The following is a 1,026,565-nucleotide window of genomic DNA, read 5'->3' as shown; positions in this document are numbered from 1 at the left end:
CCTACCAGGAATAATTTCCTGAGTACAGAGTCAGGAGTAAGTCCTTAGAACTAATAGATGTGGCTTAAAAAGAAAAATAAATATAATTTACTTTTTACATTGATTTTGTATCCTTTCATCTGGCTAAGCTCACATAGCACTTTAGTAAGAGTGCTAATTTTGAGAATTGTTTTTTATAGATAATCAGATAATCTCTAATTATAGGTTGTTTCACTGCTTCCTTCCCTAAGTGTACAACTCTTATTTACTTTTCTTGCCCGATTGCACTGGCTAAGACTGCCAATGTAATCTTGACTAGAAGTGGTAAGAAAGCCATCTGCCTATTCCTAATCTTAGAGTAAAAGTAGCCAGTCTTTTGCCATTAAGTATAAGGTTAAGAGTAGGCTTTCCTTGCTCCCAGGGAAAGGCAGTAAATTCAGTAAACTCTGAAAATATGGTTAAAGAGTGAGAGCTGTATCAGCTAAGGTTCTTGCAAGAAATAGATGACACATTTGAATTAGAATAATTTGCAGTTGAATAAGAAAGCTATTTGGAAAGGTGGTTTCTAGGAATATGGGCACCACTCTAAAACTGTGGGGTTCCACTGCCACTTCATATCTGAATTTTGGAAGAGCAGAGCACGTTTCCCAGAATCAGAGTAGAGTAAGCACATCATCACCAAGGTGTCCCATGGCCGCATCCCAGTGTAAAGGTCTCCTGATGAGAGCTGCAGACAGAGAACAGGGATCCAGTTGATATGCTCTACACGGTGAGGCTGGAATCCAGAGGAAGGTGGGAGAGGTTGGAGAATGGATCTAGAGAGACAAAGGGAAGCCATCTCATGCATATCTAAAACCTCAGAGTGATCCCCATATTCCTGACCCCTCCTTCCCAGGGAAAATACAATTCTTCAGGCCATTCTTGGCACCTGCTTCCAGGAACAAAAAGCTTAAAGGAACACAATCTCTGAGGTAGAGTCAAGGCACCCATCACTAGTGCCTGGCGCTTGCCATAGCAGCTGAGCCTCCAGTAGGGTAGACAGGAAGTACCCAGAATCAATGCTCTTTCCTCCAGTGAAAAAGTTAATGGGCTGTGAGCAAAGTTCAACCTTGCTCATTTTTGTTAACATCTTCTAGCAGCCAAAAGCTCTGAAAGAAGGAAGGAGTCAGGAAAATTCCAAGAAGCTTTTACTAAATATAAAATAAATAGCTATTTCTTAAAATGTGCCTAGCCACTAATTAGCTGAAGTACTTCTGTATGAGGAGAGGCCCTTTGACTATTGAATATGGATTTCAAAACTAAGCTCCATCCAAAGTGGTAATTAAGGACTTTGCCCAATCATAATAAACCTTGGTCTTCCTTTCCTAAGTAAGCTCCGCATCTTGCTGCCAGAGCAAACCCATCAGCTCATTCCTGGTTTCCTTCTTAAAACAGAGCAGAACCATGACACTTTAGCAGTGCAAATGTTTTTGGAAGGTTCTCCTGGGCACCCTGGGTCACGGGAGCTGATCGTAACAGTGTTGATATAGGCACAGCAGACCCCAAGTGTCCTATGGCCTCATCCCAGGCCACTAGAAACTTCTCACTAAGGCTGTGCATATTGGTGGTTAAGACACAAAATTTGCCAAAGTCAGTCATGTGTTGGCAGAAACAGAGCAAGAATCTATATTTGGCCTTTCTGACATTTATCAGGGTTTGCAATTTTACAAGCAATAATAATTATAAACATTTGTATCCTGTGTATATTCTCTGCTTTTTCCTTTGCTTCCTTCTGCTAAAGAATATCCTGGTGTGGGGGACAGGTTGCTAGCTCAGTGGTCTGTGTACTTGCTTTGCATGCCAGAAATCTGGGTTCAATCTGTGACACCACATGTCCCCTAAGAACCAGGAATGACACCTGAACACAGAGCTGGAAGCGCCACCAGGATTAGCCTCTGAGCACAGCTGTGTGTAGCCCCCAAACTAAAAACAACACTACAGTGAAAAAAGAAAATTCTCATGCTATCCACATGGCTTGCCCATTTCTTTTCCATCCTGACATCAGTGTGGGGAGGTAAGTGTGAAGCTAGGTCAGGAGTCACCAAGTGAGATGACAGGGCAGGGATGCAATAGGTTAAAAGGGCCTGTGTAAGCTGCACACACCATGTTTGGGAGCCAGAGGATAAGAAATGTTAACCTCAGTCGAGTCCAGCCAACTGCTGCCAGGATATCACCACCGTGTGTCCAGATCTAATTATTTTCAAATCAAACTTCAAATTCAGATTTCTCTACAGAATTTCTAGATTGTCGAGGAAGCCAAACAAAACAACCTAATGGCTAGTATGGGTCCCTGCCAATGTGTGTTATTAGAAAGGAACAGGAGATGGTGGAGGGGTAAAAACAACATCAGTTTTTTTCAAAAGTAATAAATTGGAAGTTCAGAAGTAATTATACATAATAGCAGAAGCCAATAGTGAGGATTTAGGGTGAGTGAAATTGAAAGAAGTGGTTTTAAAGATGTTTTGCTAAGCTTTACAAATGGACTCTCTCCTGGATGTTACTGGAGAGACTGAATAAAGATTTTAATCCTTTTGGTTATTCTTAGGTTGGCTATGTTGTTTTGACTTGCTAGCAGAGTCATGTGGTCGCCAGACTTCTTAGGGGTGATCTACAGGTGAGGATTATGGGCTGTGTCTACCATCACATGGTGAGCTTTCTGAGGGTAGGACGAAGGCTGGTTTCATTTCTCACTGTTTGTTGAATGACTCCTTCTTCCTCTATCTGGTTCTTTTCTTCAAGATTTACAAATTAAAATATTCAAGATTTACAAGTTAAAATATTGTAAATGGTCCTTTTTAAATGGACTCTGAAAATCAGCATCATTAAAAACAACCTGAAAATCAGAGTCAGGGGAAGCTAGAAATTCACCCCTGACCAAAGACATATAAAGCCTGCACTCTGGTTACAGCTCAGCTGGGATTCCTATGACATAGACGCTCCAGAGAAAGCATAAATTCCTCCAGTTCTTGAACCAAAGATCATTATTAGCTCTCCCAGTGGTTACTCATTGAGAGCATGTTTTTTTTTTAATTTTTATTAGTGAAACACCATGAGGTACAGTTGTAGATTTACAATTTTTTGTGCTTGGGTTTCGATTATACAATGATCAAATACCCATCCCTCCACCAGTGCCCATTTTCCACCACCATAGATAATATCCCTCCCATCCCCATCCCCCCCATCCCACCCTGCCTCTGTGTCAGGGCATTCCCTTTTGTTCTCTTGAGAGCACGTTTTAATCTCTTCCTTTTTATCCTCTTATCAATGCTATAAAAGATAAAACAACTAAGCCAAATGTGAATGATCTAAATACCACACAGTTATTAGCTTGGATTCTGATTGTCAGGAATCTGTATGCTGTTTAGTTGAGTGTTCCCTACTTGTAATCTCTTTTCTACAATTTGGGTTCCAGGATGCAGGAATTTCATTGTCAGCTGGAGAAGGATCCAGATTGGACTAACTTTCCTGGCTATTGGAGGCTCTGGCTCTAACTATTACTGACTAAGTGCTGAAGAACTCACTCATGTATCAGGTGGGTCTCTCCATAGGATGAACACGACAGCTGGCTGCCTTCAGAGTGAACCAGTGAGAGAGCAGTCCTTTCAGGATTTTCAGTGGCAAAAATCCCATCAATTTTGCTCTATTCTAGTCAGGTCACTAGGTCCATCCTATATTCAAGGGAGAGAATTCACAGACTTGACTCCTGGTGCAGAAGCAATCCTCAGCTGTTTTAAGTCAGCTTTGTTATTCAGGGCTCACAAGAATCCCGGCAGTGATGTAATAGCCACATTACTCTAAACATAACCCAGACCCCTCTGTTGAATTAAACTAGGGCTATACATTATTATCCTGAATAACTGTCCTCCTACCAAAGTTGAGCACTGGTGTCAACACACTCACACACACACACACACACACACACACACACATAAATCCACAGGTATGTACCATATATAAATCCTGAGGGAAATTGTCATGATGTATTTTGCTAAGGAAAATAAGCCAAAAATGTAACTCCAGTATATTTTCTCTACATCTCCTATGATCCCCAAATTTGAGTTTGAGTTTTACTAGTCATGTGACTTTGAGAAGAAACTTCTTTAAAGTTCCATCTTCATTCATAAATTGGCTGTCATGAGACAACTATTACTAAACTTGAGATAAATCAAACAAAAATGACTCAATAAATAAAGACATGGCATCATGTCTGGGCACTTAAGGTAATCAGTAATCATAGTATCTATCCATTGTTATTCTACCAATAAATTATACCGAAAACCTAATAGTGTTTTATTTCAAAAGGAAAACTATAGTAAATATACCAAAACCTAATATATATTTTTTTCAAATCTGCTCTGAAAGTCTGACTCACCATACCTTAGGATTCATATAAACTGGTCACAGCTAAAAGCAAATGGACTTTTTTTAAGGCACTGATATGCGTAAATTATAGTCTTTGGAGATCTAATGCTGGTAATTGGCTTCTATCAAAATAGGAAGACTCAATGTCCGAGAACAGTTGACTGGTTAAAGAAACTTTGGTACATTTACACAATGGAGTACTATGTAGCTGTTAGAAGAGATGAAGTCATGAAATTCACATACAAGTGGTACTACATGGAAAGTATCATGTTGAGCGAAATGAGTCAGAAAGAGCGGGATAGCCACAGAAAGATTGCATTCATCTGGGGAACATAAAGCAATAAAATGGGAGACTAACACCCAGGAGTGGCTGAGATTAGTACGAGGAATTTTGCTCCATGACTTGGAGGCCAGCCACACGTGCTAGGGGAATAGGAAGCTCAGATAGAGAAGAGAGCACCAAATAAAGGGTGTTGGGAGGATCCTCCCAGGTGGGAGAAGCATGCTGAGAGTAGACTATAGACCAAACATAATTGCCACTCAATGCCTCTCTTGCAAACCACAGGACCCAAAAGGAGAGAGAGCGAGAACAAAAGGGAATGCCCTGCCACAGAGTCAGGGTGGGATGGGGGGGATGGGGTGTGGGAGGGAAGCTGGGACCCGTGGTGGTGGAGGATGGGCACTGGTGGAGGGATGGGTACTTGATCACTGTATAACTGAAACCCAAGCACAAAAATCTGTAAGTCTATAACTGTACTTCATGGTGTTTCACTAATAAAAAAAAAAAACTGAAAAAAATAAACCTAAGTACAGCTAAAAAAAATAGGAAGACTCAAAATTAGAACATACATAGCAAAAATTTACAGGGACTGAAATGTTTAGACTGGGAGAGGTAAAGTTGATCATTTACATCACACTTCTAATTTTTGCCCACATTTTGAATATGGAAAATTTTTTTTCTGTAGAAATTCAAACAGAGAAGGGGAATATCGACCCAGATTTTATTCCTTGTGTTGGGGCCCCCAAATATTTTAAAGAAAGCCCACAGACACTCTTTTCCAAAGTAATTTTCTGGAGTCTAGAGAATTCTAATGTGCTTTACTGCTTGCCGTACGCAGTGCTAGTCGTATTTAAGAAGTTTAAATGCAAAGGTGAACATATATCTATGAAATAAATGCAATTTTTAAACCATGCACTTGAGGAAAGGCTAAAAGAAGAAAAAACACTATTTTCCTTTCCTCTTCTACCACCCCCCTTTCCAGCTCTCTAGAAGCCACAGCATTTTGACTCACTTCACATCCGCCTCCTGCCTCTGGTTTTGAAATCTGCAGCCTGATGGCTTGTTTGCTTGTTAGCATGAAAGGCTTGCTCTGGGTCTGTGCTAGCTTATTAGTAAGGAGCCAACAAGCATGGCAGTCCAAAGGTAATCACAGATTGAAATCATTTCCAGATGCCAAACCCCACTCCTGATGGTGAAAGCAGAGTTTACAATTGCAGTGGACCAGGTATTCAATAGCTCTCACCCAATCCCATTAGTGTTTTGAACATGCACATGTGTTCTCTTTTCTCTGCATTCATTCCTCCCCATCCCTCTCGCTTTCTTCTCTCTCGTTACTTGCTTGGCTCAACTTGGACCAGTTTTTTTTTTTTTTTTTTTTTTTTTTATTTTTTTTTTATTTTTTTCCCCTTTATTTTATTTTATTTTTTTTTAAAGTTGTAGATTTACAATTTTTTGTGCTTTGGTTTCAATTATACAATGATCAGATACCCATCCCTCCACCAGTGCCCATTTTCCACCACCATGGATAATATCCCTCCCACCCCCATCCCCCCATCCCCCCGTCTCTGTGGCAGGGCAATCCCCTGTGTTCTCTCTCTCCTTTTGGGTGTTGTGGTCTGCAAAAGAGGCATTGAGTGGCAAACATGTTCAGTCCATAGTCTACTTTCGACATGCATCTCCCCTCCTGGGAGGATCCTCCAAACATCCTTTATTTGGTGCTCCCTTCTCTATCTGAATAGCCCTTTCCTCTAGGATACCCGGCTGGCCTCTAAGTTATGGAGTAATCCTCCTGGTGCTGATCTCAGCTATTCTTGGGTATTAATCTCATACTTTGTTACTTTATATCCCCCAGATGAATGCAATCTTTCTATGTCTATCCCTCTCTTTCTGACTCATTTCGCTTAGCATGATACTTTCCATATTGTACCACTTGTATGTAAATTTCATGACTTCATCTTTTCTAAGAGCTACATAGTACTCCATTGTGTAGATGTACCAAAGTTTCTTTAACCAGTCATCTGTTCTTGGGCATTCAGGTTTCTTCCAGTTTCTGGCTATTGTAAAGAGGGCTGCAATGAACAAACAAGTGCAGATGTCACTTCGACTATACATTTTTGCCTCTCTGGGATATATTCCCAGGAGTGGTATTGCTGGGTCAAATGGGAGCTCAATTTCTAATTTTTTGAGAATCGTCCATACTGTTTTCCAGAAGGGCTGAACCAGTGGACATTCCCACCAACAGTGAAGGAGTGTCCCTTTCTCGCCACATCCACGCCAGCATCGGTTGCTTTTGTTCTTTTGAATGTGGGCCAGTCTCTGAGGTGTGAGATGGTATCTCATTGTGGTTTTGATCTGCATCTCCCTGATGATTAATGATGTAGAGCATTTTCTCATGTGCTTTTTTGCCATTCGGATTTCTTCTTTGAGAAAGTTTCTGTTCATTTCATTGCCCCATTTTTGGATGGGGTTGGATGTTTTCTTCTTGTGGAGTTTAACCAGTATTTTGTATATCCTGGATATCAACCCCTTGTCAGATGTGTATTCGGCGAATATCCTTTCCCATTCTGTAGACTGTCTTTGTATTTTGGTCACTGTTTCTTTGGAGGTGCAGAAGCTTCTTAGTTTAAGATAGTCCCATTTATCTATCTCTGTTTTCACTTGCTCGGCCAGTGGCGTGGCATCTTTGAAGATACCATTAGCTTCAATGTCATGGAGGGTTTTGCCAACTTTATCTTCAATGTACCTTATGGTTTCTGGTCTGATGTTGAGGTCTTTAATCCATTTTGATCTTACTTTTGTACATGGTGTTAGGCAGAGTTCTGAGCCTATTTTTTTGCATGTAGCCGTCCAGTGATGCCAACACAATTTATTAAAGAGGCTTTCCTTACTCCACTTCACATTACTTGCACCTTTATCAAAGATTAGATGAGCATATGATTGAGGAGAAATGTCAGTGTATTCAACCCTGTTCCATTGGTCTGCAGTTCTGCCTTTGTTCCAGTACCATGCTGTTTTAATTATTACTGCTTTGTAGTACAGTTTGAAGTTCGGGAGGTTGATTCCTCCCATTTTCTTTTTCCCAAGAATTGCTTTAGCTATTCGTGGGGGCTTATTGTTCCATATAAATTTCAAGAGTGTTTGCTCCATTTCTTTGAAGAATGTCATGGGTATCCTTATAGGGATTGCATTGAATTTATACAATGCTTTCGGTAGTATTGCCATTTTGACAATGTTAAGTCTCCCGACCCATGAGCAGGGGATATCTTTCCATTTCCTCATGTCCTCTTTTATTTCCTGAAGTAGCGTTTTGTAGTTTTCTTTGTACAGGTAACTTGGACCAGTTTTAATCTAAAAAACAAAATGAACATTGGTTATAATCCAGTCACAGTGATCTCCTTAGTATCTGAGCTGCTGTCATCATGGATCTATTAGATGACCACAGCTCTTTGTTAGAGTTATAGCAGCAGAGAGATAGTATCTCGTTCTTCCACCTCTAAACTTACAGTTCTCAGAAAGCCTGTGATAAGAACATTGTTCCTCAGACACGTGGTAAAGTTGTGAACACAGATTAGCCTACCTGCAGAAAAGGAATCACTGTCCAGACGCCACATAAAACTGGCACAGAAATGAGACTGGTTGTCAGAGCAGGAAATCTGAAAGTCTGAGACAAGAAAGAAGGAAAAGAAGATGAAAAAGGAGAAAATAAGGCTGAATGAAGAAAATAATTTTGCACTAAAAGAGCATTTTTAGTGTTATTTAATTTCAGTACTAAAGTTTGAGAATTAATGGAAATGAGACTTTCAAAAGAGGAATTAATCTTGGACATACTGATTTTCTTGCCTCAAAAAGTAAGAACCATGAAATCCAATTTCATGTTGCATCACAGCCTAACTCCTAAAAGTACTGAAAAGGTAGATTTTTTTTCTTTCATTTGCCAATTAGCCTCCTTCACTAATGCTTCAATGGTAGACCTGACTGTAAAGACAAGAACCTGTAAGAATTGATCATGTGCATGTAGATAAAACACAATTGAAACATTTGTATATAGTCAATAGGAAGTATATTAAATACATTATTAGGCTTACATGTAGTTAGTATACATATTAATATTATTGCTTCCCTTGTGAATAATTCATTAACTTTTAAACACAACACAAATATACCTAGTTCCCAGCAGAATAGAATATAGTTTGCACTCAACCATTTATTCCCAGATGTTTGTATCCATAGGGTCCTAAAACTCCATAAAACTAGAATAATAGCACATTGAAAATATCTGGCTACAATCCATAAAAGAACGTACATAATAAAATTTCTGTCACCCCACCCCCTCAATTCTCCCTCAAATTTGAAAATCTTCCAAATGTTTCAAAATAGTTCTCTGAAGGCAGAGTAGGAATGGATAACCCTAGTAGTTTTACTAAGATATGAGTTCGACTAAAATCTATAAAATGATCTCTTAAAAATGAGCCACAAAATTTTAATAATTGTCAGTTTTTTTAATTGTAAAGGAAAGTGGTGTATATGTATGTGAGTATGCACTCAGAGTGATGAACAAATTCTCCAAATGTCCAGAATTTCACCATGTATTAAACAGTTCCTTCTCCAATTGCAAATGTTACATTTTCTTTCTTGTTTTTGGAAATATAAATTGTTTTATATTAGTCTTTCAAATATCTACTCACCTGACATATAAAATAATGTATGCCAAATAAATGGAAAAATTGCATGGTTTATTCATTTTTAGATCTCTCTAAGAGATAAAAAGCATTGAAAATACCAGACTGGAGAGATAATACAATGGGTAGGGTGTTTGCCTGTACGCTGCTGACCTGGGTTAAATCCTCAGCATCTCATATGGTCTCTTAAACATTGCCAGGAGTAGTTGCTGAGTACAGAGTCAGGAGTAAGCCCTGAGCATCGTCGGGTGTGACCTTCCTCAGCCCCCGACAAAAAAGACCAAATTTTGAAAATGTAGTATTTAGTATTTACTGACTAATGGCCAAGTAATCAACATTATATATTGGAGCTCATCTAATTAGAGGATAGAAATGAATACATGAAAGAGAAAATTTTGCTTCTGCATCAAAAGAGGCAATAAACCAATGATAGGAAATTGGTTAGTATGATGTAAATGAGAAGCTATAATATGTGAACATTTTCCTTAAATATTATGGCTACACAGACAGTTAAGAATAGTAAGATACTCGGGGAGCTAAGAAAGATGACCACCACTCTCCCCAATATACTCCCATTCCCCAACCTCCCCCTGCATCCATGGCAGATGATATTCCCCATATTCTCTCTCTCTACTTTTTTTTTGTTTTTTGCTTTTATATTTATTTATTGAATCACTGTGGGAAAAGTTACAAAGCTTTCAGCTTTAAGTCTCGGTCATGCAATAATCAAATACATTTCCTTTCACCAGTACTTATTTCTCACCACCAAGAACCCCAATATACCCCCTCCCACCCCTCCCAATGCCTGTGAAGCAGATGAATTCTACTTAACACTCTATCTACTTTTATTCATTATTTCGACAAAAGAGCAATATTATTATTTAGAGTTTATACCCAGCAATCAGAACTGCTGAAAAGAAATAGTGAAATAATTTGTTTTCTATAGCTGGTTATGAGGACCATATGATGTCGATTTTGGATTTCTGATATTTTACTTCTTAAGCCTGGAGGTATTTCTGCCAAGAGCCAGATAATTACAAGATTGGTTTTAGTGGCTCTGGCGCCATGGATGTGCCGGAGAGCCGCTCGTGGGGGCAACTTGTGACCTCGGTAGGGCGTGAAGGATGGCTGGGAATGCCTCCCCTTCCCATGAGGTTTCAGTTGCCCCCTCACTGCCAACTCATACCTGGCATTCCAAAAAGCTCTGAGGAGGCTGCCATCTTGCTGCCCAAGGGGAAAAAGGCAGAAGGGAGCGACACCCCTTCCCTCCCGGGCTGGCATGGTACCATGGATTAACACATAGTCTGTTCACTTTTCTGCCACAAGCAGCTGGGCTCTGCATTAAGTCTTTGTGCTTCTGGAGCCATGGCCATGCTGGAGAGTCACTCGTGGGGGGCAACTCGTGACCTCAGTAGGGCATGAAGTTCTCTCTACTTTTGGACATTATGGCTTGCCCCCGGCGCCGTGTAATCCCATCAACAGCCAAGACCCAGAGACTATAAAACCCAGCTCCCGGAAGAGAACAGTGCAGAGTCTCCTGCCTCTGTGCCTAGCTGTCCCCACCGGGGCCCCTTGGAGGAGGGTGGGTTGAGTTTCCTTCCCCACCCCAAGCAGAGCCCCGGCAGCTGAAGACCTCCAGTTCCAGCCACAGCCATGCTTAAGACCACTCTCTACACGTTCAGATGAATCTCATACATGAAGGAACTGGCAGAGGAACCCAGGTGTGCGGGACTAGGGGCGTAGATCTCCAAGCCTGCTCGGATTGGGACTAGGCGTCCTCCACCGGGATCTCCCATCTTCCAGTATGTAGACATTACACCCACCACCTACCCCTGGCGCTGTGTAATCCCATCAACAGTCAAGACCCAGATGCAAAACCCAGCTTTGCAGCAGCGCGGCATCTTACTATCTAGTTCTTACTCTGAAGAACCTGGTAGGCTACCAAAAGTGTCCTGCCCACACAGCAGAGTTTAGCAAACTCCCCGTGGCAGATTCAATATGCCAAAAACGAATAACAGTGATGGGTCTCATTCTCCTGACCCTGAAAGATCAAATGTGGCACGTTCTAAAATCTCAGGGCTAAGACTAAGAAGACGTTACTGCTGCCTGCTCAAGGAAATTGATGATCAACAGGATGACAGTGATACAGTGATACAGTGGCTTGCAATACAGGCTCTGAGAGGTCATCGTGTTTGGTCCATTATCTACTTTCAGCACACATCTCCCATCCCAACCGATTCCTCAAGTCATAATTTTCTTAGTGATTCCATCTCTATTCCATCTGCCTTCTCCCTTCTGCTCGTGAGGCAGGCTTCCAGCTATGGGGCAATCCTCCTTTTAGCCACTGTTTCAGCTCTTCAGCCCCGTTGGGCTTTCTTTGTTCACCTACAGAGTTAATCACTCCTATCTTGGATAGATTCTATAGAGTGTGTGAAGAAGCTTTTCAAATAATAAGAAACCATGCATATTTGCCTTATCAGAGTGGACAGAGTTGTAATAATGGGTAGTTAGCTGATGAAAGCATTATGGAACCTGGCCTCACTTTCATTTATGCCTAACATATAGTTGAATGATGCTTGCAATTTCGTGTATCTGTATTGAAATATTTATCTTACATAATTTCTGCATGATTAAATGATAGATTTGTAGAGAACGAGGTGCTAGTCAGTTCAAAGGTTTGTCACATTGGCAAAACACAATGTATGCTCATTCATTCATTTATGCAACAAACTTTTCCTTATTGAGCTATGCCAAGCACTGTAACACTTTAAGAATATAATCACTTTATCACTGTCATCCCGTTTCTCATTGACAGCTCGAGTGGGCACCAGTAAAGTCTCCATTGGTCCCTGTTGCTTGCTAGTGTACCCCAATGGTGTCTGCTCACTGGAACACATGCTTTGCATGTGGGAGTCGTGGGTTCAATCCCTGGTACTGCAGGCTACTCCATGCACTGCTGGGAGCACTCTCTAAGCCTCCAACTGGAAGTAACCCTTACACACTTCAAGGTATGATCCCAAAACAAAACCAAATATGGTTTACATAGACTACTGGCATTTTGATCTGATTTCTATAGCAAGTATGCAATAAGAAAGGGGAAAAAGACTAATAAAATTTACTTTAGAGATACATATAGCCGAAGTGACATCTGCACTTGTTTGTTCATTGCAGCACTCTTTACAGAATCTGGAAAAAACCTAAGTGCCCGAGAACAGATGACTGGTTAAAGAAACTTTGGTACATTTACACAATGGAGTACTATGTAGCTGTTAGAAAAGATGAAGTCATGAAATTTACATGCAAGTGGTACTACATGGAAAGTATCCTGTTAAGCGAAATGAGTCAGAAAGAGCAGGATAGACACAGAAAGACTGCATTCATCTGGGGAACATAAAGTAACAAAATAGGAGACTAACACAGAAGAATGGCCTAGATTTGCACCAGGAAATTTGCTCCTTGACTTGGAGGTCAGCCACACGTGCTGGGGGAAAGGGAAGCTCAGATAGAGAAGGGAGAACCAAATAAAGGGTGTTGGGAGGATCCTCCCAGGATGGGAGAAGCATGCTAAAAGTAGACTATTGACCAAACATGATTGCCACTCAATGCCTCTCTTGCAGACCACAGAACCCAAAAGGAGAGAGAGAGAGAGAGAGAGAGAGAGAAAGAGAGAGAGAGAGAGAGAGAGAGAGAGAGAACAAAAGGGAATGCCCTGCCTCAGAGGCAGGGTGAGATGAGGGGAATGGGGGGTGGGAGGAATACTGGGACCCATTGTGTGGAAAATGGGTACTTGATCGTTGTATAACTGAGACCCAAACACAAAAATTTGTAAGTCTAAAAAAAAAATAAAACCTTCAACAATGTAAAAAAAAATTACTTTAGAGATACAGAAATGAAATAATGTGTAGACTCTGGGATAAGCAACCAGGAATAACTGACAATATTTTTATCGAAATTTGATCATTTTTTTGAGTTTGGGATGATATCAAAGATATAGAAGTACATTTGTTATTATAATATCAATATGCGCTTACTAGAAGAAACCCATACATTTTAACATGTGTAAGAATAAAATGATTTAACATTCAGAACTTTCTTTTTGTGGGGAGGGTTTGGGTCATATTCAACTGTGCCTAGGGCTTACTTCTGGCTCTGCGCTCATGGATCACTCTGAAGGAGTTTGGGGTACCATATGGGGTGCTAGAAATAAAACCCAGGTGGCTGCATGCATGGCAAACTCCCATTCTCTATACATCTCTCCAACTCCTAAAATACTAAAATTTAAAAAAAAAACATAAAACAAAAGAGGAAATTTGAGTTTTTAACAAGTATGTTTATACATGGACACATATCTAATTTTCATACATAAAATTATGCCACACAAAATTTGAAGTTAAAATAGTTTTCCTAATTACTTGAGTTTTATAATGAGTAGAAAGATTATATGAAAGTAAATTTCTAAATCTATTTTCTGTGATAAGATTTCATTAAACTTATAGATGTTCGGCCCAAACTGGGTGATCAAGGAAATTGGGGAGTTTCTGACACTGTATTAGGTTTTGATGTGGATGTAAAGTTGCAGGAGGGAGTATGAGAGGGTGGGCATGAGTAAGGGAAGGTTAATACTTCCACAAATTATCTGATGTCTTCAGACTCGGTAGAACTAAATAAGAAAGGCTTTCCCCCAACTCTGACCCCCATCAACTCTGCCATGACTTTATTTATTGAAACAAGGCACATATTTTTGGTTAGCTAGGGTAGACTGCTGAAATAGAATAATTTGTAATTTTCAGTGTGTCAAGCTCTCACTTCTTGAGGACTTTCATAGCCATATCTTTGTGAACAAAGACTTTGTAAGATTTGAGGTGATTAAGCCAAGATTCAGTGCTAGAGAAAAAGGATATGTGGGCAGGAGAAGTATAGTGGTAAATGATAACCGAAACTTTGTTGGTGGGTAGGATGTACCAAATACATTTGTCATGACATAAAATTGACTCCCTAAAACTTACACAGTATTGTAAACTAGTGGCACCTGAGTTAAAAAAAATATAAGCTAATTTCAAAAAAATTCTAATCTTGAGGCCAGAGCAATAGTATAGCAAGTAGGGCATTTGCCTAGCATGCATCCAACTGAGGCTCAATCCCCAGCACCCTCTATAGTCCACAGAGCACTTCCAGGAGTGATCCTTGAATGCAGATTCAGGAGTAACCCCTTAACAATGCTGGGTGTAACTTCCAAACAGAAACAAATCCTAATCTTGATTTGTGCAGCCTTTTCTAATAATCACATACCCTCCAATGGTTCAAATTGTGTTTCAGTTGTTAGGGTTGGGGAGTGGGCCTATTCCAAGTTCTGTGCTCAAGCTCCCCTGGCAGTGTTTGGAGGACCATATGCAGTGCCAGGGATGGAATCAGGGTCCCTTGATACATGCAAAGCAATTGCCTAAAGCTCTTACTATCTCTTGTGCCCCTCAAATTGTGCTTCTTCAGAAATGTTTCCCTGTTACCGTCTGAGGACTTGTAACAGAGAAGGGACTATTAAATCAGTCACTCAGCAAAGATTGACCACATCCTGCCCCCACAACCTCCCACCCCACACACAAACACACCCAGTGTCCCTGTCTCAACACTGCCTCTGGTAGCCATTGCCACTTTCTCCTTCCCACCACTTCTGGAAATGTTGCGGATTATCATTTCATCTCAACACTATAGCCCTCCCCAACCTTCTGCCAAAGAGTGGCAAACTGCAGCAATCCCCCACCCTTGCTGTAATGCTCTGATAGTCTTCTTTGCACCAAAGTGGGTTATCAGATTTCCCTTATTCAGCAAAGCTACGTTGTGTGAGCCCTACATGTTATTCTTTGTCTGGTGACATTTATTAAATTAACCATACAGCTATCAGTTCTCTACTCCACTTAAGGCAGCCTGGAGGGCTCTTCCAGTTCTGAGGTTCCATATTAAAATGAATGGAGCTTACTAGGATTAGTATCAAGGCCAAGAGTTCAAAATTGAGTGGCAATAACACAAACCTGATCATTTGGGTATATGTGGGGATGAGGGAGCACACACTCTTTAAAAATGCCTCAAGTCTTTTGTTTTCTGTGGTCCTGGAAATCTGGAGTTCTGAATGGTGAGTCTAATAGGGACATCCTAGGAGCCACAAGAGCCCCATAAATATCTCCTCTGCAGAACTGTGCATCTCCTTTTGGACTCAAAGAGCTTTCTTTGAAGTCACAGGGCAGAAGTTGTACACATGGAAGAGGTATGCAACTTATTATTATCATTATTCCCCATTGCTTTAGAAGCTTTTAAGTAATACTAGATTTATCACATTTTTCTTACAGCAAATTTTAGTTTCATCTAGTGTTTCTCTGAAGCCTGAACCAATAAACTATTTGTCTTTGTAGTTGATCTGCCACAGTAGTTCCCATATTTTTCTGCCAACAGGCCCTTTTGGAATCCGATTAAATGGGTAACGTGACATTTACAGTCTCAGAGATTAGAACACCTGGAAGGAGTCCCAGAAGTTACTCAGTCTCCTGGGAACCCTCAGCAGTAGGCAGACTGGACCTTGTTGTATGGCTCTCACTCAGAATTGACCTTTTGCTTTTGTCCCTTTCTGAGCTTTACCTTCCTCTGGAGCAGCCCCTTCAGGTTGAATTACCTAGAAATTTACATGTAAGTGTTTAGTAAACATTCCTACTCGTGACTTGATTTTGCTAAATGATTCATATAAGATTAGTGTTGCCATAAATGGTTTGCCTCGCATTGCATTCTAGGGGAAGCGGATAGTTATGATTAACTGAAAACCTTTATTCCTGTGCAGTGATACACCTTTTTCTACTTCTATCTATACATGACACAATCCTTAATTTTCTTCTTTAAAACATGTTTTTCAATCTTTTTCATACCAGCAGACCAACAGTTGTCCATGGATCAGAAGATGAAAACCACTGATTCAAAACACACACATACACACATCATTTGTTTTATTTAATATGACAGTATTGAAACATACTCACTGTTAAAATAAATATAAGTAAATATAAGTATATGTTTTCTTCCTACCTAGGATAAAGGTTTAGTGTTAAGGTTTAGCCATACCTTACTCCGATATTTCTATGTCTGTGTGTGTCTGTATGTACAAATTGTTTTATTCTTTTCAATTAACACTATGTCTGGTACACATCAACTCAGTGTTCCCCAAAGACCCCATTTAAATGGCTTCCAAAGTTTGATTTTTAAATTCAAGACATTGCAGTAGCAAAACAACAAGAGTAAGAGTCAGGACATTTGAATGAAGGTTATCAATAGAAAAGGATTTAATAATGTGTCAGAAAGATCATGCATTATGACCAAGCAGGGATTTATTCCAGTCATGCAAAAATGGTTAAACACAGTCAAGTCAATCAACGTAATACACTATACCAATAATATGAAAAACAAAAATCATGATATCATTAGATGTTGAGAAAGCACTTGAGAAAGCAGTACCCATTTATCATAAAAAACTCAGCAAAATAATGCTTGAAATACAGCATGAAAATCATAATGTGAAAAATCAAAATACTTTTTCCTTTAAAATATGAATAGGATAAGGCTTTGGCTATCACCACTTATATTTAATTAGTGCTAGAGTCCTTAGCCAGAGAAATTGAGACAACATGAAATAAAAGGAATCCAGATTATAAAATAAACAAAACTACTATTATTTGCACATGATATGATATATTTATATATATGTATATGCATATATATAAAAACACTAAAGATTATATTAAGAATCCATTCGAACCAATGAGTACAATAAAATGACTGGTTAAAATAACAGGAGCCATAGAGATAGTGCAGTGGTAGGATAGTGCAGCAATGACCCTTGTATTCAGTGGGATCGCCACATGTAAAAATAGGAAATTAGAACTGTATCTCATACCAGTCACAAAAGTAAACTCAAAGTGGATTAAAAAACTCAAGATCAGGGGCTGGAGCGATAACACAGAGGGTAGGGCGTTTGCCTTGCACGTGGCCGACCTTGGTTCAATTCCCAGCATCTCATATGGTCCCCCAAGCACTGCCAGGAGTAATTCCTGAGTGAAGAACCACGAGTAACCCCTGTGCATTGCTGGGTGTAACCCAAAAAGCAAAAAGAAAAAACCCTCAAGATCAGATTAAAATCCATCCATAAAATACATTAAATAAAATATCAGCAAAAGGCTTTAGGAAAATTGGCAACAGAGGTATCTTAATGACAAAACCACAGAGGCAAAGGCAGTAAAACCAAAAATAATTGGTTCTTACCCACTCCTTCTTACCTAATATTATAATCACAACTTTAATATGTTCCTCTTCATACTTCAAATACTCACATTTTCTAACTATACAATGTTCTATACTAGGACTTTTAAAAACAGAAAAAAATGAAATCTGGCAAGTAGAGAAGTGGCAATAGAAGCACCAAAGTCTGAACTCCAGAAATACTGACTTTTGTCGGAGAATCCCCACTCAGTTCCCCTCACCGTTTACAAATACATCTAGAATGTTAGGGAATTAATTGTATTTAGGCTTGCAGGCAGGAGTGAATTTCTCACCCTCTATTATGTGAATAGAATAACTAGCAAAGAACTGTTGTCTCCCAAGAAATAAGTCTGGGATGACTTCTAAGGTTAAAAAAGCAACACTGAGTGTGAAGTGAATTTAACTCCCATTTTAAGTCAGGAAAAAAAGGGCGGAGAGACCACGACAATCCTCACTTCAGAGAAAACTCCTCCTAGCTTCAGCAGTTACTAGGGAAACCCAGCCTGACAGTAGACTCCCTTTAGTCTCAAATGGCCAAAGAGGCAATGGGGTAATGGGGTAATATTTGCAAAGTTGTGAGAAGAAAACTATATTTTTTAAATTTTTTATTTTTAAATGAATCACCGTGGGGTACAGTTACAGACTTATAAAGTTTCATGCTTACGTTTCAGTCATACAACGATTGAGCGCCCATCCCTCCACCAGTGCCCATTCTCCACCACCAATGTTCCCTGTATCCCTCCCATTCTCCCCCTACTCCCCCTGCCCTCCCTACCTCCACCTCTGAGACAAGCACATTCTCTTTTATTCTCTCTCTCCTTTAGGGTGTTGTGGTCTGCAATGCAAGTATTGAATAGTCATCATGTTTGGTCTATAGTCTACATTCAGCATGCATCTCCCATCCCGAGCGGGCCCTTTATTTATTTGGGGGGGGGTCACACCCGGCGATGCACAGGGGTTACTCCTGACTCTTTACTCAGGAATTACACCTGGCAATGCTTGGGGGACCATATGAGATGCTGGCAATTGAACTCAGGTCGGCTGCGTGCAAGGCAAACGCCATACCCGCTGTGCTATCGCTGCAGCCCCACCGAGCAGGCCCTCTAAACAGCCTTTATTTGGTGGTCCCTTCTCTGTATATATGAGCTGTCTTCTCCCAGCATGTGAGACTGGCTTTCTAATTTTCAAGCTAGTTTTCTATCTCTGGTCAAAGACGGGTGCTGGCAGACACACCAGACTTCTCTAAATTTAGTAACTTCACACCAATGAGAAAATATTACTTCTAAAATAACCCAGAAAGGATTGGAGCATTAGTATAGTGGGTAGGGAAAAATTTTTAAAAAAAGAAAGAATAATACATGAATTACAAGAAGCTAAAGCTACCTAAGAGAAAGTTAAGCATAGGTGAAAAAGAAAATTAAGGGCTCTCCTTTATTTTTTTTTTCATTTTTTATAATTTTATTTACTGAATCACCATGAGAGCAGTTACAAAGCTTTCGGGTCTAAGTCTCGGTCATACAATAAAACACCCGTACCTTCACCAGTGCCCATTCTCCACCACCAAAACCCCCAGTATACCCCTATCCACACCCTCCCCCTACCTGTGGGGCAGATGACCTCCACAATACTCTCTACTTTGATCACATTCAACATTTTGACACAAGACCCACCATTATTATTTGGGATTTTACCCCAACACTCAGATTTGCCAAAAATGCAACAGTAGACAGTTTGTTTTCTATTGCTGGTTATGAATAACATATAATGTCGTGCAGCTGCAGTAGTGGCTGTGCGATTTTGAAATTCCGAAATTTTAACAATTGAATCTGAAGGGATTTCTGCCAAAACTGCTGGGTTCTGAGATTTGTTCCTGAGTCTCTGGAATCATGGCTGTTAAGCAGCTTGATCAGGAGCCAGAGAGGCCATTCATGGGTGGCGACTCAGGGTCTCGTTGGGACGGGGAGGAAAGGGCCGGCTCCACCCCCATCCTGTGAGGTCCCACGTGTCTCATCTCTGCGGGGTCAAACCTGACTGGCCTCTGGAGGTTGATGGCCACTGGGCTGCCGGGGGTAGCAGGCCAAAGCGCGAAACCTATTCCCACCTGGGGTGGGTGGCCCAGCGCCAATAACCTACTGCAGGGACTGGACGCATTTCTGCCAAAAGCCATTGGGTTTCAAGATTTGTTTCTGAGTCTCTGGGATCATAGCCATTAGGCAGTCTGATCAGGAACCAGAGAGGCCTTGCCTCCAATTATATAACTGAGCCGGAGGTGGTTTGTGAGTGTGTCTCCCACATACCTAACTTTTGGCTGTTTACTTTCTTGGTAAACTTTGCCCCAAGTTTTTGGGGTCTGGTCAAAGGCACAGCAGCAATTTTGGGGTATCTGGAAATCTGAAGAAGCCATCAGGCTTCTGATGCACTCGACTCACAGGTATTGATTGACCTGCTGGCAGCACTATACCCCCCAGGGCTATCCTTTAGACAGGGATATGTGGAAGATTTTTGCTTAACAAAATGTTATCAATTAAAGACTGTATTTTCTTCTTTAGAGAAATTTGTATTTGTGCAGTAATCATTTTCTGAAGCTTTCATATTCATCTTTAATTATAATCAAGCATTAAGCAGAGAACAGAGGTTAAAATGTGTTTAAGAAACTGTTAAAGAGAAATATGATACTACTTCATACCAGAGAGACTGGCATTCATCAAAAAGAACAACAAGTGTTAGCATGGATGTGGGGAAAATGGGACCTTTATTCACTGCTGGTGGGAATGTTGACTGGTCCAGTTTTTTTGGAAGACAATATGGATATTTCTTTTAAAAAAATCTAAAAATCGAACTTCCTCATAACCCAGCAATTCATCTCCTTGGTGTATCAGGTTCCAAGGGCCTGAAAGCATAATACAGGAAAGGTATCTGTATTCCTATGTTCATTGCAGCACTATTCACAATAGCCAAGATCTGAAAACAACCAAGTGCCCCCAAACGGATGACTAGATAAAGAAGCTAGGATACATATGCACAATGGAGTACTTTGGGGCCATAAGAAAAGATGAAGTCATGTAATTTGCTGCTATGTGGATGGAGCTGGAGAATATCGTGTGGAATAAAATTAGTCTGAGGGAAAGGGACAGAATTTTCTCTCTCATATGTGGCATACAAAGACACATAGTAGGGAAATAGCAAATTCCCAAAGGCAAGAAAAAGGAATAACAAGAGAACTGTTCTTTACTAGGAAGTCTGTTACTGAGATGGTGGTGAGAGGTCTAAGTTAGGGAAGAGAACACTAGGACAATAGCATGGGAAGAAAGTACCTACCATAGAAGCAGGCTGGGGGTTGGGAGGGACACTGAGGACATTGGTGGAGGGAAGTAGACACTGGTAAAGGGACTGGGGTTGGAACATTGTAAGCCTGAAACTTAATCATAAATAACTTTGTAACTCAATAATTCACCATGATTCAATAAAACAAAAAAAAAATACAAGAAATTGTTAAAGGAACCAGAAAGACAGTACAGGGGTAAAGGTACTTTGCTTACACACAACTGACACAGGTTTCATTTTATTTTGTTATGTCTAGAATGTGATTTCTTTTAAAATTTATTTTCCTTCAAAGTCAGGATCGTGATTATTTCTGGAAGGAATGAGGGAGTTGTTAAGGAGAGGGTCAGACAACAAATGCTGACAATATTTCAGGGGTTCAAGTCTAATAACTCTCTACCCTAATCATGGAACTGATTTTGTTTGTTTTGTTTTATTTTGGGGCCACAACTTGCGGTTCTCAGGGATCAGTCCTAGCACGGCTCAGAGGATCATTATGGGATGCAAGGGATCGAACCTGTGCCCTGTTAGAAATGAACCCTGAGCACAAGGCCAGGAGTAAGCCCCAAGCACAGCCAGATGTGGCTCAAGCCCGATTCCCCAAAATTAAAGTTTTAAAAAGCCAGTGAGTTAGTCCAAAAGTTAAAGTGCTTGCCTTTCATGCCCTTCATGTAGTTCGATCCTAGTAGCACACGGTTTCTCCAGCACAGAGTCAGAAGCAATTCTGGGCACTACTGGGTATGACCAAAGAATCCTCCCTATAAAGCTTCTATAAGTCCTAATGTAATTTAAAAATAAACAGGAATTAAAAGAGTGATGAAAAACCAATAAAGTTTCAAGTTCTTCTCATTATATATCTAGAAGTTAATGTATAATATTAGAATTAGGAACACAATTATTTGTTTATAATTATAGTGATGACAGAATAAAAACAAAAGTGAAACTATTGGATGTGGGACAGTAAGGATTAGAAAAATGCTGAATGAAGATTTTATTTTGCATATTCCAGTAGTGTGTGAATTTTTAAATCATGCACATGCATCACCATTGCAGTTAGAGATCTTGAGCATCTTTCCAGATGCACCCCAAATGTTACCAGATTTTGACTATAGTTAAGCTTACATTTATTTTATGCCCAAACTGAAATGATTCTGTCTTCCTTGCTTCTTATCTCCTTTTTATTTCTAGAAACTTCTGAAAGATCCATGTCACATGATCACAGTAATAGATCACCACCTAAGATCCTTTGGGCTATTCTCTCTCTGTTTCTGGCCTCATGTTCATCATTTTATTTTATTTTTTATTTTTTTATTTTTTTATTAGTGAAACACCACGAGGTACAGTTATAGACTTACAAATTTTTGTGCTTGGGTTTCAGTTATACAATGATCAAGTACCCATCCCTCCACCAGTGCCCATTCTCCACCACCACTGGTCCCAGCATCCCTCCCACCCCCCATCCTCCCCATCCCACCCTTCCTCTGTGGCAGGGCATTCCCTTTTGTTCTCTCTCTCCTTTTGGGTTCTGTGGTTTGCAAGTGAGGCATTGAGTGGCAATCATGTTTGGTCTATAGTCTACTTTCAGCATGCTTCTCCTATCTTGGGAGGATCCTCCCAACACCCTTTATTTGGTGCTCCCTTCTCTATCTGAGCTCCCTTTTCCCCTAGCATGTGTGGCTGGCCTCCAAGCCATGGAGCAAATCTCTGGTACTAATCTTGGCCACTCTTGGGTGTTAGTCTCCTATTTTGTTACTTTATGTTCCCCAGATAAATGCAATCTTTCTATGTCTATCCCTCTCTTTCTGACTCATTTTGCTTAACATGATACTTTCCATGTAGTACCACTTGTATGTAAATTTCATGACTTCATCTTTTCTAAGAGCTACATAGTACTCCATTGTGTAGATGTACCAAAGTTTCTTTAACCAGTCATCTGTTCTTGATGTTTTTTTCCAGATTCTGGCTATTGTAGAGTGCTGCAAAAAACAAACAAGTGCAGATGTCACTTCGACTATACTTTTTTGCCTCTCTGGAATATATTACTAGGAGTAGTATTGCTGGGTCAAATGGAGCTCAATTTCTAATTTTTTGAGAATTGTCTAAACTGTTTTCCAAAAGGGCCGAACCAGTCGGCATTCCCACCAGCAGTGAAGGAGGGTCCCTTTCTCGCCACATCCGCGCCAGCACCGGTTGCTTTTGTTCTTTTGGATGTGGGCCAGTCTCTGTGGTGTGAAATGATATCTCATTGTGGTTTTGATGTACATCTCCCTGATGACTAATAATGTAAAGCATTTTCTCATGTGCCTTTTAGCCATTCGGATTTCTTCTTTGAGAAAGTTTCTGTTCATTTCATCGCCCCATTTTTTGATGGGGCTGGAAGTTTTCTTCTTCTGGAGTTCAACCAGTACTTTGTATATGCTTGATATCAACCCCTTGTCAGATGTGTATTCGGCGAATATCCTTTCCCATTCTGTAGACTGTCTTTGTATTTTGGTAACTGTTTCTTTGGAGGTGCAGTAGCTTCTTAGTTTAAGATAGTCCCATTTGTCTATCTCTGTTTTCACTTGCTTGGCCAGTGGCGTGACATCTTTGAAGATACCATTAGCTTCAATGTCATGGAGGGTTTTGCCAACTTTGTCTTCAATGCACCTTATGAATTCCGGTCTGATGTTGAAGTCCTTAATCCATTTTTATCTTACTTTTGTACATGGTGTTAGGCAGAGATCTGAGCCCAGTTTTTTGCATGTAGCCGTCCAGTTTTGCCAGCACAATTTGTTAAAGAGGCTTTCCTTGCTCCACTTCACTTCTCTTGCCCCCTTATTGAAGATTAGATGATCATATGCTTGGGGGAGATGTCAGTATATTCAACCCTGTTCCATTGGTCTACATCTCTGCCTTTGTTCCAGTACCATGCTGTTTCAATTATTACTGCTTTGTAGTAGAATTTGAAGTTAGGGAGGTTGATTCCTCCCATTTTCTTTTTCCCAAGAATTGCTTTAGCTATTCGTGGGGGCTTATTGTTCCATATAAATTTTAGGAGTGTTTGCTCCATTTCTTTGAAGAATGTCATGGGTATCATAACAGGGATCACATTGAATTTGTACAGTGCTTTGGGAAGTATTGCCATTTTGACAATGTTAATTCTCCCAATCCATGAACAGGGGATATTTTTTCAATTTCCTTGTGTCCTCTTTTATTTCCTGAAGTAGCATTTTGTAGTTTTCTTTGTACAGGTCCTTTACTTCCTTAGTTAAGCTGATTCCTAGGTACTTGGTTTTCTGAGGCACAATTGTGAACGGGATAGTTTTCTTCATGTCATTTTCTTCTCTTTGCATTTTAATTTTTAAAAAACATGTTCTAATAAAGGTAACACACTTTATGTTTTTAAAATTTATTTTCCCCTCCTCCCTACACCCTTCCCCTTCCCTTTCACTGTTGCTATGATGACAGGAACCACAGACTATGGTGTTGGCACATCATGGAGATGAAAGGCACACTCGGCAGCACTCAGGGGCTATTTTTGGCACCGAGCTCAGGAGTGACCCCTGGCAGTACTTAGAGGACCACGTGTGATGCCAGGAATTTAAACCAGGATCATGGCCACTGCAGTCACATGTAAGGCAAGTGACTTACCTCCTGTACTATCTCTCTTACACTCATAATTTTTAACTGTGGTGCTCACCAGGGGTTGCACATCAGGTAGGGGTGCTTACAATCTTGACCACAATGCTCACTGAGCTTTGTACTCCTTTAGCTGAGGTGTGATATATGTGATTTCCAGGGCTCAAACTTAGTGAGGGGCACAAGTTAGGTTGTGGTTCTCACCAGGGGTCTGTGAGGTGCTTATACACATGCTCACATACTTCTTGGCCTGGCACTGCACAGTTTTAAAAAATGTCATTTATATTTGGTTTGGGGCCACACCCAATGGCATTCCTGGCTTACTCCTGCTCTGCACTCGGAGATCACTCCTGGTGGGGCTCAGTGAACTATATGGGATGCCAGGGATTGAACGTGGGTCAGCTGAATGCAAGGCAAGTGCCCAACACATTGTACTAAATTATTGGCCTTTGGCATATCTTTTTAGATATAGGATTCCTGGAGGCCACAGCCATTTCTGTGCTGCTTACACACCTGGATGTGGTACAGCTGGGAATACCTTGTGGTACCAGGATTTGTAAACAATAGAACTGTCAGAATTGCCCTTAGAGGATGTGGGCTAGTGGGGATTTGTTCTCATGACCACATGCTTGCATAGCAGGCTCTCAGCCCCTGTGCTATTCTTTGGAGTCCTTTAAATATTACATATATACGTATATGTATATTCATATTCGCAGAGCAGCACACAGCAAAGGGGTGGAGTTGAGTGTAGGCCACCAGGAGCCTCTCAGTGACTGGTGCTTGGGCTCTGAGTGATCCTGGTACTGAACTGAGGACCTCACACATGCAAGACATGTGCTCTACTATTTGTGCCATCTCACTGACCTTAATTGAAAAAATATTGCGATAGCACAGTGGTAGGGCATTTGCTTTGCACGCAGCCAACATGGCCGACCCGAGTTCTATTCCTCCGCCCCTCTCGGAGAGCCCGGCAAGCTACCGAGAGTATCTCGCCCGCACGGCAGAGCCTGACAAGCTCCCCGTGACATATTGGATATGCCAAACACAGTAACAACAAAGTCTCCAATGGAGACGTTACTGGGCCCGCTCGAGCAAGTCGATGATCAACGGGAGGGCCTTTACTTTACTCGAGCAAATAGATATTTTTCTTTTCTAGTTTGCGACCATATATATTGCTTTTGAAATGATGAAAAGTGGTAAAATCCTGCTTGATATTTTACAATTTGTTTGGGGGCCAACTTAACTGTGCTCAGCTCTCACTCCTAAACCTATGTGGTGCCAGGGATTGAACCTGGATCAGCTAGATACAAGGAAAGCCCCCTAACTGCTATTCTATCTCTCTGGCTCCAAGCTTTGACCTTTTGAATTCTATTCTCTAATTCTTTTTGTTGAATCTTAGATTCATCCCTCCTCTGCCAATCTCTACCCCACAAACAACAGAACAATCTGTCCTCTTTATCATATCTTCCCTCATATCCATCAATCTTTTATTCTTAGAAATACAGGGTCTGGGGTTGGAGAGATAATACAACAAATAGGTAAAGCTCTTGTGTTGCACATGGCTGACCTGGTTCACTTCCATGAGCACCTCCAGGAGTTATCCCTGAGCGCTGAACCACAATTAATCCCTGAGAACTTCTGGGTTTGGTGTAAAAAAACAAAACCAAACAAACTAAAAAATACAGGAGCTATATAGATTAAGAAATCTGAATAATGAACGCAGGTAAGTCACACAATTGGGAATCTTCTGGAATTCACCCTGGTCTAGGTAGCTCAGACTTCATGTGCATACCTTGTGTTTTCAATTTCTCAGTCCTCACCATGGAAGATGTGTGAATATTTGAGTGTCAAAACATAGTTTATTCATTCGTCAATTCATAGCAGTGAATTCTTCACTCAGTCAAGATGAATTTTAACATCTCTGGTGCTGTTGCTGACAAATAGCTGATCGAAACCTTAAGATTTCCTCTGTCAGAGAAAATTACCCTAGTTCTGAATGGCATGTGAGACTGGGGGAGTAATTAACATACATGCCTTACATGATGCAAATGAGACCAATGCCTGGGAACACACATGGTCCCTAAGTACTGACAAAAGTGACTTGGGGGGGGGATGGAACGATAGCCCAGTGGGTAGGGTGTTTGCCTTGCAAGCAGGCGACGCGGGTTTGATTCCCAGCATGCCCTATGTTCCCCTGAGCACTGCCAGGAGTAATTCCTGAGTGCAAAGCCAGGAGTAACCCCTGTTCATCGCCGGGTGGGACCCAAAAAGAAAAAAAATAAAGAGTGACCCCTGAGTATAGAGCCAGGAATAAGTCCTGAGCACTACCAGGTAGCACTGTAGCACTGTAGCACTGTCCTCCCGTTGTTCATCAATTTGCTCGAGCAGGCTCCAGTAATGTCTCCATTGTGAGACTTGTTGCTATTTTCGGCATATCGAATATGCCACGGGGAGCTTGCCAGGCTCTGCTGTGCAGGCAGGATACTCTCAGTAGCTTGCTGGGCTCTCTGAGAGGGACAGAGGAGGAACCAGGTATGACCCAAAAACAAGCAAACAAAAACCTCAGTACTACATCCTTATTTATGTGGATGACCCTAATAACCAAATTAATTGTTTTCATTTGCCATCTCACTTTACATTCTCACCCTTGAGTCTTATTCTATCTTATTCTGTCTTACTCTGTCCCTTGGAGCAACTCGGAGTTTACTCATTTACTCAATCCTAGAACATAAACTCTTTCTACAAATAAGATACTAAGGTTACCAAATGAATAACATACCAAATGGCCCCTAGATTCATTGAGCAGTTACCTAGAAAAAAAAGAGTAAGTTCATAGAAAATGACCTTTTCAATAACTTTCTGGATGACAAAGTGAAGAAATCTTGACTGCATTCTTTTGAAAGAATAAATTCAACGTCATTTTAATATAGGAACCTTGTAAGTATTTGAAGACATCTCTATCGTACTTCTTGAGTTTTCTGGTCCCTATCAGCTGTCCCGGTTCCACTATTATTATACTAGGCAAGGTTTAGGATCTTTTATGATTCTGGTAGCAACTTTTTGAACATGCTCTCATTCTCTGGTAGATGTATGTAGAGCAAAATAATCACCCTTATGGATAGTGGATACTCTACTTCATGAACACAGGCTAAAAGCATTCACAATGTAGGCTTGTGTTAAGCTTACAATCAACTAGAACAATCAATTATCACCCAACAGTCATACATCTATAAAATTATTTTGCATTAGTCACCTACTTCGTATGCATTTTATATGGGTCACATACTGATTAATGTTCATTGTGATCAACTATTCCTGTCTATTTATGTTACTTTTGTGTAATGATTGTGTCCTTATCCTTATCTGTAATGATTGTGTCCTTATCCTTTTCCTTGTTTTCCACAAATATGAGCATGCCAATGGGCTCTTATCAGAGTGAAGACTACTTTGAGACCCTCTTGCACTCCCATTTGCACTTGTGTTTAACTCCTTTATTCCATTATATTATTATTTGACTTTTATTATACTTTATATGTCTCTTTCATTACTCAATTGTGACTTCCCAAATCTCTTGTCTATTTTTATATCTCTAGTATTTAGATTAGTTCCGACACACTACATGCACTTCAAAGAAAACTTCATTTTAAAGATAAACACATTCGAAACATTTAGATTCTTAGACCATATATTTTTTTCTACTTTAGTCCCAAGTGCTGCCTTAAAGAACTCTGTTAGATAAACTTATGCACTGTACTGTCCTCCTGTTGTTCATTGATTTTCTTGATTGGGCACCAGTAATATCTCCAGTGTGAGACTTGAAGACTTGTTGTTACTGGTTTTGGCATATCAAATACATCACTGTAGCGTGCCAGGCTTTGCCCTGCGGGTGGAATACTCTCAGTAGCTTGCCAGGCTCTCCACAAAGGGCAGAGGAATCGGACCCAGGTCTGCCTCGTGCAAGGCAAACGCCCTACCCACTATGCTATCGCTCCGGCCCAGATACACCTATAGCTGTGCTAATACTGATAATTTACATTTTTTCTTTCCTGAGAGATAATGACTTCGCTTCTCTGTGCTTTTGATTCCTTATAGGTAGACTGTTGAAGCTTATTAAGATGAATAAATGAAATAATATGTACTAAAGAACTTTTAAAGAAGCTCAATATGTGCAAATATTGGGTGTAAGCATTCCTTCAGTCTAGCAACCACTGACCTTGCAAGAGTCTGTGATTTGTGGCTTCTGCATAGGGGCAGGGGAGAATATGAAAAGAGTAGCAGGAAAGAGTTAAAAGCAGGAAACCTGGAGCCAAATCAGTAATAGTCTGCAGCCCCCTGGATGAACTCTGAAGTAAGACTCCACTTCTCATCCTTGGAGCCCTCGTAGTTATTTAGGGGTAGGGACTCCAAAATCCAAATTGAAGGTTCCAGAGAGGGTCTCACTTAGATAATTGTTTGGGTGGGCCTAAGGTACATTTTAATTGGGGGGGGGTTGGGCCATGCCAAGCTATGCTGAGATTACTCCTGGCTCGTATTCAGGGATCACTTCTAGCAGTACTCAGGTGACCACATGTAGTACCAGCGATTAATTTAAACCTGGATTAGCTCTGTGCAAGGCAAATATCTTACCTGCTGTACTACCTCTCTGGCCCCAAGAAACATTTTTAATAGGCAGTCAGAGTTTACACCAGGTAGGTAGGGTGTTTGTTCTTACAATAAAATAGAAGGAAGAAAAGCCAGACAAGGAAATGACTTTTACCTATGAATGGCTACCAGTGGGTGTAGGGTTTGCTCTATTACAACTGGATATCATTGTGAGGACATTACAAGTGGCTGCCTGTCACTGCTCATGGCCATCTCTTCTGTCTGGGAATTTCACTGAGTTTGGTAATATAGTCTTTTTTGGGGGGAGGGGGATGAGGAGGTGTCCCACCAGGCAGTGCTCAGAGGCTACTCCTGGTTCTGTGCTCAGTTGTCACTCCTGCCAGTATTCAGGGTCAGCTGCATCCAAGATAAGCACCATAATCCCTGTACCATCTCTCCAGCCCCTAACAGTCTTGCTGAAGTGATGAAGACTGCACTGTGTTGGGAATATCTTGCCAACAAGAAACAGGCTTCAGGAATTTAGAAACGATTTTGTTGTGAATGGACAACCTAACTTGTCCTTCTCCCTGACCTCCAGAGAATGGATTTAAGGGAACCTGAGATGAAAAGAAATTTTACCATTCCCAGGAGATAATCCCCAGCTTTGGAGAGATTCCCCCAACCTGAGAGCAGCAGTTTATCAGACAATATGCCAGTGTGTCGAGGTGACCGTGGCTTTTTTTCTTTGTCATTATATCCCAAACACCTACCCTGTATCTGACACTTCACAGATGCTCACTGAGTATGTCATTTTTTTCTCTTTTTTTGGGTAACACCCGGAGATGCACAGGTGTTACTCCTGGCTCTGCACCCAGGAATTACTCCCAGCGGTGCTCTGGATACCATATGGGATGCTGGCAATCGAATCTGGGTCGGCCACATGCAAGGCAAACGCCCTACCCACTGTAAAATTGCTTCAGCCCTGAGTATGCCATTCTGGACTAATGAGGGTGGGTACCAAAGGCCCCTTTGGCTAGAGCACCTCCTCACCTGGCCAGCCAGTATGATGAGAGATGAGAGAATTTAACCAGAGAAAACCAGAAAGGCACCTGCACCTGCCTTCCCCCTGCAGTCTCACTTCATAGCTGCTTCCCCAGATTTCAATAAGGTGGGAGCCTCCTAGTAGCTTTTTGTTTTGTTCTGTTGGAAGAGGACGCCCTGCACTGCTCAGGCCTTACTCGGGCTCAGTGTGGGGGATTGTACACAGGTGGGTCATGTGCAAGGCAAGTGCCTTACCAGCTGTACTCTCTCCAGCCCTGACTACTTCCATTTTTAAAGCATTGTTTTCCAGTCTTATTTCACTGAAACTGACACCTTCCTGCTGGGGTGCTGGGCGAGGCGGGGTGCCAGGGGTGTGGGGGGGGGGCGTCAAGAGGCTGGCGGCTCTCTGCAGTTTGGAGTCGTGGCGGGGAGTTGCACGCACCCCGTATCCACTCAGTTCCAATCACCTCTGGCTACTCGTTCTTGCTGGAGCGAGTAGACAGCGTCTTGAGCCGTCTTGAGGTCTCAGATGCTCCCCAAAGTCCCTTCCCTTTTAGCCTGTATGGGAGAGAGGCAGCTCCCTTCCACGCTTCCCCCGCGGGAGCGTCAGAACCGAGTTGCACACAGAGGCTGGGGGAGAGGTGGGGTAGGGGTGGAAGGAGAGACAGCTACTTCTGGAAAGTCGGGAGCTTTCGGCCCTTGAAAGGCCTTAGGCCTAGTAATCGGTCCCACAGGCCTGGAGGTTACTTTTGGACCTTGTAAGAACCATCGAGAGAACCAGGACCCTCGCGCTGCCCAGAGAAGCCGCTGCTCCGCCTTCCAGAGGTTGCCGCGGGATATAGCGCCACCGCGCGTCGCTGCTCAGGGCCCGCCGGCCTTCCCCGACGCCGCACCTGGCGCAAACCCCAGGTGGAGCCGGTGTCCGTCCCTTGGCGGAACCCCGAAGCCAGGCAGTGGCACCAGTTGACCCGGTTCTGGTGTGGATTGCGCAGCCCCTCCCGGCGCCTCGCGGAGTTTACAAAGGAACCAGGGACCCCCCGCCCCCTCACCCTACTTCCTAAACACCTAAGCGCCCAAATGCGCAAACTCCATCCCTGGGGCCACGGATGCTCTAGAAGTCTCAGTGGGGGCACCCAGGGCAGGGACGCGGATGGTGCCAGGTGGAAAGTGGTGCACGGGCGCAATCCCTCTCTCCCCGTGCAACCCCAATGGTCTTGGCGGCGGGGGTGGCGGCGTGGGGAGAGCGGTCCTGCAAACCGAGGACGGTCACCTAACATCGCGGGGACCTCGGTTCTGAGCTCCTTAGGGAATCAGGACAGGCAGTTGCTACTCCGCTTCAGGCAGAGCAGGCTCAAGGTTTGTGACGTTTTGCTGGAGAGGCGCACTCGATCGAGCGGCGATCCTGGCCTCTGCAAAGCGGAGAGGTTTGGGGGTGAATTGTCCTGGGACGAACCCCCCAGGGCAGCGGCCTCTTCGCAGCCTGCCGAAGGGGTTCAGCAGAGCGTGGGCCCGCCTCATTTCGCTTTCTCGGAGCTCCGGTCTGAGCCCACAGCTGAGAGCGAGCGCCGCTGCGGCTGCAGGACGCCCATTCGCGCGGGAGCCTGGTCAGCCAGCGCTCGGGGAGAGTCCCCGGAGATCCGGGAGGGGGCGCTAGTTACCAGAGCAGCAGAGACATGCGGGTGATCGGGAGGAAGCGGAGGAAAACGCGGGGGACTTTTTCCCAGAGAAAGCTCGATCTCGGGGACTGGATCTGGAACTCAGGTCCGGGAAAGGTCCAGTTTGTCCAGATTTGGTTTCTCCTCTCTCCCCTGCACTCGGATTGCGCTCCTGACTCTCAGCCCACGGCCCACAGCCTGATGGAGCGGCGCTGTCTGATAGTCCGGGAAGCAAAAGGGAATTTGAGCCCCATTTTTCGTTGCTGCTCCCTTCAAACCTCAGGACGGCGTTCTTCGTTACGTTTCCAGCCCCTTTTGGTAGCGGAACATGGAAAGCTGTGTGCGAGAACTTGAACCTGAGTGTGAGAGTTGACACTAGGAGTAAACCACTAAGTTCTTAGGTGCTGGGAGGCGTCTCTGAATAGGAGTTTGGGGGAGGGGGTCATACGGTAACTTAGCGCTCTGTTCCTATTCCCTCCTTTGGGGGCAATGGAGGGTAGCTAAGGCCAGGGCTTTGATTTGTTAAGAAGAAATTTTTTCTTGCTTTTTTTTGGTTTACACCTGGTGATGTACGGGGGTTACTCCTGGCTCTGCACTCAGGAATTACCCCTGGCGGTGCTCAGGGTACCATATGGGATGCTGGGAATCGAACCGGGTCCGCCAGCCGCGTGCAAGGCAAACGCCATTCCCGCTGTGCTATTGCTCCAGTCCCCCTGTTAAGAAGAATTTTAAACAACGTACTTTGTCTTTATGATCATTATCCTTTCCGGAGCAATCCTACTTAAAGGTCACCTTCTCGGATATAGAGTACCTCTGTCTGACAATCAAACACCATTTCTGGAGTAAATTATTGTCAGTGACACCCACCAAACGCTGCCATTTTTAAATAGCTCGCATAAAATATAATTTTGAAGTCTTACTAGTTATTCTAGCACATTTAGTTGAATATAGCATTTTAAAAATCAAGAATAAGCAATTTCCATGTAGTTTCTAAATTGTCAACACAGTGGAAGGGAATAGAACTGAGGACTTTCCAACCTTTAATAAAAAGAGCACCGGGAAAAAGGTGGTGAGCTAAGGCAACGGGACCACAGGCCTTTACTATGTGCAAAAGCATTCAGACACATGGCGACCCTTTTGCAATAAAACTTTATTGATGATCGTTTGAAAGTTATGGCAGCTCCAAGGTTATAAAACTTGTCATAAAATACCAAGCAGTCATTAGTTTACCTGACCTCATTTCAATATAAACGTCCACAAAACATTTTATTTTGTTCCTTCCTATAAGTGGGGAAAGAAGTTGAGGAGGATAGACACAGTGGTCCTTTATTGAAGACCCAAGATATACAATTTGAGACTCTGACCTTCATCCATGGAAATAAAACAGTGTAATTCACGTTGTACTTTTCATCTCTCTAAATCCCGTAGATCTTATTGTAGAAAAATACCATTATTATTATCTTTTTAACACATAACCTACTTTTAACAACTATTAGATTGTTTCACAAGAAATTTATAATCACAAGAACTAAAAAAACATACACTATTTAATATGTAACTTGATAAAACATTTAAAATACACAGTTGGTTATTTAGAGCTATTATGAAGTCAGATGAACAATAAATTCCTTTTTCATCCCCAAATATGAACTTAAAGAAATGTTACTGCCCTGATTGAGATCATATTTTAGAATTCTGATCTAGAGAAAAGAACTCAAACTGGTGTTCCAAGAAAGCTGCAGGAGAGAACAGCTTGAGTTCTATTGAAATCATCACTGGTACTGTATGATAGTCTAAAACTACTGACCAGAGACATAATCAGCCACAGACACTGATGACTTTGAGCAATTTCTCATCTCCCCATGGTCCATTCACTGAAGTCCATTCCCATGGTCCATTCACTAAAGCCCATTTCCCCAGATACTAAGGTCAGTCTTCATGTTTTTAGGACAAAACAATTTATAAATAAATATAAGATGGCAAAGATTGACCTTTATGTTAGTTGTATGCTAATTTCTCCAAAACGTGTGAAAGTCTGGATATACATTTCATGCATTGTTAAAATATGAGCTTCAAGAAAGATTTAGGCATAGATGCATTTATGGAAGTTTAGGAATCTAATATAAAGAAAACTAATTGCTTTATGACCTCAGAACTCATCTTGGTAATGTTGTGCTTAGTTTCCTATTGTGTCTTCAAATATTTCAGGGATTTCATGGAGTTTTAACCAGCAAAGAACATTTTTAAAATATCAAAATTTTAAGTGTAACACTGCTTTCTTCTAGGACAGGTATAGGTGTGTGTGTGTGTGTGTGTGTGTGTGTGTGTGTGTGTGTGTGTGTGTGTGTGCCCAAACTTCTTTGTGTTTGGGAGAGCAGAAACAAATATATCAGAGAAAATGGTGGAGATGGCACAAAGGAAGAGGAAGTAGAGGATATAGTACAGATTAAGGGTGAACTTTCCTAGTGTTCATTGTTTTCCCTAGTGGGTGAGTTTAAGCAGCAATCATTTTACTTACTACTTCATACTCTCAGGTTCTTTAGGCTCAGTGATGCCTTGTATCAAGAGCAAGATGTTTCCCCAATTTAGCACTGACTTCCAGGAAGAATAAAGATGGACACAGTATCAAGCTTTAGAATCAAAAAGGGATCTAAATCTTACTCAACTTAGGAAAAGTTGACAGAGTATTTGGCAAAAGTTTCTTTTAATTAAATTTATTTACTGACACAGATTCAAACATAGCAGTTAAATCTTTTGAAATGACAATGACAGCAGTGAATTTTATTTATTAATGTTTGTATCCCTCTGTGTTAAACTCGTTCTTTATTTAACTCTTCTAGATGCCTTAAGGGTGTGACATAAAGGAAAAACTTGTTTTTATTTTCATCAGAGATCAAAAAATGAATTCTTCTTCCACTTGTCTTCTCAAGCTATCTTCACTCAAACTAGGTCATTGAATTTTCATCTATTAATGGTCACAGATACAGGAAATCTTTTTCTTGGCTCTGTTTAAGTACATTTGCAAGGAAAGCTTGGCTAGTTACCAAGGGAGCATACACATGGATTTACCTTTCTGGGGTCTTTCTTTATTGGAATCATATATAATAAACTGTGAAAAGCATAAAAATTACTTATAGAAACTTAAAAATAGATTTTGCGTTTTAAAAATAACTTTGCAAAAAGACAGTCCATTGCATACATGATCCTTTTTCTTATATTCTCCTGCTTGTTTAGAGACATGTAGATTATTAGAAAACATTCCAGGACTCTGTGTTCCTTTAACTTTCATACACATTTGCTATCCTGGGCGATCTGGTTCATAAGGGCTTAACTACATGATGAGAAATAGCATGTCTTTAGGAGGGTTTACAAATGTATTTGTCTGAGGATTTGGGGGACAGCTGGGTGATGGAGTTGTGAAATATGAAATGATACCTTGAGTCTTGTACAGATGACATGTACAGACTGCATAGCTTTGCCCTCATCATTTCTATTGACACAAGAAACTTTCCCGTGTAAGGAAAAAAAGCTTTTATGTAGTTTCATCCAAGTATATGTTATTCATTCCTTCTATATAATTTAATATATATTTTACCCCAAGGGTACATTTTCCCCAATGAGACTAATTTGCTGTAATAGGAATAATAATGCCTCCATTGCACCTAATAACTCTATCCCCCAAACCCTTAGCAGTTCCATGATGAAACATACAGATCATGTGCATGTGTGGCCATGAAACTGTGGTTCATTTTACACAAACTCTACAAGATTAACCCTCTAGTTTCGGTTTGCTACTTTACCTCCCTCCCCTTTGACACAGGGGACCATCCAAAAACAGAAAGTCATAGGTGTTTGTTTTACAGTGGGCAGAAAGACAAGTCTGGTGGCAAAACAAAATTAGTGCTTACTTTAAAATCTACATTTCAATTAAAAGATGACAATTTGGAAGAGACCCCTAGAAGTAATAACTCAATACAATTAATTTCACAATGTCTAAAATTTCAGCACCGAACTTAAATAACACACCATTTGAACATAGATTTTCTTCTTGGGAAAACTATGAATGGATACATGCATTTAGTTCTAAAACTGAAATTGAGAAAATTAAGAAAGTATACATACATGCCATTTGAGGAAATTATTTTATGTCAGAGTTTGAAGAAATGGATAGAGCTAGTTTTGCATGATTTAGTAATCTTTAAGAATTGAGCAATACATAAACATTTATATAACATGTCTCTATGTAGCATTTAGTCAGCTTTTTGTTACCTGCAAGTTCATTTCTTTCCTTAACTTACCAACACAGGCAGTGCACTACTTTTACTTAGCAAGTCACCATTAAAATCTACTGGCATGGAACATTCAAACTGTAAATAGAAAATCTACCCAGGAAGGTAGTGCCACAGCTTTCTCCCTTTAAATCCTGCAGTGCAGTGTCTGGTTGCTAGAATGGCCTTGCTGGGGAGGCTTATAAATGTACTGCGTATTATATAACTTGAGTAGCATGATTTAACCTAACTAAAAGAATTTTAATTTTTTTTATATCCTGACTTTTGGGGACTTAGATTTTTTAGCCTTAAACTGGCATTATTTTACGTTGGTAATGGGATCATTATTTCTCTTCCCACTGGAAGAGGTGCCTTCAAGAACAGAACCATGTGGCTAGGCAGAATGCAATCCCCATGGGAATTGTATAGGAATCTCACTGGCAATAAAAACCACTAAGGGAATTTGTGTTGTCCGCTGCCAGAACATCAGATTCACACCTCTGGTCCTGCCTGAAGGTGCCAGGGGTCTTTAAAGGCCCCATGTGGCCATGACTTTGACTTTCTGACTTTCTAAGAAGTGGCTAAGTATTCTGCCACTGTCATGGGCAATAGAGATCATGTCTTGATCCTATGAGAAAGTAAACCAGCTTTGTTCGCTCAATCCTGTTTATTCTGGGGTCTGTCAAGAACAGCCCTATTGTTGCCCCTGCAAAATACATAAGATCCTGACCAGCAATTTTGGTTATGCTCTCAAATAGTTGCAAGTGTCTCATCTCCGCATGCTGAATGAGACACAAGAACAAAACAAAAACTATAATGCCTTCATATGTAAGAGAGGAAATACTGTAAAAACCATGTAAGGGAAAAACTAAACTGAATGAAAATTAGCAAAGAACTGTAAAAGTCAGGATAAAGGGTTGGTATTATCTATAATCCTATTTTCCTAGTCCTTCCCCCTCAGAAATGCCTTTCTCTTTTGTTTGTACTATGACCAATTTTCTTTGGTATAAATGAATTTTATCAAATGCTCAACCAAAGAATTGTTTTTATTATTTACTTATTTATTTTCGTTTTGGGGGTCCACACCTGGTGGTGCTCAGGGCTTGTTTCTGGCTCTCTGCTCAAGGATCGATCCTCAAGGTGCTTTGGTGTCCTGGAATAAATTTTGGCAGTATGTGGTATCCGGAGATAGTCACGGTGAAAGACAAGTGCCTTATCCCTTACCCTCTGTGTCTGGCCCCAGGAATGAGTTTTATTAACAGCATGACCATCATATTTCTACTCGTTTAAGAACTGTACTTTGTGATTTCTTTGTTCACCACTTAATTATTTTTAGATGTGCAACTTACCATGCAGCATAAACAAACCATTAAAAATGATTTCTTCACAATAGCATAGAGATTACACAGGTACAAAACAAAGTTAAAAGGAACAATTCAGACTTGCATTAATTTTTAAATGCTTCATTTGGATGAAAAAAGAAAGCGAGCCGGGGCACACACACACACACACACAACTCCAACAGGTTTCTCTCTCTCTTCCTCGCCCTCTTTCTCTCTCTTTGGGGTGGGGTAGCATTGGGAATTCGTTTTCTCTGCAAGAAAGTACCATTCTTATTTCTTTTAGCCTAGGAGGTCGCCACTTCTAACAGCTTCCCTTTCTTTTTTACAGTTCTCTTTCTCTTTTACAGTTCTTTTTCTTAAATCCGCGGATACCACCAAAAACATAGCAGCCATTTCCCCGATATACTGTGTTTCAGTCGCGCCGGCCGCGAGGAGGGTGTACGTTGACTCTCGCTGGCTTGGACACACTGCTACGCTCAAACACCACCGCCACTGCGCAGGCTGAGGGGGCCGCTCTTCGACTGGCCCAGGTGGGGGTCAAGTTTTTATGACAAGGGCTAGCCGCGGGAAGGGGAGACAAGACAGACACCCGGGACTCTTGGGGGTGACGACAGCTTTCCAGAAGAGGGGCCTACCAGCACTAATCAGTTCTTGCCGGCTGATCCTAGCCCAAATGCGGCGGCAGAACCCGGCCTGAACCAAAGGTTTTTCGGTTTTTCATCGTAAACCCGAAGACACAAGCGTGGGATCTCACGCCGCAGTCCGGGTCTCCTTCCCAAATTGGAACTGCTCCCCGATCTCCAACTCCTATCCTGGCCTGAGGACAAGCACAGAGCGAATTCTGCGTGGGAGCTGGAGAGTTTCCTCCCAAATCAGCCAAAGGGGCACGTTCCCTGGACGTTCAGCCACGAGGTATCCTCTCCCTGTGGCACTTCTCCCTTAGTCCTATAGTTTTGTTTTTTTAACGAGATGATATATTTCTCCATCTTATCCCACATAACGAAAAAAGCTGGGCCGAACTCCAAGGCGCAGCTCAGAGTTAGGAGAATAGCGCTAGAGCCGGGGTTGGGGCACAGGAGGTGCAGGGGTGGGTGGTGAAGCTTGACTCGCTACTAAGCGCCTAGCTAGCACCGATAAGGGCGCCTTGAGATTTTATTGCCACTCGGCTCCGGCTTGTTCCCCGCCCCCCCCACCCCCCAGGCACACACCTTGCATCCGCAAGAAAGACAAAAGATGGTTTCTCTGCCCTGCCGGTTGTTTGCCTAGAGCGCCCAGGGAGCCAAATCGGGCAGGTCCCGGCTATCAGGGGGAACAGGCCAGTGAAGAACAACTCCTTCTCGATTCTTCACAGGCCTCTCTCCGGGTGCTTTAGTCACCCTGGGCTATGCCACAGTAACTGTAGTCCACTTCTCCAAGCCCTGAGATGGCCTGGACTATGGGACCCAATGCCGTTCTCCCAGGCTCAGCCCCCGTGTATGCGCACTAGCTAAGTGCGGGTGCAGGCCCTCTTTGCCAGAGGACTTTCTTTTGGCCTTCGACCACTTTCTCTCCCCTATGTGGTGGAGCCTGTGTAGGGGAGTGTCCAGGTTCTGAGCAGACACCTGCAGAAGGACAGGGACTTGTCTGGGGGCTTTATGGAGGACTCTTCCTGAATAATAGGGATATGGGGAGCTCCTGGCGGGGGTCAAACCCGGACGTTAACAGTGCTAATCTCATCTAATCTAAGTGTATTGTTTCCTCAGGTCTATTTTATCTGTTGTAAAAGAGAGCGAAAAAGACACCTCCTTTGAAAGGTTATTGTGATGTTTGCCTGTGTAAGCCCTAAGTAAATGGTAGGATGAACTGGAGAAGGGTGGCCCTCCCAGAGAGGAGCTTTTCCGAAGTAACTGGGGTTTCCACTCTGGCAAAGGGACATCTTCCAGTTTATGTCCCCTTATTAACCCTGGAGAGGGAAGATCCAGTCCAGCAGCGCATGGAAAGTGGGCTTTCGGTGTCTCAAGAAAAGACGGATAATGGCGTTTGCCTTGGAGGGGGAGAAAAGGGAAGGATCACAGTGGGACTCACTGCAGAGTTAAGAGCAGATGATGAATTGGAAGGAGGAACCTAAAAATTATCAGGCTACAGGATTTCTGTGGGTTTTCAAAGACTTTCCCCACTCCTGGCAAAAATTATTTGGAAGCGCCATCAAACTTGACACCTATAGATGTCGCTGTGATGAGGTGACAGGACTTGGAGAAAGGAAGCGGGGAACCGGAGGAGTGCAGGAGGTTTTGTCTGAGTGGGACCCCGACTCTGCTTCTCACCTTCGCAGCCGGTTTCCAAAATAATGAGGATGATGTAGTCTGTGCCTCCTCTCTCGGGGATCAGCGCGGGGCTGGCTGGTGGGAAAGGGTAGGGGAAGGGAAACCCGCTCCTTCACCACGCTGCGCAGGGCGGTGCCATTGCTCAGGTGCACGCACCGAAGAGGTGGCGCAGGACCCAGTGCGGATCGCTGGGTCACTGAGCCACCTGCAAGCTGTTGGACCGCCAAGCGAGCAAGCCAGCCGGAGATTCTCCGCATCACTGAAAATGGGAGGAAAGCCGGTAGTTGGTTAGCTTCAAGACTCGGGCTCTAAAAGTAATTCTGGTTCCTTGAAACCTGTAGTCAACTCTAACCTGGCAATAAAGCAGCTCACAATGTAAACTGGACCACTGAGGGCAGGATGGGAGGGGGGATGGTTGAGGGGCGGGGCGGGGGCGTGGGGGTCTCGGAGCAGCCGGCATTTGCTCGGGAGTCAAAAATCTAGGCTTAGGGGCGCGGCCTGGGTCAAGTTTGTCTTTTCCAGACAGTCTTTAGGCCAATCGCGTCTTCGGAAGGGGGTGATCCCACTGCCCTCCAACGGATACCCGAGGGCAAAGGCTTTAAGAACCATTCAACTGGGCTCTTCCCACTTGTCGCTGCCGCATGCTTGAGTCGCCGCGACGGCGTCCTTCCAATTCCCGTCGCGAAGCCGTGCAGCTGCTAAGGAGGCTTCAGTGCAGGCAGGCCGAAATACTCCTCCTGGTGGCAGGAGGCTCAGCCTTGCCTTTCCGATAGGACCCTCCCTCTGCCCCTGCCCCTGCCCCCAGCCGGCATTCGATCCTCATTCGTATTTGCCGTCCCGCTGCCGAGGGTTTTTGCCCCCTCGCACAAAAATGTGTTCTCTTTCATTTGCGGATTTAATAAACAAACGTAACCATATCACAGGGGGGCTCCGCGCAGTCCTTCTGAAAGCAATTCCGCTGTTGAAAACTGAAAAATGGGTGTAATTTGCGTTCAGAAAGTGATGTGAGGGTCATGGCAATTTCCCGGGCCATTATTTATTTTTACTTTAAAGTCTTTAGGAAAGCTTTGCTGATGGACTCGGAAACTTTCCAAAGCAAGGGTACCAGCAATCCCGCTCGCCTTCGAGGCGGAGGGAGGGAAGGGGGTGGAGAACAATTACTGAGTGACGCTAATACGGGGAAACTGAAAAGAAATGTCGATTGTTTTTATTGTAATAGAAGGAGTGAGCAAACAGAAAAACCAACCCCGGGTGATCGGAAACAGGCAGGCGGAGAATTAAAAGCGGGTTTCGGGCGGCAACAAGCCCCTCCCCTGCTCTCGGAAGGGGAAAGCGGGAGCCCCGGCTCTCGAAGCCCCGGGGGCTCATACTAGGGCGGAGGCGCTCGCTCGCACCCTGTACTTAGCCCTCTGGGATTTCAATGCTCGGCCCGACGCCTCGGGCTGCTGCACGCTGGGGGAGAGGGTCTTGACTCGGGAGGATCTTCAGTTGCCAGGCGGAGAGGCCTGGTGGCTCCCGGAGCACTTTCCGGGCTCCGCTTGGGGGCCCAGCGGCCTCGACTCCTGCGGGTGCATCCCGAGGCTCCGGCCGGTCGGCCGAGTCGGTGCTAGCAGGTCAGTGAGCGGGCGCCTCCCTTCTCCTCCCGGATCTGGCTGGGGCTGAGGTCGGGCGAGGCTGTCCTCTCTCTACCCACCCCCACCATCCCCCTAGGCTCTTCCCTGGAGCCGCCGCCCCTGGCTCCGCCCGTGGCTCCCAGCGCGGCGCAGATCGCACACGACTCGCAGCTCTGGGCGGTACCCTCTGGGGTCTCGGAGTCGTCGGGGAGCGCTTCGGGACGCGAGTGCGCGGAAGAGCGGCCGCCGAGCCTTCGAGGCCGCGACAGCACCCGGGTAGATCGCGCTGGGGACCCGCGGCCGTGGCGTGGCTGTGCGCTTGGGCAGCGACTGGAGAATCCCGCCACTTCTTCGTCTCTGCGCCCCGCGCCTCCTTGCACTTACCCAGGAAGAGCAGTTAGCTGGGGTGCGGGAACGGTCCGCTCTCGGCTGCAGCAGTCGCCGCGCTCTTGCAAACCGGTCTCGGAGCTCCGACTCGGCCTCCTCCAGATCCCCCGTACCGCGGTGCTAGAGCCAGGCGGAGAGCCTCGCCAGGGGTCCTCGGGGTTCCCGGAGTGTGTGTGTGTGGGGGGGGGGGGGGACACGTTCGAAGCTCTGCGCCTTAAAACTCCCCTCTGCCAGCTCTGCTCTTCGTCAGTGCCACCGAAGAGAACAGGACCCCTCTCCCGCGCGCACGCCCTCCTCTAGCGCTGCCCCCTCGCGTGCGCAATCGTTGCTGACCTGCAGACCCCAGGGTGGGGGGGACCCGGAGTCCTGCGGAGCAGCCCTGAGGGCCGGGGTCGCGTGCAGAACGAACGCGCGGCCAGCTCCCCGCACAGCCTGGAGTGCCCGGGGCCACCCGGACGGATCCCGCACCTTCTGTAGGTCCTCCCGGAGCTCGATTACAGATCCTGTCCCACGTCTCTCCTTAGAACACGCCAGTGTCAGAAGGGGAACGCTGCAGGTGATGGCCCGCGGCACTGGGACCGCTGACAGATTTATGAAGAATTTACAGCATCTGGCTTGGGCCCTGTGGGGACAGGGTAGGCGTCCAGCCAAAGAGGCGCTCTGTGGGCGAAAGTTCCCTCAGCCCCGTTCCTCCAGGCCCAGCCGCCGCTAGCCCACGGGCCTGACTCCCTTCGGGCGAGTATGTCCTCGCCACCACTACCCAAGCGAGGGCCTCTTTCCCTTAGCGAAGCCCCCGCCTTCGCCTTCACACCCTCCCCCGGCCAGCTTCCAGTCTCCTACTGAGTAAATATTTACCCAGGGAACAGGTCGCCCCTCTGAGGAGGTCTCCACCGGGCCCTGGGAAGGACTTTTGGCTTCTCCGTGGCCTGTGTCAGCTGCAGGCCTTGCTGGCTGTGTTTTGGTTGCGGTCTTAAATTTCTTTTAGGCGGAATTCTTCCCATCTCTATGTGATCTCTCAGGTCCAGAGCGGGCAGAAACCAGGGGGGCAATGACCCCAGCTGACCCTTACTCTTTCTAGCAGCCTTGCATTTCTGTGCCTATCTTATCCCAACAGGCTCACTGGCCCTAGAGCCCCCTCCCACTCCATTCAGGCTGCAATCCTCTCTCCTGTCTCTTCTCAGGCGGTAGATGCCCGCTGCTACCTGGCCATAGCGTTGAGTTCAGCAGTAGCCACTTTCTGGAGAAACCTCCTGACTTCTTTCTGTCTGTTGCAGCTTCTGCTTCTCCCGCCACCCAGGCCCCATTCTCAGCTCGCATTCCTTTCAAAAACCAAAGATTCTTCACCTACTCTTGGGAATGCTCTAGTTTGGCTTTGAATCTTCCTCATAACTGCTCACTCTGTGAGCCCGCGGGACTCTGGGGTCGCGGGGCACCGAGCTGGGGTTCACAGCAGCCAAGAACCCAAGAACACGCAACTAGGAGCCCAGCGACAGCCAAGTGCAGCAGGTGGGAAGGCAGAGATCAGCAAGGGAGAATGAGGCAGCCCACAAAGCTGGAGGAGAAGTGTTGTCAATCTACAGTCCCAGTCTCTAGGTCACTCTGGGCTGGCGCTCTGGAAGCGCAGGAGTCTTTGTCAAGCGCATCGACCCGCATGGGACACTCGCGGGCAGTCTGCTAGCCTGAAAGCGGAAGCCCGTTTTACTGATACTGCAGCCCCAGCAGCGTCTGTGGGACGCTGCTGGGAACACCCGGAGAGGGGCATAGTCGCAAGGAGACTGCAACTCACCTCCCGCGTCTATAGGGGGAGGGCGGGGCCCCTGTTCAAGATGCCTCCTCGTGCTCCTTTTTTCCGTGCATAAACCTTAGGCAAAATCTCCAGACTCCCTCAGATAGCGCAATCTCAACTAATTTGCACCCGAGCCTCAAGAAGCCACTGCTTTTAACATCAAGGATCACGGAAGGACCTCCGTTTTGTAAAATTGAAAGCGCTGCCACACAACAGATACTGGAAAATCAAACCTGGGTGAAATCTCTGTCAAGTCAAACTGGCGATTTTAAATATTTAAACGAATAAATAAACAAGCAGGCAAGTTTGCGTTTCTAGTTTTGGAACCTCACACAAGTACTTGATTGTAAAGTTTTCAGAGTCTGAATTCACTTTTCAAATATTCCCTACATGTAAAACTCAGAGAGTGTTCTTCCATAAAAGCCCGAGGACCTGGGGGCTACTGTAATTTTTTTAAAAAGTACCATCGATCATTACTTTTTCCTAGACTATTGTCATTTTCTTGGCCTGGGTTTAGTCAACCTCCCTGTGGGCAGAGCCGGAGCCACACCCGCTGGTCAGATCCTGGGAAGACCACTCCTTGGTGCAGAAAAAGGGCCAGCATGGTTGCCAAATAGAAGTGTCGGTGGTCTTTATCAGAAACAGATCTCTAGGTTTATTTAAAATGCCCCCCCCCGTTTTTAATTTTAGCTTACATTTCTGCATTAAGCGAAACGAAAGGTGTCATTAAATGCTAAATAACCCAAAGACCAACACTTACTTTAAATCATGCACAGAGTGAAAATTCAGCAGTTGGCAGGATCGCATGGCTTCTGGAAGCCAAATGAAGTCGTGGGAGGCACATACACACACACATGTGCGGGCTATGTGTTCACCTTCTTAGAAACCAGTCTCTTTCACACTTAAGCAAATCCTTCTTACAGTGGTTCACGGGTGGAGAGAATTCGCCAGATTTGAACACAAGGGCTACTCGGGCAGCACTGAGCAGAGCACACCAGCGAGCTGGCTTCAGCAGAGAACTATTGCATGCTCGTCCTTTGGCTCACCCTCGACCGCACGGTGCACTAGCTTTTAGCCACGTGAGGTCGGTTATGTCCACTGCACATGCCCGGGCCCTGCTGGGAGCCCAAGGGGCTATGGTTTGACCTCAAGTCCTCGATAAATCATCTGTTCTGGGGAGCTAGTCTCGGAACGGGGAAGGGGCTCTCTATCTGGCTGCTACAATGCCTCCATCTATGACTCTTTACCCCTAAAATTCCTTATCTTTCACCTGCCCTAGTCAACGGGTTGGACAGAGGTAGTATAGACCAGTAAGAGCACTGCTTTCCCGACAGTCCATGGAGGCCTCAGTGATACATTAACATACTTCGACTGCCATCTGCAAGGACAGTGGCGTTCATTTCTCACTTAGAGCTTTAACTTCAGTTTCTACACATCTGTCAGTTCCCATTCCCCCGTTCCCCTCGGCCCCCCAAATCTCAGGAGGTTCGTCTTTAGCGCCTCTTATATTCGAACCAACAGATTCCATTTGCTTATTCAGCATTTTATTAGCCTGATTTTTCCGTCTGTTTGCACTGCCCCTTGGAAGGTGTCAAACGCCCATTTTCAATTGTATTTAGTCACTCAGGTGCGGAGCCAGCCTGAAAGAGACAGCGGAAGGACTTTCCCGGACTACAGTGTCGCTCAGCAGGTCACACCAATCGGCGCACAGTGTGCCCCAGGGCCCTCCTCTTTGTGGGCGTGCCCCTAGTGAGTGATAGACGGAGCCGCCCGGCCCCACTCAGCCCAGCCCACGTTGCTGCTTAGATTGAAATGCAGAACTCAAGCCTCTTTCATCGGGGCACAGACTTCCTTTTACTCTTTCCTTTTGCACTCTCGCCGCCTCCTCCCGGGGTGAAGCGGAGGCACCGGCGGCCCAGAGCAGCGATAGACCGGGCCACTGAGGCCGAGCGAAAAGTTTCTTTCTGGGAGTGTCGAACTGGGGCCCCGTGGCTGTACTGCTCGGAGCAATGGGTGAGTGGCGGCGGGGACGCTGTCAGAGCCGGGAAGGGAGGGAGGGAAAGAGCGGGCGAGGGAGGGAGGGAGGGAGCGCCAGGGCGCGCACCACTGAGCGCTCGCACTTTACTTATTGACTTTGCTCGTGTTCCTACAAGTTGTAGGAACACGCTAAGGGTCAGTGGCGCGCAGCAGTTCAGGCTGATCGCTACTGGCTACTAGGTGCTGTTTTTTTCCGAGAAGTGAGCGGTGGCATTAGGAAGCCCCGCGGCCCCAGCGACACCAAATTTTGTTTCACATACTCGTCCACACGCCAAAAAAAGGGGGAGGGAATTCCACTAGTTTCCACTAGTTTCCCCAAGATCTTGTCTAATTGCTTAGGACCACAGGAGGGAACTAGGGGGATGGAGGGGGGGGGGGGTGGAGAGGCCCAATGACTTCAGCCCGCAGCAGGCGAGAAGGAGCGCGTTGCAGGCGTCAAAGCCGATTTCCCCGCCAGCCTTGGAGACTTTTGAACTCCCGAAGTTGCACCGCGTCTCACCAGTTGATTTGCCTGTAGCGGCTGCAGTCACCCCCAGAATGAAGGAGGGGCATCTGACCCGACCTCGGTGGTTGGGGTGGTTGGGCTAAGCTCGGAGACCGTAGAATTCGGGAGAAAACCCGGGTCCTGACTCCGGATCCTGTGCTCCCGCCCTACCTCCCACCCCCAACGCGCACGGAGATCGAGGCAAGCTGCTGTCCCGAACTGCGGGTGCGCGTCCCCGCGCGCCGTGTGTTCATTTTGCAGAGCCAGCCTTTGGGGAGGTGAACCAGCTGGGAGGAGTATTCGTGAACGGGAGGCCCCTGCCTAACGCCATCCGGCTTCGCATCGTGGAACTGGCCCAACTGGGCATCCGACCCTGTGACATCAGCCGCCAGCTACGGGTCTCGCACGGCTGCGTCAGTAAGATCCTGGCGCGCTACAACGAGACGGGCTCGATCTTGCCCGGAGCTATAGGGGGCAGTAAGCCTCGGGTCACCACCCCCACCGTGGTGAAGCACATCCGGACCTACAAGCAGAGGGACCCGGGCATCTTCGCCTGGGAGATCCGGGACCGCCTGCTGGCTGACGGCGTGTGCGACAAGTACAACGTGCCTTCGGTGAGCTCCATTAGCCGCATCCTGCGCAACAAGATCGGCAACTTGGCCCAACAGAGCCACTACGACTCCTACAAGCAGCACCAACCCGCGCCGCAGCCTGCGCTGCCCTACAACCACATCTACTCGTACCCCAGCCCCATCACGGCCGCGGCCGCTAAGGTGCCCACGCCGCCCGGCGTGCCCGCCATCCCCGGCTCGGTGGCCATGCCGCGCACCTGGCCCTCCTCTCACTCCGTCACCGACATCCTGGGCATTCGCTCCATCACCGACCAAGGTAGGAGCTCTCGGGCCGGGGGATGGAGATGTGCTCAGACTCCTTGGGAGCCCTGGTTGGGGGTCTGGCCTCTCGGGTCTCCGAGCCCAGGCCCGCGTCCGTCTCACCCACCAGGCGAGGTTTCTCGCTTTTGCAAACGCAAGGAGTCCTTCCAGGGCGGGGGGCGGGGGGGCGAGGGGGGTGTCCTGATCTCATTAACTTGAAATTCATGCCCTTCCTTTCCTTGCCACACACAGTCTCCTGCCTCATCTCAAACTACCAGACCCATAACATCCCCCCAGTCCCAACACATGGTTCGCATTTTCCATCCTCCCCCGCCTCTCGCGCCGCCGCGGCCTCAGACTGGCTCGCTCGCTTGCAGCGCGCGGCCAGGATCCGACTTGGGGAGCAGCCCAGCAGGCCCGAGCCGGCGTGGGGCTGCCGGCTGCAGACGCCGCTGCGGGCAGCTTGTTTGGGGATCACTTGCGGCCGCGAGGAGTCGGGCACCCGGTAGAAATTGCCGTATTCTTCGAGGATTCTGGCAATCAGGCCAAATTTGCTCAGGCAGGAAGTTCAAATGTCACCTAATTGGTTTCATTCTTATGCTTCGCTTCATTTTCCTCGGAAACAGAGGTCCCGACGTTACTACTAGTAACTTGTTACTGCAGTCGCTCACTCTAGGACTAGTTTTCTTCTTTATTTCTTCCCTCCCTGCCACTTTTTTTTTTAAACCATCCCCTCCCTTGACAGGTATTTATAGATTAAATACTATAGATTATACACACATGGATGTATGTACACATATGCATGTTTATACACACATATAAGTATTTATTCATACATCTTAGTGTTACCAACGACCCTATACAACTGTCTTTCCTGTTTTTTCTCCTTTCCCAAATCCTACAACTTTCCTTACTGTCTCCGCTCTCTGGGAATGCAGGGACATTGAGTCCCTTCAAGTTTTCACCGGGTGCCACCCCATCGGTCCTCTTTCTTTTCACCCTTGACCTTGCAGGGTTGTGTCTTTTCTACTTGGTAAGAACCATTCCCCCAGTACTTAATGCTCAGTCTGGCTTCAGCGGGAGACTCAAGGGGTTTGTTTTCTTTTACTGCGTGTTAAAAAAAAAAAAAAGCAGTAATGTCTTCCTGGGTAGGGAGAAGAGAAAGTAAAAATGCTTTAGAGGCAGAATTTAAGTAATGAAGAGATAAAGACCCCATCTTCTTAATCGCCTAGCCAAAAGTTTAAAAGTGCAGAGGAAAAATTAAATAGGAAAGTTGGGGGAATAGTTCCTTTAATTATTTCCTGCCTTTCTCAGCTGCCACCACATTGGCACAATTATCTTTTTAAGTAATTAAAGCAGAGCCCTGATTTCTCATCATCTTGTTTTCTGTGACTTAAGAAGATTGTTCTAAAAGCTTAGTTTTGTCATATTCAGAGCTGGTTAAACATTTCGTTGGAGAACGTTTGTCCTTGATTTATAGGATAAACTGACCTCACTGACATGTAAAGGAAGCCCCTGTTCATGGGAAAGTGTGAGATCAGCAGAAATGGGGGCTCACAGGGGATCTCAATTTCTAAGATAACTTTAGGCTTGTGCCCACCGACTGTCTTATGTCTGGAAAGGCAAAAAGAGACAGGCAGTTCTGGGCAAAAACACAATTTCCTGGTACAAAACGGAATACAACCTAATTCTTTGGAGAGGGGGAAGCATAGTGAAAAAAGACTGACAGAATTGAAAAGAAAACTTTTACCCCCTAGGGATCCTACAAAAAGACCAAATGGTAGTTGGGAAAGATTGGGCAATGGAGAAGAGCAACTTTTTATTCTAGATTCTGGATGCCAACTTTAAACAGCCTAACAAATTTGTATATGTAAATTTATTATTTTTTTCAAAGGATCCTTTCTACAAAATGATTGTCACTTCTGAGGAAGTGTCTAAAATCAAGTTGTAGTGGCTTTGTCAAATTGCTTCTCCACCTATAGAACCCACAAATTCAAAAACAAATTGCTGACTGTTTTCAAATATCTTATTTAAAAAAAATTGCATTTGTTTGTTTAAGATGACAGTGATTCAATATCACAACCATATGCATTGTGGTAATCGATATGAGTCATATAAATTTTCTTTGCATCTCTATTAAGAACAGTAAGGAAAACTATTTTACTCCTTTTTCAAAACACTTAATTTGAAGATGTTGTGTGCATGAGGCCCTGGTTATATGCAGAGGGGAAGGTGTACCTGTCTTAGCCTTTTACTAATGATCTTTGTGGCATTATAGTGGTAACTATTTATCTTTTGAGTCATATGCACATAACCTCACATATTTATTGTATGGAGATAGTATCAGGGGTGGATATACACAAGGTATGTACACACAGGACAGAAGCCTTTGCAGGAATAGTTTGCATGTGTATTGTGCATGTGGCATCATTTAGTTATTTGTTTGCAAAGGACTTTGCAGGTCTTTTGTCCCATCTGTTAACATAAGTACTAGAATTCCACAATAAATTGAACACTTTTTTTTTAGATGATTCTGAGCACTAGCACTGGCAGAGATAGACCAGGAAACCCACCTCTCCCTTTTCAGATTGCGTCAGACCCAGATCTTTGTCAACTACCAGCATCCCCAGGCTAGCGTTCAGGAGGAAAATCTGCTTCCAACAGGTTCATTCCGATTGAGAAAAATTTTGGGAAAACTCTCGGGATCTTTCCACTTGTTTCCCCAGACTAGCGAGGAGGGGAGGAAGAAGCCAAAAGTCCAGATGAAAAGGAATCAAATTCTCTCCCAGGCCTTTGCGAGAGAGTTGGGAGAGGCCCACTCAGAGAGGCGAGTGCACGTCCCAGGCCCTGCGCTGAAAGTCGGAGAAATGGGGGGGCGGTGCCTGGGTCCAGCGCTCCTGGGAGGCCAAGGTCAGGCACGAGGCAAAGGACGTGGGAGCCTAGTGCAGCGGGTCACAGGTTCGGGTCTCGTCTCAGGAGGGGGCGCGCTGGTGGACTGTGTGGCCTGACGCCTTCTGTTCTTCCCCAGGAGTGAGCGACAGCTCCCCCTACCACAGCCCTAAGGTGGAAGAGTGGAGCAGCTTGGGCCGCAACAACTTCCCCGCGGCCACTCCGCACGCGGTGAACGGCCTGGAGAAGGGCGCCTTGGAGCAGGAAGCCAAGTACGGTCAGGTGAGGAGCCCAAGGGTCGGGGGGTGGGCGCGCGGCCGCGGGACCGAGGATGCCACGCTCGGGCCCCTTGCGGACCCTGCACTTAAGGGAAGGGCAGGTCCAGGCCCTCCTCGCGGCGGCCCAGCGCGGAGAGGGTCGGGGCCCCAGGCCCCTGAGGACCTCGAGGACAGGACTCCCGCCGCAACGCCCCACTAGAGGCTCCTCGAGGTCTGGTTTTGGAAGCACCCCCGCAGGCTCCCGCCCAACAAGGGGCCGCTGGAGGCGGGGGGCGGGGGGGAGGCCGCGCGAAGCCCTCGGAGCTGCGACCGTCGGGGGCCCGAGTGTCCCCCGGGATGCGCGCGGGCACGGGCGGCGAAGCTCGAGGTGAACGTGGCGGACCAGGCGACCACGCGGTGCTCGCGTCCACTCCATCCCCAGTCCAGCTCCAGGCACCCCAAAGTATCAGCCTGGCAGGTCCCGTGCCCGTGAGAAGGGGGCGACCAGATCAACCGGAAAAAGTGACCATTCCCCTATGAAAGGTCACTTAGTCATCTCCCAAGGGAGGCGAGCGAGAAAACCTCAAATTACACGCACTGGCTGCGGTGTGGACCTTTTAATTTTTCTTTCCCTCTATCCCTCCCCTGACTCTCAGAAAGAAACAGGGAAACACCCGAGTCTTTTTTTTTTTCTTTTCTCTTTCCCCTTCCTTCTTCCCCTGAGCAACACTGAACAAACACAATAGCAAAAGCCAGGGGGTTTAAGTCTGAATTAAAGTCACCACTCAGGATGGAGTCAGGAGTATAAAGTTCTTAGAAAACAAACACAAACAAACAAAAGGGCGGCAAAGCACCCCAGGTTTCACTGGTCAGACCTGGGTAGCTTTGCCGGTTTCTTAACACTAATTCCCAAGCCTCCAAACACCCAGTTTTCCTTTTGATCATGTTGAGGTCTTCGTGTCAAAAATCAACATTTAAAGTAAAATAGAACTTAAGTCTTACTAACTTGGTGGTGGTGGTGGTGGTGGTGGTGGTGGTGTGTGTGTGTGTGGGGGGGGGGGGGGTAGGGATGCCTAATCTGTATTTTTTCTAACAAGTCTCACTTCTACTTTCTCTCCCTTACTCTGTTGAGAGTCCAGATAAGTTTTAATAGATCTCCCATGAAAAAAAATCACAGAGTAACTGCAAGGAAAGCCCCCTTCCTGAGTCCTTCTACTGAAACTAATACAAGTGAGGAATTTTAAGAAAGTTTTTCATTTTCTCTTACAAAAGGGCCTGTATTCTTTCTTTCTTTCTTTCTTTCTTTCTTTCTTTCTTTCTTTCTTTCTAAGATTCAATGGTTAGGCACCTCTACCACATACATATATACCCTTTAGGCTCTCTGTTTTTCATCAAACAAGAACTCTCAAGAGATATGAAGATCCAGTGAGATAATGCAAACATGGATGTGTGGCACATGATAAGCATTAAATATTACCTTTGGTTATAAATGGCAGTTAGAGATTGATTTCTCAAAAACAAGCAACTTTTTTGGGTGGGGGGAGGGTCAGGGCATGTGTTGTTCAGAGAGCTTAGAGTCAAAAAGTGGCACGGTATTTTGTTGAAAATAGGAATGACTATAAAACACCTTTATTTAACAGGTGTTCAGTAATTTTTATGAGGTCATCATTTTCTGGAATAGCTTCATGGAGTATAGAATAGAAAAACAGTTTGTAATTCTCGTGTATTTCACGATCCTACTTTATATAAAACACAGTGTCAAAATAAAAAAAATCTGATGATTAATTTTATATTTACTCCCTTGAATTAAGGTCTTGTACATAGAATTGTTTAGAACTGGTTCATTATACATGTACTTGACTAAATTCACTGATTTAAAATAAAAATAGAAGTTTCCAATTATGTACTTCGTATATTCTGAACATTGAAAATAAATTGTATTTAATATGCTGAATATTAAATGATCAAATTATAAGATTTATGAAAAGAAGTGGTTAGGTAAAATAAACAGGTTAAATTTTTTCTCCAAAAGAAAAGGCTATAGCAAACTTAAATTGAATAATTCTTAATTGCAATATGCCAAACCTCTACATCATTATGTAGTAAGATAATTCAAATGATGTAAAATTTCTGAACTTGAAATGTTTCACAATCAAATCATTAGTTACTCATTACAATGTTCAAAACAGAGTTTAATGATGAAGGTATGCAAAGTAGGTGCATAGCTCATGCTGTCATTTTGTGATCAGTTTTAGAGTATAGACATTGATTTCCTCGAGGGCAAAATCATACATTAATACTTGCTCATAAGCAAACACACACAGGCAAAGCAAACATATGTGTTTGTCTTACCATATATTCAAATCTCAATTTATTTAAGGGTGGATTGATTTTTAAAGGTTATTTTTCAAAATATTATAAATATGTACTTTTTACAAACAAATGTAAATTCAGGTAACATATTTTTCTCTATTTGTATAGAGTAAAATTTGTATTTTCTATTTGTATGGACAGAATTTTAGTCTCTGGCAAAGATAAATTTTTAAAATTTTGCACGTAACATTTTAAGTGAATTCATCATTGTTACTAAATAATTCAATATTATATGTCCCCAGTTTCATTTTTGTATATAAAGGAGGATATTGAGAAATCAGAATCACAGGACACATAGCACACACTTTTCCCAGAAGACACCTGTAAAATTGCCAACGGGGCTGAATTAAAAACTGATTGCAGGTACTATTGATTACTATAATCTAGAGTTCCTATTTTTAGCTTAAACTGTAAAGAAAGATGTCCGATTGCTAGTAATTAGAACCTTATGCTCATTTCAGCTATGCACATACCGATCTTTTCTTTTTGAAATACTGACTTAAAATATTCCACTGATTATACAATTAATATTTCACAGTAATTTATATTTTATATCAGGAATTCTTTTGTCTATTCCATTTTAAGTTAATACTTTCATAATTCTTTAAAAATTTTCTATTTCCTTAAAAAGTAGTGCATTTTTGTTTTAATTAAAGTAGTATATATGGTAGGCCTACAAACTAAGTTATTTTGGGTTGTGTATGCTGATGCAACAAGTTAATATGGCATTAATTACAAATTTAGATGTCAAAATATAAGAGTCTAAAAATATAAGAATATAAAAAGTGTTTGGAGGCAAACATTGAAAATACTTGGATTTGGAGACAAATTAATTTGAAATTCTTACAAAGCATTGATTTGTACAATGTACTTGAAACAGTACTTCTAAATCTGGAATATAATTCCCAATGTGCTATTCTAAATAAATTGAATCCCATGGACATATTACTCCCATGAAAATTAAAATGAAGTTGTACTGGGGTTTCTCAGCATATCAAGGCTAAATTTGTGTAGAATAATTTATAGTTTTGTAGAAAATATTTTAGAAAATTCCAATAGTCTTTGAAATTCATAATATTCTCTATTGTAAAGAAAATTATTTGACCTGGTTAGCTTTAAACTACCAGGTCATGCATGATTACGAATCAGTAAACCTTTTTATATAAAATGCCAAAAATGCAATCAATTAATTTTTTTCAAGACTTCATCAATTTTCGTGACATTCTGGAAACAAAATTAAAAAAATATTATGCTATATTACAGTTTTCTCTTACCTAGAGACATTTAGATCTACAATGTGGTTAGCAAGCATAATTAAGAAAGATCTTTTTCTGTGAGTGTTGGTACCATATTTACACCCATCATTCATTTTATCTGATTTGTTTTACAAGGTCATTGCTATTAAAAATGAATTAAGAAAGATAGAATGAATTGAGAATATAATTTCAATATGAGAAAAAATCTTATTTTCATGCATAAACCTTATTCTTACTATGATAATGAGGTTGACATTCTACGTGAAGCATATTCCCACTGTGGCTAAGTCTTATTTAAAAAGTCATTTAAAAATAATTCTTCTATAAAATCATTTTTTTTCATAAGGGGAGGATCAGATAGAATTGATGAGTGGGTAAAATATTCATCAGTTCATGGGTAGAAAGCCTGGCACTACCTGTCTGCATTTTCTTCAAGAGAGAAATGTTGAGTAGACAATTCCCAGAATTTGAAGAAAATTCTATGACCTTTAAATTGCCAGACAGTTGTCATACCAGTTTTTTTCGTGGTCACCAATGTTTGGATACGAATGCATTTCCATTTTCTTCTGGAGAAGGGGATAATAAATGGAATGACCATAAATCAAATAATGAAATGGTTATGTTAGAACTTTATTTACTTTTTCAACAGCTTTATTCACTTTGCTTACTTAAAGTGTAATGCTTGTTCTGTATTAAAGGATGTCTAGGTGTTTTTCTTTTTTTCTTTTTTAAGCAAGTATATCACATCTTTTGATTTCAAAAGTCTGCACTAACAACAGCATAAAAATGATTATGAAATGCGAATGATGTGTCCTATTTGTGGCAATAAATGATTAAGACAAGTTTCTGTCCTCAAACTATCTATATCCTAGCTTTCTGACTACACATATTTGTAGTGAATATTCGTCAATATTCACTTTAAAACATACTTTTAGAAGACAGGAAATCCTGCATTTTTAATATTTTAGAACAAATGAAAAGTCGTGCTTTCATTATTGTGATAATCCTAACTCGACTATATTGCATCATTTCTCATTAATGTCAGTGGAATAAAATCTGCCTTTTGGTAAAAATATTCAACAAAATAACTTTTTCCAAGATATGTAATTTGGCATATTTTACTTTAGATTGGTAAATTTCATTTTCAAAATTACCTAGAAGACAGTTTGCTTCAGGGAGGCCACATGAAGAGTTCTTTGGAGAAAATGTTCTCATGGTTTTCATGAAGATCCACATGAATAAGCAATTGAGGGATTTCTTATTTATGGCATCTTTAGGTAAAGCTATTTTCAAAAATGAGATTTCCATTACATGCCCATTGCGGGGGTTTCATTTGGAAAATTTGTTTACTCTTCCCCAGGGATTCCATATGTTGGTTGATTTATAAATCATATTTACAATCCAATTAAATAGAGTAATTTAGCATGTTTGCTCCTACTATATTTATGGTGTACATTTGGTAGTTTCTACTCAGCCTAACTAGCTCTTCAGATTAATTGCATGCCCTTCACTGAAAACATTAAACAGATTTTGGAAATTTAAGTCATGTACTACTTTTACTGGAAAAAATAAACAAACATCAATGCTACCTGTAGTTGTTTGCCTTTGCAGTGGAAAATTTTACTCTTTCAGTGATTGCTTCATAAATAACAATTAATTTACGCAGTAGAGATTTATATCTTTTACTAATGTCCCATTTTAAAATTAATAGTGAGAAATTGATGTGTTTATAGAGGCACTTGAGTAAGTGAACAGTGAAGGTGGCAGGTATGTTTTAAAACATGCTTGTTCAATAAAAACAAAAATTAAGACAACTTGAACCTCTCACTCCCCAATCTAGGTCATAATTTAACCTGAGGGAAGGCTGAGTTATTTTTATACTATTTATGGTTAAAATGTTTTTTTGTTCTGCTCTGTTTTGTTTTTAGCAAACACTTTGCCTCATCTTGTGAAATTTTTTAATTTTTTAAAAAATTTTTTGCTTTTTGGGTTACACTCGGTGATGCACAGGGGTTATTCTTGGCTCTGCACTCAGGAATTACTCCTGGCAGTGCTCGGGGGACCATATGGGATGCCTGGAGTTGAACCCGGGTCGGCCGCGTGCAAGGCAAACGTCCTACCAGCTGTGCTGTCGCTCCAGCACCATATCTTGTCAATTTTTTCTGAATTTCCTTTCTATCCTTTTCTGCATCATAGAAAGGACTGCATCACTAAAATAACCAAAATATAATATAGTGCATTTTTGAAAACATTGAGATATTTAAAACTAACAGGAATAAAAACATAAAAAGGCAAATTTAGTACCTAAAGTATGAGAAACTGGACAACTACGGAAAAAAAATAATGGTTTCTAACACTTGACAAACAAATGTAATTATGGAATAAGTAAGCTACCTGGAGGCAAAATGGGCCCAAATCTAGTGTTCTGTCTTCCCCTGTATCTGAGAAGTATTGTTTAAGAGCAAAGCCTCCCCAGATTGGTTTCTTTGAGGGTAATATTCCAAGGGGAATGTCTGAGCGAAAGAAAAGAAAAAAGTGTTCGGACAGTGGGACTGTAGGCATTGCAACAATAGCTGAAGAATCTCAGATGCAGCTAAAACAGGAGAAAACTGCTCCAAAGGCACAAGAATAAGAAGAGGAAAGATAAAGTCAGCATTTCAGAAGGTCTATTATGCACAATGAAATGTTGCACAGGTTATTAAATTCCACATATTCTTATTTTATGAATTTTGGTGCATGTTGGCATGAACAGTAAGATATGAATTAATGCTAGACTGTAAGAGACCAATTATAAATATCTTTCAATATTGAATTGATATAATTTCTCTTAATTTCTTATAGGCTAATGAGGAAATTCTAAATAAAAATGATAAGAACTGTAATCTCTGTGGAATGTTAGATTTTTTCTGCAATTAGATAGTGTTTATATTCATCTTCTGAGAGCCTTAAAGTGTGTCTACTTTGAGCCATTATCAAATTAGAAGGTGGATGAGGAGATATAATCTTTTTTCTTAGCTTACTCAGTTTTTGTTAATTATTATTATTTTTTGGTTTGGGGGCCACACCTGTATGTGTCTTGCAAAGCAATTACCCTGTGCAATGTACTAGCTCTTTACACTGCCATCTCCACCTTTAAAAAAAAAAATTCAGAGGGGCCTTTTCAATAGGGGCAACAATCCAGGGTCTCACACATGCAAGGCATATGCTTTCCCCAGCCTGGAATAGAGGGTTTTAGAAGTTAAGACACAGAATGAGGATCTAGATTTTAGAGCAAGAAAACAGTTTGTTATCTCTAAAACTAATCTTGTTTGAGATTAAATTGTGCCTATCTTTTAACTCATCAGTAAAAGCAGAACAATTTTCCACAGAGTAGCCTGCATCAGATAAGAGTGATAGTTTCTTGCCATTTTTTTGTTGGGCTACACTCAGTGCTTAGTCCTGGCATGAGAAGGAACTGTATGTGGTGCTAGGGATCAGACCTGGTTGGCCATGTGCAAAAAAGTACCCTACCTACAAGTTTACCCCTGATAATTTCTTTTAACACAGGATTATGGCCTAGAGTAAATAAATAAATTCTTTAATCATATTTCAGTGATAAAAAGAGGATGAGATTTCATTTATATGTAGCAGTGATGTTCAATGGTTTCCCTGTTAAAACACTAAACAAAACAAAACAAACCCATCACATCTCAGGGACCAGGGAGATCACTCAAAGGGCTGGAGTACATGCTTTACATGTGGGAGCCCTGGGTTTGATCTCAAGCTCCCCATGGTACCCTGTACTGCTCTGTGTGGCCCCCAAAGTTAAGCATTTCCCTCTGAGACCCTTGTTATACATTTTAATTTTAATTTAACAATGACTAAACTTGTCACCATGTGAATCTTATAATTATTATAAACCCAGTAATATATAACCAGCTATGTTGATCAACTATCATTGTAGGAACTGATTAACTGCTCATTATTTAATAAAATAATTCGGAAATGTCTTTGTACCTGGGGCAGAGGAGAAATTCAAGAAACCTTAGTTTTCTTTCTCCTTTGATGAATGGAACACAAGGCATTTTTTGTTGAAAATTAAGAGATAAAATAATATATATTAAAGTCCCCGAGAAATTCACTAAAAAACTATGGTAAGTCAAAACAATTTCAATTAACTTACTGAATATAAAATCAATATCTAAAATTAAATAGTAGTTTTTCTACATAGTAGTATAATAAGCTGAAATGAAGAAAGCAACTTCAGGGCCAGGGAAGTTACTTCAGTGATAAATGCAAAGGCATTTGTTCTTAACGATCAAGAGCAGTTGGGGGCCAGAGAGAGGGATATTATAGGGGGTAGGGTACTTGCCTTTCATGTAGCAGACCAGGGACCACATAAGGTTCCCTTGAGCACTGTAAGGAGTAGTGACCTCTAAATGCAGAGCCTGGATTAAACACTGAGCACCACCAGGTGTAACCTAAAACCATATAGAACTCAAGGGCATGAGGTTGACCTTTCATTTTTATTCTTTGTCAGAAATCCATTAACACATTAATCCATTAAATCACATCCATCTACATGTTCCACTGCATGTATTACTCGAAATGGAGAAAATCATTGATTTCCATACGTGTGAATGAAAATAACCACAAAATTAAATTAGAAAATGATTGTAATTTAATTTTTATGTTGCAGTTGAGTTGGAAAAAGTATCTTATTAGTACCTGCTTAACTTACCTTGAAGGATTAAATTGGTTTTACTAATAATAATTTTATTATTTCTATTTTATTTTCAATATGTTAATATATTGATTCATTTATATCATTACCAGAAAGCAGGATATACTCTTTATTTCTAAATAATCTAGAAATTGGGGGCGGGGGTTAAATTTGAAGAAGAATGTTGAGTATTCATGCCAGAGTAAGGCTTAGAAATCAGGGTGTTTTGGTGTTGTCAATAGTAACAATACCAACAATAAGCTATTGAAACTGAGAACACTGGTTTCTAGACATAGTTGATTGCCAGAGCTGTGGTGTTTTGTTTATAAACTCAGATTTTCACGTTACATTTATTTCAAGAGATTTATCCATGTGGTTAAAAAATGCACATCAAAGCACCTCAAAAGTTTGGAAGCAAAATTTTCAGTTTCAAAATCATATGAAGTTCTTTTATATTCAAATAGACACTTTACTTTCTTTTTTGGTAAAATAGCTCTAGAAAAAATAATGCCAATCTCATTTAAAAATCCTTGTGGGGAAACTGTCTGATGTTTTAAGTCTTTTGTCTAAGTTGTATTTTCAACACGACATTTTAGAATATGACCCATGTTTTATTTTTAAAAAGTCATGCTCATTTTGAGTTTCTGAAATGACAGCTGTTACTTTGTACCCTTCATTACTGGAAATGAAAGCCTCACCATTCAAATGCCTCAACAAAAGAGCCAAACAAAACCCATGTACAGGAATGGTCAACAAAGGCACATGGAAAGATGAACAGATTCAAGAGTATTTAACCACCATTCCTTCTTTCCTCATTCTGCATTTCCTCCCTGTAATTTCAAATAGTAAAAACAAATACTGTGAATTTTCTGGTTGTAGCTTTTGTAGAAAACTTCTCCACAAAACTTTTGTGGAAAACAAATCTTCTCTTTGACACTGACTGTTTCTGGAGCAAGATTATGAATGCATTTAGAATAAATCAAGGTCAAATATAAAACTGTAGCACTGTAGCACTGTCTTCTGGTTGTTCATAGATTTGCTCATGTAATTTGCCAGTAACGTCTGCATTGTGAGACTTGTTGTTACTGTTTTTGGCATATTGAATATGCCATGGGGAGCTTGCCAGGCTCTGCTGTGCGGGCGGGATACTCTCTGTGCTTGCTGGGCTCTCCGAGAGGGACGCAGGAACCGAACCGGGGTCGGCAGCGTGCAAGGCAAATGCCCTACCCACTGTACTACTGCTCCAGCTGAACAAAATCAGTCAAATATGTTAGGTCAAATTATTGCTGCAACTACGTGGGATTTACATTCTGCTACTCTCTAAGAGCCATGAAATGTGAGTGATGATAATGTGATTATTTTCACTTCTCTTTTCCTCTTTTTAGGCACCAAATGGTCTCCCGGCTGTGAGCAGTTTTGTGTCAGCATCCAGCATGGCTCCTTATCCAACCCCGGCCCAAGTGTCGCCTTACATGACCTACAGTGCTGCTCCTTCTGGTTACGTTGCTGGACATGGATGGCAACATGCCAGTGGCACCCCACTTTCTCCCCACAACTGTGACATTCCCGCATCGCTGGCATTTAAAGGAATGCAAGCAGCCAGAGAAGGGAGTCATTCTGTCACAGCTTCTGCACTCTGATGGGACATCCGGGCTGCAGCAGCTTCAATGCAGGGGGCTTGGAGGGGTGGGGGGAACCCTTTCAGCAAACTCACCCCCTCTTCCCTGGTCTTGGAGTCCACGCCTGGTGCCCTCCAGTCTTCCCGCCTCGAAAGTTGGCTTTAAGGACTTACATCCTGTGTGCTGATGACACTTAAATATTTCTTGCCATAAACTTTTCTCTCCCAGAAAACCTGACATGACTTTAGGATTTAAAAACAAAAGCATTGTTAAGGATTGAATAAGACATTTGTGTTGCCCACACACTGTTTTAACGTAGTGAAGAAACCTGCACCCCTTAAAGGGCTTAAGGAACTTTTTAAACTAGTCTTTGGTAAAACCATATGTGTATATTTATTTTAAATCAACCTGAACTTTCGAAACGTGCAATTGTAGAGATTTTGCAAAATCAATAAAGGAAAATACATACAGAAAAAAGTTATGCTACACCCTCTAATCAAATAAGGTGTCCAAGTAAGCCTTAATTCATCATTAGAAAACCAATCAATGATTGACTTGAGTGATCCTTTGTTTCATTTTTAAATTGAAAATTACATTAACACGCAAGCAGTGTCTGAATTTAGCTCCTCCTTGTTTTGACTGGGTTCCAAATACAGTAATGTTTATATTTTCTATTAATTTGTAAATACGGGCTCTGGATGGTGCATCTGTGTTTTCATTCCTTGGGTGTTCTACTCTTCTTCCCCCTACTCTTCTTTCTCTCTTTTGTTTTTTCTTTCTTTTTGCAAAGGTGACTTTCTAGCAATCTTTTCAGTCCTGTTTGATGTAGGGTAGCTTGGGCTCCTGGACCTGGATTTGCCCCAGATTTTGTGTGTGCAGTGAAGGATGGTTTTGATATCTCATGAAGGACATTTTCTTTATACATCAGAAGACTCAAAAAAAAAGATAAAACATGCCAGTCTCCCATTTTGTATCCTAATCAAACGACACACATGCCAAGCATATAAAGACAAAGAGGTGGAAAAATATCTAAACAAGAATGCTTTAAAGGAAGTCACTTAGAAACTTAAGTTTAATGTGAAATGCTTTTGCAAAGACACTTACATGAACTTTATATTAAGAGAACCACTGTGAAACGAAATTGTACTGTTATTGTTGGCTTACCTGTGTGTTTAGCGATCTCAGACCAAAATTATTTTGTAATTTAAAGAAAATGGAAAATTCTGCTCTAGTGAATGTAAAAATGGCTTGCTGTGAAGTTTACATTGTTGTAAAGAAGCATGTTTTACAAGTAGGAAAACTGGTGGTGGTATTAGAAATACAAATACTATTTAATTTTAACAAATTCCCTTTATTCATTTTGGGAGTTACAGGACACATGTTAATTCATATCTCTTGGCTGATATTTTTTTCACTTTAATGTTATAGAGCCGTGGGGTAAATGTGTGTGTGAGTGTGTGATTATGAGCTGTATTTTAAAACAATTAATTTTCCTGGGCAAAATTCTACATTTAAAAAAAAGTCTCTTTTGTTAGGTGGTTCCTCCTGCTTAATAATATAGGTTTGAAAGGACGTTTTAAAATCATTGGTACCATTCATCTATTGGAAAATTAATATATTGTGGGTTTTTTTGTATTCTGTGCAATAACTAAAAGGCACATCACTAGGTATGGATGTAAAGATGCATTTGTTAGGTGATTTTGATTCCTTTCTATCTGTGCTGTGCACAGCCTACATGGCAATCCAGTTCAGTCTTACTGGTTTTATGGCTTCAGATGATTAGATGAGCTAAATTTTCAAATCACTTGGACATAAACAGTAAGCAGATTTCTGACATTCAAGTTATGTTTCAGGAACTGCTTTTTTCAAGCAGCAGATATCTTATAAAGAGCTTTGAACTGCATTTATTTCTAAAGCAACTGAAATTCAGTGATACAAACAGAGGATTATAACTTCAGGAGAAGAATAAGCAGAAGGAGCAGATGAACTCTCAGGGCCATAGTCTTCCTTTGATCTCATAAAACTCCCATTGACATCTGGAGTTCTCAGTCTGGTGAGAAAATAGACTATAAACTGAATGGAACAAAGATATCAGTCCAATACTTTGGTGGAGACTTTAAAGCCATGCCATATAGGGACCTCTCCTGTTATCCAAAAAAAAAAAAAAAAAAGACATAGGGTACAGAATTATTCCTTATCAGATATTTTTAGGTGGCTACTAGGAGTCTTTTAAAAATATCAATCATTTGTATGGAAACACAATGAAATGTTTTCTTTATCTAAATTAAGAAATCTCTTGTTACTATGCTATTTATAATTTTTCCTAGTTCTTGTATTTTAAAAATTTATTATTCATAGTATCAAAGTTTTCATATTTTTTATTTTCTTCCCCCAGATCATTTTATTACCATAGTTAGTTCACTTAAAATAAATTTTAAAAGACAATAGAAATTCCAAATACAATTTGATACTCAAAACAAATTGTGACTTAAAAAGCTACTTTCAAAAATAAGCTAAGGAAAATGGGATGCGTTATGTTTGCTTTCTGGGATTGCTTGATTTTTTTGTTTTTTGTTTTTGTTTGGGATGGTCTGAATTTTAAATATTATTATTGGTCAATACTGACATATTTCCTCTCTTTCTTAGGGGGTAAAATTATTGTTTTTAAACTGGCATATGCACGCTTCAGCGATTCTTTTCCATATCTGCATATGGAGAGGTTGAAGGTTCAATTTCATGGCTTCTGTGCAAGCAATACTCTGTACAAGGATGAAGAATATTACCTGCAGAATATTACAACAGGAACATTCTTATTTCATTGGGGTTTCCCTACTATTAGTAACCTTCTTATTGACTATTGGGCTGAAATAGAAATTAAAATACATGTTGAAAAGGATGTACAACTGAAGGCTGTGTATGTATATACAGTTTGTCAAAAAGCCTTTATTTTTATACTTCAAATGCTCTAAATTAATAAAAAGAAATAATTATTATGCTATCTTTTATTTTTTTAAGAATTCTTTAGTGACATGCAGAAATATACCATAGTAGTTTAGAACAGGTTGCATATAAAACATGCAGCTATTTTTGTTGACTTCAGCTACCGAAGGAGAATCTTATCAGTATCCAGATATAGAATCAAGTTTTGTATATCAAAGTCAAGGAAATATTTTTGTAGTGCATGTTAGTATAGGAATCTTTGAAAATGTTAAAGTATACTTCTATCTTGAAATGGTTTCATCTTCATAATTCATATCTTAACAATGCAGATAGCTAACGTCACACCTGATGCGGTCACTTAAAACTAATAATCTGGAAACGCAGTTTTCCTCTAACTTCCTTCTTTTCATATGTGTATGGGGATACACCTGGCAGTATGCATGGGCTATTCCCAGCAAAATGACCCAGGCTGTGCTCAGGGGACCATATGTGGCGGTGGAGATTAGAACTGAAGTTAATAGCATGCAAGGCAAGTACTTAACTCCTATATAGCTCTCTAGCCCCTTTCAATCACTCCTGGTGGTGCTCAGTAGAACGTATGGGGTGCTGAGGTCTGCAGGGTGCATGGCAAGCACTTTACCTACTGTATTATCTTTGTGATCAGCCCCCATTTTATCTTAAGAATATCGTAGATAAGTGTTTTGACCAAAGGTATTTGGATGTAGCAGCACTATTGGCCCAAGAAGTGGTTTAAATTTGTGATTTAATGTGAAAAAATTTTAGCAACAAAATTCCTTTTCAAGGGAATTATGTAAAAGAAATAGTTTAAGATAAATTCATATTTCTATTTGCCAAAAAGAATTAAAATATAATGATTTAAAAATATAATCTGCTTTAAACAACCATGCAATACATAAATTAGAGTTAGGAAAATATTGCTGTCATGTATATTAATGAAAATCTATGGATTTAAATTTTAATGTATAACTAACAAGATTCAATATTTCAGTGGATTTAAAAATTTTTTCCTTGTGTTTTTAAATGTTACTTATAGAAAAATTTAACTCCTTAATAAGAACTTTAAATTTTGTCTTAACAAATCTTTAACCCAGTTCTTTGTTGAGTAATTCTTTAAAAATTGACATAGAATGGTTTATTTAAAAAATTTTAGGCATTTCGGGGCTGGAGAGATAGCACAGCGGGTAGGGCGTTTGCCTTGCACGCGGCTGACCCGGGTTCGACCCCCAGCATCCCATATGGTCCCCTGAGCACTGCCAGGAGTAACTCCTGAGTGCAGAGCCCAGGTGTGACCCAAAAAGCCAAAAAAAAAAAAATTTAAGCATTTCTTGGCTTCTTAAAAAAAAAACTTGTCAACATAATAAATTTTTATGGAGAAGCAATTTAAGTGGAGCATACACTGCTGGTATGAGATATATCTGATTTCTATGCTATTTTTCTATTATTCAGTGTATATACTTTATTATTTAACACTTTTATGATTTTATGGATATGACAAAACAAGCTTAAATTGCTTAGGGATATTTTCTGAAATACCCAGATAGGTTTTGTTCTTGACAAATAGTTTTACCCCTTTATTATGTTGCATAATCATATTATAATTGAATTAGTTTAGCTGACTCTAGTCTCTAAGGTGCTATATAGCAAATATCCATGATCAGAAAGGGGGAAACACTTCATAGGCAATCACCAGTTCTCCTGAAGCCATGAGTAAGCATATTCATAAACCAGCAGCATCACTGCACCACCTAGAAAAAAAAGAGTTGGTCTTTAATTGCAGAGCCTGTACAAATGGATGTGTTTTCCCACTGGGTTTCTGAATCCATGAAGTACCACACAGCCTATCTTGTGGGGTTTATTTTATGGTAAATCTTCAGTTCTTGAGCTAAAAGAGATATAAAACGATGGTGGAAAATTTCTAGGGTAATAATCAAGATCACCTGAGTATTCCAATACATATTTTCCCTATGAATTTCCTTTTATATCATTTTTATCAGATTTATTAAGATATAATTTATTTTCAAAGCTAAATAAATATAGAAACATTTAGTCATGGGTGGGTATGTGGTGGTATTTCTTAAACAGAAGCCTTTAAAGTCGTCATAGGCAGACAAAGGTTTAACTTTTTCAGTCCATCTTTAGAATTGTTGTAGTTGCATCCAAGAGCGAAATCTCTGAATGGTGATTGATGGGCAGTCTGTTTTTCTCTTATGGCTTTAAAACTGAATTACAATGTGAAAAATAATTTCTGAGTATTCAAAAAGTTGTGATTGCAAAATTTAGCTACCTTGCAGCCTCTATTGTCTTCATTCCTTTTGTCTACCTCAGCTATATTTGGGTTGACCTTTAAGATTCAGTAGAAGGGACTGGATACTATAGACAATTGTCTTGGAAGAAGCTATTTATATTTATATAAATTTATAAACTTATATACTCTCACATCACTGTCACTGTCCTCTCGTTATTTATCGATTTGCTCCAGCGGGCCTAGTAACGTCTCCATTGTGACACTTGTTACTGTGTTTGGCATATTGAATACATTATGGGGAGCTTTCCAGGCTTTGCCATGTGGGCTGAATACTCTCGGTAAGTAGCTTGCAGAGCTCTCGAGAGGGGTAGAGGAATCAAACCTGGGTTGGCCAACTGGGATGCATGCAAGGCAAATGCCCTACATGCTGTGCTATCGCTCCAGCCTTATACTTATATAAATTTATATTTATATATGAAAGCAAAGAAGCTTTCTAAGTAATACCTTTACAGTAATGATGTAGATGACCAGCCCTGAGGTCACTGAATACCTTGTCTTCCTAAAGCATTTGTATGTGGATGATTTTGTATTTTATTTGATGTAGTATATGTGCTGTTTCCTTTAAGACAATCTCTAGTCATCCCTTTGTCTGTGTGAAAAATATTATAAAATCAAAATGTGGACAATATCTGAGCACAACTTAGAGAAGACTTGGCTGCATGAACAGAAGATTGACTTCTGATGGAAAGAAATAAAACTTGATTTTGATCTTGGTTATTTTGTACACACTACCATATGCGCTCTCTCTCTTTTTAATCTACAGGCCACACATGTTTGTGTAACTATATACCAAAGATAATTATCTGCCTGTAATTTTCATTTTTAACCCATGAAGATACTCAACGAGTCTCCTTTCAGCTGTTGTAGGCCTCTCGGAGTTTGGGCAAACAAAAAAAGGGATGAGCTAGAGAGGATTGTTAATATGTATGTAATTGCTATGTTTATTCTTATTCACTGTTCACAGTGTAATACGAGAACTTGTAGAATTGGGTCCATTCTCAGTCTAGTGCTACTAGGAGTTGAATCCACAGACTCAAAGATGCTCCTTTCTTTTTTTTTTTTTTTTTCTTTTTTATTAGTGAAACGACATGAGGTACAGTTGTAGATTTACAAATTTTTGTGCTTGGATCTCGGTCATACCCCGATCAAATACCCATCCCTCCACCAGTGCCCATTTTCCACCACCAGGATAATATCCCTCCCCCCCCATTCTCCCATCCCCCCATCCCCCCCTGCCACTGTGGCAGGGCATTCCCCCCTGTTCTCTCTCTCCTCCTGGGCGCTGTGATCAGCCAAAGAGGCATTGAGTGGCGAACATGTTCAGCCCAGTCTACTTTCAACCTGCATCTCCCCTCCTGGGAGGATCCTCCAAACACCCTCCACTTGGTGTTCCCCTTTCTATCTGAATTGTCCTTTCCCCTAGAATACCCAGCTGGCCTCTAAGTTATGGAGTAATTCTCCTGGTGTTGCTCTCAAAAGATGCTCCTTTCTTAAGAGGTACCTAATTGTTAATCAAATAGGGCTGCTCAGAACATTAAAAAAAGAAGATGGGATCTTTTACCAGAAATATCAATGAAATTCCAGATTCATATTTCTTTTTTACTGCTGTTTGTCCCTCTTTAAGGAATAAAAAATCTTATCTTAAACTAAAAGGTCTTATCTTTCTCTTTACCTTTCTTTCCTTTAAGACTGCTGCAAGTTGCCCATTTGGAATGGGAGTGGAAGACTTGTTCTTGAATGAGAATTCTAGTTATTCTGCTTTGTTTAGCCTGAACAGTAAGGTCAACTGTTAATTAATTAATTGTTATTAATCCCTTCCATTGGGTTAATACACAGAAACTCAGGACACTTTTCGCAAAGTAATTTAAAATCTAACCAATCATTTTAAGCCTCTAACAAAACATGGGGTAGGATTATTGAAGAGTTTAGGAATTAAGGTTCCAGTCAATTACTGTTTTAGCTAAACTCTCCCTTGGTTACCACCCTTTTAGGCCTATCTCCTCAGAGAAAGCTGGGTTAGGAACAGTGCTATGATTTACTCTAATACTAGGTCTACCAGAAGTTTTATACTGTGTGGTGAAGGGAGGGAGAGTTATATCAAATCACCAATATTCTTTATTATTGGGTTTGGTTTTTTTCCTCTCACACGGCCAATGACTAACAGAAGGCAGGTCTAACTAGCAAATGCAGAGCAAAACCCATGCTAAGGAAGTTTGGAATAGATGATCAGGAACTGTGGACGTGTTTTCTAAATACATGAAAGTATGAAATGCTTACCAGCATAAATTTACAGGTTGGTAGAAATGTTGGTTCACTGGGTCGGGAGCTACAAAAAATGTGCATGTGTGTGAGTGTGGTGGGAAGATTAGTGTTAAAAGGGAGAAGTGGGAAAGGGAGAGAGAGAGAGAAGATTCTAGGAAAGATCTCCAAGATGTCTGAATGAATGTAGCCTTGTTAAAAAAAAAAAGTGTGCCCTGTACTTCTGTACTTACTCACAAGGTTCCTTATAATACATGACTATTTGCCCAGGCGGTTGAGTCTGCAGCAGTTATTTTCTTATCTATTTACATAGAAGCAGCTGACTCTCCCTGTGGGAATGGCAGCTGGCTTTTTGTGGGCTGTATTCCCAAGGGAAGGAAGGCCCTGAGCCAGGAGCATCCACTGTCTTGCTGACAGAGCCCAGGAAAGTGAGTGCCAACCTGCAGTTTTGCCACTTTCCAGAGGTGATTGTGAAGACAAGTGACTCCTACTGTCCGTGGAGGCACGTTGTTCTCTGTCTCTCTTTGAAATGAAGAGAAGCATGAGAAAAAGTTTTATTGGGCTGATGCCTCCCTTATTGAATATCCTCCCCTTCAGTCAGAAGTCAGCATGTGTGTATCTCCTCGCTCCAACTCCCACTGGCTGTGGGTCTTGTCTTATTCACTTAAGAAGGTTTTGGTTCTATCAACTCCAGCAAGGCAAGAAATAGTACCTTATAAACAAAGGTAGAACATTTGTAATGGGCACCTTTAGTATTTTTTATTCTCATATACATCTGTGTATCTTCAAGGTTTTCATCTTTCAGTGAGGTAAACTTTCATTGTATTGCTGACAGAAACACATAAGGGAAAAGAAAAAAGAAACACCAGAACAATGAAGAAGGAATGATTTAAGTAATAAAACATCATTACCTGGTCCAAGCCTCATAATCTTGGGAAGCAGGCCTTTGTACAAAGCTAAAATCCTGTAATGGCAAGGGAAAAAAATACATTCTTACACTGAAAATAAAATATAAAGTAGTGCCTTGATTTTATTGAGGTGGTAACCCAGAGTTTACCAAAAAAAAAAAAAAAGGTTTTGAAATTATGTACATCCCAAACCAGACTGGCTGAATAGTTTCTGCTGCAAATTGGATGAGGGAAAACAGTTAACCAACTCTTTATTATTCAAGTTATGATGGTCCTTTCCAATCAGAAATGTGACTTTCATCAGTGAGATGATTTTTGCTTTCAAGATAGGGCTTAATTTTAAGGCAGTTGTGTGTAAGGAAAAATGGCTTTTGTAATTGCAGTTAAAAGACCCACAAACTGAGTCTTACATAAGGAAATGTGATGTTGGTTAGATCAAAATATTACTTGTTTACTTAGAGTAACACTTGGGTGAGGAAAGATGGAGAGACAGAAATCAAGACTTAAAACTGTAAGAAAAAGATATGCTTTAAATTCTTTTTTTTTTCTTTTTAGGTCACACCTGGCGATGCACAGGGGTTACTCCTGGCTCTCCACTCAGGTGCTCAAGGGACCATATGGGATGCTGGGACTCGAACCCGGGTTGGCAAACTCCCTACCCACTATGCTATCTCTCCAGCCACATGTTTTAAATTCTTAAAACTCCCTTTACAACACATTTATATTTTGAGTTACAGTCAGAAGACATTTTTCTGCCCAGGTGTTATGTATAGTAATGACAAATGAAAAGTTCATCTTAGAATTCAGAGGCTTAGTATTCAGTGGGGCATTTGGTATGATGGTGAATTATATTTCTTGATGAGCTAAAACTGTGTTGCCAATATTTCATTTCGTGTTCTTGCAGTTTGTATTTTACAGCGTTCTGGGACACACACCCAGTTTTGCATGGGTTTCATGCTCCCAACAATATGAAAGGAAGCTTGATTTGGTTTTAAATGGAGTCTGGCACATTTATGAAAACAAGAATGCGTTACCCTTCTTCCTGATAGACTGTTGCCATCGTTTTCAAACAGGTTCTGTACTTGATCTCTCCGGGAACTGGCTGAGGCCCTTGAATTCTACTTTTGGCAACATCAAAGGGGATGTTAATGATGGAGGCGATGGTGCCCGAGAGAAGACCGATCCCAAATTTTCTCAAAAACTCCAAGGTTGGATCCTAAAAGAAAAGAAGAATAAAATAACAGAAAGGGAAGCGGAAGCCCCTAACTCAGTGAAACACTCTAAAGCAATATGTATTTAAGCAGAGCAGTGCACTCCCGGCACCCTCCTGTTATTCCAGCGGAACACATTAGGATTTCCTAGGCTGGAACTTGTTTTCTTGACAATCCCATTGGCTATGTTTTTACACATGGTCTAAATTGCTGAAGTACACATTTCCTCACACAGGATTTATAAACACAGTTCATAAAGAAAGACTGGTATGGCATATGGGGATGATTTGTATAATTGGGCTTCACAATGTACTTAGTATTACTGTATCAAAACAGGAGAAATCCAAGCACACTATTAGCTAATTGGCCAGAATATTTTACAAATGACAGCAACTTCCACCATGAAGCCTACTAAAATGCTCATTTGTGTGTAGACCCCCAAATGTTAAATTAAATCAAGGCTACTCTCGGTCTGCTGCTATTCCCCTCCAGGTTTTTTGCATTTATTTTCACGTGTAGCTGATCCACTGTACTGAGAAGTGCTAGCTTCCTGTTATTAACAAACCAACTTGGGGAGGCAGCAAAACAGCCTCTGACATTCTGTGCATTATAAACAGTAGTAAGTCGCTGGACTAATTGGCTGAAGAATTTACAATCCATTGTTCTGAATCTCGTTCCCCCTTCATTGCAAAGGAAGAAAAGGAGAGGATCAGAGAGGCAGAGATACAGAACAAGAATGAGGGAAGGAGGGAGGATATGTCTGTTTGGGGTTGAGGGCGGGAGGGAGGGAAAGAGAAAAGTTATTCTTTTCATTTGATTTAGGTTCTTCACTTTGGCCTGATTTTCCAACTCTCCCTGCTCTGTTTTCTGAGATCAAAGTATCTAATTAGGTTTCATATGGGGAGTCACTTTTCTTCAGCCTATTTTGTGCCCAGTGAACTCACATGCTTTGTTATAATGAATTTGCTGGGAACTTCTCATTATGTTTCAGCCTTAGTTATTACCAACGGTAAGCTATCCATGGAGAAGCCCTGTCCCTCACTGTCCTCTCTTTTAATCAATATTTCAAAAGCATCTCCACAGAGGAACACTATAGGGCAGTGCCACGATGCTATTTTCTCTGGCAGGAGAACTAATGGTGGGGTGCCACTGTGGGGCATACCTTCCGTAATTAACAAATATCAGGTCAGATATAAACGTTGTATGCTCTCAGCTGCTACAGGATAAGAAAACTTCTGAAACCTCTGAGATTTTCAACTGAACAAGAACCATATACACCACTGTAGAAAGTCCTATGTGGCTAAGCATAAAAGGCAAGGGGTTCGGTAATAATTTTTGGATCTGGGCCATACAGGTGCCGGACAGGTTTTAAGGAGTTTAAAATGAACAGGGTTTTAAACAACAGGGTTTTAAACCAATAGGGTGCTTCAAAAGGAAAAATAACGCAGAGAGTGAGGTGTGTTTAAATAATCCCTCCTCCCTCCATTTCCCCCCTTCACTTATAAGGGAAGAAAAATGCTTTTCTGTTACCCTTCTCTATGTGATGCAGAAACAGACTTGCAGCTTGAAAGCGCAATAAAGTCAAAGTCAGTCAGATCAGCTTCAGTCACCAAATGGTACAGATTCCAGAGGACAGAATATTTTTAACACCTGCTTTACATTTTATTTCATTTTGGTCTGATCTTTGAGTAATACAAACATTAATAGCAGTAAAAGTGCTGTGAGTCTCATTTGTGGAATAAAATATAACAACATGAGGCTCACACCTAGGGACAGTAGAGACATGGGCCAGGAAGAATGTTCCATAGCTGGAAGCCTGCCTCATGAGCAGAGGGGAGAAGGCAGCTGGAATAGAGAAGGGATCACTAAGAAAATGATGGCTGGAGATGGGAGATAATGGGAGATGTGCTGAAAATAGATAATGGACCAAACATGATAATCTCTCAGTATCTGTTTTGCAAATCATAATGCCCAAAAGTAGAGAGTATGGGGAATTTTGTCTGCCATGGAGGCAGGGGGAGGGTGGGAAAGGGGATGTATACTTTGGAGATTGATGGTGGGGAATGTGCACTGGTGGAGGGATGAGTGTTTGATCATAGTGTGATTGTAATCCAAACATGAAAGCTTGTAACAATCTCATGGTGATTCAATAAAAGAAATAAATACCAAAAAAATGTGCTGTGAGTGTGTAACCCTCTCAGAGATGTATAGTATTATTATCTACTCTGTTTTCTATGGACACTATGCACCATGCAGTGTCTTTCACACCTCTGACACAGCAAAGCTTCTTTTCTTTTTCAATTAAAAGCAAGTGTGAGATGATGACTTGAATGTACACTATCCTTTTGGGAATTTCTGGGTATCTTGACAAGCATACATCCTCTATCTACTTAGGGATCAGCACGGGGGATGGAGTGTCAGCTAAGGCACTGAATAAAGTTCATTGTGCTGAGAAACTGTTCGAGACGCAAGCTGGTAGTCTTTGAGCATCACAGTGTTCACTGGTAGGAATATGTACTGAACCTGAATTTCTATTTGTTTGCCAGCACAATATACACTCCCATAGAGATCTCCAAATCCAGCTGTGTATTAGAATCTCATGGGAGCTTTACAAATCATGGATGCCAGGGTCCTTGTAGAAAGAGGCTACCATTTGCTTCAAAAATTAGGATTATTTAAAAAAATTAGGATCGTTATTACAGATTTACAAGGAAAGGAAAAGTTAATTTTGTGGATTCAAATGGGTTCTTGATAGTTTACAGACAAGTTTTGGAGGGCAGACAATCCTGGAGAAGACTGAAAATTTTAGGAAAATTGTGTGGAAAGAGGAGACAAGAGCCTCTCTAATGGCTGTGGCACAGAAGACATCCAATGGGTGACCCCTCCCAGGTGATCTGAGAGATACAGAATTGCTAGAAAATAGCACCACCTGCCTTGGAAGTTGCTCTGATGACAGCTGGGAGAGGAGGGTCTAATAAATAAAAATAAATAAATAAAATTGGTGATCTCACTAGGACACAATATACAGGTGTCTAAAAAAGATCACTTAATCACTTAACTTCCCATTAGTCATAGATTTGCTCGAGCGGGCGCCAGTAACGTCTCCATTTGTCCCTGTCGCGTGCTAGTGTAGCCCAATGGCATCTGTTCGCTCTGGGAACATGAAGAGCCTCAAACCGATCGTTCATGATTTTTTTTTTATAATTTATTTATTTATTGAATCACTGTGGGAAAAGTTACAAAGCTTTCAGGTTTAGGTCTCAGTCATGCAAATATCAAACACATTTCCCTTTACCAATACTTATTTTTTACCATGAAGAACCCCAATAAAACCCCACCCCCACCCCTCCCAGTCCCTGTGAGGCAGATGAATTCTAGTTAACACTCTATCTGCTTTGATTAGATTCATTGTTTCAATAAAAGATTCACCACTATTATTTAGAGTTTACCACCCCCAAATCAGACATGCTGAAAAAGCATTGCGAAGTGATTTGCTTTCTACAGCTGGGTTCAAGAATTAAATGTTGGTTTTGGATTTCTGCTATTTTACTTATTAACCCTGGAAGTATTTCTACTGAAAGTCAGATAATTAAGAAATTGGTTTCTGTGCTCTGGAGTCGTGGCCGTGCCAGAGAGCCACTCGTGAGGGGCAACTGGAGACCTCGGTAGGGCGTGACGGACGAACCGAAACGCCCCCCTTCCCATGAGGCTTTAGTCGTCCCCACACCCCTGGCTCATACCTGCTGTCCACAAGGCTCCCATGAGGCCGCCATCTTTCTTTCCAGAGAGGAGAGGGTGAATGGGGCAACACCCTTTCCCCTCCGGGCAGACATGATGGCCTGGATTAACGCATAGTCCTTTCACTTTTCTGCTCCAAGCTGCTGGGTTCTGCATTAAGTCCTTGTGCTTCTGGGGCTGTGGCCGTGCTGGAGAGCCGCTCGTGGGGAGCAACTGGTGGCCTCGGTAGGGCGTGAAGGACAGACCAGAACGCCCCCCTTCCCATGAGGTTTTAGTCGTCCCCACACCCCCGGTTCATACCTGCTGTCCACAAGGCTTCCATGCGGCCGCCATCTTTCTTTCCAGAGAAGAGAGAGCATCGTTCATGATCTTGATGAAGAAGTCTGACCATCTGGTAGGTGGGCGGCCACGCGGTCTTTTGACATCCTGTGGAATCCAGTCGGTAACAGCTCTAGTCCAGCAGTCGTCTTTATATCTCATTACGTGACCAGCCCATCTGATTTTTGACACCTTGGCAAACGAGACAGCGTCCCTGATTCTTGATCGTCAATGGATGTCAGAACTCTGGATTCTTTCTCTCATTTGAGTGAAACGTGATATTCCAAGCATAGCTCTTTCAATTCCTCTTTGGGAGACCTGAATAGCATTCTCATCCTGTTTGCATAGGGCCCAGGTCTCTGAGGCATATGTTAATGCAGGAAGAACAGTGGAATCAAAGAGATGTGCCCAGAGCCAGAGGTTCTTCATCCTCTTAGTTATTTCTTCGATGTTCTTGAAGGCGTTCCAAGCCGCTCTCTTCCTCCTGCGCAGCTCGGGTGCCAGGTCATTTCTCATGTTGACTTCTCGACTTAGGTACACATAGCTGTTGCATTCGGAGATGGTCATTCCGTTGAGAGCGAATGGGGCGTCAGGAACGAGGCTGTTTCTCATAAACATTGTCTTTGTAAGATTCAGCTGTAGTCCTACCTTTCCACACTCACGGTCAAAGTCGGCCAGCATTTGTGCCACTTGGCTGATGTTTGGTGTTATTAAAACAATGTCATCAGCAAAGCGGAGGTGGTGTAGTTGCCGACCATCTATCTTCACTCCCATTCCTTCCCATTCCAGTCGTCGCATGATGTTCTCGAGGGTAGCGCTGAAGAGTTTCGGTGAAATGGTATCACCCTGCCGAACCCCTCTCTTGACATCAATGATTACTTCTTTGTAGAATGGTGAGATCCTGGTAGTGAATCCGCAATACAGCTCACGGAGGATCTTGATGTATTGGGCTTGAATGCCCTGATTGGCTAGGGCTTCAATGACCGCTTCTGTCTCAACAGAATCAAAGGCCTTCTTTAAATCAATGAATTTTAAACAGAGCGGCATCTTGAACTCTTGAGAAACCACAATGAGCTTGGTTATTGTGTGGATATGGTCGATGGTGCTGAATCCTTTGCGGAACCCTGCTTGCTCGCATGGTTGTCCTTCATCTAGTGTTCTGCCAATCCTATTTAGGATGACTCGAGTGAACAACTTGTAGATGACAGACAATAGGCAGATCGGGCGATAGTTGCCAATGTCATGGATGTCTCCCTTCTTGAACAGTAGTACGGTCCTGCTGGTTTTCCATTGGGATGTAACCTTGCATTCAGACAGGTAGCATGTGAAGAGCCGAGCCAGTGTATTGATGAGTACTGACGGCAGGTTCTTCAGGTGTTCACGTCTGACCTTGTCTGGGCCCGGTGTTGTTCGTTTCTTTACCGACGAAATGGCGTGTCAGATTTTGAAAGGGAGAACATTGAGAACGACAAATCCATCCTGTGGAATTTGGTATGTTGGCAGGTGGACATGGCTATCGAAGAGATTTGAGTAGAAGTCATGGATAATCTTCTCCATTGTCGTTCTGGAGGATGTGATGGATCCATCAGGACGTCAGAGGGCAGTCATCTTGGTCTTGTAGTTGGCAAAGGACAGACGGGCGTTACGAATACTTTTCCCAGCTTCTGCCGCATCTACCAGCACTTCTGCTCTTCTCTCTTTGAGGTCTTCCTTGATCGCATCTCTGCACTGCTTTGCGAGCTCGGACGTTAGCTTGCGGTTGCCTGAGGCATGTGCCAAACCACGCTGGCGAATAAGCTCAAGAGTTTTCGAAGACAGGCTTTTTTTGTGGCTATCTCTCTCTTGGCGTTCCTCGCACATTCATGGAGGTGCTGAACCAGTCGATCGTATTCCTCGTCAATGTTGTCAACAATGGCATCTTCCCATGTTGCCACAATAGTGCCAAAGAGCTCCCAGTTTGTGGTCGTTCTGGGAGTTCTCTTTTTCAACTTTGCAGCGCTTTCTCCCCGCTCTGTGAAGTAGAATTTTGCATGAAGGAGACGGTGGTCCGATCCCGTTCAGAATTTTGGGACAACAGCGACATCAGTCAGGCAAAACCGTCGATTGAATATGATGTGGTCTATTTCGTTGTGGAATGGTCCAATGGGAGACTCCCATGTCCAATGTTTAGATTCTGCCTTCTGGAACTGTGAGTTACCATGGATGGTCTTTGTCAACATGATGAAATCAGACAGTCTCTCACCCTGTTCGTTCCATTCTAGGCCATGGGTCCCGATGTGAAGTTCTTCAGCTGATCTTCTCGGTCCTATCTTGGCATTAAAATCACCCAGGATGATCTTGTAGAAGGTATGGTCTTCTTTATAGAACTTCTCCAGCTCCATGTAGAACTTCTCGATTTCTCTTTCATCATAATGAGATGTTGGTGCATAGACAACGAAGATAGAAACTGCCGGCAGTGAGCCACATTTATTCAAATGTAAATGTCCGATTCGGGTTGTTAGGCATTTGAATGAATCAATGCTCATGGCCAAGTTTGTGTTGACAAGGACACCGACGCCTCGGACACCTCTTTTATTGCATGTTCTGAGGAACAATTCTTCTCCAGTGTCGAAAACGGCATGGTGAGATTCGTGTCTTCTTGTCTCGGTCAGACCAATGATGTCGTACTTGATCATTCACGCTTGTACCATCAGGACCTCGATGGGTGCATCTGATGCTAGCATACATGCATTGAAAGTACAGACGATCATTTTTGTCTTCCTTTGTTGTGGCAGCCTAGTTCGGCCTTGAGATTTTATCGGCCTTTCCTTTCTCATCTTCTCAGTGCTGCCATGTCGGTGAAGCCTTCAGGGTCAGGTGAATGAGACCAGTTGTAGCTACTGGTTTTGGCATATCGAATACACAACGGATAGCTTGTCAGGCTCTTCCGTGCGGGCGGAATACTCTTGGTAGCTTGCCAGTCTTTCCGAGAGGAATAGAGGCTTTTGGGGCAACCTCTAATCGCTCTCGTAGGTGTTACCATATTTGAACCCTATCAAATATGGTACAACAATTCCGGAAAATGGGTATTTAGTGTTAGCAGCCGCGCGGGTCCGGAAAGCGTCCTGGAGTGTGGTGGCGGCTGGGTAGTGGAGGTAGTGTCGGTAGTGTCTGCCAGTGGGGTATTTATCTGGTCCCGGTAGGGGTAGGGTGGGTCTTCTGTGCGTGCGCAATCTGATCCCTGGGTGGTTGGTGGAAGCAGATGGGGCAGGGTAGGGTGGGGCTCCTGATCAGAATCCCTTTGTCACCTGTGATTGGTGGAAGCAAGCAGAGGATCTCTGTCCCTTGGTCCACCGAGCCTGGAGTCCAAGGTCTCAGAGAGTTCCGCTTATCTTGTTCTGTGGGTCTTCAGTCATGCGTGAGTCTCGGCCGGAGCTGCCACGTGGGTCCGGAAAGCTCCTGGAGTGTGGTGGCGGCTGGGTAGTGGAGGTAGTGAGATCAACTGTTGAGATCAACTGTGAATGGGTACTCAGAACCCCAGTTGATTTTTCTACAGCAATTGTACTGAATTTGTGAGAAATGCACATTTGCTAAGATGTTCTCTAAAAAAGATAAACATAAAAATATCACGAGCTAGAAATCCTCAAAAAATTAAACATAGGGTTCGATTTGAGAGCTAGAACAGAGGGGATCACAATACTACTTCTGGGAATATATCTCAAGGATACAAAAAAGCACAGCAGAAATGACATCTGCACCTGTATGTTCATTGCAGCACTGTTTACAATAGCCGGAATCTGGAAATAAGCAGAGTTCCTGAGAATAGATGACTGGTTAAAAAACCTTGCTACATCTATACAATGGAATACTATACGGCTGTTAGGAAAGATGAAGCCATGAAATTTGCTTATAAGTGGATGGTCATGGAGCGTATCATGCTAAGTGAAATGAGTCAGAAAGAGAGGAACAGGCATAGAATGACTGCACTCACTTGTGGAATATAAAATAACATAATATGAGACTGACACCCAAGGAGAGTAGAAACAAAGGCCAGGAATATCACTCTATTGTTGGAAGTCTGTCTCATGAGCTGGGGGAGAAGGCATCTGGAGTAGAGAAGGGATCACTAAGTCAATAATTGTTGGAAGGATTGTTCAGGATGGGAAATGTGTGCTGAAAGTAGATAAAGGAGAAAACATGATAGCCTCTCAGTATCTAAATTGCAAAACATAATGCCCAAAAGTAGAAAGAGAGAGTATGGGGGAAATTGTCTGTCATAGAGGAAGTGAAAGGGTTGTGATGGGGACGGGGGGGATACTGGGGACATTGGTGGTGGAAAATGTGCACTGGTGGAGAGATGGGTGTTTGATCACTGTATACTGAAATTCAAACATGAAAGTTTTCTAACTGCATCTCACAGTGATTCAATTAAAAAAAAAAAGAACAGAGGGGAGGGCACTTGCCTTACATACATTCAAACTAGGTTTCATCCCTGTATCCATATGGTTCCCCAAACACCTCTAGGAAGTGATCCTTGAATTTAGAGCCAGGGGTAAGCCTTGGAGTACTGCCAGGCATGTTCCCCAAATCTAAACAAACACACATAGCTACTACACACCCCGAAACAAAAATAACACAACCCCCCACATAAGGACTGTATGATCTGCAAATTCCACTTCTGGTGTTTAACAAATAACTAAAATCAGGATCTTGAAAATATCATAGCACTCTGGGTACATTGTAGCACTAATCATGATAGTGAAATTTTGGAAACAATCTTGACAGATGAATGTACAAAGAAAACATAGTCTATGTAGATATATGCAGATATATCTACATAGACTATGTTTATATCTATGTATAAATAAATATATGTATATATACACATATACACAAATATATATCTGTATATACACCATTCAGTCTTTCAGAAGAATATTCTTCAAAGTGTGACAACATGGATGTAGCTATTTTGGGGGGATACACACCTGTGTTCAGGGGTTTCTCCTAGCTCTGCAGACAGGAATTACTTCTAATGACCTGATGAGTCTTGGGAGATCATATGTGATTCTGGGTTATTGAAACCACATCAACCACATTCAAGGCAAAGTGTCCTACCCATTGTACTATCAGGCGACCCCCCATGAGACCAATCTCTTAAGTGAAATAAGTGAGTCACAGAATACTAATTACTACACGATTCCACTTATATGAAGTATCTAAAACAATCAACTCCAAAGTATCTAAAACAATCAACACCAAGAAGATATTTTTAGAGATTTTCTACAAAACATTTTATCTTTTATGAAACAAAAATTCACTATATACTTAGAGTTTTTGAGTAGAGCTCATGTTAAGTGGCTGTATCACAATAAGATTAAAAAATTAATTTTGAGGGAAAAAATGAACATTGACCAATTTGGATGTAGCCCATCAGGATAAAAAAAAGGGTTGTAGAGATAGTTCAACAGACTGAACTTATGCTTCACATGTAGGAGGCTCAGATTTGATCTTTAGAACCAAACAAGACCCTGAGACTGCCAGAGTGACTCCCAAACACAAAAGTGGGAATACCGCCCAAGACCTGATGGGTGTGGCCAACACTCTACCCCTGCATATGCATTCATCCATTCATCCATATATATATCTGAAATAGAACTTTATTCCTCATAGTCAAAAACCAAACTCTTCATAATATTTATCTTGAGGTACTATTTCCCTATCTATGAATGAGCATGTCTTTTCCTCTAAATATGATACATTTTTTTCATAAAATAAAGGATATATAACTAAACTAAAACTGAAATATTATTACATGCATTGATCTTATTTTGTGATAGCAATACAAAATCCAAGTTTTGCTGGTGTGGGGACTTGAAATGCTTGGGGATCACTCCTGTAGTGCTTTGTCAGGCTGGAGATCAAATTGGAGAGGGCTCCATGCAAGGCAAGTGCCTTAAACCTCCATCCCCCCAATAATTACATAATTTCTCTGCAAAAATTTTAAGACTGATGTTAAGATTGCTTTTAATTAACAAGAACACTGCAACAAAGAGAAGATATAGTATGCCAGAGACATAACTAGCTAATAAGTTAGAATTAATATTCAGTGTCTTGAAAGAACTGTTCTGCAATTTCTATCATACTGTGATTTTTGCATGAGTGAAGAGCTAAAGAGAGGAGCTTATCAGCCCTTCTTTAGAAGATCAAAGAGTTTCCCTGACAGGACATGTTATTTATAGATAGTCTACATATAGCTTTACAAGTGACATGAAGAAGTGACCTCAAAATGTTGGTGAGGGGCTGGAACGATGGCACAGTGGGTAGGGCATTTGCCTTGCACACAGCCAACATGGCCGACCCAGGTTCAATTCCCAGCATCCCATATGGTCCCCCGAGCACTGCCAGGAGTAATTCCTGAGTGCATGAGCCAGGAGTAACCCCTGAGCATCGCCGAGTGTGACCCAAAAAGCAAAAAAAAATGTTGGTGAATATAATATTTAAAAGCTTCTAACAATTCAACAAAAATCCCAATCAGAAATGGGATCATATGATTCAAAATAGTTAACTCTTAATACAATAAGTACTTGCAATTAATCTAATCTGAGTTTTTGGGATCATGGCCATTAAGCAGTTCGATCAGGAACCAGAGAGGCCATGCCTCCAATTATATAGCTGTGCCAGAGGTGGTTTGTGGGTGTGTCTCCCACATACCTAACTTTTGACCGTTTACTTTCTTGGTAAACTTTGCCCCAAGTTTTTGGGGTCTGGCCAAAGGCACAGCAGCAATTTGGGGGTATCTGGAATTCTGAAGGCCCATCAGGCTGCTGATGCACTCCCCTCACAGGTACAAATTGACCTGTTGTTGGCATCATAACCCATGATAGTTGGTTATTTATTTATTTATTTATTTATTCGTTTGCTTTTTGGGTCATGCCCAGCGATGGTCAGGGGTTACTCCTGGCTTTGCACTCAGGAATTACTCCTGGCGGTGCTCAGGGGACCATATGGGATGCTGGAAATCGAACCTGGGTCGGCCACATGCAAGGCAAACACCCTACCCTCTGTGCTATCACTCCAGCCCCCTATAGTTGGTTTTAGACATATAACACAGCCATATTATAACACCAGTCCCACCACCAATGTCCACTTTCCTCTACCTGTGTTCCCATACTCCATCCCTGCTACCTTGATAGACATTTTTTTGGGGGGGAGGGGAGGCATATTCATATACAGAAATGCTCAGGATTTACTCCTGGATCTTCATTCAGGAATCATTGCTGGCAGTGCTCAGAGTACCGTATGGAATTCTCAAGAATGAACCCAGATTGATTGTATGCAAGGCAAGCTGTCTCTTGAGAGCGAACACCAATAGTTTAAAGAGTGGTCATGAGAACATCTTTCGTTTCCTCAAGACTGCAAGCAAGAGGTGGTAGAAATCTGAAATTCCTGATGCATTTCCACATTTAAAAACTGCAAAAAATCCACTCTAGTACTAAGTTTTTGAATACTTCATTTTTTAAATCATTCTGAACACCTTGATTCCAGAAAACCACTTAAAAAAGCCTCTCATGTTATGCTATCCTAACTAAAAGACATTGAATTAATAAGACCATCAATGAAGCGTGGATGAGAGTATTGCTGGAGGGATTCTCATCTGGCTAAACAAAGTAGTTCTGCTAAAAATGTGTTCATGTGGCTGTCTGAAAAGCAGCTGGATGAACCTGGGTGAAGACTTGGAAGGCCTGCTCATGGGATTTGGTGAGAAAGACTGAAGAGGAAGTTAGAATGACAGATGAAACACTACACATTAAAATTGATCTTCACAGTCAATGGATTGCACTTAGAAGATGAAACTTGTGCACAGTGAATGCAACCTGTGTAAATGTAATATGAGAGAGACTTTAACTGTCCACAGGTCATGTAATGTGGGATTTCAATTGTCCATAAAGAATTTTACATGGTAGCATCTTGGAACATGCAAACATCCTAAACCAACACCCGTTTCCTCTTCCTACCTGTCCCTGAGAAACTTCCCAACAATACATTCCTATACATTCTTTGACTGCATTAAGCAAGGTGTTTGTTCAGATAACAGGAAGGATTAATCCTAGTGTCTTGAAGAATTGATCAACTGGAAACTGTAGTATTGTGTTTAGTTCTCTTTGGGGGGGTAAGGGGGCACACTATGCAGTTCTTAGGGATTACTCCTGACTCTGTACTCAAGGCTCACTTTTGGTTGGTTCAGGGAACCATATGTGCTGCTGAGGATCAGACCCAGGTCAGCCACATACAAAGCAAGCACCCTACCCACTGTAATATCTCTCCAGCCCCTGTGTTCAGTTCTGATACTGGCATTGATCAATCTGATGCATCTATAAAAGAAAAAAATGACTGCAGAGATAACAAAAATCATTTCATTAAGTGAAGTGTAAAGGAACTCTAGATAGATTTTTACAAAGATTTTTTTCAATCTTACAGCCCCAAGAAGAAATATAGAACTATGATCAAGAGCACAAGTCTAGTCTTTAGCATGATCTAGTGGGGATGGACAACAGATTCTGCTGCTATTCATGAAAAATTCTCCAAAGTCTGCTTAAGGGAAGGTCTAAGCCGTGTGACTGTCATCTTTCTGAATACACAGAGGCTGACACATCATAGTTGTTTAATAAATGCTCTATCAGTCTTCCTTATAACAACAGATGACAGAAAGAACCGAGGACTCAGAACAAATACTGGGGGTTTGTATTTGGTCTTGTTAAGCATCTGGTAGCAGCCACAAGGCAAATAATAATAACAGCTCACCAATGCCTTTCACACAGCTGGCACATCTTGAAAATCAGGTGGTGTATTTAAACCATAGTTGCCTCCTGGTAACTGAACCAGAAGGTAGCTTGAGTGAGAGTAAACTGCCTCTGTTTTTTAATAGCAGAAATTTTCATTGAAGTCACTGTTAGTTTTAGTAGGGTCAAATCACCTAGGAGGAGAGCCAGCTCTCAGTATATACACCTTTCATTTTCTCTAATCTTGGTTCTCTTTGGTTGTTTTGTTCATAAACTTTAACCAAAGAATTCTCCTCCCTGCCATGCCAAGGGATCATGATGTTAGTACACCAGTGAAAATACCTGCTGTTGAAGCTTAATTAAAAAAATACAGTTGTTTCCTCTTTACAGCTATCAGCAGAATCTATTACAGTGTTTGTCTTCTCTTCATGTGAGATAATTTGGGGAAATGCTAGCTCTTCACTCCACAAAAGGTCACCGGCTAAAATGAGATGGTTTAATTGATAAGCATTCTGTAAGGAATGTAGAGTATTCCCAAGATGCTATCCTTACAGGACTCTGGGCTTTGGAATGAAATCAAAGTCTTGTTAAAAGCTCAGCATCTAAATGTAGCCATTCAGAAAATAGCCATGAAAATTCCCTTTCCCCCCTAAGCTATCTGTTCTTTAAAGTGCTATGAAATATAAAATAATTTAAAATAATTTTACCTACCTAGCCTTCATTATAACGTACAAAAATGTCAAAATTGGTTAGGGTTTAAACATGGCATTTATCATTTGATTAGTTATTATATATATTTCTATCTACATACAAATCTCTGTCTTTATGGACACATATGTAAAATATTTAAATACATATATGTCCATATAAAATATAGGCACTATCTATCTATAGGGGTAGATAATACCTTGGAGATTCAATTATGTCACTATTATCATAAAAATGTAGGAAGGTATTAATATTTTTCATTGGGAACCTAGTACAATTTTTGTGTTTTGGCATGCTCCATCTATTCCTTGTCTCAATAAAGGAATTGACCCCAAGGAAAACTAACAAACCAGGTTCCCAAAACAAAATTCTGAAGGTTGATAAGTCAGGGCAAGGACATACTGAGATGTTTTGATATAAAGGTAGGCAGATGATCAAGAAGAAGTCTTTGAACAAAGTTTATTTCATAAGATTCCACTTCTGGACTTCCTCTATAAATGAAACTTTCCCATGCCCATTTAGTTCCACTTATGTAACTGCTTGTTCGACAACCCCCCTCAATCAAATCACTAAAAAATGATCATCCACTCTAGTTTATGCCAAAGTCATCTGGGCCCAGTTACTTTCTGCAGTTTCTTCTTCCTCCTCCTCCACACCCTTCTGATTCTTTTATCTTCTGGGTTCTCAAGCATCTGTGTCAAGGTTGTCATCTACCCTGCCTGCTCTGCCTGCCTGGGTTCTACTCATGCTCTTCATTCTGACCTAGCTAATTGTCACCCTTGAAGCTCAGACTAAGGATGGCTCTTAAAAAAGGTCTTTCCACAGAACTTCCCTATAGAATCTTATCTTGCTTTTTTGCCTCACCTACCCCTTGGTATACATACATTAGGCTCCTTGGTTGTAAATATCCACGGGTTGAGAGTTATTTTTCATTGCACTTGGCATGGGTGCCACAACTCTGATTTGTTGTTTTCTATCTCCTCTATTAAACTATCACTGACACTGTCACTGTCCTCCCGTTGTTCATCGATTTTCTCGAGCGGGCCCAGTAACGTTGCCATTGTGAGACATTTGTTATTACTGTGTTTGGCATATCTAATACGTCACAGGGAGCTTGCCATGCTTTGCCGTGTGGGCAAGATACTCTCGGTAGCTTGCTGGGCTCTCCAAGAAGGGCGGAGGAATCGAACTCGGGTCGGCCATGTTGGTCGCTTGCAAGGCAAACACCCTACCCGCTGTGCTATCGCTCCAGCCCCTATTAAACTATAAACTCCATTAACATAAGGGCAGGGCTGATCCTTAGTGAGACAGTGCCTGGCACAGGCCAGATACACTGTGATAACTTCCGGAATGAATGAGTAGAAGAAACCTGTAGAGGATCTAACTCTACTTGCACCTCATTTCCAGCCACTTGGGTGGTTCATGCTGGAAAGATTTGGCCTAAAGTTTATTTAAGAAAGTGTCTGAACCCCTGCCCTCTTCTCTCCAACTTCCCCCTTGTCCTCCTCCTCCCCAACTCAAAATCCCCAGGGAGTCTGTGAAAACTGCCAATGAAAGATAGCACTTTTGAAACTGCAGAATCTAGTCACACACCCTGGAATTTTATAGATAATATATATTTGTAGTTTGACTCCAGTGGTTATTGGAAAGGAGAGTTTTTCTTAATGAAACTTTAATGTTCTTGCCTTTTCCATTACCGGATGATTGGTAAGACTAATGATCGAGTGAGAAAGAATCTGAAAAATAAATGGTCATAAATTAGATCCTACTATGATCTAATTCTACTGAGATTCTTCTTTTCAAAATACAAACAGCTCTGTCTAAGTTCCCCACTTGAACCCAAAGGTGCATTTTTCATTCAGCACAGGGCACACCTTAGGGAAGGAGGCTGCTCTAAATCATGAAACGAGCACATTTCCACATTTCTTCTGATGAACTGAAGTGCACATGGCACCACCCACAGCCTTTCTACAGAATTTAAAAAACTCTAGAAGTAAAGGGAAAAAACATTTGCATTTCTAAAATGGAATCTCTAATGAAAATTACCTTTGGAGAAAATAAAGTATGTTTGACTTAATGCTGTCTGTAGTAAAATGACCACAGGGACAGGCCTAAATGGTTTATTAAGTAAGAAAGATTGAACATATGAAAAATTGTTCTTTCCTAGAATATTTCCAGCTCACATATGTAATTTATATCATGGAAAAATTCAACACAAAAGGTCTATTGTTTTTGGCAAAATAATGTGCAAACATGCTTAATTAGGATGCAAACTGCTAGCACAGCTTAGTACTGTTGACAGCCGTAAGCTTTAGGCAGCCATTTCTACTGTTGTTATTATCTTACTTATGGAAAATACAAAAAGCATGTGGAACTGGAAAACAAACTATCAAATTTGTAGCATTTTAATCTTCAGATTCTTATTTTACATTAACATTGCAAACTGATTCTTTGAACATCTTTCACTTGGAAAAGAAATGCGAAAACACTGCTTTTGCCTATAAACTTACTCCCATGGATATCTAAAAAAGATGTCAGTATTTAATTGAGTGCCTGTTTCTAGTGGGCTTACTTTCTTAAATGATGGTCTCTTTCTGGGGAGAAGTGATCATTTTTTTATCCTGACAATTCCATTTCATCCACTGCAAGATGTAAATGAATGCCTGCATTACGTGAATTATTTGGTCAGTTAATATCCATAGCCACCATGGCGCTAGAGCAATAGTAAACAGGTAGGATGCTTGCTTTGCATGGGGGCCAACCTTGACTTTATCCCCAGCACACCATATGGTCTCCTGAACATTCCAGGAGTGATCTCTGAGCATAGAGCCAGGAGTAAGTGCTGAGCCAGCTGGATGTGGCCAAAGACCTCAACATTTTTGTTTTTGTTTGGGGGCAACACCTAGTTTCCCTGTGGATATATTTCTGCCTCTGAGCTCAAGGATCACTCCTGGAAGAGTTTAGGGGACCATATATGTGGTGCTGGGAACTGAAACTGAGTAGTAGGAGAACACCTTACCCACTCTATTATCTCTCAGGCTCCAAAATCCCAGCATCTTGAATTGAAATTATTCCCATGTTATACTCTGTAATTTCCTCACCAGCCAGAGGCTGCCCTTTCTCCACTCTGCTGCCAGAGTGATCAGGTAATTTCCCTGCTTAAAATCTTTCATATGGCTTCCATGTCCTGCCAGGAGTGATCCCTGAGTGAAAAACCAGGAGTAAGTTATGAAAGCCATGGTATAGCTGGTATAGCCTTCAAACATTATATATGTTATATGTATATATGTATATATATTATATCTATTTCACCAGTTTCTCAGCGCTCTTTAGATAAAGTTCAGAATCTTGACTGTGAATGATTTGACTTCTGTAAACTGGTGAGATCAACAAGTCCTTTCTGTAGTTTCAGAAAATCATTAAAAAAAGACACTTCCATTAAAAATATTTTATAAAATATAATAAATTAAATGTATTTATTAAATATAGAATATTTCAGTATTAGTAACATATGACCATATACAAATTTTCCTAATTCTTTCTCTCTCCCTCCCTCCCTCTCTCCCTCCCTTATTCCCTCCCTTCTTCCTTCCCTCCTTTCCCATTCCCTATTCTTATCCTTCCTTCCTTCCTTCCTTCCTTCCTTCCTTCCTTCCTTCCTTCCTTCCTTCCTTCCTTCCTTCCCTCTCTTTCTCCCTCCCTCTCTCCCTTCCTTCCTTCTTTCCTTGTTTTGGGCTACAGTGTGCAGGGCTTACTCCAGGCTCTGAATTTAGAGATCACTTCTGGCAGTGCTCAGGGGGCCATCTGGAGTACTGGGGATTGAAACCAGGTCGGCCATATGCAAGCCAAATGGTCTATCTGCTGTACTATTTCTCTGGTTCTTAATTTTCTTTCTTAAATAAAACATGAAAATACAGGCAAAAACATGTATGGTAAAATATGCAGTATTACTATAACTTATACAAGTAATTGCATGATTGCCATCTGTCTTTAAGTAGTCAGAGACATGGAAGCTTAAACACTTTGCCTATTTTGTAGGGATATCTCATCTCAGATTTTATAGCCATTCAGAGGTGTATGGCTCATGCAGTATCTCAGGAGCTGCACTTTTAAAACCCCAAACTTGGTTTAATTACTCTTTTTAGTATGAAAATTATTAATTTCTGAATAAGCTTCCTTGCATTGTCATTTTTCCCTGGACTTCATACATTGTTTAGTTCATTCCTAATTAAAGCATCACCACACATCAAATATTTAACTCTCCTTTGCCAGCCAGGACCAAAATGTTTGTTGTGCTCAATTCCTTATGGACTTACAGAAGGAAAATTATGAATACCCCTTGAGTCCGAATAGTCAAGGGAGAGTCTACATTTAACTATAGTCATTAATATACTTCAGATCAACAAAACATAAGTCACTCAATAAATAGGATTTACAAATACAATTAGACCTGTTAAGAACTGTAGCTAGTACATAAAAAAATGCCAGAAGATGGTTAGTATGGAGTGAAATAGTTTCTCAGGACAGAAGAGATAGTACAGGAGGTAAGGCACTTGGTTTGCAAGTTGCCTGTATGGTTGCAAACGTGGTCCACATCCTATATACCAATGGTACTGTGAATATGCTATGGGTCATTCCTGAGCTAGGAATAAGCCCTAAGCACTGCCAGGTCTGGCTCCAACAACAATTTTTTTTATGATATGATCTTCAAACTTTTTACACAAAGTAAAATAAAGAACTAAGCCCCTATGGGAGACTTGTTTCTTGTGAAAAATGTTTCCATAACTGGTGCTTTCAGAATTACTATTTTCATGACAAGTTATGTGACGATGGGGGAAATTCTCTGATATGTAGCTTAAAAGATATTCATCTTAAAGCACATCAGGAAAAAGAAGCATACCATGCATGCTTTAATCTTGTAGAAGTTAAATGCATCTCAAATAGTAACATAATAATTCTTATTTTCCAGCAAAGCAAAGGATGCTAGAAGAGTTGACTATGACTTACTCTTAAAAAAATTTAAGAATTAATATCTAAGTAAAATTTAAACTTTAGGTGATAATTTTACCCACATTTTCAGAACATTTTATTCTCTTTAGGGTTTAAATTTTTTGTTTCTGTTTCATTTTTGAGCCACACCTGGCAATGTTTCTACTCTGTGCTCAGTAGTAAGTCCTGGCAGTGCTTGGGTTATGATATGTGGTTCCTGGGAGTAAAGCTGGGGTCAGCAGGATACAAGGCAAGGGCCTTAGTTTCTGTATTACGTCTCTGGCCCAAATCAACATTGTTTTAGAGTATAAAAATGTCAACTCTCTTGAAGCTGAACTTGTAACTTTCTTGAAAATTTTAACTTTCTTGAAAAAGTTATACTTCTGAAATAAAAAGTAATAATATAGTTTTAGGATATTCTTCTTCATTTTTCCCTCTTTTACTTCATGGTACTCAGGTTTTACTCCCTGAGCTGTGCTCAGGGACCACCCCTGGAAGTGCCAAGCAGGGGGAACATATGTGGTACTGGGGGATGGAACTGGGGTCATTCAAGTGCAAGGCAAGTTCCTAGTCAATGTACTCTCTATTGAACAGAAATTTTTATTAATGATAGGTGAGAAGCATTTCTTGTAGTGGTGCTTTTTATCAAGAACATAAATTTTGGTGTTAGACTTGGGTTGAAGTCTTTGTTCTTATTTTATTTTTGGGCCACACCTAGCAATACTCAGGGGTTATTCCCGTCTCTGCACTCAAGAATTAATTCTGGCAGTGCTTGGGGGAATCTATCTAGGATGCTGGGAATTAAACTCATGCAGGTCACTTGCAAGGCAAACAGTCTACCGACTGTACTATTGCTCTGGCCCCATCAAATCTTCTTTTTTTTTTTTTGATTTACTGTGTGACCCTGAGTATTTTATTTGACCTTTCTAATTCTCAAGTTATGAATTTGAAATAGAGATATAAAATTCATAAGAGTTATGTGAGGTTAAAATAAGGCAAGAGACATATTTAACACAGTATGTGGGATATGATAAACAGTTCACAAATGTAGTCATCATCATCAATAGGATTTTTCCACCAGGACTTTAATTTTCCAATGGTTACCTTATTGACAGGAATGATGTTTTTGACATTGTGGTAGAAGCCAAAGTAAACCATGTTGAAAATCCCATGGCGTCCCAAAGTTGCTGTAAATCCCTTGTTGAGGCCCTGGAGTCCAAAGCCTTCCTTCTTAATGATGTGTCTTGCATAACTCATAGTAGATGGTTGCTGCATGAGAAAGGAGCAAGTCCAGAAAAATCATCTTTAAGACTGAGAAATAGAATAAATCACCACATTAACTTTCCTTCAGTCTCAATTATTAGGGACTGTTTTATCTAAACATGAATAATCATGCCTACATTCCTGTCTTTCACAATTAAGAAACTCCAAAAGTAAATAAAATCACATGCATAACAAGAGACCTGAAAGGGAAGACTGTTAGCAAAGAAAACATCTTTGGTAGAATTAGTGAAACTAATGACATGTAATAACTGTCAGGACTTTCAACATGTAAGTAGTTGTATCCAATTCTGGATTATCTACACTAATGGAGGGGATTAGCCACACAGACCAATTGGTAATCCAGAACTGCTCCTAGTCTAAAAAGAAATTTATTTTTGGTGCATGAATCCAGCATGTTTACTTTTCTAATTATGTTTTTCTAGAGTGAATGCTACAGTTAATCTTGATTCCGTTGCCTCAGTACTCGAACCTGTGCTAGGTTGGAAATCGCCATGGATAAATGGCAGTTGATTGTAGACTTCCTCCAGAAGGCTGACAATCAGTGTGCATATCATTTGCTATGATAAATAATAAATCGGTGGTATTGAGGGTACTGGGTTACCTTTAATTTTCTCTTTGCCAAATTTTGATTAAGGTTGAAGAAACTTACTTCAGTGCTGGAGTCTAGTTTGTTACTTCTGCTGGATCTTGCTAAGGAGTTTGTATTTTTGGTTTTCCCTGTGGTTTATAACTCATTCTGATTCAACTACAACTCATGTAAGTTGGTTTTTTTTTAAAGTTTGAATGATTATTTCCTTTTTTGAAGGGACAGTGCAAAGGACAGCTCTTCCTCTTAATTTCGAATAAAAAGTAAGGAGGGGGGAAATGTTCAGGATATATAAAATAGGCAATGGGTGAAAATCATGTTTGGTCTACAGTCTACTTTCAGCATGCTTCTCCCATCCTGGGAGGATCCTCCCAACACCCTTTAAAAAATGACATTTTCATATAGGAAAGCTAAACTTTCTCAGGTGATAATATTTAATCTCTATTCTACAAAATGTGGCTTTTTAAAAAATTTTTCTTTTTGGGTCACACCTAGTGATGCACAGGGGTTACTCCTGGTTTATGCACTCAGGAATGACTCCCGGCGGTGCTCAGGGCACCATATGAGATGCTGGGACTTGAACCCGGCTCTTCCCCTAGCCGCCCGAGTTGGTGGAGGGGTGGGCCGGGTCATGGGGCAGACAGTGGATTAATTGAGAGCCAAGCCAGTTGATTGATCAGATGCCATTTATTCCATTCTCCCCACATGCCTGCCCCAGTCTCACTGGGCACCCCCCCCCCCCCACACCATTCTAGTCTCACCCTGTTCCTCATTCCCATCTCCTCCTATTTCTCCAGCTCCTTTCTTCGTGCTCCATCTCGCAGCCTGGGCTCTCTCTCTACACGTGCCTGCTCTTGCATTCTTCTTCTACATTCTTCTCCCTCTGTCCCCCTTGCCAGTCCCTCTATATTCCATCTTGCTGCCCTGTCTCTTTATCATCTCTCTAACTCTCTTTTCTCTCCAACTCCCCTTTTTAGACCCTCATTCTTCAGTTCCAGCTCTCTGGATTCAGCCTCTCTTCCGCTAGTCTCTCCATCCCTACTTGTCTCTCTCCCCCTTGCCCTCTGGGCCCATGCTACACCCAGTCTGGTAGCAAAATCAACATAAGAAAGCCCTTCCTGAGGACCCACCTGGTTCAAAGGAAACACAACCTAAAAGGTATTCCCAAAGCCTTTCCTAACTGCCCAGGAGCAAAATACCTCTTAAGGTGCTTTTCTCCTTTCCTCTGTCCAATAACTCTATCAACATCTTAATACTAGTTAATTTTGTATGGACACAGTAAGAGATACATTGAGGCTTGTAGGGCAGCTCTCCTGGGAACATCTTGCCACAGACTCAGACTATAGAGCTCAGGCCAGATTAATCATTCCTAACCCTAGCAAGGTTCGAATCTAGTTATTACTTTTTGGATCATGACAGCATTTGTCCATGACCAAGATCTTAACTTATAGTTAAGCATTATGACACTTTGGCCAGGACCATCTCGATGCCAGGGTAGCACATAGCTCACCACTTGCCCTGGTTCCATCCAGTCCCTCGTCCGGGCCCTGCTTTTGGGGTGCTAGGAGTAAGGACAGCTGAGGCTTAGGTGGAGAGAACAGATGCCCAGGAGGTAAATAGCACTGACTCAATAAACTCCCACATTACAAAAGCATTTACTGTCTTCTTGTGTCCATACAAAAAGGACATTGCTCTGAATAAACTATGCAAAGAACTTAAGGAGAAGAGAAAAACAATATTTACAAGTCAACAGAGCACAAAGAAAGAGGTTACAAATAAACACAGAGGAATGGGAGCACTGTGACTGGGAGCAACCCAATGAACCTAAACTACCTGAGGCTATCTATGCAAGAAGGACAAAAGAATGTTATCCAATAGGCAAGCACAAGCAAAGCAAATGCCCTACCCCTAAAATGCAGCTTTTTAAATGTGTGTCTGGTATATTGATATCAACCCAAATAACTTTGATTTTTAAAACAGACTTAAAGACCTGTTGAGCAAAAGTTCATTTCTGTTCGAATGACCATGGAAGTACAAATGTGGGCAGAGGCAGCACTTCCCTTGCTCTGAGGGAAGCAGCTTTGAGAACAGAGAGGAAGGAGGCAGGAAAGAGAATGATGAGAAGTGGGGAAAATAAGGGGCAAAATGACAAACACAGGTGCTTCTTCCACTCAGCCCACATTTCTCACCTTCCTCACGAAAGCAGCGAAGACAGAGAATTCCAAGGCCCATATGAATGCTAGAGCACTGAGGAGATGATTTTTGAATTAAAGTGCAGCTGAATACAAATTTTCTTTAATAAAACAAGCCTCACGATGTTTGCATTGTTTAAAAACCTTAGAGTACCAAATCCTCAAAATTAAAGAGAAGCCCTTTATTAGGTCAGGTGAGGATCTAAAATTATTCAAGGGACATTTATTGATGGCTGTTACTGAGTTTTTCCTGTTGAGTGTGGAAAGCACAGGATTTGAACTTAAAATCTAAGACTTAACTCCAGTTGTGAATAATTAAGTACATCAGTGGGCAGCATAGTAGTTACAAATAGGGGCTTGGAGCTATAAAGGCTCGATTTTGTGTCTCAGCAATAGCACAGGTCAATTACAACAAGCATTGCAGTCCCTGATTCCGCCTTATTTTACTCATATGCACAATAGAGTTATAACTGCACTGCCACATTATATTGTTGTGATGATGAATAAATCAATGAACTTCATCCTAGGAAATCTTTCACCACATATTAGTTATTAAAGTAATGCAATTATTAAGATGTTAATAAAAATAGTTTAATAGTAAAATAACAGGTAATTTTACTGTGAGTAAAAGGTGATGTTAATCAAAAAGTAGAGGTGTCTCTATTTATATATTTTTTAAAAGTACAGGTTTATTTAAAGGAGAGGTAGATCATACTTAACTGGCTTCTTTTCAATCCCTTTTTCGTTTCCCCAGAACACTGGATGCATGTAACATATTCCATTTCTTGTGGTTCCTATGCCTCCCAGAATTTTTATGCCTTTGAGTTAGACCCCCAACCAACCTAAATGTAAGAAGTCTTCCAGGAATAGTCCCTCACACCAGGAGTTTTATACTTTGGCACAGTAGGTCCAACACACTGGCTTCTTCCCTCTCCCTTGAGAAATATCACTGGTAGCTGCTCTTCACTTGATTTATTTGTAGAAAAACGACATAGGAACAAAATCTTAAAGTGGAAAGCACATGCACATTGCTTCCATTTCATGGAGTTACAGCCCAGAGTACACATTTCATATGATTTCATTTCATTTCATTTGGGTTTGGAGGTCACACTTGGTGGTGTTCAGGGCTTCTTGCTGGTGCTCGGATGACCATATGTGTTATTGGGAATTGAACTGGGGTTGGCTAAGTGCAAGAGTTTTAACCACTGTATTATATCTCTCTGGCCCCGGAGGACACTCAGAGGTTGCTCAGAGGCATCTTTGACTCAGTAAATGTTCATCAACATCAGCCATAATCATATATACGTGATTTATATTTAACTTCTCAACAAGTATATGGAATTGCTATCATTATGATCCATAAATGACAGAAGAAGAAACTAAAGTTAAGTGAGTTGTTCAGATAACAAAATAAATACCAGAGCTCAAACTTGAACTCAGACTATGCATGTTTTTGCTGTCCTATCATTGAATTCCTTTTCTCCACAATCCTGTAAAGGGAGTGGTTGGTAAGTTATCCTCATTTTGAAGGTAAGGGAACAAAGATTATTACAAGCAATAGTTTAACCAGAATTCTGCCTCTAACCCAGTTTTATTTATTTATTTATTTAGGTCATGCCTGGCAGTGTTCAGGGCATGGACCTGACTCCGCACTTAGGGACCACTCCTTGTAGGCTTAGGGGACCATATGGGATGCTGGAGTCTGAACCTGGGTTGGCCAAGTGCAAAGCAAATGCCCTTCTTGAACTATTTCTCTGGCCCCTCTAACTCTGTTTTATATTTCTTGTAGAGTTATTCTTGTTATACATATGCTATAAAACTTTCAGAGTTCAACAGCCCAAAGTGACATGGTTAACATATATAATAACATAAATATATCTTTCTCACAACTTAGGGCATTGAGATAAAGAACCTCAGCTCTAATTCCCATAAAAATTAAAAATATGCCTTTTGCTTCCTTCACTCAATGACATTGCATTGCACAACTGTAAGCAAATATTTAATTAGGAAGGCAAAGCATAACTTCCACTAAGATGCTTTAATAGGAAAATACAGAATAATTTTGACTAGACCTCTGTAAACACAAGGAATTTTACTAAACTTATTTGATTACTGGGCTTCCATTTCAAAACAAAATGGTGACTGATTAGCATGATCAGTCAAATGATTCCAATACTATCCAATCCAGCAGCTCACCCACCAGTTCAGTTTCCTTCCAATATTTAGATTCACTCCAATTTTCATATTTAGTTACCAATGGTAAGCCAAATTGCATTCTAACTTTCCTAGAAGTACCTTTCTTTGACTGCACCACATCAGCCTGGAAGAGTAAGTGGATAGGAATGTAGCTATTATTGCAACAGCACACTGCTCTCTGCATAAGTTTCTAGAGATCTCTAGTTCCTTGGTAGCTGTCAGAAGTATTAGCATTTGAAGAAATTCAAAGTGTTTTTAACTTTGATTGCAACTACTGCCAACTGCTGATTAACCTATTCTTCCATATTGCTTATATTCTAGAAAATTAATTGTTTTTTTGCTTTTATTTGGTAAGCTATACCAATACTTTTTACATCTACCCATGAACATATTCTACCATGTTTATGAAAAATGGGATAAAATTTCTATTTAAAAAGTTTTGAAGAGGCTTAACTGAAACAGGGGACTTCGGGGCCAGAGATATAATACAGGTGTTTAGGCTCTTGTCCTGCATATGGCTAAGGCTGGTTTGACCCCAGAACTGCATGTGCACCGCCAGGAGAGATCCCTGAATACAGAGTCAGGAGTAAGTCCTGAGCACCAGCTGGTGTGCCCCCCAAAGTCAAAATAAAAACAACCCCCAGAGGAACTTTATTTTCTTTTTGGGTCACATCTGGTGATGCACAGGGGTTACTCCTGGCTCTGCACTCAGGAACTACTCCTGGTGGTGCTCAGGGGACCATATGGGATGTTGGGAATTGAACCTGGTATAAGCTGCATGTAAGGCAAATGCCCAACCTGCTGTGCTATCGCTCCAGCCCCTCCAGAGAAACTTTTTCCTAATATTCCAAAGCACAAACCTAGGTTACAGATTCCTTACTCTTTGAGAACCTGGTATTACCAATAAATCATTGAGATGACCTATGGAGGCTGAGCTTTTTTTTTTTTTTAATTTATTTTTTTTTTATTAGTGAAACACCATGAGGTACAGTTATAGACTTACAAATTTTTGTGCTTGGGTTTCAGTTATACAATGATCAAGTACTCATCCCTCCACCAGCGCCCATCCTCCACCACCACGGGTTCCATCATCCCTCCCACCCCCCACCCCCCCATCCCTCTGCCTTTGTGGCAGGGCATTCCCTTTTGTTATCTCTCTCTCCTTTTGGGTCCTGTGGTTTGCAAGAGAGTCATTGAGTGGCAATCATGTTTGGTCTATAGTCTACTTTCAGCATGCTTCTCCCACCCTGGGAGGATCCTCACAACACCCTTTATTTGGTGCTCTCTTCTCTATCTGTGCTTTCTTTTCACCTAGCACGTGTGGCTGGCCTCCAAGTCATGGAGCAAAATTCCTGGTACTAATCTCGGCCACTTCTGGGTGTTAGTCTCCCATTTTGTTGCTTTATGTTCCTCAGATGAATGCAATCTTTCTGTGTCTATCCCACTCTTTCTGATTCATTTCGCTTAACATAATACTTTCCACGTAGTACCTCTTGTATGTGAATTTCATGACTTCATCTTTTCTAACAGCTACATAGTACTCCATTGTGTAAATGCACCAAAGTTTCTTTAATCAGTCATTTGTTCTCGGGCACTCAGGTTTTTTCCAGATTCTGGCTATTGTAAAGAGTGCTGCAATGAACAAACAAGTGCAGATGTCACTTCGGCTATACTTTTTTGCCTCTCTGGGATATATTCCCAGGAGTGGTATTGCTGGGTCAAATGGGAGATCAAATTCTAATTTTTTGAGAATCATCCATACTGTTTTTCAAAAAGGGTGGACCAGACGGCATTCCCACCAGCAGTGAAGGAGGGTCCCTTTCTCACCACATCCGCGCCAGCATTGGTTGCTTTTGTTCTTTTGGGTGTGGGCCAGTCTCTGTGGTTTGAAATGATATCCCATTGTTGTTCTGATCTGCATCTCCCTGATGATTAGTGATGTAGAGCATTTTTTCATGTGCCTTTTAGCCATTCGGATTTCTTCTTTGTGAAAGTTTCTGTTCATTTCCTCGCCCCATTTTTTGATGGGGTTGGGTGTTTTCTTCTTGTGGAGATCAACCAGTACCTTGTATATCCTTGATATCAACCTCTTGTTGGATGTGTATTTGGCGAATATCCTTTCCCATTCTGTAGACTGTCTTTGTATTTTGGTCACTTTTTTTTCTTTGGAGGTGCAGAAGCTTCTTAGTTTAAGATAGTCCCATTTGTCTATCTCTGTTTTCACTTGCCTGGCCAGTGGCATGACATCTTTGAAGATACCGTTAGCTTCAATATCATGGAGGGTTTTGCCAACTTTTTCAATGAACTTTGTGGATTCTGGTCTGATGTTGAGGTCATAAATCCATTTTGATCTTACTTATGTGCATGGCGTTAGGCAGAGATCTGAGCCCACTTTTTGCATGTAGCCGTCCAGTTTTGCCAGCACAATTTATTAAAAAGGCTTTCCCTGCTCCATTTCACTTTTCTTGCCCCCTTATCAAAGATTAGATCATCATATGCTTGGGAGGAGATGTCAGTATATTCAATTCTGTTCCGTTGGTCTGCAGCTCAGCTTTTTCTTTTTTTTGTTCTAGCACTGACCATAGCTGGTTCTTGTGAGATTACTTACTACAGACAGCAAGTCTCCTGTGAGCAAATAGCTATTCGCATATAGTCAATAGGTTCAAGCCATAGGGCAGTGGTTTCCTGTCTCTGATGTCAGAGGTGAGATCTAGGCACACCATATCAAAGACAGTACACAGGACATGAATTGGTTCCTTTGCTTCCTACAAAAAGGTGAATTTTGTTGCACTTTTGAGCCAAAGGAACAAAGGTGTTGCATTCTATTTCAACACAAGGCTGGAAAGCAAACCAGATGAGACTTTCACAAAATGAAGCAAGTGTTCTTATCTTACTTACAGAAAAAAATTTGCTTTGTTAAAAAAAAAAAGAGGAGAACCAGTAGCATATTTTTTAGTAAAACACCTTTGCTCTTCAGGGGATATGAAATCACTTATGGTTTTCATTATTCAAATGAAGTCTTAAAGCATTTACATAAATTTTTTAAAAATGGGGAAAAAACTCCTTTACTTTTATTTCAGAATAATGAAAAGAAATCAGGTTCAAAGTCCCATTTTAACACATTTCTTTTAGCTTAGCTAGTTCATAAGTGCACTTTTACAGATATTTTCCTAAGGCATGATTCTGGACAAAAAGTCACTGAATAGGGGCTAGAGTGATGATACAGTTGTAGGGTACTTGCCTTCATGAGGCCAACCAGGTTCAGTCCCTGGCACTCCATATTGTCTCCCAAGCCCACAATGAGTGATCCTTGAGCTCAGAGCCAGGAGTTAAGTCTTGAGCACTTCTTGGTATGCTCCCCAACAGACAAAAGGAAGTCACCTAAAATATGATTACATTTTACCTAGGGTTTATACTTGATGAACAAGTCTATTTGCAAACAATCTGTGTAGAGAGGAAATGTGGACAAACTTCCCGAGGCCGAGACATTAAGTCACATTCCAATAGCTCTGTGAACACAGAGCCCTTCAAGTAAGTAAGGAGCCATGGTGTGCATGAGGAGCATGAGGGGAGTCAACTGTTTTATGAACACAGACTGAGCTCAGAGGAGTTGAGCAACATGGAAGAAGCCTTTGCTTTTCAAATTACAAATGCACTTTTGACTTTCCTTAGCACTTCTTAGTCGAACACATTTTTTTTTTTTATCTCACTTAAAGAGAAGTATGATTAGGCTGAAGAGATAGATAGTTCAGTTGGTAAAGCATTTGTCTTGCGTGCAGATGACCCTGTTTACAATTTCTGGCACCAAATATAGTCACTGAAGCAATGCCAGGAGCCATTCCTGAACACAGAGCCAGAAATAGCTCTGGAGAAACACCGGGTGTGGCCTAGACCCCCCCAAAACAAAACAAGACAAAGCAATGTGATTGACCAGAAAGAGACCTTTATGCTAATGCTGAGTTTCTTTAGCATCAGCTTTATTCCCCTTATTTTCCTATTTACATAAGAGAAATAGAGTCACCAACTATTTAGGGTCAATGACTTTGAAATGACAGGTGTGTGTGAGCAGTGGGAAAAGTAGAAGGATAAGCAACTACTAAGGTGATGGGATTAGAGGCAGGTGTTGACAAAACATTATTTTTTATTTTATGATGCTACATAACTAGATTTGTAAAAGAAAAAAGTGCCAGTTTTGTAATCTATATATTTATATATATTTATAAAAATTTAAAAAATCAAATAGAGGAAAAAGCATGTAAGTCATATTGTACAATGTCAGGCTTTAGCAGATGTTCTGGAAATGGAAGCTTTTATCATTACTTCAGAGTCTTAATTCTGAAAGCAAAAATCTGCCGCTCCTTGTGCAGCTGAAAGGAAGACTTGAAGTCTATTTTCTGTAGGTGAGAATAGAGAAGCAACTGGCTGCTGACTTAAGATTGTTGAAAGATAACTATAGAAATGTATATATATATATGTATGTAATTCACTTTTCTGCCCAAAAGAATCATAGACTGGAAAGAAGTAATTTATGGCTGACTAGTTTCCAGGCAGTTTTCACATAGTAATGCAGGAAAAATCTGAATTTAACTCACTTCATCATCATGAATGTTGAAATACCGTTGAAGCTGGCTTCTCTCACAATCTGTGAACAGAGTCACGTGCTCACTTTATATGTAACTCAACACTTTTTTCTTGAAAGAGATGATGCAAAAATACAGCCTTTTTATCTATTCTATGTTAACTGTATGTTACAATTAAGTTAAAACATTTGCTAATTGCCTATGGAAATCAGAGTCACTAAGCTTTGTGATATCATATATGATCTCATTGATGTCTATTATATTATTAAGCATCCAGGATAAAGTGAACAGAACTATACTTAGTGGTACAATCCAAAACCAGAACCAAACCCTGAACTAATTAAAAACACTTGCATCCTTAAAGATTTTAACATCAGTTGCACATTTGCTATCTGTTTATTGATATTTAAAATTATAATCTTAGAACATAGGTAGAATACTGATTATTCTTTTCTTAAGATGAAAATATTTTAAAAATAAATAGAGTGAAGCAGTTTTTGAAAAAACACTTTTGCAATTTCCTAAAGGTTTAGCTTCGTATTTAAGGGTGAAAATGATTATGTTCATATGTAATGGAGATAAAAATGACAGAGTAGAAGGAAAACCTGTGGCCCATCCACACATCAGAGGCAAAGCCTATAGACCTCAAGGGGAGGAAAACACAATCCTTCAGCCAAATAATAACTTTGAAGTAGATTTCAAAGTCAAGAGAAACACTGGGAAACAATTCATACAAAATTTTGCTCCTGGGGAGAAATTCACATGTTCCAGTTAACAGAGAGCATGCCAGCCAACCACATGGCTCAACACAACTGATAGGATACTTTTAGTTGCTTATAAGTGTACAAAAAAGAAAGATGCACCCATATAAAAAGGGAGAAATGTCCCGTAAGGACAACGTACTATGAAGCTATACTTTGGGCTAGACTGGATGAGCAAACTAATTCCATAAGCAAAATGTTTGGGCAAACCTAGTCTTAAGTAAGCCAAAGAGACTACAAACCAGAACAAAACTTTGCTTGGGTTTAGCAGGATGGGGTGGGGTGGGGAATTTGGATCTATCCTGATTTTATCTGAACATGTTTTTACACCCACTGAACCAAACCAGAGCATGACAAAGCTGTGATTACTTTGCTCCCCACAGAAGGTCAAGCATATTTAAATTAGAGACTGGCTTTCTTTATTCACTGTGAATTTTAAGATGCTGGCCAAGATTCTGGTACTGGAATTGGAGGAAGTGTGGCAGGGATTATAGTCTTTGACTGATATGGTGGTGATTTAAAAAAGTGAAGGCAAGACAAGCAAATCTATTGAAATACTTTTTACTGAAGCAAGAAGGATATATGGAACCAAATGAACCACAATTTCCTTAAAAATTTTAGAATAGCTTATGGCTAAACTGGATGGGAAAACATACTTTATGGGCACCATACTTTTAACTGACTAGAGAATCAGACCTAGACTTCAGAGGAGAGAATTTGCGCAGCTGGAGCTAGCAGAATGCTTGAAATTCCTGGGAGATCCTAATAGGACTTGCAATTGAGGTTTTTTTTTTCTATTCTAGCTAGGAACCTCTGGTCCCAATCTGGCCCGCTGTCAGCAATTCCTGTCCCCAGAGTCAAGGGACTATTTATGCCCCACAACCTCCTTTGAGACATGCTCTGTGCAACTAGGATAATGACAGTCTTTTCGACTCTTCAGTGTCAATGTAATATTGACTATAGTTGCCTTACACTGTGTTCCAATGCAGAGTCCTTCTCAGTTATAAATACTTCCTGGGAAATTTTTCTGTTTAAAGGAGACCACGTTGGCTCAAGGCAATGAAACAGGAAAGCAAACAATTGCAGGATTCGATGGCGGATCACATCAAATAAAGGTTCAGCAGTATAGACAAGTTGTCTAAACTCATACTCTTGGCAGAACAAGAACTATCTACCTGCAAAATTAGCCTAGGAAAACTGCTCTGCTTTTATTAAGTGATGGTAAGCCATGTGGTTAGTTCATAAGCAGCCTGGATCCATTTAGTGTTCTACCACAACTGGTAGCTGTAATTCACCCAAAAGGTTGAACATCAAGTGAGATTTGTGCATATTGTCCAATGAAGTGACTAAGTGGCCTGGATCAAGAATTTATGTTAGCTTTCTATAACTACTCCTGAGAAAGAATCTCTCTCTCTCTCTCACTCTTTTTCTCTCTCTCTCTCTCTCTCATCATACCCTGAAGTGCTCAGGGGCCATATGTGGTACCAGGAATATGAACCTGGGCTAGCAGGATGCAAATCAAGTATTAATCCACAATTTAAATGTTTAAAGGAATTCGAGAATAGGAAGGAATGGGGGTTCATGGAACCATTAATAAAGATTTGGAAACTGGGCTATGCAAGGTTGGGTCCTAAGGTGGCCAAGCAAGTCATTCTACTTAAATCAGCTGAGATTTAAATCTCACTCCCTAAAGGTGAACTTGATCCTGGCAGAACCAGTAGAGTATTTCTTTTGAATTGCCTACTTTTCTATATTACAGTTATGTTTTCCCCCAAATATTCTAAAAAGGGCAAGGCTATTTCCAAAAGCCAATATTCATAGATAAGTACCTTGTGCATTCTTTTATTAAACACTGCACTAAGCAAAGCCCTCTCTTAATTTCTTACCTTCTGTCCGACTACTGTACTCGTTCTAGAGATATCCTGGTCAGAGGTTTGTATGAGTTTATTATCCCTGAACTGTATATTTAAGGAAGGCAGTAATATCATTGACCATTGTGCACATGGAGTGTCTTAGTTCAGACCAAAATGTACTGTAGGTATAAAGACACACATAGTCTGGGCTGGAGAGATAGTATAGTGGGTAGGGCATTTGCTTTGAAAGTAGTTAACCCAGGTTCAATCTCTGGCACTGTGGTCCCCTGAGCCCATCAGGAATGATCCCTGAACACAAAGCTAGGAGTAGGCCCTGAGCACCAACTAGTGTGGCTCAAATACCAAAAACAAAACAAAACAAAACAAAAAATCCAAATTAAAAATCTGTACATATTATTTAAAGAATGAAAAATTTTAAATGCTTCAAATAATTTTTATATTGACTGCACATGTAATGATATTTTTGATATATCAGGTTAAATAAAATATAAGATTACATTAATTGCATCTGTTCTTTTCTTCTTCTTAAAGAATCACCATGAAATACACAGTCACAAAGTTGTTCATGACAGAATTTCAGTTATAAAATGATCCTTTTACCAGTGTACATTTCCCACCTACCAATTCCAACCCTACCCCAGTCTGTCTCTATGGCAGGTAATTTTCTTCTCTCTCTGTCTCTGTCTCAGTCTCTGTCTCTCTCTTTACTTTTGAGCATTGTGGTTTGCAATACAAGTACTGAAAGGTTTTCATGAACTAAATGCTGAAAGGAGGTAAAGACATCTGTTTTTTTAAAAATAATGTCATATTTCTATCAGAAAATACTATTTCTATGTGTCAGATCATTTTTTGTATATTCAAAAAGTTATGTATAGATATAGAACTGTATCTTTATGTGTTTTCTGCTATAAACATATCATTACCTCTATTTTTGGTTTAAAACTATTTCTCTTTAAAAATATGTATACTTTTTCTATGCAATGTACCTTAAATCTCATGCACTCAGGAATTACTCCTGGCAGTGCTTGGGGGACCATATAGGATGCTGGGAATCAAACCTGGGTTGGCCACGTGCAAGACAAACACCCTACCCGCTGTGCTATCACTCCAGCACCAAGCAGTAAATATTCTTGACTATATAAATGCTCAAGTTAGCACACCTAATATTTAGATGAATTTAATAGAGGTTAACAAAAGGGTATCCCTGTGTTGGCTAAGATAAACTGCTAATCAGTGATCGAAGGCTTTGGAATTAATAGGCTCTAGACAAAAGAAATAGGAAGCAGCTGTAATTGCCAAAAATTGCTGGCAGTTATTTTTAAAAACTTAATTCAAAATTTCTGTACTTACCATCATTTCTTTCTACCAGATGTTTTTCTATAGTAGAAGCAGTCCCATTACTTTATATTAGTGACTGTGTCTTACTAACTATTTAACCTTTTATTAAAATTTTCTATAAAATTCCACCTTGGTTCAGCTATTGAATCCTGATAAATGTTGAGAGTGAGAGAGAGTAATTAATTCTATAATTGATAGAAAAATATACTTGACACATTTAATAAATGTGACTATATATGATCACTACTTTGCTAATTTTCTTTGAATAAAGTAATGCAAATATTTTATAATGTATCTATTCATATTTATTTTGTGAAAGTAGATATATGACAATGATTTTAGTTCAGTGGATTCTGAAAAAAAAAGACCTCAATCAAATTCTTCCACTTAAAAATGATTTCGGGGAGAAAGAGAGAGAAAGAGAGAGAGAGAGAGAGAGAGAGAGACAGACAGACAGACAGACAGACAGACAGACAGAGAAGAGAGAGACAGAGAGACAGAGAGCTGACTGGGCTGCTGGGCTGAGCACATGCTTTGCATGCAGGAGACCCAGGTTCCCTCACCCTTCAGTCACCACGGGGATTGCATGGTCCACTGAGAACCTTGGGAACAACCCCCAAGCACAGAGCCAGCAGCAGCTCCTGAGCACCATTGTGTAAGGCCCCCAAACAACTGCACCCCCACCCCATGACAATTTTTTTAGTTGGCTGCATATACATAAACAGATCATACCTACATAAATGAACTGAGAAGATGTACACACATAGCATCTTTATGATAGAATGGAAGGGCATTAACTATGTTCCAGCAAAGACATAGCACATGCAAAACATCAACATCTCTTACTTGTCTCAGTGCAGAACCTTCTTGAGGACAGGGGAGAGGAAAAGAACAGCAGGCAGGAGAGGAGATGCTTTCACAACTCATTATTTCCATTCCAGTGAGAGCTCCTGGTACTCTGTTCTGTTTGCATCCCCTGGTCATAGGCTTTCTCAATAAAGAGCCTTAGGTGAAGACCTTCATGTTTCAATGACTAGTTCAATTACTGCTGACCCAAGCAAGTTTCCCAGCAGGAAAAATGATACAAAGGTAGGAGAACTCCCCATTTTCCTTCTAGCTGGTAATTACTCAGGCCTAACAAATCACATTTTCCTTAACCATGTTCCATGGGAGCTGTTCTAAAGGCTTCATAGTGACAAAACATTTGAAAGGGGTTCAGTGATTTTCTTTTTCTCTGATTTCCCACATCTTTGTCCATCTGAGGAAGAATAAAGGGAAAGCAAAACAGAAACTAAGATGAGGGCTTTTCAAGCTTTTCTGAAGTGAGAGCACACACATAACACTGAGATAAATTATGAAACTTATTTAAAAAAACACTTCTCTATTTAGGATTGACTTCACTTGAGTGGATCTCAGCTGCTACAAGAACCCAACCCTGTCCTCCTGAGGCTTGCACAGCTAGAAAGAAGCAGTGACCCACCTTTGTCACACCACTGCTCCAGAAGAGCCTGGACACTCTCAGGCAGCATCAGCAGGCAAGAAGTGGGGGTGGGGGGGGGAGGGAGTCTGAACTTGTTGCAGCTGCTTAAGTAGTAGGCAGGAGGATTTTGCTACAGAGAAACTCAGACCAGTAGGTACTCCAGACCCATTTCACATGCTGCCCAGTTGTGAAATTACATTAAAATGCTAAGAAAAGACCTGGGATATAAATCCCCTTGTTTCTTTCCCCGGCCTTGTACTTCGCACCCAAAGAATAAAACAAATAAACAAAGAAAGCAATTGGGTTCAGCAGTTTAAAGGGAATTTTAGGTGTATGGAAGAACTCGAATTCATGCACTACAAAAGAAGTGATCATCGTGGAACTTCATGGACCATAATTAGTTGTCAGGACCCATTGTGTTCCAGTGGGGGAAGTGTGCATAGCTATAGGAACATACAGATTCAACCAGAAGAATAATCTGAATCTTTGGGGGAGGGCAGTGGGTGGAGTGAAGAAAGGGGTGAGGTAATTTCTAAAGTGACTTCATAAATTTTTTTGTTGTCTTTGGACCACACCCAGCAGCGCTCATGGGCTACTCCCAGCTCAGTGGTTGTAGGACCATGTAGTGCTAGGGATCAAATCTGGACCTCCTACATGCAAAGAATGTGCTCCAGTAATCTAAGTCATCGTTCTGGCTCCAGAACAATTTTATTTTTTGCAGTTCTGGGAATCCAACCCAAGTCTCCTCCATGTAAGGCATGCACTTGACCACTAAGCCACACTGCCCCACACAACTTCATCGTTTAAAAAAATAACCAATAATATTAAAATCTCAGTGGCTTTTACTATGACAATTCATTCTAGCATACTGTGAGATAGAAGTCTGGCTAAAAGTGAGAAAAACATTTCTAAATAAGTCATTATAGATTATATCACAACTCTGAAATAAAAATATGTAAAACTGCCAATAAGACTTCAATGCACTTATGCTGTGGAAGAACACTTTTCTTGTGAAAGAAATTTAACTCTTATGTTTTTCCCTAACAATAATTTACTATGATTTTAATATGTGGAGAAGAATTGAATTAATAATCTCATATACATATACTTAAAATAATTTCTTATGTTCCCCTGACAATAGGAGAATAGTAAATGATTACCTCTGTAAATGTGTTCCGATTGGCTTGCAAGCCAACTTTTACTACTTCAAAAGGGTTAACCACGATGGCTTCTGTTAGTCCAGATCCCAATCCAGCAAGGGCGAATGTCTACAAAAATTAAATCAATCAATGCTTTAAAACAAGTTATCATGTACACTGGGTTAGGTATTCTACTCATTCTACAAGGAAGCTGAATGTTATGATGAGAATGGAGAAACGTATATAAATGCACCATATACCATTACTAAACAGCGTTGGTTCTTGATTAGATGCTGACAATTCATGAAGAAGAAATTACAGAAGCCACAAACCACATCCTAGCAATTCAAAATAAAATGTCAAAGTCCCATCAACAATGACTTTTTCCCTTAATGAAGAGAAACATTGTTTTACTGAGTTATGGAGGATACTAAAGCATCTGTATATGTAACAATTAAAAGAGTTTGATTTGTTAAAGGAAAGCTTCACTTTTAAATATCTACTTAAATACTTTTATTGAGCATAGGAAAAAATTAGAGAAGCAGAACCACAAATAAATGTTCATAAAAAGCTAAATTTCAGGTAACCAAACAGTGAAGCTGAAAACATTTAAATTTATAGCTATATTATTAAAGTCACTATTCTAGTTACTTAAAAAATAAAAATTATTTTTAGTATTTTTCTTTATTTTAAACAGGCATTGCCTAGTTCCTCTAGAGAAAGTTGAGGAATACATGCTGAGATCAGAAACAGCTAGATAACAATCTGAATGGCCCCAATAAATTTAGAACCTATATCAAAGGATGATTGTATACTGTATTTCTAATTTGTCAATTATTAGGGATTTCTGCAATGTAAAGACCGTCAAGAATTTTCCTCTAAGAATGTCTAAGAACTTTTCAGAAAGTATGTATCAAAAACAAGAACAGTTAGGGGACTGGAGCGATAGCACAGCGGGTAGGGCATTTGCTTTGCACGTGGCTGACCCGGGTTCAATTCCCAGCATCCCATATGATCTCTTGAGCACTGAGAGAAGTAATTCCTGAGTGCATGAGCCAGAAGTAACCCCTGTGCAATGTCAGGTGTGACCCAAAAAGCAAAAAAAAAATCCCCAACATTTAGATAACAACAATCAAATCATACAAATATACATACGCTGCAAAAAATAAAACAAAGTTGAAACAAATTTATTCTTTAATGCTTACGTTCTGATTCCAGTGACAGGTAAACATGTATCACCAAGAGATGAAAAAAAACAATGAAGAATACAGAACAATAATTCTTACTGGATCTTCAAAGTAACAGACAAAAACAGAAAAGGGAGAATGTTCTAGAACCTTTGAAAGGGAGGAAAGGTGAAGAAGGGCAGGATTGTTGTGAACAATAGTTTGTGCATAAAGGTGTATGCGGAGGCTGGAATCCAGGATGCTTCCCACTTGTCAAGCCAGAGCCATGAAAAAACATTAGTCAGGAGAAAGGGTGCCTTTCCATAATTTACACAAAGCTACTAAATATTCTAGCTACAGCTCTGTCCCTAAATTATGGAAACATTCATTAGTCACAGATATTTTGTATGTAGAATGGAGACAGTGGTATCAATTTCTCTACCTTGTGTGATTATAAGAGGATAAAATAAAGTATGAGATCCATTGTAAAGCACCATACAAAAACGATTGTTTTTGTTGCACATAAAAATGAAGAGGAAGAATGGGATCTGATCTAGATTCTAGGACAGAGGAGATAACTAATGATGTTTTTCTTTCATGCCCCTCTGGTAGGATTGTTAAGCATATTTATATAGGGTAACAGACCAAATACTTTATTCATTTATCTCAGACTTCCATCATGGAAGCCAAGAGTGGGGAAAAAAATTAGTCCCAAACTCTTCTGACTGAGAAAGCTAAAATCCAGATGTTCAGGTTTTTATTACTTCTATAATGCAATCTTCCAAGTAATCCCCCCCCCCACCTTTTTTTTGGTTCTCCTATAAAATTCAGCTACATTTGCTGTCAGAACCAGTGTTCAGCAGTCCCTTGTCAAAAGAATTGATCAGCTATCAGCATATTGTGTTACTTAGATTGTTCCAGAGACCAGTGGTAACTCTAGGGTTTCCCGCCTCCTAGTTTTTAATGTGAAAGCACAGGGGGACATTTAATAGCTATTTAAATGTCTAGCTATATCAAAAAGAAACTGGAATAAATGAGTTCAAGAAAAGAGAAAAACTGTATACAACGTGAATGCATTTGGTTGCAGAAGATGGAGTGGCCAAATGCTTTTCTGTTTCAATTCTCAAGAGACTCCAAATGAACCACAGTTGCTCACATGCTCCATATGGGAAGAGCCAGCCGGCCCTCTGGATGCCATATTTTATTCTCTTGCTAGGAAGTTTTTAATCTTTTTTTTTTACCAAGATATTTTCAAAGTTTAAAGTGACATGAAGATAGAACATGGAAAAGTAGTTAATTTTAGGATGCATGCTACAACATTTTCTATATTATACCAGAATTTCTCCTTGTTCAGGCAAGAGGTTGGACCCAAAGTCTTTTATTTTAGGGTCATAATACAAAGAAGTATAATTAGATTTATTAGTAGACTATGTCCTAGAAAACAGGTATGATTTCTTTCTTGCTTGCTTTTTAGCTTTCTTGCTTGCTTGCTTGCAGGATGCAAAGCCAGCAGTGCTCAGGGCCTATTCCTAGGTGTGTGTGTGTGTGTGTGTGTGTGTGTGTGTGTGTGTGTGTGTGTGTGCATATGTATCACACTCGGCGATGCACAGGGGCTACTCCTGGCTCATGCACTCAGGAATTACTCCTGGCGGTGATTGGGGAACCATATGGGACGCTGGGAATTGAACCTGGGTCGGCTGCGTGCAAGGCAAATGTCCTACCTACTGTGCTATTGCTTCAGCCCCCAATCCTAGCCCTTGAGCTCAGAGTTTATTCCTGGCAGGACTTGGGGGACCATAACTGGTGCTGGGGACAGAACCTGGGTTGGTCATATGTAAGACAAAAGCCTTAATCAACAGTACTATTTCTCTGGCCCCGTGATTTCTAAACTAACATATATTCTTGATAGGATAGAATTTAGCAGAGTATTCAGAATATTATTTCAGAACATTTATTCTGAAACAAATAAAGTAACTAGAGAGTGACGTTCAGAACATTGTTTCTCTGGCTGATTTTTAAGGTACTTCAGCAGGTTAACCGGGAAGTTTTCATCAGGGCTGCAATTAAGAGCCAATGTAGATTTTCTTTTGTTCTATAGATTAGGAGGGGGAAGTTAATGCAGATGCTACTCTGAGGATCTTGTAGGATATATACTTGTAGAACTCACTTGGGCAGTATAATCTAATGTGTATTGTAAAAAATAGTCAAATCCACCAAAAAGGAAAAGTTTAGCATTTGAAAATGTTGAAATCACCAGTTGTATTCATTTTCCAACTGAGCTGTGTCACTGTCAAGATTACTGTCTTTTTTGGCTATAAAAAGTCATTGGTGACTGGAGTGATAGTATTGCTTGTAGGGCATTTGCTTTGTATGCAGTCAACTTGGGTTCGATCTCCAGCTTCCCATATGGTTCCCCAAGAACCAATAGGAGTGATTCCTGAGTGTAGAGCTAGGAGTAAACCCTCAGCATCATTGTATGACCCAAAAAGAAAATAAACAAACAAACACAAAATAAAATAAAAGGTTATTCAGTGTGTATCTGGCCTCAGAGTGACCAAAGTCCTAAATTTCTTATAGCTGAGTGAAACTGGGAAAGTGTCCAGTTAAAAAAATACTCTTAGATATGTTAACTTCTGCATAAACAGATATAGGCCATATGTATATAAACACATGCATGTTTTGGCCTAAAGTCTTTGACAAATGTCTTCTTTATTTTATATTCTCAACTGATTCTCACATGAACCTTTCTATGTATATCATTATTATCATAAATTCATCACTGGGAGCTACAAAATAGCCAAATTGTGAGTTATTAGGAAGATGGCTTTCAACAAGTAGCTGAACATTGAATAACTCAAATTCATATTTTAGTAGCTGGGCTTGAGGGAATCAAAAGGGTTTTGTTTCCAGATTTTGCTTTATGAAATAACACACACACTTAAGCATAATAAATACTCTCACTTACCAATGCTGGTGACAGTGACACATATCCAAGTAATTTCTTGTACTGCTCAAAGGTGAAAAACTGTGAAATAAAACCAAACCCAGAGATTTATAACAATTTCCTGCAACAAACCCTTTAATTGACTCAAATTTCTTTAGCAAATTATTTTATTAACCAGTATTTTAAAAAGGAAAAACCATCCAATACAATGTTTTTAGTCCAGTCTCAGTAGTTGCTATTGGATCTTATTTTAACATTCACATTTTCAAATGAAGCTATAATAACCTACAGAAGAGCTGATGGAATCCTTTATAGCAGCAAATGAACCATACAGCTTCCATTTACCATGACCATTTTCAGTTTCCCCAGACATCAATAGACTTCTTTTCATGGCAGTGATTCAAACTTATAAGCAGAGACCTAAAATCTTGCGTCTTCTATGTTTTCCTCCATGAACTGCTTTCACAGTGAAATCTCATTTTTCAGTGCAGTTTAAAAGACAATAATTTATCAACTTTACACATATTGCTGTGTATCTTTTATTCTGTGAAATTTTTCAGTAGTGATGAAGATACCATGATAAATTAGGAAAGAACCCAACATAATGAACATCTAGTTCATTCTCTTTCTTAAAGCCAGTTTAGCTTTAACTTGAATGAAGAAGGATGTTTGTTCCTTCTTTAAAATTGAATGATGTTAAAAAAAAAAGACTGCATTCATTCAATAGACATTATACTAAGACCCATGTATAAAAGTTTCTTTATCTCAAAATGATGCAATATTTGTTTATGAGAGTGTAAATAGTTATTTTAGGGTTACAACATCTACCACACAACACAACATCTAAACCACACAACACAACATCTAGACCACACAACATCCACAAAAGTGCGAAGATACCTCCCCCACAGTCCTTTTCTGTTCACCCACCCCCTGCTACTGTAACTTCAGGTCTGTTGTCAAAATCTGAGGGTTTCATTTTACTGGAAGCTATCTATTCCTTTGCTGCTTTTATTTATATCTACATATGAGTGAGGTCATTTGTCTTTTTCCTTCTCATGCATTTTACTTAGTATGACACTCTTCAGAACCATTCATGTCCCAGAGAAAATGTAGAATTTGATCTTTTATGATAGGTGCTTAGTATTCACACACACACACACATATGTATATTTATCCAATCATTTTTCACTGGGCACTTGTGATGTTTCCAGATCTTGTTTTTATAAACTGCACTGCAATAAACATTGGCACATATATCTTTTCAAAGTAGTATTTCTGTGTTCTTGGGATACATATCTAGAAATGGAGTTGTTAGGGACTAGAGATATAGTACAGGCGTTAAAGCACTTGCCTCGAATGCAGTTGATGCTCCAGCAAACATAGAATCCCCTGAATACTGCCAGAAGTGACCCCTGAGCACAGAGCCAGGAATAAGACCTGAGCTTTTTTTTTTATTTAGTATTTTTTTAAAATTTTATTTTATTTTTCTTTTTTTATTAGTGAAACACCATGAGGTACAGTTGTGCTTGGGAAGTAAATTTTTTGTGCTTGGGTTTGATTATACAATGATCAGATACCCATCCCTCCACCAGTGCCCATTTTCCACCACCATGGATAATATCCCCCCCACCCCCATCCCCCCATCCCCCCCCTGCCTCTGTGGCAGGGCAATCCCCTGTGTTCTCTCTCTCCTTTTGGGTGTTGTGGTCTACAAAAGAGGCATTGAGTGGCAAACATGTTCAGTCCATAGTCTACTTTTGACATGCATCTCCCCTCCTGGGAGGATCCTCCAAACACTCTTTATTTGGTGTTCCCTTCTCTATCTGAGCTGCCTTTTCCTCTAGAATGCCCGACTGGCCACTAAGCTATGGAGTAATCCTCCTGGTGCTGATCTCAGCTATTCTTGAGTATTAATCTCATATTTTGTTACTTTATATCCCCCAGATGAATGCAATCTTTCTATGTCTATCCCTCTCTTTCTGACTCATTTCGCTTAACATGATACTTTCCATGTTGTACCACTTGTATGTAAATTTCATGACTTCATCTTTTCTAACAGCTACATAGTACTCCATTGTGTAGATGTACCAAAGTTTCTTTAACCAATCATCTGCTCTTGGGCATTCAGGTTTCTTCCAGTTTCTGGCTATTGTAAAGAGTGCTGCAATGAAAAAACAAGTGCAGATGTCACTTCGACTATACATTTTTGCCTCTCTGGGATATATTCCCAGGAGTGGTATTGTTGGGTCAAATGGGAGCTCAATTTCTAATTTTTTGAGAATCGTCCATACTGTTTTCCAGAAGGGCTGAACCAGTGGACATTCCCACCAACAGTGAAGGAGTGTCCCTTTCTCGCCACATCCACGCCAGCATCGGTTGCTTTTGTTCCTTTTTTTTTTTTTTGGTCTTAGCAGCAGTTTATTTATTTTTTTTTTCCCTTTATTTTATTTTATTTTTTTTAAAGTTGTAGATTTACAATTTTTTGTGCTTTGGTTTCAATTATACAATGATCAGATACCCATCCCTCCACCAGTGCCCATCTTCCACCACCATGGATAATATCCCTCCCACCCCCATCCCCCCATCCCCCCGTCTCTGTGGCAGGGCAATCCCCTGTGTTCTCTCTCTCCTTTTGGGTGTTTTGGTCAGCAGCAGTTTATTACATGGAAGAAGTGTATGTCGTAGAGGCCCCAGGATCTCTCAAGCACATGCTGCCCCAGAGAGCCCCGAAAATCTCCTTTTTTTAATTTTTTCCCTTTATTTTATTTTATTTTTTTTAAAGTTGTAAAGTAAAAGTAAAGATTTACAATTTTTTGTGCTTTGGTTTCAATCATACAATGATCAGATACCCATCCCTCCACCAGTGCCCATCTTCCACCACCATGGATAATATCCCTCCCACCCCCATCCCCCCATCCCCCCTGTCTCTGTGGCAGGGCAATCCCCTGTGTTCTCTCTCTCCTTTTGGGTGTTGTGGTCTGCAAAAGAGGCATTGAGTGGCAAACATGTTCAGTCCATAGTCTACTTTCGACATGCATCTCCCCTCCTGGGAGGATCCTCCAAACATCCTTTATTTGGTGCTCCCTTCTCTATCTGAACTGCCCTTTCCTCTAGGATACCCGGCTGGCCTCTAAGTTATGGAGTAATCCTCCTGGTGCTGATCTCAGCTATTCTTGGGTATTAATCTCATACTTTGTTACTTTATATCCCCCAGATGAATGCAATCTTTCTGTGTCTATCCCTCTCCTCCTGACTCATTTTGCTTAGCATGATACTTTCCATATTGTACCACTTGTATGTAAATTTCATGACTTCATCTTTTCTAACAGCTACATAGTACTCCATTGTGTAGATGTACCAAAGTTTCTTTAACCAGTCATCTGTTCTTGGGCATTCAGGTTTCTTCCAGTTTCTGGCTATTGTAAAGAGTGCTGCAATGAACAAACAAGTGCAGATGTCACTTCGACTATACATTTTTGCCTCTCTGGGATATATTCCCAGGAGTAGTATTGCTGGGTCAAATGGGAGCTCAATTTCTAATTTTTTGAGAATCGTCCATACTGTTTTCCAGAAGGGCTGAACCAGTGGACATTCCCACCAACAGTGAAGGAGTGTCCCTTTCTCGCCACATCCACGCCAGCATCGGTTGCTTTTGTTCTTTTGAATGTGGGCCAGTCTCTGAGGTGTGAGATGGTATCTCATTGTGGTTTTGATCTGCATCTCCCTGATGATTAATGATGTAGAGCATTTTCTCATGTGCTTTTTTGCCATTTGGATTTCTTCTTTGAGAAAGTTTCTGTTCATTTCATTGCCCCATTTTTGGATGGGGTTGGATGTTTTCTTCTTGTGGAGTTTAACCAGTATTTTGTATATCCTGGATATCAACCCCTTGTCAGAAGTGTATTCGGTGAATATCCTTTCCCATTCTGTAGACTGTCTTTGTATTTTGGTCACTGTTTCTTTGGAGGTGCAGAAGCTTCTTAGTTTAAGATAGTCCCATTTATCTATCTCTGTTTTCACTTGCTCGGCCAGTGGCATGGCATCTTTGAAGATACCATTAGCTTCAATGTCATGGAGGGTTTTGCCAACTTTATCTTCAATGTACCTTATGGTTTCTGGTCTGATGTTGAGGTCTTTAATCCATTTTGATCTTACTTTTGTACATGGTGTTAGGCAGAGTTCTGAGCCTATTTTTTTGCATGTAGCCGTCCAGTGATGCCAACACAATTTATTAAAAAGGCTTTCCTTACTCCACTTCACATTACTTGCACCTTTATCAAAGATTAGATGAGCATATGATTGAGGGGAGATGTCAGTGTATTCAACCCTGTTCCATTGGTCTGCAGTTCTGCCTTTGTTCCAGTACCATGCTGTTTTAATTATTACTGCTTTGTAGTACAGTTTGAAGTTCGGGAGGTTGATTCCTCCCATTTTCTTTTTCCCAAGAATTGCTTTAGCTATTCGTGGGGGCTTATTGTTCCATATAAATTTCAGGAGTGTTTGCTCCATTTCTTTGAAGAATGTCATGGGTATCCTTATAGGGATTGCATTGAATTTATACAATGCTTTTGGTAGTATTGCCATTTTGACAATGTTAAGTCTCCTGACCCATGAGCAGGGGATATCTTTCCATTTCCTCATGTCCTCTTTTATTTCCTGAAGTAGCGTTTTGTAGTTTTCTTTGTACAGGTCCTTTACTTTCTTAGTTAAGCTGATTCCTAGGTACTTGATTTTCTGGGGCACAATTGTGAACGGGATTGTTTTTTTCATGTTGCTTTCTTCTCTCTCACTGTTTGCATATAGGAAAGCCATGGACTTTTGGGTATTGATTTTATAGCCTGCAACTTTACTATACGAGTCTATTGTTTCTAGGAGTTTTTTGGTGGAGGTTATTGGGTTCTCTAAGTATAGTATCATATCAAGTGAGAGCTTGATTTCTTCCTTTCCTACCTGAATGCCCTTAATATCTTTTTCTTGCCTAATCGCTATTGCAAGTACTTCCAGTACTATATTGAACAGCAGTGGAGATAGTGGGCATCCTTGAAGACCTGAGCTTTGCCAGGGATGCCCCCCCCCACCCGCAGACCAAAACCAGAAAAATAAAGAAGTTGAGTAGATCACATGTTAGTTCTATTGCTCAATTTTTAATTTTGTGGAAAATTCCACACCATTTTCTATAGAGACTGAGCAACTTTTTTAAAATTTTATTGAACCACCATGATATAGTTAAAGCTTTCATGTTTGGGTTACAATCACACAATGATCAAACACCAATCCCTCTACCAGTGTACATTCCCCACCACCAATATCCCCTGTGTACCCCCCCTCCCCCTTTCCCACCTTCCCCCTGCCTCCATGGCAGACAATATTCCCCATAATCTCTCTCTACTTTTGGGCATTATGGTTTGCAATACAGACCCTGAGAGATTATCATGTTTGGTCCTTTATCTACTTTCTGCACATATCTCCCATCCTGACCGATTGCTCCAGCCATCTTTTTCTTAGTGATCCCTTCTCTATTCCATCTGCCTTCTCTTTGCTTATGAAGCAGGCTTCCAGCTATGGAGCAATCTATCTGTCCCATGTATCTATTATCCTTAGGTGCCAGAGAGGCTGACCTACTTACATCTCACCTACATCTTACATCTCACCCATGAGGGTCCCAAACAAATTTTTTTCTCATTCATTTCAAAATATTATGCTTTGGACAACAAATATATTTGAACATTATGTTTTGTCCTTGAGGATTCTGTGAGATAGCTACTTATCATAGACATGAGACACACTCTTAGTTTCTATTAGGTTCTAATTCTCAAGTCCCCAAAGAAATGTCAAAGGTATTATCATGGTCCCAAATGTTTTCTCTCTGTTACTTTATAGCCATGTAAAATTGGTAAGAAAACAATGCAGATTTGAGGCCAAAATATACTTCTTTTTTTCTGTTGTGAGGTATTTCTGTCTGAATATGACTCTAACGATTCTTTGGGCAGCCAGAGTCATTATAGGTCATCAGATATATTTTCAGCCTTCTAATTACCCAGGAATTATTTTTGTGCCATGGTTCCTCAGATTAACTATATGTGTAAACTTTTCTAGAATAGGAGTTCACTCATTCAGTATATACTTATTGGCTTCCTCATATGTACCAGACACACGAAATGCCAGTATGAACAAAGATTAATTCCTGTTTTCTCTCTGTTTTTTTTGGTCTAACATTATAGTTGATGGTGGTTTCTCTGAAACTATCCTGGTTTTAAAATCATATCATCAGGGACACCATTGTTTTGGTGAGTATACACTAGAAACCATTGAATGCAGAGGTAAGAGAGTTAGTTTGTAAAACAATTAATTTGGGTGGGCTTTTTGGGGTCACAATTGGGGGTGACCCGATTAGCTAGGATTAGGCCTAATCCAGGATTAGGCCTAATCCTAGCTCTGTGCTTGAGGATTGTTACTGGTAGTGCTCCAGGGACCATGTAGTGCTAGGACTGAACTGAGATCAGCTGTGTGCAGGACAAGTGCCTTAACCCCTGCAAGGGAATTAAACCTGGGCCTCTCGCATACAACGCATGTGCTCAGTCTCTCTGGCCCTAAGAATTTATCATTTTATAAACCAAAAGTTTTAAAGTTTTTACTAGCGATTGTTATTCATCAGTAGTTTTGCTGGAAGCTTTTGTAAATGGTGAGGATAAAATGATTTAGATTCCCATGAATAAAGAAACTCTATAGGTCACAGCAATAAATTGCTAATGTGCTAAATCCAAGAGTTGTAAACAATGTATTATTACATATTCTTATAATCAAATTTCACTTCAAACTGAAAACAAATCTTGTTTTAATTTGTACGTTTGCAACTAAAATCTAACTTGCTGAATGTTAAACAAAGCAATAGTTCAAGGAAATTTTTCAAAGGAAAAACTATGATATTTAAAATGGGTTTTCAGCAATAATAAAGCAATGGAAAGTCATCATTAGAGTTTGAAACCCATATTTACTAAAAATAGTCACTCATTCATTTAACAAGTATTTATTTGATGCCTCCCATATTCAAAGATTAGAAAACTATTTATTTGTTTTTATTTTTATTTATTTATTTATTTATTGAATCACTGTGGGAAAAGTTACTAAGCTTTCAGATTTAAGTCTCGGTCATGCAATCATCAAACACATTTCCCTTCACCAGTACTTATTTTTCACCACCAAGAACCCCAATATACCCCCGCTCCCAACCCTCCCAATGCCTGTGAGGCAGATGAATTCTAGTTAACACTCTACCTACTTTGATTAGATTCATTGTTTCGACAAAAGATGCACCATTATTATTTAGAGTTTACACCCCAAAATCAGACCTGCTGAAAAGGCATTGTGAAATAATTTGTTTTCTACAGCTGGTTACAAGAACCAAATGATGTTGTGTGGCCGCGATAGCGGCCGCACGATTTAAGATTTCTGATATTTTACTTATTAAGCCTGGAAGTATTTCTGCCGAGAGTCAGATAATTATGAGATTGGTTTCTGTGGCTCTGGAACCATGGCTGTGCTGGAGAGCCACTCGTGGGGAGCAACTCGTGACCTCAGTAGGGTGTGAAGGACGAGCTGGGAATGCCCCCCTTTCCATGAGGCTTCATTTGCCCTGTCACCACTGGCTCATACCTGGCTTTCCAAAAAGCTCTGAAGCGGCCACCATCTTGCTGTCCAGAGGGAAAAAGGCGGAAAGGAGCAACACCCTTTCCCTCCCGGGCAGGCATGGCGGCATGGATTAACGCATATTCCATTCACTTTTCTGCCACAAGCTGCCGGGCTCTGCATTAAGTCCTTGTGCAAGAAAACTATTTAGTAGAACTATATTCTTTTTTGTTTTGTTTCATATGTGGGAGAAACACCTGGTGTTGCTCAGGGCTTACTCTGACTCTGTGCTCAAGGATCACTCCTGGCAGTGCTCAGGGGACTGTATATGATGCCAGGTATCAAACCAATGCCAACCACATGCAAGGCAAGAGCTTTACCCACTATACTATTTCTCCAGGTCCATACATATTTTCCTAAGAACTGGTATATTAGTTACTATTTTAATACCTATCTATGTAACACTACTCCTTTATGGTCATGGTGTTTCTTCGTAAATTTATATACATAAAATTTGTTAATTTATAGGTGTGATAAAAAGATACCCCATCATGTAAGATATGAGGTTACACCCTAAGGGTGCAATTAGGAGAATCATCATGTAATAATATTCCCTACATAAAGTCAAATGTGTGACTAAAGAGTTTCAAAAACATTCTTATTTTATTACTGGTCTGGGAACCTACAGTATAAAATCTTGCATCCAAATTTATTATACTCTATATACTAGAAAACAGAAATTAGTAGTCTGTCTGGACTTATTCCAAGGAGAAGGCTATGGCTGGGAGTTGGTCATGGGTTCCTGGAGAAGTGTCATATTGTTAGGGAGGGGAAGCTGGTACAATTTGCCAAGGTGACCCAGCCTTTCAGATGTCATACTTCCCATGTTCACTAAGCAGTTGGATGACTAATCTAATCATCCAGATACTGTTCTGGGGTGTTGTTAAATGACATGGAAACAGCTCAATCCATTTGGGCATTTCTCTTAGCAAATGGTACTTGAGCAGTGTTCAAACAACTTATTGCCCAATTATATGGAGGCAAACCCCTTCTAAGTCCTCTTAGAAGACAAGCTGAAGCCTTCCAGTTTAACTGATGGGAACAGGCCCAACTATTACAGTCCCAGCCTTGTGTGATTGCCAAGAACTAGTGCCTTCTAATCCTTTTGGTGGTGCTTTTCCAGTTTTCCTACATATATGCCCTGGTCAGTCCTTAGCTCAATACTTGAGGTGTGCCTCTGAGGGTCTTAGGAGTTTGCTCTGTGGACAGCTTCTCTTTCACTCTTTGTCTGTCTTTGAAACTTGCTCTCTCACCTTCTTGAGTTTTGAAGCTCTTTTCAGAGTCTATTGTGCTCTGCCTGGATTTCCCTTTTCTACCTCTGGGTCTAGAAACTCCCTAAAGGCAGTTAACTGGATCAATTCAGACCATCTCTGACGTCCATTTTCTTTCCATTTCTGATAGTATCACTTTCATTGTCTACTGTACAGTGTCTTAAAAAATAGTTTCATATATTTAATTATTTTTTATAGTTGCAATTTCAGACTAGAGAGTAAACATGGCTCCTGATACTCCATGTTGACCAAAACTGGAAGTTTTGACCTTGCAGAAACTATTAAAAATAGATGGGGGAATTTAGGCAAAATAGGCAGGAATAAAAATTTCCTGTTATAAATTAATCTTTTTTGTTTTCCTCTATGTTTCATTTATTAATCTAAGAGCTATTAAATATCAACTACATACAGACATAGTGATAATTGTAAGGATATAGTGGTGAATAGATAGCCTTCACAATCTATAATGTCTCATGAGTTTAGTTAGGATTAGGCAATCATTGAAGATCTGATGATGGAAAAATGGTGTTTCCAGATCTGTGATGTTTAGGACTAACCTAAAACCTGGAACCTGGAATACAGTGTCTCTCAGGCTGAGGGATCAGTTGGTCTCTGTCTGGTATTCATTATTTTTTGCTTACTAAACTACTAACTCTAATTCTGTCTTACTTTGTGGAAGGGAAAATTTCATTTATATAGTGTAGTGGGTCTTTTTATTTTAATGTTGAATCTCATTTCAAAGAATAAAGTATAGAAAAAGCCAAACATTGCCTGTTTCTGGTTATAGTAATGATTATAACTGAAGTGTCATTACCAAAGATACATACTCATACATGTATGCATATCTATATGTAAATAATGCAGAACAACTATGTGTACATGTGGAACTATATATAAATGTGTGAAAATATACATATAGTTTCCAAATATTTCCCCCCAAACTCTGAAAATACTATAGGGCAATGTATGATGTATGAACTTGTTATAATCAGTTGCTCAGTTACCTAAAAAAATCCTAAGATAAATAACTCTAAAATGAATGTTTTCACAAATTGTGTTGAAAAATTAGAGTTATCCATCTGGCAAAGATACACTTAACTCCAAGTTATACTTAAAAAGTCAACACAGTTACCATATGTCTCAATAATTTTAAGGTAAAATCTACTTGAAACAAGATGTCTGGGACACATACACCATATCCAGTTGCCCAAAAGTTCATCTGTTAACCATTGTTCTGGCAGGGAGCATTGCTTTTTTTTTTTTCTATGTAGAGACTAACTCAGTTTTGTAAAGCTTAACTTTATTTTTATTCCACTAAAGTCTGCTTAACATTGATAAAATTTAATCGTTTTAAGGTTTAAAATGATTAAACTATTAGTCTATGAATTGTATCCTATATATAGTTTAAGGAAAAATATCCCAGGAAAAAAACTTTGTTATAATTTGCTTTATTTATACATGTAAAACACTGAACAAATGACTATATTATTCCATGGAGACAAAGTGACTTTCCTTTTGAACAAGAACTCTGCACTGTTTGTTTACTTGGGCAATCTTTTATCAAGTGAAGCCATTTCATAATTCAATTCAGCCCTCTTGTGTACTTTGGTGAACTTTTTCCAGATTTTCTACTGCGATTCAGATCCTTTTAATGAAATTTGTATTGAAATAATATGAAATCTCAAAAACTATGGCAACAAAGAGGATACATTTATAGAGAAAGTATGTTTTAAAGCTTTGTTTTCTGATTTCTAGACCTTAATCAGATCCTTTGAATTACTGTTCTGACATAAACTTAAAAATGAAAAAAATATATATGCTGGTTATTTTATTATACTTTTTAAGCTAGTTGCATTCTTAACTTAGTGAGTAAAAGTATATGTTTCCCATTGTTACTTTTTAGGAATTTTGGGAATTCAAGTAATACATGTAAAAAACGTTTTAAGCCAATAGTTAGAAAGGAAAGCACCCTAAGTCTATGGAATCCTTGTTATGGAAAGGTAAAGCCCTATTTGGGGATGTCAGTAGTATGGGAAAAAAGGATAATTTAATGACAGTCACAGGCACTGTGACCAAGGACTTTTTTTCCTTTGGGAGAACATATCAAAAGAATAATCAGATTATTTCTTTCTCCTCTGCAGTGCCCGCCAGATATCTGCATTCCTATCCAGATACCAAATCATCAAGTAGTACGTAAAACTTCTACAGCATTGTGGTTAAAAAAGATGGAAATCGGGATAGTAGAAGTATGAATTTTGCATAAACCAGAACAGAGAATTTTCACAGAGGAGACAGGTGAGAGGAAGGTGATGAAGTTATATACCAAATAAATGAATTACATGAATATTATATATATAGAAATATAGTGTATTAGTTTGCTCTGTTTATAACACAGGATTGGTTTAGAGAGAAAGGTTTTCTACATTTCTACTCTCCCTGCCAACACCCACCTCCTCAAACTTCAATAATTGGTATTGGTACTCTAAAGGAAAACTTGTAAATTGCCTTTAGTTCAAAATATTTTGTGATTTCTATAGTTTGATTATATTAATTTAATTCACCATTACGCTTTTTTTGTATAGTTTCCCCATTAGAAAAAAGTGACCGTGCATGCAAAAAAATTTCACAAAACAGTATTTGGGAGTTTGATCATGTAAAATTATAAGCCAATTTCTCTAATTTCTGCATTCCAGTTTTGAGTCTCATGTTTAATTCATACTTATATCCCATAGTTTATAGTGGGACATTTTAATGCTGTAGGTATTATTCCAATAATCTATTTTTGGAATAATAAATGCTTACCTTTATTGCTCTTTTTGGTGTTTCAGCCAAGATGGGTGGCAGGATTCCCTTGTAGAAACCAAGCAACCTATTGGATAAATAGGTTTTCACATAAGTAAAGGAATTAGGAAAAAGGCAATTCTGCTTTTTGCTTATGGATAAAGCAACCAATATTAAAGCATTCCCAATTTTCAATGTAGCATACTAATCATAATCTTCCTGTGTTCTACTTTCAAAGTGGAGGGATTATGAAATCTATGGCAGTATGAAGTTTAGAAGAATAAATGATATAAGACTAGACTCCATTAAGTAAGTTGCTGAAACACATGACTTGCACCTCAAGATGAAGTTGACTCTCTCCCCTTTCAGTCTAAGAAACATGAAAGTAATTTTCTCATCTGTGTGGCAGTTCAGGCTATCTACATTGTTCTACTGTCTTCTCCCCCTCCCCCCCTTGTGGTAATCAAATGAAGTTAAGGTTACACTGAGCCCAAGAGTTGGAAATGTCCTAAGGCTAACCAGGTGATGAAATCCTTAATTTTAGTGTTACTAATACAAAGGAAGTTGGGCTTGAGCTCTGTCCTGGATCATCACAATTTTTTAACCTCCTTTAATGGACATGGAGCAAGGTCACTGAGGACTGATTATTGACTTGTGTTATTGACAGAAGATACATCAGACTCCCTTGTTTGCATGCAATCTTACAGGGCCAGGGAGAGCTATTTATACCCATAATGAGAGAATAATGCTCACATATTTAGATGTTTCCAGAAAAAATTTCACACAAATGAGTAGCATATTTTTAAGATTTATAAAAAGTCACTACTAATTTTTTTAGATTTTAAGATTTAAAATAAAAAGTATCTACCTTAGAAACACACACACATGTGTGCACATGTGCAATCCATAACCTCAGTTAAGACCTGAAACTTTGTCAAAGTACAGACTATTCTATATTGTCATGATAATTGTTTTTGTAGTTAAACCCATAAGTTGTTACAGATAACAATAGGACTTAAGTTTCCTTATTTGAAGTTATACATTTCAGTTGGTACTGAGGTTACTCTGATAGGATCCATCGAGTTTCACTCCTACTCCCTTAAATTGGATTCTGATTCTAGCTTCTAGTACAAGAAAGTTGAGTTTATTCACATTAACTATCTGCTACCCAATTCAACTTGAATGTCTCTCTTTCCTGGTTTACACAATCCCCTACAATGAGGGACAGCAATAAAATTACCTTATATTTTCTAGACTGTTAGCTTCTTGATGTTAAGGTAGGTAACAGAATGCTTAACTCTCTCTCTTTCCCTCTCTCTCTGTCTCTCTCTCTCACACACAGATAGATAGATACCAGGTTCATATACTTAATAAGCATATAGATTTCATGAAGAGAGGAATCAACTTATCCCTAATATGGACTTACTCTTCACACCATTTTAAAATTAAAAAATGGGTAGTGCTATCATTATAAAGAGGATGTAAAACATATACATGATTGAAGAACTAGGACAATTTATGAATTCCTCCTACCTTCTTCCTATTCCAGTCTTAATAACATATGCCTGAAGTTCTCACATCAACATCAATTTTTTCTCGACACTTGTGAAACCTAAATGCCAGTCATTTTCCTCAAAGAAATTCAGTGAAAATCATTTTTACATAATTTTATTGAGAGTAATTAAACATAGATTTGAGCTTCCCAAAGGATAAATGTGATTTTCCTGAAAAGAAGCTGTCTATCTACAATGAAATATGTTATTTCTGTTTTGTCTGAACAGATTCTTCCTTATCTGAAATGTTATTCCTGCTCTTGGTGGCAGGGCTGCAAGTCAGTGATTTAGAAAAACCAGTTAAGTAGGTGCAACTTTGGAAAAGGTTTGTAGATGCACTTGAAACCTCATATAATAAAGAAGAATCGCTGGAAGAACAGTTGCTCAGACTGGAGAAGAGAAATCCTAGAGAGAAACATGATGAACATGGTGGAGTTCATGAAAGGAAAGAATGCAGGAAAGAGCTTCAAACTTCTCTGTTTCCAGGTGTTGGGTGGAAACAAAGAGGAAAGACGCTTTTGGACTAGTAGGAGGTTAAAATAAAGATGTATCTCTAGTATAGACAGAATGTGCTGGAGCTAGAACAGGCTCTCCTGAAGAGTGGTGAGACTCCTTCATGGCATGTGAGCAAGCAGTCTGACTGTCAACTTGTTATGGATACCAGGCATGGGCTGTAGTCAACAATGGAAAGACTTGATGGCTCAAACGTGGTCTAGTCCAACTTCAAATTTTGTTATTCTAAGAAAAAGAATAAGGGAACACTGAAAAATGCTTTCCTGAATACAAACTCTCTTTTACTTAAAACCTTTGCCGAAAGTAGAGCATTGTTGCTCTGGAGGATAAAAGTCTTATAAATAATACAGAAGGTCTTCATTTTAAAAATGATGGAAGAAATATTAAAAAGAGGTGTAAGGCAAGAGGAAAGAGAGACAGCTGTGCAGACCATAAGGATTTAATATAAAAAGATCTGGGAGGTCCAGAGACCTCTGCTTCATGTTGGGGATGCTTCCTTGATGTGCCCCCTCTTTCTATAGTCTCTGCTCAGTTCTTTTTATGGATAGTTACCCCTCCTCCATTCAGCCATCCTACCATCTAGCACTTTCTTACAGTGAAGGAACAGTTCTAATGGAACCATAGACATTGGTAGTATTTTTTGGCAAATGCAAAGTTAGGATTATCAACTTGCATTGTTTGCATAGTATATTACACAAGAGGGGACATATATGGGACAATCAGACCTTGCCTCTTTGGAGGACTTCCCTACTGGAACCAATATAGCAATACAATATGATACTGCCTGTAGGCAGCAGTGTATTGGGCATCTTACCAAGTGGAACCAAATGATATTCTGTCTTTTTTGTTCCTGTGAGTTTGATCCAAGATAGATCTAGTAGAGATTTTCATCAGTATTTTGGCATTGGGAATAAAATGGTTGAAGTTTTAAAATATAAAGTTAGGATATTTATGGCACTCATGATTCCTGTCATTTAGAGAATCTCAATGTGAAATGATTAAAAAAAATAAAAAGGAACCCTCAGTGCAAGGGCATGCAGAAGCTAAATGGAGGAAAGAAGTTCCATAATGAGGTTTCTATTTCATAATAGCTACATTCGAACCCTTCTTGAATCTCTTGAATCTTGGCATTTATCTTTACTTGTTATCCTTCGAGATATTCAAGAGCAGCACTGTAGCACTGTCCTCTTGTTGTTCATCAATTTACTCGAGCAGGCCCAGTAACGTCTCCATTGTGAGACTTATTGTTACTGTGTTTGGCATATTGCATATGTCACGGGTAGCTTGCCAGGCTTTGCCATGCGGGTGAAATACTCTTGGTAGCTTGCCGGCTCTCTGAGAGGGATGGAGGATCGAACCCGGGTCAGCCGGGTCGTCTCCTGCAAGGCAAAAGCCCTACTCATTGTGCTATCGCTCTAGCCCCAGTAAATTCCTTGTTTTAAAACCAGTTTGAGTTGAGTTTATTACTGTACCCCAAAGCTCTGAATTCAAAAGTAAGTTTCCTGGCTCCTACAGTCAAAGTGACTGCTATAGGATCTCTAGGCTATGTCCGCCCCCATAAGGCACCTTCATCAGAGATGTGCCCAAGGGCCAATTAGAATCAAGACAAAACTGAGGCAAGAGAAAGTGGGCAAGAGTTCAAGCAAATGAACTTTTCTCATTTAATTAGGTAACTACTGAAAACTTTCCTAAATAAAGTATAATATATATGGTATATTTGAATATATCATCTATATTTATATACTAAAAACCAAAAGAAACTACAATTCTTGGGAAAAGGTACAATTTTTTTTTCTCCTAAAGAACTGATGTTTATACCCATATGCACAATTAATTCTGCCAATTTTTTTTACTTCATTTTAGTTTTGGCTTGAAATACAGAGTACATTGCTTATCAGGACAATTAACATGAAAGTGAAGAGATTTATGAGATTCATATCAACATGCTCCATCCTGCTTACTTTTCAAGAGGTCAATTGACACATTTGGATATTCCCCAGATGAGCAGAAAGTGAGATTCTAGTGTTTATGGCGCATTGATGGCAGTTTTCCCCAGGAAAATAAGAAAGTCACCACTCTGGTTTGAAGTTCTGACCCACATCAAGCTGATGGAAGAAATATTTGGAAGAGGCACAAGAGCCAATGCCAGACCTACCATAAAACTGAAGTATGAATTATGTGGCAGCCCTCACAGTTTGTTTCTCAAGCTTGTTACTATTGAAAGTAGTAAGCTTGATTTTGAACTACGCGATGCACAGTTATTTTAACCTGGGTATCTGTGGAATTTCATTAATATTATTACAAGGAAAAGCTACTGAAATTTGTTGAACATTTGTAAACTGCTAGCCATTCTTCTAAGAATAAATATATATGGGAAACATGCACATATTTTAATCTCATTGATCTCGACAACAATTCTTCGAATATATATGATTATTTCTTTCATTTTGCAGGTGAGATGTCTTTTCACAACATGTCCAAAAAGAGGCAGTAACTTAAATCAAGTTCTATCTTCTCACCAATTGGTTAGACTGGACTTCAGGGTTTTTTATAAATAAAATTAAAATAATTTTGGAAACACTTTGTAAAAATAATTTTGGAAACGCTTTGTAAAAATTATTTTGGTTGCAAAAACATCTTGTCATTTCTTATTTTAGGATGAAGAAGCAATTAAAAATAAGGTTTTGAATCCCATTTTCATTCAATCATGTTTCACAGTAAGAGTAAACAGGACTGACATGAATCATAGATCTGTGTTTAGATAAATATAATAATTTATTTTTGAAAGTTTTTGACCTTCAGATTAAGTAGTTTATAGTTGGATCATAGTGGGAGAAAAAAAAACTGTACCCTACTATAAACTATCTGTGCCCCATTAGGATAAACTTTTGCCTTTATAAGGAACATTACAATGATTGTGATGATGTGGAAAAAGACAATGCATACTTCAGTAACATGATAAAACTGAAATATTGACACTAAAGATTAAAATAAAGTCTATTGTCAAAAAGTCAGTGGGGGCACCATTGGCTGTTGGTCCAAAAGAAAAGTCCCTACCATCAACTGTCCTTTTCCTCAGGGCACAGGATACCCAGGAATTTAAGCCTCATTACAATACAAAATGAAAGAGGAATTGTACAAGCCTTTTTGTAATGGGGCCATTACCTTTCTAGCAAGTAGGCTAAGCATGAATGTATGACCTAAACCTAGTTCATAAATCAGCAGGGATAGGTGTAGCAGGAAGTCTTGTGTTTCTACTATAAGGGAAATAAGAAAATGGCTAGAAAAGTCCTTTGTCATTCAATGTTGACCTAACTGCATGATAAATCTTACTAAACTGAGGCTGGACAGAAGTCAACCCATCCTGGAATTATACTTTCTATTTCTGGTTAAGTTAAATTAAAAATAAATCCTTATGGGGCTGGAGAGATAGCACATACCAGATACCAGATAGCTGGTAAGGCATTTGCCTTGCACGCGTCCGACCCGGGTTCGATTCCCTAAGCACCGCCAGGACTAACTCCTGAGTGCAGAGCCAGGCGTAACCCCATGTGCATTGCTGGATATGACCCAAAAAGAAAAAAATGTAAATAAATCCTTAAAACTCAAACTGCTTTCAATTATGCTTTCTATTAACGGTCAACCATTTTTATCCAAGTAGTTTTTAAAACTCCTGATTTTGAAAAAGTCTTAAATTGCAATTCTTAAGTAACAATTATATCAAAGATAGTTGTTAAATGTTAAGCAAAACGTTTAGAAAGAGACTGAGAATGATTCAAAATACTTTTTGATTGTTTCTTCAGGAACCCAACACACAGCAAACTCTACCCCATTGGTATGATAGCCTGTGAGAGAAGCCCCTGTCAGAGATGAACCATGGAACAGCTCCTAGACAAGTAAAAGATTTAGGCACTAGGTTTCAAAGCCATGATGGATCTTATAATAATGAGAGTTATTGTTCACAAACATAAGTAGACACAGAGTCCTATAATATTGGGTCACATTTGTTTTTAATTGTATAATCAAAACAGGCCTTGTATTACTTATGTACATCTATAAAATGAAGATCAAAACTACATTGCACATGTTCTTCTCGAAGACACAGCTCACACATAGCTTATTTGAAATACAGATGTGTTCCAAACTCTACAAAAATGATTTTATCCCTCATTTCCCCCACCCCATTTAAAAAGTGTGAAGTTATTTAACATATTGGGTGGCTCCAAGGTCACAGACCAACCAATGAAAAGATGCTGACTGTATAAAGCAAGAAAATGTGGAATTTCCTGTGAGTACCAGGTTGTGCCCTATCTTGGTGGTTCATTTGCAGCAAGTCATACTCTCAAAGAAGTCTTCCTGCTGTCTCTCATTTGTAAGGTCCGATTTTAAGTTACTCTGTTTGAGGTCCAACCTTTGGCTTCCCAAATGTATCAGATATTTAATTAAGTGTCTTGTGCTTGACAACATCTTTAATTCATTTGGATGGTTGAAGAAAAAAAGCTACTTGCTTGAAGTCAACTATTGTAATCTAAGCACAGATAAATAGTGGGATAAAAATGGCTCAACATTTTCAACATTTGGCTCAGGTAAAGAGACTAAAAAAGGAGTAGAACAATCACAGACTCCCTCCCCTTTCCCCTCTAGCCATCCCCTTGTTGGTTTTGCTATTATTTTTCTAGTTCAGGGACCGGAGCGATAGCACAGCAGTAAGGCGTTCGCCTTACACACGGCCAACATGGCCGACCCGAGTTCTATTCCTCCGCCCCTCTCAGAGAGCCCGGCAAGCTACCAAGAGTATCTCGCCTGCACAGCAGAGCCTGGCACGCTACCCATGATGTATTCGATATGCCAAACACAGTAACAACAAAGTCTCCAATGGAGACGTTACTGGGCCGCTCGAGCAAATCGATGAACAACGGGAGGACAGTGACAGGATATATAAAATGTTTGGAAACTGTTTGTACCAGGAAATAAGTTGTTCCTACAAGAAGACTAGAACCTTTCTGAAGTTCCTGTGATAGAAAGCTGGGTTTGGTGTTAGGAGCAAGAACCTGGAATATTTTTGTCTTTTCAGTCCCCAAAGCAAAAGAGAAACAAGTATGATTGTGGCAAAACTGACTTTTAGAGGGAGTCAAATTATTATCATACATAGAGCGGTGGGGAGTGGGAAAAAAGACAGATGTGGAGTGAGGGGCAGGAGTCAAGAGATTCAAGTACATAGGTGGGGGAGGCGGGGACATGGGATGGGTATGACAGAGAACCTAGGAACATTGGTGGAGAGAAGTCGACACTGTTTGTGGGATCAATGCTGGAACATGTATGCCTAAAACACAACTAGGTATAACTGTCAATCATGGTGTTTTAATAAAAAAATGAAAAAAGAAAAGCTACCATAACACTCAATGGATGACTGAGAAAAATGAATGCAAGAAAACCACTTTGAACATGTCATTCTTTCCGAGAGAGTCAAAGATCAATGCAGTGCTGCTGCAGAAATGCAGGTTTCCTCTGGTTATTGAAGAGGAAAAGCTAAGATTCAGTCCCTAGGTCCAGTGACTATTCCTGAACACTAAACAAATTGATGCACCTTGTCTGAGTCTGCAATGCTAATTAAAGAAATGATTTCTATGTTGAGTAGCCATTTCACAAAACCACCTGCAGTATCCTTCCATGCAGCACGAGAAGGATTCTTTCACCCAAAGTCCGTATCTTGGCCCAAAACTTGGCATTCAGCAAGCTTTCAGAAGAGCAGTGAAACTCACTGGTGAAGCATGATATAGGAGCGACAGGGAAAGTGACACCAGATCCAGTTGGGGAAGTTGGAAAGCGTTAACACATAAATGTACCTAACAGAACACAATTACTACATTTTATTTTGTTTCCACTGTCAGGATCTAAATGAACATCACCATTCAGCTCTGTTCTGGGCAATGATCCAAGCTCATCTTTGGTATAGTTAATTTTGAAGTCTTCCAGTCAATCATATCTTCACAATTTGTTCTTCTTTCAGGCTTCAGGCATCCTCCTGATTTCCATTCTTGTGTAGAAGCCTTGAGTCATCTGTTCTGGCAACATGACCAACCCAAATCAGTCATTTTCTCCAAATTGTATTGAAAATAGTGATCTTGCTAGCTTGTTTTCTTCCTCCTTCTTTCTTTCACATAATTTTTCCTTTAAGGATTTCCTAATACAAAGCTGATTGAAGGCATACAATATCCTCTTTATTCTACTCTTGTCAAATCCAAGTTTCTTACCCACATGCTGAAGCTCTGTAATTAAAACAATGAGGGCTGCATTCAGCCCTGCTTTAGAAGTGCTAGACTTCTATTGCTCAAACTTCCTAGGAGGGTTAGTAGCTCAGGGCACAATTCTGACCCTTACACTACACCTTTAGGGCATTATTCTGACATCACTTATTCTTCTAGTCTCAGAACCCCAGGGTGGGTTCATGACTCTGTTACTTGAATAGCTTAAAATATGCAATCTAAAGTTCACCATTGCGTGCTTCTTGGGCCATGTTGATTTAAGTAAAGGAGAGAAAGAAAACCCATATCCTTCAGTTTAGAAAGTGACACAGCTTCTTCTTTTGAAAGCAGGCACTGAACTGCAAGGGAGTACAACAGAATGAAAGTTTTAGCTAACATTCTAATATAAAACAAACAAAAAATTTTTTCCTGCTTCAATACCTATCAGGTCTTCCTGCACAAAAACACAGTTATTATTTTGCATTGCAGAGAATTAAGTGAATTAAGTTTTGGCATATGGTGTTTGGTTACATTTGTTACCCCAAACCATACCGCTTTCATTATACACTGTATGGAAGTTTTTCGGTTTTTTTAAAAAGAGTTTTCCTGAACCCATATTTCCTCCCCCACTCCAACTTTCAGTATGATTTTTTTGAAACAATTAAACTTTGTGGATGTGTCTAAAATAAACTATAACTTTGATTTTCTAAGATAAAAAAAATCAGTTCAGCTGTCAGTATCACTTAGGAGGTAGGTAGATGGCTCTATTCACTGGAAAGTTGGCAGCGTGCTCCATGCATTAAACGTGCTGCACAGCTCAGCCTAAGGAAGGCATTAGCATGATATAAGAACCAGAACTCGATGGAAAACGTGAAGAAAAGAAAAAGCAAAAAAAAAAGATATTTGAGAAGCAGCTACAGGAGTAAATAATATGGGTAGGATGTAGTGCTAATTGATCCATAAATCTAGAACAGTTTTAATTAGAACTGATAAGTATATTCACTTTCTGGAAGCTAATTATCTTTCTAATAGTGACAAACAATTTCCATTTGAAAATAAAACTCAGGTAAGGGAAATCTTTCACACATGTGGATGGCAACTATGAAGAAAAGGACTGAAAGGAAACGAAACACAGCTGAAAACCTGAAAACAGTCTATTTACTTCTTGCATGGGGACTACAATGAGGAAAAAGGACTTAGTGGTGGAATCAGAAAGTCCTTGGTCATTCAGCTCATTGCTAAATAATCTTGCTGTAAAATTTTCTTGCTCCATCCTAGACATCCTCATCTTCTTACCAGAGACCCTGTTTGTAATTTCTGTTCTTTCTACTCATTCATTTATTCACTCTAGTTAGACACCTTTTTTTTCTAGCGTCCAATGTTGTTATAGCAGTCCCACTGTCTCCAAATCATGTTTTAGCTAAGACACCTCTGAAATGGCAGATAGTACCTTAATATCGGGCTTGTCTGAATGACTTGACCATTAGGTCATTTTTCCTATTATATTAAGTGCTTATTAACACATAGAAACAGATTACATGATATGGAACATACTTTTGTTCAAATAAGAAATGTAGCACTGTAGCACTGTCCTCCCGTTGTTCATCAATTTGCTCGAGTGGGCCCAGTAAGGTTTCCATTGTGAGACTTGTTGTTACTGTGTTTGGCATATCGAATACGACATGGGTAGCTTGCCAGGCTTTGCCGTGCAGGCGAGATACTCTTGGTAGCTTGCTGGGCTCTCCGAGAGGGGCGGAGGAATTGAACCCAGCTCAGCCGCGCTGGTCGCCAGCAAGGCAAATGTCCTACCACTGTGCTATTGCTCCAGTCCTAAATAAGAAATGATATATTTTTAATGTCTTTTTCTATATAGATACACTAGTATGTATACAGTCCCATCTCTATTGATATGACTTATTATCTGTATTAAGAGTCTAAATGTTTTTGCTATATTTTTAAATGAATAAAATATACATTATTTGCATTATTACCATATATATAGTCCAGGTTATGAATTGCTTGACAATGGCCACTCCTATTTTTTCTCACTACTCAGTGGCATTTAATTCCATTGCTACCTGTCAGAAAAGGCAGCATGATATAGTGGTGTGGAGGGTGGGCTCTAGAGCCACACTTCTTTGGTTTAAATTCCAGTTCAACCATGTGTTAGTTATTTACCCAGCAGGAAAAACCATTGGCACAAAAGGTGAGCAAATTAATTCTAAAATATTACTGCCAGAATAGGGATTTTTTATGCCCCTTCTCTCTACAAGAGCTTATGGAAATGAGTTAGTACATTGTTGTAAGTAGCCCAATTTAATAGCTTGACCAAGCTGCAAGCTATATATGGCCACAGCTGAGGGAGAAAACCTCAGAATTCAGAGATGTCCTTCAGAAATGGGTCCTTACTTAAGTGTGTGACCCAGGGCCTTAGGAATTCACACCCTGCTGTGGAATTCAGCTACAACCACTTCATTCATGTTTGAAACCAAAGTCATGCACCAAGTGCACTGAAAAGTCTACCCCCAAAGTGTGTCACATTTGGAAATGCATTAATTCCTTATTGCTGCTGGTAATTACAGTAGGCTCCAAACTTGATTTCTTGAGGTTCCCTCTAGTGGTTCCAGAGCTAAATGCAACTCAACAGTTGCACCAACCCTATCAAAGAATAAAGCTCTGGACCAATAATTTTTTTTTTTTGTTGAATTGCTACTTATATATTACTTTTTTTAAAAGCTTAGTTGTACTCTATTTTGATTTTCCATCTAATTTGGTGTGCTCCTACCGGGATGTCAGTATTGTAGAATTTGAAGGTATCCTGTCATGTTGCTGCACTTTAGGATCTCCCGATTCAACTGGGCAGATAAATGGGTTTACATGGCAGCATCTGTGGAATGTGGGTGTGGCTGTCAGGGCTTCTGGAAGTACAGGGGTCTGGTGGGAGGCTGCACACCTCCACTAGAAGAAGACCTAGGAGTTTTCAGCCTGAAAACTGATATATCTAGAATTTTCATTGGTTTGGCGTCTCTGCAGAGATTAGTCATGAAGCAGTGGAACTGGGCCATTGGCATGGTGGCAGTTGTGGGGTATGGGCATGGCTGCCAGTGCTTTGGCAGAGTGGGGAGTCAGCTGCTCCCAGGCTGCCACAGAATTTTTAGCTGGGAGACCAGTATACTTGTGAACTTTTACACTTGGCTTTCATCTCTTCTGAGATTCTTATTTATACCATGCTATTATAAATGAATAACTAAGATAATAATCTCAATTCCTTCAGTCAATATTTTTTAAAAAACAATAATTTGGTTAATCTAATCAGAATTTTTCAAAATGTATATTTATTTATTTACTTCTTCAAGGCTGAAGATCAAACTTAGGACCTTATACACACAAGGCATCTTAGATGGTCTACCCCTGAGTCATATATGAAAAGCAATAAAAAGGACAATTTAAAGGTCTTATTTTCAAGACTTTGCCTATTTCTTCCTGGAAAAACCATCCAGTCCTATGCCATTAATAATCATATGCCAAATATCTTATGAACATTCAATAACCTATTCCACCACATCTCCACATGGAAGTCTGTCATGTCACAACTAATACATTAAAAATGAACTTCATATTCACAGAATGAGTTTCAGTCACTCATACCAAAAACTTTTCTTTTTTGTTTTGAAACTTACTGAGGAAGATGTGAAAAGAGAGAAAGGGAGGAAATGTGTATAAGAGAAAATCCAGGCAGCAAAGAAACATAGAGACAAGCAAGTGAGATGCTCTTTCAAGGGAGAACATGGGCTTGAAGAGTAAGCCCAGACCAGACACTTCAAAAGTATGCTGTATTCTCTTGAATCCTCTTGGGTTCTTTCTTGACTATACTGCTCTACACCCAAATAATGTATCATTAGAATCATAATGGTATACGCTAATTAGTTTTTCTATAATCTCAGAACAGTAACAGTATAGTGTTATTAATATAAAAGGTGAATAAAAGGTGAATACTGGGGGTATGGTGCTGCCAACAGGTTCAAAATGTACCTTTGGGGTCAGTTCATCAGCAGCCTGATGGTATCTTCAGGCTTCCTGACACCCCAAAGTTGCCACTGTGCCTTTTACCGGACCCCAATGACTTAGGACCAAGTTTACCAAGAAGTTAAATGGTCAAAAATTAGGTATGTAGGAGCCATGCTCACAACTCACTCCTGGCTCTGTGCTCAGGGATCACTTTGCAAGTGCCTTGGGGACCATATGTGGTACGGAGGGAATCAGACCCAGTTCAGCTGCATGCAAGGCAAAAACACACTATCCGCTGCACTATTACTTTGGCCAACCTTCAATATTTTTCCTCCTCCATAGGAGCAACCAAAGTCCCTAAAAAGACACCAGGCACTCTGTTCTAATCATATACAATCTCACACCTTCCCCTTCCTCTTTAACTCCTACAGTTCTTTCCTTGGTTTATTCCCCTCCAGTCCCTTTTCCCCTTGGACTAAGTACATTGTAATCCGAGAAACACTATACTTGCTGCATCCTGATTGGCATCTTGTTCCCTACATCTCCACAAATCTCTATCTTCCTCTTTAAACCCTACACCAAGTGTTAAATTCCTTGTCAAGAGAGACTTGATCTCTTATCTTTCCGCTTTGGAACTTCAACATCCTAACCTGAGTGCTGCCTATTTGTGACTAATTTATTTTTCACTATTAATTATATTCCCTTCAAACATGATTTAGATTGTTCCTGCCTTTTCCCTTCATTCCATGTTGCTTCCACGAGGTTATTACCTTCATGAGAACAGGGAGAGGTTTTTGTCTAATTTACTGATGCATACACAGGATGAATATACAGGGTAGGACATATAACAGGTGATGAGATATTTGATGATCACCTATATCTTGAATAAAGAATCAGTGCTTTGTATTCCCACTGACCAGGACCAGAAAATTTGATCTTTCAGTTTGAACTACTAAGAGATAGATTTTTCACTTTCTTACCAAATGCATTTGCCTTGCGCACAGCTGGCCCGGCTGAGCCGGATTCGATTCCTCTGCCCCTCTGGGAGAGCCCTGCAAGCTACCGAGAATATCTTGCCTGTACGGCAGAGCCTGGCAAGCTACCCGTGACGTATTCAATATGCCAAACACAGTAATAACAAGTCTCGCGATGGAGACGTTACTGGGCCCACTCGAGCAAATCGATGAACAACGGGAGGACAGTGACAGTGACCAAATGGGAATTATTTCTGGATTCTTTGAAGTCACCTATACCTCACCAAAATGGCCGTTGCTGAAGTAATTTTGGGTTCTTGAACAGGTTAGTGAAAATGAGATGTCAAAAAAATGGTAACCAATGAAGCCTTAACTTCATATGAATTATTCACTCCTATCTTCTACCAAACCATGACCCACTGGTACCCACTAAGCCCTATCCTACTCTTTAGGAATGTTGGTAGAAACTAATACTAGAGTTTTTTCTCCTTACTAAAAATGAGAATTTTTAGTAAAAATTAGTGTCTTCAGACCCCCAAAATCTGGTTTGGTAGGTTCAGAAAGTTCAGAAATTTTCCTTTTTGTTTTTTGTTTTGACCCACACCTGTTGGTACTCAGGGACCAACCCAGGTGGGCATGGGGAATCATGTGGGGTGTCGATGATCAAACCTGGATGAACTGTGTGAAGGCAAGAGTATTATTCACTATACTATCTCCCAGAAAATTCAGTTCTAACACCAAACCTAATTTTGAAGCAGAAGGTTCAGAAACTACATTGAAAAATAAGAACAAAACACAATACTTCCCTAACAAATTAATAACATAGCACTACACAAACCAGGTGTCTACCTATTAAGGCACCAGGCCAAGTGTATTCAGAGTTTATTATCAGATCATTTTTCCAGGAATTTAATGAAATCATTCTCACTGACATTTATGAACCAAAGACTGCTAATGGCAAGTGTATTTCATACTTCTGCTACAGCCAATCATCTCTGGTCTCTGAGACTAACATGATTAAAATTAATAATTGCTGAGTGAGATGAGGACACATCCCCCACTGTTAGAGTTTATTCACCTTAGGACTACTCCTTGGTTTTCTGTTTGGTTTATTTAGGAATAACAGAGAAATATGCCCTAGTCAGATTATTTTGTCTATATCTTATCAAATGAGGCCATTTCATTCCACTTCTGTCTCTCATGAGAAGCAGAAATCTCAGTCGGCCTAACATTTTTTTCACTGTTTAAACACTGGAACAAAATTTAAATGAGAGAATTTTTGCCTCTCAACTAACACTCATGCACTTCACAGAACAGGTACAACAGGAAGTCAGTCCTCTTGCTGTAAAGTAAGCAGGACAACACCTATCTGTTTTAGTAGAAGAATGTAGGAAACACTTGTCTTATGCTTTCTGAAGGGAATCAACATGAAGCTCAGCTTCTCTGAGATTCTTTTGGTGACAAATTTTTTGAGAAGCAGTAGTGCACAGACATTCATCTCTCATCTCTTCTCTGTCTCTGTCTCTGTCTCTAGTATTGGCTACATCCCTCAGGCTTGACGCTCAGGTGCACACAATGCAACTCGGGATAATAAGCACTCAGGTGATCAAACAAACTTAGATTATACATAACATATTATATATCACGTGTTATATTATACATAATATATATAGTAGCTGTGAGATACACAGTTGCAAAGTTGTTCATGATTGGGTTTGGATCATGCAGTATTTCATCAACTGTCCCTTCCACCAGTATACAGTTCCCACCAACAATGTCATCAGTTTCCTTCTCACTGCCCTACCCCCAGCCTACCTCTATGGCAGGCATATTTCCTCTCTCTCTCTCTCTCTCTCTCTCTCTCTCTCTTTCCTGTATGTATTGCAGATGATTTTGAAATGGAACATTCCAGTTTATGTTCCTGAGATTCATTCATCTCCTTATAGAACTCATTGCCATAGTAGTTGCATGTTGCAGTGACATCAAAGATTTAAAACCATTTTGTGACCTGGGGATAGATCAGTGGCAGAGAATTCTTCGTTCCCAGTGTGAGGTCAGTGAGGCCTTGAGTTCAATTTCTGGCACTGCCCTGCATGCCCCAGGGCGACTGCAGCTATCTGAGATTCCTGTGTTATTCCTGGTGCAATGAAGCCAAGTGTGTATGAGAGCTACAACTAAAGTGTGCAGTCCCCAGTGAACACCCAAAGTAAGCTTGTTTGGCCCCCAGTCAGTGCAGAAACAACAAAGAGAAGGGATAAAATAAGGTCAAATCATTCAGGAGAGGCAAGGAGACCTGAAGCAAAGTCATCATTAAATATAAATGACAAGACAGCAAATCTGGACTACGAAGGGCCCTTTGGAATTCTTAGTCCTTTTTCTAAATCTTGATTTCTCTTTACATTTTCCATTCCAAGCTGTCACCTGGGTTCTGGTCAGTCACCTCAGTTGCCAGGATTCCCTGCATCTATCTGATGCTGGGATAACTGCTGGGGGAGAGAGTGCTCCTCCAGTATAAAACCCAGTTCCAATTTCAGGACATTTTCACCTGATTCTATTTATTGAGCAGACAATAAATTTGGCAAAAAATCATGCTGGGGTGTGATTTTTGAGATTCTTGGGATGAGATCAATATTTAAAAAAGTAGACTCTATAAAATCCAGCATTTACTAGGAGGGAATACATTTGCTTGATAGCTCTCCTGGTCAAAACCTCTGGACCTGCTCAGTCTTGGAATTAGGCTTTCCAGATATTGAATTTGTCAGCCTACATAGTACCACGAGCCAGTTACTTTTTTATGTATTACCTGTATGCCTGCTTAGGTATCTATGTATCTTTGTATCTATCTATCTTTGTATCTATCTATCTATCTGTGCATTCATCCATCCATCCAAATGGTTTTTTTTTGAGAACACTGGCTAATAAATAAGGTCATATAAAATAAATCAAATCAGTCCACTTAGAAATGTCAAAATATTTAATATCTCTAATGATCACTCTGATGTCTTTCTTCCTTGATTTAAATACCTCAACTCTTCAAATGATAGGACCCCAGACCACTTTTTATGGCTTTTGGATCTTGGATTTTGGAGTTTTGGACTGAAGTCCATTTTTAGTGCAGCCTGATCTGGGCACAGTACAGCAAGAATACTGCATCTTTACTATAATAAATATTACTCTTCTATTCAGGCAATCAAAGACTAATACAGATATGTTCTATAGAAATATAAAACACACACACTCATACGCACATATTCTGCTATAAACCTACCATCTTTTCAATTTCTTAACACTACAACAAAAGGAATGTGGAGAGGAAAGTAGAGCATTTAATGTTTCAGTACATTAATGGTATAATACATTAATGGGGAGGGAAATACAATTTAAGGAGGACTGCTTAACATATATAATCTTACTTCATCTTTATTGGCAGATGAGGAAACCAAGAGCTCTTGGAATGAAAATGATAATTAACATCAATATGTTTGGGAAGTAACTGAGATGGAATCAGAGTCCAGGCCTTTCTGATTCTGAAGTCTGTGGTTTTTCCTGGAATAAACCACACAACATGAACACTGTGGGCACATTAAATAATTTCCAGAGCAATATGCAATGACAAAATAAAATATAAGACAACAATGGTGACCAATATAGGAAAAAAGAGAGAACAATATATGAGAACAAATGAAATTTAATATTAAAGGTGTATTAATTCATCAATTTGTTCTTTGTATTGTTTCTTAGAGAGTTCTAGAGTTTTCACAGAAAACTTCTCTTCACCATTAATAGTACATGGAGCAAAAGTGGAATAATCATGTTTTCAAAGAGAACTGAGAGATGAGAAAATGGAATGAAAAGAGAACAAGTTCATATTCATTTTTAAAATTGATATTTTTGGTGAAAACTAAAGAACAGTGTGGAAAAATAATATTTTACTTTATTTTTATTTATTTGGGTTTTGATATACACCGGAGATGCTGAGGGGTTATTTCTTTTTTTTTTTTTTGAAATGGTAAGATAGATTTTATTTTAACTACTGCATTGGGGAAAGAAAGGTCACTATAAAATTGAACCTGAATCTTCTCAAACGAAAAGTGTGTTTTTACATGCTAGAGCAGAAAACTACTAGAGTATGTTAGTGAGCGTAATTAGGTTACCAGTGTCTATTGATGCATCTTTATTTATTTATTTATTTATTAAGTTTTTTTCCAAGGTAGTTTATTTCTTTCTTTTTTTTTATTAGTGAGACATATGAGGTACAGTTGTAGACTTACAAATTTTTGTGCTTGGGTTTTAATTATACAATGATCAAATGCCCATCCCTCCAACAGTACCCATTTCCCACTACCACGAATCCCAGTATCCCTCCCATCCACCATCCCCCCATCCCACCCTGCCTCTGTGGCAGGGCATTCCATTTTGTTCTCTCTTATTGGGTGTTGTGGTTTGCAAAAGAGGCAATGGGTGACAATAATGTTTGGTCTATAGTCTACTTTCAGCATGCTTCTCCCATCCTGGGAGGATCCTCCCAACACCCTTATTTGGTGCTTCCTTCTCTATCTGAGCTTCCCTTTCCCCTACATTTGTGGTTGGCCTCCAAGTCATGGAGTAAATTCCTGGTACTAATCTCGGCCATTCTTCGGTGTTAGTCTCCTATTTTGTTACTTTATGTTCCTGAGAGGTTATTTCTGACTATGACTTTGTGCTCAGAAGTGACTCCTGGAAGTGCACAGGGGACTGTATGCAGTTCCAAGGATTTAAAGAAAGGCCAGGTGTAGGCAATGCAAATGCCTTATGTCCTCTACTCTCTCTATGGTCCTGGAAAATAAAAGTTTCAATGAAATTAATGTAAATTTCTATATACACTAATGAGAAAAAGAGAGAAAAGGAAACAAAGTAGTGGTTTCTAATTTAGTCTTGAAAAACTGCTCCAAACCACATCCCCATTTATATTAAATATTAATAAATGTAACAAAACCTTCTTAGTACATTTAGAAAAATATGACAAAAGCTCATTTTCTCTTAGCCATATAAGAGGTTCTTTATCTATTGAAGAAAGCAACAGCTATCACCCAGCATGGAATAAACCAATACTGTATTCAGAAAGTGGGTAATTTACACATACAACAGGCACACAAACCATATGTGTGAGCAGTCATATATCTGGAAATTTCCTCCTCTTCATCTCTGTCAGTGTCTTTTGGAGGTGGTCATTGATCTGATGTGACCCATACTCCCATGAAGCTTGGGAGCACATTCATTGGATAGCACCTCTAGCCCATTTTCTTGGGGACTGCCTCAGAGTTGATTATGGAAACCAAGGGATTCCTTATAGAGGCCAGGATAGTAAATGAAACTGCTGAAGATTCAGGCCCGAAAGTGGATTTCCTGCATGGAAAGCACTTCCAACTGTCCAGCCAGCTGTTTCTCTATATGGTCCTGGCAGCCATGGCTTGAGAGAGAGCCAAAAAAAGTCTTGATCTCTAGAATGAAAACCTTGAAGGGATACTGGAGAGATGCCATCCTGTAATAAAAAAGGTGGTCTCAGGTTGGCACTCATCCCCTTTTGCTTGGGAGTTCCTCCAAAGGAAAGAGAGGGTCGAGTAAATCTGGGTGTGTCCCAGATAAATCTGAGTGTGTACCCAGATTTGAGTAAATCTATGCCAAGAACTGGGTAGAAGAGGGAGAACAGGGACCGAGGAAGGTGGATGGAGAAGAAAGAGTTTGAGTGATTGGAAGCTGATGCCAGATGGAGCTACAAGTCAGTGCTCTGCCTTCTCCCTCTGCACATGTGTGGCCACCAGGGGATTGTCTGGCTACGCACAATGCTTCACATCTGTCAGCTAAATCAAAGATGCATAATTGGAGATGCAAAGCGAGAAACATTACGTGGTTCGCATGACTCCCCTGAGGGTTTGGGGTCTGTAATCTAGTGAGGAGATTTTAATGAGTCATGAGACTTGTGCTCTCATCTGTGAGAGGGTCTTAATCCAGCTGTGTCAAAGGATGTGTAAAACTATTTTTTGCAAAATATGGGCAGTCTTTTTTGATTGGTCACTGGCATGTACATCTCGATTGGCATCCTTTGACCTTCCTCTCAGAGAGAGACTTCTTTTTGAAGCTTGGACAATTTCATAGCTTGTGGAATGCTTAGGAGATGCTGAGATTGAGGATTTCAGACAAATGAGTTAAGGAAGGGTGTGCTAGATAAAACTATTAACTTAGTATACTTCCTTAGAACCAAGTTTAAACACTTCCAAATGTTTGATCATCAAGGCAATACACATGTGATATAAAATTAAAACAATACATAAAGAGGGAGTATGTGCTGGAAAGTATAAATGGGACAATTTGCTCACATACATAGAACAGTTTTCAGATGTTCTAGGCTAAAGGAAAAAAATCTATTTTTTCCTGTTTACAGTCCTTATGAGCTAGTAGTTTTATAAAATAGAACAAAAATTTATCAGTAAAACAATGATTAAAATATAAGCACTCAAAAGCAACAAAATACAAAAACTTAAAAACAAGTTGGGTAGAAGTACTATCAAAGAGCTATAACATTTCTGAATACGGAACATTTTTAAATTCAAGTGTCTTTTATAATAATTTCTAAATGTTTAATTCTGTGTCTTTTCTAAATTCTAATGACTTTCCTAATTTCTAAATTTCTAAATACTTGGGCTGGAGCAATAGCACAGTGGGTAGGGCGTTTGCCTTGCACGTGGCCGACCCGGGTTTGATTCCCAGCATCCCATATGGTCCCCTGAGCACCGCCAGGAGTAATTCTGACTGCAGAGCCAGGAATAACCTCTGCGCATGGCTGGGTGTTTCCCAAAAAGCCAAAAAAAATTTCTAAATACTAAACATTTCTAAATTCCAAGTGTCTTTGATTATTATGGATGGCACTTTGACCACTAATTTTTTTCTGAAGACTTAAAAAATTATATACACACAAGAAATATGAATATATAATTTTAAAACATAACTGGATTCATAGTATATGTATTGTTCAGTAATTTGCCTCTTGCACTTAGCAGAATTTTATATCATATAGCAGAATTTTATATCATATTTCATATTAACCCTTAAAATGTACCATATTATTTTTTAATATAACATATTAAAAATATATGTGAATATAACACACTTTTTATTTCTGTCTAAATAGAACATAATTGTTTTAGCTAGTCTCAACCTTTATAGAAATGTAGATGGAGTTTATATTTTGCTTAGAGTCAAATCATACAACAAGACCTTCAGAAATTTACTTAGTATCAATTCTATTGATGCTTTGATGTTAGAGTCATGAATAGTATTTGCTAAAAATTACATTGTGTGAGCAAAAGCAAAATCTTTGCTGTGCAAATGTTCTTTTCCTTCAAACTAGTTTGTAGAACTCTCTGGGGTGAACAATGGTGTGAAATGAATGAATGAACACACAGATCATGAGACAGACCCTATTCCAGAGAAGAAGGCTGGGGCATAATACAAGATGCTAAGAAAGTTACTTTAACAGAGACTTTGCTCTTCCATGACATAGCAGGAAAGCTAACCTGCAACAGATGAACACAAACTGCCTCAGGGGTCCCTCTCAGGCAGGGCAGGCACTGGCTTTACCAGAGAACCTGCATGAAAAGGATAATATCTGTGAGGAATAACCCGATTGGGGCCCAATCTCTGTTTGTGTATTTGCTAAAGAAATGACTGTGGGACTCTACATAATGTGTGATTTTTCACATTAGTGACCCATTGTGGGAGCATTTAGCTTTGTGTGTACCAAACCATACAAAACCACACTCCTAAGCAGGCAGGTCTAGTCAAGACAAACCTGAGCACTTGGCCCTAGCAGTCTTGCTCCAGGCACAGGGCATGACCCAGGAGAGGGGTGCAGTGTCTCTGATGTTTATATTGAAGATGTCTCCAATGCACCCAATGATGTCAATTCTCCTGGCATGTATGGAGATACTGGAACAGATTTTGTATTAAAGGCAAAACCAGTCCAGGCAGAAAGACTTTTCTCTTCTATTGTTAGACTGGTCAAAAGGAAAAGGAGGCTCTAGATCTAGACCATAAAGTTCATCAACTTGGGTTTGATTAGCCCAGGTGTGAGGTAGCAGTAACAGTTTCCCATTTGTATTTTTTTTCTTTTTTGGATGGGGAGGGGTTTGTGTCATACCTAACGGTGCTTCGTGCTTATACTCCTAGCTCTGTGACTGAGGGATCACTCTTGGCAGGGCTTGGGGTACCACATGCAGAGCTGCCTAATAAACCCGGGTTGATCACATGCAAGGCAAGTGCCTTAACCCTTACTATCTCTCAGGCTCTCTTTATTGGTATATTTTCAATTGAAAAGAGAAATAATCTTGGATATCCTAGAGGGTTACCTAAGAACTGGAATATCTTTGACGTCATAATTAGGTGCATCTGGAGAGGCACCAGAGGACTTAATGCCTTGGTGTTGCTAAAACTGCAAGTGGTTCTGAAGGGAGAAGCATGCAGGTATGCTGTCACATTGGAGTTATATGGAGCACAGATGAATTTCATCCAGTTCTGTTTTAGCTTCCCTTTTGGAATGTGCTTTATTCAAGTCAGAGAAGGTGCAAAGGAAGTTTGGGCAAACAACTCTGAGAGCTGTGGGCATTTTCGTGGTACATCTCATACTCTGGGAAGAGTTGGGTCCTCATCCCTGACAGACGCTGTTATTGCCTATCCTGGGAGGAGATGCAGGGCTTGGCATTTCTTTAGTGACCTGCTGCCCCTGTTGCTGTTGCGCAGCTTCTGCAGGATTTTTTTTTGGCTAAACCCTATAAAGAGCCTTTTGAGAGGCAACCTGCCCCAGCAGGCCTGCCTTACACATCGCTTCAGAAATGTTTTCTTTTTGTTCTGAGCATGCTCCTCTGAGTGGGCATCCTTCCTACTTTCAGCCTGTTTTGTGGGAAAGCAATGTTGCTATTTAAATCTGGGGCAAGCTTTTTCTTTCTTTCTTTTTTCTTTTTTGTCTAAAACTGAAGTAACAGTGCATTTGGCCTCCATAGAGAGATTTCTGGGGTGCTTTAGTGAAAATCAACATGCGACTATACTGCTTCAAGTTTACTACTAGTTCAGTTCTATCTGTCTCCATACAAGACACCCCATTCGCTTGATTTTTCTGACTTTCTTCCTTCTGGGGAGATGTATTCTTAAATATGTATCTAGATTCCTTCTCAGGGATCTAGAGTCCCCCCACCGGCAAATTTCATCTCTACTTAAAAGCTCTTAGACATTTTCTTCTGTGGATACTGAAATGTTTCTTGCTGTTAGAAGTCCCAATCTTACAAGCTAGGCTTGTAATAGGCTCCAAATATTTTTATGTTGCTGAGACTAAGTGGGTCACTCATGACCTCCTGCCCTCTCACTGCTATTGTTCCTACGCAGCCTTATTTCTGTCTTAAAGAGGAAAAATGAAATCCTATTGGGGCAGAAAAAGTAAGGGAAAAGACAGGGATCAAAGAATAACTCAGTGGCTTCAAGCAGGCAGGGAGTGTCTGTTCCCCTCCTGGAAGCACACAACTCTCATCTACGATAATAATGACTAAAGCAGTTACAGAAGTAAACTGCTAAGTCTCTGTGCAATTTTCCCCTTATGTTATCTCAGTGAATGATTTACTGTGCATCTTCCCATGCCCTCTATTTGCGGGAGTGAGGAGAGAGCCTGACTGGTACCCGGTGGCTGTCTGAAGCCTGTGCTCTGGGCTGTGCCAGGGATGTGGACACTGTAATTTAAGCTGCCTCTCTGGTGACAGTGCCTTCACATTGCTTTGTTCTGCATTGTCATGGGTAGTGGCAAAGCCAACCCAAATCATAATTTACCAGGCATAACTAAATAATTACAGTGATGTTATTACCATGTTCATCTATGTAACTAGGATTAACAAAATACACTGCTCTCCTCTCCCCACGAAAGTCGTATAGATGATACTATTTGGAGAAGATACTACATTTGGGGGGTGGGGGTGGAGACATACTCGTTGTTGTTCAGGGACTTTTCCTAGTTCTGCACGTAGGAGTGACCTGGCAGTGTTCAGGGAACAATATGTGGTGCTGGTAATCGGACTAGAGTTGGCCATAGTAACTGAGTGGCTACATGTAAAGCAAGTGCCTTCCTCTGTTACTATCAATCTGTCCCCCAAGACTACATTTTTTTCTTAATATCATCTTACTTAGGAAAACTAAAGTGTAGTTGCTATCAACTGAGGACTTTCAAACTTTGTGGAGGTGAAAAATAAAAATGCAGAATGAAGCACCGGTTCCCACTCATCACAGAAAAGGAAATACAGCCTCACAATGGTACCCAGAATCTGTCTGTGCACCCAGGACTTTTCTGTGCTAAAGAATTGTTCTACACAGAGCTGTATAAGAGCAGAAGGAGACTCGTATAATTTCTGAAAACATATTCACTCCCTCACTCATTTCCATATCTACTGATTACCCGGAATGTCAGCAAATTTGTTTAGACTTCCTTTCAGGGAGAAACAGAAGAAGGAAGAGATGGTGATCACAAGAGGAGAGAAAGGAAAGGAAAAAAGAAAGGAAAGGAGGGGGTGAGAAAAGCAAGAATGAAAAGCAAAAGCAAAAGGGTATCAAATTGTTCCTTCCTCATTATTAGGTTTCACTCTTGCCAAAGTTGCTTGGCAGATTCTTCAAGACACAGAGCCCATTCCTTGAAAACCAAGTGGATGTCTAGACCAGGCTTAAAGGCATCTCTTTAATTACAGCCACAGAGATGTTCCTCTTCTCTTTCATCTCAGGCCTTTGTGGGGTTCAGCTCTGGCCCTCAACATTATCTCCTGAAAGGTTAGACATGCCACATTGCCATTCAGTTTGTGCATCCAAACAGAAGCCTTGAAGCATTTTCCCCTTGCTTAGGTTGGCACAGTCAGCCTATGGGGTGCGACTCTACTACTCTCTCTTGTCTCTTTTTTTGTTCTCTTGAGCACTAATCACATTAGTGTCCTACTTTGTGCCAGATATATCCTTCACAAGAGCATTCACTTCACCCAGTTTCTTTGACAGGGCAACCACTATGCTCCTTTTGCTTGAGAGAGAATGCAAACCAGGAAAAGAGTTGCTATTCTCTTTGGAGTTGACTCATTATAAAGCTGACCCAGGCAAGTTGCAGAGCCTGCTAAAGAACATTTTTCATTGATTCGCAACAATTACCAAAAGTCAATCTACAGAGAATTTCACAAGGGTCATACACTGCTTTTTGCAAATAAAGTAACATACCAGTCTTAACTGACTTCTCTATTAGAAGTCGTACAGCCAGTTGGTAAAAAGCCAGTTCAAAACTCAGTTTTTTAATCATAATTTTGTTCTCCTGACACTAAATATATTGCATAGAAGTAATTAAGAATATGGGATTAGTATAAGGGAATCTAAGAATCCATACAGATATAGACTATTTAGAAAAGTTTTATCAAATGACCAAATCAAGTTCACAGATAAGCAAATGATGAATAATAAATTGGGTGACCTTAAGAACATAACTTTGTTTTTTAGGTGCTAATTATTCATCTTATATTGCTAATGCCTGGGATTAATTTTATATTTTCTCTTTCCTGCCAGCAGGTTTATTCTTATATCATTGCTTAAAGGTGGAGTACAGAAGATTAGAAAATGTCTAAGTAAGATCTGCTTATACTGATACATCAACATCTTTCAAAATATATAAAGCTACAGAGAAGGATAGATAGAATCAACAGTATAAAAAAGTTGCATGATAAATAGGTAAACATGGTGATAAATTCAATGAAGGTAACCTCGCCAACATCAGAGAGATGCTCTCCAAAACTTTGGAGCTGTGTTTTCTACAGAATAGATAAGCTTTGTGTTCAGAAAATTTTCATCTCAAGAGTACTCAAGATTATACTCATGCATATTGGTTGCTTATCATACATCAGATATGAATTATTTTAGACATATTATTCCATCTAATCTGATGATAATCCTGAGGTAAATTTTCTTCATTCCATTTTTTTCCACATGAGGAAACTGAGTGCAGTAACAGTGCCAGCAGAGGGGAGGGGCAGCTTGGGCCTGGCGTGTTGCCTGTCAGTGCAATTGCTCCCCTGGCCCAACCCTCAGTGGAAACTGTGTCTAGGTCCTGGGAAGGGCAGCTGTGAAACTTGTCCGGTCACTGAGATATCATGGGTTTGAAATTCAGTGTGTAACCAAAGAATGATAGGCGATTTAGAAATAGCAGACTTCCCTGAATATGGTAAATTCCTCTGGGCTAGAAAATGTAAACTGTAATCAATTCCCACATAAAAGGGTTCTCAAGTATTCAAATCTGGCATTAATTGCTGGTTCAAATCCTTCTCTGCCAATTAGTTGTTTTGTAACCCTGGGCATGAATCTCACAAAGGCTTAGTTTCTGCATCTATAAAGTGGGATGGTATGTTGAGGTGTTCTCTTTGAGTTGGTATGGGTTGAGGGCTTACAGCAATGCTTGATGCACAGCTAGTTCTTAATAAATGTTAGTGAAGTGTTACCTAACAACAGAGAAATGTGACCTTGGGTAGCACTGTGGTCATGAAAAGTTTGCATAAACATAGAGTGTTTAGCCTACTATACACTTTGGCTACATATTGGGCCACTGTTACATATGAGGTCAGTGCTTGATTGAGACTAAATTATATGGTACATGACAGCTCTGTTGTATTTCTGTAGTACAAAGTAAAGAAGATGTCATTTAATTAATTCACCATAATCAGACAATTTAGTTAAAACAGACCATACATAAATTGTATAGGTCCTGGTATTTATTGGAATTTATGAGCTTAAGCTATTGTATGAACATCATGTCATGATTATCTTCCTTCAGCTTAAAGGGTCTGCATTAAGCCATGCGAAGCAAAGAGATTAGATTTTGGAATTTCAGAAGTAACATTGCAATTTCATAAAATAAGTAAGACACACCAAATTATATTCAATGCATACCCGACCCGCGTTCGATTCCTCTGTCCCTCTCGGAGAGCCCAGCAAGCTACCAAGAGTATTCCGCCCGTATGGCAAAGCCTGACAAGCTACCCGTGACGTATTCGATATGCCAAACACAGTAACAACAAGTCTCACAATGGAGACGTTACTGGGCCTGCTTGAGCAAATCGATGAACAACAGGAGGACAGTACAGTACAGTACAGTGCATACTTCCAAACACCAAATGAAAAATGAATATACTGACTCTGGGTTGGCAATGAATTAGTACGACAGAGGTTCAAAGCTGAGTTTTTTCCCTAGAAGGATTTTGAAAAGAGAACATTCAATTGCTTATTTGCTCATTCATTCAATCATTCTCTCTTTTGTTCATGCAGCAAATATTTATTGAGTGTTGCTAAGCTGTACTGGGGTGGTGTCGAAGATACTGGGGTGAATCACAAGTGCTTTCCCCCTGTCCTTGTGGGGTTTATAGTCAACTAGGGAGTGAGAGGATACTGCATTATTAATGACTTATTAACAAGGTGATGAATACTTTCAACAAGAAGTATGTGGCTGTTAGTCACTCAACCACTGAAGTTGAGACTAGAAAATCTCTGAGCTTCAGGATGAGAACTGCTTGCTGAACCACTTTAGGTATTTTGGTAGAGGTGCCAGGTTTGATTGAAATATTCATTGTTGGGGGCTGGGGCAGGTCTCTAACACCAGGTGGCATGACTGGGGAAGCCAGATGCAGTTGAGCTCATGACCAGAAAGATAATACACATTTATTAATAATCACTGTATCACTGTCATCCTGTTGTTCATTGATTGCCTTGAGGAGGCCCCAGTAACGTCTCCTTTGTCCTAGCCCTGAGATTTTAAAAAGTGCCACACTTGAGGCTCTTTCAGGGTCAGGAGAATGAGACCCATTGTTACTGGTTTTTGGCATATTGAATATGCCACAGGGAGTTTGCCAGATTCTGCCATGTGGGCAGGATACTTTTGATAGCCTGCCATGTTCTCCAGAGTAAGAACTAGATAATAAGATGTCGTGCGGCTGTGAATGCGGCTGCGCGCTTCTGGAGCAGGGTTTTATAGTCTCTGGGTCTTTGCCGTTGATGGGATTACACGGCACGGGGAGCAGTTGGTGGGTGTAACGCCTACATACTGGAAGTTGGGGGATCTGGGGTGGAGGAGGCCTCAGTCCCAATTCGAGCAGGCTTGGAGATCTACGCCTCGGGTCCCACACACGTGGGTTCCTCTGCCTGTTCCTTCATGCATGAGGCTTGTCTGAACTTGTGGAGAGTGGTCTGCAGCATGGCTGTGACTGGAACCAGAGGTCTTCAGCTGCCAGGGCTCTGTTCTGGGTGGGGAGGGAAACTCAACCCACCCTCCTCCAAGGGCCCCGGTGAGGACAGCCAGGCACAGAGGCAGGAGACTCTGTGATGTTCTCTTCCGGGAGCAGGGTTTTATAGTCTCTGGGTCTTGGCCGTTATATTATTAATAATATCCTGCTTATAAGCACAGACACTGTATACTCTCTTAAGACAAAAATGCATCATGAGAAAAGGACCATTGAGGAACCTTCTCTAGGTCCATAGAACTGTTTTGACCTTGGCTCAGAGTTTTGCCTTTCACTGACATAACTCTTCTAGCTTAGAATCAAAGAAACGGATCCATTTGGACTCTTGTTATAAACAGAAACAATGGGGAAAAAGATCTGTCTAAGAATGCAATACTAAAGCATGAGTCTCACTATTTGGAGACCCCGGTATGATGACAAATGGGATTTCAGTATGGGATTTCTTCCCCCTATTCCGCAACACACACACATATACACACACAGAACTTGTGAACATACATACACTTGTGGATAGGACACTGTGTAGTTTTTTTTTTAAAGAAACCTTTATTGAACCACTGTGATAGACATCATTACAAAGCTGTTCATGATTGGATTTCAGTCATACAGTAATCCAACATCCATCCCTCCACCAGTGTATATTTCCCAGCACCAGTGTCCCCAAGTTCCCTCCAATCAGCCCCCAACCCCTCACCCCCTGTCTCTCTCTCTCTCTCTCTCTCTCTCTCTCTCTCTCTCTCTCTCCTTTTGGGCATTGTGTCTTGCAATATTGATACTGAAAGGTTATCAAGAATATTCCTTACCTACTTTTAACTTGCAGGAAAGGGACAGATATAGAATGACTGTATATATTATTATTATTATTATTATTATTATTAGAAGAAGAAGAAGAAGAATATCCATGGCCAGAGAAAACAGGGGTTGGGAGTACTGGTCAATGCTTGGAACTAACCAAAAGTGTGCGTGGGCTGAGGGTAGGTAAGATAGAGAAGAGACGGCTATGACAATAATAGCGCTATGTCCATAATAGCTGGGAATGATCATCCTATACAGCTTTGAAGTCTCTGTATAGTCTTTTGAAGCTCCTCAGTTTAGACATAATCCAGAGGGAAATGCTCTACCAGCAGGAGAGGCAGTGACTGTCACTTCCACAGAGATGGGACGCAATGCCACTAAAGTGCTGGTTTTATGCCATTCTCTTTAATAGGGTCTGTAACAAGAAATCCCAACTGGATGTCCTCAGGTTCTTTGGGAGCATTTCTGCTCAGGGAAGCTGAACCTGGAGGAAGAACATGATAACCAAAACTTGCTCATTCACCTTTCTCAGTGCACACCTGTGACTCTGTGCAGATTCTTGGAATAAGTCAACATGTGTCTTCAAGAGTATCTACATACCCTGTTTAGAGCTGCGTGGTCTCTGACTACTTTGACCAATACAATATGGTAGGAGTGATATGAGACCAGGTTTTGGGTCATGGCTTTATGCAACTGGAAGCTTCAGTTCCTGGATTTGAAACGCTCTTCCGATTTCCGAGCTGCCCTGGGAAGTATCTGACTACCTCCAGGCTGTCATGCTCTGTGAAGTCCAGGCCTGATTACAAGGGCTTGTAAAAGAAAACCCCATTGGAGAGAGTCGGATGCCAAGAAACCTGAAGCATCAGACATGTGGAGTGAAGATATAGCCTTGGACAGGATGGCTCACTTCCTATTGCCCAGCTGTGGCCAGGTGGACTAGAGAGAAAGCCAAGGTCTTTTGAAAGTTTTTAACCATCAAAGGGTGAGCAAAATAATGTGGCTTTGGGGTAAGCTTGTTACATAGCAGAACAAGAGGCCAGAAGGAAAGTTACAAGTGCCAGTGACTCAGAGGACAAGAGACGAAGAGTTGAAGTGAATATTGTTTATTACCCTGTTTTGCTTTGAATCTACTAAGGTCTGAGAAAATGCAGATTATAAAATGAAAAATCTACAAAGGAAGAAGTTAAACACTGTGTTTGGGTTTTCCTTGATGTAACTGGCTTCTCCTATGCATACTATTTTTAAATCGACCCCAACAAAAGAGGTTCACAAAAACTTTCTGGGACTTTTACATCTTTTATAAACACTTTATAATACATATATTTATTTATTTATATTGTGGTAGTATTTTTTTTAGAAAACTGCCCATTATTTAGTGATACAATTTCACACATCCTCAAAATAAACATTACACTGTTTACTGTCTTTAACTTCATTTACCCCTTTATATGGGTACATATAAATTTACACACCTTTACACCTGTTTATACAATATTCTAATTTCAAAATCTATTCCTGGAGACTGACAGGCATTAAACAGAAGAAAAGCATTCAATAGATTTTTGTTTGTGTGGATGTGGGCATAAAGGAATCCTTATCCTTGTTGGTGGCAATAACCACAGATTCAATCTCTTTGGAAAAACAATATGGATGGTCCTCAAAAGACCAAGAATTAAATTTCCATACAATCCAGAAATTACATTTCTCAGTATCTAGCCCAAGGAACCCAAAACAATATTTCCAAAAGATGTTTGTGCTCCTATGTTAACTGCAGCACTAATAACAATCGACAAAATATGGAAAAAGTATGTGTCCAAGAACTGGATAAGGAATTTGTAGTATATATACACAACACAATACTACTTGGCTATAAGGAAAGACAAAATCATGAAATTTGTTGCCATATGGATAGAATTGGAGAGTGAAGTTAAGTGAAGTGAAGTTAACCATGGGAGAAGGACAAATACTGAATGATATATTTTTATATATGGGATGTAAAGAAACACTATAAGGAAATAGAAAATATTCAAAGGCAACAAACTGGGGAATTGGTCCATAGAACTGATGGGAGATGGGTGATCTCCATTGTCCCATTGTTTTGGGGACAATGGCGGAAGGAAGTGGATAGTGGTGGAAGGAGTGGTATGGCACAATGTGTGCAAGAAACCTTATCATTTGTTGTATTGTAAACCACAGTGCCTCAAAAAATATCTAAAAACAAAACAAAAAAAGAAATAACTAAGTTCATGCTGGACAGCATAAATATGAGTCTTACTGCCTGCTTGATGCCTCTTGGAAACTGCAGCTATCTTCTGGGAACCTGAAATTCAGCATGTCTGAAACCAAACTCTCTTCTAACACAAATTCAGTTCTCATGGGTCTTTCCAACTTCTGTGAAAGGTTTGTTAACCCTTGAGTCTCTTAAATTTCCAAGTCATTCCCTTTTGAAATATCTTTTTGATTTGCCCCTCCCACTTTCCTCATTCAAGCCTAGAGTCCAGTAATAGTCCAAATTTGGTTTCCCAATCTCATCCTATTTCTTCCAACTATGATCTAAAGCAGTGTTTTTCTTACTGTGGATTGTAACCCATCTGTTTGTTTTAAAAATCAATTACAGTTAGTACCATTAAAAAAAGAGGAGAAGGAGTGATAGTATAGCAGGTAAGGTACTTGCCTTGAATGTGGCTGACCCAAGTTCAAACTCCAACACCCCAAGTGGTATTCTGATCCCTGCTAAAAGTGATTCCTGAGCACAGAGCCAGGAGTAGGCAATAAGCACAACCAGATGTGGACAAAAAGTTTAAAATCAAAGAAAGTCTGGGGAGTGGAGATAAACAGCATAGAATAAAACAAAATAGAAAGAACCAATCTTTTATATACATTAAAAGTACTATCTTATAGGTTGTTTCACTTAAAAAATCTATGTTTTGAATATGCACATACCAGGCAAATGTCTGTCTCATGGGTGTTGTGATTAAAGAAGTGGGATATACTGTTCTGAACTATATCAAAGTGAGGCAAGTTCTGGTCCCATTACTCTCCTGCCAACCAAAGAAGTACCACTCTTATGCTGGGTTCCATGATTGATATAGATTAGGCTTGATATAGCCTAATCTCCTTTCTGGTTTATCTCCTGCCACTTTTCTTCATTAGGCTCCTATCTGTCTGTTTCCTGAACACAGTTCATGCTTACTGTCCCTGGGGTCCTTTGTACATTGTTTTCTTTGTCTGCTCTGGTTTCCCATTATATCCTTGGTATATACCAGCTCAGCTTCCATGCTAAAGAGGCAGTGTGTCATGGCAGAAAAAGAATCAGGCCTTGAATACACAACAACCACAAATTGACTCCAGGATTTGCCACTTACTCTCTGGACAAGCTATAAAATCTGGACACCCAATTTCCTTATTTCATAAGAATTTGTTAATGGAATATAGGTGATGACACACAATTACATAAGACTACAAAAAACACAATAACATGAAATGTTCAATACATACATTGTACCTAATATGTATTTTTAAGTGTGAGTTGGTGTCTCCAATATGCTAAAACTATGATATGTTCGTAATAACCCAGCTCCCAATTATGGTATTATAAGTCTAAACAATTATTACATAATAGCAGTCATGCTGGATACATGCAAATGTAATTCTTTTTGGTCTTCAAGCTTTATAATTTTATATTAAATGATTCTTGTGCTTGTTAGTGTATTTTAAAAAGGATTACTCCCATCAGTGCTGAGTTGAGTTCTGCAATGCACAGGTCCCTAGGGCTACATTTAGAGTGGACATGTGGTACCAGGGATTGAATTAAGGACTCACATGTCAGGCATGTGCTCACCCACTCTGAGGCATGAGTGCTCATAACTTCAGTGTTTTAGTTTTTAGTGGTCTTAGTATTCCTAAATTAGTAATTAAAAAAATTACAGCTGGGTGTCTAAGCAATGCTTAAAAAAATGACTTCATATAGAAAGTGCTACGAAAAGGAGGAGGGGATATAACTGGAAGTGGAAATGGTATCACACTGTATTCTACTTTTTTTTTTTACCAAACTTAGTTGTACTGAGGGCTGACTCCTGCTTCTCTGCTTATTGATCACTTTTGGCAGGGCTCTGGAGACCCTATGTAGTACTGGGAATCAAACACAGGCAATTGTATGCAAGCAAAGTGTCCTATCCTCTGTACTATGTCTCTTGCTCCCCAAACTGTATTCTAGCTAGAAAAGGTACTACCTCTGTGAATGCTGCATAAACCGAATGAGGCTAAATCCAGACTAAATTTATTCTGAACTCATAGGATGCTTGTGCTTGTTTATCTCAATCCATGAGTAAAGTGGAAAACAGCTAGCATTATAATTGTGCTATTACAATTTGCTTTAGAAAGGAGCTAAGTCTTAAGAACGAGTCTATAAATTCTGTGAGGTATTTTGGGAAAGTCAGTTTAAAAGTGCAAAAAGCAAGAATCTGAAACTAGTTATTTTAGAGGAGAAAAGGGCCATCTAATGTTGAAAAGTTGGGAGTGAGTCAAATATACCAAAGATCAAATGTGTAAATCCCAGGACTGCATTTACTTGCTTCTTGTAGTGAATGCTCTTTTTCCTCCTAATCCATTATGTTAATACATATGCCACATTTTATGAGGCCAAGGTGAAAACTAATCAGTTTCTATTGTAACTAAGCCTGTTTAGCTGACACATGACACCCAAACGGATTTCCAGTCCAGCAAATCAAGCCTGCTGGTATCTGCTGAGAGGTGATGAATAATGAGGTAATCACAAAAGATTGTCTCACCAGGACACTTTGTGAGGAGGTGGCAAAACAGGCTTTGGATCTGAAGTTTTAACCCTTTTTTACTGGACATCTGGTGCTACACTACTGTTGTGATGAAGCTGTTGTAATCTTGACAAACATCTGGGCTGACTCCTGTGGCACTCCCCATTTCATTGAATTTACAGTGTGGAAAAACATGTGGCTGCCTGCACATCTCTAGTCTAAGAACCTTCAGGATTCCAACTGGCTCTTCACATTTCTATGGCCCCAGAAATGATTTTGTTTTATGGCTTTTGTGCATTTGGGATGGGCTTTCATAGTTAAGGATCAAGGAAGAAGGGGTCCAGTAACTTATTCACCTAGAAAGATGGTGAAGGGGAGACTGTTACAGTCCTCAAGCAAACAAGCCAAAGATATGTACTGAATATCAGAGCCCACATCAAATGAAAAAAAGAATGATTTTTGACACTTTCTATTACTTCTAAAAGTCTTAAAACAGACAGAAAAATCATGTCATTAAAGTGACAGGGAATTTAATGACAGACAAATTTATTTCTAATAAAACAATTATTTTATTTGAAAAATAAATTTTACTGAGGTATCATAGTACATGATAGCACTGGAATTATTGTTTCATACTCATACTGCTGTAACATTAGTTCCTGCACCAGAAGGACAAGGTCTCTACTCTCTCAAGGTCTCTTCTGTCCACTAAAGCAATTATTAATATTATGATCCATATTTTACTGTAGACTCTCTAATTCTGATTCCACTGTCAGCTCTTCTGTCCCTGTCCCCCCATCCCATCCCCTGGCCCCTGCCCAGCTTTTTAATTGTGGCTGCAAGTCTTCCATCCAAATCTGAAATCCCTCTGGCTGGGAAATGAATGAAGCAATGTTTTCAGCTGCCTGAAAGCTTCTTTCAGGCAAATCTGAGTTCAGATCTCTCCAGGTTCTGTGAAAATAGGAAGATGACTTCACTGTTCTAACTCTTAGCTTACAGGTCATTAAAATGAGAAAGCACCAGAAGACGTATTTTGGAGTCTGCCATATTTTGGAGTTTGGGAGATATGAATAATAATACAAATGGCTATCAAAATTTTGACTAAATATTCAAGAAACACTATGATAATAAACATTTATGCACTGGATAGAAGCTAGAGTGATCATCTCTGGATAGGAACTGTGAGCTGGAAGTAGGTAAAGGAGCAAACATGATAATCTTTCAGTATCTGTCTGTCTTGCAGACCATAGGGCTGAGGAGAGAGAGACAGAGAGAGAGAAGAAAGAGGAGGAGGAGGAGAATGAGAAGAAGGAGGAGGAGAAGAATAAGAAGGAAAATAAGAAAGAGAAGAAGAAGAAGAAGAAGAAGAAGAAGAAGAAGAAGAAGAAGAAGAAGAAGAAGAAGAAGAAGAAGGAGGAGGAGGAGGAGGAGGAGGAGGAGGAGGAGGAGGAGGAGGAGGAGGAGGAGGAGAGGAGGAGGAGCAGGAGCAGGAGGAGGAGAAAAGGAGGAGGAAGTGGAGGAGGAGGAGGGACTGCCATAGAGACAGGCAGTGGTAAGGGTGTTGGGAGACATCTGGGGTCATTGATGGTGGGAAATGGACATTGGTGGAGAGATGGGTGTTGGGTGATTCTTTGACTGTAGCCTGATCATGAACAGCATTGTAACTATTTATCTCACAGTGACCCAACTAAAAATATATTCATGCACTATATTTTATTTATTCTATAGCTTCTTCACAAATAATATTTTGTCACATGATGTGTTGTCACTGGCATTATTACAATGAAAGATAATGGGAAAATACATAGTAAGGCATTATGAAAATGTCTGTGGATAACAGATTATTTTAAGGAGTTCTTAAGTTTGTCTTCTTTTTTAATCTTTAAGTTTTCTGAAAAATTCTGGTGCAAGGGAACAAACTCAGGGCCTCACAGAAGTGAGAAAAGTGCTCTGAACCTTTTGAAATATCCTTGGTTTCAACACTGATTATTTTAAAGCATGTCAGCAGGACTCTTTTCTGAAAAAACTGCAATACAAATTTCTTTGTGTTTCCCATTTTTAAAAAAAATTTCTGTCATATTTCCAACAATTACAAATTTTCCCTCCTCAGGAATTGTCAGGGTGTGTATATGTTTACCTTCTCTCTTCAGTATTCTCTTGGCTAAAAATGTTTGTTTTTGAAGTCGTTTTTGTTCTTTTATAAAAAACAGATTATTGTTGACATAAGGAAAGTTGTATGTATTTAATGTATACAACTTGATGAGATTAGAGATGAGTATACCACCACAAAACCATTATCACAGTTGATGCTGTAAAAACATCTATCACCTCCAAGTTTCCTCCTGCCCTATTTATTTGTTGTTAATTTTGAAGAAGTTTTATAATAACCATTCAAGTATTAGTGTTTGTAAAATTGTACCAATTTGGGAGGTCATTCATAATTTGAAAGTTTTTCACTATCCACATTGGAAAAGGAATTTAAAGTAAAATCATAAAGTAGATCTAAATTTTTAGAAATCCCAAGGATAAGTTTCTCCCAACACATTATTTCCATATTATCCAAAACTTAATAATGCCAGCAATTTTCCTTTGAATTGGTTACATATTTATTTTCCCATGGGCCTATTAGGATTTTTAACTTTCCTCAGTTGCTTAAGATTCTATTTAAAAACACAAAGACTCATGTTTCTTTACAAAAATAGAATTCATGACACAAAAAATAAAAAAAGTACATATATCTATTTATCTCAAAATAAAAAAATCCTCAATTGGCATAAAATACTTAAGTGGCTGTATCATTTCTATTTATATATTTCTTTAGTGAACAGATTTCTTCTGGGGCAACCTTTGTTCCCTACCTTATTTAGTGTTGCATCCTCAAAGGACTGGCGTGGAGCCTTGACGGAAGAATAATCAATCTGAAATGTTCTTATCAAGGACCTCTAAATTTCCTGTCATGTTAAAGACTGACATCTTTGAAGGCACTGACCAAATCTTCTGACAACAATGACAATCTAGAGATCTGTCTAGAATCCATCCCCTCCACATCAAGAGGAGCTCCATTCTAGACAGAGGTTTTTCTCTAAAACTGGGACCTGAAGGATTGCCCTGCTGGGTTTATATCTATTTCAGAAAGCATTACACAATGTACACACAGCATTTGTTGTTGATTATTTATGATATCTGGTGATTTATAGAAAACATTAAGCATCATGGTCTTGGTGAAGCATATAATCCCCCATTATAATAGCTTCGATGAGGAAATCAGATTTGACGTATGTCTTTTTTACTTATGTTACCTTTCTTAGGAATGTAGGTAGATTTGGAGGCTGCCTGTATCTCATTTTGCCAGCTATAATTATGTTACAAGTATAATCAGTCTGCAAAATGTGTTGGCTATATTCTATTACTCTTGCAACCATTCTGACTTTCTGCATATCTGCTTTACTTAGAGGTTTAATTTATACTCTGATGTTCACCTTATACTTTTATGTAATACTATAATACCTCTTCTCATCCTTATCAAGGACATCTAAATGTGATGGCCCTTCATTGGGATCAGGTCTAGGGTGCTGAATTCTGACTCCAGTAACAGATATGTCAACATTTCACTGTGATAAACAACAGGTAAAAATGTAGGTTTCTCAAAAATAGTCTCTTATGCACTGAAGTTTTATTATCTGACAGCCATCTGGTCTTCAGCATGGCTACTATATTTAAATTCTTAATGTGCTTTAAAATTATCGCCGAGTATTTTTCTTAATTTTGTAAGCACAACATTCCTCAATCACTGTATGTCTTAAAGAAAAAGAAATACTACATTTTAAAAAAAAGATGAGACAGAAAATAAATCACTGATTCCATCTTATTTTTGCAATTGTCATTTCTGGAGGATTGCCAAGAACGGCTTTTTTTTTGGATGCAGTTTATGAATGCAAAGTACAACTCCCTTCATTGTTATCGGAACAAAGATCGCTTACTTTGAATGGCCAATGATATGTAAACACAGCTGGTCCAATAGCTTGAATGGCAGTGAAACACACTGCCACAGAGGAGCTGGGTTCAAGTATGACCTGAGGACTCAGATGCTCATATGTAGAAAGGCCAGAAGCCCTATTATGTTTACTCCTGATTGAAAGGAAAAAGTATTGCTCTCCAGAGAAATGAATTTTTGCTAAACCTTAAGACCCCAGAACTAGATAAGAGCTATTTCTGATTTCCCAGATAAATAGGTTCTAATCTTATCAAGTAAGAAGCATTAAAAAAAAAACCATCATGTCTCCTTAATTTTTTTAGAAAAGGATGTTTAAACAAACAAAAAAGGCATATTTAAATTAAACACATTAAAACTTAAGGAAAACTCTGTTATCTTGTTTTTGAATTTTCCCAAAGAAGGCCAAGGATGGAGCTTAGTGGTAGAGTACTTGCCTTGCATGTGTGAGACACTGGGTTCAATCCCTAGCACTGCTCAAAACAAATAAAAAAAGAAAACAAACAAAAACAAGACCCCTAAACAGAACCCAAACCCATGTAAGCCAAAATAGAACAAAGCAATACAGTAGCTAGAAAATTCTACTTTTTATGGTTGGTTATGTAGACCCACGGCCTTGCTGCTGATTACTGACACTCAGAGGTCTTAGTTCACAAGAAATATCAGGTAAGGCCATGTGAATGGGGGAGCTTGCCAAACTCCAAGACCTCATATTCTGGAATGCAACACTATTGTAGTTTGACCATAAAATTTGGCTTCAGGAGCAAGTCATGTCATGGAGAGACTTCATGAGAGGGGAAGAGAGAACTGTAGCCTGTTACTCAGCAAGCATGTTTCAACTGTAAAAGAAACAAAATAAGGACATTTTTTTCTAGGATTTTTTTTTTAATATCCCATCCAGAATCACATATCTGGAAATTATTGATATTTGCAAGGGATAAATTCTGAGTTGGCAGAAATCTCCAAGAGTGTATATATGGAAACATAGCCACAGATTCCTCGCTTTAAAAATTAGCTCTTATTTTGAGACAGTTGTATCTCCAGGGCATATGATCTTTCCAGACTAAGAAACTGTCTTTGAAAGATTTACTCATTTTACCTTCCATGTAACTACTTTTCTTTTTTTCACAGAAACCAACTAAGTTTTTAATTACCATAAGAGTTTCTGACTAGGTCAGGAGAGGAAAACAAAACAAAACAAAAAATCTGATTGGAGAGGGAAGCTGAGTGGCTGACTAGTCTAACTCACTAGCTCCTCAATCACTCCCTAATGCTAGCTTCAAAGTACATGTGATTCGAATTTGAACCTCAGCAAAACTGCCAATTAACACATCACAAACCTTCATGGTCGATTGCAAATATTCAAAACCCAGAGTGTTAAATCTATGAATACTAAGGGTCTCCTGCATAGTTCTTTCCAGTTTGGTATTACTTGATTTGGAATGAGAAAGCCAGGTTGTTGTTGAGAATGGTAACAATCATTCACTACATATTCTTTTGTTGCACTGCAAAGCACAATAAATTCAAGGCAAAAACTATTTTAATAAACATAGTAGTTGCTTGCATGCATTTCTCTCGTTTTCACTATGCACTTGTCTGATGGTTAAGTGGCTTTTCTAAATTAAGAAATTGGGAGAGTTGTTGAACATTTCTGAAGAGAAAAAAGCTGGTAAAAGTTCTCTTTATTTTGGAGGTACTATGTTTAAGAAATTCACATTTTCCAACAAAGTCTTAAGGATTTCACGTTCTTTCAAAATAAACTCAAAATACTTTGCCTGGTCGCATGCATGATGACAGATTCTGAGAAGAGGAGAAAAAACCAATAAAGCCCTACCAGCCACGGGGTGACTGAACAACAATGTGGAATGTTTGTGTCTTCTCAGTCTTGAGTGATGAGTTAGTTCCCACCAGACACTGCGGTGATACAATGCACACCATCTAATGTATACACGTCAACAAAGGTCATATCAATTAACATTTGTCTGGAAAGTCTAGTGCACTTGATAAGTAGGAAAGAGAAAAAAGGATGGGGAAAAAGGACTTCATGCTCAGGTCATTTTCAGATTTTTGTCAGTTTCAGAATTAATATGTTCAAAATTTAAAAAATGAAATCAACACACTTATATTAAGTATTTACTCAAAATCTCGAACCATATTTTGAGTGAGTAATGAAGGAAGAAAAGCAAATAGCACTTGTTCCAATGGAGCTCAGAAATCTTATTTTATTGTTGAGATGCAGACTACTAATAGCATATATATATATATATATATATATATATATAAAAGTAACATTCATTGAGAGGTTACCATATGCTCACTGCTTTACATTTTGTTTTTTTTTTCTTTTTGGGTCACACCTGGCGATGCACAGGGGTTACTCCTGGTTCTGCACTCAGGAGTTACCCCTGGCGGTGCTCAGGGGACCATATGGGATGCTGGGAATCAAACCCGGGTGAGCTGTATGCAAGGCAAACACCCTACCTGCTGTGCTATCTCTCCAGCCCTACATTTTGATTTAATCTTAATGATAAACCTAAATGAAAAGTTCAATAGTGATCAATCTATGAATGAAAAAACCATGAATGAAAAAATATGGAACTTCTAAGTAACAATTAAGCCAGCTTTGATTCTACATATTTGAACCATTATACATGACAGTCTGGAAAAAGAGAATTGTAACGAGGTAAAGGTTCAGTACTATTCACTGATGCAATGAATAAACATGAGTTACAGTAAACGGTCATCTAATGGACATTTGTAGATGTCTTGGATTAGTAACTTTACTTCTACTAAGCAGGTGAGTGAATACACCTAGATGTTAACTTAAATGGCACATTTGGTAGAAGCTACAGTTGTGTTTTTATTGTATTCTAAAGGCATACATCACCTCTTCCCATTTATCTTGTTGGTTTATATAGCTATTGTAATTCTCTACTAGACAGTAATTTCTGGAATTAAAGAGACTTAGTTGCTTTAATATTTAGCAAGTATTTCCTATTTAGTAGGAACTTGACATTTGTGAATTCTAACAGTCTAATCAATTACTCAAAAGAAAAAAGCACCTAATATATGATTTTGCTTTTTCTAGATTTTTTAGTCTCTAGACACTGCTATGGCTTACAAGTTAATAGATATTATTACCCGTGACATATTTGATATGCCGAACACAGTGACAAGTGTCACAATGGAGATGTTACTGGGCCCGCTCGAGCAAAATTGATGAACAATTGGCGGACAGTGACAGTGACAGTGACATGTGACATGAGGACTAATTTTAAGAGCAGCATAAGTGAAAAACACTCTATTTTTTTCTTGAAGCTATTTCAGATAAAGACAGCAAAAGGAAAATATATAATTTATTGATAGACTTTTCTAGCAATACATTCTGAACCCCTTCCAAGATGAATGGAAACACAAATTGAGTTACGATAGCTTTCAAAGCACTCACAAAATGTAAGTAACAAAAATTCAGGTTATCTATCGACATTTGGAGGCTGTGAAAAACTTGAAATGCCTTTCTTTAGTCTTCTTTTCTTTTCTTTTTTAAGGTTCTAGGGATGAAATCTAGGGCCTTACACATATAAGACAGGCACTCTACCACCGAGTCACACCCCCAGTTCTTCACTTTCTTTTTCAGTAATATATTAGGTCTACTATCCTGTCATTCAATTTAAGCAAAAATTTTTTCAAAAGAGAAATATTTCTTTCTTTTTTTTTTCCTTTTGGGTCAGACCTGGCGATGGGTCACACCTGGCTCTGTACTCAGGAATTACTCCTGTCGGTGCTCAGGGTACCATATGGGATGCTGAAAATCAAACCTGGGTCAGCTGCTTGCAAGGCAAATGCCCTACCCGCTGTGCTATTGCTATTGCTCCAGCCCCAAGAAATGTTTCTTTAAAAAAGGTAATGTATCACTGAAAAAACGATAAAAATGATAGTGTTTCATACTATTTTATGACAATGAACATTATCATAAAATAAAATAATTTTTCTGCCTTGTGCATGGCAAGCACCTTTTCCGTTATACTCCAGGCCCTCCAGAGCCCTAGAGGGGAAATCTTCTTCTAGGTTCACGATCACGATCATGACCATCCTGTTATTCGTAGATTGCCTCGAGCAGGCCCCAGTAACGTCTCCTTCATCCTAGCCCTGAGATTTTTTAGGAAAGTGCTATATTCAAGGCTCTTTAAGAGAATGAGACCCATCATTGTTACTGGTATTTGGCATATTGGGTATGCCTCGGGGAGTTTGCCAGACTTCTAGGTTATTTATGTAATTTTATAAATTACCAAATACTTAGGGACTTTACATGTGACAATATTCAGGAATATTCTGTTGAAAATATTTTAATAAAAATCTTATATTAAATTGATCTTAATGATACTGCTTGCAACATCTTCAATTATTTCTACTAAATAAAGCGCTAATAAATATACAACAATAATCACATACTTTATTTTTTTCCCACATACTTTATTCTTAGATTTTCTTCCCATCACTCAAGAGTGATGGAATATTCTGCAATTGTTCAATTCCAAAGATCTGCTTGAATAGAATTAATACACATGAGACTTATAGAAATAAAACGTCACCTTCAGTGAATGGTAAATCGCTGACACTCAGGAACTTGACAGAATAAATGGGGCAGAGCAGAAAGTCACCTGTACTTTTATGTTTGGTTCTGAGAATACTTACTTAGATTTACCTCCTAGGAGCTGTACATGAAAAGAATTTGAAGTAATCAGGCATGGAAAGTCTGTAGAACCCTCTATTTTTGTTTTGTTTTTGTTTGGGGGCTACACCCCTGGTTCTCAGGGTTTATTCCTGGCTCTGCACTCAGGGATCAATCCTGATAAGGCTTGGAGACCATATGGGGTGCTGGGGACCAAAACCCAGGTTGACCATATGCAAGGCAAGCTTATTATCATCTATACTATCTCTCCAGGCCGTGGGTGGTCTTTGAGGGAAGATCTCCTCCTAGCTTATTTTTATAATTTTATTAATTAACAGATACTTGTGACATGTGACTTCACATGTCACAAAATGGACAATCCTAGCCACAGAAAAGGACATACTGGCTTCAGAACTGAACGAACTTGGAGTGGGGGACTCTGCTAAGCAAGGGGTTCTCAGAGCTGAAGTCACTGGTACAGACAATAAAAGCTAGATTTGAAAGACTGAATGTGGATATAATCCTGAGGAAGAGAAAGAGCTTTCTATTTTCCATAATCAAGCAATTAATAAATAATAAGAAATATTTTTGAGTGTCCCTAAGTAGAAATATACTGTCTCCTTTCACTCACTATTTAAGACTGATGGCAGACGCCAACATTTAGCGCTGTTTAGTTTCTTCTACTTTTGTACCCAATATACATTATATTTGCCAGGTTCTCCCATTCCATCCACACCCTCACCTCATTATTTTATTGACTTACTAATTTCAAAATTATAGACCACCATCTTGATTTGCCATTTTCCCACGTCTTGCACATTGCACCACTTGAATTTTGGATACTCTGAAATGCTGAATGCCATCAGCCCATTTTTCCATCAATGTCTTGCTTCCCTAATGCCTCTTCTTCAAGCTCATCTAGTTTTACCTACCATTCATCACAATCTATTCATTTTTTTCTTGAATATCCCTTTCTTTTTTGGTATATTCTTTTAATTTTATCAACACACACAATGAATTCCCTGAGTCTTGAAAAAATTCTCATAAATGCTTTCTTTGCTTCTTTTCTCAAGTTCTAGCATTGCTGGGGGAAATTACATGATCTAAATATTGATGCCATCCAATGCTGTGTTCAATTTACACTGGGAATTCAATGATGTGAAAATTCTACCACAAACTCCTGGTCTTTTTCTCTCTTATAATCTTCCAGGTGTCATTTCTAAACTGCATACCATTTTTTCCCTGAAGTTATTTCTTTTATCTCAGCAGATAATCTTGCCTTATATTTTACAGAGTAAGTGGTAAGTGGTGATTATCAGGGAGGCTATCTGTCAACATGCAGTTACATACTTTTAAAACTGTCTACCTTAACAGTCAGAAAATTGGAGATACCTCCTCTTGTTAGAGTGTATTTCTCAACTGACATTGTCATCTCATGTCTCCTTAGATGTAGAGACCTATCATTTATCCCCTTTCTTACCCAAAACCCTCTTAACTTAACTTTAAGAAAATAAAACAATCACCCAGAAGACCTGAGTTCTGTAATTCATTAAACAGTGCTTGCAAAGAGATGTACAAGCCATATGTCCCAGTACCTATGAGCCTATTTGAAAAATAGTCATTGCATATAAAGTTTTGGTAGGACTGTTTAGATAAACTTATCATGGATTTGAAGGGACATAAATTCTATAATAGGTTTAATTAAAAGGATAGAAAAGGAGAAGACACACAGAGGGGAAGGAAGATCATTTGAATACTGAGACAGAGACAACAATGATTCTGCACAGTGTCGATGATGGCAAAAGATTTGCAGCAGCCACCAGAAGCTAGGAAAACACGGAATGAAATTTATCTCCTAATCTCCAGAGGAAGCCAACTCCTCAGAAACTTAAATTTTGAATTTTTATCTCCCAGTCTGTGAAAGAATAAAATTCTATTGTTCCAAGCCATGTGGCTTGTGAGAATTTGTTAAAGCATGTTGATTCACAACTATATTTGTTAATATTTCATCTCTTCACTGTCCTACGGAGTATATACTTATCATCCCTTCTCTCTTCCAACAGCTACATCTAATGGGGAAACTCCTATTCTTTTCTCTTAGAGCTCCCTGCTGATTGTTTTCTCCCCTGGAATACTTCTTATGACTTAGTTTATTCTAGGCTCCTTTAGTGCAATTGCTACACTTACCTTTGTCTTATAATTCAACACAACCTTCTCTAAACTTCTTTTACTCTCTAGGAATTAAAACCCCATCTTCTTATATCTAATATGCACATATCAGATCACTTTCTGTACTAGAATGAGCTATGTTCTCTATATAGTACGCCTTTGCATGTGTGTTTTTTTTTTTTGTCTGCCTAAAACCCTCTTTTTCCTTACCTGATTGTTTCTATCATTTGGTCAAGACTTAGTTCAAGTGCCTTCTAGTCCTTAACCAACCACATACTTTTCCACCCTGGAGACATATATCTTTCAGCTTTTATTATCTCCCTAAGTAGTCTAGAAAGACTAAGAAGTATATGTTCTTGATCTGATTTACATTTTTATTCTAGAACCTAACATTATACCAAAAATATTGGCACTCATTGACATAGTGTTGAATGAATGAATGAACAGGGATCAGAAGGAACTGCTTGATTGAGCTAGGCTTTTAAGGAACTGAGATAAACTTTTCACATACTGTTATGGACTGAGTGACTCTCCTCTGCTCATTTGTATACTGAATCCCTAGAGATATTTAATAATAGGATTCTAGGAAGGAAATAAAGGTTAAATGATGTAACAAAGGTGGAGTTCTTAATCTGAAGGGACTGGTATTATGAGATGAGGAGGAAACCCCAGGGAGCTCTCTTTTTGCATGTTCACAGGATTTTTTTGAAGACATAAGTGAGGTGGCATCTACAAATCAAGAAGCAAGCCCTAACTAGCACGGAACCTGATAGACTCTTGATCTCGGACTTGAGGTTTTTATAGATATAGACATCGTCTGCTATAAAGGGCCTCCATAACTGGAACATACATTGACATTATTTAAGCCATTCATTATGGATTTTTTTATGTCTGCCTCACATACATTATGCTCATACTGATGTTCATAGTCACCTACTAGGGTAGGTACCTCATTTTCAGAAGAGAGAGAAGAGAAGGAGATAGAGAGAGAATCTTAAACAGAAGGTACTCTTGGTCACACAGTGGAGTTGTCATAATTTAAAGTCTATATTACATGAACTCAATACTCAGGAACAAGAAAAATAGAAATTTCTATCCTTCAAGGCTTTAAAAATGAGAGTTAGGGGCATGGTCAAGTAAAACCTGAACAAGATTTTGTGTGAAATCCCTATATTTCTCAATTTCCTGCTCTGTGCTTCTGATAATTGATAATTGAGGGGACATGTCCTTCTTGAGGCCTCCTTATCCTGCCAACTCAATCCAGTACTCTTTATCTCCTACAAACTTTATCTGCTCTCAGATGCTCTCATACATCTCTTAATGTCCCCAGAATATCTCCTTTGAATTACATAGTTATTCATTTCTATTATCACTTTATCCCTGTGGCTTTACTCTCTACCTCCACCTCTCAAGTTCCATAAACTTCATCAGACTTCTCCCTTCCTATCACCCAATATATGCACCCACCCCAGCCCACATGACCTTGCTCCTGGGTTATCATTATTTATAGCTTCCAAATATATAACTCTGCCCTTGGCAACTAGATTTAAGTACTTAAATAGAACCATGGTTGATTGTTCTAAGAGGGGTTGTTAGTTCTCAAGAAGGCTTCAATAGCACTGAAGACAGAGGCTGCACCCTAACATTTCTTTTATAACTTCAACAGGAGTGTAGTTTTAACTTTTTATTGCCTTTCCTGTCTAGGATTCTTCTGAGAATGTAATGAAGACTCCCCAGGGGATGAAAATAAACAAAACATCCATATAAAACTTGACTAATAGCTTCATATGTCTAAAGGTCTATGAACTTCAAGTGAAGGTCTCTGATGTTGATCAAGAGATTGGACACCCTGGTTTCTGTCCCAACCCAGTGGACTGTAACTGAAAAGGCACCTTGTGTCTTTGTATAAGAAGGTTAGTGAGAACAGCAGGCATCTGGCAAAGGTCAGTGAAGGTGAGCTGGATCTAGATTTTCAGGTATGGGCAGGATTGAGTAAGCAGAACAGGAGAGGATTTAAGGCAGGGTGAAAAGCACCAAAAAAGGTCTGATGTGGAAGATATCAAGGTGATCCTCTGGAAAAAATGAAAGAGTATGCTTGAGAGAGTGAATAGCCTGTTAAGAACACAGAGTATCTTTCAGCACGCATCTCCCATCCCAAGTGGGTCCTCCAACCACATTTTACTTGGTGTTCCCTTCTCTATCTGAGCCGCCTTTTTCTACCAAGCCATGGAGCAAACCTCCTGGTAGTTATCTCTACTATTCTTGGGTACTCTAGTCTCCCATTCTGTTACTTTATATTCCACAATCTTTCTATGTCTGTCTCTCTCTTTTTTGACTCATTTGAGGGGGGGTAGGAAGGATACTGGGATAATTGGTGGTAGAGAATGGGCACTGGTGATGGAGTGGGTACTCGAGCATTGTATGACTGAAACATAAGCACAAAAGTTTGTAAATCTGTAACTGTACCTTACGGTGATTCACTAATAAAAAATTCATTGTCACCATCCTCCCGTTGTTCATCGATTTGCTCGAGCGGGCCCAGTAATGTCTCTATTTTGAGACTTGCTGTTACTGTGTTTGGCATATTGAATATGTCACGGGTAGCTTGCCAGGCTTTGCCATGCGGGTGAGATACTCTCGGTAGCTTGCCGGACTCTCCGAGAGGGGCAGAGGAATTGAACCTGGCTTGGCTGGGCTGGTTGCTTGCAAGGCAAACTCCCTACCGCTATGCTAATGCTCCAAAAAAAAAAAAGAACACAGAGTATCAGGTCTGACTCCACACAGAATGCAATGAATAGCCTGCCTACATTAACTAGCAAAGGAAAAATGTGAAGATAGTGATGTTCAGACAAGCAAAGTGAATGGAAGATGGAAGGGGACAGGAGGCTAAAAGGTTGTTAAATAGTAGTAGTCATAATGGGGAGTCAGAACTAAATGAATATTTCAAAAGAAGATTGATTAAAGATAGACTAAGGAATCTATATTTTTGGAGTCTGGAATATGTGCTTAAAGAGCCTGGGGCAGGAATAAAACCATGAGTCTCCTTACAGGATCGTGTGCCAAACACCAGACTAAACCATGCATCTATGTATGTGTCGAACATGCTTCTCAGAAAACTTAAGTTGTTCAATCACATCTACATGAATGAAAAAAATACATGACAATTGTTTCCCAGGTAACACCAAAATATCCTTATTAAAGATACCTCAGAGAATTTTTTTAAGCACATGGGATTCTGTACAGGACCTGCTTTTAATGCATCAGCATCTAATAATTAGTGACATTTTTCACTCTGCTGCCTAAAGCATTCTCAGCAAGAGCAGCATTATTAATGCTTACTAGCATTTCCAGTGACTTCATATAATTCTACTTTGTTTTCTAATTAAGGCATGCACAGGGATTCTTAGCTTGGCATTATTTAAAGGTACAGACGTGCGCTTAAGGATATTCTCAGAGGAGAGTCACTCATTACATACCTGTGTATTGGCAGAAAAGTATGTTTAAGCAGCAGTAACAGCAGCAGTACTGCCAGCTCAGGTTCCCTAACACATCAAAATTACCCTCCAGGATCAAACTGTGTCTATGTGTACTTGGTAACAGTGGCAAGTAGAAACTAAGTTATTAGGTAACATTATTAACTCTGAGATCATGCTAACTACTTCAATGTTTGAAACAGTCTCCTTTGTGCTCAATCATTTTAAGTTAATTGGGCATGAACTTAAATTTGGGCAAGAAATGGGTGGAGAGATCAACTCACCCATCACTTTGATACTTGAAATAATGAGTTATAATTGCTTAGAGGAAGACCAGATTCAATTTAAAAAAGTGCAAACCTTGTTTGAAGAGGTGTGGGTTTACCATCACTCTTATTTTATTGATGAAAACAAAGGGCCAGGAGAGTTTAGAATAGCCACTGGTGAAAGGAGTCAGTATCCATTTATGCAGATCAGGAACTCATCCTGGTGTCTGTTCCCACTTTCTAACCTGAGGACTTTCATCAGAAGTGAGCATACTGACCAAACTTGTGCCTCTAAGATGAACAGCATTTTTAAAATGATCAAAATATAAAAGTAAATTAAATAGTTTAGCTATTCATTCCACATTAAAGTATTCTTAAAACTGTTTTGGGGTAACGTGGTTACAGCAGTGATAAATTTATGGTTTTGTTGTACAAGGTCATTACAACTTTGTCACCACCACCAACATCTTCAAGACCCTTCACTAAAGTCCTTATGTCACTTCTAGTCTGCCTCTTCCTTCCCCTCTCAACCCACTATTTGATGATTTCAATTTTGTGCTCAAAAGCCAAATTTTTCCCATCATTAGATGTTGTCTTTTCTCATTCCACACTTTTACTGAAAGTCTCTCTGCAACAACAAAAAATGATTATTCAGATGTCATGTACTTTATTAATGAACTGTATCTCCCTTTCATAGAAGAGTTTGAGTTACCAAAATGTTTGCTCTGCTCTTTAGCTCTGGGCTGGAGATATGTTGAAACCTAGCTCATGAGTGGCAAGATTCTCACCTGTGCAAGCTGCTTTAAAGCAACCAAATGTCATCCAGGGTGTGAGAGAGCAACACTGAGTTAGGGGTAGTGAGTAATCTCAGGTGTTCTTAGATGGGAGTACAGACTTCCATTTAGAGACAGACCTGGAAGCCAGTAGAAATAGGTGTAGAAGCAGAAGTAAAGGGTTACACTGGGTTCAGCTTTTTATCTCTCTTTCCTTCACAAGAATAGAGAAAGATGGCAATGGAAATTTTGAATGCATATCACATGCCACTTGCTATCTTATTCCATGGAGCAGTTATTCATGATTCCCATTTTATCAATCAGAAAACGGAGTTTCACTTACTATAATACGCTGCACTATACTATGTACCGTACTATACTATAGTTTGATTTTTAAAAACATTTAATTTAGTAAGAAAAAAGATGAGGCATTAGAACTGAGAGCTAAAGTAAATTATTGGATATTCTGTGAATGTCATTAATCATTTCCTCCCCCAATTCCCACACAAAAAGACAGATGAACTGATCACTATCCTAATTCCTTCATCTGAGGGGCTCTCAGGAAGTTTCCAGGGAAAGAACGTTTGACAATGTCATATAAGTTTATATTCCCTTATGGGGTATATATAACACAAAAGGGCACATAGTACTCAGGACAATCTGTTTTATTCTGAGCCCTTTTTTTCTGGCATAAAGGTGGATCCTCTGCAATACTCACAGACTTCTTCAGTCTTTCTCATGGGAGGATTCTGATTCCATTTGGACTTAAAAACAAAACCAAACTAAATTAACCCAATTGGTATATGAGCCAAAAATGTTTATTGGCAACATCAATATTCATTTAATTGTCTGATGCACTCCGTTGCCAGTCATCTAGAAAGCGACTGTGCCTTGCTGGAATGCTTTGCATGTGAAACATAGAGATGTATATATGTCCCTTCATTTACCCCAGAGGGAAGGTGAGAGGATTACTAAAACAATGCCTAAAAAGCAAGCCGAGATTCTTACCAAAAAGTGTTACTGGGATACAAATTATTATCAGCATTACCATTGTTATGTGATTTAAAACTACAATATGAAAAACAGAATATAGATCACTGTCAGCATCTCGCATAATTTCAGTTTGATTTGGAGTTGGTTGTCCTTGCATGCTCAGGTCCCATATGAAAGCATTCTTTTGATGAAAGCTCAGTTAAGGGGCAGATGTAGTCACCCTGCAAGAAGCATAATGAAGGTGCAAGAACAGACATGCACAGGTAACACCTGTGGAAAATGGATGTTTGAGCTCTCATTTCTCTAATGCATGTTTATATTACAAAAGTCCCACCGCAGCAACGTTGGGGGACTTACCAGTCTTTATTAAGTGCTTAATGTACAGATTACGTGACCTGAGACCAGCTAGAAACAGATACTGAAATTTTGCTTGGATAAGGAAAGAGTTTTAGATAAAAACTATAAAAATGTGGTATCATTAAACATTATTTCTGGGGACGAATGTGGTATTTCCAGTCATTTGAGATCCTGTCCACTGGCTTGAACCTTGGAAGGCACCCTGGTGCCCAGGCTTGAGCAGTCTCTGGAATCAGGAACGCCTGAATTTATTTATTAGCTGTGGGACTTTGGGCACGTTGGTCTCAACCTATAAAATGGGGACAATAAAATCTACCTCAAAGGTTGTTGTGAAGATCACATAATGTAATGTGTATAAAGAACCCAGCCCCAGTGTAGGCACTCATTAAAGATTATTCCTGTTCCCTGCTGTTTGCCACGTTTCAAGCATCTATATTATTCTTCAAATACCATCTATATACTGGCACTTGACCAAAACCTAGTTTTGAATACTTGAATCTAAACTTAGGGCAGCTCAGAAGTGATTTACTTTTGTATAATAATTTCCTAAAAAAATCCCACAATATTTCTGCTATAAGAACTGGTTTATTAGTATAGTACTGTTGGAAATCTAATCAGGAGAACTGCTAAATAGATTCTAGAATATTCCTAATTTAGAATATCCCTAAATTCTCAGGGATATCATTCTGCAGGCACAGCTTAAGTTCTTGGACAGTTAAAGCCCTCTGACAATGTCTGCGAAGCTTTTCCCCTGAGTCTTGAGATCATTTTAATTATTTTCTCTTGAAATACAGAGGTTCAGTACAAATTCCTGCCCCTTTCATCCTAGTGTATGTCCCTGCATTTTAGAATGCCTTTTAAGGGTCATCTAGAAAAGACGAAAAAATATTTACTGATATGAAAGTCAGGGGGTGGGTTGGGGTTAAAATTGGAGAGTTTGGCATATCGCCCTGAACCCCAGGCTCCAGTCCCCATACAGGAAATGCTCTGGCCCATGCTGCTGGTCTTGGTAGAGGCCCACAAGCTTTCACAGCAATTAGAGTCGATGGAGGTGAGGCCCCTTACCTCTCTGGCAATTATGAGCCTGTGGTAATAAAATAAACACACAGCCACTGTCCTCCCCAAGTTTTGTTACTTAAGGGTTGCAAAATCAATCCTTAGAATCTTGGTAATGAAAGTTAGATGTTAGGGCAGGCATGGCGGGGTGTTGGCTACCATGTAGTCAGTGGCCCTTGGACTCACACATAATACAAGGCACCTGCTGTTGGTAAATTGAAGGAATTCTGTGCTAGTTGGCAAGAGCTATGAAGAAGACTAGAGGAGAAAGGCCGTGAAGGGAGAGTGAATGAAATGGCTCTTCAGACATTCTTCGAATATCCAGACAAGCCATGAAAACTATGGTAGCAAGAATAGTCACTTAATCATAATCCTGGTGAGGGTCCATGATTATAATCTCAGGGATGTTACCATTAATTTTCATTTTATTTATAAAAGGTCTAATAGAAATTAAAATATTATAAAAAACTAGATTAAGATTTAAAGCATTTTAAAACAAACTTATTGTAACAGATTGAATTTCTGGATGTTTTCAAAAAAAGCACCAACTTTTTTTCAGGATTTTAAATATTTATGCTCAAACTGACATCAATTTAGAGGGGAGGTTAAATTTATACATAGCTCATTTTATACTAAATAGAAATATTTTTATTCCAGCTAACTATCTACATAAATGTGATTTTTATGAAATAATACAAGCACAATATCATTCTCTAAAAGCTTTTTCTGGTGCAAGTATACAAATAAGTCCCTAAAAAATTATCATTTATCCCTAAGATTGAGCCTAGCTAATACCGGAATAAACAAGATGGAGACTCCATTGACTTCATGCTATTTTTAACACCTAAATTCCCTATTTAGTTTCTTTTTATGCAAAAGAAAGTTCAAGTGACTTTTCTGAGTAGTTCTTTGCAAGCATGTCTAGTTTAATCAGAATGTTAGTGTAACACGTAAACTTAGCAGTACTGAACTTAAGCAAAACACGGTGTAGACTGAATAATTTGTTTGATGTGGACCCTAGAAAACACTAACCTAAAGCACATTGCTCTTTATGCTTCAAAAGGAAAAGATTAGAATTTTTGCTTTTGCTCTCTGAGTTTATTTCTCAAGAAATGGATGAATTAAAGAGGCTACCTTTGATAAGTTTGGACATATTTACAGCATCGCTTTATTTTCTGAGAGCATAACAGCATCCATTCATCACTTGAGAGCAACAAAGCAGAAACTTGATATATGACAAATATCATGAGCTTAATGGCCGATGTCCATTACGGATGGGTCCTGTGCGCTTTTTGGAGGAGACTGGCACTGAAGGATTACTGAGCAAACAGAGCACCTGAAAAAACTTGCACTCTGCAGTCTGTCATCAGGACTGCGATCGAGGGCATTCCCTGAGAGCAGCAACTCTTATCTGAAGCTGCAAACTGCTGCCACAGTCAACTATTTGCAACAAAGAGTGGAGGTCATGGAAGGCTTCGTCACCAAGGCAGGCAGCCTGGAACACGGGTGGGCCTCTCACCGCCTTAATGGATCACCTGGGCCCAGGCACCATTGACCCTGAATCGTGGATAACCACAACCACCGAGGACAGGCATCCCACATCTGTATGTGTTAGAAAAAACCTCAAAAAGCCAACATGTTGCAGTAAAAGATTTAGCATTTCAATTGCATCTTTCATTTCATAACCAACAAAAGAAATGTGTCTGTGCATATGTTCAAAATTCTGATGTAAATCTTTGGAATATTTCAATATTGAAAGCATGTGCTTTGCTGTCATCTTTCTTCCCCTTTCCTAGGACGACCTCATATTTCTGAGAACCAAACTTGTCTTACTGGTTTGGTCCTCATGAAAAGTAAGTCACTGTGTCCTCTCTAGTTATTTTATGTACCTAGAAAAGATCAGTTTTCCAGCCATAGGGGCTTATGGCTTAATGGACTTGTCAAATCTATAAATTCCAGTTGAAAACAGGATTTTTGTAGATTTGGTTTGACTCATTTTACCATGTCTGCAACCAAATAAAATATGTACAGAATCCCAGGAAAATATATTTGCCTAATATTATTTTCATGTATGTACTTTATTTCAATTATGTATTAACATTCACTTGTTTGCTAACAGTCACTACATTTTATTTATAAGCAAACAAATATTAGATTAAACATGATATACATATGTATATACTATCAATTTTCTAATAAATAAAAAACTCTAGGAACAGTTGATTTTTTTGGAATCAATGCTGACATTACTATGAGAATCTCTCATAGATGATAAAATTCAGAAAAAAATAGGAATCATTTTCAAGTTTTGAAACTGATAAAAATCTGCTTCCCTTAAAATACTTCATAGTTTTTTTTTTTTTCACAAAAGGAGGGGAAAAAAGCAATATCTTCAAGAAGAAAAGGACCAGCTTAGGATTAAGGAAGAATATGCAATTTCTTTTTAAGAAAACTACTGAGTTTGATATAACTATGTAATTAAAGGGCTCATTTTGGTTTTATTTTGCTAGTACCTTTCTGTCTCAAAATATTTTAATTCTATCAATCTCATCACAGAAACCAGGTAGCATTCACATTGATCTATGCCTGTCATTTGTCACGAACATTTTTGTAGACAGATTAGGATAAACGTAAAACATATAAGAAAATGTACAGAAAAGTAAGAGAAGCAGGAAAAAAGCATCTATATTGCCATACAAAAATTTTATGTGCTTTTTTTTATTTACTAGTGAAAAGCATTATAAGTAAATCAATAGTAGATAAAAAGAGAAAGATATGTACAAAGTACTATTTAGGAACTTTCCAGATGAGTTTTGCAAGCCTCATGGAGTAATATCCATTGTATCTAGCATCTACAAGTTTTTTTTTTAATTAAAGTTAATTTTTTTTCTAGTTTTCTAATCTTTATTTCTTAAGAAACAAGGATACATACAATCATAATTCAAATCAGAATAAATATGATTAACTGCTCAAAAGAAATGTGCAGATCAAAATAAGTTACAGTTTCATGTATGTGCAATAGATTTAAGTATTTTAATCCTAATTTTTAAGAGTTCGTGTATTATTTTGAAGTTCTTATACAACAGCTCTTGCCAAGTAAAATATAGAATTTATTTAGTTAATTAAAATATTTTTCAGAATTGTGAAATCATATTCAGAATTGTGAATTCATAAAATTCTTTGACATGGTTTATACAGGATATTCAAAATTATCATGGCTGTGTTCATATTTAGATCCCTCAATCACAAATATTGAGAATTTTGTTCTCCCAAAGCCTGCAACACTTTCAAGGGTATAAAAATAAGTCTCTGGTAGAGAAACCACAAAATAATGGGATTTGGAAAATTTGGTTTAAGATGAAAGGTTAGCTGGTACACACAATTGCACAGTGATGATTGCCCTATGTTTTGAAAAATAAACTTCTGAAAGCAGGAATTTGGAAAGGTTGGACTATTACAAAACTACATGTATAAGAGCCTCACAGTACTGCAAACAAGAAGATGTGCACAGTTAAAATCTATGTTACATCTTCCAAAGATAGTATTTCAGTAAAAAAGGAATATGCTATATATCAAATTTCATTTAATAACAGAGTTCAAAATGAAACGCAGGAAGAAAAATCTGTCCCTTATTATTTTTTAAATTTAAAAATAAATAACAAGAAATTAGTGAACATTAGTAAATGGCTATAAGCTTTTAAACTACTGCTTATGTTTATATGAGAATAGTTAATCTAATTGAATTGTAATCTATTTCTGACAGGATCCTCTCAGAATCATTTAAATCTAAAAATTTTTAGAAGAACAAAAATTTTTCTGTAAATTAGTAACTAAGAAGTAGTCACATCTTTTTATAAGCTAAAGTATTTTTATTAGGCAACACTTTGTAAATGCAGATATTACTTTGAATTTAACTTAAAACTACACTTAAATCAGTCCTCAGAGGATTGCATTTTGTTCTTCGCAATTATATTCTTATTCATTACTTGTTTACTTCCTGCAATCTAAACAAAAACACTTTACCTGCCTTTTAAAGTCTAGACATTTCTTTTACAAATCTCAGTGAAAACCTCTCAGCTTTAGTAACTAACATCTATGGAGGAAAAACCTGGCTTAATTATAGTTCCTAGCTCCACCAGCAGCCATTTTAAACAGAAAACTGGTTTAGTTGTGTTGACAATCACATTTTAAACTGATTCTTTCCAGATGAAAAGATACTTTTTCAAACAATGTAATAAAAATGTAAACTCAGCTGTTTCACAGACATAAAAGTGATTTATATCACATGTACTGTGCTCATGGAGTTTTTCTCCTTACACAATGGAAGTTTTATTTTAAGGAAAAGTTAATAATTAACAGCTAGAAAAATCCCACAATGCAAAGAAGTCAGCTATAGAGGATTAACCACCCCCCTTTGCTCTCCTACAAAAATCAGCCAATAAACTCAGTGAGAAAACGATGTGATATTTGAAAATTAAAAAGAGTCAACATGGAGATGGGCCCCACCTTTCGTGGGGGTAGGGAGCAGTAGGAAAGAAGGAGGCAGCAGGAAACTTTTGAGAGCTGAAAATATGGGTATCTCGCTGGGAAAATTCACTGAAGCTGAATACATCTGTGTACTTTCTAGTTTCCTAGACTTCACCAAAACGTTTTGAAAAAAATATTACAAACTGTCCTTTTTAAATGATAGACTGAGAGGCATTTCAGTGTAACAAGATAAGGACACGTAAAGACTGTAAGTTATTTTGGACCATCAAGCATTTCCTCGTAATGCTGCATTATGAAGGAACTAAAAGTTACGCCAGTGCCTCATCTGAGGAGTCCCCATACTACCCCTAAAGAGGCAGAGAAAAAGGTTAATATTTCACATTTTAGGAGCGAGAATATGAGCGAAAGAGAATCGTATCTGAGGTCTCATCCCAAATCTTCACAATAAAACATAGGGACTTCAGGAGAGGCATGTAATATCCATGTTTCCAGCAGAATTTTTTGGTGACCTTGGATCTGTATTTTGTACATCCAGTTCCCAGTTAATGGGAGGTAGGTTGTATGAGTAATTGAAAATCCACAGTTGAGAGCATTAAGAAGCCCCTTCCCATCAAAATGAGGGCTTAAATATTAAATAAAAAAATTGGTTTGTGTTTTAGTTGCTAATAAACGGTAAGATGTGGACAAGCAACTGTAAGGCAAGCAATGAAAATCATCCAGCTAACAATATCCTGAAAAAAATCTAGAGTGGAGACAGTTATTTATATCCCTGTATTTTACAAAAATTTAATTTGCACATTTGCACTGTGAGTTTTGGTATTTAAAATTCTAATCAATCAGTATGAACAAGTGTACCATTTCAGTGTTCTCAATGTTTTTCTTTTATGTTAAAAAAAATCTTTAAAGCAAAGTACAGGATTCATTTTTGGAATAATGCTCAGCTAATCACCTGGACTTCTGTAAAGAAAATCTATCTTTACTGCTCTTAGCTTCTCACCAATGCTTCCATCCCTCGTCCTAAAGATATTGTTCTCAGCTTCTTTCTTCCTAAAACTTGAGGCTTCTGATTTGCTAATTCCTCTCTCCCTACAAAGCCAGTAACCTCTGAAATGTTTTTCCCTGTTGTTTTTCCTTTTATTGTTTAAAAAATCTGATTAAAATGAAAATATCATCTTTAAGAAAATACATATGTACCTATGTTCATAAAAAAACCCTAAAATGTGAATGAAAATGGGCAATATATCATGCAATTGTGATCTGATTATCTCTCTTTACTGTGTAAGAATACAAGAAATTTTTTTCCTAATTTTAAACCTCTGAATCATTTATTTACTGACATAAAACAGAGGTAAGGGACAGGGAGAGTGGGAACATAGAGATAGTCAGGCAAACTGCTTTTGATTCTGGCAAAATCATGAATAGGAAAAATCTGAGTAAATCCTGAGCAGTGAGGAAGTGAATATGCTACGGAATGTATCTCATAATCATACTGTAGAAGCCTCTTTCCATACCATCTGAGCTTCTGTCCTTAGCCTTGATCCAAAGACAGACAGACAGACAGACAGACAGACACACACACACACACACACACACACACACACACACAGACACCCGAGCATGCATGAATACCAGGATGGTCTTCATGTTATACTATTTTCAGTTTGCAGTGAAGGAGGGGGACAAGCCTAAGTATACGATGAACCCAGTTAATGGACCAAATGTTTCCAGAGTTACTTGAGTACATCCCCAGGGTCAAATTCTATCCTCAGAAATCCACGTGCAGTTTCCATAGAAATAACTATAAACACTAAGCAGGGAAAATAGCTGCAGTCAGTCCTTTTCTCTGTATTGACATATGGCCTTTATTCTCTCCTGGCTTTATCTTTTGAATGGCAAGTTTTGGCTTGGTTTTATTTATACAATGGAATTTCATCAACTCACACACACCTTCAGAGACTCCGAGTTAAACAGTCATCGTGGAGAACAGTAAAGAAGTAGAAAAAACTTGGCAAGAAGAAGCAAATCAAAGAAGTTCATGAAACACATTGATTTTATTGGGCTATGAAAAAAATTACAGACTTGGAAAGTGACTATGATGTAACCTCAAAGGACAATAAATAGTTAATAGAGATGAAGTGTCAATCAGCAAGCATCAAGGCAAATGTGTGAGGGGAATAAAGGTCTTTGGCCAAGGTTAAGTGCAGATAAAATGCCCTATGGCAACGACCATACAATCAGGGGCAGGTGTACAGAGAGTTAAACAGAGAGTAAAAATTAGCAAATGAGCACGACATTTCCTAGTTAATGATGTTCACTTCATTTCTTTCAAAGGATGTTTTTCTAATCTCCTTACACGAAGGTAGTATAAGATTAATCCTCCTTTTCAGTACAGTTTAATAAAATAAATTTCAAGGAGTTTTTGAGTAGACACGTGACACTAATACTCAATATTTCAGATTAAAATAGGACAAGAAAATATGCGATATTTCAGATTGATATGGGTTAGAAAATATGCCATATTTCAGTCTAGAATTAGAGCACATAATTATGTGCTGCTACAAATATTAATTGTATATCTTCTTATTTATGATGCATAAAGACATTCAGTAAAGGGACTTTTGTCCAAATAATAAAGTATAAAAAAGAAAATAAAATAACAGTTACAATTTTATTTCTGAAATAAAAGGTATAAAACTTAATAAATCAATAAAAACAAGAGTTTTAAATCAGTAGAATAATGCATCTATAAAATGGACTAAAAATTAACAATATAAAAATCCCATAAATTTCAAAGACTTGAAACTTTGCTTGCAATTTAAGTGTATCATTTATTGCATTTATTTTTACCATCTATCATAGTCTATTAATGGAGGCTACTAGGCCATTCTGGTGTAAACTTTATTATGATTTTGTGAATCAAAGGGAAATGAAATAATTTTAGTCCTATAATAATTTGTAGTCAATTAAACCTTTGACTACAGCTTATTAAACAGAACACAATAAAAATTAATCTATTTAAATTGTTGTTTTGTTTGAGGTACTTGAGAAAACTACTTTAAAAAATAAATTAGGATAAGATTTTTAAATGCTGTAGAGAGGAATGCAATAGCATTTGGGGTTTTTTAATTTGCTTTGTTTTGTTTCTTCTACTTTTTGTTCGATATGCCAAACACAGTAACAACAAAGTCTCATAATGGCGATGTTACTGGGCCCACTCGAGAAAATCGATGAACAATAGGAGGACAGTGACAGTTTGTTTCTTCAGTGTTGGGGATAGATCACAGGTCTCACATATGCAATTCAGGAGTTTTAATGCTGAGTCACATCGCAAGACCTGAAAATGATTTTCAGTTTGCTATTAATTGGAACGATAGCACTGTGGGTAGGGCATTTGCCTTGCACAAGACCAACCAGGCTGACCCAAGTTCGATTCCTCTGCCCTCAATTCCTCCGCCCGTCTGAGAGCCCAGCAAACTACCGAGAGTATCTCGCCCTTATGGCAACGCCTGACAAGCTACCTGTGATGTATTTGATATGCCAAACACAGTAACAAGTCTCACAATGTTATTGGGCCCACTCAAGCAAACCGATGAACAACGGGAGGACAGTGACAGCGACAGTGACAGATTAATTTGTAAAGATCACAGGAATCAGTTTGGTCGACTAACTGATTAAGTCAACTAATCCATTTGAGCAAGCACAGTTTTGCTTGTGGAAGTATTTTGTTTACTACATGATTTCTTGGGTCCTTTGGAAACCCAATTCCTTGAAATAAGAAGGTACCATACCTGGTACCATAATTCTGTTTGTGGAACACATTTTAGCAGAAGTCCACAGGCCTTAATAAAAATGTAAAATAAAATGCAAATTCCTTAGACTTCGTCTGTCACTAGAAGTTTGGCGGTTTGGTTTTGAATGAAGGATGGAAGGATAAGAGTTGTTTATAACAAGATTTGTATTCATAGAAACCCAACAGTGTGAGAGCATTTATTTCCAAGCTCTGAGACTGCTGGTATGGGTCAGTAAATCTTCTGCGAGTGGAACTTGATGCCCTTATGACAATGATCAGACTTGTTGGAAATAGCAGCCAGTAGACAACTGTATGCCAGGCTGAGATTCCTGTCATCAACTCAGAACCAAATCCACAGACTGAGTCATAGCACCATGGCAGATCTGCGAATTGTGCCTGAAAACTAACTAGCAGTTCGTGCAGAGCAGCCTGGAAGGTGACACTGGAGAAGAGGAGCTGGAATCAGCACACTCAATGCAGCAGGTATTGAACTCTTCTAAAAGTACAACCCAGATACCAGGAATTGTTCCGGTGCCTCAGTCATGGGGAATGTGATAAAGAACAACTGTAGTATCTGGCCAAGGAAGGAGACATCTCCCTTGGCTTCTATTAAGAAAATGAAGTAAGCATTGGGACTGGAGAGATAGTACATGGTGGTACATGGTGGGGCGGCGGGGGTGGGGTGTTGTTAAGGTGAATGCCTTGCATTCAGCCAACCTTGTTTCAATCCCTAGCTCCAAAAGCTCATGAACACCACTTTGGGCAATGCCCTCTCCCCTCTACTCGCACATCTTCTCCCCCCCAAAAAGAAAATTAGATGTTATACAATATACATCTGAAAGGCCCACTAATTTCTGATTAGTCACCTATCAGGAAGAGAGAAGTTGGTGCATTAGGGACAAAATGAATGTTCTACAGACACTATAACTATCGATTTACTTTCAGTATCTACATGGAAAGACATTCTAACACTTTTAAATGCAGCCTACTAGCAATATCATAGAAATGATGCATAAAGGGATTAAGAGAGGGTACATTAAATCAATTGAAGAATAAATTATATAATAAAAATAAGATATTAGTATACATTAAATTTAGATTTTTTTCTGGAGGTGGGGTTCCCAATCTGTACCCTTTTGGTTCAGAAGTCCCACCTACTGCTTTTCAGCCAAACAGGACTGGTGAGGCATGTTATGGTTGATGATGCTACAATGGTGCTCTGGGAATCCTGTGGTGCCAGGGATTAAACAGAATCAGCCATGGGTTAAATGCCTTAACCTGTGTAAACTCTCTCTTAGGTTCCTAACAAAATGACCAAATCTATCTATAAACAGAGATAATTAAAAATATATAATTCAATTGAGTTCAACAAACTTGTTAAATTCTGTCTATGATTCTGCCATTACGTTGAGTCCCAGGGTTATCAAAATGATTTCTAGTCCTTAAGATTACAACATCCTAGTAGTAATGTTCTAACTACTTTAGATGGTATAACATTCCTTGAAAAAAATCTACTTTTTGTCAACAGCAATTTTCTGATATTTTCAGTTTCTTTGTCCTATTCACAGGTACAGTCCACATAACTGCACAAAACTCTACCCATATTCATTGGATGGTCACAATGATAAATGGAAAAATGAATTATCTGAATATTCACATATTAGCTTTTTCAGGAAATAAAGTTATTTCAGAGGCAAAGGGCCAAGTACTTAACTAACCTGCCTCAGGACACAGGATCAGCAAGTACTAAACCTGGTTTCCATTTCTGCCTCCACAGATACTCCTTAGCAAACGATCTTTAACAAATTGCTTAATTTTTTCCTCCCATTTAATTTACTCAATGCAAAATAGGACCAGGGGAGGGTTGGGGTAGGGAAATGTGGTTTAGAGAGGAGTGCTAGTAGCTAAACTGAATATTGTTAGGATGATTAGACGACTTAACTTTTTTTTGAAGAAAAATGTTCGGAAGAGTGATAACAGTAGTAATTAAAACTCAGACCAAGTTGAAAAGAATCAAAGGCAAGTGATATTCATCTAACAATTGTTCTGTACATTTTTTTAAAATCTAAAGATTACTTCCAAATGGTTAATGTTTCTACTTATTCAAAGAACAATTTTTTTATCAAGATATTTCAGATATCCCATTGAAAATCTAATAACCTAATGTTGACACTTTGCTAAAGGCAAAAACTAAAGACTTCTTAACAGTTCAGAATCAGTTTCCAAGTGATTTCTGTGCTCCTTCTCCATAATAATTTTTAAAAGACAAAAACAAAGAAAAAGTCAGTTTTCTTTTTGTAAGCAAGCTACAGGACAGTATAGGAAAAGTTTATATTATGAGCAAGCTGGTATAGATTTTGCTTGACTGTTTTCTAGAAAGTTTTCCTAGCCTCATGTAAATGTTATTGCAATGGAGTTCTGAAAGTAGCATCTTCCTTTTCCAGATTTTGCTTAATTTAAAATTTTACTTTAGCATTCCTGTAATAAAACATACGCCAGGGTACTGAAGTGGGGGGGTGGGAGTGGACAGTGGGAGTTATTAAGGGAAGACTACAAAATAAATCAACACAAAAAGTTTTTATGTAGTTGGTCCCCAACCTTATTTGAAAAATTTGAATAGGATAAAAGATTTTTCTTTATTCAGTAGTTTCACTTAATCTTCAGTCCAAACATTTGTCCCAATAAACATTAGATTATTTTTATGTTAGCTATAAAGCTGTCAGTCCTCAATAAACAGATACACTCCTGGTGGTTTTACCTTTGCTGTCAAAGAATTGTCAATATGCATAATGGCTCTTAAATTAAAACAAACATGCCGGAAAAGAAATGTAAAATAGAATTGCAGGGATGAGTTTGAATAGGGGAACTGTTGAAATTCTAAATAAATGATGGCCGAAATAATCCAGGGTGATTAGAAGATCAATATTCTATGGCACAGCCAGTGGACTGCTAGCACCTTGCCGTCTCTAATGGGATGTTGTAACCTCTCCTGTTCAGATAAACCAAATGCTTATTTTAGTGTGACTCAATTAAGTTTTACGTCTGATGTGTCCATTTGTTGTAAGAAAAAGGAACAAGTTCAATAAAAGGGACACTTTGAGGACTTATTTCCTCTGGAGACAGTTTACTTCTGTCTGGAAAGTCCCTTCATAGTTTTATTGGGCTTCTCCCCTTGTGAATGGTTATAGAAGAGATGTGAAGATATAAGCAGGGATTTAAAATGCACATCTAATTTTCAGCTAGCTGAATCTATACCATATTCACAGTTGTTCTTACAAGGATTTTTTTCCAAAAAGTTTCATAAAATCATGTGACCAAGACAATAATTTTTGCTCCGTCATTTCATTCTAAAATTAAGCTTTGGGAAAATCAAAGCAGTGTATTTGTTTTTTCACAAAATGTACTCTGTGTGTTACCTACCATGGAGCTATGTACACAAAAGAAACTGCTCCACTAACCACTATTTGCTTTCTGGGTTGTAAGTGTACTTCTAAATCTGGTTGAAAAAACAGCATGAATATATATATATATATATATATATATATATATATATATGTTTGGAGCTGAAATAATGTTGGCTTTGCTCTTCATATAAGAAAGCATTTTAACTTGAGGAATTGGATCTCACAAAAGAATGAAATTAGAAAAACCTTGTAATAAGATTATCTAATATCACAAAAGGAGCTGTTATTTTAATTTTTTTCCATTTTAATTCTAAATGAGCAGCACTTTTATTTTTTTCCTTCAAGAAAGAAAGAGAAAGAAAGGTGTTAGAGAGTTCGTGCAGGAGTTAATGCACTTCAATTAATGTGGACAAACTAATTCAATCCATGTAATTATACAAACATAGCTGGGTGCGGTCCTGGAGATCTCCTGAGCACTGCTGGCTGAATATAGAGGGGTGCTCACTCAATCCCTTGCAGAGCAAAGACTGAGCAGCACTGCATCCTAGGCCCAGTTGGAACTCTCCAGGTCTACTATGCACGGCTTGAGAGACCCTTCTCCAAAAAAAAAGGGACAAAAGAGAGATGTAAAAAGGAAGGAAGGATGCAAGAAAGAGGGAAAGGAGATTCTTTTATATTGCAGTGTCCAAAACATGAGGTTAAAATAGGATGTGGGACACCTAGAAATACCACCTGGATAACAAAGAGCTTGAGGAAAATAGAGCTGAGGCCAAATATATTGGGAATCTTAAGGTCCTGATGAATACTCCCTTTGTTCTGAGTAACAAACATATGATCCTCCTTGCCAAAGACTGAACGAAAATGGATTTCCCCAAGGAATGTCCCATCACTGGAGAAGAGATCTGCCATCAAAAGTCATCATACTCTGAGGAGGTGTAGCAGAAAGATTAAACATTTAAGACAGATGATGGGGTAGAGGAAGGAGGGAAGACAGGGATATAGAAAAGGTAAAATGTCAGCATCCTGAAATTGAAATCCACAAACATCAAAGGAGGAAATTGAGAGTGTCAACTTTAAACCCATGGTGTGTATCTTATGGCCCAGAGCAATTTGGAGTTTCAGGAGAAAGACGGGACATTCTGTTCATCGTGTTAGTGTTTCATACATATCAAATGCACATAACAGAGCCCATGCCAAAATATATTAAGTAGTGTCCCTTTGTCCAGAAGGAACAATGAAAGACACAAAAGTGACATTACAAAAAATTTAGTGTCCTAGCAGATGTCACAAAGCAATTTGAATTCTTATTTTTTTACTTAATTTCTAAAATTTTATGCTGGTTAGCTCATCAAAGTAGAACAACTTATGTTTCTTAAAAATTCATTTATTTAAAAAAATTCATTTATTTTAAAATAATAGTATAAAGGATAAAAACTGTATCTGATCTCCTGGGTTCAAACATAGGTTGAACTAAAACCTATTAAATACTAAACAAGTCAATGAATTCTTTGGTTTTTGTTGACACACCAATAAAATGGGCAGATTGATGGTTTCTCCCCCACAAACTGTTACAATAGCTATGAGTTAAAGTATATAAGGCAATGAGTCAAATGCCTAGCATCTGATAAATCATCATTTTAGCTCTTTACAATGAAGTTTTTAAAATTGTATGATCCTCTCATAATAGTATTATTCTTCTTCTACTTATTCAAGAAATCTTCCTGTTCTTATACTATTTGGAACATGGTCCCTAATATTCAAGAATTTATAAAACGTTTAATGAGCTACATGCTGACAATACAAGAGGGATTTAAAATTCAACTTTATTTTAGCTTTCAGTCAGATAGAATTTTTCAGTCCTAGAGTATTTTTCAGTTAAGTCTCTATCTTTTAATATATTTTAGATTTTATTTTGTAAAATTCTACATCTTTTCTTTTGCTTTCTTTTTTTATTGTTTTGTTGTTGTTGTTGTTGTTGTTATTGGCTGCAATGGGCTAGTCAAGTCTTACTCCTCAGAATTCGGGGATCACTCCTGGAAGGGGGCCATATGTGGTGTCATGGATTGAATCCTGGTCAGCCTTGTGCAAGGCAAGCACCTTACCTGCTGTACAATTACTATAGCACTCTTTTACTGTGTTGAATGCATTTATTTTACCAGTATGCTAAACACAGAATTACCATATGATCTGGAAATTTCACTTCTACCCATAGATCTGAAAGAATTAAGAGCAGGCATTTGAAGAAATAAAAGCAATAGTACACCCAGTTCACTTGATCACTTGATCACTTGACTTCCCATTAATCCTCAATTTGCTTGAGCGGGCGCCAGTAATGGCTCCATTAGTCCCTGTCGCGTGTTAGTGTAGCCCAATGGCTCCTGTTCGCTCTAGGAACATGAAGAACCTCAAACCGATCATTTATGATCTTGATGAAGAAGTCTGACCATTTAGTAGGTGGGCAGCCACGCGGTCTTTTGACATCCCGTGGAATCCAGTTGGTAATGGCTCTAGTCCAGCAGTCGTCTCTAAATCTCATTATGTGACCAGCCCATCTGATTTTTGACACCTTGGCAAACGAGACAGCGTCCCTGATTCTTGATCATCGACAGAGGTCGGAACTCCGGATTCTTTCTCTCATTTGAATGAAACGTGATATTCCAAGTATAGCTCTTTCAATTCCTCTTTGGGAGACCCGAATAGCGTTCTCATCCTGTTTTCGTAGGGCCCAGGTCTCTGAGGCATATGTTAATGCAGGAAGAACAGTGGTATCAAAGAGATGTTTCCGAAGCCGGAGGTTTTTCGTCCTTTTAGCTATTTCTTCGACGCTCTTGAAGGCGTTCCAAGCTGCTCTCTTCCTCCTGCGTAGCTTGGGTGCCAGGTCATTTGTCATGCTGACTTCTCGACCTAGGTACACATAGCTGTTGCATTCGGAGATGGTCGTTCAGTTGAGAGTGAATAGGGCGTCAGGAACGAGGCTGTTTCTCATAAACATTGTCTTCATAAGATTCAGCTGTAGTCTGACCTTTCCACACTCAGGGTCGAAGTCGGCCAGCATTTGTGCCGCTTGGCTGATGTTTGGTGTTATAAAAACAATGTCATCAGCAAAGCGGAGGTGATGTAGTTGCTGATCATCTATCTTCACTCCCATTCCTTCCCATTTCAGTCGTTGCATGATGTTCTTGAGGGTGGCACTGAAGAGTTTCGGTAAAATGGTATCACCCTGCTGAACCCCTCTCTTGATATCAATGATTACTTCTTTGTAGAATGGTGAGATCCTGGTAGTGAATCCTTAATACAGCTCATGGAGGATCTTGATGTACTGAGCTTGAATGCCCTGATTGGCTAGGGTTTCAACGACTGCTTCCATCTCAACAGAATCAAGGCCTTCTTTAAATCAATGAACGTTAGACAGGGCAGGCATCTTGAACTCCTGAGAAACCTCGATGAGCTTGGTTATTGTGTGGATATGGTCGATGGTGCTGAATCCTTTGCGAACCTGGCTTGCTTGCATGGTTGTCCTTCATCTAGTGTTCTGCCAATCCTATTCAGGATGACTTGAGTGAACAACTTGTAGATGACAGACAATAGGCAGATCGGGTGATAGTTGCCAATGTCATGGATGTCTCCCTTCTTGTACAGTAGTCTAGTCCTGCTGGTTTTCCAGTGGGATGGAACCTTGCATTCAGACAGGTAGCATGTGAAGAACCGAGCCAGTGTATTGATGAGTACTGACGACAGGTTCTTCAGATGTTCAGGTCTGACCTTGTCTGGGCTGGGTGCTGTTCATTTCTTTACTGATGAAATGGCGTGTCGGATTTCAGAAGGGAGAACATTGAGAACGACAAATCCATCCTGTGGAATTTGGTATGTTGGCAGGTGGACATGGCTATCGAAGAGATTTGAGTAGAAGTCATGGATAATCTTCTCCATTGCTGTTCTGGAAGATGTGATAGATCCATCAGGACGTTGGAGGGCAGTCATCTTGGTCTTGTAGTTGGTGAAGGACAGGCGGGCGTTACGAATACTTTTCCTGGCTTCTGCTGCATCTACCAGCACTTCTGCTCTTCTCTCTTTGAGATCTTCTGCACTGCTTTGCGAGCTCAGACATTAGCTTGCGGTTGCCTGAGGCATGCGCCAAACCACGTTGGCGAATAAGCTCAAGAGTTTTCAAAGACAGGCTTTTTTTGTGGCTATCTCTCTCTTGGCATTCCTCGCACAATCATGGAGGTGCTGAACCAGTGGATCGTATTCATTGTCAATGTTGTCAACAACGGCATCTTCTTAAATTGCTGCAATAGTGCCAAAGAGCTCCCAGTTGGTGGTCATTCTAGGAGTTCTCTTTTTAAACTTTGCAGCCCTTTCTCCCTGCTCTGTGAAGTAGAATTTTGCACGACGGAGATGGTGGTCCAATCCCGTTTGGAATTTTGGGACAACAGCGACATCAGTCAGGCAAAACCGTTGATAGAATATGATGTGGTCTATTTCATTGTGGAATCGTCCACCGGGAGACTCCCATGTCCAACATTTAGATTCAGCCTTCTGGAATCTTGAGTTACCATGGATGGTCTTGATTGACATGATGGACTCAGACAGTCTCTCACTCTGTTTGTTCCATTCTAGGCCATGGGTCCCGATTGAACACCCAGTTTATAATAACCAAATGAATATAATAATTAAAAGTTGATAATAATTCAATTGCCCATTGACATATGGATGGATAAATAACATTGAAGACAATAAACAAAGTGAAGTTTGCTACTCACAGAATGGACAAATGACATACATTTTAACAAATATTATGTACTTTGAGGAATTGATTTCAGAGACAAGAGTAGAACTGGAGTTGCAAGGGGCTTGAGGGAAGAGAGGGAGAAGTGTGGAGTTATTTTTTAATGGTTAAAGAGTTCAATTTGGAAAGACGAAAAACCCTGCAGATGAACAGTAGTGACACTTTCACAACAAAGTGATATTAAACATGGTTAAAATAATAAATTTTGTTGTTTATATTCTTACTATAATTAAAAAATTTGAAAGTCCCTGTTTGATAATTCCCAAAATTGAATCACTTGTTTTTTTTCATTTATTTATTTATTTATTTATTTCCCTGCTTTTTGGGTCACACCCAGGGATGCACAAGGGTTACTCCGGGCTTTGCACTCAGGAATTACTCCTGGTGGTGCTCAGGTACCATATGCGATGCTGGGAATCGAACCCAGGTTGGCTGAATGCAAGGAAAATGCCCTATCCACTGTACTATTGCTCCAGCCCCCTTTTCTTTTATTTTTTTTATAATTTATTTACTCACTTAATTTTACTCTTTATTTATTTATTTTTTGTGATGTTTATTTTTATTCTGGTCTTATTTCTTTTGAGTGCAGAAGTTTCTTTCTTTCTTTCTTTCTTTCTCTCTTTCTTTCTTTCTTTCTTTCTTTCTTTCTTTCTTTCTTTCTTTCTTTCTTTCTTCCTTTTTTGTATTAGTGAAACACCATGAGGTACAGTTGAAACCCAAGCAAATTTCTGTGCTTGGGTTTCAATTATACAATGATCAAGTACCCATCCCTCCACCAGTGCCCATTTTCCACCACTACGGGTCCCAGTATCCCTCCCAACCCCCATAACCCCCATCCCACCCTGCCTCTGTGGCAGGGCATTCCCTTTTGTTCTCTCTCTCCTTTTGGGTATTGTGGTTTGCAAAAGAAGCATTGAGTGGCAATCATGCTTGGTCTATAGTCTACTTTCAGTATGCTTCTCCCATCCTGAGAGGATCCTCCCAACACCCTTTATTTGGTGCTCCCTTCTCTATCTGAGCTCCTTTTCCCCTAGCATGTGTGGCTGGCCTCCAAGCCAAGGAGCAAAATTCCTGGTACTAATCTCAGCCACTCTTGGGTGTTAGTCTCCTGATTTGTTACTTTATGTTCCCCAGATGAATGAAATCTTTCTATGTTTATCCCTCTCTTTCTGACTCATTTCACTTAACATGATACTTTCCATGTAGTAACACTTGTATGTAAATTTCATGACTTCATCTTTTCTAGCATCTACATAGTACTCCATTTTGTAAATGTACCAAAGTTTCTTTAACCAGTCATCTGTTCTTGGGCACTCAGGTTTTTTCCAGATTCTGGCTATTGTAAAGAGTGCTGCAATGAACAAACTAGTGAAGATGTCACTTCAACTATACTTTTTTGCCTCTCACTCCAGCCCCTTTTTTCTTTCTCTTAATATTTCATTGTTTTATGCCCCAGGGAAGTGGAATGTTTGTTCAGTATGGGATGCACTGTAGCACTGTCCTCCGGTTGTTCATCAATTTGCTCGAGCAGGCACCAGTAACGTCTCCATTGTGAGACTTGTTGTTACTGTTTTTTGGCATATCAAATATACCAACGGGGAGCTTTCCAGGCTCTGCCGTATGGCAGTATGGGATATTGTGCATAAAAAAAAATCAAAGCACCTTTGGTTTTTAGCATCTTCTTCCAAACAGGTCTAAAAGTTTCCTAGCAAACAGATGTTGAGTGACATTACTTTGGTCTTGCTGAGATCTGGATTTAGGGATTGGGGACAAGATGTTTATGTTCTTTTCCCTGATTCTAGGGCATTGTCTTTTCTTGGTAGTAGACAATCTTGGTCTCAACAGAAAATCTGAGATGTTAGAACTCTTCTGTTTTTAATATTTAAAATAATATTTAATATTTTAAGTGATGTGGAAATTTCTGCTTATCCCTATAGGATTTCAACCATTATTTTAGGTTTTAATTAATTTTCTATTTATTTTATTTTTTATTATTGGTATTTTCTTTCTGTTCACATGTAGTACATGAGTTTTGCTAACGACTCAATTTGCATTTAGATACTTGCATCCTGATCTCTGCAGTTTCTTTGTTATTTGGGATTTCAGACACTACCCACTTCACTCTCAACAGCTGATTTGAACCAATTTTCCTCAGCTAAGATTGGTTTCACTCTCTCTCAACATTTTCTGGACTTAAGAAAGTAGGCAGGGACAAAGTATGGAGAAAGAAGGCAGAGGACAGAGATCACCTTTTTACATTTGGGTAGTGCGACACTCTCAAGTTCTGCCAGCTTTGGTGGCTCTCTAAAGTCTTTAAAAAATAGTTTTGTGTATTTTGTTCAATGTTTATAGTTGTTTTCAGCAGGAGAATTGGTCTGATACAAGCTATTCTGTCAATGCTGGAATCAAAAGCCTGTTAATACCATCTTTTAAAATTTAAACTCTTCATTTGCCCCTGATACTGTTTTAAGTATTTTCTTCTGCCTTTACTTTCATTCATCTGTTATTTAACCAGAATATTTGGTTTTATTTATATTGTTTGGATTTCTGCTGATTGAACTCCAGGCAGACTGTGTTGTAAGTATAGTGGGGAAGACAAAACACATTCTAGGCGATGAAGGTAGATTGTTTGTCCTTCACTTTATGAGTTCATCAGCCTTTCTTGTTTCCTTAACTAAACTCAACACCACCCACTAACATTTTCCAATGGTGAGTTTGTTTCCAGAATCTACAAACTACATACCAAAAACCTAACACATTTACTTTCAGACACTTTCAGGGTTAATAAAATTATCCTACTCTCAATCAAATCTCAGGCTGTTACTAAGATGTACTATTCTGAAAACAGACAAATGAGCATCATTAGATTTTTTGATCTTAGTGATACTATCAGTCATGCACTTTTGTTGTTTTAATGTGACGATAACTTCTATACTAGCCTGCCGAATGTAGATATATGAAATAAAAAAAATCATTCAGTTAAATTAAACTAGCATTATTAAAGGATAGTTTTTAAACATTTTCTGTTTTTTGATTTTGTTGGACACACCTACAGATGCTCAGGGCTTTCCTCCTGGCTTTATGCTCAGGGATCATTCCTGGCTGGGCTTGGGGAAACCTATTAGGTGCTGGGAATTGAACCAGGGTCAGCTGCCTGCAAGATAAGTGCCCTACCAGCTGTACTATATGACTTCAGCCCCCATTAGTGGATAAATTTTGAAATTTTATTTTATTGTAGGTTCTGTGATTTACAATACTGTTAATGGTTTGGTTTCATGCATAAAACTCCATAAAAATTCATCACCATACTCTCCACCAGAGTGTCTACTTCCCTTCATTGTCGCAGTGTTCCCCACATAACTTATTTCCTCTTTGTTTCCCTCTCTGAAAGGTAAGCTTTTTACTGAAGACTAACTTGTGGTGCTTTGGGCATTTGTTATTGCCTAAGTTTCTTTGTATTTGTTCTTGGACACTCAGGTTCTTTACAGATTTTTTAAAAATTGTGAATGATGCTGCAATGAACATAGGAGTGTGAATATCTTTTTCTAAATAGTGGTTTTGGGGCTCTTAGGATATATGACAAGAAGTGAAATTTCTAGGTTATATGGAATTTTTTTGAGATGTGTACATATTGTTTAAAAAAAGTCTAGATCAGTCAACTTTTCCACAAGCAGTGAATGTGATGTATTATTTTTCAAAAACTTGTGTAAGGGGCCAGAGTGATAGTACAGTGCATAGGATGCTACCTTTGCATGTAACCAACCTGGATATGATCTTCAGCATTCCATAAGGTCCTCCAAGCTTGCCAGGAGTGATTCTTGAGTGCAGAGTCAAGAATAACCTCTAAGTACTGCTGGTGTGACCTAATACCCCACCCCCAAAACTGTGATATACTTTAGAAGCCCCAAAATTGTTTCATTAAAATTCTACACATTTAAATATCTGTGAATAGAGGGTATGGTGCCGCCAGCAGGTCTGAGGTGAGTGCACCGTCAGGCTTTCAGATACCCCAAAATTGCTGCTGTGCCTTTAGTCAGACCCCAAAAACTTGGGGCAAAGTTTACCAAGAAAGTAACCTGCCAAAAGTTAGGTATGTGGGAGACACATCCAAAAATCACCTCCGGCTCAGCTATATAATTGGAGGCATGGCCTCTCTGGTTCATGATCGAACTGCTTAACGGCCATGATCCCAGAGACTCGGAAACGAATCTCAGAACCCAAAGGCTTTTGGCAGAAAAGCGTCCTGTTCCTGCAGTAGGTTACTGGCGCTGGGCCACTCCAGGTGGGAATAGGTTTTGTGCCTTGGCCTGTTCCCCCTGGCAGCCCAGTGACCGCCATCCTCCAGAGGCCACTGGACAGTCAGGCTTGGGCCTGCAGTGACGAGACACACAGGGACTCACCAGATAGGGGTGGAACTGGCCTTTTCCTCCCCATCCCAACGAGACCCCAAGTCGCCCCCTACAAACGGCTTTTCTGGATCCTGATCAAGCTGATTAACAGCCATGATCCCAGAGACTCAGAAACAAATCTCGGAACCCAGCGCTTTTGGAAGAAATGCATCTGGACCACATACAAGGTGGCTGCCGCCTCAGAGCTTATAGGAAAGCCAGGTATGAGCTGGCAATGATGGGACAACTGCAGTCTCATGGGGGGGGGGTACCAGCTTGTCCTTCATGCCCTACTGAGGTCACGAGTTGCCTCCCCCCCACAAGCTGCTCCCCGGCACGGCCATAACACCAGACGCACAGAAACCAATCTTGTAATTATCTGGCTCTTTGCAGAAATCCAAAATCGTGTAGCCGCTATCAAGGCTGCACATTACATGATTCTCACAACCAGCTATAGAAAACAAAGTATTTCACAATGCCTTTTCAGCAATTCTGATTGTTGGGGGGGGGGGGGAATTCTAAACAATAACGGTGCATCTTTTGTCGAAATAATGAATGTAATCAATGTAGAGAAGAGTTAAGTGAAAATCATCTGCCTCATAGGCATTGGGAGGGGTGGGAGGGGGGTATATTGGGGTTCTTGGTGGTGAAAAATGAGTACTGGTGAAGGGAAAGGTGTTTGATCATTGTATGACCAAGACTTACACCTGAAAGCTTTGTAATTTTTCCCACAGTGATTCAATAAATACATATAAGAAGAAAAGAAAATAAAATTATGAAAAAAAAGTAAGGTAGAATTCATGCCTAATTAAATCAGCTAATCAGTGGCTGAATAAATAGCAGTACTCCTTCATAAAAAATCTGTGAATAATTATTTATGACTTACATATTTATATACCATGTATCCCGCCCTCATGGCACAGCCCGGCAAGCTCCCTGTGGCGTATTCAATACGCCAAACACAGTAACAACAAGTCTCACAATGGAGACGTTACTGGTGCCTGCTCAAGCAAATCAATGAACAATGGGAGGATAGTGCTACAGTGCTACATTATTACATTTAGTGCTAGAATATAGTTAAATAGATACAATTATTTTATATAACAAAAAAATAACTGACATATAATGAAAAATTAATGCTCCCCCAAATGGGGAAGAATTTAAGTGATTTGTTCAAAGTCTCAAAACATATATCTATGACTATATTCAAGGTCTTTGCCTTCATAGAGAAATATTAGGGATGGAGAAGTATGACAATTAAAAAGATGAAGAACATTATTCCCATTTTTGATGACGAAAAGAGGTATCAAAGAGAAAACTGGCTTATGAACTGGCATTTTTGAATGGCCAGAATTTTCATAGCTGGATAAATTAAAATATTTTATTTAGATAATGAGCATGTCTGAGAAAAAATACAGAAAATTTGCTTCATGAGTAGTAGCTAGTCTCAAGGTCTTGAATCTAAGTTGTAGGTGATAATATATTTTTTTGTAAATTTTAAAAAATATTTATTAGTGAAACACTATGAGGTACAGTTGTAATTTACAAATTTTTGTGCTTGGGTTTCGATTATACAATGATCAAATACCCATCCCTCCACCAGTGCCCATTTTCCACCACCATGGATCCCAGTATCCCTCCCACACCCATGCCCCCCATCCCACCCTGCCTCTGTGGCAGGGAATTCCCCCTTGTTCTCTCTCTCCTTTTGGGTGTTGCAGTCTGCAAAAGAGGCAGCGAGTGGCAATCATGTTCATTCTACAGTCTACTTTCAATATGCATCTCCCCTCCTGGGAGGATCCTCCATACACCCTTTATTTGGTGCTCCCTTCTCTATCTGAGCTGCCCTTTCCGCTAGAATGCCCAGCTGGCCTCTAAGCCATGGAGTAATCCTTCTGGTACTGATCTCAGCCATTCTTGGGTATTAATCTCCTATTTTGCTACTTTATGTTCCCCAGATGAATGCAATCTTTTTATGTCTATCCCTCTCTTTCTGACTCATTTCACTTAGCATGATACTTTCCATGTAGTACCACTTGTATGTAAATTTCATGACTTCATCTTTTCTAACAGCTACGTAGTACTCCATTGTGTAGATGTACCAAAGTTTCTTTAACCAGTCATCTGTTCTTGGGCACTCAGGTTTTTTCCAGATTCTAGCTATTGTAAGATTCTGTCTATTGTATTTTGAGATACAGATCAAAACCACAATGATATATCATCTCACACCTCAGAGACTGGCCCACATCCAAAAGAACAAAAGCAACCGATGCTGGCGCGGATGTGGCGAGAAAGGAACACTCCTTCTCTGTTGATGGGAATGCCGACTGGTTCAGCCCTTTTGGAAAACAGTATGGACGATTCTCAAAAATTTAGAAATTAAGCTCCCATTTGAGCCAGCAATACCACTCCTGGGAATATATCCCAGAGAGGCAAAAATGTATAGTCGAAGTGACATCTGCACTTGTTTGTTCATTGCAGCAGGTGATAATATTGTATAAGATAATGGTTGAGAGACCAAAACCAAAAGATTTAGAGTATCCCCCCAAAATATAATGTCAAATTTTTTATATTTGTTTTTTATATTGTATTAGTTAACTACTGGGCTGGAGCGATAGCCTAGTGGTAAGGTGTTTGCCTTGCAAGTGGCCCAGCCAGGTTTGATTCCTCCATGCCTCTCGGAGAATCTGGCAAACTACCAAGAGTATCCCACCTGCATGCAGATCCTGACAAGCTCCCTGTGGCGTATTAGATATGCCAAAAACAGTAAAAAGAAGTCTCACAATGGAGACCTTACTGGTGCCTGCTCGAGCAAATTGATGAACAACGGGACAACAGTACTACAGTGCTACAGTTAACTACTATGTATAACTCATTTTTCTGTTACTATTTTTTATCTTACATAATTTCTGTGGCATAGGGACCTAGACATAGCTCTCCATGTATCCTTATCAAAGTCTCTCATGAGGTAGCAGTCAAACTGTTAGTTGGGTAGGAGGTCCATTTTCTTTTTTCAACACTTTTTTTTTTTTGCTTTTTGGGTCCCACCTGGTGATGCACAGGGGTTACTCCTGGCTCTGCACTCAGGAGTGCTGGCAGTGCTCATGGGACCATATGGGGTGCTGGGAATCGAACTGGGGTTAGCTGCATGCAAGGCAAACACCCTACCCGCTGTGCTATCTCTCCAGCCACAGGAGGTCTATTTTCTACAGTTAAATTATTTTATTATTTAAACATTAAAAAATTATTAACACAAAATAACTTGGTTGTTGCAATTAACATTAAGTAACATGGTCTTTATGCTTTTCAGGTACAAGGTTATTTTACTTCCTCTGAAGACTTAACAAGTGGACAATTCATTTCCAAGCTCATATATGGTTGATAATATTCATTTCTTCCCAGGGTGTTGCTGCAGTGAGGAGCTTAGTTCTTCACCGGCTCCTGCCTGGAACTACCTTCTGTTTCTTGCCACATGAGTTTCAGTCTAGGACACTTTATCTCAAAGCAAAATATTAACCCAAGAGAACAAGAATAAGAGAGAGGTTCCAAAATAGAAATCACGTTTTTACTTATACTAATATCAAAAGAGACATTTCACTTTTGCCATATTCTCTTCATCGGATAAAGAGTCAGTAAGCCCAGTCCATGCTTAAAAGGAGGAGATTATAATAAGTGTATAAGTACCAGGTAATGGGGCTCTTGGGGGCCATCTTAGTGGAGGTTTACTATATGGATTGTGAAAATAATTGTTTGTGATTATAATGGTTACATAATTTGGCTATCACTAGGCTGCCACCTATAATAAAATTTATACAAAGTAATGCAAAACTTCTCTTTTCCACTAACATTCATATCTATGGTTAAATCCTTCCCGAATTAGAAAAAATCAGTATGAAAAAATGATAGTATGTTTTACAATCATTAGTATATCAGATTCTGTGGTAAAGTGTAGGAGGTCAGTGGAGGTTTCTGAGGCCGCAGTTGATAAATATAGGTACAGAACAGAAGATTCCAAACTTAGGTCGTCACCTCCTTTTCAGAAAGAAAGTTTTTTTTTCTCAGCTTCCCCCTTATCTACTTTAAATTATCAAAAATGAAGCACTTGCATTGGTAAACACTGATGTAAAATAAACAGAAGCATATTGTGGGGGTTAAGGAAAAAACAAGTGCTTAGGAAGTATTTATTAGAATTTTACACATACTTCATATGAAGTGAAATATTTAGTTGTTGATAGTCCTATTGTTTAGTGAATTACAGTACTTTTGTAATCATAAATTATTGTAATCTTGATTGCATTCTAAATAGTGTCAAGGTCGGGAAATTTTATTATTTGAATTTTGAAAGTTTAAATAAAAGCTTAAAAAGAATAAAAATTTACAATGACATCAGAGCATGTTCTTTTTGCTCATACTGGCTCTTGATTCTTCTAATATAGGAGATGCTTTACATAAAGAGATTAAAGAATTCATTCATCTAACATAAACAAACTCTCTTGAAGAGTTCCTGAAACTCATCTTATACTTTATTTCTTTTTTATATTACTCCTGAGATTATTTGAATAGAAATCTAGTACCCAGGCTTTGTTTTACTATGAGTTGTCTGTGGCCAGACAAGAAGAATTATGAATATAGTATTTATCAGCAGGAGAACAAAGCCACTGCATATGGCTGGCATCTGTTATAGGTTTTGGTGACCACATATTTCAACATATATTGCAATCATATGATGATTTTCACCCCATAGGACAATTCATTCAAAGAACTCTGGTTAAGTGCCTTAACTCATATTTCATGAAACTTTTTTTGTTACTACCCATGTTTAAGTTGAGTTAAGAAAAGTCACCAATAGGTCAAATAACTGAGTTAAGGTCATGCAATGAGTCCTAGCCTTAAATTATATCCTATAGCTTCCATTCAGAGATTGCTCTGTCTTAAGAATCATAGACCTCTAACTTGGTTTCATGAGATGTTGGTGCCATGTGTCTGAATATATTTTTAGTCCAATTTATTTTGCACAAGATTCCTTAAAAATTAACTTACTCTTTAGGTGACAATCTAGTCTCCAAATATTATTCTGGGAACCTCACTAAACTTTTTTGTGCTGAGGTTTTCTGAATTGTGGAATGTAATCAATCAAAACCTTAATCTCGTCCCTTAGTCAATGGCTGAATAAATGCTGAATAAATAGCATGAGAGAACTGAGGGAGGAGTGGGTAGAAAGCAGTACGACTACACTGAAAAACAAAAACCAAAACATCTCTTCCCTATCTCCTCCAGATGCTCTTTAGCCAAATGAAATGAGACATGTGAGAATGCTTTGAATCTATAATGGGCATAGTATAAATCTTAGGCGTTGTTATATTATCTATATCTATCTATCTATCTATCTATCTATCTATCTATCTATCTTGGTAGGGTAGGGAGTAGGAAAAGTGCAGAAAACCTTGGATGAATCCCTGCCCTGACAATTATCAGTTGGGACAAGTTCCTTAATATCTCATCAGGGACCTGATCAGAAAATGATGACATTTGCCATCTTCTTATTTGCCAGGATTCTGTGATCATCAAGTGAGATAATATAAACAGATGTATTTTATAAGCAACAAAGAGTCAAATGTCATCAATGGTTTTGAATGTAACCATTGTTCTAATGATAGTAATCTGAACTTTATTTTCTCTAGTTTCAAATCACCTGAAAGATCTGGAATAAAGGTAAAGCTAAAGCTACAAGATGAGTAAAAAATTTAAGCTGAATTGGCAAAACTCAACAACAAGAACAGACACCCTATAAAAATCAGGGAGAAGAGCTGAACAGACACTTCTTCAAATAAGACATATTAATTTCTAATAAACACTATTGATGCTCAGTATCACTGATTACCAGGGAAATGTGAAACAAATGATAAGATATCATACACCAAAAGAATGGCCTATATCAAAGAGCCAGAAACAAGTGTTGCAAAGAGTAGAGAAAAAAGAACCTTCATTGACTGTTGGTAGGATTATAAATTGGTTCAACCTATGTGGAAAACAGTAGATATTTCTCCAAAAAGGTTTTAAAGAAAACAAGCAAATAATCCAATTATTCCATCCCTAGGTATCTATCCCAAGGACAAAAAACCACTGATTTTAAAAGACACATAAACATCTATTTTCATTTCAGCATGACTTAAAGTAATTTAGATCTGGAAACAGTTGAAGTGTCCAACAACAGATGAGTGGTTGGAAATTATGGTATATATACACGGAGAAATACTATTAAATTATAAAAAATGATGAATTTTGTCTTTCGCTACATGAAGGGTGTTAACCTAAGTGAAAAAAGTCTAAAGGAGAAAACGACTCCCTAATAACCTCAGTCATAAGTTTTATTGAAAGAAACAAAGCAAGGGAATAGACAATGTCTAGGATAAATAGTCCTTAGATTCCTATGAGAAAACTGAGGGAGGAGTGGGTAGAAAGGGTCTTGTGGACATGGTGGGGGAACATTGGCACTTTGGGATAGGCACATTTATGCTCTTGTAAACCAATTTATCTACACCCATAGTCTTGAAAACCATTATTACTCCAATTAAAAAAATTCAAGCTGAAAATACCATTTTTAATGCTGAGACCAGAAAGATTCCCAAATAGTAACTGACTGAAATTTTATAAGTAACTGAGTAAAAGATATCAAGTGAAAACTCAGAATTGATATTTTTCTCACAGCGGTAGGGCATTTGCCTTGCAAGCGGCCAACATGGCCGACCCAAGTTCGATTCCTTCGCCCCTCTCGGAGAGCCCGGCAAGCTACCGAGAGTACCTCGCCCACACAGCAGAGCCTGGAAAGCTACCCGTGATGTATTCGATATGCCAAACACGTAACAACAAAGTCTCCAATGGAGACGTTACTGGGCCCACTCGAGCAAATCGATGAACAATGGGAGGACTGGATTTACAAAGAAAATGTAGCACTGTAGCACTGTCCTCCTGTTGTTCATCAATTTGCTCGAGCAGGCACCAGTAACATCTCCATCATGAGACTTGTTACTGTTTTTGGCATACTGAATACACCACAGGGAGTTTGCCAGGCTCTACCAGGCAGGCAGGATACTCTCGGTAGCTTGCCAGGCTCTCCGAGAGGAACAGAGGAATTGAACCTGGGTAGGCTGTGTGCAAGGCAAATGCCTTACCCGCTGTGTTCTCACTCCAGCCCAAAGAAAATGTATCATTATTAACTATAAGCAAGCTATTAGAGGTTAAATTAATGCTTTTAATTTCTTTTTTTTTTCCTTTTTGGGTCACACTTGGAGATGCTTAGGAGTTATTCCTGGCTCTGCACTCAGGAATAACTCCTGGCAATGCTGAGGGGACCATATGGGATGCTGGGAATCAAACCTGGGTAGGCCGCATGCAACGCAGATGCCCTACCCACTGTACTATCACTACAGCCCCTAATGCTTTTAACTTCTTAAATGTGTTATAAAATACTTTTTTAAAAAATTTATTTTATAAAGTAGTTCACAGTATTTGATTACATTTAATATTCAAACACCAATCCCACCACCATTACACCTTCCCACCATATTTAGGATGTTTCCATCCCAAACCCCAACTCCTGCCCTAAAGCAGAATTGAAATAATATATTTTGTAATGTTTGTTATGAGAAATTGCTGAAAATGCTACAAAAAATGTCCTTAGAGGAAAGAGTGTGAAGATTGCTGTATTTCACCCAGGGGCATAACCATGTTATGCCTTTCTAGAGAGCACTAACATATTGTTAGAGATTGAACGTTCTGTGCTTCAGTGTATGTATATATACGTAAAAAAGTATTTCTCTCTAAGATTGGTTGCCTCCTACATTGAACCTTATCAAATGTGGTGCTTGGAGTATAGATGGTGTGCGTCTGGAGCACCCAGAGTAAAATAGCCTGGTGTGGGTCCGGCAGCATGGTTATAGCGAGTGTCAGGTTAATGCTTTCTTCCCAGAGAGAAGGACGTATGACTCTGGATGGTGGCCAATGATGAGATTATTGGTGCCAGCCAGAGGTGGCTATCTTATAGAATACTTAAACTCCATGTAATCTTTATCATTTTGAGTAAAAGGAAATGAATTACATTTTCATATGACCAGAAATAAGAGACTTTACAATAAATATCTTTTTTTTGTATATTTGAAACACTAGCTGAAATAAATCACGTTGAAAAAAATTCATTAATTTACGCTTGCCTATGTCAAATCATGCATAAGCTATTTTTTACAATGAGAATCATACGAAAGTAAAAGAATTTTAAAGAAATTTTCTATCTTATTGACATCTGAGAATGTTTCATTTAACAACCACTAGAAAAGGAATTATGGTTTTGGTATATACATATTTTTCACCCTGCGGTAGAAATCCAGAATAAGTCAAAATAAAAGTTTGAAGGCATTTCCAACTGAACATTTCCCCTTGATTATGAAATTACCTCCCCAATCATTAACATGCAACCCCCCCCCGAAAATCCCCAAAACCAAACAGGGGTCTATTCACTCAGGCACCAAATTGAGACAGCAATGTTCCCAAAAAACAACTACTTCCACACAAACAACTGGTCTTCCTCTCCTCTTGTCAGCACAGTGAGCTGAGAGAAGCCGTTTGGTCTCTTAATCAGGTCTTGCTGACGGGCTGACATCACTGCAAACGTTTTCACTTACTCTTTGGCAACACTTAAATCCTTGCCAAAGGCCGGTCAGTAAGTCAGAAACTGTTGTTAGTGAGAGGCTGGGGGAGTTGGAGTGTGACTGTCAGCTAGCAATCTGTGGTGATGACAGGAGGGAAATCTAGGAGCTGAAACCATTTTAAAGGTCACTCTGTGGGCAGAACAAAAGACCTCTGATTTAGAGGAGGAAACAGAACTCTAGTACATAGAAGCAAGAGGATGCTGCTGCCTGAACACTGACTGTTCATTTTCTGCTCTCTGAATGTAAAGAGGACTATACAGTCCAACAGAGCTTAAATCAACAACTATTTGCCTTAGTGGTACCATAAAATAATTTGGGAAAATATACATGCAAAATAATATGGCAAATGTTCAATGCTTGTTTTTTTTTAAATATTGAATGAAGATATTCTCTGTTCTCTATTAGTATTTTCTTAACCACATCCTTTCGTTTTCAACCATGAATTGCTCAATAATCAGTCTTTAGTTCTTAACCATGTAGCAAAAGGTTTCTGGGAAAGAAATCAGATATATTATAACATTCGAAATTTATAAGCACCATCTGTGACTATATCAGTAAATCATTTTTAAAAGGATTATTCAGGAATAATATCAGTGAGCCTAAGCCTGAATTGAGATAACTTTTCTCTTTCTAAAACAGGAGTGGCTTACAAGAAATGGTTTCAAATTACTGGAACCAGTTCACTGGTCTACACATCACTCAGCAGACATATCAGACATATTCACTATCTGCTATTCTCCAAATTTTCATTTCTGTTCCTTCCTCCAGGGCTGGAGCAATAGCACAGCAGTAGGGCATTTGCCTTGCATGCAGCCGGCCCCGCCAACCCAGGTTAGATTCCTCCGCCCCTCTTGGAGAGCCTGGCAAGCTACTCATGATGTGTTTGATATGCCAAACAAAGTAACAAGTCTCACAAAGATGATGTTACTGGGCCCGCTTGAGCAAATCAATGAACAACGGGAGGACAGTGAAGGACAGTTCATTTCTCCAAACCTAATCCCAAGCTAAAAAGGACATTGGTACCAGTATTAAGAAGCCCGGATAGACCAGAGCTGAACTCTGAAGTGTGGGAGCAAGAATAGCTAATATGTTCTGCTTTTCTCCTTATAACCACATCACAGCAAGGGAGCAGAAATCTAATGTGACTACGGTTAACAGTATTGTTTTATACACCTGAAGGTCATTAAGAAAGTAAGAAAGTTAAATATTCTCAATACACTAAATACAACTTAAATATTCTCAATACACTAAATGGAAATATTTTTCTATCTCCAATGTTCTTTTCATGTATTTTTTTTCTAATTGTGGTGGTTATGGTCAGTTGTTATAATGGTTTTGACATTTATTGATTGGATGTGCAGTTAGCATACTTCACCCCCATAAAAGTGCCCCAGACTCTCTATCAACATCCTTATGTAGTTGTAATCCACAAAATGGTAATTATGTGATGTGATGTACTATATATCACAATCATCTGTGTATTATCTCATAGTGTACATCTTAAATTTATACAATGTTATGTACTAATTGAATGAGACCAGTTGTAGTTACTGGTTTTGGCATATCGAATACACAGCGGATAGCTTGCCAGGCTCTTCCGTGCGGGCGGAATACTCTCGGTAGCTTGCCAGTCTTTCCGAGAGGTATAGAGGCTTTTGGGGTGGCCTCTAATCACCCTTGTAGGTGTTACCATATTTGAACCCTATCAAATATGGTACGACAATTCCAGAAGATGGGTATTTAGTGTCTTATGATGTGTCGCGCGGCCGCTTGCGGCCGCGCGGGTCCAGAAAGCGTCCTGGAGTGTGGCGACGGCTGGGTAGTGGAAGTAGTGTTAATAAAGCTGAAAACAGAACAAATTAAAACACAGTAGCACTCAAGAAAAGTTCGGTGGGTATTAGGAAGAACCTCTTTAGCAAAACAAAAAGGTAGGGTAGGGAAGGCACTCAAGGCATCAGGAAACTCATCACAGAAATCACAGTGCACATCTGGCACCCACCAACAAAGGAATTTACTTGAGTAAACCAAGGCTTGCAACCCCAGAAAAAAACACACAATTAATTTGCACTGCAGATTTTCTGCTTAGAGCACAGTCTGTAATTATTAATCTAAGTGAAAACTCTGCATTGGTTAAGTGGCAGTGAGCACACAGTGACCCGTGTCTTGGCTCTATGTGAACTCCACTGGATATATAATCAGGCAGAGGAAGCAGCCCCAGGATCCAGGGAATAGTGATGCCAAGTGCCTCTTGTCCCCCTCTAGCTTGGCCATACCAGGTAGATGATTTGATTTGGTTACTGTGGGATAATGAAGGGGAAATAAAGAGGAAAGAAAAAAATATCTGCAGTCACTCTTAGGCCTTGTGAAGTTGGAACATGGTTTAGGTGGTAAGGATTCTGATTTCTCAAATAACTCCAGTCCTCGGGAAGAAGAGTTATTTCCTCTCTCCACTCTCTCCACTGTCTCTCAAACCCAGTATTCTCTTCACTTCCACATGAGAGTAAGGGATAGGAATAGTCTACTCAGACTACCCTATAATCTATTGGGACAAGTCTTTATAATTCAGAGTATACTTTAAAAACCACCCAACTAAGTTAGATTGGCTAAGCTTATTTTTATTTTATTACTATATTTGTGTGTGTTGTGTGATGTGGGGATGGAATTCACATTTCATACATACAAGGCATATGATTTTCTATGGAGACATATCACCAGCTCCTAAAGTAGATGAACCGAGAGAACAGTTAAGTAGATAAAGTAGTCCCACTAAGACACCAGTTAAATAAGACACAGTTTAAATACATAGACCCACAAAGACACTAGGTAAGCCAAAGAATGGCTTTCTAACAAAGAATGGTAGAATGGATCTACCTGTACAAAGAGAACGTCCAAATCTTGCTAGGTTGCTGTTGATTTTGAGTAGTAGGCACCCTGCTTTCTTTGTGTCACAAGCCACTCATTCCCCTTCTTAATGAAAACAAGAGGGAGTGATTATACCTCCTGGGGCTGTGCCATTCATGCTGTCTGAAAGGCACTTAAACGAGTGGCACATTATCTCACACATCTGGAGTTTACCAAATTAGCCAATTACGCTGGAGCTCATAAAACGAGGCCTTAAATGTCATTTAACTAGAAAATATTATAATCACCAAGTGGTCTGATTGTAAGATGATACTTGGGGCAGCATCAGTGGTTACAGAAAACAAATCGTGAAACAAAACACAGTTCAAATGCCCCCCAAATGTAACCACATATTTTCTACAGTAATACTTTTTGAAGAATACCATATTTCTGAAGGCACCAGCAATCAACATGTTTCTCATTTGAAACAAAGTTTAATCTGACCTAGTTGTTTCCTAGCTTTTTTTGCCCTGGGCAAACCAATGCCCAAGAATTGTTCTTGTAAGAAAACTGAGGAGCATGCAGGATGAGAGCAGGCTGACAGTAAGCAATGAACTCATCAGAGATACAGTGCTCTCAGCTAGGGAGAGGGAACCAGTGGGATTAGGAGTCTGGAGTTGTCACAGGTTTGTGGTGTTGATTCATAAATGTCAAAATTTTGTGGACTCAACATCTGCTAGTTTTCCAGAGCCTAGTGAGGGTAGTTGGAGGAAGAGATGAAAGCTACTTTAAATTGCTATGTGATTTGAGGGAAGCACTGGAGCACTCTCCTCCTGTTGTTCATCGATTTGCTTGAGTAGGCACCAGTAACGTCTCCATTGTGAGACTTGTTACTGTTTTTGGCATATCAAATACGACGCGGGTAGCTTGCCAGGCTTTGCCATGAGGGCAGGATAGTCTCAGTAGCTTGTCAGGCTCTCTGAGAGGGATGGAGTAATGGAACCTGGGTCAGCCGTGTGAGGGTAGGGATGCTAAAAGTTTTAGGATAGCTATTTAAAAAATTAAGGAGTTAGAATTTTTGTTTCTATATTGTTTTTTCTTTTCATTCGGCAAGTAAGAAAACTCAGTTTTTAGTGTAAGGTGATATAGCGTAATAAAATAGTCATAGTATGACATTAATATCTGTCTGATGTCATTATTTAAATTTTCTGCTCTTCAGACAAAATACAGACAAATACTTGATATTCTCACTTAATTATAGCTTGTAGAATAGCAAGATAAGGCAATGGAAAGTATAAAATGTGGGCAAATTTGGCCCTAGATTACAGAACTTGGATGTTAAAGAAAGGTGGAGTTGCAGAGAGTGGAGAGAAAAAGAGAGATGATGTCCATTGGTCAGGTCCTTGGATAATTTTGTGGTATAGAAGTGAGGTGGTGGTAAACATCAAAACTGTAAAAATGTGATAATTATATTTAAGAATTGATTTTTCTATGGAGGTGGGTGACAGGGAGAGAGGGGAACTGAGGACATTTGTGGAGGAACATTGACACTGGTGGTGGTATTGGAGTTGAAACATTATAAGCCTGAAACTTTATCAAAACTTTTGAAAATAATGGTATCTAATAAAAATTAAAATCTTCAACCAGCAAAATATACTCATAATGATATCTGTTGTATTGAGAAAAGTTTATGACCAAAGTCCTTAGGTTAGTACCTATACACTAAAGAAAAGAAATAGCAGTTTTTCATTTTCTCAGTGATACAGAATACACTGGAAAGCTCTATTTAATTCTATTTAACTCAGCTCCTTTTAACTCTTTTTTCAGGAAGAATGGCGAGTTGGAGCTTTCTGAAGAGGTAGAGGGAGAGGAAATTTCTGATTTTAATTAGCATCATTTATAATCTCCTGATTCATCAGTGAACATCTCAGTAACTTTCTTTAAAGGAAGGACAATCACAAAAGAGACTGAAAAAAACTTTTCATAAGACCTTCTGAAGCAAAGAGTAGTGTGGAGAGATCAGTGAACAACAAGGTGGAAAAAGATAGCAGTCAGTGTTTGCCTGGAGATGGTACAAAATGAGCCTTTTGGTTTAAGGCTACCTCATCAACTAGATTGTACCTTAATATATTCTGTACTCAGTGTCATGGAAGACAGACCTGTTTATTTTTGTTGAATTAGAAAAAAAGGCAAAGAATTGTAGCTCAAATGGAAGTATTTCCTCAATGGTAACAAATTCCTTCCCTGTGAGTTCTCCCTTCTTTGGTAGAGAGAACACTGTTGACCTCTACCTCTCTCTGGTAAAAGCTAACTAAAGATGATGAGACCATATAATAGGAATCCTTACCCAGAATTTGGTCAGCCTTTACTTTTTAAACTGAAATTCACCTCCATAACGCTGATTTGGAAAAGAAGCCCTTAATGAAAGGACAATGAATCTATGCTTTGAAGAAACAAAAGCAATTTTAAAATAGTAAAAGGATTTGGACCCATGTAACTGAGATCCTGTCTTTGGGAAATGTGGGCTCTGCAGAGAGGAAGGAAAAGTACATCTCCAAGGATGGGAGGGAGCACCCCTCACTCCCTTACAGCTAGAAATGGGAGATCTGTGCAGATCCTAAGTCTATAACAGACACTACACATTTTAAACAACAGAAAAGGAACACCTTTCAAAATCCCAGCTTGCAGGATAAAGGGAAATATATAAGAGATATGAATTCTCCTAATTAGGCTGAGTCATGTGGGCTGAATGTGGGCTTCCTCTAGGTCACAAGCCAAATAGTCCTCCTGCACATAAGTGAAGAAAAGAAAAATTTTATCTCTAAAAGCTGAACATCCTCTAAAAGCTAAATAATAAAATAAAAAAGAACTACCTTTACGAAATGAAAAATTCACATCAACACATGTGTTAAAGATTTTCTCTTTGTTTTTCAAACTAAGGCTATGAAATGCTCTTACACCATATCAAAAGTAATAGTCAGCCCTTTCTTTTGTTATTCTACAAATATTTCTGCCTCTACAACTAGAAAACTCTGGATTTTGCTAACAACATGTCTAGATCTAAAAGACATTATAGAAAAAATTCCAATTTACTCTAGAAGCAATTATACATACAATCTAGGAAAAGGCCAATTTTACTAAGCAAGGACCACACATACTGTATGTTTGTTATATTACTTGATACCAAAGCAGAAACATCATCAAATACTTTCCTAGGACACACACAAAATGAAGAGCCTGGATCTAAGTTTCCCACATCTAATACTGAGCTATCTGGTACAGCTTACAGAGCGGGGAAATGCTGATACAGTTTTATTGGAAAGGAACACTTTTATGCTTTACATAATATATGATCATTTAGTTATATTTTGGATTAGATGGAAATTAATTTGATTGCAATGGTCATATATCACATTATAATGTGTAGCCCTTTGGTACCACATCACTGGGAAATAGCAGATATTTGCTGACAGTGGGCCAGAGCTATAGTTCAGCAAGTAGGGTACTTGTTTTGCACTTAAGCAACCTGAATTTGATCCCCAGCACCTCATATGTTTCCCTGAACCTCACTGGGAGTGATCCCTGAGGGCAGTACCAGGAATAAGTCCTCAAATCTGTGGAGTATGGTCCCCAAAAGAACGAAAACCAAACAAAAATAAAACAGAAACAGTAATTTGCTGATGCTATGTCAGTAGGTGACTTAAAATTTTTCATCAGTCATCATGATTGTCTCACGTCAGTTGGGGTGATCTGTTAGAAGAACTACCATATTTCTGTTTTGTTCTGCATCATCATGATATTTGTATGGTGACTTTCACTGAGATGTTCAGAACTTACTGAGGATCTCTACTCGGTGCTAAACACAGGCATCAAAAATATAAACTCAGGACTGGAGAGACAGTACAAAGGCTGAGGTACCTGCCTTGTAATCCCCTACATTGTATACCTTCACTCAAGCACTGCCAGGAGTGATCACTGAGCACAGAGCTAGGATTAAATCCTGAGCAACATCAGAAGTGGCTATCCTCTCCTCCCCAAAACAGAGCTAATTAAGTTATTTCCTTAGGAAACAGTCTTGGGAAGAAGAATAAAGACTATAAATGAGCATAAAAAAGGCTGGCTGTTTATTCTCTGTTTTATATAATGTACACAGGTCAAGAAAAACACTGGAAGAGAAAGGGGATAGAAAAAAGATGATCAGGGAGGGTGAATCTCAAGGAGACTCTTGAATGAAAAGGAGGTAGTTTCTTGGGTGTATTATAAAAGTGGGTCCACTAGAAATAGAAAACAAAATGGAGAAAAATAAAATAAAAGGATAGCATGAAAGATAAGGGGAATACAAATATTTGCTGTTCCTAGAGTAGATCTGTTTTAAAGAACACCCCTTTCAAAAATGGAGATATACAAGGAAGAACTTAGTTCTTTAGAATAAGGAGTTTAGACTTTATATTATAGGCACAGTTTGACATATTCCCTAAGTACTTACAATGTAAACTAATTCAAGCAGAATGAATGATGCTAGCATAAAGATCTACTAATGGGAAAAAACAGAAAATGGAGAAACAGAGCAGGAAATTCAGAATACATGTGGAAGTTAATATATGAAAAGATAGCATTTACAACTAGTGGATAAATGATGAAGGTTCCTACAAATGTTGTTTGGACCATTGATCAAGCATTTGAAAATAAAATTTAATTTCTGTATATCATGTTGTACATTAGAAAAATTTCCAGAATGGATTAAGAATTTAAATGTAAAAAAGTACTAGAAAAAATTTCTTATCTAGAGTTAGGACTATTTCTTTTAAAAATTTGACAATAAGGTCAAACAAAGCAAAAGATAGGTACAATTACAAAATCACAATCTTTAAAAATTACAAACTTCTGAGAAGTTTAAGGCATGCTAATTGTAAGATGTAACAAATTGGGAGAAATATAAGCAGACTATATAATACTCAGAGGAATGATACCTAGAATATACACTGAGCTCCCACAGATCAATTGAAAAATTAACCTAAGAGAAATGGTCAAAGGGCACTATTAAGAAATTTTTTAATTAAATATTTTATATCAAAAACTGACATGGATCTGTCTTGCCTGAATATTCATAAACCATAGTTTAAACAAGAATTGCCTTTGGTACTATGTGTCATTGTCACTGTCCTCCCGTTGTTCATCGATTTGCTAGAGCAAGCCCACTAACATTGTGAGACTTGCTACTGTGTTTGGCATATTCAATACGGGTTCTATTTATACTGAATCAAATTAAGCCACTATTATAATCAGAAAGCCCCAGTTAAGAAAACTTAGAAGCTTTAATGACACAAATTAAAAATTATCCTCTGGGGCTGGAGTGATAGTACAGTGGGTAGGGCGTTTGCAATTGCATGCGGCTGAGTAGGACGAGTGGAGTTCGATTCCTCTACCCCTCTCGGAGAGCCCCGCAAGCTAACGAGAGTATTTCGCCTGCACCGCAAAACCTGGCAAGCTACCGTGACGTATTTGATATGCCAAACAAAGTAACAGCAAGTCTCACAACAGAGATGTTACTGGGCCTGCTCAAGCAAATCGATGAACAAGGGGAGGACAGTGCACCAGTGCCTCTGGCCATTAAACTAATAATATTAATACCATCAATTTACTTCTGTGATAGCTTCCATTATATTTATTTTAAAATGTATTATTCAGAAAAAAACACAGAAATTTAGGAAAATCACCTTTATAAATATTCTTTTCTGTTAAGAATAAAAATATGGAAAATAAGTTATAAAATAAAATATTAAAATATCTATTTGAAAATAGAGACTGTAAGAGGAACTGCTTACCCTTCTGTTCGGGAAATCATTCGGAAGCTGTCTCCTAAGCTTTTGTAACTGTTTGGATCAGTTGCACATCTTTGAATCTGGAACCTAGAAATAAATCAAACAAACCAAAAAAAAAAATCAAGTAAAGGATTTTGCCAAATGACTTTCTTATTTTCCAATGTCTTAGGAAACTCAGCTTTTTTGGATTAATCAAATATTTTGGGTTTTGCAATAGATTTCATTGATTTATTTGCTTTGTATAATCTTTACCTTATTTTTACAACCATTACAATCGTGACATTTCTCTGCACTTTAATAGAAACTGCACAAAGAGTTTCCATTCTTAGCAAGCAGATGCACCCTGGAGCGTTTAAACTTTTTTTGTGAAAAGCATACACAGATGTCATAGATTGTTTCAACATAGAATTCGAATATCTGAAGATGCATATGAAACAAATAAGCAGCTCTATTTCTTATCTTAATTAGTGCTCCTTGATGGTAATTCAACACAAAAGATGAAGGTGCAGAATTCCAAATATGGCCTAACTTTAATTCTGATAATAAATCTAAAATTCTTTCTGGTACATAGACACCTGTGCATAGAACAAGTGTTGGGTTGTATTGTGGTACTGTTTGCTATTATTACTTCATGACGGAGCAGACTTGGTCCTTTTGGGTAGTTTGGGCAATCTATATCTTCACAGAAGTTCACTGCTCTCTATATAGTTGGTGTTCAATAAAATGGGTGCCACTTTTTGAAAGCTAAATTCTTTTTTAAAAAAACTCTTCTTTATTGGGGGGGTTATGGCCATAAATCAGAACACTCTGCTTAAAAATTTGAAGGTTTTCAATATGAAAATCTTAACTTTTTGTTTGCTTTGAGGTTTGTTTCTAAAGGATTTATGACAACTACTCTCACTTCCTTTGAAATTAATTATTTTCTATTTTCTGCTCACAAGCATGGGCTTCTCCAGAGTGGAAAAAGCAAGCATCGTCATAGAGACAAGAAGTCAAGGAAGAATAAAGGCTTGAAGAGCAAGCCTGCGTATGTGATTTTGGGGTCACACCTGCTGTGCTGAGGGCTTACTCCTGGATCAGAGCTCAAGGCTTACTTCTGGGAATTTAGAAGACCCTTTGTAGTACTGAGAATTGAATCTGTTTGGCCATGAGTAAGAAGTAAAGTGAATACCTGCTGTACTATCTCTCTGGGTTCTAGCAAATAGTGGTTTTGTTTTGTTTTCTTTCCTTTTTTTTTCTTTCTTTTTTTTTTTTTTGCTTTTTGGGTCACACCCAGCTATGCTCAGGGCTTAACTTCTGGCTCTCTACTCAGGAATTACTCCTGGCAGTGCTTGGGGGACCATATGGGATGCCAAGAATCAAACCCAGGTCGGCCGCATGCAAGGCAAATGCCCTACTCGATGTACAATCACTCTGATCCCATTTTTTAAAAAAATATGTATATTATAGCTCTAGGTCTTCAGAGAATTATGTCCAAAGTGGATTTTAAAAAGTGAATATTTTGCTCTGTTTAAAGCATTTGGGCAATGGGTGAATTAATATATAATAAGACTAGAAAGTGAGGCTGGATGTATTAGATTTTGTAGAGATATGAATATGATTCAGCAGGAAAATATCTGTACTGACTTGTGGGAGTTGACTCTTCCAGCAGAGGCACATACAACCCCCTAAAACTATGAATTGCCTGGATATGTGGATTCAAGTGATGGGAAGAACAATGAGGACGGCCATATGTGAACCCGAGTGAGAAATAACACCAAAATACAAATGGAGGCAAGAGAAATGTGGCAAATGAAAGAAGTGTGTTGTGTAATCGTTTCTTCTATAGTAAATATTTAAATGATACCCTCACATACCCCTCTTCCTCTTAAAACCAGTAAGTAATATTCCACAGCCCATTCATACTATTGTCAGTATTTAAAATAACATGGATATTTGTCTTTCATGATGTCAAACTTACACCTCTATTAGCATAATCATTTTTCAGAAGTTCTGTTTCCAGACAAGATATACAGTTCTTAAATTTAAATAGCAAGGAACGCATCAGAAAATCACGGCCCAGTATAACAAACTTACTTACATTTATCCCACTGTCCTTGATCTAGACATGCACTGGTTGTGTATATAACCATTAGCTTATAACAGTAAACAGTTCTGCCTATCATCAAGAATTCTATTTAGGGGCATGAGGAATAATGCAATGTTTCATTCCCAGCTCCACATATGGTCACCTTGAGTACGATCAGGTGTGATCCCTGAGCTCAGATCTCGAGAACCACAGGTGTGACCCAAGAACTGAAAAAAAAATCAAATTTTCAGATTAGGTTGATAATATTTGATATTTCTGGGTTGTTGTAAGTAGATAAGAAAACTTGATACTTTTGATATAAATTAACACTCATTAAAGTACATAACAGGAGAATTAAATGTAAGTTTATACAGCAAATAACTGAAAAAATAATGATTTTTAAAATAAGACTTCGATTATAATTTTAAAAAGAAACTCCATGTACAAAAATATCCATTTGCATATTTGTTCTTATAACGAGATGATTTTAAACATCTTCCTTTATATAAGAGTATATGCTTCAAGATTGCAGGCTGGACCTGACTGGGGCTAGGAGAGGGAACATGGGTACACTGGTGGAGGAAAGTTGACACAGGTGGTAGGATCAATGTGATGGAACATTGTATGTCAGAAACCCGACTATGAATAACTATGTAATTCATGTTCATGGTGCTTTAATAAAATAAAATGTGGGGGGAAAAAAGGTCAGGCTTATACTTTTTCTTTATTTGTAATAATTTTTCATTGTTTCCATCAAATTTCTTTCTAGATGGTTTCCCCCACAATTGCCAACAAGACTTTAATAAAATGCTCTATGAAACAGGATCCTACAGGTTTTACGAAACACAGAACTTCTCTTTTCTCTCAAGAAACACAATTAACCAATATGAGTAGGGCAGGGGTGGTAGTGGTGGGGGAACAAAGGGGCGGAGGGGAAACCCCAACATAATGAGAAATATCTAGAATGTCAAGTAGCACCGGTACTGAGTTGCCCAGGTGTTCATCTAGGGAGCAATTACTATTTGCTGTGGATGATCAGGATGAATTTCAGGAAGCAGAAGGGATCTGAACTGGTCCTTCTGGGATTCAGAGAAGCAAAAAAGAGTAAGCCGGAAGGAAGTATTCCAGGTGGGGAAATGAGCTGAACAACGGTCAGTGAGAGAAAGCTGCTCTTTCAAGAGAAGTGAGGAGAAAGATCCCCACTGTAGCAGTCCAAGTTTCCTTCAGGACAGATGTTAGATGACTTGGCAGAAAGTGCAGAGTTGATCTGGGTGGGAGGAAACTTTGTGTGGTTGAAGGACATCATTTAGGAGATAAGTCAAAGCTCATACAACATTTGGCCTTTTCAGCTGGCCCTGGTCCTAGAAAGGACTGTGGAAAAGGTAGCAGAGGTGGGCTGGAGAGATAGAAAGCAAATAAGGCATTTGTTTTGCGTGCAGCTGATACCCATGGTCCCCTGAGTCCTGCCAGGAGTAAGTCCTGAACACAGAGCCAGGAGTAACCCCTGGGCATTGCCAGGTGTGGCCTCAAAACAAAACAAACAACAAAAAAGAGGTTAGCAGAGACACCAAGTCCAAGCACCCAGAAAACCCAATGCCTACAAAGTTGACCTTAGCCCTCTTTTACTGTCTGGGTTAGAGACATCTGCTATGACTATGATATATGCATGCTTGGTGATAAAAAGAGGGTCCTTTATCATTTTGTAAGGTTAGGTAAGGTTATTTAAGAATTAATTAGTCATCTAACCACAATTGGAACTCAAGGCACTTCACTACCTAGATTCTTTTCCTATTTTCAGAATGAGAAAATAGTATTTTCTGATATTTATAATTCTATTTCATTCAGTTAATACATTTTTGAAGACTGGTATTAAAACTCCAACCTTCGCAGGGTGTGCTATAGGGAAATGGAACATAATCCTACTTTTAGAAGCTTCTAGTTAGGTGAAGAAGATATGCCAATAGATAGTTGCTATATATAAAGAATAATATCTAGGAATAACTTTCCAGATTATCAGTCAGTGGGTTCTAATAGTACTAAATAATCACCAGTATTACTCTTTCAGAGGTGATCTCTCTTGATGGTGAATTGTAGCTAACTGAAATTTGCCAAGTGAGACACTGGAATGCAGAGAAGGAAAAAGCAAAGGAAGGCTATTTGTGACCAGTGTATATATGACTAACTGCTACCCACCCACGTTAGAACAGACAAGGACAGTCAGTGGAATCCTTGAGGAGCATTCCATTTAGGAGCTGACTGATGAGTGGCACTATATTAATTACAAACAGGAGCAGCAACATCAAAATATTAGGTGAGCTGAGCTATAGGGCAAGGTAAAAGGATGAGCAGTCCTGGTAAATATTAATTGCTCACTAAAGTCTTCCTGACATTCTTTACTATGCTGAAGCCCATTGAACCAGGCTAAGGCAAGTTCAGTCAATAGTCCCTCTTCGCTGCACATCTCACATGCAGCATGCCTACTTTTTAGAGAGAAAGTACATACGATCCTCAATTCTACTACACATGACTTATTCTGATCATAGAGTTATCAGTTCTTGTATGGAATCTGTTTCAACTGGTTATAATTATAGTGTATTTTGGTCAATCATGTAAAATAGCAATTTCCTTCTTCCTCTCCACTACATTTCAGCAACTTAAAAGGTTTCAATCTTGGATTGAAGCTTTAGATCAGCATTTTCCAAGCTGTATTCTGTGTTCACAAATTCTCTGTGTTTGGGGACACAATTTTCCAGTTACGTAATGCAACCCTGTAAAATTACAAAGGCAAAGCCACACTACTCTTGATTGTATTCAGAAGAAATGGTTGGACCTTTTCGTTGTCCTAATAAATGCTGCTCAGACACATCTGGAATCTCCATCTGAGCAAGTTCTTTTATTACAATGAAAGTTTGCTGCCAAACTGGCAAAATGGACAAAGGAGTAACACTCAAGATTCAGCTAGCCAGAATTAAAACAGGGAATGGAGTGTGGCTCAGACCCTACCCTCCACTGCCCGCGCCCACCTATTGAGATGCCAAGGAGCACAGTAGTGCCTCTATGGGCTCCTACAGAAAGAACAGCCTGTCTCTGCTAGAGGCAAATTGTGGTTCACACTGTACATGAAACTGCTATTCAACATTCAAAAAAGAAGGCTCAAGCTCACTTTTAAAAGCCAAAGACTTTTGTCACTCACTTTAATAGTTTTCTCTAAATTTGTCAAGAAGCATGACTGTAGCATTTTCTATTGACTTGTATGCTACAAGCAGCAGTACTTGATTTTAAACTAGCCTTTTGTTTATTTTAAGCACACATTGAAATGCTGCTGTAGGCATTAGTTTATCTGAGTACGTCTTAAGTGATGCCAGAAAAAAGAGATCGTTAAAAAATATATAATTTTGTAAGAAACAAAACTACTTTGCTGCCTTAAAGGCTGAAAGATGAGTGCAAATTTAAATTTTTATAGTGCCTTTTTGTCCCCCAAATAATATTACATCTATAGGGATCTCCTGCTATTTGAAAATAGAATGCTCCTACATGATATGACTTAGTACATTATTTCGGGGGTCTGGGAATGCTAGATTTTTTTCCCATATAAATTAATGGTAAGTGTTCCCAGACCTAAAAAATAACTTGCCAAATCATACCATAATCAGACATTAATTCTCCTCTAGGTGAACTGTTGAGCAAGGGAAACCTGTATCATTTTCTTAAAATATAGTTATCCCAAACTGGAGAGCTAGGACAGTGAGCAGACCCTGATCCCTGACACCACATATGGTCCCCTGAGTAACACCAGGAGTGATCCTTGAGCACAGATCCAGGCTTGGTTCCTGAATACCACTAGATGTGACCCCCCCTCCCCAATTAAAAAAGAAATACACCTGGTGGAGATTTCTGGGAGACTCCAGACACACATACACACACTAAGAAACTGAGTTGCAAATACTTGGATTGGTGGTGGGTAGTGGGGCTGGAGAGATAATACAGCAAGTAGGCTATTTGCCTTACAATGGAGCTGACCTGGTTTGATCTTGGCACCCCATATGGTCCCCTAAGTCCCACCATGAGTGGTCCCTGAGAGCAGAGACAGAGTAAGCCCTGGACATGGCTGGGTGTGGTCCAGGAACCGAAACAAACAAACAAACAAAAAGGCAGGTAATCATTGTTCTGAATACTCTCTCCTCTGATTATGCATTTTTATTGGGGTAGATAGATAAAGGGGAGGAGAGTGGAGAGGAGTCATTTCAAGTCATACTTTTGGCACTACTATGCCATGAATCCTAAGCAAGGCCTGGAAATAAGTCAATTGCATTTCTAACATCATCTCTTGGTATTAGAAGTAGCTAATACTTGAAAGTCCAGATCATTATCCAGTATTATGCTCTTGCTTGTAATACCTACAACTAGTGCTTGGTTCTCAGAGAAATGTGCATCATTAATCCTTATTCTGGTTTTTAATTTGATAAGTTATTTCTCAGAGCTCTCTTGTTAAGAGATTTCTACCACCAAATAATTAGTAGGAAGTCCTGAGATGATTTAGGGTGGGGACGCAGGGGGACTCTTTATCATCAAATACATTGTAAACGCTACCTGTCTTGCTCCTAAATGGAATAGATCAGATTACATAAAAATTACATCTCTGTGCTAAAGGAAGTAAGGTATTTTGGGGAACTGAAACATAGACTGAGTCCCCAATTATAATTCTAGTGTTGCCACCAATAAATAGTATCAATAGGTGATATTTGTCTTTTCCATTTTCCTCAGCGTTAAAATGGGCAGTGGACAGTTGAGGACAATACAGTTCTAAAGGACAGCAGCACCCAGACCCAACATTTGAGTTTGTGAAGACATAAGAGAGACACTTCACTTTGTTTTATAAAGTAACAAATCTCTCATTTTATAGGGGTGGGAGATTGATAATGCATATTGTATAATGACAGTAAGTGGCAATGAAACTAATAAAACTCCTTCTGAGATCTTTGTAAATGTACTATAAATGAAGATTATTAGTAATTACTGGATGATACATGTGTTCCTTAATAAGCATGTAGAAATCCATTAATGAATCAGAGATTAACAGAGGAAAGGTTTGCATTTACAGAACACATTAAAAGTATAACTGTAGGAAGATTAAGTAAAGGTTTTAACGTACTATAATTAGCCTATTTTACTGAAAAGATGTTGCTCTACAGAGTGTTTACTTTCTTACTGCCTGAGCATGTCCAAAGTTTGAGAAAACACGCAAAGGCATGTCTAAGGTTTTACACTTTAGGTGCACACACACAGCCCACCAACTCTGAGAAAGGTCCAGAAAATACATCTTCAGTAAAACTGACCCTTGCATATCTATTTCTGGTTCTCTGACATACCATCTTCCACTGTGTTAACCCCCTAAAGCAACAACCCTTCCCATTAAAAAGCTGACCACTGAAATACAGGGCAACAGGATTTCTGCATTTGTCATCCCTGCAGAAAAACCATGTCAGCTTGTGGGAAGAGAAGCGTGCTGATGTGGGAAGTGATTCTGTTTTCTTAATAAATGCTAGAAAACAAGATTTCTTTTACCCTTCTCTGTATCCACAGCTTTATTGTTCCAATTTTAAGAAACTCGTGATTGAGTACAATAGTTTTTGAAAGTTACTAATGAGTATTTTATTTTACTTCAGTTTAAATATAGTAATTATCCACAAAAGACTTATGAAAAATGAGCAAGATCCTATATCACATTAAAGGGATGTGGATTACTGCTCTTGGCACACACTTCTGTTTCAACATTTATTGAGATTCCCTTCTGTATGAGGGACTGGATTAAGTATTTTGAAGACCCCAAAATGAATAAACCACAGATTCTTTTCTCTAGAAAAGAACAAATGATATTTTTGTAAGGGAAGGAATTATTCATCAAACATTATCTATAAATCAAGAAGTAATTAGAAATTCTAGAAACTTGGTTTCCCTCAGTTTTAAGCTTGGCCATTGCTTCCTGGGTCCATATTCTATGCCTGGCATAAATGAAAAACCTAAAATAATGTTAGTGGGGGCTGGAGTATACAGTGGGTAAGGTGCTTACCCACTTGCACGCAGTAGACCCAATTTGATCCCTGGCATCCCCTGAGCCCACTGGGAGTAATTCCTGACCACAGAGCTCAGTACCCTGAGTGTGGCCCCCAAAACAACAACAATGACAACAACAACAATAATAATTCTAGAAAGATCCCCATGTCATGAGTGACAGTTTGAGCCTGCCCAAGGGAAATCACTGAAGCTCAAAAGCAGTACTTTTGAGATTTTTATTCTGCTGCTTATCAAATTATTCTAAAAGTTCAGGCATGGGGCTTGGGAGGGAAAATTACTCCACCTGTAAAAGGTAAAGGTAAAGCCCTCCCGTTGATCTTCGATTTGCTCGAGCGGGCCCAGTAACGTCTCCATTGGAGACTTTGTTGTTACTGTGTCTGGCATATCCAATACTCTCGGTAGCTTGCCGGGCTCTCCGAGAGGGCCGGAGGAATCGAACTCGGGTCGGCCATGTTGGCCGCTTGTAAGGCGAACGCCCTACCCGCTGTGCTATCGCTCCCCTGATTGTAACCTAATCTCCCTAAAAGAGTCTTTTTTAGATCAGAAAAAAAAATAAACCTGTATCTGGTAAAAATTAAAATGACTTTTACCTGTCTACAGTCTACATATTTTAGGTCAGAGATAATACAGGAGGTTGCCTTGTGTGTGGCTGACCTTGCTTAGGTTCCTTAGCACTGCGTGGCCTCCTGAGCACCTCCTGAATGGTCACTTCTGACCATACAGCCAAGAACAGCCTCTAAATACTCCTGGGTTGGGCCCAAATGCCTCCCCTCAATAAAGTCCACATGTTTTATAGTCAGGCTGGGCTATGCATTCACTTAGCATTTATGGTATTTTAAAGAAGGCCAATAAATTTCTCTCTGTTATTATAAAACAGTTTATAATTTGTAGAAATGTGTAACTTGGAGTGCTCAGTAAGCTTAGATAATTGCCACAGATAAGAAAACAACAACTTGGCAAGGTCACAGACTCAAGGGAAAGTGTGGCATGTGCTTTCAAACACATTTTCCAATAGAACTTTCAAAATATTATCTCTCTGAAATACAAGATCAGCCTACAGAGCCTGATTATACTGTAAATAATTTTCTGTGATCTTAGATACACCTAATTGCAGTCTTCTTTCACAAGCCAAGATTTAAAGACTGATACTCAGTGACTGTACGTTGTATGATCCACACTTTAACATTGCACTTTGAGATGGCTCATTATTTTCCCAGTCACAACTTTTGTCACAATAAAACACTGAGTGATTTGTCCCTGAGTAGTGTGAGGAAATAAATTTACTTTTGAATATGTATAAAATTAAAAAACACATGGTATTTCTAGTATTTTGGATCTGTGTATAATTTGACACTAAAATGAGTCATGATAAGAGAGCTTATTCTACCATCTGGCACAAGTTCATCTAGTTGTTTATACTACTTATGGGATAATAACTAAGTATACTGACAATATAATTTTAATTTATTTTAATGACAATAAGCTAGTTAACAAGTCAGAGACAAATGATTATTAGAGATTACAATCTAAATCTAATAATGTTAAACCACAAGTAATAAAATGGACTAATTGATATAGCCATATAATTAAAATGCTCCAAGCATGAGCTGGTATGAATTAAACAAAGGCTTGGTTAGCATGACTTTAATTCATGTTGTTTTGTAAAATACATGTCTTATTATGAAACTATACTTAACATTATACTATAGTGCTGCTGCTCTTGCTCTTGGAATGAACATAGTGTATATATATATATGCATATTTAAACAAGCTTAATATTAAATGCCAACAAATGCCATATTACTAGATGCACCTACCTAGTATTCCCAAGGGCACTGACCTAGGCTGGCCATTACAGCGTTTAATAAGCATGAAACCAACCTGAACTTAGGAAATTAGGGAGAATGGGTCACATATGGAAAATAATTCACTATCAAGGTAATAAAATAGAAATGACAAAATATTGAATTAAAATTTCTATAGCCATTCATAAGAAATATAATGTTTTCATAGTAAAGTAAAAAGATTGAATCATTGCCTCCCCCCTCCACCAAATTACCTATATTATTTCTTTCTCTGATTTTTTCCCATTTGACTGCTCGAGTCCCTAAGTTATCCTAGTATTCACCAATGGAAATAGTTGCCTGGTGATAGAGAACAGTACATCATTCTTACCTGTTTGAACCTCAACTTATAGCTCAGGATGAGACCATAGTTCTTTGCTTTTAGCCTCTAGAAAAGATTTCCAGAACAAGGAATTCAAATGCATTCAGACCTAACAGAATCCTCTAGGTCTGGGAACCAAGCCACTTCCCAGATACTAATTATGCACCAGAGACTATAAGCCAGAGTCCCATGGAGAGAGAATGTCAGAGATCTAATATACTCTTCCATTTTAACTGATAAAACATGCCTATTTTATGGTTTATTTAACACTGATAAGGAAGTATCATTTTTAATAATATCAAAGAAAGAAAGACTAAAAGAATGGTTCATTTATTTGTGTTCATAAGCATAAATGCTTGTGCTAGAAAGAAATTTGGGGAATGGAGATAATAAACTTGGCTAATATGCATAGAAAAAAACATACTTATGTTTATCACAGTTGAGGAAAATTTCAAGGAAAGCTTTTATTTTAATACCAATATTGACCTCACATATTATCAAGATTTGGATCAATTATTGTCAGTTCCAAATAAGGACACAGCTTGCAAAAGTATTTTATAGGTGAACAGAGCCACCAAATGATGAAGAAAAGTAACTGTACTACATGTTAATAACTTATCTTTAATTCTGAGAGCAAGGTCACAAATCTGATCCCAATTCAGAGATCCACTTAGTTTCACAATCCTAGGATTAAATCACTTGGAAAAAAAAGTATCAATTTGGGATTAGAGGCATCAAACTATGCTTTCCTAGTTTCTCTGTTGTAGTATAGATTTGTCTTGCTAGCTCAGAGAATAACCAGTAAAATCCCTTCTCTGAACATGTTATTTTGTTGTTTTTTTTCCCCAGTTATTAAAGAGGGAAGTAATACTACCTGCAAATCACTCAGAGTTAATCAGCTGTGAATTAACTGTGTTGGAGAAAGTCAGGTTTCAGAAATGAACCAACTATCCTACTTTAGTTTCACACTCCATTGTGAGGACTGTAGACAGTGGATAGATAGGGAGATAGGATGGTCAACTTTGAAAAGAAAGCCATATGCAGTCCCATTTGAATGAGAAAAGACAGCCTGTGCTTCCTCTCAGTTCCCTAACTATAAACAACTGGATTGATATTATGGATGGACAAAAAATCTTGCTGTATTTATGTACCCTATATTTAATGAGACTTATTTCTTTCCAAGTATTTAAGTGCCTACTGTATACTAAGGAACATGGTCAAAGACAATGAATTCAGTAACTTTCCTCTCTCTCTTTTCCCCTAATGCTTTTTATAATAAATATTCCATATGTAATAAACCCTTGCTTAAGAGATCCCAGTGGAAGGGTGTGCTTATATTATCATCGAATTATCACTAAATACTGGCAACATAAGAGGTACATGAACTCTTCACACCTAGCAACGGGCCTAACATGTCCATAGAACTTGTAGAGAAAACTGTTTCACTAATTAACCAAACAATTAATTAAAAAACAAAGCTAATATTAGAGGCAAAATTATCAGTGGGGTCATTAGTGAACACTGAAGCACTACAAGATGGCACAAGTCATTCGATTTTATAAAATGAAGATCTTATTCCAACTAGCAACTTTTACATAAATGTAAGTTTGCCTTTGAGAATAAAATTACTTTTTTTTTCTTGTCTTTTGTGCCACACCTGGTGGTGCTCAGAGTTTACTCCCAGCTCTTCAGTAAGAAATCACTCCTGGTGGCTTTCAGGGAACCATATAGGTGCTGGAAATCCAAACTGGAGTCAGCCACATGCTAGGCAAGTAACCTACATACTGTACTATCCCCAACAAAAGTACTTTTTTTAAAAAAAATTTTTACTAGTGAGACATCATGAGGTACAGTTGCAGAGTTACACATTTTTGTGCTTGGGTTTCAATTATATAATGATCAAATACCATCCCTCCACCAGTGCCCATTTCCCACCACCACGGATCCCGGTATCCCTCCCACCCCCCATCCCCCCAATCCCACCCTGTCTCTGTGGCAGGGCATTCCCCTCTGTTCTCTCTCTCCTTTTGGGTGTTGTGGTTTGCAAAAGAGACATTGAGTGGCAATCGTGTTTGGTCTATAGTCTACTTTCAGCATGCTTCTCTCATCCTGGGAGGATCCTCCCAACACCTTTATTGGTGTTGTCCTCTTTATCTGAGCTCCCTTTTCCCCTAGTATGTGTGGTTGGCCTCCAAGTCATGGAGTAAAATTCCTGGTACTAATCTCGGCCATTCTTGGGTGTTAGTTTCCTATTTTGTTACTTTATGTTCCCCAGATGAATGCGATCTTTCTATGTCTATCCCTTTCTTTCCGAGTCATTTCGCTTAACATGATACTTTCCATGTAGTACCGCTTGTATGTAAATTTCATGACTTCGTCTTTTCTAACAGCTACATAGTACTCCATTGTGTAAATGTACCAAAGTTTCAACAAAAGTACTTTATAAAACAACTCTTTGTTCTAGTAAGGGTAAGATCCAGGTAGTTTGGTAAAATAGTTAATCTAGATTTTCAAAATCTTTCTTTCTGGGGATGGAGGGCATACCCAGCATTGTTCAGGGTTTACTCCTGGTTCTGTGCTCAGGGATCACTCCTGCCATATATGGTGACCATATACGGTACTAGGGATCAAACTGATTAGTTCCATGCTACATAAGTGATTAATCCCTGGACTGTCCTGCCTCCAAATATTTTTTTCTTTTTGTTTATTTTGGGCCACACCTAGCTGTGCTCAGGGCTTATCCCTGGCTCCTGCTCAGGGGGCACTCCTGGCAGGCTGGAGGGACCAACTGGGGTGTTGGAGATTTAACCTGGGTCAGCCACTTGACAGAAAATGACTTATTCACTGTACTATCACTCTGGCCTAGGACTCTATATCTTAAAGACTAAAGACAGGACATTCATTTAAAATAAGACTCCTAGAGTTTAGGGGGTACAAAATCATCCAGGTTCAATCCATGACATTGCAGGGCCCAAGCAGCATTAAATTCTCATGGCCTAGCATTGAACTGGCTGGGTGAGTGTCCCTGGGAATGTCCCCAAGGCACCCTGAGCACAGTTTGGGAGACTCCACCTACAAAATGAAATGCAAGACATAAAATACAATGAGACTAAGTGACACACCTAGTGAGTACATAAGAGTTAAACCTTAGTGAAAATCTACTTAACTTCATCATAAAAGTTGTGTAAAGATTTAAACATTTGAGGTTTTAGTTCATACATTTACAAGCAAAACCTTACCTTACCCCTCAGTATAAAAGAACACTAAAATGCACAAAAATTAATGCCAGCTAGTATTCATGCCCATACATTCACTTTGTGTGCAACCACTGATGTGACATTCTCTTAAGACACTTGCTGTCGTATGCAAGTTTGAATTCTAATAGGAGATAAAGATGTATCAAGAAAACATTAGGGCTAGAGCCATAGCACAGTGGGTAGGGAATTTGCCTTGCACGTGGCCGACCCGGGTTCGAATCCCATCCCATATGGTCCCTTGAGCATTGCCTGGTGTAATTCCTGAGTGCATGAACCAGGAGCAAACTCTATGCATCGCCAGGTGTGACCAAAAAAGAAAGAAAGAAAGAAAGAAAGAAAGAAAGAAAGAAAGAAAGAAAGAAAGAAAGAAAGAGAAAACATTAATACCCGGCAAGTGTTTCTAGATTGGTCATATTCTTTTTAAAAATTTTTTTTTATTTTTTAATGGATCACCGTGAGGTACAGTTACAGACTTACAAACGTTCGTGCTTACGTTTCAGTCGTACAATGATCAAGTACGCATTCCCTCCACCAGTGCCCATTCTCCACCACCAATGTTCCAGTATCCCTCCCATTCACATCTCCCCACCATTCCACCTCTGTGGCAGGCGCATTCCCCTTTACTCTCTCTCTGCTTTATGGTGTTGTGGTCTGCAATGCAAGTATTGAATGGCCATCGTGTTCAGTTTATAGTCTACTTTCAGCACGCATCTTGCATCCTGAGTGAGCTCTCCAAACACCCTCTACTTGGTGATACCTTCTCTATTTCAGTTGCCTTTCCCCCCAGCATGTGACTTTGGCTTCCAAACCTCCTGATACTTATCTCTACTATTCTTGGGTGTTAGTCTCCCATTCCACAAATGAGTGTAATCTTTCTATGTCTGTCCCTCTCTTTCTGACTCATCTCACTTAACATGATACTTCCCATGCTGATCCACTTATATGCAAATTTCCTGAGTTCAAGATTGTCATATTCTTGTGTCTCCTTAAATAGTAGATAGGCATTCCAACATGGCATTTCCATAGTGGCGGAGTCACTCAGGACTTGTGGAGTGGAAATTTCTCTCCGTAAGCTGTTTTACATTGTCTCATGCCCGGCCAGATCTGGCAAATGAGAACTAATTTATAATTTATGATGAGGATGACAATGATTGAGCACAGCCAACACTAGCCATAGTGATTCCATCTTCATTCTGTTACCCCTTTTGTGGATTTTTTTTCTTGGTGTGGGGGGTGCACAGCCAGTGATTGTGCTAGAGGTCACTATTGGCTCAGTGCTCAGGAATAACTTTTGGCTCTGTGCTCAGGGATCAGTCCTGGTCATGGAACCACAACCACATATGTGGTGTTAGGGACTGAACCTGGCTTGGTGGAGAGATGGGTACTCAAAGGTTGTTTCTTTGAAACATGGTTGAGAAAGTTTGTAAGTCTGTAACTGTATCTCATGGTGATTCATTAAAATAAAATATATATATATATATTTAAAAAATGCAAGGGTCCTACCTGCTGTACTCTTCAGTCCCTGTGACTTTTTGTTTTTCTGCGTGTGTGTTCCAGCTTTGCATTATAAACTATACACTAAGAACTTGCTATCTAAATTCTCAGAGAGGCACATTGCATTGGAATATTTGAGAAAATTATCTAGAATTTGGAAAAAATCATTACAGTTTTGTATCTACTGGTGACATGGTGTTTTTTTTTTTTGGCGCTTTTTTTGAGGGGAGAAGGAGGAGAAGAGAAGAGGCAGTAGAGACAAAGGAAACATGACCAATTGCAAAGGATTCTACTTCTCAGGATAAATACTTCTGGAAATTCTAAGTCATTAAACATTTTTTGTTTTTTGGTGGAGTGGGAGGCCACATCTGGTGGTGCTCAGGGCTACTCCTGGCTTTCTGCTTGGGGGTCACTCCTGGCAGTAATTGGGGGCCATAGGTGCTGGAGATTGAATCAGGGCCTCCTGAATGCAAAGCAAGTGCTTAGCCGTTGAGCTCTCTCTCTGGCTCTAAGCCCACTCTTAATCATGTGTATTAGGTCAAATTCTGGCAAAAAAATCACAGGACAGCTGCAATTCCATACTTTGAAATCTCTTCTTAAAATCTTGATATAATTTATTTTAAAAGTTGGCAGGTATTCCATATTTTTTATTCCCCTGAACGTAGATAAATTTGGAAGGGAGAAAGGAGTATTTTCAATGGTGAAATCAGTATGTTCACAACTTTAGATATGCAATGCCAAGAGAATTTTCTGCAATAAAGACTGGTTCATATATGTGCTTTATTAGTAAAATTACTGTGTCAAGTTGAGTTTTGGCTTTCAAGATAATTTAAAAAATATATAATTTCTGAAAGTGTTTATACCCTAAAGATAAAAATTATAGGTATACAAGTATGCAATTAAAAATACCATTTCTTATTGAAATAACTTTGATTTCTATTTCCCAGATAATCATTACGATTCAACATCTGTATATATTTAGAACATGATCACCACCTATGTCCTTTTTTCATCCACCACCATACAGTTGACTCTATTTACCTAATTTACCTATTTTGAATCTCTTCTTCCCTTGGTAACCACCAACCTGTTCTTTGTTTCTCTAAGTTTGCTCAATGGCTTTGATTTATTCTTTGTTTTCATTCCACATATGAACAAAATCATATGGCATTTATCTTTCTCCATTTATTTTGTTTAGCATAATGCCCTTATTGTTAATGGCAATAATTATTTTTTTGTAACTAAGTGGTATTCCATTGGGAATATATATACATATCTATTTAAATGTATGTATATATAATATATATGCACATGCCACATTTTCATCCATTCACTTTATGAATACAAAATATATTCCTATATCATCTATTATGCATTATGGTGCAGTGAAATATGTTTAATTCAAAAAGACATGTGTATTCTTATGTTAACTATAGCTTTACTTACCATTTATTTTCATATTTTTTGATAAATCACCCAGTAGTAGAATAGCTGATTTATATGGCAGTTCTCTTTTTAATTTTTAAGGTAATATTCACAGTATTTTTACATTAGTGGATATATCAATTTACACTTGCACTAACTAACTATGAGGGCTTTTTTTGCTTACTATCCTTTTCAAAGCTTGTTATTTCCTGCCTTTTTCATACTAATTATCAGACAGATGTGAGGTGTTGAGACCTTAGTGGATCTTTAAATTTTCACTTCTTTAAGAAAACACCCCTTAGAGAACACCAAATAAAGGGTGTTGTGAGGACCCTCCCAGGCTGGGAGAAGCATGCTAAAATTAGTCTATAGACCAAACATGATTGTCACTCAATGTCTCTCTTGCAAAACACAGTACCCAAAAGAAGAGAGAGAGAACAAGGGGGAATACCCTGCCACAGAGGCAGGGTGGGACGGGGGGGATGGGAGGTGGGGGGGATGCTGGGACCCGTGGTGGTGGAGGATGGGCACTGGTGGAGGGATGGGTACTTGATCATTGTATAACTGAAACCCAAGCACAAAATTTGTAAGTCTATAACTGTACGTCATGGTGTTTCACTAATAAAAAAAGAAAAAAAGAAAAAAAAAGAAAACATCTCTTGATGTGTCAACTGGACATCTCTATGTCTTCTTTGGAGAAATGACTATTTAAATCTGTGCCTTTTTGGGATATTCCTGTTTTGGGGATGTGGGCCACATCTTACTCTCCACGGACTGCTGGAGATAAAACTCTGGGCTCCAAGATGCAAAGCATGTACTGCAGACCTTTAGGCCATCTCCCCAGCCCTTATGTGCACTTTTTCTGTGTAATTTTTAAAAAATTTTTGAATTGCATGAGTTCTTTATATAGTTTTCACAGCAATCCCTTATAATATATATATAAATAATCTATATCTCCTAATTTGAGAGTTCTGTGTCTTATTGGTTCTCTCATTGAAAAAGTATACAATAATTTGAAATAGCTATCTACAACTGGCCCACTTAACTATGTCCAGGAGATTAAGTTATTATGTCAGCATGGTCATCAAGCCCAGCCCTTATACTGAGGCTCTCAGTGTTGGCAACTAGCAGAGTTGAGTGAAGTTTGTGGACAGTGAAAAGCATATCTACCAAACAGTTTATCTACCTATTTCCTGGCTTCCTGTCTAGTCATCTTCAGTTATATGATTGTCATCATCTACTACTGCAGTTTTTACCTAGTAGCTTCAACATTGATAGAAACCATTACTGATTTTCACAGAATTATGCACCATGAATAGCACATATTCTTAGAATACCATCTAGACTCCAAGATCTTTATGTAAAAGATAGCAACATTACCAGCAACAAAACGGAAGAGACGTGGAAGCAAAAGTATAGTTCTTGCCATTTTCACTTTTCATGTGAAAATGTTGGGTACCAAACTGGATATGCCATGTTAATACTATACTTCCTTTTCATACAGATGTTTTAGAGGGCAACCCTACTGGGGCTTGAAGTATCCGGTGGTGCAGAGGATCACACTCAGGACTTTTAACACAAATTCTCTCTCTGTCCCTTTTCTTTTATATATTTTTTTGTTGTCATTCATACTTTGATTCACTCTGATTCAACAATAGCACTCAATTAAATGATGAACTATCATACCCATCATCTCACCACTTTCATTCAGCATGAAAATGACTCATATATTGGGCAGTGTGGTCAGTGTGCAGAGCACAGATAAGTTTAGTAATGTTTGATTTAAGGCATAATAAAAATTGTTGGTTTGAATATCCTATATTCTATTTGCTAGAAAGTTTTTAAGAGTGATGACTTTTACATAGTTTAACCTTTTTTCTCATTTCAGGAAAGGACAAAATACATCAGTCTGGGAGTAAACAAAATGGGAAGACATGTATTTTCTTTCTTTCTTTCTTTCTTTCTTTCTTTCTTTCTTTCTTTCTTTCTTTCTTTCTTTCTTTCTTTCTTTCTTTCGCTTTTTGGGTCACACCTAATTCAGGGGTTGCTCCTGGCTTTGCACTGAGGAATTACTTCTGGCGGTGCTCGGGGGACCATATGGGATGCTGGGAATAGAACCCGGGTTGGCCGTGTGCAAGGCAAATGCCCTACCCACTGTGCTATTGCTCCAGTCCAGACATGTATTTTCATTTGACTTAGTTTTTTCCATTTTTTATAATTTTATTTATTGAATCACTGTGAGAGCAGTTACAAAGCTTTTGGGTTTAAGTCTCGATCATACAATGAAACACCCATACCTTCACAGGCAATGTTTCTCTTATAAGCAGAGATAGGATTAATATAATAAAATATTTTTCCAAATCAATATAGTCTTAAGGAGTATTATCACTGCTTTTCAGCATACATAGGTCACATCACCATCTCCTCTTCAATAATCTACAATATTAGTTACATGACTTGAAATTTTTGCAAAAGTTTAGATTTACTATGCCTTCAAATGGGAAATGGTGATGTTTTAAAATTCACAGAATGATCAAATGGCCAGAGATTTTTCTCTCTCTATCAAACCCTTCTAATACTAAAACATGTATAACTAAAATCAGAGAAATAAAGTGCTCATAAATCACCCGCATAAAGGCCTTTATTAACTCTAACATCTAGTGGATATTAACAAATGACTTTTTATCATGTGTTTTATAATGAGTATCTACATTTTTAAATGATCGTGAAAATATCCCTAGGATTTTGAGTAAATATTACAAAAGCTTAAAACTGTACTGCTCAACATGGCCATTACTAATCACATATGACTACTGAGCAGTTAAAATGTGGTTAGTATCTCTGGGAAATTAAAATTTTTTAACTATTTAAGATCTAAGTTCAAAAGCTAAAGAAGTTAAGACTATTTTCCATTGGACATTGATTATTTTCCCAGGACTATATTTTAATCATTGCAACCTAAATTTTAAAATTTCCTTTAAAATTTCTCTTTTAGAAGAAGCGAAATTTTAAAGGAAAGCAAATATTTATCCTTTAAAGGAAGACAAATTTAAACATATATATTTTATGTATATGGGGCTGGAGCGATAGCACAGCGGGTAGGGCGTTCGCCTTACACGCAGCCAACATGGCCGACCCTAGTTCGATTCCTCCGCCCCTCTCGGAGAGCCCGGCAAGCTACCGAGAGTATTCGATATGCCAGACACAGTAACAACAAAGTCTCCAATGGAGACGTTACTGGGCCCGCTCGAGCAAATCGACGATCAACGGGAGGGCCTTACTTACTTTATGGTATATATGTTGCGTATAATATATGCTATTTATATGTTATATTTTATGCATATTTTATATATGTTATGTATGTTATGTATAATGTATTATATATAACATATATGGTTTGATTTAATATTTATATTGGGCATTTTCACACCAAAAGGTAAAAGTTTGAGGCTTAAGCATAGTTTTTTTCCCCATAAAGCTACACCCTAATGCATACAATAGTGTAGTTGATTGTGTGTCTTACATATGTTGGTACAAAAATTTGGAATGTAATCTGAATTTCAGATTTATATTTCCCCTTAAAAGCTTAGTATTGCTAATTGAAGTTCTGCATTACTTCAGTTATTTACATCGGCTGACAAAAAAATGTTCCACAAGATAGCTCTATCATTTCAGTTCTGAACTATTTAGAGATAAAAATGCTTCTTGTGGCACTCAAATAATTTTTTATAAGATGTATCTGCCCCTAAAATGAGGTTACCATACCCTTAAGACTGGCAAAATTGTTTTCTGAGAAATGCAAAATGGAATCTACTGAATTGAATTCCAAACCAAATTAGGAACATTGAAAAGACTCTTAAATACACAAAGTTCTTTTCCTTCAAGCTATTTGAGTCACGGCTGAAGATACCAGTGTAATCTCTTCCAAGCATACAATTTGGAAAGATCAATGAACAGATATGTTAAAAAGCCATTTACATGCCTGTGTCTCTTTTCTCATTCGATAACAGTTCAATAGAATTTTTCAAACATTAGAACTATCCAAATTGTTTTAAAGAAAACCAAAACCTTTGCTGAACAATAGAGATAAGCAGCTTGTTGGGATACTGCTGGAGAGAAGCTGGAACTGTTTATGGAAAGATAGTTACTTGATAATCAGCAGAATATAATGACAATTTAAAAGGCTTTCCCCAATCAACATAATAAATCTAAAAAATAATACACATATCTTCACTACATTGAATTACAACAATGACTTGAGATATCCCAATTTGAATGTATGCCTCTTTGTCTTTTCTTAGGCAGGACGAGAGACAAAAAAAAACTGGAGAGTTTAGGTCATATGGATCATGGCAGCACTGCTATGTCTGGAATTTTCTTATAAATATCCTATTGCTTTGAGGTTCACAGGCCTGGCTGAAACAGCAGGGACAATCTCATTTGCACTTTTATAGTTGTAGAGGGAGTTTCAAGAGTTAAAACAATTTTCCATAATATTCTGTATTAACTTAACGGATCTGAAGTGTGATTATTACACCTTTTCACGCTTTCCTGCAGGCTGACAATTTGGAAGTAATTTTAGAAAAACAAACAAAATTATAAACAAATGCCAACAGGAAGGCATTCTTGGTGACTCAAAAAAATTTACTTTGCAACAAATTTTTACTGCCTGTTTGCAACTTTATGCCTTCTTAAGATTATTTTTTAAACACTATAAATGACTACTTCAACTTGTGAAAATCATCACTTCAAAGGAATGTCTTGAAGTATTCTACAGTGAGGAAACAAATCTCTGAAAATAAAGTAGATGCCATCTTTTTGTGTGACTAAAGAACATTTATCAGGTTATGTTTCACTGTACTAAAAAATGCTATTGTTCACTAGAGTTGGAATTGATTTCACCTTGCTTAACAAGAAAAATATTAATGAAAGTATAAAATTCCCATATGAATCTATTAAAGTTAATTTTTAAACCCATGTATAAGGTACATACCAAATGGTCCCAAAACTAAGAATATCCCCTCAAAATTTAAAAAGTTGGAATATAAGAAAGTTTAAAAATCAGAGTCAATGGGAAGGGAATTTAAAGCAAATATACAGTTCTATTAAAATAAATTTTATCCACACATACAGAAAATAAATAAACAGTTAAAGGAGATAGGATATACAAACGGAGTTGATGGATTGGAGCATAGATGGGGTTAAATGGAGAAAACTTATTTGAAGTAGCAATGCCAGGAAGGACGGTTCTGGGGCAATGACCAGAATGTTTCATGGGTGGATGAGAAGTTAAACCACCACAGAAAAGGGCCTTGTCAGAGAGTTTTAAAAGGAGATATGTGTATATAAGGATTGATTTTTTTTCAAAAATATATTTTTAAATTTATTGAGGTAACATTGGTTTACAAAATGTAAATGTTTGTTTTCAGGGTAGAGTATTATGTATCACATCCACCACCAACATGTCAATATCCAATAGACTCTTCACTTCTACTCTTCTCTTCGAACTTAGGTAACCTCAATTCTGAAGATTGGGCTGAGGTTTTTTTCATTGGACACTGTGTGCTCCCTTGCCTCATTTCTCCATATAGCACCGATGCCTATGAGTGAACTAATTATATGATTTGATATTAACAAAATATGTGATTTTTGAAAGCTTTGGAAGAATGTTCTAGTAGTTTAGAGAAAAAAATTACTGTGAAAAAAAACACTAGGTACCTATATAATAGATAAAAATGGTAGAAATGAGAGTAAATTACTAAGTAGTTAATTTGTATCTTCTCCAGAAGAACATTGCTTCCATGAACTTGCCTTTGTGAAGAGCAATTATGCCAGATCAGTTTAATTTCCTTCCACAGAAGAATGACAGGCAATGTCAACCAACAGGAAACAATAGTGAAGAAGGATATTACAACAGGCCAAGCATAAGAGAACTAAACTGTGGAATATAAAATGATAACAGCTTTGGCAAGGTAGGTATACATGTAGGCACAGCTTCTATAATTATTTTGAAAGCCCAACTTTCCTTGAAAAAAATGTTTTAAAATGAGATAATATAGATAATGAATCAACAGTAAACTTCCAATAAATGACCATTTGCTGGATTAAAATAGAAATACAGATATATTTCCTAAATTTGAGGTTCTCAATTTTTTGAATATTTAGGCAAAATAATCTGCAAATTTTTCCTTAACCTTATCCTCAACTTTTGCATATTTGTCTTAAACCACTTTTAAAGATGCTGTGGGTGAAGTTATGGATAAATCTTGTAATAATATAGTTATATGGAGCTAGGCAACCTAAAAAATGGTATAAATAGGTCATGATATTGCCTAAAAAGAAAAACATAAATTTTTACAGAGAAATATTAATATTCTAAATTATAACAAGTTAAACTAAAATATTTTTATTTAATTTTGTAATTATTTTTCTTGATTAGATTGGTGTACTATGATTTACAATATTGTTAGTGGTGGTTATTAAAGTGTGCACATAATTTCAATACCCCACCCATTACCAGTGTATTCATCTCACTAAGTTCTGTGGATCAACTTTCTGGTTGTGTTGCTTTGGCATTTTGTTGCTACCTTGATAAATACCATTATGTTCCAAATATGAGAGAGATCATTTTGTATCTGTCTCTTTCCTTCTGGCTGACTTCACTCAACATGATACAAACTCTACACTAGAAAGATCTCTACAGTTTGGGTGGAAAAATAACTGAATGCAATCAGATAAGATTTATTAATTAAAAACTACCTTTTATCTTTTCTTAGAATTAGGTTTTATAACTCAGGAAATAGAAGATGTTTTGAAATTGCACAGACTTACATTTAAATTCAAATTCTGCCATTTTTACCCAGTGCACAAACTGAAAAGGAAATTTAGACCTTTTTGTTTCTTTATCTGGAAGAATAAATTCTAGCTTGCTATTTGTAGTGAGGATTAAATAAGACTATATGTGGTAAATGTTTGGTACATATATTTCTCAGTAAATATTGGATCTCTTCCACTCCTTCTCAATCCCAACTTCTTCTCCCTTGTTTCTCTCTATCTGCTCTTCCACCATGGAGAGGTAGATACAAGAAAAGGCTAAGAATAAAGCCCTGTCTTGTCAAACTGGTAAAGGGGAACCGTCTTACTTCCTCTTATTCTTAAATCCTTGTTAAGTTTCCTGATTCTACAAGGAACCATTCATACTCATTTGGCATCCTCACAGTGTATCCCTCTTTTCTTTCATGCAAAACACCAATAAGCTGAACAAATAAAATAAGCTTCATTGTTAAGTGATATTCAAAAAATTATTTCATATGTACATTTATAACATATCATAAGTAGAATGCAAAAACAACTTGCATAGGTGCACCAGTATATGATAAATTATATTGGTGCTTGAAAAATTCATTCCGCCATGTCAGGTTTACACTTGAACCTTGGATTTGGGAAATCAGTACCTTTGTTTTTAAACATTTTTCCAGATTTGGGGGCTCAAGCGAGGTAGGGCATTTGCCTTGCACATGTCCTACCCCTGTTCAATATCTGACATCCCTTATGGTCCCCAAGCACCATCAAGAGTAATTCCTGCGTATAGAGCCAGGACTAACCCCTGAGTATTCTGGGTGTGCCTGAACCCTTCCCCTCTCCCCACTTAAAAAAATTTGTCCAGTTTCTCAAGAACACACACACAAAAATCAACATCCTAGCACGTTTCTATAACATCTCGATAACTGTTTAGCACCTATGCATAAAGAAAAAACCAGGGATTATAAAATCACTTAGAATGTATTATTTCTAGACTGAGCAGACATAAGTCTTTGAGGATTAATTTCATGCTGAGGGTTAAATTTCACTTTCACGATAGGCTAACCATTGCCTGGGGCTGCACAGATAATGAACCTGCCAAGGGATTAGCAAGGAAACACTTGTGTTATTATAAAGCGGGTACACTTCCCTTTCCAACCAAGTTCATCCTACATGACATTAACAAATTACTCCCTCTCTCTACCCACATTTCAATATAATGTGAGCCAGCAAGTGACCCTGAACCAATAGGACACAAGATAAGATCTTCTCAGTGCATGAATGGCTATTAAACTTGTCTGAGAGAGCTAGACCTCCTGCAGGGAAACACAAGGCATTTTATCTTCATGAACCCCTTCCTGGCTGCAGTAACATTTCTTTGGTCATAAAGTTCTTTAAATGGACACAATACCAAGAGGTAGGGACATCTTAAAACAACAACCCATAGAAGAAACATTTTTCAGATACTCACATTTGATTTTTTTTTAACAGACTTACAAGGACCTTAAATTCTTCTAAGGAAGAATTTAATGACTTAGCACTTGTTCAAATATATGGTGTTCAGAGACATTTCTGATATTTCAGATTGAAAAATGTTCTTTCTCCTTTCTTAAATAGTTTCGAGACATCCTTTCTGTTGGCTTTTTCTGAGTCTTCATTCTCAGGGGATTATGTATAGGGGGTTAGAGTGGAGTTGCTTCACCTGGAGCAAGCCCTCCTCCCTTCCCCCGTTTTCTGAATGGCATGAACTTTTGATTCTCTTTAATTTTGATTATCTTGTGTCTGCTACTTAGCTCAACACTCTCTGAGCAAAGAACTGTCATCTTGACTTATTAAGCATCACCTCCACAGTCTGGCCAAATACCTTCACTGGCAGACATTCAGCTGCTACAGATAAGACTAAATCTAACCAGTTTCTACATCGGATCTTATCCTTATTCCTTTGGACAATGTTTAAAGCAGAGAAAGCCAAACTGATATGCAGACCATGTAGTTTCTGTTATCTATGAAGTTTCAATTTAAAAGTACTTTTTAAAAGGAAGTTATTCTATTTGAATGGATCAAGTGCTGCCCAGGTGAGATCAGCTCCTCCTGTAAATCACCAATGAGAAAACACTGAATCCTTAGGAAATCCATTGGCATTTTCTACAGTCTAATTTGGTTCAATCTATTAATCTTATGGGAAGAAATAATATTTTCTTCAAAACATAACATATTTTTAATGCAATAATGTAAGAATATTGTATTCTGAGTAGTAGATAATGTTTATATAAGTACAAATTTATTTCTAACCTGAATATTTTAAAATTGGGTTCACAATGGCATTTTATGCATATTCTCTGACTAACATGAGTTAGTTCTCAAACACAAATATGTGAAAACTAACATGGAAGCATTGTACAGTGAAGATGAAAGGGCCTTAGCTCAGATCTCAGAGCTATGTATTACATGATCCCATATTTGAAAAAGGCAGTTTAGTAGAAAGGTGGAAGTGTACATTGGAGTATCTGACTAATGTATATGCAGGTAGCAGAGAAAAATGGATGAAGAGAGAAAATAAAGTATTCTTTGTCAGAAAGTTTGGCAATTATAAAAGAAAAAAAAGAGAAGACAGAGGGAAATAAGAAGCTTTCCCCTCCAAAAAGATGGAGGAGATGAGCATATTTATAGCAAGGAAAACTGAGTTCAAGTGGGGGAATGAAGACCAAAAAAAAAAAAAAGATTAGCTCTAATAGGAGTGTAACCAGTTGAAACTAAGAAAAAGGCCAGATACTTATTATTTAAAAAGTAAGAATATGGGAAAACAAGAGAAGTAACAGAAGCTTAATTCAGAGTAGAAGAATTTTGGAGGAATTCATGGCAGATATGCACAATTAATTTCCTTAGTGGCTAGGAAGACAAATACATCTCTATAGAGTGATGGAAGGTGTGTGACCAGATGCTTGGGGAGTAGAAGGATGGTGAGGCGAGTGGAGGAATTAAAAAAGAAATTAACTAAAAGGGCTGAAAAGTTTCAGTAGGGTAGAGAACATGGAGCTGGGATTACACAAAACTGAAATGGTTGACTATGGAGATCCAAACTGAGAGCCAAGGAAAGCCAGAAATGGGAAGAGAAGTACAAGGAAAAAAGTGGAGGGGCCAAATGTTAATAGTTCTGAATGGACAAAGAAGAGGTAAAACAAAGAAGAAAGATGGGAGAGGAAGATCAAGCCTAGAAGGGGGCTGTGTGTCTTTCATTTTATAATCTTAGGAAGTAAGATTCCAGTAAACTGGTACAGGAAGAATACAGGAATTGCCATGCTTGGTAACACCAAGGTTGAAGGTTTGAAAGTCTCTAGAGTCCTGGAGGTTTGTAGTATCATATTGAGGCAATTGGTAAATGGCCAAGGAACAAAAAAGAAAAAGATATTGAGTGAGGGTCAAGATCAAAGGCAAAGATAAGTGAGGAACATGTCAGTTCCATGTGTAAATAAAAAAAGAGAAACAGCAGCATCCTTTGGAAGGTGAGTATTGAAATCAGTCAAAGGAGTAGAATGGGAGATGAGAAGTCTGATGAGAAAGTGGACGGTGCTAGTGAGAAGTGGCTAGGAGCAGAGCAAGATTAGGAAGATTTATGGCTGATGGACTGAACATGTTTGCCACTCAATGCCTCTTTTGCCGACCACAACACCCAAAACGAGAGAGAAAACACAGGGGATTGCCCTGCCACAGAGGCAGGAGGTGATGGGGGGTGGGGGTGGGGGGATATTATCCATGGTGGTGGAAAATGGGCACTGGTGGAGGGATGGGTATCTGATCATTGTATAATCGAAACCCAAGCACAAAAAATTGTAAATCTACACCTGTACCTCATGGTGTTTCACTAATAAAAAAAATTGTCACACACACAAAACAACAACAACCAAAAAAAAAAAGAAATAAAGTTTTAGTTTGTGAAACAAAAAAAAAAAGGAAGATTTATGGCTGAACCAGCTCTTTGGAACAGAGAGCAAAATGCAATAGTGGACAGCCTGAATTTGAAATTCCTCAGTTTGTTCAGCTACAGTTACCTGTGTATCTACACCATATTCCAATGACTCACTTATAAAGCTAATGCTTGACCTTGTCAGGCTAGAAACTTTCTACTACCATGATTACAAATACTGACTTATTGCTGTCTTGTTCCTTCAATTCTTCTGAAGGAAAATCTCTTAGTCCTATGACCCTGTACTCACTATTATCTCCATCACACAGTCCCAGGACAACAATGCTTACAGATTGGTCCCAGGGCTGCATTTGCAATGAGCACTGATAAACAGTGAGTGGACATTATAGATGAAAGGTGGCCACAACTATCCCCAGAGAAGGAGGATGTAGATCTGTTGTATAATGATCAAGATCTCCAAACTAAATACCACAAAAACCAAAGTCAATCATGGGATTAGGTCATAGAGGAATTAAGTTGGAATGAAGAGAAAATAGTGGTAGTTAGAGGTGAAAAATCACTCACAGCTACCAGGGGTCTAATTCTTCTTTCTTCTGTGAGTATGGACATGGGATTGTTGCTGTGGAATTCATTTGGAAAACAGAGGAGAATAGACTTCCACAAAAGCTTCCTACTTTATTTCAGAAGGATGAAATCTGGGCAAATATTCGAGTGCTGTGGCACAACCAACAGCACCTTCCCAAACACAGTGGTCTTGGCAGTGGTCTTGGCACTGCTGAGGTTCCTGGAACCTTTGAGAGGCTACACTGAGATGCAGCACACATGCCCATCTTCTGAGTTGTCATTAAGTTTCCACAAAGATTGTATAATTTCTGCTAAATAAATTAGGACTCTAAAATGAATTCAACTGGCCTGACCATATAGCGGCTTCTTTATAAGCAGGAACCTACTTGATGTTATATGGCTGGAGTATAAAGAACAGAATGCAGTATCGCAAACTTGTCATCCCAGAAAGAGAGCCTGATTTGAAAAAAAAAAACTGCTTTAGAGATGGAGTAGGGAATGAATTTCAGGCAGTCTAGAAACTTGGAAAAGATCATTATTGGATGCAATTTATATTACTTTGACTGATATTCTTTCCTACAGTATCAGGGAGATATTATTCGGTCCATGCTAGTCATGGTAGCTTGAATAAATGATGATTACATTTAGAGTTGGGCTGGAGTGATAGCACAGCGGTAGGGCATTTGCCTTGCAAGCGGCCAACATGGCTGACCCGAGTTGTATTCCTCTGCCCCTCTCAGAGAGCCCAGAAAGCTGCCAAGAGTACCTTGCCTACACGGCAAAGCCTGGAAAGCTACCCGTGACATACTGAATATGTCAAACACAGTAACAATTGTCACAATGGAGACATTACTGAGCCCACTCGAGCAACTCGATGAACAACTGGAGGATAGTAATAGTGACAGTGACCTTTAGAGTTACTGAGTGGGAAGCCTTATTCACATGTTAGCAGTCAGTAGTTTCCAAAAGGGAATTTCACTTTTAATAAGCATTTTAGGTGGTTAAGAATGTTACGGCAGTAGATCTAACTGATACTCTTTTTTTTTCCTTTTTTGGGTCACACCTGGCATTGCACAGGGGTTACTCCTGGCTCATGCACTTAGGAATTACTCCTGGTGTGCTCAGGGAACCATATGAGAAGCTGGGAATCGAACCTGGGTCAGCCATGAGCAAGGCAAACACTCTACCCACTGTGCTATCACTCCAGCCCCACCAATAGTATTTTAATGAAAATTGCAAGTTATTGCAAAAGGTCTCCTTTCAACAGTTATCTTGTAGTTATCAAGTTATTGTGCTTTCCCTTACTTGCTGGAAAACATTCAGCTGAATTAAGTTACTTAATCCACAGTCATATTAAAACATATTTAATATATTTATTTGATTATTTATTTAAAAGAAAGAACTTGATCACTTGACATCCCGTTACTCATCGATTTGCTTGAGCGGGTGCCAGTAACGTCTCCATTCATCCCTGTTGCATGCTAGTGTAGCCCAATGGTGTCTGCTTGTTCTAGGAAAACGAAGAGCCTGAAACGGATCATTCAGGGTCTTGACGAAGAACTCTGACCATCTCGTAGGTGGGCGGCCATGCAGTCTTTTGATGCCCCGTGGAATCCAGTCGGTAATGGCTCTAGTCCAGCGGTCGTCTCAAAATCTCATTATGTGTCCAGCCTATCTGATTTTCAATACCTTGGCAAATGAGACAGTGTCCCTTATTCTTGACCATCAACGGAATTCCAGATTCTATCTCTCATTTGAGTGAAACGTGATACTCCAAGCATAGCTCTTTCGATTCCTCTTTTGGGAGACCCGAATAGGGTTCTCATCCTCTTTTCATAGGGCCAGGTCTCTGAGGCGTATGTTAATGCAGGAAGAACAGTGGAATCAAAGAGATGTACCCGGAGCCAGAGTTTCTTCGTCCTCTTAGCTATTTCTTCGACGCTCTTGAAGGCGTTCCAAGCCGCTCTCTTCCTCCTACACAACTCAGGTGCCAGGTCATTTGTCACGTTGACTTCTCGACCTAGGTACACATAATTGTTGCATTTGGAGATGGTCGTTCCGTTGAGAACAAATGGAACGTCAGGAATGAGACTGTTTCTCATAAACATTGTCTTCGTGAGATTGAGCTGTAGTCTGACCTTTCCACACTCATGGTCGAAGTCGGCCAGCATTTGTGCTGCTTGGCTAATGTTTGGTGTTATTAGAACGATGTCATCAGCAAAGCGGAGGTGGTGTAGTTGCCGACCGTCTATCTTCTCTCCCATTCCTTCCCATCCAGTTGTCACATGACGTTCTCAAGGGTGGCACTGAAGAGTTTTGGTGAAATGGTATCACCCTGCCGGACCCCTCTCTTGACATGGATGATCACATATTTATTTGATTATTTCTTTAAAAGAAAGAAATTACTGGAGCTTATTCCAGATCACTTAAAATGATTTTTAATTTTTCTTATTAGAGTTAGTAAACATTAAAGTGCATTTGGGCTGGAGCGATAGCACAGTGGGTAGGGTGTTCGCCTTACACGCGGCCAACATGGCCGACCCGAGTTCGATTCCTCCGCCCCTCTCGGAGAGCCCGGCAAGCTACCGAGAGTATTCGATATGCCAGACACAGTAACAACAAAGTCTCCAATGGAGACGTTACTGGGCCCGCTCGAGCAAATCGACGATCAACGGGAGGGCCTTTACCTTTACCTTACCTAAAGTGCATTTACAGTAACATCTGACATTCATTTAAAGTTATTAACAAATTTATAAATTCTGCTGTTTTCAGTACATTAACTCATCTCTCAAACCAATTTTTAGAGACAGACAGCAGTTGAATTTGTATTACTGGGGCGATGTTAGAAACATCAATGAAGTGTCTGCTGTCAAGTGGGTATTTTCTCCAGGAAACAAACATCTAGGAATGTAAAGAGCCAGTTGTGTTTAAAAAACAACTACTATATTTTGATTGTTAAATCATTTCCTCAGCTTAAATGAAAGTGGTCAAAGGGAACTAAATTAAATTTCCGAAAGCTCAATTTAGTAACAGGCTACACTATACCACTAAATGCCATTCATTTGCTCTCTAATTTGACATATCTGAAATAAATTTTCCATTTGATTTTTAATCTAGTCAAACATTGACAAATACAACTATAACAAGAAATATATGTACTTTAGAAATTCAAATACTCTAGTTAATGTTGGGGAGCTGGTCTAAAGTTGATGAGCTATTAAGTGTGACTAGGAAAGAGATTATTCTAACCATCCACAAGGCAGCAACACAGAAGCATTCCAAAGGGAAACTGGGATTTGGAGGATTAATTCCATGAGAGCATTCTTTGATAGACCTCACAGCTGCATGTGAGAGCAGAACTTAATTAATAGTCAAGAATAAATACAAGAATTTATTTTTATTAAAACGCATTATCCAAGAAGGAATTGAGGAAAGCTTAGAGAGAGTTGAAACCTTCAATGACTGTACAAGAAACTTCAAATAAATAAGAAAAAGAAGAGTTTATTTTAACCAAAGATATATTTGTCTTTATCCTTTCAATTTCTGAAACAAAATAACTGTTATCCTATCTCTAATTGGAACTAACTTTTATCTACCAAACATTTTACTGTTCACAATATCTTTCTTAAAAGTTCTCCAAATGGGTAACCTGAGCAAATTCCTTACTATCCTCACTAACAAGAACAGAAGAATCTGTTTGCTTTGGACAAACTTTATTCATATAAAATTCCTTGCGATGTATTATTCTTCAAATGGGTTGATAACATCAATTTCCTTAGATTAAGATCCAAACAACTAATGCTCCTATCCAAAAGTTTTTCCACTTTATATTTATAAAATTATGTAACACAAAGATCTTAAGCTTTTAAAACATTTCAATTAGCTGTGACTTGCATAAAACATAGATGAACGTTTTTTCAATGGATCTGATATCTGATGAACTCAGAAGAAAAAGAAAAGAACTAAGAAGATGGGTAGAACAGCAAAGGAAAAAGCAGCAGTATTGGCAGCAGTGTTTTGGGATTTGAATACTAACCCAACAACTTAGCTGTTTAACTGAGGACAGCACCTAATCTGCTCTGAGTTTAAAAAAAAATGTGTTGGTTGCAGAGATAGCACGAGGTTAAAACACTGCCTTGCATATGGCTGACTCTGGTTCAATTCCCAGCACCACACTTGGTCTCCTCAGCACCTGTAGGAGTGATCCCTGAGCATAAAGCCAGGAGTTAGCCTTGAGCACTTCCAGTTGTGCTTCCGCAAAGCCAATTGGTTTATGAAATAATTCAGGTTTCATAGTGTTTGACAGAAAACAGATATAATTAAATATTAATTCTTGGAACTTTGAGTAAATTTCTATTTTCTTTTTTTGTAAAGGATTAACAAATGAAATCTTAAATTTCTTGAAGAAAGAATAATTGAAGTAACTACATGGTCTTACATATTGTATATAACACGCAAGACCTCCTAAAATATCAGTAGTCTTTCATAAACACAACTTTTCTTGTGTTTCTTGCAATTTATTTATTTACAAAATTTCATTTATTAAAGCACTGTGAATTAAAAAGTTGTTTATAGTTGGGTTTTTGACACAATGTTACTGATCTCTGTGAGTATTTTATATATCAACCCTTTATATGATATGTTTACCACAAATATTTCCTCCCATTCAGTTAGTTGTCTTTTAGTTTTAGCTCTTGTTTCTTTTGCCATGCAGAAACTCTAATTTGATGTAGACCCATTTGTTCAATTTCTTTTCTGTCACCTTTGTCAGTATCATTGTGTCACTGAAGACACCTTTGAGGTTCAGATCTTGCAGCATTCTTCCTATATTTTCCTCAATGTATTTTATAAATTATGGTATGATCTCACGGTCTTTGATCCACTTTGAATTCATTTTGTGTAAGATGTGAGGTACAAACCCAGTATTAATATTTTTCACAGTTATCCAGTTTTGCCAGTACCATTTATTGAAGAGGCTATCTTTACTCCAGCTCATGCTCTCATCACCTTTATCAAAAATTAGATGACCATATACATGGGGCTTTGTTCTTGGATATTCGATTCTGACCTGTTGGTCAGAGAGTCTATCTTTATGTCAGTACCATGCTATTTTGATCACTATGGCTTTATTGTATAGTTTCAAGTTAGGCAAGGAGATACCCCCAGTTTCTTATTTTTCAGTATGTGTTTTGCTATTTGGGGTCTTTTATGATTCCATACAAACTTTATCATGGACAGTTTTAGGTTCTATTGACCTGTCCTCCTGGCCCCTGTTTCCCCTCACATTGGATATTAGTCCCCTACTATATATGTATATACATATTATAGCACAGCGGGTAGGGCGTCTGTCTTGCACGCAGCCAACATGGCCGACCGGAGTTCGATTCCTCCGCCCCTCTAGGAGAGCCCGGCAAGCTACCGAGAGTATTTGGATATGCCAGACACAGTAACAACAAAGTCTCCAATGGAGATGTTACTGGGCCCGCTCGAGCAAATCGACGATCAACGGGAGGGCCTTTACTTTACCTTTACTTTACTTATATATGTATACTATATATGTATACTATATATGTATATTATAAATAATCTCCAAAATGAATAGGTTAGAAAGGTGAAGGGTGTGACTATCCTATGATTTTAGATGTGTTTACTATAAGCAGCAAATAGGTAGATTTTGCTTCTGGATCTATTCTGCCACTCTATGTCTTTTGATGGAAGAATTAAGTCTTTTGACATTCAGAGAAATTGTTGATATGAAGGACTGTGCTGTCTTTTTACTGTCTGGGGTTGTTGCTTCCACTATTGGCTATTTGGTTTATATAAATGGTATTTCAATATTTTATTCAGGATCGGTTTAGTTCTAGAGAATGCTGTCAGCTCTTATTTGTCTGAGAATGTTTTTATCCTTGCCTCCCATCTAAATGAGAGTTTAACAGGGTAGTGGACCTAGGTTGAAAGTTTTTTCAGTGAGTAATTTGAACATGTCGTTTTACTCTTTTCTTTCCTGCATGATTTCATATCTGTTGTGATTCTTATGCTGTTCTCTTTTATTTAAGTTTTATCTTCTCTCTAGAAGCTTTAAGAAGTCTGTCTCTCTCTTTGGATTTTGCCATATTGATTACTATATGTCTGGCATTGTTCTGCTTAGGTATATTTTGCTTGGTACTTTTCGTGCCTCTTGAAGCTCTATATTATTCATCCACCAGAAAATGAGAAAATTCTCAGCAATTATCTCTCCCATCACTTGTTTATCCCTTTCCCATTTTCCTCTCCTCTGGTATTGCTATAATTTGGAGATTGTCCCTTTTGCTGTTATCTATTAAGAACCTTACATTCTCTTTCATGCTAGTGCTTCTCTTCACTTTGCCTAGTTACCTGTCAATGCTGGATTGTATTTTGTCTTCAAGTTCATTTATGTGGTTCTTTACCTGTGCAATACTGCTACTATGGCTTGCTATTGTGTTCTTTAGCCCCTTTAGTTTATTTTGTATAGACTATATCATCCTCTAAACCAGTTCTTTGAGTTGGTTTAATTTCTCATTTAGGGGTTGCTTAATTTCACTGGCCAGTGCTTGCTTAACTTCAATTGCCAATGTAGTAAGTGTTGACTTCAGGTCCTCATTAACCAGGCTTGAGAGTTTTAATGAGAGTTTGCTTGGGTTTCTATCTTTTTCTGACAAAGCAGTTGGGTTCCTTAGTTTCCCCATTGTTCTTTGAATTTTGTGTGGCTTAATGTTGGAGGTATAGATTCCCAGTTACTTAACTGATATCTTCAGTTGTTAAGACCAGAGGGCTACTGATAATACCTCTGCTGTTCTAATTTTCCCTTTACTATGTAGTGATATTAAACAATGACAAGGGTTTTGAACTTGTCACTCTGTTTAGTTGACTGAAATATATGAGTATAAGACTGTAGCAAAGTATGGTTGTGTTCAATGGCTTCAATATAAAGAGTGTGTTCAATAATAATCTTGTTTTGACATTAACACATCTGTGCAGTTCTGGATTTGGAGAATTAGAGCTGACATCAGACAGAGTGATTTCCTGATCTAGGAGCTGTGGTCCATGAAGGAAAAACCTACAGTGTTCTGTGTGAAAGGTGTTCCATGCCAGAACCTGACCGTGGTGAAAGGGAGCAGGTGAGTGAAGTCCCAGTGCCCAGAAGCACACCACGTTACTTTTCTAAAAAAAATTGGAAATTGCTCTAACTGGAAAATAAACAAAGATAACCACAAAGCAGAATAAAAGTTTCAATGAACATAAAGAAATTCATTTGGGAATTTCAATTCTCTAAGATTTACTTAATAACTTTGGCATGCATTTTAGATAGAGTATTCATAACTCTGTCTCAAATGTACAAAATCCTTCAGAATTTGCAAGCATTCCTTTAGCCAAAATATTTTAGGCTACAATCTTCAGAATCATCTATTTATTTTCTTTTCCTCATATTCTTTGATTACCATTCTTATTCTTCAATTTTTATTTATTTTAAATATTTCCTTTCCTTTTCCATTAATTTTTAAACAATCCTACAATTGCCTCATTTACCAACTTCAATCTCCTTGATTCTATCTGCAATTAACAGTTTTCAAAATAATACTTAATCACTTGACTTCCCGTTAATCATCGATTTGCTCAAGTGGGTGCCAGTAACATCTCCATTTGTCCCTGTTATGTGATAGTATAGCCCAGTGGCGTCTGTTCATTCTAGGAACACGAAGAGCCTCAAACCGATCATTCAGGGTCTTGATGAAGAAGTCTGACCATCTGGTCGATGGGAGGCCATGCGGTCTTTTGACATCCCATGGAATCCAGTTGGTAACGGCTCTAGTCCAGCGGTTGTCCCCAATTCTCATTACGTGTCCAGCCATCTGATTTTTGATGCCTTGGCAAACGAGACAGCGTCCCTGATTCTTGATCATCGACAGAGGTCGGAATTCCAGATTCTTTCTCTCATTTGAGTGAAATGTAATACTCCAAGCATAGCTCTTTTGATTCCTCTTTGGGAGACCTGAAAGAGTGTTCTCATCCTGTTTGTATAGGGCCCAGGTCTCTGAGGCATATGTTAATGCAGGAAGAACAGTGGAATCGAAGAGATGTACCCGGAGCCGGAGGTTCTTCGTCCTCTTAGCTATTTCTTTGATACTCTTGAAGGCGTTCTAAGCAGCTCTCTTCCTCCAGCACAACTCAGGTGCCAGGTCATTTGTCATGTTGACTTCTCGACCTAGGTACACATAACTGTTGCATTCGAAGATGGTTGTTCCGTTGAGAGCGAATGGAGCATCAGGAACAAGGCTGTTTCTCCTAAACATTGTCTTTGTGAGAATGAGCTGTAGTCTAACCTTTCCACACTCACGGTCAAAGTCAGTCAGAATTTGTGCTGCTTGGCTAATGTTTGGTGTTATTAAAACGATGTCATCAGCAAAGCGGAGGTGGTGTAGTTGCCGACCATCTATCTTCACTCCCATTCCTTTCCATTCCAGTCGTCGTATGATGTTTTCGAGGGTGGCACTGAAGAGTTTCGGTGAAATGGTATCACCCAGCCAAACAGTCTTTGACATCAATGATCACTTGTTTGTAGAATGGTGAGATTCTGGTAGTGAATCCGTAATACAGCTCACGGAGGATCCTGATGTATTGAGTTTGAATGCCCTGATTGGCTAGGGCTTCAATGACCGCTTCTGTCTCAACAGAATCAAAGGCCTTCTTTAAATCAATGAACGTTAGACAGAGTGGCATCTTGAACTCCCGAGAAACCTCAATGAGCTTGGTTATTGTGTGGATATAGTCAATCGTGCTGAATCCTTTTCGAAAACTGGTTTGCTCGCATGGTTGTCCTTCATCTAGTGTTCTGCCAGTCCTATTCAGGATGACTGGAGTGAACAGCTTGTAGATGACAGACAATAGGCAGAATGGGCAATAGTTGCCAATGTCGTGGATGTCTCCCTTCTTGTACAGTAGTACAGTCCTGCTGGTTTTCCATTGGGATGGAACCTTGCATTCAGACAGGTAGCGTGTGAAGAGCTGAGCCAGCATATTGATGAGTACTGATGGCAAGTTCTCAGGTGTTCAGGTCTGATCTTGTCTGGGACGGTTGCTGTTCATTTCTTTACTGACAAAATGGCGTGTCGTATTTGGAAGGGAGAACATTGGGAACGACATATTCATCCTGCAGAATTTGGTATGTCGGCAAGTAGACATGGCTATCAAAGAGATCTGAGTATAAGTCATTGATAATCTTCTCCATTGCCCTTCTGGAAGATGTGACAGATCCATCAGGATGCTGGAGAGCAGTCATATTGGTCTTGTAGTTTGCGAAGGACAGGCGGCATTACAAATGCTTTTTCCTGCTTCTGCTGCATCTACCTGCAGTTCTGCTCTTCTCTCTTTGAGGTCTTCCTTGATCGCATCTCTGCACTGCTTTGTGAGCTTGGATGTTCGCTTGTGGTTGCCCAAGGCATGCGCCAAACCACGTTGGCAAATAAGCTCAAGAGTTTTAGAAGACAGGCTTTTTTTTTGGTGCCTATCTCTCTCTTGGCGTTCCTCGCACAATCATGGAGGTGCTGAACTAGTCCATCATATTCCTCGTCAATGTTGTCAATAACGGCATCTTCTCATGTGGCAGCAATAGTGCCAAAGAGCTCCCAGTTGCTGGTCATTCTGGGAGTTTTCTTCTTAAACTTTGCAGCCATTTCTCCCTGCTCTGTGAAGTAGAATTTTGCACAAAGGAGACCGTGGTCCAATCCCGTTTGGAATTTTGGGACAACAGCAACATCGGTCAGGCAAAACTGTCGACTGAATATGATGTGGTCTATTTCATTGTGGAACCATCCACCAGGAGACTCCCATGTCCAACGTTTAGATTCGACCTTCTGGAACTGTGAGTTACCATGGATAGTCTTGGTCGACATGATGAACTCAGACAGTCTCTCACCCTGTTCGTTCCATTCTAGGCCATGGGTCCCAATGTGGAGTTCTTTGGCTGATCTTCTCAGTCTTATCTTGGCATTTAGATCACCCACAATGATCTTGTAGAAGGTGTGGTCTTCTTTATAGAACTTCTCCAGCTCCATGTAGAACTTCTCAATTTCTCCTTCATCATAATTGGATGTTGGTGTGTAGACAATGAAGATAGAAACTGCCGGTAATGAGCCACATCTATTCAAGTGTAAAAGTCCGATTTGGGTTGTTTGGCATTTAAATGAATCAATGCTCATGTCCAAGTTCGTGTTCACAAGGACACCGATGACTCCAACGCCTATTTTATCACATGTTCAGAGGAACAGTTCTTCTCCAGTGTTGAAAACGGCGTGATGTGATTGATGCCTTCTTGTCTCTGTCAGACCAATGATGTCATACTTGATCTTTCGCGTTTGTACCATCAGGTCCTTGATGGATGCATCTGATGCTAGCATACGTGCATTGAAAGTACAGACAATCATTTTTGTCTTCCTTCGTTTTGGCAGCCTCGTTTGGCCTTGAGATTTTAACAGCCTCTCCTTCCTCTTTCTTCTCAACGCTACCATATTGGTGATGACTTCAGGGTCAAGGGAATGAGACCCATTGTAATTACTGGTTTTGGCATATCGAATACACAATGGATAGCTTGCCAGGCTCTGCCGTGTTGGCGAAATACTCTCGGTAGCTTGCCAGGCTCTCCAAAAGGGATAGAGGCTTTTGGGGTGGCCTCTAATCACCCTTGTAGGTGTTCCCATGGTTCAAACCATATTTGAACGCTATCAGATATGGTCTGGTAATTCTGGAAAATGGGTATTAAGTGTCTTATTATGTGTCGTGCGGCCACTTTACTACTTTCACTTAATACCTTGCAATTTAAGACCAACTATGATTCCTCCATTGCCTAGTCCATCAGGATCAAAATCATGTATTGTAGGTACAATATACTCCCATTTTACCTATAATTTGTTTCTGTTCTTTTTCAAATCATCCCCTCTGACTAGATAAGTAAAGTCAAGACACTGACTATTCAAATCTTTCTGTGCTCTATTTTCTATTTCTCTTCCTTTTAAAATTTTTGCCATATTTTTATCTTATATAAATCTTATTTAGAGATAAAACCTTGCATGCATACTTTGGCTCCCTCATTTTGAGTTTTATTTAGATTAATCTCTGAATTGCTCTACATGTTTATTCATTTATTTGCCTCTCTAGATAACCTGCAAACATGAAGGAGATAGGTGGTATATGAAGCATGTCCAGTTTTTCTTTCATTCCCTTACCTCAGCATCTACACTAATAAACATCTGACTCATGATAAACTAATGGGTGCAGGAGCACTGGCATTTGCTGGAGTGGCAGAATACTAGTTGTCTCATTCTTCTTTCTTTTTCTCTTCTTATTAATAAATTTCTTGATATCCTTTGAGGTCACAGTGTGCCCAGTGTGAAGAGAACATTTCTTAACCTCTGTTAAATGTCAAGATGCTTACAGAAATTACTGGGATCCCAGAAGGTGAAAGGTGGTGGACTCAGTGGGATGGTATTTTATTTTTGCTTGGAAGCTGGATAAAGGCAGTGTTCAGAATGGTATCATGAAGTAACTTTACAAAAGGATGAAAGCCACAGAAAAAAGCCTGGGTCCCAGATGACACTGAAGTACAATACCCCTGCTTTATTTGGGAAGGAGTGTTTCTTATTACCACTAAACACAATTCCTCACATTTTTATATTCGTTCAATAATGGAGAACAGGGCTTGGGTGTAAGGTGACAGAATGAGGAGAAAAATCTCAATTCTAGGCATAAGCAAAAAAAAGTACAGTAGGAAAGGCCTGAAAACTGGGTAGACATGGTATATCAAGTAGAGCCCTTGGTGCTACAGAAGCAGAAGCATAGGTTGTGGGAGTCAAGGCGAGGGTTAGGGGATAGATAAGTTCTATATTGGGATCCAATATTTTCAGGAAACTGACTCTTGGATATTGAGAGGACTTGAAGTTGAAGACACGTGCTATTTCACCACTAAAACCTTCAGCATATTCTCCTAAGGGAAATACTTCCACATAATAAAATGTCCTAATTTCATCTACCAAGTTTAGCATTGGTTAAATGGTATAATTTAATATGCAACAACATTCACTTTTCCTCCATTGTTCTAGTAACATCCTCTGTAGGTTCTTTTATGCAGCACCACATGTGACATTCAAATTGTCTTGTCTCTTTTAAATCCCTTATTTAAAAGAGCATCCTCCAGCGATAGCACAGCGGTAGGGCATTTGCCTTACAAGCGGCCAACATGGCCGACCCGAGTTCGATTCCTCCGCCCCTCTCGGAGAGCCTGGCAAGCTACCGAGAATATCTTGCCCGCACGGGCAGAGCCTGGCAAGCTACCCGTGATGTATTCGACATGCCAAACACAGTAACAACAGGTCTTATGATTGAGATGTTACTGGGCCCGCTCGAGCAAATCGATGAACAATGGGAGGAACGTGACTGTGACCGAGTTATCCTCACCTTTCATGCCTCTCATTTTTAAGGCACTGACCATTTTGAAGAATAAAGGCCAGTTGTTCATAGCATATTGAATAATTTTAATTTAATTCTTACAGTTTTTCAGATTAAAAGTAAAGTCTGAAAATTTGTTTATCATTGGTTTACAATAATATGAAGTTTGGGGTACATCTCAGACCTTTATGTATATAGAACACCATGTACCCACCACCAAAGTTCTTGTGTCTTTGATCAAAATGCATTCTTTCCACCCTCTGATAACCACCACAATTTCACTGACTCTAAGAGAGTCTAAGAGTTTTGTTTTGTCATTTTTGTCAGTTAGTTTGCTCCATTTACAGTCCACATTTGAGTGAAGCTATCTGGTTATTGTCTTTCATTGTCTTACCCAATTCACTCATTCCATCCACTTTGTACCCCAAAGCACAATTTTATCATTAGTAGCAGAGTAGTATTCCACTAAAAATTACAGCTTTATTAGGGCCAAAGAGATAGGACAGCAAGTAGAGTGCTTGCCTTGCACATGGCTGACCTGGTTCAATTCTGGCACCCCAGCTGGTCCCCCAAGACCTGACAGGAGTGATTCCTGAGTGCAAAGCTTGAAGTAAGCCCTTAGCACCAGTGGGTGAGGCCCCCAAACAAAAACAGAGCATCTTTACCCAACCATCTTTAGATGAGCATTCCTGATGATTCCATTCCTAAGCATTTCTCTAAAGGATATGAAAAGAAAATGAATTCAGGAAGGTATTTCTGTGTTCATAGCATTGTTCACAACATGAATGGAATTACCAGATCATATGGTATTTCTATTTTTATTTTTTTAAGACATCTATGCAACATTTTCCATAGAGACTGTGGAATTCTTATTTCTACCAACAGAGTAAAAATGTCTTTGATACATCTTTTTTTTTAATCCCACCACTAGTAGTTTTTTCATCTTTTTTATTGCATACTATTCTCATGTGCAAAATGATATCTTATTTGATTTGCATTTCACTAACAAGAGGTTGATACAAACTATTTTCCATGTACTCTGGAGCCATCTGTATATTTTCTTTGGAAAAATGGCAAGTCCTCTATTTTATTTAAATTTTTTTAGAGACTGGAGTCAAATTCAAGACTGATAGCATAAAAAGCATAAATTCTATGTCTTATATTATATAATCATATATAAATCATCAAAATATATACAATAATATACATTATTGTATTTATTATAATATATTTATATTATTATATAGGACATTAACTCCATGTTTGAGATATGATATTTGGAGGTATGATATTTAAGAGTTTACCAATTGCTAGTTTCTATTTGGGTGGTTGCATAGTCTCCAATACCATGCAAATCTTTTAAATTTGATATGGTCCCATTTCCTTACTCTTGTGTTTATTTTCCCTGCCAATGAGTTTGACTACAAATACAACTCTGAGATGAGGTATGGGAGCATGTAACCTATCTCTCATCTGTCACTATCTGTCACTGTCACTGTCCTCCCGTTGTTCATCGATTGGGCCCACTTGAGCAAATCTCTCATCTACAAACACAAATATTTTTATAACAATAACACATAAGCAACATTGTGTGTCCTTCATATACATCATATCAGAGACATGTGATGTCAGTTTGCTCTCTTACAGGTTGACATAGCTACATATTATAAACCTCAACATACAAAAGAAATCAGTTATTTCAAAAATATTAAACAAATTAGCATTGCTATTCCAGAATTCATTAAAGCTAATAACAATATTAAACATACATTAGCACTCATTTTTTGCCACATCTTAAGAACACATTCTTCCTACTTTATAATTTGCTTTCAACTATAGATATAAGTGTAGATGTGAGTGATTTATCATTTCTGACAGATTGTCAAGGAGAATTCCCCTGCTTTGTTATGTGGGCAAAACTTCCCGCACTGTTATCTTCCTGTGCTTTGCTAGAAGCTGGGTACAGGTGGGGCTTAGAAATGCCAGCAGCACACATGGCGAAAATTCCCCAAACCATACCACATAAAACTATATAATGTAGAGAAAGTGTGTGGAAGAAACGGAGTCAAATCTGAGGTATTATTCCTGAATATTCAATCATTTATATTTTATATTACTTAATGAGGCTGGAGTTAAAATGTTGACCTGATCAGGGTTAGATGGGAGCCTTCATCCAGAGGGACTCCTACCGCCCTGTTGTCCTGACACCCTTTGTTACCTCCAAGTGAGCTGAGACTAGGCTGTGAACCATGTAAATAGAAGACTTCCAGGTTAATGAAAAGCTTCAGAACCATTCAAAACTCTGAACAGAGGGTCATGCTGTCTCCTAATCCACAGAAACTTCATACAGCTCAGTAATAAAGTTTAATGAATGTTGGTCATTTTGAATCATGAACCTGAGAGGTCGCTAAGGGCTAATAGTTTGCTTACAGAATCTTTTTTAGCTGGGTCACAGCAAGTACTTAAAAGTTACACAAGAAGCCAGAGACACACAAAATATGTAATATTCCATATACCCAAATCCAAAGGCAAGTTTTTTTTAAAGGGCAGTAAATGTCTCCCACAAAATGAAATGTTTTTATTAGGTGATGACACTCTGTGTTTCATTTTATTAATTATTTTCAAAAAGAACTTTGAGTCTCCTTTGGCTACTACAATTGTGTAGCCAGATAGAGTCAGCCTGTAAAGTAGTGTCTCCATTTTTCTCAGGGAAAATACATGTAACAGGCTAACATCGCGCAGAGACACACCTGAAAATATTCACATTTCCTAAGGAATCAAGCATGACCTTATTTTACATTAAGTTTTAAGTCTGACTGTCATAATTGGGTAGAATCAGAGTGTAAAAAATATGAAAAAGATGTAAATCATTTTTAGGGTACATTAAAATGTCCGGGTTCTGGATTTTAAAGTCTCTGAGTCTTGGCCGCTGATGGGATTACACGGCGCCAGGGGGCCAGGTGGTGGGTGTTACCCCCGCCTACTGGAATTTGGAGGATCTGGGTGGAAGATGCTCGACTCCAATTCGAGTAGGCTTGGAGGTCTCGGCCCCGGAACCCGCGTGGCTTTGTCCCTCTGCCAGTACCTTCAGGTGTGCAGAGAGTGGTCTCAGCATGGTGGTGGCTGGTCCTGGAGGTCTCCGGCTGCCGTAGCCCTGGCCGGGGCGGGGAGGAAAGCTCAACCCGCTCCCCTCCAAGGGACTCCGGGAAGGAACACCCAGACGCGGGGGCAGAGACTGCACTGTTCTCGTCCGGGTTCTGGATTTTAAAGTCTCTGAGTCTTGGCCGCTGATGGGATTACACGGCGCCAGGGGGCCAGGTGGTGGGTGTTAAAATCCAGAACCCGGACGAGAACAGTGCAGTCTCTGCCCCCGCGTCTGGGTGTTCCTTCCCGGAGTCCCTTGGAGGGGAGCGGGTTGAGCTTTCCTCCCCGCCCCGGCCAGGGCTACGGCAGCCGGAGACCTCCAGGACCAGCCACCACCATGCTGAGACCACTCTCTGCACACCTGAAGGTACTGGCAGAGGGACAAAGCCACGCGGGTTCCGGGGCCGAGACCTCCAAGCCTACTCGAATTGGAGTCGAGCATCTTCCACCCAGATCCTCCAAATTCCAGTAGGCGGGGGTAACACCCACCACCTGGCCCCCTGGCGCCGTGTAATCCCATCAGCGGCCAAGACTCAGAGACTTTAAAATCCAGAACCCGGACGAGAACAGTGCAGTCTCTGCCCCCGCGTCTGGGTGTTCCTTCCCGGAGTCCCTTGGAGGGGAGCGGGTTGAGCTTTCCTCCCCGCCCCGGCCAGGGCTACGGCAGCCGGAGACCTCCAGGACCAGCCACCACCATGCTGAGACCACTCTCTGCACACCTGAAGGTACTGGCAGAGGGACAAAGCCACGCGGGTTCCGGGGCCGAGACCTCCAAGCCTACTCGAATTGGAGTCGAGCATCTTCCACCCAGATCCTCCAAATTCCAGTAGGCGGGGGTAACACCCACCACCTGGCCCCCTGGCACCGTGTAATCCCATCAGCGGCCAAGACTCAGAGACTTTAAAATCCAGAACCCGGAACCGCGCGGCCGCATTCGCGGCCGCGCTACATCTTAACAGAACTTTTTTTTTTTATGACATCTTATTGTCTTATTCCTACTTTGGACAAACTTGCAGGCTATTGAATGTAGCCTGCCCACAGGGCAGAGTCTGGCAAACTCCCCGTGGCGTACCAAATATGCCAAATACCAGTAACAATGATGGGTCTCATTCTCCTAAATAGCCTTGAATATAATCTCAGGGCAAGGATGAAAGAGACGTTACTGGGGCCTGCTCGAGGCAATCGACGAATAACAGGATGATGAAATGAAATGAAAATGAAATTAAAATGTAGAAAATTGTCAAGATCATATGCTACTTTCATGTGGATAAAAATAAACCTTGCTTTCTTGAGATTCATTTAAAAATCTAATAGAAATTATATTCCATATATATGTATATGAAAACAATAAAATGATGGTCCATTGGGCTGAAGTAATAGCACAGCAGTAGGGCGTTTGCCTTACAAGCGGCTAACACGGCCGACCCGAGTTCGATTCGTCAGCCCCTCTCGGAGAGCCAGGCAAGCTACCGAGAGTATCTTGCCCGCACGGCAAAGCCTGGCAAGCTACCCGTTATGTATTCAATATGCCAAAAACAGTAACAACAAGTCTCATGATGGAGACGTTACTGGGCCCGCTCAAGCAAATCAATGAACGATGGGAGGACCGTGACTGATATATGTATATATGGGCTTAAATAAACTTTTGGTCAAATGATCTTCTTAAAAATTTTTTTTAGCTCACACACAACAGAAACCTAAAATATACCAAGCCACGGATGAGACTTTAGAATTTTTAGGAACGTTTCCATGACTTAAAGAGTCTCAAATGGAATTGTTCCAAATAAAACTGTTTTAGATTATGTTCCAGTTGACAACAAAATTATCTTAATTGCCTCTTTCAACAAATAGAACATTCTACTGGCCTTTACTTATCCTTGTAAAACAATTAGGATTTTTGTCATCATCATCATAGGCGAGTCTGGAGATTCAATGCAAAACTGGATTCTAAGATTTATGGGGCAGAATATTATGATCACACACCAGTGCTTCTCCAGTTTTCCAGAGATAATAATTCTTGCCTCTGGTTATTATTCAGTTTATGGTGGAGCATAAAAGATGATTCATTTTTAAAGTGATAAATGTTTGGAGGTTTGTATGAAGGAAATAAAAGTTTATAGTTCTGCACTGGACATGGATAGCAAACTGGAGTGTAAGGCAGTATATTCCTCGAACATAGTGATTAGGATATTTATTTGTTGTTTTATACCCAGGACTCCAGAGAAGAACAACTAATAGTGTCTACTTTAAAATATACAAACAACTGGGGGTATGGTGCCGCCAGCAGGTCAGTCTGTATCTGTGAGGCAAGTGCATCCACACCCTGATGGTGCCTTCAGACTTCCAGATACCCCAACATTGCTGCTGTGCTTTGGCCAGACCCCAAAAACTTGGGGCAAAGTTTACCAAAAAAGTAAATGGCCAAAAGTTAGGTATGTGGGGGACACACCCACAAACCACCACATCCGGCTCAGCTATATAATTGGAGGGAAGGCCTCTCTGGTTCCTGATCAAACTGCTTAACAGCCAGGATCCCAGAGACTCAGAGACAAATCTCAGAACCCAGCGGCTTTTGGCAGCAATGTGTCCAGTCCCCACAATGGGTTACTGGTGCCAGACCACCCCAGGGGGTGGAGTGATAGTACAGCGGATAGGGCATTTGCCTTGCACGGGGCCTAGCCAGGTTCTATTCCCAGCATCCCATATGGTCCCCAAGCACCACTTGATCACTTAATCACTTGACTTCCCGTTAATCGTCAATTTGCTGGACCGGGAACCAGTAATGGCTCCATTTGTCCCTGTCACGTGATAGTGTAGCCCAGTGGCGTCTGTTCGTTCTAGGAACACGAAGAGCCTCAAACCAATCATCCAGGGTCTTGATGAAGAAGTCTGACCATCTGGTTGGTGGGCAGCCACGCGGTCTTTTGACGTCCCGTGGAATCCAGTCGGTAATGGCTCTAGTCCAGCGGTTGTCTCCAAATCTCATTATGTGTCCAGCCATCTGATTTTTGATGCCTTGGCAAACGAGACAGCGTCCCTGATTCTTGATCATCGACAGAGGTCGGAATTCCAGATTCTTTCTCTCATTTGAGTGAAATGTGATACTCCAAGCATAGCTCTTTTGATTCCTCTTTGGGAGACCTGAAAGAGTATTCTCATCCTGTTTGCATAGGGCCCAGGTCTCTGAGGCATATGTTAATGCAGGAAGAACAGTGGAATCGAAGAGATGTACCCGGAGCCGGAGGTTCTTCGTCCTCTTAGCTATTTCTTTGACACTCTTGAAGGCGTTCTAAGCAGCTCTCTTCCTCCTGCACAACTCAGGTGCCAGGTCATTTGTCATGTTGACTTCTCGACCTAGGTACACATAACTGTTGCATTCGGAGATGTTCCGTTAAGAATGAATGGAGTGTCAGGAACAAGGCTGTTTCTCCTAAACATTGTCTTTGTGAGATTGAGCTGTAGTCTGACCTTTCCACACTCACGGTCGAAGTCAGTCAGCATTTGTGCTGCTTGGCTAATGTTTGGTGTTATTAGAACGATGTCATCAGCAAAGCGGAGGTGGTGTAGTTGCCGACCATCTATCTTCACTCCCATTCCTTCCCATTCCAGTCATCGCATGATGTTCTTGAGGGTGGCACTGAAGAGTTTCGGTGAAATGGTATCACCCTGCTGAATCCCTCTCTTGACATTGATGATCACTTCCTTGTAGAATGGTGAGATCCTGGTAGTGAATCCGCAATACAGCTCACAGAGGATCCTGATGTATTGAGTTTGAATGCCCTGATTGGCTAGGGCTTCAATGACCGCTTCCATCTCAACAGAATCAAAGGCCTTCTTTAAATCAATGAACGTTAGACAGAGCAGCATCTTGAACTCCTGAGAAACCTCAATGAGCTTGGTCATTGTGTGGATATGGTTGATGATGCTGAATCCTTTGAGGAACCTGGCTTGTTCACATAGTTGTCCTTCATCTAGTGTTCTGCCAATCCTATTCAGGATGACTTGAGTGAATAGCTAGCAGATGACAGACAATAGGCAGATCGGGCGATAGTTCCCAATGTCATGAATGTCTGCCTTGTTGTACAGTAGTGCAGTCCTGCTGGTTTTCCATTGGGACGGAACCTTGCATTCAGACAGGTAGCATGTGAAGAGCCGAGTCAGCGTATTGATGAGTACTGATGGCAGGTTCTTCAGGTGTTAAGGTCTGACCTTGTCTGGGCCAGGTGCTGTTCATTTCTTTACCTATGAAATGGTGTGTTGGATTTCGGAAGGGCGAACATTGGGAACGACATATCCATCCTGTGGAATTTGGTATGTCGGCAGGTGGACATGGCTATCGAAGAGATCTGAGTAGAAGTCATGGATAATCTTCTCCATTGCCCTTCTGGAAGATGTGATAGATCCATCATGATGTCAGAGGGCAGTCATCTTGGTCTTGTAGTTGGCGAAGGACAGGCGGGCGTTATGAATACTTTCCCCAGCTTCTGCCGCATCTACCAGCACTTCTGTTCTTCTCTCTTTGAGGTCTTCCTTGATCGCATCTCTTGCGCTGCTTTGCGAGCTCGGATGTTCGCTTGCAGTTGCCCGAGGCATGCGCCAAACCACATTGGCGAATAAGCTCAAGAGTTTTCAAAGACAGGCTTTTTTTTTTTTTGTGGCTATCTCTCTCTTGGTGTTCCTCACACAATCATGGAGGTGCTGAACCAGTGGTAGCAATAGTGCCAAAGTACTCCCAGTTGGTGGTCATTCTGGGAGTTCTCGTCTGTCTTAAACTTTCTTTCTGCCCTTTCTTTCTGCTCTGTGAAGTAGAATTTTACATGAAGGAGACGGTGGTCCGATCCCGTTTGGAATTTTGGGACAACAGCGACATCGGTCAGGCAAAACCGTCGATTGAATATGATGTGATCTATTTTGTTGTGGAACTGTCCACCGGGAGACTCCCATGTCCAACGTTTAGATTCAGCCTTCTGGAACTGTGAGTTTCCATGCATGGTCTTGGTCGACATGATGAACTCAGACAGTCTCTTACCCTGTTCGTTTCGGTCTAGGTGATGAGTCCCTAAGCACCACCAGGCGTAACTCCTGTGTTCAGAGCCAGGAGTAACCCCTGTGCATCACTGGGTGTGACGCCAAAAGAATAATAAAGGAGAGAGAGAGAGAGAGAGAGTAAAAGGGAATGTGCCTGCCACAGACGCAGGGGGTGGGGGATGGGAGTGGCAGGAGGGATACCGGGAATATTCGTGGTAGAGAATGGGAACTGGTGGAGGGATGGGTACTTGACCATTTGTCTGATTGAAATGTAATCATGGAAGTGTGTAAGTCTATAATTGTATCTCAAGGTATTTCATTAAAAACATTTTTAAAAAAACCTCCACTGGTTTGGGGATTGGAGTTGGAATACTCTATGCTTGAAACTTGATTGTGAACAGCTTTTAAAATCATGGTAACTAAAGTTTTAGAAATGTTAAATTTAAAAAGTTTTTGAATAAACTGGGTTTATTATGAACAAAAAAGAAAATGGTTTTAGGTATAACTGGTATATAAAGAACTGTACATGTTCTATATATACCTATATATAAAAGGCCCTCCCGTTGATCGTCAATTTGCTCGAGCGGGCCCAGTAACGTCTCCATTGGAGACTTTGTTGTTACTGTGTCTGGCATATCGAATACTCTCGGTAGCTTTCCGGGCTCTCCGAGAGGGGCGGAGGAATTGAACTCGGGTCGGCCATGTTGGCCGCGTGGAAGGCGAACGCCCTACCCACTGTGCTATCGCTCCAGCCATACATACTTATATATGCTCGAGCGGGCCAATGGAGACGTTACTGGGCCCGCTCGAGCATATATAAGTATGTATATATATATATGATTTTGGATGTAAATCAATACCCATCATACACTTCGCAAAACAAGGTAAAAGACAGTCAATACTTCTCAGTTTCCTTTTGTTTGCTTTTAATCTTAGAACACATTGCAAGATCTACTCTCTTCACAAAGTCTAAAATGTGGACTACTGTATTGCTATGAACACCATGATATACAATAGGTTCTTAAAACTAGTCGTTGAGTATAACTGAAACAGTATAATCTTTGAAACATAATTCTCAACTTCCCATGTCGCCTAGCCTTTGACTACCACTATTCTACTTTCTGCCTCTATTATAAGTTTGGCTATTTTAAATACCTCACATAAATGGAATGGTGTATTTGTCTTTCAGTGATCAGAATTTTTACTTATAAAATATTCCTTAAGTTTACCCATATAGTAGAAAATGGTAGTATTCCATTGCATTTTAATGTTAAATGTGCATATGCATATCTCCATATGCATATAATGTGTGTATACTACAATTTCTGCAATTCATTCATCAGTTCATAAACATTTTGCATGCGTGCAGCTTCTAGCTATTCTCTTCCCACATCCTGTCCCTTGGCAACCACAGTTTTATGGTCAGAATCTAATGATTTGTTTTCATTGGACATTACCTGCTCCCGTGTCTCTTTATATACTACTTATGAGTGATCGAAGATTTATTTTTCTACCTCTAACTACTTAGAATTTCCTTCTACAGTTCTATCCGTGTTGTAGAAAGTGGAAAAATGATATCTTTTTTCTTTTTTTGTTAACTCAGTGATATTCTGTTCTTTATTTTTTTTTAACTTTTTTAATCCAGTATTTTTATTTCTTTTTTTTTTCTTTTTTTTATTAGTGAAAAACCATGAGGTACAGTTATAGGCTTACAAATTTTGTGCTTGGGTTTCAGTTATACAATGATCAAGTCCCCATACCTCCACCAGTGCCCGTCATCCATCCCCATGGGTCCCAGTATCCCCCCCACCCTCATCCCCCCCCCCCGATATTCTGTTCTTTAAATGTACCATAAGTTTGGGGACCAGAATGATAGTACAGAGGGTAGGGAATTTGCTTTGCATGTGGCTGACCCCAGGTTCTATCCCTGGTGTCCCACAGGGTCCCCTGGACACCTCTAGGAGTATTTCCTGAGAGCAAACCCAGAAGTAAGCCCTGGGCATTCCTGGATGTGGTCCCTGAAATAAAGAAATACACCATAACTTCTTTATTTATGCAGTTGTTGGGCATTCCTTTTTTCTCCAGGTATTGATTATTATTTGTGCTGCAATAAACATCGGTGTGCATATATCTTTTTGAATTATTTTTTTTTAAAAAATCTTTTTGAAAACTCCAGACTGTTTTCCATAAAGGCTGAATTGACTTATATTCTCACTACTGAAGAAGGATTCCTTTATCTCATATCCCCACTAGCCCTTGTTTCTGGACTTTGTGGTCTATATAAAGTATTATTACTGTTGTGAGGTAATATCTCATTGCCATTATATCTGCATTTCCTTCATAAAAAGAGAAGATGAATAGTTCTTTTTTATATTGTTGTTATCCATTTCTATGTCTTCTTTGGAGAAGTATGTACTCTGCTATTCCCATTTTTGAATGGAGCTATTTTCAGTTGTTGAGTTTTTTTGAGTTCTCTATATATCTTAGGTGTTAGCCCTTTTTTCAGATACGTGGTATGTGAGTATTTTCTCTTGCTCTACAGTATATATTTTTGTTTTACTGATAATTTATTTCTCAACATCGATTTGCTTGAGCAGGCCCAGTAACGTCTCCATTGGAGACTTTGTTGTTACTGTGTTTGGCATATTGAATACGCCACGGGGAGCTTGCCAGGCTCTGCCGTGCGGGTGAGATACTCTGGTAGCTTGCCGGGCTCTCCGAGAGGGGCAGAGGAATCGAACTCGGGTCGGCCATGTTGGCTGCGTGCAAGGCAAACGCCCTACCGCTGTGCTTTCGACATAGTATATTTTTATTCTAATATAATTTTTGTTTTTGTTTTCCTTGCCAATGGAGTTGGGAATCACTGAAGATGTCATTGAAGCCATTATCACGCAGTGTTTGCTGTGACTTTTGTGTATTTTATCTCCTAACATCTAAGTCTTCAATACATTTTAACTTACCTTTTGTGCATACTGTGAAATAATGACCTAATTTAACTTTTCCTGATTCTGACCAGTTTTCTGAGCACCATTTTCAGACTTTCCTTTCTCCAGTTTATGCTTTTAGTTCCTCTGCTGTAAATTAATTGTCCATATATCTTGAGGAAAAGCTTTCATACTTTTTACTATTGAGTGTGATGTTACACATGGATTTATTAAATATAGTCTTTATTGTGCTGAGACAAGTTCCTTCTTATCCATACTTTTCTGAATTCTTAAATGTAAATGGTGTCTTATAAAAGTTTTATATGCATCTGTTGATAGGATCACATGATTTTTGTCTTGATTTTTGTCTTTATTTTTGTTGATGTGATATGTTACATTAATTGATTTGCGTATGGTGAGCCATCTTTGCATCACTAGGATGACTCCTACTTGGTCATGATATGCTATCCTTTTAATGTATAGTCAAATTCGGTTATGTTGAGGAACTTTCATCTATATTCTTTAGGAATATTTGTGGTTATATATTTCTATGATGTCTCTCTGCATTTGGTATTAGAGTAATATCAACCTCATAGAAACTGGAAGAATTCTCATTTTTTTAATTTTTAGAAAGTCTTGACAAGGAAAGGTCTCTGCTTAAGATTTGGCAGAATTACTAATCTAACCAACTGGCCTTTGCTTAGAAGGAAGTTTGATAACTGTTTCAATGTTCTTTTTCATGTATTTTTATTTTTTTTTGATTCAGCTTGGGGGGGTCTCATTCATGTATATATATATATATATATATATATTTTTTTTTTTACCTAATTCAGTCTTGGAGGTTATATGATTCTAAAATTTCACTCATTTTTTCCTAGGTTTTCCAAATTAGTGCCATACATTGTTCCTAGTAGTCTTCTGTAATCCTTTGTAGTAAATATTTTAACTTCTCTCTTATTTCTTTATCGTATTAGTAGTATTTTATCCTTTTTAGAATTTTTTTCAGGTTAAGTCATCAGTATATTTGTGCATTCTTTAATACCTGGAACAAAAATCTAGGTTTTCTAGTAGTTACTGGTGTCAATAGTCATTGGTTCACTTCTTAGTACCAACTTTGTCTACTGAAGAGACAGAAATGAGTAAGGTACAGTCACTGCTTTTGTAAATTACCATCTAGTAGAAGTAATAAATATGAAAACAGAAGAATGTCACACAGTGAAAAAAATGCCACAATCTCCTTATTCTGTCTGGGAAAACTGGGCAGAAGAGGTGACATTTGAGGAGCGCTGAAAGATGAGTAGGTATTTGCCAGACAGAAAAGGTGAGAGAGGACCCTCCAGGAGGTGGATTTATATGTTCAAAGGCTTGCAGAATTTGAGAAGGGTATGGCATGTTTGAGGAAAAGGTGAGGAGGTCATTGTGGTGGTAGCAAAGGGTATAGCTATGAGGCAGAACAGACTAGAGCCATCAGGTCTGTATGTAGCTTTACTAAAGAGTATAGATGATTTTGAAGAATGTTTTCTTTTTTTTTTAATTTATTTCTTTATTGAATCACTGTGGGAAAAGTTACAGAGCTTTCGGGTTTAGGTCTCAGTCATGTAAATATCAAACACATTTCCCTTTACCAATACTTATTTTTAACCGCGAACCCCAATAGAGCTCCACCTCCCACCCCTCCCAATTCCTGTGAGGCAGATGAGTTCTAGTTAGTACTCTATCTACTTTGACTAGATACATTGTTTCGATAGAAGATGCACAATTATTGTTTAGAGTTTACGACTCCCCCCACCCCCAATCAGACAAGCTGAAACAGCGTTGTGAAATAATTTGCTTTCTACAGCTGGGTTTAAGAGTAAAATGATGGTTTTGGATTTCTGCTGTTTTACTTATTAACCCTGGAAGTATTTCTATTAAAAGTTAGATAGTTAAGAGGTTGGTTTCTGTGCTCTGGAGTCGTGGCCGTGCTCGTGGGGGGGCAGCTGGTGACCTCGGTTGGGCGTGAAGGACGGCCCAGAACGCCCCCCTTCCCATGAGGTCCCTGCCTCTCCCACCATTCCCAGCTCAAACCTGCTGTCCACAAGGCTCCCGTGCGGCCACGATCTTTCTTTCCAGAGAGAAGAATGTTTTCTTTCAGGGACAGAGTGAAATGCTCAACTGTTGCTTTGTTTCATTTACCATTTCAGGAAAGAAATTCATAAAACAGTCGCACATATTAGATTTGATTAAGAGTCAAAAAACAAAGACAGACTTTACAGAGACGATAAAGGGTGATTTGAGATAGGGACAGAAGGGACAGGAGGGCAGACATTTCCAAGGTTGCTCCAAAAAGTGTAGGCCCTCCCGTTGATCGTCGATTTGCTCGAGCGGGTCCAGTAACGTCTCCATTGGAGACTTTGTTGTTACTGTGTCTGGCATATCGAATACTCTCGGTAGCTTGCCAGGCTCTCCGAAGAGATGAAGTTACTGGGCCCGCTCGAGCTCCAAAAAGTGTAATGAGCATAGGATGTACGAGGGAGAGGAAAGAATCAGTGCATCTAATGTAGAGACTATAAAGAGAAAACAGGTGGAGAAAAATACCATAAATACATTGGGATAATGTCAAAGTGCTACTGAACATTATATATCAACCTGCAGTCACTCTCTATTTTGCATTATCTTTTACCTCAGAAGGTTAAAGATACTATATCTTATACAACTATGACCCTATTTATAAGAAACAAAAAAATAAGGACCCTCCATTCCCACCCCCTTATTTTCAGGGGCTTTCTAGTAGAGCAAGCAAACATATTAGATATTAAGTATATTCTCCATATTGTCAAGGCCCAGATTCATTTCCAGCATCATAAATCATCATAATTAAGAACCTTTCAACCAAATGGATCCCAAAGCACCTTCCAAATTATGCAACTCTGGAGGTGAATTGCTTTAGCTGTCTAACAGCTGTCAGCAGCACTCTGCATCAGGGAGAGAATGAGAGAGAGGATGTAGAATCTCTATGGAACTTGGAGCATTTAGGTTTGTGAAATGCATTTCCCCAAAACGGAACTTGGCACAGAATTGGGCTTTTTCCTACTCTTGGTAAAAAATGTAGTAAAATCATTTTTATTCCCAATTGTTCAACAGATTAAAAAAAATCTTTCAAAAGAATCAGTACCAGTTTTGTGCCTCAGAAAGTTCACTGTTTATTTGTTTTTAGTCTACAATTTTTATTTTGGTAATGATGCCCTTAATAGCTGATTAGAGCATGGGTTTTCAAGGACAATCTCATATTAAGAGACCAAAAACCAATGGGAAAATTTAACCAGGTTGCCTAGTATCTATTAAGATGCCCATTTTACTGTAACCCATTCTCTTTAAATCTGTCTGTGATTTTTTGAATGAAAGTTTTGAGGAAGGTTATTGTTCTATTTTTCTTTAAATTGATTTATCATTGATTAACACAACTATAAAATTTCAGGAGTATGGATTTATACTTTTATACATGTGTGAGACTCACACCCACTATCAAAGTTTTAATGTTATTCCATCACAGGAGAGACCTGGTAAAATTCTGACTTTCTGATAAATCTTTTCTTTAATCTAATTCAGGTGATTATTATAACCCTCTAGAAAATTCTCATAATTCTGTGCATTTCTAATTAAAGAGTGGTGGGATTTGAAAAGTTATAGAATCAACAAGGTAAACATTATTGGAGATTCTAATTTTTTTCTGAGATTTGAGGAAGTACACAAGTTTATATATAAGAAGTATGATATAACATTAAAATAAAGTTTAAATATGTAATATGGGAATTCTATTTCACTATGAACTACTCAAGTATCACCCTAAATAGTTGTCCTCACTAGTCTCATTTTTTCTGACCTTCTTTCTCTTGATTTTGAAGACTTTGGGGAATAATTTTATGAGACACTGTCACAAAGAGTACTTTATTTAAATATATTGCTCTTCAGTACAGCGGGAAGGAATCACATCCATTTCCACAGTTGTAAAATAACACCCTAGTTCAACAAATTTGATGCTAAGGAAATAACAGTGAGGGAAAGGGCTAAATACATATATTTATACTTTATTATGAGTAAATACTATCACTAGTAGTCTGGAAATAATTCAAAACAATGTAACTTGTATGTAAGTAATAAGCTGACATCAATTATTTTATCAATATCACCTTGAAGGGAGAAGTTAGAACTTGGTTCCTTTCATATTCAGTAAAATAAGTTTCTGGATTACCAATCATATACAAAACACTTAGCTAATAACTAAGTGTATAAAGTGAAATGAAGTAGAAAAGGTATTTTTAAAGCTTTAGGATGTGCCAATATATGAGTATGTGTATATCAGTGGATCTTAAAAATCAGGTACTTCCGAGTTTCTTTCTTTTTTCTAAATGTTTATTTTTGATCAGTAGGATTATCTATATTGATACTTTGTGTGTGTGTGTGTGTGTGTGTGTGTGTATGTGTCTGTGTGTGTTTTTTGGGTCACACCAGGCGATGCACAGGGGTTACTCCTGGCTCATGCACTCAGGAATTACTCCGGTGTTGCTCAGGGGACCATATGGGTTGCTGGAGATGGAACCTGGGTTGGCCACGTGCAAGGCAAACGCCCTACTTGCTGTACTATCGCTCCAGCCCCCCGAGTTTATTTCTTCGTGCAACTTATGCCAGAACCATAAGAGACTTCAGAATCTTTTATATTGCTCAGTTTCTTAATCCTTCAGACTTATGACTAGGTGTTTTTGACCGGAGAGAGAGCTCAAGGGCTGCAGTTCATGCTTAGCATGTAGGAGATCCAGGTTCCATTCCTAGCACTGTATGGTCCTCTGAGCATTGATAAGAGCAAACCCCACAGTAGTGAGCCAGGAATATCCCCCAAATACTGTCTACTACAGTCCAAAAACAAACAAAAGGACTTCAGTGTTTTAAAATGATGAACTTATTTTACTCTCAGTCATTCACTACTTCACTGGTTAATTACCAAATCAATCCATTAGCTGATTTTTTTTTCTTTTTGGGTCACACCCGGCGATGCACAGGGGTTACTCCTAGTTTTGCACTGCTCAGGGGACCATATGGGATGCTGGGAATTGAACCCAGGTCGGCCGCGTACAAGGCAAATGTCCTACCCGCAGCACTATCACTCCAGCCCTGACTAGCTGAAATTTATTGTTTTTTCATTTATATGCCAGTCTCTAAGGATTAAGTGAATTAAGAATTAATTAAGAACTAAATGCCAAGCAGTCTTTATAATTGTAGAATTTTTAGTTTCATGTGAACAGGCAATAGAAACATTTTGTCTATATGGTGTTATAGGGTTGGAACAATAGCACAGCAGGTAGGGCATTTGCCTTGTATGTGACCGACCTGGTCGACCCAGGTTCGATTCCTCTGCCCCTCTCGAAGAGCTCACCCGATTGGCAAAGCCTGGCAAGCTACCCATGACGTATTCGATACGCCAAACATAGTAACAACAAGTCTCAGAATGGAGACGTTTCTGGGCCCACTGGAGCAAATCGATGAACAACGGGAGGACAGAGCTACAGTGCAGTGCTGTTATAGAGAAAGTTGAGGAGGGAGGTCACAGAGAAGCAGGTGGGGAGGAGGAAGGTGCAGTGAGGGAGAAGAATGTTCCTTCCAGACAAGGCAGCCAACATGGCAAAGCAGAGCATGAGAGCTGTATTTGGGCTGCATTTAGGAAGGGAAAATGGTGCAGAGAAATAGGTAAAAAGTACGTGGGGCCATATTATGCAGTTTTGTGAGCAGGACTGAAGAGTGAGGTTTTCCCCTAAAGGCGAAGGATCTCAGTTCCAAAGATGAAGAGCTTGAACTTTGACTAAGCAGACAGCATCCTGACTCCATGTCTGAGAGAGTAAACAAGATGACTGTGAACTCTTACAATCACATCAATCCACATTGCTTGGCACATACTGAAGTTTGCTAGTTTGCTTGATAGTTAATGTGATAACTAATACTTACTACATTAAAAAAAGTATTAAAAACTGCAGACTCTAATATTTCACTAATTTCTAAATGAGAAATCAAAGTTTGAGAACCTAAGACAAGAAATTAGGCGGCATTTTACTTTGTTGCATTTAACATAACTATTCCATGAGATGATACCATGACCTCTATTTTATGTATCAGTTAATTAATTGGTCAAGTCATATCATTATTAATCCTAGACTCAAGATTCAAACCAAGGTTTTCTCTGAAAAAATAAAATTCTTTCCATGCCTTAGATTGCTAGCTATAGAAATCAGGTGATGAAAGATCCTGCTTATAGTCTCTGTTAAAAGGCTCATGACTCCAGAAAGCTAATCAAACCTTATGTTTTGCTACCTTTCCTTTCAATTCTTCAAAAACGATGTTCACTAGGGTACCTTGCAACCACTCTGGAAAATTGACCGATAGTTTATTTCTTTATTCTAACATATTAGTTTCCCCATATTACATGTACTCTCCAGGAATCTAATAGAGGCAGAACACAGAGCACTAAAGCCTACTAAAATTGTCAAATGGATTTTAGCACCATTCAGATAAAAAAAAAGAGCAGAGATTCAGCATGTATTTAAGAAGCAATATTTTGGTCTTGATTATGCTCCCTGGGATTCCTTCATTCCCTACTAGAAATTCAGACTTCATGTGTAATACAGGAAGAACAAGTCAGGGACCCCGGCAGGTGTCAGAGAATTGTTTTGTACCTATTCTTTCCCTCTACTGAAAATCTTAATGGTGAAAATGATGATGAATGATTATGATATTCTACAGTCCCCTTTAAGTAAGGTATAAATTTTAGATTTTTACATACAGCATAAAATTTGTGTAGAGAATGGCTTGATATCTTTATTTAAAAGAAAATATTCCTTTTGTAAATAAACAAATGAATGCAGGCATCATTCATAGTTTATTAAACTGGATCTTTACTATGCACAACATGAAGCAAGTAAGATAGGCTGGGTGCCATATGCTGGTTGATTCGTTAGGGCCCAATCTCACCTAATTTCAGTGGCTGAAGAAAAAGAGGCAAGCAATTAAGAGAGAGTTTGGTCAGCTTCTGTTCAACCAAAGATGGAAACCTGCACAGCTGGAGACAATTCTGAGCAAATTGATCAGAATTCCTTTACCTTAACTAGAGTCTGGCTAATAAGTTGATACTCATGAGTTTCTATAATTAAGCAGCAAAAATTCAAGAACCCAGAAAGGCAAACCTCTTTGCAATATTTAGTAACTCAAACCCATGCATTTGAAGGAGAAGGGACACCTGTTAGCTCAGGATTAGGCAGGTTATTTCTTAGAGAACACATAACTGTTCAGTAAAAATGCTCTGGGTATCAGGAAAACGAACCGGCCCTATAATTGTATGGGACTGACTGAAAAGAACAAGAACAAGTTACACCCCCCTCCCCCAAAAAGAAGGGGGAGGGCACTAAAAATAACTATGGATATGATTACTCTCAAGGGCATAATATCTGGTATTCAAAATAACACTCCTATTGAAAAAAGACAAACATTTTTAAAAGTTTTTTAAGACAGACATTTTAATATGTGTTTTTTTAAAGAACACCTAAGATTCTTCTTAGAGTGGTAAATTCCCACAACCCACAAAGGGCTGCTTCTCATAGACTGATGTTTGCTTGCTTACTTATTTAACAACATGATGACTATGTTTCAAAACAAAGTTTTTTTCCTAGGACATAGTGGCTACTTTCAGAAGGTTTTCCTAATTCCTAAATAGTGAACATGGTACTCTGGAACGACATCAAGCATACTAATGTTTGGAAGAGCAAGTAAAAACAGTTACATGTTTTTTTAATAATAAAATACATGTACTTGATTATTTCTGCACTTGCATACTTTAAGTCAAAGCCAAAAAGTACTAGAAACACACTCCTTACTCTCCAAATAAGCAAACTATATAACCTTTCCTCCATAGAGTGGAGCAGAAAGCCCTGCTTAAAAAAGGGCACAGTTCCCAGTATTTCCCCCCCCACCCCCCTCCCCCCATCTACAACTGTACCTCATGGTGTTCCACTAATAAAAATTTTAAAAAAAAGGGCACAGCACGAAGATAAAAACACTTATTCTTCCAGTACTAGAATGAAAACAATGACAAGGCCCAATCTGAAAAACGTAATCTGGGAAGTTTGCTTTATCATGAAAACACTTTTCCTAAATTCTACATCTTAGCTATTGTTATTTAGTTGCGGGGATGGGAGGGGAAAGGGAGGGTGAGGGAGGACCAATAAGGAACAATTAGATACACCTGCTTAAAGTGCCCTGCGCTCTGTTCACACTTCATGGTGTATCTTAAAGTGACAGCATTTTAAAATGTCAATGCAAGTCTTGTGCATTATGTGGCTGTAACAGTTGAAAGTACAATTAGTATTAGGTATCTGAAAGACTCCTTTAGAGTGCCAAACATTCTTACATTACATGAGCTATGAAATTTTCATAAGATTATGAAACATTAGAAACATACTTTCATATTAACTTAAAAATCACTACACTGGTGTTTTTGTATGATTTGGGAGAAATGTATCATCACAAGAAGAAAACCATCACTCATTTATTTCTAAGACAAACATAACCATAAGTTAACCACAATCAGCTTTAAGTGTGTGTGTGTGTGTGTGTGTGTGTAACCCATAGAGGAAACATTCCTAAAATTTTACATCTTAGAAGCAAGTACACTGAATATAAAGAATAAACATTAAACGAGATCAAATTAATAACATACACTGAAAAAGGAACATTGTAAATCTGTTAGAACATGTATCCCTGGTAATAAATTGTGACATTCTTATTGTGAAAACAAGAGTGCAGTATAGTATTATAAGGCTTTCTCATAGCCAAAATAAAGGAGAAAATTATAAAAAAAATTGGCACTTCAACCAAAACAACAATTGTTAAAGGAAATGGTATAATTAAATTGTTTGTTTGAAAACTGTAATGATAAGATATGAATCACATATTCCAGATAAATATTTTGGCAGGGTTCTGCTACCATTAAAATCTCCCAGGGATAACTCTAAAACAACAAAATTTAGGATGCTGTCTGAATGAATGTTGTACTCAAAGCATTTCACAGTATATTGCAGAATACTTCTTACCATAACACAAAATTACTTCAATTTATCCAACCTCTTATAGACAAACATCTAGCTGTCTCTGAAGTGTGGCTATCAGACACTATTTTGTATATTTCAGTATTAATTTGTATTTATTGAAATCATTACCTAGTTTGCTAAGCACTTTGATTTCCTCATCCTCTGGACTGCTCCCAGCCCCATTTATCACACCCAGTTCCAGAGTGGGACCTGGCTGCGATCTTGTGCCTGAGAGGTTCCCTCGCCCCTTGCCCATTTAGACATGCAAACATGCAAACTCTTAGAAATAATTGGCTATATAGGGAAAAGTACATTGATGTTTGCAACTGCAGTTGCTCCAACTTGGCTACTCCTGGTTCTGCTGGACCAGTGACAAATGCCACAGCTTTTTAATGGCCTAGTCCCTGGGACTTTCATCAGCCAACACCCTATTTTTCAGAGGTCTTAGGTGTCCTCTGAGACCCTCCAACAAACACTGCTGCATTATACATCTAGTGCTTTTGTTCCACTTGGATTAGAGAGTACAGTCCATATATTGTCTATTTTCCCCTCTTTTATGCAAAATGTAGGTAAGGTAAAAATATCTTAAACTGTGGAAGCGAGAAGTTTATGTTTAAATGTTCATTTCAACCCAGAGTTGACAACTTGTAGACTTATGTGGTAAGTGTACATTTAAAATAATATTTAACATTGGGTACATCTTACCTTTACTCATTCACTCTACTCCTTCAGTCTGTGATATATCATATATATAACATACATATATGTGTATGTATATTGTTGTATGGGCTGGAGCGATAGCACAGCGGTAGGGCGTTTGCCTTGCACGCAGCCAATATGGCCAACCTGAGTTCTATTCTTCTGCTCCTCTCGGAGATCCTGGCAAGCTACCGAGAGTATCTCACCCGCATGGCAAAGCCTGGCAAGCTCCCCGTGACGTATTCGATATGCCAAACACAGTAACAAGTGTCACAATGGAGACGTTACTGGGCCCGCTTGAGCAAATCGATGAACAACGGGGAAGACCGTGACCATGATATTTTGTATATATATATATATATGTATATACCTATAATACACATGTATTTGGTACCTAGACAGTGCCAGGTGCCAGGAATACAAATATAAATGTGATATAATCTCATATTTTACAGAGGGAGCTCAAAAAATCAAATAACATTAATATATGAAACATATTTATAAACATTATGGACTCCCTTCTGGGTATGGCACATGTATATGCTTGCATGTACACAGTTTCACTATCAGAGAAAGGAATGCTACATTTCATGTGGTGAGGTAGAATATTCAGAGAGGTGAACTTGAGTTGAATCTTGACAGAAGGGAGAAAATTCCCTAAAGAAAATCTGGGCAGTGCTCGCTTCGGCAGCACATATACTAAAATTGGAATGATACAGAGAAGATTAGCATGACCCCTGCGCAAGGATGACATGCAAATTCATGAAGTGTTCCATATTTTTAGTCTACAACTGTACCTCATGGTGTTTCACTAATAAAAAATAAATTAATTAAAAAAAGAAAATCTGGGCAGAAGCAGTCATTGCAAATATAAATAGTATGTACAGAACCTAACACAGAAAGTCAAAGACAGGAGAAAGAAGACTTAATACTTCTTTCTCATCTATGACTCCTTCACCAATGGGAGGTTAAGTGCTAATCCAGAAAGGTCCAGCAAGTGGTTGTCAAGAACAATAGCATCAGAAATGCTAATTATTGGCCACCACCTAAACAGGCTGAAACAGTAATTTGGGAGTGGGGCCCAGTTCTTCATGCTTTAACCAGCATTTGAGATGTTTCTGACACACAGTGAAGGTTGAGAAGCACAGATCTTTCCATCTGCAAAAGAACTCCCTAATTACTATATCAGATCTTTTAGATTATGACATCATCTTTTGGTTCATCTCTGGTATTTCCAACACTATTCACACATCAGTACTTACCTATCATACTCGAAAATGCATAGATTTATTTCTTTGTGTAAGTTAGTATTCTCCTCCAAGGTGGAGGCTGATTTCATCTCCCAGGGGTATCTGACAATGTTTATAAATATTGTTAGTCAGCCAGTAGCCTCTAGTGAGCAGAAGCCATAGATAGATGCTGCTAAAACATTTACAATACCCAGGAGAGACTGGCCACAACAAAGATAAAAGCTCCTTCAAAGTGAGCTGAGGACTAGAAACCCAGGGTTAGCCATACATAGAGGATTCCTTAGGATCCCTACTAAATTGAAGGAAGTTGACATACAATCTGGTATCTTTAAATACAAATCTCCACTCCTGTGGTGAGGACTGTTTACTGATTGCTGACTGATTCTGTTTATCCTTGGTTCCTAAAGGAAGTCAGAGCTTTATGACCCTAACCAGGAACTACCCACTTTGTTTGCACTCCCTTGCTGTCCTTCTGTCTATTGTTTCTACCCTGTCTTCAGTCTTCCATTCCAAAGTAGTCAGGCCAGTCCTGTTCTGGCTCTAAACGTAGGTCTAAGGTTTAGGTCCTGCACAGACAAGGCTTGGGAAACAGATTGTTTGGGGAGTAAGTGCTGGGGGAGGATAAAAGAAAGTCCTTCTGATGACCCCCTCCCTTAGCTCCTCCCTCTCCCCCTCATACACACACACACTGCTCTCCTTCCTTAAATTGGGAGAGACCAGTGGGAAAGGCTCTGAAGTATTACTCAGGAGAGGTATATAGCTGTGTAGGAGTATGGCACATTGAGGTGATAAACTTGGAGAACCAGCTTTCCAAGTCTCTGATGCCTGCTGATACAGCCAAAGGGTACCTCAGGTAGAATCTGAAGGAGCAGAAGGTGTTGGGCAAAGTGACAGGAAAGACAGAGATCTCCACAGATTGGGAGCTGAGTACAGAAAGCATCTCTCTCCATGCAGAAAATGTGGATTCAGATGGGGGTGGGAGGGGAGGAGCTCTAAAGCAAGCCAGATTCACAAGTATTCACTGTTTATTTACATGTAATTTATGGGAAACTTGTCCACTGTAAGTGAGCTTTGCTGCCCAGGCGAAAAGCACATCCAATTTCTATAAACAATACTTGACTCTTCCCCTCACCCCTCTGCCACTTTTGCATAGTGTTTTATCAGCTCACAATTCCACGGAGTCTTTTTCCATCTAGCACTATTTGATGGCTCTAGATTGCACTGTCGCCAAATGGCTCTATTTTCATCTGAAAGGAAATTATTTGCCTTTAAAGTCTAAGGAGTGCTTTATCTCTGGCCTGGAGTCTGGACCAGCTGAGTTTGAGCCCTGGGATTTCTTTTTACTCAACTCAAGGAGAACCCACAACTAGAAGCTTCTTCTGGAGGACAACCTGCTTCCTAAATGACTTAGGAAGAAGTTCAGGAGAGGCCCTTCACAGAAACCCCTTTGGGCTCTTTTTATTCACGGGTGACCTTGCCCTGAGATCCTCCAGCTCCAATTACCCACTATCGGGGCAAAGAGGCACATTTGTTTTTATGAGCTCTCAAAGCATGTACTGTGATGCTTTGAAGACAGAGCAGGCATATTTGCTCCTTTCTGGCACCTTGACAAGAAAATGAGGCAGAGGCTTTATGGGAGAATTACTACCTATCAGTGGATGGGTTGCTGAGCAGAGTGGTCATTATTCAATTACAGCTTTAAATGGACTTTATCTAGGGCTATGAAGGTAGTCCTCAGAGAACTCAGTGCTCTTGCTTTCCTTAGGCAATGGGGAAGGAGAACAACTGCTTGAATCTGAATACTTGAAAGGTCAACTCCTCCTCTGCCCAGGGGTGCTGACATCACTTGACTCTCCCCAGGAGAGAAGGCAGAGAAGGGAGAGAATGGCTCCTGCGTCATTCATGCTATTCATGCTGGCCGGCCCAGCCTTGGACCTGAATAGGGGCTGCTGCAGGCACTGTGGGCCTTTTTGTTTCTTCTCAAGCACCTACTGGGTCAAAAACTGCAAGTGAACATTGCAATTTAAGACTCTAAGCTCTGTTTTTATTGGCTTGGGGGGCTGGGGGAGGGGGTTGTGATTCCTCGGTAACACACCCACAATTAACAAAAACACAACCGGGTAGTCCATAAGTTAAAATGTGCATGTGAGTTTCAAACTTTGCATAGTCATTAGGCTAATCATTAGTCATTTGTGGTTGACAAGGAGGGTTATAATTTGACACCTGGCAAAAATCATGCAGATTTCAGAGAAGTTAGAGCTGGGAAACGAAATGGAAAAAAACACCCTCTTTTTCCCTAGGAGGTCCCATGAAGGAACGCTTGCAAACCTATTTTTTCTCCATGGAAGCAAACTGCCCACGATTCAGGCTCTGATGATGCCTCTCCATCTCTGACTGCTGGACCCCTCCATCCCCCAGAGTTTCAAGCTCCAGCCAAAGAATCTGGCTCAGAAGGTTCCCAGAAGCGAGCCTCTGGGAATTAAGAGAAAGAGATAAATAACTCCTCAACCTGATGTTTAAGCAGCAAGAGACCACCAGAAAGTTTCTGCGTCAATTCCGAAAATATGTTTGAAACATCATGGAGTCCGGGGACGAAGAATTTTTAGAATGACAGAATCCTTTGCTCTCATTTTGACATATAATTTCTAATTTTCTTCTGTCTACTATCGCTGACCATTTTTTTTTTCCGCGTAATGAGTTCAAAATATCAAGCCCTGAGTTTGTATTTCCTGACCCCTCGACCTCTCACAGGTGTTCTGGCTCATTTCCTGAGAGTTATGTTTGATTTGGGATTGCCTTCCTCTTTTCTCCCATTCCCCTGCTACAATCAGAAACCTGGAACACCCGCATACAAGACCCCAGCTATCTCCCTGCGCTACCCAAAATACACTCTGAAATGTTCTTTCAGAACTTGGCAAGCCTCTGGACAGAGACAGTGCTCTTACACTCTGGGAAATAAGAATATAAAACAAAAGCCTGATTCCAATTTTTCAATTGGAGGATACATTTCAGAGGCCCTTCTTTTTAGCCTAAAAGTCTTTCTGTTGTAGGATAAAATTCAGATAAATAATTTACTTAAGTTTCAGTATGCAACAAAGAAGTTAAAAGACTTGAGAGTCTTCAGTAACAAACATTAGCAAAATGCCAAAAATTATTCCAAGAAAATTGCTTCAGAAGCATGATTATCTTTTTCTTAACAAATCTTTCCCTTTTCTTATTGCGTTCCCTTTCCCTCCCTTTTCTCTCAGATTCCACAGAAGAGGCCAGAACATATTACTTTTGGAAGTCATGCATTATTTTTGTTCTAAAATGAAGTGAGAGCCCTTTTGACGTTATTGTTTGACTAAGCCTATTTGAAAAGCAAGTTAGACCAAACAACTGAGCTAACAAAAGAGCTACTTTGAGGAATGCAACGGGTTCTGCTATCACACTGGCATTGTTCATTAAAAAACAAAGTTAAGATAAAATCTAATTCCAGGAGTTGTGCAAGAAACTGTCCTGTGCACTAAAACAAGCCCTTAATACTTAGACTAGTTTCATGACACCCACCAGTCATAGCATCATGTCTAAAAACTCAAGGAGAGTGAGTGATCCTCTTCTTGGACCAGTTAAGTAATATATGAGGATAGAGATGGTGGTTGTTGTCTATACACTGGATATGAGGAAAAAAGCTTGAACCTTGAAACAGGAGAGTGGACTTATGGAGGCTCAACTGTCATCGGTCCAGGTGACAATTTCTCAGAATAAGAATTAGTAGAAGAGCAGGTTCAAAGGTCCTGAAAAATTCTCTGACAGACCATGAATATATACATTTCATGTTTAAATCTCTAGGATATAAAACCTTAAAGCCTATGTTAAGTACTGAAAAAAACACAATTTATGTTATATAAAATGGACAGATTTTATAGCTGAAGAAATCTGTGAATTCCATAAAGGATTTGAATGGCCCAATATCAAGTCTTGGATCCTGATGACAGTGAAAGACAGGTTTTTTTTCTTTTTCCTTATATTGTGTTTACAAATACATAATTTGGACAATATACTGGTCGAATATATGTGGGTGTCTAGAAGAGTATTTGACAGAAAATAGGTACTCAGTGCTTGGAAAAGGATCAGGTTATGCTGGGATCAAATCAGGGTCCCTCTGCCCATGATCCCTGTGTGTAGTTCCTTAACCCTTCACATCCATTTTAAAACTACATGCAACTTATATTCACAGAAAGTACCTACTTTCTGTCAAATACTCTTCTAGACACAGCACATAAACATTTGTGAATAAGAGAAAGAAGCCCTTTGCCTTTAGAAGCCTATATTTCTGGGCTCAAGAGATAGTAGAGGAGGTAACGTGCTTGCCTAGCATGCAGCCAACCCTGGCTTGATCCCCAACACTGCATTTGGGACGCTGAGCATCACCACGGGTCGTTATAGAGTACACAGCCACAAAGAACCTCTGAGCACTGCCAGATGTGGCCCAAATCTACAAAAAACAAAATAGAAGCCTAGATTCAGCATCAGTGAACAAGGAGTTAATGGTACAGAAATAAATCAATTCTTCAAGGTCAGAAAGCTAGAGCAAAGATAAATATGGTAATGTGGGAGAAACACCGGAGACCACAGGAGGTAAGGTAGACAGAGAAGTCTCTCTGAGGAAATAACAAATGAGTTGAGGAATGAAGGCTGAGGTGGTCCTAGTGATACCGGGAAATAGGGACACCAGACTCAAAGGCCAAGAGGCCAGAGACAGGTTGGCCTGGTCAAGGAGAAGAGAAACCCCATCCCTGACTACGAACTAGGATCACATGATTTTCTAACAATGAAAACACAGCTTTGAAAATGGTTTCTCATGGGAAGAAGCTTCTGAGATCACTGGAGAAGGCTAGGGGAGGTAAGATATCTTTAAACTCCATGTGAGTAATTTAGTTTAAAGTAGGTCTGCTAACAAGCTCTGCTGAGGTCAAAGAGTGTTAAACTTCAGGTCTCCTGCCTTCCTCTTGCAGCAGGATCTGTTGTCTTGCAGTTAACACACTCTCTGAGTCTGTCCACTAAAAAAGACTTCTTGTTAAACTATCCTTTGAGAATGAAACTTCTAATTTTTTAGAATCCTACATATTTTCCACTTTGGGACATCTCTTTATTTTTAAAATGGTGATTCTCCATACCCCCCGCCCCCCAAAAGTGTATTTGTTATTTTCCAGAACTTCAAAGTAAAATACTAAAACTTATTATTTTTTCTTGGACTCTTTAGCAGAACTGATTCTGAGCTGATAGTGAAATGTTTGCCTGCTAAATTGCTGTCAATGTTGTTTTCATAGGAAAGGGAAAGGCCAAAATTACCAAAAATTGAGACTATTCAGCTTCACTTTTGGATGTTTTTTTGCTATAAAAGGAAAGTATGTAACCTATTAGGTACTAACATAAGTTTCACTGGAGAAAATATTTTTCAATAATCCCCAAATGGGAAAATTTTATTCTGTAGGAACTTGGCCAGGAGTACACAGATCTGCATCCAGAGACTATACAGCTCTATTTATCATTTTGCAAACTTCTTCATTATGTCAGAAACTGAATCTATGCTGTGCCCAAAACCGTAATGCAAAAGCAATATAGGCTATTTTAGCCATTTCAACAAAAATATTTTGAGAATTAATTGATTTTCTAGGAATGCTTAAACAATTTTATCAATTTCTGGTCAAGGTTCAGTTATGATATTACATGATCACCTCTGAATTTATGTTTGTCTAAAGAAACTTATGACTTTTATTCTTGCTTCACAAAAAAAAAAACAATCTTCAGGAATATTCATGATAACTAGATTTTTCAGCTGTGCTACAATCCCAACAATTTAGATATCATTAGGCTTCATTCCCACTGTAGACTCACTCACAAGTTTTCCCATGGGCCTGGGCTGAGGTTCTAAGGTTCAACTCAGAATTGAGATTTTCTTCTCAAGCAGCTTCTTTCTCAACACTTTTACTTTTTCTCACGGTACAGGAAGAGCTCAACTCAGTAACCTAAAGCATTTCCTCCATGATACAGGACTTTTTAAGGAAAAAAAAAAAGAAATATTTTTTCCAGCCCCTTTGAGATAGGCACCTAATCATTAGGGACATAAATGGGGACAAAGCACTCCTAACAAGACTAATGCATTTATAATGGTGACAGATTATTTAGAATCATGTAAAAAGACATAAATAGTGAACAGTTTGAACCATTATTTTTCTCTTTAAGTTCAGGACTAGAGCTTATCAGTCTTTGAAATAGCCACTGAAAATAGATATGGTATTAATTCCAAAAATCTTTGCCCTCAAACATTTTTTTAAAAATACCATATACTTAAAATAGAAGATTATCTGTCAAACTAGATAACTGCAGTAAAAAGGAAACAATTTAAAAAAAGATTCCATTTGTTATTAATTCAAAATAATACCGAATCAGTTTATTTTCTTATATTTTATAACCTTCGCAATGGCGCTCGCCGATCTCTCAGGACCAACTGACCCATGTTCAACTGCTGTTCACATGGAACACTTCTCCACTTCGGCCTTCAAAGTTCTCATTTGAATATTTGCTACTATTTGAATATTTGCTAATATTTACATGGCAAAGCCTAGCAAGTTACCCGTGCCATATTCGATATGCCAAAAGTAGTAACAAACGGGTCTCATTCCCCTGACCCTGAAAGAGCCTCCAGTAAGGCAGCATTGGGAAAAATGAGTAAATAGAGGCTGCTAAAATCTCAGGGCTGGGATGAATGGAGACATTACTGGTACCTGCTCGAGTCAATCGAGGAACAATGGGATAACAGTGATACAGTGAAATTTTATAGTCACATTAAATTATAGTAATAAAATTTGGAATATAAGACATGACTTAGACCACGTATTGTATTATACAGAAACTGGATTGTGCATAGCCTCAATCAAGAGATTAATGAAGTGGCAGACAATTTAGAAGTTATTGGTATCAAAACCCTGCATTGAGGATAGAAAAAGAAAACAGGACTTATGCTGATGCTCATTTTATAAGTAATTCACTTTCCCACGACAAAGATAAGAAAACCATTTAAGAATTATTTACCTTTCAGCTTAAAAAATGTCTGGGGAAGTCTATTGACAGGCACAAGGAATGCACAGGCACTTTTCCTTTTCAACCTCCGGGGAGTCAGAGGAAAAGCTTTAGCAATTAAGCAGAAGGAAGAGAAAAGTATCGACAGAACACACCTTAAACTAGGGTAGACTCTTCTGAGCTCATTTAATGAGTTGAGAGATCACAGTTGCTATACTTGAACAAAAATAAAATCTTTTTTTAATTTTATTGAATCACCGTGAGATTGTTACAAGCTTTCATGTTTGGGTTATAATCACACAACGATCAAACACTCTCCCTCCATCAGTGCACATTTTCCACCACCAATATCCCCCGTATATTCCCCCTTTCCCACCTTCCCCCTGCCTCCATGGCAGACATTATTTCCAATAATTTCTCTCTACTTTTGGGCATTATAGTTTGCAATACAGGGATTGAGAGGTTATCGTGTTTGGTCCTTTATCTACTTTCTGCACACATCTCCCATCCCTACTGATTCCTCCAGCCATCATTTTCTTAGTGATCCCTTCTCTATTTCAGCTGCCTTCTCCCCTTTGCTCATGAGGTAGGCTTCCAGCTATGGAGCAATCTATCTGTCCCGTGTATCTACTATCCTTAGGTGTCAGCTTCATGTTATGTCGTTTTATACTCCACAAATGAGTGCAGTCCTTCTATGTTTGTCCCTCACTTTCTTTCTCATTTCATTTATCATGATACTCTCCATGTCTATCTATAAAAATCAAATCTTTATTTTAAAAAATTTTAGACCAAAACACAAACTAAGGAGAGATTAAATACTTTACAAAGGTTCCATAAAGTGAGTCACAAAAATAGTATGCTCCTCAAGGGAGTGATTTTTTAAAAAAAGAATTTCATTTGCAAAATAAAAATTAAGATTGATGTAATTGATTTAACTTAATAGAAATTTTCTATTTTATGTGGAAAGAACTGATTTTTTTAAAGAAAATATTTCCCTCTTATTCATAAACCTGAAAAAATTCTTTAGCCTGGAGTAGCCAGATTATTCTACATCAGACCTTGGAGACCAAGTTGGACCCTTGTTCCCCTCCACAAGGTTGCAGAGTGATAGGTCGAGTAAGTGTCTTCTCATTCAACTCCTCATCACTGGGCCACTGGAGAAATGACAGTAAGTCTTGAATATTGAATAGCAGCAAAAGCAAAAAAGCATGAAATACTCTCTTTGGATAAGGAAGCTTGTGCTACCAGTCCAGCACCAAACCAACTTTACACTTTGTGTGAAGCATCGCCAACTGTGGGACATGATTTCATCATCATGTATATGTTTTATTAGTCTTCTAAATTAAAACATGACATATTAATTAATGTGTGTATGTGTATGCATGTGTGTTATATCAGGGATCAAACCCTGGGCTCCATATCTGTGAGGCAGTGCTCTATCACTGAGCTACATCTCTAGCACCATAAATATCCTAACTTGTCACTACATGGAAAAGAATAACAATCTACTTAGAGTTGCCATATGCCCACCACCTACAGCTTCATGTTCTGATTCAGCAACTACAAAAGAATATCACAATGAAAGCTCACAACCAGGGAGACTCTAATATGGTTGGTTGATTTTTTTTTAAATGCTGAAATTGCATCACTTGTATTGGGGAAAACTAACCATTTCCTCCTACTACTACTCCCCCCTCCCCCCGCTTTTGATTGATTCTGTTACATTCAAAGTCAGTCACAATAAAAAACGAGTTTATAAAATGTGGCTCTACTCCTGGCTTGCTTTACTTCAGACGCAGTCTCTGAATGGTTAGAAACAAGCCATGACAGCGGTCTAGCCTTGAATTTCTATGTGTGGTGAGAAATTAGACATAACTATGGTCTAACCCTGGATGTGACCTTAATGCTTTCTACCAGGGACAAATCATGAACATATGGAAATAAGCATCTCAGCAGCTCAGTTAATTTTAAATCTTAGAGACTTTACTGCCTTCACACCATTCTAACCTTAGACTGCTCTTGTCTCCTCATTTTAAAAAGGACTCTTTCCTTTTAAAAAGTATCTTTGTGCTTTATTTCCACAGCGCTGTTCTGTTGGCTCCAAGGGCTGCTCAGTGTCCAGACTCAGCCTCCACATTCTGTGATCACTCTCAAGTTCAGGGCTGTGTCCCCTCCCCGCCTCCAATAAAGGGAAAGTGTGGATATGTCCCAGCCCAGCTTCTCAGACTCTGCTCCCCAGGACACTCACCAGTGCAAGTCCTCAGATTTCTCTTTTTAATAAAGTTTGTGGTGGGCTTATGCCTCTAACTCATTTTCACTCATCAGAGCCATTTACCTTCCTTCCTGAGAAATCAGTACTCATTCCTCTTCCATCTCCTGTCGCTGAGTTTTGCCTCTGTAACCTCAGTCAGTAGGACAAAATGTGTTTTTCCTGGCTATAGACAATGTATTCCATCTCAGGCTTACAAACCACAAAATGAGCTCGGCAAGGAAAACCTCTGCCCTTCTACTTCCGTTCACAGCTAACAAAGCAGTTTATAGAAATGAAACCAATGGAAACCAAAGTTTAATGAGATATTTATCACACACACAAACACATACAAGCAGATTTTTTTTATGAGAAGACTTTATACAGATCTGCCTATAGGGTATCAGACATTGCTTCCCAGTGCTGACCCAGTGACCAGTCTGGACTTGTTACTTAAGATTCACCCAAGAGGGTGTTTAAACATATATATGGGTTGGCCCCACCTCTAGAGTTTCAGATTCAGCAGGTCAGGGGTTTGGGAGCCACCAATTGAGTGTGTAAATCAACTCTAACAGCAAGGGTAAAAGTCCCGCAAGCACATATATAACAACTCTGGATGCCAAATGTTCAACCCATGTGACTCTTTAGAACCTACTGTGATTAATGTATGTTCTGAGAGAAGTATGATAAGACTTTTCAGTGTAATTTAAGTCCTGATGGGAGGAAGGATGAAAGCCAAGGTATGTGCTGGCCTGTCCACTCACCAACACCCTTCAGCGAAATGACTGTATGAAGAAGTGAAAAGACCTTTCTCCCCCTTTCCCAGAGATAGCTACCAGAAACCCAGCTTTAAGGCTCTTTGACAGAGGGCTCCTTTAAAAGAGCAGTCCTTACTAAGATTGCTAATTCATTTCATTTGCACCTGATTTATGCCCCATCCAAAAAGGAAACAAAACAAAAAATGATGAAAAATGACTTGGGGTGAAGCATAATGAACACTTGAGTGATTCTCTCTTCCTGGCGCACAATGAGCTATTTCCCTTTCTGGGAATAAAAGTGTTAAAGAGATGTAAGCTAAAACCCCCTTAGACAGGGACTCCCATAAATCTTTAGGGCTTTTCAATGTCACTTTCTCCATACAGGTACAAACCTTCAAGTACATATGTAATAAAATTCCCTCTGACCTGAAGGACTGTGCTTATTTGCAACTGTCAACCCCTTCCAAGCAAGAGTTGTCTTCTCACTAAGGAACCAAGGGCCTCCTCTCTTTCCCCTTAAAGAATTCCTCCCTTGATTCTATGCCCAAGTAGTTGAATGTGGGAATTACTCGCCACACGGAATGATTGAGCATTAGAAATGGGACTGACAAGTACATGTACTCACATGTACTTTCAGCATTTTTTTAAGAACCAAATTTCAAGAATTTAAGTGTGAAAAACAAACTATTTCATTAATAATTTTGACTCATATGTTGCTATGACAGCGTTTTGGGATCACTATTAAATAATACTGTTCCAATATGTTTCATTTGATCTTTTCACTCTTTTAAATGTGGTTCTTAGAAAACTTAAATTTACATGTGTTATGCATTTTATTTCTCCTGGTCAGGGCTGTCCCAGGTGAGATGAGGTCCAGCATTTTCCTTTCTCTCTTGAACTTGACACACTGTACCTTTGGCCTCTGCTCCTACTGCCCCACCAACCTCGCATTCCCGCCTGCCTCCTTCATACCCTCTCTCCTCACTCTCCTTAATCTGGTCTCTGAAATTCCAACACAAACTTGAAATGCCAACCAGCTGTCAAGTGATTTCTCCCTTTGACTTCAACATGTGCTGGAGCGATAGCACAGCGGTAGGGCGTTTCCTTGCATGCAGCCAATATGGCTAACCCGAGTTCGACTCCTCCACCCCTCTCGAAGAGCCTGGCAAGCTACCCGTGACGTATTCGATATGCCAAACACAGTAACATCAAGTCTCATGATGGAGACATTACTGGGCCCGCTCGAGCAAATTGATGAACAACGGGAGGACTGTGACTTCAACATATTCTTACTCTCCACTTCTTTTTATAAAAATATTACATACCTTCATGGAAAGCCTGCATGCAGAGCCTGGCAAGGTCCCTGTGGCATATTCGATATGCCAAAAACAGTAACAACCAGTCTCACAATGGAGATGGTACTGGTGCCCAGTTGAGCAAATTGATGAACAATGGGAGGACAGTGCGACAGTTCTTGGAAAACAACCTACCTGCTTATTTATTCTCTGCCTATGCATTCCTGTTTACCAACAGAACTTGAGGGCTGTTATTTCTGATTGTTTCCAAATGCTCATTTATTCAACACCATTTACTGGGGCACCTTGCAGAGGCTAGGGACTGTGCTAGCCATGGGGATTACCTAATAATGTCAGTGCACAGTCTTAAATGATGGTGGCATGATGTAAACAGAAATGTACACACTAAACTGATGCTCTTCTGTCTTCAAAGGATTTAACTTGCAAATATCATTCAGACCTTTGTGAGGAAGACTGTACATGGAGTGCTCAGATAGCACAAGTATTCCAGTCTGGTGACTTAAAACCTCCTGAGTTCTGTATTAAATCTTTTCTTTCTTCCTTTTGTCTTCTACCATTTTTTATCTTGACTACCCTTTAAATTCCATTTGTCTGTATGTCCTCTTTTCTTTGCTTATAGAGAATTAAACACTATAGATATATATGTATTATTTTCCACAATAATGTAGATACAGTTATTGTTTCATTTAAAGATGAGAAAGTGAAGCAAGAGAAGTTTAATTTACTCAAGATAATCAGTGAAGAATCAGAATTTGTACCCAGGAAGTCTAAGTCTATACACTGGAGTTCTTATCTACTATATTGTTCTGTCTCAGAAATAATACAAACACCAAGGACCACAGAAGCTTGACATACTATGGCTACTTGGGGTAGAGTAGCTATTCTAAAGTAAAACCTATAAAGGAAAAGGAACTCTGAAGGGAGAGATAAAGAATATGAGAGATAGAATATCAGCGATATTGTAAGAGATATTCATGATTATATAAATCTTTAGAGAATACATAGCTAGATTCCAGTATTGGTCTTATTGGTTATTCAGTAAATTGGATTTTTTGTTATTAGTACCAATGGGGTATTAGTCAGGGGTTTACCCCAAATTGTTCAAAAAGTTCTTTGATACTAGGAGATCTATGATAGAGTGTATATGCAATAATTTTGGGAAGAATGTTTCTTGTGGGGGGGAGGGCATACCAGGTGATGTTCAGGGTTAATCCTGACTTTGCACCCAGGAATTACTCCTGGTGGGGCGCTGGGGACCATATGAGACCAGGGATCAAACCAGGTCAAATACTGTACAAGAGTAGAAGTCAAACCCCTACCTACTGTACTATTTTTCCTGCCACACTTTTGAAAGAAATATGTTGATTCTACCTAACAATCATATGTAGCACTGTAGCACTGTCCTCCCATTGTTCATCGATTTGCTCAAGTGGGCACCAGTAACATCTCCATTGTGAGACTTGTTGTTACTAGTTTTGGCATATTGAATACACCATGGGGAGCTTGCCAGGCTTTGCCATGCGGGCGGGATACTCTTGGTAGCTTGCCAGGCTGTCCAAGAGGGACAGAGGATATCGAACCCGGGTCACTCGTGTGTAAGGAAAATGCCCTACCCGCTGTGCTATTGCTCCAGTCCTTTAACAATCATATGATTAACAATCATATATAAAGCATATTATTCAATCTCTGTTAAAATAAGGTCAGGAAACATTACAAGGCGGTTTTTGTGTGGTTAGTCTATGCTCCTGTTAGATAACCTTTGCAATATTTCCTGTAATAAAACTAAGTGCCACAGCACCTACAATCTATCCACAAATTTATCAGTTATGACTTCTAAGTACTTTTTTAAAACAAGGACTTGTGAATATGCATTATACATTTCATATATTCAAGGTGGGGTCCTTTCTCTACCCCATAGCCCTTATGGGCTTAAACTTTTTAAAAAATAATATTTTTATATATAAACATTCAGCAGAAAAAAACCCTGATGTAGTCTCCTCTGTAGGTCTCATGCCCCCATTTAAAAATAATTTTTGTTTTTTCATATAGACACTGTGATTTACATAGTTATTCATAGTTTCCAGTTTCAGGTGTGCAATTTTCCCACACTTTTGATCAGATCACCAATATCAACTTCCCTCTGCCAGTGTCCCACTTATCCTCCCAACCTCCAGTCTTCCTCCTTGACAGGTTCTAAATTTGGTTATTGTACGTTTTTTTTTCTTTTTTGGAGTGGGAGTTTAATTTTTTGGTTTGGGGGCCATGCCTGGTGTTGCTCAGGAGGACGGGAGTCAGCTGCATGCAAGACGGACACTCTACCTATGTTTTATAGCTCCAGCTCCAGGTTATTACAGTCTGGAACTCCTGCTTTCAGTTTTGTTGACTCTACGGTTTAGCTCTCTAGTTAAATAATGCCACGTCATCACCAATGTGTTTATGCTCCACTTTGACAACACCTGAAAGAATCTGGAATTCAGGACATTTGAGTGACATTGAAAAAAACTGACCTCTAAAATCATGAATGCTACATAGTTTTATATCTCTTAAAGTTTAAGGTTATATCTCTTTAAATTTAAAGTTTATTTTATTTATAAGTATCCCATCTCATATACAATATGGTAGTGAAGAAATTTCATGGTTTAATTTATCCTGTTCAACTATGTGTTAGTTCTTATGATAATCTTGCACTGTCTACTTCTCCTGCACAGTCAAATACACTTGGAAGTTTACTTCATGATCATGGATCTTTATTCAATGCTATTTTTCATTATTAAGCAGGTCAAATACTAACCAGTACCCCGCTCCTTTCTCCTTCAAGTACCTGAAAAGATTGTCATTTCCTTCCCCTTAGGCAAGGACAAGTGACTAATTGCAATCAATGAAAACCATTTCTAGAAAAGTATTACCAAAACACACATATATCCCCACTAATTTGGTTCATCCATTTCAGAATATTATTGTATTCCACTTCAGCAATAAAATTAAACAATTTAAAAATTTCATTCTGATAAGATTTCTATTAACTGTTCAGATTGTAAGTTCTTTGTGGGTTGAGTAAGTCAGGAACTCATAAAAATTAGAAACTCCAATACATTTTTTTGCTAAATGAATGAGTGAAAGATTAAATTGAAATGACTGAGAACCATAATTTTAACATAATATCTGTTTAAATCATTTTTAGTTCTCCCTTATGATCATTTCAGCTCTTCAATGATTTGGAAAATTACCCTTAAATGAAAAAGATAATTTATTTCTAGCAATAATATGAAATTTACAATAATATTCTGGCTTTTCAAATAATGCTAACAGAATATAAGAAGGAGATGTAAGTTTTACTTTCTGTTTCACAACCTTGTAAATAGATGGTGTGGTGAGTATGTTGATCTTACATTTGAATATAACTTGTGGACCTTTCCTTTTTATTGGATTTGGTGACTTGAGGGTGTTCACTTGAGGGTACTTAAGGGTCAAATGTCTATGTTAACCTCATATTGGAATTCTATAAATTGTTGTCCATATATTGGAATCCTATCTCTCAGTATTTGGAAGGGGGCTTTGGGAAGGTAAGCAGGTTTAGATAAGCTTCTGGGAAATGCCATAGCAGGATTTCAGTGTTGCTGCTCCCGTCTATGTATGTGAGCATAAAGCAAGCAGGCTACTGTCTGCAGATCAAGAAGTAAACTTTCTTCAACTTAGCAATTTTATGATTGACTCCTTGATCTTGAACTTTTAAATCTCCGGAACTGAGAAATAAAGAAATAATGTTTAAGCCACCAGTCTGTGGTATTCTATTATAGCAGCTTGTGTTAAGCCATATGCCAAAATTCTCTTGTAGAAATGCAATCTTATTAACACGACTCAGTAATTTTATCTTATTTGTCAGAAATTAGTCTGACATTATTCTGCCTCTTTAGTACATTAAGCAACATGTCCACTAAATGACCAATCTGACTTACCAAATGTTTCCTACAAAGGCAGCAAAGCTTTATTTGATCTCTGTTGTTGCTTGGCACAGTTTGCTTTTAAGAGCTAACCTAAATATGAGGTTCTTGGGCTTACACAATGCAAATAAATGAAAAATTTCACTACATTCTAAAAGCTTATAATTGGAAAAGAGAGTTCAGTAATTTAGCTGAAGGTTTACTCTTTATAACACCCCCGTTCATATCATAAATACAAAGATTTTTGTCTCCTGGTAAATAGATTTAGTACTTCAATTTGTATCTTCCTATAAGTTCAAATTTGTTTTTCTTAAAATAAGAAATTCACACCATCAAAAGGCTAGAGGAATTTTTGGCATACCTAACTGTTATAAGGGCTTATCTTGGCTCATAGCTCAGGGATCACTCCTGGCATTGCACAGGGACCATATGTGGTGCTGGGGATCAAACCTGCCTTGCTTCATGCAGGGCAGCACCTTACCTACTATGCTATATCTCCAGCCCCGGGAATAAATTCTTTTATCACACTTAAAAAGTTTACTTAAAAAATTTGGGGATTTTCATCAAAATAATAAATATTAAATATCGATCTGTTTTGTGCAATCCAAATGAAAGTCGGCTATCATAACTCACTGGATAAAGTTTAGTTTTTATAATTTTGATAAATATATCCCATTTACCTTTTTTGCTACAAATCATATCTTATGGTTGTCACGAGAAGGCAATAAAATATTACATACCTTCAAATGACCTCTTTTCACTATTCAGATTTTTGTCTTTCGAATAGTAGTTTTTCTTTAAGAAATAAATATAAATGCCACTACTGGGAGAAGCTACCAGTCTAGGACAAGTTCTAGCATTTAGTGTTCTGACAGATCTTAATTTGGTTATCAGCCAAAGTCAATAAAACTAGTTCATGCAGAACCTTACCTGGTTTTCACCACGTCGAGGGGGTGCATCAGGCAAATTTCTACAAGACCTGAAAGATGATAAAGAAAAGTCCAATAAACACTTATGTAAACATTGATTCCTATTTCCTTGACCCAAATAATTTCTCAACTATGATTCAAATCAAACTTGGGACTTTGATGCTAAGTGAAATAAGGAAGTAAAAAACAATTATTAGATTATTTAGTTTATATGTAAAAAATAAATAACTAAAGCAAGTTCACTGGCAAGAACCAACAAAAATATTAGACTTAATGAAAACTATGGTGGTTATAAGACAGAAAGCATAGTGGTTGGTGTGTGTGTGTGTGTGTGTGTGTGTGTGTGTGTGTGTGTTTGTATGTTTGTGTGTGTGTAACATGAGTGAGGACAGGTGGAAAAAAGGCACTGAAACTTTAATGGTAGGTGTGGTGCCTCTTATACCAAAATAGAGAATGAAGAATCTGTGACATTCCATAATATTATAAACCAATATTAAAAAGACTGCAGGCCATAGGTCAATTTTGCACAAAACATTCCTATTGGAGCTCACAGAGACTGTAAGAAGCATTTACAGCAAAAAGCAAGCAAGCAGACAAAAAAAAAAACCTTGAAATTTGGGAAATGATAGTTAAATATGTTAGACTAGTGAAAAATGTAGTATGACTTTCTTTTTGGTGGGAGCAAAATATGTAAAGAAATACTTTCTTACCAAATGCTCTGTCACAGGCTGAAGAGAGAGTATTTGAGGTTAAGGTGCTTGCCCTGCATATAGCAAACAGTTCCCCAAACATTGCAGGGTATAACTCTAGAAGTCCCTCATACCCTAGTCCTACTAGAACCTGGGTCTGAAGATGCAGGGTCCAAGCAGCATTGCATCTTCAGGCCCTTGCACTGAGCTTACTGCCTGCGTCCAAAAAAGATGGCTGACTGAATTGTATCTTGAGATACACACACATAATGCTGATATTATTGTTGAATTTTTATATTCTTTTACTGACAATACTATTAATAGAAGTGTTTCAGGCATACAATGGTCCAATCTCAAATCCAGCACTGGAGTACCAGCATCTCTTCACCAATGTCCCTATGTCCTCTCCCATTCCCGCCTCGCCCCCTGTCCACCACCACCCTGGTAAATGCACATCTGCAATCAATGTTAGGAGCTGTTACCACTGGACATTTAGGAAACATAGTCATGATAATATTAACATGTATGGTTTTGACGTCCAGTTGCCATAAATCACCACTACCAAAGTGCGCACCACCCTCTAATGATGTCCATATGCTCCTTCTAGTCAGCCTCTATTCATTTGTCTATTACTTGCACTCTGGTTCTTTTCAGATCTTGCTTATTGCAAATAGTACTGCAATAAACATAAATACGTATGCAAATACCTTTTGAAATACCATTTTGTGTTCTTGCAGTAAATGCCAAGAGGTGGGACTAAAGTATCATCATGGTCATGGTCCTCCCGTTGTTCATCGATTTGCTCGAGTGGGCCCAGTAACATCTCCATCGTGAGACTTGTTGTTACTGTGTTTGGCATATTGAATATATCACAGGTAGCTTACCAGGCTTTGCCGTGCAGGCGAGATACTCTCAGTAGCTTGCCAGGCTCCCTGAGAGGGGCGGAGGAATTGAACCCGGCTCTTATATGGAAGCTCAATTATTAGTTTTTTGATAAGCCTCCATACGGTTTTCTATCGAGACTGAATGGATGACATTCCCACCAAAGTGGATGAGAGTTTCTTTTTTTCTCATATCCCCACCAAAAATGCTATCTTCTTTGAACCGACCCACATACATGGCTGAGTTAACACGACTTGTTGAAAATTTTCCTTTAGCCCCCATCTCTTCTGAGAAAGTTTCATATATTTAACCACAAAACTGCATTGAACTAACTCCTTCTCTGATAGAGCCAGAGCCATACCTCTTTTGCTAAAACAATGTGTAAACATTATGCTTTTTCTAAGAAAAATACAAGCACTATGTAATGATTATAATTATGATTGGTGAAAATCAGCCTTTTTTCAGTGTTCAATTCCTTGGGCTAATCCTTTTTTCTGGAATGTTGTCATTACATGAGAAAACATATATAATACACATTTTTTTCTGAAAAAACTGTACCTTCATATCAATTGGGGCAACTGTTTCCCGAGAAATTCTGGACTAAAACTTCATTGTTCTCTAGGATTCGTTTCTCTTTCTGGCTGCCGAAAATAATTATTGCATCGCCCAGATTCCCCTTCTGCTAGGAGGGATTGACATGTCACTAAGTTCTCATCAGTGGTATATATGCAAAAGTAGAAGCAACTTTCGGGAAGCCTTCTAATGACATACACCTGCTCTCTCCTCATTCTTTTGTGTGGTGGAATGTGATTACAAGACTGGATGGTCTTCTTGAATAACAGTATGACTTTTGGGAATGGGCACCACAAAACAAAGCCACATTTCTGTGGCAGAAATTTCTGGCATCATGAAGTTCTATGGAGGGAGTTCTTTGGAGTGCATCTCTAGATAGTCTTATTGAAAAGTTCTTGTACTACTGTTACAGTCTTCAGTTTTCTGCCTCTTGTAAATAATAATAATAATAATAATAATAATAATAATAATGTCCTCCCGTTGTTAATCAATTTGCTTGAGCGGGCCCAGTAACATCTCCATTGTGAGACTCGTTGTTACTGTGTTTGGCATATTGAGTACATCATGGGGGAGCTTGCCAGGCTTTGCCATGTGGGCAAGATACTCTCAGTAGCTTGCCGGGCTCTCTGAGAGGAACGGAGGAATTGAACCCAGCTTGGTCGGGCTGGCTGCATGCAAGGCAAATGCCCTACCACTGTGCTATCATTTCTAATACTATTTTTAAAAAATAAGAAGAGGGAACTTTTATGTGCTAAAACATGGTACTACAACAGCCTGTTTTCTTGTCCAGAAGTCCTCTGAGGACAGAGATTCCACAGGCCTCTGTCATCTTTGTGTCAAATCATTTGCACGATGACTGGCATTCAGTAAGTACAATATTTTGTGAATAAATAAATTACTATCCATACCATTATGTGAGCTTATTCTCAGGTAATTAAATAGGTAGTTATTTCTTCTTCATCTATTAGTTTTAGCACTATACAAGTAAGCACAGATAAATATTTTTCAAAATTATATAAAGTAAAACACAAGAATTATTCAAATACAAAACTGCAATAATGTTAATCACATACCCAGGTGTTCAGTTGCGATGTAATTGTGAGAAGGCAATCAATAAATCAACACCAAGTGGACTGATAATGATTCTTGAGAACTGACTTTGAACAGGATTTTGTACTGGATGAAGGAGTTACTGCCTAATACAACACCAAGGGTGCCTCAAAGTGAAAAAGTTAAAAGATAGGAACAGGAGTGACACATGGAGTTCTATAGAAAGGAAAGACACTGAGCAAAGAATAGTAATCTGCATAAAACTTTATCAGGCCCAATATATTAGTTTTGTTATTATAGTATAAAATTTTGCCACTTACAATCTGTATCAGGCTGGAGTGATAGCACAGCGGTAGGGCGTTTGCCTTGCACGCAGCCAACATGTCCGACCCGAGTTCGATTCCTCCGCCCCTCTCGGAGAGCCCGGCAAGCTACCGAGAGTATCTCGCCCGCACGGCAGAGCCTGGCAAGCTCCCCATGATGTATTCGATATGCCAAACACAGTAACAACAAAGTCTCCAATGGAGACGTTACTGGGCCCGCTCGAGCAAATCGATGAACAACGGGAGGACAGTGACAGTGACAGTATACAATCTGTATCAAGACTATTTTTTAGTAACTATTAACTTTTATACAAAATTGTGAACCACGGGTGCTAGGGAAATAGTACAGTAGGGAGGGTATTTGCTTTGCACACGGTGAACCTGGGTTGGATCCCTGGCATCCCATATGGTTCCAGAGCCTGCCAGGAATGATCTCTGAGTGTAGTCAGGAGCAAGTCCTAAGCACAGTCAGGTGTGGCTCCCAAAACAAAAAATCTAAACATAAATGAAATATACAGTTTGTTTATATTTCTTTAGAAATGACCATTTCTAAAGTATGCTACTAGAGAGCAGATTATTTTTTATTTTTTTTATTTTATAAGGTAGTTTACAATATTTGATTACAGTTAATATTCAAGCACCAATCCCACCATGATTACACCTTCCCACCACCATATTTCAGATGTTTCCATCCCGAACCCCAATCCTTGTCCCAAAGCAGAACTGAGATAATATATTTTGTATTGTTTGTTATCAAAAACCTCTGAAAATGCTAAAAAAAAAAGTATCCTTAAAGGAAAGAGTGTGAAGACTGTTCTGTTTCGACAGGGGCCATTAAGACTTTCTATAAGATATCAGTAACATGTTAAAGGTTGAGACTTGTGTGCTTTTATACATATATTGAGAGCAGATTATTCTAAATACACTCATACTCTGGTTTTTATCATTCAATTCACTATCACTTTCTCAACAAATCTAATATATATTCTAATTACAATCAATTTAACATTACCAGATATGTTACCTTGCCATTCCATTATGTATAATACCACAAATCACTGTCCCTGTCACTGTCCTCCCATTATTCATTCATTTGCTCGAAGGGGCACCAGTAACGTCTCACAGCGAATTGTGAGACTTGTTGTTACTGTGTTTTGGCATATTGAATACGTCAAGGGTAGCTTGCCAGGCTTTGCCGTGCAGAACCCGGGTCAACTGTGTGCAAGGCAGATGCCCTACCCGCTGTAATATCACAAATAGCTTTTATAATACCATACTTTTATAATACCACACACTGTAGCACCGTCCTCCCGTTGTTCATCAATTTGCTCGAGTGGGCACCAGTAACGTCTCCATTGTGAGACCTTGTTGTTACTGTTTTTGGCATGTCGAATACACCACGGGGAGCTTGCCAGGCTCTGCTGAGCAGGTGGGATACTCAAGTAGCTTGCTGGTAGCATCCCTCTCTGAGGGTAGCATCCCTCTCTGAGAGGGATGGAGGAATGCAACCCAGGTCAGTCGTTTACAAGACAAACATCTACCCACTGTGCTATTGCTCCAGCCCATACTATGGCCAGTAACACATAAAAAATTTAACTATTTGTCTCTCTACATGATTACCCCCACTGACCCCTCACCATCCATTCTAGTAGTCATTTACAGATATTATGGTATTGCTGAAATTAGACAAATGTTTAGCCAAATACAAATAATGTGCTTTTTAAGAAGATGCATTTAACTTTATAGGACCATTGAATAGTAACATCACCTGCATGAAATTTACTCATGATTATCACTCTGTTGCTTATTTTTCTCTAATTCATGATTTTAATTACCTTTTATATTTTAATATATATTAACATCTTGCCAATTTACAATTCCAGCTCAAACTTTTCTTCTTCCTCTTTAAAATCTTGTTTGTTTGTTGGGGGTAAGACCCATTGGTGTTCAGGGCTAACTACTGGTTTTGTACTTAGGGATTGGGGGATGATACTCAGTGCCAGGTATTTAACCTCAGGTCAGCTGCATGGAGGTAAATGCCCATCCTCTGATTATCTCTACAGCCCACAGACTGCTCTTTCAAAGTTCGGATTAAATATTTGATTGTCTATTTAACAATATTGAATACACATGGAGCTGGAGAAGTTCTATAAAGAAGACCACACCTTCTACAAGATCATCGTGGGTGATTTTAATGCCAAGATAGGACCGAGAAGATCAGCTGAAGAACTTCACATCGGGACCCATGGCCTAGAATGGAACGAACAGGGTGAGAGACTGTCTGAGTTCATCATGTCGACCAAGACCATCCATGGTAACTCACAGTTCCAGAAGGCAGAATCTAAACGTTGGACATGGGAGTCTCCTGGTGGACGATTCCACAACGAAATAGACCACATCATATTCAAACGATGGTTTTCCCTGACCGATGTCGCTGTTGTCCCAAAATTTCGAACGGGATCGGACCACTGTCTCCTTCGTGCAAAATTCTACTTAACTGAGCGGGGAGAAAGGGCTGCAAAGTTCAAAAAGAGAACTCCCAGAATGACCACCAACTGGGAACTCTTTGGCACTATTGCGGCAACATGGGAAGATGCCATTGTTGACAACATTGATGAGGAATACGATCGACTGGTTCAGCACCTCCATGAATGTGCGAGGAACGCCAAGAGAGAGATAGCCACAAAAAAATGCCTGTCTTTGAAAACTCTTGAGCTAATTCGCCAGCGTGGTTTGGCGCATGCCTCAGGCAACCACAAGCTAAGGTCCGAGCTCGCAAAGCAGTGCAGAGATGCGATCAAGGAAGACCTCAAAGAAAGAAGAGCAGAAGTACTGGTAGATGTGGCAGAAGTTGGGAAAAGTATTCTTTACGCCCGCCTGTCCTTCGCCAACTACAAGACCAAGACGACTGCCCTCCGACGTCCTGATGGATCTATCACATCCTCCAGAACAGCAATGGAGAAGATTATCCATGACTTCTACTCAAATCTCTTCGATAGCCATGTCCACTTGCCGACATACCAAATTCCAAAGGATGGATATGTCGTTCCCAATGTTCTCCCTTCCGAAATCCAACACGCCATTTCGTCGGTAAAGAAACAAACAGCACCCGGCCCAGACAAAGTCAGACCTGAACACCTGAAGAACCTGCCATCAGTACTCATCAATACACTGGCTCGGCTCTTCACTCGCTACCCGTCTGAATGCAAGGTTCTGTCCCAATGGAAAACCAGCAGCACCATACTACTGTTCAAGAAGGGAGACATCCATGACATTGGCAACTATAGCCCTATCTGCCTATTGTCTGTCATCTACAAGTTGTTCACTCGAGTCATCCTAAATAGGATTGGCAGAAGACTAGATGAAGGACAACCATGCGAGCAAGCCAGGTTCCACAAAGGATTCAGCACCATCGACCATATCCACACAATAACCAAACTCATTGAGGTTTCTCGGGAGTTCAAGATGCCGCTCTGTTTAACGTTCATTGATTTAAAGAAGGCCTTTGATTCTGTTGAGATGGAAGCGGTCATTGAAGCCCTAGCCAATCAGGGCATTCAAGCCCAATACATCAAGATCCTCTGTGAGCTGTATTGCGGATTCACTACCAGGATCTCACCATTCTACAAAGAAGTGATCGTTGATGTCAAGAGAGGGGTTCGGCAGGGTGATACCATTTCACTGAAACTCTTCAGTGCCACCCTCGAGAACATCATGCGAGGACTGGAATGGGAAGGAATGGGAGTGAAGATAGATGGTCGGCAATTATACCACCTCCGCTTTGCTGATGACATTGTTTTAATAACACCAAACATCAGCCAAGCGGCACAAATGCTGGCCGACTTTGACCGCGAGTGTGGAAAGGTAGGACTACAGCTGAATCTTACGAAGACAATGTTTATGAGAAACAGACTCGTTCCTGATGCCCCATTCGCTCTCAACGGAACAATCATCTCCGAATGCAGCAGCTATGTGTACCTAGGTCGAGAAGTCAACATGACAAATGACCAGGCACCCAAGCTGCGCAGGAGGAATAGAGCGGCTTGGAACGCCTTCAAGAACGTCGAAGAAATAGCTAAAAGGACGAAGAACCTCCGGCTCCAGGCACATCTCTTTATTCCACTGTTCTTCCTGCATTAACATATGCCTCAGAGACCTGGGCCCTACGCAAACAGGATGAGAACGCTATTCATGTCTCCCAAAGAAGAATAGAAAGAGCTATGCTTGGAATATCATGTTTCACTCAAATGAGAGAAAAAATCCGGAGTTCCAACATCCATCGATGATCAAGAATCAGGGATGCTGTCTCATTTGCCAAGGTGTCAAAAATCAGATGGGCTGGTCACGTAATGAGATTTAAAGACGACCGCTGGACTAGAGCTGTTACTGACTGGATTCCACAGGATGTCAAAAGACCGTGTGGCTGCCCACCTACCAGATGGTCAGACTTCTTCGTGAAGATCATGAACGATCATTTTGAGGCTCTTCATGTCCCCAGAGCGAACAGATGCCATTGGGCTACACTAGCATGTAACAGGGACAAATGGAGATGTTACTGGCGCCCGCTCGAGCAAATTGGCAACTAACGGGAAGTTAAGTAATTAAGTGATTTAACAATACTACTGTGTACCTAAACCATCTTAATAGTCTCATGCATAAACTGGAATAGAGAAGAGATCACTAAGTCAATGATGGTTGGAGAAATCATTCGGGATGAGAGATGTGTGCTGAAAGTAGATAAAGGACCAAACGTGATAGCATCTCAGTGTCTATTTTGCGAAACATAATGCCTCAAAGTAGAGAGACAGCATGGGGGAAATTGTCTGTCATAGAGGCGGGGGGTGAGGTGGAGAAGGGGGGGTATACTGAGGACATAGGTGGTGAAAAATGTGCACTGACGGAGGGGTGGGTGTTAGATCATTGTATAACTGAAACTCAAAAATCAAAGTTTTGTAACTGTATCTCACAGTGATTCAATGAGAAGAAGAAGCAGAAGCAGAAGCAGAAGCAGAAGAAGAAGAAGAAGAAGAAGAAGAAGAAGAAGAGGAAGAGGAAGAGGAAGAGGAAGAGGAAGAGGAAGAGGGAGAGGGAGAGGGAGAGGGAGAGGGAGAGGGAGAGGGAAAGGGAGAGGGAGAGAAAGAGGGAGAGGAAGAAAAAATAAGAAAAAGAAAAAGGAGCCAAAAAAGAAAGTCTCATGCCTAAAAATTGACTTCTGATTTGCCTCTCTTCAACTCCTTAAAATGAGAAACAAAATGAAACTAAAATGAAACTTCTCAAACTTAGAATCATGCTGGGGTTCTCTTTCTGCCATAACTCTCTTCTAAACTATCTGGAAATCCCGTTGGCTCTACTTCAAAATACATCCAGACTCTACCATCTCTTATTCGTTCTAAGGCCTCCCCACTCTGGTCCAAGTCATGACCACCAGTTCTCAGCTGATTAACTACAACACCCCATTAACAGCTCTCCCTCCACACACCTTTGACCCTTTACATCTGTTCTCACCCAGAAGCCTAAGTGATCCTTTTAAAATGTAAGTAATTTCATGTCATTCCTCTGGTCAGGATATTCCTCCCTATTTCATGTGGAGAAAAGCCACATTTAATCCAGGCTTACAATATTTCTCTTGGCAAACATTTTACTAATCCCCCCTGCCCATACCCCACCCATCACTCTTTATTCTACTCTAGCTCTTGACTTGTTTTCAAATGTGCCAGTCCTACTGTAGCTTTAAACATATGTAGTAGCTGTTTTCCCTGCTGGTTATATTATTCTGCTAGTTTCTACTCGGCGCCTTCTCTGTGGTCAGTGAATGCATGGTCAGTGAGTGCATGGTCACCTTCACATTAATCTCACCCTGACTTATATCTCCATATGCTACTCTGCTTTTTCCTTTTCACAGGGAAATTATTAACATCAAATACACAATACTATTATGCACTTGATATTCCATCTGCAGATTTGGGCATTGTCCATTGATGACATTAAGTACACAGTCCTCTGTCCTCCCGTTGTTCATCAATTTGCTCGAGCGGGCACCAATAACGTCTCCATTGCGAGACTTGTTGTTACTGTGTTTGGCATATTGAATACATCATGGGTGGCTTGCCAGGCTTTGCTGTGGGGGCAAGATACTCTTGGTAGCTTGCCGGGCTCTCCGAGAGGGGCAGAAGAATTGAACCTGGGATGGCAGGGTTGGCCACGTGCAAGGCAAATGCCCTACCCTCTGTGCTATCTCTCCAGCCCAAGTACACAGTAGTTGCTTAAAAACGGGACTGAATTATTTAAAATAATAAGACTGCTACAATGATAGAATTCTTTTTTTAGTGATACAAAGATAAAGTTTTAAAGATTTAGTTTTCAAGTTTCGAGTTCACAGTTACCTTTGAAGTCACTCTCACTATCACTGTCCTCCCGTTGTTCATCGATTTGCTCGAGTGGGCCCAGTAAAGTCTCCATTTTGAGACTTGTTATTACTGTATTTGGTGGGCGAGATACTCTCTGTAGCTTTCTGGGCTCTCTGAGAGGGGCAGAGGAATCGAACCCAGCTCAGCCGGGCTGGCTGTGCTCAAGGCAAACGCCCTACACTGTGCTATCACTCCGACCCATTTTTTAAGTAGAATAGATTATCCTAAAAAATTCTGATAAGTACCCTTTGATGAGGCAGAATGCATCTTAATTTCTTATGAACCACAAAAGGAAAACAGCATAGAGAATTGAGACAGTCAACCATCTCCAAGATGCCAATGACAAGGGAAACCTTTGATTCCCTTAAAAAGAGTGAAAAGATTTTTACATTGTACTATAGCACCTTCATTGGCATATTACAAATTAAATCTAAGACTTTTCTTTTGTTCTCTGAAATTCATGTCACTGTTATCATTCACTAAAATCATTTTGTGTTTAACTCTGGGTCCTTGGGACACTGGTAGAGGGAAGCCAGCCTCTGGTGATGGGTATAGTGTTCAAATGATATATGCATGTAAAGTATAATTAACAAAACTATAAATATTGGTACCTCAATAAAAATGGCAAAGAAAAAAATTAAAAAGTGAAAGAATTTTTATTTTTTGAAAAGAAGTACAGAGCAATAAGAGGTTATAAACTTGAAATTCAAAAATAGAACAGCTACTGATGAAGTGATTTTTTTTGTCTACTCTACTAGTCAAGCAAATCATTACAACATCCTAGTTGATAGCCTGCCCAGAAAATGTGGTAGCCCTACTGAATTATAAGCAGTGTGAGACTCATAAAGTCTCATCAAATATATTATGCTTTTGCCAAATAACAGTAAAGGCCCACTACCTTTGTGGCACAGTAAATTAACATTATACACACTGAATTGACTAAATAGGCAATGCGACCTGGAAGTTTTGAAAGATATTATTAAAAGTAATTATTTTGGGCACGCCACAGCATTCCCATGAAGTAAATATTTTACTAGAAGTTTAGTATTTGCATGTTTGTTTCCAAAGAAATTTACACCAACCAATGGCTGTTAGCACATACATACAGGGTATATAGCAATTTGCTTTGTTAAAAAATAGTAAAGTACGTGCTACTTGCCATTAAAGAGTTTATGATCTAATTAAATAACAGAAATACATATGTTAGCGCTATAAAATATGCATACATTATGATCTCAAAAGCATGGTAGATTATATAAAAGAAAGGAAAAATGTTGAGTCAGTTTAAAAATAAATATATTTTTATTACACTTTGAATAGAATTATAGAAAGATTTGAAAATATTAGAATAGGGGTTGGATAGTACAGCACATAGGGTGTTTGCCTTGCATGTGACCGACCCATATTTGATCCCTGGTACCCCAGATGGTCCCTTGTGCCTGCCAAAAGTGATCCTTGAGCGCAGAATTAGGAGCAATCCCTGAGCACTGCCAGGTGTACCCCCCCTTAAACTAATGAAAATATCATTTGTAAAATAATATTAGTTTTTATAGTTCATTTCAGAAAAATGAAATGTCTTTAAAATTATTGAAAATTTAATTTAATGGAAGTTATTTTTTGTTTTAAGTTTTTGTTACTTTATATTATTTCATCAGCAAAAAGATACTGAGAGATTATCATGTTTGGTGTTTGGTCCTTTATCTACTTTCGGCACACATCTCCCATCCCAACTCATTCCTCAAACCATCATTTTCTTAGTGATCCCTTCTCTATTCCAGTTGTACTCTCCCCGCCTGCTCATGAGGCAGGCTTCCAACTATGGAGCAGTTTTCCTGATCCTTATATCTACTGTCCTTAGGGTATCAGTCTCGTGTTCTGTTATTTTATACTCCACAAGTGAGTGCAGTCCTTCTATATTTGTCCCTCTCTTTCTCATTTCCCTCATTTCACATAGCATGATACTCTCCATGTCTATTCACTTACAAGCAAATTTTATGACTTCATCTCTTCTAACAGCTGCATAGTATTTCATTGTGTAGATGTACCAAAGTTTGTTTTAACCAGTCATCTGTTCTCAGGCACTTAGGTTGTTTCCAGATTTTGGCTATTGTGAACAGTGCTTCAATGAACATATAGGTACAGAAGTCATTTCTACTGTGCTTTTTTGCACCCTTGAGATATATTCCCAGAAGTGGTATTGCGGGGTCATATGGAAGTTCAATTTCTAGTTTTTGAAGGACTGTCCATATAGTTTTCCACAAAGACTGGACCAGCCAGCATTCCCACCAACAGTGAAAGAGTGTCCCTTTTCCCCCACACCCACGCCAGCACTGGTTGCTTTTGTTCTTTCGAATGCATGCCAGTCTCTGTGGTGTGAGATGATATCGCATACCTTCCCCAACTTCAAACTGTACTACAAAGCAGTAGTAATTAAAACAGCATGGTATTGGTCTAGAAACTGAAGCACAAATCAAGGGAACAAAGTTGAATATTCTGTCACAGATTCCCAAATATATGACCACTTAATCTTTTGACAAAGGAGCAAGAAATGTGAAGTGGAACAAGGAAAGCCTCTTTTAACAAGTGGCGCTGGGAAAACTGGATAGCTACCTGCAAAAAAATGAACTCTGACCTCTGTCTAGTGCTAGGCACAAAAATCAGATCAAAGCGGATTAAAGACCTCAATATCAGACATGAGTCCATAAGGTACATAGAGTAAAATGTAGGCAGAACTCTCCCTGATATTGAAACAAAAAGCGTCTGTAAGGATGAAACACTACTGACCAAGCAAGTGGAAAAAAACATAAACAAATGGGAGTACATCAAACTAAGTAGCTTCTGCACTTCAAAATAAACAGTGACCAAAATATAGAGAGAGACCACAGAATAGGAAAGAATATTTACCCAATACCCATCTGTTAAGGGACTAATATCCAGGATATACAAGACACTAGTAGAATTATATAAGAAAAAACCTCCAACCCCATCAAAAATGGGGAGAAGAAATGAACAGAAATTTTTTTAAAGGAATAATTTATCATCAGTTTACAATACTATAGAACTTCAGGAATATAGTGATTTCTCATTCTACGAATTCAAACTCAATAATGGCATTTTTTCTAAACTAAATTCAATCACCAAGGGGGTGATATTTCCCTGTCTTAATAAAAACAAATAAACGAACAAAAAACACATTGATGGGACAGCATGCAATTGACAAGGGTTTTATCAGTGGCACCCCATAAGGTCCCCCGAGACCCACCAGGAGTGATCTATGAGTGTGAGCAGAAGTAATCCCTGAGTGCAGTCATGTGTGGCTCACTAAGACCACCCCCCACTAAAAAAAAAAAAACCCACAGTGATGTCAGAAAGTGTTTGAGAGATCAAGTTGTGAGATTACAGTGAGTAACTAGTTAACTGCAGACTTGGTTAATGGGCGGTAATGATCGAAAAGTGAGTTTAAGAACAAAACATTTAGACTTGTGTAGAAGGCATGGCTCAAACTGAACTACAATAAAATTATAAAAATAAGTAGAATTTTAAGTAAAATGCTAATATTTAAAAAATGAAAGAATACTTTCCTCTGTCAGAGTCGAGTATTTAGAATTTGTTTCATACAGCTTGAAAGATATTTTTAAAAGGAGCTAATTCTATTTTAAAGTGGTGCTTTCTAAGGTGAACTGATATTCCATGTTTTGTATTTGACTTTACCAATGAAAAGCTCAAGGAATTTGTGTGGGAGAAACAAGGCTTTTTTCATTCATTCAGGTAGTCAATTCCAACAAAAATAATTTGTCACAACTCTTTTGGTTCTTTGAGACAAAATTCAACACAAATCAACTCAAACACAAAAGGGGAGTTTTGTTGGCTCATAATTGAAATGACAGAAAGGGCAGAGATGCCTGATTCCAAGAGTTTCTCTCCCCTTCCTTTTTCAGCATGTCTCTGCTTGTCTTTATTCATTCTTCAGCAGAGTGTTCCTAACAGAGAAAGGCAAACTGCATCAGAAATTCCCCAATTCCCATCCTGTCATCTTTAAGAAACAAAAACAGGACTCTTCTCTGCAGGATCCAGCAGAAAAACCTGTGGAAGGGCTTTGATTGGTCTCACTTTAGTCACATGGGAATCCTAGGCCAATCACTGTGGGCAGGAAGTGGTGAGGAAATATGTGGGAGGGTTTGAACCACATGCTTACTTTTTAATTTGGGGTGGGGGAGGGATACAGAAGTTCAGAGTTTAAAAGCTCTTTAAAAATAAAACTAGTTTGGAATGTTTAAACAATATTCTTGCTGCTTCTTTCTCAAAATAATTAACATTTCATCTTAACTGACTTTTTCCACACAGTGAAAAGTGACAGTGGTACTGGGACTAATTAATTGCACTCCATCTCAAAAAACACTTTCCTATTAAGAGCTCTAGTTTATAGCATAGTTATTCTATATTCCTGTGAGATTAGCAGACTTGGAAAGAAAATAAAAAAGCTCATTTTAAATATACATTTGCTACATAAAATGTTATGTTAACTTGTGGTTAAGGCTCTGGCTCACCTAAAATTATTATTTATAAAGTATTTATCATATCAGGAAAGGCATTCAGAAATAAGGAGGGCATAATCCCCGCTTGAAAGGTTTGTAAAATAATTCTGGAAGCCATTCAAACAGGGCATCATGATTATTAAAACTGTGAACAACTTCCTGGAAGTGGAAACATAGGTAATTTTGGCTGTGTGTTACAGTCCAAAATTCAGTTTGGCATACAACTTGCATAAAAGTATATCCCAAATCACTTTAGAGAAGTGAAATTTTCATTCTCAAGCCAATATATGCTATACATTACAGAACAGCTGTGTGTAAACATTGCTTCATGGAAAAAATAAAGGTATTAGGTCATGAGATGAAAATCCATAGAACTCAGGAGGCAGGAATCACTCAGCAGGAAAGAAAGAAAAGGACAGATAATAGAGAAAAGTTTTAGGTTCTTCTACATTTTATTTTAGTCACTGTGCTTCAAAGCTCTATAATGCTATTAATGGTAAGACTTCATACATGTGACATTTCAATACCATGTCTCCGACCAGTGTGTCTGCATTGTACTGGGATTCTCCCTTCAGGGCTCCCCGAGCCCATCCACTACTCCACCATCATAGTCTATACACCACAATAAGATCTGTTCTGTAGATCTAATTACTATGGCACAGACTTCCAAAGCTATGTTGAATAACAGTGGTGACAGAAGACATCCTTGCCTTGAACCTTGTGCTTGATCTCTGCTTTTGAGCCATTAATTATGATATTGGTGGTGTGTTCCTTGTCAATAAAGCCAATACTATCTTGAGTTATGTTTCTTCTTTTCCTATTTTGTTTGGAGAGTTTTCGTCATGAATGGGTGTTTATCTTTGTTTTTTTATCTTTGTTTTTGTTTATATGATATGTTGCATCAGTTGATTTGCATTTATTGAGCCATCCTTGTGTCCTTGGATAAACTCCATTAATCATGGTATACTATCCTTTTGATATGTTGCTGGATTTGATTCACCAGGATTTTATTGAGGATCTTTGCATCAATTTTCATTGGAGATATTGGTCTATAATTTTTATTTTCAGGAGTATTTCTGACTGCTTTAGGTATCAGTGCAATATTGACTTCACAAGATATTAGGAAGGATTCCTTTTTACTCAACATTTTGGAAGAGTTTGAAGAGTATGGACCCTAAGTCTTTAAAGTTTTGGTAGAATTCACTAGTGAATCTCTCTAAACTTGGGATTTTGAATTGGGGGAGATTTTAAATTACTGTTTTAATTTCTTTGCTCTAGATTGTTCCAATTCACATTCTTGGTTTTCTCTTGGTTCAACAAATTACTGTTTTCACTTCTTTGCTCTAGATTGTTCCATTCACAGTTTTGGTTTTCTTTTTTTAAAATTTTATTGAATCACCGTGAGATAGTTACAAGCTTTCACATTTTTGATTTTCTCTTGGTTCAATATTGAGAATTCATATGATTATAAGAATTCATGCATTTATTTTAGGTTTTGAGGTGTCTGAGGTGTCTGTTGTAGTCTATTCTCTGTCATCTCTGATCCTATTTGTTTTAGGATTTTTTTAAACCTTTTTTTTTCACTTGATGAGTCTAGCAAAGAGTCAATCTTCTTTAGTGTTTTAAAGAACTAATTCCTGGTTTCAAATACAAATTGACCACTTGTATTGTTTTCTTGTTCTCTATATCATTGATTTCTGCTCTATTTTTTATTATCACCTGTCTTTTACTCTTTGAGATTCATTTATTGTTATTTTTCTAGTTACTCTAGCTAAAAGGTTAGATTGCTTATTTGAGTTGTTTTTGCTTTTATTTCTCTCCTTCCCTCTCTCCCTCCCTCCCTCCCTCCCTCTTTCTTTCTTTCTTTCTTTCTTTCTTTCTTTCTTTCTTTCTTTCTTTCTTTCTTTCTTCCTATCTTTCTCTGTCCTCCCTCCCTCCCTCCCTCCCTCCCTCCCTCCCTCCCTCTCTTCCTTCCTTCCTTCCTTCCTTCCTTCCTTCCTTCCTTCCTTCCTTCCATCCTTCCTTCCCTCCTTCCTTCCTTCCTTTCTTCCTCTTGATTTACAAAGTTGATCATAATACAATTATTTCAGGTATTCAATTTTCCAACACCAATCCAGTGTGACTAGCCCTTCACCAATGTTCCCAGTTACCCACCCACAATCCAAGCCTGCCCCCTTAATAGGCACAAAATAACTTACTTTACATTGCTTGTTACAACATATTTTCATAATGATGTTACTAAAGTCCTTGTTTGAGGATTATCTGAGCTGTTTGGTACTAATGGAGCCTTCTGTGTTATTGTTTACATTAATTGAATTTATTGGCTTCTATTCAACTTTTCCCACCTAATTTTCTGTGCTCCTACTGGGCTGTCAATACTGTGAAATTTTGAGATGTCATTTCAAGAGCTGAGGGACTGGGATTATTTAGCAGTTCAGCATCTCAGTTAGTCTGTTTATATGCTACCAGAAGTAAGGGGTGGGTTGAGTGCCTGGCCTTTTGATAGGGCAGGGACTCTGTCTGCCCCTAAGGCTCCAGAGATCTGAGTCTTGAGATCAGGCCTACCTGGGTCGAGTTAGCTTTTGAGTCTTCCGGATCAGCTGTAGATCTGGACCATTTATATCCCTTTATTTCTTTCTTGTATGCACTTGAGTAGCTATAACCTTTACCTCCCTTTATGTTGTGTTCCATAGGTTTTTATAATAGGTGTTTTCATATTCTTTTGTTTGGAGGAATCTTGATTTCTTTGATGTCCTCTTTTTTCCAAGTATTATTTTATGTGTCAGTTTCCAGATATTTAATCTTATGCATGAATTAGTGGATTGAGGAGATACCATTTATGATCTTTATTTTTGGGATTTTGTGGATGATCGAATTGTGTCCCAATATGTGATCTATCCTGGAGAATGTTCCAGGTATAGTGGAGTAGAATGTGTATTTGATTGTACTGATTTGCTTTTTATCTTTTATTTTTACTTCATTCATATTTCTTCAAGGCTTATTGCTGTATTCTTAAGTTCCACTACTTCTTATTAGACAATTTCTCTCATTTCTCCATCAAACTCTCTTCAAGTTTATTGATTCTGACTTTATTGTTATTTTCGATTGCTGAGCACTGATATGATTGTTGTCCTAAGGACTTGATCGGGCAGATCGCAGAGGTCTGATGTCATTGGTGATCCCCCTGGATTTCTGTTATTGTCTATTGACATCTCTGTATTCTTTAATTTTTCCATTATCTTTGATGTTTCATTCACCACTGATCAGTGTTAGGCTGCCCAGATGCTGTTTATGTCCAGGTAATACCCTATGTGTTGATACTAGAGTGGGCTGATGTTTGGAAAATCCTGGTTTGCTCCACAGTTGGAATGATAAAGTTCGGTGTTTTCACAGTGTTGTTGGAGTATAGCTGTATAGTCACATGGTTTGAGGTTTTTTTGGTAATTGGCCACACAAAAAATATCTGGGTGTTGTATTAGAACAAGAAAACTCCTTCAGAGCTGTACCACGCTGCACATAGTGTGGGGGACTGAGTCAGGGAAGTTGGACTAAAACACCAATTTTTATTTCATTTTTAAATCTTAGAAGTACTGGTTAAGAGGGAGTTGTATTTAACAGATGGCAACAGTTTGCTATATTTAAACTGATTTCTAATATCAAATCTTGCTTTTTAAATCTAAATATGTTTTTAATATTTATTAAATATTAAATTATTGAATATCTGTGTTCAGTTAGCCACAAATGAATTCTAAGTGCATACAAAACTGCATTTCTTAAATTTCACCACATTTTGTGTTCTGTGAGTCTGAATGTTTCCTCCACCTCTCCCTCCTTCCCTTCCTCCCTTTTCATATTTGTCCTTTATATTTTATATTGAGAATAAGTTATTCCTGTACACGAATAAATCATTAATACTTATTAAAAATAATAAATCTAAATACATTTTAAGTAAAAATTACTCCCAAGAATATAGAGGGACAAAACCCAGACTCTTTATTTGTCTTCCAATAATTTAAATACAGTAAACTATTTTTACAATTAAAATGATCCATTTTGGACATTCACTTGAAATTTGTTACTATTTCAAGTATCATAAACATAGTAAATTGATCTTCTCTACACTATATAACACAACCATAAAAGTTCCATAGAAAAAAAGAAGAAGAAAAAAGTTCCATGAATTCCAAGCTTATCTATTTAACAAGAGACTAAGAGATATGCATTTCTTTTAGAAACTGTGCTCTTGAGTACTGGAGTTTTTTTTTTTTTTTGGTGAAGATAAATTTTATTTTTATTATTTTTTTTTTAATTTATTTATTGAATCACTGTGGGAAAGGTTACAAAGCTTTCAGGTTTATGTCTCAGTCATGCAAATATCAAACACATTTCCCTTTACCAATACTTATTTTTTACCCTGAAGAACCCCAATAAAACCCCACCCTCCACCCCTCCCCGTCCCTGTGAAGCAGATGAATTCTAGTTAACACTCTATCTGCTTTGATTAGATTCATTGTTTCAATAAGATTCACCACTATTATTTAGAGTTTACCCCCCCCCCCAAATCAGACATGCTGAAAAAGCATTGTGAAGTGATTTGCTTTCTACAGCTGGGTTCAAGAATTAAATGTTGGTTTTGGATTTCTGCTATTTTACCTATTGACCCTGGAAGTATTTCTACTGAAAGTCAGATAGTTAAGAAATTGGTTTCTGTGTTCTGGAGTCGTGGCCGTGTTGGAGAGCCGCTCGCGGGGGGCAACCGGTGGCCTCGGTAGGGCGTGAAGGGCGGAGCGAAACGCCCCCCTTCCCATGAGGTTTTAGTCACCCCCACACTCCCGGCTCATACCTGCTGTCCACAAGGCTCCCATGTGGCCGCCATCTTTCTTTCCAGAGAGGAGAGGGCGAATGGGGCAACACCCTTTCCCCTCTGGCAGACTTGATGGGCTGGATCAACGCATAGTCCTTTCACTTTTCTGCTCCAAGCTGCTGGGTTCTGCATTAAGTCCTTGTGCTTCTGGGGCCATGGCCGTGCTGGGAAGCCGCTCGCGGGGGGTGACTGGTGACCTCGGTAGGGCGTGAAGGACGGACCGGAACGCCCCCCGACCCATGAGGTTTTAGTCGCCCCCACTCCCCCAGCTCATACCTGCTGTCCACAAGGCTCCCATGTGGCTGCCATCTTTCTTTCCAGAGGGAGGAGGGCAGAAGGGAGCAACACCCTTTCCCCTCTGGGCAGAAATGATTGCCTGGATTAACGCATAGTCCTTTCACTTTTCTGCTCCAAGCTGCTGGGTTCTGCATTAGGTCATTGTGCTTCTGGGGCTGTGGCCGTGCTGGTGAGCCGCTCGTGGGGGCAACTGGTGGCCTCGGTAGGGCGTGAAGGGCGGACCGAAACGCCCCCCTTCCCATGAGGTTTTAGTCGCCCCCACACTCCCGGCTCATACCTGCTGTCCACAAGGCTCCCATGTGGCCGCCATCTTTCTTTCCAGAGAGGAGAGGGCGAATGGGGCAACACCCTTTCCCCTCCGGCAGACTTGATGGCCTGGATCAATGCATAGTCCGTTCACTTTTCTGCTCCAAGCTGCTGGGTTCTGCATTAAGTCCTTGTGCTTCTGGGGCCGTGGCTGTGCTGGAGAGCCGCTCGTGGGGGACAACTGGTGACCTCGGTAGGGCGTGAAGGACGGACCAGAACGCCCCCCTTCCCATGAGGTTTTAGTCGCCCCCACACCCCCGGCTCCTACCTGCTGTCCACAAGGCTCCCATGTGGCCGCCATCTTTCTTTCCAGAGGGAGGAGGGCGGAAGGGAACAACACCCTTTCCCCTCTGGGCAGAAATGATTGCCTGGATTAACGCATAGTCCTTTCACTTTTTTGCTCCAAGCTGCTGGGTTCTGCATTAAGCCCTTGTGCTTCTGGGGCTGTGGCCGTGCTGGAGAGCCGCTTGTGGGGGGCAACTGGTGACCTCGGTAGGGCGTGAAGGACGGACCGGAACGCCCCCCTTCCCATGAGGTTTTAGTCGCCCCCACACTCCCGGCTCATACCTGCTGTCCACAAGGCTCCCATGTGGCCGCCATCTTTCTTTCCAGAGAGGAGAGGGCGAATGGGGCAACACCCTTTCCCCTCCGGCAGACTTGATGGCCTGGATCAACGCATAGTCCGTTCACTTTTCTGCTCCAAGCTGCTGGGTTCTGCATTAAGTCCTTGTGCTTCTGGGGCTGTGGCTGTGCTGGAGAGTCGCTCGTGGGGGGCAACTGGTGACCTCGGTAGGGCGTGAAGGACGGACCGGAACGCCCCCCCTTCCCATGAGGTTTTAGTCGCCCCCACACCCCCGGCTCATACCTGCTGTCCACAAGGCTCCCATGCGGCCGCCATCCTTTCCAGAGATGAGAGGGCGAATGGGGCAACACCCTTTCCCCTCTGGGCAGAGATGATGGCCTGGGTTAACTCATCGTCCGTTCACTTTTCTGCTCTAAGCTGCTGGGTTCTGCATTAAGTCCTTGTGTTCCTGGGGCTGTGGCTGTGCTCCAAACTTAACTCTGATTTTCAGGGAGAAAGATTGGGTGGTTTACTTCTCATTGATCACTTTGTATATAGAGAGATGTCGCGCGGCCGCTTATGCGGCCGTGCGGTTTTGAGAAAAAGTCCTGGTTCCCGCATACTCGAGCTGTGTTTTTAGAGGCTTCTGGTCACCGGGGTTCCATCTGGCGGAGGCGGGATGCGGCGCCTACTCCATCTGGAACTTGCCGGTGATCTCGGCTCTTTTTGGAACCTGTTTTTTCTCTTTTTTTTTTTTCCTCCGGGATCCCGCACCCTCCATGTGTTCCTTCTCTTATGCTGAATGCTTCAAAGATGGCCGAGTACTGGAGTTTTTACACATAAAAAAAATATGATTAACGGGGGTTGTGGTGCTGCCAGCAGGTGAACCTGTTCCTGTGTGATTCAGCAGCCTGATGGTGCCTTTAGGCTTTCTGATACCCCACAATTGCCGCTGTATCTCTGGCTGGACCCCAACAACTCAGGACCAAGTTTCCCAAGAAACTAAATGGCCAAAAGTTAGATATGTCAGAGCTACATCCATAGAGCACTACTGGCTCAGCTGTAGAAACTCGTTTATTGGCATGCTTCAGAGACCCATAAATAAATCTCGAAAGAGATCAAAATACTGTTAATCTCAGAACTGCACAAAACTGAACAGACCAGGGTAAAAAATGTGGGAGGGGTATAGGTCAGCCAGGTGCCCACCCAAGCTGATCCCTTGGTCACAAGCTTGCTCGCACAATCCAAAATCGACACTATGCCCCCAGCCAGACTCCACCATCTCAGGATTGACCTCACTGAGATATTAACGTGTTGAAAATTCAGATGTACAGGTTTTGTGAAACCATGAACAGACCAGGGTATAGTAGAGGGGGACAGATATGTCTGGTACCTGCCTAAGTAGAGACCCCAGTGGCCACTTGCTCCCACAATCCAAAATTGATGCCATGTCCCTGACGAGACTCCATCATCTCGGGATGAGATATAGTCTGCCGAAAATTCGGGAATGTGGTTTTTGAGAATGAAATATCCAGGCTTCCTTGAGGTTGGTATGGGTTACCTCCCCCAGCCTCCCTGTACTTCTGGAAGCCTCCTTGTCAGTCATATCCATATCCCAAAGCTGCCAACCGGTTAAAAGTTACTTCAGCCTTACTTTCCTGATAAAATTACTGAACGCTCTGAACAAGTATGATGACCTTTTAGTATCTGTATTGGAAAGCATAATGCACAAAAGAAGAGACAGAAAAAGAAAGATGCCTGCCTCAAAGGGTGGTGGTGCTGGTGAAGGTGTTGGGGGATGGTGGGAGGTAAACGGGGAACTTTGGTGGTGTGAAATGTACACTGATGGAAAGATGGATGTTGGATCATTGTATAAGTGAAGCCCAATCATGAATATTTTTGTAATGGTCTATCTCACGGATATTCAATAAATTTTTTTAAATGATTAACTCTGTATCTTGTATGAATTATTCATGTTTGGCATCTTCTCACTTTTATTTGGCAGGTAGCTCATTTTACATGGTACCCACAGCATGATATGTGAAGTTAAGAAATTAAATCCATAATATGTTATTTCCTGAAATATTTGGAAATACTGTAGACTTACTTGGATTGCTGAAGAATCTGGAATGCCTGACCTTAAAAGGCATTGAATATTACATAGATTACCATTGATTTTGGCAACTATCTAAGGGTTTAGCAATGACTGATTATATGTATATATAAGAATTACCACTAGATTAGATGCAAATAAACTTTTGTTTTGTTTTGTTTTTTGGCAAATAAACTTTTTAAGATTATGATTTTAAATGAACTATATATATATTTAAATTTGTTATTGGGGAAAATTCCTTGTTTCTTAGAAGGAAAAGCAATGGACTCAGGAAATTTCAGAACTCTCACATTAAACATTAAGAATGATTATAGAGAATACTTGGCCATGCTCCCTCTCCCCACAAACGCTCACTCCAAAAGCAGAAGAACAATAGAGGTTAAAAGAACCGGATCCAGAATGAGGTTTAGCAGTTTATTTATCTGTGTGACAATAATGGTGGGAGCAAGCAGAGAAACTCTGTCCCTGGGTCCTCCTAGCTGGAGTCCAAGGTCTCAGAGAGTTCCGCTTATCTTGTTCTGTGGGTCTTCAGTTGTGCGTGAGTCTTGGCCGGAGCTGCCACGCGGGTCCGGAAAGCGTCCTGGAGTGTGGCGACGGCTGTGGTTGGTGGGAGCAAGCAGAGAAACTCTGTCCCTGGGTCCCTGGGTTCTCTGCTTGCTCCCACCAACCACAGGTGACAAAGGGATTCTAATCATGAGCTCCACCCTACCCTGCCCTGTCTGCTTCCATCAACCACCCAGGGATCGGATTGCACACAGAAGACCCATCCTACCCAGATATATACCCCACTGGCAGACTTCCACTATCGACACTACCTCCACTACCCAGCCATCGCCACACTCCAGGACGCTTTCCTGACCCACGCGGCCGCAAAGCAGCCGCGCAACACATCATAAGACACTAAATACCCATCTTCCGGAATTATCGTACCATATTTGATAGGGTTCAAATATGGTAACACCTACAAGGGTGATTAGAGGTCGCCTCAAAAGCCTCTATCCCTCTCGGAAAGACTGGCAAGCTACCGAGAGTATTCAGCCCACACGGAAGAGCCTGGCAAGCTATCCGTTGTGTATTCGATATGCCAAAACCAGTAACTACAACTGGTCTCATTCACCTGACCCTGAAGGCTTCACGGACATGGCAGCACCGAGAAGGATGAGAAAGGAGAGGCCAACAAAATCTCAAGGCCGAACTAGGCTGCCACAACGAAGGAAGACAAAAATGATCGTCTGTAATTTCAATGCACGTACGCTAGCATCAGATACATCCATCGAGGACCTGATGGTACAAGCGCGAATGATCAAGTACAACATCATTGGTCTGACCGAGACAAGAAGGCACGAATCTCACCATGCCGTTTTCGACACTGGAGAAGAATTGTTCCTCGGAACATGCGATAAAAGAGGTGTCGGAGGCGTTGGTGTCCTTGTCAACACAAACTTGGCCAAGAGCATTGATTCATTCGAATGCCTAACAACCCAAATCAGACGTTTACATTTGAATAGATGTGGCACACTGCCTGCAGTTTCTATCTTCGTTGTCTACGCACCAACATCTCATTATGATGAAAGAGAAATCGAGAAGTTCTACATGGAGCTGGAGAAGTTCTATAAAGAAGACCACACCTTCTACTAGATCATTGTGGGTAATTTTAATGCCAAGATAGGACCGAGAAGATCAGCTGAAGAACTTCACATCGGGACCCATGGCCTAGAATGGAACGAACAGGGTGAGAGACTGTCTGAGTTCATCATGTCGACCAAGACCAACCATGGTAACTCACAGTTCCAGAAGGCAGAATCTAAGCGTTGGACATGGGAATCTCCCAGTGGACGATTCCACAACGAAATAGACCACATCATATTCAATCAACAGTTTTGCCTGACCAATGTCGCTGTTGTCCCAAAATTTTGAACGGGATTGGACCACCGTCTCCTTCGTGCAAAATTCTACTTCACAGAACGGGGAGAAAGGGCTGCAAAGTTCAAAAAGAGTACTCCCAGAACGACCACCAACTGGGAACTCTTTGGTACTATTGTGGCAACATGGGAAGATGCCATTGTTGATAACATTGACGAGGAATACGATAGACTGGTTCAGCACCTCCATGAATGTGCGAGGAACGCCAAGAGAGAGATAGTCACAAAAAAACGCCTGTCTTTGAAAACTCTTGAGCTAATTCGCCAGCATGGTTTGGCGCATGCCTCAGGCAACTGCAAGCGAACATCCAAGCTCGCAAAGCAGTGCAAGACATGCGATCAAGGAAGACCTCAGAGAGAAGAGCAGAAGTACTGGTAGATGCGGCAGAAGCTGGGAAAAGTATTCCTTACGCCGCCTGTCCTTCGCCAACTACAAGACCAAGATGACTGCCCTCCGACATCCTGATGGATCCATCACATCCTCCAGAACGGCAATGGAGAAGATTATCCATGACTTCTACTCAAATCTCTTCGATAGCCATGTCCACTTGCCGACATACTAAATTCCACAGGATGGATATGTCATTCCCAACGTTCTCCCTTCCGAAATCCAACACACCATTTCGTAGGTAAAGAAACAAGCAGCACCCGGCCCAGACAAGGTCAGACCTGAACACCTGAAGAACCTGCCATCAGTACTCATCAATACACTGGTTCGGCTCTTCACTCGCTACCTGTCTGAATGCAAGGTTCCATCCCATTGGAAAACCAGCAGCACCGTACTACTGTTCAAGAAGGGAGACATCCATGACATTGGCAACTATCGCCCGATCTGCCTATTGTCTGTCATCTACAAGTTGTTCACTCGAGTCATCCTAAATAGGATTGGCAGAACACTAGATGAAGGACAACCATGCGAGCAAGCCAGGTTCCGCAAAGGATTCAGCACCATCGACCACATCCACACAATAACCAAACTCATTGAGGTTTCTCGGGAGTTCAAGATGCCGCTCTGTTTAACGTTCATTGATTTAAAGAAGGCCTTTGATTCTGTTGAGATGGAAGCGGTCATTGAAGCCCTAGCCAATCAGAGCATTCAAGCCCAATACATCAAGATCCTCTGTGAGCTGTATTGCGGATTCACTACCAGTATCTCACCATTCTACAAAGAAGTGATCGTTGATGTCAAGAGAGGGGTTCGGCAGGGTGATACCATTTCACTGAAACTCTTCAGTGCCACCCTTGAGAACATCATGCGAGGACTGGAATGGGAAGGAATGGGAGTGAAGATAGATGGTCGGCAATTACACCACCTCCGCTTTACTGATGACATTGTTTTAATAACACCAAACATAAGCCAAGCGGCACTAATGCTGGCCGACTTTGACCGTGAGTGTGGAAAGGCAGGACTACAGCTGAATCTTACGAAGACAATGTTTATGAGAAACAGCCTCATTCCTGATGCCCCATTCGCTCTCAACGGAACGACCATCTCCGAATGCAACAGCTATGTGTACCTAGGTCGAGAAGTCAATATGACAAATGACCTGGCACCGGAGCTGCGCAGGAGGAAGAGAGTGTGGCTTGGAATGCCTTCAAGAACGTCGAAGAAATAGCTAAGAGGACGAAGAACCTCCAGCTCCGGGCACATCTCTTTGATTCCACTGTTCTTCCTGCATTAACATATGCCTCAGAGACCTGGGCCCTACGCAAACAGGATGAGAACGCTATTCAGGTCTCCCAAAGAAGAATAGAAAGAGCTATGCTTGGAATATCACGTTTCACTCAAATGAGAAAAAGAATCCGGATTTCTGACATCCGTCGACGATCAAGAATCAGGGACGCTGTCTCATTTGCCAAGGTGTCAAAAATCAGATGGGCTGGTCACGTAATGAGATTTAAAGATGACCGCTGGACTAGAGCTGTTACTGACTGGATTCCACGGGATGTCAAAAGCCCGCGTGGCTGCCCACCTACCAGATGGTCAAACTTCTTCGTGAAGATCATGAACAATCATTTTGAGGCTCTTCATGTTCCCAGAGCGAACAGATGCCTTTGGGCTACACTAGCACTTGACAGGGACAAATGGAGACGTTACTGGTGCCCGCTCGAGCAAATCGACGACTAACGGGAAGTTAAGTGATAAGTGATAAGTGACAATAATAAACACTATTCTCACTATAGTGGTCAAGAAAGGACCTGGTATAATACAAGCCCAGAATAAATAATTATTACTCTTGTTACTGCTATTTCTACTTCTATCCCCGAGAAATAGTTTTCAGACAGCTCCAAGAAACAAGAAATAGTTTTCAGACAACTCCAAGAAACTTTCCAGGATATTCTGGTGAGGGTTCCAGCAGCACTCTGAATTCATTCTTCTGAGTTCCAGCCTCACCTCAGAGGCCGGTGTGACACTGGTGGGGTTAGCAAAGACCCTTTAGCCTAAGCAAGTGTTACTTCATCACTGCTTTCCCAGATATTTCCTTTTCTCTGAGAAGTATGATGAAGTGTACACACACAGAGAAAGAAAGAAAGAAAGAAAGAAAGAAAGAAAGAAAGAAAGAAAGAAAGAAAGAGAGAGATCTATGTTTAAGTTAATATTTTGAGTTTCACAGATCATTTATTCCTGAGGTTCTTCATCTTTGATCGGACTCTGGAAACGGCAAGATATAAATGAACTCCTAGGAACTGGGTGCTATTTTATCTTCCCCACCCACCTCATGTTCATATGTTCATATTCAGACTCCTTTATGGCAAGAGGAGTCAATAACTTTCACCAATCCCTCCAAAGATTCCATGCCCTTAAAATGATCAAAGGCCACTTATTAGGCTATACCTTTTTCCTCTGTAAAATAGATGATACATTAAAACAGAAGCTCTTCTACTGGCCTTATGGAGCTCACCTGAGGATACTCTTATGTCATGACAAAATATAATTGCTATCTTATAGTCGCTGCAACTATATTCAAATAAAATTGTATGAAAATTTCTGAATTGATAGCATCATCTGCAAGGAATTAAAAATCTTCTATCTTCCTTTGGAAAGCCACGTGCCCAAAGAGTAAGTACTGCAAAGAAAATTGAGGTTCCTATTTCCAATGAATGGTCTATAGGTGTGTTCAAGTTGACACCATGTTCTTTTAAAATACTGCTTTGCTTTCAACATTGAAACAAAGAGATTTCACATTTAAAATAATGAGATTGCCAAGTTATTAGTAAAATGAACTATCTGGCACATTGGAGTTATCGTCTTACAAAGTTTAAACTGATTGGAACTGAATACAGGGATGAAGACCCTTCATAGTTGAATTTGGATCTGTTGTCTCCTCCTTATAACAAACTGACCACATAAGACCCCCCTGCCTAAACATGCAAATCCTAATCCTTAACTGACTATACTCACTTCTCCTCTCTGTTGCTAGAACATTTTTAAACTTCAAAAATAGAATAGTTAGAATAAACATTCAGGTAATTAAGGGCAAAGTATCTACACGATCCACAAATATTCCTTTTTCTGTTACTAAATTATTTTCATAAAAATAATCTTATGGGAATGTTGAAGGGAGGGAACCACAACTTGATTCTAAGATTCTAGAAAGAGGTATCTGATCTGATTGGGTAAAAGCCTTTCCGGGGTTAACCAGAAGTCCTGAGGCTAACTCACAATTTGACTACAGAAAAACATGGTATGAAGAATATCAAATTGGAAGAACTAGAAATGAATCAGCAGCTCAATATTTTAGTTTTGACATGAGCAATGATATCACTTTAAAGCAGATTAAAATTATAAAATAAGAGATAATGCTGGTTTCCTTTATGTGTGATAGCACAGTGGGTAGGACATTTGCTTTGCACGTGGTCAACCCGGGTTTAATTCCTCCATCCCTCTTGGAGAGCCCAGCAAGCTACCGAGAGTATCCTGCTCACACGGCAGAGCCTGGCAAGCTACCCGTGGCATATTTGATATGCCAAAAACAGTACCAACAAGTCTCACAATGGAGACCTTACTAGTCCCCGCTTGAGCAAATTGATGCACTGGGAGTTCAATGCATATTGAACTAATATTCCTGCACTGGGAGGACAGTGCTACAGTGCTACAGGCAAAGAGCTATTGTAAGGTTGACTTTCTCTGGGATGTCTCAGGAGGAAAAACCTCTGTGAAAAGTGACTATGTATGGTATAAAATGAAGAATTAGAAAGTCTGTATTCTTTTCCTTTTAATATTGAAAATTCTCTCTTTTTGGCAAGGACTCCTCAATAGTGGGCAGGTTATTATGAATTATAATTAAAAAAGAGAAAAATATGACCGGGAGAAACTGATTTTTAAGCCTATTAGAATGAATTTCTTTCCAAAACAATTTCTAAACTCTAGCCCAAGAGTATTTACCTAGAGAACATTATTATTTTTAATTAATTATATTGGCTTTGGAATTATGATTCAAATAGAAGACCATGCTAATTACCCAAGCCAGCAAAAGGTTTTAAGAATTATAAATTCATTACCAAACTGAAATTTATGCTGACTTATCCACTATATACAACAAATGCCTCAGCAAAAGTGCTGTGGTGTGCCAAGGATTCCCAGCCTGTAGGAAGTTTTTCTAAACCTAAACTCAGGAGCTATTGGATTAGACAAGGTAGTAACTGTAAATCTGCCATTCTCACAGACCAATGTTCTCAATGCATATTGAACTAATATTCCTGCTATGAAACTGTGTAAGCTAGATTCTGTGCCACTGTAGTAAAACACTCTTCAATAAACTTGTTTTCACAAGAAGTTTGCCCACTCATGCGTCCCAAAGCTGTTGTAATCTTCATTGTTGAGGCTAAAGGAACAGCAGGGACATTATTCTATTTCTTGACATGTTTAAAGTTCTCTAATGAATAAAGCTAACAGCTTATGGCTGCTTCACTATCACTCGATTACCCCGAAGGGATTTTTTTTTTGTCTTTAAAATTGGCCTCCAAGTTTGTTTTTAACTACCTTGTGCATCAAGGTCTGAGGAGGGAAAGCAGATCAAAGATCAGTGCGCAACATAAAAAGCAGCTGTAGTTAATTAAAGGCAAATGAAGGACATCTGACCAGATTCTTTATGAGCCGCCTCGTCACACATTCAACAGTCTATAATCTCTGTGACCTTGTCCCGTGGTCCTGAACTGTCGCCAAAACTGAGAAATGGATATGTCTCAAGTTATACACAAATCGGGCAAAGGAGGAATGTTCGGAGTATGGTTTAAGACTGAGGAAGTGAGAGGGAGGCACAGGAAAGTTGAGCTACCTGTATGCAGAAGTCAGTAGGGTTTCCCTTGTAAAGCAGTGAGTCTTTTGTTCACAAGGAAAATAATGTGGTGGTTTGTTATAAAGAATTAAGTAGTCAGATTATAAAAGGTAATTAACAATTGAGAAGTAAAATGCAATACCTACTTCTCTGTAAGTTGAAAGAAAATAAATTTAAAAATCTCTGACAGAAATGAGTATTTTCATTAAAAAAAAATCTTACAGCTTCAATTGAGTAGTTTCTATTCTGACAATATTTTCTTAAAATAAACAAATGTTGCCAGAATCGAAACTACTCAAATAAACAATAAAACAACACATGTTCGTCCTAAAGATTGACAAAAAAAAAATCCCAAGGACATGTAAGAATTGAGATGAATTCTACAAAATCTCCAGTTCATGAGAGAATTGGATTAAATTTTCTATTTAAATGAAGAAAAAAATTGAATAAGTACTACTGACTAAACAAACCATACAAACATATAATGAATGGTGTCCGGTGTCCATGACGGTACGTGTCTAAGATGACCACAAAACCTGGATGATGGAGTGACCAATCTGAATAAGATCCAGGGAAATGGCTGCCAGGGTCAGCCCCTACACTTCAAAGATGCATCACTGGCACCAGAATCAGCACCAATACCAGTCTGGGTAAAGAAAATCACTGCTTATTTACCAGAAATAAAAGCCAAGAAGGACTGGGTAAATTGAGTAGAAGGAATTGGACTCTGAGTAAAAAAAATTAATGTGCTTCTCAAAATCCCAAGTTTGAATTTTAGCAACACAGATGCCCTTGTCATATCCCGCCCCGCTAAGCGTCCCCAGCCCTGTTGGTTGTGGTCCTAGTAGCCACCAGCATTCCTGGGTCTAAGTGGCACCACATGGCCAGGCCCAAGCATTGAACTGTCAAGCCCACAATTCCAGATTAAGTATTGCCTGGTCTCCCAAATAACACTGGAAGGCCTCAATATAAGTAAAAATGCAAATGTGATAGTGGGACACAAAATTTTTAAGTTTACACTAATTCTTATGATATTATAATGTGGATACATAGTATGTGTTTTTGAAGATCCATAGAATTCACACCACCAACTGAACACTAACAAATGTATGAGGCCCTACGTTTGATCCCTGGCAGCACACAACAAAGTCTAAAAATCCACAATCCAAGATAAAATAATTCATGCATTATAATAGTTAATACCTAAATATAGAAAAACACCTAATAGGTAGAAAAATCCCCACTATAAACTATGGACATTGGGGAGTGGTCGGTGAAGATTGACACTGTGATAAACATTCCTCTTGAGGAGGGGATGCTGATTGTGAGGCTGCAGCGAACATGTTCATAGGAATCCTACTTACTTTCTATTCATTTGTACTCTAAATTTAAAATCTATTTTTCAAAAGATGGTGGGAAAGTGCTCACTTTGAGTGGTAAGGGTAGACTTGAGAAACAGTCCATAAGAAGATGATAGACTATAACTGAGAGGAGAAGAAAGCAAAATTCCAGAAAATTAAATAATTTCAGGATTCACTCTCCTGCCCATTAAAGGGAAATTTCTTTTTAAGATATTATGGAAACATTTTATAATTTGTGCCATCTAGGAAGGTAGCCTCTAGCCTCATGTTATGTATGTTAAATGTGGTTGACATGATGGAAGAAATCACCTTTAGTTTTTATTTACTTCTAATTGTTTTAAACCTAAATATGCACACAAGAGTTTCCGATATCATGTGGGATAGAGCAAGAAGTGTGTGCATTGTAGGCAGATCTTGTGATATAAGAGATGAAGAGTTCTATAAAAGACTCATAATTACTGCTATATTATGGAGTATAATCTTTATCCCCAAAACATGAGAAGTCAATGAACTAATTTAAGACACGAAATTGCTATCATGATAAAATAATTTTCCTTTTGGCCTTAGGTGGCAGTGAAAAGAATGCATATGGTTGGATCCTGATGGTTTGCCTAAAGGCAGGGGTACCAGTGAAAAGGCTCCTGTATAATTTCTGCAGGAGATGTCATCATTCAGAAAGGAAAGAAGCAGAAGAACTGGAGAAATATTTGGAAGTGAAGGAAAGGAGGAATTAGAACTGAAGAACTGTTTTGAGACGATGACAAGTCTCTTTAGGGCCACATTATGTGTAAAGGCCCTTTAAAAGTCCAAATGGGATGATACGCATTTGGGACCCAGCCTATGTAGTCACTGAAGCCATGGGAAGTGATGAGACTATCCAGAGAGAAGTGAAAATGAGAAGAGGGTCTAGGATCAAACTCAAAGACCACTGACACCATGATATGATTCTTTTACTTTAAGATATTTTCACAATCATTCCTGCATACTGAAGCAAGGCATATAGATCTGTACTTCTATGAGTTTTTTCAATCAAAACCCCACACTCACAGTCTCAGTGCTCAGAACTCGCTCTTCATAGAAAACTCTGAGGATTTCTCCCAAACTTTAACATCATTTTTAGGGAAAAATAACATATAAAATTATTATTCTGAATTCAGTTCTGTTTCTTTATTCATGCAGGAAATAAGTGAATTTTGAGTTGATATCCAACTGCACAACTGTACTATCGGCTCTGTGCTCAGAGATCACTCCTAGTGAAGTTTGAGAAACATATGGAGTGCCAGAAATCAAACTCAGGTTAATTACATACAAGGCAAGTGTCTTACTTCCAGTAGTATCTCTCCACCCCCTATTAGTTATGGTTTAAAAGGAATAACAAGAATGCAGTCATTTAGAAGACTCACACAATTGTTTCTATCTCCTATAAATTTATTATCAAATGACCGGTCATCTTTTTCTGGTGAACCAATAATAAATCACCAACATTTAATCATAACATGAAACAAAATATTATACTGATTTTTAAAAGTGTGAGCATAGTACAAACTTGGCTAGATATAAACAATAATATCAGTCCAGGAAATTGTGGTTTACTTAATTTTATCAATAGTTTTTACAGTGAAAATAAGACTTTAGTGGGTTGTGCCATTGCTTCCCTCATGAAACTTGTGATCATGCAACTAAAGATATGTTAGTACTACTCTCAGTTATTTAGGTGGATCCGACCGTCAAATGCTCTTATTCAGGGAAACATAATAAATAATGTAATGTGATATCACTATAATAAAAATAGACAACTTAAAGATTTATGTAAGTTATCATACATTGCAAGGATAAGTCTAGGGACCACTGGATCATTCTTTTTGTTTGGGAGACACACCGGCTATGCTCTGAGCTTGTACCTGCTCCTGCACTCAGGAATCACTCCTGGTAGTTCTGTACTCAGGGATAAATGCTGGTGGTTCTTGGGGAGCAGAGGAGATGGTGTCGGTTGAATTCATGTTGGCTACATGCAAGAAAAGTGCCTAGCTACGACACTAGATCTTCAACCCCATTTTATATCATTCTTATTTTAAGAATCCAACATTCACTCTTCCATAAATATATTATGATGACTCTGTGTTGGATCATTCTTTTATTTAACAACCATTTTATAAGTATCCCTAAGTATAGAGTGCTTGGGCATCATGTCAAACAGTTTGGACTTTGAAAATATGATAAAAAAATTGTCAAAGTAATTGGATATGAGATAGGTTAGGAACAGGATCTTATCTATATTTTCAGGGAGAGAATTCTGAAACAGAATGACAGTGCAGAAAGATTAAATTTATGACCCCAGTTGGCAGGGTCAGATAGACTTGGACAAAAATAAATTTGTGCCTAATTGGAAAGTGGTGAATATGATAAGAAAGGAATTAATTAGCAAGACTTTTAGAAATCTATATAGGAATTGGGAAGTAATTCTGAGACTACTACCCGAGTCTTTATATGAGGTACTGTCCAAATGCTCAGCACTCATTAGTGACTTACTTTGGAATGATACTCATTTCTTCATCGAACAGCCCTGTCAAGTAGTTAACGATCTGCAAAATTTTCAACTGAACCGGGAAGAGCTCCTTAATTCTTTAAATCAAAGGCCTTTTTATTGTATTCTATAAATTCTGATTGCTTTCTAAATGGACTGCACCTACTTTCAAGTTTTATTCTCTTGAATGTCGAGGAAAATTTTATTAGTGTTTAATATGCTCAAAGGGAAACTGAAACTGTTAGTTTTCTAAGAATCAACATGTATTTTAAAAGCTCTGATAAAATAAAACCAACAATTGTCATGAAATTCTACTTCAATCCTAAAATTCTACTCCAATCCTAAAATGAGAGTTCTTCTACTGCTTCTACTATTACTGTTTCCATTGCTACTGTTTCTACTACTACAACTACAGCTACTACTACTAGTAGTACTACTATTACTATTACTATCCATGGTTACTATTAAACTATCATAACCACTATTATGATACTGGCTTATTTTAAGTGCTCTTATATATTCTAAATTGTCACATGTATTTTACATTCATTATTCATTAACTCACTGAACAAATTGATATGCATAACATCACTCTGAAAAGAGTACTATTATTTTCCACTTTCTTAACAAAAAGATTAAGGCACAGGAAAGAGAAATAACTCGCTCAAAGATGACACATCTTTTGATGGGCTGAGTTGGCATCTATTCCTGTTGTAGATTGTTCCTATGTTGGTCACCAATAAGCCACATCGCCCAGTATTCCTGTCTTAGTGGAATACCACCTTACATTGATTTCAAGTTGGCCACATGACTTTCTTTGAGCAGTGGGGCATGAACCTGTTTTAGGCAAGCAAAACGTTAACAAGCTACTTGGCAAGCAAAAGGCTAACAAGCTACAAACAATGGGTTTGCTCTGCTACTACTCATCTTTTGAGTATCCAAAATTTTTGCTAAAAAGCCTAAGCCATCTCCACAAGCCACTTCCTGCTGAAGGAAAATGGAAGCCTCTAATGTTAGCCCACTTCCTGCATCTAGTGTTACTAACTAAGGTAGGCTTTTCAACTGTTGTAGAGAAGCTGCCACCTGATTGTAGCTGCCAGAAAGATCTGAATCAAGATCAGCAAAACACTGGTGAATTCAATCAAGTCCAAATCATGAGATTATGAAAGTAGTTATTGGTTTAAGCATCAAAGGCTTGAGTGATTTTGCTATACAGCACTAGAAAAATGCAAAATACAACCACCCTTACTCTTAACTATTCTGTTTACCTGAGCTGAGGTAAAATTGTATCTATCTATATTGATATCAATATTGATATAGATTTATATCTCCCCAGAAGTCAAGTACTTGACTTCTACCTTCTACTGAGAATATGTCTTCTACTAAGAGAAAGGTAAAATGTTAGTTTTAATAATAATAAAACTTTAATTACACTTAAGGTTTTCATTTTGAAGTCACATTAAAAGGAAAGAAGATTTTAGGGCTGGAGATGTAACTCAAGTGCCCTGCATGTGTGAGATCCTAGGAAAATCTCCAACATTTTGTGGTCTCACCAAGAACCATGGGGCAAAGCTTCGGTCTCCAAACATGAAGAAAACCAGCAATAATATTTTTGTTAAACATTGGAAGTTTAAAGATCAGAAAATGGTATAAAAAGGAAGAGAAGTGCCTACTAAGAGACTACTGCATAAACCTTTATATTATTTTGCTAAGATTCAGAAGATATTATAGGCAGGAAAAGCTCCATAAAATAGAGGTAGAAGCTGAGATGTCTGAATTTTGTTTTGAAGGATAAGAATGAGTTGTTTGAGTAGATTTTTATATTTCCCACCAAGAATGGTAAATGAGAGTTAAGAAGTCTGGATCTGGACTGTAAAGATAGGTCAATATACTGAGGGTATGCTTTATATGCAAGGAGGCCTAGGTTAGATCTCTAGCACTGCAAGGTCCCTCCTAGCATTGCTGATTGAGAACCCTCAGTATAGAGTTGCAAGTAGAATGAGCACTGCTGGTTGTTCCTTCTTCCCCTCCACAATAGAAGTCTAGGTCTATGGTAAATCATGCACAGTCAGAAGATCCTTTTATGGGTCATTTTTCATTAGAGTAAATTATCACAGCAAATCATTTTAAGTATCATGAATAACAGAACATGAACAAAAAGTGCCACATGGGACCTTTTACCTTTTGTTTGAAGAGTCTCTTCTAATAACTCACCAACTAAGAGTAAGGATCTATTGAGCATGAGTAATAGCAATACAGGACTCAGTGCTGTATCACACCCTGAAGAGCAAGATTGATCAGTGAGAAGGATTCATTTAACAAATGAATCAGCTCAAAATAATTGTGATTTATCTAAAACTACACACTTGATTTCAGTTTCATTTATTCCTGGTTCTTTAAAAAAAACTATTTAGAAAAGCTATTTTTTTTGCAATGCCAGCAAAAAAAAAGTGCACACAGGTAAGTTATTGCTAGACATGAAATTCAGAAACAGGTGAATAAAGTTATTCTGAATTAGCACAATAAATAAAGGTATCAGATCTTCTAGAAGGATCAGAAAACTTCAAGAAATATAAGATTTTTATATAGAGAATATAGGTAACATTGTAATAACATATAGAATATTGTTAAATCGTGTAGTAATAAGCCAGAACAGTTTGGTTCAAATGCAATTTTATAAGAATTTCCCTTACCAAGTAACTTTTTCTAAGGCATATTTTCTACCTTAAATGTAAATGCTAACTACATTGACATTAGTAGATAGTAAACAAGAACAAATGAACATAAACTTTCTAGAAAATCAGGAAGACTTAAAGGAAACCTTCCAGTGTAGAATAAATAAAAGTTTAATTTGTTTCCAGATTCCCTTATACCTGACTGGTTTTAATCACCATAATGAAAATTAATAAATGATTTGTCAGAACTTTAGGAGACAGTATTGTCTCCATCTGGTACATCTGAGGTTTGTGAAAACATTTTCCAGTACTACCCAGTGACAAAAAGCATTGGTAAGGTAAGCTCTTGCAGCTGAAATGCAGCAGTTGATTGCCAATGGAAGCTACAGGAAAGGATGATTAATATAAACAGGCTCTTGCCTGTGCTTCACAGGAACATTACATAAAGCAGTGCTATTTCAGGAGACTTTTATATTTTAATTTCCAAGAGTCCATAGGGTAATGGACTTTTTTCCTTCATCTTGTTTGATCTTTGATATTTAAGACCAACTTCTGTGTTTTGTTTATTTTTTCTTTGCATTGGAAAAAGAACATAAAGTGAGTGACAACACGTAATCAAGGCTAATTGGTATTTTTCAGAGAGAAAAAAGAAAACACCTTTTATGATGAGCCAAATGCAAACATTTTACAAATAGGGTATCTTGCACCAAATAATCATGTCCGTTAAAAAAAAAAGAAAAGAAAAAAGAGACTATGTTGCATGGATGGAAGTATTTGTTAGTTTCAGATTAAATCACAGCAAGTGGTTTTAATTTATATTTTCCTAAAATTTGGCTATTACACAAAGCAAGTACTTTAAAGGACTAAATGATTGTCTTTTCCCTGAAGGAAAGAAACTGAAAGTTGATTTCAAACTTCAAGAAATAGTAGAGACAAAATGTTTTAAATAAAAATAATAGGAGTAGTTAAACCATCCAGTGGTCAGCTTGCTTAAAATGAGATAGTTTAATTTCTTTTAAAGAAAAAACTTATTTTTCACCCTAAAATGATCAGGATGATGCAAGCTAACTAGTCCTCTTTAAAATATTGTCAAATATGTAGGGGTCTTCTTGTTGCACATTAGCTAGAGACTGTGTTGTCGAAACAAGTGATGACAGCAGTACTATTTTCTGTTATTTTAGCCTTCACTAGTCTTCCTAGTATTTTTCACCACTCCCACTTGCTGGCAGTATATCATGGCACAGTTTCAACGGAATTCTACTACGAGCTGTGAGCTAACTGGGAAATGTCAACATGTAAAGCCATGTCTAGAATTAACCTGTCTTTAACAAGGGCAACACTCCCACACTCTTTCTTCTCTCTCTCTCTCAAAACTGGAATTACAACAAAAACCCAGGAAAAGGGATGGAGAGGGTTGGATGAGGAGATGCTAGAGACAATTCTATAACTAAATGTTAATATAATCACAGAAAATCCACCATGAACAGTCTACTATGAAACTAGAAAATAATGTCGTTTTGCTTGCTGGATAACAAATTTGTAATTAAGAACCACTTGGCCATCTCAGTAAGACTTTCTATGCCTCTGAAGGGAAAAAAATCAGACTTCTCAGCTTATTGTGATACATTCCATGTCTCTTTCTTAGTGGAACATCTGATTTTAATTGAATAGCTATTGAGGTTCCTGCTGTGACATCCTAGGGGTACCATCACACTTTCAGGCATCAGCCTCAGCTCTGATCTGCCTCATGTCTGTCCTCTTTAATGACAAGAGGTCAACATTCTTTCTCAAACCAAGTTACACCCTCTATGATGACTTCTCTTAGCACAGCCCCCTGTCTTTGACCTTGAAAAATGACTAGTAACCACAGGTCAAATCAGCAAAGCTCCTGAAGGTCATGGCCCCAATGTAACCTAATCAGCATCTCTAAATAATTTGTCAGAGTCAAGTTGAGAGTCACACACTGGAAGGGCATTGCTGCCTGATTACCCAAAAGGTTTTTTTTTGGCTAAGAATTGGATCCATAAGGACTTTCATAGACAGTAGGGATATAAAAATGAAATGTTCACAGCTTTTGGTAAGAGTTGGGAAAATTAAAAAGGGAGAGTTTGTTTCCAGATTTGAAAAAGTTGATTAAAACATTTCTTGGATTCTCAGTAAAATTCAGTAAGATAAAAAGAATATAGATCTAAAGATCTAGTTGTCCTCAACACAAGGGGCCTTTTATGCTGCTAATAGCTTTCTGGGAGATCATAAAATAACATGAAAAAGAACTCTGCTGTTGTCTATTGGGGAAATCACTTCTTTGAGCTATTTATCCTTTGTTCTCCAACTAATTAATTTATTTTCTATCCTACCATCAGGGAGAATAAATATAAATATTCCTCATTCTCCCTTGCACATATATAATTCAAAGCTATTCATAATGTTCTAGCACAAAACAAACCAAACACAATGTAACAGAGTTTTTATTGAGGCTTCACGAGAATCTACTATTTAACAATTGTGGATAATGTGAATCTGCTGGTGGCGTCTATTGAACACATAAAAAGATGCTATCTAATTGTGGGTCATAATTGCCTAAATTGTTGATTTTGTCTAAATAATAAAGTTCAATTGGTTTTGAAAGAACAGGCACAGATCCTGACAGAATAATAATAACAATTAAGGTAATAGTTTACATCTACTGTTTTCAAACAATTGACATCTAGATCAATAATATCTGGATTTGATCTCTTTCAGGCCTGTTCTCAGTTTTTAAATTGCCTCCTGGACTGCTCCACCTGGAAATCTCCTGGGCATCTGATTCTTTTAAATTTTTTTTTTACATTTTGGCCACACTGGCTATGATCAGGTCATAATCCTGGTTCTTTGTTCAGAGATTAATACTGGTGGTGCTCAGGAGACTACATGGGGTGCCATGAATAGAGCCTGGGTTGACCACATGCAAGGCAAGTACCCTACCCACTGAGCTACCTCTCTAGTTCCAGCTTATGACTCTTGATCTATGAAAGAATCACTCACCGCTCCTCTTACCCCCCACTATCAGTCTTTTCCTCCTCAAGCAGTTTGTATACATTCTACATGCAGTAATTCAAATGAGTAATATCCAGGATAGCCTTGCTCTTTCACATCCAAGTGGTGTCAAAATCATAGATTCCTCTTTGATTTCTCTCCAATCTTTTCCCATTTTCCATTTTCACTGTCCCCAATCAAATGTCAAGTTTCCATTATTCTTTTGTAGACTTTAACACTGGCCGGAGTGATAGCACAGCGGGTAGGGCGTTCGCCTTACAAGCGGCCAACATGGCCGACCCGAGTTCGATTCCTCCGCCCCTCTCGGAGAGCCCGGCAAGCTACCGAGAGTATTTGATGTGCCAGACACAGTAACAACAAAAGTCTCCAATGGAGACGTTACTGGGCCCGCTCGAGCAAATCGACGATCAACGGGAGGGCCTTTACCTTTACCTTAACACTATCCTCTGCTAGTTCTTTCTGCTTTGTTTCTCTTCACTCTTCATGCATATCTTCTCTTGTATCATTACTCTAGTGGCTACCCAATACCTATAGACAAAGAATTACCCCAAACTCTTCTTGTATCCAAAGCTTTACCTCTAATCCTCTTCTCCCTCTCCTTAGTTGTTCTAGTAAATAAATGTAGCTCCTGTATGTACTGGGTCTTTCAGATACCAGGGGTTATAATGCTTTTCTTTTTGTTTGTCTCCTATTTACTGGAGCACCTTCAAACAGAATGAAGTCCCTTTCAACAATTCCCTTTTATTTTTTAATAATAATTGAGTACAATTTTTCCCTTTCCCAGCAAACTATGAGTTCTTTAAAACTCAGAATCCATGACTTTTGACTATCCCCATTTCTGTCCTTGGCATGTCCCACAAGGCTTAGCACATAGGAGATAATTTAATAATGTTGTACAGGTAAATAGATAAATTTAAATTTCTTTCAACAGTTTAAACCAATAAAGCATGAAAATATTTTAATTAATTCAAAGATGAAGTTTCAGAAAATGCAGATTACTTCAAAAATATTTGGACACATCCAATGGTGCTCAAGGTTTACTTCTGGCTCTGCACTCAGGGATTATTCCTGACAGGGCTTGGGGGATCATATGGGTTGTTGGGGATCAAACAGGGGTTGGTTACAATCAAGACAAACACCCTAATAGTTGTACTATCTCTCTGATCCCCAGAAGATACAGATTTCATTTTTGAGCAGTTATAATCTAAGAACAATGTTAAGTGATTTCACCTAAAAAAAAAAAGATAAAAACTGGTACCATAAGCTTAGTACTTTTGCTTTTTACCATTTCATGACTGTAAGTAAAAAGTAAAGGCCCTCCCGTTGATCATCGATTTGCTTGAGCGGGCCCAGTAACGTCTCCATTGGAGACTTTGTTGTTACTGTGTCTGGCATATCGAATACGTCACGGGGAGCTTGCCAGGCTCTGCCGTGCGGGCGAGATACTCTCGGTAGCTTGCCGGGCTCTCCGAGAGGGGCGGAGGAATCGAACTCGGGTCGGCCATGTTGGCTGCTTGTAAGGCGAACGCCCTACCTGCTGTGCTATCGCGGGTAGGGCGTTCGCCTTACAAGCGGCCAACATGGCCGACCCGAGTTCGATTCCTCCGCCCCTCTCGGAGAGCCCGACAAGCTACCGAGAGTATCTCGCCCGCACGGCAGAGCCTGGCAAGCTCCCCGTGACGTATTCGATATGCCAGACACAGTAACAACAAAGTCTCCAATGGAGACGTTACTGGGCCCGCTCGAGCAAATCGACGATCAACGGGAGGGCCTTTACCTTTACCTTATGACTGTAAGTGTTTTTTGAGTCTGAGGCATGTGGCTCATCATCGTTTTTTTGTGTGTAAGTATCCACAGAGACCAAGACATCAGATCTCAGGAAAAGACAATGATTTCGATGTGACTAGTTTGTAGAAGAACATTCTCTAAAAAGGAATAGAAGATGGAAATCCCCAGAAGTTCCTTAGCTCAGGCCAGATTTCTTATTGTATAAGATTTACTATAGAGATTGAGCTGAAAAAATTACAAAAAAAACTTAACATCAGTATAGCAGATGTTAGACATACTTTGAACTCCAGATGTCCACAAACCAGCCTTGCTACAGAGTCAAACCCTTGGGTCACCCACCCCAGAATCATAGGTTTTTACAGTGATCAGGGAATGGTTGTGGGGTTCCACGGTTTTCTTCCAAAATGCCAAACTCAAAATGATAAAGAAATATATCTCAAAGAGGTCTAATTTCCTAAATATCCTACTGAAAAGTCATCATCCTCAAGTTGATTTAAATCCTTCCTGAAACACAAAATTGACCACAGACTCCTGATCTGAACCTAGGGAATTGGCTGGACTTGAATCACAATTCTTTTTAAATTGCAGGATGAGAAAGCACAACACAGAGGTCTTTAAAAGGATTTTACCAATGGCAGGGAAATACTGTCCACAATAATTATATAAATAGGGAGCCATTTTTAGAAATCACCTTCAGATCAACATATACAAATTCATACTTTCTTACTGAAAATAATCAGAAACCAATGAAACTGTAAAAGTGGAAAAATGCAGAAGCTATAACTTTGTCACCCATCTTTATTACCTTGAAAAATAACTAATGAAAAACATTCACACAAAAAAAGCCAAATTGGGATGGAGGGTGGGGTGAGGGGGGGCAGTTGTGGGGAGAGAGAAGCTGTAAAAAGAAAAGCCCAAAGATCCTTTTAAGTGTAAGACACATAAATTTTTCTTTCTCTCTCTTTTTTAACAACCGTCTTCTAGGGGGAAAGGTTTTATGTGATCAGAACTTCTAGATAGTAACTAACCAGAGAAAAAACAGACAGTAAAAAAGAGGTAGAGTCAAGCCATGGAGACTAAAGAAAGCTCATGTTCTCCCCATCACTTTTAGAAACATTTATCTCAAAAGATAAAGTAAGTTTTTAATACTACAACCTCAGGTGATAAAGCTTTTTCTAATTTTCTAATCCAATTGTATTAGTTTTCAACACTTTAAATATCAAGAGTGCAGCTTCACATCACTATATGTATAGGTATGACATCAACCATAGCATACATCATCTTCCGAATAGAAATTTCTTCACCAATCATCTATAGTATTAGGTAATACTTTATTTTAAAATGCTTAAAGCGATAGGTAACTGTTACTTTCACAGTAGAAATTAAGGAATTATTTGTTTCAATATATCTTCATTGTTTCTTTGTCTTGTTTGAACATGATTTGTTTATGACATCATCTTTTGGGCCAAAAATCCTAATCTATCTTTAGAAGCAGTGAATTCTAAGTGCATTTTTCACTCTTGTATGAGTTAACTACATACAAGAACTGAGATAACCACACACATACACATGTTTATATATGTGTATAGCACTGTCATCCTGTTGTTCATCGATTTGTTTGAGCGGGCACCAGTAATGTCTCCATCGTGAGACTTTTTACTGTTTTTGGCATATCGAATATACCATGGGGAGCTTGCCAGGCTCTCCCGTGAGGGCGGAATACTCTCAGTAGCTTGCTGGACTCTCCGAGAGGAATAGAGGAATCAAACCCGCTTTGGCCTCGTGGAAGTCAAATGCCCTACCCGCTGTGCTATTGCTCCAGCCCATATATGTGTGTGTGTGTGTGTGTGTATACACACACACACGCACATACGAACACACACACACACATATATATATACTAGCTCCTCCTAAGACATATAGCAAATGTCCAAAGAAATTTTTCCTGAAAACAAACAAAAATTTTCCTTGATATTCCTTCCCACAGGATAGATGGGAGAAATGAATGCATATATACATATATAAATAACATATTAAAAACCTGAAATATTCAATAGCCAAATTTTGCCAATTCTTTAGAAAGTCAGAGAACAAATAATAGTTATTTTGATTGAGTCAGAGATGTATACTCACTTGATTTGCAATCAAAATGTTTCCTTACAAAAGACCACAGACCACATTATAATATCACTCACTAAATACAAAATGACAAATAACAGTGATGAATGAAAGTAAAAATCTTGCCAATGAATTTTATTCTCTGTAAGTGAAATTAAACTACCATTAAAGCTCTTATTCTGTACATATGTCCTAAAGATATTTTGTTTTGTCAGTTCTCCAAAGTTTTCTTTTTTGATTGCTAATTTCAATTTGGAAATCAGTCAAATAAACAGAAACAAATAAAATGTAGCTGGAGAAAAAGTTTTGAAGTTTTGCTCTACTCTGTAAGTATAAGTCAGTTAACATTTCATTCAGCTACAATGTTAATTTTTAGAATTTTTTTTCTAATTACATTTATCGCAGAGGCAAACATTCTTTACACGGTATATTTATCCTTTTCTAGAAACACACATGATATGAAATTTTTCAGGTAAATTACTTGTTGCTATTAACTACAGTTTTATTCTCATAGAAAATTTAAAACTTAAACACAAGACTCCTTTTGAAATTTTATGTTCACACATAGATGGCAGTAATGTGGTACTTTTTAAAAAATATGAAATCAAGTTAGTTTAACTATGTTTATATTTACATCATTGGAAAATCATAGCAAGTAAAATATTCTTTATAATCATAGAAGCTATTTCAACAGACATTCTAAACAAACTCTTGTAAATATTATTTGAGAGATTCCACATGTTTAGAAGATAGCATGTGTCTTAAAATCCTGAGTCATTTCCAAGGAGAGACTTTTAAGGATACCCAGAAGTGCAGAGTAGGGTAGTTATATATCTATATCTATATCTATATCTATATCTATATCTATATCTATATCTATATCTATATCTATATCTTATACTGTGATATTAAAATGCCTCAAAACTAATTTTTTGTATACATGTAATATTAAAATTTGGGACCAAAGAGCTTACAATGGGTCATGTGCTTGCTTTGTATGATGCTGATTGGGTTTGATCTCTGGCATTCCATATTCCCCAGAGCCCACCAGAAGTGAGTGATACTTGAGTGTAGAGCCATGAGTAAGCTCTTAGCACTGCCTGGTATAGCCAGAAACCAAATATGTATGTATATATATGTATGTATATTTATATATTATTATATACATAAACATTTGAGTTTCACAGATAATTATAGTAGATAAAGGATTGAAAATATAAAAGAAAGTGCAGCTGCTCAAACAATAGTACAGAGGATTCAGCATTTGCCTCACATGTGGTCAACCTGAGTTCAATCACTGGCATCCCATATGATCCCCTAAGCACTACCAGTAGCGATTCTTGAGCACAGAGCCAGGAATAAGCCTGAGTGTTGTTAGGTGTGACCCTTGACATTTGTTTTTTAAGAAAATGCAGGGGTTAAGGCACTAGTCTTGTACATAGTAACCCTAGTTTAATCCTGGTCACCACAGATGGGCCCCGTAGGGAGCTTCACCAGGAATGATCTTTGAGCAGAGAGTCAGGATTAAGTCCTGAGCACTACCAAATCACTCTCTTACCCAGCACACACACAAAAGGAGGAGCACGAGAAATTCCACAGATTTTAGGACAATAAGGATGCCTATAGGTATTATATATTACCTGTGAACCAAGAAAATGCTATCAATTTCATTGATAATTGTTAGTAAGTTATTTGTTATCAATTTTCTGAGAAAGTGCCTCTGCTATCTGCTTTCTGTCACTGTTCCATAAAACAATTATGAATTTTTACGTCAAAAGTATTATTGAAATTGAATCATTCATTTTTAAAAAAAGTTAAATCACTGTGAGATACAGTTACAAAGATTTCATGATTGAATTTCAGTCATAAAATGATTGAACACCCATCCCTCCACCAGTGTACATTTTCCACCAATATCCCCAGTATTCCCCCCCCCACCCCCAAATACACACACCCCTCTGCCTTTATGGCAGACAATTTCCTTCTTACTCTCTCTAATTTTGGGCATTATGATTTGCAATACAGATACTGAGGGGTCATCATGTTTGGTCCTTTATCTACTTTCAGCACACATCTCCCAGCCCAAGTGATTCCTCCAACCATCATTGACTAGATTAAGTGATCCCTTCTCTATCCCAGAAGCCTTCTCCTACAGCTCATAAGGTTGGCTTCCAACAGTGGAGCAATCTTCCTGGCCTTGTGAAGCACTCCTTTAAGATTGCTTAGTAACTAACCTTTTCTACACGAAAAGCTAGAAATTTTGGCCTTATGAACTTTGCCTTAGACCAGTGTTACTCAACCTTTTTCTGACTGTAGCCATTTCTTAGCCTCTGTTTCTTTTCTGTGCCCCCCCCCCCACACACACACACAAGCATCTATCCTACTGGTAGGTCTCATAGTCTCTTGCCCCTTACAGTTTTTACTTGTGGTCCCCTAGAATATCCTTGGGGCCAATAGGTGGCCATATGGCCCCTAGATGAGAAACACTTGTCTAGACAGAACTGGCCCATTGTTAAAAGAAATTCAGATAATTATATCCTGTAGCATACACAAAGCCATAGCAAAGCGGTAGGGCATTTGCCTTGCGTGCAGCTGGCCCTGCAGAGCCGGGTTTGATTCCTCTGCCCCTCTCAGAGAGCCTGGCAAGCTACAGAGAGTATCTTGCCCACACGGAAAAGCCTGGCAAGCTCCCCGTGATGTATTCGATATGCCAAACACATTAACAAGTCTCATGATGGAGATGTTACTGGGCCCGCTCAAGCAATCGGTGAACAATGGGAGGACCGTGACACAAAGTACAGTTTTAGTGACTGTGATTTTTCTATTAAAGAGTATAATATTTCATTTGTTTATTCAGTGGACATGTACTAAAGACTTTCAACATGCAAGGTACATACTAGGTCCTAGCAATGTTTCTTTAGTCTCATTTAATTTAAAATATAATAGATAAAATAATAACATGCTTATGAAAGTGGACAATGTGATTCTTGTCATGGAAATACAAATTTTACTGGGAAATGCAAAAGTGAAGAGTAGTTAAAAATATTGTGATACACAAAGAGAACTTACACTACCACATATAAATATGTATTCTAAAACTAAAGTTATGTAAACAATATGAAATTAGGATAGAATAAACAAATAGACCAATACAAAAATATAATTTAAGTGTCCACAAGTAAATCTGTATACAAAGGATTACCTGACATGTTTTCAATGAATTCTTGTAAGGAGAGAAAGGTCTTCTCGATGAATATACTGAGACAACTGCATAGCTATAGAAAATAATGAAGGTCTGGAGAGGTAGTATTGCAGGTAAAATGCTTGTCTTGCATGTGGCCAACCTGGGAATCTGACAATATATATCATACTCAGAGCACTTCAGGAGTGATCCCTGAGCACAAAGTCAAGAGTAAACCCTGATTACTATAGTTTGTGACCCAAAAGTCAAATTTTAAAAGGAATCCTTAATGCTCCCTCACACTATGTATATAAAAAAATTAATTCCAGATGTCTTGTACACTGAAATATCAAAATAAAATAAGAAAAACCATAGAAGACTATCTTCAGAAACTTGTTAGACAAAGATCTCTTTAGCAAATTGTATTTCATATTATCAGAGAGGATGTGGAACAACCAAAACCTCCACATATTGTTGAACTATTTATTGGTAAAACTACTTTGGAAAACTGGCAGAATTTGCTCTAGATAGACATAAAAATTCTTTCTGACAAAACAGTTTCAATATATTTCCCCAAATATAGTCATCGACTAATATGTATAGGAGTATTTATAATTATTACATTAGGCTATTATAAGTATAGTGAATAAATTCTTTTACTTTTAAACTATATAACACAATTAAAATAGATACTGGAAGAATTAATGGTTTAAGCTATACTTGCAAAAATAGTAACAGTTTTAGGGGACCAAAAGGAACTTCTATGGCGCTAATTATGTTGTAGAATACTGATTTAGATAGGTGTTCATTTTGTAAAATTACAATAGACTGAACATTTATGGTTTGTGCATTTTTTCCTTTAAGTATGAGATACTGTGAGTCTCTTTAAAATTACAGTATAGAAACTTTTATTTTTTATGTTTTGTTATTGGACTACATCCAGCAGTACTTCTTCAGGGCTTACTTCTTGGATCTGTGTTTAGGGATCACTCATGGCAATACTCAAGGGAATAATATGTGGTATCAGGGATTGAGCCATGATCAACTACATGCAGATAAGTGCTTTACCCACTGTACTATTTCTCCGACCCATGAAAAGATCCAATTTTTGCTGTGGCTTATTCTTCCATTATTAACAACTAAACTTTTTTGTTCCATCATGAGTCACTAGGAAAGTAGAGAAAATATCAAATAGTTATTTTCAGAAAATTTATAACCATAATTTCAGAGATGTTTTCCTGAAGAGAAGAGAAACAAATAAAATTATCTGTATATTACCATCTACTTGCCATCATGAAACACATTCTGGAATTTGTAGTGTGAAGAAGTTCTTGTTGAATTAGAGAGAGAGAGAGAAACAGAGAGAGAGAGAGAGAGAGAGAGAGAGAGAGAGAGAGAGAGAGAGAGAGAGAAATTAGAGCTTGTGTAGACCAACATAGCTCTTGACAGACAGAAAGAATTATCAGAGAGGAATTATCAGTGTAGAGAAGTAACTTCAGAAATCATCATGGGAGTCCTGTCCTTTTTATTGTTAAATTCCAGAATGTCCATAGGAATAATAAAATTCCACATGCTCAAGCAAAGAACTCTGAGGGAATTAGAGTAAAATATTCTCAAAATTCACATAGAGGTGGGGGAATGTTCATATCTTTTAAACTTCCAGAGTATAGAAGTCCCTGAAAACATGGAGTATTCAATAGAGACTCCAGAACAGTTACCACTTTGCAGCAGGTTTCATTACCTCTAGAATAAGGAATAATGGAGATTCATCCTTAAAAAAAAATCTTACAATAAAACTTTGAAAGAATCAAGATGAACCAAAGTAACTTAAGTGAGTAAAAAGAAAACTGAAAATACCTTAAATGAGGACACTGAAATCTACACACCCAACAATGTAACATTTTTAATATCTAGCATCCAATCAAAGATAGCTAAGAATGTTTAATACATAACTGATACCTAGAAGAAAAGTCAGTACATACAAACAGACTCAGAAATGACAGCAACGTGGCAATTAACAAACGGAACTCGGTAAAACAGAAGTCTCTAAAGTAATTATGATCAAGGGTTTAAAGAAAGGCTAAAAAATCATGTATTTCAGAAGCACAAAAAATTCTCAGTAGAAAAGACAGAAACATTCAAAGGCAAGCTTCTATAAAGCAGTAACAGGAAGACATGTCTTTTGCTTAGTTTTGTTTAGGAACTACACCTACCACTGCTCAGGGGCTGCTCCTTGTTCAGGATTATCTCCTGATGATGGTCTTGAGACTATTGCACTGCCAGGAATTGAACTTGGGCTACCCCTATTCAAAGCACACACTACAGCCCATTGACCATCTCTCTGGCCCAATATAAAGAAAGCTTTAAATAACGCAACAAACATAGATAAAATTATATACAAAAAGAATAAAAAATTAGATGACAATAGAATTTTTGTCAGAAATTTGTAAGATAAAAGCAACAGACAAATATGTTTTTAAAAAATCATGATGAACTACATTTATACACTCTGAAAAATTGTTTAAGAAACAGGATTTTTCATGTAACCCCAAAAATATTCATTATATATACTTGTTTCTTGTTGTTTATTTGATTTGGGGCCACACCTGACTGTGCTCAGGGTTTATTCCTGACTTTCTGCTTAGAGTTTAATTCTGGCAGGTCTCAGAGGAACATACTCAGTGTCAGGAAAGACACCTAAGTTGGCTACATGCAAGACTTTACCCAGTGTATTATCTCTCTGGCTAATATACACTCTTATACTATCAAAAATATTTTTAAAGATATATAGGAAAATAATGCCAGTTGGAAACTAAAATCTACATAAATACATGAAGATGGGAATGTGTGACTAAACATAAAAGAGTTTTTATTTTTTAAATGTGGTACAATATTAGTTTATGGTGCACTTTATTAAAGTAAAAAAGGTATCATTGAAAAATTTTAAATGATTTAAACATTTAAAAATAAAACAAATCCAAAAACCTTTACATTTATTTGGACTTTTAATTTCTTTCATCAATACATTATAGTTTGCAATTTACCATATATACATATATATACATATATATAGACATATATATATAGTTTGCTAGGTTTTCACTCCTTGGTTTATTTGTATCTTATTCTTTTTGATGTTATTGCATATGGAATTGTTTTTTAATTTTTTTCTACAGGCCCTAGTAGGTTTAAAGTAATACAACAGATTTTACATGTTTAATTCTGTATATTGCAACTTTACTAGATTTTACATATTATGTGAACATTTTAGATGCACTTTTGTGGGTGTACTATGTCAACTGCAAAAAATATGATTTATTCTATATTTGGAAGTCATTTATACTTTTTTTTTCTCATACATTTTCTGTCCGTGCATCCCTTTAATATATCTTAGCTGATTTGCTATTTATTTTTTTCTTCTTTTTTTTTTAATTAGTGAAACACCATGAGGTACAATAGTCATTTATACTTTTTATATATTAGTTGCTCCCTAATTTAGAGGAAAGCTTTCAATATTTCACTAATAAATATGATGGTGGTGTGCTTGTTATACATAATATTTTATATTGAGAATATAAAAATATTCTCAAAAACATTCCTTCTATAGAAAGAATATTGTCAAAAAGAAAACCATTTTGTAATAATCAATTTGTAATGATCATGTGTATTGAGCACCATAAAAACATAAAAAATCCTAAATATGTGTTTACTCAGTATGTTGCATCCACACTCAAAGTACATAAAGCAATAACAGAACTGCAATATAGAAATCAAAACATATGTAATAGTTTTTCATTCAAGGCAGAAAATCAACTTGTTCATAAATTATAAACCTTCAGTAGAGGGCTCTCTACTGAGTTATTGCAGAATATTCATTTTTCAAATGTGCATGAAGTATTTCAATTCCATCAAATTTGCTGAAACATTTTTTACTGCCTAGCATAGAACTTCTAGTTGTAAAATTAATTTGAACAAATTTGATGGTGGCCAAATCTGAAAAAGTATGTTCTTTGAGTAATTGGGAAATCCCCAATAATCTGCCAATTAAAGGATACACACCAAATAACTCATATAACATAGAAATAGTACTGTAGCACTGTTCTCCTATTGTTCATCAATTTGCTCGAGCGGGCCCAGTAGCGTCTCCATTGTGAGACTTACTGTTACTGTGTTTGGCATATAGAATACATCACGAGTAGCTTGCCAGGCTCTGCCGAGCGGGGGAGATACTCTCGGTAGCTTGCTGGGCTCTCCGAGAGGGGTGGAGGAATCGAATCCGGGTCGGTCATGTGGGCCACACGCAAGGCAAACACCATACCCGCTGGGCTATTACTCCAGCCCAACATAGAAATAATTAAAATAAAATAATTTTACCTGAATGAAAAGAAAAAAGCAATATTCTATTTCCTTCCCCAGTGGACCTTGGGGAAGGCAATACTTCCTTAACTAGCATAAAACTGCATTAACTATAAAAGGAATAAAACAGCACCTTTAAGGAAAGATCTTTAAACAAAGACATTGAAGGAGAGAGAAAGAAGATTATTAAGAGAGGAAGAATAATTGATCCGTGGTTACTAATATAACACAAGGAAGGGACTTCTCAGAATTATCTAAGGATACAGATGGAGTCACATTCATTTTAGATGCCAAAATAGGCAAAAGAGAAAGCAGAGTGGGAAATACAGGCTATGAAAATCATTAAATTACTAGGTGAAAAATCACTTGGTTATGGACCAACTTAATGGATCTACATCCAGGAGATCATGACTTAGAATACTGGCTCCAACGGGTGTGTACCTATTTCCATTTAGCTCTACTACTTGAGATTAAGCATTTTGAAATGCATTCTAAAGTTTTACATACTGACTTTTCCTTCTCCCCCACAAATGAATATAGAATCTATTCTCTGCAAATAAATAATTAGAAAATAAATCCAAAGAAGCACTTTTGTAGAAATTCTATAAGGGTAGAATAACCAAGACTAATAGACTATGACTCATTTCTTCATTTGGGTGTATTGGAACTGTCTTAATTTTCAGATGATGCCATCAATAATAAAAGACTAATTTCATAAAACCTTATTTTAAAATTTTGAAGAAATCAGAAATCTTTGGAAAATCTGCAACTCTTTCCATCAAAAGAGAACCTGAACCTAATGGTTATCACTTACTCTCCCAATGATTGCCTCTATATTTGGAATACTAAAAACTAAATAAGGTGAGCGAACAGAAGGGTTTCGCTCCTATTTTGTTTTTAACACATTTAAAGTAGTAGTAGACATTTCTCACAGCATTAGCACACATTTGAAATTTTGATAGACTTCCTATTTTATCTGATCTCAATGTTGAAACCACCTCATATGCAAATGATTAGGAAATACTAATATGGAAAGTCAGTTCAGTTTATAGAGTATGTGGAGAAAAATGTTATCTCTCAAAGCAAACTCATTATATCCCCTGTGTCATCACCTAAGCCAAGCATGAAAATTTTAACCAACACTGACTGGAATCCAACTTTATACAAGTCCCAAAAATATGAAAAATGAAAATCTGCTCTGTGGAGCTTGAAATCACACATCTGACTGCCAGTAGCTTTAGTAGTAAGAGTATGAGCAACTATTATAGAGGACGCAGAAGAAAAAAGTCTTTATATTCTCTTAGTATACAGAATCCAGCCTTCATGAAAAATCCTTGTATCTAGCATACAGCTTGAGACAAACGAAACTAGGACACCAAAATAGTTAATTCTTACACCTTAGATGCCAGTTGCTTTAATACTGCCATCCTAAATCTAATCTTTTCCATGCAAAGCCTATCCTTCCAAAAACATAGTTACTATCTTATCTTTAAAACTCAGAAAAATTCATAAATCCTAGTAATAATCACAATATAAAAACTGTAATAGTCACATGTGAAAAGTAATCAAGTTTCTCCAAAGAGAAATAATTTACTAAAGGAATAATACTAGAAACATTGAATGTGATAGTTTTGTTTAAAAAAATGTGGTTAATTTGATTACTACCTTCCTTCCCAGATTTTAATCAATTTTTATGGCAGGATTAAGCTTCTGGGTAGAGTGGTGTTTTTTGTTGTTTGATTTTTTTTAATAATGGAAGCACTCTTTCAAACTTTAACATGGTTAACTAATGGGAGGTTAATGTTGTACATTATGGATCTGTATTTATCCTCAGAAGTATTTGTCCACAATGCATGTATGCTTAGGGTTAGTATAAGGAAGTATGTGTATTGCACACTCTCATTAATTCATAACAGCTTAAATTGTGATTTTTATTTGGCATCCTACTGTGGAACCCAGTAGAGAATGCTGAACTGCTCAGCTAAACATTTTCAAATCCGTGACTCTCCATCTGGTTATTCAATCAGAACAAAATCCCTGCAAAGAAAATCCTCTTCAATTTACCCCCATTTTCCTGGCTAAGGATCATTTTGGAGAATTGAGAACAGTTTGCCTAGTTGTTCAAGAAGTTTATTTGCAGGAAAAACTAACACTATAAATATCAATAGCACTTAAAGGGAACTTAAGAAAGAATACCATTATTCTGCATAATGGAAGGCTTGTTATATACAACTACACATAGAAAATGGTGATAGTAAATTTATTATTTGTAGCATTTCTTAAAAATTTCTTATCACTATAAAATAATATTAGATGACTTTATTGACATATTAGAATACACACACTAATCATCATCATCATGTTTTATAGAAAATTCAAAATAATGGTAATTTAGTACATAATGGCATGTAAGACCGGAACAAAATTTTTTTAAAGAATATGTTCTAAGCAAGCAAGCAAGCATGTCCTGAGGATCCTGAAAAAGAATAAAACCATTCTACCTTCCATGATGCCTTGTACATATTGATCCATTAAAAAGTACATGTTAAATGAATACCGTAATATCACACTCACAATTGACAGAATTTTTGTTCCTAACTAAAAGAATCCCTACCTTAAGTTATTTTTAAAAGAGCCGTTTAAAAAGAGCCTTTGGATTATTAATGTTTTTAAACATGTTTTTCACTGCTTTAATTCATTGGCTATCCCTGAAAGAGAGGGGAATGAGTAAACTACATATTATGCTTTTCTTCTTAAGTGCTAAGAATGCTCCAATTAAAGATTATTAGATAAAAGTTGTGTGTGTATATGTGTGTGTGAAAGAGAGAGATAGAGAAATAGAGAGAGAGGGAGGGTGGGAGGGAGAGAGAGAGCAAAAAGAGTTTGAAGTACCTGGATAAATTATAATGTTAAATGGAAGAAACACCATCTAAACGATAGCAAGTTTATTTTTATAAGATTAATATGATTATAAATTTTAGGGGTACAATGTTACCACATCATGCTCACTACCAAAGTGCAAACATCCCTCCATCATGGAACATATACTACTTCAAAATAAAAATTGTTGTCTAAGAAATAATGCAGCAGTTAAAAGTGAATGCAGTTACAGCATGCCTACCCAGGTTTGATTCCTGACACCACATGGTTCACAAGAACCACTGGGGGTAGCTCTGAAGACCTCTGGGCACAGCTGAGTGCAGTCCTTGAGACCTTCAACACCACTGGGGTAATCCAGATCATTTCTAGCACTTCAGGGCCTGAGCAGCATCCTTGGGTCTTTGCATTGTACAACAGGTCTAGATGGCCAAGAATAATTGGAAAGGCCCCTTGGCAACCTAAATATTGCTTGGGAGACACTAACTCCCGCCCTCCTTCCCCACAACCCCCTCGACACACACACACTCAATTGCCCAAATTGGTTCTATAATTCTTTACCATTGGAATGCAGAAAAGCATATACAAGGGCAAAAGATACAGTCATTTTGCTTCACTTAAAGAGAAAGAACTATAGTAAGAAGCTCTAATATAGTTGTGTTTGTTATTTTCTCTTTGGTTCCACAGCTGGTGGTACTCAAGGCTTACTCCCGGTTATGCACTCAGGAATCACCTCTGGTGGTGCACAGGGGACCATATGGGATGCTAGGGGTGGACCCCAGGTCGGCCACATGCAAGGCAAGTTCTGTACTATTGCTCCAGACCCTATAATACTGTTTCTATCCCTAGTGGAAACCAACAATTCTTTCCTTTAATGTATATGAATCAATTCCTCTTTAAAAGTTGGAGTTAATTATCTCACATTCTTAAATATGAGCTGGCCTTTAATTGTTTTCACCAATAAAATCTGAGTGCATATGACTTCATAATTAGAATATAAGAAAACTTAAAAAAGAATGTAAGAAAACTTGTATCTTCCACAGGTTTATTGGGGCATCTATATCTTGAGGAAGTAAATCCACTACCTAAGAAAATCCACCTAATCTGCAAATGCCACTATGTAAGAAGACCCAAGACTGACAGGTGAAGAAACCTCTTGAATAAGAAATGTCCAAGCAGTTGTTAGAGCTTGACATCAGACTGTAAGTGAAGAAGCATTGGAAAGCCTTCCCAGGATGCTAGCCTCATCAGCATTTTGCTATATCCCATATGAGACTAGCCTTGCTGAGGATATCAATCCCAAGATAAAAAAGACGTAGTAATGAATTGTCTTAAGATAACAAGTTTTCATGAGCTAAATGATATTGCACATTGCCAGATATATGCATTACTGATAAAGTACAAGTCCTTCATTCATGAAACCTGAGTTCAATACCCAGCACTACAAAAACAAATAAACAAAAAATAAAACAAAACACCCCAAAATCCAAAATGAACAAAAAGCCAGAAACTATTATTGTGCTGTTACATAGCTCAGCGGTAACAATTTTAAAAATCAGTGAGGTTTTTAGATAATATAAGGAATAAACCTAACCAGTGTTCACAATTTGACAAAATACTAAAATCAGAAAACTGAGTCCTGTTAAATGCTCTCCTTTCATTCAGTCACCGTATCCAGTTAATCATCATGTTCTCCACCTTCTTATTATCACTGAACCCCATCGTCTCCTCTTTATTCTATTGTCATGGTCTCATGATCTCAGATCAAATTAAAAATTCTATTAAAATGACACAACTCAGGCCTAAGAGATAGTACAGTGTGCAGGGCATTTATTTTGCACACAGTCAACTTGGGTTTGATCCCCAGTATTACACACGGTCTCCAAGCCCTGCAGGAGTAAACCCCGAGTACAGAGCCAGGGGCAAGTCCTGAGGACCTTTTAGGTATGTCCCCAAAGTCAAAATAAATTACATAATTCTGTTGTTTTTTATATCCTCTAAAATACAAGTTCAAACCCTCACTCAATTCAGCACTACTATAACATTCTCATACCAAATTCAAGATTCTGTACCTTTAATCTAAAGTCCTTTAAAGGCTGTTATAATGGTTAAAATAAGGATTAGATTTTTAGCTTAAAATGTGTAATCCTTTCACGCCCTACTGAGGTCACCAGTTGCCCCCCATGAGCGGCTCTCCAGCACGGCCACAGCCCCAGAAGCACAAGGACTTAATGCAGAACCCGGCAGCTTGGAGCAGAAAAGTGAAAGGACTATGCGTTAATCCAGGCCATCATGTCTGTCCGGAGGGGAAAGGGTGTTGCCCCATTCGCCCTCTCCTCTCTGGAAAGAAAGATGGCCGCCGCATGGGAGCCTTGTGGACAGCAGGTATGAGCCGGGGGTGTGGGGGCGACTAAAACCTCATGGGAAGGGGGGGCGTTTCGGTCCGCCCTTCATGCCCTACCGAGGCCACCAGTTGCCCCCCACAAGCGGCTCTCCAGCACGGCCACGACTCCAGAGCACAGAAACCAATTTCTTAACTATCTGACTTTCAGTAGAAATACTTCCAGGGTCAATAAGTAAAATAGCAGAAATCCAAAACTAACATTTAATTCTTGAACCCAGCTGTAGAAAGCAAATCACTTCACAATGCTTTTTCAGCATGTCTGCTTTGGGGGGGGGGGTAAACTCTAAATAATAGTAGTGAATCTTTTATTGAAACAATGAATCTAATCAAAGCAGATAGAGTGTTAACTAGAATTCATCTGCCTCACAGGGACTGGGAGGGGTGGGGGATGGGGTTTTATTGGGGTTCTTCATGGTAAAAAATAAGTACTGGTAAAGGGAAATGTGTTTGATATTTGCATGACTGAGACCTAAACCTGAAAGCTTTGTAACCTTTCCCACAGTGATTCAATAAAAAAATAAATTAATTTAAAAAAATGTGTAATCTTTTGTGATTTGTCATTTTTCTGCCTCCCAAATCTCACTTTCTATCACATTCCTCCCTGTAGGTTCAATGAACCATAGCAACTTTTTTCTAGGTAGCTCCCAGAGGAAGTTAGATACCTTAGTGTTGGCTTGTACACAGGCCACTTCTCACTCTGCCTTTTCATCTATTCATTCTTCACAGTTCAAATTTAAAAAAAAAACTTCTTTTGAGAAGGCTTCCCTGAGCTGAAAAATTAATTAATTTTGACAAATCTTTGGGTTTCTGTGGATTCATCTGGTTTTCTACTTGTGAGTTCAATATACCTTTAGTTGCTTTCCTAACTCCTATATCATAAACACTTTATAATAAGTATATAATACATAGAATACTTTTTAAGTATATTATATATCACTAATAACATATATACAGTAAGTACTTATTATAAGTGCATATTGTAAAGACTGAGAATGTGCCTGACAACTCTGAGGCCCTCAATAAGTATTTCATGAAAAAAATAAATGAATTATTGAAAGACAGGATATTTTCATTCATGCAACGAAAAATAATATTTGTTCCAGCTGCAAATAGAAAAGAGTTTCTCTACAGTTCAGACACTTCAAATTAGGGGATGGAGCGATAGCACAGTTGGTAGAGTGTTTGCCCTGCACATGGCTAACCCCGGGTTCGATCCCAGCATCCCATATTGGTCCCCCAAGCACTGCCAGGAGCAATTCTTGAGTGCATGAGCCAGGAATAATCCCTGTGCATTGCTGGGTGTGACCCAAAAGCAAAAACAGAACAAAACAAAACAAAACAAAAAATCCCAAAAAACCAACCAAAAACAGACACTTCAAATTAGAGGATATTGAGAAGTTTCTCAGAGAGGCTCCTGAGTGCACTTGTAAGAATAAGGATCACTGCCAGACAAGTTGAGAGCACTAATGTCCTGTGTTTCTGCAAAGGTGTAAGAGTGAGAAAGAGTGTTCAGATATTATAAATAGATTCATGTGGAGTAGTTTCACATTCTTCAAAGAAGAAAACAAGGTTAGCATGTAGTCAGAAGCCAGAAGATGGAACTTCTGAGGGCATTAGGCTCTATCGTACAGGCCAGAGGTTCCCAAAGAGTTTACTGCTCCCATTTCAGAAACAAAATCACTCAATCCCACTGACCAGGAAATCTTCCTTCTTTATACTAACAAACAGAAAGTGACCCAAATTGCACTCAAGACTACTATTCCCCCATCCTTCCAGCTCACATTCTGGGGAGATGCAGTAGCAACCACTTTGGAAAACACTGGTATAGGCAATGGGGAAGGCAGGAAAAGATTTTAAGCAGAAGTTTAAAAGATTTTAAAAGATTGGGGCTACAAGCTAGAAAGCAAAAGTGTGAAAAAAGGATGGATACAAAGGAAGTAAATTGGGAAAAAGTGATAGGTTAGGTAGAATTTTAAAACCTAATTAGAATAGACAGGATAGAGTAACTGCCTAGATATAACAGAGAGGAAAATTAGATAGGCCCTTGGAATTTAGCTGTATCTTTCTGAGGGTGGTAATAATTTACCACCCAAACTAAATAATTTTCAAGGATCTTTATAAACTTAATCATGTATTTTCATTTATTTATTGACATTCTGCAATTAAAGGGTATGCTATTTTGAAAATGATGATTCTGACATTGGGCTCCATTTGCTATAAAGTAGTAATGAAATATGATTCCTTTAGATTATTTCATGAAATCAAATTCCAAATATTCACTTAATTTTTTTCTGCCTCTATCTTTCAAATTCTTCCATAAATAGAATAATGTATATATATGTATCTATATATATGCATCTAGATAATTCTTTGAAACAATTCAAAGATAAATTTATCTACATGGTAATTTCTGTTTGTTAAATGTAAAAAATGAAATATAACCTCAATTTCTTATGCTATTAAAATTTGAAAAGGAGAAGGTTTAAATTATTTAAAATGACATTTTTGGCTCTAAAGATCAAAATCCCACAAGTCAGAACACTTGCTTGGAGCTACATTCTACCCAGATCAGTGGTTGAGCCTCAACAAGAACCAAGGGATTTATGGTGGAGGTAGGTTGTCCTATTTAATCACTTCCTGCTGAGTGAAGTACTACTTCCTTTTATTTGCCTCAATAGTCTTCTGTTGTTAATGGTGCTACTTTTTAATGAGGTGCTTTAATTTGTTTAAAAAACATTTACTGTATGCCTACTATGTGCTCAGCACCACATCTGGTGGTAAGAAATAAAAAGAAGTGTGACATGCTCTCTTTTGTTGCATATTTTAACTGCAACTACATTCAAGTCAAAATACATCATCTTATAAGTGATATTTATCATGTACATGATCCTTCTCTAGGAACCATGCCAGGCTACCCCATTAAACTTGATGGACCTGAGAATAGTAAAACTATACACTATATAGTGTATTTATAGTATATAGCAAGGCAACAAGTTCCCCTGAGAAGGCAAGGCAGGAAAACTGAAAAATAATCACAACTGCATTTGGAGCTTATAGAACATCTGCAAACTCCTGGACTACTTTGTGGCAACAATTCTTCACCTATGAAATAGAGATAATAAGGTCTACTTCTAATATTCCTTACAGGATATTATAAGGATTAAATAAGTAAAAGCACATTAAATACTTTGAGCTTTAAAATAAAGCACTAAATAAACACTGGGTATTGTTGTTTGGTAGCATTACATGGAATCAAATTAAAGTTAAAAGCATACTGTAGTCATTTTAATGGAAGTTTAAATCCCAAGATGAAAGCAGAATGAGTTGAATAACTGAAATTAGGGCACACCCCTAGCCATCTAGTTAGGAACTAAAATCAAAACTGGAATTAATTGCATGACTGAATGATGATTCCTCACACAGGTCAGAACTTACAAGATGTTTAGTTTGTATCTATAAAGTTGGGAAGGTGGGCATGAACCCTTCCTAGATTGTATTTTTTTTTTAAAAAAAGAATCTTATTTGCTGCAGTTTTAGGATAGAATTTCCTCATTTGTGAGGTCTATGCCTCCACTGAAATTTATATCACAATCTCTCCAGGTCTGAACAGGGCCATTTTCATACCAGAATATTTTAAACAGTCAACTGAAGTGGTGGGAGATTAGTTCATCTTGAGAGGTTAACTGAAGTGAAATTCATCGGTCTCTTTATTAAATCGTTTTGTTTAAACATTTTATTATAAAATATGCAGGCCTGAAGAAAATTTCTCAGGAGAAACTAAACTAATAAAGGCTTTACATTAAAACTATCTGTATCTTAGCAAGAGGATCTAGGAAATGATTCTGTCCCTCCTTGTGGTCCAAAATGAAAATATTATTTAAGTTATAACAGAGAAGTATTTCTTCCCAGTTTGTCCTACAGTTAAGAGGATAAGAGAGAACATAGTGGGTTTTCTTTTCTTTCACCTTATTAATATTTTTTTTTAGTTACCAAGAGAGTAAATGCATAGTAAGGATGGGCAAAGAGATTTTTTATCATAAGAATTTAGCATTGTAAAGGCTTTCTGATACTAAACAGGGCTCAAAGTTGAAATGTCTTTTGACTAAAAGCTAGCATTCAGGGATAAAAATTATTTTCTAGAAAATTAGCAAGCTAGAGTTTTAAACTTTCAGAATAGGATGACTTTTTAAAATTAAGTAACATAATATAACATTGGGCTGGAGCGATAGCACAGCGGGTAGGGCGTCTGCCTTGCACGCAGCCAACATGGCCGACCCGAGTTCGATTCCTCCGCCCCTCTTGGAGAGCCCGGCAAGCTACCGAGAGTATTGGATATGCCAGACACAGTAACAACAAAGTCTCCAATGGAGACGTTACTGGGCCCGCTCGAGCAAATCGACGATCAACGGGAGGGCCTTTTTATTATTATTTAGTGATTGTAAAAATCTATATTTAATTAAATTCAAATTGTTTTTAGAAGGAGGTTCATTTGGATAGCACATGAAAATCATACCATTATTAATTTTTTAGGGTGTGAATAATCACTACCTAAATCTCAAGCAAAGAATATGCCTTTTACTACTGACTATAATCCAGTGAACTGCATATACTATTTTTGAAAGGAGTAAATATCCCATTTTTAAATTGAACCTTTATAATTAACGTATCACAACCTAATGAGGCCACAATCTCTACTAAGTTGTGCAACATTTCTAAACAAGATGTTGTGGGGTCTAAAAATTCTTAGATTCATAGTCACCCTCACACCAAATTCATATCTATTTTATTTCAAAAGATATTTTTAAAGTATATCATCCCTTGGGAATTTATTCTTCATTTATACTAAAACTATATATCACCAACTATGAACCACTGACTGAACTTAATGAACCTAGTTCTTTTGACATTTTCACTTCCAATTCTCCAGGACTAATAGGATGAAAAGAACTCTCTGCTTTTGATTTTTAAAATACAGTTGTTAAAATTCTCACCCTGATTCTCTATAGTCAGATTCCATAAATACATAGTAGAGATGAGTTTTGAAACTCTTTATGTATTTGTTGTCTTTTATTCTCAATAACTTGCTCAAAATATATTAATACTTATTAAGCACCTATTTATGTTTCCCTGGTATTACTTCTTAGAAATTTTGCTTTTATATTTTTATAAATTCCATTATATAGATACTTAAAAATTATATATCATTCTTCTGCCACTAAAATCAGTGATTAGAAAATTAAGTATGTGAGAAAATTATGTATATCCCGAAGCTAAATGTTTGTGGTCCTTCATTTTTGCCCCAGTGGTTGTCATCAGGACCTTCAGTTACCAACATATTTGAAATGAAGAAGATAATGCAAGAGCTCTGAAATCTCTCAATCCAACTTAAATTTCAAATTTCGTCAGTACACCTCTAACAACTAATGAAGATTTTAAAGTCTTGGATTAAGTGTACATTTTTGGACTGTCCACACAATCTACAGAACCCTGTACTGTCTGTCTATAACCCTTTAATGTATCATAAGAATATTCTAACAGGATAATTTTTAATCATAACTAAACTTTTTTTAGAGTTACGTTTTTCTCCAATTTAACTTATTCTTGCACAGAACAAGATGTACTAAGCTAGGTAATGTCACTGAGCTTGAGTCTCCAACTCCAAGTCTAATACTACATATTGGAGGAATTTTATTACCTAGACCATAGGAAAGATGATGTCAATGCTGTACTCCTGTTCGTCTTCTAGGTTAGGCCTGAAAACTTAATTATTTTTTAAGACAAACAGATTCCTATGGAAGCACCTCACTGTCACTGTCACTGTCTTCCCGTTGTTCATCGATTTGCTCAAGCGGGCCCAGTAACGTCTCCATTGTGACAATTGTTACTGTGTTTGGCATACCGAATACGTCACGGGTAGCTTGCCAGGCTTTGCTGTGTGGGCAAGATACTCTCAGTAGCTTGCCGGGCTCTCCGAGAGGGGTGAAGGAATAGAACTCGGGTCGGCCATGTTGACTGCTTGCAAGGCAAACACCCTATCCTCTGTGCTATCGCTCCAGCCCTAAGAAGCACCTCATGTCTACATTTATCATGACATTTTGTGGCATAGCTTTTCATTTCATTTCATTTCATCATCCTGTTAATCGTCGATTGCCTCGAGCAGGCCCCAGTAACGTCTCTTTCATCCTAGCCCTGAGATTATATTCAGGGCTCTTTAGGAGAATGAGACCCATCATTGTTACTGGTATTTGGCATATTTGGTAGGCCACGGGGAGTTTGCCAGACTCTGCCCTGTGGGCAGGCTACATTCGACAGCCTGCAAGTTTGTCCAAAGTAGGAATGAGATAATAAGATGCCGCGCGGCCGCGAATGCGGCCGCGCGGTTCCGGGATCTGGATTTTATAGTCTCTGAGTCTTGGCCGCTGATGGGATTACACGGTGCCAGGGGGCCAGGTGGTGGGTGTGACCCCCGCCTACTGGAATTTGGAGGATCTGGGTGGAAGATGCTCCACTCCAATTCGAGTAGGCTTGGAGGTCTCGGCCCCGGAACCCGCGTGGCTTTGTCCCTCTGCCAGTACCTTCAGGTGTGCGGAGAGTGGTCCCAGCCACCACCATGCTGAGACCATGCATAGCTTTATTATCTCATTATAAATATTTTCTTCTCTGTCACACTCTTGACTGTATCACACTGTAGAGTATCTAAAACATAATAAAATACTATTTACAAAACTGGCAATGAAACCTGGAATTGGTGTTGGGACATACTTTAAAAATTTGCATGACATGGGGGGCTGAAGTGATAGTTGCTTTGTATGTGGTTGACCCAGTCTGAGACCCTGCACTCCATACGGTCCCTGAGTCCACAGGAGTTATCCCTGAGTGAAGAGCTGGGAGGAAGCCCTGAGAATCACAGGATATAATTCCCAACAAATAAACTAGAATTCGCATGGTACATTTTATTTTAATCTAATTCTTAAACTCTCATCCTAAGAATATATGTATGTATGGTCACAAGTTTCTTTCATCGTCATTTTAAATGTCAAGGTATTAGAAAGTGTACCATACTTTTTTTTATAATAAAAATGCTTTGGGGGGAGGCCACACTTTGCTATGCTCAGGACTTACATGTGGCTCTACACTCAGGGATAACTCCTAGTGGAACTCTGGTTATCATATGAGGCACTGAAGCTCAAACTTGACTCTGTTGTGCAAGGCAAGTACCTGAACCAACTGTATTATCTCTCAAGTCTGACAAGTGTCCTTGAATCTTCTAATTTTAGTTTTTAAAAGGGCTACCTAAGGGCTGGGGAGACAGTACAGGAGTTAGGGCGGATGTAAGGTTTGAGCTTCCTGACACCACATGGCCTCCCAAATATCATGGGTGTTTCCTGGAGGCTCCAGAGCAGGACTGCATATTCAGACCCTCTCACTAAGGTACCAGTAGGATTCCTCAGTTGGTCAAGAACTGTCTGGAGCAGTCCCTGGGTCCCATGAGCAACACTTGTAAGAACCCACTCCAAAATAAATAAACCAAAAAATGGGCCACCATAAGAATAAAAATATAAAGAGAGCTGAAGACATAATACAAGGGCTAAGGTTCTTGCTGGTTGAATTCCTGGCATTGTATATACTCTCTTGAGCAATGCTGTAGTGATTCCTAGAATCAGGAATAAGTCCTTAGCACCATCAGGTGTGCCCAAAGATCAAAGAAAAAAACAAAGAATTTTAAAGAGATCTGAATTCTGCATGGCTTGTATGGTAAGAAAAAAAAAATAACACATTTGTTGCTAGACAACAGAACAACTATTCCAGGGTAAATTATTCCACATTTCTTTCAGTGACTAGAACCTACTTATTAAAAAATAATCTACCAGTATACTGTGTCCATTTAACAAATCTCAGGTTAGCAATCACAAAAGTTTAGAGAATTCCATCAAGGGAAAGTAATATTAGTCAAGCTAAAGAAACTTGCATCTGCATTGCTTCCAAGCTGAATCACAAACAGTCCACACCCACCATGATCCCTCTTCAAATAATTTCTTCACTTACCTGTGTGGCACTTCCTGAAAGTAAGGAATGGGCTTGACTAGATGAGCTATTATCTCATTAGGATTTGTGGAGGAACCAAACAAACTGGAATGTTTTTCAGAAGCCCCTATCTCAACCCCTCTCCTCCCCCCCTGGCCCCCCCGCCCCGCATACCTTCTCCATTTCCTCTGCTGGGCATCCTTTGCACTGTTTGCTTTTTTTCAGTTTCTGCATTGCTCAAGGAAGATAGATAAGCTCTCTAAATGATGTCTACCTCCTCTTAGCTTTCAAAGCTGCTTACAATTTTTCCCAACTTTGGTAACTGATTTGCGATAGAGGTGTTGACAATGTAAAGTGAGAACTAAATCACAAATTAGACCTTCTCAGAATACATGGAAATCACCAAAAGAAACGTTCTCTGGGAAACTTTCCCAAGGATTTTCCATACAAATCTGCTCAAAGAGCATGTGAATAGTAAGGCATAATCTATTTTTATTGTTTCTTAATCCAGAGAAATGTCAAGAACAATAAAGTAGATATACATAATGGGAATTTGGGGGAGGGGGGGTTCCAGCATTGTGGGTCCAAAATGAATTTTACTTTTCCACTTTCTTGTTTCAAATTAAAGGTAAGGTAAGGTAAAGGCCCTCCCGTTGATCGTCGATTTGCTCGAGCGGGCCCAGTAACGTCTCCATTGGAGACTTTGGTGTTACTGTGTCTGGCATATCGAATACTCTCGGTAGCTTGCCGGGCTCTCCGGGAGGGGCGGAGGAATCGAACTCGGGTCGGCCATGTTGGCCGCTTGTAAGGCGAACGCCCTACCCGCTGTGCTATCACTCCAGCAGAAAAATAATTTAATTTCTCAATTTGATATTCTTGAAGGAACACACACTTTGATTTTCATTTAGAAACATAATGAATGCTTATGCAGAAGGAGCTCAACGCCTACTGCTTACCTTTCACCCTGCCCCATGGAGACTCATACTGCTTGAGGTTCATTGATAATGGAGTAACTGGAGGTCCAAAGTCATTGTCAGAACATTTTCTACAGTACAATAAAAACAACTAAATATTGCAGTTTAACTGAGAAGTCAAAAGGAAAAAAAATAAGGCAGGAGAGTTTGCTTAATATTTGCTTCCTTTTGGAGCACCAAGTTCTCTTTTGCTGATTGACTGCTCATCACTGAAAAAAAAATCCTGCAGTAGCATTGCAGAAACTGCTATGCCTGAACTAGACTGATGCTGAAGGCAGAAATATTGGTTCTCAATCAAGACAATTGGAAGGCAGTTCGCTGTCTGAACTTTTCCTTCCAAAAAACAAAACACTTTAGAATGCTGACACAAATGAAGCAAAGGGGAAATGAAGCTTTAAAAAAAAACCCAATATTCAAAAAAAACCAATGATTAGAACAGATTCGTAGGTGTAGAAGAGTATGACACAGTTTATTGAGGAATATTGGGATAATACTGGCAATAAGAATGTGGTTTGTGAATTTAAGAGGCATCACTCACTCATCTGACTCAACACCTACTATGTGTTAGTTACTGTTCAAAATGAAGGAAAAAGAGTTCTGTAGAGTGAGGAAAAATAAAAATGTGCTGTTAACATAAAAGATTTGGGATCCAGAGGAAAACAAACAAATGAAAGATGGGTTAGAACAACAGTACATGAGGGGACAGGCTTTATAGATAAGGTGCCCTAACAAATGTAGAAAGAATGAGTCAGACAAGGAATCAGAAGAGTGGTCTAGGTAGAAAGCACAGCAAACTTGAAGGACATGAAATAAGAAAGACTAGAAAATGATCAATATCTCATATTACTGAGGAGTTCTGTGTTGTTTTGGTCACTGTGTTTTCAATTAATAGCTGACAAATCAGTTATATCATACTTATAGATTATCCAAATTTGACTTTTAAAATCAATGTATTATTTTAGACTTTTTTTTAACAGACCACATTCTTCTTCTTATTATTATTATTAGGGGACCAGCACTGAATATGTTTTATTTGGTTTTTCTCTTGGTTGTCCAACTAAATGCTGTTGTGAGGTCTGAGAGATGCACATTTTTTAAATCTATTTAGATTTTCTTTGTGCTCCCCCCACCCCACTCACAAAGCTTGCTGAACTTAAGTTACGTGCAGATCCCTTTAGTTGCATCCTTTCTATTTTATTTTTCTTAGAGAAGCTTTCTCCAAGCAACACCCAGACTTAGAGTTAAACTGACCTCTGGGTGACAATACACCACGGTCCATGAACAGAAGGGACTATGCTCTGGCCTGTGGCCAAGACTGCACAAGAGTCTACTATTGTAGGATTCTAACTAGGCAGGCTTACTTCATGCCAGATTATTTACTCCTCACAAAAGAAAGACCACCTCATTGTTTGGACAAAGTACTGTTGAGGACTTTTAAGCTCTGGACAGTGTTATAGGAATGGCAGGGTTGGAATCTTTGGCAATCGAATCTATCCCCATCTAAGTCTACCTCTCACTAAGCCTTTGTCTACATATCGAATTAAATTAGCTTTCTTCTCTTGATGATTTTGGATTTTTCAATACGTAATAACAAACAATTGCCAAACAATCAATTGGATCACTGCACAGTCAATCCAATTTGATCACCAAGATCACATCTGGCTATTCTGTACATTCTAATGACCAAACAGGATCAGCTAAAAAGAATTTTGGGCTCCTCAGCAATCAGTTAATCTCATAAACTTCTAAACAAAAACTTGATGGGAAACAGTCAAGCTGGGATATGTATATATAGGTATGATTTATGTGATGAGTAAAATATAAATTAAAAAACACATTAGAAATCTGTTGTCTCATTGTATCACTGAAATAGACCAACCTGAAATACATTAAAATTTAACTGTACTGGGCTCAGAGAGCAGAATAATTCACTAGTTTCAGCTTATATCTCAAAAAAGTTTTATGTCAACCAAAAATTTGCAAATTTAATTTTGTTTAAGATTCATCAATAGAATTTACTAAATCATAAATCCAGTTATAATCCAGAAAGCCTTTTCTTAAACATGACTTTGGTATAGATATGGTCTTTATGTAACAGACTTTTCATAATGGGTATTCTGCAAAATTCTATGCTTCCAAAATAATTTGTAATAATTTTTTTTTAAACCTAAAATTCTAGTGACACTCATTTAGGGGAAAAACACAAAAAGCAGTGTTACTCTATTTAGAAGAAATGAGGAGTGCTTATTTTTTCCCTAATCCAATAAGTTGGAACCATAGGGAGAAAACAGAAATATGAGTTCTCTATCATACACATTTTGTTTTGTGAGGCAGTTGCCTGTTGTAAGATTGAAATATATTCATAGTTTTAAAGATGGCTCTGTAGAGAGATTATGGGGAGTTGTGTCTTCCATGGAAGCAGGGGGAGGGTGGGAAAAGGGGGGTATACCAGGGATATTGGTGGTGCGGAATGTGCACTGGTGGAGGGATGGGTGTTTGATCATTGTGTGATTGTAACCCAAACCTGAAAACTTGTAACTATCTCACAGTGATTCAATAAAGTTTTTTAAAAAGTAAAAAAAAATAAATAAAAATGGCTCTGTAAAATTGATATGATTTACATCCCTCTTTCTCATCTCCATAGTTATCTTATTCACACTGAATTTTCCCTGCCATCCCATTCCAGGTTAGTTCATGTCTATGGAGTTTTAAAAAATCTCGTAGACTCCTTTCCCTCTTCTTTCTCAAATCTTGCAATAGTCTACCCTAAACAATTTTGTGAAGAAGACTTTTTAAATGTATTTTATATAATAAATATCAATGCATTCTTTGAGGGGAAAGTAATCAATATATGTACATATATAATTTTCAGGCTGTTATACTTGTCACTGTCACTGTCACTGTCCTCCTGTTGTTCATTGATTTGCTTGAGCGACCCAGTAATGTCTCCATTGTGAGACTTGTTATTACTGTGTTTGACATATCTAATATGTCACGGGTAGCTTGCCAGGCTTTGCTGTGCAGGGTAGATACTCTTAGTAGTTTGCTGGGCTCTCCAAGAGGAGTGGAGGAATTGAACCTCGGTCGGTCGGGTAGGCATGCAAAGCCCTATTGCTGTGCTATCATTGCAGCTGTTATACTTATGTTTTATAAATCTCACAAAAAGAAATCTTAACGAATCAGCTCCATTAAAAGCACTTAAATATCAAATCATGAATGAATAGAAAATAGGGAGAAGTTAGTTGCTAGGAAAGTGAACCGTAATAAGTGAATTGAGCTGTTGTTTTGCATTTTATTTTTATGATCAGGGGCCTTTCTCAAAGAGATGCTCCCAAAGAGATCTGTTTCTCTATTACCATTCTTCAGTGCACTGAAGTAGACTTTTAAAAAATCACCTCCACTATGTACAAACCTACTTTCCTATGTGGTTTCATATAAAGGGACTTCAACAAATTTTTGAACCTATACTTAAAGTGCTTATTGCAAATGTTTCATAATTATACTTAAACTGAGTTAAATTTAAAAACTACTATCAACAGTCTGTGAATTAATATGGCCAAATGTTATTATCCCACACAACTAAGCTAGTTTGGAGTTAAAAATTACAAAAATGTACTTGAAACCACTGATTTTTTAAATTTGCTCTCTTACAAATGAAAAGGCATGAAACCATATTGATTTCATGTTTCAGCAAAACTTTTTTCTCATATTAAAAATTTATTTACTAATCTGAGCATGTTAAGAATTTTTTAAGGTTGATATAATGTAAAACTCCTAAAAATAGACGTTTATGATGGAAATGATAGCATTTTAACTATAAAAGGCAGGACTGGTGTCCTTTTTCAGACTCCTAAATCAAACACAGAAAAAATGATATGAAGCCAGGATATTCAGTGAATTTACTTTAATTGTGATATATAATTAATAGCCCTTTTTTTTTAAAAAAAAAGAAATTACAAAGATGCAAGCAACTCGTTACATAATATCTTCTCATGCGACATATCAAAAACAATGAATTTAATCATCCTGTGGTCTGGGCTGAATTCAACACGAAAATCTTTTTATTGAACTTCACAGCAACAAAGAACATCAGACTTACAAATGACCATCTTTGAAGTTGGAGAGAGCCCTGACCATACTATGATTGTCTGATACCGAAAAAGGACAAAGTACAGAGTACAGTTTTCCAACGGGACTTGGGCTGATCTGCGAAACTCGAGAAAAGCCCTGTGAAGGAATTACAGATACAGAATAAACTGGAGAGGTCATTTGATCTTGCTTCTGAGACTGAACTTAAAAACCTCTGGTTCAGATTAAACAGCACTTCTTTGCTTTCCTTTTCCTTCTCCTTCTACCCTTTAACACAAAATTACTTCTATAGATTAAAAGAAACAACCAAAATAGATGTAATAGAATTATGCAGTATTTATTATAACCGCATAGATCCAGAGGTTTCTCAAATTTGAATAATCCAAGTTTTTCTTAATATACTGACACTAAGTTGTATCAAATCGAACTCCAAGAGAGCATCAGTGGTTTTTTTCTCTAATGCATGCTTTGTAAAGCAGCAATCCTAGCTTATTATATACCATAAAATGAAGGGAAGAAAGGATCTCACATTTTTCTAAGTCAAACTATCCTATAAACTTAAATATATGCTTTGTGTAGTTAATTTTATTGGTTTTCATAATTTTCAAATATATTTGGCACAAAATTAGAAAGGAGTTTTGATTATATATTTGATTTTAGCAAATAGACAGTACTAACTAGCTTTAATTTAGAACAAGTAGATTTATATGCTTTTGATATTCATCTTGAAACATATTTCTTGTTATTTAAATACTCTTATCGCAGTCATGAGAACTTTGATGGTATTTTCTAACCTGATTTTCTAATCAGTTCTGCCTGGTCTATATTTAGTTGCTGCATGGATTTTTAATTGCGCTAAACCATATAGCTTAGGATATACAAAATTATGAATGTATTTTTGTTCAGAAAATATTTTACATACTATTTTTAATAGTAGTGAAATATTAACTGATAATTATTAAAATTTCATGTTCTTATAAAAAGTTATTTTATAAGTGAGGGAAACTGAAAATAGGTAAATAAATGTTTTATAATTTTAGGGATTGCTATACAATTGAATACTACATATAACAAGGAAAAATATGCCAATACTCTTTTTATTTTAAAATGCAGAATGTTTCTCAAATAAATTGAAAATATGTGATTAGATAAAGAAAAAACAAAAGATACATTGAGTTACATACAAACACTGAAGGAGGAATGACTGTATCAGGTTGAAACACTGAATCTTGAATAAAACAACTGCTGGTTAACAATGAAAATTTTGCTGCTATTTTAGAAATATACCATGCCACTTCTATTTTATTTCTATGTCAGTTGTTTAATTTTACATTTTATTTAATATTCTATTTTCTATATAATTGTTAAATTTCAGCTTAATTTTCACTATTCATTCTTTCACAATAAATACTAGGTTTATATGCAAGACTTCAGATTAAAACAAAACGGTCTTGCTGCTAGTAATGTAGAGTTTATCCTACTTTCAAGAGTGTTTTGAAAGTGGATTTCTTAGCAATTAGTAAGACAATCTAATGAGACTATTTCTGGTCAAATTTAATCAAAATTACCAAATACAACAGACAAAAATAAGACACCACACATACAGTCTGCATTACTAGGAGTTTGCAGAACTGGGCTCTAGGAAGGAGCAAAAACAGGGAGCAGAGCTGTGCTGGCACCTAGTGGAGAAGGCAGCAGAGGAATCCACCAGCCTCTGTGACCTGTGCCTTGGGTCTCACAAGCATGCTGGGAAGAGAACACATTTTAGCTATTTTAATCTAAGCTTTCTGTCATACAGACGATATGAAAAGAAGATTTGTGAAAATGATCTTGGGGGGGGATTCATACTAAGTATGCAATAAAATGTTATGATTTTAATTTTTTGCAGGAACAAAAGGAAATTTTGAAGGGGTGGGAGTAGTATAGAGAAATCCAGGTGTGGTAGTATATATATATATATATATATATATATATATATATATATGTAAAGGCAGTGATTGTGCAATTTCCTTCTTGATATTTTCTGCCAGACCTAGTCACACTAGTCTATTCTCTGTCAAGCAAAGAATTTTTGTGAATTCCAGTGACAGACTAATAAATTTTGTTTATATCTGGGACATAAGTCACCAATACTTCTCACACAGCCCCTTAAATTTTCAGTTCCAACATTTTGTGTAATGGTTTAGTAATTTTTGCCTCATATAAGTTTTTAGTAGAAATATAAATTTAGAAGAAGAGAGATAGTACAGAAATTAAGGTACTTATCTTACGTATAGAAACCTTATTTATATCCCTGGTCATTCATGAGCACAGTGCCAGGGAGTAGGGCCCAGCATGAAAAATATGTAGCTTAACATCTTATTCAAAAAAAAGAATCAAAGAAATGTGAACTTAAGGCTGAGTCTGCCTCTGCTACTTTGGGGCCTGGAGGAAAGGTACAGTTTTGGTGGAGAGTTTCTGTGTTACAAGGCAGAGTTGTCAGTTTGATGTGAATAGACAACTAAAGCAGAAGCTTCTTGCCCAGGTGACTCAAATCTCAGCTAAGTTTTCCAAGGGAATCTGATGTTCTGGTCCAATTGGGAGTGTCAATAATTTCTTAAAGAGAAGGTATTATTATATTTTCTGCTTGGGAACTGGTTCTTAGGTTTATTGTCCACTTAAGTGTTTCAAGGATTATTTCTATCCAATTATTTCTTAATATTTCTGGAATGTTTATATTCAGTTTGTGACAGAGACACAAATGATCAATTTATCCTGAGGTGTGAGCAAGAAATAATCTTAGGGTAAGTCTAGAGTCAAGTTTTTCTAAGTACCTACTGACTTTGGTGATTAAAATATAACTGACCTGTTATTTAATCTAGGTATGCTTTACTGTCCCAAGAAGTTACATTGTTTTTAACAGTTGATTTAATTTTTAATACATTCACAATGATAAAAATCCCTACACCCAATCTTTCCTTTTAATAGCCCTTCCCCATCTTTAATCAATGAGAGCAAACTGTTTTCTTCTTTGTGCATTAACCTAATATCTCACACTAATTATGTGCCAAAGACTTATCCTAGATACAGTTTACTGATAGTCCACTTTAAAAACTAATATTTTAGCTAACATATTGAGTTTGCTTCATATCATGTTCTGGACAGCCTGATGTTTATTTCAGAACACTTAAATAAACTCTTCGCAGTATTACAGTATTGAAGGGCTGTCTGTGCCCCCTGTAGGTACTTCAAAACGAGAGCAAGATAAACTAGCCCTTATGACTGCGGTTCTCAGGAAACTGCAGGGGGCTTTCTCCAGTGATAGACTCCTTTAGTTCCATGCAACTCACATAGGACCTAGCCTGAAACTGCTGCCAAGTCAGGTCACAATGGTTTCACAAGACTTAGAATTTAGAATAGGACTCACATCCTAGCCCACCTGACTGTGACTTCCATTTGGTAAGCATTCTTTGTTTTAATCGCTAGCTCAGAAACTTCCTTGTAAGAAGTTTGACTGAGAAAACGTACAATGACAGCTTTATGATGATATGTATGAAATTGCTGGTATTATATTTTTAAGAGAAGAAATAAGGGGGAAAGCAAATTTGATGAAACCTAGTTCACTGGCAATTAAAGGTTTCATCCAAAGGACAAGCAATTCCATACCTATTGGTATAAATATACCGTCTGCTTTAATGCATTCCATTCACAGTCACAGCCAAATAGTGATTTACATCTCTACTGCTCTCAGGTGACCCTGTTGAAGAGTGATCAGAAGAGACTTCTTCAACACCCCCAACACTCTCCGCCCCAGTAGACCTGTTATTGGCACACATACTAAAGAGAGTTCACGTGTGAGACTGGCTCAGGGTGCTGGGGACAAGGACAAGTCTCAACCAAGTCATATCCAGTCATTTGAAGAACGGGAAAGACATGTGGACAAAGCTGATCGCCACCACAAACTTAAACAGATTGTGATGGGAGTTAAAAGAAGGAAACACTCTTAGTTCAGAGTAGGGCTCTTGGGATGAAGCTGTCAAGGAAGACTTCTGGAAGGAGGATGATCAGGGCCCTGAGAGATGGTTATGACTTAGGAACCTCTGATAGGAGAAGAGCAAAGTTTATGTGAGGAGACACTACTGATGGTGCCTCCTTATCTTGCATCCTCAGCCAAACAGTCTGAGAAAAACACATCTGTTCCAAAGGTAGAAAGCTGAGCTCTAAGCAGTCCTCTTAGGCATAATTATGATTGTGACTACAGATTGTCTGATTTCATATACACAGAAACCACTGAATTGCATTTTGAAGTCCATAGCATTTAATCGTATCTCATTAGGAATGATAAATTCTCTCTTTCTCTCTCTCTCTCTCTCTCTTATTGAATCACAGTCTCAGTCCATTGCATACTACTTTTTTTCCATGTACAATGAGCACTCCAGAAGCCAAACCAACAAAAGAGAATTCAGACTGAACATTTTAAAACTTAGATATGCTATCTGTCACTGATACATCCCATTTGCTCAATTTTTATTGGGTAAATCAATTCTAATCTTTAAACTGAAATTCATCATGCTTTACTTCGTTCTTTTCATAATATCCCTGGTATGTACTACGAACATGCCAAATCACGTTTGTTTCTCCAGGTTTCTTTCTCTATGAATGCCTTACCAGTCAACATTCACAAGACAACTAAATCCTAAGACCAAACCAAAATCAAATAAACTCAACAAAAAACAAAAAACATCTTTCTTAATATGTAGATTACTATTTTTAATTTAGGGGACTACCTCTAAGCATATGCAGTGGTGGTTACTCATTCTCCTGCTAAAATATGCCCATACTAGTTTCATAACTATGGTATGAGGAAAGTTTAATTATAAAAGTAAGTGAGACATCAAAGTTAAGAATATTGCTATAAAGGAAGATAAAAATACAAATTGACACCATGTAACCAATTGACAAATCTCATGTTTAGCCTACTAAAAACAAATTTCAAATATGATCCAACAAATCCACTTTTGTAAATAACCCCAAAAGAATTAAAAATAGGGACTAGGGACAAGAGTGATAGTACAGAAGGTAGAGTGCTTGCGTTTCATGTGGCAGACCTGGATTCAATCCGTGGCATCCCATAAGGTCCCCTACAACCACCAAGAGTAATGTACCCACTTTTCCATAGAAACATTATTCACAATAGCCCATGGTGAAAGCAACCCAAGCATTTACTGAGAGATGAATGGATAAAATCATGTTACAAGCATCTATTGGAAAGTTATTCAACCTTTAAAAGGGACAATTCTGTAATATACTTCTACATGTACGAATCTTAAGGATATGATGCTAAGTGAAAAAAATTCCAATCAGAAAATACTGCTTGATTCCACATATAGGAAGCACATAGAGTGAAATTCTTCAAGTCAAAAAGGTGAACGATGCTTGTAAGAGGTGGCAGAAGTGAAAACAGAGAGTTATTATTTAATGCATACCAATTTTTAGTTTTGAAATACAAAAGGAGCCCTAGAGATGGAGAATGGTGATGTTTAGACCTAAATGTGTGTAATGCCACTGAACTGTATATTTAGGACTGTAGCACTGTCCTCCCATTGTTCATCAATTTGCTTGAGCGGGTACCAGTAACATCTCCATTGTAAAACTTGTTGTCACTGTGTTTGGCATATCAAATATGCCACAGGGAGGTTGCCAGGCTCTGCTGTGTGGGTGGGATACTCTCGGAAGCTTGCCAGGCTCTGGGAGAGGGACGGAGAAATGGAACCCGGGTCGGTCATGTGCAGGGCAAACTCCCTACCCACTGTACTATTGCTCCATCCCCAAACTGTATATTTACATATAATTAATATGGAAATTTTTGTTATGAGTATTCTATCACAACAAAAATATACCCAACATTTTTCAATAGAGAAACAAAAGCTGCGGAACCATGGAGATAGTTGCAAAGGACTACAGTGCATGCTTTGCATGTAGAAGCCTGGGTTCAATCCCTAGCACTGCACTGACACCTGAGTACTGCTTGGAGTAATTTTCAAGCATGAAGCTGGGAATTGCCCTTATACAGTTCTGGTGTGTCACCTCTCAATACCACAGGGAAAGAAATAGAGATAAAAATGAAAGTTGGAAACAAAAAAAGCCAATATTTTCCCATTCAAATTTTAAAATGCAAGAATGAACATATGAATGAACACAAGGAATTTAATAATGAAATTTAATAACTAGAAATTAAGCAATTTCTAATCCTGTGATATACCAATCATATGAATGATATTCATGCTCTTGTTTGTAATAATATAATTTATTCAGACTTCAAGGATACTCTGAAAATAAAAATAACATTAAATTCTCAATAAGAAGTAAGTGTAATGAAGTTATGGGTTATAAATAATATGTAACACATTTGCAAATCCAAAATTTATTTGTTTTCATATTACCTCATAGAGTAAAACTTTTATTATTAAAATATGATGCCAGAGGTTTTAAATAGTGTTCAGGATCCATAAACTATCGATCCATTCAAAGATTAAGACATCATCAGTCTTGGGGCTGGAGTGATAGCACAGTGAGTAGGGCATCTGCCTTGCACGTGGCCTGACCCAGGTTCGATTCCCAGCATCCCATATGGTCCCCCGAGCACTGCCAGGAGTAATTCCTGAGTGCATGAACCAGGAGTAACCCCTGTGCATCATTGGGTGTGACCCAAAAAGCAAACAAACAAATAAATAAATAATAATAATAATAAAAAGACATCATCAGTCTAAATAATTCCTGTATCTACCAACCCCTGCCCATTATCTATTTAGAAGGAAGAGGGTGTGGTTAGTTTACATGTCACTATATTTACATGTAAATAAATAATCTCATGTTTTATCAATTACGAATACCACTAGATAAATAACCCTAGAGGGTGAATAATTATAATAATTACAACAAAAGAGTAACATTTGTGTTCTTTACATTTTTCAGGTACATTAACAAGTACCTCTTAAATTTCTATTTGACACATGCATCTGTGTGTCTAATTCAATCAACATTAAGAAAAGGTTTGCTAAGTATGAAGTAGTGAAATTTTTCTTCCATAAATCATTACTTCAAGTGCGTTGTCACCGCTCCCAAATGTTCTATTAATTAAAATCCAAGTTACAGTTGGTTTTGCTCAAGAACTGCCCAGTCTAGCAGTCCAGTGAGAGATGGCCAACCCTGTAATCTTAATAATCCCTCCAAGCTGTCAGTATTTCATGGCCTGAGCATGAAATCTAACTTGACGGATAATGGAAATGAGCTAATAATATAAACCCAATCTGTGCCCAAGCCATCTCTTAATATTTTATGTCTTTATTTCTTTTCATAGTCCAAACATTTTTTTGATCTGTCTTTTTAGTAACTTCTGGAAACTATTTTTTCTTTTGTTAAAACATTTGGAAAAAAAATTTAAGCCTTCCTTGATCCACCCACTTCATGCGCTCAGCAAAAGTTTTTTTTTTTTTAAGTTATTTACTGTTTCAACATTGCCTTTTGAAACAGCCCATAAGTGATAATGGAATGCATAAAGCAGTGAGAAAGAGAATCCAATTACATCTACCTGCATAGCTCAGCTGCAAACCAAGTCACAATAAACAGGCATGCTTAAGTCACAGCATTTCACTGGAAATGGGGCAGAACTTGTGTATTTTAACAACTTTTTACAACTAGTAACCACTACAGAATTTATTTTACTTTCTCAGAGAAAACCAGAGAAGGTTAATAATTTAAACTAAAGGTTCTTTCAGCCTTAAAGACAAAAAGCATTTCTGCTTAGCACCTGAGTAATAATGTGGGATGTGTACAGGTGAATTAAGAAGACTGGACTTTTTGGCTGGTTTAGAACATATGATTCCTTTCTAACCCTGCAGTCATTTATTATTCAGCAAAGAAAGATTGAGTTTTTTTTTCCATAAACACAGTGGTGGTCTGTGGCTTATGATTTACCATGTCTCTTCTGAAATGCAGGACACAGATTATTACAAAATGATACATACTCACATAAACACACACATATACAAACACACACAGATTTTAGGGTTGATTTTCTTTTGTTCCACTAAAACCAGAGAGTTTGGATCACCAGAACATATTTTGCCTCTCACATGTGACACTCAAAACACATCTTAGAGGGTACTTTATTAAAATGGTATCTCTATATATGAGCACATATAGAAAAATCATCTCAGGTTTTATTGGGTTAGTAACCTGATGTTCATTTTCCCACTAGGAAGGCATTCTGTTTTAAAGGCTTACAAGTACTGCACCCAAAACACACTTTAGGCACTACTCTAAATAATACAAGTGTGAAAATTGTGAACATTTCTTAGAAAATATTGGCTTAGTAACCAGATATTTATTTTTCTGCTAGGAAGGAATTATATCTCCAAAATATGAATATTTCACAAAGCATAGAAAATATATAGTATTAATAAGAAGCTTTCTCTCTGGTGAGAATTAGGGCCCACCATTTAGAAATTCTATTAATAAAGTGTTAAAATTATGACATCAAAATTATAACATGCACTCATTGAACCCAGTTAGAATGATATCATCTTCTAGGTGTGTAGAATAGGATAAAAAGACAAAGGCCCATATTTTTTAAATTTGATATGCTAGACACAGTAACAACAAAGTCTCCAATGGAGACGTTACTGGGCCCGCTCGAGCAAATCGATGATCAACGGGAGGGCCTTTACTTTACTTTACTTTTATGCTAATGTTGACATATTACAAAAAAACAATATTCTTTAAGATTAGAAAGTACGTAGATTTACAAAATATGTTTAGATATACATAGTAGAATGCTTAATTAGGATTCCAATGGATTCAGGCAAGCTTGTCCTTTTCCATGGAAATAATTTATAAATCTGTCACAGATTGTTTGGCATGACCAACAAGTTTTCACTCTGAGAATTGTTCTGTTGAACAAAGGTATAAATAAACTACTGTGGAATCATCTTATTAAAAGTGCTTGAACATAATGGAACTAACTAGACATCTACTAGAATGTAATAAAATAACTGATACTTTTGAAACCACAATAAAGTTACTCTGGGGTATTAAAGAGTAATGAAAGTTTGGCTTCCTCTTGTTCTACATTCAAAAATTTTTGCAGACAAATATGAAAGCCACAGTCATCACTGGAAGTTAAGCACTTGAAACACTGCTAGTCTCAACTGAGATGTAATGAGCAGATGCAAAAGGTACAAATCTCAGAGTATTCAAAACAAAATGCAAAATACCATAAATACTTTAATGTGACACATAGTGTTATGTTAATATAAATTAATTACATAAAATAAAATATTAGAATCAATTCAAATGTTTAAAACTAAATGTGGCTTGTGTAATTTATATATCTGTTTGCCAATGACTTTTAGTCACAGAACGTAAAATATGGTTGAGAATTTATAAATTGCCCTACATAACTCCACACATTTTACAAACAAGGAAACTGAAGCTTAGATAGTGATGAGTTTGGTTAAGTCCAGAATTAGAATTAACAGAGATTCAATAGAGTTCAGCAGTCTAGCTTTCTTTCCATTGGGAGCATCATAAAATGATGAAATGACTTATTTTAATCACCATGCCAAAATTTTTTTATTTTACTTTCAGGTTATTTAAACTACTTTATCTTCTTTTTTTTTTTTGAGAAGTGGTATTTTTTTATTCAATGTTATACATACATCACATTAAAGTACTTTTCAGTAAGTGAAAGGCAACATTTTTAGATACAGGGAATTTTTAATTAAATCAGCATCATTAAAAAAAGATATAAGATCACTGCCAACTAATCTTATCAGGCTAAGAAACACAACCTAAGGAGACAGTGATATCCTCAATCTTTAGATATATTAATATAGCTGGTTCTATAAATCTGAATAGAAAACTATTCTCCCACAGGTATGAGATGGCCATCTCCATTCCCTTGGAAAGGTGAATGTGAAGAATTAAGTTCAAACATATCTTTGGAAAGGGACAGTGATCGCACTTGCTGACCTGGAATTATCATTAATTCAAAAAGTGGATCATACTCATTTAAAACACAATCCAATCCTATTTAAATCAGGGCTGCCCAACAAAAATACGCTACTGGTCACTCATGATCTGGTGAATTCTGGTGAACAAGATGGATTTAAATATGGTACACATAAAAAAGTCATGAGATATTTGTTTTGTAATAAATAAGGCGGTGCCAACTATTACTCATTAGTAACTTTTTTTTCAAAATTTTATTTTTATTTATTTATTTTTTATCATTTTTTTTATTAGTGAAACACCATGAAGTACACTTATAGACTTATAAATTTTTGTGTTTGGGTTTCAGTTATACAATGATCAAGTACCCATCCCTCCACCAGTGCCCATCCTCCCCCACCACGGGTCCTAGCATCCCTCCCACCTCCCATCCCCCCCCCCGTCCCACCCTGCCGCTGTGGCAGGGCATTCCTCCCTGTTCTCTCTCTCTTCTTTTGGGTACTGTGTTTTGCCAGAGAGGCACTGAGTGGCAATCATGTTTGGTCTATAGACCACTTTTAGCATGTCTCTCCCACCCTGGGAGGGTCTTCACAACACCCTTTATTTGGTGCTCTCTTCTCTATCTGAGCTTCCTTCTCACCTAGCACATGTGGCTGGCCTTCAAGTCATGGAGCAAAATTCCTGGTACTAATCTGAGCCCTTCCTGGGTGTTAGTCTCCCGTTTTGTTGCTTTATGTTCCCCAGATGAATGCAATCTTTCTGTGTCTATCCCGCTCTTTCTGACTCATTTCGCTTAACATGATACTTTCCATGTAGTACCACTTGTATGTAAATTTCATAACTTCATCTTTTCTAACAGCTACATAGTACTCCATTATGTATATGTACCAAAGCTTCTTTAACCAGTCATCTGTTCTCGGGCACTCAGGTTTTTTCCAGATTCTGGCTATTGTAAAGAGTGCTGCAATGAACAAACAAGTGCAGATGTCACTTCGACTATACCTTTTTGCCTCTCTGGGATATATTCCCAGGAGTGCTATAGTTGGGTCAAATGGGAGATAGAATTCTAATTTTTTGAGAATCGTCCATACTGTTTTCCAGAAGGGTTGGACCAGCCTGCATTCCCACCAGCAGTGAAGGAGGGTCCCTTTCTCGCCACATCCGCGCCAGCACCTGTTGCTTTTGTTCTTGTGGATGTGGGCCAGTCTCTGTGGTGTGAAATGATATCTCATTGTTGTTTTGATCTGCATCTCTCTGATGATTAGTGATGTAGAGCATTTTCTCATGTGCCTTTTTGCCATTCGGATTTCTTCTTTGCGAAAGTTTCTGTTCATTTCCTCGCCCCATTTTTTGATGGGGTTGGGTGATTTCTTCTTGTGTAGTTTAACCAGTACCTTGTATATCCTTGAAATCAACCCCTTATCGGATGTGTATTTGGTGAATATTCTTTCCCATTCTGTAGGCTGTCTTTGTATTTTGGTCACTGTTTCTTTTGAGGTGCAGAAGCTTCTTAGTTTAAGATAGTCCCATTTGTCTATCTCTGTTTTCACTTGCTCGGCCAGTGGCGTGACGTCTTTGAAGACATGATACTATACTTAGAGAACCCTAAAACCTCTACCAAGAAACTCCTAGAAACAATAGGCTTGTATAGTAAAGTGGCAGGCTATAAAATCAATACCCAAAAATCCATGGCTTTCCTATATGCAAATAATGAAAGAGAAGAAAGTGACATGAAGAAAACAATTCCATTCACAATTGTGCCCCAGAAAATCAAGTACCTAGGAATCGCCTTAACTAAGGAAGTAAAGGATCTGTACAAAGAAAACTACAAAACGCTACTTCGGGAAATAAAAGAGGACACGAGGAAATGGAAAAATATCCCCTGTTCATGGATGGGGAGAATCAACATTGTCAAAATGGCAATACTTCCCAAGGCACTGTACAAATTCAATGCAATCCCTATAAGGATACCCACGACATTCTTCAAAGAAATGGGGGAAACACTCCTGAAATTTATATGGAACAATAAGCCCCCATGAATAGCTAAAGCAATTCTTGGGAAAAAGAAAATGGGAGGAATCAACCTACCTAACTTCAAGCTCTACTACAAAGCAGTAATAATCAAAACAGCATGGTACTGGAACAAAGGCAGAGTTGCAGACCAATGGAATAGAGTTGAATATACTGGCATCTCCTCCCAAACATATAATCATCTAATCTTCGATAAGGGGGCAAGAAAAGTGAAATGGAGCAGGGAAAGCCTCTTTAATAAATTGTGCTGGCAAAACTGGACGGCTACATGCAAAAAAGTGGGCTCAGATCTCTGCCTAACGCCATGCACAAAAGTAAGATTGAAATGGATTTATGACCTCAACATCAGACCGGAATCCATAATGTTTATTGAAGACAAAGTTGGCAAAACTCTCCACGATATTGAAGTTAGTGGTATCTTCATTAGTAACTTTTTTGAGGTAAGCTATCAACTCTGCCCACTCAGTCTTCTTAATGCCAGCGAAGATCATTTTTGTTTCAGGGATGTACTTCTTGGGATTCTCCAAATAATCCATCAGCGTGTCTTCATTCCAGGTGATGCCTTTGTTCTTGTTGGCATCAGTGTAAGAGAATCCAGTGACCTGACTCGTCTTTCGCCCAAACAGACCATGGAGATTGGGACCCGTCTTGTACTTGCCTCCCTTCTCCACGGTATGGCACTGAGCGCACTTCTGGACAAAAATCTTCTTGCCCCTCTCAATATCACCCCTCTTTCAATCTCGCCTTCATCTCACGTGACACAGAGAGTCCGCTCCGCAACTCTGGCATCCTGCACTTTTCTAAATTACTTTCTCTTCTTTCAAGGTAAATATAAACACTTTTGCTATTGACTCAGTCATCTATGTCAGTGTTTTTATTTTCTGGATTCTGGTGATACTTAGCTCAGTCCTATTTTCATTATCTGTCTATATTTCAATGAAGATTTCTAATTCACATCACCACTAAAGTAAGTTTACTGGAAAGTGAATGCTTGTTAACTAAACCCATTGAAACAATTTTAAACTGCTTTTAAAGCATAACAAAGTCACCTTTCCAGGAGCTCCAGCTTTCTTTCTCTGAAATTTTTTGCCTCCTCCCTCTCGTGTTAGCCTCCCCCTCATACTCCAAAACCCATGGCAGAAAAAGAGCCATATAAACAATGAAAACGTCATGGTTCATACCTGCATCATCTTAGTCTTGTTTTATGAAGACTAAAAAAATTTACCTTTATAACATAATCTAGACACTTCTTTCTCCTTCTAATCTCAAAAACACTTCCTTTCAGCATAGGTTGAAGCATTTTCCAAGTGGGGAAATAAGAACAAAAATTTCTTTTTTAAAAAAGGACAAAAAAAACCCCAGAAAGCTGATTCTGTATCTAATATGGGGTAAAACTGTGTTAACTATAATTGAAGAGCTTTCTTTTCTTAAATACACCTCAGAAATTTTAATATGCTAAGTGTACTATGTCTCTAAGAAAAGGATGAAACTTATAGAATTCTATTTAAGCCATCTAAATTCTAGTCTTGTAGACCAAACATGATGGCCACTCGATATCTCTATTGCAAACAACAACACCCAAAAAGGAGAGAGAGAACAAAATGGAATGCCCTGCCACAGAGGTGGGGTGGCAGGAGATGGGGTGGGGATGGGGTGGGGCGATGAGAGGGATACTGGGGTCATTGGTGGTAGAGAATGGGCACTGGTGGAGGGATGGGTACTCGATCATTGTTATGACTGAAATGCAAGCACGAAAGTTTGTAAGTCTGTAACTGTACCTCTGTAACTGTACCTCAAGATGATTCACTAATAAAAATGGTTTAAAAAATAAATTCTAGAACCTCTGAAGAGACAATACAGAATAACATTTGAGGTAAATGCTGTGCCTGGAATTTGTGCAAGATGCCATGCCCATGGTATGCGGGGGGGGTTTTCCTAGTGGTATTCAGGGAAACACACTGTGCCACTAATTTAACCTGAGTTTCCTGCATGCAAAGCATGCGCTGTAGTCCTCTGAGCTATCTCACCAACCCAGTTCAAGACAACTATAAAACCACTGACCACCTTTCATCTATATTTAGCACAAAATAATGCCACATATATTTTATTCAGTCATTCATACAATAAACTTCCATTAGCTTGTTATGGAGTTAACTACCAACCCTAAAACTTAAATGTTAAAGCTCCTCCAATGTGACTGTATTTGGCAGTCATGGGTTCTCTCTCATCTACATCTCTCTGTTCTTTTCTCTCTTTCATATCTCTCTCTCTCTCTCTCTCTCTCTCTCTCTCTCTCTCTCTCTCTTTTCACCACCCTTTCCACATTTCCAAAGACCTTGTAACAACAGCGAGAAAGCAGCTGTCTATAAGGTAGGAAGAAAGGTCCTACCAGGACCTAACTCTGCTGGCACTTTGATCTTGAACTCCTAGCTTATAGAACTGCAGAAAATTTAAATTTCTGTTGTTTAAGTCAGTCAATCTGAGACATTATTTGACTGATGCCCTGACACACTAATTAATAGATCCTATCATATTTAGGGAATGCAAATAGTGAAAAGACACAGCTCTTGACCACTAAAAGTTTGTATCCTATTTTAAGGGCAACATAGGAAACATTTAGTAACGGTCTAGTGTTGGCTTGTTTAGTTACTTGACTTGGGATCAGTATTAACTTACTCCACGTATTAATCTTCAACTGACATTCTCATTGCAGGATATAATAAAATTATTAATATTTTTTTATTTTGGTAAATTCTTGCTTGAAGAGTGAGCCAATCAGGTATCTGTCGTCTTTTTCCCTCTTATTTCCTGGAAAAGCGTAGAATCCTGGGCATTAAGCCTAAGTCTCTTCATGATGCTTCACACAGAGAAGAGAAAGATGTACCAACTAGGCAATGAGAAATATATATTCCAAGTCTTCCAACCCCAACCACCTCCTGGAGCCCAGACACAGGTTCCATACAAAGGTTCATATTTCCTCCCTATGACTGCTGAAACCAGAGTTCACTTTTCACCCTTTCAATCTCCAGAGCAAAAAGGAAGCAACCTGACTAACCACACATCTACTGCACCCCTAGCAGCAGCCGTCCATGTCACAGAGAAAATAATTTTGGTGTAAACTTGCACACTATTCACCCCTCCTCTAAAATTGTGACAAAAGAGGCACAATCTGACTTTTATCCTGCCTTTATGTGAAACAAAAATCAAAACCAAAACTCAACTCTTGCCAAGCTAACTTTAAACAATATGTAATTGTGTTCAAAACTAAGGTCGAAGCAACATATTAGAAGCAAAATAGAGTGAGAATATCTAAAAGTAATATAACCTGGGAATCTGAAGGTGAGGGTCTGTTAGTGATTGTTTTTTTCCTTCACTTTTCCACAGCATTGTCTCAGGTCAGTGACTCCAACTGAAACTAGAAAACTGGGATTTCTTCTGATGAGCATACATGTCCACAAACTAGATCATCTATCCTTTGTATTTGAGGAAGGAAAAATATTTCTAATGACAGACTATTTTGCCAAAATATCAACCAAAAATGTAGCAGCATTAAAACCATTCCACTGCTATTAAGATGATCTCGTTGGGATCAGGCATTGATTTCTTGAAAATGCCGTGGGCCCTCTCTGAGCCTGTTTCCTGAAAATTTAAAAGGAAACATTTATTCTGGATTTTTAAAACATCTTATAGTTTCATAATTGAATGATGTACCCATAAAATCTTACCAGTAACAGTACTGCATAAATCATGGGCTTTAAAGTATTAAAATAAAATAATTTCTTGAAACACTATGAAGAAATGCTTAAAATGCCATGCTCTCTTATATTTTACATTTTGAAAATTGAGGCAACTCATAACATACTTAGAAAATGGGCTAAACTAAGGGGGAAACTGTCTGCCAGAGAGGCAGGGGACAGGGACGGGGAGGAGGGATACTGGGGATGTTGGTGGTGGAAAATCTACACTGGTTGAAGGGATGGATGTTTGATCATTGTGATCGAAAAACATGAAAGCTTTATAGATGTAGCTCACAGTGATTCAATTAAAAATACATAAATTAAAAAAGGAAAGAAAATAGATTACGTTTTGCTCAAATTTTAAGCATTGTAGGGCTGGAGCGATAGGACAGCTGGTAGGGTGTTTGCCTTGCTCATGGATGATCCTGTGCATTGCCGGGTGTGACCCAAAAAACAAAAACAAAAACAAAAACAAAAAAAATGTAGGCATTGCAAAACTGTCCGGTGGAATTATAGTTCTTAGTTAAAAACTTGAAAAAGTAAAACAATGCTAATTCTTTCAGTACTGTTTTCAGTCTAGAAATAGAGCTAAGGTCCGTCTCTTAGAAAGAATGAGTCTGATATTTGTACAAATAAACTATGTGTGTACTGGTATTAAAAACAATGACATACTTTTTTTGCCTGTCACTGTAAATCCTCACACTGTTTCAAATTTACTCTAACTTGGAATTGGGTAAGATATGGCATTTTGTACCAATGCAGACAGTCATATCCCTTTCAGAACACTATTGTTCTTAATCCTTCTTTGGATTATATTGGACATGTGCAGGATCCAGAGGAAGTGAGACTGTTAGCATGACCATGTCTGATGTCCCCCTCCTGCAGACACAGGAGCCCCAGATGGGAAGCTCACAAGAAGTGCAGAGAGAGGAGAAAACTGTTTTTTTTAGATGAGCTGCAGATATTAGGAAATCATCCATTTCCATTGCTTTATGTCATTGAAGGAGACAAATTTAAAGTTTTTAATTATTATAAAGGTAAAGGTAAAGGCCCTCCCGTTGATCGTCGATTTGCTCGAGCGGGCCCAGTAACGTCTCCATTGGAGACTTTGTTGTTACTGTGTCTGGCATATCGAATACTCTCGGTAGCTTGCCGGGCTCTCCGAGAGGGGCGGAGGAATAGAACTCGGGTCGGCCATGTTGGCCGCTTGTAGGGCGTTTATTATAGGAGCACAGATATACTTACTGCTAAGATAAATATTATGAGGCAAAATTTTTCTTTCTGACAAGCATCAGTGTCAGTATAGTGGTATAATGCAAGTGAGTGGCTCTGAGCATGCACATGAAGTTGGGGAGAAAGGAATGTTTGTCAAAAATTATTTGAAGATGACTTTATCTCTTTGGAACTATAAGTGAGGACATTTTACACTCTTCAAATAAATTTATGTTTTCAGATTTTCTAATCTATTAAAGGTAATCTGCCTGGATTCACTAGTTTCTAGTTGGTGTCAAGATTTGGAAAACAGGTATGCCCGGCAAGACCCACTAAAAGTATCATCCATGTGACTCCCAATCTACCAGATTCCACAGACCAGAGCTTTTGTCTTTTAATCTTGAGAAATAATATAGAACAATAAAGAAATGCTATAACACAAGCATAACATAGAATTGCTATTTTACCAACTATGTTTCTGTTTTTGTTTTTGTTTTTGTTTTTGTTTTTTTCTTTTTGGATCACACCCAGCAATGCACAGGGTTTATTCCTGGCTCTGCACTCAGGAGTTATTTCTGGCGGTGCTCAGGGGACCATATGGGATGCAGGGAATAGAACCCGGGCCGGCCGCGTGCAAGGCAAACGCCCTACCTGCTGTACTATCACTCCAGCCCCCCAACTATGTTTTTGAAGTTATCATTTATTGTGGTAAAATTTGTTTACAAATATACAAAATTATTTATGTTTCATGGGAACAATATTACCACACCAAGTCTGCTATTAAAGTATCAATGTCCCTCCACCACAGTTAATAGATCTTTCCTTTCTCATCCCTGTCACCTTAGGGTGACCACAAATCTGTTATCAGAGCCTATGAATTTGTTTTTATTTCCATTTGTCTATTCCCTTGCTTTGTTTTGGATTACCATCATCTCTTCTCACTATTATTTCTTGAAAGGAGATATTTGATAGCACTGAAGTACTAAGACTATAATCTTTAAAATGACAGTGCTGCAAGTTGATTAAAATTAATTTTATAAGTATATAATCTTTTAAAAGTTTTGGGCAACATCCACCCAGTGATGTTCAAAGGCTACTCCTGACTTTGTGACCAGGTGTCACTCCCTGTAGTGCACAGGGGACCATGCAGTTCGAGAAACCGAACATGGACATCTTACATATAAGCCACGTACTCAGTCCACTGAGGAGGATATTTCTTTTACTAATATTATTTCACTCAAATAATAAAGACTTGATCATGGATAGACATGAGCTCAGGGATGAACATTTAAGCATCACCGAACCACACTTCAATGTCTTTCCCTCACATTACCTCATAAATGTATTTTCTTTCTCTATTTCCTTAATAATTTGTACATATTAAGTCTATTATGGAAGAAATAACAATGCATCCTGTAGTTCCTTTGTGTTACACTAGAAAAGGTAAGAATTGCTTTATGCAGTTTCTGATTTCAGTGCCTAAGATAATTCTGAAAGTCGTTTTATGAACGAATGCATGAGTGAGTGAGTGAGTGAGTGAGTCAGTAAATTGGTAAAGAAATGAACAAACAATGAATGAAACTAAGGCACACCAAGCATAATCAAGCAATTTCACGATTTAGTTTGTTCCTTATTGTGGAAATAGAGGGAAGGAATGCCTGATATTTGCTACAAAGGACGTAGACATCAGAGAAATCTGTCTTGGCCAACATGTGGATATAGCACACTTCTGTGATAGACAAACATGGAATCAACTCAGAGCTTTTGATAATGGCTTTGGATTATTCTATCTCACTAGCTTAGACTTTGCATTCTGGAATACTACAAAATGATTCATTAGTTACATACAATTTCAGCAGGAGAATTCTACAATTAGCTTCCTTTCTGTCCATGCTTCAGATACAATGAATGCAGGGTAAACTTGAAGCAATGGAAGAGGATCTCTATGGAATGAATATTTGTCTTCCTTCAGTTCTTGGCAGTGCAGATATTGAAGCAGGAAGTAGAGATCAATTCTTCTGGAGAGGAGGGTTATTTACTATTTGTTCTTAAAGTTTCTTATATTTACATGACTTTAATTCTTATTCTGTAGACATGTTTCTTAAAAGATGGAGTTATCTTCTTACTTTTATTATTGCGTTATCACATGCTAATAATCACTTAGTTGATGGAGGAAAATTAATCTTGAGCAAACAGATGTGAAACCAGATTTAGAAGCAAATTTTAGATCAAAGATGTCGAGATATAAGAAAATATGTCATTTTTCCAGATATTATAGTTCAAGTTGATACTTTTTGTTTGTTTTCAGGCCAAACCTGGTGTTGCTTAGGACTAACTCCTGTCTCTGTACACAGGATCACTCCTGGTGGTGCTCAGGGAACCATATGGTATGCTGGTGATCAAACCCTGTCAAGTGCAAGGCGAGCATCTTACAAACTGCATTACGAACTCTCCAGCCCCAAGCTGATAATTAATTAAATGCCACATGATACAGTAATTAAGGGTAGTAACAAAAATACCCCTTCCCCCCAAAAAGTGATTCCTTAACATCATAACAGTCTCCAGTGGGCCTGAGAGATAGCACAATGGGCTAAGTGCATTGCACTGCATTGGGAGACCTGGGTTCTATTTTTGGCTCCATATGGTTCCCTGAGTACTGTCTGGAAAGACTCTGAGCATGTGCCTGGAGTAGCCCCTCTGCCAGGAGTGCCTCAGGCTATGACTCCAAAATAACAAGTCCCCAGATATAATACAAATAAATCACATTTATATCTAGTCCATAAGAGTGACTTTGAGCAAAGACTAAACCTTCTGCAGTCTGGTCTTCAAATTGTTATTTTTCAGGTATGAAGAACAAGATATTCAAGAATACTTTTTTTTAAATGACAGGTTATTTACAGAACATTTAGATCTGGTTACTCATCTATCATCGAGCTGTAGCTACCCAGTGTTCTCTGGATTCTTTGGTAGTGTTGAGGAATTTGATTTTTATCATTTTGTTATTCTATCTTTGCCTCTACCTATTTAGTTTTGAAGTATCAATTGCATGATATTGTGCTCCTTGTCTAAACACAGGTTTTGGTTATCAGGGATTGAATGTCAGAAAATATTTATTGAATGATAACAAAACGTACTCTAAGCTATTACTAATCAGCAATGTGCTTGGACTTTAAGATGTTTCTTAATCATAAATTTTTGAATTTCATATAAACACAGAAGGATGTGTAAGTAACACTGTATAAATGGCAAGTTATACACATACTAAATGGCAAGTTATACACATATTAAATTGCACTAATATTTCTATTTGTAATTCATGATCCATAATATCATCATGAATACAACATACACAACTGAAAAAAATCAAGCCACATTTCAAATGCATATATAAAGCCAGAAATGAAGAACACAAAGTAAAAGTGACAGAAAGAACAACAGGACATAAAAATTTTTAAGCAGTTAGCACTCAAATAAGTCTGCCTAATAAAAACCATTCAATAAATAGCAAAACTTAATGAGGTAAAAAAAATCTTTTGGATAATTTTCTTTGTTTAACACTCTAAAAAATATTCAAAAATTTTTTCTAATGACAAAGTTAATTCTAGCACAAAAACTTAATTCTAGCACAAATATTTTGTTATATACATAAATATACATGCATATATATTTGAGAAGTGGATTACTTATTTAAATATTTTATTCATCATTTAAGCATATTAACCATTCTTATAGTTAAATAATAAAATTTATTAGATACTAAGTACATGCTTAGTTGTTGGTGCTAAGCCAAGACATTAGGATGAGCCTCTAGACGCTGCCCCGCAAGCAGGAAGCAGAACCGAGGTCCCACTTTACATTAAGTGGGCAAGCTAAGCTTGTGAGTCCGGATGATCTGGGAAAGTACAGCATGCTCTCATATGTCCCCCTGGTCATACATTATCTTGGCAGTACAAAGCAGCAGTTTCCCCCTCTCTTACACATCCTTAATCTGGCTTGACCTTCAAGTATCAGTATGAGCCTTCTCTTTGTTTTTGTGAAACTGACCACAAGAATGTGGGGGACGTAATCCATAGAACCTACGTGTCCAGCTTCAAATCTTCCTATGACGTTTTAATCATTAAACATAGCTTTTACAACATAGCTTTGACAAGATAATGTATATCCTGATTTTTTTTTGATGAATGTGCATCCTATAACTGTTTGTACTCTCATCGATGATTCTTTCTCTGTAATGAAGTCATTAGGATGTAACTGATAACAAATAGAATAAAAGAGGGGCTCTGGAAGTCGCTCTTTGCCTCAAGCCAGATCAACGCCTTGGCCCTCCATGCTCCCTGCATTCCTCTGGCATGTCTTGTTTCTGCACCTCTGACCAAAAGCATATTCACGCAACACTTAGTATTCTAATATTCTAATATATTAGAATATATATTCTAATAGAACACTATATTCTAATATAGCAATATTCTAGCATTCTAATGTACCAGATACCATGAAGAGAAAAATGTTTTATTGCATCTTTTCTAAGTGCCCAGTGAATATCTTCACTTGGAATAATAATTTGCTTTGTAAATAATATTCTTTTATCTACCATATATACTTTGTTAAAAAATTAGAAAAGGGCATAGTAGATAGCTCAAAGCATTGCAGAACCCACCTAGCATGTCCTAGTTTCTAAGTTGGCACTGTACGACCTGCTCAAGCATACTATAGTATGCTATTAAGCACTGTTAAGATGACCCTGCTGTTCTCTAACCCCATTAAACCCAAGCAACACCACAACACCAGGTCCAAACATTGGGCATCAGGCCTTCATAGTCAGGTCAAGTATCACTGCTAGTGACCCCTAAGCACTTCTTGGGAGTTCTTTTAAAAAACGAGAATTCAGCGATATAGACATGATTCTGTACAACTAAATAGTTAAACTGGTGTTCAAAATCAAACTTGCTATTCCTTATCTTTTCACCTGCATCCATTTTTATTGACTTGCTCAGAAAACTGAAACTTAATTTATCTTGATAAATCTCAAAAGAATTTAAAAAACCACTATTCGTCTTATGTGACCTCTGTCATGCATTTCTTCCATCGTTCTCCTTTCTCCTTGTTCTCTTTTTTGAGGAGGGGCTGGGCTATACTGGGATGTGCTTAGGAATTACACTTGGCTCTGTGATTATTCTTAATAGGGCTCTACATGTGGTGCCAGGGATCAAAACAGAGTGAGTTGCATGCAAGCCTACTCCTGTACTAACTCTCTGACCCTTCTCTATGTCCTTTTAAAATAGTCTCTCCTCTTTTTAGAAAGAGAGAGGGTGAGAAAGAGAAAGAGAAAGAGAAAGAGAAAGAGAAAGAGAAAGAGAAAGAGAAAGAGAAAGAGAGAGAGATAGAAAAGAAAGGTGCCTGCCATATGACAGGAAGTGGAATGGTTGGTGAAGAGGGAGGAAAACGAGGACCATTGGTGGTGGGAAAAGTACAATGACAAAGGGACAGTTGTTGGAGCATTTTATGATTGAAATCCAATCATGAACAACTTTATAAATGTGTATATCACTGTGATTCAATTGAAAAAAATGGAAAATATTAAAAATAAAATATAAAACAAACAAAAAATAAAATCAAATATTCTCTCCCCCTCATCGACACCTTTAAAAAGCCTTAATTTTGGTCTTAACTCATTACAGAGAGTCCTTACTTGGCATATTTCTAATCAAGTTTGTTAATGCTAAAGACCTTAAATTATTCCCAACTGAGTAGGGCAAAAATCTTTAATTTGAGCTCTCTAGGTCATTGCTGATTTGGTCAATGTATGTTTCTGTTACTTTCCCATTCTTTCATTTATATTTTCTTCTTTCTCTGTCATTCTCATTTTTTACTGCTCAAAACAGCTTTCTTATTCTTCATGCTTTTCCCTGAAAGTGCATAATCAAGGCATCTTTTATTTTTAAATTTTTTAATTTTATTGAATCACCATGATATAGTTTCAAGCTTTCATGTTTGGGTTATAATCACACAATGATCGAACACCCATCCCTCCACCAGGGAACATTCCCCACCACCAATATCCCTGGAATACCCCCCCCCCTTTCCCACCCTCCCCCTGCCTTCATGGTATCCTTTAAAAGCTCACCTCAAATATTGCCACTAGGAAGTTTTCCTGGCACTTCCAACCAGCCTTAATCATTTGTGCATCTGTACCTCCCCACTGTATCTGTAAATTTCTAAGGATTTGGATCACCTGACCTATGCTACCTAATTTGTGGCATTTTGTACCTGTTTATCTGTTTTCCCTACTGATTATTACGCCATTTGAAAATTTCTTGTCTGATGCACTTTTGTGTCCTCCTCAAAACTTGTCACAATATAGGCATTCAAAAAATGCTTACTGAATGAATAAATAAGTGAAAGTATGAACAAGAGAACAAACTGACTAAAGATAGACACAGTGAAATTAACTTGAAAAGTATAACTATCAATAAAAAAGAACTAAATGTAATGACTGACATCATGAAAGGAATAATTTTTGCTAAGCACATGAGAAAATTTCCCAAGGAGATTATTTTTGTATAGCAATAATTTTCTACTTACTGATGAAAGGAAATTATCACTTGGATTGATACAAAGATCTTCCCATTTTTAATTATAATATCATTTTCATCCAAACTAAAAAGGGCAACATGGGGACAAGTTCACACTGCTAGGCAGATTGACTGGTTAACTTGCTGGTTTCTAATATTTTTGAATTTTGTGATTTTATCTACAGGCACTCTTAGTAATAACTCACCATTAATCATGAGAACTTTAACTCTAGACACATTTGAGATGACAAACTAAGATTAAAGATGTATGATAAATGTGTTTTTATTTTTTAAAAAAACCTTTCTGCTTAATTTTTCATATTTACCCATCAAAAATTACACCTCTGGTAATGAATACTTAGCCCTAAGATTTTTTTAAAGAGAGTAATCCATCTTGTAGAATAATATCTGTGAAACAACTTAAGAACTGTAACCTCTGAGGAGGTGGGGCATAGAAAACAGTCTCCACAGAAGAAAGAAAAAAATAGAGACTGTTCAAATCCCAGCCTGGTCCTATCCTTTGGTGCTGGTCAATAAACTCGGTACTAGATATAAACACAACATTCCATTCAACATTATGTCAACCTTCAGTAAAGAGGTCATCCATCACTGTGCATTAATGTTCTGAGCACCTGTAAAATCTGATGTGCATTCTTTAAGGCCATTTTTTTCAACGCTGTGTCTGTCAGAGATACCCCCCACCATATACATATTATTTATGTTGGGAGTAGCTTTCGAAATGTCACCCAAATGAATTAGTATCACGCTGAGCTTCGGAGTTAAGAGAGTCGCCATGTGCATTTATGTGTTTTCTCTCCCCGAATACTGACACATTTATATCCTTTCCCAGTCTGCTCAGGCTTTGGCAGGGATGCATAGTACAAGCAGTTTATTTTACTATGACATGGTGACAAAATAGAAGTTTATTTATGTGAAGCTGGTTAAAAATGCCCTGGCTAAAAAATATGACACCAGTTAAGGAAATCTAATAAAACCTCTTGTAGAAATGGTGTAAAGTATAGAGTTTTATTTGGAACTTAATGAGGTTAGTAACGCATACTGTACCTTACTGTGTCTACCAAATAACATCAGGCTAATGTTGTCGACTGGTTTTGTTTTTGTTTTTGCTTTAAAGAAACAGCTCAAATGATGTTAATTTAGCCAGTCATGTTTAGCTCCCTGGCCTCCCTGCACTTATTCATTCTTTGAACAAATAGAATATTTAATCATATATCTACATTATGTAGCTAGAGAAATTATGCTAATTCTATATATGTGGAAACTCATATCATTATTTCAAAACTTTATGAGCCCCCTTAAGAATCTTAACAGAACTAATTTACTAATCATAGCAATGTTTATTAAACCAAAAAAGAAATTACAACTGAAAGAAAAACAGCTAACAATTACTTTTTAGAGTAACAAGTATAGATGCTGCCATTTATACATAATGTCACTTCATGTGTGTGATGTTACCATGGACAGCAAATATATATTAAAAATAAATAAATAAAAGACCAGAATTCTTAAACCCTCAAGTTCATACATATGTTATATGCATACAAAAAGAAATAATACAAGAACTTGTCACTGAAATTTGTATTGTTTTTCAAAGACTGGATGCATATTTAAATAACACTATCTGCTGGCCAAAGAACACTGGTCCTTTGAAATGGATATCTTTTGTAGGCCATAAAAGAAAGTCCATCTCATTAATCTAATGACATTTTTGTCAAAGACATACCACATGTGAACATGATCCTATAGGCTATACTAAATAGCCTAGATTTATCCCATCCAGGTTTGAGTAGTTATACTCTGTGATATACACATGATGATGTAATTACCTGATGATACATTTTTCAGAATATCTGTTCACTATTAAGTAATATATGTGTGAGCTTTATAAAGACACAGGATACTCTTCCACGCTCAATATCCCACTGGCCTCCTTTCTCTTCGTATTTCTTGCTTTCCTCTAATTCTTAATTTCTTTTTCAATGAGATTTCATTTTGATGGCCTTGAAAATTAGAATAAGTTTTTTTCCAGGTCATTAAAAAATGGTTTTATTTGCCAGAGCTTATTTTTACAATGGTATTAATTTATACTGAATTAGTCTTATGTTATATTGCTTTCATATATTTATGTACCTTCTTTTTTTTCTTTTTTTTTGTTTTTTTTTTGGTTACACCTGGAAATGCTCAGGGGTTACTCCTGGCTCTGCACTCAAGAATTATTACTGGTGCGGCTCAGGGGACCATATGGGATGCCAGAGATCTAACCCAGTTTGGTCTTGAGCAAGGCAAATGCCCTAGCTGCTGTAGTACCGCTCTGACCCCCTGTATGCATCTTCTAACTTTGGTCATGATAAGCAAAATGTTTCTGGAACCAGAGATACAGCATAGAATTATAGTACATGCTTCACATATATGAGGGCCTGGGTTCTATCCTTTGTATAAAGCATGCACAAAGTCTAATATTTTTATCAGACACCGTAAATATAGATTATATTGCACATGGTAACTTGTACATATGAAATATACTCCATGGCTGGGTTTCATGTTTGCAGAGAATAAAAGAGTCCTCTGAAATTATTTTTAGGCAAAAGTAATTCCTCAGTCAATAGATATTTTATCATCCATATTAACCCAACCACTAAGATCAATTCAACCAGATAATCATTTGCTATGTTTGCTCAAACACTCAAATTGCCAAAACAATTGTCACTTTGTCTATCATTCATACATCACAAAGAAAGTAATGATGCCCCATTGCAGCACTGTTTACAATAGCCAGAATCTGGAAAAAACCTGAGTGCCCAAGAACAGATGACTGTTTAAAGAAACTTTGGCACATCTACACAATGGAGTACTATTTAGCTGTTAGAGAAGATGAAGTCATGAAATTTACATACAAGTGGTACTGCGTGGAAAGTAACATGTTAAGGAAATGACTCAGAAAGAAAGGGATTGACATAGATTGCATTCATCTGGGGAACATAAAGAAACAAAAGAGGAGACTAACACCCAAGAATAGCCGAGATAAGTACCAGGAGGGTTACTCCATGGCTTGGAGGCCAGCCGCACATGCTAGGGGAAAAGGCAGCTCAGATAGAGAAGGGAGCACCAAATAAAGGGTGTTGGGAGGATCCTCCCAGGATGGGAGAAGCATGCTGAAAGTAGAATATAGACCAAACATGATTGCCACTCAATGCCTCTTTTGAAAACCACAGCACCTAAAAGGAGAGAGAGAACAAAAGGGAATGCCCTTCCACAGAGGCAGGGTGGGATGGCGGGGTTGGGGGGGATGAGGGTTGGGAAGGATACTGGGATCCGTGGTGGTGGAAAATGGGCACTGGTGGAAAGATTGGTACTTAATTATTGTATAATTGAAACCCAAGCACAAAAATTTGTAAGTCTACAACTGCAACTCATGGTGTTTCACTAATAAAAATTTTTTTAAAAAAAGGAAATAATGCCCATGCCATTCCTTTGTCTTTTCAACCCAAGTCAGACAATACTCACTCAGAACACTACTACCTACAGCAGGACCTTCAAAGAGCAGCTCTTTTGTAGTCTTTTTACATTATGTACTTCACTATGGTCCTTTAAGCAATGAACATCAGGTTCAGAAGTGAGTTTCTTGACATTAGAGATATTTAGAGTTATTAAGTTTTACTTCCTTCTGGGAATTAGGCTTGTCAACTAGGTGTTGAGGCCTTACATAGATATGGAAGACTGGCCATCTCTTCCCATTGTAACACATGTGTGCACACATTCATATGTGCATAAAAGTAAGAGGAGGACCCAGAGAGATAGTACAGAAGCTACTGTCTTGTGTTTAGCCAACTTTGTTTCAATCCTCAGAACTATATATGGTCTCGGGAATACTGCCAAGAGAGTGAATCCTGAGCATAGAGCTAGGAGTAATCACTGAACAATGATGAGTGTGGCCCCAAATAAAAATTAACAAATAAAGAGCCAGAGGACAGAAGACACTGAGTGAGGCCATTAGGTTTTCAAGGTCTGCCCCAAGGCCTCCCCATAAGGTTGACTTGAAACAGGAAATCCAGAACTAAACACACCTGAAGGAAAGTACAGTTAGGCACTCATGGCTGTTTTGACTCTACTAAAATGAGCTTATAAAGAAATCCAGTGTGGGCATGAATTCAAGGCCCATTTTCACATTTAGGGGGTGTCTCTGCAGCAACAATTGTGCTCCACTTTGAGGGCTGACTTGCTGCTTCCTTTTTCAACTGGACCCTCTTCTCCTCCCTTCCCTCCCATCACCAGAAATCCCATGATGGCATACAGCAAATAGAACTAACTGGTTTGACTGTAAGATCTCAATCTTAGTCTACTACTCAAATCAGGACATTCTCCTCTCTATGCTTCTAAAAAATTGAGACCAAATTGTGTCTTATTCCTTTAAGTGTCTTTAAATGTAACTGTCTAGAATCTCCCACAAACTGCAGGTGAACATGATGCTTCATCTGTATTTACAACCTGAAATATAAGGTACCTGAACCAAAACATTAAAATTTTCATTCATGTACATGTTCATGTTCTAAAGGCTTTTAGAAAGCACTGGCTTTCAACAAAGTTGGAGAGACAAAGAATAAAAGACATATATCTCCAGTTGAGCTGAGATACCTACAGGAAAAAAGGAAGGGAAAATCTCTGGCTTATTTTTACCTTCAGTCTTTGTTTGAAATTTCTGAACCTAGATTCCACAATTTCGACCACAATTCCTGTCCATTTTTCAGTAAAGATTGATGTTTTGGTACCTAATTATTACATTATCAGGAACCAATAAGCAGTTTGACTCTCATCTCTTGGAATATTAAGACAAGAAAAAAGGAAAAACACTGGAGAAAAGATGAGTGCATTGGGAATAAAAAAAATAAGGGCCCAAAGTGATAGTACAGCGGGTAGTACATTTGCCTTGCACACAGCTGACCCAGGTTTGATCCCTAGCATATATGGTCCCCAAGATACTGCCAGGAGTTAATTCCTAAGTGCAGAGCCAGACGAAACCCCTGAGCATTGCCTGTGTGGCAAAAAGTTTTACTAGCCTCTTCCCTCTGCAATCTGCTGATTATAAAATGTCCAGGAGGTCCCTTAAGCTTTTGGGCTGTCCGGTTCCCCATGAAGTGAATTAAAACAAGAATATACCCAGATTCTCTGCAGACTCTTCTGAGCATCAAATGGAACAAGGTGGATACGAAAGCCACCAAAGTTTAAAGTGGACAGAGATTCATTTCTAAAGGCTTTTAGAAAGCACTGGCTCTCAACTCAATTTCATGAGAAAAAAACAGATTCTAATGATTTAATTCAACTAATTGAGGTGTTTGTATAGCCATAATCTATTTCACTAATTTATGTCATTGCCATTTTTAGATTTGTCTTTATTATTCATATACAATTATGCCTTCTTATTTCAATAGTTTGACTACTTAACCACACACAGATTAGTGTGACTGAGAAAGTTACATGGAATTTCTTGGGGAACAATGGGGAAGAGAGAATTTGCTTTCAAAAAACAGAACCAGGACACACAAAAGAATCTCAGAACTAAGCAGCTCACTGCAAAGATGCCTCCGGACTTTGCAACAGGCCGATTTCATTAGGGTGCCTCAGCCAGGAACAGGTGTTGTCCCTCCACCTGCCCCCTAGGAATCCCGGTGGCCGCCAACTCCCAGAATCCAATGAAAAGTTCAGGTACTCGGGATTAGTTATGGCAAATTCAAGGCCTCATGGGATAGGGGATGGGTGGGTCCTTCCCATCTCCCCGCCCCTATGGGGATCCTGGATGTCATGCCCAGGAGCTGTCTCTGGAGATTATTTAAGCTCATTAATGGCCATGATTGAGAGACACACAAAAGAACTTTGGAACCGAGCAGCTTGCTGCAGAAATTTCTCCAGACCCTAACTATCAAAAATTTTAGATTTCTAGGAGTGAGCAGCTACTCTTGGGGCCATGCCACTTCCTATATTATTCATACCGGGCATTACAAATAAATTATCTAGCATCTGCCTGTTTGACAGTTTTGAATGGCGGTGGGAATTTCAAAATAATGGTGGTGGGAAGGTTTGATGGTGGTGGGACTGGTGTTGAAATAGTGAATGAGCCCAGAGGGGAAAGGGTGTTGCTCCCTCCGCCCTCCTCCCTCTGGAAAGAAAGATGGCGGCCACATGGGAGCCTTGTGGACAGCAGGTATGAGCCGGGGGTGTGGGGGCAACTAAAACCTCATGGGTCGGGGGGGCGTTCTGGTCCGTCCTTCACGCCCTACAGAGGTCACCAGTCGCCCCCCGCGAGCGGCCCTCCAGCACAGCCATGGCCCCAGAAGCACAAGGACTTAATGCAGAACCCGGCAGCTTGGAGCAGAAAAGTGAAAGGACTATGCGTTAATCCAGGCCATCAATTCTGCCGGAGGGGAAAGGGTGTTGCCCCATTTGCCTTCTCCTCTTTGGAAAGAAAGATGGCGGCCACATGGGAGCCTTGTGGACAGCAGGTATGAGCCGGGAGTGTGGGGGCAACTAAAACCTCATGGGAAGGGGGGCGTTTCGCTCCGCCCTTCATGCCCTACCGAGGCCACCAGTTGCCCCCCACGAGCAGCTCTTCAGCACGGCCACGACTCCAGAGCACAGAAACCAATTTCTTAACTATCTGACTTTCAGTAGAAATACTTCCAGGGTCAATAGGTAAAATAGCAGAAATCCAAAACCAACATTTAATTCTTGAACCCAGCTGTAGAAAGCAAATCACTTCACAATGCTTTTTCAGCATGTCTGATTTGGGGGGGGTAAACTATAAATAATAGTGGTGAATCTTTTATTGAAACAATGAATCTAATCAAAGCAGATAGAGTGTTAACTAGAATTCATCTGCCTCACAGGGACGGGGAGGGGTGGGGGGTGGGGTTTTATTGGGGTTCTTCATGGTAAAAAATAAGTATTGGTGAAGGGAAATGTGTTTGATATTTGCATGACTGAGACCTAAACCTGAAAGCTTTGTAACCTATCCCACAGTGATTCAATAAATAATAAAAAAAGAAATAGTGAATGTAATCCACTACTATGAACAACTTTATGAAAATTTTTAAAAAGCATTAAAAAAATAAAAACAGAACCAGAATTTTGTGTTTGTGGTGAGAGATAAGGAATGGAGAAAGAAGAAAACTAGAGCTCTAGATAAATTCCCATGTTTTTCAAATCATAAGATTCTGTAGCAGAAGAGGACGCAGGATACTTGCCTTGTACATAGGCAATCTGAGTTTGATTCCCAGCATTCTATATGATCCCTCTGACCAGCCAGGAGTGATCCCTGGCACAGAGCCAGGAGTAAATTTTCAGTACCACTGGGTCATCCACAAGTTCCTCTTGTCAAGCACCTTAAAATCATAATAATATTGATAATATTTTGTTTCTTGAGAATTATTTTTTCATGTTTATATATATAACATACATATATATACCTAGGTCGAGAAATCAACATGATGAATGACCTGGCACCTGAGTTACGCAGGAGGAATAGAGCGGCTTGGAATGCCTTCAAGAACGTTGAAGAAATAACTAAAAGGACAAAGAACCAGCTACGAGCACATCTCTTTGATTCCACTGTTCTTCCTGCATTAACATATGCCTCAGAGACCTGGACCCTACGAAAACAGGATGAGAACGCTATTCGGGTCTCTCAAAGAGGAATCGAAAGAGCTATGCTTGGAATATCACGATTCATTCAAATGAGAGATAGAATCCGGAGTTCTGATCTTCGTCAACGCTCAAGAATCAGGGACGCTGTCTCATTTGCCAAGACATCAAAAATCAGATGGGCTGGACACGTAAAGAGGTTTACAGACAACCGCTGGACTAGAGCCATTACTGATTGGATTTCACGGGACATCAAAAGATCACGTGGACGCCCACCTACAAGATGGTCAGACTTCTTCGTCAAGACCCTGAATGATCGGTTTGAGGCTCTGCATATTCCTAGAACGAATAGATACCATTGGGCTACGCTAGCACGCAACCAGGATGAATGGAGACGTTACTGGCACCACTGGAGTAAATCGATGAATAACGGGGATTAAGTGATTAAGTGAAGTGATTTTTATCTTACAATGCAGACTCTGATGTTATTCTCTTGTCCTTTGTTTCTTTTTGTTCTTTCTCTTCCTTGCCCTACCCTGTTATCTCAGTCTTTTCTTTCCTTCCCTTCTCAGATACACTCTCCCCAAAGATAATCACACCATAATAATCTAGTTTCTTTTCTGGTCTTTACTTTTAGAAAGTCCCTTTTGTGTTAGAAATGCAAATCCACAGGCTGGAGTTATATGCAAAGTCATGCTCTGCCACACAAAACACAATTACAGTCAAACCCAAGCAGGAAAGTCCATGGCCAAACTTACCTAAATAGCAATGATGAGTCCACTTTCAAAGTCATTCTAAGCATAGAGTTACTTTCATTATATGTAATTTTTTTTGGCCAATAATCAGAAAGATTCTCACAGCATATGTCATACCTACTTAACCATCAAACTGAATTCTGAGGGCAGTAACTTTGTGTTCAGTGTATTTTATTTTTTAACTAATCACATTCTGGTAAGGTGAGATGGTTTTAGATTGTTCCCAAACATTCATGTACAGAATTAACTAAATGAGCTTGTTAAATCTCACCCCAGAGCATTTGCTTCTGATGGTCAGGACTAAGATCTGGAAAGTCATCACATTAGCAGGTCTTTGCTTGCATGTTTTTGAGAAAGGAAGTCCAAGGGCCATGCTGTGAAAAAATTTCTCTAATGGTTGAGAAGGTGCCACTATCCTATAGAAGATCTTCTAAGAGCCATGAAACCACAAGGATTGCTTTGCCTCCTGACCTTGTGCTCACCCCATTGCTTTCCTTAGCCTTTTTCAGTCTTATTCCAAAATTTTGGGACCACTCGCTTACACACAGGTAACATTGCTGGTAAAGAACAAATGACAGCTGGACTCTCCAGCTGACACCCAAACAATCAATAGTGTGTGTGTGTGTGTGTGTGTGTGTGTGTGTGTGTGTTGGCAGAGGAGACAAAGGAATCCAGAGTGATACAACAGTACATTAGAAATGCTTTACACCCCAGAAGTTGAAGGGACACAGTCCTTTGCCTTCAGTTGAGAAACAGGAAGCATTTCCTGACACCCTGCTCTATTCACCTAGATTATATCTGGAGTTGAGATAGTGATGAGAAACTCGAAAAGCTGTATGTTGTGAAACTAATTTCCCATCAAAACAAAGACAAGAAGGGGAATTAGAGACTATGGGCTGTCTATGAAGGATACCATCCCCTGAAGGACTTTCTCCTTCATCTTCCCATTCCTGATCTGAGACGGCATCTTTGATAGGATGATTTCAGTAGCTTTCAAGATAACCTCACTGCTTAGACTTTCTTACTGTTCTTTCTTTCTTTGACTTTTGCTAGTAATTTCTCTCATATATAAGTCATATACTTAAGAAAATCTTTGCATTTGTCTCATAAGGTGCCATGTTAATTCTTAGCATGATATTTTTGAAATAGAGTAGCATAACATCATTATAAATTAGAAGCTAAAATACCTGGAAAATAATCGAGAAAAGAATATAGAAATTATCCCTTAGTTTTATTAAAGATAATAGAATTGTACTAGCCACCCAGATTCTTGTCTCTAAGAATACTAGTTTCCTTTAGGTGTTAGAAATGACAAACACTATAAAATTTACTTTTAATAATTTATCATTTTACTGCTTTCCTTGATTCTAGTATTTGAGGTGGAGGTTGCAGGTATATTGTTTAGACAAAATCTGATCTTTTATGTTTAGTGGCAAGATGAAAAAAAGAATTATGATTTTGGGCAGGAAGATTGTTGTGAAACCTGAGTTGGCAGCCTCTGAGTTTTATTTTATCATTTCATATTTTTTGAATCATTAATGAAGTTGAAAGTCAGAATGTTCCAGAAATATTTTTCACTTTCTTTTGGTTACAGAATGGGTCCCCCTTTCCACAAAAGTCTAGTACATATCCCCCCATAGTATATTAAAGTGGTTAAAGAAACAATAAATGAAAAAGCCATTAAGCTCATTTCTATTTTTAAAATTTTCCCCCTTTTCCTGTTTTATTCCCCAAAGTCATGCAAAAATGCTGCTTAGATCATGTGAACAGAGGATATAAAATGGCCATCCCCAGATTCCAAACAGCATGTTAGCAAAATAATTTATGGCCGACACAGTAATGAGAAAATTTATATTTTTTAAATGATAGATCACTCGTGCAGTAACCATAACAGCTCTGCCTTAACCACAAAGAGATACAGGACCACACAGGGGGTTGTTATCAAAATACATGAGTCAATGGGCAGGATTGTGCAGATTTTTCTACCTGGATTCTGCAACCTCTGTATGTAGATAGCATGTTTTGAGTCCTTACTAGAAGAAAATGTAGTGTCTGGAAAATGAGCTACTAAAGATGCATGTAGGGGAGTGTATCTACTCTCACTCAGAGGCAAGTTAGACCTGCTCTGACTTTACAAGGCCTGCTCAGGTAATCACGTGCACCTGGTGACTACACAGCACACACAAAAATCAGAGAGAGGACATCAGTGTTTTTGAAGATGGAAATAGATGCACTTTAATGTAAATCATTGTAGCGATGACATGTCCTCCTTTCTCCCTTCCTTCCTTCCTTGCTTTTTTCTTTCCTTCCTTCCTCTTTCCTATTTGTGCATACTCTAACTCACATCACAAATATTCAGAACTTTAGGTTAAAAGGCAAATTAACAGGTATTCACAGGCAGGCATGCAAGTCACACAGTATATTGCATTTTGCTAGATCCTGAATATTGATGATTTTTGTTTGTGAAGGAAGTCATTACCTGAAATGGCAGGATGTTCAAAATTCTTGGTGAAAAATAGATATTTCTATGTGGTTCACTGTGTTAATCGCTCTTCAATGATTTCCCTCTTGTTTGAAATCTTGTTCTAATATGCTACTTTTGAGTTATCTGCAAAGATTACTCAATGTTTTCATTTTCCAAGCCTTTTCACATACATACATAAGTTTCTATAAGACCAAAGATGGTAATATATTTTAAACAAATGAGTTTTATAAATTTCTTATAAATACTTTCATGGATTCAAACCAAATATCAGTGAAGTGTTTCTATGTATATGCATGCTAATTTGTAAGTGAGTAGTTTGCTTTCAATTTAGGAGACTGAGGGTAAAGCCAGTGAAGATGAAATGCTAGGCAACTTTTCTCTAAATGTAGTAAATTTAACAATTTTTCTCTATATTTCAATTCCTTAATTTGTTCAGTAAATTATGTATAGACTTGAAAAAAGCGGATCCCTTATATATGTTCACAAATGCTTAATTTAATGAGGTTAATGTGACCATTCTCTGGGGAGAGCCATCTGAGAATGCATACTTCAAGTGTTAATCCTGAGGGTGGAACAGTCAAGCTCTGGAATCAGGAACAGCTTTGGAAAATGAGAGACTTTGTTTGCTGTCTTTGAACAAGTTACTTATATCCATGGAAGCAGTTTCCTCAGTTATAAAACAGAAAGAATAATCCTGGGAATAACACACTAATGTGAGTAAAGCTCTTAAAGATCCTCTCCTGAGGGGTGCAGTGAAAGGACAAAGTAACATTATTGGTACCTTGTCAACACTCAAACAATATGATAAGGCATTAAGCAAAAGTGACTCCAAATATAAGTGTATCATTACTTGTCCTCTAACCACGTAATCCCACTCGGTGTGCACAACCAGAGCGACAATCAGTTATGCATTTTGAGAAGATAAACTATTCAACATGGACATACCTTTCTGGCTTTATTAGATGATAATTACAATGGGAAAGATAAAGATTTTCTTATCTATATCACTGTTTGGTTTTGATTTATTAGCTAATTTGTTAGTTTCCACCCATGTGAATATTTCTATATTTAAGATTTGGATTTTTATTATTTAAAAATATTGTCAATAGGCATTTAAATTACTTACTTTTTAACAGAGGGCAAATATCCCATGCGATAATGTTATTTACTGAGAATTTTATAATCTCAATCATCTTGAATTTGAGCAATCTCCTTTTCATTTGGGTTTTTATTTATTTATTTATTTATTTATTTGGGGCTGGAGCAATAGCACAGCGGGTAGGGCGTTTGCCTTGCAAGCGGCCAACATGACTGACCTGAGTTCGATTCCTCTGTCCCTCTCAGAGAGCCCAGCAAGCTACTGAGAGTACCTCACCTGCACGGCAAAGCCTGGCAAGCTCCCCGTGACGTATTCGATATGCCAAACACAGTAACAATTGTCACGATGGAGACGTTACTGGGCCCGCTCAAGCAAATCGATGAACAATGGGAGGACAGAGACAGTGATTTATTTATTTATTTTGCTTTTTGGATCACACCTGGCGGTGCTCAGGAGACCATTTGAGATGCTGGGAATAGAACCCAGGTTGGCCGCGTGCAAGGCAAACGCCCTACCCGCTATTGCTCCAGCCCCCTGATTTGGGTTTTTAAATATATACAAATGATGTACAGACATACTTTTCAAATAGAAACTATAGCATTTCTATGTATTCCTATCAAGAGTAAAAGTAAAATTTTGGAGCATGTCCAATATTTCTTGGCATACACTAGACAAAAATTATTTTCCTTCTGGGTCTATAGCCTATTTCCTGACTTTCAGAGATTTTCATTAAATTATGAGAAATAATTTTTATATTATGATATCAAATTATTAACACCAATAATTCTGCATTATCATATTATATTTGCAATTAAAAATAGATCAACCTATAAGATAACCACAGCTACATTACAACAAATTTTTAGAAAGAAAACTAAATAGAACATTAGAGAGGATGGTTTGGAGGTATCTGATCCCTGAGACACAGCTGAGCCTCCATTTTCAAGGTGGCTTCATTCCTCCCTCTGTTGTTCTGATACCTGATTTGCTAAGCCCCAGAAGTAGGTAAGGTAAGGTAAGGTAAGGCCCTCCCGTTGATCGTCGATTTGCTCGAGCGGGCCCAGTAACGTCTCCATTGGAGACTTTGTTGTTACTGTGTCTGGCATATCCAATACTCTCGGTAGCTTGCCGGGCTCCAGAAGTAGTTCAAGAAAATTTTCCAAAAAGAAAAGGGCACTACACATAAAATCTGTGACTCATAATTTCATATTTACTCTAGTAACTCTCCATTATTTCTTAGATAGAGGACTCTCCAAGCAACATGAAGGCAAACCAAGCATGAATTGAGAAAGGAATTTTTCAACCTTTTTTCCTACTCATTTGAAGTATTTCAAACAAGATTCTTAGTATGTTGTAGAGTAGATTCAGTTCAAATTGATCTAATAATGTCCCAAATGATCAGCTCATCTGTGTCAAGATCTCACCGATTTTCTTTTTCTTTTTCTTGTGGGATACACTCGGCAGTGCTCAGAGGACTCCTGGCTCTGCATTCATGGATCACTTCTGGCAGTGCTCAGAGGACCATACAGGGATTGAACCCAGGTTGACTGCATGCAAATCAAGTGCCCTACTTGCTATACTGTCACTCTGGCCTGATTTCATCAATTTCTTGCCTTGATTATAGAGAATGTTTTTGTTTCTCTCCTGTCTACATGCTACACTATCTCCTACTTTCTTTTCCCCCAACATTCAGATAACTCCTGTCATCTGCCTTGGGCAAGAATCCTTGAATTCTGTGGTTTAAAGAAGAGTTTGCAAATCTTTCCTCAAATGAGATTCTACAATTCTAAAACAAATGTTTCAAACTGGTATTTCAGGTTGGAGAACTGGGAGACCAAAGTTTTATCCCCCTGAGTTCCTTCTTTGCTGACATCTTTAGAAGCCCCGAAGGTATTTCACAGAGAAAGAAAAACCTCTAAATTAGACAGCATAAGGAAACTTCGATGTGAATTCTTATTTCTCTAAATACTTAACTCCTTAGCTCCATCTACACATCAAATCAACAAAATGAACATATTGCCATTCCAAATATTTTAAAGAATCTTAGTTTTAGCTCCTTTTGAACAGTGGGTTAATTTAGAATGAAACATAAGATTTCTGGATAATAGGTCTATATAAATCTACCCGTGTGCCCTTTATGTATTTTTTCTCTATCAATCCACAGATATGAGCTTCTGAAAGAAGAGATAATTAGACAGTCTACTCATTTATATTTGTGAGTATCCCATGTTCTTACAAGGGAACACTTTTTTCATGGTCTTTACCTGATGTCCCCTATGATTAACCTCAGAGAGGCAAGGATATTGTCTATGTTAATCTTTTCTACACAGCACCGAAGTTCTGTCCTAAATGCACCAGTCCTTGGTAACCACTGATTTATGGGAAGTATGCAATCAGAATAAAATTCATTTGAAATAAACGATCTTCATATGATCAAATTTGAAAAATCCATTAAGAACAACCTCTCCCTACTCAGAAAGGAGGGGTGCTATGATTTTTCACAAAGTGAGCAACTCAGTATCACTGTTAAAAAGACCACATATGATGACTTTTAAATATCTACTATGTCTATTAAAAAAGGATATTACAGCAGGTTTCTGCTTTCTTAATGCTGTATAAATATGATCCCTATCAAGCACTAACCAAGTATGTACTGAAGAGAGAGCATTGGAAGTATAATGATGAAGACTGATAGCCATAATCCTTTGTGGAACTTGCAGTTGGAGGGGTCAGACATTGTACAAAGGGTGTGTGTGAGTGTGTGTGTGAGAAAGAGAGGGAGAGAGAGAGGGAGGGAGGGAGGGAGAGAGAGAGAGAAGAGCATTCAATAATGCAGAGTATGGTAAATGCAACTATCAAATGGCTGCCCAGCGAAGTGCTATATCAAGTCCTGTGAGTATCTTGAGTTGGAGTTTCTCAGGGAGAAGTTGCTTTGAGACTTTTCCACAGGCCCCAAATGGAAAGATGAGTAGCAGTTAAGAAGGCGAAGCAAGAATGCAGAGCCTGGGGAACTCAGGCATACAGAAGGCCTATAGTGGAGGAAATGTGGCAAATAGAGGGCAGGAGAGAAGAACAGGGAGTAATAATTTCTTTACATAGAATGAAAATGTTTCTGAGAGCAGAAAAGGTCAAGAAAATTCTGAAACCATTTCTTCTGTTATTTGTCCATTTGCAACCTGATTCTTTTTGCTGGGTCTTTCCTTCCTGCGCCAGCAGCACACTCAGCTCCTGGTCAGAGTGGGAGAGTGGGAGGTCCTGCTGATTGACAAGCAGTCATTGTGAGTCACAGTCAGTCACTTCTGACAAACCCAGGTTATTATGAAATGTAGTGGAGCAGTGAATTCAATGGTTAGAAACGGAACAGAGAGGGCCTGAGAAAGCCAGCAAGACAGCTGAGAGGAAAGCTGCCTCCATGAAACAGGAAGTCTTTTCTCTTTTCAGAGCATCATCCATCATGCTGGGGGAAACGGCGGGAACGTAACCTACTACTTCTTAATAGGCTTCTGCACAGAGAGTGGCTTTGAAGCAGCAGCTGCCCACAGTAAATTTCACTGACCCTTAGAGCCTTTCCTCAAGTTTTTCAACTGTTTTGTCTCCTGAGCTGCAGCTCAGTGTTGGGTCCAAGTTACAGCACCTGACAAAACTAAAGAGCCTCCGCTGTATGAGAAAGGAAAGCGTTCAGTGATGTTGTCTTTTCTGTGCTACCCCAACAGTGAGACATGATGCCATTCCATATGGCCATAAAGTGTATTCTTTCCAAGGGAGAAGAAACCCAGCAAGAGATTTTATTTTAGGGCCTGATATTTTACTGTACATATATCAAAGAAAATAGAGTAATACACCAAATCCCAAGACAATGCAGTCAAGGGACCAACTCTTCTCAGTAGAGTTAATAAGTTTAATAACAAATAACAAGCAGAATTCATTGTCATTTTTCTTTCAATATGAAAGGGAAGAGGCATAAAAATTTAAAAACAATGCTGCTGGAGAGATAGTTCACAGGTTAAGGCACTGGTCTTATGTGTGGCTGACCCCAGTCAGCTATCCAGAACAATATATATGGTCTCCCAAGAATCTTCAGGAGTGATCTCTGAGCACTTGGTGTGGCCCAGATCCATTCCTTCCAGATTAAAAGATGCTATCAGAAAAAAAAGTCGTGTGAAAATTATAAAAGCAAATCTTGAAATTCATACATTCCCTCTTGTGAATAAATGTAATAACTATTTTAATTAAAGTGGAAAATAATTGTTATGTGCAAATAAGAAACAAATTAATTAATTAAATCAATATGTTGCCTGTGAGACCCCTAACTGATACTCTATCCCTACTCTAGAGCCTGTATGCCACACTGTCTAGGAGTGGAGAATGGGCCTAGAAAATGGTCCTATCAGAGACCAAATCTCAGTCCTTCTCTCAACTGTGGAAGATCTTTGTGAAATGAGAGACTGGACCACAGTGAAGTAGGTTGACAACTGGGAGCCTGAAATCACACTTTTGTTTTTATTTCAGTCAACTGAGCTGAGCATTAGGGTCCAAGAAAGCCCCAGGCACTCACTCTTATGCTTCAATTGTACATCAAGCAAGCAATAAGACAAACACAGGTAAGAGAGTTTTGGTGGTACAGGTTTTGTATTATGCTCTCAAAGATAAAATGTTTTTTTTATGTGCCTTAGAGCTTGGATCAGAGGAATTGCAGAAAGAGGGATAATAAGGCTTTGGATTTCACTGATGACCTTTAAGAAGATCTAAATATGGTATCCTTGATGCTGAAACAACTGAGAAGTTACGTACATAGAAGCTGATCCTTTGGTTTCTTCTCATTCTTGTTAATCACAGAAATCGCAGATAAAAAATTATATCAGTGACTTTGTATTGGGCTACACTCAGCAGTTTTCAGGACGTACTGCTGTCTCTGTGTTCAGGAATCACTCCTACCAGGGCTCATGTGACCATAGGATGGGCCATGAATTAATTGGCTGAAGAGTTAGTACAGCAAGTAAGGTGCTTGCTTTGTATGTGGTCAACCCAGGTTTTATCCATGGCATTTCACTTGGTCACCCTCGCACTGCCAGAATTGATTCCTGAGTTCAGAGTCAGGAATAAGCCCTGAGCAGCACTGGGTATGGACCAAAACCCAAGAAAAATAAAACAGGTGCCAGAGATAGAACTTAAGTCAGCCATGTGCAATGCAAGTGCCCTACCTGTTGTATAATCTCTCCAGACTTATATCAATAATTTTTATTACAAAGAAGTTACTTTTCTCAAAAAGCATTTTAGAGTGATTGGACCTCTCAAAACCTAGATTCTATAAAAACAATAAAATTACAGACATGTGAGTTTTTTTCAGAATTCTGGGAATCAGCCAAAGGCTAATATCAGAGGCTAATATCAGAAGCACTAATTCAAAAATAATTCCATGTTGGTAAGAAGAGTGAATTCCGTGTAGTTTTAACTCATCCCATTTCAAGGCCCAACCCTGATCTCTAGTTCCTTAGTAATTTTTTCCTTTTCAGATTTCTCTTTACTGGGAAAATTGTGTTCATTTTGGGAGCCATTCTGGATATAGTTTTGCCTGAATTTTTAATCTTAAAGTTTTTATTTCTTTTTATTGAGCTACGGTAGTTTTAGAATACTGTTGAAATTGTTATTTTACCATTTCAGACCTGTACCACCAGTCCTTCCAACAGTGTTTCAAGATTCCTTTTGGGGGCTGGAGGAATAGCACAGTGGATAGGGCCTTTGCCTTGCACACGGCCAACCTGGGTTCGATTCTCAGCATCCCATATGGCCCCCTAAGCACTGCGAGGGGTAATTTCTGAGTGCCGAGCCAGGAGTAACCCTTGTGCATTGCCAGGTGTGACCTAAAAAGCCAAAAAAATAAAAAGATTCCTTTTGCTTTATTCTATGAACCCATCCCCCTTCTCCCTTCCTAGCTTCATAAGTTTCCAGTTCTACTTATCTTATCTCAGGGTTTGTTTGTATTGGGGACTGTCAAATCCCTTTCTTTGTTTCTTTAAACTCCACAGATGAGTGAGAGAATCTGGTATTTGGAAACCAAATTTTTAAAATATATCTACACACAATTGTGAGCATCATCATCACAATGACCAGTAAGGCGAATGCTAGCAAGACAAGTGTTAGCTGAACCAAGATCAGACTAAGTATATTTCAGTTCTTTATTTCTTGAGATCAGGAATCAACCTTGCATTGTCTGGGATAATATACATAGAATAAATTGGTGCTCCATTATTCCAACTGTTGGTGAAATTATGGGTGAATGAATGAGCCTCAGAACACAACTGACCAAAATGCACAGAGTTGCTGAGTCAGGGTCATGACATGACACATGCATACTTTAGGGCAACTTCAAAGTAAAGGAAATATCCAATTATTTTTTGTTTTAATTATTAGTATAATAAAAACAACTAATTAAAACTAATATGAACTAATAACTTTTAGAGAATTAAGCCAATAATTACCAGCATAAAATTAAGAATAGCACTACTAATTAGCACTCTAAATGCATAGGTGGAGTCAAAAGTAAATAGCAAACCAGTTTAGGGTGACGAATGCACACAGATCCCAAGCCCTAACCTAAAGTTCTTGAAAACTGAATGATCTTCCCATTCTATGTCTACATATACAAAATGGTGTGAAATTATTGTTTTTGCTAAAATGCTCAAACATAAATTTCAAATGACTCAAGCTAATATTTTTATGTAAGTATATTTGTGCTGAGCTAAAAGTAAAGGTAACAAGTTACAATTTATGTAGAGTTGAGGATATTTTTTATATCACTCTTTGAGTAGAGCTTATATAAATTGCATTAAAATTCCCAGTTTCTTTGCATTCCTAAATATATGTACATATTCATTTATATAGTCAGCATTAACACATTTAATATGTTTAATAAGTCTCCACTTATGTTAAAATGTATTAGGTAAGACACTAAATATATAAGCAAAGTTCTAAGATTTTTAAAGTTCAAGTAAATATGTAAACTCAATAGACACGAGCTTGAAATGAGCAAATGAGATAAACTTTCCAAATACTTTCAGCATTTCCTCCTTAACCCAAAACTGACAATAATAAGTTTTTAAGGCATCTTGTCCCCCCACTCGTTTCCTCAAAGTACAGGACCTAGTTGGAAAAGGGAGATATGAGCCAAGGATTAACATAATTAGAAACCTAGTTTTGAATATTGTGCTTTAAAAAATAGAGAGAAAGGGATAGCAAATAATATATATCTAAATGTCTTTTTAAATGAAAATCTTTATTATTTTTAAAATTATCTTGACACTAGAAAGACTATAAAGTGAGCAGGTGCTTCCCTTGCATGTAGCCACCACCCTGGTTCAATCTCTAGCATCGTAGATGGTCCCCTGAACCTTTCCAGGAATGATCCCTGAGAACAGAGTCAGAAGTAAGCGCTGAGCACCACCAGGTATGGTTCAAAAACAACCAACAACAAAGAAAGAAAGAAAGAAAGAAAGAAAGAAAGAAAGAAAGGTAGGAAGGAAGAAAGAAATTATCTTAATTAGTTATTGCTTATTTATTATTCACTTATTTATCAAATACCAACCATAATTTGTTATTATGCTGGGCACCATAGAAAATACAATAATTAAGGTAATTGTTCTCATCTTCAAGGATCTTAATTAAATTCTTGCTAAAAATAAGGAAACAAACACAATAAGCTAGAAGGGGAGGGAAAAGGATAACAGATGGATCAGACAAGATGACTAAATAAACAGTGAAAGCCAGCTGACTTAGGGAATTGTTAGAACCAGGAGCATGGGTGTTGGAACATTGTATGATTGAAATTTGATCATAAAGCTTTATAACTTTGTTTCTCATGGTGACTCAATAACAACAACAACAACAACAACAACAACAAAAGAACCAGGAGAAGCTTTATAACTATCTTAAAAAATGACCAGTAGGTGTTGATTGGGGAGATAGGTTTAGAATATCTAGGAAAATGAATAAGAGAAAATACAACTGAGAAAAACCTGGAACATAACAAGTGCAGATAATTTTTTAAATGCCTGAACACAGGCATTTTTAACATTCTAGGTGGGTGCAGAGGCATGCAGGAGAAGAGTGGAGAAGCAATTGATGCTAACATGTGGATGATCTGAACACGTAAGGAAGGAGTCAAATTTATTCAATAGAGACATACAGAAAGATGGGGCAGAAACAACCATTATAGCCACTTTGGGGAAGAAAAAGCTATAAACTGTCAGATGAATTGGAAGTAGCAGGAGGCAGGGAAACTGGGGTTGCATTTGTAGTGGTGGATGGGGGTGTTAATGGTGTTACAAGTTGGAAACAGTGGAAGAATGATGAGCCATCGAATGAGACTAGTGATGTGAACTGGAACACAGCAAACCAATGTGAGAAACACTACAGAAGCAAGGATGATTTAATAAGATGTGGTGAGCAGTCAAATGTAGAGCAAGAAAAGGAGGAATAAGGTGGGTTAAACATTCAAGATGCAGTTAGGATGAGTGAGTGATACCACCACTAAAGATGGGGTGATGATGAGCTGATAGCATAGGAAGCACACTGATGTACTGTACTTAACAGGGGATAAGGAACATGGATTTGGGTCAGCTTTATACTTGATCTCCTAAAGATTTTTTAAGTTTACTAATTCAGAAAATCTTAAATAATTAATAAAAGGGTACTGCTGTATTTAAATGTAAAATACAATATATTATAACATAGTTAAATGGGTCTACTGGGATGGCCAAGCATAATTATTATTACTATTACTATTATTTATTATGATTGTATTTGGATCACACCTGGCAGAGCTCAGGGCTTACTCCTAACTCTGCACTCAAGAATCACTCCTGCTTGGGCTTGGAGGACCAGAAAAAAAGAGCCAGGAATTGAGCTTGGGGTGGCCAAGTGCAAGGCAAGCATCCTATCTTCTGTACTATCTCTCTAGTTCACAAAGTAAGTTTTAAAGGAAACAAAAATAAATGAAGAAATTAACTAGAAGTTCAAAGAAGGGAGACGAAGGAGGAAATAAGACAGGGCAATTCATTTAAAGGATGACGATGGGCAGAATTAGAGAGGAGTGTGGTAAATAAAATTTTCAAAACTAATCAAAACTCGCAAGGATTAAGTAGAATATGTGCCAAATAAGGCAATAAATTATCTGAGAAAGGTAAAACTAAGACAGTCTTATTCATTTTAGTGTCATGTGGAGAGGAATACAGAGTAACCATTTAATAAGAGAATTTGACAAGCTCCCAAATATTGAGCAGGAATAAAATAAAAATAGACGATGGGATAATGTCACCAGGAATATTTGTTTGAAATAGAAAAGATTTGTTTAGTGTTATGTAAACTAATCACTACTATTTAAACTTTATTGAGTCTTAGTATTTCCAACTTCTAGAAGGACTTACACATTAACAGATCTGCTCCTTCATTTTTTCCACACAAAGCTGGTGACTGCCTTTTCTTAGAAACATGAGTCACTCTTTTTCTTAAAAATCCCCTCTTGTTCCTTTTTATCTGCTAATATAATTCTGAGAGTGGTGCTGTAGAAAGACTTTCATTTTGACAACTCTTCTACATCCAAGAACTTGCCTTTAAAACAGTAGGCATAGAATTATTTTTTCCCTAATCTACAGACAGATCCTAAATATTTCAAAGGCTTATATTTCCCGAACTCTCAAATATTTTTATGAGAATGTCCCTTTTTTTTAGGGTATGTAATGAAAAATAAGATACTCTCCTTAAAAATATGCGCCACTTCAAAGTCTACTTTGGTAGCAGTATAAGCAGACATCAGTTGACTCAACAGAACTACTGAATGGAGTTACCGTTGTTCAACCTTCTGATAAAGAAAAAGTAATTCAGTATACAAAACCCTGCCATTTTGTAAAATCATAGACTATGCACAACTGAGAAGATGAAGTCCTGATGAGACAGTGAACAAATTGGCAAAATATGAGTAGGCATGAACTCAACAGAATAGTTCAGTAATTCAGTCTCAGCAAGGTTTTAAGAGTCTGACTGACAGTTTCTTTTCCCCCCTTTTACCAACAATCTTTGTAAATATCAAATAAATCTTCGCATGTTATTGTTATTAGACCATACTAAAGCTATAAAAGTAGACCTGAGGATTTTTGAGTCCCAAGGCTATAGTATATATAATATGTAGAACAAAAAAAATGTTCAAGAATAGTATCTGTGTACAGTTGCATAGGGATATTTGAAAAAAAGAGTTTAATATAAAAAGTGAGAAATAAATCACATAATACAAGGAACCAAATTTGAACAACTAGTGACAAAAAAATTTCCATGCATTATCTCATTTACTACTTAAGACAATCTCTGTACACCAATAGTTTAATTATTCACATTATTCAGATGAGGAAATGGAAGCTTCTGACAGGACATAAGGTTTAGGGAGAAAAAGCAAGGGTATATATAAAGAATTTGATTGGTGACATAAAAGAGAAACACCTACAAAAGAAAGGTGATAGGGAATGAGGAAGCACAGCATATGACTAAAGGTGACAATATAACAAAATATGCACTGAGAATACAATCAACAAGGAGAAGTGGTAAAGATTATTTTTCTTCTAAACACCATAATTCCATTTAGAAATAGAATTGCAGAGGAAATATCTTTGGTTTATCTTCACTGCTTGCAATGATTGCAATTTTTCAGATTGCAAACTTAAGAGAACACATACATTAAAGTTTTACAAACCCAGCTATTACAAATATGATTTTAATATGGTCTTGTTTGGTTGAGAAAGAAAATTAGTAAAATTAAGTCCATGGCTCAGCTACTTCTAGATTATTTTGTTGGGTGTGTCACACCTATACATTCAGTCTCCAAATCCAGGGACGCCCCAAATAGTCAATTCCACTGTCTCCGCTTTGGCGATACTAATAGAACCTCCAGAGGTGACCAGGAAAAAAAAATTACTTGGTGACCAACGCTGATATTAGTGACGCAGATTCACAAGTCACAGGAGGAAGGACCAAAGTTCAAGACACCCTACAGAAGTAGAATCACGGGAAGAAACAAACTGAAAACGAGTTACCAAGAAAACATCTGTAAGCAGCGCTACTGTTGGGGGAGGCAGATGCTCCAGCAGCGTCAGTGTAAACCAACACCTCAGCCATGGCAATTTGTGTTCCAGATCAAAAGGACAGCAGCAATGCCATCTGCTGTTTGCTTAGAAAAATGGTGAGAGCAGATGTTTTCATGTGCTGACCTGCCTTCCCTTGACTAAGAAGCCACTTGAAAAATAATCATGAAATAGTGCAGAAGAACATCTGCACAGTATACAGCAGACCACCAATCAAGCAGAGTTGAAGAGGAGAAAAATGCAATGCACCCAAGAAATGATTGCAGGCAGGTCCCCTGCACATGGTGGGGGCTCCCATAAACTCACATTACATAAGAACAGAAAGGGGTGAGATCAGTATTTGTCCAGGGGTGGGCCGAGGTTCCCCAACAACCTGAGTCATTTTGGAGGGCAAACCCTACCCGATGTGAAATATCTTCAAAAGCCTCAGCATCTGCATTCTCTTCTCAGGCTTCTCTTGATTGTTGCCCAAAATGTAGTTTGATTTTGTATAGTAAGCCCATACTTTAGGCATCACTGAAAGAAGATGATTAGCAGTTCCTTAAGAACAAGTCAAAGCCTGCACATGAAAAATACTCAACTATAGAGTGCCTGTGCATTGCAGGGTCAGGATCAGGTGAGAGGATTTGCATCTCACCTCGCCTACAATCCCAAGATCCAGAGGGTTGTAGCCCCAGGGTGAGACTGATGCAAGTTCTTGATAATTGATGAGTCACCAGGCAAGGCAGAAGCGGCTAGGTCTTAGGAAAAAAGCCAATTCATTTGGGGCTTGCATCTCAGGCTTGTTCCAGTGCTTTCTCACCACACCTGCCACCCTAGATGAATTCATCTTCTTCCTTTGAGAGTTTAGTACATGATAAGCTCTAATCATCTCTTCAGGACAATGCTAGATACTGGACTTAGGTCCCATATACCCCCAGGTCATTCTCACAGCAACCACTCAAGTCAGCCTAAGCACGAAGACTCAGGAATAAATATCATTCAGAGTGTTTTTAAACCATTAATTTTTCTTTTGTGCTAATGGAAGATATAATGTCCATACAACTTATATTCCTCTTTAACATGGTGCACTTTTCTGGGCCAGAGCAACAGAGCAGTGGGTAGGGCGTTTTCCTTGCATGCAGGTGACCCGGGGTTTGATCCCCGGCATCCCCTGTTCTCCAAGCACCGCCAGGGATAATTTCTTAGTGCAGAGCCAGGAGTAACCCCTGAGCATGGCTGGGTGTGACCCAAAAAGCAAAAAAAAAAAAAACCCAAAACAAAAAAACAAACAAAAAAACCCACTAACATAGTGCACATTTCTCTTTAAGAATTGGTTTCCAGGGCACTGATACTTTTCTGACTTCACTTAATTACTTATTTCATCTGCATTTAATTAATTAATTTTTCATATTTAAAGATCTAATGCCTCAACAGAACTGGAGAGTTAATCTACAGAACTGAGCTTACCTAGGGGAGAGGACATTAAAAGAGGGAAGGGTAAGTACCTTGTGGAGTGGACACCGGAAGTGGGTCTGGTGCTGGAACATGTATGCATGAAGCTATCATTAGAGATATTCTAAATCACCAGATTTTAAGAAAAATCAAAGTAAAAATAGAAATCCTTCTTCCTCATCTGATCTCAAAATTTTGGTTTGACTTTTATACATACTATATTGTAGCACCAATCCCATCACCAGGGTCAAGTTCCCTCCATTAGTGTTCCCAGTTTCCTTCCATAGCCACCTATCTTCTTCCCCCCCCACCCCCCCCCCCAATGTCCCATCAGCCTGCCCTCTTTACAGGCACCTTTCTACTTTGGTTGTTAAAGTTTGGATCTCTTGATTTCAGTGTTGTTGATTCTGTGGTTTGAATATTTGGATTTATCATCCCTTAACATCATCTTTGTACCTTAGGTCCCTGACCTTGTCCTCATTCCCCCCATTTTTGATCCCCCAGTCACTGTTTGTGGAATAAATTTTGTAATTCAAGGCCAAGGGCTTTGTCATTGTTTAATACCATTACCTTGTTTTGTCTCTATATTTCACAGATGAATGAGACCATTTTGTTCTCCCTCTGACATTTTACTTAATAGAATACCCTCCAGTCCATATATGTTGCAAAGTGTATGATTTAATCTTTCATTACAGCTGCATAATATTCCATTGTGTATATACACCATAGATTATTAATTTGTCATTGGACATTTGGATTTTTTCCATGTTCTGGCTATTATTCTGAGTGCTGCAAAAACCATAATTTGTGCATATATATTTGTAATGTTCTTGTGTTCTGAAAATTGGAATCTTTGGGTCATCTGAGAATTTATTCTTACTCTTCTGTGGAATCACACAGTTTTCCATAGAGGCAGAACCAACTGACATTTTCTACAACAATGAGTGCAATTCCTTCTCTGAGAGTGTACAGCCTGAGGAACAGGAGGAGATCCTATTATATGAAATGTCAGAGGGAGAAGAAAAAATGCCAGATGTTTACTTTTTGGTCCAGAGAGATAGCACAGGCAGTAAGGCACTTGCTTTGCTTGTGGCTGCTTAGGCCATGACCTTGGTTCTATCCCCAGCATTGCACATGATGCCTGAACACTGCTAGCGATCACTCTATCAGTCAGCAAAAATCCATGAGTAAGCCCTGAGCAATGCCAGGTGTGTCCTCCTTCCTGGGTAAAAATATTTTATTGTTATTAGGGTAGCATGATTACACTCATGTTAATGTTTATACTTTTGATGTACAAAGTTAGTGCATCTCCCCATCAGCAAAGTACCAAACCCTCTACCACTACTGTTATATGAATTCTGGTATCCCTGTTCTTTTCATTCTTTTTTCCTTAAAGTGATTATAAAGCTTTTGAGAATTAATTTCAATTTTGGAAATATTAAAATATTACTAAAGACATTTCTGGACAATAACATAATCAAGTTGGATATTATTTGGTTAAATACTAAAATCAGAGAGAATATAAAGGACAAACGGGTTAGTAGTTATATACATCTATGACTCAGACTAGTTCTAAGGGTAAAATTTAAAAAATTAATAACAGCAGAACCACTCAATGATTCTAAAATGGCAACTTAATGAGCAATGGTTATCTGCATATAAAGTCATATTTCAAGATAATATTCACACATCATAGTAGAATATAAAATCTAAAGTAGTATAAAATTACAGAATACAATATCTAATACTTTTAATTTGCTCTAGAATACTCTAGTTATTTACAATTAATAACAGTTACTTGACTTGGGGTATTGATTTATGCATATCATTTCCTCTTTAGTCTTGGTTTCTTTTAAGTAAATTAGAAGTAAATGTTCTTCCCCCAAAGAGTTAGAAGACATGACTATATAATCCATTAAATGCTAACAAATCAGGTATACTACTATAATAGTCCAATAGCTAACTGGCTGGCTTATAATGGCACTGTTACTAATTCCCTATTTTTAGTTTTTAAAAAGCCAGCTTTACATAAGACAAAAATAACAGTGTAATTGGTAAGATATGGTACTTTTATTTTCCATATCCAAATTTGGGGCATGTACCTCATTCTTTAAGATATTCAAAGGAGAATACAGGATTTTTAAACCTCAAAGCTTATATTATCAAGAAAAGAAAGTATTTCAGTAAAACTTAATAGAGAAGTCTAAATGGTAAAAATAAACATTTTAAGAAGTACATTTAAAAATTTGCTTACCTGCCCTAAAACTAAACTTTAAATTGGCTAACTAACATCATAAAGAAAAGCTTCAAATTCAAACTTTAAAAGTTTGTGTAAAAAATAAATAAATAAATAAATAAATAAAAATAAAAGTTTGTGTATAAATTAAATGTGGTACTAACATATTCCGTTTTTTATTTCCATGTAGAGAGGAAAAGCTTAAGCAGCACAAAGGATATGCAGACCACAGAGGAAGCTCTTGGGTCACAGAGATTTAAATGAAGGAAACATAAATATCTAACCTGCTTCATAGAAGTTAATTCTTTCTCAATTAAACAACTGATTTACTTTTTAAAAATTCGGTGCCATAAAATTCTGGAAGGGATATGAGAAAGAGGATGTCCTATGAGTATATCCCAGACTAGTCTGGCATTTTTTCCCCATTAATCGTAAAATACAGGCAGTGCTAGGTTCATTGCTAGCCTTTTTTTTTAATGGCTTGTAAAATAAGGCCATCTGAGTAAAGGTTATTCTCTACTTCTATTTATTTGTTGAACCATAAACTGGGTCTCCACAATGACAAACAAAATAATGTTTAACTGAGCATTTACTCTATTTCATTCCCAATAGACTAATTTATTAATTAAATACACACTTTGCAAAAAAAAATTTTTTTTGCAGAGCCAACAATTGAACCTATTATGTCACACATGTAAGGCAGGTGCTCTACCATTGAGCCACAGCCCTAGTTCTATTTCAATTGTATGTACAAGCTGCTGGTTTTAGTGTCACACACACAACACTTGAAGTTTTCTTTTGGTCATCCTTTGATTTTGTGCCTTATGCAATGTGACTATAGTGATCCTTTAAAATTAAATATTCTGAAGCATGCTTATAAGACATGGAGTTCTGTTACTCTCAACATTGTGTCTTCCTAGTACTTATAGGCAACAGTAACAGTTGAGCAATAAATTAAACTTTTTATCTGATTTTACAATCTTTTAATTTTTAAGTATGCATGCCAAGTATGTTACAGTTATGGCCAGGCTGCTCCTTCATCTTAATAGGTTAGCAAATCTTTGAAGTTATCTCCCTCCACTAGGCCAGAAACACACAGAGGACCAAATGGAGTCCCAACTCTGCCTTTCAATGCTGGAATACTGAACCGTTTTCCACTTCAAAACCTGGAATTCCTCTGCAAAACCTTTATTCATCCAAGTTTGCAGTACAGACATCTTTATTCCTAGTGGAAGCCCACAATTCTGGAGTAGTACTCCTCTCTAAGTTTTTCTCACTGTTTCTTGGGACTGAATTTATCACAGAGTTCCACAGCAGAGGGGAATGGGGTTACAATGATACGTTCTCAGAGCACAAAATTTGAGACTCAAGAAGAGATGGAAATATTTTGGACTCCTTTAGTGTTCCAAGGCTAAATCACTAGGAAAGTGCACTCAAAAATATTTTTACTACCAAGAAGATTGAAACTATAATCAAAATCTCCTCCAAAACAAAATTCAGGGCCCCATGCAGGTTTATGAGTGAGTTCAAACCTTTAAAGAAGACCGACTTCAATCTTTTTAAGGCTTATAATGACAATCCTACCAAAACAATATACAATGCAGTCCATTGAAATTCCGTTGAAATTTATATGAAGTAGCAACCCATTGTAACGACAAAAAAAATCCTAGGGAAAATAGAAGACAGGAGTCTTCTCTTTCCCAAATTTAAATTATCCTATACAGCTCTAGTATTTCAGATAATTTGCTACTCGAATAAAGACAGACTCTTAGGCCAATGAAATTGAGATTCAGAGTCAGATCATCAGGTATATAAATAGCTATTCTGCAACAAAAGAATCAAAGAATGTGAAGTGGAGCATGGAAAGCCTCTCCAAAATATGGTGTTGGGGAAACTGCTCAGTCACAAATAAGGTATGGCCTTAAACCCCTTTCTCATATCCATGCATAAAAGTGAATTCAAAATGAATTAAAAATTTCACATCAGATCTAAATCCATAAATTATATTGAGTAAGATATAATCAGTACTCTTCATGACACTGAATTGGAAGCATCTTGAATGACTTAATACCATTATCCAAGCAAACAGAAATATAGATAAACAAATGGGACTGTATCAACTAAGAAGATTCTACAATGTGAAAAAAACCAAAAACAAATCAAAGCAAAACAATGACCAGAATAAAAAGATATCCCACAGACTTGGAAAGAATATTTACCCACCACTTACATATGACAAAGACTAATATCCAAGATACATTGTCACTGTCCTCCCTTTGTTCATCGATTTTCTTGAGCGGGCTGGGTAACGGCTCCATTGTGAGACTTTGTTGTTACTGTGTTTGGCATATCGAAGACATCACAGGTAGCTTGCCAGGCTTTTTTCCTGCTCTACTTTTTTAGGTCTACATTAAAGATTCTAATTTCTTTTTTTTTTTGAAATGAGGTCAAAATAATGACTCAGATACAAAAAATAACACTCAAAAATAAGCATTTTCACTTTCATAGGATATGAAATATATCTAGAGTTTAGTACCTATACCACTTTTTAAAAAGTTATTTTGCTTTTCATTGGACATTTAAGGATTTTAAATGCAAGAATAAAAGAGGATAAAGGTATTTTAGATTATAGACTTACTGAGTGAATTCTGAGTCTGGTTGGATTTTCACTTTAGTTCTGTGTCTTTTCCTTACTTTAAATCTTCAATTAGAGATGAGAAAAAAATAAAGTGTTGGTGGTATTGTTTTTATTTATGTCTTATTTATTACAACTATTTGAGGTCTACTCTATGGCATACACTAACATAAAGTCTAGTGTAGACCAGTGAATACAAGAGACAAAAACCCTTAACATTATAGATTTATATTATCTCTGTCTTTATTACTCAATATTTAAGAGTAATATATTCCAAGTAAGTCCAAAATAGTGGCAAATCATTAAATTCTATATAAATATACAGTCTCTCATTTCATTTGCCCTATTGTGAGTTCACTTGGGTTGATATCCAACACCCTATCAAGCAACTTTTTAAAAATTTTTTCATAAAGTAGTTCACAATATTTGATTATATGTAATATTCAAACACCAAGCCCAGCACCATTACACCCCCCCACCACCATATTTTGGGTGTCTCCATCCCAAACCCTAATCCATGCCCCAAAGCAGAACTGAAGTAATATATATTTTGTATTATTTGTTGTGAAAAACCATATTAAGCATCTTTAAATAAGAATTTCTGAGCCAGGTGCACATAAGGCTCCCTGTGTGCCTCCCAGTATATTTCAAGGGGATCACAGGTAAAAACTCACAAAATGGGAGACATGGGAAGAGACTAGGAGGCCAACTGACATGGGGGGTGGCAAACAGGAGAAAAATAAGGTGGAAAAATAAAGCAGATTGAAAAACACTGCTTTAAGTGAAGATTTTAAAAACTAAGACCTGAAATAATGTAAATACTTATGCAATTGTTTGAAAGAGAGTAAGGAGAAGAATATTAATGTGTACTCACTAAAGTAAGATGTCATTGTATTAGTGGTAGCGTGGCCGAGCGGTCTAAGGCGCTGGATTAAGATGTTATTGTATTAAAAAATATCCTTTTCCTCTCTAGATTCTCACTGGGACCGCTCAGGTTTCTACAGACCAGTGTAGTTCAGATGTGGACGAAGGTCCTTATATGCTGAAATAAACTACACTTGTTTGCACCCATTTGGATTTTGTCCAGTGAAAATGATCCCCTTTAACTTAAGATAGTTCAGAAAAAAAATAAAACATGACATTGCTTGATAGTCCCTTTTTTTAAAAAAAAAAGAAAAGGATAATTTATTTTATGTATTTATTTGTTTATTTATTTATTATTTTGGTTTTGGTGCCACATTCAACTAAGTCCAAAGGCTATTCCTGGCTCTATGCTCAGGATCATTCCTAGTAGTAGTACAAAGGACCAAAGTGACTTGGCCACATGTACGATTAAGTACATTAATTCTCTGTACTCTCTCTCAGCCCCAAAGATGATTTTTAAATCATTTTATCTTTTGTTCATCAATTCGTGTCATTATAACTTTAGACAAACAACCCAAGTTTATTGTTCACATGACACTGAAAGGAATAATTTCAGTATTTATTACTGATTCACTTGATTCACTCAAGGAAAACATGCCCAGATCCTCTAAAGTTATAAACAAAGGTGAACACTCCCTTTAGGAAGCATTTGTCTCACACCCCTGAATCTATCCCTCTTAAATGAACCCTGAGTTACTTACTACCTTATTAACTTTACACTAACCACAGAGGCTCTGCAATTCTGTTCACAGAGAAGTTGGTGTTGGGCTTATAAATATCCTTAGCAGTGTACTCTAGAAAATAAAGCTTGGATAGATATGGGAACAAAATGCAAACAATGAAATAACCTGGTTTTCAAGATGTTGAGAACCATTTCTACTGTCATTTTTACATAGCATATCTTAAATATTTGCCAGTATCTCTGTTTACCATACTTTATTTCATCTCAAGTCTTCCTCAGGAGGTCAGTTTCCTCTCTAAACTTATAGAATATGGTTCTTACAGCTATTTTAATAAATGCAAAGAGCTACTTACTACTTTGTGAACCAGCAAAAACCCACACCCCATGAATTAAACAGCTTAAATTGATTTTTTCACAGTTATGAAGATTTGAAGTCCAAAATCAAGGTATTGACCAGGACATATGTCACCACACGTCTCTTTCATTGGTTTGCTGATGATCCCTTTTGGCCACCTTGTCCTTATATAGTTGCCATCTGTGTATACACAAATTCCTTGTGCCTCTCTTTGTCTATCTTGATTTTTAGTACTTTTTGTTTTGATTGTGCAGGGATTGAATCAATGACCTCATATATATGGAAAGTATATGCTATATCACTGAGCTATCTCTCCACCTTAATTTTCTCTTCTTCAAAGGATACCACATAGTTTGGAATAGAACCCAGTCTAAGAGACTCCTTTTTAATTTAATTGCCTCTTTAAAGGCTCTATCTCCAAATACATAGGCATCACAAGATATGGAGATTAGAGATTATACATATGAATTTAAGGCATGAAAAAAGTTCATAATTCTACTAGAGACAAACTACTAGCTCTGTGTTCATGGATTGATCATTCTTGGCAGTGCTTGGGGGAACAAAATGTGGTGTCAGGGATCAAACCCAGGTTGATTCACACACAAGTTAAGCATTCTACCTGCTATACTATCTCTCTGGCACTGACCTTGTGTATTTTAAAAATAAACCTTTAATTAAAAATTTTAAAATCTCAATGATATATTTTATATAGTAAAAAAACCATTTCATATAGCGTTTATGTTTTTTCTGTCTTTTACAATTTCAAGTATTGCAAACCTTCATTGACATTTATTTTTTCATTTTTAAAATGATTACATGCCAGTGATTTTGTAGAATACTTCTAAGTTTGGGGCTTTGTAGTGTATCTTCATGATAAAACTATTAGTTTGGAACTGGGAAGATGTATCAAAAGGCTGGAAAGTATGTTTGAGAGTTATCAGGTTCTAGAGTTTGATATCTGGTGAACTCATATATGGCCTTCTTGAGGATATATCCTTGGAGGCCCCCAAGCTGTAGTGAACATAAGCAGCACTGCATTTATTTCTAAGTCCAAGCACAGAGACACATAAACAGCAGCTGGGCCTGGAATGGCCCTTGGGCACTGTGAGCTCTGCCTGGGACACCCTTATCTCCTCCCCCCAAAATAAAACAAAACAAAAGTACTATGTAGTTAACTTAGACCAACATATCAGGAGACATGTTATATATTAATGTCCTTGAAGCAACCTACTACAACTAGGTTATTTAATCAATGCAGAAAAAAATTAAGACTAAGACTAGAGAAATTATTGGCTAAAACATTTCATTATTTTAAAATTTAGGGACTCTCACAGCAAGATTTTGATAATAATTTTTTAAATCTCAAAAAGAGATTAATTATTTTTTGTCCAGTCCCCTAAATTGATACAAGAGGAAAATACAGCCTAGGGAAAGGTACCCTAAAGTAAATGGCATTTAAATTTATTTAGAATTCAGTCCTCATCTATCATTACTAAACTTTTTGTCTAATATTCTTTCTGAACCATATTCTCTAATTCCTTTTTATAGGTATATCTTAATATGTTTATCACTTATTAAATAAATGATCAATACATGATCACCTATAGAATAATATTTACTCATAATAATATGAGTAAAAACATATAAATAAAACAAACTTAATTCATAATCTTACTACCTGAAGATAACTATGAAGATATTATGAACATTTGAGTGTTTCTAGTGCTTACATATTTTATTTTTATAGTTGAGATCATATCATGTATCTTTATATCTTTTTCATATAGTGTCATTAATATTTCCCCACCTCATTATAATTTCTTTATAGACATTTTTGTTGTTGCATAATATTTTATCATGTGATGTACTTGGTATAGCGAGCTATTCATCTTCACCAAATATTTAGATTGTGTCCACTAAACATTTAGATTATGTCCATCTTCCACATATGTTATAACAAACATTATTTTTATTCAATATTTACTCCACACTGATTATTATTCCCAAAACATGGATGGATTCATAAACCTACAAATAATGGGAATATAATTAAGATCCCTGATATTTACTATCTAGTTTCCTTTCAGAAGAACATTGTCTGCTGATGCTACTTCCAGCTAGGATTAAGAACTAGGCTGATCATGTCACACAGGTTTGATCATTGTTTACTACTTCTTTTTGTTGTTTTCCTAAAGCTCCAAGTTTTCTAGGGCACTTGAATTATGAAGTGGTAGGTGGGGAAGCTTTCCAATGTGGAAACAACATCATTTGGAGCATTCTTAGGGCCTGAAAAACCCCGCTTAGGCAAAATGGTGTGTCTTCTCTTCCTTAGTACGTTCTTATTGGTAGCTCATAAGCAGTAAAGAGCTAAACCTACTTATACCATTTCTGTTATATATCAATTGTATAATCCTGAGTAAGGGAGACAAGTCTCATGGAGATGTAGTTTCCTTAGGGGTAAAGTAGAATAGTGAAGCATATCTGGTTGCACAAAATAAAGGTAAAATTGCCTGATATTTCTTTATCATTTCTTTATCAAAATTGCCTGATATTTATTCCCCTTAATGGTACTTCCTTGAATATTCAATCTTAAGATCATTTCATAAGCTATATAAGATAGGATATGCTTCTTCCACTCATCATGGTATCCACAGGTCACACTGAGTATATTTATCCTTCTGCCATTTACCTAATTGTTGAGTTAGCTTCTTGAAAGTTTATAATGTGGAAGTATGAAAGGAGTATTTCAAATGACTGATCTAGGAGAGAAAGTATGTAAGACACAGATGCCAAAATGAAAAGGTGTAATATATAAAGGTCTATTTTATCACCTTTCAAATTATTAGTTCAGGTTGCTCTGTCACATACAGCGAAGTACCTGACAAGGAGTTAATTATTTATTGTAATTCATCCATGCTTTTAAAAAGTTTATGAAAGCTTTATTCAGACCTACTGAGTTGGAAGTTTTGTGGGATGGGGTCCAGTGTTTTTAATTTTTAAATTCCCTAGATGATTATGATTCTTTTCCAAGATTACGTTTAATGTATAACTTTGTTATATGTTCTGAAATGTAAGAGTTGAAATTGTCATCTAATCCTTTAATTAAATACCCTTAATTTATAAATTGGGAACTAAGGCATACAAGGGTTCAATCACTTGCTAAACATCAGATAGTTTGGTAATAAGAGGAATAAAATGAAAATTCTATCACACTGCCAGAATGTCTTCAATGTTATTAGATGAAAGACAAATGTCTAATAGAATTGAAACATCCATTTTTTTCTTAATAAAAAAGGCAATTACTGCCATTTGGCAAGGAGTCCTTACTGTTCTCATTTTTAAATTATCATATTTCATATTGTATATATAAGCACAATGAAGAAATTGGACCCTAGGTCTCACCTGGATGAAAGGCAAAAAAATGTAGGCTTACTATTTGCTACTCCTCAGGAGGGGAGTGATTTTCTGTCAGGCAGAATCTTTCTATCCTCAGCAAATTAAGTCCTCTTAATTCCATTGATTTTCAAAACTGAAGGTGCAATCATCAATGTTTAGATGTTGTCAGAAAGATTCTCCATGGGCTTACAATACCAAGATTTTTAATTTCTAAACTGTAGTAATTACTATTATTACTATACATGGGCTAGAGCGATAGCACAGCGGTAGGGCGTTTGCCTTGAACGCAGCCAACATGGCCGACCCGAGTTTGATTCCTCCGTCCCTCTCGGAGAGCCCGGCAAGCTACCGAGAGTATCTCGCCCGCACGGCAGAGCCTGGCAAGCCCCCCGTGACGTATTCGATATGCCAAACACAGTAACAACAAAGTCTCCAATGGAGACGTTACTGGACCCGCTTGAGCAAATCGATGAATAACGGGAGGGCCTTTACCTTACCTTTACCTTTACTATACATGTTAAAGATCTCTCGGTACATATACTGTTTCTTCTTTTGATATTGGGAAATAGGGGGTGGATTCTGAAAGCTTCTTCAGTATCTATATTGAAGTGATGATGAACCAGAGTGGATAAGGGAAGTCCACACCAAACCAATATTCTATAATTTAATTTTAACAAGGGACAAGTTGTTAATGAATTTTTATCATGTTATTCAAGCATCTTAACTATGGTTTTGTTTGCACTTTTAAAAGTTTTCTAAAAACAAATACCTAACCATACAAAAGTGCCTGACTAATTTTTATTCATTTGGAGCCCTGTTGGGAAGCAATGGGTCCTAAAATACAGAATTTAGTCCCTGAGTTCACAGTTGACACGTTCTTAACATTTACAGTGATTCTAGAGCCCCTCGGTATTCAGTGCTACACTCTCGTCTCCCAGTGTTTTCCTTGGACTGGATTTATAGTCAACTGGTTGTAATTGACCCTCTACTGGGACAAGTTAGGATATGAGCATATGACTTTTCTTTTTTTATAAAAGAGATCAAGAGAGAGTGACCAAGGGAGGGGGGAAAAATCACCATTGATATTTATCTTAAACTTCCTTCGTTTTCAGCTTCTCTGGCAGCAAGTCAAGCGCTGTCATAAAGCAGAACTCTTTGTAAAAGGGGTTCCTAGAGAAAGGATGCATGAGTACTGAATATAGAATTGTGTAAGAAAGAGTAAACAGAAAAGGCCAGTAATACAGCAAAAGGCCAGTGTAAGGCACTGTGCCTGTGTGCGTGAGTCTTGACACAAAAATGAGATCAGCCAGCTGAGCTTCCTGGCTGGCATTTCCAGCCAGGAAAACTGGTCACAAAGACTCCAAGGACAAATGGAGACAAAGGGCATGTCTATTAGCTCTTCCAGAAAAGCAAAAAACTGTCAACATACCTAGGCCTTTCTTACTACCACCAGTACTGTCGCGGGAATTGATTCCTGGGATCTCTTCCACTTACACCCAGTGACTACCCCTCTGCCCCCAGGTATGAATCACTAATGAAGGTTTTACACACTATACACAAGCGGCTGAAGTACCAGGGATGGTTCTGAGGAGAAAAAAAATAACAGAAATAGCAATTAGCCTGGATGGAGAACACAATATGCTTATAAATGTATTACCCCTAAAATTCTAAAATCAACCAAGAAAGATCTCTGCTTGGCTAGTAGATTTAGAGCCATGTGCAAGGGAATGAATAATTTTCTTTAGTTGTTTGCAGTTTTCCATTTAAATTGACTCTGTGGAAAAAGTTAGTCACATATGAAGACTGTCTCATGTTCAAGTCCTAAAAATGTACATAGTAAAGAGTGTGTTCAGTTATTAGCACGGAAAGGATGTCACACACAGCTGCTTCACTGGGTATGAATGAGGAGTTCTGCTCACGGTACAAAGCTTTGATTACAACAGGAGCTGGCCCTGGAATCAGGGATGTAGGCACTCCCTGATCCAAGATTTCAGTTCATCTTGGTTATGGCTTCCTTTGTAGCAGTTTTACATTCTGGCAAACTGAAGTAGACATGGGTGGTGGTGGTGGAGGGTGGCAGGGGGGAAGTGGCCCTGCCCAGACCACTGAAAAAACTTCAAAATTTAACTACTGGTGAAAAAATGGCATTGGGGAGCAAATCCTTGACATTTCTGACTGTAAAAGCATTTCTGAAGTTCTCGTAATAAATTATGCGATCTCCCACTGTCTATAAATAAAAGGAGTCAAACATTTTAGGTGTTTTCATTGTACTAAGGCCTTTCCTGTATGACTTCATTAGTACCTCACTACACCCCTCAGAGGAAGAGAATATTATTCTTCTTATTCTAAGGATGAAGAGGCTGAGATGTAAAAAATTTAAGCAACTTGCCCCCAAAATAATACAACCAGAAGTAGAGCCCAAATTTAGAATTGGTCATATGTGTTTCCAAAATCCATGCTCTACCTGGGTATGTATTAGCTCAGTACACTGCAAGTGTGAAGTCCTAGGATTGATCTCATGCACTGCACACACACACACACACACACACACACACACACACACACACACACACACACAAATAAATCCTCAATGCAAGCTCAATAATCATGTCTTAATGCGTCATCTCTTACTTTAGATTGTTCCCACTGTGTCATCTATATAGCAGTCACCTTGAGGGAGGAGAACACTCACCCAGCGAACAGAAGGAATCAAATGATTTGGGGATTCAGTGTCAGGAATTCAGCATACCTTAAGTGAGACTTACATTTGTCTCTACAAGTTTCTTATGAGACTTGGGATGTATTTCCTCCTAGGCTGTGTAACAGTTTGGTGGTTTATCAATGGCTTCTCCATTACTCGTTAGCAGGAGCTCAAGCTATTTTCTTTTACATAAAACACGGTATCAAACTTAACAGTAATGATTTATGAAGTGTCTAAAAATATAAGGCCCTAGACTGCGTACTTTGCAACTTGCTGAAATGGCACGAGAAATGACATCACCCCCGTGAATTTAACTACCTGAGAGTGGAACCAGGTACCCATCAATGAATAAGGCCCTGACACTGACAGAGAGGTTCCACCACTTCTCCCCAACCCCTAGTATATTAAGAATAGAACTGCTCCTTAGACAGTTATTCTGAGAAGGGAGCCTTTTGACATCTGGCTTAGGCCTGAGTCAGCAACAAGATACATCCACTCAAGGTATGCTAAGGAGAAACTATTAACCATGCAAACGAGCCCCAAATGACTTTTCTGATTATTTGCTTGCAGGTGGCTTGGAGAAGAGGACTGCAATTCTAGAATGTTAGTTTTTGTAGTATGAGAAAATCTTAGCTTTTTTTTCTCCAGGAACTTATTTTGCCACAGATTTAAGGCAGTAATTTGTTTCAGGCAAGACATTTATAGGGGCTGCGTTATCGAAGCTAGAATCATCAAGAAATTCTATCAGAAGACACAATGTTTAAGTATAGGTCTAATTACTGCAATCATTTCTTTTTTGTTTCCTTTGCAGAGATCCACTTAATCCCATCTCTTAGTGTGGGCACAAGCTGACAGTTGCCTGACAAGGAATGTTTCCCTTTGTAAAAAACCCACTTCCTTTCTGTGTCGTTTTAGCCTAATTGAAATGTTTCCTATTAAGCTCAATCAAGGCAGCAATTATCTAATTACTCACTTATGCTTTTCCAGCCAAAAATTTGCCTAAGCAGGCATATTGGAATGAGAGAGAATATATTTATTATTACTTTTACATTTTCCTGTTTGACTTTAGACAGTAATCATAAACATTTACTTGTAGCCTGCCAGAGTATATCTAATTAATACTGCTATTTTCTATTAAATTGTATCACTACAAGCTACAACCCAGTGCCAAATGTGACCCTGTCTGTGAAATGTGCTTTAGAATACTTGCGGTTACGCTATATGTATGGTGTCATTGGAGAAGGGCACTAAGGAAGGAGGCTAGTGAAAACAAATCACAAACATGTATTCAATCAAAGTCATGAATTTCATGACTTTACAAAATAAAAGTGAATCACATAGATCTAATTGAGAAAATAATTTTTATAGCATCACTTTAAAGAAACATGTATCCTGCATGTCTGGATTTTCTCTTGATACAAATCCCTTAGGTCTCAAGATGATCACAACCAGTCAACAACACAGGTGGTCCACACTTTTTAGGTATAAATTAGAGACATATATCATTAAAACCAGAATTAATTTTAGAGCTAGTGACCCTATGAGGTCACTCCTGATTAACTCTGTTTTGATTGAGATTGTACCAAAGCACAACAGACAAATTAGGTATGAGAGATTGATATTTTCATTTCCAAGCAATAAATTTTATTGTCGTTTTCATCATACGTGTAAATTAAGGTGAGACTAATACAATCCTCTGCAAGTAAAAAGTCCCCAGGACATTTGTGTACTTTGGGGTAAATTTATAAAGAGGGAAAGCAACACTTCATCAATCCCTTAAGTATGGCCTCTGACAATCTTTTACGTGAGTTTATCATATATACCCTGAAAATGTCTACACTCAACAAAAATTGCAACAACTCTAACGACAAAATAAGTGCACAGGAAAGTGTTCCGTTTACTGGAATGAGAGAAGATCATTAAAGTAAAGGCAAGAATATTTTCCCACTACATATTATGATGATTGAGTCACACTCAGTGTTGGGAACTCAGGGATCATAATGTCTCTACAAAGAAGGTACTCTACTTTCTTATTACTTATTTTTCTCAAGCAAATTTTATGTGCTGACTGATTGATAAATCAAGTCTGAGTGACCAGACATTGGAATACGAGATATATTTCCGCAAGCTATGCTTTGTTATCTGCTTAACTATTTGAAAAGAAGTCTAGAAAAAAATAATGCCTTGACATCATAAAGGTGGTGACAAAGATCCAGCAAAAGGCTACAGAGAAAAGGGGATAAATCAGTTTGGTAAAAATGGGGGAAGACAGTGACAGTGAAAAAAAAGACATTATTTTCTTATTGATCCTAATTTAGGAACCTGGGAGTTGAAATATTTTTCAACAAGATATGGGATGGAAATATATGTCAACATGTTATGTGCAGCTTGACTTATCTCTGCTGTTATTTTCCTAAGTAGCTTTCACAATCTACAGCAGGACAAAAATCTATTTTGTATTTGGCAGAGTGGGAGTGTAAGAAAGAGGTGAATCTGTCTTCATGTGAGAATATGTCAAAACTAGCAATGCTACCCAGCACAGTCCAGGTCCTCAGCTGGACCCAGCCAGCACCAGCATCAACAAAGGCAGGTCCACATCATCTTGCATATGAAACTTCTGCTAAAAAAATTCCCAAGGTTCCAGCCTTAGTGCTCAGCAATAAACAAAAGGAAACAAGCCATTAAACCAACAGGGTCCTTGTTTTCCAACATTATTTAGCTCTTGAAATTTTCAAGTTGAGTTAGCCTCGCCTTTATTTCCCCTCTTACTTTACACTGGTTCTCATATTTCTGTCCTTCCTCCACTGCAATAATTCAATAGAACTAATTATGTCTTTAAAAATAGTTAAATAAGCAAATGACTGAAGTTCTCTTTCCGTTTTCCCTGATGCTGGGTCAAATAGTTCGTCAGTTTTGTCTGAAATGATATCGTCGCAGGCCTGGCCAGAGGCTTTTTGAGGGATTATTTTTATGATGTCCCATTACCCTTTCCAAGGTGTGTTGAAGTGGTTGTGTTTTATCCAATTTAATTTACTGCTTGGAAAATCCAAAAGATCACAAGAATTTAACACTAGAAAATGTATCCCCAAGTTTTGTGAATTACACATGTGGATTCTACACATGTTTTTATTGTAATTATTCCATTTGTGAAATATGTTTCCATTTTGTTGAGAGGTTAAGGTTCATTGGCACAGTATTCAGCATCACTTGGTTCCCCAGGCATCGCTGGGTATATTCTGGAGGTACTGAGCACTACAGTGGTGGTCCTTGTGGACCCTAGTACCACAGAACCTAAGCAAGAATATATCCTTAGGTTCTAACACTAAACTACTAGCCCAGTTGCCTTCGTTTTAGGAAATGGCTCCCAGATCCTCTGAACACTTTTGAGTATCCTCTTCTTCCCTCAAATTGCACAGATGGGATGCCAACATCCTTCTTTTCCCATCACCTTCTTTTCCCATCACCTTCACTCAAGGTGAGACTTGTGTAAGGGTAAGAAATTCTGTATCTTCCGGTTTACCTCACCACCAACTCATTTTATTTACCAAGCATTTCCCCTCCAAGACCAGCTGTATAGTTTACAAAAGAAAAATGTGAAGTTGGCAAGATAGCAAAGGGTTTAAGACTCTGCATGTCTGAACCCCCAACACTCCATATGGTTCCCCAAGCACCACAATGTGTCACTCCTGAACACAAAGCAGGGGTCACTCCTAATCACAGAACCCTTAAGCACTCCTGTGTGTGCTTCCCCCACCATCGAAAAAAATATATAATAAAAGCATGGGATCCTTGGTTCTAAATAATTTCCCCCTCACACATTATATAAACACTGTGTTTTACAAAGTTGTCATAATGATTTGTTAGAGGTATTCAATATTCCAACAACATTCCCACCATTACACCTTCCCTCCACTATTCTCTCCAATTTTCCAAATCACCCCTTAAACCTGCCCTCACAGCACACATTTATTTTGTTATCAATAATTTGCTAACAGAATGATCAAAACAGAAAATAAAGATTGTTGCATCTCATCATGGATCCATTAAGTAATAAGCGATTACTAATATGTTACAGCTTATGCCTTCTGTGTTTATATTTTGTTAATTGAAATTGGTTTCAAATTATTAAGAATTTCAAACCAAATGTAGCAGAACATTAAACCACGTGTTTTAAACATAGGGTACTATGTGACAGTAGCTCATTCCTAAGACTGGCAATGATATCTTCCAGTAAAATCCTTGCATGTCTATGTACTGGAAAGGTTAGGTGCTTATCTTGATGTGACCAACCCCAGTTTGATCTCTAGCACCATGTATGGTCCACTGAGAACCGATTAATCCCTAAGCACAAAGTCAGGCATAGACCCTGAGCAGATGTGTGTGATGCTCCCAAAGAAAAAAACTGCATCTTTGCTTACTTAGAGGTTCCAAAGTCATCTAGTACAACTCCTCTAAAATTAGCTCCTGTAAGCATCAAACTTGCTATGACCAAATAAATAATGTCATTAAGCTTCACCTATGCTTCCAAAGCTTCCATTTTGGTTTTCAAAACTTACTGAGTCAGGCAAGCTTTCTGGTTACTTTTAGTTATCTTTTCCTACAATAAATAGTATCTACTATACTAAGTAGCATGGACTTTTAAGCCAAGCGTATTGGGAAAAGATATACAGTGAGAATTATAACTGTAATTGCAAACTAATTGTGAAATAAATCACGGTCACAGTCACGGTTCTCCCGTTATTCATCGATTTGCTCAAGCGGGCCCAGTAACATCTCCATCGTGAGACTTGTTACTGTGTTTGGCATATCGAATACATCACGAGTAGCTTGCCGGACTCTGCCATGCGGGCGAGATACTCTCGGCAACCAGGCTCTCCGAGAGGGGCCGAGGAACTGAACTCGGGTCGGCCATGTTGGCCGCTTGCAAGGCAAATGCCCTACCTGCTGTGCTGTACCAAGGTAAAAATTCAGTCAGAAAAAACTCATAAGTACCTTCTTTCATTTCACTTTTAAAGCAGAAAATAACTGAAGGGCTACTTAGGGGAAAGGACTCAAACTTTTTCTGCTCACGTTTGCAGTACAGAATACAATTTTTTAAAAGAGGATGCTTCCCAAACATTTGGTAAGTTGAAACATCACAGCAAAACTCTGTGGCCTTTAGTAGTAGTGGAGAATGGGCACTAGTGGAGGGATGGGTACTCAGTCATTGTATGACTGAAACATAACTATGAAAGTTTGTAAGTCTGTAAAATAAACAACAAAAAATAAAAATGCATCAATAAGAAAAAAATTAAAAATCCTAAAAAAAAATTTTAATGAATTTAAAGAATTTTATTTCTATTTTTATGTTTTTTTACTATATTACTTTGGTTTGGGTACACACCATAAAACACTCCTTACCCATTTTCTATAATTACCACACCATATATGATGTCACTGTCACTGTCCTCCTGTTGTTCACTGATTTTCTCGAGCGGGCCCAGTAACGTCTCCATTGGAGTCTTTGTTGTTAATGTGTTTGGCATATCGAATACATCACAGGTAGCTTGCCAGGCTCTGCTGTGCAGGCGAAATATGCGGGCGAGATACTCTCAGTAGTTTGCCGGGCTCTCTGAGAGGGGCGGAGGAATTGAATTCGGGTCGGCCATGTGGGCCGCTTGTTAGGTAAACACCTTACCGCTGTGCTATCGCTCCAGCCCATATATATATATATATATAATATATATATATATATATATATATATATATGCCTCTCAGAGAGTCTGGCAAGCTAGCCATTGTGTATTCAATATGCCAAAAACAGTAATAATAATGGCTCTTATTCCCCTGACCCTGAAAGATCCTCCAGTATGTTGGGAAAGACGAGTAAGGAGAGGCTGCTGAAATCTCAGGGCTGGGATGAATGGAGACATTACTGGTACCCGCTCGAGTAAATCGAAGAACAGAACGCGATGACAGTGATACAGTGATACAGTGAATGAAGACATATCATAGTCAGAATAATGGATATCACAGAGAGAGACACAATACTGTAAGCAGCAAGGTCAAATAAGAAAATCACATACAAAAGAGCACCCTTAGATTTACAGCAGACGATCAGAGGAAACCATCCAGGCCCGAAGACAACGTTGAGATATAGTAAAAATAACTCAATGAAATGAATGCCTCACCAAGAATACTTTATCCAGCTAAACTCTCACTGAAACTGGAGGAATGATACACTATTTCATAGACAAACACCAGCTCAGAACTTCATAGACTCAAAACCAACCTTAAAAGAAGGACTAATGGGGTTACCTTAAGAAAAAACAAACCCCTACAAGCATAAGAAACCTCAACAGAAAGATGACACAAAACTCCATGACAATAATATCTCTCAATGTCAATGGTCTAAATGCACCGACTAAGAGATACAGAGTAGCAAAATAGATCTGAACAGTCAGAGCAAACACAGACTCAAAGTCAAAGGATGGAAAACAATATTTCAACCAAACAACTCCCTCAAAACAGCTGGGGTGGCCATATTAGTATCCGACAACATAGATTTCAGGCTGAAAAATATTAGAAGGGACAGTGAAGACCATTTTTTAATAATCAAGTGATATGTACAGCAGGAAGAAGTCACACTCCTAAACATATACACAAACAATGAGGTATTAGCAAAATACTTAAAACAACTGTTAATAGACTTCAAGGAGGACATTGGTAGCAACACAATAGTAGTCAGAGACTTCAACACCGCCCTATCTCTTCTTGATAGATTAAGATTAAAACTCAGCAAGGAAGTACTGGCTTTGAAGGAAGAAATAGATGAGAGAGGGCTAATAGATCTATACAGAGCTTTTCATCCCTCCCAAACCAAATACACAATCTTTTCCAGTGTACATGAAACATTTTCCAAGATAGACCATGTGCTACCTCAATAAAATCAGGAAGATAGAAATTGTATCAACTCTCTTTTCAGACCATGATGCATTGAAGATAGAAGTTAATCACACAGAAACGGAGAACCAAATAAAACACCTGGAAATTAAACAACTCAGTGTTGAACAATGTAAGGATTATCATCGTAAAGACAAGGATGGCATATTTTACAAAAGTCTAATAGTTAATAAACTCAGACTTAAGAACTTTTCAGAAGTTAGGAATACAGACAACCAAATACAAGAGACCTGAAGGGTCCCAGTGAAAATAGATTCAACTAAGAAAATTCTAAGACACATTGTGCTCAGAATGACAACTATGAATTCCTTGAACTGTTTGCTAACCAAAGATAGAAAGAGAATACTGAAAGGAGCAAGATCAATCAAAGGAACATATATAGGAAGGAAAGATTCACAACAGATCTATCAAAAAGCTCAAAAATTCACAACAGTTCTACCCAATGTGAACAAATCCATCAAGTGTGAAACTCTGTGAGTCAGAGGAGAATGGATGGATATAGTATAAAAAATTTCAATGAAATAAATGCCTCACCAAGAATACTCTCTCTGTCATTCAGATTTGAAGGAGGTATACAGAGCTCTATGGACAGGCAACAGCTTAAGGAATTTGTAGCTGTGAAACCAGTTTTTAAAAAAGCATTAAAGGAGCTTCTTTAAAGGAAGACTATAGACCAAACATGATTGCCACTCAATGTTTCTTTGGCAAACCACAACACCCAAAAGGAGAGAGAGAACAGAGGGGAATGCCCTGCCACAGAGACAGGGTGGGATGAGAGGGATGGGGAGTGGGAGAGATACTGGGATCCATGGTGGTGGGAAATGGGCACGGGTGGAGGGATGGGTATTTGATCATTGTATAATTGAAACCCAAGCGCAAAAATGTGTAAGTCTGCAACTGTACCTCATGATGTCTCACTATTAAAAAAATTTTTTAAAAAATAAAATAAAAAATAAAGGAAGAATTTCCCAGCATATGACACTGAGTATGGCACTCATTCATGTTACTTATGGTTGCCATTTACTAGATTAAGAAAGGTATGTTTGCACCTAGCTTGCTAAGAGATTTTATATACTTTGAAGAATGAAATATCTCATTTAATTAAATGTAAATATAAATGACTATATATGATTAAAGTCTTTAATTTCTATAATTTCATTAAATTATTTTACTGTCATGTGGGCAGGATAATCTTGGTAGCTTGCTGGGTTTTCTGAGAGTGACGAAGCTACACTCTAAGAGGCCGTGCAGTGAATGCGGCCGTGCACTTCTGGGAGCTTTGTTTTATGGTCTCTGGATCTTGGCCGTAGATGAGATTGCACCTCCATCCCTCTCAGAGAGCCCAGCAAGCAACCGAGAGTATCCTGCCTACACGGTAGAGCCTGGCAAGCTCCCCATGGTGTATTCGGTATGCCAAAAACAGTAACAACAAGTTTCACAATGAAGACGTTATTGGTGCCTGCTCGAGTTGCTATGATGTATGCACGGGAAATGTGATTAACAGTATGGTAAATCTCAGCAACTCATTAAAAATGATGTTTTTATGTAGTTGTTCCTTTTTTTAAAAAAAAGATCAGTATATGAGAACCAATAAGTTATTTGGACCTTAAAAAAGTGAATTTATGGTAGTAGCTTATAGTCAGTTAAAATTGACACAGCCTACTTCCCTATCCAAGTCTTCCAAGTTCCATTCTACTATTCTGGCACTGTGGCACTGTCCTCCCGTTGTTCATCGATTTGCTCAAGTGAGCCCAATAATGTCTCCATTGTGAGACTTGTTGTTACTGTGTTTGGCATATAGAATACATCACAGGAGCTTGCAAGGCTTTGCCATGCAGGCAAGATACTCTTGGTAGCTTGCCGGGCTCTCCGAGAGGGTCAGATCTCTCCAATTATATTTGTTTTTCTCATGGTTATTGCTGGTTTTGACTCACCCGGTGCTCACAGACTATCACACTTCTGTGTTATCTCTCCGTTAATGAATTCATGGATGCCAGAAATTTTTGTATCAAGCACTTTTACTCAGCTATCTACATATCTTGGGTCATCAAATCTGCATTATCTTAGTCCTGTGGACTTGCTTTAATAGCACTCTAAGCCAGATATTAAAAGCCTGGATTCTCACTTCTCCACTTAGAAAAACTACTTTAAGCATTTTGTTATTCTGTTTTGTCCTCTGAAGAATACTGTTGTGAGCAGAAAACACAAAATCTGATTAATCACATTGACAATGACAGATCCTATTTGTTTTCTTTCAACTTCCTCTCCTTCCCTACCAGCTCTATAGCTGCTGCCTATGAGAGGGAATGGGCTTCTAGAGATCTTTTAAGCAATGAAACCAAAACAGTTCAGTGAAAAAACAAAGGGGGAAAAAAGTACCAAGAAGAGGGATGGTGATCTGAGAAATCAGTCAGCCAAGCAGTGAGCATTTTCTTACAACTTACTGTGAAATGACAAAGCCATGGGCTCTGTCTTATCAAAGTATCTTCCCAGGAGAATTTTAGGCAATAACATAGAGTGTATAAAATCAATAAAAGATAAAGAACTTAAAAATGACAAGCAATTGATTCAGAAGTTAAAGGGAAGTCAGAATTTTTCCTACTTTACAGATTAATTTTTACATTCACTAAGGGAAATGAAATCTTTCCCATTTTCCAAATAGAAAAGCAGGCAATGCCATGAACCACAGCACAGTCTGTTCTCAGAACTAGAACCAAAGTCAAGTCAGTGAAGGATTATGTTGTGGGAACCTTGATGATAAACATATTCAAGATGAAGGAATGAATACTCATGCCTCAATGTTGTGAAATCAAAATTGAAACAGGATGATATAATTCTTAGAAACAGAACAATGTTGGAGTAAGTTCAATATTAATTGGGCTCCAGATTGTATATCAGGCTGTGGAGACATGGTCTGCACTGTTACTGAGATATATGGTAGAAGTGAGGTAGACAATCTCAATGGGTTGATCAAAATGTAGAGGGGCGAATAGAGAAGAGGCAGAACTGAGAATGAATTCTGGGAGGAGGGGATTCTTTATACCCAATCTTGAATAAAATACACAATTTGTTTATTTCTGAGAGAAACTGAACAAGCAAAAAAATTATTACGTACATTTATTCTGACTATGTATGAGATGGTTATATCCATTTTATATGAGAAATGTAGGGAACAGAAAGCTTGACTGTCTTGCTAAAATTACACAAACAGAGTCAGCTTCCTTGTTGAGATCCATTTCACTGGATTTCTTGCTGATATCTGTGGAATCTCTATTTTCTCAAAGTTTGAGCTTGAAATAATAGCTCTACAAAATATTAGCAAGTTTCTATTTTATGACAAAGTTTTGTTCATTCTTGGTGAAAAGATTTTAAATACTAAAGGAGCATCTCACTGTAATACTTCAAAATGATCATGATCATTTTCAGAGTGATAGTATGGAGGGTGCTTGCCTTCCAGGGCACCAACCCAAGTTCAATTCCTGTTGTCACATACTGTACTTAGAGCCCCACTAGAAGTGATTCCTGAGTCAGAGCTAGGGATAAGAACTGAGAATAATAGCATGTGACCCCAAAACAAACAAAAAGATCATGGTCAATTGTAGGATAACATTGGTTTGTCCTTTCTTGCCTTGCCACAGGGACCTTAGGTTTATTGGGTTACTCTCATCACAGAGCTCCCATTTCTCTGTGTTTAATTGTAACCTCTTTGTGTTCTGCTTCCCCAACCATCAATCACCTTTATCTCAAAATCAGACTCTGTTAACTTGTAAATATTGCTTTTCTCTTCTCCATAAGTCCTTTGCATAGTTAATTCAGAGCAATGTCCTTTTTATATAGATACAGGAAGACAATTAATGCTATGCTTTTGTAACTTGGAAACTAATTGACTTTGGATAATATTCAGTCCTAGGCATCTGTTCTCTCGACTTAAGTCTCAGCTGCCCTTAGTTCCTAGCATCCCAAGAGCAGGGTCCCGATGATGGACTGTATGGATACCCTGGCAATCAAATGGGCCAGGCCAAAGTGCCATAATACTTAACTATAAGTTAAGAGCATGGTCATGGACAAATTCTGCCATGATCCAAAAAGTAGCAACTGGATTAGGAAACTTCTAGTGTTAGAAAATATTAATCTGGCCTGAGCACTGTAGTCTGAGATCTATAGTGAGATGTCCCCAGGAGAGCCACCCTACAAGCTTAATGTATCTCTTATTGTGTCCATACAAAATAATTAATATTAAGTAGAATTAAGATGTCAAGATGTTAATTAAATAATTATTGGACTAAGGAAAGGAGAAAAACCTCTAAGTGGCATTTTACCCTTGAGCCTGATCCCCTGACTACAGGCAATCAGGAAGGGCTTTCCTATGTTTATTGTGCTATCCCCAAAGCTGGGGAGCTCAGGAGAGACCAGAAGACAGACCAAGGCAGTGAGTCAGAGCACAGAGAGATGAGCGAGGGAGACAGGACGAGATGGGAATGAGGGGTTTAGTTAGATTGGAACAGGCACATTGGGAGAATGGATAAAATGACAACTGATCACCAACCAGCTGGCCCTCGTTTCCTCTTTAGTCCACCTAAGGCATGGGCCTTCTAGGGTAGGGAAGCTGCTCGAGACCACCGAACACAGACAGCAAGAGAGAAAGCCACAGGATTCCCCAGTAGTCTGGTGATTACACAGTCAATGTGAATTTTGAAGTGAAGGATATAGAATTTGTTTTTTTTTTCTTAAACAGATTTAATTTCAGAACTTTTTGGCTAAGTATCTCTTGGATTTATTAATTTACTTATTTTGGCTTTGGGCCACAGTCAGCAATATCAGGGGTTACTCCTGGCTATGTATTGAGGAATTACTCATGGTAGTGCTGGGGGGACCCTACGGGATGCTGGAATATAACTTGTGTTGGCCATGTGCAAGACAAATACCTTACTCACTGTACTATCTCTTTGGCTTGTGTTTTTATCATGATGATGATGATGATGATGATGTTTGGGGCCCACACAAATGGTGCTTAGGGTTTATAGTCCTGGCTCAGAAATCACACCTGGAAGTGCTTCAGAGACCATATAGGATGCTGAGGTTCAGACTTGGGTCAACAACATGGAAGGCAAGTGTCTTACCCGCTATACTATGGCTCCAGCCCCAATATTTCCTGGATTTAGAGTGATACAATGGAAAATGTAGTGTCATGCAAGCTGAAGCAAACAAGTAACTAGGTAAGTTTTAAATATTACTAGAACCGTATAAATCCCAGGTAAGAAAATTATGCTAGGACAATTCAAAATAAATAAATATGTGGAACAACTTGCCATTTAGCATACTGGAGTCAGTGCCTCTAAACTCTAATACCACACCTATAAAAACACAAATTTTGGGTAAGAACACATATGTATACTTCATTAAAGAGAAGCCTTTATATAAATAAAGCCTAGGAAAGCATTTGGATGTGAAATATGTGACAATAATCTATTTGTGGCACCTGGACAAGACTTAAGAAGAGAGATACAAACTGGAAAGAAAGATATCAGAGACAACTGAAAAGGCCTTTGAAGCAGATTGCTTGGAAGTCGTAAGGGGAGTGAGGCACTGTGTATATGTTATTTAAAATCTTATGCTGCTTATGTGTTGTTCATTATCTTCCATACTTAAATGAAATTTTCTAAAGGGCAAAAGTTGCTGTGACTATTTTCCCACTGATGAACTTATACCAAGAGTAAAATAGTTCCTGGTACAGAAAGGGATCAATAAGTGAATAAAATGGAAACTTAACATACTAAAATCAGTACTTTCCATCCTCCTACCCACACCTGTCATCCATGGCAAATCTTTCCCTGTTGTTTCATTTGATCATTTATCCCACATAGTTAATGACAACTCCAGTTTGACCTAGTTCCTGGGCCAATAACTTCCAATTTTACTTTCATTCATCATTCATACCCTCATACAAACAACAAACTGATCAACTCTGTACTTAGATGCAACCCAGTTCATATTTTTTGTTCCCATATCCTCTACTGCCTTTGTCTAAATCACTATAATTGTAAAACTTTTTTCTCAGTCTCTTAACCCTGCTATTATCTCTTCTCAATTTCACATATTACACACACACACACACACACACACACACACACTTTTTTAATTTGTTTTGGTTTGGAGTCACACCTGGGTTTACTCCAGGGTTTACTCCAGCCTCTATGCTCAAAGATCACTCCTGGGGACCATTTGTGGTGTCAGGGATAGAATTTGGGTCAGTCATCTACTAGATAAGCACCCTACATACTCTACTATCTCTCTGACTCCTGGAAGATTATCTTTTATAATTAAATATTGCATTAATTACTTCCTTGCTCAAATCCTCTAATGGAATTTTTGTCAAATTCAGAAATGAGGCAGAAGTTCTTATAAGGCCACGGGTAGTTGCTGGTACTCACTTCAGCCTCACAACCCCTCTTCCTTCTCGCTCACTGTGTTCAGACTCACTGGACTCTTGCTTATCTAGCAACATGAAACATACTATGGGACCTTTGCATTCACTGCTCCAGCCTGGCTTTCTTCTCTGATAAATCCGTACTATTTCCTGCTTCCTTCAGTTGCTGCACAAAAGCCATCTCCACTGAAGGACTGATGGCCATTTATACCACCTTCATCATGACTTGCTCCATTCTGCTTATCTCTACTCTTTTTTCATGATACTTGCCACTCTGGTTTTATGAAGATATTTATAGGACTCCAGACCCCCACTAGAATGCAAGCTCCATAAAAATACACACTTTGCTTCGCTTTGCTTTAGCACATAGTTCTAGCTTTAGCACATAGAATAAAGTTCTAGCTTTAGCACATAGGATAGTGTCTTGAAACACTGTAACTCCTGATCAAAATGTGCTGAATGAACAGATTACTAACATCTGTCAAGTTATTATATGCCAGGACCTCTAAGTTAAGTAAGTGACTTGTTCAGACAACTCAGATATAGCAAGCCCTTAGAATTTTAAGTCAACTAGGCCAACTCTGGCTCCGAGCCTCTGTACTTTCTGCTTACACTGTTAGGTTAAAAACGTATGAATCAGAAGTAAATATTCTTGTTTTAATGAGTGTTCCTTGCTTTCTTCTCTTCCTGTTATTCTTTCCATTGTTCAATCACATGCCAAAAGGGCCAGAGTACAGTGAATAAGGTGCCTGCCTTGAATTCACCCAACTTGGGTTCAATCCCTGGCATCACATATGGTGTCCTGAGCCCCACCCGGAGTAATCACTAAGAATAAATGACAATTTTTTTAAAAAAAACTAAATATTTTATTGTTCCTTACATATTTATTAACATTTGTGATCAGGATACAACACATGGAATTAAAACACCCAACATAACAGATGTTTCTTAGCAAGCTCACTTTCAGGCAGAGGGACACCCAAGCAAAAAATAGCAGCAAAGAAAAAGCAAAGGTCCTGATGTATTTTCTGTGTAGACCTTGATTCTTTAGGCTGACTGACAGGGGTTACATGCTGAGGTCCCAGCCACAGAACTTTTGTTTTTCACCATTTCTCTCTATATATTCACTAAGGTTGTTGTAAATTTAACATTGATAAACGTTACAGTGTAGAAAGTTTTCTGTTCAGACAATTTTAATGTAAAGTTTCACAAAGTTTTGTCCTCTGTGGAATTGTTAATACTCTTCCAGCCCTAGAGTTTTCTGTATGCATTTCTGATTTTCAGACTTTTTTTTTTTGAGTTGTCTGCAAGTGAACCTCGGCCTTCTGCAGGCAGGTCTTGCACTCTACCACTGAGCAGCAGTCTCACCTCCTCCCCTCAGACAAAATTTTAAAGATCTTACATAACTCACCATCTTGGAGAGCCCGGCGAGCTACTGAGAGTATCTCGCCTGCACGGAAAAGCTTGGCAAGCTACCCATGATGTAGTCAATATGCCAAACACAGTAACAACAAGTCTCACGATGAAGACGTTACTGGGCCTGCTCAAGCAAATTGATGAACAACGGGAAGACTGTGACTGTGGCCGTGACATAACCCACATGTAAAGAAAGAACATGCATCAGGAATTCTTTCCTAATTAATGAATTTTGGATGAATCAAGGCCCCTTAGCTCATTTACAAAATGTTAGCTGAAGTACCTACAGTATAGTAATTGGTGCTATAGCAGGTATATTCTTAAAGGAGCAACTTTGATAAAAATGTAGTAACATTCAAGTACAACCAAATACTAGTCTGTGATATTATATCACAGTCTTTTCATTAAGTCTACAATTCAGAAACAATGCCCTAAAATAGTTTTAGTAATTATTTGCACCTTTAAAATAAAAAGCTCTCTGATAGTATTATTTAAGTAGAACAGTCCTATTATTCACAGAAATTCCTCCTCTTCATAGTATACTTAACAGAGATGGTCATATATTACCAAAAGACATAAGAATGCTCTTAACAGTTTGTCAGACACTAGCTCTGCATCAGACACCAAGGTTCAAATTTGGCCAGCCAGAAGCAGCAGTGGAGAGCCTCAGTTATGTCTGACATGCCTTTATTTTAGCCAAAGCCATGTGGTAGGGCCAGGCTGACATTATGCAAGGGAGTAAAGAAAGCCTGGATAGGGCCAGAGATCCCACTCACCCTGCACACCACTCACTATGGTTATGTAACAGTTACATAATAAGCTTTGCTAAATCTTGCCTGACTGAAAGTCAGGGCTGGTTTGAACCTAGGCCTAGAGGTGAGCACCCTAACTGACCAGAATCTCTACAAGTTCAATTTGCAGTAAGTAAAAACTATAAACTGCCCCAAACATACAACGTAAATTGTACTATAGTCACTCCAAATCAGATAATAACTACCAAGAGCAAGTAGTAAGTGTGTGTCCCGACATGGCTGAATTTCACAAATATGATACTGAGTAAAGCCAGAGGCACCGTGCACAGACTCTCTGACTGCATCTAAATAAAATTGAAAAAGAAGCAAGACTAATCTTAATGTCATAAGTTAAAATACTGGTATTTTAGGGTGTACAGTGAACAAAAGGTGATAGAGGAAGGCTTCTGAGATTTTGATAACATCTGTTTCGTGCACTGAATTACATGAACATATGCAGTTGGTAAAAATTTATCATGCTTTATTGGTATGCTTTAGTGCTTTTCTTAATGTATGTTATTTCTTTAATAATGCCCCCCACCCCCGCAATGTTACAGTTCTCTTCACTCTCCCTGTAGTCAGGCTACTTGCTTTTTTGCTTTGTATATCATTCCCACCAAGGCCAAGCACACCAAGACACCATCAAATTGAAGCCTTAATAATCTTTCTTTCTGTGGACATGTCAGTAGTGAGTTTTGCTGCAAAGCACTCTTAGAATCCAATGTTTTCTTTGACTGTAATTAGCTCATTGGTGCCATATGTTCCACAGGGCATTAAGACAACATTTTTAAGTGGCAAAATACTGAAAGAGGTATTTGATGGTAATGCAGTAAATAGCTTGCCTTTATTTTCCAAAAACAACCTGCAGCCACATACTGAATTCCATTTTGAAATGTCATCGATGCTTGAAGGGGAAAAAACCTACTAACTGACAACTATTATTTATAAAAGACCTTATAAAGGTATTAAAGATGTCGAGAATGTTTTATCTACTAACCTGAAACCTGTCTCAGAAGTAAAAATGGCTGCAGGCTTGACATGCATTTCGCCTAATTAGTTGCATTTGAGGGCACCTGGGCCATGACTACGTGTGAAATTAGTGAGATGTATAACTCATGGGATAACTGAAAAAACCCACCAGGCAGGAAGATGGATGGATGGAAGATTTTCTGTGCCACCAAGTGTTAGCTAATGATCAGGTAAACCCGTCTGAGTAAAACAAAATCTAGAATTGTTGCAGTCAATCTCTGACCCTCCAGCTTCTAACAAGAGCAGCCATTAGCTTACTGAGGCTGCCTCAAGAAAAGAGACCAGCTGCAGAGTCCCTGGGAGGTCCCATCCTCACTCTTGCTCTTCATGTAAATAGCTCATTAGTCAGTGGCACCTACTATAGAGAAACTGGTGTGGGACACAGCTAGAATTCAAATCATATTTGCTAGTAAAACTGAGGTACTTGCTAAGTTCAAGGCCTAAACTCATAACCCTTTCACAATTATGCTTCCAAACTTTTTTTTTTCTTTTTGGTTTACATTACACAAAGCAATGCTCAGGGGTTACTCCTAGCTCTGCACTCAGGAATTACTCATGGTGGTGCTTGGGGGACCATACGGGATTCCGGGGATCGAACCCAGGTTGGTTGTGTGCAAGGCAAATGCCCTACCTGCTGTACTCCAGCCCACTTCCAAACTTTCTAACAGCTAATTTTGCCAGTCATACTGGAAGGAGAAATTGGACCATGGGCAAGGCTAAGGAAATAATGACAATCCATAACTGTCTGTTCAGATCCTCTTTAGAGACTTAACCATTCAGTGAGAGTCAGAGTTCCCTGTGACAAGCACCTACTGGGTTTACCATGTCCCCTAGGGATTCTGCTCTCCAGTACATTACCTTCCAAATTATCCATCTAAGTAGCTATTCTTAATACATCTGCATGATATTCATATATACACACACTATGACCAAAAAAAAAAAAAACCAGAGAGAGATTTCTGAAGACAGCAGAAGTCAGAGTCAGAGTTAGGCTTACGGTTTAATTTTACTTCAACTGACTTCCACAGGAAGCACAGAAAGTCCTTTAAAAATAACCTTTTTTTTTCTAGTTCTTAGTTGCAACTTGTAGCCTACATGGTATCTTGTTTTGCATTTCTTTATTTATCCACTAAGAACTGTGTCAGTATTCATTCATTATTCTTTATTAAATAGTCATAATTGGATAGTATAATGATAAACAAAAGTTTTCTTAAAGGTTGTTACAAGCTGAGTAACATAATACTGCATCTGTTACAAATTGAGTTCACTTAGTTATCATACATTTTAGATTTTAAATGCTGTACTTATGGATTAAATTTGTTTTATGTATAGTTTGCAATTTACATTCCCTTATGAAGCAATATAGTATATAACTTTCATGAAAAACATATATACATATACACACGTGACTTAAAGATTTTCAAAGTTATACACACAAAATCAGTGGATGTAGAATTAAAGTACATTACACACAAAATAAAAAGAACTATAGCATAAAATAAAGTATATACTCTGCACATAAACGTGAAAAATGTACAGAGCAATCACTACATCCCTAGGATGTTTGCTTTTTCCATTTTATTCCTTAAAATTAAAGCTCAATGTCCTCTGTACTATAATTTTGGGGGCGTTGGGCTACATCCAGCGGTGATCAAGGATAACCCTTGTCTCTGTGCTCAAGAATTCCTCCCGGAAATACTCAGGAAACATATGGGATGTCAGGATTGAACCCAGGTTGACCACTCACAATGCAATCACCCTACTGGCTGTACTATCGCTCTGCCTTCTCTTCACCATATTCTTTTTTAATTGCATTTTATTTATTTATTTTTCAACATTTTTATTATTTATTCATTTATTTTTAAAAATTTTTATTAGTAAAACTGAGGTACAGTTGTAGACTTACAAATCTTTGTGCTTGGGTTTCAGTTATACAATGATCGAATACCCATTCCTCCACCAGTACCTATTCTCCACCACCAATGGTCCCAGTATCCCTCCCACCCCCCATACCCCCTAACCCACCCGGCCTCTGTGGCAGGGCATTCCCTTTTGTTATCTCTCTCCTTTTGAGTGCTGTGGTCTTCAAAAGAGACATTGAGTGGCAATCATGTTCGCTCTATAGTCTACTCTCATCACTCATCTCCTATCCTGGGAGGAACTTCCCAACACCCTTTACTTGGTGCTCCCTTCTCTATCTGAGTTGCCTTTCCCCCTAGTGTGTGCGGCTGGCCTCCAAGCCATGAAGTAACCCTCCTGGTAATTATCTCGGCTATTTTTGGGTGTTAGTCTCCTATTTTGTTACTTTATGTTCCCCAGATGAATGTAATCTTTCTATGTCTGTCCCTCTCTTTCTGACACATTCCACTTAGCATGATACTTTCCATTTAGTACCACTTGTATATAAATTTCATGACTTTATCTTTTCTAACAGCTGCATTGTGTAGATGTACCAAAGTTTCTTTAACCAGTCGTCTGTTTTCCGGAACTCAGGTTTTTTTCCAGATTCTAGCTACTGTAAACAGTGCTGCATTGCAGGCTATAAAATCAATACCCAAAAGTCCAAGGCTTTCCTATACGCAAATAGTAAGAGAGAAGAAAGTGACATGAAAAAAATAATCCCGTTCACAATTGTGCCCCAGAAAATCAAGTACCTAGGAATCAGCTTAACTAAGGAAGTAAAGGACCTGTACAAAGAAAACTACAAAACGCTACTTCAGGAAATAAAAGAGGACATGAGGAAATGGAAAGATATCCCCTGCTCATGAATTGGGAGAATTAACATTGTCAAAATGACAATACTTCCCAAAGCATTGTACAAATTCAATGCGATCCCTATAACAATACCCATCACATTCTTCAAACAAATGCTTCAGCAAACACTCCTGAAATTCATATGGAACAATAAGCACCCACAAATAGCTAAAGCAATTCTTGGGAAAAAGAAAATGGGAGAATCAACTTCCCTAACTTCAAACTCTACTACAACACAATAATAATTAAAACAGCATGGTATTGGAACAAAGGCAGAGCTGCATACCAATGGAACAAGGTTGAATATACTGACATCTCCCACCAAGCATATGATCATCTAGTCTTTGATAAGGGGGCAAGAAATGTGAAGTGGAGCAAGGAAAACCTCTTTAAAAAATTGTGCTGGCAAAACTGGACGGCTATATGCAAAAAAGTGGGCTCAGATTTTTCCCTAAGATCATGTACAAAAGTAAGATCAAAATGGATTAAAGACCTCAACATCAGACCAGAATCCATAAGGTACATTGAAGACAAAGTTGGCAAAACCCTCCATGACACTGAAGCTAATGGTATCCTCAAAGATGTCATGCCACTGGCCAAGCAAGTGAAAACAGAGATAGACAAATGGGACTACCTTAAACTAAGAAGCTTCTTCACCTCCAAAGAAACAGTGACCAAAATCCAAAGACAGTCTACAGAATGGGAAAGGATATTCGCTGAGTATACATCCGACAAGGGGTTGATATCAAGGATATACAAAGTACTATATTCTTAACTTAACCTACCAACTATTTCAGTGGTCTTTAATTTTAAAAAATACATTATCTTTTTACTTTGAATAATACTTAAATATTAAAAAATTATATGTTTAGCACAGAATATATATTTATATGCTAATAAAAAAACTTGCTCAAATAAGGTCCCTGTGAAAAGATTCACCAAAATTGTGCTAAATCAGGACAGATTAAGAATACAATCTCTAGCACATTCATTTAGCTCTTGCTATATAGGATAGACAAAAAAAAATGGCTATAAAATTCCATATATCCCAAGTTATAGCACTGTATAGCACTGTCCTCCCGTTGTTCATTCGATTTGCTCGAGCGGGCACCATTGTGACGTCTCCATTGTGAGCCTTGTGGTTACTCTTTTTGGCATATCGAATACATCATGGATAGCTTGCCAGTCTTCGCCATATGGGCAGAATACTCTCAGTAGCTTTCCAGGTTCTCCAAGAGGGGCAGAAGAATTGAACCCAGGTGAGCCATGTGCAAGGCAAACGGCCTACTCACTGTTCTATTGCTCTGGCCCTGTGCTATCCCAAGTTTATCAACAGTTGATTCTTTAAAATATCACTTCAGAATCTCAGACTATAATTTCCTTAATTCCTATTTTCCACATATTTTAATGTTCCTGAAATCTGTATTAACCTATTTATTCTATACATATATTATCCTGAATTATCCCATATGTATATTTTATGGGTAGTTTCCCATTTTCAAAATAAGAGTTACATGAAATTTTAAGTATTGCAGGTGATGGATATTTATAATTATGGAAATATAGTAAATATTATATCATACAACCAAACAACTCTTAAGTACTTTATTAATTTACAATTTCTTCTGGTAATACTTTCTAAGGTTACTCTTCACTCTACCCAGATGGAGACCTTCAATTTCCTAAAACAAAGAAATGCCATAGTTCTGGAACTAATCAATTTTCAAACACTTTTGTCTATGGTAGCAACACATTCCATATTATTTTATCACTCCCTCATATGAAGACAACAGAGAGTGATTTAGAGATTACAAAGTAAGATAATAAAGACAAAGAAAAATGTATTGAAAAAATAATGAGATTAGTTGCCAAATTCACAGTCTGAATTATCTGCTGTAAAGAAACTCGGATGAGATGACATACTGTTTTTCTTAGCATTGGCCAATATATGTGCTTGGCCAGATACAAGCAATACTCCAGAAATGATGCATGCAAAACTTTTGGCAGAAAAAATCCTCTGATGGCCTGGAACGTATTTAAACATTAGAAAGTTAGAACTTAGAGTCCACTTGACATAATTTGCCCCCAAATCTACTTTCGATAAGAAGAAAATCTTGTTCACTTATCTTGATTTACAAGCACACTTCAAGGAAAGAGATTATCAACAATGTTTTGTCATGTATATATTCATCTTGTTAACAAAACCTTTATAGAGGCATTTAAAAATATAGAAAATTTCATTTAAAATCTCTACAACCTCAAAATTTTGGCATTTGTCTCTGGTTATTTTAAAGAATTTGTCTGTATGGTTGCTACTGAAATTCCCACCATCATTTCACACTCACCACCATGCTAGAAGAGTTATGCAGATTTTCAGATTAGCTAAAGCTGACTATTGCAAAAGACTAGCCATTTTATCATATTCCTTGTTCAGACATTAGTGTATGTATTCTTTTCTACACAATAATTCATTTTGCTGAATTTCTGATCAGAATTCTAGATATTTGCCTCAATTAACTTTCTCCAGATTTCTGTGAATACCATGCAGTTTCAATAGATAGTTGCTTTGCCCTTATAGAATCATACAAAGGAGAGAGAGAAAAGTGTTACAGTCACTGCAATAGTGAATGTCACACTGTAGCTCACATAGCTTCCTGCAGCAAATGGAACTATATCTGTATAAAGCCACCTCCTCTACTTTTGATTTTAAAACCATATCTTATGAAGATTCACCACAACTATCCAGTCCAATTGGTAAGCCAGTGCAACATTATTTCTGTCCCAATTATTTTATAGTAGAGATGAAAGATTGTAACAGAATAATTTAATATTATTAGGTATAAAATAGATATTACTATATCTAATAGAACATCTTTTATGGAAATCGTGAAATAATTCAATTGGAAGACAATCAGTCCAGGAAAGTAATACTTTACGGAGGACAGGCATAAAGGTAAAAAGGTGGAAGAAATCCAGGATCCAAATAAAGAAATGAACACTGCATGGCAAATATTGTCTACCCTTTATGTTCGTTAGTTCCTTCTTCTCCTTCTATGCTACTATCCTACTTCTCTTTAATTTTTAGTGCTCTCACACCTAATCTATCCAGAGCTAATATATTCAATTCTTTGTATAACAGTCTTAATGCTTTCCTCTGGAAATAAAAGATACTTAAGGATACAAATATTAAATTAGTTTTAAACAACTGTTTAATTCAGAGAGGTCTAGAAAAGAGAAGAAAAGGAGTCTGTATTGTCTTGACATATGAAATCTGTATGTTTTAACATGTAATTCACATATTTCACTATACTTGTAATTAAACTATTATAAGAAAAATTTAACACTGCAACTTCTGCCTCCACCACCCTTAAAATGAGATGATTAGAAAATTACAAGCTAAATTATACATCTGAGTAATTACATACCCACAAATAGTCTAAATTGCACAGGCAGAAAGTAGTAAATAACTCTCAATTATCACAGGAAAAAAACTTAACCTCAGTTTCAAGGCACCCACAAAAGTTTAATATCATCAGCAGTTTTGATAAATATTAGTCAAATTCTGACCCTTATTTAATGATTCTGCTTGTTAATATACATATTTTTTCTTTGTAATTGGTCTGCATGTGTGTGCTCAAATGTCCCAATCTTAATGAGTTATTTGTCTTATACAACTCAGTTTTCATAATAGATCAACTACATAGGGCATTCAGTAAAAAACAACTCTAGAAATCAGAAGGCTCACTACAAGGAATTCACAGTTCTAGGCCTTGTTTAACTATTGTTTAACTTGTCACTCCCACTGTTGGAATGACAAAATTGATTTTATCATAAAGCATCTCCAAAGAAGGCCAGTGTTTTTTGGGTAGAGGCCAACTTGACCAACCACCATGAACTTGGAATTCTGCGAGCATAGCATTAAACTTCTTGGGGGGATAGTTTTGGAATGTGGAGCTTAGAGACTAGTTAAACAAAGGTTCAGCTGCTTTTTAATTAAAAAAATAGCTGTACTCTAAGAACCCTAATAATTGGTATAGCTATAATTGAAAATTATAGCTTCAACAAAGATGATTTTTAAAGAATCCTTACCACGCAGAGCTGCAGATCTGTGGGTGTGAAATCGAACACCAGGTTTTATCCCACTGAAATCTGAGAGGCAAAGAGCTCATTTTAACTATTAGAATGTCTATGTTGGCTTTAGATAGAGATCAACTCAATGGCATTTGAGAAAATTAGTTGTGTCTAATCCCCGGTGTCCTAGTTGACATTTCCTTTATTAATAGAACAGGATGTACGTGTTGTGGGTGACCTCTTACAGGGTTTGCTATGACTATTGTCATAGCCTGCATGGTATAGGAACTAACTACATTGGGCTGCTCCAAGGGGAACAGACTTCATCACGGGGTCTTTGCTAGTTTCCTCTATTTTAACTATTGAAGTGTCTTCAACATTTGCACAGTTATTTTCAAAAGTCCTGTCAAAAGTCCTTTCAAAAGTCATGTCACTGTCACTGTCACTGTCCTGTCACTATCCTCCCGTTGTTCATGGATTTGCTTGAGCGAGCCCAGTAACATTGTGAGACTTGTTATTACTGTGTTTGGCACATCAAATACGTCACGGGTAGCTTGCCAGGCTTTGCCGTGTGGGCGAGATACTCTGGGTAGCTTGCTAGGCTCTCAGAGAAGGGCGCAGGAATCGAAAGCGGAGGGATCAAACTCAGGTCAGCTCGGTTGGTCGCATTCAAGGCAAATGCCCTACCCACTGTGCTATTGCTCCAGCCCCCCTTATCATGTATGTAATAAAATATAGATTAAAATTGATTGCTATTATGACTTCCAAAAAGTACCTCTAACATGCTGCTAATGCTCAGTTTGTACATACAAAAGCAAAATTGGTGATTTTCATAAAATATTTTACATTCCTTCCACCAACCATTCTCCAAGTTCTCAAAATAAGCAAATAGTAATTACATTCAAATAAACAAAGAGTTATTGGTTTACACATCTTTCTTTTTTCTATTGTCCTCTTTTCATTTTTCTCTTTTTAAAAAATATTTTTCTCATTTTCTTTTTTCTTTCTGGTGGTGTTGAGTCCTTGGACCACATTAAACAATGCTCAGGGGCTTCTTCCAGCTCAGTATCGAAGATCTACATGATGCTGTATGTCAAAGCAGAGTCTCTGGCACATGAAGCATGCAATCCAGCTAACTGAGGTATCTCCAGGCCTATAAAATTATCAGTTTATTTCTCTAAAATATCTGAATTACATATTGCTTTTCAATTTATAAAATTATTATATATTTTATCATCATACAAATAACTAGAATGTCTAATAAACATGGAAAATTGTCCAATATCATCAATCAGGTAAAACAAAAGTTCACAATTTCTTCCCTTTAAGATTGAGAAATAGAAAATAAATTGCTAGAACTGATGTTATGAAAATTGACATTCATATATATGGCACAATATATATATGGCTCATGATGCAATTCCTTTCTGGGCTGCTGTTTATCTAAAGTTGAAATGTATATGCCACTTGATGCAACATTACACTTTTTGAAAACTGTCCTACAGTAACACTTATAAAACTGTCTTGCACTATATATGTGCACACATAATACCACATGGAAATCATTGATTAAATCATTGTATAACTATACTGTCATATAACTTTAAAAAATAATGTAATAAATCTGCAGTAGACATATGGAAGAATTCTCATGACTTCTGGATGAGGGCTCTTGTGGTGCTTGGCGGCTCCTAGCAACATTCCGCCATGTTAATAAGGCTCTGCACTAGTGTGGTGCTGTTGGGCTCCACACCCGAAATACCTGCTGACCGTCAGGGGTCAGGGTGTCCCAAAGATCTATTCAGAGCCTCACACATGCAAGGCATCAGTTCTAGCTCTTTGAGCTCTTTCCTTAGTCCTTCCATGAATTATGTTAATAAAAATGAACATTAGCAAAGTAATGCAGTATCTTTAACATAAAAAAATGCCTGCATTTATTGAGAATAATATGTAGCACTGTAGCACTGTCCTCCAATTGTTCATCGATTTGCTCAAGCGGGCACCAGTAACATCCTAACATCCAAACTGTGAGACTTGTTACAGTTTTTGGAAAATCGAATATGCCACGGGGAGCTTGCCAGGCTCTGCTGTGTGGGTGGGATACTCTCAGTAGCTTGCCGGGCTCTCTGGGAGGGACAGAGGAATCGAATCCGGGTCAGCTGCATGCAAGGCAAACGCCCTACCCATTGTGCTATTGCTTCAGCCCTGAGGATAATATACAAACTTTTATTTTTTTACAGTTACAAAATTGTTCATGATTGGGCTTCAGTCATACAATGTTCCAACACTCATCTCTTCACCATTTTACATTTCCTGCTACCAATGTCTCCAGTTTCCCTCCTGCCACCCTCTCCCCTAGCTGACCTTTATGGCAGACACTCTTATTCTCTCTTTTTTCCTTTTAGGCACTTAGTACTGTTACTGAAAGGATATCATGCATATCACTTTACATACATTCATCACCAAGTTCTTGTCCAGAGTGATCATTAACAACTATCACTGTAATAGTGGGCCCTTCTCTGTACTAACTGCTCTCCTCCCATCCCCCATCCTCCCCTATAGCAAGTTTCCTACCACAGACAGTTCTACTAATTTTTACTGTCTTTGGGTATTATTTTCTTATATAGATAGATAGATAGATAGATAGATAGATAGATAGATGTGTATGTGTTTGTCTCTCTCTCTCTATATATATATATGTATATCACTTAATCACTTAACTTCCCGTTAGTCGTCGATTTGCTCGAGCGGGCGCCAGTAACGTCTCCATTTGTCCCTGTCGTGTGCTAGTGTAGCCCAATGGCATCTGTTCGCTCTGGGAACATAAAGAGCCTCAAACGATCATTCATGATCTTCACGAAGAAGTCTGACCATCTGGTAGGTGGGCAGCCACGCGGTCTTTTGACATCCCGTGGAATCCACTTGGTAACAGCTCTAGTCCAGCGGTCCTCTTTAAATCTCATTACGTGACCAGCCCATCTGATTTTTGACACCTTGGCAAATGAGACAGCGCCCCTGACTCTTGATCATCGACGGATGTCGGAACTCCGGATTCTTTCTCTCATTTGAGTGAAACGTGATATTCCAAGCATAGTTCTTTCAATTCTTCTTTGGGAGACCTGAATCCTGTTTGCATAGGGCCCAGGTCTCTGAGGCATATGTTAATGCAGGAAGAACAGTGGAATCAAAGAGATGTGCCCGGAGCCGGAGGTTCTTCGTCCTCTTAGCTATTTCTTCGACGTTCTTGAAGGCGTTCCAAACCTCTCTCTTCCTCCTGCGCAGCTCGGGTGCCAGGTCATTTGTCATGTTGACTTCTCGACCTAGGTACACATAGCTGTTGCATTCAGAGATGGTCGTTCCGTTGAGAGTGAATGGGGCATCAGGAACGAGGCTGTTTCTCATAAACATTGTCTCCGTAAGATTCGTAAGATATATATATCCCACAAATGAGTGCAATAATTCTATGTCTTTCCCTCTCCCTCTGGCTCATTTCACTCTCCATGGTATCTCCATGTGCCCATGTGCATCTATGTATAAGCAAATTTCATGACTTCATTATTCCTTATGGCTGCATAGTATTCCACCATACTATGTACCATCGTTTCTTTATCCACTCTTGGATATTTGTATTGTTTCCAGATTCTGGCTATTGTGAATAGTGTTGCAATAAACATAGAAGTACAGATGCCTATTTTGCAGTGAGTTTTGGGCACCTAGGTTATACTCTCAGGAGTGGTATTGCTGGGACATGTGAAAACTCAATTTCTAATTTTTGGGGAATGTCAGTATTGTTTTCAAAAAAGGATGGACAAGTACACATTTCCACCAACAGTGAATGAAAGTCCCTTTCTCCTCATATCAGCACCAGCACTAGTTGTTCTTATTCTCTGTGACATACCTACATATTCATATATATATACATATGTATATACACACATATATATATACATAGAGTGAGACACACATACACACGGATCCCTATTTTTGTTCAAACCTCTCTACCCATTTAAGCATAGTTGTCTCAGATAGATTTCCCCCCAAACAATTCCCCTCTTTCTAAATTATACCTCTCTCAGTGCACTTGCTCACTGAAGATACAGGGGGAATAGTTATTTATATTGCCTAATTCCAATCCAATCTTTTACACATTTCAAATCTGTCCACTCACTATCTTTTTTACCACTATCTTTGTCTAAGTGTCTGTCACAGTTACCTGATAATTACAATAGCTCCCAAATTAAATTTTTGTCTTCTACTATTGCAATGTTCTAATACAATTTTTTTTTTGCTTTTTGGGTCACACCCGGCGATGCTCAGGGGTTACTCCTGGCTCATGCACTCAGGAGTTACTCCTGGCGGTGCTCCGGGGACCATATGGGGTGATGGGAATCGAACCTGGGTTGGCAGGTTGGCTGCGTGCAAGGCAAACGCCCTACCCGCTGTGCTATTGCTCCAGCCCCACTAATACATTTTTTTACACCCTGTTAAAACCTGAAAACATTACCTGACTTTACACTGCACTAAGGAGAAAAACATATTCTATGTTTGACTTATTCCACCTGCATTATCTCAACATGGACTACTTCTCTAGCCAATGGCAGTATTAATGTAACAGCAATGAAAATGTGTAATACTTGCTCCCTTAGGTTTCAAAGGAATTGTTTAAGAAATGTGACAATTAGTAACTAAAGGCACAGTGCAGGTATTTTAGGAGCTACTTTTTAAATGTTCTCTTACTCCAAGGGCTGGAGCGATAGCACAGAGGGTAGGGCGTTCGCCTTACAAGCGGCCAACATGGCCGACCCGAGTTCGATTCCTCCGCCCCTCTCGGAGAGCCCGGCAAGCTACCAAGAGTATTCGATATGCCAGACACAGTAACAACAAAGTCTCCAATGGAGACGTTACTGGACCCGCTCGAGCAAATCGACGATCAACGGGAGGGCCTTTACCTTTACCTTTACCTTACTCCAAGTCCTGCAATAAGCTTCCTGGTTTCCCTGAGATCTTACTGACTCCAAACTTCATGCAGCACACACAGAGGTAGTACATTCACTACACTTCTATGCATAAAAAATTTTCATTTAATTTGACCTCCAATCTAGCTTTCCAATCTTGCCTTATGCCATTGTCTGCTTTATCATCTAACTTGAACTGAGGGACTGCTTTCAGTTTTTCAGTAACTTGTTCTTCTTGAAGTCCTACATTTGATTCTTTACATGAACCATTTTTATTTATCTTGGTCTCAACTTAAAACACAGCTGGAGTGATAGCACAGCAGTAGGGCATTTGCCTTGCACGCAGCCAACATGGCCGACCCGAGTTCGATTCCTCCGCCCCTCTCGGAGAGCCTGGCAAGCTACTGAGAGTATCTCGCCCGCACGGCAGAGCCTGGCAAGCTACCCGTGATGTATTTGATATGCCAAACACAGTAACAACAAAGTCTCCAATGGAGACGTTACTGGGCCCACTCGAGCAAATCGATGAACAATGGGAGGACAGTGATAGTGACAGTGATTCCTTGACCAGTGAGTAACCTACTCCCATCTTCATTTCCTGTTGCACCATATTCACTTCCTGATGTAACACTTGACACAAGTTTAATTTGCTTGTCTACTGGTCAGTTCTGAAAACTTAATACAACAGAGCCATTGTAGATGTGACCTGTAGTGGGAGTTAAGATTCATGGCCACAGGGTCAGAAATAACTCAGAGAATGGTATAAACTCTCATCACTAAATCCAGACATTAAAGGATTATTTTAGGAGAGGAACTAAGGAAGCTTATTCTATATCATGAAGACAATTGGTGAAACTGGACAAAAACATGCGGTTGTCAAATTCAAAAAGCCTGAGAGATATTTAGGACCAAAGAAGGAAGTAAGGAAAGAGTTACTGAAGCCGGACTGGTAAGGAAGGAGTTACTGAAGCTGGACTGGTACACTGAGGGTAGAATGGTATGGTCATATGGTGAAAGCTAAGACTTTTCTTGTCCAATGAAAACCAGAGCCTATTTGAATATCAAGAAAGTATCAAGAAAGGAGAATGAAGCATGAGGTTTATAATTCAGCTAGGGTCAGAAGAGAAAAAAGCCACAGGTTATCTTCAATAAAACAAAGTTTCAACCTCCATCTCTCACTAATAAAATATACATATAAAACTAAAACAGGATAAAGTGAGTTTTTACTTATAATTTAATATAAAATAAGAAGACAAGTAAAAATTCAGCATAGTTTCAAATATAATTTTAAATTGTAACTTTCTTATATTTCATAAGGACAACTCTTAGAGGTTCTTATATATTCACAGGGAAACAATATGGTGGTAGTTGGAGCCAGAGTAGGGTTGAGGGTGGCATACAGTAACAGGGGTGCAACTCAAGACCTTGCAAATGCTAGGCATGTGGCTCTATGAATTTAGTCATTTACTTGGGCTGGAGCGATAGCACAGTGGTAGAGTACTTGCCTTGCACGCGGCTGATTCAACTGACCAGGGTTCAATTCCTCCGCCCCTCTCCGAGAGCCCGGCAAGCAACCGAGAGTATCTCACCCTCACGGCAAAGCCTGGCAAGCTACCCATGACATATTTAATATGCCAAATACAGTAAGAACAAGTCTCAGAATGGAGATGTTACTGGGTCCGCTGGAGCAAATCAATGAACAATGGGAGGACAGTAACAGTGACTTGCCCCCCAAAGTTAATTCTTTTATAAGTAGTGTCATTTGGGGAACATCAGTTAATTTTATAAAGGAGTCAGTGTCAAGACATTGTAATATAAAGGACAGTTAATATAAGTAACTTTGAAAAATAAGAACAAAGGTATTAACCTTAAATAATACAGAAAAATATTTTTGAAGATCATGATAAATGCATCATTTTGGTAAACTTGGAGAGTAAGATTACTTAATGTATAGAAAAACATTTCAAGATAATTTGTACATAAACAAAAATGACTACATTAAAACTATTTTGAGTCTATAAAAATACATGAAACAGTATTTCTGATTTTGAGATTCATCAACTAATCTGAAAAGAAATCCATAAATATGAAAAAAATTATTTTCCCTCCAATCACAGGATTTATATATGACCTGAGTTGACCCCAAATTCCACTGGACATTCTGTTACAAAGTAATTAGAAATACACAATGTACTTGTTCAATTTGTTTGTGCTATGTAAAATTGATTTTTTTCTTTAATACTAAAATTTGGTCCATCTGTTGGGAAAACAGAAAATGTTCTAAATATATACAAAGAGTGGAAATGCTTCATTCCACTAGCTGTATCCTGTGGTATATGCATTTTCATCAGTATGTTTGTCTTGCAGACAAAATGAATATCAGATGGTGGTTTTTGAAAAAGGGCAGACCTAACATGAGGTGATTAGTTTCAAAAACAGATTTTTATTCTTGATAAATTATTACCAAATACAATCATCTGTTGATTGAGGATATAAAACAGATTGGTCATACTACAACCCACAGGTTAAATGAAAAACGGAAATAATAAGTTTATTTAACATGGTCTTGCATTAGGTTCCCAGCAGTGCAAATCTAAGGCAAATAATTAGATTTCCAACTTAAAGATATACATTTGTTAAGCCAGACATTTCCTGAGGTCATCTATTTCTCTGTTGGCTAGTTTCATTGCACTGGCAATGCATTTAGAACATTTCCACTTAGAACTTTATATGACTACACCTTGTACATTATCCTGATCAAGCCAGTACTACAGTTTGATTCAGGGATAATGCAGAGAGCAAGGAGCTGATTGTGACGACTCTTGGCTACAAATCAGATTCAAATATATAGTCACAGAAGTAAATTTTAAAAAGTCCCCATGAGGTATAAAAGAATTTGCCGAGACACCGGTAAACCAAATAAATCCATATATCTTACACAAAACAAATAGTACCAAAAGCAAACAAAGTACACGCAATTGTTAAAAATGAACTCTACTTCTCTTTTAGACAATTACTTAATTCTGTGGTGACAGAAAGTAAAAAGATAACTGTTCAGATCAATATATTCTACTTTTACTGTGTATACTCCCCCTCCTCTCCCTCCTCTATTTCTACAGTAATTTACAGCTCTGCTATGTAATGTCTCTCCAGGGAGCAAAGAATCCCATTACAGATGATTCCTCTGTGCAGGCTTCAGCTCCGTAAATCAACAGGCTGAGCTCTCTAACAGATTTTAAATCCGTGCTTGAGTTAGATTGGGACAACTTGCAAATTGGCAGGGAGGGATGTAGGAGGGTGGAAGGAGAATTTGGTACCAGAATTAGTTTAGGAAAAGAATTTCAACACAACTTGTGTTTTTGTGAATTGTCTCCAATAATATTATACCTTGATACAAAGCAGTAGAGGTTCAGAAATAGCAGGACTTGGAAATGTATATCCAGAGAAAGTTGTCTCCCCAGAAGACATTTCCAAAGGTTTCTATCAAGTCTAAACAAAGTATATCAGAAGCATGAAGTCAGCTGAACTAATGACTCCTTGGAGATAAAATTTCTAAATGGAATAAAGCACCTTGGAAAGATAAAATGAAGTTGTATGACAAGATGGGAAGGAGGTAAAGGAAATCTCTGAGAATTAGATGGCTCACAGGAAATTTGTTTCCTAAATGGCTTCATATGCCTTTATTATTCTGTACTGCACTGTCCTCCCATTGTTCATCGATTTGCTCGAGTGGGCCCAGTAACATTTCCATCATGAGACTTGTTGTTACTGTGTTTGGCATATTGAATACATCACGGTTAGCTTGCCAGGCTTTGCTGTGCAAGCGAGATACTCTCGGTATCTTATTAAAAAATAAAAATATTTCTAAAAATAATTTGATAGTAGGATTGGAGAGGTTGTCATTACTTTTATGTAAATTGTGCCTCATTTAAAAATAAAGTGAAAATTATGATGTGAAACCTAACAACTTATATACAAACATCTGGTAAAAAAATATTCCCACATATTATATCATATCAACACTGATACAGACTGGAAATATTTAATTATTAAAATTGGAACATATGTCATTTTAAACATTCCTCATTATAAGTAACATTTGTTAAAGTTGAACCCAGTAATTATGTGTTTATTGAAATTGGACATTAGTAAGAAGAATAGAGACAGAGGCAGTTTGACACATCAGATTGTATCTGAGGATCAATTCCATAAAAGACACAGTCAGTTGAGTTTAATATAAGATGCTTTCATTGTTATTATCAATATATAAGAAAGATTTCTTTCTTCCCATCTGTCTCTTGATCTTTGCCCCTCCACTCTTGTCTTTCCATTCTCTATCCCTTGGTCTCTCTCTGTCTCCATCTGTCTCTGCCTCTCTCTCTCTCTCTCTCTCTCTCTCTCTCTCTCTCTCTCATACACACACACACACACACACACACACACGCACACAATCTCTCAGTAATTCTGCTCCCAATTGGGCCTAATCCTCTGCTGTTTTCTCTTCAAATCATTTTCACATTTTACTTTTTCACCAGGCAATTTCTGTGACCAGCACTTTAACTTTAACTCTACCTTTAACGTATTCCACTTGTTTAATTATTGCTTCATCTTCTCACACATTCTCCCTTTTGTATTTATTATTGACTTTTTTCCATATCATCATAGTATTAAGCCTCATTAACTCAACCCTAGGTCACTATCATTTCATTCTATCTAAACTTCCCTGCTTTGAATTTTCTTCAGATCTTCCGGCTACTCACACACTTTCAATTAATGCTGTTTAAACAATAATGAAATTAATAAGGTCTAGAGTCTGGGATAATTTCATTTACATAGTTCTGTGGTCTTAGGAAACAGCATTTGATTGACTCTGCCCAAGTATTCTGAAAATAATATGGTCATCCATAAAGAAATGATTGGATTGGGATAAATTACCTCTAGACAAATTACTCTAAGCAAATGCTTTTGTTAGTCAATATTCCCTTTTAGTATAAAAATAGTAGTGTATAATTATTAAACTGGAAGAGGCTTTTAGAAAGTAACCTAATAGAATCCTTGATACAATTTGATTACAACCTTTGTCAATTTGAGGTAATTTCCTTCAGGGCACATTGTCTTCTCCAGGATCCCTTCTTTAGGCCAATGCTCCACTTATCAAGCATTGCCTCTGACCACTGTGATTACTAATATGTTGATCACAACTCGAGGACAAATTTCATTTGGTGAAAACCTAAATGACATTTTGTAACCATGTTTTCTGCAGTTTGTCTTCTGGAAGGAATTTCACTGTCAATCTTTATTCCAAGAGCTTTTTGAAAGTCAACCTTTCCCTTAACGTGGACTGTTATGCAGAGATTTCTCTGTGCTGCCAGGAAACTTCAGGCTGAACTTTAAAATGGAAGAAAAAGCCTTAGGGCACAATTGGGCACCCATATGCTGCTTTAAGAATTTTGTGTTTGTTTTAAATTGGTGCTCCATCTCTAAAGTTCAAGAGGGACCTTTAAAAAAACAGTGTTTAAAAAGATTCAATTTCTCTGCACCTTTGGTCAAGAGTTCATAGTTACTTCCTCTATAATAAAGAGCTCTAACTTACCTTAGCAATAGCAAAGAATTTAAAACCAATGGATTCACTTTTCTCCATCTGTTGAGTCACTGAATAACATATCTTTCCCTTTCTCTAAAACAGCTTTAATTCTCTACTTATTTGACATGATTAACCTCAAGTGTATACAATTAATGTGGAACTCCAGAACACCCTTCCAGTAAATGCTCTTTACTTCTTCTTACACCTACTTCAAACAATACCTCCTTGACTTCTGATTAGTAATTCTATGTGAGTTTTCACAGAATACTGGCTTCCCCATTCTCCTGCTCCCAGCCCCCATCACTAAAATAGAGCATCCCACACAGTATCACAGTGGTGATGTTGTGTGTGCTTTCTCCCAACCTACAGAGACTAAGAGCTCCTGACAGGAAACACATCCCATTCACCTTTGTATTTCAAACCACAGCATAGACATTAACATAGATTAGATATCCCATTGATTTATTTACTGAAGTGGACTGATAACTTTGCAGTTTAGGCCATATTAATTACTACATAAGATCAGGCCTCCATGAACTGAGTAAATCAGTGAAATGAATTATCCACATCATAGAGGACAAAAAAAAATCTGTGCTAATTTTGGCAAAGTGAGTAAGCAAGATTCTGTGTAACTGAACTAATTCATCACTTCAATGCTTTCTTTTGCAAATGGAATTTTGAACTCTGCAGGGCAGTAACAATCTTCCTGTGTATTGTGTTATAATTGAGTCATTTGTTTGCTGAACATTCCCTACACCTCTACGCTCAGGACAAAAATCACATTTTAATCCCTGTCAACTGTCTCAAAGGAGTACCATTGGTTCCAAATAGAGCCATTTGAGGGCATTTTGTAGATGAAACCCATGACTGACTGAACCCTCTTTGAAAGTCCACACCCTATTAAAAATAGTGAGTCATGAGAATTTTTATCCAGTGTACTAAATGTCGCAGGTTGCACAACGAATTTAACTTTAATATATCATTTCTTCACATGAAGTCTGTGTAATTCTCTGCATGAAAAATAAGATGAGGATTGAAAGGACCCATGCTTGACCTTCAATGCTATGTATTACACCCTGCCCCCAGCATCATCATGAGTGACTCCTTAGTACTGTGCCATATTTTTTAATTAGTAGTAAACAAAAAATTAATAAAACTTGCTAAATTCAAAAAGACTAATTTTAGACAGCCTAGAGAAGTAGAAAGAACTAGAGAGATAGTATAGGGGTAAAGGCATACAAGGAGCTATATAGAATGAAGTCATCATTATTTGGGCATTATATATTGATAGAGATGATGGAAGTAAAGGCCTAATGTTGTCATCATATGTGTCCTGAAAGCATTGCTGATATTTAGTGCAATTACTATAAAGACAATTTAATTTTTTTTCAGATTTAGCCTTGTGCGGGGCAGAAATATTTATTTCAACACCAGTTTTAAAGCAATTTATGTTAATTTCAAAAGAGACTAACAAATACATAAACTACCCAGCGGTGCCAAAGGTAAAGGTAAAGGTAAAGGCCCTCCCGTTGATCGTCGATTTGCTCTAGCGGGCCCAGTAACGTCTCCATTGGAGACTTTGTTGTTACTGTGTCTGGCATATCGAATACTCTCGGTAGCTTGCCGGGCTCTCCGAGAGGGGCAGAGGAATCGAACTCGGGTCGGCCATGTTGGCCGCGTGTAAGGCGAACGCCCTACCCGCTGTGCTATCGCTCCAAAAAATTATATATAGTTGATATCCTTCATATTAAAGAGTTCTTTTCTCACCTAGCTTTCTCCTCACTCTTGTAGGACAAACTTGTTAACAACTGCCAATCTTATTTTATTTAAATTGACTGTGAAAAGGGTATACTTCAGATAGATTTTCAGTCCTAGACTTCCTTGATTTGTTTGTTGCATATGAAATTTTAGCAGCTCTTTCTCAGACATATTAAAACAAAATGTATTAAGAGAAAAAAAGGGGGTTAATAAAAAGTGAGATAAAGAGACTAAGTACATAAATTAAAGCCAATATAGATAAAACTAGGGGATAAATACCAGAGCCTGCATCAAAGAGAAGATGTTCTTGATTAGGCATGCAATAATTGGCTCTTAAACAGAAGTGCAAGGCACTTAGCCAAACATAATCCACTAGTAACCAAAGCACCCAGGAGGATCCCAGTTATCTTCCTAAAGATTAGACTTCCTATATAAAGAAGCAATCTTCAGTTACCTTTCCTTCTTTGAACATTGCTAACATCCAAAATATAATTCACAACTCCTTGTAAAGATTCAGCTGCACCATAGAAAATAATATTTGTTTTTTATATACCACTGGTTTTTAATTCTTTTCAGCAGGACTCTTTCCCAACAATAACTCTTATCAGTTGTCTAGAAAAAAAATAGATGTATTATCGGAGTTCCCTACATTCAATAAAATAATTACTCTTTAATTAAGGAATAGATATACCATCACATACTGTGATGTTTATTAAAAAATGCTTGTAAAATGTACATGAAACCTGCTTTAAAAGAGAACTCCATAGACCCAAGAGTTAGGACAGTGGGCAGGGAACTTGCCTTGCAGGCAGCCGACTTGGGTTGGATATTTGGCAGCACGTTTGGTCCCCCCAAGCACTGCCAAAAGTGATGATGCCAGAAGTGATGATACTTCTAGCACTGCTGGAAGTAAACCCTGAGCATCATTGGGTGTGACCCAAAAACCAAAATCAAGAGAGAGAGAGAGAGAGAGCGCAAATCCCATAAATTTCTGAAAGAGATAAGAGATACAGCTTAAATGCAGCTCTATGATAAGGTAGAAATTATAAAAAAGTTCATCATGATCATCTAATAGTTGGCTCTTATGGCTTATTTTGTTTATGTCAGTCCATCTTCTGTTTTTTTTTAAGGAAAAAAACAGATTTAATTAGCACCAGCAATTTTAAGTACTCTTTATCCAAGTAATAGCAATCTTAACAAATAGTCTAATCAGAAAGAAGAAAGAAAGAAAGAAAGAAAGAAAGAAAGAAAGAAAGAAAGAGAGAGAGAGAGAGAGGGAGGGAGGGAGGGAGGGAGGGAGGGAGGGAGGGAAAGGAAGGAAGGAAGGAAGGAAGGAAGGAAGGAAGGAAGGAAGGAAGGAAGGAAGGAAGGAAGGAAGGAAGGAGACAGGAAGGAAGAAAAAAGGCAGGCAGGAAGGAAGGAAGGAAGGAAGGAAGGAAGGAAGGAAGGAAGGAAGGAAGGAGGGAGGGAGGGAGGGAGGGAGGGAGGGAGGGAAGGAAGGAAGGAAGGAAGGAAGGAAGGAAGGAAGGAAGGAAGGAAGGAAGGAAGGAAGGAAGGAGAAAGGAAGGAGAAAGAAAGGAGAAAGAGAAAGAAAGAAGAAACAAGGAAGGAAAGAAAGAAAGAAGGGAAGACAGGCACATAGAGATGATAAATCACTTTCCTTGCATGTGGCTAGACCTCAGTTCAATCTTAGTGCCATTTACAGTCCCAGGAGGACTGCCAAGAGTAACAAGAGTAACCTCTGAGCACAGAACCAGAAGTAAGCTCTGAGCACTACCAATTGTGGCCCCCAACCAAACAGACAAATAAAAGACATGGGTTAAGTTACCTTTCCATCAAAGTCACAAGGTGCCAGTATGGTTTCACCCTACTTTACTTGGGAGAAACAGGAACAAAACACTTCTGAATTACAAAAACCATAAGATAAACCAAAAAACAAAAAAACAAAACAGAACAAAAAAACCCCAAACAACAGCATATTCTCATTTTAAAAAAATTCTAGAACTAAAACAGTATATTTTTCTCATTTTGAAAAATTCTAGAACTAATACCTAATACTTCTACCACTGTGTGACTTAAAATTTCCCATCTCAGAGCCTCTGAGTTCTTTCCCTAATTTTCAAGATGGTTTGGCTACAACAAAACAGATGGTGACAACTATTAGGTGACCGGCTCTGCTATTTAGAAACCCCAATCAGGCATTCAATCCAAAAGGCTATTCCTGACATCAGAACAGTGATGACCAGTTTTATTTTGCTTTGTTTTTTAAAGGGTAGTGAGAAGAATCTAGATTTTATCTTCTTTTGTGAAGCTCCTTCCCCCACCACAACCCCGAATTGAAGTGGAGCCTCCCACAATACTACAGTAGCTCCGGAGCGTGTTCAGCGGCTGTGGCAGCTCAACCATGCAATTTTATAGCAGGCAGCAAACAAGGCAGAGAATTCAGGGTTAAAAACTCAAGTGAAGTTTTGTCTTCTACAGTAATGAAAGCTGACTAAAAGAGTAAATCAAATGGATCTCCTAACAAAATGAAAACAGCTGTTTGGCCTGGCTTGGTCTCTGATTTAGGTTAAGTAATTATTGCTCTAGTGTGGTTCAAGGTTGTTCTGTATTAGTGAAATAGGATATCACATGAAAATCATCCAACTTTTTAATTTACTGTAGCATCAGAAATTCCACTGTATAAAAAATTCCAGAAACGTAATCTTCTAAAAACTTTACCTATAAACCTTTTCAAATACCAATTGATTAAATCTCCCAAGACATAATTACACAATGCATAATTACATTATGGTAATAACCTTTCTATCTCTACTAAGAAATATTTTAACTTTAAAATATTGTTTATCAAGCCTTACTAGTGATATATTCCAGCTCCCAATAACTATAAATATCACTTTTATAGAGATTTTCCTAGGATGAGTAACCAATAAACAGCTGCTTCATGAACTTCCAAACAAGCCTATATTAACAGTGTCAATCATTTTTATTTTTCTAATTCAACATTAACATAGCAAAGTTGTTTACGAGAATAATAATTTTAATAAAAATAACAGCTAAGAAATATGTTTGAGGAAGAAATTTCCAGAGAAAGAAGAGAGAGACAGAAAAATTTACATTGGTAAATTAATATTTGAACATCTTTATTTAGGTGATATGAAATCTAGGGAAAAGTCTCAAATATTCTTATAATTATTATTGCCAGATATAAAAAATATTTTACCTTTTCATTACAATAGTCGTTTTCCCAAATTTCAATAAGATTTCTTGCAAGTTCCTTAGCAATTAGTGATTTCTAGAACATCAGAATAACAGAAACAGCATAGATACATGTTGTTTTTTTTAAAAAATATTTCTACATTATGATCTGTCTTTGGGGTTAATGTTCCTTACATTCAGAAACTGTTGTGGAACTAAATCAACAGTGTGCAATTTACCTAAGGATTAGGGAGGAACTAGGCAAGAAAAAAGTATTTAAAAGGAAAGTTCAATTTTTTCATTTCAGACCATTCATGTAAATTCAACTGAGATCTTCAAAACAATAGCGCATATTAAAATGACTACCTTAGTTATTATATAGATTCAATGCAATCCCCCACTAAATCAGATACCATTTTTCCAGGATCTAGAAAATTCAATAATAAAGTTTGTATGGAATCAGAAAAGCCCACAAATAGTCAAAGTCATACTGAAAAATAAAAATTGGGAGTTATTTCATTACCTAATTTGGAACTGTATTATAAAGCTACAGTGATCAAAACTACGTGGTACAGGAATAAAGATAGCAATGACAAAACCCTATAGATATGGACAGTTAATTTTTAATAAGTTTTTAGAAAGGAGAAGGACAGAGAAGGAAATCAAGGAGGAGAAGAAGAGAAAAGGAAATAATAGGTGAACAGGCATCAGGGCCTCAGTTATAATGGTGATATGGATGAGTGTAGAAACATATATCCAAAATAGACTCAACAACACTGAAAATACAAGATCTAAGCTGCAACCACTGGAACTTTGTAATGTGCCTATCAAGTTTAAGTTGACAGGCAGAGGTTGGGGTGCGGTTTGGGGGGGAAGTAGGGGTATGATGGGATATGGGAACGCTGGTGGACGGAGGTTGTCACTGATCATAGGATTGATGTTGAAATACTGCATGCCGAAAACTTAACTATCAATAACTTTGTAAATCACAGTTCTTTAATTAAATAAAATTATTTTAAAAAATGATAGAGCACAAGAAAACTATCATAGTCTTAGTTTTATACAACCTAAGAGGGTAGCAGCAATAATTTCAACATTTCATGTTGTCAGTATTTTCTTTTCAAAAATCAAACCAAAATGATATTATTGCATATGTTTTAATGAATTAAAAATATCACTAACTGACATCTATAAATAATATAGGGCATCTTTTAGTTCATGAATCAAAGGATAAGGTCAAATGCTTTCCTGTTCTCTGTAGATTCATAAGCAATGTCAGAAGGGTGCTTACATCAAAGAGTCTCTATGCTAAAAGGGGAATCTTACTCCCTGAAAATCACCCCAATATTTCCTTTGAGTTCTCAGTCTTTTTCTAGCCCTGCTATCCCTGATCTGACTCCACCTGGGATATCACACCATGAATAACTCTTTAATTACTACATATTTGTGAGTTTTATTTTGGGAAAAAACTTCTGAATTCACAATGAAAAAATATTACCCTGCTTTTTTTTAATCCCTATGATTTTAAGAATTAATCTCCTATGATACACTGTTTTTCCTTTCCTCTTCTTGACTGGATTCCATGAATCTAATGTAATCTAAGATAATATACTGATGACTCAGAGATAACATATATAATTACATTGAAATTAATCAATGTGTATACTTAAAAGTTAGTTTCTGACACCCAACATATATACGTACACACACACACATACACACACACACACAAAACACACACATATTATAGGTGGGTGATGGGGCAGGGATTGGGGGAGTTGCAGGGGATTTGGGGAACACATGTATGTGAGTGGGATCAGTCACTGTCACTGTCCTCCCACTGTTCATTGATTTTTTTTGAGCGGGCCCAGTAACGCCTCCATTGTGAGACTTTGTTGTTAATATGTTTGGCATATGGAATACGTCACGGGTAGCTTTCCAGGCTTTGCCGTGCAGGCAGATACTCTCGGTAGCTTGCTGGGCTCTCCGAGAGGAGCGGAGGATTCAAACTCGGGTTGGCCATGTTGGCTGCATGCAAGACAAATGCCCTACCCACTGTGCTATTGCTCCATGCATTCAATAAAATACTATAATAGTGGCTAATATTTCTGTTAAATACTATAACAGAAATTTACATTTAATCACTGGGGATCAGTAAGGATCTGCCCTGGAATACTAACTACCATAGGTAATCTTGCATCTGTTTCTTCATCTAAATAATGAAGAAATACTGAGCGCTGATTATAAGAACACTAATCACCATGATACACTAACTGACAGAAGAGATCAAAAGTATCTATTTCTGATTCCCATTTAGGCTTTAATGAATACTGCAATCCCTATTCCCATATCCCAATATTACATCTTTATGTACATAAACTCAACACGATTACATTCTACTCTATACATATATATGATATATATATATATATGTATATATTCCCCTCTCTGAGAGCCCGGCAAGCTACCGAGAGTATCTCATTTGCACGGCAAAGCCTGGCAAGCTACCCGTGACGTATTCAATATGCCAAACACAGTAACTATAAGTCTCACGATGGAGACATTACTGGGCCCACTCAAGCAAATCGATGAACAATGGGAAGACTGTGACAATGATACATATATATGTATATATATGAAAGGGAAAAGATGGACACCCATAGCAACCTGTGTCATGAGACGAAGGGCCTCAGATCTTTATTGCATATCTACTGATAAGTGTTCTATAACAACAGGAAGCTCTGAATTGGTCAAGTTGAATATAGATTAAGGTCTGAAATCTTCCATACTTGATTAATGGTCACCAGAACTCAGTGTTTAAATTTGGCACCAAATGGCCTATATTAAACATATACGTACTATAGAGATTGGCATTCTTTTCTTTTTTTTTTTTTTTGCCTTTTTGGGTCACACCCAGCAACGCTCAGTGGTCACTCCTGGCTCTGCACACAGGAATTACTCCTGGCAGTGCTTGGGGGACCATATGGGATGCCAGGGATCGAATCCGGGTCAGCCGTGTGCAAGGAAAACACCCTGTGATATCACGCTGTGAAAACACGCTGTGAAAACACCCTGTGAAAACACGCTGTGCTATCACTCTGGCCCGGAGATTGGCATTCTTTATTCACTTATTTTGGGCCACAGAGCTGTACTCAGAGATTACTTCTTACTGTGTGTTCAGGAATCACTCTGAGCAGTGTTCAGGGGATCATATGTGGTACTTGGGATTGAACCTGAGTCAGTTGGGAGCAAGGCAAGTAAGTACCTTACTTCTTGCCATACTATTTCTCAAGCCCGAGACTAGTAATCTAATCCAATTTTGTTTTAAAGAACTCATTCAACCAAGTAGTTCTGTTTTAGGAGGTATAATACATCATAAATAGTACTTTTATATCTCCTTATTTCCCTAATCATCTACTTTTACTTCAAGGATAAACAGGATGTGTTCACAAGAAATGAATTTTTCAAAGACTGGCATTCTTTAAGACCCTCCAACCCTCCTTCACATTTTTCTCTGGACTCCAACACAGAGCCTCTTACCAAAAACCTAAATTTTTCTAAAGAAGCAGGCCTTTCTGCAGATGCTTATTAAAGAATACCATGACACTTGGTAGAGATGCAAGTTAAAGCAGAGATCAGAGAGAGAGAGAGAGAGTACAGTGGGTAGGTGATTGCTTTTCACATGCCAATGAAGATTCAATTCCCTACACCCTAAATGGTCCCCTGAGTACACTAGGAATGGAACATGAACCCAGAGTTAGGAATAAGCCCTGAACACCTTGGGGTGCGATCACTGGTGTGTGTGCGTGTGGGGGTGTCAGTATATACATACACACATATGTATATATATATACACATATATGTGTATATACACACACATATATAGATACATATATATATACACACATACATATATATTTAAGAAAGGGAGAAGCAGAGCTAGGATCAGAATCTAACACCAAAAAAAAAAAAAAAGAGCAGACAGAGGCAATTTACAATCATGTAGTTAATGCCCTACTTGTCAACCACTTTCCTACACTTATTTCATCTACTTCATTTTTGCTTGCTTACTTGTTAGTTTCTGTTAGTTGTTACAGTGATGCTAGGGATGGGGGCAGGGACACTCCCAGGGGAGTTCACTGAAGGACATATGGTTGCGAAGAATTGAATCCATAAACATCCATATGCAAGGTATGTGCTCTACCACATCTAAAAATATTAATTTTATTTTAGGCTCCATGGTTTACAATACTGTTTGGAAAGAGTTTCTTTATATATATATTTAATTAAAACACCATAATTTGCAAAGTTATGCATAAGAGAATTGATTCAGGCACACAATGCTCCTATAACAATCCCAGTGTGAGTATCCCCAAGGTCCCTGCCATCCCCCAGCCTGCCCCCTTGGCAGACAAATAACAAATTTATTTTATGTTGCTTCCTCCAACAAAACTTTAAAAATGGCAAATGGAATTATTAGGAGATAAATCAACAAAAGTCAATTTGCAGTGATTAACTGCTTTGTGATTTTAGCCCATGTAAATAAGGAAGTGCAAATAATTTAATAAAATATACTATACTTCCCATTCTCATATACAGAACTAAGTTTTCAACCTTGGTATCTAAAACATATTACACTAAATTTTATTTTGTACTTGTGCATTGTTTTAAGTCACTAACATTTGTGGTCATTTCTTATAGTTGCAATAGAAACCTGATAAAATTTACATGAAGTCAGATCTGCAATCCCAATTTCAGTATTCTGCTGTACATGCTCACCTATGTTTTTCTTACAAAGTAGAAGTTTATAGACATCTCTCGCTAACTTTTTAGAATTTGAACAGAATAATCCAAAGGGGCTGGAGCAATAGCACAGCGAGTAGGGCGTTTGCCTTGCACGTGGCGACCTGGGTTCCATTCTTCCGTCCCTCTTGAAGAGCCCAGCAAGCTCCCCATGATGTATTTAATATGCCAAAAACAGTAACAATAAGTCTCACAATGGAGACGTTACTAGTGCCCACTCAAGCAAATTGATGGACAACAGGAGGACAGTGCTACAGTGCAACTTGAGCCTTATTGCAGTAATCATTATATATTCTCATAAATGAGCCTTTTGCTTTATTTATGTCTAACTTGGAGTGCATATAAAAAATCAAATTTTGTTCAATATTATTTGGTCCAAAAATCTTAAAAGAATGGCAAAAAGAATTATTACAAAATAAATCAATAAAATTCCATTTGTTATGATTAATTAAAATATTGAGGAGCTCCAAGATGAGAAGGAGAAAACTGCTAGGAAATAGACAAAAGCAGAAAATAGCCTGAAAAGAAATAATGGCACATGGAGAATTATGGAATGAGTTCAAGAGGAACAATACAAGAATCACTAGAATCCCAAAAGAATAGAAAGCAAATGTGAAGAAACAAGAGTTAAATAAACCATCATTAAGAAGGTACGCAGCATATCTATCAAATAAGACTCTACGAGTAAGATATTAGAAAAAGATATGGTACAAAAGTTCAACAAATTGGGACTAAAGCAATAGTACAGTGAATAGGGCATTTGCCTTGCACATAGCTAACCTGGGATCAATCCCTAGCATTTCATATGGTCCCCTGGGCACCACCAGGAATGATCCCTGAGTTTAGATTCAGTAGTAAACTCTGAGCACTGCCAGGTGTGGCCCCTAAACAAAAAACAAAACAAAAGCTCAAAAAATTAAATATACCACCAGGGATAACTATCCAGCTAGGTTATCACTCATATTTGAAGGAACTATACAGAGCTTCATAGTTAGGCAACAACTCAGGGAATTCATAGCCTCAAAACTGTTTTGCAAGAAGTCTTAAAAATGCTACTTTAAAGGTCAGGAGAAATTTCCCATTATAGTAGTATTGAGACGTTACTGGGCCCGCTCGAGCAAATCGACGATCAACGGGAGGGCCATTACCATTACCTCGAGTATTGAATATGGCATTTACTAATGGTGCACATGGCTGTCTTCTGTAGCATTGTCCTCCCAATTTTCATCGATTTGCTCGAGCAGGCCCAGTCACGTCTCCGTTTTTTGGGGGTTTTTTTTGGGGTTTTTTTTTTTGAGACTTGTTGTTACTGTGTTTGGCATATTGAATACATCACAGGTAGCTTTCTAGGTTTTGCCATGTGGGTGAGATACTCTCAATAGCTTACCAGGCTCTCTGAGAGGGGTGAAAGAATTGAAGCAGACTCTGCCAGGCCGGTCGCGTGCAAGGCAAATGCCCTACCACTGTGCTATCAATCCAGCTGTTCTACTAGATTAAAAAAAGATTAAAAATATATCACAATTAATTATGTGCTCTATCACTTTAAGTCACATTTCTGGCCCAGAAAATTTTTCTCTTAGAAAAGTCTTTGGTACAGAGACCAGGTGGATTGGTTTACAGTTGGAAGCTGCTTCAAGTGCTGTGTAGAGAAGGCAGTAGGGATAGAGAAGGGACCACTATGACAACGATAGCTGGAAATGATCACTCTGGACAAGAACTGAGTGCTGAAAGTAGGTAAAGAAACAAACAAGATAATCTCTCAATTCCTGTATTATTGCAATCCATAATCCAAAATAGAAGAGAGAGAGAGAGAGAGAGAGAGAGAGAGAGAGAGAGAGAGAGAGAAGAAAAATCCCTCTCATGGGGCGTATGGGGTGGCAGGAGGGAACCTGAGAACATTGGTGGCGGGAAATGTGCACAGGTGGAGGGATTGGTGTTGGAACATTCTATGATTGAAACACAATCCTGAACAGCTTTGTAACTATATCTCACAGTGATTCCATTTTAAAAGGTTTTTTTGGGGAAAAAAGTCATGGTTACTGCCAAATTGATAATGCAATGGGCAAGGGGCTTTCCTTACAGTGTCCTACCCGGGTTAAATCCCAGGCATCCCATATGGTCCCCTGACCCCATCCCCCGAACACAGAGCTAGAAGTTAAGCTCTTGATGTGGCCTAAAAAACAAAAACAAGAAACGAAGCAAAAAAGTCCTTTGTTAAAATCCATCAAGTAATCCCTTAAATTATTCATCAGGCATTATTCTAGTTTATGTTCTAAACATTTATAACATAAAATGGGTTTAGAATATAAAATACTGTTTATTACATAAATCTCTAAAAATATTTGGCAGAAGAATTTACAAAAGCTTTTTAGAAAACTGCTACACTATTTGTTACTTAATATTATCAGAACTACTTCACTTAGTGATGCCTAGGATCTGAGAGAATGTATTAACTTCATATCTGAGATATGGGTAAGTATATTTAAAAGCTATGGTTTTACTAGAGCAAATTCAGTCATAAGTTTACTGTAGTGAACTATTTTAGGGTAAAATATTCACTTCTAACCTCAAAACACGATATTCTTCAATCAAAATAAACTTATCCCTTATAACTTATCCCAGAACAGTAGAGTAGTTAAGCATTTTCTTCCATGATTGCCAGAGTTTGGGCCATACCCAGCAGTGCTCAGGGCTTACTCTTAGTTCTATAATCAAGGATTACTCCTAGTGGGGTATGGGGGACCATACCCATGTCAGCTGTATGCAAGGCGTGCCTTATCTGGTGTAATGTCTCTCCAGTCCTGGCCTCAGCCATTGGGTAACAAAACTAACAAACAGTGAGATGAGAGGTGGGGAATAAAGATCAGACTAGAATCTGGGGACAACTGTGGAGGGTCATGAAAACTTACTATAGTGCAGTGACTTTGTACATCAGTATCATAAACTTTAAAATATTATAATCATGTTACTTAAACTAATAAAAAACAAAGAGAGAAATATGGGACCCTCCAAAAAAAACCCTTAGTAAATATTTTTCCCCAGTCACTATTCTCTTTGAAATATGAAGGATTCAACAAAAGTCACACAGCTGGTTGGTCAATGAGGCAGCTGGTGGATAGATGAGGCTGGACTAGTCATTTTTGTCTTTATACAGTAGTAAAAAACATTTTTATTTATTTTTCTTTTTAATAGTGAGAAGATTTTGAGGGTTTTTTTTTTACATTTTATCAAGTACCATGATTTATAAACTTATTCACAGTTGAGTTTTAGAACACAATGTTCCAGCACCAATCCTATCACCAGTGTATTCTTCCCTCCACCAGGGTTCCCAGGTTCAGTCCCCCACTCCCTACCCTGCACCCTAGCCTGCTTCCATGACAGGCACTTACTTTTTTCTTTTTGGGTCACACCAGGTGATGCCTAGGAATTACTCCTGGCTTTGCACTCCGGAGTTACTCCTGATGGTTCTCGGGGGACCATATGGAACCGAACCAGGTCGGCCATGTGCAAGGCAAACGCCCTATCCACTGCACTGTCGCTCCAACCCCAACAGGCACACTTTTAAGTTTGGTTGTTGAAGTTTAGAACTCTTGTTTTAAGTGTTGTTGGTTTGAATATTTAATTATACCACTTCTTTACATCACTGATGTACTCGGCTCCCCTTGACTCTTGCTCCCTGTTTCATTCTATCTTCTTTCCTCCTAGATTTCTTCCCTTTACTGTCCTTCTTCTCCCAAATTCATGGGACCAAGGGTGAGCTAGGCCTCCCCCCTGTCAAATGTTGCATACAAAGGGGTCTTACCACCAACTTTATCTAGAAGACATAAAGATGTTCTCTTTAAGAAATTCATTGTTCCAAAGGGAATGCCCTGCCACAAAGGCCAGGTAGGATGGGGGGTGGGGGGGTGGGAGGGATATTATCCATGGTGGTGGAAAATGGGCACTGGTGGAGGGATGGGTATTTGATCATTGTATAATCAAAACACAAACACAAAAAATTGTAAATCTACAACTGTACCTCATGGTGTTTCACTAATAAAAATTTTTTTAAAAATTCATTGTTCCTAAAATTAAACATTTATTTATTTCATTTTTTTTGCTTTTGAGACCAACCACATGGCACTCCTCAGAGATTATGCCTTGTTCTGTGCTTAAGGATCACTCCTGGCAGGTTCGGGGACCATATGGTGTGTTGGACATAGAATCTGGGTCTGCTATGTGCAAGGCAAGAGCTAAATCCATTGTATTTTCTCTCTGCCCCTTAAACATTTATTCTTCTATGTTTTAACACTTCCTAAATGATAACAAATTCAATAATAGGATTATACAATTTCTAGCAACATTTCCATTCTTCCATCATAGAACTTCATTGTAGTATTTTCTATATAGCTATCTGAATTTTGTATTTGAAGACATCTAGGTACACAGAAAAAAGTGTCTAAGTCACAATTACTTTTATGCTTAAGGTCTTTAAGTAATGCCTCCAAAGTCCCTAACACCGAACTAAATCTATAATAAAAAGTATAATGAAAAACTAATAATTTCATTGTTTTTAAAATATACTAGAAAAAAGATGGATTATATGAAACAAGGTCAGCAACATTATCAAGTATACTTATCATTTAAATGATAACTGCTAAAAATATAACTCGTGGTGAATATATTTTATCATACTATATTATTCAGTGTGGGCTGGAGTGATAGCACAGCGGGTAGGGCATTTGCCTTGCATGGTTTGATTCCTCCGCCTTTCTCGGAGAGCCTGGCAAGCTACCAAGAATATCCGGCCCGCATGGCAAAGCCTAGCAAGCTACCCGTGACGTATTCGATATGCCAAAAACAGTAACAACAAGTCTCACAATTTGTTGAGACGTTACTGGTGCCCGCTTGAGCAAATCAATAAGCAACGGGAGGATAGTGCTACAATGCTATTATTCAGTGAATATTTCAATTTTTTATAATAAATATTTATAACTCAGTCCACGCAGTACCTTTGGGAGAGCTTTAGTTATGAAGTCCCAATTTACATCAGTGAACTGTTCTAGTCAGTTAATGTGTAAGAAGATGGAAGCCAATATTTTTATATTTTTGTATATGTGTGGTTAAAAAATAAAAAAGCAAATATTGCATGAAATTTTTCATTTTAACCATTTCTAAATGTCCAGTTCAGTACTTTCAAGTATATTCACACTGTTAACAAAGAAAATGTCAAAAAAAATTTCATTCTATAAAATCTCACACCTTTCTTCAGGCTCTGGAAACCATCATTCTGTTTTCTGTTCCTATGAATTTATCTGCTTTAGATGCTTCATAGAAGTGAATCATATAAAAAGAATGTCCTTTTGTAACTGCCTTATTTCACTTAGCATAATTTCTTTAAGATTCATCCACGTTGTAGCATGAGTCAGAATTTCCTCCCCTTTTAAGGGTGAATAGTGTTTCAAAATGTGTGTAAAAATGTATATATACTATATAATGCTACTTTTTTTTCACTCATCCATTGAAAGACACTTGGGTTACTTTCATCTCAACATTATCTTAATACGATATTTTCTGAGTAAGTGAAAACAAGTTTTCTGAGAAAAACATAACTAAGCAACAAATAAAAGAAGAGATGTGAAATAACTAGATAGAGGTTCTCAAAATTTATGTCCAACTACCTCCTTCTTAGGAAAAAAAAATGTATTTAGCACCTTCCTAGGAATTTACCTTCTTTAAGTGAACAAATACAAAAAGTGCTCTCAACTGTATGCAAGTCTACTATCCCATCACTGCAGCATCCTCCAGGATGCCCACCTTGTAAAACACTGAAAACAAAACCCATCCACCGAGAGTGCTTCCCAATTTGACTTTCACCACCATTGCTTGGGTTATAAGAAACTGGATACATTTAACATAAAGCACTCAGTGGCTCTACGAAACTAAATTTATTCTCTGCTTCTTTTTAAATTTTATTCATTTGTTTGTTTTGGGGGGGGCATACGTGGTTTGCACTCAGGGATCACTCCTGGAGAACTCTGGGGACCATATGGAGTGCCAGGAACCAAACCCTGTTGGGCCACATAAAAGACAATCACCCCCACCTGCTGTACTATCACTCCAGTACTACTTCTAAGAAGAAATGCTATCATTTGAGCCTGCAGTCAGCTCCCTCTCAAATATAAAATCTCTATCTCTTCATAATTTCACTGTCGTTGTCAGGAAGTATTACAAAGTTGTTAAATGGAACACAGTCAGGGGATGAAATCCACCCAGAATCGTTGAGTTTCTTGGACATCCAGAAGCTACTGCCATCTTATCTAGAACCACTATTACATTTTACTCCTTTAGTTCACTTTCTTAGTTCCATTCCCACTCCCAATCCCTGGGGCTCATTAAATTTCTGGCTCAGATTGTGTGGAGTGATTAATGGTGGTGAGCCTGGTACATGTTGAGGTCAGCATGCTGAGCATCCTGTATGTCAGCAACAAATACAGCCGTGTGCATCCACCGACTCACTTTTCTCCTCGGCAGCCATAATTTATTCATCCCAGAGTACACTCAACCATCTGCTGCTGTTTATTTTGTTTTCTTTAAGTATTAGTTCCCTCCATTGGCTAAGCCAGGGCACAGGTGAAAAGTAGTATGAAACAAAGGGAAGTTGCTGTTGTTGGACACAGGAGGGGTGAGTGGAGAGCCCCAGGAGGAAGAGCATTCAGCTCTACAGAAAGAGCCTAACTGTATTGTTAAAGACTTAAATCCCTGTCTAATAGGAGCATTTGGGCCAGGCCCAAACATAACTAGCTATGGCTAGACCCCTGGGGTGAGGGGTGTAAAGCTGGGGAATTTTAAGCATCCTTAATAGTAGTTTTGTAATAAACTGATGCTCTGAATCTTTGCTAGAGTCAGTATAAGACTAGGCTATAAATTTTACATTTGGCTAAGTGACTCATAAAGAAACACCCACCTGATTTCAGACATGCATTTTTGGCAGTCAGAGCGCTGGCTAAATTAGCTATGGTTCTATTTTTAGCTGCCTTCTTTCTCTGACTAAAGAACACTGATTCTATCTGTGCAGTTTTACAATCATGCCCTCCACTACTGCTTATGACATTGTCTCTTGATTTGGGGAGAATGATTTTTTCATTTCCAAAATGTAGCAATAAATTTTATTTTTCTCTTTTATCAAAAGTTTCTGGCCCAGTGAGTCCTTCTCCATGAGAGTAACTATAATAAATAATTTATCAAAATGCATTTATCAAAATGGTTTATTTGTATAATCTTATCTTACAGCATGATAAAAATATAAAAATACTTTTTCTTCATGAAGAGTTGAAGTGTCTCTTGTCTAGGGAGGTCTAGTGTTGACTTGAGGAACTTCGGTCAAGCTGGTATTTGACCTTTGGTGGGAGGCTGCCCTGGGTCTTATATTCTCAACAAACTGGGCCCAAGACAATAGTGTGCTTTATAGCCCAGGGCCAGATCAGTGTGTTTCTCCAAGGAAGACCTCAAGCTGAAAAGCCAACATGCCTGACAAGCACCGGCAAGGTACCAAGGGCATAAGCACTAGACATTGGAAAACAAATGGAACAGCACACACAGCTACATCTGGAATCCTAATGGGCCGCCAATGGTTCCCAGCTAAAGGAAGAATTACCCGTGTTATTTTATCATCCCTTGTGCTAACTTTGCTGTTTATGTACAGCAATAAATGATTTTTTAAAAACATATTTGGGTCATTATGTCATATACCACCAGCAAGTAAGGTTGTTTTATTGTGCTTGGAGTCAAAATACACTGCTGTACCCAGATGTACGGGAAGTTTAAAAATCTCTTGTCCTTCTGTATTCATTTCTTTTGGACAAATGAGTCAAGTTTTTTTAAAGGGAAATTGAGAATTTTTATGGCTTTTACTCCCACTTTGCCAGTAAAATTTGCACTAGTATTTTTCTACCCAGCAAAGGTGCTTGGCCAATGATAACACTACACAGTAATGGAGAAAGCCAAACAGCTTCTAACCAACAGGAAATGCCAGAGATTTTTTTTTTTGAACACTTTGAGCAAGTTAGATTCTTCTGCCAAGGCTATGCTATAATCAAAAAGTAACTACAAATCAGGGAGATGAAGTGAAATCCAGAGGTTAAGCTGACTTTCCTCAGGCAATGACAATGATAAGTGAATTTTTACCTTCCTTCCTGCTTCCTTCAAAAAGCTTCAAAGTATACTGGTTTTGTGAATGCCTTTTTAAAAATTCCCTCCCCCCAAATTACTAAAGATACAAGATTTTTTTACATTTTTTAATTTTTTTAACTTTTTTTATTAAATCACCATGAGATACAGTGTCAACGCTCTCATGACTGAGTTCCAGTCATACAATATCGAACATCCATCCCTGCACCAGTGCATATTATTATTTTTAAATACAAAATACCATTTTCTCAATAATACATTTTTTCTGCAGCTAATGCTCTGATGGTTTCTCTTTCTATCTGCTCTCCCACTTTGCAAAAATTTGAAGCTCAATTCCCACAAATCAGCTTCCATTATTTGACATGAATAAAGTTGGTGTAGCAGAGCAGAGGAAAGGCTGAGAAAAGCAGATGTTCAGCTCAGACTAACCCACCTACTCTGAAAAGAGGTCTTATGTGAGTGTGGGTTTCTGGAGCAGAGGAGACTGGTCTTCCTGTTTACTTAGCTAGCCTGTCACTGGTTCACAGGTGGCCTGGAAAGAAGATTTAGGAAATGTTTTCTCTCTCCATAAATGAACATCAAATTATTTTACAATGTGCCCTGGTACATGCATCATGACAGGTTGGAGGCCAAAGACAAACTCAAAGCAGAGATGAGGGCAAGGAGGTCTATAAAGGGGGTGGGGGTGGGGTGGATGGAACCAAGGGAAAAGCTCCGAGAACATCTTCCAAGTTCTTTGTGATACAAAATTACTTTAAAATTTTCATAGATTTCACTGGAGATAAGTCGTTTTTTCTTTTTAGCCTGTCATATGTTCCCTTCCTAGGCCCCTTCTTTGGCAGGATTTCTAATTTCTGATTATTCATGCATTGTAACAGGCTAATTTTTCAGATCTTTTCATATCCAGTACTGAGTTCCCTGAAACCATTCCCATGATCTTGCTTTTGCTACTAATGATCAGGATGCAAAAAAGCAACTAACTGGATTCAAAGGTTTACCCAAATCCTTGACACAAGTCTAACAATTCTAGCATTGTTTCCATATGAAAGAAGTCATTACTTGAAAATTTTATCAACTAAGACCAGAGTTCATCTCCTTTATTTTTCCCTTTTTAGTACTATGCACAACCATATTTTTCTTTTGCTCCTTTATCAATATTTTCTGTCAAACCCCATTTGCAGTTTTAGAAACTCCTCCCTTTACCTTTTACATATGTTCTGACACACTCTGACACTTTTCTAGCTTACAATTGAGCTGAATCTCATTCTCATTCTATTTTTCATTTCAAGACAAATTCAGTTTCTTACTTTTACCTCTCATAGCCCAGAAGTCTTCACAGATCATTTATGTCAAATCTGTCCCTCCTGTTTAAAACACTGCCAGGAATATTCCCCCAAACTAACCCCATATGGCTCTGCTCAACTGAATCACTTCAATCCTGTTTGCACATTGACAGGAAAAATTCATGTAGGAAGATGTTTCTATTTTCTGCAGATGTTTATATTTTCATACAATTCTTCTGCTTCTGTTCTTTTCTTATTTCGTTTGCATATAGCTCTTGACCTTCCTTAAACTTAGAAGTTTCTTGAGGATATGGGGTGATCTTATAAGAAATATTTTAATGTTTCTAGAGTTCTCAATTCAGTGCTCACTATGTCATATAGAAGAAAACCAAGACATATGGTTATTTGATTAAATGGGAGAGTATAATTTTTTCCCAACTGCCTTGTCCTTTCTTCTGGGAGAACGAAGCACATCTTAAATGACTATTTACTATCTTCCATTGTCACCTGGGATATTATTAGTCACATCCGGATTGACTAAAATCAGGACTCAGGATTTTTGGGTTTATAGGCTATACCCTTTTCCATTTGTATATATAATAATGAAGAAGAAGAAAGCTAGAAAATTACAAAAAATGACAAAATATACTTCAAGCCTTCCCTTCAGTATTTGTGAGCCCGGTTCTTTAGACCACTTGGACTTCCTGACACTCCCTTCCACATTCTTGAAAGCAATCTTGCTTTCCCAAATTCAGGTATTCTGTGCCTTCCTAATTTCAGACTTCTCCAGTTGAAAACTTCAGGATGTGAATTTACTTAAAATTAATTATCACAAAAATACTCTATTTTTTCAACTTTCTTATTATGGAATAAAAGTGTCTCCTTAGAGAGGAATTTAGAAACTACTCAGCTAGTGATAAGAATGTGATAAGTGTGGAAGAATAGATCTCTTCCTCTAAAATCATTCTCTATTTCATTGATTTTTACAGACCTGGTGTGAACTAGTTTTAGTTGTTTGGGAAACTTTTTTTTAGTGATGTACTAGCGAGGCATTTTTCTTCCCACTTTCATTAATAGAATCCCTTATCCCAAGATTCATAAATGTCAGGATCTGTGTTCCTTATCCTGACTTGAGGCTCCTGCATCTATCATTCATACATCTCTCTCATTCCTTAAACCACTACATGGACAAAGTCCTCATTTGCTCTTCCCCAGCCCTCATTTTTCTTCTATAATATAATCTATAATCCCATTCTCTAAAACCTCAAACAACTGAATATGACAGTGACTTAGAAGAAGAATAGTTGCCAAGTAAACATCAAGTTTACTTCATGGTGGTGGCATTGGTGGGGACTGGTAACTGTAATCCACATGCCAAAGTTATTAGAAGATATAATCTGCTTTTAGGATTATACATATGTCTTTATATATTATATATATTAAGCCCTTGATAGCATCTACCAATAAATTTAAAGGTATTTATCAAAGCAGTCATTCCTGTCTTATTGATATTATTTTAAGGAGATATAATTGGCATGCAAAACAATTTATGCAGTTAAAATATACAATTTATAAATTTTTAATATAATTTATTGCTTATATGCATGAATCCATTTCCACAATTCAGGGTAGCACTACACTGCACTGTCCTCCCGTTTTTCATTGATTTGCTCGAGCGGGCCCAGTAACGTCTCCATTTTGAGACTTGTTGTTAACTATGTTTGGCATATCAAATATGTCACGGGTAGCTTGCCAGGCTTTGCTGTGCGGGCGAGATAGTCTAGGTAGCTTGCCGGGCTCTCAGGGCACTAATGAAAAAATCACCCCCAAAGTGTCCTCACCTTATCTTTCTCTACCTATAGTCTGATCCTCAAACAACCACTGATATCTATTTTGGAACTAAAGAATAATCTGTATTTTTCTAGAATTTTATGTAAGTGCAGCCACATAAGCATTTGTGTTTTCTTTTTCCTTTTTTTTTGGCCTGAATTCTCTCGTTCAGCATAGTGGCTTGAAAATTCATCCATGCTCTTATACTGGTATGCTTCCTTTTATTACTGAGGAGTCTTCTATAATATAAATAAATATGTATATATAGATAATTAAGAGGTATCTACTGAGACTCCTCTACACAACGGGTACTTTATTAGCTATTGAAACATAAAGTGACTGAACATTGGGCACCAATCCTCAATGAGTTAACAGAGATACAGATAAGTAACGTGAGAATTACAGTAAAGTTTGATCTATAGTAAAAGAAAGATATAATAGCAGAACTTTTGGAACCACAGCAAAGACTATGTAAACTTTCTTGGTGGGGTTGGGGTATATCAAAGGCTCTTGGAGGATAGAGTGCTTCAATTAGGTTTTGATGGAAATGCAGACACTTATTACAGGGTACAGACAAAAAGCTATAAATAGTTCAATATGCCGGGCATGATAGGAGACAGATGAACCTAGTGAGAAGGCTCTTTTACGCTAAGCACAAAACACACATTTTGAGATTTATTAAAAGCCTTTAGATAGCAGTTGAGTAGCATAATTAAATTTACTTTTATACTGTGATAAATGAATTGGAATAAGACAAGATCAGATATAGGAAGACCAATTAACAGGCTGTCCTTCCCAGAAGGAAGGGGCAAGGCTTAAGCTTAGATGATGAACAAAAAGACTGGGGGAAGCAGACAGAGAAGAAAGTGATCACAAAAGAGAGAGGATTATATGTACTCACTGATTAAATGTTTGTGAAAGACAGAACTAGACTCCATATTGAAGGCTTGTGCAACTAGGTAAATAGTCGGTGGATTAAGGAGGAAAAGTAAGATGGGTAAGATGATAAATTCATTCTAATAGTTTAAGTTTGTGATTGTGTGAGACATTCAAAGGAAGAAAGCAAAAAATGAAATGGATATAAATGTGAATTTAGAAAACTGCAGAGCTTTGGAGAGGGAGATAAGCTTTTCCTCATATGTAGAGGCTTAAAGGAAGGATTAGGTAAAACAAAAGAAAAAGCCTAAGTAAGCAGCTCTTGAAAACATTTCCCTTTATTTGGGAAAATATCTTATCTATTTTTGTTCCATAATTCATAATAAATTCCCTTATAATTTTCTTTTTATAATTAATATCTATTTTATTTTGGCATATCGGATTCTCTTGGTAGCTTGCCGGGCTCTCCGAGAGGGGCAGAGGAATCGAACTCGGGTTGGCCATGTTGGCTGCGTGCAAGGCAAACGCCCTACCCGCTGTGCTATCGCTATGCCAAACACAGTAACAACAAAGTCTCCAATGGAGACGTTACTGGGCCCGCTTGAGCAAATCGATGATCAACGGGAGGGCCTTTACCTTTACCTATTTTATTTTAGATAACATAGTTACAATAGTTCACTGTATTTAGTCCCTTAATATTTTCAGTAAATTAGTGCTGAGATTCAAAGTTAGGGTATCATTATTTGCATATTCACAAACTGGAAATATGAACAATTTGGATCTACAATTATATGTCTCTGTGAAAAAAGTTTATGTAGAGTATTAAAATGCTAAAATAATTTATTTGTGAGTGCTGGTGCATGAGCTACAACAGCACACAGACAACACTCTTTTGATTTAAAAAGAACAACTATTGAATATATAGAATATATATATGTATATATATATATATATATACACAGACCAAAGGAACCTTAGTTTAGAATCTAATAATGTTACTTTAGCAGAAGCCATGACTGCCAAGTCTAACAATGAGCTTGACTATACAGCTAAATAAAAATTCAGGCAGCATGCTGGATTTCAATTTTGCCATTTTTTTTCACACATGCAGAACTTAGCAGACAAGTTGAATGCATTTTTGCTAAATGATTAAGATTCCCTATTCTCTCACAGAATTCCTATCAAAACTTGGATAGCTTTCTTATTCCAAATTAAGTCTAAAGACTGTAAATATTATTCCATCTTTAAATTAGATTAACTTGAGGTAAACGAGTATAAGGAGGTCAGGAAAACTTCAGTGAATCAATTCTCATTTTTCTCACCACATCAAGTGGAGAAGCTGTGACTTAAGCAATTTCTGCTAAAGAAAGTGTTTCCGTCCAACTTTTTCCGACATGATCTCTCCCCCATAATATATTAAGGGGTAACCTTTTCTTGCCATAGGAAAACAGACACGTGAATTTGATACTCTCAGTTTGTTGATATGTTTTGAAAGCTGGTTAGCAAAGAGAGCACAGAATGTGAAATTCTTTGCTTCTGCCACATGGCTAGCTGGAAGCTGAGTTCAGGGCATAGCAAACTGTCTATTCTGATTTCCAAGAACAGCAAAAGCATTAAGTTATGTTGTGGGAGAAAATTTCTTCTTCCTGATATCATCAAACTATTGTTTCCAAAATACCCTCCAATTTCTTTTAGGCAGAGAACCTTACAAATGAAATAAAAACAAACTTAATTTTACCATTTCCAAAAGATGTTGGCCAATTTTCAAAGGAATTTATAAAACTACTCTTTTTTGTCTCTGGGATTTCTTTTTCGAAAAATAAAGTATAAGATTATAGTGGGCCAGGGCAGTAGCTCAAAGGGATAGAGTGATGCCTGGCATGTGTAGGACCCAAGATTGATCCTCAACACCTCACCTGCACTGCCCTGCCCTACCCCAAATAATAAATGTAATTTGGGGGTTGTAGTGATAGTAAAGCAGGTAGGGCAGTTGTCTTGGCGGCAATCCACCCAGATTCCATCCCAGGTATCCCATTTGGGCCCCTTGCTCTGAGAGCAGAGCCAGAGTAAGCCCTGATTATTTCTTGGTATGACCACAAACCAAGAAAATAAATGAATAAAACAAAATAATGACTGTGAAGTTTAGGCATAATTCCCAACTCTTTACAGAAGTATTGTTTGAATATAACCTCATTCAATAAAAACAGAGAGAAAATATTTCTAAAGAAGACAAATTAGGAGGGTTCGGGGATGTGGTTCTGTGCTAAAGCTGTAAGCTCAAAGCTTAGAGTTGGATTCCTGGCACAAACCCGCATCACTGGGTGTGATTCCCCTCCAACCGGGCTGAATGCAACCAAGTCTGTGACCTCTGACACGGCTACAATAATAACCACAAAGGGAAGAGAGGAAAGAACATAAAAGGGGGCGTATTTGGTGACCCTCAAAATCTATCCATCTTTAATCACAGATATAGCTAAAATCCTGTCATTTCCACCTTCTTAATATTTCTCCAATAACTTCCCTTTTCTCCTGCATCTCACCTTTAATTCAGCTTAACTTCATCTTCCCTACACAAATGCAACACAAATGTACAGCAAAATATTGGGGTGATATCTTTCTCTAATTCATTCTCCAATCACAAACACTCTACCTGTCTGAATGCAAGGTTCCGTCCCAATGGAAAACCAGCAGGACTGTACTACTGAACAAAAAAGGAGACATCCACAACATTGGCAACTATCTCCCGATCTTCCTGTTGTCTGTCGTTTACAAGCTGTTCACTCGAGTCATCCTGAATAGGATTGGCAGAACACTAGATGAAGGACAACCATGTGAGCAAGCCGGGTCCCAAACAGGATTCAGCACGATCGACCATATCCACACAATAGCCAAGCTCATTGAGGTTTCTCTGGAGTTCAAGATGCTGCACTGTCTAACGTTCATTGATTTAAAGAAGGCCTTTGATTCTGTTGAGACTGAACCAGTCATCAAAGCCCTAGCCAAACAGGGCGTTCAAACTCAATACATCAAAATCCTCCGTGAGCTGTATTATGGATTCACCACCAGGATCTCACCATTCTACAAGTAAGTGATCATCCATGTCAAGAGAGGGGTTCAGCCGGGGATACCATTTCACCGAAACTCTTCAGTGCTACCCTCGAGAATGTCATGCGACGACTAGAATAGGAAGGAGTGGGAGTGAAGATAGACGGTCGGCAACTACACCACCTCCTCTTTGCTGATGACATCGTTCTAATAACACCAAACTTTAGCCAAGCGGCGCAAATGCTGGTTGACTTTGACCGTGAGTGTGGAAAGGTTGGACTATAGCTCAATCTCATGAAGACAATGTTTATAAGAAATGGTCTCATTCCTGATGTTCCATTCGCTCTCAGCAGAACGAACATCTCTGATTGCAGCAGTTATGTGTACCTAGGTTGAGAACTCAACATGATGAATGACCTGGCACCTGAGTTGCGCAGGAGGAAGAGAGCGACTTGGAACACCTTTAAGAGTGTTGAAGAAATAGCTGAGAGGATGAAGAACTTCCAGCTCTGGGCACATCTCTTCTATTCCACTGTTCTTCCTGCATTTACATGGGAGACTTGGGCTCTATGAAAACAGGATGAGAACACTATTCGGGTCTCCCAAAGAGGAATCAAAAGAGCTATGCTTGGAGTATCACACTTCACTCAAGTGAGAGGAAGAACCCAGAGTTCCAACCTCCATCGATGGTCAAGAATCAGGGACACTGTTTCATTTTCCAAGACACCGAAAATCAGATGGGCTGGACACATAATGCGATTTGGAGATGACCGCTGGACTAGAGCCATTACCAACTGGGTTCCATTGGACGTTAAAAGATCGCATGGCCACCCACCTACAAAATGATAAGACTTCTTCATCCAGAACCTGAACAATTGGTTTGAGGTTCTGTTGTCAAGTGATCAAGTGATCACTGACAATGATCTCTCTGTGTGTGTGTGTGTGTGTGTGTGTGTGTGTGTGTGTGTGTGTGTGTGTAAAATGGAACTGATTGTGCTGGTATTTCTCAGGTCCTGTGAAGTTGGTGGCTACCAGCTGCATCCCAAGGCCTGAAGGGTCCATATAGTACAGGGTGTCAAACTCATGGCGTCACACACTTAGGCATGTGCTCTGCCACTTGAGCTATATCTCTAGCTCAGAGATCTTTAAAAACAGAAATCTAGTACATGGAAAGTATCATGCTAAGTGAAATGAGTCAGAAAGAGAGGGACAGACATAGAAAGATTGCATTCATCTGGGGAATATAAAGTAACAAAATAGAAGACTAATACCCAAGTATAGCCGAGATAAGTACCAGGAGGTTCACTCCATGGCTTGGAGGCCAGCCACACATGCTAGGGGAAAAGACAGTTCAGATAGAGAAGGGAGCACCAAGTGAAGGGTGTTAGGAGGATCCACCCAGGATGGGAGATGCATGCTGAAAGTAGGCTATAGACTGAACATGATTGAACATGGGTACTCGATCACTGTATAACTGAAACACAGGAACAAAAATTTGTAAGTCTACAACTGTACTTCATGGTGTTTCACTAATAAAAATTTTTTAAAAACCAGAAATCTAGGTCACTTAATCCTGCTTGAATTCTTGGCAGAAAGCCTACCGCCTTAGCATGGCAATAAGGATCCTTCAAACTAATAGACTTCTTATCACCTTTCCCACATTCAGTCTGAGTTCCAGTCTTGTAGAATTTGTGTCTGTTTCCTCACTTCCACTTAACTCTGTTCTATTTGAGTTTATGGCCCTCTTAAACTCTTTACAACTGTCTCCTACATGCCACTGGGAACATTACTTTTTCTGGAAACCTCACTAACTAGTCTCTGCCCCCTACCTATCAAAGATATTGCCCTTCCTGTATGTTCTGAAGGTTCCTGCGGACTTAATAAGAACTTATTCAGATGGGAGTTCTTATCACCCTTGATTGTAATTGCTTGTTCACAGATATCTTTACTCTTCTGGTTTGCAAGCCTCTTGAGGGCTAGGACTGTGAAATATAATGCATTGCTTTCCATTATATCTCCCAGGACCAAAGAAAAAGTAATCAGCACTTAAACAAAAATATATAAGTAAACATAAGCCAATAATTATAGGTAATCTCCCCATTTTTGTTATTCATTATATCTTTAACTCTCAACGGTTCTCCACATCATGTTTAACTATTTGTGGGAAGAGGCAGTGAGGGTAATGGTGTTCCATGTAGTGTCAGTGGCTGGGAGTGATTTGTGAGCATGACTGTTTGGTGCCCAGGTCTGGCAATTCAGTGCTCTTCAGGCCTAGAGGTGCTGGGATCACCAAGACCAAATCCATCGGTGCTTTGAGAGGTTATGCAGTGCTAAGGCCTTAACTTGGGGTTTCATTCATGTCAAGCATATGTACTCCATGTCTTCGAGAGATAACTCCAGCCCTTTGAGTTATCTCTTTGGCTCCTCTCATGTCTAACTTTCTTTCATTTTTGGTTTTGGAGCATATCTGGTGGTGCTTAGGGGCTATTCCTACTTCCGTGCTTAGGGTGTGTAGATTACTCCCAGCAGTCCTCAGGGGAACCATTCAATGCCAGGGATCATAGTTGGCCCTCCCACATTCAAAACACAGTCTCAGACTACTGAACTCTCTCTTTCTTTCTCCCCGTGTCTCTCTCTCTCCCTCCCTCTCTCTTTTCCCTCTCTCTGTCTCTCTCTCTCCGTCTCTCTTTCTGGTCCCTTCTTCATAACAGATTTCCTTTCTTTAAAAATGTTATGATCTCAAATTTTAATTTTTATTTTATCAAAAATGAAAACAATGTTTACTTTCTTATTTGTGTAAACTAAATATTTTTTTCTGAAAATAGATGTAAACTGAAGGTACACAACTACCCTGAGAATTTTCAGTGCAAGTATATGTTGATATGAAATGAAAACAATATTCTGAAAAATATGTAAGTTGACATATTTTAGAAATATCCATTTTGAATGTATTATAAGTTTTGTCTCATCATCTATTGGAACACTGACTTTGCTTAGAGACTGGACTTTCTATATACAATATTGGGTTTTCTTAAGATATGAAACAGTCAGGAAATACTAGAAACCCATCAAGAATTCAGGTCTCTTCTCTAAAGAAAGGGAAAGCAAGCTTCAAAACCACATCATTAAGAATGTTCTCCTAATCCTGTCTTGACTTCAATTAAAGAACAATCTCCAGCTTTTTAGTTTTGTTTTGTTTTGTTTTTAAATTTGTGGCAAAATTCCCAAACCTGAAGATTAAGGTATTTACTTGCCATTTGCTTCCTCCAGGCAAAAATGAGAACACTGGCCTAAATATATGTTTTCAAACTATTATTCCAGCTGAAAATCCATTTTTTTATTATTTGTTTGTTTGTTTGTTTCATAAAAATATTGTGAAGTGACCAATAAATAAAACATGAGATATTTTTCTGTTTGGTAAATATGAAAAAGGCAGATACACAGAAAAAGGAGATACTCTTGTCCCTACTCCAATTACCCCATAGAATACTCCTTCTAAAAAGTGCCAAGAATTCCAAGTAGCAGAGCTTTAAAACTCATTGTCTGTGGAGTCCCCAAAGATCCCTTTCAAATATAAAGTTACATGATTCTAAAATTTGGAAAGATTTAGTACATGCAGTTATGTAGAGAAGATAGGACAAATATACTTAATTAAATTTCTAAGCTCAAACTTCTCAAGAATTCAAAAAGTATATACATTAATACGGCTTTGTTTTTAATGACTACAGTTACAAAGCAACTCTCTCTGGTATTGATGCCACTGGATTAATGAATTTATATTTCTTTAATTATTTTAATTGTTTTCTCTGATAAATGAAGGGACTTAGAGAGTGTATTAAAATTGAATCAAAAAGCAAACTACTAGAAAATATTTCAGTCATAATTCAAAATTGGAATGCAAAAAGAGTGGGTTTCATCAGCAGTCACAAAAATAATAACAGGAACTCAATTTGAAGAAAGCCCAAGACATTCAGAGACTTAAAGTAATAAGTTTAATTCCCCAAAGTCTTAAGCAGTTTCCACCCAGAGTAACAAAAACAAGAAGTCCTGTTTGTTTGTACTGGAGTCTCCATTTGTACCTAGACGGTCACACTCTGAACAACAAAACCATTGTCCAGTAACATTCATCCTGATGATGGTCCAGTACTGACCAAAACTGAGGAAACCTGGGTTCTCTATCTGATTCTTTGACTGATTCACACCAAGATTTTTGAAGAGACACAATTTCACCACTCTACAGAGTATCAGTGAAAGTATTTCTCCCCTCAGAATCTCATGAGATATTATGGGGATAACGGGATAGATAATGAAAGAAATATGCTATTCCCAAATACTTGAAAATGTGCAAAATATGATTATGTTTATATATTATTACTATTGTTTTTTGTTGCTGCTGTTGTTTTTATATCTATAAAAATACGTTAACTAAGGAGAGATTAATCTATGCCAGGATATGTTCAAATTACTTCATATAAATTAACTTGCTTAGTCCTCAAAACAGCCTTGTTGATTAGATATTACTTTCTAATCCTCAATTTGTAGGTGAGGCAGCAAAATTACAAAGTTGAGTAATTTTTCAAAAGCCACACAGCTAATAAATAGAAGTCCTTGCTCTTCATTACACTGTAGTATCACTCCAGAGAAGCTATCAAGTTTTCCAAGATCTAGAGTTATGAGTGGAGAGCTAGAGCATACATGAATTCTTAAGTCCCCATTTAATCAGTTAACTAGGTTTGTTCATATACAGCCATTGGTTCTGAAATATTTTGCCTCACATTTTTCTCCACCTAATAAAAGATGTTATTGCTTTGATGGTATTTGAGAGAGGGAGAGAGAATTAACTAACATCAGAATGGTATTTCTACTAGAATGAACTATTTCTCAATATGCATATATTTAGAATATATCTCAAAATTTTGTTAAAAATTACTTCTTATAACTTGTAAAAGTAGCAGACTTGAAGTTTCTGCTAGAGACACACTGCAATTAATACCAATATGCCAACAAGATAATACTTTGTAAAGTGAAGCCTGTCATAGAGCCTTCTGTGATCAAGTTTCCACAAAGCAGAGGTTGGATTGCCTACTTAAAGTCTGTATACATTCATGATTGTGCTCTGTTTTTACTTTCTTTTTTCCTCCCCACTAATTAGAAGTTCTATCATCAGACTGTATAGGATAGGGGATTCTTAAGTCCCAAAAGAAACAGGAAAATAATTGAAAGTATAGTGAGTTGCTGAACACAGCTGCAAATGTTGAACTATTTCTGCTCCATGAAACACCCCTTGTTCCTAGTCCCCAAAGAGTCTCTAGGTCTGTCTTCAATAGAAGTCAAACAGGACAATGGTATCCAGAATGTTTGGCCTTGTTCAGTTTGCTTTAAGACATTACAGTTCAAAAGCCTCTAAGCAACTACTGAGTTTCACTAATCACAGAGAAATCTCTTGTACAGGAAAATGAAATAACTAAAGTCTTCCTTCCAAAACTTCAGTAACTCTTAGAAGTCACAATTAGTCAAAGAATTTGTAAAGGTACTGAGGCTAAGGAAACCCAGACTGATGGGGGTGAATTAATCCAAAAAGCTATAGAGAAATCAGTTCACATGAGCTTAAGGAGAGCAAACACACTTCAAATTAGAAGGAACAAAGTCTGGGTGTCAAAATCAGATTCTTGGAAGATATAAATAAGACACTCTGCCCAGGCCACTGAAGCCCATTTTGAAGTGTATATTTTGTGCAGTAACACAAGGAGAACCGATATTGATCAACTGCTGTGAAACCAGAACAAAGTCAAAAGTATGGGAGCAATAAGAAAAACATGACCTAAAGTGGCAATGTAGCAAAGAGCAGAACATGGTCCATTGATGGAACTTTGCTAAGAGGCAAAAGCAAGAGGCTCTGGGTCTCACCAAATCCAGATGGTAATGCAAAAATAAATGAATGAATGCTGAGTAATTATTTATCAAATGGCATGATCATTCCAGAAACAGAAAATATGTAACATAACAAGAACTATTAAATCAGTCCCAGCAGAGTTTTGAAATGGGGCAATAGAGAAGTTCACATTGATTAAAAACTAAAATGCAACCTTGTGCTTTTTTCTGCTTTGCTTTTGGAAAACAAACAAACAAAAATTTATGAATTTCCACATGTGGTAACAGAAAATACAATTTTTTCTTGATTTTTAAGTAAAGTAGTTGTAGTTTTCAATGTATCACACATTTCTTGCTAGGCTTGAAATGATCTTTATCAGGCTTATCATGAAAGCAATAAAGATATATTAATATCCCAGAACTTTTGGTGCTAAATTTTGTACCATTCCTATATAGATATTTAACTACAGATATAGATATATATCCATGCATAGATATACATTAGGTACATACAGCATATATAGATATACATATGAAAGGACAACCATATAGTTATAAAGAAATTAAAGTTATATAGAAATATAAAAGCTTAGTAGAACATTATTCTACATGTAGCTGTTTTCTCATTTTACCATTTTTAGGTGAAAGTTCATTTTAAAATAAATGTGCAATCTACCACAGTGGATTCTTTACCCCAAGAAAAATGATCATTTATATTTTACAGGAAAAATTTCACTTTAAAAATTACATGAGCCCAGAGAAATAGTATAGTGGGTAAGGCATTCACCGTGCACACAACTGAACCAGGTTCAATCCCTAGCACCCCTGAGCACTATCAGGAGTGATTCCTGAGTACAGAGCCTGGGGTAAACTTTGAACATCACCAAGTGTGGCTCCAAAATTTATTTTAAAATTTAATTTCTTTCCAACTCCACTCACAGAGTTGTTCCATTGTTGATAATGTTTGTATATCTATACTACATCCATTTCTTCATCAACATAGTTTCTGAAAGGAAGCCAAGAAAAACCTTTGGGGAAAATGTTCTGTCCTGAGAACCTATGAAAACAGTAACACATTTAGATTTTGTGATATTAAGGTAAACCATACAGATACACATTTCTGCAGACAGCCTTGTCATTTTTCACCTAGAAACCACTACTTTCTAAAATCACATAGGTAGGAAATTACTGTCAGCCTATACTGAATTATGTATTTCAATCAACTATCACACTATAAGATCAAGAGTGGAGAAAAGGCAGCACTAAATTCCTACATTTTTCAGCAAAATGTCTACACCTGCAATCCAATAAGAAGATGGAACCATCTAATGAGGTTTGTTATTCAACTGGTTCAAAAATAGAAAGCTTAACTATAATCATTGAGATGTTACTGGCTACCTGCATAGGACATCTTAGCTGTCAGGTAAGAGTTGCCGAATTACAATCTCTACAAAAAAGCACTATACTTCACTCTGTATCATTGAAGAAGCAATTACCTCAACTCTGAGCTTGGGTTTTTCTATCTCTAAAACAAGAATAAATATATCTGCCTCAAATATCTCAAAGGGGTTAAGGAACAGGATATATGGTGAGCCCTCAAATTTGTACATACTAATTTCAAGTGAAAGCTTGAAGTTAGCTGAATTACTCTTCTTCTCACCCACCCAAAATCCATGAATCATAAATTTTCATGGTAAGGTTAAGGTCACTGTCACTGTCACTGTCCTCCCGTTGTTCATCGATTGCTCTTATGGGCCCAGTAAGGTCTCCATTGCGACAATTGTTACTGTGTTTGGCATATCGAATACGTCACCGGGGTAGCTTGCCAGGCTTTGCCATGCAGGCGAGATACTCTCGGTAGCTTGCTGGGCTCTCCGAGAGGGGCGGAGGAATCGAACTCAGGTCAGCCATGTTGGCCGTATGCAAGGCAAACACCCTACCTGCTGTGCTATCACTCCAGCTCAAGGTTAAGGTAATTTTTTATTTATATTCAACCTCCACAAAGGCTATAAAGCAAACAGAGTTAGAACTACTAACATAACCTCCAAATGTCCTTGAAATTCCAACATCTCAATACAAAATAAAGTCACAATAAAAAGCACGAACAAAAGAGATTGAGTACCATAATAGATCGAGAAACACCCAAGAGGTACTATTGCACTATATATATACACATACGTATATATAAAAAATCAGCTATAACGGAATAATATATAAATGTCCAGTTGTTCAGCAGTTCTACAAGGAAAACACTGGGGAAATTAATTTTAGTAAATTAATTTTGTTAGTAAATATAGGGCAAAAGAAATATTGTGATACATGGGGGTTTGAAGTAGTGCAACTGGTTCCAGGATCTAGAATATAGAAAAAAAAAGCTATTGCTAAAGGTTTTGAGTTAATGTAAGGAGAGGAAGAATTCATTTCCCATCTATGAGACAACACAAGAAATGGTCCAACTTTTACAAAAAGGCTTTTTCATTAAAAAATAAGTTAACTCACCTTTTCCTATGATTCTGTCAGGATAGCTCAGAAACAGAAGGCACAAGAAAATTGGGTGATTTGTAAAGACTCTAATAAAGGAAATACTATAAACACATTAACTGGGTAGTAGGAAATCAGTGATAGATACCCTAAGATAAACAAAACAGTTACCACTCTTGAACCTAAAGCTCAAGGGCTGGGAGGCACTCCAAGATAATAGCCTGATGCAGAAAGGGTGTCCTGATAAGAGCTGCAGTTTTTTGAAAGGGACACAGCCAAACACTGTGATCAGGCAAGGAAGGAGGTGTAGATGCCTATAATCTCCCACTAAGACTTTCCAATTACTAAACTCAACTGGAAGGCAAAGGTCAGAGGAGTCCTCTGTACATAGAGGAAACCAATTCCCCAGGTTGAGAGCTGCATACAAAGCCTGAAGAGTAGATCTGAGAGGTACCCAGGACATCCTACACAATGCAACACAGAAGGGAGGTTTGCTTCATGATTCACTCTTAGGTGATCACCATCATTCTGATCATTTAAATAAAATTGTCCCTTCACTCAAACAGGAAAACTACATGCTTTGTATATTTCCCTGAACATGATAAAAGCCAAATTTGCTGAATTAATGTATGGCTCTATTTAAACATTAAAAGGAAGAGCTAAATTAACATGATGCAGGACTGCAAGTTTTAAACATATGACTTGTAACAGAGATGAATTCACAAATTACTGAAGAACTGGTTTTATGAACTTCAGACCAGTGTTTCAGAATAGGACAAAATATCAAGTCAAAGTGTGTGTAAAGAGGTGTGAGGAGCATTTTAAAACTAGATTTTAAGATCAACCCACCTCTAGCCACTGGCATTAACTATTCAGAAGGCCATAGGATTATGGCACAAATTTTGAAGCTAATGTTGTAGAATTTCCCCTTAAACATGGGTGCTATCGCTCTAGCCCAAACATGGGTACTCTTAAAAATATTTTTATTTCAGGGATGGAGCAATAGTACAGTAGGTGACGAGCTTGCATTCCATGCAGCTGACCTGGGTTCAGTCCTTGGCATCTTGAGCCAACCAGGCGTGATCCCTGAGTACAGAACCAGGAGTAACCCATGAGCATTGCCAGGTGTGGCCCAAAATTGAAACAAAAAAAAACTTTATTTCTTTCACTCTTGTTTCAGTATTATTTTATTTATTTTCTTCATTAGGGGCTCAAAAGTTGTATTCAAGGGTCCAGGGACTACTTTCAACAATACATAATATGGTAATATAGCTCCAGACTGGTGGTGCTAGGGGCAAGTAGGGCCATACCCAGTAATGTGCAGGGAACCATGTAGTGTTAGGAATCCAACTCAGGGTCTTGAGCTCTTTCCTTGGTCCTGATACTATTTTAAATTAAGTATTTATCAGAGATAAATTGTTATTTAAATTTCTAATACCAATTAGAAAAGTAATTCATAAACACATGTTTAGTAAAGACCCCTGGGAGTTCCCATCTAAGATGGTGTAACAGGAGGCTTCTGATGAAAGAAATGAAAGAAACTTTCTAGAAAGAAATGCAAAACCTAGCTAAACAACTCCTACACAATAGGAAAGTGAGATGCTTAAAATAAACATTGAAAAGATCATAAAAGACTGTGAAACACTCTCACCATAAATCCCAGGCTGAGCACAGCAACACACAGACTATAGATAAAATCAACCTCTCAGATTCTCACTGAAAGTAGACAGTTTTGACCCAACACCAAATGCTCCAACTTCTAAGACATCCAACTGAGGAAGCCTCCTACAAAACAGTCAATGGGACATAAATCATGAAACCCACTAGATTATAGCTGCAAAAAAAAAAGGAAAAAAAACAAACAAACAAAATTCATTTTCTTGAGGGGTTCCAGAAGACATTGGGTGGGTGTCCTCCCAGGGCTCCAAGCAGAAGCAGCAGCCAGATATGATCCCCTTATGGTCATTCACTGTCCCTGAAAGAAGTCTGTCTACGGGCTGGAGAGATAATACAGCAAATAGGGCAGTTGCCATGCATGCGGCTGACCCAGGCACAATCCTGGCACACCTATATAATCTTTCAAGCCCCAAAAGAGAGATTCCTGAGGACAGAGCCTGGATTAAGCCCTGAGCATCTCCAGGTGTGGACTCTAAACAAAGAAAAAATTGTAAAATACTGCATCTGAGTTTCAGGCTTCTATCTATTAACATGCACATCCAGGCCAACTTCAATCTTTCCCAAAGGTCAGAGAAGACCAGAGACAATCATTTTGTCATTCTTCCTCCATAGCCCACTTCAAATCACAACTGTCTCCTGTAAGGAGCTCACGCATATAGCTGTATAGGATTTTTTTTTTACAGGCTGCTACCCAAGAAATACTAATGTTTATTACCTGGTTCAGGAGATCATGGGAGCTTATGTTTCAGTGTTACACAGACTTGGATTAAACAGTTCCTACCCAACTTCCTACCAAGAGCTCTGAATAGCGTATCCAGATATCACTATTTCCCAGTATTTCCCAGAAAGAGGTATGCCTGCATACTTTAAAAACTGCTGCTGGTTTCCAAAGATCCTCTGTTAGATGATGACTCATGTCTTTCTCTTTGGTGCGCTGACAGATCTTGGCACACCCACAAGCACTGGGAAATACTAAGAACAAAGTAGGAAAATTGGACATTCATAGAGATTTGAGAGATAATGAAAACACGGGGCAATGCTGAATCATAAAGTAATATTCTTTATAAGGCCATTTTTTTCAACACTAGAAGGAACAGCTGTTTGATCTCATATGCAGACACCAACTCACAGAGTTAAGGAAATTTAGACTTACACTTATACTTAGATGGACTTACCAGACATCTTCAGAGCATTCCATCCAAAAACCCTTAAAAAACTAGAAGAAGAGGGTTCATGGAACAGGGCATAGGGTACATGAATTGCATGCCCCAATCCAGGTTCAGTCCCCAGCACCAGAGGACCACTGAGCATTGCCAAGTACAGACCTGTAGTTCCCTGTAAACCATGCAGGTGACCTCGGTATACCAGCACCACAGGGGCTGAGAAGAATTGCCTTCTTGGGCTCTTGAAAACATCAGCCCAATTGGTCAAATGTTGCTGGGAGTGTCCCTGGGGCCACCTGAGCACTGCTTAGGAGCACTGCTTCCCCAAAACATCCCCAAACAGAAAAATTAATTCTAAAGTTATAAGAAAAGAAATATAGAAAATCAGAGTAGAAATCAATAAATAGAAGTTTAAAAGGGAAAATACAATAGGAAAGTTAAAAAATCATAAACCTTAAATATATATGTATATATAAATATATGAAATATTTAGCTATATGGGGTAGAGAAGAAAACTCAGTCATAAGGAGTGCATACTGGTTATGCACCAGGGTCCAAATTTGAAGCCTAGCACCACAGAGTCCCCCCACCACCATCCCAGAACTACTACTTGCAGTCCTATCTAGAAGCCCCTTTGAACAATCAGGAGGGCTCTTGTGGTCCCTAGAGCCAAGAAGCTCAATATCCCTTAACTCTAGTATTGAAATACCTGCCCTATTGGCAAAGTTTCACCCAAGAGTCCCCTGTGTGCTGCTTAGGAGTCTTCTTCCCCCCAATTTAGCTTAGAAAATCTGCACAAAAATATAGACAAGTTTTAATATTTGTTAACAAAGAGAAATATGACCCAATAAGTAAAATAAACAAAGGCAAATGTATTACAGGTGATCACCAGCAATACTAGCATCATAAAAAATGACTGATTATATGCCAACACACTGGATAGTCTAGAAGAAATGACCAAATTTTTAGAAGCATACATTCTTCCATGGCTGAGTTATGAAGAAATAGAAAATCTGAACAGACACCATTACTAAGGAAATGGAGTTAATAGTCAAAAGGCCTCCCGACACAGAAAAGTGCAGAAAAAGTTGGCTTCATATGTGAAGACAAGCAAACATTAAAAAACAAACAAAATAACACCAAAAACTTTAAAAGACTCCTAAAACTCTTGAAAAGTTAAAGAGTTGGAAGTACTTCTGAACTCATTTTATGAGGCAAGCTTGACCTTAACATCAAAGTCAGAAAAGTGTACCATAGGAAGAAAATTATAGTTAACTATCCCCCCACAGGGCTGGAGCGATAGCACAGCGGGTAGGGCGCTCGCCTTACAAGCGGCCAACATGGCCGACCCGAGTTCGATTCCTCCGCCCCTCTCGGAGAGCCCGGCAAGCTACCGAGAGTATTCGATATGCCAGACACAGTAACAACAAAGTCTCCAATGGAGACGTTACTGGGCCCGCTCGAGCAAATCGACGATCAACGGGAGGGCCTTTACCTTTAGCTTTATCCCCCCACAATGAATATGGATGCAAATATTCTTAATTATATAATAGCGAAATAACTACAACACTACATTTTTAAGGATAGGAGACCATTACCAAGTGTGATTTATTCCAAAGATCCAAAGATGGCTCAACATATGCTAATCCATCAACGTGAAATACTACTTCAACAAAATGAAGAATATAGGCCAGATAGTATTGGGATAAGGTGCTTTATTTGCAAACAACTGAGAAACACAAATGGTTCCCCCAAGAATTTCCACCATAACCCTGAGCACTGCTGAGTATTACCTCCCTCCGATCCCCCCCCCCCAAAAAAATGAACAAGAGAAAAATTATAGGATTATCTCAATATGGCTGGAGCGATAGCACAGCGGGTAGGGCGTACGCCTTACACGCGGCCAACATGGCCGACCCGAGTTCGATTCCTCCGCCCCTCTCGGAGAGCCCGGCAAGCTACCGAGAGTATTCGATATGCCAAACACAGTAACAACAAAGTCTCCAATGGAGACGTTACTGGGCCCGCTCGAGCAAATCGACGATCAACGGGAGGGCCTTTACCTTACCTTTATCTCAATATATAGGGGGAAAGCAAAGATTTATAGGGCTAACACATTTATAGGGCTACAAGTAAAACTCAGAGTAGAAGGCAAACATGGCTCCAAAACCCTTTGATGAGTCATTCAAACACTTAAGTGTGCCAAGTAGAGTATTTAAGAGTCATACAGAAACACCTCTCAAACCCTTTCTGCTAGACAATTCGAACTGCAAGAATTGTGAGTATATTTCATTGACCTTTTAAGTAAATAACAGGCTTCTAAGAATTTTAAAGTCATTTTCCCACTTCATCTAAGGTTCAGCTAAAGGCTGAAGTCAAGCTTTTCTTTTTTAATTTAACTTTTTGTTTTTATGGTAATGTGACTGCAACAGTATTAAATTTTATGCTCTTGGTGTACAAAGATAGTGTGCCTCACCAGTACTATAGTGCCAAAGGATACCCAGACACACCTCACTCTAATATCCTTGAGTCACTTCTAGTCTGCCCCTTCCAATCATCCACTGTTTTAGTAATCTCAGTTCTGTAGTCAAAGTACAAGTGTCAATAATATTTCCCTGCTTTTTGTTTATATAGCACATATATTTGTTTATATATCATATATTATTCATATACCATATGTTTATATATCATATATAAGTGTTTGGTATTAGGAAAAAGTCTTAAAATCTGTACCATGGTCTTATCTAATTGAATTTGATACAAGTCCACACATTTTCAAAAGAAATATTATTAGTTCAAATGTCTTGAAAGACACAAAAAAAGAAAAAAGAGATTTTATGTAGAAACTACTAGAAGAAATAAAACTCGAAAGGTTATTCCTTGTGAAAACACAGGAAAGAAAAAGAAGAGCAACCTATGTGTAAAAACAAAAGCCAGAAGTCAATGCCAAGGACAAATAGAATCTTTCAATGGAGAAATACTAGGCACTAATCAAGAATTTGGCATCTTCCCATTCATTATTTGCTGTAGACTTTCACAACTTCACAAGTGTTAGTTTTATCTAATTATAAATGGAAATCCATATTGTTGATATATTTTATTATCAGCACAGTATTTTAGCTGTATGGGGGTGGGGGCAGGGCAGGGGAGCAGAAGAAATTGTCTAATTCAGTTTTTAGGTCAAAACTATACCATAAACAGTCATCTGCTCTCGGGCACTCAGGTTTTTTCCAGATTCTGGCTATTGTAAAGAGTGTTGCAATGAACAAACAAGTGCAGATGTCACTTCGACTATACTTTTTTCCCTCTGGGATATATTCCCAGGAGTGGTATTGCTGGGTTAAATGGGAGATCAAATTCTAATTTTTTGATAATCGTTCATACTGTTTTCCAAAAGGGCTGAACCAGTCGGCATTTCCACCAGCAGTGAAGGAGAGTCCCTTTGTCGCCACATCTATGCCAGCACCAGTTGCTTTTGTTCTTGTGGATGTGGGCCAGTCTCTGTGGTGTGAAATGATATCTCATTGTGGTTTTGATCTGCATCTCCCATCTCCCTGATGATTAATGATGTGGAGCATTTTCCTCATGTGCCTTTTAGCCAAACTATACCATAAAATACCATGTCTGAGGAATCATTTCCAAGGAACTTCATTTTTAGATGATGATTTAGTCCGTTTAAAATGTTATAACAATTTACCACAGACCGAGCAGTACAATTACAACAAAGGATTATTTCCTATAGTGATGGAAGCAGGATGTCTAGGGTTGAAGTGCTGGTGGAGCCACTTCTAGTGAGGGACCCTTCCTGGTTGGCACACAGGTTCTGTCAATACATGACAGAATGTAGAGACGTAAGCTCTCATGTGTCTTCTTCTAAAAGATGTAATCCCATACAAGAGAATCCATTCTTTTTTTTTTTTTTTGCTTTGTGGGTCACACCCAGCAATGCACAGGGGTTACTCCTGGCTCATGCACTCAGGAATTACAGCAGTGGTTGGGGGACCATATGGGATGCTGGGAATTGAACCCGGGTCAGCCACATGCAAGGCAAACTCCCTACTCACTGTGCTATGGCTCCAACCCCGAGAATCCATTCTTATCACCTAATTTCCCTCATCTCCAAGAACCCATATTCTACTCACACTAAAGGTATTTCAACCTATTTTAGTAATTTGGAGGGAGCACAAACATTCAGTCAACACAGAAAAATGCATGTTAGGCTTAAGAAAATTCCTAAAGGGGGTGCAGATATGGTACGACAGGTAAGGCCATGTGACCTACCCAGATTAGATCCCCAGTATTCCATATGATACCCCAAGCACCTCAAGCCATGATTCCTAATTGCAGAGCCAGGAGAAATCCCTGAGCATCACTGAATTTTTTAAATGAAAATCCCTAAAGAAGACAAAAAATTGGCAGAAGTGAGAAAGAGATGAGTATATTTGCACTTGCTAGGAATGCAAGCACTCTGTGACAGAGCAGCCTGAAAGTACTCCAGGTCACCACAAATTCTTTCAATATCCCTCCCACAAGAAATGTGGCATCCTATTTACTTGCTCTTGAATCTGGGCTGGGATTAGTGGCCTTTTTAACCAAGAAACATAGCAGAAAGGGCATCACATCTTAGAGGCCCTGACTATTTCAGAAACATTCTGGTAGAGCTGACCTACCACACGTGAAAATTTAACAGCTCTTTGACCTCTCTACTGATAGAAGCCAAAGGTAGAATCTCTTGGTGACAGACCTAGACTTTTAACTGCTCCCATCTAAGACATCAAACATGTAAATAATCAACCAGAGTTATAGGCCAGAGGCAAACATTTCTCTGTTATTTCTCTTACTGGTTGTTGTGGGGTAGGGGGAAAGTGTTGGGAGAGTTGGGTAGGGCTTTCCAATCTGTAATCAGGGGCTGGAGGAGCACCTCTAGAGACACTTGGCCCTCATGTCCAGACCTGATGATTTTGGTGCTCAGGCCTGACAGTGATAGCAGTAACCAAAGGCAGTGCTAGGGGGCCACTCGGGCCTCATCTGGTGGGGTGTCAGAGAGCAAGTATTGCTAGATATTGAATTTAGGACCTCATACATACAACATATGCAATGCACACTCTGCACCCTTGAATTATACCCCAGTCCTTACTCTGGTCTTTAATGATTATATAATGGTTTATATGAAGATATTATTAGACTTCACAAGTATAAATTCTACTAAATACAATATTTTTATGTTCACTAAATGATCCACAGTACTATAACTTATATACTATTCAAGTCTATGAAATGCAACTCACACCATTTCCTACTAGGTGCATACATAAGGGACCTGCTGCTGTTTTCTTTCTTACGTTCTTTGCACTGACTCAGACCTGAACTCTCCAGCCCATCAACACTGAAAAGCTATGTTTTTTTCATACAAGGAGCAAGTATACACCCATACACATCACACCTTTCCAAACCATCATTTCTTTTTTTCCATACAAATGTCCACAACTCTTTTTCCAGACATGATATCAACCCTGGGTTCATAAAGACTAGAAACACCTCAAAATCTTGCATTATCCTCCCTAAAAGCATTTAAATAAATTTCCACACACTAAGAATTGGATTTGGGTTTTTTTTTTCAACCACATCACAAGAAAACTCAAAGATCATTTAGTTAGGTTGCAAAAGTTTTTTTTTTTTGTTTTATTTGGTATTTCATGTTAATTCTCTTTTAGAGCTAAAGCAAGACAGAATCATTTTCTTCTTTTTGAATAAGAACTTTCAAATATGTGTATATGGATTTTAGTAACTTCTTTTTAATAAAATGTACCCTAGCTATTTTCAGTTTTTGTGACCTTGAAATTCCTTACTCCAACTTGTTCTTTAGAAACAATTTTGCTTTGATTCTATATATAAAGCAATGAGACTTAGAACCTAAGCAGCATGCCAGGTGGGTCCTAAGTTTTCTTGTGTTTATACTATATTCTGTTTTTTTCTGGCCAATCATTTTATAATTAAATCTAAGTTGATAAAATTTTTTGCCAATTCAGCTATGGACAAATATGGACAAATTGTTAGGGATAGAAGATTTTCATAGTGAACTATACAATTTCTCTAGATTTTTTTCTAGTTTCTTAGCTTCTTGTTTATATCATAGCCAGAAAGATAGATCTGAATACCTGGTAAAATTCTCTCAATTAAATCAATATTCAATAAGACAATATACAATACTTTAAAAAGGTTTTATTTTTATACTACTTACATTATTAATTGAGTCTAGTAAATATTTACATACACGTGGAAACAATCCCAGTCTCTTTCTCCTTTCTTCTACCTACCAATGAATTATATTGTTGTCACTTTTAATTTTGCTATATTAGTTTGTTTCCATATGAGTAAAACTTTACTTAGTAAAATATTTTAGTCTTAGATTTTTTACCTCAATCTTATCAGTATATATTTTGCAGAGTGAAGTTTTCATTCTAAAAGCATATGTATAAGATATTAACAAATTAGCATACAGGACCCAGATACCCACATAGAATGTACGCATGAAACTTCAGACCAAATCTCATAGTGCATGGAATGTTTTGAATTTTTATGTTTGGCATATGCACAACTTTCTGCCCACATGACAATGATCATATCTATGCAATCTATTTTGGAATGTGTTTGTGAGATCCTATAGCCAGAACTTTCCCAGACTTGAATCACAATAGAAATATAGCCTATTCATACAAAATTTTCAAAATGTTATTAAAACACTTTTAAAATTAATGGATCATATCAATGGAAAATCGTTCTCCACACTTGACTAATACATAAATACAATTAAAAAATTCCACAAGGTTTATTAAGTGTCAAGGTTTTAATAAAAAAAATTCTAGTAAACAAAGCCCTTTACATTATCTCTACCAAGAGGATAATCTTTATTTTCTTGGTAGATTTTAAACTGTTAATGATACAAAGCTCATTTGACCATCCAATGTGTCGGATAACATTGGTTTTTAACTTTTCCCTGGCCATGGGGATCTTAGGTTTATTTCCCTGTCCACAGAGAGCTTAGGGTTACACCATTCACAATGCTCCCGAAAGCACTCCCATTTCCTTGGTATTCATCTTTAACTTCTCTAGGCTCTGCTTTCTCTACCTTTTAATTACTCATTCCCCTAAGCAGTATCTGTGTCTTGTAAAATCAAATTCCTCAGAAATCTCTGATTTTGTATTTGTAAGTAAAATATTGCTTCTCTCCTTCCTTTATGTTCTTTGCATAGCATACTTCAGAGCAATGTCCTTTTCGTAGAGACACAGAAAGGCAGTTAATACTATGCTTTTGTAACTTGGGAGTTAATTGACTCTGGATAATATTCAGTACTGGACATCTATTTTCTTGACTTAAGCCTCAGTTGCCCTTAGTTCCTAGCACTCTCAAAGCAAGGTCCTTGGCATCAAACAGGCCAGACCAAACGCCACAATACTTAACTATAAATTAAGAGCATGGTTATGGAAAAATTCTGCCATGATCCAAAGAGTAACAACTGTATTAGGACCCTGCTAGGGTTAGGAAAGACTAATCTGGCCTGAGCACCGTAGTCTGGGATCCATAGAAAAATGTCCCCAGGAGAGCCACCCTACAAGTTTAATGTATTTCTAACTGCTTCCATACAAAATGACTAATATTATTAAGAAGTAGAATTAAAATGAATGTTTAAATGGTTGTTGGACTAAGGAAAGGAGAAACACACCCCTAGATGATTTTTCTACCCTTGAGCAGATTTTAGGCACCATTGAAATCCCATCAACAGCCAAGATCCAGAAACTATAAAACAAAGCTCTCGGAAGCCCGCAGCCGCATATGCAGTCGCATGACCTCCTATAGTCTAATTCTCCTTCTCAGAGATCCCGTCAAGCTACCGAGAGTATCCTGCCTACACAGCAGAGCCTGGCAAGCTCCTGTGGTGTATTCAATATGCCAAAAACAGTAACAATGACGTGTCTCAGTCCCCTGACCCTGAAAGAGCCTCCAGTGTGGCATTGTTTGGAAGGACGAGTAAGGAGAGGCTGCTAAAAACTCAGGGCTAGGACAAATGCAGACTTTACTGGTGCCCTCTCAAGCAAATTGATGAATAACAGAATGACAGTGACAGTGACAGTGACAGTGAGCAGATCTCCTACCTGCAGGTGATCTTTCATATCCCTGCGGTGGCAGGCCTAGGTGGGGAAGCAGCTCATGGCCACCGAACGCATGTGGCGAGAAAGACCATGCCGCTGTTGCTGCTTGCTTATTTATTTTGTGAACTTACACACAGTATTTGCAATTGTTAAAGTAGACCTTCTCTGTAAATATTTCTCTTATCTTAGTATACCTTTTGGATCCAAGCCTATGTAATTATAAATTTATGAGCTTATTTTTAAATTTTATTTATAAGGGTTTTTTTCTTCCATGAATTTTAATGTTCTTATCTATAGGAGTAAGAGATTGTTCCAAATGATATCTAAGTTCTCTTCCAGGTTTGGAGTATATGGATTCTTTCTGTAGCTGGTAAGAAGGAGCATTATTTGATCTAGATAGAAGCTTCTCTGATATCTATTGTCACAACATCTGAAAGGTTGACTAAATGTAGAGATATTAGGATATGAAAGTCATAGTAAGATTTTTTTGAATATCATGTTTGTGTGGCCAAGTTTTGCTGAGACTGATAATTGATCTGAGTAACTTTTCCTTTTCTCCTCAGAGAAACATATCAACTGGTACTTATAGTTGATATGCTCTGTAGTAACCTTGCTTGCTCATGTGCCTTGGATTAGATAAGCATGAATAGTATCCAAACTAGTGGTGATTCTTTTCACTTCCTCAAATTCTTTTATTAAGTATTCTTCCCTGAAAAAGGGTTAAATATCTCCAGAACATCTTCCATGATCTCTCCAGATAGAAATGTCTTGAACCATCACCACCATTCTAACTTGAGTACATATATGGCTATAGTCATACTGTTATACTGCTTCATATAAAATTTATATACATATATTATAATATTATTTCATATATGTCTTAATATTATTATAGCTGTAGCACTGCAGCACTGTCCTGCTTTTCATCAATTTACTCGAGCAGGCCCAGTAACGTCTCCATTGTGAGATTTGTTACAGTGTTTGGCATATCGAATACATCACAGGTAGTTTGCCAGGCTTTGCCATGCGGGCAAGATACTCTCGGTAGCTTGCTGGGCTCTCTGAGAGGGGCGGAAGAATCGAACTGGGGTCGGCCAGGTAGGCCACGTGAATTGTGCTATCGCTCTAATTTATTTATATATACATGTATTTATATATATACATGTATATATATGTATATATATATTCTACTTAACCATGAGTATTAATTATGTCTTCGGGTAATAATTATGTCTTATTTTTCTCTGTATCTAATAAATTGCTCACCATGTGGGAGAAATTCAATAATAGCCAACATTTATTGAGGATTAATAGTGAACTCTTTATGAACATCAATTTTACTGACTGCTCAGTATTGTTTCAACTGTACTTTACAACTTGTAGCCCTTATACCAGTCTGATGAAGAATATACATTTTCTTCTACATATTCCATTGAGAAATTGAGTCACAAAGTAAAATAATTTGTCAGTAATTACACTCAGCTAGATAATGATAAAGCAAGAATACAAACTAAAAGAGTTTGTCTTCCAAGTCCACAGTAACTACTACATAGTAGTACTACTATGTACTACTACATACTACTACATAGTAGCTAATTATTATGTAATATCACTTTTTAATATGTTACTATGGTATATTATCACCCAAACTATCCTTTCCATCCTCTTAAAAAAAGTATGTTTTCCTAGGCTGTCTCCAGATGATATGAATAGAATTTTATTTTTAAATAGCTATAATTTAATTTAGGACAGGTTAACTGAACAAAGAAGCAAACAAATATGAAGAACATATTTTGTACTATTTTAGGAGAAAACAAAGCTAGTTGCCAAAAAAGAAACAGCTAGAAGTATCTTCTATAAGAAAATACTTCGTAAAGTTAACAAACATAAACATGGTTCTATTTCGACATAATATGACAGCTGATATGCCATCGTCCAGTATAGACATTCCCAGACTGGCCATTAACTAATCTATTAAAGAAGTAAAGACACTGGTGAAGTTAGTGTAATAAAAACTATAGGACCACCAAGAAATTGTTCTGTATCCACACCTGGAATTAATACTTGGCAAGCACTACACCAATAAAGTCAAAGCAGTAGCAACGAATTCAAGTGCTTTTAAGGGATCAGGCAGATAACAACATTAAGAATAGCTTGTTAGAAGCTTATGAGTATTTTTGTTGATCTTCCTGCTTTCAATATTGTACTTCTGTCTTTGGGTTTTGTCATTTCTAATTATAATGTGTTTTAAAGTTTTTCTATTTCGGTCTATTTTCTTTGGGAGCTTTTGAGCCTCTTTGGATTTCAATCCTGTACTCCTTCAATTCCAGGAAATTCTTACCTATGATTTCTAGTGACTCTTCATCAAACATGACTTCATGTTCTTCAGGGACTACAATATTTCTTATATTGGTTCTTAGTTATTCAGATTCTAAGGAATAATACAAAGATTCATGGACAGGCAACAGCTTCGGGAATTTATAGCCTTGAAATCAGTTTCATAAGAAGAGTTACAGGAACTTTTTTAAAAGACAAGCAAACACTTCAGCACTTTGCCGTTGAGTATGGCTTTTACTCATGGTGCTTATAGTTGCCTTCTAACATATTAAGACAGGTCTGTTTAGAGACTGTAAAGATAAACTGCAGATAAGGTGCTTGCCGTGCATGCAGTCAAGCTGCGTTTGATCTCTGGAGCCCAAGAGGAGTAACCAATGAGCACTTCCAGGTGTGGCTCAAAATAAAAACAAAAAATTGTGTGTTTATTTCTTGATTGGCAAATTTCAATAACGAATTAACTTTTCATTTATACTGAATGTGCTATAATCTATTCAAATATTACTTTCACAACTATAAGATTTTTCTTACAATCTTTTACTTATATATGCAGATATGTTAGGATTATCTATAAGTTGAGATTTTCTTTGAAATTTTTACAAGCAATCACTTTCATTTTATGGGATTCCAATTTTATTTTATTATTATTTTTAATAAAACACCATGATTTTCAAAGGTTTTCATAACGGAGTTGTTTCAACACCAATCCCAACACAGAAGTCCCCTGTCCTCACCACTGTCCCAAGGGTCCTTGCCACCCCTTATCCTGCCTCCATGGCAGGAATATAACAACTTTATTTCATATTATTTACTCAAACAAAACTTAAAGAAATGCCAAATGGAATTATCAGAAAATAAATGAACAAGTGTAAATTTCCAGTGATTGATCAATAGATGATTTTAAACCATGTAAATTAAGAATGACAAATCATTTAATACAATATATCATACTGCCTATTCTCATTTACATAACTAAATTTTCAACTTCAGCATCTAAAATATATTGCATGACATTTTATTTTGTGCTTGAATCTTATTTCAGTAATCATCATATCCTGCCTTATCAAAAAAAGGAACTTGCCCCCACCTTGGCAGACATATAACAAATTTATTTCATATAACTTGATCCAGAAATAATTTTTCTAACATAAAGAAATATTTCTAACATATTTTCTAACATAAAGTTAGTATTTGCTTTATATAAAAAAACACTTTTATGATTTTATAGGACTATTCGGATTTTCTCTGAAACTTATTTTAATTCTTTCACTCTTAACAAACTATGTATTCAAAATATATATTAGCATATATTCCTACTATTAATTTTAATTTACACCTGTATAAAGAGAAAAATATACAGTTTTTGAAAAAATTTATCAACTTATTTAGTTTTTTTTAATTTCTGGAGTTTAGCTTTACTTATCTATGTATGTGTAGGTGTTATCACTTCCACAATAAATTATAAAACAAAAGATCTCTCATATGTAGGATAGCACTGTAGCACTGTCCTCCTGTTGTTCATTGATTTGCTTGAGTGGGCCCAGTAACGTGTCCATTGTGACAATTGTTGTTACTGTGTTTGACATATCGAATACGTCACGGGGAGTTTGCCAGGCTTTGCCCTGTGGGTGAGATACTCTCGGTAGCTTGCCAGGCTCTCCGAGAGGGGCGGAGAAATAGAACCTGGGCCAACCAAGTCGGCCGCATATAAGGCAAATGCTCTACCCACTGTGCTATCACTCCAAATAAGAAGAGTTGATAAATTCTAGAAGAATTTAGTCACAACAAATGCCTAAAGTCATCAAAATTGGATATTTGTCTGTAGAACTCAGTTTATGTGGGAGAGGCCTTGAGCAGGCACATTGGTGATGGGTGTGGTGTTAGATAATGTATGCATGAAATGTATAACTAACAGCATTATAAATGCCAGTATCCCAATTAAAAGGGTTTTTATTTTTATTTATTTATTTTTTAATTTTTATTAGTGAAACACCACGAGGTACAGTTATAGATTTACAAATTTTTGTGCTTGGGTTTCAGTTATACAATGATCGAATACCCATCCCTCCACCAGTGCCCATTCTCCACCACCACTGATCCCAGTATTCCTTCCACACACACACCCCCCCCCCCCCGTATCCCCATCCCACCCAGCCTCTGTGGCAGGGCATTCCCCTTTGTTTTCCCTCTCCTTTTGGGTACTGTGGTTTGCAAAAGAAGGTTTTTAAAAGCTTTTTTTTTTCAAGAATGACTTCGTAGGAAAAACAAAAGACTGATTTTTTTTAAAAATTTCATTACTCTCTTAATTCTACTATATTAAAATAATGACAGAACTTTGTAAAAAGCAGGACATGGTGAGGACTGCAAAGAACTAAAGAATAAAAGTGAAAAGGAAAAATGTTATACATAATTTCAGGCACGGTTTCCAAAACTATTATTTTTCATGGGATGTGAGAAATTCAGGTTTTAATATGAATACTTCCACTGTTAAAATTCAGCAGTCCATTTTTTTTAAGGATAAAACAATGCAAATAAATTACCACCTTGCAACCCTAGAATAGAGAGTTCAAATTTCATAACATTTAGAAAAAAGGACACTACACAGGAAAACACAGTTACTTCGGGCAAGACATAAAAGTACAAAAAGTAGAATTTATCAAGTTAGTCCAGGTGATGAGAGGCAAAGGAGGTGAAAAAGTGGCAGACAATACAGAAGCCAGGAAGTCCAATGGTAGCAGTAATCCAAGCCACACAGAGTTAACAGGCATTACTGCCCCCAGAAAAGTAAAGCTGGCAGTGGGGAAGAGAAGATCCTTGCAATCACAATCTGCATAAGAAAGTGAATTCAGGTGGTTAGAAGAGAATGTCTTCTTGCAAGTACACTTTCATCAGTACTGAAACTAGGGCAGACCAGTTGGGATTCTAGAGAGGTTCTTATAGTAAGGGAATCTAAACAGTCCATTCTAAATAGGAATACACTCAAAGACAAGGAAGTTAAAATCTCCCATATTTCAGACCACCCCCACCCTTGTCTGCTAGGGCTACTTAAGTGATCCACAAATAAAGCACATTTTACTATGACACCAGTGAACCGCCTTATTCCCAAATGACAACATTCAGTCTGATACTTCAAATGTCAGTTTGCACAATATGTCCTTTTTCTTATAGACCACCCAGTCTTCTTATAATGATTCAACATTGTCTCATTTATTTTCTTCACGGCAACAGAGGTCCCAGTTTCCTTATTTAAATTTCATTCTCTCCTTCATGCAACTGCTACTTTACTTGTAATTTCTCATCTATTAGTCAACTCAGGAAGATTTTTACCATTTCTTATCAACTGAGAAATGGGATAGAATTTACAACTCTTCCATTTCTACTCTTAGAGAAAAATAAGAAGAAAAAAATTAGGATATTAAAAAACGAACATATAAGAAGGGAAAGGAAACAAAGGCAGATGCAACATATAGGTAGTTCATGGTGCTTAGTGTCCTTTTCACTGAGTGTAGTGAAAGAAAGGAACAAGAAATGTTAATGAATTTACCCTTTCATTTGGTGCAGCCCATGTTATTGCATTATTGTAATGAAAAACACATCAGAATATGTCTAGACACATGACATACTCCTGGTAGAGAGTTCCCTGCACTTCAAAAAATTGTGGTTCAATTTCCTTCTGGGAAACGCTCCAATGGCAACATTTCAGGTTCTTGAAAGGCTCTTCAGAATGACCGCCTAAGGGGAGGCCACCTCCAAAAGTAGACTTAAAGCACCAGGGCACTGCAAGGACTGGCAGAGCTATCCATGGGAAAATGGTCTGAACAGCATTTCCCCCACACACAAAGTCCCATGCACAATGATCCACTGATAGGCTTTGCTATGTACAGAGTAGCTGTGACAGTCTAAATAAAACACTGTAAAGAACCTATAAACAGAACAGAAGTAATGAAATACTTTGTTTTGGTGGTTCTTTAATTTTAACTACATATGGATTAAACAAATCCAATTGGTATAACTTTCACCAATGTGTTGATTTAAACCAAATTCTATAGGCACTGGAAGTCAGGAAAGGAAAACAATACCATATCCCCATGGTACATATTACCTATTATAGGGTAAATGATGTTCTGCCTATGTTCTCACAGAAGATTCCAGAGAAAAAGTCTTAAAACACAGTCATCTTGCTTAGATTGTAGTTTCTGGTTTGCTGTTCAGAGTCTTAAATATCTAAATGCCTGGAGCTCAACAAACCACATGATTTTCTCTCAGACAGTGAATCAAAGATTGTACAACAAAACAAAAGGGTCTTTCTATTTAATCCAAGTTCGAGAATATTCTGAGATCTTATCACATCAGGAACAGAATGATTTGAGAGGTGTATGGATGTTCTCTTTCTCTCTCTCTCTCTCTCTCTATATATATATATATATACACACACATATATATATATACATATATATACTCAACAGGTTTGACAAATAATTCTTGATCGTATTACCTTTAATACAACTAGATCAGTGGTCCACCATAGGGGTTACTTATGAATAAGTTTATTTATGAACAAATCTTGAGACTTTCAAGGAACCAACAGTCAAAATTTGGAAAGAACAGTGAGAATGGGAAATAAAAACTGTAACAAAATTAAATTAAATGCCAAATCTTGTGGTTTCAGGTATGTTATAAGAGTTTGATCAATAAGTTGGAATAATAGGGAGGGTTGTTAAAAGATCTTAAATATTAGTTAGGTCCTACAGACACAGAGCAGACACAGAGAAAGGTATAATAAAATGAAAAATATTACAACAAAAACACAAATTGGAGGAAATATTACATATGAAATGTAATGGGAAATAAAAGTTTCTAGTAGCAATTATCATCAGTTTACTACCCAACCTAACTTTTCTAATTCTGAAACTGGTTCTGCTCATCCTACTCGTTTTTTTTTTCTCCCAAGTGTAGATCTCTGAACAGTGATGTCATAAATTCCCAAACATTTCAAATTTGTTGCTTTTTTGGCTAGACAAAAAGTATTCCTTTAGAACTCACAGTAATTCTATTACTATTGCTACCAAGAAAATCAACAACCCATTTTATGTTTAGACATGCTGTGTTCCTGTGGTCTATATATTGCATACTATCTCTCATTTAAGACCATTGGGAAATTGAATCTGCATTTATTCATTCTTTAGACTAACAATCTATTAAATGTCTATTATATGTCAGTCATAATACCCATCCCTGGGAAAACAGAAATGAATGATACTGTACCTTCTCTTGAAGAACTTACAGTGTATATGGAAAAGAAGAACAGAGAAGCAAAAACTAACCATATAATAAACAGCTATACTGGGAAAATTTGAGTAAGAGAGTATTGTACCAGCAAAAGATATTTCTTAAAGGAAGCCTTTATGAATAAGTTGGCACATAACTGTGATTTGAGCTATGGAGCTACCAGAGAGGTCAAAGAGGGGTTGAGATAGGTAGAGATCATAGCATGGGGAAAACAGCACCCTAGGTAATTAAAACCACTCTTCTCGGTGCTGGAGCGATAGCACAGCGGGTAGGGCGTCTGCCTTGCATGCAGCCAACATGGCCAACTCGAGTTCGATTCCTCCGCCCCTCTCGGAGAGCCCGGCAAGCTACCGAGAGTATTCGATATGCCAGACACAGTAACAACAAAGTCTCCAATGGAGACGTTACTGGGCCCGCTCGAGCAAATTGACGATCAAGGGGAGGGCCTTTACTTTACTTACTTTACTTCTCGGTGAAAACAGCAACACTGGATAAGATTTAAAGACATTTTCTTAAAGATTTGAAAAATTGTAAAATATTCAGGCTAAACTCTAAGCAAGTAAGAATTGAGAGAGGTCAGTTAAATTTGGGTTTGTTTTTGCTCTTGGAATTTTTTTTAAATTCACAGACCACTCAGAATGAGGGGGATTGAAACAAAACCTGGGTTATGCAAGATGAAGAGACAAATATGGAGATGCAAACATTAAGTCAAACACATAAGGATGAATTAGTCCTACTTGCTCTCTCTACCACTTCCCCAAACCTAGAAACTAAGGAAAACTGTGTCCAAGTAAATGGAGAGTCTCTGAAAAGTTAGAACCATAAGAAATCTTGAGTTAAAATAAAAAACATACACATATATTTGTATATATATGTACATATATATGTATACTGGGGCCTTGAGATGAGGGATTTGGCCACTTGCAGTTGTGCTTAGGGCTTATTTTTGCCTCTGTGTTCAAGATTACCTTGGTGATGCTACCTTGGTGATACTTAGGATACCATATGTAGTATGAGGGAGAAACAGAGCCAGTCAAAAGTAAGGAAAGCAAGTTAACCTCTTTATTATCTCTCCAGTCCCCAAATTTACGTGTATATATGTATGTATATATACACATACAGATATTTAAAGTTGCCTTCATATATTATTTCACTGAACATATGTCATAAAATAAAATGCCTGATATTATATATTAAATGACATATTAAAAATGAGAGAAAATAACAGGGACATCAAAGACAATAGTTAGATGGGCTACAGTGCATATTTCACATGCAGGGGTCTGAGTTCAGTCCCCAGCATCATGTGGTCCTGCAAGCACCACCAGTAGTGGCCCCTGAGCAGTGACAAATGTGGTCCCCAAACAACCTAACCAAAAATATTGAGAGGAAAAGAAAGATACAAAAATATACCTTAGGAAATTTTAAATGAAATAAAACTGAAAAACATATTAAAACTAATTTTTGCAACAACTGTACTAATAACTAGGTCAGAGAAGAATTATCAGTAAATATTAATCTAGGAAACTATTTTTTCTAAATAGCAGAATTGAGGGGGGTAATTGTTTTTGTTTTCTTTGTATGCACATTTGTATTCATTTGATTTTATTATCATCTACTGACACAGGTCTTATATTTAAATAACTATAAGAACAATCAGATCAAATTCTAAATATTTTTAAATGTGTAATATAATATGGTTACCTATTAAATTAATGTGATATAATAGTTCCCTAAAACATTCATCTTATATAAACAAAACTTTGAATAAATAGAATTTTAACTACCCATTTTCCTCTTACCAGAAGCATAATAGTCATATGTTCTGAAAGTGTTAAGCCACATATTATTAATTAAAAAAAGAGAGAAGAATTATAGTACTATATACAAACTGGACTATATACTATAGTACTGTAGACAAGTATTTGGACAAATTGGCTGATTGATCAAAATTAATAGCACTTGTAGATATAATAGGCTGTGAAAAACACAATATCACAAGTGTAGTAAATTACCAAGAATGACATGAATACAGAACTTGAAATTAATTAAGCAGAACCATCAGACTACCTCCTAGTTAAGAATGTTCTATTTGTACAAGGTATTACGTGTGGTTATATGTCATTAGAGGCAAAAAAAAGACTGAGTATACTAAGTTCAGATTAAAATATGCTTCAGAGAGATGAGAATTATAACACCTGCCTCTAGATTGTACACTATTGAGGAAAAGTAATGATATAAAGGTCATTATTTTCTAAAATTGGATTAAAGAATTAGCAATACTTTTTAATTGTTAAACTGAAACTTCTGATCCGTAGTCAGACGCGTTATCCATTGGGCTGGAGCGATAGCACAGCGGTAGGGCGGTCGCCTTACAAGCGGCCAACATGGCCGACCCGAGTTCGATTCCTCCGCCCCTCTCGGAGAGCCCGGCAAGCTACCGAGAGTGTTAGATATGCCAGACACAGTAACAACAAAGTCTCCAATGGAGACGTTACTGGGCCCGCTCGAGCAAATCGATGATCAACGGGAGGGCCTTTACCTTTACCTTTACCTTAAACTGAAACTTACTATATCTAAATTTATTGAAGTTGATAACATCATAATAAATATGGTTATGGTATATGTATAATTATATAGCATATATAAGGGCTGAAGCGATAGCACAGCGGTAGGGCATTTGCCTTGCGTGCAACCGGTCTGGCTGAGCCGAGTTCGATTCCTCCGCCCCTCTCAGAGAGCCCAGCAAGCTAACGAGAGTACCTCGCCTGCATGGCAAAGCCTGGCAAGCTACCTGTGATGTATTTGATATGTCAAACACAGTTACAACAAGTCTCACAATGGAGACGTTACTAGGCCTGCTCGAGCAAATTGAGGAATAACGGGAGGACCATGACAGTTAGTATACATTAAATTATAGACATCACACAAATAATAAAGTCACTGTCACTGTCCTCTCGTTGTTCATCGATTTGCTTGAGCCCAGTAACATTCTGAGACTTTTTACCATGTTTGGCGTATTGAATATGTCATGGGTAGCTTGCCAAGCTTTGCCTTGCACACAGGATACTCTCGGTAGTTTGCCGGGCTCTCTGAGAGAGGTGGAGGAATCAAACTTGGGTTGGCCATGTTGGCTGTGTGCAAGGCAAATGCCCACCTACTGTGCTATCATTCCAGCCCAAACAATGCAGCTGCAAGGAATGATGAACTCGTGCAATTTGCTGCAACCTGATTGGAACTGGAAAATATGTTGAATGAAGTAAGCCAGAAGAAAGAATACAAACACAAGATGATCTCATTTATCTGTGGTATATAGAATACTGGATGAGGAAATACATTTTAGAAAATGGGGGATACCTAAATCACTCTTGACCCCAGTGTTTAGAGAGAAGGAAAGAGAACAAAAAGATCAAGGGGGAGATGAGAAGGAGGAGAGGTTGGGAAGGAGGGGAGGATGGGGAGGAGGAGAAGAAGAAGAGGAAGAAAAAAGAAAGAAGAGGAGGAGAGAAGGAGGGGGAGAAAGGAGGAAGAGGAGGAGAAGGAGGAGGAGGAAGAGGAGGAGGAGGAGGAGGAGGAGGAGCAGGAGGAGGGGAGAAGGAGGGGGAAAGGAGGAGGAGAAGAAGGAGGAGAGAAGGAGAGGGAGAAAGAAGGAGGAGGAGGAGGAGGAGAGGTAATGACTCAACAACACTGAAAACATGAGATCTAAGCTGCAACCACAGGAACCTTGTAATGTGCCTGGCAAGTTGATAGGTGAGGAATGGGGTAGAGGTTGGGAGTGAAGAGGGAATATGAGGACACTGGTAGAGAGTAAGTTGACACTGAAGGTGGGACTGATTTAAAATATATCCCTAAACCTTAACTATCAATAACTTTATAAATCACAACTCTTTAATTAAATTTAAAAACACATCCCAGAGTGTAAAAAAATAAATTAAATTAAATTAAAGGATTAAACACACCTATTTTCATTATGAGGTTATTAAAGTACTCGGGAAGTGGAAACAAGCCAAGTTTCCAAATACAGATGGATGGTTCAAGAAGTTGTAGTATGTGGGGCAGAAAAGCAATACAGCCAGTAGTGAGCTTGCCTTGTATGTGGTCAACATGGGTTCAATCTCTTGCATCCTATATGGTTCCCTAAGTCAGGAGTGATTCCTGAGCACAGTATCATGAGTGCAGCCTGAGCAAAGGCAGATATTGCCCAAAACACTCCCAACAAAAGCTGTAGTATGTTTACACAATAAAATACTATACCACTACAAGAAAACATGAAACTATACAGTTCATTTCAATGTGAATGGAATTCAAGAGTAACGTGTTATGCAAAATAATTAAAGAGGAGAAGGATAAATACTGGATGATCTCATCATTTGTAGAATATAGAGTCATGAGAAGAACACAGACAACAATGATCAATGACAAACTCTTCAACTGGAATACAGAACCAGTTACCAAACAGTGGGGCTAAGGGAGGGATAAAGTCAAGATTATAAGAAACAGGAAGAATTGTTAGACACTTGATGTTGGTGTGGTGAAGTAATTTTGTATATCAAACAATAAACAACATTTTTAAAAGAACATAAATGAACAAATTCAACACAAATCTGGGCAAAGATAAAAAAAATACTTTGTAGAGTAGTAAAGAGAAAACTATTCAGACTGCAGTTTAGTGTAATAAATGGAAACATGAAGACAGCAATCCTGATTTAAGAATTAAAATTAATTTTGAGTGGGCAAATAAAATGAAGATACATCATATATAACACTACACACCACAAGAGAGAATCTTGAAAATGCCAGAGGTAAAGTGAAAGTTACTTTTCTTCACTAGACAAAGGGCATATTACTTTTAAAAGGACAGAATTTTATGACAGACATAAAGCAACATGGAATGTCAAAAAGTCAATACTCAAAACATTAGTGTTCTAAAAGAAAACCACCAATTTAGTACACCCCCCTAAAAAGCCTATTTATTATCTATTTATTACAAAACCATTTTTAGACTAATAAACTCGTGTTTGTTTGTTTATTTTTTTGTCTAGCTGGCCCCAATTAAAAGGATTTCAAAAGGATATTCTTCAAGTAAAGTGAATAAGTGATCTCAGATGGAAGGACTAAGATGCAGTATGGAATAGCAAGCCGAAAGAGTCGGGTGCTGAAATCTCCTCTACTATTGAGTTTCCATGAATGTGCTTTATGGGTCTGTGAGAAATATTGTTATAAACTTTCTAGTCCCCTCAGTTGAAACATATATGTTGAGAAGAGCCAGGGTCATTTGATATGTTAATAATATGTTAAAACCTTAACCAGAGCATAATGACCATCTCTATCTCTTATTACTCTATCTCTAGCTCTTATTTTTTATTTTGCTTAAATGCTAGCTGATATAAGTACAGCTATGCCTGTTAGTTCCCCCTTTTTATTAGTTTATATAGCACAGTAGCACTGTCCTCCCATTGTTCATAGATTTTCTCGAGCGGGCACCAGTAATGAAACCATTGTGAGACTTGTTTATATAAGTAATTGTTTTTTATATTTTCACTCTACAGAAATAAAAATGCCAATGAAGGATAGAACTGGAAGAGGAAAATAGAATGTCTGGAAGGACACAAGGGCAAGGGATAGGGCTGTTGGGCTTGTCTGTGGTGTAGAGGCAAGGATCTGTATATATCTAAATCACAATACTTAACGCTACTCAAAGCATGGGATCCAAACTGTCACTGTCACTGTCACTGTCACTGTCCTCCCGTTGTTCATCGATTTACTCGAGCGGGCCCAGGAACATCTCCATTGTGAGACTTGTTACTGTGTTTAGCATATCAAGTGTCACAGGTAGCTCTCCAGCTTCTGCCATGTGGGCGAGATACTCTCGGTAGCTTGCGGGGCTCTCCGAGAGGGGCGGAGGAATCGAATCCAGTTCAGCTGAGCCCGCTGCACACAAGGCAAATGCCCTTTCACTGTGCTATCACTCCAGCCCAAATAAACCCAAAATTTTATGAGTAAAGTTTATATATTCAAAATACTTAGTAAAATTCAAAAGGTTGGAATTGAAACTAAAATGTACGGGCTGAAGAGATAGTACAACAGCTAGGGCATTTGCTTTGCACATACCAACTTGGATTTGATCTCTAGCACCTGACATGGTCCCCCAAGGCTGCCAGGAATGATCTCTGAGCACAGAACCAGAAGTAAGTCCTGAACACCAACCCCAAAATTAAATTTCTAATTAAAAAATTTTAAAGATGTAAATAGAATTTGATGTTCCCTTCCTATTTCTATAGCACAAATTCCCAACTTTTTTTGGTCTACCATCTCTTTTTCAGAAAACAGAAAAATCTTTCATCACTCCTCTTAGCCCCCACGGGAAATCTACTTTTTTAAGCAAAGTGTTTCCCAGTTGTACTCAAGGTTACTACTGCCCTCTAGGATCATTCCAGGGCTCCCAGAAAGGTATGGCATCACACACTTTGGGAAACACTGTTCTATAGAATTGTTTTCTAAAACCAGGGGTTAATAAACTACCTACAGATGAAAATGTGGATTAATTGGTATTTTTTCGTATCTTATTGGAACAGTCATTCTTGTTAGTTCATAGATTGTTTCTGACTGCTTTTATGCTAAAGCAACACTTGTGCTGCTATTACAGAAACTTACAGAATGAAACATTTGCTATATGGCAATTTACAGATAAAGTTTTCAATCCCTGAACACAGGGAATAGAGATGAAAGGACTAATAAATCTCCACCTTGTGGATGTGAACACACAATAGGAAGACTTCAGAGGAAGTCTGTCAGGAGAAAGGCCATTCATCATTCTGGAAGATGTGTGTTAAAGGGAACAGAGGAGAGAAGCTCAACGATAAGAACAGCAATGGAGGATTTTTTGTTATGTGCTTGTTCTGAAACCAGTTTCTCATCTAGAAAGTAGGAACATTAAATAAGAGTTCTATTCTGGATCAAATAAAATAGTGTGTTATAAAGTATTTCTTAAGAGCTAAAAGCGCTATTAAAAATTCTGATGTTTTTGTTTGCAGATTTTCATTAAATGAATATTTTACAAAAGGTTACATAAACTTGTTTTCTTAGTTTTAGTTACATTTTAGATTTACTTTTATATTTTTTATAAATATCACAGAGCTATAATGAATAATTTATTAACAACTTTTATATATGATTCAATTGTATAAATTGATTTAAAACCATTTTCATCACTTTCCTGGGGAAAAATACTTCCAGATGCTAATTGTCAGTTAATATATTTGCCTGTTCAGTCAAAAAAAGTTGTTTCTGAGTTAAAGAGAGTATTGTATAGGCATTCACTTCTTATTAACAATCTGTATGGGTACTCCATATAAAAGATATAGAAGACCACAAATAAATAATATAGCAAAAAATTCTGTAATTCCAATTTTACAATTCTTGAAACTTCCAAAATATTAGAAATTAAATAAATGCAATTTAAATCTTTTTAAAGAAGAAAGATAAATTTTATTATTGTTTATGATATTTAAATTTATAAATATTAGTTAACACTTTTTTTGATTCAGGGACATGTCTTTAAAACTCACCCATATATATTAGCCTCTTCATGAGATAAAAAAGCATATCCTGGCTGTGATTCATGACAGAGTATTTGAAGCAATAATAGATTATTTCCTAAAAAATTTTTATGCCTCTATTCTTCGTGCAGATAGATATAAGTATGTTCTTAAGAACACATGTGGAAATGTGCTTTCAAAACATGCCAGCAAATCAATGGAAGAAAAAAAATACACTGTTATCAGTGAAGATAGAAGGTGAGAACAGTACCACATGCATTCTAAAAGAATTGCAGGCGGCTTTAATTTAAATTAGTCTCAGACTTTGACTTCTTCATTGAAAACAGAAGCAAAACATGCAAGGAACTAATTCATACTGGGAGAGACAACAAAGAATGCCAATAAAATTTATTTGTTAAAAAAAATCACAACAAAAATATTTCTACCACATTTCCAGCTTTGATTTAAAGTGAAAGAAAAGAGGTCCCTTTTCCGGACAGTTTAAAAGGCTATAGCTTAAAAACAAACAAACAAAAAAACCTTTTTGTTCACTTTAATATATCTATATAACACATAATAAATGAGTATCATTTATTATTCATTAATTGCAACAAAATTTTAATTCTCTACATAGAAATGGCTTGAGACAAGCAACACGACAGTCCTTGAAAGAGAAGGGTAATTCAACCTGTAGCCAACACATGCAGATTATTGTTTGCTTCTCTGGAATAAAAGATCAAATGCTCCCAGTGTCACTGGGTACATTTATAGAGGCTTTCAGGCACCAGAGTCCTGAATTCACAGGCAGTTATTTATGTCTTTGGATCCTGGATAATTCACTGCATCCAGTTTCCCCCTATAATTTGGCAATCATCTTACCTGCCCATGGTTCATTCACCATGATAGTCCTTCATTGACAGGCACACCAAGGACCATATGGTGGAGGAACATGTCTGGTCTCTTTCGGGTGGACATTGGGAACATATCCCAAGTGTCATTGTTTCTCCAATCTGTTATTCATGAGCTTATCTAAACTTTTAATAAATCTATTTATATTTTTAATCTACACCACATCCTGGAATAATGCATTCCACAAGTTTCTACTTAGTGTAGACCTTTTTTAAACTTCTGTGAGTGCCCTGAGTTCTAGTATGCAGGATTCAAAACTAAGAAAGCATAGTTTTTATAATTTCAAAGATTTTAATCATATCTTCCCTTTCAGTCTTCTTCTTTTATAAATATACTTTTCTTTTTTATGGTACACTCAGAAAAAGAAACAGTTTAATGAGTAGATTCACTAATGTCAGTTTATAACCTGATAGAGATGCCAATTTTTTTACCCAACTTTAGTTAACTTTCTCTGAATCCTCTCACTTTAATTTTGCCCTCAATTGAGGGCTGTTGAACAGAAATGCACACCATGTTCTTGGTGCAGTGCATAACAAGTTACAAAGAGGTTGTTTATTCTCAAACAATTTATAGGCAGGCCTGGAAATGATTAAGATACTTGTGGAATCACCACACACACTAGAATCAAGAGGGGCTTTGGATGAAATGGTGCTTGTCAGTGAAGAGAGGGTGTGGAGGTGAGAAGCAAGTTGTCCTTGTCAGATTCACCTCCCTTAAACCTGGGTTGCCTTCCTCACTAGATAGCTGTTAACACTGGTTTTTACAGGGTAAGGTATTTCCATAAATGATCCAAAACATTGGGTTCCTTTGAATGAAGAGTTTTCAAATAATTTTTCAAGACAAGCTAAAGTACAGTAAGCATACAAAATCAAACTGGAATATTTGTCCATTTGTGCTCATATTAATGTACATTCCACTGTGATTACCATTTATAAAACATCGAATAGTTCTTCAAGGGCATAAATCACTGGAAAGCTAATTCAGAAGGGTTCTTGGCAAATATAGAAGAAAATCAAATATGTGGTATTTTACATGGCATTGATGAAAATGAAAAAAATCCTAAATTAATCCTACAGAATACAATACACCAGTGTTGTTACCAGACAAATTGTGTCCATCAGATACTATTTTTAAAATACTCCAGAAATGCTAAATAAATCATTATAGGTTACAATTCCTACTATCCTTTTTTAACTATAAACTCCATATAGACAAATCCCTTTCAAGTACTTATTAGGAAAGAATAAAAACGCTTGATTAACATGTAGATTAACATTTTCAAATCTCTTGACCAATTATAGGCCATGTAAGTGGAATAACACTGATCCAGAATGCAACTTCATAAAGTTTCTTTATATAATGTTTTTGGTAATTCTTATAATTATTATAAAATTATGACTGACTAGGGGGTTACAGCCTTCTTGGTTATATATTCGAGTTTCTGAAATACATTCTGTTCACTCAAAATAGAGATTGCCCAAATTATATTCACAAAGTACTCTCAAGATTTGGTTATTTCATTTTTGTTTTTGTTTTGTTTTGTTTTGAGGGGATATGAGGTTACAACTGGTAGATTTCTAGGCTCTCGTGGGTTTCCACTCAGAGATAACTCCTCGGGGGCTCAGGGGACCATGTAGATTGTTGGGGCTAGAACCCTGGTTGAAGCATGCAATGCAAGCTCTTTAACCATTGTACTATCTATCTGGCCCTGATTCAGATATTTTTTACACTCTAAGATACCATTCATCAACTAACAAACACTGTCCTCCTGTTGTTCATCGATTTGCTCAAGCGGGCCCAGTAACGTCTCCATTGTGAGACTTATTGTTACTGTGTTTGGCGTGTTGAATATACTCTCAGTAGCTTGCCAGGCTCTCCAAGAGGGGCGGAGGAATCGAACCCGGGTTGGCCAGGCTGTCTGCGCACAAGGCAAATGCCCTACCGCTATGCTATTGCTCCAGCCCTATGCCATTATTTTTTTGGTATCACTAACCCCCCAAATGCTACGTATTCATAAGACCATGATAACTGTAAAATACTGTTACACCTAATTTTAAAGATGTAAAACATAAGAGGATATTTAGATATGCAAAATATAGAAGAACATATATCTTGAAATCTGAGAAACACAGCATTTCATTCTCACTTTTCTCTCAGAACAATCTAAATTTTGAGAGCACACTTTATCCAGGCACCCAGACTATTATTCCCACACATTGTCAGGCTGCACTGAACACAGACTCAGATTAGTGAATTTTGAGAAATTACATCACTGTCAGGAGTCCTCCCACACTCAGTAAGAAAGGAAGGAGCAGAGTTTTATTTGAGTTAACTAAGGCTTCTGGTTGACTACAAACCAAAAAGTAAGAGTCATCAAAACACTTCCCGGAAAAAATCACTGTGTTTCTGCAATTTCAAAACTGGAATAAATAGCAGAAAATACCGTGTTCTATTTTCAGACACTAAAGAAGACCCAAGACATTCTTATCCTAAAGAGCTGCAAAGCTAGAGACTTAAACTTCAAAAGATAGTATCCTATGGGGTTAACACTAATCTTTTCTTACCAGCTGTATCTAATTGAGAAAGAAAATCTAAAATTGTCATTTGAATACCTTGTAATAAGTCTACATCAGGACAATAAACATGCACCATTAGAAAAACAACAACAACAAAAAAAAAACAGGAAAGTTTATAGCAGGCTTTAGAATTGCAACTTACAAGGTATTTATTTTTAATCACATATGCATGTATTGATAACATTCACCATGAGATTCATCATTTTAAATACTGACAAATAGCAAAAAAGAATAACCATACTTATGTGATAAATAGTCCTGCACAGGCATCCTATTTTAATTTGATTCACAGATTCATTCATCTCAGTCTATCCCTGCTATACCAGTTCTCTCTTGGAATCATTCCTAAAGCCAATCAGTTCTTTTGAAATCCAGATTAAATGCTCCAGCACTGCGCACTCTGGCATCAATTCAAGAAAAAGTCTTGACCTGTCTTCTGTGAGCATAACCCAGGATGGTCACATGGTTTCCCATTGCTCCCTGAATGACCATTTCTTAATAATTTAATAACAAAACAGTAATTTTTCTAGTCTTCTGCATTTGAAACACCTCTATAGTGTCTAAGGTATCTCCTGTCTTTTTTTCTAAAAAGAAAACAATCTTGTGCATCTGAGCTTTTAAGAAATCCTTAGAAAGTTCTAGAAAATGGTCCCAAAATGTAGTTATTTTATTCTCTTCAGAACCCATCTCCTTATCTCCCTAATGGTACTGTTCATCAATTTTCAAACTGGTCAGGTAAGGTCTTTTGAAGATAAGCAGGAACTGGAAGATAGTCTACAATAAACTCAAAATTGATCAAAGAACTTGATAACAGATTGAATCTATAAAATACAGTAAGGAGGGGCTGGAGGGATAGTACAAAGCTTAATACACTTGCCTTGAATATGGCCAACCAGGTTCAATCCCTGATATCCCCTATATTTCTCCAAGAACTGCCAGGAGTGATTCCTGAGCACAGAGCCAGAAACAACCACTGAGCATTGCCAGGTAAGCAAACTCTTCCTTTACCCCCCACAAAATACGAAAGTATGAAAAACATACACAGAAATTCACATGATATTATTCTTAGGTTTTTCAATGAATAGATTCTATTCGCAAAAAAAAAAAAATAGGACTTCATTAAACTAAAATGTTTTTGCACTGTAAAAGAAAATGTGACTGAAATAACAAAAGACACCCTAGTGAAGAAATACATACACACACACACACACACACACACACACACACACACACACACTATGGTCAGGAGTGATTCCTGAGTAGAGAGACAGGAGTAAAACCTGAGCACCACTGAGCGTGGCCCAAAAATAGACCCCAAAAATAATCTGATGTGTAAATAATGAACAACAACAAAACAGTTCAATTTCCCCCACTTAAATTTTATCTCACTTTTTAAAATATTTAGTAATAGATGCAATTGTTTTTTAACTTAATTAATTTTAAAAGACCACATATTATTTGTACAGTATTAACAGTAGAAAATTCAATTCAGTGACTAATAAACAATTGATGCACACAAACTGAATATATCAAGTTATGGGGAAGGGAACTGGGGACCTGGCTTCCTATGTTACCTTATTTTCAAAGTTTTGAAAGCATTTTACTTAAACATGAAGAAAAATACATTTAAATGAAACAACATAAAGACAGCCTAGATTACCTTTGTTTTCCCATGTCCCACCTGGTGGTCAAATAAATATGCATATTAAAATATATAGGGTGGTAATTTGATTACTGAATCATATGTCATCCAGTTGAGCAGATACAATAACAGACAGAAGGTGGTTTATGTCAATGTTATAAGCTGACTTCCCTCATTCCACATTTTAGCAGTCAGTCATTTTAAAAATTGGCTTAGACCTTTAAAAATGTCCTCAGCAAAGATGCAGTGCTGACTGGGGAACAGCTGGAAGGCAATCACAAACAGCTGGAAGACATTCAATGACAGCAAATAATCATGGCCAGTAGGAACCAATGTGGTCGGGTACCTGTCTTGGGGAGAGGTTTACACTTAACTTGGAGCTAGCAAAGACCTTCTCTGGCAGGGAGACCTCCCCTGGGCTCTCACATATATTAAGTTTTAGAAGCATTTCATTTTGAAACAACCCTCATAGTTAGAAACAACAATGGCATATTTTTAAAACTTTAATGAGTCAGAGCTAGAGAATTGGAGGAAGGCGTACAGGATAGATGGCCTCAAAATTTCAGATATCAAAACCATCCTTTTCCGAATAACTCCAAAGATTAATTTTAAACAATTATTTCTTACAGAGTAAAATAATCCATAAAATATATGATAAAGTGTAATGTGTGTGAGTAATGAAATATTGGGGTTCTATACTTGTATTCTCAGAGCATAAAATATTTGAGCTGTTTAACATTAAACCTCAAAGATCTAATCAAATAGATAACTAAATGACTCAGACATTGTAAGTAATTTTAGCATTGTAGCATTGTATTTGCCAGTAGATACAGTCAGTTCTTTCACCACACTGAGATATCGTTTAGTCTATAACTTAAACAAGCATTGATAAAGTTTTTTACAGAAGATACTATCAGCAAAACAAACAGAGAACTTTGTATTACTTCAAAGCTTATTTATAATGTGTTTAGAAAAAATTCAATGGAAACAGGAAAATAATGTCTTGATTTTCTAAACTTTACAACATCTGCTTTTACTTACTTTTTAACAGTGCAAAGGTCTCTGGATTTCAAATGAATTACTTGCTTTCCTTTTGTCTATTCCTTTGCTTGACTATCTTCACACTGAGTTATATGCTGGTAAGCACAATCTAGGAATACAAAAATCTCTATGGCATGTATTACAAAGGAATTTCAGAACATGTGACACAGGAAAGGAAACAGACATATATAAGGAGCTAACCCTCCATAAAAATATTCAAAACCCTGTATCATCCCTTCTCATAGCATACAACAACACTAGCTATTTTTATGTCATCATATTCTTTGCTGAATACTATTAAATATATTTCCTAAAGGAAAATTATTTTATACATGCATGTACAGATGATTATTTTTCCAAACTTCAACTTAAAATATTAATAATATAATTTTCAATAAATTCCTATGTTTCGATCCCAAGAAAGCCACTAAGATCTGTTAAGAATAACATTCTCAATAGTGGTCAACCCCTTTTTCTTTTGCTTATCTACACCTAAAATCCAAATGATATAAGGCCAAAGACACTTTGGACTTATTTTCTAAAGTTTATAAAATATATTTTTGTATAACAAATTTAAGTTGCCCATAAAACACCAATTTCTAAAAGACATGTATATCTCTCATTCCTTGACCTTCTCCAGTCCAAACATTTATTCATTCCATTTATAGAATTTGGAGAAATACAAGCATTCATTCTGTTACTTTTCTTGATTTCTTAAAATTTGATATTTTAGTAAATTTTTCATCAACAGGAGGAAGTGGTTAAAAAAAGAAAGGCAATATATTGGTCATCATATTGGTCATTATCCATCAAGGACAATTTTATTCAGAACTTTCTTGGAAACCTTATTGAGACACTTTAAACATTTGTTAGTGGCTTCTTCTGAAGCTGGTTTAAAGGCTGTGGGTTATTTGTGGTTAATATACAAAAGGGGGGAAAAAAGAAAAGCAGGGAGAAATGGCCTTTAGAGAGCACACTCCTGAGGTTTCACCACTGGGTTAGCTGACATTCTTTCCTTCACTTCCCCGGTTGGGCTAACCTCAACATTCTTGGTGTCCAAGACTTCTAAAAGAATGTAAACCACATTATCTTCCCCAGAGGGAAAAACAGAAACAAAGTTGGATGATATGTCAGGATAAGGAATTGTCTACCACGTGTTTAAGAAGGAGGAAGAGTTCCCCGGCAATCGCACCAAAAAATCAAGGTTTTGTGGACATAGGTTTGTCCACATAAAAAAGAAGAGTGGCTTTGCCATTTAAACAAAGGTCCTTTACAAGTAGTGAAAAAAGAGCAAATTGGGAGCCATTATCCTTGGTTTCTGCCACACACCTGTGAAATCATGATGGGAGAGTGAGTGAGTACAAAGATCCATATCTCTAAAGGATTTTTTAAAAATGGAAAGACATTAGAGTCAGTGGCATAAAGAGAGAAAGGAAAAAAGGTCCTTCTTTGGCCATCAATGAATGTTGGCAACAATACCATTTATGGTTGCTTTGATTTTGTGCTAAATTCAAAAAGTTTCAGCCATGGATAATTTGATGCTTTGGTTTTCCTTTATTCTCCATTTTCTCATTGTATGTTTTAAAATCAATTTAACCACAACAGAAGAGACTCGTAAACGGAATTTGTATGACTTCATTTGAGACGGAAGTAAATGTTATATCAGTTCTGTAAAAGAAAGGAAACTCTCAGACTCACAAGTCTTCCTTTATTCCTTAAAATTATTTTATGGGACAGAGAAACAATCAGGAATTAAGACACTTGCCTTGCATACCACTGATCCAAGTTTAAATTCTCATCACTACATATAGTCCCTTGAGCACTTCCCGGGGTCACTCCTGAGCACAAAGTCAAGAATAGCCCCTGAGTACCACCACATGTGGCACAAATACCTCTCAAAATATAGTTTTAAGATTTGCCATGTTGCATTATCTTTAAATCATCAACTTAAATATATTCTTTAAATGCCAGTGAACCTCTAAGGGCTTAGTCATACACTCAATTTTCCTGTTTACATTTTTAGGTAACATCAAAGACTAGCAAAGTTTTAGTTAGCCTCCATATACTAATCACCCTATTTATTAATTATTTATTTACTTATTTATGTTTTGGGACCACTCTCAGCAGTTCTCAGGACTTGCTCCTGACTCTGTACTCAGGGATCACTCCTGGCAGGGCTCACGGAAACATATGGGGTCAGAATCTAACCCTTGTCAGATGTGTGCAGGAAAAGCACACAAAAGAAGAGTGGCTTTGCCATTTAGACAAAGGTCCTTTTATTCTCTGGCCCCTCACGCTTATATTTTAATCTCCTATCTGTTCTCTTTGTACCCATTTATTGTACTCCTAATAAACAAAGGACATTTGATGTCTAAGAAGCTCTCCAATACCTCCTGTTCAGAAGTGAACTCCATCCCCTCTCCCTTATCTCTCTCCCTATACAACTTTCTCCCTATGTTCTTTCTTTCTACTGTCTACGCATGCAGCCCACCATTAATTCAGAGATCTTTGTCTTCTGTATCTCATATTGTTACCCTATTAATCAGAACCTCAATATCACCCTAATTTCCATTTATCTCCATTTTCACTGTCACCCTAATGCATCATTATCTCAGACAAATCTTGCTGAAACAACATCCTAATCTTTCCACTAACCTTTCTTCTATCCAAGAAATCTTTTCTTAACAGAGTGCTCAGCATTATTCTGGAAGAGACCCTCATAAAACATAAATCTGAATGTGAAACAAGATATTATCAGAGACAGAAAAAAAGGAGAAATCTAGTACACTGTTTGTGGGAAAACTGAAGTATTCATCATAGAAATTAATATGGAGATTCCACAAAACAATTAAGAACGGCAATTCCATATGCACCAGATGTACCACTGCTGGCTATTTTCTTAAAGACTTTAAGAACAAGAGGAGGGCAGTTAGGACACAGAGAGACACTATGACAATAATATTTGGCAATAATCATTCTGATCACAAACTGAGTGATGACAGATGGTCAAGTAACATGCATGACACCCTTTCAGTAACAGTATTGCAAGCTACAGTGCTAAAAGAAAAATGAGAGGTGAGTGGGGCGGGCTGAGAGAGAGAGAGAGAGAGAGAGGAGGAGGAGGAGGAGGAGGAGGAGGAGGAGGTGTCTGCCATAGAGGCAGGCTGTTGGGGTGGGGCAGGAGGAGGCGGGCAGGAGGGAAACTGGAGACATTGATGGTGGGAAATATGCACTGGTGGAGGGAGGAGTGATTCAATCTTTTAAAAACAAGAATACTATTTCAAAGAGATACATGTACACGCTGTCACATTATTCACAATAACCAAGATTTGGGAACAGCTGAAGTACCTATTCAAAGATGGATGGGTAAAGAGATGTGGTATGTGCACACAATAAAATACTCCTCACCAGTTTTTTAAAAGGTAAATTCTGTCATTTACAACTTCATTGAAGTAACTAGAGTAACTGAGTAACTGAGTAAAATACATTAAATGCACTAAATACATTAAATGGAGAAAGACAAAGGTTTTCACTCATTTGTGGTAATAAAAACAAATGAACAAACAAAAGAAACAAAACGCTTAATTACAAGAATGAAACAGTGGTTACTTGAAGGGAAAGTAGAGGGGTGGAGAAACTTGGTTAAAGATGTCAATTTAATGACAATAAATGAAAATGAGTTTTGGTGATAGCATAACAAAGTTCATATAGATGTTGATATATAAATCCGTGAAAAGTCATAGAAATTTATAATTTCATTTTATTTATTTAATTCTACTGAATTATAGATAAGTCAAAAACAAAGCCATAAAAGTTACTATTAGTATTGAGGAGATACTTTTAAACCGATAACATGGAATCTAGGAAAGAGTTCCAGGAGCCCCAAGGTTGATCTCAGGCACCACATGGTTCCTCAAGTACTGCCAGGAGTGATACCCCAGCATTCAGTTAGAATAAGTCCCAGAACACTGATTGATGTGGCCCCCGAATTTAAAAATAAAATAATTAATATTTCAAATAAATAAAATAGCAATTTAAATTTCTATAGGAAAAATGTATAGGGCTGGAGCGATAGCACAGCAGGTAGGGCATTTGCCTTGCACACGGCCGACCCGGGTTTGATTCCTCTGCCCCTCTCGGAGAACCCAGCAAGCTACCGAGAGTCTCCTGCCCTCATGGCAGAGCCTGGCAAGCTCCCTGTGGCATATTTGATATGCCAAAAACTGTAACAACAAGTCTCACAATAGAGACGTTACTGGTTCCTGCTTGAGCAAATTGCTAATTACTTAAAATTTATCATCATCCTATAATTAGGCCTAAACATCTTAACTTAAAACACTTTATGTTAAAAAAAAAAAAAACCTCAGTATCTAAGTCTACTTCACCGCTGAGTTTTCATTCCTCCTTCCATTTATATACTATCTTTCACCCACTAGAACATGCCTATAGTTTCATTATCAGCAACATGCTATTATGTTTCCCTCACAAAATCACAAATCATCCTGTTATTCGTCGATTGCCTCGAGCAGGCCCCAGTAACGTCTCCTTCATCCTAGCCCTGAGATTATATTCAAGGCTCTTTAGGAGAATGAGACCCATCATTGTTACTGGTATTTGGCATATTGGTAACGACACGGGGAGTTTGCCAGACTCTGCCGTGTGGGCAGGCTACATCTGGTAGCCTGCCAGTTTGTCCAAAGTAGGAATGAGATAATAAGATGTCATAATAAGATGTCTGCCAGTACCTTCATGTGTGCGGAGAGTGGTCTCAGCATGGTAGTGGCTGGTCCTGGAGGTCTTCAGCTACCGGAGCTCTGGTCGGGGCGGGGAGGAAAGCTCAACCCGCTCCCCTCCAAGGGGCCCCGGCGAGGAAGCCAGGCGTGGGGGCAGGAGACTGCACTTTTCTCTTCCGGAAGCTGATTTTTATAGTCTCTGAGTCTTGGCCGCTGATGGGATTACACGGCGCCAGGGGGCCAGTTGGTGGGTGTGACCCCCGCCTACTGGAATTTGGAGGATCTGGGTGGAGGATGCTCGGCCCCAATCTGAGTAGGCTTGGAGATCTCGGCCCCAGAAACCGCGTGACTTTGTCCCTCTGTCAGTACCTTCATGTGTGCGGAGAGTGGTCTCAGCATGGTAGTGGCTGGTCCTGGAGGTCTTCAGCTACCGGAGCTCTGGTCGGGGCGGGGAGGAAAGCTCAACCCGCTCCCCTCCAAGGGGCCCCGGCGAGGAAGCCAGGCGTGGGGGCAGGAGACTGCACTGTTCTCTTCCGGAAGCTGATTTTTATAGTCTCTGAGTCTTGGCCGCTGATGGGATTACACGGCGCCAGGGGGCCAGTTGGTGGGTGTGACCCCCGCCTACTGGAATTTGGAGGATCTGGGTGGAGGATGCTCGGCCCCAATCTGAGTAGGCTTGGAGATCTCGGCCCCAGAAACCGCGTGACTTTGTCCCTCTGTCAGTACCTTCATGTGTGCGGAGAGTGGTCTCAGCATGGTGGTGGCTGGTCCTGGAGGTCTTCAGCTACCGGAGCCCTGGTCGGGGCGGGGAGGAAAGCTCAATCCGCTCCCCTCCAAGGGGCCCTGGCGAGGACAGCCAGGCGCGGGGGCAGGAGACTGTTTCCCTACCCCTATTCAAATGTCATTTTCTTCAAAATATACTTCTTTTCTCCTTTATTTGTATCTTTAATATTGTTCTTTTTCATTCCTTTCATTGCCATTACTGCAATGACTACAGGCTGCACACTTTAGCTGCAGTGTTCCCATATACTCTTTTTGGTTTGTTTTTGGTTTGGGTTTTGGGACCATACCTGGTTATGCTCAGGGCTTATTCCTAGCTCTATATACAGGGATCACTCATGGTGGAGAAAAGGAATGCCAGGGATCAAACCTAGGTCAGCCACATACAAGGCAAATGCTCTAATCACTGTACTATGACTCCAATCTTACAATTTTGATTATGATATGTTAAAAATAAACCACAGTTTTCTATGCTACTGGCTATTTTAAAGAGTTCAGCATATGGACTGGTGTTCAGTATCAAACTCATGGTCTCACGACTGGAAGGCAGGTTGTTCTGTTACTGAGCCACATCCTTGTTATACTTACAAAATAATCTAACTTCTAATGTACCACATACTGTTGAAATTATATAAGCATCTCCTTATCTATAAACTCTATGAAGGCAGAGACCATGCTTTTCTTTCTTTTTTTTTTTAGACAAAGGGGGTTGGGCAATATCAGGAATGCTCTGGGATTAGTCCTGGTTTAACATTTAGGTTTACTCCTAATGGTTCTCTGGGGGAACATATGCAGTGATAGAAATTAAACTGAACAGTCACATTCAAGGCAAACATTTAAAGCCCAGTGCTAGCTTTCCAGCTCTCACATTTTTCTTATTAACTATTTATTACTCATCACCTGGTACTTGGTAGATTTTTAGTAAGCACTCATTGAACAACTGAATGTATTTATTTCCTTCCTTTACTAACACAAAAGGTCACATGATCTGCTGCATACTTGTAAGTAACCAATTCGTATAAGTGAGCCAACTTAGAAAATAAGATTTATGATGCCCACTAATGAAGACAACTCCAAGAACAGAACAAGATGATAAAATAATTTTGATTACACATTACATATTCTTCACTATATGATATTGAACTTTTTAAAGAATATCAATTATTTTATTTAGAAAATTCTTTAAGTTATTCCAATTTAGGGCCCAGGAAAATATCTCAGTAGACTGGAACACATACACTGCATGAAAAAGCCCGGGATTCAATTCCTGGCACCACTTAATCCCCTCTCCACATAATCCCTTGAGCAACACTGGGTTTTGAGCCAAAACAAACAAAAATTTAGATTTTAAAATAAAAATTTTTGTCATTCTAAATAAATAAAAAGATGCATCTCAGAATGTATAGGTATCCATTGCTCTAAAATATTCCTAGTTTATGGGTAACACAGTCAGCTAAGCTTGATATAGCCCCAAAATGTACTTGCTTTTGGCTAATACAAAACTGAGAATAGATGACTAGATAAAGAAAGTATGGTATATTCACACAATGGAATACTACTTGGGTATGAGAAAAAACAAAATCGTGCAGTTTCCTGCTATATGGATGGATCTGGAAAGTATGCAGAATGAAGTTAGTCAGAAGAGGGAGAGATACAGAATTATCCCTCTCATAGGCAGAATCAAAAAACTAATTCTAAGGGAATAACAACTGGCTAAAAGCTGCAGAACCTGAGAATTGGTGGGGTAAAGAAGGCTGAGATACTTTGATGCAGAGTGTGGTGTTGGAATGCTTTATGCATGAAACATTAGTATTGTAAATTATGTTTCCTAAAATATTCTTAAATTTTTATTTTGAAAAAAGTTTAAATAAAAGTTATGGGTGGAATAAATTAAGGCTTTATGTATTTATTTCTCAACTCTTATCTATTCATCTTATTACTGTCACATGGTTTGGAGAAATTTAGGAAGTCATACAAAATATTATTAAGTTGGAGAATTTTAACTTTGAATCCAATTCTAAAGATAGTTACTACCAATGACACACTTAGACACTGATTATGTTTCCAGTAAAGTTCTTTTATAAATCCTTCTTAATTTTATTTGAGAACATGAGAAAAATCAATGTTTTTACAAACATAATAATTGCCTCCAAGTCAGAAGAACAAAAAATGACCATTTTAAGTTATCTAATGCTTGATATCAGCAGTTAGATGTAACATGTCAGAGTATCAATTATTTGAGATATCTTGAGATATTTTGAGATAGAGCTTACAGAATAAGTGTACATCACGGAAAATGACTTTATTGTGTGAACACTGCATCATAAGACATGCTACCCTCTGTGGTCTCACCATATAACCTGCACTCAGTTCACTTATGATGTTCTACTCCTTTCTGATGACCATCAGAAAGTGATCAGTAATAAAGTATCTGTCTCCCAAGTGTTACACCAAACTAGAATTTCATTGCCATATTCATTCTTAAGTCTTACTATCATAGGGCTTCACCAGCAAACCAAAATTCATTGCTGACTTCATAATTTCATGGTTTGTTATTTCTTGGGATAATAAAAACAATCGCAATGAAGAATTACACTTTCATTGTTCTCTAACTCTGTCCTTTCAACTACTGAGGCTTCAAATTTGATGGATTTTTGCTACATGAAAGATAAAATTATGAAATTAATTGCATAAAAGCTGTGTCAAAAAATTCAAGCAAAAATAATATATTCAATTCACTAAAATCTTTTCAATGCCTATTTTTTCTTTGAAAAAATATAAGGCTCTGGGGGCTGGAGTAATAGTACAGAGGTTGAAACACTTGCCTTACACATAGTCAACCCTGGTCCAATTCTAGCATTGCATGTGGTCCTTCAAGTATTGCCAAAAGTGACTCCTGAGCACAGAGCCAGGAATAATCCCTAAAACTGTTAAATATTTTGATTGCCAAAACAATAACAACAAAGTAAAATAAAATTTATACAAATAGTTTTTTGGATATAATTCACATATAAGAATATAAGAAATTTATCATTTAAACTGTATAATTCACTGGTTTAGTCTACTCAATTTCTTTGTCCATCTTTTGTTTTTTTGGTTTGGCCAAACCAGGAAATTCCCAGTCATTGCTCCCCTTTCTGTACTCAGGGAGTACTCCTGGTGGGGCTCCTCTTGAGGGACCATCTGGGATGCTGGGGATTAAACCTGGGTCAATCGTGTGCAAGGCAAGTGTTCAGCCACTATACTATCACTCTGCCACTTTTGCCCACCTTTCAACTGGAAAATCTGAATTTTTATTCTTGGGTTGAAAAAGTCCTTTCTATATTCTGCATAGTAGCCATTAATTTTTTTTAAAGAAAACAATTCAGCAACTCTGCCAAACTCCAGGGAAATCATAAAGTGATTCCAAAGGTTGTAATGAGGAAGAAAATATACTTTATAGAGATATCTGAAGTTTCTTTATTGAATTTGTATTTGGGGCCACACCTTGTGGTACTCAGGGCTTATACCTGGTGGGGCTCAGGGGACTATAATGAGTTTCAGGGATTGAACCCAGGTCAGCTACATGCAAGACAAACCCACTATACACAAAGTGTTTGAGCAGGGGCTTTGTCCAGACCTGGGTTGAAATACTGGCAATGCACTGTCCCCTAATCACTAAACTAGGAGAAGCCACCAAGAATAGTCAGGTACAGATGGTAAAAACTAAAAATTGTTTGCAACTATTTCTCCCTTTGTTTCCTTAAAACATCAGTCCTCAGAATTTAAAAAAATATATGATCTCAAAGGATGAATGCAGCCCTGTTAGTAGTTTAAAATACACATGCTAGGGGAAAAGGCAGCTCAGATAGAGAAGGGACCACCAAATAAAGGGTGTTGGGAGGATCCTCCCAGGATGAAAGATGCGTGCTGAAAGTAGACTATAGACCAAACATGATTGCCACGCAATGCCTCTTTTGCAAACCACAGCAACCAAAAGGAGAGAGAAAACAAAAGGGTATGCCACAGGGATGGGGTGGGATGGGGGGTTGGAGGAACAGGAGGGATACTGGGAGCATTGGAGGTGGAAAATTGGCACTGGTGGAGGGATGGGTACTCAATCGTTGTATAACTGAAACCCAAGCACAAAAAATTGTAAGTCTACAACTGTACCTCATAAAAAAATATCATTTGAGGCATTCAAAAACAGTTCCATTCCTTCCTTCCACCTAAACATCTGCTTTACCATGGGTAAATCATATACTGACAGGACAAAATAGAAACTATTACAATATCATATTAGTAGGTCCTAACTTGTATACCTCTCTTTGCAGTGGTTTGTTCCACTATTTTTCTTATAGAAATGAAGTATTTTTTAGTATAACTTCCATAATGATGATTAAAAAACATTTTTGTAGCAGTTATAATTCAGTAGGTTAACCTAAATAAAGCTAATTCTCAAGTATATTATTCAGCCTGTATTGAAAGATAATATTTAGGCCTATGTTTCATTGTATAACCAAACACTAGGAAACTCATGTCATTGTTCCCTCAAAGTCCAATTTAAATCTATCTTAAATGGTTAAAATATTAGACTGTTCACAGCTGAGAGACAGTATTTTATCCTTTTCTGGATAATAACATAAGATACACTGTGAAAAAATTTTAAAGAGATAATAGAATAAAAGTGAATTTTTCAGTCGACATTGAAAATTAAATGAATTTACTAATTTGTTTATTCAGACAACAAATAATAAGAGCCTGCTGTGTGCCAAGCACTGATGCACTCTTTAGGCAATGCGGTTAGCTATGGACCTTTGTATTTGTTGACAATATTGATATTAAATATGTTCACAGTTTTATGTAATGAGTATTATGCAGGAGTCTTACTACCTATAAGGACACGCTAAGGCCAAAACAAGGTCATTGTTTTTTTCCAATTTACTCTTCACACCACTTAGAATTCTACTGTTAGTATTTTACTAAATGAAGAAATAGAACTGAGAAAGGAATATTTAATTTGCTCGAGGCTACCCAGTTACTAACCAAGGTAACAAATTCAAAACAAGTCTGTCCAATTCTAAAGTCTTCTGAGGAAGAAAAGGGGTCTCCCAGGAGGTATTCAGTGAGCCTGGAAACCACTCCCAAAGATTCTTGACAAACCAAGCTAATGACTCAATATGAGGGCCCAAGAATGTGGTACTACATGAAAGCTGTAAAGACACCCATTGCCTCTTTTGCAAACCACAACACCCAGTAAGAGAGAGAGAACAAAAGGGAATGCCCTGCTACAGAAGCAGGGTGGGATGGGGGGGATGGGTGGTGGGAGGGATACTGGGATCCGTGGTGGTGGGAAATGGGCAATGGTGGAGGGATGGGTATTTGACCATTGTATAATTGAAACCCAAGCACTTACAAAAATTTCTAAGTCTGCAACTGTACCTCATGATGTCTCACTAATAAAAATGAAAAAATAAATAAATAAATAAATTTTAAAAAGAAAAGACACACGTGGTGCTCAGAGACCTCACATGCAAGGAACACAATATTAAACTCTATGGTAGTACTCCAGCCTCCTGACTCTAGAGCCTTTTCTTCAAAGTCTAAACAAAAGTTACTCAGTCTGGTTCTCCATGAAGTGTCAGTATAAAACACGGTCACGATCCTCCCACTGTTCATCGATTTGCTCGAGCCGGCCCAGTAACGTCTCCATCATGAGACTTGTTGTTACTGCGTTTGGCATACTGAATATGTCACGGGTAGCTTGCCAGGCTTTGCCGTGCGGGCAAGATACTCTCAGTGTTTGGCATATTGAACACGTCATGGGTAGCTTGCCAGGCTTTGCCATTCGGGCGAGATACTCTCAGCAGCTTGCCGTGCTCTCCGAGAGGAACAGAAAAATTGAACCCGGGTCGGTCAGGTCGGCCAGGTGTTCGAGAGGGGAGGAGGAATCGAACCCAGTTCTGCCAAGCCGCCTGCACACAAGGCAAATGCCCTACCGCTGTGCTATCGCTCCAGCCCAGTATAAAACAAACGCTTAAAAATAAGAAATACTGAATTATAATTTTAGGGAAGTGAGGTCCAGTCAGGGTTTTCCCAACCCTCCACATGATCTTCCTGCATGCTAACATCTCAATAAACAACATTTTCAAGCATTACTCTATACATACTATTCAGAATCCCTAATTCATGTGTTATTAATGGAATTAGGTCATATTATTGATACTGGCATTTAAAATATTTTTTTAGTCATCATCAGTTACTCTTTTAGTTTGGTTTCTACGTACACCAAAATAAAATTGCATCATAACCTTTAATCAGAGCTAGAGTTGGAAGTGTTAGGGTATGAGGAAAAGAACAAGTCATTGATAAATAATATGTATAATGTTTCTCCTGAAGAGTGATGGAAATGTTGAGAAATATGATCATGATGATTATTGCACAACACTGTGTATCAAAAATAATTAAACTACACTATTCGGTTATAACTTACTTGTGCTTGCACAGAACATTGAAGGTCTGTTTTTACTTATTGTCACAAAGTAGAAAGATGTAATTTGTTTTTTTCTTTTTGTATAATGTATACATTATTTTCAAGTTAATTTTGTTATTGGCATGATAATATATGAAGTTAAAAACATTTTATTGTCTTTTTTCTAGCCATTCTCATCATTTATGATTATTAATACTACTGTCACTGTCATTGTCCTCTCGTTGTTTATCAATTTGCTCGAGCGGGCCCAGTAACGAACGTCTCCATTGTGAGACTTTTTGTTACTGTGTTTGGCATATTGAACACGTCATGGGTAGCTTGCCAGGCTTTGCCATGCGGGCGAGATACTCTCCACAGCTTGCCGTGCTCTCCAAGAGGAACAGAAAAATTGAACCCGGGTTGGTCAGGTCGGCCGCGTGCAAGGCAAATGCCCTACTGCTGTGCTATCGCTGCAGCCCTATTACTGTAGCACTGTAGCACTGTCCTCCCGTTGTTCATCGATTTGCTCGAGCGGGCCCAGTAATGTCTCCATTTTGAGACTTGTTGTTACTGTGTTTGGCATATTGAATACATCATGGGTAACTTGCCAGGCTTTGCCGCACGGGCGAGATACTCTCAGTAGCTTGCCGGGCTCTCTGAGAGGGGCGGAGGAATCAAACCCAGCTCCACCGGGCTGGCTGCATGCAAGGCAAATGCCCTACCGCTGTGCTATCGCTCCAGCCCTATTACTACTAAAAGTAATTTTATCTAAAAAAGAAAGAATTTATTTTTTAATCTTAGGTGTCAAATACAGTAGAGTATTACTACTCATTCTTATATGGACTTTTGCTCAAAAAAAATAATCTGAGTCCCACCATCTCAGAGGAGCCTGCTATAACCACTCCTCCATGTTCCACTTTTTACCTTCTTACCTTTACTTTATTCATTACGCTTACAATGATGTTACTGTTTTATTTATTTGGTGTTTTATTCTTCAATTACTTCAATTACATCTTTATTACTTCATTAAAGGTTTATCTGTTTTGCTTACACTTGTGTACTCGGTGCATAATAAATACTTTTAGTAAAACACTAAAATTCCTATTTTCTACTTGAATTTCTTCACATAAAGGATGAACAGCAGTTTTATCTTTGTGTACAATTCCTACTTTATGTTGAGATGAAAATATTGCTTTTTCTCATCAGAGTATTTCCTGTAGAGATGTCACTTTCTGCTGGACACTTCAAAGATTTCTGAATAAGCAAAATCCTTTTACTAGGAGTTTAAAAAGTTTTTAATTATATAAGATATTTTATACTTTTTAATTATTTTCAATAAGATTAATTACCAATAATTTACTCCATTTCACAATGCCTCCTTTTACAGTTAAAAAACATAATTTTTTAAGTTAGTTATCTTAGATAATCCAAGAATTCATTACTCCAGCCTAGTGATAAAAACCAGTCTCCATTATTGAACATAAATATGGCTGGACTTTGTTAAACAGATTTCAAAACACTTTTGAAAACTTGACAAATTTTTCTAGAAACTACTTTGAAGACTATTAGATTTTTTAATTGATTTTGCTTATCTTTCTCTTTCAAAGTAATAGTTGTATTTCTAAAACAAAGTAGAACATATTTTCCAATATGATAACAGTTTGGCTAAGCTGCAAGTCAAATCTAGTCCCTCTCAAACTCTGGCAACCACACACAGTAAAACTGAACTACACGATTAGTGTATATCCATTTTGTTCCTCATGTGATGGGGTTTTTTGAGAAGTTAATTTTAAGGGGTATGGTGCCACCCGCAGATCAATCTGTACCTGTAAGGCAAGTGCATCAGCAGCCTGATGGCACCTTCAGACTTCCAGATACCCCAAAATTGCTGCTGTGCCTTTGGCCAGACTCCAAAACTTGGGGCAAATTTTACCAAGAAAGTAAACGGCCAAAAGTTAGGTATGTGGGAGACTCACCCACAAACCACCTCTGGCTCAGCTATATAATTGGAGGCATGGACTCTTCGGTTCCTGATCGAACTGCTTAAAGGTCATGATCCCAGAGACTCAGAAACAAATCTGAAACCCAGCATCTTTTGGCAGAAATGCGTCCAGTTCCTGCAGTAGGTTACCGACACTGGGCCTCCCCAGGTGGGAATAGGTTTTGTGCCTTGGCCTGTTCCCCCGACGGCCCGGTGGCCACCATCCAATAGAGTCCACTGGACAGTCAGGTTTGGGCTCACAGTGACGAGACATGTGAGGCCTCATGGGATGGGATGGAGCCGGCCTTTTCCTCCCCATCCCAACAAGACCCTGAGTCACCACCCATGAATGGCCTTTCTGGCTCCTGATCAAGCTGCTTAACAGCCATGATTTCAGAGACTCAGAAACAAATCTTGAAACCCAGTAGCTTTTGGCAGAAATGCGTCCAGACCTCGCAGTAGGTTACTTTCACCAGGTCACCCCAAGGGGGAAAGGGTGCTGTCCCTCTTCCTGCTCCCCCTAAGCGGCTCAGTGGCCGCCATCCTCCAGAGCCACTGGACAGTCAGGTTTAGAACCTCAGTGATGACACAAGTGAGGCCTCACGGGATGGGGGTGGAGCCAGCCCTTTTCTCCCCATCCCAGAGACCCCAAGTCACCACCCATGAACGGCCTTTCTCAAGCTGCTTAACGGCCATGATCCAAGAGTCTCAGGAACACATCTCAGAACCCAGCAGATTTTTGCAGAAATCTCTCCAGACTTGATTGTTAAAATTTCGGAATTAAAAACTCACATAGCCACAACTGCAACCACACGACATCATATGTTATTCATAACCAGCAATAGAAAACAAATTGTCTACAGTTGCCTTTTCAGCAGATCTGAGTGTTGAGGTAAAATCCCAAATAATAATGGTGTGTCTGGTGTAAAAATATTGAATGTAATCAAAGTAGAGAGAGAGTAATGTAGAAATCATCTGCCTCACAGGTAGGGGGATGGTGTGGGATGGGGGTATACTGGGGTTTTGGGGAGTGGAGAATGGGCACTGGTGAAGGGATGGGCGTTTCATTGTATGACCGAGACTTAAACCTGAAAGCTTTGTAACTTCTTTCATGGTGATTCCATAAATAAAATTATAAAAAATGGGGAAAAAAGTAAGATGGAGTTCATATCCAATTCAATCAGCTAATCAGCGGCTGAATAAATAGCAGTATTTCTACATAAAAAAGTTAATTTTAGAAATATTGCACTGTAGCACTGTCCTCCCATTGTTCATCGATTTGCTCAAGTAGGCACCAGTAAAGTCTCCATTGTGAGACTTGTTACCATTTCTGGCATATCAAATACACCACGGGGAGCTTGCCAGGCTCTGCTGTGTGGACAGGATACTCTCAGAAGCTTGCTGGGCTCCCCGAGAGGGATAGAGGAATCGATCTCAGGTTGGCCGCATGCAAGGCAAATGACCTACCCACTGTGCTATCGCTCCAGCCCTTTAGAAATATTACTATTAATATATTTATATCCACTCTATAGAAGGTATATAAACATAAGAAATATTTTTATTTTTATATTTCGGTCATTCCACAAAGTACTTTGAAGAGTAAATTCAATGGACTTACGTGTGTATAGAACTTCAACTATGTAACTGAACCAAAGGCTGTATTGCAAAAAAGTTCAGTCTTTGATCTACAGTCAGAATAACTATTTAAATCCCTGTCTCCCATTTCCTAGTTGGATGATTTTGTTCAACTTACTTATCCTCTGCATACTCCAGCTTTATAATTGATAAAGTGAAGTTAATAATTGTACACACCTCAAGAGGCATGGTGATCAAGTTTGTAAACTTTGAGGAGTGAGTCCTTGAGATAGTTCTTGGTACACAGGATACTATCAATAAGAACTAACCAGTTTTGGGGATTGAAAGAAACGTACATTTAAAGTTGAGGTTGGAGAGATAGTGATGGGGTTAAGGGTGCTTTTCTTACATACAGACAAGTCCATACTATATGATCCTCCAAAGTATCTCTGGGAGCAGCCCCAAACATAAAGCCAGGAGTAATCCCCAAACATTGCTGGGTGTGGCTCAACCCCTCACAAAACAAATGAAATAAAACTTTTAAAATTTAAAGTCTTAGTTAATATATCAATAAAAAATAAAAAGGTATATTCTTGCACATCCAACTCTAAGATTAATAGGAAGATTTTATTCTAACTTTAGGCTTTCCATATATAATCATATTTGTATAGCTGAAATAATGACAATCTGAAATGACAATTTATGTAGAATCCTAAATGATCAGGATTATTTTCTTGTACCATTGCAGTCAAGTTTGAAAAAGAATCCAAGGCTCTCCTGCTAAGTTTAGACTGCTTTTCTTAAACAGTCACATATTTCTTCATTGTAGCCCATTTGATGACTCCCAGCTTCCTCCTGTGAGTTCATTTTTTGAATCTAGTAGTAACTGTGAATGCATTAACTGAGCATCACAGAGTGAGTAAGGAGCCAATTATTTGTATTTCCACCATCTGAATGAAATATAAATGAATCCAACTTCATCACTAAACTTAAATGGTTGTCTTTATTGGCAAAGAAGTCTAAATATTGTTATACTAACTCAAGTTCTTTTTAGTGAATAGGAAAGCTGAATTAGCTGTGACCCAAAAACAACGTAATTTTATTTTCCATTTCTCTTTGTGCAACCTAGTTAAGAGGCCTGGTACCCATTCTACGTTAACTTTTGCCATAAAAATCACCTGAAGAACACATTCCATAGAACACTGACTTCAAATTACAAAACAGCACAGTATTAGATCGATAAATTTATGGTTTTTTGTTTCCTTTCATCATTCATTCCTTTCTCATCTATATATAGAAACAACGTAATGAATGCATCTACTCAACAAACTACAATGTTTGATAAATAGCTCTCACAATACTCTAGTCATTAACTAGTTACAACAAGTTAGGAAAGGGGCAACCATGAGTGAGTCTGTAATCTTAATGCAAACACTCTCAAACAATGTTTTCTTTTTGTAAAAGCATATCCATTCTTCTTGAGCATTTAGTTTTCATAGGTATCAACTAAAAATATTACAAGAAACACATACCTCCACTATATCACCATTTTCTGTCTTTCCAGGAGTGGGTAAGAGGTACATCATGCCAAATAGGAGACATGGTTCCCCTCCCCAATTCATTTTGGGAATGACACTCATTTTCTGCATTTTGCACTTGTACTTTATTTGGGGTCTCAAGGAGAAACTATAATGTCCATTTTAACTTTAATGTGTCCATACTGTTTTGAGGATTTTCCTCAAAATTGTGAAAGCACAATTGAGCTTTATTACTCACAATCAAATATTTAAATGTAAGTATGTAAGGTATTTTTTCTTTATAGCACAGTGGGTAGGGCGTTCGCCTTACAAGCGGCCAACATGGCTGACCCGAGTTCGATTCCTCCGCCCCTCTCGGAGAGCCCGGCAAGCTACCGAGAGTATTCGATATGCCAGACACAGTAACAACAAAGTCTCCAATGGAGACGTTACTGGGCCCGCTCGAGCAAATCGACGATCAACGGGAGGGCCTTTACCTTTTTACCTTTACCTAATATATCTTTAGATTTGAATAGCTTCTATATTCCTAATTATTTTAAATATTTGCATACACTATTGCTAAAATATCATGATACATACAAGATCTAATTTTAAATACCCAGTTTCTAAAATATTTCTAAAACTTGTCTGTTGCATTTTTTAAAAGTTGAGAAATAAGGCAGCTTATAATAAAGATAATTAAAGAATTATTTAATGTTTAAAAGCAATTGATTGGGCAGCTAACTGAAAAGAGTACAAAAACCTTAGCTTTAATACTCACAAGTTCTTACTTTGAATTTGCTCTGTTGAGTACTTTTCTGTCAGGCAAAGTCTCCAAGCTAGGAATGGGTCCCTGCCAAGTCTCTGAAATCAATTGTTCAAAAATCTTAATTATAAGAAAGTAAACAAAGAGCGGGTTGAAGCAGTGCAGAGTTCTAATGAGTTAATGTAACAAAACTCAAGCAGAGTTAGCTCTCTTCAAAGCCAGCAGGCTGGTCCCTGACAGTCATCCATCAAACTGAAGGTTTCCTTAATAAATGTCAATTATAGGGCATATATGCACAAACGTGGCTAGCATAAGCCATAGAATCATTTCCTTCCATGAAAACTAGTGACCAAGAAAACACCCAGGCAGCAAGCAACCAGCCCACCCGACAATACGGCCTGCTCCTGATAGGAATAGTAACCAGAATTATTTCTCTTTTTTTTTTCAACTTTGGAAAGGTTCAGAACCACACAGAATTTTGTTTGGGGTTATACAAATTCCTTCACAATTTGTATAGAAGTCTAACATAACTTTTTAAAAGCCATGACATGCCCATAATGTATACAGAGTCTCCGACTTCCGCCGTAAGCGAGGCTTTTTCCTAACTTAATCATACTCAAATTTCACCCCTTTTAAAGATCCTGATTCAAAAATGTTCACTCATTCTCCACAGTCCACAAATTTATACCATCTCTTCCTGTGGTATTTTATGTGCATAAATTAAAAAAGAATGGCCTCCAATGAGGATTAAAAGGTTGAAAAAAATCATAGTCTTTCTAAATTTAGTTTCGTTTTTCTTATTTTACTCTCAAAATATGTGTTAACAAAACATACATATTTTTCTGCACTCATAAAATAATCCATTCATGTTAACCTTATTACCTAGAGGAAATGCTGGATCTATTCAGATAGGAAGCTGTATCATAAGCTTAGTCTCACAGCACTAGGTAACACAGCATATAGAAGAAATAAATATATGAGAACTCTTAAGAAATAAGTAAAATATGCTCCACTTGTATATTAGCTCTTAATGTGGAATTAATACCATTATTTGATTCCAAACTTTCAAAAATATTTCTATGTTGCTTTTATTGTTATTACTACAGGTAACAATAATATATGGTATTATTATCTATCTAAGTCAGAAACTCAGCTCATCCTTTGATTCCGTAGCAGAATTTGATGACAGAGGGGCTGGGACCAGAGTGAAGGGAGTGAACTTCCTTAGAAGGTATGAGCACAAACCTTCTATTAGAATCTAAGCACCTAAATTTTATACCATACCACTATTTCTTTAATGAAGATAGGTGGGTTTTCAAAATGAAGGGTTATATTCCCCTTGATGACAGAGATAATTAATGGAGTAAATGAAAGCATTTGGTTTGATATTTTGGTGCAAATGGATTATAAGAGGCTGCATTAGCCCCAAGCTGATGTCTTATCTAATTGCCCTTTAAAGTGACATCTTCCATCACACATGTGGACCCGTGCTAAATTCATTTATTTCCATCTTGCCTGAAATTATGATGAATGGTCTGAGCTCCATTCAATTATTTAAAATGTGCAAAGAAACAGAAACAATGAAGCTGGCAAAGCCCCCTACATTCTTAGGAACAATTTAGGCTAATTAGCATCAACTTCTCCCCCATTCATCATACCCCTTTAGAAATATAAACAAACTGTCAGCTCTAACCTAACAAACAGATCACTGAGCTACTTAACACAAATTATTCTTACATGAAAAGCTCCTTCTCAGGCAATATTCTCCTTTAGGGCATCTGGGAAGCTGAGCTATTAAAATTGAAGACATATGTTCCAGTCAAACTCAACTCCCGGATTGTAATGATGGCTGTTGTGACAGTTTTCAGTCAGCATACTTGCTGCTGGCAACACAGTCCCAAGCTTGAGCAAAATAAAAGTCAAATGGAATGATGCAAGCGGAGTCCTAGATGTAGAAGACACCTCCTCACACTATCCATCATGAGTTAGTTAGTGAGTCTCAGCTATTGATTTATTGTTGCATCTCATATTTTGGCCTGTTTGGTTGAAAGAGGAAGATAACAAGTGTGGTCTGTGACAAGACTGTAGATTTCATCACATTATTTTTTATTCCATGTTAGGAGACTAATACTCTTTAGCTTTCAATATTCTGTTGAAACCTGAAAGTCATGCATATCATTTTAGAGAAGTTAGACAGGGTAATGTTGGAAGACTCCAGACAGGGAGAAATGTTGCTTTCATACAGACTATTTAGACCCTCAGAACTCTTTCCTTAGGTCTTACAGAAGAAATAAAGGCAAATAGTTTGCCTCTTTATATACCAAAAACTTGTCGTTAAATCCTTGCCTGGATATTGAACCATGAAGGTATTTTCTTCATTTGCTCAAATGTGGTCACATATATGCCATCATTTCTCATTATCTGCTGCAGTTATGTTCTATAAAGTCACCATGAGCACTTGCAAATACTGAACCTACTGCTCCTAGGGGAAATACAGGGTTAAGTTCCTGTGAGCCTCTGGTCACAACCTTTTCATCAACCAATCAATACATAACCTCATTTTATGTGTGTTTCTGTTTAAAACATCTTATTTAATATATATTGTTGATTTATTAACATTGAACTTACAACCAACAGCACTATAACTCATGCCTCAATGAAGCTTATCTAACACATGTATTTTCCCATAAGGCAAATCACAGCCTCCTTGCATTTAGAAACACTAGACAGCATTTCAGCACTATACTTGGGATCCATTTAAAATAGTAAAATAACCAACAAAAAAGGAGCAAAATGTGAAAAGCAAGGCTTAATAGATTATTGCAAGGGATACCTCTTTTGGTAGGAGAACTGCAATAGGAAGCCAAAACACCATCTGGTTCAACCTTAACCAGGAATGTGTACTTCAGATGATTCCATTTTTCACCATTCCACATTTTTCTGTAAAAGCAGTATGAGTACTGCAAATAATGAAAATTTACTGCATGTACATTCATACCTATTTTCTTCTCTCAGAGTTTCTATTGAAGGTCTCCTAGTTACTTCTTTCAGAAAAGCAAGAGTCATAATTTAAAAATTAAGCAACAACTTCACATACTAAGTTACAAAACAGATGATCCCTAGTAACATGCTAAACCATAGAATCCTTCACATACGCTCCTGCTGTTTAACATCCAAGAAACATGAACATTGATGTCACCTATTACTACTGCAGCAATAATCATTACTGCACAATACCCAGCCCACTTTATACAGTTTCCCTACTTTATTATTTATACAGCATATATTTTGGTATGATATTTTGCTTTATAGTCTCTGAGTCTTGGCCGTTGATGGGATTACATGGCGCCAGGGGACCAGTTGGTGGGTGTGACCCCTGCCTACTGGAATTTGGAGGATCTGGGTGGAGGATGCTCAGCCCCAATCCGAGTAGTCTTGGAGATCTCAGCCCCGGGACCCGCGTGCCTTTGTTCCCCTGCTGGTACCTTCATGTGTGCGGAGAGTAGTCTCAGCATGGTGGTGGCTGGTTCTGGAGGTCTTCGGAACTGGCAAGCTACCGAATGTAACTTGTCCACACGGCAGAGTCTGGCAAACTCCCCGTGGCGTACCCAATATGCCAAATACCAGTAACAATGAAGGGTCTCATTCTCCCCACTCTGAAAGAGCCTTGAATATGGCACTTTTTTAAAAATCTCAGGGCTAGGACGAAGGAGACGTTACTGGGGCATGCTCGAGGCAATCGACGAATTATTTATACTTTATTTAAATTTTTTTGATGTTGTAGATGGTTTTTGATAGCTTCTATCTCCCTCTCTCACCCACTGAGGTAGGTGTCAGATTTGCCACCACGGTGTTTTAGTAGGATTATCTCTAGAACTGGACTATTGGCTTTTACGCCAATTAATACACACTTGGACACAGTGATTCTTGATAAATGAGCACATAACTCAAGTTGGGCTAGAGATATACAAGATAATTTGTTGAGCAATTCTGTAAAAAGATGGCTCTTTTTGTAGAGCGTCATGGAAGGACCCAGCCTAAGAATGAAGTCGGCTCTACAGAAAGCACAGGAGAAAAATAAACTGTGAACAACCCGATTTTGGAGAGACTGATGAATTACTAGAAATATTTTCACATTTATCTTGCCCCGTTTAAAGTTTTTTTCAATTTAACAAATTAAAGTTCTTTATTGTTAAATACAGTTTGGGTCCTAAACTTTTTTTAATTCCCCAAATTCTGATATACTGACAAGTTATGTGTAGATTGCTATATACATATCCATATAAAAACACAAATACAAACCACATATTAATTACTTGAGTTACCTTTTACTCATCTTTTTACAAACTCTGCTTAATTTTCATTGCCAGGTATTGAACCCAGAGCCTCAACATACAAAGAAAATGCTCTATCACTGAATAAATCATTAGACAATTTATATATTCTTTACTTTCTAGGATCATATGTGATAATAAAAACCATTAGTAAATATATTTAATCAGTAAAGTAAAAGTATCTCCTAAGGCTGCTATCATAAATGATATTTTAACTATGGAATGGTTAACTATGGAATATGTTAACAGTTATTAACATATTGTTGCTCAACCCATGAAGACAAAGTCCTAGTTACAATACAAAGTTATTCATGCAAAAGTATACACATTTGTACTACAGAATACTAAAACTCAAAACTATTTTTAAGTTATTTTAGATTAAAGTTAAGTTATTTAGATTAAAGAGAAAGCAAAATTACCAAAAAAAATCATGATCTTGTCTCTTATTCATCCCTCAAGTTAGGGTAATAACCCTAACTCCAGTTTTTGTGTATTTAGGAAAAAAATGACAGTCAATTGTTACCCAAACTTTATTCATAAATGTAAAACAATATGTCATCTTATAAAAATTTTCTTTCTAGAATTATCTTCCTCAATCAGTGGTTTTAACAGCCACAGTTATTTGTGGATGCAAAACTGAGTAAAATTAATTGCAAGTACAATTGACTAATTAGCAAGTGCCTAATTACTCCTATAGGTGGCCCACTTCTTTGGCAATTAGCGCATCATGAACAAAATTCATTAGGTGAAAATAAGCTTCCTTTTCAAAATATCCACACCTCCTTTTGAAGGATGGATGGAAGTGAGAAGGGCGCCAGAAAAATGGAAGAGGAGTTGAAGGGATAAGGGATAAATGAGAAAAAGTAATGGTTTCTTCAGCAAGCAACCATTTAGTATACATTTTTTCCTCTTAAGGTGGTGGAATTAAATCCAATACCCTACACCAAAAAACATCAATAATAACTTTCAAAAACCAGACCATTCAGCTAATCATTTTAAACATATCTAAGACCATGTACCACAAAGACATATTTTCTATCAGTTTATTATATGGTTTCAAAATATTTTGATGATAGTATATCAATTTTAGGATTTTCCTTTATCCTATTTTTATACCAAACAGGACAAAAGAATGCGTCTAAATTTATGTCATTTTCAGTTGTTCATACATGATAATACTGTTTCATTAGCTTTATATTGAAATGTCTCTAAGCTCCAAGTGGCAGATTCACATAATAGTAATGTGGCCAAGTGTAGAATTTAGATTATGAAGCTGTCTTTTCAAAATGGACTTCAATGAAGAATCATTCATTGAAAGTCCACACTACCCAAAGCAATCTCTAGATTGAAAGTAGCACAGTAGCACTGCAGCACTGTAGCACTGCCCTCCCGTTGTTCGTTCATTTGCTCAAATGGGCACCGGTAATGTCTCCATTGTGAGACTTGTTGTTATTGTTTTTGGCATATCGAATATAACACAGGGAGCTTGCCAGGCCCTGCTGTGCGGGCAGGATACTCTCGGTAGCTTGCTGGGCGCTCCAAGAGGGGCAGAGGAATTGAACCCGGGTTGGCCATGTGAAAGGCAAACGCCCTACCTGCCGTGCTATGGGGGAGTTGCTACATACTGACTGATTACACTCTTGCAAAATTTATATGCTAAATTCTAAGATCTAATGTGATGTTTAGGAGATGGGGACTTTTGGGAGTAGGTCATGAGGATAGAACTTTCATGAATAGGATGAGTACCCTTATATTATTATTTATTTGGCTTGGGGCCCACACCAAGCAGTTCTTAGGGGTTACTCCTAGCTCTGCATTCAGGAATCACTCTTGGTAGTGCTCAAGGCACTATATAGGATGCCTGGGATCAAAACCCAATAAGCAAGGTAAGTGCCTTACCTGCTCTGCTAGCTCTTCAGCCATTTTTATATAAAGAGACAGAGAGGTTTCTGTCACCCCTTCTTCCATGAGAGAACACACAGAGAGAAAATATTTCCATGATCTCCAACACCCCAGCTTCCAAAGTTGAGAGAAATAAATTTATTCATAATCTTCACAGTCTATGGCAATGTTATAGCAGTCCACGTTGTTTGTAATTTACTCCAAATTTGTTTATGCAAAAGCTGTTGTCAAAGAATGGGTGGATGCATGCATGAATAAGTAGACACCAAAAAGAAAAAAAAATTATCAAATAAATGGAAATAAAATGGCATGGCAATGGTAGTGAATTTATGTAAAAAGTGTTTACCCACATTTCTTGCCCTTTTTTAAGTGGGTATTTTGCCCTCTTTTCTTTTCTTTTCTTTTTTTCTTTTTGGTGACATCTTATAGTGCTCATGGGTCACTCATGGTAAAGCTCAGGCTACCATGCAGTGCTGAGAATCATACCTGACGCTCCAGCATGCAAAGTGAGTGGTCTTAGGTGTCAGAGCCCTTGACAAAAATTCAGAACCTACATTTATTCAGAGTGTGGCCCTGAGTGGAGGATTCTGTAGATGACATAGATTCTAGTCTCTGCTCTGTCAAGAACTTCCTAGAATATAATACTAGGCTGGCTATTTCACTTATCTCAGCTTCAAGCTATACAAGAACTTTAAAATACAGCCATGATTTCTATTCAAGTTTGTTTTTGCTGCAGAAGAGTCTGCTTTTCCAGATTCCATTGACAGAGTTTTTCTGAATTCCATCCTTCATTTTTTTAAAAAGATGACTTCCTATTTTCTTGACTGATGACTATTATGCAGTATTTACCTACTCTTTTAATAGAATTAAGAATGCTTTTTAAACTTTGTATTTGTTGGGACTGGAGCAATAGCACCACGGGTAGGGCGTTTGCCTTGCAAGCAACTAACATGGGTTCCATTCCCAGCATCGATATTGTCCCCTGAGCACTGCCAGGAGTAATTCCTGAGTGCAGAGACAGGAGTAACCCCTGTGCATTGCCAGGTGTGACCCAAAAGCAAATAAATAAATAAATAAATAAATAAATAAATAAATCTTTCATTTGTTATCATTTGGACTTTGCCACATCGGGGCTGAGGTTGTACCTGCTGCCCCTTCTCCTGGGAGCATGGCTCCACCTTTCTTTGTGAGTGTACTTAAGACTTTGCTACAGTAAACAAAAGAGATTTCCTAATGCAGTAGGGTCCGTCTCATGTGTCTTTCCCTGTAATGTTTAAACTCATGCGTTTGCTTGAATGGAATTTGATCCATATGCTTCTGAGTAATTTACACTTAATACATCAAAATATTCAGTTGTAACAGTCATTAGTTTTTCCAAGAATTCTCTTGAGTCTTTTTAAGAGTAGGAATCTGAGTTTAGGAGTCAAAAACGAAGTCTAAACTCCAGTCTAGCTCTTCATCCTTATTATTTCTCACTTACTTTACAGAATTCGCCAGACTTAACCCCCTCTGTTTTAACATGCTTTTTTCACTATTTTTTCAGTTGAATTTTCAGGATATTAAAAGTTACCATTTTCTGGGCAATGGTAATGGCAGGCGCTGTAGTACGCATAACCTATACGAAACAAGTAACTTGCATTATAACCTTTTTTAATTGTCACATTGAGGTAAGCTTAATTTTTCCCTACTTTTCTAGACTTATAACCCCATGCTCTGAAATATTGAATAATTTTCCTAAAATCACATTAAGCAAATAAGTATATTTCCTTAATGTGATTTTAGGACTTATAACCCCATGGTCTGAAATATTGAATAATTTTTCTAAAATCACATTAAGGAAATAAGTATAATTAACCTTTGATACAGCAATGTTCTCTTTTGAAATCAAATTAGAAACCAACAAATAATGTGGTTCTCCAGCTTCCATAGCTATAGACACTGTCAATATGTTCTCTTGTCCCTGTCTCTGCCAGTCTTTATCCATCTCAGATCAAATGTTCTCTCGATTCTGCTATATTATGCATTCTTCTTTGAATTCCACTTTGTAATGTAATTGTGAAAACTGTAATATTTTTCATGTCCCTTTTCCTCTGAAACTATGAGTTTCACTCCTCCATTGTCCCAGGAACTTCCTTACTACCCCAATCTCAACATTCCTTATCTCACACACACCCCCACATCACACTGCCATAGTAAGCTCAGTTATATAAACCAGTTTTTAGATCCTTTTGCTTTTGACCTTTCTTTATTCCCCTATAGTAGCTTTCCTTATCATTATGTCATTCAGCCCATTCATTCCTCTAATACCATTAGCTAAGTTGCCTGGAGTGATAGCACAGCGGTAGGGCCTTTGCCTTGCATGCAGCCAACATGGCCATGGCCGACCCGAGTTCGACTCCTCGGCCCCTCTCGGAGAGCCCAGCAAGCTACCGAGAGTATCTCGCCCGCACGGCAGAGCCTGGCAAGCTACCCGTGAGGTATTAGATTTACCAAACACAGCAACAACAAAAGTCTCCAACAGAGACATTACTGGGCCCGCTCGAGCAAATTGATGAACAACAGGAGGACAGTGACAGTTGCTAAGAATCAGTCATGACAAACTTAAGAAATTAAGTTAAAATTACCTATATGATTATTTCAGAAACATACGTTTTGTGTTAGGCTTTTTATCATTCAGTCAATCCTACTTTTAAATTTTAATACCTGGGCTGGAGAGATAAGTTAATGGGTAGAGTGTTTGTCTTGCATACAACAGACTGGATTCTATCCCCAGCAACCCAGATGATCCTCCAAGCCTGCCAGTAGTGATCCCTGAGCACAGAACCAGGAGTAAATCCTGAGCACTGTCAGATATGCCCTCACCCACCCCCCAAAAATGAAAACAGCAGTGAGAAATGTTTACAAAGCACATTAATCTGATATTGTCCCATTTCTGTGATCCTAATCAACACAGATATGCCTCATATTTTCCACTTCTAAAATGTTCACTGGACCAGGGAGATTGTGCTGTGTTTAATACACTTGACTTATATGCTGCAAACTCCAGTTCAATCCCTGGCACCACATATGGTCCCCTAAGCACTTCCAGGAGTGATCCCTAAGTATAGAAAAAGGAGAAGGCCTTGATCAATGTAAGGGGTGGCCAAAAACCTATTATGTAAATGCTATGTTTTCATCTTTATTTTTCTTCTTTATTATTGCTTCTAGGTTTGCTTATTTTGAAGCAAAGAAACAATTTTTTGAAGATCTGAAAAACAAGTCCTAAAAGATTGACTTTTGTAGAACACTGCAGCCACAATAGGCATTGTTTCTATTATGGCAAACATGCATTAACACAATCTCAAGGAAACAAGCCACTATCCTACAACTTGAACAGAAGTAAGATGCCTAAGGAACACCATGATGGCCTGCAAAGGGTGGGCTCCTTAAGTACCATTAAAAAAGGGCACAAATGGATGCATGTGTTCAGGTATATACACTTCATCATATCTTTGGCACTATTAATCAGAGTATTTGTCATAGAGCGTTAACACATAATGTCAAAACTCATAGTGCCAAAGGAATAGGACCACCAGTATTCACAAACAGTTTTGTCAAGAAGGCAATAAAATAGTATGGTATCTATCTCCATCATCCATCATTGAATACACTGGTAAAAACTTTGAAATTAAAAGAAAGAGAGAGAGAGAGAGAGAGAGAGAGAGAGAGAGAGAATGAACATGTAACTTCTTTAATTTTGATGTTAAACCCAAACAGAAAACAAACATCAATTTTGTTATACACTAATAATGTTTTCAAAGTACATAAAATGTACAAGAGGACTAAGAACAGAAGTGTGTTACCCAAAAGCATGAATGCCATCATTTTCCGGTGGCACTCAGGAGGGGTTACTTCTTATTTGCCGGTACTAAACAGAGCTGAAGAATTTTTCACCAAGTACTTCAGAAAATCATGAGAGTAATTTAGTAATAAAGTAGGCTCTTAAATTTGGAGGTGTTTAGGCCAACACAGCACCAATTCTTACAATCTTAGCAGGTGTGGTATACCATACACTGGGATAGAGGGACATCAGGGTGGCCTGCTAGGATTTCACCACACTGCAGTCTCTCAAATTTATACAGAAGTTGAGTACCCAACATTACACTGAAGTATTTCTATTCCTGCCACTACTTCACTGACAGCATCTGTGTTTCTGCAAGATTTCTTATAATTTGCATAATTCTCTAGAATGAAGTTTACATTCTTTTGGGTAGGGAGATAGAAGAGCTGATTCTATATAGTAATTCAAACCCAGTCATCAACCAGTCATGCTTTCAGTTTCTTGGGAATTGTTACTTTAACTTTCAACTTCATTCATGAAAGTCTCATTTTCAACTGTGGGCTCATTTCTACTCAGGCTCTTTTCTTCTGAGGAGGCAGAGGTGTCTTACTGGTACTGTCACATTACCATTCCCAGGAACTTTTGTTTTTCTTTTTTTTCTCCCCCTTTTTTGCTTTCTAATTAGCTTTGTGAGGTTCTTACTGTTTTGCAGATTGGAGTCCACATATTTGAAGCATTCTGCTTTCAGTAACTCATTCTGCTTTCAGTAATCACTGTAATGTATAAAATATTTCACTTATTTGTCCTTTATGGCAACCTTACACACTTCATAAAGAAGAGGCCCATGAAAACAGCACTCACTTACCCGCCCAGAATTAAGACTTCAGGTCCTGCTTAGGTACCATAAATTAGTGATTCACTGCCTCCTCTTCCTCCCACCACCAGACATCACTGACTACTCTCTACCATACCCAGAGCCATCAGTCCCTTGGGTTTGCTTTTCTGACATTTTCTTCATTAAGCACAAAGCTGATAAAGCTAAAGTTCCTCTGTAGATTAGACTGTTCCTTTCTGATGCCTTGTGAAATATACCCAAGTCTTGGCCAATTCTAAAAATGGAAGCCATTTATCACACAAGATGCCTATGGGTGATCTTTATGTTTTAAATATCTCATATATCCATTAAAATGTAATCGCTTTAACCTTTTAGTATCAATATTGCAAACCACAATGGCCAAACGGAGAGAGAGAAGAAAAGTGCCTGACACAAAATAAAATAAAATGTAATCGCTTGATAATTGAAAAATATTCACATGAAGAAACATTCATCACAATTCTGTTCTGTTAAAAATGAAAAAATAATGTTCATTAATAAAAGAATTATCTAATAAGAATTATCTAATAAACTTTATAGTTGTGCAGTGGATTTTAAATGGCTTGTAAAGATTTGGGGGCAAGAGAAATAGTACAGTGGGTAAGGCGCTGCTTTGCACGTGGCTGACCCAGACTTGATCCCCCCACCATATAGTCCAACCCCCAAGCACTGACAGGAGTAATTCCTAAGTGCTGGACCAGAAGTAAACCTTGAGCATTGTCAGGTGTGACACAAAAACAAAATAAAAAATAAAAAATATTTTAAGTGATATTATAATGATAAATTTATAAAGCAAAATATCACGATCACGATCACGACCATCCTGTTATTCATCGATTGCCTTGAGCATGCCCCAGTAACGTCTCCTTTGTCCTAGCCCTGAGATTTTTTAAAAAGTGCCATATTCAAGGCTCTTTCAGAGTGGGGAGAATGAGACCCTTCATTGTTACTGGTATTTGGCATATTGGGTACGCCACGGGGAGTTTGCCAGACTCTGCCGTGTGGACAAGTTACATTCGGTAGCTTGCCAGTTCCGAAGACCTCCAGAACCAGCCACCACCATGCTGAGACTACTCTCCGCACACATGAAGGCACCAGCAGGGGAACAAAGGCACGCGGGTCCCGGGGCTGAGATCTCCAAGACTACTCGGATTGAGGCTGAGCATCCTCCACCCAGATCCTCCAAATTCCAGTAGGTAGGGGTCACACCCACCAACTGGCCCCCTGGCGCCATGTAATCCCATCAACGGCCAAGACTCAGAGACTATAAAGCAAAATATCATACCAAAATATATGCTGAAATATGGCATATATTTAAGTATGTTCATAAAATATACATATAGAACAAGTAATAAAAATAAATGTACTAAAATGTTAACAATAGTTATATCTGAGTGCTGAAATGAGCTATGGCTAATTTTATTTTATCACGGCCACGGTCACGGTCTTCCCGTTGTTCATCGATTTGCTTGAGCGGGCCCAGCAACGTCTCCATCATGAGACTTGTTGTTACTGTTTTTGGCATATCATGTACGTCACGGGCAGCTTGCCAGGCTCTGCCGTGCAGGCGAGATACTCTCAGTACCTTGACGGGCTCTCCGAGAGAAGCAGAGGAATCGAACTCGAGTCGGCCATTTTGGCTGTGTGCAAGGCAAACGCCTTTCCGCTGTGCTATCGCTCCAGTCCAATTTTGTTTTATAGTTCTGAATTTTTACTATTAAATTTCTTATGTAAATTCTTGCATTTCAGCTTCCTCATCTGCAAAATGATAATGAGAATATGTGCTTCAAAAATATAATACATTGAATGAGATAATTTTATTCATATTATGTATGAAAACAATTTTAAAATGTTAAAGTAATGTTACTATATAAATTATTATATGTATGACTCATAAGTGTTAGAACTTAAAATCTGTTTAAAATTATTTTTAAATGTAATACACATGATTATTTCTCCTGGAACTTTGCCTAGTTTCTTAGGATTTTATGCTTTTACCTAACCTTGTTTCACTGCTATTCCTGAAAAGGTTGAGAAACACTGAGAATAATGGTAGTTATACATATATATAGTTATATATATATAGTTATATATATGTCATATATGTCTCATATATATATACACACACATATAGTGGGTCTGGGGAAATCTCTTAGAGGGCTGAAGTGTATGCTTTGCATGCAGGATCCTTGGCAGAGTATGTTGGGTATGTTCCCTGGGACACTAGCAGGAGTGACCCTCCCAGCTCTCAGCCAAATTCCCAGGCAGGAGTAGCCTCCAGCACTGCCAGGTATGGCCCCTAAACAAAAGCAAAAACAAAAGACAGTAATAAATAAAAAGGGGATTAAATAAAATATTGAGAACTGGATGCCATCATTTTAGCCAAACAATAGAAAGTAAAATCAAACAGTGAATCATAGAAAGATTAGAAATCAGTCACTACCAAATATACGAGATAATAGAACTTCTCATTCTGGGTATCAAATCAGTGATAATTTTATTTCAGTCACAATGAACCTTACTGTAAACATGGAATGAAAAGAGTTAAGAAGGAACAAAGTATTTGATCTTGCATACAAAAGATAAAAAAGAAAAAAGAAAAAAAGAAAAACCTGGGGCTGGAGAGACAGCACAGCTGGTAGGGCATTTGCCTTGCATGCGGACGACCCAGGTTCGATTCCCAGCATCCCATATGTTCCCCTGAGCACCGCCAGGAGTAACTCCTGAGTGCAGAGCCAGGAGTAACCCCTGTGCATCGCCAGGTGTGACCCAAAAAGCAAAAAAAAAAAAAAAAAGAAGAAAGAAAAGAAAAACCTAAGATGTCCTAATAGGGCTGAAGATGTGGGTCCTTTGCATACAAAATTGAATGACAACAATGTGAACTGAAAGAGAAAAGCCTTTCTCTGTATTTCCAAATTTAAGTGTGCTTTTCAATTTTATTTTTAACTCTAGGAGGATCAGTGTAGGAATAAATTATAGGTATACAACCCCAAATAAAAAAAATCAATAGCCACAGCTATTAAAAAGAAACCAAGAGAGTTAAAGCTAAAGATGACTTACTTATGAGGTAAGTGTCTATTAGCAGAATAAGAATTAAAATGTAGATTGTGATGAAACTATCATTTTGCTCCAAGATGAGAACTGGTTCAACAATGATATCTTACCCAAGGACAGTAGTAGACACAAGGGCCAGGAAGATTGCTCCATAGTTGGAAGCCTGCCTCATGAGTGGGGGAAGAAGGCAGCTGGAATAGAGAAGGGATCACTAAGAAGATAATGGTTGGAGGGATAGGTCAGGATGGGAGATGTGTGCTGAAAGTAGATAAAGGACCAAACCTGATAACTTCTCAGTATCTGTATTGCAAACCATAATTCCCAAAAGTACAGAATATGGAGGAAATTGTCTGCCATGGAGGCAGGGGGGAGGGTAAAAAAGGGGGGGTATACTGGGGAGATTGGTGGTGGGGAATGGGTGTTTGATCATTGTATGGTTGTAACAAAAACATGAAAGCTTGTAACTATATCTTGCAGTAAGTAAAGTAAACGCCCTCCCGTTGATCGTCGATTTGCTCGAGCGGGCCCAGTAACATCTCCATTGGAGACTTTGTTGTTACTGTGTTTGGCACATCGGATACTCTCGGTAGCTTGCCGGGCTCTCCGAGAGGGGCGGAGGAATTGAACTCGGGTCGGCCATGTTGGCCGCTTGTAAGGCAAACGCCCTATCCGCTGTGCTATCGCTCCAGCCAGTATCTTGCAGTATTAAACTACATTCAATTTGTCACTGTCACTTTCCTCCGGTTGTTCATCAATTTGTTCGAGCAGGCCCAGTAACATCTCCATTGTGACTGTGTTTGGCATATCATATACGTCACGGGTAGCTTGACAGGCTTTGCCGTGCAGGCGAGATACTCTCGTTACCTTGCCGGGCTCTCCCAGAGGGGTGGAGGAATCGAACTCGGGTGGGCCATGTTGGCTGCGTGCAAGGCAAATGCCCTACTGCTGTGCTATCACTCCAGCCCTAGAGTGCCCACTATGTACTATAAATATCCCAAGTATTTCACTCATTCAATCCATAGATATCATTATGATTATGTAATTATTATTATATTCTCACTTAATGAGAAAGAACATTAATGAGAACAAGGGCCAGGAAGATAGCTCCATAGTTGGAAGCCTGCCTCATGAGTGGGGGGAAGAAGGCAGCTGGAATAAACAAGGGATAAAAAAAAAAAAAAGGAAAGAAAGATTCAGGTACTTGAGTCTTCAGTTATTCACAACTAATAAATGGAGTTCCCAAGCCTAGTTCCCTAGAAAGTCTAATTCATGCCTCTTGCCCCAGGGTAATTATTAATTACCTTAATTAATTAATGTAATTAATTAAGTAATTATTAATTACTCCTGACATTCTCAGGAGTCTTTAATCATAGGCAATATATTTCATAATTCAACTCTTAAAAAAGTTCCCATTCTATTGTCATGGGTAAGGCTCATAATTAATATTTGTTATGTATAATCTTCTAGCCTATAAAATGGGAATGTTAATCATAATATTTTATGCCTCTAAAAGTAATGCTAACCTAGAATGACAGCATTGTGTGTAGAGTGTTTGTATTGTACACAACTGACTCTGGTTTGATCCCTGGTACGACATATGGTCTCCCAAGCATTGCCAGGAGTTAGCCCTAAGAGCAGAACAAGAAGTAAGTCCTAAGTATGGCTGAGTGTGACCCCCCCAAAATTTTTTTTAAGTAAATAACATTGCAGAGGCATGATGCAAAAGGGAGAAAATGTAAGGTTTGTTAAAATGGTACAAAGTCCCACAACCGAATGGAGAACCTCTTTAACTGTCAAATCCCAATTCTGTACAGCACATGGAGGTAGGTGCTTTATGTCTGCTAAGGAACTGGTTGACTATGAGTATATAAAGGCTTTTTACTTTTACAAAATAAACACTAGAAATAGAAACCTTGGTATCAGAATAGAGCACAAACAAATCATTGAATCATTCTTAACTATTATTACCGAACCAGAAACTAGATCAAGAAACTTGAAAAGAAAGCTTTGCTACATTCATTATATAATGTCCACTTTGTAGTTGAGTCCATGAGCAAGAAAAAGTAGTGAATAAAAATAATATGCATTTATTATTTAAATAAAGTTTAAAAGGCTAATTCTGCTAAACAATTCATCTCAAATAAAAGTTTTGAATCATATACAGAGGAAAACAGGTATTGAGGCCTTTGAGACCTTGCATAGCAACAGATTGAAAATCAAGAAAATCTGATACACTGGGAATTACAAGATGTGAGTTCTTTCACAAAGGGAGGGCTGTGTGTTTAGGGATGGATGAAATTCAGGGAAAAAAATCATATCGGGAACTACAAAGTGTGATTTCTAACATGAGATAATGGGATATGTTTGTATGTGTTCACTCTTCATGTTCTAGCTTTTTGAACCATAAAGTTAAACACACACATACACACACACACACACACACAACATGAAAAGGATATTTAAAAGGATCAAGGTATGGGGGCTGGAGAGATAGTACAATGGGTAAGGAACCTGACTTGCACACAGCTGACTCAGATTTGACCCCCAGAATCCCATATGGTCTCCTGAGAACTGTCTGGAGTAATTCCTGAGTACAGAGCCAGGAATAACCCCTGAACATCACCAAATGTGGCCCAGAGACCAAACACATAAAAATATAAAGGAACAAAGGTATATATTTTTAATTTTATTGAGATTTCAATATTTTATAATACTGTTAATGATGCCTTCTCATACATATAATTCCAAGACCACACCCATATCTTTTTCATTGTTTTATCCCAAGTTCATTTTCAACTTTTGTTCCCTGTTTTTAAAACATTCACTCCCCCCACATTCCAATTTCTGGCATATTAGCAACTTCACATTAATCTATCACTTTATTTACCCTTCTCTGATAGCTTATTAAGTGTATTCATGTCTGTTGGAATAAAAGAGAAGACTTTAAATATATTTGTTTGAGGGTTTATTTTTTGCCTTATGTTCTGTCCCACTTTACAAACTAAGAGATTAGGTACAGTTTTCTCGCCTATAAATAAAAAAATTTCAATTTGTTGCACCCCATGAAATTTTTTACAAAATGCCACAAATATAACATGTAAATGGGTGAAATCTTAGTAAGAGTTTCAGAATGAGGTAGATAACCATGGTATCAATGATGTCTTCTTTGAGGAAAATACCACTTAACAACACCACTTCAATTAAACAGAAGATCTCTGATCAAGTCTAAAAATAAGAAGTCCAAGGAAGAAAAAAAATGACAAAAGAATGGAGCAAAGAGGGTAGGAGAGATGGGTGAAAAGGGTGAGGAAGGAGGGAGGAAGTGTAAGAAGTGTGAGAGAGGAAGAGAAATTCCTTTTGGAATATAACATAAGGTATCAGGTTTGTGGCATTTGTAAAACTTTTTGCTTCAATGAAATTTTATTCATTAGTCATTAGAATATATACATGAATTTCAGTACCATGGATTTAACTAAAATATATACATGTCATTTTGGCCTCCTGAAAAAATTATTTTATATTTACCTGTTGATGCTTGAGAAAGTAATGATTTCATGCAGCAAGATGACCCATGTGCAAGCTTTATTTTTACTTCTTATTAACTTCCCAAGAGCAAATACATCACTTGGTTTTTATAATTCAGGGTTTTATCATAGTTCTTGAGGCATCTTTCAGAATGGGAAATAATGGTAGATACTTACATTTAGGTCCATTACAACATTTTTACACTAAAACTTGTCATGCTGTTGGCTAATCCTTTTTTAGTAGATAACCTGAATCTTTAAGGAAAATTAGAAAGCAGTTTGATAAATAATTTTTTGTCAGTCATATTTCTCAAGGTAAAGGTAAAGGCCCTCCCGTTGATCGTTGATTTGCTCGAGCGGGCCCAGTAACGTCTCCATTGGAGACCTTGTTGTTACTGTGTCTGGCATATCGAATACTCTCGGTAGCTTGCCGGGCTCTCCGAGAGGGGCGGAGGAATCGAACTCGGGTCGGCCATGTTGGCCGCTTGTAAGGCGAACACCCTACCCGCTGTGCTATCGCTCCAAAAGATAAAAAATTAACATATATTTTAACAAAATCAAAGCACTGATTAATAGAATATAATTAAAGACAACTATTAAAGTATTATTAAAATAGTTCGAGCAAACTTTCTAATATTCTTATAATAAGTCTCTTATTCTAAGAAACATAGTTTCTGACTTTAGGTTGACCTGTGCTTCTCATGAAAAACATTTTTTACTTGTTAAAAAAAATGTGTAATTGCTGTAAAACAATAGTTTGTGAACACAACTTCAGACTTTATAGCCATGCTCTAGGGAATCTAAGAGCTCATTTCCTCTGAACTTCTATTACTTATGTTTCATGTTAAGAAATTATATTGGTTTGTAAAGGCATTAGTTAGCCAGAAAACTAGTCTCTAGAGAAGCCGTTTCATTATTAAATGCAAAATAAGATACTAAATAGCAGGAAAAAGGCAACTTTCACATGTCTCAAAATTCCTCATAGGCATACAGAAAAAAGGTGAGTTTCAGTGAATTCTAGAAGATTCAGCAAATCTACTTTAAACACAATGCATATAGGCTCTCATAAAGATGAGAGTCTGACAAAAACCAAAGCATATACAGAAATGTTACAATAAAGATACAAGGAAGAGCAATACAGCAGATAAGCCCATGGTCTTCCATATGGCTTACCCAGATTTGATTCCCAGCACTCCATATGGTCCCCTGAGTCCTGCCAGGAGTATTCCCTGAGCATCACCAGCCTGACCCAGAAAACAAAATCAAGTGCAAAACGTAGGAAAAAAGCAGCACCTGATTGGGTTGAAGAGCACAAGAAAGGAGTGATGAGGTCCTTCTTAACCCTTTTTCCTCTAAAATTCAATCTCTCCATTTTGCTTAGTCAGCACTGCCATTCAGTTATATGAAGGACTCTGCCATATCAATCATGGCCTGCTAAATTCATGGTCACTTGATCACTAGATCACTTGACATCCTGTTACTCATAGATTTGCCCCCAGTGGGCACCAGTAACATCTCTATTCGCCCCTGTCAAGTGCTAGTGTAGCCCAGTGGCATCTGCTTGCTCCAGGAACACAAAGAGCCTCAAATCAATCATTTAGGGTCTTGACAAAGAAGTCTGACCATCTCGTAGGCAGATGGCAATGCGATCTTTTGACATCCCATGGAATCCAGTCAGTAACGACTCTAGTCCAGCAGTCCTCTCCAAATCGCATTACGTGTCCAGCCCATCTGATTTTTGACACCTTGGCAAACGAGACAGCGTCCCTGATTCTCGATTGTCAATGGAGGTCAGAACTCTGGATTCCTTCTTTCACTTGAGTGAAACGTGATACTCCAAGCATAGCTCTTTCGATTCCTCTTTGGGAGGCACGAATAGGATTCTCATCCTGTTTTCATAGGTCCCAGGTCTCTGAGGCATATGTTAATGCAGAAAGAACAGTGGAATCGAAGAGATGTGCCCAGAGCCGGAGGTTCTTTGTCCTCTTAGCTATTTATTTGACGCTCTTGAAGGCGTTCTATGCCGTTCTCTTCCTCCTGCACAGCTCAGGTGCAGGTGGTTCGTCATGTTGAGTTCTCAACCTAGGTACACATAACTGCTGCATTCTGAGATGCTCGTTCTGTTGAGAGCGAATGGAACATCTGGAAATTCATGGCTAGGAATGTCAGAAAATTCATGGTACCAAAAATATTTTACTCCCAGACAGCTGCTTCTCAATAATTAACTGTAATATTGACAATGAAGTTAAAAAAATACCTGTTTGAGCCAAAACATATCATGTAACTTGATTAATAGATGCCATAAATAAAACAATGACAAAACATTGATATAAGGATACTTTGGAGTCAATAAATGCATAGCAGTGAGAATATACCAGCTCAGAAGAAAGAAAATCGAATTCTGGACCTGACTTTGTTTTTGAAAATTACCTAAACACCTAAATAACAATTCTCTCCTGCTTCTTGGAGCTTCCATCTATAAAATAAGTTTAGTTCAACAGTAAGTTTTTAACTTTTGTTAGAATAAGAACCTTCCAAACTTTTATATCCAACAAAACTTACTGATAAGTTCAACATGAATTTCACTAATCATCTACGTGTCTCCTCCCCAATCAAACTACAAACCAGTAAATTTTACAACCCCAGAGGCTCCTTCTCTGGTTCCTTTCGATGACCCATGGGAGGCGGGGGGAAAAACAGATTTTTAGTTTCCAAATACTGATAGTGAACCCTGGAGCTTTGGAAAGGAGTTTAAAGGAATAGAGGTAAGAAATTTATGACGATATCTTCATGATAATCAATTCAAACAACTGGGGCTTTGTTTAAGACAGACCCTTTGTGCCTCCTAACAAATACCTCACAGGGAGTACATCCAGGCCTCATAGGAATGATATAGAACTCAGATTCCACAAAAAAAAAAACCCTTTTCTCTTGCCATCACTTGCCTCTGGTTTGAAAAGTTAGTGCTGTCAAAAAATAGAATAAAAGGTAAAAAGTTAAAGGCCCTCCCGTTGATCATCGATTTGCTCGAGCGGTCCCAGTAACGTCTCCATTGGAGACTTTGTTGTTACTGTGTTTGGCATATCGAATACGTCACGGGGAGCTTGCCATGCTCTGCCGTGCAGGCGAGATACTCCCAGCAGCTTGCCGGGCTCTCCAAGAGGGGCGGAGGAATCGAACTCGGGTCGGCCATGTTGGCTGCGTGCAAGACAAACGCCCTACCGCTGAACAACATATTTCTACTAGATAATAATTCACTCTCCTCAAAGGAGAAAAATTATTGTTTTCTGTATACTTTCTCTTATACATGACAATTAAATCCATTATCATGAGACATTACCAAGCCAAGAGGTCAGATAGGCTTCTATTTTGCATGCAAAGAATATTTTTCTAATTAAAAACTAATATTAGCAGTGAGGAGATTGAGTTGGAGGAGATGAGAGTTTATAATAAATGAGGTCAAAATTGTGTAAAATTAACGCAGTCATTCATTTAACAAAGCGGCCGCGCAACACACCATAAGACAATAAATACCCATCTTCCATAATTGCCCTACCATATTTGATAGGTTCAAATATGGTAAGACCTACGAGGACGATTAGACGTCGCCCCCAAAGCTTCTATCCCTCTCAGAAAGACTGGCAAGCTACCGGGAGTATTCCGCCCGCACGGCAGAGCCTGGCAAGCTATCCGTTGTGTATTCAATATGCCAAAACCAGTAATTACAATGGGTCTCATTCACCTGACCCTGAAGGCTTCACCAACACGGCAGCACTGAGAAGGATGAGAAAGGAGAGGCCGATAAAATATCAAGGCCGAACTAGGTTGCCACAATGAAGGAAGACAAAAATGATCGTCTGTACTTTCAATGCACGTATGCTAGCATCAGATGCATCCATCGAGGACCTGATGGTACAAGCGCGAAAGATCAAGTACATCATTGGTCTGACCGAGACAAGAAGGCACCAATCTCATCCTGCCGTTTTCGACACTGGAGAAGAATTGTTCCTTGGAACAAGCGATAAAAGAGGTGTCAGAGGCATCGGTGTCTTGTCAACACAAACTTGGCCATGAGCATTGATTCATTAGAATGCCTAACAACCCGAATCGGACGTTTACATTTGAATAGATGTGGCTCACTGCCACCAGTTTCTATCTTCATTGTCTATGCACCAACATCTCATTATGATGAAAGAGAAATCGAGAAGTTCTACATGGAGCTGGAGAAGTTTTATAAAGATGACCACACCTCCTACAAGATCATTGTGGGTGATTTTAATGCCAAGATAAGACCGAGAAGATCAGCTGAAGAATTCACATCGGGACCCATGGCCTAGAATGGAACAAACAGGGTGAGAGACTGTCTGAGTTCATCATGTCGACCAAGACCGTCCATGGTAACTCACAGTTCCAGAAGGCAGAATCTAAACGTTGGACATGGGAGTCTCCCGGTGGATGCTTCCACAACAAAATAGACCACATCATATTCAATCAATGATTTTGCCTGACCGAGGTAGCTGTTGTCCCAAAATTTCGAACAGGATCGGACCACCGTCTCCTTCGTGCAAAATTCTACTTCACACAGCGGGGAGAAAGGGCTGCAAAGTTTAAAAAGAGAACTCCCAGAACGACCACCAACTGGGAGCTCTTTGGCACTATTGCAGCAACATGGGAAGATGCCATTGTTGACAACATTGACAAGGAATACGATCGACTGGTTCAGCACCTCCATGAATGTGTGAGGAACGCCAAGAGAGAGATAGCCACAAAAAAACGCCTGTCTTCGAAAACTCTTGAGCTTATTCGCCAGCGTGGTTTGGCGCATGCCTCAGGCAACTGCAAGCTAACGTCCGAGCTCGCAAAGCAGTGCAGAGATGCGATCAAGGAAGACCTCAAAGAGAGAAGAGCAGAAGTGCTGGTAGATGCAGCAGAAGCCGGGAAAAGTATTTGTAATGCCCGCCTGTCTTTTGCCGACAACAAGACCAAGATGAATGCTCTCTGACGTCCTGATGGATCCATCACATCCTCCAGAATGGCAATGGAGAAGATTATCCATGACTTCTACTCAAATCTCTTCGATAGCCATGTCCACTTGCCAACATACCAAATTCCTCAGGATGGATATGTGTTCCCAATGTTCTCCTTTCTGAAATCCGACATGCCATTTCATCAGTAAAGAAATGAACAGCACCCGGCCCAGACAAGGTCAGACCTGAACACCTGAAGAACCTGCCGTCAGTACTCATCAATACACTGGCTCAGCTCTTCACACGCTACCTGTCTGAATGCAAGGTTCCGTCCCAGGGGAAAACCAGCAGGACTGTACTACCGTTCAAGAAGGGAGACATCCATGACATTGGCAACTATCGCCCGATCTGCCTATTGTCTGTCATCTACAAGTTGTTCACTTGAGTCATCCTAAATAGGATTGGCAGAACACTAGATGAAGGACAACCATGCGAGCAAGCCGGGTTCTACAAAGGATTCAGCACCATCGACCATATCCACACGATAACCAAGCTCATTGAGGTTTCTCGGGAATTCAAGATGCCGCTCTGTCTAACGTTCATTGATTTAAATAAGGCCTTTGATTCTGTTGAGATGGAAGCGGTCATTGAAGCCCTAGCCAATCAGGGCATTCAAGCTCAATACATCAAGATCCTCCATGAGCTGTATTGCGGATTCACTACCAGGATCTCACCATTCTACAAAGAAGTAATCATCGATGTCAAGAGAGGGGTTTGGCAGGGTGATACCATTTCACCAAAACTCTTCAGTGCCACCCTTGAGAACATCATGCAACAACTGGAATGGGAAGGACTGGGAGTGAAGATAGATGGTCGGCAACTACACCACCTCTGCTTTGCTGATGATAATGTTTTTATAACACCAAACATCAGCCAAGCGGCACAAATGCTTGCCGAGTTCGACCATGAATGTGGAAAGTCGGACTACAGCTGAATCTTACGAAGACAATGTTCATGAGAAACAGCCTCGTTCCTGATGCGCCATTCGCTCTCAACGGAACGATCATCTCTGAATGCAACAGCTATGTGTACCTAGGTCGAGAAGTCAACGTGACAAATGACCTGGCACCCGAGCTGCATAGGAGGAAGAGAGGCTTGGAACGCCTTCAAGAGCATCGAAGAAATAGCTAAAAGGACGAAGAACCTCCGGCTCTGGACACATCACTTTGATTCCACTGTTCTTCCTGCATTAACATATGCCTCGGAGACCTGGGCCCTGCGCAAACAGGATGGGAACACTATTCGAGTCTCCCAAAGAGGAATTGAAAGAGCTATGCTTGGAATATCATGTTTCACTCAAATGAGAGAAAGAATCCAGAGTTCTGACATCCGTTGACGATCAAGAATCAGGGACGCTGTCTCGTTTGCCAAGGTGTCAAAAATTAGATGGGCTGGTCACGTAATGAGATTTAAAGACGACCGCTGGACTGGAGCTATTACCGACTGGATTCCACGGGATGTCAAAAGACCGCGTGGCTGCCCAACTACCAGATGGTCAGACTTCTTCATCAAGATCATGAATGATTGGTTTGAAGCTTTTCATGTTCCTAGAGCGAACAGATGCCACTGGGCCACACTACCACGCGACAGGGACTAATGGAGACGTTACTGGCACCCGCTTGAGCAAATCAATGCTTAACAGGAAGTTAAGTGATTAAGTGATTAAGTGATTCATTTAACAATGAATGATAATTTGAACACCAGTAAGAGTTGGGTATGTTAAGGAGAGAGTCTGGAGGGAAAAAATTCTGTCTTTATAAAACATATATTCTTATATACTTGAACTATTGTTTCATTCTCCCTTTTTCTTTGTCTTCTTTCCTCCACCCCATAACAAACCTGCTTCATAATGAGTTAAAGGTGATAACGGAAATAGATTTCATGGGGAAAAGTTAGTCAATAGTTGACTGTCCTCCCGTTGTTCATCGATTTGCTCAAGCGGGCCCAGTAACGTCTCCATTTTTTTTTGAGACTTGTTGTTACTGTGTTTGGCATATTGAATACGTCACGGGTAGCTTGCCAGGCTCTGCCGTGTAGGCGAGACACTCTCGGTAGCTTGCCGGGCTCTCCGAGAGGGGTGGAGGAATTGAACCCGGCTCTGTCAGGCCGGCTGCACGCAAGGCAAATGCCCTACCGCTGTGCTATCACTCCAGCCCTCATAGTTGACAGGGCTCACAAAATACTTTAGGCTCCACTGTAGGGTATGAGTTATTGATGAACATTATATATTTAGGATGAACACTAGCCACTGCTAATACTATAGAATAACATAAGGAAGAGAAAACATTAAGCAGAAAAAAATGGTTTAATGAAGATGAAGGAAGAAAATGAGAGGGAAAAATGAGAAAATCAGAAATCTGAGTCATAGTTCTTTGTCAAAGACCACAAATTGCTCTCAAATATTTGTTCATTTTAACCTTCCTTTTAATAATAGAACACCCCACCATACTACTTATTTTTAATTGGACACCTAATTACCTATAGCCTACTACAGTTCCCAGAATTCTTTAACAGTCAGGTGTAGACACATGATTAAATTACAGCTAATAGTAGGTGAAAGCTAGTGATGTAAGCAATTTCTGGAAGTATATTAAGAAGTTTCCCCTCCTCTCTAATCAACACTCCCCACTAACTCAGGATAGAATAAGGACACAGTGGCATGATCCAACTTTTGCTATGCAGAGCGGGATTATACTCTAGGGAAATGAGGGAATGTAGATGAAGCCTATATTTCTTAAGCTTGTAGAACAAAAATTCCTATATTTCCTTGGGTCACTATATTTTAGGATCTCTTTGTTAAACCAGTTCATATATTATGATTATCAAAAACTCATTATACTTATTAATTAAAAAGTAGAAATAGACAACAGACAACATCCAATAAAATCTTTGCCTTGAAGTTATAAGACCAAAGATCACCAGGGAGTCTGAGCACTAACTCAGTTCTTAAAAGTGTCAAGCACACTAAGAAAGCTTGATAAAGCAATCCTAAGGGTTTCATGGGCATTTCAGGTAGATTAGATTTCAACAGGCCAAAAGAAATTTCAGCAGGAGGCTGAAATCACTCAGCATACCCATACACCAGCAATGGCTGTCTGCTCATTTTCTGCTACACGGAATTAAAAAATATACCTTTTCCTATCACACAAACATCTCCAACTTTCCTTTTTTCCCCAGAGGGATAAATTTGTGATAGAATTGGTTAAATAGTTTTAGTTTTTTAGTTCTTTAATTCCATTCATCATAACAGTAAGATAGAGTGGAGTGGATACAAATACAAAAAAGTGGATACTATGTGGGTAAATACACACATGATATACCATGTAGATAAAGGCATAAATCAAAATTATTTTATCCTATTATTGATAATGCATTTTCTCCTCCAAAACATTTCTCTAATTATTTGAGAATGTCATACATACTTAATTTTGAATACTGCACCTTCTCTCTTACATTCAGTATATTTTGTATTCGTTTATATCACTTGCCACTAAGATATCAGAAAGTTATTTTTAAGTATTTATATATTTCATTAGTGTATATAATTAAGCATTAAATATGATAGAGAAAAATAAGCTGAACATGGTGATAGCAAAAAAATGCTTAGTCTATCCTGACATTCCATTTTTTCCTTCAGACTTTCAGTTGTTTGCTTTTCCTCCTATGTAGCATAATAAAATATAGAGCTACAATCAATGTGTGATGACAAATGGTCTCAGGGTTGGGTTTGCATTCTTCTAAATATATTGGCATTTGTAAGTTGGAAAAGATAGATGTAATCAGCCACCCTCAGACAAAAGTAGGATGACTATTCTGGCAAAATGTTCAAACCACATTAAGCTCTAATTTGAAATGATGTTTGAAAGAACGCAATGCAATGAGGACCAATTTATTTATACAGCAACTAAAAACTGAACTCGCTAGACATATTTAAGAGATGGAAACAATTAAATGCATTTGCTTTCTAAATAGACGAAGTATATTAGAAACTTTTAAAGCAAAAAAAATTAATTTTACTAGACATTATTATTTGTTGCTGTGCAATACTTAAACCATTTTCTTTAACAGCTTTCTGAGATTGCTCTAATAAAATGCTACTTTTAAGAGTAAGTAAAGTGTTTAATTTCGCATTATTAATATTTCACATTCAAATTAACACCATATGGAAGGAAATAGGTGAGAGAAAGTGAGAGATAATTTAACAAAAGAATGTCATTTTATTGGTGAGGGGCAGTTAATGTTTGTTTTCAGAAAAGATGAACCTTAATGCTTTCTGTTTTGTAGTCAAATCAAGTTTCTTTGATATTATAAAAAAGTATGTGAAATGTGAAACTTTTGGGGATGCATATATAGATAAAATGAGCACTTTAGCTGCAGATAACAAATACTTTGGTGCCAATGAGATAGAAATAATATTTTTATCCAGAATAACATCCATCCAGCTCGAATTGTGGGATGGCCAGATACCATCAATCGTATCATCAATTTTTAGTTAATACCGAGTGGTCAAGGAGCGTTTCTTTAAGACCAAGTGACCATTTCCTAGACTTGCTGGCGTCTTCTCCCATGGGCTCTCTCCTGACAAGCCTGGCTAAGAGAGGAGGTTTTTTACAGACCATAATGAAGTGCAGGTCCATGAGGGTGGTACTGCCAAGGTCCTGTGAAATTTTGCCAAGAATTGATGCTACAGAGTAATGAAAACAGGACACAGCCCTTTTTATTTCTCCTCCTACACCACTAGTTTGTAGAAGACTCTTAAGAGCATTTAAGTGAATAAACATCAAGAGGAAAAATTTTTTTTCTCCATAGAGATCACAAACCACCAAATGTATATAAGGCCCACCGTGATATGGAAGACAAGGTGAAAAAGGGAGAAAACTTACTAGTTTTTAAATCTCATTAAATCACATAATTGCAAAGCACTCAAAGGCTTTTCTCGGGGTTTGTTTACCTTATTTAGAAACACTCACAATGCACTTGTTTATATACTTGCCACTAAAGATATCTGAAAGTTATTTTTAATTATTTATATAATCCATTAATGTATCTAATTAAGCATTAAATGTGATAGAGAAAAATAAGCTGAACATGGTGATAGCAAAAAAGAAAAAAAACACGCTTTGTATGTCCTCACATTCCATTTTTCTTCATACTTTCAGTTGTTTGTTTTTCCTACTATGTAGTATTAAATGTGATAGAGAAAAATAAGTAAATGTTCCTCTTAGAACTCCATGAATGGTTAAGATAGTGTATTTGACTTTGATATCATGCCTATTCAAATTGCTAAGAAGAATTACAGAGATTCTCTTGATAACAGCTTTCAGCCTTAAATATATTCAGAAGGTAAAAGCATTGGCAGGACAACTAAAGCATGACTGAAACATCAGTCTAATGAATAGCTTCAGTTTATGCCAGTATAAGATTTCATACTGAGTACTTCCAAGTGTATTTTAATTGAATATGCCCAAGTATGCCTCAGATACTATAATTAATATTATCCTTAAAAAGTCATATCGCTATTTCTTGAAAAAAATAAAAATATAGGGGGCTGGAGCCATAGCACAGCGGCTAGGGCGTTTGCCTTGCATGCGGCCGACCCGGGTTCGATTCCCAGCATCCCATATGGTTCCCTGAGCACTGCCAGGAGTAATTCCTGAGTGGAAAGTCAGGAGTAACCCTTGTACATCTCCAGGTGTGACCCAAAAAGCAAACAAAAAAAAGAATAAAAATATAAAAGCATATGTAATAAAGGGAATTTTTTAAAGGCTCACATTATACACATGTATGTAAAATAGAACCTATCCAGGAAAATAGTCCTACAAAGGATCTAACTAGTATAGTAGGTAGGGTGCTTGCTTTATCACACAGGGTTCAATCCCTAGTACCACATATGGTCCACTAAGCCCCACCAAGAGTGAATGAATGTAGAACCAGGAGTAAGCCCAAGCACCACTCAAGGTGGCCCAAAAAACAAAACAAATTTTAAAAGACCGTTTAAAGAGTTTGCAGAAATAGTACAGTAGGTAGGATGCTTGCCTTGCAAGCAGCAAACCTATGTACTATCATTGATATTGCAAATGGTCCCCTGAAGCCCATTAGGAGGGATCTCTGAGCGAGGAGTAAGGCCTGAGCATAGCTAGTGATAGCCCAAAAGCCCCCCCCCACCACCACCAGCAAAATAAAAGAAGAACATTTTAAAGGATGTTATTAAGGGATGAACTTTGAGGAGGAAAGCAAAACCCAAACATATTGGGCAAGGATAGTCATAAAAAAAATTAGCCAGTGAACATTAAGTAAGCATCTGCTTTATGTAAAACACTGTTTCAAGAACCATAATGTACAACATATAGATTTTCATTTATATGGCATTTTAAGATGAATTTGATACTGAATGTGTAGACCAATGGCTTACCCAGAGTAGCTAAACTTTAATTATCCCTCTCCTATTTGGAGTTTTGATAGTAAAAATAACTACCTTACAATGACTGAACATTAGAACACAAGATTCATTGCTACTAAAGGCAATAAGTTATCTCATGTTAAGTTCTCTAACATAAGAATTACATTTAAGTCCCTAGCCATGTTAGTGGAAGTCCATACTAGAAGATCTTTCCAAACTAACCAGAACACCTCCTTTTAATAAAAAATAATAGCAGTGTTCTCATTTTCAAAGTTTGCAATTAAAACCTACAGTGAAAGAATCCAGCTGAGAAGAAATTTTATTTTGGTTTAAAAAAATAACGTCATTAAATTTATCAGAACAATATGAATTGAAGATGCTGTTGTTGAGTCCTTCATTTATAATGAAAACCAAATATACCTGCTCGTTTAGTTAAATCCATAAATTGTCACATAACATTTCAACAATATTAAATATATAAAATTAAGGTGCAAAAGAAAATCCCACTATCAATGATAACAATCAAACTAAACAATTACACCTCTTTTAACTTGTGATTTTATTGCCCAGATTTCAAAGAAAACCACATAATTGAACATTTTAAAAATATTGTCTTTCCATATTTTAAGCATGGCAGGACAGCTTTTCAAAACATACCTGGAGTAATGAATGCCATTCCAACTGCTATTTCAGATCCTTTGACATGGCAGCTTAGCTAGCTAATCTTGGCTTATACTTTTACAAACAACTTACTATAACTTTACATAGTAGCATTCTATCTATCTCATAGTTTCTACCTATTTTTTAAATGCACTGTTAAATCGCTTTTGATATTGACAAAGTGCAGTTATTCATCTTATTTTTCATTGTCAATCTAAAAGGTACATGAATCATCCTTTTGAAACTTGGAATGCAGGCCAAACAGTGGTTGTGAATGAAGACTAAGTAAATAATTACTCTTACCATCTAAACTTTTTTTCAGAAATCAGTCATGGAAAAACTCATGCTCTTAGCACCAGTGTATCACTTAAAAAAAATAATGAATGGTAAAAAATTTATTCCCAGGGAACATTTATTTACCATAAGATGTGACTCAGTAAAGTGCTGTGTGTTCGGGAAATGTAAAGTTAATTCTTCCTGTCAAAGTCTTTGAAAAATAGGCACATCGTAAACATACTTTCACGTTTTAGAGCTGGACCTCATTATTTTAGAAGAAGGTTCTTTTCACGTGTCCCATGTGGATATTGGCAGTTTTAGATGTGCAGAAATAAGAACAAGTAATTTAATAGTATCTTTGTATGATAGATCAAATAAATATTCAAATACTCTTTCATTCTCCATATGAGATTACAAGGGGGTAGGGTAGAAAGTAAAATCCCAAGTGATGAAATTAAACCTAGCTCAAGTGATACTTATTTATGAAGTAATTTAAACTCCTTTGAATGGTGTCAAATGAGAGCCAAGGCTCAATACTGCCATCTCCTTCTTAAAAGATGAAATACAATGAGCAATCTGAAGATAAAATACAGGATAGCAAAACAAAAGGAAGTAGTTCCTGGACACATACAATTCATAAGACACTTAATACTTATGTTTGCCAAAAGATGTCATACACGCTTTACCAAATCAATAAATAGTTTAATAACAATATAATGAATATTTTGTGTGGATTTGTTTCATCTCCCAAAGGAAAAATCTCTGACTAGCTTATTCATCCTATTATTGATAATAGTCTAATTTATTTTTCTGTTCTTGAAATTCTTTAAGACTTGAAACAACTACTCAACTATTCAATAAATTTGGCTTTAAATAGGCATAACAATTTGTTGATCCTTATTTTCAGGCTCTAAATTCACTCCTAGCAATTAATACCTGAAAACTCACAATAAGACTGTTTTTAAAACTTAATTATTTGAACTATACTAAAATGAAAGTGGCTCGCTGACAGGCAAATTTGTAATGTATCATCTACATAATTCATACTGAAAATTATTATTAAGTAGGACTACAGTAAGTTCTTGGCCACTGTGTTTGATGTCTCTTGTCCCATTAATAATTATAAATCTACCCTATATACTTCCAAAACTACTGGGTGAAAGTAAGAAGTCGAATAGGGAAATTGGAGGAATTATTTAAGCATTCTATTTATAGGCTTAAAGAGACAAAAGCTATGAAGTAGAATAGTAACACAATATTAACAGTAAAGAAATCGATTAAAATAAATAAATCAAATAACTTTGATTTGTTTCTAACTTTTTAAGCAATTTACGTTTTCCAAAAGATCAAATGCCAATTTGCAATCTCTGCTTCCCAAATTGGATAAATTAATTTATATCATTTTTCATTAGCCATTTCTAAGATCCAAAGCAAAAAAAGGAATTTATAACCAAAATCCTCCTGAGATAATCAGAAAACTGGAATGCTCTGTTTTCTTTAAAGACACTCTCACTCTGGTTATCAAGCACTTTCTCTTCCTCTGGTATATTGAAATCTATGAGAAAGCCTACAAGGGAAAAGGAAAATAACCATTATATTACATTTGGATGGGCTTCTCATTCAAAGAACAGCTCAGCTGCCCTCACTGATTCACAAGAAATGTCACATCCTAGAAGGTGGGGATCAAAGTCAAGAAGGGTCATTGACCCAAGGGAAAGTGATAATTTTCTCACCTTTATCAAGTAATCATAAAGTACAAAATACTCTAACATGAGTGGTAGGACATTGTATCTAGACTTCAAAAATAGAAAATAAGATAAAACCACAAAAGTATAATAATATGACAATATTTTTGTGTCTTCTAAATTGAAATCTTCAAGAAAAAAATTTAAAGAAAGCTATGAAATGGATGAGGCTTAAGAGAAATTTTCTCTTTTCTAATAGGAAGAAATTGTATATAAAAGTTATTCAGGTAGCTGGAAAGATAGTACAGCAGGGGGGGTGATTGCTTTGCACATGGTTATCAACATGGGTTTGATCCCCTACACCCCATATGATCCCCTAAACATCACCAGGAGTGATCTCTGACTACAAATCCAGGAGTAAACCTTGAGCACTGCCCCCGCCCCTGCAAAAGTAGAGGACACAGGATAAAATAACACTATTCTGGCTCATTCTCCTTAAATTTCCAGCCTCCACCAACACACAATTGAATGAACATGATTAAAAATGAAACTTTAGTCTAATCTTCAATAAAGAAGCTTAGAGTATGAAATGGAGTATGAAAAGTCTTTCCTGCAAATGGTGCTGCAAAAACTGGTCCATCACATGTTAAAAAATTAACTCAAGCCTCTTTCTCACATTATACACAAAGGTCATCTGATTATGGATGAAAGACTCAATATCACAACTGAATGCATAAATTATATTGAGGAAAACATAAGTATAATCCTTCATGGCATTGAATCTAGAGACATACTTAATGATTCAATGCCACTGACCGAGCAAGAAGAGGGGATAAACTAATGGGGCTACATTGAATTAAGAAGTTTTTGATGACCAGAATAAAATCTGCCCACAGACTGGGAGAGAATATTTGCACACCACTATTCTTACAAAGGATTAATATAAATTTACATAAAGTACTTCCAATATTTACAATAATTTTTTAAAAACTCATCAAAAACTGGGGAGAGAAGACATAAAGGGGACCAGAGAGATAGTACAGCATGTATAGTGCTTGCTTGCATACAACCAGTCCAGTTCAATGCCTGGCACCCCATATGGTTCCCTGAGCACAATCAACAGTGATCCCAGAGCACAGAGCCAGGAGTAAACTCTGAGAACAGTCAAAGTGCCCTCAAAACATGTGCCATCAACAACAACAACAAAAAATACATAGAGTAGATGGATCTGGAGAGTATCAGGTTGAGTGAAATTAGTCAGGAGAGACAAAGAATCATCTCTTTAATGTGTGGGATATAATAAAACATGGTGGAAAAGGGAACAGAAATGAAGAACTGGTCTTCAGCAGGAAGCTTATCACAGGAGGGGAAGATGGGGGCCAGAATAAGATAGTTGGGACAATAGATTATTGGGATAATAGTTGAGGGAAGTAGATTATTTGGTGGAGGGTATAATGCTGGAATGCTTTATGCAAGAAATCCTACCACTAACAATACTGTAAACCACGGTTCCTAAATTAAAATAAGGACATAGAGGTGGTCAATAAATATATGAAAAAAATGCCCTGCTTAATACCAGGCAAATTCAAATTTTAAAAAATGAGATATTACCTCACACAAAAAGGAACAAAAACCATTTGTGTATCCAAGAATGTGGGGGGAAATGGACCCTCATCCACTGCTGGTGGATATGTAAACTAGTTAAAGCTTGTTTGAAAACAATATGGACTCTCTTCATTAAAACTAAGAATTGGGCTTCCATATGATTCAACAATTATGCTACTGAGCATCTATGATATATTTACACAATAGAATACTAAATTGGCATTTGAAAAGCAAAATCATACAACCTTATGCACCTTGCCACTATATAGATGAACCTGGAAAGTATCTTGCAGAGCAAAATCGGACAGGAGAGGGACATATTCAGAATGATCTCGCTCATGTGTGGGATAGGAAGAAGCATAGTAAGTAAATAACAAATGGTCAAAAACAACCAAAACCTGAGAATTGGTATAAAGAATTGAGTTTATCATGGTGGACAGACGGGCAGTGGAGGAGAGGTCCCTGAGGTAATATTGGTGGGAAGCTGACATTATCATAAAGTAAAGTAACGGCCCTCCCGTTGATCGTCGATTTGCTCGAGCGGGCCCAGTAACGTCTCCATTGGAGACTTTGTTGTTACTGTGTCTGGCATATCGAATACGTCATGGGGAGCTTGCCAGGCTCTGCCATGCGGGCGAGATACTCTCGGTAGCTTGCCGGGCTCTCCGAGAGGGGTGGAGGAATCGAACTCGGGTCGGCCATGTTGGCTGCGTGCAAGGCAAACGCCCTACCGCTGTGCTATCATTTGCCTTGCATGCAGCTGGCCCAGCCGAGCTGAGTTCGATTCCCCCGCCCCTCTTGGAGAGCCTGGCAAGCTATGGAGAGTATCTTGCCCGCACGGCAAAGCCTAGCAAGCTACCTGTGACATTATCATAGTTTTTTTTAATCACCGTGAGATAGTTACAAGCTCTCATGTTTGAGTTACAATCACACAATGATCAAACACCCATCCCTCCACCAGTGCACATTCCCCACCACCAACATCCCCTGTATATCTCTCCTTTTCCACCCTTCCACTGCCTCCATGGCAGACAATATTCTTCATACTTCCTCTCTACTTTTGGGCATTATGATTTACAATATAGATACTGAGAGATTATTATGTTTTGTCCTTTATCTACTTTCAGCACACATCTTCCATCCCGACCGATTCCTCCAACCATGATTTTCTTAGTGATAGCTTCTCTATTTCCAGCTGCCTTCTCCCCTCCGCTCATGAGGCAGGCTTCCAACTATGGAACAATCTTCCTGACCCTTGTATCTACTGCTCTTGGGTGTCAGTCTCATGTAATTTTATACTCCACAAATGAGCATTCCTCCTATGTCTGTCCCTCTCTTTTTGACTCATTTCACTTAGCATAATACTCTTCATGTCTATCCACTTATAAGCAAATCTCATGATTTCATCTCTCGTGACGTATTTTATATGCCAAACACAGTAACAAGTACCACGATGGAGACGTTACTGGGCCTGCTCGAGCAAATCGATGAACAACAGGAGGATAGTGCTACAGTGCTACATCTCTCCTAACAGCTGCATAGTATTCCATTGTGTAGATGCACCAAAGTTTCTTTAACCAGTCATCTGTTCTAGGGCACTTGGATTGTTTCCAGATTTTGGCTATTGTGAACAGTGCTGCAATGAACATACAGGTACAGATGTCATTTATACTGCACTTTTTTGCACCCTTGGGATATATTCCCAGAAGTGGTATTGCAGGGTCATATGGAAGCTCAATTTCTAGTTTTTGAAGGACTGTTTATACTGCTTTCCAGAAAGGCTGGACCCGTCAACATTCCCACCAACAGTGAAAGAGAGTCCCTTTTTCCCCATGTCCACACCAGCACTGGTTGCTTTTGTTCTTTTGAATGTGTGCCAGTCTCTGTGTTGTGAGATGATATCTCATTGTTGTTTTGATTTGCATCTACCTGATGACCAGCGATGTGAAGTATTTTTTCATGTGAGTTTTGGCCATCTATATTTCTTTTTTGAGGAAGCTTCTGTTCATTTCTTCTCCTCATATTTGGATAGGGTTGGAGGTCTTTTTCTTGTACAATTCTACTAGTGTCTTGTATATACTGGATATTAATCCCTTGTCAGATGGGTATTGAGTAAACATTCTTTCCCATTCTTTGAGCTCTTTCTGTATTTTGGTCACTGTTTCTTTTGAAGTGCAGAAGTTTCTTAGTTTGAGGTAATCCCATTTGTTTATGTTTGTTTCCACTTGCTTGGTCAGTGATGTTTCATCCTTAAAGATGCTTTTAGCTTCAATGTCACAGAGGGTTCTGCCTACATTTTCTTCTATGTACCTTATGGATTCATGTCTGATATTGAGGTCTTTAATCCACTTTGATCTGACTTTTGTGCCTGGCATTAGACAGAGGTCAGAGTTCATTTTTTTGCAGGTAGCTATCCAGTTTTCCCAAAACCACTTGTTGAAGAGGCTTTCCTTGTTCCACTTCACATTTTTTGCTCCTTTGTCAAAAATTAAGTTGTCATCTATTTGGGAGTCTGTGACAGAATATTCAATTTCCCTGCTCATGGATAGAGGGGATTAATATTATCAAAATGGCAATACTGCCCAAAGCACTATACAAATTTAATGCTGTTCCCATCAGGATACCCATGACATTTTTTAAAGAAATAGACAAAACACTCCTGAAATTCATATGAAACAATAAACCCCCACGAATAGGTAATGCTGGAGCGATAGCACAGCGGGTAGGGCGTTCGCCTTACACGCAGCCAACATGGCCGACCCGAGTTCGATTCCTCCACCCCTCTCGGAGAGCCCGGCAAGCTACCGAGAGTATTCGATATGCCAGACACAGTAACAACAAAGTCTCCAATGGAGACGTTACTGGGCCCGCTCGTTCGAGGTAATGCAATCCTCGGGAAAAAGAAAGTGGGTGGCATGACCCTCCCCAACTTCAAACTGTACTACAAGATAGTAGTAATTAAAACAGCATGGTATTGGGCTAGAAACAGACCTGCAGACAAATGGAACAGAGTTGAATATTCTGTCACAGACTCCCAAATATATGACCATCCTCATAGTTATGGGGCTGAAGCACTGTATGCATAAAACCCTATTATTAATAGTATTATAAATAACAGTGACTAAAATAAAATCTGAAAAAAAGCGTTGATATTAAGACCTTTCAAAGTTAACAAAACAACTTGACTGTCTTTTTCTGTGCAACCAAAGGTGCTTTAAACTAACTTTCAAACTTTTCAAAACTGAAGACTACTCCTGTTATGCCAAAAAATTTACCATCTCTATTCTTAAACATATCTCATAAATTATTGAAAGAATATCATAATTTTAACCTACTGCAATTATCATGTTTTCAGATCTTTGGTTATTCTGACTTATAATGATGAGACATGATTTCTCCCAAGAGGTAAATTTTGGGAATATGAACTCATTTAATTGAATATTTTTTATCTTGCTGACCTACTGGATGAGAACTAAATTGCATATAAATATAAATGAGGGGAGGGAAACATAAAATGAATTAAAGAGACAAATAGCAATTGAACAATATATAATTATGCTTCACATAACAATGGGTAGGTCAACATTCATCAATAAACTGCAACATACGGCCTAGGTATGTGGTAAGATATATCATGTAGGTTTGTGTAATTACACCCTATAAAATTTATACAACAAAAACTATCCATTTCTCAGTTCATATTTCTGGTACTAAGTTATACATAACTATATGATTCTCAATGTGTTGTTTTACAGAAAAAAATCTACATTAAATGCCATAAATGGGAAATTTCTGAAATAAATTGGCTCCCTTCCATAAACACCAGCTTATCACAAGCTCCAAACTTTCTTTCATAAACCAGCTCAAAAGTTAAGCCCTAAGATTCCAGAGACAGCTCAGTAGAAGACTGCCTACATGGTAGGCATTGCCATCTGGGATCCCTAGCATCACAGATGTGTGATTTCCAGCACACTACAACCAATTGTGTGTACACATATGTGAGTCCTGCACTCAAATATATACAACATTACTCACTGCACAAGTAGCAACAAAAGAGAATGAAAGGGGAAGAAAAGATTTTTTTCATCCAGTGTTCCCTAATGTCAAACTATAGAAGTAAATTCTTTTGATCCCTATTGACAATATCCTCTATATTCCCTTATCATGCTCTATCTTACTTTGTTTCTTTTCATTTCCCTTTATAGTGATATTCAGCTCATATATAATACTGTTTCAGTTTAAGATATATAATATAAAGATTTGATATATTAATATGGCATAAAATGATTACCACAATAAATTTAGTTAATGATCATTATAGTTACAATTGTTTTCTTGTCATTGAGTATGTTTTTGGTTATATGAGGATATTTTTCTTGAGAGACCTACGCATCTTGACTATCTCCACAACAACTAGGATGATGCCTTGCTTTCATAAATTTTCAAATTTTCTCTGAGAACCTACAGTGATTGTGATTAAGAATAATTCTTATGTTTTTCTTAATTCTTCCAGTTGTTTATATCTTCTTTATGTTGCACCACTTAAACTCTTAGTTCTGAATCATGCTTAGAGATTAGTAAGCATAATACTTACTTTCATGCTGTAATCTTTCATTGTGCTGTATTTTCTAAGCACCTCTCATAAGAAATGGCTTTTAGACCCTTAGTCATCCATTGAGGTGGGGGGGCACCCCATTGGTGCTCAGAGTTAAAACCTGGCCCTGAACTTAGTAATTGCTCCCAGCATTGGTTGGGGAACTGTATAAGGTAGTGGGGACTGAACTCGGGTCAGTTACATACAAAGTAAATGCCCAGTCCACGGTACTATCCACCAAGTGTCAATCATTTAAATACTTCTTTCATTTCATCAATAATCTTAAAATATTTCCAACACAAATAGTAAAAAAAAATATATGAGAAAGTTGGTATGGGTTCAATAAAAAAATTATCTAAAATAAACTACCACAGAAACACTATGGGGGAAAAATTAGGCTTGAGGAGTTACTAGCTTATCATTACTAAATATCTACCTATGGTTCACTGTTTTCTAAGGAGTACCTTTTGTAAAATATATTTTATATTTTGTAAAATATATTTTGTAAAATATATTTTATGTAAAATAAAATATATTTATTTTTATAAAATAAACTGGTAATAGATAATAGTAAATATATAACATGAACCACCCATGCATATACATTACACATTTTTAGGTATTTGGTCATTTTGTTCTCACAATAATCATTTGAAGGTTTTATTACACAGGAAACTGAAGCTTTAAAAAATGTCTTCTGAGGTTCAGGAGTGTTGTTCAGTAGTAGAGTGCCTGACCTGAGATCACAAGTAAGATCCTTATGATCACACTCCCAGCTTGATCCCTGGAAACACAAATGCAACTGCAGAGAACGCAACTAAGTATCTGAGCAATGAGGCCATGTTTCCAACTCCCAGTACCCCAGCAGTGTGCAGCCCCTGGACATCAAGACAGTGAGAAATCAGGGAAAGAAAGAGATAAATAAATGTGGTAGCTTTAAAAATATGTGTTTGAGCATGGTACTGGAACAAAGGCAGAGTTGCAGACCAATGGAACAGGGTTGAATACACTGACATCTCCCCTCAATCATATGATCATCAAATCTTTGATAAAGGTGCAAGAAATGTGAAGTGGAGTAAGGAAAGCCTCTTTAACAAATGGTGCTGGCAAAACTGGATGGCTACATGCAAAAAAATGGGCTCAGAACTCTACCTAACACCATGTACAAAAGTAAGATCAAAATGGATTAAAGACCTCAACATCAGACCCGAAACCATAAGGTACATTGAAGACAAAGTTGGCAAAACCCTCCATGACATTGAAGCTAATGGTATCTTCAAAGATGTCACACCATCGAGCAAGTGAAAACAGAGATAGATAAATGGGACTATCTTAAACTAAGAAGCTTCTGCACCTCCAATGAAACACTGACCAAAATACAAACACAATCTACAGAATGGGAAAGGATATTCGCCGAATACACATCTGACAAGGGGTTGATATCAAGGATATATAAAGTACTGGTTGAACTCCACAAGAAAACATCCAACCCCATCAAAAAATGGGGCAATGAAATGAACAGAAACTTTCTCAAAGAAGAAATCCAAATGGCAAAAAAGCACGTGAGAAAATGCTCTACATCATTAATTATCAGGGAGATGCAGATCAAAACCACAATGAGATACCATCTCATACCTCAGAGACTGGCCCACATCCAAAAGAACAAAAGCAACTGGTGCTGGCGCGGATGTGGTGAGAAAGGGACACTCCTTCACTGTTGGTGAGAATGCGGACTGGTTCAGCCCTTTTGGAAAACAGTATAGACCATTCTCAAGAAATTAGAAATTGAGCTCTCATTTGACCCAGCAATACCACTCCTGGGAATATATCCCAGAGAGGTAAAGATATATGGTCGAAGTGACATCTGCACTTGTTTGTTCATTGCAGCACTCTTTACAATAGCCAGAATCTGGAAAAAACCTGAGTGCCCAAGAATAGATGACTGGTTCAAGAAACTTTGGTACATCTACACAATGGAGTACTATGTAGCTGTTAGAAAAGATGAAGTCATGAATTTTACATACAAGTGGTACCACATGGAAAGTATCATGTTAAGCGAAATGAGTCAGAAAGAGAGGGATAGACATAAAAAGATTGCATTCATCTGGGGGACATAAAGTAACAAAATAGGAGATTGATACCCAAGAATAGCCACAATCAGTACCAGGAGGATTACTCCATGGCTTAGAGGCCAGCTGGGCACTCTAGGGGAAAGGGCAGCTCAGATAGAGAAGTGAGTACCAAATAAAGGGTGTTTGGAGGATCCTCCCAGGAAGGGAGATATACCTGGGTCAGCCACATGCAAGGCAAACACCCTACCCACTGTGCTCTCACTCCAGCCCAATGACTAACAGTAGTCTAAATATTTCATTAGTTGTCTTATTTCGTACAGTGACTTAGAACCTATTTTTTTCAGAAAATATCTATATATAAAAGTATTACCAACTTGGGCCGGAAAGAGAGTGCAATGGAAAAGCTGCTTGCCTTGCAGGCAGCCTACCCTGGTTTAATCCCCAGCACCCATTATTGTCCCCTGAGCTCACAAATAATGATCATTGAATATAGAACTAGAGAAATCCTGAAATGAAAAAACAAACAAAAACTTATAATTACCAATTTTAAAATATTTCTTTTTACAAATAAATGTGAATGCTTACATATATATATATATGACGATAAATATAAATGAAAATGGAAAATAAGTTGCTTTATATATGATAAGTTTCTGCTGAGGAAAAATTTTTATGGTAACTAGAAAGACAATAAATATTTCATTTTTAAGTTATGATTGCTACTATTCATTTGAATGGGGGTAGATTAATAACAGTGAGTCTTCAATACAGATTCTAGTGTTTCAAAATCTTTCTCTTTCTGGTACATTTTTTGGATGGCAGTGCCTCCCAAGCAATTCACAGACACCCTAGCATGCTCAGGGGCCTCAAGGGCCACACTCAATGGTGCTTGGCTATGCTGAGTTATACCATGGGCACTATGTGGTGTTGGAGATTAAATAGGGTAACCTCAGCAAGACATGTGCCTTAATCTCTGTATTATCTCTTCAGTCTGCTTTCCTTTCTGTTTAAAAATATTTCAATAGTATAGAGCTGCCCTAAATGCCGCTATCCCTCTCGGAGAGCAAGGCAAGCTACCAAGAGTATCCTGCCTGCATGGCAGAGACTGGCAAGCTATCCATGGCATATTCGATATGCCAAAACTAGTAAATACAATGGGTCTCATTCCCCTGACCATGAAAGAGTCACCAATAAAGCAGCGTTAAAAAGGATGCGGAAGGAGAGGCTGATAAAATTTCAAGGCCAAACTAGGCTGTCAAAACGAAGAAAGACAAAAATGACTGTCTGTATTTCAATGCACGTACGCTGGCATCCTATGCATCCATTGAGGACCTGATGGTACAAGTGCAAAAGATCAAGTTCGACATCATTGGTCTGACCGAGATGAGAAGGCATCAATCACATCACATCGTTTTCGACACTGGAGAAAAACTGTTCCTCAGAACATGCGACAAAAGAGGCGTCGGAGGTGTCAGTGTCCTTGTCAACAAGAACTTGGCCATGAGCACTGATTCATTTGAATACCTAACAACTGAATCTGACGATTACACTTGAATAGATGTGGCTCACTGCCGGCAGTTTCTATCTTTATTGTCTATGCACCAACATCCAATTATGATGAAAGAGAAATTGAGAAGTTCTACATGGAGCTGGAAAAGATCTAAAAAAAAAAGACCAGACCTTCTACAAGATCATTGTCAGTGATTTTAATGCCAAGATAGGACCGAGAAGATCAGCTGAAGAACTTCACATCGGGACTCATGGCCTAGAATGGAACGAACAGGATGAGAGACTGTCTGATTTCCTCATGTCAACCAAGACCATCCATGGTAACTCACAGTTCCAGAAGGCTGAATCTGAATGTTGGACTTGCAAGTCTCCTGGTGGTCGATTCCACAATGAAACTGACCACATCATATTCAATCAACAGTTTTGCCTGACTGATGTCGCTCTTGTCCCCAAATTCCAAATGGGATTGGACATCCATCTCCTTCATACAAAATTCTACTTCACAGAGAGGGAAAAAAGGGTTGCAAAGTTTAAAAAGAGAACTCCCAGAACGACCACCAACTGGGAGCTCTTTGGCATTATTGCGGCAACATGGGAAGATGTCATCATTGACAACATTGACAAGGAATACAATCTACTGGTTCAGCACCTCCATGATTGTGGGAGGAACGCTGAGAGAGAGATAGCAACAAAAAGACGCCTGTCTTCGAAAACTCTTGAGCTTATTCATCAATGTGGCTTGGCGCAAGCCTCAGGCAATTGCAAGCGAATGTTCGAGCTCGCAAAGCAGTGCAGAGAAGTAATAAAGGAAGACCTCAAAGAGAGAAGAGCAGCAGTGCTGGCAGATGCGGCAGAAGCCAGGGAAATCATTCACAATGCCCACCTGTCCTTCGCCAACTACAAGACCAAGATGACTGCCCAACGTCCTGATGAACTTATCACATCTTCCAGAAGGGAAATTGAGAAGATTATCCATGACTTCTACTCAGATCTCTTCGATAGCCACATCCACCTGCCCACATACCAAATTCCGCAGGACGAATATGTCATTCCCAATGTTCTCCCTTCCGAAATCCGACACGCTATTTTGTTGGTAAAGAAGCGAACAGCACCTGGCCCAGACAAGGTGAGACCTGAACATCTGAAGAACCTGACATCAGTTCTCATCAATAAATTGGCTCGGCTCTTCACATGCTACCTGCCTGAATGCAAGGTTCCATCCCAATGGAAAACCAGCAGGACCGTTCTACTGTACAAGAAGGGAGACATCCATGAAAACTATCACTTGGCAACTATCACCCGATTTGCCTGTTGTCTGTCATCTACAAGATGTTCACTCAAGTCATCCTGAATAGGATTGGCAGAACACTAGATGAAGGACAACCATGCAAGTAAGCCGGGTTCCAAAAAGGATTCAGCATGATCAACCGTATCCACGATAACGAAGCTCATTGAGGTTTCTCAGGAGTTCAAGATGCCGCTCTGTCTAATGTTCATCGATTTAAAGAAGGCCTTTGATTCTATTGAGATGGAAGCAGTCATCGAAGCCCTAGCCAAACAGGGCTTTCAAACTCAATACTTCAGGATCCTCCATGAGCTATATTAAGGATTTATCACCAGGATCTCACCATTCTACAAAGAAGTGATCATCCATGTCAAGAGAGGGGTTCAGCAGGGTGATACCATTTCACCAAAACTCTTCAGTGCCACCCTCGAGAATGTCATGTGACAACTGGAATGGGAAGGAATGGAAGTGAAGAGAGACGGTTGGCAACTACACCACCTCCACTTCACTGATGACATGGGTGTAATAACATCAAACATTAGCCAAGTGGCACAAATGCTGACCAACTTCAACCGTGAGTGCGGAAAGGTCGGACTACAGCTGAATCTCACAAAGAAAATGTTTATGAGAAACAGTATCGTTCCTGATGTTCCATTAGCTTTCAGTGGAACAAACGTCTCTGAATGCAACAGTTATGTGTACCTAGATCAAGAAGTCAACATGACAAATGTCCTGGCACCTGAGTCGCACAGCAGGAAGAGAGCAGCTTGGAACGCTTCAAGAGCATCGAAGAAATAGCTAAGAAGACGAAGAACCTCCAGCTCGAAGCACATCTCTTCGATTCCACTGTTCTTCCTGCATTCACATATGCCTCAGAGACCTGGGTCCTACGAAAACAGGATGAGAAAGCTATTCGTGTCTCCCAAAGAGGAATCGAAAGAGCTATGCTTGTAGTATCACACTTCACTCAAATGAGAGAAAGAATCCAGAGTCCTGACCTCCGTCAACAATCAAGAACTGGGATTAGTGGTGGTGGAGAATGGGCACTGGTGGAGGAATGGATACTCCATCATTGTATAACTGAAACCCAAGCACAAAAATTTGTAAGTCTACAAATGTACCTCATGGTGTTTCACTAATAAAAATTAAAAAAGAAAAGAATCAGGGACGCTGTCTCATTTGCTAAGACGTCAAAAATCAGATGGGCTGGACATGTAATGAGATTTGGAGATGACCTCTGGACTAAAGCCATTACTGACTGGATTCCACGGGACGTCAAAAGATCGCATGGCCGCACACCAACAAGATGTTCAGACTTCTTTGTCAAGACCCTGAATGATCAGTTTGAGTGTTCCTAGAACAAGCAGACGCCATTGGGCTACACTAGCACGTGACAGGGATGAATGGAGACGTTACTGGTGCCCGCTCGAGCAAATCGATGAGTAACAGGATGTCAAGTGACCTAGTGATCAAGTGACTATAGAGCCATTATTGCCATTTGGTCTAACTTAGTGAGATGAATATTTTTCAGTTACTTTTTGGGGGCAGAGGAGGAGTAGAAGGTTGGAGGTGGAGGCACACCTGGCTGTGCTTAGGGATTATTCATGGCTCTGTGCTCAGGGGACTATGTGTGGTGCTGAAGATTGAACCAGTGTGAGCTGCATGCGATGTATCTCTCTAGCCACTCAGTTACTTTTACTGCTGTCCAGACATTGTGGCAAGACATCCTATTGAATAAGTGTACAAAGAAACTAAATATATCTAAATATTAGACATTCATTGCTTATACAAATTAGGAATGATTTTTAATCCTATTGAGTGGTATAATATTTTAATCTAATATTTTAATTTTTAATAAGGCCCTCCCGTTGATCGTCGGTTTGCTCGAGCGGGCCCAGTAACGTCTCCATTGGAGACTTTGTTGTTACTGTTTTTGGCATATCGAATACTCTTGGTAGCTTGCCGGGCTCTCCAAGAGGGGCGGAGGAATCGAACTCGGGTCAGCCATGTTGGCCGCTTGTAAGGCGAACGCCCTACCGCTGTGAAATCTAAATTTTTAAATATAGATAATGTAGAAGGTAAAAGACCCAAAGTCTTCCATCACATATCTTTTTATTCTACATACAACTTAGGTTAAACTAAACCAACACAACTGGAAAAATAATACAGAGGTTAAGGTGCCTGCCTTGCAAACAGCCAACCTGGTTTCAGTCTGTGGTATCACATATGGACCTCCAAACCCATCCAGGAGAGATCCCTAAGCACAAAGCCAAGAACACACCCTAAATACAACCAGATATAGCCCAACACCGCCCTCAAAAAAAAAAAAACTTGACATATTGATTTTTACCAGACGCACTGAAGTAGAATTTGACCTATATCAAAGCCCTTCTCAATTAATGCCTAAATTACAAGAGGAAATTAATTTGTGAAATTTATTCAGTTCCAGATATATAGTATTTATCCTTCATTTTCTGTTTGTGATGCCGATCACTAGTGCAACTAAGCATTTCACATTAAAATTTATTGAAATATTGAAAATAGTTTGTAGCAAAGAAGACTGAACATGTGTATAACTTGATGTTTTTGGCAAAATTTATAGCACATGCAATGAACCATAAAAATATGGAATTATTTGTCATCACATTGATTTCCACACTCAATTACAGCAAAATGTTTACATGAACATGTCAATCTGGTCCAATTTAGCAAGCATTTGCAAAGTGACTGCTAGTTATAGGAAACAGAGGGACATTCACACTGAGTTACTCTTCTCCCTGCCCTCAACAAGCTTATAAGGACAGTTTGGTTTTCCTTATAAATAAAATTCTAGAAAACCAATAGTTGCTTTAAAATATAGAGAGTTCCCAGACCTTTTTTCTGGAAGCTAATAAAATATATGTTTGCTGCAGGCATGAGTTTGAGATATTTGGAAAGAAGACCATGGAACTGATCTTATTTGAAACAAAATCACCAGAGTCATTGGAAAACCTGAAATAAATATTTCTATAATGCTAAATTAAAAGGATATTGCTTGCCCATCTCCTAATTTAACACTAGCTTCTACTACAGCAAAGCAGGCGAGTAACAAAGATTTTTTTTAATTTTGTTGTACTTGAGGTAGCATTTTAATTATATAAAATTTATAAGATTTTGGGTATTTTTATATTCAAAAAATTTTAATAGTGAGACAGCATGAGGTACAGTTTCAGACTGACACATTTTTGTGCTTGGGTTTCAATTATACAATGATCAACTACCCATCCCTCCACCAGTGCCCACTTCCCACCACCACGGATCCCAGTATCCCTCCCAGCCCCCATCCCACCCTGCCTCTGTGGCAGGGCATTCCCTTTTGTTCTCTCTCTCTTATTGGGTATTGTGGTTTGCAAAAGAGGCAATGGGTGACAATCATGTTTGGTCTATAGTCTACTTTCAGCATGCTTCTCCCATCCTGCGACGATCCTCCCAACACCTTTTGGTGTTCCCTTCTCTATCTGAGCTCCCGTTTCCCCTAGTATGTGTGGTTGGCCTCCAAGCCATGGAGTAAAATTCCTGGTACTAATCTCGGCCATTCTTGGGTGTTAGTATCCTATTTTGTTACTTTATGTTCCCCAGATGAACGCAATCTTTCTATGTCTATCCCTTTCTTTCCGAGTCATTTCGCTTAACATGATACTTTCCATGTAGTACCACTTGTATGTAAATTTCGTGACTTCCGCTTTTCTAACAGCTACATAGTACTCCATTGTTTAAATGTACCAAAGTTTCTTTAACCAGTCATCTGTTCTAGGGTACTCAGGTTTTTTCCAGATTCTGGAGATTTTTAAAAATTGTTATAATAATACAGCTCTAAATTAAGCAAGAATAGCAGCTACTCCTACTATTACCAATATTATAACTTCCATGCACAAAGTGATCATATTACCTCTGAAAACTGGGCATTTTTTTATGCTAATTTTACAAAAGATGAAACTAAAGCTCAAAAGATTTAGTAATTTACTTGAGGTCCCACACTTAAGTGTGGAGGAACCAGAATTTGTATCTATAAATGTCTCATTTAAAAACCACACATTTTATAGCTATATATCCAAAGCACAGATTCAACAACTCTGAAAATATGGATGAAAACTACAACCACCAAACTTTGAAATATGCCTGTCAAGATAGCAGGCAGGATGGAGGGAGGGTTCAGAGGGACAGAAAGGAGCTTGTGAATGAGTGGTGGAGGAAAATTGACACTGGGGTAGCATTGGTGTTGGGATACTGTATATTTAAAAAAGATCCAAATATCAACAACTTTGTAAATAATTATTCTTTAATTTCTTTTAATTACACATTTCTACTCATAAGCTGCCTCTACAGATAAATACCTCTATGGGTACCTACAATTTGGAAGTTAATAAAATATATTTTTGCCGCAGGCATGAGTTTAAGACATTTGGAAAGAAGACCACTGAACTGATCTTATTTGAAACAAAATGACAATAATGCTGAAGAACGTTTCCAATACACTGTTTTTACCTTGCTGTAGCAGGATCTTTGACTTTAACTTCTGCCACATTTTTGTTCCATTTTTCACCAAATCAATGGATAAATCTTAAAAGAGGATATGATAATTATCTTTGGCACAGAGTCAAAACAGATCACAAATTGTTCTTAACTTATATAAATCTTAAGTCCTGATTTAAAAAAATTTAGTTTCAAGACCAGTAAGAACAGTTTTCTAGCTGACTACTGTTTGTCTTGTCTTAAATTATGCATACTGACATATGAAAACCTCAAAACTGAAAATTTGATCAAGCAGCCAGAAGTGGCTAAAACTGACATGATTTCTTGATGCAGTTTTGAATGGTGGTGGGATTATTTTGGCAGAGATAAAGTAGACTGACACTTGGTAAATACAATATCAAATTGTCAAAAGAAAAGGCTATTAAAAATATAAGCACTAGGGGAAAACAAATGTTTTTTGCTACTGTCCAGAAAAGCAGTGAGAATGCATCTTAGGATAAGGATTTATGAATTCAACAAGCAAACTTAACAAGAGAAAATTTATATTATAGTTTACATTTAAGTAATTGGGAGCCAGAGAGATAGTACAGAGGTTAAAGCACTTGCCTTGTATATGGCTGATCCCATTCAATTCCTGTCACTACATTCAATCCCTTGAGCATCACAAATCAAAATCACAAATCATCCTGTTATTCGTCGATTGCCTCGAGCAGGCCCCAGTAACGTCTCCTTCATCCTAGCCCTGAGATTATATTCAAGGCTCTTTAGGAGAATGAGACCCATCATTGCTACTGGTATTTGGCATATTGGGTACGCCACGGGGAGTTTGCCAGACTCTGCCGTGTGGGCAGGCTACATTCGGTAGCCTGCCAGTTTGTCCAAAGTCACAAAAAAATCACAAATCATCCTGTTATTCGTTGATTGCCTCGAGCAGGCCCCAATTACGTCTCCTTCATCCTAGCCCTGAGATTTTTAAGAAAGTGCTATATTCAAGGCTCTTTAGGAGAATGAGACCCATCATTGTTACTGGTATTTGGCATATTGGGTACGACACAGGGAGTTTGCCAGACTCTGCCGTGTGGGCAGGTTACATTCGGTAGCCTGCCAGTTTGTCCAAAGTAGGAATGAGATAATAAGATGTCATGATAAGATGTTGCATGGCCGCGAATGTGGCCGCGCGGTTCCGGGAGCTGGTTTTTATAGTCTCTGAGTCTTGGCCGTTGATGGGATTACACGGCGCCTATTGGAATTTGGAGGATCTGGGTGGAGGATGCTCGGCCCCAAGCCGAGTAGGCTTGGAGATCTCGGCCCCGGAACCCACGTGACTTTGTCCCTCTGCCAGTACCTTCATGTGTGCGGAGAGTGGTCTCAGCATGGTGGTGGCTGGTCCTGGAGGTCTTTGGCTGCCGGAGCCCTGGTCGTGGCGGGGAGGAAAGCTCAACCCGCTCCCCTCCAAGGGGCCCCGGCGAGGACAGCCAGGTGCGGGGCCAGGAGATTGCACTGTTCTCTTGAGCATGCCAAGAGAAAATCCTGGGCACAGAGCCAAGAGAAAGCTCTAAGCATGGAGCCAAGGATAAGCCCTAGCACAACTGAGTATGACCCCAGAACTAAAATAAGTATAAATAAGTATATTTAAAGTATTGGAAGCTAGATTTCTTGTCAGCTAACTATGACCATTTCTGTAAAAGCAAAATTGCCCATTTTTTACCTCCTTAACTTCCAGGTGAATCAATATGCATTTACCTTTAAGAAATGCCCTCATATGAAAATTCTGATTTCAACAGATATTGGCACTTCTGTGTTCACAAGAACTAAAACATGAAATCAACCTAAATATCCAACAGATGACTAGACAGAGAAGTTGATATATATATATATATATATATATATATATATATTCAATGGAATATACAGTCTGGCATTAAGAAAATAGTCAAATTATGTAATCTGGAACAAAATTAATGAATCTTGAAGTGACTGTACCATGTAAAAAATGAAGGATGAAAGGAAGGAAAATTACCAGATAGTCACACTCATATATAGAATATAAACAAAGCAAATGACTTGACCAGAAAAAATGAGGCTTGGAGATCAAAGAACTGAAGCACATGCTTTGCTTTCTGGAATCCTTGATTTGATCCCCAGCACCACACAGTCCCCCAACACCAGAAATAGTCCCAAACACCAAAACGTGTGGCCCCCCAAAATAAATAAAACCTAACTTTTAGACTTGATGAAAACAAAAAATAATGAAATAAATTAAATGGTCACATGAATTAGATTTGTTGTTTTGATGAGGTATTTCGGGATTATGTTTTTTGGTCACACCCATATGTGCTAATCACAGCTACTTTCTGGGTCTTTGCTCAAGAATCACTCCTAATGGCTTGGGGAGGTCTATATGGGGTTCCAGAGATTGAACCCAGGTTGACTGTGTACAAGGCAAGCACCCTATGTGCTGTATTATCTTTCCAGCCCCAAATTTTTATATTTTAATATAAAATATAAAAATATTTTCAATTAAAACAAATATACAAGTCAATATTGTACATTATTTTATATTTAAAATATTTTTTCATGATTTATACAAATGTGTAATATAAATGTTGCTGTCTAATATAGTAGTCACTAGTCACGTGTGGTTATTTAAACTTAATTATAATTAAATAAAACTTAAAAATGTATATCCTCTATCTCATTGAACACATTCCTAGTTTTAAAAAGTCATATGTATCCAGTAGTGACTACACTATTCGACAGTAGAAATGCAGAATATTTCTATCTGTGCAGATTTCTATGTACTAGAAAGTGCTGTTATAAAGAAGATGGGAAATAAGACAGACGACCACCATAATCACTGCTCCTAATTTAAAGAAATTCTCACTTTGCCACCAACAAATCTCAGAAACTCACTAAGTGACAGTTACATTCCACAGTCTCATCATTATCCCTTTCTTGGATTAATAAACTGGGGCGGGGGGAAGCATGTGGGGGAGGAGGAAAACAACAGCAACTGGCACTTCTTATGCTTGGAGGCGGGCTAGTATCTAGTTCAAAGATGCTATTGTCCTGGAATTTCTGTTGGCAAAGCTACCTTTTGCAGTGCCATTAATGTGGATTAGACACAGCTGGGGTGAAAAATGGAGAGTATGGTACTCCTCTTTAGCAGTGACCCAGATTTACCACTGTTCCTTTCAAGACTGTTCCTCAGTTAATAGAAGGCTCATTTTTGTGCCAGCAGAAATAATATACTTTCACCAAACAATAATAAGCCATAAAGATCGTAAAAGGACTAATCTTGGATAGAGAAAAGTTTGAATTCCCCCAGGTTCCACATTCTCTCATTAAGATAAAAACAATGTAGGAAATATATGTTAAATAAAGGAGCTCAAAACAGCTCATCTAAGAAGGCAATAATAATCTATCTTGTACCTGTAGTCCTTAGGTTTAGAATCTTCCCTAGTCTTAATGCAGTTTCAAAATTCTCATAAATATACTATTGTCTGAATTAAAGTCAAATTAATACATTTGAGAACTAGTAATACTTTTTTCTTAGAACTATTGTCTATGGCATTATCAAAAACTCTTAATAGGCTTTTAAAAATGAAAATTCAATATCCACACTATCCTAATAAGAATGGCAAAGAAAAACAACTGAGTTCCATTGTTAAGCAGCCTTAATGTATGTATAACAGATTGCACTACTAAAAGAAAGGCAATGGCTGGTGTAAGTGCAGAGAGACCATGACACAGATCGTTGAGATAGCAGCAAGACATGTTTGCTCTGCATTATTCACATGCAAACTGGGTCTTACCCTTTGATTATTTTCAGCTCTTTGACTTATAACAAGCACATGCAACATGCTGTGATGCTTAAAGCATATATCTAGAGAACAATAATAAAAAGCATTACTGTGACTCTATATGATAGGAAATCTGACTCAAACAAATCTTAAAGGAAGTGATTTTTAAAATTCACAGCAGACCCTGAGCACAGTATGGCTCTTTTGAGAAATATCAGCCTGAAAGAGACTTGTAGCCAAAGACGATTTGGTGGTTTCTCATTAAGCCCCTGGCAGTGAGTATTTTAGAAAATTAAGTAGTTTATGGAGCACGTACTCTTGAGACATTCCCTTGCTTGATTAGATGAGGCAACAATACAATGTGGATGTGAATTCTAAACAGATGGAGAAAATAACCATGGAGGAGTGGCTGGCTTTGGCCAGATTGTAAAAGGGTTCTCCTAATGGGCAGGCAAAATACACCTCATTGAAAATGGATTTTTCGGGGATCTGGACACTAAAAAGAAAAAAAGACGAAGTTAAATGCCCTACCAGTGCAGAAGGAAGGAGGAGATAATTGGAGGGATGGGAGGGGGGGTGGGGAGGGACATATTTGGCTGCTGGTAATATTCTACTCCTTGAAAGGGGTACTGGTTATATGATAATACACTAACATGTGCAGTTTGATATTTTAATTTGTGAATCTCTATGTATGTTACATTTAATTTTTTTAATATAAGAAGTTAGACATTCCATTTCTCAACAGAGAGTCATACAGACTAACCTCAGCATCTTTGTGGGTTTTTATGAAAGAAGCAACAAAAAGGAATTTGTTTAATGTAATACTAGGGCATGTCATTGAGTCAGACACATGTTGTTGTGGTGACATTTCATCTTATGAGGTCCTTTTGTGAACATTTTGGTATGGCATTCGTCCAAGCTCATTGTGGCATAGTCAACAAGATGTTTTATATTTGACTGATACTAACCAAGCAGTTGTCAGTCAGCAGACATAAGCAGAGAACCTCATAGATGAAGAGCACTGTCTGCATTAGCCAAGGAAACAACAGAAGTATTCTGACCACAGAAAAATAAGAATGACTATGCTTTTTGTCATAAACAAGATGTCAGAAAATGTAAAATAACACAATTCACACCAATATTGCAAGTGTAAGGAGAGAAATGGTAAGATTACTTAGATCAAAGAGGATATTCAAAAATAAGCAGCTGGTTTAGAGTAATAATCTTAACCTTGGCTGTTCAGTAGGATCCCTCGGGGAGATTTAAAAGGCACTGATCCTTGAGTTCCACCTCCAAAGATTTTGTTTTAATTAGTCTGGGACATGACCAGGTCATAGAATTTTTTTTATTTTTTAATTCTCCAGATGAGGACAATGTGCAGCCAAGTATGAGAATCGCTGCTTACATTGATTCTTGGACCAATATTTTAGTAGAAAGATATTAATCCTCAAATGCAAGAAACTGAGCCATAGTGAAGTAAAACCTGACAGGGTCACTTGTTAATAATTAAATAATTTGAAATTAAAGCCTGGCAATTTGGTAGTCTTAACCACTGTATCACAGGTAAATGTGGAGAGGACAACACAGGTGAGAGATACAAATGAAAATACCAGGTCAAGAAATTGTAACCTCTGTACCTGCATGTGAGGGTATCAGCAGCCTAATGGTGCTTCAAGCATCCAGATACCCTAAAATTGCCTCTGTGCCTAAAGACAGACCCAAACAACTTGGGCCCAAGCTTCCAAAGAAATTATACAGTCAAAAATTAGGTATGTGGGAGTCCCGCCCACAAACCACCTTTTGGCTCAACCATACAAGCTCATTTAGCCTTGCTTCAGAGACCCATAAATAAATCTCAAAAGAGATCAAAACCCGCAGTTAATCTTGGACCCACACAAGGCTGAAACAGACTGGGGTAAATCAGAGAGGGTGGTGGGGTTAACCTGGTGCTCGCCCAAACAGTCCCCAGTAGCTGCTTGCTTCTATAACCCCAAATCGCCACCATACCCCCAGTAGGACTCCACCATCTCATGACAGACCTCACTGAGATATAATTTAAAAATTTGGGTGTGTGGGTTTTGTTACTAAAATTTCCAGGCCTTTTCGGGGTCAGGATAGGCTACCTCCCAGCATCCCTCCCCCCATCTTCCTGTACTTTTGGAAGCCTTGGCAAAGCTGTCGCCCAGTTAAAAACTTCTCCAGCCTTACCGTCCTGGTAAAAATACTGAATGCCCTGAACAAACACGATGACCTCTTAGTACCTGTATTGCAAACTATAGTGCACAAAGGAAAAGGAGAGAGAGAGAGAGAGAGAGAGAGAGAGAGAGAGAGAGAGAGAGAGAGAGAGAGAGAGAGAGAGAGAGAGAGAAGAAAAGTGCCTGCCATAGAGGCAGACTGGGGTGTTTGAGGATAGTAAGAGGGAAAGGGGGGTCATTGGTGGTGAGAAATGTACGCTGCTGGAGGAATGGGTGTTGGATCAATGTATGATTGAAACCTAATCTTGAACAGCTTTGTAATGGTCTATCTAATGGATACTCAAGAAAAAAGAAAATGTAACTTGCTGATGAAAGCAACATATGGGGTAAAAAGTAAAAAAAATATTTTTTCAGGCACTATTTTTGGGAGTACTGAAGCATCTGATATGACTTATTTCCTTGGAATGCTCTTTAGCCTTCAGCATTTTTCTCTTCTAGCCCTTCTTTCCACTTCTTTGGTGATTCATTTTTCAGACTCCTTTAATGCTGTTTGTGCTGCTTCCCTCTTTGCTTTTTCTTCCTTCTCCTCCTATCTATTAACCCTAATATTCTTTAGGATTTTAAATACAGTCCTCCTCTGTGATTCTTGATGAATCTCAACCAGGCTGTGGCATGTGAATGGGGACACTGTTTCAGTATCCTAGAGAAGGGTGTGTTTTGCTTGAATCTACTCAAGTAATCCTTACATGTACACTCAACCCTGAAAAACACATACACAATCTAAGAATCACTGAAAATAGGTTGATAACTGTCACGATTTCATGGAATAGCTTTCTATCTTATTAACTAAAAACATTCAAACCCATGTATGTAACATAGCTCACAATTTCTTAGTATATCTATACAATTCCTTTGTATATCTAAGCCAGTGTTTCCCTAAAAGGGCAATACTGCCCCCAGAGGTCATTGGAAGAATAGGGATGGCAGGAAAACTAGAGTAGATTTTGGGGTAGAATAGGGGGCACTTTCTGTTTGCTCACTTTGTTAGATTTGGGGGACGTGGTTCTTAGTAATTTTTTTTCAAAAAAATGGTGTGGTAGGTCTAATAAATTTGGGAACTTCTGATCTAAGCAAAGGGTATGACTAATAATACTAGCGTATAACAAAATTATAATATGACAAACTTAGAAATTGACATTTGTAATCTAAAAAGACACTTCAAGCTCCTTCCATGTCTACAGAAGAAACATAGCAAATCAATCAAAAAGACGCATAAAAGCTCACCAAGCATAAGGAGTGAAAATAATACCACAAAAGTTCTGTTAGTACCGATCAGATCCATAAACTCTCAGAGAATGACTTTAATGATATATTCAAGATGTTTAATCAGCTCAAAGAAACTATGGCACATACATAGCAAGAAACTATGAAAAATAAATAAATAAAAGGTGGGTGTGCATAGAAATCAATATAAACACTAAAAAAGAGAAACTATGAGAGCAGAAATGAGAAAACTAGAATCACAAATGACAGAAGTGAAGAATATGGTAAATGATATTAAATTAGAAGGTCTAAGCAACAAAATAGCACTGACAGTAAAAAAATCAAGGAACTCTGTGATGAAAATCATGAAACTTCTAGAAAACAAGAGAAGATAGAAAAAAGTAAATAAAAATAAAAAATAAATAAAAATAAATAAATTTATTTAAATAAATAAATAAAAATTTAAAAGTTTTAAAGTAAATGAACAGAGCATCAGAAAACTATAGGATAAGACCTAGAGAAATAATATAAAAATCAAGTCCCTGAAGAACAGAAAGGCAAATTCAATGAAAAACAACTAGTTGAGGAAATCACAGAAAAAAATTTTCTGGAATTGAGGAGTGTGGAGACCAAGATCCATGAAGCCTAATGGGCCCCAGTGAAAATCAACCTAATAGAAAAAACTCAAAGGTACATTATAATTAGAATGTCAAAAGACAGAGGCAGACTATAAAAACAGCAAGATTAAAAAAGGAACTTACATACAAATTAAAGCCCATAATATTCACAGCAGAACTATCAAATAAACTCTGCAATCCTGAGGAGAAATAGGGCAAAAAAAAGGAAAAACCCATGTTCAATGACATGAACATCTCACTATCAAATACTCTATCACTCACATTTGAAAGAACCATACTGAGCTTCAGGAACATGCAGCACCTTACATTTCTAGCTTGCTAAGGGATTTTTATACTTTTCCAATAATAAATTAAACTTTAATTTTTATTAAATGTGCTATATCTAGTCAGGTAATATTTTTATCTATGAGTTTTTATTACATTTATTACATGTTATTACTTATTAATGCAGATGTTTAAAGCACTATCTATATTTTCTAACATAAAGCCAATATTTCTGTTTTAAGATAAAATGCTTGAATTTTTACAGACCTATTTATATTTTTTCTAAAATTCTCTTAATTCTCTGCTCATCAATCTTGCTAAATTTTATATTTATAGGATTTATATATTTCATATTAATTTAAGTGACTAGCATATAATTATTCATTTATTCATACCATTTATTCTTTCAAATTTACATACACATAAACAGAGAAAGATAAAAAGGTTTTGAAAAAATTTTTATCAAGTTATAATTGATCTACAACTTTGTGGCATTTTAGAAGTTGGGCTTTATTCATCTTGATGTAGGTAGATGTCATCACCTCCACAACACATTTTTTAAAAATCTCTCTCTCATGTGACACATAAAGAAACATGGTAAGGGAATAACAAATGGCTAGAGTCATCAAAACTGGATATTTTGTCCATAGAACTGAACTTACATAGAGGGGGTAAGGTTGGGATGGGCCCTTGGGACACTAAAGGAGGAAATGGGGCACTCTGGTGATGTGTATGGTGTTGGAATGATTCATGCATAAAAAGTATAATTAACAGTATTGTAAATCCTGGTACCTTGATAAAAATGGTAAAGGAAAAAATAATTTTAAAAAGTGATGTTAAGAAAATGAAATAAGAAAGCAACTATGGTATCTATCAATAGGGAAATGGATGAACAAATTGTTGAATATTTTTGAATTATTATAAAAAATCATCTACCTTGCAAAGAGAATCATTACAACTCTGTTTTTTGTGATGGGGAGCTCTCCTGTCTATGAACTCCAATACCACAAGCAATTCCTAGTCAAGCAGCAGCCAGATGTAAGTGAACACAGCAATAATAGGTGTGGCCCCTAATAAACATTGTAAATAAAAGAAGTGCAAGCACTACTGCCAAAGTGCATCCCCAGTGAGCACTACAACCAGAATGACTAAAGAGCATGATGACTCCACCACCACTTCTATACTCTGTAGTGTTCAAAAGTACCACACTAGATGAATTCATTGTTGGTGAGTATCACAACCGAATGTGTGAACACCACAGCTAAATATGTATGTGACCCTGGACCACTACAGCAACTACATAAACAGACTGAAGGGGCAGAAAGCTAGCATAGCAAGTAAGATGCTTGTCCTACATTCATCCAAATCCAGTCTATTACTGTATGTGGTTCCCTGAGCACCTCCAGGAGTAATTCCTGAGCACACACCCAGGAATAAGCCCTGAGCACAGCAGTGTGTGGTCCAAAAACCAACAGAAAAAGAGCCTAAAAGCATCCTTATCTATTCAATTGTATCATCCATATATTTTTGCAAAATTTAATTTTGCACACATTAAAAAATTTCAATTTTAATGTTTTCTTTAGTAGCATAGAAACCAGCATATTTTTAAAGACTTTCTAATTGCTTATGTTAAGTTTGTGAAAATAGTGGCTTAAAAGATAAAAATTTAAAAACCTCCTTTGGTGGCTCTCAAATGATTCTCAAATTGGGTCAGTTACCAGATTTATATATATCAGCACAATGTAAGACCATGGAAAACAAAAAAAAAATACTCAGATGAGGTGGTGAAAGTCATACTATACTATGCCTTATACATCTTAAAGTATTACACACTTTGCCTTATCTAGGAAAGGACGATCATCAATACTATTCTTAAAAAATAAAATGTATATCATTAAGGAGTCATAAGACATCAACCTTTACATTGTTGTCTTCTTCTGTTTAGAATGTCTATTAGCAATTTCGTTTTAGAGGCACTCATGACCTACTGACACTCACAGAATAAGTATAAAGTAACTCAAGTATGCTAAAAGAAGTGAAGCAACTCAAGTATGCTAAAAGGGATCATTCATTGAGGATAAGTTCATCAATAGCAATAAAAATGTGTTTTTGTGCCTGACTTAGATCCTTTTGGTCTTTTTTGTTCTAAAGCTTGTTTCTCTAGATATTTTGCTCATAGTCAACTTGTTTCTCTCTGTAGCAATCATTAACAATTTAGGGAGTAAATAATCACTCTGTTACCATGTCAACAAAATCAGATGTACTACCCCATATTCCAATAGACATTTATTGTCTGGAGGATTGTTCTTTATGTGCTCACTCAGCAGCTGGTCTTAGGGTTAACTCCTGGCTCTAAACTCAGGGATCACTCCTAGTGGGATTCAGGGGACTGTTTGGGTTTCCAGGGATTGAGCCTGGGTCAGTCTCATGCAAGGCAAGCACTTTACCTGCTGTAATATCTAGGTCGCACAGTCGGGGAGATTTTTTTAAAGCTGCTACTACAGAGAAGCGATAAAGAAAGACCTTAAAGAGAGAAGAACAGCAGTACTGGCTGATGCAGCAGAAGCCGGGAAAATCATTTGCAATGCCCGCCTGTCCTTCACCAACATAAGACCAAGATGACTGCCCTCTGACGTCCTGATGGATCTATCACAACTTCCAGAAGGAAAATAGAGAAGATTATCCATGACTTCTACTCAGATCTCTTCGGTAGCCACGTCCACCTGCCCACATACCAAATTCCGCAGAACGGATATGTCATTCCCAATGTTCTCCCTTCTGAATCCAACACGCCATTTTGTCGGTAAAGAAGCCAACAGCACCCTTCCCAGACAAGGTCAGACCCGAACACCTGAAGAATCTGCCGTCAGTACTCATCAGTACACTGGCTCGGCTCTTCACACGCATGGAATGCAAGTTTCCATCCCAGTGGAAAACCAGCAGCACTGTTCTAATGTACAAGAAGGGAGACATCCACAACATTGGCAAATACCGCCCAATCTGCCTGTTGTCTGTTGTCTACAAGCTGTTCACTCAAGCCATCCTAAATAGGACTGGCAGAACACTAGACAGAGGACAACCATGAGAGCAAACTGGGTTCCGAAAAGGATTCAGCACAATCGACCATATCCACACAGTAACCAAGTTCATTGAGGTTCTTGGGAGTTCAGGATGCCACTCTGTCTAACGTTCATTGATTTAAAGAAGGCCTTTGATTCTATTGAGACCGAAGCAGTCATCATAGCCCCAGCCAAACAGGGCATTCAAACTCAATACATCAGGATCCTCCATGAGCTGTATTATGGATTCACCACCAGGATCTAACCATTCTACAAAGAAGCAATCATCCATGTCAAGAGAGGGATTCAGCAGGGTGATACCATTTCACCGAAACTCTTCAGTGCCACCCTCGAGAACATCATGCAACGACTGAAATGGGAAGGAATGGAAGTGAAGAGAGACAGTCGGCAACTACACCACCTCCGCTTCACTGATGACATCATTCTAATAACACCAAACATCAGCCAAGTGGCACAAATGCTAGCCGACTTCGGCCATGAGTGTGGAAAGGTCGGACTACAGCTAAATCTCACAAAGAAAATGTTTATGAGAAACAGACTCATTCCTGATGTTCCATTCGCTCTCAATGGAACAAACATCTCCGAATGCAACAGTTATGTGTACCTAGGTCAAGAACTCAACATGATAAATGACCTGGCACCTGACTTGTGCAGGAGGAAGAGAGTGGCATGGAATGCCTTCAAGAGCATTAAAGAAATAGCTAAGAGGATGAAGAACCTCCGGCCCCAGGCACATCTCTTCAATTTCACTGTTCTTCCTGCATTAACATACACCTCAGAGACCTGGGCCCTATGAAAACAGGATGAGAACCCTATTCGGGTTTCCCAAAGAGGAATTAAAAGAGCTATGCTTGGAGTATCACACTTCATTCAAGTGAGAGCAGGAATCCTGAGTTCTGACCTCTGTCGACGATCAAGAATCAGGGACGCTGTCTCATTTGTTAAGGTGTCAAAAATCAGATGGGCTGGACACGTAATGAGATTTGGAGGCGACTGCTGGACTAGAGCTGTTACTGACTGGATTCCACAGGACATCGAAAGAGCACATGGCCGTCCCCCTACGAGATGTCAGACTTCTTCGTCAAGACCCTGAATGAACGGTTTGAGGCTCTTTGTGTTCCTGGAGCAAGCAGACGCCGTTGGGCTACACAAGCACGCAAAAGGGATGAGTGGAGACGTTACTGGCACCCACTGGAGCAAATCAATGAGTAACAGGATGTCAACTTTAAATTTTGAGCGAGAATGTGAAAATTCTCATTGTATACCACGGTTTTTTTTTTTGTTTGTTTTCTTGGTTTCTTTTTTTCTTTTTGGGTCACACCCGGCAATGCATAGGGATCACTCCTGGCTCTGTGCTCTGGAATTATCCCTGGCAGTGCTCAGGGGACCATATGGGATGCTGGGAATCGAACGTGGGTTCGCCACATGCAAGGCAAATGCCTTACCCGCTGTGCTATCACTCCAGACTCCTAGACCATGCTTTTAATTACAGTTTTTATAGGAATTATATTTTCAATATGGGATTCTAACTGCTGAAGAAAATGATTAATATTAATACCTATAGCACTGCCTAAGAAACAACAATGCTTAAAACCTAAATATCAGGCAATATTTTAGGTATCATAGCACTGCCTAAGACATATCTGTTATTTCTATTAATTTATTATCACTGGACAATTTCTATTACCTCATTTTTGTGCTATATTTATAATGGCATCATCCTTATTTCTATTCTTTGAAAGTAAAATATTTTTGAGAGCTGCTAAAAAGCTCTCTAAATACATACATACACATTTCAATCATATCTATTTTCAGAGGAAAAGTTAGTTTTTGACAAAACAAGAATATATTAATATGTCTATTATGTCCGACTGAAAAATATTCTTCAACTAAATTTTTTGGTAAAATACATTATAATCTTTACCAACGTTCTTTGGTTCAGTATAAATGATATGGTAAATTTGCATTCAAATTCATGGAACTTTTCAAATCTGTTTCTCATTTAGCCAGCCAGCCAAAAACAATATTTTCATTTGTAAACAGCTGTTTCATAATCAACTCTTTTGTACCGGGTAGAATTCAATAAAAGATAAAAATTTTTATTTTAGATATTGGAATTGCATTAATCCACTACAAATCATTGATTAGTTTTTGTATACTACCACATAGTTTAACTTATAAGGAAAGATTTTAAGGAAAATTTAATCTAGTGTCCAAATATAACATTACTTTAAACATGAGGTCATCTAAACATCTGTCTCCAATATATCACTAGGGATTTAAATCAAAAGTCTGCTAAACATGTACAATCATTTTGAAAATAAATAACAGGACAAATTTTGTCTTGATTATGATTATCATGCATTTTAAAAGGAAACATTTATTCTAATAAGAAAAGTCTGAACTAATTTAAACTTTATTGACATTAAGTTAAAATAGTTGCATACAAGAGTAGAGTTTTATTTGCAACTTAACAATACATTTTAACTTTTCAATATTATACTCCACTTCATTTTCTCTTCTATGCACTTTTAATTTCAAAACACTTATGAAAAAAATAAAACATAAGATGTTCTCACTCAGCAACTGAAAAACTATTAATATTCTTTCTAAACTTTACTTCCTTGGGCAACCACTATGAATACACAGAAAGAACTAAAATAGTTCTAGCTATGTAATTAACTTCTATTTTATGCTATAAAATAAAAAATATGACTAATCAAAAAATACAGCTAAGGCAATAATTTCACTCCAAGATTTCACAGGAAGAAAAATGTGGATATACTTGAAAGAGTTCAGTTAAACTTAAATTCTACACCTTACTAAAAATTTAATTTGTCTGGTAAGTACACATATTTTCATTCAGCATTAATAGTACTTCAAAAACCAGCTAAATACTTGAGGTGAGTTTACATCAAAAATTAACCAAAATGCTTAATCTGCAAAACAGTACCTGCTAAGGTGAAAATGAACATTAGCAGATAAAAAAAATGGAGAAAAAATTATGGTAATATTAAATAATACAGCTTTGAGAAATGCTATAACATTCCCTAATGCGATAGTGAAAAAACTAGAGATTGCTAGAAATTCCAGCTGCAAGAGATATTCAAAGCCAGGTTGGTCATGTATATTGCAGGAAGCCACATAAGACAAGTGTAAAAGGTAATATTTATGGATTTCTGAATTACGTCAATTCATTTCTTCTGCTTAGGCTATATGAGTCAGAAAAGTTAATAGTGTGGGTTACAGAAATTTCTTGTCTTGTATTCTGCCTTGAAAGACACAGGCTAAAAACTTCAAAATGCATTCATGGCACCATGCATGTAACTCTTTAAAGACAAGAACTGTATCCTTTCATTTAGATGCCCACTGCCTAGAACTACATCAGACATATTATAGCTTAACGACACCTGGGAAATATATAATGAGTTAATGAAAGGGATGTCTGACTGAAAAATAAGAAATTTTGCCCTGGTTCTAATGAAACACCTTAATTTTCCACCTATAAAATGAGCTCAATCTTAACCTCACTGAGATATTGTGAGAACTGAATCAGAACCAATAAAATAAAATCTCTGGAACAAGTGTAAGTAGTGTGATGAATAGCAACAATACCTGTACATTAAAACTGTATGCAGTGAGAAACAAATGCTGTATGTGAGATAAAATACTCTAGTAACATTTCTCTGAAAAGGCTTAAAATATAAATAACTTGCTTACAAAAGAAGGTGATATTGAATTTGGAGGAATATTTATTTGAAAACAGAGTTAAAGAATTTAGGGGGGTGGGTCAAAAAATTCCTTTGGAAAATATTAGTCTTGTAGTAGCAATTCTTTTTAACTTGGTAAGATCTGAGAAACTTAATAATTAATATCTCATGTGTTTCCAGCAAGTAGCTCAATTTTTCTTATAGAAACAATACAATTGAGTTTATCCTGGATCTTAGTCTTCCTTTTCCAAAAGGTTTATTCTCATAGACAGATAAAGGTGCTGACTCAGCACAAGCAATATAAAGGCATGTATCTTGCATTACCAGTGGTTTTCCCAAAAATTTAAACAAACACAGCTTTGCCTGTGTAAAGTGTTTGAGTTATATTGATTTCATGCTAAAACAGCACATACTAAATTTTATAATTATTTCTGTCAATTAACTCAATTTTCTAATGCCACTAAAATATAAAATAATTTTGCTTTCGTATTATTATCATTTGTGTAAATTTCTCACATTCACTTTGAGTTCCCATATATTTTCATAATTCCCTGCTCTCAATATATTCACTCTACTGTGCCATTGATAAGTAACTGGCCCCTTGAAAAATCAACTTAATTTGACTTTTCCCAATGCAGTTATTCAAAATATGAGCAGCAAACTACTCAAGTCTGTATCTATTTATTACTTTTTTCCTAGAACATACTGATTTTAATTTCTCAAAATATCCATTTAGCAAGTTTTTCATATTCATCCCTCATTTTCACATGATTATTTTAATATGACCCCTTCTGAGACAGTATTGCTAAAGCTTGGCTACATGTTGGAATTAGCTGAAAAAAATTTCAAAATGTTGGGTCCCAGCCCAATTTAGCTGATTCAGTCAATGCACTGACATCCCAATTAACTACCAAGAGTAACAAAGTACGAATTTAATGAATATGTGAGTCAAGCAGTGGGCTCAAAATTTTATGTGCATTATCTCATTTAACTTACAGCAAGTGTCTGGGGAGATATTTCATTATGTTTCCTGTTTTATGAATAAAGACAAGATTATTAGAAATTTTGAGAAGCTTGCCCAAGACCCATCATGGTTAGTCTATCCAACTCCAGAGTGGGAACTCTTTAGTACTGACTTCAGTGTCATTGCAACAGAAACTATACCATTAACTAGATTTTTTTAAAGAGGCAATTCAGCTAGTAAATAGAAGTGATAGAAGAATAATGTTCACACATACAAAAACACTATCAGCAAGATATTAGAAATATCCACTTTTTATCCCTAATCTTGTCTCTAGAATAAATTGTAAACTCCATCAAAATAGTAGTATCTGAGGCAAAGAACACTCCTAGGCAATGTTCTGGGCTAGCTACAGAGGTTTCCGTTGCCATAGACACAGGAAGGAACAATGAAATCATTATTTGACTATTATTTCTCAGTTGCTAGTCAGCATATCATCCTGTCTGTAAACTGCATCTCAGAATTCCCTTTGGATTAGAGGAGCTGTCCCTCCTGGAAGTGACAGAATAACCACAAACAAAGCGATCCTTCTCAGGGGAAAGTCATCTTTATCTGTCAGTGTTGGTTGAGAAACAGAACTGCAGGCAGCTGAAAAAACAATGTGACTGCTTTAAATATACAGGTGGCCTTATAATGGAAAGTTTTACACACTTAAATTCCTTTTTCAATTTTAAAAAGTTGAGACAAAAATAAAGGAGAGGGAGAGAGAAAAATTCTGGCAGCTTTTTAATACAGATCTTCTAACCAACCTATGAAAAAAAGCGAAGTATCACTTTTAGCAAAGACTAAAGAACTAAGCCCCAGCTTTTCAACAAACAGGCTCAGATAAGAGTTTCTAACTTTTCTAGAAAGCATGTTCCTCATGGTAAAAATCAGATCAGCCATATGAACCTGCTATCAAAGGGCCTGGCATATACCAGTTAAATATTTTCTGAATGGATGTATAGACATCAAGGAGATATAATTCAAAAAATATTTTCGAAAAGCAAATTGTATACACAGTAACATAATAATGTTATCATGTAATATGACAGCTGCTTAAAACACAGCAAGGCAATATTTTGATGTGTGTATTTATTTATATGTGTATGTTGTTGTGAGAAGCAAGGGCAAAATGAAGACAAGGTGTTTGGTAATTCCATAACCATTAGCAGTGTGGATCAGAGTTCCACAATAGGTACCTATTACATTTTCTCCAACATTTGGAGCAATGTAGCACACAGGGTCAGTTTGCTATCTCTTTCTTAAATAGCTGACTATAACTTTAACTTTGTCTGGGATAAAGGCACTCTTTGGAATCTATCCCATGGAATAAAGTACAAGTATTAAGTTCAGTTTCTAGAGTAAACTTTTCCTAGAATAAAATAAGAGGGCTTTTAGTAATGCATTAGGCATTTAATGAGGAGATTCACAACAAAATGGGGGCATGTTGCCGGGAACCTGCATGAGACAAACCCAAAGAGAAAGCACTGAAAATTCTTTTCAAGAGAATTAGGGAAGAGGACTGAGGGGGAATGTAGAAATTAATGAGAAAAGGAAAGAAAGTGAATAACAATCTTGGGAACATTCAAATTCTAAGAAAAGAACTGGACAGATTCTAACTAATTTATAAATCTGTGTCAGTAAATGAGGTTATCTCTTTATAATAAAGACAGGATATGGAAGTAATAACACAAATTTCTTTCATTCTTTCATACTTTATTTGATTAATAATGCTTGATAATTTTTCTCCAAATAATACTATGCAATTTTAACAATCTCAAAACTACTATAAGTGATTAACAGAGTATCTATAATAATATAGATGCCATTTGTGGAAGCCTCCCCAGTGCTACTTGGTGGGGAAGCAGGGACTACTCCTGGTGATACTCAGCTGCCTAACACAGATCTGACAGTTCATTGTTCAGCTGGAGAACTAGCTTGGGTTTTGTGGGTGGCGTTGAGGTTGCTAAAGTCACCTAAGAGTGCTCAAGAGCCAGCAGGTAACATCCAAGCAGTACAAGTGGGAGAACAGGGAATCAAATTCTGTCTCAAATGTGCAAAATCTGTTCCACAGCCTCATACCGTTGAACTATTCCCCTAGACCCTGAAAGCCTTATTTTTTCTGGAAAGGAGGCCATGTTGTTCAGTACTTAGGAAATCACTCCTGGTCGTGCTTGAAGGACTATATAGTACCTGGTCTTGAACTAGGGCTTCCTACATGCAATGCATGCACTACAGTCCATTGAGTTACCTCTCTGGCACCATAAATGCCACTTTTTAAAAGTTGGTTTTAGAGAAAGAGTTGTTTGATAATGTGACCACTGCCACTGAATATGAATTTAAAATAATTCCTTTAATTCCATTATGAAAATTCATTTTGGAACTTTCCAAAAACCATTTATTTTAGAAATAGAAAAATGTTTTAAAATGGTGAAATATAAGTTAGAATTTAATGATATCCAAATATGATGGTTAAACAAAACTCTATTACCCCAAATCAAAAAGTTAAGTAAAGTAAAAGTTTTATGTTTACCTCCTAAAGGTAATTTCTAGCAAGTAAACATAAAAATATAATTAAGACTATAAATTTAAGAATGGAATTACAGTTAGCATATATTCATTTGATGTGTTACACTTTATGAAATTTTTATAAATGTGGAATTGTCTAAATGTTTGTTTCCCTTCTCTATTAATACTAACAATGTATTTGCTATGGTTCCAGACACAATTATAAATCCTCTAACATGATTAAGATCCTATCAACAAACTTATGAAGTAAGTTGCAATGTAGCCTTATTTTAAGGATGCAGCACAGAAAAATTAAACTGCCTGTCCAAAGAAACACATCCAGTGAATATCATAGTCAATCTCTACTATCACCAGTAAAATATCAGAACCCCCATAGGATACCATTTCCTTATACTACCTTTTTGTGCAATTAAATTCACTATTAAAACATTAATACGTCTATGGGTCACAGTGATAGTACAGCAAGTTAGGCACTTGTCTTGCATGTGGCTGACCTGGATTTGATCCCCAGCACTCCATATCATTCTCCCAGTATCACCATAAGAGATACCTGGGTCCCAAGCCATGATTAAGTCCTGAGCATCATCAAGTGTAGTGTGACTCAACAAACAAACAAAAACAACATGAAAACTTCTTGACTTCAGAGACTATATTCTTCCTTGTTGATCTCCATTGTACCTATTTCACTGTTAGCTTTCACTTAAAAGTTTGCTATCCATGTAACTATTATTGGATTAGTATGTAATTTTTAAAAATAAACATTATACGTGTATAAAACATGAAATTTATCACAATACACTATGTAATAATGTAACATGTTATAATTATGTATTCTAAAGGTAAAAGGTAAAGGCCCTCCCGTTGATCGTCGATTTGCTCGAGCGGGCCCAGTAACATCTCCATTGGAGACTGTTGTTACTGTGTCTGGCATATCCAATACTCTCGGTAGCTTGCCGGGCTCTCCGAGAGGGGCGGAGGAATCGAACTCGGGTCGGCCATGTTGGCCGCTTGTAAGGCGAACGCCCTACCCACTGTGCTATCGCTCCAGCCCCAATTATGTATTCTATGTATGTATATACTTACATACATATACAGAGATACACAAACATATGCCTCAAAACAAGTGAGCGCATATCTCTTTGGGACACTACAATAGAAACAGTGGAACTTAATAGATTAGAAAAGAAAAATTCAAAATGGTATTGGTATTACCATTACTGATGAACTCTACTGTCACATGGCTCCATGTTTTTCTTCATGCGTACAACACATGTGGGAGTGATTTAGTCACCAGGAGGGTGTGGAGGACAAGTAGAAAGGGTGAATGAGAAAAAAATTTTAATACTGAGACCATTTGGACCCAGATAGACAGATATCCAGAATTAAAGGATAGATTGGACTTGCAGAGTCTAAGGATACCAATATTGTCCATCCAAGACTGAGCAACAATCTTGGAAGCCAATAATGCAGTAAAAATAGTACCCCTGAGATCTCCTTTTCTTTGTTAGCAGCTTCTAAGGGATAAAATAGAGTAATGCGATGGGGCTGGAGTGATAGCACAGTGGGTAGGGCATTTACTTTGCACGCGGCCGACCTGAGTTTGATTCCCAGAATCCCATACTGTCCTGGAGGCCGATGCATTCAGAGTTGAGAATGGCAGGGGTAGAAAGCGGATTGAAACACAGAGCCAGCTTGAGCCAACTGTGGGCCCGAATGAAGCCAGAACAGGTGTGACCGAGAGTAGGTCTACATCAAACTGGAATGGGTCTGGGCCTTAGCCATGGACATAGTCCCTACAAGGTGCTGGCACTCTTGCCAATGTCCCCAGCACTGTGCAAAGGGGAACCCAGATACACGCAGCTCTGGTGCCTAGAGGGCTCCACAGTGGAGATGAAGCCCCATCTTGCTCTGGAGACCCATAGGGCCAGCATCTGAAGCCTGATTACTACCCATGCATAGCCCTGTGTACTCACCCAGCCATGATTTTTCAAAAATACTTGACACAACTCATCAGTATCTTTGGAAACTTTTCACTTAGATAAATGCCTAGAAGGGTCATGATTCTTTTCTCAATGAAACTGTACACAGTGATCAAAGTCTGGAAGAAGAAAAGTGGAGAAAAACTTAAAAAAGGAGGGATGGAAGGACACAGGGGAAGGAGATGGAAGAGTGGAGGAGGGGGGAAGAGGAATAGGGAGGGAGAGAATGATTCTTAGACTATGAGTGGTTTCTGGGTTAATGTCTGTATTTTGTGTCAGATGAAGTAAACAGCAAAGATTCTCCTTACTACTGATGACATACTTAGGTCAGGAGGGACTCCTTCAGATATTTAAGAAGTAAATATGTTCTCCAGCATCTTGATGAAAGGTTTAGGAAAATTTTAATTAGCATCAAAATTGAAATCCCCCAAAAATAAGGCTATCAATTCATTCATTCTGTGATCTGTTTATTTGGCCAATGTTCAAGTCTCTATCCTGTGCCAGCTTCTGGTTTAGACACTAAAGACAGTGCAGTGCACCAAACAGACCAGGATTATTCCCCTTAGGGAGCTTAGCATCTGGTGATAGACATAAGAACATGTTATGTCTATATCAACATCATTTAACTATGAATAGAATACATTCTTTCATTTAAATACACATGTCAATGTTAAAAATAAGCCAATTTTTAAAAAATATCTTCTTTCAGGATAGACATTTTCTAAAATAGTTCTAATAAATTTACCATTAATTAAATTTATATTAAACTGTGGTTTTTCTTATTTGTATTTAAATGCAAGATTTATTTATAATATTCATATAAGCTACATAAATAATTTTAAATGTAGACATTTGACAATCTAGAATTTGCTCACTAACAACCTGTTTAAATTAATGAGCAGTACAGCTCCATTCTATCCCATCCAGATGGCCCATTTATTAATTATTTGATTCAAATTTCCCACTTGGACCTCCTCTAATATCTGTTCACCATATATTCATTTTTCCATCAACATCTACTTGCTCATTTATTCACTGCACTGCATACCAGGAACCACTGGAGTGAGAACCTTCATAGCCCATTTATCATTGTTTCTTTGAATCAGAGTTTCTCAAAGGATGCAGAATTTAGAATACTTGTCTGTTTTTTAATTCCATATATTAAAATTCCATTTAATAGATATGAAAATATAACTTATTTTAATAAGCACAAAAATCTTCCATGATGTTTATGCCTTGAACACATATGATTGCAAAGACAAAGGCAATGAGTTTGTGTCTAGTTCTATCTGAGAGAAATGTCAAAAGAGTAAATACATGATGGAAGAGACTATTCACAATTCATATGACAAAGAGCTGATATCCAAGATATATAAAGTATTCACAAAAATAAAAACCAAAAAAGAAAACAACTTCATCAAAAAATGAGAAGAGATAAATAGACAGTTCAACAAAATTATATATATATCAATAGTCAAGAAAGAGTAGTCATCATCATATTTGATATCAGGGAAATAAATGCTTATCAAAATAACAATGTATTACCTCATACCAGGGCATATGGTAAATATCAAAAAGATAAGAAATAACCAATGCTGGATGGGATATGGTGGAAAAGGAACCCTTATTCACTGTTTTCCCACATACAAAAAAAAAAAATTATGGAGACTTCTCAAAAAACTGACAATATATCTATCATATAATGCCACAAGTAGTAATTTCTATTCATTGGCATCTATCTCAAGAACACAAATAACTATTTCAAAAATATATATCCACACGAATGTTCATTGCCACATAACATACAGTAGACAAGATATGAAAATAACCAAATGCTCAATGACAGGGAAGTGAATAAAGAAATTGTGGCATATATGTTCAATAAAATATTACTCAGCTAAAAGAAAAGATGGAATTGTGCTTTTCACTATAATTTGGTGGAACATGAAATGTCCTACTATGCAAAGTGAGTAGAAAGAAGAACAAAAATATATACTGGATAATCTCATTCATTTGTGGGGTATAAAGAAACAAAGCAAAGACAAATAGACAATAGCCAATGAAAACTAACACCAACATTCTTCCTACAGGATTGCATATGCCATAGAGGTAAGGCAGGTGTGTATTGGTGGTAAGGGAGAGGACAAAAAGATAAGGATCCTAGTGGATGTAAGGATACTGGCACTTGTGGTGATTAGTGTAGGACAGTAACGCTGTATGGTGAAAACAAGTATACAGCGGTAAGGCATTTGCCTTGCGCACAGCCAGCCCAGCCAAGCCGGGTTCGATTCCTCCTCCCCTCTCGGGGAGCCCAGCAAGCTACCGAGAGTATCTCGCCCACACAGCAAAGCCTGGCAAGCTCCCGGTGACATATTCGACATGCCAAACACAGTAACAAGTCTCAAAATGGAGACAGTACTGGGCCCGCTTGAGCAAAATCAAATGAACAACGGGAGGACAGTGTTCGTTTGTTCTTGTTTGTGTGAATCACATTTCTATTTTAAACAGTTTAAAAATTCATAAGATTCACTATAAACGTGAGATGTGAATTCAGATGTCCTGCTGATTCCAGTAGCACTGCTTCGCTCTAGATGCTGGCACATTCATTCCTACCTCAGTGCGAAGGAAAAACTCGCATCTACCTCCTCATATAAGGGTCTGAATCTCATTTCCCACTCTTGCATAAAGGGATTTTACGTCCAGGGAAAGTTGAAGGACACTGGTATTTGGATTGAAGAGTTGCAAATGTCCCTATAGTTAAAACTTCTATAAGTAGGGGCTGGAGTGATAGCACAGCGGGTAGGGCTTTTGCCTTGCACGCGGCCGAGCCGGGTTCGATTCCCAGCATCCCATATGGTCCCCCAAGCACGGCCAGGAGTAATTCCTGAGTGCATGAACCAGGAGTAACTCCTGTGCATCGCTGGGTGTGACCCAAAAAAAAAGCAAAAAAAAAAAACCTATAAGTAGTATTTCACATTTATTAAGTAAGTAAGGCCCTCCCGTTGATCGTCGATTTGCTGGAGCGGGCCCAGTAACGTCTCCATTGGAGACTTTGTTGTTACTGTGTCTGGCATATCGAATACTCTCGGTAGCTTGCCGGGCTCTCCGAGAGGGGCGGAGGAATCGAACTCGGGTCGGCCATGTTGGCCACTTGTAAGGCGAACGCCCTACCCGCTGTGCTATCGCTCCATGCACTTCACATTTATTACTAGTTAGAAAAGAAAACACTTTTTTGTGACTTGCCCATGAATTACATAATCTTGTTCTTGGAGGAAATACACGTTGATTTCAAACAACCTAAAAATGGAACAAAAACCTACATGTGAAACTATACTTTTTCTCATGCATGCTGTATCTTATTTGTTCACTGGAGGGAGCACACCCTCCTTTGTTTGGCGAGGGTGATCACTTTCAAAAGTGTCTGGTTCTAAAAATCGAACCTGGGACTCCAACACAGAAAGCACACATCCCAGGCTATTGAGCCACCTTCCCAAATCCTTATTTGTTTCTTCTATATTTTTTGTTTTCACAGCAACTAGGAATCTTATTTTTTTAAGTTTTTATTTGTCACACATTCAAAACAATGGAGAGTAACAGACTTCCTTTTTGAGTTTTCAACATAAATATTCCTGTCTGTGGTTGCACATATACAGCAAGTGTGAGTCTTATACCCATTATATGTGTCAAATATTCCATTACAGAAAACAAATCATATGGCTTATCATTGGACCATTTTAATTTATATATAACAAGTAAAACAAACAAATAACAGTTTTAACTAACTCACAGTAAGGAACATTTTCTCCTATTTGGCAAAATAAGATGCTATGAAAGAATTGAAAGGATTTTCCCCCTATACGGAAAGACATTTTATTTGCATCTTTCCCATTTAGGCCTGGTGAGGTTGTGATACATAAGCAAAATAGGTCTCACCTGAATGGTACACACTATGATATAAGCTATTTGAATAAAATATATTTGAGTTGTTAATGTAGTTAAAGCATTGTACTAGGTCTGAAGACACAAATTAAAACTTCATTGTTATCTAATGAGGTTCAATCTTGGCAAAACTCAAAAACAAAAAATAAAAACAAAAATTGTTCCAGAGCTATTGTTTCCATTAAACACCACACACACACAATTTTGGAAAGTGTAAGTGTAGAATAATATGCTTGTGTAACCATATCAATGTAAACTAGAGAAATACATATAATAATATATAATGACTATTTCAATACCAACTTTTGAGTGATGAAAATATATTTTTCTTTATCCACATGCAAGGCATCCCCCCCTCTCCTATTGAGTCACATCCCTGGCCGTATCAGACCAATTTAGGGGGATTTAATGTTTGTTTGTTTGTTTGTTTGTTTGTGGAACGGATCTGGCTGCTCTCAGAACTTAGTCCTTGCTTTGCAGTCAAGGGTCACTGCTGGTGGTGGTCAAGGACCATATATTGTGCCAGGGATCAAACTGAGTCAGCTGCATTTAAGGCAAGGCCAAAACCCCTATACTATTCTTCCAGTCCCTTGTTACACAGATTGTTTAATTGTGTGCCAATATCTCTAATTTTCTACTATTCTTTCTGTCTCTGCTTCTCTGTTGATGTTCTAATCTCCAATACATGCGTGCTAGAAATAATAAAAAGGTATATCCTCATGAAGTAATCAGAAGTATCATTCTTTCTTTATCCTTAGTCAAGTACAAATAATAAAATTACTCCATAAAAAAGACTGCTGATATTCCCTATAATTTTTATGACATGACATTCTTACATTCAACTTTAAAGAATACAAATATGTTCTAAATTGTTCTACCCAAAGTGAAACTCATTTATGTATTTTTTCATTATTTTGTACTGAAATGAGATACTTATTTCATTAATTATTTTAATTTTTATTTTTTCATGATTTTTCTAAAATACCATGGCTTTATACATTTCTTATTAAGAGAAAAATGAATATTCTGCTTTCTTCATTTAAAAATTGATTTTGAAGCATGAGAAGGTTATACTGCCATCTTGTGGTGAAAAGTTCATTTACAGTATCAAGAAGAAATTTCTCACTACCATACAACATATATATTTCCTACCTCCCAGAAACTTATATTTAAGAAAAACGTATCACTCCTAAATATACTATACTGGTTATATGTTAAAAATAATTTGATTAAAATAAGAAAAGGCATTATTAACATTGTCTGAAATAAAAACAATTATGCACATGGCAATATAGGTGCTATTCCCAGCAGTTTATAATTTAACATTAGTATAACACACTCTCACCACACGAATTTAGAGAAAGATAATAATATCACCTAAGAAGTTTATTTTTACAAGGTAATCACCAATTCCCACAATTAATATAACATGTATGTTCAGCTTATCAATTTTTGTTTGATTTAGAGATCTACATTAAAATAAAATATAATACCACTCCCAAGAAACTAAATAGTATAGCAAATACTTTACAATGGGACCTAATTAGAAATCAATCACATTCTACATATGAGGGTAGAAATCTTTTCCAAAAAAAGGAAATCACCAAAATTATAGGAAAACAGCACCATCTATAGGTCTTCACAATTTCATAAGTACAAACTGAGTCACTCAAGGCAACTGATAATTGGGATACAGTGGTCAACCAAATGAACTGCCTGCCAAAGAAAGAATCAGCAAAACAGTTCTGCTCATTTTTTGACTCATGAAGAAAATCATATAATTCACTCCAAGTATATATTTTCATATACTTCTACCATCATTCTCCAAGATTGTAACATCCATGGCAACAAAAAAAAAACCAACATTTCCCAAAATTGTACCTTAATTTTAGTACACTAAATAATAATGTACATATTGGCAACTTTAAAAAAATCAAAAATCATTAACACATTGACATCACTTCCTCTTTTGTCCTTTTTATCCCTTCTCCTGCCCTCACCATCTTTTTAAACTCCTCCTCTTTCTCTTTCTTTCTCTCTCTTTCTCTCTTTCTCTCTCTCGCCACTATTTTATTTTATTATTTTGAAAAATATAGTTCATTATTCTCTCTCCAAAAGGCTTTATCTTCCCCTAAAATAGTTCTAATAGTTTATTCCAGTTCATATAGCTAAACAAATTCACCCACTACCTAACCTAAAAAGCTATCAAACTCAAACAAAAAGGGTGGGAAATGCAAAGTGGTGAAGGGACGGGTGTTGGAACACTGTATGACTGAACCCAATCATGAACAACTTTGTAACTGTGTATCTCATGTTGATTCATTAAGGGGGGCAGGTCAAGGCTATTTGATTCAACTTAATTTTCCTCCATTCCACAGACAACCTCTTCCAGTCAGAACTGGAGTTGCCCAAGGCCAGAGCAATGTACAGCAGGGAGGGAATTTTCCTTACACAAGGTTGATCCATCCCTGGCATCTCATGGTGGTGGTCTCCTGAGCACCACCAGGAGTAATCCTGAGTACAGAGTCAGAAGTTATCCCTGAGCATAACTAGATGTGACCCAAGAAATAAAAAAGAAAAAAAAGAAAGAAAGAAAGAGGAAGAGGAGGAAGAGGAGGAGGACAACAAGGAGGAGGAAGAGGAGGAGGAAAAAATGGAGGAGGAGGAGGAGGAGGAAGAGGAGGTGGAGGAGGAGGAGGCGGAGGAGGAGGAGGAGGCTAGCTGTACAAGCATTCAGGTTCCTGTAGAGACAAAAGGTGATCTGGAAAATTAATACCTGTGCTATGGCTGGCATTTAAAGATCTGACAAAAAAAAAAAAGAGGGCACTGAGTGGGTTCTGTGTGTCAAGACTTAGTTTTCCAGATCAATTATAATATTTAACCCAACCTGAATGGAGTGTGGCAGGGAGAAGACAGTTCTTCTCGTAGAGTACCTACCCAATTTCTCTTTCTATATTCTAAAAGGCAAAGTCAGGTAGCATGTGGGAGCAAACACCTGGCAAAAAGAACAGTCTGAGTCTATGTTCTGCTGCTATCCTGGAGCAAGTTATTTAATTTCTCTATACCCCATTTTCCTCATGTTGAGGAAATCACAATTCAATACCAGATATTTAAGCAAACTACAATGCTTTGCACACAGTAATTGCCCAAGTAAAGTCAATGCCTACAATTTACCTGTCACTGTCACTGTCCTCCCGTTGTTCATCAATGTAATCGAGCGGGCCCAGTAACGTCTCCATTTTGAGATTTGTTGTTACTGTGTTTGGCATATCGAATATTGAACCCAGGTGGGTCGGGTCGGCCGTGTGCAAGGCAAACGCCCTACCACTGTGCTATATCGCTCCAGCCATAGCACAGTGGTAGGGCATTTGCCTTGCACGCAGCCAGCCTGGCCGACCTGGGTTCAATTCCTCCACCCCTCTCGGATTGCTCTGCAAGCTACCTAGAATGCTCACCAGGCACGCAAAGCCTGGCAAGCTACCCGTGAGGTATTCAATATGCCAAACACAGTAACAAGCAAACACAGTAACAACAAGTCTCATAATAGAGACTGAGATGTTACTGGGCCCCCTCAAGCAAATCTATGAACACTGTATACAATTTACCTATTGTTTTTTATTTTCTTTAACCACACCTGTCTGTGCTCAGGGCTTACTCCAAGGTCTGTGATCATTAATGACATCAGGAAATGCTTGATGACCCATATAGGATGCTGGGGATCTACCCAAGTGCAAGGCAAGTGCCTTAACCCCTGTACTATCTCACCAGTTCCTTATCTTATAATTGACTATATAATTTGTAGGATACACCCAATTTAAACCAACAGGCAGAGAAGGTCATTTGCAACATGATAACAGAAAGCTTGTATGAAAAAGAGGGATCTAGATATTGGTCAGTACAACTATTACACCAAAGGAGGGAAAATGGTGCTTAAACTTCTAATAACAATTTCAGAATTACTTCTAGAATACTTTTTGTAAGCATCAGCATCCACATGGCTCTTGAACCTATATTATTTCTAGTGTGTGTTAGAAATCCAAGTCTACAGGGCAACGAGACCTTAGAACTCTGTGAGATACTTGTAAAAGATCCTGCTGAAATCAGAGAACAGATGGGCCTGTTCAGGGAGACAATGCACTGAGAGCAGAACAGAGAACTTACAAATCTACTGAATACCCATGTTGGAGAAAAGGCAAGAAGGGGGAGCAGCAAAGGTTCCAAAGAGAGTAAAGAAAAACTAAAGTTTTTTTTAAAGGGCTAAAAATCAGAGACTAATTTTTTTTTAATTGAATCACTGTGAGATACACAGTTACAAAGTTGTTCATGATTGGGTTTCAGCTATACAATGTTCCAACACCCATCCCTTCACCAGGATACATTTCCCACCACTAATGCAATGTGTTCTTGTTTCCATCCATGCACCATCCCTCCCCACCCCACCCACCACACACACACACACACACACACACACACACACACACACACACACACGAGTTTGCCTCCATAGCGGCAATGTTGCCTCTCAGAGACAACATTAAAGAGAAAAACTGGTCACAGATGTGAAATTACACAACTATAGGTAAAACTGAAATGAAAACCAGTAATTAGTGGTTTCAGCACAAAAGGTGAAAACAGACATGCCATAATATTATAGTAAGCTGAAAATTTCATGGCATGCTTTTCATGAAGGCTGACAATGTAAGGAAGAGAAACACATATAGTTTTGAATTGAGGAGCTTAAATGGGCAAACACACCAAAGAGGAATGAAATGTAATCGAATGTCTGTGATTAGCTGAATAGTGCCCCCACCCCATCAATGGTACGTTTAAATCCTAACTTGAGAATGAGGATTTATATGAAAATAGGTCTCTGCAAATACAATCTAATGATGACAGTGGATTGCAGTAGGTTCTAACTCACCAGGTGGTATTCTTAGAAAACAGGAAAATTTGGACGGAGAGATATATGGGGAAAGAATGTCACAGAATTAAGATGAAAGAACATTTAAATTGATGACAACTTCCAGAAGATAGGCAAGAAGCAGGGAACAGTTTCTTCTTTAATATCATCATAAGGCATCATCCTACCTTGCTTTAAAATTTCCTGCCTCCAGAACTGTAAGAGAAACAATTCCATTGATTTAAACAAGCTAGTTTATGGTACATTGTTCAGACAGGCAGACCTTGCAAACTAACACAAACTCTGTAGATAACAATCAAAAATCTAACAGAACACTTACAGGGCATCTTTATCATAATTATATCAAAACACAAAAGTATTTGACACAATATAATCATTTAAAAACAAATTAAATTTATGAGAGATTCTGTTAAAATCTAGAATATGTGTAAAGGATATTGTAAAAAAAAAAAAAAAAACCTCTTAACTTGATTTCATCCAGTGCCATTTCTAGATGCTACCTACTTAAATTAAAAAATTTAAATCCTGAAGATGTTTGAAAACAATTTGTGTACTGGAACAAAAGATGATACATAAATTTTAAAATTACTGACACACACGATTTTGGACCCTGGGACAAAAGATGATTACTGAGAAGGTGGCAGAGATTTTGGACCTGAAGATAATTTTTTTTCAGTTCATGCATTAAATTATTGCAAAGAAAGACAGTACTATTGAAAGTATTGTTTTAAGTATTGACTGTCTGATGAAAATAATCTCTAAATTCTTTTCTCGTTTCATGAATAGTCGGACCCTAAAAATAATATAATGTGGTTTGGGCTTCTCATATTTATTCACTTAACAAATATTTCTGACCACTTACTGAGTTACAACTAAATGACCAGGTTTTTTTCCAATGTGCCGAGACGTTGTAGTTAAGATTGGGGGCAGGGCAAGGAAAGGGGAGAGGGAGGAAGAGATGTGAGCAAGACCTGATTTAACAATGTGAGCCTGAAGTGTTGGGCAAGAGTTGTTTATCTTTTCATATCAATTGAATCACGTACCCACATACCATACTTGCACTTTTAAATCCTTGAAACATGGTCATGCAATTCATCTTAATATGTTCTTATATTCATACTTTTGAGAATGAGATTTTCTTTTAAGAAAGGACTACGTTTTCATTAAATCACATTCCTTAAAGTATTTTATAATTAATTTGAGCTATAATAGAGTTGGTTCCTCCTATGTGGTTGAAATAGGGAGATTTTTTTCCTCCCTAATTACCCAGATAATGGGTTCCAGTCTCCCTTTGATGTCTCATAAAGGCTCACCTATTTCACTATAACCTGCTATTTATTATCAAACAATTGCCATTTGCCAAATCCTGAATTTCCAAAGGTGCCATTTATCCAAATCACATGTGTGTCCCCTTTGCACCCATTCTGAGCTAGAATTTTCGTTGATCAAAATTTAACCTTGATTACCCCCTGGTGCACTAGCCCTTTTATTACCTACTCCAAATTAAAATCCAGATGACAACTAGTATACATACTGCCTATTACAGCATTTCTTTTGACAGTATTTTAACTATTACAGGTTAGGATAAGAAGTAGAAATCTTGTGAAAATAGAGATACAGTATTTGAGATCAGACATTTACAAAATAAAATTGAGGAGCCAGATAAGCGGTACAGGAGTTAAGGTACTAGCTTTGCATGCTGCCCACTCCAGACTGATCCTTCGCAGCATCTACAGTTCCCTAGGCACACTCAGGAGTAAGCTCTGAGTACTACGGCTGTGGCCCAACCACCATCAATAATAAAAGAAATAAGGTCTTAAATTATCCATTATTGTTATATGTTGACGGTCTTAGACTCTCAACCATCATAATAATGTGATATTTTACATAGTGTCCCAAGAGTTCCTGTCCCAGAAGCCTATCCATGAAATCAGCCCCCCTCCTCCCCACCTTCTCCCAGTCTTTCATGTCACACACATTCTCCTTCCTTCCTTTAAAGGAAATTAATGTGATCAACGTCACAAAGTCCTTGAACTTTGTCTACTGGAACACTGGGAGGAAAACTTTTCCAAAATATTTTAAACAATTTAATTACAACCTCTCCAAGGACGGACACAAAGTGAAAGCAGTGACTGAAGAAGATGTAGTGAAATCTATTAGAATCAGAGGACAAGGGGAGAATTAGAGAGGAAGAATCAGCAGTTTTGCCATTTGGGGAATAAAGCAGTGTTCTGCCAGCTCGGTGATCTTAGAACAAATGCATGGAGGGGAAATGTTCCAGGAAGCAAAGCAAGTCGGCCTTATAGACTAAGAAATACAAGAGAGACTCTGGGAGGCACAAGGAAAAGAAATCTTGAGATGTCAATGCAGAAGTGAAGTCAATGTGGACAAGCCCTAGGCATTTCCTCACCTTAACAGAAGTCTGACAGGTCCTGACCAGAGCTGGGACATCTCTAAGATGGAAGAAGAAACCCAAGACACTCTAAAGTTGGGTGTAAAAGTTCTTTGAATATTTAGGAAGAATAGTCCTCCAGAAAGCCTAAAATCCTCTTGCATTACTTTGAAAATCAGAACCACCCCATGAGCTTCAGAAGCACATGCAAGATCCCAGTGGTCACTAGGGAAAATAGTAGGAACTGTGTGGCTAACATGGGACATGATATGCAGAGGCCCAGGTGCCTTGGGATCCCTAGAAAAATTGAGAACATACCATCAGCACTTGATTAAATCTGCTGTCAATCCAATTGGTGTCTTTGAGAAAAGGGAACAGTTTCCTTTATCTCCTGAGTGGACACAGTTCTGTGCTAGGACACACACTGAGGCTTAAATATATAAATATATATATAAATCAAGAATTGCATCTGGCATTTAGAATTTACTCAATAAATGCTAGTCATTTAAATTTTTTTCCCTATTCACAGCAAATGTTACACAAAATGTTAAAGTTAAATGGGACTTGTAAAACATTTACCAAAACATGGTTTTCAAGCTGGGCCTTGGAAAATGCAGGGTTCTCAAATGTAGCAAAATAAGACAAAAACATTCCAAGCATTGGGAACACATAGAAAAGCACAGACCACATTCCAGAGTAGTAAGCAGACCTATTTATCAGAAACCAAATGGAATGTGTAGGTGAGGACTGAAAAACAAGTCTGGGGGTTGAATAGTATAGCAGGCAGGGTGATACCCACTACCCCATATGGTCCCCTAAATATGAATACCACCAGGAATTTTACCCCTGAGCACAGAGACAGGAGTAAATTCTGAGCATAGCCAGATATGCACCAAAACCAAAAAACAAAGAGAGAGAAAAGAAGGAGGAGGAGGAGGAGGAAAAAGAAGAAGAAGGAGAAGGAGAAGGAGAAGAAGAAGAAGAAGAAGAAGAAGAAGAAGAAGAAGAAGAAGAAGAAGAAGAAGATCCGTATGCTAATTTTTGAGAGAATATATATACAAATATGCATGTTCCGGATATTTTGTATATATATATATATATACTGTATATCTGTGTCTATATATTTTATATATATAATGTATATACATATATATATAAAACATTCCTTTTGCTGTAGTCATCAGTGAAAAATAAAGAAGACTTCACTCATAATCACCTGCAATCCAGTTCCTGTTCTACGGAATCTTTTCGCTCAAAGGCCTTCTACTGAAGTACTTCTTTGAAATATCAATCATTGACTTAGGAATCTTCCCAAAATGCAGATTTTAATATGGTATATCTGAAGTGAGGCCTAAGTGCTTATATTTTTAGTGAGATTCCAGGTGCTACTCTGAATACCACGGGCCTAATCTGGTGGCCTTTTCCCTCTACTGGGCCTTGCTGATCTTCCCAAAGCCCAGTACATCTAACACTCTCACTCTGCTCGAACTATTTCTTAAAGCCTGCTTGGTGACAGACAGACAGCCCAGTACACATAGACTTGTCTTACACACAGCCTTCATTATATAAGACAAGGTTGCCATTTATAACAATACCCCTCCATTATAATATAATGAATTATATTTTAATATTATATATACTATTTTATATTATATTATAATGAATAGTAAAAGTAAGTAAAGTAAAGTAAAGTAAAGGCCCTCCCGTTGATCGTTGATTTGCTCGAGCGGGCCCAGTAACGTCTCCATTGGAGACTTTGTTGTTACTGTGTTTGGCATATCGAATACATCACGGGTGGCTTGCCAGGCTCTGCCATGCGGGTGAGATACTCTCGGTAGCTTGCCGGGCTCTCCGAGAGGGGCGGAGGAATCGAACTTGGGTCGGCCATGTTGGCTGTGTGCAAGGCAAACACCCTACTGCTGTGCTATCGCTCCATAAAATCCCAATATAATATATTAACTGCAAACTTAAGGTCAGTCTTTATTATCCAAATACCTGTAAATACATTCATTTCTTTGGTCCTTTAAATGCAAATATCGCAAATGATCCCCTAATGAAAGGACTATATCGGGTACAGCAGATACCTATTAACCATCTCACTATACTTCCAGCTTCATTGAGAAACAATAGCAAATACCTATTAACCATCTCATCATACTTGCAGCTTCGTTGAGAAACAATCTCCCCTGAGCTTCCTTCCACATCTCACTCTACCTATCACATGAGGTCTAGCTACAGAAGTAGACTCCTGAGCAACATTAGGTTATCTTTATTCTTTATCTGAGAATTTATGCTACAGTGGAGCAAGAGGGTCTTTTTGCCCCAAGACCCAGGGAGGCAAGTCAGCCTCTTGTTTTGTGTACAAAGCAGAAATTATGAGCTTGTCAACTCATTGGAGACCATATTCTGCCTAGTGTACTGAAAAGAGAAAACAAAAATCAACTGTGAAAAAGGGGGGGGGGAGAGTCATGAGCACAGAAAAAAAGTCATGAGCAAGCGCAGAAAAAGAACTCTACAGAATGGCGCACTGACACTGTCACCCATCTCACAAAGGTCACACGTGCAAGTCAAGGCAGCAAACCTGATGATTTCTCCCAGCCTCAGCAAGATAAGCACCTGGGCCAAGCTGCAGAGAGACAGTTGTTTCTTCCCGTTATCTTGTGGAAGACTGCCAGAAGGCCATTTCTCATGCATTCCCCTCAGTTCAGTTATACAGGCCTTCCACCTCACTCCCACTCAGGGTATCATTGCAGATGTGAGCATAAATTTATTTTTCACATTTTTTCAAAACTTTTACAAGTTATAAAACTTTTAAAATTTTAAGTTACTTTTCTGTTACAAAATTTATTAAAAAAAATTCTGAGTCTATTTGAAAGTGTTTTTCCATAATCAGGTAAATCTATGTTTCAACTGCACCTAGCAGTTGAAGCAGTAATACTTGTGACACTACTGTCAGTCAGAACCTGAGCTTCTTGGAAATTATTTAATCATTTGATAAAGAGAAGAGAGGGCAAGAGTTCACTCCCTGAGGTGCTTTCAGTACTTTAGTTCAATTCCAGTCCTCAAATGCTATCCATTAGATTCCCATTAGAAATTGGTGTTTCTCCAATAAGTTATTCAATAGCATTCTTCCCTCAAGAAAGTAAAAATGTATTTCTCAATTTTATCATCGAAACATAATACACAGTAGTATTGATTTGATGATAGTTTTGATAAGCAGAATTTCATTACTAGAGACTCGTGCATTTTTTTGTATTTATTAAAATACGGCTGTTCTTGTATCTTGATTTCTTTTTGCCCCAAGACCTAAGAACTAATACGTGTAACATGATTAGCTTGCAAGTATCAAAGTCAGATATAATATGAAGTTTTTATAATTCCCAGAAGGAGGGAGAGGAAGGGAGGGGGGAGAGAGAGAGAGAGAGAGAGAGAGAGAGAGAGAGAGAGAGAGAGAGAGAGACGAGAGAAATAACAAAAGTACCAGTCATAGAGGCAGGTTTGACAGGCTTGATGCTGGGGATGGCAGAAGGGAAACTGGGGACACTGGTGATAGAAAAGGTTCCCTGCTGAAGGGCCGGGTATTGGAACCTTGTATGACTAAAATCCAAACATGAATAACTTTGTAACTATGTATCTCAAGGTGACTCAATCTTTATTTTTTAAATGAGCTTTAGGAAAACTTTTATGAAAAAGTAGAAAAAACACATGATTCTTCTTTACTATGATAAAACTTTGTTACTGTGATCAATTATCAATAATTCCACAGTACTAAGCAAATAGTTTCATAAGGTCTGCGACTTTCTCTAGCTACACATAGTATTTATAAGATCAATTATAAATGATTTTTAAATCCCCCCCCCACACACACACACACTAAACTTTCCGCAAATGAATGTGGAGCCAATATCAAAGGTGTTTATAAGAGTTCACACAGGCCTTTGATTTTAACATGCCTGTTTAAAGCGAATACCCCCCTCCTCCCCAGCACCCACCCACCCACACACACACATGCCCCCAACCCCAGTAGTAATTAAGACAAGTCTGAGTCCTGGGGTCCCTACTCTAGTGTAAGATCCAAGTTCCGAAAAGTCTACAGGAACTAGCAAAATTCAACCTAAGGATTGTGCTGGAGTGGAACGGCCGGTGGCAAGGCCTTCTTCTCCTTTCTGCTCGGGAACCGAGAAGCCCTGGAACCCGCGAACGGCGGGCGCGGGCGCCCCGACTCCTTTACCAGGGGGCACCCGCGGCGGCCAGCGGCCCGCTCGGGACACCTCCGGGCTCTCCCCGGGGCGCACGGGGTTCGAAAGCGCCACCACCGCCACCCTCTCTGCCGTGGGGCAGCCCGTGGGAGAAACGTATTCAGGAGACGCGAAGTGAAAAAGACGGCGACGCGCGGGCGCGGCGGGGCGGCCTTACCCGCGGAGCCGCCGGCCAGGACCTGCCGGGCCGCGTCGCTCGCGAAGCCGGCGTGGGGTCTGGTGGACATCGTCCCGGAGCTCGTGGACACGCGCGCGTCGCTCCCTGCGGGCGGCAACCCCGTGACTGGCGTCCTGCTGGGGCCTCGGCTCCGACGGCTCGTGGCGCCCTCTCGCCCCACTTGGCTCCGGGGCGACCCCGAGCGCTGCCCGCCGGGTGTGGGCGTCTAGATTGTGCGCCCCCCCCCCCCCCCAACACACACCCTCCTGTCCTATCGGCCGCTGCCCGCTCGCTGCAGGGCGCCGCAAGCTGCTCCCGATAACCCGGTTGAGTAAATGCGGCCAGGCCCGGAGCGCAACGACCCTTGTCCCCCGCGCCGCAGTGGGGCACAGTGCATTTCTCTCAAACCACTACCCATAAGGACAAGTGAAGGGGGAGAAATAAAGGCCTGGACATCGCCTGGCCTGCAGCAGTGACAGCTAACGGTGGACAAGGGCCCTTACGGGGAAGCCAATCGATCTCATTCCCTTACCCCTTAGAGATTTTATTTACTGAAAGGTGAGAAAGATTATTTACTACAAATCATCTGGGTCAGTGATTCTCAAGAGCTTGAACTTGGGACTTGGGAGTATCTGCATAACTAATGATTTGTAGAAAGTTTGTAGAAAGGCAAATGCATTCGTCTTTCTGGCGTTTAAGTCTGTAAAACACTGACCTCAATAAGGAATTATCAGTGTAGTCTCTCTACAAATCATTTTATTATTCATGGTAAATTATACACACACACACGCACACACACCACACACTCCAGCAAAACAAAAACATTTAAACATACGACTTTAAACAATAAATTCTAAATGTTAGGTTGGAGCAGTACAAGACGTTGTAATTCAAAACTTTATCATACGACTTTGGAACCTCTATTGTCATATTATCTTAAATATAGTATTTCATACCAAATAAATATTTAGTATGAACCATTAAAAAATTGAAGGCAAAAATTAGCTGGATTAACAATAAAATATGGTCACAGATAAATATTTCTGATATTTATCAGATAAAAATAAAATGACTGCCTTCAATTTTTGTTTTAATTTCTTAAACTGAACTACTAAGTTGGTAATAACAATATATGAAAAATTATCTAACATAAGAAGTTAGAGGAGCTTACATGACTAGACATGTAAAATAAGTATGAACAGGACTAAGCCTTTGGCTGGAGCGATAGCACAGTGGGTAGGGCGTTTGCCTTGCATGCAGCCAACATGGCCCACCCGAGTTCGATTCCTCCACCCCTCTCGGAGAGCCCGGCAAGCTACCGAGAGTGTCTCGCCCACACAGCAAAGCTAGCAAGCTACCCATGACATATTCAATATGCCAAAAACAGTAACAAGTCTCACAATTTGTTGTGAGACGTTACTGGTGCCCACTCGAGCAAATTGATGAACAACGGGAGGACAGTGCTACAGGACTAAGCTTGAAAATATTTACCCAGAAATAACAGGCAGAAATGTTTAGTAGACTAATAACTTTTAAGCAGTGTTTTATATTGTAGTAATTAAATATGAGATCTTGACACAATATAGAATTATGCATTAATATATAGAGAAATAATATTGAGCACTAGAATCAGATTCCAAAGCTCCTAGAAACATTTATTTTCCAGTAAGAAAACTAAGTCTCCTGAGATCACACTAAAAGTTACAGCATAGCTAGGATTTAATTCTAGAATCCCTTCTTCTCATACAATGGAGTTATAGACTTCAATATTACACAAAGAGACTGAATTGGCCTCAGTTGCAAAACACCATCTGACTTGTGAAGTTGCTCACTTTGATGTCAAGCTCAATCAATATGCCCTGAGTTCAGTCCATGCTCTACTATCTGAGACCCCAGAGACCACAAGAACCAAAGGAAGCACCAGCCCTATAGCTAAGGGTGTGACCTCTCCCAGCCAAGCACCACTGCCTAAAGCCAGTCAATCAGATTGGTGCCTTTAATCTCCATCCAGCAGAGGGGGTCCAGAGAATGAGTCAGAAACAAATCGGGAGATAGACACATATAAAACGTCCAAGCTTTGGCATTGCCTGGTCAGCTATAAGTGGGTGTACTTGCTGACCATTTATTCATACAATATTACTCCCTCAGTCTGGTTCCCAACACATGAGTTATTGTTTACATTGACAGACATTATGAACAGTTAGTAAGCACATTAAAATAGACCAGAGAGTCATATATTTCACATAGCCAATCTGCAGGCACCCTTGAAGTATAAAGTCCTAACAGTTTTCTATTCTACTTTTGCCTATGTTGCACACTATATCTTCAAGACTCTAAATTGTTTTAGAAGATCCTTTCTTGGGCACATTTTTGCTTGCCATGTAATTTTTTTCTTTCCCTTCCCAGGTATGTGTTTGCTGAACTATTTGTATTCTAAAACCTAAGCTGTTTTGCCCAAGGGACAATCCTGATCATGGGGATGGTGCTGGATTTTGTTAGGGAAAAGATATACCACAATCAAGGGGTATGTGTGTGTATGTGTGTGTTTGTGTGTGCGTGTGTGTGTGTGTGTGTGAGAGAGAGAGAGAGAGAGAGTGTGTGCGTGTACCATAACTAAAGAATAACTAAAGTACATGCCCTCCCCCAGCAAGTACTATGGCTGTGTGCCAGCACTACAAGCAAGCATCATCTATAGACTGCAGTCATCATAACAACAAAAGGAATGGAAGATAAAATAAATAAAACTAACCCTACATTCTGCTACATGGAAACGTAATGTAATTTCACAAAAATCACAAATCATCCTATTATTCATCGATTGCCTCGAGCAGGCCCCAGTAATGTCTCTTTCATCCTAGCCCTGAGATTATATTCAAGGCTCTTTAGGAGAATGAGACCCATCATTGTTACTAGTATTTAGCATATTGGGTACGCCACAGGGAGTTTGCCAGACTCTGCCGTGTGGGCAGGCTACATTCAGTAGCCTGCCAGTTTGTCCAAAGTAGGAATGAGATAATAAGATGTCACAATAAGATGTCGTGCGGCCTCATTTGTGGCCACGCGGTTCCAGGAGCTGGTTTTTATAGTTTCTGAGTCTTGGCCGTTGATGGGATTACAATAGCCAAGACTCAGAGACTATAAAAAACCAGCTCCCGGAAGAGAACAGTGCAATCTCCTGCCCCCGTGCCTGGCTGTCCTCGCCGGGGCCCCTTGGAGGGGAGCGGGTTGAGCTTTCCTCCCTGCCCCGACCAGGGCTCTGGCAGCCGAAGACCTCCAGGACCAGCCACCACCATGCTGAGACCACTCTCCGCACACATGAAGGTACTGGCAGAGGGACAAAGCCACGCGGGTTCCAGGGCCGAGATCTCCAAGCCCACTCGGATTGGGGCCGAGCATCCTCCACCCAGATCCTCCAAATTCTAGTAGGCGGGGGTCACACCCACCAACTGGCCCCCTGGCGCGGTGTAATGTAATTTATCCTCCCAAATTAATATTTTATTTAGAGAAATTTTAAGTTAAAAATTAATTACAACTATTAAACAAAACATAAACCGAACCAAATTCCACATTTAAGGGATTAATAAATATAAGTGCTTTTACTGGGACTGACAAAGTAATATTTAAAATCCCTATATATTATCTAATGTAGAAGATAAAACAATCTTGTAGTATAGTAAATTTATGCATTCCCTAGATTATTTTAGAAAATATAGTAATCATTTCAGGAAAAGATTTTTTTTTCAAGTAAAGTTTTAAATTACAGCCTTTGTTTGGTTGGTTGGTTTTAGTCCACACCCTACTGTACTCATGGTTTACTCCTTGCTCTGTGCTCAGGAATTACTCCTAGCTACGCTATAGGACCAAACATAGTACCCAGGATCAAACGGGGATCTGCCTAGAGAAAGGAAAGCACTTTAACCCCCTGCCATCTCTCCAGCCATAAACACAGACTTTTAATCTCACCCATTATATCCAAGTGTCTAATCTCTGAGGAGACTAGGAAACCCTGCGGCTCTCTCTCTCCACCTGCGTCCAGTGGTCTCAGGCCACTTCCCCACCCTGGATGGCCAATGCCATGGGTGGACGAAGGAGGAAATGAGGGCCAGGCTGGTTGGTGATCAGTTGCCATTTATTCCATTCTCCCCACGCGCCTGTTCCAATCCCACTAAGCTCCCCATTCTGATCTCACACTGCCTCTCATTCCGGTCTTCTCCTGTCTCTCCTGTTCATCTCTCCGCACTCCCTCTCACAGCTGTGTCTCTCATCTCTCCATGCACCTGCTTCTGCATTTCCCCCCTACATTCTTCTCCCTCTGTCCTCCTTGCTACTCTCTCCATGCTCCATCTTGCTTCCCTGGTCTCTCTCTAGTCTCTCACACACTCTCTGCATTGAGGGTAGACTATGCACCCTGTCCAGTAGCACAATCAACATATCAAAAGCCCTTCTCCTATCAGGCTCAAGGGCAAAATACCACTTAGGGGGGTTTCTCCTCTCCTTAGTAAAATAAATTAATTAACATTTTAATTCTACTTCTTAATATTAGTTATTTTGTATGGACACCGAAAGAGATACATTAAGCTTGTAGGGTGACTCTCCTGGGGACATCTCACTATAGATTTCAGACTACAGTGCTCAGTCCAGATTAATCTTTTCTCACCATAGCAGGGTCCTAATTCAGTTGTTACTTTTTGGATCATTACAGAATTTGTCCTTGACCATGCTCTTAACTTATAGTTAAGCATTAAGGCACTTTGGCCTGGCCCATTTTGATGCCAGTATAGCTCACAGCTTGCCCTGAGTCCATCCAGTCCACCCAAAACCCTGCTTTTGGGATTCTAGGAAGTAAGAGCAACTGAGGCTTAAGTCATGAGAACAGATGCCCCAGAGTGCATATTATTTGAAGTCAATTAACTCCCAAGTTACAAAAGCATAGCATTAATTGTCTTCCTGTGTCCATACAAAAAGGACATTGCTCTGAATTAACTATGCAAAGGACTTAAGGAGAAGAGAAAAGCAATATTTACAAGTTAACAGAGTCTGTTTGGGTGATTCACCAGTTGGGGAAACAGAGCACAAAGAAAGAAGTTACAAGTAAATACAGAGGAATGGGAGTACTGTGATGGGAGTAACCCAGTAAACCTAAACTCCCTGTGGCAAGGCAGAAAGGACAAACCAATGTTATCCTACATTCAAGAGTACCTTACTCTTTGATTCGTTAATCCTGAGGAGGCAGCAGCAATTTTGTGTTCTCTCTAGGACCTGTGGATACAGTGAGAAGTCTCTCCCAGACATCCTTCCAAACATTCTGATAGTCTTACACCTCTAGAATAGGTGAGGAGATAGGATCTGTGTGTAAGAACAATGTGAAATTCGGGAGTTGCTAGTGAGTCTGTTTCGGCAAGTTCCCACTGTGCTAGCCCTAATCAAATCAAGGGACAGACCTTTTCTCTGCACCCATGTTGGCCTCTGACCAGTATTTACAGGAAGATTTGACACTGGAAGGAAAGGTAAAATTTATGTGACTTATCATTTCTGACACCTTAGACCCAATTCAACACCTTATTTATTTTTCATTAATATTTTATCAGACACTATAATATCCTGAAAATAGAATCAAATTGCTTATGTATTACACTTACAGTTTTAAAACATTGTTTGTGTAGCTGAACTTGGTTTCCAATTGCTTAATTATTGATTTATCTATCAGTTTGAAAATGGCTGAAATATCAGAAACTAAAATCTGACTGTTTTACATTGTCATTTTGAAATAAAATTTTGTAGCCACTAGGTCAACTATTGTTCAACAGTCACCTTAAAAATATAAAGATTAATTTTCTCCTTCATATAAAACCCAATTGTAAGTAACAAATAGGGGCCTAAGGAAGAAAAGGAGAAAGGTAAGAATAAGTGAAGGTTGAAGAAGGTAGTCTTGCTGGGTTACAATATATATTCAGCAAAAAAAGACAAAACAAAACTAAATTAAAATTATATTATGAAAGGGAAATATTGGGAAATCAGTAGTGTCTGTGAGAGTTTGGGAAAAAATCTTGAAAATGAAGAGTTGCATTGTAAAATAACAATATTTGCTTAAATTTGAAATAATTTATATTCCTTGAAGATAAACTTTATCTTCATAAGGGTTTAAACAATATTCAATATAACCCCAGAGTACTCATTGTAATATTACTAAAAGTGAATTTTTAGAGGGGAGGGTGGACACCTGGCAGTATTCAAGGATCACTCCTGACTGTGCCAGAAGTTGGGTTCGTTCAAGGCAAGAACCATACCCACTATACCATCTTTCTAAAGCCCCTAATAGCACATTTAAAAATAATAACTACTGAAAGACATATAGTCATTGAGATTCTTGTCCTTGAGTAAACAAATAGCTTTTCTATGTACAGAAACATATATGTAAAATTTGGAATACATGGAGCCCAACCAGGAAATTGGGCAAGAGATTGGAACTGGGTGCCACTGCAATGACTTTAACTTAGAAATACGAAGACAGATCTAATACCAAATTATTAAGACAGATGGGAGATGCGTGCTGAAAGTGGGTAAAGGACCAAAAATGATGGCTTCTCAGTAAGAGTGTTGCAAACAACAATGAGAGAGAGAGAGAGAGAGAGAGAGAGAGAGAGAGAGAGAGAGAGAGAGACTGCCACAGAGACAGGCTGGGATGTGGGGGGTTATGGGTGACATACTGGGGACATTGGTGGTGGGAAATGTACACTGGTGGAGGGATGGGTATTTAAACATTGTGTGATTGAAACACTGATCATGAAGAGCTTTGTAACTGTCTATCTCTCCCATGATTCAATTAAAAAAAAAAAGACAGATCATAGGTTCTGGTACTTTAGATTAGCCCATCATCAAATAGCATTTCTAAATCCCAAGGAACTCTTCTAGACAGTATGAGAAAAGTAACTATGCAAAATATATATATTTTAAAATATTTTATTATGTTATTATTGGAACAATTCTGAGTCATTCATAGAACAGAGTTCAATCATTTGGGATATAACTGCAAAACTAGAAAGTTTAAAAGGCTCTAAAGTATTAGACATGTAGAAATTCATGCACTTTCATGCGTGTCCTTCCTTTGCAGACCTTCACTTAGACCTAATTTCAGATCCAATTTTAAAAGTTGGTAGGTGATATATGAATATCTGATGTGTTGATTTGGAACAAATTAGAAAGAAAAAAATAATGGCAGGGGCAGTCAGGGAAGTTCTAGAAGAGTGAAGAGTAACCTATAATTCCAGTCATTTTCACCCTAATAAATTTCCATTACAACTTCCACTAAAATGTACATCTTATAACAAGCACTAAAGTGTTTTTGACTAATTCTCTCATTCACAATATCCCCGTGACAAAAATCATATTTTGATCTTAAATGAAATTAAGAAATTCTGGCACAGAAGTTAAATAACTTGCCTGAAGTAGCACTTAATATCACTGTATCACTGTCATCCCGTTCATCGATTTGCTCAAGTGGGCCCCAGTAAAGTCTCCGTCCGTCCCTGTCACGTGCTAGTGTAGCCCGATGGCATACTAGGGGCTCTTTCAGGGTCAGGGGAATGAGGACCATCATTGTTACTGTTTTTGGCATATCAAGTACACCACTGGTAGCTTGCCAGGCTCTGCTGTGTGAACGGGATACTCTCAGTAGCTTGCCAGGCTCTCTGAGAGGGATGAAGTTTTGGGGGGCAACCTCTAATCACCTTTAAAGGTGTTCCCAGTCAGGCATATATGCGGGCAGGATACTTTCAGTAGCCTGCTGAGTTCTTTGAGAGTGAAAACTCAGAGGCAACAATAAGATGTCGCTTCCAGGAGCTTGGTTTTATAGTCTCTGAGTCTTGGCCATTGGTGGGATTACAGGGCAGTTGGTGTAACTGCCTAGCTACTGGAAGATGGGGGATCTGTGTGAAGGAGGCCCAGTCCTGATCCGAGCAGGCTTGGAGATCTCAGTCCTGGGTCCTGTACATCTGGATTCCTCTGCCAGTTCCTTCATGCGTGAGGCTCACCTGAGCGTGTGGAGTATGGTTTTAGCATGGCTGTGGCTGGGTCCCAAAGGTCTTAAGCTGCCGGGGCTCTGCTCCGGGTAGGGAGGGAAACTCAGCACTTAATATATGACAGAGGTATTATTTGAAAGAATGAGTAACTTAGGAGATCTCTTTCTGAATCACTGGCTATGCTATTTTTAATATCCTGCTTTTAACGTGAGTAGAGCATTTGCCTTGCACGCGGCCAACCCTGGTTCCTTTCCTCTGTCCCTCTCAGAGAGCCCTGTGAGCTTCCAAGAGTATGCCTCCCGCACGGCAAAGCCTGGCAAGCTATCCATGACGTATTCGGTATACCAAAAACAGTAACAAGTCTCACAATGGAGTTGTTACTGGTGCCCTCTAGAGCAAATAGATAAAACAGTGGGAGGGCAGTGCTACAGTGCTACTTTTAACTTGAGTTTTTGTGATAAGTTGTACCAGAAACTTAATATTACTGAACCTTGAAAATAAATGCTATCTTCAATACCATAAATTGTGTCTTTGCTAAACAGGGATGGGGAAACTTTTTTCTGACAAGGGTCATTTTGATGTTTATGATAGCAGTCAATAGCCATACTACATTAGCGGAAAGACCAGAGGCCATCAGCAAGAAGCAGATATATCGGCCCTGCCACATACCAGAAGTAGACCACATAATTTTAAATGGCCCGTGGCCAGACATTTCTTACCCCTAGTGTAAAATGTTTCCACTTTCTGCTCATTAAGTCAGGTTCCCAACAGAGGAGCTGTTTTTGAAGTTTTGGGCCAGGCAACTGTTCTATGCCAGGCTATTTAGCTGTAATCCTTCCCAATGCTCCCAATAGATGCTAGAAGTAACTCTTCCCTCAGTGGTCATGATCAAATATGTCTCTAGATGAAATATGTCTCTAGATATTTCCAAATGTCCCGTGTAGGGGGAGTTTTATTTTATTAAGAAATTTTTATTTTAATTAATTAATTAATTGTATCACTTGTATCCTTTGTCATCCCGTTGAGCTTCGATTTTCTCAAACAGGAGCCAGTAAGGTCTTCATTCGTCCCTGTCACATGCTAGTGTAGTCCAATGGCTTTGTTCGCTCCAGGAACATGAAGAGCCTCAAACGGTTTGTTCAGGATTTTGACGAAGAAGTCTGACCGTCTCGTAGGTGGGCGGCTTTGTGTCCTTTTGACATCCCGTGGAATCCAGTTGGTAACAGCTCTAGTCCAGTGGTCATCTCTAAATCACATTACGTGTCTAGCCCATCTGATTTTTGATGCCTTAGCAAACGAGACAGTGTCCCTGATTCTTGATTATCGACGGAAGTCAAAACTCCGGATTCCTTCTTTCACTTGAGTGAAATGTGATATTCCCGATTCTCAAAAACATTAGAAATTGAGCTCCCATTTGACTCAGCAATACCACTCCTGGAAATATATACCGGAGAGGCAAAAAAAGTATAGTTGAGATGGCATCTGCACTTGTATGTTCATTGCTGCACTGTTTACAATAGCCAAAATCTGGAAAAAACCCAAGTGCCTGAGAACAGATGACTGAGTAAAGAAACTTTGGTACAACTACACAATGGAATACTATGCAGCTGTTAAAAATATATAAAGTCATGAAATTTGCATGCAAGTGGATCTATATGGAAAGTATCATGTTAAGTGAAATGAGTCAGAAAGAGAGGAACAGGCATAGAAAGATTGCACTCATCTGTGGAATATGAAGTAACAGAATGGGAGATTAACTCCCAGGGGTAGTAGAGATAAGGACCAGGAGGTCTGCTCCACAGATTGGAACCTGGCCTCACATGCTGGTGGAAAAGGCAGCTCAAACAGAGACGGGAACACCAAATAAAGGATGTTGGGAGGACCCATTCGGGTTGAAAGAAGCGTGCTGAAAGTAGACTATAGACCAAACATGATGGCCACTCAATACTTCTATTGAAAACTACAACATCCAAAAGGAGAGAGAACAAAAGGGAATGCCCTGCCACAGAGGTGGGAGGGGGGTGGGAATGTGGTGGGGGTGGTGGGAAGGATATTGGGAACATTGGTGGAGGAGAATGGGCACTGGTGGAGAAATAGGTAAATGATTATTGTGTGACTGAAATACAAGTTTGTAAGTTTGTAACTGTACCTCACAGTGATTCACTAATAAAAAATTAATAAATAAATAAAAACAATTGTGATATTCTAAGCATAGCTCCTTTGATTCCTCTTTGGGATACCCAAATAGCATTCTCATCCAGTTTTCATAATTAAATTTAATAAATTGAATGAATATTATAAAATTTATTGATAAATTTTCTTAAAAAATTTAATTTATTTTATTAAGAAAATTTTATTAAGAAAAAGAGCTAATATAGTAGTGAACTCTGCCTTTATAGTCACAGTGACAGTCCTGAAAGACAGTTTAATCAATTCCTCATCTAGCTATGAGAATGAGGTGTGAAGAAATTGATCGTGACTTCAGATGTGATAATCCAGGTATTGATGTCTCGGATATTTTGTTGTTGTTACTAGTAATGGTGGTAGTTTTGGGGTTGGAGCCCAGGACCTGTAAGGCAAGTGTTCAACTGTTGAGCTACATCCTGGCCTAAGGGTTGAGATATTTTTCCATAAACGGAATTAAATACAAATTACCATAGTGATCAATTTAAAGAACATTTTAGGTTATATTCTTAGACATCTTTGGCACCTGTCACTCAGAATGGATTCCAAAATCCTAGCCACAGCCACCAAAATCATATATATTTCAGCTTCTGGCTATCTCTACAACACATTTTCCAATTCTTCTCTTCCACCCTTCTTTATCACACTTGATGTCCTTGAACATGTCCCAAACATTCTCCTATCTTTGCATTTGCTTTTCTCTGTTCTCTGTTCTTTTATAGACAGTCCCATGACTTGTCTTTTCACTTCATTCAGACATCTCTACAAAAATTTCCTGAAGAGGTAAAATTTTACCTTCCTAAAGTTGTACTTACGCATAGCTGTTTCACTCCAACCTGATTTTTATTTATTTACTTGTTGTTTTGTTTGGGGAGAGGGGTGAGGGAAGGCAGGGCATCATAGGCACAACCAGGTGTGCTCAGAGTTTACTCCAGACTTTGTGCTCAGGGATCACTCCTGACCAGGCCAGAGAACCATTATGGGGTAATGGAAATCAATTTCAGGTTGGCTGCATGCCAAGCAAGCACTTTAACCCCCATTCCAACCTCTGGCCCAGATTAGTTTTTCTGTATTACAATTTTCATCACCTAGGCATATTCTATATTTATTTACATATTCATAGTCTTTGCCCTTCTTCTAATGTAAAAATCCATGCAAAAGTGACTGGAAAAAAATGCACCATTGCACTAAATAGTAGAAAGTTAGTAAGCACTGAATATTGGTTCAGTGAATGGATCACAAAATAGGAACTTAGTATTCAGTAAATGAATCAGAGTCATCCTCAGAAAAACACCCAAACTTTAATCATTCATATGCTTTTTTCTCTGGATTTGCCCTTATTTTATACGAAAAATATTACAACATATAACCTTTTGTTTCTGTCTTCTATGTTAGCATGTTTACAAAGTTCATGGAAATAGAAGAATGCCTCAGGAATTTATTCTTTTTTTGTCTAATATTCCATTGTACTTTCTACTATTTTTTACCCATATATTAATCTATTGATGTACATTTGTGCTACTTCCACTTACAAAATATTATGAATAAGGTTGCTATAAGCATTTGTGTGCAGATTTCTATGTGTACATATATTTTCATTTCTCTTGGGTATGTAAATAAGTGTGGAATTGCTAGGTAATAAATCTGCCTTTAATTTCAGGAACTAACAACTGTTTTCCACAATATTTTACATTTCTATAGTAATGTGTGGTCTTTACACTCTTCCACATTCCTCCCAAATCTCACTTTCTATTTTTTATAAAACTATATTCATCCTAGTCTTTACAATGATGTGCCTCCTATGGAGTTGTATAGCATTATGATTTTGATTTGCGTTTCCCAAAAAACCAATGAACTTGTGACATCTTTTCATGTGCTTGTGGACATCTGTAAATATTCTTTGGAAAAATGCCTATGTATGTTCATAGTTCTTTCAAAGGGAGGCTTGAGCCACAAAGAGCTGTGCTCAGTGACTATGGCCACACCTAGCTGTGCTCTAGGACTTCCACGACAATTCTGAATAACAATACTGAATAATAAAAAGCAGGCATTCTTGCCTTGGTCCCAACCCTAGGGGAAAATATTTCAGCTTACAAGTGAATATGATGTTACCTGTTTATTTTTTATAAATGTCCTTTGTCATGTTAAGAAGGAAGTTCTCCATGTTTGCCACTCAATGCCTCTTTTGCAGACCACAACACCCAAAAGGAGAGAGAGAACACAGGGGATTGCCCTGCCACAGAGACAGGGGGGATGGGGGGATGGGGGTGGGAGGGATATTATCCATGGTGGTGGAAAATGGGCACTGGTGGAGGGATGGGTATCTGATCATTGTATAATTGAAACCAAAGCACAAAAAATTGTAAATCTACAACTTTAAAAAAAAAAAAAAAATAAAGGGGAAAAAAAAAAGAAGGAAGTTCTCTTCTCACCTTCCTTGTTTCTATTTTGCTAAATGTCTCATTATAAAAAGAGAATGGATGATAATTTAGGAAGTTAGTCACTTGCCTTGCATGTGGCTTGATTGTCATGACTCTGGTTCAAATACCAGCATCATATTTGGTCCCCGACCATTGCCAAGGATCACTTCTGAGCAAGAGCCAGGAATAGCCCCAACCTCTCCCTGCACACATCTTCTAACATCTATTGAGATAATTATGTCTTTTTTCTTTATATGTATGGTATATTCAGTGAATTGCATCTCATGTTGAGTCATCTTTATGTTTCTGTGATATGTCTTATTTACACACAGTTTATAATCCTTACCAAATGGTAATTTTCTTTTGATTTTTATAGATGTAGTTTGAGTATCAAACAATTGCTAGTCTCTAAGAATGTATTAGGAATGAATCCTTCCTTTTTTGCTTTAGAAGTAATTGAGTAGAACTGACATTATTCTAGTAATGTTTGGTAGAATTCACTGAAAGCATCTATTTTTGGATGTTTTTATTAGAATGTTTTAAATGATTGATTCAATCTCATTAAAGGAATATTAAAGCTTTTAATTTATTCCAGAATCAGTTTTGGTAATGTTTATATTTCTAAGTTTACCTATTAAATTATGAAATTTTTGGTTCATGATATTTAAATTCTTTCCATTTCTCCAAGATAGATAGTAATGACCCCACTTCCATTTTGTTTACCTATCTTTATCTTCTCCCAACCCGTGTGCAAGGCAAACACCCTGCCTGCTGTGCTATTACATGCGGCCAACCCTTGTTCGATTCCTCCGTCTCTCTTGGAGAGCCCGGCAAGCTACTGACAGTATCCCACCTGTATGGCAGAGCCTGGCAAGCTCCCCGTGACATATTTGATATACCAATAAACAGTAACAACAAGTCTCACAATGCAGACATTACTGGTGCCCCCTCGAGCAAATCGATGAACAATGGGAGGACAGTGTTACAGTGCTACAGTGCTATATTCTCCCATTTTTCCTTAATATGATCAAATGTTTAAGAATTTAAATATTTTCAAAGAATTACTTTTAGTTGGTCTTTTTTTGGGGGGGGAGTCACACTTGGTGATGCTCAGGGGTTACCCCTGATTCTGCACTCAGGAATCACTCCTAGCGTTGCTCAGGTGACTATATGGGATGCCAGGAATCAAACCTGGATCTGCCACATGTGAGGCAAATGCCCTACCCTCTGTACTATTGCTTTGGACCTTAGTTTTGTGTTTGTAGTCTTTCTATCTTCACTCATCCCTGTTATAATTCTTTTGTCCTTCTTACTTCTGACTTGGTTTTGTTTGTTCCTCATTTTTAGTTCCTTAGGAATCATGTTGTCATTAAATCGAAATATATTATTTTTCAATATAGTCATTTACATTTATGAATTTTTCTCTAGGCACTCATTTTCTAAACCACGTAAGTTCTGTTGTGTCGTTTTCATGCTCTCCTAGATGATATGGCTAGAAAATATACTCCAAAGAATATTTCCCTACTCCCAGTACCTCCTAGTATGACCTATTAATTCCTAATATGAACTTATTTGGAAATTGGGTTCTTTACAGAAGTAATCTCATTGAAATAAGGTCTTATGTCGACCTTAACCCCATATGAATATACTGTTATGGAAAGGATAAAGTTGTGTACAGAAGCAGACATGCTCAGAGGGAAAACTATATAAAGAGACACAAAGAATATCAAGTGGAGTAATGCATTTATAGTCAAGGACATTTCAAAGATTTCCAGCAAACCACCAAAAAGCAGAAGAGAATGCTGGTTTCTGGTGGAAACTCTCATTGGCTTGGAAAGGAGTACCTTTTACCTGTGTTTTCACTTGTGTGCAGTGGCAAAGGAGGGAAGACCTTGTCTCTTTCTCTTCTTTGTAAGATGTTCTTCAAGTATTATGACCACATTTAAACTTAATTACCTCTTTAAAGGTAGGACATGTAAACTTGTAAGAGGGCGACAGAATTCCATGTATAAGGTTTGTGTCTCAATTTGGTAAGTTTCTGATTATAATTTATTCAACTATACCTTTATACCTCTCTATAATTCTTCACCTTCAGAGGCATCCAGGATGATTATGTTGATATGTTTCATGGTAACCCTTTGCAATGCTTGTTTTTCTTCATTATTTTTTTTCTTTGCTCATCAGACTGGAAAAATTTCAATTACTCTATTCTAGGGTTGTCGATTCCTTGGCTCCTCCTAATACACTAATTAATATCAAATATGGATTTAAAAATATGAAAATTAGTATAATACAGTGGAAAATAGAAATACAATCCATCTGGATTCCAGTTCTGATTTTGCCTTTACTAACCTTTTTTATTTTTGTTCAGACACACCAAACCTTCATTTTTTTTTTTTTTAAAACGCAGTACTGCTATTTATTCAGCCACTGATTAGGCTGATTGAATTGGGCATGAACTCCACCTTACTTTTTAAAAAAAATTTATAATTTTATTTATTGAATCACCGTGAGAGCAGTTACAAAGCTTTCAGGTTTAAGTCTCAGTCATATAATGAAACACCCATACCTTCACCAGTGCCCATTCTCCACCCCCCAAAACCCCAGTATACTTCCATCCCACACCCTCCCCCTACCTGTGGGGCAGATGATTTCCACATTACTCTCTCTCTACTTTGATTACATTCAATATTTTGACACCAGACCCACCATTATTATTTGGCATTTTACCCGAACACTCAGATCTGCCGAAAAGGCAACAGTAGACAATTTGTTTTCTATTGCTGGTTATGAATAACATATGATGTTGCATGGCTGCTGTAGTGGCTGCGCGATTTTAAAATTCTGAAGTTTTAACAATTCAATCTGGAGGGATTTCTGCCAAAACCTGCTGTGTTCCAAGATTTGTTCCTGAGTCTCTGGGATCATGACCGTTAAGCAGCTTGATCAGGAGCCAGAGAGGCCATTTGTGGGCAGCGACTTGGGGTCTTGTTGGGACGGGGAGGGAAGGACCGGCTCCACCCCCATCCCATGAGGCCCTGCGTGTCTGGTCACTGAGGATCCAAACCTGACTGTCCAATGACCTCTGGAGAATGGCGGCCACTGAACCTCCAAGGGGGAGCAGGCGAAGGGACCCTTTTCCCCCTGGGGTGGCCCGGTGAAAGTACCCTACTGTGGGGTCCAGACGCATTTCTGCCAAAAGCTGCTGGGTTCTGAGATTTGTTTCTGAGTCTCTGGGATCATGGCCATTAAGTGGCTTGATCAGGAGCCAAAGAGGCCATTAGTGGGTGATGACTCAGGGTCTCGTTGGGACAGGGAGGAAAGGGCCGGCTCCACCCCATCCCGTGAGCACGTCTCATCACTGCAGGCCCAAATTTGACTGTCCAATGACCTCTGGAGGATGGCGGCCACTGAACCTCCAAGGGGGAGCAGGTGGAGGGACAGCACCCTTCCCCCCTGGGGTGGCCTGGCAACAGTAACCTTCTGCGGGGTCCGGACTCATTTTTGCCAAAATACGTTGGGTTCCGAGATTTGTTTCGGAGTCTCTGGGATCATGGCCATTAAGCAGCTCAATAAGCAAGAAAAGAGGCCATGCTTCCAATTATATAGCTGAGCTGGAGGTGGTTTGTGGGTGTGTCTCCCGCATACCTAACTTTTGGCCGTTTACTTTCTTGCTAAACTTTGCCCCATGTTTTTGGGGTCTGGTCAAAGGCACAACAGCAATTTTGGAGTATCTAGAAGTCTGAAGGCACTATCAGGCTGCTGATGCACTCACCTCACAGGTACAGACTCACCTGCTGGTGTTACCATACCCCCCAAACCTTCATTCTTTATTATTTTTTTAAATTTAGAAATGCTTTTATTTTGTTTTTGCTGTCAATCTTTTTAAAATTTTATTTTATTTTTATAAAGTTCACAATAATTTATTACATTCAATATTCCAACCCCTGTCCTACCACCATTACACCTTCCCATTGCAATTGTTATGAATTTTCCCACCACACAAGCTTACCCCCAAAGCAGGTCTGAATTTGTTTTGTATTGCTTATTATGAAAAATCTACTAAAAATGATCCAAAAATGTTTCCTTAGAGGAAAGTGCGTGAAGATTGTTGTATCTCACCCTGGAGCCATTAAGCCTTTGCATAAGAGATTACTAACATGTTGTTACAGGTTGAGCCTTGCATACTAATATTTTTTTGTATTGAGATCGGTTGTCTTCTATTTACACCCCATCAAATGTGGTGTGCTAGTCTTGGTACATCAGTGGTGTAGAGTATAAAACATCATGCGGCTGCATTTGTGGATGTGTGCTCCAGGAATTCTAAAATTCCTAGAGTGAAACACCTGGGGTTAACTTTTTAACTGGTTGATGACTTTGGGGTTCAGAGGCATCTCTGTAGCTTGTTGCTCTCTTCTGAGATTTATTTGTGAGTCTCCTGGTCATGGCTGTTAATGAAATTATATGGCACCAGAGGCAGTTCATGGGTGTGACTGCTAGGTCATTATTTTCTATCTACAGATCTTTATGATCTTACCTTGCTTGACTAATTGTCAGAATGCTAACGTTAACTACTCTTTCTTCGATGTCCAAAGCTCATGTAACTGTTTTTCCTACTTCTTTTACCTGACTGTACATCATTCTCTTTCAAAGGTTCATCCTTTTATACCTGACCTTAAATCCTGTTATTCTAGTCTGCTTTCTTCTGTCACTCATCTATAGACAGTCTCTTGTCCATTCACTTTAATTGCTATGTTTATCTTCTACATACTTATACGTCTAATTGAACTCTAAATGAGAATCTCTTACTCAAGGTTCTCTAACACTCATATCATTCCTTACCTTCAAGAATCATTAAAACTCTACTTTTTAATCCTACTGTATGCAACTTCTAATCTCCCCCAAAGTTATGACCTCTCCTGCTCCCAAACGTTCTTGCTAGCCCAAATCTGATCATTGTGCGTTTTTATTAAAACATGCTACCTGCACCAGAATGATAGTACAGACGGTAGGGGCTTGCCTTGCACGCGGCTGACCTGGGTTCAATCCCCAACACCTCTTATGGTTTACCCTGAGCCACAAAACAAAAACCTCAATCCTTCTCAATTCGCAGTGCCTTCACATCTTTCCTCATTAATTGTGACTTCTCTCTCTCTAAAAGACATTTCCTTACCACACTTTTTTGTTTTTGTTCTTGTTTTTGGGTACACCTGGTGGTCCTCAGGGCTGACTCCTGGCACTGCACTCAGGGTTTACTCCTGGTAAGGCTCTGGGGACCATATTGATTTCCAAGAACCGAACCCAGGTCAGCCTGTGAGCAAGGTAAGTGCCCTGTCTATTGTATATCTCTCTGGACCCTCCTTACAGCACTCTCAAATAAAGGCTTTGTCTCTCATATGATTACTTGCCATCTGACATTAGGATTGATGTCTTGATTCCACATTACCACTTCAAAACTATTTCTGCTTCCTTTTTAATTCTTTCTATACTTAAAAATTATCTGTGATGTATTCGATATGCCAAACACAGTAACAACAAAGTCTCCAGTGGAGACGTTACTGGGCCTGCTCGAGGAAATCGATGAACAACGGGAGGACAGTGACAACTATAGAAGCATTAGTTTCTAAGTTTGCTTAGCAGTATACAGGTTTTCAGATATACAGCATTATAATTGACAAGAGTATATGCTACATTCTGATCCCATTTTTTTAAAAAGCACCCTTTGATGCCTGTTACTTCAGTTCCTTATATTAATGCCCTTCCTCATTCAAATACTTGAAGTTTACTGCCTTTGAATGACTAACAAAAAATGTTGATGTCAAGAAATGTGAAGGATCTAATGCTTTATCCTACTTGTAAGTGAACAAATTAGTCTTTTATGGTTTGTTCTGGGTCAGAAATGAGGAGCCTTAGGACTAATTGCATAGCAGGTATCATTTGTATGTTTTAACTGCTTCCACTCTCCTACCCCCCAAGTTTCACAGAGGCAATGTAAATAAAGAATCAAATAGAATCTTGTACACCATGTGTTAAAATGATGAATAAGAAATTTCAAGCTTAAACATCTACTCTAATAGGGGACTATTAGCAAATTATGCAACCGTTGCACCACAGAAAGACATCATCTTCATTGTATTGGTTAAAAAGACATCTGTACTCAAAACCAGAGAAGACACCATCTAACTTCCAAAGTTGTTTGATATATAAACATCTGTGAAAAAATAACCCAAACCAACTAAGTTGAAAAACACGCAAGAGAATCCTTTTAAATAAATTTTTTTTTTGTAGCTTGGATTATGGTATTTCTTGGCAAACATTCCATGAATGCATGGTCTGCTAAAGACCTGAGTTCATTAATATACAGATGGTAAATAGTATGTATTTCATTAAGTAATTGCAAATTAAGATGAGATATCTCTTACAACAATCTATATTTCTCTCTCATATCCATCCAATATTCTTGTTTTTGTATCTCTGATGAACCTTGAATAATAGACGTGGTATTTTGGGCTACTCATGTGGATAATTTGAAGATTTTTTTTAGGACCTAATTTCATAACTGATCTGAATACCTGGCACACTGTAGGAGCTTGGTATTTGTAGATTTGAGAGTATACACCTCTTACATATTTTGGCCCCCTGTAATAAGAGGGATTAATTTTCCTTTCCTGGAGTCATTAATTAATTTTTCAGCAAACAGATGTATTTTCAGAAAGGATGGTCATTGTTTCTTCAAGATGTTTTATCTCTTGTATTTTTACTTTGTGTTCATTAATATCTGATTCACACCTTGACCAAAGTGAAAACAAAAAATGCATTCCAAATTTCAATCTGTAACAAAACTCTTTGGAGGATCATGCATTCATGCAGAATTACAATCAAGAGTTTTGGCTTGTGATTTATTTTGGTCTAGTTTGCCTCTACATTTTCCTTTTTTATCCCACATTTTCTTTTCCCTTTACTTAAGTGTATATTCCTTTCATGAAATTCAGGGGCTGAGAACACACCCAGAGGTGCTAGTAGTACTGGGGATCACATCTGGCCAACTGCAACCCATTGAGTTCTCTTCCACCCCACTTTGATGAACTTTAAGAACCAACTTTGGTAACTCAACATTAACCCATTGATAATTCCCTGGGGATGTGCAAAAATAATTAATACTGGCTGTTATCCAGGACCCATGGAAGAAACTGATATGCAGTACACGTTCAATAAATATTTGGAGTCTACAATCTACAGAATGGGAAAGGAGTATTCACCCAATACTCATCTGATATGGGTTGATATCAAGGATATACAAAGCACTGGTTGAACTCCACGAGAAGAAAACATCCAACCCCATCAAAAAATGGGGTGATGAAATGAACTGAAACTTTCTCAAAGAAGAAATCCAAATGGCTAAAAGGCACATGTGAAAATGCTCTACATCACTAATCATCAGGGAGATGCAGATCAAAACAACAATGAGATATCTCACACCACAGAGACTGGCCCACATCCAAAAGAACAAAGGCAACCGGTGTTGGTGTGGATGTGGCGAGAAAGGGACCTTCCTTCACTGCTGGTGGGAATGTCGACTGGTTCAGCCCTTTTGGAAAACAGTATGGACGATTCTCTAAAAATTAGAAATTGAGCTCCTATTTGACCCAGCAATACCACTCCTGGGAATATATCCCAGAGAGGCAAAAAAGTACAGTCAAAATGACATCTGCACTTCTATGTTCATTGCTGCACTGTTCACAATAGCCAAAATCTGGAAAAAACCCGAGTGCCCGAGAACGGATAACTGGTTAAAGAAATTTTGGTACACCTATACAATGTTAATCAGTTTAACAATAACTCACATCCTTTGGACCAACTGGTACACGTATACAATGGAGTACTATGCAGCTGTTAGAAAAGACGAAGTCATGTTATTTACATACAAGTGGTACTACATGGAAAGTATCATGCTAAGTGAAATGAGTCAGAAAGAGAGGGACAGACATAGAAAGATTGCATTCATCTGGGGGACATAAAGAAACAAAATAGGAGACTAACACCCAAGAATAGCTAAGTATTAGGAGGTTTACTCCATGGCTTGAAGGCCAGTCACACATCCTAGGGCAAAGGGTAGCTCAGATAGAGAAGAGAACACAAAGTATAGGATAGGAGGTGCATGCTGAAAGTAGACTATAGACGGAACATGATTGCCACTCAATGCCTCTTTTTTAAACCTCAGCAACCAAAAGGAGAAAGAGAACAAAAGGGAATGCCCTGCCACAGAGGTGGGATGGGATTGCGGGGACGGGGGTGGGGGGCGGGGGATGGTGGTGAGTGGGAGGGATATTGGGATCATTGGTGCTGGAGAATGGGCACTGGTGGAGTGATGGGTACTTAATCATTGTATAACTGAAACCCAAGCACAAAAACTTGTAATGTCCCTAACTGTACCTCATGGTGTTTCACCAATAAAAATTTAAAAAATAAAAATAATAAATATTCAGAGTCTGAGTGAATAAAAAGAAAGCTGAATCTGAAAGCATTTACGTGACATTTTTATAAAAGTAACGCTAGTTTGGGGAACAAGAAAACCACCTTTTAATTACTTCCAGCTACTGACAGATTAAATGAGACCCGTTACCTTTCTCATTTTAACAGACCGATACAACATCAAGAACTTGAGGTTGGTTTATTTAATTCTGGAAGGTCCAGCATCTGGCCATATCAGAATGCGCAAACAGATAAGGATCCAGCTCTCTAGCACTCTTTCTAGTGCTTATGTCACAAAGGCTGCCACTCCCAGATTTTGATCTATCTGAAACATTCCTCCCTCCAAATTGGGCACGGCTCCTTTTTTTTTTTTTTTTTTTGCTGCCCAAACTGGATTCGGCCTTTGGCCTTTCTAACTTGACCACCCCTGCAAAAACAACTCCTCGCCTCTACTTGATGCTGACATGCAAAGAACAAAAACAAAAAACAGAATGAGCAAAGCTAAAAAGTTGAAGCCCCGGGGCTGGAGCGATCAGCGCAGCGGATAGGGCGTTTGTCTTGCACGTGACCAACCCGGGTTCGATTCCCAGCATCCCATCTGATCCCCCAGCACTGCCAGAATTAATTATTGAGTGCATCACCTGGTGTGAGCCAAAAAGAAAAAAAAAAAAAGTTGAAACCCCAAGGTGTTTTTCCAACCGCGCATTTGGCCTCCTCGAAGCAGCCGCGGTTTGTCGGGACACCGTGTTTGCTCTCGCGGAACGCGTCGTTCTGCTCTTCTTCACAACGCTAGCGCGAGCGCCAACCTACTCGAAGTCCTAAGACGCCCCAGCCTCGACCCGTTATCTCCTCCGGCGGCAAGTAGAGCCGCGGCGCGCGTGCGCGCGCCCGTGACCCAAAGCCCCGCCCCGCGAGCCCGCCGCGCGGCACGCGCATGCCCGGTGCGCGCCGCCCGCCCGTGCTCCTCCTGCCTTGGCCCCGTGGGCCCGCGCGCCGCGTGCGGCAGGTTCCCCGGTCGTCGCGCCCCGCCCCGCCGTTTGCGGGAGCGCGCTCCTCCGGGGCTTAGGCGAATCCCGGGAGGTTCTGAGCGAGAGGCGATTGGCTGGTGCTGTGGCTTCGCTGCGGGCCCGAGAAACTCGGGGCTAGTGAGCTGGGAGACTCCCCGGGCGGTGCCGGGCGCGAGTCAGGTAAACCCGGAGGCTGGGAGGCGGGGGGCGCCGGGGAGCCTTGGGGGTGGGCTTGCACCAGCCTTGGCATTTCCGGCCGCTGCGTCCTTGGAGAAGTACGAGGGGCCGCGCTCGGCACCGTGCGGCCGGGGGGTTGATGGGATCCACTCGAAGGTCAGCGTCGTGGGGTCCTCCGATCCTGTGTCTCAGCAGGAGTTTTGTATCTCCCCAGTTTCCCAGGAAGCAGCTCCGCAGCTTCGTATTTATTCGAGTGTAGGTTTTAGTCTTTTTTTTCTTTTCCTTTTTTTAAAACCCCTAAGAGGCGGTGAGTTTTTTGAGGGTTCAGGTCCTGGCTCATTTTGCTGCAGACTTTGTGCCCCCGAGAAGCGTGGAGACCTTTTATAGTTGGTTCTCTGACTTGTAAATTTTCGCGCGGTGCTTCTTTAGTCTCCTTGAGAAGTTCTGTAGATAGATACTGTTAGAATTGGGGCGGGGGTGGGGTGTAAGTTTTTTGTGGATCCAGATTGGAAGTGGGAGATGAGGTCAAGCCAGCAGGGTTTGTAGTTAAGTACTTGAAACTGTTAGTGGATGGAAAGAACTGGATACATCCAACACTAGAGTTCTGTTCCTATGTAGGATGGCAGAAACAGCTTTCCTCAAGAACTGGCCTTTTTTTTTTTAAATTTTTTTAAATTTTTTTTTAAATTTTTAGTGAAACACCATGAGGTACAGTTGTAGATTTACAATTTTTTGTGCTTGGGTTTCGATTATACAATGATCAAATACCCATCCCTCCACCAGTGCCCATTTTCCACCACCATGGGTAATATCCCTCCCACCCCCATCCCTCCCATCTCACCCTGCCTCTGTGGCAGGGCAGTCCCTTGTGAAGAACTGGCCTTTTGAGAAGTTCCCTTGACCATCTTCTGCAGGTTAAAGCAGATAATAAAAGACAAAGGTCTGGCAAAACAAATGGTCAAACAAAACTTCCTTTTAGGGGGAGCTTTTGTTTTTTTTCTAAATGGCTCACAAACAGGGTCACCAGCATTTCAAGTGTTTTTCTTGGGAGCTACAGTAGAACTAACCTAAAAAAGATGGCTTTGTAATTATTTAGGTAGTCCATGTAATAGTATACCAAGAAAATGAAAATTAAAAATGCTGATTTTCCTTTTTATAAGTTAGAAGGAGCTGACAGTTTATGGCTAAAAGGTAATTATGGAAAACCAGAAAAGTCAAGGGTTGATGTACACAATTTACAAAGGCATGAAGTTCATAGACCTTGTATTCGTTTATATGTTTGGTTTTTAGGCCACACCCAAGGTGCTCAGGCCTTAATTCCTGGCTCTGTGCTCTGGGATCACTCCTGGTGTTATTCAGGAGACTATATGTGGTGCCACAGATGGAACCTGGGTGTGCTGTTGCAAGGGGAGCACCCGGCCAAAGTACTATCTTTGTGGCCCTTAGTGTGTGTGTGTGTGTGTGTGTGTGTGTGTTTGTTTTGCTTTTTGGGTCACACCCGGCTATGCACAGGAGTTACTCCTGGTTCATGCACTCAGGGATTACTCCTGGCGGTTCTCTGGGGACCATATAGGTTGCTGGGAATCGAACCTAGGTCCGCTGCACGCTAGGCAAATGCCTTACCTGCTGTGCTATTGCTCCAGCCCCACTTAGTGTGTTTTTGAAGTACAAATAGACATTCATAAAAATGCATGAATCCACTGTGCCACCTTCACTGACCAGAGTTGGTGGTAATTGTTATGCCTTGCATGTATTTAGTTCTGGTTGGTTCCCAGTAATGCCAGGTAAAAAAAAAAAGGTGCACAACTCACTGGATTGGCACAAAGTCCACATAACCAAGTATTTTTGTATTTACCTTAAGTAACTTTATTACTTGCATTCAAAAAGCTCTATGAAGTTGTGACTCTTTTCCAAAGATAGCCATTATCTCAATTTCCAGTGTTGATGATTTACTTATTAACTTTTTAATCAATGGAATGATGTAGTATGTATTTTGTATCTTATTTTTGCTCTATATTGCTATTTGTAAGATTCAAGCAAGTTTCATAGCAAAAGGTAGTTCTCATGCTGTTCTCAACAGATTTGGGTTTTTAACCAGTAGGACTTCTGTGAAGAATTTTTTTTTAAGGATTTGTTGAGTATACGTATACATTTCTGTTCACTATACACATACTATCAAAATAGCTGTATTATAGGATAAATAAAAGCAAACTACTTAAGTGCCAGGAGCATGAGATGTAACGGCAAAGTAAGTGTGGCTAACCACCTTTTTTAGTTTTATTTTTTTTGTTTGTTTTTGGGCCACACTATACTGTGCTTAGAGTTTTCTTCAGGCTCTACATTCAGGATCACTTCTGCTTGAGGGGGTTGCCTGCGGAAGGGGGGGTGGAAATTGGGGGGGGGGGCAGTGGAGCAGCCTCAAGGGATTATGTGGTGCCAGAGATGGAACCCTGGTCAGCCACCTGCAAGGCAATTTATCTTTCCTTCCCCATCACTACCTGTTTCTGTTAATCTTTCCTAGAACTTGGCTCTCTTTTGTGAAATGATACATTTTGACCAGGTGTCACTATCTTTGGTAATCTTTTCCAAACGTCATAGAAGAGAAACACAGATGCCCCAAGGGCTTATTTTACCTATATTTCTCAGTCTTTTTCCAACAGTGTCCCAGTGGCCTGCTATGCCCAGGACCCCTGTCCCCAGCACTGCTTCCCCCTCCCACCCAGTATATTAATCTCCTACTTTACACTTGTGTCATCCCATTTTTTCTGTTTTTACTTGTTTCCCTCCTCCCCCGCCTTGGAATATTTTGTAGGCCCACAGGGTCATATGACCCTGGGATGACAAATGCTGATTTAGACTGAGCTCTCAGATTCTTCCCTTCTCCTTTTCTTTCCTTCCCCTCCTCCCTCCCTGCCTCCCTGCCTCCCTACTTTCCTGCACTAAAGCTTTGAGAGATTGTATTAGTCTGTTACTAGAATCCAGTTGTTTTTTATTTGTTATTTTTTCTAGTATGCTACTTTTGTAACTTATGCTGTAACTTTGAAATAGTCTTCCAAGATAACCCTGTCATACTCTTGCATAATCCTTTTCTTTTGTGGGTTGACTAGATCTAGAGGCTGCCTCTAAGAGAGTACAATAAATGGTAGGATGTCATTTCTGTGGTTAGGTTATAAAAGACTATGACTTCCTCTTCTTTTTTCTTTGTGAAGAGTTTTCTCATAGTTGAAGTAACATTATGGGGTTTTTGGTATACAGAGTTACATATCAACATCTTTATATACAATATCATGCTCATCGCCATCAATACCAAAGCTTAGCTTCTGTCCATCACCATTTAATTGATCCCTTTTTTATCTGACTCACCTATCCTACTCCTCCTTCCTTCAGGAGACCACTATTTCATTCATAAAGCAGAAGAGTTTGTGGGCTTTTATTTTCTTTTTCAGAGTTAGAAAGTAGAAAGGTTATTAGGAAGTAGAAGAGAAAGGAAAAGAAACTTGTGTGGGGAGGAACTTAGTATAGGACTATTTTTTTGTTGTTGTTTACAAGTGTTTTGTTTTGTTTCTTTTGTTTCTATCATATGTAGGTGAAACAATCTAATTTATTTCATTTAGTATAATACCCTCCAGGTTCATCCAGATTGTATTCTCTCTTCCACTTTCTTTTTCTTCCTCTCTCTCCCACATGTGTACACGCGCGCACGCGTGCGCTTACACACACACACACACACACACACACACACACGAATGCATTATAGAAATGTACATGGTAGGATTCTTTTTCTAGAACTGCATATTGCATATCCATAGCACATAGTTGTATGGAGCTTTTGTTTTGTTTGTTTTGTTCTGGGGGATATACCTTGTGATGCTCAAGGATTACTCCTGGTTCTGTGATCATGGCAGATTTGAGAGAATATATGAGGTGCCAGGGATTGAACCAGGTTGGGCTACCTGCTATACTACTGGTTATTCTATTGCTCCAGCCCATAATGTACTGTATTGTTAGTGACAGCTTCATGCATACAATGTTCCATACCTACCACTAGAGTGTCTGCTTCCCTTTACTACTGTCCTATGATCATCTCTGCCCCTCTCCTCCCATCCCTGCCCCTCTCCTCCTCCACCTTTGTTAAACTTAGTTCTGTAGACTATTTTTCAGTCCTTTTCCTGTGCTTCTTTAGATTCCTCATCTGTAAGAAATCATTTTGTATCTGTCTTTCTCCTGGCTCTCTTTACTCTGCATGATTCTCTCCACTTCCATTCAGCCACATCTTCTTTATCATCTCATGTGTCATTGTCGTTTCAGTTTGTTTACAACTTTTGGCTATTTCAAATAATGCTGCGGTGAACATAGGGGTGTGTGTTTCTTTTCGAATTAGTGTTTTTACATTCTTTGGATAAGCACCCAAAAGTGGAATATCTGGATCATAAAGTATTTCTATTACATTTTTTAGGAAATGGCATACTATTTTTGGCAGTAATTGCACCAATGTACATCTCCACCAGCATTGTACAGGCATCCCTTTGCTCTGTGTAGTCTCATAGTCTTATTTCTTGTCTTTGATAATCACTGTTTTCATAAACTAGTAAAGCTCATTTTGATTTTGATTTGCATTTCCCTGATAAGAAAGGCTAATATCTTTTTATGTGCTTCTGCGTGATTGACTTTTTCCCTGGCATTCTCTTGCTTGCTCATTTTGATGAATCCAACTTTTGAAAGGGTCAATTACTTATCTGTAAACTGGGAGACCTTTGTCCAGTAGCCAGTAGAGAACTGAGATTCTTATTCCTGCGACCTGATGGGTTTGCAACCAGTGCTGAAGGAGATTGGGCAGAGATCTTTTCCCAGTTGAACCATGAGAAGGCGCTAGTCCTGGCTTATGCCTTCATAACCTTGTGAGAAACCTTGAGCCCATGACAGAGCTAAGTATTCCAGTTATGATCCTCAGAAAATGAGTTTTTTGGTGCCTGTTATTTTAAGTTTTGCTTTGAGGCCCTATCCAACAGCGCTCAGGGCTTACTCTGTCTCTTCACTGAGGGTTCACTCCTGGTGGGATTCAGAGGACCATATGGGTGCAGAGCATTGAACCAAGGTTGGCAGCACGTAAGGCAAGTCCTTCCACGACTGTACTCTCTCCAACCCCTCATAATATGTTATTTTTAACTGCCAGGCTTTGTGGTAATTTTTTATGCAACTGTCACTGTCACTGTTCTCCCGTTATTCTTTGATTTGCTTGAGCGGGCCCAGTAATGTCTCCATTGTGAGACTTGTTGTTACTGTGTTTGGCATAGCAAATATGTCACTTTGCTGTGTGGGCGAGATACTCTCGGTAGCTTGCCAGGCTCACAAGAGGGGAGAAGAAATTGAATCTGGCTCGGCCAGGCCTGCCGCGCGGAAGGCAAATGCCCTACCACTGTGCTATTGCTCCAGCCAATGCAGAAGTAGATAAATAATAAACTGATCTTAGCAATTTCATAAAACTTTTTTTTTAAATTTTGGGGCCACACCTGCTGGTTCTTAGGACTTCCTCTTGACCCTGTGCTGAGGGATCACTCCATGCAGGCTTGGGGACCATTGTGAGGTGCTGGGCACTGAACCCAGGTTGGCCACTTGAAAGGCAGTCACATTCACCCCTCCTCCTACTGTGCCATCTTTCCAGCCCCAAGTTCCATAAACCTTACATTTGATTTCATTTTGGCGCCACACCCAGAGATGTTCAAAGCTTGCTTCTGACTCTGCACTCAGGGATCACTCCTGAAGGTCTAGGGGACCATATGGGATGCTGGACAGGGATCACTCCATTAATTCTATTTTTCTTTTTCATTATGCCTTACTTTTTTTTAAGTTTTTAAATAGAGTAGTATTTTTTTTTTATTAGTGAAACATCGTGAGGTACAGTTGTAGACTTACAAGTTATTGTGCTTGGGTTTCAGTTATACAATGATCAAGTACCCATCCCACCACCAGTGCCCGTTCTTCACCCCCACCAGTCCCAGTTTCCCTCCCACCTCCCCATCCCCCATCCCACCCTGCCTCTGTGGCTGGGCACTCCCTTTTGTTCTATCTCTCCTTTTGGGTGCTGTGGTCTGCAGAAGAGACTTTGGGTGGTATTCATGTTCCGTCTACAGACTACTTTCAGCATGCATCTCCCATCCTGGGCGGATCTTCCCAGCACCCTTTATTTGGTGCTCTCTTCTCTATCTGAACTGCCTTTACCCCCTAGAGTGTGTGGGTGGCCTCTAAGCCATGGAGTGAACAACCTGGTATTTATCACAGCCATTCTTGGGTGTTAGCCTCTTATTTTGTTACTTTATGTTACCCAGATGAATGCAGTCTTTCTATATCTGTCCCTCTCTTTCTGACTCATTTCGCTTAGCATAACATTTTCCATGTAGTGCCACTTGTAAGTAAATTTCATGACTTTGTCTTTTCTAACAGCTACATAGTACTCCATTGTGTAGATGTACCAAAGTTTCTTTAACTAGCCATCTGTTCTCCGGCACTCAGGATTTTTCCATATTCTAGCTATTGTAAACAGTGCTGCAGTGAACAAACAAGTGCAGATGTCACTTCGACTATACTTTTTTGCCTCTCCGGGGTATATTACCAGGAGTGGTATTGCTGGGTCAAATGGGAGATCAAATTCTAGTTTTTTGATAATCGTCCATACTGTTTTCCAAAAGGTTTGAACCAGTTGGCATTCCCACCAGCAGTGAAGGAGGGTCCCTTTCTCGCCACATCCGCACCAACACCGGTTGCCTTTGTTCTTTTGGATGTGGGCCAGTCTCTGTGGTGTGAGATGGTATCTCATTGTTGTTTTGATCTGCATCTCCCTGATGATTAGTGATGTAGAGCATTTTCTCATGTGCCTTTTAGCCATTTGTATTTCTTCTTTGAGAAAGTCTCTGTTCATTTCGTTGCCCCACTTTTTGATGGGGTTGGGTGTTTTCTTCTTGTGGAGGTTAGACTTATATAGTAAAGTTTCAGGCTATAATATCAATACCCAAAAGGCCATGGCTTTCCTATATGCAAATAGTGAGAGAGAAGAAAATGACATGAAGAAAACAATCCCATTCACAATTGTATGCCAGAAAATCAACTACCTAGGAATTAGTTTAACTAAGGAAGTAAAGGACCTGTACAAAGAAAACTACAAAATGCTGCTTCTTGAAATAAAAGAGGACGCGAGAAAATGGAAAAATATCCCCTGTTCATGGATTGGGAGAATTAATATTATCAAAATGGCAATACTTCCCAAAGAACCAAATTCAGTGCGATCCCTATTAGGATACCCATGACATTCTTCAAAGAAATGGAGCAAACCCTCCTGAAATTTATATGGAACAATAAGACCCCACAAATAGCTAAAGCAATTACTGGGAAAAAGAAAATGGGAGGAATTAACCTCCCGAACCTCAAACTTTACTACAAAGCAGTAATTAAAACAGCATGGTACTGGAACATTATGCCTTAATTTTGAGGTATTTCTTTCTCTCCAAACCAGCAATATAAAGAGATGCTTACAAGGTCAAGATGGAGCACTCAGGTGGTAGAGAATAGGCCTCTATCTATAGGTCAAGCATGTGCCTGTCCTTGAGTTAAGCCCAGGAACCACTGAACTCCCCAGGGTATTGTCGTGATGACTCCCTAGCATCTGTGGACCTGGCATTATCTAGCTATCTCTTGAGTAACTACCCCCCCATTTCTGGATCCCCCATGTGTTACAACTATTTTTTTTATTAAAAAGAGAGAGATGATTACTTTGAAAGTTGCTTTGGTTTTAGGTTTCATAAAACTGGCATCCAATGAGGCAGATCTGCAGTAGAAGTGATTTTGGTAGTTGGGTGTAGTACCTCTGATTTGTATGTGTTGAAAGTTTTAAGTTTAGATTTTATAATGTTTGATAATTGAGATATCTATAGACTTGTAGTCTATCTGCAGTTCTTTGTGGGTATGGTTTCATTAGTATATTATCATTTTGAGACTTGTTCTTAATATTTTTTGATTTATAAATTTTGGAAACTACTAGACAAGGAAGGGGGTCATTCTATTTGAACTCTGTTTTAAATCCTGTTTTGTTTTCTGTGGAATTCTTTCCACTTTCTATCCTCACATCTTTTTATTGGGATTTTACTACTGTGGAACAATTTCTGGTAAAACTTTCAGTGAAACATTTTTTAAAAATATATAAATGATGTGGCTGGGGCGATAGTGCAATGGGTAGGGCATTTGTTTTGCACGCGGCCAGCCCAGATTTGATCCCCAGCATCCCATATGGTCCCCTGAGCACTGCCAGGAGTAATTCCTGAGTGCAAAGCCAGAAGTAACCCTGGTGCATCGCTGAGTGTGACCCCAAAAGCCAGTGTGTGTGTGTGTATATATATATGAGATATGTAAATGCTTTATGTAAATTATTTAACTTTAAAACATTGTTGTTAAATTTTACACACATAATGGTAAAAACTATATATGAGAATTTTCATGGCTAGAGAAAAGCCTAAATAATTTTTGGTACATTGTTTTGAATTATGTAGTCTGTGAAGTAGATAAACAATGTTTTCATATATTTAAAATGTTGAGTGGTTTTGTGTGTATGTGTGCCTGTGTGTGTGTGTGTGTGTGTGTTACATGTGCAGTCTGTGATATCTAATTTTTTTTTCCTGTACTTAGGTCAGGCTTCTTGGGATTAAAGTGTCCATAGAATTGTTTTTTGTTATTTTTGTTTTGGGCAGGGGGTTGTTTGGGCCATATCTGAATTGACTCAGGGCTTACTCCTACTCTGAGCTCAGGGACCTCTTACACCTGGCATGGCTTGGGGGACCATATGTGGTGTAGGGGATTGAACTGGGATCAGTCATATGCAAGGCAAGCTACCTTAACTCCTGTACTTTCTTTTCCATTTTTATATAATTAAAAATACCCATGACATATTCGATATGCCAAACAGTAACAACAAGTCTCACAATGGAGACATTACTGGGCCCACTGTAGCAAATCTATGAACAACGGGAGGACAGTGCTACAGTGCTAAAAAAATTTTAGGATTTTCCTATACTCTTGCTTTAAACCATGGATGACTTAGAGGTGTTTATGAGATTTTCAAGATATCTATTATTTATTTCTCGTTCAACTTAGTGAACTTCTTTACAGTGGTCAATTAGGTTAACTTGGTCAGTGATAGCTGTTTTTCTATACCATTGCGGATCTTCAGAATACTTATTACTGACTAGTGAGAGCAGTGTGTTGAATGTTCCAAAGACAGTTGGATCTACCTGATGATTTTTCTGTCAGTTTTTGTTTGCCTCATGGACTTATGGAATTTGACAATATGGTAAGTACTAACATATTTAGGTTTGTTTATGTCTTCTTCATGAATTTATCCCTTTAATGTTGGATAAAGATTAATCTTTAATTTTGGTAATAGTTCTTATTTTACTTTGGCATTAATAACACTACTCCTGCTTTCTTTTTGATTAGCACTTGACGGTTTTTTTTTTTTTGCTGTGTTCTATTATCCTAAACAATGTACACAACAAGGGAAGGATAATTTGTAGGATATTTTGGTTTTGTGTTGATGAATTACTCCTTTAGGCTATGGAACTTTGACAAACTGGAATATTTTAAAGCTGAAGGAATTTGAAAACAGTATGGGAAGAATTCTCTGATATCCCTTTTCACCCTTGAAACAGATCATAAGATCTCATGTGTGTGTATTCTGTCCATACTTGGAGGGAAGGAACATCTTTTTAGAGGAGTAAGGAGGGATTTCCAAAAGAATTAGAACAAACAGGTGTTCTAAATGTCCCCTCGTTGCTTACTCTACACTCATATCTCTTTTTCTTATTGTGGTTTTTCAGACTTGCCACTCTTCCTCATTTCTAGTATAGAAATATTCCAGCCCAACTGTTTCTTTGGGTCTGCATTTCCTTGTGAAGGCTTCTATGTCATATAATACATACATAAATAAATTTGCATGTTTTTTACCTGAGTCAGCTGCTTGTGAAACAAGCTAATCTGTATCTTCCACTTGAATATTCAAACTCAGGAAATTCTCACAGATTGGAGAGGTTTTTCTTCTTCTACTCATGCATTTTATTTATTTTATTTTAGTGTTTTAGGTTCTGGGGCCATACCCACCAGTGGTCAAGTCTTATTCTTGACTGTGTTCGAGGATCACTCCAGGCTGTGCTCAGGGAACCTTACACAGTACCAAGGACTGAACCTGAGTTAGCTGCCTGTAGAGCAAGCACCTTACCCTCTGTACTACCTCTTTGGACACCATTTCATTTCTCTTAAATGGAGTTTTAATTTTAGGAAAAAATGTCTAATCGAGTAAGACAAAAGGTTAAGTATAAGAATATAGTTCACTGAACTCAAAAACTGGATTTATGCTTCACTTTTTGGATAGAATTTGAACTGTAATTTCTATTTACATTTCAATTTGAAAGTGGTATTTTGCACATACTCACAACCAAATGCATATAATCTAAAAGTTTTTTTTATTTCTTTTTGGGTCATACCTGGTGATGCACAGGGATCACTCCTGGCTCAGCACTCAGGAATTAACCCTGGTAGTGCTCAGGGGATCATATGGGATGCTGGGAATTGAACTCGGTTCCACTGTGTGCAAGGCAAACATCCTAAAAATTTTTAGACATTCAAATTTTTTCTTTTTAAAAAGAAATTTCACGAATTTGACTTTTTTTTTATCCCAGTATTTTGACTGTTTTTATTTTTAGTTTTAGGGGCAGACCAGCAATGCTTATGAGTTACTTCTGATTCTGTACTCAGAAATCACTCCTGGTAGTTCTTGGGGGACCATATGGGGTGCCTGGGATCAAACTTTAACTTTTTAGGTCATACCTGGTGATGCACAGGGGTTACTCCTGGCTCTGCACTCAGGAATTACTCTTGGCGGTGCTGGGGGACCATATGGGATGCTGGGAATCGAACCCGGTTGGCCACGTGCAAGGCAAACGCCCGATCTGTTGTGCTATTGCTCCAGCCTCCAAACTTGGGTCTTTTTTAAAAAAGAATTTTTTTGTCTTTAAAAAGAAATTTCCCAAATTTTGACTTAATACAACTCTGGTTTATTTCTCTCCCAGGAAGAGTATGACTTAGAGATTAAGGATACTTTTGCCTTGTGACACCATTATCTTATGTATCTCATGTTTTCAAGGTTGATGCTAGAGGGGAGAAGGGGCCTAGGATCTTACTGTTGTTTTTGTTTTTAGTTTTAGGGGCACACAGCAATGCTTATGGGTTACTCCTAATTCTGTACTCAGGAATCACTCCTTGTTGTTCTTGGGGGACCATGTGGGATGCCTGGAATCAAACTTGGGTCAGTCGTGTGCAAGGCAGGTGCCCTATGTATTGAACTATCTCTCTTTCCCGAGGGGACTCAGATGTTCAACCATGCTTTTTAAAAGAAATTTTTTGGAGGTAGGGTACATAGGGTGGTGATCAGAGCTTTTACCTAGCTCTGTGCTCAGGGATCACTCCTGGTGGGCCGGGAAGACCATATGGGGTTTCATAGATTGAACCTGGGTCTGCCCGGTGCAAGGAAAGTGCCCTACCTGCTATACTATTGCCCTGACTTCTCTTACAGCATACTTTTGAGGATGACTCTAAAACTGGTGTATATCATTTCTCCCTATACTGCCTTGAGCAACGCAATCACATGTTCCAACTGTAGGAGACAAAAATCAGTTTTCTTGCATATCTGGGACTAGAAATTGCTATTGTTATTATCTAGGCATCTAGAGTTTGGATAGAGAAATGGTAGAAAACTAAATGATAAATTTTGTACTCAACTGAATATTTCTACCCCTCCCACATTGATATGCTGAAACTCTACCCCAAATATGATGACATTAAGAGGCAGGGTTTATCGAGGTAGTTAGACCAGACTTCATGAACACTTTTAAGTTTCTGATAAGAATCCTCAGAAGGTTTGCTTCTCCTCTCAGCTATTTATTATATGCAGATACAATGAGAAGTCTCTAGTCTGCCACCAGAAAGAGTGCTTTCATTTCAGCGCCATCATGTTGCATCCTGTGGCTTTGGTTTTCCAGCTATTAGAACTAACAAAATTCTCTTGCTTTGTCAGTCTGTATCTGGTATTTTTATTGTAGTTGTCTAGATAGACAAAGACAGATCTTTCTTTTTATTACCCATTAGGGAATTTGCCCTGCCTTGATAATACATCATAACACTTAATATCTTGGATTAGTGCTGCTGATTTCTGTATTAGAAGGGCAGAGAAGAATTACCCTAAAGTAACATGGGAGAGATAACTAAAAGTCATAAAGATTTTTTTTCTTAAATATTCCGGCATTATGACTAGTGTTTGCTCTTCACCCTAAGGTATAGTTGTCTCCATCAGTCCTCTTTTCCGACAACTAATATGAATATCTTGAAGGTTTTGGCTGACTTTTCAGGCTCTTGATTCCCTCACACATTTTTCACACAGTTTAATGTAGGATAGAAATTAATGGTATTTGTAATGCACTCCTAGTCTTCGGTTTTCTCATTTCTGAATATTGTAATTCTTCCTAATTTTCAAATAAAATTTCACTAGGAAAAAATCTCCAACCTAGTCTTAAAGGAAACTGTTTCATTTCTTTCCTTTATCACTTAATCACTTAATCACTTAACTTCCCGTTAGTCGTCGATTTGCTCGAACGGGCGCCAGTAACGTCTCCATTTGTCCCTGTCGCGTGCTAGTGTAGCCCAATGGCATCTCTTCGCTCCGGGAACATGGAGGGCCTCAAACCGATCGTTCATGACCTTGACAAAGAAGTCTGACCATCTGGTAGGTGGGCGGCCACGCGGTCTCTTGACATCCCGTGGAATCCAATCAGTAACAGCTCTAGTCCAACGGTCGTCTTTAAATCTCATTACGTGACCAGCCCATCTGATTTTCGACACCTTGGCAAATGAGACAGCGTCCCTGATCCTTGATCGTCGACGGATGTCAGAACTCCGGATTCGTTCTCTCATTTGAGTGAAACGTGATATTCCAAGCATAGCTCTTTCTATTCTTCTTTGGGAGACCTGAATGGCGTTCTCATCTTGTTTGCGTAGGGCCCAGGTCTCTGAGGCATATGTTAATGCAGGAAGAACAGTGGAATCAAAGAGATGTGCCCGGAGCCGGAGGTTCTTCGTCCTCTTAGCTATTTCTTCGACGTTCTTGAAGGCGTTCCAAGCCGCTCTCTTCCTCCTGCGCAGCTCGGGTGCCAGGTCATTTGTCATGTTGACCTCTCGACCTAGGTACACATAGCTGTTGCATTCGGAGATGGTCGTTCCATTGAGAGCGAATGGGGCGTCAGGAACAAGGCTATTTCTCATAAACATTGTCTTCGTAAGATTCAGCTGTAGTCCTACCTTTCCACACTCATGGTCAAAGTCGGCCAGCATTTGTGCCGCTTGGCTGATGTTTGGTGTTATTAAAACAATGTCATCAGCAAAGCGGAGGTGGTGTAGTTGCCGACCATCTATCTTCACTCCCATTCCTTCCCATTCCAGTCGTCGCATGATGTTCTCGAGGGTGGCACTGAAGAGTTTTGGTGAAATGGTATCACCCTGCCGCACCCCTCTCTTGACATCAACGATCACTTCTTTGTAGAATGGTGAGATCCTGGTAGTGAATCCGCAATACAGCTCACGGAGGATCCTGATGTATTGGGCTTGTATGCCCTGATTGGCTAGGGCTTCAATGACCGCTTCCGTCTCAACAGAATCAAAGGCCTTCTTTAAATCAATGAACGTTAAGCAGAGCAGCATCTTGAACTCCCGAGAAACCTCAATGAGTTTGGTTATCGTGTGGATATGGTCGATGGTGCTGAATCCTTTGCGGAACCCTGCTTGCTCACATGGTTGTCCTTCATCTAGTGTTCTGCCAATCCTATTCAGGATGACTCGAGTGAACAACTTGTAGATGACAGACAATAGGCAGATCGGGCGATAGTTGCCAATGTCATGGATGTCTCCCTTCTTGAACAGTAGTACGGTCCTGCTGGTTTTCCATTGAGATGGAACCTTGCATTCAGACAGGTAGCGAGTGAAGAGCCGAGCCAGTGTATTGATGAGTACTGACGGCAGGTTCTTCAGGTGTTCAGGTCTGACCTTGTCTGGGCCGGGTGCTGTTTGCTTCTTTACTGACGAAATGGCGTGTCGGATTTCGGAAGGGAGAACGTTGGGAACGACATACCCATCCTGTGGAATTTGGTATGTCGGCAAGTGGACATGGCTATCGAAGAGATTTGAGTAGAAGTCATGGATAATCTTCTCCATTGCCGTTCTGGAGGATGTGATGGATCCATCAGGACGTCGGAGGGCAGTCATCTTGGTCTTATAGTTGGCGAAGGACAGGCGGGCGTTACGAATACTTTTCCCGGCTTCTGCCGCATCTACCAGTACTTCTGCTCTTCTCTCTTTGAGGTCTTCCTTGATCGCATCTCTGCACTGCTTTGCAAGCTCGGACGTTAGCTTGCGGTTGCCTGAGGCATGCGCCAGACCACGCTGGCGAATTAGCTCAAGAGTTTTCGAAGATAGGCGACTTTTTGTGGCTATCTCTCTCTTGGCGTTCCTCGCACATTCATGGAGGTGCTGAACCAGTCGATCGTATTCCTCGTCAATGTTGTCAACAATGGCATCTTCCCATGTTGCCGCAATAGTACCAAAGAGTTCCCTGTTGGTGGTCGTTCTGAGTGTTCTCTTTTTGAACTTTGCAGCCCTTTCTCCCCGCTCTGTGAAGTAGAATTTTGCACGAAGGAGACGGTGGTCCGATCCTGTTCGAAATTTTGGGACAACAGCGACATCAGTCAGGCAAAACCGTCGATTGAATATGATGTGGTCTATTTCGTTGTGGAATCGTCCACCGGGAGACTCCCATGTCCATCGTTTAGATTCTGCCTTCTGGAACTGTGAGTTACCATGAATGGTCTTGGTCGACATGATGAACTCAGACAGTCTCTCACCCTGTTCGTTCCATTCTAGGCCATGGGTTCCGATGTGAAGTTCTTCAGCTGATCTTCTCGGTCCTATCTTGGCATTAAAATCACCCACAATGATCTTGTAGAAGGTGTGGTCTTCTTTATAGAACTTCTCCAGCTCCATGTAGAACTTCTCGATTTCTCTTTCATCATAATGAGATGTTGGTGCGTAGACAACGAAGATAGAAACTGCAGGCAGTGAGCCACATCTATTCAAATGTAAACGTCCGATTCGGGTTGTTAGGCATTCGAATGAATCAATGCTCTTGGCCAAGTTTGTGTTGATAAGGACACCAACGCCTCCAACACCTCTTTTATCGCATGTTCCGAGGAACAATTCTTCTCCAGTGTCGAAAACGGCATGGTGAGATTCGTGTCTTCTTGTCTCGGTCAGACCAATGATGTCGTACTTGATCATTCGCGCTTGTACCATCAGGTCCTCGATGGATGCATCTGATGCTAGCGTACGTGCATTGAAAGTACAGACGATCATTTTTGTCTTCCTTCGTTGTGGCAGCCTAGGTCGGCCTTGAGATTTTGTCGGCCTTTCCTTTCTCATCCTTCTCAGTGCTGCCAGGTCGGTGAAGCCTTCAGGGTCAGGTGAATGAGACCAGTTGTAGTTACTGGTTTTGGCATATCGAATACACAGCGGATAGCTTGCCAGGCTCTTCCGTGCGGGCGGAATACTCTCGGTAGCTTGCCAGTCTTTCCGAGAGGTATAGAGGCTTTTGGGGTGACCTCTAATCACCCTTGTAGGTGTTACCATATTTGAACCCTATCAAATATGGTACGACAATTCCAGAAGACGGGTATTTAGTGTCTTATGATGTGTCGCGCGGCCGCTTGCGGCCGCGCGGTTCCGGAAAGCGTCCTGGAGTGTGGCGACGGCTGGGTAGTGGAAGTAGTGTCGAGAGTGGAAGTCTGCCAGTGGGGTATTTATCTGGGTAGGGTGGGTCTCCTGTGCACAATTCGATCCCTGGGTGGTTGATGGAAGCAGACAGGGCAGGGCAGGGTGGGGCTCCTGATTAGAATCCCTTTGTCACCTGTGGTGGTGGGAGCAAGCAGAGAAGCTCTGTCCCTGGGTCCGCCGAGCCTGGAGTCCAAGGTCTCAGAGAGTTCCGCTTACCTTGTTCTGTGGGTCTTCAGTTGTGCGTGGGTCTCGGCCGGAGCTGCCGCGCGGTTCCGGAAAGCGTCCTGGAGTGTGGCGACGGCTGGGTAGTGGAAGTACTGTTCTTTCCTTTATAGAGAGAATAAACAAATGATTCCTAGGAACTAAGTAAGATGTAATTTTGATAACTCTGTAATTGAATGTTTGACACTGATCAAGAATAGCAGAATACTGAGTTACTGTGTAATACAATTTCAACTATGCAAGAAAGTTTTCTTCCATTTTACATACCACCTATTAATAATCAAAGTATTCAGCAATAATTTAATAATTTTGGAGCTGGAGTGATAGTGCAAGTGGGTAGGGTGTTTGCCTTTCCCACCGACCCCAATTTGATTCCTAGCATCCCATATGATCCCCCGAGCACCACCAGGAGTAATTCCTGAATGCAGAGCCAGGAATAATCCCTGAGCATTGCTGGGTGTGACCCAAAAAGAAAAAAAAAATTAAATAATTTTATAAGTCACTATTGAAAGAAATAAGCGATATTGAAGCGATAGCACAGCGGGTAGGGCGTTCGCCTTACAAGCGGCCAACATGGCCGACCCGAGTTCGATTCCTCAGCCCCTCTCGGAGAGCCCGGCAAGCTACCGAGAGTATTCGATATGCCAGACACAGTAACAACAAAAGTCTCCAATGGAGACGTTACTGGGCCCGCTCGAGCAAATCGACGATCAACGGGAGGGCCTTTACCTTTACTTTTTACCTATTGAAAGAAATAGAAGTGGAAACCAGGGAAAAAGAAATATTCTATGTTCATAGATTGGAAGAATTGACATCGTCATATAGATTCAGTGCAGTAGTCCTCATCAAAATTCCAATAGCATTCTTCAGAGCCTTAGAATACTATTAAAATATGCATAGAATCATAAAAGTTTCTGAGTAACCAAAGCAATTCTGAGAAAACGGAATATGGGAGGATTATATTTCCTGGCATTATATTTTACTCTAAAGCTATAGTAATCAAAACACTGTGGTACTGGAATAAAGGGAGAATCAGACCAATGCAGTTGAATTGAGAGTTGAGATAAGCTCTCAGGTTTATGGACAGATAATCAATGACAAAGGAGTTGGATGCATAAAGCAGACCAAGAAAAACCTCTTCAACAAATGAATTTGAAAAATGAGATAGCCACATGAAAAAGAAAACACTCAGATTGTGTCTTACCATACATAAAAGTTAATTTAAAGTGTATTAAATACAAAAATTAGGAATATATAAAATGCCTCAAGGAAAACATAGTCTAAATAGGCAACCTCAGAAATATCTTCAGTGGTTTTACTACACCTACAAAGATAACAAAAGCAGAAGTAAACAATTGGAACATCAAACTAAAACTTTTTTGCATGTAAATAGAAACTCAGACCAAAATAGATACCCTGCTGAATCAGGGAAAATATTTTCACACTACTTATCAGATAAAGGGATAATATCTAAGATATATAAAGTACTTAACAAAGCTCAACAAGAAATCAATTTCAAAAAATGGGTAGAAGAGATAAAAGTTATATTTTGGCTACATATTCAAGGCAAGTGCCTTCTTTGCTGTACTATTTCTTCTAACTAGACACTCCTTAAGGCAGACATACAGATAGCCAATAGGTACATGAAAAGATGTTTATCATCATTTATTATCAGGGAAATGCAAATAAAAAACAACCCTGAGTTATCTCACCTCAATGAGAAGGGCATGTATTTAAAAAAAAAAAAACTGGAAGCAACCAGTGTTAGCAGGAATGTGGTGAAAAAAGAGCCTCTTTCATTGTGGGACTGTTATTTGGTTCAACCTCCATGGAAACAGTATGGAGACTTCTCAAAAAAAAAAAAAGAGTAGAGCTTCCATATAACCCAGCAACTCTATTTTTTGGCATCTGTCCCAAGAATACAAGGTCACTAATTTGAAAGATACATTTACACCTATGTTTATTGCAGTACTAAGTATAATAACAAGAGTATGGAACCCCATAGGTCCAACAACAAATAAATGGATAAAGAAGCTATCCACACATACAGGCACATAAAATGCATTATAATATGGCTGTAAGAAAAGATGAAACCTTGCTGTTTGCTGCCCCTTGAATAAAGCTGGAGTGCATTGTATTATATGAAATAGAGAGAGGACAAATACTGAATGAGTTCATTCATCTTGTTGTATATAGAGATACAAAGCAAGGGAATAGTGTGGAATGATTACAGATCCTTAGCTTCTGATTTCAAAACTTAGATTACCAAGCAGTGGGAGAAGAGGGTTAAGGAAAGAAAGAGACAGACAGCAAGGACTGTGCAACAGCTCTACTCATTGCACCTCACACTGCTCACACGTTTTCCTTCTGTCCCTGGGTGAAGACTAGTAGGAAAGGAGAAATGCAACACTCAGCCTTCAAAGAGCTCCCACAGGGCAAACTGCAGAAATTCACCTCAGAGCAGAGTGCATGCACAAAATGAAAAAGCCCCACAGAAGTACTCCAAGTTCAGTGAGTGAAAATAATAGCATGTAAGGCTTTACTAGTACCAATGAGCTCTGTCATCTCTCAGATGATTAGAAAGATATCATGATGAGAACAATTAATGAGCTCAAAGAAACGGTGGTATAGGTAGTAAAGCATAGGAGAGTGTGAGAAGAAGATGAGAAAACTACAGGCAAATGTGACAACTGAGGAGTGGTGAAGTACCACTCTTTTCAGGTAAAATAGAAAAACCTCAATAGAAGGTGTCAGTAACAGAGTAGCAACAGTGAGGGAAAAAAGAGCGAGCTCCAAGATGAGACGCAGGAAACTTCTAGAAAAGAAGAGAAGATGGAAGAAAAGTCTGAAAACAGTATGCCAGAGAACTATGGGATCAGTTCAGAAAGAATAGAAGAGTCATCAGAATTCCTTAGGAATACATAGAATTATTCAGCCACAGTGAACCACTAGTCAAAGAAATCATAGATGAGACTTATATAGAGTTAAAGAGTGCATGTACCCAGATTAAAGAATCTGAAGGGTCCCTTTGAAACTTGACCCAGATACAGCAGTAGGGCGTTTGCCTTGCACGCAGCCAACATGGCCAACCTGAATTCGATTCCTCTGCCCCTCTTGGAGAGCCCAGCAAGCTGCGGAGAGTATCTCGCCCACACGGCAAAGCCCGGCAAGCTACCCGTGAAGTATTCGATATGCCAAACACAGTAACAACAAGTCTCAAAATGGAGATGTTACTAGGCCTGCTCAAGCAAATCAATGAACAATGGGAGGACAGTGACAGTGACAGAAAAAATCCAAGCCATATGTGATCAAAATTTCAAGATCAAAGCAGGAACTTACAAAAGAACACCCATATGCTTTACAGCAGTCCAGTGAGACTCCATAGGCCAGAAGAGAATGGTGGGTTATAATATAAAAATTAATGAAATGAATGCCTTAGCAAGAATACTCTATATATGTTAGATCTTACGGAATATGTTTCAATTTTAAGGAATGATGCAAAACCTCATAGACAAGAAATAGCTCAGACAGTTCATAACCTTGAAACCGGTTTTGCAAGAATCATTATAAAAACCTTTAAAAGTCATGGCAGACTGTTCAACACTCACCATTAAGTATGGCAATTACCCATGGCACTTAGAGTTAACCTCTCCTAGATTAAGAAATTTCTGTTTAGTCCTAGTTTGCTAAGGTTTTATATATTTTTTCTTTTCTGGCAGAGGAGTGAGTGTTGCACACCTGTAGGTGCTCAGGAATTACTCCTGGCACTGCACTAAGGAGTTACTACTGGCGGTGCTTGAAAATGTTGGGGGTTGGATTTGGCATCCGATATGGTGCTGGTGTGCAAGGCAAATGCCCTTCCCACTGTGCTATTGCTCCAGCCTCTGACTTTTATGTCTTTTGAATAATGGTTTTCCATTTGAGTGTTTTAAGTCTATTCTGGTGATAAATTTTCATTTATGGAAATTTTTTCATATGTTTATTAGTGCAGCTTCTTAAACATTATTTACATTTTCTAACTCAAAATTAATATTACCTTTTTAAGATAAAACGTACTTTTCCCCTTCCCCTAGAAAAAGCATAACTTTTATACTTTCATAGGCCTCTTCATATTTCCTTTAATTTTTAAAAATTCTCTTCTAAATTTACTATATTGTGTTTTTAATAATTTCACTTGATCACTTGACATCCCGTTACTCATTGATTTGTTCGAGCGGGTGCCAGTAATGTCTCCATCCCTGTCGCGTGCTAGTGTAGCCCAATGGTGTCTGCTGGCCCCAGGAACATGAAGAGCCTCAAACCAATCATTCAGGTTCTTGACAAAGAGGTCTGACTATCTCGTAGATGGGCGGCCACATGATTTTTTGATGTCCTGTGGAATCCAGTCGGTAACAGTTCTAGTCCAGTCATCATCTCTAAATCACATTACATGTCTAGCCCATCTGACTTTTTGATGCCTTGGCAAACGAGAGAGCATCCCTGATTCTTGATCGTCAATGGAGGTCAGAACTCTGGATTCCTTCTCTCACTTGAGTGAAGCGTGATACTCCAACCGTAGCTCTTTCCATTCCTTTTTGGGAAACCCGAATAGGGTTCTCATCCTGTTTTCGTAGGGCCTAGGTCTCTTAGGTGTATGTTAATGCAGGAAGAACAGTGGAGTTGAAGAGATGTGCCTGGAGCCAGAGGTTCTTCATCCTCTTAGCTATTTCTTCGATACTCTTGAAGGCATTCCAAGCTGCTCTCTTCCTCCTGTGCAACTCAGGTGCCATGTCATTAGTTATGTTGAGTTTTCGACCTAGGTACATATAACTGCTGCATTCGGAGATGTTTGTTCTGTTGAGAGCAAATGAGAAGAGACCATTTCTCATAAACATTGTCTTCGTGAGATTTAGCTGTAGTCCGACCTTTCCGCACTCACGGTCAAAGTCGGCTAGCATTTGTGTTGCTTGGCTAATATTTGGTGTTATTAGAATGATGTCATCAGTGACGCCGAGGTGGTGTAGTTGCCGACCGTCTGTCTTCACTCCCATTCCTTCCCATTCCAGTTGTCGCATGACATTCTTGAGGGTGGCACTGAGGAGCTTCGGTGCAATGGTATTACCCTGCCGAACCCCTCTCTTGACATGGGTGATCACTTTCTTGTAGAATGGTGAGATCTTGGTTGTGAATCCATAATACAGCTCACGGAGGATCCTGATGTATTAAGTTTGAACACCCTGTTTGGCTAGGGCTTCGATGACAATTCAGTCTCAACAGAATTAAAGACCTTCTTTAAATCAGTGAATGTTAGACAGAGCGGCATCTTGAACTCCCGAGAAACCTCAATGAGTTTGGTTATCGTGTGGATATGGTTGATCGTACTGAATCCTTTTTGGAACCTGGCTTACTTGCATGGTTGTCCTTCATCTAGTGTTCTGCCAGTCCTATTCAGGATGACTTGAGTGAACAGCTTATAGACGACAGACAGCAGGCAGTTCGGGCGATAGTTGCCAATGTCGTGGATGTCTCCCTTCTTGTACAGTAGTACAGTTCTGCTGGTTTTCCATTGGGACGGAACCTTGCATTCAGACAGGTAGCGTGTGAAGAGCTGAGCCAGTGTATTGATGAGTACTGACGGCTGGTTCTTCAGGTATTCGGGTCTGACCTTGTCTGGGCTGGTTGCTGCTTGCTTCTTTACCGACGAAATGGTGTGTCAGATTTTGGAAGGGAGAACTTTGGGAATGACATATCCATCCTGCGTAATTTGGTAAGTGGGCAGGTGGACGTGGCTATCGAAGATATCCAAGTAGATGTCATGCATTCTATTGCCCTTCTGGAAGATGTGATAGATCCATCAGGATGTTGGAGGGCAGTCATCTTGGTCTTGTTGTTGGTGAAGGGCAGGTGGGTGTTGCAAATGCATTTCCTGGCTTCTGCCGCATCTTGCCAGCACTGCTGCTCTTCTCTCTTTGAGGTCTTCCATTATCGCTTTTTTGCACTGCTTTGCGAGCTCGGATGTTCACTTGTGGTTGCCTGAGGCTTGTGCCAAGCTGCGTTGGCAAATGAGTTCAAAAGTTTCCTAAGACAGGCATCTTTTTGTGGCTTTCTCTCCCTTTGCACAATCATGGAGGTACTGAACCAGTCGATCTTATTCTTCGTCAATGTTGTCAACGGCAGCATCTTCCCACGTTGCCTCAATAGTATCAATGAGCTTCCAGTTGGTGGTCATTCTGGGAGTTCTCTTCTTAAACTTTGCAGCCCTTTTCCCCCACTCTGTGAAGTAGAATATTGCATGAAGGAGATGGTGGTCCGATCCCATTTGGAATTTGGAACAACAGTGACATCGGTCAGGCAAAATCATTGATTGAATATGATGTGGTCAATTTGATTGTGGAACCGTCCACTGGGAGACGACCATGTCCAACGATTAGATTCGGCCTTCTGGAACTGTGAGTTACCATGGATGGTCTTGGTCGACATGATGAACTCAGACAGTCTCTTTCCCTGTTCGTTCCATCTAGGCCATAGAGTTCTTTGGCTGATCTTCTCGGTCCTATCTTGGCATTAAAATCATGGACAATGATCTTGTAGAAGGTGTGATCTTCTTTATAGAACTTCTTCAGCTCCATGTAGAACTTCTCAGTTTCTTCATCATAATTGGATGTTAGTGTGTCGGCAGTGAGCCACATCTATGCAAGTGTAATCGTCCGATTCGGGTTGTTAGGCATTCAAATGAATCAATGCTCATGGCCAAGTTTGTGTTAACACAGACACAGACACCACCAATGGCTCTTTTGTCACGAGGAATAGTTCTTCTCCAGTGTCGAAAATGGCATGATGTGGTTGATGCCTTCTGGTCTCATCAGACCAGTAATATTGTATTTGATCTTTTGCGCTTGTGTCATCAGGTCCTTGATGGATGCATCCGATGCCAGTGTATGTGCGTTGAAAGTACAGACATCATTTTAGTCCTTCTTTGCTTTGGCAGCCTACTAATTCGGCCTTGAGATTTTGTCAGCCTATCGTTCCTCATCCTTCTTAACACTGCCGTATTGGTGGCTCTTTCAGGGTCAGGGGAATGAGACCCATTGTATTTACTTTTTTGGCATATCGAATATGCCATGGATAGCTTGCCAGGCTCTGGCTGCCTGGAGCGTGGCAGTGGCTGGGTAGTGGAGGTAGTGGAAGAAAATTATTTTCATGTAAATTAAAAATGTCAGCAGACAATTATTCATACTTATATTTTAACTTGTATGCATCTTTAAAAAAGTTTTTGAAAAATAATTTTACCAACTTACTGATTTTCAATTTTGTGGAATCTTAGGAGTTTAACTTTGTTCATCTAAAGGTTGTTGTCACCACTTTCACAATTAAAAAAATCTTCTTCAAACATGGGCGATAAAGAAACATAGGGAAAAAACAAATAGCCCAAATCATCAGAACTAGAGTTTGTCTATAGAATTGAGCTGTTTTTTTGGGATGGAAAGGCCTGGGTGGAGGCGGGGTGGGAGGGGGGTGGTCATCAGAGGAAACTTTGGTGGAGAGAAGTGGGAACTTTCGTGGTAGGTGTGGTATTGGAATCATGTATGCATGAAACTGCTGATAATATTACAAATCATGGTACCTAAGTAAAAAGTGATTAAAAACCGTATACATTCTGTTAGGTACTATCCTTAATAAACACTTTGAGAAACAAATAATAATCCTATTAATCATAGGAATTACCATGACAGAGTAGTGAATCTACGTTAATTTTGAGAAAATCAGCACGGTAAAGAGAAACAGATTTAAATATACTGAATATTTGTGAAGATGTAAAAGTGCTTAGAGGAAACATCTACTAATGGTAGTGCTGATTGTACCCTTATTCTGGCATGTTGGTTTTATTAGACTTATGTAGCACTGTAGCACTGTCCTCCCGTTGTTCATTGATTTGCTCAAGCGGGCCCAGTAACATCTCCATTGTGAGACTTGTTGTTACTGTGTTTGGCATATCAAATACATCACGGGTAGCTTGCCAGGCTCTGCCTTGCAGGCAAGATACTCTCGGTAGCATGCCAGGCTCTCCGAGAGGGGCGGAGGAATTAAACCCAGGTTGGCCACTACAAGGCAAATGCCCTACCGGCTATGCTATCGCTCCTATTCAGTTAAATTCATATATTTTGTGTTGTAACTAATTAAAAATAAATGAGTTTGATGTTTAGTTACATCAGTGAATAAAATGGTTTTACATTGTCTTTAAGAATATACGTTTCATCATAATTAAAAATTATGATTTGTGGCTAAAGGACAGATTTTAATAGTGTTTGCTATCACATTAAGATTTTTTATCAAATAAAACACATTTTATGCTGCTTTTGGAAAGATGTTTGAAAAATATTCAGAACCCTGCTTGTATTTTTTATATCTTGATATTTGCTATTCAGTTGTTTTATTATTATTATCATTTTTAATTGAGTTTATATTACTGTATATGCTCAAGATTTCCATTGTTATGACTGTGGGAGCTTTGTAATCTTGCTTGGTATTTGCTTGCAGGATATTTTGTACTCGTATGTTGTGTTTAGTCTTTTCTTTAAAAGAACAGTGTCTGTGGGATCATATCAATAGTAGGGTGTTTGCCTTGCATTCAGCTGATGAGGGTTCATTCCCTAGCACCCCATATGGTTCCCTCGAGTCTCACCAGGAATGATGCCTGAGCACTGCTGGGTTTGGGCCCCCAGAGAAATTTTAAAAGAACAGTGTCTGGATATTATTTTTTCTTTCTTTGCAAAATTAACTGCCACTGTTCTTTATTTTGGGCTGGAGCAATAGCACAGCAGGTAGGGCGTTCGCCTTACAAGCGGCCACCATGGCCGACCCGAGTTCAATTCCTCCGCCCCTCTTGGAGAGCCTGGCAAGCTACCGAGAGTATTCGATATGCCAGACACAGTAACAACAAAGTCTCCAATGGAGACGTTACTGGGCCCGCTCGAGCAAATTGACGATCAACGGGAGGGCCTTTACCTTTACCTTTTACCTGTTCTTTATTTTATTTTATGTTTTTGGTTTGCGGGCCACATCCAGTGGTGCTCAGAGATTACTCCTTGCTCTGTGTTCAGGGATCACACCTGTTAGGGCTTGAGGGAGGATAATTTGAGGTGCTGAGGATCTAACCTGGATTGGCAGTATGCAAGGCCCTACCCACTGTACTACCAGTCGGCAACACCCCCCCCCTCCCTCGCTCCACTGTTCTTTTTTTATGGAAAATTTTGTTAGACAAGCAAAATACTGAGTTTTCAAAAGTAGCACAGATGAAATAAGTAATTACGGGCTGGAGCGATAGCACAGTGGTAGGGCGTATGCCTTGTAAGTGGCCAACATGGGAGACCGGAGTTCGATCCTTCCGCCTCCCCCCTCCGAGAGCCTGGCAAGCTACCGAGAGTATCTCGCCCGCATGGCAAAGCCTGGCAAGCTACCCGTGACTTACTTGATATGCCAAACACAGTAACAACAAGTCTCATGATGGAGATGTTACTGGGCCTGCTCGAGCAAATCGATGAACAGCGGGAGGATAGTGACAGTGACAGTGGTAATTTCATGTTATAAATAAAAAACTGGCATTTTACAAGGTCAGTTTTATTAGATTTTCTGTGAAATTGGCCAAAAACCCTACACAGACATGGGAGAGATTTATTTAGTCACTAGATGGCGCTCAGTACCAAATTTTTGCTCAACTAAGAGCTTGCATTTGATAATACCAAGGTTAAATTTAAGCAACATATATTAATACAGTGAAATAATTACTTGGTACATTACTGTAGGTGTATATAATTTCATATTCTTGCATATTGATGTAATTCATTAGTCATTTATGGAGAATATTGTAATCAGTTTTTTTTATAGAGTGGCTGTTGATTGACCCTTAAAATTTGTCAGTTATTCTAAATTGCTAAAATATTTATAAGAATTCAGTATGTAGTTGAAATTATTTTAAAAATGTTTTCTACCCAATTATTTTCTACCCTTCCCCCTTTGAATAAATTTGCAACATGATGTTTATGGTATGCTTAATGCCCAGGACCGATTCCTTGTAGATACTTCTATTCCTGCTAGCTCAGTTTATTTATATGCTTTTCAAGTCACTTGTATATGACCCCAAGCCTGATCATGCTAGTTGTATAAATGATAATAATTTTATCATTTAAATTCAGTGTAAATATGCCAATGAAAATGTCTTATGAAAACTAAAATGGTTATTTTGCAAAACTCATTAAAAGGTGAATTGGAGCTGAGGTAATTGGGGCTGAAATATTCATTAAAAGGTGAACTGAACTCATTGACCAGTGTTACATCTTCTGTATCACTGAACCCCTCAGGCCCACTAGCAGTGATCCCTGAGCAGAGCCAGGAGTAAGCCCTCAGCACCACCAGGTGTGCCCCCCAAAACCAAAATAAATAAAAGGTCCATTGATGAGAAAATTATTAGCAAATGAGATGCAAGATTAAAAGCTCAGAGAAAAGTATCTTGCGCTTATTTTAACAGAAAAATTCTTTGAACTTTCTAAGTTTTGTACAAAAGGGATTTTTATTTAAGCGTCATTGGAAATGTCCAAGTGTTTCACTCTAGAAACTTTTAGGTGAAAATGCCAAATATTTTGAATGACAGGTAACAAATTTACTTCAGTTCGTAGTAAGATATTTATTTCTCAGTATTATTCTCTCACTGTAGTTCCATTTGCTTCTTTTAACTATTATTTAGAAGACATCTAAAATAAAGTACAAAGGATATTTAGGTAGATGAAAATCAAACTATAATACTTTGTCAAAGGCTTCTAAGAATACAGCTTGGCAAATTTTGTAGCATTTATCTTGATTTTGAGTTGTAATGATTATTATCTTATTTCATATTGTATTGTTGTTTTTTATTTTATTGTTTAACTAGGTTGTCTTCCTCCAGATATGAGACTTGCAGTTTCGGTTTAGTAGTAAGTTCCTCACTAAAAGGATTTTCTCCATTCCCAAAATAATCCCATGAAAAAATTAACTGCTGAATAAAGATAGAAGTTATTGGGCTGGACAGACGGTACAGTGGGTAAGGTACTTGCCTTGTATCTGACTGATCCAGGTTCAATCCCAAGCACTGTATGGTCCCCTGAGCACCGACAGGAGCAAGCTCTGAGCAGAGCCGGGTGTAGCCCAAAAGCAGAAAAACAATTTTTTCTTCTTTTTTTTTTTTTTAAAGGAGACTATACTAGGAGTCAGAAGTTCTAGGTTTCAATCTAATAATATAGAACTTAGAACTGTAAGTATTTATAAGAGTGAACGAATAATTTTGCTAATTATTAGTTGTAAGATTATAATCTGTTCAGTTAACTTTTTTAAGGGCCTTATCTATAAAATGAAATTTTCAAAATTGACTATGCAGTTCCGTGTCAGGCACAGCAGTAAGAAACAAAAACCTCCTTCAAGCAGATTGGGAAGGCTAGATAAGTAAATAATTAACATGCATTATGGCAAGATCTCTTATATAGGTATTTGTGAGGAGATAGAGCTGCATAGAGGCAAGTGACTGGCCCCTCAAACTATTACTATTAGTCAAACATTTATTTAGGAGGGTTAAGGAAAAACTGATTTTAAACCCTAAAATTATTAAACATATTAAAAGAGTAATTTTCTCCCAAGTTGTAAAATATTTGACAAGGACTTTGAAAGACATTTTCAATTCTGTTTGTCTCTTTTTCTCTCTATATGTGTATATTCTGAACCCACAGTGTCTTAGAAAGTGTAATTGGGTATTTTAGAAGTAGATAGTAATATTCAGCAGAGAAATACCTTGAGTTATTTTCTGAATTTTAACCGAATACTACTGTGTGTGTGTGTGTGTGTTAGATTATGAAGAAGTATTTTCAAATTACCAATAAAGAGTGACTTGAGGAAACCTAAGCTAACTGGCATCTTGTTTATCGCTAATGTATTATAGCAATTTTCAGTCTAGCGGCCCTCATAAATTGCTTTACTCACACACTCTTTCCCTGAGTTCTAACTTCCTTCTTGCCATCATTACCTTTGAATAGAATAATAGGTACTCTATAATTTTGAATTTTCCAATCATAGTCATCATAAGGGCTGGAGCGATATCACAGCGGGTAGGGCGTTTGTCTTGCACACGGTCGACCTGGGTTCGATTCCTCTGCCCCTATCAGAGAGCCTGGCAAGCTATTGAGAGTATTTCACCTGCTCGGCAAAGCCTGGCAACCTAGCCGTGACATATTCGGTATGCCAAAAACAGTAACAAGTTGTGAGACGTTACTGGTGCCTGCTCTAGCAAATCGATGAACAATGGGAGGACAGGGCTACAGTGCTACAGTCATCATAATATCTCTGGTTATTTAGGTTTGAAGTTTTTTTTAATATTTAATTGAGGTAACATAGTTTACACTATATTAAACTCATTATTTTATAGGTTTAGAGTAGTACATAGAAGTTTTCATTTTGTTTTCCAATAAAGTTTTGGTCTTTTCTCCTGAGAAGTTTTGTGTTGTTGGAATGGCAAAGATAATCAGCATAAATGACCAAAAGAAATCTGACTAGTAAGATTCTTGATTTGTACCTATATCAAAGGATTCAACTATGAACAACTTTGTAAATCAAAAATTTTTAATTATATATTTAATGGGCTGGAGCGATAGCACAGTGGTAGGGCATTTGCCTTGTGTACAGCCCGCCCAGCCGAGCTGGGTTCGATTCCTCCGCCCCTCTCGGAGAGCCCGGCAAGCTACTGAGAGTATCTCACTTGCAAGACAAAGCCTGGCAAGCTACCTATGATGTATTCAATATGCGAAACACAGTAACAAGTCTCAGGATGGAGACATTACTGGTCCCGCTCGAGCAAATATTTTTTGAATCCTTTGATTTGCTCTGGGTCTACTTGAGCAAATCAAAGGATTAAAAAATAATATAATTAAAAATTTTTGATTTACCAAGTTGTTCATAGTTGAGTTTTATACATAAAATGGTTTAGCCTCAATCCTACCTCCAGTGTTCACTCCCTGCACTCCTTCAGAGTTCCCAAATTCATGGGATTGATTTTTAATGTTTCACAATTCTTAGAGGATTTTTCTTATTGTTATTTAAAATACCTCTTATCAGATTACTTTTTTTTCAGAATGTAAAGGGTTATTGTTTTTGTTTTTATTTTGGGCTTTTCATTTGGTGGTAATTGGGGCCATGCAGTGCTGGAGTCTCAGAGAATCCCGGAACTGTGCTTGCAGAGCATGTGCTCTAGATTCTCTGAGTATTTTGTCGAGCCCTGCAAAGGTTTTTGTTTTTTAATAAAGAAGCAGTGTTTAGTTGGCAGGCTCCTTCTGAAGATGTTGCCAATGCTCAATGCTCAGAGGGAGGAATGAAGAGGTAGAAAGCTTAGCATGGGATAAAATGGTGCTAGGAAGCAGAATCTTTTTTTTAAAATTTTTTTTATTAGTGAAACACCATGAGGTACAGTTATAGACTTATAAATTTTTGTGCTTGGGTTTCAGTTATACAATGGTCAAGTACCCATCCCTCCACCAGTGCCCATCCTCCACCACCACGGGTCCCAGCATCCCTCCCCCCACCCCCCCCCCCCCACCCCCGGTCCCACCCTGCCTCTGTGGCAGGGCATTCCCCCTTGTTCTCTCTCTCTTCTTTTGGGTACTGTGTTTTGCAAGAGAGGAATTGAGTGGCAATCATGTTTGGTCTATAGACTACTTTTAGCATGCTTCTCCCACCCTGGGAGGATCCTCACAACACCCTTTATTTGGTGCTCTCTTCTCTATCTGAGCTTCCTTTTCACCTAGCACGTGTGGCTGGCCTTCAAGTCATGGAGCAAAATTCCTGGTACTAATCTCAGCCATTCCTGATTGTTAGTCTCATGTTTTGTTTAAGCAGAATCTTTGACTTGGGACAAAGAGGCAATATTCAGTGGGCCTATAGAGTCTGTTTAGTTGTATTTTGTCCAGTATTTTTTTAATTTATTTTTGGCTTGTACTCAGATGCTCAGGGTTTGCTCCTGATTCTTCACTCAGGAATTATTCCTGACAGTGTGCTGGGGACCATTTGGGATGCCAGGGAAAGAACCGTGGCTAACCAGGTATAAGGCTAGCACCCTACCCGCTGTACTGTCACTCCAGCCTTTGGTGCACTGTTTTGTTGTTTTTGTGGTTAGTCTAGATAAACTTGTTTGTCATATTATTGGAAGTAACTCAAAGTAGTTAGTTTTTATTTCATTTTTATTTTGGGGGGCATCACTGCTGGTGTTCAGATGCTCCCAGTGGTGCTCAGGGGACTATGTACAGTGAGGAGATCATACCTGGCCTGGCCTTGTGCAAGGCAAGTGCCCTACTTGCTATGTCCTGTCTGTTTCTCTGACCCCCCAGATTAATTTTTTATATAAGATAGAACTTTTTATTTTTCAGCCTTATGAGTTTAGTTTCCCTAGTTTTATTGATTTAGGGTTGACTAATAAATTTTTATATATTTAGGTTGTATATTGTGAACAGTTTTGTAAATGTGTACAAGGAGCACTGTTTTATTAACTTAATGAGACTTCCAGTTGACTAATGTATAGCCTTATCTTTCCTTTTTTTACCAGGTTCTGGAAGTTATCACCTGCTAGTGTATATTTGGGGTAACATGATGAAGTGCTGATTACGTTACCATTTGAGTTAAGCTCAATAATTTTATTTTTGTTTGTTTGTTTTTTTAGTTGTTTTGTTTTGGGGCCATATCAAGCAATGCTCAGGGCTTACTCCTGGCTCTGTACTCAGGAATTACTCCTGGAGGTGCTCTGGGGACTACATGGGATTCTGGACAGCCATGTGCAAGGCAAGTGCCCTACCTGCTGTAATGTCCATCCCTACATCCCTAAGGTTCTTAATATCTCCTTCATTGTTGGGGTTAGTGTTGATTTAGTCACCATAAATTTGTGGCTTAACTGTGATTTAAAAATAATGTACACATTCAAATATGTTTTGTGACCAGAGCCAATGATTGTATTTGCAAATCAAGTGTATTTCACTTTCAAATAAAATTTAATCTTTATAAACCACAAGGCTTTTCTGTGTTCCAGGGATGAACCTATGAGTAATATGTAGCGTTCATAGTGTATCATATCCACTCTTACAGAAACCACTTGAATTCCATGAATGTTAACCATGATTATAATCCACTTGAGTTCATGCCCTCCACAACCAGAGGGGAAAAAAGCAACATGCTTTACAAAATAGGTAAAGCTATGGCAGTAGTTTTCCTCTCGTAGTATAGTAACTTTCTCCCATGGGATTGACCTTGATTGAGAAAAATATAGTACAGTGCTGCCTATTACAGTCCATCCCTTCTGGTTCAAAGGTGCAACCTGTGTTAAGCTCTACAATAGCCAACAAAAATGCAACTCAGAACAAGTTCCTCATTTGCCTATACATGAGTCACTGAAGGGACTTTTTTTCCATATCTTTTTTTCTCCAAATGTCTTCAGGTAGTTGTCATAATGAGTTACAGTTAGTTCCATTTTTATTAATAGATAAATTGCTTTCTCTCAGCTTCAGTTTCTTATTTATTTCTTATTGCTCAGAGACGTTCTGAGAAAAGTGAATGGTTTCTTTTGTTATAGCCTATTTCCCTGGGCTTCACCATTGGCCACCATTTCTTTCTGTTTCCACCTATTTATTTTGACCTGTATTTTCTCTCTCCTAGTAGAATGCTCTGATTTGGCCACTCAGCCTCTTTATAAGGCAAGCAATTACAGTAACATTGGTATTTCTTCCATGGAAAATGTATAATTTTTTAGTTAAAAATTACAGGGCTGGCTCAGAGAGATATTAGAGTGGGTAAGACTAATGCCTCAGCATGCAGCTGAGCCAATGTCACATATGGTTCCCCCGGGCCCTACTAGGAGTACCCCCTTAGCACAGAGCCACAAGTAAGTCCTGAGCACAGTTGGGTGTGACCAAATCTCCCCACCTCCCAATTTAAAAAAAAAAAAATAAAGACATATAGGGATATCTGTTGCTTGATAATGTAACTGTCACCTTCCTGTAGTGACCATGTCCCTTGGTGCATTTGGGACTGAAAGTCATACCCTCAACTGATGGACAGAAGAATGGGTCCACAGGCAGATGGCCCGTGATGATTTGAAATCAAACAATTCTAATATAGGAAAAGAGAAACTGTGCTACATGCAGGGTGGGGAGGACAAGGATAGAATGGAAAAACAATTCAATAAATAGTTAACAGACAGGGGAAAGTAAGGCACAAAGGAGAAGTTAAACATAAGCACCAAGAAATTGGGAGTGCCTCAGGAGCACTGTAGTGGGGGGTATCAATAGTTGCAAGGGTAATGCAAATTATGGGGCAACTGTGCCCCTTTTGGCGCTGTCCTCCTCAAATCTCTAGAGAGGTGTCTCCAAAGCCCTGTTGCCTCGAGGAGAATCCCTGGAGGACTGCTCAACAAGGTGGCACCAGCCAGGCAGTTCGGGAACAGTGCCAGCAGGATCCCAACATGCAACAGTACCTACAGTTAATCAAATTTAACTATATAGGGTGAAGGCTCGAGCCTCTCCAAAGGTTCTTTAAGAATATACACGTTCAGTCAAGTTGAGTTTTTCAGATAATGTATCTCATGCAGCAATATACTTTTCTGCTGGCTCTGTTATCCTGGTCATGGCCAACAGATCTGGCAGACATAAATTTTTTCTTGATTTTTAAAATTTTTATTATTATTATTATTATTATGCTTTTTGAGTCACATCCCATGATGCATAGGGGTTACTCTTGGCTCTGCACTGAGGAATTACTCATGGCGGTGCTCAGAGAACCATATGGGATGCTGGGAATCAAACCCGGGTTGGCTGCGTGCAAGGCAAATGCCCTACTCGCTGTGCCATCACTCCAGCCCCTCCAAAGGGTTTAAAGAGTGTCCTTTGACCAAGGACATATGGTATGTTATGTGAAAATATTTGAAATGCACCCAAGTAGAGCTGTGTTATGTATTCCATTCTCATTCTGATTTCCCCCTGGCTCTGTGTTCCCCCCATCTATCCTTGATGCTGTGTACATGTTGCATCCCTGCAGCTCACAGCTGACTAGTTCCTCCCTCTAGTCAGAACATCCTGGTAGGATGTGTAGCCACCATCCCTTCCCCAGTTCCACTCCCAACCGCCTGCAGCTGGGAGCAACTAAACATCCTCCAACTGCGTGGGAATCTCTTGAAATACTCTGGCCTTCTGTGTTGTCTTTTTATAAAGAAACTTCCACAGAAAACCCCATCCTACAGCAAACATCACCTCTTCAGCCTACAGCCAGCTACACTGAGGCCAAATCATCATACTCCTCAGCGATTGCTCTTGTTTCTTAGCAATCAAGTATTTTAAAATTAAATATTTTCATCATTTTTTTAGATAAAGGCTTTGATACACTTAATAAACTATAGTCTAGTATAAACATATTTTACAAGATAACTTAGATAACTTTGAAACATAACTGTCATGCTTCTGTAAAGCTAGTCCTCTGACTTGCAGGATTGCTCTATTCACTGGTTTCAGTCAAACCCAATGTCTCTGCTTGATGCCTGGAGAGACAGAGCCAAGACAGGCTCATTTTCATACCTGTGCAGTAACTGGTGCCACGGATCAAAGAAAATATGGTTTAGTAAGTGTTGAAAATGTAGAATGCAAGATAAAGACAAATTTATCCCTACGTATATCACCTTTGAAAATATATAAATGTATATATCATTTTTCTTTAAGCGATATCAATATGGATAAAGTACATAAATGTGAAAGCATCCCAAATAACCAGCAAAAAATGGTAGAAGACAGTAAAGTACTTCATCACTAACACTTCAAAAATATAAACTACAGAGTTAAAAAGCAAAATAGATGGCTCTGATTTCATCCACATTAGGTATTCTTTAATTAATGAAAATTTTAGGAAAGACTTAATAGATGACAATGAAAGAACGTACTTGTGGCATTTAATATCAATGAGGAATGTCTTATTTAGAATATACAAGAAAGTTCTATAAATCAAAAGGAAAACAGACAGCAACCCCAAATTAAAAATGTTCAAAGGATATGATTTAGCAATTTACAGTAAAGCAAACTAAAAGGCTAATAAGCATATGAAGAGATGCTCAAGCTCATCAGTAATTGGGCAAATGCTAATTAAGTAACAAAGAGCAGAAATAAATTTTTTTGAGGTGACATATATGTATTATGAATTGTATCTTTTCCCTCCCCTCAGTGCAATCTGTAGATATAAGAAACCTTCTGAGGGGGCTGGAGCAATAGCACAGTGGGTAGAGCGTTTGCCATGCACGTGGCCAACCCGGGTTCAATTCCCAGCATCCCATGTGGTCTCCTGCGCACCACCAGGAGTGATTCCTGAGTGCAAAGCCAGGAGTAACTCCTGTGCATTGCTGTTGTGACCCGCTCCCCCAAAAAAGAAAGAAACCTGAGTGAGTTCTCACTCATACCCCTGCTGTTTAATTTTAGAACACCAAGTTGGCAGAGACAATGGTCTAATTTTCCAGGATTTTAAATAACAAATGCTGTAGTTAACCATTCCAGTTTTTAATGAGGGTTTTGCTTTGTGGATGATAAGGAATATGCTATGAATAGAATAACTTATTTCTTTGTTCATTTTTATACATAGGAAACAAAAGGAACATATCCAGGTAGCCCAAATTGATAGGTGATACTCTGTTCTAAATCTTCAGTTGAATTCTTGGCAGTTGCTTTTTTTTTTTTAATGCAATTAAATCTCCAAATAGAGTGGGTATGAATTCTAGTCATTACTCATTTGTAGTTTCCTTTAGTACAAGTAGAGCTTTAGCTATATGACCCACTTGCTTACTATTTGTGGAAATGGGGGTTTTGGGTGTCTCCAAAGCAATGTTCAAAAGACTTCTGGTGGTTTCCCATGAAGCTTGACAGTTCAGTTCTAGGGCTCACGGACTGAGGATGTGGTGCTACTTGGCCCTAGGGGTGCCAGGGATTACCTCAGCCACCTTAATGATACTTTGGAACCACCAGGATTTCCCCTGGTAATGCTAGGTGGACTATGTGATATCAGAGATCGATTCTGCTTTTGTTAATGTGCTATGTATGCACCTTTATCCCTGTACCCTCTTTCTGCCTCCACTTGATGAATTCTTAAGGCAGAATTCCCCTGCTTTTTTTTATGCTTTTAGTGTCTTTGTAATATTTTCAGATTGCTGCTCAGTTTTCGGCATTGATTTCTGTTTTTTTTTATTGGGCCATACCCAGCGGTACTCAATCAGGGCTTTCTTCTGAATCTGAGCTTAGGGTTTACTCCTGGCGGGCAGAGGGACTATATGTGGCACTGGGGATGGAACCCGGGTTGAGTGCATGCAAGGCAAGCACCATACCAGCTGCACTTTCTCTCTAGCCTTCTGCATTGATTTGTACAAGATACTTTTCTTCCTAGAAGTGCAGATTAAATCATTGGAGCTAATGAGATCTAATGCATTCCTTCATAATGAACCTCCTTGAAAGACTGTGTAATTAATTATTCAGGCTATTGTTTTAGCTACTAGTCAACAGTTGTTTTTCTCTTTGAATATTTAAAATGTGCATAGAACTAGTTTTTTGCTTCTTGGGGATACTATGACATACAATTTAAAGTAGTAGGTATGAAGTGGCCTTTAAGCCGTAATACTGACTTTGTGTGTATTTCAATGTTACAGTTGCCTCATTCCATATAAAACATTGCCTAATTCCGTATAAAACTATTCCATAACTTTGCCTAATTCCATATAAAACTCTAGCCCTGAATAAAAACTCCCCATTTCCTTCCTGTTATTAACCCCTGTACTGTGTCTGTGAATTTGCATATACACAATATTTGTCTTTCCTCTTTGGTATATTTCTACTTAGCACTATGCTTTTGAAGTTTTTTCATGTTGTAGGAGGTATCAGAATTTCTTTTCTTTCTTTTTTATTTTTTTTCAGGGAGGGAGCATATAGTGCTAGGGATTGAACATGGGGTATTGTGCATACAAGTCATGCACTCCAACCCTTTCATTTATGTCCTTAACTCTGGAATTTCCTATTTAAGATGAGATAATATTCATTTATGTAAATCTATAAAATGTCCAGTATAAATCTCTATACATAAACTTCATTTTATTTTTTCATTCTCTATTCGACATGAGTTGTTTTTCTTCTTTGCCTATTTTGATTTATGCTGCTGTGAATGTACATTGAGTATTGAGTACTAAGTCACTGAGTACCTGCTGTTCATTCTTTCAGCTGTATGCCTAGTATTAGAAATTTTGACTACTAGGTAATTAAACTTCAACTTTTTGAGGAACTGCCAAAGTGTTTTCTACAGCAACTGCATCATTTAGTATTTCCACCAGCAGTGTGCATGGGTTCTTGTATGCACTTGATGTTTTACATATTTTGTTAATTGTCTTATTGGGTAGAAATGGTTTTGATTTGGCTACTTTTGGTGGATAGTGATGTTGCACATCTTCCGTGTGTTTGTTTGCCATATTCTTTGAAGAAATATGATTCTAGTCTGTTGTCTATTTGGTCTGTTTATTTTCATTGTTGAAGCTGATATACTCTGCTTTAAGACTTTTCCAGATTATTTATGCAAGATTGTTCCTTATTGTTTGTGATTTTTTTTTTTTAGCTAAAGTTTCTAAAGAGATTTCCTTGAATGCTAGGAGTCTTTCCAGTTTTGCACTTTACCCTGAAGCTTAAACACTCACTTATCAGGCTTATTTAAGCTTGTTTATCAGACTATATGTCATAAGGTCTTCTTCATTCTTTTCTACATAGTTTTATACGGAATTAGGCAAGTAGCTTTCTACATGCCCACCCATATACTTTCATAGTTTTATTCCCCCCAATTCCTGCCAGGCCTGGGGTAATCTGAGGCACCTTTCTTGGTCCAGGTTTCTGTGGGTTTGTTGTCTCACAGTTTTATAAACACTGCCTGCACTTTGTTCCAAATGCTTTGTACCAATACTTTGAGTCCTCCCCAGGCTGATTCTAGTGGATATGCACCAGAATTCGCATATTAGGTCTTTGTTCCCCCTGGCAGGAGGAGGAAAGTAGAACCCAGTTACAAGAACAAGCCACGTCATCACACAAGGGGGACTATAGAAGACCTGATATGAGAATGAAGCAGTGAAAATGCCGTAGAACAGTCCTTCCATTTTGAAGATGATGGTTTCTTGATTGGTTGTTGGCTCAGTTGTAGTTCACTTTTCACTGTTTTCAGAGCTCCAACAACATTGATTCAGACAGTTCCTGTGTATTTATTTTGATGTTTCTCTAGGGCTATAAGAGTGTGGATCTTTCTAGACTGCCATTTTGCTGGCATTCCCCTATTGACTTTTTGTACAGTTTATCTAGCGGTAGGCAAATATATCGTCATTTGTTCTGTCTTGGATTGCTTCTCTGACCCAGTGCTCCCTCATTTCACAAACTTGATGGGCGAGTTGTAGAGATTTAACTGAGACCTTTGCCTCTTACATTCCAGCCCCTTTCTACCCCAGCACTTTGATTATCACAGGGGTGTTTGTAGGCAATTTTCAAAAAAATTTCCTATCATGCAGGGCCTTTTACCAAACTGTATTAGAATGACCCAGAAGCTCTTACTCTCAAAGACCTATTATACAAATTTACTTCTACCAACTTCAACATGGTTTTATTGTCCGAAAGCTGTAGGTTGCTGATACTCTGAGATACCACACTCTTCAGTAGGCAGTGATAAGCTGGTAAATATAAAGGGTTAGCTGATCACAAAAAAGAGCTCTTATTTGTCATATTTTGTTTTGTGATATAAATATAGTAACCTTCCTTGTCCCATGGAGGATTCTGTCCGTGATTTCAGTTTCTTGTAGTAAGCCAGTTTGAATATACTAGATACAAGAGTGAGAGTGAGATTCATATAAGATATGTGTAAGAGAGTGTGATCACATTCTTATAATTTTTAGTACAATATGTTTTCTGATGATGTTTATTATTAATTTCTTATCATACCTAATTTATAAATTTTATCTACAAATTTCAGGTTAAAAAATATGGTACCTTCTGCTTTGGAGTTAGTAAGAGACACACATAATTTTTCCTGGTGACTCCATTTCAGGTATGTTACGCTTTTTGCTGAGAATGATACGGCTCATGTGGTACAGCTGTCTACACTGTCTAAAAAATGTAGATTTTTTTGTTAGTGTGTTCAAAGGACATAATTCAGCATGCGATTACAGTAATTCTTCCTGAATTAACTTCTGCGAGCATGTTGTTGCCTTATCAATCAGCTCTTCTTCTTATGACTGCCCTTCTTATTTGATTCATTGACAGCATCTAACATGTTTTGTGCATTTCTTACCTTCCTATTATGGTGATGATTGCTGAGGATAGGTGAATCTGCCAGTCCACAGTAATGTTAAATGTTCTCCTTAAACAATGCTGTATTGAATGTCTGTATTAGTTTATCACTCTCTAGTGACTTCCAGATTATGACAGTATCTCTGCTGATTATGACCGGAAGTAATAATTAATTTCTGCTTAAGAATAGTGTCCTGAGGCTAGGACCTAGAGGAACTGCCTTGAAGACAACAACCATTTTTTGATATTTTTGGCTTAGGACCCTATTTAAATTCAGATTTCTTGCTTCTGACTTTTTAAATTGACTTAAGTAGCATTCTTAGGTGGAATATATGGTTTTGTAATGAGAGATCCTAAGGACTACTAAATTATTTTTTAAAGATTAAGGCTGTCTTTAGTGTTTCTGGAGTCCATTGTTCCCCAGTTTCACTTAATTGGATTAGGCCTTGAATTCTGCTATCATTTTATTATCCAGATTTTATATACATGATGGAGAAAGGTTGCAAGAGTTCCTGTTGTTTTGCATCTTCTCTGCCAATTTGTCTTGAGTCCTTTTAGTCATAGCAGTACTGATAATGTGTATGTGTATTGTGTGACTTCTTGTTAGGGCTTTTATACTTATTTGAGATTTAGGAATTCTGGAAACTTGTACATGCTTATTAGTATATATTAGTATAATTTGTATATATTTAGGATATATACAAATTAACATTTTTAAAAAGTCTAAGGACATGGCACTCTCTGTACGTGTAAGTATATGTGCACCTGTGTCTGTGTTACTAGGAATCCAACCTGGGGTTTTACAAGCAAGTGCTCTACTACTGAGCCTCATTCCTAAGACCCAACCTTTTTCTTCGTTTTTTTTCTTTCCTCTCTTTTTGTTTTGTCTTCTTTTGTCCAAAAATATTTTGGTAGATGTTTGTATATACACACTTTTTAAAGAAAATTATTGTTCTTATTATATAGATTTGTCAACACTTCTAAAAATGTGTTTCGTAGATGAGTCCTTTATCAGTTAAATCTGTTGTAAATATTTGTAATCTATTGTTTGTCTTTTCATTCTCACAGTGACATTTTCACAGTGTTTTTTTGTATCCTTCTTGAGAAATCTTTGCCCATCAAAAGTAATTTAGAAACTTTTTTTTTGTTTTTTTTTGCTTAATTTCCTTTAGATTTTACATTTAGAATATTGGTTTAGCTCTAATTTCTCACTATGGTATAAAGTAGGAATGGGGGTAATCTTTTTAATATGAATGTCATATTTTCCCAATATTTTTTACTGGAAAGACTAGCTTACCTCACCACAGTTGAGCATTTGCCATAAATTATGGGTGTCTGTGGGGATGGGAGGGCTGATTGTTGACTTTTTTTGTGGAATTTTTATTTCGAGTCTATTTCTGTATCCTTGTAGCAATATCACACTGTCTTAATTACTTAACTTTATAGGAATAAAGGCATTGGGACTGGGAATGAAGAAATGAAAATGTTTTTATTAGCAAACAACTATTTTATCTGTAGAAAATCCTTTTTGAAAACTTTTATAATAAAATGAGTAGAACTTTTAATTTAGTGAGGTTTTAAGAATCAAGGTTTGCATATAAAAACCAATTGTATTCTGTACATCACAAAGAATATTGGAAAAATAAAATAAAAATTGCATTCACAATAGCACCAAACCATTAAATACTTGGGGGTAATTTTTAAAATATATACAAGACTTTTACACCAAAAACTATAAAACATTGCTGAGATAAGAACCTCATAGAAGATATATCTCATTATATATTATAGAATTTGAATGTCTTGAAGAAATTTATAAGCAGATGTACCATATTTATGGACTGGTTAAGATTTTAATTGTTTTTCAATTAATCTGTTTTCATCAGAATTCCAGAGTGATTTTTAAAAGGAAATTTACAGACCCATCTGATACTCATATGGGGTTGCTTTGGTCAATGTCAAGTAAAATTTATGAAGGACCATATTGTAAAACTCATACTACTTAATTTCAGCATGTCTGCAAAAACTTATGTAATGAAGTCATTTGGTATTAGTGAAAAGATAGACATGGAACACAATAATAGCCTCCAAATTAGATCTGCACATACAGTCAGTTTTCAGTATATATTACAAATTAGTTCAGTACAGAAAATATTTAGAGAGAGTATGTCTTAGAAGTTCTTATCACAAGAAAAAAGTTAATTGTAATTATGTATGATGACAGTGATTTTTGGAGTACTCAGTCCCAGTAGATATGTCTACCATCATAATATTGTATTATACACCTGGAAACAATTTTGTCTGTCCATTATTTCCAAAGCCTGCTTAGGAGGCCAGAGAGATAGTTCAGGAGGTAAGCACTTGCTTTGGATACAGCCAACCATAATTTGAGTCTCTGGCATCACATGAGCTCCCTAAAGTACCACCAAGGGATCATTTCTGAGCATAAAGCCAGAAATATCCCTTGAAAATGGCCAAGTGTGGCACAGATTCTCTCTCTGCTCTCTTTCCCCAAAAGTATAGAAACATGCCTGAGAAGGTTAAATATTTTTGTCTATTCCAGTTTTGTAATATATTAGTCACAACAAATAATAAAAATGTGTGTATATGGACTAGGGTGAATGTAATCTAGAGCTCTCCATGACTGGCAAATGTGAAAAATGGCAGACTTTACAAAATTATTTGGCAATCTTTTATAAAGTTAATATAAGGCAATAATATTTATCCAAGAGAATTGAAAACATAAGCTAAAAAACTTGGTGCAAAAATATTTTTATTAGTACATTCATTGCTATTTTTATTTATAATAGCAGACAACCCAAGTGATCTACTAATGGTGACAATTGAATGAATGAGCAAAATCCATTGTGTCATGTAATACTATGTAATATACTGAGCAATAGAAAGAAAATGACTCAAGTTTTTTTTATAACGACATGAATAACTCCTGCAATCTTTATGGTAAGTGGCAAATCAAATGCAGAAGAATATTGTGAGGAGCTCAGCTGAGTTGAAGAGTACTGATTGGCATAGTGTCAATGCATATTAATGCAATAAGTCAGAATTAAGTTAATACTGATTTTTAATCATTTACTATGACAGTATAGTTGAGGCCAAACCAGAAAACTTATTTTCTGTTTTGTTTGCTTTTGGACCACATACCAATAGTGTTCAGGTGCTCTGGGGTAGCTTTGTGCTCTGGGATTGCTCCGGTGGTTCTCAGGGGACATGCCCTGGGTCAACTCTCCAGACACGCATGCAAAGCATGTACTCCAGTCCTTTGAGTGCTCTCCAGCTCTTTGTACTATCTTTCCAGCCCCGCTCTTTTCTATTTTTTGCTTAGAGCTCTGTACCCAGCTGAAGATCTGCCAAGGTAGATCTAGACTATTCACTGCTTACAGAGCTATGAACTCAGAGCTCCTGCATTTGTGTGTGTATGGTTGTGGTCATGGTTTGGGGGTAATGTTGGGTCACACCTGTGCTCAGGGACTTTCCTGGTTCTGTTCAAGAATGACCCCTGGTGGTGCTGGAAGACTGTATGTATTGGTTTTCTGAATGCAAGGCAAGTAGGCAAGTACCTTCAGCCTCAAACTCCTCAGGATGGGATTTAGGTGTGCTAGGGAGAAGGGCAGTGCTAGGATTGGAGAGTATGTGAAGGACTAGGAGTGAAAAAGTTCTGTTGCTGAGTGAAAGTGGAGAAAAGTATCTCCCCCTTGCTTACTCACCCTCCATTTAAGGTGCAGATAATTAAATTTCAAGTGTACACTTAAAGAGAATGCATTTTAAAATTGTGCATCATGGGGCACAATGGAGAGATAGTACAGCAAGTAAGGTACTTGCCTGGGACCCTGCATGGTCCTCTGAGCTCTGCCAAGAATGATCCTTGAACAAAGAGCCAGGAACAAGGACTGAGCACTCCCTGGTGTGGCCCCAAACAAAACACCAAAAAGAAAAAAGTGCATCAAAGTTAATTTTAAAATGAAAATTATTTTAGTTCAATCCGGTGTGGTGGTGAAAATACTAGTATTACTGTCAATTTCAACTTTCAGCTATAAACTATGAGCAGTATTGTAGTATATATATGTATGTGAAAGTATGAAAGGTGAAACTAAACAGGTTGAATTCATTACATGATACATGTGTTTTTATCATGGCACCTAAATAGAAAGCAGTAGTGGCGAGAATCATGATTGCTGTCTGAAATGTTTTTTTATTAAGCCTCTGTTCTATTTATATATTTTTCATAGTGCATTTTGGTTTATAATACTCATTATATAGTGATATGGAAGTAAAACTCATATCTTAATGTCTTCAATGTTTTTATTACATAATTTACCAACTGAATTATTATTTATTTTTTTTTATTAGTGAAACACCATGAGGTACAGTTGTAGATTTACCATTTTTTGTGCTTGGGTTTCGATTATACAATGATCAGATACCCATCCCTCCACCAGTGCCCATTTTCCACCACCATGGATAATATCCCCCCCACTCCCATCCCCCCACCCCCCCCCCCGCCTCTGTGGCAGGGCAATCCCCTGTGTTCTCTCTCTCCTTTTGGGTGTTGTGGTCTGCAAAAGAGGCATTGAGTGGCAAACATGTTCAGTCCATAGTCTACTTTCGACATGCATCTCCCCTCCTGGGAGGATCCTCTAAACACCCTTTATTTGGTGTTCCCTTCTCTATCTGAGCTGCCCTTTCCTCGAGAATGCCCGGCTGGCCACTAAGCTATGGAGTAATCCTCCTGGTGCTGATCGCAGCTATTCTTGGGTATTAATCTCATATTTTGTTACTTTATATCCCTCAGATGAGTGCAATCTTTCTATGTCTATCCCCCTCTTTCTGACTCATTTCGCTTAGCATGATACTTTCCATGTTGTACCACTTATATGTAAATTTCACGACTTCATCTTTTCTAACAGCTACATAGTACTCCATCGTGTAGATGTACCAAAGTTTCTTTAACGAGTCATCTGTTCTTGGGCATTCAGGTTTCTTCCAGTTTCTGGCTATTGTAAAGAGTGCTGCAATGAACAAACAAGTGCAGATGTCACTTCGACTATACATTTTTGCCTCTCTGGGATATATTCCCAGGAGTGGTATTGCTGGGTCAAATGGGAGCTCAATTTCTAATTTTTTGAGAATCGTCCATACTGTTTTCCAGAAGGGCTGAACCAGTCGACATTCCCACCAACACCAACTGAATTATTTTAAGAGTATAAATCAGTGCCTTTAAGTTTGTTTGCGGTGATGTGCAGCCTCTGCCATTATCTATCTCCAGAGCATTTCATTTGCTTTTTTCCCTAAAGAGCCAGATTTCTGGAAGAGTTGTTATGATACTCTGTCCAATTCTTTGAAAATATGCCTGTTTCTGGGGCCAGAGTGATAGTACAGTGGGTAGGGCATTTGCATTGCACCTGGCCATCCTTGGCACCTCGTGTGGTCCCCTTAGCCCTTCACTCCTTGATTACAGAATTAAGATTGTCTCGAGCATTTCTGGGTGTGCTCCCCCACATATGTGTGTGTATGTGTGTGTTTATACGTGCGCGGTGTGTATATATGTGCGCGTGTGTGAGTCCACCCATGTTTTTATCTATATGCATATATATGTGTATATGCATAATATACACATATGTATATATGTATTGCTGATTCCTGATATCCCCCCACTCCAGTTTTATTGTAATTTTTTGACTCCCTGCTATCAAAGATGTGGAAGATACAAATATTTTACCTGTGGCACATAAAAGAAAAATCTAGGCAATTCTAACAGAAGGTAATAGAGGGATTAATCATACAAAAATTATTTTAAGTGCTAGAACAGAGTTCCGGAGCGCTGTTTAGTGCCTCTGATGTTATTATAATCAATCTGTAGAAAACTGTTACTACTTCTACTGTTGCTGCTGACCCCTAAGTGATTGTCACATCTAGGAACCTCATAATAGACATCAGACTCTAGAGTCTCTAACGCCACACTTTCCTTCTGTCAAACCTCAGATGCTGAAAGCAGACAATGACTGCCACTTTACTTTCTTCTTTCATAGCTTGTTGGAGGACATCCACTTGCTTGAACTTCATTTTGCATTCAGATTATAAGAATGCACAAAGTGACTGGGAAGAATACATTTTAGCAGCAGCTCAACCCTTCCTAATAGAGGGGGAGAATGACTGGAGGGAGACCCATCAAGTAACTACTTCAAGGGTGGAGCTTTCCCACCATTATGTTTACTTTCTATTATCTTCTCTGTCCAATACAGTCCTGTTGATTCAAGAAAAATATATAGTTTAGTAGGTTCTTATGGGCTGGAGCTATAGCACAGCGGTAGGGCATTTGCCTTGCACGCAGCCAATATGGCCGAGCCGAGTTCTATTCCTCCGCCCCCTCGGAGAGCCCGGCAAGCTACCGAGAGTATCTCCCCTGCATGACAAAGCCTGGCAAGCTCCCCGTGACATACTCGATATGCCAGACACAGTAACAAGAATTCTCACGGTGGAGATGTTACTGGGCCTGCTTGAGCAAATCGATGAACAACGGGAGGACCGTGACTGTGACTGTGACCATGGTCATATTGGTACTAAATGCTGCATAGCTTATTGCTAAAAATAAATAAATCTTATTTATTTTTGTCTAGCACAGCGGTAGGGCGTTCACCTTACACGCGGCCAACATGGCCGACCCGAGTTCGATTCCTCCGCCCCTCTCGGAGAGCCCGGCAAGCTACCGAGAGTATTCGATATGCCAGACACAGTAACAACAAAGTCTCCAATGGAGACGTTACTGGGCCCGCTCGAGCAAATCGACGATCAACGGGAGGGCCTTTACCTTACCTTACCTTTTCTAGATATTTATCATATATTCAATCCCAAACAAGAATAATAGACAAAATTCATACTCTTCTTTCTTAATTATTCTTGTAGTTTTCTTCACTTCATTTATTGTATTAAATTGCTTAATCAAATAAATTTTGGAAATTGAAATTTTGGCTGTGCTCAAGATTTACTCCTGGTTCTGTGCTTGAGGATCACTTCTGATGGGGCCTCTGGGGACCTTTTGGGGTTTCAGAATCAAACCCAGATTAGAATGTGTAAAGCAGGTACCCTACCTGCTCTGTTATTTTTATGGCTCCTGGGAATTAGAATTTTTTACTTACTTTGAAAATTCATTTTAAATAGTTTTGTTTTCTCTAGTTCAAATGAGCATCCTTATTGCTCTTTTCTGTACTTTCTCCCCTCTTGCCACAAATTTCTCACTTTTTATGTCGATGAGCTTTTGTCCTTTTTGTTGTTGTCATTATATTCCTCGCTCATTCACCCCACCCCACCTCTTCCCCTGCCAGCCTCCCCAGTGGTTGAGTGGGGGGCCATTCAGAGCAGTTTTCAGGAGGCTACAGTGCTGGGGATCGAAGCCAGGGGGACCTGCGCATGCCAAAAATATATTCCTGCCCTTAGGGCCATCTTCCCAGTTCCTGAGCTTATTTTCAAAAGAAATTATCTGGAAAAGGAATTGAGTTCATGCCCTGCATTTTATTTCCCTTCCGTATTTTGAATGGACTCTGTGGTCTTGGTTTGCTAACGAGCTTTATGCTAGTTGATTGAAATACAGATTTGGATTCCTTAACCCACTATGGCAAAGGCTCTTGGTTTTGATCTCTGTTCCACCTAATTTAGTGGGTGCCCTATATCTAAGATAATGTATGGGTGTTTCTAGATTATCTGATTTCCATTTATGGGAGGAGAAAGTTTGCTTAAACTCTTAATCTTCAAGCTGTTCGGTCTTAGCATTGCCATGGATTGCTTGTCTACACATTGTTTCGGTTTGATTTTGAACTGTGAATATTTCTTTTGTTTTCCTCTGAAGCTTCTCTGTGTTTTAAAACTATTAAAGATTTAGTTTCAGTCCATATTTTAAAACTTCGTAGTATGTATGGGGAAGCTGGTCTAACAAATGTTTAATTATTTTGGTTGGGTTGGCATCTTAGCTTATTAAGTGGTGAAAGGTGAAAAACTTTTGAGACATGTTGGTGTAGTCATTGGCACTATTTCTGCTCATACTGCTTCTCTGTAAGTCACCATCTTTGATTAATTTGAAAAAGTATTGTTGTAATACAAGGACATTGATTTTTGTAGAGATGGGAAACATTCCAGCAATGGAAATAATTTTCTTCTAAAACAGATTCTAACAAATGATAATCATAAGTTACTTATATTGCAAGTCTGTGGTAGTAGAGAGGTAACTAGGCTGTTGCTTAAAAGTGCAACAGATGGCATGTGAGGAGTATGGATAGGAAATGTGTACTGACCAAGACTGAAAATAACAGTATACCTACCCTGTCACCCATAAGCACAAAGTCACTGATAACAGAAGGTATTACTTTTAGGAAGTGGTTAGATCTAAGGGTAAAAAACAATTCTTAAGCTTTTGTTTTCTTTTTGGGTCACACCTGGGGAGTTACTTCTGGCTCTATACTCAGGAATTACTCTTGGCAGTACTCTGGGGACCATATGGGATACCAGGGATTAAACCTGGATTGTCCATGTGCAAGGCAAATGCCTTAGCTGCTGTATCCTGCCCTAATTCTAAAGCATATCAATAAATAAAATTCCTTCAGCTGATACTCTGTATTTGGAGAGAATGCTTAGGTGACATTTGTAAGACTTTTGAATGACATGGAGTACAGCATCTATGTGAGGCCTATGTGTGTATATGTATGTGAATGATGCACAATTTGTGAAGATGTACATTATTGTTGCATGATATATTATGTGTATATTTGCCAGGCATGAGATGGGATTTTGAGATCATGATAATATACTATATGATATATGATGTTTATTTGAATGTTGTGTACTAAATAGCACTGTAGCACTGTCCTCCCATTGTTCATCAATTTGCCCGAGCAGGCCCAGTAATGTCTCCATCGTGAGACTTGTTGTTACTGTGTTTGGCATATTTAATACATCACGGGTAGCTTGACAGGCTTTGCCATGTGGGCGAGATACTCTTAGTAATATATGATAATTACTAGTTCATTGCTAGTAATGTGAAAGATAGGTGACTTCTAGAAAAATGCTGTTACTATTTTACAATATATTTAAGGAAAATTGCAAAATACATTAAGAGAAAAGATTAATGAACCCCAGTATATGTATCGTGCAGCTTCATCATTATCCTTTATGGTTGATGGTAGTATCTAATTTTACCTAAACCCCCATATTCTGTCTGCACAGCCCATGATAATACCTCTTAGGAAAGTCCTTATATTGTTTGATGCTTTGTAATAGTTTTATTATTTATGATATAAAATAAATTTGTTTTCTCTTTATTCTGTTTGCCATGTAGAAAAAGGTTTTCTTATATAATTAGTGTAGAATGCTAAATTATGTACAATTTCATAGGAATTATATTAAATTTGTAAGTAAGCAATCCTAGAGAGGAAGTTTTCTTGAAAACAAGTAGTATTTCTATTTTAGATGAAAATCGTTAATGTATACCATTAGTTATTTGAGAATGTTTATAAATTAACATCATATACTGCTTAACTTAATATGCTAATCAGTTTACTGCTTAATTACTAATTTGTAAATATTTTTAGTTCACTTACTGTTATTTGGGAGTTTTGATAGAATGCATTTCTGAAGCATTTTTAGTTCAAATATACATCTTAAGACCTAAGACCTCTATAGTGTATAGTAAAAGAAGGGATCATCCAACATTCAGATATATTTACAGTTTAAATGAGCTAATAATTTTTAAATGCAAGAAGAGTATTGAAGAAATACTGTTGAAAAATTTTATTGAAGAAAATATCTGTAGTTTGGCTTTTTATGTTTTTCCTTTATGTACTCTAATCTTATTCTACAACAGCCAAGAGATATCTACTTTAGTACCATATTCTTGTTACTATTCATTAATGAAGACAGTTATTAAAAGTGACTCAGAAAATTTTATGAACTTTTGTAATTGCTCAGATTAGTAAGACTGACCTTTCTTAATATTGAACAAAAAATTAGAACCAGAAGCCTAATATTTATTTTACTCTTGAAAGATTTTGTAATTGTATTTTACACCCTAGATTTTGTCTCTTGACATTCCAATTTAAGTAAAATGGAATTTTCATGTGATTTTACACTGGATATATTGTATACTGTAATCTTAGAAAATGATATAGATAAACATTGTATTAATTATACAATGTATGAGTTCCTGTTATATTCAGGATGCAAAAGGTAACTTGTTACTGTATATTCTCATATATGCTATTATTTGTTAATGTTTTTATTAGTACTTACCCTATATGAACTTTAGCACATTATTAAATAGACTTTTTAGTAAAGCTATTAGCGTTATGATGCATGATGTATTAAGACCACACGTAATTATTTTTACTCTTTTACATTGTATTTTTATTTTTTTTTACTCTTTTACATTTTAAGTAGCTTTTATTTTATTGCAATTGGCTATTCATGCCAGTTGTAATTAGATCAATTTAACTTGCTCTAATACTTTACCTTTGACTTGCCAAGAAGTTCACATGGTTGTCCAGAAATGTGAAGTCTTTGTGTGAAAGAGTTTTGTCATTGCATCAGAACTTGGCACCCACATGAGTCTTATGAAAACAGGCTGTTTGTTCGTAGAGAAACTATTCTATAAGCTGATTTTGTTTTTGTATTTTGTTCTCTGCTTGATTAAGAGATTTCATTTAGTTTGACCTGGGGCGGAGTGTTTTAGGCTGTTTTAGAAAATCCTGTATCTGATTAGCCCTCTGAAAATAATAGTTGTTTTACGTTTTGCTTGTGAAAAACTTTTATCAGAGAGCTATGCAATGTCATGCCCATTCTGAAAGTTCCTTTTTAACTAGCCCTGAAAACTTTTACAATGCTCGAAGTAGCTTACCATTTAGTCCTGGAGGTTTTGAAAGCATGAAAACCATATGTTTAAAATACCAAATTTAATTTTATCTTAATTTGATGTCCTTTTATAGATTTTAGTGATGGGAAGTAATTTTTTATTACTGCTTTCTTGATTAGTAAGGCATATAACAGATATGTCACAAAATGATGACTATAATATACAACAACTTATTTTTATTTCAAATGTTCTAAACTTCGGAATTCTAGTTACTCAACTTACTGTAAATAGAGCTAAATAAGCAAAGAAGTATGATTATTCTAAGAAATATGTACTTAATTCTTAGGAAATACCCTCTTTTTATATTTTCTAGTCAACAAAATTCTGGACATATCTTAATTTAACTTGAACCTTTCACTCTACTTAAACTAAGTAAACAATCAAACAATCCTAATGAAATATAAAGGTCAACTAGGCAATAATGACATTACTTTCTTTCTATTCATTTTGAATCTATCAGATATAATGTGGCATTCTTTCGAGATTTTTGTTAAATTCCCAGACTACTAATAAATAAAGTTAAATTGCTAGCCAGTGAAAAAGTCATGCAGATGGATATAAGGTGAAGCATAAACATTTTCTTTATCCTTACTCTCCCTTCTCAAATCTTGGGCCTTTTTTTTTTTCGGATAGCCATAGGTAATTTTTTCTTGCAGAAAAATAGAAACATGATACTTTTTAAAGATTATTGCATATATATGTAATTTAACTTTTTCTTATATTTTAATCTAATTCTACACTTGTGTATTTTATCTAATGATATTTTTGGGTATGAAATTTCTTATTCATTATTTTTACTCCTAGAGCAGTGTGTGACACTTAATAGGTACTTATATATTTGTTGACTGAATCTCCCACATATAGTATATATTATTTTTTTCTCTTTGTGGTTCAAAATTTATATTCTGTATGTTTATATCACAGCTTATTTGACCTTTGTTATTGATAAACATTTGTAGTATATCTATTTTCCTGCTAAGTATTCCGTCCACCTATCTGTCTATGAAAATACATTACTGTATGCCAATCACTTTTTTAAGGATACAGATGGAGAAAAAGAAAGACCTGTCTTCATATTATGCACATATATACATGATTGACTGAGATATATTTAAAACAAATAAATAAGGTACTAGAGAGATAATTCAATGCATCAGGCCAGGGCTTAGTCTCTGGTCCCCTGAGCACCACCAGGAGCAATCCCCAGGCACAGAGATGGGAGTAGCCCCTGAGCACAACCAGATGTGTTCCCCAAGTCTCCTAAAAGAAGAATGAACAAAAACAGTTAAATAAATCAAATATTATTTTGTGTGAAATAATAGCATGGGTACATAACCTAATGAGAGTTTTTGCTTTGAATGGGCTATTCCTTAAAAACTTTTGGGGATGTGAGTTTTGAACAAGATCTAATGATAAAAAGTGATTTGGAAATTTAAAGAGTTCATAAGTTCGGGGAAAGGAAAAAAATCCATCACAACTAGAATTATTCTTACAAATAAATACTGCTTCTTTGTACAGAAAGATGAGATATTACTTACACTTTTTTTCTAAATACTACGTTGGTAGTAGAACTGTGGGTTCAAATAGAATATGCATTTTAAAATTTGATAACTCTAGTATGTGACCTTGTTTATCTCATACTTTTCTCCTAAGCCTCTCCTTGCTTTCCCAGGTTCTAAGGAACTTGAGTTTTCTGGTGCTCAAGTAGGCTGTAATGTGAAGCACAGTAAGTGAAAGAATTTCTTTTAGGAAAGAGAATGTGCCAGGGACTCAGTTTTGAAAGACTTAAGGAAAATCCAGCTATAGAACACTTATATTGTATATGTTGAGTTATATGATAAAATACTTGACTCTCAGAAATATGGTATACTCTTTTGGCCTTTTAAATACTTTCAATACAAATCATCGACATTTCTCAGTCGAGGAAGTGTAGAATTGATGTCTTATGAATTTACAGTGACATATGAGGTGGCATTCTAAATTACTCCTAATTTAATATTGAGTGTACACAAATTTGTGATTAAATCAAGGTGCATTATGGGGCAAAAAGTAATGTTCACCAGTTGCCAGAAAAACTCTGCCATGATATGGCTTTTGTGGAAGAAAGGAGAACGGTAGGGAGAGTGGCATCTCCTGTTTTAAATGTTCAGAATCCTGGTGTTACTGCATTGGGGAATGAAATCGATTCTGTCTCAAAGGCATTGTCTAATTTTAAAGAATAAATGTTAGAATTACTTGTAACTTTTAGGCAGACTAGAAATTTTAGACTGGTCAGAGGAAAAAAAAGTTTCATTAAGTGTTTAACTGCTGAGTAAACAAGGAGAGTCAAGTTGCGATTGAGAGCGAAAAGTTGTTTGTTTAAATTTTTCAGTCTACGGTTTTTTGATAGGGGTGAATGTAGAATATCTTAGTAGATATTTTTAGATTGTCATATACCTAAAGAGAGGAGGTATGTGATTTTTGAAAAATTAATGTTTCATTCAGTGTAGTAGTACGCTTCATTTGATAATTAAAATTACGTGGAGGGAATGAGGTTAGAACTTTGTGATGGAAAAGATTTTAATTGAATAGATGCTAATAGGATATTTTCTGTCCATATTGAACAATTTTTAAACTTGAATTTTTCCAGTGAAACAGAATTTAATTAGAAATCTATTTTATGTTGCTTCTTGATTCTTTTATATACATATATAACTAATGACAAATATTTTTTCTTTGACATAGCAAGTTAATTTTTAAAATAAGTCTTAGCTTATTTGATGCCTACTACCAAATAATCCCATTCTAATCTGAATTTTTGACAGAAATAAGTTCTTGATGTCAATTCTTTATGGTGAATGGTGAATGTAAGAAAAGGAATTCATATTTTATTAGCTCTTTGTCCTTTGAAGTAATTAGAAATATAAAATATGATGCATGTTTGTAGAAATCTCCTATTTCAGTAACAGTATGTTATAATTATCTGAATCATTAGAACTTCTATTTTTTCTTAACAATATGCAAATGTGCCATTAAATCTGTTTTTTAAGATTTTTCCAGTTTAATGTCTGAATCCAAATTCATAAAGAGTTGGAAAAATGAGATGTCTGAGCTATAGGATTCACAGGGATTTCATATGAAGCCTATTTAATCAGGATAACACTGTTATTAATATTCATAATGTCAGCTGGAACACAAATGACAGACTATGGGGCCTAAAAATTTTACTTGGTGAATTTATTAAAAGTAGCTTAAAAAATTAATGGAATTTAAGTAAAGTTGGTGAATATGAAAATCTTATGTTAGTAGAAAAAGATTCTCTATTAGAACTTTTTTTAAGACCATTTTGCATTGATGTCTTTTGACAGATTTCATTGGTACTTAAAGAAGAAAGATGCATGAATGGTCATTTAAGAGGATTTAAACACATTGGCACATTAATTTTTACATGAATAATAAGTACTTTCCAAAAGCAATTAACTTACAGTGTACAAGATATGAATTGAAAAATAAGACTGTTATAATAAGGGCAGAGGATGTGTGCTGTACATTTTAAGCTTAGTTATTTTGATTTTATTGTTTACACAGCTTTGTTGTTTATATACATTGTTTCCTTGTATACATGTGACTATATGACTTAGAATACAGTTTTTGTAATGTATTTGAAAACATATTAGAAAAGCACTTACCCTCTCTTCCTCCCCGCCTCCAAATACTGGTAATATTAAACATTATGATCTAGAGACTGGAGTGATAGTACAGCAGGTAGGGCATTTTCCTTGCATGTGACCGACCTGGATTCAGTTTTTGGCATCTCATATGGTACCCTGAGCACTGCTAGGAGTGATTCCTGAGTGCAGAGCCAGGAGTTAGCCCAGGACAACACCAGTTATCAGATAAATTATCGTAATATTTAACTCTAAAAAAAATTGACATTTGGGGACCAGCAATGGTCCCAAAACAAAAGAAAAAAATAAAAACACATTTTGGTCTACAGTATTATTTACATTTATTGGAGAATTGAAATGCATGCATGCTGTTGATAATATTTGAGAATGTATTCAATTTTGCAGGACGTCAAAGGGTTCGTTCTACTTGGTGTGGTGGTAAAAGTATATGTCTTTTAACATGAACTCATTGATTATAGTCTAATTTGAATATATGGTAATTAGCTTCTGAAAGTTTAATATGCAAAGTTTAGTTAAGAACCATCTAAATAGTATGCATGTATAATTTTTTATTTAAACCTAAGAAAAGTTGAGATTGTCTTAATTTTTTTCTTTTTTTTTTTTTTTGGTGTACCCAATGTTTTCTTTATGTTTTTAAGACTGGTTATGACAGTATTGTGTTTGATTATTATATGTTTGCTGAAAACATTTATTTTAAACCATTATGTATGGTCACAGCAATACTGAATCAGATTTACAAATTTTAGTAGTTATAATTAATTATTATGTAAAACAGTCCGGTTAAAGTCTACCAATAAAAGAATATAGGTATTGGCCTGATAGTCCCAGTGAACTTAAAGTTTCTTTGCAGCCTGTCAGTACTGTATATACATGGTTTGATTTATTAGAAATACAATAATTGGGTCAAGAAGATTATTTTAAAGGGCTGCTTTACACGTGTTTACATGTAAGAGCCCTGGATTTGATCATCAGCACCATGTGGTCCTCCAGCACTGCTGGAGAGATCTTCCTTTCAAAAAAACAAAAACATGATGGGAAATACAAGAATTATCTGGTATGTTCTAGAACTTATATTTAGCGCTTCATTGGGAGAAGTATTAAATACAGAAATGCGTACAAACTATGGACGATTAATCTTTATGTTTAACTTTTAATTTAGCAATTTAAAAAGCTGATCACTTTTATTTTTCTAGTGGCTTTTAGAAGTTTGGTTTTTTTAGATATAGAGATCTTGGGCATTTTGTTTTCAGTTCTGAGATATTCACTCGTATGTCCAGGAGAGGGCAGCATTTTACTATGTCAGGCTCATAAAAGAATTAGCCCTGCTTAGACTGTCAATGTTTCTTGTAATTACTCCCAGTATATTTGTTGCTTGCTTATGAATTAACTTGCATTTATGGAACTAAATCATTCCAATCATTTAATTACACCTGAGGAGCTGAACTATAATTGCTTGCTTCCAACTAGGATCTGATATGGCTTGAGCAGTATTAATTTGGTGTTTACTTTTCTGAGTGCTAAAAGCATTAAAATGATTGTGCAATGGGATTACATTTTACTAATTGCTGGCATTCATTAGCTGGGTAAATGATGAGGAAGAGTGACTGTATATTGCAGAGGGATAAAATTATGGTTTTAAATAGTATATTACTAAGCACATTAAGTCCTGTAAGACATGTTTTAAAATACTCCAGAGGTTATTAAAGACTGTATTTTCTACATGTCTTGCTATATGAATCTCTTATTAAAAGACTGCAATTATTATTAACCTTTTTGGGCAATATGTAGGGAAATGGCTTCATTGACTGGAACATATTTCTTTGATATTAATAACTTCCTATATTTTCAGCTAATCCAAAAGTAAATGAGGAACTTAGAAAAAGATTGCCAACTCCAGATCAACATATTTAGAGAAAATTGGAAAAGGAGAAGCTTACTACAGCTTTATTTGAGGACTTTTTAAAAGAAGTGGAGCCCTAGCTGCAAGGTAAATCTTTAATTTTATTCTTCTTAAAAGTCACCCCCGCCCCCCCAAAAAAAAACAAACAAAAAAAAACCTTACACAGCCACAGCTTAATCATGTTTATAATGAAAACAAATATAAAAAAGAAATACCAGTAATTCCCAAGTTAATGATAGTCTTTGTTTTTGTAAAAAATGGAACAGCATTCTTAAATTACTTAAGTATAAAAATTTTATTAAACCATAGTAATGTCAGATTTACAAATTTTTGTCTAAATTTATAGCAGTAAAATTTTGATTTTTCTTAAATTGCTATAGTTGGGGAAGACTTAAGTTAAATAAAATAGTGATTTTTCTAATCAAAGAATTAAGAATATCTAGAAGCTTAGCCTGTAATGTATTTACTTAAATATATGTGAAACAAAGAATCTTTTCATGAGGAAAAAAGACTGATTTCATTGTTAAAATATACTGTTAATTGTCCTATTGTTAATGTTCAAAAAATAAAGTTTGTCCTATAAATTCTGTGTTAAAGTAAGATTTTGGTGTGTGTGTCCTGATATATTGTTTTAAGTTTATTTATCTAGACTTGGCTTTAATTTAGCTTCAAATCTTGGAGCAAGAGCAAGAGACATTGCCAGAGCAAACAAGAACAGAAGTACAAATGGAAGACTGGTCAAAAGGTAAGGACTTTTTAGGCATTAATACCAACCCCAGGTATTATGCTAGATCAAGACACTGAACGAAGTGTGTTTGTACAAAGCAATGTATTTAAGGCAGACCAGGGCACGTGTTTGTGCGTCACTTACTCCTACACTTTTTTTGTGCACATACAGAGACCCACATTCCAAAGAAGTACAAAGAAACACACACACACACTCTCTCTCTCTCTCTCTCTCTCTCTCTCTCTCTGTGTGTGTGTGTCTCTCTCTCTCAGAGAAAAAGACTCATACAAGATATTCAAATAGAAGATAGCCATAAAGGAATAAAGAAAACACACATAACACAGAGAGTGATAGAGGAGATTGAGCCTATAACTGAGAGATGCATAGAGAGAGGTGCTCTTGGGAAGAACAGAGACAGACACAGACACAGGAAGGGAGATACTAAATGAAAATATGGAGAAACACACAGACTATGTGATACACCAATGCTTACAAGAAAGGGCATCGGGTAATAAAAATAGTGAGAAAGAGACAGACATAGAGAGAGACTGAAACAGATACGCAGAGAAAGCCCAACCTAACACACAGACACCCCCAAAACAGTATACTCAATAAAATATACCAAAAGTGGTACAAACACGTTGAGAGAAAAGATAGACAAATGTGTACGAGAGAGCAATGAACTCTTAGAAACAGAGAGAGCAAGATATAGACAATGTCTAGAAAGAGGAAGAGTCACAAATGATGGACTAGAAGAGTCTGAGAAACTTTGAGCAACAGAGATAATGCAGATATGTTTATGGATAGAAAGATGGAGAAAGACACCAAGACACTAAGAATGGGGGCGGGGGTAGGGGCAGAGATAACAGAGCACGGGATGGGGGGTGTCATGTGTCATGCACTGTCTGAAAGACAAACTGAGAGAGAGACCAGTAGGTAGGCAGGTAGGTAGGTGGAGCACATTCATCCTTGACTCTGCCTCTATAGGTAGAGCATGTCCAGCTCTCTTCCTTCACCTCTCCCCTCCCTTCACCTCTCTCCCTTCTCTCTCCTTCTCACTTCTCCCCACTTTCTTCTGTATTTTCTCCTCTCTTTTCTCCTTTCATTCTCTTGTCTCTCTTCTTTCTCTACTTCACTCTCTTCTCCTTTCTTCTCTCCTCTTTCGCATTTAATAAAGCAGGATCCGTAGAGAGGTTTAAACAAATCTTCGGACTTTTTCTTTTATTGAGACCTCTTTCAGTACTCTTTCAGTAAAATACTGAAAATTTGGAATCCTTAGGAAGTAAGTCATTCTTAATATAGTATTGCATAACATCATTTTATTTCCTGTAAATTAACGTAGCATGCATCTCTCTCTTTTTAATCCCCCCACCTCAAGCAGCACTCCCTTTCACCGTGTATCACCCCCGTGGTTACCTTTCTCAGGTGATTGAAGGACACTTCTGAGGGTTGTCATCACTGTACTAAAGTTAGCAGCTGTACTTTCTTTTGAAGTTTAAAAGGATGCTATGCTTTCTGAATATACTTTTCCCCTAATTTGTGTGCTTGGTTTTGATTTTTGAGTTAGACATTTTCCTTGTACTACTTGCCTACTATTAGCAACTTTTCTCTTTTATTTGACCTGCGATTTCTTATTCTGAGGTTAAAATCCAGATAACTAAAACACTTTTACATGAAATAAGTTGGTTAAAAGGTTTTTAATGCAAAGTTAATAGTGTAGTGACTTCCATGACAACTTTAATCCATACTAATTCAAGTTTGTGATAAGGCTGTTTTGATGTGAAATTGAGAACTAATGTGTCATAGCTGTTTTTGTTCATTTTTACAAATAACCAAACTTTGAAGAACATAAAACAGTTTAACTTACTCTATATGAGAATAAGGAAAGAGAATGAAACAGATGTCTGCATTGCTCATTTTTCTGGAGAGTCTGATTACTGTGTAAGTCATATTCATGTTAAAGATGAAAGTATCTTTAAGAGCCTGAGGAATTGTTTTGAATTTATGTAATGAGCTGGAGACTATAGAGGAAATACATTTCTTGAATATAGAATAACCAGGAAAGTTTTAAGAAAGGTAGCAGTGGAAGCTCTAGGAATCTTATGGAGAGGAAGATTTCAGAACTGAAGACATCAGATGCTTAAATAGTTTACAGAAGTCATATAGGCCTCACTGGAAGTACTAGAAACATCATAGGAATATTTGTGTTTTTACAAGCATTTTATATTGACATCCAAAATGGGAATAAGACTCCTTCATGTAAGTTCCTGTTAATGAAATATTAAGACATAAAATTAAATGGGTAAATGTAGTATATCTTGAGTTTTATGATAATGGTTATATCTAAACAGTAAAATTTCAAATGGTCATCTTTTTGATACCGACATTTGTTGACTTTATTATAAAATACAAATTACTCCAATATTCCATTTTACTCTAATGTTTATAGACCATTGTCATATTATCTTAATTTTTTAAGAAAATTAGATTATTTTAAGTGACAGATATGCCTTGTTATTATCTTAGAAAGTTCATTATATGGATGTGCCTATTTCCTTCCTGCCTTTTTTGTAGAGACATTGATGAAATATTCTGACTTCAGTCTTGATTGAGATAGACTTTAATGAGGACTGTGATGTACATTTTTCTTTGTTGATAGGTAGGATGGGTAAAGACTTCTATAAATTAGTTTAAGTAGTTAAAAAGCATCCGAAAGAGGTGAAATTTTTAAGATGATGGAAAGAATGTGAGTGAATAAACTTGTGTTATCATGGGAGAATTTATCACAAAATTTTATGATTTCATGTTTTGTCCTTAGGTGAAAACTTCATATTTTTCTGGAGTTCTTTAAAAAAAATAGTCAAGGACTTAATTTAATGAACCCGCTGAATGAGTTGTCACTCTTTAGCCATTTTTGGCATTTGCTTGTAAATCTACACATACATAAGAATTTTAAAAGGTCAGAAATCTCTGAATAGTTATTTGTCATATATAAGTTCCTGGATATTTATTAATTTTCCATTTTTAATTATATTAGCAGAAACATAGCTTTTTTCATAGTACGTAACAGTTCATTGAGATAGTTCACATGTTATTTATGAATAAACATACTCACCATGGTACAGATACCTATAATTATGTAGATAAATAAAGCCTGGATGTGCAGTAAAGTTTATAATATTATGAAACTTATTTAAATTTAGAACCTTTAGGGGTCAGTGTTCCCTAAGAAAGGTTATAAAAAGGTTATAGCATGTTCCAAATTATTATATTTTAAATATTTCTTAAAGGTAAGGTAAAAAGAATCACCCAAATTGGACAAAGCTTTGAACAGAAATCTTTCAATTTTAGAAGTTTCTTAATATTTTTGGTTTATTATTTACAAAATCATATTCTTAATGAATAGGTATTTTATACCAAGTATTTCTTTTTAATCTGTATATTATCTTAATTCATATATGAATCATGTTTTAAACTACTTTCTCTTAAGCTTAAAAATAGAAATGTTACCAAATCATTATACTTATTTGAAACCTGAGGTGAAAAAAATACTTCTAGAACTGCTTATTTTAATAGAGTCCTTACGTGATGTATTTTATTGTAGTAAACCAAATATCTCAATACTCTTGTCTTGCTAAATCAAGTAAAAAGTAATCATCCCTTTATTTTAGAATTGAAGTAGCTGTTACCTTTTGTAGTCATGCTTTTTAGAGTTTTCTACACAGATGAAATAAAACCGAGTAAAAGGTAACTAGAACATGGTTCATTAGTTTCATATTAAAATCAGAACACTGTTTATTTTTGTTTGGATTGGGAACTCATGTACCAACATCAAACCCTTTCATTATTGTTTTTTTTTCCTCTTCACACAGTTTGTACTCTTTTTACTTTTTATCTGTGGTTGTGTAACAAATTATATCTATAAATACTCCATGATTTGCAAATATTTTGATTACAATACACATCATTGCAACACTATAAAACATGCCTGGTTGTTCATTATGAGTGAAGTTGACTGTAGAAGTCTGTTATTCTCATAAATTATTTTTGTTTTGTAGCAGAGAAGTAAATGGTAAGTTGTATAAAACGGACTTCCGTTTTTGTGGTATCTGGGGAAAAAATTACTAGGTATTTAAACAGTCCTTGAAGTTCTGGGCATTTAAGATATCTAGGTATTATATTTTGTGAGTTAAGTTACAGAACTTGTACTATATTTAATCATTGGAATTTTAGTAAGTAAAAGTATGCTTTCCCTAAAATAATTCTACAACTTTTTATTTTAAAGTTGAAAGTAAATTGTACTAGAGAACCAATGCATTTTGTAATTACAGTAAACTATTATAGAAAGAACACAGATTTAAGTTGGGTAGATCTTGATTTTGATTTTGTGTCTTTTTCTTAACACTCTTCTTGACTATGTAATAGGCTGATAATTCCTTTAGCAATATAGTGAAAATTAGGGACTGAGTATTAAGATAATCTACTATAAAACCTGAAACAGAAAATTTATTTATATGTAGTCCACATACCATTACAATTATTCTTACTGAAATGGTGTTGGTAACGCTTTTAACAGATATTTTTAAAAAGCTTGTCGACATTTTTAAAGGCCGAAATAAATGTGATTGTTATTACTCCATCCAACTATGGAAGGTAGGTGTATTAGAAAGTTTCAAAAGTATTAAATATAAATAAAGAACAGTATTTTAAATTTTACAAGAAGTCTGGTTTCTTTAAATATATTTCCATTGTCTTTAGAAACAGCTTTTGCAAAGTATTATAGCTTACGTTTAGTTTTTTTTTTCTTATTACTCCATCCAACTATGGAAGGTAGCTGTATTAGAAAGTTTCAAAAGTATTAAATATAAATAAAGAACAGTATTTTAAATTTTATAAGAAGTCTATTTAAATATATTTCCATTATCTTTAGAAACAGCTTTTCCAAAGTACTATAGCTTATGTTTAGTTTTTTTTTCCCAGACCAAAATCAATGCTGTTTATTTAGAATAAAATCTCTGTATTGAAAACTCAGTTGCAATCAAAATCATCACACTATTATCTTTAGTGTAATGTATGGCAAATAAACTTACACTTTGGGAAAGTATATATTTTAGAATGCACTTTCAAAAAATTTCCATATGCCGCAGAGGGATTAAAGAAGAATTTGTCTGAGCTCAGAATAATGTTGCTTATCTCCATACCTCTTAACTTAATAGATTGCATATAGTTTTTTGCATATAACCATGTAGGATATTTAAGAAAATAGTTTTAGGATTACTGGCAGGTGGCCAATAAGGATTGATTCATTTCTTGAAGAAATACATGACTACTCTCTGTGATTGTGGTTATACTGTTTTTATATTTAAAATCCCATATTTTAAATGTTTATGAAAATGGGATTTTAGGTGTTCATTTTTTAAGCTTGTTAGAAATGAATTTGCTACTTATTTCCAGTAGAAAAATAGACTTCCGAGAGCAAGTTTTTAGCCATTATAAAGTTCATTTAACAACTGTTCTGGTATTTATTCAGTATAGGAGTATTCACATTTGTGAATTTTTGCTGCAAACTATATTTTATTTGGCATTAATTTTTAATTGGTATAAAATTGTAGGATAATGTGTTTCAGAGTGCATCTTTGAATTGCAGTTATTTATTGAACTTACTGTAGAGAAAAGTTCATATCAGAATTGAGTTGAAAGTTAAAAATTCCCTTTATTGATCCCTCTTCCTCCTCATCTCCAATATCCTTGTACATATCATACTCTGATATACTTATACATTTGCTATAATTAAAAATTCCCTTTATCGATCCCTCCTCCTCCCCACCTTCAATATACTTGTACATATCATACTCCGATATACTTGTACATTTGCTATAATTGCTGAGTCTATCTAGAAATTCTTAATAAGGGAACATTTGTGAGAAAATACATATTTTTATAGCATTTACAATATGTCTAATCATTTCATGCTATACTGTTTATGTGGTACTCTATAAAAATATAATATATAATAAATACAGCAGTGAAAAAGTTAAGAATAGTAACTTTCCTTTAAAGTAGGGACCTTTATTTCCCTACTTCTAAATTATTGGTATGACCCACCCGTTGTATAACTTGTGAATATTTGACTGAAGGAAGTTCATCTCTACTTTTGCTGTCTGGTCTCGCAGTTATTTTTGGTCAGGAAATATGAATAGTTTATTTTGAAATTAAAGTTTTAAGTTTTACTTTGCATTGTATTCTCCATCTTTTAGATAGTGAACTCTTCAACAAAAATGCTTATTCATTTATGGTTGTGACTCTTTCATGGAGAGCACCTCCTGGAACACTTTTACAACCCAAATCTTTATATTACTGAATCTTTAATTTTCTAGAAATTAAATTTTCTAATATCTAGAAATTAGAGTTTTGGTTTATCATGTTTAGTCCATCACTATTGTTATTCTATGGTGACCATATATGTCACCTTTGGTATGATTGCTAGAAAGTCCTGAGTGTGCATTGACATTTTGTTGCTTTGGAATATCTGAGTCGACATACATTGATGAATAAATTAAATAGAAGACCCTTTCAAGTATTTTTTTTCTAGTTAACTATTTGTAGAGTAGGATTGCATCTACTATATTAGGTACCACTTTTGGTTAAGAAGAACTCCAGTTGTTAAAGTGAAATAATTTAGGGGATCGCATATACTCCCATCTTTTAATGTGTATAATTTTTTAATCAAAGCAGCTTAGGTAGAACATTAGTCTTGTCCAGAGAAATTTAGATAGTTTTTCTCGATGAGAGTCTTTAGGTGTGTGGGTTTTGTGTTTAAATGTGTTTTTATACAACATTTTTTAGAATAATAAAAAAAAAATTAGAACAAATCAGGAACACAACATTTTGAAATGTTCTGTAACCTATTTTATAGTCTAATTGCTTGAATTAAAACTGTTCAAATATTTAGCTTTTGGTAATATTAACAGTTCTTTGCTAAATGGAAAACTTTGGTGAGATTCAGAATGAAAAGTGATTATTTTAGAAAATTCTATTTTTGATGTCTTAAAAATCTTATTGTTATTTTAAAATCTCATTGCTCATGTGTGCGTGAAGGTTAAAATGATTAGTTCTTATTGATCACATCATACTTGTGTAGATGTGATCAATAAGAACTTTTTAGAGTGTTTGTTTTGCTAAGTATTTTTAATTAAAATTTTTATTCTGCTTTTTAACAGTTTTACTGGCTATGCCTAACATAATTTGATATATTCCAAAATATAATAATATTTGTCATTTTGAACCCTATTAGTACATATATGTAATCAGGATTAGACAGAAGATTTATTTCCTTCATTAATACTAATACCTAAGAGTATATGATATATAAGGTTTATTTAACATTAGTTTCTGTGAACTAGTAAAACATATTGGAGAAAATATGACAGAAAAGACAGAACAAATATGAAGTCCTTAAGGATGCAGCCTTGTACATTAGCTCTAATATTTGGAATATAGTATAGGGTATTGAATATCTTATCCACAGATTTGAGGACATATAAAGAATTTACAGTTGGAAAAAATTTATATTTTAAGTAAATTAGATTTTAAATTTTTATCAATAAACTAGTGTAAAATTTAGAGTCACCGAAACCTTTCGCAAAAGCTTTCAAGTATTCAAAGTTAAAAAAAAAAATTTAGCCTAGCTGTTTCTTTCGGAAAACTTCATTGCCTGTCTTTTATAATCAGGGAGTATACAATTTAAGACCCAGGACTAGGCTGCATTAGTCCAGGTAAGAAGAGCATAGACAAAACAAAAAATTTTCATTAAAAAAAGCAGTCCTTGATCCCCTGAGAATGCAATAGAGACTAGCATCAGAGACTTCCTCTGCATTTTTAATAGGCCATTTGTTCTCTTAAGATATTCTATATTGGTCCTTTATTACCTTTTTCTTTAAAAAAAAAGTCTTTGCCCCTCCCCCAAATAGTTTGAAATGAAAACATAAAAAACAGACAAATTTACTTATCTCAGGCTTTTATCATCTTGTGTAGTAAACCTTTTTTTCTTTCACCCTTAAAAATGATAACTCTACAAGAAGCTAATGACACTGTAGTGTAACTAACAAGACGCATAATAATCACAGTTGATTAATAAAATGAGTCTCTACCTTTTCCTTTTATGCTTTGTTTCTCCCCCCACCGAGAGAAACAAATGGTGATTTTGAGTAAAACACGTCATTTGCATAAGAAGTTATGTAATGATGCCATATAGAGCATAATGATTTTCTAAAACCTCGTATTTAAAGTAACCTGAATTACAATGAGAGATAAACAGAATATTTACCCATCCCTTATGAGCTGCTGCTGATATGTAAATTTATTCTTCTACTTTGCACAAATATACTTTTGAGCTACTGCTTAAACACTTTGAGGTCCTTAGTCAAACAGTTTTAATGATGGCTCCAATATTATGAAAGTGTGACATTTGATGAATGTCTCATATAGTTTTTGATATCTGGGCACGTGTCAACAAAAAAAAATTGAACATTGGTTTGTCATGCAACACCTAGATAATTTATAATTTTACTGTTTATATCCATCTTGACATTTTTTATCTGCCAAAGGCAGGTTTCATTTGGAATCTTAATCTGAGATTTATTTGGTGGATCTGGAAATCATAGCTAGGGTTCCCACAGGAAATGGTCCATCTACCAACAGATTAAATGGCAGTCCTGCAGTTGTTAGGGGAGCTCTGCATTTAACACACATGCATACTCATTCAGTCAGTACTGTGGAGAAAAATTAAAGTAGTAACCCAGGTTTAGGAACAATGTAGCTAAAAAGTCCCATATTTGCTGAATGACAAAGGGTTATATAGCAGCATTTCATTTTATTATTCGTGCTTGAATTTCTTGTTTGCTCTGTTGAGTCTGCTGACGAATACTAATAAATGCCTGCAACAATCCAGACGAGAGATGCCTGGCAACAAAGCTATGCGGTGGACCTCCCTGATCTTCTCCAGTTCACAACCTGACCTTTTGAAAAATTGGCTGGGCTAAGCTGCAGAATTTGGGTGTAATGGTTATTGTTAACTCCAGCTTTAGGATTTATTAATTTGTGTGATCAAGACTTACCTATACTTCAAAGTTTCAAAAGACCAAACACAATCATCCATCCATTAGAACTAACATTGTGTTTTCAGTGATTTCCACTTACTATCTGACTGCTGATTCTTCTGTTATGTTTCCTAAGTCTAAAATATCCTTAAATAAAATGAAAGGCACATATCTAGAAAGTCAGTTTTTTCCTCTTTCTACTTTGTCTTGCAAAAGTTGCCTTCCATAAGTAATTTCTGCAATTGTTGAGTGCATGAAAAATTGGTGTGTGTCCATACTTAATAAGCAAGCAGTGTTAATCATGAAGACTATTTTACATGCTGCTGTAGAACATTATTTTTCTGTTCTAGAAATTTAAGACAGTTCAAATTTTTAATTAGTTTATATAAGTTCTATTTTAAAACAAGATAAAATGAGAAAATCTGAAAGTAAGAAATAGGTGTAGTTAGTCAAATAGTTTGTAACACTGGGGAAAAAAGAATAAAGATTATGGTATATTGGTTAACCAAGTTTTAGGTTAGTTTTCATAATCATTTCAGTAATGGTTTAAATTGGGTGGTATTAGTTCTACAAGACCTTATGGTATTTGTACATAAGTTAATTAGGTAGTCTTAGCTTTAGGTATTCACATGGTGAAATAATACAGTTTTGAAGTTGAAACATGATAGAACTTACCTCTTACATAGAAATTTGACCTTTTACCCACTAAAGTGGATATTGATATTATTTGTGACTATTTCATACCAGAGAAGCAAAAAGTTCTTTAAAAATAATATGGTTCCATCATTTCAAATGGCTTTTTAAAAAATAATGAAACAACAGGATCATAGTATAGTAAGTTTTATGATTTGAAACAAACCAGTTAATGATTTGAAAAATTGTATTGATTGTCATTCATTGAGTTGTTTTAATCACAGGTGAAATAACTGCACTACTACTTGTAAACATATTTAGATATGCTGCTTCTTTTTGACATTAGATATGAAATCATGTATAGATATGTAAAGATTATAATTTATTTCAAGTACCTAGTCTCATATCCAAGAGAAAAAGTTATGTGATATTGACAGTTTCAAATGTTACTTTCTAACTTTGGAAGCCTTTATAAAGTATTCTTTACTTACTAGCCTCCCCACCAAGTATTTTACTTGTCCCCGATATATCCAATACAGCTCCATCTGTGGTTTCCAACTTGGTAGCCTCTAGCTACCTGTGCCTTGGAGCACTTGAAATATTGGCATTGGGTATCTGGACTAATGAAAGTGAAAGGTATAGGTTTCCCCAACCTTTCTTATAACTGTTTAACCAAGAGAGAGAGAGAGAGAGAGAGAGAGATGGCTCTTAAGAGATAGTACGCTGTATGTAACTAAAAATATTGCATTTTTAAAGCAAAGAACCTAAAAGTTTTCCATATCCCATAACTCGTTAGATTCTCTAAGGATAAGTGTCTTTGACCTCCTTGTCAGTCCTGATTGTATGTAATACTGTATACCAGTATTTATGAGTACACAAATTATACTACAAAAACATGATGTTTAAATTTGTTATTTTCCTGCCCTGGTACTAAAATTACAAAATGTACTATGAATTTTTTTCCATATCATTGAATTTTCTTTTAGAAACTTTCCCTAATGCCAGGATTCTAAATTTTGAAGCCCCATTACCTCTATAATTTATTAGTTTTATATTTTGTGCAAATTTTATAAAGCTTTATGTATTAAATGGTAGTTTTAATCATGACAGATATTTTTCTTTAGTGTAATTGATGTTTCTCCTTTAGTGAGGTAGGCTTTATTTTCAATTGCTATGTCTGCTCATATTTTTCTAATAAATTTTATTTTTGTATGAAAGATATACTTTTATTATGTATTTTATAACCATTTCTTACTATATTTAATTAATAATTTGCTTTATCAAATCAGCTTTTCATAGTTACTAACATTTGTTGACTTCTAACATGTGTTTTCTGTGCTGACACTAAAATACCTTATATAATGTAAATAATTTAATCCTCACAACACTCTTTTGAGGTGGTACCAGTATTAAGTGCTTTTTATTGATGGTAGTTGAAAGTTTTGGTAATTTGCTGTGTTGGAGACATTATTTAAATCCTGGAGTCAGTGATTAGCATCCTTACAAGTTTTACTGTTTGGAAGACATAATTTCACTAATTTGTTTTTTTTGGGGGGGGAGGGGATGATGTAAAACTCTCTCTTGTACAACCCCATCAGATAGAACTACAATGATATGGGAGAATTTTTTTTTATGTTTTTGCTACTATGATTTTTTTTAGAAAAGTCATTATCTTAGGTCTGTGTGCAAGAAAAGCTAACCCTTGCCAAAACAAAGGCTATAATAGTGGAAAATATTTGTTAAAGGTCATTAGTAATAGTATTATACACAGAAAAAAATACATTCTGCTTAAGCAATTGATAGAAATTATTAGGAGCTACTGATACTATTTTGATTTTTCAGTATTCTGATTATGGTGAAAGTAATGCTTATTAAGGAACATGAGGAACATTCTTAATCATTGAACATTGAGAATAATCTTAATCATTGAAAAAAGGTAGTATATATATATGTATATATATATAGGACTACTACAGAATTTTTATTCCCTTATTTAATAGTGTCTCTTGTATCACTTTTATTTTTTTAGGAGATCTAAGCAGCAACGACTGAAACTTTGTAATGTGTCTGTCAAGTTGACAGGCGGGTTGTGGTGGGGATTGGACGAGGAGGGCATCTGTGAATACTGGTGGAGGAAAATTGACAGTTGTGGAGGGATTGGCGTTGAATTATTGTATACCTAAAATGGAACTATCAGTAACTTTATAAATCATGGCTCTCTAATAAAAATCAAAATACACTTAATTTTTTTCTTATATAATGCAATGATATTGCCAAAAAGGAATAAACAAGCTATTATTATGCCTTTATGTATTAATAGAATTAGGTGATGTACTTATAAGTAATCATCTTCCCTCCCCAATTAAAAAATAATTAAAAAAAGTGATTACAAGTCATGTTAACAAGTTTTCTAACACAATAACAAATTGCCTCCTTCAAAGTTGACTTTGGATATAAAATCCTGTAAGTATTGTAATACTTATATTTTATGGAGTAAGCAATCCATTTATTTGAATGTACTTGCCTATATACTTTGCCTGTTCCCTTATCTTTTTTTTTTTTTTAACCTCTGCTCTCAGGTAGCTAGGATGTTGCTATTCTGAGTAACTCCACAGAATCCCTAGAGACATTTCTAACTCAACCACTCTGAAGAAACAGCTCTGTAAACAGTATTGACCCCCCAGGGGACCATCAAATCCGTTTACACAGATACCAGTTGTCACAAACTATTTACAAAGCCAGCCAGAACAGAATTTCCCAGCCTCTAAGAATCCCTATTTGATTCTAGCCACCTTCTTTCTTGTTTCTGTGTGGTAGTTGTGAAATAAGTTATTTTTGGCTTTGTGACCTGATTTCTTGGGTAGCATCAATTTAACGAAGTATACTATATATTGACTGTTTTGTTTTATGGAGAACTGAAACCCAAAATAAAAAATCCCCAAAGTTTATTTTCTAAGATTGGCAAAGATATGTAATACTGTTCATTTTTCAGCCCAAGTAATTGAGAATCAAATTGCACCGCTAATATTGAGATGGTTGGCACTGCTGATGACCTTCAGAAGAGAATAGCATGAATATCATCTAAGAAATGGCACTAACTGTACTAGATTTAGGGCTAGAGAGACAGCATAGTGGTGAAGGCGCTGCTTGCCTTGCATGTGCTGACCTAGGTTAGATCCCTTTGCATCCCATACAGTTCTCCAAGCTGCACCAAAAGTGATCTCTGAGCACAGCCAGTATTTAACCCTAAACACAGCCAGGTGTGGCCCAACATCCCTGCCCCCCTAAAATTACTAGACAGATCTAGTGCCTTCAAAGCATATAATGTAGTATACCTAGACATATATGTTAAGATTCTAAAAAGTATTCAATAAATCTATCCATGTTTCTCAGGTAAGTAAATGTGTTACAGAAGTGAAAGCATTTGAAGGACACTTAGTAATATTCTTTCAGTTCATTTTCAAATGGTACAGGACATTTGCACGACATTGCTAACATTATATTGTAATTGCAAAAAAAATAGAAAATGTATTTGATTGTAAGTGGCCAACTGCTTATATCCAAATAATACAACATGTCTGCAGAAGAGCAGGAATTAAACATTTCCCGTTGTTTAACCAAAGTCTAAAAAAATTAGATTTTGTAGTTGATGAATTATAAAAAGATTGATAATTTATTATTTAGTCCATATGGAGAAAAACAACAAGCAGTATTGCTATTGCTATATGATGAAATAGCAGTGACTGATTAAATACTGAATCAAATTACTAAAAAAAAGTGTTTCCATTTGAAAGTTTGAGTGGGGACTCAATAGAATAGTTTTGATTTTAATCTTTCATCTACTCAGAGATTTTAATTAGAATCCACCATGCTTTGGTTTTAAACAGCTATCTAATTGAGTAGTGTGCAAAATAGAGCCATAAACTCCTTTTAGGTTGGATTTATTGAGTTGCATGTTTTTATTTACTATAAAATTTGCTTTCAAGTAATAGGGCAGTGTAAATGGCTCAACTGAAGCTTTTAGCATATTCATCTCAGTAACCTTTCTAAAGATCTTTCTGCTAAACTGTATGATTTGTTTCTATCAAATAAATAGCTTCTGCTTTTTTAAAGAGATTTTAGAGGATGAAAAGACAAGCTACATAGTGATAGTACTAATTTGCAAATCACATGTCTATCAAATAATTATATTTAGAATGCATAAACGTCTTCCAAAATTCAATAATGAGAAAAACAAACTGCCCAAGAAAATGATGGACAAAATATCTGAATGAATACTTTGTCAATGAAGGTACTTTAATGGGGACTAGGTCCATGGAAAAAAATATATAGATCATTAGTTATTAGGAAGGTACAAATTAAAACCAGAATGATTTGCAACTAAAACCAATAAAAATTGAAGTTTAAAAGATTGCTCATATCAACTCTCAACAAGGAAGTGAAACAATCTGGCATTCTCATGCACTGCTGAAAGTACTGTAAAATGCTACAGAAACAGTAGAAAATATTCAACAGGATCTTGATAAGTTCAGCATAACTAATCCATAAACAATTTGGGATGAAGGGCACAACTCTCTGTACATTCAAAATTGTGTGTGTAATTTTAGATTCTCCAAAAACTTTAGTCAGTTCTTGGTATCTTATCAGTGGTTTGTTTGGGTTAATTCACCCAACCCCACCACCTGATTTCTCAGGTTGGTGATATTTGCTGCATGAAAATGGCAATAGCATTTCAATCTTGTGCTATTCAAGAGTTAGAATGTACCTACCATTTCATTTCCAGACATTCATCCTAGAAGTACAACATACTTGCATCCAAAGATTAGTGTGTAGTTGTTCATAGCAGCTTTATTTATAGTTACCAAAGCTACTTAATTTAACATAGGCAAAATTAAGAAAGGCAAAGAAAAAAAATTGGTGTAAGGCTCTTTGGCTGCAGAGTAAGAGCAACTGAGGATAAAATGAGTGCAGGAGTATTCTAGAAAAATAAAAGAAGATGGGAAATAAGTTTCACAATATGTGAACAGAGAAAACTATAGGATGAGATCAAGAGGAGCAACATAAAAATCACTGGAGTTCCTGAAGAACAGGAAAGTAGTGAAGAAACATTAGTCAAAAAAATCATAGCTGATTTCTTGAGCTGAGGAGGTCCCAGGCAGAGTTGAGGAGTTTGTGCATCCAGAATCAAGAGGTCCAAAGGGTCCCAGCCAAAGGAGACCAAACAAAAACATATTTAAAACTTTACCAGTAAGCATGTACTTAATGGTTTACTAGTGTGCATTTAGAAGGAATAACCTGCTGGTACACATAATAACACAAACGCATTTCAAAATAAACATGCTGAGTGGAAGTCAGAAGAAAGGGACAACTGAATTTAATTTAATTTAAATTCTCGAAAAGGCAGGACAATATAGTGACAAAATAACTCGGGAGTTTTCTCAAGATGGGAGAAGACAGTAAAAACTAGTAGGAAACATTCAAAAGGAATAAAACAAGACTTTCATGACTTTCACATATACTTGATACCTTGGTTATGATGATGTATAATTAATTTGTATACTTTATATGTGTGCAGTTGTATGTCAATTTTCTTTCAATAAAGCCATTTTTAAGTAAAGGAAAATATATGTAAAATGCAAGCACTTGGGAATCTGTAAAGCATATAAAGAATTTTTTGCACCATTTTGTAACAAAAACTAGAATTATTTCAACATTTTATTGTTTTCATTTATTTTTAATTTGTTTTTGTGTCCTACCCAGCTGTGCTCAGGCTTACTCCTGACTCTGTACTCAGGGATTACCTTGGTAGTCTTGGGGAAATATATGAGGTGCTGGGGATTGAGCCCTGGTTGGTCAAATGTAAAGCAGGTGCCTAACCCACTATACTATTGATCTGGTCCCTATTTCAAAATTTTAATAGGTCAAAAGAAATCAATTCTCTTTCATTCAGTCTTCTCAGCTTTCATTCTCTTCCATTCAATCTTCTCAACTTTCTCATCAGTCACTGATTTTTTTTCTAGCATATTTCTGCACTCAACAATGTCTTTGCATTTAGTTCTCATTCCTCTTCTCATTTTGCCTTTCCATGCTCTCTCACCTCCCCTTAACTTCAGTGTCTTTAAGGGTGACTCTTCGAGTACTCCTGTTTTCTTGATTTTTTTTCTGATCCTTCACCACCAGTCTCTTTGTTCCATCAGTCTATTTACAAATGATACACATCATGTTAGGAATTTTTACTTCCGCAATATAACATCTTATTTCAATGCAAGAAATGCTTTTGTATTGTTCAAGTAATTCTCCTCTCATGTTTGTTCTGCTTTTACATTTTAAATGAAGTCAACTTTTCCTTTACCCATAGATAATCTTGCAATATGTGATAACCTGGTTTCTTCCCTCAACGTGAAATAATTTACCAAAAGTAAGTAAAGTAAAGGCCCTCCTGTTGATCATCGATTTGCTCGAGCAGGCCCAGTAACGTCTCCATTGGAGACTTTGTTGTTACTGTGTCTGGCATATTGAATACTCTCGGTAGCTTGCCGGGCTCTCCGAGAGGGGCGGAGGAATCGAACTCGGGTCGGCCGTGTTGGCTGCGTGCAAGGCAGACGCCCTACCCGCTGTGCTATCGCTCCAGCCCTAAATCATTTACAATCTGACTTTGGTCCTGAATAATATAATTTAAAGAAGTTTTGCTTATTTTGAAGCAAATAATTATTTTAATGTAGGAATTCTCCTATTTAGCTATCAATTATGCTGACTGAAGGAGGCATGAACTCCACATTGTTTTTTTTTCTTTTAATTTTTTAATTGAATATCCATGAGATAGATCATTACAAAGCTGTTCATGATTGGGTATCAGTTATATAATGATTCAACACTCATCCCTCCATCATTGCACATTCTCCACCATCAATGTCCCTCGTTTCCCGCCCACCATCCCCCAAGACTCCCAGCCTCGCTCCTTGGCAGGCACTTTTCTTCTTCCTCTCTCTCCTTTCCTTTTGTGCATTATGGTTTGCAGTACAGGTACAAAGAGTCCATCGTGTTTGTTCAGAGTGTTTAGTATTATTTTCAGGACAGTAAGGCTAGAGTAGCTTTGTAACTGGGTGACCGCTTTAGGGTGTGGTTGTAACTGCCAAGGCTTCCAGAAGTACAGGGATATGGGGGGAGGTAGCCAATTCTGACCCTGAGAAATACTGGAAATCTCAGTCACAAAACCCTCATACCTGAGTTTTCAGTAGATTATATCTTGGTGTGGTCCATTGTGAGATGGTGGAGTCTGGTGGGGGCAATCTGATTTTGGATTGTGGAAACAGGCGGCTGCCTGGGGCTCTGTTTGGGTAAGCACCAGGGTAACCTGCCTCCATCTCCCCAATTTACCTCAGTCTGTTCAGCCTTGCACGGGTTCAAGATTAACTGTCACTTGATCTCAAGATTTATTTATGAATCTCTGCTGCAAGGCTTGTAGTAGAGCTTATACATGGTGGTGCTGAAGTTGGTTTGTGGGGGTGACTGCCAGTGCTTCCAGGAGTATAGCGAAGAGGGGAGTAGTAGTCCATCCTGACCCCAAGAAAGCCTGGAGATTTCAGTAACAGAACCCACATACCCAAATTTTCAACAGGTTCATATCTTGGTGAGGACTCTCCTGAGACTGTGGAGTCCAGCCAGAGGCATAGCAGTGATTTTGGATTGTCGGAGAAAGTGGCTGCTGGAGGATCTGCTTAGGTGGGCACCAGGATAACCCATCCCCCTTCAATTTACTTCTTTTTCTTCAGCCTTGCACAGGTCTGAGATTAATTGCGGCTTTGATCTCTCTCAAGATTTCTTCTTTTTTTTTTTTAAATTTTTTTTTTTTTTGTCTTTTTGGGTCATACTCGGCAATACTGAGGAGGTTATTCCTGTCTCTGTACTCAGGAATTATTCCTGGTGGTGCTCAGGGGACCATATGGGATGGAATACTGAGAATTGAACCCCCTTGAGATTTATTATGAGTCTCTAAAGCAAGACTAATAAATGAACTTGTATAGCTGAGCGGGAGGTGGTTTTGGGTGTTGCTCCCACATACCTAATTTTTGGCCTTTTAATTTCTTAGGAAACTTGGTCTTCAGTTGTTGGGGTCCAACCAGAGTGCAGTTTTTGGGTATTAGGAGTCCTGAAGGCACCATTAGGCTGCTGATGCACTCACCCTGTGGATACAGGTTGACCTGCTGGCGGCACCATACCCTCTGAAGAAATAATTTCTAATGAATTATTAGAAATGATACTTTTGGCTAGAAATAAGGCTCATTCTTGCATGTGGCTGATGGTAGTTTAATCCGTGAGACTGCATGGTGGTGTCCTGAGCACAGAGCAGATATGTGCTCTTCCCTCAAAGAATAAATACTCTGTTGGGTATCTTATTTTATTTTCCCTATTTTTTTTTTATTCTAAAAATGCAGTCTTCTTCCTCAAGGAGCATTTAAATTCGAAAGATTGGAGAAGACATCTAGGACATCTGCTTCTTCTTTGTTTATGAAGGGGGTCATACCTGGTGGTATTCAGTGCTTACTCCTGGGTACATGTTCAGGGAATTGGGAAACCACACAGGGTGCAATAACTTGGTTACTTTTATGAGATTGCCAGGCATTACAGAACAGATTTTCTAATGTATAATCTCTGATAAATGATAAGTTAAAAATTCTCCTTGTATTCATTTTCATGTGGTAGAAATTATAAAAGGTAACTAATATTTTAGGTGCTAGAACTCAACCAAAATGCTCTGCATTCCTTTTTTTTTAAATTAGCACCTATCAATTAAAGAAGTATGTTATAGTATGATTTTACAAACAAGAAGTTGAATGGGGAGATTTAAAACATTACCCAAAGTTATAGACTTGGTAGAACTGAAATTCTAACCTAGGCATTCTGACACTAGAATTCACTCTCATTTCATTATGATCGGTTAGCTTCTTGCATCCTACTTTTCAAAACGTAAGAATGTCACGTAGAAAGTAACATCTCTAAATCTGTGAGTCCTAGCCTGGATTGTATGTTGGAGCCATCTGATTACTCCCAGAGACTTTTAGTTTTGTCAGCATGCAGGGTAGTCTGGGTTTTAGGATGTTTAGAAAGTATTTAAAGTACAGTTAACTTTGGAAACCACTGTCTTAAATAAGCATAGAAATGGAAATATTAATAGCAAAATCACTTTCTGTGTGTTTAATATAAAAGAGGTAATTCTGGTAAGTGCATGTTCAAAGGTATGAGAGTGCATATTGCCACAAAAATAATAACTTTGATTCAGTATGTCATATGTTACTAGGTTTTGCATATTATGTGTTTTGTTTTTAATACAGATGTAGCCCATGGTTATCTTGAACAAGGCATAACAGAAGAAGGTAAAAGTACAAAACCAGGTGAACAGCCAACTATGAATTCTAGGGGAAGCACACATCAGAATTTCACTGAATTAGTTAACGAAGCCAAATATGAGGGAGTAGAGCTGCCAGAACAAAGCTTAAGAAATTTTCAGGTCAGCTGTCCATCTCCAGGTGATGAGACAGATGACCACACTGCTGAGAATTCCAAGTGAGTGCTAGTAACTCTAGACTTAAAAAAGTAAGATTTGGAAGAATTCTTTCTTACTCTTTTCTTTTCTCCTTTTGTACTTATACTTCTTTGATGACATTGGCTAAATTTGATGTTTTATTACTTTACTACAACTTTGGGAATCTGTGTTTCCTGTTATTCCTTTTTTTTTTTTTTTTGGTGGCCACACCATTGATGCACAGGGGTTATTCCTGGCTTTGTACTCAGAAATCACTCTTGGTGGTGCTCTGGGGACCATATGAGATTCTGTGAATCAAACCCGAGTCAGCCATCTTTAAGGCAAAAGCTCTACCTGCTGTACTATCACTTCTGCTCTTGTTTCCTATAATTTCTATCACATTGATGCAATATGTCTGTATAACTATCTAAAATTCACAAGGTAAATTTTAATGAAGGCCATGAGATTTTATTCATCTCTGAGTAGTCTTTTCTGGGACTATTTATTATGGATCTGACTAAGTCGATATAAACAATATATTATTTATCAGACTCTTGAACTGGCATCAGCACCACAAAATAAATCCATAGGTATACTTTGGCTTTGCTAAGTATTGCTTTTTCATTTAAACAGTTTTGAGTTTTTTTTTTTGAAAAGCTCTCCCATTTGCCTTCCTTAATATTACACGTTATGCAGTCATTACCCGTACACCTTACCTGCCTTTCATATGAAGGTATTTGACTTTCACACCTGTGGTTAATACCTATTGGATTTATTTTGATAATTAGTCTTGTAACAGGAAATTATTCTTGTGTTTTTAAAAGTTCAAATATATTTTTAGCCCCAAACAAAATCACCTAGAATACTGTTTGATCAGTTTTGTATAAGAATACCTACTTCTAGTTATTTAAAATTATTTAGTTGTTATTAAGGAATGTTTAATGAAGTTGTCATTAAGGAATGTTTAATGAAGTTCACCTATTAGTATAGCCTTTCCTCTGAGAAATCAGTTATATTTTTGCTACAGTGCAGACTGAAATAGTATTGGGGATAAATAAAGAGGTGACAAACAGCAAAAATAGTGGCGACTGGACTGACTCTTTTTCTTTTCATTCCTTTGTACTGCTTACAGTAATTTTATTCTTTTCTCAAATATCATATAAAAAATAAAACAAAACCTTTTTACCTTGAGTGTTACAGAACAGATTTGCCCTGGAGTTGCTAAATGCTTTCCACAGACTTACCTCTTTCCGTTGATACATTAGCACCTCTATGAGCTTGATGCTTACTTTTTCATTCTTAGTATTATAATGTAGCACTGTAGCACTGTCCTCCCGTTGTTCATCTATTTGCTCCATTGGGCCCAGTAACATCTTCATTGTGAGACTTGTTAATGTGTTTGGCAAATCGAACAAGTCACTGGTAGCTTGCGAGGCTCTGCCTTGTGGGCGGGATACTCTCAGTAGCTTGCCGGGCTCTCCAAGGCGGGTGGAGGAATCCAACCTGGGTTGGCTACATGCAAGGCAAACACCGTATCTGCTGTGCTAATGTTCACATAATTACAGTTAAATTTGTCTCTCTTCCTCATTTGAAGTATAAACGTTATAGATCCTGTATAGACTTGTGTATGTATATGCTTAATCATTTTCTTTTTTACAGCATGATGGGAAATAGAAATAATGATGTGCATTATGAATGTATGATTCCTTCTCAAGTTACTTCAGACTTAAATACAGAGGAGACAGTAACATTTCTTTTGAAAGAATTGGACATTCTCAGAGCAAGCAATAAAAAGGTACCATATAGAAAGTCTGGTATTTGCACGATGTACTTTAAATATTGACTTTAAGTTTGTTTCTTCACACTTTGTAAGTCAGTTTTATTATATACTTTAATTCTTTTGTTTGTTTTTCTTTGTTTGTTTGTTTGTTTTTGGCCCACACCCACCTGTGCTTAGAACTTACTCCTGGCTCTGCACTTAGGGATCACTCCGGGCGGGCTCTGGGGACTATTTGGGGTGTCAGGATAGGAGACTGAACTCAGATTAGCTACATGCAAGGCAAGCACCTTACCAGCTGTACTATCTCTCCAGTCTCTACTTTAATTCTTCAACAGTAGCTTTATGTCACTAACATACTGTGCAATTAAGCACTGTAGCACTGTCCTCCCTTGTTCATGATTTGCTCCAGCGGGCCCAGTAACATCTCCATTGTGAAACTCTTTGTTACTGTGTTTGGCATGTTGAATACTTCGCAGGTATCTTGCCAGGCTTTGCCATGCAGGCGAGATACTCTTGGTAGCTTGCCGGGCTCTCCGAGAGGGGCCGAGGAATCGTGGAGGAATTGAACCTGGCTCGGCCCGCTGGCCACACGCAAGGCAAATGCCCTTCCGTACCGCTGTGCTATCACTCCACCCCATGCAATCAAGATAAAATTGAATTGAAGAATTGGCATTGAAAAACCTTTTTTAGGTTTCTTCCTTTCTGGACTACAATATCACTTCCTTAATAAATCTTCAGTACTTCGGATATAAGCCTTAAAAGTATTTTTTATTCAAGTTTTTTATTGAGTTAAAACTTAATTGCTGCATTTTTCCAATAGAATTTGTCGTATTTTATTCTTTATGACTGGCAGCATTCCTTTAATCATTAAATAATGTTCATTTTCCATGTTTTTTTTAACTTCTACATACTTTTCTAATTTTAGTATTCTAGTTGTTTAGCCTAATCAAATGAAGCATCATGTTAGAAATATTAATAATGTCTGATGGAAAACAATAAAAAATGACAAAAGCTGAGGATAAAATTAAAAATAAAACATTTGCAAGGACTTTGTATGAGAGTATGAGTTTTTTTTTGTACTTTCATTTGTTATTTATTACATGCCAATTATGAACTAGATGGCATTGCCAATTTAAATGGAATAGGATGTGATAGCATTCAAGGGGAGATTTATATCAGATTTTAAGATTATTATCTTAATTAATTTTGTTTCAAAGTATTAGACTTAGTAAGAGAATCCATAACTGTCCTTTATTTTATTGGGATAGTTCCCTTCCAAGTCCTCTTTAAGACAAATGAATAGATTAAATTGCTTTACAAATTATTTTTAAATGAAATATTGCTCTCTAATTTTATCGGCCCAATATATTGCTATATACTTTTATATACACATTTATAATCTATATTAAATGTTTCTATACTTTCTGTGATATTTCAGGTAATTGTTACTTTATAAAATATCTTAAAATCTTGGTTCCTTCCACTATTGCCAAAGATATATTTTGGCTGTTTGATGAAATATTGCATAAGGGCTGGGGAAAACTTGCATTTGAATAAATACGATTTGTGCCAGAAATTTGTCAGTCTGTGTTTTATCAATGTGTTATAGCTTCAAGAAAAACTCACTAATGAAGATAAAGAAAAAAGACTATTAAAGCTTAAGCTGGAACTCCAGGAGAAAGCGACAGAAGCTCAAATTGCTGGAAAAACAGCAGGTACAGTACATGAGAATTAGCATACAACATTAGGACTCACTACAAGAATTATTTTATGATGTGACTTGGTGAATACTAGCACACTAGCTTATTTGCCAAAGGAGGAAAATCTCCACCCCCCCTTTTTTTGGGCTGCTTAGAAAATAGGTGGCTTTAACATCCTGGTACTGGTATTAGTGAGAGCTTTACCTGTATTCATACTGATTTGGGCATTAAATGCATTGTTAACACCATGTCAATCCAATCACAAAAAGGTTGTTTGTTTTGTTGGAAGGGCCTGAACAAACAAGGGGAAATAATGATTACCCGTGCCTCTACCTTTCAACCAGCAGTTCAAATACCACTTATTGTTTTAGTTCGTTTGAGAGGAAATACTTCTCCTTTGTATGAAGATAGTCATATATTCATTGCCAGTGGAAACCTACATTTGATTCAGATATCTGTTTTGTGCCGCTAACAAAATTTTATTTGATGATATGAATGATGATGGAGATAAATATATTGCTATCCGAGAAAATTAAAGTGAAAGGTTGCTAAAGTTTAAGATTATAAATGACTGTTATAAATATACTTTGGGGTTTACTCTTACTCATAGGTCTATGCAAAGAGAAATTTTTAAAAAATATGTATGATACAGACATTTCAGTGTATTCCCAGTCGTCCATGAGCTCCAGATGTATATGATCTCTCTGTGACTGTCTTTTTCACATTGCTTTACTGTATTAAGAGAAATTGTGTGCAGTCATTGAAATTAAAATTAAAGACATTTTAGTGACCACTTATTTTAACATTTTTGTATCTATTGGAAGATTTTATGAAGTATAATTTTAATAGAAATTATAATCATACTTTATAAGTCACTTAACCTGGTTATATATAGGCGAAAATTCTGGTATTTTAGCTCACACATGATTAATTTATATGTACAAAGTACAACTAGACATCACTATGAAACTATAACTAAAATAACCATAAATATATTCTCAGGCTAAATACCAAATGATTTCTTCTCTAATAATTTTAAACTATCCTGATTTTTTTCCTCTTTTTCAGTTCAGTAATGTATTTTGAAAAAATTTAAAGTAAGTCAAAAGTGAACAATTTAAATATAACTTTAGAAAAATTTGTAAATTTCTTTTGATAATCATATATTCTAAACACTAAAATGGAGTTTTAAGAGCACCTTTCTATTAAATATCATAATCTTTTACTAAAGTAATTTAGTAATTTAGTAGAAATTTGTAATTATTAGAAAATGTAATTTTGTAGAATTTTGGCCTTTATAATTATAGAAAATTATGAATTGATATTTTTGCATAAGCCACACTATCTTGGAGAGTATAAGATCAAGTGTAGTATTTTACAATCAAGATCAAGTTTAATATTACATTAAGCAATAAAATTTAGTCTTAAAAGTTTTGCATAAAAACAGTTGTATATTTCAAATACTTATTTATTGGTATGTATTTGAGGGTTCATTTGACTAAACAGCATGAAATATATATGTATGAGAGAAATAATTTTTTATTTTTTTAAATATGTCTCACCATGACAAAATATTGTTTTAGTGTTATTATTTGAAAGAGATTCAGTATATTTATAGTACAGTCTCTTAAATTTATGAAAATAACTACTTTATTTTCTGAAAAAAAAGCAATTTAGCTAAAAATATAAAATCTGCCTATTTCCAGAAGTTAGAGAATGAAAGTTTTTTTAATTCTAAAAATGTCTTAGAATTTTTAAAAATTGAAAATATTCAAATTATATCTTTACTTTTTTATATTTTAGTTCTATTTTATCAAAGTGTTAAGGTATTTTACATATAACAATCATTATTATGTCCCCAAAAGATTTTTAAATGAATTGCTTAAGAACTCTATTTATTTGGGTTTAGGCCCCAAAACTAACAAAAAAAGAAGATTTGAAAAGTTTTTGTTCTAACTTTTCTTTGTTTGGTTTTGGGTTATACCATGGTGATGCCTGCAAGCCACTTCTGACACTTCACTGGGAGCCTTGTGGTACCAGGATTGATCCCAGGCTTCATGCATACAGAACATTACTCCAGCCTTATGTATGATATATCTCTTGGGCCCCTGTTTTGTTTAATTTTCAGTTATATTTATTCTCTTAGTAGGGAAATAAGGAGGTTTGTGGGGAAAAAAAACAACTGGAAACTAGGGATTGAGAGATGAGAAAAATTACTATTGATGTAGTCTATTTTTAGTATACTTATTACATTTTACTAACTTTACCCTGAGTTTGAAATAGAAGAGATGGGTTCTAAAGGATCTGAGTTTTAATTCATATGCCTGTGATAAAACCTTACAGTCACTCTTTTCAGGCCCATTTTCTTTGCTTCCCTAGATTTTGTATCTGATGTAAATACTATTATTTTAATGTGATCTCAGTGTTTGAAATTGTTACATGCTTTACTGTGATATTTAAGTGGTTGGTCCTTTGAACTTTTTCTTCAAAACATCTCCATCATACATACCACTGATAACTTTTACTAGGTACTTTTAAGGAACTATGGCAACTCCTTTGAAAATGAATCAGATTTTTATTGCAGGACTATTTCTAGGCACTCAGTGTACACGAATAAGACAGATTTGGGATTTCAAGCCTTTAAAAAAATTTTTTTGCCAGTAATCTATTCTGGTCAGCATTCTGCCCCACTGAAGTAAGTGGTTTAAACGATCAGACTTCAGCTTCAGACCTTTGTTCTAATCTTTTTACCTCATACCGTGTATAAGTGACAGCTTCATGATGCTTCCTTAAAACCTGCTGTAAAGGTTGCTATGTTTAACTGAGATGATGTTTATGAAATGTTTAGCCCTTTGACGGCACTCAGTAAGTGGTAATTATAGCGATAAGATGCTGCCTTTTCTTCCCTTACATCTTGTTTTTTCATGATTTCTTGATCGAATAGGGGATCAAGAGAATCCCCTATTACATCATATAGTTTCATGAGTATTTTATGTACACTTAACTGTGAAACACTATTTCATAGATAATGACAGTGCTTTTAAACAAAGAATTGGTATGTATTTCATTAATAATATTTTAAATTTTTATTATTGAATTTTGCCTTAGTCTTTAATTTTCTTTGATTTTCAGAATTAACCTTATGAAAAAGTTTGAAAATAAGAAAATTATTTAATTCCTACAAAAATGAAAGTAAAGGAAAATGTATATTAAGTTGGTCTTATTTACTTAGGAAAGGCTGAAATGAACAGCTGTGTTAATAGTGGGAAAAATTCTGTTTCACCGAACATGTTTAGAAAATTTTACTATTAAACTTACGCATGTGAATATCATACTGTTAAAATTGTCGGCATATCTGACCTTCACATATGAAATATTTTTGAAAAGCACAGCAAATATATGATTCTTTGTCCTTAAAAAAAATAATCTTTTCTGATCTAAGGATTAATCTACAAATACTGTAAAATTAACTTAAATTGAGCATGGCAATGAGAGATAATGTTGAAAAACCTGATCTATATACATTTATTTAATCTTAGATCAGTAATGTGGTTATAAATTTTAAAACTGTACATTTAAACCTTTCATTTTTCTAAAGTGTCTCAATGACCATTGTCTGCTCTAAAATTTATTTGCATTTTGTTGTATTTATAAAAATTGCCTGTTATCTTTTTGTTGTTTATAACATTTCTATTTCTTTAAAAGCATTATTTTTCTTGTCTTTATATGCTCACGTTAGAGTCTCTGCTTTATATGTTATTTTTCTTTCTTGCATGTCATCCATTAAAGATTAGCTGTGGAAGGTTGGAGCATGGAGAGATTATGAATGACAGAACAACTCCTGTAGAATAATAATCAGTTTTTGGTATTTAATGCTGTTTGACTTTTGCAGACACATTTCTTATTAACCTTTGGTACAAAGAGAAATCCAGGTTCCTGATATCTCATGGAGAAGATGAATCTGAGATCCTCTTCCAATTAAACTGAAATAAGGACAATATTGGGTTTTAGCCAAAATAACACCTTAGTTCCTAAATCCTGTGTTTATAAATCTATCTATATCAATCAATCTATCTTAGTTGCGTTTCACATATGATTTTGTAGTTACATACTTTGCCTAATTTGCTGCACTGATTCTGCAAGCTTTTAATCTGCTTTTTCTCTTTAAACATTAATAATTTTCCTTGCACCCAAAAAGGACTTATACTTTACTTTGGTAAAAGAAAATATTATTAAGTTCTTCCTATTATAGAGAATATTCATTTACTTTTTAGAGGAGAGGAGTTTAATTGTTACTACACAACCCATCAAAACATTTCTGAAACTTACTATTCTATTCAGGTTAATATGTAAAGGCTAAAAGCCTGGATATGTAATCTATCATTGTATCAAATGTATAGACACCCTAATCTACTAACACATAAAATAAAAATTACTGTGTATAGAAAAATTTTGCACTCTTTTCTTGCAAAACTATTTTTTAAGGTAAGAAGAATTTTATTTTTTCAATGTAGGAGTATTGCTAACTTGCAAAACTATTATTGTTACTATATACCATGTCTCAAATGATGCTGACCGTCTAATAAAAACAAGAGTGACTGAGTTTTATATATCAGACAATATACTGTGAGAATTTTTAAAACTTGTATGTCTTTTTAAAGTTTTAAATCATGAGATTATGTTTCTATATGTCTATGTGTCTATATCAGTATAAATTTAGAGAGTAAAAATATTTTACTTCATATTTAGCTGAAAGGAACATCTCTATTAAATACAGAAAATATAAATAATTGATAGGAAGAATGTTTATTTAAATTATCTCTTTTGACTAGAGCATCCTATGCATTTGAATCAAGATTAATTACATTAACACATTAAAATTATGTTTGAGCATAGAGTATGACCAATTTTATAACCTGTGTCTATAGATTACTCATGATTTCCTAAAAAAAATTGAACAAGCAGAAACCAATATGCATGACAGTAAATCAACTATTAAAATTATTTTAGTAGATAAGATTTGCTGTGGAATTTAGGTTGATGTCAGGCATTTAAGAGCATGTTATTTAATTAAGAGCTAACTCAGAACAGCAAAACATTTAAGAAAATGACTTTTAAAACTTTTTTGTATGTTTAAAAGTTTTTGTGGCCATCTTTGAAACGTTCAGAATAAGAGAAGGAAGACATGGAGGGTGCGGGATCCCGGAGGAAAAGAAAAAAGAAAAAACAGGTTCCAAAAAGAGCCGAGAGCACCGGGAAGTTCCAGATGGAGTAGGCGCCGCATCCCGCCTCCCCCAGATGGAACCCTGGTGACCAGAAGCCTCTACAAACACAGCTCGAGTATGCGGGAACGAGGACTTTTTCTCAAATCTGCCGGACTACACCTCCCAGGTAACCTCTGATCCCGGAAGTCATGCCCACAGCCCGCCCCCCAGCGCCATCTTTGAAACGTTCAGAATAAGAGAAGGAAGACATGGAGGGTGCGGGATCCCGGAGGAAAAGAAAAAAGAAAAAACAGGTTCCAAAAAGAGCCGAGAGCACCGGGAAGTTCCAGATGGAGTAGGCGCCGCATCCCGCCTCCCCCAGATGGAACCCTGGTGACCAGAAGCCTCTACAAACACAGCTCGAGTATGCGGGAACGAGGACTTTTTCTCAAATCTGCCGGACTACACCTCCCAGGTAACCTCTGATCCCGGAAGTCATGCCCACAGCCCGCCCCCCAGCGCCATCTTTGAAACGTTCAGAATAAGAGAAGGAAGACATGGAGGGTGCGGGATCCCGGAGGAAAAGAAAAAAGAAAAAACAGGTTCCAAAAAGAGCCGAGAGCACCGGGAAGTTCCAGATGGAGTAGGCGCCGCATCCCGCCTCCCCCAGATGGAACCCTGGTGACCAGAAGCCTCTACAAACACAGCTCGAGTATGCGGGAACGAGGACTTTTTCTCAAATCTGCCGGACTACACCTCCCAGGTAACCTCTGATCCCGGAAGTCATGCCCACAGCCCGCCCCCCAGCGCCATCTTTGAAACGTTCAGAATAAGAGAAGGAAGACATGGAGGGTGCGGGATCCCGGAGGAAAAGAAAAAAGAAAAAACAGGTTCCAAAAAGAGCCGAGAGCACCGGGAAGTTCCAGATGGAGTAGGCGCCGCATCCCGCCTCCCCCAGATGGAACCCTGGTGACCAGAAGCCTCTACAAACACAGCTCGAGTATGCGGGAACGAGGACTTTTTCTCAAATCTGCCGGACTACACCTCCCAGGTAACCTCTGATCCCGGAAGTCATGCCCACAGCCCGCCCCCCAGCGCCATCTTTGAAACGTTCAGAATAAGAGAAGGAAGACATGGAGGGTGCGGGATCCCGGAGGAAAAGAAAAAAGAAAAAACAGGTTCCAAAAAGAGCCGAGAGCACCGGGAAGTTCCAGATGGAGTAGGCGCCGCATCCCGCCTCCCCCAGATGGAACCCTGGTGACCAGAAGCCTCTACAAACACAGCTCGAGTATGCGGGAACGAGGACTTTTTCTCAAATCTGCCGGACTACACCTCCCAGGTAACCTCTGATCCCGGAAGTCATGCCCACAGCCCGCCCCCCAGCGCCATCTTTGAAACGTTCAGAATAAGAGAAGGAAGACATGGAGGGTGCGGGATCCCGGAGGAAAAGAAAAAAGAAAAAACAGGTTCCAAAAAGAGCCGAGAGCACCGGGAAGTTCCAGATGGAGTAGGCGCCGCATCCCGCCTCCCCCAGATGGAACCCTGGTGACCAGAAGCCTCTACAAACACAGCTCGAGTATGCGGGAACGAGGACTTTTTCTCAAATCTGCCGGACTACACCTCCCAGGTAACCTCTGATCCCGGAAGTCATGCCCACAGCCCGCCCCCCAGCGCCATCTTTGAAACGTTCAGAATAAGAGAAGGAAGACATGGAGGGTGCGGGATCCCGGAGGAAAAGAAAAAAGAAAAAACAGGTTCCAAAAAGAGCCGAGAGCACCGGGAAGTTCCAGATGGAGTAGGCGCCGCATCCCGCCTCCCCCAGATGGAACCCTGGTGACCAGAAGCCTCTACAAACACAGCTCGAGTATGCGGGAACGAGGACTTTTTCTCAAAACCGCGCGGCCGCTTACGCGGCCGCGCGACATCTCTCTATATACAAAGTGATCAATGAGAAGTAAACCACCCAATCTTTCTCCCTGAAAATGAGTTAAGTTTGGAGCATGGCCACAGCCCCAGAAACACAAGGACTTAATGCAGAAACCAGCAGCTTAGAGCAGAAAAGTGAACGGACGATGCGTTAACCCAGGCCATCATTCCTGCCCAGAGGGGAAAAGGGTGTTGCCCCATTCGCCCTCTCTTCTCTGGAAAGAAGGATGGCGGCCGCATGGGAGCCTTGTGGACAGCAGGTATGAGCCGGGGGTGTGGGGGCGACTAAAACCTCATGGGAAGGGGGGCGTTCCAGTCCGTCCTTCACGCCCTACCGAGGTCACCAGTCACCCCTCACGAGCGGCTCTCCAGCACGGCCACGGCCCCAGAAGCACAAGGACTTAATGCAGAACCCAGCAGCTTGGAGCAGAAAAGTGAACGGACTATGCGTTGATCCAGCCCATCAAGTCTGCTGGAGGGGAAAGGGTGTTGCCCCATTCGCCCTCTCCTCTCTGGAAAGAAAGATGGCGGCCACATGGGAGCCTTGTGGACAGCAGGTATGAGCCGGGAGTGTGGGGGCGACTAAAACCTCATGGGAAGGGGGGCGTTCTGGTCCGTCCTTCACGCCCTACCGAGGTCACCAGTTGCCCCCCACGAACGGCTCTCCAGCACGGCCACAGCCCCAGAAGCACAAGGGCTTAATGCAGAACCCAGCAGCTTGGAGCAGAAAAGTGAAAGGATTATGCATTAATCCAGGCAATCATTTCTGCCCAGAGGGGAAAGGGTGTTGCTCCCTTCCGCCCTCCTCCCTCTGGAAAGAAAGATGGCGGCCACATGGGGGCCTTGTGGACAGCAGATATGAGCCGGGGGTGTGGGGGCGACTAAAACCTCATGGGAAGGGGGGCGTTCTGGTCCATCCTTCACGCCCTACCGAGGTCACCAGTTGCCCCCCACGAACGGCTCTCCAGCACGGCCACAGCCCCAGAAGCACAAGGGCTTAATGCAGAACCCAGCAGCTTGGAGCAGAAAAGTGAAAGGATTATGCATTAATCCAGGCAATCATTTCTGCCCAGAGGGGAAAGGGTGTTGCTCCCTTCCGCCCTCCTCCCTCTGGAAAGAAAGATGGCGGCCACATGGGGGCCTTGTGGACAGCAGATATGAGCCGGGGGGTGTGGGGGCGACTAAAACCTCATGGGAAGGGGGGCGTTCTGGTCCGTCCTTCACGCCCTACCGAGGTCACCAGTTGCCCCCCACGAGCGGCTCTCCAGCACAGCCACGGCCCCAGAAGCACAAGGACTTAATGCAGAACCCAGCAGCTTGGAGCAGAAAAGTGAAAGGACTATGCATTGATCCAGGCCATCAAGTCTGCCGGAGGGGAAAGGGTGTTGCCCCATTCGCCCTCTCCTCTCTGGAAAGAAAGATGGCGGCCACATGGGAGCCTTGTGGACAGCAGGTATGAGCCGGGAGTGTGGGGGCGACTAAAACCTCATGGGAAGGGGGGCGTTTCGGTCCGCCCTTCACGCCCTACCGAGGCCACCAGTTGCCCCCACGAGCGGCTCTCCAGCACGGCCACAGCCCCAGAAGTACAATGACCTAATGCAGAACCCAGCAGCTTGGAGCAGAAAAGTGAAAGGACTATGCGTTGATCCAGGCAATCATTTCTGCCCGGAGGGGAAAGGGTGTTGCTCCCTTCCGCCCTCCTCCCTCTGGAAAGAAAGATGGCGGCCACATGGGAGCCTTGTGGACAGCAGGTATGAGCCGGGGGTGTGGGGGCGACTAAAACCTCATGGGAAGGGGGGCGTTCTGGTCCGTCCTTCACGCCCTACCGAGGTCACCAGTTGCCCCCCGCGAGCGGCTCTCCAGCACGGCCACGGCCCCAGAAGCACAAGGACTTAATGCAGAACCCAGCAGCTTGGAGCAGAAAAGTGAACGGACTCTGCATTGATCCAGGCCATCAAGTCTGCCGGAGGGGAAAGGGTGTTGCCCCATTCGCCCTCTCCTCTTTGGAAAGAAAGATGGCGGCCACATGGGAGCCTTGTGGACAGCAGGTATGAGCCGGGAGTGTGGGGGCGACTAAAACCTCATGGGAAGGGGGGCGTTTCGGTCCGCCCTTCACACCCTACCGAGGCCACCGGTTGCCCCCCGCGAGCGGCTCTCCAGCACGGCCAGGACTTCAGAACACAGAAACCAATTTCTTAACTATCTGACTTTCAGTAGAAATACTTCCAGGGTCAATAGGTAAAAGAGCAGAAATCCAAAACCAACATTTAATTCTTGAACCCAGCCGTAGAAAGCAAATCACTTCACAATGCTTTTTCAGCATGTCTGATTTGGGGGGGGGGGGTAAACTCTAAATAATAGTGGTGAATCTTTTATTGAAACAATGAATCTAATCAAAGCAGATAGAGTGTTAACTAGAATTCATCTGCTTCACAGGGACGGGGAGGGGTGGGGGGTGGGGTTTTATTGGGGTTCTTCATGGTAAAAAATAAGTATTGGTAAAGGGAAATGTGTTTGATATTTGCATGACTGAGACATAAACCTGAAAGCTTTGTAACCTTTCCCACAGTGATTCAATAAATAAATTAAAAAAAAAAAAATAAAAAAATAAAAAAAAAAAAAAAAAAAAAAAAGTTTTTGTTTAAAAATCTTTTTGTTTCTTCTAAAGAGGAAATAATCGTGAAAGTTTAGATATGTCATGTTTAATAGAATTTTTGTTTTGGTATTTATGAAACATTTATGTTGTGCAGAAAATAAACTAAATGCAACTTAAATTTCATTTCATAAGCACATAAAATAATTGGTACGGATTTTAATAGTTTAGGCATCAGTTATCTCCTTCACATTAAGAATATCTCTAATAACATGGTAGGTATATGAAATGTTTTGATACAAATATGGCATGTTCTTAAGCAGTTTTTGTAATACATAGGCTATATACAAGTAATTAAAAGCTTATATCTATGATTGAAATGCATATAATTGAATGATTCAATCAATAATTTACAAGTTTTACAAAAAAAATTTTTCTTTTGCTACTTATCTTGTTACTTTTTAATTTAATAGCAAGTAATTTCTATACTTTTGAAAGTACAATTTTTTGCCAGATTTAAAAAGTATTAAAGTAGTAGGAAGAGGTTAAAAATGTGACTTTTCTCATACTTCTAGGAATTTTTCTACATGTATATCCAAAAATATTCATTTACAAAGATGTTCACAACAGTGTTGTTTATAAAGTTAATTTGTTTGTAATGTCAAATATTGTAATAGGACTATCTTAATCATACGGCATTTCTAAATTTTACAATATTTACTACTTTATTGCTCCAGTAACAAGCCTCAAAATGAAGATGTTACTGGGCCCACTCAAGCAAATCGATGAACAACAGAAGGACAGTGACAGTGACAGTACTACTTTATATTTTTTTAATACTAAGAAGAGTATAGGAACATATTCTCTTCATTTTAAATGTGCACAGAAAGTGAATATATAAAATATTTTGTCTCCTCATGTATCTCTTTTTAATCAGAAAGGTATTTACAAAAAAATTATATACAATGTTTAAGATTAAAATTGAGCATTCAAAAAATATAATAGTCCAGTCAGTAAAAGAGATTCTGAAGTAATAAGGTGAATCCAGTAATAAAATTTCAAAAATAGAGGTGTCAAATTACTTCAAATAGGTTGTTTAATTTCCCATAGGTGTGAGACATTTGCCATATATTTTGAGATTTCTAGTGATGAATTTCTGCAAAAAGAGAAATTATATATTTTAGAAAATAAAAGCATAAAAGTTATTCTTGAATATGATTAGGTTAGTTTCATAAAATTCATTTATAAGGAACCTAGTTTATATACAATGCAGTATAGTTTATACTCATATAATCTGAAATTCTTTCATATATTATAAAGATCTGACATTCATAAAACTGTTACCTGTATTTGTTGTTTAGAACTTGGGGACATAAGTTATGATCAGTGATTATTTTGTAGGTTTTAAATTCAAATCTTAATAATTTCTTCTCTCCAATTCAGCCTTTTCTATTTATACAACTCTCTTGAGGATGTGTTCAAATGGTTTTCTTCTCATGGAAATATCTGTCCTCCAAATTATGTTATTTAGAGAATCATTATTCATTGTTTAAACTAGAATGTTTTCCAATATGCTGTCTCACTTCTACTGTATTTTAAAAGTAGTTTGAGAACTGTAGAATATGTTTTGTCAATAGACTTGGGCTAGACTAAGAAAATATGTACTCGGCTTTGACTTAGTAAACTCATACTTAGTATAGTTCAGCTTCTTCATATTTACTCTTGTCCATATTAGAAAACAATTAGCTTACTAAACAAATTTAAGTGTTTGGTATGGTGGGCAGTGTGGTTATGGGGATGATCCTTTCCGAATCTTTCTCATTTGTGTAAGAATTATAGGATATTTGATAACCATGTTTAAAAATGGAGATATCCAAATATTATTGTAAACACCCAATGATTTGTTTTACCTACAATATAAGTATTTTACTTGGTTGGCTTACATAGTAGCTAATAATATTTGTTAATGTAATTTAACTGCTGTGAACCTTTACTGAACAAATATTGAAATTTATTCAAGTCAAAGAAAGAGAATCTCTAATGACTTTTGTTAAAGCTTCTATTTAATAGTTAAGGAGAAAAGTTTGTATGACATACGAGATGCAATTAACAGTAGATTTTACATTTAATAAAAAGAAAGAAGCATGCGTATTTGCTTTATTCATTCCATCATAATTTGCATTAGAGCTGTGGGTGTTTAATGAGCAAATTCCAACTAAAATGCTATATTGATTTTCTAGTGAACTTTGTAATAGTCATCTACCTTGCAAAAGCTTAGTGTTTACAATTAAGTTTTCTTTACTAAAATGTTAGAGAGTTGCATATTGATTCTTTAAAAGTGCCAAATTCTGAAAAGAATTGGGCTTTTCATAATCAAACAATTTCACATATAACATACTAGGTGTTAAAATGATCATCTACTAACACCTTAAGTTTTGGGAACTTCCTTTTTAAATCAAAATAATCAGATTTTATGTTATGCATTTTATAGCATTTAAAATTTAAATACTCAGAAGCCACTCTCCTTTCAACACGCACATAATTTACATCCTCAGAGTTGATACAGTATTAGAGAAGAAAAAATATTTTCTCTTGATCACATGGGACCAAAGAAGCTTTCAGTGTATAGTATTTACCTTTATACATAGAGATAACTAGATTTATTATTAAAATAACTATATTGTTGGCTTTAACTCTTTTGGTGTTGTATATGAAATGGAACACAGCTTGCATTGTCGCTTTATGAAGATCTTATAATGCTTACAGAAGTGATAAGACTCTTATTGGCATTTAACTTTAATAATTAGTACTTTATAACTTAACATTTTTAAATTTTGGTAAATTGACATATACTATTATATTATTTTCATCTATCTAACTTAAACTCTGGGCATTAGTATTCATTGTGAAATAATCACTACAGTATATCTAGTTAACAGTGCCCACGTAATACAATATTTTTCATTGTGTGACAGATTTTCAGGTTTACTCTCTTAACCACTTTAAATCTGTAGTTCAGTATTGTTTACTACAGTTAGCATGTCACATAGTATGCCCCAGGACTTACTTTTTTCATAGTTGAACGTTTGTATCTCTAACTCCTTTAGCTCATTTTGCCCAGTTCCAACCTCTGTGTCTGACAGTCACCAGTCTGTTCTCTGTCTTTTTGAATTTAATGATTTTGATATCTTCTCTAATTTTTGTATCAGTAGAATCATATTGTAGTCATCTTTGTCCATATTAGTTATTTCATCTTTCTCCATATGAGTTATTCCGAGAGATTAATGTTCTTGTGATCTGTTTGTGTAATTGCAGATGACAAGATTTTATTCGCTTTTTTTATCAGTAGTTCCAAAATTATTTTTTACTGCAGTGCTGCTACTCCATGCTTCCACCATTTATCATTATGCTAAGAATGCTAAGGCTATACTTAGCATTCTTGTATCATAGATAAATAAATAGTCCAGCAATACCATTTATAGGTGTTTATCCAAAGACATGGAAATAATAATTTGAAAAGATACACACACATTTATGTTCATAGTAGCATTATTCACAATAGGTAAGGTATGACTACAACTTAAGTGTTTATTGATAATGACTGGGTAAAAAAGTTGTGTCGTATATCATCAATGGAGTATTTTACTACTCAGCTATTAAAATGAAGAAATCCTGCTTTTTTAATAAGATAGATCAAATTTGAGGTGGAATATAAATAACCAAAATCAAAGTGATTTATTGGGTTATAGGTTAGATACATCTTCAAGAGAAAGAAGCAATGTCAAATTTTTTTTTGGATGATTGTAGAAATATATACACATATCTTCAGTACCTGTAAGAGGTTTTTTTTTTATTTCACAAGCTTACAGTACTATTTTTTCTGACCATCTTTGTATTTTTTAATCAGTGTCAAATGGTATACATTTTGCGTTAACTTGTAAAAACTCCATTCTCAACTAAGTACTAATTCAGTTAAGTAAAATTATTTTCCTGGAAGTATGCATTTTTTAAAATTTTCACTGATTAATTATGGATTGTATGTTTGGCAGCCCTGGTTGAAGAAGTCTATTTTGCTCAGAGAGAGCGTGATGAAGCTATTCTTTCACGACTACAGTTAGCTGATGAGGAGCGAGATGAAGCAATTGCACGAGCCAAGCATATGGAAATGTCTCTAAAAGCGTACGTACACATTTAAAATTATGACATTTAAGAGCAGTTTAATTTTTTAAACATTTATTGAGGTTCTATGGTTTACAGTGCTGATAATGATGGTTTCCTCTCTACATAATTCCAACAAATCTTTTATTTATACTCTACTAAATTCTGTACCCTATGGTCTTGCTCGAAAACTTTTTGCATACTTGTAGTATATATATCAGGAATGACAGAACCCCTCAACATCAGAGCATTAGACTAAGTACATGTAGTTTTATTTTAAAAATTCTATTTTTTTAATTACAGATTTATTTATGATTGTGTTTCAGGTGTACAGTGTTCCAATAACAATTCATTTCATCAGAATCTCCAGTTTTCCTTCCTTCCCCCTAGCCTACCTCTATGGTAGGCACTTTTCTCTCCACCATTGTAATTTTCCCTTTCCTGACCTATCTCTTCCTCTCCCTGCTTCCCCAACTCCTGTGGCAAGCTTCATGCTGAAGACCGATTCTCAGGTGTTTTGTTTTTGTTGCCTTTGGACATTTGTTATTCTCAATTTTAGTATATGTGCTACAAAGCAAGCACCATTTGTTATTCCCTTCTATGTTTCTTTATAGCCCACATATGAGAGAGATTATTCTGTGTCTTTCTCTGACTAACTTCACTTACCATGATACGCTCCATATCAAATTGCATGGCTTCATCTTTGTATATGTCCAAGTATTCTATTGTATTTATGTACCATAGTTTCTTTATCCAGTCATCTGTCAACGTGTAATACGTATAATCTGCTTACAGATTTTGGCTATTGTAAATATCTCTGCAATGAGTATAGGAGTTCAGAAGTCTTTTCCGTGTTGTGTTTCTGGATCTTGGGGTATATTCCAGGGAGTTGAATCAGTCCACATTTATACCAACCATAAATGAGGGTTCCTTTCCACACTAACACTGGTTATCTGTTTTGAGTTTTTTTTTTTTTTGAAGTATGACAGTCTCTGGTATGAGGTGATATTTCATTTAGTTTTACTAATACATGTAGTTTCATTTGCCTTTCCATACAGAGTAGTTTTTCGTATGATTTGTTAATGTAGTTTTGGTGATTTGTATGTCTTCTGTGAGGAAGTGCATGTTCATTTTTTTCTCCACATTTTTTGATGGGGTTGGGTGATTTTTCTTCTTGTAAAATTCTGCCATGCTCTTTAGATATCTTGGATATTAGCACTTTATCAGATGAGTGGTGGGGAAACAGTTTTTCTGTAGGGTGGCTTTGTATTCTGGTCATCATTTCCTTTGATGTGTAGAAGCTTCTTAATTTAATGTAGTTCCATTTGTTTGCTTTTATTTGCTTGACTAATACATGTACTTTCTTTATCTCTTTATAATTTTTTGTTGCTGTCTTAAGCAAACAGCGGGTAGGGCGTTTGCCTTGCACACGGCCAACCCGGGGTTTCAAACCTCTGTCCCTCTTCAAGAGCCCAGCAAGCTACTAAGAGTACCCCGCCCATACAGCAGAGCCTGACAGGCTCCCTGTGGCATATTTGATATGCCAAAAACAGTAGCAACAAGTCTCACAATGGAGACAGACTGGTGCCCGCTTAAGCAAATCAATGAACAACGGGAGGACAGTGCTACAGTGCTACATCCTTAAGCTACCTTCCTTTGTGATCACTTTTATTTCCTTTTGTTCTTTATTACCACTTTCTTGATCTCTTTCAGCTGTCTATTACTTTCACTGCTATATGTAAATTTTCATTTTTGTTTATTATTTTTTATTTGTTTTAGCTGTGGCTCTTAATCTTTAATGACATATGAGCTAGAATGTGGGCTGGAGCGATAGCACAGCGGTAGGGCGTTTGCCCTGCACGCAGCCAATATGGCCGACCCGAGTTCAATTCTTCCGCCCCTCTCGGAGAGCCCGGCAAGCTACCGAGAGTATCTCGCCAGCACAGCAGAGTCTGGCAAGCTCCCTATGAGGTATACAATATGCCAAAGACAGTAACAAGTGTCACAATGGAGACGTTACTGGGCCCGCTCGAGCTAGAGTGTAGCATAAGAGACTATAATTTTAATTAGCAGTCCAGGTGATTATATGTAGATAGATTAATAAAGAATAAGTGGTCTTGGAATAGGTACTTTTGTTTTTTGGGACACGTCAGGCTGTGCTCTGTGTTTACTCTTGATTCAGTGCTCTGGGATTATGCTTAATGGTGCTCAGGACCATACGCTGTGCTGGGGATTGAATCAAGGTTTGCTGCAGCAAGGCAGGAACCATACTGCCTGTACTGTCTTTCTCTTCTCTTAAAAATAGGCATTTTAATGAGCACTTTAAGCATTTTAGTCCCAGCATCTTAGATTAAACTGCTGATCCTGACGACTTGAGAGATAATATAGGATAGGGTGCTTGCTAGTGGCTGACCCAGGTTCAGCTGCCTCACCACATATGGTCCCCTGTGTACTACTAAGAGTGAGCTCTGAGGACTACTGAGTATGGCCCCAAAACCAAAGAATGAAAAAAAGAATAAAATGCTGATTCTGGTTTGGAAGTCTGAAATGGTGCCTGATAGTATTCTGCCCTTTTTGGGGGGCTGCAAGGGTTGTACTTGGGCTTCACTTGGTGGTGCTCATGACTCCTGTTGACTTTATTCTCAGAGAATACTCCTGGTAGTGCTCTGGAAACTGTGGTTCTAGGAATCAAAACCAGGATGACTATATGTAGGGCAAGCTCCTTAACATCTGTACTGACTCTGCCACCTGTATGATGCAAAGTATGTTTTATGTAAGCAATAAATATTTACATAAAGCTGAAGACCAAGAGATATATATAAGGTAAAGGCCCTCCTGTTCGTCGATTTGCTCGAGCGGGCCCAGTAACGTCTCCATTGGAGACTTTGTTGTTACTGTGTCTGACATATTGAATACGTCACGGGGAGCTTGCCAGGCTCTGCCGTGCGGGCGAGATACTCTTGGTAGCTTGCCGGGCTCTCCGAGAGGGGCGGAGGAATCGAACTCGGGTCGGCCATGTTGGCTGCGTGCAAGGCAAACGCCCTACTGCTGTGCTATCGCTCTAGCCCAATATATATATATCCCCAGAACAGAGGTTTCCAAACTTGTTTGGTCTATCTTCCCCTTTTCAGAAATTACTCTGTACCTCCACTGAAGATCTACCTTCTTTAAGTCCACAAATGGAAAGTAGTTCCCATTTTTACCCAGACTATAATACTGCCTCTGGATTGTTCCAGCTTCCTCAACCCATCCACACTGGTCAGTACAACCAGTTTTGTGAATTACTGGCCCTTGAGCATTAAGAAATGTGTTCATTGATGTTTGTAGCATAATATTTTATGATGACTAATAAGTATACTTAACATATGTCTGCTCTTTTAAGAATTACTGTATGCTCTGGGGGGATTACAATAAAGTACAAATTAAAACATTTCATTGATAAGGCAAAATCCATTAAATAACTCACGAGTCAGTGTTCAATTGTGGTTAGGTAATATGATTTAGTTTTGTTTACATTTATTCTTCATATTTGGGGGAAATTGATAGCTCAAAATAAAATTTTAAAGAAAGTATTAAAATTTAAAAATTACTAGAATGAAAATTAGAAATAACAAAGTAAAAAACTAAATTTCACACTGACTACTCTCAACTATCAGTAGAGCAACATAATATATTTTGCTTATATACTTAAACACTGGGCTGGTGCGATAGCATGGCAGTAGGGCATTTGCCTTGCACACAGGCAGCATGGCCAACCCGAGTTCGATTCCTCAGCCCCTCTCCAGAGCCCGGCAAGCTACCGAGAGTATCTCGCCTGCACGGCAAAGCCTGGCAAGCTACCGTGACGTATTCAATATGCCAGACGCAATAACAAGAAGTCTCATGATGGAGACGTTTCTGGGCCCGCTTGAGCAAATCGATGAACAACGGGAGGACCGTGACCGTGACTTAAACACTGGAGTGATTGCACAGCGGGTAGGGCATTTGCCTTGCATGCAACCAACATGGACGACCTGAGTTCAATTCCTCCACCCCTCTTGGAGAACCTGGCAAGCTACCGAGAGTATCTCACCGGCACGGCAAAACCTGGCAAGCTACTTGTGACGTATTCGATATCCTAAACACAGTAACAACAAAGTCTCACAATGGAGATGTTAATGGGCCCGCTGGAGAAAATCAGTGAACAATGGGAGGACAGTGCCAGTGACAGTGACTTAAACACTCCAGCCTAAAAAAGAGGACTGTTAGTGATTGACTTCAAACTACAATGAATTTTATTAAAATCAAGTTATTCTCTACATACTGTTTGATGTGAGAAGTATTAAAGTGGTAGTGGTTAACAGAACAGACTCTTGGCCCAAGTAAATATCTCAACACACAGTGGTGCTCAGGACTTGTTCCTGGCTCTGTGTTCATGGATCACTTTTGATGGAGCTCAGGAGGCCATACAGGATACCAGGAATCGAACCAGAACCTTACCCACTTTAAGACAACGCTCAGAGTTCAGAGTATTTTTAACACTGTGCATATTAGTTTCTTTTCCTAAACTTTTGAAAAGATTTAAGGTAAAAATTTTTCAATAGTAAATGGTGATATTTTAGGCATACAAGGTTACTGCACCATGCCAGTAGTCCTTTACCACTCTCCCTTCTTCTCTGCCTGCTAATCCTGCCTAGCCGACCCAGTTCTTCAGGCAACTTCTTAGGGTTTTTCCCCCCCATTAGGCATTTTTCTATTCCCTTATTTTGTTTTTTATACTCAGCATATGAGTAAGATCAGCTGGTGTTTGTCCTCTCCCTACTTCTCTTAGAATGATATCCTCTAGTTCCCTCCAAGTCCAAAAGAATTGCGGAATTTCATTTTCTTTTTCTTATAGTTGAGTAGTACTCAGTTGTGTATTTGTATGGTTTCTTCAACCACTCATCTTTTCTTGGGCCCTTGGGTTGTTTCCAGATCTTGTCTATTGCAGAGGTACCACAGTGAACATAGGCAGATCAATGTTTTTGTGCTCTTAAGTGAGGTGTCAGGGAGTGCAATTAGTGGGCTTTTGTCTACTTCTGTTATTGTAGGCAAGTTCCTTGACTTCTTCATTGTCTCTGGTAACCTCCGTCGCAATCTAGGGTTCTCATTCACCAATTTCATACAGACCCCGAGATGCCGAGTCTGTTTCATACTGCTGTTGGGTATTGGCAGTGCAAAGTTCTGCTGCCTTTGTTGCTGGTACCCCTCTTTGGCTGTGTTGTAAAATTCGTAGATTGGGCAGAATTGTACAATAGAACTAATTTTCTTTAGTTTTGTGGGAAATCTTGTTTCTGACTCTAGGCTAATGCTTGCGTTCAACAGAAGTGACTGGCTTTTCTTTTTTGCTTGGCTACTTGCCTCTCTCCCTCCTAGGCTTGAAAGGTCATTGGGTGCATCCCTGCTGGGTCTGCAGATGAACACCTGTTTTAGCTGCTTCTCCTGGACACCTTATCTGGTTTGGGTCATGTCTCCAAATAAGTTTTATAAGGGTGAAGACCGAACATACATTTTTCCATCTCGTTTCCTTTTCCCAGGCATTATTGTATTCTGCTTGTGCTTCTGCTTCCACTCTGCTGCTTCCTCAGATTGTTCTCCTTTATGATCCTTGTTCCTACATTTAAATCCTAAAACTGATTGCTGAATATTGCCATATCTCTGTGGGTCTCCACGTGGACTCTGTTTTGATTTTGGTTGGTGAGTTTTGGGGGAAACTTGCACAAATTCAGTCTCATTTGTGACCTCGATAACTAATTCCCCTTTTACATTGGAGAAGAGCACAACTGATAGTGCTTGGAGGTCTCTTCCTAGTAGGGGGTCACTCCTGCCATGTGCAAGAGAAATAATAGCCATGCTCGTGCATGCAAAGCATATGCCCCATCCCTCTCAACTGTCTCCTAAGCCCAGGGCGTTTGCTTTACAAGCGGCCAACATGGCCGACCCGAGTTCGATTCCTCTGCCCCTCTCGGAGAGCCCGGCAAGCTACCGAGAGTATCTCGCCCGCACGGCAAAGCCTGGCAAGCTCCCCGTGACATATTCGATATGCCAAACACAGTAACAACAAGTCTCATGATGGAGACGTTACTGGGCCCGCTTGAGCAAATTGATGAACAACGGGAGGACCGTGACCATGACCGTGACCGTAAAGATATATTAAAACTTTCAAGATATTTTTTAGTTTAACAAAAGAGTCTAAAAAACATTTCGTGTTGCCATCATAACATTTTATTGTCATCAGCGCCAAGGTTAGTACCTACTTGTATAAGGGTCTCATTTGTACGAGGTATTTATCCTAGTATTTGAGCTATATCATTGACCACTTGTAATTTTATGTTCTGTTTCAATTAATATCATTTGACTCTGAGGTATAAAATAAGTCTCAGACTTCTCCTTTATGAATAGTACTTTTAATGATTTTGTAAATTTTACTGTTTTTCTGTGGCCAAATGCACCTGTTTAATATTTTATATTTTAAAATATTTAATAATCATTATGGAACTTTGTCATATGTGGCATTTTATTCTTGAATGCTTTATTATGGGAAGTCCCAGGTAGCTGAATTTCATTTTTAAATACTTTTTTGAGGAAAGACTCATAAATATTTTATTTTCTCATTGAACATGATCAGACTGGCTATGTGTTGTCCTTATATTGAAATTGGTTATGAATAAATTATTGGGTCGAGTTTTCATTCTAAATATTATAAAAACGTTACTCTCATGTTTTGACATTGAGTTTGACTAGGAAGTCTGAGGCGATGAGATTTCACCCCCACTCCACTTATAGCGTATTTTTTTTCTGCTGGATACTTGCAACATTCTGTTTTTATTATTTAAAGAGAGGTAAGTGAGGATGTTAGTGTTGGTTATTTTCTACTAACATTGCATTTGGGTTACAAAAATGAGATATTTGGGCCATTAATTCTGTTTGGTCTGTTAGACACCATGGCTTTTTAAGATCTTGAGTTTTCCTTACTTTCAGAAAAATGTTAGTTTTGTAAACTTTTGGTCTTTCTGGTTTTCTCTTTGTGTCCAATTATATATGTGAGCCATTAGTTTTTTCTGTTTCCACTGAAAAAATTCTCAAGCCTTTTCTGTGTTTGTCACAATTCCCTTCCCTGTTCTTTCTATGTCATTGTTGTTTTTGTGATTCTTAATGTTTCCTTAAGTTTTCACTTCCTCTTTTCATTCTTTCTTGTTTAGACCTCTGTTATCCTACATCATCCTACATCTTCTTTTTGAAATTTGTTTTACAGAATTAATGTTCTTATGTTCTTCTAATATGCCACTAATACATTGTATTCTCTCTTTAGGCTTATGTTATATTTCATAATCTTATTTTATGTTTCATAATCTTCATTTCATTTCATGATGTTTTATCGTGTTTATGGTGTATTTTGGTCATTGTTGACATTTCATTTTCCATCATCTTGCTTTTACTTAAACTGTGCTTTGTTCTCATTTTTCCTTGATAAAAAATTGTAATAGTTTAAGTCAGTTTGCCTTGTCCTCTGACTTACAGTTTCTTAACTAGGTATTACTTTTTATATCTTTTTATATATCCCTACAGTATGGGTTGGATGGAGTGATGATGATTGTAGTAAATATAGATTGGAAAGACTTCTGGGGCTTTTTGTCTACTTTTTTTGAGATTTGTTCTCTGCTTACAATATTGTGTTTGTTGTCTTATACCAAGGTTTCACTTTCTCTGGTTGTGTATATATCATGAGTCCAAAAAGTAATACTTTTGAGCTTTTATTTGCTCATTTCATGTAACAGAAAAAGACCAGACCCAAAGACTCTTTTTTGGAAAGAATTTTCAGAAATTCAGGCTTATGCTGAGGAAGGGTTTACTTTCCTTAGGGCTAGTTACTCAGCTTTTTGGCTTCTTAGATTATTTCCAAGCTCAAAAATTAGTGAAAAAGTCTCAGAATTTGGTGAGCTCATTATCCTTTTGCATTTTGTATTTTGTTGTGTTAAAGCAAAAGTTAGGTGATCCTGACCAAAACCTCCACCTTCTGCTTACTTGAGAAACTGATATCTATCCTTCCTTTAATTGTAATTTAGGGAGGGGATTCACCAGTAGTACTCAAGAGACCTTATCCTCTGAAATATATCTCTGGCCCCTTGATCATAATTTTTATCTTTTTTGGTTATTTGATGGGATAAATTATTACTTTGTGATTTTTCTCAATTGTCTTGACTCAAGCTTCCTTTTTTCAAACTTTTTTTTTAAAGTCTAGATTTTTAGAACAGTTATAAACATGGTATATGTAGTTCTGACACCTAATTTCCCTTATTGTTAATGACAAATTACCAATGGACATATGTCACAGGGGAGAAAGTAACACTGTTATCTGTTATTCAGTAAACTCCATACTTTATTCAGGTTTCACCAAATTTTCTCTTAAGTTCATTTTTGTGTTCCAAGCTCACAGCTCAAATATAATACTTTGTAAAATTTCTCAAACTTTCCATGGTTTTGACAATATTCAGGAGTTTTATAAATGTTTTTCAATTTGTGTTTTTCTTAAATTTTTCTCAGACTGAGGTGTTGCTATTTTAAGAAACAAAAACTATAAGATGCTATTTTTATCACATATTTCAAACTTAGTTCCAGCATGACTTACTAGCTCCTAGTTAAATATTGGTTAAATACTGGTCTCCTACCCAATGTAATCTTGTCATGTTCTTCCACTCTAAAATTACTACATTATGTTTTTATATTTTGGTTTTTAAAGGAAACGATAAAATATACTCTGTATTCAAGGATAGGATATGGGAAGAAAGGTTCATTGAGCTCTGCTCCTAAAAGGGGAAAATATCCACTGAAACTAAAGTACTAGTGCAGGAAATTTGTCTTTTCTTCAATTCATTATTTGACTGTTTACATGAATAAAGACTCATTGATAGTCACTTAATCCTTTTGGCTACAATCTGATAACTACATTATTTATTTTGTGCTTGGAAAGTTAAGTTTTTGGCCATTGGAATCTTTTTCAGGTTGCTTGTTCTAGTATCCCTGTGATCCGTGCCCATCCGTTTAGTTTTGAATACTTTCTTCCTTTTGCCATCCCTAGAGTCAGCCATCCTTCAAAGAAGCCTTAGCTTAGTTTATTGGAAAATAGTATTAGAAACCAGCATCTGGATACTCGTTTGTTCACTGTTGCTTGGTATGACTACTTAATGACCTAACCAGTAGATAATGCTAGGAAACACTGAAGTATAGTCATTATTTGTACGCATTTATAAACTTTTCATTATTTATATAAATGTCTTCATTAATATAAACTGGAATTTATATTGCTGTCTCTGATTTTAATCCACTACCATCTAAGTTATTATGACTTGTTCTGTGTTATTTCCTTTCTAGCAGTTAGAAACCTGACCCCTCCCCCTCCCTTTCCCTCCTCCCCAACACAACAGACTCTTAAATTATGTATTCTGCTGCAGAATACATAAATGAAAACGATAATAGAAACAACTTTACTTACTAGAATTCTGTTTATGTGTAGGTCTTTTAGTCTTTCTGGGGGGCTGGGAGTCAGAAAGGGTCGTGCTTAGGACACACTCTTAGCTCGCGACTCAGAGATCGCTCCTGGTGTTCAGGAGAACATATGGGGTACCGGGAATTCCTTTAATCTTATTGTTAGTTAGTTGTCAGTTTACTTAGTCTGGCTCTCTTTCCCTCTGCCTCCTCAAATAATAATATGCTACCTATATTTTTAGGTACTTTTTTCATTACCTCCATTATTTTGTAGAATTCTCTGAGTCCTTGGTGATTTTTGTTAAATTATTGGTGAGTTCTGAATAAAGCTGATATAAGTATTTGCATAAAGTAAAGGCCCTCCCGTTGATCATCGATTTGCTCCAGCGGGCCCAGTAACGTCTCCATTGGAGACTTTGTTGTTCCTGTGTCTGGCATATCAAATACTCTCGGTAGCTTGCTGGGCTCTCCAAGAGGGGCAGAGGAATCAAACTCTGGTCGGCCATGTTGGCTGCGTGCAAGGCAAACGCCCTACCCGCTGTGCTAAGATTTTTTAAATTTAAATTTATTTACTAAAGATACCATAATTTATGGGCTGGAGCGATAGCACAGCGGTAGGGCGTTTGCCTTGCACGCAACCAACATGACCGACCCGAGTTCGATTTCTCCACCCCTCTCGGAGAGCTTGGCAAGCTACCAAGAGTGTCTCGCCCGCATGGCAGAGCCTGGCAAGCTCCCCGTGGCGTATTCGATATGCCAAACACAGTAACAACAAAGTCTCCGATAGAGATGTTACTGGGCCCGCTCGAGAAAATCGATGAACAACGGGAGGACAGTGACCATAATTTATATTACCATTAATGGTAGAATTTTTAATTTATTGATTTATACAGTGTTCCAACACCAGAGTGTTCACACGTGGTTTTTGTGTGTGTGGATGGGGGTGGGGGTCACACTTGGTGGTTCTCGGGGGTTACTCCTGGCTCTGTTCTCAGGGATCACTCCTGGTGTGCTGGGGATCATATGCAATGCTGGAGATCAAACCTGGGTCAGCTGTGTTCAAGGCAGACGCCCTACTCATTCTGCTGTTCACTCTGGTACTTGATTTTTTTGAGGATAATTTTAAAAAGATATTTTAAAATTCTCTTTCGTTGCATTTCTTACATATGGAATACCACAGATTTCTGTGTTTTGATTTCGTAGTCTGCCATGTTACTCCATAGGTTTGTTGTTTCTAGGAGTTTTTGTAAAACCTTTAAGATTTTCTTAGTGTCATGTTATGTGAAAGTAGTGACAATTTGTCATTTTCTTTTATAATCTGGATGTCCTTTATATCTCTTTCTTGCCTAATTACTATAGCCAGAATTTCCAATACTGTGTTGAATAATAGTAGTGGAAGTGGGCGATTATTTCTTGTGCCTGAACCTAGGGAGAAGACTTTCAGTTTTTCACTGAGTATTATGTTAGCTGTCAGTTTATGGTTGACAGCTTTAACTATATTGAGGATATTTCTTTTCTTTTCTAAATTTTATTTTCCCCTTACACTTTCAACAAACACTGCGGTTTACAAGTTGTTCATGATGATTTGTTACAGACATTCAATCTACCAGCACCAGTCCCTCCATCATTGCACCTTCCCACCACCATTAATCACCAATTTTCCTAACCACCCCCATAGCAGTCCCTCAGCAATTTATTTTATATTGCTTGTTTTCGTTTACTAAAAGGATGATCAAAAATGTTTTCTTAGAAGAAAGTTAGGGGGAAAAAATGTTTCCTTAGAAAACTGTTGTATCTCACCATGGAGCCATTAATTGCTTGCATAAGAGATTGCTAAAATGTTGTTACAGGTTAAGCCTTCTTTGTTGATATTTTGTTAATCGAGAATGAGTGCCTTCTACATTATATCCCATCCAATCTGTGTGCTACAGTTTATCAGTATTGTAGAGTTTGAAGTGTTGCTCCAGGAAGTCCAAAGTTTTTAATGGGTGATACGGCTGAAGTTAAATTTTTAACTGGGTGGTGTATTTAGGGCCTGTGTGTAACTGCCAGGACTTCTGGAGATGGGAGATAGGGGGAAATTGGGGGGCGGGGGGTAATCCATCCCAGACTCTGTGGAAACCTAGAGTTTTCAATCACAAAACCAACCAGCATACCTGAATTTTTCAACAGGTTAATTTCTGGATGAGGCTTGTCTGGACCTGTGGAGTCTAGTCCGGAGCATATTGGCAGTTTTTTCACTGCCAGGTCTCAGATTGGGTGGGTGCTGGGCTCACCCATCCTTCTCCAGGGTTTCCTGGACGACTCAGCCTTGTATGGGGTCCGGAACAATCTCTGTGATATTGAGCTTTTCAAGATTTGTTTATGAGTTTCTAGATCATGGTCAGTGAATGAACTTACATGACACTTGAGGTAGTCTTTTGGCTGAGGAGATTTCTTTATACCTCTATTTAACTGAGTAGGGTTTTTGTTTTTATTATGAATGGGCGTTGGATCTTTAGATTTTATTTTTCCTTGTATATATGTGGTATATTTTATTAATTGACTTATAAACCATCCTTGTATCCCTAGGAGAAATCCTCTTTAGTCATGATATGTGAGCTTTTTGCGGGTGAGGGGTTGTTTTTGGGCCACACATGTGGTGCTCAGAGCTTACTTCTGGATCTGTGCTCAGATATCACTCCTGGCAGGGCCTTGGGGACCAAAGGGTATAAGGGATTGAACCCAGGTTGACCATTGCAAGGCAGTGGCCCTACCATCTGCACTATTGCTCTAGCCCCTCGATTTATTGTTGGATTGGTTTGCTAATATTTTATTAAGGACCTTTATGTCCCTATTCATCAGGGATACAAGATTTCCTTTTTGGTGATGTTTCTGTCTTCTTTTGATATGGGTAATGTTTGCCTAATATAAACAGGGAGAGTTTCTGTTTCTTGAATTTTCTGGAATAACCTGAAAGGATTGTGAGTAGGTCTTTTATGAAAGGCTTGAAGACCAAAACACATTTGGACCTGAGCTTGCATTTTGGGGGAAACTTTTAATTATCATTTCTATTTTTTGGATAGTAATTGCTTTGTTGGGTTGCTGTGATTACTGTTGGTTCAGTTTTATAAGGTTATCTTTAGTCTAGGAAGATCACAGTCCAACAATGCATTTTTTTTCGTTTCTTCAATTTAATGGCATAAAGATTTTCATCTTAGTTCCTGAATATCCTTTGAATTTCTGTCATATCTGTTGTGATATATCCCCTTTTTTTTCTGATTAAGTTTATTAGGATCTTCTCTTTCTTTTTATGAGTCTAGCTTATAGTTTATCATTGTTGTGTGTTCTTTCAAAGAACCAGCTTTTAATTTCATTGATCTTTTGAATTGTGTTTGTGTGTGTGTTTGTAAGTTTTCATTTCATTGTTTTTTTTTTCCTCTAAGTTTTATTATTTTCTTCCTTCTGCTTGATTTGGGCTCCATTTGTTATTCTTTTTCTAGCACCTTAAACTGTGCTGTTAGATTATTTGATTGGTCTTTTATTGCTTCCTAATGAATATTTGCATTGCTGTGAACTTCCCTCTTAACACTGCTTTGCTGTATCCCATATGTTCTGGTAACTTGTTTCATCATTCCCATATGTTTCCAGGAATCTTTTGGTCTCTTCTTAATTTCCTCTTTGACGCACTGGTTGTTAGTAGTAAGTTGTTTAATTTCCAAGTATTTTGTTTTTTCCCCCATTTCTGTTTGTGATAAATTTTCATTTTCATGAGAGTATAGATATATTTTTTTGTCATATTGATTTTATAAAGATGTGTCTTGTGGCCCAGAATGTGATCAGTCTTGGATAATATCTCATGTGCTGCGAGAAGAATGTGTACTCAGCTCTTTGGGATGAAGGATCCTATATATGTCTGCTAAGCCCATCTGTACCAATTTGTTTTTAGAGACTAGTGTTTTCTTGTTGAGATTTGCCTCATTGATCTATCAAGTAGAGATAAGAGCTGTATTTAAATCTCCAACTACTGTTGTATTGCTATTAAATCCTTCAGCTCTATTAGCAGTTGTTTCAGGTATTTTGATGGCCCTTCATTAGGTGCATAGATATTTAGGAGTATAAGTTATTCATGATGAATAGATCTCTTGGCCATTAAGAAATGACCATCCCTGTCCTTTATAACATTTTTCAGATTGACTCTTTTAGATTAACTCGTTGCTTCCTGCTTCCTCAAGTAATATCATGCTAAATATTTCTTTTGTGATTGGGTGGTTTTTTAAATTCTTTTAATATATTAATATATTATTGTCTGCATGTTATCCTAGAATCCTCTGAGTCTTTGGTGATTCCTCTAAAAATGAATTCTTGATGATTTTTAATAAAGCCGCTATACATTTTTGCATACAGTTTTTGTGACATATGTGACAAACATGTGTGACGTATTTTCAAATCAGTTGGTAAACCTGATAACATGATTACTACATATGTTAATTCTATGTTAACATTAAACAAAACTGTCAAACTCTTCTAAAGTGGTTGTACTGCCTAACATCCCAGAACTGAATCATGTATTGCTGTTGCTTCCCATCCTTGTCAAGATTTGCAGTTAACTCATTTTGTTGCTTGTTATTTCTAGTATCGTATTATATGTATGTGCATATTTGCTGTCTATATATTATCTCTAACAAAGAATTTCATGCATTTGACCAGCTTTTCAAATTTTGGCGTTTTTTTCTATTCTAGATTTATGTATTCTGCATATAAATAATTTGTTATATATGCAACTTTCATATATTTTTAGCTGAGCATATCTTCAAGTTACTACATTTTTTTCTTATAAATTGTATTTTTTCTGTTGATTCTAAAACTATGTAGAAATTTACCTAGGATTTTCATTTCTACTGAAAGATACACATTTCTTTCACATTTTCAGTCATTTTAATTTTTGTTTAAGATGAACATGTGTAGGTTTTTTGTTTGATTGGGTTTTTGTTTTGTTTCTTTTTGTAGATGGACATTTATAATTATTAAATGTTATTTCCTCATTAAGTTTCTTTTTCATCTCTATTAAAAACATTTTAGTATCTCATGGTTTAGATTAATTTTTGAATTTGCTGTTATGTTTCACTGACCTATGTATCTACATTGACCTTTGTCTAAACCTGACTTTTTCAAGTCACTGTCACTGTCTTCCCGTTGTTCATCGATTTGCTTGAGTGGGCCCAGTAACGTCTCCATTGTGAGAGTTGTTGTTATTGTTTTTGGCATATCAAATACATCACGGGTAGCTTGCCAGGCTTTGCCGTGTGGGCGAGATATTCTTGGTAGCTTGCCGGGCTCTAAAAATTCTCTTATGTTAGTTTTCTCTCTCTTTGTTTTTTCAGTTGCAGAACTGTTTTGGCTATTCCAGTGTATTTTTCTTTCTATATACCTTTTAGAATCAAAGTCTATAAATTCCACATTGTAGGTCTTATATATCCCAGATTAACATAGGCCATTCAAATTTATCATATCCCAAATGAAATTATTTTAGTTGCCTATTTCTTGCTTCCTGCAATTCCTTCTGTCTTCTTTGTTCTCATATTTTTGCCACTTCTCATCTGCTTTGCATCTTTCTGTTAAGTCTCTCTTGTGTTAATATTCTTCCAGTCCTCTGCTTCATTTTTTTCAATCTTTTTGTTTGTTTTTGAGCCATACCCTTTGTTGCTGGCGGGGGGGGGGGGGGGGGGGCGGGGATGACTCTACTCCAGACACTGTACTTAAGGATTGTTCCAGATGTTGGAGGAGCATGTGTTGCCAGGAATCAAACCCAGGGACCTTTGACACATCTCCCTGGGTTCCTGCTTTTTCACCTTTATAAAAACATTTTTTAACTTTAGGAAAACAGTAACAAACAAGTTCTCAGTTTTCAGTGAATTACATAGACAAGTTGGCTTATCTATATTTCAACTTTCAAGATACTGTTTTTTTTCCAAAGGGCTGGAGCGATAGCACAGCGGGTAGGGCGTTCGCCTTACAAGCGGCCAACACGGCCGACGCGAGTTCGATTCCTCCGCCCCTCTCGGAGAGCCCGGCAAGCTACCGAGGGTATTTGATATGCCAGACACAGTAACAACAAAGTCTCCAATGGAGACGTTACTGGGCCCGCTCGAGCAAATCGACGATCAACGGGAGGGCCTTTACCTTTACCTTTACCTTTTTAAAATAAGGTACATTTAAAAATATATACAATGAATATCACCGTGTGGAAATTAAAGGTTAAAAACAACCCTGAGGGGCTGGAGCAATAGCACAGTGAGTAGAGCGTTTGCCTTGCATACAGCCGACCCGGGTTCGATTCCCAGCATCCCATATGGTCCCCTAAGCACCGCCAGGAGTAATTCCTGAGTGCATGAACCAGGAATAACCCCTGTGCATTGTCGGGTGTGACCCAAAAAGCAAATAAATAAATAAAAAACAACCCTGAATACTCTGATTAGATAAGTGCTGATTCTCTTTATCATTGGAGGTCAAAGTTTGGCTTTTTCCTATTGGATACCTGGTGATGAGTATAAGTTCAAAAAGGAAAGAGGTGGTATTGACTGATGAGGGATAAATTAAGAAAAGTGATGTTTCATTGGCACATGCCTCAGGCAACCACAAGCGAACATCCGAACTGGCAAAACAGTGCAGAGAAGCCATCAAGGATGACCTCAAAAACAGGAGAGCAGCAGTACTGGTAGATGCAGCAGAATCTGGGAAAAACATTCATAATGCCTTCACCAACTACAAAACCAAGATGACTGCCCTCCGACATCATGATGGATCTATCACATCTTCCAGAAGGGCAATGGAGAAGATTATTCATGACTTCTACTCAGATCTCTTTAATAGCCACATCCACTTGCCCACATACCACATACCACATGATGGATATGTCGTTCCCAATGTTCTCCCTTCCGAAATCCAACATGCCATCTCGTCGGTAAAGAAACAAAGAGCACCTGGCCCAGACAAGATCAGACCTGAACACCTGAAGAACTTACCATCAGTACTCATCAATACATTGGTTCGACTCTTCACACGCTACCTGTCTGAATGCAAGGTTCCATCCCAATGGAAAACCAGCAGGACTGTACTACTATACAAGAAAGGAGACATCCACGACATTGGCAACTATCGCCCAATCTGCCTATTGTCTGTCATCTACAAACTATTCACTCGAGTCATCCTGAATAGGATTAGCAGAACACTAGATGAAGGACAACCATGTGAACAAGCTGGATTCCGAAAAGGATTTAATACCATCGACCATATCCACACAATAACCAAGCTCATTGAGGTATCTCGGGAGTTCAAGATGCCACTCTGTCTAACGTTCATTGATTTAAAGAAGGCCTTTGATTCTGTTGATATGGAAGCGGTCATGGAAGCCCTAGCCAATCAGGGCGTACAAACTCGATACATCAGGATCCTTCGTGAGCTCTATTGCGGATTCACTACCAAAATCTCACCATTCTACAAAGAAGTAATCATCCATATCAAGAGAGGGGTTCGGCAGGGTGATACCATTTCACCAAAACTCTTCAGTGCCACCCTCGAAAACATCATGCGACGACTGGAATGGGAAAACATGGGAGTGAAGATAGATGGTCGGCAACTACACCACCTCCGCTTTGCTGATGACATCGTTCTAATAACACCAAACATCAGCCAAGCGGCACAAATGCTGAACGACTTTGACCGTGAATGTGGAAAGGTCGGACTACAGCTGAATCTTACGAAGACAATGTTTATGAGAAACAGCCTTGTTCCTGACGCTCCATTCGCTCTCAACGGAACCACCATCTCCGAATGCAACAGTTATATATACCTAGGTCGAGAAATCAACACGATGAATGACCTGGCACCTGAGTTGCGCAGGAGGAAGAGAGCGGCTTGGAATGCCTTCAAGAGCATTGAAGAAATAACTAAAAGGACAAAGAACCTCCAGCTACGAGCACATCTCTTTGATTCCACTATTCTTCCTGCATTAACATATGCCTCAGAGACCTGGACCCTACGAAAACAGGATGAGAACGCTATTCGGGTCTCTCAAAGAGGAATCGAAAGAACTATGCTTGGAATATCACGATTCACTCAAATGAGAGATAGAATCCGGAGTTCTGATCTTCGTCAACGCTCAAGAATCAGGGACACTGTCTCATTTGCCAAGACATCAAAAATCAGATGGGCTGGACACGTAATGAGGTTTACAGACAACCGCTGGACTAGAGCCATTACTGATTGGATTCCATGGGACATCAAAAGATCACGTGGACGCCCACCTATAAGATGGTCAGACTTCTTCGTCAAGACCCTAAATGATCGGTTTGAGGCTCTGCATGTTCCTAGAACGAACAAATACCATTGGGCTACGCTAGCACGCAACCGGGATGAATGGAGATGTTACTGGCACCCGCTCGAATAAATCGATGAATAACGGGGATTAAGTGATTAAGTGATGTTTCATGCTTGGGTCTTCAAAGTGCAAGACTATCAGTCAGAATTTTCCTGATATAGGAAATCAATTGAAACTTGAACCTATGGACAATTATTCTAGCAAAACCTGTGCTAATTATCATGACTTTTTAGTTAGAAGGTTGTAGGCATAGAGTTGAGAATATCTTACATAATTGTAAACTTTGTTATTATCTATAGATTTTCAATAACACTTTATATAAAACAAGTTATTACTTCATTTTTTATCAAGTCAGTATTCCTTTATATGTTGTAAATGCTGCTAGAAACCATAGACATAAAAGTGTTATTTTGTGTATGAAAAGGAATGCCTGTGTAGATATTTCATATTTTCTTTTTTTCTAAATGTAGGGTGTTTTTCTTAATTTTTATGTTTTCATTATGTGATATTAATTGAAGGACAATTAAATATCTGAAAATGATTTTTATTAGTAATCCTTACATAGATATTAGGTGTTAGGAAAATGTATATCAAATATATTGAACTGAAAGTTAAATTATATTAATATTACAGTCTGGCTTCATTTTTTTAATTCTCTGTATCAGGGATCTGAAAAGTAATACAAGTGCTATAAGTCAGCCTTCTACTTGCTTTTATAAAAAAATTTTTATTGGAACATACACACACTTGTTCATTTATACATTGTCTTTTTGATCTTGTGTGCTTCAAGGCAGTATTTAGTATCTGTGTTGAGAACAAATGAGAAAGCCATTAATAGTATTTTCTAAGCCTATGAAGAAAAAAGTAATGTATAATGTAGTTAAAATTCATTTGTGATGTAGTTGATCCCTCATATCTGTTACCAGTGCTCCCTCAGAGTTCATTTTTTAATTATTTACTTTTTGGGTTTGAGGGCCGCACCTGAAATGCTCAAGGTTTTCTTCTGGCTCCACACTCAGGAATCACTCCTGGAGGTCTTGGAACATAGATATATGGGGTGCAAGTGATCAAACCCAGGTTGATTAAGTGCAAGGCAAACATCCTGATTGTACTATAGTTCCAGTCCCTCCCTCAGACTTTTTAAGAGAAACGAAGTAGAGAAATATAAGCACTGAATTTTTCTATTTTGTTTTGTATTTGTATTGAAGGTACTTGTTTCTATGTTTTCAAATCTCAGACGAATCATTATTTACTTATATTACAGTTTTTTCTCTCAGTGATATTTACTACCATGCTATATTATTCATTTATTATTTTCTGTATCATTTATAAAATATAAAATAGTGGGCCAGAGCAATAGCACAGCAGGTAGGGCGTTTGCCTTACATGCGGCTGACCTGGGTTTGAGCCCCGGCATCCCATATGGTCCCCTGAGCACTGTCAGGAGTAATTCCTGAGTGCAAAGCCAGGAGTAACCCCAGAGCATTGCTGGGTGTGACCCAAAAAGGAAAAAATATATATATATATATATACACTAGTAAAGAAAAATTAAGATCTAAATAAATGGTAAAAGTCGAACTTGCTTGGTCAAAAGCAATTCAGATTTACTCACTAACAAAATAAGAAATAGCAAAACATACAAGTATGTATAAGCACATATATTTGTATATGTTGTGTGTATGTGTGTATACTTTTAAGGACAGTCACTTAAATTATTTACTGTTGTAATCTTAACTTTCTGTGTCACAGTTGTAGAATAACTTTTAATAAGAAAATGTAATTTAAGGGCTGGAGCAGTAGTATAGCAGGTAGGGCACTTGCCTGGCACACAGCCAACTCAGGTTCAATCCCTGACACGCCATATGGTCCTGGAGTCTGCCAGGAGTGAACAATGTGTGCAGAGCCAGGAAGGAATAAGCCCTGCATACTGCAGGTGTGGCCCTCAAACAAAAAAACATACATATGATGTAAAAAATTATAGTCGCTTAAGAGAATTTGAAATAATTTTAATACAGTATTCTTAACCAATTCCTGTTGAAACATGTTAATTTTATAATACTTGTTTTTATATCTCCTTAAAGTAATAATTTTTCACATTGTGAAGCTGACAGAAATTTAGAATATTAGTTTTTACACTTTTTACTGTGTTAATTATTTAGAATATTCAAACTTGTTGACTAGTTTTTTCTTTCTGACTTTATATAATTCTTTGAAATAATAAAGGGGACTTTCTAAGTTTGGGAACTAATTTTTTAAATATATAAATGTTTGATTCTAATCTGTCTTCACATTTATCAGTTTAACTAATGAATTATGAAGCTTATGGAATTCAAATTAAATTTCATTTTCCCATAAGCAGTTCTAGTATGACTTTGTGCAAAAAGATCATGAATAAGGGAATGCTGTATCACCAAGTGACTTCCATAAAATTATTCTTGAACAGTAACCATACTTACATTATCAATTTACTTGAAATTCTTTTATTATTAAAATGTATGAGAAATTTACCTATTTTGCTTTCTCGTGTTTTTAATTGGCTGGAGCGATAGCACAGTGGGTAGGGCGTTTGCCTTGCACACAACCAACATGGCCAACCCGAATTCGATTCCTCCGCCCCTCTCGGAGAGCCCGGCAAGCTACTGAGAGTATCTCGTCCACACGGCAGAGCCTGGCAAGCTCCCCGTGACGTATTCGATATGCCAAACACAGTAACCTGTCTCACAGTGTTACTGGGCCTACTCGAGCAAATCGATGAACAACTGGAGAACAGTGACAGTGACAGTGATGTTTTTAATTGAGTAAAACCAGAAATTATCTTCACAGATCTTACACAAAATTTAATGAAGCAGTTTATTTGAAAACTGTTAATGTTTTTGGGAGAAGTATAAAAGATGAGAGTATTTATCTTTATTGAAATATTAATCTAAATGCATGTTAGAAGTTGAAAATTTCAATTATAATTCAAAATTACTATGCCTTTCAGAAAATTTTTAAATAGAAGTGTTTTTTTTAATATGCACATAAAGTTTTTGTTAAAATGCAATATGTGACCAGAGAGAAAGTTCAGTGGGCTGAAAATTTGCTTTGCATGCTTGTGGCTTGATTTCTATGCCTAGCACCTCCTAATCTCCCAAGCACCAAGGGAAGTAATGTCTGAGTTCTTTACTGCAAGTAGCCCCTGAACGTTGCTTGGTGTGACCCCAAAATTAAAAAAGTGGAAAATAAATGCAATGTTTTATAATAGTGGATAGAAATAGTTAAGATGTTTCCTGAATGTGCGCTGATCCTGATTTGAGAATCCTCAGGACCACATGTGAACCCCCCAATACTCAACCAGGCTGACCCCTGAGCACAGAACCAGGAGCAGCCCCCAAAAAGCACTAGGCATGACCTAAATGCATGCAAAGTCAAATGCTTTCTCACTGAATGTAATAATTTCATGAAATACGGAGTTTGGAACAAATTTGAAGCAAAACTTTCCTTTATAATCTTTTCCCCTTTTTGTGTGGTTAATAGCGCAGAAGTGGTAAAATACAAATAAGAAATAGCAGCTTGAATATCTAAACTTTCAAATACATTTTTAAATAATTGAGATCATTTTTGAAATTTATATTTCATTAATACTCAGATTTTCATTTAATTTTTGCAATGTAATGATTGAGTTAATTATAGACAGCTTCCTAAAGTCTTTTTTGGAACTTCTTTTTTGCCTTTATTGTATTTCCCTAATTAATAAACATCTATAAACGTTCTAGTAAAAGCTATAAAGACTTATAGAATTTGTTTTATGAATTAATCAGTTCACTTTGTTTTTAAGTTATATAATTCTCTTTTAGTTATGAAAAGAGAGAAAGCATTTCTATCTCGAAAGATCCAATTTTGGTCAGTCTTTATGTGTAGTATTTGTGTTAACAGAAAAGAAAAATAGCAGCAGGAGATTTTTCAGGTCAAATTTAGTGGTAATTATTTGTCATTGCTTTTGAGGGAACATAGCTAAACTTTATAATAAAAAAAGAAACCTGCCTTGTTTTATTTGTGATGATGTCCAAAAAAGAGAAGAAATACAGTTTCTGATAAGAATTGAAAGTCTAGGAATAAATATAATGATAAGAATGAGTACTTCTATCACTAGGGAACTTTCTTCATCTAAGCACATATGAACAATTGATCCTTGTAGTCATATATAGCAGTAAACATTAATAACTTAACAGTCTGAAGTCAGTGCAGAAGATATGGAGCATTATTGAAAGATGGAGTCGAGCAGGTGGCACTTTAATATGTTCAGTGTCATGGTTGACTCTAAAGACTAGTCGAATGAAATTACTTGAGGTTCTAAAGATTTAAAAAGCGAACTCATTTTGCTGCACTAAGGAAATGCTACTGATCAGGCTTTCTGTGTCCCTTTTTTCTAGGCTAGAAAATATTAACCCTGAAGAAAATGACATGGTAAGCCATTCTCTGAGGAGATTTCTTGATGTCAGTCTTATATCTTAGAGGCTTAAGTTCAATTGAGTGGGTTTCAAGAACTAAGATGTGGGAAAAAAGAAGAATTGACACACTAATAATGTACATCTTTGCTGCAATATGAAAATTCAATAACTTCACTCAGTCAATTTACAATTCACATGTGCCTATTAATTAAAACCCTATATTAAATAAAATATATTAAAACTTCATGTCTGACTAACATATAATGGTGTTGGTAGACATTACAGGAATTACTGAACAGAATAAACAATGCAGACACAGGGATAGCTATTCAGAAGAATGGAGCTATAATTGTGGATAGAATCTACAAGACCAAGGAATGTAGAAAGAGAATAACTGCAGAAGAAATGAATGCTGTGATAGAAGAACGGGATGCTGCTTTGTGTCAGGTAACTGCATATATCAGTAAAAGCATATTCTTACTATCCCTTCCCCCTTTATATTACCACATACATCCCAAATGGATTTCTTCACATATGCTTACTTCCAGTGAGTGTTTTAGCATGTAATTAATGCCGTTCTTACTAAGTCTGTTAAAATAATTGCATACGTTGTACACTGTCTTTCAAGTACATGGATCTTTAGTTCTTAATAAAACTGTTAGCATGTCATAAAATTTTAGTTTTCTTCTTCAAAGTAATTACTTTTATATGAGACTTCTTGAGTCCCAGTTTTGTGAGGTCTTAGATTATGTCTTTATTCTCAGTGCATAATACAATTTTATACTGTTTTACTCCCAGTGCATAATACAGTGCTTTTTAGTAAACAGATAAATGAGCCAAGTTATTTGTATATTTTTTTCTGTATGTTGCTTATACCTTCCTGCTGTGAAACTATTTTACTACCCTGATGTTACTACTTTTACTCAGTCCCTTCTATAGCAGTTACACTGATGGACTTTCAGGCTTATTCCTTATTAGTGTTTTTGGATCCTTACTCCATTTTCCTCTTTGAACACCTTCAATTATAAGCTCATGCCTTAGACTGTACCACACACTACACAGTACTTTTGTAATCATGTGCATACTCCTTTGAATCTTCTCTCATTTCCTAGAGATGTCTTTTTTGTGAACACACGTCTGTCATAATTCTTGGTGATTTAAATGTTTCTGTTGATGATTCTTTCAGTAACCTATTTCTCACCTTCTTGAATCTCTTTTCTTAACTTCATGCACCATATGGTTCTTCCATTCAGAATGGTTATACCATGGGCGTGCTCATTCTTAGTCTCCATTCTGCATAACCTATTTGAGACTCAACTATGATGTAATTGACCTTTAATATCTGTGATAGGCACTTCCTGTGTCTCCTCACTTTCTAACTCAGATACTTTATTTTTTTTATCACTTTTTTTATTAGTGAAACACCATGAAGTACAGTTATAGACTTATAAATTTTTGTGCTTGGGTTTCAGTTATACAATGATCAAGTACCCATCCCTCCACCAGTGCCCATCCTCCCCCACCACGGGTCCTAGCATCCCTCCCACCCCCTATCCCCCCCACCCCCCACCCCCCCCCCATCCCACCCTGCCACTGTGGCAGGGCATTCCCCCCTGTTCTCTCTCTCTTCTTTTGGGTACTGTGTTTTGCCAGAGAGGCATTGAGTGGCAATCATGTTTGGTCTATAGACTACTTTTAGCATGTCTCTCCCACCCTGGGAGGGTCTTCACAACACCCTTTATTTGGTGCTCTCTTCTCTAACTAACTCAGATACTTTAGAATTCTGACTTCTACAGTTTTTAACTCCATTGTCACTTAATTCTGTAGATCATACTACCACTGTTCTTTTCTTCAAACCTATATTTCTCTCTTTATCCATCTTAAATTTCATTCCCTGTTATTATTATTATCACATTTATGTATATAATATAATTTCAGTTCTTTTGGACCTCACTTCCTTTATTGTCACAACGCTAGTCACAACATGAACTTTTATAAATGAACATTCTGGCTTACCTGAAATCTTCTCATATTTGTAAAGCAGTGGAAATTCAAAAATTTCTCATTTGTTTACCTTAAAATCATGATCACTTCTTACTTTAAAGTAATAATACTTCTTAATACTTCTTCGAGGCCCTTGTTGTTGCTTAAGTCTCTTCTTGCTTAGTTTATTTTGTGTCTCCTCTAAAGAACTGTCTTATATCTTCTATTTATAAACTTTTTTTCTTATCTGAAATACAGCCTCTCCTTCCTAACCAATAAGCCCAATAGATTTTCCTCATCATTTCATCCACTTTTCTAGCTATACTTGTAACCATGTTTTCTGCCTTTTCTGCTTGTTTTTTTCACTGCATAATTCTATTAAGGTCAACCTGTATCTAGACTGGTACACGTCTTTTCTTGGTTGCTAATGGTTGGTTATTTAACCAGTTTGTTTTTTCTCACCAACTTTATAAATCTCTTCTGTTTCCTTATTATTCATTTCTTTCGCTATCTAAAATGCATTACTGTTTACCCTGGAGGTAGGGTGGAATTATTTTTAAGTGTTGGTTTTCTTGTGGTTTATCTCTGTACTTTTGTTTTTGTTTTTCATTGATTGACCTTGAGCTACACTTACAAAGCTTTCATGTTTGAGTTTCAATAATGTAGTGATTAAACACCTGTCCCTCCACGAGTGTACATTTTCCACCACCAATGTCCCCAGTATTCCTACCCCCTCCCCATCACACTACTCCCCCTGCCTGTGTGGAAGAAATTTCCCTCTTACTCTCTCTAATTGTGAGCATTATGGTTTGCAATACAGATAATGAGAGGACATCTTGTTTGATCCTTTATCTACTGTTAGCACACATCTCCCATACCAAGCAATCCCTCCAACCCTCATTGACTTAATGATCCTTTCTCTGTCCCAGCTGCCTTCTCCCCCAGCTCATAAGGCAAGCCTCCAACTGTGGAGCAATCTTCCTGGCCCTGTCTCTACTGTCCTTAGTTGTTAGTCGCATATTATGATATTTTATATTCCACAAATGTCATCTCTGTACTTTTGGTGAGACATTTAAAATCAAAATTTCAGTATTCCCCCAAAGTTTTCTACCACAAGATCCTGTCTTTGGTGCTAACATGAAGATAGGAACTGTTCTTTATGCCTGCCATTCAAGATAATGTATCTTCCTTTCTCCTGAAAAATTTTGAAATGAACTTCTCCCAAAAGTGAATTTGATGATGTGTTGGCTGAAATTTTTTGTGTGATGGTTGTGAAATTTTGAAAAGATGCTTTATTTTGAAGAGTTTTCATTCCAGACCTACATGTCTTTTCACATGGATGAACTAAGTCCTACAACCAAACTAGAAGTTGAACTTTAAGGATGCCTTGCTTCTTCTGGAGAAGGAAATAATGTCAAATCTATGTGATGTTCTCCCATTAGTACCCTGAGTATATCTCTTTCCACAACTGGGATATAAAAAAATTAACCTGAATCCCAGCTTGGTCCAGTCTTAGGTACTATCTTATCGTGTGTGTGTGTGTGTGTGTGTGTGTGTGTGTGTGTGTAGTGTAGTGTAGGTACTAGTACATGTTGTTGAATTATAGTTGCTGAGTTGCTGAGCTTTACTGTTATCACTGTCACTGTCATCCTGTTGTTCATCGATTTCCTCGAGCAGGCACCAGTCTCCTTTGTCCTAGCCCTGAGATTTTAGAAAGTGCCACATTCAAGGTTCTTTCAGGGTCAGGAGAATGAGCCCCATCGTTTCTGGTTTTTGGCATATTGAACACGCCATGGGGAGTTTGCCAGACTCTGCCGTGTGGGCAGGATACTTTTAGTAGCCTGCCAAGTTCTCCAGAGTAAGAACTAGATAATAAGATGTCATGCGGCTGCGCACTTTCGGGATTGTCTCTGGGTCTTGGCTGTTGATGGGATTACACTGCGCGGGGGGCAGTTGGTGGGTGTAACGCCTACATACTGAAAGATGGGGGATCTGGGTGGAAGAGGCCCCGTCCCAATTCGAGCAGGCTTGGAGATCTAAGCCCCAGGTCCCACACACCTGGGTTCCCCTGCCGGTTGGTTCCTTCATGTGTGAGGCTCGTCCGAATGTGTGGAGAGTGGTCTTAATCATGGCTGTGGCTGGAACTGGAGGTCTTCAACTGCTGGGAGTCTTCTCGGAGTGGGGAGAGAAACTCAACCCACCCTCCTCCAAGGGGCCCTGGTGAGGACAGCCAAGCACGGAGGCAAGAGACTCTGCTATTATAGACCTATTTTAAAACACACTGAACTAAAGCTAGTAAAATATTATCTATTGATTCACAATTTCTTAAATTCCTACATATGCTTTATTTCTTAATGTTGGGAACTCAGCTATAATCCACATGTAAGTTCTTTATTTTATGGAACTTGAATTTTTACATGGAAATCTGAGAAGTGCAAATGATGAAAAAAACAAGTGAACAAAGTGTTTTCTGATAGAGGTATGATAAGAAGAAAAGTAATGGTGAGTAATTAGTAATTGCAGTTAGTAGTAAAGTCACTTTATTTCTTTTTTGGTTTGGGCAGCCATACCTGATAGTGCTCAGGGCTTACTCCTGGTCCTGTGCTTAAGGTAGAGATCTTTATTTGTCTTGGAGTACTAAAGTGATTTTTATTCAAATGGGACATAAAATAAACATTTTGAAGACATCATAGTCTTTGAAATCAGTGTGTTCCAGATATTGATTTGTTTAATTTTCTTATGAATGTATTCGGAAGGGGCACTAAGTGGTGAATATTAAAATATTTCAATATCCAGCGGTGCGATTTTAAATGTTCCTTGTGTTGGTTATGAATTCTCAGTATTTTTCTGGCTGGTCCAGGAGATAGCTCAGGGTGCTAGAACACATGCCTTGTAAATGTTGGGTGCTATGTTCAATCTTCAGTACTGCATGGTTCTCTGAGCACCAGGTGTAGACCTGGTAGCCCCTCAGCACCACTTGATTGGCCCTGGTGGCTCCAACACTACTGGGCAAACAGTCCTTGGTATTAGTCCATTACCCAGTTGACCAAGTGTTGGTAGGGGTAGGAACCTGTGCTCTTCCCCCCAAAAAAAAAACCAGAAATACTTTGTATGACTAGAAGCATGAAAAAAGTTAACCTTCTACATTAGTAGAGAAGACCAAATAATCTAGTTTCTTTTGTTAGTGTTACCTTTATTTCATATCTGTATAAATCATATAGTGTTGAACACATAATAGATGCAAAGTCATGATTTGTTAAATTATTAGATTTATTTAAATTATTATTAGAAGTTTGACAAAATTTCTCATACTTGAAAATGAATCATACAACACTTAGTTTGATTTTTTTCAGGAAAAGCAGGAACCATATTTAATATTCATTATTGTGACTATAAAAATTTTATTAATTTTTTCCCCTGTCAATTTGTTCATTTGCTTTCCTGGCTGTCATATAATTATTTGCCTATGCATTTTTTAGCCCATCTTGACATAATACATTGTTATTTGATCTATTCTAATAACTTTTTTCTTATTATAAAATTTTGAAACTTTTTGAAAGTATAATTTGGAAAGTGCAGCTATGAAAAAGAATGGAAAAATTGCTCGTAAACTCACAAGCCAGAAATAGTTTTTGCATTTATAAAATTCATATTACATAATGTGTACTATTTTATAACTAGGTTTTCCACTTTTTTTCAAATATTTGAATATTGTGTGAATATGTTAAAGATTTGTTGAAGTTATCTGCCATTTTAGTAAGGTATTCACATATATTCTATTTTTTTAATGTGTAAACATTTTTGTAGCTGCATGTTTTGCACACCTATCCTTTTTTCTAGTTTTTTGTTTTTGTTTTTTAGGACTCCAAAGCAGTGCTAAGGCCACTTGGTGATATGAGGAACTCAAAGCTCAGTGATTCTGGGCTGGCCCAGTGTGCAGTGTTAAGGATCCATGAGCCACAGAACTGAGTTTGGGGAGAGGTGAGGCTGTTAAATGGGAAGGGAATTGGGGTCCTTGGGGGAGGAGGTGGTACACTGGTGATAAGTATAGTATTAGAAGTTCTAGGAAACCATCGTTAACAGTATTGTACATCACCGTTCTTAAGTCAATTAAAAAATTTTTTAATATGATGGAGGTATGACAGTGAAGTGCACGTCTTAATTGAAAGGTTTCATTAATCTGTATCTCAAATAAGTAGCATACAAATCAAGACACAGAACATCTGTTGCACTCTAGAACATTCTATTATGTCTTAGAATTTCTTACCAGAGCTAATCACAGCATCACCTATGCAACTTTTCAGAAATTTTAACCATATAATGGGAAATGTACACTGATAAAGTGGGCGGGTATCAGATTATTATATAACTGACACCCAATCATGAACAACGTTGTAAGTGTGTATCTCACTGTGATTCAACTAAAAAATTTTTTTAACCACAGATTTATTTACCTTATTTTAGAACCTCAGTCGATCTTACTCTTCGTCAATGTTTTCAGTGACTGCATCTTCCCATGTTGCTGCAGTAGTGCCAAAGAGCTCCCAGTTGGTGGTCGTTCTGGGAGTTCTTTTCTTAAAACTTTGCAGCCCTTTCTCCCCACTCTGTGAAGTAGAATTTTGCACAAAAGAGACAGTGGTCCGATCCCATTTGGAATTTTGGGACAAAGCGACATCGGTCAGGTAAAACTGTCTATTGAATATGATGTGGTCAATTTCATTGTGAAACCATCCACCGGGAGACTTCCATGTCCAACGTTTAGATTCAGCTTTCTGGAACTGTGAGTTACCATGGATGGTCTTGTTTGACATGATGAACTCAGACAGTCTGTCACCCTGTTTGTACCATTCTAGACCATGGGTCCCAATGTGGAGTTCTTCGGCTGTTCTTCTCGGTCCTATCTTGGCATTAAAATCACCCACAATGATCTTGTAGAAGGTGTGGTCTTCTTTATAGAACTTCTTCAGCTTCATGTAGAAGTTCTTAATTTCTCCTTCATCATAATTGGATTTTGGTGCATAGACAACAAAGACAGAAACTGCCGGCAGTGGTCCACTTCTATTCAAGTGTAATCATCCGATTCGGGTTGTTAGGCATTTGAATGAATCACTGCTCATGGCCAAGTTTGTGTTGACAAGGACACCTGCACCACTGATGCCTCTTTTGTCGCATGTTCTGAGTAACAGTTCTTCTCCAGTGTCGAAAATGGCGTGATGTGATTGATGCCTTCATGTCTCAGTCAGACCAATCATGTCATACTTGATCTTTCACACTTGTACCATCAGGTTCTCAATGGATGCATCCGATGCCATTGAAAGTACAGACAGTCATTTTTGTCTTTCTTCGTTTTGGCAGCCTAGATCGGCCTTGGGATTTCATCAGCCTCTCCTTCCTCATCCTTCCTAACGCTGCCATATTGGTGGCTCTTTCAGGGTCAGGGGAATGAGACCCATAGTATTGACTGGTTTTGGCAATACTCCACAGATAGCTTGCCAGGCCATGCCATGTGGGTGGAATACTCTCGGTAGCTTGCCAGGCTCTCCGAGATGGATAGAGTCTTTTAGGGAGGCCTCTAATCACCTTTGCAGGCGTTCCCATGGTTCAAACCATATTTGAGGGGCTGGAGAGATAGCACAGCGGGTAGGGCATTTGCTTTGCACCCGGTCAACCCGGGTTCGATTCCCAGCATCCCAAATGGTCCCTTAAGCACCACCAGGAGTAACTCCTGAGTTCAGAGCCAGGAGTAACCCCTGCACATCGCCAGGTGTGACCCAAAAAGCCAAAAAAAAAAAAAACCATATTTGAACCCTATCGAATATGGTGCAGCAATCCTGGAAGATGGGTATTAAGTGTCTTATGATGTGTCTTATGATGTCATTCAGCACCTCCATGATTGTGCGAGGAAGGCCAAGAGAGAGATAGCCACAAAAAAAAAAAAACCGCCTGTCTTAGAAAACTCTTGAGCTTATTCGCCAACTTGACTTGGCATAAGCCTCACACAACCACAAGCGAATGTACAAGCTCGCAAAGCAGTGCAGAGTAGCAATCAAGGAAGACCTCAGAGAAGAGCAGCAGTGCTGACAGATGTGGGAGAAGCAGGGAAAAGCATTCGCAACGACCGCCTGTCCTTTGCCAACTACAATACCTAGATGGCTGCCCTTCGACATCCTGATGGATCTATCATATCTTTCAGAAGGGCAATGGAGAAGATTTTCCAGAACTTCTACTCGGATCTCTTCAATAACACGTCCACCTGCCCACATACCAAATTCTGCAGGATGGATATGTCGTTCCAAACATTCTCCCTTTCAAAATCCGACATGCCATATAGTCGCTAAAGTAGCGAACAGCACCTGGCCCAGACAAAGTCAGACCTGAACACCTGAAGAATCTGCCTTCGGTACTCATCAATACACTGGCTCGGCTCTTCACACGCTACCAGTCTGAATGCAAGATTCCATCCCAGTGGAAACCCAGCAGGACTGTACTACTGTACAAGAAGGGAGACATCCATGACATTGGCAACTATCGCCCGATCTGCCTATTGTCTATCATCTACAAGCTGTTCACTCCAGTCATCCTGAATAGGATTGGCAGTACACTAGATGAAGGACAGCCATGCAAGCAAGCCGGGTTCCACAAAGGATTCAGCCTGATCGACCATATCCACACTATAACCAAGCTCATTGAGGTTTCTCGAGAGTTCAAGATGCCACTCTGTCTAACGTTTATTGATTTAAGGTAGAGTTTTGATTCTGTTGAGACGGAAGCAGTCATTGAAGCCCTAGCCAAACAGGGCGTTCAATACATCAGGATCCTCCATGAGCTGTATTGGGGATTCACTACCAGAATCTCACCATTCTACAAGGAAGTGATCATCCATGTCAAGAGAGGGGTTCAGCAGAGTGATACCTTTTCACCGAAACTCTTCAGTTCCACCCTCGAGAATGCCATGCGATGACTGGAATGGGAAGGAATGGGAGTGAAAAAAGGTCCGCAACTACACCACCTCTGCTTTGTTGATGACATCGTTCTAATAACACCAAACATTGGCCAAGCAGCACAAATGCTGGCTGATCTCGACTGTGAGTGTGGAAAGGTCAGACTACAGCTGAAGCTCACAAAGACAATGTTTATGAGAAACAATCTCATTTCTGACATTCCATTCACTCTCAACAGAACGAACATCTCCGAATGAAACAGTTATGTGTACTTAGGTCGAGAAATCAACATGACAAATGTCCTGACACCTGAGTTGCTCAGGAAGAAGAGAGCAGCTTGGAACGCTTTCAAGAGTGTTGAAGAACCTCCTGATACTTTGGGTGGGATGAGGGGTTGGGGGGTGGGAAGGATACTGGGACCCGTGTTGGTGAAAAATGGGCACTGGTGGAGAGATGGGTACTTAATCATTGTATAATTGAAGCCCAAGCACAAAAATTTGTAAGTCTACAACTATACCTCATGGTTTTTCACTAATGAAAATTTTAAAAAGTAAAATAAAAAGGAGATAATGTATGAAACATTAAAAAAAAGTGTTGAAGAAATAGCTAATAGGACAAAGAACCTCCGGCTCCAGGCACATCTGTTCGAGTCCACTGTTCTTCTACATATGCCTCAGAGACCTGAGCCCTAGGAAAACAGGAAGAAAATACTATTCGTGTCTCCCAAAGAGGAATTGAAAGAGCTGTGCTTGGACTATCACACTTCACTCAAATGAGAGAAAGAATCTAGAGTTCCCACCTCCATCGATGGTCAAGAATCAGGGATGCTGTCTCGTTTGCAAAAATCAGATGGGCTGGACACCTAATGACATTTGGAAACAACTGCTGAACTAGAGCCGTTACCGACTGGATTCCATGGGACGTCAAAAGACCGCGTGGCTGCCCACCTACAAAATGGTCAGACTTGTTTGTCAAGACCCTGAACAATCGGTTTGAGGCTCTTCATGTTCCAAGAATGAGCAGATGCCATTGGGCTACACTAGAACACAACGGGGACGAATGGAGACGTTACTGGCACCCTCTCCAGCAAATCAATGAGTAATGGAATATCAAGTGTTCATTTTAGAACCTCATACAGTGAAACCAAAATGCTTGTCATACAATTACCATCTCTTCTATTTCTTCTTCTTCTTCTTTTTTTTTTTTTACCATATCTTTCTTTTGTTTTCCAGTCTTTTACTTAGAACCTGTGTTAATAGAACATGACTGCTTTGGGTTTTCTCTTTTAAGGAACAGAAGATTGAATTCCATTTTCTGATCCATCCAGCTGCTCTGTGCCTTAAAGAAAAAAAAAATGCCTTTCATATAGTACTTGGGGACCTCACCTAGCAATTTTTTTACAAATTGGGCCAGTGATTCTTTTCAAGGACTTTGTGGTGCTGCTCACCTGGGCCACCCCAGTAGTGCTGGGGGCCTCAAAGACTGTACTCAAGTGGGTCTCAGATGTCAAGTGTGGTAGAGGTCAAACCTGTATCAAGCATAAAGGTGGGCTCTAACCTCTTACAGTCTCCTGACTCGCACTCCCTGCCTTTTGATGGGAAAATTCGGCCCCTTAATGTTAAGTAAGATTACCGGAGGTGAAAGCATTCATTGCCATTATTTTGTAGAGAGAATGAGTAAAATTTGTCTTCTCTTTTAAACAAAATCATTTAGTGCTTCTTAAAACCTGATTTAATAGCTGTTAACTTCTTTTTCTTTTCTTCTGGTTTTTTTTTTTTTTTTGGTCACACTCAGAGATGCACAGGGTTACTCCTGGCTCATGCACTTAGGAATTACTCCTGGAGGTGCTTGCGGGACCATATGGGATGCTGGGAATTGAACCCGCGTCAGCCGCTAACAAGGCATATTCCCTACCTGCTGTGCATTTGCTCCAACCCCAAGCCGTTAACTTTTTTAGCAATTGCTTGTATATAAAGCTTTGCATCAAATTTGAGTGAAAACCTGACTGGGTAGTATTTTTGTTAGGATGTTTATCTCATCCAACTTGTTTTCTATGTACACTATTCATTTAATAGCATTACTGTGTATCTTATACATGGTTCTTTACATTGAAAACTTTTTTTTGATCGTGCTGCTCTTGAGATTTAGACTTTTGCCATTTTACTTACAATATTTTTTAATGCCAAAGTCTTGGATTTCATCTATTTGGATCTGTTTTGAGCTTCTTGGATCAATCCTCAGTTTGGGATAGTTTTCAGCTATAATTTCTTTGACCAATATTTTTTTCTAAATTCTACCTTTTCCTCAAGTCTGCCTGTAATTTGTGTGTTGTTTTTCTAAATTTATCACATAATTTTCTGATGGGCTGGAGTGATAGCACAGCAGGTAGGGCATTTGCCTTGCACGCAGCCAGCATGGCCGACCTGAGTTTGATTCCTCCGCCCCTCTCGGAGAGCCCAGCAAGCTACCGAAAATATCTCGCCTGCTCGGCAGAGCCTGGCAAGCTCCCCGTGACATACTTGATATGCCAGATATATTAACAAGACTCACAATGTTACTGGGCCCGCTCGAGCAAATTGATGAATAACAGGAGGACAGTGACAGTGAATTTTCTGACATTGTTCAATTCTTTTCATCCATTTCCTCTTTGTTTTTTGTTGATGACCTTCTGCTTCTTATTGTTGAGCATACTGATTCATTCTTCAACCTCTGTCATTCTATTGCTGAGATCTTCTAGTGAATTGTTATAGTTCACTGGTTACCAAACTCTTCAGTGATTTCTGATTGCAGAGAGAAAGGAGTCATACTGATGTGTCTCTTGCTTCATTTTATTAAACAGCCTTGTAATGGTTACTTTGAAGTCATTATCTAAGAGGCTGCGAACTGCTGAGTTCTCTAACACCCTTCTGGACAATCTCCTTCACCCATTACTTTTGGCGGCTCTTCTATTATTTCATTATGTCTACTTCACCCTTATTTCATTAAGGGTTAAGGTTGAAAATTTGATTTTGTGCAGGTTTAGATAGCAATTGAAGGTTTGAGTTCACCAATTCCACCCAGAACCTGTGTTGCTTTATGTTGCATCTAATCACTGCTGAGAGTTGCAGTACAAATCAATAATAACTCCCTGCTTTCAGTTCCCAGTGCCTCATCCTGACCCTATTGCCTTGCACCTGGGTTTGGACTAGCTGGCACTCTAAATCCAGCCTTCCTTATTTCTCATTCTCCTTGTTCTGAGATGATAAATGCCTGCTGTCTGTTGTGCTTTGGAAGATAGTGTGGTCTTTTTTTTTTCCACCTGATCTTTTGCCTGCTACCTCAGTTTGGAGTGCAGTGGGTCAGCTCCCCTCTTGGGTTTCAGTTGTGCACCCTAATGGAATTGCTGGTCTGGGGCCCTTCTGGTCCCAGCCCACCCTCCACTCATGCCTTCTGCTAGTGGAGATTTATAGGCTGTGCGTGAAATAATAGCTCACTCTATCTCCCCAACATGCTCCATCCAGGGATACTTGAGGTACTTACTGTTTTGGAAACCACTGTCACTATCACTGTCCTCCTGTTGTTCATCGATTTGTTCAAGCGGGCCCAGTAACATTGTGAGACATGTTACTGTGTTTGACATATCGAATACTTCACGGGTAGCTTGCTGGGCTTTGCCGTGCGGGCGAGATACTCTCAGTAGCTTGCTGGGCTCTCCAAGAGGGGCGGAGGAATCGAACTCGGGTAGGCCATATTGGCTGCGTGCAAGGCAAATACCCTGCCCACTGTGCTAGTGCTCCAGACCACACAAAATCTATCTCACCCTTTTTTGTCATTGTTGTTCTTGTCATACACTTCTGTAAGGGCCACTCATGGGATCTTTTGGTCATATGTGGTTTGTTGCATTTTTGAACCTGGTAGCTCAAAGGGAAGCCTTCTCCACCATGTTCATCATTTCTTTTCTTCTGTTATCATATTGTCTCTCTCTCTCTCCCTCCCTTCCCCCTTTATAAACATCTTTTATTATTGATTTTCATTCTCATTTATTTCACCCTTGTTTTAGAATAATATCTGGATGAATATGGTATATAAGATTGATATAATATGGATGGATATAATATGACCTAAATGATCTAATATATATTCAAAACATTCTTCACTCCTATTGTATAGTTGTATCTCAGATTTTCATTGGCAATCCCTAACTGTAGTACTATAATGACCTTATTCCTAACATTGTTTCAGAGGTGTGAGGAAGAACTAAGCAGCCAACTTCCAATTTGATAGAATTTTTGTCATGTATTTAGTGACTGATGTGCTGTCTGTGCAGTTGTATCTGTAGAGTTAGAAGTACCTTAGTTTGCAGAGAGCGGAAGCAAAATATTTATGAATGAATCCTTAAGGGAATAATTGGGCATGATACTCTCATTTCTGTTTCTTCATCCTGGTGAATAAATAGATGAGAAAGCATCATGTATTGGACTCCTATGTAAAACATGCCTTTTTGTTGTTTTTTAGTTTTATTAAAACACTGATTTACAAAGTTTTTCATAATGCAGTTTTTTCAGCTATACAGTGTTCCAACACCACTCCCACCTCCAGTGTCCCTTTTTGTTTATCAATGTCCCCAGTTTCCTTCCCACCCGCAAGCATATACATTGTTACAGAAAACCTTTCCCTAGCCTTGTAAGGAAGTGCCACTACAGTCATACATTTAAAAATTGATTCTACCATTCTGTCAAGCTAACTATATCAGGTTGCTGGGGAACATGGGAAACTTCGGTAAATTCTCTGGACATGCTCTATCTGCCATATAAGGCATCCTAAAAATTGGTGGAAGGTTGGTTTCACATAATAAGTATTGCAGAAAAACCAAATCCTTATCTAAAACAACTGTTTATTCTAGTTAAAGTAGTAAAAAGCAGTTGTATTAGGAAGATAGAATAGAAGCATGTAGTCAAAGAGTAATTTCAGAAAAGAATAATTTCAGAGGTAGAAATTTAAGAAAATTCAGAAAAGAACTACTCATTACTAGTGGAAGATTGGTTTTTATTACAATTGTGAAATTGTCAGTTTATTTGCATGGATAACTTTCATTTTTGTCAGAACATTGACAGATAATTTTCTTTAAAAATATGGAAAATTCACTTTGGATGTCAGATCACTGTGGCACAAATAAGAAACAAGTTATTCACATCACTTCTCGCACAATCTGTGGTTAAAGGTTTTTTTTTTTCCCCAAAAAATATTTTTCCAGTGTATTTTAGACCAACGTTTTGGTAATATACCATAGTGAATTACTAAAATCATTATCACTATCACCCCGTTGTTCATCGATTTGCTCGAGCAGGCCCAATAATGTCTCCATTCTTCCCTGTTACATGCTAGTGTAGCCTGATGACATATTGGGGACTCTTTCAGGGTCAGGGGAATGAGGACCATCATTGTTACTGTTTTTGGCATATTGAGTACGCCACGGGGAGCTTGCCAGGCTCTGCTGTGTGGGCAGGATACTCTCAGTAGCTTGCCAGGCTCTTCGAGAGGGATGGAGGCTTTTCGGACAGCCTCTAATCACCTTTTATAGGTGTTCCCAGTCAGGCATATATGTGGGCATGATACTCTGAGTAGCCTGCCGGGTTCTCTGAGAGCGAGAATTAGAAAATAAGAGGTCGCGCGGCCGTGAATACGGAGCTTGGTTGTATTTGATTTTTATATTTTGATTTTGTATTTGATTGTATTGTATTTGTATTTGTATCCTGATCTGAACAGGCTTGGAGATCTCAGCCCTGGGTCCCGCACACCTGGGTTCCTCTGCCGGTTCCTTTATGCGTGAGGCTTGTCCAAATGTGTGGAGAGTGGTCTCAGCATAGCCTTGTCTGGGTACCAGAGGTCTTCAGCTGTCGGGGCTTCAGCTGTCAGGGCAAAGAGGGAAACTCAACTGGCCCTCCTCCAAGGGGCCCCGGTGAGGACAGCCAGGCATGGGAGCAGGAGACTCGGCTTGTTCTCTTCCGAGAACTTGGTTGTATCTAAATTACTGAATTACTAAAAGGTGAAATAAAATGGTATATACGTATAAAATTCAAGCATGCATCTTTTGTTGTTGTTACTATGTTCAACAGCCGTAAAATTGTAATAGATGCTGAAATTGCTATAAAGGTTGGCTTCTTCTGAATGTTAATACCAGATCTAGGGCCCTTCATTCATGAATCAGTAAATCAGTACTAGTCCCTGGATCGCACACTCACTTCACAGGAGAAAGGATTATTTGATGAAGGATTAGTGGAACTCGAAGTGACTTTTGGGAACTTGAAAATGAAAGTCTTTTTTTCTATCTCTGTGGTAACAGTTTGTGAAAGAGGGGCCACTCTCCAAGAGAGGGGAAAGAGAAAGAATTAGATTGGAAATGTGATGGTTTTTATTGAACTGGGGAGATAAAGAGATTAAATCTAAGAATTTTTGCTATCTTGGTAATGGGACAGTACTTCCAAGTGATTTCAAGTTACAGGAATACAAAAATAGGTAGGGGAAAGAAACCAGAGAGAGTTTTAGTTGACATATGAGACTTGATGAATTGTTATGGGGTTGTACCCGACAGTGTTTTGGGACCTGTGCACGCTTCCAGAGTGATACTCATACTTCCAGGACTCTCCCTGCTATTACTCGGGGATTATGCAGTGCCAAAGATCAAACCCAGCATTTTGTATATACCAGGCATGTGCTTTGCCACTTAAACCTCATTCTCAGCCCTTGAACTAGTTTGTTGTTGTCATTGTTGTTGTTGTTGTTTGATCCATACCTGTCAGTGCTCATGGCTCACTCCTCACTCTTTGCTCAGGGATCACTCTTGGCAGCACTGAGGGAGACCATATGGGGTGCCAGGGACGGCACCTGAGTCAGCCACATGCCAGGCAGGTGCCCTGCCTGCTGTACTATTCTCCAGCCCCGGGTAGTGAATTGTTTTACACTAGGATTTCTCTACATTATCACTAGTAAGGTTTTGAGTGATTTTTCTGGCCTGGCATCAATATATCAGTAAAATTATTTCAAGAATATGTTTACTTTTTAAAAAAGTATACACGATTGACTTAATTAAAAAAATTGCAAATGTCCTGATAACTTCATTAATTTTACAAAGCAGTCGGTGAAGTGGTTTCCAAGTATTCAATACTCCTCTAGAGAATACTGTTTATCATATTTATATATTCAAGATTAGTGTTTTATTCCCTAAGCAAGTAACTTGTTCAATATTATACTTGTTGACATTTTGTTTATTCATGCCATTTTTAATTTTTTTGGTAACATTACAAGCTATTGTGGCTCTTGTTAGGATTTAATATTTTTTGGGTGACTATTATACAAGGAAATTAAGAAGAAGCATTTAAGTAATTGTCAGTTCTATTGAGATTCTAGCACTTATAGCAAATAGAGTTTGCAAACCAAGAGGAGGCATTTGTGGTTCCGGGAATATAAAAACTGAAAAGGAGTTTAATAACTATTAAACTATGGCTATTATCCAATGACTACTAATACCATTTTCTGAACTCTGCTTTGTGTCTTACAATAGCATAACAAGCATCTCTGTCCTTTTGTGCAATAACTGCCAACTTAACATTTAGGTTATACTGTTGTTTGTTTATGGATTTTGAGAAAATCCATTGAAGTTTACTTAAGAACCAACTCATTACAATGGTATTATTTACTGAATTTTGTTTTCCTGACCATTAGCTAACTACAGAGTTCAGCAGTACAAGGTTATAACTGTACAGAAAGGATCAGAATACCACATCCTAGTTGTGGCATTAACCAGAAAAGTGAAGTCATCATCCAACTGAAAAAATGTCTTTTGTAGTGCTGAAGAGATTATAGAAAATGAATAAACAAGATCAGAACTCTTTTATGTGATAGTTTTCTAATTATCTTTATTCTAATTATTTCTGTTGTAAAATGTAAAATTTAATTACTTTCTGCATATTAAACCTAGAAATGCAATACTGTTCTGATATAATTTATATCAAAACAAAAATAGAGAACAGCTCTAGAGTTTTTATTGCTGAAATTGAAGAGGAAGTGCTGTTAATAAATTACAACTTTTAATTAAATTACTAGAATTGTAATCTCAAATCTAGTTAATATTTGGGGTAACTATCCAAAACACCTGGAAACTACCAGCAAGTATCCTAAATTTGATACAAACATATTTCAGATTTTAACTTTATTCCATACAATTGTGAACCTATATGGTTAATCATTGTTAATATAACTAGCAGTTTATACATTAGATTTAAGATACAGTAACCTTGAAAATATCTTGCTTTTTTTTTCTTATTACACTTGAGGTTTTCCCAGCAGATTCAGACCCAAAGAAGCTCTGAACATTTGGATTATTCCCAGAAAAACAGATAACTACTGAAATGAGCAAACTGTATGGCTTTTATTGTTGATCCTTTTTTATTTCTGGTGACCTATTTAGGTAACTTGTTTTGATTTATCATCCTACTCTGTAGCTTCTTTTACACTCCCCACCTCCCATCTACCCATCCGTGATGCCATGGTACACACAGAGCAAATGAGGCCAGAAAATTGGGGTACGAGGGAAAGAGGGATTAGAAAAATGTGGGTTTGGCCTGGCTTTTGTGTTCAGGTGTTAGTTGTACTTGAAAAGCTAGCGTAGGAAGACATCTGAGGTGAATTAATTTTTTTAATTGATGAATTAATCTTTTATTACCAACTGAAATGTTAGAAATCATTTCTAAATATGTTCTAATTAAGACACAGGGTGATTTCATAACTCTCCACTTTGTTAAATTCAGTAGACACATTTGGTAAGTTAATAATTACTAGTTAATAGATATTAATAAAGTAAATAAGTTCATGATTAATTTACCTTTAACATACTGACTTGTTACCTGTGTATATGACAACCTGGAAGAAAAAATATCATTGTTAAGAAAGTTTAAGTGGGGCCAGAGAGATAGTCCAGTGGATCGGGGGCATTTGCATTGCACAAAGCTTACTCAGTCTCAATCCCTGGTTCCCCATATGGTTCCATGGGTCCCACCAGGAGTGATTCCTGCATACACAGGCACAGAGCCTGGAGTAAGCCCTGATTACCTCTGAGTGTGACTCAAAAACAATAACAAAAAGCTTTTAGGAATTTGTATACACAGTGAGATTTCCTATGTTATTCTAGGAAGTCAAAAACTTTCAAATAGTAGGAAAACATATATTGGAAATTATAGGAAGTTTATTTGTTGACTTTTTTTACTTGGGGGCTAGTGCTCAGGGTTTACTCCTGATAAATGCTCAAGGGTTTCTCTTGGCTATGCTTGGAGAACCATATGCATTGCCGGGGATCAAACCCTGGTCAGCCCTGTGTACAGGGAAGTGTCTTTCCTACTGCACTATCTCTCTGGCCCCTACTTTAGGAAATTTAAAGGGAAATTATTTTAACTATGTTGTTGTTTGTTCAAAGCATATGGAACATGTTAATTAGTTTTTATTACTAATGGTACTTTTGAAATCTGAATAATAATTGCTTTTATATATGAATTTTTACTTAAGTAACATAACAAAGGCAGAGTTATGTGACTTGACACTTCTACAAAAATTTTTCTTCTATACCTCATCAGTGGATATAAATATTTGTGATGAAATAATAGACAAGTAAAGGAAATCTTTATTATTTAAGTTAATTTCTTCCCAGCACATCTTGCAATTTTGAAAATAAAAAAATAAAGGCACTGCATCAGCCTTGCCGCCCTCGGCTCACATTGCAGGGTGCTGTTTGACAGAGGGGTAGGTGCTGGTCCCACACCAATCCTCTATTCTATCAAGCTTTGACTAGCAAAACTTTCTTCCGTAAGAGAAAGTTTGGTTTTGTTTTCTTGAAAAATCAGTAGAGAATTGTCACAGCAGAGCATTCAGTCTTGTTTCCCCCTTCTTCCTGCCCCCCTTCCGCCCCACTGCCCACATTTATAAAAAAATTGAAAGAATGCTTAAAATACAGTGATTGACAGGACAGAGGTTAGCTTGATGATTCACCCTGATTGATGCCTAGAGGCATTTTTCTGCATTGCTCAGTTTGGTATCTGTGAGTCCGACTAATATTAAAGAGTACATTTCAGTTCACAAATATATCTTAAGACTGTGCTTTCGGTTTTCCCTTGTGTTTGTAAGGACTTGTGGAATTATTGGGTCACATGATAATTCTGTTTTAATTTTTTTTTTTTACCTGGGAGGACTGCACCTGGCTATGCTCAGGGGCTACTCCTGGCTCTTTTCACAAAGGTCATTCCTTGTGGTGCTAGGGAGCCATGCTGTGCTGGAGACTGAATTAAGACTTCTTCCAAGCAAAACGTGTGCTCAGCCTGGTGTTTATTTCTCTAGTCTTCTATTTAAAAATCTAAGGAACTGCCCTGCTACTCAGAGTGGCTGTGCTATTTTACACAGCCAGCAAAAGAGCACAAAGTTTGCAGTTTCTCCGCATATGCAACAATAATAATACCCCAGATTAAAAACCATATACAGTTTTCTGTATGAGGCACAGTAAGAAAGTGAACAATAGCTAATAACAAAATAGAACAATTATAACAATATACAGTAATTAAATTTATGTGAATCTTCTCAAATCATCTTACTTGGGGTCACAATATTTGGGGGATCACAGTTGACCACATTAACTCTGCATGCCTTTGTATCTAAAGTGAGTCTTATAAATAGCATATAGTTGGATCTCATCACTATTATTTTGGGGGGTTTAGCCACACCCACCAGTGCTCTTGGCTCTCCACTCAAGGACCACTACTGGTGGGACTCGGGGACCAAATGAGATGCTGGAGATCAAACGAGTAGGCCTTGTCCAAGGCAAATACCGTACCCTTATATTAACACTCCAGCCCCCTAAAAATGCCAGGACTTCTTAAAGTCCCCAAAGAAGATTTTCTGGCAGCAATTCTGTCAGTGTTCAGTAAAATAAATTCATCGAATAGATTATGCTTAGAGACAGTATAAATAAAAACATGGAAAGCTCTGAACAGAAATGAATGGTTTCAAGACTTTAGTAGCTGAAGTGGAAAACACAGTAATGGCGACCCAACAGCAGAATGAAAGAAGTAAAAATCATCATGATATTAAATGACAAGGTAGGTATAATCAGAAAAGATGAGAAAAAGTAAAGAATTCTAGAAGCTGAGAAAAACACAAGATTTGTGGACATCGTTAAAAGTAACAATATTCTCATCCTTCAGAAGAAGAGAAAGAGAAGGGAAGGATTGCTAATGAACTAGCTAGTAGCCAGAAATATTCTCATTATTTGTGTTGAGGGTGGGGAAGGGACGGAATAGGATGGGGGTGGGAATAAGATTGCTTGGGGCACACTCTGTACTTAGGGATCACACCTGGAAGTGCGCTAGGGACCTTATATGATGCAGGGGAAGAAAATTGGTCTAACTGTGTGGAAGGCAAGTACCTTAACCTGTATTTTGTCTATCCTGAAATAAACTTAGAACTTTAGATGTAAATCGCATGATAACCTCAAGGTAAAAAATACTTAAGAGAGAAATGAAAGCTGCTCACTAAATAAAGGATAGAGAAAGCCAAGAAAAGAAGACTTAAGTTGTGGAATTAAATTCTCATAGAAAATGGAAGCAAATTTCTTTGTGTAAATAATTTCTCTAAATATTAGTGGACTAAACTCCTAGTCAAAAGGCATAGAGTAGTGTGATGGATCAGGAAACAAAATCCAATCCGCTGCTTAAAAGAGACACACTTAAATTTTTGTAATAAACTCAGGCTCGAAGACTGGGAAACAATCTTACAAGCAAACAGCAGCCTAAAAATAGAAGTGATAGACCTCAAGATGAGTACATACTAAAGAAGGTAATAAGAGGTAAGGTGTGTATTATACTGATTACGGAATCAAGATGACTTAACTCTTAATATACATGCACAGAATTAAGGGGTATAAGCGATGTTAAAGCAAGTAATAATACAACTGGTTAGAGACATTGGCAGCCACACAGTGACTTACCTACTGTCATCATTGAACTATGAGAATTCAAAATGATATGGAAAGGGGCTGAAGAGTGGGTAAAGGCACTTGCCTTGTGTGTAGTCAACCTGGGGTTAGTCCTCATCACCACATATAGTCCCCTCAGCAGGAGACATCCTGAGGCCAGCTGGATATGTCCAAAACAGCGTCCCATACCTGCCTCCCTTTTAAATTTAAGAAGACGGATAAATACTTTCAAATATACTGATTAAAAATATACAACATAGATCTCAAGGGCTACAAAGCTTGGATTGTTCTTAATGAGGACAGTTCATAAATAGGACCACTCACTATGGCAACCAAGTGGAGGCCATAGAAGAGAGAATAAAAGAATACCTCTTTAGTGCAAACTAAAAGCAGGTAGATAAAATTAGGTGAGCAACTCACTAGCTCAGGAAAGTGATAAGAAAGATTATCACTGGCTATAATTGTGCAAATGGGAAAAAATTATTCTGAGATATTAAAGACATTTGAATTCTCCATAAGGGAGTAAGCCACATCATATTATTATTATTATTATTATTATTATTATTATTATTATTATTATTATTGTGAATCACTGTGAGGTACAGTTACAGGCTTACAAACTTACATGCTTGTGTTTCAGTCATACAATGATCGAGTACCCATCCCTCCACCAGTACCCATTTTCCACCACCAGTGGTCCCAGCATCCCTCCCACCATCCCCACCCCATCCCCTCCACCCCGCCCTGCGTCTATGGCAGGGCATTCTCTTTTGGTCTCTCATTTTGGGTGTTGTGGTTCGCAGTAGATGCATAATGAATGGCCATAATGTTCAGTCTATGGTCTATTTTCGGCATGCATCTTTCAACCTGAACGTGTCCTCCTAACATCCTTTACTTGGTGTTTCCTTCTCTATCTGAGCTGCCTTTTCCCCCAGCACGTGAGGCCGGTTTCCAAGCCGTGGAGCAGACCTCCTGGTCCTTATCTACTCTTGGGTGTTCATCCCATTCTCTTTATATTCGACAGATGAGTGCAATCTTTTTTATACCTGTCCCTCTCTTTCTGACTCATTTAACTTAGCATAATACTTTCCATGTTTGTCCACTTATATGCAAATTACATGACTTTATCTTTTCTAGTAGCTGCGTAGTATTCCATCGTGTAGATGTACCAAAGTTTCTTTAACCAGTCATCTGTTCTCAGGCACATGGTTTTTTTTCCAGATTTTCGCTATTGTAAACAGTGCAGCAATGAACATACAAGTGTAGATGCCATTTCGACTATATTTTTTTGCCTCCCTGGGATATATTCCCAGGAGTGCTGTTGCTGGGTCAGATAGGAGCTCAATTTCTAATTTTTTGAGAATTGTCCATACTGTTTTTCAAAAGGGCTGAACCAGTCGGCATTCCCACCAGCCGTGAAGGAGAGTCCCTTTCTCGACACATCTGCACCAACAGCAGTTGCTTTTGTTCTTTTGGATGTGGGCCAGTGTCTGTGGTGTGAGATGATGTCTCGTTGTTTTGATCGGCATCTCCCTGATGATTAGTGATGTAGAGCATTTTCTCATGTGCCTTTTTGCCATTTGGATTTCTTCATTGAGAAAGTTTCTGTTAATTTCACTGCCCCATTTTTTGATGGGGCTGGATGTTTTCTTCTTGTGGAGTTCAACCAGTACCTTGTATATCCTTGATATCAGCCAACCCCTTATCAAATGGGTATTGGCTGAATATCCTTTCTCATTCTGTAGACTGTCCTTGTATTTTGGTCACTGTCTCTATTGAGGTACAGAAGCTTCTTAATTTAAGATAGTCCCATTTGTTTATCTCTGTTTTCACTTTCTTGGCTAGTGGTGTGTCATCTTTGAAGATACTTTTAGTTTCAATGTCATGGAGGGTTTTGCCGACCTTGTCTTTAGTGTACCTTATGGATTCTGGTCTGATGTTGAGGTCTTTAATCCATTTTGATCTGACTTTTGTACATGGTATTAGGTAGATAATTTTTTTACATGTATCTGTCCAGTTTTGCCAGCACAATTTGTTAAAGAAACTTTCCTAGCTCCACTTCACATCTCTTGCTCCCTTACAAAAATTAGATGATTATATATTTGGGGGACGCGGTATATTCAGCCTTGTTCGGTATATTCAACCCTGTTCCATTGGTCTGCAACTTGGGCTTTGTACAATGCTGTTTTAATTATTGCCTCTTTGTAGTAGAGTTTGAGGTTGGGGAGGTTGATTCCTAGTTTCTTTTTCCCAAGAATTGCTTTAGCTATTCGTGGAGGCTTGTTTTTCTATAGGAATTTCAGGAGTGTTTGCTTCATTTCTTTGACGAATGTCATGGGTATCCTTATAGGGATCACATTGAATTTGTACAATGCTTTGGGAAGTATTGCCATTTTGACAATGTTAATTCTCCCAATCCATGAGCAGGGGATATCTTTCCATTTCCTCATGTCCTCTTTTATTTCCTGAAGTAGTGTTTTGTAGTTTTCTTTGTACAGTCCTTCACCTCTGAGTCCGAGGTACTTGATTTTTTGAGGCACGATTGGGAACAGAATTGCGTTTTTCATGTCACTTTCTTCTTTCTCATTATTTATGTATAGGAGAGCCATGGACTTTTGGGTATTGATTTTATAGACTGCAACTTTACTATACAAGTCTATTGTTTCTAGGAGTTTCTTAGTAGAGGTTTTAGGATTCTCTTAGTATCATATCATCTGCAAATAGAGCTTGATTTCTTCCTTTCCTATCTGAATGCCCTTAATATCTTTTTCTTGCCCAACCGCTATTGCAAGTAGTTCCAGTACTATATTGAACAGAAGTGGAGAGAATGGGCATCCTTGTCTCGTCCCTGATCTTAGAGGGAAGGCTCTTAGTTTTTCCCCATTGAGGATGAGGCTTGCCATAGGCTTGTGGTAGATTGCTTTGACTATATTGAGGAAAGTCCCTTTTATACTCATTTTGGCGAGAGTTTTCATCATAAATGGATGCTGGATCTTGTTAAATGCTTTCTCTGCATTTATTGATAGGATTATATGGAGAAACCACAATTTTAGACAACATAAAAATCTGTCTTACAGGTGTAAAATCATTGTCCTCTAGAGAAGCAAATGTAAAACTATTCTGACAATTTTTCTACAACCTATTTAACACAAAATTTCTACCAATAGAGCCTCTTACCTTTCTGTACTCCGTATTATAAGTCCACCATTGAAGGTAATGTAAAGAGTTATTATAACCAATAAGTTGAGATAATATGAAAAATTTGAAACATTTTGAAAGGTTAAAAGTATACAGTGTGTTATAAAGAGAGGTAATTAGACAAAACTGGAAAATGTTATGTCCAAGATTGGAGAAGAATTAATAAGTAATCTAGAAGTGAAATCTACACTTATTGAAGTTACAAGGCAAACAGAAGAGTAGTAGACCTCATGGTAGAATCAGTAGTCTTTCTTCCTTTAAAAAATATGCAGAGTTCATTTGTGGAATATGAGATAATGTGAGACTAATACCCAAGGACAGTAGAGACAAGGACCAGGAATATTGCCCCATAGGTGGAAGGCTGTCTCATGATCTGGGGGAGAAGGCAGCAGGAATAGAGAAGGGATCACTAAGTCAGTGATGGTTGGAAGAAGCTTTTGGGATGGAATATGACATCTCTGCTCCATTGGTCACCTGCCAGTCTAGCACAAGAAAACAACTGTTACCTAGATCCTCAGAGGGAAACTCATTAAGCATCTTCTGAGAGCAAAGCACTGTCAGAGCACTGAGATTCCCTAACATCACAGCCCCACAAAAGAGAACATACTTTCTGGGGCTATGGAATATACCCAGGGTAGCCTGAGGTCATGTCAAACCCACAGTACCTCCAACAGAAATGGCATGACATCAACCCTAAGCCTCACACTTACTTTTTTTTTCCAACTTGTGTGAAGTATGTTGAGACGCATTCCTGGGCCTGCCATTGCTTATGTGTCTCTTGTACCCTTTCCTTCATTATGACCCTGGGATAAAAGTGGTACTTAAGGTTTTTTTCTTATATAGGAGATCCCCCTAGTGCCTTTGGGTTTCTATGCATGTGGCATTTGACTTTGCTCTCCTCATCCAGGTTCAATTCCTCCACCCCTCTTGGAGAGCCCAGGAAAGCCTGGCAAGCTACCCGTGACGTATTCGATATGCCAAAAACAGTAACAACAAGTCTCACAATTTGTTGTGAGACTTTACTGGTGCCCGCTTGAGCAAATAGATGAACAACCGGAGGACAGTGCTACAGTGCTAATATCCCACTAATAGGAGTTTTTTTAAAAAAAAAATTATTGAATCACATGAGATACATTTACAAATCTTTCATGTTTGAGTTTCAGTCATATAATGATTGAACACCCATCCCTCCACCAGTGCACATTTTCTACCACCAGTGTCCCCAGTATCCCCCCACCCCATTCCAGCCCTCCCCCTGCCTCTAAGGCAGACAATTTCCCCCATACTCTCTACTTCGGGGCATTATGGTTTGCAACGCAGATACTGAGGCTATCACATTTGGTCTTTTATCTGCTTTCAGCACACGTCTCCCATCCCTAACAATCCCTCCAACCATCATTGACTCAGTGATCCTAAAAGGAGTTTTTAAAGCTTTACCTCTAATGATAGAATCTCATATGGATAAAAAACGCAAAGATGGTTTGTTACAGGACTTCTACCTTATCTTTTAAGAATACATTTACATATTTTACAAGATTAAAATTCTAAAAATGACTCATGAAATTCACGTTCTATTAAAAGTAAAAAATTCAATTAAATTCAAAATTCAATTAAGAAAATCAACGTTCATTAAGAAAATACTAGAAAGATAAGAAGAGAAAGTAGAAGTCAGTCTCACTTGGCAATCTAAAGTGAAATATTTGCAAACTAAATACAGAGCTAGTTTTTATATATGCATACATATATGGATATTGCTATAATCAGTATGTGACAAACAGTTTGGCTCATCAGAGTAGTCATTATATTGTACGTTTTGTTATTGAAGCAATTTATCATGTTTGTACAACACATTCAGAAAAGGCAGAAAAAAAAATTAAACACACTGGTAACTTCCCGGAAGTGATTGTTTTGAAAATTACGGCCATTTGAAAGGGAAGGTAGATTTAATATTTTATTTTTCTTTCCCTCCCCTCTGCTTTTTATCTCCACGCCCTATCTCCTTTTCAAATAACTTTGGTTCTGTAATCATTATACACTTGTTTGTTTTATATTTGTTTTTTGCTCAATAATATATAGTTTATATATATGCATATATAAGACTAATTACATGCTCTCAATTATAAGTATACGTTAATCAAATCATCCAGTGTTTTTTAATTCTCAGCTGGAGCGATAGCACAGTGGGTAGGGCGTTCGCCTTACAAGCGGCCAACATGGCCGACCCGAGTTCGATTCCTCCGCCCCTCTCGGAGAGCCCGGCAAGCTACCGAGAGTATTCGATATGCCAGACACAGTAACAACAAAGTCTCCAATGGAGACGTTACTGGGCCCGCTCGAGCAAATCGACGATCAACGGGGGGCCTTTACCTTTACCTTATATATAACCTCAAATAATTTTCTTGATCTTTTTCTCTATTTGGTTTCTGATGGGAAAAAATCTTTCTTATGTCTGACTAGTATTCTACTGTATAAAGCTACCATATTTCCTAATCCACTCATCTATTGATGGGAGTTTTCATTACTTCCATATACTATCTATTGTTACTTCCATATACTAGCTATTGTAAGTAATGTTGCACTAAACATTGGGGTGGAATTAAACTTTTAGTGGTTATGTTTTTGTTTCCTTTAGGTAGAAAAAGTGAAATTGCTGGATAGTGTGGTTCTTTCTTTCGCTTCTTAGGAAAGCTTCATTATATTTCCCAAAATGGTTGTACAATTTTCTGAACAATAGTATATGTGGGTTCCTTTTTCTCCAAGCCTCTCCAACACTTGCTGTTATCTCAGCCAAAAAAAGATTGCATTTTTTCACTCTGCTTTTAATTTGCCTTTCTCTGAGGATAATTGGTGATGAGCCTACTTTCATACATGTATCATCCATTTGCATTCCTGTTTGGAGAAAATCTCTTTAAATTTGAGGTTCATTGTTTGATATTTTTTCTGTTACGCTTGAAGAGTTCTCTGTATGTCCTAGGTATTATAAAATGTTTGGTGCACAGACAGATTACCCCATTCAGTTGACTGTCTTCTCATTCTGTTTGTTCCCACCATACACGAAACTTTGCAGTTAATTGAGTTAATGAATTTGAAAATAAAATTGTTTACTAATTGTTTTTCTGCTACTGTTGAGTTCCCACAAGCATAGTATAGTTTGAACGTAATGAAAGCTCTTATACAGTCAGGTTAAAAAAATACGCTAATCAATGAAGAAGTAACATATAGAATATATACAAAGAATAATTTGTATTTGTTATTGAAACAATTCATTGTGCTTCCATAGCAAGGATTGAATAAATACAAAGAATTTTAAATAAGATTAAATATAAACACCTGTCATGTATTTGACAAGAACCTTTTTTCTTTAGCTCAGTTCATGTTGCTTCACACAATTTTATTTCTGAATTAAGCAAGCTTCATAAAGAAGTGAAAATATACTTTCATATATATCTTAAATAAGAATAAGTGATGCTTTTTTATGCTTCATGTATAAAAGAAAGAATTTCTAAGCTTTAATGAATTGTAATTTGTATGGGAGCACAAGTAATAGGTAATCAGGTAACTTGTTGCATGCATTCTCATTCTATACAGATATCCCCGATCTTTCTAGTGTCATTCTTTATCTCCTGTGATTATTAAAAGGAATACCACAAATTAGCCTTTGCAAGTATCTTATGCTCCATGGATATTCTTTAATCTCCAGTGCCAAAATTATCCACCCCAACTCCTGTACTTTCATGAATCATATTTTGTTATTACATTTTAAACTTGACAATTTTCCATAGCACAGCGGCAGGGAATTTGCCTTGCACGCAGCGAACATGGCTGACCTGAGTTCAATTCCTCCGCCCCTCTCGGAGAGCCCGCCAAGCTACCGAGAGTATCTCGCCCGCACGTCAGAGCCTGGCAAGCTCCCTGTGACGTATTCGATATGCCAAACACAGTAACAACAAAGTCTCCAATGGAGACGTTACTGGGCCCGCCCGAGCAAATCGGCGATCAACGGGAGGGCCTTTACCTTTGCCTTTACCTTTTAATTGACAATGTCAATAACTTTAATAGAAAATATTATGTAAAAATGTGATTGCTCCAGGCCACTTTCCAAACCGCACGACACATTATAAGACACTTCCTATCCATTTTCCACAATTACTACACCATATCTGATGGGGTTCAGACAGTAGGCAACAAATCATAGAGAAATATATGTAAATATATGCCTCTCAGAGAGTCTGGCAAGCTACTGAGAGTATCTCTTCCGCATGGGCAGTGCCTGGCAAGCTCCCTGTAGCATATTCAGTCTGCCCAATACAGTAATGACAGCAGGGCTCATTTCCCTGACTCTGAAAGAGCTTCCAATCCTTGGGAAAAGACGAGTAAGAAGAGGCTGCTAAAATTTCAGGGCTGAGAGGAATAGAGACGTTACTGGTGTCCGCTCGAGTAATTTGACAATCAGTGGTATGACAGTGATACAGTGACAGTGATTGATACATGGTACAACTTGACATGACCTGCCTCTATATGAGCCAGGTTTCATAAGAAATTTTATTTATTTATTTGACTTTTTGGGTCACACCTGGGCAAGGCACAGGGGGTATTCCTGGCTTTCCACTAGGGAATTACTCCTGGTGATGCTCAGGAGACCATATGAGATGCTGGGAATTGAGCCTGGGTTGACTGCGCGCAAGGCAAATGTCCTACCCACTTTACTATCACTCCAGGCCCCTCATAAGAACTTTTTTTTAGATTTATTATTGAATCACTGTGGAAAAAGTAACAAAGCTTTCAGGTTTAAGTCTCGGTCATGTAATCATCAAACACATTTCCCTTCACCAGTACTTATTTTTCACCACCAAGAACCCCAATATACTGCCCCTCCCAACCCTCCCAATGCCTGTGAGGCAGATGAATTCTAGTTAACACTCTACTTACTTTGATTAGATTCATTGTTTTGACAAAAGACGCACCATTATTATTTAGAGTTTATACCCCAAAATCAGACCTGCTGAAAAGGCATTGTTAAATAATTTGTTTTCTACAGTTGGTTACAAGAACCAAATGATGCTGCATAGCCACGATCGCGGCCATGTGGTTTTGGATTTCTGATATTTTACTTATTAAGCTTGGAAGTATTTCTACCGAGATTCAGATAATTATGAGATTGGTTTCTGTGATTCTGGGGCCATGGCCGTGCTGAAGAGCCGCTCATGGGGGGCAACTTGTGACCTTGGTAGGGCGTGAAGGACAAGCCGGGAATGCCCCCCTTCCCATGAGGTTTCAGTCACCCCATCATGACCGGCTCATACCTGGCTTTCCAAAAAGCTTTGAGGCGGCCACCATCTTGCTGTCCAGAGGGAAAAAGGTGGAAGGGAGCAACACCCTTTCCCCTCTGGGCAGGCATGGTGATGTGGATTAACGCATAGTCCTTTCACTTTTATGCCACAAGCTGCCGGGCTCTGCATTAAGTCCTTGTGCTTCTGGAGCCATGGCCATGCCAGAGAGCTGCTTGTGGGGGGCAACTCGTGACCTCGATAGGGCCTGAAGGACGAGCCAGGAATGCCCCCCTTCCCATGAGGTTTCAGTTACCCTGTCACGGCCGGCTCATACCTGGCTTTCCAAAAACCTCCGAGGAGGTCACCATCTTGCCGTCCAGAAGGAAAAAGGTGGAAGGGAGCAACACCCTTTCCCTTCCGGGCAGGAATGGTAGTGTGGATTAATGCATAGTCCATTCACTTTTCTGCCACAACTCATAAGAACTTTTAACACAAATTTATTTGCTAAATTTATTTTATTTTTATTTTGTAGTTATATTTGACTGTAAATATATTTGGTTTTCTAGTTGCCTGAGGAAAGTGTGTATGTCCCATTTATATTCACATCCTAAGTATTAGTGTATAATTTAAGCCAGTATAGGAAATCTGGTCATCTTTAAGTCTCTTTCTTTTAAAAGGCTTTGCAGGGTCCAGGGATGTTTCTCAGTGGTAAAGTACGTGCTTTACATGAGAACTGAGTTTGGTTCCTGTACCACAAAATAAATAAATAAAAGTTTTAAAATAGGCAAAATTACTGAGGGTTAGTTGTTACTGTCGTTGGCATATCAAAAATGTCACAGGTAGCTTGCCTGGCTTTGCCATGTGGGCTGGAGCCATAGCACAGTGGTAGTGCATTTGCCTTGCAAGCGGCCAACATGGCCGACCCGAGTTCGATTCTTCTGCCCCTCTCGGAGAGCCCAGCAAGCTACCGAGAGTATCTCGCCCACACAGCAAAGCCTGGCAAGCTCCCCATGACGTATTCGATATGCCAAACACAGTAACAATTGTCACAATGGAGACATTACTGGGCCCACTCGAGCAAATCAATGAACAACGGGAGGACGGTGACAGTGACTAAGAGTTGGTAAATACATTTTAGAAGAATAAATGCAATTTGGATTATAACTGAATCACTTTTTCTCAGATACTTCCAGCAGTGCTTATGTGCCACTCCTGGCTGTGCACTCAGGCAATCCTGGCAATATTGGGGGACCATACACAGTATAGGGGATTGATCTGGCATCACCACATGCAAGTCAAGTGTATTAATCCCTGGACTATCTCTGCAACCCTCTAACTGTTTCTTGGTTATATTGTAGAAATGATAGCTTTAATTTCTTCAACACTCTGACTACATCTTGGTTTTGTCATTGTAATGATAACTTAAATTTATATTACATCTATTCATATGCATATTTAAACAGAACTAAGTCTTAACATATTTACCAAGTTTTTGTTGCCTAAGAATGCCAATTTTAAAATAGATGAATCAAGAAGTGATCTTATTTATTTTATTTGAAAGTAGAACTTAGTGCTTTATTCCTTTTACCCAGAGCCCCAGGTGCTTTCATATAGCCATGATTTGCAGCATATCTGTTTATATTCATTATTATTATTGTGTAAAATGTTTGATAAATTTATTTTAAGATATATTAAAGTGGTATATTTTAATTGTTTTAAACATGTGTTTCCATTAACTCACCCATGCTTTTGTTTATATTTTTCTTGTTTCTTATATTCTAGATCAAAATATCTTTTTGCATGTTTTATAAAAATGTTTAATCAAAATTAAATATAATAATTGTTTCTCCTAATTATTGCTAACTCTTGTAGTACTGTTACTCTTAGTTTTTCCTTTTAAAGTTGTTTCTTTTTATATTTATAAAAATATAAATATAATTTATAATTTCAACTTTAATTAATTTATAACAATATGTCATTGTATTCACTTAGAACCCGTTGAGGTTTTTAAAGCATGCTTTTCTTCAGCCAAAAGATATAAAGACCATTTGATTATTAGAAAAAATAATTTTAAGTTTAGTGTCATTTATTTTTTAAAAATTAATTTTCTAATTTATATGGCAATATGTAGATTAGTAAAAGACAAATTGAAATTTGCAATTGAAATTTGCAACTGAATTGCCAGAGTACTATAAAAATATTACTTTATTCATAATCAGCATCACTCTCACTATTCATATTGCAAAAAATATCTTGTCTTTTAGAGAATACAATTGTTTACATTAATTCATGTACCTTAGTGAAAAAATGCTATAACTCCTTTACTTAATGGGATTCTTCCCCTGTGGCAGTGCAAACGGCTAGAGCAGGAGCTTCATCATCTGAAAGAGCAGAACCAGACTTCAGCAAACAACATGAGACATCTGACTGCTGAAAACAATCAAGAACGTGCTCTGAAGGTAAATCTCCGTTCCTTCTTGCAGGCAAATTAAGGTTGTAAGCCCTTGGTGCCAGCTTTCTGTGCTGCATATATCAGTTGTGTACATTTCAGCAGAAGTGAGCTGTGGTGTTTGCCAACAACCTCTTCTTTAAACACAGATACAGCACCCTTCTGTTATGGCATTATATTATTTCATGTATGTGTACATGAAAACAACACATTTTTAGAGTTTTGAGTGGTGGCATATTAATAACTTTTGGTACATGTTCATTCAGTTCCTGATTTTATAGTATGTCAATTTATTTTTTAGTTAATAAAAAGTTTCAATGCTTAAAAAGAAAAATTAAGTCATGAATTAATTTCCTTGCATCAGTATTTATTAGGGTAATTTTTTTTAATGATTTGGAATGTTAGCAACCCATAGAACTGGCAGGTCTTGAAGAGTATATGTTTGTTAATTGAAAGAGTACTTAGAATGTTGATTAATACCAAAAACATAAACTAAATGCATCCTCCTAGATTTTGAAAAAAAATATTTTATGGAAAGTTTTTTTCTTAATGGTTTGCTGGACAAGAGTTATCAAAAGGTCTTTAATTTTTATTTTAATTATGGTTTTGTGTGCAGTGATACTTAGGACTTATTGTTCTCCTTTTTGGTCACTCAGATGCTGTGACTTGCAGTAGTCCCTGCCCTCAAGGTGCTTAGAGTCTCACTGAGAGGCCAAGGGCAAGTGCCTTACCCCTGTACAATCTCTCCAGTCCCTTAAATTCTTTTTTTTTCCCTGCTGGTTAGTTGTATAACAATATGTCAAGAACATACACTCAAACTGAGGAAATCAGTGACAATTTCATGCTGAGTATATTTTACATCTATCCATAAAATATGAGGTTTTATTGAAAGCAGATTTTTCTACAAGTTCAGCTTCATTTTCTACAGTTTTCAGTGGTGGACTATGAGAACTTGTTTAATATACTCTCTTTTTTTCTTGAACAGAAATATAAATTAGAATGCAAAGTGGAGAAGATTTATATGTTGCTAAAACTTTTTGTTACCCCAAGTCATTTACATTTTACCAATACAATACAGCAGATTTTTAAGGTATACTTGCAAAGTGATCACAATGCTATTTTAAAAGATGCTTCCATTATGTGTGCTGATTATTAACAGGCACAAATTTCATTGGCTCTGTGATATGGTATTTCTACTTAAAACCAAACTTAAAATTTCCAGTTTGCTGATTATATAATTATAGACTTTAGTCTGGCATTTTGGTTATGTTCTAAAGTCAAATTGAGTTAAAGACAACTGTTATTTGTTGAGAGAAGTGGATTCACATATATAAGATTTCTATAGCTGGTATAATTTAGTTATACACCACCAGCAAAGATACATTTTTTGTTCTTGAGTTTTGGGGCTATAACTAGCTATTTTCAAGACTCACTTCTGGCTGTGTGCTTAGGGGTCACTGTAGCCAGTGTTTGGGGGACAATATCTATGTGCAAGAGATCAAGCCAGTATTGGCAGGGTGCAAGACAAGTGCCTTACCCACTATACTATCTCTTCAACCCCCCAAAGCTACATTTTTTTAATCCTGAAAAGGATACTGTTAAAATATTTTCCAGTTATTTACAGAAGCCTCAATTTTTTCTTTTGTCTTCTAATTCTTCTTAACTTCAGATATGAACTAAGCCAAGTTAAATTTCTGTGTGTAGTTAGATTTTTTTTAACTCTCACTGGTTCAGTCTTTTAAAGGTCTTTGTGTTTATTTTTGCTCTTTGAAAATATGTACATGTGTTTATAACCAATCCTGGTTTGATCCCCAAGCAACACCTGGAATATTCCAAAAGCCAAAATAATGTATTTTATGTGACAGTGACCTTGAAAAACTTTTCAGTCATTTTTATATCACATTTTAATGAGAAATCTTGATTTATGATGAAAATTAGGACTTTTTTTTGGTACATCTGATTTATTCTGAATTGTTTCTACAAACCTTACCAGGTTTTGCCATATCAAGGCAGTGTTTAGGGCTTACTCCTGGACCTGTGCATTAGGGATCATTCTTGTCAGTGCTCATAGGACTATGTGTGGTGCTAGGGATTGAACCAGGATCAGCCTCATGCAAGGCAAAAGCCTCAATTCCTGTGTTATCTCTCTGGCTCCTAACTTGAGTATCTTAAGTTTTCCTTTACTTCAGCAAATTAAAAGCCAAATACCCAATTTGTCTCCCTACACTTTTCCCTAAGTAAAGATCAGGATCCAAATCAAATACTATTGATTATATAATAGCATTTATTGCCAAACATGTACTTTATTTACTTTTACTGTAGAATCTGGAAATGGTAAATATCTTCTCAGTTTTTACTTTTGCAGCTGAACCATAATTAGATTCTATATCATCGGTGAAGAGAGGAATGAAAATATGTCTGGAAAGTGTTTATTTTTCTTGACATCAGATGTTTGCATATTATGGAGAGATGGATTAGTGTGCTAAGTTCATGCTTTGCGTGTTGGAGGCCAGGTTTGGTCCAGTACCACATCATCCCCTGAGCATGCACTGTAGCACTGTCCTCCCGTTGTTCATCGATCTGCTTGAGCGGGCCCAGTAACGACTCCATTGTGAGACTTGTTGTTACTGTGTTTGGCATAATGAATACGTCACGGGTAGTTTGCCAGGCTTTGCTGTGCAGGAGAGATACTCCCGGTAGCTTGCCAGGCTCTCCGAGATGGGCGGAGGAATCGAACCTGGTCTGGCCGGGCCGGCCATGTGTAAGGTAAACACCCTACCTGCTTTGCTATCACTCCAGCCCTGTGCTATCTCGTGGTATAATTTAGTTATACACCTTCTAAGCATCACTGACTTTTGCCCCAAAACCAAACCTAACAACAACAAAAAGACATAGTAAGCAGGCACCATTTCTTCCTTTCTGATGACTTAGATTATTGACTTACTTCCTGGAATTCTCTTAGTCCTCGTATATCTGTAAAGAAATACAGTATATAAACACAGATATGAATACCAAGAAAAAAACATCATTGAGCCCCTTAACCAGTGACCCACTTTGGGAATATTAAGCCACACCCCAGTGAACTCAGGGCTATCTCCTGGCTCTGCATTCAGGGATCACTTCTGACCGACCTGCTTGGGGGAACTTCTGTGGTGCTGGGGATCAAATCCAATAGTCTTTGGAGGTGAGACTTGGCTTGCAGTACTGGCAGTTGGACCTGAGGCTGAGTGCTTGCATGACACGCGCTTTAGCACTTGAGCTAGTTTCCTAGCCCTGCACTAGTTTTTATCTTCTTTTGTGTTTATTTTGGGAATAATTTCTTTCTCTCTGATGTTGATCATCATTCAGCCATTTCCCATTACAGGTTCTAGATGTGTCATTAACTCTGGTGTTTACTAGAAATTCTGACTTTTTTTTTCAAAAATTCATTCACTAATACTATTTGACCATTCCTCTAAACCAAAAAATTTCTCAAGTTGAAGGGTTAATAATTTTTCGTGTAGTTTTATTTCTGTTGGAGAATTTTATACTCTGATGAACTCCTTTGCACAATTAAGTGTTTTAAACCAAAATATAATTTAAATCTGAGTTGAAGGCAACATTTTTTTCTAGTAAGTTCAAGTCATAGAAGATATACTCAACTCAAACTCCCTAGAAGATCTCTAAATTCTATTAAAATTTTCTGCCTTGTGCAATATTATTAATAACTCTTTATTGTTGACTTTAGAAATTTGTTTATGTTCGTTGTCCTTTACTGTTAAGGCATCACAATAAATCATTTTAAGAGACCAAGAAAGCTGTTGTTAGGCAATCAAATGAATCAATGCTCATGACCAAGTTTGTGTTGACAAGGACACCGACGCCTCCAACACCTCTTTTATCGCATGTTCCGAGGAACAATTCTTCTCCAGTGTTGAAAATGGCATGGTGAGAATCGTGCCTTCTTGTCTCGGTCAGACCAATGATGTCGTACTTGATCATTCGCGCTTGTACCATCAGGTCCTTGATGGATGCATCTGATGCTAGCGTACGTGCATTGAAAGTACAGACGATCATTTTTGTCTTCCTTCGTTGTGGCAGCCTAGTTCGGCCTTGAGATTTTGTCAGCCTCTCCTTTCTCATCCTTCTCAGTGCTGCCATGTCGGTGAAGCCTTCAGGGTCAGGTGAATGAGACCAGTTGTAGTTACAGGTTTTGGCATATCGAATACACAACGGATAGCTTGCCAGGCTCTTCCTGTTACTGACTGGATTCCACAGGATGTCAAATGACCGCGTGGCCGCCCACCTACCAGATGGTCAGACTTCTTCGTCAAGATCATGAACGATCGGTTTGAGGCTCTTCATGTTCCCAGAGTGAACAGATGCCATTGGGCTACACTAGCACGCAACAGGGACAAATGGAGACGTTACTGGTGCCCGCTCGAGCAAATCGACGACTAACGGGAAGTTAAGTGATTAAGTGAAGAAAGCTGTTTGAAATAGCATTGTAAATAATGGTGCCTTAATCAAAAAATAACTTAAAGAGACTGTGTAAATGAGCTGTATTAATTATACTTCATAGAACTTGATCACATAATTTTTTAAAAAATTTTTATAAAGTAAGGTCACAGTATTTGATTACATTCAATATTTGCACACCAGTCCCACCACCATTACTCCTCCCCACCACCATAATTTGGGAGTTTCCTTCCTAAACCCCAACCCCTGCCCCAAAGTAGACCCAAAATAGTAGACCCAGAATAGTTTATTGTGTATTGTTTGGTATGAAAAACCAGTGAAATTGATCCAAAAAGTTTCCGTAGAGGAGAGAGCTAAAGATTGTTGTATTTCACCCAGGGGCCATTAACCCATTCTATAAGAAATTACTAATCTGTTGTTTAAGGTTGAGCCTTACGTGTTTAAATATGTGTGTATGTATTTATCTGTAAAAATATATTTCCCTCCAAGTTTGGCGCCTTTTACTTTAACCCCCATCAAATGTGGTGTAATACTCTTGGAATATTCATGGTGTGCGGCAAATGGGGCTGCGCGATTCTTGAGGTTTTCCGCTGTAGGGACTGGGTTCTTGGGGGCGGGGACGGGAACTCACACTCCTACCTCTGGGTTGCCTCGAATGAAACAGCCTGGCACAGGGTCCAGCAGAATGGCTATGGCGAGTTGTGTGCTCTCTTCCAAGAGATGTGTAATGGGTCTCTGGATCCTGGTGGTTGATGAGATTATCTGACTTCAGCCAGAGGCGGTTTATGGGTGTGACTACCAAGTCAAGGAAAATGGGGAAGATCACATAATTTATTATGATCCAATCCTACATTGATAGTTTTTGGTCACTGTCCTCAATCAGTCATGTTAATTTACTGTCCTTGGTATTCCCAGTGATCCTTCTGTGGTCAAGTGGGTCTTCTCTCTCTCTCTCTCTCTCTCTCTCTCTCTCTCTCTCTCTCTCGCTCTCTCTCTCTCTCTCTCTCTGGTAGAATTTTAATTCAAATAAAGATGTAGAAATTAAAATAATTGTTATTTTTGTTACAGTAGCATTAATATGTACAATTTTGAAGTAGAAAACTATTGTATCTCACCACCACTACCAAAGTCCCAGGCCCTCCACTACTGTCCTTACACTATCGCTAATCTGTCTTTTCATTACCTGGACCTTTGCCTCCACTGCCTAGTAATCTCAGTTTTGTAAACTAAGGTCAAGATTTGTTTTTGTTAGATACTGTCTGTTTGCTTTGTTTTGTTGTTCTATATACCAGTGAGGTATATAGAACATATACCTTATGTCATTGAGATAACATGATATTTTTCCTCTTCCCTCTGACTTATTTCACTTAATAGAGAACCCTCGTCTATCCACAGCGTAGAAAACTACATGATTTCATCTTAAAGTTGAGTAGTATTCCATTGAATATATGTTCAATTTCTTTATCCATTTTTCTGTCATTGAGCATTCAATTTTTTTCCATATCCTGGCAGTTGTCCTTTCTGCAGCAGTAAACAGAAGTATGCATATATCGAACTTTTCAAGTTAGTGTTCTTATGTAGAGGGTGTAGATGCCAAAAATTGGAATTGTTGGATCATTTGGAAGGATACAAAGAAATTTCTAAAATCCTGTTCATGATTGTATTTACATGCTAAATCACTACTAAAAGAAATAAAAGAAGACACAAGGAAATGACAATGTATTTCTTGTTCCTGAATTAGAATTGATATGACCATCCTACCTAAAGCAATCCTCATGAGAATTGTCATGAGATTTTTCAAGGACATTGAAAAAAAAGTTGAGTTTTTGTTTGGGGGCCACACCCAGCTTAGTATTTATGCGTGATACTCTACTCAGAGATCACTCATGAGGGTCCTTAGGAGGCCACGAATGGTGCTGGGGATCAAGCCCCTACTACATAGGCAAACATTTTCCTCCTGTACTATTACTCTGGACCAACACTGAACATTTTTTATGGAGCCATAAAACTCCTGGAATAGGCAAAGCCATTCTGAGAAAACAGGAGACGTTACATTCGTAATTAAAATATATTACAAAGCTGTAGTAATCAAAACTATATGACTCTTCAGTAAAAACAAATTCTCAGATCAGAGGAATAGCATTGATGTGAACATAGCTATGTATGTCTGGTTATAAAATAATGTTTTAGTGAACTTGGTAGATGTACAGGAGTAGTATTGCTTGAGAATATGGAGCACTCTTCATATATAAGTAAATAAATAAAGAATTTGAAGGTTCTGTCACTGTCACTGTCCTCCTGTTGTTTGTCGATTTGCTTGAGTGGGCCCAGTAATGTCTCCATTGGAGACTTTTGTTGTTACTTTGTTTGGCATATCGAATACATCACGGGTAGCTTGCCAGGCTCTGCCGTGCGGGCGAGATACTCTCAGTAGCTTGCCGGGCTCTCCGAGAGGGGCAGAGGAATCAAACTCAGGCCGGCCATGTTGGCTGCATACAAGGCAAATGCCCTACCGCTGTGCTATCGCTCCAGTCCTTTTTGAGAAATCTCCAAACATTTTCATGTAGGATGAATCAGTTAGAAAACTGGTTAGACAGAATGCTTTCATATGGCATCGTAATAGTTCACTAATGTGGTTGTCAGGCACTTGCTCTTATGTCCTTGTTGTGGTAGCAACAAAATACATTATCTTTGTGAATTTATTTTGTATCTCCAAAATAAGGAGGTGGAATATCACTTCAATTAGTAATTATGATTTTTGTGAATTTTATTATTATTTCATGGTTTTATTTATCTGCTATATATTGATGGGATGAATGGAGTTCAGACCCTCACACACTTAGAACTATGGGATGAAATGTTAATTTCAAGCTTACATGTAAGCGTATCTTAGATATTTCTAATATGTTATAGGTAGTTCCTAATTTTTCTTTAAATTAAGCCCATTTCCAGAACTGTTCTTTATCTTAATCATGGTAATATATCAATCTACGTGCGATATTGTTGCATACACACACACACACACACACACAGTGCATGTAAGGTTAATGAAGTCTGAATTAATGCATTGATTTTGTCTCTGTTGTTTGTTTTCTGATTTAGCAATTCACTGGGAATTATGCAAAATACTTATAAGGGTAGTCAAATGGAAGGTGTGTGGAATATCTGTGGTATTTTAAATATTTGTGAATTGTAAATGCTTAAAAATAAATTACATTAAAATTACATTGCACATCAAGCTGAAAGGTTTTTGCCTGGCAAAAGAAATTTGGAATAAAGTAAAATGAAACTACTAAGTAGGATAAAATATCTGCACACCAGATATCAGGTAAACGGCTATATTAGTTTATAAGATATATAAAAATCTCAGAAAACTCATTAAGAAGCCAATAACCTTATCCAAAAATGGGGTTGAGAAGACAACAGGAAGCATATGAAAAAATGTTTATCATCATTTGTTATCAAGGAAGTTCAAATGAAAATGAATACCTTACACGGTGAGAATAGTATATGTCAAAAAGACTGGAAACAACCCTGTGTTGGGGATTTGGTGAAGAACCTTCATTCACTATTGGTGGGAATGTTGTCTGGTTTGGCCTCTGGAAAGCAGTAAGGAGATGCTCAAGAGGAAAAATAATGATCCAGTGATTTCACTTCTTGACATAGAACATAAAACTATTAACTCAAAAAGATAATGTCCACCTGTGTCTATTGCAGCACTAAGTACAACAAGCAGGATGTTCAAGCAACCTAAATGTCTAATGACAACTGAATGGATTTTTTAAATTCTGTTGTGTGTGTGTATGTGTGTGTTTGTATATATGTGTTTGTATATACGTTTGTATATCTGCAATAGAACACTCAGCAGAAAAGATAAAATTTGCAGTTAGCTGGAACTGGGATGGTACCAGTGGGTAACATGGCATCTCTCGTCAGATTAGTCCCACCTCTCTTGCTGTTCTTTAAACACACAATATATACTTATCTCAAACCTTTGACTATTCTATTCCAGTTTTCAAAGAACACCTCTTTTCCAAATATTCATAGGGTCCACTTTCTTGCCTACAGGTTTAGTGCTTTTACCCTCTCCATGAGTCCTTCTCTAATCAGTGCGTTCAAAATCTCAGTCCTTATTCTTGTAAACATGTTCTCTATCCCCTTCCCTTTTTTTTGTCTGAAGTGCTTAGCACCATCTAAGAGCATATATTTAACTTACTAATTACCTTTGTATTTGTTTTCTTCGTAGGAGTGAATAATCCATGAGCTTAGAAATTTTTTGTTTACCTTGTATATTTTTATATTTACAGATCATATTGAAAATATTTGACAGTAGTGACCAATCAGCAGATTCCAGCTGTTAATAATTTATATAATGTACCTGTATATGCCAGATGAAAACCAGCTCTGTCTCCTAAAAATATACATAATCACCATCAAATATATATTTTTGTAAATTGATAACATACATGCAATAGAGTTAACCACTTTCCTTGCTTAACACTTGCTTAACACTTAACATGTGTATTCATTTTCTAGTACATTTTGCAATGTATGAGTTTCCATAATTTTCTTAACCCATCCTATAATGTTGAATATTTAAGTTGTTTCTGGGCTTGCATTTTAATGAACTCTACTGGGAAATATATTTTGTAATTATTTCACCATATTTATAAAATTTTTAATTCGATTTTTATTTTTTAAGTACATAATTTTAAAAAACCTAATTTCAAGACTTCACAAGAGGTGGAAATAAAAAAAATAGTAACTTTATTCCTCCTGTTTACTCTAATTGATTTCTGTTCCACCAAAGAAATTATTTACAACTCCTTTAGCAGTTTATTTCTAAATCTATACTGTATTTCTAAGTGGAGAATTTATACTATTTTAAGGTTTTGATATTTTTTTCTTGCTGATTTTTCTCTACGAATATGAGGATTTTAGCTTTCATTTTTATTAGATCAGTGTCTTTAATGTATTATAATCTTCATAGCTAATATGCTTTTCAAATATCTTAGTATGAATTATATATTGGGGACAAGAATACGATAGCACAGGGATTAAGACACATATCTTGCATGCAGCTAACACTGATTCAAACCCAGGCACCACACGGTCCCTGAAATATCAGTGATTGCAGCCTTGGGGACAAAGTGACCATCACTGACGTGCCCTGGGTAATCAATGCCAGGCACAACAGAGTCTGAACACCTCTACATCTTCATGCACTGGCATGAAGCAGCAGCCCTGTTGGCTGAGAATCAGAGGGAGCAGTCCTCAGGCCTCCAAAGCACAATTAGGGAGAGCTTCAAAAATAATTTATATCATGTTCCCTTTAATATATAAGCATTTATTTATTTATTTTTTGCTTTTATGATTTTTTCCAGTTTTTCTAGTTGAATCACCATGAAGTTGTTAATGATTGGGTTTCTGTCATACAATGTTCCATCACCCATCCCGTCACCAGTGTACATTTCTCACCACCACTGTCCCCAGTTTCCCTCCTGTCTCCTACCGCCTCCCCCCCAACCTGCGTCTCTGACAGGCACTTTCTTCTTTCTCTCTCTCACTTGCTCACTTTCCCTCTTTCCTTTTGGACATTATGGTTTGCAATACAGGTATGGGAAGGTTATTACGTTTTTTCGTTTACCTACTTTCAGCACTCAGTTCTTGTCTGGAGTGATCATTTCCAACTATTTTTGCCATCGTGTTCCATTCTCTATCCTAGCTGCCCTCCTCACACCACCATTTGTGGCAAGCTCCCAACCATGGGACAGTTTTCCTGGTCATTTGTTGTACTGTCCTTAGGTATTAGCTTCTTACTATGTTTTGTTGTTTTGTTTTTTTATATGCCACAAATGAGTATCTTCAGTCTATGCCTCTCTCTCTCTCTCTCTCTCTCTCTCTCTCTCTCTCTCTGACTCTCTGACTCATTTCACTCAGTATGTCCATTCACTCTCCATGTCCATCCATTTATTTGTGAATTTCATGACTTTCTTACATGGCTGTGTAGTATTCCATTGTGTAGATGTACCACAATTTCTTTATCCAGTCATCTGCTCTCAGGCACTTAGGTTGTTTCCAGATTCTGGTTATTGTAAATACAAATGGGACTACATTAAACTAAAAAGATTCTGACCTCAAAAGAAATGGTGATAATACAAAGACAAATAGAGAAAAAATGGTGATAATACAAAGACAAATGAGAAAAATTATTTACCCAATAGCTATCTGATAAGGGGTTATTATCCAAGATACGTAAGGCACTGGTAGAACTTTACAAGAAAAAAAATCCAACCCTATCATAAAATTGGGCGAAGAAATGAACAGAAACTTCCTCAAAAAATACGAATGTTCAAAGGACACATTAAAAATGCTCAACATCACCGATCATCAGGGAGATGCAAATCAAAACAATGAGATATCATCTCACATCACAGAGACTGCCACACACCAAAAAGAACAAGAGAAACCAGTGCTGGCATGGATGCAGAGAGTGAGGTACTCTCCTTCATTGTTGGTGGGAATGCCGACTGGTCCAGCCTTTTTGGAAAACAGTATTGCCATTCCTCAACAAGCTAGAAATCGAACTTCCATAAGACCCAGCAATATCAATTCTGGTAATATACCCCCAGGGACCCAAAAAGTTCAGAAGCGCCCTCTGCACCCATGTTGATTGCACAGTAAACTTCTAAATTTAAAACTAAAGTAAAATGTGAGAAAACAGCACACACTGAAATGACATGTATACTTAGATTTTTTTAAGAAGCGGTTGATTGTTGTACCCACAAATTCTCCCAGTTGGGTGACAGTTACTCCGTGTTGTTTTTTTATTTCTAAATGTCTTGTGAGCAGACGCATAACATCCTTTGTTCTGAACTCAAGGGATATTTGTTTAGTGAATTCCCTTGAAGGATAGATCTTAGTGTGTCTCTCTCTAAAGGAAAAGACAGATTTGTTTACTGTATAATAAAAGCAATGTCTCCCTGTGGAACAAAGGTCATGCACATTTGCTTGCAGCATATTAGAAAAGATTTGGCTTCCCTTAACTTGGAATTCGTGAGCCCTATGGTTGCCACCTGGTTCCCTCTGCATTGCCCCCATGAAAGCTGGGGGCAAAGGTAACCAATGCAGACAAGATGCTTCTGATGTTTGTGCTGTGCTTGAGTAAATAAAGCTCTTTGTGACCCAGATTGCTTGTGTTATCTGCCAGTGTCCATAAAAGTGGAAGGATAATTTGTTAGCTTGCAAATAGCACAGAAAAAAATCTTAGACCCTTTATAATAATTGAAAAGAGGTATTTATTTTTTTCTTTTTCATTTTTTTATATTCCTCAGAATTATCCGACTTTTCGATCTGTGTACTATGTATCAGTAGAGTATCTGTATATTCTCTACTAGACACCCTCTTGTTAATACATTGATCTGTATGTGGCCCCTAAAAATAGTCCCCTTCTTTTGATTTATGGACTTTGTTTATCTTTCTTTGGAGGACTATAACTGATTGTTCTGTAGGATATTATAGTTTTTCTTATGTTGTATCTTTTTACTAAATTCCATGTTTCCTCTCTTTTTATTTTCTTTTTTTGCATAGCAGTTCAAATGTTCTCTTATAGAGAACAGGAGAACAGAGGGATAGGTTCAGTTTTCTGCTCCATCCAGCCACTCTATGCTTTTTGATTGTCAGTTTAGGCCATTGGCACTAAGCAAAATTATTGAAATAAAGGAGTTTATTGCCATGCTTTTATAATTATCCTTGCAATTTGCATGGTCTTTTTTCGTTGACCTCCTGTATACCTTTTATATGAGACTATCTAGTGCATCTAACAGCATTAGTCTAGAGCCAGTGAACTTTTAAAACTGTTGTCAGTGAATCTGTGTGTCAATCCTTTAAGTTTGAATGATAGCCTAGCTAGGTAAAATATTCTTGTTTGCTGCCAACTTTTTTCATTGTGTTGGGAACATCATATCATTCCCTTCTTACCTGCAGATTTTGTTTTAAAGATTGATTGCTAGTCTTAATTTTTTGCTTTACTCTTGCTGTTTCTAGAATTATATCTCAATTTTTTGAAAGAGGAGAATTGCAACAGTTCAGAAAACAAAGATCATAAGAGATTACTATTAACAGCTTTTTGTCACTAATCTGGAAAAATGAGAAGAAAAGAATATATATTTAGAATTATATACCTTCTAATGTCTGAATCAGAAGGAAGTAGATAACCTGGACTGTTATAAGTGAGAAATTGAAACAATAATTAAAAAGCATCCTCCAAAGCAGAATCCCAGGTACAGACTTGTTTGCTAGTGAGTTTTACCAAACCTTTTAAGGAAATTGTTCCTTGTACTCCCGAAGTTCTACCAAATGTTGAAACAGAAATCTCTCTTTCTCTCTATCTCTCTCTCCTCTCTCTCTCTCTCTCTCTCTCTCTCTCTCTCTCTCTCTCTTTTTCTCTCATATTTAGGGCTGCATCTGGAGGTTCTCAGGGCTTAGTACTAGCTCTGTGCTCAACTATCACTCCTGCTGGCTCAGGGGCCCATATGGAGTGCTGGGGATCAAACCTGGGTTGTCTGTGAGGAACGTTAAGTGCCCTTATTGCATTGTGCTATTGTTCTGACCTCAGAAATCCTTCTTAACAAGATTTGTGAAGCTTAACGTTACCCTAATTCTAAAAGCAAACAGTTACTAGAAGACAAAAATCACAGATTGATATCTGATAAATATCAATGCAAATATTCTAACAAAATTATAGCAAGCTGAATCCAACAATATATCAAAATATAAAGCGTGACGAACTGGGATACTGTTTAGAAATGTAAGGATGGTTTAGTATATATAAATCAATCATTGTAATGTTCCATATCAATAAATATATAAAAAATATAATACCACTATTGCTATGCAGAAAGAACTTTTGGCAAATTTCAACGTCTGTTCATGATTAAAAATCCTCAACAAGGAAGGATGGAAGGAATATACTTGTCATAGTAGTGAACATATCAGAAAATGGGGCGACGAAATGAACAGAAACTTCATCAAAGATGAAATCCAAATGGCTAAAAGACACATGAGAAAATGCTCTACATCATTAATCATCAGGGAGATGCAGATCAAAACAACAATGAGATAATCATTTCACACCACAGAGACTGGCCCACATCCAAAAGAACAAAAGCAACTGGTGCTGGCGTGGATGTGTCAAGAAAGGGACCCTCCTTCACTGCTGGTGGGAATGCCGACTGGTTCAGCCCTTCTGGAAAACAGTATGGACGATTCTCAAAAAACTAGAAATTGAGCTCCCATTTGACCCAGCAATTCCACTCCTGGGAATATACCCCAGAGAGGCAAAAAAGTGTAGTCGAAGTGACATCTGGAGTTGTCTGTTCATTGCAGCACTGTTTACAATAGCTAGAATCTGGAAAAAACCTGAGTACCCAAGAACAGATGACTGGTTAGAGAAGCTTTGCTACATCTACACAATGGAGTACTATGTAGCTGTTAGAAAAGATGAATTCATGAAATTTACATACAAGTGGTACAATATGGAAAGTATCATGCTAAGCGAAATGAGTCAGAAAGAGAGGGATAGACATAGAAAGATTGCATTCATCTGGGGAACATAAAGTAACAAAATAGGAGACTAACACCCAAGAATAGCCGAGATAAGTATCAGGAGGATTACTCCATGGCTTTGAGGACAACCGCACAAGCTAGGGGAAAAGGCAGTTTAGATAGAGAAGGGAGCACCAAATAAAGGGTGTTGGGAGGTTCCTCTCAGGATGGAAAATGTGTGATGAGAGTAGACTATAGTCCGAACAAGATTGCCACTCAGTGTCTCTTTTGCAAACCACAGCACTCAAAAGGAGAGAGATAATGGAGGGGAATACCCTGCCACAGTAGTAGGGTGGGATGGGGGGAAGGGGGATGGGAGGAATACTGGGACCCGTGGTGGTGGAGAATGGGCACTGGTGGAGGGATGGGTACTCGATCATTGTATAACTGAAACCCAAGCACAAAAATTTGTAAGTCTACAACTGCACCTCATGGTGTTTCACTAATTAAAAAAAAACACAGCTGATGTACTCGGTGGTAAAAAACCTGGAAGCCTTCCCACTGAGATCAAGTCACAGTATAGTGATGACTACTTTCTTTACTATTATTTAACATAGTTTTGGAAGTCCTTAGCCCCATAATCAGGAAAGAAAAAGAAATCAAAGGTGGCCAACTTGGGAAAAAAGAACATTAGAATATCACTATTTGATACCACTGTGTGAAGATGACATAACACATAGAGAAGACCCTAAAGATTCCACCATAAAATTCTTTGAAATAATAATCTTGGTAGCTGGATACAAAATCTATACACACAGAAATCTTTTACATTTCTGTTTGCAAAAATACTGAACCAGAGAAGATTTAAAATATATATGTATATATATATATATATATATATATATATATATATATATAATGTCTCAACAGCAGGCAGCTAAGAATCGGTTTAGTAAGGGATGTAAAAAAATGTGAACATCAAAAACTGTAAGTCACTGTTAAATAAGAAGAGAATACATGGCCATGGAAAAGTACTACATTACCACATACTGTAAGAATTAACATTGTCAAAATCACTTCCTTACCCAAAGCATTATACTATTTTACTGTAGTCCCCATCAAATTTTCAGGGATGTCCTTCAAGATCTAAATATAGAACAAATATCACTAAAATTTGAGTGGAATCATAAAACACTGAATAGCTAAAACAATTCCTAGAAGAAAGTTGAGAGGTATTGTGTTTCCTGATTTTAAATTATACTAGTGTAATCAAAACTGTCAAAAGCTGACACTGGTGGTTTCCAACCTTTTTTGGTATGTCATTCTCACCACTGTGAGGTGCCATTTCAAGTGCGTTTTATTTGTATTTTCCAAATAAGTGATGTTCAGAACAGTTTTATCTGTCTGAAGGCTATCTGTATGTCTTTGGAGAAATGTCTTCTTCACCTAATTTCTATAACCTTCATTCTTCTCTAAGAAGTAACTTTATTCGATACTTGGATGTGGTTTGATTTGAAGATATGTTAAACAAAAGTGTTATAAATTATAAAACTGTCATTAAGATCTTTCTGCAAATCTATAGACCTGCAGCTGCTGTTTGTTGGCTCTGCTTATACATGACATTTCATTTTCTCTCTCTGTTTTAGAACATTTTGATTCTTGTTTCATAATGTCATAAGCATAACCTTTTAAAATAGTCTTTCCTATGCATTTCTCTCATTGCATATATCATCATACAAATCAAAGTATTGTCACAGGAAACTCAAGAAGGAAAATTATGACAGCAGATTGTATTTGGGTTGTAATTAATTACTGAACTGTATGGAAATATTCACAGAGTACATTTAAAAGAAAGGAATAAACTGGAACATAGTTAATTATAATATTTCACTACACGTATATAAAAATAAGTGGTTCAAGAACTTTTTTTTAACTAAGTTGATCCTGATTGAGAACTTTTTTTTTACAAAGTTGATCCTGATTGAATTTCAGTCATATAAAGTTCCAACACCCATTCCTTCACCAGTGAACTTTTCCTACCAACAGTGGTCCCAATTTCCCCGCCCCCACACTATCGTCTGCCTCTATAGCGGGCATTTTCTCTCTCTCTCTCTCTCTCTCTCTCTCTCTCTCTCTCCCCCCCTTCTCTTCTCTCTCCCTCTCTTTCTCACTCTCCCCCCCATTCTCTCTCTTTCACTTTGGGCCTTATGCTTTAAGGTTAAGTTCCTGGACTTTTTAAAAAGGGAAATTCTAGTCAGCAAGATGGGAATCTAAGAGATAGTGTTGTCTTAAATTAGCCACACGGGTTCCGGGCCCGAGATCTCCTAGCCTACTTGGATTGAGGCTGAGCATCCTCCACCCAGATCCTCCAAATTCCAGTAGGTGGGGGTCACACCCACCAACTGGCCCCCTGGCGCCGTGTAATCCCATCAATGGCCAAGACTCAGAGACTATAAAAACCAGCTCCCGGAAGCACGCGGCCGCATTTGCGGCCGCGCGACATCTTATCATCTCATTCCTACTTTAGACAAACTGGCAGGCTACCAAATGTAACCTGCCCACACGGCAGAGTCTGGCAAACTCCCCGTGGCGTGCCCAATATGCCAAATACCAGTAACAATGAAGGGTCTCATTCTCCTAACTCTGAAAGAGCCTTGATTATGGCACTTTTTAAAAAAATCTCAGGGCTAGGACAAAGAGACGTCACTGGGGCCTGCTCGAGGCAATCGACGAATAACAGGATGGTTGTGATTGTGATTATGATTGAAATTAGAATATGATAGAGTCCTGTGAAAACTCCAGTGTCAAAATGTTATAGAAAGTTAAGCAAAATCAAAAGTACCCATATAATTTAACAGGAAGCTTTGTCATTGCTGTTTCTATTTGTTGTTTAGGTAATATCCATGAGTCTAGTAAATTTGAAAGAAATGGCAACTTTAAAAATGGTTAAAGCTAGTGGGTTTTTTTTTGAGAATATGTTTAAGTAAAAGTGCCCTTGTCTCTACTGTCCTTGGGTGATTGTTCTACAGATGGAAGCCTCCCTTATAAGCTGGAGAAAGCAGCTGGGATAGAGAAGGGATCGCTATGTCAATGATGGTTGGAGAGATCTCTCGGGATGGAGATGTGTGCTGAAAGTAGGTACCTACATTTCAGAAGTGCAATAAGGATAAGGCCCTGCCCTTCTGCTAGGACCACGTATTTGTCTTCTACTAGTTGTGCTTTTTAAATTTAGTTCTGCCTAATTTTCTACTTGATCCCACTATTTTGGCCATTGCCAGTATTTTAATGCCATTTATTAATTTTATGTCTTTGAAAATTTTTGGTATTTTAAAGGTAAAGTAGATGAGACTACATAGAGAATTCTAATCAAGTGATTTTCCTGTGACTTTTAGTGTTTCCAGTAACTGAGAGTGTGCCTTACAGTGATTTGGAGTAGGTGACATATTAAATAATTCAATTGCTGTACAATTAATAATGTTGTACAAAGTATAGTGCAAAATTCAGATGGTTATTTAAAATACTAAAAAATAATCTGATAGGCTTTCAAAAACAATTTCTAAACTAGAAGTTTTATCTAAGCAAATCAACTTTTGATTGTCAGATACATAGAACGTACTAAGATAATTAAAAAAGCATTTCTGATTTGAGACATCTTGAAAGATATTACAGAATTTTCAGTGGAAAAAACTACATTTAGCAGTGTAATATTCTGTGCCAAGCACATCTGTATTCAAGTATGTTTTTAAAGGCATCTTTGTAATAGTTTTTACTAATGTATCTACAGAAATTGAACTTAAGTATATGCACTTTTATCCCCAAAAAATCAAATTAATATGTCTGTAGGATGCCCTCTATTTTGACTTTATTGTGTTGTTCAGTGTTGGTTAGTTTTTCTGTTATGTTGATGCATTAAAACAGATATTAAATTTTATCATTAATTCAGTGCCTGGTCTCTCATCAAATCCCCTTAATTACAAGTTGACTCCAAGGATTAGACAGCATGGATTTTAATTTTAACTGAAACAAAAAAAGGCATCTTGAAAAATCACTCTTGCCTAGTGACTCTGACACATTTTTAAAGATCTTATTATTTATTGCTTAATATTTAAAATTTAATCCAAAAAACACATCAACATTTAAAAAATATTTATATTAAATATACATTAGAATGTTTCACTCAATTTTGAAAAAACATGAATATTTTCTTATGAGTAGCAACTTTGAGAGTTTTTGGATAACTTGTAACTTTAGAAAATGTTGACTTTGAATTTTGGCATAACCAAAATTATATCTGAATGACATATGTATTATATTTCTACTAAATAGCTTTAGAAAAATCATACTTGTAGTTTTATGTATTCCATGAAAGCATTTCCAATGCAATCTAGTTTCCTGTGTCTAGTAGTATTAGTAAGTTATGACTAATTAATCTTCCTTTCATACTTCATTTTAATTCAACAGTCACTTTTTCTGTATTTTTTTCTCAAGATGTATAAACATCTTTCTAAAAGTTCTCTTTTTATTGAATTGTATTAAATTGTTCATTTTCAACACCAGAATTACTCCTTTTGACTAGAAAAAAAAGGATAATAAAATTAAGCTATAAAAATAATGATAAGTTATTTGTAATATTTTAAATCTTGAATTGTGACTTCAAAACTTCATCATTTTCGAAATAGTTTCTGAAATCTCAGTTGTGTTAGTGATTTATATTCATTTTTATCAAGATCCTTAAGTTTTCTGGTAATCTCCCTTAGAAAAATCAAGAAATATACTACACTAATCCCCAAGTATTCTGCAGTGTAAACCGTTTCTTTCTAATAAACTCTTTTGTTAATTATATTCACCTTTTAAGAGTTTTTAATATAAAAGTAATCATTTTCTTTCCAAATGGGGAAATGTTATATGCCTTACTTTTCTGTAGATTTGATTTTTAAATGAAATTCCTTTACAAGCTTTTGTTGTTGTTGCCATTAAACTGGGTTTTTATATGCTGAAAGATATTTAGCGTCCAAATGAGCTCTGCTCATCATGACAGAGAAAAAATAAATTGCCTAGAAACGAATTGTTTACGTAATATTAGAAGGTAATATAAACCAACAAAAGCAAGGAAATGAACTTCTAAGGCTGACACACTGCCCTTTCCTTACTCCTTTGTGCCTGTAGGTATCATGCATGTGTTGTAATACCCAAATGCAGTGGACTCAGTTAAGATCTGTCAAAGTTAATTCTAAATTTCTTTACTTTGTTGGTTTATGTCACAATTTTACATTATTATTTTGTCTCTAATGGTATATAGTGTCGTTCACATGTGAGATCAAGCAATGCTTGGTTGGATCTGAACAAGATGGTAAAGTTTATTTGCTTTTGTGTTGTTCACAGTGGATTGACTCTCACTAGCCAAATACCATGCAGCTCAGATAATTTCTTTATATTTTGGAAAAATTGTAATACAAATTATAAAATATCTGAGCAAATTTTAGGAAAAATGTATACACTGATGTCACATTATTACTCATCTTAATTTTTATTCCTGTTGAGTAATTTTTGTTTCTAATTTTGTAAGGAGATAGTTATATTAAAACCTGATAAGAAACTACTGGTGTTTTGTTAAGATTAATTGAGTACACAAGTGTTATTTAACAAAGCATTTATTATATGCACAGGACAAAGAAACCAATGTGGAATTTTGAAAATAGAAGAAAATCTAAAAATATATACTCTTCTCTCACTCCCTTCTCCCTCTTGCTACCTCCTCTCTCCTCTTTATAGTACCTATTTCTTCATATTTATGTTAAAATGTTACTAATATACTCATTCACTTGGGTTTTTGTGTTCATTAGCTAAGTTCAGTAGATCATCAATTGTTAATGACATTCGTACTTAGGGGTGATATTTTATAAATGATAGGAAATGATATTTCAGTAGTAGAAATAGTTCCCATGTATGAACACAAGCAGCGTGGGTTTTTTTTTTTTTTCCTCTCTCAGTGATACTTTCTACTTCTATTTTGGGATCTATTACAATATAGTTTCCTAAAAGAGAATCACACACTTTCAAGCTTTAAATTTCTCTAAACCTACATCCTTGCTTGATAACCAGAGGTACTTGGGTTACTGTTTTAAAGGGAAAACAGTGAACCTTTTTTATGTCAGATTTGTTTACTAAACTTTATCGGAATAAATAAGATTTATTTTGTAAAACTTATGTGACAGCATAAACTACAAAAAATATACTAATGAAAATAATTGTTATATGAAACAGGGTGGATGAGGTGGTGTAACCTTTAAGAAATTCCACTTTTTTTGTTTTACGCAATTAATATTTAATTGGCTACATTAAATGCAGTGAAAAAAATTATCTATTTGCTAGAGATTTGTGAAACAATACTTTAAGCTCTTACTTATTTTAAGGTGTTGAAAGGTGAAACATTTGACATTTTCTTTTCCTGCAATGCTTTAAGAGACAGAGGGCGGGAAAGGGGCGTTGCCACACCAGAGTTAAGGGTGTTTGTGGTTGTCCGTGACGGCAGCTCTAGTTTTAAAACACCTGTGTTTACTTTCCAGCTTTTCGGAATTTGCCTGAAAGTGGCCTAAGAATGGCGTGGGCCTTCCATGACGACTGGGTTATTCAATAGTACAAAAAAAAGAGCTAAACTTTATACTTTAGTTTTCTCTTGCAAGCATTTACTTCTCTTATTTTATGCACGTTACTTCTACATCTGCTTACATGTGTGCATAGGATAATGTATTTTTATTAATATAGACGTTTCCATATTAGATATGTTTTCTGTTTTGATCACAAACTAGAAAAAGCTAGCAAAATTTTCTTGTAAAAAAAAAAGTGTTTTCAAATTTAAGTTTGTGAAAATGAAATGTCAGATAAATAACCTTTATGGATATAGCATGTTATTTGATAATTTATCATCCTCAAGTAATTTCCCAATTTTTATTTAATATTTTTTATTTATAAATATTCTTAAAAATATTTTTATGAACTCACAAATGTAATTTACCCATTGAGCTACATCGTGACTTATTTAGTGTTTGGATATTTAGTGTATTAAGTATTAAGTGATCACCAAAAATAAATAGCTGTAATAAATTTTAATGCCATAAAATAATTAATCTTGCTACCTAAAAATATAAAGTAATAGTATACTTAATGTACAATGATAACTACAGACATCTGATTCTTAATCTAGCATCATAATAGATTTAAGTTGCAGATTATAATTGTGTCATTTTTCTAGAAGGTACAAATGACAGGTCATCTATTGTATTATTTAAAATAAATTCAATTGGCATTATTTCATTAAAATACCCCCCCAAAAAAGTAAAGTGCATTCTACATCAGAAACTGAATTGTTTTAGTATAGTCATCCATCCAAGTCAGTGCTTTCCAAAGTGAGTAATACTACCCCTCCCAAGAAGGTCCTAGAAAGCCCAAGGTGTCTGGTAGGAGTCCTGTGGGGTATTTTGCATTTGTTCACTTAAAGAAGGTAGATTTCCAGAGGTTGTTGAGTGATTCTATTTTTCTAAGAAAGAACAATTTGGGAATCTCTGATCTAGGTGGATAATGATGCTCAGCTGTAAACATTACTCTGAAGGAATTAGAGAATAACATGTAATACTTGGAAGGTAATGAAAACTAAAGAGAACTATGGTAATTAGGTTTTTGAGACATTAAGGCACTGAGAAAAATACAATTTAAAAGTATTTAAAATATAAGAAAAGCAGTAAAAATTACATTGTGACATGCCCTGTATGACATCAAAATATTAACGAGGATTTATAACTATGATATGTTTTTTGTAGTTTATCATGGGTCTGAAGAAATGTCTTGATCAGTTGGGACTACTCACTAAAAGAATATTTTAAAGTCTTCTATTTTGCTCTTTTCTATATTACGTATGAGGAAGTAAGAGGGAGAAAAGATTGTCTTAGTGTTATTAGTACATTTGTTTCCAGAAACTCAAATTGCTTAAGTTAAAGCATGAAACATGATATAGTATTTCCATGAGGTGTGTCAAATTTGTCCTGTGGCAGTTCTCATCAGATAGTAATATAGACCTGTACCAGAGAGTTTCAGCATAATTCATGCAGTCACTTTTTTTCTGGAAAGAGGAATCTCCTCAGTAGTTCTCAGGGGCCCGGGGACCACTCCTGGTTGTATTTGGCTAACTAAGCCAGTGGTTCAATGCTAGGGCAGTGGTACTCGAGTCCTTGGGGTGCTGTGAATGGATTCAGGCAGGATGAGCAGATGCAAGGAAGTTCCCTAACCCGTCTACTACCCACCCAGTCCTCTTAGTCATTTTGTGTGTGTCTTAATATTGAATTTTTAGTTCTTAACAAAAATAAAATGTTTTGTTTCAAGCACACTTTTGGATTCCCTTAAAATGCCATAATTTTTATACTTATATTTAGGTTTCTGAATCTGGTACAGTGGGGTCTTATTTCTTGAATGTATTTGTATAAAATAAACATGCTATAACTTTCTTCTTTAAAATTTCTCATATTATTTTAAAGGAACAATGGATCAACTTTAAGAGCCAAAAGACACTTTGAGACTTAAATAAGATGTATGGTAGCAGTGGGGACGATGGGGGAGGGTGGGAGGAATGAAGAGTGGAGGAACGTTGGCCACTTTAGTAGTGGGGTACAATAATTTTGTATACAGGATCAACATTAACTTTGTTTGTAACCATGTTACCTAATCAATATTTTGAAAAATAGCACAGCGGGTAGGGCGTTCGCCTTACAAGCGGCCAACATGGCCGACCCGAGTTCGATTCCTCCGCCCCTCTCGGAGAGCCCGGCAAGCTACCGAGAGTATTCAATATGCCAGACACAGTAACAACAAAGTCTCCAATGGAGACGTTACTGGGCCCGCTCGAGCAATAATTGAACAAAGAGAAAACCAGAATTGTGACTTGTAGCTACACAAGTATATTATGATTTAGCAAGGGGAGGAGGGTGAACAGTTTGGGCCACACTTGACTGTGTTCAGGGCTTACTCCTGACTTTGTGCTCAGAGATCACTTGTGGCAGCTTGGGGAACTACCGGTCTACCAGGGATGAAACCCAGGTTAATTGCATGCAAGGCAAACACCCTAATCCTGTACTATGTCTCCAGGCCTTATATAGTCATTTTGCTTGGAGATTATATATTTTTTCCAACTAGAAGTAAGCATGAACAACAGGAACAATAAAAAATACTAAATCAGTCATCAGGAAATCATTAGGTATACTCAGTAAGCAGTACTGTATCTTGGTTATTGGTGGAGTGCTCTAAGAATTTTAAAAAATGAAAGCATTGTTGAAGAAACATCTTTGTTTAAAAAGAAGCTGTTGTTAATCAGTATGTCTTTTCAGTTTCAGATATTAATGACAGTTTTTTTTAAAAATGTATTCCTATATTTGCTTGCCATAGTAAATTTTGTAAACCCAATATGATCATGTTGGATAGGGCTTGCTTATTTCAATCATTAAGAAACCAGAACCAGAATTGCTTATACAGATATGAGCCTATTCACATAATTGAAAGACAGCCTTAGAGTTAACTTACAGATATTCCTTTTTGTTCATTTGTCTGCTTTTGTTTCAGCTTATTTGAGGTATAACTTGTATACAACAAATTGCATCAATCGAGGTATAACTTGTATACAACAAATTGCATCAATCATAGATATACAACTCGGTGCATTTTTATGTGTCTGCTATAATGAAGATACAGAGCGTTTCCGTGACTTTATTTGTCCTACTATCTAATCTTATCACCCATGGCCCCAGATAACCCCAATCTAGTTTTTCTGTCACTATGGATTCATTTGCCTTTCTAGACTATCATGTAAATATAATCACATACTCTTTTGTGTTCTCCATTTTTTCAGCATGATAGTCTTGGTAGTTGTGAATTGGTAGTTCACTCCATTTTTAACTTCAGCAGAGACTTATTTGATCCCAGATCAGCAGTGCTCAAGGCTTACGCCTGGCTCTGTACTTAGGTATCACTCCTGATGTTGCAAAGGGGATAGTATGAGGTCATGGTGAGCAAAGCAGAGTCGACCCTGAACAAAACAAGTTCCTTAACCCCTGTATTTATCTTCAGCCCAGTATTTGGATTTTTTTTTGAGGTACAATCGTGAATAGGATTTTTTAAAACTACTCATTTTCTCTGTCTTCTATTTCATTATTTGCATGTAGGATGTTAAGGATATAGATTTCTTTGTGCTGATTTTGTAGCCTGTCTCATTACTGTACAAGCTTATTTTTCTTCTAGGAGTGTTTTTGATTATTTATTTAGGTTTTTTTTTTTTGGTAGAGTTCTTGTAATTTCTTTGTATCATGCTATCTAACATTACTAGTATTTTCATTTCTTTTCGAGTCTGGATATACTTCAGATTTTCCTCTTGCCTAATTGCTATAACAAGGACTATGAATAATAATGGTGAGAGTATCTTATCTTGTCCTGATTTTTTTTATGTAGGAGTACTGCTATTTATTCAGCCACTATTAGGCTGATTGAATTGTGCATGAACTCCACCTTTTTTTTCCCATTTTTTATAATTTTATTTATTGAATCACTGTGAGAGCAGTTACAAAGTTTTCGGGTTTAAGTCTTGGTCATACAATGAAACACCCATACCTTCATCAGTGCCCATTATCCACCACCAAAATCCCCAGTATGCCCTCACCCCACACCCTCCCCCTACCAGTGGGGCAGATGACTTTCAAATTACTCTCTCTATACTTTGATTACATTCAACATTTCAATTCCACACCCACGATTATTATTTGGGATTTTACCCCAGTACTCAGTTGAAAAGGCAACAGTAGACAATTTGTTTTCTATTGTTGGTTATGAATAACACATAATGTCGCGTGTCTGCAGTAAAGGCTGCAAGATTTTGAAATTCCGAAATTTTAACAATTAAATCTGGAGGGATTTCTTGCCAAAACCTGCTGGGTTCCAAGATTTGTTTCTGAGTCCCTGGGATCATGGCCATTAAGCAGCTTGATGAGGAGCCAGAGAGGCCGTTTGTGGACGGCGACTCGGGGTCTTGTTGAGATGGAGAGGAAAGGGCCGGCTCCCCCACTGTCCCATGAGGCCCCTTGTGTCTTGTCACTGAGGGCCCAAACCTGACTATCCAGTGGCCTCTGGAGGGTGGCAGCCATTGGGCCGCCAGGGGGAATAGGCCAGTGCACGAAACCTATTCCCAACTGGGATGGCCCAGCACCGGTAACTTACTGCAGGGACTGGATGCATTTCTGCCAAAAGCCGTTGGGTTTCGAGATCTGAATCTCTGGGATCATGGTCTTTAAGTAGCTTGGTCAGGAGCCAGAGAGGCCGTTCATAGCCAGCAACTCAGGATCTCGTTGGGGTGGGGAGGAAAGGGCTGGCTCCACCCCCACCCTGTGAGGCCTCACATGTCTCCTCACTGCTGGGCCAAACCTAACTGTCCATTGGCCTCTGGAAGATGGCGGCCACCAAGCTGTCTAGAGGGAGCAGGTGGAGGGACAATACCCTCTTCCCCCTGTGGTGGCCCGGCAACAGTAACCTACTGCGCAGTCTGCACGCATTTCTGCCAAAAGCCACTGGTTTCGAGATTTGTTTCTCAGTCTCTGGGATCATGGCCATTAAGCAGCTTGATCAGGAGCTAGAGAAGCCATTTGTGGGCGGTGACTAATGGTCTCATTGGGACGGGGAGGAAAGGGCCGGCTCCTCCCCTATCCCATGAGGCCCCGCATGTCTTGTAACTGCCGGCCCAAACCTGACTGTCCAATGGCCTCTGGAAGATGGTGGCCACCAAGGGGGAGCAGGCAAAGAGACAGCACCCTTTGCCCCCTGGGGTGCCTGGTGATAGTATCCTACTGCGTGGTCCAGATGCATTTCTGCCAAAAGCTGCTGGATTTTGAGATTGGTTTCTCAGTCTCTTGGATCATGGCCATTAAGTAACTTGATCAGGAGCCAGAGAGGTCTTCATGGGCAGCGACTCAGGGTCTCATTGGGGTGAGGAGGAAAGGGCCGGCTCACCCCCATCCCTTGAGGCCCCACATGTCTCGTCACTGAAGGCCCAAACCTGACTGTCCAATGCCTGTGGAAGATGCTGGCCACCAAGCCGCCAAGGGGTAGCAGCCGGAGGGACAGCACCCTTTCCCCCATGGGGTGGCCCCGCAACAGTAACCTACTGCGTGGTCCAGACACATTTCTGCCAAAAGCCACTGGGTTTCAACATTTGTTTCTGAATTTCTGGGATCGTGGCCGTTTAGCTTGATCAGGAGCCAGAGAGACCATTTGTGTGGGTGGCGACTCGGGGTCGCTTTGGGACGGGGAGGAAAGGGCCAGCTTCATCCCCATTCCTTGAGGCCCCTTGTGTCTCGTCACTGTGGGCCCAAACCTGACTGTCCAGTGGTCTCTGGAAGATGGTGGCCACCATGCCACCTAGGGAGAGCAGGTGGGAGGGACAGCATCCTTAGCCCCCAGGGTGGCCCGGCAACAGTAACCTACTGTGCAGTCCGGATGCATTTCTGCCAAAAGCCACTGGGTTTTGACATTTGTTTCTGAGTCTCTGGGATCATGGCTGTTAAGTAGCTTGATCAGAAGCCAGAGAGGCCATTCATGGATGGGGACTCGGGGTCTTGTTGGGACGGGGAGGATAGAGCTGGCTCCACCCTCATCCCGTGAGGCCCCACGTGTTTCATCACTGTGGGCCCAAACCTGACTGCCCAGTGGCCTCTGGAGGATGGCGGCCACCAGGCCACCAGGGGGAACAGGCCAAGTCACAAAACCTATTCCCACCTGGGGTGGCCCAGCACTGGTAGCCTGCTGAAGTGACCGGACGCATTTCTGCCAAAAGCCTTTGGGTTTCGTGTGATTTGTTTCTGAGTCTCTGGGATCATGGCCATTAAGCAGCTTGATCAGGGTTCAGAGAGGCCATGCCTCCAATTATATATTTGAGCCGGAGGTGGTTTGTGGGTGTATCTCCCACATATCTAACTTTTTGCTGTTTACTTTCTTGGTAAATTTTGCCCTAAGTTTTTGGTGTCTGGCCAAAGGCACAGCAGCAATTTTGGGGTATCTGGAAGTCTGAAGGTGCCATCAGGCTGCTGATGCACTCGTCTCACAGGTACAGATTGACCTGCTGGCGGCACCATTCCCCTCTTGTGCTGATTTTAAAGGAAAGGCTTTCACTTTTTCCCCATTGAATATGATGTGACCGGTATGATGACTGAGAACTGGTCTACAGAAATGAGCTTACCATGATGGATCACTAGAGACAAGGGGAGAATGTGTTGAGTAGGGATATACTCTGGTGGATACTATAGTTGGAATGTTGTATATGGATGAAGCCATATCATTAATTACGATCACCATCATCCTGTTGTTCGTCGATTGTCTCGAGCAGGCACCAGTAACGTCTCCTTCTACCTAGCCCTGAGATTTTAAAAGAGCCATTTCAATGCTCTTTCAGGATTAGGAGGATGAGACCCATCATTGTTACTGGTATTTGGCATATTGAGTACGACACGGGAAGTTTGCCAGACTCTGCCGTGCGGGCAGGATACTTTTTGTAGCCTGCCAGGATCTCCAAAGGAAAGATAATAAGATGTCACACCGCTTCCGGGAGCTGGGTTTTATAGTCTCTGCGTCTTGGCCGTTGATGGGACCAACCTGGCGCTGGTGACAGCTGGTGGGTGTGACACCTACCTACTGGAAGATGGGGGGGTCTGGATGGAGAAGGCCCTGTCCCAATCCGAGTAGGCTTGGAGACCTCAGCCCCGGGACCGGCATGCCTGGGTTCCTCTGCAAGTTCTTTCATGCATGAGGCCCGTCCGGACATGTGGAGAGTAAATCATGGAACCCAAAATTTAAAAATATATATTAACATAAAAACAACATTTTGACTAAGTACAATATTACAAATCATGGATTTTATTTTATTCAACTATGAATTTAATCTCTTAAAATAATATTAATAAACACTATCTTCTTGGCTTAATCACTTAATCACTTAACTTCCCGTTAGTCGTTGATTTCCTCGAGCGGGCACCAGTAACGTCTCCATTTGTCCCTGTCGCGTGCTAGTGTAGCCCAATGGCATCTGTTCGCTCCGGAAACATGAAGGGCCTCAAACCGATCATTCATGATCTTGACGAAGAAGTCTGACCATCTGGTAGGTGGGCAGCCATGCGGTCTTTTGACATCCCGTGGAATCCAGTCGGTAACAGCTCTAGTCCAGCTGTCGTCTTTAAATCTCATTACGTGACCAGCCCATCTGATTTTCGACACCTTGGCAAATGAGACAGCGTCCCTGATTCTTGATCGTCGACAGATGTCAGAACTCCAGATTCTTTCATTTGAGTGAAACGTGATATTCCAAGCATAGCTCTTTCTATTCTTCTTTGGAAGACCTGAATAGCATTCTCATCTTGTTTGCGTAGGGCCCAGGTCTCTGAGGCATATGTTAATGCAGGAGAACAGTGGAATCAAAGAGATGTGCCCGGAGCCGGAGGTTCTTCGTCCTCTTAGCTATTTCTTCGACGTTCTTGAAGGCGTTCCAAGCCACTCTCTTCCTCCTGCGTAGCTCGGGTGCCAGGTCATTTGTCATGTTGACCTCTCGACCAAGGTACACATAGCTGTTGGATTCGGAGATGGTCGTTCCAGTGAGAGCGAATGGGGCGTCAGAAACGAGGCTATTTCTCGTAAACATTGTCTTCGTAAGATTGAGCTGTAGTCCTACCTTTCCACACTCACGGTCAAAGTCGGCCAGCATTTGTGCTGCTTGGCTGATGTTTGGTGTTATTAAAACAATGTCATCAGCAAAGCGGAGGTGGTGTAGTTGCCGACCATCTATCTTCACTCCCATTCCTTCCCATTCCAGTCGTCGCATGATGTTCTCGAGGGTGGTACTGAAGAGTTTTGGTGAAATGGTATCACCCTGCCGCACCCCTCTCTTGACATCAACGATCACTTCTTTGTAGAATGGTGAGATCCTGGTAGTGAATCTGCAATACAGCTCACGGAGGATCCTGATGTATTGGGCTTGAATGCCCTGATTGGCTAGGGCTTCAATGACCGCTTCCGTCTCAACAGAATCAAAGGCCTTCTTTAAATCAATGAATGTTAAACAGAGCGGCATCTTGAACTCCCGAGAAACCTCAATGAGCTTGGTTATCGTGTGGATATGGTCGATGGTGCTGAATCCTTTGCGGAACCCAGCTTGCTCGCATGGTTGTCCTTCATCTAGTGTTCTGCCAATCCTATTTAGGATGACTTGAGTGAACAACTTGTAGATGACAGACAATAGGCAGATCGGGCGATAGTTGCCAATGTCATGGATGTCTCCCTTGACAGTAGTACCGTCCTGCTGGTTTTCCACTGGGACGGAACCTTGCATTCAGACAGGTAGCGAGTGAAGAGCCGAGCCAGTGTATTGATGAGTACTGATGGCAGGTTCTTCGGGTGTTCAGGTCTGACCTTGCCTGGGCTGGGTGCTGTTTGTTTCCTCACCGACGAAATGGCGTGTCGGATTTCGGAAGGGAGAACGTTAGGAACGACATATCCATCCTGTGGAATTTGGTATGTCAGCAAGTGGACATGGCTATCGAAGAGATGATGAGTAGAAGTCATGGATAATCTTCTCCATTGCCATTCTGGAGGATGTGATGGATCCATCAGGACGTCGGAGGGCAGTCATCTTGGTCTTGTAGTTGGCGAAGGACAGGCGGGCGTTATGAATACTCTTCCCAGCTTCTGCCGCATCTACCAGTACTTCTGCTCTTCTCTCTTTGAGGTCTTCCATGATCGCATCTCTGCACTGCTTTGCGAGCTCGGACATTAGCTTGCGGTTGCCTGAGGCATGCGCCAAACCACGCTGGCGAATTAGCTCAAGAGTTTTCAAAGATAGGCGATTTTTTGTGGCTATCTCTCTCTTGGTGTTCCTCGCACATTCATGGATGGAGGTGCTGAACCAGTCGATCGTATTCCTCGTCAGTGTTGTCAACAATGGCATCTTCCCATGTTGCCGCAATAGTACCAAAGAGTTCCCAGTTGGTGGTCATTCTGGGAGTTCTCTTTTTGAACTTTGCAGCCCTTTCTCCCCGCTCTATGAAGTAGAATTTTGCACGAAGGAGACGGTGGTCCGATCCTGTTCGAAATTTTGGGACAACAGCGACATCAGTCAGGGAAAACCGTTGATTGAATATGATGTGGTCTATTTCGTTGTGGAATCGTCCACCGGGAGAATCCCATGTCCATCGTTTAGATTCTGCCTTCTGGAACTGTGAGTTACCATGAATGGTCTTGGTCGACATGATGAACTCAGACAGTCTCTCACCCTGTTCATTCCATTCTAGGCCATGGGTCCCGATGTGAAGTTCTTCAGCTGATCTTCTCGGTCCTATCTTGGCATTAAAATCACCCACAATGATCTTGTAGAAGGTGTGGTCTTCTTTATAGAACTTCTCCAGCTCCATGTAGAACTTCTCGATTTCTCTTTCATCATAATGAGATGTTGGTGCATAGACAACGAAGATAGAAACTGCAGGCAGTGAGCCACATCTATTCAAATGTAAATGTCCGATTCAGGTTGTTAGGCATTCGAATGAATCAATGCTCTTGGTCAAGTTTGTGTTGACAAGGACACCGACGCCTCCAACACCTCTTTTATCGCATGTTCCGAGGAACAATTCTTCTCCAGTGTCGAAAATGGCATGGTGAGATTCGTGCCTTCTTGTCTCGGTCAGACCAATGATGTCCTACTTGATCATTCGCGCTTGTACCATCAGATCCTCGATGGATGCATCTGATGCTAGCGTACGTGCATTGAAAGTACAGACGATCATTTTTGTCTTCCTTCGTTGTGGCAGCCTAGTTCGGCCTTGAGATTTTGTCGGCCTCTCCTTTCTCATCCTTCTCAGTGCTGCCATGTCGGTGAAGCCTTCAGGGTCAGGTGAATGAGACCAGTTGTAGTTATCTTCTTGGCAAATCAAATAAATGAAATGTTTGTACAATTGAAAATTAAGGCAAATAAGCTTAACAACTGGCAGTGGGTAATAGGTTAAAAGTGTTCTGAGCATTAAGAGGGCAATGATACAATTAACTTCATGTAAGATTAAATTAGGAAACAATTATAAAGATTAAAGTAGTTGTATAATCAAAAGTATTAATTGCCCCCAATTAAAAACTAAGAGTGTTAGTGCACGTTATATGTAATAAAGCTGTGTTTCTTTTACAAGAACTTAAATTATAATGACAATTTGAAATTCAATTATAGGGAAAAAGTTTTTGAACAAAGTTGAGGTATAACAAGTAAACTTGAAGACAAGAAACATTAAAAATAAAAGGTTGCCATCCCAACGAGACCCCGAGTTGCCACCTACAAATGGCTTCTCTGGCTCCTGATCAAGCTGATTAAAGGCCATGATACCAGAGACTCAGAAACAAATCTTGAAACCCAGTGGCTTTTGGCAGAAGTGCATCTGGACTGAATACAAAGTGGCCGCCGGCTCAGAGCTTATTGGAGAGCCAGGTATCAGCTGGCGGTGATGGGGCAACTGCAGTCTTATGGGAAGGGGGGTCGGTACTGGCTCGTCCTTCATGTCCTACTGAGGTCATGAGTTGCCCCCCACAAGCGGTCCTCTGGCACAGCTATTGCTCCAGAGGCAAAAAGACTTAATCCAGAGCCTGGAAGCTTGCAGCAGAAAAGTGAATGTACCATGCATTAAACTATGGTTCCATGCCTCCCCAGGAGGGAAAGGGTATTGCTCCCTACTGCCTCCCCTCTCCCCCCAGCAGCAAGGTGGCTGCCACCTCAGAGCTTATTGGAAAGCCAGGTATGAACCGGCAGTGAAGGGGAAACTGCAGTCTCATGGGAATGGGGACAGTACCAGCTCGTCCTTCATGCCCTACCGAGGTCATGAGTTGCCCCCCACGAGCGGCTCTCTGGCACAGCCATGGCTCCAGAGGAAAAGGACTTAGTCCAGAGCCCAGCAGCTTGCAGAAGAAAAGTGAATAGACCTTGTGTTAAAGTACAGTGCCATGCCTCCCCAGGAGGGAAAGGGTGTTGCTTCCTTCCGCCTTCCCCCACCCCCCCACCCGGCAGCAAGGTGGCTGCCACCTCAGAGCTTACTGGAAAGCCAGGTATGAACCGGCGGTGAAAGGGCAACTGCAGTCTCATGGGAAGGGGACGTTACTGGCTTGTCCTTCACGCCCTACTGAGGTCATGAGTTGCCCCCCACAAGCAGCTCTCTGGCACAGCTATGGCTCCAGAGGCAAAAGGACTTAGTCCAGACCCAGCAGCTTACAGAAGAAAAATGAATGGACCATGCATTAAACTATGGCACCATGCCTCCCCAAGAGGGAAAGGGTGTTGCTCCCTTCCACCTTCCCTCCCCCCCCCCCCCCGTCAGCAAGGTGGCCGCCACCTCAGAGCTTATAGGAAAACCACGTATGAGCTGGAGGTGACTGGGCAACTGCAGTCTCGTGGAAAGGGGGGCGGTACCGGCACATCCTTCACGCCCTACCGAGGTCACAAGTTACCCCCCACGAGTGGCTCTCTGGCACGGCCATAACACCAGACACACAGAAACCAATCTTGTAATTATCTGGCTCTTTGCAGAAATCCAAAATTGTGGCCGCGTGACATTATATGATTCTCATAACCAGCTATAGAAAACAAAATATTTCACAATGTCTTTTCAGCAATTCTAAATGTTTGGGGGGGGGGGAATTCTAAGCTATAATGGTGCATCTTTTGTCGAAATAATGAATGTAATCAATGTAGAGAAGAGTTTAGAAACCATCTGCCTCACAGGCATTTGGAGGGGTGGGAGGGTGGGTGTACTGGGGTTCTTGTTGGTGAAAAATGAGTACTGGTGAAGGGAAAGATGTTTGATCATTGTATGACTGAGACTTAAACCTGAAAACTTAGTAACTTTTCCCACAGCCCGCACGGCAGAGCCTGGCAAGCTCCCCGTGACGTATTCAGTATGCCAAACACAGTAACAACAAAGTCTCCAATGGAAACGTTACTGGGCCCGCTCGAGCAAATCAAGTGATTCAATAAATAAATATAAAAAGAAAAAAAAATAAAATTTAAGAAAATAAAGGTGGAGTTCATGCCAATTCAATCAGTGGCTGAATAAATAGCAGTACTCCTACAAAAAAATAAATAAATAAAGGGTTGCTAATTATGATAAGAATTAAGATGATAGTACCAAATTTGTATGTCCTCAGTAGTAATTTTAGAAAATATAGAGCAAAAATTTATAAAAAAAAAATTCAAATAAAGTTAGAATCATAAAATAGATCTTAACACCTTTCTTAGTAATTGATAAAATCTATTAGGGAGGGCTGGAGTGATATCACAGCAGATAGGGCATTTGCCTTGCATGTGGCCGGCCTGTGTTCGATTCCCAGCATCCCATATGGTTCTAAAGCACCGCCAGGAGTAATTCCTGAGTACATGAGCCAGAAGTAATCCCTGTGCACTGCCAAGTGTGACCCAAAAAGCAAAAAAAAAAAAATTTTAAAAATTAAAATAATAAAATCTATTAGAATGGATATTGAATATGTTGATAGTCATTTCAGTTTATATATAACACAAATATAACAGCTAAAACTATAAAACACTGGCAGAAAAGATAGCAGACTTTTTATTACACTGAATTTGACAAGCATTTCTTTAGTTATACTAAGAAGCACTGACATCAAAAGGAAAAAACATGTGTTTTTGTTTTTGATGACAATTTGAAAATTGGGGGCAGCTAAAATAATACTAACAGAGTACTAACAGAGTAGCAGCCTACAAAATGGAAGAAAAGATTTGTAAGTCATATATTGGTAAGAGAGCATATGACCTAGAAAGCTCTTTAAATTGAACACAAGAATCAAATGACCCAATTCAAAAATGTGTACAATTTGGATAACATTTCTCCAGAGTAGATATATATAAATAATCAATAGAAACATGGAAAGATGTCCCACATCAAAAATCATTACCAAGATGCAAGTCAAAACTATAATGATATACTACCTCATATCCTTTAGGATGACTGATAATCAAGAAAGAAATAGCACAAATGAGATGTGGATAAATTGGAATACTTGTGCACCATAGGTTAAAATGTAAAATGATATAATTACTGTGGAATATAATACAGCATTCCTCCAAAGAAATTGAAATAGTGTGGTGCCCTCCCAACTTCATCTAGATCGCAGTTAACTGCATGGTTTTATTTTATTTTTCTCTCAAAGCAGAGAATATTCCATAGTGTATACAGGCCACAGCCTCATTAGCCACTCGTTTGTTGTTGGGAACTTGGCTAATGTGAACAATGGGATAAACATCAGTGTGCAAGTAAATCAGAGGTAGAAAGGCATCACCAAACTAACACACTCATGGAACAGAAAGAAAGAAAGCAAGGAATAATTCAGTTCCCAGTGGGAAAAAACTATGTTGGCATAGTCAGGGAGGAAGAAGGGATCTTGGAACAGTGGTGGAAGAATAGAATATATGTCTATACTGTTTTTAGATAAAGTATTTCAAATAAATAAATTATAGAAATTAAGACAAATTGTAATTAAAAAATTAAAATAGTATTGCCATCTATTATATAGTTATTATATAGCCCTAAAAAGGGAAATTCTGACATAGGATACAACATGAATGACCCTTCAGAACATTATGCGAAGTGAATTAAACCAGTCACCAATAAAAGAAATCGATAGTTCCCTAATGATTGTACTTACATGAGATTTTTTAAATAGTGAAAATCATGTAGACAAAGTAGAAGAGTGTATGCTAGGGACAGGGAAGATAGACAGTTATTATTTAATTGACGTAATGTTCTATCTTCTGAGACAAAGATCATATTTATAAAGGGGGGGTGCACATCATTAACTTATTAATACCCACTGAATAGTGTATGCTTAAAAATTATAAGTAAGTTAATATTATTATTTTACCACCATAAAAAATGGTTGGAATATGGGAAGATAAGTTAATCAGTATTATTTCTTAGAATAACATGTCCAGTAATGAACATTTTGAACTGTGTGTTAGGTGTAAATTGGTGATGTTTTAGAAAATTAGAAACATCAAGACTTTGTTTACTGCATTGAATAAATTTGGGATGGGGGAGAATAAAATCAGGAAGAACCATAAGGAGAAACTATTGTTGATAAGACACAATGACTTAGATTAGGGTGCTAAAAATAGAGAAGAGAAATAGAACTGTTTAAGTTTTTTTTTTTTTTATCAGTTCTTATACTTCGTGTTGTGTTGGGATTTGTGTCAGTAATCGTTTTTACTGAAGTTGAACCAGACAACTTTTTCTACCAACAGGGAATATGATTCCTTTTGACTAGATCCCTTCTGGTACTTTTTCCACACCTTTTGATATAGGCCATTCTCACTGGTGTGAGGTTATATCTCATTGTTATTTTGATTTGCACTTCCCTGATAATCAGTGATAATGGACACTTTCTATGTACCTGTTGTCCATCTGTTTGATCAACAAGAAATGTCTGTTCAGCGTATCCCTTTTTTTTTTATGGTGTTAAGCACATAAATGTGTTATCTTCCTTGTATTTCCAAATTAAAGAACATTCTTTTTGTCTTGGACTTTGAAAATATGATTTTATAGCAGGCAAAACTTTTAATATCTTTTCTATGACCAGCAACAGTGATAGTCATCTTGGGTAGATGTCTGAGGATGCTATTAACCTCCCATTTCTATAATGTAAAAAATCTCATTAAAATACTTCACATGTTCAGAGAAACTGAAAACTGAACAAGCACTTTCATTATGAAAGCCTCTGTGTGACAGTTAAGCAAATCACACCCTCTGGAAGGATTGTGTACAAGGTGTGCATGACTTTTAACTGGTAAGGTCTTTTGTGTTTTTTTTGTTATTTTTATTTTCTTTGTTAAAAAGTTTATAGACTGAGTGAAAACTGACAAAATTTACATTTGCATTATTAGTCCAATATCTAAATAAATAAGAAATGTCTCATTTATACCTGTATAAGATATATGCAATTTATTTGTTATGCAAGATATATGCAATTTATTTCTGTTACGCTTTTTTAATTAAAGCTCTGTATTTACCTTAAGAAATTAAGATAAATTAAATCCCCACTTTTCCAAATAGATTAACCTAGTTCATAAGGTAACAATGGTTGTTGCTGTAGTTGGCTATCACTTGATACTCTGTAGAAAGCATGTTTGTCATTATGTGTTGACAGAATTAGTTCTATACTGTAAGGAACTAATGCATCTCTTTATCAAAATTTCCTTTGAGTATTTATCTATGGTATTTTAGTTGCATTCCTGGAGCAAATATATATATTTTAGCTACCTAGTACCAACAATGAAAACGATGTAGTAGTGTTTGGTCCATGTACTTATTATACCCAGACTAATTGAGCATCCACTATTATTTGTATATGTTTTGGAGAAAAAAATGCTTTTGGTTAACTTAGAAATACTGGCCTGTCTCTTTCCAGTGTTGTGAGATTGAGTGTGTGCTTCCACGTCGTCTTTTCCAACATGCCAAGTTTCAGAATCTTCTCTCAGTGTTTTATAGTATGTTTTGTTTTGGTTATTTGTATTTTCAACACACATATGTGTCCTTTCATTTCATTTTGAGTGTTTTTTGGACCATATTGACATTGGTGTGCAGTTATACCCATTTTCATATCTGAGTGAACCCATAGAAAACATACTCATAGTATTCTTTGTACTTTTTGACTACCAATAGAATTATAGAACACCATATGAATTAGACCTTCCAACCCATGCCCATTCCAGTACTAGAAATTTCACAATTCTGGAGGAGCTTCCCAAAAATGGTTGTACTATGAACAACTCTGTTGTTGTCAAGTAAACTGGACTTTTGAAAAATGAAGTACTATTGTACTAGCAAAGTAAGAATTCAGCAAACTCTGTTTTTTTTTTCTTCTGGAGAAGTGGTAAATATTATGATTTGATCATACCAGAAATAGAGGAAACTAATCTCAAGCATTTTAATTAAATTAATTAGGATAACTTGATCACTTGACTTACCGTTACTCATTGATTTGCTCGAGCAGGCACCAGTATCGTCTCCATTCATCCCTGTTGCATGCTAGTGTAGCCCAATGTTGTCTGTTCATTCTAGGAACATGAAGAGCCTCAAACCGATCATTCAGGGTCTTCACAAAGAACTCTGACCATCTTGTAGGTGGGCAGCCACATGGTCTTTTGCTGTCCCCAGGAATCCGATCGGTAACGGCTCTAGAACAGCGGTTGTCTCCAAATCTCATTACATGTCCAGCCCATCTGATTTCCGACGCCTTGGCAAATGAGACAGCATCCCTGATTCTTGACCATCAAAGGAGGTCAGAACTCCGGATTCTATCTCTCATTGGAGTGAAGCGTGATACTCTAAGCATAGCTCTTTCGATTCCTCTTTGGAAGACCCGAATAGCGTTCTCATCCTGTTTTTGTAGGGCCCAGGTCTCTGAGACGTATGTGAATGCAGGAAGAACAGTGGAATCGAAGAGATGTGCCCGAAGCCAGAGGTTCTTCATCCTTTTAGCTATTTCTTCAACACTCTTAAGGCGTTCCAAGCTGCTCTCTTCCTCCTGCACAACTCAGGTGTCAGGTCATTCGTCATGTTGACTTCTCGACCCAGATACACATAACTGTTGCATTCAGAGATATTCGTTGAGAGCGAATGGAACATCAGGAACGAGATTGTGTCTCATAAACATTGTCTTCATGAGATTCAGCTCTTGTCCGACCTTTCCACACTCACAGTCAAAGTCGGCCAGCATTTGTGCTGCTTGGCTAATGTTTGGTGTTATTAAAACGTTGTCATCAGCAAAGCGGAGGTGGTATATTTGCCGACCGTCTATCTTCACTTTCATTCCTTTCCATTCCAGTTGTTGCATGACGTTCTCAAGGGTGGCACTGAAGAATTTTGGTGAAATGGTATCACCCTGCCGAACCCCTCTCTTGACATGGATGATCTCTTCCTTGTTGAATGGTGAGATCTTAGTAGTGAATCCGTAATACAGCACATGGAGGATCCTGATGTATTGAGTTTGAATGCCCTGTTTGGCTAGGGCTTCGATGACTGCTTCCATCTCAACAGAATCAAAGTCCTTCTTTAATTCAATGAACGTTAGACAGAGCAGCATCTTGAACTCCCAAGAAACCTCAATGAGCTTGGTTATCATGTGGATATGGTCAATCATGCTGAATCCTTTGCAGAACCCAGCTTGCTTGCATGGTTGTCCTTCATCTAGTGTTCTGCCAATCCTACTCAGGATGACTGGAGTGAACAGCTTGTAGATGACAGACAGTAGACAGATCGGGCGATAGTTGCCAATGTTGTGAATGTCTACCTTTTGTACAGTAGTACAGTCCTGCTGGTTTTCCACTGGGAAGGTTTTCCACCTTGCATTCAGACAGGTAGCGTGTGAAGAGCCGAGCCAGTGTATTGATGAGTACCAAAGGCAGATTCTTCAGTCGTTAGGTCTGACCTTGTCTGGGCCAGGTGCTGTTCACTTCTTTACCAATAAAATGACATGTCAGATTTTGGAAGGGAGAATGTTGGGAACGACATATCCATCCTGCGGAATTTGGTATGTGGGCAGGTAGATGTGGGTATCGAAGAGATCCGAGTAGAAGTCATGGATAATCTTCTCCATTGCCCTTCTGAAAGATGTGATATATCCATCAGGACATCGGAGGGCAGTCATCTTGGTCTTGTAATTGGCGAAGGACAGGTGGGCATTGCGAATGCTTTTCCCATCTTCTGCCGCATCTGTTAGAACTGCTGCTCTTTTCTCTTTGAGGTCTTCCTTTATCGTTTCTCTGCACTGCTTTGCAAGCTTGAACATTCACTTGTGGTTGCCTGAGGCTTGTGCCAAGCCATGTTGGTGAATAAGCTCAAGAGTTTTCAATGGCAGGCATTTTTTTTTGTGGCTATCTTTCTCTTGGCATTCTTTGCACAATCATGGAGGTACTGAACCAGTCGATTGTATTCCTCGTCAATGTTGTCAACAACGGCATCTTCCCATGTTGCAGCAATAGTGCCAAAGAGCTCCCAGTTGGTGGTCGTTCTGGGAGTTATCTTCTTAAACTTTGCAGCCCTTTCTCCCTGCTCTGTGAAGTAGAATTTTGCACGAAGAAGACGGTGGTTCGATCACATTTGGAATTTTGGGACAAAGCGACATCGGTCAGGCAAAACTGTCGATTGACTATGATGTGGTCAATTTTCTTGTGGAACCGTCCACTGGGAGACTCCCATATCCAACATTTAGATTCGGCCTTCTGGAACTGTGAGTTAGCATGGATGGTCTTGGTCAATGTGATGAACTCAGACAGTCACTCACCCTGTTCGTTCTATTCTAGGCCATGGGTCCCAATGGTGGAGTTCTTCGGCTCATCTTCTCAGTCCTGTCTTGGCATTAAAATCACTGACAATGATCTTGTAGAAGGTGTGGTCTTCTTTATAGAACTTCTCCAGCTCCATATAGAACTTCTCAATTTCTCCTTCATCATAATTGGGTGTTGGTGCATAGACAACTAAGATAGAAACTGCTGGCAGTGAGCCACATTTATTCAAGTATAATCATCTAATTTGGCTTGTTAGGCATTTGAACGAATCACTGCTCATAGCCAAGTTCATGTTGACAAGGACACCAACACCTCCAACACCTCTTTTGTTGCATGTTCCAAGGAACGGTTCTTCTCCAGTGTCAAAATCGGTGTGATATGATTGATGCCTTCTTGTCTCGGTCAGACCAATGATGTCGTACTTGATCTTTTGCGCTTATACCATCAGGCCCTTGATGGATGCATCCGATGCCAGTGTACCTGCATTGAAATTACAGACAGTCATTTTTGTCTTTCTTCGTTTTGGCAGCCTAGTTCGGCCTTGATATACATATATATATGTGTGTGTGTGTGTGTGTGTGTGTAATATCACTGTCACTGTCCTCCCGTTGTTCGTCGATTTGCTCGAGCGGACCCAATAACGTCTCCATCATGAGATTCGTTGTTACTGTGTTTGGCATATTGAATATGCCACGGGTAGCTTGCTAGGCTTTGCTCTGCGGGTGAGATAGTCTCGGTAGCTTGCCAGCTCTCTGAGAGAGGCGGAGGAATCGAACTCGGGTCAGCCATGTTGACTGCGTGCAAGGCAAACAACCTACCCGCTGTGCTATCACTCCAGCCCATGTGTAATATCGGAAATATATATATATATATATATATATACACACACACAGGTAATGTATAAAGTAAATATTTTGAATAAAGGAGAATGGGTCAAAATCTGACTAGTGACCTAGAAAAAAAACAGGAAGGAATATTAAACAAAAATATGAATTAATTAATTGAAAAAAGTTAATAATTAAAAATGCAATAATACTACTAATAAAAGAAATACATATATGAGAAACAATATTCAAAGAAATAGAAAAGTGCAACTTTTACTTTTTAAGGATACTGTATCTATTCTAAATGCCATTTGTACAAGAAAAGCATTTTTGCTTAAAATAAAAAATGTTGTTTAAGGATTGAGTTTAAGAAAGTATCCTTTCTAGGAAATAACTTCTTGGAGAAGTATTATAGATAAAATTAAGTTAAACATCTCAAGGTAAGGACAATATATTAATACTCAGTGAAACGGGTCTATCTTAAAATTTTTTATAGATTTAAAAGTTGTATATAAATTTACATTTGCTTTTATATTTACATAAATTGATGGTATTTTAATTTTGATGGTTTTTTAAATTTATTTATTGAATCACCATAAGAAAAATTACAAAACTTTCAAGTTTAAGTTTACAATGATCAAACACCCTTCCCTTCACCAGTAATTAGTTTTCACCACCAAGAACCCCAATATAGCCCCCTCGTAACCCTCCCAATGTCTATGAGGCAGATGATTCCTACTTAACTCTCTCTCTACTTTGATTACATTCATTATTTTGACAAAAGATGCACCATTATTGTTTGGAATTTCACCCCAACAATCAGAACTGCTGAAAAGGCATCGTGAAATAATTTGTTTTCTATTGCTGGTTATGAAAACCATATGATGTGAAGCGGCCGATTTTGGATTTCTAATATTTTACTAATTAAGTCTGGAGGGATTTCTGCAAAGAGCCAGATAATGATGAGATTGGTTTCTCTGCATCTGGAATTATAGCTGTGCTGGAGAGCCGCTTGTGGGGGGCAACTTGTGGCCTCCGTCAGGCCTGAAGAATGAGCCGGTTCCGCCCCCCCATCCCATGAGGCTGCAGTTGCCCTGTCACTGCCAGCTCATACCTGGACTTCCAATAAGCTCTAAGGCAGTGGCCACCATGCTGCCAGGGGGAGGGGAGGATGAAGGGGGAAGAGACCAAAGCCCTTTCCCTCCCGGGGGCATGCACTGTAGTTCAATGCATGGTCCGTTCACTTTTCTGCTGTAAGCTTCCTGGCTCTGAATTAAATCCTTGTGCCTCTGGAGCCATGGCCATGCCTGAGAGTCACTTGTGGGGGCAACTCGTGGCCTTGGTTAGGCATGAAGGATGAGCCGGTTTTTCCCCCCTTCCCATGAGGCTGCAGTTGCCCTATCACTGCCGGCTCATACCTGGCTTTCTAATAAGCTCTGAGGCAGCTGCCATGCTGCCAGTGGGGAAGAAGGTGGAAAAGACCAACGGCCTTTCCCTCCTGGGGGGGTGGGGCATGGCACTGTAGCTCAATGCATAGTCCATTCACTATGGCCTTCGTCGGGCATGAAGCAATTTTGATGGTTGTTGAGAAAGGAGTCTCAAAAGTTGTTTACAGTAAGAATAAAACAAAAATACAGCATGAACCACAGTTTCAAACTTTCAAGGAATTTGTATCATTAATAGGTAAGGATAGAGGAGATGTTTTTAAATTTAATCTTGGTTTTGCTTTTAAGTTTTTTTTTTTCATTTAGTGACAATTTATCAGTTAGGAAATAATGTAAAGCTGGAGTTAGTTTCTTAAGTATGAGATATAGTAGAGACAGGAAAATTACAGGAGAATTATGTAGATAATAGATTCTCCTACGTAGAAAATAGGGATGTGGGGGCTGAAGCGATAGCACAGAAGGTAGGGTGTTTGTCTTGCGCACAGACAACCCAGGTTTGATTCCTGGCATCCCATATGGTCCCCTGAATACCGCCAGGCATGATCCCTGAGTGCAGAGCCAGGAGTAACCCTTGTGCATTGCTGAGTGTGGCCCCAAAAAAGCAAAAAAAAAATATAGGGATATGCATGGTCATTTATCACTGTATCACTGTCATCCTGTTATTCATCGATTTCCTCGAGCAGGCACCAGTAATGTCTCCTTCGTCCTATCCCTTAGATGAAGCTCTTTCAGGGTCAGGAGAATGAGACCCATCATTCTTAACTGGTTTTTGGCATATTCAATATGCCACAGGGAGTTTGCCAGACTCTGCCATGTGGGCAGGATACTTTCGGTAGCCTGCCAGGTTCTCCAGAGTAAGAACTAAATAATAAGATGTTGTGCAGCTGCAAATGTGGCCGCGTGCTTCCAGGAGCTGGGTTTTATAGTCTCTGGGTCTTGGCCGTTAGTGGGTGTAAGGGTGCCAGGGGCAGTTGGTGGGTGTAAGGCCTACATGCTGGAAGATGGGGGATCTGGGTGGAGGAGGCCCAGTCCCAATCCGAGCAGGCTTGAAGATCTAATCCCCAGGTCCCGCACACTTGGGTTCCTCTGCCGGTTCCTTCATGCGTGAGGCTCGTCCAAACATGTGGAGGGTGGTCTTAAGCATGGCTGTGGCTGGAACTGGAGGTCTTCAGTTGACAGTTAATCTAAAGTCAATGATTACTGTAATACAATTTGTCACTGTCACTGTCCTCCCGTTGTTCATTGATTTGCTCGAGCAGGCCCAGTAACATTGTGCGACTTGTTGCTACTGTTTGGCATATTGAATATGTCACGAGTAGCTTGCCAGGATTTGCCATGCGACCAAGATATTCTTGGTAGCTTGCTGGGCTTTCTGAGAGGGGCAGAGGAATCGAACTTGGGTCGACCAGGTCGGCTGAGTGCAAGGCAAACGCCCTATTCACTGTGCTGTTGCTCCAGCCCATATAATTTGTCATGGTCCTCCCGTTGTTCATCGATTTGCTCGAGCGGGCCCAGTAACGTCTCCATCATGAGACTTGTTACTGTTTGTTACTTGTTACTGTTTGGTATATCGAATACATCACGGGTAGCTTGCCAGGCTCTGCCGTGCGGGCGAGATACTCTCGGTAGCTTGCTGGGCTCTCTGAGAGGGGCGGAGGAATCGAACTCGGGTCGGCCATATTGGCTGCGTGCAAGGCAAATGCCCTTTAGGGTTTGCATGTGGCCAACCAGGGTTCGATTCCCAGCATCCCATATGGTCCCCTGAGCACCGCCAGGTGTAATTCCTGAGTGCAGAGCCAGGAGTAACCCCTGAGCATCACCAGGTGTGACCCCAAAAATATATATATATATATACATAATTTGTATTTACAAAAATTTACTGTTTGAAGGGCTAGAGAGATGGGACAGTGTTAAGCTGCTTGCCTTGTATGTGCCTACTCAGGATTGAACCCCCTGCAACACATATAGTTCCCAAGCACCACTGAGGGTCACTCCTGAGAACAGAGCCAAGAATAACTTAAGAGCACTGCCAGTCATGATACCAATACCTGGTCTCTCCCACAAATTAACTTTCAAAAAAATAAATAAAATATCTTTATTTTAAAAGTTTGTATTCATTGAAAATGTTTAACATGAATATATCACATTGCTAGAAAAATTTTCTAGAAAAGAAAAATTTTCAATATATTGGGAAGATAAATTTATAAAATACAGATACACTACGCATATGCTATAATTAGATATGTATCTCCATATGTGTGTGTGTGTATATATACATATATACACATACATACATATATGTACAAGGTGAAGAGAAGCATGAAAAAGTAATTCTGAGAAGATGTGGAAGACCAGACTGGAAGTAAGTTGTAAGTCTTCCACTGAACCAGGTGAGAAGAGCTGATGAAAAGTGAGAGCATATGTTATAGATGAGAAAATGCTGGTATTTATCCCAGATAATTAAATCATATAATAAGCCTTTAAGATGAAACTGATGAGGGGCTGGAGCAATAGCACAGCAGGTAGGGTGTTTGCCTTGCACACAGCCGACCCGGGTTCAATTCCCAGCATCCCATATGGTCCCCTGAGCACCACCAGGGGTAATTCCTGAGTGCAGAACTAGGAGTAACCCCTGTGCATCACTGGGTGTGACCCCAAAAAGCAAAAAAATAAATAAATGAAACTGATGAGAAAATGAGCTATCTTATATCTCCTGTTGAAAGCCGTTGTGAATATTACTTGAGTACTGTCCAAGGTTATGTCTAAATATTTTTACACTTAAAAAAGGCAGTATTTAGAGGAATATACTCAATACACAGCAAACAGATGTTCATTTATCATTAGTGTTTCATTGTTCTCTGTCTCTGTCTCTCTCTCTGTCTCTCTCTGTCTGTCTGTCTGTCTGTCTCTCTCTCTGTCATACACACACACACACACACACACACATACTCACACATGCACGCCCACTGAGAGAGAGAATATGAATTTTCTTCTTTTAAACATGTTAGTGCTGGCACATACCACCGGTGGCTCACACTTGAATTTCACTTAACACAAATTACATAGCCAGGCATCAACATGTTAAGCAGTGAGCTTTGGAACTGTGGCTTCAAATTGGATTTCTCTCCTGCCTTCCCTGTTCAGAGCACTCACTTGGGGTCTAATGATAGAAATGCCCCTTTATTTCGCCTTTATTTCGGTGTACCCAAGGCTGCCCATCATGATTAACAAAACTTGGTGGGCTTGTGGATGGTAACTGCTACCTGTGGGTTTCCACAAAGAAGAAAAAAGCATGAATTTTCCAGTATTCCTATGTAGTGTAGAAAGAAATGCAGGCTGCTCTGATTTTAAGATAGAAGTTGTTTGTTCTTACTGCCACACTGCTGAGAATTTTGGTCTTCTCTTAGAATTGAGAACAAAACAACTCATTCTATGGCTTTATTATGTAGTGATACCTAAAATCTTTATTAATTTTAACAAAGATTTTAAACATAAAAATGAACAGTTTATCTTTTTTTTGCTAACCTCCACATTTTGCTAGCTTCCATATCAGGAGATACTCTATGAATGAGAGAATTTTAACTGTTGCAAAATCTCCTGGAAAAGTGCTCTCATCAATAGACTATCTTTCTGGAGGGGGAAAGGGGTTCCTTCCCAGTTCTTTGTAATTATATAAATGATAAATTTATATTTTAAGTTTTAATTACATAGAATATGGTAATTAACATTTTCCCTATCAGAATTCCATATAACTCATTTTTTAATTACAATCTCTTTGGATGATCTGATTTATTTACATTTTATTTAAAGTTTTGTCCCTATTAATTGTCCTGATGCCTAACTGAGGCATTCAGAACTGATAATCAGGAGGCTTTTCTGTTTAGTGCTGGAAGAACAAGCTGCTTATGATGACCCAACAGAGACATGAGGAAGATTTGTGAAAGGGGTGTATTCATCCAGCTCTAATCCTTGTTTTGAGAAAGGCAGTGTCTTTAAGTGTTCTCTAATTAGTGAATAGATATGGTTGTAAATTCTTGTAGATACCTCTTTTGTAGGATAGAGATAGATGCATGGCTTGTTTAAATCTTTGTTTTACATGTCTTTTAAGTGAAATTTTAATGTGTACATTAACAATAGAAAATAGCATAAGTAATTTTTAAACATGCAATTTTGGATTTTTAACATAATTAGAAACTTGAATATTATGTATCATAAGACAATGTCTATAAAGTAAAAGACCTTATTTTTTGTTTTCCTGATTATTTGTGATTGCTTGTTTGTTTTGCTGATCTCTTTGTATACATGAAACAATATGTACGAAGTGATTTTTTTTTCTGGTTTGGTAAAATTGCTTCCACCAGCCACCTACGAAATGTAAGCTAGGGAACAGGACACTGATATTTAGGCATACCAAGAGGAAATATATTGCTTCAGGGAACTGAATATAAAACATGATCAGCAGAAACACCTGGAAATCAAAAAGAGCAGATTTTAGTTATGCTTCTCTTTTTCAAAGAACTTAAGTGCTTGGGTATTATTGTTAGTACTGGAGAAGTAAGTTGGCAGTGACATTTGAAATATGATAAATAAAAGCCTGCAGAATGTCTGCTTCTACTTTTAGCACTTGTCTGATTCCCCTTCTGATATTGCATAATGGAAAGTACCATAGAGTTAATGCAACTCTAATACACAACCTTCCTTGTAATAAATGTTTTCTCGATTACTATATAATGATAAAGTCATAGTTATTGAAACTACCTAAGTTATTGAAACAGAGGGATAGGAGCTTTTTGCCTTTATCACCTGTATTATTAATTGGAGATAATTACTACAGAGCAGCTGGCTGTTGGTTTTAGAGAGCATCAATTGTTCCTCTCACCCAGCTGTTGACTAATAAGGATAGTCAACACATCTGTTTCAACAGCTGGTAATTAACAAAAGCCTAATTGCTGCAACTCTTTTAACATCCAATCTGTGAAAAAGAGGGGATGTAGAAGAATATTATTTACTTTGTGCTTTGCGCTTTCTGAGACCAGTTTTTCTTTTCTCTCTCTCCACTTTTTTTTCCCCTTTACTTTGAACACCACTGCCTTTGTATGAAGCATTGAATGGCAGGAGAACACAATATGGTAATCCAGAGCTTAACTTTTTCAGATCTTTGTTGGTGTTTCTTATTGCAACATTTCTTTGCTAACTTGCAAGATAAAATGGATCAAAAGCATTTTGAGGAGTTCCATACAACAGTTAAAATCCTCAGCAGTGTGCCTTAGGCTGTGTTGCTCTTGTCTGTAGCATCCAAAAGGAAACAGAATTCTCTTTTCTTATGATTTTCATGTGCTTACAACTCCCAAATAATTTACACATTAATATAAAAGATTATAAATTATTCTATATATACATATATGAACACAAGTGAAATCAGGTTTAGCAATACTACTTTTGGTTGAAATCTAAACTGACAAATCTTTAAAACTGGTTGCTTTTTAAATGCTTATACATCAACTTAAAGTATTTAAGAAAGTCTTCTAATTATGAACTTGGCATATTCTTTAAAATGCATCCTGGAAAAAAAATAAATCGGTAAAATAAAATGCATTCTGGTCTTTTTTAAATTGCCTTTCACTCAGATTCTTTTTAATTTTTTGGCTCATTTTGTAATAAGTATGAAATTTACTGGATCAATCTTATGATACAGTAAACTGCTTCAGAAATTAGACTTATTCTATTTGAATCATATCAATATTTTTACTTAATCAAATTTTTTAGTAAAGATTTCTTTTATAAAAAAAACCTTCTTTATAAAGTTTTCTGTTTGAACAGGTGGGAAATTACACTCCCCAAAATTATATATATTCTTGTAAACCAACATTAAATTCATTAAAAAATTAAAAAGAATGTTTTTGTATTATTATAAGTTTGCTGTAATAAACATGTTAATTTTTTAATTTTTAAAAACCTGCTTGTTTAAAATTTTTATATAATATGAAATTTATGAAAATGTTTTCCTTTAAGAATATATTTAAATGCCACTGAGTTTTCATTGTCTCTAATTTTTATCTATATGTGATAAATAAAATATACATTTTTCTATTATATATCACATAATCATAATGATTTTACTTTTAATACATTTTTAAACTTTATATTATTGTTAAGATTAATTTTATAGACCGTTATCTTGATACTTATTTAACATGTCTACTTGAAAATTCTCTAGCTAAAATATTACTCGGGTTCACCTGATTAAACTTGCCTCACTAACTTTTCATTTGGCAATATTTCCATGCAGGCAGTTCTTTGATTGTTGTTAGGTCTGTTGAAAGGTATAGAAGAAATTCTACCCAAGTGCTTGCTGTGGACTGAATTGCAGATTGCATAATTTCAAAATTTTCTCGCTGGCAAGACAAGTTTAGTTCAGCAGGTGTTCAAGTGATGAAGTGTATTATAGATGTTGTGAAAAAACATAGACGATCCTGAACAAATAAACAAAATACTGCTGACTAAAAGTCTGCCTAAATAGAAGGGCACTGGCATGTAGAGAAATGTTTACGACTAAAATGTAAAGGAGGGGGAATATTGTCATTTTGGGAAATGTTTGCTTCTTGAGTTTAAATAAGAATTTAATTTTCTCTGTGTGCTCATGTTCTTAGGTACTACCAGAGAAAGCAAGCTTAGAGAAAGGAATGCATCATGCCATGAGAAAGGGAAAAAAGCCTCTTTTTTTTTTTAGGGTGGGGGAGAGGGTGGGATGGGACACTCACATCCTAGCTAATAATTTAAGTATTTTCTCTATATATTTTTTCCTGAGGAAATAGCCTCACAAGCAAGTAGTGTAGTAGATAATAAACTCAATAATTTAATAGGTAAATCTCTAAAGACTACAAACACTGCATGATTACCCTCTATCTAGATGTTAAAAGAGGCAAATATCATTAAATGTTGACTAGATCATTAGTGAAGCCAGGAGGATGATCAGGTTTTAGAAATATCTATGTAAAAGGCTTTCACAGGTATAGACAAGAATTATTAGTGAGACCTCTAACTAGATCTAATTAGCACCTAAAGTAAGTCAAGGTAGTATCTTCTGAGGTAAGCTTTATTCAAAGGGGAAAAAATAAAGTTCCATGGGCCAAATTAATGGATTAAAAAGTGGTTCGGGGCAAATATATTAAATTGCACATGTCTTTAAAAGTAAGTGATATCATGCATTAAAATAAAAAGACAAGGAGTCTTCAAAATGGAGAAAACTAGGAAGTAGAGTCAACTGTGCTGCCTCTAGGGTCATACTGATGGGATATAATGGCCTGTGTGGTGGAAAATGGATACTGGTGGAGGGATGGGTATTTGATCAATTGAATAATTGATCAATTGAATATTTGATCAATTTGAATAATTGAAATCCAAGTACAAAAATTTGTAAGTCTACAACTGTACCTCATGGTGTTTCACTAATAAAAATTTTTAAAAATAATAAAATAAAGTTGAAAGAAGAGGCAGGCTTCAGCATTATTTACTAAACTGGTAGCCCAGATTAGTGTGTTCAAACACAATTGAAATGCTACTGTTCATTTATAATCTTAAAACTGAGAAAGCTTAAATAAATCATTTCCTAAAACGTAGTTTTCCCACTACATGGGTTTGGTGAAAGTTGTCATTGATTTTCTTTCCTGATAGAAAAGGTTTCACAATGTTAAGGCAGTTATTCAATTTTCTGCTTATAAACAAAGTTGTAAGTTATATAGTCACTTATCTATACCATCCCTTTTTTAAAAGTTTGACTATAAGAACCTCTATATGTTAAATTATAATTGGTGACAATTATTAGAGATGAGTTACATGAAAGTTTATGAAACACTGAATTGAACCATGATAGCTGCATTATACTATTTTGGTTTGGGTTTTTTTTTTATTTTGTTTATTGTCAAACAAAAGTGATTCATGGAAAAATAGGAAGCAAAAGAAATTCTAATGACATGAGTGAAATTCTTAAAATTGAAATTGGAAATTTACCTCATACCTATTAGTATTAAATACACATTCAAACCAAATAAAAGATTATGAAGTAAAAGTGGTTTATTCATAAAATTTTTAGCAAATAATCTTCAGTTATACAAATAGTATAACCTTTGTCCCGCATTCTAAGTTACTAGATAAAACTCTAAGGAAATAGTGTCATGTCACTGTCACTGTCCTCCCATTGTTCATCGATTTACTCAAGCGGGCCCAGTAACATTGTGAGACTTGTTGTTACTGTGTTTGTCATATCAAATATGTCACAGGTAGCTTGTCAGGCTTTGCCATGGGGGCGAGATACTCTCGGTAGCTAGCTGGGCTCTCTGAGAGGGGCGGAAGAATTAAAGGTGAAGTAATCAAACTCCGTTGGCTGGGTCAGCCGCCTGCAAGGCAAACGCCCTACTCACTGTGCTATCGCTCCAGCCCAGTGTCATGTAGCAATATAAATTATTTAGATAGCACTTTTGAAGACAGGTGTAGTTTGATAATAATGAGATATGAAAATAGAAAATTAACTAACATTAAACGGTCTTGTTCTTTTCAATCACTTAAGGAAAATAATTTTGAGTAAATTTAAGAAGAGTCTATCATATCTTTGAAAGTTGCTAAGAGAATAAACCTTAAAAGTTTTCATCACATGAAAAACATAACTGTAAGGAGATGATATTAGCTAAACTTATGTTGGTAATCATTTCACAAGACACACAGACTGAATCTTTATGTTGTATACCTAACACAAGTATAATTTTATATCATATCCCAATAAAACTGAAAACATGAAGAGAAGGTAGACAATTCTGTAAAATAGTGGGATAAAGGCAAATAGGTTAAGTTTCAGCCTGAAACACAAGTAGAAATCAACTACAAATCACACCAAAAAAAAATCTCAACATCTCAAAATCTGACTTTCTTAGAGACAGGTGGATACATGTCAAGATTGCTGGCTTCTTTGCATGGAATTGAATGAAATAGAGTTGATCAGTGACGGATCCACACTAAAGCACCTCCAGATGCCTCTCTCCGGCCAGACCTGTCTCTGTTGAAGGATGACAGAGACTGGAAGTTATAGTCCAAAACATATAGTGAAATTCCAAATTATCACAAAAGACTGCACTGCTGGCAGAAACAGCTTTGGGACCAAAAGATAAATAAATAACCCTAAGTCTTGACACTTTATGTTGATAGCAGCAAGATTGAATGAGTCCTCACCTTTTATTGTTTTAGGGCATAAATAGCTCAGGGATAAGTCCTCTCTCTGAGATGAATTTCAAGATCGACCTTTGGCACAGATTGGGACTGGGAGTGACTCTGGAGGCTGAGGGCCAGTATGTGCCTGTCTTTCTGGGATGTTTTCTTCCAATCCTCACTCTGTTAGAAACACTGAGATATGCAGTTGTTTTTTGTTTTTTTTTTTAATCTCATCACATCTTCCCCACTGTGACCCTACAAATAGTGTTCGTACTCTAAATCCACGGTAATAGAAAAGATGCTAATGAGAAACACGCAATAGTAAAAAAAAAATTGTAAAAAGCAAATTGAATATCTTAAAGAAAATGACAAGTTTCCAAAAGGTAAATAGTGACAGTATTGGATGATATAACAAACAATTGAGAAGAGCAATCATAATGAAAGCTAATGTAGCTAGAGAATCTCAAACACAAGAGAGTCAGGTCCAAGATACCAAAAAACAAAGAAAAACAAAACAAAACAAAAGAAAAACTGTAAGCGCACAAGGAGACTCCACCAAAGAAATTAAAGATAAATATTCCAGACAGAGATACAGTGTATGAAGACAAAGTGAATAGAATGGGATCCAACATAGATCCCAATATCCAAATGGGATCTAACAAGTAGACAGCCACAGAGATTAAAAAAAAAATCAGAAATTGAAGATAATGTGACAGTAGCCACCGTGGAAAAGAAACAAGATTTGACGAACAGTGAGACTATCTATAAGGAATATTAGACTTCTTTGCAAGAGTAAATATTAGGGCAATGTAAATTCCAAAAGAATTGGAGACTATAGACTATTTTTTAAAAAATAATAAAGAGGCTGGAGCCATAGAACAGCGGGTAGGGCGTTTGCCTTGCACGAGGCTGACCCAGGTTCAATTCCCAGCATCCCATATGGTCCCCCAAGTACTGCCAGGAGTAATTCCTGAGTGCAGAGCCAGGAGTAATCCCTGTGCATTTCTGGGTGTGACCTAAAAAGCAAAAAAAAATTTTAAATTTAAAAAAAATAGAATAAAGAACTTTTCAGGCTTAAGGAAACAACAACAATACATATCTAGTAAGCTGAAAAACAGCAAAATTTCTGAATCCAAAATGTCCTGCACTGACATTGTTAAGCTACACATCATTGTTTGTAATGGATTAAAAATAAAAATACAAGGGAAGGAAATAAACATACATAGGCACCTCTGTCATACTTTTGTCAGATTTCTAAGTGGAAACAACACTACATTGGAGAGTAAAATGCATATCCATATTAGTAAGAGATAACAAACTCCAGCCAAGAATGTTTTACCTTGCAAAACTGTCATTCAATTACAATTTTCAGTCTCACAAAAGTTGAATGGTTTGCCACCAGACATGAAAAGAAGAAACATAGTTCAAAACCCTGATTCGGATCATAAATAATAATGTAGTAAATAAAAATAAGGGTTATTTATAGGAAACAAGAAAAAAAATTAAAAAGAGGAAGAAACAGATAATCTACATGATGGAATAACTATATCATAGTGACAAGTGGCTATATAGAGTAATTTTAATGTAACCTTTATGGGCTGGAGTGATGGTGGGTAGGGCATCGACCCGGGTTCGATTCCTCTCAGAGAGCCTGGCAAGCTACCGAGAGTATCCCGCCCACAAGGCAAAGCCTGGCAAGCTAACCTGTGAGGTATTTGAGATGCCAAAAACAGTAACAAGTTTCACAATGGAGACATTACTAGTGCCTGCTAGAGAAAACTGATGAACAATGGGAGGACAGTGCTACATGTAACCTTTATAGTAACCACGTAAGGAAATTGTTCTACAGAGACATTTAGAGAAAATGATGAATAATTTGAGGATCATTAGGGAAAACCTTCCAATTAACAAAAACAGAAATAAGTAGGAAAAACAAAACATAACTAGAAAGTAAACGGTAGTAAACAAACTTCTGAATCCCTATATCTATAATCATCCTAAACCATCCTAAATGTCAACAATCAAATTCTCCAATCAAAAAATAGTGCTGAAGAAGCCTGGGCAAAATCTGGCACCACAAAGTGGAAGCAGGACATGCCCTCATGCCCTCCATTCAACTGCCAAGAATCACTGATCTTGATTCTTGATCTTGATTGCAGGACCCCTGCACAGTTTGGGAGGCCCCCTTATCCTCACTCCACCTTTACCCCCACCAAAAAAATAATGGCGGGCTTGTTTTTGTTTCATTTTTTTAAGGAAAAAAAATGAACTCATCTATAGTTTGCGCACAAGAATGTCATATCAGGTGTAAAGACAAGTATAGACTGGAACAAAGTTTTCAGAGAAAACATCTTATAGAGAAAAGAGCAAGAAGGGCTGCTGTCATATCTGTTAAGATAGACTTTTACCTTTAAAAAGAGACTGAGATGGATATTTTGTAGCATATATGTTGACAAAGAATGTATATGCTCAAGAAATTGTAGCAGTCATTAATATTTTGACATTGAATTTGAAACCAGTTATTAACAGACCTGAGGTGATTCATTGACAGAGTCAGAGAGATCGCACAATAGATTAAGTTCACACTTTTCATGCAGGAGGTCTAGGTTTGATCCCCAGTACCTTATAATCCCCTGAGTACCTCTAGCAATGATCCCCCAGGTAAAGAGTTGGAAGAGTCCCTGAGCATCATCAGGTATGGCCCCGAAACAAAAAAAAAACCATTATACATAGAATCACAATAAAAGCAGATCTGGAGACACAGCATTTACAGGAATGTGAAAATCAGCTTGATCAAAGTAGTAGTAATTATAATTACAAGAAAACAGTCATTAAATGAAGTAATTTGTGATATGGCTCTAGTAACTTTACACAGAAAATTTTATGCTCCCCAAAAAATGCATGTGCATTCCTCTCAAGTGTATTTGGATAATTAGATTATATATTGGCACACAGAAGAAATCTTAATACACATCTGAAGATTGAAATCATTTCTAGGACTGGAAAAATAGTTTGTGGATTAAGGAGCTTGCCTTGCTTATGACCAGCCCCAGTTCAATATCTGGGACCACTTGGATTGATCCTTAGGCATAGAGTCAGAGTAAGCCCTGAGTACTACTATAGTGTTCCAAATACAAACAAATCATATCAAGCATATTTTTTCAATCACAAGAGTGTAAGACCAGAAAACAACATAAAAACAGGAAGAAGTTCAAATTTGTGTAGACTATCCAATGTGCTTGTATTTATTTTGCAAACAGCAAAAGAGAAAATTGATTGAATTCCGTGGTTTGCAATAGAAACCATAAAAGTTTATCACAGTAGATGCCCACACCAATAGGTAAGAAAATCCTCTAAAAACAAACCTAAAACTTTGCCTATAGGAACTAGATAAAAAGCAAAAATAACCAAAAATCAGCAGAAGAAAGGAAATAAAAATTTAAGCAGAGTGGCCAGAGCCATAGTATAGTGGATAGGGCGGTTTCCTTGCACACACACCAACAGAAGTGCTGACTGAATGCAGAGGCAGCAGTAACCCCTGAGCATTTCCAGGTGTAACCCAAAAAGGTAAAAAAAAAATAGAAGTTGGGATATGGATCAAAGTAATAAATATAAATTATATTCCCAGATGTGTGAGGCCCCTAGTTCAATCTATGGCACTACAGGCCAGCTGAGTACTTCAGGTGTGAACCTGCAGCACCAACCTAAGCACTGAACCATCAAGTCCACTCTGCAGGGCTGAGTTTTGCTGGGAGTGAGAGAGAGAGAGAGAGAGAGAGATGAAATGGAAACAACCCCCCCCCCCCCGGAAAAAGCTATAAAAAGGTCATTAAAATTAAGAGTTGATTCATTAGAAGAATAAATAAAAAAGGGCCAGAGTGACAGCTCAATAAGCTGTGCTTTGCATATAGGAGACATGACTTCAATCTCTAGCACTTCATTGGTTTCAGAGCAGTGCCAGGAGGGACACGGAGCACCAGGTGTCATGAAAACAATCACTAAAATAGGTATTGAAGAGAGAAAACCCTTATGAATCAGAAATAAAGTCTCAACATTAAACTGATACTTGAAATATGTGGGGGAGATGTATAAAATTAGATTACTGATCATCTATGCAAAAAATTATATAAACTTGGCGCTGGAGCAGTAACAGCGGGCAGGGCATTTGCCTTGCACGCGGCTGACCCAGGTTCGATTCCCAGTATTTCATATGATCCCCTAAGCACTGCCGGAACTAATTCCTGAGTCCATGAGCCAGGTTTAACCTCTGTGCATGGCCAAAAAGAAAAAAAATGTATAAACTCAAAAATATGGATGGAAATCTTTAAATGTAGGAGTACTGCTATTTATTCACCCATTAATTAAGTTGATTGAATTGGGCTGTAATTCCACATTACTTTTTTTTTTTAATCACCATGAGATACAGTCACAAAGCTTTCATGTTCGAGATTCAGCCGTACAATGATCCAACACCTATCCTTCCACCAGTGCACACATTCCACCATTAGTGTCCCCAGTATATCCTCCCTGCCATCCCAGTCCTCACCCTGCCTCTATGGCAGGCAATTTCCCCAATACTCTGTCTCTACTTTTGGGCATCATGTTTTGCTCAAATTTTCCCACCACCATTCCAGCCTGCCTGCCAGGGGCAGATACTAGATCATTCATTGTCCATTGCTTATTTTGAAAATCTTGGGTGCTGCAGCCATGTGTTTCTGGAATCCTCAATTGTAAATGGTGGAGTTACAGAGACATTTCTGTAGGGCAATAATCCATTTTGGGATTCAGTTGGATGTCTCTGTACCAGAGCTATTGGTGTGCTAAGATGGCACCTGGAGGCACATTGTGGGGGTAACAGCCAGGCCGTTGAGCGGGCAGGGAGCTGAAGAGGGACAATCCTGCACCTCTGCCACCATGTGGCATGAAGAATTAATCCTGGAACCCCCATACCTGTGCCTTGCTTGTGGAAGCTGTTGAATGCCGGGATTCCCTCTTCAGTAGGTGGGGAGACTGCACCTGCTCCATCTGGGGTGCCCCAGTGAAATTGGCTCCATACAGGGCCCAGAGAGATCTCCGGCTCTGTGGTGTCTTCCAAGACTCATTGCTGTGTTCCTGACTTTTGATCTCTTTCGAGATTTATTTATGGGTTTCTGAAGCAAGGCTAGTAATAGAGTTTACAGGGTGTCGCTGGAGTTGGTTTGCCAGGATGACTGCTAGTGCTTCCATGTGTATTGGGAAGTGGAGAGAGATAGCCCACCCCAACTCCGTGAAAGCCAGGAGATTTCAGTCACATAGCCTGCATACCCTAATTTTCAGCAGATTATATCTTGGTGAGTTCTGTCCTGAGATGGTGGAGTCCAGCTGGGGCTATGGTAGCTGTTTTACATTGTGGAAGAAAACAGCTGCTGGGGACTCTGCCTGGGCAGGCTCAGGCCAACCGGCCTCCTCTGATTTACCTCAGTCTGTTCAGCCATGCGTGGGTTTTAGATTAACTGTGGCTTTTGATCTCTTTCAAGGTTTATCTATTTCTCTGAAATAAGGCCAATAAATGAGCTTGTATAGCTGTGCCGGAGGTTGTTTGTGGGTATGGCTCCTAACTTTTGGCCATTTAATTTCTTGGTAAACTTGATCGCAAGTTGTTGGGTCTGGCCAAAGGCACAGCAATAATTTGGGGATGTCAGGAAGCCTGAAGGCATTATCAGGCTGCTGATGCACTCACCCCACAGATGGATGATTTTGTATCATTGTGCAACTTTCCAAGAGTGAACAAGAAGGAAATGATTATCTTGAACAGGTTGATAACATATACAGAAATATAACAATCGAAACTCTACTTAAGAGCAAACTCAAGATGGGACAAGATATTTTCACCAGTGACTTGAGAACTACTCAAATTCTTTCCCCAAGTTGAAGTGGGATGGGAGGACACTCACAAATTCATTCTTTTTTATTTTTTTTAACTTTTTTTATTGAATCACTGTGAGATAGAAACATTAAAAAGCTTTTTATGATTTGATATCAGTTATGCAGTGTTCCAACACCCACCCATGCACCATTGTACATTTCCCGGCACCAGTGTCCACAAGTTCCCTCCCATCACCCTCCCCCTGCTGCCTCTCTCTCTCTCTCTCTCTCTCTCTCTCTCTCTCTCTCTCTACCTCCTTCCCTCCCTCCCTCCTCTCTCTCTCTCTTACTCTCTCTCTCCCCCCCTCCCTCCCTCTTCCCTCCTTCCATGCTCCCTCCCTCCCTTCCCTTCTCCCCTTTTGGGCATTGTAGTTTGCAGTATTGATATTGAAAGGTTATCAGAAATATGCCTTACCTACTTTTAACCCTCAGGTTTTGTCCAGCGTGATTATTCTTCTTTGAGGCCAATAATACTCTCATTGTCAAGTCAGTAAAAAAGAGCAACATATGAACATTGCATATGATGTTTTCTATATAGATATATAATGATCTATATATTTTATATAGATATATGTTAAACATGTATAATATTTAATATATAATGTTCATACACTTATATATAATGTTTATATATGTTAAATATATAACCTATAGGGCTGGAGCAATAGCACAGCGGGTAGGGCATTTGTCTTGCATGCAGCCAACATGGCCAACCCGAGTTCGATTCCTCCGCCCCTCTCGGAGAGCCCGGCAAGCAACCGAGAGTATTCGATATGCCAGACACAGTAACAACAAAGTCTCCAATGGAGACGTTACTGGGCCCGCTCAAGCAAATCGATGATCAACGGGAGGGCCTTTACTTTACTTTACTTACTTTATAACCTATAGACTGATAATCTCTAACCAACATAAATGCTAAAATTCTAAACACAATCTTTACAAAGACTCCAACAACACTAAGAGTGAAGCATTCATCCCAAGTGGCATTCATCACAGGGATGCAAGAATTTACCAACATTTACACAATCTGTAGAGGGTAGTGGACACTGGTGAAGGGATTGGTGTTGGAATAATGTATTCTTGAAACTCAATAATAAATATCCTTGTAACTTTGTAATTCACAGCAGTTCAATTTTTAAAATGTGCAGATCATTATATTACACTGTATCAATGAAAGAAATATCAATAGATGCTAAAAAAAGGTATTTGACAGGATTCAATATCCAGTAGTGATTTTTTTAAACTCAGTAAATTTAGAAATAGAAAAAAACTTTCCTTAGCATGTAAAGGCTATGTGTAACTGAACCACAGATAACATACTTAATAGTGAAAAACTAAAAGCTTTGCTCTTAAGATATGGAAAAAGATGAGGAGGTTAATCCTAATTATTACTTTTGCACATCATTTTGAAAATTCTAGCTAGAACAATTAAACAATGTATGGTGATGGGTGTGTGTGTGTGTGTGTGTATGTGTAAACAATTCAAATGGGAAAGGAAAACTATCATGGTTTGTGGACAACATAATAATGTTTATGAAAAGATTTCAACAGGGTGTCTTTAGACTAGTAATAATAATTTCAGTAATGTGACAGGATACAAGATCATTATACATACAAGATGTAAGATCATTATATATCTGTTGCTTTTATATACACAGTGAGTTTGGAAGGGAAATTAAAAACAAGTTCATTTGTAATTATGTACAATTTGTAAGAAAAGATTATCTTTCACAGTGCCAGAGCAATAGTACAGCAGGTAGGGCATTTGCCTTGCACGTGGCCAATCCGGGTTCAATTCCCCGGCATCCCATGTGGTTCCCCCATGCACTGTCAGGAGTAATTCCTGAGCACAGAGCCAGGAGTAACCCCTGAGCATCGCTGGGTCTGACCAAAAAAGCTATATACATATATATATCTTTCACATTAAAAAGTGCTTGATGGATAAATATATAGCAAAACATTTAATCATAATCCTTAAAGACTATACTATTGAAAAAATTTAGAAGCAATTGAAAATTGGAACAGTTGCTTACTAATATTATTGAACTGATTATTTTACTGCAATTATTTTCTTTCTTACCAATATACTATTAGGACAAACCACAAAATCCCAATCAGAGGAAAATTATTGTAGTATATATTAGACAAAGCCACTTATGTGCTTCAGAGAATTACAAATACATGTAGCAGTCTGAACCTTGGCATAAAAATGTATGGAGTAAATTAAGAAATTGTTCTCTACCAGAGCTAGCAAATTCTAAAAAATTGTTTTTAATGTCAGATGCCAGAATCCTTGCTTTAACATGCTACATCCTAGAATTATAGTTAAGTCATTCCCAGATCTTCCTAAAATTCACTTACAATAAAAATAGTTACAAAATTTTTGTGAATATTCCATTTAGTATACAACAGTGTGACTGAAGTAATAAATTGATGACAGATATCTGCTATGATTATTTGGCAAATAAAAGTATCATATACAAAGTATAGTTATATATATAATATTAATTTTCCTATGACTGGGATTTCACAGTTTAAAGACTGAGTTGTCCTGTAAATTTACAAGTTACACTGGAAACTTCTTGAGGTCTTCCTAAAATCCAGTAAGCGTGACAGTTTGAAAGTAGAAATTCCTTTTAAATTACAAGTTTAAACCTATTGAAAATATGCAAACACTTTCAAGTTTGAATTCTATAGAGAAGGATGATCAATAATGTCTCCTGAATAAAATATCTCTAACATTCAGAGTTTCTGTAGCTCTCCATAAAAAATTTCCATTCTTCACGATGGCCACTCAATACCTCTATTGCAAACTACAACTCCCTAAAGGAAAGAGTGAGCAAAAGGGAATGCCCTGCCACAAAGGTGGAGTGGGGGGGGATGAGGGGGTAGGAGGGCTACTGGGATCATTGGTGGTGGAGAGTAGGCACTGGTGAAGGGATGGGTACTGGATCATTGTATAACTGAAACCCAAGCACGAAAGTTTGTAAGTCTACAACTGTACCTCATGGTGTTTCACTAATGAAAAAAAAGAAAAAATATTCTGTTCTTGGAGAAAAGGAATTGAAAAGTTATATTGTACCTCTAAGAATCAAGTTGTAATCTTTTGTAGTTTTTTCATGTTAAGTATCAAAGATGACCTGACAACATATTTAGAATTTTCTGAGTTTTGCTATTAATAAAGTTAAAAGAAAATCTAAAGTATTGGGCAGTGTAGCCACATTAAATTTGTATGCGAAATATCCATTGTGATTATCTCTACTAGATACTGCTCTCAACCATGTTCCACAGTCTGAGTACTGTGTAGAAAGTTAAACATTGCAGAGGGCATATATCTGATGATACAGATAACTAAGGTTGAAGTTCAGTATTGAGCAAAGTAGGTAAATTTAATGTGTTCATGTCTTTAGAATTTCTATCAAAATATAAGTATAATTGAATTAATTTTGCTATAAATTAAAAATCTTGTGTATAATTTTTAGATTTTAAAATGGCTAGTTATTTTAGAATCCCAGTCATAAAATAGTACTATAGAGTAATATAACAAAGTGATATTCATATTCTTTATGTATTAATTATTTGTAGGCAAAGTTGTTAGCTATGCAACAAGCCAAAGAAACTGCAGTTCAACAGTACAAAAAGCTGGAAGAAGAGATCCAAACACTTCAAATTTATTACAGGTAACTTTCCTTTTTAAGCCTCTGTTGAAATACATATTGGGAAAAAGTAAATGAGAAAATACTTCAATGAAGTTAAGCATTATGTACATAGAACTTTTTATAATTTTAAAATTATTCGGACATAAAGCATTAATGAGGCTGCTATGCTACTTCTTTTTCTTCTTTTTCTACTTTTTTGTTATTGTTGTTAAATCTTAAGTTATGATCCTGTCAGAATTACAAAATTTGCATAACTCATTGCCAGTCACCTCAGTGGATCCAGGTTAGCTTTTGAGCTATTTGCTCATCTAACTGCACCCTCTAAAATAATTATATGTGTTTTTGAGTAGTAGTTGGAAGAAAGTCATTACAGTCTTTTACCTTTCATAATATGAGAAGTTTCTAAAGAAATGCCACTAAGAGATTTTTGATAATGTAATTTATGATCTAGTGGTGGTTATGAAATTAGTTCAGCAGGTCACAGGAATTCTGTAATGAAAAGAAGTAGAAAAGAAAATATCAGAGTGCCTCTTCAGTCATAAATGTCAAAACTGTTTTGTGATAGTTATTTCAGTTTTGTGCTGTATAGAGATAAAATTATATATTTAACACAGTTATGATCTAAAAAGCACTTTTGTGGAGACCAGATAAATAGCTCAGTGTTCTGTGCACAGGGCCTATGTCTTGTGTGCACAGTACCCCGAGTTTGATCCCCAGTACCTCATGACCCCCCAGAACCACCAGGTATGGCCCTGGAGGTCCTCACGGAGACCAGCTGTAGCCCTGGTATCCCAAACATTGTAGGGCATAAACATTGAACCTTCTGGCACAGTTGTGGCGGGGGCGGGGGGGGGGGGGGGGAGCGGGTAAGTGCAAAACTCACCTTGAGCACAAGAACACTAGCAAATTAATGGGGAAACATGTAGAAACCCACCAGGATCAATGAACAAAGAGAATACCACCAAAGATATAAAGAACCCCAGTAAGTTCTCAAACGCAATATTTAATGACACTGGATGAGGATGTGCAATGAGTTCAAAGAAAGTATAGCAGAGGTAATCAACAAAGCACAAGTATGAGAGTCAAAAAGGAAAAGCTATTATTGTTAGAAATGAAAGAAATGAAGAACATGGTAGGTGGCATTTTAAAAAGTCAGTAGAGGCTCTGAACAGGAGAATGAAGAAGCTGAGCAAAATATTGAGGAGCTCCAAGATGAGGAGGAGGAAATCATTAAGAAAGAGCAGAAAGTAGAAAATAGCCTGAAAAGAACAGCATATAGCAAGGTATAGACCTGTGGGATGGGTTCAAGAGGAACCATTGGCACCCTTGAGGAATAGGATGACAAATGTGAAGAAATAGCTTGCACTTCAAGCGCCTGTTTTCCCTTGAACAGGTATCTCATTTGCTTGTCTTTATGCTTCTTTTCTTGCCTATTTCCACTGAGAGAAGCCTGTGTTCTTTCCTTTTTATGTAGGAGTACTGCCATTTATTCAGCCACTGATTAGGCGGATTGAATTGGGCACTCCACCTTACTTTTTTTTTTATAATTTTATTTATTGAATCACTCTGAGAGCAGTTACAAAGCTTTCGGGTTTAAGTCTTGGCCATACAATGGAACACCTGTACCTTCATCAGTGTCCATTCTCCACCACCAAAACCCCCAGGATACCCCCATCCCACACCCTTCTCCTACCTGTGGGACAGATGACTCCACATTACTCTCTTTCTCCTTTGATTACATTCAATATTTTGACACCTGACCCACTAGTATTTTGGATTTTACCCCAACAGTCGGATCTGCCAAAAAGGCAACAGTAGACAATTTGTTTTCTATTGCCGGTTATGAATAACTTATGATGTCACGTGGCTGCAGTAGTAGCCTCACGATTTTGAAATTCTGAAATTTTAACAATTAAATCTGGAGGGATTTCTGCCAAAACATGCTGGGTTCTGAGATTTATTCCCAAGTTTCTGGGATCATGGCCGTTTAGCACCTTGATCAGGAGCCAGAGAGGGTGTTCATAGGTGTCAACTCGGGGTCTCATTGGAATGGGGAGGAAAGGGCCAACCCGACTCCACCCCCATCTCGTGAGGCACCGCATTTCTCATCACTGCGGGCCCAAACCTGACTGTCCAGTGGCCTTTGGTAGATGGAGGCCACTGAGCTGCCAACGAGGAGCAGGCGGAGGGACAGCACCCTTTCTCCCCTGGGGTAGCCCGGCTACAGTCACCTACTGTGGAGTCCGGAAGCATTTCTGCCAAAAGCCGCTGGGTTTCGAGATTTGTTTCTAAGTCTCTGGGATTATGGCCGTTAAGCAGCTTGATCAGGAGCCAGAGAGGCCATTCGTGGGTGGGGACTCGGGGTTCTTGTTGGGACAGGGAGCAAAGAGCTGGCTCCACCCCCATCCCATAAGGTCCCGCATGTCTTATCACTGCGGGCCCAAACCTGACTGTCTAGGGGCCTCTGGAGGATGGCGGCCACCAGGTCGCCAGGGGGAACAGGCCAAGGCACAAAACCTATTCCTACCTGGGGTGGCCCAGCGTCAGTAACCTACTGCAGGAACCGGACACAGTTCTGCCAAAAGCCATTGGATTTTGAGATTTGTTTCTGAGTCTCTTTGATCATGGCTGTTAAGCAACTTGATCATGAGCCAGAGAGGCCGTTTGTGGGCTACAACTCGGGGTGTCATTGGGACTGGGAGGAAAGGGCCGGCTCCACCCACATCCCATGAGGCCCAGTGTCTCATCACTGTGGGCCCAAACCTGACTGTCCAGTTTCCTCTGGAGGATGGCGGCCACCAGGCCACCAGGGGGAACAGGCCAAGGCACAAAACCTATTCCCACCTGGGTTGGCCCAGCACTGGTAGCCTACTGCAGGTTCCAGACGCATTTTTGCCAAAAGCCGTTGTGTTTCGAGATTTGTTTCTGAGTCTCTGGGATCATGGCTGTTAAGCAGTTCAATCAGGAACCAGATAGGCCATGCCTCCAGTTACATATTTGAGCCGGAGGTGGTTTGTGGGTGTTTTTCCCACATACCTAACTTTTGGCCATTTACTTTCTTGGTAAATTTTGCCCTAGTGTTTGGGTCTGGCCAAAGGCACAACAGCAATTTTGGGGTATCTGGAAGTCTTAAGGTGCCATCAGGCTGCTGACGCACTTGCCTCACAGGTATAGATTGACCTGCTGGCGGTACCATACCCCCATTAGTCTTCTTTCTTGAAGACACAGTTTTCTCATTCTTTCTCCTACATTTTTCTTAATAAGTCTTTTTGTTCTTTTTTGTTTGTTTTTAATTTAAATAAGTTTCAATAAAAATTATCTTGCTTCACAAGTACACACACACACACACACACACAAAGGGGGAATGACAGCACAGTGGGTAGGGCACTTGCCTTGCATGCAGCAGACTCAGATTCAATTCCTGGCATCCCATATGGTTCCCCAATTCTTGTCAGGAGTAATTTCTGAGTTCAGAGCCAGGAGTAACCCCTGAGAGTTCTGCGTGTAGCTCCAACAACAAAAGCAAAATAAACAAAACAGAAATAGTTATTAAAGAAATCATTGTAAGAACTTCCCAGGATTAAGGATCACAATCAGTGGGGTTTAAGAGACCCAAAAGGTGCCAGTAAAAATAGACTCAATCAGGAAAACTACAAGTACAGTATACTCTCAATGAAAAAAAATCTAAAGGTAGAAACAGAATATTGAAAGCAGCAAGATCAAAAAAAGAACTTACATAAAAGGAAGCCCATAAAATGTACAGCAGATCTGGGGGCTGGAGCACAGCAGATAGGGCGTGTGCCGTGCACGCGGCTGACCCAGGTTCGATTCCCAGCATCCCATATGGTCCCCTGAGCACCGCCAGGAGTAATTCCTGAGTGCAAAGCCAGGAGTAACCCTTGTGCATCGCCGGGTGTGACCCAAAAACCAAAAAAAAAAAAAAAGTACAACAGATCTATCAAATGAGAGTCGACAAGCCAGAAGAATACGAACCATATACTTTGCAAACAGTAAGTTTTTATGTTATAATAATTTTTACTAAAAGAACATTCCGTGAACATAGCCTTCCTTAGAATATGGGAGCAGAAGAGATGGTGCCTCAGTAAGGCACTTGCCTCGTATGCAGCCAACCAAAATGCAATCCCCCGTTACCACATATGGTTACTCAAGCACCACCAGAAGTTATCACTGAGCACAGAATATGGAGTAAGCCTTGAGCACAGCTGGGTATGACACAACAAAAAAATAATAAATTAAATAGAATTAAGGGTAAAATCACTGAGATTTAGAACTCTGGGAAGAGATTATTACCCAAAAGAACAAAGCTTAAATTTTTTGGAAGCTCACAGTTTGATTTAAATCTAAATGATGTAAATGATGTTTTTACACATCTGAATAATAAGTCATACTTGAACCACCACTGATTTCTTCAAGTTTTCCAAGTTACAGAGTAAAGGGAAAATGTTACATTTTTTTGTGAAGAAATCCAAGAAAAATTCTATATATTTAGTATATAAATGCTTGCATATATATATTTGTAATATACCCCATGTATATATACTGTATGAGAACTCACTGTTATTGTATTCTATATATCAAAGTTTATGAAAATGTATACCTTTAGTTATTCAAATAAGTTATCATTTGAATTATAACTCATTCTAACAGTGCAAGTATATACATTATATATACATTATATTATCATGTTAAAGTTTTACCAATATTAAAGGAAAAATAGACTAAGAAAATTAGAACAATAATGAATATATCAGTAGGAAGTGTCAGTAAGGTAGAGCCAGAAGGAAGTCAATATACAGCTTGCATGTATGAGCCAGGTAAAGAGTAAACCTCCAGTCTGACTCACAATTTTTCAGCAACCAAAGAAGAAGGGAAAATACAGTCAGATTATAGGGACAGAATATAGGAAAAGGTTAAAAGATGCTAACGAAGGGCTGGTGCAATAGTACAGTGGGAAGAGCGCTTGCCTTGCATGTGGCTTACCGACCCAGGTTATATCCTGACATCCTGTGTGGTCCCCTGAGCACCACTAGGAGTGATTCCTGAATGTAGAGCCAGGAGTAATTCCTGAGCATCACTAGGTGGGTGACCCAGAACCTAGCAAACAAAAATATGATAATAACTATGATTCTGCCTTACCTTTAATTCTACTAATTGGTAATAATGACCTTATTATAATTTTTCCAAATAATGACCTTATTATTATAATTTTTCCAAATATTTTCTTTTGCTGCTTATGTTGTTCACTACTGTTGTTATTTGAATTCCATTTCCTTATTTACAAATAAGAAATATGGAAATAAACTTCTGGGTTTCTCTAGTCTGTTTGTTTGCTTTGAGTTTTGGAGATGTTTCAATGCAAAGAAAAAGGAATTTTAGCGTTAATGTCAGAGTTTCCTATTGCATAGTGGGGGATAAGACCAAGAAATGTGAATGGGCAGGGATACTAAACTCATAATTATGCAACAGGGTTTTTTTTTTCACATTAAAGAGGAGGAGGGATGTGAAAGGATAATACAAAGATTGAAAGTAAATGTCGTTATTACAGAAGTACTTTATTAAAGAATTAGTATCTCCTTATTGCTGTGCTGAACGCTGATTCATTTTATAAGAGCGTCATTAGTCTTAACAGTTTTAGAAACAGTTTTATTGAGTGGAATTTAAACGTGTAAGAGTTAGATTTGTGTTCAATAATGATTTTTTTCCCTGTTGTTGTAAACCTGTAGTGCTGCATTCCTAAGTTCAGGAGGCATAATAATAACGCTTTTCCTAATCGAGAGAATGTTGAGTCTCACTGTTTGCTAATTTTATACTGCTTCCTTCTAGTTCCTTTTCCACAAAGAAGTGTAAATTTAAGGGTGTAGATAAGAATTGTATCCTGTTGTTTGGTGCCAGTCGATCCTGAGATTTAATATAATAATAGCATTTAGTATTTCAAAGTTTACTACATTTTTTGTGCTTTCAGCTGGGAAGTTGCCTTTCAGAACATGACAGTGTTTATAATAAATGCCAAAAATATTTAATAGAATTCAATATATTTTAAGGTACCATGTTTCCAAAGACTATAGTACTAAGTTGTTGTTGTTGGGTTGGTGGCCACACTCAGCAGTGCTCAAGGGTTGCTACTGACTCTGCACTCAGAGATCACTCCTGACAGACTCAGGTGATGATAGGGAATCCAACCTTGGGAAAGTGCCCTGTGTACCCACTGTACTATTTCTCCAGCTACCAGAGTACTAATTTCCTTAGACCACAAACCACCAGGCCCCTTACCTTTGACACTTTAGAGACTTTGCCAGCTCTTAACTTTTTATGAACTTTGTTACCTTCTTCATAAAAGGTTGATTAAATTTTGTTCAACAAAATTTAGACTCAAGAATTATGTTCTGCTACAAGGTTGTGCCCTTTTTCAAGGCCTTTATAAATTAGTCATAGAGCACATTTATAGAGCACATTTTGCTTTACATTCACTATTCATGTCACATAATTTTTCATAACTCTGGAATACAAAACAAAACTAGATTTTAAGTTTAATCATCAAGTTTGCATTGAGTTTGCATTCTTATGTTTAGTAATTTAGAATAGATTTGCTAAAGATTCTTTCCTCGCCAACCCACAGAATGTGACATTTGGTAAGTCACTTAACTTTTGGATGTCAGTTATTTTAGCTATAAACAGAGATATATGACCTCTTGTAAAGAAAACCAATGAGATGATATACTTGAATTTTTTTAAAACACAGTGTAGAAAAATATATATACAGTATTAAGAATAAAAATTACTGAATATTTTATTGAAATATAAAATTTAACTGTGTCAAGTGCTTTTTTTTTTACTTTTTTTGGTCACACTAGCGATGGATAAGGGTTACTCCTGGCTTTGTACTCAGGAATTACTTCTGGTGGTGCTCACCAGTACTTCTAATTAAGTATTTTGTATCTTATATGCCTTTTAGAAAAATAAGGATACTTCTTTAAAAACAGTAATTTAGTTTTATTGTAGACAATAAAGCTATTGTCTACAATAGTTTTAACTTGCATGCTTTTGATAAAATAACAGAACAGCACTTTTTTGCATTATCAAGTTTAACTCTTTTTCTGAATCTTATTCTACCAGTAAATTATAATGTAAGACTGAACATAAGCTCATTGGAAAGGATATGCCAGTATATTAGCATTATTTTATTAATTATTTTGATAAAGTGTTTCCTTTGGTCTTGGCACTCAGGGTTACATTTATATGTAGTCCCATGTGTTCCACTTGTCTCCTACATAGGTTATCTTATATTTTTCCTTTTTCACAAATATAATTAATAACAAGATTTTGCTAGAGTTTTCTTTCAGTACCATTACTTCCACCTTCTTATTTTGCAAAGCTCCCACATTACACTGGGCTAATATAATTTTATGGACAGATTTTTTTCTTGCTACTTCATCTACTTGTCTCCACTCTTTACTCCTCTTAAGATTCCTGAAATGTTATTTTCAAAGTCTCACTCAACCGTCAACAGCATTTAACCACATTACCTGTACAGTAAATGCCAGATTTTTTAATATAAATTAAATGAGCCTCCTTGATAGTTCTGCCTTCATGTGGTTTAGTATTCTTTTTAAGTAAAATATTTTTGTTTAGTTACTATGAGGTGAAAGGGAGAGAAAGAGAGTAACATAATCAAGAGAGAATGCAAGCTTCTCCAGAGAGGAGAGAGCCGGGTTATCCCATGAAGTGAAAGGAATTAGACATCCCAGGTTGAGATGTGGCAACCCCAGAATGGAGGTGCACCCTGATTTAGTATTTTTCCAAAAACAGTTTTGCCTACCAGTTTCAATTGTAGTTGTGTTACAACTGCCAAGATACTGCCTCGCACATAGTTATGCACTCAACAAATATTTGTTAGCTGAATTCACTATGATCTATACTTCTGAAATGAATCATTTGCTATTTCCTGGAAACACCCAACAAATTCCTACTTCACTGCTTTCTTTTTACATTATCTGCTCTTTCTGCTGTACTTATCTCTGCCAGAGTCATATTCACATATAGTTCAGAACACAATTTAAGTACCAGCTATTCCATTAATCCTTTCCTGATCTTCTTAAACAGAAGTGATCTCATAATACTTAAAAATTAACAACCATAGATTTTCACAGTGTCTCACTTATAATACATACCTCATGCTTAATCCATCATTGTATGAATAATTTTATTAATTCCTCTACAGGGGCTTCAGTTCTTTATATATAGCAGATAATTAGTAAATATTTGCCAAATAAATGAATAAATAATCAAATATAAAACTAGATTATAAGTTTCTTCAAGTGAAAAGTTTCTTCTGCAGTGATTATGCAGTGCACATAATAAGAACTCATGATAAATGTGTGAGCATATTAATAAGTTTTCTTAGTTTGGTATCTCAGTTAGTCATTTTCAGGACTGTTCGTCAAAATGGAATTTCCATATAATAAACTAAGGACACTGCCTGCCAACAAAAATTCTTTTTATCCAGGCCAGTTGAGTAATCAAATTTTAAATTTGTTTGAGTTTTATCTTTCTTGAAATTTCAAAATCCTAAAAAATTAGAAAGTTTTCATTATTCTGTGTTCTTTATGGTTATTTCTTACAGTTAATAAGGAAAAACTGAATCTTTCCTATGGATGCTTTTGTCTCATTGTTTAAAAATATTAATTTGTGGCCAGAGTAATATAGTGGATAGTGCGCTAGCCTTGCATATAGCTGAGTTCAATCCTGGCACCCCATATGGTCCCCAAGCACCATCAGAAATGATTTCTGGGTGCAGAGCCAGAAGTAACTCCTGAGCATTGCCAGGTGTGGCCCATAAACAGAAACAAAATGCTAGTTGTTAAAAATCAGAGGTCCTACCAATCTGGTACCTTTAATTTTGGGCATGGATGTATGTTAAAGAAATAGAACCAAATACAGTAGATACCAGTAAAGAGCATGGAAAGAATTTTATTTTAGCAAATTAGCTAATACATTTGTGGGGGCTGAGTCCTCATGCAAACCAGTCAACTAGAAAACAGAGAAGACTTGTGAGTCCCAAAATATAGAATTCCTTCTTCCTTAGGAAATTTCAGTCTTTCTCATAAGTCCTTCACCTGGTTAGATAAGCCCACCAATATAATGTATTGTAATCTGCATTCTTAAAAGTAAACTGATACAAGTATTAATCATATATTTTTTAAAAAACCCTTTGCAATAAAATATAGATTAGTGTTTGGCAAAAAATTAATAATAATATAGTTACCATAGCGAAGCTACAACATCAACACAAAACGTGCAATTCAACAGTTGACTGTTTCTAACTAGAAGACATTTTCTCCAAGAGGGGCATATTCTCTCCATTTTATCAGGTTTCACATTCTGCCTACTGTGTACAGTTAATATTATATTGTATATTTCAATGAAACTGTTATTTCATCCAAGGTATATTCTATGATCATACTTAACAAAAGCAAAGACATAAATACTTGGCCCCACCATCTTTCTACCTTATTTCCTAATATGTTTCTACTTTTGTTTCAGTTTAGCCACAGTAACTCCCATTTATCTCAAAACATTCTAAGAATGCTCCCATCTCAGGACCTTGACTCTTTTTCTCTTCCTAATCTAGTCTCACAAATGTCTGAGCCTACTTCATTTCATTCAAATTTCTGCTTAATTGTCCCTGATCATAGCATCTAAAATGGCCTGCATTGTCAGCATAACACTTTTTGTTAATCTCTGCCATTTTCCTTTGTAATAGAAATATGTTAATGATGCTGTAATATTTGTGAATTTTCTTATAAAATTCTACCAGGAAACAGATTTTAGTAGCTTACCATGACATGTTATACCAGTATTAATGCTTGGCACTTCTACAATAGTCAGTAAAAGTTTTATGTACACACATACATACATACACACACACACACACACAGAGAGAAAGATGTATGTTTAAATATTGTGCATTGTAATACATCAAAATTTTAGCCATTGGTTATCTAGGAATTAGAACTGAGACTAAGAAGTTATATGTTTGGAGAATGAAAGATGAGAAAAAATTGTTTTATTTCTTTCTGTTAGTCACTGTGAAATTACAAAACTATTCATGATTGAGTTTCAGACATACAATGTTACAATACAATCTCTTCACTCCCATCCACCAATTCCCCTCCCACTCCTATTTACCTCCTTTCCACCCTTCTTCTCTGAGAAGCTCTCTCTCTCTATATATATATACATATATTTATATTTATATATTTATATATATATGTTTCTGCACTGTTATTTATACTACTTTTCCTGATAGGCTTTTATATATAACATTTTACCACTTTTCAGCACCACTTCCTCCTTTTTCAACACTACTTCCCTCCAATATAGATATTGCCACCCCTGTCCTATCCCTTAGCCCCTCCTGGTGGCATAATTCCTACTGAATACCAGTTCTCATGTTCTTTGTTTCCATTGTCTTTGGGTATTCATTATTCCACCATAGTGCTTCTTTATAGCCTGCATATGAGAGAGATCATTTGTGCCACTCTCTCTCACCCTCTGACTAACCACTCAAGATGATACTCTCTAGGCCCCTCCACGTAGCAGCAGATTTCATAACTTTGTCTTTCCTTATATCGAGTAACATTCTGTTGTATAGATGTAGCATGGTTTCTTTATTCAGTGAACTATTCTTGGACACTGGGTTGTTTCCAGATTTTGGCAGTTGTGGATAGTGCAGCAAGGAACATGGGGTTGCAAATGTTTTTTCTCCATATCGTTTTAAGACCTTGGGAATATATTCCAAGTGGAGTTGCTGGGCCAAATAGAAGCTCACTTCTATATTTGTTTAAGATTGTCTATGTTGTTTTTCAGAAAGGATAGACCAGTCGACATTCCTACCAGCAAAGAATGAGCGTCCCTTTGTCCCTATATCCATGCCTGCACTGGTTGTTCTTGTTCTTTTTGATGTGTGCCAGTCTCTTTGGTGTGAGATGATATCTCATTGTCATTTGATTTGCATCTCCCTGATGATTAGTGATGCAGATAATTTTTTATGTGCCTCTTAAAAAAAGAAAGACCATTTGTATTTCTTTTATGAGGAAGTTTTTGTTTGTCCCTTGTCCCCATTTTTTGATGGGGTTGGATTTTTTTTTCTTGTAATGTTCTTCTACCATTACACTATATATCTTTGATATTAACCCCTTATCAGATGATTATTGGGTAAATAATTTCTCCCATTCCATGGGATGTCTTTGTATCCTGGTCATCATTTCCTTTGAGGTGCAGTAGCTTCTTAATTTTATGTCCCATTTGTTTATCTTTGCTTTCACTTAATTGTTCAGTGGTGTTTCTTCCTTGAAGATGACATTAACTGTCATGGAGACAACTGTCATTGTCATGGAGAGAGAGTACCATATACATTTTCCTCTACATACCTTATGGATGGGATATAAAGAAGCCTGAGTTCTTTCTTTTTTTTTTTTTTTTGGCATGTAGCTGACTAGTTTTTCATCACCACTTGTAGAAAAGGCTTTTCTTTTTTCACTTTGTATTTTATGTATATTATTTATTTCAAAACCATACTGTTTTACTTACTGTTGCTTTGAATTACAGTTTGAAGTTGGGAGAAGTGATGCCTCCCATCTTCTTTTTCCCAAAGATTGCTGTAGCTATTTAGGGGAATTTTATTGTTTCATATGAATTTCAGGAAAGTTTAATCTATTTCCTTGAAAAATGTCGTGGGTAGCTTTCTAAAGATTGCTTTGAATCTATGCAGTGCTTTGGGAACTGTTGCCATTTTATTGGTATTAATATTCCCAATCCACAAACAGGGAATATATTTCCATTTCCTTTTGTCCTCTCATTCCTTGAAGTAGTGTTTTGTAGTTTTCTTTGTATAGGTGTTTCACCTCTTTAGTTAAACTGATTTCAAGGTACTTGATTTTCTGAGACACAAATGTGAATGGAATTTTTTTAATATCTTTCTTCTCTTCATTATTAATAAATAGGAAAGCCATGAACTTTTCATATTAATGTTGTAGCCTGCCACTTTGCTATACAAATTCATTGATTCTTGAAGCTTTTTTTTGTAAAGCCTTTAGGATTTTCTAAGTACTGTACTATGTCATCTGAAAATAGAAAAGGAGAAAAAATTTTATCTCGTATTTCACACCCCAATAAGAGTGTTTGAGTTTTTAATGTATATGCATTACTTTTATGTAACAGTGAGCTTATACATATTTTAAATATGTTTATCTGCAATAACATGTATTAAATTTAAAAGGTAAAAAGTAAAGGCCCTCCCGTTGATCGTCGATTTGCTCGAGTGGGCCCAGTAACGTCTCCATTGGAGACTTTGTTGTTACTGTGTCTGGCATATTGAATACTCTCAGTAGTTTGCCGGGCTCTCCGAGAGGGGCGGAGGACTCGAACTCGGGTCAGCCATGTTGGCCGCTTGTAAGGCAAACGCCCTACCCGCTGTGCTATCGAAACAAATAGGCACCTGTGAAAAATAAATCTGTAATGGCTGTATCTTTGTGATATGAAGGTGACAATGAAACCCTTTCTCTTGTACTTCAGAGAAAGATATGATTTGATGGCTATCCAAAGTAGATTTATCCACATTATCAGGTAAAGGTAAAGGTAAAGGCCCTCCCGTTGATCGTCGATTTGCTCGAGCGGGCCCAGTAACGTCTCCATTGGAGACTTTGTTGTTACTGTGTTTCGCATATCGAATACTCTCGGTAGCTTGCCGGGCTCTCCTACAGGGGCAGAGGAATCGAACTCGGGTCGGCCATGTTGGCCGCTTGTAAGGCAAACGCCCTACTGCTGTGCTATTGCTCCAGCCCAAGTAAAGTAAAGGCCCTCCCGTTGATCATCGATTTGCTCGAGCGGGCCCAGTAACGTCTCCATTGGAGACTTTGTTGTTACTGTGTCTGGCATATCGAATTATCAGGTAACTAGCTGTAAATTACTACCTCTTATGTTTTAAGTTTACAAAATTTTAAAACTATTTTAAAGTACATTACATTGGAATAATTCAAGAACTTTTAAAAAATTAAACAGGATTATACCTAGTGGTGCCCAGGGGACTGTTTTTGGTTCCAAATATTCTACCCAGGATTGCTGTCACTGCTTACATGCAAGAGCAGTGCCTTACTTCCTCTGTTATTTCTCTGGCTCCTATAAAATGTTAAGAAAGATGTTACCAATTTTAAAAGGCATACATGTTAATCCACATATTCTGCCACTTAGTAAATGCATGGGTTCATGACAAGTTTGTGAGGAAAAGTGAATTTTTCAAAAATATAGTACTGTGAGCATTTGTTACAGACACAAATGATAAGGTGGAGAAAATACATTCATATTTAAAGGACTTCACTCAGTAAAATTAGATTTATTCAGCATATTTCAATTACAAATGTGTACTCTTTTCTTCTGTTCGTAGCATATACATTATGAAATGCATTTAAATCCTTTATATTCTAAGCTATTTAAAATATCCAGCAAATATGAATATTATAAATGAATAAAGGTCTTAGTTCAGAAACATTCATTACTTGCAAAAACAATAATAAAGTTAATATAGAAAGCATGGTATAATAAACGGATACCTTTTTGCTACTCTTGATTTTTATAAACTTTCTAATGCCACTGCTGTCATAAAGAGCTTAGTAAATATTGACTGAGTATGACGATGATGATCCAGCAATATTTTTTAAGACTAGGTGGCACTGGCAATACGGTCAGATATCCGGGACTAATATTGTCATTTTGCCACAGGACATTTCCACCTGGACCACTCCCAAAAGGATAAATGTTTGCTTGCAGTTAGGCGTTTAAATGTGTAAATATTGCAGTCTTGATTATATGAGGTAGCTAGAATTTTCACTCTTTGAGTCATGAAGTTATTATTCTCCAAAGTGAAATTGTTCTCCAAAGTTAAAATTTTCATTGTTAAAGTTTACAAAGGACCAAATAATTACTGCACTTTTTTTCCCATTATTCAGTATAGAATTTCCTTTTATTAATTCAGTGAGTATTATTGTATTACACTTACTGTTCCAAATGCCAGCTATTTCTTTAACTTATAAGTTTATGATTTACTATTTTAAGACCACAAGTATTCTGATGTCATATTTCTAGATATTTCATGCAAAGAAATTTGATTAGATCAGAAATAAGTATTCAATTATAATATCTCAGAGGAAATTAAAAAGCCTAGGAATTTTTAAAGGTTAGTTTTCTTATGTATTAATGATCTGAAAACTTTTATTAGACACTATTGAGCTGAAGAATATTGGCTTAATTCATGAAAATTTAGTTGACCTCTCAAGTTTATTAACTGTTCTTTACTATAAAAAATTAAAATTTGGGGGTTCTGAATATGATTGAACCAATCCATGTTTAATCTCTGGCACCACATATGGTCCCCTGAGCACTGCCAGGGAGTGATCCTGAGCATAGAGCCAGGAGTAAGTTCTGAGTAACATTGGGAACTGCCTCGAAACAAAAATTTTTTTCTATATTATCAATTATATTAAAAAGTGATTTGTTTTGATCACTTAATTATCAAATAAATGAAAAATGGAGGTCTTTTTCTGCAAAGTTGGGCACAGTGTTGGCTCATAATTGAGCTATGTATATATTCTGATTCTTCTTAGTTGATTTTATTTGTTTATTTTTTAATGTTGCTCTATGTGATTCAGGGTTTAAAAACAAAATGCTGTCTGCTCATTCTGTTGTTACTGATAAGTAACGTGAAGCCAAGTGTTATTATTAGATTTTGTCTTGAAGTTTATTAACCTCCTTTTGGTTTATGGATAATAACATGAATAAAAGGTGATATCAAAGACATAAATTTGAATTCATATGAAATATCTTTTGTTTCTATATCTACCTTAATCAGGATCTTTGTTTTTCTTGTACAATTTTTATTTTGCATGTAGTGTTTTTTTTTCTGGATCTATCACCACAGTAAAACAGATGGTGTTGGACTCTGGCTTTCTAAGTTACCTTTGACAGGAACATAATTAACTCCCTTATGCCTCAATTTCTTTGCTGACAAAATTGGAATTGTAGTAATATCTGTAATAATACCTGCCTTATAATTCAGAAAAATAAAATAATATAGATGAATTGCTTTGTATAGTGCTTGGATTCATCTTTAGGTATTTAATAAGTGCAAATCATTTTTATTGCAATCCCTTTGCTGAGTTTGTATTGCCTTATTAGTGATTTTCTTGTTTAGTTTTGAGATTCTGAAATATTTTTTAGTATTTATGGCTCAAACATAAAATTTTACTACAGTATGGAATTGTTTAATAGATCTTTGGGAAAAAAGTTTTTGCTTTTTCTGAGACCACATGGAATAAGAAAAATTATTTTCATCTTTGTAGAGTACTTTAAAAATACTGGTCAAAATTATGAACTTGAACTTAGATTTGGACTATTTGATAGTTTATTTTCTGTTATTTTTTCACACAGAAACAGTTTCAATAAGAAAGGTTTTGAGAATTAAATTTGACACTTATTCATATTTCTTCTACCTAGAAAAAATTCTTATAGGATACACATTCAAAGCATGCGTTTCTTTCCAAGTTTTTGTTACCCTAGAAAATAATGATACGCATTTAAAGTTGTATTTAGAGTAAGTTTTCTATGTTTTGTGTCTTGAAATTCCATACATGCTACCTTCTTTTATTCCATCAGACTCTTTGTAAATTATTATCCTACTCTTTTACAGATGGGGGAACTGAGAGAGATAGGAACTAATTTGTTGTAGGTCAAATGAGGGCCAGTAACAGAAGCATAAGTATTACCTAACCCTTCCGATATCTGGGCCTTTTACTCTAGTTATGAGACAGCTTATGCCACCCTACCCATGCACCCATTACCCATCAACCATGTCCTTGTTCTCAGAAATACTCCTGAGACAGAACCGGTACTTCAGGATTATTTTCTTAATTTGGATATACTTGATGTGTTTATCACACAAAACATATAACTAAAAGAGTATGTTAAATACATGTTAAAACAGAAAAAGATCTGACCTGCTTGGAGTTTAAGTCTTTGTGTTCAACCCAACCATACAATTCACAACCACAGTTCACATCTGGATTTAGATTATGTCTGATTTTTTTTAGAATCTTTAAGCTCTAGTATTATATCATATGTCATAAAGGTAGATATAGTTTTAAAGGTAAATATAGTGCCGGAAAGTAATTTTATTCTCATAGCCATTTGTCTTTGTTGTCATTTTGATAATCAGTGTTGTAATAATTACTAACATATTATTCTCTGTGTTAAGAAGTAATCATTACTCGAATGGCCACTTTAAGTTCTTTGTGAATTGATATATTAAGAAACTACTCTATATACTGAGGGCTATTGTTTCCTTTGGAAAATAGAACAAGAGAGAAAAATACAGTTTATACATCCAAATTATAGTTATATAAAAAGAAAAATCATACTCAAATGAATATACGATGCTATGCTATTAAATACAATAAGCTATGTATTTTACATACATACAATTAAATACATACATATTAAATACAATAAGCTATGCTATTAAATACAATAAGCTATGCTATTAAATACAATTACCATAAAAAAGTCAGAGATACATTTTTCAGACTGCTATAGAAAAAATGATTGAATATTGCATATTCTTCTTCCTCCTATCAGAATCACATTATTTAAACTCCAGTACAGTGCCTATCGATAGTCTAGTAGTATTCTGCAGAAACACAGAACATACATTACTAAATTTGTATGGAATCATGAACACTTCCCTCCCAAATACCCTAATGAATCCTTGGGGTAAAATAATATGGAAAACATCACTTCCCCCAAATTTGTTTTATTAAGATATAATAAAAAATAACATTCAAATAAAAGTAGATACTCAATGGATAGAATTTGAGAGCCTATAAATACATCTTTCTATCTGTGAACAATTGATTTACAACAGGGAAATCAAAAAGCATTAAATGGACAAATGAAATACTCTTTAACAAATAAGAAAAATGGTTTTTCACTTACAAAGAATAAAATTGGACCACTTTCTCATACCAGGCACCTCATGGTGTTTCACTAATAAAAACAAACAGACACTGTCCTCCCGTTGTTCATCAATTTGTTTGAGCGGGCCCAGTAACATCTTCATTTTTTTTTTGAGACTTGTTGCTACTGTGTTTGGCATATTGAATACGTCACGGGTAGCTTGCCAGGCTCTGCTGTGCGGGCGAGATACTCTTGGTAGCTTGCTGGGCTCTCCGAGAGGTGCAGAGGAATCAAACCTGGCTCGACTGGGCTGGTTGCATGCAAGGCAAATGCCCTACCGCTGTGCTATCACTCTCACTCCAGCCCAATTAATAAAAAAAAAAAAGTTGATTTCAAAATAAATTTGAGAGCCAGAGGGGATACTACAATTGGTAGGGCATTTGCCTTGCATGTGGCCAACCCAGGTGTGATCCCACTTCATATGGTTCCCCAAGCCCACCAGAAATGATCTCTGAGCCAAGAAACAAGAGGAATCCCTGAGCACCACTGGGTGTGACCCCAAAACAAACCAAAATAAATGAGATGTTAGACCTGAATCCACAAATGTGACTTATATATGACTCCACAGGTATTCCCAAAGACCAGCTTAAGGTATTTCTGGTTTATGCCAACAACTGGTAGAGAACCAAGATAAACATTCCCTCTGTCACCTGAGGATCGTTTTTTGCCTTCCATACATAGATACTTCATCAGACAGCTTGCTTATGTTTTTTCCATGTCAGAATAATTTCTAAGAATCAATAGCTGTATTTCATTTTCTTTTTTTTTTATTAGTGAAGCACCATGAGGTACAGTTGTAGATTTACAAATCCTTGTGCCTGAGTTTCGGTCATACAATGATCAAATACCCATCCCTCCACCAGTGCCCATTTCCCCCCACCCCCCCCCCCACCCTGCCTCTGTGGCAGGGCATTCCCCTTTGTTCTCTCTCTCCTTTTGGGTGTTGTGGTCTGCAAAAGAGGCATTGAGTGGCAATCATGTTCAGTCCATAGTCTACTTTCAACATGCATTTCCCCTCCTGGGAGGATCCTCCAAACACCTTTCATTTGGTGTTCCCTTCTCTATCTGAACTGCCCTTTCCCCTAGAATATCCGGCTGGCCTCTAAGTTATGGAGTAATCCTCCTGGTGTTGATCTCAGCTATTCTTAGGTATTGCTCTCATATTTTGTTGCTTTATATCCCCCAGATGAATGCAATTTTTCTATGTCTATCCCTCTCTTTCTGACTCATTTCGCTTAGCATGATACTTTCCATATTGTACCACTTGTATGTAAATTTCATGACTTCATCTTTTCTAACAGCTACATAGTACTCCATTGTGTAGATGTACCAAAGTTTCTTTAACCAGTTATCTGTTCTTGGGCACTCAGGTTTCTTCCAGTTTCTGGCTATTGTAAAGAGTGCTGCAATGAACAAACAAGTGCAGATGTCACTTCGACTACACATTTTTGCCTCTCTGGGGTATATTCCCAGGAGTGGTATCGCTGGGTCAAATGGGAGGTCAATTTCTAATTTTTTGAGAAACGTCCATACTGTTTTCCAAAAGGGCTGAACTAGTCGGCATTCCCACCAAAAGTGAAGGAGTGTCCCTTTCTCGCCACATCCGCACCAGCATCGGTTGCTTTTGTTCTTTTGAATGTGGGCCAGTCTCTGAGGTGTGAGATGGTATCTCATTGTGGTTTTGATCTGCATCTCCCTGATGATTAATGATGTAGAGCATTTTCTCATGTGCTTTTTTGCCATTCTAAGCTTTTCCACGAAATTGAAATATCAAAAACACTTCCGAATAGTTTCTACAAAGCGAATATCACACTGATACCAAAAGCAGACAGAGATACCACAAAGAAAGAGAATTACAGGCCGATATCCCTGATGAACACAGATGCAAGGATCCTCAACAAACTACTAGCAAATAGAATCCAACTGCTCATCAAAAAGATCATACACCATGACCAAGTAGGATTCATCCCAGGGATGCAAGGATGGTTCAACATTCGGAAATCAATCAACATAATCCACCATATCAACAAAAGAAAAGATAAAAAGCATATGATCATATCAATAGATGCAGAGAAAGCATTTGACAAGGTCCAGCACCCCTTTATGATGAAAACCCTAGCCAAAATGGGTATAGAGGGAACTTTCCTCAACATAGTTAAAGCCATCTACCACAAGCCTACAGCAAGCATCATCCTCAATGGGGAAAAACTGAGAGCCTTCCCTCTAAGATCAGGGATGAGACAAGGATGCCCACTCTCTCCACTGCTGTTCAATATAGTACTGGAAGTACTTGCAATAGCAATTAGGCAAGAAAAAGATATTAAGGGCATTCAGGTAGCAAAGGAAGAAATCAAGCTCTCACTATTCACAGATGATATGTTACTATACTTAGAGAACCCAATAACCTCCACCAAAAAAGTCCTAGAAACAATAGACTCATATAGTAAAGTTGCAGGCTATAAAATCAATACCCAAAAGTCCATGGCTTTCCTATACGCAAACAGTGAGAGAGAAGAAAGCAACATGAAAAAAACAATCCCGTTCACAATTGTGCCCCAGAAAATCAAGTACCTAGGAATCAGCTTAACTAAGGAAGTAAAGGACCTGTACAAAGAAAACTGCAAAACGCTACTTCAGGAAATAAAAGAGGACATGAGGAAATGGAAAGATATCCCCTGCTCATGGGTCAGGAGACTTAACATTGTCATTTTCTTTAAATTTCCTTGTTTCTGCATTCTGACATTGATATCAGTTTGAACAATGGAAGAAATCTTTTTTTTTTAATTAGTGAAACATCATGAGGTACAGTTGTCGACTTACAAATTTTTGTGCTTGGATTTCGGTCATACCATGATCAAATACCCATCCCTCCACCAGTGCCCATTTTCCACCACCAAGGATAATATCCCTCCCCCCCCCCATTCCTCCATCCCCCCCCCCCCCCCCCGACACTGTGGCAGGGCATTTCCTTTTGTTTTCTCTCTCCTTTTGGGTGTTGTAATCAGCAAAAGAGGCACTGAGTGGCAAACATGTTCAGTCCAGTCTACTTTCAACCTGCATCTCCCCTCCTGGGAGGATCCTCCAAACACCCTCCATTTGGTGCTCCCTTCTCTATCTGAACTGTCCTTTCCCCTAGAATACCCGGCTGGCCTCTTAGCTATGGAGTAATCCTCCTGGTGTTGATCTCAGCTATTCTTGGGTATTAATCTCATATTTTGTTATTTTATATCCCCCAGATGATTGCAGTCTTTCTATGTCTATCCCTCTCTTTCTGACTCATTTCGCTTAGCATGATACTTTCCATATTGTACCACTTGTATGTAAAGTTCATGACTTCATCTTTTCTAACAGCTACATAGTACTCCATTGTGTAGATGTACCAAAGTTTCTTTAACCAGTCATCTGTTCTTGGGCACTCAGGTTTCTTCCAGTTTCTGGCTATTGTAAAGAGTGCTGCAATGAACAAACAAGTGCAGATGTCACTTCGACTACACATTTTTGCCTCTCTGGGGTATATTCCCAGGAGTGGTATCGCTGGGTCAAATGGGAGGTCAATTTCTAATTTTTTGAGAAACGTCCATACTGTTTTCCAAAAGGGCTGAACCAGTCAGCATTCCCACCAAAAGTGAAGGAGTGTCCCTTTCTCGCCACATCCACGCCAGCATCGGTTGCTTTTGTTCTTTTGAATGTGGGCCAGTCTCTGAGGTGTGAGATGGTATCTCATTGTGGTTTTGATCTGCATCTCCCTGATGATTAATGATGTAGAGCATTTTCTCATGTGCTTTTTTGCCATTCGGATTTCTTCTTTGAGAAAGTCTGTGTTCATTTCATTGCCCCATTTTTTGATGGGGTTGGATGTTTTCTTCTTGTGGAGTTCAACCAGTGAACAATGGAAGAAATCTTTAGGAGAGGCAATCTATAGACAACTATGAAAATATTCAAATAAGGCATGTGTATGTAGATTATTCTCTAAATAATTATTTTTATCAACATAAACACAAAATACAGAGTTCTTGAATAGTATGGAAATGGCAACTGTGTAGATCCGAAAAAAACCCTTATTATCCCAGTTGTTTTAAAAACTATTCCACAAGATGAATGACTGAAGAACTTTCGTTTTCACAGCTTTTATCCCCTGTCCTTCAATGCAATTGATGATAAAATTCTTTCTTTCCTTACATACAAATTTATATAATGATTTTAATTTTTACCTGTTTGAAAAATAGAAAACGTTACTCTGTTATTCATGTGATGTTTAGAAATTACACATTCCTTGCTTTGGAATGAATGCCAGCCCTTGTGCCAAAGATGGATGTTCTTTGGATCAAGACAAAAGGATATATTTTACTCCATCCAGTACTTAAAATCATACCATCCATTGAGTTTCTTACTTGAATCACAGCTTGCTTATGTAATTGTTTCATCCAGTCTGAAATTTCTAATTTTCTTTATTTTTCTTGGATTTTGTGCCTTATTGCTTCAGCTTTTTCCATCTTGTCATCCTCACTTTCTGTTTAATGTAGTTGCCTCTGAGCCAAAGTCCCCATCTTCCTGCTGTTAGCTAGACCTGCTGGTTGCTGTGTAGGCTGCAATGCCTCTATCGGATTTCACTGTCCCACTAAATTGGTGTCACTGTTTCTCGGACCCTGTATCTTCTTTCCCTGCTTTAGTCCTGCAAGTGACTTCCAAACAAGGTAATGGGTTTTTTGAAGTTTTCTGAATATCAAAGTCAAATTTGAAAATCAAATCCCTTCAAAACGCTCAAGATACTACCTTTTCTCTTTCTGCTTCCAATAACTGATTCCAAAATGATTCTTTGTCTTCCTTTGTAGACTTTTTTCCCATGGAAGATATTAAAATTTCTTTCACCTGAGTGTTCTAAAATCTCATAAAGAGGTGTTTGAGTGTGGATCTTCTTTCATTTATTGTGCTCTGTACATACAGATGCCTTCAATTTGAAGATTCTTGTCTCTTATCTCTGGGAAATGCTACTTAAGATTATTTTGATAGTTTTCACCCCTCTATTGGTTTTTCTTTCCTGATTTCTTTCCCGGGTTCCCTAATTGCCAGATGCTGTACCTCTCAAATTTATGCCTTCATACTTTTCATATTTTTTTAATTCTTTAACTTTCTGGTATATGATGTGAGAAATTTTCTATTTTATCTCACTTTTTTATTTCTAGCCAGTAGATTTGAAACATAAGTTGGTGTGTATGTAAATTGGAGTTTGCATTCTTGTTGCTTTTAAGTAGTTTTTTTTAATTTCCAAGAATGAAAATAAGTTGAATATAGAGGCAAAATTTCCACTATAACTATTGACTAAGAGGAGGTTTTCTAGGAATACACCCACATATAGCAAGTCTCATAAAAGTTCATGGTAAAATATATATATAACAGATTTTATCATTTTGACCTTTTTGTGTATAATTTAGCAATATTGAGTGTATTTTTTAAGTATTTTAAAGGCCTGCTTTCAGTCAATATATATTATTTTATTTTTAAAAAATTTTTTTACTATTTTTATTTTTGAACAGTAAACATCCAGCACTGCTGGATAATGTGGAAATGTGGTAATGGATTGAACCCAGAGCTTTGTACTACAAGACATATCTTCAACCACTTTAGCCAGCTTCCAGGATCTTGATTTTTTTTGTTCCTTTTTCTTTTTTCTCTTAAATTTTATTTTAGGTAGAAGAACTGGTCATATTTTATACATAAATTCAACCACCTCCATGCCTGACCATTGCCCTAGTATTCACCTACCCTGTGATAAGCTTCCCACTGAAGATCAGTTTTCAGTTCTCAGTTTCTGTTGCCTTTGGCATTTGTTATTACCCTACTGTATTTCTGACATTCCACATCTGAGATAGGCCATTCTGTGTCTGTTCCTCTTCTGACTGATTTCATTCAATATAGCACAGCGGTAGGGCATTTGCCTTGCATGCAGCCAACATGGCTGACCCGAGTTCGATTCCTTCGCCCCTCTCGGAGAGCCCGGCAAGCTACCGAGAGTATCTCGCCCGCACGGCAGAGCCTGGCAAGCTCCCTGTGACGTGTTCGATATGCCAGACACAGTAACAACAAAGTCTCCAATGGAGACGTTACTGGGCCCGCTCGAGCAAATCGATGATCAACGGGAGGGCCTTTACCTTTACCTTTACCTTATGATATTTTCCTGATCCATCCATATAGCTGCTATGCTTTCATCTTTTCCTAAAGCCAAGAGAGTTCCATTGTGTATATGTGCCATAGATTCTTTATCCAGTCAATAGTTCTTGGACACTTGGGTTCCTTCCCAAGTGAATAGTGCTGCAGTAAACATAGAATTGCGAATGTCTTTCTGAATAGAATTTTTAGACCCTTGGGGTAGATGCCAACAAGTGGTATTGCTGGGTTAAATGGAAACTTATTTTCTAGTTTCTTTAGAAGCGCCCATTTTGTTTTCCTAGAAGGTTGAACATTCCTACCAGCAGTGGATGATGACTCCTTTTTCTACATATCACTGCCAACACTGGTTATTTTTGTACTTTTTGATGTGTGCCAGTCTTTGGACTTATTTGGCATCCAGTATGTTAAGTCCAAAGTCCTTATCTTAGAAGTCATCCAGATGGTTAGTACTGGTCAACTCTTCTGGTATTATCTTCACTCACCCATTCATTATTAAAACAATAAAATGGGATTTCAAGGATATTTCTTCAACATAGCTAAAACCACAGCCCACAGCAACCATTACACTCAGTGATGAAAAACTATAAGCCTTCCCTCTAAGATTAGGCATAAGGCAGAATTGCCCGTTCTCACCACTACTATTGAATATATCATTGGAAATCCTTGTCAGAACAATTAGGCAAGAAAGAGATATTAATGGCATCAAGATCAGAAAAGAAGTCAAATACTCAGTTTGCAGATTATATAATGCTATACTTAGAAAATCTTAATATGCCACCAATAAAGCCTCTAGAAATAATAGACTTGTACAGTAAAGAGGCAGTCTGCAAAATGAACACTTAGAAATCCATGCCTTGAAGACTATCATGCTAAGTGAAATGAGTCAGAAAGAGAGGGACTGACATAGAAGGACTGCACTCATCTGTGGAGTATAAAATAACATAACATGAGACTGACACCCAAGAACAGTAGACACAAGGTCCAGAAAGATTGCTCCATAGCTGGAAGGCTGCCTCATGAGTGGAGGGGAGAAGACACCTAGAATAGAGAAGGGATCACTAAGAAAATGATAGCTGGAGGAATCATCGGGATGGGAGATGTATGCAGAAAGTAGATGAAGGACCAAATGTGATAACCTCTCGGTGTCTGTATTGCAAACCATAATGCCCCAAAGTAGAGAGAGAGTAATGGGGAATATTGTCTGCTATGGAGGCAGGGGGAGGGTGGGGAAGAGGGGTTATACTGAGGAGATTGGTGGTGGGAATGTGCACTGTGGAGGGATGGGTGTTTGATCATTGTGTGATTATAACCCAAACATAAAAGCTTGTAACTATCTCATGGTGATTCAATAAAAGTGAAAAAAAACAGAAAAAGAAATTCAGGCCTTCTCTATATGCAAATAGTGAAATAGAAAAGAGAGAAAGTTTTTCTTTTAAATGGTATTCACAAATGTGCCTAAGAAAATTAAGTACCTAGAAATCACCTTAACAAAAGAGGTGAAAGACTTATACAAACAAAACTATAAATCACTATCAAAAGAAATAAGAGGATACAAGGAATGGAAACACATCCCCTATTCATGGATTGGAATGCATATCTAGACTTACTTCCTTAATGCAACGTATTTTCCCAAAACAATTCAGTGAATTTCTTTTCCCTTTTTTTATTTCTTGTTTTGAAAGCATCCAGTGATTCTTTGGTTACTCTTGGTTCTATGCTTAGACATCATTCCTGGCAGTGCTCAGGGAACCATATGTGGTGCCAGAAATTGACTAGTTTTGACTGCATGCAAGCCAAGCAACTTTACCCGTGAACAATCTCTCATGCCCCTTCAATGAATTTCTCTGGAGAAAAGTGACAGACTCTTTGCTTTTGATAATCATTAAGGATAGTCGCTCTGTGCCCAAATAATGGAAGGTATAGTGGTACTTGCATAGTCTTGCAATTAATATTTTAAAGTTTCATTTCTTTCTCTTTCCTTCCTGAATTCATATGAGAGTTTTTTTCAAACCAGCTTCTTTGGTACACTCATCAGCTTTCAGTCTTTGAGGATATATCCAAAATGTTTCCTTAGGGGAATTCACCACCTCCTCTTTACAACTTTCTTTCCTTTAATGTCTTTATGGATTTAGTTCTTTTTAAAAACAAACTAACGGCTTTTATTTCAGGGTGATAGCGGTTATTAAAACTAAATTTTGTGTCTATGTGTGTATAAATATACAGGTATATATATTTTCAAACACAAGAATAAACAAATGGCTTGGAGACATAATTCATATTCTTTGCACTGTTAAATCAGGTATTTCTGCAGGCATGAATTGACCCTGATTCTTTGGAATTTTGTTTTTATTTAAAAATCATGGGGAAAGGCCAAAAGGAAATTTATCATGAGCTAAATTTTAAAACTCAAATCATAGAGCCAGAAATATATTATAATGAGTAAGTTGAATGCAAGACAAAAGCCTAACCTGGGTTCAATCCCCTGTACTACATATGCCCCCCAGTCCTGTCACAAGTGACGGCTGAGTGCAGAGCCAGGAGTAAACCCTGCTCCTCTAGGTTTGGCCCCCTCAAAAAACTGGGGGGAGGCACATCTGAAATTCTCACAGGTTACTCCTGGCTTTCCATTCAGGAATCAATTCTGGTGAACTTGTGGGGTCCCTATGAGGTGCTGGGGGATAAAACCAAGGTCAGGTCAGCCACATGCCAGGCAAGCAGCCTACCCATTATACTGTCTCTCTGAACCCCCAAAAATATACATATATTTTTTACTATAAAGGTTATTTGAACATATTACATTTATTTTATTTGAATGTAAATGATTTTCAGTACCTAAATTTTTTAAACGTTACCCATATATCTCAGCCTGGAGCGATAGCACAGTGGGTAGGGCATTTGCCTTGTGGGCAGCCGGCCCAGCCAAGCAGGGTTCAGTTCCTCCGCCCCTCTCGGAGAACCCAGCAAGCTACCGAGAGTATCTTGCCTGCATGGCAGAACCTGGCAAGCTACCTGTGATGTGTTCAATATGCCAAACAAAGTAACAAGTCTCACGATGGAGACGTTGCTGGGCCCACTCGAGCAAATCAATTAACAACAGGAGGACAGTGCTAACTACATATCTAGAAATTCGTATTCAGTACAACTTTAATAAAGTTGATTCATATGTACAAGTAAATTTTGTCAGAAAATGATAGTTTCTTAAATATCAACACTGATTTATTTCCACTATAACTTTTGTTTTTGAAACCACACCACACCTGTGGTGCACAGGGCTTACTTCTGGCTCTGCACTCAGACTTTCTTCTGGCAGGGCTCACAAGATCATATGGGATTGAACGCAGGTCAACAGCATGCAAGGCAAACACCCTGTCCACTATACTATCTCCCCAGATCCCCACTATATATATATATATATATATACATATATATATATATATATATATATATTGCTTTTTGGGCCACACCCAGCGATGCACAGGGTTTACTCCTGGTTCTGCACTCAGGAGTTACCCCGGCAGTGCTCAGGGGACCAAATGGGAATCTGGGAATCAAACCCGGTTCGGCTGCATGCAAGGCAAACGCCCTACCCACTGTGCTATTGCTCCAGCCCAGCCCACTATAATTCTTAATTTGAATTAAATGATTTTAAAATTTTAAATGCTTATTTTTAAAGCCTGCATCATTTATATAATCAATAAGAGATATTTTCTATGACATTCTTCTTGACAGAGATTGCCCAGGTAATCCTAACTGCTCTGTAGTTCTTGTACTCTACATTTGTCCACACCTGTAACCAACTTTTACCTTTCTTCTTCACATTTGTGTTTCTTCCTCCTAAGCTTAAGCACCTAGAAAATGTCTTACATATCTCATATTTTTTCTCCAGTGTCTTCTGCATTTGAGAAATTTTACTGAGGTAGATTGTCTGAGATCTCACAGTTTCTTCTGTTTGTGTACATTGAGATTTTTTTAAATTTTCATTGCTAAACTAAAAATTGATTTAATACAGTTGTGCATCTTTGATTTATAAAAGATTGAATATCATAAGTTTTCTGTACCTTTGTTGTGGCTAACACATTCACTGAATGATTTTGTGCAGCTCTTTCATTCTTTGTTCTGTTTTTGTTTGGGGAGCACAGTTAGCATTGTTCAGAGTTTACTCGAGGCTCCTGCACTCAGGTTCTTTGGGGACTCACAGATCATATATGATGCCAGGACTCAAACCAGGTTCTTTTGCATGCAAGGCAACTACCCTGCCTACTGTGCTCTGTCTAGACCCAAGCTCTGTCACTCTTGAACAATGAGCTTTGCTGTATAACAGACTCTAAAGTTTGTTTATATGGACATGGAGTTAATGATTTTTCTTGATATAGTAATGATTGTTATATGAGAGATGTATATACACTTAATTTCTGCTACATAATATATATCAGAGATTATTTGTTACTCTAAGAAACCACTAGGCTTTTTTTACCAATACATACATTCATACTTACATGCACATATGTATGTATTTCTGAGAGATAAAAAGAATTGGCATTCAATGTATTTTCAAATCAAAGTGTGAATATTTAAAGGATTATTTTTAAGGTGTCAACTCTAAAAAATTTTCTGCTGAATTGTAGTTGTTCAAGTATACCCAATAAATCAGTATGAACCTTTAAGTTCTTTTGCCCACTCTCTTTGCTGAGCACTTGACCACAAAGGACTCAAGATGAAAAGAGAGAGATATGGCTACTCAACAGTCTCTCTTTTTAGTATGCACTTAGAATAACAAAGTATAAGATCTGGAACTTGGCCAAGTATTAGTTATTAATATCACAAAAAGACTTTAAATGTAGATTTGCATTTATTAAAATTTGATATACTGAAAAAGCATAAATTTCAGAAGTACTTGTAAATGTGAACAGCAAAGAAAAACTTGATTAAAGGTGGCCATATCGAATGTTCTTCACTGAAAAGTATCTTGCCAGCTTCTGAGTAATGCTTTGATTTGGTTTGAACCTTTTGTATGTAACAATTTTTAGAACAAGTCACTACAGTTCTGTCTGAATAATATAGGTCATGAGAAGTTCATTTGTAGGTGGGGCAGCTGCACTACTTTGGGGACTGTCTTAATAGATCCATTTCATTAATTGTCATGAATTTTTTATTAACAAAACCAGTATATCAGGTTTAGCCAGCTAAAAACTATTTTCATAGTTGTTATCTTTATTGTCAAAAAGAATATTGTGAAAATAGAGAATATTTTGCAGGGTTTAACTCTTGATTAAACAGAGGAATGGCACTGTCCATAGATAATAACTTAGGGGCATATTATCTAGTTGACATTCTGTGTTTCAGTTGTGCAACTCCCATTAACTTTAAAGCCTTGTGCTTTAATTTCAGTGTCTTCCAGTTAGGAATAATGCCATAGCTGTCTGTTAGGCACTCTTAGTTAATGTGATTAATGTCAAGTAGCAGGATGTTCATTCTTTCCTACTTAAAGCTTTGGTATTTTTGTTAAATGGTGCTCCATGCAGTTGCCTTTCAGAAACTGAGCAGTGGAATATACTAGCAGCTGTAATGGATTGGAAAATGAACAGTGTTACTAACCCAAAAAAGAAATGTTTAATTTCTATCTGATAATCTGTTTTAATAAGTCATGTGTTGAGCATTAAAATCATATTTTTAAGAAATTTCAAAAGCCTTCTTAGATGTTTTGTAAGCATTAACATTCATAATGTTATTGTTCATATTCTTTGTATCTTTCCTGTCAAGGTCATAAGCATTCTTTGTTTCCCGACTCTTGTGAGATAATTAACACCAAGAATATAAATGGTTTCTAGAAAAATGAAACAAGGAAAGGCTAAGGTGGTTTTCTTAGAATCTCATAACTAATCTTTGATATTCTATGTAATAGAATTTGGAATGTGTACTTGTACTCATTAAACTTGATCAAATATTGGATATTGGTCTTATAAAAACTTAAGGCTGAAAAGAGTCCTGAGAAGATCAGATATTATCCTATTGGTGGAAGCGGGTATAGGGCTGGGGATTGACCCCAGGCCTTGCCTATGCGAGGCATACATTCTACCATTCAGCCACAGGCAGGGCCCTGATAGTCCTCATTTTGGCATTTGTAGATAACCTACTCACAAAATTTAAGTTAAACTGACTCATTCCAGTTGGTTGTTCCCCTTATTCTCCCATACATGACACTCCAGCAGAATTTTCACACAGGGAAAAAAAAAATAGATCTACCAAGATAATATTTAGTGAAGTCTGTGAGTCCCAGAAAGTCAAGTTTTTGTTTGTGTCTTTACTTTTAAACTATAATAAAACATGATGAGAACCACAGGATGAAAAAGAAAGAACAGAATTATAGGAAAATTATATTCTCTCAAAACAGTTTAGGTATCACGATCACGACCATCCTGTTGTTCGTCGATTGCCTCGAGCAGGCCCCAGTAACGTCTCCTTCGTCCTAGCCCTGAGATTTTTTTAAAAAAGTGTCATATTCAAGGCTCTTTCAGGGTTAGGAGAATGAGACCCATCATTGTTACTGGTATTTGGCATATTGGGTACGCCACGGGGAGTTTGCCAGACTCTGCTGTGTGGGCAGGTTACATTCAGTAGCCTGCCAGCTTGTCCAAAGTAAGAATGAGATAATAAGAGGTTGCAGGCTGCAAATGCAGCCGCGCGCTTCCAGGAACTGGGTTTTATAGTCTCTGGGTGTTGGTCGTTGATGGGATTACACGGCGCCAGGGGGCCAGTTGGTGGGTGTGACCCCAGCCTACTGGAATATGGAGGATCTGGATGGAGGATGCTCAGCCCCGATCCGGGCAGGCTTGGAGATGTCAGCCCCAGGACCCGCATGCCTTTGTTCCTCTTCCGGTACCTTCATGCGTGTGGAGAGTGGTCTCAGCATGGTGGCGGCTGGTTCTGGAGGTCTTCAGCTGCCAGAGCCCTGCTCAGGGCGGGGAGGGAAACTCAACCTGCTCCCCTCCAAGGGGCCTTGGCGAGAACAGCCAGGCGTGGGGGCAGGAGAATTATAGGAAAATTATATTCTCTCAAAAGAGTTTAGGTATAAAAATAAGAAAAAAGTAAATAAAACATATAACATTAAAAGAAACTTGATCATACGAGATCAGGGTGCTATGAAAAAGGACTTAATTTTTGCAAGAAGGTACAATATGATGGTAATTCTGACTCAGGCATGCTTAGGCTTTTAACATAATTTAAAATATTTTAAGTAAAAATAGTAACTATAGCTAAGGGTTATTGTACAAACTAGATACATGTTAAGGGCTAAAATGAACACCTAAAGCATTGAAAGTGCTCAATAAAAAAGTAAGTCTTATTATTATCTACATATTTAAAATCAGATATAGAGAAATTAGATAGGATTAACCAAGGTAATATGGTAAGAATAGAATTTAACTGAGCTGTTGGGCTTTTTTGTTTGTTTGTTTTCCAGATAGAACTTTATCTCTCAATTACTGAAAACTTCTAGGCTATTTAGTCAGTGCTGTTTATTCACAGTGTTAAACAGTTTTATCCCTTTCTTTTCCTTTCCCTGAAATTCAGAATTTAATGTGTGTCATAAACCATAATCCCAGATTCAGATTCATTTCTTTTTCAATTTTCATGCTTCTTTGAGTTTAAAGATCCCAGGGCCAGAAAGATTGTTCAGGGAGGAGTTGAGGTACATGCCTGGCCTTCAGCTTACCCTGGTTTGAAACCTAACACTACAGGGCCCTTTAAGCATGCAGGGTGCATCCTAGAGCCTCCTTAGTACCCTTCAGATTGACTCAGATAATCCCTCACATTGCCGGGCCTCGGCTGCATCACATACACAGGCCCTTGCAGTGAAATGTGAAATTAATCACTCAGTGGGCTCCCCAAAAATAATTTTAAAAGTGAAATAAAGGTCCTGGGGACCAAAGAAATAGGAAAGGGGTTCCAGCTGCTTTCCTTCCATACAGCTGATGCCACTTTGATTCCCAACACTGGATGGTCCCATGAGCACTGTGGGGAGCGACCTCCAAGCACAGAGCTGGGAGTGATTCCAGATTATCATCAGGTATAACCCAAACCTTTAACCAAAAGTTTTTCAGCCTCCATTTATCAGAATCTACAAAATTAGTCTAATAAACTATGACATAAAAAAATAATCCATTTCCACTGTAGGTCACATCATTGACCTGCAGTATAAGTATCCACTTTCCCATGGAACCTTGTGTTGTCTGTTGACTTTTGTTTATGACTCTGCAAGCTCTCTGATCTACAGTAAGCTCCGGCAGAAGTAGAGGCTTCACATGCTCCCCAAGTTTGACCATCTCTGAAGCCAATTTTCTTTGACAACCTTGACGTGACTCCTTGACAGACTTGACAAATGTGACAAACTTGACGTGACAACCTTGACCACACTAAATACTCTCAGTAGTCCACCAAAGAAATTGCACCAATATGTTAGCTAATATTTTTGTAAAGCTTTATTTCTGTCAAACTTCTTTCGTATTCATAATCTAAGTTGATCTTCAGATCAGGTGTGTGAAATAAGCTATATTAACTGTCTTCAAAGTGAGGAATCTAAAAGTCATTCAGTAATAAATGGAAAAGTGCATGTCCTGTGCGCAAACCCAGGGTCTCTTCATTTCTCAGTCACTGCTCATGATCATCTTGCTAACAACTAAACAAAAGATTTTAGGAGAGAAACAAGACTCTGCAGACATCCAAGCATCCTGAGAACCACTTAGGAAGAAAAAAATAAACAAAACTTAGGGATACCAATACTCAGAATACAATCCCAAGAATACAAAACCATCACCAAGTGATAAGAGTGGATAAAGAAGCTGTAGTACAGAAAGAAATATTATAGAACTGTAAAGAAAAATGAAATTTTCACTTCACTGTAATTTGAGTGGAACTAGAAATTATCATAGAAAGTGTAATAAGTCAGGAAAAAAGGACAAATATCTGATGATAGCACATATTAGTGGTATATAGAGTAAACAGAGGACCCAGACAGTTTTGAATCGTAGGCCTTTGATTGTAGAAGATAGACCTGACGCATTTGATAGATACCTGAGATTGCCATTTGGTTGGGGAGGGGTAAAAAGTGGTGATAGTGAAGAAAAGTGTATTGCTGGGCTGTAAGCACTTAAACTGGTGGTGAAGGTACAACATTAAGACCATGAAAATGAGTGCTGTTGTAAATTTATTGAGTAAGTTAAAAAAAACTACAACAGAAGCAATCATTTCTTCTTATTTTTTTATTATTGAATCACCATGAGATACAGTTACAATCTTTCATGTTTGAGTTTCAGTAATACAATGATCAAACACCCATACCTCCACCAGTGCACATCCTCCACCACCAGTGTTTCCAGTATACCCCCCGTTTGCAACCCTCCCCCTGCTTCCATGGCAATTTCTCCCATACTCTCTCTCTACTTTGAGGCATTATGGTCTGCAGTACAGATACTGAGAGGTTATCATGTTTGGTCCTTTATCTAGAAGCAATCATTTTAGCTGTACAAATAACTCAGAATTTTAGGAAACAATTAAAACCTCACTTTCAGAGCAATAGAATCATTAGTAACTTTTCACTTCATTGTCTTTGTGGAAAGTTATTTCTCTTTTAAACACCGGAATAACATGGAAGAATGTGTAAACATTCCTTTAACGATTACCATGAAGTAAAATAAGAAGATTGTACCAATATTGTGAAACCTAGCACTTCCACATCAAATCCTGCACATTTGTAATAGTTTTCCATTCTGAAAACTGTAACTTCTTTACTCTAATGCTTTCTATTTTCACTCTTAACCCTTATAGTGTAAAATGGATCTTAAAAGTTATTATTAATTCAATATAATGCTTTGAGTCAGCAGCTCTTATTCAACACTTCAGAAATTATCTGTGAATGTCTACAAACTCAAAATTCAGACTTTATAAGTCAATCAATAGTAGTACTAAATTTAACGTTAATATTTTCAGTTGAAATACACAGAAAGTATTTCTCCTGCCCAAATAAAAACATATCAATTCCCCTTAAATTCTGAAAGCAAGAAAAAAGTGTGAATTTTAATAAATCAATCAGTTCTAGAAAACTTATGCAATTATCAAGTATTGTAATTTAAGTCCGAAGAAATTTGTTTATTGATGCTGTCTCTTTTTTTTTTTCTGTCTAGCCATTAGTTTAAGTAAAACATCAGGGCCTGAAACTCTATAGGTGGCTTAAGAGATAAAAATGTCCAGCCTTTACTGTGTTGAATAAAAACCAAAAGTCCAAATGTCTTCTTATTTTATAAAACTTGTGGTAACTCTATAGCAACAGAATCTTTATAATATTTCTTTGTGACAGCAGCTGTACAACGGGTTTTGGACAAGTCTGAAGTGGTGTGCAGTAAAGTGAAATGGGCTGGGTTTAGTCTTTGAATTGGCACTTTACCAAGGAAAGAAGTTTGAGTGTGGTTTGTTTGCCCCTCTTATGCTGAATTTATTTAATACTGATGAAATTGTGTATTTTTATTATTAATTCTCTTATTTTTTTCTGGGCAAGACAATAAAATAAACCCCAAATGCTTGTACATATGTACATATATAGTTGAGCAAATTATTTATAGAAAGAAAGGCAAGATAAAGTTGCTTTTAAGAGTCCTTTAACGTATCAGTTTGATAACTAGCAAAACACCTTTACTGCCATCAAATATTTACTAAGACTTGGCTAAGGACAGGGGGGCAGTTTAGTGCAACAAATCTAACTCTATGCAATGCCATTGATTAGCTATCAGAAGGACATAGTTAATAAGTAACTTTAGGTATTACAGGGCACTCTACAGTCTCGTCAAATCTTTTCTCTGAAGATGACCTACAAAAAATCAGTTACAACCAGCATTCACCCTAGAAATGATTGCACAAGCACAGCTATAAGAAAAATAAAGACCAGGCAAATCGGTTTAGCAGAACTTAGGCAATCTTTCTTAGTGACTGTTGTCATTGCTGTTGGACTTTAGAACTGAACATGTTTACATTTAATTAGAAAGGACAGACAGTTTACAGCACAGTAGCTATCAATATTGGATCAGAATTGATTTCCGCTTTCTCCCCAGTGATTGCTTCCTTCGAGCTAATTAAAAATGGTATATAACTAAAATTACTTACATAAATTTAAAGCAAAGTAAACAGTATTCCCTAGAGACCAAAACAAAGTAAATGACATCCATTCTGATTATTAACTACACTTTTTGGAAAGAATTCTAATGCCTATAAATGTGATATAAGCATGTTTTAGTGTTATCAGGCTACTGATAAACTAAGTATGCCCTTTTGAAGAAGCTGTGAATGAGTAGTTTGGCTCTCAAAGAAACAATACCTTCTTTTTATCTTTATAATTCTTAGCACATGTTAGATAATGTGTCTGCTAGAAGCTTGGGTTGATTTTTTTTTATTTAAGTCTTCTATTTTTACTTGCTAAAGAAACTACCCAAAATATAACAAAATAAAAATTTATTTCCTTTTTTTGTTTGTTTTTGAGTTATACATGACTGCTCTGGCCACACTCCTGGCTGTGTGCTCAGATCATTTCAGAGAGGGCTCAGGGGATCTATGCAGTGCCAGGGATTAAACCAGGTCGGATGTGTACAAAACAAATCCCTTAACCTGATATCGGTCTCTTTTATGTTTAATTTCCTTTTCAATAAAAAACATAGAGAACATCTGTAATTTTTGTAAAATTACAGTGTTATCCTGGAATATATAAATAACATCTGTATTATCATGTTTGGGCTAGAGCAATAGCACAGCAGGTAGGACGTTGACCTTGCATGCAGTCGACCCAGATTCGAATCCACCGTCTCTCTCAGAGACCCCAGCAAGCTACTGAGAGTATCCAACCCTCACGGCCGAGCCTAGCAAGCTCACTGTGACGTGTTCGATATTCCAAACACAGCAACAACAAGTCTCACAATGGAGACGTTACTCGTGCCCACTTGAGCAAATCAATGAACAAAGGGAGGACAGTGCTACAAAAAGTTAGGGTCAGTGTTCTAGGAGATATAAATTGTTCTAACTGGAATATGTAAGCAAATAAGTGAATAATGAGAAATGATATCGTATGAGAGACACTAAAAGTTTTGTAAAGGGTATTTAGAGATTCAAACTTTATCCTAGGAGAATCGATGAATAGTTGAAGAGTTGAATCCAGATAGGGATACATTTAAGTGTTTTGCTTTAAAATATTTACCTCCAGGTAATGAACAAGACCATCTACTTAGAAAATTTTTGTTGTTTAAGATAATGGTAATGGGGCTGATAAGAAGAGGCAAGGGTGAATCAAATTTAAAGCGAAGAACAGATTATGATCATGAAAGATGCCAAGTGGATAGGGTGCACACCTTGCACTCAGCCAACCTGCGTTTGGTCCACAGCATCCTATATAGTCCCCCAAGCATTGCTAGGAGTAGTTCCTAAATACAGAGCAAGGATCCCACAGGATGACTCTGAAGAGAAAAGTGCCTGCCTTACAATCATGAGACCCTGAGTTTAACCCCTGGTGCCACCAACATACATTGAGCACAGTCCCAGTGACTCTGCTATCTGGAATGTTGAGCACATACTCAGTGTATGATCTCAGAGAAAAGCAAGTGTGTGGAACACCACAACATATATGTGTTGTTCTGAGTGTGCACGAAATAAAACCAAGTCACTGTTACAACAGCAGTAAAATAAAGTAGTGTGAAGGAAGAAAGATCATACTTAGATTTTAAGTGTGAACCAAATAGAAAATGACTGTAGAATCAGAGAAAGTGAATTTGAAGAGGGGTATAAAATGAGATTTTGAGTCCAATTTTTTAGACTAATTTTTTAATCAAGGTAACTTGGTTTATAATTGTATTTCAGCTTTATAATTTTACATCTAATCCACATCATGGCAAATTCCACATGTCTCATTTCCATTCATCCCCATGCAGTTGATCCTCTTTGTGCTTTTACTCACAGTTCCTAACTCCTGTAACCTCTGGTAACATTCTATATTTTTTTCTATATCTAAATTTGTTTTGTTTCTTTGCATTCCATATCCGAGTGAAATTGGGTCATACTTATCACTTTGACTTATTCGACATAAAACCCATGTTGTAAATGTCAAGACTTTATCATTATTTATAGCTAATGTATAGACATATGTAGACATATAATGAGTTTTGTATATTTGCGTGATGGTCAAGTGGAGATATCTAGTGGGTTATTATATAGAGCTGATGTTTCACCCAGAAATGTGAGTTGAGGTCATTAATAGAGACAGTCAAGGGATCCATGGATGTCATTAAAATCAAGAGAGTAGAAGGGAAGAGATAATAGTCAAGGTATTACAAAAAGAAAGGAAACCTTCGATAATAGGTCAAAAAGCACCGAGGCATAATTTTGATGAAGCATAAAAACCAAGTGTATTTTCATGGAAAGTAAGGAAAAATTGACTTTAAGTCAAAGAGCATAAAGATCAAGATGCATCTGTCATATAAAGCAGCAAAATCATCAGAGCAGTTTTGGACATAGCACATTACAGAGCAGTGAATGGAAACTGAAAAATAAAGACGGACATTTTATTCTGAATGAGATGATCATAAAGTTTAAGGAAACTTTAGCTCTTTGGGCAAAACTGGAATAATTTGAACTGACTAGAAAACAAAACAAAATAAAATACTTAGAAAACCCCAAAGATTCCACAAAAAAAGTTCTTAGAGGCAATAGACTTGTACAGTAAAGTGGCAGGCTACAAATCACACAAAAATCCATGGCTTTCCTATAGGAAAATAAGGCAACAAAAGAGAGAGAAAATTAAAAATTAGTACCATTTACAATTATTCTAAGAAAATCAAGTACCTGGGAATCAGATTAACAAAAAAGATTAAAGATTTGTACAAATAAAACAATAAAATATTACTGAAAGAAATAAAAGGATAGAGATGTCTCCTCACCCCGCACCAGGATGACTTCACCAGGCTACCTAGAAGTGAGGCAAATGTGTCCCTCCACCTGCCCCAATAGAACCCCAATGGCTGCAAATCTCCAGAACCCAATCAACACCATGCTCACAGCCAACCTTTATAGGCTCATCCCGAGCCCCCACCCCCCGAACCCCTTGCCCAAGCATGAGAATGAATCTGCTGAAAAACCCAGGTATGCGGGACTTGTGACTGAAATCTCCAGGCTGTCACGGACTCAAAGGTGGGCAACCTCCCTCCTCCCCAGCCCCGTCTGCCTGTTCTTCGGGTCCCTGGCAGTCATGCCCACAAACTGCTACTGATGCCATATAAGCTCATTAATGGCTGTTATCTAGAGACTCACAAATAAATCTCAGAAGAGAACAAAAAGCTGCAGATATACCTCCCGAGCTCCAAATCACCATCCAGTCAAAAATTTAACTCCAGCTGTAGAACTCTGACTGGAGTGATAACACAGTGGTAGCGTGTTTGCCTTGCACACAGCTGGCCCAACCGAGCCGGGTTCGATTTCTCTGCCCCTCTCGGAGAGCCTGGCAAGCTACTGAGAGTATTTCACCCACACAGCAAAGCCTGGCAAGCTACTCATGACGTATTTGATATGCCAATCACAGTAACAACAAGTCTCACAATGGAGATGTTACTGGGCCCGCTCAAGCAAATCAATGAACAACAGAAGGACAGTGCTACAGTGTAGAACTCTAATAAAAATTTTAGAATTCCTAGACATCACATACTTTATGCTACTGATATACCAAGAGTAGCACACCACATTTGATAGGGTGTAAGGTAGTAGGCAACTGATCCTGATCAAAATATATGTTACATATATGTATCATGGGCTGGAGCGATAGTACAGCGGGTAAGACGTTTACCTTGCAAGTGGCCAACATGGCCGACCCGAGTTCAATTCCTCCGCCCCTCTCAGAGATTCCAGCAAGCTACCGAGAGTATCTCGCCCACACAGCAAAGCCTGGCAAGCTACCCGTGACGTATTCGACATGCCAAACAAAGTAACAGTTGTCACAATGGAGATGTTACTGGGCCCGCTCAAGCAAATCAATGAACAACAGGAGGACAGTGTCAGTGTTGAGATATATATATATATATATATATATATATATATATATATGATGTATATTTATTAGCATACAAAGCACAGCCTGTAAGAACATGTTAGTGATCTCTTATACAGGAGCTTAATGGCTCCAAGGTGAGATACAACAATTTTCACACTTTCCTTTAAGAAAGCTTTTTGGATCACTTTTAGTCAATTATTCATAACAACCAATACAAAATAAATTATTAAACATTTGCCTTTGGGGCAGGCTTGGGTGGTGGGAAGGTGTAATGGTGGTGGGATTGGTGTTGAAATACTGAATGTAAGTTATTGTGAACAGCTTAATAAAAGTAAAAGAAAAAAAGAGGATACAAATAAATGGCAGTACTTCTGCTCATCAGTTGGATCGGTTAATATTTTCAAAATGTCAGTCTTGTTCACAACAATATACAGATATATAGTGCAGTCCCTATAAAATACCTGTGGGATTTTTTAAAGACATAGATCAATACTCTTAAAATTTATATAAAACTATACCTAAATAGCCAGACCAATACGAGGAACAAAGAAGATGTGAAGTTTTTCTCTCCCCAACTTCGAATTATACTGTAGAGCTGTAGTAATCAAAACAGTATGGTACTGGACTGAGGACAGAATCTCAGACCACTGGAAGAGAGACAGATTCTAAGATGTATTGATAATTAATACTCAATAAAGAAGCAAAAGCTGTATAGTAGAACAAGAAAAGCATCTTCAACAAATGGTGCTAGGAAAATGGTCAGTCACATGCAAAAAATAAATAAATAAATAAATAAAAACCAAAACAAGCCCTCAAATTCCTAACACCTTGCACAGAATTCAGTTCAAGATGAATGAAAGGCCTCGATGTCCAGCCTGAATCCATAAATTACATCAAGGAAAACATAGGTAGACCATTTCGTGACATTGAAGTTAGAAATTCAAAATTTTGAATTCAATAATTCAAAACCATTGGCTAAGCAAATTTTTTAAGACGTTAAAAAAAACGGGACTATGTCAAATGAAGAAGCTCCTGCACCACAAAGGAAATGGCGACCAGGATAAAAAGACACTGCACGACCACAACACCCAAAAGGAGAGAGAGAACACAGGGGATTGCCCTGCCACAGAGGCAGGGGGGGATGGGGGGATGGGGGTGGGGAGGATATATTATCCATGGTGGTGAAAAATGGGCACTGGTGGAGGGATGGGTATCTGATCATTGTATAATCGAAACCCAAGCACAAAAAAATTGTAAATCTACAACTGTACCTCATGGTGTTTCACTAATAAAAAAAAAAAGACACTGCACAGGCTGGGAGAGGGTATTTGCCCACCACTCATTGGATTGATACCCAATTAAGTTGATATCCAATATATGTAAAGCATTAGTAGAACTCTACAAAAAAGGGAACCACCCCATCAAAAAAAATTGTACATAGAGATAAACAGAACCTGCTCTAATAAAACATGCAGATGGCTAAGTTACACAGAGAAATGCTTTGCATCTCTTATCTTCAGGGAAATGCAAAAACAACAATAAGATACCTTCACACATCTGTGAGACTGGCATACTTAAAAAAAAAAAAACCGGTATTGATGTGGAGTGAGGAGGGAAGGACCCTCATTCACTGCTGGTTGGAATGTCCACTGCTACAACCTTTGTGGAAAACAATATGAACACGTCTCAGAAGACTAGGAATTAGGCTTCCATATTACCCAGCACTGTGACCTGGATGTCTGGCCACCACAGCAAGGTGCATGACTTCTGGGCATCTACTCCAAAGGCCAGAAAACTCAATTTAGAAAAGACATTTTTGTGTTTATTACAGCACTGCTCACAGAAGCAAAGATATAGAAACAATCCATGCGTCCAAGACGGATCATTGGATTTTAAAAAAATCTGTGGCACGTAATGAACAGGGAATATGACTTGGCTATAAGGGAAAAAAATAAAATTTTCTGCTACATGGATGGAACTGGAGAGTATCAAAGTTAGTCAAAAGGGCAGGGCCAGACACAGAATGATCTCTCTCATTATGCGAGATATTAAGAAAGAGAATAGAGTAATAAATTTCCGAAGAAAACAGACTCAGAATTGATCTTCAGTAGGAAGATTACCAAGGGGAGGGCAGTTGAAGGAGGAAAGCTGAGACAATGAGAGAGGGAAGCCAACACTAGTGGAGGGCAAGGAACTGGAATGCTTCGTATATAAAACCCTACTGTTAACAGTTTATATACCACGGTATCCAAAATAGTTATTTTTTAAATCGTCTTAACTAGTGCTAAAGTAACTAAAAGACATATTCTACAGCTTCATTATAGTACTGGATTTGAGGCTCAGCATTATTTCTTGTTCTCTTGAAACTGTAGAGCTATCCAGGCTCAGGAAGGAAAAGGTGAGTCTTTCCAGTTAAAGACTATGTATCTTATCCGATAATTAAGTCACACAAAACACCTTCTCGCCAGAGCAGGTTTTTTCAATGACAGATATTGAGAGTTCGGAGGATGATTCACTGGCAAAAGGTACCTGCCTTGCAGGAGTGAGGCCATGAGTTGGCTCCCCAGCGTATTCTGTTTGCGCCAAGCACAGCTGCTTTCTGTGACCTCAGAGCTGCAACCTGGTACATGGTCTCTGGTGTGTGGCCAGGTGTGTGTGAGCACAACTGTAATGTGCAGCCCTCATCATGCACTGTGACCTAGATGTCTGGCCACCATAGCAAGGTGCATGACCCCTTAAGCAAAGTGCCTAAGCAGAGTGCCTTTGCTAAGTACCTTAGATAAGTGCTCTGAATACAGTGCTCTGTGAGAAAGGAGCGCAGAGACTGGGGTGTCCCCGTGTAGCCATCCAATCCAAGAACTGCTTGGACCAGTTGAACCCTATATTCAATGATTTAGTTGACTGAATAGCTACTCAGCAACATATGTATCTCACTGTGCACTATAATGATCTTATAAAATAAATTTATTTGAGTGAACTTAGTTTATAAAAATATCTGAGGTCGGCATTAGTGCTTATCCTTGAGCTATATATAGAATGTGAAATAAAACAATGTTTTTATTAGGGCTTGATTTACTTTGGCTGAGTGAGTTAATCAGGATCTTAAGATTGAAAACTACCCCTTAAAAGAATGGGATTGGTCATGTGCTATTTTTACATACTTTGTATTACCAGTTACTCATGTAGATGGTATGAGGCATAAATTTTAGTGGTTGAGAAAATTGATCAACCATTTGCTAACAAACTGGCTAGAGTGTGTTTGTACTGAGCATCTAAAAAAATTTTTTTATCTAGAACTTACCCTTAGACAAATATCACTCTTCCGTTGTCTATTCTTAGATGTGGTGACCCCCTACGTAGAATTCTGATGACAAAATTTGGTATTTAGTATTTAACCAGACCTCAGTTTATAAGATTATATCTGTAGGTAAACCAACCTTCAATGTTGTGACGGAATTTCTTCTGCACCGTTAAGTAACACACAGGTTATCTAAGGGCTATATAACAATGATACCTGATCATAGGTTGGGTTTTACTTTACCTAATTGCACTCTCCTATGAAAGTGCTTAAGTGTATCATGTAGAAATTATAGCAGATATAACTAGTGAGGTGTGGTTCAGTCTGATTTCGACATTATACTAGTGTTATCTGTGCTTGCCTTTTTTCTTTGTGTCTGTGCTTCTTTTTATTCCCACTAAGTCTAAAATTAGCCAAGGTGCCCTCTATATTTATATAAAGAAAGGGATTAATTAATCAACCTTAATCATTGAAACAGTTCAGGTTTATAAAATTGAACACATAATACAGCCTTCCCATATATCTCCTGTTCACATACATACACACGGTTTCTCCTATTATTATTAGCATCTTGTATTAGTATGAGATGCTTTTTACAATTAATGAAACCTTGTTAATGCAAAAATTACCTAAAGGGCATAGTTTATATTTAAGGTTCACTTTTGTATTGTGCAGTTCTGTTGATTTTAAAAATGCAATATGTATTCACCCATTCAGTGTGAAACACATGAGTTTGACACTTTTCCCCCTACATGCCTTTAGGCTGTTGTTTTATTTCTTTTGGATTCCCAAGCCTCAGATGGCCCAGGACTCCCTAGAAATTCTTGGCCAACCTGGCAGGCCAGGGTTCAATTTGTGGACCTGGGGGAATAGTGATGCTCAGAGATCCTGTGGTACCAGGGATTACACGGATCACCTCTGTGGTGCTGAGGAGCCTCCATTACTACAACTGGTGGTGCTTCAGAGCATCCCCAGTGATGCCTCAGGGACCATGTGGTACCAGAGACCCAACCAGGGTTGGATGCATGCAACTAGAGTTGGATGTGTACACTACATAGTATAGTGTTTCTCCAGGTCCTGGTTGTTTTTTATAGCCTACGTAGTATAGTATTTCTCCAGATTCTGTTTTTTTAATATAGTCTATTTCTCTCTTTTCCCTTATCCTAATTAATGCAAACTATGGATCTGTTCAGTTTTTCATACTTTTCCATAGTATCATTTAATTTAATCATACAGTATGTAATATTTTATGCTGAATTCTTTCACTAATATCTGTCTGTTTCCTCCATGTATTTTCATGATTCAGTAACTCATCTATGAATGTGTTGTATTTTATTTATATGTTAACTTATTGAAAAACATGGGTTGAGTCCAGTTCGGAGACAATGTGAATAAAACTTTTATAAATGTAGGGGGATTTTTTTTCAGAAACAGTTTTTCATCACTATTTAGTAAATACTTTGGAATGGGCACTGAACTATATAATGATATTATGTTTAGCTTTTTGTTTTGTTTTGTTTTGGGGTCACATCTGGCGATGCACGGGAGTTACTCCTGGCCCTGCACTCAGGAGTTACTCCTGGCGGTGCTCAGGGGACCATATGGGATGCTGGGAATCGAACCTGGGTCGATAGCATGCAAGGCAAACACCCTACCCGCTGTGCTATCTCTCCAGCCCCCATGTTTAGCTTTTTAGGAGACTGTCAGTTTCTCTCTCAAGGTAGTTGTGTGGATTTAGATTCCCACCCCAAAACTGAGACTTCCTTTTATTCCACATCCTCACTAGAATTTGAATTTAACCATTCCATTATATCATAGTTTTGTCTCATAATTTTAAATTTATTTTATTTTTATAAAGTTGTTCACAGTAACTTATTACATTGAATATTCCAATACCAGTTCCACCACCATAACACCTTCCACCACCATTATTTCGAATTTTCCCACCATCACCCAGGCCCCAAAAGCAGGTCCTAAATAATACATTTTGTATTGCTTGTTATAAATAATCTGCTAAAAATGATCCCAAAAAAGTTTCTTTAGAAGAAAATATGTAAAGATTGTTGTATCTCATCCTGGAGCAAGTAAGCCCTTGTATAAGAGATTGCTAACGTGTTTTACAGGTTGAGCCTCGTGTGCTAATATTTTTTTCATTTAGATGAGATCAGTTGCCTTTTACTTTATACCCCCATCAGATGTGGTGTAATTCTTTTGGAACATCAGTGGTATAGAGTATGAGATGTCATGCCACTGCACACTCTAGGAATTCTAAAATTTTAAAGAGCTGGAGTTAAATTTTTAACTGGATGGTGACTTTGGGGTCAGGAGACATCTCTGCACCATTTTGCTCTCTTCCAAGATTTATTCGTGAGTCTATGAATCGTGGTCGTTAATGAGCTTCTATAGCTCCAGAAGCAGTTTGTGGGCATGACGGCCAGGCTCCCAGAAGAAGAGGGAGATGGGAGGAGGTCGTCCAGTCCTGACTTCATGAGATACTGGAGATTTCAGTCACAAAACCCACACTCCTGAGTTTGTCTCATAATTTTAATTTGCAGTTACCTGATGACACATATTTAGAATCTTTTCATTTTTTTCCCTTACTCTCTCAATATCTTGTTAGATGAGATATACGGTCAGATCTTTTGTCAGTTTTTCAACTGGATGGTAAATTTTATATTATTGAGGCTTAAGGGTTATTTGTATTTTTTCAAACTTTTGAATATATTTTCTTCCTATCTGTATCATATTTTTATTATTCTCATAGTATGTCTTGCAGTGCGTTATTTATTTTTATTTTGGTAGTGCCTGTTACCCTTTTTTTTAATTTAAAGAATATTATACACATAAATCCTTTTGACTCCTAAGGTATTGACATCAGTAATAAAGTTAATGTCTCCATTGTAAGTTTAGAATATAATAATGAGTATAGCACAACTGTATATGTTAATAATTTAGAAAGATACAATTTTTAAGGGCTGGAGCTAGAGAACAGTGATAGGGTGTTTTTCTTGCATGTGGCCGACCCCGGTTCATTCCTCTGTCCCTCTTGGAGAGCCCAGCAAGCTACCAAGAGTATCTCGCACACGGCAGAGCCTGGCAAACTACCATGGCGTATTCAGTATGCCAAAAACAGTAACAACAAGTCTCACAATGGAGAGGTTACTGGTGCCCGCTCAAGCAAATCAATGAACAATGGGAGGGTGAACATTGGTTTTCAAGAGTGCTATAGACAGTGCTACAATTTTTAAATCACTTTTTACAATTCTCATAGCAGATTATTTATGAGCATTAGATCTTCTACAAATTTCATCAACCTAGACGTGCATGAATGAGTTTTAAGAGCAGAGGTTTTTCTATTGTAAATTTTCCATTTTAGTAGCCACTGTCAGACTTGTTCTGAGTTTTCAAATATTCATTCGTGAGTTTTGGTGTTTTTTATTTTTTCAGCTTTCTTGATTCTAGCATAGGTTTGTTTTTATATGGGTTTCAGACTTCTGTGTCCTTTATGTACTTTCAGATGTTAATCATTTATCTTGTTACAATTGTTCCTTGAGACCTATAGAGACTTTCTTCCTATCTGCCATTTTTACTGCTTTCACTCCAGTACTCATGCAAAGAAAGCATCCTCCTTTGAATTTAAGAAAGCCTTGACCAGTCTTACTACAGGAAGTCACAGCCAAGCTGCTACTTGGCTACTGTTGCTGCTGCTTCAACTTTGAGACTTTTCCTGGGTGTGGTTATTCTGACACCTACTATAGTTTCTTCTGGCTCAACTTAGAACTTTTGGCAGTCATTTCATGTTGCCAAATACTTATACTGCAAATGGCCATCTCTTGGATGCTTGGGAGATGATGAGTAAGAATTACACACAACCACAATATATCTTCAGCTCTTTATTTATGGTTTTCAAGATCCAACAGCAACCTTTACTTTCAGGGAAGAAACCCCAGAAATTCCCTTTACCATTTTTAAATGTTTTTTTGGTGTGTATTTTTATTTTTATAGTCTCTGAGTCTTGGCCATTGATGGGATTACACGGCGCCAGGGGGCCAGGTGGTGGGTGTGACCCCTGCCTACTGGAATTTGGAGGATCTGGGTGGAAGATGCTTGACTCCAATCCGAGTAGGCTTGGAGATCTCGGCCCCAGAACCCGCATGGTTTTGTCCCTCTGCCAGTACCTTCATGTGTGCGGAGAGTGGTCTCAGCATGGTGGTGGCTGGTCCTGGAGGTCTTCGGCTGCCGGAGCCCTGGTCGGGGCGGGGAGGAAAGCTCAACCCGCTCCCCTCCAAGGGGCCCCGGCGAGGAACAGCCAGGCGCGGGGGCAGAAGACTGCACTCTTCTCATCCGGGGCCGAGATCTCCAAGCCTACTCAGATTGGAGTCGAGCATCTTCCACCCAGATCCTCCAAATTCCAGTAGGCGGGGGTCACACCCACCACCTGGCCCCCTGGCGCCGTGTAATCCCATCAACGGCCAAGACTCAGAGACTATAAAATCCAGCTCCCGGATGAGAACAGTGCAGTCTTTTGCCCCCACGCCTGGCTGTTCCTCGCCAGAGCCCCTTGGAGGGGAGCGGGTTGAGCTTTCCTCCCCGCCCCAACCAGGGCTCTGGCAGCCGAAGACCTCCAGGACCAGCCACCACCATGCTGAGACCACTCTCCGCACACATGAAGGTACTGGCAGAGGGACAAAGCCATGCGGGTTCCGGGGCCGAGATCTCCAAGCCTACTCGGATTGGAGTCAAGCATCTTCCACCCAGATCCTCCAAATTCCAGTAGGCAGGGGTCACACCCACCACCTGGCCCCCTGGCGCCGTGTAATCCCATCAATGGCCAAGACTCAGAGACTATAAAATCTAGCTCCCGGAACCACGCGGCCGCGAATGCGACATCTTATCAGGACATCTTTTTATGACATCTTATTATCTCATTCCTACTTTGGACAAACTTGCAGGCTATCGGGAATGTAGCCTGCCCACAGGGCAGAGTCTGGCAAACTCCCCGTGGCGCACCAAATATGCCAAATACCAGTAACAATGATGGGTCTCATTCTCCTAAAGAGCCTTGAATATAATCTCAGGGCTAGGATGAAAGAGACGTTACTGGGGCCTGCTCGAGGCAATCGACGAATTTTTATTTTACATATAAAAACCCATTACCAAACCCAAGATCAAAATAAGTTTTTTTTTTCCTTTTTGGGTCACACCCGGTGATGCACAGGGGCTACTTCTGCCTCTGCACTCAGGAATTACTCCTGGCAGGGCTCAGGGGACCTTATGCGATGCTGGGAATTGAACCCTGGTTGACCACATGCAAGGCAAACACCCTACCCACTGTGCCCACTCAAGCAAAATGCCCTACTCACTCCAGCCCCACATCAAGTTTTTCTTACACTCTTTTCTCCAAGCTGTTTCACTTTGCACTAGGAAAAACAAAACAAGTATATAGTATATATTAGCCAAACATTGGCCAAGCAGCACAAATGCTGGCCAACTTTGACCATGAGCATGGAAAGGTCGGACTGTAGCTGAGTCTCACCAAGACAATGTTCATGAAAAACAAAATAGTCCCTGATGTTCCATTTGCTCTCAATGGAACAAACATCTCCGAATGCAGCAGCTATGTGTACCTGATTAGAGAATTCAACACGAGGAAGGAATTGGCACCAGAGCTGCACAGGAGGAACAGCATGGAATGCCTTTAAGAGCATTAAAGAAGTTGTTAAGAGGACAAAGAACCTCCAGTTCTGGACACATCTTTTCGACTCCACAGTTTTTCCTGCACTAACATATTCTTCAGAGACCTGGGCCCTACGAAAACAGGACCAGAACACTATTTGGGTATCCCGAAGAGGAATCAAAAGAGCTGTGCTTGGAATATTATATTTCACTCAAGTGAGAGAAGGAATCCGGAGTTCCGACCTTCATCAACGATCAAGAATCAAGGATGCTGTCTCGTTTGCAAAGGCATCGAAAATCAGATGGGCTGGACACGTAATGCGATTTGGACACGACCACTGGACTAGCGCTGTTACTGGCTGGATTCCACAGGACGTCAAAAGGATGCGTGGCTGCCCACCTGCAAGATTGTCAGAATTCTTCGTCAAAATCCTGAACAAACGGTTTGAGGCTCTTCATGTTCCTGGAGCAAGCAGATGCCATTGGGCTGCACTAGCACATGAAAGGGACGAATGGAGATGTTACTGGCGCCCACTTGAGCAAATCGTGATCAACAGGATGACAAGTGATACAAGTGCTACAGTATATATTAAGGATAGAAGAAAGTGATGAATATAAGGAATATGAGAGGGTCTAAGAACATAGAAGGAAAGAATTGTTTATCTTGGTCAGGGTACAAAGTATAGCAATCCTGTAGATCCTGAAGTGTAATGATAGTGTGCATGGAGAGAGAGGAAAACAACATTACAAGTGGAGGAACAGTGTGAACCATAATCTGCTGTGGAAAGCTAGGCCTTTGCATAGAACTTAAATTTTTACTTTTCTAGAATAAAAAAGTAGAAAGCACTTCAGAAAGGAAATCTATTACCAGTCACTCAATATGTGATACTGTGGCAGGAAGGACATTTCCTCCCATGGTCAGCCACTGGACTCAGCATGGTGAGCAGTATAGAAGCTAAGTTGGAGAAGACATAGAGCACAGAAATTCGAAGCACCTTTATTTATTTCATTTCAGTAAAACATACCAAGCCCACTTCTTATTCTTTTAAGATTGATTTGTTTGTTATCAGTGATAAAGTTTCGAGAAACTAGCTTACTTCTTCTGATTGATGAATAACCTGTAGAAACAGGCAATTGTCTTCATCAGGGTATTTATAAAGGTCTAAGTATTGTGTAATATTTCCATCAAACCATTTCTAAAATGTCTGAGTATTGTGTAATATTCATACATTAATTAAAATAAATAATTTCTTTTAAAACCTGTCCATGCTTAAATACCTGTTCTTGGCCAGATATTATGCTAGATGTTTTCACACAGATAGATGAACTCATTTGGTTCTTAAATGAATTCTCTAAGATTTTTCTTAGTGATTTGGAGTTGAGGAGGTGAACTGAGGCTTATTTTTCCCAAAACCATACGGCGTGAAGAACAAGACTGAAATTTAATCTATATTCTCAAAATCTAAGCATGACGTCTTTGATAGCTTTATAGGAGTCTGTCCTCTACAGTGTAGGATGTTTAGCAATATCTTTGGGTCAACCATCTCTTTGATAGTGTTCCCTGTCCTTCACAGCGTGAGAACCAAAAGTGTCTCCAGACATTGCAAAATATCCTCTGAAAGATCAAATTAATTTTGGGTTTTTTGGCCCCACCCAGTGATGCTCAGGGGTAATTCCTGGCTCTCTGCTGAGGAATCTCTCCTGGCAGTGGTTGGGGGACTATATGGAGTGCCACAGGCAAAGCAGATACCCTGCCCTCTATTCTATCACTCTGGCTCCAGAGACCAAATTATTTTTAATAACAATTGGTCTCCATTCTAGTCCCAACATCTGTAAATTGCTAATCCAAATATTTACATACATATAATTAAAATGATCAGCTTTATATATAGAGTGCATGATTGAGCAGTTACTGTAAATAATGGAACAAAAGTGGGAAATTGCATAATTTTCAATATAAACTTTAAATAAAACTTTAATGTCACCTCATTACCTTCATGGTAATTGCTTTTGGTTACATATTTTAGAGCTTCCAAGAGTTCTTTAATGGCTCTTATACTGCTTTTTTGTGTTCTTTTCATTTCATCTTTTTATAATTTACACTGTTTCCCATACGCAGGCCTGGAAAGATAGTACAGAGGGCAAGCGCTTGCCTTGCCTGCAGTTAACCCAGGTTTGATCCCTGGCACCACATACATTTCCCTGAGCCCCACCTAGAATGATCCTGGGCACAAAACCAGGAGTGAGCCTTGAGCACCACTGATGTGATCTCAACCACTTCTCTCCTCCCCCACAATTATGTTTTCCCGTACAATGTTATTATGTGCCATTAAAGTTATAATACCAACATCATGCTGAACAGAATTGCCTTAGGTATCATGCATTTTGTCCCCAAAGATTTTACCATTAATAGCAGAGTAGTATTCCATTAAGTATGCATACCACAGTTTCTTTGATGGACGTTTAGATTGGTCCCAAGTTTTAGTACTGTAAGAATGCAACTTTGAGTGTGCAGTATAATTATCTCTTTTATATCTAAGGATAAATCATCCATTGGAATGGTATTGCTAGATAATAGAGTATCTCCCCCCCACACCCTTTACCTCCGCTCAGGAATTTTCACTCCATTTTCCATAGACATGCCATTTTTCCCACCGGCATACTTCCCACCAGCAGTATAGCAGAGTTCCTTTTTTCTCTACATCCATGCTCGCATTTCACTTCTTATTTTCATTCTTTATTATATAGTTCATTCTTACAGGTATGTGAGGTTTTCTCTTACTTTTTATAGCATTTCCCTAATAAATGTGTCAAAACATTCTTCTTGTGTCTTTAAATATTGAGCTCACTCAATATTTTTACCCATATTTTTTATTGTGTTGCTTATTTTGTGATTAAATTTTATGAGTTCTTCATATATTTTGGTTATTAACCTTGTTTGATGTTTAATAGGCCAATATATTTTCCATTTCACTAGGTTACATTTTGTGATAATTTCTTTCATTTGTATAAAATCTTTTTGATTCATTGAAGTTCCATTTGTTTATTCCTAGTTTAGTTCCCCTTGAAACAGTGTTAGAGTCTCCAAATATATCACTGATGTTGAGATCTTATATTTTATCACCTTCGTTTCTTCTCTGCATTTTCTGTAGGTAATATAACTCTCCAGTTTTCCAGCACTATTTGTTAAAGAGGCTTTAGTTTCTCCGTTGATAGCCTCAGCTCCTTTGTTGTAAATTAAGCATCCATTTATGTGTGTATTCACTTTCGGACTTTCTATTCTATTCTCTTGATCTGCGTGCTGTTCCTATTCCAATATCATGCAGCTTTAATTGTTCTATTATACAGTTAGAAGTCGGCGGCCGTGGTGCTTTTGTTTTACTTTTCTCTCAGAATTGCTATGGCTATTCAAAGTCTTTTGAATTCCATACAAAATTTATAATTGTTCTTTTTCCCTGAAAAATGCTATTGATGGCCAAAGAGATAGTTCAACAAATAAGGTATTTCCCTTGCACTCAGTCTACCCAGGTTTGATCCTGTAACACATATTATTCTCCAAGCCCTGCCAAGAATGATCTCTGCATGCAGAGCCATGAGTAAGCCCAGAACACTGCTGGGTGTCGCCCATAGGAAGAGAGGGGAGAGAAAAAAAGAAAAAGAAATGTCAGTGGTATTTAGATATTGTGTTGAATCTATACATTGCTTTAGGTTAACATGGCTGTTTTAATAATATGTTTCCAATTCATGAGCATAAAAGTCCATTTCTTTTTCCTCTACTTATTATAGTAATAACTAATTTAAATTTTTCAATGTTATGACCTTTAGTGAGCTAAACCTTCTTAGGCTTACTCCCAGGTAATGAATTCTCTAATTCGTTGTTTATATTAAAGCAGTATAAATCATGGTGCTTCAAATAATTACTGTTTTAAAATTTTTATAGAGTGAATAGTCTCATCTGGTTCTAGACCTGAGGGAGAAAGCTTTCAGTTTAGCATTGGCCAAGCACACACACACGATAGCTGTTAAAAAATGACCAGGTGTAAAATGTTAAGTGAAATGTTAGCTATTGGTTCATCATACATAACACCATTATGTACTGGTGTGTATTTCTTTTTTTCACAATTTTTTGACTTTAAATCATAAATTAGTATTGAATCTTGTCAGAAATCTTCTAGTATATATTGATCCTGTTGTTTATTCTTTCATTGATGACATGTATGTGTGTATGTCTGTGTATATACGTGTCTGTGTATGTGTGTGTGTGTGTGTGTGTGTGTGTGTGTGTGTGTGTGGTGCCTCTAAGGTGAACATAACCAGAGAGGATGATTTGTTACTTACACAAAAAAAAAGAAATTTGTAATTATTTTGAATAGTTTATTTAAGTATCAAATTAGGTGTTAGGTCAATGTTAAAATTCCTGGACTATTTTTTCACAGCTGTAAGAGTTATATTACTTTCTTAGTACAGTGGGTAGGGCACTTGCCCTGCATGCAAATGACTAGGGCTTAATCCTCAGCACCCTGTATGGTCCCTGAGGCTCACCAGGAATGATCCCTGAGCAGAGAGCCAGGAATAAACTCAGCATAGCCAGGTGAGGCCCCAAAACTAGTAATAATAATAAAATAATTCTATTACTTTCATCCCATTATCAATCTATATTATATATTTAGTTTGCTTTACTTCAAGTTTCCCATCGACATTTCTTTAGTATGCACATACTGAAATGATTTTATTTAATAATAAAAGAACATCTCCTTTGTAGATTTTAAATTTCCCTTATTAAATATTTATATTTTCAAAATGTCTTTATTTAATTGAATGAGGTGGCTGGTGCCATTTCAAAATAACCTCAGGTGGTAGGTGTAATGATATATCAAAGATTTGACCTTTAGCATTTTAGGATTCTATTTGTCTGCGTCGTCTTCTGCATTCATTTAGTCTTAATTTATATGCTATTACTCTATATGACTTAATGAGTAGATGTATTGGCATGAGATTCATTAACAAAAAGAAAATATATCTGAGTACATATTATTTTTGTGCAGTCAGAATAGTGATTTTTAACTTCATTTGGATCTCAACTCTGACACAGAAAATGCTGCATATAAAACTGTTCAGTATTTGTAGGAACCTTATTCATTCTCATTAGGTAGTCAGCTAAATAGACAGTGGATCTCCTAAACTGATACCCATTCTCTTACTTCTCACTTCTTTGCAAACAGCTTATTATATTCTTTTATTTACCTAGAGACAATTTATTTTTCAGTTCTCCATTATTTATTTTAAAGAAAATTGAATGTAATATTTACACTGATATAATTAAATTAACATCCTTGCAATGTCTTTTAGAATGCTTTGGTTGCATAGATAATCATTTGTCTGGGTAGCTTTTAGTCTCGAATCAGGTAATTGCCAAGTCTATTGTTGTGATATAAAATTTATTTTTCTACCCATGTACTTTTATTTTTAGAAATGGCTACTTCTAATTAGAAAATTTTAACACCTTTTCAGCCAGTTAGTCTGTATTTATATTGTTTATTTTTCCATTTTTCTCAGCTTACACAAATCTTTATCACAAGAAGAAAATCTAAAGGATCAGTTTAACCATACTCTCAGCACCTACGAAGAAGCTTTAAAAAATAGAGAGAACATTGTTTCTATTACTCAGCAACAAAATGAGGAACTGGCCACTCAACTGCAGCAAGCTCTAACAGATCGAGCAAACATGGAATCAGAGCTTCAGCGTGCTTTAGAGGCCTCGCAAGCAGCCAATGACAAAGTTCAGCAGTAAGTAAAATAATCTTGCATTATTTCAGAAGCGTGGAACAACGCAAAACTGAAAACATTTTTGGCAATTAAATAACAATGTTATCTAATTAAATAACATCATGTTATACTGTCATGCCCTTGAGAGTTTAAAGCAAAATTAGGTTGAGCCAAATCAACTTTTTTGATTGCTTATCATATCCATATTGGGAGTCAAATACCATTTTCTTGTGAATCATGATTATTATTTAAGACAGACCTTTTTCAATTAATCATCAATCACCATCAGTTCAAGTAGGAAGTACACTTAAGGTCATTTCATAGGAAATAGGTAAAATTATTCACAGGGGGAAGATGCAGTCATGAAGTTACTGATTTTACTCATTTAGCTACTCAGTAATCCTGCTTGAGTTGAGATCATCTGTGATCTTGCATACTGAGATTTCTAGAACTTAGAATCCAGCACAGTGAAATTGATTTTTGCATGTTGTGTTTCTGGTTTTCAGGCTAGCTTTTTAACAGTGCATAATTACGTTTGTTTATTTTTCATGATCTTTGAATTTTTATTAAAATTCGAATAAAGCTGCATAATCAGTCAGTCTTAGAACAGTTCATAAAAAGTTAAAAATGACTTTTATCAAGGAGTCAGTTTTGATTTCATGGGACTTGAATATTTTAGCAGAGTTTTCTAAGGTACCTTTAATATAAAATGTGTACTTAACTGATGACCTCCTTATTAATAGTAGTATGATGTAATTTATATATATATTATTGCTTTTAATTCCTAAGATACTTCTTTTTTTGTAACAATTTTTATCAGTTTCACAGTATGAAATAAAGTTAAAGTTTTCTTAGTTCTCAATACATTTCATTCAAAACTAAATCATCTCTGCTATTTTCTCTAATACCCCTAAAACTATATGTTGGTTAATAATTTAGGTATAAAATATTACCAAGTTCATTTTAAAGCAGTTTACAATTGTAAAAGTTAATTTTTATTACCATTATATCTTGAATCTTGTGATTTATAATAAGCATTATATTTCTTGTATGTTAAAGATTTGTATTATAATCAGTGATAGACTTTTTTCAAATATTCTCAGTTGTACATTGGTAGTTGAAGAACATTAACGTGTATACATAGATCTCATTTTATTATAGGTTGCAAATTAGTAACTGTTCACAGTCATTATCTGATTTAGTTTAATTTGCCTAGAAGTCTATTAATTAAAACAAATTTCCCTATTTTCTTTGCCTCTTAGCCTTTAGTTTCTATCATGAGCAAATCCTCCTTGATTATGTTTTCCAAAGATCAAGACAGTTTATAAAAATTTTTGAAAATACTGTCAACCTTTTTCAATTTTAACCTTATCGCTTAGGATTTCTATTTTATAAAAGAAATTACCTTGCACACAAAATATAAAAGTAACATCTCATTTGGGGGTGGGGGGGCAGGGCATAGCCAGCAATGCTCAGGGATTACTCCTGGCTCTGCACTCAGGAATTACTTGTGGTGGTGTTCAGGGGACCATATGGGATACCAGGGATTGAACTCAGGTTGTCCACCTGCAAGGCAAATAAATGCCCTACCTGTCATACTATTTCTCTGGTCCCTCAAATATTTTAACTGAACATGTTTTGCCTTTAACAAACTCACCATATTGCTCATTTTTTATTTACCCACAGACAGATCAGAACTTTTAAATGGAATGTCACCAATCTGTGAACTGTTTACATGTAACAATTAAGTCACTTACAAGAGTTAAATATTAAATTTCAACTTTAATGTTAAATATTTTCTTTTGCTTTCCAGTAAGAAGACCCCTACAAAACATTATCAAGTTTTCCTTTTTATATTCAGTTCCCTGCATTTCTCTTTTAGTTACTCTCAGTTGGACAGCATATAATCATTGCAGTGAAGGTAAACATCAAATCATTTTGCTAGCTTTAAGATGATAACTTTTTAGGAAACTAGCAAAAAAAGACTTTATTAGATGCTATTAGTTTGCTCCATGTTATCTGTGGGTAAAAATTTTGGCAAATAATTTAAAGGTCACTAGTAAATATGTAGGTATTCCAGGTAATAGTTAAAAATCAGAACACTTTTTTTAAAGTTCAACTTTTACCCCCTTTTCCCTTTACAAACAGATTTCTTGAGGAACTTCTCATTAACTCCTATTTCATACACTGAAGTTTTTCTTAAGATGACTTCTAATTTCCCAAATATTAAATATAGTATTTCATTCTCAGCACATTTTGATTATAAAACAAAAATAGCATCGCAACTGAAAAGGTTCTAATATAGCTAATAGCATAATGGTTTAAAAACTCAGACGCTAGATTAATAATGTATAGGGCATGAATTAGGACATCTCATTTTAAAGCTGTGCAGGTGTAAACGATATGATGTGAATAATAATATTCCTAACTCAAATGTAAAAACTAAATGAGTCAATGAATGTAATTTTTTTTTAAACTTGAGAAAACTCCTTCTGTCAACTCATCCACATTGTTCTCTCTCAGTCTTAAAGAAGCTCTTTCTTTTGGGACTAAATGTGTTTTATTCTTTTCAGTAGCTGACTTTCAGACAGACCTATATGTTTGGATCCATTTTTCCTTATGCATTACCCTTGAAGTCTGGAGCAAATTACTTACTCAACTGGTAACAGGAGTTTCTCAGTTTAAACATGCCAATGGTAATTAATACTAACATCACATGTAGGGCTCATATGAGTAATAAATTGAAGAAAGGGCATGTAATATGCCAGTTTTGTTCCAGCTTCTTATTATAACCAAATTATAAATTATTGGTATGATCATAGTCTTCAAAATAGGAAGACTAGTTCAGTTGCATTCTTTTCTATAATGGCTGTCTAACTTTTGTAGAAAGTTAGACAAGCCTTATAGAAAAGGCTTCTGTGTGTTGTCTGTTTTTGTTTTGAAAGGAGTTCCCTAAAAATAAAACTCTGCATTCTCCTGTATTGAGTTCAATTTCAACAGTCTTTTACCCTCACTCTTTCTTACCTCTCTCAGTTACTTTGCCACCAGGTTTTGTAACTGCTTTTCTCCCATTTCCTCCATCCCATTTCCTATTTATTAATTGCATTTATCTGGGCTCTCATCATTCCTTATCTGTACTAGTATAATAATAAATAAACTAGTTTACCTGCCTCTCACTTTCTCAAGTCTTCCTCACTGCCAGCAATTGATTTTTATAAATTGTACATTTGGTTGTATTACTTCACCATTCATTATTTACAAAAATATTCCACAGGCCTTCATCCCTTACACATTAAAACATAAGCAATTTAACATAACCCCTGAGATGTATCAGTGATCCCGTTGTTTTTAATCCTTCTTCAGCTTCTGCCACAGTATCTCTTTGAATGCTATTTCTTCTTAGAACATAGTCTCCCATTTTAGTACATGGTTGAATTTTTGTTTCCTCTTAAAGGAAAGTCTAAATCTTATCCCTACAATAAGGCTTAAATTATTTCTTATTTTTTATTTTTTATGTTTAGTCCATTCCTTCCTTAGCAGTCTTGATTATCTAGGTGTTGTGATTATTTTGAGTGTGTTTCCTCCCTAATCTGTTTCCTGAAAAATTGCCCATCCCTGATCTCTCCCAAGTTGTTAGCAATGTTCTATTCCTCTTTGTATCCCTAAGTCTTCCAAATAATCCCATAAATGGCTTCTATGCAATATAAACATGCCCCATGAACAAGTGGAGTAGAACCATTTTATTATTGGATAACATAGTAAAGTAAAAGTGGGTCAGGTCAGAGATCTACATTTTACATGTATTTTGATATGCTTTCGCCCCTAGATGAAGCATTTTTATTTCTAGGTGTACCCAGAGCTTACCAGTTTCAAAGGAAAGGACTTTTATGATTAGTACTGCCTGCTCATTACTCCACTCATATTTGGGAGAGCTTTCTTCCCAGTAATCAGCTTTTAATCCTGTTGTCACCTCCAATTCCTGTCAAGTTTAGCTGTATTTTAATTTCTGGAATCTTCTTCCATAGTGGAAAGGCATCATATACTCTTTCTGAGAATTGTAGAATTTTTCATTTATAGGTTATTATCTTTCAGTTAAAATTGGTTCATAAACTTTTTAATCTTATGTAAAAATACCCTTTTTGTACGATATTTCTGAAAAGAAAAATTTTATACAGTGGCCATCTATAAGCTAGCCTGTATTTACAGGCAGATGTCATTTACAAAGCAAAATGTAATGAATGCCAGCTTCATTACAAAAATTGCTCCTTACCCCAGGTGTCGTAAAGCTGATGGTTTTACCAGTATAAATATATTCCCTTGAAGTAAACATTAATCTTTGTATAGACTTATCTTTAAAAATGTGTATGTTTGTGGGTAGTGAGCACAATGTAATTTAGCTTTTATATTGCTCTATTTTTGAAAGTGAATACACTTAGTTTTAGAAACTTGCTTTTGAGGACAGAAGCTTTATAAGTAAACCCTCCCTGAATAATTTTATGAAGGACTAACCATAATTTCTTAGAATATATTAGAAAAGAGATACCTGCCTATTTGTTAAGTTTCTATCAGCATGAGAGATTTAAAATTCTATAGTTTTTTTTAATAAAATTCTATATAGTTCTTTATTTGGATTCCTTGCCTTTTCATCAATAGAATACTTCTTATAGCATTGTTTTTAAAAATGTATATATTTAAATCTATTTAGCATGCGTAATTGCTACATACTTAAAATGAAGGTATTTGTAACCAGGATTTTCAATTAAAAAATCCTCTCAAATATAAATATTTTATAATATAATATCATTTGCTCCATATCATCTTTACTATGGGACAAATTTGCAACACTAGGTAGAAATTCCTTCATAAACTGTAACTATATGATGAATAGGTCATATTCATCAAATATAAGAAAATATATATAAGATAAAGTTGTAAACTTTTAAACATTGTTTCAAGGAAAAAAGTATAAAACTTTCTTTCCATACTTTTCTTTTGAAGGTTACCTAAAACTTGTGAGTTCTAATTTATTGCATAATCTAAAGATCAGCCTATCATTTCCCTTTAAAATATAGAGCATCCTGTGTGTTTTGAGTGGTATTGATGGAAATAAAAGAACAGAACATGTAAAGCTAACAAAAACTCTTTCCTGCCTCTTGGCCAAATACTGATTTCTATGAAGAAGTTGAAGTTACAAAGAAATTGTGAATTCTCAGTCTGGTTTCCCTGCTGATGAGTAAAAACTGTCCATAGTTCTCTTCGAAGTGTCAAGGGAGGCTCCATAGTGTCACACAAGGGTTCTTAGCGTAGAACAAACATACTTTCCACAAACTCAGCTGCTTAATCTGTTTGCAGGTTGAATTATAAAACAGAGTTAGATGACTCTGGATGCTGAGAAGGGGAACAGAGTATTACCACAGTTACTTGATTTAAAAAATAAATAATAGACCTGTTATTCATACTGGGGGGTGTAAAATAACTCTACAGTCATCATTGAAAGATTGCACTAAATTTCCAAGTTGTGCTGTTGGCACCAGACTCTGACTTAATCATTGTTAAAACTAATATGCAGTTTAATATAAAAGGAATTAGTGAACATTTATAATTGTGTTGTCTTTTCATTAAAATTATTCTGCTGCATGCAAAATTTATTTGTGATATTTTTCCCATAAACTTTTGGTTGTTCTACAAGTAGTAAGACACAAATAAATATGTCTTTACACTTTATAAACACTTACTGATTGAATCAAAAAGTAAGTTTCATAAATGCAAAATTCATAGTAAGCTATAAATCAATATTTGATGTTTAAAGTTCATCACTTTGATTTATTAGTATTATTAATGAATAATTTTTAACTTTTCTTAAAATTGTTCTTCAACTGCTTTTGTATTTGGGATTTAAAAGATCTGTGAAATATGAAACTTGTCTCAGCAGATAAGTTTAAGAGTTCAGTTATTTGTGATAGTTTATGTACTCTAGAACTCTTTAGTCAGCTTAGGAAAACACTTTGTTAGTCTAGATCTAATTAAATATACTTTATTATCATTTATGTGTGGAAAGTGGATACAGATGACTCCTAATCAATCAGTGCAACATGATTAATTTTTATTTTTGAACATACAATCTGTTCTTTAAGAATATTCCAGATTCACAAATGATGGAACATTTTAAAAGTTAAATGCATATTTAATTATGGAATTTATTTTATTAAAATTTTAATTTGATCATATATAATGGTTACCTCTGTATAGTTATACACAATGCCTTGAACAATTTGGGTACATAATCCATTAAGTACATAAAGAACTATTTAAGCTACTTTATGTACAGAGTACTATGTATGTAGATGCCTAATTATGTTCACTTCTTTATAAAAACTAAAGAATTTGAGCTTTCACCTTGATACTTAGGAAATGTCTCATTTTGTCAAGAAAATGAAAGTTTTAATTGTCTAGCTCATTCTCTTCTACTAGGGAATGGTTAATGTAAGATTTTACCAGTAGGACCTAACACAAATTGAGAAACTCATAGAAACTATATTAAGTAGAAATGAAGAATTCAGGCTAATTAAGACAAAAGAATTTTGCAACTTAAAAATATGCACTGTCCTGCATAAGTTCCCTTTTATACTGAATTTTAATGAATGAGTAATCGAGAACATGAATATAGGACTTAAAAACAGAAAAAAAATTGCAACATAGCTATTTGAATTTGATCTACTTTTTTCAGAACTGATCTTTCATGAGTTCATCTAGGGTTGGTCTGGTACATCTCTACCTACTAGATATATTTCAGACCAACACAATGAAGAGAAATGAGAGAAAAAGAACCACAGAGTTCAAATGAAAGCTTCTGTTTCAGTTTAGAAGCTTAGCAACACTTAGCAAGTTGTGTTGCTTAAAATATGAAAGCGTTCTGTTTCAGTTTAGAAGCTCAGCAACACTTAGCAAGTTCTGTTGCTTTTCTTCAGTCCACTGTTACAATAATGAGTAGAGTTTCTGTGGTTTTCGGGAAGTTATAGGATGTGCCTACTAGTGAGTATTTACATTTTAACTAGAACTTGACAATCTAAAAAATAATGGATCCATTCTTACACTTCAAAAAATTCTAAGGTGATTTTCTTTTTTTAGTTTTATTTTTTCTAATTTATTTTTATTAAGATATCGTGATTCATGATAGACTTGTTTCAGGCATAAAATGTTCTAATACTATCACACCACCAGTGTCCCCTTCCTTCCACCAACATCCCCACGTTCTCTCCCAGCCCCAAGTCTGCCCCCTTGGCAGACATGATACATTTATTTTATATCTAATGGAATTTTCTCATAGGTACTTATATATGATATGTAAGTCTCTTAGAGTGGCTAAAAGATCTAATTAAGTTATTTCATTTGGATAGTTTCTTCTTAGCTACAGTTAAAAACCTTCTTACTTGACAACGCAATATAGCTCTTAGGAAAAGTTATCCATCTTACCTGAAAAGAATTGTTAGAATTGACAGAAATAGAATATATGTAAAAGTATTTGAATTTTTCAGGAAAAGGTAACAACACTAAAATGCTTTTAATAATAGAAGAGGGGGAAGTAAGCTATTATCTGAATCATAATTTTAAAGTTTTTGCTTGAATGTTTCTCAGTCTCACTTCATTATACTTGATTACTCATTCAGAGCCTCCTCCTTTAATTTCTCTATTCTTATGTACATAGATTGTATATAATGTATCTACCTATTAATATAGAAAATACCTACATTCTTATATAAGCCAGAATCTTCCTTTTACATCTCAAATCTGATTTACACTTCCTTACTTGGCAAGATTTTGTTCTTAATGTATAATTGTCAAAAGTTAAATTGAACCTGAGCGAGCAGAATGCAACTATCACTTGGTTGCTAAGATTCTGTGTTTGATTATTTCTCTCACTAGATTTGGACTTTGCACATGTGTGCATTTGACCCTTCATGAATATAAAATGAGAAAATCTTTTGCTTATTTTATTCTCTGATAAGATCATAAACACTGTTTTTACCTAAACCTCATTCTTGATCATTTACACTTAAGGAGAAAAATATCACTTTATGACAAGAATATATGTTGAACAATTAGCAGAAGTATATCTCCTTTCTTCTCTGTATTATAAAATATTCTGGAATAACTCAAAGGAAACCTATTTTTAAATTCTAAAATATAAATTTTTAAATGTTACAAGCCTAGTCTACATTTACTTCATCAGTTGTGACAATGCTGTCTAAAAGTGAAATACAATACTTAGAAAATTGCATAGTAAGCAGTATTTTTTAACCCAATCAACTTACTAATTTTAATTGCTTTAGCATTTGTACCTTTCAAAATTACAATTCCTGGTATCTTATAATCATTTTCCTTTTTCTTTCCCTATATAACAGCATCCTAAAATAATGTATCTCTTTGTTAGACATCCTATAAAATGATGTTTTAAAAACATAGATGCATTTAATAAATTATATTCTTTTTTTACATTAATCTTCCATCTAAGCTTTCTGTATTTCACCTACTCTTCCAAGAGGTTCTCTTCAACTTGCTGGAGGGCCTAATCTTTCCCAGAATGAAGGGAGTAGCACAGTTCAAGAACAAGAATGAATCTCTGTATAATCACACCACAATGTGAGGTGACCCTAAGACAGAGAACTGACTAGATACACATATGGGTTTTAGGAAGACTTTCTGATGCTCTTTTTTAACACAGCTGTGAGAAGAATGTGGCTAAGACCCAATAGTCATTCTTGAGTAGAGCGGCAAAGGAAACCATGAGGAGAAGAGAATTTAACACATGGGTGTAAGAGAGTACAGCTTCATTGATGCGATCTGAGGGGAATGCCTAATGACTGGAAGAATCAAACTTGGCAATGAAAACACAAAGCTCTTTTCATCAATTCAGACTCTAAAGCTGCAGATGGTCACCTCCAGCCTTGTCTATTCAGTGGGCGGTTTTATAAAATGGCACTTTGGTGAATACTAATAGATCAAAACAAAGATTTAATAACATAAAGATGTGGTGTTCATTTTTAAATGAGTACACAGGTCAGTGTCTCAGAAAAGGATAAAAAGAGTACCTTTGATATGTGGGTCTAAGGTCTTTTGTTATTTTTCAACTTCCAAAATAAATGACATCTTTAACTTAAAGATAGTGTTTTATGAAAAAGTTTTCATTATGGAAAAGACAACAGAATCAGGGTTTATAGTTTTGATTCACTAGATTTGTTGATTCTGTTTGAAGACTCTCGGTTTATAATGTTTGCTGATGTTTTCATTTTCAAGAGTGTATTAATCTAATAATTGAGCACGTGATATTTTATACTTGGAATAGAGATTTTTTATCATTTCTGAGATTGCAAAAAGACATCCAGAACAGGCCTTTGAACTTCACTGCAGTCTTGAAATTTCATTTCTGCTACTTTGCAAATGCAAATTTTCTACGAGTTTAAAATTTTTTCTTTATTAAAAGATAAATCACAGTAATTCTTCATTTAACTTATAGGACTTTGACTTTATATTAAAATATATTTTTCCAGAATAAACTTTTTGGACTTTGTTAGTACTTTAAAATCTATTTTAAAACATTTGGCTAAAATCCCTAAATTAAGCTATATTATTCAAATGTCAATGTGTGAACTTAAAATGACTCAAAACTTTATATTTCTATTATTTATAAACTAAATATGATTTCTAAATATGTGCTTCTTGTAATTTTATCTAGTAAGCGAATCTAAGACATAAATTACAATTCTGGAGATTAGTTAATTTAAGAGAGATTAGTTTCTAGTAAAAATACGAGTAAACTACCAATACCTCTGTCATTCTTTGAATGTGTACATGTCATTAAATTGTGATTATTCTCAGTTTCCTCATCTGAAAGATTGGGGTTATATACTTCTCTGTCTGCTTCAAAACATTATATAAAAGCTTACTTAGAGGGTTGGCTATTTAGCTCTATCAGTTCTTAACACCGTCGATATACATGAATCCCCTTAACCCATGTCCCTTTTGTTTCTCATATATCTCTTCTCTGCTTCCCCTTCACTCTATTTCTTTCCTTCTCCCTGATACTCTGGGGCCATCGATATTCTTGGCATTCCCCTTTAAGCCATTGAATTTCCTCATCCAGTTACTCTAAATGTGGTAGGAGGGGCAATCTAGAAAATTACTGGTAGAGGGAAATGGACACTCGTGGTAGGATCGGTGATAGAATATTATTTGTCAAAAATCCAACTATGAATAACAAATGACCAACCTGGGTTCAATCCCTGGAATCCCATTCACCAAACCCACCAGGAATAATTCTTGAGGTGCAGAGCCAGGGGTAACCCCTGAGTACCACCAGGTGTGGTCCCCAAACAAAAACATAATTGAAAAAATGTCTATCAGTATAAATTTATAGTTTAACTTTTTCCTTCTACCGAATGAAAAAATATCATAGAATTAGTGGACATACCTAACACGGGATTTTGGTTTCTGTGTATATTTTTTCATTAAAAGGTTCCAAAACTCCAAGGTCTAGATTCAAAGTAAACGTACTTAGTCTAGAGTATCCTTTTATGCCAGAAAGCAATAAAGTACTCAGTGATTAATTGGGAAGGTCTGGAAATGTGGCTCAGTGATAAAATGCCTGCCTGGCAGGCAATTCTAATGGTATTTGTGACCCCGGCTACCAAAATAAAAGTGTGTAGACTCTGGCATACCACAGACAGTGGTGTGCAAACACCACAGCTAAAACTGTGACCCTCCCAACAAGCACCATAGCCAAGAGTGCACCTCAGTCATTGCAACAACAAAAGGGAAGGAAAGGAGAAAGAGAAATTGGGAGTTGAGTCATGTCAAAAGCAGACAGGAACTAGCTTGAAATACTTCCTATTGACCAATTTGGGGCCATATATGCTATATTATGTAAGTAAATAGCTGTATTTTGTTATAAAATATTTAGTTTTTACATCAAAGAATATATACAAAACCAAATGTGCGATGTCAAAAGGAAGAAATCTTATGTACATGAATAAGTTACAAAATGTAGATTGAATGAAAGAATTAAAATGTCACCTTGTACTAAGTAATCAACATAGGTGTGCATATTGGCTCTGATTAGTGCTTCTGTATTTCAGGAGTAGATGACTAAAATACAGGAATAGCTGGGTCCTACGGGAGTTCTAGTCTTAGTTTTCTGGGTTTGGGGTTTGTTTGAGTGTTTTTTTTTTATTGATTTACCATGAGTTACAAAGTTAAAAATAGCCTCTCACCAGTGTCCAGTAGTCTTAGTGTTTTTCTGAGAAATCCCCATAATGTTTTAATTATGATTAAAATTAAATGAGAGTTCCTTTTTTCCACATCCCAGCCAACACTGGTTGTTTTCAGTATTTTTGATATATGATCACTAGTATGAGATGATACCTCATTGTTTTCATTTGTATTTCTCTGATAAATGATGTAGCACTGTAGCACTGTCCTCCCATTGTTCATTGATTTGCTCAAGTGGGCACCAATAATCTCTCCATTGTGAGACTTATTGTTACTGTTTTTGGCATATCAAATATGCCACAGGAAGCTTGCCAGGCTCTGCTGTGCAGGTGGGATACTCTCGGTAGCTTGCCGGGCTCTCTGAGAGGGACAGAGGAATCAAACCTGGGTCGGCCACGTGCAAGGCAAATGCCCTACCTGCTGTGCTATCGCTCCAGCCCATAAATGATGAGGAACAATTTTTCATATACTTATTGACCATCTTGTGTCCTCTTCCTGGCCATGTCTGTTCATTTCCTCTAGGCATTTCTTGATGGGGTCATTGATTTCTTTGTTACTGAGTTCTGTGAGAGCTTTATATACTTTGGAAATTAGTTCTTTATCTGATGTATTGTGTGCAAATTGAGCACGGTAACATTTTTCAGTCCAAGAGTTCTCCCTATATTTTTCTCAGTAATTTTATGGATTCTGGTTTGATCTTGAAGTCTTTAATCCATTTCAAACTAACTTTTGTTTATAGTGTGACTCATATTCAGGTATTTTTTTATGCATTTTTGTTATCCATTTTTCCCAGCACCAGTGGTTGAAGATGCTTCCCTTTACTCACTTTTTGCATCCGGCTCCTTTGTCAAAAATTAACTTTAAATAGTACTAGGGTGGGATGGAGGTAATAGACAATAACTTAGAAGCACAATAGTTATGGGCATTCTGTTGGTGTTGATATGAGGTAACTGTTGCAGACCAAGATGATAATGTTAGCAGTATTATAAATACATAGCCTAAACTATAATAATTTTTTAAATAAGATCACTATTTTATAAACCCCAATATGATTAATTCAAGCAAAGACCACCAACCAGTCATAGAATGTGTTGAAGGAGAATCCTTTAGCACTGGAATCAGTCGGTTTAGTTTAAGAAGGCTTGCTTTGCATATATCATGTAGTTTAGAAGTTAAATCAAAGAGGACTTAGATAGGGGGATTTATGTTGTTGGTGCCTTCAAACACCATAAATGGGAGGTTATTATTAAAAGTTCCTTTAGAAATTCCTCTTACTCAAATATTCTGTGCTTATGTAAATGATAAGAGAGCTCAACCATTCAACCTTTTCTCAAAATTATCTTTTAAAGATACCATAATGTAAGGAAGTTTTGCCTTAGAGTCTTTATCAGTGTTACACTAGGTACCAATTCTTTATTTAAATTTTGATGTTTTATTTATCATGATGTTTTTTATTTCCATAATATTGCATTAAAATATTTACCTTGATTATGGAGGAATATTTTTATACCCCCTTTCAATATTTTACTTTAGTTGAGTGTCTAGTGGACTAGAGAGAGAGTATAGGGGTTAAGGTAAATTGCTTTGCATGCAGGCAATCCCAGTTTAATCCCTCACACTGCGCATGGCCCCTAAGCATTGTCAGAATTGTCACCTGAGCACAAAGCCAATCATTGCTCTTGACCAACACTAGTTATGGCCCCAAAACCAAAAATTAAATAAATAAAATAATTAAGTACTGCGTTCAGCTTATTCTGTTTCTCACCGTGAACACTCAGGAACAGAGGGAAAAGATACTGCTGGGAGTGGGAGTGAGGGCATAGAAGACACACCAATTATATTGCTTTCATTCAAAAATTAATAAATTACTAAAATTCTATTAATTGTGCCCTAGAAAGATTTCTACTGTATGTTGTGTCATGCTTAGAAATAGTAGAGATGTAATTGAGATGAACAGCTCTAGTTCTTCTCACCCTATGGAATCTAGCCAAGTTTGGAGGCGGGGGGAGGGGGTTGGTTTTATTTCTTTCCCTTTTTGTTTGGTTGGGTTTTGAGTTCACACTTGCTTATGGTCAGGACTCACTCCAGGCTCTGTGCTCAGGGATTCTCCTGGTGACGCTCAAGGGACTATATAAGATGCTGAGAATCAAACGGGGTTGCACATAAGCACCTTACCTCTGTGCTTTCTCTTCAGCCTTCAATCAGGATTTTAATTATATATTATCCTAAAAACCTACCACTCTTTGAATTTCTTTTCCTTAATTTCATGATCATTCCATATACTATTTTGTCGGCTGTTATTTTGTCTTGCTTTCACTCATCTGTGTAGGTCAGTCATCAGTGGTAGCATCCCGATTACATTGTTAACACCGTATGTTGACTGCAGTTTGACAGTACGTGGATTTTATGTATGAAAGATAAATCAGGTAGAGAAAATTAATATGAGAATGACTGCTTAATAAGTTGAATATTACTTTTACTTTTTAGGCCCCTGGCTTAGTCTGAAATTTGAAGGTGTATTCCTCTGTTATCTCTACTAGTCTCCCAAAAGGATGTTGCCAGTCTTTTGAATTAAACTTGAATAAGATTGATTTGTATTCTCTGTTAATCAAAATTTGAAATGTTGACATTAGAAAATTTTATTCACTGCTAATTATATATGACTTTTATGAAAGTTAGGAAGGAAAGAATCCTACATTTTAAAGTTTAGTATCTGCCTAAAGCCCTAGGAAAACAACAGTGAGTAGCTTATTAAGCCATCTTAATAAGATGCCTTAATAAAACTAACCAGTTATTCTAGCTTGCTGCATTTCAGTTGGCAGTAGAAAAAGCAGTGACTCACTTTCTCTATCAGTAATTGAAACTTTTCTGGGTTTAAAATGATCAAAAACCTAAGCAATATTTCAGCAATGTTCCCAACCTTTCTTGAATCTTGAATTCCTTCAGTAGTAAAACATTAATTCCCTGGGTACTTTTAAGCATATTTATTGCACTGTTATTAGATAAAGAACTTAATTTACATTGATTGTTTTAATGATTTTACTTTAAATACAGTCTGTAATATTCATAAAATGTTGCATTACAGTAACCCATTAAGACTGTATATTGTTGTAAGGTGATATTTGGAATTCTCAGAATTGTACTTTTTTTTTTTGGTTAGGTTTGTGCTATCTCCTACAGTTTTCAAAGGCTACTCCAAAGCTCAGTGCTCAGGGATCACTCCTGGCATTATTTAAAGCACCGTACAGTAACTGGGATTAACTTCAGTCTTTCTGCATACAAAGCATATGCTCCAAATCACTGAGATAGTCTGTTTGTCCCCAATATTTTACTTTAAAGTAGAACAATGGAACGTATCTGTAATGAACACTAACGGCATTAATAATAATAAAAAGCTGAAAAAATAAACAGATTTGGGATCCAGAGAGATAGTGCAGCAGGTATGACACTTGTTTTTTTGCACATGGCCAGCCTGGTTCAATCCCCAGCCACCATTTGTTCCTCCCAGTCTGTTGGGAGTGATCAGTGAATGCAGAGCTAGGAGTAAGCCCTAAACATCACTGGTGTGGCCCAAAAAACAGGTAACTAAATAATTTAGAAATAGGGGACCAGGGATGTGACTCAGTAGTAAGTGCAAACCTTGCATGCAGAGCACCCGGGTTCCATTCCAGAGTGCATGTGCGCATTCACACACACACACACACACACACACACACACACACACACACACATACATGCATACACATGCTCACAATAGGCCAGAAAGATAGTACAGAGAGAGGATAAAACTCCTTGAACGTGGCTAAGCATTGTTTGGTTTGATCCCCTCCACTGCTCTTATCCCTGTGTACTGCCAGGATTGATCCCTGAGCAAAAAGCCAGGAGTGATTTCTAACTGCTGCCAGGTATGATTCAAAACCCAAAACATAAAAAAAGATTATTGATTAGGGATCTGGTCAAGAAAATCACAAGGTGAATTTGAAGATTTATTTTATGACCATTATGTGTATTTCAGTATCAAATACACATTCTTCTTCCTCTGTATATTCAGTGATCTGTAGGGAATTTTTAATAAAACAGTTTACAACTTGTAAAGAAAAAAAAAGCTCCAAAACAGCATTTTGATCTGCTGTGTTCATGTTATATTCCTCTCTCCTCTCTTTGAGAGAGAAATCAGCCAAAGGAATGAGTCATGAGCATGCTATACCGATCCCCTCTGCTCTATTCATTTTGTGTGCCCAAGTCCTCCAGTTTATCCATTTTAAAGACTAAAGAAATTAAAAACATCCCACAAATAAGTGCAGTCATTCTACGTCTATAGTCCCTCTCCTTCTGATTCATTTCACTCAATATGATACTCTGCATGTCCATTCATTTATGTGAATTTTATGACTTTTTTTTTCTAACAGCTGCATAGTATTCCCTTCTGTGGATGTTCCATAGTTTTTTTAACCAGTCCTCTGCTCTTTGGAACTTGGGTTGTTTCCAGATTCTGCCTATTGTGAATAGTACTGCAAAAACATAGATGTACATATGGCATTTCTGCTGTGTAGTTTTGGTATCCTGGAGTATATTCCCAGAAGTGGTATTGCTGGATCATATGGAATATCAGCTTCTAGCTTTCTGAAGAATGCCCATATTGTTCTCCTAAAAGGCTGGACCGGTTGGTATCTCCACCAACAATGAAGGAGTAAAAACATAATATGAAACTAATACCCAAGAACAGTAGAAAGAAGTAAAGGAACAAATATGATAACCCCTGTGTTGTATCTGTGTTGTAAACCATAATGCCCAAAAGGAGAGGGAGAGAGAGAGAGAGAGAGAGAGAGAGAGAGAGGGGTACTTGTCATAGAGGCAGGCTGGGGTTTGGGGGGTGGTGGCAGGGAAAGTGGTCATTGGTGGTGGGAAATATACACTGGTGGAGGAATTAGTGTTGGAATGTTGTATGACTGAAACCTGATCATTAACAGCTTTGTAACTGTGTATCTCACAGTGACTCAATAAAAAAAATTAAAAACAGGGGGGTATAGTGCCGCCAGCAGGTCAATCTGTACCTGTGAGGCGAGTGCATCAGCAGCTTGATGGCGCCTTCAGACTTCCAGAAACCCCAAAATTGCTGCTGTGCCTTTGGCCAGACCCCAAAAATGTGGGGCAGAGTTTACCAAGAAAGTAAATGGCCAAAAGTTAGCTATGTGGGAAACATACCCACAGACCACCTCCGGCTCAGCTATATAATTGGAGGCATTGCCTCATCTCATTCCTGATTGGGGGTAGAGCCGGTTCTGTCCTTCCCACCCCAGCGAGACCCCAAGTCATCGCCCACAAACGGCCTTTTTGGCTCCTGATCAAGCTGCTTAATGCTCATGATCCCAGAGACTCAGGAGTAAATCTCAGAACCCAGCAAGTTTTGGCAGAAATCCTTCCAGATTTAAGTGTTTAAAATTTTGGAATTTTAAAATCGCATGGCCACAACTGCAGCCATGAATGACATCATATGTTATTCATAACCAGCAGTAGAAGACAAATTGTCTACTGTTGCCTTTTCAGCAGATCTGAGTGTTGGGCTCAAATAATAATGGTGGGTCTGGTGTCAAAATATTGAATGTGATCAAAGGAGAGAGAGAGTAATGTGGAAATCATCTGCCCCACAGGTAGGGGTAAGGTGTGAGATGGGGGTATACTGGGGTTGTTGGGGGTGGAAAATGGTCACTGGTGAAGGTACGGGTGTTTCATCGTATGATCAAGACTTAGACCCGAAAGTTTTGTTACTGCTCTCACGGTGATTCAATAAATAAAATTATAAAAAAATTAAGGTGGAGTTCATGCACAATTTAATCAGCTAATCAGTGGCTGAATAAATAGCAGTACTCCTACATAAAAGAAGAAAAAATAATTAAAAACAAGCCAAAAATATTTAATAATAATTTCATTCTTCATCTCCAAAAATATAACAGAACCATCAATATTCTCTCACTTTGGGTATATCATAACCTGTGAATAATTAAATTATAAAATAGAAATGATGCTTTCAGAAATTGTTTTCATACCTTTTTATTTTACTTTTTTGTCAAATATTAGCCTGTTTTTATATATTTGTTTAAATCCCCAAAGCAAAGATTGACCAACATATAAAGAAAAATGAACCCTGTTACACTATTGGGATTGTAACTTGGTGCAGTTTCTTTGGAAAAATGGTGTGGAGATTCCTTTAAAACAGTGGGAATGCCAAATGATATAGTATTCTTACTCCCAGGCATTCAGTAGCACGAGTCCAAAGATATTTGAGTAATAGCCAAAACATGGAATCAACTTAGATGACCATTACCATATGACTGAATCAAGCAGCGTGGTTTATGTACTCAGAGAAACACTGGTCTTCCATTAGAAAGGTAAACTTGTGCCTTTGGGAATAAAACATGTATTAAAAAGATAAAGTTATGAAGGAAGGGAGCACCAAATAAAGGGTGTTGGGAGGATCCTCCCAGGATGGGAGAAGCATGCTGAAAGTAGACTATAGATCAAACATGATTGCCAGTCATTGCCTCTTTTGCAAACCCAAACACCCAAAAGGAGAGAGAGAACAAAAGGGAATACCCTGCCACAGAGGCAGGGTGGAATGGGGGTTGGGGGGTGGGAGGGATACTGGGATCCGTGGTGGTGGGAAATGGGCACTGGTGGAGGGATGGGTATTTGATCATTGTATAATTGAAATTCAAGCACAAAAATTTGTAAGTCTATAACTGTACCTCATGGTGTCTCACTAATAAAAATTTAAAAAGAAAAAAATAAAAAAAGATAAAGTTATGCCTTGGGATAAAACAGATGTTAACTTGAAGTTACTATACTAAGTGAAATAGGTAAGGAAGTGAAAGATAGTTATCAGATGGTTTCATTTGTGGAATATAAGTTACTAAAGCAAAAGAACTGACGGAAAACAACAAAATTCACTCTGAATCTTGAAAACCATGATGGTTACTGGAAGGAAGAGCATGGAGAAAATAGGAAGAAGGGTACTTTTGGTTATGGAATGGTACTGAGCTTTGGTGGAAGGTGCACACACAAAAGTGTCAAGCTATGCCCCCCTGAAATGCTATACTTCAAACTAATAAATCAGTAAAAAGAGGAAGAAACAAAAATTAATTTTAAAATTTAAAATAAAAACATTTCCTTGCATTTTCCTATGATCATTGGGCGTGGCTGGAGCGATAGCACAGTGGGTAGGGCGTTTGCCTTACACGCGGCCAACATGGCCGACCCGAGTTCGATTCCTCCGCCCCTCTCGGAGAGCCCGGCAAGCTACCGAGAGTATTCGATATGCCAGACACAGTAACAACAAAGTCTCCAATGGAGACGTTACTGGGCCCGCTCGAGCAAAAAAAAATCTTACTATGTTTCTCTCTTCTCCACATATGAGTAAGATCAGTTGGCATTTGTCTTTCTCTGTCTGACTCACTTCACTCAGCATGATATCTCCAGTTCCCTCCAAGTAGTAGCAAACTTAGGAAAAGGAAATTTATCTTTTCTTGTAGCTGAGTAATATTCTATTGTGTGTATTTATGTGTGTGTGTGTACTGCAGTTTATTTGTCTATTCATCTCTTGGTAGACAACTGGGTTATTTCTAAATCTTGATTATTGTAAGTAGTTCTGCAGTAAGCATAGGACTACAAATATCTTTTGCAATTAACTTCTTTGTATTCTTAGGGTAGATGTCAGGAATTCAGAAAAGTGTTAAATACTCATTATTAACCACCACCCAATGCATACTAAATGTATTTATTTAATTGAATACAACAATTATCTTAGTAATTAGTTAAATTACTAAATTAAGTTAGGATGCTGCTGAAAGAAATCATTAGTTAAATTAGAATGCTATTAAAAGAAATAATTTACTTTACCAAAAATATATGTTTTTATATCTTAAATGAATGTTAATGAGTTCTTTGTCTTTAAGTAAAAGAATATTTTTCAAAGAAATAACAGTTTAATACAGAACATTGACTATGATTTAACATACTGAATAAATATTTCCCCATTGTGGAAAAGTTACACCACTCTAAGACATGATTTGTTTGTGTTAGTAGACTTACTAAATATTAGTCTTTGCTAGTCTGGATTATGCCATTTATCTTTTCCTTGCCAACACTCTGATTTTACTCTGAAGTATTCTATAACTTGCAGTTATAGTATATTATTTCCATAGCTAGCTTTTCCAGTTTGCTTTATATACTTAGTGTATTCTGTAGCTAATAAATCAATAAAACCTTTTGTAATGTACAAACTCCTGTCTATGAAGCAGTTATAAGCAAACTTATAAGCAAACCCATGAATTTTAAAGAAAGGTATGTTGTGATTATATTGACTCTGAAAACACTTGACTTCCATAGAATACATCATTTATCGTGTGGCATAAACTGGTTTTAATATTGCTTGTAATTATATGAATAATAAACTGCGTGGATAGTAAAAACAATAAAAATGTTTATATTCTAGGAATACATTTTAACTAATTCTGTAATGCTGCATGTTAGTGGTATCTTTGAACAAGTTGATATGAATCTTATTTCTTGTGTAGAGAGTGAAACTGAGACATGTTAATAAAATTTTTATCTTAGTAATTGAATTTTATATTGGGTACATACATTTTCTGTATCGTTTTATGATAGACAACAAAAATGCATTAAAAAATGTTTGTCATTTAAATAAGAATATGAACACAGTAGGCTTTACATTGACTAAGTAAATAATGTTAGAAAGAAGGTGAATATATCAGTATATATCATTTTGCTCTTTTTGTTTTTTTTGGGGGGGTTGGTTTTTGGTTTTTGGTTTTTTTTTTTTTTTGGTTTTGGGGCCACACCTCTCAGTACTTAAGAATTACTCCTGGCAGTGCTCAGGGAACTATATGGGATGCCCAGAATCAAATCAGGGTCAACCACGTGCAAAGCAAACACACTACCTGGTATACAATGGCTTTGGTCTCTATCTAATCTTGCTCATTTCATAAATAATTCTTGCACAATGCAGTATTTCAGGACTCATTAAATTTGACCAGTTCTTAAATATCTCACCCTTACAATTACCTATTTTTTATTGAGACTATACTTCCATAAAAATAAATCTAGATTTGATTTTTTTTCTGATAAATGTCAGTTTCAGAAATAGCCCTTTGCTACCCCAACACACACATACGTGCACACACAGACTTCAGAAGTAGTGCTTCGACTATCATGAAAGTTGTTTGTATTTGTAATTGATTAATACAACTATTAACCTCAACTTATTGACAAAATTATATCCATAAATCATTGTAATTATGAACATAACCTTATAATTACCAAAGCTTCATTACCCATCATCCTATTAAAATGCTATCTTTGCCTCTTCCTCCTCCCCCAATGCCTCTTATCCTCTAATAACCACCATTTTTCAGAGTCAAAAATTATTTGATGTGTCTTGCCAGTGTGTTTGCATTTTGCTCTCCATAGCCTATATATATATATGAGTGAAACCACCTACTAGTTGTCTTTCACTTTCTGACATAGTTCACTTAGCATGACCACCTCCACCTCAAGTTCTATCCATGCTTTTGCTAACAGACCTGAGGGTGCTTGGCCATGGCAGTGCTGGAGTCATGAAGGCCACAGACTCAGTAGTCCTCAGAGGTCCCTAGCACTACGTAATCCCCTCAGCACTGCCACTAGTTCTCCCAGAGTACAGAGCTGGGGGTAGTTTCAGTCACCCAAAAAAGAAAAATAAAGTGATAAAATCTGCATAATAAATATACTGACTGTAAGTACCTCATAGTCAGCACACATAACTTAGTTTCATGCTCTCTGTCAACCACAGATGATCCTCTATACTGTGGGAAAATTTTGCAGACTATGTGAGCATGGGAAGAGAAAGGGGAATATATTATGAATAACTTTCTCTTGTAATTATCCACATTTCCCATTTCAAGTATTCACAGATATAATAGAAGATATTTTGAGAGAGACTAGTTCTGTTTCATTATTATTGATTGCTATTAATTTCTTGTGCCTAATATGCAAATTAATCTTTATCATAGATATGGATCTCTATGGTAAAAATATAGAGCTTATTTAGGATATGCATTGGAGGTAATGGGACATATCTCTGTGGATATCTGTAGACTACTGCTATAATTTATAATCTCACCTATAAGACAATTGTATAATGGATTTTAGACTAATTGAAGCAAATTGTTGTTAGTGTCAGAGTCATAGCCAGAAGCAATCCTGATACAGTGGTGGAAACAGTTGGTGCTATTAATGGATTCTCTTTATTTTTTTCATTTAGTACTAATAACTAATTTCATTTTGTTTTAATGTAACACTTTGTACAAGGTCATAAAAAATATTAAGTTGAATATGAGAACAGTACTGTCTGATAGTAGATATAAAACTCATCAAAACTGGCTTCTAGCAACTGAAGAGCAGAAGAAGGGAAGGGCTTGTAGGAATTCTTCTCTGGAAATAGTAAAAATTACCATGAGAATTTATTTGGAATGATAGCAGTCTGGGTTATGCAACCCTACTTCTCACATAATTAAACTCCATGGACTTCAGTGATAAAAATCAAAGTGTCCAAGTTATTCTGAATAATAAATATTATTAAAAACTGTGCTTCAAGCCACTCAAAAGTAGGCCAAATGTCAAGTATGTGGTTTGAGTTGTCATTCTTCAAAAGGCATTATGTAACTATACTGGGCAAACAGATCATTTCCTCTGGTGCTATCATTCAGATTGGGAAGAATGATCTGAACCAGGCAAGTGGGTGAACAAATCTGAGCCATCCATTATAATTACTTAACTTGAAAAGGCATATTATGGGGCCACAGTGATAATACAGCAGGTAGAGCATTTGCCTTGCACGCAGTCAACCTGAATTCAATCCCCAGCATTCCATGTGATCCCCCAAGCACCTCCAGGAGAAATTCCTGAGTGCAGAGCCATGAGTAACTCCTAAGCATTGCTGGGTGTGACTCAAAAAGCAAAAGGAAAAAAGGAAAGGCATATTATGAAAACTGGACTGTCTGCAAAGATTTATGGCAACTATTCTCAGTATCGTCTATATGTTTAGTCAAAAAAGTTTTTCTACTGAATCAGTCAAAAAATTTATCAAAGCTGTAAGTGCTATGATACTGCCCAAATCTAATATAAGGAAAAATTATAATCATTTGTAATTTTCATATATCATACTAGACACTTCAAATTTTCAGGACTTTTCAGTTTTATTATAAGTATAAACATTATACTTTATAAACATTATACACTATAAACAATTATTGTAAGTATAAACATAGGTATAATTCATATTTAATATCATTAAAATTAAGTCCCTGGGGCATTTCACAGAATAGTATCCTGTCAGTTTGAAAGATTTAGTGTGTCCCAACTCACTGACTTGCTACCATTGAATTATCAGGCTAGATACAAAAAATAAAATCTATTAATCTATTAATTCTTAATACTGATACTGCAACACAGAAAAGAAAGATTCATATGATTTAATTTCAAGCCTCCTATGATGCTTGAAGAGCCTTAACCTTGAAGTAGATGGATATTAAATAATTGAAATTACATTAACAAGAGACATTGTATAAAGCACTGGAAGTCAAAAAATGAAGCAGACTATTATCTGTATATCTGATTTACTAACAATGTCTTAATAAAATCCTGTGTAAATCATGCTACTATTTGAAATTCAAAACTTGAAATGAATTTATCTTAGATAGTATATATACTACATTGAGAGAAATACAGTACTTACTCTTTTTCCGTGTTCTGATTTTTAAATGAGGTGAAAACAAAAGTAAATTCAAAATTTTACACTTTCTTTTTTTATATCTAACTTTTATGATTATTGCTTGTTATCAGTAATATAAATTTATATTACTAGTATAATTGGTGAGCCTGATTTGTCAGTTACATAGAAAATTTTAAGTGTTAATTTTTAGATTATATGTAATTGTTTTGTGCCTTATTTACTGAATTAGGGATGTCAAGTATATACTGTATGCAGAGTTGAATATACATAGGCATACTTTTATGTTCTAAATTACTTCAAAGATAAGTTCAGGTTTATTGTTTTATTTCTGAATGTTTTGATTATGGTTTATATAAAACTTATCTGAGGAACTAAATTAATGTGTCCGTATTATTCCTTTATGTTGCTTGTTCTAACAACACAGGATTTTTCTTCTAACACTGCAAATTGATTTTGTAGTAAAGGGTTTAATTATACTGTATTAAAATATGGTAAAATAAATAATAAACTAGTAACTGATTCAAAGGTGCTTTAAGACTGAATATTGTTGACTACAGCCAACTTTTAGGGTATTATTTTATATATAGCTCTCTCAAAAAAAGACTCAATTCACTACAGTGTTAGTTAAAAATAAACAGTGATGATAGCCACATCATTTAAAAGATAATGTAACTCCCAAGATATATCTATGTTAATATGTATCAGTTGGTACTGGGAATTCCTTTATGAGAGTCACAGTGTAAGGTTGAAGCTTTATTGTATTATAAAATACGAATATATTTTTAAATCATATGGAATTTGTTACCTTCAAAAATTACATCAAGAGTCACAGAGAGGAGGTTTTGAGGAAACTAGATTATTTTTCCACCTTCTCTTAAATCTGTTGATATAGCAGTAAGCAGGAGTAAGACATCCACATTTGGGTGTGATGCTCACTAAGGGTGTACATTAGGCTGTGCTTCCCCACTCAGTTATGGTACTCGCTGGAATCACACCCCTGGCACATCACCAGACTCACACCCTCTTGTTGCAGCTCTTGCACACAAATATCTGCAGTGCTTCCAAAAGTCTTGCCGCATAGGATAATAGAGCTTGCCGGGAACATGCTAGCATCCCCAAGGTTAAAACTCATGGCTTCCTGCTTAGAAGGCTGTTGCTTTAGGCCCTGAGCCATATCCTGACATCCCCAAGGGGACTGACTAGGTTCTTGATGGGAATTAAGAGAAATTCCACTGGGTTAGTTTCTGATCAGCTTTGGGTTTTGGATTTTGGTTTAGCCACACTTGCTCTCTCTCGTGCTCCTACATGCTCTCTCTCTCTCTCTCTCTCTCTCTCTCTCTCACTTTCTCTCTCTCTCTCCCATTGTTTGAACTCTATTTTAACACTTATCATTATTTTAGGCATGGATTTTTAAGAAATAAAGACAAACTATTCCACTTCTGCACTTTTGCCTCATTTACTGGTTCAAACAAAACTAATGTAACTGGAACCATTTCATTGACTCAAAAACCATGACTCAAAAACCTCACCAACTATAATAATTTTTGAAAGTTTTATTTCCTGAATATCATCTCATATTTGGAACAATGGAGATCTTAAAAAAATATGTTTTACAGTAAGTTATAATGTTGATTTAAAAATCATTTTTAAAGCAGTAAATGCAACACTTTGCTGCAAGGATTTTCACTAAAAATATTTAAACAAACTTAAGCATATTCCCTGCACAGACTGTAAGTTTACCACCATTTTAGTTAGAAATGAAGATAGTCATAGGTACTGAAAAGATCTAAACAGAGTATCAAGTAAGCAGAAATAGGTCCTTTTGAAATTTGATTCCTGCATAATTTCAGAAATATTGATATAAAGACAAAGAAGGGAACATATGCTAATTCTAATTTATAATACAGTCACGTAGGCTTGTCAATGTTATTTTAAGTAGGACTGATGCTAACACAGTCTGTTTCTGTATCATCATAGTAGATCTTTTTGGGTAGCTGCAGAAGCCCAAATTAAACCCTGTTAGCACTGATTTAAATGGTTAATGGAGCTTTGGATAGTACCTGCAGTCAGTCCAGTACTTTAGTTGGGTCCACCTCATCACTCGCTGGTCTACCTGTGAAAGATTTAGTGTGCTCCAGCTGTCAAACTGATCCTAGTTACCATATGTAAGACCTTACAGGTATAGCTACATCTCAGAAATTAATCTCTTTGGCAGGTGGTAAGGAGGAAGAACTCTAATATATCTTGATTTTAGCAGTCACTTGACAGTGAATACAATCAAGAAATGATTGCACAACGCAGAGAATTCAAAGTTGACTTAATCGGAACATGTACTATGACTGTGTGGGATTCTCTCCAAGTGTTTTGTCTCAGTACTTGACCCTTGGTTCTCTGTTTAGCACTTTTCATCATATAAGTAAAAAAGGAACTTAAAAAGATTCTTTTTTTTTCCATAAATACAAGTAATGATAGACAAACTTAGGATGTCAAAAGATATTAATTACTGGGAAAACAAGCTAAATTTCATCAACATCTTGTCTGGTTAAAAATACTGCACATAGAATCAATTTTTTGTAGTTAAAAATGGTCACAGATTTTTAGTGCACCTTCTCCTTTAAAAGAGAATCTCTTGGGCTGGATGGATAGTATAACAGGTGAACACTTGCCTTACATGTGACTGACCTAGGTTTTATCTTCTGAACTGCAGGTGGTACCCTAAGCCTTCCAGGAGTTTTCCCTGAGCACAGAGCCAGGAATAAGCCCTGAGCACAGCTGAGTGTGGCTCCAAAGCCCCCCCCCCATAATTAAAATAAGAGAATCTCTTTCCTTACCCTTCCCCCTTCTCTAATCTGCATTAGCCTCTAACTTCCTTGACCAATAAAATAAATGAAATGTTTCACAGTTTCTTAAGCCTCATGCTGATGTGAGTTAAGCATTTAAATAAGTCTGGTCTGCTCTACTTGATATTGAGAAATCACCTACAGAGGAACCACATAAAGCACCAACTATTTAGGTATTTGACTACCAAACCTTGACTATCTTTATAAGTGATTCTAAGAAAAACCAGCAGAACTTCCTTGCTAGAACACTCTACATTGACCTGATAAATATCTAGTGCTTTAATCCACTAAATTTGGAATGGTTTATTATGTAGCATAAGTAACACAGAAATATCAATTGTACGTGTATGAAATTGGAGATACTTGGTTGTACGGTATAGACAAAGTAGGAAAGAATATTATTAGGTAATTTTCCCCAGAGCTCAATGTAAACCCATACTGAAACATGGCAGCATTAAACTAGAAGTCACTGTCACTGTCGATGTCCTCCCGTTGTTCATTGATTTGCTCGAGTGGACCTAGTAAGAGTTATATGTATGTAGCATAAGTAACAAAGAAATATCAATTGTATGTTTGTGAAATTGGAGATACTTGGTTGTACGGTATAGACAAAGTAGGAAAGAATATTATTAGGTAATTTTCCCCAGAGCTCAATGTAAACCCATACTGAAACATGACAGCATTAAACTAGAAGTCACTGTCACTGTCATTGTCCTCCCATTGTTCACTGATTTGCTCAAGTGGGCCTAATAAAAGTTATATATCAAGAGGATACTGATTCTACTTTTTAATGTTTTGTCAAAAATGGATTATTTATTCAGGGGTATGTAATTTTAAAGACAGTAGGCATGTTAAAGAATATGTGAAAGGAAAGACTCATTACTGGATGAGTCTGTTAAGTTTTTAATGTTCAAGGCTGAAAGTGTTTACCTGGAGAGGAAAAAACATTGTGAAGACGTGACAGCTCTCCTAACATGTGGAAAACATGGCAATGAGTTAAAGGTAGGTCTAGAATAGGAGATCCAAGAAGTGGGAATGCCAATTGGTCCAGCCTTTCTAGAAAACTATATAGACATTCCTTAAAAAATGAGAAATTGAGCTTCCATATGATCCAGTAATACCACTTCAGGGAATAGATCCCAGGGGTGCAAAAAAAAAAGCATAGTATAAATGAAATCTGCACCTGTGTGTTCATTGCAGCACTGTTCACAATAGCCAGAATTTGAAGACAACCCGAGTGCCTGAAAAAAGATGAGTGGTTAAAGAAACTTTGGTACATCTACACAATGTAGATGCAGCTATGCAGCTGTTAGGAAAGATGAAGTCATGATATTTGCTTATAAGTGGATGGTCATGGAGAGTACATGCTAAGTGAAATGAGTTAGAAAGAGAGGGATAAACATACAATGACTGCACTCATTTGTGTAATATAAAATAACATAATATGAGACTAACACCCAAGGACAGTAGACAGAAGGGCCAGAAAGATTGCTCCATGCTTGGAAGCCTGCCTCATGAGCTAGGGGAGAAGGCAGCTGGAATAGAGAAGGAATCACTAAGTCAATGATGGTTGGAAGGATCGCTCGAAATGGGAGATGTGTGCTGAAAGAAGATAAAGGACCAAACATGATGGCCTCTCAGTATCTGTATTGCAAACCATAATTCCAAAAAGGAGAGAGAATAAGAGGGAAATTGTTTGCCATAGAGGCAGGGTGAGAAGTGAGGGGGGATGATATACCGGGGACATTGGTGGTGGGGAATGTGCACTGGTAGAGGGATGTGTGCTTGATCATTGTATGACTGAAACTCAAACATGAAAGCTTGTAACTATCTCACAGTGATTCAATGGGAAAGAAAGAGATCCAAGAAGGACGATGTCCTGTTAATTAGATTTTGAGGGCCAGAGAGAAAGTGTAGTAGGTAAGGCCTTGCACCCTGCCAACCAGGGTTCCAATCTCCTGCACTCTCTGCGCTCAACCAGGGGTCACTCCAAAGCACAGAACCAGGACTAGCCTCTGAGTGCAACTAGTTGTGACCCCAAAACTCACAAGTAATATGGGCTTTTGACTGTTATTCCCCATGCTAGCTACTTTCTACCTGTTGTTTTTTCCACTTTGTTCATCAAGACTCTAACACCCTCTCTTCCATCTACTTCTGCTTTTACCTCACTTACAAACTCTAGTCAGTTTAAGTCTCTTCAGACTTTGTTATTTTCTCTTGTGAATTCAATCATTTCCTTACAGATACTCCCATATTACCTAATACGTACTTTTATAAAAATGTGAGTGTTTGTATTTATATGCTCATTCCTATATATTTTCAAAATATGGACATTGTATATGCAATTATATATATATATCTCAGCCTGTAACTTTCAGTTACGCTGTGCATAAAACTGAGTAAGAACTTTTTATTGGTTATAATATATGCAAGGGAGAGTAAATAACATCTCATCTTTTTTACAGTAATACTTGATAATATTTTATTCTTGATAATATTTTCATTTAATTCATTTAATTTTTATTTCTTAATACAATTAAGTACAGTTGAATTTTAAAACTTTGATAAATATCTCCCAAATTTGGCATTCTTTTTACTTATTTACTCTAGCAGTTTTTTTTTTTTTATTAGTGAAACACCGTGAGGTACAGTTGTAGACTTATAAGTTGTTGTGCTTGGGTTTTAGTTATACAATGATCAAGTACCCATCCCACCACCAGTGCTCATTCTCCACCCCCACCAATCCCAGTATCCCTCCCACCCCCCATCCCCCATCCCACCCTGCCTTTGTGGCAGGGCACTCCCTTTTGTTCTATCTCTCCTTTTGGGTGCTGTGGTCTGCAGAAGAGACATTGGGTGGCAATCATGTTTGGTCCATAGACTACTTTCAGCAGGCATCTCCCATCTTTTGCAGATCTTCCCAGCACCCTTTATTTGGTGCTCCCTTCTCTATCTGAGCTGCCTTTACCCCTAGAGTGTGTGGCTGGCCTCTAAACCATGGAGTGAACAACCTGGTATTTATCACAGCTGTTCTTGGGTGTTAGTCTCTTATTTTGTTACTTTATGTTACCCAGATGAATGTAGTCTTTCTATGTCTGTCATCTCATCTTTTAGCCTCTCCCATACAGTTCTGTGCTTCCTTTTCCATCTTGCCCTCCTTTTCTTTACTCCTCTGATCTCAGTTCTTGCCAGTCGTCCTTGTCTTCATTGTTTGCATCTTTCTTTAATTTCTGCATCAACTATATCACATGCACTCATCTACCTGAAATTTACCAAAGATACTTTAGCAGCCTATTGGAAACTTTCCTTTTCCCTATACCTTAAATGCAAGGGAGAAGAGACATCCTAGTTTCACTTTTCTGCAGCTCCACCTCTGAATCCATGTTAAAACCCTTCCTCTATTAGTGTATACTGTCCAGAGGACAGAGAGAAAGTACATTAGGGTAAAGCATTTGTCTTGCACATGATCAACCCAGGTTCGATCACCAGCACCAGACCTTGCTCCCTGAACACTGCCAAAACTGATCTCTTAGCATAGAGCCCAGAGCAAGCCCTGAGCATATCCTGCTGTGGTCCCAGAACAAGCAGAAATATGAAATAATTTTATCACTCTCTCCCTCTTCAACATTGCTATCTAATGATCTTCTGACTGGGCTGGAACGATGGCACAGCAGGTTGGGCTTTGACTTGCACACAGCCAACCCGGGTTCGATTCCTCCACCCCTCTCTGCGAAGCAGAGCCTGGCAAGCTCCCTGTGGTGTATTTGATATGCCAAAAACAGTGACAAGTCTCACGATGGAGACGTTACTGTTGCCTGCTGGAGCAAATTGATGAACAACGGGAGGAGAATGCTACAGTGCTACAGATCTTCTGACTAGTACTATTCCTTTAAGGTGCATTTAAAGCTCCTGACTCACTATATTCTCTACCTCAGCTTCTACATTCATGCTAAGAAGTCTGTGTCAACAGTCTTTACTATTTTTTTGCTTCCTGGAGGCTAGTGAACTTTACCTCTTCTCTTCTTCAGCTACACTGGGTGTTGTCTTAACTCAGGACTTTGCTACATCTAAGATCTACATCTTGAAATCCTAAGATTTAAGTTGCCTCTCTTATAGTAACCACGGCCTTATTACACTGTTCTTTCCTTCCAGCATAAAAAATCAACATTATCTATGCCCTTGGTTCGTTATATTTTCCCCTAAACTCACATTCCTCATAGACCTGGCCTTCTTTACCTAATCTGGATTCTGGGTTTAATCACAGGAAATTTATTCTCATGCCTTTGTCATTTTCCTTACTCTTGCCCTATATTTTAAGATCAATTATTTCCATAATTTTCTCTCCCCAAATGAGCGTAAATCCCCCAACCCCAAACTATATAGTGTTGATAAGTAAGAGAAGGCTCAGGATTTGGATCCATGGTAAAGCACATACTATGTATGTATTAGACTGTGAGTTTGATTCTCAGTACCCCAATCCAAATAATTAACCCCATATAACTATAATTCTGTTTACTGTCTAGCCTCATTTTTATGAAACAAGCTATACTGAGTCTTTTTCACATTCCATTTTAGGCTTCATTGTATGTTCAGCCTGTTATTAAACCTAAATTGAAAATGGGTGGTGGGGAAGTAGTACAGAAAGGTACTTTCCTTGCACATGGTTGATCAGATTTAAACTCCAGTACCCCAAACCTGGTCAGGAGTGATTCCTGAGCACAGTGCCAGGAGTAAGCCCTGAACACCACCAGATGTGGCCCCAAAACAAACATAAAAGCTTACATTGGAAGAAATTGTACTTCCTTTTCAGGTGGACCCTACTCACTTTGATCTTAACATGAACCTTCCAATCATCCCTTTTTAAAATTCTTTTCTCCGACTACACCTACTTTTGGTTCATCCTTTGCTTCTCTTTTTTTCTCAAACTCTTTGCCAGTTTATCAGAACTATTTTCTTTTCTCTTTTTTTTCCCCCTTTATTTTATTTTATTTTTTTTACAGTTGTAGATTTACAATTTTTTGTGCTTTGGTTTCAATTATACAATGATCAGATACCCATCCCTCCACCAGTGCCCATTTTCCACCACCATGGATAATATCCCTCCCACCCCCATCCCCCCACCCCCCCTGTCTCTGTGGCAGGGCAATCCCCTGTGTTCTCTCTCTCCTTTTGGGTGTTGTGGTCTGCAAAAGAGGCATTGAGTGGCAAACCTGTTCAGTCCATACTCTACTTTCGACATGCATCTCCCCTCCTGGGAGGATCCTCCAAACATCCTTTATTTGGTGCTCCCTTCTCTATCTGAACTGCCCTTTCCTCTAGGATACCCGGCTGGCCTCTAAGTTATGGAGTAATCCTCCTGGTGCTGATCTCAGCTATTCTTGGGTATTAATCTCATACTTTGTTACTTTATATCCCCCAGATGAATGCAATCTTTCTATGTCTATCCCTCTCTTTCTGACTCATTTCGCTTAGCATGATACTTTCCATATTGTACCACTTGTATGTAAATTTCATGACTTCATCTTTTCTAACAGCTACATAGTACTCCATTGTGTAGATGTACCAAAGTTTCTTTAACCAGTCATCTGTTCTTGGCAGAACTATTTTCTTAAGTGCCCACATTTTTTTCTTTTTTATTTCTCTCTCTCTCTCTCTCTCTCTCTCTCTCTCTATATATATATATATATATATATATATATATAAAACATGTCTATCCTCCACCAAGCACATGACTAGAAAAATTCAGTCATAACTAAATTCTCTAGCCTCATTTTCTGCCATCCTTCACCTATTTTGAAATTCCAAGAAAACATGGCACTGGTAGAGTTTAACACACATGTTGCTATTATGTCTCTATATCCTCACATTTGCTGCTTCCTGTATCTGTGATGCCCATTCAGCTTCTGCTCTATCCCCCTCCTTTCAAGTAACTTGTTTGCTTCTTGTCATTGAATACTTGTCTTAAGACAAGTATCATCAGGAAGACTGAACTGACCCCTTACCTTTCCTTCCCAAATTAGGTTCGATTTAATCTGTCTTTATCCTTTTATTGATTACAGCACTTACCAATAACTTACTCTAGGAGCCCCTGTAAAGGTCAGTTTTGCTACCTTATTACTTTTCATGAGCAGAAACCATGTGCTTTTTGTTGATTACCAATGTCTAAAAATTGCGTGGTACAAGAAAATTCCTAGATTTATGATTACTAGTTGAATTGAAATCGGTTGTCCATTTAACAGAAAGGCCTACTTAATATTCTCACGTATGTGAGAATATCGGTTGTCCATTTAACAGAAGGGCCTACTAAATATTTTCACGTATGTGAGGAGAGGCCGACAAAATCTCAAGGCCGAACTAGGCTGCCACAACGAAGGAAGACAAAAATGATCATCTGTACTTTCAATGCACGTAGGCTAGCATCAGATGCATCCATCGAGGGACCTGATGGTACAAGCGCGAATGATCAAGTACGACATCATTGGTCTGACCGAGACTAGAAGGCACGAATCTCACCATGCCATTTTCGACACTGGAGAAGAATTGTTCCTCGGAACATGCGATAAAAGAGGTGTTGGAGGCGTTGGTGTCCTTGTCAACACAAACTTGGCCAAGAGCATTGATTCATTCAAATGCCTAACAACCCGAATCAGACGTTTACATTTGAATAGATGTGGCTCACTGCCTGCAGTTTCTATCTTCGTTGTCTACGCACCAACATCTCATTATGATGAAAGAGAAATCGAGAAGTTCTACATGGAGCTAGAGAAGTTCTAAAAAGAAGACCACACCTTCTACAAGATCATTGTCAGTGATTTTAATGCCAAGATAGGACCGAGAAGATCAGCTGAAGAACTTCACATCGGGACCCATGGCCTAGAATGGAACGAACAGGGTGAGAGACTGAGTTCATCATGTCGATCAAGACCATTCATGGTAACTCACAGTTCCAGAAGGCAGAATCTAAACGATGGACATGGGAGTCTCCCGGTGGATGATTCCACAACGAAATAGACCACATCATATTCAATCAACAGTTTTGCCTGACCGATGTCGCTGTTGTCCCAAAATTTCGAACAGGATCGGACCACCGTCTCCTTCGTGCAAAATTCTACTTCACAGAGCAGGGAGAAAGGGCTGCAAAGTTCAAAAAGAGAACTCCCAGAATGACCACCAACTGGGAACTCTTTGGTACTATTGCGGCAACATGGGAAGATGCCATTGTTGACAACATTGACGAGGAATATGATCGACTGGTTCAGCACCTCCATGAATGTGCGAGGAACGCCAAGAGAGAGATAGCCACAAAAAAATCGCCTATCTTCGAAAACTCTTGAGCTAATTCGCCAGCGTAGTTTGGCGCATGCCTCAGGCAACCGCAAGCTAACGTCCGAGCTCGCAAAGCAGTGCAGAGATGCGATCAAGGAAGACCTCAAAGAGAGAATAGGAGAAGTACTGGTAGATGCGGCAGAAGCCGGGAAAAGTATTCATAACGCCCGCCTGTCCTTCGCCAACTATAAGACCAAGATGACTGCCCTCCGACGTCCTGATGGATCCATCACATCCTCCAGAAAGGCAATGGAGAAGATTATCCATGACTTCTAATCAAATCTCTTCGATAGCCATGTCTACTTGCCGACATACCAAATTCCACAGGATGGATATGTCGTTCCCAATGTTCTCCCTTCCGAAATCCGACACGCCATATCGTCGGTAAAGAAACGAACAGCACCCGGCCCAGACAAGGTCAGACCTGAACACCTGAAGAACCTGCCGTCAGTACTCATCAATACACTGGCTCGGCTCTTCACTCGCTACCTATCTGAATGCAAGGTTCCGTCCCAGTGGAAAACCAGCAGGACCATACTACTGTTCAAGAAGGGAGACATCCATGACATTGGCAACTATCGCCCGATCTGCCTATTGTCTGTCATCTACAAGTTGTTCACTCGAGTCATCCTAAATAGGATTGGCAGAACACTAGATGAAGGACAACCATGCGAGCAAGCAGGGTTCCGCAAAGGATTCAGCACCATCGACCATATCCACATGATAACCAAGCTCATTGAGGTTTCTCGGGAGTTCAAGATGCCGCTCTGTTTAACGTTCATTGATTTAAAGAAGGCCTTTGATTCTGTTGATACGGAAGCGGTCATTAAAGCCCTAGCCAATCAGGGCATTCAAGCCCAATACATCAGGATCCTCCGTGAGCTGTATTGCAGATTCACTACCAGGATCTCACCATTCTACAAAGAAGTGATCGTTGATGTCAAGAGAGGGGTGCGGCAGGGTGATACCATTTCACCGAAACTCTTCAGTGCCACCCTCAAGAACATCATGCGACGACTGGAATGGGAAGGAATGGCAGTGAAGATAGATGGTCGGCAACTACACCACCTCCGCTTTGCTGATGACATTGTTTTAATAACACCAAACATCAGCCAAGCGGCACAAATGCTGGCCGACTTTGACCGTGAGTGTGGAAAGGTAGGACTACAGCTGAATCTTACTAAGACAATGTTTATGAGAAACAGCCTTGTTCCTGACGCCCCATTCGCTCTCAATGGAACGAACATCTCCGAATGCAACAGCTATGTGTACCTAGGTCGAGAGGTCAACATGACAAATGACCTGGCACCCGAGCTGCACAGGAGGAAGAGAGCAGCTTGGAACGCCTTCAAGAACGTCGAAGGAATAGCTAAGAGGACGAAGAACCTCCGGCTCCGGGCACATCTCTTTGATTCCACTGTTCTTCCTGCATTAACATATGCCTCAGAGACCTGGGCCCTACGCAAACAAGATGAGAACGCTATTCAGATCTCCCAAAGAAGAATAGAAAGAGCTATGCTTGGAATATCATGTTTCACGCAAATAAGAGAAAGAATCCAGAGTTCTGACATCCGTTGACGATCAAGGATCAGGGACGCTGTCTCATTTGCCAAGGTGTCGAAAATCAGATGGGCTGGTCACGTAATGAGATTTAAAGACGACCGTTGGACTAGAGCTGTTACTGACTGGATTCCACGGGATGTCAAAAGACCGCGTGGCCGCCTAGCTACCAGATGGTCAGACTTCTTCGTCAAGATCATGAACGATCGGTTTGAGGCCCTTCATGTTCCCGGAGCGAACAGATGCCATTGGGCTACATTAGCACGCGGCAGGGACAAATGGAGACGTTACTGGTGCCCACTCGAGCAAATCGACGACTAACGGGAAGTTAAGTGATTAAGTGATGTGTTCCACCAGTATCTGATTTTATACCAAAACAAATTTGTCTTCAAGTACACACACTCCCTAATCAAACCTATTGCTCTTCCCTTCCACTATCTAGGTCGCAGTATCAGTTTCATAACTCCTCACAAAAACCAAATAACGGGGATATAGCCTTTTTTTCCATCGTGCTCTCAAAAATCACAAAGTTCTTTTGATTCCATGTATTAGATTATCCTTAATCCATTCCTTCTTTGTGCACTACTGCATCCCTAGTTCTGGCCTTCAGATCCTACTATGATTTTTCTTGATTATGACCAGTCTATACCAAAATACTCCTTTTAACTATTTTGAATGTACAGTTTTATAGCTGTAAGTACATTAACATTGTTGTATTCACCAAGATATTTTAATAAAAGGTTATTGAGTCTACTTATAGACTCATTTGCCTTCTTTTCATCTCTATATTACTTATAAGATCTTAAAATCATTCAGGTGTTACTAGAAAAGCCTTCATTGTTTGCTGCTATCTACAATAGCAAGTTAAAAGCAGAGTTTTTATAAATTTCAGCTGGAGTGAGAAATAAAACAAAGAACACTAAATCTTCTAAATTTTTTCAACTTTTATTTTTTTTGCTTTTTGGGTCATACCTGGTGATGTACAAGAGTTACTCCTGGTGGTGTTCAGGGGACCATATGGGATGCTGGGAATCAACCCAGGCCAGCCATGTGCAAAACAAATGCCCTACCCACTGTGCTATCACTCCACACCCATTTGTTTCAGCTTTTTATTTATTTATTTATTTTATTAGCGGAACACCATGAGATACACTTGTAGACTTACAAACTTTCGTGCTTGGGTCTCAATTATACAATGATCGGGTACCATCCCTCCACCAATGCCCAATCTCCACCACCAATGATCCCAGTAGCCCTCCCACCCTCCTACCCCCACCCCACCCCACCTTTGTGGCAGGGCATTCCCTTTTGCTCTCTCTTTCCTTTAGGGTGTTGTGGTTTGACATAGAGGTATTGAGTGGCCATCCTGTTCGGTCTATAGTCTACTTTCAGCACGCATCTCACATCCCAAGCGAATCCTCCAAACACCCTTTACTTGGTGTTCCTTTCTCTATCTGAGCTGCCTTCCCCCCACACACACACACCCAGCATGTTGGCTGCTGGCTTCCAGGCTGTGGAGCAGACCTTCTGGTACTTATTTCAACTATTATTGGGTGTCCGTCTCCCATTCTGTTACTTTATATTCCCCAGATGAGTGCAGTCTTTCTTTGTTCCTCTCTTTCCAGCTCACTTCACTTGGCATGATACTTTTCATGTAGAACCACTTGTATGTAAAGCTCTTCTGGAGTCGTAAATGGCAACCGTATGCTAGATAAGAAGCATTGAACGATAGGGAATAAAATAAGGTTTATTAGATAGGCTGAGTATCATACCTAAGGACTAAGCAAGAAGAGTACTTGTGGATGCAGGTGGATATGTGAGTCTGAAACGGAGTTTTAAATAGAAGTCCATATTTGGGGGTTAAAATTGAATTCAAGGAGCAAATAAGATTTCTTTAATATAGTGGGGGAAGGTATCACTATCACTGTCACTGTCTCCCGTTGTTCATCCATTTGCTCGAGCGGACCCAGTAACATTGTGAAACTTGTTACTGTGTTTGGCATATCTAATACGTCATGGGTAGCTTGCCAGGCTTTGCCCTGCAGGCGAGATACTCTCAGTAGCTTGCCAGGCTCTCCAAGAGGGGCAGAGGGATCAAACTCCAGTCGGCCATGTCGACCATGTCGGCCCCGTTCAAGGCCATGTATTAGATTATCCTTAATCCATTCCTTCTTTGTATGTGCACTACTGCATCCCTAGGCCTTCAAATACTACTAGGATTTTTCTTGATTATGACCAGTCTACCCGCTGTGCTATCACTCCAGCCCAGGGGGAAGGTATAAAAAAATAATTAAAATATTGGCAGATAAAAATAGGTACAAGAGTAAATTAAATGGAACTGCGTAAAGTCTTCTCTGTTGCTGGGTACCAGAGATACAGTGAGTAGAGAACTTGCTGGCTCATGCCCTGAGCATAGAGCTAGGAGTAGGTTCTGAGTATTGCCAGGTGTGGCTCAACATCAGAGTATCTTTTTTTTTTAATTTTTACTAGTGAAACACTATGAGGTACAGTTGTAGACTTATAAATTTTTGTGCTTGGGTTTCAGTTATACAGTGATCAAATGCCCATCCCTCCACCAGTGCCCATTCTCCACCACCACTAATCCCAATATCCCTCCTACCCCTCCATCTCCCCCCATCCCATCCTGCCTCTGTGTCAGGGCATTCCCTTTTGCTCTCTCTCTCCTTTTGGATGCTATGGTTTGCGAACATTATTGCCACTCAATTCCTCTTTTGCAAACATCAGAGTATTTTAATAAAAATATTAAATCTCCAGGGCTGGAGAGATAGCACAGCGGGTAGGGCATTTGCCTTGCATGCAGCCAACCTGGGTTTGATTCCCAGCATCCCTTATGGTCCCCTGAGTACTGCCAGGCATAATTCCTGAGTGCAGAGCCAGGAGTAACCTCTGTGCATCGCCGGGTGTGACCCAAAAAGCAAAAATAAATAAATTAAATTTAAAAATATTAAATCTCCTCTGTTGCGAGGCTTAAAGCGGTAACACTCTTTTGTGTTTTTACTGTTGTTTGGGGGGTCACACCTCACTGTCCTTGGGGCTTACTCCTGACTCTGAGTTCAGGGATCACTCTTCTGGGGTTCAGGAGATCCTACGGGATGCTGGGTTTCAAACTGGCTCGGCCATGTTCGAGGCAAGTGCCCTGTCCACTCTACTAGCTTTCCAGCCCTGAGGATAATGTCTTTAATACTAATGGCAAACGCCCCCATCCCTTTCATTTTGCAATCACTGTCATTTACTTTACCGTGAGTTTTCTGTTACAATTTGTTTTCTTTAATATTGGAGCGGGGGCAAATACATTCTAAAAAACAGAGTGCCCTTTAGAAAATTTAAATAGTGCCTTTTAAAGGGTGTTTATTGGTCTGATAATTTTCTTGCAAGACCAGAGAGCAGGGAAAGAGTACCCAAAGGATATTTTTTGTACCTCCCTGCACCCTACCCATCTTAACCACGTACTCCCTCAAATATGAGAACCTAGTTACATCTCTGACCCCAACTCTCTTTATAGTCATTTGTGCAACATTTAAATTTTTTAATGTTTTTTTAATGTTAGGTATTGTGGTTTACAATACCCTTAAAGGTAGCATTTTTGTGTGAGTCATTCCTGTACCACACCCTCTTCCCTCCACCACTTCCCAGTGCCCTCTCCTCATACCCCTCTACTTACCCTCCTTCACCCCCATGGTCAGCTTCCTACTAAAAACCTGTTCTAAGCTTCTGTTACCTTTGAGTATTTGTTATTCCTTTACTGTGTTTTTTTATGTCCCAGATATTAGAGACATCATATTTTATTTTATTCCTTTTGTTCTAACTTCACTCGGCATGATACTCTCTGGATCCATTCCCGTAGGTATAAATTGTTAGGTTTCATATTTTCTTGTAGCTGAGTGGTGTTCTGTTGCATGTATATATCAAAATTTCTTTAATCATTCATCTGAAGTTGGATACTTCCAGTATTACCGGGTTGGGGTTAATAGTGCTGTAAATATAGCACTATATCCACTGCAGTGAATATAGAAGCACAAATACCTTTTCTGAAGAGTTGTGGGGCCCTTGGAATAGCTGGATTATATAAAAGCTCAATTTCTAGTTTTATGAAGCTGTGTCCATATTGTTTCCCAAAATATTGGACCAGGCTGTATTTGCCCCAGCAATGAATTAGGGTTCTTTTTTCCTCATATCCATTCCAATCCTGGTTGCTTTGTTCTTTGTAATATGTTCCAGTCTCAGTAGTATAAAATGATATCTCATTGTTTGGATTTGCATTTCCCTAAAGCATTTTTTATCTGTCTTTTGACCATCTATATGTCTTCTTCTCATCATTTCCCCCTTTTTTGTTTTTTGTATATTTACCTCATCCTCCATGGGCCATAATGATACAGGGATGCAGGCAACCAAGGTGCAATTACAGGCAGTCATGGTCCTCCCGTTGTTCATCGATTTGCTTGAGTGGGCCCAGTAATGTCTCCATCGTGAGACTTGTTACTGTTTGGCACATTGAATACGTCACGGGTAGCTTGCCAGGCTTTGCCATGCAGGCGAGATACTCTTGGTAGCTTGCTGGGCTCTCTCGAGGGGTGGAGGAATCGAACTCAGATCGGCCATATTGGCTGCATGCAAGGCACAAGCCCTACCTGCTGTGCTATTGCTCCAGCCCATTTCCCCCATTTTTTGATGGAGTTATTTGTTTGGGTTTTTTCTTTCTTTCTTATAGAGTTCTACCAATAGTGCAACATTTTAAAGGCTATTTTCTATCTTCTCTGCTGTGGGAATAATTGTGACCTAATGCTTTTGAATTTCTTTTATTATTATTTTCTCCTTTTAAAATATTTTAAATAGATATGTTTGATGGGGCTTCCTCATTGCCTAAATAGTTGGAATGCTTTTTCTGGAAAAAAAAATATGTGTAACCAGTCATCTGTTCTAGGGCACTCAGGGTTTTTCCAGATTCTAGCTATTGTAAACAGTGCTGCAATGAACGAACAAGTGCAGATGCCACTTTGACTATACTTTTTTGCCTTTCTGGGATATATTTCCAGGAGTGGTAATGCTGGATCAAATGGGAGCTCGATTTCTAATTTTTTGAGAATCATCCATACTGTTTTCCAAAAGAGCTGAACCATTCGACATTCCTACCAGCAATGAAGGAGGGTCCCTTTCTCACCACATCCGCCTTAACACCGGTTGCTTTTGTTCTTTTGGATGTGGGCCAGTCTCTGTGGGGTGAAATAATATCTCATTGTTGTTTTGATCTGCATCTCCCTGATGATTAATGATGTAGAGCATTTTCTCATGTGCCTTTGGTACATCTACACAATGGAGTACTATGTAGCTGTTAGAAAAGATGAAGTCATGAGGTTTACGTACAAGTGGTAATACAAGGAAAGTATCATGCTAAGAGAAATGAGTCAGAAAGAAAGGGACAGACATAGAAAGATTGCATTCATCTGGAGAACATAAAGTAACAAAATAGGAGACTAACACCCAAGAATAGCCGAGATAAGTACCAGGAGGTTCACTCCATGGTTTGGAGGCCAGCCGCACACACTAGGGGAAAAGGCAGCGCAGATACAGAAGGGAGCACCAAATAAAGGGTGTTGGGAGGATCCTCCCAGGATGGGAGATGCATGCTGAAAGTAGGCTATAGACCGAACATGATTGCCACTCAATGCCTCTTTTGCAAGCCACAGCACCCAAAAGGAGAGAGAGAACAAAAGGGAATGCCCTGCCACAGAGGCAGGGTGGGATGGAGGGATGGGGGTGGGAGGGATACTGGGATCAGTGGTGGTGGAAAATGGACACTGGTGGAGGAATGGGTACTCGATCATTGTATAACTGAAACCCAAGCACAAAAAATTGTCACTCTACAACTGTACCTCTTGGTGTTTCACTAATAATTTTCTTTTTTAAAAAAAATGTGTAGCCAAGAATAATTCTACTCTCAAAATAGCAAATGTAAAAATTGCTTTCAAAAATGGAATCTACAATGATTTTTTATTTCGGTATAATTCAATTGATGAGAATGAATGTCTTTCCCTGCTTCTATCCCTCCTTGTCACTTTAAAAAACTATTATCTTATCAATAAGAGTATTTCAATTCCACAAGAATTCAGAGATAAGCCTTAAAAGTTCCCATACTTTTGGAAGCAATGTAACACATTGGATCTATGAAGGACATGATAATTAAACCTAGGATTGCCTCTCAGCTCTGTAATTCACTAGCAGTTTGGCTGTGATCAAAATTATTTGGTTTTGTCAACAAATAATCTCTCCTCCATGGAGTTAAAAATTAATTTATAAGTTCTTCCTCAAGTTCCCTAGCACATAATATTCATTACTTTCAAAATATATAGCAGAATTAATTCATTAAAAGTAAAAACTAAGAAAATATAAAGTGTGGTTCATATACTTGATGGAAAGCTATATATTCCATTTTAGTAAGCAGATATTATGTAGATATTCTGAATGCTGAAAAACAGTTGAAAATAAAATTTCTGTCTAAAATATAATGGCATTTTTCAAGTTTATATGGAAACACCACAGCAAATAATAGCTTGAAATTATTATTCCCTAGTTATGTGCAGTGTCTCCCATCCAAGTACTAACCAGGCCCGACCCTGCTTAGCTTCCTAGATTAGCCGAGATCAGGCGCGTTCAGGGTTGTATGGGCGATGGCACAGTGGTAGAGCATTTGCCTTGCACGTGGCCGGCCCTGCCGACCAGGGTTCGATTCCTCTGCCCCTCTCGGAGAGCCCGGAAGCCTCTGAGAGTATTTCGCCCGCACGGCAAAGCCTGGCAAGCTACCTGTGACATATTATTATGCCAAACGCAATAACAAGAAGTCTCACAATGGAGACGTTACTGAGCCCGCTCAAGCAAATCGATGAACAGTAGTGCTACTGTGCTATGTGCAATGTCATCAATTTACTTTCTTCTAATGTGTAATTAAAATCACAGACGAACTACACTAGCTAACACTTTTTCAGTTCAACTTGAGTAAGAACATAAGGAAAAGAATTTAATGAAATAATTAAAACATAAACCAATAATCTGAAATCAGTAGCCTTCTGTTACTTCACACCCTAGTGGAAGTAACTTTGAACGAAGAACAAGAAAATCACATCCAGATTTGTCTGTTTGCCTCAGAACTTTGTATAAAAGTCTATCTGTGCTCAGTTTACTCCTATTTAAAGATTCTAACCCTTTTCCTATTTCATGAAATCCTGGGGAGCTATTGTTGAATAATGTGTAAGACAGTTGAAGCCCATTTAGTGAACTACATAATGTTTTAAGGCAGGTTATTGATTTAGACAGTAAAGAATAGCCTACAGGCAAATCCTGCAAGGTGCTCAGCAGACACAAGCCTACCTTCCTGTTGGCAGAATCCGTTCTTGGCAGGTGTAAACCGTTCCTTACAGGAAGAAATAGGTTCTTCATTGTGTTTCAGGAGTCAGTAGGCTTTTGCAAAATTAAGTAATTGACATTTTTCTCATTTTTGAGATCAAATTTTCATAAATCATTCAACTTGGATAAACTGAGAATGTAGTTAATCTAGTAATTGTTTAAATATAGAAGAGACATTGCAAAACATAGTATTTAAGTATTTCCTCCTAACCTCTTACCTTTGCACGATCTGAGTTCTAAATGGAAGGATGCCCTAATGTCTAAAAGTGAAGCAAAAACAAGAAGAGCCTATGGTAAAAAATAGAAATAAAACACAGATTCATCGCAGTAATTTGGGATTCCACTGATTCAAAACTTGTAAAGATAATAAGACTGCAGAGGAAGGCTTATTTTAACATCATGAGAATTGTTATTAATTAACAGTGTTTAGTGAGAAGGGGAAATAATTAACTGATTTGAAAGTAGTACTTTCTAATTTTTACAGTATATTTAGAAAAATACTGTCAATTTCTTGTTGGTATTGACTCAACTTGTTGCAGTTAATTCCAAGTTATTATCATATTTTAACAATACACTTAAGAATACCACACTGACCTTTTTGCTGTCCTTCACAATTCAAGTTAGTGAAACTTTGCCTTAAAGGATTTGTGTAATACTATGAATCATGATATTCAAAATATATAAACAGTACTAGTATTTATTACTAAGAAAAATCTGATACAGATTCATCTCTGAATACAGTTGATTAGTGAATCAATACTAGTATAAAGCTGTTTTAGTATAATTTATATGTAATAAATTTATAACTTAAAAAAGTTACCTCTTTACACTGAACATCATTACATTTCTAAAAGCACTGAATTATTTTGTTTTATATACCCATTTTATGTTAACAGAACTATTAACGTATGCAAAATCTTCCAGTTAACTAGAGCTAATCTTCAACGTAGGATTGCAATGGATTATTCTATCTCAACCAGTGTATATGACCCTAAGAGTACCCTTATTCCTTTAGCATCTTGCTCTGTGCAGTGTTTATTTTTGAAGAACCCTCATGCATGGATCCATATAAATGAGGCAAACTGGAGCAGACTAGACTGTCGCTCACCAGACTTTGAGGAAGGAAGATTGTATATTTGAAAACTGCTGGACATAATGTGTACCTATAAGAAAGATTTCTTTCTGTATAGCATCAAGCAAAATTTGGATTGTGATTGTATGCTTTCACTAAGTAAAATAAAGGTAAAAAATCATCAGTGGTCTGATTACCTCGTTTTTGATCAAGCAAAAGCTCAGTGATGAACATCATTGTGATATTCCTCCCAGAGTATTCTAAGAACACTGAGAAATGGATTTCTAAAATCATGTTGGTTTAACCAATATATATATAATAAAATTTCTCACTTGCTAATACTTAGAAATAGTAACTTTTAAATGTAGTACAGAAAGTCTGCTTTTATTAGTGTCAAATAATTTTATGCTTAAATTATTTTAATACCACTGAAATAATAACTTTTTCTACCTTATCATATCTAATTTCTTTATTTTCATCAGCTGACTTGATTGGGGCAGCAAGTTGGAGCGGAGGGAGATTAAACCTACAGGTTGTAGAGTATGCCAGGATGTCACTGTTTTAGTTGAGTAACGAGTATACAATTGATTGTGTAGTAAATTGCATAGTAAATGATTGCAGTAAATGATTCATGCACAACCTTAATTCAAGTAGGTACATATTAAAATAATTATTATTGATTGCATTTATCATCTATTGATGACATAATCTGAATATCTGGGTTAAAGTTTGTGTTGTTGCTGTTTTTTAACCTCAAATACTTGGCACTCTAACACTGTCTGTTGCTTTCAGTAATGCTTTGTTTCTTAACATGACAACCAGGGCTGCCTGGTCACAGGCAAATACTCTACTTTTTCAGCCAGACATTCCTGACAGTGCTTACACTTTGCTATTCTTTTTTTCCTCCCACCTCCCTTCCCCCAACTTAGGCTGGAAAGGCTGGTGGACGTCCTGAGGAAGAAGGTTGGAGCCGGGACCATGAGGACAGTGATCTGACTGAAAAAAACGGCAGTCTGGGGAAGCGATCACATCTGGTGACCAGGCTGCTTCATTCAACACTGTGTAAACACTAAAGCCTTAACTTAGCAAACAGTTGTTAGAAGTGGGACACTTCAACCACATTCCAAACTGAGATAAAATCAAATCACAAATGTTTAACTACTTTGCTGCTGACTTGAGTTATTTATCCAAATGTATTAACCACAGTCTTACCAATTGGGTAGCTAGAAAGTTGCAACTTTTGGTAACTATTTTATCTCAATGTATTTAATATAAATCTTTTTCCTGAAAGAGTATTACAAAATGACAGGAAAGTTGTTCAGGATCATATCTCACATATGGCCCTTTCTGAATCAAAATGCAGCAAAGTAAATACTATCTAAACCGTAAGCCACTATTTTAGGTCAAAACTTCAAATACATGCATTTTTTCAATATTGTCTGTTAATTAATAAGAGAGATCAGACATAATAGTTTTCCTCCAATGCATACATATAATCCTTGTTAGTATTAACAAATATTAAGTATAGCTGCTAATAATTAAATGTACAATTTGCTTTAACAAGATTTTGGTTCATTAAAATAACGTTAATCAGTGCATAATTTTTGTTTATTACAAATCAGATAATTCAAACTTTTCAATAAAAAGAGGATATTGATAATATATACTCCTAAATTTATATTGTCAGTATTTTTTATTTGGGGATTTGAATAAGCATCTAAACTCCTATTTAAGCTGTTGAAATTGCCAAATTTGTCTTATAGGCTGAAGCACTTTTGACTTGGAAATTAACTTATGTCTCTCCTACTAGACAAGAACTCATGCAACATGTTAAGCATTTATTTTGATTCTCTATATTTAAATTTGAGGTTTTGTTGTGAAAAAAAGTAATCCAGTGCATAATATATATAATAATATTTAAGGACTTATGAAAATTAAACCTGTAATACATTTTTCCTTGAGAGATTATATTTTAAAGTTATAGTGGTATAACTACTACTATATCCAAGTATACACAATTATGAGAAAAACTAATGACTTATCAGTTTGGCCTAGGAAGTGATCATTATCTTTTTAGATTGAATAGGTGAAAGGCCAGTAGAAATTATTGTTCCTGGAACAGGGTGAAATAGACAAGGAACAATCAAGTTAATAAAAATGTTGTGGGCAAGTGGAAAGTTTCTAAGTACATATGATTGTTTTAGTCCATCTTTAATATTTAAATTACCTGCCGTTGCCTATTTTCAGGACTATCGTATAATAATTTGTTGTGCCATTATTTCTTACTACATTAGAAATTCCGTTGTATTTATTCTGCAGGAAAATGTTAGGGCTTTATCATATGGTGACAGAATAATTGGAATGCTTAACAAAGCATTTTTGCCTTTTTTAATACATTAAATTACCAGAAATTGGAATCAGCCCACTGAATTCAAATCTAGAACATACTTGTACTGCCTGCTTTTAATCATTTTTATGAAATCTTGAGGAAAAAGATGCTTGAAATCAGACCCAGGCTCCCATGTCCTCTACCAATAAGCTACATCTCTGGCTACAATGATTTTTTTTAACTATCAGTAATAGAAAATATAATAGTAATAAGGAATTTACAAAATAATTGGATTTTCTCAGGAAAAAGGAAAATTGCAGCCTCTCTTAGGCCAGTGACTATGAAAACATAGAAATCTGAATTAATTCGATCATTTATGGAAGCCATTCTGGGCTCTAATTAAGGCCCTTGACCGGTCTGTAGATGAAAGAACAGCACTTTTCAAATCATGTGGGTAAGTGGAGCAATACAGTTCCTATTACTCTAAAGGACAGACAAAACTTTCTCGAGCTATTTTGTTTGGAGTTTTATAAAACACAAAATATAACACAGAAGCACTTGCAGTTTCCAAACATCTCTTCCTATGCCTAAAAAATTAGAGGAACCAGTTGCTTGTAATTCATATATACAACGTTCATTGAATTTAATATTACAAATTGAAATTTATAGAACAATTCTAACATCTATTATTCAGTATAGGTCATCTTCCCCAAATTATTACATCCTCTTGAAATGAGACAGACATCTTAAAAAGTTACAAATGCTATATACTAGAATTAAATATATCAGCTATTACTATTTTATTTCTTACACTTAAGTGTGTCTACCAACAATGTTTCAAATCTTTTTCTTTGGTGTTGAATAGCTTTCCTCAGTAAAGATCAGTTCCTTATACATATAATCATTAATAATGTACCTTGAGAGGTATTCCAATTTTCAGAGATGTTGCCTCGAGTTTGCTTTAATCTCAAGTTTGAGTTTTACAGTAACATAATATACTTTTCCTAATAAACTGGATAGTTCAAAGGAGAGAAAACATAAAACAAATTTGCACAGCCCTTGATTGTTTTCAGTCTTTTCTCTCCTGTATTTTTAATCTACTCTTATCAACAACCTTATAATAATAATATACTCAAAATTTTATGACATAATTTGCTGTTGATAACTGTTATTTGCAACTCAGCTCTTTATAAATATATTTATGTATACAAATATATATCTACACAGACAAATACATTTGCCTTTTTAAAAATTGATTTATAAGTCAACTGTTAGGCTCTAGTGATTTCAGTATTTTGTTCATGTTATATTAGAAATGCACATGGTTTTCTGAGGCTTTTAAACAAATACATGGAATGGTTGAAAGATTTATGTTGCTTGTGCTTAGCTAAATATGTCATCTCTAGAAAAGATGTGGTTTATTTTGGCACTGTTTTAAAAACTCAAATATTTTAAACATTTGTTAAGTTAGAGCTTGCACATTTGAACTAGAGGCATACGTTCCAGAATAGTATCTCAAGTTACCAAACCTTTTGTAATCCTTTTACTAGAATAACTATTTTTGAAAAAGCTTTATTTTCTTTTTATATTATGTACCTTAAGTTGAACTTATAAAAGTTGACTTTTTTTTAATAAAGGACTTTTAGGTAGAATAGGACTGCATTAAATACATACCTCTGAGAATCACTAATATACTGTATATATTGATATTTCCTTATAGAATCAATACATTTTACATTTTACTATTTTCTAAATATAGAATTATGGGGTGTGAGAATATTTTTGTAAACAACCAGTTTCTTGATTATCTCAGTATTAACATAGGTACATTTTAAATTTTTTTTTTTTTTTTTTTTTTTTTGCTTTTTGGGTCACACCCGGTGATGCTCAGGGGTTACTCCTGGCTCATGCACTCAGGAATTGCTCCTGGCGGTGCTCAGGGGACTATATGGGATGCTGGGAATCGAACCTGTGTTGGCCATGTTGGCTGCGTGCAAGGCAAACACCCTACCTGCTGTGCTATTGCTCCAACCCCAACATAGGTACATTTTAAAGCACAGACTTACTTCCCAAAATATGGTATATTTTAAAGCACAGACTTACTTCCCAAAATATGTATTTATCTTTTTTCAGGGGGAGGGGAGGCGGAGTAGGAGAGGGGTATTTGGCCATACTTTGGCGGTACTCAGGGCTGGCTCCTGGTTCTGTGCTCAGGAATCATGAAATTGAACCAGCTGGACCATGTGCAAGACACGTGCCCTAGTGGCTATATTCTGCCCCAGTCCCCAAATATATGTTTACTATTTTACTCACATAAAATCTCTGAATTCATATTCTACACATTCCAATTCAGTTCTTACACATTGATCTTAAATTTATAATTATATGTTCTTGGGACAAAATACCTGCCTTAGAGAGACCCTATTCAATTCTGTGGTACCGAATAGTCCCCTCAGCACCACTGAATGTGACCTAAAAACCACATAAAATGGGCACTGGTGGAGAGATGGGTACTGGATCATTGTATAACTGAAACCCAAGCACAAAAATTTGTAAGTCTACAACTGTACCTCATGGTGTTTCACTAATAAAAATTTAAAAAAAAAACACACACACATAAGCCTTTCAAAAGAGGTCTGTTATATTCGAAACTATGTGAATATTAAATAAAATAGTGATGAAATATTAAATAATAAACTGATGTTTATTATTAATATGTTTAGAACCTAAGATCACTTAATCACTTAACTTCCCATTAGTCGTCGATTTGCTCAAGCGGGCGCCAGTAACGTCTCCATTTGTCCCTGTCGCGTGCTAGTGTAGCCCAATGGCATCTGTTCGCTCTGGGAACATGAAGAGCCTCAAACCGATCATTCATGATCTTGATGAAGAAGTCTGACCATCTGGTAGGTGGGCGGCCACGCGGTCTTTTGACATCCAGTGGAATCCAGTCGCTAACAGCTCTAGTCCAGCAGTCATCTTTAAATCTCATTACGTGACCAGCCCATCTGATTTTCGACACCTTGGCAAATGAGACAGTGTTCCTGATTCTTGATCGTTGACGGATGTCAGAACTCCGGATTCTTTCTCTCATTTGAGTGAAACGTGATATTCCAAGCATAGCTCTTTCAATTCTTCTTTGGGAGACCTGAATGGCGTTCTCATCCTGTTTGCGTAGGGCCCAGGTCTCTGAGGCATATGTTAATGCAGGAAGAACAGTGGAATCAAAGAGATGTGCCCGGAGCCGGAGGTTCTTCATCCTCTTAGCTATTTTTTCGATGTTCTTGAAGGCGTTCCAAGCCGCTCTCTTCCTCCTGCGCAGCTCGGGTGCCAGGTCATTTGTCATGTTGACTTCTCGACCTAGGTACACTTAGCTGTTGCATTCGGAGATGGTCGTTCCCTTGAGAGCAAATGGGGTGTCAGGAACGAGGCTGTTTCTCATGAACATTGTCTTAGTAAGATTCAGCTGTAGTCCTACCTTTCCACACTCACGGTCAAAGTCGGCCAGCATTTGTGCCGCTTGGCTGATGTTTGGTGTTATTAAAACAATGTCATCAGCAAAGCGGAGGTGGTGTAGTTGCCGACCATCTATCTTCACTCCCAGTCCTTCCCATTCCAGTCGTCGCATGATGTTCTCGAGGGTGGCACTGAAGAGTTTCGGTGAAATGGTATCACCCTGCCGAACCCCTCTCTTGACATCAATGATTACTTCTTTGTAGAATGGTGAGATCCTGGTAGTGAATCTGCAATACAGCTCACAGAGGATCTTGATGTATTGGGCTTGAATGCCCTGATTGGCTATGGCTTCAATGACCGCTTCCGTCTCAACAGAATCAAAGGCCTTCTTTAAATCAATGAACGTTAAACAGAGCGTCATCTTGAACTCCCGAGAAACCTCAATGAGCTTGGTTATCGTGTGGATATGGTCGATGGTGCTGAATCCTTTGCAGAACCCGGCTTGCTCACATTGTTGTCCTTCATCTAGTGTTCTGCCAATCCTATTTAGGATGACTCGAGTGAACAACTTGTAGATGACAGACAATAGGCAGATCGGGCGATAGTTGCCAATGTCATGGATGTCTCCCTTTTTGAACAGTAGTACAGTCCTGCTGGTTTTCCATTGGGACGGAACCTTGCATTCAGACAGGTAGCGAGTGAAGAGCCGAGCCAGTGTATTGATGAGTACTGACGGCAGGTTCTTCAGGTGTTCAGGTCTGACCTTGTCTGGGCCGGGAGCTGTTCATTTCTTTACCGACGAAATGGCGTGTCGGATTTCGGAAGAGAGAACATTGGGAACGACATATCCATCCTGTGGAATTTGGTATGTCAGCAAGTGGACATGGCTATCAAAGAGAGATTTGAGTAGAAGTCATGGATAATCTTTTCCATTGCCGTTCTGGAGGATGTGATGGATTCATCAGGACGTCGGAGGGCAGTCATCTTGGTCTTGTAGTTGGCAAGGACAGACGGGCGTTACGAATACTTTTCCCAGCTTCTGCCGCATCTACCAGCACTTCTGCTCTTCTTCGGGATCGGACCACCGTCTCATTCGTGCAAAATTCTACTTCACACAGCGGGGAGAAAGGGCTGCAAAGTTTAAAAAGAGAACTCCCAGAACGACCACCAACTGGGAGCTCTTTGGCACTATTGCGGCAACATGGGAAGATGCCAGTGTTGACAACATTGATGAGGAATACGATTGACTGGTACAGCACCTCCATGAATGTGCGAGGAACGCCAAGAGAGAGATAGCCACAAAAAAAGACTGTCTTCAAAAACTCTTGAGCTTATTCACCAGCGTGGTTTGGCGCATGCCTCAGGCAATCGCAAGCTAAGTCCGAGCTCGCAAAGCAGTGCAGAGATGCGATCAAGGAAGACCTCAAAGAGAGAAGAGAACCTAAGATCAGAGTATCTTAATTAAAACATAATAGTTTTAGGCTGGATACCTAACTAATAGTTTCAGAGAATATGATTTACCTACAGAAAACTTAAGTTTGACCCTGGAATGGCCAGATCCCACAAATACCATTGGGAGTAAGCTCAAGCACAGCCAGTTGTGGTTCCAAACCCAAGAAATAATTACAAATAAGTAATAGATTGATTCAGAATTACTACTTGACGAACCTCTTCTACTATATATCTGTGTAAGAGAATGTTGCTGTGACCAATAGCTGGAATCTAAAAACACTGCTTCTGTTGTGTTTGATTATCTACTCATGAAAGTATAAATACAAACAGACTGTGTACCTATAATGAACTTAGAATTGAAAGCTTAACATACATGACTAAAACAAGTTCAGGGTGAGAGTAGCTGTTTGGGGGGGTAAGATTCAAAAACTGGTCATTGCTAACCTGTCACATTACTTGATGAAAAATATTATTTGGGTCAATAAGTAAAATAGCAGAAATTCAAAACCGCGCGGCCGCTATCGCGGCCGCGCGACATCATTTTATTCTTAAACCAAGTTGTAGAAAGCAAATCATTTCACAACGCTGTTTCAGCATGTCTGATTGGGGGGGTCGTAAACTCTAAACAATAATTGTGCATCTTCTATCGAAATAATCTATCTAGTCAAAGTAGATAGAGTATTAACTAGAACTCATCTGCCTCACAAAGAATTGGGAGGGGTGGGAGGTGGGGGTCTATTGGGGTTCGGGGTTAAAAATGAGTACTGGTAAAGGGAAATGTGTTCGGTATCTACATGACTGAGACCTAAACCCGAAAGCTCTGTAACTTTTCCCACAGTGATTCAATAAATAAATAAATTATTAAAAAAAAAAAAAAAGAAAAATATTATTTGGAGCTTTGTAATATTAAAATCATGCATTTTAGTCCCCTGTGTGTACATGGTAATAGAATTTTTGCTTAAGTAGGTAACTATTTTCAAGCAGATTTATTACATAAGTGCATCACATTTGCCATGTATATAACATTTTCCTTTTGCAAGAACAAATTTGTGACTTATGGTAATTGAGACTGTGAGTGATAAATTAAGCTTTTATAGGTTTGAAAGATTTTTTGCCTTCGGTAGAATTTTAGTATAACAGTTTTTTGCTTTTATTTTTAAGTATTTTCAAGATTCTACTCAGCTGACTTTGACTTACTTTTTTCTTGCCGTCATTTTCACGGTAGTTCTCAATACACTACCTCTGACTGCTCTAAAGATTTCCCTTTGTTGTTAGTCTTAACCATGTTGATTATGATGTAATATGGGTTAGATTTCTGCATGTGTCTGTGCTTGTGTTTTTTTTTTAACTTGGTGAACTGGGTTTTAAAATCTGTTGAATGTTTCTACATTTCAGTCATTTTCCCCAGTATTTTTTATTCCCCAACCCTGTTTATCTCCCTCTAGATCTACTATTCAATATGTATTTGTGTGCTTGAAATTGTCCTATGCTCATTCATACATAGTCTATTTTCTCCAGTATATTTTTCCTCTGTTTCATTTTGGATATTTCTGTTGTTTTGTCTTCAAATTTACTAATTTCTTCTTTTGCAGAATCTAATGTGCACATAGTCCTATCCAGAGTATTTTTCTTTGAAGATATATTTTCCATTTCTAAAGGTTGAAGTTGGATTCTTTTTCTTTTTTTCTTTTTCTTTTTCCTTTTTTTTTATTAGTAAACACCATGAGGTACAGTTGTAGACTTACATATTTTTGTGTTTGGGTTTCAGTTAACAATGATCAAGTACCCATCCCTCCACCAGTGCCTATTCTCCACCCAGTAGCCCTCCCACCCCTCCCCGGCCCCCCCCCACCCCACCTCTATGGCAGGGTATTCCCTTTTGCTCTCTTTCCTTTAAGGTGTTGTGGTTTGCAATAGAGGTATTGAGTGACCATCGTGTTTGTTCTATAGTCTAGTTTCAGCGCGCATCTCGCATCCCGAGTGAGTCTGCCAAACACCCTTTACTTGGTGTTCCCTTCTCTATCTGAGCTGCATTTTCCTCCAGCATGTGCTGCAGGGAGCAGACCTCTTGGTACTTATCACAACTATTCTTGGGTGTTCATCTCCCATTCTGTTACTTTATATGAAGTTGGATTCTTTTTCATTGCTTTCATCACGATCACGATCACAACCATCCTGTTATTCGTCGATTGCCTCGAACAGGCCCCAGTAATGTCTCCTTCGTCCTAGCCCTGAGATTTTTTTAAAAAGTGCCTTATTCAAGGCTTTTTCCCATCAACGGCCAAGACTCAGAGACTATAAAACCCAGCTCCCGGAAGCGCGTGGCTGCATTGGCAGCTGCGCGACATCTTATTATCTCATTCCTACTTTGGACAAACTGGCAGGCTACCGAATGTAACCTGCCCACATGGCAGAGTCTGGCAAACTCCCCGTGGCATATCCAATATGCCAAATACCAGTAACAATGATGGGTCTCATTTTCATTGCTTTCATCATGGTCACGATCACGGTCCTCCCGTTGTTCATCAATTTGCTCGAGCGGGCCCAGTAACGTCTCCATCATGAGACTTGTTACTGTGTTTGGCATATCAAGTACGTCACGGGTAGCTTGCCAGGCCGTGCGGGCGAGATATATATTCTTAATTTTCTCATGCTTTACGTTCTCTCTGGAATATTAAAATATATGTAATAAAAATTATACTAATGTTCTTATTTATTCTAATATCCAGGTGTGTTTTTCTAATGGTTTTCTTTTTCTTATCATACATTGTATTCTCCTGCTTTGCATACCTGATAATTTTTATGGATGCAATCATAAAATACATAGATACACTTTATTTTATTGGTTAGTTTTATTATTCATCAAAATATTTTGTGCTTTGTAGGAGTCAAGTAAAGTAAAGGTCCTCCCGTTGATCATCGATTTGCTCGAGCGGGCCCAATAACGTCTCCATTGGAGACTTTGTTGTTACTGTGTTTGGCATATCGAATACGTCACAGGGAGCTTGCCAGGCTCTGCCGTGCAGGCGAGATACTCTCGGTAGCTTGCCGGGCTCTCCGAGAGGGGTGGAGGAATCGAACTCGGGTCGGCCGTGTTGGCTGCGTGCAAGGCAAATGCCCTACCACTGTGCTATCGCTCCAGCCCTTTGTAGGAGGGTAGAGTTATATCATTTCATTCATTTTGATTCATATAAGGCTGTTTTAAGCTTTCAGAGACCCTAGTGCCTCTAGTTCAGCACCAATTTTTGCATAAATTTGAAAAATCTACTTCTAGCTGATGTCCAGTGTAGTATAAAGTAACTCTATTTAGATGTTTTGGTCATAGTTTAGTAACTACTATCCTGGCTTGGGTAGTTTGCTCATAGAAATGTGCATCATAGTACTCAAAGAAAGTCTGAGGAAAACTCTAGAACAGTTCTCTAGAACCCTCTCATTCCCTTGCTTTTCAAACCACAAAGAATACAGTTCTCTGACTTGCAAATCCAGTGAACTTTCCGCCTCCACATTCTCAGTGACTGTGTCATTGTAACTCAGGGAGACTGTGAAACTGTTTTTGTTCTTGCTCCCTCCACTGGGCTCTCCTATTCCTTTCCCGTTTCCTCAGGAATCCTGCCCGGTATTACCTGTTCAAAGTCTAAAAAACCATTGACCCATATATTTTCACTGCCACTTTTTATACTGTTTTGTTTGGGGGGTTTCGTGGGGATTTTTATGGTGGAGGGTGGCAAGGAGAGTTTGCGATAAATGTGTGCCATTACATTGGCATGGCCAAATGTGTTAACCTTCCTGTAACATGCATAATGTGTCTAGCTCCCTTCTTCCCAAATGAGAAATCAGTTGTCTTCTGAAATTGTCTTATTGTTCTTCTGAAAATAAAGTCTCTATTTTCTCTAATTACTCTAGGATTTTTTCTGGTCTTTGTAGTATAATAAGTTCATAAAATTTATTGAAACTCTTTCTTGATATCGTCTGTCAATTTTAGGAAATATTTGAGAAAAAGAACCTTGAGAAATACCCTATTACCCCTCCTTCTGAGACTCTAGTTATATGTTAATCTTTTAACTATGTTCCTATATAGCTCCTTTATCCTTTTCTGCATTCCTCATACTTTTTCTATGTGTTAGATTTTAATGCTTTTAATTACCTTTCACTGATTCTACTTTTGCTATTAAAGCCATCTTTCACTCTTTAATTTCTGTTTCTGTATTCTACCATTTCCTCTTGCTTGTTTATTGGTTTGTTTAGCTAAACTCCAATTATCTGGTGAAATACTCATTGTCTGCCTTTGCCTCTGTTTTCTTGAACATACTAGTGATAGTTACTTTAAGACCAGATCTAATAACTCTGACATTGGAATAGCTGAATATCTTTTCATGTTGTCTAATTTGTTCAGTGGTTTTTAGATGGGTGGTCATCTCTCTTGGCATTCCTGCTAGTTACTGATTGAATGGAAGATATCCTGAACTTCCAGATGACTTTGTTTTCCTCAAGAGAGGGTTTAGCATTTCCTGGGAAGATTGAGTGTAAAGTAATTCCCTTAATCATCAAGAACTGTGCTGAATTGAATCCGGGATGCAGATTTAGTAAAACACAGTTTTCTCTATATACCTCTCCTATGACATAGCTCCCTAAAACCCTCAGGAGTGAGATTGAGACCTACAGTAAGGCCCTTTTAGGTATTCTTAAAGCTTTTTTTGGGGGGGGAGGGGGGTTAAGGGACTCGCCCGGTGTGCTAAGTAAATTCTAAAGGCCATTCTTGGTGATACTTAGCCCAGCTGTGCTGGCCTAAGATTTTAGCAAAGAGATGCTGTTATGACTGAGTCATTTGGACTACACTCAGAAGTGCTTGGGAATCCATGAGGTTGGAACTCAAGAATCTCTTGGCCCTCATGGAAACTCTTTTAACTTCTCACTCAGGACGGTTCTTAATTTGTCAAGCTTTTGTTTTTTGGGAGGGGGGCCACACCAAGTTAACGCAAGAGGTATTCCTGGCTCTGCACTCAAGAATTAATCCTGGCAATGCTCAGGGGGCCATATGGGATGCTAGGGATTGAAACTAGGTCACCCGTATACAAGGTAAACGCCCTGCCCACTGTACTATCTCTCCAGCCTCTTGTCTAGTTTTTTTTTCTTTTTTATGTAGGAGTACTGTCATTTATTCAGCCACTGATTAGCTGATTGAATTGTGCATGAACTCCACTTACTTTTTTTTCATTTTTTATAATTTTATTTCTTGAATCACCGTGAGAGCAGTTACAAAGCTTTCAGGTCTAAGTCTCAGTCATATGATGAAACACCTGTACCTTCACCAGTGCCCATTCTCCACCCTCAACAACCCCAGCATACCCCCATCCACATCCTCCCCCTACCTGTGGGGCAGATAATTTCCACAATTCTGTCTCTCTATTCTGATCACATTCAATAATTTGACACCAGACCCACCATAGGGTGTTTGCCTTGCACGCAGCCAATATGGCCGACCCGAGTTCGATTCCTCTGCCCCTCTCGGAGTGCCTGGCAAGCTACCGAGAGTATCTCGCCTGTACGGCAGAGCCTGGCAAGCTCCCCGTGACGTATTCGATATGCCAGACACAGTAACAACAAAGTCTCCAATGGAGACGTTACTGGGCCCGCTTGAGCAAATCGATGATCAACGGGAGGGCCTTTACTTTACTTTTACTTTACCCCAACACTCAGATCTGCTGAAAAGGCAACAGTAGACTATTTGTTTTCTATTGCTGGTTTATGAATAACATAGGATGTCTCATGGCAGCAGTAGTGGCCGCACTATTTTGAAATTCCAAAATTTTAACACTTAAATCTGGAGGGATTTCTGCCAAAACCTGCTGGGTTCTGAGATTTGCTCCTGAGTCTCTGGGATCATGGCTGTTAAGCAGCTTGATCAGGAGCCAGAGAGACCGTTCGTGGGCGATGACTTGAGGTCTCCTTGGGGTGGGGAGGACAGGACCGGCTCTACCCCCATCCCATGAGGCCCAACAAGTTTCGTCACTGTGGGCCCAAGCCTGACTGTCCAATGGCTTCTGGAAGATGGTGGCCACCAAGCCACCAAGGGGGAGCAGGCGGAGGGACAGCACCCTTTCCCCCCCCCCCGGGGTGGACCGGTGACAGTAACCTGCTGTGGGTTCCGGACGCATTTCTGCCAAAAGCCACTGGGTTTCGAGATTTGTTTCTGAGTCTCTGGGATCATGACCGTTAAGCAGCTTGATCAGGAGCCAGAGAGGCCATTCCTCCAATTATATAGCTGAGCTGGAGGAGGTTTGTGGGTGTGTTTCCCACATACCTAACTTTTGGCCGTTTACTTTATTGGTAAACTTTGCCCTAAGTTTTTGGGGTCTGGCCAAAGGCACAGCAGCAATTTTGGGGTATCTGGAAATCTGAAGATGCCATCAGGTTGCTGATGCACTCGCCTCACAGGCACAGATTGACCTGCTGGCGGCACCATACCCCCTGTGTCTAGTTTTTTAAAGAGGAAACCAGCATGTTTTTCAAGCCTTTGAATCTCTGCCATTGAACTGCTGCAAGATTGCCCGAAGCTCAAATGGTTTGTCTTCTGCAAACAAAAATAGCCCAGGTCTCACTTTACCCAAAACTAGCAAATGCCTCCAAGATAGGAGATGATCTGAAGTTCTGAATCATCAGTTAACCTCTCTGTTCTCTGTCCTGGAATCTTTGTCCTCTACTTGTCTGTTTCAACCCTTCCCTGAGACTTCTAAACAAATACTTATCCAAATTTGTGAGGTTTGCATTTGTACTGATAATTTTTTTAAATTTCTTATTATTATATTCTGATCATTCCCAAATCCATTTGGTTCTTTTGATAATCTCTTGTTTATACCTCAATCTTCAATACCTTTTCTATTTTCTTGTACATTTTAAATCTACACACTCTTCTGATAATTTTATTATCAAATATTTTGTTGTTATTTCTGCTGATACATTTAATTTTCCTTATTTCTTTTCAGAGAAAGTCTCCCACTTGTTTTTAGAGGGTCCAGAAACAATCCTAGCACTACTAAGTTATACATAGTATGCCAGTGGTTCAATGCAGGGACCTGAGGTACAGTGTTGCTCCAACCCTGCCATGTTGGTGTACCCAGGCCATAGTTGGCACTGCTTGAGGGACTCCAGAGCCACACCTGACAGTGCTGGAGGTGCTATGTGGTCCTGGATATCAAACAGGGTAAACTTAGAGCAGTTTAAATCTTTAATTGAATATTATTGGGCCATTTAAATGAGTTGAAAAGCCAAAGGAGGGATAGACTGTGGTTAAAGGAGTCAAAGGAGAAATTCTTTTTTGTATCCTCATTTAGAACTAGAGTAAAAAATTCTCTCCTGGATGGGCCCTGTACTTTGTCTCATGCCCGTGTCCCATCCATATTCCAGGAAAGGGCAATGAAACCAAATTTCACCTTCACCCATATCATCAAGCAAATGTTTCAAGGTCTTTCATGCTTATCATTCAAAGTTTCCAGTTTTACCCGGGTTTGGACCTCTACATATTCCTTGTCAACTTTCCAACATATTACCACAGTCTCTGGAGATGTCTTAAAGAACTGAGCTCAAGCTTTACATGCCTGAGCATCAGGTTTGATCCCTGACACTACATGGTCTCTTGACCACCATTAGGGATGTGTGTGTGTGTGTCTGTGTGTGTGTGTGTGTGTGTGTTTAAGGGAGAGAGAGAGAGAGAGAGTTGTCATTTTCTAGCCAGATTGTTAGTTGCTTACTATATGAGGTTTCATGTCTATCATAGCAGAAAACAATAGACAATAGTTAGGATAAAATGTTATTGCCCTTTTACACACACACTGCCATACATAAATATGTAAATGTATAACTATACTGCTAATAAAATACTCTATGGACAGTCTCACTTATATACATGATTCAATTTAGTAGATAATGAATTAACCTTCCAAGATCTATAATTGCAATTCTTTGTCTCTACCGTAACTACAAACAGTTTTCATTCAAAGAAAATGATTGAATAATCCCAATTAGACTGGGCAAGAAAACCAACAGCTGTCTAAAATGAAATGTTTGACTTATGAGCCATGTGTCATTCTGGTTTATCTGCAGCCAAAAGATTCAGAACCATTCAATTAACCATGTTGCTTGGGAGGGTCCTGTTGCCCTGAATAAGAACTGCCTGGTGATGAGTAAGAGGTATCCGTGACACACAAGTTCAGACCTTGCAACTCTTTTTGTTGTTTGAACTTTCTTCTCTGTTGTAGCTAGGGATCTGGCGTGGAATTTAAACACTTGTGTGGTTAGTTCCATTCCTTTGGCCATTGTGTTGTTAAGCTATAGCTAACGAACTTTCCGCACAGTCTCCACGTGAGGCAAGACAGAAAGCAGCAATCAACATTTCTGGCTTCACAATTTAAAATATATGATTTGTTTGCCTTTGAACAAGGAAAGTGCTCTCACCTGTTCACTTCAGCTGTTTCCTCAAAGTAGTCTTCACAATATGCGTGTTAAACTAAATAATAACCCAAGTTGCACCTCAGAAAAATTAAATTAATACATAACTTTTATTTCAAAATCACATCTACCATAGCAGAGACTTCAAAATGCCTCCTGCATTAAAACTCAGGGACTTTGCCTGAAGTAGAGGAATCAAAATTACGTAATATTTGAAAAGGTGAGAGCTGCCAAATATACCAGGCAGATATACTTTGTCTCATCTAACCCTTCCATGCCAACAACTTTTTGTTGCTTAGGGAGACCCTCCTTATAATGTCAGACAGAATCATATGAATTATGGACACATTGGTCTGACAACAGTACAGCAGGCAGGGCACTTGCCTTGCATGCAGCCTACCCTGGTTCAATATTTAGCATCCCATATGGTCCTCCTAGCCCCACCAAAAGTGAACACTGAGGACAGAGCCAGCATAAACCCTGAATACCACCAGATGTGGTCCCAAAACAGTAGAAACAGCTACAAGAAACTATGCATATACTTGCTAAAGATATATTTTGGTTCGAAATCTCTAAGCTTCATTTTTGCGGCTAGGCATACTCTTTTGAAACTAAAGCTACATGACTAAAAGAGAGGGAACTGAAGGGCTGGGGCGATAGCACAGCCGGGAGGGAGGGTGTTTGCCTTGCACACATGTTCAATTCCCATGTTCAGTTCCCAGCATCCCATGTGGCCCAAGTCCACCAGGAGTGATCCTGGAGTGTCGAGCCAGGAATAAGCCCTGAGTATAGCTGCATGTGACCTTAAAACCAAAAATATATAAACATAAAAGAGGGGACTGAATTTCTCCTCAAACTCATAAACGAATTCTAAAGGCAATTTTGGTGAAGAAAATTCAATTATAGTTTATAATGTAGTTTATGTAATAATAAGACTGACAGGCCTCAGTGTTGCTCTGAAGATTTATTCTTTACTTGAATTTATTCTCTGATATTATCTTACATCACAGTCTCGTCACTTTGCAAAATTAAGTTTGCTTTTTGTATCTTACTTTTTTACACTTTGGTCATATTATAAAGAACAGTTGTGTACTTTAGGTGACAGAGAAATGTGTATATATAATCTTGTTTGTCAACTAGAAATGAGAAACTTCAAAAATTAAGTTTTCTATAATTAAAATCTCAGTCATATAAAACTGATCATTTTATTTCTGATTTTATAGGTAAGAATTGCAACAATTTTTTAAGAGAATTGGTTCATTATGCATTTAAAACTAAATATAATAGCTATTATTGCTTAACTTGCAGTAAGATAAATAGTGGCTCTATCATTTATTGGGTCAAAATGATGTCAGTGTATTTTCTGGGACAATGTTAGATTTATTAAGGAGTCAGTCAGTTTCCCAAATCATACATCAAAGTCCTGACACATTATTTTGCTTTCAAATAGATGGCAAGAAAATCAATGAAATTTTTGCTTATATAGGTGGCAAGAAAATTTTCATTCACATTATAAGAAAATTTTCATTCATATTACAACAAAAAAAACTATGCACACACTTGCTAAGGATAGATTTTGATTCTGTACTTCAAACATACTCTTCATTTCAATATCTACCCTGTCTTTTCATTGTTTAATTCATTTGCCATTTTTAATCCTCTACTCAGTCAAATCCATCTTCATGTGTTTAAATCCAATTTATCCTTCAAGAACACTTATATTCCACCACTACATTTCCCTAATTCCCTACCCCACCACCCAGTCACAGTAATCTCTCTTCTGTATGCACGGTAACCCTGCCTTCATCTCCATGAGGATATTTATTAGGCTTCCTCTTGTTTGGATATTCCTATAATATATCCCATTTCATGCAGCTTCTGGAGATCATAGATTCAGTCTTGTTTATATTCCTTCACACAGGTAAATACTTGATGAATAGAGATTCTTGTTTAATGATTAAAACCTGAATTTTCAAACTTTTTTTTATAAATAATGTGTGATCTGTCATTCTACAAAAACAAAGCATTAGAATACACCATTATGACAAATTATCTTGCACCTGGCAAATTGCCAGGTGAAATATTAATATGTTAACTTTTAAACATAATTTTAAGGAGGGTTTTTTTGTTACTTTTTTAGTCCATTTCACTAGATTTTCTTTTTTGTTTTGAAGTTTTTCGGCCACACCAGATGTGCTCAGGGCTTACTCTTTATCCTTCACTCAGAGGTCATTCCTCAAGAACTTGGGGAACCATAAATGGGGCTGGAAATCAAACCTTACCTGCTATATTATCTCCCCAGCCCCCTAAAGTCATTTTCTTATGTAAGAGTTAAATTTTGGTTTGATATAGTACCAAGTTTGAAATTTTGCTCTTACGATAAAGTTAAAAATGGTTTTATGATCTTAGAAAGTTTGAGAACTTCATGTAAAAATTCCATCCTGGGTCAGAGAGATAGTACAGGAATTAAAATGCTTGCTTTGCATGCAACTGATGCCATTCCACTCCTGGCACCACATATGGTCCCCTGAATACCATCAGTAGTGATCCCTAAGTACAGAGCCAAAAATGACCCCTAAGCACAAGCCAGGTATGGCCACTAAGCACTGCTGGGTGTGCTCTCTCCCTAAAAGAAAAAACAAAAACAGACTACCCCAGAAAAAGCTATTTAAATATTCACTGAACAACAGTAATAACTGATAGCTTTCTGGAACCCAGAGTTTCAAAATTCAAACACCCAAGTAGAAGACACATGTATAAACCAATATGGCAGTCAGATGCCTTCTGATACTGCTGCAGTCTACTCTAAATGATGATTTCTAGTTCAGAAATTCTTCGTTTTCTAAAAGTAATCAGTTTTCTAAACGTTAACTATTTTGAGTATTTTTTTTTCTTTTTGGGTCACACCCAGTGATGCACAGGGGTTACTCCTGGCTCTGTGCTCAGGAATTACCCCTGGCGGTGCTCAGGGGACCATATGGGATGCTGGGAATCGAACCCAGGTCGGCCACGTGCAAACGCCCTACCCGCTGTGCTATTGCTCCAGCTCCTATTTTGAATATTTCTTGAGAATTTATCTGGTTGTGTATTCATTCAATAGCTAAACTATATTCTAAATATTTATAAGCAAAAAATAATTGCACTTGAATATTATACATCAAGCTACTGTTTTAGAAATTAATGTTTAATCACTAATGATATTTATAATTTCAATTTCCACCCACTTCTGTCATGTAATTTGTTCTTAAGAAACCTTAAGAAAGCTAGGGAGAGGCTGGAGAGATTGTACAGTGAGTCGGGCGTTTGCCTTGCATGCAGGTGACCTGGGTTCACTTCCCAGCATCCCATATGGTCCCCCGAGCACTGCCAGGAGTAATTCCTGAGTGGAAAGCCAGGATTAACACCTGTGCATTGCCGGGTATGACTCAAAATAAAAAAAAAAGAGAGAGAGAAGGCTAGAGAGATAGTACAGTGGACAGGGTGCTTGCTTTCCATCTGGCTGACCTGGGTTCAATCCCTGACACCTTATGTGGTCCCACAAACCCCACCAGGAATGATCCAGGAGCACAGAGCCAGGAGTAAGCCCTGAACACTGATGAACATGGCCCCCCCAAAAAAATTAAAATGAAAAAGAACTTTAAGAAGGCTTCATTCTTTAAAAAACAAGTCAGTTATTACAAAGTTTTCTAAACACTCAAGCATAGAACAACCACTGCATTTTACTTGTAACACCATAGCAAATGCACTGAAGACCTTTAAGTTTCTTTTTTAAAAATAAGTATTTTGTCTTCTCAAATCTATCCTGGCTGTGTCTAATCAAATTATGTTTTCAAATAGTTCTTTTCTAAAATTGTCTCTAATATGTACCTCACACACAAAGCTAATTATCTTCATTGTAACTGTAGTGATTTAAGTAACAGATTTTTATAATTTGCTAATATAGCTTCTTTATTCAAGAACAGTAAAGCAAAAAAAAATTGCTTTTATGGTGTTGAAAATTTTAAATCACAGACCACAGAGAGAATACAGCAGGTAGGATTCTTGCCTTACCTGTAGCCAACTTGGTTTAATTTCCAGCAACACATATGGTTGCCTGATGGTCCCCTGAGCCCCACTAGGAATGGGCACTAGGCCAGGATCAATCCCTGGCACATCCAGGTTTGACCCAAAAACAAAATGAAAAACACTTTAAATCATTTTAATGAATTGGGCTCAAATACTTGGGGCACAGCCAAAGGAATCCTTTTTTTTTTCTTAAAGTAGCCAAAAAAAGGTTAAGATACTACTTGTATTGACATTTTTTCTTGAAATTGAATATACAGAAGAATTTTCTATGCTACAAGCTTTTGTAGGGAAAATCTAAACTAGCAAGTAGTTTTTACTTGGAATATCATATCTTTAATCCTAAAATCTTCCAGATTTTTGAAATCAGTAAATTAAAACACATTGTCATAATTGAGTAAAATAAGGACAGAATAAAAACAATATGACAAAACAGACACTTTCAAAGCTAGACATACAAATGTGTGCTCATTCATAACTTCATGTTTCCTTCTCTGTTTCTGTTAGGTGCTGAAATTTGTGCCATCAAGCTTAATGTTTTCACAGATTTTTTTTATAAGCCTTGTATTATAAATTTGCCTTGAGCCAAAATTTAACATAAAATCTCAGAAACATTTTTTAATGCTGGTAGTCAGAAAGGGAAGTAACTCAATAATGTCTTTTTAAATGATAGTAGAGTTTAAATCTTGAAAAGGTGCCCCAAGAGATAATATGGGGTTAAGGTCTTTGCCTTGCATGCAGCTGACCCCAGTTCCCAGCACCATAATGGTCTCCTGAGCACTGCAGGGTCCATGACCACCACTGGTAACAACACTCTCACACCGCCAAACACCAGTGGAGGATGGGAAAAAATTGAAAGTTTACTTCAAATTCAGGAAATTTTCTCATTTTGTGTATTTCAGCCACTCAAGTGACAAGAAAACTATAGAGTTGGATGGATGTTCACTTGCCTGGCATGTGACTGATACAGGTTTAATTCCCAACAGCATATACACTCACCCAAACACCGCTAAGAATGATTCATTAATACAAAGTCCAGAGTAAACCCCAGATAAAGTTTGGGGTAAACCCCAAACACCAGGTTTGGCCCAAACTGACCCCTCAAAAAGAAAAATTAATTCATTTCGTGACTATCTCAAAAAAATTATATGGCTTATGTATGATCACCAAGTTTTATAGTCAAAATATTAGCCCTAATTCTTTATTTTTTATTTAGTTTTTGCTTTTTTGGGTCACACCCATCGATGCACAGGAGATACTCCTGGCTCTGCACTCAGGAATCACTCCTGGCGGTGCTCGGGGGACCATATGGGATGCTGGGGATCGAACCCAGGTCGGCTGCATGCAAGGCAAAGGCCCTACCGCTATACTGTCGCTGCAGCCCAGCCCTAATATTTTTAAATGAACAGATTCTTTACCTAAAGTGAGTCAAAAATGTAAGCCTTCAGATATGATTGATTCAAAAATGAAGTATCCACTGTGTTTCCAAATAGATTATCAGAATGCTCCTTAGTTCCATCTTATTTTATGATGTCTATCATTTATTTTATACTTACATAGAGTACTTTATTAAGCATACTTCCAATCATTGCTATTCATAACAATCTACATCTAGAGTTCTTTCCTCTCTAAAACATATTCAGTGACCATGACCATTAATATTTACTCATAAATGCATTGTACACAGGCTCAACCATAGGACATCAATGAAGAAAAAAAGAATTGTTACCTAGTTCTTTACCCTAGAATAAATCAAATCAACAAATATTTATTGAATGTCTACTATGTGCAAATAGCCCTGGACTGGTCAGCTTTTAAAAGCCATCCAACTCTTCACTTAACAAATCAAAGCATTATTATTCCAAGCACTGCAGAAGCTGGTTCTATGTCCTTAAGGTAAGAACGTAATTAAGACCCTAAGCTTTTGGGGGGATTAAGAGACAGAAAGAGAACATTAATTGAAAAATGTAAAAAGAGGTAAAAGAGAAACATAAAATAACATCAGCTAATTGTGTCTTGTATGTATGAGTTTTAGGGGTATGGTTCTATATTATGCATACATGTATATTTAAATACACATAGTGAATAAATTTGATAAAATAGCTTTTTCTAAGGAACTTGTGAATGGACATTCTCATTCAGGTTCAGAGTTTGCTTTATAAAGCGGCTTGATAGTTTAGCTACTGTTAAGTCCTATGGCATCACAAAACCAAAATATATCTAGTAGAGCAGAACAATTACTCAACTTGGCATTGGAAGTTCTCAAACTTAGCTTGCCCTAAAGTCTATTATGAGATGACCTCATCAATAGATGTGTAATAGAAATGGCTTCTACATTGTTACTACATAGAATTATTATAGAACCCTAAATAAATTTTATTATAAATAAGTTATTTTAAAACTCATTTTAAAGTTCTAATTATTATTAGAAACTAAACACTACAACAAACAAAACTTAATACTTTTACATTTTATTCTGTCTTTTATTCTGTATTCTATGACATCATGTGCACTTCATTATTATATGAAAAGTAAAAAATAATATGCTCACTTATAGTAAATAACTAAATGGACTTCTACAGTGAAGAGTAAAAGGAAAGTTAGTGATAATTTCCAGTTATGCTAAGTAGAATGGATCCTGGCTATTTTGCTTGAAAGTTATGCATGTATGTTGGCCATTGGAGAGATTATTGGCGTTGTCACAGAGGGTGTCTGACTTCAATTTTAAGTATTTTTTAAAGGAACTAAGTTTTAAATATTTTAAATGTTAATTTTGCCTCAAATTTATGGGGTGTTTAATTTCTAAGGAAAATCAAAGTAGACTTTTTAAAATAAACTTTTAATCAATCGTCATCTTTTCTGAAATTCTGAAATTAAATTTTTTATGTTTGGGGGAAAACTGTTACAGCTCTGCTATTCAATTTATTCTTCTATTATAACAAATTATTTATTAAGATTACTTTGAAGTAAAAGTATCTTCTCATATGTATCTAATTATTTGGTTCCTTGCCTATCAGTTATAATGTATCTCGCAGTACATCCTAATTGCTCTGTAATAAACATTGGATTTTTTAAGTACACACTTTCTTTTCTTGGTTAAAAAAAAAAATACTGTTGACCTTAAGATCTTTCAATGTGTGACTACGTTCTGTTTCTTTTATTTATTTTTGATGTATTATAATTAATGTCTTTGGATATATTCTAGACAAATTTAACTTGGATGATCCAGAATAATGCCTATGTTTATTAAGAAATATTTACAATTGTTTCTAATTTCCATTTTATCTTTCCCCTCCTTTAACCAGTAATTACCAATACTGAGACCCTCCCACCTAGGATCTTCCTGGATTCACCTGCCCCCTTGTGGTGTTCTTCTCTGAATAGTTAATTGATTTCTGAAATTTGAATTTGTTATTATATAGTCTGGAAAGAGAAACCTCAGTTAACATAGAGTTAGAAAAGCTTTCTTCTCATATCACTAATTGAAAGAGGGAGTTCTTTTTGTTTTGATATTTAATTGAAAATAAAAAATGATTGAACACTATTAACAAATCAATAGCTGGTATATTGTGATATACTTAATTTTATCTAGAATCATTATCAGAGACATGAACACTGATAAGGAGGTTTCAAAATTTCTCATAAAGCAACTTAAAATTAAGTTTCTTCTGTATCAGTGTCTCCTATTTTAGTAAATAGAGGAAGAAAGAATACGCATCTATTTAAATTTTAAATTGATTTCCTAAGTTGTATATCAAGAATGAGTTCAGAAGTATATATAAAATATTTTATATCATATAGAAAGATGCCTGATATGATTAACACAAATAGACTTTAGTTTCCTTCTCTGAAATGGGTATTCCTTTCCCCCTGGCACAGGACTAATTTTTACTTCTTCATTTAAATTGAATAGAATTTTCACTTGAAAATAGGAAGTATATATTTGATGAGTGAATTATCTTACAAATTCAGAGATCTCTTGTATGAATAAATACATAAAATGCAGGCCCTTGGTAATAGGGAATGCTATTTTAAAGGGAAAGAAAATAAAACTGGAAAAAATGCATTTCTATAAATAACTTATTTGTCTTTATTCTAAGGAAAAGATCATTTTAATGAATTATTACTGTCAACAAGACCCCAAGTAAAAAATTTTGGATAGCATTTTTCGCCTGTCAACTTATGAGCCCAGAGAAATGACTCAGTGGTAAAGGACATGCCTCACCTGTGTGAGATCCTGGGTCTATCCCCAGGCTAAAATATTAAATTTGCACATATATATTTAGCAGGGAGAAAAAAAAAAGTTGTCTCTTTCTGTGCTGTGCTTTCTTCCCACCAAAGGCAGTCTTCATCGAATTAAACATCATGTCACCTCACTTGAGATCTAGAAGAAGAAACAGATAATAAACTTCCATAAAGCCACTTACAGACCCTTTCCCAAATTTTTAGTATGCACTGCTCCTTTGCAGTTTCTCTTACATTTGTAACAGTTGACCTACAAACAGGTTCCCAGAAATACAGGTTCACATTTTGGCAGGCTTACCTCACCTCTTTGTCCTTCCAAAGTACATAAATGTTAAACTGTGTTCACAGTGAGGAAGGGAGAGTCATTCCAACGAGACCTTTAAAACCAAGACCCTTTCTGCTTCCTACCAAGTAAATGCCATCCTCTCCAAAGGAATAAAGTTTAGTCAGTATGCTCTTGGCATAATTTCTTCAGCCTGGATTAAACACAGGTGACTGAGAGTCTACCTTATCTCCACAGGGCATTAGTCACTCTATAAAAGTTAAATTTATTATGAAATGCTTTGTTTGTGGTAACATATATCTTCTCTGGGAAGTTGGAAACAAAGGCATGTCCTCTAAGACTCCATATGGGGAAACACATCCTCCTTTGGAATTTAACCTTAATTTGAACCAAGATCTGTGAAAGAAAAGCACTTTAGTGTATTGTTCCTTGCTCCACCCCTCTATCCCCTTATCTAAATGGGGTTACTGTTGCTTCTTGTTTTTTAACTCTTAGCATTCCAAACGTTGCTTTCCTGAGTTTAAAACTTAACTTAGAAGTATATTACATAGGGGAGAGGGGGAAAGAAGTATATCAAATAAGTGACTTCTCTTTATTAGATAAGATTATGCTTTGCTTTTAAGAATGAATGGTTTACATTAAATTTCTTATATCTCTGAAATTAAGTGACAGTTTGTCCTTACATAATTGTTCACTATATTGTTTTAACAAATAATAGATGTAAAATGTATTTTTATTCCTGAAAATCTTTAAGATTCTCTTACTAACATTATTATGTAGACAGTTTACACTTTAAACTAAGAAGAGTAATTATAAGAAATATTTGCATTAGGAATGATGATTAGGTATATTTGCTTTTGGGGGGGTCACACCCGGCGATGCACAGGGGTTACTCCTGGCTCTTCACTCACGAATTACTCCTGGTGGTGCTTAGGGGACCACATGGGATGCTAGAATTGAACCCTGGTCGGCCGCGTGCAAGGCAAATGCCCTACCCGCTGTGCTATCGCTCCAGACTCTGATTACATATATTTGAAAGACCAGTTTTCAACTTCTTTTTTCCTTAAATTTATTTGCAAACTCTTTGTAATGGTTTTCATGTATCTAATTCCGTAGCTACTCCAACACCAAACTCTCCTTTTGAAAAGCAAAAGCTAACTCTCCACTACTGTCCCACCAAATTAGATCAGTTATTTATCAACATAAAGGAAAGTATTTTAAAACATGGCAGTTCATGACCAGCTAGGCCTGGTTCAGTGCTAAGGCCTAAAGTTGCAGTGCTGCTTGGGCCTCCTGGTACTGCGAATACTTGGGTCACTCCCTGCAGTGCAAGTGTACTGCCCTGGCTCCACCCAGTTCTGAGACTGAATGGCACCAAGATTCAGGCCAAGCATACTGTACTATCTCCCAGCTCCTCAAAACAAATTTTAAGTGGAAAGTTTTTAAAATACTGACATAAAGTTTCATTTGCCAATTAGCATTCATCATTATCCAAATTCTTTTTCTTTTGTTTTTTAATTTGAGTAACATTGGTCAGCATCATTTTATGTTTCAGAAGTACTTTTTCTACACCTCTTCAAAAGTTGTCATACCATGAACTCTAAAGTGCTGAAATTTTTTCATACTGACTTTCATTTTATATTAAAGGAAAAATATTTAGCCAGATTTGAATAAAAGCTTAGAGAGCCATTTATTCTTTAAAAAAAAAGTTTTTAAATGAACATACACTCAACACTTCTACATCTTCAGAATATTGAAATTTTATATATATATACTATTTGTGTTGAATGAGTATATATACTACAAAAAGAAAAGCAAATTGAAGGGGCGGGGTTTGGGGGCCATATCTGGTGATGCTGAAGGCTTACTACTGACTCTGCACTCAGGAATTACTCCTTGCTGTGCTCAGGGGGCCATATGGAGTCCTAGAGACCAAACCTGGGTCAGCTGCTTGCAAGGCAAGCACCCTATATGCTATATTAACTCTTTAGCCCCAGTAAAAAAATAATGAAAGTAAGAGATTTCTAGTTCAACATCTACAAGATTTTAACTTGCATTATAGGGATTTCCAGAGGAAATTGAGACAGATGAGTTAAAAAAATGATTTAAGAAATCATAGCCTAGAAATTCCCAGAAATAGAAAAGGAGAAAATACCAGATCCAGGAAGTTCAAAGAATTACAAACAAATAAAACTCAAACACATGCACACCAAAACATGTTATAATTTAAATGACAAAAAAAAAATCGGAGAATGTTAAAAGCAGGCAGAAAGAATCACAAACCTCATGATATTATTAGGTTGCTCAACAGAAACTCCACATGTCAAAAAGTATAATTGGGGTGTATGGTGCTGCCAGCAGGTCAATCTGTACCTGTGAGGCGAGTGCATCAGCAGCCTGTTGGCTCCTTCAGACTTCCAGATGCCCCAAAATTGCTGCTGTGACTTTGGCCAGACCCAAAAAACTTGGGACAAAGTTTACCAAGAAAGTAAACGGCCAAAAGTTTAGGTATGTGGGAGACACACCCACAAACCACCTCCGGCCCAGCTATATAATTGGAAGCATGGCCTCTCTGGTTCCTGATCGAACTGCTTAATGGCCATGATCCCAGAGACTCAGAAACAAATCTCGAAAGCCAGCAGCTTTTGGCAGAAATGCATCCAGTCCCTACAGTAGGTTACCAGTGCTGGGCCAACCCAGGTGGGAATAGGTTTCATGCCTTGGCCTGTTCCCCCTGGCGGCCCAGTAGCTGCCATCCTTCAGAGGCCACTGGACAGTCAAGTTTGGGCCCCCAGTGACGAGACACGCAGGGCCTCATGGGATGGGGGTGGAGCTGGTCCTGTCCTCCCCACCCCAACGAGACCCCAAGTCATCGCCCACGAACGGCCTCTCTGACTCCTGATCAAGCTGCTTAACGGCCATGATCCCAGAGACTCAGAAACAAATCTTGAAACCCAGTGGCTTTTGGCAGAAATGCGTCCAGACCCCACAGTACGTTACTGTGGCCGGGCCAACCCAGGGAGGAAAGGGTGTTGTCACTCCGCCTGCTCCCCCTTGGCAGCTCAGTGGCCGTCATCCTCCAGAGGCCATTGGACAGTCAGGCTTGGGCCTGCAGTGATGAATCTTGTTGGGCCTCACGGGATGGGGGGGAACCGGTCCTGTCCTCCCCACCCCCAACAAGACCCCAAGTCATCGCCCACAAACAGCCTCTCTGGCTCCTGATCAAGCTGCTTAATGGCCTTGATTCCAGAGACTCAGAAACAAATCTCGAAACCCAGCGGCTTTTGGCAGAAATGCGTCTGGACCCCACAGTATGTTACTGTGGCCGGGCCACCCCAGGGAGGAAAGGGTGTTGTCACTCTGCCTGCTCCCCCTTGGCAGCTCGGTGGCTATCATCCTCCAGAGGCCACTGGACAGTCAGATTTGGGCCCGCAGTGACAAGACATTTTGGACTTCACAGTATGGGGGTGGAGCCGGTCCTGTCCTCCCGACCCCAACGAGACCTCAAGTCATCGCCCACAAACAGTCTCTCTGGCTCCTGATCAAGCTGCTTAATGGTCATGACATTTTGGACTTCACGGTATGGGGGTGGACCGGTCCTGACTCAACAGAGGTCATAAAGGTGGGTAGGATGGATCACAAAACAAAATTTGATCATCTGCATCTCCAAAAATACCACTACAGCTCCCAATGATAAATATATGTTCAAAGTAAAAGATTGGGGGAAATTATACAAATAAATGATAGCATTTTTAAAAAAAGACAAACACACCCATATTTACATTAGATTAAATAGACTCCAAGCTAAACAAATGGCAAATGTGGGAGTGGGCATGTGGCATGTATTATACAATGACTATGGAATCAGTCTACAATAAATACTTAACATATGCACCAAAGAAGCATTAAAATATATATGATACAACTATTAGTAAACCTGAAGAAAGACAGCAACAGTAACTCAACAGTAGCCACTAACAGTCACTAACAGCATCAATCAGAAAGCCAAGGAAGGATTGATCAGATGAGCTTAATCGATATTGACAGGGCTGTTCACCAACAAAAACTGAATCTTCTTCTTCTAAAGTGCACAGAGAACACTCTTTAGGATAGACCATATATTGGGACACAAAAAAATTCTCAATTAAAAATATAATGAAGAATAAAACCATATCAAGTATTTTTCAGATTGTATAAAACTAGAAATCATCCACAAGAAGAAAACTGGGTATTTTAAGTGCATTAACATCCTTGATCCAGAGACTCGGCAATAAATCCCGGAAGACAGCAGCTCACCGGAGATTTCACTGGACCCTGTACCGAGCCAGTTTTACCAGGACACCTCAGATGGAGCTAACGTTTTCTCTCCGCCTATTCCAAATGAACCCCGGTGGCCACAAACTTCCAGAAGAAAAACCCAGGTACTCGGGACCAGGGACTGAAGACTCCAGGCCACATTGCAGTGGGGACAGGCTGATCCTTCCTGCCACCCCACCCCCCCAAGCTCCTGAATGTAGCACCCACGAACTACCTCCAGGTGCCATTTAAGTGCATTAATGGTCTTGATCCAGAGACTCACAAACAAATCTCGGAATAGATTTGCTCTCTGCAGAGATGTCTCTGGACCCCAGTCATTTATAATTTTAGAATCCCAGGAGTGAGCAGCTTGCTTTCGCAGCCACATGACAGCTCATTATATTTATAATAAGCAATAGAAAATAAATTATCTAGCATCTGCCTGTGGCAAGCAGGCTTGGTAGTGGGAAAATCCAAAATAATGGTGGTGGGAAGGTGTAATGGTGATGGGATTGGTGTTGAAATATTGAGTGTAATCAGTTAATGAGAACAATCTTATGAAAATAAAATTTAAATATTTTTTTAAAAGAAAGTTGGAAAAATATCAAATATGTGTGCCCTAAACAATATGCTGCCAATCAAGAATATTGGATCATTGAGAAAATTGCTCGATTTGCTCGAGCAGGCCCAGTAACGTCTCCATTGGAGACTTTGTTGTTACTGTGTTTGGCATATCAAATACATCACGGGTAGCTTGCCGGGCTCTCCGAGAGGGGTGGAGAAATCGAACTCAGGTTGGCCATGTTGGCTGCGTGCAAGGCAAATGCCCTACCGCTGTGCTATCACTCCAGCCCGTTGAGAAAATAAAAGAAAAATTTAAAAATTCTGCAAACAGATGAAGAAAAGAACTATTAAAACACGGAACACAGTAGAAGCAGTATTAAGAAGGAAATTCGGGGCTAGAGTGATAGCACAGCAGGTAGGGCATTTGCCTTGCACGCAGCCAACCCAGGTTCGATTCCCAGCATCCAATATGGTCCCCCAAGCACCGCCAGGAGTAATTCCTGAGTGCATGAGCCAGGAGTAACCCCTGTGCATCGCCAGGTATGACTGAAAAAAAAAAAAGGAAATCCATACTAACATTACACTAAACCATGATGCTTTGATAACAATGAAAGATTTTGTAACGGGATGTTACATCAGAAAACAAGAAAACTCAAACAATAACATCACACCAAAAGACTAGGACAAGGGGCCTGGAGTGATAGCACAGCAGGTAGGGCATTTGCCTTGCACGAGGCCAACCGGGTCTTGATTCCCAGCATCCCAATAGTCCCCTGAGCACCGCTAGGAGTAATTCCTGAATGCAGAGCCAGGAGTTACCCAGATAAAACCTATCAGTAAAAAGAAGGAAATAGTAAAAATTAGAACTGAAATTAATAGAAGATAAAATACAAAAGATCAATAAATTAGAGATCTGGTGCTTTGAAGGATAAAGCAAACTGAAAAACTCTTAGAGAAGCTTGCTAAGATCAAAAGAAATTCCTATTAAGATCAGAAATGAAAAGAAGTTACAAATAGTACCATGATACCAAATAGTTTATAGGTGATTACTATAAACAAGTCTGTACCACTAAGTTTGAGATCTAGAAAAAATGGGCAAGTTCTTTGAAAGTTATAGCCTCCCAAGATTGAGTCAAGGGACATAAAAAATTTTTTTTGATTAGACAAAAAGCAATTAAATCAAAACAGTAATAAAAAAATATCCACCCAAACAAAAGCCTAGAACCAGGTGATTTTATTAATGTTAATTTCATTAACTACAAAGATCTCAGTGGATAAGTACTATTTTGAGTTAGCTAGATATTTGTGTCTCTTAAGCTCAGCCTGTTATAGTCAGGATTGGATATTCAAAGATAAGAATCAATAAAATGAAGGCCGGAATGTTAGTAGAGCAGATAAGTCACTTGCCTTGCATGTGGCCAGTCCAGATTCAGTCCCTAGAACCACATAAGGTCCCCTGAGCCTCACCAGGAGTGATGCCTAAGCACAGAGCTGAGAGCAAGCCTTGAGCCTTTCTAGGTGTGGCCCAAAAAGCAAGGAAAAAAAGATTATAGCCTTACATCTCACTATATGTTGTCTCAAAAAAAAAATGAACCATTTGTATAACTATCATCACATATCTAGTTGCCCATATCATTCATTTTGGTCCCCGTATAAGAAGCTATTGGAGTAAAATGACTTACTTTACCTTTTATTGGAGTAAAATGATAAAAAAAGAGTGAATATGATCGTCAGACAAATGATAATGCTTAAACATAAGATTGAAAAGGAAGGCTGAAGCGATAGCACAGCAGGTAGGGCGTTTGCCTTCCACACAGCCTACACGGGTTTGATTCCCAGCATCCCATATGGTCCCCTGAGCACCCTGCCAGGAATAATTCCTGAGTGCATGAGCCAGGAGTAACCAATGCCCAGTGTGACCCAAAAAGAAAAAAATTGAAAAGGCAAGTGTTAAATACTAAGAAAATTAATGAAAATTGTGAACTATTGAGGGGCTAAAGTTTGACAAACTGAAATAAAAGGAACAAAGGGGAGAGAACAACCAAAGTCCATTTCAAATGATCACTTGAAGTTGGTAAATCCCAAAGTATTTGCAAAATTGAATGAAAGAGGTTGTATGTATGCTTATAAAAATGTACACAATGATAGTCTTCATGCATTTAAAGTCAAAGATATAAGGATGAGGCAAATCAGAATAATAAAGTGCGGAGTATCTTTATTGACCACAGGTATATTATTAGACAGAATCACATTAGATAACATTTAGAAATAATCAGAATATCCAACCCTAACTATATAACATTCTGAGCATAGGAGACACAAATATCTAGCTAAATTAAAATAGTCCTTATCCAGTGAAGTCACAATATGATAGTTACTCAGAAAAGTATAGATAAGAAACTGTACAAGAGATATGGCTAGAGGACAAGAGAATCAACTGTAAAATATCCATGCTTGGAGCCACAAAGATAATACAGTGGGTAAAGTGCTTGCTTTGCATTAAGTCCAAGGTCAGATTCTATGCTAATTATATTTGACCTTGTTTGGCACTTTTCTAAAACTATCTTGATGAGCAGATTAAAAATAGTAAAAGGTGTTTTATTGTTTGTACATATCTATAATTTAGATGCCATTATACCAGTGGAATGTGTATGTGTGTTCAATATACATAGTTGAATGAGGAACTAGGGAGGTAACTCAAGGGCTGGAGTGCATCCCGAAATTCAGCTGATGGCTCCACATGGATCATGGTGGCCACAGCACACCTCTCGGCCAAGGATTAAGTGTTGTGGGAAGTGACTCACAGACTCCCTAATAACTGCTCAGTACTCCTTCCCAAAACTTAAAAAAATTACAGATTTGAATAAGACAGTCTCTGCCCTCATAGAAATCAGACCAGAGAGAATGATGTAGCTGCAAATAATTATAATGCAGTTTGATAGGTAATAGAGAGAGGCACAGGATGCTTTGGCAGAACAGGTGAAAGGCATCTTTTCCCTGTCTCTGAGATTACAGAAAGCTTCCCAGAGGAGATGGTGTTGAGCTAAACACCATCTGGATTGGCAATTAAAGAGCCTATATCAACTTTAATGAGAGCATTTCCTACTGTAGTGTGGACATACCCAGATTGCTGTGAATTATAGAAAGTGAACAAAAAATGTGGCCATAGAGGCAGTGAAAATAGACTTCTTTCCCCAGGAAATTGCCTTCTATTACTTGCTGCTTCTGAAAGATTTAATAAGAAATTTTGCATTGCATAGAACAATTAAATGTTAATTACAGTAATGAAAGAATGTATTTTGCTTAGTGTTAGTGAACAGATTGCATTCCAGCTCAATATAGCTTTGGCAGTTGAAGAAGAAATATAACTCTCTCTCCTTTGCAATATGAATATCTTTGATCCTCAGTTGTTCTATTCCTTCTTTTTGCACTAGAACTTTATCATTTCAAACGTCATGTATACTTATATACCTGATGGATAAAATGTTCTCTTTCCTCTTCTTTCATCTTCCTCTCAAATTCTCATTATGCTTAACTCAGCTGGTTCAAATGTTGTTTGTTATCGGTACATTATCTTTCTGTTCCTAAATATTACTTACTAAATAGCCTCCAAATTTCTTTGATTATTAAAGGCCCACCAAACTTTTGTTCTATATGCTTTCTCAACTTCTTCCTGTAGCCTTATCTTTCATGTTTTATTGAACCTTCACCTTGCCCTGTGTGCACCCTGACTTCCATTACCTGCTCTGTTACCTCCACCTGGAATTACCCATTCCCTACAATCTCATATCTAAATCTTATCTGACATTTATGATCTTGCTCAGTTGTCATACTTGTAAAAGTCTCTCTTGATCTTCCCACACATGAATAACTTTTTCTTTTCAACTCTTCATTTTTTTATGGGTGTCCCTCTGTTCTTTTTGCTCATTCATTCAACTTTTATTAAATACCTACCATTTGACAGGAACTAATATTCTCATCTAATTTTTTCCCTCACTGGTGAATAAACTTTTTAAAAAAATGTTATTCCTTTTATCAAATTATACATTCCCAGAGATCAAAAATCATCTAATATTTAATTATTAAAATGCTATACACATAAAACTTTAAACTGTGTTAATTGAGTTAATAAGTTAATCTCAGAGATTCATCCCCTAAAATTCAGCTGTACAGAAACAGCTCTTGTGTGTTTTAGTTTTTCTCCAATACAGGTTCCTCCTATCATTTATTTGCAAGAATGCAGCATTACTTCTCAGTTTCACTGTCTTGGAGTGGTACATGTCTTTCAAAATAGTAACAGTAAGACTGACATTTAAAATCAAATAGCATAAAATGAAACAGTATCCTGGAAAAAAATCAACAACCTGTAGCAGTGGAGAAATTACAAGGATTAAAGTGCTTTCCTTGCAGGGGCCAACCCCAATTCAGTCCCCAGCAACATATAGAGATCCCTGAGTAACACAAAGAGGAATCTCTGAACACAAAGTCAGGAGTACGCCCAGAGCACAACTGGGTTTAGCCAAAAAAAAAAGAAAACCAATAAATAAAAAACCTTGAGTTAAATGTCTGTCAGAGGGACCAGGGGAGACTACCATAACAGAACTCCACTGAAAAATAAAATCTAAAAGAGAATTGATTAGGCAAGGATTAACTCCTGAGTAGCATATTGTCTTCCTCATTTGCATACTCACTCAGGTTTGAAAAGTCATAGTTATCAGTGACTTACACTTTTTCTCTTTTGGTATTTGGGCCACACCCAGTGGTGCTCTGGTCTTCCTCCTGGCTCTGTGCTTAAGCAGCACTACTGGCAGGACTCAGAGGACCATATGCGCATACGTGGTAGACCATATTGAACCCAGGTTGGCTGCATATTGAACCCAGGTTGGCTGCATGCCAAGGCAAGCAAGCACCTTACCTATCTCTCTGGCTCTAGACTTATCTCTTTCATTGTCCACATGTCTCCAACTAATAAATAAGTCTTATCAATACCCCATAGCTCCAACTTTTCATTTCTTTATGTACAAAAGGTCAAACACTTTGTAGTCTGCTAGCTGTGGAAGCAGCCTCGAAACTTCAACCAAGTAATTGTGAATTTACTTAGGAGTTTGAAGTCTACTTCCATAACCAGTAGGCTACTCAGGAGTCATTCCTTGCTACTGATAGACATGTGGTTGTTATAATTTAAATGTATCGATTAATCATGGTAATGCTTTATAGACAACTATAGAAAAAAGGTGAGAATTTTTGTTAGAAAACAAATATCTACTTTTATTTTTATTTTTTTTTATCATTTTTTTTTATTAGTGAAACACCATGAAGTACACTTATAGACTCACAAATTTTTGTGCTTGGGTTTCAGTTATACAATGATCAAGTACCCATCCCTCCACCAGTGCCCATCCTCCCCCACCACGGGTCCTAGCATCCCTCCGACCCCCCATCCTCCCCCCCCCCCCGTCCCACCCTGCCGCTGTGGCAGGGCATTCCTCCCTGTTCTCTCTCTCTTCTTTTGGGTACTGTGTTTTGCCAGAGAGGCATTGAGTGGCAGTCATGTTTGGTCTATAGACCACTTTTAGCATGTCTCTCCCACCCTGGGAGGGTCTTCACAACACCCTTTATTTGGTGCTCTCTTCTCTATCTGAGCTTCCTTCTCACCTAGCACATGTGGCTGGCCTTCAAGTCATGGAGCAAAATTCCTGGTACTAATCTGAGCCCTTCCTGGGTGTTAGTCTCCCGTTTTGTTGCTTTATGTTCCCCAGATGAATGCAATCTTTCTGTGTCTATCCCGCTCTTTCTGACTCATTTCGCTTAACATGATACTTTCCATGTAGTACCACTTGTATGTAAATTTCATAACTTCATCTTTTCTAACAGCTACATAGTACTCCATTGTGTAAATGTACCAAAGCTTCTTTAACCAGTCATCTGTTCTCGGGCACTCAGGTTTTTTCCAGATTTTGGCTATTGTAAAGAGTGCTGCAATGAACAAACAATTGCAGATGTCACTTCGACTATACATTTTTGCCTCTCTGGGATATATTCCCAGGAGTGCTATAGCTGGGTCAAATGGGAGATCGAATTCTAATTTTTTGAGAATCGTCCATACTGTTTTCCAAAAGGGTTGGACCAGCCTACATTCCCACCAGCAGTGAAGGAGGGTCCCTTTCTCGCCACATCCGCGCCAGCACCTGTTGCTTTTGTTCCTGTGGATGTGGGCCAGTCTCTGTGGTGTGAAATGATATCTCATTGTTGTTTTGATCTGCATCTCTCTGATGATTAGTGATGTAGAGCATTTTCTCATGTGCCTTTTTGCCATTCGGATTTCTTCTTTGCGAAAGTTTCTGTTCATTTCCTCGCCCCATTTTTTGATGGGGTTGGGTGATTTCTTCTTGTGTAGTTTAACCAGTACCTTGTATATCCTTGAAATCAACCCCTTGTCGGATGTGTATTTGGTGAATATTCTTTCCCATTCTGTAGGCTGTCTTTGTCAAATATCTACTTTTAATTAGAACAAAATAAACGAAGGAACTAGCTATGTCCTTAGTCTTTTTGGGACTAAGAAATTGGGTAGACATAAGCATCTTGGAGAGGAGTCAGAACTCCCAGACAAGCTTCTAATACTTCTGTATCGATACAAAAGTCAAATGTTGATTGGAATGCAGAGTAGATGAAGATGTGGCTAACAGAGAAGCCCATTCTCTGTCTCTCTGTCTTCTGTCTCTCTCTCTCACACACACTCTCTCTCTCTTTAGAAATGAGTGGTTACAAACAAGACCTCTGATAAAGGGAGATTAATTTTTTTTTAATGCCTGCAGAAGGTTTGAGTTATCTACAAAGCAGTTTAGTGAAAGAATAAAACTGTGCTTGCTGTTTTTCTGTTGTCATCTATTTTGTTAGAAGGAAAAACAATTGTTACTGTGTATCATGAATTCATGGAGGATTTAGGAGATCCTTTTATTTGCTCAAAAATAAACAGGTTGTTGTCTTTTTTATATGAGTGATACAAACAAGCCTATTTCTCAGATTTCCCATGCTAGATTAAATATTGAGACATATACTTTGTGTGACTTGTTTTGTTTTTTGCTCTGTATCTCCCAGTGGAGAAAAGAAAACCTTGCTGTTTTCAATGGCTAAGTAGACCATCAACAGGGACAATAACTACCAGAAGGACTAATTCCATTGTGTCAAAGAGAAAAGAAATATTAATGCTTCCACTCACAGACATAGGACTCCCCACTCCCACTTGAATTTTCTGCTTATCTGTATCTGAATAACTAGATGCCTTACTCATTCCTGGTATTAGGTGTGATTGAGAGATAACTCAGTCAGCGCCGGCCGGCAGAGGCGGCAGTTTCTATGCACGCAGTGGCCATGCTCTTGTGAGCATCAAAAGGAGATGAAGCCTGATTAACCATTTTGAAATCTATCGGATGAGGAGAAGTCCTTACAAAACAACTTTTATACGCTTTAATTAAAAACGTGTTCCGGCAGCTCAGAATTGAATGGGCTTCAGGGGGAGCAGGACTGAGCCCGTTGCTATGACGACACCAAATCTTTTCACGCCTAGCCCTTCCTCCTTACTCTCAGTCTAGATCTCCAGCCATTAATTTACCTCCGTCCCATCCCTCACTCCCTCAATCCCCTGGTCTGTGAATCTGTGCAGAACCCAATACTTTATTTTTCTGCTTTTTCCTTTCCTTCTTTCTTCAGCCCTTGCACTTCGAGTCAATCTTGTGTTTCTCTTTTGAAAAAGTTTACCCCCTAACTTGAAAACACTTTTTTAAAAATGTGCTTTTAATCACAACATAGAATTATTGTTTATTATCCCTCATTTAAAAAAAAACTATTTTCGGGGCCCTGGGTGTAGCTGAGAAGAAACTCACTATGTTCTACATTTTTTTTCAGGTTGTCCACAGGCTACTACAACCACTATTTCTGTTGCTGAAGCTTAAATAAAATGACTGTGTGTCACTCCAAATTAATTTGTGCTTATTAAAATAGTGGATGCTTCCACAAGCTATCATCTGATAACAATTATAAGTAGATACAAGACTTTTAAAATGTACTTAAGTCAAATCCTGGGGGAAATGTGAACACAAAAAGACTTCTAAGAATATTTTAAAATTTGGATTTTATTTATACAAAGGCTTAAATAACAACACTATCACTTATATCATATGAGTTAAGAATTAGGTAAAATCTGCCCATCTCAGAACCCGGCAGCCAGCTAGGGAAAAAACTGTTATCTTTGTAATCTTATGTTCAATGGATTTCTATAAACTCTAATATTATTGTACAACTTCTTAATGTAACTCTTTGAATCACTAGAGGCCTTACAACCTTTCATTTTGATTACAATTCCAATTTTCCCTTTCACCTATTCTATTTTGTGAGATGAAATAGGTGAGTGGAATGCAGTGGAGATCATTTCTTATTTCTCATTTGTTCTTACAACTTACAATCTTTCTTATTATGATTACACTTCCAAAGTGAATTATTTGTCAGATCTAATAACCACTTCCTTTTGAATTGCCTGACTCAGTAGAGATGTTGTAACTTAAAAGATGAGTTTAGCCTTGAAGAGTAATCCTCTTCAGTATACTGTGTCATTGGTCACTGTACTAAAAGTGGGTGAATTATTCAGTACCTTGGGAACTGAGTCCAATTGTTGGAGTAACTCAAATAATAGAGCATCTGTCTAGCTCCAGCTTCTGCATTTCTGGAATTCAAAGTTTAACTTTTCCGAGGGCTGGAGAGATAGCACAATGGGTTGGGCCCTTGCCTGGTCTGCTGCCAATCTGGGTTCGATTTCTGGCATCCCACAGGTTCCCCCTAAGCACTGCCAGGAGTGATTCCTAAGTGTAGAACCAGGAGTAAGCCCTGAGCATCACCAGTGTGTCCCAAAACACACACACACACACAAAAATAAATAAAAATAATATATAACTTTTATTTAGAAGTTTTGTAATGTAATGAACTTCTTCAGTCTCTTTACAATATGAAACTTTGAAAATATGTTCCTGATAAACTACATATAAATTTTGGGGCCAAAGCTAACAAATACCCTAATATGAGGAACAATTTTCTTCCAAATGTATCAGTCCACTATTTTAATTTTAGGTTCTATGTTTAAGAATTTACTGCCATATAAAAAACTGAATAAGTTTGATTAAAAGGTGAAGAGACTGTATAGTATTTGAGTGATATCCCACAAATGGACCATGTCTTCTGTTTAGAATGCTGGTATTATTTAAAGAAATTATTGAGGTTTAGCTCTATTCTTTTCTTCTTCAGATTAGGAGAAGAAAGCCAAATGGTTATTCATGTTAAAGGTGCTTTCCCATATGCTACATTTTATTTGGATCAATTTTAAGTGAGCATAAACTAAAGTACATGTGTACAGATTTTTCACAAATTCATGAAAAATTTGGTAGCTCAGTAATTTATCCATACTATGGTGTGCCCTGCTCATCTGAAGTTATGTAATCCTTTATGTGTGCTCTGGAATTAGACCAACTGTTTATGTGACAAACTACAGTACTATCCTGAAGGTTCAGTTGTATATAGCAGATATATGTCAAAACTGAAGTGCTGTGCGTATGTGTGTGTGTGTGTGTGTGTGTGTGTGAGAGAGAGAGTGTGGTGGTAGTTTAAGTATATTGCAATGCACAGAAATGTTTTTACACTAAGTTTACTATATGGTTCCTCAGCAGCCCTCAAAAAATATTAAAATTAATTTGCAAGTAACTATTCTAATATATATAACTTATTCTGGTCATATATGGTATGTTAAACACATATTTAAATTGTTAATCTATATAATCTAAAGCACTGACATCATAACCCTGTGTAAATGCCTTTGTCTTGCAGGCATTTCTAAAATTTGTGATAATAAATGGGTAAAAGAGGCCAGCAGTTCAGCAGGTGTGGGATAATGAGTCATGAATGAAAGCAAAGATTAAGCCTCCACTTGATGTTGAAAGAGATTTTATATAAGGTAACAGAAGTAACATCACACCAAAAATATACCAGACACTAAGACTGAAACCTATTTTTTAATAAGTTAATAAAAAGTGGGGTAAGAGCCCAAAAGCAAAGCCAGTCATTCTTTGATAACTTGTAGTATTTGAAGTTTAATAACTCACCTAAAGAATAGAATTATCCATAGACTTTTTTTTATTAGAGACTCAGAATATCTGCAAGGGAAATGTTTTTTACATCCTTTATAATGTAAATGAAGGCCATGAGGAGGACTCCCTGAAACTGAAAACATGTAAGTTACATTCCCCATGCTGTTCTGTAAGGCAAAAAGAAAGGGAAAGGAAAGAAGAGGTGAATTTGAATCTCTTGAATCTTATTTCATCATAATGGGGCTGCCCCCAACCCCTTCCTTCTTCCCAGTGTCCAGCCCTCAAAGTTGAAGGGAGTGGTCTAAATGTATAAAGAGTTCACTGGGCTAAATGTATAAAGGTTACTCTACAGCTGAAGAAAATTAAATAAGTTCCTATATCCTCTGGTAAGAATAATGCCTAGCTGTAATGGTTTTCTTATTTTATCCCAAAGCAGCGGATCACTTGATTTATTTCTTTCATGCTTTAGGGACAGGCTTGTGGAAGGGAAGGGCTCTTGATGCTCCTCTAAATCCGCATATCTAATTATACTGTAGATCACTGGTACTAGGATGTTCAATTGGATGTCTGTGCTGACTCTAATTCTCTGAAGAGAAAGGTGAAGAAGAGTCGATCCCTTGAAGGCTTGGATAGTCATGACTAATTGGTGCTGAAAGACTAATCCTAATCCAAGGTTACTACCAGAGAACATTTTATAAATGTTCTTGCCGGGAGAAGAGGGGGGGGAGGCATGAGAGTGGGAGGGAGCCTTTGGCTTTAAATTTGTTTGATTATTCTGCTCTTGCTGAAGTAAAGCTACGATGCATACTTTCCCCAGAAATGGGGGGGAGGGGAACGGAGGGGGGAGGTAATAGGATTGTGCTGGGGGGAAAGTCTGCCCAGTAATGAAATGATTTAAATTTACACTCACATTTCAGACACCAAATAACAGAGATGTCTGATTTTGCTTGGGGGGGGGGGGGGGGCTGGGGTAGGGAGGTGGATTTTATTCTCGTTTCTGTCTCTCTTCTCTCTCTCTCTCTCTCTTCTCTCTCTCGCTCTCGCTCTCTCTCGCTCTCTCTCTCTCCTAGACACGTGATAATACACCTTTCAGTCTGTTTCCTTACACTCTGGGGAGCAGAACAGCAGGGGCTTGGACGTGTCCACGAGGGCCAGCACGGCAGTGGAACCTGAGCGGAGACGCTCTTGTCCAAGGGGCGTCCCGGGTCGGGCAGCGTCCGCAGGGCCACGAGCACAGGAGGTGGCGCCGCGTGCCGGGTCCCGGACGGGGCGTCCCGCGCGCAGTGTCTCTGGCTGGCGCGAAAGCCAGAGGGAAGAGCCGGAGCCCGGGGCGTGGGAGCGTTGGTGCCAGGGCGAGCGACAGCTCCGTTTATCGGTGCTGGGCTGAAGTCAAGCTGGCTGGGCGCCGAGAGCGACAGGGTTGGGACGCGCGGCAGTAACGTCAAGAGCTCCTCGCCCTCGGCCAGGAGATGCTGGGTGGCCTGATTGTCTGAGTTCCTAGGACTCCAGTTTCCGTTCGCCACTGGGGGCTGCGGGGGACGAGAGTAAACCACCCCCTGGAGGGGCCGCCCTCGGAAACCGTGGCAAAGGGAGAGGCGCTAGATCCAGCACATTGCAGAGTCGCCCGCCTGCTCTCGCTCCCCAGCCCCGCATTCTGGGGGCGGCCCGGTGCCCCCGTGCCCAGGAGGCGCCTCTGCGGGGCCGGGTCGGTGCAGACTGCGCCTCCCAGCGCGTCCCGGGAGCGCGCCTCGCCCGCCGCCCCGCCCGGCGGGCCCCTCGGGCGGGAGAGAGCCCCGCTTTGCTCTTTTCGTTGGCCAAGCACAATTGTGTTATTGGAGATAATGAATTCAATCCCCATCAAAGGGCATTAGGCTCGCCCCGGCCCTAGAGTTGCTGATGCCTTTTTTTTTTTTTTTTTTTTTTGCCAAGAATGAAAGGCTGAGCAGGAAAAAAAAAATTCTCTGGGGGAGACTTTCTCCTGATCGCCGCTTTGAAGTGAAGGAGCGCGGGCATTGTTGTTCACCTCGCGGCCCATAAGGCTGAAGAAAGCCTGGCCTTTTGATGGGCTGAGAACCGCCTCGGCAATGAGCGCCACGTCGGGTCGCGCGGCCTGCGGGCAGCATATGTCGAGGCGCCCGGGTACGGGCTGGCGGGTGGGGCCACAGGCAGGCCAAGGAGGGGGCTCGACCGCGTAGGGCCCTGCGAGGTTGTTGCTGGACGCCAGGTCTGTAAGGTGCCCATGGGGGGGGGGGGATCCCCAGGCCTCCAGGCCTCCAGCCCCCCTTTATGGTGCAGTGCGCAGGGGGCTCTGTGGCTGATGGGTCTACGACGAAGTGGACGTGCGGGAGGGACAGCGAGGCGGGAGGGGAGCAGCTCGTTTACACAGAGAGCCAGGAGAAGTCTGGAGTCTTTAAGTGTGACTGGGTCCCCAGCATCGCAGGCACCTACTCCGAAGATGCTCGCTGGAAACAACCAACTGCACACAGAGGCCGGTTCACCTGTGACCCGACGACACTGCCTTGCGCAGCCCAACTTGGGGGGGGGGGTGGAGGGAAGGACGCACACACCCCCTCTCCCCCCCTCATCGGGCAACCGACTTTTTCTCGAGTACCCACGGCCGCCGGGCCCCTCACTGCTGAATCCAGGACAGCACACGCGCATCACCTCACTCCTTCTAAAAACTTGTTGCAGCCACTTGAGTTTGCTTTCAGCGCCGTCCACCTGAACCTTCCCCACCTCGATGTTCAACCCCACCCGCCTCTGAACTCTCCTGGCCCACAAGGGTCAGCCAGAGAGCTCCTCGGTTTCCTTTACTCCCTTGCCGGTTTCCAAGCCCCCTTCGCCCCTCCTCGAAGGATCGGGGTTATCCGCCCCATTAATATATTAGCCAGGCATAACACAAAGGAAGCGCGTGTCGGCAGAAGGCAGTGTGTGACTCCAGCGAGAAGCAAAGAAACCTGGACGGGGCCCCGCGCTGCAGCACGGATCATTGCAGTCTGAGCTCGCGAAATCGGCCTCCACCTAGGAGAAAGGGGGGTGGGGGGTGGGGGGAGCGGCAGGAGTTTGAGCAGCTGTTGACTTAGGCGTTCGTGGCTGGGTTGCCAGAGTGAAGTCCACGCTCCTAGGTGGCGCCCAGAGAGCTAGGGGGCACGTTTCAAAACCAGCCTCTTCGCTTAAGTCCCACAAAGCAAATCAGCACGAGGTTGATGCCTAGTTCCTCACTCGTATTCAGTGCGCTCTTCCAATTAAACATATGAAGGAAAAATAACCAAGAGCCCTCTTTTAATGTGTGCTATTAAGTGGCTAGTGTTTTAAAAGATCAACTTATTGGATGTGTGTGTGTTAGAGAGAGACAGCGAGAGACGACAGAGATAGGCAGAGACAGAGAGCCAGAAAGAGACAGTGACACACAGAGATAAACTAATCTGGGGATAACTGAAATTTCATGGGAAAGCGTGGAATGAAATGAAGGAGGTTTCCCTTAGAATATATTGTTCCCTATTTCCAAGCAATAATTTGAGGGGTATTTCCAGATTGTTGTTTTACTATTTGTTTTGGGACTTTTTTTTTAAAGATGTGTACTTCGAAAAGGAATTGAGGAGTACAAAGTCAGCTCAAGACAATCTCACATTTAGGACTGCCAGGCCGGACAGGGGCACCGGTGGGGTTCTGAACTTGAGCTCCATGTGATTTGACCAGCATGCCACTGGTATTCTAAGGATTTCAAGCACTTATTCCAGTTCAGTCCGTCCTAGATTTTGAGGAGAATATTGTGTCTTTGTACTCCAAGGTAACAGGAACATAGAGAACTCCAGAATATAGTCAAATGACATGGACGTAGTTCCTCAATTTCTGAGACCAAAGAGGGATCTCTCCTAACAGGCATGAGATTTTTCTCTGACACTGTAGTCACAGCTCACATACTTAGAGAAATCAGGAAGTTAGAAAAAGAAAGGTAGAAAGTATTTCCTCTTTGTCAGATCTTTTTTTTTAATGTGGATAATAGGGTAGAGAAATGCATTCATATTACAAGTTAACACAGAACCGCATGGGTATTTTCCAGTCTCATATTGATCGCTAGAACGATGGCCAGAGAGGGAAAAAGTGAGGGCTGCACTCTGAGATGTCCAAAGTTCAACTGGCCGGCAGCAATAAAGAGAAACGCCAGCAAAACCACCATGGCCTCAAGCTTCTCTATTTGGAAGAATCAGAACATTCAAATTAATCTGCTATAAAATGTTACTAAGGTATACACCAAATACGGTCATCAGTGGAAAACAAAATTTGAATGATTACTTTCCAAAAAATTGTATCTCCCCAAATGTATCCTGTTTCTAAATAGTAAGATTATAAAATTTTCCAAGTTGCTTTGACATATTCTTACTCTCCTGAGTTTCTTTACTCTTGATGCTAATGATTCTTTCAGTATGGGGAAAGCTTATTTCAAAATTTCAGCATAATTTATTACCTATTTAACCTATGGTAGTTTACAAATAATCACCTTGTATATCCTAATGTAACTGGGATTATTTTAGCTCCACATAATTCAAAAAAATACAATTCACTACAGTACAAATATGAAATTGTCTCTTATTTTGAAAGTAAATTTTTACAAATTTTTAAAATAGCAATTAAATGGATTAATCAATTTTATCCCTTCAATGAGATTTTTCTTCCTGACATATTGAGGTATCACATTAAAATACATTATAGCTAAATGTTCTACAATATTACTACTAAATCAACAGAAAACCAATTGATCTCGAGGAAAGGTTAATTAATTTGGGCTACAGGTCTCCTACTTTGTTCTGCATTGAAAGGAATTTGTATTGATCCCATAAGTTTTTTGCAAAGAAAATTAATAAGCATTTTCGGGGAACTGAATCCAGTTAAAGAGCCATAACAATGAGGCTTTAGTTTTTGATTACCCCAGGATTTCTTTATTTTATGATATATCCGAATTTGTTAGACTCCTGAGAAAAATAACGTTTTGTACACTTCCAGTGAAATCAGTCGGGTATATAGCCTTCAGAAAACGAAAACAGAAGTTAAAAACTTTAATACGATTTGTTTGTTTAATCCTTCCTACACAATCTTACTACTTTATTCTGTTTTGAGAGAATCACGAAGAGAACATGGAAATTAAATTTCATCTTGGAATTAAATGCTGCATTAAGTTCCCATCATGTGGTGAACAGACCCCGTTTCCCAAGTCGACTTTTATTTTCGGAACACTTCTAAATCGTGCAGTTTTTTCGTTTCTGCTGAACAGAACTGGTGAGCTTTTCCTCTTCGCTATGTTTGTTTACCCCACCCCACCCCCACCCCACCCCATCTCTATCTCTGTCTCTCACAAGCACATCATTTTAATTTTTTTTTTTTAATTTCAGACCTGAAACAAGGTGCAAGAAATGTGAACTGTGTGGAGTTCTCCACCTCAACTCTATCCTCTTCCTCCAAACATTTTCTTGTATTCTCAGTGTTTGATGGGCTTGCAGTCGGCAGCCCGCAGGCCCTGGAAGCTCTGCCCCGGGGTCCTGCAGGAAGGTTTCCCAGCGCCTCCCCCCACCCCTTTCCCCGTAGCCCCCTCCCCCCAGCGGGGCAGATTCCCGAAGTTGCACGCCCAGCAGAGCGCTGCGGAGTTGGCTGCTTCCCCCTTGCCAGTCCGCGAGGAATCTAGGGCGGCATCGAGGGGGCGGGCGGGGTGGGGGTCGCGGGAAGGCGGCGCGCTCGAGGACCGCCCCAGCGCTCCCTCCGAAGCACAGATGTTTTCCTCCTGGCCCCGGCGCGGCGCCCCAGCACCGGGCGTTCCGGCGTTTGTGTGTCGGGGTTTCCGAGGAAGGGATTACGCAGCGGGGGCCTCCGAGGCAACGCGGGCGTTGGGGCCGCACAGCTGTAACGAAGCGCCCGGCCTTCTTTGTTGACTTTTTAGGGCTCGGGCTCAACAGAAGATTTATGCGTTAGGAGGGGAAAATGCCCCAACAATGGAGAACCAACTGCACTTGTCACCTCGAGACAGCTCGCGGGGCTGTTCGGCGGCCACCGGCTGCCCGGGCCGCCCAGCGCGCGTCCCAGCACGCGGGCCACTGACCGCACCGCCCCGAGCGGGCCGGGCGCGCAGCCGGCGACTCAGGGGGGTCGCTCACCGCCCTCTCGGGGCACAGCTGCTCTCCGCGATCTTCCCAGCAGGTTAACCGAGCCGCCTCGGCTTTGCCAGCGGAGCCCCGGCCCTCGCAAACCCGGAAAAAGTCTCCGAGAAGAGTGCGCCAGCGAAGGCCGACTCCGACTTCAGTCTCCTGGGGGAAGGCAAGGCAGCGACATTGCTAATATAATTGAAGACGGGGACAGGGACACCACCCAGGGGACCGCCAGAAAGTTGAACGATTTAGATGCCGTGGGCCTGGTGAAATTCCGAGCCCCGGTTGCACCTCTTTACCTATCATTTGGAGTTCGCATTTGCCTGAAATTTGCTTGCCCGCTATAGAAATACATACAGTAGCTACAGAAAAATACATTAACAATTATCGGGATTGAAAAGCTTTCCCTGTTCGGCATTTTTAACGCCGTTCGGTCTTAAGACCGAGGACTTAGGTTTTGAGATGACTCAGACCAGCCGTTTCCCTCTCCTTTCTTTACTTAGATTGAGGAGAGGGGGTGGGATTTCTTTTTTTTTTTTCCCCTGAAATGCCACGAGACACCCCTTCCCTCATCTACCAAGGCAATTACGCGATAATTAAGGGACCCAGAGGGCTTCCCCCCCCAACACACACACCCGTCTTGTCTGGGGTGTGGAGTGGGGAGATCAGAATTAAAGCTGTCCAAGTTCAAGCGCTGGCGAGGATGGAGTTCATACACAAGGGCTCAGGCAGGCCGGCCTCGCCTTGGGCTGCTGTTGTTATTGTTGATGTCAATCGCAATGAGACTTACAAAGAAATAGGTGGACTGGAAAGTGAGCCTACTATCAAAGGAGATTAATGATTTTGTGATCTCAGGCAACGGTAGGGGTGTGGAGTTGCCTTTAAAAGCTTCTTAGAAGGCAAACAAAATCATCGGCTTTAATGGCTCTGCAACAGTATTTTAAGAAATAATATTTAAAATAAATCTTTTAAAAATTGCAAAATAACAACTACCATGAAATGTGCTGGTGGCAGAAAGCTTCTCTTGCAGGAGTGAATTGACCAGCTTCCTCTCCCTCTCTCTGCGGCTCCGGCTACTACCGTGTCTAAGTTTTGTTTCTCTTTTAATGAAAAGAAGTTCAGGATTCTTTGTTGTAGCTACAACTTAATTTTATCAGCCACATCAGACATTTGATCCTCACTCAGACACATGTCAGAGAAACAAAAACTATATATTGGGAAAGGGTTGTTAAATTATTACTATTAGATTTCGTTGTGGAATGGCTCAAAGGAAACAGCAGAGATTTAAGCCTATGTTAAAAGTTAAAGTAAACATTATTAGGAATAAATAATTTAAAAAATCTCATCTTGTCATCATAAATTAAAAAATTAACCACTTTTATTAAATGTCATTAAATGCTTCTGCTTGCCCCATTTTCATGTAATAAACACATTTAAAAAAACAACTGTTTTAGTTCTTTTCCTTTTGTCCTTTAAGTTCAGTGCTTGTATTGCAAAAATATATTGAGTATTTTAGATTTAATTAAGGAAAATACCAAAATCATTTTTGTTAACATTTGATTTATTTAAAGTCCTTAACTGCAAGTGATCAAGAACATATTCCACAGCTTAAATTTTTTTATCATTGTGTTATTTAAATCAAAATATTTAATTACAATCACATTGATAAAATTAACATTTTAATTTGTAATTTAACCATCATTTAAAGCAATTTCAGCTGTAAAGGAAAAAACCATGCAATAAATTAACATCAAGAAAGCAAAGAGGAATAATAATGAAACTGTCTATACTAACACCATTTCTAACTGTGAAAAGTGCATTTAACACTGAATGAAACAAGCACAGGATGGCAATAATTAAAATGGCCACAATCAACTGGATATTGAAATCTTGGTCCAAAATTTCAATTACACCTCCCTGCAATTTACCTTTCCTCTAACATTGTAATATTCTTTTTCTGGAAAAAAATATTCTTTAAATGGAATAGGTACATAGAAGTTAATTTTATACATGTTAAGTGACCTTAGAATGACATGACCATGGCACTCTGCAAAGCAAGGAGCAGAGTTAATGAAGAGAGTGATTTTTGAAGAATTGCTTCCTAGAACTATACTGAGGAGAAGACAAAGGAGGGTGGGTGTCTTTGTAACGTCTTGGCCAGGCAACCTTAGAAATGTGGCATTTTTACTACTTACCTATTACCTCTCTTTTATGCATACATGAAGGATGCCTACATATTTGAGCATCTGTATAAAGATGATGGACATGATATATATACATACATATGCATATATATGTATATATATATCAGTTTAACCTCTACTCTGAAAGTATCTGAAACATAAGCTGAAAATTAAATGGCTCTGATGTTTTTGTCTATAATCTGTTTATGGTTTGCTGCATAAACAGCAGTATTGCCCTTCAACACTTTTAGCAGTCCCTCGTGTCTACTTGTTTCTTCACCTTTCGATTCAGTAGGGTTAAGAGTATTGCCATACGCAAGACCTGTAAACTTGTGAGGGATCAGGTGAGAAAAAGGGAAAAAAGCACAGACAAATACTTTACAAGCTTGACCATCTTTCTTTCTTTCTTTCTTTCTTTCTTTCTTTCTTTCTTTCTTTCTTTCTTTCTTAAATAAACCCTGCTCAGAATATAATGTGTCTGGAGGGGAAAGAGGGAAGGAAAAGGGAGGGACAAGGAAGTAGGGTTTTATATACACTGTGGAATATTGAACTTTGCAGGGGAAATTTTGGTTGGGGGTTGTTTTTCTTGGTAATAATATACACAAGGCAATTTTGAATACAATAACGAAGTAACAGTCCTTTGCACTGGAGGAAAAGATGTGCACCAAAAAGAGAGAAAGAAAGAAAATGTAAAAAGAAAGCAAAGGAAGGAAAAAGGAAAGAAAAGAAAAAGAAATAAAAATAGCTGGAATTGGGATTGAATTATTTGTTGGCTTGGTGTGTGCGGTTCTGTCGATTTTGTTTTTTGTTTGTTTCTCTTCTGCTACCACGGCCATGCCCGACACCCCCTGCAGCGGGGAGCTATGAAGTGTTTAGAACGGGTCTGGAATACACACCTTGGTAGTAGGCCGGCTCCAGGGCTGAGGGCTCGATGGGGCTCCTGGTGGCCACCGACGCGCTGCCGAGCGGCAGGCTGGCGGGCAACGCGGCGCCGTAGGGCGAGTACTGGAGCGCCTGCTCGTAGGCCTTGAAGTCCAGCTTGTGCTGCTGCTCCGAGGAGGACATGAGGTTGTTGATGGAGAACGGGTGGTTGAAGGAATAGTGGGGATCCCCTTTCAGGTGCAGCTGGGACTCGTGGGGCGCCAGGCCGTGCGCCGGGTGCGAGGGGGGGCACCGACACCAGCGCCCCCGGGCCGGAACTGATCGGGGGTGCTGCCGTGGAGGCGGGCGTCTTCAACTCCGAGGCGCCCCCTGTCGCCGCCGCCCCGCTGTGGTCCAGAGTCTGGGGGCTGGCGGCGGGCCCGGGGGCCGGCGCGCCCTCTAGCTGGCCGGCCTTCCCGTGCACGCTCCGATGCAGGGGCGAGTCGGCACTGGGGTTGGCGCTCGAGGGGTCCTTGCGGCTCTCGGGGCCACCCTTGGCGCCGCCGCCGCCGCCGCCGCCGCCGCCCGCGGCCCCGCTCCCTCCCCCGGCCCCCGGCTGCTTCTCGCACTTGAAGCGCTTCTGGCGCCGCAGGTAGCAGCCGTTCTCGAACATGTTGCCCGAGTCCGGGTGCAGCGTCCAGTAGGAGCCCTTGCCCGGCTTGTCCGGGGAGCGCGCCACCTTGACGAAGCAGTCGTTGAAGGAGAGCGAGTGGCGGATGGAGTTCTGCCAGCGCTGCTGGTTCTGCCGGTAGTAGGGGAAGAGGTCCATGATCCACTGGTAGATCTCGCTCAGCGTCAGCATCTTGCTGGGCGCCTGCTGGATGGCCATGGTGATGAGCGAGATGTACGAGTAGGGCGGCTTGGCGTGCGGGTAGCTGCGCTTGAACGTCTTGGCGTCGCCGCCGCCCCCGGCCCGGCTGCGGCCCAGGTTGGACGGCGCGTACGCCATGGGGCTCATGCACGGGTTCATGGCGGCGGCCGCGTAGGGGCTCAGGCCGTTCATGGAGGCCGCCGGCTGAGCCCCCATGGCGCCCATGCCGCCCGGGCTCAGCGTCGTCCCCATGGCCGTCACGCCCGCCGCCGTCATGCTGTTCATGGCGCCCGCCGAGCCGCCCGGCATGCCCGCCACCGCGCCGGGGCTCAGGCCGGCGCCCAGGCCCGGGTTGGCGTAAGACATGTTGAACGAGGCCGGGGTCATGTTGCCGCTGGTGGTCATGGTGTTCATGGTCATGTAGGTGTTCATGGAGTTCATGGAGCCCAGGCCCGAGTTCATGTTGCTGACGGGGACCGAGGAGTAGGCCTGGAGCGGAGACAGCGGGGAGAGGCCCCGGAGGGCGCGGGATTAGTGGTGGGCGCGCGGGAGGCCGGCCGACCCACCCGGGGGCCTGGCGGGGTCCGCACCGCAGCAGCTCTGCAAAGCCCGGACCACCCCCCACAACCCCACTCCCACCCACCGGGCCAAACCCTCGGGCGCCCTCGCCAGAACGCACTGAGAGACGTGTTGCACCGCGGGGGAGGAAATCCGAGCGCAGCAGGCATGAAAGACAGGCACTCGCAGAAAATATGTCCCCAGGAAGATATGTAATCGCCTTACACGCCTGGCTCCCGAGCCAAATTCGAAGGCCCCTCCACCGCCGCCTCCTCCATCCTCGCCAGGTGGGGTACCAGACTCCACCCAGACAGGCTTTGGCAAAGTGGCCCTTTGCGCAAATCATGTTTAAAACGCCAAAATCGGAGTCGATTTCTCATTTTGGTCCACTCTACCAAATGGACCAAGGGTGGTCTACCATAAGGGTGAAAGGAGTTCCGGAGCATCCCACATCCGCACCGGCCCCCACCCCCATTTCCACATACACACACACAGCCATAGCTGCCTCAGTAGTGCTCCTGACTGTGAATGAAACTAACTCCCTGATAGAGCAAATCAGCAGTGCCTCCAGGACTACTTCCCAACTACTGGCATTACTGTCTTAGCAGTTTCTGTCAAAGGGCGACTTTTTGCTGTTTGTTGCGTTTTGAAGTGTTTTCACCTGCTTGAGGCAAGGGTATAATAATCAAATGGCGAAAATAATAAATTATGGGGGGCTACAAGAAAGGGCTGAGGGGTGCATACAAATCTGAATGCACAGCATACATCTAAAGCAAACTTCCACAGACACTTCTCTAAGCAACTCATAAACTTAGAATAGTACTGTTTGCTACATTATTTCTGACCCTCAAAGTTTGGAAATTTAGTTGACACAACTTGTCAAAACAATTATCAATGGTATAAAGCATCTTCATGCCGCCTGTGTCCTTTCAATGTACTAATAACTATGTGAATACTTTCAAATACTTAGATTTCAAAGTCAAAGAATTCTGTTTTCTCTGAATGTTATTTCACTTCCCAGTTCCTAGTGTTAACCTATATGGAAGCTCTTTCCATGAGGGACTTAACTAATGGATGCAGATGGCTGCATCTGAATCAAACCTCCATTTAAAATAGTACAAGAAAACTCTTATCAACAACAATTTGGGACTGCACTTGATATCAGAAAAATATAGAGTCCTACACCAGGCCCTGGGTTCAATCACCAGCATTTCTGAATGACAGACTCTGTGTGTATGGTGTGTGTGTGTGTGTGTGTGTGTGTGTGTGAGAGAGAGAGAGAGAGAGGGAGAGAGAGAGAGAGAGACAGAGACAGAGACAGAGACAGACAGACAGAGAGACAAACACAGACAACAGAGTGAGAATCTGAGAATCCGAGTCTGGTAATAGAAAAATGACTTCTCTGATAATTTAATTTTAGAAGGATCTCTTTAACAAATATAACTTCATTTGAAAATATAAAAGTTAAACACAGATCTAGGTTAAACACACTGTTATGGTATGCAAATAGCAAAGTTTGCGAATATATAAACATATATATTTAAATAAGTTAATAAACATGAAAGTATTCCCTGATTCTATATTTTTCGGTCCTGAAGGTATCTTAAAGCAGTTTTTACTTTTGGTGTATTTTTCCCCACTTTCCTTGAGATTTTCCAAGGCAGTTATCCTATGGCAAACTCCGGGTGTGTGTGGAGAAATCATTGCCAGTTGTTTCCAGAGAAGTACTTTTAGGTGGTCGACCTGACTGTACCTGGTTCTCCCCGCAATCCCTTTGTGCACAGTGTAAAAATAAACCAAATGAACGTGCCACCATGGGGACAATGAAGAGAAACAGGTTCTCTACCCCGAGTGCCGGGGGGAAAGTCAGCTCCCACCAGCGCCACCCAGCGGCTGTACAGTGGAATGAGCACACTTCGCAAACAGAGCTTTGGAAGTTTAATAAAATTTCGGAATCGTTCCTTTATGGAGACGATGAACTTAATGGCTGCGCGCTTTTATCAGAAGGCATCTGCGAGTTCAACCACCAGTGGAAGAGGCCATCCCAAGAGCGAGCTCTAGCCTCCGCGCAGTTGCTTGCAACTCTTGCCGGCGCCAGCCCGCCAACCTGCGGCGCCCCGGCCCGGCGGGGAAGAGGAAAGTGCTTTCCCGAGCTGGTTCTTTTCAAAGCCTCGAGTTTCCGAAAAATAAAAAAATAAAAAAGAGAAAGGGGGGAGGACCCTTCCTCCCGCTCGGTGCGCCGGGGACCTCATCTCCGCGGCGGGACCGCCAGTTGGACTTCGAGGCGGAACTGGAACCCCCCGAGCGTGCACGGAGGAGGTGGCACGGAGGCGCTCCCCGGGGCCCGCCGGCCGCCCGCTCTGCCTGCCGCCCGCCTCGCCCGGCGTCCCCGGCACGGACCCCTCTCACCTCCTGTGTGTCCGCATAGTAGCTGTTCCAGTCGCTGCTTTCATGCCCTTCCATCTTCACAGCCCCTAACATCCTGGAGCCACCCTGCCCGTTGCAACCATTCAGCCCTGGGCGAAGCGACGGGCGGCCGCGCGGTGGGGGGACCTGGGGCGCGGGCCGGCGCGAGGCGGAGAAGCGGGGGGTGGGGGGGGCGGGGAACCGAACGGCGGCAGTCACCCCAGCCGCCACGCCGGCTCCACGCCACCCGAGCGAGGAGGAAGCCGGGCGCTGCGGGGCGCGGCGTGCGCGGCGGCGACGGCGGCGCGGCGGGCGGGGGCAGGCGGCGGCCGCGGAGCGCGGCGCCCGGGAGCGCCTCCGCGGGAAGTGAGCGGGCGGCCTGTGCGAGCCGAGTGCCGTTGAGCTGATGTGGATCTTACGTCGCCCGAGTGCCCACCTCCTCGTCCTCTCCCCATTTGTCCGCGGCACAAAGACGCTCGCACCTACAAAGCCCGAGGTGCACCTGCGAGGCGGCCGCCCGCCTGTGCCGCTGCCGCGCCTCCCGCCCCGCCGCGCCGCCGCTGCGCGCGCCCCCCTCCCCCGCACCCCTCCCCCACCCGAGCCCTCACTTTGTTTGCCAAGCTGCGTAATTGGTTTAAGACGGGAGGCTGGGGAAAGGGGGTACTGGGGGGAGTGGGTGCAACCCCCTTTAGAAGGGGAAAGAAGGAAAATAGGCGGGGCCGGACTGGCTGGTCAGGGTTCTTGGAAGGGGATCTGCGCAGGCTGAGAAGGGCTGGGGGCGCTAGCTTTGCAGCGGGGCTGGAGGGGCAGTGCGGACTAAGTGACCCCAGAGTCCTCCCCCACGGAGACCATAACCCTCGACAGAACGTGGCTGCGGCCGGGCTCGCTCCCAGCGGGCTCTGGTGCTGCTTCCAGCCCCCACCCTCCTGATTCCTGACCCCAAGTTCAACCCCGAGAGAGATGGGAGAATACGCACTCCCCGCCCCCCTTCCGGGCTCCGGGCTGGAAAGAGGAAAGAACCCCACTTTTTGCCAGGTCACTAGAAACTCGGCCGTCTGAGTCAGCCGTGCCGGGTGACGTTAAGGCTGATCTGGGCTCCTGGCTAGCCGAGTGGAGACGCTGCCATGAAACCCGTACCTGCGGCTAAGGGCAGGTGAGTCACAGCACCGTTTTATATCTTTATGACATAACTTTTTCACCCCCCGGCCTCAATCCCGCTCCACTCCTCTTGTCATCTGGAGCGATCATAAAGCGGAAGAAACGGAGAGCAGATGTCTGTGTGATAGGACAGGCAGCCCGAGTCGGGCCGTCCTCCCCTGCCCAGCTCCTCCTCCTGCCCCCCTTGCGCAGCCTCGGGGACTGAGCTGGAGGCAGGCGACCGTCTGGTTTCTGATAGGGAAAGGTCAGGGGGAGGGGACATCTCCCTAAAAAACGCGCGTGAGTCAGGGTGCGGGCGCGGGCCGGCATCTGCGCCGCGGAAGAGGTGCCAGGCCGCGGGCCGCGGGGGTGGGCGGTGGAAACCGTTTGTCTCCAGCCTGGAAGGGCCAGGCGCTTCCTTGATTCCTAATCAGCCCGCTGGACATTGGCGGGGAGTTATCACTCAAGCAAAGTCTCGTGGCACTTATGAGGTCCTAGGTAGTGGATCTCCCACAGGTCCTAGGGATAAGGACCAGACCAACTCAGAGATAGACTCTGAGTTGGCGATAGGGTGGGACCCTGTTTGTGTGCATTTGGGGTGTGTGTTTCTTAAATGTAGGTGAGTTTCTGAATGTGATCACATGTATTGCTTTTTTTTTTTTTTTGCTTTTGGGTCACACCCTGTGGCACTTAGAGACTTGGAGGCTACTCCCAGCTCTGTGCTAGGGGACCATGTGGTGTTGGGGTTTGAACCCCTAGTCTCCTGCTCAAACCCTTGGGCTGTCTCTTGTCCTGATTGTGTATGACACACGCTGTATCCTGTGTCCTGATTTTCTCTATAGAATCCATGAGATTGTACTAAGTAGCAATAATTTTTTTAAAAATGACCAAGAGTCCAAACACATTTTTGTTTGGCAAAGTTTTTAAAATGTTATTAATCTCATTTTAAGAAATGTGTTTTAACATGTCTTCCAAACATGCCTCTTTCCCCTCTGTGCTTTGTTCTTTTCAATCCTTCTTCCTTGAAATCTGGCAACAGAATCATGTTAAATCCTTGAGCCAAACAAATCACTTAAAATTAGCAGGGGAGCAAGAGAGGGTGAAGATGTTCAGTTAAGGAAATAAAAAAGAAAAAAGCATTGGATTATGATTCTCTCTTGTTTTTGCGACATAAAAAAAAAAGGTGTGCGTCAGACACGTCACTGTGTAAGGAAGGAGTGAGAATGAAATTAAATCCACCTGGAGCCCTGCCTGGGCAGTAGCCCTCCCCAACTTCAGTTTGTCCCTGTGATTGCAAGTCAGATGGCAATGTGTGTGTGTGTGTGTGTGTGCGCGCGCACGCACGCATGTGCACAAATGTGGGGGGTCTGCACATACTTCTCAGGATGATGAACCAGATACTAATTCTTTTGTCCAAAGTTCCATCATCAGCAGGACCCTAATTCCATTTGCAGAGTACACAAATGCTTGGCTGAAGGGGGTTGGGGGTAAGGAACTTTCAGTGCTAATCAGCTTCCTTGTTCCTTCCCGAGTTGATTCTAGACTTGCACTGATGGTGATTGGGGTGTTTTCTATGGGCAGTAACAACTTAGTAATAGCTTTTATGGTGCACAAAAACCCGGTGTTTTAAGGAGGGGTGTGGAGGGCTGGCACATCAAAGGGAGCCAATTAAAACAGCAAATATTCTTCCTAAAGTAAGGCCTCATCCTTAATTTTTTTTTTTTTTGGTAAAAGCCAACTGGGTGGGTGGGAGGAAGTGGTCCTTTGTTTATAGCGGTGGTGAAAAGAGGACTCTGGAAGCTTTGGAGTCTTGGGCCGCCCAGGCAGCTGTTACCTCCTGCACAGGGCCTCCTGTTGTAGGGTGGGAATGCTGAATTTGCGGGCCCCCTAGGGAGCCCCAGCCTGGCTGATCCACAGCCCAAGCACCTCCTGAAGCCAGAGAATTTGGTTCTTGGAGTTGACTGCTGGAGGCCAGCCTCTTTCAGTCTCAGTGGTGGCATTCCCAGCCACCTGACAAACCCAGGAGGAGACCGTCTAGGTTGTCACTCAGGTGCTGGCTAGTTTCCCCAGGGTGTCAAGAGCGAACCATCAAGCTCCTGCTGGGTTTTTGATTCAGAAAACAAACAACAAACTAACAAAGGCACTGTTTTCCGGTTACTGGCCACTAGCTGGGCGGTCAGGTGACAGGCCTGGCTGCTGCCTCCTGTGTTTCCAGCCTCCTCTCCCAACAGGCCCCATATTTGCCCATAGTAAAGGACTTCTCTTTCCAGGGGAACCAGACCTGTTTTAAACATAAGGGGATCTCAGGCGCACTGAAGATGGAGAATCCCCAAGGGGAGTCATGTGGTGGCTCTGGGGGCACCCTGCACTCAACTCAGGGTCACCTTCATTGGGGATGCATATGCAAGAATCTGGAGGCAGAATGAGCAGGTTCCTTGGGCTGGGGGAGCTTGTAGTTGGGTCAGTGGGGTGCGTGGGACCCCTGGTAGAAGAGGAGGGAGATGCCACTCCACCTTTCCTAGCTAGAAGCTTCTCCTAAGCCCTTGGGGGCTACCGCTGAGTAGGGACTGGGAACATGATGTCTGCAGGCCAAACTCACCAGCTCCTCTTCATGTTCTTCATCTTCGTCTTTGATTCTCAGCTCTTTTTTGCACACCTTTGCAGAGCAAAGGGTTGGAGGGTGAGGACAGAGAGAGGAGCTCTGCCGACTGCCTCTGTAGGTACTGGATAGCTTCTCGGTACCCTCAGGGTCCCACCGATGTCTTTTCTCTTAGCTTTTTTCCTTTATTTTCCCCTCTTTTGGCGCTGACACCCTCCTCCAAAGGCGGTAGCCAGCAGCCCGTCTCAGTGGGCAGCATACCAGTTGCAGTGGCCAGCTCTCTGCGGGCCCCCACCTGACCCCCACCCTGCTAAACTGCAATTCCATCTGCGGAGGGAGATTCGATTTGGACGAGACAAAGTCTAAGGGCTGTGGCTTTTCACATGGCTTAACGGAGACCCTGGAAGGAACCCGGTCAGTTCAGGACAGAAGTCTTTCGGGGACCAGGCTGTGCCCTCCAGCGCGTGCCCGACCGAGGTGCGTGCGGGCTTTGGAGCGGGAATCCCCGCGGCTGCCTTTAGCGTCCCAGAGGCGGTGCTGGAGCTGCGGTGACCCCTGGGGGCCCACCGCTGGCCTAACCCTCGGGGTTTCAGAGGCCGGGGAAAGAGACCTTTCTCTGTGTTGCAGCTCTTTCAACCCATTTTACTAGCCTTATTCCTGTTTCCACGGCCCTTAACTTCTACCATCAAGTCATTCGTTGAGAAATCAGTTCCCAAGTCCGAAGGCGCCCAGCGTGCGCTAGGGAGGGGCATGTGGGGCCACCTCACGGGCCTGGTCCCGCACTTGCTTTGGTGCAGAGGAGTCGGAGGCTCGCGGCCGCGCCCCAGGCCGGTATTTGTGCGTGCATCAACACACACACGTCCGGGGGCTGTTACTTTCCAGAAAGGATTTTTCTCATTTGAGTACACTAACGTTTATTCATGGATTTTTTCTCATTTGAATACCTGTAACGTTTTAATCCCGGTCCTTTATTCCGGGCCCTGGAGTTGCCCCTGCCCCTGCCGCTAGAGCCGACGCCGGCTTTCTGCCGGGCCCAGCTCGCTCGCAGCCGGATGTCGGAGCCGGAGCTACTCCCCACCCGGCCTCGCCCGCGGGCGACAAAACTGTTCCTCTGGCCGCCAGCGAGGCTCGACGAGCCAAAATCAACTCGCATTTTCATGTATTCAAATGAGAAGGATTGGGAAAGGAGCCGTGCCTTTCTGGGCCTTCGCAAGCCCGGGAGGGAAGGAGTTAGTGTCCCGCGGACTCTCATAAAATGAGATCGGGCCTCGCTTCAAGGCTAGTTAGTGGACAGGATGTCCCTTCCCAGGCCTGGGCACCCCAAACCTACAGACACCTGCTGGGCATCCCTAACAGGCAATTCGTCTTCGCCAAATTAGGACTGGTCATTCTACACAGTTGGTCCCAGAAAGTCTTTCCTCACCCCACCTGCAGGCCCACTGGAGGGCCAGCTCTTCTCCTGGTGCTCCCAGTTCCTCTGGCTACTGGAATTGAACTCCTAGGAGGTCCTGAAAATGCATAGGACTGGGACAAATTCCAGGTCTGAGACGAAAAAGAAATTAGAGTATGGGGCCCTCGTGTGTGCCCTGAGCCTGGGGGGTAGGGGGCTGCTTTGAGATCCCTGATTGCCCCTTCCTGTTGTTGCTGCATGCTGGCAGAAACTGGAGCTAATGAGAAGCAGTGAGGGAAACTGAGGCCCTCACAAAAGCTGAATGAATGTCATCTCTTCCAGGTTAAACCTAAATCATTCCTGAACAGTAGTGGAGCTTTTAGCTTTTTAGTCGCCAGATGCCCCTATCCCTGAAATCTTTGTGTGAGTTCTTCCCACTCCCAGCACACACAAACACACACACACACACACACACACACACACACACACACTTTCCCAGGATCCCTTCAATGGCCCTGTGGTTTAACTTTGGTTATTCAAATGTGATTATCCTCAGATTTACATAGTTTTATTTAAAAGATGCTTTTGTAACAATCATATAAATCATACCCTACACATGATGGGAAAATGCATTCTACTTTTTTCATGGCATTGGCTTCCTAATTTCTCTTTCCTTTTTAAAGTTGTGCTGTAGACTGGAGGTTTCATTCATTACTTACAATTAAATTTTATCAGACTACTCTGTTGGATGGTTACTTCCAGGACTTCCAGCTGCTGGTTGAGACCCAGCATCAAAGTATTGTTTTAAAAATACTGCATTTGTTTGAGATTATTTGATTTCCTTCTCTTAAGGGCCATGGAGCAAAAAAGAATACTTCCCTCACATTGTAGGGAAGTTGCTTCTTAACAGAAATGCTAGTAAGAGGCCCTCTTCTTGTATTCTTTTCATTTGGACACTTGTACAATTTGAAGGAACTTTGGCCACTTTCTGAATCTTGCCGTCCTGGATAAAAGTGAGGCTGAGCAGCTAGCTGCTAGCTATGAACTTTAGGGTGACAAGTCCAGTGTAACCTCCTGGGTAACCTAAGACTTTGCAGACCTCCCCAACCTACTCTGCCCTCTGTAGGTATAACTTGCTCTAGATTCCTGCCAGGATTCTCCCAGAAACCAATTTTTATTGTGTCTTTTACATTTTTCAGTCTTCACTACCCAAGTGGAAACTCTCTGAGAGCAGAGAACACATCAGTATAGCCCCTACAGCCAAAACGCAGTCTAGAGAGTATAATAGATTTTCAATAAATGCTTGTTGATTCAATCAATAAACTAACTGCTCCAATCTGGAATATGAACATACTAGAGTCAGGAAGGAAATAATGTTGAGGTCTAGAAATATATCTTTCAACTCCTGAGAGTACCACAAAATGCAACTCAGCTGGGTGCATTGAAGAATAAGGAGTTTGTGGAATGAAGGTATAGACAGACAGACAAACGAATGAATGCAAAAATGTGTAGCAGCGGCGGAATCCTGGACTTCTATATTCATTGGGCATCAATGCTCGATTTTACTCTAAACTGCTCAGGTAACACGATCAAATCGGAAATGCCTCTATCCCACATACCTGAACTTGAGCAGAATCCGCGGCTGAGCTTGCCCTTCTAGGGCGGTCAGTTTGTAACCCAAGGCAAATTATTCACATTTTCTCGCTCCACGAAAGGCAGCAGTGGTGTCTTTCAATAGCAGCTATTGATTAAAAGTTAAAGAATCCCCATTAGCTTTGCATCAAGCGAAATGTTTCACGCCGAGCGGCAAAGGAAACGACCATGTTTAAATAATATGTTTAAGTTGGCAAACAAATGAAGCCGAGCCCGCGCAGGGGGAAGAGATGCCTTGGCGCGGGACTCGGTCGGGGCTGACGCGCGCCGGGGATTCCAGTGCTCAGCGAGTGATGCTCCCGCCCTGGCGCTGGGGGGCGCCTGCAAGCCGGGCGCTGGCTGGGTGGGGAATTGCGCAGCCGGAACCCCCACCCCCCCACCCCCCTTCGCGAATGTTCTCTGGGGGGCGGGAATGTTGGCTCTTTGGGCCAAGGGTCAGCTCTCTGGAAATGATCAGACGATGATCTTCCTGTCTTGAAAACTCAACGTATATGATTCTCACGGTATGGTCCACGCGCCTTCTCTATGAGATGTAATGGTGTTCTTAAAGGATCACCAAGAACCTGAGAATCTGCCTTGTTGCAAGGTATTAGCTGGAGGCCCCTGTGTCAACTTCTTCCCCTTTTGATTTTATTGTCATGAAAGGATGCCTTTGAGTCCCAGAGAGGAAGCCCCACTCCTTCCTCTTTTGAGCTGCTTGTGCTGTAGAACTCACCAGACAACATGATACCCTAGAGGCATCTAGGTCCCCCACATAGTACCCATCCTAGACTTGTGTCTTGCATTGGGAGGTCATTCATGGCTGGCATGGAGCTGCAAGTCCCTGTGTTCAGACCTGCTCTCTTCCTGCATTCAGTCTTTCTATGTCAGAGGCCACCAGGACTCCCTGCTCCCAGTACTTCAGGGTCCTTGAACCTGCCTTAGAGCCTTAGGGTTCTAATAGATCTGATGTAGGTTTGTTTTCTTCACATGCTTTACATAGTGCAGTTGGGGGTGAAAATAGGGCAATATGGTAACTCCTCACCCCAATCCTTCCCCCTCCATGCCTCAAAATACCTTTAATTGTCAATTGCTGGTTTCCCCACGACCCTCCCATCAGATTCCCTCCAAGAGAAGTGGTTTTAATAAATAAAGCACAAAAGTCAGGTTGAAGGAGGTTCTAGGCTTCTGCAGGTCCTGGATGAGGAAAAACCAAGCTTTGGTTCCTTGCTGCTGAGGAGTCTGGATGGACATCACTTCTTTGGTCTCTTCTTTTTCCAAAAGAGGAACTTGGACTTGAATCTGAACTTGAATCCGAAATGCTTGGCAGTCCTCAGTTGTCGGAACAGAGCCTGGAGTGGGTGACCACAGTCTGAACAAGTCCCACTGAGAAGTACAGGGTGGGACTTGTTCAGACTCTGTGAACTTAGGGTGGAAACTCTTATAGTGTTGAACTACTGGCTCAGCTCAGAGTGGCAGATTCTGTCCACAAGCACCCTAGTACTCTGGGGAAATGGGCATCATCATGCAGAAGAGTTCCCTCTCTTTTGCTCTACATCTGGTTTTGTATTCTAGTTTCATGCCACATTTTCTTTAAAAAAAAGCCCTTTTATATTTTCACTCCCCACGTCTCCAAAGACAGCAAGAAGTGGGATAAAGAAATCTGCTGCATTTTCCCCGGTGTCAAAGTACAGCAAAGCTCCCATAGTGGGGCAACTGGGTAGGGGTGGTGTCTGAGGATAGAGATCTCTGAAAGGTAGGCTCTGCCATCAGACAAGCTCCAATCTGGCATGTTTGTTCACGCCAAAGACAAGGCCAGTTAAGAATGCATGTGAAAGAACACAGCAGTGGAAAGGCTTAGGACTCCAGCCAGAACTCGTGCAGACATGAGCTTTCTCTGAGCCTCCATTTTCTCAACTGTGTAATGGACATACTAGAACCCACCTCACAACAAGCAGTGCAGAGTAAGTTCACTAAATGCATGTGAAAAGAGGATTCTTTGAGATCTTGCAGCCTTGGCAGCATTGGATACTAGAACCCAGAGTTGCAGATGGTAAAGACCTGCTTTTGGGTACCCCCCGCCTTTGAAATTTTATGCATATGGTCAGCTTTATTTCAGAGTGTCATAGTCACTTTATAAAGAAGTGAGCTCAGGAGTGAGGAGACAGAATTGGGAGTTCTGTGTCCCTCTCTCCAGCCCATAGATACCTGTCTAGAACCTACTTTCTGAAAGCATTCAGAATCAGCATATTAAGGACTTTGGAGGAAGGGGAGACTCAAGAGAAATCACATACTTAGAATTATCCTCACCCTTTCCCCCTTCCTCAAAAAAATGCCCCTAATGTGCAGAGGGAGGGGTGGCAGGTGTGTATTTCCACCCCGTTCTTCCACTAGGTGCAGACATGCAGGATGGGTGTGTCCCTCACCTTGGTTCTGGTGGTCTCAAATGATTCTGGTTTAGAGCCTAGGCACACAGGAGGAAAAGAAAGCCCAACCTGGGCCTCTGGGAATCCGTTCTTCATTAAGCATCTGAATTTGGGACTCTTGATTCATTCAAACACATCTTTCACCTTTATTTATTTTTTATTTTCATTTATTTATTTATTTATTTTTGCTTTTTTGGGTCACACCCAGTGATACACAGGGGTTACTCCTGGCTCTGCACTCAGGAATTAATCATGCTGGTTCTCTGCTGGGGGGGGGGGGGGGGGAAGCATATGGGATGCTGGGAATTGAACCCGGGTCAACCTTGTGTGAGGCAAAGGTCCTAACTGCTGTGCTATTGTTCCAGACCCCACCTTTTTCCTTTAGACCTGGTTCCCAACTTCTCTCTCAGGCACAGAGTTAGAAATCACTTATGACTTAGGACTGGAGAGATAGTACAGTACAGCAAATAGGGTGTTTGCCTTGCATGAAGTTGACCACAGTTTGTTCTCTGGCATTTCCATAAGGTCTTCTGAGCACTACCATGAGTAAGGCTTGAGTGCAAAGCCAGGAGTAACTCCTGAGCATCGCCAGGAGTTACTGACTGTGGCCCAAAGAACAACAACAACAATAAGAACAATGACAAGAAGTCACTTATGACTCATTGGAAACTTAGAACATTTTCTAAAATCTTTAAAACCTAAGATCTGTGAAACCTTCAGGAAGCTTTGGTGGTGACTTTCTGATAAAAATTACACATGCAATAAATTTTAGTAATTTTTAATATTCAATAATAATAAACTGTAAAAGGCCCTCCCGTTGATCGTCGATTTGCTCGAGCGGGCCCAGTAACGTCTCCATTGGAGACTTTGTTGTTACTGTGTCTGGCATACTGAATACTCTCAGTAGCTTGCCGGGCTCTCCGAGAGGGGCGGAGGAATCGAACTCGGGTCGGCCATGTTGGCCGCTTGTCAGGTGAACGCCCTACCCGCTGTGCTATCGATAGCTGGAGCGATAGCAATAAACTGTAGTATATGCAAAGATCACATGATAGAAGAGTTTTGTCAGACCTGGGTCCATCTTCTCAAAGGAAGATTCATGAGTTGATTAAGACCTCCTGCCAATAGACTTGGAAGATCTGGAACTGGAGATGATTCCCTGAGACGCACAAGAACAAGGACCAACATGGTTCAGATAGGTCTTGGATGGGTTAAGAAGAGTCTGTGTATAGACTCTAGTAAATTTTTGAATTTTGCTTTACCTAGTAATCAAAAACAGGTGTATAAAATGAAACATTTCCTTCACAAGAGAACAATCTTCAAAACTGATTAATTTTACTTGGGTTGGTATTGGAAGAGGTGCTTTTGTGGGGCAGTGGACTGGTACACAGAAGTCTCTGGCGGTGAGCTTTTGCTAAATGCAGCTTCTGTTTTTACAGCTTACTTAGGGAGAGCTGTTAGTTTTTCTAAGCATAAACCAGGCATTGGTTCTCTAAGCTCAATGTTTAGGCTACAAAGTACATTCAACAGTCTTAAATACCTACTTTTATAAAAGGGATGGCTTTGACCTCAAACTCAGAAAAATCTGTAGTGCATTACCATACTTGGGGAGCACCTAAGCAAAGCCCTTTGGAAGTGCAAAGTGGAACTGGAATGCTAAACACCAGTTACTACCTCCAAGAAAAATAAATCCTTAATTCTCAGCCAGGTACACCTGCTTTGGACCAGGCTTATTGGTGTTATTTTTACCTTTTCTTTGCAAATGGATAGTTTTACTGACATAGTTTTCTTTCTGTTCAATGCTTGCTATTTTTATCTTACCTTAAAAACCCTGAGATCAGGTTAGGCGCCAGATTTCTGAGACACCTCAGGAAAGAGTGCAGGCTGGCTTCGCTGGCCCGAATGCCATAGGCTCAGATGTTATAGTCACATCAGAGTTTAGGGAAGCTCACAAATGTCAATTAGCTCATCATGAAGAAGGCAGAACTAGCAGGATGCTCCCAAAAGGGGAGGACTCTGGAGCAGGAGAACCTATCTTAATACAGCAACTTCTCTGTTTTAAAACAGGATAAATGTCTGGTATGAATTTTGCTGACTGTCCTCTGAGATTCTCCCTAGCTTTTTCCTTGGCCCTGATTTGTCCCACAGAAGGGCTCATGTATATGGGATACTGTTACCCAATTTTCATTGGTTTTGGACATCCAAGGGGTTTTGCCAAGTGGGAGCAATGATGTAGGAAGGAACTGACCATTAGGCCTTCCTATTCCTCCTGCTTTCTCTCCAAGTCACAGTGATGTTGGCCTTTAATGCCTTTCTATGTCCACAGCTCTCATTGGGCAGCCACTCCTCCACGGCTTTGGCTCCCAATAGACTCTGCTAAAACCTTCTTTCTCCTCCCTGCCATTTCAGCTCAAAGATGGTAAGCCCTCTTTGCTGGCCTTGAGAGTAAGTTCCCATTAATGCCACCCATGGTCCTATAAAATAGTCCCCTGGTTGTCTCTCTGCTGGCCACCTTCCAACCCCCTACCAAGTCCTTTTGAACATGCAGCCTGTTTTCTGGTTTGACTAGTTTGATAAAAAAAAAGGCCTGAAGATTCATAGCAGTGAAATATTTTATCCTGAATTCTTCCCAACATCACTCTCATACCATAACTCATCAAAACCCTCCAGTGTTCACCATCTTGGAGTGAAACAGTTCTCCAAGATTTCTTTGTTGGCTTCTTTCTCCAGGCAAGACTGCCTTTGGACCTAGCAGAGAAGGAAATTTCAAATGTATTTATCTTATAGTCATCACTCTAATTTCCTAATTTGCCTTGAGTATCACTTTAAAACTAGTTAATAGAACCAAATATGGAAATAAACCAAGGGTTTTGTCTGTTTGTTTTGCTGTGTTCTGTTTTTTTTCTTCAGTGAATTGAACTTTGTGATAAAACCAAGGACTTTCTGCTTAGTGGTAAATTATATTAATTTAACCAGACACTGAAGTAGACCCATCAGCTAAAGAGATCCTAGGAAAAGTTCATGGGTATGCTTCTAATTTCTGGAACTCAGAATTTGACTAATATATGCCAAATCAGTGAACTTACTAAAGAGTGCCCCTGAAAGAGTGCTCAGTATTAGCCACTGTGATGCCTCCTAGACTAGTAAATTGTAGAAAATTGACTAGTAAATTGAAGAAAATTCCAGTCTTCTGATGGTTGAAACAGTAGAGCACTCTAATTGTTGCTAAGATTTGAAGTTCCCTATGATTAGGAAAAAATAATAGCAATGTAATTTTAATACAAACACATTCAAGCTTTTAAGACCTTTGAGATATTTTATTACATGACTTCCAGCAAAATGGCAACAAAAGTCTATGAGTGATACTATTGTCTCACTCCTATGTACATACTTTATTGCTAACCTTATCATTTGGGGGACTTTTGTTTATTTGTTTGGGGTTTTGGCCAAAACTAGTGGTGCTGGGGAGTTGCTCCTGACAGTGCTCAGGGGATCATGTGGTACTGAGGATTGGATCTAAGGATCCCATATGCAAAGAGTAGGTTCAGCTGTCTCTAGGATGACTAACCATATAATTTGCTTAGTGAAAATTGCAGGCCATTGTTTTATTACTTTCATTAAAATACCATTGGTTTTATCATTGGGTTACAACGCTATAAATGTCCAGAATTCAGCCTCATATTTCTAGATGTATATAAACCTCACTGACTTAGTTTTAGTATCATTCACATTGGCTTCCTCTACTTCCCTTCCCTTTTCTTTCCCTGTCCTTTCTGGTAACTATAAATTTTTAGCAGAAAAGAATTTTTTTCATTTGTGTTTCTCCACCCCCATTCCCTATCCTTTCTTGTGGCCGTGGTGGTGTTGGTTATGACTAGGGATCACACATCCATGTTTGGTTGTGGTGATCATTGCCCAGGGGCATCAGGCAGCATCGTGGACTAGACCTTGAAAGGCACATTTGGGCTCTCGGCCTTATGCATGCAAGGCTTGTGCTTTTGCCACTGAGCCAATTCCCTGGGTCCCTAGTAATTGTTTTGTTGTGATTTGTTAGTTTGGCAAATCATCAATTTAATTTGCATTTATGAGACATTATGAAGCTGTACATTTTAACATTTCTGTTGGTTATAAATGTTTCTTCTGGGAACTGTTGGTTATACTTCTTTTGAAGATTTTGTGTATTTGTTCTTGTCTCATTTTTAGAATATTGATCTGATGACTGTCATAAGTATTGCTTTTTCAGTTTTCTTTTCATATTTATGTACTTATTTATTTTTGGCTTTGGGGCCATCCCTGGAGGTGCTCAGGGTTTACTTCTGGCTCTGTTCTCAGGTATTACTCCTGGAAGGGCTCAAATGACCATACGTGGTGCTGGGAATCAAACTGAGGTAAACCTTGTATTATCTCTCTGGCCCCTTGAATTAATTTTTTTGTATGGAATAAAAGAGTGATCTACTTTTATTGTTCTCCATGTAGTTGTCTAGTTTTCCCAGACTCTTTGTCATACATTATTATTATGTGTAGGTTTATTTCTGGGATGTTAATTTTATTTCATTGATCTACACATCTACTTTTACTCCAATACTCCAATATTTTAAATACTGTCACTTTGTGGTATAATTTGAAGTCAGTTAACATAATGCCTACATTTAATTAATTTATTTTTTTTAGAATTACCTTGCTATTCACCTTGGTGTATATGTCTCTTTCTCTCTTTGTTTTCTTAGTCCACATCCAGTGGTGCTCAAGGATCACTCCTGGTGGTGCTTAGGAATTGGGTTCAAGGAATGAATCCAACTGGTCTAGACTAAGGCAAGAGCCCTATTATCTCTTTGACTCTCTAATTCTTTTTGTGGAGTTTTTATTTATTTATTTATTTATTTTGCTTTTTGGGTCACACCCAGCTATGCACAGGGGCTACTCCTGGCTCTGTGCTCAGGAATTACCCCTGACAGTGCTCAGGGGACTATATGGGATGCTGGGAATCGAACCCAGGTTGGTCTCGTGCAAGGCAAATGCCCTACCCGCTGTGCTATTGCTCCAGCCCCTTGTGGAGTATTAAAAATACTTATATCATTTGAAATACTTTATTTCAAGATTGACACCAGCCTTTCATTAGTATTACAACTTTATTTTTAAATGCCTAAAAGCTTTAAATATATTCATATATACTTTTTGGATCTTGGGGTATGCTCAGCGGTTTGTAGGAACTGCTTTTGGTGGTGCTCAGGACAATATTTGTAATGTAAAGGATGGAACCAGAGTCAGTTGTATGCAAGGCAAATAAATACCGTAGCCCTTATACTATCTCTTTGACCTCATAATCAATATTTTTATTTATAGTTTTTTTCTGCTTCTGTGGTTCAATACAGCAGATGTTATCTATGCCTGCTTCTTAACAAATCTTTTTCCCAGTTGGGATTGGGTACATAATATGAAGTACATAAGAAGTAAAGATATAACTTCTCCGAATACTTTTCCAATTAGACCATTGGGCAGGCCCTGTCTGTGATAAATCTTGAATTCCTTTTGAAGGATTTTGGAATTTTCTCTGTGAAGATCATTTGGAGGTAGGGATTCGGTTACATTTGGTTTTCCTTTACTTGGTCTGGGGTAAACCAATGGAAATCTTCCAAACCAAATCATAAGAGGACTCCTATAGAATGGTGAGATATTATGTATTTTCATACAGAAAAAGTTTATCACAAAGAGAAACTTAAGCAGTTGTTTAAAGATTAACAAGTGGAAAAAAATAAAGATTAATAAGTGGAATATTGCTGGCACCACAGCTTTCCTCTTTGTCTTGTCCACCATGCTAACCATAATCTTTCTCTTTCCTAAGAAGAGTGCTGTCTTGATGCTTACATCATCATTTAAAAAAAATTTATTAGTGAAACACCATGAGGTACAATTGTAGACTTACAAGTTTTTGTGCTTGGGTTTCAGTTATACAATGATCGAATACCCATCCCTCCACCAGTGCCCATTCTTCACCACCAATGATCCCAGTATCCCTCCCACCACCCCTTCCCCCCCCCATTCCACCCTGATTCTGTGGCAGGGCATTCCCTTTTGTTCTCTCTCTCCTTTTGGGTGCTGAGGTTTTCAAAAGAGGCATTGAGTGGCAATCATGTTCGGTCTATAGTCTACTTTCTGCATGCATCTCCCATCCTGGGAGGATCCTCTCAACACCCTTTATTTGGTGCTCCCTTCTCTATCTGAGCTGCCTTTTCCCCTAGTGTGTGCGGCTAGCCTCCAAGCCATGGAGTAAGCCTCCTGGTACTTATCTCAGCTATTCTTGGGAGCATCATCATTTTCTTGCATTTCTTTATAATGCACAATTGAGCTTATGTCAAAAGTACTATGAATTTTTGCTGGATAGGGTTTTAAACATTATGTGAACAGAATGATTTAGTATGTACTTGTTTGTGTCTGGGTGTTAGCTCAGCTTTTGTGAGAGATTCATTTATGTTGTTTTCCAAAGCTGAAGTTTACTTATATCATTCATGTATAATAATGAATTTAATTGATACAGAACAATTAGTGTATGCATCCTATTTTAGGATGAGCATTTTGGCTATCAATTCTTAAGATACTATGAAATGCTTTAAATCTTAGTAAACATGTTTCCTGTTGCACATGTGTATGCTTTTCTATTGGTAGTGAAAATGGTCTATTAGAGTATGTGTGTAGTCAATTTTCATAGCAAATGACAATTATTGTTTCTTATATTTTTTTCTTTTCTGGAGCATCAGAAACTGAATACGGCCAGATTCTGGCTCATACTAAATTAAGGTTATTCCTTTCCAGAAGTCTTTGATTTCAAGTTTCTTTTTATAAGTTATTAAGTAAAGGGCATAGAAAACACCCTTTGAAACTCACATTAACTAGCATGTAGTTTTGAAGCATACTGGGCGGAAGAAAAGGCTCAAGAAGTTTGATGACCCAGAATTTTTCATTTAAATATAGAAACAAGAATGCCAAGGATGCAGTTGGATAAACTGGGTAAAAGGATCAGTCTGACTCTCCAATTCAGGAAGCTTGTCCGGATCAGCGTTTTGACTATCCTTAGAGAATGGAGTGCTGAGCCTGGCTTTGGACTCACAACTCCAGATCTGCAAATGACTGAGGAAGCAAAAAAGCACTCCATGAGCGCTGGCAGTCTGGGAACCGCTGGCTGAAGACAAGGACGAGTGCAGCGAGAGGAGCGAGGCTTGTTGCTGGGCAACGACGCACGCCCTTCCTGGGGTAGAGTGGTCCGAGCCCACCGCTCAGCTCTCCTGGGAAAGGCCGGTTGGATCCCGGGTGCCCGCTCCCTCCCCACAGTTACCTGAAAGTGACAGCGGCGTTCTCGGAGCTAGGTGAGACTAGAATAGCGTCTGGGGTGCCCGTGATAAGGAGAGGCTGCCTTATCCTAATCGGTCACGCCTCCCGAATTTGTCCCAATCTCCGCGGAAATGAGGCGGAGAGAGGACAGTTTTTAGAGACGGGAGTGGGGCTAGGGTCACATAGGGCTGTTTCGATGACTGATAGAGCGGTTAGGAGGGGTGAAACCTGTTGCAAAGCAAAGGTAAGGGGGTTGGGTCGCCAAGCCGCCTGGCGACCAAAGAGGGGCTTAGGAAGGCGAAAGAGGGAGGAGTCAGTGGGTTGGTGGGCAGGAAGGGACATCTCCGGTACCGAGTCTGAGTTGCAGTTCGGTGCCTAAAACACACAGGACTCGGGGGCTCAGTGGAACACATAAGGATTGTTTGGAGCTAAAGTTTACAGATGAACAACGAGGCTACTGAAGACTGCCACTACAGGAATTTGAAAGAAGCTCATTGTCTGCTTTTTTTTTTTTTTCTCAAATTATTTGGGTCATATTCGACAGCGGGTAGGGCGTTTGCCTTGCCCAGCGGGCCGACCCAGGTTCAATTCCTCCACCCGTCTTGGAGAGCCCAGCAAGATACCGAGAGTGGCTTGCTCGCATGGCAAAGCCTGGCAAGCTACCCGTGATGTATTCAATGTGCCAAAACACAGTAGTAACAACAAGTCTTACAATGGAGAGGCTACTGGGCCCGCTGGAGAAAAATCGAGGAATGGGAGGACAGTGACAGTGACAGTGATATCCGACAGTACTTAGGTGTCACTCCTGGCAGTTTCTGGGATGTAAGCGTCTTCACCCCTGTACCATCTCTCCAGTTTCTTTCTTTTCTTTTCTTTTCTTTTCTTTTCTTTTCCTTTCTTTCTCTCTTTCTTTCTTTCTTTCATTCTCTTTCTTTCTTTCCCTCCCTCCCTCCCTCCCTCCCTTCCTTCCTTCCTCCTTCCTTTTCTTCTTTCTGTTTTCTTTCTTTCTTAACACAGGAACATACAAAAGTTTAACGTAATTTTCTTCTAGTTATAATCTCAAACAGACCTAATTCCATATTCAGTAAACTTCATAGAATATATGGTTTGTGTAACATGCTGGCAAACTATGAGTTTGGGCAGATGTGTGTGCACATGTTTGAAACACTTTCTGTAATCAAGATAGCAAACCCTTTTGAACCCTTTAGTTCTTCTGCCCTTTCTGCTACCCTCCCTACCTCTCCTTTCAAACAACTACTGATCTCCTGGGTTATAAAATACCAGTTGACCTCTTCCTTCACCCTTACACACTCATTCCAGTGCTTGGCAATCTTAATTTTTCATCCATGTCTTAGTGTTTCTCATCTTTTGATATTGTCTATTCCCTTATTTTGTCTCTCTGTATTCCACAGATGAGAGAGATCATTTAATACTTAGCCTTTTTCCTCAGACTTATTTTGATTAATATGATGCTCTCCAGTTCCACCTAAGTGGCAGGGAACTGCAATATTTCTTTACCTTTTTACATCAGAGTAGATTCCATTGTGTATTTATATATATATATCACAATTTCTTTTCTTTTATTTATTTTTAAAACATTTTTATTAGTGAGATACCATGAGGTACAGTTGTAGACTTAGAAATTTTTATGCTTGAGTTTCAGTTATACAATGATTCAGTTATACACTCCACCAGTGCCCATTCTTCACCACCAATGATCCCAGTATCCCTCCCACCCCCCCTTCCCCCCCCATTCCACCCCACCTCTGTGGCAGGGCATTCCCTTTTGTTCTCTCTCTCCTTTTGGGTGCTGTGGTTTGCAAAAGAGGCACTGAGTGGCAATCATGTTCGGTCTATAGTCTACTTTCTGCATGCATCTCCCATCCTGGGAGGATCCTCTCAACACCCTTCATTTGGTGCTCCCTTCTCTATCTGAGCTGCCTTTTCCCCTAGTGTGTGTGGCTGGCCTCCAAACCATGGAGTAAACATCCTGGTACTTATCTCAACTTTTCTTGGATGTTAATCTCCTATTTTGTTACCTTATATTCCACAGATGAATGCAATCTTTCTATGTCTGTCCCTCTCTTTCTGACTCATTTCACTTAGCATGATACTTTCTATGTAGTACCACTTGTATGTAAATTTCATGACTTCATCTTTTGTAATAGCTGCATAGTACTTCATTGTGTACATGTACCAAGTTTCTTTAACCAGTCATCTGTTCTTAGGCACTCAGATTTTTTCCACTTTTTGGCTATTGTGAACTGTGCCGCAATGAACATAGAAGTGCAGATGTCATTTCGACTGTAGTTTTCTTGCCTCTCTGGGATATATTCCTAGGAGTGGTATTGCTGGGTCAAATGGGAGCTCAATTTCTAATTTTTTGAGAATCGTCCATACTGTTTTCCAGAAGGGCTGAAGAATGTGTATTCTTTCTTTTCGGGGTGTAAAGCCCTGTATAGGTCTATTAGTCCTCTCTCTTCTATTTCTTCCTTCAAAGCCAATGTTTCCTTGCTGAGTTTTGTTCTTGTTGATCTATCCAGAAGTAATAAGGCTATGTGAAGTCTCCGACTACTATTGTGTTGCTAGCAATGTCCTCCTTAAAATCTGTTAGCAGTTGTTTTAAGTATTTAGCTGATCCCTCGTTAGGTGCGTATACATTTAAGAGTGTGATTTCTTTCTGTTGTATCCCTTGATAAATAGAAAATGGTTTTTGCTGTCCTTTCTAATCTTTTTCAACCTGAAATTTATGTCGTCAGATACTAGTATGGCCACCCCAGCCTTTTTGAGTGAGCTGTTTGCTGGCAGGATTGTTTTCCATCCTTTAACTTTGAGTCTGTGTTTGCTCTGACTGTTCACATGAGTTTCTTGTAGACAGCAGAATGTTGATTTCAGTTTTTGGATCCATTTTGCCACTCTGTGTCTCTTGATTGGTGCATTTAGACCATTGACATTGAGAGAGATTGTTGTCATGGGGTTTTGTGCTATCTTTCTGTAGAGGTTGGTTGTGCTTATAAGTGTTTTCCTTCTTATCTTACAGGAGTCCCTTTAATCCTTCTTTTAGGTTTGGTTTTGACTCTATGAAGTTCCTGAGCTGTTGTTTATCTATAAAATGGTGTATCATTCCATCAAGTTTGAGTGAGAGTTTAGCTAGATAAAGTATTCTTGGTGAGGTGTTCATTTCATTGAGTTTTTTCACTATATCCCACCATTGTTTTGGGCTTGGAGGGTTTCCTCTGATAGGTCTGCTGTAAATCTACAGGTGCTCCTTTGTATGTGATATCCTTCTTTGACCTTGCTGCTTGCATTATTGTGTCTCTATCCACGGCATCCATCATTTTGACTATGATATGCCTTGGAGTGTTTTTATTAGTTTCTCTTTTAGCTGGCACCCTTCTGGCTCCTTGAATCTGGATGTCTGCATTCTTTAGCTCTGGGAACTTTTTAGCAATAATTTTTTCACTGTGGCCTTTTCATTGGGGTTGCCTCCCTGTCCTTCTGGTATTCCAATGATTCTAATGTTGTTCCTCTTGGCGTCATCCCCTAGGTCTTGATTCTTCTTAGAGCTATTTTGAGGTATTTTCCCATTGTTTGCTGTTCCTTGTACAATTTCCATTGCTCATCTTCAAGCTCACTGATCCTGTCTTCGGCTGTAGTCATTTTACTGCTGAGGGCACCCATTGAGTTTTTAATTTCATCTACCAAATCCTTTATTTGTGACACTTCTTTTTGTAGCTTTTTAAATTTCTGCTCTCATTTCTTCCTGTATTTTCTCGACTATCCGTTCCACTGTTTCTTTCATTTCTTCCTTTAATTTTCTGGATGTTTGCTCCATTGATTCTTTGAGTAGTTCCTTGAACATCCTTAGCATTTCATCTCAGAATTCTTTATTGGAGAGAACATATTTGTGGGTAACCCCTGTTGAGAATTGAGGATGCTTTCCTTGTCCTCTCCTCGTAGTGGAGATTTGTGCTCTTTCCCCATGTTGTTTTGGTTGTGTAGAGGTAAATCCTTGAAATTCACTAGCACTGTTCCCTCTTGTTGAGGGAAAGATTCTGAATAAGGTCGATGGATGGTGGTCACCCTTCTCCCTTCTAGAATATGTCCTTCCTCTCAGGCATTATTCTGTGGCTTATGACAGGCATCTAGTGAAGCTTTGCAGGAGGTGCTCTTTTATTCGGCTTGTACAGCTTCTTTGCGTACTTGTCTTTGTTGGAATTGGAGTAGACCAGTGGACTATTGTCGTATTGTGGTTGAGGCGGCCAACCACAGAATTAGGTGATAAAGGCTGGGATGTGTGTCTAGAGTGCTGGGAGTGTGAAATATAACAGCCACACAGAAGGCCATGCCCACTTTTGAGAAAGCCATGCCTCCTATAGTGGAGGCCACACCCCCAACCAGTCCCAGGGACATGCTGACCTAGGAAACTGCAGAGGGCAGCGCCGCATGAGGTGTGCAGGCGGTCTAGTGGAACTCAGGCAGGTGTTCCCCAAAGTCTTCTCTGGCTGCTTGGTGGTTGGGGTGCAGCATGGGGAAAGGGGCCCACACATGGGACAGGGACACACTCCCCTGCTCCCCAACGAACCTGCCTCTTTTTTTTTAAATTGAGTCACCATGAGATAGTTACAAATCTTTCATGTTTGAGTTTCAGTCATACATTGGTCGAACACCCATTCCTCCACCAGTGCACATTTTCCACCACCAATGTCCCCAGTATCCCCCGCCCCCACCTCCCCCCCCTGCATCTCCACCCTACCTCTGCTTCTATGGCAGATAATTTCCCACATACTCTCTCTCTACTTTTGGGCATTATTCTTTGCACAATATAGATACTGAGTGGTTATCATGTCCGCTCCTTTATCTATCTACTTTCAGCACATATCTCATCCCAAGCAATCCTTCCAATCATCATTGACTTAGTGATACCTTCTCTATTCCAGCTGCCTTCTCCCCCAGCTCATGAGTCAGTTTTCCAATTATGGAGCAATATTGCTGGTTCTTGTGTCTACTGTCCTGGGTGTCAGTTTTATATTATGTTATTTTATATTCCACAAATGAGTGCAGTCATTCTATGTCTGTCCCTCTCTTTCTGACTCAATTCACTTAGCATGATACTCTCCATGACCATCCACTTATAAGCAAATTTCACGACTTCATCTTTCCTAATAGCTGCACAGTATTCCATTGTGTAGATGTACCAAAGTTTCTTTAACAAGTCTTCTGTTCTTGGACACTTGGGGTTGTTTCCAGATTCTGGTTATTGTGAACAGTGCTGCAATGAACATAAGGTGCAGATTTCATTTATATTATGCTTTTTTTGCACCTCTGAGATATATTCCCAGAAGTGGTATTACTGGGTCATATGGAAGCTCAATTTATAGTTTTCTTTTTTTTAAAGGAATGCCCATATTGTTTTCCAAAAGGGCTGAACCAGTTGGCATTCCCACCAACAATGAAAGAGAGTCCCTTTCTCCCCATATCCACGCCAGCACTGGTTGTTCTTTTTGATGTGTTCCAGTCTCTGTCGTGTGAGATGATATCTCATTGTTGTTTTGATTTGCATCTCCCTGATGATAATCAATGTAGAACATTTTTTTCATGTACCTTTTGTCCACTTGTATTTCTTTTTTGAGTAAGCTTCTGTTTATTTTTTCTCCCCATTTTTTGGTGGGGTTGGAGGTTTTTTTCTTGTACAATTCTACTAGTGTCTTGTATATCCTGGATATTAACCCCTTATCAAATGGGCATTGGGTAAATATTCTCTCCCATTCCATGGGCTTTCTCTGTATTTTGGTCACTGTTTCTTTTCAGGTGCAGAAGCTTCTTAGTTTAATGTAGTCCCATTTGTTTGTGTTTGTTTTCACTTGCTTGTTCAGTGGTGTTTCATCCTTAAAGATGCTTTTAGCTTTAGTGTCATGGGGGGTTCGGCCTATATTTTCTTCCATGTACCTTATGGATTCAAGTCTGATATTGAGGTCTTTAATCCACTTTGATCTTACTTTTGAGCCTGGCTTAAACGGGGGTCAAAGTTCATTTTTTTTGCAGGTAGCTGTCCAATTTTCCCAGCACTATCTGTTGAAGAGGCTTTCCTTGTTTCACTTCACATTTCTTACACCTTTATCAAAGATTAACTTATCATATATTTGAGAGTCAGTGACAGAATATTCAATTCTGTTTCATTAGTCTTCGGGTCTGTTTCTAGTCCGATACCATGCTGTTTTAATTACTACTGCTTTGTAGTACAGTTTGCAAATTGTCCTTCATATATCCTCTTTGTTGCAGTGTCTGTCTTGTCTCCTCAACTTTTGTTAGGTTTTTTTGGGTGGACCTGACAGCGCAATGTTTAGGCCCTACAATGTCAGGCTGCTTGGGCCCAGCTATGCTCAGGGACCACTAGGGCTGGTGCCCAGGGTGCCATGTAGAGTCAGGCTAGAACCAGAGCTGAAAAATATGCAAGGCATGTGCTCCAGCCTTTGAGTTTTATCTCCGGACCCAAAATTTTAGTTTCTTAAAGAAACAAGAATAACAAAACCAGCCTAATGTCAATATCCAGTGAATAGTAATAACCAGCAATTTAGAAGCTGTACAAGTTTTATTTTTGAGATCTGAACTTTCTCACATTCACAGAAGAAGCACTTTATGTCACCTTAGACAGAATCAGTTCATTAAAACTAACATCCTGTTCTTAATAACCCTTCCAGCAATTTGAAATAACAGATCAGCAAGTTCAGGGGATCATATGGGATGTCAGGGATTGAATTTGGGTAGATTGCATGCAAGGCAATTGCCTTAACTGCTGTCATATCATTATGGCTCTTAGACTATCCTAGGTCTAAATTTAAATGAAAATCAACTGTAAATACAAAGGAAAGTAAATGTAAGTTTAATTTCTATAGTAAATGTAAGTTTAATTTCTATTTAAATTTACAGTTTAAATGTAATCATTTAAGCATTATTAGTTTAAAGTATTTTCTAAGAGTAGTACTTTTGTACTCTATTTTCTGTTGTCTTTTAAAGTACACCTCTTTGGGAGAATGAAAGAAATAGAGTGAAGGGGAAAATGAGAAAAGATAGATTAGAAGCAATGGGGGCAGGGATCAAGGGCACTCAAATACATTGGTGGTGTTATGAAATAACAGAGTTAAATATCCAAACCACAGAATCAACAGCACCAAAACTGCAAGACTCAAACTTTAATAGCAAGATTTAAAATGTACCTGTCAAGATGGCAGGATGGGGGTAGAATAGGAGAAACAACCTGGAAACACTGGTGGAGGGAAGTTGACACTGGTGGCAGGATTGGTGAACATTACATATCAAAAATCTAACTATGAATAATTTTGCGATTCATGGTGCTTTAATAAAATAAAATTTTGAAAGAAAAAGAAAAAAGATAAAGTATACCTTTTTGTATTTCTTAAAATTTTTTCTCTAGCAATTACAAGATACAATTTACAATATACAATTACAATATACAACTTACAATATGCAATATACAATTTAAATTTACAATTTTAGATATTCTAGTTTATCATAGAATATTGAACTCAACTAAAAATGTAGAAACCATATAACCATAACCAATCCAACCCCAATATTCATCTTGAACATATTTAATTTTGTTTTATTGAAAAAGTATATTGCTTGGGTATGGAGCGATAGCACAGCAGGTAGGGTATTTGCCTTGCACATGGCTGACCCGGGTTTGATTGCCAGCATTCCATATGGTCCCCTGAGCACCACCAGGAGTAATTCCTGAGTGCATGAGCCAGGAGTAAACCCCTGTGCATCGCCAGATGTGACCCAAAAAGCAAAAAAAAAAAAAAAGTATATTGCTACTTTATAAGTGCTTGCTAGTTTCTAAATCCAGGTCATCTCTGACCTGGCACCTGTTAATTATCTTTGTCTGGGAGAATAACTTACACTTTCATTCATCTTTTTTTTGCTACGTATTTAAAAATTATATCCTGAACATTATGTTTCACGTAAATTATGGGTTTTTATACTTCATTGAGGAATATTTATTTTTCAATTAAAAACTTAGCAGGAAATTCATCAAATTAGACTTATTATGACTGTTATCTCACTCTCTGTGTGGTTGGAGGTTAAGTTCAGTTAAATCTCAGTTGTGTGTTTTAAACTTTTACTTTGTTGCATTTAGTTTGTCTCACAAATGCCCAGTTCAAATCTCAGTCTTTTGTGTGGAGTTTAAACAAAATGAATTTAAAATAATTTAAATTAATTTAAGCAGCAGAATTACTGGGGTAGTACCTTCTCAGGCAATATCTAAAGACTTTTCTCTTTCATTTCTCTATAATGGTTGTTGCCTGGGTTGTTTTCTCTGATTTTCTGCCCAGTACGTTAAAGACTTTCTATAAGTTTCTGCCATTTGCTGTATATTGTTCTGCATTGTGAATGGCATTTAAGCAAAAGTCACAATAAGCCTGTATTATTAAACTTAGCTACAAGTAAACTTTTGACTTAACTTTTTTTTAATGTAGGAGTACTGCTATTTATTCAGCCACTGATTAGCTGATTGAATTGGGCATGAACTCCACCTTACTTTTTATTTTTATTTTTTATAATTTTATTTATTGAATTACCATGAGAGCAGTTACAGAGCTTTCGGGTTTAAGTCTTGGTCATACAATGAAACACCCGTACCTTCATCAGTGCCCATTCTCCACCACCAAAAACCCCAGTATGCCCCCATCCCTCACCCTCCCCCTACCTGTGGGGCAGATGATTTGCACATTACTCTCTCTCTACTTTGATTAAATTCAATATTTCAACACCAGACCCACCATTATAATTTGGAATTTTACCCCAACACTCAGATCTGCTGAAAAGGCAACAGTAGGCAAGTTGTTTTCTATTGCTGGTTATGAATAATATATGATGTCATGTGGCTGCAGTAGTCGTGATGCGATTTTGAAATTCTGAAATTTTAACACTTAAATCTGGAGGGATTTCTGTCAAAACCTGCTGGGTTCTAAGATTTGTTTCTGAGTCTCAGGGATCATGGCCGTTAAGCAGTTTGATCAGGAGCCAGAAAGGCCATTCATGGTGGCGGCTTGGGGTCTCATTGGGATGGGGAGGAAAGAGCCAGCTCCACCCCCATCCCATGATGCCCCGCGTGTCTCATCACTGAGGGCCCAATCCTGACTGTTCAATGGTCTCTGGCGGTTCGTGGCCACCAAGCTGCCTAAGGGAAGCAGGCGGAGGGACAGCACCCTTTCCCCCCTTGGGTTGCCCTGGTGACAGTAACATACTTCGGGGTCCGGACACACTTCTGCCAAAAGCCACTGGGTAACAAGATTGTTTCCGAGTCTCTGGGATCATGGTCATTAAGCAGCTTGATCAGGGGCCAGAGAGACAGATTGTGGGTGATGCCTCCGGGTCTTGTTGGGACAGGGAGGAAAGGGCCGGTTCCACCCCCATCCTGTGAGGCCCACGTGTCTCGCCACTGCAGGCCCAAACCTGACTGTCCAGTGGCCTCTGGAGGATGGCAGCCACCGGGCCGCCAGGGGGAACAGGCCAAGGCATGAAACCTATTCCCACCTGGGGTGGCCCAGTGCCAATAACCTACTGCAGGGACTGGACGCATTTCTGCCAAAACCTTCTGGGTTCCGAGATTTGTTTCTGAGTCTCTGGAATCATGGCCATTAAGTGGCTTTATTAAGAGCCAGAGAGGCCATTTGTGGGCGATGACTCGGGGTTTCATTGGGGTGGGGAGGTAAAGGCCAGCTCCATTCTCATCCCGTGAGGCCCCACGTGTCTCATCACTGAGGGCCCAACCTGACTGTCCAATGGCCTCTAGAGGATGGCAGCCACGGAGCCACCTGGTGGAGCAGGCGGAGGGACAGCACCCTTTCCCCCCGGGGATGGTCCTGGCGACAGTAACCTACTGCTGGTCTGGATACATTTCTGCCAAAAGCCACTGGGTTTCAAGATTTGTTTCTGAGTCTCTGGGATCATGGCCATTAAGCAGCTTGATCAGGAGCCATAGAGGCCTTTCGTGGGTGGCAACTCGGGGTCTTGTTGGGGTGGGGAGAAAAGGGCCGGATCCACTCCCCATCCCGTGAGGCCCCATATGTCTCGTCACTGTGGGCCTAAACCTGACTGTTCAGTGGCCTCTGGAGGATGGCGGTCACCAGGCTGCTAGGGAAACAGGCCAAGGCACGAAACCTATTCCTACCTGGGGTGGCCCAGTGCCGGTAACCTACTGCAGGAACTGGATGCTTTTCTGCCAAAAGCCGTTGAGTTTTGAGATTTTTTTCTGAGTCTCTGGGATCATGGCCATTAAGCAGTTCCATCAGGAACCAGGGAGGCCATGCCTCCAATTATATAGTTGAGCCGGAGGTTGTTTGTGGGTGTGTCTCCCACATACCTAACTTTTGGCCATTTACTTTCTTGGTAAACTTTGCCCCAAGTTTTTGGGGTCTGGCCAAAGGCACAGCAGCAGTTTTGGGGTATCTGGAAGTCTGAAGGTGCCATCAGGCTGCTGATGCACTCGTCTCACAGGTACAGATTGACCTGCTGGCGGCACCATCCCCCCATGACTTAACTTTTGGCTCACCTTTACAACCTGCCTAATTTTGTTCACTGCAAAGAATTCTCAGATAATAAAAAAACCTCTTTTATCTAGAGTTTGTAACTTATTAGTGTGAGTGTATGTGGGGCATCGGTGAAATGTAGATATGGAACTCTGTCATAATGCTTTTGAAATTAACAACATGAAACAGCATGAAAATTTAACATGTGGCGAAGAATGGTTGGGGAGATTGCCAGAAAGACTGGGGTGCTTGCCTTACATTTAGGAGTCCAGGGTTTAATTCCCAGCACCCATAGTTCCCCGAGAATCATACCTGGAGTTGTTAGCAGCACTACAGAATGTGGCCCAAAAGCCAACCAAAGAAACAAGTGGAGGAGGGAGAAAAAGGCATAAGCTTTCCAATAATTGGTAACAGAATGGAGTGCAAAAGTACTACTTGGGTTACAAAACTTTGAATCCTATTTTATCCCATTTTAACGTATAAGTTAAGGGACTGGAGAGATAGTGCAAGGGGTAAAGCACTTGCCTTCATGTAGCTGCTGGACCATGACTCAGCACCATATATGGTTCCCTGAGCACCACCAGGGATCATTGCTTAGAGCAGAACCTGTGAAAAACACAGGATGTGCCCCATCCTCTATAAAATAAAGTCTAAGTTATTTGAGCATAGGGCTTGGTACCTTCAGTAAATGAATATTTTCTCCTTCTGGACATCTACACAACTTTTTTCTTGTATATCCCCAAACCAGAGCTAGATTTTTAAAAAGGAAATTGCTGTTAAGAAAGTTGGGACATTTAATTTTCCCATGAGATTGAATGTTTATAAATTATTTTTCATGTGGTAGATAGTCCAAAGGGTTGGAATGCATACCTTGCATGCATAAGGATTCAAGTTTGATCTCTGGCATAGCATTCTCCTACTCCGCCACCACCATGTCAGGTGTAACTCAGGTGGCCCAACAGTGCCAGGCTAAGCATAGCTGAGAGTGGATTCTTTGTTCTCCTGAGAACTGCTTGTAAGTTCCCTCTACAATTGTTTTTATTTTGTTTTTTTTTGGGGGGGACCCTACCTGAAACTGATCAGAAGATACTCCTGGCTCTGTGCTCAGGGACCACTCCTGGCAGGCTTAGGGACCATCTAAGATGCTGCTGATTGAACTCAGGTTGGTCGCGTACAAGGCAAATGTCCTACCTACTATACCATCACTCCACCTCCTCTCGCCATGAAAATCATTATTTTATATATTATGTATTGGGTGGGCCGGAGCAATAGCATAGCGGGTAGGGCATTTGCCTTGCATGTGGCCGACCTGGGTTTTATTCTTCCACCCCTCTCAGAGAGTCCGGCAAGCTACTGAGAGTATTCCGCCCGCACGGCAAAGCCTCGCAAGCAACCCATGACGTATCTGATATGCCAAAAACAGTAACAAGTCTTACAATGGAGATGTTACTGGTACCCACTCAAGCAAATCGATGAACAAAAAGAGGACAGTGGACAGTGAATTCTGTATTGGATGGTAGGAATCTAGAAACTAAATTTTGGTAAATTGGCCCATTTAGTACTGG

The 1,026,565-nt window shown here is 38.5% G+C and overlaps 4 protein-coding genes, 1 non-coding gene and 1 pseudogene across 7 annotated transcripts; 2 read left to right on the top strand and 4 right to left on the bottom strand.

Annotated features, from left to right (window-relative positions):
* Positions 1-62,956: 62,956 nt before the first annotated feature.
* On the bottom strand, positions 62,957-620,448 carry SLC25A21 (solute carrier family 25 member 21). Of its 2 annotated transcripts, none has more exons than XM_056134156.1 (10): positions 620,185-620,448; positions 289,282-289,330; positions 210,641-210,724; positions 121,501-121,567; positions 109,760-109,819; positions 105,650-105,757; positions 89,303-89,467; positions 69,507-69,688; positions 68,476-68,528; positions 62,957-64,745 (listed from the first exon to the last, which is right to left on the bottom strand). In XM_056134156.1, the coding sequence occupies exons 1-10, from the start codon at positions 620,252-620,254 to the stop codon at positions 64,684-64,686; spliced, it is 900 nt and encodes a 299-aa protein (XP_055990131.1). In that variant the 5' UTR covers positions 620,255-620,448; the 3' UTR covers positions 62,957-64,683. The 2 variants fall into 2 exon arrangements, with proteins under 2 accessions (XP_055990131.1, XP_055990132.1); XM_056134157.1 differs by lacking the exon at positions 620,185-620,448 and adding an exon at positions 618,350-618,474.
* On the top strand, positions 272,449-272,555 carry LOC130042134 (U6 spliceosomal RNA). The gene has a single exon (XR_008795109.1). It is a non-coding gene; the product is annotated as a U6 spliceosomal RNA (small nuclear RNA).
* On the bottom strand, positions 370,916-436,133 carry LOC130041159 (cytochrome c-like; the record flags this gene model as incomplete). The annotated part of the gene is made up of 2 exons (XM_056133204.1): positions 436,087-436,133; positions 370,916-371,240 (listed from the first exon to the last, which is right to left on the bottom strand). Coding segments are annotated over exons 1-2 (372 nt in total), but the record flags the coding sequence as incomplete, so codon positions are not given.
* Positions 544,715-547,880, bottom strand: LOC130041158 (mortality factor 4-like protein 1; annotated as a pseudogene).
* Positions 620,449-642,351: 21,903 nt separating the features above from the next.
* On the top strand, positions 642,352-947,320 carry MIPOL1 (mirror-image polydactyly 1). Of its 2 annotated transcripts, none has more exons than XM_056133809.1 (13): positions 642,352-642,465; positions 697,384-697,521; positions 698,101-698,179; positions 717,225-717,456; positions 719,075-719,210; positions 720,805-720,910; positions 734,668-734,797; positions 757,052-757,085; positions 757,346-757,516; positions 788,805-788,912; positions 849,259-849,353; positions 902,180-902,410; positions 946,589-947,320. In XM_056133809.1, exons 3-13 carry the CDS (start codon positions 698,161-698,163, stop codon positions 946,653-946,655), a joined length of 1,329 nt encoding a protein of 442 aa, XP_055989784.1. In that variant the 5' UTR covers positions 642,352-642,465; positions 697,384-697,521; positions 698,101-698,160; the 3' UTR covers positions 946,656-947,320. The 2 variants fall into 2 exon arrangements, with proteins under 2 accessions (XP_055989784.1, XP_055989783.1); XM_056133808.1 differs by lacking the exon at positions 642,352-642,465 and adding an exon at positions 680,641-680,712.
* A 45,281-nt stretch (positions 947,321-992,601) lies between these two features.
* FOXA1 (forkhead box A1) lies at positions 992,602-998,261 on the bottom strand. Its single transcript, XM_056134019.1, is given in 3 exon segments — positions 992,602-994,411; positions 994,413-995,462; positions 997,941-998,261. Coding segments are annotated over 3 exon segments (1,431 nt in total). The 5' UTR covers positions 998,013-998,261; the 3' UTR covers positions 992,602-994,102.
* Between the last annotated feature and the right edge of the window lie 28,304 nt (positions 998,262-1,026,565).

This window comes from Sorex fumeus, unplaced genomic scaffold (assembly GCF_029834395.1).
Source record: "Sorex fumeus unplaced genomic scaffold, SorFum_2.1 ptg000098l, whole genome shotgun sequence".
Classification (NCBI taxonomy): domain Eukaryota; kingdom Metazoa; phylum Chordata; class Mammalia; order Eulipotyphla; family Soricidae; genus Sorex; species Sorex fumeus.
This window is presented reverse-complemented; position numbering and strand designations above follow the sequence as displayed.

What these genes read in the sequence shown, in the direction of transcription:
- SLC25A21 (XM_056134156.1), bottom strand. Translation starts at nt 620,254, where the DNA reads ATGTCCACCAGACCCCACGCCGGCTTCGCGAGCGACGCGGCCCGGCAG. An exon ending in CCTGGCCGGCGGCTCCGCGG is followed by an intron (nt 289,331 to 620,184) that starts GTAAGGCCGCCC and finishes ATCATCTTTCAG; the next exon opens with GTCTTGTAGAAATTTGCCTG. An exon ending in CTCGACGTGGTGAAAACCAG is followed by an intron (nt 210,725 to 289,281) that starts GTAAGGTTCTGC and finishes ATTTATTTCTAG; the next exon opens with GTTCCAGATTCAAAGATGTG.
- MIPOL1 (XM_056133809.1), top strand. An exon ending in TCAGAGCAAGCAATAAAAAG is followed by an intron (nt 719,211 to 720,804) that starts GTACCATATAGA and finishes AATGTGTTATAG; the next exon opens with CTTCAAGAAAAACTCACTAA. An exon ending in AATTGCTGGAAAAACAGCAG is followed by an intron (nt 720,911 to 734,667) that starts GTACAGTACATG and finishes TATGTTTGGCAG; the next exon opens with CCCTGGTTGAAGAAGTCTAT.